Source organism: Ciona robusta, chromosome 11, assembly GCF_009617815.1.
Source record: "Ciona robusta chromosome 11, ASM961781v2".
Classification (NCBI taxonomy): domain Eukaryota; kingdom Metazoa; phylum Chordata; class Ascidiacea; order Phlebobranchia; family Cionidae; genus Ciona; species Ciona robusta.
The window spans coordinates 505258-1620682 of record NC_143245.1 but is presented as its reverse complement, the minus strand read 5'-3'; the positions used below and the strand labels follow the sequence as shown (position 1 = coordinate 1620682).

At 35.8% G+C, this 1115425-nt stretch overlaps 135 protein-coding genes, 9 long non-coding RNA genes, 1 other non-coding gene and 1 pseudogene across 202 annotated transcripts; 70 read left to right on the top strand and 76 right to left on the bottom strand.

Annotated features, from left to right (window-relative positions):
• Window positions 1-993: 993 nt before the first annotated feature.
• LOC149727683 (rhomboid-related protein 2-like) lies at window positions 994-6527 on the top strand. Its single transcript, XM_089888618.1, has 9 exons — window positions 994-1111; window positions 1172-1195; window positions 1337-1492; window positions 2061-2249; window positions 2824-2966; window positions 3535-3647; window positions 5292-5392; window positions 5621-5681; window positions 6193-6527. Exons 1-9 carry the CDS (start codon window positions 1067-1069, stop codon window positions 6438-6440), a joined length of 1080 nt encoding a protein of 359 aa, XP_089744744.1. The 5' UTR covers window positions 994-1066; the 3' UTR covers window positions 6441-6527.
• Window positions 6528-6626: 99 nt separating this feature from the next.
• LOC149727682 (uncharacterized) lies at window positions 6627-12724 on the bottom strand. 2 transcript variants are annotated; one of them, XR_016386041.1, is made up of 13 exons: window positions 12313-12724; window positions 11795-11888; window positions 11275-11419; window positions 10774-10936; window positions 10361-10447; window positions 9855-10021; window positions 9569-9642; window positions 8953-9171; window positions 8401-8517; window positions 7771-7994; window positions 7556-7628; window positions 7239-7298; window positions 6627-6878 (listed from the first exon to the last, which is right to left on the bottom strand). XR_016386041.1 is itself a non-coding variant. In XM_089888616.1 (12 exons), exons 1-11 carry the CDS (start codon window positions 12340-12342, stop codon window positions 7566-7568), a joined length of 1383 nt encoding a protein of 460 aa, XP_089744742.1. In that variant the 5' UTR covers window positions 12343-12724; the 3' UTR covers window positions 6627-6878; window positions 7556-7565. The 2 variants fall into 2 exon arrangements, 1 of the variants encoding a protein (XP_089744742.1); XM_089888616.1 differs by lacking the exon at window positions 7239-7298.
• Window positions 12725-12873: 149 nt separating this feature from the next.
• On the bottom strand, window positions 12874-30960 carry LOC149727681 (uncharacterized). 2 transcript variants are annotated; one of them, XM_089888571.1, is made up of 36 exons: window positions 30826-30960; window positions 30210-30350; window positions 29655-29746; window positions 29257-29398; window positions 28725-28893; window positions 28233-28358; window positions 27643-27792; window positions 27312-27445; window positions 26804-26938; window positions 25965-26107; window positions 25568-25670; window positions 24848-25055; window positions 24206-24470; window positions 23689-23866; window positions 23224-23361; window positions 22649-22897; window positions 22131-22293; window positions 21447-21634; window positions 20889-21089; window positions 20603-20731; window positions 19994-20118; window positions 19543-19663; window positions 18963-19238; window positions 18492-18743; window positions 17887-18087; window positions 17237-17460; window positions 16609-16825; window positions 15868-16017; window positions 15417-15601; window positions 15052-15190; window positions 14509-14834; window positions 14136-14259; window positions 13664-13915; window positions 13332-13403; window positions 13096-13156; window positions 12874-13039 (listed from the first exon to the last, which is right to left on the bottom strand). In XM_089888571.1, exons 1-36 carry the CDS (start codon window positions 30887-30889, stop codon window positions 12943-12945), a joined length of 5940 nt encoding a protein of 1979 aa, XP_089744697.1. In that variant the 5' UTR covers window positions 30890-30960; the 3' UTR covers window positions 12874-12942. The 2 variants fall into 2 exon arrangements, with proteins under 2 accessions (XP_089744697.1, XP_089744698.1); XM_089888572.1 differs by having other exon boundaries at window positions 14145-14259.
• A 1012-nt stretch (window positions 30961-31972) lies between these two features.
• On the bottom strand, window positions 31973-51661 carry LOC149727679 (cilia- and flagella-associated protein 74-like). The gene is made up of 40 exons (XM_089888575.1): window positions 51374-51661; window positions 51060-51140; window positions 50473-50596; window positions 50023-50107; window positions 49428-49546; window positions 48989-49162; window positions 48780-48876; window positions 48388-48525; window positions 48045-48181; window positions 46483-46576; window positions 45797-45946; window positions 45076-45249; window positions 44628-44801; window positions 43954-44072; window positions 43566-43632; window positions 43204-43293; window positions 42829-42999; window positions 42285-42408; window positions 41293-41376; window positions 40744-40829; window positions 40438-40560; window positions 39910-39966; window positions 39578-39642; window positions 39369-39497; window positions 38862-39123; window positions 38218-38412; window positions 37760-37868; window positions 37301-37407; window positions 37058-37228; window positions 36756-36895; window positions 36277-36405; window positions 35723-35888; window positions 35230-35349; window positions 34493-34648; window positions 34092-34224; window positions 33761-33915; window positions 33269-33398; window positions 32760-32887; window positions 32226-32360; window positions 31973-32155 (listed from the first exon to the last, which is right to left on the bottom strand). The coding sequence occupies exons 1-40, from the start codon at window positions 51453-51455 to the stop codon at window positions 32057-32059; spliced, it is 5079 nt and encodes a 1692-aa protein (XP_089744701.1). The 5' UTR covers window positions 51456-51661; the 3' UTR covers window positions 31973-32056.
• LOC149727680 (uncharacterized) lies at window positions 32269-33916 on the top strand. Its single transcript, XR_016386044.1, has 2 exons — window positions 32269-32408; window positions 32771-33916. It is a non-coding gene; the product is annotated as an uncharacterized LOC149727680 (long non-coding RNA).
• A 130-nt stretch (window positions 51662-51791) lies between the features above and the next one.
• Window positions 51792-57874, bottom strand: LOC149727678 (TELO2-interacting protein 1 homolog). Its single transcript, XM_089888591.1, has 4 exons — window positions 54155-57874; window positions 53451-53660; window positions 52846-53215; window positions 51792-52491 (listed from the first exon to the last, which is right to left on the bottom strand). Exons 1-4 carry the CDS (start codon window positions 56203-56205, stop codon window positions 51973-51975), a joined length of 3150 nt encoding a protein of 1049 aa, XP_089744717.1. The 5' UTR covers window positions 56206-57874; the 3' UTR covers window positions 51792-51972.
• Window positions 57875-58017: 143 nt separating this feature from the next.
• LOC149727677 (interleukin enhancer-binding factor 2 homolog) lies at window positions 58018-64841 on the bottom strand. Its single transcript, XM_089888617.1, has 8 exons — window positions 64802-64841; window positions 64318-64498; window positions 63901-64050; window positions 63257-63367; window positions 62517-62749; window positions 60575-60724; window positions 60041-60161; window positions 58018-58403 (listed from the first exon to the last, which is right to left on the bottom strand). The coding sequence occupies exons 2-8, from the start codon at window positions 64456-64458 to the stop codon at window positions 58206-58208; spliced, it is 1104 nt and encodes a 367-aa protein (XP_089744743.1). The 5' UTR covers window positions 64459-64498; window positions 64802-64841; the 3' UTR covers window positions 58018-58205.
• A 383-nt stretch (window positions 64842-65224) lies between these two features.
• On the top strand, window positions 65225-68709 carry LOC149727676 (splicing factor U2AF 50 kDa subunit-like). Its single transcript, XM_089888614.1, has 5 exons — window positions 65225-65888; window positions 66240-66456; window positions 66904-67557; window positions 67705-67854; window positions 68131-68709. The coding sequence occupies exons 1-5, from the start codon at window positions 65659-65661 to the stop codon at window positions 68326-68328; spliced, it is 1449 nt and encodes a 482-aa protein (XP_089744740.1). The 5' UTR covers window positions 65225-65658; the 3' UTR covers window positions 68329-68709.
• A 680-nt stretch (window positions 68710-69389) lies between these two features.
• Window positions 69390-82244, bottom strand: LOC149727675 (uncharacterized). Of its 4 annotated transcripts, none has more exons than XM_089888599.1 (10): window positions 81379-82244; window positions 80746-80911; window positions 79830-79997; window positions 79313-79560; window positions 77297-77408; window positions 76768-76880; window positions 75094-75204; window positions 71778-71898; window positions 71200-71247; window positions 69390-70716 (listed from the first exon to the last, which is right to left on the bottom strand). In XM_089888599.1, exons 1-10 carry the CDS (start codon window positions 81499-81501, stop codon window positions 69941-69943), a joined length of 1986 nt encoding a protein of 661 aa, XP_089744725.1. In that variant the 5' UTR covers window positions 81502-82244; the 3' UTR covers window positions 69390-69940. The 4 variants fall into 4 exon arrangements, with proteins under 4 accessions (XP_089744725.1, XP_089744726.1, XP_089744727.1 ...); XM_089888601.1 differs by having other exon boundaries at window positions 70576-70716; window positions 71173-71247; window positions 81379-82235; XM_089888602.1 differs by having other exon boundaries at window positions 70579-70716; window positions 71164-71247; window positions 81379-82237.
• A 609-nt stretch (window positions 82245-82853) lies between these two features.
• LOC149727674 (uncharacterized) lies at window positions 82854-105105 on the bottom strand. Its single transcript, XM_089888592.1, has 9 exons — window positions 105050-105105; window positions 92016-92176; window positions 91715-91881; window positions 90546-90749; window positions 89805-89893; window positions 86063-86260; window positions 85727-85861; window positions 85285-85428; window positions 82854-84962 (listed from the first exon to the last, which is right to left on the bottom strand). The coding sequence occupies exons 2-9, from the start codon at window positions 92071-92073 to the stop codon at window positions 83483-83485; spliced, it is 2475 nt and encodes an 824-aa protein (XP_089744718.1). The 5' UTR covers window positions 92074-92176; window positions 105050-105105; the 3' UTR covers window positions 82854-83482.
• Window positions 102122-108279, top strand: LOC149727673 (uncharacterized). Its single transcript, XM_089888604.1, has 9 exons — window positions 102122-102554; window positions 103325-103418; window positions 104612-104790; window positions 105297-105470; window positions 105847-106065; window positions 106461-106613; window positions 106828-106978; window positions 107235-107399; window positions 107719-108279. The coding sequence occupies exons 1-9, from the start codon at window positions 102369-102371 to the stop codon at window positions 108045-108047; spliced, it is 1650 nt and encodes a 549-aa protein (XP_089744730.1). The 5' UTR covers window positions 102122-102368; the 3' UTR covers window positions 108048-108279.
• On the bottom strand, window positions 108043-116788 carry LOC149727671 (uncharacterized). Its single transcript, XM_089888623.1, has 8 exons — window positions 116672-116788; window positions 115548-115702; window positions 114013-114077; window positions 113256-113422; window positions 111898-112020; window positions 109522-109613; window positions 109024-109140; window positions 108043-108971 (listed from the first exon to the last, which is right to left on the bottom strand). Exons 1-8 carry the CDS (start codon window positions 116771-116773, stop codon window positions 108818-108820), a joined length of 975 nt encoding a protein of 324 aa, XP_089744749.1. The 5' UTR covers window positions 116774-116788; the 3' UTR covers window positions 108043-108817.
• Window positions 109650-110985, top strand: LOC149727672 (uncharacterized). Of its 2 annotated transcripts, none has more exons than XR_016386042.1 (2): window positions 109650-110453; window positions 110755-110985. It is a non-coding gene; the product is annotated as an uncharacterized LOC149727672 (long non-coding RNA). The 2 variants fall into 2 exon arrangements; XR_016386043.1 differs by having other exon boundaries at window positions 110715-110985.
• Window positions 116789-117540: 752 nt separating the features above from the next.
• LOC149727668 (uncharacterized) lies at window positions 117541-127966 on the top strand. The gene is made up of 4 exons (XM_089888624.1): window positions 117541-117749; window positions 118022-118076; window positions 119127-119218; window positions 127539-127966. Exons 1-4 carry the CDS (start codon window positions 117603-117605, stop codon window positions 127653-127655), a joined length of 411 nt encoding a protein of 136 aa, XP_089744750.1. The 5' UTR covers window positions 117541-117602; the 3' UTR covers window positions 127656-127966.
• On the bottom strand, window positions 118580-124278 carry LOC149727670 (uncharacterized). Its single transcript, XM_089888576.1, has 2 exons — window positions 120001-124278; window positions 118580-119925 (listed from the first exon to the last, which is right to left on the bottom strand). The coding sequence occupies exon 1, from the start codon at window positions 124261-124263 to the stop codon at window positions 120298-120300; it is 3966 nt and encodes a 1321-aa protein (XP_089744702.1). The 5' UTR covers window positions 124264-124278; the 3' UTR covers window positions 118580-119925; window positions 120001-120297.
• LOC149727669 (uncharacterized) lies at window positions 124314-126874 on the bottom strand. The gene is made up of 3 exons (XM_089889293.1): window positions 126643-126874; window positions 124405-126567; window positions 124314-124322 (listed from the first exon to the last, which is right to left on the bottom strand). Exons 2-3 carry the CDS (start codon window positions 126283-126285, stop codon window positions 124314-124316), a joined length of 1890 nt encoding a protein of 629 aa, XP_089745419.1. The 5' UTR covers window positions 126286-126567; window positions 126643-126874.
• A 4537-nt stretch (window positions 127967-132503) lies between the features above and the next one.
• Window positions 132504-137668, top strand: LOC149727667 (acetylgalactosaminyl-O-glycosyl-glycoprotein beta-1,3-N-acetylglucosaminyltransferase-like). Its single transcript, XM_089888615.1, has 4 exons — window positions 132504-135055; window positions 135360-135553; window positions 135958-136112; window positions 137299-137668. The coding sequence occupies exons 1-4, from the start codon at window positions 134318-134320 to the stop codon at window positions 137595-137597; spliced, it is 1386 nt and encodes a 461-aa protein (XP_089744741.1). The 5' UTR covers window positions 132504-134317; the 3' UTR covers window positions 137598-137668.
• A 150-nt stretch (window positions 137669-137818) lies between these two features.
• Window positions 137819-141272, top strand: LOC149727666 (uncharacterized). The gene has a single exon (XM_089888613.1). The coding sequence runs from the start codon at window positions 139039-139041 to the stop codon at window positions 140518-140520; it is 1482 nt and encodes a 493-aa protein (XP_089744739.1). The 5' UTR covers window positions 137819-139038; the 3' UTR covers window positions 140521-141272.
• Window positions 141273-141418: 146 nt separating this feature from the next.
• On the top strand, window positions 141419-158532 carry LOC149727664 (magnesium transporter NIPA2-like). Its single transcript, XM_089888626.1, has 6 exons — window positions 141419-141640; window positions 142483-142545; window positions 143151-143241; window positions 155813-155973; window positions 156573-156835; window positions 157209-158532. The coding sequence occupies exons 1-6, from the start codon at window positions 141454-141456 to the stop codon at window positions 157470-157472; spliced, it is 1029 nt and encodes a 342-aa protein (XP_089744752.1). The 5' UTR covers window positions 141419-141453; the 3' UTR covers window positions 157473-158532.
• LOC149727665 (WD repeat-containing protein on Y chromosome-like) lies at window positions 143691-154297 on the bottom strand. Of its 2 annotated transcripts, XM_089888585.1 has the most exons (21): window positions 154130-154297; window positions 153624-153738; window positions 153203-153284; window positions 152786-152892; window positions 152363-152539; window positions 151810-151984; window positions 151427-151561; window positions 150871-151145; window positions 150537-150646; window positions 150001-150201; window positions 149573-149837; window positions 149042-149180; window positions 148625-148730; window positions 148043-148368; window positions 147354-147482; window positions 146557-147035; window positions 146038-146259; window positions 145368-145643; window positions 144871-144981; window positions 144419-144534; window positions 143691-144095 (listed from the first exon to the last, which is right to left on the bottom strand). In XM_089888585.1, the coding sequence occupies exons 1-21, from the start codon at window positions 154294-154296 to the stop codon at window positions 143711-143713; spliced, it is 4098 nt and encodes a 1365-aa protein (XP_089744711.1). In that variant the 5' UTR covers window position 154297; the 3' UTR covers window positions 143691-143710. The 2 variants fall into 2 exon arrangements, with proteins under 2 accessions (XP_089744711.1, XP_089744710.1); XM_089888584.1 differs by lacking the exon at window positions 145368-145643.
• A 1730-nt stretch (window positions 158533-160262) lies between the features above and the next one.
• Window positions 160263-178859, top strand: LOC149727663 (uncharacterized). Its single transcript, XM_089888583.1, has 28 exons — window positions 160263-160450; window positions 160823-160965; window positions 161308-161429; window positions 161694-161824; window positions 162331-162492; window positions 162786-162897; window positions 163375-163537; window positions 163894-164154; window positions 164360-164440; window positions 164643-164691; window positions 164931-165086; window positions 165521-165618; window positions 165975-166121; window positions 166475-166556; window positions 167231-167386; window positions 168863-169036; window positions 169305-169487; window positions 169874-169993; window positions 170741-170890; window positions 171424-171569; window positions 171943-172024; window positions 172398-172535; window positions 172880-173077; window positions 173443-173586; window positions 174128-174322; window positions 174615-174714; window positions 175052-175139; window positions 178093-178859. Exons 1-28 carry the CDS (start codon window positions 160336-160338, stop codon window positions 178273-178275), a joined length of 3879 nt encoding a protein of 1292 aa, XP_089744709.1. The 5' UTR covers window positions 160263-160335; the 3' UTR covers window positions 178276-178859.
• Window positions 178860-180355: 1496 nt separating this feature from the next.
• Window positions 180356-195135, top strand: LOC149727662 (cytochrome P450 3A5-like). The gene is made up of 21 exons (XM_089888608.1): window positions 180356-180816; window positions 181300-181439; window positions 181495-181534; window positions 181806-181866; window positions 182305-183496; window positions 183901-184685; window positions 185849-185979; window positions 187370-187481; window positions 188371-188420; window positions 188691-188787; window positions 189275-189354; window positions 189707-189841; window positions 190534-190600; window positions 190930-191023; window positions 191652-191776; window positions 192026-192098; window positions 192469-192629; window positions 192940-193028; window positions 193582-193719; window positions 193950-194106; window positions 194511-195135. The coding sequence occupies exons 7-21, from the start codon at window positions 185909-185911 to the stop codon at window positions 194589-194591; spliced, it is 1530 nt and encodes a 509-aa protein (XP_089744734.1). The 5' UTR covers window positions 180356-180816; window positions 181300-181439; window positions 181495-181534; window positions 181806-181866; window positions 182305-183496; window positions 183901-184685; window positions 185849-185908; the 3' UTR covers window positions 194592-195135.
• Window positions 195124-204663, top strand: LOC149727661 (cytochrome P450 3A14-like). The gene is given in 16 exon segments (XM_089888605.1): window positions 195124-195262; window positions 195484-195595; window positions 196422-196471; window positions 196985-197081; window positions 197514-197593; window positions 198149-198283; window positions 198612-198678; window positions 199922-200015; window positions 200503-200627; window positions 200992-201064; window positions 201308-201468; window positions 202422-202510; window positions 202773-202910; window positions 203219-203375; window positions 203747-203824; window positions 203826-204663. Coding segments are annotated over 16 exon segments (1581 nt in total). The 5' UTR covers window positions 195124-195191; the 3' UTR covers window positions 203880-204663.
• On the top strand, window positions 204662-213345 carry LOC149727660 (cytochrome P450 3A25-like). 2 transcript variants are annotated; one of them, XM_089888607.1, is made up of 15 exons: window positions 204662-204791; window positions 205264-205375; window positions 206144-206193; window positions 206257-206353; window positions 206731-206810; window positions 207132-207266; window positions 207766-207832; window positions 208121-208214; window positions 208700-208824; window positions 209227-209299; window positions 209960-210120; window positions 211405-211493; window positions 211795-211932; window positions 212460-212616; window positions 212962-213345. In XM_089888607.1, exons 1-15 carry the CDS (start codon window positions 204721-204723, stop codon window positions 213040-213042), a joined length of 1530 nt encoding a protein of 509 aa, XP_089744733.1. In that variant the 5' UTR covers window positions 204662-204720; the 3' UTR covers window positions 213043-213345. The 2 variants fall into 2 exon arrangements, with proteins under 2 accessions (XP_089744733.1, XP_089744732.1); XM_089888606.1 differs by having other exon boundaries at window positions 209221-209299.
• Window positions 213346-214162: 817 nt separating this feature from the next.
• LOC149727659 (uncharacterized) lies at window positions 214163-222798 on the top strand. 2 transcript variants are annotated; one of them, XM_089888590.1, is made up of 10 exons: window positions 214163-216139; window positions 216446-216698; window positions 217136-217216; window positions 217783-218099; window positions 218710-218827; window positions 219241-219455; window positions 220447-220597; window positions 220763-220912; window positions 221161-221325; window positions 221783-222798. In XM_089888590.1, exons 1-10 carry the CDS (start codon window positions 214250-214252, stop codon window positions 221851-221853), a joined length of 3411 nt encoding a protein of 1136 aa, XP_089744716.1. In that variant the 5' UTR covers window positions 214163-214249; the 3' UTR covers window positions 221854-222798. The 2 variants fall into 2 exon arrangements, with proteins under 2 accessions (XP_089744716.1, XP_089744715.1); XM_089888589.1 differs by having other exon boundaries at window positions 214172-216139; window positions 221158-221325.
• Window positions 222799-223851: 1053 nt separating this feature from the next.
• Window positions 223852-228235, top strand: LOC149727658 (glycoprotein-N-acetylgalactosamine 3-beta-galactosyltransferase 1-like). 2 transcript variants are annotated; one of them, XM_089888622.1, is made up of 7 exons: window positions 223852-224099; window positions 224548-224615; window positions 225221-225369; window positions 226242-226399; window positions 226747-226872; window positions 227425-227647; window positions 227832-228235. In XM_089888622.1, exons 1-7 carry the CDS (start codon window positions 224005-224007, stop codon window positions 228006-228008), a joined length of 996 nt encoding a protein of 331 aa, XP_089744748.1. In that variant the 5' UTR covers window positions 223852-224004; the 3' UTR covers window positions 228009-228235. The 2 variants fall into 2 exon arrangements, with proteins under 2 accessions (XP_089744748.1, XP_089744747.1); XM_089888621.1 differs by having other exon boundaries at window positions 225215-225369.
• Window positions 228236-234263: 6028 nt separating this feature from the next.
• On the bottom strand, window positions 234264-267912 carry LOC149727657 (uncharacterized). The gene is made up of 26 exons (XM_089887741.1): window positions 266532-267912; window positions 265814-266249; window positions 264916-265185; window positions 260289-260451; window positions 257825-257912; window positions 256911-257145; window positions 256296-256465; window positions 255588-255768; window positions 254138-254276; window positions 252417-252590; window positions 251664-251862; window positions 249016-249174; window positions 246861-246976; window positions 244003-244188; window positions 243470-243702; window positions 242947-243127; window positions 242423-242519; window positions 240408-240651; window positions 240021-240108; window positions 239445-239694; window positions 238884-238994; window positions 238099-238350; window positions 237569-237842; window positions 236618-236838; window positions 235912-236111; window positions 234264-235654 (listed from the first exon to the last, which is right to left on the bottom strand). Exons 1-26 carry the CDS (start codon window positions 266644-266646, stop codon window positions 234407-234409), a joined length of 6030 nt encoding a protein of 2009 aa, XP_089743867.1. The 5' UTR covers window positions 266647-267912; the 3' UTR covers window positions 234264-234406.
• A 1438-nt stretch (window positions 267913-269350) lies between these two features.
• LOC149727655 (DNA repair protein RAD51 homolog 4-like) lies at window positions 269351-273366 on the top strand. Its single transcript, XM_089887717.1, has 7 exons — window positions 269351-269492; window positions 269700-269761; window positions 270205-270405; window positions 270677-270789; window positions 271088-271296; window positions 272162-272272; window positions 273002-273366. Exons 1-7 carry the CDS (start codon window positions 269411-269413, stop codon window positions 273208-273210), a joined length of 987 nt encoding a protein of 328 aa, XP_089743843.1. The 5' UTR covers window positions 269351-269410; the 3' UTR covers window positions 273211-273366.
• LOC149727656 (uncharacterized) lies at window positions 269486-272286 on the bottom strand. The gene is made up of 5 exons (XR_016385969.1): window positions 272148-272286; window positions 271068-271223; window positions 270662-270758; window positions 270198-270391; window positions 269486-269723 (listed from the first exon to the last, which is right to left on the bottom strand). It is a non-coding gene; the product is annotated as an uncharacterized LOC149727656 (long non-coding RNA).
• Window positions 273367-274191: 825 nt separating the features above from the next.
• LOC149727653 (coiled-coil domain-containing protein 60-like) lies at window positions 274192-285795 on the top strand. The gene is made up of 16 exons (XM_089887694.1): window positions 274192-274307; window positions 274575-274756; window positions 275204-275372; window positions 275984-276075; window positions 276507-276664; window positions 277015-277138; window positions 277522-277704; window positions 278591-278671; window positions 279107-279253; window positions 279685-279780; window positions 280172-280329; window positions 281110-281316; window positions 282015-282180; window positions 282396-282635; window positions 283117-283272; window positions 283698-285795. Exons 2-16 carry the CDS (start codon window positions 274593-274595, stop codon window positions 284011-284013), a joined length of 2457 nt encoding a protein of 818 aa, XP_089743820.1. The 5' UTR covers window positions 274192-274307; window positions 274575-274592; the 3' UTR covers window positions 284014-285795.
• Window positions 276210-277243, bottom strand: LOC149727654 (uncharacterized). The gene is made up of 3 exons (XR_016385970.1): window positions 277033-277243; window positions 276515-276627; window positions 276210-276379 (listed from the first exon to the last, which is right to left on the bottom strand). It is a non-coding gene; the product is annotated as an uncharacterized LOC149727654 (long non-coding RNA).
• LOC149727652 (uncharacterized) lies at window positions 284862-288924 on the bottom strand. The gene is made up of 4 exons (XM_089887724.1): window positions 288686-288924; window positions 288215-288331; window positions 287214-287449; window positions 284862-287009 (listed from the first exon to the last, which is right to left on the bottom strand). The coding sequence occupies exons 1-4, from the start codon at window positions 288721-288723 to the stop codon at window positions 286627-286629; spliced, it is 774 nt and encodes a 257-aa protein (XP_089743850.1). The 5' UTR covers window positions 288724-288924; the 3' UTR covers window positions 284862-286626.
• Window positions 288925-289207: 283 nt separating this feature from the next.
• Window positions 289208-291972, bottom strand: LOC149727651 (uncharacterized). The gene is made up of 7 exons (XM_089887714.1): window positions 291578-291972; window positions 291454-291503; window positions 291339-291375; window positions 291059-291268; window positions 290568-290683; window positions 289918-290068; window positions 289208-289621 (listed from the first exon to the last, which is right to left on the bottom strand). The coding sequence occupies exons 1-7, from the start codon at window positions 291858-291860 to the stop codon at window positions 289437-289439; spliced, it is 1032 nt and encodes a 343-aa protein (XP_089743840.1). The 5' UTR covers window positions 291861-291972; the 3' UTR covers window positions 289208-289436.
• A 228-nt stretch (window positions 291973-292200) lies between these two features.
• On the bottom strand, window positions 292201-313869 carry LOC149727650 (RNA polymerase II elongation factor ELL-like). The gene is made up of 14 exons (XM_089887699.1): window positions 313549-313869; window positions 312486-312533; window positions 305709-305818; window positions 304396-304524; window positions 299956-299993; window positions 299317-299422; window positions 297972-298133; window positions 297547-297664; window positions 297102-297223; window positions 296257-296837; window positions 296050-296095; window positions 295778-295871; window positions 294922-295044; window positions 292201-293844 (listed from the first exon to the last, which is right to left on the bottom strand). The coding sequence occupies exons 1-14, from the start codon at window positions 313669-313671 to the stop codon at window positions 293605-293607; spliced, it is 2040 nt and encodes a 679-aa protein (XP_089743825.1). The 5' UTR covers window positions 313672-313869; the 3' UTR covers window positions 292201-293604.
• Window positions 313870-315910: 2041 nt separating this feature from the next.
• LOC149727649 (mucosa-associated lymphoid tissue lymphoma translocation protein 1-like) lies at window positions 315911-326797 on the bottom strand. The gene is made up of 14 exons (XM_089887700.1): window positions 326246-326797; window positions 325594-325739; window positions 325100-325131; window positions 324535-324684; window positions 323734-323998; window positions 323117-323250; window positions 322733-322835; window positions 321873-322053; window positions 321321-321395; window positions 320712-320856; window positions 318799-318919; window positions 318203-318363; window positions 317762-317836; window positions 315911-317027 (listed from the first exon to the last, which is right to left on the bottom strand). The coding sequence occupies exons 1-14, from the start codon at window positions 326395-326397 to the stop codon at window positions 316893-316895; spliced, it is 1875 nt and encodes a 624-aa protein (XP_089743826.1). The 5' UTR covers window positions 326398-326797; the 3' UTR covers window positions 315911-316892.
• A 121-nt stretch (window positions 326798-326918) lies between these two features.
• On the bottom strand, window positions 326919-336761 carry LOC149727648 (lysosomal protective protein-like). 2 transcript variants are annotated; one of them, XM_089887708.1, is made up of 12 exons: window positions 336622-336761; window positions 334012-334159; window positions 332967-333075; window positions 332456-332593; window positions 331783-331947; window positions 331239-331421; window positions 329485-329643; window positions 328834-328967; window positions 328390-328465; window positions 328017-328109; window positions 327618-327722; window positions 326919-327427 (listed from the first exon to the last, which is right to left on the bottom strand). In XM_089887708.1, the coding sequence occupies exons 2-12, from the start codon at window positions 334059-334061 to the stop codon at window positions 327344-327346; spliced, it is 1296 nt and encodes a 431-aa protein (XP_089743834.1). In that variant the 5' UTR covers window positions 334062-334159; window positions 336622-336761; the 3' UTR covers window positions 326919-327343. The 2 variants fall into 2 exon arrangements, with proteins under 2 accessions (XP_089743834.1, XP_089743833.1); XM_089887707.1 differs by lacking the exon at window positions 336622-336761 and having other exon boundaries at window positions 334012-334458.
• LOC149727647 (uncharacterized) lies at window positions 334761-341106 on the top strand. 2 transcript variants are annotated; one of them, XR_016385967.1, is made up of 7 exons: window positions 334761-335660; window positions 336655-336786; window positions 337967-338133; window positions 338605-338716; window positions 339628-339831; window positions 340264-340749; window positions 340801-341106. XR_016385967.1 is itself a non-coding variant. In XM_089887713.1 (6 exons), exons 1-6 carry the CDS (start codon window positions 335242-335244, stop codon window positions 340409-340411), a joined length of 1182 nt encoding a protein of 393 aa, XP_089743839.1. In that variant the 5' UTR covers window positions 334761-335241; the 3' UTR covers window positions 340412-341106. The 2 variants fall into 2 exon arrangements, 1 of the variants encoding a protein (XP_089743839.1); XM_089887713.1 differs by having other exon boundaries at window positions 340264-341106.
• LOC149727646 (uncharacterized) lies at window positions 340776-349403 on the bottom strand. The gene is made up of 2 exons (XR_016385972.1): window positions 348875-349403; window positions 340776-341665 (listed from the first exon to the last, which is right to left on the bottom strand). It is a non-coding gene; the product is annotated as an uncharacterized LOC149727646 (long non-coding RNA).
• LOC149727645 (potassium voltage-gated channel subfamily A member 2-like) lies at window positions 342818-353978 on the top strand. 3 transcript variants are annotated; one of them, XM_089887703.1, is made up of 7 exons: window positions 342818-342949; window positions 343036-343126; window positions 347171-347307; window positions 350000-350202; window positions 350562-350743; window positions 352095-352764; window positions 353098-353978. In XM_089887703.1, the coding sequence occupies exons 2-7, from the start codon at window positions 343056-343058 to the stop codon at window positions 353503-353505; spliced, it is 1671 nt and encodes a 556-aa protein (XP_089743829.1). In that variant the 5' UTR covers window positions 342818-342949; window positions 343036-343055; the 3' UTR covers window positions 353506-353978. The 3 variants fall into 3 exon arrangements, with proteins under 3 accessions (XP_089743829.1, XP_089743828.1, XP_089743830.1); XM_089887702.1 differs by having other exon boundaries at window positions 343036-343132; XM_089887704.1 differs by lacking the exons at window positions 342818-342949; window positions 343036-343126 and adding an exon at window positions 345788-346288.
• LOC149727644 (CMP-sialic acid transporter-like) lies at window positions 353911-361336 on the bottom strand. Its single transcript, XM_089887715.1, has 7 exons — window positions 358994-361336; window positions 358365-358565; window positions 357393-357498; window positions 356948-357091; window positions 356453-356629; window positions 355769-355903; window positions 353911-354167 (listed from the first exon to the last, which is right to left on the bottom strand). The coding sequence occupies exons 1-7, from the start codon at window positions 359132-359134 to the stop codon at window positions 354058-354060; spliced, it is 1014 nt and encodes a 337-aa protein (XP_089743841.1). The 5' UTR covers window positions 359135-361336; the 3' UTR covers window positions 353911-354057.
• LOC149727643 (uncharacterized) lies at window positions 359730-377772 on the bottom strand. Its single transcript, XM_089887693.1, has 17 exons — window positions 377647-377772; window positions 372788-373038; window positions 372221-372400; window positions 371602-371763; window positions 371142-371312; window positions 367942-368049; window positions 367247-367368; window positions 366697-366851; window positions 366262-366373; window positions 365240-365329; window positions 364795-364917; window positions 364365-364413; window positions 364208-364292; window positions 363722-363776; window positions 363225-363348; window positions 362612-362754; window positions 359730-362084 (listed from the first exon to the last, which is right to left on the bottom strand). The coding sequence occupies exons 2-17, from the start codon at window positions 372935-372937 to the stop codon at window positions 361379-361381; spliced, it is 2535 nt and encodes an 844-aa protein (XP_089743819.1). The 5' UTR covers window positions 372938-373038; window positions 377647-377772; the 3' UTR covers window positions 359730-361378.
• LOC149727642 (gamma-butyrobetaine dioxygenase-like) lies at window positions 374934-382677 on the top strand. Of its 2 annotated transcripts, none has more exons than XM_089887711.1 (10): window positions 374934-375130; window positions 376926-377059; window positions 377654-377870; window positions 378585-378660; window positions 379039-379086; window positions 379404-379525; window positions 380201-380345; window positions 380989-381117; window positions 381343-381447; window positions 381788-382677. In XM_089887711.1, exons 1-10 carry the CDS (start codon window positions 375039-375041, stop codon window positions 381893-381895), a joined length of 1176 nt encoding a protein of 391 aa, XP_089743837.1. In that variant the 5' UTR covers window positions 374934-375038; the 3' UTR covers window positions 381896-382677. The 2 variants fall into 2 exon arrangements, with proteins under 2 accessions (XP_089743837.1, XP_089743836.1); XM_089887710.1 differs by having other exon boundaries at window positions 374935-375130; window positions 380201-380402.
• A 300-nt stretch (window positions 382678-382977) lies between these two features.
• LOC149727641 (unconventional myosin-XIX-like) lies at window positions 382978-402830 on the bottom strand. Of its 2 annotated transcripts, none has more exons than XM_089887684.1 (21): window positions 401829-402830; window positions 401287-401376; window positions 400565-400693; window positions 400068-400158; window positions 399687-399802; window positions 399298-399444; window positions 398769-398977; window positions 398137-398309; window positions 397473-397687; window positions 397144-397260; window positions 396684-396891; window positions 396283-396404; window positions 395825-395938; window positions 395234-395413; window positions 394439-394582; window positions 393247-393354; window positions 386067-386211; window positions 385302-385441; window positions 384866-385047; window positions 384333-384460; window positions 382978-383860 (listed from the first exon to the last, which is right to left on the bottom strand). In XM_089887684.1, the coding sequence occupies exons 2-21, from the start codon at window positions 401299-401301 to the stop codon at window positions 383346-383348; spliced, it is 3198 nt and encodes a 1065-aa protein (XP_089743810.1). In that variant the 5' UTR covers window positions 401302-401376; window positions 401829-402830; the 3' UTR covers window positions 382978-383345. The 2 variants fall into 2 exon arrangements, with proteins under 2 accessions (XP_089743810.1, XP_089743809.1); XM_089887683.1 differs by having other exon boundaries at window positions 401287-401409; window positions 401829-402828.
• A 411-nt stretch (window positions 402831-403241) lies between these two features.
• LOC149727640 (trypsin-1-like) lies at window positions 403242-406148 on the top strand. Of its 2 annotated transcripts, none has more exons than XM_089887721.1 (7): window positions 403242-403369; window positions 403719-403869; window positions 404374-404471; window positions 404691-404849; window positions 405059-405176; window positions 405473-405666; window positions 405724-406148. In XM_089887721.1, the coding sequence occupies exons 1-7, from the start codon at window positions 403354-403356 to the stop codon at window positions 405825-405827; spliced, it is 840 nt and encodes a 279-aa protein (XP_089743847.1). In that variant the 5' UTR covers window positions 403242-403353; the 3' UTR covers window positions 405828-406148. The 2 variants fall into 2 exon arrangements, with proteins under 2 accessions (XP_089743847.1, XP_089743846.1); XM_089887720.1 differs by having other exon boundaries at window positions 403263-403453.
• A 3042-nt stretch (window positions 406149-409190) lies between these two features.
• LOC149727639 (tubulin alpha-1A chain) lies at window positions 409191-413404 on the top strand. Its single transcript, XM_089887709.1, has 7 exons — window positions 409191-409379; window positions 410470-410692; window positions 411140-411441; window positions 411703-411934; window positions 412122-412387; window positions 412659-412852; window positions 413135-413404. Exons 1-7 carry the CDS (start codon window positions 409377-409379, stop codon window positions 413268-413270), a joined length of 1356 nt encoding a protein of 451 aa, XP_089743835.1. The 5' UTR covers window positions 409191-409376; the 3' UTR covers window positions 413271-413404.
• Window positions 411139-414963, bottom strand: LOC149727638 (uncharacterized). The gene is made up of 2 exons (XR_016385971.1): window positions 414461-414963; window positions 411139-413785 (listed from the first exon to the last, which is right to left on the bottom strand). It is a non-coding gene; the product is annotated as an uncharacterized LOC149727638 (long non-coding RNA).
• Window positions 414964-416784: 1821 nt separating this feature from the next.
• Window positions 416785-419706, top strand: LOC149727637 (L-rhamnose-binding lectin SML-like). The gene is made up of 5 exons (XM_089887731.1): window positions 416785-416944; window positions 417446-417548; window positions 418494-418666; window positions 418912-419035; window positions 419438-419706. The coding sequence occupies exons 1-5, from the start codon at window positions 416887-416889 to the stop codon at window positions 419616-419618; spliced, it is 639 nt and encodes a 212-aa protein (XP_089743857.1). The 5' UTR covers window positions 416785-416886; the 3' UTR covers window positions 419619-419706.
• A 145-nt stretch (window positions 419707-419851) lies between these two features.
• On the top strand, window positions 419852-424404 carry LOC149727636 (D-galactoside-specific lectin-like). Of its 2 annotated transcripts, XM_089887737.1 has the most exons (6): window positions 419852-420079; window positions 420637-420684; window positions 421817-421919; window positions 422478-422656; window positions 423421-423550; window positions 423667-424404. In XM_089887737.1, the coding sequence occupies exons 4-6, from the start codon at window positions 422638-422640 to the stop codon at window positions 423845-423847; spliced, it is 330 nt and encodes a 109-aa protein (XP_089743863.1). In that variant the 5' UTR covers window positions 419852-420079; window positions 420637-420684; window positions 421817-421919; window positions 422478-422637; the 3' UTR covers window positions 423848-424404. The 2 variants fall into 2 exon arrangements, with proteins under 2 accessions (XP_089743863.1, XP_089743865.1); XM_089887739.1 differs by lacking the exons at window positions 419852-420079; window positions 420637-420684 and adding an exon at window positions 420882-421260.
• A 1079-nt stretch (window positions 424405-425483) lies between these two features.
• On the top strand, window positions 425484-430028 carry LOC149727635 (cleavage and polyadenylation specificity factor subunit 4-like). Its single transcript, XM_089887722.1, has 8 exons — window positions 425484-425693; window positions 426499-426702; window positions 426959-427054; window positions 427419-427512; window positions 428024-428132; window positions 428483-428566; window positions 428801-428905; window positions 429503-430028. Exons 1-8 carry the CDS (start codon window positions 425591-425593, stop codon window positions 429566-429568), a joined length of 861 nt encoding a protein of 286 aa, XP_089743848.1. The 5' UTR covers window positions 425484-425590; the 3' UTR covers window positions 429569-430028.
• Window positions 430029-430444: 416 nt separating this feature from the next.
• LOC149727634 (P-selectin-like) lies at window positions 430445-441045 on the bottom strand. Its single transcript, XM_089887740.1, has 18 exons — window positions 440782-441045; window positions 440331-440416; window positions 439774-439875; window positions 439246-439363; window positions 438769-438906; window positions 438174-438353; window positions 437509-437635; window positions 436865-436983; window positions 436325-436519; window positions 435868-436065; window positions 435258-435455; window positions 434139-434330; window positions 433457-433642; window positions 432904-433015; window positions 432580-432655; window positions 432256-432331; window positions 431658-431821; window positions 430445-430950 (listed from the first exon to the last, which is right to left on the bottom strand). The coding sequence occupies exons 1-18, from the start codon at window positions 440831-440833 to the stop codon at window positions 430747-430749; spliced, it is 2523 nt and encodes an 840-aa protein (XP_089743866.1). The 5' UTR covers window positions 440834-441045; the 3' UTR covers window positions 430445-430746.
• Window positions 441046-442510: 1465 nt separating this feature from the next.
• On the top strand, window positions 442511-461377 carry LOC149727633 (calcium-transporting ATPase type 2C member 1-like). 5 transcript variants are annotated; one of them, XM_089887687.1, is made up of 25 exons: window positions 442511-443592; window positions 444340-444462; window positions 448228-448296; window positions 449875-449973; window positions 450359-450493; window positions 450761-450948; window positions 451465-451573; window positions 452034-452192; window positions 452501-452645; window positions 453039-453105; window positions 453537-453661; window positions 454324-454421; window positions 455056-455151; window positions 455483-455572; window positions 455809-455913; window positions 456301-456472; window positions 456850-457020; window positions 457638-457786; window positions 458112-458278; window positions 458551-458619; window positions 458922-459038; window positions 459290-459437; window positions 459994-460089; window positions 460422-460563; window positions 460791-461377. In XM_089887687.1, the coding sequence occupies exons 2-25, from the start codon at window positions 444340-444342 to the stop codon at window positions 460922-460924; spliced, it is 2973 nt and encodes a 990-aa protein (XP_089743813.1). In that variant the 5' UTR covers window positions 442511-443592; the 3' UTR covers window positions 460925-461377. The 5 variants fall into 5 exon arrangements, with proteins under 5 accessions (XP_089743813.1, XP_089743811.1, XP_089743815.1 ...); XM_089887685.1 differs by having other exon boundaries at window positions 449872-449973; XM_089887689.1 differs by lacking the exons at window positions 442511-443592; window positions 444340-444462 and adding an exon at window positions 445837-445977.
• A 330-nt stretch (window positions 461378-461707) lies between these two features.
• On the top strand, window positions 461708-464463 carry LOC149727632 (uncharacterized). Its single transcript, XM_089887697.1, has 2 exons — window positions 461708-462017; window positions 462234-464463. The coding sequence occupies exons 1-2, from the start codon at window positions 461808-461810 to the stop codon at window positions 464259-464261; spliced, it is 2238 nt and encodes a 745-aa protein (XP_089743823.1). The 5' UTR covers window positions 461708-461807; the 3' UTR covers window positions 464262-464463.
• A 2544-nt stretch (window positions 464464-467007) lies between these two features.
• LOC149727631 (uncharacterized) lies at window positions 467008-470765 on the top strand. The gene has a single exon (XM_089887696.1). It carries the CDS (start codon window positions 467334-467336, stop codon window positions 469686-469688), a length of 2355 nt encoding a protein of 784 aa, XP_089743822.1. The 5' UTR covers window positions 467008-467333; the 3' UTR covers window positions 469689-470765.
• LOC149727630 (uncharacterized) lies at window positions 470670-473042 on the top strand. Its single transcript, XM_089887716.1, has 3 exons — window positions 470670-471124; window positions 471434-471678; window positions 471887-473042. The coding sequence occupies exons 1-3, from the start codon at window positions 470670-470672 to the stop codon at window positions 472195-472197; spliced, it is 1011 nt and encodes a 336-aa protein (XP_089743842.1). The 3' UTR covers window positions 472198-473042.
• Window positions 473043-473317: 275 nt separating this feature from the next.
• Window positions 473318-486852, top strand: LOC149727629 (ATP-binding cassette sub-family B member 6-like). Its single transcript, XM_089887692.1, has 18 exons — window positions 473318-473457; window positions 476618-476883; window positions 477388-477555; window positions 478054-478246; window positions 478682-478819; window positions 479533-479616; window positions 480037-480169; window positions 480520-480686; window positions 481017-481254; window positions 481536-481645; window positions 482153-482218; window positions 482761-482886; window positions 483249-483380; window positions 483732-483884; window positions 484513-484691; window positions 485155-485368; window positions 485784-485947; window positions 486199-486852. Exons 2-18 carry the CDS (start codon window positions 476669-476671, stop codon window positions 486296-486298), a joined length of 2580 nt encoding a protein of 859 aa, XP_089743818.1. The 5' UTR covers window positions 473318-473457; window positions 476618-476668; the 3' UTR covers window positions 486299-486852.
• Window positions 486844-488985, bottom strand: LOC149727628 (large ribosomal subunit protein mL62-like). The gene is made up of 5 exons (XM_089887732.1): window positions 488638-488985; window positions 488361-488412; window positions 487767-487909; window positions 487335-487510; window positions 486844-486986 (listed from the first exon to the last, which is right to left on the bottom strand). Exons 1-5 carry the CDS (start codon window positions 488779-488781, stop codon window positions 486896-486898), a joined length of 606 nt encoding a protein of 201 aa, XP_089743858.1. The 5' UTR covers window positions 488782-488985; the 3' UTR covers window positions 486844-486895.
• A 1157-nt stretch (window positions 488986-490142) lies between these two features.
• LOC149727627 (D-3-phosphoglycerate dehydrogenase-like) lies at window positions 490143-495884 on the top strand. Its single transcript, XM_089887705.1, has 11 exons — window positions 490143-490335; window positions 491225-491376; window positions 491628-491748; window positions 492087-492185; window positions 492552-492684; window positions 492896-493197; window positions 493599-493728; window positions 494364-494488; window positions 494643-494728; window positions 495020-495153; window positions 495490-495884. Exons 1-11 carry the CDS (start codon window positions 490198-490200, stop codon window positions 495639-495641), a joined length of 1572 nt encoding a protein of 523 aa, XP_089743831.1. The 5' UTR covers window positions 490143-490197; the 3' UTR covers window positions 495642-495884.
• A 316-nt stretch (window positions 495885-496200) lies between these two features.
• LOC149727626 (E3 ubiquitin-protein ligase UHRF1-like) lies at window positions 496201-498997 on the top strand. Its single transcript, XM_089887698.1, has one exon. The coding sequence runs from the start codon at window positions 496340-496342 to the stop codon at window positions 498569-498571; it is 2232 nt and encodes a 743-aa protein (XP_089743824.1). The 5' UTR covers window positions 496201-496339; the 3' UTR covers window positions 498572-498997.
• A 67-nt stretch (window positions 498998-499064) lies between these two features.
• On the top strand, window positions 499065-504800 carry LOC149727625 (sister chromatid cohesion protein DCC1-like). Its single transcript, XM_089887712.1, has 9 exons — window positions 499065-499252; window positions 499398-499572; window positions 499955-500080; window positions 500376-500469; window positions 500824-500971; window positions 501684-501771; window positions 502225-502347; window positions 503036-503184; window positions 504292-504800. The coding sequence occupies exons 1-9, from the start codon at window positions 499065-499067 to the stop codon at window positions 504404-504406; spliced, it is 1206 nt and encodes a 401-aa protein (XP_089743838.1). The 3' UTR covers window positions 504407-504800.
• Window positions 504801-505587: 787 nt separating this feature from the next.
• Window positions 505588-514047, top strand: LOC149727624 (E3 ubiquitin-protein ligase ZNRF1-like). 2 transcript variants are annotated; one of them, XR_016385968.1, is made up of 6 exons: window positions 505588-506123; window positions 508761-508856; window positions 512928-513033; window positions 513381-513440; window positions 513512-513651; window positions 513783-514047. XR_016385968.1 is itself a non-coding variant. In XM_089887730.1 (5 exons), exons 1-4 carry the CDS (start codon window positions 505730-505732, stop codon window positions 513436-513438), a joined length of 654 nt encoding a protein of 217 aa, XP_089743856.1. In that variant the 5' UTR covers window positions 505588-505729; the 3' UTR covers window positions 513439-513440; window positions 513783-514047. The 2 variants fall into 2 exon arrangements, 1 of the variants encoding a protein (XP_089743856.1); XM_089887730.1 differs by lacking the exon at window positions 513512-513651.
• Window positions 514048-516238: 2191 nt separating this feature from the next.
• LOC149727623 (serine/threonine-protein kinase SMG1-like) lies at window positions 516239-557917 on the top strand. The gene is made up of 69 exons (XM_089887682.1): window positions 516239-516394; window positions 517308-517456; window positions 517843-517989; window positions 519514-519631; window positions 520043-520149; window positions 520416-520509; window positions 520998-521095; window positions 521420-521593; window positions 521928-522143; window positions 522536-522714; window positions 523078-523196; window positions 523547-523674; window positions 524052-524182; window positions 524726-524905; window positions 525214-525329; window positions 525778-525970; window positions 526312-526497; window positions 526798-527036; window positions 527319-527545; window positions 528102-528266; window positions 528835-528995; window positions 529384-529516; window positions 529911-530029; window positions 530310-530504; window positions 530617-530770; window positions 531210-531323; window positions 531681-531802; window positions 532159-532337; window positions 532899-533004; window positions 533479-533606; window positions 534480-534609; window positions 534964-535105; window positions 535465-535707; window positions 536123-536255; window positions 536857-537177; window positions 537483-537654; window positions 537892-537951; window positions 538440-538662; window positions 538901-539012; window positions 539309-539442; window positions 539987-540214; window positions 540903-541037; window positions 541337-541462; window positions 541929-542030; window positions 543342-543488; window positions 543777-543861; window positions 544272-544423; window positions 544766-544879; window positions 545242-545376; window positions 545591-545782; window positions 546158-546403; window positions 546815-546988; window positions 547379-547553; window positions 547956-548089; window positions 548577-548717; window positions 549297-549419; window positions 549775-549979; window positions 550271-550408; window positions 550792-550904; window positions 551416-551553; window positions 552007-552135; window positions 552656-552805; window positions 553144-553289; window positions 554012-554201; window positions 554495-554716; window positions 555181-555356; window positions 555741-556027; window positions 556483-556589; window positions 557027-557917. The coding sequence occupies exons 1-69, from the start codon at window positions 516349-516351 to the stop codon at window positions 557102-557104; spliced, it is 10581 nt and encodes a 3526-aa protein (XP_089743808.1). The 5' UTR covers window positions 516239-516348; the 3' UTR covers window positions 557105-557917.
• Window positions 557918-558417: 500 nt separating this feature from the next.
• Window positions 558418-561327, bottom strand: LOC149727622 (uncharacterized). Its single transcript, XM_089887729.1, has 4 exons — window positions 560457-561327; window positions 560007-560156; window positions 559430-559628; window positions 558418-558971 (listed from the first exon to the last, which is right to left on the bottom strand). Exons 1-4 carry the CDS (start codon window positions 560682-560684, stop codon window positions 558856-558858), a joined length of 693 nt encoding a protein of 230 aa, XP_089743855.1. The 5' UTR covers window positions 560685-561327; the 3' UTR covers window positions 558418-558855.
• Window positions 561328-561604: 277 nt separating this feature from the next.
• LOC149727621 (protein chibby homolog 1-like) lies at window positions 561605-563261 on the top strand. The gene is made up of 3 exons (XM_089887735.1): window positions 561605-561986; window positions 562314-562429; window positions 562751-563261. The coding sequence occupies exons 1-3, from the start codon at window positions 561797-561799 to the stop codon at window positions 562823-562825; spliced, it is 381 nt and encodes a 126-aa protein (XP_089743861.1). The 5' UTR covers window positions 561605-561796; the 3' UTR covers window positions 562826-563261.
• LOC149727620 (mitochondrial import receptor subunit TOM22 homolog) lies at window positions 562823-565070 on the bottom strand. Its single transcript, XM_089887736.1, has 4 exons — window positions 564901-565070; window positions 563827-563948; window positions 563259-563376; window positions 562823-563014 (listed from the first exon to the last, which is right to left on the bottom strand). The coding sequence occupies exons 1-4, from the start codon at window positions 564928-564930 to the stop codon at window positions 562937-562939; spliced, it is 348 nt and encodes a 115-aa protein (XP_089743862.1). The 5' UTR covers window positions 564931-565070; the 3' UTR covers window positions 562823-562936.
• Window positions 565071-565440: 370 nt separating this feature from the next.
• LOC149727619 (uncharacterized) lies at window positions 565441-566798 on the top strand. Its single transcript, XM_089887734.1, has 4 exons — window positions 565441-565575; window positions 565766-565888; window positions 566199-566286; window positions 566574-566798. Exons 1-4 carry the CDS (start codon window positions 565459-565461, stop codon window positions 566663-566665), a joined length of 420 nt encoding a protein of 139 aa, XP_089743860.1. The 5' UTR covers window positions 565441-565458; the 3' UTR covers window positions 566666-566798.
• Window positions 566479-568375, bottom strand: LOC149727618 (uncharacterized). Its single transcript, XM_089887733.1, has 4 exons — window positions 568204-568375; window positions 567974-568150; window positions 567615-567783; window positions 566479-567002 (listed from the first exon to the last, which is right to left on the bottom strand). The coding sequence occupies exons 1-4, from the start codon at window positions 568301-568303 to the stop codon at window positions 566948-566950; spliced, it is 501 nt and encodes a 166-aa protein (XP_089743859.1). The 5' UTR covers window positions 568304-568375; the 3' UTR covers window positions 566479-566947.
• Window positions 568376-569097: 722 nt separating this feature from the next.
• Window positions 569098-576111, top strand: LOC149727617 (uncharacterized). The gene is made up of 5 exons (XM_089887691.1): window positions 569098-569646; window positions 569779-574477; window positions 574640-574720; window positions 574975-575022; window positions 575421-576111. The coding sequence occupies exons 2-5, from the start codon at window positions 572290-572292 to the stop codon at window positions 575918-575920; spliced, it is 2817 nt and encodes a 938-aa protein (XP_089743817.1). The 5' UTR covers window positions 569098-569646; window positions 569779-572289; the 3' UTR covers window positions 575921-576111.
• A 447-nt stretch (window positions 576112-576558) lies between these two features.
• Window positions 576559-580189, top strand: LOC149727616 (uncharacterized). The gene is made up of 5 exons (XM_089887719.1): window positions 576559-576876; window positions 577270-577506; window positions 579016-579248; window positions 579533-579694; window positions 579966-580189. Exons 1-5 carry the CDS (start codon window positions 576756-576758, stop codon window positions 580158-580160), a joined length of 948 nt encoding a protein of 315 aa, XP_089743845.1. The 5' UTR covers window positions 576559-576755; the 3' UTR covers window positions 580161-580189.
• A 232-nt stretch (window positions 580190-580421) lies between these two features.
• On the bottom strand, window positions 580422-587053 carry LOC149727615 (ER degradation-enhancing alpha-mannosidase-like protein 2). Its single transcript, XM_089887701.1, has 11 exons — window positions 586841-587053; window positions 586290-586440; window positions 585798-585903; window positions 585298-585423; window positions 584776-584987; window positions 583909-584050; window positions 583320-583444; window positions 582752-582896; window positions 582202-582323; window positions 581678-581849; window positions 580422-581171 (listed from the first exon to the last, which is right to left on the bottom strand). Exons 1-11 carry the CDS (start codon window positions 586933-586935, stop codon window positions 580876-580878), a joined length of 1692 nt encoding a protein of 563 aa, XP_089743827.1. The 5' UTR covers window positions 586936-587053; the 3' UTR covers window positions 580422-580875.
• LOC149727614 (AN1-type zinc finger protein 1-like) lies at window positions 586840-587963 on the bottom strand. The gene has a single exon (XM_089887723.1). The coding sequence runs from the start codon at window positions 587831-587833 to the stop codon at window positions 587051-587053; it is 783 nt and encodes a 260-aa protein (XP_089743849.1). The 5' UTR covers window positions 587834-587963; the 3' UTR covers window positions 586840-587050.
• Window positions 587964-588207: 244 nt separating this feature from the next.
• Window positions 588208-590208, bottom strand: LOC149727613 (ferric reductase 1-like). Of its 2 annotated transcripts, XM_089887725.1 has the most exons (5): window positions 589988-590208; window positions 589702-589857; window positions 589395-589505; window positions 588974-589202; window positions 588208-588552 (listed from the first exon to the last, which is right to left on the bottom strand). In XM_089887725.1, exons 1-5 carry the CDS (start codon window positions 590087-590089, stop codon window positions 588443-588445), a joined length of 708 nt encoding a protein of 235 aa, XP_089743851.1. In that variant the 5' UTR covers window positions 590090-590208; the 3' UTR covers window positions 588208-588442. The 2 variants fall into 2 exon arrangements, with proteins under 2 accessions (XP_089743851.1, XP_089743854.1); XM_089887728.1 differs by lacking the exon at window positions 589988-590208 and having other exon boundaries at window positions 589702-589893.
• A 383-nt stretch (window positions 590209-590591) lies between these two features.
• Window positions 590592-590662, top strand: Trnag-acc (transfer RNA glycine (anticodon ACC)). Its single transcript has one exon. It is a non-coding gene; the product is annotated as a tRNA-Gly (tRNA).
• A 480-nt stretch (window positions 590663-591142) lies between these two features.
• Window positions 591143-600250, top strand: LOC149727611 (uncharacterized). Its single transcript, XM_089888515.1, has 7 exons — window positions 591143-591565; window positions 592548-592694; window positions 593506-593637; window positions 594704-596003; window positions 596929-597031; window positions 597579-597774; window positions 598208-600250. Exons 1-7 carry the CDS (start codon window positions 591511-591513, stop codon window positions 599677-599679), a joined length of 3405 nt encoding a protein of 1134 aa, XP_089744641.1. The 5' UTR covers window positions 591143-591510; the 3' UTR covers window positions 599680-600250.
• A 6-nt stretch (window positions 600251-600256) lies between these two features.
• LOC149727609 (ferric reductase 1-like) lies at window positions 600257-607644 on the bottom strand. Of its 3 annotated transcripts, XM_089888542.1 has the most exons (6): window positions 607596-607644; window positions 607028-607106; window positions 602465-602620; window positions 602167-602277; window positions 601487-601733; window positions 600672-601140 (listed from the first exon to the last, which is right to left on the bottom strand). In XM_089888542.1, the coding sequence occupies exons 3-6, from the start codon at window positions 602573-602575 to the stop codon at window positions 601034-601036; spliced, it is 576 nt and encodes a 191-aa protein (XP_089744668.1). In that variant the 5' UTR covers window positions 602576-602620; window positions 607028-607106; window positions 607596-607644; the 3' UTR covers window positions 600672-601033. The 3 variants fall into 3 exon arrangements, with proteins under 3 accessions (XP_089744667.1, XP_089744668.1, XP_089744666.1); XM_089888541.1 differs by lacking the exons at window positions 600672-601140; window positions 607028-607106; window positions 607596-607644 and adding exons at window positions 600257-600640; window positions 603213-603345; XM_089888540.1 differs by lacking the exons at window positions 607028-607106; window positions 607596-607644 and adding an exon at window positions 603213-603345 and having other exon boundaries at window positions 600675-601140.
• On the top strand, window positions 605130-606414 carry LOC149727610 (heat shock protein beta-7-like). 2 transcript variants are annotated; one of them, XM_089888545.1, is made up of 3 exons: window positions 605130-605286; window positions 605755-605947; window positions 606222-606414. In XM_089888545.1, exons 2-3 carry the CDS (start codon window positions 605760-605762, stop codon window positions 606313-606315), a joined length of 282 nt encoding a protein of 93 aa, XP_089744671.1. In that variant the 5' UTR covers window positions 605130-605286; window positions 605755-605759; the 3' UTR covers window positions 606316-606414. The 2 variants fall into 2 exon arrangements, with proteins under 2 accessions (XP_089744671.1, XP_089744672.1); XM_089888546.1 differs by having other exon boundaries at window positions 605136-605286; window positions 605760-605947.
• LOC149727608 (serine/threonine-protein phosphatase CPPED1-like) lies at window positions 607107-610745 on the bottom strand. The gene is made up of 6 exons (XM_089888529.1): window positions 610592-610745; window positions 610073-610165; window positions 609379-609489; window positions 608724-609006; window positions 608168-608360; window positions 607107-607699 (listed from the first exon to the last, which is right to left on the bottom strand). The coding sequence occupies exons 1-6, from the start codon at window positions 610743-610745 to the stop codon at window positions 607571-607573; spliced, it is 963 nt and encodes a 320-aa protein (XP_089744655.1). The 3' UTR covers window positions 607107-607570.
• Window positions 610746-610900: 155 nt separating this feature from the next.
• Window positions 610901-615702, bottom strand: LOC149727607 (zinc finger CCCH-type with G patch domain-containing protein-like). Its single transcript, XM_089888525.1, has 9 exons — window positions 615559-615702; window positions 615082-615231; window positions 614232-614635; window positions 613693-613878; window positions 613295-613428; window positions 612907-612988; window positions 612392-612521; window positions 611871-612133; window positions 610901-611384 (listed from the first exon to the last, which is right to left on the bottom strand). The coding sequence occupies exons 1-9, from the start codon at window positions 615607-615609 to the stop codon at window positions 611246-611248; spliced, it is 1539 nt and encodes a 512-aa protein (XP_089744651.1). The 5' UTR covers window positions 615610-615702; the 3' UTR covers window positions 610901-611245.
• On the bottom strand, window positions 615643-622596 carry LOC149727606 (serine/threonine-protein phosphatase CPPED1-like). The gene is made up of 7 exons (XM_089888530.1): window positions 622456-622596; window positions 622312-622363; window positions 620034-620123; window positions 619477-619593; window positions 618779-619061; window positions 617647-617863; window positions 615643-616899 (listed from the first exon to the last, which is right to left on the bottom strand). Exons 2-7 carry the CDS (start codon window positions 622358-622360, stop codon window positions 616762-616764), a joined length of 894 nt encoding a protein of 297 aa, XP_089744656.1. The 5' UTR covers window positions 622361-622363; window positions 622456-622596; the 3' UTR covers window positions 615643-616761.
• Window positions 622597-622789: 193 nt separating this feature from the next.
• LOC149727605 (metallophosphoesterase 1-like) lies at window positions 622790-626861 on the top strand. 2 transcript variants are annotated; one of them, XM_089888528.1, is made up of 8 exons: window positions 622790-622959; window positions 623178-623246; window positions 623771-624007; window positions 624232-624391; window positions 624705-624767; window positions 625382-625498; window positions 625808-625948; window positions 626278-626861. In XM_089888528.1, exons 1-8 carry the CDS (start codon window positions 622823-622825, stop codon window positions 626284-626286), a joined length of 933 nt encoding a protein of 310 aa, XP_089744654.1. In that variant the 5' UTR covers window positions 622790-622822; the 3' UTR covers window positions 626287-626861. The 2 variants fall into 2 exon arrangements, with proteins under 2 accessions (XP_089744654.1, XP_089744653.1); XM_089888527.1 differs by having other exon boundaries at window positions 622791-622959; window positions 626382-626861.
• LOC149727604 (galactose-3-O-sulfotransferase 3-like) lies at window positions 626786-629790 on the bottom strand. Its single transcript, XM_089888526.1, has 3 exons — window positions 629556-629790; window positions 628982-629431; window positions 626786-628580 (listed from the first exon to the last, which is right to left on the bottom strand). Exons 1-3 carry the CDS (start codon window positions 629684-629686, stop codon window positions 627962-627964), a joined length of 1200 nt encoding a protein of 399 aa, XP_089744652.1. The 5' UTR covers window positions 629687-629790; the 3' UTR covers window positions 626786-627961.
• Window positions 629791-629924: 134 nt separating this feature from the next.
• On the top strand, window positions 629925-647548 carry LOC149727602 (WD repeat-containing protein 97-like). Of its 2 annotated transcripts, XM_089888514.1 has the most exons (32): window positions 629925-630129; window positions 630898-631036; window positions 631332-631484; window positions 631804-631862; window positions 632199-632256; window positions 632540-632692; window positions 632972-633039; window positions 633326-633467; window positions 633780-633856; window positions 634234-634362; window positions 634724-634763; window positions 635072-635366; window positions 635682-635802; window positions 636367-636533; window positions 636895-637077; window positions 637365-637503; window positions 637865-638122; window positions 638485-638719; window positions 639033-639084; window positions 639325-639428; window positions 639812-640012; window positions 640510-640554; window positions 641098-641215; window positions 641516-641668; window positions 642407-642606; window positions 643077-643277; window positions 643562-643723; window positions 644514-644645; window positions 645138-645284; window positions 645735-645857; window positions 646184-646368; window positions 647396-647548. In XM_089888514.1, the coding sequence occupies exons 1-32, from the start codon at window positions 630014-630016 to the stop codon at window positions 647490-647492; spliced, it is 4452 nt and encodes a 1483-aa protein (XP_089744640.1). In that variant the 5' UTR covers window positions 629925-630013; the 3' UTR covers window positions 647493-647548. The 2 variants fall into 2 exon arrangements, with proteins under 2 accessions (XP_089744640.1, XP_089744639.1); XM_089888513.1 differs by lacking the exon at window positions 640510-640554.
• LOC149727603 (uncharacterized) lies at window positions 636838-641634 on the bottom strand. The gene is made up of 2 exons (XR_016386037.1): window positions 641500-641634; window positions 636838-641209 (listed from the first exon to the last, which is right to left on the bottom strand). It is a non-coding gene; the product is annotated as an uncharacterized LOC149727603 (long non-coding RNA).
• A 696-nt stretch (window positions 647549-648244) lies between the features above and the next one.
• LOC149727601 (phosphoenolpyruvate carboxykinase, cytosolic [GTP]-like) lies at window positions 648245-657254 on the bottom strand. 2 transcript variants are annotated; one of them, XM_089888519.1, is made up of 13 exons: window positions 656425-657254; window positions 653849-653957; window positions 653464-653603; window positions 653006-653190; window positions 652407-652610; window positions 651911-652098; window positions 651303-651416; window positions 650735-650888; window positions 650244-650354; window positions 649841-649978; window positions 649610-649705; window positions 649247-649386; window positions 648245-648986 (listed from the first exon to the last, which is right to left on the bottom strand). In XM_089888519.1, the coding sequence occupies exons 1-13, from the start codon at window positions 656457-656459 to the stop codon at window positions 648669-648671; spliced, it is 1932 nt and encodes a 643-aa protein (XP_089744645.1). In that variant the 5' UTR covers window positions 656460-657254; the 3' UTR covers window positions 648245-648668. The 2 variants fall into 2 exon arrangements, with proteins under 2 accessions (XP_089744645.1, XP_089744646.1); XM_089888520.1 differs by lacking the exon at window positions 656425-657254 and adding an exon at window positions 654810-654966.
• Window positions 657255-657611: 357 nt separating this feature from the next.
• Window positions 657612-659639, top strand: LOC149727600 (serine palmitoyltransferase 2 pseudogene; annotated as a pseudogene). The gene has a single exon (XR_016386035.1). The product of XR_016386035.1 is annotated as a serine palmitoyltransferase 2 pseudogene (transcript).
• LOC149727599 (small ribosomal subunit protein mS34-like) lies at window positions 659552-662316 on the top strand. The gene is made up of 6 exons (XM_089888544.1): window positions 659552-659690; window positions 659954-660076; window positions 660535-660642; window positions 660958-661035; window positions 661707-661853; window positions 662159-662316. The coding sequence occupies exons 1-6, from the start codon at window positions 659622-659624 to the stop codon at window positions 662252-662254; spliced, it is 621 nt and encodes a 206-aa protein (XP_089744670.1). The 5' UTR covers window positions 659552-659621; the 3' UTR covers window positions 662255-662316.
• On the bottom strand, window positions 662175-672140 carry LOC149727598 (tumor protein D52-like). Of its 9 annotated transcripts, none has more exons than XM_089888536.1 (8): window positions 671906-672140; window positions 669851-669981; window positions 669358-669494; window positions 666446-666505; window positions 663639-663740; window positions 663205-663243; window positions 662989-663049; window positions 662175-662704 (listed from the first exon to the last, which is right to left on the bottom strand). In XM_089888536.1, exons 1-8 carry the CDS (start codon window positions 671907-671909, stop codon window positions 662597-662599), a joined length of 642 nt encoding a protein of 213 aa, XP_089744662.1. In that variant the 5' UTR covers window positions 671910-672140; the 3' UTR covers window positions 662175-662596. The 9 variants fall into 9 exon arrangements, 8 of the variants coding, with proteins under 8 accessions (XP_089744662.1, XP_089744657.1, XP_089744663.1 ...); XM_089888531.1 differs by lacking the exon at window positions 671906-672140 and adding an exon at window positions 670048-671072; XM_089888537.1 differs by lacking the exon at window positions 663205-663243 and having other exon boundaries at window positions 671906-672065.
• Window positions 672141-673668: 1528 nt separating this feature from the next.
• Window positions 673669-682300, top strand: LOC149727597 (protein white-like). Of its 2 annotated transcripts, XM_089888517.1 has the most exons (17): window positions 673669-674742; window positions 675034-675079; window positions 676143-676271; window positions 677162-677283; window positions 677339-677452; window positions 678133-678300; window positions 678726-678831; window positions 678879-679011; window positions 679067-679156; window positions 679251-679335; window positions 679392-679526; window positions 680064-680204; window positions 680567-680717; window positions 681070-681253; window positions 681310-681410; window positions 681620-681726; window positions 682050-682300. In XM_089888517.1, exons 1-17 carry the CDS (start codon window positions 674692-674694, stop codon window positions 682152-682154), a joined length of 1968 nt encoding a protein of 655 aa, XP_089744643.1. In that variant the 5' UTR covers window positions 673669-674691; the 3' UTR covers window positions 682155-682300. The 2 variants fall into 2 exon arrangements, with proteins under 2 accessions (XP_089744643.1, XP_089744644.1); XM_089888518.1 differs by lacking the exons at window positions 673669-674742; window positions 675034-675079 and adding an exon at window positions 675904-676044.
• LOC149727596 (protein white-like) lies at window positions 681618-689250 on the bottom strand. The gene is made up of 16 exons (XM_089888516.1): window positions 688839-689250; window positions 688466-688523; window positions 688256-688387; window positions 687692-687813; window positions 687523-687636; window positions 687091-687261; window positions 686611-686716; window positions 686431-686563; window positions 686286-686375; window positions 685901-686003; window positions 685330-685464; window positions 684875-685015; window positions 683705-684039; window positions 683014-683114; window positions 682674-682762; window positions 681618-682617 (listed from the first exon to the last, which is right to left on the bottom strand). The coding sequence occupies exons 1-16, from the start codon at window positions 688878-688880 to the stop codon at window positions 682513-682515; spliced, it is 1977 nt and encodes a 658-aa protein (XP_089744642.1). The 5' UTR covers window positions 688881-689250; the 3' UTR covers window positions 681618-682512.
• A 1038-nt stretch (window positions 689251-690288) lies between these two features.
• Window positions 690289-696917, bottom strand: LOC149727595 (uncharacterized). The gene is given in 12 exon segments (XM_089888547.1): window positions 690289-691567; window positions 691689-691834; window positions 692238-692290; window positions 692293-692346; window positions 692973-693018; window positions 693324-693355; window positions 693415-693535; window positions 693667-693832; window positions 694062-694134; window positions 694442-694540; window positions 694770-695976; window positions 696790-696917. Coding segments are annotated over 11 exon segments (2112 nt in total). The 5' UTR covers window positions 695215-695976; window positions 696790-696917; the 3' UTR covers window positions 690289-690690.
• Window positions 696918-697043: 126 nt separating this feature from the next.
• Window positions 697044-703807, bottom strand: LOC149727594 (kelch-like protein 12). The gene is made up of 12 exons (XM_089888524.1): window positions 702320-703807; window positions 701990-702110; window positions 701548-701695; window positions 700860-701080; window positions 700422-700568; window positions 700031-700112; window positions 699880-699974; window positions 699297-699501; window positions 698781-698921; window positions 698229-698387; window positions 697792-697939; window positions 697044-697369 (listed from the first exon to the last, which is right to left on the bottom strand). The coding sequence occupies exons 1-12, from the start codon at window positions 702445-702447 to the stop codon at window positions 697249-697251; spliced, it is 1716 nt and encodes a 571-aa protein (XP_089744650.1). The 5' UTR covers window positions 702448-703807; the 3' UTR covers window positions 697044-697248.
• Window positions 703808-703949: 142 nt separating this feature from the next.
• Window positions 703950-710522, top strand: LOC149727593 (uncharacterized). The gene is made up of 16 exons (XM_089888523.1): window positions 703950-704148; window positions 704535-704606; window positions 704663-704714; window positions 704967-705082; window positions 705483-705612; window positions 705934-706025; window positions 706276-706444; window positions 706845-707008; window positions 707297-707355; window positions 707540-707645; window positions 708075-708233; window positions 708533-708663; window positions 708924-709012; window positions 709422-709602; window positions 709802-709887; window positions 710320-710522. The coding sequence occupies exons 1-16, from the start codon at window positions 703996-703998 to the stop codon at window positions 710433-710435; spliced, it is 1875 nt and encodes a 624-aa protein (XP_089744649.1). The 5' UTR covers window positions 703950-703995; the 3' UTR covers window positions 710436-710522.
• Window positions 710523-711328: 806 nt separating this feature from the next.
• Window positions 711329-719739, bottom strand: LOC149727592 (uncharacterized). Of its 2 annotated transcripts, none has more exons than XM_089888521.1 (16): window positions 719540-719739; window positions 718939-719010; window positions 718645-718696; window positions 717988-718106; window positions 716819-716948; window positions 716429-716520; window positions 715585-715753; window positions 715300-715460; window positions 714604-714662; window positions 714039-714144; window positions 713496-713654; window positions 713290-713420; window positions 712896-712990; window positions 712380-712560; window positions 711944-712041; window positions 711329-711558 (listed from the first exon to the last, which is right to left on the bottom strand). In XM_089888521.1, the coding sequence occupies exons 1-16, from the start codon at window positions 719705-719707 to the stop codon at window positions 711455-711457; spliced, it is 1896 nt and encodes a 631-aa protein (XP_089744647.1). In that variant the 5' UTR covers window positions 719708-719739; the 3' UTR covers window positions 711329-711454. The 2 variants fall into 2 exon arrangements, with proteins under 2 accessions (XP_089744647.1, XP_089744648.1); XM_089888522.1 differs by having other exon boundaries at window positions 719552-719739.
• Window positions 719740-723690: 3951 nt separating this feature from the next.
• Window positions 723691-729582, top strand: LOC149727591 (very long chain fatty acid elongase 3-like). 2 transcript variants are annotated; one of them, XM_089888466.1, is made up of 7 exons: window positions 723691-723929; window positions 724041-724191; window positions 725801-726006; window positions 726724-726834; window positions 728041-728162; window positions 728555-728728; window positions 729413-729582. In XM_089888466.1, the coding sequence occupies exons 1-7, from the start codon at window positions 723911-723913 to the stop codon at window positions 729470-729472; spliced, it is 843 nt and encodes a 280-aa protein (XP_089744592.1). In that variant the 5' UTR covers window positions 723691-723910; the 3' UTR covers window positions 729473-729582. The 2 variants fall into 2 exon arrangements, with proteins under 2 accessions (XP_089744592.1, XP_089744591.1); XM_089888465.1 differs by having other exon boundaries at window positions 724038-724191.
• LOC149727590 (uS5 assembly chaperone PDCD2L-like) lies at window positions 729389-735473 on the bottom strand. 2 transcript variants are annotated; one of them, XM_089888464.1, is made up of 8 exons: window positions 734966-735299; window positions 734711-734871; window positions 733124-733184; window positions 732600-732731; window positions 731912-732073; window positions 731343-731470; window positions 730762-730907; window positions 729389-729804 (listed from the first exon to the last, which is right to left on the bottom strand). In XM_089888464.1, the coding sequence occupies exons 2-8, from the start codon at window positions 734863-734865 to the stop codon at window positions 729638-729640; spliced, it is 951 nt and encodes a 316-aa protein (XP_089744590.1). In that variant the 5' UTR covers window positions 734866-734871; window positions 734966-735299; the 3' UTR covers window positions 729389-729637. The 2 variants fall into 2 exon arrangements, with proteins under 2 accessions (XP_089744590.1, XP_089744589.1); XM_089888463.1 differs by lacking the exon at window positions 734966-735299 and adding an exon at window positions 735339-735473 and having other exon boundaries at window positions 729471-729804.
• LOC149727589 (stathmin-1-A-like) lies at window positions 735428-736847 on the bottom strand. The gene has a single exon (XM_089888469.1). The coding sequence runs from the start codon at window positions 736372-736374 to the stop codon at window positions 735763-735765; it is 612 nt and encodes a 203-aa protein (XP_089744595.1). The 5' UTR covers window positions 736375-736847; the 3' UTR covers window positions 735428-735762.
• Window positions 736848-736910: 63 nt separating this feature from the next.
• Window positions 736911-742865, top strand: LOC149727588 (uncharacterized). The gene is made up of 10 exons (XM_089888448.1): window positions 736911-737352; window positions 737625-737711; window positions 737767-737814; window positions 738067-738138; window positions 738389-738466; window positions 738856-739859; window positions 740145-740376; window positions 740997-741503; window positions 741805-741869; window positions 742076-742865. The coding sequence occupies exons 1-10, from the start codon at window positions 737232-737234 to the stop codon at window positions 742220-742222; spliced, it is 2361 nt and encodes a 786-aa protein (XP_089744574.1). The 5' UTR covers window positions 736911-737231; the 3' UTR covers window positions 742223-742865.
• Window positions 742866-743004: 139 nt separating this feature from the next.
• On the top strand, window positions 743005-758790 carry LOC149727587 (voltage-gated inwardly rectifying potassium channel KCNH6-like). Its single transcript, XM_089888447.1, is given in 27 exon segments — window positions 743005-743843; window positions 745572-745624; window positions 745627-745683; window positions 746202-746328; window positions 746901-747008; window positions 747426-747507; window positions 747600-747721; window positions 747776-748054; window positions 748317-748378; window positions 748450-748554; window positions 751403-751495; window positions 751938-752018; window positions 752071-752201; window positions 752502-752640; window positions 753500-753698; window positions 754243-754461; window positions 754940-755139; window positions 755476-755601; window positions 755759-755885; window positions 756093-756286; window positions 756351-756378; window positions 756563-756703; window positions 756758-756799; window positions 756983-757112; window positions 757836-757913; window positions 757966-758059; window positions 758278-758790. Coding segments are annotated over 27 exon segments (3303 nt in total). The 5' UTR covers window positions 743005-743767; the 3' UTR covers window positions 758488-758790.
• On the bottom strand, window positions 758607-765394 carry LOC149727586 (zinc transporter ZIP1-like). Its single transcript, XM_089888462.1, has 3 exons — window positions 765254-765394; window positions 759730-759951; window positions 758607-759670 (listed from the first exon to the last, which is right to left on the bottom strand). Exons 2-3 carry the CDS (start codon window positions 759949-759951, stop codon window positions 758726-758728), a joined length of 1167 nt encoding a protein of 388 aa, XP_089744588.1. The 5' UTR covers window positions 765254-765394; the 3' UTR covers window positions 758607-758725.
• Window positions 759947-771833, top strand: LOC149727585 (uncharacterized). The gene is made up of 15 exons (XM_089888453.1): window positions 759947-762849; window positions 763381-763607; window positions 764104-764334; window positions 764652-764769; window positions 765265-765403; window positions 766000-766105; window positions 766506-766585; window positions 767375-767438; window positions 768245-768339; window positions 768652-768801; window positions 769141-769263; window positions 769533-769643; window positions 769942-770082; window positions 770815-770938; window positions 771518-771833. The coding sequence occupies exons 1-15, from the start codon at window positions 762753-762755 to the stop codon at window positions 771701-771703; spliced, it is 1992 nt and encodes a 663-aa protein (XP_089744579.1). The 5' UTR covers window positions 759947-762752; the 3' UTR covers window positions 771704-771833.
• A 2608-nt stretch (window positions 771834-774441) lies between these two features.
• On the bottom strand, window positions 774442-784420 carry LOC149727583 (serine/threonine-protein kinase/endoribonuclease ire-1-like). 4 transcript variants are annotated; one of them, XM_089888449.1, is made up of 14 exons: window positions 784224-784420; window positions 783502-783611; window positions 783252-783315; window positions 782688-782838; window positions 781444-781494; window positions 780982-781108; window positions 780337-780518; window positions 780029-780143; window positions 779772-779926; window positions 778630-778851; window positions 778143-778321; window positions 777933-777997; window positions 777791-777868; window positions 774442-777493 (listed from the first exon to the last, which is right to left on the bottom strand). In XM_089888449.1, the coding sequence occupies exons 2-14, from the start codon at window positions 783512-783514 to the stop codon at window positions 776835-776837; spliced, it is 2061 nt and encodes a 686-aa protein (XP_089744575.1). In that variant the 5' UTR covers window positions 783515-783611; window positions 784224-784420; the 3' UTR covers window positions 774442-776834. The 4 variants fall into 4 exon arrangements, with proteins under 4 accessions (XP_089744575.1, XP_089744577.1, XP_089744576.1 ...); XM_089888451.1 differs by lacking the exon at window positions 783502-783611; XM_089888450.1 differs by lacking the exon at window positions 784224-784420 and having other exon boundaries at window positions 783502-784217.
• On the top strand, window positions 774744-776013 carry LOC149727584 (small integral membrane protein 18-like). Its single transcript, XM_089888473.1, has 2 exons — window positions 774744-774897; window positions 775296-776013. The coding sequence occupies exons 1-2, from the start codon at window positions 774805-774807 to the stop codon at window positions 775494-775496; spliced, it is 294 nt and encodes a 97-aa protein (XP_089744599.1). The 5' UTR covers window positions 774744-774804; the 3' UTR covers window positions 775497-776013.
• Window positions 784421-785872: 1452 nt separating the features above from the next.
• LOC149727582 (uncharacterized) lies at window positions 785873-787314 on the bottom strand. The gene is made up of 5 exons (XR_016386030.1): window positions 786434-787314; window positions 786324-786374; window positions 786206-786268; window positions 786114-786147; window positions 785873-785951 (listed from the first exon to the last, which is right to left on the bottom strand). It is a non-coding gene; the product is annotated as an uncharacterized LOC149727582 (long non-coding RNA).
• A 135-nt stretch (window positions 787315-787449) lies between these two features.
• LOC149727581 (E-selectin-like) lies at window positions 787450-793660 on the bottom strand. Its single transcript, XM_089888461.1, has 12 exons — window positions 793491-793660; window positions 792921-793006; window positions 792525-792626; window positions 792009-792129; window positions 791529-791666; window positions 791102-791225; window positions 790416-790528; window positions 790063-790251; window positions 789737-789922; window positions 788772-788917; window positions 788136-788296; window positions 787450-787736 (listed from the first exon to the last, which is right to left on the bottom strand). The coding sequence occupies exons 1-10, from the start codon at window positions 793558-793560 to the stop codon at window positions 788829-788831; spliced, it is 1218 nt and encodes a 405-aa protein (XP_089744587.1). The 5' UTR covers window positions 793561-793660; the 3' UTR covers window positions 787450-787736; window positions 788136-788296; window positions 788772-788828.
• Window positions 793661-794687: 1027 nt separating this feature from the next.
• On the top strand, window positions 794688-798618 carry LOC149727580 (lumican-like). Of its 2 annotated transcripts, XM_089888456.1 has the most exons (8): window positions 794721-795033; window positions 795322-795487; window positions 796073-796186; window positions 796534-796714; window positions 796856-797001; window positions 797409-797633; window positions 798010-798161; window positions 798492-798618. In XM_089888456.1, exons 1-8 carry the CDS (start codon window positions 794792-794794, stop codon window positions 798589-798591), a joined length of 1326 nt encoding a protein of 441 aa, XP_089744582.1. In that variant the 5' UTR covers window positions 794721-794791; the 3' UTR covers window positions 798592-798618. The 2 variants fall into 2 exon arrangements, with proteins under 2 accessions (XP_089744585.1, XP_089744582.1); XM_089888459.1 differs by lacking the exon at window positions 797409-797633 and having other exon boundaries at window positions 794688-795033.
• An 815-nt stretch (window positions 798619-799433) lies between these two features.
• LOC149727578 (transmembrane protein 134-like) lies at window positions 799434-816359 on the bottom strand. Of its 2 annotated transcripts, XM_089888471.1 has the most exons (8): window positions 816202-816359; window positions 815490-815623; window positions 813120-813181; window positions 810891-810971; window positions 810552-810628; window positions 809490-809534; window positions 808014-808067; window positions 799434-801487 (listed from the first exon to the last, which is right to left on the bottom strand). In XM_089888471.1, the coding sequence occupies exons 1-8, from the start codon at window positions 816230-816232 to the stop codon at window positions 801408-801410; spliced, it is 564 nt and encodes a 187-aa protein (XP_089744597.1). In that variant the 5' UTR covers window positions 816233-816359; the 3' UTR covers window positions 799434-801407. The 2 variants fall into 2 exon arrangements, with proteins under 2 accessions (XP_089744597.1, XP_089744598.1); XM_089888472.1 differs by lacking the exons at window positions 813120-813181; window positions 815490-815623; window positions 816202-816359 and adding an exon at window positions 811504-811919.
• On the top strand, window positions 802393-807255 carry LOC149727579 (uncharacterized). The gene is made up of 5 exons (XM_089888455.1): window positions 802393-802625; window positions 803398-803536; window positions 804620-804832; window positions 805447-805598; window positions 806017-807255. The coding sequence occupies exons 1-5, from the start codon at window positions 802478-802480 to the stop codon at window positions 806814-806816; spliced, it is 1452 nt and encodes a 483-aa protein (XP_089744581.1). The 5' UTR covers window positions 802393-802477; the 3' UTR covers window positions 806817-807255.
• A 1189-nt stretch (window positions 816360-817548) lies between the features above and the next one.
• Window positions 817549-824776, bottom strand: LOC149727577 (ATP-dependent DNA helicase Q1-like). The gene is made up of 14 exons (XM_089888454.1): window positions 824211-824776; window positions 823656-823838; window positions 823174-823353; window positions 822635-822741; window positions 822353-822460; window positions 821972-822062; window positions 821229-821308; window positions 820766-820934; window positions 820426-820574; window positions 819950-820051; window positions 819434-819588; window positions 819198-819289; window positions 818642-818855; window positions 817549-818138 (listed from the first exon to the last, which is right to left on the bottom strand). The coding sequence occupies exons 1-14, from the start codon at window positions 824224-824226 to the stop codon at window positions 817826-817828; spliced, it is 1959 nt and encodes a 652-aa protein (XP_089744580.1). The 5' UTR covers window positions 824227-824776; the 3' UTR covers window positions 817549-817825.
• Window positions 824777-829026: 4250 nt separating this feature from the next.
• On the top strand, window positions 829027-832227 carry LOC149727575 (claudin-1-like). Its single transcript, XM_089888467.1, has 5 exons — window positions 829027-829223; window positions 829988-830090; window positions 830661-830767; window positions 831324-831472; window positions 831714-832227. The coding sequence occupies exons 1-5, from the start codon at window positions 829089-829091 to the stop codon at window positions 831883-831885; spliced, it is 666 nt and encodes a 221-aa protein (XP_089744593.1). The 5' UTR covers window positions 829027-829088; the 3' UTR covers window positions 831886-832227.
• Window positions 830675-831300, bottom strand: LOC149727576 (uncharacterized). The gene is made up of 2 exons (XR_016386031.1): window positions 831099-831300; window positions 830675-830904 (listed from the first exon to the last, which is right to left on the bottom strand). It is a non-coding gene; the product is annotated as an uncharacterized LOC149727576 (long non-coding RNA).
• Window positions 832228-836280: 4053 nt separating the features above from the next.
• LOC149727574 (claudin-18-like) lies at window positions 836281-840427 on the top strand. Its single transcript, XM_089888468.1, has 5 exons — window positions 836281-836477; window positions 837813-837915; window positions 838799-838890; window positions 839107-839249; window positions 839723-840427. The coding sequence occupies exons 1-5, from the start codon at window positions 836346-836348 to the stop codon at window positions 839895-839897; spliced, it is 645 nt and encodes a 214-aa protein (XP_089744594.1). The 5' UTR covers window positions 836281-836345; the 3' UTR covers window positions 839898-840427.
• Window positions 838818-843052, bottom strand: LOC149727573 (ryncolin-4-like). Its single transcript, XM_089888379.1, has 4 exons — window positions 842913-843052; window positions 842539-842635; window positions 842246-842310; window positions 838818-841614 (listed from the first exon to the last, which is right to left on the bottom strand). Exons 1-4 carry the CDS (start codon window positions 843013-843015, stop codon window positions 841304-841306), a joined length of 576 nt encoding a protein of 191 aa, XP_089744505.1. The 5' UTR covers window positions 843016-843052; the 3' UTR covers window positions 838818-841303.
• A 468-nt stretch (window positions 843053-843520) lies between these two features.
• Window positions 843521-845544, bottom strand: LOC149727572 (uncharacterized). The gene is made up of 3 exons (XM_089888474.1): window positions 844913-845544; window positions 844018-844290; window positions 843521-843675 (listed from the first exon to the last, which is right to left on the bottom strand). Exons 1-3 carry the CDS (start codon window positions 844971-844973, stop codon window positions 843521-843523), a joined length of 489 nt encoding a protein of 162 aa, XP_089744600.1. The 5' UTR covers window positions 844974-845544.
• Window positions 845545-846103: 559 nt separating this feature from the next.
• LOC149727571 (sentrin-specific protease 5-like) lies at window positions 846104-849547 on the top strand. The gene is made up of 5 exons (XM_089888460.1): window positions 846104-846832; window positions 847321-847435; window positions 847643-848033; window positions 848282-848362; window positions 849261-849547. Exons 1-5 carry the CDS (start codon window positions 846268-846270, stop codon window positions 849420-849422), a joined length of 1314 nt encoding a protein of 437 aa, XP_089744586.1. The 5' UTR covers window positions 846104-846267; the 3' UTR covers window positions 849423-849547.
• Window positions 849548-852864: 3317 nt separating this feature from the next.
• On the bottom strand, window positions 852865-854209 carry LOC149727570 (tRNA 2'-phosphotransferase 1-like). The gene has a single exon (XM_089888921.1). The coding sequence runs from the start codon at window positions 854207-854209 to the stop codon at window positions 853562-853564; it is 648 nt and encodes a 215-aa protein (XP_089745047.1). The 3' UTR covers window positions 852865-853561.
• Window positions 854210-854301: 92 nt separating this feature from the next.
• LOC149727569 (uncharacterized) lies at window positions 854302-856971 on the bottom strand. The gene has a single exon (XM_089888906.1). It carries the CDS (start codon window positions 856875-856877, stop codon window positions 855234-855236), a length of 1644 nt encoding a protein of 547 aa, XP_089745032.1. The 5' UTR covers window positions 856878-856971; the 3' UTR covers window positions 854302-855233.
• A 6010-nt stretch (window positions 856972-862981) lies between these two features.
• Window positions 862982-867933, bottom strand: LOC149727568 (epsin-2-like). The gene is made up of 3 exons (XM_089888907.1): window positions 867777-867933; window positions 866490-866744; window positions 862982-865626 (listed from the first exon to the last, which is right to left on the bottom strand). Exons 2-3 carry the CDS (start codon window positions 866709-866711, stop codon window positions 864382-864384), a joined length of 1467 nt encoding a protein of 488 aa, XP_089745033.1. The 5' UTR covers window positions 866712-866744; window positions 867777-867933; the 3' UTR covers window positions 862982-864381.
• Window positions 867934-868468: 535 nt separating this feature from the next.
• On the bottom strand, window positions 868469-889103 carry LOC149727567 (uncharacterized). 2 transcript variants are annotated; one of them, XM_089888902.1, is made up of 28 exons: window positions 888572-889102; window positions 888201-888293; window positions 887731-887835; window positions 887169-887306; window positions 886715-886835; window positions 886288-886359; window positions 885750-885886; window positions 885274-885455; window positions 884624-884810; window positions 884084-884291; window positions 883664-883764; window positions 882954-883186; window positions 877528-882657; window positions 877079-877226; window positions 876044-876753; window positions 875752-875899; window positions 875119-875502; window positions 874387-874671; window positions 873834-874049; window positions 873161-873394; window positions 872633-872835; window positions 872169-872274; window positions 871520-871644; window positions 870935-871062; window positions 869892-870014; window positions 869502-869542; window positions 869092-869133; window positions 868469-869022 (listed from the first exon to the last, which is right to left on the bottom strand). In XM_089888902.1, the coding sequence occupies exons 1-28, from the start codon at window positions 888722-888724 to the stop codon at window positions 868831-868833; spliced, it is 9945 nt and encodes a 3314-aa protein (XP_089745028.1). In that variant the 5' UTR covers window positions 888725-889102; the 3' UTR covers window positions 868469-868830. The 2 variants fall into 2 exon arrangements, with proteins under 2 accessions (XP_089745028.1, XP_089745029.1); XM_089888903.1 differs by lacking the exon at window positions 888201-888293 and having other exon boundaries at window positions 888572-889103.
• A 343-nt stretch (window positions 889104-889446) lies between these two features.
• On the bottom strand, window positions 889447-893865 carry LOC149727566 (alpha-soluble NSF attachment protein-like). The gene is made up of 5 exons (XM_089888920.1): window positions 893691-893865; window positions 892329-892487; window positions 891879-892001; window positions 891281-891510; window positions 889447-890630 (listed from the first exon to the last, which is right to left on the bottom strand). The coding sequence occupies exons 1-5, from the start codon at window positions 893838-893840 to the stop codon at window positions 890402-890404; spliced, it is 891 nt and encodes a 296-aa protein (XP_089745046.1). The 5' UTR covers window positions 893841-893865; the 3' UTR covers window positions 889447-890401.
• Window positions 893864-897444, bottom strand: LOC149727565 (uncharacterized). The gene has a single exon (XM_089888904.1). The coding sequence runs from the start codon at window positions 897294-897296 to the stop codon at window positions 894345-894347; it is 2952 nt and encodes a 983-aa protein (XP_089745030.1). The 5' UTR covers window positions 897297-897444; the 3' UTR covers window positions 893864-894344.
• Window positions 897445-897724: 280 nt separating this feature from the next.
• Window positions 897725-901867, bottom strand: LOC149727564 (uncharacterized). The gene is made up of 5 exons (XM_089888912.1): window positions 901698-901867; window positions 901070-901226; window positions 899779-900178; window positions 899245-899396; window positions 897725-898457 (listed from the first exon to the last, which is right to left on the bottom strand). Exons 1-5 carry the CDS (start codon window positions 901796-901798, stop codon window positions 898131-898133), a joined length of 1137 nt encoding a protein of 378 aa, XP_089745038.1. The 5' UTR covers window positions 901799-901867; the 3' UTR covers window positions 897725-898130.
• A 1470-nt stretch (window positions 901868-903337) lies between these two features.
• On the top strand, window positions 903338-910873 carry LOC149727563 (glucoside xylosyltransferase 1-like). Of its 2 annotated transcripts, none has more exons than XM_089888911.1 (8): window positions 903338-903495; window positions 903904-903994; window positions 904355-904477; window positions 904911-905054; window positions 905356-905568; window positions 905747-905939; window positions 908284-908459; window positions 910330-910873. In XM_089888911.1, exons 1-8 carry the CDS (start codon window positions 903365-903367, stop codon window positions 910432-910434), a joined length of 1176 nt encoding a protein of 391 aa, XP_089745037.1. In that variant the 5' UTR covers window positions 903338-903364; the 3' UTR covers window positions 910435-910873. The 2 variants fall into 2 exon arrangements, with proteins under 2 accessions (XP_089745037.1, XP_089745036.1); XM_089888910.1 differs by having other exon boundaries at window positions 910279-910873.
• A 2032-nt stretch (window positions 910874-912905) lies between these two features.
• Window positions 912906-917500, top strand: LOC149727562 (uncharacterized). Its single transcript, XM_089888909.1, has 5 exons — window positions 912906-914184; window positions 915308-915374; window positions 915643-915773; window positions 915891-916113; window positions 916212-917500. The coding sequence occupies exons 1-5, from the start codon at window positions 914118-914120 to the stop codon at window positions 917179-917181; spliced, it is 1458 nt and encodes a 485-aa protein (XP_089745035.1). The 5' UTR covers window positions 912906-914117; the 3' UTR covers window positions 917182-917500.
• Window positions 917501-919363: 1863 nt separating this feature from the next.
• On the top strand, window positions 919364-921874 carry LOC149727561 (uncharacterized). Of its 2 annotated transcripts, none has more exons than XM_089888913.1 (4): window positions 919364-919984; window positions 920250-920544; window positions 921013-921108; window positions 921494-921874. In XM_089888913.1, the coding sequence occupies exons 1-4, from the start codon at window positions 919627-919629 to the stop codon at window positions 921699-921701; spliced, it is 957 nt and encodes a 318-aa protein (XP_089745039.1). In that variant the 5' UTR covers window positions 919364-919626; the 3' UTR covers window positions 921702-921874. The 2 variants fall into 2 exon arrangements, with proteins under 2 accessions (XP_089745039.1, XP_089745040.1); XM_089888914.1 differs by having other exon boundaries at window positions 919369-919984; window positions 921497-921874.
• Window positions 920425-925227, bottom strand: LOC149727560 (uncharacterized). Its single transcript, XM_089888905.1, has 3 exons — window positions 924715-925227; window positions 924196-924415; window positions 920425-924024 (listed from the first exon to the last, which is right to left on the bottom strand). The coding sequence occupies exons 1-3, from the start codon at window positions 924753-924755 to the stop codon at window positions 922048-922050; spliced, it is 2238 nt and encodes a 745-aa protein (XP_089745031.1). The 5' UTR covers window positions 924756-925227; the 3' UTR covers window positions 920425-922047.
• Window positions 925228-926835: 1608 nt separating this feature from the next.
• On the bottom strand, window positions 926836-933596 carry LOC149727559 (uncharacterized). Of its 4 annotated transcripts, XM_089888915.1 has the most exons (9): window positions 931889-933272; window positions 930292-930413; window positions 929750-929887; window positions 929474-929530; window positions 928858-928968; window positions 928210-928407; window positions 927495-927570; window positions 927171-927329; window positions 926836-927111 (listed from the first exon to the last, which is right to left on the bottom strand). In XM_089888915.1, exons 2-9 carry the CDS (start codon window positions 930397-930399, stop codon window positions 927065-927067), a joined length of 894 nt encoding a protein of 297 aa, XP_089745041.1. In that variant the 5' UTR covers window positions 930400-930413; window positions 931889-933272; the 3' UTR covers window positions 926836-927064. The 4 variants fall into 4 exon arrangements, with proteins under 4 accessions (XP_089745041.1, XP_089745044.1, XP_089745045.1 ...); XM_089888918.1 differs by lacking the exon at window positions 927495-927570 and having other exon boundaries at window positions 931889-933281; XM_089888919.1 differs by lacking the exon at window positions 928858-928968 and having other exon boundaries at window positions 931889-933277.
• A 1257-nt stretch (window positions 933597-934853) lies between these two features.
• Window positions 934854-977314, bottom strand: LOC149727558 (E3 ubiquitin-protein ligase rnf213-alpha-like). Its single transcript, XM_089888721.1, has 65 exons — window positions 977149-977314; window positions 970279-970348; window positions 969377-969502; window positions 968623-968727; window positions 968381-968510; window positions 967845-967968; window positions 967238-967358; window positions 966704-966826; window positions 966130-966286; window positions 965486-965936; window positions 965080-965151; window positions 964834-964899; window positions 964564-964608; window positions 964145-964177; window positions 964025-964084; window positions 963847-963916; window positions 963264-963446; window positions 963044-963205; window positions 962610-962690; window positions 962040-962156; window positions 961688-961810; window positions 961509-961635; window positions 961222-961379; window positions 960875-961137; window positions 960506-960759; window positions 959945-960133; window positions 959481-959673; window positions 959039-959118; window positions 958760-958937; window positions 958235-958348; window positions 957934-958032; window positions 957667-957783; window positions 957317-957491; window positions 957028-957206; window positions 956752-956884; window positions 956351-956526; window positions 955901-956102; window positions 954907-955667; window positions 954484-954646; window positions 954156-954373; window positions 953803-953992; window positions 953349-953550; window positions 953075-953209; window positions 952535-952791; window positions 951927-952139; window positions 951479-951651; window positions 950985-951279; window positions 950437-950606; window positions 950014-950161; window positions 949570-949742; window positions 949130-949267; window positions 941508-948676; window positions 941074-941227; window positions 940641-940807; window positions 940063-940217; window positions 939570-939669; window positions 939093-939213; window positions 938527-938723; window positions 937622-937790; window positions 937325-937369; window positions 937037-937114; window positions 936537-936653; window positions 935902-936094; window positions 935681-935807; window positions 934854-935186 (listed from the first exon to the last, which is right to left on the bottom strand). Exons 3-65 carry the CDS (start codon window positions 969495-969497, stop codon window positions 935048-935050), a joined length of 17148 nt encoding a protein of 5715 aa, XP_089744847.1. The 5' UTR covers window positions 969498-969502; window positions 970279-970348; window positions 977149-977314; the 3' UTR covers window positions 934854-935047.
• An 850-nt stretch (window positions 977315-978164) lies between these two features.
• LOC149727552 (uncharacterized) lies at window positions 978165-1005295 on the bottom strand. The gene is made up of 16 exons (XM_089888727.1): window positions 1005021-1005295; window positions 1003492-1003725; window positions 1003194-1003253; window positions 1002715-1002777; window positions 1002095-1002230; window positions 1001723-1001796; window positions 1000731-1000857; window positions 986803-986909; window positions 985405-985543; window positions 984651-984693; window positions 983990-984113; window positions 983064-983270; window positions 982236-982364; window positions 981627-981867; window positions 981131-981270; window positions 978165-978739 (listed from the first exon to the last, which is right to left on the bottom strand). Exons 1-16 carry the CDS (start codon window positions 1005147-1005149, stop codon window positions 978611-978613), a joined length of 2082 nt encoding a protein of 693 aa, XP_089744853.1. The 5' UTR covers window positions 1005150-1005295; the 3' UTR covers window positions 978165-978610.
• LOC149727557 (uncharacterized) lies at window positions 987839-989171 on the top strand. Its single transcript, XM_089888730.1, has 2 exons — window positions 987839-988124; window positions 988328-989171. The coding sequence occupies exons 1-2, from the start codon at window positions 987851-987853 to the stop codon at window positions 988810-988812; spliced, it is 759 nt and encodes a 252-aa protein (XP_089744856.1). The 5' UTR covers window positions 987839-987850; the 3' UTR covers window positions 988813-989171.
• On the top strand, window positions 990556-991894 carry LOC149727556 (uncharacterized). Its single transcript, XM_089888734.1, has 2 exons — window positions 990556-990838; window positions 991070-991894. Exons 1-2 carry the CDS (start codon window positions 990595-990597, stop codon window positions 991549-991551), a joined length of 726 nt encoding a protein of 241 aa, XP_089744860.1. The 5' UTR covers window positions 990556-990594; the 3' UTR covers window positions 991552-991894.
• On the top strand, window positions 993077-994138 carry LOC149727555 (52 kDa repressor of the inhibitor of the protein kinase-like). The gene is made up of 2 exons (XM_089888742.1): window positions 993077-993789; window positions 993855-994138. The coding sequence occupies exons 1-2, from the start codon at window positions 993658-993660 to the stop codon at window positions 994065-994067; spliced, it is 345 nt and encodes a 114-aa protein (XP_089744868.1). The 5' UTR covers window positions 993077-993657; the 3' UTR covers window positions 994068-994138.
• Window positions 995654-996717, top strand: LOC149727554 (52 kDa repressor of the inhibitor of the protein kinase-like). Its single transcript, XM_089888741.1, has 2 exons — window positions 995654-996368; window positions 996434-996717. Exons 1-2 carry the CDS (start codon window positions 996237-996239, stop codon window positions 996644-996646), a joined length of 345 nt encoding a protein of 114 aa, XP_089744867.1. The 5' UTR covers window positions 995654-996236; the 3' UTR covers window positions 996647-996717.
• Window positions 998260-999320, top strand: LOC149727553 (52 kDa repressor of the inhibitor of the protein kinase-like). Its single transcript, XM_089888740.1, has 2 exons — window positions 998260-998971; window positions 999037-999320. The coding sequence occupies exons 1-2, from the start codon at window positions 998840-998842 to the stop codon at window positions 999247-999249; spliced, it is 345 nt and encodes a 114-aa protein (XP_089744866.1). The 5' UTR covers window positions 998260-998839; the 3' UTR covers window positions 999250-999320.
• A 182-nt stretch (window positions 1005296-1005477) lies between the features above and the next one.
• LOC149727551 (tyrosine-protein phosphatase non-receptor type 21-like) lies at window positions 1005478-1011958 on the bottom strand. Its single transcript, XM_089888378.1, has 9 exons — window positions 1011830-1011958; window positions 1010967-1011191; window positions 1009776-1009858; window positions 1007941-1008013; window positions 1007139-1007196; window positions 1006684-1006798; window positions 1006272-1006370; window positions 1005653-1005840; window positions 1005478-1005488 (listed from the first exon to the last, which is right to left on the bottom strand). Exons 1-9 carry the CDS (start codon window positions 1011956-1011958, stop codon window positions 1005478-1005480), a joined length of 981 nt encoding a protein of 326 aa, XP_089744504.1.
• A 1083-nt stretch (window positions 1011959-1013041) lies between these two features.
• On the bottom strand, window positions 1013042-1021499 carry LOC149727550 (tyrosine-protein phosphatase non-receptor type 14-like). Its single transcript, XM_089888735.1, has 7 exons — window positions 1021315-1021499; window positions 1020435-1020542; window positions 1019646-1019815; window positions 1018793-1018890; window positions 1016418-1016488; window positions 1015751-1015821; window positions 1013042-1014536 (listed from the first exon to the last, which is right to left on the bottom strand). The coding sequence occupies exons 1-7, from the start codon at window positions 1021408-1021410 to the stop codon at window positions 1014443-1014445; spliced, it is 708 nt and encodes a 235-aa protein (XP_089744861.1). The 5' UTR covers window positions 1021411-1021499; the 3' UTR covers window positions 1013042-1014442.
• A 519-nt stretch (window positions 1021500-1022018) lies between these two features.
• LOC149727549 (L-serine dehydratase/L-threonine deaminase-like) lies at window positions 1022019-1023840 on the top strand. The gene is made up of 3 exons (XM_089888729.1): window positions 1022019-1022828; window positions 1023038-1023162; window positions 1023447-1023840. The coding sequence occupies exons 1-3, from the start codon at window positions 1022200-1022202 to the stop codon at window positions 1023638-1023640; spliced, it is 948 nt and encodes a 315-aa protein (XP_089744855.1). The 5' UTR covers window positions 1022019-1022199; the 3' UTR covers window positions 1023641-1023840.
• A 111-nt stretch (window positions 1023841-1023951) lies between these two features.
• LOC149727547 (superoxide dismutase [Cu-Zn]-like) lies at window positions 1023952-1027953 on the bottom strand. The gene is made up of 2 exons (XM_089888738.1): window positions 1027176-1027953; window positions 1023952-1027009 (listed from the first exon to the last, which is right to left on the bottom strand). Exon 1 carries the CDS (start codon window positions 1027649-1027651, stop codon window positions 1027187-1027189), a length of 465 nt encoding a protein of 154 aa, XP_089744864.1. The 5' UTR covers window positions 1027652-1027953; the 3' UTR covers window positions 1023952-1027009; window positions 1027176-1027186.
• LOC149727548 (uncharacterized) lies at window positions 1024412-1025829 on the top strand. Its single transcript, XM_089888737.1, has 2 exons — window positions 1024412-1024568; window positions 1024916-1025829. Exons 1-2 carry the CDS (start codon window positions 1024412-1024414, stop codon window positions 1025437-1025439), a joined length of 681 nt encoding a protein of 226 aa, XP_089744863.1. The 3' UTR covers window positions 1025440-1025829.
• A 2305-nt stretch (window positions 1027954-1030258) lies between the features above and the next one.
• Window positions 1030259-1033234, bottom strand: LOC149727546 (pre-rRNA 2'-O-ribose RNA methyltransferase FTSJ3-like). The gene has a single exon (XM_089888726.1). The coding sequence runs from the start codon at window positions 1033162-1033164 to the stop codon at window positions 1030930-1030932; it is 2235 nt and encodes a 744-aa protein (XP_089744852.1). The 5' UTR covers window positions 1033165-1033234; the 3' UTR covers window positions 1030259-1030929.
• Window positions 1033235-1036834: 3600 nt separating this feature from the next.
• LOC149727545 (sodium/potassium/calcium exchanger 1-like) lies at window positions 1036835-1054321 on the top strand. The gene is made up of 15 exons (XM_089888728.1): window positions 1036835-1037203; window positions 1038055-1038143; window positions 1038743-1038872; window positions 1039300-1039469; window positions 1044726-1044866; window positions 1045289-1045412; window positions 1047645-1047762; window positions 1048581-1048657; window positions 1049002-1049096; window positions 1050559-1050601; window positions 1051463-1051497; window positions 1051572-1051736; window positions 1052630-1052719; window positions 1052826-1052992; window positions 1053442-1054321. Exons 1-15 carry the CDS (start codon window positions 1036972-1036974, stop codon window positions 1053695-1053697), a joined length of 1932 nt encoding a protein of 643 aa, XP_089744854.1. The 5' UTR covers window positions 1036835-1036971; the 3' UTR covers window positions 1053698-1054321.
• Window positions 1054322-1054386: 65 nt separating this feature from the next.
• Window positions 1054387-1071987, bottom strand: LOC149727544 (uncharacterized). Of its 3 annotated transcripts, XM_089888723.1 has the most exons (26): window positions 1069766-1070733; window positions 1067735-1067850; window positions 1067139-1067218; window positions 1066777-1066887; window positions 1066064-1066243; window positions 1065381-1065500; window positions 1065030-1065206; window positions 1064054-1064161; window positions 1063613-1063801; window positions 1063301-1063330; window positions 1062949-1063057; window positions 1062570-1062681; window positions 1061757-1061965; window positions 1061238-1061407; window positions 1060680-1060790; window positions 1059907-1060083; window positions 1059332-1059439; window positions 1058861-1059043; window positions 1058185-1058214; window positions 1057825-1057933; window positions 1057290-1057401; window positions 1056651-1056862; window positions 1056130-1056299; window positions 1055523-1055661; window positions 1055174-1055316; window positions 1054387-1054636 (listed from the first exon to the last, which is right to left on the bottom strand). In XM_089888723.1, exons 3-26 carry the CDS (start codon window positions 1067200-1067202, stop codon window positions 1054527-1054529), a joined length of 3183 nt encoding a protein of 1060 aa, XP_089744849.1. In that variant the 5' UTR covers window positions 1067203-1067218; window positions 1067735-1067850; window positions 1069766-1070733; the 3' UTR covers window positions 1054387-1054526. The 3 variants fall into 3 exon arrangements, with proteins under 3 accessions (XP_089744849.1, XP_089744848.1, XP_089744851.1); XM_089888722.1 differs by lacking the exons at window positions 1067735-1067850; window positions 1069766-1070733 and adding an exon at window positions 1071866-1071987; XM_089888725.1 differs by lacking the exon at window positions 1067735-1067850.
• On the bottom strand, window positions 1070742-1080597 carry LOC149727543 (uncharacterized). Its single transcript, XM_089888377.1, has 18 exons — window positions 1080550-1080597; window positions 1079878-1079971; window positions 1078691-1078787; window positions 1078320-1078431; window positions 1077913-1077973; window positions 1077341-1077468; window positions 1076942-1077056; window positions 1076465-1076567; window positions 1076204-1076231; window positions 1075649-1075776; window positions 1075167-1075274; window positions 1074602-1074791; window positions 1074005-1074097; window positions 1072944-1073057; window positions 1072619-1072780; window positions 1072383-1072421; window positions 1071866-1072047; window positions 1070742-1070951 (listed from the first exon to the last, which is right to left on the bottom strand). The coding sequence occupies exons 3-18, from the start codon at window positions 1078763-1078765 to the stop codon at window positions 1070742-1070744; spliced, it is 1848 nt and encodes a 615-aa protein (XP_089744503.1). The 5' UTR covers window positions 1078766-1078787; window positions 1079878-1079971; window positions 1080550-1080597.
• Window positions 1079267-1083371, bottom strand: LOC149727542 (meiosis inhibitor protein 1-like). Its single transcript, XM_089888376.1, has 9 exons — window positions 1083357-1083371; window positions 1083022-1083124; window positions 1082601-1082802; window positions 1082193-1082263; window positions 1081549-1081618; window positions 1081172-1081201; window positions 1080550-1080684; window positions 1079878-1079971; window positions 1079267-1079377 (listed from the first exon to the last, which is right to left on the bottom strand). The coding sequence occupies exons 1-9, from the start codon at window positions 1083369-1083371 to the stop codon at window positions 1079267-1079269; spliced, it is 831 nt and encodes a 276-aa protein (XP_089744502.1).
• On the top strand, window positions 1083235-1087978 carry LOC149727541 (uncharacterized). Its single transcript, XM_089887676.1, has one exon. It carries the CDS (start codon window positions 1083541-1083543, stop codon window positions 1086448-1086450), a length of 2910 nt encoding a protein of 969 aa, XP_089743802.1. The 5' UTR covers window positions 1083235-1083540; the 3' UTR covers window positions 1086451-1087978.
• A 2151-nt stretch (window positions 1087979-1090129) lies between these two features.
• LOC149727540 (exosome complex component RRP40-like) lies at window positions 1090130-1092272 on the bottom strand. The gene is made up of 2 exons (XM_089888736.1): window positions 1091427-1092272; window positions 1090130-1091067 (listed from the first exon to the last, which is right to left on the bottom strand). Exons 1-2 carry the CDS (start codon window positions 1091641-1091643, stop codon window positions 1090580-1090582), a joined length of 705 nt encoding a protein of 234 aa, XP_089744862.1. The 5' UTR covers window positions 1091644-1092272; the 3' UTR covers window positions 1090130-1090579.
• A 365-nt stretch (window positions 1092273-1092637) lies between these two features.
• On the bottom strand, window positions 1092638-1099579 carry LOC149727539 (uncharacterized). The gene is made up of 7 exons (XM_089888733.1): window positions 1099421-1099579; window positions 1097634-1097732; window positions 1096894-1096983; window positions 1095682-1095801; window positions 1095184-1095297; window positions 1094370-1094623; window positions 1092638-1093892 (listed from the first exon to the last, which is right to left on the bottom strand). Exons 1-7 carry the CDS (start codon window positions 1099452-1099454, stop codon window positions 1093878-1093880), a joined length of 726 nt encoding a protein of 241 aa, XP_089744859.1. The 5' UTR covers window positions 1099455-1099579; the 3' UTR covers window positions 1092638-1093877.
• A 1260-nt stretch (window positions 1099580-1100839) lies between these two features.
• Window positions 1100840-1113933, bottom strand: LOC149727538 (uncharacterized). Of its 2 annotated transcripts, XM_089889091.1 has the most exons (15): window positions 1112911-1113933; window positions 1111858-1112829; window positions 1109172-1109329; window positions 1108398-1108544; window positions 1107710-1107895; window positions 1107378-1107451; window positions 1106290-1106378; window positions 1105693-1105758; window positions 1105320-1105392; window positions 1104573-1105046; window positions 1104335-1104448; window positions 1102679-1102831; window positions 1102169-1102264; window positions 1101987-1102015; window positions 1100840-1101785 (listed from the first exon to the last, which is right to left on the bottom strand). In XM_089889091.1, exons 2-15 carry the CDS (start codon window positions 1111921-1111923, stop codon window positions 1101705-1101707), a joined length of 1806 nt encoding a protein of 601 aa, XP_089745217.1. In that variant the 5' UTR covers window positions 1111924-1112829; window positions 1112911-1113933; the 3' UTR covers window positions 1100840-1101704. The 2 variants fall into 2 exon arrangements, with proteins under 2 accessions (XP_089745217.1, XP_089745218.1); XM_089889092.1 differs by having other exon boundaries at window positions 1104579-1105046; window positions 1111858-1113932.
• Window positions 1113934-1115425: the final 1492 nt, after the last annotated feature.

Sequence of the window (1115425 nt, the reverse complement as noted above, 5' to 3'; positions counted from 1 at the left end):
AAAACAGACGCGCGTTCAGACAGGTAGTGACAAATGTTTGTCCAGTTTCTATCTACTTTAAATATGTAAAACAAGGTTTAGGGAAACTAAAGTAAGCATTTAATTCTTGTAGAACTGTTAGGTTGCTTGTAATAACACATTGCAAACGAAAATTAACTACAGGATTATTTTTGGTTTGCTATACTACCAATAGCGGTGCAAAAAGTGAGGGAAATTTTAAATGACTCATACGTCTATCTCCTTACTGAAGTGGCGTATATTGCTTGATCTTAAACGATACTTTGTTGCCAATCTTTTGTTTCAAATCAATTGATTCGTAATTATTACGTCATAAAGGAGAAACATGGTTACATAGAAACCTGCACCGCCTCACAACGCGAAAGATTCGTCAATAATTGATACAGGAACTAGCACAGAGCGAAAGTTGCTTGGTCGATATGTGCGGTTATACCTTTCAACTGTACACCAGTTGTTACAAAACATACTTTACGTTTACACGTTTACAGTTGTCTCGTGAATTTGTAGAGTAATTGTCGATAAGACATTTGATTTTGCAAGATTTTTATAGAGCCCTTTTAAAGTGTAAAGATAAGATTTGATCCTTTTAAAACAGGAATGCAGCAGTATAACGGGTAACAGCAGAAGGCTAGTCATTATGCCTTGTCCTGTGAGATAAACGCAACGTTCGAAAATTGGCGCTTGCCATAAAGGTAGCAGTTAGTGAAACGATGCGACGGTTACAATGTACAATGTTTACATATGAGGTATAAATACAATTGGTCGGTCGGAGCAAGATACTACATTTTTTATTCTTCTTTCATTTGGTGATAAACGCAGAACATTTAAAGAATTATATAACCGTAGCTTCAGATTCTAAAGAAGCGTTGTTGAATATTAAAACACGATTAGGAATTATGGGATATTATGTGCTAAAAGTATCCCATATTACCCCGCAGTACTATATAGTTCAAACAACGGGTTTGTAATATAGAGAAAACGAATAAACGTTGAACTTTATATTTCAGAATAAATTGTTTTGTAATACTTAATAAACTGTTACGTAGCCATGGCGACTGATGACGTCGAAATGAATCTGCACGGCGAACAGAAGGTATGTGACGTCATTGTGACGTATAAAAACAACCCATTAATAAAAGTTATTTTTTCGCAGGATATATCATGGATCTTCGACCAGGTAAGTGACGTCATAACTACTGTTACGCCACAAACAACTTTTTTATTGTAGAATATGTTAAAACGATTGTGACAATCGCTATTATGTTTTTTGTTCAATAAAGTAAATATTCCATTGTTACAAAATAATTAACTATTCTAGTACGTGGGTCCAACGGGGGAAATCCCTGTTTCGAAATTCGAAGACATTGTTGAAGAATATCGTAAATCGTTATCGGAGGCGACAATAAGAAAACTTCTTAATTATGCGGATAAGAATAAAGATGGTTACATCACAAAGCAGGAGTTGTTAAGACTGGTAAGCTTAATTATGTCGTCATCAATCTATTTACCAATTTCGTTGTCGTTTACATTATGGATAAAACTGTATAAGTTATGCGGTAAAATAAATCCAACCATCGAAGCTATTTTTATCTGGGAGCTCCTACTCCCACCCACGCGTTGTATTTCTGGGCTTTTTGTGCAAGAACCGTAAATAAGATCGTAACGCTTCGCTGGACACGGATTACGACATAATTACCGAAAAGTAACCGAAGATTGTATGCAAATCCCGTCAACCAAACAATTCTTTATTGTGATGTAACAATTGGAATGTTGCAACTATACACAAACAATGGATTCTAATGTTATTCTAGAATTGGTTCATTGACTGGCTTATCGTGCTTAAAAAATAGGAGAAAACTTATTATAATTGTGGATTCAATTACGTGATGCTAACAATCTTGTATCAATTTACTTATGACGTCCCATCATTATACAACTTGCGCGATTTCGAAAACTTAACTATACAATAATTCATTATTTTATCCCAACTGCTGTATAAACTTGTGTCTATGACGTAATCATTTGACGTCATACATACGTAGGAAAATGAAGACGTCGAGGTGGTTGCCAAGGCCACAGGGGTGGCAGCATCCGACCTCACTACATTTAAACGTGGAGTGAAGTTTGCTGGTGACATGGTGCTGACTAACCAACACGACAAGGAATTATATTACAAGAAATACACTTGCTTGCCGCCGCCTTTATTTATGATATTGATCAGCGTTATAGAGGTAAGGGGAAAGTAACCTATTTTTTATATGATGGGCTCTTGAGAACCGATTTAAACCAGAATTGACCCATTACGATAAGCTCAACACTTTTTAGGACTGAAATGAATGAATGTTACATATTTATCCTCCCGAGGCAGGGCAATGACAGTGCCCGCTTACAGGTTACCACTTGTGCAACGTTGTGAGTGATTGTTTTCTGTATGTCTGACAATTCAGACAACCATTGGTAACCATTGGGTCGAAGAATGTCTGTTATATGTCTTGCCCAAAGAATATACGCTTTTCAGTATCGGTATCAAGCATCGAACTTCGTATCCTTCGTTTACAAGCACCTTACCACTAAGCCACAACCCATGCCACGACCAATGGTGAAATTATTCTGTTTTGAACAACTTGCGTTATTGTTACATAACAAAGCGCTGAAGAGGCATCTTAGTTGCTGACATAACAATGGTTTAAATAATGCTGATGTGTTGTCATAATATAACGCTGTTTATGACATTTTGTTATACGAGAATATACGCGAACAAGATCGTCGTATTATGACGTAAGAACGTATTCTTGTTTGTTTCAGTTAGCAGTGTATATCTACTATGGCGTCACACTGGGCGAATGGATGACGTATCACCCCGAATTATTGAACAGTCCCCTGATATTCGATCCGAGGAAACGACAAGAAGTTTGGAGATTTTTAACTTACATGTTACTACATGCGGGGTAGGTGGAATACATAGCGTTAGTATGTTTATAGATAGATACGGTAATATGTGCCTAACTATACCCGTGTTTTCGTACGTTACTGCAAGCTACGTTGCCGTAAACTTAGACACTGAATAGTAAACGATGCTGTTATGTTCTTTTACAAGCCAAACTTACCTTGGTTTTAACCTGAACTGAAGTATCTTTATATAAATCAACAAACAGGTATATATCCCCTGCTGTGTTAAACAACGTTGAATGTGTATTTGTTCGTTCGTGTTACTGGGGTGTTAACGTGATTTAAAAGAACAAACAAATTAACTTCAACTTCAAACAACATCGCGAGTAGACGCATTTTATTATTTGTTCTTTTAAAGTTAAACTAATAAGAACATGGCCTACTCAGTACGTAGGCAATGGTACGGAGGCGCAATGAAGGTTAAAAAACAAACGTCAAGATTCACGCGCTATGAAACGTCAAAGCGAATTAATGATTAATTAACTCACAATACCTTTCTCGAATAAACGCTCTTAGGGCGTTGGTTATTATTACGTCACAATGGCCTAACAAACAAACCGTTTTCAGACTCGAACACATTCTCTTCAATTTATTGATCCAGCTATTACTTGGTATCCCCCTTGAAATGGTACATGGGGGCCTGAGAGTGGGGGCAATCTACCTTACTGGGGTGATTGGGGGTGAGTAATGAATATAATAAGTTGGGGTAAAATGAGATATGGGGCAAGTTGGGATAACTTTCGTAGACGGACAACTTTATATTGACAAATTGTGTTATGTAAAGGTCATGCTAATATACTGTGTTGGGGTAAGATGGACTATGCTCTCCCTCATTTGGCTGTAAAAAATATTTACTAAATTATACAACTGCCGCCTGACGATTCTAAAAGAGCGATATTAATTTTAGTTGTTTAAACACGTTCTGGGACTATGGGAGATCATGTGCCAACGACATCCCATTTTACCCTACAGTATTATATCAACTTATTGTTAAATGTTTGGCAGTCTCGTATAGTATGACAATGTACACTGTCGAAATATGAAATCATTATAGGACGATTTTACTAGCGATACGCAGTAACGTGACCGAATGGCGTAAAGTTGTTCAACGAAATTAGATCCCAAGCCGTGGCTTACCAGGTAGCTTTAAAGATATCTTTAGTAGATCCTGCCCATGCCAACACTGCACATCTATCACGGACCGCATAGCCTTGTATTTCATATAATTATCTGTCTCATTGCTAACTGCTTACAATAGTAGTTACAAGTTATTTTTCAAAAGAAATTAATTGTTAAAACTTCGCTAAAACTGCATTAAGTGCTTGCCACAACGGTATTAGTTGGATTTCTAAAGATTGTGCTGTTAAACGTGGAAAAAATGGGTCGAAAAAAGATAAATATTTTCTTATGAAACGTCTTATTTATAGCCGATTCACAGGTCAGAAAACACGTATTTACTAAGGTTTTAATCGTTCCGTTTTCCAATTACAGTGCGTGTTTAAGCGAGCTACGGTGCTCTTTAAACCGAGAATAATTGGCTAGAGCTTGTGGGCAACATGTTAAATTAAACATGGTTTAAATAGAGAACACACCCTGGCACTTATACGTGCATATAATGATAGTAACAACGAAGCAATGATATGTACGTCCCATGGGAATGTTATCACGGCATATGTTCTAATGAGATAATAATGTTGCAATGCATACGGCGAAAGACGTTACTCTAGGAAGGGTTTAAACAACATTTAAAATAATCGTTATTCTAGTATTTTTTTATCAATTGCCAACAATGAGTTTAATAAAAACGAAAAATGATGTCACAAACACGGAAATGACATAAAGCTTTCCGAACGTTTCGGTTGAGCGACAATTCTTACGCCTCCGGTGCGGTAAACAATCTATTTAAACGTCACAAAGGTGAACAATCTGTGTACATCCTGACCTTGCAAGTCCCACATTAACGGTATATTTGTCTCTTTATCTTGGCATAGAAATGATGGTTGTCATATAATATGTAAATAAAGTTGACAGAAAATATATTCTGCTGCACGAATGTTTAACTACCAATGTTTAACTAGGGTGTATAATACTCTGCTGTACAGTATGGTTCTTTTTTTAGGGGGAAACAATTAAAATAACCAAACAGAAATATATTAGATTGAAACCATAAAAAGTCCGAACTGTTCAATTCAATTACAACAAAAAACTAAATGTAACAACTTTTTTTTACATGGTATTCAAATAAAATTCAATTACAGGACATGGGCAAACTTGTACACACATCTCCAAATAGTCCACTGACTTTTCTTTCACTTTATTTCCAGGTTCGCTGGCAAGTTCTATATTTGACCCTTACACACCATTAGTTGGCGCTAGCGGGGGTGTTTATTCATTATTTACTGCACAACTAGCAAATGTTGTATTGGTAAATATTTCTTTTTTTAAACTAGTTTTAAAATGTCCTGCATCTTAAAGCCACCTGTAAATTGTGAAAAGTAGTCTAAATTTCCAACAGTAAATAAGTAAACACTTTATGATTCTTCCCTTTTTGTAGTAATTTACTTTGTTAAACTGACAGCTTGACTGATCCGCATATATTGTTTAAACATTAAATCGTTATTGCATTGTAACACAAACTACATCTTGTTTATAGAATGGAGATGTAATGCATAAACTCTCAAGTCTTCTACGAACAATATTTGTCGTCTTTATTCGTAAGTTCACTCTTTTTTTATGTGGCCTATGTCTATACATGTTAGGTGAATGAATGTAACTTACTTTATCCTCGCGTGGCCGGAAAACAACAGTCGTTATCACACGGGTTTAACACCTTAGAGTTACCATGTATGTTACTTTGTGGGTGATTATTTTTTTTTATGTATGGCTGATAATTTAGACAACCCATTAGTGACCACTGGGTTGGAGCAATTGCCGTTAAGTGTCTTGCTCAAGGACACATACGCCCACAACGGTAGCAGCGTCAAGCCTTGAACCCATTACCTCTGGGTTACAGGCAGGCGCGCTAACCACTATACCAGGGCGCCGACCGAGGTGACCTGGTGTGTGCACCACAGTTGGCCTATTACCCCAGAACTTCAATATATCCACAACGTTACTATAGTACCTTACAGTAATAACTGCCCTCATGAATCAAAAAACTAAAATAATACAAACATTAAACTTACGTTGAGCAGAATGTTACCCTTAATTCACTTGTTCTTTCAGTTTGTGCCGACTTTGGATATTCAATCTACAGAAGATTCGAGACGACAGCAAGCGGGACAAAAGTATCTTTTGTAGCTCATGTTGCTGGAGCAATAGCTGGACTGACTATGGGACTAATGGTTCTTCATAATTTTAAGAAAAGCCTTCGAGACAAAATAGTTTTCTGGATTGCAGTTGGAGTGTTTTCTGCATTCATGCTCTTTGCAATATTTTGGAACATTTTCTGGCCCTACTACCCCACCATGTGACCATAGAAATCTAATTAATTTTAATCTATTGTAATACTGTTAGTAATCTCAGAGATTTTCTACAGTTGATGAATTCTACAACATTTTAACTGCCCTGGCTTAGTATGCTTGCTGTAGAATTAGATACAAAACTGATTAAGTTTCACCAGAGATGTGTCGGATAAACTATTTGCACGCAGTACTACCTACAGGAACAATCTTTTAATTATGGTTTCCGCTTTTCCGCATGTTTTTTTTGTAGCAATGTTATTTTGTGATCAATAAACACAGAGTTCAAAAAATGTACAACATTTTACAGTAGGCTAAGCGGGGGTTTAAAACCCAAATGGGGCCACAGCAGTGTTAGCTTTTAGCTGTGGGTATTAAAACAGTTTAAAGTCTTGCATTTCTTGTTCAAATCTACCAAGCTTGTTGTTTACAACACTCTGGAAGGCAGATCTAAATGGAAGACATAAATTTAGAGATACTGATTAAACAGTTTAAATAAAAGCAGTAACCATATATGTTTATGCAAAGTAGATAAACCTCGGTAAGTTGATTCGACGAACATTAAAGATTTAACTATCAAGATTTTGTAAAGGTGTTACAGGAATGTTAATTTAAAGCCAATAAATTTACAAACAACTCTGCTAAATACTGTTTTTACGGAAAAAATGTTAAATAGAATATATTTAACTATTGCTATGCACCATAGATTACCACGACCAAAATGTTTATTTTTAGTAAATTTTCATTAAAAATGCCCTGAGAACCACTGGGTTAAACACTGAGTTAAGATGCTTGTTAGAGGGTCAATACCTTGGAGTTGGTTAGAAGTATCATAAGACACTCCTGCTTCATGCTGGTGCGGTAGAAAAACTGAGACGAAATAGTTTTTAAGAGATTTAGTAAAAGAGAAATTGAAGAATTGTTATTGTTTTTTTAAAAAGGTTTCATGCTACTAGATTTGAATTGATTGTTTAAGCACAGAATATAGCATAAACAATTAGAAGTCAAGAAATAATGTTATATCAACTATGATATTGAAACTTATTATTACCCACAAGTGGAAGTTTCTAAGCTTGTTTGTTAATTTTAATGCAAAGGTTTATAACTTCCATTACATATTAACTTACCATTATGACATCACAAAGCTGTTCTTGGGTCATTATTATGTGACAATCCATCAACAGATGGATGAAACGCATGCTGAAAAAGTTGAATAATTAAATGAACAATTTCATTTAGTTAACTAGGGGACTAGGTATTAAGTTTCCATACCTGAATTATTGTTTGCAGTCTTAGTATTATTGTCAAAACAGTATTAAAATATTTTGTATTAAAAACATACCTGGTCACTAAGCAACCCATAGCTTTCCCTTCTTGCTTTTCGAATACGTTTCCAAAAACAAAATCCGGCACCAAATACTACAAGGAGGACAAAAAATACAACAATAACATAAACCACGGGTGATGTGTGATGTTCCTTATGCTGTTGCATGACAAGTTTGTGACAACTTAAGTTATGACTATCACGTTTGCAACAATACAAACCACTGCTGGATGAAGTCAAGCCTGAAATTGGAAAACAGACATGTTACCTTTATTATTAAATATCAATGTATCAATATGTTTGAGTCGGAAGGGTATATTAATAGAAATACACCAATGTAACTATGACATTTTTCAGAAACTATTCTGTTTTTTGAAACTTTGATGGCCTTTTTTGTGCACAATATGTGTCATATGGTTGAACACTGATATTGGGCCGGCTGTATTCACATGATAGCAAATTGTTGACTTATTCTAAAGCTGCCGTTTATAATGTTCATCGTGTTTTTATGTAGTAAAGTTACATGATATGTAGACACCACCTACTTACTAGGAACACAGAAGATTCCTTCATAAGTATACAATAACACCTAAACTATATCACATATATACACACCAGCGGTCCAGCACCTAGACATATTTATTTTACCTTTAAGTGTGAGAGAGTTGTTTGTGCCAATCACACCCTTAGTATATTGTTTCTTTTTATGAAACCAGTTGGAATCAGGAAACATTGTGCTACTACATTGTAGAGTGATGGAGGAACCTGACAGTTAAATATAAAGGTAAAATAGAAATTATTTAACAGTAATCCTAAACTCATCACTGGGTTTGGGCAATTGCTGTTAAGTGTCTTGCCAAAGGACATATAAAGGCCCACAGTGGCAGCAGTGTCAAGCCTTGGACTCTCTGGGTGAGAGGCAGGTGCGATAACCACTGTACTACTACTTTGACGCCGGACAAATATTATACAACAGCAGCATATATACCGAGGATCTACACAATTACTGGGAGAACATGAATATATCCATATAATTGTTTAATTAATTTACTCTTGAAGAGTGACAGACTGCATTTTGCAAGTTAAGAATCCTATGTGTCATTATTAATAAATATTAAATATCACAGCTAACCATATTCATTATCAAGAAAGTTTCTAGTTTTAGTTTTATTATTAATTTAAAACAATTTATTTACGCACCTTTTGAGTATGTGTGTTTTTCTACATGATGAGGTTTTACAGTTGTTGATTTGGTTGTTGTTGCAACTGTTGTTGCTGTTGTTGTTGTTGTTGCAGCCACATGTGGATGCGCATGTGTTTTTGTTGAAGTGTGTGTTCGATGAGTTGTTGTCGTTGTTGAAGCCACATGTGGATGTGCATGTGTAGTTGTTGTTGTTTGTGCATGGTGAGGTACTGACACTGTGTTAATAATAAAAGTTTTAAATGATGCTTGCAGGAAATTAGGCCCTAATACAGAATAAAAGTAATTATGCCTTCAAATACAGTGGGCCCATTGAAAATTATATTAACTAAAACTGCACCAGAACTAATATCAATATTTACCAGAAATAAATGAGTCTTCAAAAGAAGCTATATCCTAGTTAATAAATCATACAGAAAGGCAACAATTTACATAAAAACATCTATAGCTATATCTAATCATATCAATGTTGAATCACATTATAATGTGATTTAAAACATGAAAAGAAATCTTTTTTTGTCATTTTTTACAATACTTATATTAGTTACTCTTTTCACTGAATTTCTATCCACTAAAAAGATCAACTTAGTGAAACATAACTTCTGATAATCTTACCAGTAGCAGGCGGACAAGATAAACCGCTTGAATGGATTGTAGATAGTTTGTGCCCAGACACTCTTTGTGGTTCTCTGAAAAGAATTAATTGTGTTGTAATATTTTATCACAGCGGTCCTACTTATAACACAGGTGTTCTGTGGTTTAGAAAATCTATTAGTAGCTGGAAACACCTCTATCCATATTTATAGAAGTTTTAAGCTTTTGTACTTAATACTTTCTCCTGGCATCTCTTCTTATTTATTTAATACACAAGTTTAATTGAAACAAATGATTTAATACTTACTGGCATTGAATATCGTATAGATTATTATGTGTCCTTGATTGTTTCATTAACCATCTCTGGTATTTAAGTACATGGCAGTCGCAAATCCAATTATTTGCTTTAAAATTTAGTGTTGTCAACTTACTGAATGTGAACCAATACTGAGATGGAACGGTCAGTTCATTGCTCTGGTAAACAAACACAAGTTTTTGGAAACAAAGTTCTGGTAGTTGTAAGACACTTAAAGTTTAAACCACAAAATAATAAATTGCTTTGTCATTTAACCTATAGTTTTAGAATCTTGAATTCTAGCTCTGTTAAAAGTATTACACTGATGTCCTAAGTCTAGTCAATCGTTAGCTGGTGATCAGTATAAAAAAAAATTTGGTAAAAAAAAGTTTGACTGTAAATTTTTGTGGGTAAGTTAGGTATTCATGTCAAAATTTAACTTTGGTGAAAACGTCACCAGCGAATGAATTACCGATATGCTGTTGTACATTGGTATGCTAAATATTTAACATACGTACCTGAAGATCAAGTATCTGTAACTTTGTTAGTTTGGTGAAGGCGTGTTTGTGAATAGAACTGATGCTGTTTTTACCAAGAATTAATACCTGTTAGACAACAGTTTACTGTTATAACCCGTTAAATAAAAATATAAAAAAAATGCAAAAAAATTGTGAAAACCAAATGTTGGATAGCGAATTTAACAATTGTTGTGCAAGTAAAGAATCGTGCTGCGACCACATACGCTAACGCCCTAATTTTTCGGTCTTTCATAACGACCAAGCGGGAGGATTATACACTTATAAGGTATACCCACTGCTCAATACGTTGGGCACAGTATGTAAATGTTTTGCTAATCCAATGTTCACCATATTTAGACCACATTTAGTCTTTTATAACTAAATACTGCCCTACATCACGTGCGCTTACTTGCCTTCAATTTTACCAAATGATCTAACGCGTGTTGTGAAATAATACGAATATCGTTTCCCGCCAAATCTAAATACGTCAGGTTGCCCAAATCGGGCACAAAGTAGTTTTCAACCGTTGTGATTTTATTGTAGTCCAGATTTAACCGTGACAGGTGCGTCAAGCCTCTGCAAATAACAGATTTGAAATATAAACACATTATATATATTTATGTTAGGAAGCTCCCGAAGGAATAAAATTAATGTCACGTATTTATTTATTCTCGTGTGGCGGTGCTACAATAATGGACAAACACAGGAGTGGCCTATGCAATAATGTGGATTTTTCCTAATATTGCTTGCATAGGAGATATTATGCAACACTCACAATGCTTATTGCTTATCTATGCGTTGGTGTATGCGATTTGGATTATATTCACCAGGATGTGATCAATAGATGATTATTAGTGAAACAAGATAAAGTAAATATATATAACAAGACAGTACCTAAATTTTCGTTAACTTACCGGAAAGCATTGGCTTCAATAAGTGATAGATTGTTAAATGCAATTGTCAAACTTGTCAACTGCTTTGATCCAACAAAAGTGTTGTTTGTGATGTTCCTAATATGATTGTGGTCAAACGCCAACGATGTCCTTGTGACAGAAAGATCTGGGAAGTGAAAACATATAAAAACAAACCGTACGGTTTCTACATGAAAGTGCTTTGGGGAATATTTTAGGTTAGGCGTTTACGATTGTAAGATTCGCCTGTATAGGCTGTGTTTTGGTTCCAAGCGCATTCATAACCTCCGGCAATTTTCATAGTTGTATGTATGAGGCTTTTCATTGCATTTCTTATCCCATTTGGTAGTAAACAAAGAATCATAAAACCGTATCCCCACGACTCCCATAGACTGTTGTTCTCTGTTTAAAACACGATGAGAATATTTGAAAATTATGTGCTAAAGGTGTCCCGTCTTCACCCACACTACTATATAATAATCTTCAAAGTAAAACATGCTTCTAACATACGTGTGCAACTCACTGGAAGGTATTCTCGATAAACTTCTGTTTGAGTAGGTTGTGTGCGTTTTGTGGTTGTGGTTCTTGCCTGCCATACAACACGCAGCACAGAAAATCTAAATTGAAATGATAAAGTGATTTTAATCCGACATTTCAAATTTAATCGCATTTTTAAAAATATTATTAATATAAATAAAGTTATATATATGACATTTTAGCTATACAGTAGGTTGGGGCAAAATGGGTCACTTTTTCATTTTATCGTCCCATTTGGTATTAAACAAAGAGCATTTAAAGACTTATAAAGCAGCATCTACACGGCTCCCATAGACCGTTGTTAATTGTTTAAAACACGATCATGATAATTAGATATAATGTGCTAAAAGTGTCCCGTCTTACCCCACAGTACTGTACGAGACAGTAAGAAAGACTGCTAAAGTTTTGATGACGCAACACAAGCAAAACTATATCTTTACACGTTGGCGCTAACAACGACAACGTTAATTGCATAAAATATTATCATAAAAAAACAAGGCTCACCGTAACCAAGAAACACGCTTGTCTGAACATGTTGAACCCGAAATCCAAACGTTTAACAAATCAACTAAAAGTGATTTTCGCTTTAACCTGAAAATTCCATCTCTAACGGTTAGCCAGTAAGACGTGATGACATCCTTTGTTACATCGTCGCGAGTAACAATGTAGCCTCGGGGTTAATCTATTATGAACGCGACGTTTTCTGCCCGCTGCCGTTCCATTAATTGATTAAGAGTCAAAATCTATTTTATACATAAAACATCATCCTCGGCTACTCCTTTATGTCACAACCATGTTTTTATCGAGGTGAGATTCGAACCCAGTACCTGAGTACGACAATGCAGTAACTATTCACGTTACTAACATATATGCAAACCGGAGGTTAATGATCCATCTTCGGCACAAATCTCCCCTGAAACTCAACCGCGTAAAATAGAAAACGCAAATGAGCAACGGTAAGTCATGGCGACATATTTCTTTATGAGGTGACGTCACTGTGACGTGATTCAAACTACTATCAGTGACGTCATAACATTACATAGTAAATACCGGTGATGCAACACACACACTGATTCGGATGTTTATTTATCTGTTCAATACTATTTCTATTCATAAATATATGATATCTATATTCTAACGCTGCAGGGTGTAGTAGGGGGGTGGGGCAGCTGGGTATACACGGGGAACCCCCATATTGGGCATTTGGCTCCTCATGCCATCCATGCGGAACCTAAATAGAAATATTATTAATATTTATAACATAGATTTGGTATATGATGTCATTACCTTGGTCGCATACCACTTGGTGGCATCATTCGTGGCTGTTGCATTCGGTCGCTTTCACTCCCTGTTCAACACAGCATTGTTCAAATACCAATAGCTGTTATGACATCACAAACAAAAATAAAAAATGAAATGACTAACTCCCCTTCAAAAAACAAAAATTATAAAAAAAATCAAAAACTTTCAACCGTAGGATGGCATCTTGTATCAATATAAAATATAGAGATCTTATAACTCACTCATAGATACAGAATCCCAGTCGGAATCGGAAGCAAATCCATCGTTCCAATATCCAGGGTACCTTGGTTTGCCTGCATGGGGTGAATAGTTAATTAAGTGGTTAAATACAGGATAATAGTTGCTCAGGTTCTATTGAAAAAAATAGTCTAAATAAAGCTACAACATTGAAGATATTATTCTATGTAGTTTTTCTGGTATTTAGAATTATGAAAAATTAAAAAGAAATATTGTAAAAATAAAATAAAATTTGTTAAAATATGTATTTAAAACATTGAATTTAATAAGTGTTGTATTTGAATATTGAATTTAAAACATTTGATGTTGTGTTTACCTGGTCTTAGTGTTGAAAATCGATGGGGTACATGGGGTGGGTACCTTACTCCAGGTGGGGGCATTCGACGGGGTCCGAAACCCCCGTACATTGGGCCTGGGGGTCGGTGGGGTATTCCCCCTTGCTGGGGATACTGAACCATGGGTCCCATACTTCTAGGCATCATCATTCGTTGATTGGGGTTAAGTCGGGGCATGCGGGGGTTGGGGGTTCGATCCAAACTGTTCGATCTACGTACGTTGGGTACGCGAGCTGTACAATACATAGGGGTTGGTTAATAATACTTGAGTAATTATATTCTGGTCACATTGTAAATATATGTAACTTTTTTAACCTTGTAGAGTGGGGCAATAACAGTTGGTATAAGACGAATGTTCTGTTTCATTCACCTAGTCCCAAAAGTTATCAAGTACGTGACTTGGGTGAATATTTTTCGAGGATTTTCATCTTTTATTGATTCGTAACAAGGTACCTGGCATACCGATCGATCTCGGTGTTATCGTCGGTCGTTTCATGCTCATTGATCGTCTGTTGGGGTTTCCCCTAACGTGAGAACCTTCCAATACATCATCGAGAGACAATCGTCTTTGTTTCAACTGAATTAAACATTATGATGTAACAATAAACAAACTGTGAATCATATTGCTGTTAACTTTTAAAAAAGGCAGGTGTAGCAGTAACACTTTGACTTAAACAGTTTTACCCATAGAATGATTTTAACGACTGTCAATCTTTTCTCAGGTTTTACTTTCGACTGTTGTTTTTCCGCAACTTTCCTCTCTTTGTTGTTTTAATTAATTTGGATTTTTGAAAAGATATGTATAATATATGTTTGTCAGTGTCACCTGTTTAATCTCAGATGGTTGTAACGTTGATGATGTCATAACGGTCGAAGTATCATCTTCGAGGTAACTTTCAGCCACCGGAGGCGCACGTGAGGTCTTCTTAAGGGCGCTCTTGAGCGGCATCTCCGTGGAAACTGTCGTCTCTGCATCAGTGAACACAGAACTTTCCGCAACAGTGGACGCATCAACTTTACTCGACACACTTTCAATTTCAGACCTCGATAGGGATTCCCCATCACCAGGGGATTTCCCACGAGGTACTGCAGGAACGGTAGCTGTGGGGACCCCCCTACTGCTTCCCCTTTCAGATGATTTTCTGGATTGTTCTGTAACAATGGTACAATAATAGACGCATGCTGAGAGCTCCAACCCAGTGATTACTTGGGTTGTAAAAAAAGAGGAAAAACTCTAAAATAAAAATTTTCCACAAAGTTACATGTTTGGCAAGTTATAAGTATGCACGAGGTGTGTGAAACTGTCATTGCCTGCCACACAATATTAAATAAGTTATGTTCATCAAGGAAGCTTCAAACAAATTCTTACGGTTTCCACTCCTATCAGAATCGAGCGATCTGATTCGCTCCTTCATTTCTCCTCCTGATCCTCTCCTCCTAGACCTCCTGCTCCGATTGGTCGATCCATTTCTCTTTCTCCTTTCAATTTGTTTCTTTGCTTTAGCTTCCTACACGATGCAAACAAACAAACTTAACTAATATTTACATCAAACCATGGCACATATTTATATATTAAGAAACCTGTTAATGGCGCCGTGGCACAGTATGAGTTTTCTAAACCGTCAGCCGTATATCTAATATAAAAATTCTACCCCAAAATACATTAAATAAAAAGTTTTTATCCATTAAAAACAAAATTATGATTACTCAACCTAGCATTATGACATCACAAACCTCTGCTTGTCTCTTCCTGACCTCCTGCTCCCTCTTTAACTTATTATTTGCTTTCCTTCTCCTCCAGAAACAAACAACGATCATGATGGCAAGAAGAAGGAGGAATCCTCCCACAGCCCCTCCTATGATGGTTGTTATCGGGAGAGGGGAAGTCCCAGGACTACTATTTCTATCCATAACCACACCTTAATAGAAATAATATAAAAAGTTTAAAATGAAACCACAGTTAATATAAATGCATGACACATAAACATTAATAAATATTATAAGAATTTTATAAACTTCTAATAGCATATCATTGAAAACAGATTACTGAATTCAAAAACTCTTTTAAGTTAATGAAAAAAATATAAATTTTAGCTGTATATAGTGCAGTCTAATTATATACTCCTAGCAATGATATTAAAATAATGGATAAAAGTTCTAAGTTTTCAAAGTCAATATAACTTACAATATTGTACACTTGTGGTTCCATAAAAATAAGTTCCTTTGATTGGTGAACATTCGATACATGAGGATTTACCAGCGAGATTTTGATAAAAATGAATCGGACAAAATTCACATTTGTTCAACTTCCAATACGTCCCTGCTGGACATTGCACTGGAAATATAAAATTTCTCTTTAAAATATGTTATTGTTAAAATTGTTATTATCACAAAAATGCAGTTTTTAAATAACAAACCAGTCAGAATTAATTAAGACTTTATTACAAAAGAGATTTCTCTTCCCTTATTTATCTTGACTTTTCAGGCAAACTTATGAGGTACAAGACAACTGTTTTCACACCACTATATTCTGTACAGGTAAAGTTTTTACACAAGTTATACTGAGGGATTGGAATTTGTATCGTATGCAACTACTTTTTACTCAGTGCCTGCTTTTAAGTAATCAAACCAATTCAAGGGGTTTATATTATATGGTTGTCAGGTTTAACTTCACTTTAACATTTTATTCTACGGGGGTTGAGGTCTTACAACATGCCATTGGACCTGATATTTAGGTCAGAGTTGGCCCTTTACCCCAAACCCGTGGTGCTGCAACACAATTGAGTGTCTTGCCTAAGCACATAAGCATATCAGTATCAGTATCAAAATTGATTATCGAGCCTGGTATTCTTGAGTTATCTGATATTTAGGTTGGAATCTCATTACCCCAAAATGACCCACTAAACCCCCATATACAGCAACCCACCACAACCATCCTCCACTTCTATATATCCTTCATCACAGATTATCTTTTCATTCGTCAAAGTAACCGATTCCATCCTAGCTGCGTAAACCCTCTCATCATACCCGGTAGTTGTGACATCACCTCGGCTTATCATGTCAATTATATCGGTTGATGCCGACCTTATCACACGACGTGCCTCACTTGTTGAACCTGCTAATCTAGCATTGGCAAGGTCAACCTAGAATAAAAGGAAGTAGGTTGACCTTAAAGGTAAGTTACTTAAACAATCACTCTCTATTCTATACGGGTGAGGCCATACAACAAGGCACACAATGGAATCGAGATTAAGACAAATATGGCCCATTGTCCCAACACTCACGGTGCTACAACCAATTTAGTATCTTGAACCCGTCGACACAAGGAACACAGTTTAAAGCAGTAATTGTTAAACTTATTTTGCTGGTCTCCTTGGCACTTCCTTTTACTCTCTTATAAATATAACTATTTTTATGTCTTTGGTCAATGCATTCATCATAACATTTTAAATTGTCCAAGCGCACCTTTATCTAAAAAGTTCCACGACATTACTGGTTAGTGGTTATTTAGTAAAGTTACCATATTCAAATCATGTAACATCAGAGGAACTTACAGTAACCGTGACATTCAACTTTTCCTCCTGGATGCACTGGATGTAAAGTTTATCTCGCGCTGCTTCACATAATCCCAACTTCAATGAAGAATTCCTACACCCTCTGTAACGCATGAGTGAAGATGCGAGTTCGTTCGACCGTGAGTCGTAAAACTCAGCTGAAGCTCGGCACGGGGATGGATATTGGACCCCAACATCTTGCCTGATGTTCCCAACATCCGGACCTAAGAAAAGAAGATAAAAGATCATCAAAAAGGGTAAACATGATGTTAAAAAAACATAATATTTATTTATCTTTTTCGAATTTTAAAGAATGAAAAGAAGGAAATCAACAGCAAAACAACAGTTGTTTAAACACGCTATAGATATAAAAATTGTGGGAAAGAGTGTCAATTAAATGAAAGTTGCACCAAAACAGCAACACACCAGTAGAGTTGGAACAACTTTATTATATATTTAACATAAATTTAATTTAACTTTTCGTACTGAATACACAGTAGCATTGAACAAGGTATTTAAATCAACAAAGAAAAGAAAATTTACAACTAAACGACAATCGTTAAAAGTATCCTATGAATAAAAACTGCTTGAGAAAAGTATCAGATAAATGAACACTCACTACGACTATGGATATCTTCACAATTACTTACGTTTACAAACGTTATGATCGAGGTAAGGCAGCCATTCCTGTAGCCTTGTGTGTTGGTTGTAATGACATATTATCTTGGGGTCACTTAAGGTCAATCTATAGCCATTCATGCATGAAATCTGACAAGTTTGAATACCAGCAATATTGGTGGCGCAAGTGAGCTGACTATGACGAGGTATAAATGGGGAGCCGCATGTGGGGTCTGGAAGGTTGGGAGGGGTTAAGTGGTAGTGGAGGATATATTAGGTAACTGGTTCCAATGTGATTTTGTAACCAGATAATAATGTTTTACAACAAATCATGTTTTAATCCACTCTTTTTAAACAACGTTTTATGGCTTGCACACCACATGTGAGACCAGTTATTGGGTCTTCTAAAGTTAAAAAAACAAACAAAAAATAAAACATAAAATGTACACATTTATCAACTTTATTAAGTATCAATATACCAAAAAGACAACAAAACAGGAGGAACCTATAACTTTTTATATAGGTGAGGTCAGAACATTTCACACAATGAAACCTAGAACTAATGCCATTATCCCCCTAAAAACCTTACTCATGCAGAATATAAACGAGCTGGAAACAGGAAGAAGAAATAACTTACTTATTTCGTTGACAACAACAGAAAACGAACAAGATTCAGAATTATCGGATCCATCGATAGCAGTGTACGTTACGTTGTGAATGCCTTTTCCAAAATATCCTGGCTCCCTATTGGATGATATAAAAGGGGCATTTCCGGAGTTGTCAACAAATTGGGGGCGTGTCCAAGGAACGAAGGTCCGTGATTGGCCAGGATATATTTCAACCATGATGTCATCGGGACATGGGGTGGTTATGGTGGGTTTGGTCGTGTCTGGTGGAGATTATGTTTGTTTACTGATGAAACATTTAAAATATAACAGAAAAAAAAAGTAAAATAGAATAGACACAAAAATAATAGACAAACAGAACAGACAAAAACAAATAAAATATAATACACAAAAGTTTTCAAAAATTTTTGATAAAACATTTATTCCCATAGAAGAAGTAAGAAATATTACAGACTTTATATTAAAATTCACTTAAAACAAACCTGTTACTCTAATGTTGACCTCACATTCAACTGTTCGGTTATATTTGTCTTCTGCTCGCAACACAACCATATATTGTGATGTCATAAACCGAATTGAACTTACGACCCGATTGGTCAAATCCACCATCGTTATGTTGAGTCTTCGACCAATCCCGTCCCTCGCCTCCAGTGATATCATAGAAGGTAAGATTGTGATGTAAGAAGCACCCTCTGGCAGGGGGAACGGGTAAGTTGCGCTTTCGTTGCAGTTTAGAAACCTCGGGGGTGGCGGCATTGCTGTATTTACAACATCATGAATGAATGATTGCAACTTGTTTTACTCCTACATGGCAGGGCAATGAAAGTTGGTATCACAAATGTTCTGTTCCATACACCATGTGCCCAATTACGAGTTACCGCATGTGAACCTAGGTGATTTTTTAGTTGGATTTTTTTTAAAGTATGGCTGACGATTTAAAAAACCCATTAGTGAAAACTGGGTTGGAGCAATTGCCACTAAATACTTTGCCCAAGGACACATAGGCCAACAATGGTAGCATTTGGCCTTGAAACGTATATTAAAATTATTTTAGACACGAACTTGTTTGTGCTTGTGTTGTAACAATGGTTGTCATGGCAACGGTGGTCGTCTCATTCACCATGGCAACCGTGGTATCCTGGTGGAAGTTGATGATTGGAATGAGGGGTTCCGTGGTGGTGGGCTGGGGGAGGGAGTGAGTTTATTATCTGGTAATAATAAACCTATTCTATTGTATACATGGGTGAGGTCCCTGAGAACCTAAGATTTAGGCCAGGTTTGGTCAATTATCCCAACACAAAAAATACACGACATAGAACATTTAGTTTTTTCACATGTAATAAATATTAAATGTATATTGGGAAAAGTTAGAGAATAGAAGGGAATTCTAAATAAAGCATTGATGAACATAGCAAAGGAAGGTATTTTAGATTAGTGCCATTTGTCAATTATTAATTTCTATTACTCATTTCTAATTAATACATATTAAATATAGTTCCCCAAATATTCTTACAACAGTAGCAGCTGGTGCTGTTATTAAATCTGCCCATGGTGGTGTTGTTGTTGTTGTTTCGTTGATTATTGTTGTTGTTGTTGTTGCTGGTGCAGTTGTGCTGGTCATGAGGAATAATTCCTCCTCTGTTGATTGATATTTAATTTAATTAAAAGTGTTTGAAACAAACTTATAATAATGAAATAATAATATATTTTATCCCGTCGAAAAAGAGGACAAAGCGACAAAACAAAAGGTGATAAAACACTTTTCAGTTTAACACATATTACTTTTAATTGAAAGAAAAAAGCGTAGTCGCTACATATAGCAGACAAACATTGGATAATATTTCAAAAGTTTGTACCGGATACTTGGCGTTGAAATGTGTTGTTGAAAATGAGTTGGTAAAAGGTAGCACATTGACTGGTTATAAATGATAGGAAAACAGAATAAAACTGAAAACATTAGTTGTTATGATGCCCTATATATAAATGTGGCAATTCATTAGTAAACAGTTATGCTGGCTAAACTAAATACAAATACTTCCATAATTAAATTTAAATTTATAACAACTATCATTATAACATGAACTATAGTAGGCCATTATGACATCATAAGCATGCATATTACCAGTCACGCATGAGTGCATATCTGGAGCGAGGACTTTTCCAACGGGACACAAACAAACTGACGAGGATTGATCCGGGATGCAGATGTGACTGCAACGTGGGAGACGGGAGGAACATCTTCCAGTGGAACCTGGGAAGAATTATATAGAGTGATTATAATGTCCTGTTAGAATTTCAAATTTTTTTTATTTAGTCAGTTATCAATGTACTCTAACCAGGTTTGTTTTATTTTAATTGGTGGATATTGAAGTTTTTATTCAAAAGTAACAAAATAACAAATTCAATACCTCTGATAGAATAAGTTGGTTGCACATGGATATGGGTCGGTCGTATTAAGTCAGTGATAACAACATTAGTTCTACGATCATCAAGTGACATTAATGTGTGGTTTTTCCAATCCGTGAAATACAATGAGTCTTCAAGTTTTCCAAGTCCAAATACATGACCAGCGGTTCCATTTAAATTAAACCTTTTCATCACTATTTGTCCTGTGTTGATGAAAAGTATACGAAATCATAAAATTTGCTGTAAGTTTTGGAAGGAACCTTAAGTTTTCAAATGCGAAAAAACACCAACAAGATTTAAAAGCTGTTCAATTTGTCATACAAAGTATAAAAAAAGAGAACCGGTGTTGTAACATTATAAGTTTAACCGTTGAGAATGAAAAAAGCACCGTTTATACATTTTCCTTTATTTTATTATTTTTTCACTTCCGCAATTTTATTCATTCATTCATTTTGTTTCATTCCTTTACGTCTAACATTCTATTTCTTTAATCACTCGTATTGTTTTTATTTATTTATTTCCTTGTTGAAAACCTCAGTTACAAGTCACTACAAACCCACCTTCATCAGGAACCGACCTCACTATCAGCCTTCCACCATCCGCAACATAAACCACCCCAGATGTTGGATCGAAGGAAAGACCGTTGGGCCACGTTAACCCCTCGCTCAACATCACTCTACTATCCTGTCCATTCATGCGTGACGATAAAACTTGTGGTTGATTCCCACCCTCTGTCCAGTACATTATGCTGAACATAAAAATAATATAATGTCCTGTTACCTCTGATACCAGGCATAATGTAATTAGCTGCTGCTTATCTGGTCTAAAAGCTTAGTGTATTTCTTATCTCGAACGTTTTGTCTGCCAGGGAATATAACAGAAAGTGTTAAAATAATATATGAATGAAGGTAACTTAATTTAATCCTCGTGTGGCCGAAACACAACAGTCGTTATTACACGGGTTTACCACCTCATGCCAGCTTACGAGTTACCATGTATGTTACTCTGTGGGTGATCATATTTTTAGACATTTTTCATTCTTTTTATGTATGGCTGATAGTTTGGACAGCTCATTAGTGACCACTGGGTTGGAGCAATTGTCGTTAAGTGTTTTGCGCAAGGACACATACGCCCACAATATAACCTCCTCTAGGCAAAACACTTAACAGCAATTGCTCCAACCAAGTGGTCATAGACATTTGAAAAGATAAAAAATACTGAAAAAGAAACATTGGAATACTCACCCCATGCCTGGGTTCAATACAATGGACCTCGGATTCTCGAGCCCCAACAACACCACAGTGTGGATCATACCATCCAAGTATAACATTTCTATGCTGCCCAACATTCTGTCGGTCCAATACAACAAGCGATTGTCGGGATCTATTGCCATTCCTTCCACTTGCCCTAAGATTGTATACAAGAACAGCTTTACAGTAAAACAATGAATACTGGAATCATATCTATTAAGTGGGAAACGAGAGATATTCAGTTCAAATCCAGGCTAGGATTGAAAAACCAAGGAAACCTAGGAAATCCGGGCTGCGGTTGGTAGAAAAGAATACATGATATGGTTATTGAACTAGAAATGTCCAAACCCAACCCAGAGTTTTAGATCAGGGATCCTTGGTTCAAATCCAGGATTAGGTTGAAGAACCAGGGATTCTAGGTTTAAACTCACTCCAGGGTTATAAACTAGGGATGCTGGATTTGACCACATCACAGACTTGTATTACAAGCATTATACATAAACTCTTCCTACCTATATTTGAATGTACCACTTCTATAATACTTGAGGCAGCATTCACACCGGAAATACTTTTCCTTGAAATTCGTTGTCGACCGTTATCTGCCCAATACACAAACTTTGACACGGGGTCAAAGGTCACGGCCACGATGTTAGAAAGTTCATCAAAAGTTCGTATGACGGGGTAATGATAATGATCAGGAGGTTGGATGCTCTTCAGGATGATCCGACTTCCATCAGCGATGAGGAGGAATTGATCCGGTTCTGGAGAAAGAGGAATAAAGAAAGATATGTTTAGAAGATAAGAGAATATTATTTTTAGGATAGAATGATGTTTTTTAAGTTCTGCTGCTGAAACTTTCATATATACATAGACGGTTGAAGCGATAATGGATTAAAAACATTCATGATTTTATTTATATTTTCAACCAGAAAGTGCATAAATTAAAAAATGAAGAGAAAAAACTAACCAACAAAACGAACGGAAAGGATTCCAAAGCAGCACAGCCAGGTCATAGTTCTTATTACACTTTACATAGTTGTTGTTACCCCAGTTTACAGAGGTTACCCCAGGTCAACTACTTACTCACCCACACAGTTCCATAAGTTTTCTGAAAGCACTGAAGCATTAACATCGGGGCATAAACATGAACTATAACCACCATCCACAGGAACACATACATCACTACATTGTGTGCGTTGGGGAGAACAAACATTCTGTGTCATTCCTGGTAATGTAAGAGATTAATGAGATGAGTAACTCTTACTTTATTGTATGCAAGTAAAGGTTTGTGGTAATCCTGGTATGTAGGACAGAGTGGGCACACAAGACATGGTCAATAGAAAATAATGAAAATTTTTTTAAGGAAATTATATATATGCTGTTGCTGCCAGGGCTTTAATTAATCTAAAATCTCTTTCACACTTTTTTCACTAAAGATTTAAATACCTTTGAAAAAATTTAGAGAACTCTAAACATTCTCGCATATACTTGAATACGATAAGTGAAACAAAGAAGACAACTCACAACGAACGAACCAAACATCACAACTTACTGCTTCGCTGAACAATGTTTGTTGCAAACTTCACCCCTGTGGGTTTTTTCACCCCAACAACAAAGGGAGCTCCCCTTTCCCCCGACCCACTTAACCCCATGTTCACTTCATAAATTCCCCCAAGCCCCCAATCTGCGAAGAAGAGAGACCCCTGGTGGTAGGTGAGACCAAAAGGAACCTAAAATAGAAATAATATAAAATATCTGAGTTATATGATCATTTACAATGTTACATACGCGCTATTACGGGTACTATGAGTATGAACCACTAAAAATAGAACAAATGGGTTATAATGATTATCGTTGCTCGCCGCATGAAGAGAAATAAGTTGAATTTATTTAGCTGATACATACATTTAACTAATCACAATGTTACACATGTGATAATTTTAAGCGGGCACAAGTGTGTGAAACAGACACCCTTTTTTATAACGACTGTCCTGGCCTGCCATGTAAAGATAAACAAGATACACTTATTCAATCATTTAATGTAAAAAAAAGGGTATGACATCACAAACCTCCATTGTTATGTCAGTAAGTTCGGTTGAGGTTTTCCTTATTGTGTCATAACGCATGATTGTTGGTTGTCTATGATAAACAATGGTTCCGTTTGCACGAACATGTCCACTCGTGTAGTGAGAGTCAGTTATGTAAAGAGTTCCGTTATGAAGCGCAAGCCCGTTAGGATTCTCGACATTTACTGTCAACTCCTGAGGGTTCTGCCCATCCAAGTCAAACTGAACTACTTTGGGGGAGTTTCCCCAATCTGATACTATCAGCATCCTGTAGTGAATTAATTTTGAAGTGAACATTCACATGAAGTATCGGTATATAGTAGTTGGTTATAATAAATGTAACATATTACTTTTGTTTTGTACTATAAAACAATTTCAAAATTTCTGTTTTGCAAGATTTGAAACATCGGAAGAATATTCTAAGAAATTAGTTTTAGGACAATATTTAGACTTGGGCAGGACTGGCTTATTGTTTGACGCCCACAATGTACCTGAAGGATACTGGGTTTGATGTTTTGTATTATTGGCATATATGGCAAGACATTTTGCACCAACAAAGTAACGAATGTTGTACTAGTGTGTATGAGAAAGACACCCCGCTATGCGAGGGTAAATCACGTTTGTTCATACAACATAACCACCCACCCAGCGCTGGTGTCAATCACGATATCCCTTGGCCGATCTAAACCACTTGATGTCAGTATTTTTCTTTTATTTCCTCCCCTCAAACCAACCATCTCGATCCTATGATAAGGAGTTCCCCGTGTTGTGCTTCCTTGGTATGGAAACCCCATGTTACTCCAACCAACGTTGGTGAAATAAAGATGGCGGTTCTCCCAATCCACTGCTATACCTGAAAGTTCAACATTAATATTATGCTACTTCTGCTACCAGGCATGATGTGAATCATCTTACAGCATCCCATCTGCTATAAAACATGGTGTATTTTCAATGTTTCTATGACAGTCTTGCAGAATGACAAACGAAACGTCAGATAAACACGTTTTTATTTTAATCTAGAAGAACTGCTATAAGATTGTTCAATATTAAGATTAGATAGCTTAGTTCCTCCCAATGCTAGTTTATACCCGAAGTTAGTCGGTCACTGAATTACTTGGTTTGTTTGTGTATATGACTATGATTTTTAAACCACATAAACAGTTACATAAAACCTAAAGTTTTTCAGCCAGCATTAAATTCATTTTTCTACAAGAGCTTTCTTCTTAAATGATGCCAAATAGTCTTTGGTTATTTTTAACAATAATTTCACCGATGTGTAGTTTTAACCAAAACCAAATGTTATTAATTCTTGGACCAAAAATTCGTGCCACAAACAAATAAAATATAGAAATAATATAAACGCACCATCCACCGTTCCAATACCATCCTGTAAAAAAAGTTCCGGGGCTGAAACATTAAGAGGTTTTCTATAAATCCCGTTCATTCCAACATCACTCCAGTATACCATCTGAAATAACAACAAAAGGTAATTTCTAAAGCATTCCTTGCTTCGTGGCAAAGTAGGGAATTTAGTAATAAAACGACAGTATTTAAAAGGCCATACCAACATAAAATTTGTAAATGGATGGAGATGCACAAATGTGGTCTAAAAGTGCCGCTAAAATTTTTATGAACAAAACAGGTTCTAAAAAATCACCGCTGGAGTAAAAAAAAACAGTCGTGTGACAAAGCATGAGAATTCTGCTAAGATTAAAAACTTATTTTGTGTTGTTTAAAATTATAAAAACACCTGCCAACCTACCTGATCTATTGGGTCATAATCAACCGCTGATGGTTGATGCGCTTGAGCGAGTACGACGGGGGTCCTGGGTGACCCGGGGTCAAGTGAGGTCAACATAATGGTCCCCTCATCAAGGGAGGTAGAGAGGATGAAGTTGTTGGGAACTGAGGGTGTGGAATAAGTGTAACTTATTTATACTTGGAGGCAGGGTATGCAACGAGTGTTGTGTTTCATACACCTCGTGCTGACATACAACTTACCATGTGTGTAACATTGTAGCTAGTTGATTTTTTGGGGGTATATTTTTCAGCTTAATGTATGTGTGAAGATATTTGTTTAATATGGGAAGGGGTTTTATTTTTAATCGAAAGTCCATGGCAAAGGTCTAAGGGGCCAGTATTTAGACAAAAGTTGAAAGGGATGATTTAATATACAAGTTGGATTGAACAATATATATATATATGATATTAGTTGTTGGTGATTACATGTTACAATAACTTTAGGAAAGAACACAATTTGATATTATTTGTATGATCATTAAATGAAGTTTAAAATTAAAATAAAAAAGGGTTTTTAGTGAAGAACCAATTCTTTCATGTTATTATTAAACTCATGATATGAAGATAATTAAAACGAGACTCTCTAAACTGAGACAACCACAATGTAGGTGGTTGGAAGTGAATATTACTGATATAAGCCCAAGGCGTTTGGTAATGCCAAACAGAAGGTAGCATTGTATGGTGTTCTGCACTGTTGCTCAGTGGTTAAGGCATGATGTAAAAACATATATAAGGGGGAAATCTAGTCTAAATCATAAAACCTCACCCACATAGAATAGTGTTAAATAACACATAACTTACCAACACAATTAGTTGCATCTCTAGCAAGCACCAACCCTGTGTTTGATGGGCATGCACATGTGTATGTGCTGTACGAGGTCGGTAAACAAAGATGGCTGCAACCTCCTTTAAGGTTTGTCCAACATGGGTTTGTATCTGTTGGGTTAAAATATATTAATTTATAATAAAAATAATAACTTTATTTGTCTGTTGGATTATGGTATCATAAATTTAGAAATTTTTTAAATGAAAATACTTTTTATAGTGATTGAAAGGTCATTTCTAGTTTTGCTTTACATATTTTTAGCTGCTACTTCTTTTTCCCAAATTAAAGTAAGCCAATCTATATAACATTGTACTATCATTTGTATACTTATATGAACATTATTAACTTATTTCGATTTTTATTCTTACAGTTTCAACCAATGTAGATACAAATAGAATAGATTTTTCAACAGAAAAAGGGCAGCGCTTCCAACAGACCCATTACTTCACACATTACATTCCTTCAACTAAAAGTTTTTCTTACATCTGGTGTTACGTTGTAACTGTTCATTCACAACACCAACTCCCATTGCACGAGTGCTTAGTGATGTCACAACCCTTCGTTTGTCTCCACCACCATTTGAATTGATGGAAAACAATGATGTTTGTCCCCAAATACTAAGAATAAAGGACATGAGAAAATTATAGTAAATTTAACTTTATTTATTATACTACAAAAGAATAACAAAAATAATAAATATGTGCTAGTGAATATACTCGTTTAGGTAAGGAAGGTTAAACACCCAGATGACTATATACAGTGGCTTTATATTAATCCATATGCCTCTCAGTCTTCAATATATTGTAATAATTACCTAAAGTAAAGTCTGTTATTGAAGTAAGTTAATCCATATCCAGGTGAATTTCCATAATCAATCCCAAAGCTGTAGATCACATTAAAGTTATTTCCATCCAAATCCGAACTTTCAATCTTCTGAGTTTTCCCATCAATCCAGAAAACTCTCCTGTGAACAAAATGTCCCATTAATAATGCTGTAAATGAAGGAATGTAACTTGCTTTATTCTCGCGTAGCAGGCCAACGGTAGTCGTTACAACATGAGTGTTCTGCTTCATACACTTCGTGCCGGCTTACAAATCACCACAAACGTAACTTTGTAAGTGACTGTTTTTTAGAAAGATTTGTTTCACTTCTTGTGGGAGTGAGGAGCCTTAAATCCACATCTGGGTTAGAGGAATGCGTAACATGTATGTTTGAGTCAGTATATTATTTATTAGAAACTAAAGGAGGCATGGGGAATGTGTAAGTAAGTAAATATAAGGCTCTGTGACTTGTGAGATCAGAACAGAAGCACTGTGGGACTAGCTGCTATAAGTCATACCAAGTCCTATGTTATTCCTGGTCCACTCTCTAATACACAAAACTGATTACAGTAAAGCTCTCACCTGCTATTATAATCTACTGTAAGTTCATTGGGCCATTGTAGATTGGTTACTAAGACTTGATGATCCGATCCATCCATTCGTGATCGCTCAATTGTTCCAGATGACTGGTCCGTCCAAAACATGAGGCTGCGACACAAGATCAAATATTTAGATGAATAAACGAATGTAACTTGCTTTATCCTCACGTTTGTGAAAGGACAAGTTTCATACACTTCGTGCCAGCTTATGAATTACGAAGTATGTAATTTTGTGGGTAGATAATTTTTTGGTAAATGGCCAAAAACTTTCTTTCTATTCTATATTGTATATAGAATATATTGGTCTTTTTAATTATAGGTTTTATAAATAAGTTCAGTTTTAACTTGTCATGTTTTAAGATAAATTTTTCATGTTTTAAGATAAGTTTTGCCTTGGTGCACGTTTTTATAACCTAATACCAGCAACCTATTTAAAAAGTCAAATTCAAAATAAAGTTCAGCAATTGGACCTTACCCATTGCGCGGCAAAACGACGAGCCCACGTGGTTCAGCTAATCCACCAATCAGACGAACTCTGTCTCTCCCATTGTCCTTGGCAACAAAAATGGCGCCAAGTTGAGCATCGGTCCAATAAATATTGTTGGCCAACCAATCAACGGCAATTCCATTGGGCTCATAAATGTCTTGAAAGTAAATTGGGATTAAATTAAACAAAATAATTAAATTTAGACGTATCCTAAATTATCTCTGACCACTATATTTTATTATTACTCCCTGCAGGTTTTCGCAAATACACGAACCCGTACTGCACCTCACGCCCGCTTATAGGATACCAGATGTAGCTTTGGGGGTGATGTTGTTTGGGATTCTTTCGTGTAGTGCCTTGCCGAAGAACATATACACACACACAATGATAGCATTAACGAGCCTCGAATCCAAACCCCTGAACATAGGAACTTCGCGACGGCGCTCGTTCGAACCCAATAAAAATGGTTTCAATCGTATGCATTACAGCGCAACGCAAACCACACAGAACATTTAATTACCTTCAGATATTATTCTAGTTATACGACTGCCATCGGAAAGCCCGGCCCGGTAAATCCCCCGTCCAGTATGACTGACGTCAGACCAGTAAATTAAATTTTTGTTGATGTTCATATCCAGCGCCACCGCCTGGCCCGGGAGGTCCTAAAAAATAATTGGCAAACTAGATTAAAAAACAGACATTTAATTTTCGGTTTTATCACAAAAAAAACTTTCTACTCTCAACCAAGTTGTTAAAAAGTCGTCACAGTGCACAACAAACATACACGATAAACGCGCTAAAAGGATCAAGTAGCAAACGCAAGAAATAAACAAAGATGCAAATAACAAACACATTAGTTCAAACACAGCAACAACAAACAGAACCAACAAACATAGTAGCCACTAAAAGTACCCTCACCCTTATAAAATTCTTTTTGAACCCGTAGACATCTCCGATCGCTATTTTCACCAACTTATTGTTATCAGCAACGTAAACGTGGGCATCCTCAGCTGTCAATCAAATTAAGGGTTAATTTTTTTAAAAAGACAAATTTATAGATAATTCGAAAAGGGAATTAGTACTAACCGCGAACTTAAGGTGTTTAAAGCAAGAGTTTAGTGACTCTTCAAAAACCTATTCTACGTGGTGTCACAGGACACATTTTGGTATTTAGGTAAGAAACAATTCCAAAGCTTGTTCCAGTATTTAAGAAACGAAAAAAGTTACCAAAGACAACACGGTTTTGAACAAAGGGACACTGAAGAACTCGCGGTGGCCTGTTTCTATTCTGTTTAGATTAAGTCATCTGTGGTATAACGACCGTGCTTGTCCCGTCTTGCAAAGATACTTATTCATGTTTAACCTATATATTCTAAACATTGTTCACTTAAAGTTTATAGACGTAAATATGATCATGTGTATGATAGTTTAAAGTTATAACTAGTCAGGAAACAAAATCAATTAAAACTTTACCTGAAGCGTTGCAATTGATGCCAGTGAATAGCGGGGGGTTTACAGTACATAGACATTTATACAGCAAGTCGTCGTTTCGCAGCTCAACTATGACCTCGCCGTGTCTGAAAGTTCTTCCGTCGTTCTCCATCGTACATATTCCTGGTCAAATGAAGTCAAGTTTGAAATAATGACAATTAAACCAATCGCGTTAGTTGTCAAAGTGAAGAGGTGACGAAAAAGTATAAACAGCCAAGTTGTTTATTCAGCTATATATACGTTGACTTTATCCCACTCAATATATAATACTATATGGGGACGATGGGACGTCTTTAGCACATAATACCTAAATATCCTGATGGTGTTCTAAACAATTAAAAGTAAGACGAGAAAACAGAATGAAAGGGTGTCCCATCTCCCCCCACCTTACTAGACATATTCTTCATAGTATACATTTATTCAAACGACTAAAAACAATTGTGCAAGAAGTGTTTTACTTACACAACTGTATTTAGTTGTATGATGGTGAGACAAGACATGTATATAATAGACATGGGACTTCTATTGTTTCTACTAATCAAGTAACGTGTAATCAAATTGTTTTACACAGAAACAAATTATCCGAAACATCACTTACGTTGTACAGCGTATGATGACGTCACCAGCCACAAAATTATGAAACTTATCTTAACATACGTCATCGTCGATCATGGGCAATACCCTGATTCGACTGTAAAATAAAATATAGTAGGGTAATATAAACAGAAACCCACCAGACCCTATTTCTAACTGATGTATGCGTAAGGGTATGTATGCTGTCTATTTAGACCCCTTTCGTCTGGCCTGTAACGTTAAATTACAAAATCTGACAACTATCTGCTGGACATGGTGTGGCGTACTCAATGTATTGAGTCAGATATGGTCACATAAAAAGAATCAGAGTTTCGTACGAAACTATTCAATACCACTTTTCATTGTAGGTGGAAGCTTATTGCTATATTACCTCTCAGTTATAAAACTTTTGCTCAATATCAAAATAAGACACTGTGTATTATCTCACTACGGATATAAAGGAATGTCTAACTTAAACTTTCTCAGAGTAAATTTCATCTTTCGATCAAATCCAGAATCAGCAAATTAGCTAACCATATATAAACAATTCATATATGTCGTAACAATTACAATTCTCACTGTACTTCTTTATCGCGTTACAAGTAAACAGAACTGATGAGACGACGTGTTCCGATGAAGCCCTGGGGCGAACAACTAGTCAAGCAACTTCGTATCGGCCGAATAACGTTGCTGCCGGGGATGTATATGGCTCTGCTTGGATTGCCGGGAATAAAGAGATTTTGCAAAAAGAAGAAGAAGAAAAAAACTTCTGTATTTCGAAACTTATCGTGCAGGAAAAATTTAAAAAATTGTGACGTCATTATTATCATAGGTCCCTACGTCATCAAATCTACCCCCGACCGTATATTGTTATTATTATCACGTCATAATCATAATTGCCACGTATAATGTTAAGTAATTGATTTTAAAGGGTCAGTTATATACCAACGTATTTGCTATTAAGAATGTTCATTTTTCCCCCTTAACCCCCGATTGTAGAGATTTGCAAATTTCGATGATTGACATCTACTATCCTTGTTAAATTTAACTTCGAAATAGCTTGCGAAATAACTTGCAAAGTAACTTTCTCTTACACGCATTATCATATGTAACAAAAACGGTTTTCTCAAAGCTTAAATATTCATATAAGACATTCCACCGTTTTTAGAAAGTAACTTATCTTTGTTTTGTTTATTTAGAAAAATATAGTTGCTACATAAATCAATAAGCATGCGGCGACGTCATAGCTGATGACGTCATTTGAACGAAACGAGGCCGGATAGTATGACGTTGTAGTTGAGTGTGACGTCACCTTTCAACGTCAGCAACACTGACGTAGTGACCGGGACATTCGGCTGTGTGACGTAACAATAAATTATTATAAACTTAATAGGACATATAACGTCATCATGACGTCACACTTACGTCATGGTTCTCTGGAGGAGTCCAAGTAAATTGTATTGGTTTTGTTGAATCAACATCAACAGTTGATTTGAGAGGTTCGATGCTGAAACCGGCGTTCTGAGCCGATTGAATATTATCCACTGACCATTCACCGTTCTATTAATAATGACGAAATTATTAAATAAACGACGGGAAATAACAATGGTAAGAAAAAAAACTTGTGTATAAATAATAAGGAGGTATATGATGGTTTCCACAATGACAAGTGTGATTCACTAAGTTGTAGCCGCCACAATGTCATAAAATTTGCAACTTGAATGTTGAGTTATTATGTCCTGGGGGTTGTGGGTCAACTAAGGTTAAATACAAGGCCCTCTAGCTAGTTGTGGTAAAGAACCCCACTCGTACAAAGTATTATGATATATTAAAAATGAGAGATTAGTCCAGTGCTGTGGATCAGTGGTTAGTACCCATGTGTTAATGAAACACCCGTGTTATAACGACTGTCTTTTTTCGATCCTGTGAGGATAAAGCAAGTTACATTCAACCGATTACCTTCCTTGCAGCAAACGCGATGCTTTTAACACAACCAATGTCAAGCTTTCTCTGTGCAGGGGAAAACCCTTTCTCGGACACATGGCTCATGAAGGAAATCAGAATATTTTTCATCGGGACGATTGCATCTGTGATGTAACAATGAAATATATCAGAAACAGCTCAAACCTGTGTGGTCCTTAATAGTTTATCTAAATTATCAACCATCAATTCCCCCCAAAAAATACTTGCAAAATTATTTAATTGGTAACTCATAAGCGGAGATGAGTATGAAACAGAACACCCGTGGTATAACGACTCTCAGTTAAAGCTAATATATCCGTAGTAAATTTTGTGAACCTCTGATGTGGTGCTGATATAGTTGGATGATTTTTATGTAAATAAATACAGTCCGGAACAAGTGCTAAAAAATACGTAACAGACAAAAAGACTAACCTTAAAGTTAATGCGGTTGACTTTATGACATGGAGTCCCATACATGGGAGTTGAACCCAGAACCTTTTGCTTACCTCCGTTTGTATCTTTGTTTCCCCCGTCCGATGTCAGCGACTCAACAGGGACGTCTAGTGGATCATTCCCCTCAATAAACATCATATGATCGTGAGCTTTACCTCGTAGTTCAATCACATGAGCTTCTTCCTGTATGACATCATAAAGACAATTGTTTGTCATCAAAAATTACAAAAATATAACAAAAAAACTTGCAGATTTTAACCAAGCGGCCTTAAACTCTATTTTAGAAAAACTGTACCCTATGAGGAATACATCATTGCTTATATTTATTCCTTGCCAATTTGTAAACTTATGACCGTTCTATTTTATGTGTGCAAGGCCAAGCAGCATGGCATGTCAGAGTACTTCATTACCCCATAAAAGTATTATCATATAAAAACTGGTGAAATAACCAGTATTGAATGTCGAAACATTGGTACACAAATAAATGATAGAAACGCTATTTTTTACTGTAAAATAATCTTGAAAAATACCATACAATATATTACTGTATTAAATAATATTATCCTTGCGCCGTCTGAAAACTTAGTGCTTGGTTGATCTGGTTGGAACGTGACGTTTATCTCGTGAGATTCACCAGTACTGATGTTGCCTTCACACGGTACGCAATCAAATACGGTTGAACCGTTGTGATTTTGAGGACCTGAATTTAAATGAAGGGGTGTGATGGAAGTATTTAATGACATTCAAATTATAGAGTTACTGATATTTAAATTGAATTTCTAGTTTTATAACAACCTTATGCAAAACTAATCATTTTTTATTGTTTAAATATTCTTACATAAAAACGAGGTTTATTTAAAAACAACAACAACGAACCAACTAAAGCTTTTCTTTCATCACCACTTCTTGATATAAAATCAGGTAATTGTTGCAGATTATGATGTCGTAATAATGAACCACTGTCCAATCGAATGCTGTATTTAATCGCTAATGACGACTGATTTTCCAGCTGATAAAAACAAAACAACTTAATCAAACAGATAAAAAACAAACAGTATAAAATAATAACGTTTCTTGTACAAAAAAAAGACAAAATAGGATTATTTTTACTCAGTTTTGACTACTAATTTACAATTTATTAATTTCAATTTGCATCTCATATAAAATATGTGCTTTAGTAGTATTCTCTAGACGTTTTTTAATTAATGTGCTTTAAAATAAAATGTTTATTATTTTCCTTAAAATTGCAAAGAATCTCATTTGAATGAGCAACGAACCGTGAAAGCAGTTGATGAGGTTTCCCCCGTGATCACATGACCTAGGTCGAGGACTCGTTGATTCGGAACAAGTTTAATGACCGGGGTGACCCCGTGACCTGTGAGACAAACGTCGAGCTCAGACGACGGGCCGATTATCTTCAACACTTCGTAAAACTGGGGAGGAAAGGAAGGGGTATGCTTATTGGTGGGGTCTTGTCGAGGAGGTGAGGTTTAAGGCAGGATTGGCCTATTACCCAAACGAGAATAAAAGAGTCATAAGGGGGCATGGGTGGGTAAGAAGTGGTTTGTTAGATAGTTTGTTAATATGGGGGGTAAAAGCGTTAATAGGAGTGAATATGGGGGGTAATAAGAGTTATGTGGGTAACAAGGTGTTTGTTCGTTAAGGGGTTAATGGGCCAAACCTGGCCAAAGTCCTAGGACCCATGACAGAGGACCAATATGTTATGTACAATGTAACTCCATATATATTATACTTATGATGCTAGTATATCAATACAAGAGAGGATAGCTCTGATGAAAGGGCATGGAGCTATGATTTGGCAGTCAGGCTAAAGTTTTATATGGTCACTGCTTGCCCATGTATGAATAAATAAAATTTATTTTGTCTCTTTGGTAACAATAAAAAAAGAACAGGAAAATTTACACGAGCGGAAAAACAGGTAGTACGATAAAACAACAGTTTTTAAAAAACAAAAAAAATGGTAAAAACAAAAAAAGAGATTTTAAATACTTACCACTTTGCCCATATTTGGTGTGAAAGAGACGAGTATGGTGTGTGTTTCATCGGGTTTTAACGTTCGGAGTGCGTTCAACATTTGGAACGGCCCACTTGTATCAAGGACGGAAACTTTAAGCTGGAAAGTAGGGAGTGAATGAAGGTGGATGGAATGGCAGATGAATGTAACTTACTTTATCCTTGTATGGTCGGAAAACGACAGTCGTTATAACATGGGTTTCATGCACCTCATGCCCGCTTATGAATTACCATGTATATGTCACCTTATTATGTGTGTTTATTTAACTTACTTTTTCCTTGCATGACTGGAAAACGACAGTCGTTATAACATGGGTTTCATGTACGTCACTTTGTGTTCTTTTTTTATTTATTTTTATGTTTTTTTTTCTTCTAACAATTTTGGACCATTGGGTTGAAGCAATTTAATAATGCCATAGAAAGTAATTGCATAATGACCTTTAGTAACCCAACAATGACCCATAGTAACTCACCTCTACTGAGTTTTCAGATATATTCTGAATACTGATTGGTTTAATCGCGTTTTGTCCGATAGAAACTTGTCCAAAGTCAGTGAGGCTGTGCCCTTGGTTGGATATTATGACAACGGGAGGTTTTATGACAGGGCAATGGACTTCAAGGTATAATGTGTTTGCAGTGCTAAACGATGGGTGATAAAAATCATTAGAAAATGAAATAAAATGCTATGTTATAGATTACATAGTGGAAAATAACTCCTGAAATAGTTTATAATTTACAACACATTAATTAACATTGTTCATGTAAATAATAAACGAAGTGAAGAATAAGATCTTTATGTGAAAATTAAAGATGGTCCAAATAATATAAATATGGTTGACTTAGCACATGTAATGCATATAACCCATACACAGACAGTAAATCTGGGGTGGCAGGGTGGACAAGCTTACCCCAAAATTTTCTACACTAAATTATTCATTAAACATCGGCATCAAACTGGTTTTAAAGAATTCACAACTAACAATTCTTGCTTCCCTACATTTTAAAAGCTTGACTGTATTTCACTTACTTGTATTTCAGCGACAAATCATCATCCGAGCACGACCCGGAAGCCACGAGGCATGGAATGATAAAAGTTTGAAATGAACCGGGATAATTGCGTGTTAGGAACGCATGAGCTGCTTTGTATGCTTTTGACCTGGAAAGTAATTATTGTGTTTAAGGTTACATTGGAATAAGGTTATGACTCTTCCAGCACCAATTTTGCTGATGAAATATAGGTATAATATGCCTGGTAGCAACAGTGGAAATGTAATATTATATATTTTGTCTCTTGGTCACTGTACTAGGCATCATGTACATGATCAAAAGGGTGCAAAATCAATTGAAACAAACATTTGCTAAATACACTATAAATCAAAGATATTTTAAAATCGCAAAAGCTAAAACTTTTGCTATAATATATTACCATATTCACTGTTACATCACAAGCAAACTGTGACACCACAAATATGACATCACAAACATAATGTGACATCACAAACATACTTATCATCAATTTCCTCTGGTGTAGGAAGAGGTGCGTCACTCGCTTGTTCCGAAGATTTTGCCGAACTTTTACCAGATTTCGGAGCAGATTCTCCAGTTTTGGGTTTTGCCGGAGTTTTGGGCGTTTTCTTTCCTTTTGGCTGGTTGGTTTGGAAAGATTGTTTAAAAACAGCTTTAGTGAAATAATAAAAATTAGGAAGTTTTATAACAAAATAAAGTAAAAATTGAAATATTTATTTCACATTTACGTAATACCCACTTTGCATCAAATTAATAAAAAAACATAGAAATATGATACAAACCTGTTTTTCTTCTTCTAATTGCTTTTTAGCGAGTTCCTCCGCTTCTCTTATTCTCTTCTCCTCTTGCTCTTTCGCTTTCTCCTCCCTCATGCTCTCTATGACATGCACAGCTTCCTTTCTGACATCATAATCATGAAGTTTGGGGGAAAACTCCACAGTTATGTGACATTTCTAAAAAACACAAGTTTTAGCAACATCTTTAATTTGTACTCAACACCAAAGTATGATTTAAAACAAAGTTACCTCCCCTGGTTGAACCGTTCCTACTGAAGGTGTAATAGATATTGGGATATTATCTGGGACCATAAATTCAAATGAAGTGGGACCAACTTTTGCTATTTCCCCTTTACCTAAAGAACAAAAAACACCCAATGTTACATCACAATTTTCCTGATAATTCAACTTTTTGTCGCTATCAAGTTAAAGGACACATTGGTATACAGTGGTAGCAGCAACGAGTCTTGAACCCATTACCTATGGGTTAGGGGCAAGTTGACACAAGTGTGCTAACCAACTGTACCACGGGCCAGACAACCCAAAAACTGGCAGGAGGTGGTTATACAACGAAACAATCTATAGAGTAAAATAATGTATTAGTGGCTTATCTGGTGTTTTTATACCAGATGAGCCAGTAATACATTGTTTATACTATGCCTGGTAGCAGAAGTAACAGAAATCTATAGAGTATCAGAATAAACTAACCAATCCTAGGCACAGGGTGTGTGAACTCATTTGAACTGATATGAGAGTTAATAACATGGAAGGTTGAGGTGGAAACATCGTCCAAAGCTGTTGCGGCAAAGTTGATGACCTGCGTGTTTGTTGAATATTCGATACAGTTTATTTCTTTATTTATTTAGTAACTTCTCAACGCGGGGCAAAAAGGTCAAAAAGATTAATATAAAAAATAATAAACCGAATAACTGTTTAATAAATCGTGCATTTGTAATTGGGTAAGCACTGGGGGAATTAAAAATACTTCGACGCGTAGTGATTAAAGTGGAATCTAAGATGTTATGCACATATAGTAAGTCTTGAACAAGAAGTTTGAGAAATTCTAGTTTTCTTTGTTATTTCTCTTGTTTTATAGAAATACATGGAAATTAAAAGTGTTAACTATAGAAACAAATTAAGTTGTAAAATAGAATCATTATAAACACCTGATGACTTAGCTCTAGTGGGGGGTGAACCCCCACTGCTCGACAATGGAGCGGGAATTCCCTATTTATCCCAGATTTACACAGGAGTGTGAAGTCATAATCACGAGCACGCTTAGCGTTGATTATGATGTCTATGTCAATTGTTTCAAGCGGTAAGATTGTCCCGAATCCATCATTGGGTTGAATATCAACGTACTGTTTAATATTAATTGAATATTATTGTGATGAATGGGATTTATCCTCGCGTAGCCGGAAAACGACCGTCGCCATAACACGGGTGTTCTGTTTCATACACCTCGTGCCACTTTATAAGTTACCACGGATGTAACATTTGTTTTTTTTATGTATGGCTAACAATTTAGACAACTCATTAGTGACCACTGGGTTGGAGCAATTGTCGTTAATTCACTATTTTCATAAATTTTGATACAATAAACAAATCTATCAATATCTTTAATCTACCCTTATTTACTTTTACCCTTCTGCAATATATAACAAATGTTTTGCATTACCAGTTATCAACCAACTCATTAAACAACAACTTTAATCTATTCCAAGTGGGTTGGAACCCGCAGCACGGAATGCCATGGGTGCTAGGATTTAGGCCAGTGTAGGCACATTACCCCCTCAAAACAACAATTTACCTCAGGAATTCCAACAAAACCGAACAACTGGGGGAGAATTGAATGATTTGTCAACTTTACAGTTGAAACAACCGACTCGTGGATTCCACAGCAACCAAAGTCTACACTCGGTCGATCAAATTCAAGATCTGATGATGTCACAACGGCGTTTATGACGAAAGGAACGGGACGAGTTTGATCAGCAACTCGTATCACCATTGGTGCTTCAACGATCCCTGTCTCGATGTCAAACAAACCTCCGCTGTCCTCTGCCAGGGTTTGTCTGGATATAAATATCATATATATCATTAAATAATAGATGTAATATTAAACGCTTTATAAATGTCATATATAGTAGGGTGGGGGAAGACAGGACACCTTAGCACATAATATCCGAATATCCTGATCGCGTTTTAAACAATTAACAACAGTCTATAATTATTTGAATGTTATTTTCTTACTACCAAATGGAAGGATAAAGTAAGTTACATTCATCTAATAAACTTTAAAGCCAAATAATATTCAAACCTTGGTAGAAACTTGAGTTGAGCGGTAAATGTTTGCTTGGCTTGTATGTATCCTGTCTTCGGCAACAACTCCATGTGATTACGCAATTCCTTGGGAACTTCAAAGTTTAAACGAAGCGCAGTGCTCGCTCTAGTGGTAACATAGAGATCATAAAATAAACACAACATTCTTGTAATGATTTTTTTTTATATATTTGTTTGAACTTTCACCTGTTATGAACTACTATCTGCTCTTGGTACAACCTGTCATACATGCAAACTTTCAAATCCACATTCTGGGGAAAAATTAAAATTCATTAATTAACATTACATTGTTTTTATCTCTTCGAAAACGATAGTGATGATCATGTTTTTTTAAAGAACAAAGAAACGGGAATTAACAGCAAAATGACATTTGTTTAAACACGCTATGGATAAAAAGTACGGGAAAGAGTGTCAATTAAAAAACGTGGTTGTTGTACACAAGTACTTTTTAAACAACTGAGCTAAAAATATTAAACAACAAATATAAAATGTGTCAAAGTTTGAAAACACATACACACCTGGCGTTCCAACCACACAGGGACATCAATGGCAACCGCTTTTGTTTTGATCAGAAGCTGAAACATAAGATTGATTATTTATGTAAAATATGTAAAGAATATTGGATTGTATTAGAATGTATTGGATTATAACTGTTTTAGTTTTCAGTGTTGAAGATCAGAATAATGTGTCAAGAATGTTTCAAGTTAAGGTTAAACAACTTTCTTTATATCTAATCAAAAGGTGAATAGGTGTGAAAAGTTTATTAGATGAAAGGGACGACTGTTTAGCATAAAATGTGTTGAAAACACCAACACTTTGTAATATAGCGGCTATGGATTCTATTTTACATCGGTAAGGTTTTTAAAGTCTTACAATTCAGGCCAGATTTGGCTCGCTACCTAGCAGATGTGGATAGTCATAACTAAGACTTGGGTAATTTTGTTGTTAGTGTGCAGTTTAAAATGTCTGGACTTCAATGAGCACCACAGACCATGGAAGGTTGATATACACTTGTATAGATATGGAATTGTGTAGAAATAACTCACCGGCTGTGACTCTGCGTCGGTGAATGAAATACGGAAGTTAGCTTGTATATCTCCAGGAATGCATGGGGCAAATATTATGTCAAGTTTGATTGATGAGAACGGTTCAATTTCACCACTCATTATCTACATGGACACAAAATAAATAAATACCATAGAAACACCATTATAGAAGTAAAATAAATCAATATTATTAAAACAATGGTATGTGCCTGGAAAAATATTATACGAATATTTATTAAAACGGACTAATCTTCAACAATTTTACTCTCAAAACATTACACAAGCTCTTCCAAACACTTAACCAACCTCCCCAACTTTGAGTTCATCAGGAACTGCCTGATATTCGGTTGCCGGGGTAACGAACGTTATCTCATCTCCTTCGTCTCGGTAATCTGAAACAGAAAAACCTCATGCTCACTGTCGAGAAATAACACGAGTGTCTTCTTATACACCAGACACACTTGGTGTGTTCATACACCTCATGCTTACTGTCGAGTTATAACATGGATGTCTTCTTATACACCAGACACACATGGTGTATTCATACACCTCATGTTCACTGTCGAGTTATAACATGAGTGTCTTCTTATACACCAAACACACATGGTGTATTCATACACCTCATGCTCACTGTCGAGTTATAACATGAGTGTCTTCTTATACACCAAACACACATGGTGTATTCATACACCTCATGCTCACTGTCGAGTTATAACATGGGTGTCTTCTTATACACCAGACGTACATGGTGTATTCATACACCTCATGCTTACTGTCGAGTTATAACATGGGTATACTTATACACCAGACACACCCAAGTGTAGTCATACACCTCATGCGCGCTGCTAAACCAACCTCCATGTTGTTCTTCATATTCTTCATCACCTTGAATCGGAAATTCCGTCATTTTCCCCAAAGTTTCAGCAGTTTGTGGATTGTCTGGTGATGGAAATGATTATTTATTACATGAAAGAATGAATAAAGTTAACTTAATTTATCCTCACGTGGCCGGAAAAAGACAGTCGTTATCACACGGGTTTAACACCTCGTGCCAGCTTACTAGTTACCATGTATGTTACTTTGTGGGTGATTATTTTTTTGGGATTTTTTCATTTTTTTTATGTATGGCTGATAATTTGGACAACCCATTAGTGACCACTGGGTTGGAGCAATTGTCGTTAAGTGTCTTGCCCAAGGACACATACACCCACAATGGTAGCAGCGACGAGCCTTGAACCCATTACCTAATGGTTACAGGTAGGCGCGCTTACCACTACGCCATGGCACCGGATAGATAATGAAACTTTTTATGCTAACCCCAATAAAACTGTGAAATGAGTAAAATACATTAAGGTATGTGTAATAGAAGAAAAGGGCACAACATTTTAGTCATGGTGAATTAATGGGACCATCTTGGAGACATTTTCGTAAAAATGGGAAAACATCAATGTTGTAACCAAAGCTTTAAGTGTAAAACCAGAATGATAAAATATAGTAAGCAAAAAGTTGGAGTTATAGTTTTGTTGCATGTAAGATTGCTTTGGTGGTGGTGCTTTGCTACTGAACAGTGGGTTGAAGTAATTAGCATAGGGAACTCACTAACAACAGTAGCAGCATCGAGATTTGAACTCGGTATCCCCTAGTTATGTCATTTAACTAAAGTTACCAAACCTGTTGAAGGTAACAGACAAATAAAAAAACAACAACTAAACAAAGTTGGACTTGATTTTAGTCTGTTGAATTTTCGTAGCACCAGAACCTTACTGTAATTCTTTACACAAGAATCATTCCACTGTATAAGCACCACATCAGGGTCAGATTTCCTGAATTTGTTACAACAATCAAACCTGTTAAACGTTCACTTTGTTGAGTCCTCCTTGACTTGAGTGCGGTGTTCAATGGAATAGTGGTGCTCGTCTTCAACCGTTCTGAAACATCATTTGGTGTCATCCCTGGGGTCTCTGCTGTTGTCTGTGATGTCATAAAGATATGTAATGTAAAACAATAATAGGCCAATCCTGACCTAGATGCTATGACCCAAGGCATGTCACACTGCAGGACCTCATCATCATAGAATACAATGCAGAACAATTATTGTTGTATATCATAAATACTTGCTAAAAACAGCAATACATTCCTCTTTTGCTTGTTAAGAAAAGTTGCTACCTATGTTTACAGAAGTTTTATTCACTTGTTTCATCACAAAATAATACTGATCAATCATTATGACATTATAAATCAGTTTGAAAAAAATTAAGAACAATCATCCAGAAAGTTATGTACGTGGACACGTGGTAACTGGTAAGCTGGCATATTGTGTGTAAAACAAAACACCCATGTTTTAATGACTGTTGTTGCCCCAACATGCAAATATAAACACATCCACCCCACCAATCTTCCAAGTGAGGTCTCCAGGGTGTACGTCGTTGCTGGATTTTCCGGAATTTTTTGAAAATCGAATCTTGACCCGAGCGCTCCTTTGTTCTGTAGCACCACCGAGCGGCGAATCGTTTCGCCGACAACTTGAGTTCCAAAGTTTATCGACTCAACATCAACAGAAAGCTGTGGTTGGAGGGTGGTGAATATTAGAAGGTTAAGAGCACAGCGGCATACACAGTTTCAACGATATACTTGGTAAGGAGTATTGAAGTGGTGACCAAAATGGCTGCCAATATTAGATCAAGAGAAACAAGAGCACAGCTGGTTACTAATGGGTTGTCTAAATTGTCAGCCATACATAAAACAAAGCATAACAGGAATCCTTACATCACATTTCTTGGTTGTGCATTTGAGAGGAATGGAGAAAGGTCCAGTTTGTGCGAGAAAGAAAACTTCACCGATCAAATCTTCGTTTATCTGACATCATAAAGAGCTTCGTGAGTCAACTTATAAAACTACAAAGTGTGTGACATAATAATATAATTTTGTGTTTATCTTCTCGAAATCGATAGCAAAGATTATGTTATTAAAATAACAAAGAGGAAGGGAATTAACAGCAAAATAAGTCAGTTAAACAGGCAATGAATAAAAAGTGCGGGAAAGAGTGTAAATTAAAAAACCCTGGCTGTTGTATCAAAATAATAGTTAACATTATGACATCATACTGAATTTTATGACATCATACTCACCATTGGTTTAAAAGTAACAAACATGTCACATGACATTCCAGCTGACATTTGTCCAGGGGGTTCGAAACTATAAATGTAACACCTGATGTTATTTAATGTATTGTATATGATTTCTATTGTTTAGTAAAGTTTGTGATTTCTATTAAGTAGATGTTTTATAAGAGGTTATTACATATGAAGTCATCATATAAGGGGGCAATGACTCACATAGTTACATGCTTGGTAATTCGTATGCGAGAAGAAGGTGTATGAAACAGAACACCCATGTTATAACTTTTATCATTTCCCTGCACATAAGGTTAAATAAGTTAAATTGTTTCGATGCGACCACAGCATTATAACCCAACCACTATGTAATGATAACAAATATTAATACTGAATAACTTACTCAATTTTGATAAAATCTTTTAAATGTTCAGATAATCCACATAACTTGCAAAAGTTAATGCTGTATGAAACATTGGTGATCGTGATCTTTTTCTTGTAAACTCGCCCGACATCAAGATCCTATATAACAATAAATAATTGAAGTGATAAGTATATGAAATTATGCCTATATATAATTGAAGTTATACATACAATAAGACTTTATAATTAATTGAAGTTATACTCGCACGATCATATGCAACAATTTTTTTAGAATGCAAGAGAAGTAGGGATAATCAGACAGGCATTCTTTTAAACGAATTTGATGCCAATGTTTACACTTTACAGATTAATGCAGTGCAGAAAGTTTAATGGCATGCCTGCCTACCCTACCGCACCAGGTTTGCACCTAGGGTATGATACCCACACCTAACTCTTTGCTCAGAAGAGCTTGGTTGTTCACAACATAAAGATAGTTTGCAAACACCATGCGTAAACCTTCGTAGTGCTTAAAACCATATATTTTAGGATATGATTTAGTTTATTAAAGATCTTCATAATTTTCAATATTAATAAATTCAATAATTTGAAAAATATTTAATATAAGTCTTCTGCCTTATTTTGTTTATTAGTATCTAGTTTGATTTTTGGTAAATATAACAAATTGTGTTATGTATTATAATATTTCTATCTTACCTTAAAGTGGATGACCTCTGGTTTACTGTTGAATGGTCGACCTTTGAACTCTCTCCCTGCTGCCACCTGCTGGACTATTATACCATCTTTATGTTTTGCCAGCGTACGTTTCATTATATCATGCTCCATCTTTGTCCCCCCTGTTGGTTTTAAAGTGACGTCTTCTTTTGGAACCTAAGCAAAACATATTAGTCAACCAATGCACAACCAGTAACTATTTAAATTTTTAAACGTTTTAACTAAATAAAAAATATGATAAATGAATAAAATTTATGCTGTCTCTTGGTAATAATAACGAAGAACAAGAGAGTTTACAAAAGCAAAAAGACGGAAAGTAAAGGTAAAACTACAGTTAAAATAGTTTATTGATAAAAAGAAAAAGAAATAATGTCTGGATAAAAGGCATGACCGTTACATAGTTGTTATCTATTGAAACTTTGAGTACGACCTTGTAAACTTTGTGTTTTTGATCCCACATTCCCTGGAACTCAGGTTGAGCAAGATCTTCTTCCTCGTTGTCGTTGGCAACCATTGTTGTCTTCCGAAGAGCCAACGTTGACGGAGATTGAGAAATATCTTGACCACTAGATGACGATACAGAGTCCACTTCTCTCTGAACATCCTGGGACAAAATATTGACTGTTAGTTTAAAAATCTTTTCCAAGAGTTGCGAAAAATAAATAAGCAATAGTTAGAAAAAAAAATGATTACGCTAAGTAAAACATTAAAAAAAGACAAAACACATATTGTAGGAAAATTATGAAAACAAATGTGGAAATGGGCTAACTTTGATCTACACTCCTGGCGTTTGATGTTGTACAGCCTCTCTCAAACAAAACAAAACATTAAAAAAAGATAAAAACATTTTTGAACTTGGTGGAGTATTTATAAAATTTAAGATACAGCATGTGGAGGTGGGCAAACTGTGGTCTACATCTTCGGTGTATCATGCTGTACAACCTCACTCAAATAAACAGAGCACAGAAGGTAATGTTTGAATAAGACACTGGCCATGCATTTTTAACAAATATATACCTTTTGTTATACAATTAGCTGAACCTGATTTTTATCTGTTACGTTTTTTTTTATCTGTTACACCAGATCCTTGGAATAGAGAATATCATAGTTTTACCCAAAATAATATATTTACATCAGGATAATATTTTTACCTCGCGCGGCGTTTGTTGCAAATACTTAGTTTGTTGAAGAAATATCGGTTCATTATCCTCAGTTAGCTCAATCTTAGTATGTATGGATGGTTTCTTCAGTGGTTGGACTTCCTTCAACTTCTCTGTGTGTTTGGTTGACCAGAGTTGGGGCTGAAAAATATAATTTAAAGAATGAAATTTATTTCGCCTCTTCGGTCACAATTACGAAGAACGAGAAAGTTTACAAAAGCAAAAAGGTGGTCAGTAATCTTAAAACAACAGTTGTTAAAACATGCTTATTGATAAAATAGAAATAAATACTGTTTTGATTAAAAGATGTGACCGTTACATCCACAGAAAATACCATGAAATTTAAGTAAACAACATTTAATTAAACAATATTAAAGTTCTAATTGGAAGAAAAATCTATGTTTTTTTATTCATTCACAATCAGTCACACTTTTATCTATGATATATACCATCATGACTCAGTGAACACATGTGCGTATCCCAACTTTTTATATCAGGGTTTTTAATTGGACTATTTTAGTCAAACAAACAATTATGTTTATAATAATTAGGCTATACTGTTATGAAAAAATGTGATTAAAATTGAGATATTACGAGAACTAGTAAATAAAATTAATGCATTTCCATTACGATTATTGAATAAATTTAAAGTAAATCAACTTTCATTTTATCCCAACCTGTTGCTTCTTCCTACGTTCAATATTTTCCTCTTCTTTCAAAATTGTTGAAACAATTTTCATTCGATTCGTTGTTTGCTGAGTTTTGAAAGATCTGGAATAGAATAAAAATAAACCGTTATGTCCGCTTATCCACACATTGCAATAGCTCTAGTCATAGGTTAAAGGGTTTATAAATTCAGGGGAGGTAATGATAGTTTGACACAAAACTGTGAGCTTTTTATCTTATTGATTGTAATGTTAATTAATGCAGTTTAAGAAACCCTAGCATTGGCCTGCAACCCCAGGTACTAGCAGTAATAACTTTGAATAATCCACCTGTAGCATTTATTGAGTGAGTATATTTTGTAATAAATTCGAACATTAAAAAACACAAGAAGAGAAAGAAACGGAAAGGCTGGCAGTCGTTACATTGCAGGACGCTTAATCTGTATAATTCAATGAGTGGCAAGCGAGTTTACATTCAAATGCAATACTTAGCTTTTACCTTCTTTTTTGTTAGAATAAACCAAAGTTAGTATAGACCAAGTTAGGAAACGGCGCTCGTGTCCGCCATTACGGAGCCCACAGAGCGTGAATCGCCTATACAAATGCATGGTCGGCATGTGTTCATTTAGTTCTTGTAAGCGATACAAAGCTAGAAAACACGTATAGCGGTTGTTTTAACCTTTAAAATATAATTTCTAATATAAATCCTGTTATATAATATTAAATCTAGGAATTAATGTGGAGTAAATTAATATTTTGACTGGTTTTCGGCGTAAAGTGTGGTTTAACAGGGTACTTTACGTTGGCGATTAAGACTAGCAGCAATCAGCTTTGTTTACATAATAATATATGATCATACCTACGAACCTACAGAGCCATTCTTTACTACATTTATAATCCAACATGAGTGGACATGCAGCTCCCAACTGCTTAAGTCTACTAGCAGATAAGGTGTTCGCGTTTTCCGATTTCATAAAGACCCGGAACGCAGAAAAGGTAGCTTACTAATTCAAGCAGAGGACCAAAAATAGTAACTCAGTATTGTTTTCCTCAATGTCACTTCGATATTAGGCAAATTTTACAAAGATACCTTAAGTTTCGTTGCCGGGTATACGTGTTGAGTTTGTGAGCCAAAAAGTAAAATCACGGCAATTTACATGCAAAACTGCAGCTAGATACACCAGTTTATGGTAATGTTATGCGTTTTTGTTTGTATTTTTATATTTTAAACACGTTCTTTTATGTTTTTGGTTAGTAAACTTGATATTTTCTGTTTTTTTACTTTTGAATCGATTGAGTGTTCAATAAAAGTTGATTATTTTTGTGAGGTTTATTATTGTGATAAGATATAACATTAGTAGAAAGCCATTTTTACGCGCAGAAGTGCTTGGTTTTTAAAAAATCGCAATATTTAAACGAAAAACAGCACCCAGCAATGATAAAATGCTATGCCGTGGGCTCCGTAATGGTGGCGACTATGACGTCATAGACGCGAGACAATGGATAACAAGACTCGTTGTTTTACAATCCGTTTCCTAACTTGGTCTATACTAACTTTGGAATAAACCACCTACATTTTATTTTTTTCAAATTCTTCCTTTTTCTTCCTTCGAAGCAAGACTTGTTGTGGGTTTCCTCCTTCTCTTAAAACTTGGTTCCGCTCCAGTAGTTCTGATGTTTCACGCTGCTTTTTGAACGCAGCATCTCGGGCCTATAGAAAAACTAGGTGAAATAAAAAAACTAATCCTACAGTTTAAAATGTTTAAATTTACATCAAGTAGTCATACATTTTACCTATTTTCAGTAAAAAATTACAATATGTTTTTATTATTTATTATCATTACTTTTTAATTGAACAGTTTTTAGACCAAAATTTGAAGGGGTAAATACAGATAAGAAACACTACAGTTACATCACCTGCAGTGCTTTAAGATTCTCCCTGTTTGAGTTGATGCTTTCCTTTAATGAAATAATACTCTTCACTCTCCCCCCAATATTCGCAACTTCATTTTCCACTTGTGTTTGTTCTTTATCACGAACACGGCTTAAACTTTGCTGGAAACAAAAAAAAATATTATGCCATACATACAAAGTTACATACATGTAACTCGTAAGCGGGCACGAAGTGTATGAAACAAAACATCGAACGACTGTCCTTGCATTCCCTGCGAGGTTAAATAACTTACAATTATTCCTCATTCAGTACGTTAAATGGGTTCTAGAATTTAGATCAGGATTGGCCCATTACTTCAATCTTGCAAGCATATACAGGAGGTGAATATGAGAAAGTTTAAATATTTTTTGCTTACCTTGAGAAATTTTCGAGCTTTTTTCTGATTCTCTATAGCGGCCTCTAGTGCTTTCTCATGTGCAAACTCTCTTGCTTTTATGAGGTCAGTAAGTTCTCTGTGACATAACAAATGTGTAATAACAATGGTCAAGTTATTAATCAACCAATAAAAATTATCAAACAATTTACTGAATTTTATATCAAACAAAAATAATAGAAATCTTATACCTTTCAGCATTTTTCCACTTCCGTTTTTCCAAGATGGCGGCCTTCCTTTCTTTGCCGAGTCGATATTTTGCCATCTTCATTTTATGCTGATTCACCCTTTCCTCCTTAGCAACGACTTGCTCAGCGAGTTCAACATAATGACGCTGCTCAATTTCAACCCGGGATAAATTAAGTCTGGAATGAAATAATAGATAAACTCTACAATTATAAAGTAATTTTAAATCTGAAACGCCAGTTTTTAAAGAAACAGATTTTGTTGAGTAACCCTCATAATGTATCACCCTGCTACAGACTAAACTTTGTTTTTAAACAAAGTTATGTGAAATTTATGGCTTTAGAAAATAAATTTGTTGGAACTATATGCCTTGTAGCAATGGCAGGCTGTTAGACCATGTATATATAAAAGACACACACACATTTATTGACATTTATACTCAACTCAGACTCTTGAAGATTATTATTTATTTCAATTTCTAATTTCTTGTCAGATTCAATTTCCGTTTCAAGTTTGGCTTTCTGTGACACGAGACGATGATATGAAGCGACATTCTCACTTTCCTGTAAATTAAAATACACAGAAATAGAAACAATCACCATTATGATATTTGGCTTAATTGTAAAACGACTTGTAAATAACATTGCAGCAAGAGAAGGATAATGCAATTCTAATACAGCTTCTTCTTACATAAAGCTGGTGTTTACATGACCATTTAAAAACTGCCCATGATTTTCTATCTAGAATGCCAAATTCCACAGATTGGTAAATAAGGACAAATAGAGAAATGGTTACCATTATGTTAACATTGTTTTAAGTAAAATATCGACGAATAAACTTAAACGCTACCCATGTTCGGTGTTCACATAAAGTATGTGATAATAAAGTAAAGAGGCAAACCCTGAATAGGAGATGCCACATACTTTAAATTTCCTATGGCAATTTTATTGCATTTATTAATGTAACAGTGTGAAAATAAGTCCCTTTCTCTGGTGTTTGGTAGTTTTTAAAATAAGAAACACCTAAATGATTATTTTACCAGCGATTGTTTAATCTCGTTCAGAACTTCATTTAACTCAATTTCCAACGCCTTGGTGCGCGTCCTACATGCTGCTAGCTCCTCCCTGTGAATGAATAATAACTTATAAAAACACACACATATATAAACAGTACTGGTTCTACTTGAATAAGAGACTGACCATGCCATTTACGTGAAATATATATCTCCTATATAACAATTGGTTACACTTGATTTTTATCTGTTAAATTTTCGTAGTACCAGATGCTAAATAGTACCGGCTGTATTTTGCCCATCTGATGCAGTAACTGGTGAGTACAATTCTTTATCCTATACTGCTACTTGTGTTTTGTTGATTTTTAACTACATATATGTTTTTTAAAAAAAAAAAAAAAGTTTTGTCTTAAAACATTGTCGTAAACAAAACAAAATAAACACAATATGTGAAGAAGAAATAATAAAACACAATACCTTGACTTCATCACCAAAAACTCTTTTTCTGAAAGTTGTTCTTGCAGTGAATCAAGATGACGACGTAAGACGATCAACTGAGCAACTTCCTTCTGCGTGCCTGGCTCCGTCTCCAAGTACATTACTGTGAACGTGATGGCATATTCATTACTGGGGGCTAGTAAGAAATCCTCCCCCTACATTATCTTCTAACTGCTATATGTAACAACCAACTAGTAACCCCTGTAACCACCAGCCTCTACCCCCAACTACCAACCTCTAATACTTTCCACCAGCTCGTAACCTATCGGAGGATTCTTCACCAGTGCAAACTACTATATCAATACAACAAAAGAGATGCTAATTAAATGGAATCGTAACTATTTAGTTTTCATATGCAAGTATTAAGCTACATTTAAACAAATTAACTAATCCCTTTGCGATATTTTTACTCAATATGTTTTAAAAGAAAAACACCTATTATTTAAAAGGAAAACTATAACAGCATTGTCAAAAGTTTCTGCCCATTAAGCATCATTATCAACAGCACAGATATCTTATATATCAACACAGAAATCTTATATATTAACAACACAGAAGTCGTATACCTATCTCTGACTCGTCAGATTCATTTTGGACAGACTCAGTTTCGTTGCTAAAAAGATCTTCAAAATCATCATATTGGCCACCTGTCAATCAAAATATATAAGATAGTTATGGTTCATATCAAGCTAATTACATAATATAGTAGGGTGGGGGAAGACGGAACACCTTTGGCACATAATATACAAGTATCCTGATCTTGTTTTAAATAATTAACAACAGTCTACGAGCGCAGTGATGATATGGTTGTTATTTAAAATTTTCATTGTTTACTACCAAACGGTATGGAAAAATAGAATAAAAGGCGTCTTATATCTACCTCCGTAAGGTTCATCGTCTGACGAACTTTCATTCCATTTATCTTCACTTGGTGGAAAACGCTGTACGCTCTCGAACTCCATTCTTTTAACACAACGTTAGATATTAATTGTGTATTATATTTACAACAACCACTTGCTGTAACTGTTAAACATAGAAAGTATTAGTTTTATTCTTTATGGCTATTTAATAGTAGAAATTCTTGTTTCTAATAATTTTAAATGAAATCTAACGATTCTCAGCTTCGGTAAAGCACCTTACATCTCTATGGTTACGACAACCACATAGAAATTGTAAACCTCCGCGTTAAATATTGGGGAGCATATTTTGCTCTTTTATTCTTGTTATTTATACATGAGAGCATAGCTCCAATAAATATACACATCCTATTTAAACTGATTGATAAAGAGTATGTGTAATTACCGATTCGTATGTTGTATTCATTTTTTTCCCTGTTAAAGTATTGGGTATTTTAAATGTATAGTAACCAGAGTCCGTATATAAACATGTATAAACATGTTTATATACGGACTCTGATAGTAACGAAAATAAACGAATTTTAGTTTGTGTCATTTAACAAACCAAACAAGGTAAAGCTGATTAAGTACAATCTGGCAGTAGGACACCGATATTCTTTGCAAACTTATTATCTGGCGTTCCTGAAACAGTAATTTTTTGAAATTTGAATTTTGAATCAGGTGGATCATACACCTGCTTCACAGAAAAAATATCACTTAAAAATAACCAAACTGCATCACCATTTACAGTTATAAGGTTACGAAACAATATGACGGCAGATTCCTGCAGTTTAGGGGGCTGGGTGATGCTTAAAAACCCGTAACAAGATGCACAAATGGTCGTAATGTCCATTCCACCCAAAGAGGAGTGTACCAACAAAGGTCCGAGATTTTGAAGTACATTTAACTGCAGTTTATAAAGAGCTGTATGTTTGAATGCAACCGAGCTGTGACTGTAGTTGGTCAGTTTACGATTATTAGATTGTTGCTGTTTAAGGAAGCTCATCAGTTTTGGAAGTATTTCCTTTCCTAATCTTTTGCGAATAAAATCACCGCACGTTGAGGAAATAACACAGATTACTTCAAATGCTTTTTGAACAACCTGAAAATAAGAACTCATGTACCAATTGCATTCTTATAAAATTATTAAACAGCTATTTCCATTAGTTGTATATTACATGAGTGGGCAAAATCTTTAGGTTTACCAAATACTTTGTAAAATGGCAGTAACGTACACCTAGGGTGACTTACACAGTTTTACAAAGTTCAAACAGAACTCGTTTTTATAAAATGCAATATACTTTAAGTGCTTAACGTTTTGATTTCAACCTCAAACAAAGTGGTATAAACCTTATCTGCTAATTCTTACTACAATATTAGTTCTTATATTGTAACTGGCAGAAAACGTAGACTAAAAGTAAACTTGATTTTTTAAGTTATTTTAAAGACAACCAACCTGCATTTCTTGATCTTCAAACCTAGACACAATAGAAGGCCACAATTGATGAACCATTGGTAGCAGCCATGTATCTTGACCACTTAAAGCTACAATACCGTCAGCAACTGCAACCAATACCATAATACGAACCATTCTACTTTTATGCGCCGTTAAATTTCTGCAGCGGCGTAAAATTTCTAACACAACCGTGACATCTTCTGGAGGTTTTTCCGAAGACGGATCAGTTTCTTCCTCTGTATCTTGGACTTCCTCTGGATCTGCATTCGTTTCTTCTTCTGGTTGAGATTGATTTTCTTCAGTTTCAAGTTTCTTTGTTCTGTGCTCCCGTAGAAATTCAAGTATGTCTTCTGTGTCATCTTTTACAGACCTAGAATTTTTTGATGTTATAAAAGTCTTGAGTAGGAATATCACATTTACAGTTTGATGCTTTTTGCCATTGTGGCCATGTTTGCCCTGGTACACGACACTTAGTAATTGCTCCAATCTATTCGAGTACAATGCAAACTCATTACCCGCTAAGTTGAATTATACTTAATTAGGCCAGTTGTGATTGACACAAATTAGTGATGACAAAACATAAAAAACCATTTATATGCACTTACTTAACAGGTGGATCTGGTGTATGAGTTCGATCAAACCACTTCTGTATTGACATCAAAACACAAACAAATAAAGACACGAACGATTGAAGTGTGTTTAAATCTGTGTTACTACTGTCAAACTTGGAGAGAATTTCTTGTATAGTGTCACGAATGAGGGGAAAGAGGTTTTTGTCATCATACTTGAGTATTGCTTGAAGGACATCTGGGCATCTAAGGAAAAAATGGACAGTTAACATAACTTTTATTAATTTTCTTAAGAACGATAGCGAAGATTATGTCATTTAAAAAACGTAGGGGGGAATCAATGGCAAAACAATAGTTGCTAATTCGCTATGAATTAAAAGCGTGATAAAGAGTGCCAGTTAAAAACCGTGGCTGTTGCACCCAGTTAAGTTTAATGTGAAGTTGAGACTTAGGGAGTATTTAATTGATAAAGGTAGGCCATATAGCCTATTGCGAAATTATTTAAGATAACATTTTGTGATAAATTTATAAGGCTAAACAAAGTCAAAAATGTTATAACTATATTTCTATTTTAGTAATAAACATGTTCTTCATCTTTCGTAAATCCTAAAGAGTTCTTACCCAATTGTGATATCGACAGCTAAGCTAACCTAAAAAGTTCAAAATTACTAAATTCAACACTATAATAACTAAAATATTTACTGCGGAGATTGTACTAAAAATTTAGACCATAAAGTTACCTCGGAAATAAGGTCAAGTGTTGAAGATGTAATGACAATGTACTTGCAAGATAATCTGCATTGAATTTAATTAAATCTGCAGTTGAAGCATAACCACAACTGCGACTTATTACTGCAAGAGAGAGAACAGCACACTCTGCCACTTTATCTGTTGTGTGACTCACTTTTTCTAAAAGTGGATACAAAACTTTGACAAGACGACTGCAAAATTTAGTTTCCAGCAACATAGAAAAGACAGCGAAAGACTCTAATTGCAGACACATCATCATACTGCTGCTTGCAAGTGGTTTGATACGTTTTGGATGCGATTTGGCTTGTAATGGGAATGTAATCGAATAGTTGGATGTTTCAGGTACACAGAGATCGACATCTACAGTTTGGGCGGGATTTGTAGTGTTGAAACTATATTCTTCGGTGTATAAGTCTAAGAGTTCATCTACAACTGATTCTATAGCTTGATTATCAACAGGAGTGCCAAGTAGGATTTCTTTTATCATAGCAACCGTGGCTAAGCGCTTTGATTCTATGCTATATGCCTCGGATAAGATTCCAACAAGCAGTTCAATGTCACCATGTTTGCCCAAAAGTCGGCAAATACGAACAAGAACTGTAACAGTTAAGCTGTGTTGGAAATTATTCACTGATGCCAGTAATTCAAGTCTAGACATGGGCGAGGTAAATTCAGTGCTTGATATTTTTCTTAAAGCTACTTCAGGAAACATACAAAGTTCTAATGTATCCTGATCGTAACACAACAATATTGATTCAATTAAACAATCAAGATGAACTGAAGAGTTTAACAGGCAGCTTAAATTGTCCTTTAGAACAGTTAGATAACCTTGGAGTAGTGTTAGTGCTGAGACTTTTTCATTTTCAGAATATTTTCTCATTTTATGTGGCAGTTCTGTGCATAAAGTAAACAAATTATTTTTTACACCATCCATAAATTCAGCCTTAGAAGAAGAGTTATTGAAACTTGCAACCAAGTCTTCCAGTAACATTGTGCTTGATTTTGACAGTTTATCCGATGAATCATTTAGCAATTTCAAAACTGGGTTCATAATAGTTCCATACAATGGCTTGAGTGACAAGCTGCACTTGAATAACAAAGTACGACACACACCCAACATGCAGAGTCTTGCTGCTTCATTATCAGCATCTTTGACAAGGAGTATCTTGGCTAAAGCTAAATTTAGGTTTTCTAACATGCTATCAATCCAAGTTTGATCCCGAGTTTTTAAGAGAGACAAAATACGTTGATCAACGTCTAGTGGTTTGGTTTTCGAATTTGCCTGAGCGGCCATTTTCATTTCTTCATTGCCAAGAGTAGTTGTCAACAAAACTGCAACCAAGTTGAGGCAAGAGCAGCGCAATTTTCGTCCAAGGTTTGTATGGATGATTTTTGCGACAGTAGATGTAACTCCAGGCATAAAACAGGCCATACAATTACCTACTGCTACAGAAAAATCAGAGTTTTCATTCAAGTCAAGTTGCTTGTAATAAGATGGGACAGATAAAGCCATTATCAAATCAATTGCTTTATGTTTATTTGGTTTACATGTTGAGGTGTTTAAAACTGACAAGCATAAAGATACAAGATGTCCAAGAATAGGAAGCTGCGTACATGAATAAAATGATTTCCAGAAATCCTGACATGAATTTAACAAGCAAATTAAAGTCGTAAAGACCGAATCCACAATTTCTTCATCATCTTTTACCGCAATCTGTGATGTTTTTATATCAGTGACATTTATCAACAAGTGTTTTAAGATATCTGCTTTTGCTTCCCAACTAACTGAATGTGTGTTTTGAAATACAAATTGCAAGCATTCAGCTGTAGTAACAACCTCTTCTCTGTCAGGTTTTGTTTTTACCAAGATTTGTCGAAGTGGTAACAAAATAACTTCATGTAAAGGCTGTAAGATGTCAGCTGGTAGATTGACCAAAAGTTTGTTAAGTTTTTGCAGCAAAGACTTTTGTTTTGTTCTACACAGTTCAAAGCAGATAGAATATACTTGCTCAGCATTGGAAATTTTATTTATTGAACACATTTTGAGACTAACTTACTTGGTGTATCATGATCTGGATGTGCATTCAGTGTTAAACACATCTAAATACTTTGACCCTATAGCATGGAATCCTGTGGTGGACTGGTACATTGCAGATGGGGCTGGTGGAAAGCGTTACAGGTTGGTAGTTGGTTAATTTGGGGGGTTAGTTGGGGTTTAGTGGGTATATGGGTTAAGGGTTGAATGAATGTAACTTACTTTATCTTCGCGCGCCTGGAAAACGACAGTCGTTATCACACGGGTTTAACACCTCGTGCCAGCTTACAAGTTACCATGTATGTTACTTTGTGGGTGATTATTTTTTTGGGATTTTTTTTCATTTTTTTTATGTATGGCTGATAATTTGGACAACCCATTAGTGACCACTGGGTTGGAGCAATTGCCGTTAAGTGTCTTGCCCAAGAACACATACGCCCACAATGGTAGCAGCGTAGAGCCTTAAACCCATTACTTCTGAGTTACAGGCAAGCACGCTAACCACGGTAATCCTTTAGCTGGTGGCCACCTGAAATTTTGGTTTCAAAATGTTCCATAGTAATCACTGATACCCACTGTATAATTTAAAAAAAAAAAAACTTGGGCGTTCGTGTCAAAAATTAACTTTAAAAATGCTCGAAAACATGCTTCGTCACCGTAATTCGTCTGATTTGCGTAAGGTAACGATTTATTCAGTCACAATATCGGTCTGATACGTCACAATAGTGGTTTATTACATATGTTACAAAATGGTATAGCGTTGTTTTTTCCCCACTGTTTTGTAACAATACGCATTCTAAGACGTAATAATCCAACTTTAGTTTAATTCATAACGGCTGGTGTGGAAAATACGGTGAAGCAGTACGATTTCGCGCATTTTCAAAGGTAATTTTTGACACGAACGCCCGAGTTTTCTCAAAAAAAAAATTATACAGTGGGTATGAGTAAGACCTAAGGAACACTTTGAAACCAAAATTTCGGGTGGCCACCAGCTAAAGGATTACCGCTAACCACTATGCCACGGCTCCAGACTATGCCCTGGCGCCAGCTATGCAACGGTTATATGGGTTAGTAGCTATAGTAGTTATAGAGGGTAGTAGTTACTACCACTACTTAAAAGTTCGTGGTTAGCAGATAACGTATGGGATGAAGGGATTTTTTACCAGCACTAAATATACTTTACCCTTCTTTTTTATTATAATAAACGGGAATAGCTCGTGTATTAGTAAGTATAACAGTTTTACTATACAACACAATCCAAGCCAAGTGCTAAAAATACTTCAAATAAAAAATCTGTGCTAAACTAGTATAAAATAAAGTCTTTTAAAGATATTATCTTTATTGGTGATCAACACGTTTATCTTCAAAAACAAAATGAACTTTTACAACGGGAATCCCCATGAAAAAGACCCCCCACCATAGAAAACTAAATTTGGTTATGAATATATGAACATGTGCAAACGGCTTGGAATATAATTATAAAAGTAACTTTCGTAATAATTTTATTAATAATAAAGAATAGAGATATTATTTTATTCTTGTTTATCTGTACTCGTGCTGAATTTAGAGAAACTTTAATTAAGTGAAATTGTGCATTGTTATAGATTTAAGTCCAATTACAAGTTGCTTTACTGAAAGCGCTTTTCTACTTCGATGCAAATAATATAATATATAGTTAAACATAACATGATTAATTCTTATTTTGACACTTACAACTTCCGCTCAACTAACGTTAATCCAGGTTCACGAAAACGAATGTTCTCCAGCGACGACAAGCTTAGCTAAAGCAAGTTTACAATTTAGCACACAATGCTGAAGTTGTACAATGCGTCTTTACAAATCACTTTATTATGATACGCGTGGCCATTTATTTGATTTCTGCTTTTTTGTATACAAGCAGTATTTGTCAAATTTCGCAACTATACATTTCACAATTGAAAGTGTCCATCAACAACATGGACAAGCACATAGCAGCAATGTTTGTACTTATTTCTGAAAAACATTCCTCAGTTTTCAGAAACATCCATTTTTTCTTCATTTTCTTTCTCATCTGGTTTATCATAAGCCTTTTCACTTGGTGCGACGACCACCCCATTATATACGGTAACTTCTGTCGCAACAGAGGCATTTCCTTCAATCCCAAGGATTTGTTTATAACCACCGTGTGCAAGGATTCGAAGCAATGTTTGTGCTGTACAGCATACCTGAGTACAAACCTTATGTTAGATTTTATGTTCTACTTTCACTTGGATCAACAATTTTATATAAAACATTATTGGCTTAATAGTAGTCGCAATAGCTAGTTCTTTGTTTCAAAACAGTTAATTTTTTCACTGAACTGGTTCACCAATTAAAGAGCAAAATATTTTTTACCATTAGAAATATTTTTTGTGCCCTCCAGGTACATTTTAACAGCCATTACTTTTTCTGACAACACTACTTTTTATATGGGTGTTGAGGTCCTACAGAGAAGACCACATAAGTGACAGAACCTAGTACTTAGGCAGAGTAGGGGAGACCGGGGATGGTTCGGACGTTTTTTTGAAAATTGCTAATATTTTTTTTTATATGCGTCACATGAATTTAAATGTTAGTTTGTTGTAAAGGGTGATCCTTTGCCGAAAAAGGGTAGGAGAGTCGCTTGCCAAAGCAAACTAGAAATGCATGTAAAAGTTCAAATTCCTAAGGCTCTCCCCGGTACCGGGATAACATCGGACATGACCGGGGTCACCTCGGACAGTATACGTTTTTTTGGTTTTCTTCGACACCGTTTGTAAAAACGACAACGAAAATAATAACGAATCATCTAATATATAAATCGAATAGGCTGGCTGGTACTTTAGCGCATATTAAAACAGGAAAGGTTGATGAGAAATCTTAATCCTTAATAGTCCCCTGTCTGTACGAGTATCATCTTCAATAACTGCAAAAATAGTTTTTTTTCATTCAGTCGCTTGATACTCTCCTGCTGTCGTCTTTCTTTTAAACGTTCTTACTATTTTTTTATGATCTAAAACTATTGTGACCATACAATATAATACACCTTACCAACCCGGGCATGTTGTCCGACGTATCCCCAGACACGTGGTGACATAAAAATAGCAAAAACATAGCCGCCTGTTTACCTCCTGCTCAAAATCTATGTTTGCTTATTGAAGTGTTGCTTCTAAACTACCACTCCCACCGCAAAAGAATTACTTTCGGCTATCAGCAACCGAACTATACCCTTACAACCAAAAACTTAAAAAGTAGATATTTCTGTTAAACTAACTTTTTTTATTTTAACTAATCGGTTGAACTGCGCATGCCCCCAAACATTATGCTGCTTTGTAATGTAAACAATAAGATTTGTTAATAATGATATCACAATGCTCTATTGTGACGTCATGTACATGGTCCGAACTATCCCCGCATCCGAAGTATCCCCGGTCTCCCCTACGCATACTACCAGAACATTCTATAACAAGAATGGCTTTTATCATGGCCACGTATTTTTATTTAACATAGAACTGTGTAAATCAAGCATTGATGTATAAACTGGCGGTGAAAAAAAGGTTTATGCAAGAATAACAACTTGCAAAACAGTATTAAAGGCTTGTTCACGTCTACTATACTAAATTATGTCCTGTTGAAAGAACTTGCAAAACAGTATTAATGGCTTGTTCACGTCTACTATACTAAATTATGTCCTGTTGAAAGAACTTGCAAAACAGTATTAAAGGCTTGTTCAGGTCTACTATACTAAATTATGTCCTGTTGAAAGAACTTGCAAAACAGTATTAAAGGCTTGTTCACGTCTACTATACTAAATTATGTCCTGTTGAAAGATGAAAATACTTGCCTTATCCTGCTGTTCCAGTGTCATAACTGTATGGACCCTGACATTTCCACTTTCGCATGGGTCAACAATCCCTGCAGATCCAGGAAGGAAAAATCCCGAAGAAAGTAAACGGAGAACCCGCCTATTAAACAAAGTGGTATTTGTTAATTTCTTTCTATATATTTTAATATGGTTAATATGAACATGAATCAGTTTATATATAATATTATATCTGTGTACAGTCTTTTCTGTAGATAGTCCTTACCAAGTTAAATATATATATTATCAAGTCTTTTTCATACCATTTTCAAGTTATTATATAAATTAACAAGGAATTAACATGGCAAAAGGATTATCTGTACAAATAAAAAAATGGTTAAAATTTTTAAAATTATTTGAAATTGAAAAGCTTTTACACAAAATTGTATCCGTTTTACCACTCGGGTGCTCAGTTAAAAAACTATTGTTGACATGTATTGTTGAAAAACTATTGTTGAATGGTGACAAAATGTACAGCTGTAAGGAGAGTAGATGATACCATCTAAATAGACCAACCTGAAAGCTTCATTTATCGGCAGTGGTTGTCTGTTAAGATTATTCATTACAGCATGATGGGCAAGTAAGTCTATGATCCATGGCGTCAATGGCTGGAATCCTTCAAAACGACGCGTCATGTCTTTCAGCAGTCGTACCAGCATTTTGACGCTGTGTAAGTAAAAATGAAGTGTTTGTTTTAATTGTTTTAGATGAAAATTACACAGTGTCTATGTTCTGTTGTAATACACATCTTTTGATAAGTACAAGAACAAATTAAATATAATATTAACAAAAAAGAGACAGATTGCAATAAAATGCATCTGCTTTTGAAAAAATACAGATAAATATGTAACTAAGGATATATTAAAAATGATACCAGAAGAGCTTTTTCAATGAAAATGAGAAAAGTATTGTGTAAGAATGTAGATAGCTTTATGCGCTAAGCATCACTATAATAGCAAGCATAAACAATAAAGTTTGTGAATACTAAATTATAGGGATGTGCTGAAGTTAAAAAAGCTCGGGTTCGCCGAGCGCCGAGCTTCAACGAAAAGCTCGGCACGAGCCCGAGTCCGAGCACCTATGACGTCATCAAGGAGAAAGGCGTACGAGAATGCGTTCCTATTCAGCCGAAAAGCGGCGCTAATCAAAATAATACAGAACACGTGGTTTGCGGTTAAAGACGAGTCTCGTTTCGTAATTTCTACTGTTGCAAAATGTAAAATTCATACAAAAAGTATTTAAATAAAAAAAATATATATAATTGTTACAGCCAGTGGCGCAACTGGCAAGTTTCTACGCATGTTCATCTTGGATATGGTAACGGTTATTTACGTCAGAATAAACCTTTACGATCGTTACATCACAAACGAGATTGTTGAAAACAATCGTGTTTTATTCGCTTCTATACGATCTGCAGTTTGTGTATAATTTTTGTTTCTGATGATTAGTTTAAATGCAGGTAAATCGCGATTATGTGAGTTTTAATTGGTGGAAATATAAGAGCGAGGAGCGACGCTATCAGTAAATGGGAACCAACATAAATTGTAATATGATATTACAAAGTATCGTCCCGGCCGAGCTTGGACTGAAGCCAAAAAAACATCGTTTGATGGCACCGCACGAGAAACAGAGTTTCATTACATCATTTTTCACGAGAATAAATTCACAACGATTGCTTCGTTTGTTACGTGTGGAATGTATGCTACCGCATGCGTCTTCCTTTATTTCATACGCCGGCGCAGAGTGTAAAAATGTGACGCTGATACACGATGGTTTGATCTCGTGGTTGGTTTGGCTGCCCAATTTGGGCAGTGGGCACATTCCTCCCGATTGTTATATTATGAAACGTCATAATTAATAGTTACCTTGCGATAGGACACCTGACGTAATAATTGAATGAAAAATTGTTCCAATTCCAAGCGAAGGAATGTTATATTGAATGCAACGCGCGTGTGTGTGCGTCTTAGCACTTTCTGGCTGCGTGCGTGTCTGCGGTTAAGGGGGCTGTCATGTGGTTGCAGCAATTTATAATATTTCATTTAAAAAAAGTTAAAGAGTTTTTGCCTTTTATTTAAAATCTGATACGAAAACATTGGGCGCTCGTGTAATTCGACACCGGCTGTAATTCGATACCGGCAAATAGCTTACGTTGCGATTCGTTACTTGCGAGAGAGCAAATTCACAACGAACGAAAAACAATTAAAGAGAAAGCTATGCTGACCAGTCTCGTTATCTCTTAGTAGCTTCACTTTTTTCGTTTTTAATATTTTTCGCTCTCGCGTGCAACATTATAGCAAAAGGCTCGGCGCTCGGCCCAGTTTTCAGCCGAGCGCCGAGCGTCAAAAAAGGAGACGCTCGGGCACGAGCTTTTGAGTTCGGGCTCGGCTCGGCACATCCCTACTAAATTACTTTACCAATAATTATGCTCCTTCAGTATTAGTTTTACAACTACATTCACCTGGAATGAAATGCATTTTCTTCAAACCACCTCACATGGCGTATCGCTGCAAGGGAAGCTTGTAATGTTTTCTGATCAAGATGAAGCGCTGAGTCCAATTTCCTCATGTTTTGTGGAATAGTTGCGATCAATACATTGACTGTTGTGTTGTCGGACTTTACTTCGAAACCAGCTTCAGTCATTTCAATAATAAGAGGTTCTGTGCATTCATTGGCTCTCATATTTTCCACAATCTTTAAAGAAAATTTATTTAAGCGTTATGTTGCACCGTTTTCACAGGTCTGACATACAATATATCTCACGTCTTATTTGAAATGATCGATACAGATTTGTAACGAATGGGTTGTTTTTTTGCTTCCTACAGAAGTTAGTTTTGGTTATTAATTATTGCTACAACATTAATACAACCAAGTTATTGAATTTGATGACCACAGTGATTCCATTGGCACGTAGGTCAACACAAACATATGTACATAGAAGTAGGTTTTTAATATGAGTTATAACAGACCTAAGTATATTTTGAACTTGTGTAACTGAACCTAGTTTAGTAGACCTGATACACACTATACAATAAAAAGTTAGGTCAAATTTAAAGCCCTTAAAAACTGTAAATATTATTTATTATTGTATCAACAAAAAGGTAGTTTTCTTTTAAACATGACTAATATACATGTAACACCTCCCATGGCTTTTTACAATACTATTACTGCCTAAATAACTATGGTTTTTTTTTAACAAACCTTATCAGCCAATAGTTTAACGGATTCCTTGGTGGGAAGTGTTTTAAATATAACAGCTACATCAGCAATCAGGTTTCCAATCATCATGGTACCTTTCTTGAAAGAACCAACCTAAAATTTAAACAACAGAGTAATTTATTATACCATACATATTGTTAGCAGTTTGCATATGATGTATCTGTGGGACTTTATATTTGTTGATGCACATACAGCACATACAGCAGAGTATTAAAATAAAACCCACTATTCAGCCATTTGGTAAGTCTAGTTAAAAAGTTAAAAAACTCCTAATTGTTTAGGTTAATTTGGAAAACACTTAAGAGTCATAGGCGCCAAACCTGGGGCTGCAAGGTGGGCAGGCCAACCCTGGGATTTTTTACACAGCATTCCACATAGGCATTCAAATAAATCAGACTTGTATGAAAATTGTAGGTTTAACTGTCAATGCCTCCCCTGCATTTATGTAAATTTGTGGCCTATCTTATGCCTAGAGTAAATTCCATATATATTGCTTTGTAGTGTGTTCTACACTGCAGCCCACTTAAGCATCAAATGTTCAGTTTTACCAATCAGCAAATTCGATGTTGCACAACATAAAAAAAAACAACATCACATTTTTGGGTACTTAATTATTAAATACGAACCTGACGATATTCTTCAATCTGTACTTCAAACTCAGTAGAAGGAAGAATGACCAAAGAATCCAACGCTGTAGTGCATTTAGTAATGAGGCCTAAGACTGTAGTTTGGTCTTGTGGGGATGCGGTCAGTTCTTGGTTTCGTTTAATTAATGCCTGCATGGAACAGTTAGGTTTTAACACAATTACATCATGTAAATTGACATAGGAAGGGTAATATTAGGGACGACTGGAGTTTTGTCAACAAAACTTACGAACAGGGTAAAATAATGTTTCAAAAACCCTAATTTATCTGTTAAAACAGCTTTTACCCTGTTGTTATATGTCTATAAAAAATAAAGCCAAAGTATATGGCACTTAACGCATAAACCAATGATGTTGTTTGCTCGCTATGAGTATTATATAATATATATGTATATATACCTGAGTAAATTCATCATCTTTTGGAGCTGGCTTCACTCTTGGAAACGCTTGTTCGCACATCACAAAATCAAATGGAATATGGGGAACAAAAAGTCTTGGTGATCCTCTTCCCATCCCCCCTCCACGTGGTCTTCCTCTCATTGTGTTTATGGTAGGTTTTTCACACAAAATCTAAATGTGACTACAAACACAAAATCTGCAGCTTTATGAAATGAATATTATTGCAAAACCAAAATACGACAGCTGTTACGAAAGACACCTCCTAATAAAACACATTTGAACAGAAAAAAACCACTGTGTCTCGTCTTACCGCCGTAAAACCGGAGTCCGTGATAGAAAACACGGGTGTCTGACCACAGCATAAGTTTATTCTGTGAATCACTGGGCACTACTACCTTATGCCAGTGTGTATTTTAGTTGTTACATTTTGGAGTAAGTAAAAATACAAACTTAAAGTACTGTGTAAACTATACTTTGATATTACCTAACAGATAAGCTACCAGTAGTTTACAGCACATATTCGTCCACATCCGATTTTAAACTCCCCGTTCATTGGATTAATAAATCGAGCATTGTTATTTGCGTTTTGTAAGCGCGCGTGTAGGTGGATACTTTTTGTCTGCCCATTCCACACACTTTTTTCACACATAACTTGTTTATTTGCCCTTACTCTAACTTTTTAAAAAGAAAGAGCTCTTAGAAGGCTACCTATCAGTTTAATCGTGTTTATACATTCAACCAAAATGTAGAAAACGATTTGGAAGTTTATTTACTAGACGAACTTAGTTTTTCTGTTTTAATGAAGCAAATCGAAAAGTATGCAAAAAAAGTGTCTGTTAAGGTCGGACGAAAAGTTACTATTGCAAGTGTCAGTTGGCTTGTTTGCGAAATCGTGGTTGGTTGTTTTATGTTAGTTAATTAGTGAAATTGTGCAGTAAAGATGATTTTACTGGTATTTTTTACCAAAAGAGTCTTAGTTTTATCTAATTTAGTCTTAATTAAGTTAATCAAGTTAAGGCACAAAGGAGCTGTTTAATGTGTTAGCATTAATTTGTTAAAATAAACTGTAAACCGTATTTGCGGATCTTTTTTAACGATTATAATATTACAGAAGTCACCTACGATCATTCTTCTTGCTCATTATTACGTTTTTTTTGTGTGTCAGTAATAATACGACCTGCATCTAAACTTCCACCTATGTTAATATTTCACAGGCTAACCACTTATACGACCATTAAACAATAATTTTTATCATTAAAAGTCAAAACACATTTTACTGACTGAAAAAGTTTGCAACAAATCTTTCAAAGTAATTGGCTTTAACTCAATATCTGGTTAAACATGGCTGAATTGGGCGTGAATAATTACCAAGACCCGAGTTTTACTAAGCAGGACCCCGGGTACAACAATGGTGACGGTCAATATGGTCCCACTGAACCAGAGCCGCGGTCCCGAGATGATAAACGTGATCGTGACCGAGATCGCGGAAGTTCGGGTAGACACCGAGATCGTAAACGGAGCCGTGACCGCGATCGTAAGAAGAGGAGCAGAAGTCGGAGCAGAGGAAGAAGGTAATTATCATTTGATTTAAACTTAACGACTTTATTTATTTGAATTAAATCATTATTCTTTATTTTTTAATTTAAATTACATCAAGGTAAGCATTTAAACTAAAGGTAAGTAAGGTTCAATCTTTGCTGAAATTATTAAATCTCATTTTCTTTTAATTGTTTTTTTTTAATGACAAGTCTTTTTATTCTACATTAAAATAATATAGATCTCATTAATATTGTATCTGCGTGTCAAAAACCTTGCTTTACTTCTGCTTTTATAGCTGGCTAGTCGCTTTTAATGTAATACCTTACTCATATCACTCAATCCATTGTTTTAATTTTGCAGCTGACCCTTTTTCCCCAAAACAGGCACCGGTCAAAAAGCAGAGAGCGTAAACGAAGATCAAGAAGTCGAGAACGCCCCGAGAAGAAACCAAAAAAAGCTTACAAATATTGGGACGTGCCACCAGTTGGTTACGAACATGTCACACCACTACAATACAAAGCAATGCAGGCAGCGGGTCAAATTCCATTGATGGCAACTTCTCAAACTATGGGGAGCATTACAGCAGAAGCAACGCTCCAGGTTTGAATCAATTTCTTATGCTTATATAGTTAGCAGTTGTTGGTAATTAACAAATCCAAAATTGGGCAAACTCCATTTGTAGCAGTTTCTTATGGTTGTAGCTAGTGCTCAGTAGTGGAGAAACCCTAAATTACTGTGGCAGAAAAACAATTTATATCATTACTTTTGTGCTTTGATTACATTCAGTATTTACCATTATTCTGCACCTCGAGGGTGGCCTTACATTAGTTATGTACAATGGCAGAGCCACAGAGTGCTAATAAATTATTCCGAAAACAGCTTTGATTACACCATTTAAATAGGTGGACCAGGTCCAGTTAGTGTGGCCAATAAATAATAAGGGAAATGCAGAAAAATCTTTAATATCAAATTTAAAAATGAAACCATAGATATGACTAAATTTAAATCCCATTTAAGAATATGACAAGGTGAGTGAATTATTCTCAGGTTCCTGTGGCTGGAAGTCAAATGACACGACAAGCACGTCGTCTTTACGTTGGCAACATCCCCTTCGGTGTCACTGAAGACGCTATGATGGATTTCTTCAACAACCAGATGCAGATCGCCGGTCTTGCACAAGCACCCGGTCAACCAATTCTCGCAGTGCAGATTAATCTGGATAAAAATTTCGCTTTTCTCGAGTTCAGGTCAGTTGACGAGACTACACAGGCCTTGGCGTTCGATGGAATCAACTTCATGAACCAATCGCTGAAGATCCGTCGCCCAAGTGATTACAAACCACTGCCAGGATCCTTGGAGCAACCTGCTATTCATCTACCTGGTGTGATATCTACTGTAGTTCAAGATTCTCAGCACAAGATGTTTATTGGAGGTTTGCCGAATTATCTTAACGACGATCAAGTGAAGGAGCTGTTGACATCCTTTGGGCCGCTACGTGCATTTAACTTGGTCAAGGACAGTGCTACTGCTCTATCTAAAGGGTATGCTTTCGCCGAGTTTGCAGATTATTCCTTGACTGACCAAGCTATTGCCGGCCTTAATGGAATGCAACTTGGGGACAAGAAATTGATTGTGCAACGTGCAAGCATCGGTGCAAAGAATAATCCACATGGAGCAATTATGGCGCCAGTTACACTACAGGTTAGGTTTATTTCCCCAATTGTCTGGTTGTCTAGTATAAATTCATGCAAATTCATATAACTTGGACTAGCTTACTAGGTTAGAAAAATCTTTCAGAAGACTTAACTTTTAAGGAAATAAAATTAATGCTTGCCATTTTCGCGATAGATTCCCGGCATGGCTCACGCGACAGGTGCAGGCCCCGCAACAACCGTGTTGTGTTTGATGAACATGGTTCTTCCGGAGGAGTTGACAGATGATGAGGAATATGAGGAGATCATGGAAGATGTAAAAGATGAGTGCGGAAAACTTGGATCTGTAAGTGAAAAACATATAGGTTCAATTTAGAATTTAATTTTAATGGGAAAGCTATACTATACATTCAAATTAGTGGTGTAATGTCCAAAAATAGACTGGTTTTAACAAGTTCTTGTTTTGCCAATATATTTATTGTATTCTATATGGATTAGGTCCTATACTGAGGCACCCCAGAGAGCCCTTTGCTTTGGCCAAGAATTAACCCATAAATAACGCTCTTCTTGCCTGTAGGCGTTTTTACCTTTTTTAATTGTTTAATAAAACAACATTTTTTAGGTTGTCAGTCTTGAGATTCCGCGCCCCGGGCCTGGATTAACAGAAGCTGACGGCGTTGGTAAAATTTATGTTGAGTTTGCAAACCATCTCGACACGCAGAAGGCAGCACAAGCTCTTTCTGGTAGAAAGTTCTCCAACAGAGTTGTGGTGACTTCGTTCTTCGATCCAGAGCGTTATCACCACCGTCAGTTTAGTTAGAGACGAAAGTAAACAATACTGGAGCAATTTTCTGTTGAATGGACCTAATTTCGGTTGTACAGCCAACTTATCCATTGACGATTTTTATTTCAGTTGTCGGAAACTGCCATTTTGAAAAACTTATTAGAATGTCAAAAAAAAAATCGTGAAACGCAACTGTTGGTTAAATAGGCCTAAATTTTTTAATGGTTTTGTAAGTAATTCAAATTGGGCTGTGAAGTTGCAACGCGATATAACATTAATGTCTGTGTTTCTTGAAATTAGTTTTTAAGCACGAGATGATTTTATGCTGTAGTGGAGAATATCAGTAATTCAACTTTCACTCTTGTAATAAATTTGGTCACTTTGTTATTTCAAGGTAAATAAAAACAAACGAAACAATCTTTGCCAGGTAACTAAAGCTTGACCGACCACTAAACTATGACCAAAAAAATATTTCAATGAATAAAACCATGATACTGGGAGACATAAAACCTTGCCTACAAGTCTTCCCAAAAAACGCAAAAAAATATACCCCATGCTTGCAGAGCAAAATAGATGCACCATTTACATCTGTGGTTGCGATACGAATAAGAAGATTTTGCCCCTGACCAATAAACTTAGGTTTGTCCCTCCTGCTCTCTACTTTTTTTTCTAATAATATTTGGTCGTAAGCGTGTTCATGTCGCTTTGGGTGGCAGAAAAAACATACAACATCCACAAGAGGTTTTTGCCAAACTGCCATAAAATGTTGCCACAATATATTGAAAAGATGAACTAAAATATTCATATAATAATTGTTGACATGTCGAATGTTTCACCTTAACGGACATTGCACCAACCCAGTAGTCACTAATTAGTTATAGCACACTGGGTGGCGAGGTAATGGACCAATCGTGGCATACATCTTATGTCTCATGGTGTGGCACGTTGCAGAGCCTCACTCATGTAAATGGAATAAAACATATTTTCAAAATAAACTTTTTAAATAAAGAATCTTATAGTTTGTAACCATGTAAAGGTTTTGCTGCTCTGGTAATTGAAATATTTAAAGAAATTCTTGTTTAGTTAAAATGACAATATTTCGTTGCAAGCGCGGTGTAGTTGTATTAGGTGGGATTAAAAGGGGCAGATTACCATGTACATTTCGCTCTTTGTGGAATTCAATAATTGTATATTAAGACACAAACAGCTAGTATTCTGTGAAAAAGGAAGCAAGAAGCCAATTAAAAGAAAGAACAAAAATCTTAAAGCAGAGGTAGAGGTGTGCAATCAAAGACCATGAAAAGTCAAATAAAATTAATCAAAATTCACATATTTTTATCTCATGCAGTTTATATATGACTACAGGTTGCACACCCCTAAGAAAAAACGCCTTTAAAATCTCACTGTGGTAAAACAATAAGGGAAAAGTGTCATAAATTATATATACTTTATAGAATTTTCTGCTGATTAAAACAGTTAAATAACATCATTGTAAACTGTTAACTAGAATTATTTGAAATAGAGCATGTACTTTGCTTATTGAAGGTATGGGCACACACGGTATAAACAAGCAAAGGAATGAATCCAGAATTATTTCAACACGATTGTCGAAGAGATGAAAAATTAAATTGATTTAAAACAAAAGACATTAATATGCATCTGTGACATCATAATCACCACTTGCACCTCCAGTTTTCCTCAGTAACTTGATGTCAGAAATCCAATTATCTTTCCCAAGTGCTTTACACATGTCATATACTGTAAGTGCTGCAATGGACACTCCAGTTAAAGCCTCCATTTCAACTCCAGTTCGATCATTTGTTGCAACAGAAGCCTTGATTTCAACAGTGTTGTCATTTTCATTTAAAATCAAATCAAGAGCAATCTTGGACAATGCAATATCATGACACAAGGGAATAAGGCGTGAACACTGCTTAGCACCCATAATTCCTGCAATTTTTGCTACAGATAAAACATCGCCTTTTTTAACCAAGTTCTTCTTTACAGCATGGAATGCAACATCGTTGAGATGAACTTTACCAACGGCAACAGCTTGTCTGGTCGTTACTTCTTTAGATGAGACATCCACCATAGAAGCTTTGCCCGTTCCATCCACGTGTGTAAGTTGGTTGTCTCTTGCATCACAGCTCGTTGAATAATTGCGAGTTTGAGCGGTAAAAGTTTGGGAGGTTTGATCATGTAAAGGTGCAGTGAATAAATGTTGTTGTTGAGCATAGAAAGAATGGCTTGCAGTTGGGCACAGCGAGTAATTATCATTTACATCTTCTGACATTGTAGCAACATGTACGTAGCTCATAACATCAATGTTACTTTGCGGGGAATTAGAACTTTCCATAAAAGATTGTCTCGTCAAATAAATTACAAATGGAAACTTTACAAAGTTGGAACCGGCAGGAAAAGAATCTAAAAAAGAAATTAAAAGATAGGTAAATTAAAATCATTTAAAGTAATGGTTCAATTCTGCACTAAATCAGACAGCCAGCCTTGCCATTGGTTCTTCAACAAAGTTATCTAAAAAGATATTTTAAAAAAGGCTGCAACTTGCCCACTTTTTTGTCTGTTACTAAAAAATATTTACCCAAAACTATTCTGCTACCGTTGTGACCAGGCTTAATGTTGCTGTTTTTGTGAAAAAGTATTGTTTACAAAAAGAGCAATTTTCAATGGATAAATAGTTGTATAACTGTTTTTCGTATTCGGAAAAATGGTATTATTTAATATTAAAAAATATAAATTAGTTAAAAACTGCTTAAGCAAATTTATTTCTAAAAAACTTTACATTAGAAGTAAAATAATTTAGAAAAAAACAACATTTTGTCAAAGATTTCTTGCATATTAAAAACTATTGACCTAACCAACCAGAATGCTGCAGAGGAAGTCACCCACCAATCAGAATCATCGGTCGGTTCTTCATTTTGGCAAGGTTGAACATTCCTGCATTGAAAAGTAATTGAATTTTCAGGATACTCATTTTATTTCACCCCAAAATAAACACACCGACAAAAGTGACAAATATAGCTAGATGTGTTCCTACGAATCAAATCTAATTTATGGTTCTAATGTTTGCATAAATGCAATATATAAATTGCCCGGGTAGGCCTGCCCCTATGTTACTCCATGTTTGATGCCAAGGTGTTATACTTGGGTAAGACACTTAGCAACAGTTCCTTTAACCTAGTGGTCACTAATTAGTTGTCCAAATTATCAGCCATACATAAAAAAAAAAAAATCCCCCCAAAAATTAATCACCCACAAAATAACATACATGGTAACTCGTACGCTGGCACGAGGTGTTAAACCCGTGTTATAACGACTGTCATTTTCCGGCCTTGCGGGGATAAAGTAAGTTACATTTATTCATTCATTTACCACCAAAGCTACATATGAGTTAATTCCTAAGCGTGTATTAAACAAAACACTATCAAAATATAAAGTTACATTCCAAATCCACCAGCTTCACCAACCTGCATGTTGCTTCTTCTTCCTCTTAACGGCCGCCCCAATAACCTCAAGCAACTCCTCGTCACTTTTCTGGGATCGTATTTCATCTCGCAACGAAACTTCACTGTTGCCGAACAAACAAACCTGCATTATGATGTCATAATTAGTTGTATGACCACACACTGTGGTAACCGATATCTCCCCAAGCATAAAACCTCGCCCATATAGATTAGAATAGATAGTAAACAGTGCTAAGGCGGGCACCAACTTAGTAATAGGGAACGTTGCCTCAAACTCTATTAACCTAACAATAGGCAGTAAAAACAGACATTAAGTACACAAATTACACCACTGTAAATGATTTTAATTTGCATCACTGCTTATTATAAGAAACTTGTTTTGCAACACATTACCAACTGTAAAAAAAACTTAGGAAACACTGCTAACTGAAAAAAGTATGATGTGCAACACTGCAACCATCAATTCTAACAACTTTGTTGCAATATCCAACAAAAGTGACAGCAACTCTGTGACACAATCTAATTATAACAACATGGCTTTTAAAACCGAATTTGCATATAATAAATACTGTTTAGTCTTTGGCTTATATGTAAAATGTATTAGGTGCAACCTGCCATAATTTAAAACTAAGTGATATGGATTTTAAACTTTTCTAATATTGACTTTTGTTTGCTGTTAATAAAAGTCTCTACGTTAGATTATTTAGAGTCTTACCGACAATTTTTGTTTTTTATCTAATATTTTACAACCCTTTATTGGTTGCCAGTCTTTTATTGTGTTTTTTTATCAGTCAAGCCAACCAAAACACATTATCGAAAAATTTTACAAAACAACAAAAAAACACAAAATCTTTTCTTGTATTGTAAAGTTTGTGAAACAGGAAATAAAATTAAAAGTTGTAAAAGTTATTTGTCGAGAAACTGCGGTATCGCAAAACCCACATTTCTTATCTCATGAACAACCTGGCAATAATCTTAAACCAATTCTCCTTTTCAACCATCACCACCTCAGGATACACACAATCACAAGTTTCGCAATTTTGATTTAAAGCATTATATCTGTGGAACCACACTAACCCACAAAATCTTACAGACATCGGTATATTTAATGCAAAAGGGGTAGCATGAAGAAGTTACAAAATTAAGCATGAAGAAGTTACAAGTAAAATTGTGTCAAAAACTAAGACAAGAACTTTTTTTAGCTGTTTAAAAATTGAGTTTAAAACATTCCAAACATTAACAATACTGTGTGGGACTCTATTAAAAATGTGACAAAAAATATTAAAATTAAAAAAAACAGCCAAATTGTCAAGAAAGGAAACAGACATTAAAAATGCTTAAAAATATTCACATGAAATAAAAAGTCGAATACTTCGGTAAGAATTTTTTCATGGTGTCACACTAATAAATAAAACTTCTAAAAATACTAGAATGACGTGTGGAGATAAAACACCGAAAATAAAAAAGGTTAACTGAGTTTAAACTCAGAAGCAACGCAAGGAAATTAAATATCGAGTAAACACCAGACATGTAACTTGTGGTATATACAATCTCTTATCTGCATTACCAAAACTACTGTCAAATTTTAAGCTGCCTAAAACAGAATATACTGGTCTGCCTGAGGTTAAATAAATAAACGCAAAGTGATCGAAATCTAACAGTAAGTGGCAGGTTGCAAAAAGATCCTGACTTGTAGAAAAGATTTAATTTGCTATTTGTTAATAAAATTAATTGTTTTATGTGTGTAATTCACTTTTTCTGAATTTTTTTTTTGCATTTTTGTGTTTCCCGAGTATAAGCATAATTAAACTAAAAAAGGATTGTAAACTCAATTAGGACTCTAGCAAGGGTAACAGAGCCTACAGTCAAAGTAAGACACAAATACAGTGGCATCGGTTTATATGGTGCAGGGTATGCAGGCCTACCTTGAGAATTTTGCAGGGGTTGCAGCAACCCCTGGATTTTCCAATTATAAAAGCAAGTTAATTCTAAAACCTTCTTAAATATATATATTTAACTTTATCAAACAATTACTTTATGGTAGTTACACAACACCTTCATTCTCCCAACGCCTAAACTAGCTATTTTTGTACCCTGCGCCGTTACCTATAATGGCTGCGTGTTACGTCAGACAAGTGTTTACGTCACATTGAAAATCGCAAAATCGCCGATTGTTACAATAAAAATTCTATTATTGTGTGAGAATGTAATGTTTACTAGTCAATTTCTACGTTTTAAATTGCGTCTAACGTCTACTTCTACCTCCTACCTAAATCGGGTCGGTCACTGCTTTATATTAATATATGATATTTTCCTCAGCCTTTACGAAATAGTAAGGATTCACGCGTGGAATCATTACGACACAATGGCAATTCACACGTCGATTATTGCAACACAATAACAATTCACACGTTTAATATTTAGCCTACATGTGAAACATTATTTTCGCTCGCAAACGGCAATGCTGCTTTGATTGGTGATAGGCGAACACAGCTTTGATCATGTGTTGTGAAACATGATTGACGCATGTTTGATTACTTTAGTTTGTTTCCTTGAGTTTTGATAAAATGATATTTTTAAACTTCATTGTGCCCGTCAACCAACATAAAATTGTTACGTGTTTAATTGTGATGCGAACAACTTTTATGTTGCGCAATTACGAGTTTTAAAGTCAAATGTTGCATTATAACCAATATTGTGACGTAGAGAATTAACGTTAGATATTGCGCAATGCTGCACCTGTCAGTTGAATAATGTTACGTCATACGCGGTATTGTGATGTGCTCCATTATCGTAATGGGTGACGGTGCGTCTGTATAATCAACGTATTGGCAATTATATGTTGATATTTCATGTCATATTGTCAAGTGTTTTAAACACTTAACCACAAGTGACTGCCAGGCTTACATCTTATCCTTTCTATTAAATGCCGCACACGTTATATGCGTGATTTTACGTGTTTTACTTATATACCTACTTTCAGCTAACATGGTATAATGTCGCAACCCTTACGTTTTTATAAAATCGACGCCACTGCACAAATATACATAAAAAAATTGGGAAGTAATTTGTAGCCTGTACTGTCAAAGTGTTAAATAACCTTTTATATTTTTGCCGGTTAAAATAAAAACATCCCTGCCTCCCTTGCATTTTAAAAAGTTTGGTGCCTGCGTGAAATATTATCCAGAGGTGGTGCATTTTCCTAATTGGAACATTTGTTGGTGTGAGTATGTGGAGAAAAAAAACCAAAAGACATTGTAGCAATTCAAACATTCCAACATATGTTTACATACACAGATCCACAGATACACAGACCCACCTTTAAATTGCCATCTGCAGTAATTCGAACACGATTGCAAGTCCCACAGAAATGATCCGACATCGAGGTAATGAAGCCAAACTTCCCCGCATGGCCCTCTACTCTGTACCCCTGCAATGTGAGAAACATGTATGTTTTATTCTATATGGGTCAGGTACCGCAGAGTGGCACACTATGGGCCGTAGGACTTGGGGAAGGATTGGCCCAACCACACAAATATGTGTACTAATTAAGTTACAATTACTTTTTATTATGCTCTGTTTGTTATAATATATTAACGCAAAAAATACACGATTTTATAAATGGTTGTTTAGTTTCTATTTTTATCTTACTTCCCACTTAAGTGGGTGGTAAGCTTCCGTTTCGCATGTTTCCCACACTTAGTAAGTGTCTATTTAATCAGATCTATCATTTCATGAAATAATGACCACTTTTATAAAGCGACAATTTCATTTAAAAAGTTCACACGCAATATTGTCAGTTGTAAATATAAGTTACTTGTCGGCATAAGTGGTTAAAGCTTGGCTAAACCAATCACACCAGGTGTATAATAACCAACTATACAAGAGGCCACTTCAGTACATTAAAGTGGGCTAATTATATTGAGCTGAACTTTGTTAAACAGTGGTTCCCAACATTTTAACGTTTCCTAAATTTTTAGGAACATTTTTGGCAACAAAACAAAAATGTTATTAAAATGATAATTATTATCATAAGTCATATTTCCAGTAAAATTGTTTTCTACTGAACAGATAAGGAGTCAATTAAATTTAATAAAGTTTAACAGCCTTTATTTGAAGTTTAAGAGCACAACACCAGCAGTGCGCGACCCACTGTTTGTGAAACTATAAAAATGTTAACAAAGGCAACACTGTATGCATAAGAGTTGTAAGGAACCTATGTTTGCAGACGGGCAAATTTAAAAGAGCTATGCGGCAGGCGCATCATATTCATTGGTAATGCAAGGTTTGCAATAAATGAAAATTATTAATAAAAGTATGCATTAAGAAAATAACACGGTTCAGTTTACAATTTACTTTGTTAAATGCTTTTTTCATGTGTTGAATAATAAAAAAATAAACAAGTTTTGCGTGTGAGGTAAATGCAAACATAGTTGTTTGTAATGCGAATGGTGTTTAGAACTGCCAAGCAGAGGTTGCATTTGGAAAACAACAAATATAATATGTGGCTTTTTGGAAACCGTTTCCCAAGTTCATGGTGAAATTAGCCTTATGTGACATTTGCCTGGCCTTCGTTTTTAAGAAATTTGTGGTTTTTGTTTTCGATATATCATGACATGGCATAAGGTGTGTGGTAGATTACTAGTAGTAGTAACGCTACACCATGTGGGACCATTTCACAAAATGGCAGATACATCACCAAACACTACTTCTATTCTAAAGTGTATAGTCCTAAAAAAAAGGTTTTAAAATTATGAAAACAAGTATGATGGCATAATATATAAACAGGTTTAATTGCACAGAAAGCATTTAACTCTGTACCTTACTGATTAGGAGTTAATTTTATACTTTACCACGAAATAGCTGCACGCATCGTGCTCAGATTAAAGTTGTTACATTTGTTTTGTAAACAAACTATTGTGGTGGATGAGATTGGTATTAACTTTTTCAAGCACAACTGAATATTTCAACTACAGTGATAAAACCAAAGTACCTTAGATGTATGGTTGGGGTCATCTTCCAAGCGATGTAAAACTGGAAACTGACTTTGTATTGTTTTTAGCATACTTTGGTATGACACCATTTTATTTTCGTTCCATTTGTTTCCTGGATAAAAGTTTTTGATAATGGTATTTTTCCAAAAAAGTAGAAAAAACAAACACTTTTTATACACTGGTGTTATCACATACTCGTACAATTACAATGCAAGTTCCTAAACAATAACATATGGTGATATAGACAGTAGTCATATGGCAAAGGTCAAAGCATACGACTCCACACTAAACACTAATTAGCATGTGTCCTTGTGTAAGAAACTTATGGCAATTGCTTGAAACCAGTAGTCACTATAAGTTGCCTAAACTGTCATCTCTACAAAAACAATGATCAACAAGTTATACACATTATAATCGTACGCAGTAATATGCCAAATCTGGCTAAATTCCAGGTCCTCTGACAAAAACCTAACCCATATAAAATAGAAAGCATGCAATACCAAAGGGTACGAACACAATCCCACTTACCATCAAATGGCATGTACTCGATGAATCTCACATCTACTGGGATGTCTCTAGTGAGTTCCACAAAGTCACAAATCTCATCTTCATTCATCCCGTTCATCACAACACAGTTAATCTGCAATAAAAGTTGGTTTAAATTATCCTGTTTAACTTTTTTTCACAGACATAGGTCAGATAGGTGACACAATTTTAATTTTAGCAATAGCTTTGGTGACATTCGATTGGTAAAATGCAGTTACACTTATATTTGTCAAACATATGAAACTTTGTTGTTTAATTCAGCAAACACACTATACTTTGGCTCTGTTAGTTTGTATAGACGCATAATCGACGGATAAAAAACTGTTTTAGTTGTTAAACTGGGTAAAACAAACATAATAATGTCATGTCTGGTTTAAAAGTTGGAGAGACATGTCACCCTGGGACCACCTGATGTTACGACTATGCTCAAAACTTTTCTAACAATTTTAAACCCGCAAAACACATTTTATGTTGAATAAATATCATTGAAAACAAAAATCAATATAATCTTTAGGGCTAATCTTTATTGATGGTTTTGTTTAAGCTAAAACAAAACAAAGCATTTCAATTCTTGCACAATAATAAGTAAGAAGAAATATATTATTATTTACTGCGTTGGGATTTTAATTAAAGACGGCTTAGTTTTTAACAATCTTGTTTTAAATACTTTGTTGCATTTTTAAAAATATTTATTGGTTATTTTTTGGTCCAATTTCAGAGTCTAATTTATTTAGTTTGGGAAAAAATTGTGCATTTTTCGTAGAAAATGGACATAATATTATGACAGCTAGTTTTAATCTGCTTTGACACCAAACATGGCATTTATTATTTGAGGATTTATAAAACACAACTTAGAGAATTTAAGAGAAATTTTGGAACTGGTTTTAAAAAGTAGGTTACAGCGATGAGTCCGTGACACATCTTTAAAATTTCTCAATACTTTAAAATGTCACGAGATCAAATTTCTTGAGATATAAGAAGTCTGTGAGACCTTAACTTGTAAACAGGTCGCACATTGCGGGAAAATTGGTTTTTGAGAAGTTGGGCCAAAGTAATATGCCAAGCTCGTAAAGTAACATCGAAAGTTTAGGACGAACAATCGGTTTGAGCGCCTCAGGCTATTCAATTTGCGATGGTTAAACTCAAATGCAAAAAAACTTTAAGTTAACTGATAGGACTGCATGCAACTTGCAAGGCGTTTTCACTATTAGTAATACACAGTTCTGCGAAAAATTGCAGCAAAGTAAACGCTACTGCAGCGCAAACAACATTGAGGGACATGGGAGCTAGTAATATGATCACACCACACACCAGATACCACAAGTGTTTCTGAGAAGACAGATTAGATGCGGTTTAATGGAAAGACGTCACAGAAATCAGATAATCTTACGGCTTCTTAAACAAACAAGGGTGTTGGTAAAATATAATGCAACCCAGATTAAAATTAGGTGAAATTTTTAAATATTTGATGAAGTACGATCATAGTTTTCTCCATAAAATATTGTAAAGATATGACTTGTGTAAGAATGCTTATTACAAAATTAGGTATTCAAGAATGATCTAGAATACTTTACGAAACTATAATTTTAAACATTTTTTTATTTTTAATATAAAACTAATGTTACCAACATAAACCAATTGCTGCTTTTACATGCTTGGCAATTCTGAAGTACACATGATTTAAACAGATTAAAACACAAAATTCCAGGATAGGCCTGCCACCCCAGGTTCGGCGCCTTAAATTTTTATCATATTTTTATTCAAAATTAAAAAAGATACCAGAAATGTACATACCCTTGAAATAGGGATGATAATTGTAATATCATCTGTTATAGCAACCTGCTTTAAAACAAGCATCGCCAAGTTTATGACAATGCATTCAATAAAGTTCCCTATGTTTGACAACTATGAGTCTAACTACATTTTTAACGTTGGTTTAAATTTTGTTAGAAAATAAAAAAGTTAAGCATGTGCCTACCAACTGAACAACAAACATACCTTCACTGTTGGTATGCCAATATCAATTGCATCCATTATCCCATCCATAACTCTTTGCCATCCCCTTCTGCGTGTGATTAGTTCAAATCGAACAGGGTTTAAAGTATCCAGGCTCACATTTAAAGAGTCCAACCCCCCCTTCTTCAAAAGTGGCAACTTTCGTTTCAATGTCGTTCCATTGGTTGTGATTCCAATGCTTTCCAACCCAGGGATGTTCGGGTCATTGCTTTTTAATTTGTTCAGTTCACCTTCGTGTATAAATAAAGAAATATATTAAAACTGGTTATAGTCAAAGGCATGGCATAATTGAAATTTACACCCATAATTGTCAAACCTAATTGATTAATATAGAATGTGCCAATTAACCAAGTTTTTGAACGTCAAAGCATTAAATTAAAATATGCATTTCAAAAAACTTATAAAGACTTGTAAATATTAAATAGCATAAGTGCTCCACAAAAGACTTTAGTAGCCTACAGTCCTAGACTATGTAAACAAAAATAACCAAGCAACAAACCTATGATCTCTGCTATGTCACGCCGTACCAGAGGTTCTCCTCCTGTTAGTCGTATCTTGGTAACACCTTCCTTCACAAAAAGTTGGGCAAGCTTCAAGATTTCTTCTGTGGTTAGCAAATTATCTGTAGGGGTCAGTTCAATCCCTTCCTCTGGCATGCAGTATGTGCCTGTTATATGTGTTGAAATATTAAAAGTAGGCGTCATAAAAACACGATAAGGAACGCTACATTGATGAAGACAGTAGCCTAGTTTGGTGCACAAAAAGCAACTACAATGGCGTTTACATTAATAGGCGCCTGTTTGTTATATGTGCACATATATCAACATGGCAATAATTAGGTAAACTTAGTTAACATGAATTTATGGCACACTTATTATTAAGTAGTTTCTGACTCTTTTTTAAACTGCTGCCGATTTCTTTCTCTTTTTTGGTTTCATTGATTTGATCTACACTTAAACCATGAATGTGAGATAAAAATAAAAAATTGCAGCCACTTAATAACCATTAATCAATATCAAAAACAACACTCCTTAGTATATTATATAATATATATATATAAAATACTTGTCCGGCGCCGTGGCGTAGTGGTTAGCGCGCCTGCCTGTAACCCAGAGGTAATGGGTTCAAGGCTCGTCGCTGCTACCATTGTGGGCGTATGTGTCCTTGGGCAAGACACTTAACGACAATTGCTCCAACCCAGTGGTCACTAATGGGTTGTCCAAATTATCAGCCATACATAAAAAAATGAAAAAATCCAAAAAAAAAATAATCACTCACAAAGTAACATACATGGCAACTCGTAAGCTGACACGAGGTGTTAAACCCCTGTGATAACGCCTGTCGTTTTCCGGCCACGCGAGGATAAAGTAAGTTACATTCATTCATTCATTCACTTTCAAAGCAAAAGAACTTACATCTTAAATTACACTTTTCTGTAAGAGAAATGCGAAGATAAGTATGTTTCCTGTTGAAAGTATCCATTAGAACTGGACCATTCTCTTCATGTTTAAGCGTATAACGTAATCGTTCAAGTCGACTTTGCTGAGCTTGGTGGAGAGGTACTTGCTCTATGTGTTCAATCTACAAAAGTGGGATGTCATTTCCGTGGGTCTTTATGGGTTAAAACAGTCCTGGACCAAATGGGAGACAGACTGGACCGTCCGGTTCTAATGGATTTGATTGCGATCATAAAAAATGACAACATTGCTTCATTGGGCCCGTACAGCAGTTTAAGAGAGTTTGCAACAAACAACATTAAACAGCAATAATTGTAATTAAATACAAAAAAAACTTTTAATTGGTGTGGTTTTTTCCTTTTTCTTATAGCATTCCTTGATTTTACAGGGTCGCAAAATATCAAAATATTTGCAAAGAGTTCACCTGGCAGAATTTTCCACATAATAGCCTACAGTGCATTGAGAAGCATAGGCGCCCAACATTTTAAAATGTAAGGGAGGCAAGGATAAGCCTTTTAAACAAATGTTACTTATTGCCTATACTGTTTACTGATTTTTGCATAGAATCGTTTAACTTTAAATTTAACTTACAGAATCATTTGATTCTTGCAGCTTCACGGTTGATGCGAGCCGTACCCCGCCTAATCTGTGCAACCCCCTAAGAGTATGGGGCAGCAGTTGGACCACAGAATAAAAGCTCTTTGCAGCTGCCATATCCACAAACCAACACAATTCTACATTAACTGCAGAATAATTCTAACTGAACTAAAACAAGTTTAAATTTAAATGCAATAGCAATTTAGATATTGCATCGCATTGCTAAATGCAGCAAAAAAATGATTATTTTTTACCATATAACGTTTAAAAAGCTAAAATATCAAGGCTATGCAACCAAATTGCATTGTTTTGGGGTTACTTAGAATGCCCAAAAACCTCACTATTTTAAGATATTACGTACAAAGTAACAAACTAATATACTTGGTAACTCGTAAGCTGGGACGAGGTGTATGAAACAGAACACCTATGTCATAATGACTGTCGTTTTCTGGCCATGCGAGGATAAATCAAGTTACATTTATTCTTTCATATAACAATATTAGCATAAACGTGATAACACTGACGATAACTTAATGCAAAATCGCTAAGTAATTCTCAAATCTGAACTGTCTATACACAAACGTTTCCTGTAATATGTTTACAAAATACGTAACATTAGCACAACAATAGCTCAAGCCATATACACCACTAATAACAACACACTAACTCCCGCATACAAATCTGCAACCCCGGCAAAAAACAGCTGTTATTTACATTGACGTCATAGCCTGCGACGTCATAGCCCTATGTCATCGGTTTAAATTAAAAGAAATACTATTTGTAGCTTTTTATACTGTAAGTGTAAATAAAATCTGTACTATTTGCACACTAACTGTACTACATTCACACTTCTGTAGATGTACATACGTCATACGTACAGCAACCAATTTCTTAGTGACCCACCAGTGCATTGCAATACTGCCTGTCATGACACGTGACCTGCAACCGCGATATGAAAAAAGAACTTTTTTCGTGCACCATCGTCCAATTTATTTAAAACTATAGCCTTGCTTGTTTGCAGCCGCAGGCAAATAGTTGCACTGTAACTTTTGCGGCAAACAGACTGAATTAGATTTAACCACGTTAATCTAACCAGATTTTAAAGTTCTAACCAGATTTTTTAAAATCTAACCAGATTTAAAAAAATAGTTGCACTGTAACTTTTGCGGCAAACAGACTGAATTAGATTTAACCACGTTAATCTAACCAGATTTTAAAGTTAAACTGACGGAGTAATAAAATCCTTTAATATTTTCGGTAATTTGTCGTTATGTATTATTATTGGAAAAAATTTTTTTTTCTTGCATGGCGGGACAACGACAGTCGATAACATTGGTGTTCCAATCTACACGTATTGTGCTCGCGAGTTACCGCGTATTAATAAACGACATTTAACAATATTGCTTACTTACGTGTAGTTTTATAAATAGGATTTGTTCCTAATGCTTAAAAATCATAAGAAGCCACTGTTGTTTGGACAAGAGTTTTTATTTGGAGGGAAATGCAATACAATAAGAAGAAAGACACGAAAACAGCTGATAAGTATAGTACGGGTATTCGAGCATTAACTTATGAAGTTCACAGTGAATCATTGCGTGAAAAACTATTTCACGATTTTACTACAGCGTTGTTTGAATGCAGTGGATGTAAAAAGAGAAAACAGAAGTACGTGCATTAAATACTTGATCTTTATACGTTGAAACTGCACCGCATTTTCAACGTACTGGTTCAGCCTTGCAGGACGAGTTGGCAAGACTACTTTGTTGGTTTATATAAAGTTTATAACTTTACCATCGGTTGAATAAAAGTTGTGAGTCAGGTTTTGTTTGCGGTTTAGAAAAACGTCTATTATGTTGCATTAGCGTTTAAAAATTATTCCAAAGATAATGTTGGGGTAATGAGCCTGTACATTCCAGAGTCCCTGGCCCACAGTTGGGCCTCTGGCGTGATGAATATATAGCCTGAAACATTGGGATAATGCGCCAACTGTGGCCTACATCCCAAGTGACGTGCACCGGACCAATCACATCTTTGAAATATAAATCAGTTTTAACGCAAACGACTCAAACAAACCAAATATTAAACAAACCAAATCGTCTCATCTCGAGTGATGATGTGGAACACCTGTGTTGGGAGAACGATGCTTGGAAGTTAGGTAAGAAATAGCTGTCGCGATCGGCTCAGAAATCGTCTTTTTCGGTCTCGGTTGAGATGCAGTTGCGGATTTTTCTGCCCGTTTGCTCAAGTAATAGCCATACCTGGATTTGTTTACGAAAACCTGTTTATTTTCGGCCGTGTTTGGAGCAGGTTTGTGTGTGTCTTTGTGGGCATTACGCTCATGCTGTATTGGACTACTTGGCGAGCTGTTGCTGTTGGAAATGGAGAATCTGTTTGATGTCAGTTTCTTCGCAAGTCCGCCTACTGGGAGGGATCGCCGAGTTTTATGTTTTACTTCAGGAGTTTTGGAGGATTCTTGTGTCTTCTGTACAATCGGTGGAAGAGAGGAAGGGACGGTAAGGTACCTGTTGGGCGTGGCAGGTGGCGTGTCAATCACGGTCCCTACACCGTTCGTATGGCCCTTAACCCATTCAGGAGTTAACCTTGGACTTTCAGTTGTTGGGGTGTAGGAAGTTTTCCTCTGGTGTGGCAGAAAGTTATTTACTCTCCGCGAGCTGGCGCTGTTGTGCGATACTGGCCGATTTGACGGGCTGTGAGGGGGGGTTGGCAGTTTGTTCCGAACTCTGTGAGAATCCTGGGATACCGATGTTCTGTGCTGATGCTGCTCTCGTAGAGGGAGCTTTCTTACCAGTTTGGGACTTTTACGAGGTGGCTGAACCTTCGTTACTCCTACAGTAACCGCTGGAGCTTTGGATTCCTTACGAACAACATCCAGTATGGTTTCTTGGCTTCGTTTTTGCAAGTTTTCCCTCATTTTCTTCATGTTTTCAAGCAGAGAAATAAACTCAGCTCTGCCGTTGCTTTCCCCGGTATTTCCAGGCAACACTACTGGGTTATTTTTACGCCAGGGTCCAGATTCCGATCGTTTTGGTCGTATGTCAACCGCAAGAGGTCGCTGGACTTTCACTTTTTTCTCTTCCTTTTCGCTTTGTTTTGCGGAAGCGTCTCGTATGATTTCATACGTCGGCGAAGATACGCTTTTCTGTGACCTTTCGTTCTCTGCGTCACAATGCAGATTGTTATCTTGAGGAGTGGGGGTGCTTTGCAGCGATGGTGTCGTAGATCCGGAGCTGGGATGGCCGTTTATTTCGTCATCATCACCATTATTCGTCATACGATTATTCTCCTCATTGAGTTTCACTTCAATGTGAGTGCGGATGGCTTGGGAGAAACGGTTTGTTTCTTTCTTTTTCTCGTTTTTCTCCTCTCTCCTCCTAGCGAGCAGGTGATACGTAGCAAGGGCGGGGCCAGGTCGGTTCTTCTGCACACACTGTATGACATCTGAGCATGCAAAACCAAAAGAAACGCTCATCTCTTTAACGACAGCCGCCTCGATTGGTGACGTCACGAGCGGTGACATCAGACTATGACGTCGTCTTACGTCACCAGCCAACTTATCACTGAAAATAAACCATCAGTTAACTAAATGAATAAATATGTAACTTTTTTATCCTCACGAGGCGGGGCTTCGACAGACGTTATAACACGGGTGTGTTGTTCCATACACCACGTACATGATTATACGATAATGTATTTAAACCCACAACTTCTGGTTTAGTCAGACGTTCTAACCGCTATAAGCGTATCCCCGTATGTGTGTTACCAGTTCAAAAATTATTTAACATAGAGGACATGAGAAGAGATTTGTCTTTTGCGATCTTTAACCTATTTGCGCAAAGCGTTCTAATGATAATAATGTAGCAACGTATTTAATATTCCTACATTAAAAGTGACGAAACAACTGTCTTGGTCATTGACTTCCTTGTACTTTCTGGCTGGAAAGTCAAAATCCATTTCAACTTTGAAACTTCAGAAATATTCGGTCGCTGGGTGACGTCAGGACACAGAAGTTTTCGGATAAAATATCTGAAAGACATATTTAAGTAAAAGGCCAATTCAAGCTGATAAAGTGAAAATTTAATGATAATAAAATATATGCCAAGTCAGGTGTACTATAACTCTGAAAGCGATCTTCTGGTAATTGTTTTTTTCTGTGATTTTACAAAATACAGCAGACTGGTACGCAGCCACCCTCTTTTAACTAATCAAATTGGTATGTTGCGGTTTGGTTCGAGTTTCGGAATTTAAGGGCTTAGGTTTAGGGTTAGATGGGTCCTACAGAAATACGTTAAATAATTTTTATCACATTAACTGACATAGTTACCTGCAATGCGTTGATATATTGGTTGGTATTGGGTTCATTTCACCTCGCATCATCTTTCGACATAACTTTGGGATGTGGAAAGGTTCAACAGTGAAGGGAAGTTTGCCAACGAGTAAAGCGAATGTGATGACACCTCTGTGAAGAAAACATGGGTAAAAATACACGAATGTTTAACTGGTATGTTAATTTAAGTCAACAAAAAGGTATAGCACGGTGGGGTGAGATGGATGCCGTTAGCACAAAATATTCCGTATTATCTAATTTGTACCAATCAGGAAAAAAATATGCAATAGTGCATGAGGGCTGTATGAAATAGAAGCGTAAATCAAGTCTTACATTGACCAAACGTCCACTTTCGGTCCGTACGACTTCTTCGACAATAGCTCTGGGGCGGCGTATGCTGGTGAACCACACTGGGTGCTCAATGCACACGAGATGTCGCTGCAGACAGGCGAGATAGTGTTGCTCAAACCGAAGTCGATAATTTTAATGTTTCCACCAGAATCCAACAAAAGGTTTTCAACTTTAAGGTCTCTGAAATAGAGTTGTTGAAATAAATTGGAATGAAATAAGTGCATACAACGTAGAAAAAATGTTTTATTCTGTATGGGCGAGATCCTATATATAGATAAGGCATGTCAAGAAACGGAGTTTACCCGAGTAAACCCTACATAAATTTGCGAAACATAACGGCAAAAGTCGTTAGCCTACACTACAGGGATTCTTCCTAATAAAATGTTGTTTCTCTTTGAATTTATCAAAGAATTAAAGATTGGTATTACATTACATAAAAAAGGGCTTCTTTCGTTAAACATACAACTTTCCAAAAACCGAAGTGATTTTTTCAATAAATAGTTTAACAGTTTTGGTTTGTTTAAGATTTAAAACATTCCGTGAAAGAGATAGAGCATTCGAATATTTTCTGTCGCCAAACGGATTACATTCTGTCAAGAGCCTGGAATTTTGCCAGATTTGGCCCATCACCCCCACATCCAGGAAAACAGATTACATTCCTATAGATCCTTTTAGATTAGCTACACCAAAATATATCCCGTCTGGACATCTAATGTTATCAAATCACATGCGATGGCTATTACCGACTTAATGGTTTAATGTGTTTAACCCTGTCCTTATCGAAAGAGGAGGCAACGACATGTAATTGATCATAACATAAATCCAGGTGTATTATCACAACGGTTGAGACATCAAGCGCTTTTAATGTGGTATGTGAAGCATGAGTATTTGTGAAGGTCGCTAGCTTTATGCTATTTACACTAACCGACGTGAATAAAGGCCTAACTTGTTTGCGAGTAACAAATATTAGCAGAGCCAACGTTTAAAACGATGATCTCAATACTCTACCAGTAACTGAATATCACGGCACATTATCTTTTGAAAATCGCAGTCAAGTTTACAAAATCTGGTCTTGAATTATTGTCCGTTTTAACCCAGTTACAAAACAACGTAAATTCTATGAATGTATTTATATTATATTGTTATAAATATACATACCAGTATCCTATACTTTAACCGTGTATACACGTTCTAATCCGTTTCTTTAAAGGTATGTATAATAAGAAAATCAAAAATGGTAAATGTATTAAAGTTTTAAATTTATATATAGGAGAAATTTGGTATTTTCGTTGATTCTATTTTTACATTTAGGTAAACAGAACTTCTTTAGAAATAAAAATTTAAGGATAAATCTACAATAAATCCGTTGTTTCGCAAGGCGCAGTAATAAAATTTATTACCAAATCTGGTCTCACACGATGAATTTACAGCCTACAGAGCACTAGGAAGATGCTAAGTAATAAAATCTTTCAATATGAGTGTGGTAAAGCAAGCAAAACAGACCAAAGTAATAAACATGTTATTCTGAAAGTAATTATGGAGTTCTGGGATAATAGAATAATGGGCCTATACATTTTAGTCTTAACTCCAAGTCTCAAGGCACAAGCCTCGCCCAAGGACCCCACCCATGCAAGTAGACATTAGAGACTTTACCGCATTAATAGGGAACTTGTTATACCACAACACACATGATAATTTTAAAAGACATAGAAGGATGAGGAAGATGGGACACCTTTAGCACATAATATCCAAATATCCTAATCGTGTTTTAAACAATTAACAACGGCCTATGGGAGTCGTGAGGATGCAGTTTAATATTTATTTTTCTTTTCTTTGTTTCCTATCAAACGAAACAAGAAAATAGAATGAAAATGTGTCCCAGCATCTCCTCCCATACTACTTTATTATTTAAAACAGCGAGAATTTTCGTTCTTCTAATATCCTTATAAGACAATACTCGCAAATAAAAAAAGTTTTGTCAATTAAACTAACTTTTTTTAAAGGGCTATGGGTATTGCATATACAGCTGAGTTTACAAGATATACTTGTGGAGTGTGAGATATAAAACAAGCCCAGTTATCAAAGGTTTCCTAATATTGGTTGAGATGGCAAAGATTGGCTATGGGATGGTATGAGATTGATGTTGCCATGTAAGATGTTCAAATAACAACGTTGTATAAAAGGTCCATCCTATTGTTCTGCTATTTGCACTAACACCAACCCGATAGCTCAAACATTAAACAAGTTCTAACATGTAGCGCGATATGAATTACATTAAAATTTACTGCACTTTCAGTAACGTCATAACATAGACATCACCAATGTTGTTTTGTTGCGAACTCCCTTCATTGTGGTTTAATTAATCCGACATTTGTTGTAGTGTTTAACGAGATGAACAGTTTTTTGCAAAAAATCATTTTATCAGGGGTCGAGGTATAGTTACCATTATCCCATATTTCCAATATCGTGTTTTTACAATTAACAGCGCTCTTATATGTTTGTCGGGATATTTTGTAATTATTATTTGTTCACTGCCAAACGGAGCCGCAAAAGGAAATGAAAACATGCACCATCCTATAATACTAAGACGTCACCAATATATTTTCAAGCCTTTTGCGATTTTAATTAGCGAATGAGGCATTGTGGGACAGGTGCGGCAATCTCGAACGGCATGTGTTATCGCGTAAACGATGCGTGTGTGACGTCATAATACCTCAGATCGAAATAAGACGACGTAGATGTGTGGGAAAACACGTGACCGTCTCAGAGGAGACGGATTTTCGCAGCAGGACCTCCCTGATTGTGACGTCACAAAGCATGTTTCTATGGTCACAATTGTGACGCACAAGACTGCATGCTGATAGGACAACCATGGCAACAATCTTTAGACTCGATACTGGAGCGCGTTAATTGCGACCTATTCTGGATAGCATTATGACGTAACAAGAGCGGGATCGGTTGCAACTTTCGTTTAAAAAAAAAACGAAAATATTTCGGCACATGTATTGAATTTGCGTGGGATGGTTTATATTTTCGTTTACTTTTATCATACCATTCAATAGTAAACAGAGAATACTGACAAAATTATATAACCGCATTCTCAAGACTGTAACATAGCGTTGTTAATTGCTAAAACACGATCGGGAAAGAGTTTTTCCGCGGACCAACCGTATCAATCCTACCCCACAGTTCTATATACTTCTCGACAAAACTGACGATAATCGGATCACAATAATTAGGTCACTGTGACGCAACAAGAAGGAAACAATGGAACTGTTCGATCTAATTGTTCATTGCTACGTCATAAATACAGTTCTTAAAACACAAACAACACCCTAATCACGTGGTTTAAACATCTGTTTGAAACCTTGTTTTTCTTACGTAGTAAATAATATAGTAGGGTGGGGTAAGATGGATATCTTTGGCATAAAATATCTAATATTTTAAAATCTTGTTTTAAACATTTAACTTTTTAAAGCGAGTACTCGATTAATACCTAGGTTTTAGGTAAGAAATATTTTTAACTTGGGGATATTTTGGACGCCGTGTGCAGCAGTTACATGTTTAACTAACTCTGTTTAACTAACTCCAGCTGCCGTTTATAAGAAATATTTTTAAAGCCCAGACTTTTTTGACGCCGTTTGCAGCGGTTACAGGTTTATCTAGTTACAGTTTCTTGAACTGAATGATCAAACAAAACGAAACGACTATGTTTTCAACAAACCTATGAATAATCTTTCGTTCGTGAAGATATTCAACCGCGTTCACGAGTTGATAGGTGTAACGCCGAACGGTTTCTTCCGGCAAATGACCCTAAATATGGTGAAATATATTTGGGTTAGCATTTACTATTTAACTCCTTCTTTTCATTTAGAGTTTGCATAAGCCTTTGTCAAAATGCATATTGTATTGGGAGGTCGATATAGTAGGGTGGGAGAAGATGGGACACATTTTCGTTTAGTTTTCCCTTTTCATTTGGTAGTAAACAAAGGGCATTCAGAATTATAAAACCCTATCTTAAAGGTGTCCCGTCTTCCCCCATTCTACTATACATTGTGGTAAATCGGGACTTCAAGAACAAACATCAGATGAGTTTGACTTCTTAAAAGGCTATATGGTTTTGTACGTGTATACAGGGAAGGAGTATAAACCAGAAACTCATATTTCGTTCATGGAATATGTCAACAATAAATGAATTTAAATAAACTGCAAAAACATTTGCAGTTTATAATTAACGATAAAATATTGAATGATTTTGTGCTTAACCGAATAAATGCGGGTAAATAGGAACTTTATATGCAGAATTTTTTGGAACTGAGTTAAACGGTTTCAAAATTGCCACAATGGATTTAACGCGTTTATCCGACCGTTGCTATTTGAAAATAATAGCAGGGTATATTCTAGATTTAAATTCAAACATGCAATTTCGAGAATATCAGGTATTGTGACGTCATAATACGAATACCTGTTCCGTAACAACGTCGATAAGTTCCCCGCCGGAGCAAAGTTCGGTCACCAGATAATAGTTGTTGCCTGTTTCCAAAATATCAAGGACCTGTACGACGTTTGGATGGCGAACCATTTGTAAGATTCTTCCTTCACGGTGAAGGTTTTTGAACACATAACTATCGCGTCTTGCTTTCGCTTTGTTGATAATTTTGACCGCCACCTGTTTTACGAAAAAAAAAGTTCAAGGTACGAGTCGTGACGTCATAATTACGCCAAATGGACGATTTTCAACTATATTAAACATTTTAAAATTAAAACCATTTTGTTCTGGTGTGAATAATGAATTATTAAGTTGAAAAGTTTAAAACTCTTCAGTCTAAATTTGACAAATGATAATGAGTGTAGAAGTTTAGTATAATAGGGTTGGGGAAGACGGGACAACTTTAGAATGTCAATGCGAAACAATTCTAAGTGTTACTAAATCTTATTTTCAAGGTTAACAAATGAAGTATCGTTATATTATTGTGTGTTCCACGATGAGTTATTCTGATGTTAATGGTTAATTCTGGCACTTCACAAACATTACCAGCAGTTAAACAAACAATATGCTTACACAGTTTGCAACCCCACGTACAAATACAGAAGCTAATTAAGCCAACCGACAAACATGGTGTAACAACATACGACACACTGCTTGCTTAACCGACGTTAATGAGTTAAGACCACTATACCCCACTGCCTAATTAGCATGTTAAGTTACTAATGGCCTCCCTAATGGTAGACGAATGCATGAGTTTTTTGCGTTGCTAGTTTTTCGAGTAATTGCACTCAAAGATGTTACTGCGCGAATTACGTTTACTTTGCTATTTATTGTAGGATTAAATTGCCGGCCAACAACACTGTGAGTGTAGAACTACGGTATGAATAAATGTAACTTATTTATCCTCTCGTATAGTTGTATCATAACACGGGTGTTCTTATGGCAGCAATGGATGCAATAGAAAAGTCTATTCTATGTAGCGAGGGTCGCTTTGTGGTTTAATTCGAACCATTTCTAACCTTTAATATTGAGTTGAACATACATTATATATTTTCGCTTTTATGAAGTAAAATTCGAAATAGCTTTTTTAGACCTTATAAATATGTATCAGTAAGCACAATAACGATATTGAAATAAATTCTAACCTTTTCTTTGGTTGGGCAATGCAAGGCGAGTCTCACTTTAGCGAATGAACCTTCCCCAACACAAGTTCCCAGCAAATAATCAGAAACCCTTTTATAATGGGGGAAGTTCTCTTCGGTAATTCCCCCGGGTGACTGGGTACTTTCCCGATCAACCTTGTTTTGTGATCCTGTGATATTATAAACGCGGTTACTGGCTTGTCTACCGCAACGGTGTATTTATTACATATTATTATAGAAACATGAACCATCTTACCCCAACCTACTATATAATAAACAAACAGTCAAAGTTGAAACAACTTACCAGCGTTTTTGTGGTTTCGGTTCAAAGTTACGTCATCGCTTGGAACTGGAATCCTCATTTTTCTTTTTGATCAAAGTTGAGTCATAAATATGACTATGAGGTCACAATATAATCTCCTGACTTACGTAATTTCGCTGTAATTCGTAATTACAAAGTTGGATCTGAAATGACATAATTGTTTATTAAGTTTCATCCTAATTCAAAATGTTGCTCATACGTGTTTCGACATTGGGTTATCTTATAATATACCCTGCGTTCTTAAATTTACAAACATTTTCGCTCATGTCACATGATTTGTCATGATGCAAAACCTCACCCACATAGAACAGAACACTAATTTCTTCACTAACAGTTTTTTTTTTAAAGGTAAAACCTTAACACTTCTCAGTTCTCATGCTCTCTGTCGAGCTGCACTGTGCTTGTCCATGACTTTTAAGACTGGCAATTGAAACGTTCGATCGGTTTATATAAGAAGCTATACGATAACACTTGTGATACTGAAAGGAAATGAAAGGTCGGAGGTGCTAAATCTACCAAAGCAAAACCTTCACTCTCACTTGTTCTTGAAAGTGAGAACCATTTACATTTCCTACAGTCTTATCTATTACATAGCTTGCCTACTGATAATAGAATATCACACGCTCCCTTCGAAGCTCGCTACCGTTTTAATAAACCCTTATCATTGCGCGGCTCATTATAAACAAACGGCCATCATGATGAAAAGAAACTTCTTGATAACTTATCTAGCCAAAAGTCTGTCGATTTGGGATTAAGATAACTCGAGGATTGGAACAATAGGCGTGTACGGAAACTGCACGTCGCGAGAGATGCATTGTTTTAAAACAATCATTGTTTTCATTCAATGACGTAGGTTAATACAGTAGCGAGCATAACTACGGGTTCCATTCAGATAGACCGTCACTTAATGAGCTTCTGAAACTGAACTTATGTGACTGCTTTAAATGACTACGTTCCCACAACCCATAGAACCAAACACCTGTTCTTCTGGAATCGCACGGATTTTAATAACTGCGTAAACTTATATACGGCGCAGCCCAACACCGATGTAGTCTATTCTACAGCAAGAACACAGAGTAAATAAAAAACTGATATAACAATAGTGTAGATAAAACTGTAAACTTTCATGGACGGTTACTGTATAGAAAACTGTTTATATTTTTCATCGAGCTTAAAAGTCTAAAGTTAAAATGCAAATAAAATACACAGTTTCTTAATAAGGCGACAACCGTTAGAACTGCCCCACAATTATATGCAAACTAAACACGCTCGTAACTTTTGTTTCGTTTTAATCGTATACCTTCTGCATATTTTATGGAGTGCGAAGTAATAAGATGACCTGCGCATGTTAAGCCACTACTTATGTAGTCTGTATGTAGCGCATTATACAATGGAACACCTGGAAGACTTGTATAAAAAGATAGAAACCGCTAGATAGAACATAATAACACCCAAACATTCTCAAACCGTATTTTTAACAATGCTTTTAAAGTACACGGATATACAGCATTCGCGAATAGACCAAAATATTTCGCTCGCGAATAGACGTAAAATGAACCATCTTACCCCAACATACTATATTACGTCCACTATATTAAGATACGTGGAATATTCTTAACTGCATACAATGCTCTAACACCCACTGAGCAAGTTTCCCTCAAGACAAAGTTGACTTATCGATGCGACAAACGTGATTGTGACGTGTCAATACAATTATGACGCCACATCCTTTCCTAATGTCCAACGGGACGTAAAAAAACTAAGAAGGAAGTCTAAAAGTTTGTCTCGAAAGTTTAATAACATTAGTCTGTAAGACGTAAGCTATCATGGAGATCGCCGTGTAATCGCATTAAATTCTTACTATCTTATTAGAAGTGACTTTGTTTAATAATTTAGGAGTCTGCAACCCTGGTTCAACTGTCTAGAGATCGTTATAGCTTTTTCTGAATTCTTGACATTGTTTCAACACTCGTACTTGTTAGATTGCGGTAAATTGTTGCTTTACGCCAACAGCTGACTATAGATAATTAAACGAACTCCAGTCATATTTTACATCGCTTTCTTTTAATATTCAGTTTAATTCTCATTCCTACTATAAGTCTAGACTTACGACGGAGCAATTGAAAATGCGCTACCGGTACATTGTATTAAAATACGAGCGCCACTGTACTGCTGCATACGAGGACTAATCACACATAACTTCTAATCCGTTCAACTCGCAATTCTGCCTTCTAACAACATGCCACCTGTGCTACAATCCATCACACACACTGTAATAGTAGATACTGCCCCCTTTGGACCAATATTCATTAGGACTTATGGGAATTGATATGAGAAAAGGCACTCTAGCAAGGAACAGGTTCGACGGATGTGTGTCTAAGCCAATCCCCAGGACCTGTGTTATATTTTTAACCCTTTAACCACAACAACGACTACTAACTGCTCGTTTCCACGGAGTTAGGAACGAAATTGCGGCTGCCTGATACGCTTGAGTTGCGACTGCGACCTACTAGCCTGGAATGCAGGATCCGAAACAACAACCGCGATCTCATTAAATCCAATGCAAACACAAATCAATTTAAACTAGCTTTTACAAACAGACGTTTATTTGTGAACTTAGCAAGTTTTGTTTTCTATCTATAATAGACAAACCAACAGTATCTAACCATATACAGCATTGCGAGCTATTGCGTCCGAACGCCCTTTGCATAAAACATGACCATGTCCCTACGTACACCACGGTTGAGGTCTATTAGCCGTATCTCTAAAGCATTATTATTTAATGCGCTATTTTAGAAAACCAAACGTTACATCATACAACAAACAAAGGCGAACTCCACATACATTCTCACGACTGCTTCGAATAATAATGCAAAACATCCAAAATACTTAACAGTTACAACGGGAACATACGACTTTCTACGTGTTAAAACACGACCACGGAGGTATATATCCTCGCATGGAGTAATAACTTGTAATGGTAGAAGCTCATAGCAGCAAGGCCTATGTTGACACAGGCCTTCTTCCTTACGTTGTAGGCAAGGGAGAACAACTTTCCAATGCTCTGTTTACTCATAGTCGCCACTAGTTTTTAATCAGCCGCCTAAAAGCCTAATGGCCCGACCCTCAAGTTCTAAGACATTAAATCCAGCATGCTTATCAAACGAAAGTGTTTTAAATGGCGTTTGTTTAATGACGTCTTGCGCTTATCGCAGCTTTACGTAAAACAAATACATTAGAGAACTCTTTAGCGTATCTCAATTAACGAAAACATGGCCGAGACTTGAATTTGCGAAGTAAAGTTGTTTTTTTTAATCAAGAGACTTATGTTTCCGCTTAGAATCCGAGCTTTGCAGATGTTTCAAATCAATACTACGCTTTGTGTAGAGAATTTTCTTCGTCATTGCAGTATTATATATATATATATATATATATATAAATATAACAAGCTCATTGTTGGAACCATTATTATTTAGTTGGGCTGTTTAATGTGCAGCCGGATATATTGAGTCGCAATTTGAGCCAAAGTGTGAAATATAATTGGCACCTACGCGACATTTTAACCTATTTAGCAAAATCTCAAGTCTATAATTACATTTCGGATATAAATTTGCTCCCATTTAAGAAAAGGCCGTGGCCATAAAATGCTTACGGTGTTGCACTCTGCATTAAAGCATATATCATGACATTCATATTTTATTCATCATATAATGGTAGGGGTAAGATGGCCCAATTTACAAAACTATATGTCTACTAAGTTACGAAAAAACAACATTTATACATAAATGGGTGATTATCTATATTTAAAAACAAAAAGAAAAGCAAAAAAACAAACAGATTTCATTGATATTATAACATCATGTATAAGGAATTCAAAACGTTGGTTCTTAACCTGTGGTGCGCATAACGACCCTTATATATGGTACATACATGTCCTTCAGGTGGTACGCAAGCAACTTATATTCAAGCTTACTAACCAAGTCAATTACATAAATCAGGAAATTTGTTCCGTACGCTGTAATTTTCCTTTTAATTTGTACAAGAGTAAAAAAGTTTGAAAGCCACGGCATTAAATCGCTTGCATAAGGGCTCTCATTAGATTGAAGAGGAATTTTTGCGACTTTTTAATTTTAATTTGTCTGGGGGGCAATCTGGCCTCTGATTGGACGCCTGTCAGTTGGTTACGTCATTGATTTTATCACATGATTTATTCATGTTCTGTCGTGATTGGATCACGTGACAAATGAGACGCACAATTCGATCCGACCTCGATTTAAAATAAACGGAATTTTCCGAAACGTAAGTGTTCGAATGGCTGTGCATACCGACCATGCTGCAATCGTGACTGCATGTGGTGTATCGGTACATATGTTATAAATCAACCCTGCGCATGAGGTAGAACACCACGGGTATAAGAAGTATCCATGTCATTAGCATGAGGTGTATGAATACGGCCGTGTGTGTGTGGTGTAAAAGATGACACTCATGTTATAGCTCGACAGTGAGCATGAGGTGTATGAATACACCATGTGTGTCTGGTGTATAAGAAGACACCCATATTATAACTCGACAGTGAGCATGAGGTGTATGAATACGGCCGTGTGTGTGTGGTGTATAAGATGACACCCATGTTATAACTCGACAGTGAGCATGTTGTGCATAAATACACCATGCGTGCCTGATGTATATAAAAAAACACCCATGTTATAACTCGACAGTGAACATGAGCAATTTCCAAACATGTTTTTAGTATTTTCCAACAGCATTTAATTAAAACCATGTTATTATTATTTAAATAATTAATATTTACCAGAGAGATAAAACATGAACGCTAACACGGCTCCTACTAAAGAAATTAGGTGTTGAAATATATAAAATACAGTCCCGGTGTCGCTATATATTTGGACTGGGCGCTACTGCGCATGCGCCGCGACGACAATAATCATGCGCAACTACGACACTACGTATGCGTAGAAGTTCGGGCTAAATATGATGCGAAACCTGTTAAATATATCACGACACCAGCCTACTGAACGTAATAGCTAAGCAGTATTCTAACCAACTGTTTTTACTTCGCATTTATTTTACCCACAAGTCGGCTGTATATTTTACCCACAATTACCTTGTATCAATATGGGCAATTGTTTTACCGTTAATATCTTTTTTAGATAAAATTTCGCTCAATTTTTAATTTGGTAAACTAAATTCTATAGAAATTATACTTTATTCTGTATGTATGAGTTTCTACAGCGGGGTAAACCAGGAGACATAAGATGGACATCAGGATTGGGCCATTACCCCAACACATTTCGATTTAGTTGAGAATTTGCTCATTACTGATTATCATACACAAATTGTCTTATTTGACAGGAGTTCATGTTATGCCTACATGCGATTCTTCGGTACAAATTCGGAAATACTTTTCAACACTAACGAATATCGTGGTTGTGGTTCATGAACATGGAATTTCCTACCAACGTATCAGAATCAACGCCTATACATGGCCACAAAAAGTAGTTCGTCCCATAACTGAGAGGTTGTAAAAACACACATTATATATCAGTGTTTAAAACATGATCAGGATATTTGGTTATTTTGTGCTAATTAAGAAGTCCCGACTTCATCCATCCTATACTATTAATATTAGTATAGTAAACATAATAGTAATAATAACTGGTAGTGGAAATTCCCCACAGTACTATGACGTAATAAACAGCATAGTCACCGAGGGAACTCCCCGTTGGTAAGTCGATATTGGCAGCTTGGGGAGTAATTAACGATACAATATTACGTCATGTTTACCAATAGAAAGTTGGTTGAGAAATGTTTGGAAAAGTTGTGCCATTCGTAAAATACACATTTGTAAGAATCACTGATAAGTGGAAACGACTTTAAAGACAGTTTTATGGAAATCTTCGGGTGACGTAGCAAAGTAGTAGGCGCGCATGTCTCAGCCAAATGTTCTGGGTTCGAAGCTCGGCATGACTACCATTCTGCGCTTATGTGTTCTTGGAAAGACACTTAAATAAATTACTCCAACCCAGTGGTCACCTTTGGGTTGTCTAAATTGTCAAAATTGTCAGCCATGCATTACAAAATATCAGAAATAAGTGAGCGGCACGAAAAGTACGAAACAGAACACCCCTACATCCGTGTCATAACGTTTTTCCCACTCGACGATAAACCAGGTTCCATTCATTCATACTGCGACTCACCGAGGACACCGCGCGGACAAATATTTAATACACGTCATTTACATAAGGGTGGTGCGATAATAACATATTTTTTCCCTCTTTTATAATTGTCCCATTTGGCAGTAAACAAAGAACATTTAAAGAATTATAAAAACTGTATCCTCATGACTCCCAGCATAGACCATTGTTAATTATTCAAAACACGATCGGGATAATTGTATATTATGTGCTAAAGGTGTCCCATCTTGCCCCACGGTACTGCGATGACTGACAATTTGCATTCTAAAACAAGGTTGATATTAAGGTCACATACGACCACAATACTAGCAGTCTTGACTCTTTAAGCAGTTATATAAAATAATATGCCTAGTAGCAATAACATGTAGGGCAAAGTTCGCCCTCATATTCTAGATAAATGAAGAAAACGAAACAAAAGTGGGCGTTAACATGTTGCCGTGGGCGTAAAATCGTGAGATCTGATTGGTTTAAAAGTAGGTCGTGTCAATGTTATGAAGCATGGCCCACATTGAGGTTTCATTGAAGCGAAGTTTGTGGAGGTTTTGATCAAGAGATAAGATTGTTTGTTTGTTGTTGTCGTGTTGACATTTGAGGTTCAGACTTTAGTACTTTAGGAGTTATGCAACCGTCTAAAAGGGTAAGGTTTTTATGATATGCTAAATATAAATGTTTAGGTCCACACATGTTATCTTTAAAAATAAGTTCCGAGCGCTACTAATTCAAATCTCTATGTTGATGTTTTTTAACTAATTGAAATTTTACGAAACATTGAAATGGTATAATTTAAATATTATTTAACACATTGTGCTTAAAGATTAATTTAATTAAATAAAAAATTAATTGCTAAAATGTAAATTACTGGTCATACCTGACCTATGCCGCGGGCTCTGTGACGTCACAACGTAGCATTATTGACTCATAAGAGCCGATTTTAAATCTCAAGTTTTAATTTCAAGCTTGTCAGGTCAAGAAGAAATTCAGTTTCTGTTTTTTTCGTAAAATAAAAGATTAAAAAATAAAAAATAGAAAATTAAAAACGAGAGAGTTTTTGAATAAAAGATGCAAAAAAAGAAAAAAACGGCTCAGCATTCTCTTCGTGCAGCTTCTATTTGCTGGCCGAGTTATGAACAAATAACAACTCTATTTTAGATTCGTGAGAATACGGTCATATTTTTCTGAAAATATTCTTTGTTTACTACCAAATGGGACGATAAAAAGAAACAAAATATTAACCATCTTACCCCAACCCTATTACACGATGCGAAGTTTCAATATTTTATGTGTTTTTTTTACTTTAATATCTCGCAATGTAGCATGTGGTCCGGACATTAATAAACCTCGATGAGCAACATCAGAATATCGAGAACGACAATTTCTGTAACACGTGATGGTCAAGAAAATTTTGGGACTAAATTCAATCTTACACAGAAAACTTAACTTGAAAATTAATTTTGATTGGTTGAGTCGAAAATTATAAAGAGTCCATTTATGCGTCGGATGATATTGTGACGTAACAGAATAAGCCGAAAATACGGAAGGGTCAAGTGGTAATTAGAAGCGCATGTGACGTCATAATGCTAAGTTTTTGCGAGAAACAAGAACGTTCACGAGAAATTAAGATTTATGTTAAAGTTATGCAACACAGGGCCGAATCAACGCTGGTTTATTTCAGATAGAATTCACCAGAATGACGTTCTTAAAGCTCGATAAACATTAAAAAAATAGAATGAAAAGGTGTTCCATCTTCCCCATCCTACTATAGGACTTCTGGAAGTTATGGATCAATTTTTTGGCATAACTCCCAAGTCGATTAAATGAGTTATGCTGTCGGAAGTTTTAATTTTAAGTTCCAACCATGGGTATTTACTCAAGTAATTTTTACCCCAATCACGATATAGCGTGTATTAAAAAACTATGGTTTTGCTGATATAATTTCCTTCTCGTTCCAGCCCGGCCTACTAGAGATATATGTATGGTGCATGGTCTCTAGTATCCTTGGTACCTGTTATTTATTTTGACCTTGCTACTTTGATTAAAAAGATAAACAAAACATATGGAAGTAGCAAACGGTCAAAAAACAAAGCGTGCTTGTAGTATATAACAAGGTCCACTCACGAGACATTGCGTTATAGCATATAAGGATCTCAAAACTTTTACTCATCCGCAATAACTTAATAACAAGAATCGGTAGTAGGTTGTAAAATCAGAGATTTAAAATCGTTTTGAACAGATCCAGGCTACAGGATGAAGGATTTAACTTAAAATGTCCGAGAACTTTATCATAAACACGACAGAATAATGAAAGAAAAACGCATTGAACCCAATGAACTAAAAGAACGATTATACCTGAAAAAAACGGCTGTCGTATTTTCGTTAAATTTTGATTGAACTCAGTTGACTTGAGGTTGCACAACCTTAACTGAACCATAGACCATAAATGAGGAGGTTGATTTTATGGAGGGATCAGTTAAAGCGGTCAGCAAGTATGTAGTGTTGTAAATGTATGTATATGTGACGACTCTTTAATAGGGATGGAGACAGTGTTTAGTTGAATAGATGGACAATATAAATTATATACGTATAGAAGCAGGACAATGTTTATCATTTCGGGCATATAGAGCACACAGCACAAACATGTGAGCGGTAAAATAAATAAAATTTAATTAACGCTATTTTAAAAATGAAGATCAGTTTCATCGAACTATTGGTTTATTCTTTTGTTGTTTTAAATATAGTAAGGGTAAGATAGATACCGTTGGTGCGTAATTTCGTATTTTTGGTCGTGTTTTTTACAACTCATAACGCTATTTTAGAGTAGGAAGGATACGGTTGAATGATTTTGTAAATAACCTTGTTTACTACTGAATAGGACGGTAAACGAGAATGAAAACCTCAATTATATTACCCAAACCTATACTATAACGTAATCTTTTATATATGAATAAGAGTTAAACCGTTTTTATTTGCCGTTTTTTAAAAAAAACACGCCTTAAACTGCTATATTATTTAGATGGTTATAGTAAAGGGTTTGATAGGTGTTAATTTTCAATTACTTTTTCCAAATAGAGGCATGTTCATTTGTTTTTATGCGTATTGAGTGAAAAGCGAAGTTTATTTGACTAAATGAGCAATTTTATTTTCTGTTTTAAAAATATAGGCATTATTACGTATTTATATAAGATGGTTTACCGTATTGACGGATTTTTTCCCCAAGAATCCGCTATAAAGAACACCTAGTTATTATAACTCATTAGATCTGCGTATCTACAAAGGATTCTTTCCAATCTCGAGTGATTAAGGGAAAATAGAAAGTCGTTTCGACGTTCGCATGTTTGTCGCTGTTCATTGAATAGAAGACTAAGGTTCGAGATTAGAAAGCACAATGTAAACAATAGAAAAAGAAAAATATCTCTATGGCGTAACTGCCCACTATTTCATGAGAGAAAACGATTAAACGCGAATTGCTGCTGTTTAGAGAAGTGTTCACGAAACGAGGTATAAAACTCGGGCGTTTTGTTCGATTGCGTTCATATGTGTATAACGGCTAGAGCTCAAGATATATGTATGAAGTGTATATAGGTATATATTGAATATAGTTTGAGGTGTATAGGTTTATGTTGAACATAGGCTTGAGGTGTATAGGTTTATGTTGGACATAGGCTTGAGGTGTATAGGTTTATGTTGAACATAGGCTTGAGGTGTATAGGTTTATGTTGAACATAGGCTTGAGGTGTATAGGTTTATGTTGAACATATGCTTGAGGTGTATAGGTTTTTGTTAAACATAGGCTTGAGGTGAATAGTTATGGTTCTTATATGCACTATATATGTATTTGTAATATGCACCAAGTATATAAATGAAAGGATATGTTTAAGTGTTTATTAAATTAAACTAAATTTGTTTAAAAATAGATAACACGTTCGCTTATAATCGAAAAAAGTCATTAATAATATGGACCACCTATATTTGGAACAGCTATACCTTATATTCTGCTACTTCTGCTACCATACAGGCATAATGTAAATAATCTTTCAGCGGCCACATACCAGATATAGGCCATTCAAAGATTATGGCAAAAACGTTATTTAATTTCTTACGAAAAAAGGCCTAATACGTGACCGTAATGTTTAAATACTTGGAAATATTTCTCAGATACCTCAGCATATATACAGGTCATCACTGTTTAAGTTTATTTATCACTGTCGGTATGACAAATGACACACCCCCCTCCAGTACTCAATACATGAAGTCGATACCGGAACACATACCCCACAAACCTGCAGCTGGTTTCTACAGAGAAACAATTAAGGTAAATAAACTAATGAATGATTGAATGCAACCTATTTATATATACGCGTGGTGGGAAAACGACAGTCGATATAACATGGGTGTTGTATGCACCTCGTGTCAGCTGACGAGTCACCAATGATGTAACTCGTGGGTGATTTCGTTTTTGGATACTTTTATGTATGGCAAATAATTTTTTATCGGGAACTAGGCTACGGCTCCGATGATGTTTATATATTGTTATGCGGGGGCGAAGATATAAACCTTATTTGTGTGGGTGGTAGCGACTACCGAGTTGCAGTATGAACGTAACTAATAGGTTTGACATTTTTCAGTATTATCACGTTAGTATTGTACCGTTAGAACATAATATCCCATATTTTCTAATCGTGTTTTAACAATTAACGCACTTTTACAAGCGAGGGGATACGGCTATATATTTCTGTAAACATTATTTTTTTGCTACACCAACGGTATGATATTATACAATAAGAAGATGAAATAATTTGACCCCAAACTACAACGTTGCGTTTCTATATTAACTACAGTAGGTTGTGGAAAAATGGGACGTCTTTAGCACAGCATATACCTAAATCGTGTTTTAAACATTTAACGGTCTATAGAAGTCGTGAGGATACGTTTTTTAATTTTTTTTATGTTTACTACCAAATGCGACAAAAAATAAAACTCAAAAGTGTTCCATCCTCCCCCACCCTACTATATATATGTTACACACAACAGCCCAAATATGTTTTCCGTATTAAATTTATTCAAAGGCTTTTATTATTTCAGTGTTATTCCCCACAAATGGTGTCATACCCACCCCACCCAGCTCCATATACAGCAGTTGTTCCACCACAAGTTTACGTTCACACTTATCCTTCAGGTAAGCAATCAAGTTAATGCAATGTAAAAAAATACAGTATAGTTCTAAACTGTATTACTGGTGGTGTATGAAGTCAGGTAGGCAAGGAAACAATGCATTTAGGGGTTAAGGGCCAACTTTTGCCCAAATTCAAGGAACTATATGGCATGTCACGCTTTTGGACCTCGCACACGTAGAAAGATAAAACGCACTACGAATTTACGGCAAACATTTTGACAACAAATAACGTATTTTTACTTTGCACTGTATATTCCAAATGTACGTGGTGAGAGAACAGTTTACAAAACCTCAACTATATAGAATTGGCGGTTAAAGATGAATACCGTTATAGGATACGGTTTTATACCTTTGTAAATATGTTTTGTTTATTACAATTTAGACGATAAAAGAGATCAAAAACGTAAACCATATTACCTCAACTTTCTATGAAAATAACCGACAATTTAGTAATCGTTTCATATTACATATTTCATAAACATCATATACAGTAGGGTGGGGGGAGATGGGACACCTTTTTCATTCTGTTTTTTTCTTCCGATTTGGTAGCAAACAAAGAGCATTCAAATAATTATAAAACCGTATTCTCGCGACTTCAATAGACCGTATTTAATTGTTTAAAACACGATCAGCATATTAGGATATTGTGTGGTAAAGGTGTCCCGTCTTCTCCCGCCCTACTATATATACCGAACTTTCTAAACACATTTCACGAGCTATCTATATATACTTATAATAAGCCACATCTAATAAAATAATTACGCGTTCAAAGGTTGTCTTTCTTGACACTGATCATGCTACCTGTTAGAACGCGGCAAGCATGAAGCAATTATTATAACTATACCCAGTTACGTCTGATATACCAGCCATAATGCTGAAACAGCATATAGTAGTGGGGAATGACAGGACACTTTTTTCAATCTGTTTTATCGTCCCATTCGGTATTAAACAAAGAACATTGAAAGAATTATAAAACCGTATCCTTAGGACTTCCATAGACCATTGTTAATTGTTTAAAACAATTAACATTTGGACATTATGTGCTAAAGGTGCGCTATATCTCACCCCACGGTAATTTTTACCCAAACTGCAGACGAAACGTTGAAATAAATAGTTTATAAACCGAAGAAAATAATTTAGGAAGCCAAAAAAATATTTGAAATTATAATAACACTGATACAATATTTGTCATTCAGCTCATATTCGAAACTCCATGCATTACTATTCCCCACAACATGTGTATATTAACACAACACCATATAATGGTAGCATGGTAACTGTACGTGGCATGGGACAACCAAGTAACACTTCATCTCATTACCAACCAAGAAGTGAAAACTTATCTAACGGTTGCGAAGAAACTCGTTTGAAATGCGTAAGTTATTTTTAAAATTATTTTTTTAGTTTATTATTTTTCTATAGCGAGTATACGTTTGGTACTTTGCATGTAATGCCTAAACTATTTTTCAATTATGTTAAAGTGGGCTTTTGTACCAAATGCTTCAGATCAACTAGTGTACTTTTACACCTGCTTCAAACAAACTTGAGAACCATGCATGAATATTTGTTCTTTGTGTTCATTTATATCAATGATAAAAATGAAAATTTTAACAGAAATAATAATTTCAACATACCAGTAACTTGTATGCTATCTTCAAAATTCAAAATAGATTTCTGCTTTATGTTTTCGTATGCCTATCGTAGGGAATAAACATTAAACACCAATTATGGAAATTATTTGTAGTCATTTTATTTCATTCAAAACCGTTTTTGTGAAGGATTCTCCAGAATGTGTTCCCTATTTTTGTATCGGTTTTGTTTATATCTTTTTTTAGATTTTTGATTTAAAAAAATATTTTTATCGGTTATCATTTTTTATAGAATTCAAAAAGCGAAAGATTCCTAAACACTACCAGCCGCGAATCGAGGTACGACAGCGCCGACAGTGGAATCGGCGAACCCACATCTTCTGTGACGTCATCATGGGATTGTGACGACACAAGTTCTAATTCCTCCAATGAAAATGGAAGAAACTTAACTCAAGAGTGCGAAAATGTAAGAACATTCTGACTTTTATAACTTACATGATTGTAACCTATATTGAATAAATGGATGTAACCTATTCATTCTCGCGTGGTCGGAAAACGACAGTCGTTTTAACATTGGCGTTTTGTTTCACACACTTCGTGTTCGCCTATATATATGGGTCACCATGTATATAACTTTATGGTTATTTTTTTGCATGGTTGACAATTTGGAAAACGCATTAAGCCACTTGGCTGAAGCAATTACAAGTATGTTCTGTGCAAAGACACATACACCTCCAAAGCTAGCAGTGTCCAGCTTCGAACCTGTATCATCTGGACTAAAAAAAGCTAACTAGCCATTAACCACTGTAGCACGAACTTAATTTGAAATGTTTTACTTGCAGGAGGATAGTGAACATTATTGGACAATTAGTGACGACGACCAATATTGGGGCATTGTTGGTCAACAAGTGCCCGGTTATTACGTCACAAACGCCATTGCGAAACAAATCGAATATTATTTGTCGGATGCTTATCTCATGAAAGACAAATATTTGTTACGTCAGATCCGGTGCAAAAAAGATGGTTACGTCAGTATCAAGCTTATTACGTCATTTAAAAAGGTAAGAATGATTGGTGATTACGTCATAAATTCATAACAATACAATTTTCTTTTTAATATATAGTGGGGTGGGGGAAGATGGGACACCTTTAGCACATAATACCTAATAATCCTGATCGTGTTTTTTGAACAATTAACACCGGTCTAAGGGAGTTGTGAAGGCATAGTTTTATAATTCTTTGATTTGTTTTTGTTTACCATCAAATTGGACGGAAAGCTAAAACAAGCAGGTGTCCCATCTTCCACCACCCTACTATAAGTCCAATTAAAAAATAATAATTACAAAAAAGGCTCATTTTTGTTTGCTGGGTGTAGCGACCACGCTCAGGAACAGTTAAATTTAATTGGGGTTTAACGACTATCGCTTTTCAAAATAATTTTTTTTTTAAATTAAAGGTTAAAAAATTGACACGTGATTGGGCCGTCGTACGTAGCGCCATCGTGCGACTTTCTACAACCGTCGTTGTGAGTTCGGAAGGACTTCGGATCCGAAGGCGCGCGAATCTTTCCGAAAATCTCCGGAAACCTCGACAACTAACAAGCGTTCTGGTATAAATTCTTATCTATTAATTAGTTGTTTTTACGACTGATAAAACAGACTTATATTTGGTAAGGCTCTTGCGGTAGCACCATGGGTGTTGGTGGTGTAATAGGCCAACTATATGTGGCTTACCTCTCAGGTCCCTTGGTGTGCCACGCTGTAGGTCTGTAGGACCTCACCCACGTAGAATAGAACAAATTAAAATATTGAATTTTCTTCCAGGCGATTCGATTACCTTCTGAATACAATTCCGTGGAGAAAGTGACGTCATTATTCGCATTGTTTGGTGAGATTGGGTTTGTGAGATTGTTAAGAAGCGATAAAGAGGTTCCTTGTGATCTAAAAAATTATGCGACACAGGTTTATGATATTGGTAAGAAATTATAATGTTTAAATAATTTGGAAAAACGTTTAATTTTGAATTAAAAACACAGTATTATAAAAATTAATAAAATGTATTTTAATTATCTGTTCTTTTTTATAAATTGACATTAAACTTATAATTTAAATTAACTAACTAACTAAAAATATTAAATTAAATCTTAGAAAAATTATTTTAATATTTTTTTGATTTTATATTTTAGATTTTTATAAAAAATATTTTATATAACTCATTAAAACTTACGCAGGCAAATCCTTGTGCGCTGTGGTAGATTTCGACCAATCAGAAGACGCGTTGGCATCGGTTCGAATTCTGAAACACCTTCTGCAAAACAAGGACGATTATGACGTCATAAAGGATCAAGAGAATATAAACGAAGATCAACTTGAAAAATATAAACAAGGAATAAAAGGTAAATAAATTACTCGCGTTGAAAAAGTGGAATAATAATTGTCACTTGTCTAGATGTGTTAAGTTATATTGTTTTAGTTTTAAACCAAGGATTAGTGGGGTAATCTAATCTATAAAAGTGTGATGCCATGCCAACTGGGGTGTAGGCCAGGGTGGCCCATTACCTCAACATCCAGGGTGCTTTTGCTTGGCTTTTTATGAGGTAGGAAATGATGCTTTAAAAAAATGACAACATTTTAGTTCCTGATACAACTTTTTAAAACTTTAATATAAACATTTTGATTTTAAGAAAACAAATTATATAAATAACTTATATTCAGATCTGTCTTCACTAGCTGGTACGAGGGTGGCACTTCTTGGTCCCCGAGTAAAAAGGACTCTCTACCGCCAAGACCGGACACAAGACGTCACGAACTTTCCCGACGATAGTGAAGTCCCTTGTCCAGTGAAAGATAATACAGAACTGAAGGTTGATTATGACGTAACAAACAAAGTCGACGTCACATCGAAAAATTCGCGAGGACCGCGACTTTGTGGGAGGAGAATAACAGGGACATTGTTACGTCATAATAGTTGTAGTGTAACGCGACAACCGAGAGGGCCCGACCACGCATCGCCAGGATTTACTACGATTGTGACGAGAATTTAAAACTTGTTTTTTTATTAGAATTAACTTTTGGCCAATTGCCAAAATTGCAATAAGTAATCGATGCAAATAACTCACCGTGTAATGACGTCTTGATCGTGTATTGTAAATATAACTCGTATGGACTTTTTATAATTGTGCCTCAATTTACCCATTATATACCACACATACACACACATATATATATATGTATGTGTGCATTGTTAAAACGTTGGAATAAAAAAAGTTCAAATTACGTGTGTCGTGACGTCATTTTATAAAGCAGGTGCATCGTGATATCACCAGCGTGTGCCGTGACGTCACTAGAAAGAATGTGTCAGAAAATGGTATCAATCTTTGAGATTTAAAGAAATGTGTTCAGGTCACACATTGCTGTGTTAAAAGTTATGTATGTTATGTTAATGTGTAAGTTATAAAAAATACGGAAAACATATTCTACATGTTGGTTGTAAAACGGGATTAAGAAACTTCCGTTTAGTGTACAGTGTTAAAATAATAACGTTGTGGTATACGATGTATAGTTTAAAGTTGAGACTTATGGGTTTAATCGCACGTGAAAAGAAAACGGGACCATTTGATCGAAATGGTTAAGCTATTAGCTAGAGTTAACGAGGTGATTTAAAAATAATTTACTAAAATCGCCATCATATTATGCGAATACTTTACTGGAAGCATATTCTTCTTAATGATTCACTTTGTAGCGAACTCACTAAGTTTAAACCATGTTTATCGATAATGTTTATTTTTAAGTTTATAGAAATTTGAAGTTTTAGTTAATTGTAAACTGGGTTAATTGACGTGTGCATGGTACTGGGGGTGATTTTGAATGGGTTGCTAGGATACACAAGTGTAATCATGCGTGACAAGGGAGCTTTACGGTGATTGGTCATTGTTCTTGGGTCGTTCATGACGTCATGGGGAAATGCCCTGAACCGGGAATATCAATGTAATTTTAATAAGTTAAATTTCGAGTTGGTACCTGTATACACGGCTAGCTGAACTTCGGAATATTTCGGAACAACTCGGATCGAATCGGCTTTCAACCGGCTCACGTGGTACAAAACCTGCAAATCCTGGAAGTTTGCGAAGGCGACATCTGTTGACAGTTAATTTCAATATTATTTCACAGACAGTCACGATAGATGTTTGTACAAGATGTGTTTAAAACATTTCTCGACTATTTTTAAGGGTTATAGCACATCCTGATAAAATAATTTCAAACTGGTATACACAAGTCAACACATATAGTAGGGTGGGGGAAGATGGGACACCTTTAGCACATAATATCCAAGTATTCTGATAGTGTTTTAAACAATTAACAACGGTCTATGGAAGTCGTGAGGATGTAGTTTTAGAATTCTTTGAATGTTTTCTGTTTACTACTAAATGAGACGAGAAAACAGAGCTAAATGGTGTCCCATCTTCCCCCACCCTACTGTATATTAAAAATATGCTGGTTCACAATAACCCAACTTACTGGTCAGCAATCGTTGCAGGTTTTGACTTTCGTCGCAAATCGTCCATAATCTTCTGCCTTCTGTCCCAAACGGTGCCTTTGCCCATAGGGACCTAGTAAGCAACCCAAGTCTAATTAATCTGTGATTAGGAATAGCATGTCGTATAGGGTTGTTTACTTTAATAAGACTGCTGTATTATTACTTCGCAATAATCATACAAGAAAGGTAAACACGATCCACGCTCCATATTGTACAAGGCGGCCAGCAATAGGAATATATATTGGTGGTAAACAAAGAATATTTACTCAATTATATAACCGTATTCTCACGACTACAGGAGAGTTTAGACTTTGTTAAAGAGTCTGGACCACGCTCATACAAGTTGGTTTTAAATGAAAATTTACACTTAATAAATACTATCTGTGGTAATTTTTTGTGAAAAAAATATTTAGTTTGGCCAAAAAAACGTTTTAAAAAGTGCCAAAAAATTCGCCTATTGTTGCGTCACTCGCGGGCACTATGACGTAAATTACGTCACGATCTTTTCTAATCGATCAGCTGATTTAGGCTTTGCTGTTTACAGCAAAACAGTGTACCGTCGACATAGCATTTTCTGTTACTTTTAAATTAAGAAATAACCGTGGGTAATGCCGTGGCCTGATTTTAGTTTAAAATTAATATTTTTAAAAATTGTTTGTAAGTGTATTACAGTATTACACTATTTAAATTTGTCAGTTAACAATAATGTAAAAGTGTCAGTGTGTGATGTATAGTCAGCAGTCAGGTAGAAGTATTTCATCTAATGAAGTGACATAAGTGAAGATCCTAGTCCACTAGCAATGGGTATTGAGCCTTTCCAGTTTGAACCTGTACTTCCAGCAAGTGTTGGGGAAGTAGACAGGCCAAGACCATGGAAAATAAGTGAAGCTGAGCAAATCAACAACACAATTTGGTGGGTTGACCAAGAATAGCATTTATTAAAAAAAATGTGACATTTAATAAGTCTGTTGTTTAAAGTGTTGCACTGTCTTTTTTCCTGAATTTGTTGAAATTTGTGTAAACAGATTTGTGTTGCAAATATGATGTTCTTGACTGAGACCCGAGCATGGAATACAAATTTAGTGAAATCAATTTACTCTAGTCTAGTATTTATTGCTGGCCTTCATACCAAAAAGTTGGTCAATCACATGTTTATGGCATTTATTTTGTTTAGACAGTATCGCTACACAGCTGATCAGAACTTTGTTCGATAGGTACGGCAATGACTGGAAAAGGAAAACAGAAAGGTTCAACATTATAGTGACAGTTCAACAACATTTGCAAGAATTTTTCATCATTCAGTTTTGAATGGTCTTGTTTCATACAAAATGTGATTCATGCAAGAGTTATGTTGTTTTAAATTAAGTACATTCAACATTACAAGAAATACATATTTAAGTATTGGATTATTTTCATTGTTTTGAATAAAGAATACTTGTACCGGATGGTGGATTTGTTCTTCTGCGCTCTCCTTCTAATTAGAACATATCATAGTAAAGCGATCTGAAGTAAAATGTGCACTACAAATATGAGATGACCAGCATACCAATGTAATGTTGCTTGCTTTTTTTTAAGCCCCGTTCTTTCTTTTGAAAATGAAAACACACACACACTTATCACTTTACAGCCATTCTTGTCTTGCTATTTTAAACACAGCACCTATCAGGCATGATTACTCGGCTTATGGTAAACTCCTATATGGTAACTTTAAATACAGATATAAATATACTCTATGCCATATAGGGAAAAAACAAAAAGAATTTAAAATCTGAACCCTAGAAAGTCACGAAAACTAATTCTCCACTAAGCTTGGTAGGCTATTTTGTGTGGTTATACACTGATCCCTAGGAAATAGCTTCCAATAAGTTGCTGAAGCCATAGGTATTGTTAATACCTTAAAAAACGTTTTGATTTGCTCTCTATCAAAACTGCACCAATAAACCGCTGATAGACCGGGTTTTCCCCATAAACGAAATATTGCATTGTGACGTCACAGTGCCCGCGAGTGACGTTTTTTACAACTTTGAAATTTGATTTTTTTATGGTTCATAACTTTTAAATTAAAGCGAATTTTCACAAACTGGCTGTGAATTTAGCATCAGTAGACATAAAACTTTATTCTTATGCAAAAAACTGCGCAACCATGAGAACCGTGGGCCGGACTCTTTAAGTGTAAAAATATTCTTAGGGGATATATGGGATATTATGTACTAATGGTATCCATCTTACCCCACATTAGTATCCCATATAGATGATATCCTACGACTAAGAAGGCCCAAATGTTTAGGATTAAAGCCAGAGTTTGCCGATTATTTTACAAAACTTTATCATCATTTAGTTTACACAGAAATACTAACCGTTTTCTGCGATACTGAACCACTTGAATCAATGTTTGAGCAAGGCTGTATTTTGTTCCAAGCACGTGACAAATTCTGCCAATCACAGGCCGTCTGTTCATACCTCTGGGGTCGTTGGCGAACCTGGGGTAAGATGGAATTTCTGATGAGATTATTTCCGGAAAAATAAGCGAATCTATGTGTCTGTAACGAAATGTAGAAATTACACTGAATTTTGCGCATTGTCAAAACCGTATGCTGTTATTTTTGTGCATTACATTAATATTATACTTTGTCTTTTTGATTATAGCAAGTAATGTCGAAATATTGCGCAAAAACGAAAATACAGTGAAGATTGGTCCTTATGTATAAGCTCAAGATTGATGAAGATGTTTTTTTTTTTTAAAAAATTTACTGATGGATAAAATGCTTGTCTGCTGTACCACTTATAAGTTAAGTGACCAGACAACGAAACAGCATTTCTAATACATTGGGGTAAGATGGTACATGTTTCTAATCGTCCCGTTTGGTATTGTATAAATAACGAGTATTTACAGAACTATATATACGTATCTTCGCAACTTTATAGAGTATTGTTGATTGTTTAAACGCGATTAGAAATATAAAACAGCATGTGTTAACTGTATCTATCAAACCTCAACGTACGGGTTCTTATTTTCTGTGACCGCATTTGGGTTTACCCAATCCTGTATTGTACGATAATCAATTAAGAGTAGCAAGGTGAATCATTGCTTTGTTCTTTTTAATAAGATTAACTCCTAATACGTTGTTCCGGTGTTACTTCAATACCACGAACATATTATTCTGCTGGGTCTTACGTCCAAATCGTAAATTTTGCATAGTTCAACGAACGCATGTTATCCACAACTGGTTATAACGCGAATGTTTTGCATTATGACGCAATAATTACTATTTCGCGCTCCGTCCCTACCAGACAATCGAATAGCGCGAGACTTGGGCGTAAACTCGATTTCTGACTTAATAAAAAATCGATAAGATACAAAGTAAAATATTAACCTATGTATGGAGAAGTGAAATTAAGAAAACAAAGTTGTAGCGAGGGGTAAAATGGATACCTTTAGCACATACCGTATTTAATAATCATATTATTAATAACCAACAACGCCATTTTGGAATTACGAGGCTACGGTTATATAGTTTTGTAAAAATCCTTTGCTGATCTGCCAAATTGGACGATAAACCATCTTACCCTAACCTACGAAGAATTAAGATTTGTTTGAAATGAAATTAACACCAGTTTTAAAATTAAATAAAACAGTAAAATTCAAAAATGTTTTTAATTAAATTAAACTTTTGACCGTTTTCCTCATATTTAACAACCGCCATAACAACTTTACCATATCAGCGTTATCCTCCAGTGTAGTACAAGGTACATCCCACTTCGGCACAGGAAGACAATTTCCTTCTTCTTCTCTTTTAGTAGTTGACACCCAACGTAGTCGAACTATCTTGTCTTCAAATGTTTCATCGGCCTCCTTTTTGCGGGGTTTTCTCGAACTTTTAACTGTGGGAAAGAAAATAGAATACAATTGTGTTTTTTTTTAAATTGTATGAAAACAAAACTTATTTTCTCTCGTTTTATGTCATACAGTATAGGTTTGGGGTAAAATGATTTGGGATTTCATTTTCTTTTCTCATCCCGTTTGGTAGTAAGCAAAAAATATTTACAGAATTATGTAACCGTAGTCCCACGACTCTAAAAGAGCGTTGTTAGTTTTCAATAACACGATCAGGAAATATGGGATATTATGTGTTAACGGGGTCCATCTTCCCCCACATTATTTTTATTGTTTATAGTCATATAGTCATTGTTACGGCACAAATATAAGGGACAGTACTGTGCTTGTGACGTAAGAATATCAAATTAAGTACAAGAAAAGGAACAATCTATTTCGTGCGAGCCAAATTGGTTTATTTTTGGATCAAATTAAAAAAGCGGTCGCTGGTTCGACAAGCTTATAATTATTTCAAAGCTCATGGTGTTGAATTACCACGTCAAGGTGGTACGAGATGTAGTACAACACCCTTTACAGTTGCGAGGCATAAAAAATGGATTAGGGGCGGTATATGGTTTTAGCTTGTCAAGCAACTAACCTGGACTGCTTGCTGCTAGATTACATTTCTGTGGCGGGTCCGTTCGCACGATTGGCTTATCTGTGCTGTAGATGGGAGAAAACTCGTTAGTTTCGTGTTTGATGGAGAGATAATTTAAACAGCGATTTTACAAGGCTATAAATAATTAAAAATAAAGAGACTTTTCCACAATTTTCAAGTTTTTTACTTCTACATTAAAAGTAGGAATTCGGTATATTTGTTTATTTACAATTTTTGATTGACTTTTTTACGTCAAACTTGTTCCATTAGGGATAAAGACTTTTACAAAATCAATGACATCCAACAGGTGCACAAAGTTCAAAATTAAATATTCCTTGTTTATTTTATATGACTGTTGTTCTTTGAATAACCACCAACAACCACAAACGTCACAACTCAGCCATCAAGTCAATTAAAGCTTCGTTTTAATTGACTGAAAAACTGCAAGCGTCGAAGAGAGATCGAAGAGAGATCGAAGTATTCAAATTATAATAATAATAATAACAACATAGTTCTGTGGGGTAAGATGGATACCGTTAGCTCACAAAGAAACAATTTCCCGATCGTTGTTTTTAGCAATTAAAAACACCTTTTAGAGTTTTAGAGTCATTATTAGGATACAGTTATATAATTCAGTTATATAATTGGAATGAAAATATGGAGCAGCCCCCCCCCCAACCTAATACATGGTATGCAGTGTTATAATATGTTTATCCGAAAATGTCACGCCTTAGCCCGACCACCTAAACACGTCAACAGCCGTCCAAGGATCCGTGTCTTCAGCAGTCACTTAGAAAGTAAACACGATGTGAACCCGTCACGCATGTTAAGTGAACACGCAACTTTACAGTTTAACAGACAAGATGTTGTATTAAAGACGACAGCCTTGATTGACATAATGATGTTTAAACACTTCCCTGCATTCAATAAAATGCTTATCTGATCATTAAATCTTATCTTAAATACACAATTCTTTGTGGGTACGGCAACGTTTTATTATTTAAGATTTAAGCCTATTTTTTTACTGAAATAACATTTATTAGTCTCTTTATTTACATAGTCAGATAGTCTCTTTACATAGTATCCTATCATTTGATCTTTTGGACTTCAAAAGGGCGTTGTTAAAAATATCTTACTAACTGTTATAAACTTTTTACCGCTTTGTAAACGCTTGAAACGTTTTTGAACACATTAACGAATTTCGCAATAAATTTATGTTAATTAGCTTTTTATAGTTCCCGAGTGTTTTACACCTTTAGCACATAATATCCACATATTCTGATCGTGATTTAAACAATTAACAACGCTCTATGCTCTATGGGAATCCTAAGAAATCGGTTTAAAAATTCTTTGAATGTTTTTTGTTTATTAGAAAATGGGACGAGAATATTAAATAAATAAGTGTCCCATCTTCCCCTATCCTACTATATCATCAAACATATACGTTTAACCCAACAACATTAACCAATGCTCAGTAAACATATTTTAAACGTATAAGGTGAATTACATCTCTAGTATATTGCGCATTCACTTACTTTTGTAATGGGACATCCACGTAACTACCAAGCCCCAAACAAATGGGGTAATCATGGTCAAGACCAGGGGGTCGCACAAACTTTCGAGTACCGATATAATCAGGGTGGTTGCGGGATCTCACTTGGTTAGCAGCGTCGACACTCAGACTTACAAGCTGAAATAATGATAGAAACGCTTTAAAAAAGGTGGAAATATATTATTTCAATTTAATTCCAACGTTTGGTGGGAAATTATAAAAAAGACTTTTAAAAATGTTTTTTTTTTTTTTAATTAAAGGTTAAAAATAACTTATAGCAGGGTGGGGGAAAATGGGACACCTTTAGTACATAACATCTAAAAATCCTGATCGTGTTTTAAACAACAGTACGGTCTACAGAAGTCGTAAGGATACGGTTTTATAATTCTTAATTTAAATGTTCTTAGTTTACTACTAAATGGGATGACAAAAAGATTGAAAGCTGTTCCATCTTCCCCCACCCTACTATAACTAATATTTTTTTCTAATAAACCAAACACTCATTAAATTGAAACGCTGTAATGATACTGTATCGAACAAGATATAATGCTTTAATATTTAGGTTTATTTATATCAACATTCAATACATGCCAACTATTAAATATTAATGCATTTTGTTGGCTTGCATTTTGATTATCAATACATTTCAACATGCGTGTAAAAGATAGAAAAAAGCGATACATATTTTAGCTGATATTTTACATTAGATATATTAACAGCTTTTTAGATCACGTAAATTTTAATTAAACGTTAAAGGGAAACTTCGTCATATTAAAGCAATATTTCCCTCAATTTGTTTTTTTTTTATTCGATTAGTATGTTGCTTCGTATTCTATTCCATATATGGTGGGGATCCTACGCTGCAGCGAGGCACGCTATGGGTCTGGGATTTAGCACATTTGGTCAATTTTCTAATAAAATTAATGCTACCACACATTAGATAAATTTTGATCCCAAGGTATAACTATCTACTGCTCTTTATAAAATATTTCGTTATAGCCCCAATTTCCATCCAACAGCAAAAGTAAATTCAAGCGTTAAGTTTTTGCCTGTTATTAAAACTTCGGCCTGTGAAAAAATTAGGAAAAATTAAAATAAAATATATACCTGATGATATTTTGGTCGACATTTTGTATCTTCCGGGTTTTTCCTGTACAGCGATGCGTATGTTGATTTATATAATTCTTCTCCTGTATATTTTAAAACCATAGTTTTTTTATTACAACAAAAAAAATTAGAAAATTAACTAAACAGTTAGAATCCTAAATTTTCCCATGCACGTAATTTATCAGATTAAGCACTTATTACGTTATAAGGAGTAAGTATTACGTGTAAATCTAACAAATCTGACGTCATAGTATCACAAACCAGTTTTCAAGTCTGATTTTAAATTAAAACCTAAATTTTTAACATTTTGCATCAAATAGAATAAAACTTTTTAATTATTCACAAAACGTCGGGCAGAAAATAAATTGCGGTTACGAACTAATTCGTCTTACACAAAGGTTTGCAAATGGGAATTAGGACTATACTAACCACAAATAACATTGTAAAAGCAATAAGTCTCAACCAACAAATTTAAATTTATCGCAAGACGAAATAAATTGGAAAATCTTGTCCTGTTTACTTTTCCTCTGCCTTTGATTGTGGAAAGAAAAAGGTTCGCTCTATAAAACTAGACAGGCACCGTTGGAAAAGCTGTATTCGAAACAGACGTTACAGCTATAAAGACTGTAGAAGCTGTATTTGTTAATCTGGTACAGCAGTTAGTCGAGTGTTCATGTGTTATAGACAAAATAAAATTTGTATTCAGACGGAAAGTAAAATGTGGAAGCACTAAAATTTTGACGTAGTTATAGACTGTACACTTATATTATTTAGTTTACTATATTTATAAATTTACAGTTTTAGGCATCTGTATGCGAAAAATTGGTAAAACGGGACTAGATTTAGGCAATTGTAAAACTATTTTATTTTTTTCGTAGATTTTTTACTTTATACTGTTTCATAAATATCCTATATAAAAAAAAAAAGAAAAATGAAACTCACATTTTTATTCGTGGTACTGATGGTGTTATATGACGTCACAACGGCTCAAGATGACGTCAGGGACGTCATAAACGACGAAGACATCGACAGAGCGATTGAAGTTCTTTCGCGACTTCAAGAAGAAGAAACTAATCCGGTAAGATCAAGAAATAAACGAAATTCATTTTTAATTGATAATATAGTAGGTTGGGGTAAGATGGATGCAGTTAGCGCACGATATCCCATATTTTCTTGTACCGTTTTTTTGACAATTAACAACTCTTTTTTATATAACCGTAAAGATATACGGTTATTTAATACAGTAAGTATTTTTTTGTTTACAACCAACTGAAACGATAAAGAGAATAAAAAGATAGATCTTTTCCCAAACTACCATAAATGTATTTAAGTTACCTCTATTTCTTACAGGATTTAACCGACGGTGACCAGAAAATGGAGGACACCAGAGAAAAATATGACTTGGGTAAAAATTGAAAATCTGAACATTTTAACATAAGACGCCACACACTTATAACAAACGTGTACATGAGCAACTTTTGCTAACAGACTTATTAAAGTAACGATTCGTCATAAATGCTAACATATTGATATTATATGTGCCCCATTTAAGGGGCAAACGTTTTAACCCGGTAGTTAATTATAAGTTGCAAGGTCAAATAAGTTGCATTCTCTTGCTCCTTATTATACTAATGGTAATTGGGAGCCTTACATGCTCACATTTATCACCGGGGCGCAGAATGTGGCATCTATTGATATAAAATAATTAACAAGCAGAATATACCGGCATCGAACCCCGTTTCGTTAACTAAAATGATACGATCGCTTTAACACCGTGGGACAAAATATGTTTACCTGCATATTGTTCAATACAGCATTTCCATACAGCATATGGAACCCGTATATATACGTCACTTGTATATGTAGAAATCAATAGAAATAACATTATCGTTAGAAATATTTGGCATTTACGAGTGTTGTAAACAAGAAACAGTCAATAATATTCAATATATCAGAAGTGTATGGAAAATATTAAGTGCTGCGTTATTAATAATATGCAAATATTAAAAAGTAATACATTTTTATAATTGGACGTATGAGGCAAAATAAATACACCATGACTACGTAGGTCGTATAGGTAGTAGTCTAGATTCTAAAATTTGATTTCGCGTGGCAAATTTAACGCATAAAATTGAAGAACCTCCGCCCGCGCGTATGAATATAGTCTGTGTACTGTATAAAACATAATCACATAAATTCTTAAACATCCTGTTAATTTTGCTCTAGGCATGATGCAAACAATTTTTCACAACGACGAAGTGTAGGAAATACAATACATTTTTATACCAGATAAACCGTTGGAAAATTTTAAATGAATGTAAAATGCTTCAACCTCGCGTGACCGAAAAACAACAGTCTTTAAAACGGTTGTTCTGTTTCATACACCTCGTGCCAGCTTACAAGTTACCACGTATGTTACTTTGTGGGTGATAAACTTTTGCATTTATTTAAACAGAAGGGGAAGTGGACGGGAACGACAATAAAGAAGAGAGAGATCCACTTACTAATATAATGAAGAGATTCTACATCAAAGTAGTTCGGCAATATGTGAGTCTTATGTTAACTCTATTAACACGAATATTTCGGCAATCTATTCTATGGGGTTAATGTCCTACTGCGAGGCACGGTAGTAGATCAGTGATTTTTGTCTGTGTTCGACCAAGTTAAACGACAACCTGCCATACCTACACAACTACGCACGTTTACAGTCATTTTGCAAAACACACAACTAAATATTGCAAAACAAAACAGCTAACGACATTTACCCCAACGTTCTAAGGAAAACATAAAAAACTATCAGTAAAGTGACGTACGGTTTCACTGCAAAAGTAAACACATAAAACCAAAGAACATGAAGATACAACTATTGAAACCTATAAAAGCTTTCAAACAAACAAAACACAAACTTTTTACGTCTATAAAACAACTACAGAACTTCACAAAATCAATGGTATACTGCAAACACATACCGCATAAACAAATAACTGTTTTAAGCTCTAACTGTCACCACAACGCTACCAAACCTGCACAACACCAACACAAGTAACGACGACACGCCATAATCGTCCTACAGGCACGTCAACGCTGATTACAAATCGCACCAACTTTGTAAAGCGGGTGTTATGGGCAGGTCTTCTGGACTCTGTCTCTTTTTATTTTTCTCTTCGTTGGTGTTATAGCCAATCAGTCAAACGCGCAAATCTTTTAATTGTATTATTTGTGGATTGCGGATTGCGGATTGCGGATTGCGGTAACTAAAAGGAAAAAATAACAATAGTAAATAAACACGTAAATATGCGAATAAACAACTAATGCGAAAAGATATATACCTGAAAATTTGTGGCTATAAACTACTTCCGTTCACTACAGAAGTTTAGCACCAACGTTCATTCAAATCACTTAAGTATCAACTAAACTGAAATTGCCACGTAATGAACAAAGAGAATGCAAGAGAAAAAAGGCGATGACGTAACAAAAAGAGAGAACCGGAACATAACTTAATTTGATAGACTTTTGGGTAAAATAACTGCACGCCAATAACATGGCTCTCCAAAATTTCGAAACGAAATTTTCCTTAAACACGATTAATACACAAACATAAAAGGTACTCGATGCAGAATATAGTCTCACAAAGGCTCCTCGTCGGGCGATCGGGCTCCTTCATTCTCGTCTTCTCGCTCAGTCGTTTGAATGTCAGCATCTGAGTTGCGAGCATCATTGAATTGTCTATAAATTGATACCAGTTTATGGATCGGTCGCTCCAGCACAGAAGGCGAGCTAGTACGGCGACCCTTTTCGTCTCTGTTTTGTTCCGCGATAGCCAATCGAACTTTTCGCACCAGGCCGTCATTACTTGGCAGTACGTCTAGTATTCTCGCCATACTCCACTTATTTCGTGGAACGTCAGAATCCGCCAACAACACAATGTCCCCTTCAGCAACATTGGGGTGGCAGGAATGCCACTTCGACCGCAGTTGTATGGCCTGCAAATATTCTTTTCGCCACCGGGACCAGAATTCGTTTGCGAGATATTGTACTCGTCTCCATCTTCGGCGCACATACATATCAGGACGTTGAAAGTCGCCAGGTGGTGCCAACAACGGTTTCATTTTCATAGTAAGCAAGTGGTTGGGAGTCAAAGGTTCAACGGCACCTGCTTCGTTTAAAGTGTTGTACGTTAATGGGCGTGAATTAACAATGTTCTCTACCTCGGCCATTAAAGTGCGGAACGTCTCGTCGTCTAGTTGGTCCCCAAATTGTTTTAATAATAATTCTAGGGAGCTTCGCACACTTCGTATTTGCCTCTCCCAAACACCCCCCATGTGACTCGCGTGAGGAGGATTAAACTTAAATCGGACCCATTCGCACTCTTGTCGAAGCAAGAATCTTCGTACGTCTTCGTCATTGATATTGATTGATTTACCTAGAAGCTCGTTCTTCGCCCCAACCATGTTAGTTCCGCGATCAGATCTTAATTGTACGACGGGACCTCTGCGTGCCAGAAATCGTCTCAACGCATTAATAAACGAGTCGGTGTCCAAGCTGTTTGCCGTCTCTAGATGAATTGCACGCGAAGACAGACATGTAAAGACAACACCGTACCGTTTGAGCTGTGATCGCCTTTCTTTGATGAAGAACGGTCCAAAATAATCGACCGCGCAGTAGGTGAAGGCCGGCGCTTCGAAAAATCTATCCTTCGGTAGTTCAGCCATCCTTTGTGTCAGAAGCGCTCCTCGAAGACGTTTGCATGTGACGCATTGAGAAATGTACTGACGCACTCTGGACGACCCGTTGATCAACCAGTATCCTTGTTGTCGGATGCAATTCTGCGTACTGGTCCTTCCATTATGACATACTTGCTCATGACAATGTCGTATAATGAGTTCAGTGATATGTGATGATTTAGGTATTATCACGGGATGCTTTAGTTCGTAGCTCCAACTGGCGTATCGAAGTCTTCCCCCAACTCGCATAATGTCGTTAAAATCCATAAACGGGTCAAGTCGGTAGAGGGCACTGCTTCGAGCCGTGGTGTCGATACTTTTGTTGGTATTCTCGTTGTCATGGGCTTTGTTTCTCCAAAGAAGGCCGTATTCGTGGGTATAATAGCGCAATTGCAGGCTTCTCAAAATAATCATTTCAGCCTCCTTCAATAGTGCACATGTCAATTCAGCGTCGTTGCCAGTTTTCTTTCGTAGGATTAGTAAAGTGTTAGCTACTGCTCTTTTTGCTTTAAACCACGTTGACACATGATTAAGTCTGTCGACATCAAGGTTAGAGCATTGAACTATGTTTGAACTAAAAACAGAAAGCCGTTTCATCTCCTTATTGATCTCTTGTTGTACTGTTTCGTCTTGAATGAAGTGGTTACTGTCGGGAGGTTTAAAATCCGCTGCCCAAAGGAAATCTGGCCCGCGTAGCCATGTTGATGAACATTTCAATTCTCTAGGCTTCATACCTCGGCTGGCATAGTCACTGGGATTGGATTCCGATGACACGTGAAACCAACTTCGATGGTCGGTAAGATCTTTCAGTTGTTGAACTCGATTTGCCACGAATACGTGAAACCGTTTGACATCATTAGATAAATACCCAAGAACCACTTTGCTGTCAACCCAATAGTATTCTTTACAAGTATCGAGCTTCAATTGTTTCCGCAAGTACAGGCTCATTCGTGCAGAAACCACCGCCGCTGTCAGTTCCAACCTCGGAATCGTCGTTTGTTTTAGTGGTGCCACACGAGATTTTCCAATAACAAAGGCGCAGTGTACTTTTCCTTCGCTGTTGATTTGTCTTAGATAAGAGCATTGGCCGTATCCCACCGTGCTTGCATCTGAAAAGTGATGCAACTCTTGCTTACAAACAACACCAAACTGCGGGGGTTTGAAACATCTCTTTATTTCCACGTCCTGTATGCATTGTAGACTATGTCGCCACTTCTCCCATCGCGACTTTACTTCCTCGGGCACAGCATCGTCCCAATCGGCCTTGTCTCGGCACAGCTGCTGTAATAGTCGTTTTGCTTCGAGCGTCACCGGCGCCGCAAAACCCAACGGATCATAAATCGAGCTCACCGTTGCAAGAATTCCTCTACGTGTCAGAGGAGTGTCTTTAAAATCAATTCGAAATGAAAATGAGTCGTTTTCTAAGCACCATACGACTCCCAGTACTCGACTTTTTGGCAAGCGTTCCGTGCTCTGCAACTTAATACCCTGCAGGCATTTCGCTCTGTTTTGTTCGTCTATTTCCATTAGAACTTGGCGGTCATTCGATGAGAATTGGTGAAGTCTTAAACCCGCTCGTGCGCACAAGCGCGTGCTTTTGTCGACCAAATCCATTGCCGAATCAGTATTTGGTACGGAGGTAACACCATCATCTACGTAAAAATCGTTACGTATAAAATTGACCGCTGCTTTTCCGAATTCTAGTTCACCATCGTCGGCCGCCTTTCTCAATCCAAAATTAGCACAGCCTGGAGAACTTACAGCTCCGAAGATATGAACTTTCATACGATATTCCACTATCGGCTTGTCCGTATCGTTGTCTTCCCACCACAAGAAACGAAGTAGGTCTCTATACGGTTCCGCGACCCTGAATTGGTGAAACATTCCTTCGATGTCGGTTGTGATTGCTACGTCATGTTTACGAAATCTGCACATAATGCCTATCAGTCCGTTGAGTAAGTCGGGACCTTGTAACAAGTGGTTGTTTAAACATGTGCCTGCGTACTCAGCCGAACAGTCGAAAACTACTCTGATCTTTCCGGGTTTGTGTGGGTTATAGATCCCCGTATGAGGTATATAATTGACCATACCTTGCTTTCCTGTGGTTGGAGCTGGTTCAGCGAAATGGGTAATGACGTTGTTCATAAATTGGTTGTAGTCTTTCTTATATTGGCAACTCCGTTGCAAGCGTCGTTTCAACTGTAGAAGTCTGTTTTCGGCGAGCCTTCGGTTATTTGGAAGATTCACATAATCCGCTTTGAGAGGGAGTGGCATTTGATAATGGCCGTCTTCAAGCTGCACTATGTTGTTCTGCAAAATATGGATAAATCTTTTGTCTTGCGCTGAAATAGTAAGTCCATCTTGGCGCTCATGGAAGTCCAATTCCATCCAGTTACGTATACTTTCCGGGTTTATAATTTCTTTGGACTGTCTTTGTTGAGCAAACGAACAGTTTCGCGATGCTAAGCGCTCGATGGCGTCACAGCGATGAGTAAATATTCGAGACGGTTGACGTTTATAGTTGGCACCGACAAGACCAACCATTCCCCAACCCAACACGGACTTCTGCGCGTACGGCTCATCGTCGCTACCTGCGACTATGTCTCGTGGCCGTATAGCTTTAGGAACATTCGTTCCAAGTAACATACTTATTGGCACGTCGGTTAGGAAAGGGCTAATGTGACTGGCGATCGTTTCAAGGTGTTTCCATCTTAAAGCGTATTCTGGACGAGGAATCTGGTGCTTGCTTGCTGGAATCTCAGGTCGTGTATAGGTAGAAGGTAAATCCACAATGGCACTACGGTCAAAACTGAGCACCTCTAGGTGGCGCACCCTTTGACTAGAAGTTACATGATTTCGGCCCACCATAGTACACAAATTGATTGTAGTGCTCACGCCTTCAATTCCAAGCTGTTTCTTCAAATGGTCTGAGATGAAACAATTATTTGATTGAGGGTTTAGAATACAGTAGCACAAAACTTCTTGTGATGGATTAAGTTTGCTTCTTACCCACACCGGCAATATCATCGAGCTATCGTTGCATTCAGCAATATTTGGAGCGCCGTTCGTACACTTACAACCAGCGTCTTCTAGTCCGGGGAAAATGTGTAAACAGGTCATGTGCGCCTTTTTACATATCTTGCAGACAGGTCTATACCGGCAGTTTCTTGCAATATGACTTTGACTTGAGCCACATGAGTAGCATAATTCTTTTATCCTGAGGAAATCTCTTCGTGCCCGACGGGAAATTTTAACAAAACGTTGGCAATCTTGTATGCTGTGTGGTAATCTGCAAAAGAAACAGTACGGCTGCATTGCAGAATCGCGTGCGACAGAGTCCCTCCCATCCCGCTTTGCGGTGGTGTTGAAGGCGCTAAACCTTGGCGATGTGCTATTACCGGACCTCCTTTGGCTAATCTTGGACTCGCCAATTTGTTGTAGTTCAGGAATGTTTTCTTTTTCTGCTTGCTCATGCACAAATGATGCTAATGCTTCAAATGGCGGGTACATACCATTATTGTTGCGCTTCCAATCCAACACGACATCTTTCCAACGCGATGTAGCGAAAAGAGGCAATCGTGAGACAATTTTTGCACTTTCATTAGCAAAGTCTAATATTTGAAGACTGTGTATTTTCTTCTTTGCCACCAGCACCTGATTTAGAAAATCTGAAAATCTTCGCAAACCCATTGAATCATTCTGTTGAAGTCGGGGCCAAGCATATAAACGATCGGTGAACGCCTTACTAATCAGACTGTCGTTGCCATAACGTTCTTTTAACTTGCGTCTTGCTTCGTAGTAAGCTTCTTCGGATTGTAAAAGAAACAAACCATCTACCAGTTCTCTCGGCTCTCCCCGCAGATGCTGTTGTAACAAATTTAATCTTTGTGCAACGCACGACGACCTTGATTCCACCAATGCGTCGAAGGCCGTTTTCCACGACGGAAATTTAATCGGTGTTCCATCAAACACGTCCACTTTGATATCTGGCAGTCGGTACGTCAGTGACTGAGCGACATACGTATCTTTCTTCTTCTTGTCCACTCGGGAAGGAATAACATGAGTTATTGGAGACGAACCTGCGGGTTTAGCTTCATCAGCCAGTTTCTTTGGTGCTTTAAGCTGGGGAATCGAATGCAGATCCAGACGCATGGTCTCGTCAATAATAATGGGTTCTCGGAAATCATCTTCGTGTATTCCAAACGGGTTTTCGGTCTTTTCAGCATCTAAACACGATACAGATCGGGCTCTACTTTCTGCGATTTCTTGTTGAATTTTGTTTAGGTGTAAACCCTTTTCTAAGGTACATTGTTTCAACTTGAGATCGTACTCCCTTTCTACGTACGATAGCTTAGCCTTTAAGGCAGCGGCCTCACCATCGTGCTTGTACCGTTCCGTTTTTAAACTTGCGTGTACAGATTCAGGGCCTTTTCTGGTGCCTTTACTCAAGAGTTTACTTGACCTCGAGCTTAGAGTACATTCCAATTGGCGCAGCTGCTGGATGGTTTCCTTTGCATCCTTCTTGGCTTCCATAGTGACGTCTTGGCAGAATCGTATTCTGCTTACGAATCTATCCCGGTCCTCAGCGCTCAAGTTGGACACAATATCGTCAAGCTTTCGCTTTAATGCAAACACTTCGCTGGCCGCTTTTTGAACATCTTCCTTTTTATTTGAGATGACAATACATTCTTGCAAACCCTCTATCTTTGCCTTCAATTGTTCTTCCACTTTTTGAAAATTGCATGTCTCGGGAACTTGGTAAGTTTGGATATTCTTCTTTCTGACGGTCACGTTTGAGTCGTCAAAGTGAAGTTCGGGGATCTCAGGAAATATTTTCTCACTTATACCAGAGGCCATACCATCGGTAACTTCGGAACCAACCTGTTCCATTCCTTGAATCTCTCAGACGTGCAGGCTATCCAAAAGGAATTACCACGCTTCCCTAAGCCGCCCGGAGCAGACGCGTTCTCCACACTTGCTTCAGCAGACGTTCTCCACGCTTTTTCGGCGGCGTCGCTTGAGAAATTTTCAGTTACTGTTATGGGCAGGTCTTCTGGACTCTGTCTCTTTTTATTTTTCTCTTCGTTGGTGTTATAGCCAATCAGTCAAACGCGCAAATCTTTTAATTGTATTATTTGTGGATTGCGGATTGCGGATTGCGGATTGCGGTAACTAAAAGGAAAAAATAACAATAGTAAATAAACACGTAAATATGCGAATAAACAACTAATGCGAAAAGATATATACCTGAAAATTTGTGGCTATAAACTACTTCCGTTCACTACAGAAGTTTAGCACCAACGTTCATTCAAATCACTTAAGTATCAACTAAACTGAAATTGCCACGTAATGAACAAAGAGAATGCAAGAGAAAAAAGGCGATGACGTAACAAAAAGAGAGAACCGGAACATAACTTAATTTGATAGACTTTTGGGTAAAATAACTGCACGCCAATAACAGCGGGCAAAATGAACGCTTGAACGAATTTGGGTTTGCTAGTGGTAACTGGCAACACATAATTAAAACTTGCAATTATAATTTGTTTAATGTGTAGTATTGGTTACCCTTCGTCAGATTTTATTAATATAGTTTACCTAATGTATAGTTGACAATAATGAGCAAACGACGTAGTGTAATTCCCAAGTCCTTGTTGTGCCTCGTTGTAGAACCTCATCCATATACATAGTCAAATTTAACAACCGCAATATGATGTGGAATTAAATAGGATACCGTTGGCGCATAAATACCAGGTTTCCGTCTCTTTAGCTCGCGGGACTACTGTTTTTTTACTACCGAATGGGACGGTAAAAGAATATGTGTCCCATCTTACCCCGGGCAACTATATAACTCGTGTTTTTACGTTAGTGCAATGCTTTTATTAAGTGGACTTCACTACTACTTAAAATGTGCATTAATATTCAAATTTTGAACCAATGCCAATAGCTTTCTATATGGATTAGATACCACAGCGTGGCACGCTGTGGGATTTGGGGTTATATGCCAGAGTTGTCTCATTACTTTAAAACAATACCACATTTTTGTTTTTTTGTAAAATACACAATGCCAAATCATGTCTCGCAAGGGAATCTACGTATAGTTGCATATATGATGCATTGATTAAAAAACAACCATTATATTCCAGTGCCCACCCGGACAACAATGTTTGGGATTCAGAGGCCGCCACCGTTGGCAACGATGTACTTGTCCTGGTAGAACTCACTGCCAGAAGTCTCCAGGCTATGGATATGAATGCTTGTAATCTTTATTTAAACGTAACAATATACACCCAAACGCAACAATGTTCATTTATACGTAACAGTACATTCACATCCTGCAAACTGTAGTGTAGAATGTAGATACTTAATTTACATAATCCAAAATTTATAACCGATTTTTCTTTCAAATACGTAAATTTTTAACACTTTAGCTTTCACGCTTAACCTGACTGTTATTTCGTATGCTCTGCCCATTCCCATTGCTGCAGTAAAACAATTAATTATATCACATAGTGTATATACTTATTGTTATTATCGATGTTGTAATGTGTCAATAAATGCATTTGGAAAATAATTCTTGTTTCTTTTATGATGTAACTATAACGTTATAGGGTGGCACAGCAGAAGAAGCACCAGTCAAAATTACTAAAACGTCTTTACTTTCTGTATACTAAGGTAGGGGAAGATATCTTATTTACATAATATCCAAATACCCTTTCGTGTTTTAAACAATTAACAACAGTCGATGTGAGTCTTAAGGATACGGTTTTATAATTCTTTGATTGTTTTTTTTTTGTTTACAATCAAATGGGAAAATGAACTAGAATAAATAGCTGTCCCATCTTTCCCTACCCTACTACATACATATAGTAGGTTGGGTAAGATGGGTAAACGTGATTGGGAAATATGGGATATATGTGCTAACTGAATCCATATTATATCACAAGGTACTATATATTGCCTTGGTGATTGTAGCACCTAATACGAAGATGACAAAAACACATTAACACTCAATATAAATATTAGCACAATTCTTGCAATGCGTCAATTACAACACCTAGTGTTTGTGTAAAGTTGGAACGTTGTGCCGCTAACAGGCGCACTTTTATTAATTTACAACGGGTTAAATGCGTTTGCATTGTTAAGCATGCTTCGAATGCTACCACAGTATTAACGCAGCAGTCGATATATGAGTATAGATTATTGTTTATGCATCGGTGCTTTGATTCAACAAACGATAATGTATTTATCTCTTCCACCTCGATATTTAAAAGATCGAAAATTATGGGTCAAAAACCATGGCAGTTGGAGCAAATCCTAACCGAGACATGTACACTATACTTAACAGAAAATATACAGATGCACTTGCTTCGCCCGCCCAAAAAATGGTTTGGTAGTTTTACTAATAAAGCAAAAAAAAACAACAATTCCCGAAAGCTGTTTCAATTTTTGTTCCAATTATTATTTCAATTTAAAAAAAAGAAGATATACAAATCAATTTATGCATGAGATGGGAACGTTTATTGATTTATTCCGTGCCCTTTTCGAGATCTGTGTAATGACTAGGGCTTCTCGTACCCCGCTGCATGAGGATATGGGGAGAAGTAAAAACGCCAGCTTATATTTATGTCTACACTATAACTCTTATATGAGACCGGAGAGGCCTGGCGAGAGTCAAGGTCCTTAAAAGAATATTTTAAAAAGAAAGAATGCATTTTCTTAGCTTATATATATAGAAGTTGGGATAAGGTTATATTATTATATTTATTATTATTCTGTTTTATCGTTTAATTGGTAGTAAACAGGCATATTTATAGAATTATACAACCGGATCCTCACGACTCTAAAATAGCGATCTTGATTATTAAAAACTTCAGTGAGGTGAGCCAATAGGGGATTATGTGCTAACGGTTTCCATCTCGTTTGACATTCTAGTATTGTAAACAAGATAAACAGGCAGGGCATTAGGACTTGGGTGAGAGGTTTATTAAAGACAAGAAGCCAAAGAAGTAATTTATTTATTAGATGAAAGAACTGACTCACAGCCGCTGACAAGATACCGTGTTTGATGGAAACGATCAAGAGGGAAAAAGAGGTTTCTTTGCAAAACTTTGAAGGCTGAGTGGTTTCGAATTTAAAAAGGAGGGCAGAAAGGAAAGTAAAACTTTACAGTAAATGTAATTAGTTTTAGAGCTTACGTTAAGAATGAACAGCAAATTTTATAACGAAGCTAAGCGGTGTAAACTAAGGTGGTTTAAAAAAATAAAAGTGCTTGTATTTGGAAAATAGATAAAAATTAAAAGAAAGTTTTGTAATGTGAAGAGAGATGGGTGTCGTTAGCACACATGCGGTTATATTATTATCTTAATGTCCTTTTTACTACTAAATGGGATTATAAAAGAGAATGAAAATAGGACTACTATACTCCAACCAGCTATATATGTTTTTTAAAACTTTGAAATTAAAACACAATTAAAGCTATTCTGCCTTCACCATTGCAAACAGGAGTTCAGTTTCAAACCGGAACCAAATTTGGCATCCTCGGTTTTCATTTTAGGGTAAAGGAGTTCGAATTTAAATAGTGACACTACCGTGACACGTCATTGTTTCTTCGCTAAACGTCATTAATAAGTTATAACCCCGCTGCAAGAGACTTGGGGTTTTAACCCAATAGAAATGTAAACATACATATAATACATACTTAAAAACCGAGAATCAGTGTTCGCATATTGTAATCTGCAAATCAAAACCGATGCCAGGCTTAAATAATTAATGTAAACCCTCGGTACATTAGGTAATAATCCTTGATAGCATGGTAGGCGTGTTGCATTATTAAACAACCTCTGATATAGATAGATCTAGAAATTAACGCTGGATCCAAATGGGATGTCAACAAAAAAACGAAGCCAACAAGAATGACATCGACAGGACAGAGTCAATAGTTGCCTATTCTGTTCTACGTACGTGAGGTCCTACAATACAGCATGGCGCACCGTGAGACATGCGATTTGAGGCCAAGTTGGCCCATATTTTCCTACTCTAGCCTAAACCATATAGTTACCCAAACTATATGCTGTGGTATTGTAGTGTGTCTTTTATTACGTACTTGTATAGGTGTGGCAGAAACTTTCATAATTTATCAATAATAAAGTACGAGAAGTTTCGTTGTGTAAAATTGCAAAGTATTAAATTGTTAAAGTATAGAGAGTAATATCAACATATTGCAAGTACAAAGTGTGCCGTGACCTTGAAACGGTGAGAATATCTTAGCTAGTTTGTGAGATCAGCTGTCTCACAGTTTTTACCGAATCGTATCTATAGCTATAGAGTAGAGTATAGACAGACTTTGATTTTTGCTGCGTTTGTAGAAGTTAACCATTGCATGCGTTGAACATAGTGTTAATTACTGATTAGAACTTAGGCGCTAAGTGAAGCTGTGTTTGTGCTTTGCTTGGACGGACATCGCCTATTTATCCCAGCGTAGCGGTGTAACATCAGAAGTTATAATAGGAGTGTCTTATATGGTTCATATTATTTATTAACTTTTATTACAGTAACAACATTTGTTTATAAGTTGTACGTATTTGTCTATTGCTATTCGACTGTGATAATATTGTTGTTTCGTATTTCTCTGCACTTTTATACGAACATAAACGCAAGTGGGTTTTCCCAGCGAAAAAAGACAAGTAGAGTAGTTCGTATGATGTGTTGTTACATTTACTCAGATGAAAGGGAACTTGTAACAACAAACCACTTTTAGCCGTTGCCATTTCTAAGTTGGCGAACAAAGGGATTTATTACAACATAGTTGTGTTAGATACATTAACGTCAGGGCATATAAACGACTTGATAAAAACCTTAGAAATAGTTCCAAGACCAAATAGATAAGAGAACAGACCAAATAGATACCTATAGACCACCTGCAGTGTGTTGTGTAAGCAGACAAAACATTATATTTGAGCGTTTATGAAACAGGATTTATTTTTGTAATTTCAGACAGACCAGACATTTCAAGTAATTTTTACCGTTTTTATTTATGTGTACATGACGTCATCTTTATGTATTATTCAAACTATTAATGATTTCTTAAATTACTTTTGTCTGAAAGGTTTCTACGCGTATAGACATGAGCTCGCTTGGGAATTTAGAAGTACTGTAATATTAAAGTATGGGCTTTTTTTGGACCCCAACTATTTTACATTTATTTAAATGATCCCAGTGTATTTAATCCAAAAAAGCACCAATATAAAAGCGTATATTAAACATACCGCCATATTTAAAGATTTTGTTCCTAAAGCGTTAAAAAAATCCAATGATTCATATGATATGTCCCCCGTGTTTTATATGACGAAGCGCCCATCATTTATACAAGCCTTAGGAGCCAGTCTTAACATCTATAATTTATCAGTCTGTCAATCATCGTAGGTGTCGCATCACTAACATTTTCGTTAAAGAAACCGCGAGGAAATAGCTCAATCTACTTTAAAAGCTATTTTTAGCACCATGGACGCCAATGATATTTATCGGCCATTAAGCCGGGAATGAACGTTATGTCCCAGTAATGCCAACTGATGCAATCTATAATTAAACGTGGCGGGGTTAGCAGCTGCCCTTTATTTTACACATTTACTCAGTACTTTACCCATTATAGCGAGTTGAACAAAATGTCGTTTGGTTTCTAACCCCCTTCCCATCGTTGTTTATTTAATTTGATACACGGTGCTGTGTTCGAAGAGATAAATAACGTTTGTTTGATCTTGCCACAATAGTTTTCCGTGGTTTCTGATCTATTTTTATTTACTGAAAATTTCTAATTGTTTTTTTTTTGTTCGCATAGTTTTGACCGGACATTCATTCCAAGGCCGCTTTTACTCATTTAGCGTCAGTTCAATAGTTCAATCAATGGGGGGAAAGCCCTTGTAAACGTCACGAGTTATTCAATGTTTATTGCCAGCATGTAAGCATTTTTTTAGTCTGCCCTAGCTTCTTCGTTAAAAGTAATTTCGAGCCCCACGTTATGATATATATTAGGGTGGGGGAAGACAGGACACCATCAGCACATAATATTCAAATATCATGATTGTGTTTTTAAACAAATAACAACGGTCTATGGGAGTTGTGCAGGTACGGTTTTATAATTCTTCGAAAGGTTTTTGTTTACTACCAAATAGGAGAAGAAAATAGCATGAAAAGGTGTCCCATCTTCCCCAACGGTACTATATTTTCCCAACTAAGGCTTAAGCCAGCCAAATACACCGGATACTTGAGAAATATTAAGCGCCTTGAAGGACCTAGCACCAGACGAATGTCTCAAGGACGAGGTTGGAAGAGATTAAAAGTTCTTGGAGCAAATGTTTGTTAAAGCGGAGTGTTCTTCATGGGTTCTTCATGATGACTTGTTGAACTTTTAATGTGAGGTTACGTCACGTATGAAGAACAACGCTAAAACATATAGAAATATGATGTCTACGCAACTATAGTAGGGTGAGGAAAGATGGAACACCTTTTCATTCTATTTTCTTGTCCCATTATCGGTGGTGAGATCCTATACACGCCGACTGGGCCTAAGTTGGGCCATTACCTTGACATACATTATTATTATTATGTATTGTCTATAGCCAATTCTCAATATTACTGTTAACGTGCTCACATAAAGATCATGTAACTGATTTTAAACTAAAACGAATGATAAGTTTCAAACTGAAAACTGATATAAGATTCTTCCATAGTGGGTAAAATAATGGGTCGTTGTAACAAAATAATCGCCTTATATCGATTCGGTTACGAGATGATAGTGACGTCATAATGCTAATTTTAGTCACGTAACGTAATTTATCTGTCATGGTTCTTGTGTGCATAGAAGAGTTTTAGACGAAAATGTAGAACTAATCGATATAGTTGATATAGCTGTGTATAGTATGTTGGTATTATCAGCTATATCCATAATATTACATATATTAGGGGTTGGAGAAGATGGGACGCCTTTTCATTCTATTTTCACGTCCCACTTGGTAGTAAACAAAGAAAATTTAAACCGTGTTCCCACGACTCCCATGCACCGTTGTTAATTGTTTAAAACACGGGATATTTGAATATTATGTGTTAAAGGTGTCCCGTCTTCCACCACCCTACTATATAACATGCACAACTTGGGATCCGAGAGGCACGGTAGGGTGCGGCATTAACCCACAATATAAAAAAGCAATTAATTGATCGCCATCTGAGTTTAAGTGTCTCGCAACTAAAGAACACCTTTCCAGTAAACTTAAATTTTGTATCGAATTTCGTTGGATTTAAAACCCAGCCTTACAGCACCGAACCCTTAGAGTGTCGTATAAGAATACATTATTTCTTTCCTTCACCAAACGGTCCGCAAGTAACTTGTACTGGCATAAAATATTAATGACCTTTCGATCCGACTATTTGGTTCGGTTAATATTTCCCATGATCGACCCACGAAAGATATTTATCCCCTAGAACTGGATTTAGTTTTACCGTCAATGAGATCTTGGCAGACGAAGCAGAAATCGTCATTGGGCTGTAGTAAGAGTCGGAGGTTATGTTAGTCAGTGTAAAGTACTGTAAGGTATAGCATGGACAACGTTAATAGCAATTAGTAACGTATGTTTCCTAATCGTGTTTTATAACAGCCAAAAACGCTCCCTTAGAATCGTAAGTCTACTATACGGTTATATAATTCAGTAAGTATTTTTTGTTTAATATTTAATGGGACGATAAAAGAGAATGAAAACATGGGCTATTTACCGCAACTTACTATAGGTGTGATGTGCGTAATTGGTTTTGTTTCAAGTTTTAGTTTAAACACGGGACATGTTGACGGCGTTGGGAGGCAGAATTATAAACCAACTCAAAATAGAACAAGTATTCAAATTTGCAATTGTTTGCAGATATAATTAAACGGATCATGGTTAGGTCTTGGTTTATGGTAGTTAGTTTAGCGAAGCTTCGAATGTTTTTCATGGCGACACTTGTGCTGTGGCTGTTAATTGGACTCGTGTTTCAAATAACCCAAGAAAGTCACATATTAAAGAACTCAAGCCTCAAGGAAATAATCAAGTCTACTAAAACTGATACTAATGATTTAAGAATCACATCTATGCCGATGACTGAACGGACGTTGCCGAAACGACTAGCGCCTGTTCGGTGTAATAACAGCAGTGGATGTCACCTCAGAACGCCATATAGCGAATGGTCTCGAAATATAGATGGTACTGCCTATGTAGGAAACGAGGGATTAAACCAAATTCACTGTCGGGTCAAACCGGCAAACTATAGCTTGAATCAAGCCCGCATGTTCGAATCTCTGCCAAAAAACTTTTTAGAATATTCCAGACTCCCAACGGCGCCGCCTTTCTGCGGGAGACGAGGCCTCCTATCCCCGTGGAAGTTTACGGAAAGTAGGAAAGAAATTTGGATGATATTTATAGTTAAATCCGCCACACATCACATGCAAGCGAGAGATGTAATCAGGGAGACATGGGGTTCGATCGAATTTTTACGAGGAACGAGGTTCGCCACATTATTTCTACTCGGGAGGACATCAACGTCAGAAGAACAATTTCTTCTCAACAGAGAGAACGAAATGTTTGGGGATCTTTTACAATGTGATTTACTGGATGAATACAAAGCCCTTCCACTAAAGGTGAACTTAACTTACGGTGAATATATATGTGGTGTTATGTCCGGACTTTGTCTGTTTGGGGCGTATCCATTACCGCTCCTGTCGTAACGTCACCGACGATGTAATGTGTGTATTGGGACAATATACTTTCTTAAATTCTAGGAGCTATGGTGTACCATGCTACGTTACTTTACCCACAATATATAGAAAAGAAAGGTTAACATACTGACACCAAAACTTGCGGTTGAGATCCACGGACAAACCCACGAAGTCGATTTTAAGCCACAAACAGTGGTACATTGTAACAAAATAATATAACTTGAAGGTTTTATCATCGTTTCGTTGGTTATTGGAAGGACATATGACGTCATCATACTACACCGTCACCGACGATGATTGCGTCATGAACCTTATGAATATTAACACTTTCTTTCATGTGGAACGCTATGATGACGTCATTTATTGCGGGTTTATTTTTGACCAAGATTCAAAAGTTAACAGGCAGCGTAAAAGTAAATGGTAAGAAAATGCTACTTTTTAATTAAAATACTTTAAGTAACTAAAAATCGGCACCGGTTGTTGGTCAGGGGTTGGAGCAACGTCGGTTGGAGCATGTGCTGCGAAACCGCACGATACAAGATCAAAGCAGTGTTCTTATTATTAGGCGTAACTGAATCTCAAATGACATAACATATTTTTTGTTTATCTTTTTGAAAACGATAGCGAAGATCGCGTCATTTAAAAACGAAGAGAGGGAATTAACAGCAAAACAACAGTTGCTAAAACATGCTATGGATAAAAATGTTTGGGAAAGAGTGTCAGTTAAAAAACGTGCCTGCTGCAAACACGCGTAAACTTTATTAACTTGACATAATTTTACCCGCTTTGATTATATTATTATATCTAATGCGTTATATTTCAAGGTACATCAGTAAAGACGTTTACTCTGGTCTTTACTATCCCACCTTCTGCCACGGTGGAATGTGGAGTCTACAGAAACCAATGATGCGTGACGTATACTGTATGGCGGAAGTGACGCAACGAAACGAGTTTTATCTTGAAGATGTTTATATTACAGGCAAGCACCAGTGTTATTCTATCTCTTATTTAAAAAGTAGTAAATGTCCCAAACGTGCTGCATGTTTTGGGCAAAATACAGAAGAATGCAATAGTATTCTGTAGGACTTAGATGGATGTCGTTACTTCATAATATCCCATATTTCACAATCGAGTTTTTAACAATTAACAAAGCTCTTTTAAAGTTGTAAGTATGCGGTTATATAATCATGTATAAATATTCTTTGTTTACTAAAAATTAGAACGATAAAACAGAATAAAAACATGAACCATTTACCGTAACCTAACTGTACTATCAATATATATGAAAGCTCTGAAAAGCCCATAGCTGTTGAACTCAACATACTTTCATTTCTAATTTTAATTTTAATATATCTCCCCTAAGAACCAAGGTGTAAATTTAATCTTAAAGTTTTCGATTCCTTAAAGCAAACCCAAATCTCAAATGGATAAATCGATAGTCGGCTTGTTAGACGTCCATAGGGAATCCAATCTTAACAGGAATAATAAATTTAATACCAAATGAATAATTAAAAACCGATCACGGAGACTTTCATTTTATTAAAGGGACGCTGCTGCAATCGAAAAAAACTAATATAGATTTTCCCTTGGCACCTAGGAGTCAAATGTAATGTATCTAGTTGTAATGTATAGGGAATGTCATAATCTTTATAAATTATGAGTATTGTTCTTGTTTGAATCTTAAGAATTGGGGACGTAGAAACACCTGTGTTATAACTCAAAATAAGCAAATGTGTGAAAGAAACTCATACAGGCAGAATTAAAGACGCCTATTCAGGTTAAAATAAGGGCTGGAAAAACTTTTTACACGATTCATATAAGTTAAATATATTCTAGATACTCTACAAGGGCAAGCTCCTACCAAAGCCGGATTAAATTAAACACATCCATAACATTCCATATAGTAAGGCGGGGGAAAATGAGACACTTTTTCATTTTGTTTTCCGTCCTATTTGTTAGTTAACAAACAACGTCAAAGAATTATAAAACCACAGCACCATCACGACTCTCATATTGACCGTTGTTGTTGTTAGTTGTTTAAAACTCAATCGGGATATTTACGTATATTGTGCTAAGGATGTCCCATCTTCACGTTTCGGATCAAATAAAATCAAATAATTAAATTTGAATCCGTGTATTGTACAATTCTTTTTTCCATGTTACAGGAATACTGCGAGAAAAACTCGGACGAAGAGATTCGAATATTTTACCTGCAACAACTAACAGCGGATCAAAATATCTCCTAATGTATTATCCCTGGGATGAGACGAATCGAGCTTATATTAAAATGACTGCCAAGTGGCGAAAATTAAACCGAACCCTACCATGGGGTATCAACTCAAGTTCGGGGGAGCCTTTGGTGGGATCGTACAAACCGCAAACTTTGCACACTAAGCAAAATGTAAAGCTTTTGTTGCTACAGTGGTCGCATTTAAAGGACGCGGAAACGAATAGAACTAAATAATTTACTGCCATGTCTTTATTGTTTCGCCATTTCTTATCAGTGTTAAACTAGAAATATATCAACATAAAATATTGCAGAGCTTTTCGGTACAGCAGCAAGGGTAATTAATTAAAACAACGAAGAGAATTAGCAACAATAATCATTAGCCGTTAAACATACAAGAAAAGACTAATGAAGGCAAGTACCAGATTTAAAAGCGTAATAATATCTGTTTTTAATAATATAGTGAGGGTGGGGGAAGGCGGGAAACCTTTTCATTCAATTTTTCGGCCCATTTGGTAGTAAACAAAGAACATTTAAAGAATTACAGGATATTTGGATACACCGAGTGCTAAAAGTGTCCCATCTTACTTCGCTTTACTATACATCTTATTTTGTGATGATATTGGGAATACCCACTTGGTTAACCACCATGACAGAGTATTAAAGAATGTTCTAACGAATCTAAATCAAAGCCGGCTCGTCGCTGCTACCATTCTAGGCGTATGTGTACGTGGGCAAGACACTTAACGGCAATTGTTCACTAATGGGCTGTCCAAATTATCAGCAATACTTAAAAAAATAAAAATATAACATTGGCTATTGTACTTTAATATCATTGCACATATTATGATATAAAGAACAGACTTACCGACTTAAGACATCCCTTATATTTTGTTCCACGATGCCTGCATTAAACTAGTGACACAACCCCTGAAAACTAGAGTTACACCATTCTGACGTAACTATTATAATTAGAGCGCCCGACGTCGCATGCAATAAGTGCGCAAACAATGTTAGGCATTATTACCTCATTATTACAGGACAACACCAAAACAACGCCTTCTAGATTTAAATAGTCTTCATAATGTCCGGTCTTAAGCTTTATTATTTGCATAGTGAATATTTGGTCCTATGTCGATATTCCATATTGTGATTATGTAATCTTAATTATTGCACTGGCAGCTTCGTGAATCGTGAGCCCCATACAGAAATACTGTGTGACTCTTTTTGCCGGCGATGTACGCGCAATCTCGGACAAGAAATTTAAACGGCATTTGCTAAAAAAACAGTGCTCACCCATGATTTGTTGTCTAAATTTGTCAGCCAAGCACACGAAGCTCGTAAGCATGAACGAGGTGTATGAAACCGAACCTCCGTGTTTAGCTACTTAGGATCAGAGTCTCCTTAGGTTGGCCCGCCACGCGAGAACGTAAACTTTATATATTTTACGATAGAAAAATATTGTAATCTGATTTTTATAAATCTAACCTTATTGACCAAAGTTCACAGATGGACAAGTAGCGAAAATGGTCCCTGAGCTAAGCGGTGTTTACTATTTAGTAACCAACGTTGGTTCCACGGCAACGAGTTGTATTTTGTTTATTACTACATGCTCTTGGTCAACATGTTTTAACACTATTCTTGTTTTAACAGCCGTGTAATAACACCTTGTGGGGATATGGTTACCAAATTATATAGTTTATTGTTGGTATTCAATGTTTTATGTATTTACGAAAATACAGCAGAAGCTTTTCTAAATATCGAAGATCTTAAAGACTCGAATTATAATATTGAGATTTTAAAGTCACCAATTTATAAGGAAAATTTAAACTCTAAAGATGGTGTTCGTTTGTCATCTAAATACGGGCAGGCATATTACTGCAATACATCCAAGGCACTAGCTGAAGATAAAAGTGTAGACCTTGTACCTGCTGATCATCCAATACCTTTAATGTTGGTGTCACTTTCATCACCATGTCTTACTACAATTAAAGGCTGGTGGACTTATGAGTTTTGCTTTAATGGCAGAATTAAGCAATACCATAGTGAAGATGGAGTAGTCATGGGAGAACCCATTAGTCTTGGGGATTTTGAGGCAGATTATGATTGGAAAAATAAAACAAATGATGATGGAGTAAAACATTCTGTGTTTAAAAAGAAGGATAAGAAATTAGTGTCATACCATTCGCAAACTTATGTTAATGGTACTATGTGTGGATTGCTTAACGCACAGAGGAGTACTGAGGTTCGTTTTTATTGCGATAACTCTGTAATTGAGAGTTACATTGAGAGAGTGGATGAACCATCAACTTGCTCATACTTGATTATAATCAAAACCCCTTTGATCTGTGCACACCCTTACACTAAACCTGCATCTAAAATTTTAAAAGCAGGTATCAGTTGCCAACCTATTATCCCTAAACCAGTGGCTGGGCTTGAGAAACCTGCATTGAATTGGCATTGGTCAAATGGTCAAGCAACAAATTCAAAGGTTTCTCTAAAACATGCAAGTGAAAAGATTTCTTCATTAGAAATGAAGTTAAAGTTTGTAAAAAATCTTGCTATGACTGTTATACAAAGCTTCATGAAGCCAGAGAACCTGGTTGAGCTATCGGGAAAACTCTTGCGAAAATTGCTTGTTATTATTATGGAGAAGTTCCTGAGCACTGAGAATCTGCCCACTGCAACAGTGGCCCGCAGTGTGCAGAAGGATATTGAGTTGTTTTATCAGCAGAAGAAGAATTATGCAAGGAACTATTTTTATGACCCAGTATTGCTGGGAAACCAAGGTGTCAAGATAACCTTGAAACATGTTGACTCCATGAGCGGAGAGGTGGTGGATAATGGGGATCAGGATCGGATGTTGCGGAGCATGGAAGATGATATAAGTCGGGAGCTAGAGGATGCAGGGATCGGATCAGGAACGAGGTTGGAGGTTCATCTTATCTCGAACCATGATCTTACCGGAAACGGGATGAATAAAGAGGAGAGTCGCCAGTTTCGAGAAGTTCTTCTTGAGGTTTTAGGAGGATCTCAGTTTGAACATAAAGAAAAACAAAGATATAATGACCTCATTGATAACTACAGTATGTTGTATGCTGATAAAACAAAAGAGTTTTCAAACATGAACAAGGATAGAAATGATGATGACACAACATGAACAAACTAAAGATATTTCACTGGGTTGGGGCTTTGAGTCTTTTCTGTAAGCCATAATTGCCGTACAATAATGAGATAATAATGAACTTTTATTTTATTGCTAAAGTGTGTGTAATAGTAATTCCATCATAAAATGAATTTGGATTCTATATTTTCATAAGAATTAAATGCAGACTTATAATGCCATATGATACAGCATAATGTTTATGGGATATGCTTTAATGTTTTTCGAAAGATCGGTTTATTACAACAGGGTCCACACCATGGGCTGTATTTGGCCATGGTGACACACTGTCACTGGTGTATTCGAATAATTGCATAAACATAGTGTGTTAAACATAATGTGTCATCTGTCATGCATGACGTGTCAGGTGTTAAACAAAGCTAGGTAAATACATGGTGTGTTAAACATAGTGTTTCATGGGCTACAGTATACAAACAGTTATCGCATGTGTTTATATTTGATACATACATTATTTACCATGCTGTATCAATATGACTTTAAATAATTGTTAGTAGGTAGAAGTGGTGAATTCAGTTGTTTAGTTTAACTGTTGGAACTGTGGGTTTTATTGTGTTGGTGTGATTATTTTTGTTCTTGTATATTTTTATTTTATGTGCAATCATTCTCCGTGCCTTTTGTGTTTAAGAGATTTCTTACCCTTGATGTTCTCGATGCATATTTCTCGTATATACAACTTTTATTGCCTTTTGTTTAAAATATTGGTATTTAATAAATGTTTGTAGTCTGAACTTCTTGCTTGTTTAAACGCCATACTTCCCACCATAGTGCAGGACAAATGATGTTCGCCTTTTTATCTTCTTTTACAAAGAAGGTACATTTCCTGAATTTAAAGGTTCCTTTTTTGTAGCATAGAAGCCAATTTATACAAATAAACTTTGTCTGACAATATTGTGTATTTCTACCTCCAAAATGACGATGCCCTACTGGTCAAGTCGCTCGCTGCTATCTGACTTGCCTGACACAGAAGAAACCCCCAAAGCTTCTCACCCCTACTTTGGATTGCTTTTGTCAGTTATTTCAGCAGTGTTGGTGGGTGGGAGTTTCATTTTACAGAAGAAAGGACTAATAAGAAATCGAGAATTGAACAAAAAAAGTGGTAAGAAACAATTTTTAAGCTAGTTTCTAGATAAATTGTCCTAAATTAAATTATTAGAGTCAGAGATACCTGTCAGTTATTGCAAGTTTTGATTAGTTTCCGTCATTTATATTATGCTCAAAGAACTTATATTTCAGTTTTGCCTACATGGGCTATATACATAATTTTTATTCATATATTGCATGGTTTCTATTTTGACACATTTTTTTGGACACAGGCATTTATATCAAAACCTTTTTTAATTAACAGTGTAACTTGTTATTCAGTAAATTAAACAATTTGCTATACAATGAGTTTTAGGTAATGAACCCCACACATTGCAACAATGCAAAATGCTCAAATATTAGCATCCTAAATCATTAAAGTATACACAATTTGTGTTCTTGCACTACATTATATTAGGATAATAACCCCACACGCCAATTGACGTCATGTACTTTTAGTTGTATTACAATTTATGTCAGTGATAACCTAGATAAGCCTATTAACATTAATGATTAACTTGTTGGTTTTGTAATTCCAATTCAATTATAAATGACGTGTCACCACTGGAGTAGTGGAGCTAACTACACGTGTAAATCAAGCAACAAATATTCTGTATTGTAATCATAAATTTTTTTTTGAGAATGACAGATTTTTCAAACATATTATATATATACATTAATACATCTGTTTGATATTAACTGTAGCCAACCTTTTTATGGCTCTATTTAAATTGCAATATGACACTACATACTAAATGCCACACATATTACATATATATATATATATATATATATATATATATATACCATGTATCGTACTTTTAGTATGTAAATTAATGTGTTGTAATTTCCTTTTAGATCCAGGAGCGAATGGCTTTGGATATTTACTTCAATGGTGGTGGTGGCTTGGTATGCTGTCAAGTAAGTTAATGTTTGAGAATAGTTAAACTCATGCAGCTCCAATGTCTTGCCAACAAAAAAGATGTCCCAAACTCTTAACCATGGTAGTTCTTTAAAATGCATGCAAGCTTAAGGGCTCCGCATCTTCCACTTCAACCGAAGAAATCACGTGGTCACGGCATAGCGCCGACTAGTGTAATCGCCACCTGCTGCTTTCCGCGTGACAAGAACCACAACCCTACCGTCAAGCGCGTCTGGTGTGAAACCAGCTTTAGAGCTGAGGCCGTCATAATAATAACCAAAAGTAAACGGTGGTTACTTTTTAATACCACATAGATTATGTATTTTAAAGCTGTTATCTTTCAGCTTTGGGTATGTATTTCTTAGATTTATAATTTGCCTGTCACAAGTGGGTAGGGAGGTTTACTCTGGAATTTAGTACACTGCATTTGCTTTTTATATTCGCAATGTAATCAGTGACTTGAACTTTGCTTCACAGGATTGTTGATCTAGCTATCACTGTCCTTCTGCAACTAATAAAACTTTGTTACCTAATACCTATTATATTATTACAACGTGGCAGGCTATTTGGTTTCCAATAAGTTATCACCTGCATATTGTTACAGTGGCAGTTGGAGAAATCCTTAACTTTGTTGCTTACACGATCGCACCAGCTATTCTGATTACACCCCTGGGTGCTTTGCGTGTTATTGTAAGGTAAGAACTATGTAAGCTTTATAACAAAGTTTGATTTGGTCTGAGGATTCTAGGCTTTACTAATGTATTTTGAAAGATTTATACTATGTAGGCTGAAGGGTTTTGTTTTTTGTTTATATTTACTTTTGTGATGATTTTTGTTGAATTTACTTTTGTGAGTATTTTTGTTGAATTTACTTGTTGAATTGGTTATTTTTTTGCAATGGTATATAAACGGTGTAAGGTTTAGAACACTGTTAAAAGCACAATGATACTTTTAATATAAATTACTTAAATACTTTATAAAGGAAAAATAGTTGCTTTTTGAAGCAAAGGCAACATGTTAGAAACTGAGGAGTTTCTTTCATCAAAATGTGTGTTATTCTTATGATTTCTACTTTCATGTCATTTCAGTTTTTGCCTAAGCATACATGTTTAAAGTAACGTTAGAATGAAAATAATAGTACAACTTATAAAATAGAGATTTTATTCAAGCAATGACGGGTAGTGAGGCAAGAGGTGAGGGTGCTCTGTGTTTCGAAATATTTGACTTTTTGACCACGATTTTATGGCCGGCTTCGTTTCGTAACTCCCCAGATCTGTGTGGCTCTTTTCCGCCACCAATTGGTGGAAGGGTGATAACATTATCATGGGTTTTAGTAAAATCAGGAGTTTTAGATTTCGGTCGACTTTCCTGTCTTGAAGCTCGTCTAAAAGCTGCAGATAATTGTAACTTCTTCTGCGCCATGTTGAAATGATATCGCGCATTCTCTTTATTCTCCTTCCGCATATGTTCAGGGGTTGGGGGTATGGCAGGTTGGTTGAGTTGCGCAAATGGAAGCGAATTAAATATCACAGCATGTTTGTCGCACCATCTGAAAATAATTTGAATTCATAAATATTAACTTGCTGTAGCTAGCAGTAATTAATAATCAGGAATATTTTATTCTACCTTCAATCAAATTCTGTATTTATTCATTTTGAAACAAAAAAGAGATTAGTATAAAAATAACCAAAAGAAAGCAGATAACAGTAAATATGCCTATTAGCCTATATATATTTATAATTACATGGATTAAGTAATAGATACACAATCTTTTCCTTTAAAACCAGTATATATAATTGATTATCATTTGACTGTAAATTTGATTCAAATAAAAAAATAAAAGAATATGTTAAGTAGACAATATTTACATACTTAATATCAGTATCAATTCTATGCCTTCTGTGTCTCAATTTAGGTTTGTAATTGATATTTCCCAGTATCTTGCTTTTCAATCCTTCTTTCTTTATTCTTTGAAAGGTTTGTTCAACCTGGAATGACAGAACTGGTAGCCTAATGTCTTGTTTATGTAAGACTATGTTATCAAAGGCAGTATATTATGTTAACTGGTGTCTTCATAAACTTGAATTTAGAGAGCTTTATTTATAGACATGAGCACATCCCACCCTAAGACAATTTTTTGACTTGAATTTAGCCTAAATCCTAGTTACCCGACTAGGACTTGTCCACATAGAAGAACAGATGTTCAATCTGTTCAATTTAATACTGGCTATTTTATAGTTGATAAATTATGAAAGGGTAGAAACGCCCTTTTACGATTCTAATTTTTGGAATCACAGTTTACATTTATCACTAAGATGTCTTACTTGATCAACTGATTTATGCTTGCATGTTATAGAATGAGGAATATCTTGCATCCATACAGTTACACTTCCTCTTCTTTGTCGAGATTCCATGGCTGTCTCAGGTGCAGATTCCTTCACATTTAATAGTGTTAGATATTTAAGTGGCTGTTATGCTATCATTAGCATGTCAAAGAAGTGACATGTCCTGAAATTCTGATCAAAAAAATCAATTCGTAAAAGATACTTTTTTATTCTATGGAAGCTTTAAGGAAATTCACTGAATTTTAATGTCTTTTTTTTGCTAAAAGACCTGTTTCTATCTTTTTTTGTATCAGAATTGCCATAATTGAGTGCTGTATCACACTATTTTAACTTAAATTTAGCCTGGACCATTTTCTTGAGTGTACTAAGATATAAATACCAGCATAAAACCTCCATACCTGTATGCTGTATTCATATACTTCACATACCTCCAGTAACCAATATATCAAGCTTCCATACCTGTTACCAAGTTATACCTCAAGTAATCTGTCTGAAACTGCATTAAGCCTTTGTTCAATTGAATTTCTCCTGACCATTTCCTCCTGTACCACTCGTACTGCTTTTGGTATGGGTTTCTTAGAAGCTTTCGTATTCATATTCATATCATGTAGCCTTCCTGCTAGGTTGACAAAATTCACTGCATTTTTCACTTGCTTCCACTGCGTATGAACGCTGCCTTTAGCCGTACGTAGCGTTGTGGGTGAAGCTACCCGCCTTACATCTGAGGGTATGGCTACTGGCAGCTCACTCATCTGTAAAGCATGGTATCATCAAGGATTCAAGGTATCACATAGTAATGTGCTGGTAGAAATAACATCTTATTCGATTTAATACTTGGTTAAGAGCTGTATGTTTTAAAGTTATTGCCTGAAAAATGCATTTTTTAAAAGGGGGGGGTGGTTAATTCAAAACAGAAAAACAATAATTGTGCCTGTCTTTAAAACTTTGATACAAGTGTTCAGGCATAGGCTAAAATTTTATCTCAGAACCATCAGTCAAAAGATTTCCCATTTGACTTAATGCCCATCGTAGTTTTGATCTATAGTCTATTCTACATTGGTAAGGTCCTGGATGGGACTGTACCCCAACACCCAGAGATTTGGGCAACAGTTTACCACCCAACAGCCAATGCAGTTGTTTTGTTACCTCAATTGGTAAGTCAATGCTCCATGAATCTGGTTGGCCAAAAGTTCCAATATATCTCCCATTGATTGCCCACAACCTTACACTCCCATCCACCCCTCCAGATGCAATCATCCCATAGTTTGTGACATAAGCTATGGAAGTGACTGCAGAGGTGTGTGCTCGAACCGACATCTTTAACACTGGGGGTTGGTCGGTTGGTAGATATCGACAGTTGGATTGATACTGCAATGAGAAATATGTTAGTATGGTGATTTATGATACAGTGATAAATACATGTGTGTGGAACTGAACAGTGTTGTAAAATGTGTTAAAATAAGTAGATGGTTTGGTAAGAAAACTGTTTTCACAGAAACAAAATTGTTGTAAGGCAAGCAGCCTATTTTGATTTTATTACCTGTACCACATTCTTTTTTCAATTGAGTGGTACGAGGTTCATGAAATGAAAGATGGTACACAAGTAAAAAGCAGTACGAGAATCACTGACTTGAAAGGATTATAAGACATTTTAGTTTAACTTACTGAATAAACAGATGAGGCATATGAAGATGTCATTTCCATTGATGAGTCTACAATTGATCTTCTCCTAACAACATCTTCTTCATTGCAATACTTCTCAATATCCCACACTCTAAGATAACCTCTGCTGTCCCCAGTTACCAGAACCTTATTCTTCTCATCGCTTACCATAAAGGTAACAAAGTCACCTCTGTCCCGCTTCTTACAAGCGTGGTAGTAACCCAGCATACCACCACGTTGATGAACAGACCAAGCACTTAACCAGCCATCAGTTCCCGCTGTTATAAGTGTAGAGCATGTCTCTGATGCTTGTCTCATTTGGAGGAAAAGGACTTTATAAACTGCACGGTCGGTCTGCATGGCTTTCTTATGGATTTCTTCGTTGGCACTTGACCTTGAGCTGCTCCTAGAGTTGGAGGAGTGAGTGCGCTCACTTTCGGTCTCACTGAAAGTACTGTCAGAGGAAACGCTTTCTTCTTTGTCTAAAATGTTAACAAAAAGCAGTAGTACTGATAGAAACCTGACAAACTAAAAATAGAACAGACATTCATCATAAAGGTGGCTGATAAATGATGGCTAAGAGGTTTTGGATATGAGAATGATATCCTTGCCTTGGTTGTTCAGTCGTACGAGATGTTAAGACAATCTCTTTAGCATTGCATCAATCGAAGATTTAACTACCATTATTTTTTACATTATTCTAAAACAAAATCAACATTTTAACCATATGCGCCACTATTTTGATGCTAATGCAAATTCAAAATATGCAAATTACAATATTATCTTATTCATCCACCTACCATTCCATTGCTTTTTACTCTTCTTCAGCCATGGTAAATTAGATGGCAACCACACATCATCTTTCTTCACAACAAACCCAATAGTTGTGGCCGACCTTCTTCCATGACGGGATTTCTTGCTTTCTGACTCTGTTTTATTTGTTGAGGTTATATATTAACATTCATTATTCAGTGCAGCTTATATGGATGCCTGATTGGTACGTACAATGTAGCTAATATGCACAAAATGCCTACTTTAACATAGGAGTGATATGGGCCATAAAGGGGATAGTAGAAACTAAAGGAATGTGTAATTTGGGGCTTGGGGAGCATCCACAGAACATGACCAGAGATAGAGGCATGATGTTTTTTATACACAATTTAAGTAGGAATAGTATTTTTACGAACACAAGGAATAAATTTACAAAAGCTACACTTGATATAGGAGTAATATAAACCATTATGAACAGCATCGACAAAACATGACCCTGGATGAATAATGTTTGTATCTTGACTACAAATTCAAGTAGGACTATTTATTATTCGTTATCTAAACTTGTATAGCAAAATATGTAATTCTAATTTTTAATTTTCCCTGATTAAATAAACCGTATTAGTTAAATTGAAACAAAATACTTGTTACATTTATTGCAGCTTGCATTAAGTTTTATAAATGATACTTAGAAAAGAGTTAGTAGCAATCATTATACCAGATGCACTGCTTGCAGTACTGTATGGCTTCTTCAACTTTCGAATCCTGTGTTTTTTCTCCTTCTTATCAACCTGATCTTCTCTGTGTATTGGCAACAAGCTTATATGCATGTTGAATGTCATGAGTACTTCCCCAGCATCAACTGACCATATATAGACATCCCCATCATAAGATGCTGATGCGAGTAATGAATCTGACTTGTGATAGTCCAGGCTTAGTACATCATCATCATGTGTTTGGTTCAACAACTCATATTGGTCGTTCCCGTAGGAATCCAAGTAAATTCTGACATGTCGGTTCCACCCTGCTGTTACAATGCGCTGCCTGTAGAATAAAATTGAGATTTTTGTGACAAATATGTGAGCATAAAGTGCAAGTTGGATACCCAATAATGGTAGGGCTGTATAAACCAACCATTAACATTTCTAATCATGATTATTTGTATCTTGTATCTAAGTTGTAAATGTCTTTTATGAGGTATGAACAAATACTGTCCTTAATGTTCTGTTATTTTGATTGTGGATGCTTTTCAAATTAAGTTTAAAAAATTGGCAAGTTTTAATGTTTCTGTACAATATACCTTGTAAACACAACGTCAGTAATCTCCTGGTTATCCATCTTTTCCAAGCTTCGAAGTTTTGCTCCGTTGTTAAAGTTCCATAAAATAGCTGCACCATTTCTCCCTCCTATAGTCAAATGTAATGTATTGCAGTAAAAATGATTGCAGTAATGAGTTATGTATGGTTATATGTGAGGTTCTACATATGATTATAGTCCTATGGCACTCAAGGTCCAAGGAGGAGGAGGAGGGAGGCTTGGGATTTGTGCTAGAATTGGACCATCACCCATATTGTCCAATACGCCAACACAGAGTGTTATTCTGCTGCTCCTAAACTTTTTTGGTAGCTTCAAGTTAATGAAAACTAAACCAACTTAATAGTGACTTAATGGGCAAACTTGGGGCATCACATACTATACTGTATATAGCTTGACCAACCTATTAACAATCTTCTGTTTGTTGGATCAAAGGCCATGCAAGTTATCTCCACATCATTACCAGTGTTAAACTGCATTTGTTTCACCCCAGTCTTTATGTCCCAGAGACAAACCATCGAGTCTTCACTCCCTGTCACTATCTGTGTTTGTAACATTTATTGTTGAAATTTTCCGGATGAAATTATAAAAATTCAAGGATGAATGTTTTAGACTAGAAACCCCATATTCTGGAACTATAGGGTATTTAAGATAACAAAGCAATTATGTTTAGTGCAATCTGGGTTTAAAGTGTGTAGTAACTGAAATAAAAATATTTTTGAGCTTATGGAATGGTTGTTCTGGTGTATTCTTACTGAAACACACCTGTGAAGTGATATTTTGAAAATACCTTATCCAATGTAGAATCACAAGCCCCTAAAACTAATCTAACATTTTCAGCTTTTTTAAGATGGAATAGCTGAAAGAAATTTTAAAAGACTACAAAAATCATAAAAACTACTCTTTTCCTAAACAAAACTCGCAATAGTTTTACCTGGTTAAACAGTGGATTAAACAACACCCTAGCTACAGGTTTCTGGTGGCTTTTAGTTTGTTTTAAAGAATAACTTGTAACTGCTGATGCTCGTGGGTGAAGGACTCCAATCCTGTTTGTAGCTATCACAAGTTCTTTGTATCTCTCATTAAAACAAACTGCTGTGATGTCAAGTCTACCAAGTGGAATGTTACGACCATGGATGTTTTGTTTGCACGAGTAATCTCGGAGATCCCAAACTCTTACATTCTTGTCCTTGCTGACACTGGTGGAGTATTTATTACAGAAACAGTTATGTACCTGTTACATCCTTGCATTATGTTCAATATTTATTTAATAGGGTCATTACACATGCGGCACAAAGAGTCAAATCTGTTTGGTCCCAGGGCATTGTAGGTCTTTCCGTAAACATAGTTAAAATTACCCACCTGATAATTTGGTGATCAAATGACCGTACCACCACATTAAGAACAGCTGAATTATGACCTTTCAATACTGCTGATGACTTAGCAATTACATATGGGTTCCATACTCTTACATCACAATCACGACTACCAGTCACAATAAGGTTCCATTCAGGATCATATGTTAGACAAAGAACACCCTTTCTTATGCAGAAGTATGAGCGCCTGAAAACCATTTATTTTTTCGTGTATCTTCACGCAACTTATTTCAAATAAGCTGAAAACGGACATAATAAAAGCGGACACTCAGTATGACGCATTATGAAATAGATATGGTCAAGTTCTTTGTTTAACAGCATTCTGAACTAGTCCAACAAAAGTTCTTCACCAAGTTGCATTTTCTATTTAAAAGACAAGTGTGTTAAGGTAGTTTAACATTTTGGTAAAATGGCTTTAGGGACTAGCGGCAATGGGACCCACTTAAAATCTAGGTTCACATGCATACCGTGCCATTGGATCTTACTTTGTAGAATAAAAAGTAATCAAAGCCCTTTACTTACCTGTTGACATTCATTCTTTGCTTGCCAGTGCCTGTTACTTTTTCTGTGATATCAGCAAAAAATAGTGCAGTGTCATCTTTTACACATCCAGAAATAAAGCATTCTAGGCCCTGTTAAATATATCTTATCAATTCATAACGGTGCATTTTAGGCCAATAATGAACCTTTATCTTCAATCACCACTTTACAATACCAATAAACAAGTGATTTATTTTACTACTGTTGATCCCTTATTAATGATAACCATTGTTAAATAGCTATGGAGAATTGTTTCTGTTTTTACCATTAATTACAAGTTAAATCACATTGTGTCACACTGCAATTTATAAATTACCTTTTTATTAATGAAGTATCTGACTTGCTGGACCCAATCTGTATGCACGTTCTTAAATCTCGCTGCTATCAAGCCATTAATACTTCCTTGCAACACTCGCTTTAAACTGATTTGGTTATTTGGGCATAACGGGGCAGAAAACAGACTTAGATTGGGATTTTCATGGAATCTTATAATGACTATGCTTCCACTGGTGTCCCCCCACAGTAGGATTGCATTCTGAGGTTTTTTAAAGTTGTAGCTGTAGTCCATGGTTAAGGCACAGTCTTTGAGATCTGAATTAAAAATCAATGTTGTTGTGTAATACATGTTTCACTGACACCAATGATATATACTTAGGCTCAATTAATGTTTTATGGTTAATTTCAAGCTATAGCGCTTGCATACTTTTCACATTACAGTATCATTTTTACATACTGTATCACTGTTCCTTATTATTGAGCTGCTATTGGGCATAGACTTGGTCAAAGCAGTTCATGATTAAGTGTTTTGTTAAAGCTGAGAGTCTTCTTTTGACAGCAAAGCAATCAGTTAAATGGAGAAAGCTAAAATTTACTTTTAATTTGAAATCTCCTCTGCACCATGTTTGATGTCATTGAGTAAAAAGACACTTCATAATCAGTAGAAGCAACTGCCACTGTGTTGCAGTTCGGCATACACACCATATCTGTCACAGCCAAACCCTTGCTTCCTAGTTAAACAAATAAGAATTAAATTTGTTAAAAGTTTAAAACATCATCTAAAACAAAACCTAATACATAAATTAGATTATAGGGGTAAAAGACATGACCTATAAAAAGATAATGAAAAATATTAAATGATCACGTAAAAACCTGTAAAGTAAATCATGTAAAAGTAAATCACCTATTTAAAATAACAATTCTTACAGTAGCCTTGATGGTAGTTTGATAATTTGTAAACCTTCATGTTAAGTCTAACCTGCTGGGTTTGTTGGTTGGCCCGACATGCCCTTCGCTGCATCTAATGTTAGAGACTTCTGTAGCGTCCAATCCATGTTCCAAATATTTAAAACACCTTCTCTTGACAAGGTGAGGTACCTGCTAGCTGAATCATCTGGTTCAGCCTCACCATGAGCATTTGCCCGACCAAATGCCTGTGTGTATGGATTAGTGTATGGTTTATATTGGTTCAGTAGAAATTGTGCAATTAAATTTTGTCCGCCAGTAGTATATACCTTGTTGAATGCCTTGTGTTCAACATTTTGTTATGCAATATTTACTAGGCACAATTGCACAACAGGAGTAAACACAATTATGTTTTGTCAAGCGAATGAACGTGGCAAATGGTAGTGCCTAGCAGAGTGGAGATGTATTTATAATTTATACCATATATTGTTAGAAGAGGTAATGAGCCAACTTTCACCTACACCCCAGCAGATCCCCATGCCATCTCGTCATGCCATCTCATATGATCTCGGCCGGATAGAATGCTTTATAGTTATATGGTTGTACTTGTTATTCTTTTATTTCACCTGTAGCAACCTTACACTACATATCGACTCCAGATGATTGCTTGTCTTAATTGACAAACGGTTTGGAAATGGACAATCTTGGTCCAGTGTAAACATATTCTTCTTCTCTTGATATTCCAACAACATGTATGAAAGGTATTCATCCCAATCTACCGTTCCGTCACAATTGTTGTCAACCTAAGGAACACAATGTATTTGTACTTTCAGTTACAAAGCAAAGATAGTAATGATACTCAAGAAAGATAACAGGCAAGATAGTTGCCGAGGCAACTTCAGATAAATGAACAACTCGTACACTGCAATTTTATGCACATTCTGCCTATTTGTACCTTGAGCCAACCTACAAGTCACCAAGTTTGTAACTTTGTGGGTCCTTCACTCTTGTACTCCACCCACTAGGTCACGCTAATGGCTGTCGCTCACCTTCATAAATATCATATCCAACTCTGTATCATCAATATCGTTTCCCATCGTTTTCTTCATAGCTACTCGGAATTCTTTCATGTCCAATCCTTCTTCGCCCTTGGAGCCTTGCGTTACATAAAACAGGTTACCATACTTAGAGATATTTTGTCATTCTAGGCTAGGTTTAGCAGTTTAACTTTGGAAGAAATATTCTGCCCCGGCGTTGTACAATCCGTATTTACACATATCGTTATCAGAAACGCATAAAAATATGTTTTTTTGATTTGTGTATCTCCGAATTTATTAATCATTTTTTAATAGTACGTGCCCATTAATTACAGCTATGCTCCCTTGTTATAAATTAAACTGCAGTTACCCTTACGATGGCCCATCTCCGGTTTAAATCGTTTTTTAGCCTTGTCGTTTATTCCATACCTTCATTAAATATCTGCTCAAGTTGTTGCAAGTGTTCGTAGTTCATTTGATCGTCAACTTTCTTTCCTGACTTTCCGCTTTCCTGTCATTTAAAAGTTGATGATATACCACCCTTGTTAATGTGTGTCTAAGCTGCTTCACCGTTGTATAATACCTCATAGAAGCAGTTTTATAATAAATGCTATCTATTCTTATTTAATTCTTTGAATCTGGTGCTGCGAAAATGTAACAGACAAAATTCAAGTCTAACCAATTATATAAATAACATATTTCGCCTAAATGGCATCTTCAGTCTCTTATTTAAATATAAATAATGGATAAAACAGAAGTACAAAACTGATTCGGGTGTGACCGTTACATTCTATCTATGTCAATCCTAACAAGCTTTGTCAACAACAAGCTTTGTCACCACGTGTCTCACCTTTCCCGCCATTTTTAAATTGGTCTTGATCGAATTTGATTGGTCAATGGTTGATTTCTTTCTCCGATTCAATTGGTTGCTTTCTTCAACTGTCAACGAATCCGTTGATGAAAGACTGAAAAGAAATAGTCTTAAGTTACTACAATATAACATGCATATGAAAAATGTGTCGCTACTGGTAACGGAAACACATTTGCACCTCTGTGTAATGTGTAGCCTATACAAATGGGGTATTGCGGTTCCAAACATGTCCAAACACTAAAGCGAAAAGACGCTGAACATCTTACTTTAATTTCGAAAAATTCACCGACTCTATCAACCACTTAGTATTATTTCAAAATAAGTAACATACAGGCTGAAACATCCGTGCTACATCGATTGCCATTGCCTTTGCATGCAATAATAAAAAAGTAAAATTAATAAAATAATTTCATAAGAACAGCCAATTTTATAAAAAACAATATACAGATATACCAAAACAAAACCAACTTCATTTACATTCTCACCTTTTATCCAAGTCCCCATCTGACGTAGCACACGTTGAACCACGCGACTCGACGCTTCTTCTCCCACCTAGTGACCGTGTTGAACAACATGAACCCACCACTGGCGGCAGTAAAGTGCTCGATGATTTCTTTTTCCCGATCACCGGAAGTTTTAGTTGTTCCGTCATAATCGCACTTTGTCGGTTCTAATGGAATTTAAAATTTCCAGCTTTATACGTTCTAAAATCTCATTAAGATTAAACTGTCGGATAAAACATTTGCCCACTTTATTCATGTTTTAACTGTTTGCGGTTTTGAAAATTAATAACTGTAAAATAAAAAATTATACAAATTATACAAACGTTTTCGAAAAAAATCCTAAAAACTAACACGCTGAATTATATAGCAAGCTATGAGATATTTGGTATGGGGTTTTTAAATAAATAACACGAAACCAATAAGCGCTAAATTGTCTACCGCATATAATTTCGTTTACTTAAATAAAACATCAAGCTTACCTGTTATTATAGTTCCCCAAATCTCGTATCTAGTTTTATAAAAAGTCAATTCTACCGAATAATCTGCAAGACAACCATGTAAAACATATTTTAAAGATCGTTTTGCGCAAAAATAGCTAAAGAAACACATATTTTATTCCCTAAAATATACAACACCCAATATTTTTTTTGCATCCCGCGAAATTTTCCCGTTAACATGTATTCCCATATTGTATTCGTGATGTCACAATCGTTTTATTATTTCGTCAACCGGTAGTTACCATTGTGATATCACAATACATATTTTGACGTTATACTATCCCCAGAAATCCAATTCCACATTCATGTATATTGGATAATTCATTTCATGGCAAAATCAATAATTTAACACGAGTCAATGGTTAGCCAAACAACCGAATATAAAGAATAAATATGTGTGTTGTTATACGCATTATATACACGGTCGCTTCATATACCAAAATAACAAGCCTTGTCTTTGGCGTTCATATTTTAGTCAAACCATTAGTGACCACTGGGTTGAAGCAAATACTATATTAAATATCATGCCCACGGACACGCACGCCAGTAATTATAACAGCACTAAGCCCTGTATCCTCTGGTCACGCCCGGTAACCGCAGAAATAATTTCACAGTACAGGTTCAAACAGACATACCGCATTTACTCTGTTACCTTTATGAATGCACGGATTGTTCCATACACGCTAGCTAGTAGGTTGTCTTGTCACCCGTGTTGGAGATTTTTAATAGCCGACCTTTTGGAACTATGAGTTCATTCAGACACGGCACAAGGTCTACAAGAAATACCTCTGGTCTAGTATTTCGTCATTCGGATAAAATGAAGTATAATCACGTTTATTGCAATATGGGTTTAAAAAGCGTCTCACAACTATCGAAACGGCGTACCAGTGACCTTAAACATTTATAAAGCTTCTGGAACAGCAGTGTTTTAGTGCTTTGTGGCTGAAATCCAGCATTTCTATATTTGCTACTTACACTTAATATCTCTTGTTCCTCACTCACTATAGTTACTGGTAGCAGCCTATTTTCTTTACCGTTTCGTCTGGTTACGAGGCGAGCGCTTTAACCAGTAAAAATGTTTAAATTTTTTCAATATTTCTGATTTTTTAAACTTTAATTTAATTGGCACTTAACTATACCGGCACAAATAACACGTTGAACTCTGCAGCGCTGTCCTGTCGTCCATCTTTCTCGGGGAGAAATTGAACAGACTTGGCAAGATTGGAGTTTTATTAAGTTTAGTTGGTTCCACTATCATAGTAATACATGCACCAACTCATGAAAAGGTTTCAAACTACAGTGAATTGGTTGAAAGGTTCATTGACCCTGGTATGTTGTTTGATATTTATCAAAACCTAGATTCTAAATAGAAGCTTAAACTGTCATAAAGCTAAAAAACGCCCCCATTTCAAGCTGTCCTGGCTAAAAAATATTTAGAATCATAATTGTAATATGGTAGGTTGGGGTAAGATGGTTCATTTTTATTTTGATCTATATCGCTCCATTTTCAGAATTGTATAACCGTTTTCTCGCGACCCTAAAATAGCGTTTTTAATTGTTCGAAACACCATTACGAAATGTATCACGGTATTATATGCTATGGGTATTCATCTTACCCCACAGTCACGAGCGTCAATTTTTTCACTATAGTTTTAAACCACAAGCAATCCAACGCCAACCTTACATTCCAGCTTTCCTCATATACTGTTGTATTCTACTCGTTGTTGCCGCTGTTCTCATTGTCTTCATCGCTCCTAAACGCGGCCACATCGATCTTATGGTGTACGTCACAATATGTAACGTTGTGGGGGCGCTTACAGTTTTGTGTGGTAAAGGGTTGGGGATTTCTATCAAGGATATATTTACCCACCCGAAGTTAACCCATAGTTTTAAACCACAAGCAATCCAACGCCAACCTTACATTCCAGCTTTCCTCATATACTGTTGTATTCTACTCGTTGTTGCCGCTGTTCTCATTGTCTTCATCGCTCCTAAACGCGGCCACATCGATCTTATGGTGTACGTCACAATATGTAACGTTGTGGGGGCGCTTACAGTTTTGTGTGGTAAAGGGTTGGGGATTTCTATCAAGGATATATTTACCCCACCCGAAGTTAACCCAGTTACCCCCTACCTACACCCATTGTTCTGGGTGCTGGTCGCAGCGAACTTGATAGGAATACCAGTGCAGGTAATGGATACATTATATATATATATTGGGGTATTGTACAATAAACGTAGTTGGTCAGCGCCACGAAATTGTGGTTCGAGTACTCACGGTGTAACCAAGGATAGCGAGTTGTAGCTAGACTGTACCACCAATGTGGATTTTAGTCGTAATAAAAGCGGTAACAGTTATGTAACACAACACCCGTGTTACACGTCTGTCGCCCTTCCCTGCGATGGTTTAAATCCGTGTTCATACGTGGTAACTCGTACGCGACACGAAGTGTGCGAAATACAACACTGGTATTATAACGACTGTCGTTGCCCGCCACGCGAGGACAGCTAAGTTACATTATTTAATTCATTTATTTATACATTCATTCATATTACGTTTCCAGGTCGTATATTTTAACAAAGCCCTTGCCCTGTTTAACACGAGCGCTATCTCGCCCATTAAATACGTCTTCACCAACCTCTTCCTGATCTTCGGATCAATCCTCCTCTTCCGGGAGTTTGCTTTCCTCTCATGGAGGGATTGCACTGGACTCGGATGTGGGTTCGTCACCATAGTAACAGGGGTCGTCCTCCTAAATTCATATAAAGACACGAAACCAACGTCAGGGTATAACCGAGTGCCAGACCTGGAAATGGACTCACTGTAATGTTGACTTAGATCCTAAAGTGCTGCTCAGTCTACTGGTTATATGTTTGGTCAGAATAGTTTCAAAGTTAACGGTATCCATCTTACCCTACAATACTATATTCTATATTTTCTTTTTAAGGTATAATTTCGATTTTACGTTTTTCGATTTTTTTTTAACCCATAGATAGACATTCTAAAATAAACTGTGGCATTTTTTAAACTAAAAAGAAGCACTATGAAATTTTATTGGTGAAAATATTTTCGTTGTTCGTTTTTTACTTCGAATAATTAAGTGCTATTGTTATTTATCGTTAAAAATATCGTCGTTAAAAAAACATTTAAACTCAGGGTTGAGAAAAAGGTTCCACTGGTTTATATGTAGCGTTTGGTTTTAAATAACTTTGTTAAAAAGGTTGTTTTACCTTTGTAAATGCTTCAACGGCCATAATTCACCCTAATTCGAGTCCAAGTGCTGTGTTTTCGTGTACAATTTTAAACCCCTAAAAATCACACGCAAAGTTATATTTAGTATGTGGGAACTCGGGCTCGATTTGCATGAAACAGAGCACCCGTGTTATAACGGGGGTCGTTGCTCCCCCACGCGAGAAAAATAAGTTCTATTTTTACATTTAAACGCTTTTATCGTTGCACACGTTAAAGATAAAGTTTGTCTTACAACAGTACAGCGTGTATATTTGGTACTATATAAGTTGTGACTTCAACTACGCTGGGGTGATGTTTAAAATTAATATTTTCTGCTAATCATTATTTAATGAAGCCATGGTTTGAAAGAAATCGTTCAACTCTGCGTCGCAACCCGACGTTATTTATTTGATATTATTTCAATAACCAATGTTTTAATTTCCTATTTTAATCACAAATTTTTACCTGATTTTGATTTTTTGTGTTAAAAAAGCAATTATAATGACGTTCAGTGGTAATTACGTTATCGCATATTTAACGTATACTCGTAAATATTATTGAGTTTAAATTTTCTTGATTTTATAACCAGCATTTTTGTTTTTTATTGCACCACAATCAAGTGTTAAAATAAATATACAGTTCACCAAACTTTATAACTAGAGGATGCTGGATCAATACCGGACGCTACTATGCTCTATGAGATTAAAACCACCGGGCAAATTTGCTGTTTTGAAACTCATTTTTTTCAAAAGCTGTTTTGTATTTTAAAACTCGGGTGGTAGCTTTAGGTCACATTTGAGCATATCTCTCAATACACAAATTTTGATTTTTTGTTGGTATGCCCCTTTAACGGCAATTGCTCCAACCCAGGGCGAATTGCTCTAATCCTAAAAAAACACATTCTTCCAGAAGAAACACACATATGGTCCTTCGTAAGCGGACATGGAGCTCATACAACTCGCGGTATAACGACTGTCGTTGCCACGCGAAGAAAAGTTATAAGCTTGGTTTTAACATCAAGAAAAATTACCACAATACCACAAAGTTTAAATGTTTAATCAAATCTTTAAAAATACTTTTGTGTGACAAGCGTGGGAAATTGTGACGCCATGTTGGATTGTTTACGTCATAATAAACTGATACGTCATTTATAAGCAACGTCGGGCATGACGAACCGGTTTCGAGGTGTAGAGACACCTTCGGGCAGCTATGTAATTACAAAGCGAGGATTTACCGCAGTGGTCATTTATACTGTGTGTGTTCAAAGCAGCATATAAAGAACATAGCGGAGTAAAACATCAGTACGCATGTACAGTACAAGACTCATTGGACAGAGTGGTCAGTATTAGTCACAGCATGAGTAATATAGGACGTGAAGTAGGGTGGGGGAAGACGGGACACCTTTTTATTCTATTTTTTCGTCCCATTTTGTAGTAAACAGAGAGCACTCAAAGAATTATAAAACCGTATTCTTACGGCTCGCATAGACCTTTGTTAGTTGTTTAAAACACGATCAGGATATTTGGATATTATGTGCGAAAGGTGTCTAATCTTACCCCACAGTACTATATCTACATATCAGACAAGTCTTTTTGGTCTTCGTTGAAAACAAAGGGCATATGTTATAAGTTTTGGACAGTGGTCAACTCAACTTACAATATAGTAATACATAGGGTAAAATGGCTCACCGTTCGAACCAAGTCATATTTACTGATTTGGTTTTGAAAAATTAACAACGCTTTTTAGAGTCGTGGAGCTACGGTTATAGTTCTTTAAATTGTCTTTGTTCATTACCAAATGGGACCAGACAAGAAGGTAAAAGCATGTCCCATTTTACCCCACCTAATATATAAGTATTGTATAATGTATATAGTGAGTGACCGGTTATATTTGATATGCATCATATATAACAAGTTTTTGGTATTTCAGTGTATAGGTTTGATGGTCTAATAAGGTTCAAAAGTTCATTGGCAGATGAGAAACGTAAAATGCTGCTCCTTATCCTATAACAGGCATAAACACTGACTAAGTCTCGCCGCGTGGCAGACGAAACTTTGGTACTAAGTTAAATTTATTGTGAGGTTCTGTTACCCAAATCAGATAAGACATGGGTAGGGTATGTTTTGGTTCAAAGGTTAAATAAAGTTCAAAACTCCATATAGACAGATATGGTACGTTTACAATACTTGGTACTTGGAATATTGTTCAGAAATAGGCTCAATACTTGTTATTGCGGAAGTCATAGTAGGATTTTAAGCCAGATAAGCGATTAGGTCACCAAACTTTCGTTTTGGTGAACTTCTTGGCAAGGAATGAGACCATAACCAGATTATCAGTCACCGCAAATTGCCCTAGGCTCTGCCGCTGTTATACTATTAACATACACCGTGAAAATTCTTCGATATTTTGATTCCACACCACTTTTGATAGCTGCAGTAGGTCTTGTATATAAGAATAACATGGGAAAAGAATTGCTGTTTGCAGTAACTCTTTTATTAGTAGTGGCAGGTATTATAAACGTTTCCTACAAAAGCAATTTTTCAAACCGAACGAAAAGAGCAATTGGAACGAAACGTAAGTAAACGTATGGTAATTAATGTTTTGGGTACATGGCCTGTAGCTACGGACAACTTGTGTAAAATCCTTTACATTTTTCACGTTTTAGCAAAACAGCAACCAAGTATGTTGTAACTTGATTAACTCATATAACACACATTGTAACGGTTGCTGCATAACTTAAACTAAACACAACGGAAACCATTTTAATGTTTGTTGTAGGGATATTTTTGTTTGGCATTATGCAATTTTTATAGCCTAAATATGTGTGTAAATTTGTCAATTAGGAATTGCTATACACTGTTTCAAACAAGTAAATGAAATTAGCTATTGGCACTAACCATACCAAATAAGACTATACAACTAACATGTTTATTAATCTATCTGTAGCACCAGGAGTACAAGGAACATGTGGTGGCGCACGTAGAGGACGATCAGGTTATATTGCAAGTCAAAATTTTCCCCACGGGAATTACCCCGCAGGGCTGAACTGCAATTGGACTATAGTTGTTAGGACGGGATACGTTATAAAGGTAAGAATATGACGAACCTAACATATAATTTTGTTTGTTTATTCGAATGCGGCAATAAAGATCCGATTAATTAAAACAACGAAGGTAATTAGCAGGAAAACGTCTGTTTTTAAACACACAAAGGTAAAAATCGTTAACACCAACATTGCATTTGATTTTTTAAGTACAATAACAAAGATCACGAACAAATTACAAAAAAATGAGGACAAAACGGAAATTGTCGTTCAGCGTAATTGTCCATTTAAAGTTCGTATTAGTTTTTGAAGAGGGTTAAACATTTTGTTGTGAAAAAACAATAAAAAAATTTTAAGTTTGGTTGTAGCAATCATTTTATATTTCTAGTTTGAGTTTCGCTATATGGACGTTGAAGACGCGCCTGTGCAGAAGGGTAGCGATTGTGGTGCAGATGCGATCTCTATATATGATGGAACACGAATAACTGATCCGCTAGTGGGCGGGCAGAAGTAAGTAACCAACCAATCAAATGCCAGGTTAAAAATGGCGGGAATTTTAAAAGCGTAGAACAAGTTAATATTCATATTAACGAAAGCTAGTATACCTACAGTGTAATAATTTACTTTTCGACTAATTTTTATACCTATAATCACTTGCCTTTATACTTGCTGTTGCTCATACTTTCTATCCATGCGTGTTTTAACGATTGTCAAAATAAGCCCTTTGTCTAAACTTAAATATTGTTAATAAATAAATGCATTGGTTTTTCTCAGATTCTGCGGACCCGACACGGTGTTCAATCCCGTGTATTCCACAAAAAAGAGGGTACGGTTGAATTTTAAGACCGATTTTTCTGACCAATTTGAAGGATTCGCAATATTTTGGTCAGCGGTTCGGCCACCAAGTAAGTGTCTGAACACATACAGCCTTGCTTTACCAGTTAACAAATATCGTAACGAGAGCAAAGATACTTAGTAGTGATAGCTTGACAAGCTTTCATACATTAAATAGCTTAGAATGTAGAATGTTTTCAAAATATCTATACAGGTGAGGTATGACAGGGTAGCGCGCCATGGGACCTGAGATTTAGGGCACAGTTGACTCATTAACCCAACATGCAGGGTGCTAATTCATAGGCTTCAACATATGTTGAAGTTATTAGTAAAAGCTCTTAGAGAAAAAAAACTGTCTTTTACTACAATTACTGGTTTGCAATTTCTGTTTGTGTTAATTATGTTTTAATCTATTAAAACTAGAACTTCATCACAGCTTTGTATGTAATATTCCATTGGCACTGTACTAGTGCAGAACTTTGTGATGTTATACAAATTAGGCTAATAGTTAAGATTAAGTAGTTACAAAAGACGCCAAAGGTGGATGACTGTTAAAGGTATTTATTTGTAAATGCAGGTGTTTCATTTAACTGTGATTTTGAATCTCTCAATGGTTTATGTGTTGGGTGGACACAACATTCTTCTGCAAATTTTCTATGGAAACACCACAGCGGTCTTACCCCTTCTGGTATTATGTCGGCAACTGGTCCGACAAATGACCACACCCACCAATCTGCTGGTATAAAACTAATCAGAGTTTTTGTGTTCGTATTACGGCCTGCAATATAGCAGATTCCAACATACTTTTATATAAGCCTAACCAATATTACTCATATATAGCCGCATAAAAGCCCATTTTTGGGATTCTTAAAATTGCGTACGGGCCAGCATATTTAATAGCCTTGCATGAATACATTTTTTTGATTTTTAATGCTGTAAATTGATGCACAGCGAAACTAAATGTTGTCAGTTTATGTTAATGGCTGCATCTTAAAATTTACAAGGTTGTTTTAAATGTATTATGTAATCCAGATGGGAAATACTTGTACATTGAAGCATCCGGCATACAACCTGGTAAAAGAGCAATTATTCTCTCTCCAAGCAAACAAATATCAAACCTACAATTTTACTGCCTAGAATTTTGGTAAGTTCAATATGGTAGATATTAGTAATATGCAGAATACTGCTCACTGTAGGACTGTTGTTTATTATTCAGAAACAAGCGGGATTAATATGCCTAATGCTTGTAAAAATGGTTGAGCTTGAAGTGAAAGTTGCCAATTTGGTGAACTGTATCTATTACGACAGTTGCTGTAACTAGGCTGTGTAAACCAAAACCGTATGATCTATCACTTCAAGCTGCTTGCAAAATGAAAGTGGAAATTGCTTTCAGCTACAGACCTACAGTCCCTTTTTTGTAAAGTGACTTACAGTTGAAAATAGTTACCAAACAAAGACTTAGTAAAGAATTTTAACCATTTATTTATTATAGTCGAAATTCTTTAAGTTGTCAGTTGTGGTTAACAAGCATCTTAAGGGTTTTTACAAGGCACACCTAGGACTTTTTACAAGGCACAACTTAATTTATCTTTCAAATGATTTTCTAAAATAATCTTCCCAGGTATCACATGCGTGGTGATGGTATTGGAATACTTCGTGTCCAACAATTAACCTCCGGATTAGATCCAGATGAAGGAAGAATTATCTTCAACAAGTTTGGTCATCAGGGATCACCGTGGATGCAAGCTCAAATCAACATCACAAGGAGTGACCATCCAGCACAGGTACATTGAAATTAATTTATTATTTATAAAAAATTAAATATCATTCAGTACAGGTGTTTATTTTTTCTATCATTAATAGGTTACAAAACTTTCATTACAAATGAATGAATGTAAATTATTAAATTAAGATTGAATGGCAGGACAACTACAGTCGTTATAGCACAGGTGTTCTGCTTCATACACCTTGTGTCCTCTTACTTATAAGTAACCACATATACGTAACTTTGTGGGGGAGTTTCTACACTTTTTTTCTTAGTGTATGTCTGACAACTTATGCTGTACTACTAATGAACAATAGCATTAAGATTCTATGAAGAATGTGTGGTGCGAGTTAGAAAATAATGTTAATATTTCAGTTTGCCTTCATTGGGACAAGAGGAAGCACTTATCGGGGAGATATTGCTATTGATGACATCACAATTACAGACAATATATGCATTCCTCCTGTTACAACAACTACAACGACGACGACAACAACAACAACTACTACTACGACCACTACTCCTGCCCCAACAACAACAACAACAACCACCACCACTAGGCCTACAACAACAATAGCAACAGCATCAACAAATCCAATACCAACAACACGATTTATCTACACCATCGCCCCATTGGTATGTTGTTAGGCTTTTATCACCTATTTATTCTTCCATGGCTGGGTAGCTTAGAATTAGAAGTTGCAAAAGAGAGCACACATCTGTATTAGACTTCCCAAGTTGCCTCACCACGTGAAGATAAATAAGTCTGATGTACACTTGCTGTATATATATATAATATATTCATTGAATTACCCCACAATATTTAATGCTTTACTTTTAGACTGGATGTGGTGAAGGTGAACTACAATGTAGAGATGTTGGAAACTGTGTTAGTACTGACTGGATTTGTGATGGAACACCTGTAAGTAATTTAAAAATATCAGCTTTTATTTTTTACATTCTAAAATAAATTGTGTTTTTATCTTATTTAGAAGTTTTTTTTTTTAATGTTAAAAGAATAGCTTATTTATCATTATTTTTTATATTTTTAAATAAATGTGTTGTCTGTTTAGTTGCAAAGGATTTTCTTTTCGTGTATTTTATTATTTCTATGTTACATGAAGGATTGTGAATATAACGACGATGAAGAAAATTGTGGAGGACCTACTGCTGGTAACTTTTATGATTTAATAGATATCTTAAATAATATATAAAAGCAGTATAAAAACTTAGAGTCACCCTAGGCTTCACTAGTGTTACGTCTATTAAGATGTTTTTATACTTTTCCATGGGTTGTCTATACTATCTGCCATACATTGAAACAAACAAAAAGTCCCCAAATATAAATACCTACAATGGTTTAAATACATGGTAACATACCCATATCTTAAATATTATCTTCCTCCCTCCAGCATGGGAAAAATGGCGGGCTTGGAGCGAATGCACACAAACGTGTGGTGGGGGGAGTAGGGAGAGGTCTCGACGTTGCATAGGAGGTGACCCTGGTGACGCGGGGTGTGAAGGGACGGTGTATACGCAGGAGGAATGTGGGACAGATGTTTGTCGGAGTGAGTCAGCAATTTTGTTTGTATGACGTAACAGTTTTAGTTTTCTAGACCAGTGTTTTTTTATAAAAGTCTTTTTACCATTCTATGTGACTGAGACCCTGTAGCCTGGTACACTAACACTATGGTCCTGAGATTTAGTCCAGTTGGCCATTACCCATACTTCCAGGGTATTACTACTCATTAGTGACCAGTGTGCACAGTATTTGTTAATATTTTTCAGTAATTGTGTCTTGCTAAAAGACACTTTGAAAACACTTTTCTGTGTACACAGCTGAAAAATTATGTTTTATATTTTCCCCATGTCACCTTCCATGTTTCCTGGCTTTTGTAGCACTGTGAAGTTAATGGGCCACAGACTTAACCTTGGCAAATTAACAAAGTTCACAGTTGCTGCGCCTTCATGCTAATTTTTTTAACATAACCACTTTGTTCAGGTTGGACCAATTGGCAACAATGGGCAGATTGTAGTGTTAGTTGTGAAGGAGGTTTTAAAACAAGGACAAGAAATTGCACAGGAGGTGAACCAGGAGATGTAAGTTGTTGTGTTATAACTATGTAGGTGATAAAGTAATGTAGGGTGAAAGTAAAATTGTGTTGCCTTTTATATATTTTTAGGTTATTACACTTACAAAGTAGGTTATTACACTTACAAACCACCTTTTATGAATATTTTTGTGAAACCCTGGCACTATTTCTATGAATGTACAAGTTTTAAACTGCCAACTTAAAATCCTGTTTAAGGAATATATAATTGTATATTTGTATCTTACTGGTATCACAGTGAAGTCATTGCTGGGGAACCTGGGGTGAAAGCTAAAATTAGCCTGTTAAGCAAACCCCCAAACTACATATGATATAAATATGTGAATTATTATACTTTTCCAACAGCCTGGATGCATCGGCCGATATGCTGAACTTATTAATTGTAACCAACATAATTGTCCACGATGGAGCACGTGGTCGTCATGGTCACCGTGTTCGGTGACATGTAACGATGGATTTATCACAAGGGGGCGCTCTTGTGAAGGAGGAAACGTAAGTTATATTCCTATCATTTTTTTACATTTCTCGTTAACTTTTTTTTTGTTTGTGTTTTTCAAGCCTAGAGGCACAATGGCTAGCTTGCCTGCCTTTAACCCAAAGAACATTGCTACCATTGTTAGTGTATGTTCTTGGGCAAGACTCTTTTAAAGGTTGTACAGTAAGGTGCCAAAAATCTGTCAAATTACGTATGTGGTAACTCGTAGGTGACCCCAGGTCTATGGAACAGACACCGGTGTTATACAACCATTGTTCTTCTGTCACACAAGGATAAATAAGTTTATGTTTGTTGAATTTTTATTATTATAATGTTTATGTTTTATTTTTGTTTGTATTTTTACTCCCAGGTTGGAGTAGAAGGTTGTGTTGGGGTCGTAAGGGAAGCCATGGCATGCAGTGATGCTAATATTACTTTGCCTACTTGTTATGGTAAGTTTTTGCATTAACAAGTTTATATAAATACACTGGGTTTATAACGGGCTCATCTTTCCATTATAAACCTCTAAATGGCTTTAAACTCAGAGCATAACCCATACATAGAAATAGAATATAATACATATTCATACATATTCTTACAGCGTTATAGGTTACGAATTAGCAGCATGAATACTTACTGCAAAAACGTTACAGTATAAATTTGCTATTATCAAAACTACTTTATAACTAATGACTTGTAATAAATTCCGCGAATCTGACCCTGATCTGATGTACATATAATTGAACAATTCTTCAAGTAAAATACAGTAATGATCTGGTGCTACGAAAAGGTAACAAACAGAAATAAAGTCCAACCACTAGTGGTAATGGAGAAATATATTTCGCCTAAATGGCATCGTCAGTCTCTTGTTCAAATAGGATCTGATTCTACACTTTCGTAGCACCAGATCATTATTTTATTCTGTAACGTATTCTGTCTAACGTATTCTGTCATACATAGGTGAGGATAAAAAAAACACCCTTTTAAAATGTGAAATAATTTATTTTATTTTATTATAAATTTATAATGAAACAATAAATTAAAATATAAATTAATTTATTATTGAAATAATTTATATTTAAAATTAAACTTATAATATAAATAATTTCCTCCATTTACACCACAGTATGGGATGATTGGACATCGTGGTCAAGTTGCAATAGAACCTGTGGCGGTGGGTTCAAGAACCGCACGAGGGAGTGTTTGATGATGAATGTTAATTCCTCCCCATGTGAAGGACCAACACACGAGGTCGCTGCTTGCGCTACAATGAAATGCTCAAGTAAGTCAACACATTGTTTTCATTACGGTAGTGAGTAATTGTTCACATTCAAAGGCACAAACCTAAAGCCAAAACATAGTCCTCATCATTTAGTTGGGAAAAGTTTTATATTGTTGTAAATGTTGTCATTTCGGAAATAAATCTTAAATTATCATTGTTGTGTTAACAATGATCCGTAATAAATTTATAGTTTAATAAAATGCACTTACAAACTTCTAAGCGAGAACCAGGTGTATGAAACAGAACACTCATGTTATAACAACTTACATTGCCGTGCCACACAAGGATAAACCAGTTACATTCATTGTTTTTGACCAATTTTACCCTGTGTAAAAGCGAGTGCGTTAATAAAGTATAAGATAAATATCTTTAACACACATTCTCTAAACACATGTTACAATATTGTACATCCAACATTACACACACCTTTTTAAGCTTTGAAAAAATCTTGTATCCACTTGTTAAACCACATGTTACGTATCCTGTATTATACAATTAACTTTAATTGATAATAATTTTAACAATTATTTGGAAATTTCTCCAACAATACTTACAACTAAATCATCAAACATGACGTAATTCCCCATGTTTATAAATCCACCTCATCTAATTACACCTTACTGCAAAACTTTGCCCCAAGGTTCCAATTATATAGTAGCCACCACAAGATCTTGGTTTCAAATCAGTACAATCTTAATCTTAAACAATCAACATAAACCTTGGCAAGCATGCAATTATGTTTCCCATCTTGTGCCTCAGGCATAACATAACACACGCTACCGAACTATAAGATTTTCATTATATACTGTTAATAACATAGGTAGGATGTATAGGGTTGAAGTCATGGAAATTCAAGCGTTTATTTTAGTTTTATTTGTATCCTGTACAACTGCAAGTATGAATGTTTAAAATATTTTTTAGAAATTAAAATGTTTGTTTTGTTTAAAAATAAAATGACCTAATTTGCATGTTATGCTTTTAACTATTTAATGCGTGAAATATATTACATTTTACAATGTGTTTTTTATGGTTCTAGACTATATATGTTTATATATATTTTATAAATATACATATATTACAATATTTCTTTCACTTGGTTTAATATTTTATTGTTTGTAATCTACATAAAGTTAGAAAATTCCATTATGAAAAATACCTGGTTTTTCAATGCAATCTGCCATTAGATTATTTATTGCTGATTTATTGCATTAAACAACCAATATATTCTATTGAACAAAATTATCTAAGGCTGTATGTTCATTGATGTAATGTATTATATATAAGGCTATATTATGAAATTATATTTTCACTATTTTATCGCATTAAAAAGTATCCAAATTATCTTTTTAACAGTCAGCACTATCTATATGTTCATGGGGTAATAAGCCAAATCCAGTCTAAGTCACCAGGTCTATAGCAGGGACCTCACCCACGTACATTATAATCTGTGTATTTATTGCATTACATCCGTTACAGACGTGACATGTTACTCCGGCACGCTCACCAACACAAGCTCACTTACTGTGGCCAATACATTGGTCAACAGAAGTTGTGCTGAATATCCCCATGGTAACGACTCACTCATAAATGGGGAATATATTTTCAAATGTGGTTACGCAACATACATAGCAAATGTTATGGGAATTCAAAGTAAGTTACTCTGCCAATTAAACAGGATTTTAGTATTTGTGTTATGTAGTTTATAAACAGATGTTTAAGTAAATTGTTTTCTTTGTTTTTGATGATTTTGTTTTTCTTTAAACTATCTTAAAGTTCCTATATTATAAATGGGTAAAGTCCCATGGTGCGGCCTGTCACAGATCGTGGATTCAGGCCAGAGCTCATTACCCACAGAGCCAAGTTTTATTAGTTTCCAAATAATATGAAGTCCTATATTTAATAAACCAACTTTCCACAGTGGAGATGTTCCATGGTAGTTGTATACCCGCAACGCAGTGCGGTAACTTTACATGTGAGAACTTACAACTCCAAATACAAGGTGTTGGTACCACCATATCTTCATGTCGAACTTCTTGTTGTGATGGTGATTTATGTAATTCACCTCCACCATCTATAGCACCTGTGTCAGTACATCAAACAAGTAAGTTGGTATTATTAGTGAATGAATGTAACTTAATAAATAAGTAAATGAACGAAAGAATGAATGTAACTAAATAAGTAAGTGAATGAATAAATAGATTAATGAATGTAACTCTTCTATTCTTGTGTGAGGGAACAACAACAGTAGTTATGACATATGTGTTCTGTTTTATACACATGAGTCTGTGTCTGTACACCAAAAAAGTTTGTTAGCATTCGTAATAAGTTGTTTCAAATCAGTGTGTGTTTCCTATGTGGAACAGGACACTTTTTAATGCTTAATATTTAATTCGTATTTTATTTTGTACAAAACCTAACCATATTTCTTAAAATTAAAGGAACCGTTTTTCCCATTAATTTAAAGTGTTTCAACTAAAATATTTCCAGCAATGTGTCTAATGAGCCCGTGTCAGAATGGTGGCTCTTGTGTGCCCACTAGAGGATTGAATGGTCAAGATTACAGCTGTCTTTGCAGAGCGGGATATTCTGGAAGGAATTGTCAAAATGGTAAACTATCATATTTTTATTGGAGTAAAACCCTGTTAAATTTCTTACCCGAGGGCATATAGAAACTTTCTTCATATCTACACATTGTCGCCTTTTACCCATCGTAGCTGCATGTTTATGTATTATGATCAGTATATTTCATTTTTCAAAGTTTATCTTGAAAAGCATGAGTTTGATTTTGCCTAGGGGTGTTAACTATAAAGATGCAATTTCCTGATATATTATTCATGGGAGTTTTTAGTTTTATCATCCAATCATAGATTAAACATTGATAGTAATGTAGAAAGGTATTCCTTGTCTTATTAGATCATCATAGTTTATTTATCCTTGTGTGGTGGGGTTACTTAGCTCACTGTTGCGCATGTGGTGGCTTCATACATCTTTTGCAACATTTATTGCAGCAAGAATTACAGTAACTCAGTCGTTACTCCTTAGGTTTTTCATCATACCTCAGTGGTTTCATTTTAACTTAAGGATACCGGGTTGAATGTTTTTTTTAATACTGATAGGCGTATATGTGTCCTAAAGACAGTTAACATAGCATACATTGCCCCAACCCAGTGGTCACACACTCACAAATGCATTGTAGCACTCTAGGTGTCGAAAAAGAAAATAAATCCCAAGTTCCATGGCTAGCCATGCTGTAGTGACTCACCCTTATAGAATTTAACAGGACTGTAGTACTGCATAGATATACATATATAAATGCATAGATAACAGTTCTAACTTTCCCTTTATTACTTCCAGCTGCCCAGTTGACTTGTTTCATGGGTACAACCACCACTATGGGTTACAGTGGCAATGTAAGTATGTTACCTGCTGCTTGTGGGGTGGGTGAGAATGTTTGTATGATGACTACAGTGGTTGGAACAATAGACTTTGGATCTCCACAAGAAGGTTGGTAGCTATATGTTAATGTTTGCAACTGCTTAAATATTTAAGACAGAATTATGTCACTTCCGCTACCTGGCACAATGTAAATATTTTTAGAACAGCTCAACTGGCTTGACGAAACAACAAATCGTCATCTCTTGTGACAAACCTGAATGCTAAACATTAATTTACATTAAAACTAATAAAGATGGTTCATCTAAAACAATACTCAAAAAGCTTTTTCAAAATTGGTATTAGCATCCCATCCCAATGAAATCAATTTGGGACCCATTTTTAGTTTGTGAGGCGTGGCTTGCTCATATGAGTCCTTCTTTTGTAGCTGTATTATCTCTTTGTTACTTAAATCTTAATTTTATCCTAAATATCCAACTTAAGCAAAAATATACAAAACTGAAAAGAGGGGTAATAACAGTATAACAACAGCTGTTAAAACACGCTTACTGATTAAAATGAAAAAGAAATAATGTTTTGACAAAAGGCGTGACCGTTACACGCTACAAACAACACAATGTAATTATCAACATCATTCCCCACAGTTATGTTCCACATTGGAAGGTGTGCCAATTCAATGACATGCGGAAGTGCAAGTTGTGCGTTGTCAACATCCATGATAACACAAATGAATATAACCTCATGCAATGTTACTTGCTGTGATACCAATTATTGCAATGTTGCTCCTGCTGTAAGTACATGTGAAATAATTCATTATACTGTTTGTGTGGCTTAGTGGTTAGGTTATCAAAACCAATGAATATGAGTTTGATGCCTGGTATTAACACCATTGACTGTACATTTTACTGAACAAAATTTACATTTTGGTAACGTAATCAGATATTGATATAACAGTGTTGTTTTGTTAATTTTTTTGCCTTTTTATCTTTAATAATAATTGTAAAATAACAAATAAAAGGTGCCAAATGCTTTAATTTGGTTTTACGAAGAATCAAAACACAGACTGTGTTTTATTACCGTAAATTAATGTTTTAACTTAAACAACTTTCATTTGACTTTATTTATTTTATGTTTATCACTTTTATTTAACAATATCCCACCAGAAACCCACCACCCCATCCACCCCTGCAACAACAACAACAACAACAGCATTATCAACTACTACCCTTGCTCGTGTTTTACAAGGTTTGTTTAATCATACCCAAGTTATTACACATGCCAAACAATGTAATTCGTATTTGTTTATATTACTATTTTCCAAGTTTTCTAAAAGTTTTGCCTGGTGGATCCTTTGCAATTATTTTATATTTCGTGGCTCACTGAAAATTTAAGAATGCTGTAGAAAAATGCAAATAACATGCTGCTGGTTTATATAGTGATGTGTTACTAAAATCTAGGTGCTTGAAACACAGATTTTCTGGTCAGCTTACAAACATGACAGCTCATATGTAAGATACGAATTTTATTAAAAAGGTCATTGATTTAAAGGAAAAATAACTCTTTAGTTCATGAAACTATTATTGGACTTTAAAATTAAAAAAACAAGTTTTTGTTTCAGCATGTCCACCCCGAAACCTCCGTGTCGCTGGGTTACGAGGCCGACGGTGCCCATCAGCTTGTGACAATGATGGTGATTGTGCTGTCAACAAGCGTTGTCTTTGTGACGGACCGTGTGGGAAAACATGTTCAGATCCAAGTAAGCTTACTGTTATTATTTGAAATTTTTTATTAAGTTGGTTGTTATTATAATAAAAACAATATTTTCTTGTTACCATACATAATATTATTTTTTGCATTAAAACATTTAAGAAAATTAGGAAATCATGATGACAGAGGTGCTACGTATTACCTTGTGTGTGTGTGCATGTGTTAACATTAGTTAATATCAAAAGCTTTATAATATTAACAACATTTTTAAGTAAAAACCGTATAAAAGTGATAATGCTGCTAAAGTGTGTCCAAATTTCAATTCAAAAGATACTAAGCAAAATTAATTTAAATAAACAAACCCAATTAGTAAAACTTTTTCTACACTTCCAGGTATTTCTTGTTCACCGAATTATTCTCGTTTCCGATCCATCGCACGCAGCTTGACATGCACACGAGGTACAGGGGTCGGGTCTAAGTGCACGTTCTCGTGCTCCAGGGGTTATAGTTTAGTTGGCTTACCAAACCTTAACTGCCAAAGCACAGGAAGATGGGACAAACCAAGAATACCAACGTGTAGACCAAGATCTGGTATGTTGTGTTTATATCCTGTTAATATCAAAGTAAAAAAAGTGTTATAAGGACTGTCATTGGCCATTTCCATAGCCAAATGATCTTATTGAAGGTATGAACAACTCAGAATGGGGAAGAAGTTGCTTCTATTAATAACAGTCAATCTCCATGCACTATATTATAAATATTTTGTGAATCTAATGACAGTCGTTATAACACGGATTTTCTCCTTGATACGCGTTTTTATGCTTTTTTTCTTAAACCTTATATTTAACCCATTTTATCTAATATAGAGGTAAAAACACGAAGTTAAAATACTAATAAAATACTAACTATAAATGGATTTAAAATACTCAGGTTTAAAATACTAACATTGCACGCAGCTGACAACTGTCCCCGTAGAAACCTAGGCCTCGCGACACAGCGGGGACGTACGTGCCCACCTTCGTGCATCACTGATGCTCAGTGTGGGGAGGGAAATAAATGTCAATGTGACGGACCATGCGGAACCACTTGTTCCTCGCCTGGTGGGTGGCAAACATATATATTGTTTGTTTTTTTATATTTATAGAAAAAAAGACTTTTTATCTTTATTGTGTTTTTTATAATTACTATTTTATTACCTTTTTGTTTCAACTTTTAACTTGACTTTCTATTCGTTTATTTTGAATCTTTTTTTAATTTGTATAATTAAAAATTCTTAGAAATATTTTACTTTTCTTGAATCGATATTGTCTTCGATTTATAATACTAGTGAGGTCAGTTATTGACAAAATATACTCTATCATATACATTGCTAGCATATAGATGGACTTAATTATTCTTCTGTGCTAATTTAGTAACATTTGATATAGTTAGTTTTGATTCATTTTAACCCCTTGCCCTCAATGTGAGTTTACCATGTGTTGGCCAGCCAAGCTTTTTAACTCGCACTCTTTGTTCATGGCGTGTTTTATTAATATTGGATTCAATGATGATTGAGGGTTCAATTCTTTTTGTTTTTGTATATATTTTGATCTTTGCTGTCTTTTTGAAGCGATAAAACTATCCTATATTTGTTTGTTCCAGATACTACGTGTTCCCCTGATATTTCCACGGAGGTTTCACCCCACCGTGTGGTGAGGTGTACAAGCGGGAACAGGGTTGGTTCAAAATGTAAATTTACGTGTTCGTTCGGTTACAAACTGGTTGGGTTTCCCAACTTTAACTGCCAGAGTACGGGAACATGGGACAAGACAAGAGCCCCAACGTGCAGAGCTACCTGTGAGTTATCTATTTATAAATGTCTTTTTTAAAAGAAATATTTTTTGAAGCACAGCATAACATAAGTTTAAAACAAATCTTTATTAATCTATGTTTAAAATATTGCTTAAATTAAAAAAGTTACCAATTCTTTAAATGCCATTGTCCCGCCAAGCGAGTTACATACGCGGTAACCTGTAAGCGGGCACAAGGATTATGAAACATAACACCTCTTTTTATAATGAATGTCATTGCCCTTGCCACTCAAGGTATATGTTACATCCACCACTAACCAATAACCTTCCACCCTCAGCATCCACACAATGCAGAAGAAGTCGTGCCAACCATGATAGATGTTGTGGGAGGACATCCTATTCATCAAAGTCACTTATATGTTGTGAAGGAAGGTTAAGGTAAGATTTGCTTGGGTGAAGTTGAAACCAATTATTATTTAAAACTTCGTTCAATTTAGATTTTGTTTTGGTTAGAATTAAACTCAATTAGAAACTTTTTTAATTTATTTTTGGTTTGTTCATGTTGTACTCTAGTAACCCGAATTGTTGGTATTTATTTATATGTCCTTTCTGTTGTACAATACTGTGCTTTTATTTTCTTATTAATTTTTATTTAGTTTTAACTTTATTTTGTTTATTTTTTTTATTTTTTAAACTTTATATTTGCTGATTTTCTATTTGTTAAAATTTTGTTTTATTTTTAATTTAATTATTCTTTCTCATCCTTTCCCACCAGGAGACGAACCCGTCAAACCACGGCTTGCTGTGGAAGTTCAAGTTACCGACCCATCACCCATTCATGTTGTAACAATAGGACTTATGCGGTAACTATTGTTATAAATTTAGTCTGTTTAAATTTTTTTTCTTAAGAGCAGAATGTGATCTGGAAAATATATTCATTTTTTAAACATAATGTTTGCTTTTTGTGAAATTTTACATAAAACATTACAATAAGTCAAATCACAATAAGTCAAATCAGACACAACTTACAATTTTTGTTTTTTTCTCCAAAACATTTGTTCTGTTTTTAAATGATTTCTTGTTCTAGTTGTAACTTAATATAAGTTACTTATGTTGGGAAAATAATAATGTTTGCTTTTTGGTCCAGCAGCCCCCTTTTTTAATTGACACTCTTTGCCACACTTTTAATCCATAGCATGTTTCACCAACTGTTGATTTGCTGTTGATTCCCTCTTCGTTTTTCCAATAACATAATCTTCGCCATTGTTTTTGTTGTGTTCTTGGGTTTGTATTAAGACGCCAAATTGTAGAGTGAAACGCTGGAATAGCGAATGAAACGCTGGAATAGCGAATGAAAACTAAGGCGAGCACACACGTATATATAGGGCACTTAATTGCGACATGCGACACAAATAACTACACAGCAACACAATTAATAATGAATCACGCTGACTGCGGCACATTGCGCAGGGCAAATCACGTGACTAAGGCATGCAAGTGCGAACCACGCTGATTGCGCAGATCACGTGGCTACGGCATGCAAGTGCGAACCACGCTGATTGCGCAGATCACGTGGCTACGGCATGCAAGTGCGAACCACGCTGATTGCGGCACATTGCGCAGATCACGTGGCTACGGCATGCAATTGCGCCTGTCGGGGGTGTGCCCGGAGGCGTGTCCACAACACCTCTTAACCGAAGATAAAATCTCTCGTGGGTAGTTCGTCGTTGTATTGTTCGGACTGTCTGGAACATGCAGTTCGGACTGTCTGGAACATGCACTTCTCGAGACGGAGCCTGCAGAAAATGCTCTTCTTCCACCGGTTGTAAATCATCGTCGGAGCCGTATCGAACGCGTAGTTGGTCGATGTGACGGCGCCAGATTGGACCTCGGGGAAAAACTTGTTTCAGGAACCCAGCGACCCTCGGTTTTCGCTCGGGACCAGGTATAACGCATAACCTGGATCTCCAACTTTAAATTGAGGTGGTATCCTTTGAATCGGCTTCGTTTGGCTACCTTGCATCACGTGTGCTGGTGAAGGCAACAGAGTATCAATTTTTGTTCGGAGTTGTCTGCCGTTTAGAAGTTCACTCGGTGAAAATCCAGTAGCGTTGGGAATACGCCTGTATTGAAGGAGAAACTCTTGATAATGCGTCTGCAAGGGGGTTTGGGAGACTTCATTGACCAATCTCTCCGCAGCGCCATTTGTTGCAGGGAAATGTGGTGCTCCCGTCAAGTGAACAATGCCCCTCTGTGCTCGGGAGACTTCATTGACCAATCTCTCCGCAGCGCCATTTGTTGCAGGAAATGTGGTGCTCCCGTCAAGTGAACGATGCCCCTCTGTGCTCGGGAGACTTCATTGACCAATCTCTCCGCAGCGCCATTTGTTGCAGGGAAATGTGGTGCTCCCGTCAAGTGAACGATGCCTGCTCGGGAGTCTTCATTGACCAATCTCTCCGCAGCGCCATTTGTTGCAGGGAAATGTGGTGCTCCCGTCAAGTGAACGATGCCTGCTCGGGAGTCTTCATTGACCAATCTCTCCGCAGCGCCATTTGTTGCAGGGAAATGTGGTGCTCCCGTCAAGTGAACGATGCTCCTCTGTGCTGAAACTCAGCAGGCATAAAAGCCTGAGCATTGTCCAAAACAATAGTGTGTGGGTAGCCGAAATGCTCGAATCAGTATGTCGAATCGGTGGGTTGAACTTGCGTAACGCTTCGACTGGTAATTGCACAAACTGTAAGTGACTTGTGCACTTTCCTCCTCGTCAAAGTCTGCATCATCCCCAACCGGTAATGTTCAATCTTGTATTGATAAAATTTCTTCAGCGCGAAGATTATAGAAATAGCCTCTTTCTGGACTTGGCTGTAGTTGCGCTGGCTGGTTGTCAGTCATTTTGACACTTTGATAATTGGCCTCCCGGCCTCCGCGTCAGTCATTTTGACACGTTGATAATTTGAGAAGTTTGCCTCTCGCTCGCGTCGTCATTTTGACACGTTGATATTTAGCCGGCCTCTCGGCCTCTTCGTTCTTGCCCAAATTCCAGGTGATGGATGAACTCAAAGGCAGCAGTACATCATGACACCTTTGTTGTTGTTTCAACCGTTCTGGAATCGGCTTCGTAACTTGTTCCATCTTTAGGCAAACTGAAATGTCTTCAATACCAAACTGCGTATACCTCGTTCAGTTGGTTGAAATCCCATCTTTAGGCAAACTTGAATATCTTCAATACCAAACTGCGTGTTCCTCGGTCAGTTGGTTGAAGATCCCATCCTTAGGCAAACTTGAATATCTTCAATACCAAACTGCGTGTTCCTCGGTCAGTTGGTTGAAGATCCCATCCTCGTCGCCAATAACTCTGTTGTGTTCTTGGGTTTGTATTAAGACGCCAAATTGTAGAGTGAAACGCTGGAATAGCGAATGAAACGCTGGAATAGCGAATGAAAACTAAGGCGAGCACACACGTATATATAGGGCACTTAATTGCGACATGCGACACAAATAACTACACAGCAACACAATTAATAATGAATCACGCTGACTGCGGCACATTGCGCAGGGCAAATCACGTGACTAAGGCATGCAAGTGCGAACCACGCTGATTGCGCAGATCACGTGGCTACGGCATGCAAGTGCGAACCACGCTGATTGCGCAGATCACGTGGCTACGGCATGCAAGTGCGAACCACGCTGATTGCGGCACATTGCGCAGATCACGTGGCTACGGCATGCAATTGCGCCTGTCGGGGGTGTGCCCGGAGGCGTGTCCACAACAGTTTTTGAAGAGATAAATATAATTTACGTTGTGTTTTTACTCAGAAAACTCAGCAAGGTTGTTGTGATGGAACAATCTATAATTTGTTCAATCAAGAATGCTCCAATAATCAAGTTTCAACTGTTGCTAATGTGGAGGAGGAAGAGGAGGAAGGAGAAGGAGGAATGGGAGCATCAAGTACAGTACAAACTAATGAGGAGGAAGAGGAGGAGGAGGAGGTAGAGTGAGAAAGAGGAGTGATGATTGGGAGAAAGGACGATATGAGAAAAACATTGAAATCAGTTTTTGTATTTTTATTTTTTGTTTATAATTTTATAAAACGAATGTTGCAATTTTGTAAAATATTTGATGCTTCACGTTTGATTCATGTTTGGTTATTATGTTTTGAATGTAAAAATGTGTTTTCAGTTGGGCCAAGGTGAAATCTTGACTTTTTGTATTAAAATTCATTGAAGCAACTGCTAAAATAAATCAGTTGCAAAACTAAGGTCCAAATTATGAGATTTTGTTACTTTATATAGTGGAGTAGGGGAAGATGGGACACCTTTTCATTCTATTTTCTAATTCCAAGTGGTAGTAAACAAACAACATTCAAAGAATCATAAAACCGTATCTTAACAACTCCAATGGACTGTTGTTAATTGTTTAAAACACGATCAGGATATTTGGATATTATGTGCTAAAGGTGTCCCATCTTACCCCATTCTTCTATAAGTGATATTGACTGATATTACAATACTGCATGAATGTCAGTAAAATATGCTACATTCAAGTAATACATTTTTAAAAATAAAGTTTATTGCAATCTAGATTTATAGTGTCTTCGAAACGCGAAAACGCCTTTTTCATAAACTCCAAATGTTGTTGAGATCAAGAATAGTTTTTCGGCTTGTACCGAATCTGTATATTGGTTGTTTTATACTTGTCAACAAGTCTGCAGTGTCAGCACCGCAACCATACATGGTAATGTTGGTACATGATAACAGACGGGAGAGGCACGAGTTGGCAAAGCTGAAATCACGAGACACGGATCTTAAATACAACGTCAAAAACGCTACGTCGATATCGAAACGTCACCAGGCACCAGCACAAGTCATCTACCGCATAGCGCACGAGAAAGGCCATGAAGTGTATAAATATAAGATGCAGTCATATTTGCTAAGTAATTTCATTAGCAATTTGACCAAATAGCGTTGATATGCAAAGTTTTAGTATTTACGGTAAGTACTAATATAGCGGGCAGCACTGTTTGTTTACATTTTGCCGGGGAATCCCGGTATTTCGCTTTGATTGCAAGTTGCTATTGCAGTATGGTTACTTCATTACTTGAATGAATGAATGTAACTTGTTTTATTCTCGCGCGGCCAAAATCGATATTTGTTATAACAAGGTCGGATGTTCTGTTTTGTACACTTCGTGCCAGCTTTCGAGTTGCCACAATTGTAACTTTTTTTGTTTGTTTTTGTTTAACTGGCCTATTAAACAACCCTTTAGTGACCATTGGGTTGGAGCAACTGTCGTTAAGTGTCTTGCCCAAGGACACCATAATGATAGCAGCGATGAGCCTTGAATCTATAACCTTTGGGTTAAAGGCAGGCGCGCTAACCAACTGTGCCGTCACTGCCATGGTGCTGGAACTTCATGTTGTTTTTGCTTTTTAAACCAGTTGTCTTCACTTTAGACATTATATTATACTTATCTATTTTAAAGTACTGCATTTTCAAAGATCTATTTAGGTTTTTTTTTTAAATGGTTGAGCAGGAGTTGAATGAAATCGAACTCAAAGAGTTTGCTAATTCATGCTCGTCTGCTTCTATAGCAATGAGTCTGTTATACGAAACACCTGTGTCTTTTTATATCGGCGACCTACGAAGTTTGAAACCTAAGGACGATAGCAAGCAAGTGTTTTTTCATAAATCACACCCGATTTCTGCCGCTGAAATATTTGGTGTTGTAACTTCTGTAAAACAGAAAGAAGATCATGTTATATTAGAAGTAGCCGACGGGACGGGAAATATTCAATGCTTTTGCCCACATCGTGAAGATACTTTTCAACCTGTAGACAGAATAGTTCTCAGTAATATCTCCAAAGCATTAAAGGAAAGAATATCCAAAGTATCCATCACGCACACTGTAAAAGTCGGCGATTTTCTGCGAGTTCGAGGCTCTGTAAAACATGGCTTATGGGAGAATGTAATATATTTATCCAAATGTACTCTAGGGTTCGTTAAAAACTATGATATTCAAAGAACTTGGAAAACTTTAACAGACGAGAAAAGTGTTTTGTATAAAATATATAACCAATAGCAAACCGTGATAAGGTTTAAGATGAATTACTGTTTACTTATTTACCATGATTTACAGCTAACTCGTCTAATGAAGTAACAAATTTAGTTTATAATATTTGTTTTCTGATTATTTTTTCCGTCTTCTAATATTTACAACATATATATTAACAAACAGTTACTCAAGATAAGCTTAATGTTTCAAATTTTTTTACATTTCTTCTGCTGTTGCATTTTTAAGTCCTTGTTGTTATTTTAAAACTCACTGTAAGTGTAAACTATCTGCCATATTTGTGCAAGGTATGACTAAAGTTTCCTAGTTTGTGATATTCACATTTATATTCTATACCAGCGAGGTTCTAGGTGTTAAGGGTTTACAGCTGTTAAAATATTCCTGATATTTCCACCAGCCATGATTACTCCTCTTGATATTTTATCGTTGGAAACTTGGATTTTAATCCTGACTTCATTCATTCTTATCAGGTTTGGAAAGTTTGTTAATAGACTGGTTCGTATTGAATATTTTAAGACATTGGTATTAAAAATAGTTTAGACTCCCAATATATTGTACGAATGTTACGTTTATTTTAATATTCATATCCTTGGTTGGCTTTTGACATTTTTGGCAGAAACAATAAGAATAAGCATAATATATCAGGTTATCACCTGACATTTTTACAGTAACATCTATATTCTATATAATACAAATTTTATTCCTTTTTTGTAATTTCCTGTATAAAAGTATTACATTGTTTTGATCGCAATAAACTAAATGCATTGAAGCCCTTTTCGCCCACCTTCGGGAAAGTGACTGGCTTCTACATCTGGTGAGGCCCATGCAGTAGCACCCTGGGTTTTGGGTATAATGGCCCAACTCTGACCTAACTCCCAGTTCCCATAATGTGTCACACTGCAGGACCTCACCCACTTATATAGAAACTGATTGTTTTTTATTTCTATCCTCAGATCATACATCCATAAAAAATGGCAAGTGTTAAAGGACCTTAATATTATTCCTCATAACCAACCTACTATACTTGGGTTGGGCAACTTGGGCAAATTCTTGAAGGACTCAGATGCAGTGAGTTCTTATTATTTCATTAAAGGTAGAATTAAGACACATATTGTTGTTGTTTAAATTTAACTTTAATTTAACACAAGGTATTTTTGAAGACAAACAGAAGTTTGGCAAAATTTCTGGGTAAGAAAATTATTCTATTCTATATTTTTATTTTACATTCTGGTGCAATGGTTCTTAAATAGTTGCTGTGTCTGAACAATATTTACATCAAACAATAAAAAACATTTTAGTACTTTGGTTTGATTTATCCATTTTTTACATTTTATTTTTTTGATATTTTTTATTTTTGTGACAATGGTAAAATCAAGCTGCTTCCTAATATAGAAATGCCTCTATATTTGGATGCCAATATTAAACTTTTGTTTGCCAATGTTAAATATTTGTTTGCCAGGTTTAAACAAGCCTTTGTAGAATTGGCTGATGCAACGTGCAATTCTCATCTGCCATGACAGGTGACATTCATAATAGTTTGTGGTTTAATTGCTGTGACATTATAAGCAAGCAAAGAGTTAAGAGAATCTTTTGTTCTCATATGTTGTTGGGAAGAAAGTTACACGTTAACCTTTAGGTAAACATGCAGTAAACTAGAGATTGGCCAAATTTGGGAAGAAAGGATAATTTAGAGTTTAGACTTTGCTTGTCGTGTTCCGGTGCCATCCTGTTAATGTAATGAGCAAACAACACAAGCTTAGCAAACTAAGACAATATTTATTCTCCTTACAATGCTGGGTTCTAAACCAAGCATTGGGAACTATAAGTTAATTCAGATAACAAAGCAATTCAATTTATTGCAATCTTGGTTAAAATCAGAATCTTTAAACTGTTTTGGTCAAGCTAAATGACGTTGCAGATGAAAATTAACATGTTAAATGACCCCTTACACATTCCAGGGTGAGCTTACATATGAAACTGTACAAAGATTGAAACATTTGACGCAATGTTTGAATGAATCTTTACGTCAATATGTTCCAGTACCATGGTGGGTGCAAAGTTTAATAACATAGTAAACCGTTATTTAATTCCGGACATTTTTAATATTTATATAAATTTTGTGTTTATTTTAAAAAAGTACATAAAATTAGGTTTTTGTTTTCTATTGTAGTATTTTTTTGCCAAGCCCAAAAACATTTTACCTTATATGGTAATAATAAAATTATAACAACTAGGTTTATATAAGATCTCTTTGGAATATTAAGGCGTAATTTCGCATTTTTATTTCATTATTATATGTACAACTGTGGCATAAGCAGGAATGAGGTGTATGAAACAGAACATCTATGTTATAATGACTGTCGTTACCCCGCCATTTTAGGATAAACAAATTACATTCAATCATTCAATCAAATACTAACAATTAACACTACTGATAAGTGATTTAATAATAAATGTGATTGGCCAATAAATAAGTTTCATTTACCTAAATATCACCTTTCAACAGAAACTAGATATTGTGAGCGTGACATTACAATAAATGGGGTGACCATTCCTAAAGGAACAAGCATAGACATCCCGGTGTATGGGATGGGAAGAGATGAAGAGTTTTGGAAAGATCCTCTTGTGTTTAAACTAGAAAGCTTTTTTGACTGGACCTTAAATTCAGTTGTCTGGCCCCATAGTAGGTGATATGGCTCTATCCCAGAGGATATGGGTACAAGGCTCGATGCTGCTACCAGTGTGGGCATGTTTTTCCTTGTTAAAAATTCCTAACGGGAATTGCATGCAAGGAGTATGAAACAGAACTCCGGTGTTATAACAACTGTTGTTGCCTTGCCCAGTGAGGATAAAAGAATACGTTTTTTTATTAATTCATTGCCTTAAATGGCTTAAAAAGCTTACGGATCCCAAAGTTAAAACCTTTTTGGGAAATGGCTGCTAGCCTGCTACATCCCTTTAACTGTAAGATGAAAAATGTTTTGTTTGTACAGAATGTTGGACATGAATGAGATTGATCCAATGATATTCCAACCATTTGGTGCTGGTCCACGTAACTGTATTGGAATGAGATTTGCACTTCTTGAAATTAAAATCACTTTCGCAAAACTTCTGCAGAAATTTTATCTCGATGTTTGTGAAGATACCCCTGTGAGCGAAAAATCTATTTTAAAGTTAACTTTTGTATATGTAAATCATCTTTTAGCAAGTCATCTGGTATAAAACAAAGTGTATTTCCGACGTTTCGTCCGCCTTTTGGCAGGACTTTATCAAGGAATTAGGTTATTTACTTATGCCTGGTAGCAGAAGTAACAGAAGACTTTCGAATATCATGGTTTTGTGTCAAAGCAGACAGAACAGAATAATAATAGACAGCAAATGATATTGCTGCTTTAAGAGTTAGGTTTAAGTAATTGTGCTTTCAGTTTATATAATTAGAAATCCATTAAAACTAAATTTATGAAAAACAAGTTGTTTAAATAAACATTTTTTTGTGAAGTTTTTAGCATTATCCTAAATTGTTTCATTAAATAATTGGAATTTATCTTCAACAGGCCTCTCCATTGGACGTGACGTTCAAAATGAGCATGAAACCAAAAGATCAAATATTCCTTAAAGTTACTAAAATAAACGAGTAAAAAGTGGTGTCTTTTAAACCTTGGTCTTGACCATATTGTCATATAGCATGATAATTGAAACCATTTGGTTTGTATACTTTAACCAGTTAAATAATGTCCTTTAAACTATTAAGGAATATTTAAATAAATTGTCCGGTGGTTTTGTTAAAGTTTTGATTTTTCTTTAATTCTGTTGATATAATTTTGATAAAGATCATTTTACATTTTTGGTTACTTTCTACCATGTTGATAACCCATAAATTCATAATTTCCTTTATAATGTAAAATACTGTTTGCTTTATAAATATACATTACTTCTATTTTATGCCATGCGTACTAGATTAAATGCAATTTCTACCAAATATATCTAAAAGATCAGTATTTTCTAACAGTTTTCCTTAAAGCTTTCTTCTTTACAATGTATTGTTTGGTGTTGAGACAGAATGGCTCTTAAAAATTAAAATTAAAATGATAAAAATAGAATTACTAATGTAGCAGTAAATTTTATTGTGATACTATAGACTATTTCTTATATTTAAAATATTTAACGAATGAGAATCTGTGTTATATATGATAATGTGTATGCTATAATGCATTTTAAACTAATGTTAGTTGTTGCAGGTTAACATTATTAGGTTAGATAAAAACTGTTTTGAAAAAGAAACTTTACATTCTGCACAAGAAAACTGAGTTTTAAAGCCAACAACATTAATCTGTAAAAGGTAATGTTATAACTCTGCTCTAATTTCGATAATTTGCTGAAATTGGTTAATTAGAACTCATTGTGAGCTCAAGGGAAAAAGGTTGGGCAGCCATGTGCTTATAGTGGGGGTAAAAATTTACATAAAGAATATGTTTTGTAAAACTTTTGCAGGTTATTAAAGTAAAAGAGATGTTATTCTTAATATTTGTATTTAAAAAATATAAATATAAGTTTATTTTCAAAGAATTTTTTACAAGCTGTGTCACTATATCCTGTTACTTCTGCTACCAGGCATAATGTAAATAACCTTTTAATGGCTCATCTGGTATGAAAAACAGTGTATTTCTACATTTGGTCTACAATGTGTAAATGATGTGTGTAAGGTGACATTCATAATGTTTTGTGGTGTAATTGTTTTATCCTTATAAGGCAAGCAAACAGTAAAGAGAATCCAGCGTTCACATGTGTTGTTAAGAAGTAGGTTACACGTTAACTTTTAGGTAAACACGCAGCAAACTACAGATTGGCCAAATTTGGGAAGAAAAGGATGAATTAGACTTTGCTTGTTGGGTTAGAATAAGTTTTTCTTGTGCCAGTATTCTTATATAAGTTGAGCTTTTATTGCAGCATTATAGTATTCTAGTCTCGTGCATAGTCGTGCAGCATCAAGATTCATTAAAGCCCAACAAGCAATGTCAGGATATGACAGACCTCAGTCATAAGTAGACTGATATTACTATGAATGTAGAGCTGTAGTCATATCACAGTGTATAGACTCTTATATGGTGTAAACAAAATATATCAACATTATTACTAATACTACTTACTGGAAAATACTCAAGTTTTGCATATTTTTTGCTGTAACAAACTTATTTGTTTTAAACATATTTATATATATTAAACTGTAACTTGATAGATTTTCTGTGTGTTACTGTTAGCATAGGTCTTATAAAAACTTATATATAACTGTTGGGTTTAAAAGCAACATATTTAAATGCCTTTTCATTGTTAGTTCTATACTGGTAAATACACTTTTAATTTAGTTTTCCTATTAATTTTTACTCTTATTACAACTAAAACAGTTTTTAAGATAAATTTATGCTGTATCTCAATCTGTATGTTCTTCAAAATAAATAAGTTGTAGCATACACAGATCACTAAAGTAATGAATTTAAATTTCAGATCTGCACCAAATATATGAAGCAAGTTTGCAAGATTGTTTAAGAGATATTTCCACCAGCCATGATTACTCCTCTTGATATTTTATCGTTGGAAACTTGGATTTTAATCCTGACTTCATTCATTCTTATCAGGTTTGGAAAGTTTGGTATTTTATAATAAATATATGGGTTTTGCGAGGCTGCCTGTAACCCAGAGGTTTGGGGTTAGAGCCTCGATGGAGCCACCATTGTGACCACTGGGTTAAAGCAACTGTGTTAACTGTCTTGCTCAAAGGAACTCATCTATGTATTCACGAGATCTATGTTTTACACTAGTATTTAAAATAAATATATTTAATCAAAACGTTTTTATTTTGTTTGGTGTGTATATATATATATTATATATTTTTTTTTCTTTTTTTTAAGTACCATTCTTTTTTCTATTGAGCTTGTAGTAAAATTCCATGTTTTCTAAAATAACTTCACTACTTTATATTGTTTGATGGCCATTAATGGCAACAAGTAAATGCAAATAGAATAAGTATGTTAAGGGTTAGTGGTTAATAGGCTGTAGGATATAGGTTAGACTTAGAACATCTGGTTTATTGATTGGCAATTTCAGCTTTAAATCAACATGAATGAAACCCAGTTATATTTTTATAAAAACTCACTTGAATTTTTATATTAGATAGATTATACACCTGCAAAAAGTGTCTGTACCAAATGTGCTTATCATCGGCCCATATTCACTGCTGATTGACAAGTTATCATTTTCTTGGATTATACATCCACAAAAAGTGTCTATATCTGATCTCCTTGTTTTCACATACCTCCCATTTATTGTCTGGTAGATTGACAAAATATCATTTTCTTAGATTATACATCCACAAAAAGTGTCTATATCTGATCTCCTTATTTTCACATACCTTCCATATATTGTCTGCTGATTGACAAAATATCATTTTCTTAGAATATATATCCACAAAAAGTGTCTATATCTGATCTCCTTATTTTCACATACCTTCCATATATTGTCTGCTGATTGACAAAATATCTTTTTCTTAGATTATACATCCACAAAAAGTGTCTATATCCGATCTCCTTATTTTCACATACCTTCCATATATTGTCTGGTAGATTGACAAAATATCATTTTCTTAGATTATACATCCACAAAAAGTGTCTATATCCGATCTCCTTATTTTCACATACCTTCCATATATTGTCTGGTAGATTGACAAAATATCATTTTCTTAGATTATACATCCACAAAAAGTGTCTATATCCGATCTCCTTATTTTCACATACCTTCCATATATTGTCTGGTAGATTGACAAAATATCATTTTCTTAGAATATATATCCACAAAAAGTGTCTATATCTGATCTCCTTATTTTCACATACCTTCCATATATTGTCTGCTGATTGACAAAATATCATTTTCTTAGAATATACATCCACAAAAAGTGTCTATATCTGATCTCCTTATTTTCACATACCTCCCATATATTGTCTGCTGATTGACAAAATATCATTTTCTTAGATTATACATCCAAAAGAAATGGCAACTCTTAAAAAACATAAATATTCCCCATGACCCCCCTACTATACTCGGGGTAGGAAATATGATGGGTATTATAAAGGACCCCAACCAGGTAAGTGGTAATATTACTCTTAATATTATATCAAATATTATATATCATATCTATTATCTACAGTATGTTATTGTGTATCATATCTAATATTATATAACATATAGTAGGGTGGGGGAAGATGGGACACCTTTAATACATAATATCCAAATAGCCTGATCAGGTTTTAAACAATTAACAACGATCTGTGGAAGTCGTGAGGATACGGTTTTATAATTAATTAAATGTTCTTTATTTACTACCAAATGGAAAGAGAAAACTAAACGAAAAGGTGCCCCATCTTCCCCCACCCTACTATATTTATAGTAAGTTATGAAACAACATATCTGCAGTATCTTTGTTCCCCCATAAAACTTAACCAATTCCCCTTTTTCTATATTATTATTATGTAAGAGTAAGGTCCTACAGCGAGGCACACCATCGGACCTGAGATTTAGTGCCAGAATTGGCCCATTACCAAAACTCTATCACATTTAACTTACCGATTAAGTTTAAAATTCAATTCTTGGGAAGGTCACACCGGATAACAAGATCTCTTGCTCCAATGCATGTAATATTGGAAATGACACTCTGGCACACAAACTCAGCTTATATAGGAACACAAAATCACTCAAGCATAACATTGAACATAGAGATTGTGAAAACATTAATATTAAAATAATTGTTTGTACAATGGTGATACTTTAAGGAGTTAACATAGAGGTCATGATAAAAATAAGAATCCTGTTAAGGTACATAATAAATATCTTATAAAACAAAACATTAACACCCTGTATAAAGTTAACTCACTATGAGTTAAGTTTTACACAACACAAAATGAATAATTAGTTTTCCTTGCTGCTGTATCGTCTTAATCATCCTGGTACATTCGTTTCATTAAACTTTATTCCAGATGTTCCTGTCTTATTTCAAAATGAAGAAAAAATACGGTTTAGTTTATGGGTGAGAAATGTTTATATTACTAAAACATTAAGAGCATAATTTCTTTCTAATAAATATGCGAATAATTGAATGTTACTTATTATTTATTCTCTTGTGTCAGGGCACTGACAGACCTTATAACACGGGTGTTGTGTTTCATACACTTGGTGCCCACTTATTAGTTGTATGTAACTTTGTGGGTATTTGTTTTTATTCTAATAAAGGTAAAGATTTGGACAGCTCATTATTGAGTCTTACTGTTAGTTATAATTTCCTATATATTTTCCACAGCGCATACAGTTGGCTTACACCCTCCATAACGATAGCTGATCCAGAAATTTTGAAACAAATCTTTATTAAAGAGTTTTCTACATTCCCCGACAGGCAGGTGAGATATAATGAGTGAATGTTACTTTTACTTATGTAACTAAATTAAATATTTTTGCTGTTAGTCATATTATACTAGTATTTGGGCTCTTTCGGCAATAAGCTAACCAACGTTTAGATGTCTTATTCAGGTTGTCTTTATCAGGGTGATTGATGGTCATTACTATGATTTCACCCTGATGAAGACAACCTGCGTATGACGTCAAAGCGTCATTCTTAATTTTTGCCGAAAGAACCAAAAAACACTATATTATATGAATATAATTGACAAGTGCACTTTAGTTAAGATAATGAAATCAACCGCTCAGTTGCGTTACTTATAGCAACTGATTCAAAAAGATATAAATACTTTTTCTGGCTAGTTGTGTTTTTGTATGGGACATTTTTAAACTTTATTTCCACATACATAATCTTCTTTTATGTTTCATTTAAATGTTATTTCAATGTTGGTGATTTTTCTTTTTTATTTCAAACTTTGCTTATAACAGAAAGCTCTGCTTGATGTTAATGGTAAAGAAATGAACACTGCGTTGACAAGTGTAACTGGAAGTCAATGGAAAAGAATAAGGCAAGTGACTTTATAAATAAATAGCAATTTTTTTTTAATTTTTCACATATAATAGGGAAAAATTTTGTCATTTCTAATAAAAGTTGTTATTTTTTATTTGAAGAAAAAAATTGTTTTAAACAGAGTCTCTATATGTAAAATAGAATTTTCATCTCAAGCTTCTCAGTTTATTAACTTTGGTTTATTACCTTAAACCATCTTTAATGATGTAAGTTAAAAAGGAGGTGTTTTGTTTGTATTAAAACTAAGCAGAAAATCCTTGTTTTATGCCTCTAAAAAATTAAATTTCCGAGAATATTTTAGTTTATTAAATTAACTCTATTTTGGAGAAATCTAAGTTGTGTATCTCCAGGAACACCCTCTCTCCCACATTCTCATCATCAAAGTTGAAAGAAATGTTTGGTATAGTTGAAGATTGTGCCGATAGTTTTGTTCAAAACATTGGAACCGTAAACTCAGATGGTGACGGAAGATTTGACGTTTCATTGTGAGTTAAACAGTTTATTGGTCATTGAATTCTTATGCATAGTTGATAGCTTAGTTTATTTTCAGAGTGAAAAAAATTAAAAAACTACAAAGTTGCATATAAGGTAGCTTGTAAGTGGGCACTTATAGTTTGGAAAGCCCTGGTTTAAAAAAAATCTGTTGATTAAATAAATTATATTATATTACTGATCAGTTAATCATTTTGTATTAAATATAGGAATACAACTAATGGTTGATTCCAATATTTAGACTTACAACAAAAAATACAAGGTAACTAGTAAGGAGGCAGGAGAATAAAAGCAATATGACTAAATTAAAGCTGCCCTGGTCTGCCACGATACATACCCTAACTTATCTTCTCAGCCACGCCTGCCTCTTGCCTACGGGTTATGGGTTCAAGGCTCATAACTGCTAGTGGGTGTGGTGTGTCACTGGGCAAGACACTTAATGACAATTGCTTCAGCTAATTGGTCCTTATGGATTCTCTGAATTGTCAGTTGTACATTACAACAAAAATCCCCAAAAATATTAATCAAATCACACACAAATTAAATAAATACATGATAACTTATTTTAGGTACAGAGTATATTGAAAAGAACACCAGTGTTATAATAACTGTTTTTCCCCACCATGTAAGAATGGCTAAGTTACATTTATTTATAAACATAAATAATTAATACAACACTTTTCAGAGCATTTGGACGACTAACGTTGGATGGGATTTGTTCTTCAGCATTCGGTGTCAAAGTTGACTCCCAGGTATTCTTGCCACAATATATTCCATGTGTTAAACTCATAATAGAAAATGTGGGAATATCATTTTGCAAATGTTCTTGCTGAAATGGCTACATTTAAAAAATATGTTTATTAACTTGTCTTCTATTTCTGTGACATAATTATGCTCATGAAGACAATAACTAAAATATGGTTGTATGGGTGTCTATTACATGTTACTATGTATATATTTTTACATGGAATTTAGTTCTCATACATTTTACATGCCATATATTGCTCTCTATCTAATTATTTAAATTTGCCAGGCCAGCGTATATGGGTTTATACACAGATTATTCCCCATTTATTTACAGGCAGCAAATAATGGTAAAGAGTCCCAAGTGGCAAAAATGGCTCGCGAGTTTCTTGCAATTGAAATATTTAAGAACCCGATGGTGTTTGTGTTTTGTAAGTATCAGCTGTATTGTAAGGGGTCGGCATTCTATATGGGCGAGGTCCTGATTGAAAACCTAGAATTTAGGCCAAATTTGACCCATTACCCTAACACCCAAACTGCTTTCATGTGGCTGAATGGTATGTGCTTCACATGCAACTTGGTAGGCCCAGTGTTCCTTCCAAGCATACAACGGAAGGACAAATATAGCCTGGCCATCTATTTGCTTAACAAGGGTTATTGGTATTTATTGCAATATCCCCACTTGTCTACCTTCTCCTTAAACTGGTGAGGTCCATGCAGTAGTACGGCGGGTGTTGGGGTAATGGGCCAATCGTGGCCTAAATCCTAGGACCCATGGCGTGCCACGCTGCAGGACCTCACCCACATAGAATAGAATAGAATCCCACTTGTATATACTTTGATTATTCACAAAACATGGAGGTTAACATCACAACCAAACGTTGGTATGTATGTGAAGAAACTTACCCACTACTCTAGGGTATCTTATGACAAAAATCAAATATGAAACTTTGTGCAAAAATTTTAGTTGAGTAGCTTGTTTTTTTACAAATCTGCCTTAATAATTATCATAGAATAAAAAACGCACGCTGTAATGGAAATACACCTTTTTTTCTACAGTGGTGTTTCCTTGGTTGGGAAAGGTTGCTAAATTGTTTGATTACTCCGTATTTCCCAAAAAATACATTATCTATTTTTCAAAACTTATTGATTCTGTTGTTGAAACTAAGAAGAAGAAAAAACAGGTAAGTTACTAATTTAAACAATCTCATTTTCTCCGCAATAAGTTAGTAATGTATTATATAATTATATTTAATATTATATTAGTTGAAAAAAATAAAAAGATGGAAATTCGAGTCAAAAAGATCTTATCATATTAATATTTATCTTTGTTATTGAATTTAAATAAATTTAAAAAAAATTATTAAAATTTTTACACTTGTTCATAATTAAAAAAAACAAACAAATAAAACGCATTACTTTATTTACCACAGAGAACAGACATCTTGCAAACAATGATTGATTCTCAAATAACAGAAGAAGATGTAAAGAATGGAGCAGTGAAAGGTTTGTATGTGAGAGTGTTACTAAGATATATTGCATACAGGAATATCTACATGCGCGGCAGACCAGCATTTACAGTATTCTGTTATATATAGTGGACAACAGTAAAAAAGTAAAGCATCAGTTGCAAAAAATGTTTCTCCCACCCCACTTTTTTTAATGTTAATTAAATTTTTGGAAATGCCGACACTAGTGTGCAGGTATTGACAGGGAAGGTAGTTTAGACGCTCAATTTTTTTATTGAAGTGTTTTGATTTAAAAAACGACTTATGGGTCCCTAAAACTCACACACTATGCCATTGAATAAATCAATCATTTTATGCCAATTTATTTAAGGGGTAGCGCAGACTTTTAATAACATTTTATCATGCAGGAGTTACAAGGACTGAAATGAAGGGAAATGCTCTTATCACTTTGATAGCAGCTTATGAAACAACATCTAACGCCATGGTGTTCCTTGCATATAACCTGGCTGTGTATAAAGATGCACAACACAAATGCAGGGAAGAGATTAAACAAGTCATTGCTGAACATGTGAGTTGGTTGCATATTCCTTTCTCATATCTATATACAGAAACTCCAGCATAATTGCTCCAACTCAGTGGTGCAAATTATCAATCATACTTAAAACATGTCCACAAAGTTACACACGTGAAAGCGGACATGGGCTAAAGGAACACTCGTGTTATAACAACTGTGGTTTTCCGGCCATGCGAACAAGTTACATTCATTCATAAAGCAACTTACATTCTTAAATTATTTAACTTTGTCATAACGACTGTTGTTTTCAGCTACTTGTATAAATGTTCCTAACATTGTAATGTTTATCATGATATCCATACAGGGTGGATTGACTTATGAAGCTGTGCAGGATTTGAAATATATGACTCAGTGTCTCAATGAATCTATGAGGCTTTATTCGCTTGTACCTGCGTGAGTGTAACTACAGATATTTATAAGTTTTACCCAACTACATGAAACATAGTTAAAATTTCTGTATACAGAGGATTTATAAAAAATGCCCTTTAAATTTAATTCGGGGTAAAATAATAGTGATTTTAATTGTGTTAGGGATATTGGGCCAACATGGGCATAAAACCCAAGTCCTATGGCTTGTCACAGCCAAGTACCTTACGCATATAGAGTAGAGTTTGATTATTTTAGACTTAAAAAGTTGGGATCTTTTATATAATTTATGTTTTATTTGGTACTCAGCTTTGGTATGTAGAATTAATTTGCTGTAAGAGCTTGTTTCAATTACAGCGTGATGTACTGTGGGGTAAAATGGGATATTTTACGTACACAATATTCAAATATCCTGATCGTGTTTTAACATCACCCAACCTTATTGTAAAGTCATGATGATAGGGTTTTATTATTCTTTAAATGGGACGAGAAAATAGAATAGAACATGTCCCATCTTACCCCAGTTCACTATACATGTAATAAACCGGTAAAATTTGTGCAAACCCATCTTTTTATTTAGAAATGGAAGATACTGTGTACGGGACATTACCATAAATGGGGTGACCATTCCTAAAGGGACACTCGTAAATATCCCAGTGTTTGGAATGGGAAGAGATGAAGAGTTTTGGAATGACCCTTTGACTTTTAACCCAGATAGGTAAGCGCTTCTATATGATGGTTAGGTGTTTCATATAAGCGCATGTAAAAAAAAGTTTTTTTAAAAATAAAAAATGTGGATTTTTGGTGCAAATCATGATTAGACAGTTTTAAGAAAATTTTTCACATTTATGGAAAATTAATCATTTATATAAAAGTGTTTTTTCCTCATTATTCAACGTTACTACTTTCCTGCAGTTGTGCTCTGTTCACCTTGTTTTGTTTGTACAGAATGTTGGACATGAATGAGATTGATCCAATGATATTTCAGCCATTCGGTGCTGGTCCACGTAACTGTATTGGAATGAGATTTGCACTTCTTGAAATTAAAATCACTTTCGCAAAACTTCTGCAGAAATTTTATCTCGATGTATGTGAAGATACCCCTGTGAGTGAAACTTATTATTTTAGCATTGTGAGCCTTTTTTCAGAAACAACATATTGCCATATCTTTGACACCCCCCACCTTTCGTTCAGGAGAGCATACTTAGTCAGATAGGAAATGATGTAATGGTCAAACTCTGGCATAAATCTCAGGTCCCATGGTGTCTTGTTGTTGGGCCTCACCCTATTGGAACAACAAAACATAATGTTTAGTTCTAGCTCATTGAAAAGTTCCTTATTGCTATCTGTTATATGGGTAAGGGGCCGACATCGAGGCATGCCATGGGACCTAGGATTTAGACCAGAGTTGGCTTATTACCCAAATATGTTATGTCTTTTACCTCCTTTTTTATGTAATTTATAAAAAAGATATTTTTTTAGCAAAAATAACAAAACACATTGTTTCAGGCACCCCCTTTAGAAGTTACTTTCAAATCTGGAATGAGACCAAAAGAAATGATTCATTTGAAAGTTACAGCAGTAGAATAACTTGCACTTAATGGTGTCATTACTGTTGTATTATCTTGTAATCGCATATGTAGCTTTATAGCTTTGTAGATTATTTGTGGTGATTATATTTTATAATCCCAGCATATTTTACCCATCATTTGGCCGATAATTCTCTCTTTGTTGTTTTAATTCATATGATCTTTGCAATTGAGCAATAAATAAAATCATGTAATGACATGCATAAGATAAATAAGAAGTCATTAGTTTGATAAATCCTTGTCACTCCTAAATTTTATATTTTAGCTGTGAATTCATGACCAGTTTAGCTTCCCTGCATTTGACCTATGGGTTATTCTGTATATCTATAAAAATTAACTTTGTTTGGTGACATTTTATTTGTTTTTTTAAACTGCTATATATTCTTTAGTATTGCATTTGAAAAAGTACATTTTGTTATTTTAACATTTTACTAAAATGCTTTTGGAAAAAATTCTTCCATTCTTATGTGTTTGGGAAAAATTTTGTGTTTATTAGTTTAAAATCTGCAATAAATGTCAATTTTAACCCGAATATTACTTTCAAGGTGCCAGGTGTTAAGGGTTTATAGCTGTTAAAATATTCCTGATATTTCCACCAGCCATGATTACTCCTCTTGATATTTTATCGTTGGAAACTTGGATTTTAATCCTGACTTCATTCATTCTTATCAGGTTTGGAAAGTTTGGTATTTTATAATAAATATATGGGTTTTGCGAGGCTGCCTGTAACCCAGGGGTTTGGGGTTAAAGCCCCGATACAGCCACCATTGTGACCACTGGGTTAAAGCAACTGTGTTAACTGTCTTGCTCAAAGGAACTCATCTATTTATTCACGATATCTATGTTTTACACTAGACGCAATCTTGTAGATTGACAAAATATTATTTTGATAGATTATACATCCATAAGAAATGGCAAGTGTTAAAGAACTTAAACATTCCACATGACCAACCTACTATACTTGGCATTGGAAATTTGATGGATTTCATTAAAAACCCTGAGTTTGTAAGTTAACCATATTTCTCTGTACCTGCATAGGCATAATGTTAGGGGTTGGTGAATAACATCTTATATTTTAGCACTTTAGTTTTAAGCCTAAAAAAACTTTCCCCAGCTGTTAGGTGTCTGTACAAAGAAGCAGAGCCAAAGTATATTGCATTCACCACATTAATCAATGACGTTCCCCATGTTTGACGACCTAGGGTGTAATTCTGTCTAGTAATGCCTTGACATAGTGGTAAGCGCGCCTGCATGTAACCAATAGGTAATGGGTTTAAGGCTTGTTACTGCTGCCAATGTGGGTGTATGTGTTCTTGGGCAAGACACTACCGCAATTGCTCCAACCCAGTGATTATTATTGGGTTGTATAATTATCAGTCATACATAGTCATAAATCAATCACCTACAAAGTAATACACATTGTAACTTGTAAGCTGGCACGAGGTGCATGAACACCCGTGTTATAACGACTGTTGCTTTTCGGCCACGTGAGGATAAAGTATGACACATTCATTCATTCAATTGGTTTTTAACAATCTCACTCCAGATTTTACTAAAATGAAATAAAACCTACACCCTGGTATGCATTATATATGTCTAAATAAGGTCTTGCTACAAGTCCTGGGTTTGAAAGAGGTTTGGTCATCACCCCAACACCAAGAAAGTGTCATTATAAAACACTTTGTGACCTTCAGTTTGTAACATTTGCGTGCCATAAAGTGCGACGTCTGTAGCAATTAGGTACGAATCAAAAATTGGTTTAGGAAATCATTTTCAACTTTGCAAATTGATATTTTTATTGAAGTGTTTTAAATGTTTTTTTCTATCTCAGTTGTTTATGGGATATTTTGATTTGAAGAAAAAATACGGACCAATATATGGGTAAGAATTATTCACTGTATGTATTTATTAATAAAAATAATGTTGAAAGCCTGGTTATCAACTTGTTAGGCTTATACTTGGTTTTCCTGAACATGACAGCTTACTCTTGTTAGCGTTTATTTTTACAAAAAGCTAATTTAAAAAAAAAATCCATTTATTCAACAAGTTTAAACAACAAATGCTGAAACTTTTCTTTTGTTGTTGGTGTAAATTCCATGCACCATAATATAAACTGAATATTGGAATATTCTGCTCTTGCTTGGCATAATGTAATACATGAACTGACTTTCAAGATATTTAAAAATGTCAAAATTATTACATCAATATTTTATCTGCTTTAAACTTTACCATCTCGAAGACACAACATTAGAATAATAAAATTTAGGTTTTTAAAGCGAATACACTTACACACATTAATGTAGTACTGTTTACTAACTTTTTCAAATTAACATTTTAAGAAGTGAATTCAAATATTAATGTAGTATTGTTCATTAACTTCTGCTCTTTCCACAGCGCATACAATTGGCTTACACCCACCATAACGATAACTGATCCAGAAATTTTGAAAAAAATCTTTATTAAAGAGTTTTCTACATTTCCTGACAGGCAGGTGTGTTATGTTATTAATTAAGTATTGCGCGAATATTTATTTGTGTTTAACTGAGCAATAACTGTGTGTCTAATAGGTATTGCTCAACATACATGTTGGCTTTATACACCTCAATCTCGTTAGGAGTTTCACAGTGATTTTGTGTATGTTTGATAATTTGCACAATCACCAATCTCATTAGTTATAACTATGTTTCAGGATCTGGTGCCTCGAAATTATAACAGACAAAATCAATTTCCACCAATTGTATATTAAATTATAAATAGATATATATTTCACGTAAATGGCATCATCAGTCTCTTAATTAAATAGAATCTACTGTTATGACATTAACTATTTAAGTTTCTTTGGAATCTGTTATTTGGTTATGATATTTCTATTGTGGGGCATCAGGTATAAGATGTTGTATTTAAACATTTTACGTTACCACAGATTGCTCTACTTGATGTAAATGGTAAAGAAATGAACTCAGCTTTGACTGTTGTGAGTGGGAGGAAATGGAAAAGAATTAGGTAAATGGATTTAATACTAAATTTAGTATTCTATTCTATAAGGGTGAGGTCCCACAGCATGCAACCTGAGATATAGGCCAGAGTTGACTATTTTTTTTTTATTTAAATAGGCCAATTTCCTCGAAACTCAGGACAGACTGAACTTTCTGTCCTGAGTTTTAAAGTAGGATGATTGAATCAGTTGTATTCTAGCTGTCTTGACCTGAAATGTTAAAGCTTTTTAAATAAAACAGTCAAATATCTTTAATTTTGTAAAGATTTTATTGCATGAATAAACACAGCACATTTAATCCTTTGGATGCCTAATTTATAAAACTTTTACAGTTATACACAACAAACAAAACATTCCAAAATTTTTGACAAATTGTATCTAGTTAAGGAAAGTTTCACAACACTCCTCTACTGGCCTGTTCATTCCAACCATATTAACTTAACTATAAAAGAAAAAAGTAATCATACTCCATCTTAAAATTAATTTAATAGTTTTTAAAAAACTGTAATACTTTAAAAGGGCAAATTATTTTCATCAGCTGTATTTAAGTTGTGTATCTCCAGGAACACCCTCTCTCCCACATTCTCATCATCAAAGTTGAAAGAAATGTTTGGTATAGTTGAAGATTGTGCCGATAGTTTTGTTCAAAACATTGGAACGATAAACTCAGATGGTGACGGAAGATTTGACGCTTCATTGTGAGTTGGACAGTTTATTTTATTCTATTCTTTGTGGGTGAGGTCCTATAGAGTGATAAACATGGGACGTGAGGTTTGGGCCAGAGTTACCCCACTACCCCGCCATCCAGGGTGATATAACACACCACTGAGTTGGAGAATTGAGGTCTGGCTAGAACACCAAAATTCTATTCCAATAGCTTAACAAATATTAGCAAAACAATTTAAACTATCATTACAAAAAGTTTAATTTTTTTTTATTATTTTACTTAGTATTCCTAAAATCTGTGGTCTTAAAAATCCGTCGCTTAATAATTTGAATCAATTAAATGATCGAAATATTTTGCAGAGCATTTGGACGACTAACATTGGATGGGATTTGTTCTTCTGCATTCGGTGTCAAAGTTGACTCCCAGGTATTCTTGCCACAATATGTTTCATGTGTTAAGCTTATAGTGTAAACAGTGGAAATACTATACTGCTTGAATCTTTTTGAACACGTTAGTGGTCATATAGATCCTTTTTCGTCGAACAGTTGTTCTTGGCTTTGTTGTTGTTGTTGTTGCTGATAGTTTTTATTATTTTCCGCACTTAACCTAATTCTCAATTCTAGCATTTTTCTTTAATCTCTTGATTGAAATCAAATCATAATATATATTTATAATTTTTAGACTAAATTTTCAGATTTAAAACCGCACAATGAGCGATTAATTAACGATTACTTTCCTCATGCACTTTACATAGCGGAAACACTGTCTGGAGTTCGGCGGGGAACGACGGCACGTGTTATATAAGATAAGAAATCCACACAACGATTCACGACTGAATCAAACTATTAGCATTTAAGTGGGAACTCATTAAATGCACTACTCTTATACCGTATTATCATTAATCGTAATTGAAACATTATTTTTAATCCAACATCATATGATTAATATTAACTTCTAACATTACCTAATTACTGCGTGATTACGGTTTGTCAAAATTCATGAAAACAAACGTTTTTAAGCGACGACAACGTTAACTAGTGTAAGTTTACAATAAACACATGGTACAGGAGTTGTACAAAGCGTATTTACACATATTCTTTACCAATCACTCAATCCTCATACGTCATAAGTTTCATTAGTTATAATACATGTATAAATACATTCTGCCTACTGCTCCACAGTCACCAATGGCGATTAGAACCCGTTTTGTTGGTTACTTCAGATTTGTTTTTAATCGAGCCCAGTCGACCGTAGTAAAGGGATTAATTAATATAGCAGGGTGGGGGTAGATGGGACACCTTTTCATTTTGTTTTCTCTTTTCATTTGGAAGTAAATAAAGAACATTTAATGAACTATAAAACCGTATCTTCACGACTTTCACAGACCGTTGTTAATTGTTTAAAACACGATTAGGCTATTTGGATATTATGTGTTAAAGGTGTCCCATCTTCTCCGACTCTACTATCTTATGCTAATTAGTTTAAAACGTGTTCATTCATTAGATCTGTGATCTTTTGTCATTTGGAAATATACTTTCTATTCTGTTTCCTTCTAAGTGGGTCAGGTCCTAAAGCATAATAGTTCACTGGACTTAAACTTTTGCCCAGAGTTGGTCCATTAACTTGGCACCAATATGTGTTTATGCACTAATATAAAACCCATTTACAGGCAGGAAATAATGGTGAAGAATCTCAGGTGGCAAAAATGGCTCGCGAGTTGCTTGCATTTGAATTCTTCAGGAACCCAATGTTATATATGTTTTGTAAGTAATTGTAATATTCAACACAGTGTAGGTTTAGTTTCTCTATAATTCAGTAAAGCTAACATATCATGGAATTAGAAATTCTATTTCATGTGGGTGAGGACCTATAGTGTGACATGACATGGGCCCTGCAAATTTAGGCTGAAGTTGGCCCATTGCGTGACTACCACCCATTAGGGGCTAATGAACTAAAGCAATGTTTGTTAAATGTCTTGCCCAAAGACACCATGTCTATCAACATAAACCAGACGAATAATGGATGATTACTTACTTATTCCTGTGTGTCATGGAAACTTACACTTATTCCATGTACTTTGTGTCGCTTACAAGTTTTTGATTGAAAATCAAGAATAAATAAAAGCAACATTTTGTTGTTTTATTAAAATCTGTCATCTAATAATAATTAAATATTCCTTTATGCTGGAAAAGGCACAATTTTGCTTGATACTTCTTCCTTTTAACTCTAAGACAACATTTGCATCCATAGTAATCTTCCCATGGACGGAAAAGATTGCAGAAAAGTTTGATTATACTATTTTCCCGAGAAAGTACGTCAGATATTTTGCAAGACTTATCGATTCTGTTGTTGAAAGTAAAAAGGAAAAGAAACAAGTAAGTTTATAATTTCAATGAATGCGTTGCATGTCAGTTGTTACAATTAAATAATTAATAATAAATGTTGTATTGTTGCTTAAGTGCTACTGAACACGCAGCAAAAAAAATGAACTCAACTAATAGTATAGAGAAGAGATATATGTTTCGACAACTAGCATCATCTGTCTCTCATTTAAGTAGAATGTTTGTTTCCAGTTCTCTATATTAATTAAATTAATTTAATCTTTAATATTAAATTTAAAGAAATGAATGGTTTATGTTTGGTTCTAATTCTAATTAAGTTTGGAAAACTCACTGTAAGATTTTTACACTTGTTTGAAATTAAAAAAACGAATAAAACGCATTATTTTATTTACCACAGAGAACAGACATCTTGCAAACAATGATTGATTCTCAAATAACAGAAGAAGATGTGAAGAATGGAGTAGTGAAAGGTTTGTATGTGAGCCAGTGATGAAACTATATTTACCAATATAAGCACAAACGAAAGGATACTGAGTTCAAGGCTCAATGCTGCTATAATTGTGTGTGTGTGTATTCTTATACAAGCCACATAACACATCGCTCCAGCACATTGTTCACTAATGGGTTTCTCAATTGATGGTATCACAAAAAAAAGAAAAAAAACATTTATCTAGAAAGATACATACATGGTTTTAATAACCGTTTAAATGCAGGGGTTACAAAAACTGAAATGAAAGGCAACAGTATAATCATGTTGCTGGCTGGATATGAAACAACATCTAACGCCATGGTGTTCCTTGCATATAACCTGGCTGTGTATAAAGATGCACAACACAAATGCAGGGAAGAGATTGAACAAGTCATTGCTGAACATGTGAGTTGGTTGTATGCATATTTACCAAACCCTTGGTAGTGGTTAGAGCAGTGGTTCTTAAACTGGGGGGGGCGTGTCACACTCGGAAGGGGGTCGCGAAAAAATATATAAAATAAAGTGTTATATGTCTCATTACAGTAGTGTTCAAAAGGTTTAAATACGACGCACGCAAAAGTTAAATTAAAATAGCAAACCTTTAAGTCTGTTTTTAAACCTCTTACACATGCTAAATGATAAGGTGTTAATCCCTATTATGATGTAAATATTCGCCGTGTGAATTGCTATTATGTCGTAATTAATTGCCAGGCAAAACAATCGCTATTATGATGCAATTAATCCCTACTATTTCGTAACAAACAGTCTACCTGGCTAGGAAAAAACATGGCAAATATAAGGCTAAACTATGCAAATGTAAACAGAACGGTTATTTGACTTCACTTTTGCGTTGATCGCGATAATGTGTTTTACGCAATAATACAGATACAGTCAACCAAGGGGGTGAGGTTTAAAGCATGTCCAATATGTCAGGTTTGGCTGTGGTGGATTATGGCAGAAATTAGTTGAACACCACTGATAATTTAACAAAAAGGGGGGCGCAAGTTTGTTGAGATCTTTATTGGGGGGGGTGCTTCAAAAAGTTTAAGAGCCCCTCGGTTAGAGCAAATATCTCTTAGCTAAAGGAATAAGTGTTCAAGCTTGATATTATAGCCATGCGTGTATTTATTAAAGCATTTAACCTGCGTTGCTCCAACCCAGTGGTCATCAATGGATAGTTTAAGTTGTTAGTCATGCAGGGAAAAATTTACTTACAAAAGTGAGTAGTTGGTTATTTGAAAGCCGGCATGAGATGTATGAAACAGAACACCCCTGTTATAACGATTGTCGTTCTTACTCTACTTGTATAAATGTCCAACATTCCTAACATTGTAATGTTTATCATGATATCCATACAGGGTGGATTGACTTATGAAGCTGTGCAGGATTTGAAATATATGACTCAGTGTCTCAATGAATCTATGAGGCTTTATTCGCTTGTACCTGCGTGAGTGTTTTATATGGATAACGAATAATTATGAATAATTTGCCAATTTAAAATACAACATTCTTGGCAGCAACAGCTTTGCCCTACTTTTGTTCCCAGACATGATCGTAATGCAGTAATAGTCTTCTGCATAAAGTGTATAGCTGCCCTGATGTCTTGCTAGATGGAAGATGAAACTTTGGTTCAATAAAGTGAAATTTCTTCCTAGAAAAGAAATGTTTAGGCAGCTTATTCATGTTTGCTGACACACCTTTATATTTAGTAATTCAAGATACTGTGAACGCGACATTACAATAAATGGGGTGACCATTCCTAAAGGGACACTCGTAAATATCCCAGTGTTTGGAATGGGAAGAGATGAAGAGTTTTGGAATGAACCTTTGACTTTTAACCCAGATAGGTAAGTATGTGATTATGTTTGCACAATATAGTGAAAACACCGGTGTATAGGAACGGTAACTTTACATGGAATACCTTGTTATATTATGCTGTGTACGTATTGGTTAATAGTGATTTAAATCCTTAATATTAATATGAAAATGTTTGTTTTACGAATTGTAAACGAACCTCTACTGTGCTAAAATTTGTTATGTATTTTATCACTAGTCTTTTTTAGTGTGAGAAAAAAAGAAAAAAATTTATCTATTTACACTTACTGCAAATATTGGAATTAACCCAATTAATGCAAGAAATGTTTTGTTTGTACAGAATGTTGGACATGAATGAGATTGATCCAATGATATTTCAACCATTTGGTGCTGGTCCACGTAACTGTATTGGAATGAGATTTGCACTTCTTGAAATTAAAATCACTTTCGCAAAACTTCTGCAGAAATTTCATCTCGATGTTTGTGAAGATACCCCTGTGAGTGAAACTTATTTATTCTAAAGACTATTGGTTCTTAAACTTTTTAAGAAAAACCCTTTTAACTACAAAAGCCACACTTTTGTTTTTTTACTAAAGATTTACCAATATTTCAAAGACATTTTTTGTGCCTTTATTAAGACACTTAAAAGCAAATGCTTCGTTCTATGTTGTCCCAAATGTCAGATACATATTTAAAAATTTCTCCTAACAAACAATCACCAACAAAGTTGCATACATGGTAACTTGTAACTGGCCATGAGGTATTTGAAACATAAGACCTGTGATATAAACAACTGTTGTTGCCCCACCACATGAGGATAAAGAGTTCAATTCGTTCAATTATTTGTAAACAATGAAAATTTGTTCAGGCACCTCCGTTAAAAGTTGGATTCAAAACCAGCATGAAACCAAAGGAAACTCTCTACTTGAAAGTTAAAGCATTAGAGACTTAGAGTAGTTCCATCTTTACTGGTGTATTATCTTCTAACTGTAATTCTGTAATTATTCTGTCTTTAATTGGCCAAGTTTTATCAAATGATTGTTTTAACTCTGTACTTTTAATACGATAATTTTCATTGCAATTTAAACCACTATTCTGCTTCTATTGCTACCATGGGTAATTTTGAAAAACTGTTTCTTAGGTCTCACCCTTACAAAACAGTATATAAAAAATCTGTATGTTTTCATTATGATATTGGGTTCCATTTTTCAAATTTAATTTTGATATCTTGTTTTGAACTAAAATGACATGAATTTTATTTCATGTGAATTTTATATCATGTAAAAGTGAATGATTAAGACTTATTTCGTTTCAGCAATGTAACTACTCTGAAGGCATGTGGTGTTACATGATCTTAAGTAATGGGTCAACTCTGGCTTATAAACCACAGCCCCTAACTTGCTTCGCAATAGGATTTGTCTCATGTTTGTAGCAGTTGACTATGCTTTAAGATTTATTAATAAAGTTTACCCACATTAACTCAACGCATAAAGATTGAATAAATTGTTGTGTTGCGTAAATATAAACCCGGCCCAACTGTATTGTATAATTAAGTGACGTATCATGCAGTTTACTGTGAATATGAGGAAATGAAATTCCAGTCTGCCATTCTTCAATTTCAATCTATCTTCCTGTTTTTGTTTTTCCCATTACTGTTGAAATACAAGCCTGCACCCCAAACATAAAGAATATGCAATTATTACATTAACCATTGCTGTGGTAATTTGTGTTTATTAGTTTAATACCTGCAATAAATGTCAATTTTAACCCAAATATTACTTTCAGGGTGCTAGGTGTTAAGGGTTTATAGCTGTTAAAATATTCCTGATATTTCCACCAGCCATGATTACTCCTCTTGATATTTTATCGCTGGAAACTTGGATTTTAATCCTGACTTCATTCATTCTTATCAGGTTTGGAAAGTTTGGTATTTGTAATAAATATCATACAGTCATAATATTTTTGTAATACTATATTTACCAAGTAGTAAAATACCTTGTGTTCTAAAATAACATGTCTGTTTTACATTGTTTATGGCTATTAAAAGTCAAAATGTAAATGAAATAAATACGTTAAAAGGTTGGTGTTAAGATGCTTTAGGAATATGCAACTTATTTATTTCTATTTGTACAATAACAGTAAGTAACATGGCTGTTCTGTTTATGAGTTTCCGTGTATGTAACTTTAAGGGTTGTTATTTTTCTAGATTATTGACAATCAATTATGGACCAATGTTTGAGCAATTAACAATAAGTGTTTGCACAACAAACCATCAGTGGCAGCTTTGAGCTTCAAACCCGTACATCGACGAACATGTACCCACCCAACTTTTTATCATTAAGCTCCTCCATTAAATCTCTGTTCAACTGCATTTCTTTCATACAGACTGTACATCCACAAAAGATGGCAAGTGCTAAAGGACCTTAACATACCACATGATCCACCTACAATACTGGGGGTTGGAAACATGAGCAAATTCTTTAAAGATTCTGATGCAGTGAGTTTCTACTGAAGTTCTGTATTGAGCCAAATCTGGCATGAATCCTAGGTCTATGACAGGCACCTTACACAAATATAGCTATACATGTACAGATTTATATTATTTCTAAGATCAAATTGGCCGTAATTGCTGTGTGCTATGTGATCTCTATGAGCAACATTGTGGTAGTATTTTACCGCTAACTCGTCTCGCCTTGATAACATTCTGACGCTTTTATTCCTGCTGCCTGCGCCGAGTCATTAACGCTTTTGTCGTGTCGTGTTGTATGCACAGTCACCAGTTAGTTTAATTGATACTGCAGTATAGTTAGGTTGTACAGCGTTTACTTTAGGTTTATTATGATGTATTATATTGTTATTATATGTTTGTAGATATCCATCGTTTTAGTTTGTTAAACCCAAATATAATAAGTTACTTTATCACGAAATAACTCTTGTTTTTATACAATACATACTGTGTAGAATACCATTGAAGTTTCAACTATTTAAAGAAAACCAAGATGAAAGGTTTCTTAACATTTCCCTAACTCCTAAAACCTCTATCAATTTTCCATGTTTATCAAAAACACCAATTTATTGCACAATGTTAGCTTATTTGTCAGAGTACACCATTGACCGCTATGATAGAACTGAGTAATTCAATCCAACTCAAGAATGACCAGAGCCAAATTTAAAACTGCCTGGGATTAAAACCATAAAAAATGCAGTAAACTATTATTTTCATTTAATGTTGCACAAAACAATTTTGTAAATTTTACCTTGGCAGGGCTATAAGAGACATTTAGAATTGAAACAAAAGTTTGGGCCAATTTATGGGTAAGGTGTACGGTTATATGGTTTACTTATAGTTGTTAACAAACTACTTTATTTGTTTTTCAGTCATTACATTGGTTTAAGTCCACATGTTTATGTTGGTGACCCAGAAATTTTAAAGCAAATCATGATAAAAGAATTTCATATATTTCCAGATAGACAGGTGCGTTTAGTTGTATTTGTTTAATGTTTATAACAACTGAATTTTGTTTTGTATATTCACTCTATGTGATATCTTTGAATAATTTGATTTTTAATTACCAGTTTTCAGCGATAACTTTATTTTGAGTTTATACGTACAAAAAACAATCACTAACAAAGTTAAATACATGGCAACTCGTAAGTACGTGGTTAAACTATTGTGCCCTCGAACTTTTGTGTTATACCAACTGTAGTTGCTCTGCCATCTGAGAATAAACAGGTTAGATACATACTTATGGTATATATGATCACTTCGGATTTAAACCAATTACTTATCTGAGGATATGATTTTATTTTAATTTCGCTTGGATTTTCATGTATAGATGTTTTAAATTTTAGAAAAACTTTCAAAACGCAAATGGTAAAGAGTTCAATGACAATCTAACTGCTATCAGTGGTAAGCAATGGAAAAGAGTGAGGTATTTACTAATTTAGTTATTATTTTTTAAAGCAGTCCTGTTGTTCTATGTTTTAATAGAAATATATGGTTCATTTTTTTTACAGTAGAGCCACATTGCTGTTTAATCATTTAGTTCTGTATACATAGGTATTTGTGTATACTTATATATATATATATATATATATATACATATATGTGTGTGTGTATAAATACCCAGTTTTTACGAACTTGGCACTCAAAGTGACTATACTAAAATACACAGAGAACTTTGTAGTTTTAAATACAATGGTATTCATCAGAAATAAATAAATTGTTATGAAATTTACACCTTTTTCCACAGGGACACCCTTTCTCCAACGTTTACTTCTTCAAAGTTGAAAGAAATGTTTGGTATAGTTGAAGATTGTGCCGATAGTTTTGTTCAAAACATTGGAACGATAAACTCAGATAGTAATGGAAGATTCCAGCCTGCAGTGTAAGTTATATTCAACTACTTTAGTATTTAGTGTTGGGTTATTCTGCACTCCAAGTAGGCTATTTTTATTCATATTTTAGTCTTGCGTTAATCTGCACGCCAAAGGTTCCAAAGCGAAACAAGATGAAACCTAGAGTTTCGTCCAGCGCTGTGGAAAGTGGTTAGCGTACCTGCTTTTAACTTATAAAAAAAAAAATAATAATCACCCAAAAAGTAACATACTTGGTAACTTGTAAGCTGGCGTGAGACGTATGAACATCCGTGTTTAACGACTGTCGTTTTTTAGCCATGCGAGAATAAAGTAAGTTTACCTGGTCACACTGATGTGACGTAAAACTAGCTTAGGTGTGCCATATATATATAAATAAATATAAGTTTTGTTAGACCTTGTGTAAAACTGTGTCATTTGTTAGAAGATATTTTATAAAAATTAGAACTTTTATGTAATATTGGTGTACAGCTTTTTTGTTCTCTGTTTTAATATTCTGTTTTAATGCAGTGTATTTTCCAAAGTTGCGATAGATTCAATTTGTTCTGCAGCCTTTGGTGTGAATGTCGACTCACAGGCAAGTAGTTACGTGGATGAATTTAGTATGTACACACTCATACCGGCAGCTTTACATAATAATATAATTTGATATATCTCTCTGAAAAAGATAGCAAAGATAATGTTATTTAAGAAGGGAATCAAGAGCAAAACGATAGTTGTTAAAAATTCGTATGGATAAAAAAGAGTGGAAAAGAGTGCCAGTTAAAAATCATAGCTTTTGTATTGAGTAAAATAAAAGCTTTGAATATTACTATTATACTCTATCTTGTTAATTATGACATAATAATCAGTTGTTTTGTCACAGTCAAAACCACAAGGACAGGAACCTGAAGTAGTTAAGATGGCTTTGGAACTTTTTAACTACCCAGTCTTTAAGAATCCATTCTTTCTTATATTCCGTAAGTATGTTGAATTTGAGGGTCGGTGCTGCAAAAACGTAGCAAATAAAAAACAAGTACAACCAATTATACAAAAAAACATATATTTCGCCTAAATGGCATTGTCAGTCTCTTAACTTGTTTAATTTAGGTTCTTTCAATCCTGGTTTATCTTCATATGCTTGGTCAATTAGTAAGGCAAAACACAGACACAGTGGTTTATTATACACATGTGTGGTGTCCTTTAACACCCCGTGCAACACCTAGGACCCAAACATTAAACTGTGTGTTTTTGTTATAAACTTCACCAGTGTAAGCAAAAATGGACATAACCCAAATGAACATGCACCTATCATGAATAATATAAAAAACAATCAATTTACAAAGTCTGGTAAAAAACGTTTTCCCAAAACGGCATTTTATATAAATTGGCCTTACCCCATCAATAACACCTCTGCTTACTTGACGTAAAAAATTGCCCAAAAAACATTTTTTTTATCATTCAGTGATGTTTCCATGGACGGAAAATATTGCTAAAGTATTTGATTACAGTCTTTTACCAAAAGATTGTTTGCGTTATTTTGCCCGGCTAGATAAGACTGTGAAAAAGAACAAAGCAAATGTCGAACAGGTTTGTTGCTTTACTATATGTTCAAAAGGTGACAAATACTTTCAATCTTTGCCTACTATGCTGTTAGTAAATTAAATATGGTTGTTTGTGTAATAGACAAAGTCTGGCATAAATCCTAGATTTTCTTTGTCAGGCCGATGACATTAATCTTTAAACTATAAATTATTGTTCTCTTTTTATGCTTCTGCTATGTCCAACAATCAGTTTATTTATTTCATTTCTTTACTGAATAGCTGCAATTTAAGACACGGGAATTAAATAAACATTTTTATTAAAATTTATTGACAATGAACTACCCCAGGTTAGATTTTGTTATCAAAAACTCAGTAGTTGTACCAGTGCATGGTCCGTGTAAATTAGTAATTCATATTTATGAATATTGGTTTGACTTGTTACATGCAGAGGGTGGATATTCTGCAGACAATGATTAATTCTGAGATAACAGATAATGAGGTAAAGAATGGAGCAACTAAAGGTAAAGAATAATTTATATAATTGTGTAGTAAGATTGCTGATTTTATGTATATATATGAATGAAGTTAACTTACTTTATCCTGCGTTGCCGTAAAACGACAGTCGTTATCACACGGGTTTAACACCTCGTGCCAGCTTACGAGTTACCATGTATGTTACTTTGTAGGTGATTATTCTTTTGTGGGATTTTTTTATTCTTTTTAGTATGGCTGATAATTCGTACAACCCATTAGTAGCCACTGGGCTGGAGCAATTGTCGTTAAGTGTTTTGCCCAGGGACACATACGCCCACAGTGGTAGCAGGAAGGAGCCTTGAACCCTTTACCTCTGGGTTACAAGCAGGCACGCTCACCAATATGCCACGGCGCCGGTTCCTATTGTATGTGTATATATATTGTAAGCGCTTTCTTGTGCTAACGATTATGAGTTACCATGAGTTTAGTTTTCTGAGAAATTGTTTTTTTTATGGCTGTCAATTTGAACAACCCATCAGTTACCACTGGGTTGAAATCAGTAAATGTATTGGCAGGGAAGTTCACACTCAAATTGGTGACAACATTGTGGATCGAGTCACAGTATGTTAAGAAGCTAGTTTAAAATTTGTTGTGTTTTACATATAAATTTACATGTTGTGTTTACCTTATCATTTATTTCCTTGTAGGTTTAACCGAAATAGAAGTGACTGCCAACAGTCTTCTGATGATGTTTGGTGGTTTTGAAACTACAGCAAGTGCCATGGTGTTCCTTGCATATAACCTGGCTGTGTATAAAGATGCACAACACAAATGCAGGGAAGAGATTAAACAAGTCATTGCTAAACATGTGAGTTGGTTGCATGCTTATGTCTATTCTATATGGATGAGAACTGTGTCGGAGAAATTCCTTAAATCTGACTGTGAACTAATGGACGATTGCATCATAACATAATCTATTGAAACTGATGAAACTAGTCGTTGGCAAAATATGCTATTTAAGTCATTTGGTAATCCCAAAGTTAGTATAGACCAAGTTAGGAAACGGATTGTAAAACAACGAGTCTTGTTTTCCATTGTCGCGCGTCTATGACGTCATTGACGCCACCATTACGGAGCCCACGGCATAGCATTTTATCATTGCTGGGTGCTGTTTTTCGTTTAAATATTGCGATTTTTTAAAAACCAAGCACTTCTGCGCATGAAAATGGCTTTCTACTAATGTTATATTTTATCATAATAATAAACCTCACAAAAATAATCAACTTTTATTGAACACTCAATCGATTAAAGAGTAAAAAAACCAGAAAATATCAAGTTTACCAACCAAAAACATAAAAGAACATGTTTAAAATATAAAAATATAAACAAAAACGCATAACATTACCATAAACTGATGTATCTGGCTGTAGTTTTGCATGTAAATTGCCGTGATTTTACTTTTTGGCTCACAAACTTAACACGTATACCCGGCAACGAAACTTAAGGTATCTTTGTAAAATTGGCCCAATATCAAAGTGACATTGAGGAAAACAATACTGAGTTACTATTTTTGGTCCTCTGCTTGAGTTAGTACTTTACGGGTCTTTATGAAATAGGAAAACGCGAACACCTTATCTGCTAGTACCTAAGCAGTTTGGAGCTGCATGTCCACTCATGTTGGATTATAAATGTAGTAAAGAATGGCTCTGTAGATTCGTAGGTATGATCATATACTATTATGTAAAGTAAGCTGATTGCTGCTAGTCTTAATCGCCAACGTAAAGTATCCTGTTAAACCACACTGTACGCCGAAAACCAGTCAAAATATTAATTTACTTCACATTAATTCTAAGATTTAATATTATATAACAAGATTTATATTAGAAATTATATTTTAAATGTTAAAACAACCGCTATACGTGTTTTCTAACTTTGTATCGCTTACAAGAGCTAAATGAACACATGCCGACCATGCATTTGTATAGGCGATTCACGCTCTGTGGGCTCCGTAATGGCGGACACGAGCGCCGTTTCCTAACTTGGTCTATACTAACTTTGGGTAATCCTACCTTGCCTGTGTACAGAAATATTAAGTATACCAAGGAAATGGGATAAATTTTTTAGTTAGAATTATACACAGTTTGCGTTACAGGGTGGGTTGACATACGAGGCAATGAATGATTTGAAATACATAATGCAATGTCTGAATGAATCATTGAGACTTTATCCACCTGCTCCTATGTAAGTATGTCAACTAAATTTGAATAATTCTAACATGACATCGCATTTATTACAATGGTTTTGGCAACGTTGGATTTCTAACTTTAAGTTAATTGTAACAAATTAATAAAATTATTCAATATGGGTTTAGAATGTTTGGTTACAAAAACCTCACATTTTTATCCAACTGTTGAAACAGTGTTCCAGGAGATAAATAAAGTTCTTGTTAAGCTGTTATTTACTGGGGAAGTGGGGAATAGGCCAAATCTGACCTAAATTCCTGGTTCGACAAGTTAGGCTATGACTGGTTTATATTGTTAAGGAACTCCCGATACTGTGAGCGTGATATTACTATCCATGGCTTGACAATCAAGAAAGGAATCACCGTCCAGATCCCGGTGTATGGGATGGGAAGAGATGAAGAGTTTTGGGAAGATCCCCTTGTGTTTAAACCAGAAAGGTGATTTGACTGTATCATAAATTTAATAATTGTCTGGCGCCGTGGCATAGTGGTTAGCGCGCCTGCCTGTAACCCAGAGGTAATGGGTTCAAGGCTCGTCGCTGTTACCATTGTGGGCGTATGTGTCCTTGGGCAAGACACTTAACGGCAATTGCTCCAACCCAGTGGTCACTAATGGGTTGTCTAAATTATTAGCCATACATAAAAAAAAATCCAAAAAAAAATAAAAAATAATAATCACTCACAAAGTAACATACATGGTAACTCGTAAGCTGGCACGAGGTGTTAAACCCGTGTGATAACGACTGTCGTTTTCCGGCTACGCGAGGATAAAGTAAGTTACATTCATTCATTCATTCATTCATTAATAACAATTTTTCTTTATTTTATTTATAAAAAGTAAAAAATCTCCGTATTTCCTTTAAGCTCAAAATTAAAAAGTATTATTTATTTATTAAAAATGTGCTGAATTTTTCTGTTTAAAGTTTTGTCACATATCAATCAAATTATTCTTTTTGTTTGTACAGAATGTTGGACATGAATGAGATTGATCCAATGATATTCCAGCCATTCGGTGCTGGTCCACGTAACTGTATTGGAATGAGATTTGCACTTCTTGAAATTAAAATCACTTTCGCAAAACTTCTGCAGAAATTTCATCTCGATGTTTGTGAAGATACCCCTGTGAGTGAAACTTAGTGACTATTCTGGGAAGAATGCTTTAGGGACTATATCTTTAGCTTAATGTTTTTATGTATATTTCTTAATGTCATTAAGATTTGCTTTTTTTATGCACCGGTTCTAAAACATTATAAAAAAGATAAGAAGTGTAAATCGCAATACGACAGTTCGATATGCTCTGACCTAAAATCACAGGGCAAAGGGATTCTTCTTTACACAATAGACTACCAATTATTTTCTAGTCTAGTTCTGTGTTTTTATTTTATGATTTCAATTATGTTTGAAAAATGTAGTTATTTTAATCTTATTTTTCCAACGTATAAGGCTAATATAGACTTTGTATTTAAGGCTGCTCCAATTGACGTTTCATTCAAGAGTGGAATGAGAACAAAGCAAGATCTCTTCCTCAAAGTTACAGCAAGGGAATGATAACTTTAAACTTGTTTGCAAATGAAATAATGCTTAATTTGGTTGTTCGTCGATCAGGCATATTTGTCAATTCATAGAAGTTACAAATGATGTATGTTCCTAATAATTTTAGACGCAGGATGTTACATGCTTTAGTTTTTTTCCGTAAGTAATTATTTAGCATTAGATGCCACCATGGAATGCTGTTCAGTTTTAGTATTGTTTGTGTGAAGTACCACAGGGTAATGTTTGATTATTTGATTTTCTGTCAATATAGCCTATAGTGCACTGCACTCTAATTCTATGATTAAAATTAGAAGCTTATTATGGTTGTGGTTTGTTTGAAAATCTGCACATGCGTTTAAGCAGAACAAAGTTCTTTGCTTTGAGCAATAAAATAATAAGGTGTGTTGTTTAGCATATAAATATTTAAATGTAGCATCTTCTGGTTGTATAGTTTGGTTTATGTTTACCAGACGGTGGCGCAACAGATTATTGCAGTGTTTCCAGCATTATTTAAAAATACGTTAGCTCGTAAAAAGGATGGTATTGTAGCAGCAACTTTGCGTCATAATATTTGATAAGTAACTTTAAATTTACATGTATTTAAAATAATAAATGTCTGATATAGAAATCTAGTTGCTTTAACCATTGGGAAATAGTTGGGCAACACTGTAAATCAACTGTCAATATTTTTGTAAAAGCGCGAACGTTAAACCGCTATAAACAACAAAAGTACGACGAGGTAAACAAAGTATATTGGCAGTTTTAAGTTAAAAATGATATAGTGGCTAGGTTTTAAGTACCCTCTCCGAACTAGCAGTGTATGTATTTTTACGGGAATTTTCTCATTTTAACCGACTGCTAGTTTTGTGTTGCATTTTTGAACTGCGAAAATTACAAACTGAATATCGGAATTAGTTTCTGGACCAAAACTTCTTAATATAATCCCAGTCGCATTAAGTAATATGGTGTGGCCTTTGTGTTTTGTCCAGTCTGCAGAGTATGGCAGGTACATCGTACATGCACGATTTGTTTACAAAATTTTAATTATGCTGCACACAAAAAGTTTTACCACGAACGCTAATTAATTAAACGGTGAACAAAATCTGTAATAAAATAATAAATAAAAGGAACGGCCATATTCTGCAGACTGGTTAAACTTATAAATTAATTATTATTGAACAGATGAAGTAATATTTGTTGCTTTATAATTACCTTCATAAAAATGGCAAATGCTGGTGCATTGAACGATCATTCTTATCATCAAGGATTGTCTTTTGGTGACAAGATGTATCCTATCGGTGGAGAAGAAGAATTGGAAATGTTTCAAGTGTTACAGGAAAATCGTAAGAAGCAGGAACTTATACAGAAGATGATGGAACAACAGCATGAGCTTCGTGCTTTGCAGGAGAGGCAGAGACAACTATTAAAAGCTCAACAACAATATTCTGAGTTAGATTATGCCGCTGAGAATGAGTTGAAAGAGAAGTTAAGCAGACTTCAAGCTGCGAAGAGTAAAATAACTAAGCTGCAAGATTTGATTAAAGTTGTGCAAGAAGCTGGTGATGCAGATGTGGTGAGCTCCCATGATAAAAGTGGACAGAAGATAGTGGAATTGGGCGAAAGTTTCAATGATTGTTCTCGACCAGTAAATGAGAAGTTGGATGAATTGAATTCTGTTGTTCGTAATTTACTGAGGGATATTGACCAAATGGAACATTTAAATGCTTCGTTGGAAGAAGAAATGCAAAAGTCTGACCACAGTGATGCGAAGAAACAGTCTCAGCGAGATCTAATTCAAAACACTGAATATTCAGAAGAAAGATTTTATCAAAACCCTGCTTTGGCCTCACCATTGCCTATTGTTAAAGTTATTGGAAAGAAACAAGATTTAGAAAGAAGTATTGGTTATGGTGAAGGGGTTACACAGACGTCACGCAGCAGCACGCCATCAAAGTCTCAATATTACATTGAACGCCATGATGTAGGTAATGCAAATGTTTCGCAAATTACTCCGGTCAAAGTGAGTCCACGTGAAGAGGTTGAACAAGAAGTTAATGAATCAGCTTCTGCTTTGAACTGGGAGATGAAGAGACAGCAGTTGCTTCTACAGGAGCTGTCCCAGCGTCGGGCAGAGCTCGAAGCTTTAATTAAAGAAAGCCAAGGGTCAGAGTATAACGTGGCTGAATCAATAAAGGAAGAAGAAGAACCAAAAGAAGATGTTACAAGCGATATCCGACCACCGATGAGTCTTAATGAAACAAACATAAGGAACTTAATTGATAATTTGAGATCCTCAAGTTTGGACGGCACGACACAGAAAACTACGGCAACCTGGGGTTCTAGTTCTGCAAGTTCTGTGTCGGAGATGGAAAATCAAAGTTTTTCTGTTCAAGATGATAGACAGGTGTGTGACTTCGCGCAGCAGTGGATGGAAAGAAGCAACCAAGGGACACAAACCCAGTTTGAAACATCCAACGAGTACGAAGCGTACGAATCATTTCTTGATGAGAGTTATAAACAATTTGGTGTAGATGAACATGCAGATGAACCATGGGAGAATGTGGCATTTGAATTATGGGATGCATTGGAAAGAAATACAAAGATGCTGAAGATTTTGATGGATGATCAACGATCACTATCTGGCCTTCTGCAAAACACAATAAGTGTTCGAAATGGTTTTGATGGGAATTCTGTCTCTTATGGAATATCGCCAGACTTTATTATCTACCAGTTGGATAACTGCTCAGCCCAGATATTTGCTTGCCAGAAAAACATCACTGTCCTTCAGCAGAAGCTTAATAAGATGCAAAGTGATCATCCCAATGTAGATCTTATATATGGGTTGTCGAGATCATTTGGTTGGAATACTGGCCATTATGAAGAGACAAACCCAATGAGGTATAGTGCTCGAAGCATGACAAGGTCACCCATGTATTACCAAAAGCCAACCAATCTTCAGCAGTTTTCCCCAAGAGCAAATAAACAGCAAGCTAGCCCACAAGCTACTGTGGAGAGGAAGGTTAATTTAAATCGATCGTCAAAACTTCCGAATGCGATTGTGAAAGAAAAACAACCAGAGATGAACAACAACAATAAAAAAGTTAAAACTGAGGTTAGTAAAACTGTGTACACGATTTGACATGTTTATTGCTGTAGTGTGTAATACATATTGTATATTACTTCAAGTTTAGATTTGCATTTATCTCTCAGGTGGTTACTCTATTTTTATGTATAGTTCATATATTCACACCGCACATTGTTATTGTTTATATGTTAAACCAACTGTAGTGATGGATTAATTGGCCTAAATCCCACGTTACATGGCATGCCTTCCTTGCAGATGGCACCAAAATTAAATAAAAAATCAATCTAATACTGAAGTCGTATCTTATTTTTAAGCAAATTATTTTTCTTTCAGACGGTTGAAAATCTTGGCAATGAATCTGCAAGCAACCCTTTATTTGAAGGACTGCGCGATACAATATATTCCGAAGCTGCTGCACTTATTTCACAAAATGAGTGTCGGCCGCATTTCCTGATCGAATTATTCCGTGAGTTGCAGCAACTTAACAGTGATTACTTGCGACAACACTGCTTGTATGTTGTACGTGACATTGTAAGTGGATATCTTACTGAGTCTCCAAGAGCAAGGAAAAGCATCAGAAAGACAGGTATATAAACTTCAACTCCCTAATTCATATTGTCTCAACATCTCATGGCCCCCATAGTAAAACTTTGTGCAAACATCAAATATATGTTATACTGTTGTATGAGAACTTCAAATGTGAATTTTATCTGTATTAAGCTAGCCATATTGGCATATTATTAACTAGATCTAAAAACATCTGCCATAATAATCCATTTTCACTGCTATTGCTACCATGTATACTATTACTGAAGGTTTTGTAACCAAAACAGTGTCTAGTTATTATATTAGAGCCTATTAGCCTTGCCTAAATTTATTTATTTTGATAAGATTAAAGTTGATACTATTGTATTTCTAATAATAATCAAAAGGGGTTCCTATTGTACTTCTAATCAAGTTTTATATTATTTTTTTCTTAAAAATTACTTGGTAAAGTTATTTCCCTCCACCCTTTATAAACAGGTGGTTTATGCGAAGAAGTTGGAAATTATTCTGAGAACACACCAAGCGAAAGTATGGTTCAGAGTGATGATAATAACGGGCGTAAGTTTTAATTTATTTGGAATATTAAAACAGTAAAAAAAAAAAATTATATATATATATTTTTTTTAATTTATTTAATGCAGATGCAGTATTATATATATATATAAATATATATATATATATATATATATATATATATTTAATACAATTTAAGTGTAATTTTTTATCATAGTTGTCAGCAATTACTAGATTTTTTAGGGAAAAGTATAAACCTATTTGACTATTTGTAATCAAATCAGACTTTTACTGCATAATTATATACCTATATACAATTTTTTTTAAAACTGAAAGCAAGATTGAAGTGAGATTGTACTCTAACACTTGCCTTATAGTTATATTGCCTTATAGTTTATTAGCATGCACAGCGGGCAAACCTTGGGTGGCAAAGTAGGCAGGCCAAACTTGAAATTCACTACACTGCATCAATCAGTAACAATTAATAGTTACCACCAATAAGTTAGATTTTTTTAAAGAAAATGTGTGTAAAACTATCCTTACCTCCCCTACAAGTATGGTGCTTATGAATTATGAATGCATGTGTATAATAATAACATTTTCTTTTGCAGCCAGCATGCCCACAACAGGGGCGACGTTAGGTTACGATTACGCACTCGATGTTTCAAGTGGTAGCGAACTTTCGACCCCCATTCCCTCAATTGATGATGACGCTACAAACCCTTTTGCAACCGACTACCTTGGAAGCACGGTGGTTTATCTGGATGAAGCCATGCAGAAGGTTAGAGAGATGGAGAGAATGAAACAAGAAGAGAAGGAACCAACAAATACAAACGCTGGAAATCGTGATTATGTGTCTCGGGTGGAAAGACTGAACAAAATTGATGCGAAACGAATCGACACCTGTATTAAGGGAATAATGGCAAAGGTATCAACAAGTTATTAACATGTGTGATAAACAAGTTACTAAATAAATCTAGTTTACCTTTTAAACAACTTAGGTGTTTGTAACATTGTAGTAGCATAAATTACGCATGAGTTGTAATATGTGTGTACTGTGTAGCCTATTACAATATGGGGCTGTGTTCCTGTGTAAACTACACTGTAGAATTGTGACATGTGGTCCAATTTAAGCCACTGCAAAATAAAAGTTTTGCTTATTTACGTTACTAATAAAAAAAAATATGCAGTTGTTAACTGGTTAAGAATTTGCCCACATTTAATTTTGTGATTTTTTTTTAAAGTTTGGTGACAAACAAAATTATATGTTCAACAACATTACTTGATATTTGTCTTTAAATCATATACTGGTGTTCAGAAAGCCACCGTGCACTGTTCTTATTTTTTGTGTTTACTAATTATGGTATTTAGAACAAAATAAAGGTCCAAACTTGTATTAATGCTAACGGGGGTCGCTTTCAACATTATTTATAATTGTCATTCATATTTACCTCCTGGATTCTATAAGTGTACTAAAACATGTCTGTTATCAAGCAAGTGTACAGTGACTTTCCGAACAGCTGGTATTTTTCTTATAGATAATCCCAATGATGAAAAACAATGAAGAGATTTGTACAATGGATAAAATGAAGGAGTTGTGTTCTTATATTGTTGGTTTGTTTGAAGTCGAATACTTTGGACGTGTTACCTCTCAAGGTTTGTGGCTGTTTTGTTAGACATACTTAAACAATATATATATAGAACATTTATTTTATATTTTTAAGGGTTGAGGAATGCAAATAGGCGTTGTGAAGTGTTCACCTTTACTCGGTAAAACCTTTTAAAGGTTGTTTTGTTGAAAAAAAAAAGAATTATTTTCGAATATTACGTTTGAAAATGGTTTTTACAGTTATATTGTGATCTATTATTAAAATAAAAAGTTATCTTAGTATCGCTATCAAGTTTTGACAAGAGCAAAGTAAAAATCAACTTTAAACTGTTCACATCATTCTTATCCAGTTTTAAGTTACAGGGTTTATTTTATTGCATCAATTAAGATTAAGTAGTGGGTGCCCGTGAAGAATCCTCTTTCTATGTTGTAATGACTAACCATCAACCATCTTTATCAGGATTAACATGGGAGAATCTTCCGGATCAATTCCGCATCCAACTGACGACCATCCTCTTGGATTGCACAGGAAAGTATCTGGGGTTATCTTTGGATCAAATAGGGGAGGACCTTGTGATTGATGTGTCCGAGGTCCTCTTTAATGAGCTTGCATTCGCTCTCATGATGAAGGAGATGAGCAGGAGGAAAGATGAGGATGAGGGAGCAAGGAAGGAGGTGATTGTGGGGGTTGAGTGGATTTGTGTTGTGCAGTTGGCTATTAAATGTAAAGCTACTGTTTTACACTCAGTGGCGCAGCCAGAAAAAATAAGGGGGTGGGAGAAGGTTTAACACTTTCGGCGCCAATCTACGTATATATACGTTTAAGTAACAATGGTTCCCGGTGCCATCCCACGTTTATATACGTTTTAGCATTTTTTCATTGTTACGAGTGCCGCGTTGCATTTAAACTAATAGTAAACCACGTATATATACGTACGGTCGATCTAGGCTGCATTGAGACTAAATGCGAACGTCTGCTTTGAGATTACGTTATTTTTGACCAATTAGCTTGTGACTCTGCGATCAGCTGTTTCTGGCGATTTTCAAGTATATTTTACGCAATACTACTAGTTTACAATGTTTTCACTGCTGGAATATCTATGGATAATGGTTCAAACTTTAATGATTTAGTGTCTGATCATTACAATTATGATGTTGTGAAGTTTTGTTTTGTTTAATACTTATTCTTCCGGCTCTAAAGAAAAGTGAAGTTATGGATACATTGGTAGTGATGTTATACGTCCACACAAACGGAAAAAAACATGGATATGTCACTGTTTCTTGGATTCCTGTTACTTACTGTTGTATAATTCGCAACTTTCAATTGCAATTCATGGCTTATTAAAAATTTAATAAAATCCTAAATTCTTGCGGCACCCAGTGTCCGATTGTTCAAATTAGTGCGGCGCCGAAAGTGTTAATAAAAAAATGTTCAAAAATTTTTTTTTTTAAATTTTTTTTTTGGTTTAAAAGGGGGGGGGTCGTGACCCCCTGACTGCGCTACTGATTAAAAAGATCGAATGGGTTAACTTATGCAACTGTGCCCACATGGTTAATTGAGGTCTGCAGCTGCTATTTCATTTTTCCATTTACTCAAAACCTCTTTTTTCTAAAATTTTTAAAAATAAGCGTTCATCTAATGATAATGATAATTCTACCCCTGCAGAAAGATGATAGCAGCAGTGATTCATCCAACTCTGGTGATGATTCCGATAAAGATTCAGTTAAAAGTGATGCCACAAAATCAAGTGAAAATAATTTGTCATCGCTGAGTGAAGAGGAATCTGTAGCTGAGGAAAATGTAGCTGGAAACACTGGTAAGTTGGGGTTTATGTATATGTTGTTGGTTACCAGTGTGTTATTGCTAAAGTGTGGGAAAAAAATATTATTCTGTACGTCCTTGTTGGTCATTCATTGTAACCATGTGGTTGTGCTGATGTGGAAATAAACCCAACCATAAACTTTACACTATCCACTTACAGATTCTGTGGTAGTTGACTTATCAGTGAGTGAAACGAAACCCCTCACAAGTTATGGTAGTGGTGAGGATGAGGAGATGGGTTCGGGGGAGGAATATGAATATAATGAAGCTGAGGTATCAACATCTATACAACAAGCTGCAATGCAGAAAGGTGGGTGATGATAAATATGATTGTTGCAAACTTAAGTTAGAAATCTCTTCATATCCTGTTAGGTTTAGAAATATTTATGTTTAGAAATGTCTGGTTTTGTTCAGTAAAATGTTCCATGGCCCATTTTTACAGCGTTGCTTTTATTTGCTCATTGTGTGTTATGATATTAGGAGATTATAATGCACGTACAGTCATCGGCATTTGTAGCTTTGTGGATTAACTAATTCCTTGTTTATTTAATTTAGAAGCTGGCTTTCTAGCAAGTTCCAATCAAGGTAATGTCTCAAACTTGGCCCAAGGTGATGTCCCAACACTCCAACATAAAGATAGCATACCACTCCCCACTCAGTTTGTTGAAGTTTCAAATGAAGAAGAGAAAGAAAAAGATGAACTTGAGGAAAAAGAAGAAGAAGGTAATATTTGTAACCAAACCATTTGCTTTAATGATTGATAGCAGTTGTTCAAGTATTACAAATTACAACAATTTAAAATCACCAGCTTTGATTCCCCTTAAAAAACAGCTCTTTAAAAATAATTTCACAGTTTTTATTTCTAGCAGTCATGACAGATGTTATTTCTGATTTTTTTAACTATAGTAGGGTGGGGGAAGATGGGACACCTTTAGCACATAAAATCCCAATATCCTGATCAAGTTTTAAACAATTAACAACGGTCTATGAGAGTTGTGAGGATATGGTTTCATAATTCTTTGAATGTTCTTTGTTTACTACCAAATCGGACGAGAGAATAGAATGATAAGGTGTCCCATCTTTCCCCACCCTACTATATAACTTAATGCTTGTGACAACCATGTCCAAATATTTATTAAATTTAACCGTATGCAAGTTATAACATAAAATATATTTTCAGAATATGATTCCGACAACGAAAAGGAAAATGTTGAAACACCTGAGATAAACGATAAACAAGTTGAAGAATAAGATTTCTATGAGTTGCCATACTAACCAATTGTACGTACAAACATGTTGAGTTCTGTTTTTAAAGTTGCCAAGTATGTTTTAAGCCAAAACTTGTCACTATTTGCATTCCAATACGCCACAGTGCCATTTTAAGTCCAGACCTATTAAAATTGATAACATTGCATTATATAATGCATAAATATGTTGTAATACTTAATTGCGTAAGTTGTTAATGTGGTCTTCAATTTTTGTATTCATGTTTTCTTTAAACCAGTGCTTTTTAATTTTTTTTTTGCAACTTAAATATCAAGCATGAAACAATAGCCCTGGCACCCTAATTGAAAATGTTTTTTTGGAAAAACAGTCAATATGTTATGTGAACCACTGTAGTAGGCAAACAACCAAATTACAATTTGCCATTTCGAAACAGTATAAATGACATTGTTAAACAAATTTTACCTGTTATTTTACAAAAACAATAAAAAGTTTTGTAAACAAATGGCAACATAGGTTTAACCATAACAACCCATTAAGAAGCACTGCTTTAACCCGGACATAGATTTAGTAATTTCCAGCATTCATATAAAGTGTGCAAGAGTGACTGCCTAGTTTTATTTGTAGTTGTAGCCAACAGTTCATGTTGTTGCCATAAAAGTACTTTAACTTCAACAAGTTTTGCTAAAATGTTATTTTTTGCTTAAATGGTCTGTATTTGTACCTTTTGAAGTAGAATGTATTTTACAGTAACATTGTAATTGTAGTTTAGTTAAAGTTTTTTAGCGTTCGTATTCCTACTAAAATATTCATAAACAGGTGAATTTGGTGGTAAAAAAAAGTTCAATATTTTTTCAGAGGTGCTTACCCCAAAACTGTGTTAATTATATTTTTGTATCCAAATTTGCTGACGATTTTAATGAATAAATACAACATTGTGATTTCATAAATACAAGACCATTTTGTTTCACACAGTTGAGTATTAAGTCATAATGGCTCTCATTTCAAATTCAGGTGTATTATAAAATGTTTAAGTTTATATAAATCTCAATTTCCTGGTGTATCTCATTATAAAATCTCAGCTATGGTTGCTATAAGTTACCTTGCAACGATACAAAAAATCTTCTACTCGCATAAAACACATAAATATACCAAAGATACTTTGTATATTCAACTAAAAACTTTTTAAAGTTAATTTCAGCCTTGATATAGGACACCTATATACAAAGGCGCCAAACCTGGGGTGGTAAGGTGGGCATGCCAACCCTGGAATTGCCCGCACCGTACTTATCAGTAAATCTTGGACCAAATTTATTTAACAAAACCCGCATCTGCCTGTTGCTGCATTATAAAAGGTTTGTAGATTGCATTGAAAGCAAAAACTAAGAATCTGTTTTCTTTAAAACATATCATTTAAAGATGTTATTGCAGTATTTTGATTGAGTGGCATAAGAATGAATTTGAAAAGATATAAAACTATCATATTACATCCTCTTATGTGTGGTGAGATTTTCAATAAGTTAAGCATATGCTTCATTTCCTTCCAATTTGCCCTGAGATAAACCTATTCGATCAAATTTGTTTTAAATGGTATATTGTATCAGTAGTTATGTAATGCTGTAACATAGACAAGGTTTTATTATTACGCAGATATTGAATTGAAGGTTGTGTATCCTATAATGCACACAATGTAAGTTAAATCTGAATATAAAGTTTTAGTTTTAAGACAGGTCTTCTTGATGTTCTAAGAAGTTGATTGAAAACTGCAGCATTTGGAAGCGATCATTTCTGGGAAATTAACTTTGATTACTTGTGTGTTTGATATGATTACTCTGATCATCATTGTTTGTTCGTATGCAGTTTACTTGCAATGCAAACAACTAGTTTGTTTGTTAAGTTAATGATTTATAAATTGCAAAACTGATCTGAGTAAATTGATACATTAAAAATAAATAAATTGATACATGAGTTTTATGAGTAAATTGATACAATTGTAGCCGCAAAATAATGAGTAAATTGATACATGAGTTTTATGCCACAGTTTGTTCGTATGCAGTTTACTTGCAATGCAAACAACTAGTTTGTTTGTTAAGTTAATGATTTATAAATTGCAAAACTGATCTGAGTAAATTGATACATTCGGGTTAAAGGCATTGTTGTGATTAGCGAACAAATGAAATGCGAAGAAACGAGTTTCTGTTATTTATCTGCGGTCTCGTAATAGGAGGGTTGATTGCGGTAACTTTACATAAATACAGTGATACAAGTTTAAGGTAAGAGAAGTTTTTGTATTATTTGTAGTGGCGGGCATCCAAGGAAGCCAGCTTGGGGGTCATTCTAACTAATAGTTTGTTCTATATGGGTGAGGCCCGGCAGCGTGACATGCCATGGGTCCTAGGATTTAGGCCAAGATTAGCCCATTACATCGAGATGCTAGTCCTAACTAATCACTACTCCAGACAAATTGCAAAGGCTTGGAACTTGTTGTAATAGCGATATAAATTGGTTTGCCCTCCCCCTAACTAATAAAATTTGTCTATGACACTTATTAATTAATCGAGAAACATCGAATTATGATCCTGTGGTTTGTGGGACATTATCATAGAACCGGGTATATGGTACATTATAGCTAAACTCCAATAAAAGATTGGCATAGCTAATTCTAGAGGGTGAAAATTGAAACTTTTCATTGCTTAAGATTTTTGATACTTGAGTTTTTAGGCCAGTTCGATCACCAGAAGTATCACAATATAATTTCGTGTCAACAAGAACAGAAACTACAACATGCGGTATTTATATGTTTGTTTTATTTCTAACACGGGTGGGGCAGGTGGGGATATGGTTTTCATTTTCATGCCACTGGAAGCCAGATCACTTTGCCATAATACAACAATCCTTTTATGACCAATGTCAGTACAATATGTGGCTTGTCAGGTTCAAAGTAAATAAAAATATATTTTTGCTTCACCAAGTTAAATTAAACAAACTGTTCCACAATTTACAGCCTATGTGTTAGTTTGTTTCATTAGATTCAATCTTCAAACGCATCGTTACTTTATTAAGGATGATTAAAACAGACTGCGCCATAAGAGACACATAAAATTAAAGATTGGTTTCTTCTTTTTATGTTACAGTCCCCATATATAAATATACACTAAATATATGATGCAGTTCGGGCAGGGTACTAAAGGTCCGTGCCACAGTTTGAAATTTATGTATAAGTTTAATAAACCTCACTACTGTATTAGAAGAGATAAATATAATTATACCCTGTTTTAGTCTCTTACACGATACGTATGGGATAGAACACCCTTGTTATAACGACTGTAGTTGTCCTACTACACAAGAATTATAATTGTTACATTCATTGATTCGTCTCTATTTTTAGCTGCAGAATCGACAGCAAAAAACATCAGCAATGTTCGTGTCTTGTGCTGGGTGATGACATCACCGATGACGTTGTTTACGAAAGCTGTGCATGTGAGGGATACTTGGGGGAGAAGATGTGATAAAATATTGTTCATGAGCTCGGAAGATAACGAGGTATTTGGGGAAGAGTTTGGGTTTAGTGAAGAATCCCCACCTATGTTATCTGACTGCTAAACCAATAACTAACCCTTACCACTAACCCTTAACTACCAATTAGCAACCTCTAACATTTTCCACCAGCCTATTCTGTATCATACTGGAGGATTCTTCACTTGTGTCAAAGTTTGTAAAAAGTTAAATATTTCTTAGGCTCATACGCTCATGATTTCATTTTTGCCAATAATGTATTTACAAATAACACACGTCTTAAACTTTTTCTGACTATAAATGACGCATGAGAACTCTTTAGAGTGCAGTAACTGCCATCAAAGGCAAGGGCCACCCCTGTTTGAAAACCAATCAATGTTCAGAAACCCCAATTAAATTTAAAAAATAGCAATATAAAATATAATTTGGTTTTGTCCCTCTGATATTTTTGATTTACCTACTGGCTTGCACACCATTGTTTCAACAAATAACTTAAGGTTAAACTAAAAACTAGTAATAAACATGCATGCTTCATGTCATGTATAGTTCTGTGGAGTAAGAGGGGACACCTTTGGTACATAATATCTAAATATCCTGACATGCTTCAAACAATTAACAATGGTCTATGGGAGTTGTGAGGATACAGTTTTTATAATTCTTTGAAAGTTCCTTGTTTACTAGCAAATGAGATGAGAAAATAGAATGAAAAAGTGTCCCATCTTCCCACACTCTACTATACTTTATTTTAGTAATATTTCCAGAGTACTTTTAAACAAATATTTGTATTTCTGAAATTGTGCAGTACAAGTAATAGTTATGCATGTTTCGTGTAATATACTTTATTTGTTATCTATTTGCAATGTATTTTATAAAAAAGTTAATAAATATTTGTGTTTCAGAAATTGCCAGCTATCGGGTTAGGCGTAAAGGAAGGTAGGGAACATCTTTATGATAAAACAGCAGCTGCGTTTCAGTATATTTGGACGCATCATAAAGATGAAGCGGATTGGTTCCTCAAAGCTGATGATGATACTTATGTTATAATTGAAAATTTAAAGTAAGAAAATTTAAATATTTTATAAAAATCTTGTTCTGGTGGAATGTATATGTTCAGCCATGTCGCATAGCGGTTGGTACTTGCTTATAGACTAGAGGATACAGGTTCAAAGCTTGGCCCTGCCACTATTGTTGGGCTAGACACTCAATAACACTCGCTCCAACATAGTGGTTTCTTATGGGTTGTCTGAATTGCCAACCATATGTAAAATGAAGTCTTGCCGAATGGCTGTCGAAACGTCCGAAATAGACTACTTTTTTATTCCAGATATGCCACTGAATGATTATTTACATTCTTTTTGGTAGCAGAATTAACAGCTGTTGATTCTGAACCAATGTAATCTACAGGTTGTTGTTAAAGGACCACGACCCATACTTGCCCATGTATTTTGGTCGTAAGTTTACACCAATGGTTAAACAAGGTTACATGAGCGGGGGGGCTGGTTATGTATTGAGTAAAGCTGCACTAAGTAGGTAAGTGTCCACACAAAAATATCTTATTTAAATCAAAACAGAACCATCTGGAACATTTGAACACTAGATATTGTACAGCAAGACTTTGAAACTTTTTTTGCTCACAACTCCTTTAATTCTTCTGAAATTTTATGCAACAATTTACAACTTGGTGTTTAATTAATGGTTTATTAGATTAAACTACTTGTTATAATATGTTTTGTTCTTTTGTTTTTTCCATAAGCCTGCTATCACTTTCCTTTTGTTTTTGTATACCAATCTTCTGTACCGTGGCGGAAGAGATAAAATTTGTATAAAAATTTAAAAAAAATAAAAAAACGAAAATATGAATATATAGTAGCATGGGGGAGATGGGACCCCTTTTCATTTTATTTTTTTATCCCATTTGGTAGTAAACACAGAACATTTAAAGAATTTTAAAACTGTATCCTCAGGACTTCCATAGACTGTTGTTAATTGTTTAAAACATAATCAGGATGTTTGGATAATATGTGCTAAAGGGGTCCCATCTTCCACCACAGTAATTTATAAAAAATAAAGAGATTAATTCAGATTTGATCGCGCAACTCGTACACAAAGATGTATCCCCCTTGATTCTAATGAAGATTTAGAAATTGGTCGATGTATGCAACACATTGGGGTAAAAACCATGGATTCGAGAGATCCAGAGAAGAAGGAAACCTTTTTTCCTTTCTCTCCTGCATTGCATATCTTACCAGGAAACATACCAAAAGATAGCTGGTATTGGAAGTACATAGCTCACCCCAACCCTTCTGTAAGTATAGAGACTGCTCTGTGTTTTATTCAGTAATGAATTTCTAACAATATTTTGATTTTTTGTACTGGGATAAAATAAATAGAAAAAAACTAGAATCGCAGGCCTGAAAGAGGAATAATTAAAATCTATTTTTATAATCACATTAAAAATCTCTTATATTAAATTTGTCTTTTTGCTTCAGGGTCCCGGATGTTGCTCTAAACATATGATTTCGTTTCATTACGTACAACCAGATATGATGCACATAATACATCACTTTATATACCGTATGGAGGCGTATGGTGTCAAAGCTCAAAGTTACGTTCAAGTACAAATGAATGATACAAATACCACAGAAGTCCTTGGTGTCAAAGTGTGAAAGCGTGGTGTGTCAAGTGAAGCCACAAAGGTTGCTCAAGAGCCACGGAGTCAAGAAGTGTTCAAACACCAAGTGGAATTTAGAAGCACAAACTTTGTAGTTGCTATTTAACTACATAAGATAACCACTTATTTACAAGAGTGTCACAGAATAACTGTGTGGATTGTAATGTGTGTTTTGTTGCCACATATGTTGGTATAGTAAATAAAAGACTACATTGAAGAAAATATATTCGTGTTGATCTGTTAACAGACACAAATATGGCCCCAACAAACATAAATATGTCACAACAGACATAATTAGGTTCACAACAGACATTAATATCCCAACAGACATAATTATTATCCCAACATACTGTCGAGGCCATAATTAGATCTGTTGTGATCATAGTTACCATAATTTTACATGTTGGGACCATTTAAGGACAATATTTATGTCCGTTGGGATGATATTTATGTCTGTTGGGGCCCTATTTATGTCCGTTGGGATAATAATTACGTCCGTTGGGACCATATTTATGTCTGTTGTGAAATAATTATGTCTGTTGGGACCATATTTATGTCTGTTGGGATAATATTTATGTCTGTTGGGAGAATAATTACGTCCGTTGGGACCATATTTATGTCTGTTGTGAAATAATTATGTCTGTTGGGGCCATATTTATGTCTGTTGTGATAATATTTATGTCTGTTGGGGCCATATTTATGTCCGTTGGGATAATATTTATGTCTGTTGGGACCGTATTTATGTCTGTTGTGAAATAATTATGTCTGTTGGGGCCGTATTTATGTCTGTTGTGATAATAATTACGTCCGTTGGGATAATAATTACGTCTGTTGTGATAATAATTACGTCCGTTGGGACCATATTTATGTCTGTTGTGAAATAATTATGTCTGTTGGGGCCATATTTATGTCTGTTGTGATAATATTTATGTCTGTTGGGGCCATATTTATGTCCGTTGGGATAATATTTATGTCCGTTGGGGCCTTTATGTTGCCATTTATGTCTGTTGGAGATGTCTGTTGGGGCCATATTTATGTCTGTTGTGAAATAATTATGTCTGTTGGGGCCATATTTATGTCCGTTGGGATAACATTTATGTCTGTTGGGGCCTTTATGTTGCCATTTATGTCTGTTGGAGATGTCTGTTGGGGCCATATTTATGTCTGTTGTGAAATAATTATGTCTGTTGGGACCATATTTATGTCTGTTGGGACCATATTTATGTCTGTTGGGACCATATTTATGTCTGTTGGGATAATATTTTTGTCTGTTGGGACCATATTTATGTCGGTTGTGAAATAATTATGTCTGTTGGGGCCATATTTATGTCTGTTGTGATAATAATTATGTCCGTTGGGATAATAATTACGTCCGTTGGGACCATATTTACGTCTGTTGTGATAATAATTATGTCCGTTGGGACCGTATTTATGTCTGTTGTGATAATAATTACGTCCGTTGGGACCATACTTATGTCTGTTGTGAAATAATTATGTCTGTTGGGGCCATATTTATGTCTGTTGTGATAATATTTATGTCTGTTGGGGCTATTTATGTCTGTTGGGGCCTTTATGTTGCCAACGGACATAAATATTATCACAACGGACACAAATTTGGCTCCAACAGACATAATTAGTATCACAATGGACATAAATTTGACCCACAACAGACATAAATATGATTATTATCTCAACGGACATAAATATGGCCCACGGCAGACATAAATATGGTCCCAACAGACATAAATATGGTCCCAACAGACATAAATATTATCACAACAGACATAAATATGATTATTATCTCAACGGACATAAATTTGGCCCCAACGGACATAAATATGGTCCCAACAGACATGATTAGTATCACAACAGACATAAATTTGGCCCCAACGGACATAAATATTATCACAACAGACATAAATTTGGCCCCAACGGACATAAATATTATAACAACAGACATAAATTTGGCCACAACAGACATAATTAGTATCACAACAGACATAATTATTATCTCAACGGACATAAATATGGTCCCAACGGACATAAATATTATCACAACCGACATAAATTTGGCCCCAACGGACATAAAAATGGTTCCAACGGACACAATTATTATCCCAACGGACATAAATATGACCCCAACAGACATAAATATGATCCCAACGGACATAAATATTATCACAACGGACATAATTTTGGCTACTATCACAACGGACATAAATATGGTTCCAACAGACATAATTATTTCACAACAGACATAATTATTTCACAACGGACAGAAATATGTTCCCAACAGACATAAATATTATCACAACAGACATAAATATTATCACAACAGACATAAATTTGGCCCCAACAAACATAATTAGTATCACAACAGACATAATTATGGTCTCAACGGACATAAAAATGGTTCTAACAGACATAAATATGGTTCCAACAGACATAATTACCATCACAACGGACATAAATATGGTTCCAACGGACATAAATACGGTTCCAACGAACATAATTACCATCACAACAGACATAAATATGGTCTCAACGGTCATAAATATTATCACAACAGACATAATTATGGTCTCAACGGACATAAAAATGGTCCTAACAGAAATAATATGGTTCCAACGAACATAATTACTATCACAAGAGACATAAATTTGGCCCCAACAGACATAATTAGTATCACAACACACATAATTATGGTCTCAACGGACATAAAAATGGTCCTCTCAGACATAAATACGGTTCCAACGGACATAAATATGGTTCCAACGGACATAAATATGGTTCCAACGAACATAATTACCATCACAACAGACATAAATATGGTCTCAACGGTCATAAATATTATCACAACAGACATAATTATGGTCTCAACGGACATAAAAATGGTCCTAACAGACATAATTACTATCACAACAGACATAAATATGGCCCACAACAGACATAATTATTATCACAACAGACATAAATTTGGCCCCAACAGACATAACTAGTATCACAACACACATAATTATGGTCTCAACGGACATAAAAATGGTCCTCTCAGACATAAATACGGTTCCAACGGACATAAATATGGTCCCAACGGACATAAATATTATCACAACAGACATAAATATGGTTCCAACGGACATAAATATTATCACAACAGACATAAATATGGTTCCAACGGACATAAATATTATCACAACAGACATAATTATGGTCTCAACGGACATAAAAATGGTCCTAACGGACATAATTACTATCACAACAGACATAAATATGGCCCACAACAGACATAATTATTATCACAACAGACATAAATTTGGCCCCAACAGACATAACTAGTATCACAACACACATAATTATGGTCTCAACGGACATAAAAATGGTCCTCTCAGACATAAATACGGTTCCAACGGACATAAATATGGTCCCAACGGACATAAATATTATCACAACAGACATAAATTTGGCCCCAACAGACATAATTAGTATCACAACACACATATTATGGTCTCAACGGATATAAAAATGGTCCTAACAGACATAATATGGTTCCAACGGACATAAATATGGTCCCAACGGACATAAATATTATCACAACAGACATAAATTTGGCCCCAACAGACATAATTACTATCACAACAGACATAAATTTGATCCCAACGGACATAATTAGTATCACAACAGACATAAAAATGGTCCTAACAGACATAAATATGATTCCAACGGACATAATTATTATCACAACAGACATAAATATTAATATCAACAACGGACATAGTTATGACTATTAAATTACGTCACATAATTAAATTACGTCACAACAGACATAAATATGGTCCCAACGGACATAAATATGGTCCCAACGGACATAAATATGGTCCCAACAGACATGAATATGGTCCCAACAGACATATTTTTGTCCCAACAAACATAAATATTATGGTCCCAACGGACATAAATATGGTCCCAACGGACATAAATATGGTCCCAACAGACATATTTTTGTCCCAACAAACATAAATATTATGGTCCCAACAGACATAAATATGGTCACAACAGACATAATTATGGTCACAACAGACATAATTATCATCTCAACGGACATAAATATGGCCCACAGCAAACATAAATATGGCCAGCTAATTATTATTACAACAGACATAATTAAGGTCTCAACGGACATAAAAATGGTCCTAATAGACAACGGACATAACAGACATAATTATTATCACAACAGACCTAATTAAGGTCTCAACGGACATAAAAATGGTCCTAATAGACAACGGACATAAATATGGTTCCAACGGGCATAATTACTATCACAACAGACATAAATATGGTCCCAACGGACATAAATATTATCACAACAGATATAAATTTGGCCCCAACAGACATAATTAGTATCACAACACACATAATTATGGTCTCAACGGACATAAAAATGGTCCTAACAGACATAAATATGGTTCCAACAGACATAAATACGGTTCCAACGGACATAAATACTATCACAACAGACATAAATTTGACCCCAACGGACATAATTAGTATCACAACAGACATAAAAATGATCCTAACAGACATAAATATGGTTCCAACGGACATAATTATTATCACAACAGACATAAATATTAATATCAACAACGGACATAATTATGACTATTAAATTACGTCACATAATTAAATTACGTCACAACAAACATAAATGTGGTCCCAACAGACATAAATATGGTCCCAACGGACATAAATATGGTCCCAACAGACACAATTATGGTCCCAACAGACATAAATATGGTCCCAACAGACATAAATATGGTCCCAACGGACATAAATATTATCACAACAGACACAATTATGGTCTCAACGGACATAAAAATGGTCCTAACAGACATAATTATGGTCCCAACAGACATAAATATGGTCCCAACAGACATAAATATGGTCCCAACGGACATAATTATGGTCCCAACAGACATAAATATGGTCCCAACGGACATAAATATGGTCCCAACAGACATAAATATTATCACAACAGACACAATTATGGTCTCAACGGACATAAAAATGGTCCTAACAGACATAATTATGGTCCCAACAGACATAATTATGGTCCCAACAGACATAAATAGGGTTCCAACAAACATAATTACTATCACAACAGACATAAATTGGACCCCAACGGACATAATTAGTATCACAACAGACATAAAAATGATCCTAACAGACATAAATATGGTTCCAACGGACATAATTATTATCACAACAGACATAAATATTAATATCAACAACGGACATAATTATGACTATTAAATTACATCACATAATTAAATTACGTCACAACAAACATAAATGTGGTCCCAACAGACATAAATATGGTCCCAACGGAAATAAATATGGTCCCAACAGACATAAATATGGTCCCAACAGACATAATTATGGTCCCAACGGACATAAATATGGTCCCAACGGACATAAATATGGTCCCAACAGACATATTTTTGTCCCAACAAACATAAATATGGTCCCAACAGACATAAATATGGTCCCAACGGACATAAATATTATCCCAACAGACATATTTTTGTCCCAACAGACATAAATATGGTCCCAACAGACATATTTTTTTCCCAACAGACATAAATATGGTCACAACAGACATAATTATGGCCAAAAACAGACTTAAAAATGGCCCCAACAGACAAAATTATGGTCCTAATGGCTCAATTGTGGCCCCAACAGACCTAACTATGGTCCCAACAGGCAGATTTATGGTCCCAACAGACAAAATTATCGTCCTCAAACGATCCCAACAGATAAAATTATAGTAAATATGGTCTTAATAGACCTAATTTTGATAACAACAGACCTAAATATGGTTTCGACAGATGGAATTATGGTCCCAACAGACCTGATTATTGTTCAAAGTTACCTATATATGGTTCCAACAGACCTAAGTAAAGTCTCAAAGCACAAAATTATGGTGCCAACAAACCAAAATATGGAACTAATGGCTCAACGGAACTAATGGCTACTAGACTTCGGAAAGTTAATTCTCAATAATGTCCGGAAAGGAATAATATTTATCGACTCTGCGGGTTCTGGTCACCGGATATAAAAATGTCTTAAATACAGTTTTGTTCGTGTTCTTGCATAACATGGAATTCGTGCGTGGCTCCATTATTAACTACAGCAATTCTGGATTACTTGGCCCAGTGTCGTTGTTTGGAAAAGTATGGTAATATAACTACACATATCTTCGGCAAGGGGTTATATTCACAAAGCTCTTAAAGCGTAAAGTATATGCACAACCAGGACCAGCCCGGTATATAAATAAGAAATAAACTATAGGTAACGTTGAACTTTAAATATATCTTGCAACACTGTTAGCTGGCAGCACTACCGGCAGTCGAAAAAGGCGGCAACATATTTTTTCGAACTCATGCACTTTCGATGCGATTCCGCGATCGTTCGACCTTCGAATTCGATACCGAACTCGCGTCTATGACGCCGGAATGACGCAACTCGCGATCGCGAACTAGCGCGGGTTCTTACGTTAACGTAACCTCCCGCGTTGGGAGGGCTTTGAGTTCTAAAACTTCCACGCACCGTCGAGCCGCGCGGCGAGAAGTTGCATCTTGGTTGCGTCATCAAACTCAACACGTCATTTCCCACTTCATTGTTCAGTGCGTGACGTATGGTTAAATGCACAACAGTGACATCAGAGGGTGACACTCGTCCGTTGTCACATAAATATTCGACACAAACACTCTGTTCTTCTGTACGGTGGGGGTTAAACGGTCGCAGCATAGCGTGACGCCACCCCAGTATTGTGGTTTGGTTATGAGCTACGTTGGTTCGATTCCTCAACGTAACAGCCTCAATAACACTTTGACTGCTTGGTGCTGATATTCGTCTCCCAATATTTGGTCTGCTTGTCACATTTACTTTAATATGGCAGAACCTTTTCATAGGAGTCGAGCTCCGGCTCCCCCTTACACCGTCTCGCTCGCTGGAAACTACAAACGTTTGAATAACTTTGTTCCTGTAGTTGAAGCGAGACCGTGATAATACACTACCGTCCCGCGGCTCAGATCTGTCTCTGAAAACATACGTTTGTAACTCTGGCCTTGTTTCCCTACATTCTTCCTTTCGTCGAAAATACGCAGTGTGGATGACGCCGCTTGAGTTACGAGTTGGCGTGGCTGTTTTTAACACTTTAGAAAGTCGTCTACCCGATGAACGAGTGCGTCCATTATGCCTGTGTACTTGTTTTACTTGGCCCATCTCCATAGGCGGCACTTCGGGTTCCAATAACACGAGATCGTTTCCGAGTCTTGATGCAAACAAGACACCAGTGTTTGTACAACCAACTGGCAAGCAGACACCGTTGGGATAATCTCTTGAGCTTGTCATATCTTCTACGTACCAGGGAAATCTCGTGCGCCCTCTGCCGGAATCTCGTTTATGCGTCATCATCATGGCAGCTTTACCATCTTCATTACTCGACCTAAACGCGATTCGGACGGCAGGAACACTTTCATTTTGAGAGTCGAGTACTCGGGCTCGGATGTAACAAGGGTTGCGACCAAATCCCAACGACCAGGCAGTTTTGAACCGATGGATTTTTGCAGTGACGACAAATACCTTGGAGAAAAAGTAAACTATTGTCACTAATTCGCCAAAGTTATAATAAAGTTCACAACCAACACAAAACATGTTTGTCTCAATATCCACAGCGAACATAACATAAGTAAAATCTATAGCAACTAAATTATAAAACCGTATTCCCACGCCTCCCATAGACTGTTGTTATTTGTTTCAAAAATGATCAGGATATTATGTGCTAAAGGTGTCCCATATTACCCCACAATACTATATTAGTAACAAAATCCATCTCATACCTTTCTCGATCGTTTCGTGTATTTCGGAACAACTTCAATTCTGTCGCTGTGTTCTCTCCAGTATCCTGTCAAGTCGTCCAAACCCCAAGGTAATTGCTTCACTCTGATACCGTGTGATGTGAGACTTAGACTTGCTGTACGACCAGGTAATAAATCAAGGGGGTGACCGGATCGGTTGTATAACGACACGCACAGTATCACTGCAAAAAAAGTATGTTTAGTTTAAATACAAATCGAATCGCTAGAATTGCAATAAGGTGCATTTTGAGCGATACAATTAACATGGATCACTGAGTTGGGGTAATTGCAGTTCAGTGTTTTGAAAAAGTTGTAAACGCCATCAATGGTAGCAGTGTCAAGCCTCGGAAGCGTATATACTCTGGGCTACAGGCGGCGCATTAACCACTGTGCTGAAGGTAATACACACATTACTGAAGGTAATACACACATGGTAACTTATAATTAGGCACACGGTGTATGAAACACCCGTGTTATAACAACTATTGTTCCTCCGCAACGCAAGGATGAACGAATAATGTAACTTGCTTTATCCTGGCGTGGCCAGAAAACGACAGACGTTATAACACTAGTGTTCATACACCTCGTGCAAGCTTACGCGAGTTACCAGGATATATAAATTACATTTATTCATACAATACATCCCACTAACCTATATGTCTGCGTCATCAAACAAGTCATTACTTACCCGTTGGTTCTAAAAGTTGTTCCTCCCCTTCTACACTGATGGCGATTGAGCTACCAGGCATCGAAGGATCCTCGTTTCTGTTATGACCAGCCGTGTTCGGTTTGTCCAATAAAGTGATGCCAGCGATCACCATACCTTTGTATGGGTTGGTCTGACTGTCAAATATCAGAGAGTTGGGAGGAATGTGCAGCCGCATGCGGTTCGTGTAGCCGGCGGTTGGTCTGGGGTTGAATTAAGTTTAATATAAATACTTGAACTGAACAAATCAATATTTTGCAAATGGCCTGAGATTTTACATTTGACATGCAACAACATAATAAAAACATTTATAATACAACATAAACATGTTTTTTTTTTGTATTTAAATTAGCGACCAATGGGTTGAAGAAACTTCAGGCTAGTGTCATGCTCAAGATATAAATATGCCGACAATGTTAGCAGGATGATTGGATTCATCTGTACTGGCATTTTTGCATGTTAAACTAAGTTTTTAATAATTCAGTTTGCAAGTTTGAAAACAAATGTTGTGTAAACTATAATATAAACCATTTTTTAAATATTTTAGTTATGTAATAATGCTCAAAACAAGTACTGTTTAATCTCAGTTCCAGAAGCGACATTTCCAAGTAGCACCTCCGTATAAAACGTTTGGGAATTGCAAGTAAATCTGGCTATTATTTTATTAGGAGCCAGAAGAGCAATTTCGAACTTATATAAGGGTAGGGAGGGGAGGGGAAGACGGGACACCTTTAGCACATAATATTCAAATATCCTGATCGTGTTTTAAACAATTAACAACGGTCTATGGCATTCGTGAGGTTACATTTTATAATTCTTTGACTTTTTTGTCTACTACCATATGGGACGAGAAAATAGAATAAAAAGTGTCCCATCTTTTCCCACCCTACTACAATAGTCCTCGCAGAAACGAAATAAATATTGAAACATTACCTGAATACATACTGTAAACCAAGAGATGCATTGAAGCGAAGTCGTACACGACACGGTCGGATGACTATACTATGTAAGGTAGATTGCCCGGGAAGCACCAGCAGGTTCTTCACCGTTGTCGTGAATCTCTTGAACATGACGTCAGAGATAGTAATGGTGACGTGGCGGGTTTCTATTGGGAGATTCGGAAACCGAAGCCGGAATGAACCGGTACTGGATGTATAACCAACTGTACGGCCTTGATGGGAAAGTTTCACGTGCTTGACTGGACGGCCTGGTAAGCATAACATAAGTTAAACAACCCAATTTACCTAACACAAATATTTATATATAGTTAACCGAATCCGACCAGTTTGAATTGGTCAAAATTTGGTCCGATGCTCCGATTAAGCGGAGTTGACTATATTTTGTATTCGCGAAGTCAAATTTTTAGAAGAACGAAAAGAAAAAAGCAACTACGTTCAAGTTTTATTCTATTTTCCAAATATATCGTCCTACTAATTACACCAAAATTGCCCATAACCAATCACCTGTTGATTTTGACTTGACCACGCCTTCCACCACCGTCATTCCATTCACGCATACTGCGCATGCGCAACGTCGAACCACTGTGATAAGGAATGACGTGGCATAACGTTCGTGACGACATCGGACTTGAATCGGGGCCGTCTCGGATGGCTGACAACAGTGACGTGTCTCGGTGCAAGTTGTGGATTCTTTAGCGCCAGCTACCGGCATGTAACACGGCTCTCCGATGCACCGACCCAAATCAAGGACGTTAACTGCAAAAATACAATGTTAAAAAAATGACTGATAAGAAAAGAACGTGTGTGACGCCAGTGACAAAATTTTCTTAATGCTTTTTTTTAACCTAATTAAAACAGAACCGCGGGTACCAAAGCATTTGAGCTACAAATGGCGGCAAATAATCGTGCGGCATAAAGTGTACGAAACAGAACACCCGAGTTATAACGACTGACTATACCCCGCCCCGCGAATAGTCAGATTCATTCGCTACGCCAGCTTAGTGACGGTTGATAGATTCGGACGCATATCTTAGAAAAATATAATATATTAGTGTGAGGGAAGATGGGACACCTTTTTATTTCGTTTTCTCGTCCAATTAGGTAGTAAAAAAACATTCAAAGAATTATAAAACCGTATCCTCACGATTCCTACAGTCCATTGTTAATTGGTTAAAACACGATCAGTATCAGATAATACGAGCTAAAAGTGTCCCGTCTTTCCCCACCCTACTACTTAACTACATAAGTCTCCACTCTTCCACAAGGTAGCAGCAAAACATTCTACTAACCTCCTATACCATGTGGTCGTGTGCCGCCATCTTGGCCATCCACTGAACAACCATCAGGAAGATGAACAAAGTTAGAAGCGGGGCGGGGGTTGCAGGATGACATTGTTAAATCTAAGGCATAAATAAAGTCTAAGAATGTGGAGATTAGATTTATAATAACGGGATAAACCTTACGTCTCATTTGAAGTAAATTATTAACTTAAAATCAAACAATCGATGTGGTTTGTTTGGCAAATTCTAGGAAATAACTTCAAATACGCTTGTATCGCTTTCCATGTAAATTCAAACTCGAAAATTCTTAAATAACAACTTAATAAGAGAGGAACCCTAATCCATAGGTTTTAACATCGAGTCGAGTACCATATTATGAATGAATGTAACTTACTTTATCCTCGCTTGGCCAGAAAACGGCAGTCGTTAAACACGAGTGTTCTGTTTCATACACCCCGTGCCAGTTTACAAGTTACAAAGTATGTTATTTTGTGGGTGATTATTTTTTAAGAGGACTTTGTACTTATTGTCTTGTTTAACTTTGACGACTTTAAAATGTGACACGCTCACCTATTATGGACAACAACGCTGGGTTTGATTTGTGAGATCCAAGTCTGTTTGTAGCTTTGCATGTGTAAGGTCCTCCGTCAGCCACTGATACATTGCTGAGGAAAAGTGTTGAGTTCAGATCATCGATGTCTCCGCTTCCTCTTTCTTTACCTACAGTAACCTCGACCCCGTTCCTATACCATGTGACCACAGGAGTCGGTATCCCAACGACCTCACAGCAAAAAGTAACGGAATATCCATACGGGACAATCTGCAAAAATAACGGTTTTTAACCATGTTTTTTTCATAGAAATGAGATCCTACGGCGATGTATGTCAGATGACATAGAATTTAGGCCAGAGTTGACCTGTTGTCCAATTATTCATATAGTGTTAATTTATATCAATGCCAAATCTATTTTAATGTAAAGTGAAAACCCATTGTTCAACTTGGGACTTATCCTGTAACACCGAACCTACTCCTGGCGGTTTTACATTGTGATTGAATCCACAGTTGGCCTATTATTACCCCAACACTTGGAACTAGCTAGGAAGTTACCCAGTTCGTTCATTTTACATCATCACCAAAATGACCAACCTGTGAAGTAGGCCCTCTCACTACAGAAGCTGGGTAATCACACAACATGCTGTTAAAAGTACAACTCCAATCCCCGTTCCAACATACACTAGAAAACATCAAGTCTGTTGATTTCTTTTTAACATATTGTTACTGGTGTGCTATATTGCTGCCAGGAATAATATTTTATCACGAACTGCTGATATTCTAGTATAAAATTTAATATAAGTTTTATTCCAACCAATGCTGTCTTTGCATATGCGACAAAATACAACTTTACCATGTCAAGAACACAACTACTTGGTTAAAACAAGGATTTGACCCGGTGAATTACAGGTTCGTATGGGTACGAAACCAATACGTGTCTTTGACATCGTTTGAATTAGGTAAGTAAATTAAAGATCTTACCAACTCTGGCAGTTCCTGTTGTGACGAGAGCCGTTACCAAAACGTCTGCCTTGTAAGAAACAAGGGCATTGGGAAACTTCAATGCATCTGTTTTGATACAAAACTGTCCCGTTTGGGCAGTAGCAACCCGGAACACACTTCTGACTTGTAGGACAAACGGAACCACCAGTAACTTCACTAGGGCAATAACGAACACACGAGCTTCCACATTCAGTATAAACTTTGCCGCTCATGCAAGTGATTGCTGGAATTAATGACGACAGTTACGCTTTTGGGAAAATTAAACCTTCGTTCAAATAATTAGGCATTTATAAGTTGCTTTTTTATCTATATTTTGTTATCCTTACCGTGTTATAACGAGAGTAAAGTACCGTTCTTTTGTTTTAATCAGCCTGAACTTTGTTAATTTGATTAAAAGTATAAAAACAACAAGTTGTATTACGTTAAGCAACGTCAAAATATTAGTAGAGTTTTTGTTTTCCGGATGACACACGAAGAAAATTTCCACTGATAAGTTACCAGCAGTGACTCAGTTATCCACGAGTGCCAGCAAAAACAAATCGTTCAAAATTATTCGTCCAGATTTATTTTTCACTTTACCCAGCGGTCGTGGATATTTTATTTCATGTGGTTGGGTCCTTGTTAAGGTTATGGACGCCATTTTGTTACAATATCCTAATTCGTGTTCTATTTGGTAATGTGTTAATTCGTGTTCTATTTGGTAATGTTTTGACACATAGTAGGGTGGGGAGGACAGGACACCATCAGCACATAATATATAAATAACCTGATCGTGTTTTAAACAATTAACAACGGTGTACGGGAGTTCTTTAAACGTTCTGTGTTTACTACCTTGGACGCAAAAACACAATAAAGGTGTCCCATTTTCCCCCACCCTACTATATATTATACAGGGAGCAATACTGATATGGTTACCACGAATTTTTAAACAACTAACGTTCTTTTAGAGTGGTGATGATATGGGTATATAACTCTTTTATTGTTCTTGGTTTACCCAATCGGAGGAAAATGTAAACATAAACTATCTTACCGCAATCTACTTATAGTAGAGTGGGGAAAGATGGGACACCTTTGGCACATAATATCCAAATATCTCGATCGTGTTTTATGTAATTAACAACGGTGTATGGGAGTAGTGAGAAAATAGTTTTATAATTCTTTGAATGTTCTTTGCTTACTACTAAATAGAACGAGAAAATAGAGGTAAAAGGTATCCCACCTTCCCCATTCTACAATATCGTTGTTATTGACCAGAAAAACAATGTTTTTACACGACTACATAACGTATTTCACGATGAAACGAATTCTTAACGTTCAGGAATGTCATAACCACCCCCTAAAGTTGTACCCTCGCCTTTGCTAGCGGATTTTGCGCGGTGTAAAATCCGCAGAAATAAAAACAAACATAACATAAGTCGCTTCTCCTTCGTCACAAAGAAGCATTGTTGTGACGTCATTTGAAATACGTCAGTCGCTCACACTACCCTGCAAGCAACTTACAATATTTTACCTGTTGTGCGCCATCTGTCTGGTACGTTTATCAGCCACGCCTTTTATATCCGTTTAGTTGTGTATATGTTTAATGTTAGCGTACCACAAATACTGTAGTTTCCCGTTCATTTACGAACTTTTTCTTTTTTTTAATAATGTTTTTCGTTTAATACTTTTACGTGGTGATTTACGTAGTAAAAATATAAAATTACGTAGTGATAATTTAAAGCTGTTTTAAATATATAAATGATGCTGCCAGAGAAGCTCATCGATCAAAGCAACAAGATACCGATTCGTTTACAATTCGCCGCGGGTTATCTGTTCGCCTTGGACCGCCGAGTGCGATGCGAGGCCCGATGTGTTTGGAAATGGTCAATTCAACAACTCGGAAAGGTTAAACAAACAGCAAGAGCAAAATGTTTGCCACCGAAACTTAGTGTGACTGCTAAGATCAAAACCACCACAAAAGTGACGTAATACACTATGACGTAATATATACTCACGGCAAATTTCAGGCGTTCTCCAATTTAATATAATTCCGTGACGTAGGCACTCTTCTGAGTAGGCCGAGAGAGCAATGCAGAAGTACATGTTGGTTTGCTGTTGAAAAATATTAAAGAAAACGGGTATTTATTTTATTGAATAAATGAATGTGACTTGTTTTTTTCTTTTGGGTCGGGGAAACGAAAACCGCTATAACGCGGATATTCTGTTCCATACACCTCGTGCCAGCATACGACCTACAACGTGTGTAACTTATTTATCCTCACATGTCTACGCAAGGACAGTTGTAATAACGCGGGTGTTCTGTTTCATACACCTCGTGCCAGCTTACTAGTCATCAAGTCTGTTACTTTGTGGTTGATTTAGGCAATGGGTAATCATTGGGTTGGAGGAGCAATTGCCGACAAGTGTTTTGTTTAAAGACACATGCACCCACAACGAAAGCAGTGTCTAGCCTCGAACCTGTCTCTTCCAATTCAGAAGCAGGAGCCCTTAACATGGTATGTTGTATCGTTTAACTTACTTCAATAGAAGTGCTGCATATGTCGATTATACACGAGTTGATGAAACTACTGGGTGAGACAATGTTGTGGCAATCACCGAATCTTCTTCGGTTTAGAAGAAAAGAACAAATTTCTCTCGCCCTCCGCGCCAAGGAAGGATTATGGGAGCATGGGTTCACAAGTGTGCTGATGGCCGAGCAACTGTAGCGAAAACATACTTTGTTGAATTTGGTGGTCATGAATCAATTAGTGAATATAATTTGTTTATCCTCGCGTGGCGGGAAACGACAGTCGTTATAACTCGGGTGTTCTGTTTCATACACCTCGTGCCCGTTTACGAGTTACCACTTATGTAACTTTGTGAGTAATTCTTTTTTTATCATTTTTTTTGTGCGTAAATAATGTTTTTGGGATATGTATGGCTGACAGTTTGGGCAATCTATAGGGGGCAATATTGGTTTGGAGCAATTAACGGAATGTTGTTTTTAAACACTTTATATTTACTAGAAATCTGCAAACTTTTAGAGATTACTGACGACCCACCTAAAGTTTGCGCTTCCGGCTAAAACGTCCCAACTTTGTCCAAACTCCAGATCCGACATCAATATTCTTCCGCCAGGTGTCATCCTATCATCATGTGGGTCCCCGTTGAAGTTACCACAAAGTCCTTTGGTTCGACCCGCGTACTTGCCGGACACCATGACGTACAAACGGTGAGGAATCGCCCAACGAACCTCAATGAAGTTGCCGACCCTCAATGCCAAGTATAAGCCGACCTGCGTGGATTAAGTGGGAATAAATGGATGAATGGATACATAAATGTAACTTGCTTTATTCTCGTGTGGCCGGAAACGACAGTCGTTATAACATGGGTGTTCTGTTTTATACACCTCGTGCTTATTTACGAAGCACATAACATGTCGTTTTATAAATGAGTGTGTCTTTTGTTTTTGTTCCTGTATGATTACTGAGTTGAAGCAATTACGACTATGTGTTTCGCTCAGAAATATACACGTCCATACTCTGTTCTATCGCAACTAAAATTTTCTGTTATAAATAAAGTTATATTCACTTACATTATCCACGGATAACATTCCGTTCGTGGAATAATATGGCAAACGAACTTGCACCCCATTAACTGTGACCACCTCGTTGTCTCTACCAAGGTCTACTACAGCAGATAGCCGAGGAAAAGCAAGAACTGCAGTGATCTTCCTGACGCAACTGAGTCTCGAACCACACCCAACGTTATATTGGACGATCTGAAATGTAAAATCCGATTATTGAGCTTTACAATTCATTAGATTTCGCCATTGTAAAGAGTTTGGGAATATCGCCCACCCGTTACGAACAAAACCTTTGCCGCCATTCCTTGGCTTCAACTAATGAGACTTTACCGGTGGCACCCTGGATGTCGGGGTAATGTGCCATCTTTGACCTACATACCAGGCCCCATAGCGTGCCTTAAAATATGGACCATACTAAAATGTTATATTTATAGTCTTATTATAACTAGCAACAAAAATGGGGAGTGCAAATGTTTAAAAGCAACATTAGGACTTACGTTTAAAATGGATTAAGCGCAAGCGTTAGAATAGTTTTCTAGATGTAGAGCGAGATGCGTTCTATTTCAGAAGCTGACATCATTTTGCGTTCGTTTTGATCTTGACTAATTTACTCATATATGTCATGTTTATAAAATGATGCTAATCGTTGTATGATAAAGCAAATCGAAGTCTAATTTACCAAACTGTTTAAGTCAGTCAATGGCACCAATTGTTGGATTTATACGGGTAGGAAGAATTAAGTGAGATAAACAAATAAATAGAATACACGTTTAACTGGGTAAGATTGGTGACGTAGCTGTCATTTAAAGCAGTGTTTCACAACTACTTGGTTTAAAAGTATACATGGCAGTAAGTGAATATTTGAGTCAAAAAGAGAAACTATATGGTAGGGTGGGGAAAATGAGACACCTTCGGCACATTATATTAAAATACCTTAGTGCATTTTAAACAACTAACAACGGTATATTGGATCCGTGCAGATACGGTTTTACAATTCTTTCAATGTTCTTTGTTTAATACCAAATAAGACGATAAAATCGAATAAAAATGCCCCATCTTCCCCCACCCTACTATATGTTGCGCAACGTCTTCGTAATGACAAAACTCGGTGGAAAATCTGTTTAAGCTTTGGGTTTTAATGCTCGCTTGCCGGTAGACGGTATTGACATTGAGTGGTTTTCAAAACGAAATATTTATCGCTATTGATAACGGGCATGGCAATTCTGCCCACAGAAAAAAAAGCCTGGAGACACTGTTCTCGTATAACGGGGTCGGGAAACACTCTTTCTACCAAAAAGAATGTGAAACGCGGTCTTGTACACAAATATTTTATAGTAGGATGGGGGGAGATGGAACACCTTTAGCACATAATATCCAAATATCCTGATTGTGTTTTAAACAATTAGCAACGGCCTATGGGAGTTGTGAGGATACGGTTTTATAATTCTTTTAATGTTCTTCGTTTACTACCAATTGAAACGAGAAAATAAAATAAAAATGTGTCTTATCTTTGTTCACCCTACCACCATATTAAAAATATTGTCCCGTAAAAACAGATTTCGAACCACCGGTCTACTAAAAATATTGTGAAACACTGCTCATGAACTTGAAAGGGGATGCAAATTGCGAATACTCGTTCGTGGTGAAATCTAACTCGGCATCTTTATCTGCGGTAAGTCAGAGGGGACAGCGCTTCTTAAACGCCGGGATCAACTGAAACACCAACTTGAACGTCAAGCACTTAAACATGCTCTGCCCTAATCCGTTTATTATCATTCTTCATCAGCGTCTGCTTAATTTTAGCGGTCAGGTTCGAACGCCTTAGCCTACCAACTTATTGCCCGCAAGTTTCTCAGCCACTGTCTGTCTACGTACGTGGGCGCTTAAGGTTTCGAAGTATTCAGAAAATTTTGGGCGCCATTACTTGTAGGGGATAAGTCGAAATCATTATTTGTGATTAGCTTGCTGCCATGACGTATAACACGGGTTTGCTATAGCCCAATGCTCTTCAACCGGTGTGCACGCCAATGCAAATGGGTATACAAGGGTGCATCACAAACTTCAACAACTTTTAGCAATAATATTAAATTTTGAACATTTTCCTACATTTTTTTATACGAATTCTATATCTTGGTTCATTGGTAATTGCAAAACGTCATTAGTTTTACGTTAAAGCAATCAGGGGTGCATAAATTCGTCGCATCAACTCTAGGGGTTCACCAACCCTAAAAAGGTTGAAGAACACATAGCTATAGCCATGTAAGGTGGCTTAGTATGCATTGTGTGAGTTACCATGTATTGGAAACTTTATTTTTTACAGTTTTTAGTTCGTAATAGCACCATAAAGTATCAGAACTTATTTTATAAACTACATTTAACAAAATTACGCTAAAATAGGCTAACTCAATGTTGATACGCGCATAAACCAATGACCATGCAAAATAACGCGGTTAGCGAGTTATCATATAGTAGGGTGGGGGAAGATGGGACACAGTTTCGTTTAGTTTTCTCTTTTCATTTGGTAGAAAACAAAGAGCATTCAAAGAATTATAAAACCGTATCTTCACGACTTCCACAGATCGTTGTTAATTGTTTAAAACACGATCAGGCTATTTGGAAATTAGATGTTAAAGGTGTCTTATCTTCCCCCACTCTACTGTATGACGAGTTAATGCGGATCGTTATTCGCATTAACTTTTTACCATGCAAAAAGGGTATTTGTTAAGAAGATCAAACTGTACCTATTTCTACTTTAAAATCTTTCCGAAAGAAACATTTTTGCCTTTGGAAAAAAAAAAGAAATTTGATGGAAAAAACACAGTATTTTTACCCGACTGTTAACAATATAAAACCAATAGTTCCTCTACCTTAAAATCGTTTCCTCCGATGTCTTGTGCAAGTATGTATCCACAGTCGCCTTGAAAGTTGAATGATCTCCCATCAAATGTTGTGTAATGTGGATCTCCATAACTGGAGCATATTCCTGGAATGAAATATAATAATTAAACATAATGTTCATTTATAGGTTGTTTAAATTGTCGGTCATACGTTATAATGAATGGAAATACAATCACCCACAAAGTTACATACACAGTAACTTGTAAGCGAGCATAACGTGAATGAAACATATAGTAGGGTGGGGGAAGATGGGACACCTTTACCTCTATTTTCTCGCCCCGTTTAGTAGTAAACAAAGAACATTCAAGAAATTATTAAACTAAATGCCCATGACTCCCATTAACCGTTGTTAATTGTTTAAAACACGATCAGGATATTTAGATATTATGTGCTAAAGGTGTCCTATCTTCCCCCACCCTACTATAATGCTCCTTTATTCTTTCATTCATTCGTTCATTCATGGGATAATGGAATAGAATGAAAATGAACTGTCTCAAAGGAACATGCATGCAGTTTAAGATTATGAATGTAATAGATATAGTTGTATTTCGCATAAAACACGTTTTGCTTGAATACAGCTAAAGTGTCGACTAGAATAGCAATGTCCATATATACACTGACGGACGATGTTGTATTTGAACTGATAAAATGTAGCCCTAACTTGTATATTTTACACGACTGGCTGATAAACTGACATAAGATTGAAGTGTTTAACTGAGAGTAATTAAGAAGAATGGAAAATAAATGAAGCATGGGCATGTTTGTGTCTACAGATAAGCTTCCTGATAGTCAGATGTCAGTTTGTGGATTGCTTACATTAAATCAAGTTTATGTTATTTCAGTGGTGACAATGTGACTGGTATGACAGACGTATTACTTGCCACGAAATGATAACAACTCGCAACAATGGTTTCTGCCAGAATACCAACGATAAGGCAGGCAATAAATTTTAGGTATTTTGACTCAAAAAACCCGAGCGGTTTCGTGATATAGTAGGGTGTGGGAAGATGGAACACGTATTTATACTATTTTCTTGACCCATTTGGTATTAAAGAAAGCCCCTTAAAAGAACTATAAAAACATATCCTGACGACTCCATAGACCTTTGTTAATTGTTTAAAACACGATTAGAATACTTCTCTTAGATATTATATGCTAAAGGTGTCTTATCTTTTCCCCCTCATAAATATATGATAGTACGCGTAAGTACGTGGCCGATACGAAGTTTTAGCCGTATGTTGATGTATAATAACAGCAGTGGCGCAGAGCTTTAGCCCCGAGAATGCGGTTTCGAGGCTCGCTGCTGCTAATATTGGGAGCATATGTGTCCCTGGACATGACACTTGAATACAACTAAATGAATAGATGTAACTTACTTTATCGTCGCCTTGCCGGAAAACAACAGTCGTTATAACACGAGTGTTAATGCATCCTTGCCAGCTTACGAGTTATACCAAGTTAATTACATTGTGGGTAATAATTGTTTTTAACGGCATTTGCTTCTACCTAGTCGTCTTTTATGGGTTGTCCAAATGCTTGGACATGCAATAACAATAATTCAAAAAACAATCACCCACAAAGTTACATATAACACGCAAGCGGGCAGAAGGTGTATGAATCAGAACACCCGTGTTATAGCGACTGTCGTTGCCCCGGCACATGAGGATAAGTAAGTTACAACTATTCCTTCAATGCCAAACAGAGAAACTTCGCAAAAGTTGTATTAACCACAAGTTGGGACAAACACTGCTTTAAAAACCTGCGTTCATGTTTTATATATCAGACCACTAGTTCTTGGTGAATGTTTGTGTGCGTCACAAACAACAGCAACAAAAAATAATTTGAATAGCTTATATAGTAGGTTGGTGGAAGATGGGACACCTTTTTATTCTATTTTCTCGTCCAATTTAGAGTAAACAAAAAACATTGAAAGAATTATATAACCGTATTCTCACACTTTCACAGACTGTTGTTAATTGTTTAAACCACGATTAGGATATTTGGATATCATGAGCTGAAGGTGTCCCATCTTCCCCATTTTTTATGTTATAGATATTGTCTATATAAGTATTAAATCTTTACAATGAAACTGTTGTATCTTGTTTATAACCGAGCAATATATACCTGGACAAACCTTCGTGTTGCATCGTTTCGAAATCACGAACTTTCCGTGACAGGTTTTTCGGTTTGGGGGAACACCCGTACAGGTTCTACTTTTCGTCATACGTCCGCTGCCACATGATGCGCTGCAGGATGACCATGTAGACCAGGGGAGCATTCGACCTGAGGAATATGATGCTTTTAAAGGTTTGTATTTTCATACAGAGTACCTTTGGTGTAAGATGGATACCGATAGCACATAATATAGTAGGGTGGGGGAAGATGGGACACCTTTGACACATAATAACTAAATATCCTGATCGTGTTTTAAACAATTAACAACGGTCTATAGGAGCCGTGAGGATAAAGTTTTATAAAAAAAATCGTTAAATGTTTGTTTACTACCAAATTAGAGGAGAAAATAGATTGAAAAGGTGTCCCATCTTCCCCCATCATACTATATTATTCTATATTTTTTTGAACGGGTTTTTACCCGATTTTTTTTATTAAAATTATTCCCTTATATTTCTTCTCGCCTCGCGAGATAACGATAGTTGTTATAACACGGGTGTTCTGTTTTATTCACTTCGTGCCTGCTTACGTGTTGCCACGTATGTAACTTTGTAGGTGATTGTTTTTGGTAATTTCTAATTGTTTAACTTTTGATGTATGGCTGATAAATTAAACAGCTAGCCCAGTAGTGACCACTTGGTTTAAGCAATTATCGATCTGCGTCTTATTACCCTAAGATACATATACATCTACAATGGTAGCAGGGTCATGGATACTGTTAGGTTAGCGAAGTTACGTTGTAAAATGACGTCATAGCAACCAAACTATTTTCGGAATTTAATTAGAAAATTCCTGAATTTCGTTTCGTTGGTAATTTTTGATCAAGTTAATGCTTAGATAGATCTGGTTTTATTGCTACCAGAAATTATAATTTGGACTTAGTATAAAAGGTATGGTGTAATTTACATGTAATGGTAAGACCCAACTCGTTCATAAAAATCGTTCACATTTGTTATGAAAACAAAGTCAAAACAGACATCAGAAGCATGGCGTCTGCTTACACGCTGTCTGTTATTTTACCCAAGATATATTAGGTAAAAGTTTTTAAACCTTTTGTTCGGCGAAATCCATACGGTGTTTAAGCAGTAATAATCGATTTAAATTTTGTTTAAAACTTTGAAAATTATGAAATATAACTTTATTCATGTACATTACTGTGGGGTAAGATGGTTGGAGAATGTCGAATATTTTATAAACGTGTTTTTGATAGTCAACAACGCCACTTTAGAGCCGTACAAGTAAAAATCCAACAAGTTCCGTTTAAAACTGCGTAAATGTCAAACCGTAATTGCTTGTTTATACACGTATCGTAAAGTCAAATTATGCAAATCTTAGGCGCCAGTATAAAAATCGAAAATAATCCGCAATAATATTTAAAAGTTGTAATTTATCATCATCAGGTTGCAAATCCGGACGTTTTACGAACGCTATGAAATTGAAACCATTCAGGTCGTCGGTTCGAAGCTCTCTGTATAAAGGGGGCGTGTGTATAATAGCGAAGGGTGAACGCACGAGCAGAAGAGAAAGGTGTTCGAACGCCCAATGTCGGCTTATCTCACTAAATGCGATGATGCATGACGTACCAGGTGACGTAAGCATAGTTTATCGAGCGGGAAAATGACGTCAAGATATCGTAACCTGACCTCGCGGCTTTGAAAGAACGTTTGTGCAAACACTCTGTGACATCACAGGAATAAAAGTCGACAGATGAACTTTATCCCCCACCACCCTCCCCCTGGGTTAAGCTAGACTTTTTACCCCCTCCCCGCAGCGTTGATTTTCTAATCCGACAACTCTAGGGTCCGATACAGGAAACGTATTTAAAGATCGGATATAGAATGCGTCACGTTATTTATAGATATATCCCCCACGCGCCCACGACACGCTGTTTGATGCTAACATGGCAGATTTGACTTGTTGCAACAAGGATTACCACGAACCCCGAACCTGTAATAACAATGTCACGGTTTCGGGGTGAGACCCGTTTAGCGTGACGTAATACACCCAAGACACGCGCGGCATCAATAACTACGTCACCATCTGGCCAGGTGCACCGGACGATACTATAGTGAGTCAGTTCACTTCTGCATATGCCACTTTCAACGTCATAATACATCCATTGTTCCGTCAGCCACGTAGGTGGCGGGGCTTTTGTTTACGGCTGGCTGTCAAGATTCTCGTCGTTATTTTTAATTGAGCCGCTTACTACCGCAAGCCAGTTTAAACCGCTTGGAACCGGTTCCGATATCCTATAAAAACCTATATACTACGTGACAGTTCATACGGGGGAGGAATAGAATGAACTCTTCCGTCGTAATGCCGATTTTCCACCCGTCATACCACACAAGTAGACAGCGTAGAATACACAATGGGCGAGCACGAAGTGATGAATCGCAATTTTGGGTTCACGCTGATAAGCCAGGAAACATGTGCGCCATGTATTTGACCAAACCACCCAAGTTCCTATACTACCAGTCATAGCAAACCGACACAACTTGCCCACAAAACAGTAAACAGTAGTCGATAAACTCTGTTTTTTACCAATCAATCAAAAGTGCGGACGAACGCAGACTGATAAATACAAATCCAGCATTCCCCACCTTTGAGCATAAGCCTCGCTTTTGCTTGGATTGTCTCATCCTCTACCGTAATTCTACAAGTGTATACCCCGGTGTCTGACTTGGACGATCTTCTTACAACCAACCTCTGCCTACGTTGTATGATACGATTCCTTTCAAGACGAAGAGGTTTTCCATCTTTTAACCACGTGATGTTCGTCACACTTGAATGGTTAATAGCCTGCATGCATGTCAACCATTAAAACACTTAAATACGTTAAGAATAGTAAAGATTTTTGTACTCAGTCTTTACCCGGATATTTAACCTTAAATCATTGTAACTAGATTATGTGATGTTTATGTGATATATTTTGATATTTTTTACACAATCTTTGTTTAAAGACTTAACAGATCTAAATGTAAATACATAGGGGTGGAATCTTTCGTTAATAAACAGATGGAATTTTGTTGCTTCAATTTTAATAGATTTTAATAAAAAGCAAATACATCTTAGTACGGAGTGCAAGGTTGGGGTTATTTAAACATTTTGCTCTATAGAACTGTGGGGTAAGATGGAATACAGTTAGCAAATAAAATCCCACATTTCCTAATCATGTTTTAACAACTAATAACGTTCTTTTGGAGTCGCGGGTCTTTGTTTATATAATTCTGTAAGTCTCCGTTGGTTGGTACCAAATAAGACAATAAAATAAAATGAAAAACAAACCATTTCATCCCAATTTGGTAATTTAGTTTTTTTTAGTAAAACATTTTGCATTCGGCAACACTTCTTACCTTGCACGGAAACACTGCGGTTTGCCCAGCTTTGACGTATTTATCCCGAGGTGGTTTAAGAAAAGCCATTCTGTTTGGTTCAGGCAATGTAACAAGTATTATCACTGTCTTAGAGGTGTAACCAACTTTGTTAAGCCCAAGACATCTGTACTTGCCGGCATCACTACGTTTTACCTGGTGGTACATGTGTATATGTTAGAGCAGGGGAAGACGGGACACCTTTAGCACATAATATCCAGATATCCCGATCGTGTTTTAAACAACTAACAACGGTCTATGAAAGTCGTGAGGACATAGTTTCATATTTATTTAAATGTTCTTTGTTTACTACTAAATGGGACGAGAAAAGAGTTAAAAAGTGTCCCATCTCCCCCCATCCTACTGTATGTTAGAGCAAGGGATCTTAGTTCTTCAAGTCGATATGATTGTTAATTACTTTATCAATACTGAACGTAAAAGGTAGAATTTTATTAATGTAAATTCGTAATTATTCTTTGAAATTTGTTATAAAATCCTATTAGGGGCGTGGACTTTTAGGTTTTGTACGGGGCCGGATACCGATTAGGCTTTTAAACTGTGTGCCGCGAACATACCAGCGAAAGTGCAAAAGTGTTTTTTTTACGTTAATTTGTTTTTAAACCAACAAAATAATAAAGTATTTTCCCAAAACTATTTGGCAAAGTTATAGCGGTTCACAAACTGCAGATTCAAGGTCAGACCCTTGACTTATTTAACGATGCGACAGATAACTTCATGAACGGCTCGTTGAAGCAAACGTCGTTTAAATACGACACGGGTTAAGGTTTACAAATCAGAACGGAGGTTTCGGTAGATATGCACCCGGTTAAAAGTACGAGGCAAACATCTAACATGACCCGTGAAAACGAAACAAAAACCAAAATTATTCGCATTTGGCGAAAGCACAAAGTCAGATTGGAGTTGAAAGGAAATTGCCAAAACAAATAACCAGACAAAGACACTCTGTAGTGGTTTACTAACTCTATACAAAAGTCCTATTGTAATAGACTGGTTAGGTCATCTAAAAATGTAAATTTCGCGTCTAATAAACTTATTTCACCGTTAAGCGGAAAACGCCTCGTCTGTTTCTCGGAACAGCGGTTTTATCTCAGAGTTCAACGGAAATCAGGATTTTTCGTAAACCCAAGTTTTCCGAAGAACGCAATATGATGTTTATAAGTCAATAGAGTCCATTATTTCGAAATGACGTCATATGGCTAGTTACGTCACTTGAAACAAAATTCAAAAATGCAGATTTTTCCAAAATATTTTCCTCTTGTTTGTTAATATAATATGTAACTAATGCTTTTATATTATTCGATAAACATGGTTTACTATTATAGCCCATAAAATAAATATCGTAGTGTTTAAGCAAAAGCAGATTTATAATATAGATTATTTCCACGAATTACACCAGAAAACGCCAAATGCGCATAAATTCACTACATATTCACGTTTAATATAATACAAAAACAAACAACATAAAAGTTGTTTGACGCAAAAAATCTTATAATACCCCGCCCTGTATTAAAAAGAATTAATATGGCTTCGTCCAGAACTGTTTATATTAGATTAAAAAATACAAAAAATTCATATATATAATTGCAAACATTTTAAAAACAAAAATACGAACATTATAGATACAAGAAAAATTATATATTAGTAACTTAATATATTATGTAGTAGGGCAGACGATAACTTACATTAACAAGTGTAAGGCGAAATACACCAGGTGCCACTGTGTCGAATCTTGAGTTTGAAGGATTCCCGGTTCCCTTCATCCAAGCTGCTTTGGCTGGTGGCATAGCGGATATGACGCAATCTACTGATGCTATTGGGCTCCTGTGGGGTAAGATGGTTAAACTGTGGGGTAAAAGGGTTAAAATTGTGGTAAGATGGTTAAAGCTGAAAGACAAAAACTGAAACTAGAGTGACAAGGGGTAATGAGGAATAAATGCAACTCGCTTATCCCAAAGTGGTGGGGCAACGATAATAACGGGCGTTTTGTTTTACACACATCGTGCCAGCTAATGATTTAGGTATAATTGCCGATTATATACTCGTAATTTTTCAGTGTATTGCTGACAGTTTGGACTACCCATTGTCGACCACTTGGTTGGAGCAATTACCGGTATTAGTGTCTTTACCATTGACATTTTATTCTATATAGGTTTTGTGACCAAACAAATATTTAGTGTTGTTCAATTTTAGATTATTTGCAATATTTAGCATTCTATTTTAGCACAAAACAATGCAAACCCCAACGTATACGGGATATTAGACGTGCGCAACAATAAATCTCTTGGCGGTTTGTTTTAATTGGAACAACGTTATTCTAGCTAACTATGTAGAAATTGTGGTAAAACGGCTTACGGATAAAATCTGTGGCGCACTGGCTCCCAGGCTTTTCAAACAAAACAGAATTAAAATTTCACCCAAGCTTTTTACGTTTGGTTTTAAAGGGGAAACATTTGGACAATGTTTCGAAAACATTACCAAGAAAATAAGTTTAAAACTTTATGTTGTCTAATAAATTTACAACGAAATAGTCGCTACATCGGTACTCCGTTGCCTACACGACGAAGAACACTGGGTCGGTTTATTACTTCATCCGGTGTTGGTAAAATATCGACGGAATAACGATCTATAGATTGTTAAATAACGTCAGAGCGGTGAAGTTGTGTATAGATTATGATTGAACATCATAATGACGATTGCTGGGAAAAGTGATTGATTTTATCAAGTGGAATAAACACAAGAGGAGAATTGGGGATTTAAGCTGTGAATAACAAGACTGTTTATCAGCAGCTATAACCCGCACGTCTGTCGTGTGAAACCGCATTTGCTGACTGACGCTGTTGGCGCATGACGTAGCCTGTGACGTAATCAAGACCGATGCAAACATTCGTATATAGGAAACGTCTGTCTTTAACTCAAGTCCATGTGTTGTAGGTTAATCAAGTTTAGACTTCCGTGGTTCCGTCTCCGATAGTTTATCCTTATTTACGGTGACTTAAACGGGTGAAGTGGAGTGGTAGGCAATACGACCAATATTTAGCGAGCAGTTTTAAATTACAATTCATGTTATCACGCAAAACACGGTCACTGCACAAAATCCCGAAACGGCAACAAATTAAGATCATCACAACTCACCCAAGCATGACTTTCACAGTGCTGGGCAATGACGTAATCACAGGCCGTGACGTCACTTCGACGACCGCTGAGACGTTGGCCGACCAATCAGAACGCGAGGCTTGGCACGTGTAAGTTCCAGCTTCGTGAGCCGTCACGTTATCAAGGAACATTCTCGAAACTCGGTTTCCGTTTCGGTTAACTGTTAATTATTACGTAAATTGAATATTATAGACATTTGAAATAAAGTGCTACGAAGAGTTAGCACCGGATAAATAATAATGGTGATAAATTCCGTTAGTTTGGCTCGAATCATATGCTCATGAAAATACTACGAAATGCGTTACCGACAAAATTTTACCCAACAAACTGTATCTTGTAAGATACAATAGGGTTGGGGAAGACGGGACACCTTTAATATAGCAATATTCTGATTGTGTTATATACAATTAACAATGGTCTATGGGAGTCGAGAGGAAACAGTTTTATAATTCTTTGAGTGTTCTTTGCTTACTATCAAATGAGATGAAAATGTAGAATCAAAAGAAGTCTCATTTTCCCTCACTGTACTATATACATTTTGTCTAAATGGCATTATCATTCTCTTATTCAAATAGGAATTTATGACAGTTAAATATTATTACTCGCTCAGTATTTACAAACAGTATCCCAATCAAGTATAGACCACTGACTATGCTTAGTCACGGTGTATTATAAGTTGAAACTTACCTACTCTGTAGCGAGCCCCCACCGGTGCTACCCACAATATCTTAGGCAATGGATTACCAGATACCGAACATGTGAGGTTCGTGCTATGACCAAGTCTCACTTCCCTGTCCTCTGGTAAGCGGTTAAGGCTGGCCAGGGCGAAGCAATCCCATTTCCCCGACACGCATGTGCTACAAGGTGAACATGAGGATTAACATGTTAGGTATGAATGAGGTGAACCAAATCTGACAGGCGTTATGAAGTGGTGTTATAAGTGAGTTATGAAGTAGTAGGAAAGCCAAACCTATTTTAAATAGTTGAAAACAGATAGGTACATAGCTGTGGGAATATACAGTTGATGTTGTTTGGCCGTTACTTTAATATGTAAAGCATAACAGAATAAGTTAGCAGTGCTTTGGGATCATATTGACTGTGAATTAAATAGCGGTAGACACATAGCATATAAAATATATTCCTAGCTTCAAAAGTCAAAGCAACTAATTGCGTAAAGAAGGAAAAGCGTCTCTGCTCACATTACACAATTTAAAACAGGAATCATATTATTTAACAGTAAAATAAAATTCTACGAAAAGTTTATAGAACGAACAGATATAAAAGTCCCACACTAAAACTTACCACAGTTGATTGTTTATCGTCATTTTTGCTCCCGCTCTGTAAAATACCGATCCAATTGAGCACGGGCATTCTTCAATGGGCACGCACTGATCATCATTTAATACTTTGCCTACTGAGCAATGACATCCGCTAACACAGGACTTCACACATGCATGGTAAGGACTGAAACGATTCTCACAAGTCTGTTCGCAACTTGGTCCACAGCTCATAAACACTCGGCCTCCAGGACAAGCTCCTACATTGAATTAGTGCATATTACTGTGGGGTAAGACCGATACCGTTAGCACATATTATTTCGTATTTTCTTATCCTGTTTTTAACAATTAACAACGCTTTTTCAGAGTCGTGAGTGTTAATCTCTCATTACTTCTAAAACCATTTTGTTGTCCCCTATAAAAAGCTGTATATATGTTGTCCCCTTTAAGTTGTATGTTTGTGTCCCCTTTAAACTACTTAACTTTGTCCCCATTGTTTTTTGTATATATGTTTTCCATGTTTTATTTTATGAGTATATAACCTAAGCTTTGTGGGGTTTTTGATTCATTACAATTATGTGCTACTGGTGTCAACATCCTTTTGAACTGAGTGACCTTGAGACTTTCAGTGAGGATACGGATATATAATTTTGTGTGTTTTTGACCATCAAATAGGACGATAAAGGGGAATGAATTAATGAAAACAAAATCATCTTAGCCTATCTACTGCCCCCATTACCGGTTTCAAAGAGATAAATAAAGTTAGTGTTATGTAAGCAGGCTGGTGTGTTTGCATTTGTAATTATTTGAGCGGTAATAGTAAACAGCTGACCAGCATATCATTGACGAATTACTGCCCGACATGCACAACATAGTCAACACGTTTCGATAAATTGTTTTAGCTGTGTTTGTTCTAGCGTTTCAATACTCCACACAAACCTGCAGCTGTGGAAGGTGAATGAGAAAGACATTGTTTCGGGAGAGATTCTTTCTGGCCGTCAGTTACCACAACGGTTCGAAAGGCCACCTGAAAATAGCAAATGAAAGTTAAGCTAAATTGAGATCAACGGAGGCGCGCAGAGTTAATTAGATTAGTGCTATGCATACACGCGCAGGTGGGCGCACAGATCTAAGAACCAAAGCGCCAAAAAGATTAAAGTTACCCCGCGTGGAAAAACGATCCGCCCCAGCAGAGCGGGCAAAACTTCGCTACTTTTCGCCGCTATACCCATAACAGTACTTAACATTCCAGGGGGTAATAACGAACCGCATAATTAATAGCCTAGCACCTCGATGCTCCAATTGGTTAAAGGGTTCACGCACGCCTTTGGTCTAATACTTGTGTGGCATGCTGTAGTACTGCAATATTTTATCATCTTTCGTAATGTGCTTCATAAATTTGCGGTTCATTTTCAAATTTGTGGTTTCTGCTGCTAGTTTTTTTAAACTGAAAGTACACCATAATCTAATCGCTTTACAAAGATAAAATTCATCGGTTAAAGATTTACCTACCGCGCCCCATTACTTCCCCATCACCACATAATTTTGATGGCTTATAAGTTCAACTTGGAAAAGATAAAAACGCCACGAATTGCCAAAGTGATGAATTAATTTTAACACCTTATGTATTTATATCTCTTAGTTGGTGAACAATACATTTCATTGGGCGGGTTGCTGGATTCAACCATCTAACCCAGCCGTTTTCTATCATTTTTAGCGGCTATACATTATATTCAAATATCCGAATTGTGTTTTAAACAATTACCAACAGTCTATGAGAGTTGTGAGGATAAGGTTTTATAATTTTTTGAACTTTCTTTGTAAACATCAAATGGAGCGAGAAAATATAGAGTGAAATGATGTCCCATCTTCCCCTCCCTCACTATACCTTTTTTAATTATATTATTTGAGCATAATTACGTATGCTAAAATGATGGAATAGTTTATTGGCTAATTTGATTCAGAACCATTGTTGTTAACCATAGGCCAGTTTACGTAATGATATAAATGTACAGTGTGAGAAAGTGGGTTTAATATTGGCGCAAACCACAAACGTATACACAAATCACACATGTGTAATCCTTAATCTAAGCGCTCTTTATTATCGCGAGTATTTTCTCATTAACAACGATGTTGGGCGCGAAGGTCTTTTAACAAAGCATGTATTATTTGAGGAGTGGACAAAATTACTTGGTTTTGCTAATTGACATTTTTGAACCGGCTGATTACATATACTTGCCTCTGGTTGGCTGTAACAGATAGGGGACTGTTGTTTAAAACCTATGCGCTCTAGGGCGTGCTAGTCAGCGTGGATTAATCAGAATCCAGCCATGACATAACTTGGTAATTCTGGCATAAACAAGTCGAATAAATATAAACGTCATCGTTTCATTGTTACACACAGTTATTCATTGTTACACACTATTATGCGTTCATAACCGCTGGGTAGTTTATAGAATACAACCATTTGCTTGCAATACCAACAAATGCATTGGCACGACATTTTCACATTAATATGAATGATATTGACAGGTTTAGGGTTTAAGTCGGTAATATAACTTTGCAAGGGCATGACCTGCCTGTATTTACAAAGGCAAACCACATGAAGGCACAGAAAGACTACTGTTTTACGTGTATCACTTTTAAAATGTGTTTTAAACATTTTATATAGTAGGGCGGGGGAAGAAGGGACACATTTAGCACATAATATCCAAATATCCTGATCGTGTTTTAAACAATTTATAATTTTTTGAGTGTCTTTTGTTTACTACCAAATGGGACGGGAAAATTAAATAAAAAGGTGTCCCATCTTACCCCACCCTACCATATGTTTTAGAGAAAAGGTATTATTTTATTTGTAAGAACTAATGTAAATTTTGTTTTAAAGTAATTATTCGGTGAAATACAAGTATGTAGTTGGTTGGGGTAAGATGGTCCATGTTTTTTCTATTTTTTCGTATTATTTGGTAGTGAACAAAGAATATTCACAGAATAATATAACCGTTATTCTCGCGACTCTAAAAAAACGTTCTTAATTGTTAAAACACGATTAGGGAATATGGGAAAATAATTGTGCGCTACGGTATCCATCTTACCCCACAGTACTCGTCTGTGCCAACGATTGTCGCAGTGTGTATCATGATATCGAATATTGGGCTTTAAAAATAAATTTATAGACCAAGAAAGAAGCATTTTGTGTTTATGTGATAATTAGTAAGCGGGCACAAGGTGTATGAAATAGCACAACCATGGTATAACGGTTATCGTTGCCCCGCCACGCGAGGATAAATAAGTTGCATTCATTTATTTACATTGTTCCTTTTAGAGTTACCACGTATCCCTAACCTAACATTGCAGAAAACCTAAACCCCGCACAAGTTTAACTCTACTAATATAAACTTACTTTAACCGGCACTTTCACGATATCCCCGTGGTCTAAAAGCCGAAAACGTTTGAACTGGATACCAGATGACGTACGGTTGCGACGAACCGGAACGACCGTCACGTGACTACAGTTTGCCCAGTATTCTATAACGTTGTTGTCGAACCCGATGTGCACTGCCAATCTGAAAGAGAACATGAAATATAGATTTAAATATTGTAGGTTGGGGTCAGATGGTTCTTGTTACTTTTCTCTCATATTTTCATTAAAACAAAACCTGAAAAAATATCAAAGGTGTGGAATCTATACAGGTAAAACTAAACACTGCTTATGCTATAGTAGGTTAGATAAGATGGCTTGTGTTTTCATTCTCTTTTATCGCATCGTTTGGTAGTAAACAAATAATATTTACAGAATTAAATAACCGTATCCTTAGGACGCTAACATATCGTTGTTAATTGGTACACATTATCGTTAGTACGTTATATCCCATATATAGGATTGTTAAATATATGGACTAGTGAGTGGCAGCGGTATCCATCTTACACCACATTACTATATATCACTGTAAGCCGCTGGAATACAACGAGTAATCTGATCAGGCGGCTCACATGTTGGAATTTACTGTTCAAAGTAATCGTCCTAGCTCGGTCAACTCACAAGCTGAATAAATCGCCTTGCACGCCACTTGCTGCCCGAACGAACCTTCTGCAGTCAATAGATCTTTATCACTTCGAAACGGGTCGAACGGCTAGATTCTTTAGACCGTTTGAAATACTACGTTCCCAATGACAAAACGTCAATTATAGAAACAAATTTAACGAATCGCAAATTCATGTTCGTACCTCAGGAGCGAATACTAATAATATCGTAATCGGGTTCAAAAGGTTGCGATAAATCATACTTGAAATAATTTTTCACGCTTTTTACATAACGATATAAGGGTGCGCCGTCGAAACTATACCTTAAATAGGGCACAGTGATCCTTAAAAGCTGTCCAAACCGGAATAAACAGCTTCGCATGGAATGTAAGACTGATAACGTGATTATAAATCACTTAAACGCGATGTAATGACAAAATAACACCTTCAATTACACACACAGCATCAATTATATGTTAGAACGTTAATCTCAGTAAACATAGTTAATTTCAAATTGACCATAATTTTTCTTTTCAGCAAACCAACGGTAATTGCACATAAATTCCGCTTTAAATCTGAATGTAGCGGGAATGGTAAAAGGTTCGATTTAAATGGTTTTAAATTTCTGCTCCAGAAACTCAGGTTAAGTTTGCTCTCACTACAAATGCTCCATCGATCACGTACACGTCACGAGTGTTGCTTGGCCTCGGCCCGGAAGAGGTTGTGGGAAAGTTTGTTTGTTTCTCACTGAATTGCAATCCTGCATGAAGTTCATGCATAACACGAGTACACAGAGGCGACCAAACTCACATGCTTGTGTAGCAGTTTACGTGTCTTACAGAGTCTTCGTATCACATACATGTTATTGTAAGCCGCATTAAAAAGTTAAATCGTGTATGTTTAACCTAATTGTGATTCTAGGTATTAACAATTTGTTGTCGTACCACACGGGAGAACTTTGCGAGTAAAAGGCGGGACTGCTGCAGTTTAAAAAGTAAAATTTACAAAATATGTTTTTTTTACGACCAAAAATTGATATTGTTTTGTTGTTCAAATTAATATGTCTTCACTGCGTCATCAAGACCGATCAATATTTACGTAATTGAACCAATGTTTAAAAGGTTCTAACCAGGAGTCGGCGACGGAGTTTACCGATTCGTTACAAACAGGTAAAAATCTAGGCTTATTTAGAATGTTTGGTACTGTATGATAAGTACAGAGACCACGGATAATCTAAGCAGTCTGTTCATTGTACCTCATTGATGCGATTACTTAATAAGGATTTGTTCCATAAGTTTTCGTCTGTTCGCTTCAAAAATAAGCGATAAACCCGTATTGTGTCCGCAACGCTTCGGTGCCTACATTATAATTACGGGGCCAAACTAGCCCAAAGCTGCTGGCGGCGAATACCAGTTTATTTTTATCAATAACATTTATAAATATCTAGAGGATTAAGCCCGGACCCATACAGAAGGCGCGGTCTGTCCGATTCCCTAAAAAGAAAAATTCGCAACATTCTTCTGCGGTAAAAAAGGGGCTCGAGTAAGATCTCCGCTTCACCCTACACATCTGGTGTGTTATTCGGATTTCGAATTACAACGTGCTTTGGCGAGCTTACCAAGGAGTCAAAGGCATTTCCCCGCACCATCAATCAGCAGGCACGGTGGTCCTTAATACAGAGAGCCGGGGGGATAGATAAGAGCAACAGAAGTGTGCGGACAGCTTGGCCGACGATGCCGCTGATGCGTGCGCGGTGGTGCGGAACAAAAGGTTAAAGGTCACCGGTCATATAAGCATCCGGTCATGGGGATTATTGAATTAAAAGAAAATCGAAAGCATTGGTTTAAATTATACTACGCGTATTGCTATACATAGGCGGTAAAGGGTCCTAGGCGTATAAAATGTAAACGGTACGAATCATTCTTCAAAAAAAACGGTCAGCGAGTAGAACCAATGTAAAACTTTATTTTTTAACGAAATATAATTATAAAATCGAATTTATAGGTATCGTATACATTAAACCTGTAGCTGTTAAACTGTGGTACACGTAGGTAAAGTAAAATGCGGTTTAAAGTTATTTGTCGTCACCTACAACAAATTGTGCTGTAGTTTTAAAAACGGGACAAAAATAGTTGGGAAACACTGCCTAAAACTAATCGGAAAAATTGGCGATGAATGTTTTAGAAACACGAAACAAAAAATGAAAAAGTGTTTTTTATAATTTTGTTTTTACGATGTAAAATAAAAACAGAGTTGAATCAAAGCTTTTTTGGAGTATAATTTTGCGAGCCGTTATTTCGGCGACGTATTTATGCCTAATGATGATTTGGCATTATATTATATTTGACAGAAAGGGCGTTTTTACAATAACTATTGTACAAAAACAGGTTCAAAATAATTCAAATATATTTTTTTTGAATAGTTAATTAATTCGTAAAAAAATGGCTGGTGCTGACAAAATGAGAACTTACTACCATACAGTGGTGTAAGTTTAATTACAGCATACCCTTTCATATTGCAATAATTAAGTGCGACGGATTTAAACTATAATATTGTAGGCAAAGCTCAATTTTACCCACGGGCGATTACTTTACTCGCCATACGTCATAAACTAAGTTACGGAAGAGACGAAATTATCGCTTTTTAAGGTTTGCTCTTTAAAGCACAGGAAGTGATTCGAACGCCAGTCGGCTCTCGGTGTTACGCTGCCAATAAACAAGCAGACGCAACGGCCTATATATGACCTCAGTGATGGATTGTGGAGTGATACGGAATTTGAGAAATTAAGCACGATTTGAATATAATTAACTGTTTATTTTTCTGTTTAGAATTTTATACCGAATGTTGTTTTGCTGTTAATTCTTCGATGTCTTAATTCAATATAAATCCTTGTTATTGTAATCAAAGGGATAAACAAAAAATGTGCAGTTATTTTAGCTCAATATTTTGATTCATATATAAATAATAAAAATAAAATAGAAATGTGTAAACAGTCTTTGTTTACTTGTTAATTGTTTTAAACGATCAGGCTATTTGGATATTATATGTGTTAAAGGTGTCCCATCTCCCCCCCCCCCTGTACTATATTATATGTAAAACATCGAAAATTAAAAAAAAACACAAAGCGACATTAACGACTGCGTGTCACTCGTCACCATATGCGTGTTCAATTGCTCCACTTGGACAAAATACATCTTATATATACGTATCCACACTTTACTAATACAGACTATAAATCACATATTACCATGCTACAAATATCGAACGACTACACTTAGATTGACTCATGGCCCACTAAAATATATTGTCATTCACGGCTGACTAAATGCAACAAATGTACGTTTAGCTACATTTGATTCTATATGTCATTATGTTACAATAAAACAAATAATTTTTAGAGTCAATTGCCGGTCTTGTAACACTAAGCAGACAAGTCGCGAGATTAAAAACTTTAAAGTCGACAAAACGCGGCAAAAATCAAAATATATTTTTATATAGTATTGGGTGCCGGGGACACCTTTAGCACATAATATCTAAGTATCTTAACCGTGTTTTAAACAATTAACAACGGTCTAAGGGAGTCGTGAGGATACGGTTTAATAATTCTTTGAATTTTCTTTGTTTACTATCAAACGGGACGAGGGAATAGAATGAAAATGTATCCCATATTCCCCCACGCTACTATACAATGAATACCGTTAGAACATATCATCTCATGTTTCCTAATAGTAATTTTAATAACTAACAACGCTCTTTTATAGTCGTGAGAAAAACTCTGTAGATATGCTTTCTACCAAATAAGACGATAAAAGAGAATGAAAACATGTTTCATTTTACCCCAACCTACTATATATATTGAGTTATGTTGCATTTTTAGGTGAAACTTTCTATATTCTTTCTATGTTCTTTTGTAAATGTTCTTTGTTTAATAATGAAAGCATGTACCACCTTACCCCAACCTAATATAAAAATTAGCAAAACGATCAGCAAAGGCGTATATGTCCTACCTGTGCCAGTCGCCGATCTTAAACTCTGCTCCTTCGATCGGAACCACAAACTTTCTTCGTCCTCGCCATTCAACGTTTCTGTATTCCAACTTAAGTGTCATGTTGGTCCCGTTGACCTCGGAGAACAAACCAAACCAAGAAGACGAAACTCCTCTCGAGTTTGATGTTGAATTCGATCTCCAATCAGATGTAGAATTGACCTCGTCTTCCCGGGGCAAAGGGTCTTCCTTTTTCCGGACATTGTCAAGAGATCGCCCGGTAATTAAATACCTGAGAAACGCGAGAAGAGCATAATTAGTTCGCAAGGTATTCTCAGACACTCGTATACAAACCACACCGTGCTACTCATGAGTAGATAACCTATTAACAATTGCAATTAAGTCATAGTTTACGGTTTAGCGGGTGTGACTCACATAATGCTTTCATGTTTCTAATTCTTAAAAATAGGCCACTTAATATTCATATCTACACAACAGCGCATAAGATGTTATTGTATTCAAATCGTAGGTGTAACGGCTACTATTTATAACCGTTACGTTTTTGTAACTTTATGTTTCCATTTTACTTTACGTTTTTGTATCTAAAGGTATTACGAACTTGGGTATTTAACATTATGTTACACAGCATCATATTCAAAGGGACGAAGAGCGTAATGTTCAAGTTATTTCATACGAGTCAGGGTCAGAATTAATAAATTTAACACTGGGGGATGAGACGTTTCAAGCCAAAATCTGCCCCGGCCTACCTTGTAACAGTATCTCACCTTGTTGAATATTATGAATAACGAATTATAACTACATTAAGGGAAATAATCAAACACTGGCCTAAACCCCATTCCCTGTGGCATGGTTTTGGACCTCGTCCATATAGAATACAATATAGAACAGAATTAACGTACCCACTCCCGGAGTGTTCATCGACTTTAAATTCAAGTTCAAATCCAATGTGGCTGCCAGTGATCACTTTGTTGACCCTCACAGTAGCGTTACGTGTGTCTGGTGCTGGTGGTGTACTGGGTGTTGGGCGACTGAATAAGATCCGATGATACTGGAGACTTTTCCGCGGGAGGTTTGAATGAAGGCTCACTTCGCCTTCCGTTGCGTTGCTTCTTCGTAAAACTTCGGATTTTTTCGGATTTCTTCCCATTTTCATCCGAGACGAAATGATCCAAAGCAGATTGAATCCGGCGCTTGTGTGGTTCAGTTTATGGGTGTGGTCGCTATCGAAGATGCTTTCATCGATTTGGTTTTGTTTCTTCATTAGATCGACGTAATCAACGTTGTCATACATGGTGGACACCACAGCTACGAAGTTGCCGCCGTGATTACTTGAGCCTGCGGTAAAAACAACTTAAAAACGGTAAAAACAACGGTAAAAACAACTTAGTCAGTTCCCTTTAAAATGTAGAATGAATCATCTATAAAAATGTTGTGTGATACAAAATTGCATTTAAAAACTAACTAACATGATTACCATCAGCACAACAATGCACAACTTTCAAAAAAGCACTGAGGCTGTTTTAAAAAGGTAGACTGAACATAACATAGGGGCTGCTACAACACGAAGCCATAAACAAACTTTTGTGTTAAATCTTAACGAAACAAATAAATGTTAACCTGACAACGAAGGTTCGGTCGTCCCCATGAAAATGCAGCAGATCACGTAAATTGTAAACGGCAATGTTTTAAGTTGTAAGCGTCCGATATGCCCAAGTTGTTTCAGTCGTAACATTATGGGCTTGGTATCCTGTTACTGTGGTATAGTATATACTAAGTTCCGTTCAATGCGTTTTTGCCATTTCAGGCGAACATAGCCTGTGAACTAAAAAATAATAGAATTTATTTTTTCTTGGCCTTAACAAAATAGGTCTTTAGTACTAACTATGCCTGATATATCCTAACTTGGTAACATTTAGACGTTACTTTATGTCGGTGCTGATACAAGCATAGCCCACTACAAGCTACTCTAGGGACTGTACGGTTCTTCACGAATAAGCTAATACACTAAAACCTTGCTTTATAAGCTCACGTTTAGCCGCAGGAAAACCACCGAATAGAACACGAGAAGGAATGTAAGGAACTGTGAGCCTGAGCATAAAGCGCGACTGTTGGATCACTAAACAGACCTCATATTCGACGTCCATCTATCAATCGTCAGCGGGAAAAAGCAAAATCTGCTCTCGGGAGATCAAACTCAGCCTGGCGGCATTAGGCACGTCGACATCCCGCAAAAAGAAGACCACCAGCCACGATGTTCACGAGAGACAACGGCGAAGAACTGCCTAGTTGCGCTACTACCGAGACTACGCATTTTTTCGCTCCGCACAAATTTCCGCACGTGCCAATTTGCTAAATCGTAATCCTTATATCCAGATTTGTCTGAGCGGCTAGCACACACATACATTACATTTAACATATAATTCAACATCTTTAACGACACCTTACAACCTAAAACACAAGTTTACACACTATAATATCACGGTTTGGAACCCAAGACACATACACAAGATACACACGTAGCATATTATTAACCAACTTTTTAAGTAAAGGAAACTGAAACACATATTTAAATAACAGTATATTGATCAACCGACTGTCCCAAATACTTAACTCTCTGGAAACAAAATTACATTATTTGAAAAACGCGGCCGCCTATAAACCTTTACTATAAACTCGCCGTCTGCTTTTCGCTGAATGATCAAAGTTTGAACTCCCATATTACCAAAGGCCTGTACTGACAAACATTGACTGCTTCGCTACAACCTCCCAAAGCCTTGTCCCTTCTTGTGAGACGGAGCAGGGAACCATAAACAAGTCCGCTTCGCGCGCTCTGCGCTTCGGGCAAACTGTGCTTATTGTTTATTATTCTATCAAAGCCGCATTAACTAAAAGGCGACGATTTTTGGTGACGTCATGAGTTATAAGAACAGTAGAGTTAGTTTTAATCATTTAATATTTTGCATGGATAACATATTAACTGTATTACTATCTTAAATTTAATTACCACGTAAGTAATGTTAAATAAGAGATGACGTTTGGCTTAATATTTTGACTTAAACTTCTTTTGTAATCATATCAATTTTAAATCTAATTCCGTAACAAACAAAACACAAAAGTCAAACGGCTGGCTACCGTAAAATCGCGTTTCGAATGTAAAATGTTTTTAGTTTTCAGTACTGCTGCTCTTGCAAATTTGCCTTTGCAAGTTGAAGAAATATATACAGTTCTGTTGAAGTTGGATTTTGATCTAAGTTTCTATCATTTCATATTTTCCCTTCCGCTTATCTTAATTATTGAACTACACTCAGGCACAGTGACCTACTATACAATCGTCACGTTCGTACCCATTACTTCGCAAAGTATTTTAATCTAATCCACCGTGTCCGTTTAAAAGCCTTGATCCGAAATCTCTTATCTTCACCTTACATCGCATCTTGATTTATTAGAAAATTGCTGGAGTATGAACGAAGCATTTAAAATAACCGATTTATGTAACACTTCTCAATAAACGTCTGAAATCTGACTCACAGTTCAATATCCTCACGGAGGTTTGCCAAGGTCTCCTGCTGAAAATTCCAATGCACTCCTCTGTATAGTATGCTCTAACTCTGGCCCTAACTCGTTCCCAGCCAAACCCAAGGAGAAAGTTCAACTGGAACTTGAAATGCTGATTGATGGGCACGATGTTCGGTTCGAAACATACGGCGGGACATCAGTGACTCACTCTGCGTATGCACAGCATGAGGTGCCGCCTCGTAGGGAGGAATGAATTGCCACCAGACAAAAGTGATGGCAACCTATTTGTGATGATCGAGCTGGCAGCTTCATTTCACTTTACTCCCTTTCTCTTTGCGCGAAATTACGTCATTACTTCGCTAAAAATAACGAAACTTCACCAAAACGGTGGAACCGATTATCTTTCTGTTTTAATTCGCCTTAATCGCATTTGAGCTTATATAAAACGGTAATTAAATCAGCTGTTTCAGCAACTTTGTAGCTTCTTCAGTATTTTTAGAAGCATCTGTCATATTGTTGGTAATGTTTTAAAGAGAGCCAATTGTTATGAAGTTGTGTAAAAATAGCTTATTTTGTCATTAAGCTGTGACGTAACACACCAAATTAATTAGCTAATCCCTCAGTGTCTAATAAAGATAAACGTAACCATTCACAACAAGCTGCCAAAATTACCTAATTTATTAAAAGACATTTATACTGATTTTGTTGTGGATTATTATTGCCTATGTTGCACTGTATTTGTAAAATTCGTAATGCACTTCCAAACGCTAACCAAATTAAGCGATTTTTCGCTGTTACAAATAACGAACTGCATTTTTGGAACTACTTTATAAAACCGCGATGTCTATTTTGGTTGTTTTCCTGGGAATTCCCCGACAGCAAAATAAAATTTGGCGCCAAAATTTTAGAGATAACGATTTCGTTTATTTATTATACAATGTAAGATTAACTTATTCAATATGAACCTGTATATCTAAATTATGCCTTCTCTACTCGCTGGTTTGTGCCCGGCATTAACCCAGGATGTTATCGTTAAACTGGAAAGCAAAGGAATAAAAGAAGGTATGTAATTTATATAAAAAATCGTTCTAGTGGAGAATCGTAGGGTACGTTACAGATTAGGCCGGTGGAAAGTGTTAGAGGACAGAAGTTAGTGGTTGGTTGTTATGTTTAGCGGTAGCGGTAAATGTAGGGAGAGAATTATTTCCTAGCACTAAGAATTTTTAGTTTTCACACAGCATTTGCTAATCACACCATCTGTTCTTCCAGTTCTTGATTTTGTGGCAATTGATCCTGAAAGAATAACTGCTATGTGTGGAATCCCATATAAGGTAATATATATTCATTGGCCCATAGGACTTCATCTGATATTTCTGCCTAAAATATTTTATTCTTTATATATGTTATGCATTATAGAGGAATATTCTTGAGTCAAGATTAATTGTTCAGCTATTGGCTAATGCTAATTCTCTCTTTCTATTCAAACAGTAACTGTTCAGAGGTTACACAAATATATTTAATAAAACAAAAGATCATATTTTAAATAGTTACCCTGGATGTGTTTAATGAAGCAATGCCCCTTTAGCAGCCACACTTTTATTTGACACATTTTCTTTCAGAAGTTTTTATATAGTGTGTTTTAACAACTTATTTTGCTGTTAATTTTTATCTTTTTGCTGTTTTAACTATTTTGATTTCACTAATTTTACAAAAACAATCAATACACCTGGCTTCAACAACCTATTTATAAGAGCTAAGTTTAGTTACTTGTTAGAAAGTTATGTCAATCCGTCGCGTTCTCCTCGCTCAATATTCCTCCTTCCCTGTCAACGGACTCGACCTCTTCCACGAGACGATGAGCACGCTCGCTGTCCTTCCAACTGGATGCGAGAGTCTTGATGATCTTCTGGATGCGGGGATCTACACAGGGGAAGTAACAGAGATCGTTGGGCCGTCTTCATCTGGAAAGACACAGGTGTTTAGTTTGTGGCAGTAATAATTCTCAAACTGTTGTAAATGAATCTACTTGTATTATTACCAAGTTTATTAAGTAATTAGATTGAAAGTGGTTTTAAAACTATGGTTATTAATTATTATACTAACACTAATGTGGGTCGGCAGCATGAGTTTTAACTTTGATCACATAACTTTGAGTTTTTTACTAACAAATTGTGTTTTCGCTTATTTTAGTACTAAAATGACAAAATTAAGTTCCTTTGTAAACTACCCACCACTTATATTTACAGCTGTGCGAAACATTTGCGGTCAACGTGGCGGCTTCATTCGATCAGAACGTGATTTACATCGATACGGCTGGTGGTTTCTCTGCTGTAAGGGTGGGAGAAATATTTAAGAAAAGGTGAATAGAGTAAACACATGAGGGTTCGTCACTTTGTTAAAGTAGTTTACTTTGTATACTTTGGTTTGAACATTGGATTGTGAGCATGCAGAAAAAGTCTTGCAATCCTTAATGTTACATCAGATGCAAAAGTTAAACCCAAAAAAGGGTAAAACCAGAATACATACAAAATTACAGAACAATTTTAATAAAAGTTTTTTAGATAAAAATGCAGAAATATGCACTTTTTTCTATAAAATAGTTCATGCATTTTATTCTCTAAAAATAACTTTTCTTACATTGACAAATCTCGTCATAGATTTCCTTCCCACAATGCATCAGCAACATTATCTCGAATCCGAGTCTCGCGATGTTTTGAAGTTTCAGAACTTCGTGAAACACTTGATCTTGTACGGCGTAAAATGTCGGCACAAGACGAAACATTTTTCTCATCCCTAAAGGTTGTGATCATTGATTCAGTGACTTCATTACTTTCAACTGTCCTTTATAACGGGACCTTCGTGGAAGGTAGGAACTTTGTACAAAATAAGGAACTTTGTACAAAATAATATCCGGCGCCGTGGCGTAGTGGTTAGCGCGCCTGCCTCTAACCCAGAGGTAATGGGTTCAAGGCTCGTCGCTGCTACCATTGTGGGCGTATGTGTCCTTGAGCAAGACACTTAACGGCAATTGCTCCAACCCAGTGGTCACTAATGGGTTGTCCAAATTATCAGCCATACATAAAAATGAAAAAAAAAATCCAAAAAAAAAATAAAAAAAATAAAAAATAATCACCCACAAAGTAACATACTTGGTAACTCGTAAGCTGGTGCGAGGTGCACACCCGTGTTATAACGACTGTCGTTTTCCGGCCACGCGAGGATAAAGTAAGTTACATTCATTCATTCATTCATTCATTCAATTGAATAAATAATTGTAACTTGCTTTATCCTCGGGGGGAAATGCAGCCGTTGTAACACAGGTGATTTGTTTTATACACCTCATGCCCGCTTAGGAAACCTTTTTATTCAAATAATACGACACTATTTATAAACTATTATGTTATGGATCATTGGTTGTTTAGTTTGGCTGCTCCTTTCACTTTTGGCATTATATATTAAAACTAGCAGTCCACACCAAACGATTTTGTTTGGCGTTTCATCACATGTTGCTTCTCATCAATTAGTTTTAGTACAAGCCAGATAAAATAAACTAATATGTATATAGGTTTTCACTTCATATTAAAGTTACTTTCCCATATAAGTTAAAATTGAACACAAGAAAGTATGTATGTCTGTTTAATTGAATATTAAATTTTGTTTAAATTTATACATGTTATTTCACACTAATATATATCTAGGTGTGCACCTCATACTTACCTTATGTAACGCAGGCATGGCATCTCTACAAAGCATTGGTCGACAACTGAATGCTGTTGCTAAAGACTTTGCTCTAGCTGTTGTCATCACAAATGACATGGTAACTGGGCCTCAGGATAAAACAGGTCTGTAAAATACTGACTACAAATTCTAAATATCATGGAAGGCTGCATAGCCAAAATCTGGAATATGTATGTAGAATCAAATGAAAAAAAAGATATTTTCTAAAAATGTTCTACGCGCACTATGACATTTTAGAATTCAATATGAATCTACCGACAGTGCTTGTGGTGTGCAAAAAGCATGCATAGTGTGCATAGAACATTTTTAGAAAATATATTTTTTTATGTGGTGTGCTAAAAGCATGCAAAATTGCCATACATTGTTAAGGCATGTTTGGAACAAATTGTGGCTTACTTATTACAATTACAATAAATCTTGCATGCAGCAATCACTTAGTAACTTGGTTACATGTATATTGTCATAATGTCTTTGTATTGTCTTATATAATTGTGTGTATGTATAAATGTAACTTACTTTATCCTTACCTGGCCGGAAAATGACAGTCGTTATAACATGGGTTTAACACCTCATGCCAGCTTACGAGTTACCATGTATAGTAGGGTGGGGCAAGATGGGACACCTTTAATACATAATATCCAAATAGCCTGATCGTGTTTTAAACAATTAACAGCAGTCTGTGGAAGTCGGAAGGATACGGTTTTATAATTCATTAAATGTTCTTTGTTTACTACCAAATGGAAAGAGAAAACCAAAAGAAAAGTTGTCCCATCTTTCCCCACCCTACTATATGTTACCTTTATTGGTGATTATTTGCAGTTGTTATATCACAGGTCAGTTCAGTCGCAAACCAGCACTTGGTAGGGTCTGGACGTTTATTCCAAGTGTTCGAGTACAACTACAACCACATATTGCTCCTTGTCTCCACCATGTGGGTGTGAATAAAATACTTGCTAGACTTACAAAGTCCACACGATGTGGCTATAGAGCTACATCATGTGTTATTACATCATCTGGTATTGAGTCAGAAAAGCCAAGTTGAAAATAAACATTTTTCTGTATTATCATTACCTTTATAAACTAATATATTGTTCACATTATGTTCTTGCTTTAGTTGACAGTCAACAAGTCTTGTCTTTACATTAAACTGTTATTTATCTCATATATAACATGATATACAAATAAAGGATGTAAAATATTTGCTTGAATGAATGAATGTAACTTACTTTATCCTGCGTGGCCGGAAAACGACAGTCGTTATCATACGGGTTTAACACCTCATGCCAGCTTACGAGTTACGATGTATGTTACTTAGTGGGTAATTATTTTTTGGGATTTTTTGTTTATTTTTTTATATATTGCTGTTAATTTGGACCACCCATAAGTGACCACTGGGTTGAAGCAATTGCCGTTAAGTGTCTTGCCCAAGGACACATACGCCCACAATGGTAGCAGCGACGAGCCTTGAACCCATTACCTCTGCGCTACAGGCAGGCGCGCTAACCACTACGCCACGGCGCCGACAAAAATACTGGGAAAACTTAATACTGGGAAACTTAATACTAGCGTTGATGCGAGGTGTAGGCTAAAGACCATGCCTTGTATATATAGTACTGTGGGGTAAAATGGGTGCTAAACAATTTGCCACGGCATCGGATTAAATGTGGTGCAAGTATTTATGCTTTCCTACTTAGAACACACATGCATTATCGTGCGTTGTAGACGGTGGCTTCATATACTTTGGTTCTGGATATTTTAACATTATATAACCCGATAGTTTCTGTTCTGTTAGGCCGTTAGGGTTATTACATTTACATGTACAAGACGTACGTAGCAGCAGCGAGAACTGAATCATACAACCAAAGAGATTAAAACCAATCTTTGATACAACCATATACTCATCAAAGCTATTGGAGATAATAGCAAGTTTAACAAGGATAAACTAAACAACTGAATTAAAAACAAGACGTAAGCGATTTTTAAGAGAGATTAAGCAAGTACTCCGCTTTAACAGTATTGCCACGACAATATACTTTTGTTTTGTTGTGCCAAAAATATTTTCGTTGGGAAACACTGTTCCTATACCATAGTTACCGCGCGTAGCGCACTGAAGCTAAAATCGAGCGTGTACGTGAAAAGGTAAAATTAATGTTTTTATTCATAAAATTAGCCTTTAATTTTGTTTTTTTTGTTACCTATGCAAAGTTTAATATACATTTATTTCCCTTTCTCAACAAACAAATATATATTGCATTAAATGGCTTAATGTAAAACGCATTTTACGTCAATTTTGACCTAAATCAGGTATATTTTGCTGTAGTACCTCACCCATACAGACCGTAATGCCTTGAAATATCGTTACCAGCTTTATTATTGGATAATCCTTTTATATTCTCGTGTTTACAGGCAGGTACTTTTGTGGGTATGTCTCCATCATTAGTAGAAGATGCACGCAACTACATTACAATTAAACCAGTACCAGTTTGGTCAGAAGTGAAAGAATCAAAACTACAAGCAAGAAGTTTGAATCATTACTGTCTGTCATTGCCAACACGTGAAAAAGTTTTCAAAACAAATTATGAACGAAGGTAGATGATGTTATAGGCTACGTTTTCCAGGTTAATAGTATAATGAATATGCCGTACTATGTGTTCATAATATACTATGAAAATGCTTGGAATGCAATGGAAAATAGAAAGCCAAACACGGCTTTTTACTGTTTAAATTTAAATAAGCCCAACATACTAAGAATTGACTTTATATATTACAAACATAAATTATAGATGCCTCTGATAAAAGGCAAAACACCTTTTTGCCTTCAATTATCACTGACCAAATCTTGCTATACATTGTCTACGTTCTTTAAAAATTGTAACTATTTTCTATCTCACTAATTCTACTCTATGTAGGTGAGGTCCCACAGCGTAGCACGCCATGGGTCCTAGGATTTATTCCATGATTGGGCTGTTACCCCAACACCCGGGGTGCTACTACTTTAATGAAACCTAACTTCTGACTACTTTTACACAATGCAGGTTCCACCAATACACAAGCCAAGGGTATAAGTCCTACCCATGGAAACCATACCAAGAAGTCGGCCAACCCTTGTATCTAGATTCAAAACTTCTCGTACAAACGTCACTAGGACAGCTATCGGATAATGCAGGAAAACAAGAAGAAAAAAGTGACAATAATGAGAAAGAGGTTTGTGATGATTATTAGTTTTTTTTCGCTTTTTTAGAAAAACAAAAATAATGTGAATATCTTAATTTGAATATTTAGCTCCACTGATGAGTGGGTAGAGCGTTATCAGTGTAAACCAGGGATACAGGGTTAAATGCTAGAATCTACCATTGTGTAAGCATCCTCCAGCAAACAGTTAAAAGTCATTGCTTCAATCTAGTAGTCACTAATGGGTTGCCCGTATTTTTAACAACACAAACAAAATAACACCCACAATTACTTACGTGATAACTTTTAAGCAGATTTGAGGTGTAAAATAGAATACATGTGTTATAACTTTGGACATTACATTGTAATGCGAGAATAAATAAATACCTTTGATTGATTAGAGCACTCGGCTCATGTTATGTCATCTTGGTCAATTTTTTGGTTGTATCACAAAATATTGTTGCATAATAATAATAAGCTGCGTACTCACATGAAACAGATTGCGGCACGCTTTGTAGATTGTTGTTTCAGGAAACACTGGTTTTTGTTTGGCCCCCATGCCATATTAACTTTCATCATATTCTGCATACAAACACAAATTAGATGTTAATTTTATGAAATTTAAAATGAAATCTCGTTTACAGCATGGAAGGCGGGGAATACTTACACAGAAATCAAAGAAACAATCTCGACAGATGTCGACTGCCTCCTTTGTCATGAAGCATAGGGAACAAAAGTAAGAAAATATCTATGTTTATATATTGATATTGTTTATATATGGGTGGTTTATCAAACCAGTAGTTCTATTATGGACAATTCAACATAGATTTTTTATGCTTTGTTTTTGATATAACATCACAAATATTGTATGATTAAATTAAAACAGTTTATCTTCTGGGAAGCGATAGGCTTCAGCATCTGGTGAGGTTTAAACAGTAGCACCTTGGGTGTTCGGGTATTGGGAAAACTCTTGTGTAAATCTCAGGTTCCAAGGCGAGCCACACTGTAGGACCTCACCCACTAAACCAGTAGTTTAGAAACTGATATTTAAAACAAAATGAAAATTACATAATACTTTAGTATTTTGGTTTTGTGATACAAAATCACAAACGTGCACAATACAGTTAAAACTATCTAGATTATTACAAGACATCTTATTAATTCCAGGGACTTACAAAACTTAGTGAAAGATCTGTTGTCAGTTAAGCAAACAATGACAAAGGTAAAAATGGGACACGCACTCTTCCCAATGCTCGAGGAAGAACAGAACCGACGGGAAACGGCATTTCTGGTGCAAAAACAAAACCAGATGAAAACAACTAAAGGTATAAACTTTTTTTTTGTAGTAAAGCTGTTTACTTCATTTGTTCATCGATTGGAAAAATATTTAATCATGAGTCTATTAAATATGAAGCCACCGTTGTTCTGCTGCTTTCTTTATAATTTATTCATGATACTTTGATATAGATCATTGGTTCTTTAATTTTAACTTTTATGAACGCTTTTATAATATTTGATCATTGGGGTATTCTGTTAAGCGTCTTGTCCAAAGACATATTTGCCTACAATGTCTGGAAGCTTCTGTTCCTGGTCTACATGCAGGCGTGCTAACCGCTGTCCCATGATGCTGGTTTTTTTTTATCATATTCGATAAGATAAACAAGTTATGTTCCAGGTATGCAACCTCCCAAACCTGCGTATGACACAACAGCAGTTGAAGAATTATTGAAACAAGAGTTCAGCAGAGATCCTCCAGTTAGTCCTGTGCCAAAGAAGATGTCTTTAAAAAGAGTTGGAAGGTGATTTAAATAAATGCAGTGTGTAACTCAGTAACTGTAGGCATGATGGGTTTTTAATGTAAAATCTAAGGCTGCAGACGAAATGGTTCTTTAAATAATAACACTACTGATGCTACTCAACGCATGTTTTTTTAATAAGAAAATTTTAAAATTAAGACTTATTAGAACAATTCTATTTTAGCCAAAAAAACTTGAAAATATAAAAAGCAATTTGATTAAAATGTTACAATACTTTAAGTTTATCGGATAAATGTTAATTGTGAACTAAAATTCCAATAATGGCCAAACAAACCCATTTTCCCGCCTATCATAACAATATATTCAAACAAATGAACGAACCATGTAATATAACACCACACAAACATACCTGTTGTTTTGTTCAGCTTAATGGCGATGCCCATTGACCAGCAGCATGCCACTCCCATGCCTACAACCCCTTCTACCTCTATGGTGGCAAAGAAAGCAGAAGTTCACATTCCGATATCAGAGCGAGTGCGACCTTTCACCCCATTTTCAAGTAATATTGGTTTCCCCATCCACGATAAAGGAGACCATGTTACGGAAAGGTGTGTGTAATCAATGGTGCTTGTTGTTTTCCTGGAGTGGCAAATTAAGAGGTTATAACACGGGTATACTGTTGCATAGACCTTTGGCCCGCTAACGAGTTGTCACATTTTTGTGAGTAATTGTTTTATTGTGTTTGGTCAACAATTTTGACAACCCATGAAGTGACCAGAAAAACTGGTGAAAATAACATGAGTGTTTTGTTTCATACACTTCATGTCCGCTTTAAAGTTACCAAGTACATAACTTTGGGGGTAATTGTTTCTTTTTTTCTTTTTTGAGTATCTATAAATTTAACAACGGATCAGTGACCACTAGGCTAGGGAAAATTGCCATTAAGTATCTTGTCAAAGAACATGGGTGTTTTGTAGGTTTTTCTGTCATTCTGATTAAAACACAGACTGTTATTATTCTAACAGCACCTAACAAATTATCCAAAGTATTTTGTTCCCCCTTGAATAAATAAACACAGTGAACACATAAATAATTACTAAAAACTTAGTTTTGTGTTTTTTCATTAAGTGGGTTTTTCCAACCTTGAAGTCACAAAGTTTGAGAAACACTGGTTTAAATAAACTTTAAACTAAATAACTTTTGTTCCAAATTATATTTAACCAAGAGGATGAAGTGTTGAAATGTTTGCTTAAGGTTTAAAGTGAAACTTATTTTAATTAAATCTGTCGTCAAACTTCTAAAATTCAAACAGTTTAAACAAAAACATGAGAAAATACAGTTGGACTTTTTAATATTAAAAATTTCATTTTGGTTCCTAAAAGAACAAAAAAAAATGTTTGCAAAATTCCAACACATAAACTGTTCAACTCAGTGTTTGGAAGCAAAACAACTATGTAACATATTTTTCACACACTTACATATTGTTTAATCTAGTGTTTGGAAACAACTATGTGTTGTGCATTGGATATTGCTTGCATGTGAGGTAGAGGATAATGTGGATGACCAGTTTCAATAGTAAGTATATAAATAAACTAATGTATCTATATATGTATCTATGGGAGTATATGTATATATATGTAAGTTGTCTGGTGCCATGGCATAGTGGTTAGCGCTCCTCCCTGTAACCCAGAGGTGGGTTCAAAGCTCGATTGTGGGCGTATGTGTCCTTAGACAAGACACTTAACAGCAACTGCTCCAACCCAGTGGTCACTAATGGGTTGTCCAAATTATCAGCCATACATAAAAAAATGAAAAAATCCCCAAAAAATAATCACCCACAAAGTAACATACATGGTTTCTCGTAACAACACGAAGATAAATAAGTTATATTGATTAAACATTTTCACAACATACTGAAAAAAACGATTGATTTGCACAAGTTGTAAAACCTCAGTGTTGTATAAATAATTCTTGTTCTCATGATAATTTACATTATTCCACCTCCAACAGCAAAGTGATGATTCCAATCATTGAGTGTTGGAACAAAGTTAACAGCGGGGGTAAAACTCGAGACTCTCGTATCATCACCCAGGAGAAAAGAAACAACAATAAATGGACTAAATTTACCAGAGCTCCAAGCCATAGAATACTTGCAAGGTGATATTTCATTTTGTAGCGTTTTGTTTCAATTCTAACATCATCAAGTGATTGTAAATTATTACTGTGAATACTATATATTAAAGCAAGATGTTCATTTTCCTTTTGTGCCAAATATTTCAAGAAAATAAGTATGGAACCTTTTTATAAAAATCAGTATTTTTTTTATTCAAATAAGTGTTACGTTTGCTTGTGTTAGCTTCATATTTGACAAACAATTGTTCTTGTTGTTGTTTTGTTAGCTTCTTCATAAAAGTGTTATACACCTCTATTTAAACAAAGCTTTCCATTAATCTCATAATCTAAAACCTATATAATTTACCAATATTTAACAAAAACACCTAATTTTATAAATTTTATCAATTTTACTTGCAAAAAATGAAAATGATAAAGGAACATTATTTTCTTATCGACATTGTTTAATATTTCAGAATGAAAACTCGTAAAAAGCAACTCAACCTAAGTATGAAACGTAACGCGAGTCATGCGAGTGATTTGAGTGGTTACCACGGTGACAGGTTACCAAGGTGATTATGTCATAATAATCCTCATTGTGATGTCATGATATATTCTTGTCTAAGTTAGTCATGATAACACATTGTACAATAAGTTAAGGGAAAACATTTACCAAAGTAATAAACCGACTAAGTTGAAAGTGACCCTCAACATCTGGCATGGTACATTAGCACCTTGGGCCACGAGAGTGAACTGAATCTTGGGTCCTTTGATGATGTGTCTTTGGTCACAGCCATACAATATATGTTAAAAACAACCACCCACAAAGTTACATATTTATTAGTAACTTGTAAGCGGACACGAGGTGTATGAAACAGAACACGTGCGTTATAACGTTATTGACCTTTTCCAGTCATGTGAGGATAAAGCAAGTTACATTCATTCATAATCATATTCCACCAGACCCCCATCTGCGCGATCAATACTCGGTACATTGGTCAACAACGACTCTGTTGAAGACTTTGAAGGAGAATATGGATCGCCCACTCGTCCATCAAGTGCTGGTCAATCATCTGTAGCAACCACGGTGGCCGGTTGGACTATGGGTGGAAGTGAATTCGGTGAGAATCTATATGTAGTGTTTTGGTTTAATGCTAACGCCATCAAGTGATTGTAAATTGTTAATGTGCAACACTGATCGCCTCGTGTGTGGAATTATGACAATAGATAATTCTAAAAATACTGTAACCGAATAAGTGTGTAAATAATAAACCATTTGAATTTGTATTCATCGACTGTGATCGATACCAAGCGTATTAGAATACTACACTATACATGTTGATTTTCTTCTATTCATTGTTTTTATAATATGATCTCGGAATGAATGTAACTTATTTGTTGATTTTCTACACTTCGTAATATGATTTTTGCAAAGTTTTTGAAAAAATAAACAAAAATTATGTATTTATGTTATATTTCTTTATAACAAGGGTGTTGTGTTTCATACACCTTATTCTTGCTTACATATTATACATAATCAATTAAAAGTAAATTGGAAACCACTTAAGAGTTGCCAGGTATGTAACCGATGAAACATATGTAACTTATTTATGGCTGGGTAGCGACAGCCATTATAATAAAGTTTTTCTGTTTCATAAACTCGGTCATGACTTACAAATTATGTAACTTTTCAAGATCGCAGACAATATTTAATATTTATTATATCTTAATCCAGTTAGTATGGATGACCAGTTCCAATTGTAAGTATGTGTATATCAGTACATATTATATATAATCAATTGAAAGTAAATTTGAAACCACTCTTTTAAGGTTTGGCCGACAAAAACACAGCAGATTATTTAGAATTGTTAAAACTTTATTTAATATTCATCTCACCCCAGGTGATGATGAGACAGCAACTGATGCTGGAGGATCTATTATGGATGGGAGGAAGGAGTCGGATCTTCATGAGCGAGATTATCACGAACATCTTCAGAAACTTCTCTCCACGGTTGGTGAAAGCGTGAGGAGAGAGATGGATCGGAGAGAGAGGACGGCCAAGATTATCGCGGATCAGAACGGAACCCTTCCTTTGTCTGTGTATGAATGTAAGTTGTATATGGTTGGAATCGGATCAAAAGGAAATATGTGGGAAAGATACTTTGTTTATTTTGGCCAAATTTGTTTATTATTTTATATCTTTTTATTTTAAACTTCGTTTATTTCAGCCAACCTATTTCAAAACAAACTTTGTTTATTTTGATAATGCTTGTCAACAAAGGTTTGTTTAAAAAGCTTAGTGTATTAATAGCTTTGATAGTTGTTACAAAGCTTTGATGGCGAAAATTCTTTGTAAGTTTAGAACACAGTCCAGTAGTATATATTTGTTTGTATACAGTTGCTACTATGGTAAGAGGAATTCAAATAACTTCTGAGTGGAATTTTTAATATTGAATGAATGTTTTTAAGTGCCACTTGTCATCTGACAGTTTGTGTTTACATAATATCACAAAGTAAATATTAATACTTTGATTTGAATACACCATGTATGTCTGGTGTATAAGAGGATACCCATGTTACAACTCAACAGTGAGCATGAGGTGTATAAATACACAATGTATGTCTTGTGTATAAGAAGACACCCATGTTATAACTCGTCACTGAGCATGAGGTGTATGAATACACCATGTATATCTGCATAGTAAAAAACATAACATAAAAACATGCTATAACCAATAAAACAATAACTTACATCATATAACCCGGAGTTCCATATAGTACACTCACCTTCAATTCTACCACACAGGGTCAAGGAACAGTTACTTTAAGATAGGAAACAAGGAGGTTAATATATCCAAGATAGTTGTACCACAAGCTACTGAAGTTACAGACTACAGCTCCCCACCTACAATCCATAAATCTCCAACCAATGTGAAAATAAGACCACATACTGCAGTTGCTACTAGAAGAAGGTATGTTATGTTGGGCTTATGAGCCAACTCTTGCCTAATTCCCCGGTTCCAAAGTTAGCCTTGTTGTAGGACTTCATCCATATAGAATAGAACACATGTTATGAGATAATGGGGAAACTATGCCCTAAATTCCAAGTCCCCTGGCATGCCTCGCCCTGGCCCTCACCGATATAGAATAAAATGAATAAGTGTAAATAATCCAACTTAATTTGCAGAACATCTGTCATGCAAGGAGGACAAGACAACCCCCCCAGCAGACCAAGGACGGCAACCGGTGCTGCTCGAGTAAAAATTAAACGACCCATGAGTTCCCCAGCTAAACTGTCATCACAATTTCTATTCAAGTTTTCAAGCGACGAAAAAGAGAAAAATTTGGGCCAAATACGCGACCGTTTTGACGAAGTTAATGACAGCAAAGCATTGCAACTACACAACCAATTATCAGAGCTGGAAAAGTAATTAAGATAAATATTTTGGTTATGATACGTTTTTTTATTTATTTATAATACATGTGCCTATTATTGTGCCATGGAAGGGGATTATATGGATATCATTAAAATATATTATCCCATATTTTGCTTTCATCTTTTAAACAACAAACAATGCTCTTAAGAATCACAAGAAAACAGTTGTACAAGAAAAAAATTTGTTTTTTCATACACCTCGTGCCTGCTTACGAGTTACCATGTATGTTACTTTGTGGGTAATTATTTTTGGGATATTTTTATTTTTTTATTTATGGCTGATAATTTGGACAACCCATTAGTGACCACTTGGTTGGAGCAATTGCCGCTAAGTGTTTTACCCAAAGACACATATGCCCATAATAGAAGCCTTGGCGAGCCTTGAACCCAATACTTCTAGGTTAGTGGCATTTGCTCTAACCAACTGTGCTATGGTGCCGGACAAATATACTAAGATAATATTTCCCACCAGACGTAGAAAGCAAAGGATGGAAACTAAGTTTGACATGCTTACACGAACCAAGAGCATACATCGTGATCTAAAAGGAATGAGATCAGCAGCTCAACAGAAGTTCCTACAGGAGCAACTTATTAAGAAGAAAAGATCATGTTTGGTGTCATGTGACTGGTGGGTGAAATTATGAATATGTAGTTACATAAGTATACACACAGTATGCTAGGAACTTTATGAGAATACTGAATACCCCCTCATAACAAATGATAGGGTGTACAATAAGTTAATCCGAGTTTTTTCAGCATTAAATTGTTTTGATTTGTGTGCAAGATAACCAGGGTGGGTTTCCAAGGTCAGCGCTCCTACAACTTTAGGTTAACTCAGATAAAAAATCCATCAAGTGCTATTAAAGATACAGCAAACAAAAAACAATGCTTGTTCATAACATACTTACATTTTATTCTGCCGTATAAAATAACATCCATTCAATGCTTATATTAAATACAATGCTTGTTAATAATATTAAAGCATTTATATAGAAAAAAAAATACGTTAAATTCATTCATTGCTTACACTAAAAGTGCAAACCTCACACCCAGGTATACAATGCTTAGTGAGAACATACCTGATGAAGTCCACAGAGACCAGGGATGCGAGGAGGTTCTTGAAAAGCTCTTCATGCTAGGTATGCAGATGGAGGAAGGAATGCGGCAAGTTACCGAGCATTCATTCCTCTCCTCTCTTCGAGTCCTCCGATCTTGGGAGCTTTGTTCTCCAGAGATAAGTTCCGGGATCGAATTTGTAAGGGAGCATATCGTCGGGATGAAGTCGGAAAACTTCGACGAATGGAGGAGCTCAAAACTTGGCCACAAGGAGGCGATTATGGGATGCGAGAGCAAGAAAAAGCTTGGTTGAAATGAAAATTCTTATTTTCTACTTATTATTATATATTTTATAATTTTACTTAACATTTTCTTTTACCTTACTTTGAGACTTAGGTAAAATTAGATTAATGTTTTCTCTACACTGGGGATCAAGTTTTTAATTGTCACATTCTTTCTGGCTTCTCTAGTGTAGTAAGGGTATCTTATTCTCTTCTTGTGATCTTGTATTTTTGGCAACTTCAGTGCATTTCTTTATATAAAAACAAAGTTTTGATCTTTGTTTCTGAAATTAAAATATTTTTTTTAGTTTTATACTTACTAATTTCCAGCAGTTTTTTCCACCTAGCATGGCAAATTTCTGATTAAATGTTCGGTCCTACATTGATATACAGTTGCTACTAAGGGTATTTTTTTATTAAAATTACAATCCTACCTGAAACAATTAAAAATTATTTACCTTTTTTTAGTTCCATCCAGAATGTAAATTAATTTACCTCTTTTTATTGAAACTGTGTTTATTAAGCAGTAATTTTGTATTTTAATTTTTGATGCAATCGTGGAACGCAAAGTGTAAATAGAGATCTACTTAACTGTAATATAATTTACTGTTATAATTATGCTTTAACATTAACACAACTATGCTTTACCTTAAAAGAACAAATTTGTCTCAAAGTTCTGTGTTAAACGTTTTTGAAAACCATGTTTTACCTTTTTCTAAACAAAGTAATAATTATGCATATTTGTTTACTTTTGTGCAGTTAAACTGACAATCCAACAAACTCACTGTGTCTTCTTTGAATATAACTTAACTTTCTAATTAGTTAAATGTGTGGAATCATACTGTGTGAATAAATTCAAATCAAATGAATTCAAACGTAATTTAACTCAAAGGAGATAATTTATTTACAGATGCCAACACAGTAATTATTTTAAATATTTATAACAAGATTTCCAAACCTGTTTGCTCAACAACAGACTATATACGTAAATCAACTATTTTAGGCTATAATTTCACATTGCTTAACCTGTAAGGGTATAGTAACACAAATGACAAAATAAATGATAAAAAAAATCAAATTATGAATCACTGCGATAATTGGTGACAATGTAAGTAAATGTAAATTCATGACAAAGTTTTAAAAGATCGTCCAAACTAGTCAAGTACACAACTTTTTAATAGGTTTTGTAAAATTGTCTTGACAAAAGAAGTCTACAATTTATTTTTTGGGAAACACATACAATGACAAATCTTACAAATTCAGAACATACAAACAGAAACAAAACAACAGGAATTCTGAAAACCCAAAGCCAAGATAAACATCAATATATCCTAAACATATATACTTTAACAATTTATAAACAAAGTTGAAACCTTTATTTAGAAGCATTGCATAGTTTTTATCAGTCCAGTATATTTTTATTCTAAAATAAAATAATTACAATTTTTAAATAGTTGTAGTTGGTATACCCATATCTAGCTTTATATCATTAACACAGTATAACATATTAATTGAATAAACATTAACCTTCTTTTAAATGCAATTTTATTAAAATAAGATTAAAAAGGTGAAACACCTGGCTAAACTGTGGAAATTTTAGAATATCAAAAGTTGGACATAAGAATATAAACTCTGTTTAAAATAACATAAACAACACACAATGTAACTAATCACTCAATGGCTAATCTGGTATGAAAAATGTAATGTGTTTTTGACGAAACATCGGAAATACACTATGCTTCTCTTAACAGATGAGCTTTTGAAAGATTATAAACATTATACCTTGTAGCAGAAGTAACAGAATAAATGTAACTGCTACATTACAAATAAAATGGAAGCATTATCGACATTTTCTTATAAATACACCATCCGTAGCACAGAAAAATTCAACAAAAGGAGAACATGGTAAATGCAACTGATATTAACTGTTGAATGTTTATATACCCTACTCATCAAAGGACCTAGAAACATGTTAGAGACTTTAGTAATACCAAATTTAAGGCATATGCAAAATTTCAAGTGAATTTAAAATTCTGCTGATCCATATTATATTATTCATTCACTATTAGGAAGAAAAAGTTAGAAAACATGATTAGAAGTTGAATATTTATAAATATATTACGTGCATGGCTTTCTATGTTAGGCGTTCAATTAAAAAAATGAACTACCAGGCCAACATATATAATTTAAATTTGATTAAACAAAGCGAGATATTAGTAATATATCACTATACAACCACGCTGCAACATATTTTTTCTGAAGATAAAATGTTGGACAAAACGGTTGCCTGTAAATAGGAAACAGTATAGATAAAATTAAAACAGTAATTTGTAGTTCTTATATAAAGGCTTTACAGCACAGAATGTCAGGAGATACGTTTGTTAGACAACGGAAGTCTTTAAAATTGATATCAAAGGCTGAGACAAATACCAGTCAGAAAACTTTATATGCTGCCCCATTGCTCATGTTAGTATAAAGTATATATATGTGTGTGGGGTTGTAACAATAATCATCGCATAACATTCCATGTAGATCTGCAACATTTCCTGAAATATTACAGTAAAAGGTTTAATAGAAAGTGAACTGATGAGAAAAGTCTGTAACAAGATAAAATAACAACGACAACAATAATAGCAAAATGTAGGTTAAGACATCCCATTCTGTTGGTGGTATGACCTTTTACGAGAAGATGCTCGTTGTAGTTTAACGATGTGTTCGTATATTTTGACAGCTGGGCCGAGCTTGAATGTCATTCCACTCACAACGTCTGTTCTTTGTAGAAGTAGAAGCGACTTTCCATCGATTTCTTCTTCAGCAAAGACACTTGCTTGCTTGGTAAAGCCAGCATTGGTGAAATATTCGGCAACTTGAGCAGCAGTCCAGTTAGTGGAGTCCGGAATATTATTTATTTGTGAGTGGTTTGAATTAACAGGGGGGCTGACTGTGCTTAGTCGGGTTGAATTGGCTCCACTGGTTTGTAATTCACTGCTAAAACTTGCTACATCAGATTCCAAACCATTTTCTTCTTCTAAAAATATAACAATAATTACATATATATATATAAAATATATACATATTTTATTTTGGGGTGAATTTAATTTATTTATTAAAAAAAAATATTTAAAAGTTTTTGTTATTTTAGAAAAATATCTATATACATTTAAAATAATAAAAATATAAATATATAAACTTTAGAAAATTGCTTGTTTTGGCGAAATATTTATAGATCTACCTGAAAAATCTTCCAGAGAAATGCCGGGGTCATTCAGGCATGAAGAACACAACCATTTGCCCTCAGGTTTCGTTATCACCTCCGGTTCATGGCATAGCATATGATAAGCTTTGTCACAACCATCACAGAATAGAATACTCGCCCCATCACGGGCTGTAAAACAACTTGAACACGTTTTACATTCAACGCACTGCCAAGGATAAGATAATGCCTGGGCTGCAAGAGTACTTGAATACCTGGAGATGTTATAACAAACTGTAACAGCTTGATTTTATAAAAAAATTTCTTGGGTTACGACAACTAATGGGTTAACTGTTAGAACAGGTTGTATATTTTTAAGAATAAAGTCCTTTACATTTAAAAAATGAAGGAAATGTTGTTGTAAAATGTAAAACTTTTGTAAAATTTTCAGGGTAGGCTTTAATACCCTGCACGCACCATACTAATCAAGCGATCGTTCAAGAGGCTTGATATGAAATTCTGAACATCTAATTTATAAACTTAGTCTGACAGTGCGGTCAACGAAATTTCTTATGATATGGTTACATTCACATACCCTATTATGATATAAAACTGTCTATTTGTCAACAGACCATTAAATTTAATAGGATTTCTAAAGAAATGATCTGAACATCTTATTCATAAACTGGTCAACGGAATTTCCAAGTAAATTTATGAACACCCCTGTATTAAATATTCTTTAAATTAATGCTGCATATTTTTTGCAATAAGCAACGCCGGGGCATAGTGGTACAGTGGTTAGAACGCATGCTCTTTAAACTTTTAATCGAAGATTACAGGTCTGGCCTGCATGTTTTTGTGAAAAAGAATAACTTTCTGTAAAGAACATATTGTATGTTTTTGCACTGCATAAAGAAATGTTCTAGTAAATTCCCAAATATGGCGCTGATTTTAGTTTTCTTAACACAAAACAGTTCTGACGCTACATTTACAGAGGTCTTGTGATATTTAACTGAATGAAACAAAACACGTCACATTACTTCATGCATGATGGGTGGGCCTTCGCATCACAATCTTTGCAAAACAACATTTCCTCAAATTCCCCTTGTCGGTTGTGTGTGACATCTTGCAAACAGTAATCGCAAATTGCTCTCGACCTAATATAGTAGAAGACAAGTTTAAGGTACTAAAAAGAGGAAGTAAATAAAAATAATAGATAGTATAACTAGGGATAGATTTTAGGCAGAATCCACCAAAACACAGTTTCAAAAGATTGATTAATATTTTAAGTTTTCATTTAATACTCGTTTAAACTTAAATGCTTCTTTAATGTAATTAACTTCTAGTTCCAGAAGCTTTGGCTTTATAAACCTTGACTAAAACAGTGTAAATAATAGAACAAATAGGCCGCACACACACTATTAAATAAACGTTATGCCAGTTTCACTGGTAAACCAAGAAACATAACATCAACTTAACTACGTAAGTAAAAATATTATGTGGTAACACACCTGTCAACTGTGTTTAATTCTCGTAAGGACTTCATCATAAAAATGTTTAAATTTCGCCGAATGTTTCACATTTTATTACGAAAATTGATACCAAAGTGCATCTAATTTCCCTGTATCTAAGTCTGCTGTCAGTTCCTAGCTAAATATACAGAACTACGGGACGAATGGTTCTTCCTTGCTACGCACTACTTCACGTTTTACATAGAAAACATACCACGTATGGCACATTGACTACAAATGTGCGAAGCCCCATCATACTACTTGGCGTTTCAAATGAAGATAATATACTAGGACTTCTACCCGAGCTTCTACTGTTCTAAAACACTTTTCTTTAAAAGCGAACAAGTCCCTATGATACAATCGAGACGGTTGATCTGTCATATCTAAGAAAACATAGGCTACACGTTGGACTCGAACTCAGTATCCAATGGTTAAACAACCGCTCCTACTACTGTACCATGAAACTGTTAATATAGATTGAGTCTGTATCTTCATTTAAAAACATGCAGTAAAGCCACCAAGCAATTAAACAAGTAGTTTATTTTACAGCGCAAACGACACATTACGGGCAATCAACTTTTTTCAAACATTTTCGAGACAGCGGATCAACCATTGGTATAGGTGTCATTCCGTATTTCAACGATTCCGTGACGTCATTATAATCCCGAAGGTCTTCGGTCGCAGTTCGACACAAATGACTTAGGCTGTTGGTACATACATTAGACGGGACATACAAGTGAAGGCAATCTCTCTACGGAGACACTTCGCTGTTGGGACGGATAAGGAAACTTAAAACGCCAGCTACAGCAACACAGCATCCGCCAACGAGAGCATAAGTCCATGCATGCCCGGTGTGGGTTCCTTCCAAATCTTGCTCATGGTAAGACCCGATGATTTTTATCTTGTAGAACACAACGAAGCCGATAGCAAGAACACCTATAAGCACAATGTTAAGTTAAACAACAAGATTTACGATTTGAGAAGGGATTAGGGGTTCTTAAGGTAAGTTAAGGTAAGTTTCTGCATAAGGTAAGTTTCTACAATTATACCACCAAATTCAGTTTTAGCAAGATAAGCAAATGTAATTTACAGTTATCAAGAAATATAAACAAATTAAGTAAGAAATATTATAATTCGAATCAAATATTTTACTCTTTTTAGAAAGAAAAACTTTATACCTTTGTAAAATTATTTGTGTATTTTATTTTGTGAATAGATTGCAGTTAACTTACCAAGCACAAGGTACATTATGCCGAGAGTTAGTCCGTTAAACAATCCACTTCTTGCTTGAGGTTTCACCACGTTTATTAACATGAGGGCGGTTGGAATGAGGGTTAGAGCAGTGGCTGCCATGAGCACTCCTCCAAAGAAACCAACGGTCCCCTGGAATTTTAAGTAAATGAATAAACGAATGTAACTTAATTTCAACACGGCCGTTCTGTTTCACATATCTCGTGCCGCTTACGAGGTACCACGTATGTAACTTATTTATCCTCACATGGCGGGGTAACGATAGACGTTATAACACGACCGTTCTGTTCCCTACATTTCGTGCCCGCTTACGAGTTACAACGTGTACCTTATGTATTTCCGTGTTTGATTATTTTTGAGAATATTTTTTTTTGAAAAAAGAACCCACAAGAAACCACTGACCACTGCGTTGAGCAATATTTTACGTTTGGTTTGGTGGTTTTAGAGGTTTAGGGGAGCCTTTATAACCAAAGAATACACAATGCTTAAACCTAATTAATATGCTGAGAAAGAGCAATCGAACCGATGCTATAGACGTATAGAGTAACAGGGACATAATCTAAATGTTGGAGAATGTTTATAAAGTGTTAAAACCTTATTTTGCATTTATTTTCAAGCAGATAAATCTTACCGAAACAACTTTAGCCAATCCATTTGCGTTACATTTCTTTGTTTTTTCGATGACCGATTCAGTAGTTGGTATGGTTGCGTTCGGGTCGATGTAGTCTGGCTTGCAAGGTTCATCAACTGAAAAAACGATTAACTTTAATCAATTATTACAAGAAGTTTTACAGCAACAGGATACTATGTTTCCGAATTTATGAAACACTTCTAGTGTAAAAGCAGCACACATATTAAGTTTATGTTGCTCTTGTTAGGAAACAACAGTAAATTAGCCGTCCACATTTTACAAGGTAATTTAATTACCATGGGCCAGGGTGGGGCCGTTGGTAAATTGGGCTGTTTTAAATTAAAAAAGGGCATTCAACAGCGTGTTAGCGGTGCGAGTTTTTCAATGTTTAAGTTTTGAAAAAAGTGGAAAAAATATTGATTTAAAGTGCAAGAAGTGGATACAACGTAATAAGTCATATAGTTATTTTACATATCGGTTATTTAACTTACGTGCTTCGTCCCTGAATTTACTTGCTGGTCCACCTTCCATTTCGCTGCCAACATGATAACACATTGAAAAGAAGCCACCATGTAATAACATCTTTTCCATCGTTGAAACAGCGTTTTTCGTCGCATTCAAACCTTGTAGTCCACCCATTCCAATGGCTACCTGCGTTATGCCGGCGATAGCTTGCTGGAGTCCTTGCTGTATTAGTTGAACTAAATAAAATCACGGTTAAAATTTAAAAAATGTCAAAATAGGGGAAGTTTATTGTAACAAAACTCGTACCTGGCGATGCTGGGTTGGCTGTTGTAGCATCGTCTGACTGAAATTTGAAAATAGTTAAAGGAGTAGGATTTGATTAAAGGGAGTTGGATTTAATAAAGATTGGAAATTAACTTACCGGGTCAGGAGTTGTCACAACGTTGCGTTTTTTTCTTCCCGCCATTGCAGCTGTAACATATCGTTTGAATTTGATGTAAAAGTATACTGGTTTATATGAAATACGGATATTGTGCAAGCCTTACCTGCCAAGTTGGTCTTCAGGGTATTTATGGTTATCCCGAGTTGGATTCTTTGCTGTGCCAACGCGTTAAACTGTGCCTGATATGTTGGCCAGTTAGTAGTGTACTCTTCGATGCTCTTGTTTGTCTTCAACAAAAACTTGGCATTGGCTTTGTGAACGAAATCCTTACCGGGTATAACGATCCAATAGCTAGAACCAATTCCTCCCGCTAACAGGCCAATGCCCACAAGGGCGACAACCACCACTACGCATCCTAGTATTCCCGGCTTCTCTTGACTAACCATTTTACTTACGTGCGGGCCCCTGCAGGCCAAAACCACACAAAAAATAAATCAAATCACTTGTATACAGCTTTAACCAAAGGGTTACAAAACTGAAAACAAAATTTGTGATTATTTCAATATTTTCCAGAAAATTGCCAAACAATGGGCAAATTATTCTCACACAATAATGTTTTATAAACGTAACAATTACCTTTGTCGCATCAAAAACTAAATTAAAAAAGGTAATACATAGAGGTAACAAAATCAGCAACAACGAACCGTTTTTTAATTAATTACATAACTGGTCAATCTTTATATTTTACCACGGCCTTCAGTTTCTCTACACGGAATACCAACCCAGTCATGTTTAATTGTTTATTTTTTTTATTTTCGAGAAACGGAGAAATATGCATGAAACATTGGGGAGGGAAGAGCATTTTGTGTACGTGTGTGTAGGTGCAAGCACCTGTACAGCAGGTCAAGCCATGCAATGCAATTATCTTTGGCACTGGACAACTTAAAACAGTTGGCAGCAGAAGCTTGGCTGGCTGTTAAGCTACCAAGAAACCAACAGTGCCCCGAGAGCGACTTTGCGCCTCGGTGTGCCCTCTTATCTCCTAGAACGATTTCGTTCTTTACTTTTGCGCACATTGGCGCTTTTTCGACGTGTACAGGGGTACAGTCGGGAGCATATATATTATGGTACTATATTAAGTGACCATTTGCTCTATTGATACTTGCATGGCAAAGTGAACGTTTGAGTTCAAAAGATAGAATAAATATGAACTGATATGTCGAAGGTGCTGGAAAAGCGACCAAAGACAATAAAGATGTAACTACCCGCACGCTAAGGACGTTAGGTCGTGGGTATCGGAATATTTTCTCCAGTGGGGTAGAGATAAATATTGCTTCTAAAAGGAGCATACGGACTAATAGGTCCAGTAGCTCGAAGCATAACTGTGGTAACGCAAAATACTTCTAGTCAGGTGACATAACACGCAGGCACATTTGCAATAGAAAAGCAGTAAAAATTGTCAATTAAAAAACGTCATTATTATGTATGTGCTTATACGTTGCCATTATTAGGTTGTGTGAAGTTAAAAAATGGATTGAATTTCAAAAGACTCGTATTTTGGCTGCAGGTATTTTGAAATAAGCGGCTTAAGCAATGGAAACGTAGCTCTGATGTTGCGGGAGGCAAATTTAAATATTCAATTATCGGGTGGTGGGGTTGCGGGTTGTGTTATAGCTATAGGCAAAGCAATGGGTATGAAGAATGGGCAAACGAAAATGGTGGGAGCTTTTTCGGGCGTCGGAAAGGCATTCGCTGGCAAAGTTATTGCGCATACGCCCGTACACCTATAGTATTGTGTAGGCGAAGGTTTTCTTAGACGTATTTGTCGCTTGCCTTGGTGGGCAATAAATAAAGCGACAGTAACTTAGAAAGGACACAGTGAGATAAGAAGAGACGTCCGGGACTCGAAGTGGTGGAAGTACCTTGAAAATCAAGACCGGTAGTGGGCGCAAGAGAATTGAAGGTGAGGTAAGATGATTTTGTTTTGTTTGTTTACAATGTTTGAAAAAAAACGCCTTTAGGGATTTTAAGAACATTCTTTTCTCTTAAGATTTCGGAAAGTAAACGAGAAAAAAATGTCTCGCACCAGTACATATTTTTTGTTTCGATTTTATAGAAGTCTGTATCGTAGAAATCTGCGCACTAGCTGTGGTGAAAAGTGCTACAACCGTTCGGCTGGAACAGCATTAACTAAGCGGTGAGCACCGGGCGCTTTCGCACAACGTTCGCTGAGCGGTTGTGGGCGTGGGCGCGGGGATCGTCGTCGTCATCGTCGGACGCGGGAACTCGGGACCGTTTTTCCCGCCGAGAGTCTCGCGGTCTATCGATCTCCGCTTGCCGACTGTCGTATTGCAGAACGAGTTCTTTGATGTGTTTCAACTTGCGGTGTAAATACTGCATACGGGTGCGGTCTTTCCAGTACTCTGCGTTCTACAAACACAGAACGTTTAAGTGGATTATTGGCGACAGCATGAAGCCACATATTAATAATAAACCGAGCTAAAACAACAGAATAGCAATGTTAGTGTCGCCTATACTACTGTCGGTGATAAAATAAAACTTACACAATCAAGCCTTACGTTAAACGTTTTACACGCAATGACATTTGTAACGTTCATTACTATTTTGTGGTTAATTGTTAAAAATTATAAATAAAAACTAAAACAAATCAATTTAATTAATTAACTTGAATAAATTGAAAAAAAAGATTAACTCGGCTTAGGCCTATCTCCCTGCCTCTAGGGTTGAGTAATTTATTATAAACTAATGTCGTTAAACCGCATTATGCATGAATAGAAACTTCATTATTAACATGACAATGGCAATCTATGACATAACAAACAACGGATTTCTGGAACTAATTTCCTTGTTAATTAATTTAAGTTTAAAATGTCACAGATTTTCCAAGTGTGCACAATTAGTTTACAATATTTTTATTTTTTTAAATGTTATAATAAAGTTGCAATTTTGAAACATTGAACTAAATGGTATGTCTAATATTATACATATAGCTTGTGTTCCAGACGTTTAAACAACACATACACACCGACACAAGGACAGTACAAACAATGTAAAGACCTATTTAATCGATATTTATATTTGCAAACCGAACTGAGCTATGTCGTGATGTATGTAAACCTATGTGTTTGCAGTCGTGTGTGTGGAAATGGCGGCTCTTATTTTGCATTTAACAGTTAGTGACGATTATGTTCGCCTTTTAAAGTATTCACAAACTCATGAGTGCAACTTAATAAGAGAAGTCTTATAACAATTAGGATCAAGTGTAGAATTCTTTTTAAATATGAGAACCATGATGTTATTTTAGGCAAAATATATCACTATCATCTTATATATAACATTATCATTGTCTGTTGCATATTTCCCAGCACTTGATCCTGACTTTTATTTGGTTCGAGAATCGTTCAACTTTACAAGCACAATATCACGACCAGATTCATGGAATTCATCATAATCTTATTACACAAGTATATTCAATATACACTTCACCTCTTTAAGTTTGGAGTATTCATGTAACACCCTTCTTTGGATGACCTTGTACTGGTCAGTTCCTTCTTTTTGTTCCTTCAACTGCATCTGCCACTCTGCAAACCTCTTGGCTTCGGCTGCAACCTGGAGTTAAAACAAAAGTTTAATGTAAAAATTTACCATATATTTATAATGGGTACGATTTTTATGGGATGCTAAATTGGTAAAATATTGGACAAGATTTCTTAGAAATAATAAAATTGGTAAATGCATGGGTTAATAAATTTGACTGACCCTGCTGTAGGAGCTTACCTAAATCTATAGTGTTGAGGTTAATTTCTGTATTACGTATTGGGTAGCAGTAAAAATATTGAGAAGGAATGCTTAAAGATAAGTGTCAATATTTAAATTAGGGCATGCCACATGTGAAGCTCTTGTAATTTAATTTTTTATTTTACTTGCACTACAAAGTCTACAATGCAGCATATGTTTAATAAGTTAATAAGTTCATTTTTACTTTAAGATAGGTTACATACATTGACTTATATCTTATTCAAGAGTGGCATTAAAAGTTTAAGAAGCACTCAATTAAATACTTCTATACAAGATTAGAAGAGAGATCTTGCCTGAGGACAGAATTTATAAATAGCGCAACACAAATGTTACGCCTTAATTTAACTTATACAAACATTTGAAATTACACTCGTAAAACAGTTGCCTGATCTGCTGAAAAGGTTAACAACATTTTAACAACTTTCGACTGTTACCTAATAATATTTCAATTCTGAACAGATTTCACAAAACTTTTGCTTGAGCAATTTTAGTCAGGTTTCAAATAAATTTTACAAAATAATCCAGAAACCTCACTCCTACCCACCTTTGCGTAAAGTAGAAGATATTCTTTGTATTCGGCTGAAAAATCTTGTCGGTATTTGTTCCTTTGGTCACTGCCTTCTATTACTTTGTATTTTCTGTATATTTGGGAACATTGTTTGAGCTCTATAACATTCAAAAGTTACGAAGCTATGCATCAATACAACCGATATGACAAAAAACAACAATAAATTTTTTTCGAACTTTAGTAAATTTTTCAAAAACAAAAGATCCAGTTAAATAAACTAGTATTAACGTGAAAGTATTTAAACTTACTTTAAGAATTCATCTTGTGTTTTATTAGGATTGTTTCTGCTTGTATCTGAAATAGGAAAACAATATTTTTAGAGGTAAAATTTAGACCTATCTAAAATATTTTACAAGGTTAAACATAATAAACTAAAACACAATTTTAAACAAAAAGGAAAATGAAACAAGAAAAATTAGAAACCTGAAAACAAATTATAAAACAAGACTTCTTACCAAGAATAGCTTCTTGATTTTCGAAAGCAGCGAATGAATCATTCGCTCTGTTTTGTTCATTCGCTTGTTTGGGTGGATTTGCTCTTCTTGTTTGATCTGATCTTCTTTGAGTGCTTGTGTTGAGAGAGGAGTTTTTAGAAGGAGAAACATCTGGATCGGGTTTCTTGGGCGATAACCGAGCCATGGGTTTGGGGCTCGGCTTACTGCTACGGCTGTTTGCGCTCCCAGGCCTTTGGTTTTCGTCTGCGTTCTTTTTTTTCGGGCTTGAGTTTCGATCAAAGGATGCGGATGGTGTTTCCTCTTCTTTGAGTTGAGCGATCTTACCCGAAATAATAGCAGGAGCGACCGTGGAGCTCAAACTCAACATCCCGCTTGTTTCCAGGGGAGACACGGACCTTGGACCACTTGGGCTCGTCTTCTGGTAAAGCGAAACTCGCTGCTTCTTACGTAGCGGGTTTGTGTAATCCTCGTTCTTGGATTGGGGTGAAGTATTAGGGGTGTCACGAGTAGCGGTTTCGGGGGTTCCCCCAGCAGGTCGCTTCCGATTCTCCGATGACTTGATTGTAAATTCTGCTAACTTCCTGTTATGACATCACAAGCACTTATTATTACATAACACTTCATCGTACAACATGGGTACATAGGCACCTAAAACTTATGGGTAGGTCCTTCATCATAGTGAATCTAGGAGTGTACAAAGTGTGCCAAACAGCATTCTGTCACCAGCCATAAAAAATTAACATTATCATTAAATAAATCGGATCATCACTTTAATATTACATATAATCAATAATCACAGCAGCATCACATTGGTAATTTATTAATAAATAAAACTCCCCACCCACCTTCTAACTTGCACCCTCTCCTCCTCAGTATAACCCGGCCAATCAGCATGAACCTCGTTTAATAGTTGTTTGTTCAACACAAACTCTTGCACACCCATGCCCACTGTACGTGAGGCTGCAACCTGGGTGAAGAAGATGAATATTAAGATTTAGGAAGATACATCATCCCTGTATAAGTGGGGATTCCTGACTCAGGAATATTAGGATTCTGTAGTTAGTGTTGACTGTTGGGAAACATTGACTTGAAATGTGAACAAGATATATTGGCAGAACACTGAAGTATAATTAAAGACTATCGTTGCCCTACTAGGTTTTAGTAAACCTAGGGTGACGGTGTTAAAATGGAGGTAAACTTATATCATGGTCATCAAACATTCGGAACGTCGTCAAACATTTTTCATAAAACAAAGAATAAGTTTGATTGTTAGCATATCACTCGTCCTACCTGTTGTAGGACCCCGCGCAACTTTGCAGCATCGGGTTGTCCTTGATCTCGACTCAACCTAATCATCAACTCCTGGAACTTGAGGGGACGCAGTGCAAGGTAGTGCGTCACTCGTTCGCTGTGGAGGAAAATGAGAGGTTGAGTGATAATGGGGATTGTATGTTTTGTAGGTTACATTGAAGTATACAGTTATCATCTCACACTGTAATAAAGGATTGTTGGGGTATTAAAGGAGGGTTGGGACTTAGGGTATTAATTGAAACTGTTTGTTTTGTAGTTTTAAGTTGTAGTTTTGTCTTGAATCTAACACTTCTTTTTATTTATTAGAAACAAGATTTAAAAAGTGTGGTTTAGACTATTTTAGTTTTTTGAACCATTAATGTTAACTAACAAATGCAACTCCCTGTTTGTTGCTATGTTCCCACCTGAGTGGTTTTCCTCCACTTTGTGCGGTAGTAGGTTGGGAAGATGATGAAGCAAAAGATGAGAGGATGGGTTTGGTTTTGTTCCTGATCCCCGCCTCCGAGACACTCCCGGTGACGGGGGAGACGGATCGGTTGGGAGCTGTGGTGAGGGGAGATGCAGATCTGTGGAGGAAGATAGAGGTTTTATATTTGTGTATTTGTGATGCTGTTATAGCCTGTTAACCATAAAATACCATAATGAACAAAATTTATTTCATTCTGATAATTAAGTGATTTATATATATTTACTGAGTATTATGTACACACAATCTGTTTATTATAACAAGGAAATCTTTTATTTTTGATGTTTCTATTTGTGATGTATAATATAAATACTGTCTTGACTAAATGAAAACATGCTGATATTAGTTACACAATCTAAATTTATCAGAGTTATCAAATGTTTTATTGTTTCATATTTGGTGACTGTTATTATAAAATTTAATTTTATTCTGCACACATTTTTTAAACTGTTAAAATTTTTTCCAAATTGTTTCTGGTAACCTTGATTGGACTGCACAGGCAAACATCTTTGAAGTTAAAATTATGTTTTCCTATATTTATCGTAAGCTAGTGAGCGCATGTACAGGGTTGCTGTGGGGTGACTTCTGCAAAATTTTCATGATAGGCTAGCACACCCTGTACCATACATAGGGATGCACATTACAGAATTTCGAATCCATGAGATTCGAATCCTTTTGTATTCGATTCTAATAACGGGATTCGGTAATCTGTTTAATGACGTCATCACACGTCATCTCATATACTATATTACCAATTTTTGAAAGTTATTAATTTTGATAAAAAAGATTTTTGTGTTTGTGGGACTTTCGAGAGTAAACGTTTCGTAACGTCTTTTCATAGCCTGCTATACGTTTCATGACGCAAAAACTACCCAATAGTACAATTTTTGATCATTTTACAACTCAAGATCCAACAAGGCTGTTATGAAAGGGTCAATAAACTGACTTTTGTGCGTAAAATTTTTTTTCCTATAAATATAAAAAGATTCGAAATTCTAGATTCGAAATTCTAGATTCGAAATTCTAGATTCGGAATTCTAGATTCGAATTAAAGTATTCTAGGATATCCTAGAATACCTAATTATTCTGTAATGTGCATCCCTAACCATACACATCAATCCATTGGGTGGTAGAGTTAGAAAACACAGTATCCGGAATTCGTCCGCTTTGTCTGTTTTGTCCGGATTTCGCTGCCGCATGCAGAATTGGAAACGGGTTTGCATACGACTTTGCAAGCAAATTCGCATGCCGGATACTGTGTACAGCCACCTTTAGGCACCCACCTTGCAAATGATGTATTATTGGTTGGTCTACCAGGTGGGGGTGTGGACGTACGGACATTATTTAAATGTTGGTCTCGGATTCGACGATTAACAAGTTTCTTTTTCCCTGAAGTAAAAAAAACATAAAAATGTACATTATACATAAGATATATATTAATACCATAATTTTATATTTTCTTTCGATTACAATAAGAATTAATGTTGTTTAAACAACGCAGAAATACGAATTAACAGCAAAACAACAGGCGTTAAATAAAACACACTATGGATAAAAAGTAGGAAAAGATCATCAAATAAAAAAGGGGTTGCTCGAATAAAAAGTGTTGCTATTAAATCTAAAAGAGCTCACAGTGAGTTGTAGGTAAATATTATTTAATTAAAACAAATTACTGAGCAATTAGAAGAAAGAAAGTAAATTATTGTTATTATTATATATTTACAGACCATTAAATACGTGCAATATAATGATTATAACAGAGGAAATTTGATTATGTTTGGATACAAATTAAGCAAAGTTTAATACATAACTTCAATATTAGTTTTAAAATGAACTATTCATATTATTATATTATTATTATTATTATTTATGTATTAGAATGTAAGTTTAATACATAGTTCCAATATTAGTTTGAAACTTACCAAGTTTAGATGAAGATGGTTGTTTAATCTCTTTTGTGCTAAAACAAAAAATGTTGTTAATTAAATTATTTATATTTTATGAATGTATTAAATCTAACTTTTAATTTAAATACTTTATAACCCTAACTTAATCAGTTCATTTCTCAACTAAGTAATAATTATTTAATGATTTATTTAACTTCAAAAACCTTATTAAAGTAGAAATAAATGTTTTAATAAAGGTTTTATTCCACCTAGGTGAGGTCCTACAACTTGGCAAGCCATGGGGCTTCAGATTTAGAGTTGGCCAATTACCCCAACAAGCAACAAGTGTTGCTTTATCATTTAATGCAAAAATACCAAAATGTCACCAAGTTTAACACACTGATACTGTGCATATTGTATTGTATATTTAATGTTTGGACCTATAGGGTAACCTATGTTCTTTTGTTCTTCTATAATGTAAAAACAAAATTAAGAAAAATAATATGTAAAAAAAGTATTGAGCGGTCATATTATCAATTAACTTTGCATTCAATGATCATAGCATACTTAGTAGCTACGACCAACATAAAAGGTTTATGCAATAGACTACTGACAAGCACCATATGGAGATATGCAACACACAATTTAGAAGTCTATCGTTTATGAGTCAAGTAATGAATCTATTACAACTATCATGCATTTAAAAAAGGTTGAACGTTTAACCACTCTGTGTTTGCATTTAAAAAGTTGCATAAAATGTAAATATTAACACTCATTATTATGTACTTCTGCAATCTGCAGGCATTTATCTAGGTTACAGTTCGGTATAATTAGCACAAGGGTGTAAAACAATATATTATATGGCCCACACACTTTGTTTTTTTTTGAATGCCAATAAAATCATACGAATGCAAAAAGTAATAAAACAATAAATAATGACAGAACAACATGCATTAAAATACACTTATTGATCCTGTTATAACAAACAAAAAAGTTAACATAAAATATCCATCTTTAGAAATTTAGGTCAGTAATGGTCAAAATCTGGTTTAAATCCGAGGTTTCATGGTATGCCACTCTGTAGGACCTTACCCATATATAATAGCAGAATACCATTATGAATTACATAACCTCACCATACAGGATGTAGCAAGTGGAAAGTTAGATCAAGTGGCTTTTAAATGGTTTTAAATGGATTTTCGATTGCAAGAGGTACTTGTTAAGTCATAAGCGGTTATGTTACATAACTTTCCCCTATTGTGATGTCATTAAACAAATGGCCCCATTTGACATCATTAACGTTGGAACTTTAATTTCGTTTAGGACAAATTTGAAGTTAATTTATCAAAATGATTATTGTAAACTGTACAACATGCTGTATTGAGTTAATGAATACAAATATAGCGGAGTTAGTTTAAAATACATTGAATTAAAAAACACACTGGGTTAAAAAATCTAAATACTCTTATCTTTTTGTGTCACAGTTCTGATACAATGTATGATAATATTAAAGGGCCTTCCGCATTCATCTTTATGGTCCGTGAGAAATGTAGAATACCAAAAATAATCGCCTATGACGTCACAGACGCTGTGTCAACGAGGAAACGCACGCGCGCGTCATATATTTAGCCTTGATCTGTGACGTCACAAGTGTCAATGTCAATAAACAGCGATAAGCATCGAGATGTTAGAAGGAACATAAGCGAACTGGATTCCCCTGTAGCGAATGAATTGTAAACAAAATACCGGCATATTAATGTCAGCCAAGTTGTAAAGCGTAGACCGTTTATAGGCGACAATTAAATTCTCGTGACATGCTGCTGTTTCGCGTAACCTCGGGCGTTTAAAAACACGCCATCAGTTTCGTAACAAACGCCATCGTGACGTCACATAATGGTAAACAAAAACGTAAATTTTGCGACGAAACCTCGTGGGTAAAAATAGTGACCAAAGTTTCCAAAATGGTAATTTATACGCCTGTTTATATTTATTATACAAATTGATCACCACACAGATTGCATTATTGCACTGTGACAGTTTTAATGAGATACGCATATAACACGCCATTAACGTATATGATAACCGAAACATGTTTGGATGCATATGTACAATGTCAACGTATGCCGAAGGTGTAAGACTTCGTATACAGGGGGGGTCAAAAAGTTTTAAAATAATTTATAATTAAAACCCTGTCATGAGTTGACGGCGTGATCATATCATGCACCTGCCACGCTTGGTGTACAGGCTTTGCACTCATGCAATACAGGGTGGTTATAGTCGTGGGTCTAATCATAGTTTGACAACTTTTGCGCATTCGAGGAACGCGTGTTGGCTACGATGGTTAGGCTTGGCGTATAACGCTGTAGGTATCGATTGGATAAATAATATATAACATGAGAAAACGTGGTTACTGCATACGACGACATAAATGCCTGTTATGTTACTCGTGTTGATGAACACATAAAAGCTGCTAGCATATGCTTACAGTAGTATAGGACATGGTGTAAGATGGATAGCGTTAGCACGTAAAACAAAATATTTCATATATCTCAATCGTGTTTAAAACATTAACAACGCACTTTTAGAGCAGCGAGGATACGGCTATATATCTCTGTAAATATTCTATGTTTACTACTAAATGGGACGATAAAAGAAAATGAAAACATGAGCCACTTACCCCAACCTACTATATATTTAAAATATACAACACGGGTATTTTGCATAGAAGAGTTGCAGCGACTCTCAAGTACCAACGTCATTCCCATCGTAAACAACAACAGCGGAAACGAACCATATTTCAAAATGTCAGTAACATAGAATGCTGAATATAAACGCTTGCAAGAATTTGCATGGTTTAAAATTAAGATATACGTCGAACCACGCGGGCTGTTTAAAATGGTGAAACGGGTAGCAGGTTGAATGGACTTTACACAAAGTAAACAAATAACTGTTAAAAAATGCGTGTAAATGCAGGTAACAACGTTTTTCCAAAACTCCAGTAACAAAAGTTTAGGTAAAAAAGTTAAAATAAACGTTAATCAATCAAGATTTATTTAAAAAGCTATACCAGGCGAAGGTGTATCTTGCGTAACTACAAGTTCACCAATCGGCTTAAATAACGTCTATGTTTATTTAGTTTTTACCTCTCTGAGTTTCGATTCGCCTCAGGGCATAAGGTGTATAATCTCAAGGTCAAACACGATACACAAACCGGTTAATTCAAGTTCATTTTATCACGTATTAGTTCTATAATCTAAACAATTAACATGAGGCTAGGTGACTCACGTGGCCAATGTCTAATTAACAGAAAAAATATAAATTTCCCTATAGTTTGAACGTATATATATATATACAGTAGGGTGGGGGAAGATGGGACACCTTTAGCACATAATATCTAAATGTCTTGATCGTGTTTTAAACAATTAACAACGGTCTAAGGGAGTCGTGAGGATAGGCTTTTATAATTCTTTGCATTTTAATTGGGCGAGAAAATAGAATGAAAATGTGTCCCATTTCCCCCCAACCTACTATATATATACATACAGTATATACATATATAAAGTTAGTTATTAAGTTGGGGTAAGATGGTGCATGTTTTATCATCTTATTCGGTGGTAAACAAAACAAAAATTGCAAAATAATAATACCGTATTCTCAAGACTAAAAGAGCATTGTTAATTGGTAAAAAATGATTAGGAAATATGGGATATTATGTGCTAACGATATCCATCTTACCGCACAGTAGTATACATACGCCGAGGCTGCACGCTTGGCAGTTCAGAAAAGTGTTAACCTTAATTTCCACACGAGTTAAAACATCCAGCGAATACAACAAGGCGGTTTACGTGTGTCCAATATTTTACCGATAGAGATGGTAGTGTGTATATTTGCCTATTAAATGAGGAATTACCCTTCAAATAATAATTGCAACATTAATAAATACGACACAAACCCACCACTATACGGTCACAGTGGACATGAGCTGGGTTCATTCAGATGTACGGATATAACAATCAATAACATTTCAATACCGTAACCGTTTGTAGGTTAGAATAATACGTTAATATGTGGGAGAGGCATTCGTGACCATTTATGCAGCATGCGGGGTTTGGAATTAAGATTTTAATAAGATATCAAGGTGTTAACATATATACGAAAATATCTCTCTTTAACCTTTGTTTACATTTTACCAAAACATCAGCAGTATATTATATTAAAACCAAGTGTAACGACGAAATACAGTCCATCACGGAGTCACAGTGGGCGCATAAACTACGCACATGATAGGCAGCCTAGATGTTACTTGGGGTAATGTAATGGGACATCCAATCAACCATATTATAGAATAAAACAAAATAGTTTCAAAAAACTCAATTTGTACAATTAATAAATGTTCCCACAGCAGTGTATAGTGAGCTGGTATTTAAACCGTACAGCAATATACGCTAAAATATAGGTTATAGGCAAAGTGTGTACCTTGTTTTTTGCTCTTGTTCTTTTACCAATGTCATGCGTTTACGCGTTGCGTTGTACGATTCGTCGTTTGCGTTAACCGTGATCTTGTGCTGAATTGCCCCCATAATAGAGATACGGCCTCTTGTATCTCTGTAAATACCATACAGTTAATACATTATTTAGTTAATGGTTTTAACTCTGGGATTCTAATTATGTATTGTACTAAGTCAATGTAAATTCGACATATACACACATTAATATAGAAAATTCATAATTCATTTAAATTCATTATGCTTAAAATTATCACAAATATGGAAGATATATAATAAAAATAACATGCATTTAACTGTGTATATATATATATATATATATATATATGTGGTATTTAAACATAGGCACCTAAAGTCTAAATTACAAACGCAGTTTTAAAATGCGGTAAATATATAAATACGGAAAAACAAAGCAACCAGTTTTCTAATTTTCTTTTGTGAAATCTTTTTACACGTATTTAAGAGGTGGAAGGTATTAGTGCATGTCATCAAGGGTGCGACTAAATCAGTGTTGTTTAAATGCGTTTTCGAGTGCAATAAACACATAATCACGATTAATCAATGTGTGGCCCAGTATTCCAAACTGCATTTCACAAAAAGTACCGGCATTCAATAAAATTACTTTGCTTTTACAACAGCATTTAAAGTGGATTGTCAGTCAGTATTTTCCGATCTAACCAAATAAATATAAACGCTTATTGAAAACGTTTAACAGGTTTTTAACCACTTGCTATTACGATGTTACACTTTTCCGTGATGTTTCCAACACTATAAATAACACGTGCGTTTTGGAATTTTTTGTTTAGTTTAAATCAGCCATGGACGACTATCATGGAACACGTTATAGCGGTCACTACGATGACGAAGATGGGCTATAAATAGATTCTCGTGGCTTCATCGGTGAAACTTGATATACGATAATTGCAACGGCTTGTTAGGAGAAATACTACGCATTCTAAACTACAGGACAACGATCGTATGTAAGTTACATGGCACTTATACAATGACAATTGTAACGGTCGTTGGGAACATAATGTATAACAGGGGTGGAAAAACTTTCTAGGCAATACATTAAAACGTGCAGAAAAGCAATAAAATATTGCGCAAACCCCATTTTATTTTTTGAAAGTCGTCGCATATAAAGGTATTTAAGTGCCTGCGTCAAACTTACCATTTCGTGACAAAGACAAAATGCATACATATAATATACATAACTTTAATAAAACATGTTTGATTGAAATATATATTTTAAACTATGAATACGCAAGTATAAAATAATTATACCCGGTATAATACTGCTGTACGCCATCTATAGCTGCGGATTGGTTCAATGCTGATAATTGGAATGTAAAAGTTTGCGTGTCATTTCCACCGTCGGTAGGTATCCTTATGCTCTGTATTGGAAGTTAGATTAGTGTACTATAAAGGTTAATTTAAAAGTTAAAAAGGTCACGGAATAAAAAAGAAAACTATGTTTCTTATAAATCAATGTTAATATAAATTTAGTGGGCCAGATCGTAATTTGCGTAATGGCCAACTTCTTCATGTACATTTTTTACGCATAGTGTGTAGGAATGGGGGCACGAATATACAGTTTAATATTAATTTAAAAGTAAACAAAGGCTGCAAGGCCCTGATATACTAAACAAATCATGTGAAAATCAAAGTGGTTTTATATACCCCATGGTGGTTTCGCCACGATCAGAACGACTTGATTTAATAACAAACGGGCACGCATAATTATCATAAGGAAGTTTTCCTCGGTATGATGTAAACACCGCCCACAAGGATTAACCAATCAGATGGCAGTTAATAAAACTGTCAACCAATCAGGTAACAAGAGGTTTTCATTGGATTGAAACCGGTAAATTCCGGAAACAGTTTCCCCGCACAACCCCCATACACATTGTGTATAATGAACAGTCATATTTAGATTCATAAGAACCAACATTTGTTACTGAATAGGGACAGTCTAACGACAAAATTTAAAGTAACAACAAAACAATATTAACATTGATAATGCGAACGTGTAACAGTGAATACCATTTGCTTGTTATATGTTTTAACAGCCGACGGTGTTTGCTTGCGTAACGAAGGAACAGCTGTTGACAGAAGACGTCAAAATGACAAAACTCTTAGGAGACACCAGGAATATTATTGAGCAGTGGTCTAAGTAGGAACATTACCAAATATGTTGCAAATACTAGTAAGAAACAGGGACCATATGACGTCACAAAACACAACGGTGTCTTTAACTATTAAACATCAAACGCAAAATTATACTTGGTGTTCTTTTATAATATAACGTAGCAATACAATATTAAGCATTAAGTAAGACAACAGCGGCGGTCAGCCGATAGCTATCACGTATGTAGCGATACATAATGACACCCAACCTTTGCGTAGGTTAAATATATTGCAGGGGGAGACGCAGGGCGCGCGGTGATATGGTTCTGTAATGTCAACAACATACGTGTTATCCAAATAGTTGAGAAGGATATGCATGTTGTTGTTGCAAATTATAAGCTGAAAATATGTTTTGAATTTTTTTATTTGTGGTCTTATTCACGTCGGTCTTAAAAGATAAAACTAAAACTGACAGAAATTCTCTTTTAGCAAGTCAATGAAACGTTTCCACGATGATAATTTAAACCGGTATGATAAACAACAGTCCACTGACATATTTACATCTATTTTACCAGGATTATATGAACGCAAACAACCTGGAAGCAACTGCGTTATATTTTCAATTATCAATACAGATATGGCAAGCGTACGTCGGTACGTGTCTGCCTCTTCGAGGTTTTCTGGGTTCAGTTCGGCTTATTGGCGAAACTAAAGTAAGGCGATCATACATGTAATGTTCGAAGGAAACACGAAGTCTCGTGTCGTGCGAGAGGCCCGTGTTTGACACATGTACACAACATGAAATCAATACTACACACACATATATATATTAGGTGGTTTGATATTAGGGCTTCGTGGTAAATGAATTCCTTGCATGGTATCCTATGTTATAGTAACTTGATACCACAATATCCATTAGGCGACTGTTCGGTAAAATTTGATACACGAACGGTTCTAACAAAACAAGGACGAAACTTAAACAATGATTGATAAAATGTGTTTAAGCAAGTGACCGACTCTGTTTAAAAAAGATCGTTGTGGTATATAGTTATTATATACAGGCATGCAGCAAAATACAGGGTTTTAACTTTTAATATGAGCAGCTAAGTGAGTTTCTTTAACATTAACAGCACCATATGCTTCACTGCATAGAGTCTCTTCCGCCGTATTCACGCGAAAATGAGGCGCCGACAATGCGGCAAATATGGTACAATCGACCACTAATGCAATGCGTATTAGCAACATACGCGGTACGCCGGTAATACTATACATATATTTGGGGTAAGATGGTCCAGGTTTTCATACTAATTTATCGTCCATTTGGTGGCAAATAAAACTACAGGGATATATAACCGTATCCTCGCGACTAGGAAATATGGAATATTATGTAACACGAAATCTACTTTACCTCATATACGTTACATTGCAAGTTTTTTACAAGTAAATTTGGAAAATGCGTGGTTATAATCATAATATTAATATGTCATATGTCATACCAGATACCAATATCAATTTCAAATAAACCAACTATACAGAGCAACAGTTAAACTACCAAACAATATTGCTCTAATCGAAACAGTTAAAGTAGTTATTTATTGTTGCGTTTTTTGCAGCTTGTGATATTAAATTAAAACCTCACACAAGCAGATTGGGAAATACCGAAACTATTCGCAAGTAACCCGATACGGAACAAGGCTTATATTTATAAATATCGCAACCTATAGGTATTGGTATCTACTATCGGGGTAACGGCCCAACCCTGGCCTAAATATAAGTTTCAAGACGTTTTATTTTGGTATAGATAGAAGAACTTAGCATCTAACATTTACTACAGCAACGGGTTTTTATTTGGTAAACCAAGTAAACAATAAAAACTCCCACGCGTAAGTTTTAGTATCAGCAGAAACCGAAAGCGCTATAGCAAGCTACAAGAACGGAGTTTCTGCAGCGGGAAAATTTCTCTCGACAGCTTCCTATGAGTAACGCTTGGCCCTGACGTAGACAAGAGCAATAAACGTTTTGTTGGCGGAACATGCTTGAACCTATACGACCATAAACTACCTACGCTAAGCATATGTCGTCCCACATTTTGACAGGTTTGAAAATAAGATTAGTCTTTCTTTATAAGCCTATTAATAAAATTGTGTTCTTATTATTTATGTTAATGCATTTTAGCATTTTAGAACTTGTAATCGTAACTTATAATACTACATTTGGATAAAGTTTAAATACAACATTCCGAACATTGTTCGAGTCCTAATGTTTTATATGGGAGATCTTATGAATGGCAAGGCATGCCAGAGAGTCAAGAACACATCATGCTCATTACCCAAGGGTTAAGCCCTACACTACTAACCCAATATGACTAATAGAAGTAATCAAACTGATCAGGTGGCATTCACTGTGTATTATAGAGATACTAGCCTACAGTTATGTGAATAAGGGTGACTAAGAATATTACGAATAATAAAGTAAAAAGACCCTAAAAAATTAGGATATGGTGCTACAAAAAGTCGAACCAACTGTATAATAAAAGATACATAGTTCGCCGAAATGGCATTGTTAGTCTCTTATTCAAATAGAACCATAAACTGTTTGTGCATTGTGGTATTGTATTACCAATAATTGAATATTTTAGCTTGTGTTTCCATAATAAGTTTAAATACAAAAAATCTCCAGTAAACACAGGTGTTTAATGAATGGCCAACAGTCAACATAACAGTATGTCCAGACTCCCAGACATCGAACCTGGATTAGGAATTGGACATGGGGGATTTGTGGGAGATGATTCATTGAGACAGAGCGCAAATTAAAGTCACGCTGAGGTAGCGGTATGTATTATTAATTGCTGTACAATCGTCTGAAAGTTGCCACCAGGCATAATGAACACTCAAGTCAATGTGGAATAAAACTGTATGTGGTCATAGCATGGCCAACTTGAAAGTATTTATCTTTTTTATTAATTATAACAAAGATCTTTTCAATTGGTGTAAAAAGATAAAAATGACAGTTTAAAGATACAACAATATCTTTAAAATATCAGTGGAAAACATGAGACCATTAAATGTAACAGGCACAAACTCACAAATTAATTCATTAATGTGACCTTGAAAGAAAGTGAGCATAAAGATACAGACTAGTTTAATGTTGTCTTAATATTCTTACAATTAATAATTTAATATAACCTTCAAACTATTCTACAGTTATAAATGAATTAGATGTTATCAGTTCTCACACATTAGCAGACAAACATGACTGAATAAGCAAATGTGACCTAGATACCATTTGTTGGTTGTAACAACTTGAGTGTGAAGAGCTACCTTATGTTATGAATTATGATAATAAATAAAACCAAACACATGTGAACTCTGTCAGTTCAAGCAAACAACATCGGCTATGGGGTGCATTTTATGGTGCCGGGGCAGTGTATGCATGCCTATCCTAAGAATTTGGCAGGGAATTGCAAAAACCCCTGGATTTTCCAGTTGTAAAAGTAATTTATTCCTAAAACATTCTTAGAAAACTACAAACACATTTTTTTGTCGCAAACCCTGGAAATTTTACAATATCAACGTCACTGAGTGCATTTCCCATGGCTATTAATTAAGCGTGAATTCATTTATCAAGCATCAGAAAGTATTAAGAAACAAGGCTTAACTTTGTGTGGTCAGGCTCAAAACTTTTGGTTACCTCTAACCAGTGAATGCCATCTTTTTTTTCAAATTTATTGTCTCCCTGATTATGGTAGGGAAAACCAATAAATGAGAAATTATATGATTAGACCATATTAAAAGCCTTCTTTACATTTATTGGGTAAAAAGAAGCGGGACATGTAGGAGCAACGATATTGGTATTAGTTCCTTAAGACCACATGCCGCATCATCTATCTGATTTTAACAATTCTAAACTTAAAATTCATAACAAAAACAAAAAACTATTGAGTTCTATAACTAAACTTTAAACACAGGAAGCCTAGGAAGGCATTTGATCAAAGTTTCCTAAAAGTTTCAGCTGAAGTTACCTAGTAAAGATAAGGCTGCACGCATTTAAAAATACTTTTCCAGGTAGCAAGTTAAAACACAGGCAGCCATTAAAATATTACTTTTCAAATTGTAAACTATTCATCACTTAAGTCTACTCACAAAATATGCTGCTAGTATTATAAAATAAATTGTAAAATGTGTATAATAATGTCCTCATTTGTGGTAAACCAATTTTATATTACTTCCCTGGCATATAAATAGTTTCTTTTTTTTCAAATGTTTTAATTTTTAAAGGAATACATTATTAAGGGGGTTGACAGCCCCTTAGACTCCAGCAATTGTAAAGACTATGTAGTCCCTTATTTCGTTTTCTATGTAATTATATCTGTACTTAAAATATTGATTGTAATTAAACAGGAAAACATAAAAATGTACTATATATATATATATTAGATATGAATATTTCTGTGCTAAAAATATTGTTAATAAATATTTGTGAAAACAATGTTTGCATAGCCTACCGATCGACTACAGTTACTGTAAACCTTCAATAACATAATAGTTCAAACAACAACAAGAATTTGTAATCGGAACACTGGTTGGTTTGAAACTGTTACCCGGTGTTGAGTTACATTTCAAAATCTCGATGAAATCAAAACGTTTATAACCACACGACCGATGCTTTCATTTTGGATTGTATAAGCTGTTTGTAAATTCAATAAAGGAAAGAGCAGATCACAACATTAACACTGATAAATGGAGTTTTAATTATTGTAATGGTGTACTAAAGACAACGTAAATATCAATATATTTCTTGCTAAGTGTACAACTGTCATCTTAACAGAGTCTTAAAGATTATAAATAAATTAGAAAATGTAACAGTTGGCATAGGTGTAATGTTAAAGGTGTTTTTCAGCACCCAAGCTTTACAGCTATATAACTTTCACCGTGAGTTAGATGACAAACCAAACAAGCAGACTCAAAGTATATTGCATTCACCACATTAATCAATGAGGTCCTTATGTTTGACAACTATGTATGTAACTGTATTTTAACAATGTCGCCCCAGATTTTACCCTGCTGTTAGGTGTCTATACAAACATACAGAGCCAAAGTATATTGCATTCACCACAATAATCAATGAGGTCCTTATGTTTGACAACTATGTATGTAACTGTATTTTAACAATGTCGCCCCAGATTTTACCCTGCTGTTAGGTGTCTTTGACAACTATGTATGTAACTGTATTTTAACAATGTCGCCCCAGATTTTACCCTGCTGTTAGGTGTCTATACAAACATACAGAGCCAAAGTATATTTCATTCACCATATTAATCAATGAGGTCCTTATGTTTGACAACTATGTATGTAACTGTATTTTAACAATGTCGCCCCAGATTTTACCCTGTTGTTTGATGTCTATACAAACATACAGAGCCAAAATATATATATTGCATTCACCACATTAATCAATGAGGTTCCCTATGTTTGACAACTATGAGTGTAACTGTATTTTAAAATATCAACCCGGATTTCACCCTGCTGTTAGGTGTCCATACAAACAAGCAGAGCCAAAGTATATTGCATTCACCACATTAATCAATGAGGTTCCCTATGTTTGACAACTATGAGTGTAACTGTATTTTAAAATATCAACCCGGATTTTACCCTGCTGTTAGGTGTCCATACAAACAAGCAGAGCCAAAGTATATTGCATTCACCACATTAATTAATGAGGTCCTTATGTTTGACAACTATGTATGTTGCTGTATTTTAACAAGGCAGGTTAGAACATACAAAAAAAATATGTAAAGGATCAAAAAATGTCCCCGTGCCACCTATGGCAGTTGCCTTATGTCTCTGTCTCCCCTGTATATTTTTAGGTTACATGGCTGATAATTATGTTAAGCTGGATATTGAATGAATACTAAGCATTTGAATATTATCTTACCCCCTGGTTTCCATTGAAGCGAATGGTTGGTTTGCTTACTCTGTCTCCCTGTAAACAAATAGAAGAAAATGACATTTCAGCAAATCAACACAAGCAGTGAGACCAATACATTGCCTGGGGGAACTCACAGTCTCACACTATAATATAAGCAGCTACTAAAATGTGATGCATTGGTGGCCTAATAAGTTATAATATAAGCTTATCCAATGATACAATATTTTACCCGTTGTATTATCATGTTGTACTATCTATGATAGTAATTAAATGAAATAAATAATTCATACATGAGGTTTAAATCATCGTAACTCAAAAGGCTACATCATATATTCATCTATTGAAAGTTACTTTGCTTGCTTAGCAAACACACAGCTTCCTGGCAACTGAAGACTCTTAACAAAAAAAAAGTTATCTAGTGTGAAAACTTTGTACCACCATTAAGTATCTCATATTCCCATTGATCATATTCATATAAATTATATATATATAGCCATGGCCTATTATATATAACCATTGACAAACTTTTTTAACCAGTCGAAAAAAAGAAAAAACAAAGTTAAACAAATACTAATAGTGTGATAATTATAATAATGAACCCAAATAAATGGCCAAAACTATTCACAAAAATCTTAATATTATAACAAGATATAGTTATTTGCACTCTACTACTGTACTAGTGAGCGAGTTTGTAAAATCTTATACCATACACTGCATTCATTATTTTGAAAATAACTACTAATTATTCTTAACAGAGAAGTACACTGTAGTAAGCTAGACGATGTGGAACTCTATTGGCTACGTTTAATCAGTTCGATTAAACAAAAGTTAAGCATAAATTATAAGGTAATTATCTCTTGAGATTTCAAGTAACAAAACCTGGCAAAAGCATTCAAAACTATGCAATTATAATACCAAAATCTAGGTATTGTTATTGGTGCTGTGCTATATAGACTATAGTATATTATAAACGACAAGCTTCATTAACCAGTTGTATCATACTGAAATAGAAGATAAATTTTTATAGTTATTATTTATGTAGGGGAGAAAGTATAGCTGGCAAATTTACCTGTAGATTCTGGTACGATTCAACAGCTCTTAGCGCAGAATCCGTTAATTTGAGTTGAATAATTTGAATATTGGATGTGTTTTGTTGAAGAGCATATTCACCCTCAGATAAATCTATTGCCATTGAAGATTAAGGTGATGTTGCCCAGAAATGATTGGAAATTGGATTAGATTTGTGTTGCCTCTTGTTTGAACTAAACTACCAATGTTTTGGCCAACGGCCGAAACTGGCATGCATCCGTAAACTACTGTTTAAGCTGCTATTTACTCGCCTTTTTCTCGTATGTGCCTGTCAAAGTAATAAAAAAAAAAATTTATAACAATGTATTGATGAAAAGAATGTATAAATTAATGCTGATGACACTACAATACTTCACAAAAATGCAACTGTAATACCTTAATCAAAGCTATGTAAGAATGGATGGCTAATATGTGTGACTTGCTTGCATATTAATACACTAACTAACAGACTAACTACTAGTTACTTATTACTAAAATCATGAACTATGGATTAAGGGGAAAATAGAAATGTATACAAAGTCTATGAACTGTAGCCAAGTACAAAAGTAAAAGGAACATAATAGCTGACTTTATAACTGTCCCAATACTTTAACGGCTACAGTTTGTTACAAGAATTATTTAGAGTTGTACGTTTAAAAAGAACATCTGTTAACAACCTTAACACAGCTAAATTGGCCTAATATTGGGATTCATTTAAATTACTATAGTATTATGCATAATGTGATTGCTCTTAATCAATTTACATTAAACCTAAAGTACATTTATTGTTTTTGTTTTTAAATCATCATTTTAAATCATCCGAGAAACACCAAACAGATGATATGATGCAGACAATGACATCACATCAAGTCAATTTACTTTCACACATATAAGATTATTGCGCAATACTAAGTGGTTTACTCCTAATAGAGCTGTTAAAGAGTTCATAAATCTTAAACAGTAAAATACAGTTAAAAAAGCAGGCTAAGCATACATTACAGTGCAGTTACTGCAGTGAGAATTTAGAGGTTATTAAAAAAAAACAACATTAAGTTGGAGTGCTATGATAGAGCAGCTGTATTTTAATTTTTTTGTAAATAATAAAAAATCGGTTTGTTTTATGGCCAACTCTTTGCATAAATATAAAAATACATGTTATTTACCATTGAACCTCACCCATATATATCAGAAAGTATTATTTTAAATAGGCCGCAAAGTAACAAATACATAATCATTAAATAAAAGTGTAAAGGAAATAAAATAATAACAGCGGTGCAAATTAAGGTTAGGTAACTAGACGTTGAGACAACAACAGTGTCTTAAGGTTTTTATATTGTATTATTACTCTTTGCACATTACATTATCTTCCAATAGAACTGTCAACCAAATACACAAATTTTGAAACACATAGTTTTCCAAGTTATATTATTTAAAGTAGGTGATTTACAAAACTTTTTGATTAAAAGTGGTCAAATATTGTAATTTTTTAACTATCGACAAACTTTCTGTAATTTTTTAAATAGCAACAATAAAAGTTGCCAGATTTTAGGCCCCCAAAGTGTGATTTTTAATGAAAGAGCGTAGATATTGTTCTGCTCTATAATATATCCATAAAGTTAACTCAACATAACATGGTAACCAGTTAACACACGGTAACATACCAATAAGCATTCATAATTTAGGTCTGGTTTGTAACGTACCGGCGTATTATTCAAGTTAACCTAAAACACCAACTAATAATTGTAAATGTTTACAACAAAACAGCTTTTCCAAACATATAAAACGATACGCACGTCTTTAAACTGATAATTTGGGCGGCACTTAAAGACTTTATTGTGTAACGCATTACACATTCAGACACAAATGCTTAAAGTTCTGTCTCAAACGAACCCCAGCACATCACTTCTTGCAACCTTATGCAGAAAATTGTAAAATTGCTTGAATTACGCCTGCCGCATGTGTTTGGTTATATGGTCTCGTTTCGCCTTTGCAAATTTTTGTCCCCTGAGCTTTACGAAATGCAAACAAAACTCACACAAGACACTGTAATGTGAATTTAGGTTTCAGAAACATAAACTAGTATTAAAATTTTACATGTAAACGAGGTACTTTCTGTCAGTGCTGTAGCACAGTAGTTAGCGCGCTCGCTTTATAACCGGCGGGTGTTGAGTTCGAAGCTCGATGCTGCCACGATTGTGCGCGTGTGTTTTCCTGTCTTAGCCAAGTTCAAACCAAATATATTAGTTTTAATCTCTTTGTTCAAAACAATGTTAATATATGTTAAATGAAACAATATATTAACATTGGTTTAAACCCAGTCCATTAGTAATAGTCTTTATTTTAATGAGGCACGAACAATGAAATATGCTTCATAATATTTTACTGTTTATTTTAAAAGAACAGTATTAGAAAAAACATATTTTGTACATTGGGCAGAAATAAATAAAAGAAAAAATAGATAACACCCAACTGTGTACAAATAAGGAATTGATCAATAATTGCAATAATCATGTGTGTTTCGGCTACAGGACACTTGGATTCCCTTGATTTGTGTGAGGCACACCAAATTTTAAACCATTTTGCAAATATAAACAATTGTGGGACTTTTCACAAATTATAGTTAATTAGATAAGTTTTGAGACATACAGTTTAAGTGCCTTGTTCTAAAGCACCAACATAAAGATACAATAAACATGATTATGGAGAATATAAAACAATAATTTTCTGCAAGAAATTTAAAATCATTAGAGAATACAAATTGTCATTCATTACACTTTTGGACTTTTACATCACTGTGTCTTTTGTTTGCATCACAAAAAAATAACATTATTTAGTTTTACAAAATCTATTACTATTCATAAAAGAAATCAGGAAAGATTAAATCTGTTGCAAAAAAGTTGACACGCTACTGAGATATTAATGACTTATGTGCAAGAATGGATTTAGATTATACAATAATTATAAGTTTAAATAAAAGTGAGCAAATCTGGAATTAATTGTTTTAAACAGGTATAATAACTACTAGAGGCTCAGCCAACACTTTTGTTGTTAATATAGAATATGTTATAGCCAGTACTGAATTTTTAGGACCAAAACATCCAGAACTATAAGTAAGTTACTATAACAAAGCAATCATATTAAGGTAATCTAGTTTTGTCTTGCGACTATGCCATTTTGATAACCAAAAATGTTTATTGAGCATTTGGAATGGTGTTCCGTTACGTTCTGGCTAATACCACTCCTGGTTTTTAAGTTAGCACCAAAATTAGTAACATATCTTATAAACCACTAAACCAGTACATTAATAACTAGGTAAATTTAAAAACATTAATGCCTCTGATAGATTCAGGATCTCTTTGGTTTTGCATCATTCCAAAGCTTTATAAAAGGTAATCGCATTGAATAAGTATAACGTAATAGATGCCATTGCTCTTCTGATGGAAACTTGTATCGAAAACCAACAGTAACCGGTAAATGTTCCTCAAAAATAATACAAAGTTAACAAATTAGTTGACTATTTGTATCTTTTAAACAATATAAATGAATGAAAAGTAACTTATTTACCCTTGCATGGTAGTGGTATTCTATTCATACACCTCGTGTCTGATTACAAGTTACCACGTATGTAAGTTTGATGGTAATTATTTTTGGAAGGCTTTATTCTTTTTTTGTAAGGCTGATAACTTGGACAACCCATTAGTGACCACTGGGTTAGAGCAATCTTTATTAAATGTCTTGCCCAAGGACACATACTCCCACAATGGTGCCATTATATATGTTTTATTCATAGTGTGTTTTTAATTTACATTGTTTTACTACTAAGCTATGTCATTGTTCTTCTGCATTATTAAGTTGTTTTCTTATGTTAGTTACTCCCAACACATAAAAATCATTCCATATTGTGCACAATATCATAAACAAACAGTAACAAATAATCATTTAGCTTTATCAGTTATGTGTGCACAATCCTATAGAGAAAATATGCATATAAATATTTGTAATAATATACATGTATTAAGATATACGCAACCTAAGGATGCATATAACATGCTTATAATAATATTCAGATATTTAGATGACCACTTTTAATATAAAAATATATATTTCAATATGTATAAAATTGCATGTGCTCAATTAGATATTCACTGTTTAAAATGACAATAGCATTTATATGGCCACTATTTATAATGCAAATATCACAATCTTCCAATTACCTGCAAATGCTCCAAGTTTGAAACTTGGCAAGATTGTGGTTCAAATTCGGATGAGCAATGCGATACTACTAAATTCTGGAAGACACAAAATGTCATCATCAGTTATCCCGTCATTACATAAGTTTTTGTTTATGTTTTTAAATACAGAAACGATGATCAGATAAACCAAAACAACGAAGAGAAGGAAATTAGAGCAAAAATCGCCTACTTTTGTAAAAGCGACAGGCTTCAACATGTAGTAAAAAGCATGTGGCAGGCACATGGCGTGCCTCACTGTGGGACCTCGCCCATATAAAATAGAATGTACATATTGCATATGTTGGGGTGATAGGCCAACCCTGATAAAAATTTTGGGCTAATGGCTTGCCATTTTTGGACCTCACCCGCATAAAATAAAAGTGCATTTTGTAATAAAAGCAAATAAACATAGTACTAACTTACTCCAAAATAATTTGTACAGATGAAAGGTTTACATTCCACACCTTTCCCACACTTTATAACATTAACACTGATATTCACAGCATTAGTAAGAATGTTGGTGAAACTGATCGTGACTTCAGCATCGCAAGCTTCGAACTTAAGCAGGACAGGGAGTGGGGTGACTGGATAATATTACATAAGAATGAATGAATGTAACTTACTTTATCTCGCGTGATCGGAAAACGACAGTCGTTATCACACGGGTTAAACACCTTGTGGCAGCTTACGAGTTACCATGTATGTAAGAATAATCTTGATGGTGAAAAAATTACCACTTAGTTATAATTTGTTGGCTATAAGAGGGCACGAGGTGTGTGAAACAGAACACCAGTGTTATAACGACAGAACACCCCATTATAAAAGGTGCCTCAGCTTGCGGGGATAAATAGGTTACATTTATTTATAGTTGTTAGTGTTACAAAAGTTATCCAAATAAAAAAGACCAGGTCAAACAAACTATTTAAAAAAAATGGGTGGGTAAACAAAGCTTTTAAATATATAGCTAAAACAAAGGTTTTAAATAAAAAGTAGAATAAAAAATACTATACAGCACATACAGTGCAATGAGTTCCATATTCTATCAACCTCCTTGTAAGCTTTAATAGCTTTGACATCATTAAGTTGTATTTTATCAGTGAGGCAGCGATTTTCAGACAGCGTGGATTTAACCTCAGAAATCTAGTTGGAAATAAAATGGTTTGAAATGTGCACGGCCTACTAGAGATACGGCCTGATAATTCACATTTTACGTTTGAAATTAGAAGGCCTATTATACGTCACAACCAACATTATTTTCCCATTGTTATTCATTGTTTAGGTGTAAACATAGCAGCATAGTATACAGTTTAATTTAAATATTCATTTAAAATAGAAGGTGTATGCTAGTTGCAAAGAGATTATCAGGGTTATTTTGCATTAATAAAGTGTTTAAAATTAACTGTAAGGTAACCTACAGGTAGTCTTTTAGGTTAGAACAGATTACGTAGTCCCGTTCGCACTCAGTCGAAGAAAATTACGAGACAGTAGGCTATATTCAGTATAGCTCTCTACATCCATTTCGCTACTGAAACAACATTTGTTTCTAAACCAGTGATTGTGTCTAAACTAAACTAGCGCACATTGAGTTAGTAAACAAGATAGTTTTAGTAATCGTCGTTTGGTTTGCAGGTTCAATGATTATTTGTGTCTATGTATAGATGTTTTATTTTTAACGTGAACCACTTGCGGGTCTGAACTTACTTGGTACTGATACAGTTCATTCAAATTATATTATATACATTCAACTACAGTTTACCATGGTCTACAAGTGCGCTGCATATTTAAATTGGTCTTGTTATCAGTCCTGTCCGAAGAAACCTTCGTTTTTTGGCTCCTGGACAAACGGACTTGACGGCAAAGTTGCTTATATACGGCAGACTGGCAGCTTAATTGGTCTACACGGTGGAATTTACGAGAATAATTATGAAGCTCACTTGGTAAAGCATGAAAAGCGAAAAACCCTTAGTTCCAACTATTCCGTTAAAGCCAATTTGCTTACAACCATGTATTCTGGAAACCCCAACTTTTGTAGTTTAACTTTTCAATACATGCTTTGGTGGACAGTGGTCAATCCAAAAACAAGATTCTATTCAAATCCACTTGATTCAGCCATTTTTATATAAATGATGATTAGGTGAATGATTTAACGTTATTTGCTGGTTGGTTGGACACTTATATGGTTTGCCAAATCAAACATCCAATGCCTTTTGAGGATAACCCTGCCCTCACAAGCAGCATTGGTTTAAGAGTTTCTCAATGAAAGCTTTATTACTTTTTTGTTTAATTCCGTTTTGGTGCTGTAAACTTTGTTTACGCCTTTATTATGTTTACAAGTCTTTACTTATATAATTATTATGCTGTTTGGTCGCTTCTAACGCTGCATGTAGCTATACTTGTGTAAATAATTGACCTCATTGCTAAATTCGTATGTTTTTCAATGCGTTTTTCCCATTACTGCTACCTTTTTTAAGCAAAATACATGACGTAACAATTGAAAATAATGGTGTTTGTGACGTACAATAGGCCTTCTAATTTCAAACGTAAAATGTAAATTATCAGGCCGTATCTCTAGTAGGCCGTGAAATGTGCTAAAGACTACAACCGTGAATCTAGATAGAAGCAAAGTCAACAGTTTATTAAATTGTGCAATAAAACAAGTGACATGGGAAAAACTCTAGTACAAAAGTCTTGAAGTGTTGGGTCTTTTAAAACCACAAATGCTTGATTTTTTAAGTAACGTATAGTTTGAGAAGTTAGTCCTGAAATTTACTGTATGACTGAACGACTCGGCCCTAAAAAAAAAGTTCAAGCCCTAATTGTTTTATAAACAACAATTTGCCATAATTTATGACCTTTTATAGAACAGGGGAAAATGTACCCGACTTCTGAAAATACAAAATTTAAACCCATAGTTGGTAATGGTGGTTCTGACCTGTACGTCGCTTTTCTTTATCTCATCCTGCACATCAGATAACATGTGGTTCACTCTTATAGGGGTAGTTAGATGTTTACGAAGTGAGTCAACAAATATCCCATGCTTCTCCCCATACTTTTCATATGCTTCAGCACTTTCTGTGCTTTATATAAAAACTTAGTGTTATGATACTGTACATTTGGGGTAAATGGAACTTGTTTTATCGTGGTGTAGCGAGAAAACAGTCGGTGTTCTGTTTCAAACACTTCATGCCTGCTTACCAGTTTTTGAGGCTGTGTATACTTGTGTGGCTTTTTTTGTTAATTATTAATACAAGAATGGCTACTGTTGAATATACAACACAGTTGTGTTGATACTATACTCACTACAAGGCCATATACTGATAAACCATGTTAGCAGATACTGGGTTTAATAAAATGTGCAAATTTTATGCCAAAAGGCAGGAGTTGAATTAACATCACTTATTTATTCTCGCATGTAAATGTGAATGAATGAATAAACCAATGATTAAATGATACATATTTAAAAGTTACCACATATTTAATAGTTACCACATATGTAATGGTTAGCACATATGTAATGGTTAGCACCCATGTAAATACTCACGTTGCATAAGCAAAAACAACTTTATCTGCAAACGAACTTCCGTTACTTTGGTGTGAGGTTGGATTCATTGGATTTCTGTCAAAAAAAGAGCTAAATATATTTCTACAACACCATATTATAAAATGAGGAACTATTAAACAACACATAACCATGGTAGCAGCATCGGGCATTGAACATCCTTTCCTTTGGTTAATAGGAAATACAGCTATTGTGCTAAGGCTCTGACTTTAGTATGGTTACCAGAGTATTTATTCCATCCAACAAACAAATTGCAGCAATAAAGCACCTACATATATAGTAGGTTGGGGTAAGATGGTCCATGTTTCATTCTGTTTTATCACTCCATTTGGTAGAAAAAATGTTTCCAAAATTTTATAATCGCATCCTCATGACTTTGAGACCCATGAGGATATTGTTTATAACAAAAATAGGAAATATGAAATATTATGCTAACGGTATCCATCTTACCCCACAGTACTAGTACAGATAATATTAATTTTCCACTTATGTTATACACATTATCGATATACCACCTATGCTTTAAACGTTTACCTTTTTCTACAAATATCTAACAGAATTAGCATAAGGTTAGGATCCCCACGTCGCTTCACATTTTCCAACTCAGACTGGGCTTGCACACAATCATGATTTTGATAATCTGGAGGGGCTTCAATGGGGACCAGAAAGCATTTGCCGTCATTTTCATATCCATGTCCACCAAAGTAAAACACACCTAAGGTAGACCAAAGTAAAATATACCTAAGGTAGACCAAAGTAAAATACACCTAAGGTAGACCACAAAGTAAAATATACTTAAGGTAGACCAAAGTAAAATATACCTCAGGTAGACCAAAGTAAAATATACCTAAGGTAGACCAAAATAAAATATACCTAAGGTAGACCAAAGTAAAATATACCTAAGGTAGACCAAAGTAAAATATACCTAAGGTAGACCAAAGTAAAACACACCTAAAATAGACCAAAGTAAAATATACTTAAAATAGACCAAAGTAAAATATACTTAAAATGGACCAAAGTAAAATATACCTATGAAGTTCAAGTGATACAACTACTAAATACACCTATATACAATGTCAATAGGCAGTTTGGCGTTGTGGTTCAGTGCTTGCATTGTAACCGAAGGATACTAGGTCCAACACTAATACATGTACTGATAAGCATATGTGTTCTTAGGAAAGACACTTAATAGACATTGCCACAACCCAGTGGTCAGTTGTAGCTGTGGGATGTAGTAATGGGCCGGGTTGTAGCTCTGGGATGTAGTAATGGGCCAAACTCTGTCACTGCAGGACCCGTATACTGTACATTAGCATACTTTGGATACAGATAAGTTTAGCCCCCATACTGTACATTGGCATACTTTGGATACAGATAAGTTTCGCTTTACTTACAGTAGCAACCTGATGAAACAAGATCTTTGAACAAAATGAATGCAGACATCATGTTTGTGTAAGTTAAGTTGGTGAACGAAAGAGTTTTAAAACCAAGGTCCTCCTGAATAAATGGATAGTTTTATGAAAGTTGTGAACAAGGTTTAAAAGTTTATTTTCACTCAATGTCAAGGTTTAGCAATTACTGATTAAGTAGCCTGGTGGTAACTTGCTTTATCCTTGCATGCACAGGAAACAACAGTCGTTATAACACAGATATTTTTTATATCCTTCGAGGCAGCTTTTGAGTTACCATATATTTAACTGGGTATTTTCCGACCAAACTCAATTTAATTGCTAAAATTGCCCATTAAGATTTAATAGTTATAATGACAATATTCTTGCCTGTAATATCTTTGTTAAAGCTCTGATATCATGACTAGTGGCAGGTAACCTTGGATTATGGGCATAATGCTCGTTAGCAATCAATAACGCAACTTTGTTTGTGGCACAGAATGGAGTTGCAGAAGGTGCTAAAACTGTAACAAAAGTAAAAGTAACTTATTATGTTCTGTTACCATTTGTAACAGACATATTGTAATTTTAGAAACTGCTCTTCTGTTCAAAAAAAGAAAGATTTATTTTAAACCAGGTTTCATTTGATATACAAAGAAACTTCAAGAATTCAGATACAATCAAATAAGATGCCTTGATTAAGGTTCACAGTATGGAAAACAGATAGTATGCATATATACAAAGAGTCCAGCACTTGTGTGTCTGCATTGTAACTGATAGTTACCAGGTTTAATGCTTGATACTGATCCCAATACACAATACCGATAGGTGTATGTGTCCTTGGGCAAGACACTTAGCAGACATTGCTCTAACCCAGTGGTCACTAACTAGTTGTAGCACCGTGGGTGTCTGCCAACAACCAACTCTGGCCTAAATCCCCTGTCCCAAGCCACGGTAGAGGACTTCACCCACATAGAATATATTATATAAAGTAAACTACCACTTACCAACACTGACAAACACTTCATCTGTGCGTTTTTCAACAGCAGGGGGATTGGGCGACCTTAAATGACAATAATAAAACCCCTGATGTTCAAGCAAAGTTTCTCCAATCATTAGTACATGTTTGTTTTGATTTGGGAGCATGTGGCCATCTTTGTACCATTGATAATGCACGGGTACTGGATCCCCCTCTGCCTTGCAAACCAACATTAAATCATCACCAATTTTCACTGATTGGGGCGTTGGTTGCTTCATAATTGAGATGTAAGGCTGAAATGAAGTAACTTATGTATTCATGATTAATGATTATACTATTATATTACTTTACATAACACTGTTATAGAGTACAATATTGGGGTAATGTGCTAACTTTGCTCTACATCCCAGGTTGATTGGCATATAGTGCTGTACCTGTAGGGCATCACCCATAGGGATTAAAACCATAAACAATCAAAATGAAGACATTGCATGGCTGTTTGTTTGCGGTTAATTTCAATATGTGAGTTGGTATGACCTTTGTTAATTTGTTGCAAGTAACAAACACTGCTGTGCAGTCACTACTAATGTTAAACAGTATAACAAAATTCTTAATTATCTCTTTGAAACAATATCAAAGATTAAGTTACTAAGTTAAGAACAAAGAGAAGAGAATCAACAGCAAAACAAAAGTCAGTAAAACGCGTTATGAATAAAAGGTGTGGGACATGGTATCAGTTAAAAGTTTGGCTTTTGCACCCAAACTTTTTTTAATTGGTTCAAAAACTTCAAATTTCATTTTTATTTAATTGTTCAAATTGTAACCCTACCTTTGAAGGTTTATTTAGGTTGTTAAGACTTGAAAACATGGCTTGATCAAAAAGATGGTTTGGTTGAGCATGAGTAGAGTGACCATTGGGTACGTAAGATGGCCCAACCGATGAGTATTTGCTGCATTCTGGCATTGGTGTGCTCATGAACTGTTAAATATATATGTTATAGGCCTATATAAATATTCTGCAAATTTAAATACAATATAATTTTTTCTCCTGTTGCTAAAATAAAAGGCTGGTATATTTTCTAAGAACTAATCTTTTCGCCTAAAATTATCTTATATAAAAAGTATTAACAGATTTAATTAAAACTAAACTTCATCTGCTATGTAGCTTAATGTCAGAAAAAAAAGAATTTCAAAAATATAATATTTGTGATAATTGTAAATAAATTTAGTTTTTTTAATTTGGCCACAGACCACAAACCTGGTATAGCATGATAAGCTAGCTCACCCTTAAATATTTGCATTGCAATAATTGGTAAACATTACAACCAAAACCAATGAATATAAATTGGCGTATAAAAAGGTGTACATACATTATATAAATACAAAGCTCTTACTTTTTGTTGAGATTTTTCGAGCATCCACAAATCTATAAAATATTCTAATTAAAAGACTACAAGGGTTTTACAATTACTACCAAACTACCATACAACAATATGCACAACAAAATCAATACAAAATTACCAGAGTTACAATGGATGCCTCAAGTATATTTTATTGTATGGGAAAAAACATATACATTTTAAATATATAAACTACGGACAAGTCTATTAAAACAGTTCAGCGTAAAACAGTAACAAATATACAGTAGAGTGGCAGAGGCCTGAACACTTTCAGCACATAATATCCAAATAACCTGATCGCCTTTTAAACAATTAATGGGAGTCGTGAGGAAACGGTTTTATAATACTTTAAATGCTCTTTGTTTTCTATTAAATGGAACGAGAAAATAGAATAAAAGTGAGTCCCATCTCCCCCACCCTAATATATGTAACATATTTATAACAATATATTATACTATTAGTTTTGTTACATACACCTTACCACATACCATTAGCAAGCTTCTCAGCCGCGCATCTGCATGGTAGTAGGTGAAGGAAGCTCAACAAATAATCAACGGTTTTGTTTCGTTTCTTCAAACCCTCAATTACAAGTGTTGGGGCATGGATGGTTTTGAAACTATTTATCTCATCCTCACTGAGTATAATCAAGAAAATTACCAATGTTTTAAACAACCTAATAACTAGTAATAAGCAATAATAAAAGTGTTGGGGTAATGAACCAACTCTGGCCTAAATCTGAGATTCAATGGCTTGCCCTGCTGTTGGACATCACTCATATAGAATAAAAGTAATAATTTAGTTTGGTTGTTCTCTCTATTGTAATCATAATTGTCTAATTGATCAAATTACTTTATGTACAGCCCAGTGGCCAGTGATAGTTACGCATACCATAGAGATATCTCCTATAAATCGCAATAAAAATGTAAATACAATAACAAGTTTCCTTATGTGGAGAATTAGTGCCGCCTATCCCCTTGACAACATTTTATGTGAATGAGGGTGTAATTGGCCAATTCCAGCCTAGATCCCGGGTTCAATATAAAATAGAAGTAAATGTGAGTTAAATGAGACAATTAAACATAAGCAGAATTGCAAACAGCATCCCAAACTTGTAAACATCATACAGTGGTTGTATCCCACCTGAATAAATGATCCCTTTGTTGCAGATGATAAACCAAAGTCCGCCAACCACTTTCACCATCATTGCGGAGATAAGAAATAAGTCGATTAAGAATTTCTTGTGGAACTTCTGATATTAATATTAGGTTCCTTATGGATGAAGTTGTATGCATGTTTTATATGCACAACAAGACTTGTAGGAGGCTAGAATTACTTATACAAAAAAACTATTGGTCTATTGTCAGTGCAAGAGATGTCACTTAATTAACAGACTTCAAAAACTAATACAAAAACAGACAAAAAAAACGAGAAAAATAGAGATATACTTTAAACAGCCATCACAGCGATTTTTTACTTTTGAATACTTTTATATACGAATCATAAGGAGTTTTATGAAGTAAAGGCTTATAAAAAACATCTAAAAGTTTAAGAACACGACTAAACACGATTACTAAAATCGTTAAAAAGTCACATTTGCATATTATTTCGCGGTTGGGGTTTTCCCCATGTTAAACTTGTAAATGATAGAAAACGTATATAATACGAGTTTGACAACTTATGCTTTTATCATATGGTATGTTTATATTTAGGTATGTTTAGGTATCTATGCTTTTATCATGCTTTTATATTCTGGCTAATACATGTAATCTGCTGATTAAACCGTAGCGTTAAAAAGTAGTTTTATTTAAAGATATTGTTGTGCAATAAATGTGTTTATTAAAGAGTTATTAATAAATGGTTCAGGTTTTAATAAAAGTGAAGAAGAACTGGTTTGTTTTAAAAAAAAACAGGGTCTTAAACACACAATTCAAATAAAAGATAAAAAGCTTGTTTAATGTATAAATAAACTTAATCATAAAACAGACAGTACACACTTATTGCAAAGTTAAAATGATACACTATCATTTCCCAACTTGGTGACCATCTGTTTTAAAATTTAGTTAAACCAGGATTAAATTCCTATTCGTTTAAGAATGGCTTAAAAAATGGACCATGGAATGTTTTACTTTACAAATATCTACAAAACAAATGAACATGACAGATCTGGGAGTCTTAGATTTGAAATACACACAGATATACAACAATGTATTTGCAGATGATCAGTAGATGGTATAATACTTATAGAGGCTCATCATTGAGATATCGTTCAAACATTGCATACGCTTCACGTGGTTTATCATGAGGCACCATATGTCCAGCACCCTGGTATGAAACATAATGGTAGTTTAGAATGTCACATATCTATTTCAATGTGGCCAGTTACAAACAAATGTATCCTTGTAGTTGATGGCATTTTTGTCAACTTTTTCTGTTTGACAATTTAGACACATTATTGACCACTGGGTTGGGGTAATAAATAACAGTATCACAGCTTACACACATGTTAACTTACCAGGACTGTAGCATAAGTCAACCTGTCATATACTTTGTAGAAGCCAGCCACTTGTACTTGTCCATATTCATCTCTGGTTGTCCATTTACGCCTTGGAGTTTGTAACTGTAAATTAAACATGCAAAGTTAACATACGACTGATTAAGCACAAGGTGTATAAAATATAGTACCCTGTTATAACTACTATCGTTGTCTGTCGCGCAAAGATAAAAATTTTAGGTTGGGCAAGACACTTAACAGACATTGCTATAACACAGTGGTCACTAATTGGTTAAGTGGTCACCAAATGGGCCAACTCTGAACTAAATCTTATTGTCCCAATATGTCCCATGCCATACTGTAGGACCTCAACCAATTACTATAAAATTACGGAATCCCACACTATATAAACAAACTAACCTCTAAGCCAAGTCTATCCACAAACCACTCCCCACCTAAGTAGTTACAAGCCAAATCCACATCTCCAAAGAACAGAAGTATTTCAATATCTTCCTGAAAAAACATTTGGTAATAGTTTACTTCTAATAGAGCAGTAAACATGGTGTATTTGGGCAAACTGGTGCGCCATGAGACTGGACCATTTGGTTATAGATCAGAGGATACAGGTTCGAAGCTTGACACTGTAACCGCTGGGCAAGAAAGTAATATAAACTGTGCCAAGTTGTTCGTCATGTAGAAAAAAAGCACCAACAAAGTGCAATATGTGGTTTATCTGGTGTTGCATTCATCTATATTCTACACATTATATACAAACTATCCACACAGTATTCACCAAGGCATCAAGTATCATCTTTATTTGTGGTCCTGTGTCTTCAACTTGTTTGTAGTAGTTGTTGTGTACAACATCACTGAAACAGAGGGATTAAAAAACAAAAAGGATTGGTTCATATAATATAATGAATGTAAATTATTTATCCTTATGTGGTGGTGCAACGACAGTCGTTATAACACGGGTGTTCTGTTTAATACATCTAGGGCCAGTCTGGAAGTTACTGCAAATGTAACTTTGTGGTTGATTGTTTTTTCTGTATGAATGACACACTCATAATGGTAGCAGCGACAAGCATTGAACCTAAAACCTCTGGGTTAGAGGCAGGCGTGCTGTGTGCCATGGCGCCTTTAGCCATGCTATAGTTAATACGTTAGGCCTTATTAAAAAACTAACTGTCATTGCCCCACCACATGAGGATAATTAAGTTAAACATTCACTCCACACCTGCATAATTGCCATGAGGTTGGTCGAACATGAATAGCTTCTTGTACATCAGCTCGGTTAAAATACTTTGTTATCATGGATGCATTTGAACATGGAGGAACTAATGATAATGGGCCCATGGATCGTGGTTTTGTCTGCGAGGTAAATAATAGCTAATATATATATGGCAAAAATATCTTCTGCTTATTTCCATGTTTAGTTGCCAGGGTCACAACTCCCATAAACATCAGCAATCATTAATTGCAACTTATTTGTAGTTCATTCACCATAAGCAGTCACGATGTGTGAGAAAAACACCTGTGTTATAACATAGTCAAATAAAGTTCTTCAGGTATATTTATTACTAACTACCTTCTGCTGACAACATTTATTTTCTGGTTGCCAGCTGGTTCATAGTTCATTTATAAAACCTCCGCAATATTAAATTGTGACAGAAAAGCAGTCGTGATATATATAAGTTAAAACATGTCTAAAGTTGTCCCCCATGAGCGGATAAGTGACATTCAATTAATTTTGCAAACTCTTAAACAGTAGTGCGCCTATTAGCACTTCAGTTAGCACACCTGCAGCCTAGTGAAAAAATGACAGAAGATTTCTTTCACACTTATAATACACCTGGCGGCAACACCATATACATAACTATATATTTACCATTTCAAGTACTGAGTCAAATCTCGACCTGGCTACATCTTCAAGCAAAGGTCTTGACTTGACTTTGAACATCTCTGCCTGTGGTTCACTCATACAAGGAGCGTATAGGTTGTAAATATTCAGCCCATCATTCCACACAGCATGCAGGGCCCATGTTAACTGTGTCAAAACAATGTATTAGTGGATATTAAGTTAACAAAACAGGCTTCTATATCTGGTGAGGTCCATACAGTAGAACCCTGGGTTTGGGCAACTCTTGTCCAAAGCCTTGGATTTCGGGAGTAATAAGCCAACTATGGTTTACCTTTAAACTATAAACAGTAGAGCCTTTGACTACTTTACTGTAAAACCTCCTTATATTGGACCCATTAATATCTGGGTTAGAGCAAAGTTAGTATAGACCAAGTTAGGAAACGGATTGTAAAACAACGAGTCTTGTTATCCATTGTCGCGCGTCTATGACGTCATAGACGCCACCATTACGGAGCCCACAGCATAGCATTTTACCATTGCTGGTTGCTGTTTTTCGCCTAAATATTGCGATTTTTTAAGAACCAAGCACTTCTCTCTAAAATGGCTTTCTACTAATGTTATATCTTATCACAATAATAAACCTCACATAAAGAATCAAATTTTATTGAACACTCAATCGATTAAAGAGTAAAAAAAACAGAAAATATCAAGTATACCAACCAGAAATATAAAAGAACATGTTTAAAATATAAAAATACAAACAAAAACGCATAACATTAACATATACTAGTGCATCTAGCTGCAGTTTTACATGTAAATTGCCGTGATTTTACTTTTTGGCTTACAAACTTAACACGTATACCCGGCAACGAAACTTAAGGTATCTTCGTAAAATGTGCCTAATATCGAAGTGACATTGAGGAAAACAATACTGAGTTACTATTTTTGGTCCTCTGCTTGAATTAATAAGCTACCTTTTCTGCGTTCTTGGTCTTTATGAAATCGGAATACGCGAACACCTTATCTGCTAGTACTTAAGCAGTTTGGAGCTGCATGGCCACTCATGTTGGATTATAAATGTAGTATATACTGGTTCTGTAGATTCGTAGGTATGATCATATACTATTATGTAAACTAAGCTGATTGCTGCTAGTATTAATCGCCAATGTAAAGTACCCTGTTAAACCACACTGTACGCTGAAAACCAGTCAAAATACTGATTTACTCCACATTAATTCTTAGATTTAATATTATATAACAAGATTTATATTAAAGATTATATTTTTCAAGTTAAAACAGCCGCTATATGTGTTTGCTAGCTTTTGTATCGCTTACAAGAACCAAATAAACACACGCCGACAATGCATTTGTATAGGGGATTCACGCTCTGTGGGCTCCGTAATGGCGGACACAAGCGCCGTTTCCTAACTTGGTCTATACTAACTTTGGGTTAGAGTATCTAATGGCCACACCATTTCTACAAAAATCTAAAGCTCTCAAAATCCTAACTTTTCCTGTAAGGGAACAAGAGGTGTTTGAAACAGAGCACCTGTGTTATAACGATTGTCCTCTGAATAAACAAAGAAATTTACTTATTTTACCTATCAGGCAAATTCACAGGCATCATATAACTAAAGCAAACCGAAACCCATTAAATCGACATATAAATGTGTAACCACTGACGTGCTCTGGCACTTAAGAGTAAATACGTTACATTCATTCAGGGGTAATGTATAAAGATAAGTTAACTGAAACCCATTATATCTACTCTACATACGAACCTGCATCAAGCAATCAGTTTCAGTAAACCTTGTAAACATGCATTCGACTGTAGCAGTTTCACAGCAAACCCTCTTTAATTCATCCCATTCTGTTTTATCAAACAAACCATGGTAGTAACTGAAGTACATGATAGATGCATGGTTGTATAAGAAATGCATGAGGCCATTGCCGATCAAGATACCCTGGGTGAAAGTTAAAGTAGGTGCTTCAGTCAAGAACTAATGTTTTATAAAAATGGGTCTCAATATATGGACACCATTGCAGTTTAACTTTTCATTTTTATTATTATCAAAACAGGACTAAAGTCATGAACTAAAGCTCATTTACACAATGAGCTTTAGTCAAAAAATGGGTCCCAGTCAAGTGTATTTAGAGACCAATTCAGTATATCTTTAAACTTTGTTTAATTATTAATAAAAATCCATTACCAATACAAATGAGAAAATAAAATTTCAACCAATAGTTAATGAATCACCTTCCAATTTGTATCTGTCATCAAAAACAAGTAAAAACAAGTATGAACATAACAGTTAATGCATTTACCTTCAGATTTGCCGCCATCCAGCTTTGTTGTTGTACAATAGCAGCAGCTAGTGTTGGCACATACACGCCAGCGTAACTCTGTCCACTTAGATAAATATTCATCGTAGCAAATGTTGGGAACTTGATAAAGAAACTTTCCAAAGCGCGGATGTTCGTCTCAGCAGTCTGTTATGGTTGGAATGAATATCGTGTGCGTCAATGAATGTTAATTTTGGATAAGCTATTGGTGACCATAGGTTAAACTAGAGTTCATTAGAGCAATTACTGTTAGAGTTTTTACCAAGACCATAGACGCATAGACAATGAATGAAACAGCCATTACAACACAGGTGTTTTGTTTTACACACCTTATAAAGTGCATAAATAACTTTGTATGTGATTATTTTTACAGGGGTTATTTTATTATATGGCTAACTATTTATATAACTTATGAGGGACCACTGGGTTAGAGCAAGTGTCATTGTGTTATTGCCAAAGGTCACATACACCCACAATGACGACAACATGAGCCTCAAAACCATTCTTTATTTAATGCGACCTTTGAAAATTATTTATAGGCAATACTTTTACTTTATTCACAAATTTTATTATTTCAGTTATGTGTTTTGATTTGCAAAAGTAGTAAAAAGCACCTAAAAACACAGACAAAAACAAGGACGAAACTCCCACTTACAATGTTGTCATTATATCTGCTTAGAGGATCAATATCGTATGAAAAGCCAACACCAGCAGGGGATTCAATGTACAATGTATGGGCAAGTTGGTTCCACGAATATGGATTCCTCTCCAAGTTCCCAGTCTTCTCGTTGAACTAGAAAATAAAATATGTGCTAAAAATACTGTTAAACCGCCCACAATGGTACCAGCATCGAGCATCGAATCCAGTTACGGTGCGCGCGCTCCAACCACTGAGCCACGGGCACTAACAAATAGGAATATTGACACAGATAAAAGGAATATATATAGTAAGCCAGGGTGAGGAAAGCTATAGAACACTCTTTTCTATTCTAATTTTTTCGTCCCATTTTGTAGTAAACAAAGAACATTAAAATAATTATGAATCCGTATTCTCACAACTCATTGTTAATTTTTTTAAACACGTTTAGGATATTTGGGTATTATGTGATAAATATGTCCCATCTTACCCCACAGTACTATATATAAAAAAATGAGTATTGACAAACCTTGTACGGTCCATTCTCTATAAAAGCTCCGTCCAACGAGCTACACCCTGGTCCGCCGTTGAACCAAATCATTAACTTGTTTGACGATGAATCGACGCATTCGTTCAACCTTTCAAGCAAAAAAACAAATAAAGTGGATTTCAATAAGAGTAAGCGTACTAGTTAAAGCATATGCTTCAACTACATGGAAAATGTGTTTTAAACGTAACTTTTTGGGTGAATATATATAGTAGGGTGGTGGAAGATGGGACATCTTTTCATTACATTTTCTCGTCCCATTTTGTAGTAAACAAAGAACATTCAAAGGATTATTTAACCATATCATTACGACTCCCATAGATCATTGTTAATTGTTTAAAAAATGATCAGGATATTTGGATATTATGGACTAAAGATGTCCCGTCTTTCCCCACCCTACTGTATGTTTTTTGTCACGGAAATAAATTGTAGGTATTGATTTGGTAAATTTAAATAAAATGGTAGAATTTTACATTCAATCATGCTGGATTTTTTGTAGTAAACCGTTCGGCGTCGTGACACAGTAAAAGTGCTTGCCTCTGGATCAAATAGTGTATGCCTTTAGGCAAAACACTAAACGGCAAAAACTCCCAACCCGGTAGTCCCTTATGCGGCTCATCGGAAATTCCAAAAATCAGCCATAATTTAAAATAGAAAAACTCTCAGAACTCCTAACGCGTCGCGACATAATATTTAACTCATACAGAATACAATCATTAACGCCTTATAAATATTTACAAGGTGTTAGGCCTACTATGGCCGACACTCCAGATGCTCTTGTGTACACGCCATCGGGCCTCACACAATAATACAATATATAGTAGGGTGAGAAAGATGGGACTCCTTTTCGTTTCATTTTCTCGTCTCTTTTGGTAGTAAACAAAGACCATTCAAAAAAATATAAAACCGTATCCTCACGACTTCCTTAGACTGCTTTTAAATGTTTAATACACGATCAGGATATTTGGATATTACGTGCTAAAGATGTCCCATCTTACCCCATAGTACTATAGCTATATCTACTGACCAGTAATGAAGCTTCTTCGTATCCGAGGCGTCCAGATACCCCGAGTACATATTAAACTCTGGTAGATTGGTTAACCCTGGAAGCTCGGTGATCAAGTCCGGGGTCGACCTCCAATTTTCCTGCTTGACCCGATCATGACCTTTGAACCCTGACGTTATCACGACACCCGGTGACGTGGACAAGAATACAAAACAGCAAAAAAAGCTCGTTAGAGAAATATGCATTTTCTATGCTTCCTATACACAAGTGTTTGGCAAAATACAAAACGTTATATCCACAAAATCATTTTAATAATATGCAGCGCTGAATTTCATTCGAAATCAACCAGAACGGCTTCTGCAGCGGCGCCCTTTGTTTCTCTTAAAAGTCGAGCTGTGGATCTGCAGCGCGGTGGGGAGCGCGATTGCAGTTGGCCCCCGCGGAGTTCGCTGTTTTCGCAGGACCGCGCAGCAAGCGTTCTTATATATATCATATAGTTAGAAAGTAACAGCTATCACAAAAATAATAAGCATTGGCGCCACAAACTTAATGCCAAAGTTAGGTATATTTTCACTCAAACTAAACGTTTTGAATAATGTTATCGACCTGGCCTCACTACGTTTGTATTTGTGGGGTAAGATGGTTCATGTTTTCACTTCCATTTATCGTCCACTTTGGTAGTACACAAGAACATTAAGAAATATGGGGTAACATGGTAGTAAAGATAGAGTATCGTGGAGAAAGATAGGACACTTTTTTTTCTGTTTTCTCGTCCCGTTTGGTAGTAAACAAAAAACACTCAAGGAAATATAAAACTGTAACTTCACAACTCGCATAGACCGTTGTTAATTGTTTAAAACACGATCAGGATATTTGGAACTTATGTGCTGAAGGTGTCCCATCTTCCCCACTCTACTATATCCAATCTTACCCGACAGCACTATTCAAACTGTGTGAAATTTAAAATAAACCATGTTTCGAGTACCTGTAGCCGGCGCAAGGAGTGGTCACTATGTTAAATTCTTTGTGAAATCCGATTTTAAAATCGGTCATCGCGTACGTGGTGTGGAACTCAACACCCGGTAATTACCAGGTTGCTTTTAAAGATTTAGTTTCTTTGTTGGTATCACGAGAACTTCGCCAAAATTCTACGCTTGCGATGATAAATTTTGCCCAAGGCAATATTCGTAATCAGATGCGATAGCAGGCGATGATATATACACTTGGTATCGTAATACAAGACGTATAGATATGCCCATGCCAGGTCAAAAGCAAAGGAAACTGTTCTTTACTATCTGTGTAGTATGTCTGCTGTATAGTTTGCACCTAACCTTCAGGACAGTAACTAGGACTGAGAGGTCGTGCAATGGACCTTATGCACTCGAAGCGAAATGGGCACGGGATATTTCAGCAATGGAAGAGTCAGTTAAAACATTACAAAATTCAATGGGCCGAAATTTGAAAGGAGGACGAAGGTCTTTTAAATTGCACGACGAACATGTAAAGCCGGAAACGGTTAAGACAGATTACTTTAGCTGCAACGACTTTTACAAGTTGCCTAACACAACTAAAGCAATCAAAGAAAACAGTAAAGGTAACAGGGGTATTTCATTCATGAAAGTACGGATTGATGACGTCACAATTCCGGTTGTATTCAAAGAGGCAAACAGGTAAATCGTTTCAGCAATAAATGCGGCAATGTAAAAATATGCGGGTCCATCTACCGAGAACTGTATGAAATATCCCAGTGAAAACTCTTTTTTATTGGAAATTGTCTTTAAATATTACAAAGGTAAATGACGTATTCGGCTGTTTATGACGGCATAGTACTACATGCGGGGTAAGATGGACACCGTTAGCACATAATATCCCATATTTCCGAATCACGTTTTAAATAATTACCAACGCTCTTTCAAAAACGTGAGGATATGTTTATATATTTCTGTGAATATCCTTTGTTTACGATATCAAACTAAACGATAAAAAAGAGTAAACGCAAGAACCATCTTACCCCAAGCTTTGAAAATACTTTGCCTGGTGGAAGCATGCTGAGTGCAGTAAATATGGCCGATATTGAATATACATATTCGTCCCATTAAAGGTAATGAACCTACTTTGGAAACCACTAATGCAATAATGCAGTGATATAAATCTGATCTTATCAATTAGAAGGTACATTGGGCGCATTTATTTACCAAAAGCAAGATTTTGTCAAAATGTTCAGACTAAATATATTCCACCACTTTTTATTAATGCATTATATTGTTAAGTAAGTTTGGTTCGTTTAATATTAGTGCTGTTAAGGCTAATTAATTCTAAAAACCCATAAACATTTTTAATAAAACTTAAAACTGTAAATTACATTAACAGGTTTCTATAATTTACATACAAATTATAAAAGGGATAAAAAATGTGTGAAATATCATACATAGTTGGTTGGGGTAAGATATTCCATGTTTTAGACTTTTTTTTCGTCTCGTTTGGTATTAAACAAAGCATTACAGAATTATATATTCGTGTTCACACGACTCTAAATGAGCGTTGTTAATTTTTTGGAAACCCAATTAGGAAGTATGGGATATTATGTGCTAACGGTATCCATCTTACCCCACATTACTAAATGTTTCAAACCTCAAATAAAATTTTCCATCTATTTTTCTTTAGAAACTTGCGCACTCTAGCGGACGAGTACAAATACCACACAGCGAAACGGGAAGTCCAATACCTGACTGGGTTGCGTGGATTGCCGGGAATTCCACGTTTGTTTGGTTCTTGCGTGCATGAGGAGTCTGTCAAGTAAGATGATGTTAAAATGTTTCGGTGTTTAAAATATTTGTGTTGAAAAATATACTAAAATAATTATATGTTAAAAAACGTTAAAATAAGTCTGTTAAAAAATGTAAAATATTTATGTGTTTAAAAATGTGTTTAAATATACGGTAGGGTGGGGGAGGTGAGACACCTTTTAACTTCATTTTCTCGTCTCATTTAGTAGTAAACAAAGAACATCAAAGAATCATAAAACTATATCCTCACTACTCCCATAGACTGTTGTTAATTTTTAAAAACACGATCAGGATATTTGTATATTATGTGCTAAAAGTGTCCCAACTTCCCCCACCCTACTATATCTGTTAAAATGTGTTTAGATATGCCTCTAAAGATATGTGAAAATGTATTAGTGAAGTAAACGTAATCCTATAATATAGAAGTAGCTATATTTCATTGATTCAATTGCCTTTTGTCAATCCGCTGAACCTTGAATGAGTGAATGAATGAATGAATGAATGAATGAATGTAACTTACTTTATCCTCGCGTGGCCGGAAAACGACAGTCGTTATCACACGGGTTTAACACCTCGTGCCAGCTTTAAGTTACCATGTATGTTACTTTGTGGGTAATTATTTTTTTTATGTATGGCTGATATTTTAGACAACCCATTAGTGACCACTGGGTTGGAGCAATTGCTGTTAAGTGTCTTGCCCAAGGACACATACGCCCACAATGGAGCCTTGAACCCATTACCTCTGGGTTACAGGCAGGTGCGCTAACCACTATACCACGGCGCCGCTAAACCTTTAAATGAATGTGACATATTTATCCTCGCAGGGAGGGAACAACATGCGGTGTCTTTTTAACAAACCTCGTACCGCTAACGAGTTACTATGTGTACCTTTGTCGGTGATTGTATTTGGACTTTTATTTTTAGTTTATCTCTGACAATTTAGACTGGCGTGCACGGTGCAACCTGAGCACCCAAATGTGCCACGGGTGCACCAGTACGGAAAGGTAGCCTATACAAGGGTGCATCAAAAACTTGCTAAACTAACTAAGCAGATATTTTTTACAGAAACTTTTCATGAACTAGCGGCGTATATTTTAGGGTTTAGACAACCCGTAGAAATACTACTGTAATAACAAAGCTAAGGATTATTAGCATAATAGTATTAAGCCATTAATTGACAAGTTATGTAGGTACCTTGTGGAACGCATAGACGGCTACACAATATGCAACGATAATGGGACAACCCTCAACTGCTCGGAAGCCAAGTTTATATTGGAGAAGGTCGGGAGTTCCCCGGATCCGATACTGGCGTCGCTTACACTTGCTTACAGCACGGTTCGACTGTTTAAGTTATTAGGTGAGTTTAGAGAGGTTTATGTTTCTATATATAGGATATCAAATACAGTAAATTATGTATATTCTATAAATTAGGTTAAGGTGCCATACGTGCCAAACATATGGATTACAGTATAGCCTACCGCGCAAAGTTGAGTATTCTATAAGATTAAGGTTCTACGGCTAGCCACATCAAGAGTTTCGAGATATCGGATAGACTAAAGGTGGCTGTACACAGTATCCGGCATGCGAATTAGCTTGCGAAGTCGTATGCAAACCCATTACCAAGTTCCGCATGCGGCAGCGAAAACAGACAAAACGGACGAATTCCGGATACTGTGTACAGCATCCACCTTTAGTTAATTGTCCAAACAAGGCATAATACGTCATTGCGGGACGTCGTTGTGGCCGAAAAAGACAAAAGTGTAATGTCAAAATAATGCCAGCGTGACGTATAAACATGACGTCACGTGATCAAATAAAAAAATTGCAGAAGAGCGCCACCTGCTGTTCGAAGATGTGTCAGGAGTGAATTTAATGGTCACGTGGGATTGGGAACTTATCCTGGTTGATGCTGATTCCTTGGTTTTCTATAACGAATCGAGGTGAAGCTAAACTCTATTTATTGCCCCATTTGGTAGTAAACAAAGAACATTCAAAACATCATAAAACCGCACCCTCACGACTTCCGTAGACTATTGTTAATTGTTTAAAACACGATCAGGTTATATGAATATCATGTCCAAAAGTGTCCCGTCTTACCCCACCCTTCTAAATAGGAAATTATATTATATTGTGGTAGATAAATAATGAGTTGCCTTTATTCTTTATTAGGTTGGGGTAAGATGGTTTATATGTACATTTTTATGGTCTCATATGGTAGTATGCAAAGAATATACCGTCTCCATCAATATATTCGAATATTTATCACCGCGTCGCATCCGCATGAGGGCGATATTTTACCATTTTTTAAATTTATAACTTGCTACGCTAGACGAATGTTTTCTTGAGCAAGACATTTAACAGCAGTTGCTCCAAACCAGTGGTCACTGATGTCCAAATTGTTGGCCCTATACAGAAAAAATCCCTTAAAAGTAATCCCCCACAAAGTTATATGCGAGGTAACGCAAGGATAAATAAGTGACATTGATTGATTCATTTATTTTTCGTCCAATTTATTTGACGTTGTATTTTGTTTTTACCGCAACTATATAGTGGGAAGGAGAAAGATGGGTCACCTTTAGTACATAGTACCCAAATATCCTGATCGTGTTTTAGACAATCAACAACGGTTTATGGAAGTCGTGAGGATACGGTTGTGTAGTTCTATTTAATGTTCTTTGTTTACTACCAAAAGGCAAGGGGAAACAGAATAAAAACTTTTCCCAACTTTCCCCACCCTACTATATCTGTAGCGTGTTTAAACGACTGTTGTTGATTCTTCTCTCAGTTTTTAAACATGATCTTGGCGATCGTTTTTGAAGAGGTAAATTAAACATACGTTTTTATGTTTCAGAATGTTCTCGAAAATCTACTGCGAGTATAACGACCAGTGCCCAGGACCATCAGGCAATTTGTGGATATTTAACTCCCTAAACTCAAGAATATACGAGACATGTAGGGACTTGAGGGGAATATGTTTAGATAACCGGTGTCGTGGGTTCGACGTTGGACTGCATGCGTGTGGAATAGCCGAGTGGTATCTATGCAAACTATCCAGGTATAATGTAGAGTTTGGGGTAAAATTGTACAAGTAGTCTGGGGTAAGATGGTACGTGTAGTCTGGGGTAAGATGATACGTGTAGTTTGGGGTAAAATGGCACGTGTAGTTTGGGGTAAGATAGCATGTGTAGTTTGGGGTGACATGGTGCACCCGGACAGGGGTAAGGTTAATTATGTTTTCATTCTCATGCATTGTCCCATTTGGTTTCACATAAAAAATATTTACGGAAATTTAACACCGTATTCTCACGATTATAAAATACACTTTTTGATAAATTGATAAAACACGTTAAGGGAATGTAGGATCTTAGGATCTCAGGTGCTAACAGTGTCCATCGTGCGCAGTATAAATCGTTAAATTTCTTCAATAGAGCCTCCCCTTTACATAAATTATAAATCTCTTCGCAACTTCATTTTTTTAATTTTATAGATTCTTGGTAAAAGACAACCACATGCAAAACTCTTACAACGAGATATGTTCGTGTTTAAGACAACCCGATCCTGACAATAGATGTTCTTTTTCACATGCAAGCAATCGATTAAAGAAGTTATTACAAGCTTATATATCTATGCAATAAAATCGACACTTTATATTATGTTACTTCTGCTACCAGGCATATTGTAAATATTCTATCAGCAGCTTATCTGGTATGAAAAAAAACGTAGTTTATCTCTGAAGTCTTTCCGGTTGGCGGACGAAACGTTGGACATATACTACGTTTTTACACCAGATGAGCCGTTGAAAGATTGTTTATTGGTTCTTATTTACTCCATCACTGCGTATTCTGCTACTATTGATAGAATAAGAAATGACCATGTAATCGAGGAAATGTCGACGTTTTGCTAAGACTGAAAAGTGTTGCTATTTTCCGTGGAAAAATTGTGTGTTTTTTTTAAAAAAGTCATTTTCTTATACGTTCTTAAGCAATTAAATTAAAATAATTTTTAAAAAAGTCATTTTTTATAGGTTCTTAAACAATTAAATTAAAATAATTATTGTCGGTAAAATTTTTGTAACGAAAATCCTTATATAGTAGGATGGGGGAAGATGGGACACCTTTTCATTCTATTTTCTCGTACATTTTGGTAGTAAACAAAAAACATTCAAAGAATTATAAAACCTTGTCCTCGCGACTTTCATAGGCCGTTTTTAATTGTTTAAAACACGATCAGGATATTTATATATTTTGTGCTAAAAGTGTCCCGTCTTCCCCCATCCCACTATATTCTATTTGCACAGCATGTGATTATATCGAATAAATGTCGTGTTTGATCGGTGGCTGTTTATGTGGAATTCAAAATAGAATTGCCGTGTGCAGAGGAACGCTTGTTTAGAAAGAGAACAAAAACTAAAATAATTTTAGGTGAACGATACATTTGAATGAACCGGCCATTTACTTTGAAATAATTTAGCAAATGGAATATAGTTTATTACAGCGAAAAGCCGAATTAAAAATATCATTTGTACACGGACACGTTTGAAATACAAATTAGACCTAAAAAGTTAAATAAATCGACCATAAAAAAACGAATAAAAATATCTTCCATGTTTTCATGAGGTTCGACATTTCGTCACGAACCCAGCCCTTCCCGTTTCGTCTTACCAGTGAGCTCGATACAAGCTTACATAGTGACGTATTTAATCCCTTTTACCACGTGACAGCTACACACCTTATCCCGGTTGCTTCTTACATCCTGCTTGCTCTATATGTGATGTAATGTTAAGAACGAGCACCGAACTAAGTAGATCGTTCAATTATTAAAGCGGTCCCCGTCTCTACTTCGTTGTAGTATCTATCCTCCAACGACAGAAATAATCGCCTCCCCTTTAACTAACTCAACACGAAACGTTGTGAAAACAAAATCATATCTTAAGATCTGCTGCCACAAGTAAAGAAAAAGTTTTTTAAAAAATTATATTTTTATTAAATAAATAGTTTACAAAATAAACTGCAAGACACCGTTTTAGCCTTTTTACTAACTAATGAAATGTAATATAGTTGAAATGTGACCGTTACACCCATTATACAAATATCTCATGTTAGGATATTTAATTATTACAAAAATATTGTTCTAATTGGAAAAAAGACGGCATGTTAAACAAAAGAATTTTGCAGATTTTAGTTATGTTAAAAAAATTGATCCGTTTTTTCCTCGTGTGCCATATTGCCCCATACGACCTCATTCCCAGTGTGCCATCTTACCCCAACCTACTATATTTTCACATCACATTTTGTATGTTTTCAGTTGACCCAGTTGTTAGGGGTGAAGTGTAATTTGGCTACAGTGGGTTAATCGAGCATCGCGTACAAAAGAAAGGGAAAATTCGTGGCATCTTTTTCGCGTTTCGTGAAGTCGCCGTTAGCGTCGCATCGATTCGGAACAACCGCATGCGGAGTTAACGTCGAAATTTGCGCTCGCCTCCCGCTTATGAATAATGCAAACGCTTCTATGAAGTGCCTGCAGCACAAGATGGAGAGATAACATGGAACGCGAAAAACGGGGGGTAGGTTTAGAGACATTGCAAGTCTGTCCCACACTAATCCGTTTTTCTGCATTAGGGGCACCGGACACGGGTAATAAAAAGGTTCCGACTGTACAAAGTCGATATATTGACGGAGGGCTATTACGTACAAGTGCGATCGAAATCAAATGGAATCTATGGCTGCAATTTTGATTAGAATTAATGGCACGGAAAAGTTGACTTTATAACTTTTCTGTGAAAAAAAGATAATTAAATATGACGCCATTGTATATTAGATAAGCGTACTACTTTACGGAAGATTGTCAGCAGGTATTTTCAGTATAGCAGCCGTTGTTTCTATTTGAGAAAAATCGTATATTTTTAGCAGCCAGGCAGGCGTGTGTGTTATTGATTGTACATTCATGATAAGACGGCAGCATTCTTATAAAGCGACTGTTTTTTTATAAAAATACGACTATTTATGTTTATAAATATCCGACAACGAATAGTCATAACCGTATAAAAACGACTGTTTTTGTATTTTATTTACAATAGAACTGGAACGTATTGTAGCGTATATAACTTCTAATAAACTGCAGCGAAAGTGGATTTCTGACAAAGACAGTCGACCGACTCAGCCATGTTGTAAAAGGTGAGATTTGTTGTTGCTTTTCAAGATTTAGCGCAGTCTCATTTTTTTTACAAAAAAAAATTGTTTTTACAAACTTTTCAACACAGTTTCGACCCAACTAACGGGTATGGAAGTAGCTATGGCGGGTATAGATGGAAGCTTCTCTTTCCACGCATTGAGACGAGCCAAAAGCGACAGGTTTGGGTATACATCAAACATACTTTATATTTTTAACAACTTAGTGTTTTTAAACTTGTTTAACGATTGTTATTGTGTTTCAAATTAACCTTCTCTTCGTTGCCGGATAAATCATATAATATTCGCTATCTCGTTTGGGCAGACGCATAACATGTACATTATGTTAGGCATGTTTAGAACCAAACAAGCCCTTTTAATGGGCATACTCCGGTTTACAACCCAGTTACCCTGCGTGTAGGGCTGCTGTGAGATATCGCTTATACCAGCGTTTCTTACACTGGGGTAGATTTACCCCTGCGGGTAAGTCCCTTTTCTTTAAAGGGTAAATAAGCTACCAATCGAAATCCACATCGGTTGGCGGGACAGAAAAAAAATGTATCATTTGTAGTATTTTACCAGACGTTGAACTCGTTGCCAAAAAGCATGCGCATTAGTCGTAGCCTATTAAATATAACTGATGTAATTAATTGTTTTCGCTTTTTTATAAATGAGCACCATATTAAATATTGGAGGTAAATCTGATAAGCAACTTTGTTAAAAGGATAAAGCATACAAAAAAGTTTAAGAACCACTGGCTTATACAGTACTGTGGGGTAAGATGGGATAGTCTTAGCACATAATTTTCAAATATTCTGATCGTATTTTGAACAATTAACAACGGTATTTTACAGTGGAGAGGATACGGTTATATAATTCTGTAATAATTATCATTTGCTTGCTACTAAATGGGACGAGAAATAAGATGAAAACATGTCCCATCTTCCTCCATCCTAGTATAAATATTATTGAAACTTTACAAAGCCCAATTATTTTAAAGAAATAGAAATCATTAAAAATATAACTAAAATGTCGCCTATTCAGATGTCGTTTAATTTCACGTATAACTGTCGCAAACGAAAACACAAGCAATAAAGCTAAGCGTTTTAAATAAAGTAGAATGGGGAAGATAGGACCTACTTTGATTTTCTCGTCCCATTTGGTAGTAAAACAAAAAAATCAAAGATTTATAAAACCGTATCCTCACAACTCCCATAGACCGTTGTTTGTTTGTTTAAAACACGATCAGGATATGTGGACATTATATGTGCTAAATGTGTCCCGTCTTCTCCCGCCCTACTAAATTACTGTTTAATCAATTTTCATATAACCGGCGCCAGCGGTAAAACTCAATATTTTTTTTAAGTTTACCTAAACAGCGTTTTGGTAGTTGCGGGACACTTTAAATCCAGATTGCAATAAATTGAATTGCTTGTTATCTAAATTAACTTATAGTTCCCGAAGCTCTAGTCTTACAAATCCAGGGCTGCTACATGTCCATTAATTACCTTCTATTCATGTATTTATTGCAATTGTTTTAATGCTCATGAACAAAAGAAACGGTAAATGAATGAAATGCTCGCCGTGGGAATCGTTTAACTTTGTCGTTTTATGAAGATTCTCCTTTGGGTATGTTACTCAAATCAACGTCAATGCTAGACAACAGTAAACATGATAACATGCACTGCCAGGGTATTGAAAGTTCAATCTATTTACATTAAGGTCTGTATAAGACGACATACAGGGTTGGAGAAGCTATCAGAATGATTTACTGCAGTGTTGTGCGACTTGACCGACAGCTAGCGTATCAACATGTATATATATATGGCTATATGACAGATATATTTATACCGCATAGCGTTTATATCATTGCATGGTCCAAGCATTATAGTCCTACAAACAACATATTAGCCTATGTGTAACAATATGGAAGAAAATTCACGGTTTTAAGTTTTTGACAGAAAAGCAACTTATTCCAGACAGAATAAATATTGTCCGAAATATAAATTTACATATGAGTATAGTGATTTTATACATTTGTGTAGAACAGGTATATTGAATGCAGCAGCTTTGTACATCAGTAAGAAAAAAAAATACGTTTTAGCGTTGCTTTAAAAGACCAGAAAACCGAGTTATTTTAATGCAGGTCGGTAGGTAGTAAGGTAGGGAAAGACGGGACACTTTAGCACATATTGTCCAAATATTCTGATCGTGTTTTAAACAATTAACAACGGTTTATGTGAGTCGTGAGGATACGGTTTTATAATTCTGTTTTGTTTACTAACAAATGGGACGAGAAAATAGATTGAAAATATGTCCCATCTTACCCCACCCTACTATATATGAACAATCGTCTATCTCCACTATACAACCTTTGTGAGTAGTGTGGGTGTCAACATTCATTACGAGGTTTTAGTTTTAGACCTAAACTAGTGGAAAAGCCCCTTTATGGCATTCCACCATAGAATACAACAGAATAATTGCTCCTTGTTCGAGAAAACGTCATTAAGGTGTTTAAGTTAAGCTTTTTATGGGATTGTGTGCGTAAAAATAGCTTTGTACTAAAAACACAGCAATTCGAGCTAATTTTACGCAAGTGCGTCAAAAAAAACATACAGAATCGAAACCCCGAAAGAATATAGTTGGCAATATAATGCAGAAACCCCAACTAAAAGTTGTTATGTCTTTGTATGCATTACATGTTTAAAGGTTTTTGTATTAAGTTTAAAATGGTTGGTTGCTGCATGTCCTATATTAAATTAAATTAGATAACATGCAGTTATTCAAACCATTTTAGTCAAAACCTGTTAACTTATACGTATTAACAAATATTTAACTAAAATTTGTAGAATTTTCTTGACCCGACATTGTATTAAAATACAAAGTAAACAAAGCTATTTGTAGGCTTTACTTGAAAAACTTTTAAAAGATTTATTTTAAGCTTCAATTTATGATATTACTTGCTCAATAGCTAACGTTACAGCTCAGTAAATCAGGTCATTTATAAAATAATATTAACAGCTTAGGTATTGCATTATAATACACTAAACCAAGTTATAAGACTGTGGAGTAAGATGGGATACCGAAGCAGCCATTCCCATATTTCCAGAGGATACGGTTACGTTTCTAATCGCGAGGATACAGATACAAAATTCTTTGATTATTCTTTGTTTATTACCAATTGAGACTAAAATAGAATGAAAACATGTCCCACATTACACCAACCTACAATTATATCTTTGTATGCAAATAACTTTCAAGGGTCTTAGTTTTGTTTAAATTTGTGAGCCTGCCTAGCATTGCATTGGAATACAAAAGGATGGAACCACGGCTCATAGAGCTAAGGTACTTGTTTTCGCTGCATCATAAATATTAATGCGGACAACGCATGTGCCATGAAGTGAAACAACCCATCTTTCATATTCTTATATGGCAGTTTGACGATATTCGTTAAGTTAAAAATATTTTCTGAAATTTTAGTTTAAATTTTAGACTGTATGCGTTAAAGTTATTGGGTTATTAAAATTTAAAGTATATACTGTGGGAGAAGATGGGGCACTTTTAGCACATAATATCCAAATATCCTGATCGAGTTTTAAACAATTAACAACGGTCAACGTAAGTCGTGACTTTACGGTTTAATAATGTTTTTTGTTTACTACCAAATGGGACGAGAAAATAGAATGAAAAGGTGTCCCATCTTCCCCCACCATATTATATTCCTTTTTTACGATTGTCCTATATTTTAAATTTAGGTTAATTTTTAGTTTAATTTGTAAAATACTTAACGTTCGATCGATATTTTTTACACAGTTTTCGTTTATGTGTTCGTTATGGGCGTGTTTGTTTCTTGCGTTGTTTGAGCGGAGCCACGCGCGCGTCTAAAATATTAAAAGGTCTTCACAAAATTCTACTTTAACGAGCCCAGCTAAGTGATGTTCGGTTTAAAACGTTTCATTATCATCGAGTATTCGGTGCGGAACACTCACAAGATCACATTTGTGGAGCAGTGGCCATCAATTATTAAGCAAATAATAGTGACAGCGCGCCACCCAACGGTAGATTAATATTTCACATCACTAAACTCGCTTAAATTTCGCATGTTACAACAACGCTTGCTTTTCGTGGGCCACGTTAAGTCTCGATCACTCTTTGAATAATGCATCACCTCGTACTCAGTACAGAACACATCGTCTCCCACCTAACAGCGTTTTATTTCTTTTACAGAAATGTGGGCGTGTCCCGCCCCCCATCCAACCACCACGCAGAAGGGACCGCTACCCTGCTTATTCCTTCACCCAAATCTTGTAAACTAAGCGAATCTTGTAGGAACAGCGGACGAAGTACTCCTGTGTCGTCACAAAGTAAGTTCTCAAAATCCTTAACAATATTTACAACTATATCACATTTCATTATCAAGTTACAATACCACTGACTGTACAATGAAATTTCGTTATGTTTTGTAGTTTCTTTTGTAAAATATTTTTTTACTTATTTCTAAATAAGCATTTGACTCAGAAACAAAGTTTCTTAAGGTGTTTGCCATAAATAGTGTTCAATGGCGTTCTAATATTTTACTAATTAACTACTTTACAGAATGTATTACGTAAAATATGTAAAATATAAGTAAGAAGGGGGAAGATGGGACACCTTAAGCACATAATATCCAAATATCCTGATCGTGTTTTTAACAATTAGGTCTATGGGAGTCGTGAGGATACGGTTTTATAATTCTTTGAATGTTCTTTGTTTACTTCCAAATGGGACGAGAAATAGAATGGAAAGGTGTCCCATCTTCCCCTATCGTACTCTATATATAATTAGAAGTTTCCAAATACACCCGAAATTGCACTTTTATTGCATATCATGCTAAAATGTATTTCTGGCAGTTCATACTTAAAACACATGCTGTAATAACCGCTGTGTTTTGCAATATCAAATATGCTTAACCTAACTTACAAATGTAGGCGGCGAATTGTTAAAATTGCGGAACAGTTTCAAAGGCATAGCAGCGACTCAAAAAGGGGTTATGTCAGCGCGTAGAAAGTGTGTGCATTCTATTTATAGCTCGCATCTCTTTGTTTGAAGCCGTTTAAACGCGTGCATTATTCATAACTGACAGCGCATGCGCAGTTGCGTTGCAAGGGCAACAATGCAGCGAACATGCAACGTTCGCTACGTCGATGCTTTGCGGTCACAAACCCCACAAAAGACAGATTTCGTTTCTCTCGAAACCGACGCCCCCACACCAAATAGGCGCTCATATAAACAACAGTGCAGTTAGTCCAGCAAGAAATCTGTACTAACTTTGTATGTATTGACCGCCGTAACAGGGAACGAGTGTCGCGCCTTAATACCATAACAACTTGAATAAGACGTCATTTACGTTAGGCTTGTACCGCTAGGTACCAGTAGAGCGCATGTCAATTTCACGCCGTTTTTCACGTACAAGTAAACACAACGCATCTATGTAGGTAATACTGTTTTTAATATTTACAACATTTACAAGAAAATACAGTAGATTAGGTCAAGATTCCCACTTTTCATGCTCTTATATTGTCCCATTAGTTAGCATATTATACAATCATACATATACGGCTTGCGTTGCTAATTGTTAAAAACACAATCAAAACATGGGATATTATGTGCCAACGGAACTCATCTTACCCAACAACACTATTTTACGAACTATTGAACGGCTACCGAGGCAATTAACACCTGCAACACCATATAACATATATACACAACTATGTATTATTCAATGCATAAACTTTACTTCGTAATTTAAAGATGAAAACAAAATTGCCCCGTTTACCTAAAAGCATTTGTCGCATATGTTGTTAAGCCTCGTGGAGACGCATGAATTATTTAACTTTATTACAACTGACATAGCATTTGGGAAAAGCATTGGAAAGCAACAATATGTCTTACCTGATGTATCTGTATAGTTGGGTTAATGCATCCATATTCAGGCGATTCTAAAAAGCCTCGTTCTTTTGGTAAATCATAATAACAACATCATGAACAACCTATATAGTAGGGTGGGGGAAGATGGGACAACTTTTGATTCTATTTTCTCGTCGCATTTGATAGTAAACAAAGAACATTTAAAGAATTATAAAACCCTATCTTTACGACTCCTATAGACCGTTGTTGAATGTTTAAAACAAGGTCAGGATACTTGGATATTATGTGCTAACGGTGTCCCATCTTTCCCCATCCTACTGTACTAACTTTAGCCAATATAAGATAGCACAGGTTTTCATTCTCTTTCACCGTTAAATTTGGTAGTAAACAAAAAATATTACAGAATTACACGACCGTATTAATTATTCAAAACGCAATTCAGAATTAGATTCAGGTGCTAACGGTATTCTATCTTCCCCATAAGAGTATATACCTTGACATGCACACTAACTGTGCACAGACCAACTGTTAACAATACAGCAGCACATCCAGCGCAGAACTAAAGCGCTGATTGCGAACGAAATTCCATTTTTACGTTGATTACTTAATAAGAGGCAGCCGCCGCTTTAATTAATCAATGATTAATTGATCAATGATTAATTCGAATAATTTAAGTCGAATCATTCACCTTGCGGGGATGAAGCAACTGCTGGCAAATTAGCCAGTATATCCACGGATGTAACTTTGTAGTTGATCCAATTTGTGTTTATTTCTATTTATGTAAGGTTGACAATTTGGACGTTTTGTTATTGACCAATTGGGCGACAGTTTACGTTAAGTGTCTTGCCCAAGGACACACACACCTACAGCAATGGTAGCAACATTAAACTTGGTATTTTAAGGTTAAGATACAAGCGCTAGAACTACTGTACCAATTCATTTACTTTTGTAGGTTGGGGAAAATGGGACGCCTTTCATTCTATTTTATCATCTCATTTAGTAGTAAACAAAGAACATTCAAAGATTTATATAACCGTATCCTCACTCCCATTAACTGTTGTTAATTCTTCAAAACACCATCAGGATATTTGGATATAAAGTGCCAGCACCAACAGCGAATACATAAATAACCACCCCTTTTTTTTACAGACGGCTGCGCCATCAGTTCTGAAAGAATCACAATCAACGTATCAGGTTTGAAGTACGAAACTCAAGACAAAACGTTGAAAACTTTTCCTGAAACTTTACTCGGCGACCAAAACCAACGAATACAACATTTCGATCCGATCAGAAACGAATATTTTTTCGATAGAAACCGTCCTTCCTTTGACGCAATACTTTACTACTACCAGGTTAGTAGGAAGATTTATAACCAGTGTGTAAACCTTTTTGCGCCAATTAAATATTAGGCAAAAATTCTTAGGAAAGGTTACCTACTGTTTAAAATAATAGTTCCTTGGGGTAAGATGGGATACATTTAGAATATAATATCTCATATTTACCTATCGTGTTTTAACAACGCTATTTTAGAGTCGTAAGGATACGGTTGTATGATTCTGTAAGTATTCTTTATTTACTACCAAATAGTACGCGAAAAAATAAAGAAAACGTTGACCACTTTTACCCCGACCGGCCATACATTTCGAAACACGTTGTGTGTCTCATATGTGTCAAAAAGAATTGCAACATTCACCATATGTATTCTTTACAGAGCGGAGGGCGTTTAAGACGACCTGTTAACGTCCCCATCGATATTTTTACGGAAGAAATAAAGTTTTACCAACTCGGCGCAAAAGCGTTGGGTAAATTTAAAGAAGACGAAGGATACATCAAGGAAAAGATTAAACCTCTGCCGAAAAGTGATTTCCAAAAAGATGTTTGGCTGTTATTCGAGTAAGTTTAAATCTAGGAAGACTATAAGGGTTGTCGGTTTGTTTCTAATAAATAAAGGGGTTTGTTTTGTATTTTTGGTCACGGGAAAAGTCTAGAAAAGACCACGCTTGTTGATAAAACAGAAATACAAAACTTATTCTATAAAGGCGATATCATAACACCATGATCCCCTCGATTTTTTCAATTAATTTGATCTCGATATCGGATTTTCCGAGATTAAAAATGATATTGTGTCCATCGGTAACGGAGTATTTACGACTAAATACAATTTCAAAATAGAGTGCCGCAAACTTTAAACTTGTTATGCCTAAATAATGTGAACAGGTAAAATCATTTTTAAACCAAACCTGTTTCCTAAAGTTTTTTTGATGGATGACGCACAAAAAACTATTTAGATCATGTATGGGGTAAAACGGGAAAAACCCTAAACACGTTTCCTTGCATTCAAAAAAACAAACTTATTTTAAATAGCAAACAATACACATAGATACAACATATTGATTAACCTTAATAAGCGGAGATCGTTAACGGATACGTGTTAATCTTGTTGGATAAATTTTAATCCTACAACTTATCGACAAACGCAAGCGACGAAAGACACTTCCAGAATAAATACTTTGAACTTAAAGTGAACTACTGGAAATAGACTGACTTGGTATAACAGTGTGTAGGTGTAGCGGCCGCGCCTTTTTCGACCAAATAAACGTAAATATGTTAGGGTGGGGCAAGGTGGGACACCTTTAGGACAAACTATCTAAAAATCATGATCGTGTTTTAAACAAATAACAACGGTCTATGGAAGTCGTGAGGATATGGTTTTATAATTCTTTAAATGTTCTTTGTTTACCAACAAATGGGATGAGAATGAATGAATGTGAATGAATGTAACTTACTTTATCCTCGCGTGGCCGGAAAACGACAGTCGTTATAACACGGGTGTGCACCTCGCGCCAGCTTACGAGTTACCAAGTATGTTATTTTGTGGGTAATTATATTTTGGGGATTTTTTTTCTATTTTATGTATGGCTGATAATTTGGACAACCCATTAGTGACCACTGGGTTGGAGCAATTGCCGTTAAGTGTCTTGCTCAAGGACACATACGCCCACAATGGTAGCAGCGACGAGCCTTGAACCCATTACTTCTGGGTTAGAGGCAGGCGCGCTAACCACTACGCCACGGCGCCGAAGAATGAAAAACATGGACCTTCCTACCCCAACCTCTATATTTTAAGCGTATAAGCGCGTTGTAGACGACTGTCGTTTTGTTGCTTATACCCAACTCTTCGTTTTTTAAAATAATAAAATCTTCGTTGTAGAATTTAAGTGACAAACTAGCTTATGCTTTACAGATATCCAGAAAGTTCTTCAGCGGCCAGAGTTGTTGCTATTATATCTGTGTCAGTCATTCTGCTTTCAATAATTTCTTTCTGTCTCGAAACATTGCCTTCGTACCAACAACCCATCAGAGTTGGGCCAACCTTTGCACCGAACTTTACAACGACCTTGGGCGCCACCACGCGGTCACAAAATCCTGCACATATGATATCCGATGAGCGCAGGTTCTCGAACCCCTTCTGGATTATAGAGACGATTTGTATATGTTGGTTTAGCATGGAAGTAACTGTACGTTTTCTCTGTAGTCCTGACAAGCTTAGGTTTTGGAAGAACATAATGAACATAATCGACATCGTTGCTATTGCTCCTTACTTTATAAGCTTGGGGACCGATCAACAAACGACGAACGAGGACGGCAAAGGAATGTCCCTCGCTATACTTCGCGTTATAAGACTTGTCCGCGTTTTCCGCATCTTTAAACTCTCGCGTCACTCCAAAGGATTGCAGATACTGGGCCAAACCCTCAAAGCGTCCATGAGAGAACTCGGTCTTCTGATATTTTTCCTTTTTATCGGAGTAGTTCTCTTCTCATCTGCCGTCTACTTCGCCGAGATCGACAACCAGAAGTCCGACTTTAAGTCTATACCTGAAGCTTTTTGGTGGGCGGTGGTTACCATGACTACGGTGAGTATAATGACGTCACACTTTCATATACCTGTCCATGTTTTCATTATCATTACTCATCTATCTTGGCATTGTGGACATCTCGACAAGTTATTACACCGATGTCGAATAGTTATGCATTTTGTTTGGAAACTGTTTTTAATAGCTTTCTTTTTCCAAAATTATTCAGATTTTCCCAGTTTATTCAAAGCGTATCCCAGCTTGTAATTTTGGTAACATATGAATGAATGCCACATATGAATGAACATATTTAACCTCGCGTGGCAGTCATTATATCATGGATGTTCTATATAAATTTTAAAACAATGTAAACGTAAGTTTTCTGTTCTAAAGGTTGGTTATGGCGACATGAAGCCCATCACAGTTGCTGGTAAGATTGTGGGCTCGTTGTGCGCGATTGTGGGCGTCTTGTTCATCGCCCTGCCAGTTCCTGTCATCGTATCAAACTTCAACTATTTCTACCACCGTGAAACAGATACCGATGAAGCGAACAAACATACTTACGTTTCTACTTGCCCTTACCTGTCTTCGTGGAAGAAAAAGAAGACAAGAAGATCCTCGATCACGTCGAGTATTTGCAGCAGCAGACGTTCAATCAACGTGGACGACACAGAAGGCATGGCACCGTCATCTACGCGCAATGGAACTGACCGCACGAGGCCGGTAGAGAGCAACTCGGAATGGAAGGTTCGAGACAAGTTAAACAACAACGTCACAGTTCAAGTCGAAACCGATGTTTAGATTTATTTGAGGAAGAGTAAACATTGGGTTCTATCGCTGTTTTGCATTGTGACCATATTTGCCAATTCATTAAATACCCGCGACCCCTGGTCACATATTGTCCCCTAACCCCGCTTGTTTTTGGGGGGTGATATCTAAAATACAGATTGGTACGCAGTAATCCCCCTTTAACCATCAATACGCTCTGTTACGCTTCAGTGACAACGTATTTCTTTAAAACGCACGTTCAAGCACTTTATACCAATCGTACAGAAAGTTTAACACCACAAAAAATTAACTTCTTACCGGAGCCTAACAGGGTAGATTGATTAGTTATAGTCGGGAATGTCTGCGTACCATCTCTTAGACACCCCCTCGCCCTCTGCGTATTATTCGTTCGTTCAAGTTTCATTGCATCGCATGACCTCATAGTGACGTCATATTTATTTTGAAATTAATAAAACAAAGATGTTTCGCGTTTGTCGATCAACGAAGTGACGTCACGTCTTCAAATAAACACTGCGCGCAAGAATATTAAAAAAAAGGAAATTATTGACGTCACGACGTCTGACGTCACGCTGGTGAATGTTCTGTTTCCATTTTCTTTGGAGAAGGCTGGCACTTTATGACGTAAAGGAAAATAGAACAACACACCAGTGTAGAACCAACGATGAAATACCAACCTATGATAAAGTTGACAATTAATCGTCAACTTTACATATATATAGTCGGGTGGGGTAAGATGGGATTTATTGAGTGGGGTAAGAGGGGACAAGCTTTTATTCTTTTTTCCTCGTTCCTTTTGGTAGTAAACAAAGAAAACTTAGAGAATCATAACCGGAGGCTCGGGAAAACAAAACACGACCAGAAAAATATGGAATTTAGATGTTAACGGTGTCCACCTTTCCCCACAGTAATATAGGCTCGGGTAACAGGATGGTTATGCCACATGGGAAAAATATGTAACTTATCCACCCTCGCATGGCAGGGGAACGACAGCCGTTATAACACGGGTGTTTCATACACCTGGTGTCGCTTATTTTTAAAACATATTAAAGTATAATTTACCGGTGTCGTGGCAAAGTGGTTAGCGCGGCCGCCTGTAACCCAGAGGTAATGGGTTCAAGGCTCGTCGCTGCTACCATTGCGGGCGTATGTGTCCTTGGGCAAGACACTTAACGGCAATTGCTCCAACCCAGTGGTCACTAATGGGTTGTCCAAATTATCAGCCATACATAAAGAAATGAAAAAATCCCAAAAAAATAATCACCCACAATTTGCCACAAAGTAACATAATTGGTAACTCGTAAGCTGGCACGAGGTGTATGAACACCCGTGTTATAACGACTGTCGTTTTCCGGCAACGCGAGGATAAAGTTACATTCAGAATTTTTAGGTGATTTTTATACTTTTTAATCTATATGGCTGGCAATATAGTATTTAACAATCCATAAAGGACCACTGGGTTGGAGCCTTTGTCATTAAGCAACTTGCCTACAATAGTAGCGGGCTAGAGCCGGAAAATATATTGATACACACAAACAATGGTGGTTGGGATGCCACGTCGCTGGGCAACTAACTTTCGTTAGCATTTTCATGCCACTCACAATTGCTATAACAAGGATATTCCACTCAGCACTATATATGCGTGTGGTCCCATATATCCGCTTGTGAGTTACCAAGTATAGTAAGATGGGAGGAGATGGGACACCTTTTCATTCTATTTTCTCGTCCCATTTGAAAATAAACAAAGAACATTCAAAGAATTATAAAACCGTATCCTCACGACTCCCATATACCGTTGTTAATTGTTTAAAAAAAACAATCAGGATATTTGGATATTATGGGCTTAAGGTGTCCCATCTTCCCCTATCCTACTATATGTATCTTCATAGTTTATTAATATAAATAGTGTTAAATTGGACAACCCATTAGCGACCACTGGGTTGGAGCAATTACAATAAAAGTGTCAAGCTTAAAAACACAACACGCCTATAATTGGAGCATCGAATGTGTATACTGTATAGGCTATTCCACAGCAGAGTCATTTTATCTAACCGAAGCGGAATGGGTTACACAAAAGTATACCGTAATGTGGTTATATTCCCTAATCGTGTTTTAACAATTAGTTACGCTCCGTTAGGATATACGGTTATATATTTCTGTAATTATTCTTTGTTTACTACCAAGTTGGCCGATATAAAAGCGATTGAAAACACAGACCGGCCTACCCCACCTTACTATATTGTATAAATATTGTAATTATACGAGTTCATGCACTTACCAATATGATAGTTGAAGAGATAGTAAGATACTACAGTAGATATAACAATTGAAAGCGAAGCAGCGAAACATTTGGTGATGTTGTTGGAATAAAGAAGAACAATTGATATCAAAAGACCTGAGAATGCGGATAGAACTGGAAGAAAAAGTTTAAAAGTTAGAAAAATCATTGAAATTCTAAACAATAGATTGGCTAAACGTAAAACTGACTATTTTTCTATCATTTTGGGTTTAACATGCAGCACGCCTTTTTATATGATACATTTTAGTAGTTTTAATCGATGTCGTGTTTAGTAGTTACTTACATAGAACAGTTCGTATCTGTATTTTCAATTACAATACGAAGATCATACCAGTTACTTAAAACATAGAATATACACGAGTTAACAGTAAATTAATACAGCTCGCTTTGCCATACAACCGTATTTTGCGACCACGGAACACTTACACCACAATAACTCACTAACTCAACTATCAGTATGGGTGAGGTCTTGATATTCTATATGGGTGAGGTCCCAGACTCCCAACACACACTACGCCGACCAGGGACCTAAAATTTGGACCAGACCCTAGGGTCTTCTATTCCATAAGGGTGAGGTCCTACATATATAATGCTGATGCAGTACATTAGCCAACTAAAGTTTTACCAGAGTTGGTCAATTACGCCTATATACCCAATACTTACAAATAAGAATCCACACAAGTCTGTTGTATCCAGAAAAGAACCCGTTTTCCTGGATTTTGTGGCTGTCGTTCATAAAGGCACCGATGAACGACATTGGCACTGACCAAATGTACATCTGGAAGTTCCTCACCCATAATGATGTTTCGTTTGATTTTATTATTTTTTCAAAGTAAACACCTGCGGGTAATATGTGCGTTAATTTTGGGCTTTATTTTATAAATTCTAGTTTGTTTATTTAAATTTAGTAAATTTGTTTGGCCGCGCAGCTCCGTGATAAGGCGCTTGCATAGTAACTGATGGATACCGGGTTCAATGCTCGATACTGATAAGCTGCGCGCCTTTTAATTGATTATGAGACTGGCGATGCCATTTAGACGAAATATAAAACACAATTCGTTGGACTTAATTTTGTCTGTCACGTATTTCGGAGCACCAGATGCCTACTACTATATTCATATTGTTTGTAAATTATTTAACGTAACAATAAACTCCCACCGGCAATAGCAGAACATAGGGAACCAAGCACAACTGCAAATAGACCGAGGAAGAAGTTCTCGTTTGAACCGGTTTGAACTGCCCGTTTGTCTTTATGCCCAAACATGGTGTTGGTAGTGGAGTAATACTCTATGAGACCAGTACCTAAATAAATAGGAAAATAAATCGCTGGAAGGCTATATGTAAAATACTCTAATAGAGCAAGAGAATTTTAGTGTAGGAGTTTCGCCAATGTTATAGATATATTTGATAATATTTCCGTTATCAATCATGTATTCACACATCACACGGTATTACCCCCAAAATATCACCCACAACGTTACATATGTGGTTTATCGTTTGTGAACAAGACGTGTGTGAAACAGAACACCTGTGGTATAACGACTGTTGCTGTCTCGCCACGTGGGGATAAATAACAGCCGTAACACGTAGTTTAGTCACTCACCAAAAAACATAAGCAGAACTGACAACCACTGTTGCATAGAAAGCGATCGACCAAGCAAAATAACGCATAACATAGCAGTGAACGGGATTTTCAATTGCAGTAAAACCTGTGGAATACGTGGTGAAAATCGTGTCGGTTTGCGTAACTGCAAGATATATGCGCACATATATACTATAGTGGGGTGGGGGAAGATGGGACACCTTTAGCACATAATATCCAAATATCCTGATTCCTGATCATGTTTTAAACAATGAACAACGGTCTATGTGAGTTGTAGGGATATAGTTCTATAATTCTTTGAATGTTCTTTGTTTACTAACAAATGGGACGAGAAATTACAGTTAAAATGTGTCCCATCTTCCCCCACCCTACTGTAGTACTGTGGGGTATGATGGATGCGTTAGCACCTAGCACATAATATCTCATATTTCCCAATCGTGTTTTTAAAATTTAAAAACGCTCTTTTAAAGTTGTGAGGAAAGGGTTTTATATTTCTGTGAATATTCATTATTTACTACCGAATGGGTTAAGAAAAGAGAATGAAAACACAAACTATCTTGATCTTACCCCCACCTACTAAATATGCACATCGGTTTAGCTTTAGGAAGAATGGGCCAACTATGGCCTAACCCGCCGCTGCGTGTGACCACATGCTTTCGGAATATTTCAATTTAAGCAGACCGTTGCAATATGTTGGGATAGCTAGACTTCACTAACGGTACGCTCAATGACGGTAGACACGTCTTCGGCGCTCAAGACTTTAGTCATAATACAACGATGTGACGCCGTAAAAAAATGTGCGCACTGTATATTGAAGGGTGTATATATATATATCTAACATCTAAGTTGTGTGTTTTTCACACATAGCGCAAAAAATCGCGTATGAATATGTGTGTAACTAGACGTATGCGCAGTTACATCTATATGCAGTTAAGGTTAACAACACTAAAATATTTATAAAACACCATTTACCTGTTGTGTAGGAGCATCCATGTTGCTCAAAGATAGAAAGAACATGTTGTTTTGTACAGCGTATAAACAAGATGGTATAGCGAGTTTGGAAGTGTCTAGTGGTGCACGGATTACGTGGTGATTCAGCACATTTATAGTGGAAGTCGGTCCCCCGCTTTCGACTAATAACACGAAGATCGTCACCACCATTTTAAGCAACTCCTAAAACGAACGGTTGAAATGTCACCATCATGTGCTGTAGGCCAGAGTCCGTATATAAATATATACGGACTCTGCTGTAGGCGAATACTAATACACAGAGTTCGAGTTTATATACTGACTATGCTAGTACAGCAGTTTTAAAACAATAATCAACATAGTCCAAAATTTAACAGTTGCGGGAAAACCGCAGTATTGTGTTACAATTGCATTGGACTTTGATACAGATAATAAGCGTATTGTTTCTCAAGCAAAAGGTACTATGACGTAACAGCAAACAGAATCTATATTCTACATCTACACTGTTGTACAAATGTGGCCAGAACATTTTAACACGTTGCACCATTTACCTAACGTTGTAAAAAGCAGTGATTACGATTAGTACATAAAACGAGCTGTTAACCAGACTAAAAACACGTTACGATACGTACCTGCATTGCTACCACCGTTGATGATACATACGTAAGTTTTGCTGTCACTTTTGAGTATCTAACCAACACGGCATAAACCGAGCCAGTTAGCGATAGGACTGCTAAAAGTACAAGCTTTTTGGGCAATGTTGTTGTTGCCATCGTCCGACTTGACGAGTGTAATACAGTTTAAATACCTTTTCCTTTAACACAGCATACTTGCAAATCAATCTAAACCTATAAACAAAGTTGTACAACTGACGAAAACTAGCCATCACAAAGCAAAATAGGCCTGTAGCTTGTTTGCAAATAGAAAGATAGCCTTCAGCAGAATGGTTGTAATCTTGCAATACAGCAACTTCTTACTACTGAGCGACTTTCTGCTGCAGCTCCGCTTTACAACTGCAGCGGAATACTCTAGTTAATTATTATCATACATACATACGCTTGTGCCTATGTGGCAGGTCTGCTTTACTTAACAAAAGGGCACCTGAAACTGGCGAGCCTTGAGTCATACAAAATATTCGTCTTCTCGCTCCGTTTGCTATTCTGTATGACGGAACGAATTCTTTGTTTCTTTTATTATCTTGCTTCTCTCTTTTAAGCAGAAATTTATTTTGAAGAAGTTCGCGTATGCTTTGCTTTCGTCCAAACGAAATAAAACACTTTTTGGGCAGGGTTCAATAGTTTAGTATATTCGAACAGTTCTGTATTTTTTTAAAGCTAGATTACCGTTTGGTAACTATATCCACAAAAATAACATGTGCTTTAGAATTTTAATGCTATGAAACCAAAATATTGTCACAGTGCTGTAGACAAATTCGCACCAAGCTGTTTTCCATTACTTCTGTATAGCTATATAAGCATGTATTAAAATACATACATAAACATAATATATGAAAAATAATTTAAGAAATTATGCTTTTGCAATTAAAGTACCAGTACTGGTAAAAATGTGTCGTAAAAGGATGACAAAAAATACAAAAACAAAAATTATAACTTCGGGAAATAAGTTATACAATTAACAGTGATCTATAAACTAAATGTGCTACGCAGCAATTGAGTAAAGCAAAATTTGTTAGAAACATGAAACAAAAACACTGCTTATTAGCAAGAGTTACAACTTCTTCAAATTACAATGGGCTTGATATATATCATAGAACACATCCGCTTTGAGAAACCAAGTCTGCTATATATGGCCACGTGTAAAAAAAGATACTTTTTTAAACTTAATTTTAATGCAGATGTTAAATCAAATTCAGTCGAAAAATTTGCAAATCCTTGTAGTTGGTTGTTATTAAACAGGGGGTTTAAAATTTAATAGAATTTCTCAATAGCATATGTGTTCTATGGTATATAAACTTACAATTAGAACCATAAAACAGTGTTGATAGATTTTGCTACAGGCTAAAAGCAAGCATAAGCTAAAAGGTAACTAAAGTTCAAGCTGCCGTGATAAATTACGTTACACAATTATAAGTTTGCGAAAATACTGACAAAGTTGAGCGCTGTTTGATCAAGTACCGTTGATATTGTGTGCATGAGGTTGGGTGTAAACAACAGTGGTAAGTGCAGAATAGATTAATATGAAACACAATATTATGTTGCTGGAGGGGAAAGAATAAAATTAATAAATAAATATTAGAATTTTGTAAATGGTGAAGATAGAATGTGGTGGATAACATAGGTGTCGGACTTTTTGGGGGAGGCAGGGGTAGTTAGACACAAAATATTGTGAAGAAAAAAAATGAAATTTTGTTTCATTGGTTGTAATGTTTACTGATTAAAACGGTGTATAAAACTCTAGGGTTGACCTACCCACCCCGCCACCCCAGGTTTGGCACCTATGGTAAGGGTGTTGTTATATAAATGTGTTGAATATAGGATGTGTGAAAATATTATTAACATTTGACTTATATCAAATCTATGTTTAATCTAAGATATCTATGTTCGGCTGCTATCAGAGAATAAAAAGTTGCTCGGAGAAAAAGAAATAGGAGTTAACTAAACTAAATTTCAGTTTACATGAACTTTTAAGTTATAGATGCTTTTATACCCTTATGGGTGTTATGGTGACAGGCCAACTCTTGTCTAAGCACCCAACATCCCTCGTCGCAAGACCTTACTCATATAGAATTAAAGGGTGGTTGTTTAAAAAGCAAACTCTAAAAAATGTATGAAAAGGGCATACCGCTATTAAATTTCTCCTAACAAGTAATAATATGATGTTTAGAGCCTTGTACAAAAAAGCGTTAAATGTTTAGTTTTAAACTTTTTTCTGCCCTGATAGTAAATGAAGTTAAAAGCTGTACTGGGCATGTTATGTGTGCGTGTGTTAGTGCTTATTGTAAAATATGAAGTGGGTAGTGTGGGCAAGGGGTGCAGACAACTGAAGCTACTTTAGATTTACACCCATTGTGGTTCACGGGATTTCGACTGCCTTACTGGTGCTACCCGGTGGCCATTTTGCGTTGTGTTTTTAAAGTTAAAGTTCTGGTTAGTGAGGCCACACGTTTGTAGTATGTGTTCAGGTATTTGGGAGGCCCTCTGTAAAGATCGGTTTGTCAGAATGTTTTTGTTTTGATCGTAAGGTTTGTAGTTGTCCGATTGTTGCTGGTATGCGTCGGGGTAAGTGGGTGAGATGGGGGATAATTCAGGGGTTGACAGGATGGCTGAACCTACATTATCATGGTCGATATGCACGAATGACTTAGGGTGGCCATTTACCATTGGTGATTTAGGAGGGCTCCCGTTGTAAGAGGTTTTAGTGAACGCACTGACAGGAATGTTCCCAGTGTCGGAATCAATGCTTTCAATGCTCATTTGTCGACGCCGGACCTGGAGTTCGTGAGCAAAGGAAGATATTGACGGTACGCTGTTACTCGTGAGGGGGTTTGTCGTCAAGGGGGCTCTCGTCGGCCGGTTTTGTCCACTAGGGGCTATTTGTTGAGTAAGATCCAAGGAGTGAGACTTGTGGGTTGTTGGTGGTTTCTTATCCATAGTTTTATCTGCTTGCTTAGGATGTAGGTCGATATCAACACTTTTATTGAGGGAAGATCTGCTGAAGGACACGGGGGTCGGAATGCGACTTCGACGCTCTGTTGAGTCTCGTCTGCAATAAGACATCATGTGCTTCAAATATATTATATGTCCGGCACCAAGGACTTAAATGTACTTTCCCAGTGTTGGGGTAATTGGCCAAATCTGGCCTAAATCCCAGGTCCTGACAGGGACCTCACCCATAAAGATTAAAAAAAAATATATATTATATAAATATTTTTATTCTGCCTAACGTTGCTTAAAGGCTTTGTTAAATCAAAATACCTAATTAAAATACCCTCTTAAAAACCTTAAAGTAATCAAAATACCTAAATACTTATACCCAAGCTTTATAAACACCATGAAACTGGTATTGGTAACAAAATGTACGTGGAACCTGAAAACCAAGTCCAGCTTTTACGTTTACTCTAAAAATGATAAATTACATGAATCTGGCCCCAATCTAGAATCCTTTATGTTTCTATAGAAGACTGATGAAGCCATTTTGGACGAAATGTATATCTCTCATAAACTGTCCGTTGAACTAGATTTTTATCCGTTCAGATTTCATACGCAATTGATTCTAAAATTAGTTTATACTTTTCTTTTCTTGGTCTCGGTAGTGAGCCATAGTTGCTGTTACGTGTGGCTGAGTTGTTTAAATCATCCGAGTTCTTTCTTTCAAGGTGAACGGCAACCTCAAGGTCATCCGAGGTGAAGGAAGAACCAAATGCTTGCGAAACCTGGGACGGAAGTATTAAATGAGGATAAATAAATATAAATTAAACTATGTATATTTGGAAATACAAAATTAATATTGTTTAAAGTATATGTTTGGAAATACTAAAAAAATAAAATTTAAACTATAAATAATTTGGAAATATGAAATGAATATATGTTTAAACCGAGGAAAATTACATGGTTATACTGTATGATTATAACTTAGAAATGAAACCTGGCAGGTCAATTTTGAATACAGGGGACCATGCATTGCAAAAGTGAATGGATATTGATATATGTTATGTCAGTAATGTCACGCCTTTTCTTTAAAGAAGTTCGTACTTCTGCTCTATCCATAAGAGTGTAATACCTTTACCTCCTGTTTTTTTGCGTTTGGAAACTTTTTCAAACTTCAATACTGTGGCCGAAGAACCAAAGAAAAGTCATTCATCCATAACATAAGTTTCACCACACACATAAACCCCCCACATACCTCACTATCAGTATCCACAGTAAGCAATGACACTTGGTTGGAAAGACATTCTTTCTCGAACGCCTGTAACATTTGTAGCTCTCTGTCGCCAGCTGATGGGGATAACGGTGTTGACGACGATTTTCTAAAATTGAAATTTTAAACTTAAATTTTAGTCAAAGTGTGTGAGTTTTTTTAACTCTTTAGCAGCTAATTTCTTTATCTAAGCTGTTTTAAACTTTGTTACTGTATTTGAAGATTAATACAAATTTATGTCATGCAAGTTAAGTTCTTGCAATAAATTAAATTGACTAAGACATCTGAAAATATTGCCATTAACTTTTTTATTTTAATTTGTTTTTTTTTAGTTCATTAACTTTTTTAGCTGCATTATTTTATTTTAAGAGACCAACATAACTTAAATGAAGAAAAAAACTATCATTAAGATATCCCACAGTTGCCCATTACCACAATCACTACTGATATTTAATGTTTATACAAATTAATATTTCACCAACCTCATGCTCGCAGTCGAGTCACTGTTCTTCCTTGTGTTTGAGTTACGGGCTGAACCTGGGACCGGATTAAAGAGGATTTATGTCAAAAGATACTTTGTTTATTCGGCCTTACTTAGTTGAAAATAAACTTTGTTTATTCAGGTTAACCTTTGTTAACAAAAGCTATATAAAACCTTAGATGTTTGTATCAAAGCTTTATAACAAGATGGTATTGTTATCACAACTTTTCAGTAAAGAAACCATGAAACAAACAAGATTTATTTTTATATAGGCATATCTTTAAACCAGGCACCACTTATTGAGTCCTTAAAAAAAAGGTATATAACAAGTAGAGTTTTTTAACCATGTTGGAAAATATAAGTTCAATAAAGGCTTATAAAGCCACGGTATATTAGTGTGTGGTGCAGTTTGGTGTAGTATAACTCTATAAGTTGCCACCAGACCACTGTCATAGCAAAGTAAGTTATGCTAGTAATATTAATGAACCTGAGTTCCTCTGATTAGGTGAATTATCCTTCATTATTGAACTTCTGTTTACTCTCGATGTACGAGGTGTGGATACTGTGGACCTCTGTAAACAAACATGGAAATAATATAATCAACATAACATATGCGGCAACTCTAAGCCAAACCAAAGACTCACCGGACGTTCGGTTCTTGAGCCATTGAATGCAGAAGGTGGAGATTTTGGGCTGTTGGAAAAATGTAAAATAGTTAGTTATAGTTATATATAACTATAACTAATAAGTTAATAGTTATATAGGAGCCTTGTGTTACACTTTTTTCCAGAGGATCTATTTTTGGATGAGCTGTCAAGGAGTATCTCCAATCCATTTCGGGAAAGCAACAGCTCTGACAGGGTCCGAAAAACTGGTAAGGTCCATGCGGTAGCACCCTGGGTGTTGGGGCAATGGGCCAATCCTGGCCTAAATGCTAAGTCTCATGGTGTGCCACGCTGTGGGATCTTACCCACAAAGAATAGAATAGGCTTAATGTTTTGCTTTGTTCAATATTTCAATATGTGCAACATTAATCTCTAAAAATATTCAAATCTCCATAATTAAGATACCAACCTGCTGTCTGAGGTTCTCTTCACTTTATGAGTCCCTGTTTTATTCCTTTGTACCATCAGTTGATCATTTGTGTGCGTGCGCGACTCACGTTGTATGGGGGGGGTACTTTTGGGGCGACTTAGTCTAAAAGGTATGTTTTATTAAAAAATAAAAAACTAGGTGGATTTTGAACTGTTGATATTTCACTGCTACAATTATCACACAATTTACAACAGTTAGGTTTACAATTAGGTTTAAAACATAAATGGTCAAAAATACCTTTTCCTTGTTATATGAATAAATGCCTACAGTGTCCATCACTTTTACATTAGTTTATGAAAAGTTTTGTTAATTTAGGAAAAGTTATAAAATTTAAAATGTGTTGTATCAAGTAAAACGAGAAATCAAGTGTGCTGAAAACGGCTGAGAACTTGAGAATAATAAAAAGTTTGTAAAAGTTAGTTACCTTGCAAACACATCGTGGTTTTGTGTGCTTGTCCTTCCACTACGTGTTGGTGATACTTCGGATGATCTTGGCGTGAATGAGCTCATACTACTGTGTATGTTTAATGTTAAATTATTCATGTGAATTGCCACATTCAAATAACTGCTTATAACATGGGTTGTTTGTCAAGCTACCAGCAAAATAAAAGTTACATCTAAGAAATCTCTTATAAAGAACATTAAGAACTAGGGTTTTTAATGTTTGGCTAAACTTGGCATTTAAAAGAAATAAAATGGTTTTTAAATTGAACAAAAGCTAATATGACATTTATTAAATCATTATTATTAAATTATTAAAAGTATGATATTTATGTTTCATTAAATCAAGCATTTAAACGAATCAAATCGTCTATTCTTGTAAGAGCTTTTAAATAAACCACACATCAAGCTTTTCACATAATCTGATTGAAATAAGTTTATAGTTATATAAAACTTCTGAGTGACATGTCATTTGAGGAACCTCAATTCTACCAAGGTTAAATAATCCAACGTTGAATTAACCCAAACCCACAGTGATAGCAGTGAAACACTAATCTAAGGAATTTGTATATGGTGAAAATAAACAACCAGATTTAACAGGATTTGGGTGGATGTAACTAGATTTAAGCGGAAATTTGGTACAAGCCACAATCTGTACTGAAATATGGTAAAATATTTGATGTGATATTTTTTACTGTCTTGAAGCAAATTTGATAAAAATAGTGGAAAAACTGTAGTTTATTTTAAACAAAGAAAATTCAAAGGATTATAAACCTGTATCCATATCCTCACGAATCTCATAAACTGTTGTTAATGGTTAAAAACCTGAACAGGATAAATAAATGAAGGTAACTTACTTTATCCTAGCGTGGCCGAAAAACGACAGTCGTTATAGCACAAGTGTTTATGGGGATATTTGGATATTAGGTGCTAAAGGTGTCTCCCCCACCCTACTATATGTTGTAATTCTAGATATAAACACATTAATCAAAATCTAAATCTTACTTTCTGTTGTTTTGCCTTGGAGTGGTGGATGATGGCCTTGGTTGGTTCACAGACCTTCGTTGAACTGTGCTTTGGCTTCTATTGCTTGATAAATCCATCAGGTTTGAGTGACCTAAGATTTGTGGGGAGTTAAAACAGGGGTTTTAACAAGTATTTCTCTTCTCATTAATGCTACCCATATTGTCTTACAAAGCAAATAACAGTTATACATTTTTATGTTATTTTTGAAGTTATAAAAACCTTTTTATGCCTTTTTGAAGCCTATTCTATATTGTATAGTTAACATTTATAAAATAATAGTGGAACACCCAAATAAATTTAGTTCGAAAATTCCCTTGACTAAATGCGACATAACCTACAACTCATATTGATAATCACTGAACTCACAAAATTTGTGATATCCATAAAAACATTCCCATAGCTTCCATCACTTACTTTGCGCGAGTCTTTTAGATGCAAGCAATTGTCGGTTCCTGGGTGTTTGTGGTTGTTTTGTTACATTGGGTTGTGGTTTCGCAACACTAAGCTGTTGTTGTTGTTGTTGTTGTTGTTGAACTGCTGTTGCTGGCATACTTTGGGTGCGACTGTGTCTATGATGGTTGAATATATTTAATTTTTATCATAGATATTGAGATGGTGGAAGACAGGTCCCTTTACCACATAATATCCAAATATCTGATCGTGTTTTAAACAATGATTTATGGGAGTCGTGAGGAAACTATTTTATTATTCTTTCAATGTTCTTTGTTTAGTACTAAATGGGATGAAAAAATAAAATAAAAAGGTGTCCCATTTTCCCCACCCTGCATGACTTCTTCCTTTATATTAATTTTGAAAAATGATTTATTACTATTTATGGGCCATATTTATTGAAACAGTGTATTACATTTATTTTCTCATGGTAGACACTTAACCGCATAAGTTAATGATGTCTAGCCTTAAAAAACACTGACAGATAAAATACAGCTCATATACAGATGGTCACCTGGGTGAAAGTTTCTTATCTGTCCTATGCCGCATGCATCTACAAGGGTCATGCTTATTGAGGTAATGTTCCAATGTATCCCAACCCCCACCAACCCGCACCATCACGTGTTGACGCAGAATCTGGGTTTATATTCAATGAATAAATGTAACTCGTTTATAATCTATTTAATGCACAGCTGACTTTTTAGACAATCAATGTATTTGTTGTTTACCATTATTGTAAATGTTATACTCATGAAAAACTTGCAGATATTTTTTCCAATGAGTATTTTAAAAACAGTCATAAATGGCACAAGAAAATTAAAAATTATTACACATATATAAGGCAAAACCGTGTCTTATCAGTATTCTGTTTCAGTACTAAATATGACAAACTTTAAGCTATATTATATTACTGGCTAAGGCACCTTGAGTATTAATAATTAATATTAAAGGATGACTATACACAAACAATAACTACATTTTAAGACTTGTAAAGCAATTCATATAAGAAACAGAAATATCACTGTATTTCTGTATATAGTCCATATATATATCTATATATAGATATAAAGTAATTAATTCATTTAAATAAAGAAAAAAATTATAAAAAGACTGACAGAGTTTTATTGAAGTACTTTATATATACCACATTAACAAGTGATTTATTTAAACCATGTTAACAAGTAACTTATATAAACCACTGTAACATACCCTCATAAAGATGAGACTTTCAGAGTCCCCCACTTTATATTTCCCATCTGCAACCTTCACCATTGGAAACTGACTTGGACAAGTACACATGCCAAGAATGTATTGAACCTGGGGGAGGATGGGGTTAGTAAGAAAAGATGGAATGAAATAACAAACATTAGGTGCATAACACACAATTTTTCTGGTCGGTTTCAAAATGTTTTATAAACATCATATCTTTGATCACTTTGTTATGTATGAAACATAACAAGCATTAAGTAGATAAAACACAGATTTTCCGGACAGTTTTAATAAAAACATAACAGAACATTTGTAGAACACGGTTGCTAACATTTTTTAATAATAAACAAAAAACACATTTAAGTCGGCATTTTTATAATGCGAATATATGTTGTACAAGGACAAAATATGAAGATCCAAATGCATGGTTTATCAGAGGGTCACAGTGTGCTTGTTTTTGTTTTAGAGACTGATTGCTGCAAAGTAGTAAATAAAATAACATATCTAAGTATAAATATTTTAAAAATGTAGGTTATTTTATTGATAGTGTCGGTGGCACAGGTGTTTAGTGTCTTTGAAAAGAGCCACGAACCATGCAAGGTTAAGAAACACTGGTATATATATAACCTTTTATATTGTTAGTAAGAATATATCCTGAAAGTTTTATTAATTTTTAACAAACCATAAGAAACATTGACAAGAAAACTTGTGTAAATTTAAAGAGCATTCACCATTCTACCACTTGAGGTATATGTATGCAACAATTTGTATAAATCACAAAACAAACAATGTTTAAAATGATAAAATATGAGTGTTAGTGTGTTACGCTGCGTTACTGTGTATAAAAACTCCTATAATTCAGAAGCTAGATTTCTAGCCAGGATGATATATCCTATATACCGTTGCCCTGTGTTGTGGTTATTACCAAGGCATCCCTTGTTGTTAGAAACGAACAAATTCTTTCAAAGCAATTTACGCACATTCATGTTTGGATAGGAATTTTCGTTTGACTTGCGTTTTAAGTTACGAGTGAACAAATATTGGACAACAAGTTTGAACAACGGATTGTGAATATTCTTGTTCAACATTACTAAGTAATTCTTACTTGTACTTGAAGGTTGGTTTATGCAACAAAAATGTATTAGGCATTATTTTTTTTTTTAAATACATATTTTTGGTAAATTTATTTTTTCTACTGTTATAAAAGTGAGATAAAAAATTAATTAAATCTATATAATAATAAACACTCAATACTGATATTAATTTAGCTAAAAATGCTAAAGAGACTAAACAATAACCAATTTTGTCTGTACTTTGGGACAAGAAAGAAGTGACACACTTCACAAATATGCCGATACAAGTTTTGCAGCATAGCGTGTATGTCATAGATTCTTGATACTTTTCTACCATATATACATAATAGATAAAGGCAAGGGGTTCATGTTGTTGTTACAATAGATTGATCTAAGACAACGTGGTTTATGTTACAGAGTTAAAGACAGGATAATATATTATAAGAATAAGAGAGGTCACATTCTGTTGAAGGCCACTTGTCTACACAACAATTACACTACTATTGTGACACAATGCTGGTTGTTTTGTTATAATCGAAATCGAATTGGTGTCATATTACATATCTTGCGGAACAGAGCCGTTTAAATAATTACCACTAAATACTAAACAGTGTATTTGGTAATTAAAATGTTTGCATTAATTATAAGCCATGGTGCAACCTGTGTAAATAATTAAAAACCAACTAATTTAACTCAGGCTTGTTTAATACAAAGAGATGCTTTGTAATTTATTTATAACAATAATTTTCCAGGATTGCCGTATAAGTTAACATTGTACTGTTTAAATTAATGTCCCATATTTTTTGCCAGAAGAAAACTTTTTGGAAAATAATATTACAAAAGTGTCTGAATATTTTAATATTTCTTAAAGACAGGAGTACAGGACTAAGCAGGCAATAAGTTCCATAACCACTAAACCTAAGTATCGTGTTATTTTAGTAACAAAGCCTATAACGATGTCACTATACAATAGAATCTCAGGAGCAAATAACTCATTTGAAAAGAATGTTTTTTTGAGACTTGGAACCTTGCTTTCAACAAAGGGAAAATAAAGTTGAAGACAAACACTCCACGTTGTCCCTACGTACGAACTGTTAACAAGTGAAACTGGCCAGGGTTGATCGGACGGTGGGCAAACAGTGTAGTAACGTGAATGTTGATTTAACGGGCAACATTAAATACTGGTGCAACAGTAGCTAACTGCTTTGAAAACACTGACTTTATAGGAGGAGTATAAATATTGGATTTTTTTTAAATTAAAAGAAATACGCAATTGTTTATACACTGTATGTGTAATAAAAGAAAATATGTTTTCTAAAAAGTTAAATATAAAACAATGGTTCAAAAACACTGATTTTATAGCAGCATAAAACTTAAAAAACTTTTTGGAATTAAAAGAAATTGAATATTTGAACAAATATATATAATTGTTTATATACTGATACACTGTATGTGACATGTGTAATAAAGCAAAATTGCCCAAATATGTATTATAAAAGTCCATGTATAAAACATTGAAAGCCCAATAACACTAGCTGGCTAGGTCTATACTTGTGAATGAATTTAGCTTAAATAATTTAATTTTTTTAAATTTCTAATGCTTGTAACTTTATCTATACTTTTGGGGATTTTTTAATTGTTTCAATATTTATTTTGGAAATTATATTTGTCTAAATATAAATAGGAAAACTGTTAAGTTGTTATGTTGTCTGGTGTGAAAGTGACAGATTGTTTTGTGTCTGTCCCACAGCAATTGAACATCTGCTACCAAATTAATGATAAAATCAATACCTAATAAATATGCATTACACAAGCAAGTGAAGTAACACAATCATATGGTGGGGGACAATATTAATGTCTTGTCAAAACAAAAAAAATGTTTTTTGACAAAATTAATTTTATGTCAAAATGAAAGACTTTAATAGTCCAAAAAATTAGGCATAAAAACAGAACAATTTCAGAACTATTTGAAAGTTCAGAATTTTTTCCTATCTATAGAAAAAAACTAACTTTTTACAAATGAAGTTACATTTAATCACAGTATGAAAAAATGCAACTCTATGAAAAGTTACATGTTATGTACAAAACTTATAAAACAAAGTAAAAAATAAACTTTAAATAACATACCATTTCGTCCAATGATTTAAAGTCGCACGTAACTTTCTGCTGAGGAGGGTTGGGTGGTTTTCGATTGTTCTTCTTTGCTTCTTTCTCAAGTTCAATCTCTTTATCAATATCTTCTTCCATCTGGACGAGGACTGGAGCTGGAACCCCAAATTTACTTCCTCTTCTCGCAACCTGCGTGGTAGGATTAGTTTGTAAGATATTAAAGTGAATAAAGCAAAAAATATAAAATAACTGGAAATTGAAATTTAATACTGAGTAGTGTCAGAAAAATATAAATATATTTATTAATAATAATACTTTGTAATAACATCCGAAAAATTGGAAAGCAAAAAATTAGGTTTTGTACGTTAACAATACAACCATCAAGACCATATTTCAATACAGCCCAAGCACCCAACATTTCTTTATGACCAATCCATATATATAGCTAAACGGTATACATAAAATACCCCAAACTTGCCTCCAAGAGACACAGAATAACGTTCTTTTCATTATGACGTAACACAAGATCATTCGTCTCAAACATAACGCTTTCGGAAATTTCAATTTCATGTCGACACCAGTTGATAAAGTTCGCAATATTGTCGCGTGCAAAGAAACTGCTTGCACGCACATATTTACCCTGGGTAAAAATAAAGGGAAATTATATATATATACATATATATATATAGATTTATATATATAGCCTATATTATATTTAATATGATAAGAGAAGTTTTCCTAATACACAAAACATGCACAGTGACATAAATAGAGGTCCATTATTTTAATTCTAAATTTTAGGTGTATTTAAATCGGTGGGGTCAAGGAGTGCTTATTTCATGTTCATTGCAGGTCATGTTTCAGTTTGCCATCAATTGTCAACCCTCCAAATGAAAGATCTGCCCATGGTCCTCGGTTTGTATTAGAGTGATTTTTATACCTTATCTACATGCTACACTCCCAAGTTTACAGACTAATAATATTGTAATAGAGTTAGGTCCCACATCGTGGCATGCAATAAAACCTGGAATTTAGGCAAGTGTTTGCCTATTACCCAATACAGACAGACAAACATACAAACCAGTCCAACGACAAACCTGATTAAAAACAATGAATTTCTTCGGCACTTTGTTGATATTTTGTAGATTAAGTTTCACATTATGTTTGATCATATAGTCAGCGCATGTAGTAATGTTATTAGCATGCTGACAAAGTAACGTCCCTGTCTCAAGGATTTCAAAGAAGTTGTTCACGTTAATTTCAACAGCATAAAGGCCCTGGAAATATAAAAGCCATTTGTAATAAAGAAATAGATAAGGCGAGGCAGTTACTTATGGCAAATTTTGCAAGCACATTGGCAAGCTACAATAAAATGTGTCTTTTATTCAGATTTTAAATGTTGTAAAACTCATTGGCATACATAAACTTATGAATAAGTATAGTAAGACAAGCAACTGCCATATTATGCAGTCTGGTATATAAGCATACTGGTGCAGGTAAAAAATCTACCCACTACCATGTAACACCTTCTTGTTTCTTTTTATTTGGCTATGTCACACATTGTACACTAATGCCAACAGTTCAAAAACATTTTCCGGCCACACGAGGATAAAGAAAGGTACATTTATCCATTCATTCAAAGTTTCAAACTGAATAGAAAATACCTTAAACCAGTCTGCAAGGTCCTCTCTCATAGCATAAAGATACTCCTGGTTGGTGTTGTACGGACGAATACTTTGGTTTGCCGCGTGCCCGATTACTTTCCGACCAGGACTGTTATCGTTAGGGAACAAATAGTTTGGTCCGTCCATCATTATGGGATGCTTTTGGTGGAGCAGTAATTAGATAGATAAGTTTACATGGTGTAATATAAACCTCTACACTTGCACACACATGGAATCAGACTTCCCTTGCCCTTTGATAAAAGGAAACTGATTACCACAAAATAGGTTTTAATAATAAAATGCATGCGAAAAACAAGCATACAGTTAATTTAACTATTCTGAAATGTGACAAAGTCTCAAATGTACAGTAGCCAATACTGAGTTATATGAATCACTTTTACAATATTTCACTTAACAAATGCAAATTGCAAATAATATGCCTTACTTTTAAACTGCTTGCTAGTGTTTCTTACGCAAAAAAAAACATTTCAATATTTTTTATAATAATTAACAGTTACGTTTCAATTTAAATATAAACGTTATACAAAATCCATGCTTTATTAAACGCATTATGACTATTTAGGACTTTCATCTTACATTAAAGCACAAACAATATCTTACGATGCAATGACACTCGAATAAACAAACCACAAAAAGCGCGTCGTACGCTGTCGTAAAAAGCGTCGTTCATCGATTGGTTACTATGCAATTAATAAATAGCTCTGCTGCTCCAATGTGTTTGATGGCGCGAAATAACATTTAAAACCACGATTTATATTTTAACGTTTATCTTAAGTAATTCAATCACAAATCCTTATAAAAAATATTTATTATTATATATATGTAATTTTTCAATCCTCTGTTCGTTTTTTTTTTACAAAATAAGCGAGTTTCGTATTTAAGTACGTGCCCGTTTTGGGATGCCCATTCGTTGGCTGCATAAATTTAAAATTAAACAAAAACTTATTCGGATTTGCATCACAACTAGTTTACTTTATATAATGTGTATCATATCATTAAAGTATACTAGTGTTACATGTGTTGTTGATCTCTCGCCTCGTAAGCAGGCTACACTGGTTCGAGGCTCAATGCTACTGTAGCAGTCGACGTGTGAAAGCGGTAGATTTAACTTTAATTCGTTCCAAAATTACTGAAGTCTTTAGAATTGTTCAGTTTCCATATACCATGTTGTGAACTATTGTTATAACACGGGTGTTCATACACCTCGTGCCAGCTTACGAGTTACCATGTAGGCCTAGCCTATGTTACTTTGAGGGTGATTTTGTTTTTGTTTTTTTATTTTTTTTATGTTTGGCTGATAATTTGAAAACCTATTAATGACCACTGGTTTGAAGCAATTGCCGATAAGTGTCTTGCCCAACGACACACACGCCCACAATAGTAGCAGCGACGAGCCTTGAACCCATTACCTCTGGGTCAGAGGTAGGGCCGCTAACCACTTTGCGACGCCACCGGACGAAATATATACATCTTATACTTAATTGGTAAGCTGTCACAATTTCCTGTTCGTTTGTGTATGTTAGGAAGCGCCTGTCCACGCCGTAGTGAGCAATCAACTATACCCTTTTTGAGCACCTCCCACACTACCACCATTGTTGCCGAAGATCTATTGACTCAGTGGCCCATACGGATTGTCCGAAATATAACTCATACGCAAAACTCGACCTCAACGCCGCGATTTATACCTGAATACAAAGAAAACCTTGAATACTAATTTTTACCAAGTCTGGTACCCTAACACAGTAGAGTACTAAGGTACGAGGCTTGACTCTACCACTATTTTGTGGGTCTATGTGTCTTTAAAAACACGAAATTTGGTTTCACCAAGTGCTTCTATAGCAGGCAAGAGGTATATTTGTGTGCAACAGAATACCCGTGTTAAGGCTGCCGATGCCCAATGGCGGTAACGCGTAGGTTTAAAGCTACGTTCAAACCATACTTGAAATAAAAAATAAAAAATAACCAATTGTGACAAATCCAACACCTTAACACGAGATACCATTTCATATATACACCCCTTTTTTGCTTTTACCAGGTCTTGTGGACTAGCACAAATATGTCACAATAAGAAATAGTAAACGGAAATTACATTCGAATGAAACCATAAACCAAAAAAATGTAAACAATAACAAACATAGCTTATTACTTCACTGCGCATCTTGCTATCGTGAGTAAAATAAAACCGTTTACCGGTAGCTTCAACGAAAGCGGTGGTGATTCAAGTGACATAATGTCGGTTCCTAATTTTAAAGTTTCTAAAGTGCAGATAAGCTTGGACGGTAAAGTTTGTGAAGTAGAATGGAAAGACGGTCACCTAAGCAGGTAACTATGTCATAGTTAACAACAGAGTGTTGAATGAATTAATGTAACTCGCCGTGGTAGAAGAGTAATCGCATTCGCGCCTGTCTGTAAGCCAGAGGTTCGGGTTCAAGGCTCTTCGCGATTCCTTGGTAGTGGGCGTATGTGTAACTCCGGGCACGAAGTGTACCAAATAAAAAACGTGTTATAACTTCGTGGGGTCGCACAAATGTAATAATATAATAAGTTACGTTCGTTTATTGAACTATATATATATTCTTTTAACTATTAATTATTTATCCTCGCATGGCGAGTCGCTGATAACATAAATGTTCTGTACTAAACATCTTGTGATAAATTACGACAGTTTGTGCCCTATGTGCTTTTCCTGCGGTTGACATACATATATATATGTAATCAATGGAATGGAGCAACTGATATCAGTTGTCTTGCCCAGCCACCCACGTCAACAATTATTGATAGCATCAGTATAGCGGTTGGCTGTGTTTTGGGCTTTAACCATATAGTTTATCGTAACTAATCCTAATGCATATAAAGATTGAATATTAGAGTGTTTGCGTAGGTATTCAAAATTGCGCGGCTGTTATGCATGTTTACATTTTGTGTCTTCCTGTGAAGACGGAAACCACATATTTCCGGCTGTTTGGCGAATTGGGACACTCTTCAGCGTAAAGCATCTTTTTCTGTCTTAGTGTTATATTTTTTTTTTAAACGGCCTCTTCTGTTATCTGTATCGCAAGGGCAATGGTGTTGCTACTCAACTGTTCTTCCTGTTTTCTTTGCCTTTCACATAATAAACAAATTAATTTGACAATCTATATCCTCCTGGTGTCTCATACAGCGTTTGTCGCGGTATAGTGGTATAGCCTATGGTCCTATACCCACGGTCTATAATTGAGCAACGGAATTCTCGTTTTCGTTACCCTCACAGCAGCATGGAACTTTGGTCTCTAAATCTTTCAGGTTATATAAAGTAGAGTGGGGAAAGATGGGACACCTTTTCATTCAATTTTCTCGTCCCATTTGGTAGTAAACAAAAACATTCTAAGAATTCTAAAACCGTTTCCTCACGACTCCCATAGACCTTTATTAATTGTTTACAGGGCGGTCAGGATATTTGGTGATTATGTGCTAAATATACGTTATAACCACTGTGCCACGACACCATACATGTAATTGATGAGCAATTTTTTCTCCCATGCTCAGTCGAATTGGTATTGCTAGGTTGCATGCAGCGCAAGTAAAGGTTACAAAACTAACTGGTTCATCGCGGCCGCGTGTTGTATTTGGAAAAACCGTATAAAGGTGACTGTACACAGTATCCGACATGCGAATTAGCTTGCAAAGTCGTATGCAAACCCATTACCAAGTTCCGCATGCGGCAGCGAAATCCGGACAAAACAGACAAAACGGACGAACTCCGGTACTGTGTACAGCCAGTCAGCCACCTTAAGCATGATGGGTATTGCCCCTAAGAAATGTCCAGTAACAGTTTGCTAAAACTGGCTGCGATACACTCAAAAGCGGTGGCTAGCAACACCAAGCGTTCGTAAATTTTGACGCTGTCGCTTTTCTGCTCTTTCAATTATATTTGTTGTTTTATTTAATTTGATATTCAGAACTACTGTATTCGAAGAGATAAACATAATTTATATTATGTAAACAACCGTGTGTGGTGCGCTTTACTCGCGTGCTTCAATAAACAAAGATAAAACAGCGTTGATAAAGACACCTGTTGTCGTATTGCTTCTAAACCTAAATTCTACCGCATTGGATTCAAATATAACATTAATTTCAGATACAACGTTAAATGGTTGCGATTCAACTGCCAGTGTAAACGATGCAAACCAGACTTATGTGCAACGTGTACCGTGGATGTTCCTCGCTACACTGACGATTTCAGAATGGTAGAAGCAAAAATATCTGAAGACGGTTAGTGTAGCGATTGGTGATTCAACTTAGGCCTGCTTTATTTTGCTTTCCATGCCAGCTCTATAAAAGTCTGGATTTGTAAACTGCTTCAACATTGCATTTGCTGATGGGTTTCTAAACTGCCAGTTACCGATACACAAAGTATACACTTAACAATTTACCCATAAAGTTCCATACGTGGTAACATGTAAGCGGGCACAAGTGGTATAGATCAGGACACCCGTTTTATAAGGAATGATGTTGCCTGACCACGGATAGATAATAAATCACCTTTACTCCAGTACAGGATTTCCCAAACTACAATTACTCAGATAACAAAGCCATTAAACTTGGGTTAACTGAAATATTGAATTCCTGCAACAGCCGTTCTGTGGCATTTAGCTAAGATCCAGAGTGATTGACAGGTGTTGTATTTGACCACACATGGTGTTACCAATTTGTAGCTGTTTGTTTGGGACCCCTTCGTACCATACATTTTGAGACTCATTTCACAAAAAAAGAAGAAAACCAATAGAGTGCATTTATATTTTACACAATTCCAGAATAAAACTACATCAAACAAATTACCTTATTTTATTATTATTTACCTATTAGGTGATTCACTTGCCATTAAGTATAATGGTGATGCAGTATTGGACCATGTTGGTGTATTGTCCCTTGAGTGGCTTCGTTCGTCTTGTTACTGTGACCTCTGTCTTTCGGAGCTTGTGGAAAGCCGTGATGTCATCACAAAGTCAATGTCAAGATCAAAAACAGAGATTCCCTCAGTTGAATATTCTGAATTGAAAGACAACGACAGTGGTTTGTTCAAGTGAGTGGTTTTGTAATCTGTGTAAAAAAACTATGTGTTTATTTATCTAACATAAGCATTTTGATAACCATGCCCTAATGCATTATGAAAAGATTTAACATGTTTTATGTAGAATTGTAATGCGTTATGTAAAAACATATGTAATGTTATATGTTATGTAACATGTTTTATGTTAAATTGCAATATATACACCTTAACAAAATGCACCTTATCATATTTCCTTGTTCTAAAATTGTAATGTGAATGAATGAATGAATGTAACTTACTTTATCCTCGCGTGGCCGGAAAACGACAGTCGTTATCACACGGGTTTAACACCTTGTGCCAGCTTACAAGTTACCATGTATGTTACTTTGTGGGTGATTGTTTTTTTGTTGATTTTTTTTTTCACTTTTTTAAGTATGGCTGATAATTTGGACAACCCATAAGTGACCACTGGGTTGAAGCAATTGTCGTTAAGTGTCTTGCCCAAGGACACACGTCCACAATGGTAGCAGCGTCGAGCCTTGAAACCATTACCTCTGGGTTACAGGCAGGCGCGCTAACCACTGTGCCGCGGAATGTGTTCTGTAGCAACATGTTTTACGTAAAATTGTAAACAGTTTTTGGAAACCCTTGTTCCGGGGCACATTTGTATTAGGACCAAATTTCTCGGAAAGGTCTAATCACAAACTTTATCCATTTCCTCTGTTAACCTTCTACCTAATGTTGCAGGATGCTTGAATTGTTTTTCGAGTTTGGATTCTGTAGAGTGAGGAATGTTCCAAGGAATGATAGGATGATTATAGAGGTAAAATAAATGAAAAAGGTGTGTGTCATTTATTGGTTGAACAAAATTGCCAGTCATACCGAAAAGGAGAAAAAACTACCCATGCAGACTCAGTTATATACAAGGTTGTATATAAGTGGGCATGAGGTGTAAGAATCTCAAAATTATACACAAAGTGATTATCCATAAAGATTTCATTCATAAAAAGCAAAAACTGTTAATAAGTTTCATACTTACCAACTCTGACCGCCCTCTTGACACGGAAAATGCTGCAACCTGTTCAGTGTCCCACTGAAAGAGGATAAATGGGCAATTATGATACAAAATAACATTTTTTAACTACACAGATTATAGTGCAATAAAACTATGCTATTTAACGATAAATTCTGTTTTATTTAGTTTGGATCAAAGATTGGATTTATTCGAACGGCAACCACATCTGGCGATGTGAGTATCTGGAAACGGCAACCAAATATTGTTTTCTTGATATTTTTATCATAGCCTGCGTTATTCTTTCATTATGTTTAAATGTAGAAAATATGTATCAACCCTGGCCTAAAACCTAGGTCCCAAGGCATATTAAGTCATGGGACGTTTTCCATATAGATTAAACTGGTTAGTAAACCATGGGCAATGTAGCCTATTACTTTTCCTTTAGAAATAAAACAGATTAATAAACCTACACTCACATTGACTATAGTAGCAGCAACGAGCTTTGAACCAGGTTTCTTATGGCCATAATTTACTGAAGTACTGTTTTTCAGCTATTCAATGTTTTTCCTCACTTTACTGACAACGTGGCATTCACTGACAAAGAGTTGTTACCACATATGGACCAACAGATATACGAATATACACCTGGTATTCAAATAATTCACGCTTTACGGTGAGAATTTAATAGCTTCAACATGCAAACTGTACTTTGTAAAACTTAAAATAAAACTATTTGAAATTCTGTTTTACATACTAAGTTGTATGTGTATAGTGAGAAATATAAATAATTATGGATTGCATTTAACAAAATACCATTCGGTATTAAAACTTAAACAGAACTTAGAAAATATTCATCATACAAACAGAATAGAAATATTCATCCGGCGCCGTGGCAAAGTGGTTAGCGCGCTTGCCTGTAACCAATAGGTAATGGATTCAAGGCTCATCGCTGCTACCATTGTGGGCAGATGTGTCCTTGGGCAAGGCACTTAACGGCAATTCCTCCAACCCAGTGGTTACTAATGGGTTGTCCAAATTATTAGCCATACATAAAAAAAATTCCTCAAAAAAATAGTCACCTACAAAGTAACATAAATGGTAACTCATAAGCTGGCACGAGGTGTATGAACACCCGTGTTATAACGACTGTCGTTTCCCAGCCAGGCAGAATAAAGTAAGTTACATTTATTCTTTTATTCAGTTAAGTTATCAAATTGGATACATTTTAGTGATTTTACATACTGCCATTTTATTGTTAAATTACTAAATTAATATGACCTATATTACTACAATGAAAAAAGTTTATTTACCAATTATGATGTCATATGCTTTTTTTAACATCACAAAGGTTTGATAGTGAAGTCACAGGAGGTGATTCTCAAATAGTTGATATGTTTGAGGTGGCTGAAACATTAAGGAAAGAAAATCCGGAAGATTTTGAAGTTCTTACCCGAATTCCGGCCACTTTTACCAAGATAAATTACAACTGGAAGGTTCCAGTTTATTTTCAAATACAAAAACATCACATTAATGTGGATTACTTTGGAAAGGTCAGTTATTTTAAATAAAAAACATCATATTAAAAAACTTGGTCGGTAATTTTCAATTTTTAAAATTTTGAATTTTTTTTTTCTGACTAACTTTTGTAAAAAGTAACGCACAGAAATTAAGTTGGCTGACTAAATGTGAAAATACATCGACAATTTTTTTAAAATGGGATAACCAAAAGTGATCCAGATTGGCCAACTTTAGCCCCATCCAAGAATGTCACCTCTGTTTTGTTAATATTATATATGGGTGAGATCCTGCAGTCAGTTATTATTAAAACACATGATATGTAGTGGTAATTTTTTATACAAGTTTTGTTATCATTCTATGTTGGCCACGAGCCTGACACGCCATGGGATTAAAGCAAAACTTTGCCAATTTTGGAAAAATTTATATCAGGATTTTACCAGTATGTCAAATATACCAATTGAAATAAAAAGAGATGTAACAGGAAAAACTACATTCATAAACACGCAGAGGAAGAATGCAAGGGTTTTTATAAAATACCAAGCTTCAACTTGGGTTGGAGCAATTATATAGAATAATTAAACTAATTAAATAGATTTTTAACTTGTATTTGCTATGCAGGTGGTGGGGGTGAATTGGCATCCTGGGTTCTTATCAACACCAATTGTTCGTGAAAATGACGTGGAGAAATATTACAAAGCACATCGGAAGTTTGCGCTTATCGTAGAACGAGATGATCTTGCTGGAAAAGTAAGAAATATTACTTTATTTCGATAATTGTAAACTGTATAAATGAACCTCGGTTACTAGTGATATATTTCCAGTAGGCCATGGAATGAATCAAACTTATTTATTTTCGCATGACGGGCAACGATAGCTGTTATAACATAGATGTTTTGTAGCATACACCCCCTGCTCATTTAGAGCATGGCACTTTGGAATTAACATGTAACATAACGGCCTCTATGTTTGTAGTATAAGTTCCGCATGCAGCCTGGTGACTTGCTGGTGGTCAACAATCGTCGAATGTGCCACGCTAGAACATCGTTTCAACTAAACGGAGGGTGGAGGCATTTACAGGTATTAATAATAAATTGTTTTAGATTAGAGGCTAATATATAATGTTGCAACCGTTGTGGGCATGCGTTACCTAGGGTATGTAATGTATGTAATTTTATCCTTGCGTGGCCGGAAAACGACAGTCGTTATCACACGGGTTTAACACACAATGGTAGCAACGTTGAGCCTTGTACCCATTACCTCTGGGTTACAGGCAGGCGCGCTAACCACTATGCCACAGCGCCGGGTAATATGCTTAACAAAGATTGCTCCAACTCAATGTCTTATGGGTACTCAATCTTGGATCAACTGTATGTCCCCCTATCAACAGAAATAAAGTTAAAATTATTTGATATTCCAGGCTTGTTTTGTAAACCTTGATGATGTAAAGAGCACGTACATGATCCTGGCAAAGAAACTTGGAATAAAAGTGATTCCTCCTAAAGTTGGGAATACAAGTTCCATTTGAATGAAGCAGCAAAGCTATTTTACCAATATAAATGTATATACTTTATTATTAATATATTTTACTTATTATTTTGGAATGCTTTTTTTAAAGACTAGTTTATATGTTTATAACTAACTTCATGTTTGTATGAAAAAATGTGCTACAACCCAGGTGTTGCATCTCAAAGGTCCCGAACCATTGAATACTTACCTCATTTTTAAATATAAATAAAGAAACACGATGACCCCATTCATTTTATGAAACCCTACTGGGGTGAAGCCACGGCATCAGATACCGAGCCACGGCATCCGGTATCGAGCCACAGGGCCATGGCAGGGGACACAAGGCCGTGGCATCAAATAATAAGCCATGGCACCAGACACTTGAAGCCATGACCCACAGTTTAGGTTCAATAGTATTGTAGACATTTCTCTTATAACTCCAAATACCAATCAGAGTTTATGGAGCTCAATATATTCTATATTTGTTTGCGTTGCCGACCCATTTGAATAACATCAGTCACATGTTATGTATACTCACTGTATAAATCGAAAGCAAAATCGCGACTGTATCGGATATCGTGTATATTGTATACGTTGTTATATCAGAAGTTTAGCAGAGTAACGCCCTTTTAAGATTTCGCAGTTTAAGCTATATATTCGCTTGTACAAATTAACCGGGTTATTTTATATATGTATTCTAATCCAATAAGGCATGCAGAGTACGTTGAATAAGTAGGCATGCCCACTGTTGCAATCTATGTACCGTCAAATACAAATCAGCAATAAAGATATACTCAGATACTTCTCGAGTGATTTTCAACAGACTTAACACTGGCCAAGTCGTCATTATAATCAAGGCTAGATATTCTAAAAGAACAATTGGGATTTGACCCTACGAGACTTAGGATAGCGTTCCACCAACTGCGTCAGGAAGACTCGCTAGGCGTGATTAATCGAAGCAAGACAATCCGGAGCGACACCTACTGAGAAACAACCTCAAACGCTCAAACTAACTTAATCAATCAACAACTAATTGCTGGAGTATACCTTATAGAGTTGCCTGTCACAATAAGTTGTTGGGCTGGTAACAACATATAGTAATTTGGTTTAGATGAGAAATAAGTTATATTGTTCAAATGCAAGATGGTTCGTTCTCACAGCATAATATTTTTAAGCAAGCAAACAACGCATAAGTGTAGTCTGGAAAAACAGTTGACAAAAACTCAGGCACAAATATAAACGGATGCAAATATATAAGCCAACTGTGGTCTAACCCCTTGGCATGCCTCACTCCAGCACCTCCTTTATAAAGAATAAAAAACTCTGCAATGATAAACCAAGTCTGGTATACATAGAACAAACAGGGCGCGCGTTGCTATTTGACCTCACCCTTATATATAGAATGGGAAGCACAAAACAAGCAAGAACCATAGCAGTCCAAAAGAGCACATAAAAAAGCACCAATAGATTCAAGTATACAATCTTTTAACAGGCACCACTGTAGCAAAGGGTAAGATAGGCAGTTTAGATTGTTCCTGCTCCACAATAAACTTTTTCTCATAGGTCTTATTATTATTACATAGGGGCGGAATTTTGATGTCATTTTCCCGACAGACTAAATAATAAAGTTTAAACAAAGTTACGGGCCTTAAATTGTATGTTGAGCCATGTAATGTAGAATGTTGATATAAATTGGATCTGAACCAATTTAAATGTTTGCTTTCGTATGATAATCTGCCCAACAATTCACATAAGAAGTTAAGACTATTTTCTGACTTGACATTTGTAAGATTCCCAACCACTGAGCTTTCACTCAACACAGAATCCAATTCAAGATCCTCAATAAATGAAGAATCATTCTGTCGAACACTGGCGTAGTGGAGTGGTAACATTTTAGTGACAACCGGCACATAAGAAACATAATCATCGTTTTCATTATCCTTCTCTTTTTCTGTATATTTTCTTTTTTTCCAATTTTGAAAAGCTGTAACACAAAAATACTGTGTTACTAGTGTACAGTTTGTTCTGTATGGCTGACAACTTGGAAAACCTATTAGTAACCACTAGGTTGCAGTAATAATCCTTAAGCGTCTGGTCTAAAAACACACGGGTCCATAACAGTAGCAGCATTTTGCCTCGAACCCGATATTTTAGTACATAAAGCTGGCACTTTCCCCAATATACCATGGCACCTTACATGTATTAAAGTCCATAAGTCTATATATACCATGCGCCATATAGTACTATATATATAGTAGTGTGGGGGAAGATGGGACACCTTTAGCACAAAATATACAAATATCCTGATTGTGTTTTAAACAATTAACAACGGTCTATGAGAGTCGCGAGGACAAGGTTTTATAATTCTTTGAATGTTCTTTGTTTACTACCAAAATGTACGAGAAAACAGAATGAAAAGGTGTCCCATCTTCCCCCATCCTACTATATAACCTAACCTCTTTGAATAACAAGGGCAGCTTTTTCTCGTTGTCTTCTTAGTTTAAATCTCCCCCACCCCCGTTGTATAACGCACACAGCTTTGTTACGAGCAATTATTTTAAGTCTTCTAATCTTTCTGCATCTCCTGTGTAAATATAACTAGCATTAAATAGGCATCAATGTAGCATTCAGTAAAATACAACTCAATGCATTTTAAATATTTGCTTGGATCACAAAAAAGGTGATATATTTATTAATATATTAAGGAGAAGAGAATTAAAAGCAAAAGAGATTTGTTTTAACATAAAAATAATAATAATAAGCACATATTGTAAGTTGCTCGTGTAAAATCTAACCACTAATTAAACAGAAAAAGCATAACGACACTTAATATAACAAGATTAGCGTGTCTGCCTATAACCCAAAAGTTACAGGTTTAAGGCTTGTTGCTTTTAGTCCTGCTACCAATATGGGTGTAGGAGTTCTTGGGCAAGACACTTATGATAAAGCTTGTTGCATTCGGTAAAAGTAAAAAAAGAACCAATCTAACCTGACTTTAGTTCTAATCCTCCAATGTCTTTGTAAAGTAACCACAGCTTTAAGTCTTCGTTGCACGATATGTTTAATAAGCAATCGACAGAATTTACGTTGTGTGTGAAACCTCCATGCCCGCTGTATCTTCAACACACTTTGGGTCGTCTGTTCGTCGCGCTTGGTTTGCAACAATTCATACTGTGGGTGAATGAAACTTACTTTATTACTTTAACAACAGTTGTTAGGTGTCCATACAAACAAGCAGAGCCAAAGTATATTGCATTCACCACATTAATCAATGAGGTTCCCTGTTTGACAACTATGAGTGTAACTGTATTTTAATAATGTCACTTTTTTCTTAAAAATTTTACAAAATATGGGACACCTATCTTACACCACCCCAAAACTCGGGGTAAAATGAGTTTAACAATAAATATAAATCCATATCTCACCAGATCTGCCGACAAAAACACACATGTCTTCCCAAACTGCCAACATTTATCTGCATCGAGCTGGGTTTGATCCACCAACACTTGGTTCATTATTTTACGACAAATTTTCTGTGACTTTTTTAAATTCAACTGAGAATAACCTGTGTGTGGAAAAAGTAAAAGAATTAAAAAAATTGTGTAAAAAACAACTAAAAAACATGCTATAAATTTGTTAATGTAAAATAGGTCGTTGTTTTGATCTCTGTATTCAGATAATAAGTGGGTAAATTTAAACGTATTAGGAAAAGAAGTTATAACGTTCTGCCAAGTACATTAACAGGTAAAATATCCGGAAAAACTCTGGGCCAACTCTGACCTAAATCCTAGACGCTCTGGTACCTTAACCATACAGATTACAGAGAACGAGTGAAGTGTTTATAACATGCAAATCAACTACATGTACTATAAAGTCTGGTGGTCTGATTTATTTGACTTGAAAAAATGTGTGTTTTATTGTAGTACTACGACAAACCATTACTCCAGCGAATAAACAGATAAATATTAAAATAGGTAAGGATAATCAAAAAAATAGTATTATATGAACATTCGTCAGCTATAACTTGTATAAGCGAAGAATCCACATAACATACTGTATTTAAGTGGCTATAACTTGCCCTAATTGCTAAGCATAAGTCACTATATTATAATGTATTACAAATTAAACAGATATTTACTATTAGAGTAAATAAATTATTACATTATTACAAATTAAATAAAAAAACTTACATTTAACATATGTAGCAGTGTTATTAGTTGGTAACATGAATATATAATGAGAAATGAAATGCTGATATGACAACTGGTGTGGATGGAGGGAACCACATATTTGTATTGTCTTTACAACCCCGCTTGATCGTAATTGTTCTACCACCTGGTGGGGAAAGAGAGAAAGAAATTTAAATAATATATATTTAAGTGGTGATGGGGCATGGGTTTAAGTGAAATGGCTTTATAAAGGATTGCAATTTGCAACCATATGTTTATGCTGCTTGGGGAAATTGTTTAAAGAGTCTGGACCACGCTCATACAAGTTGGTTTTAAATGAAAATTTACACTTAATAAATACTATCTGTGGTAATTTTTTGTGAAAAAAATATTTAGTTTGGCCAAAAAAACGTTTTAAAAAGTGCCAAAAAATTCGCCTATTGTTGCGTCACTCGCGGGCACTATGACGTAAATTACGTCACGATCTTTTCTAATCGATCAGCTGATTTAGGCTTTGCTGTTTGCAGCAAAACAGTGTACCGTCGACATAGCATTTTCTGTTACTTTTAAATTAAGAAATAAGCGCGGGTAATGCCGTGGCCTGATTTTAGTTTAAAATTAATATTTTTAAAAATTGTTTGTAAGTGTATTACAGTATTACACTATTTAAATTTGTCAGTTAACAATAATGTAAAAGTGTCAGTGTGTGATGTATAGTCAGATAGAAGTATTTCATTTGATGAAGTGACATAAGCGAAGATCCTAGTCCACTAGCAATAGGTATTGAGCCTTTCCAGTTTGAACCTGTACTTCCAGCAAGTGTTGGGGAAGTAGACAGGCCAAGACCATGGAAAATAAGTGAAGCTGAGCAAATCAACAACACAATTTGGTGGGTTGACGAAGAATAGCATTTATTAAAAAAATGTGACATTTAATAAGTCTGTTGTTTAAAGTGTTGCACTGTCTTTTTTCCTGAATTTGTTGAAATTTGTGTAAACAGATTTGTGTTGCAAATATGATGTTCTTGACTGAGACCCGAGCATGGAATACAAATTTAGTGAAATCAATTTACTCTAGTCTAGTATTTATTGTTGGCCTTCATACCAAAAAGTTGGTCAATCACATGTTTATGGCATTTATTTTGTTTAGACAGTATCGCTACACAGCTGATCAGAACTTTGTTCGATAGGTACGGCAATGACTGGAAAAGGAAAACAGAAAGGTTCAACATTATAGTGACAGTTCAACAACATTTGCAAGAATTTTTCATCATTCAGTTTTGAATGGTCTTGTTTCATACAAAATGTGATTCATGCAAGAGTTATTGTAACAGAATACCCATAATTCTAATGTCACGTGTATCCGGCCGGCGGCCATTTTTATCATCATCGTTGTGTAGACCGCATGTTAATCATAACTGAGTTCGTACTAATCGTACATATACAATACAAGCTTCTTCAAGGTCACGCCTGCTTATATAATCGAACCTCAACATTACATGGTGTCAGAGTGAGAAGATGTCTGAGACAGTACAGCTCACACAGCCTAAGTCTATGTGCTTTAGTTCAGCAAATTCTGCAGAAACTTGGCGTAGGTGGGAAGTTTCATTCCGAACCTACCATGCGGCAGCACAACTTGACAGCAAGCCAGGCAAGACCCAGGTTGCAATTTTGTTACACTGTGCAGGTCCAGAAGCGCAAGACATATTTGCTAACTTTCAGTTTAGTAACACAGATGATGACAAATCTGATAACATTGAGAATGTGATAACAAAGTTTCGCCAGTATTGTGAGCCAAAGAAGAACGTCATATTTGAGACGTACAAGTTCTGGCAGCGTGACCAACATGAAGGAGAACCTTTTGACAAGTGGGTCAATGATTTAAGAATTATATTACATGGCTGTGAATATGGTAATCACAAAGACAGGCATCTACGTGATAAAATTGTGCTAGGCATACATGACAGTGGTGTTAGAGAAAGATTGCTACGAGACGCTGATCTAACACTAGCTAAAGCTCTAGATATATGCCACGCAGCAGAGACAAGTAAAGCACAAATGAAGCATATGATGGAAAAGCCCATTCAAGAACAGCATGTATATACCATACAGAGAAGGCCCCAGAAGACACAGAACTATGCAAAACCTAGGCATTGGGAGAACCAAAATCTGCATAAGAAGATGCAACATAGCAGTTGTCAATACTGTGGAACAGAGCATGCAGCTAGAAAATGTCCAGCATATGGCAAGACATGCAGTGTATGTGGTCTACGAAATCATTTCGCGAGAGTATGCAGAAAGCGACAGCAATCGAGGAAAGTTCATGAACTTACAGCAGACACTACACGCGATGAAGCAGATGTACCAGCTCTAAAAATAACATGTATAGGCAAATCGTTAAGCAAAGCAACAAAGATGATTGCTGAAGTAACACTACAGAATGCCTGCGACGAGAAAATGACTGTCAAATGTAAGTTAGACACAGGCGCAGAAGCGAATGTCTTACCGCAAACGCTATACAACCAGTTTCGGAATTGTACACTAAAGAAAACCAGGACAGTGCTCACGGCTTTTGGAGATCATAAGATACAACCGCTAGGCACAACATTATTGCGATGTACAACAGAAAGTGGAGGTGCGTATGATTTGATGTTCTACGTCACAGATGCCACGCAGTCTCTTATACTTGGTGAAGATGCCTGCGACCAGCTGAAATTAGTAAGAAGAGTAGATACGTTCACAACAGCTCAACAAGCGCTTACTTTGCAGCAGGTGAAGAGTGAGTACGCGGATATATTTACCGGAGCAGGTGAGTACGAGAAGCCGTACCACATTCAACTTAAACCGAACGCACAAGGTGTGATTCAGCATCCGAGAAACATTCCCTATGCAATGCGACCACGACTGAAGGCGTACATGGACAAACTTGAAGCAGAAGGAATGATTGCAGACGTTGATAGACCGACAGATTGGGTAAGCAATCTAGTTCTTGTCGAAAAGAAAAACAAGAGTTTAAGGATATGTTTGGATCCGAAGCCACTTAATGCCGTCATAATGCGTGAACGGTACAGGATACCAACACCAGCTGATGTACAGGCCCATTTGTCTGGAAAGAAACTATTTACGGTCATGGACATGAAAGACGGATATTGGCATGTCAAGCTTACAGACGAGTCGTCATACCTTACGACATTTCACACCCCATGGGGAAGAAAGCGATTTTTAAGAATGCCATTTGGCATCTCATCAGCAAGCGAAGTCATGCAGAAACGAAACGAAGAAACTTTCGGTGACATTCAAGGAACACACGTCATAGCAGATGACATCATAATAGCCAGCGAAAATGAAGAGGAACATGACAAAATACTACGGAAAGTATTAACACGTGCCAGAGAAAAGCGAGTCAAGTGCAATCAAGACAAGATTCAGTTCAAAGTGAACACGGTGGAGTACATGGGAAACCTTGTTACTGAGAAAGGATTGAGACCTGACGACAAAAAGATTGAAGCGATTGTTAATATGCCGACCCCAAATGATGTCGCATCGCTTCAACGTTTGCTCGGTATGACAAAGTACCTTGCACAATATATTCCCAATGAGTCGTCAATTACAGCACCTTTGAGGTTACTATTAAAGAAAGATGCTGAGTGGAAATGGACTGAAACACACAGTAAAGCGTTATCTGACTTAAAAACTGTTTTGACTAGCAAGCCGCTTTTGACTTTTTATGACGTAACAAAGCCAATAACAATGCAGTCAGACGCGTCACAATACGGGTTGGGAGCATGTTTACTGCAAGAAGGAAAACCTATTGCTTATGCTTCCAGAGCCATGACAAAGGCCGAAGTTAATTACGCCCAGATAGAAAAAGAAATGCTATCAATCGTATTTGCAGCGAAGAAATTTCATCAGTACATTTACGGTAAAGAAGAGGTTGCAGTGGAGACTGACCATAAGCCACTGGAGTCAATTTTAAAGAAGCCCCTAAGCAAGGCACCGCCACGACTTCAACGACTAATGCTATCCCTTCAACCATATGACATTAAAGTACGTTATGTCCCTGGAAAGTATTTGTACCTTGCCGACACGCTTTCTCGAGCGTATTTACAAGGAACATCGGACGAAGAACTTCACGACGACCTAGTACGTGTTATACACTCTTTAATTTCAAATTTACCTGTGACAGCGAACAGATACGAAGATATACAGCGCGCAACAGAGCAAGACACAACGTTACAGAAGGTAACACGCTACTGCCAACACGGATGGCCTCGAACACAAAGGCAAGTTGTACCAGAAGTCCGAAGATACTGGAACATAAGAGATATGCTTCATACAGCCGACGGGATCGTTTTCTACAACGAAAGAATTGTAATACCGACAAAGATGCGAGAGTTCGCATTAAAGCTCATACATGAAAGCCACCTTGGAATGGAGAAATGCAAATCCAGAGCACGAGAACTTCTTTATTGGCCTGGAATGGCGCATGACATAGAAGACATAGTCATGAAATGCACTATTTGTTGCAAGTACCAAAGAAATCACAGACGTGAGGTAATGATTCCACACGAAATACCCGATGGTCGATTTTTAAAAGTCGGCATGGATATCATGACGTTTAGAGGCAACGATTATCTGGTTGTTGTTGATTACTACTCAAAATACCCAGAAATTATATCTTTGACAGATAAGACCGCGAAAACAATCGTGGAACACCTAAAAAGCATGTTTGCTCGTCATGGAATACCGTGAGAAGTTATAAGCGACAATATGCCCTTTGCAAGCAAGGATTTCTTGGATTTCGCAAAATCATGGGATTTTAAAACCACAACGTCGTGCCCGAGATATCCACAATCAAACGGTCAAGCGGAAAGAACAATTCAAACACTAAAAAACCTACTGAAAAAGGCTTATGATGATGGCAAAGACCCCTATCTAGCAATCTTGGAGTACAAAAACACACCTATCTCTGATTTACAATATTCACCAGTTCAAATGTTAATGAGTAGAAGACTGCGCACGAAGATACCAATACATAAAGATCTACTAAAACCAGAAGTGGTGGATGCTTATGTAGGACTAAAGAAACGACAACTAAGGCAGAAACATTATTATGATAGAGGCACTAAAGCCTTGCCACCATTAAAGAAGGGAGATGTTGTAGGGTATCGAAAAGATGGTCACTGGAAGAAAGCCATTGTCACTAATCGAGCGTGTGAACCTCGATCCTATATCATACGAAACGAGTTTGGTAATTTATTACGACGCAATCGAAGGCAACTGAACAATATGCCAGGAGTCATGGTAAACACCTACGTTGATCACAATGACTATGTACCAGACACCCGATCTATGACGTCACAAAGTCAGACCAATGTAAACAACATGCCCATAGTAAATAATAATGCTTCGTCAACAGAGCGTATATCACGCTACGGTCGCCCAATTGTAACGCCAGCTAAATACCGTGATTATTATGTGTAAATATCGCACTGGTATTCATATGCTTGTGTTTTTTCCAGTCAGTTGTCAACATTGCATTTTTCGTTCATTGTTTATGTGTAACGATGTACTCAATTTCATTGATTGACATTTCGTTTTCACAATGACTCTTTTTAAGAAGGGAGGTGTAACAGAATACCCATAATTCTAATGTCACGTGTATCCGGCCGGCGGCCATTATTATCATCATCGTTGTGTAGACCGCATGTTAATCATAACTGAGTTCGTACTAATCGTACATATACAATACAAGCTTCTTCAAGGTCACGCCTGCTTATATAATCGAACCTCAACATTACAGTTATGTTGTTTTAAATTAAGTACATTCAACATTACAAGAAATACATATTTAAGTATTGGATTATTTTCATTGTTTTGAATAAAGAATACTTGTACCGGATGGTGGATCTGTTCTTCTGCGCTCTCCAAATACAATGCTGCTTACTTGATCCGAACAAGTTTCCTTGCATATTCTAATTAGAACATATCATAGTAAAGCGATCTGAAGTAAAATGTGCACTACAAATATGAGATGACCAGCATACCAATGTAATGTTGCTTGCTTTTTTTAAGCCCCGCTCTTTCTTTTGAAAATGAAAACACACACACACTTCTCGCTTTACAGCCATTCTTGTCTTGCTATTTTAAACACAGCACCTATCAGGCATGATTACTCGGCTTATGGTAAACTCCTATATGGTAACTTTAAATACAGATATAAATATAGTCTATGCCATATAGGGAAAAAAACAAAAAGAATTTAAAATCTGAACCCTAGAAAGTCACGAAAACTAATTCTCCACTAAGCTTGGTAGGCTATTTTATGTGGTTATTCACTGATCCCTAGGAAATAGCTTCCAATAAGTTGCTGAAGCCATAGGTATTGTTAATACCTTAAAAAACGTTTTGATTTGCTTATCTATCAAAACTGCACCAATAAACCGCTGATAGACCGGGTTTTCCCCATAAACGAAATATTGCAATGTGATGTCACAGTGCCCGCGAGTGACGTTTTTTACAACTTTGAAATTTGATTTTTTAAACGTTCATAACTTTTAAATTAAAGCGAATTTTCACAAACTGGCTGTGAATTTAGCATCAGTAGACATAAAACTTTATTCTTATGCAAAAAACTGCGCAACCATGAGAACCGTGGGCCGGACTCTTTAAACATTTAATTTTGGAAGAAAAAAATGAAATTATTATTTTAAAGTTGAATTCAATTATGCTAAAACAAATATCCTTTTTGCTTTAAAACATATAAATTTGTTATATGTATCAATGTATGACTACTTTGTGAAAGTTTTTATAAAATTACTCTGAGATTTTAAACTTTGTTAATTAATTATCCTTTGAAATAATATATTCTATTGGTATGTTGGGTCTTCTGGGTTGGTTTTTGCCAGACATAGAAATATCAATTAAAGATATAACTTGGTGAATTATGAACAAATAACACTTGCATGGCATTGAATCAAACCTTGAAGGTAAAAACTGTTGCAAAAGTTAGTTTTCGAAAAAAAAATGTTGGTAAAAGTTCTGAAGACCATTTATAATAAAACAAAACACTCATATGGCATGACTCAAACTTAGCAGGTAAAATTGTTGAAAACATTTTTTTTAGAAAAACATGTATTTTTGCTAAAACAAAGGCCATTTATAATAATAAAGGCCATTCATATTAAAACAATCAAACTCACATGTCTTGAGTCAAACTTCGAAGGCAAAGACTCGATATTAGGTTTGATGCATCGGATGTAGTTGCAGTTGGTGGAAGACATCGTGGTCAATAATTCATCCAAGGATCTCTGGTGGAATGGAAGGTAGACAAGTTAAGATGAGGTATAAAAGTGTCAATATAAATGTGGGGAAGTCTATCTTAAGAATCATACAATGGCTGCAGCAACCCCCAAGTTTCTCTGGTAAAAGTTAAGGCTATTTATACAAGTTACTACTGGGCACAATGCCATCGCTTTATATTGTAAAGGTTATAAACGTAGTCTAAACTAAACTGAGTGTCCTTTAGCAATAGACTTAACAACAATGGCCCCAACCCAGTGGTCACTCATGGCTTGTCTGAATTGTCAGTCATACATAAAACCCTTTTGTCTTACAGAACATAACAGTAATAATGGCCGACGCATTTGTACAGTTGTTACAAAACCAGTTCCTTTTTTGACAATTTCTCCGACCAAGTGGTCATTAATTGGTCGTCTATATTAGAAAACATAATATTGGTGCATAAGTTTAATTTGTTTTAAAGAAATTACTAACAAAATGTTCGGAACAAACATATCGAAGTTACAGAGTGAATATAACACTTATATAGTATGAACATCATCTTTTATTCCAAAGTGACATTTCATTTAAACTGTCTCAAGGGACATTTACATCTAACTTTATGACATCATAATGATGCATTGAAATGTCATATTAGCTACTGTAGTAATGAATGGTGACCTTCATGCAGCATAACATTAACTCGCTATCTATGCTGGCAAATTTATAAATTACATACAAGATACTTGGTAGTTCTATTCTATTTGCACAACAATATGTTTAAAACAAACTACAAAATAATCTTACTTTTTCCCAAACTACAAAATAATCTTACTAAGAAATACTCAAACGTTTAAATTGTACAGCTATATAAAACACAAGAGATCTGTAATGAAATATATCTTGTGTTTTATATATCTTACTTTCGTTTCGTATCATTAGTACATTATATTACGTTATTTTTTTTAACAATTGACAACGCTGTTTTATAGTCATAAGAATACTGTTATATAGTTATGCAAATATGCTTTGTTTTCTACCACAAGTTACGATAAAAGAGAATAAAACATGTACCATCTTACCCCACAACCTACTTTATTCTGCATAACTTACTTTAAACTGGGATAAGACGGTCTCTAGGGACTTCCCCTTGGCAGTGGGGGCGTCAGGGTTCGGGGGTTTATCGAGCATGAGGTCTTGAACAAATTGGTTGCTACTTGCAAGTAAAAGCTCACGTATTTCTTGAGGTAGTTCATCCTGGAACCAATGATTGTACAGATTTAATACAGAAAAGGAAGAATCATATTGTTTAATACAGTTTGTCTTGCACTTTACTTTTTATTAAACTATTTTTATTAATTAACGACTTCATGATTGTACAGATTCAACATAGATAAAGTAAAATCATATTTTCTTCATATATATACGCAATTGTTACATGGTTTGTTATATGTATGACAATAAAGGTGTTGCAAGTTTTGCGTTTCAATAGAATCTAATATTTCCATGCACTTTATGTATCATGATTGAAAAAAATGTAGAAGAAGGTAAATTCATATTTTCTTTATATATACCCGTTATTACTACATAGCATGTTATATGGGTGATAAAGTTTGTCAGGCAATTTAATTTTATTTAAACTAACGTTTCAACTATTCAAACAAAAAGTTGTGTTTATGTTTTTTAATCAAGGTATTATTACATCATAAACATTATGTTTCATTCATCCCTTTAACTACAGTAACGAAGATCAGATTAAATAAAAGAGCTGGGAGAAAGGGAATTAGCAGCAAAACAACAGTATTTAAAACACGGTACAGGTAAAAACTACTTGAGTAAAAGTGTCAATATATATTAGAAAATCAATAATTATATTCTTTTCAATAATTGTATTCTTTTATATCCCACCTTATTTTTCATGATGAGCAGTTCTACTGAATACACCACCTTCCCCGCATAATGGTTAACAGTGAAGGAAGGGGTGTCGGTTGATATCCGTGGTTGGGTGATGTACGGGTTCTTGTGGAAGGAATCGGTTAAACGAGCCTGTAGTTGCTGGGGATTGGTGGTTCGGTTCAATCGGCATTCCTGGAAGGTAATAAGAGGGAAGATCTATTTTATGTTATAAGCAGACTCTGCAAACCAGACAACCTACTCCAACAATCGTAACAATTTAATTTAATCCACATTCTGTTAAGAACGAATGAATGCAACTTATTTTTCGCATGGCTTATTTTTCAAAACACATTTGTAACTTCAAGTTGAAAATATTTTTTATTTTTTTTATTCTATTTATGACTGGCAATTTAGCCTAAAAGGGACCACTGGCATTGCTCCAAGTGTTGGTTGTTCTGTTTCCTGTCAATTAAATAATAAGGAACCTAAACAAGTCTAACCACTTAGGGTCTTATTTAAGCAGTACAGAGCTCGTGGTGTAATGTAGATTATATAAGTTTAAGAACCACTGGCTTACAAAGCACCAAACAAACCCCTACTTACCTCATTCAACAAAGCAAATAAACTATTCCTGTTTGCTTCCAAAGAAATCAAACAATTTATTTTATCGTTGACATCCAGCCCCTCCCACGACACGCCCTCCAATGCTAATTCCTCCTATAAGAAAAAAGAGAACAAAACTTGACCTACTGTTTTCATAAAATTAAAACATTCTGTATGTTTTTTATGGTAAGTTTTTGCTTAAATTTAATAAAAAGAACTTATAAAATATATATATGCTATTCGTGAAAACAAAAAATGTATTATGTTATAACTTAATTTTTATGAATATAGTAAAAATCTGTGGGCCTAGTCTTTACAATACCTCCTGGTTAATGGAAACTTAAAATGGCCTAAAAAGTAGTTTAAGAAAATAAAAGGGTTAACAAATTTTGCCAAAGTGAGATGCTCACAAAACCAACTGCATAGTAGCGTCACTGACTAATAAGGATATTATTCACCTGTTTAAGCTTAAGAAAGTTGTGTATGTAGTATTGCTGTAACTTCTCATTTGCATAGTTTATACAAAGTTGTTCAAGACAGTTGTGTTCAAAACTTTCAAAACCATAAACATCCAACAGACCTGTGGAAAGAAAAAAAAGGGGATTTTAAGAAAACATTTGCTAAAACAAAAATATTCTAAGGAAAATTTAATAAAGGCAGTATTTGAGTATAAATAATGAAAAACATCTAAAAATTGCAAAAAAATGGAAAAACATATAAAACCGCAAAAAAATATAAAACTGTTAAAGCTGCAAAAAAAACACTTTAAAAATAATAAACTCTGTGCTTTGACCCTGACAAGTTTAATAACTTTTGTTCTAAGTTACAAACAATACACTTCACAGTTTCAAAAACTCACCAATAAAATGATAGGCTGCATTAGACTGTGCAGATAAATCGTTTCCAATCTGCTTAACCAACCACAAGAACAATCGTTCGTACATACACTTAACCATAGCATCACGACGCGCACGACACTCCACCCTCGTACACGGACGTTTGAACACGCTGCGTCTACGATCGGCGGAGCGTGTTGAACCAGCTTCAATTTTACGAACAGTTAACGTCTAAAAAAACAAAAATCATATTTTATTTTAGATTATAAGAAACTGTGGAGAAATTCATTATTTCTGCCATGCTTCTCTTAATATTGCTCCTAAGTACAAATGTTTGATAATATTAGTTAGTACAGTAGGTAGCTAAATTTAAAACATTTTATACGTTTGATTATTAGATAAAGTAAAATTCTATTCTCTTCAATGGAAGCAAGTTTACCAATATAGGATACGTCTAAATAAATATAACAAAATCTAATTTACCTGCACAAGGTGGTTAATAGGGACAGCCAAGAGTTGAGATGATGTTTTAACACTGCTTTGTAAACATGGAGGAATTGTGCACGGAGTGCTTAAGTCATCATCTCCTTCAAAGTCTAACTGAAATAATATATTAAAAGTTGGAAAACTCTAAGAAATAAACTTGTATAGTTTACCTTAGATTACCATGGGTCCATTTGGGTTGGAAATAATAGTAACTAATAAATAACCTTAAGAATTAAAGTTTTTTTCTCAATTTCAAGAAAATTTTGTTTAAAAAAATTTTGCCCATCCTTTAAAAAATAACACCACAGTAAGCTGAGACAAACAACCTGATTCAAATGCAGAATTGCCGACAAAGTTGCGAAAATCCTATTTTGTGACTCGGTAAATATTCCAACGCTCATCATGGATTTACGAGTTTTATCAAACGCTGACTCATCATCCATTCTCTCCATTGATTGGTTGAAACTATTTGCTGAGTCACCACTGCCATTGTGCTGAGGTTTTACGGAGTTGTTGGAGTTGACGTTTTGCTCCCTGAAGTCTGGGTAATAATGAAATGCAAAATATCTTTTTTTATCACTTTTTTGAGTTCGCTGAAATCTAATTGAAAATATATTGCAAAATATTAGTTTACTTAGGGTGGTTAGACATGATTTAAAACTTCCTGGCCTAAATTCTAGGACTGATGGAGTGCTAGGCTGCGGAACCTTACCCACATACAACAGAACCAGAGAATACCAGGTTCAAAGCAAGATTCCACCACCATTGTGGGAGTATGTCACTTTGGGCAAAACACTGAACAATAAATAGATCATATCAGTGCAGAGGTTACGCATAGGTTAGAGAGCATGTCTTATAACCGGAGCCGTCTGGAGGATACCTGGTTCGAAGCTATAATCTGCTACCTTTTATCATATTTACATAGAAGGTCTAACCCCTGAATCCTTTTATAAAATACAGACATAAAACACATAATTACATCATAATCACCTTTGTTCATGAACCCTACATCCGGAAGTTTCCATTCCCTTCTCTCCTCCTCACTACTCCCGTTGATCATCTGATAGAAGATGTGGTAGGACCGCTCCAAATCGTCTCTGCTCGATACTCGGGTTTTCTCAAGTAGATAAACTTGCAGGTTTGCCCCGATCATGGTACCACACCTGGTAGATATGTTATATAATGGACAAACTGAAATTGGAATATATAATGTAACATACTGACTGAATGACTTTGCTTGATCTTTTAGGTTACACTTACAGTAACAAAGACTGGTAAAGTTTACAAAAAGCAAAAAGACGGAAAGTAACGTACAAATGTGATAACGTGCTTATGAATAAAACAAAACCTAATTAATAAAAGCTGTGATCGTTTAGCTTTAAGTTGTAAAACAGGGAGATATTATACACATCACAATTGTAATAACTAACAAAACTTTCATTTTATTATTTATTTTAATTTATACTAGCTAAGATGCAACAAAAAAAGTTCTTCAAATATATAAAATGTCTGGTAGCAAAAGCAAAATATTTTTCTTGTACATTTAACTATTACTGGGATAAACAAAAACAACAAAAAATCACATCATTTGTTATTAAAACAAAGATACAAACAATGCCCACCTATCATATTGTAACTGTATGTATTTCCCGAATCGACTGCTGTTGTGGTTGCGAGGGGTGGCTGCGTTACCAAAAGCCTCCAAGATGGGATTTGAACTCAACACCCGGTGTTCTATCTCATCTCCAACAAATGAGTCGGACAGGTTAAGTTGGGCATGATGTAAGTTCACTGTAGCAAGGTAGCGCATCAAACAACGCACTGTCCATGTCTGTGTGTATACAAGCTTGTTAACATGGAGAAACACAAGTGAGTAAGGCAGCTAACAGCTCATGGAAAGATTTCATTATCAACAAGCAAGTTACTTTTGGCCAAAATCCGTCCATTCTCTTCACTCCTAATGTTAGTTACATTTGACAGATTCGAATTATGGATTAGTAAGCTGTATTGCCTGTATAATTATTATCAATAATAGATAACCACTTGACTAGTATGATGGTAATACTAACTATTAATTGCAAGATAAAAAAATGTGAAAACACTGCCATACATTAACACACCCCTTTGAAGCAGTTTAACTTTAACACCCACCTTCCCAGCTCCACTTTCACCGCTGATAATAATAGATTGATCATTTCCATCTTTCATGTTTCGTAAAGCGCGTTCCGCTACACCGAACACATGTGCGGGCATGCATGACAACTCCGATAATGGCGACAAATGGTAGTTGTTTATTTTCTAAAAAAAGGAATAAATATCTTTTATTAAAATTTTTATCGCAAACTCATTTTTTAACACTTTCCAATTTCACCTGATTTGTAATTTTTATTAAGATTTTTATTAGAAAATCAACTAAACAAAAAATAGAAAAAACATTTAAGTTTTTTTTCATTTTATATAGAAACAGCATATAATTAATAAATTTTGAACCTTAAACGACTTGAATTGTTTCTATTAAAATATCAATATAATTGTTTTACCTTTTCATCAAATAAATTTGAAACTTCTTGAAATGGGTTAACAGCCAATATTGTTCCAGCACCCAAGTTGCTGTAGTAGACACCACTGTGGTAAGCTTTCCTTATTGCATGGAGGACTAAAATAATAAGGATAATGGAAATGGTGAGAATGAGAATTATAAACCCAAGTTTTTTTTAGAATCAAAACTTGCATTTTATACACAGGCACCAAACATGGGGTGTCAGGGTAGTCAGGGCAACCCCTGAATTTTCTACACTGCAATGGGGAGTAAACATTACAAACAATAAGGTGAGATTTGTTTCACATAATTGTAGTGTTACTCCTGCCTCCCCTTTGTTTATAAAAACTTGTTACATCAGTAAGTGTCTTGCATTGTATACCTGATGGAGTAGACAGCGAACCAAGTTTAGAAAGATCGTTTTCAATTTCATTTTCTTCAATGTTTTCCATCGATAATATTCGGTAAAAGTTCTGAAAAACATTCTACTGTATTTTCACTATTTTGTAACAAATGTATTCTAGACCAGGTCGGCCAACGCTTTATAAATGAACAACATTTGACTCACAAAACTCAGTGGCACACTTTTACATTCAAAATATTCATATACCTGGTGCACAAAGAAATTTTTGGTCACTCTGATACGTAGGTTAATGTATGCTAAATGCTATTGCCTACTGTGTAATCTTTTTTTACACTTAAATTACTTTTATATTAAAAAAATACCTAAAACAGGGTATATTATATATATTATTTTGCACTTTTAATTTGTATATTTAATTCCAACAATCTTAAGGCCTATATTTATTTACATTCTCTAAAAAAAGCAATGCTGTTCTGCAACTATATAATATATTCAAAAGTGTTCAGTAGTGTTACCTTGCTTGCTTTTAAAAGTTTTGTCTCCCCAGAAAAATATTCAACTTTAATTTGTTTGTTTTGTAAAACTTCCACCACCCTTGCGGGTTGCCATACTTCATCAGGGTGGTCCGCCCATATTAACATTCCCTTAAAATGAAATCATTAAATAATATACGGATAAATAGAACTTGCTTTATCATAGCGTGGCCAGAAAACGACAACCGTTATAAAACAGGTGATCATAGCTGAATATTATTTGTTATTTTCCTAAAAAATTACATCAATGACAATGATACTTTGTTTATTTTCTGTTTAAAAAACTTGGCATGTTGCTATAAATGCCTTTTATTAAATATTTGGTGCTAGTGCAGTCTCCCCCCTCCCACCTTATTTGCTAACCACTAACCCCTATAACCACTAACTACGTAGGGGTTAGTGGTTAGCAAATAAGGTGGGGGGAGATTCTTCACTAACACGAAATATTTAATAAAATGACTTTATACATATAACGCTTTTATAAGTTGCTACATACTAAAGCTTTGTAATATAACTTAAAGTCATGTTGGGTGAATTTCAAAATTAATATTTATTCGTAAAGTGCCGTGTCGCCCGTGTGCACATTGACATTTATACTTTCTATAAACATACTTCAGCCATAGGTACAAACTGTATACAGAGTCTACACGTTTAAAGCAACAATATTTACCCATTTTGTATTCAATACATTTTGCTAAACGTACCTTTTGAAACTTCATGCTAAGTTCTAATAATTTTACACCGTAGGTTTGAACTGTACATTTGAACGGAGTGTCGCAGTTATAAGGTAGGCCCTGTATCACAGCAACGTGAATATTATGGTATCCCTGAAATATAAACGAGCAACACAAACTAGAATAAAAATATGTTTGCGCCAATTTCAAAATTGCGGCGGTGAACTAGAGGGAAACCACCAAAACAAAGACAAAGAAAATGCGGTCTTTTAAAACCCCGAAAGGTATTGACGGGGTAATAAGCCAATTCTGGCCTAAGTTCTAGTAGTCTAGGACCCATGGCATGACACGCTAGAAGACCTTACCCACAAAAATGTAAAAGTATTGACTGACTGAATTAATAAAACGGATTTAAAACGAATTACTGTACCCTAAAAACAAAAAATTGTGAAGTTATGAGATTGCTAAGTAATTGAGCGTGTTTTTCTTTTTTCACCAGACACTAATGGGCTGTAAAGATTCACAAATATTAAATACAGAAAATAGAAACAAATATGCGCAAAATGTTATACCTGGTAACTCGTAAGCTCAAGTACGATGTATGCAAAGCAGCCTATGTGGTATACACAGTAAGACAACAATGTTATAACGTTTCTTCACGACGCGGGGATGAATAAATGATGATGAGCATTGCATTTGGACCGCATTTTCGAGCGAGTAATACATATACAGTATAGGATGGGAGAAGACGGGATGTCTTCAGCACATTCTATCCAAATATCCTGATCGTTTTTAAACAATTGACAACGGTCTATAAAGGTCGGGATAATACGTTTTTATAGTTCTTCAAATTTTGTTTGTTTACTACCAAATAGGACATCAAAATAGTGCAACATTTTGCAGCAATCGCCTAAATATAGCATGGAAGAAGAAACTTCGTATTTATGCAAGCACGTTAACACCGATAGATGCCGATGAAAACTTGCACAAAAACAAATGGACAATCATGCTAAGTTGAAGAACCGACTTTCCCTAGAGGGGTTACAAATGCTGACCGAGTATATCTGGTTTTATGCGCTATTTTCTTCAGTTACATCTTATTTTTGATCAAATACCAGAACGCTCCGGTTTGGAGACATGCGTCCGCTGGGATGACAGAAGAAAAACCACCTTGCAGCGTTATATTCAAGTTGCACAAGACTGATACTAAGTGGCGGTATTGTCACAACTTTTTGTATTGGCTTAATATATCTTACACCTACTGCATTTCTGGTTGCGTAAGATGCACGTGATACCCACAGAAATAAAAAAGAGTAGAACGCGCAACTTCCCAAAACCGTGATATACTCTTTTTTTCTATTCACGTAACCGCCAACTGCGTCCCCATTTCGCTTGGTCTCCATTGTAAAAGATAGGCGCAGAGTAGCAACAAAACAACAGCCATTAAACACACATATTGAATAAAAACTACTTGAGGTAAAGCATTAACTAAAAAGCGTGTCTGCTAAACCCAACATTGTATAGTTTACCCCGCAATGTAATATCATACCATGAGCGTCATTGGGTCATGTATGAATTATTTAATGAAACGACCATTGTGTTTGTTTCCAATCTCCCACCGCGATTCCTTAAATTCAAATTGGGACGCTGGATTGGAATGTAAAATCTCAATTCCAGAACGCGAACAATAGGCCATTGTTATCAAACAATGAAACATCAACAAAATCTCAGCGTGAGACTTCGTTGCTTAACAACCGCGTCTCGTGGAATTAAATTCATTTGTTTTCATTATTTCGTAACAATGGCCAGCGTCCTTGACTAAATCCTATGATCATTGATAAGAGTTAAAACAATAAAAAACAATGCCGAATGTTCTAAACGATTACTTGTCCGGAACTCGAACCGAAGCTCGGTTTTGCATATTACCCAGGCCCGATAAACGAAAATGAAAACATAATACCGACTCACTATGTTTAGGAATAGGGTGAACAAATATCCTGAAACAAATGCTTATTGTTAAAAGTAAAATGTAGATAGACTTTATTCAAGAATTGCGCTATAAATACTGGGTCATGTGAGACACTTACTAGTATTGAAATGGTACGACATCTTGGTAAGATGAAAGTTTGGACATATCTTTCGCTTATTTTATTTATGTGTATAAATCTTAGTCAGAGCAGTGCTGTTCCTCAATCAGGTAAGTATTTGTCTAAAATAAATACCCACTGCTAGGCAAAATAGGTAAACTGGTCCTAAATCCTGGGTTCTATATTGTGCCAAATCGTAAAACCCTAGTCTCACCGATCCATGGTCTCACCCATATGAAATAGTATATTGATGTGTAGTAATTCTTAATGGGTCAAATCCTACAGTGAGGCACACAAGGGGACCTAGAATTGAGGCATGCGTTTTAACCATTATTGTGTACAATAATAATAACTAAACTGTTGGTGATTTGGCAGGCAATGCAAAAATAGTCGGAGGAGCAATTTCAACGCCGGGGAAGTGGCCATGGCAGGGGTTATTAGTGCATTCAGTGACCAATATAACTTTCTGTGGCTGTTCTCTCATTTCTGAACGATACGTGTTAACTAGCGCCAGCTGCACTGCCGGGTAATTAAGAATTTTAATTGTGTTCTATGTAGTAGCATGGACACTAAACGTGATTTAATAAATGGCAAACCTTTACGGTTTCTGACTATGAGACGGATATACAAATGAAGTTAAGCAAAGTCAAGACAAGGGCCTTATATGCATTTCGCATTAGTCCCAACCAAACCATAATTCTATTATATATACAGTAGGGTGGGGGAATATGGGACACCTTTTACCTCTATTTCCTCGCCCCGTTTAGTAGTAAACAAAGAACTTTCAAGAAATTATAAAACTATATCCATGACTTCTATTGACCGTTAGTAATTGTTTAAAACACAATCAGGATATTTAGATATTGTGTGCTAAAAGTGTCCCATCTTCCCCCACCCTACTATATATATATATATATATATATATATAATACAATAATATAGAATAGCTTTAATGATAAATTTAATGGTGTATTATATATATAATATGTTTATATATCAAAATGTAAACACTTATGTGTATATTCACCAGGAATACCGAATTCTATGTAATATTTGGTGTATTCGACTACAAAAACATAGGTGCCGGTTCGAAATCTTATTCGATTCTGCAGGAAATCGAACACCCAGGTGTTTTGTATATTTAATCAGTAGACTAAACATAAATGGTACAAACTTTATAAATACACAGCATTTGATTCTCGTTAATGATTTGTTTTTGTAATCTGCGCTCTGTTTTTACACCAAGTCACATTGAAAACACGAAGCTTGTTTTAGCCTCAGTCGATATAACCAAGCAAAAAGCATTTTTTTAGCTCTTAATCAATTTCTATTTACAAATATGCGAAGGTTATGAACCGAGAACCTTTAAAAATGACATTGCGTTGTTAAAGACTCGAGAGCCGGTCCTCTACACAGACACCATTAAAGCAATTGCACTTCCAAGCCAAGGCATCAACGTTCCCGCTGGTACTTTATGCTGGATTACTGGATGGGGCAAAACTTCAGGTAAATAATATACTATAGCCTGTCCAATAAAATTTATATTTATTTAAAGATTATTAGCATACAAATGGCTATAGTGCGATATAGCTGTGTGCTTCTAATGTACAACAGCAATGTCAAGCAGCAGGGTCTAGGACGTTTCGACACTTATAATGACAGACAACTCTACTGTTAAATTAAAACATCTCCTATATTGTGTTCGTATTGTTTAGAAAATGCAGTTTCATCGCCGTCAGTATTACGCGAAGCACAAGTTCCCGTTGTCAGTCAGTCGCTATGCAGACTTTGGCTTTTACCAAATGTTATATACGACGTCCAACTCTGCGCAGGGTAAGCATTTTTACGACATTATATTTTAGAAAACTATAGCTTGTAAAAACCGTTTATTTTTCTTACTCTTAAATTTATTTTAAATCCACATATATTGTGATCAGATACGGAAACATATATTGCTCGAATTGCACAAACTGCCAGAAGTGGGGCTAAAAGCAGCGCGCCAAAAAAGCCCCCTTTGTACATACGTGCGCGTGCCGACTAACTAAAGAAACGATTAGGCATCAAAACCCAATTACACACATTACTAAACGATCAGCATTCTAACGGTTACAATATTTAATTTGTTACAGGTACCCGAACGGCGGAGTCGATATCTGTCAAGGGGATGGTGGTGGACCACTAGCATGTGGTACTTCTACGTCCACCTATGTCTTACAAGGAATAGCTAGCTTCACTGTCGGCTGCGCGCGACCACGGAAACCAGGAGGGTATACAAGAGTTTCGGAATTTGCAGATTGGATTTATGCAAATACTGATATTGTTCGTAAGTAACTTTTTGCGAGATTTATTTTTACATGAAGTTTTGACATGTTGTGTTTAGGGCCACCTACAACGAGCACGGCAAGTTCAAGCAACACGAAGTTACCAAAGAACATTGGTGCATTTTGTCTTTGGTTATCTATGTTTTATATTCTGTGTCCGTAGATTTCCATTTATTAATTTACTTTATGGGAAATATTGTACAGAAGTAGTTTTAATTAATGTAATCCCATAATTTGTTTAACTGTTTTTTTGGTGGAATTTCTTTTTGGGGGTTTTGTTTTTCCATCATATTCCAATCTTTTTATAAATGTTCTTCAAGGCCGACTCCCCCCATTGCACGGGTTGTGTCCTTACGCATACTTTTCTTCCAATTGGAACTTTTCCTTTTTAACCTAGCTATTTATGTGAGTAACTTTTATGTTGATTTATGTGTATACTTTGTGCATTCGTGCAAATAAAATATCAAGGGATTCAAGTAAATAATACTCTTCACAATATTAATCACCTATCTCCGCACTTTTTTTGAAAAAAATAATGCTCTCTTTTTAAGTATTACGTAGCGCTACAACAAATAATCACCCAAGTAACATAACTCGTAAGCTGGCACGAGGTGTATGAACACCCGTGTTATAACGACTGTCGTTTTCCGGCCACGCGAGGATAAAGAAAAGTTACTTTTATTCATTCACTACAGCTTGATTGGTAGACAATTCTATAGATACTATTACGAATATTAATATAATTAAAAATATTAATATTAACATGCTTTTCAATTTCCCACCGCGATTCCTTAAATTCAAATTAGGACGCCAGAGAAGATACACGTACAACGGGCTATTGGATTGTCACTCTCGATTAACATTAGCCACTACGTGTCACAAAAAAAGGTATAAAAATCTGCCACTAGGTGACAACAAAGAGCATACTTTTTGTATTATTGAAACTGAGCAGTTTCGATAAACCCGAAACATAATAATGAGGTAACGGGTTCAAGGCTCGTCGCTGCTACTATTGTGGGCGTATATGTCCTTGGCAACGACACTTAACGACAAATGCTATATATGCAACGTATAGTTACGGATGGCTATATATAACCAAAATATAGTTACATATACCATTGTACGTAACTATATAATGCATATATACCACCACCCGTAAGTAATATAGTAGATTGGGAAAATATGGGACACCTTTCATTCTATCCCATTTGGTAAACAAAGAACATCCAAAGAATTATAAACCGTATCCTCACGACTCCCACAGACCGTTGTTATATGTTTAAAACACGATCAGGATATTTGGATAATACATGCTGATAGTGTCCCGTCTTCCCCCACTCTACTTTTCGAACGTTTATTGCATTTTGGTTGTTGTCCGTAAGCATCCGTACACCCGCGCGTCAGTAAATTAGTATGGGCATCCGTATAGCATCTGCCACTGGTAAATTATAGCGTTACCATTCTCTTGCAATGTGCAGAAGAATAAGTTAAATAAAACAATAAAGATAAGTGAATTAGCAAAGAAACAACCCCCCTGCACCTCAATTGCCTATAAATAGCTTGTAGAATTGGGTTAATGCTATACAAATTGGTGACAGAATAAATTGCTTTGCCGGGACTCGATTTCTTTTAAAAATGTACGCAGTCTTCCAATACAGTGGTAAATAACAAACTAAAGCCACAAAGAGAGGAAAATTAGCAACAAAACAACAACAGTCATTAAAAACACGTTATGAGTAAAAACGCTTAATGCAAAGCATAAACTGAAAAGCGTGCCCCACTGCTTGCTAATCCCAACATCGTACTTTACCCAGCATTTTAATATCATGGCGTGAACGTCATTAAATCATATGAATTATTTAATGAAACGTTGCATCATCCATCACGTTATGAATAATTCAAACACCTGAATATTTTTCACGAAAATATAAAGTATCTGAGATGACGCGTTTTGTGTGCGTAATATTGGCCATTGTTTGCTTTCAATCTCCCACCGCGATTCCTTCAATTCACATTATGACGTCACAGTAGGTACACCGAGCAATTGGATTGTAAAATCTCAATTCCAGAACGCGAACAATTGGCCATTGTTATCAAACAAACGTCAAACAATGAAAAATCGACAAAATCTCAGCGGGACGCTTCGTCGCTTATAGCAACCGCGTCTCGTGGAATCAAATTCGGTCAATTGTTTTCATTATTTCGTAACAATGGCCAGCGTCCTTGACTAAATCACATGTGTGGATTCCAATAAATTCTACAATTCTATTATATTTGATAATGGGTTGTTTATGACGCAATAAAGCGTGCTGAGACATGTTTATTAGAATAATAATAAAACAATACAGATTGTTCTGGAAAGAACAATTACCTCTACAGAAATCGAAACGCTTAACTGTTTAACTTTGCAGGTTTCCCAGTTTTTTGAAGACTTAATATTTACGTTAGCATCCTAGGAACCAAGGTCATAGCTTTCAATTTATGTTGTCTTTTGGAACCTGTAGCAACAAACAAGTGATTTTATTAAAATGAAAAATAACATCCCTCGCACGATTTTGTTTTGTTATTATTGCCCGCTACTCTACTTGGTCACAAAAAGATCGGGAAGCACTCTGCTATAACACAAACCGAAGCCAAGTTATATCCTGGCACATTTAAAATGAATCATTGATGCGATGGATGTATCTATGTATCGTGACGTCATGTTTTATTACGTAATTAGTTTCCAAACTATACGTGAAGGTTACGAAGAAGCATATAGTAGGGCGGGGAAAGGTTGGACGTATTTAGCTCCAATGTTAAACTATCCTGATCGTTTTAATAAATAACAACACTTTAGGGGGTACGATTTTATAATTCTTTCTTTGTTTACTACCAAACGCGACAAGAAAATAGAATGAAAAGATGTCCCAGCTTTCCCCACCCTACTATATGTGTATTAAAACCATGTTTATATATTACTCAAGTAGGCAAAACAGCTATGTATATATAGTATATATTTATATGTGTGTGTAAATAGTTGAAAAATAAACTGGGACAAAAACTTTCTAAGTACGTCACCAAAGCTGCTAGAAAGCGTCGAACGCGAAGGGTCGATATCGTGTTTGAACAGGCACGATGTCGCGGTTACTTGGCTTGTGACGTCATAGTATTGCCGTTCTAGAAGATCGAGTTGGATTCGGGAAAATTAAAAAAAATAGAAGGCTTTGTTTTATTAGTTAAATAACGTATTTGATGTAATTTATTTTTAAACGTTTATGCTTACACTTGTGAGTTGTGTTTGGATGTGTTAGATTATTTTGGCAATAAAGAGGTTAGAAGATTCTAGCTACAGGAATAATGAAAAAAAAATACGTTTTATAAGGTGTCACATGTGGTTGATGCTTTTAAGATTCGAAAAAATGTCTGGCATCACTAACCAGACAAACAGAGGGCGAGACCAGACCAGCAGAGGCGAAAGAGAAGGCGCCCAGTGACAACGGACAAACAGAAAAAGCTTTGTTAAAGAAAAATGGCGCGCTGTGGCAACCGTTCTACCGTTGCCACGCGACCGAATTTGGATGGACCAATCAGAAGCCGGGCCAGGAGGAAATATAAACCCAGCAGCGTGGCTTGGAGACGTATTCTGAACCAGCAAGACACGTAAACGTCATATAGCTGTTCGAGTTTTGATCGATTTTTATCGCAAGCAAACCCACTACTAACCTTCAAGATGGTAAGTTAGTTTTATTTTTTTTCATTTAAGTTTAATTTATGTAGAATATAATTTTAAACGATTTAATGCGGAAAGGACTTCGAAAATACGGAATCCATGAATGATGACTGGAAACTGATTTATCCTCGCGTGGTTGTACAACGACAGTCGTAAAACACAAATGTTTTGTTTCATACACCATGTGCCCGCTTACGAGATAAAGTCGTCTTGCCGCAATTAAAATTGAATTATTTTCTTCACCATAAACCTAAATGCCTCGTGCTACCTAGTTAGGTATGTTGTGTATAGTGTGTTGATTCCTTAAATTCGTTTTACTTATGGGCCATACAAAGCTATAAACCAGAGCTTAAGTGTAACCATACTGTGTTGTTTGTTCAAGCGTTACGTTATTCAATAGCAGCGCACCTCGAACCTGTTTAAACTCCCATGTCAAGATAAACCGAATCGATAAGGGTACGGTCGATATTGCGCAATAGTATGGATTGGTTTCAACGACCGAAATCAATAAACTAATCAGTTCCTGTTGAACAAAACAGTTTCAATCGATATGTTGTATAAGCTTTATAGGTAGAGTTGAATAATTCTTTTTGTCAGGCTTGATATTGGGAAAGCTTTACAATTATATTGTACGTTTCTCGGAATATTGCTGTTATGTGGGCTTTCATGGCGGGAAACGTTTTAACTTTATTAGTTTGTTTATCGCCATGTATTCAATTGGGTTATGGTGTTACATACGTGAACATAACCATGGCCTCGTCACAAACCGCTCGTATAATATACGACAGAGTGTCGCTATATTGTATTCATTGTTGGTAATAACTATTAAAAAGCGAATAACCTCATTAATGTCATGGCGCGACCCTTACTTCGTTGTGTAAAGTGACCTCCAATGTTTAAGTAAGTCTATGTTGGCATTTCAGAAAAAGCGCGCCTCATTTTCTTATGCGGCGGTTAACTTAATATTAAGTTTGTTTCGTATTCAGTGTTCATTTTAACTTCTTTTTCTTAAAAAAGTTAAACTTATGACGTTAGGTTTACTTCCAGCACGATTTTTATTGATATGTTGGCTAAACGTTTCTTTTACTTTTAGCGCGAATGTATCTCAATCCACGTCGGACAAGCCGGAGTCCAAATCGGTAACGCTTGTTGGGAGTTGTACTGCCTTGAGCATGGCATCCAACCAGATGGTCAAATGCCAAGTGACAAGACCATTGGTGGAGGCGACGACTCCTTCAACACTTTCTTCAGCGAAACCGGAGCAGGGAAACATGTCCCAAGAGCCGTCTTCGTTGATCTTGAGCCAACTGTTGTTGGTAAGTATCTTGAACAAGTCTCAACTTTGCTACTTGTGTGTTTAAATTGCTCTTAGAGGTCGGCCAAGTGCACAAGGAGTTGTTAGCTTTACGTAAATCGTAGCTTAAACAGCCGCGAATAATCCACACAAGTATTCTATCCATGTCGAGTGTGGAATTGAACAATACGAACATATAAGGGCGCTCCAAACTATTGCGAAACACTTAAACGCCAACTATTTCTTCCTGCCTTAAAACCTACTTGAACTTTAAATGTCAATGAGTGGAACGCTTTATACAGTGACTAGCCAACCGAGGCCTAAACGTCGCACAAAACAACTTCAGATACCGCGATTTGTGGAACCACTGCTATACTATGACTTAAGCGTTTTCTCTAAGTCTTAAACATTCGCGTTTTCTCTAAATCTTAAACAACCTGAAATAACAAGTTTAATTTTCTACCCACAGATGAGGTCCGAACCGGTACCTACCGTCAACTCTTCCACCCTGAGCAGTTGATCACCGGCAAAGAAGATGCAGCCAACAACTACGCCCGTGGTCACTACACCATCGGTAAGGAGATCGTCGACCTCGTCCTCGACAGGATCCGAAAGCTCGCCGATCAGTGCACCGGCCTCCAAGGTTTCCTCATCTTCCACTCATTCGGAGGAGGCACCGGATCCGGATTCACCTCTCTTCTTATGGAGAGACTTTCCGTCGATTACGGCAAGAAGTCGAAACTTGAGTTCGCTATCTACCCAGCACCCCAGGTAAGAAACGCAATCACAAATTCTTGACTATAGCTTTCAAAATAATCATAAATAAAGAAGAAGTTATATATATCATTAAAACGACTCATAATCAATCTCAACTTGATGGTTTTAAGATGAAATGTCCCACTCATTACTTTAACGTATCTAATCGTCTTCAAAAGTTCATAACTTCATAACGAACATAAACAAACATCTAACCTTCCACCAAATTATACATTATCAATTATACACCAAACCTTAACCCATAATTCACCTCAGGTTTCCACCGCTGTTGTTGAGCCGTACAACTCCATCCTCACCACCCATACCACCCTTGAGCATTCCGACTGCGCCTTCATGGTTGACAACGAAGCTATCTACGATATCTGCAGACGTAACTTGGACATCGAGAGACCAACCTACACCAACTTGAACCGACTTATGGGACAAATCGTTTCTTCCATCACCGCTTCCCTGAGATTCGATGGTGCTTTGAACGTCGATCTTACCGGTAAGTTAACACTAAAAAGGTTTTTAATTAAGAAGTTCGTGGGTAAAAAACTCTGGCTTAACCCAGCAATATATGCTTACCCATTTTGTTTCTGTTTAGCCCTTTCATATCCATTTACCCACGTGTTTTCAGTCTCTCTGGTCGTTCAACTTCAATCTTTGTTTAAAGTTTTCATTTAAAATTTCAGAGTTCCAGACCAACTTGGTGCCATACCCACGTATTCACTTCCCATTGGCCACATACGCTCCAGTCATCTCGGCAGAGAAGGCATACCATGAACAACTCTCTGTTGCCGAAATCACCAACGCTTGCTTCGAGCCAGCCAACCAGATGGTGAAATGCGACCCACGTCACGGCAAATACATGGCGTGCTGCATGTTGTACAGAGGTGACGTCGTCCCCAAGGACGTCAACGCCGCTATTGCAACCATTAAGACCAAGAGAACCATCCAGGTACAGTTTACACACGTATTATATAAGTATGGAGACGAATTAATTTTTTATAATTCTGTCTTTCCATTGCAATAAAATTGAATATAAAATATGTAAGAGCCAGAGATAATGCGATATAGCGCGTTCACAACATTGAGTACCCCTTCTTTAATATGATGATTTTGATTTAAATAAATAATGAATTGGTCTGTAACGGGAAGCCATTATACCGATATAACACAACACGCGCCAAATTAACGCCTAAATTTTTAACGATTTCCCTTTATTACAGTTCGTCGATTGGTGCCCAACTGGTTTCAAGGTTGGAATCAACTACCAACCACCAACCGTCGTTCCAGGTGGTGACTTGGCCAAGGTACAACGTGCCGTCTGCATGTTGAGCAACACCACTGCTATTGCAGAGGCATGGGCTCGTCTTGACCATAAGTTCGACTTGATGTACGCCAAACGTGCTTTCGTTCACTGGTAAGTTATTTAACGCTTATACTTTGATTCTTGTAATGTAGTTTAGTTTGTAAACTGAATTAGTTTGGCTACCGCAACTCAGTGGTTCCTTATAAATTGTCTAAACTCAAAATTCTCAGCGATACTAAATTACCAAAGGGCTTTTATAGAACTACAATCCTACATTAATATAACGACTGTCGTTGCTCCACCGCGCGGAAATTTAATAAGTTACATTCAATCGTCCGTTCCTTTGGTATATAAACCTCACGATCTCAACTTATAATCTTTCTTTACCTACAGGTATGTCGGTGAAGGTATGGAGGAAGGCGAGTTCTCTGAGGCTCGTGAGGATTTGGCCGCCCTTGAGAAAGATTACGAAGAGGTTGGTGTCGATTCCGTTGAGGGCGAAGGCGAGGAAGAAGGAGAGGAATATTAAACTCCCCAATAAAACCCCACTCATCGACATCTTATATATTTTAACACTTGGTGACTTCTACTTTCAAATTACTTCTTCATATACCTTCAGGTTATGCGATAAAACTTTCGAAATAAAAGTGGGGAAACGATAAATATATTGTGTTAGAATGTTATCAGGAGTAGTACAGTAGTTGGAATCGTTTAATAATATAAAAAGAGGTTTCTGTTATCACTAATGTATCCGCCAATGGCGGGACAACTCAGTTGGTTAACCCTTAAGTGGGCACAAGGTGTGTGAAACAGAACCTCCGTGTTATAACGAGTGGTGCAATCCCTCTACACGAGGAAAAACAAGTTACGTTCATATAATATGCACTTGATGTTAGGAAAGTTTCGATTTCGGACGGAGTTTTAATTTAAATAACATGCTAATGACCACTGAGTTGAAGCAATAAAGTGTCTTGAACGCACATACGACCACAATGATAGCAGCGTCGAGCTTTGAACCCAGTTTCGATTGGTTACGAATATTCGCTGTAAATAAATAGAACAACGTTTTTCAGCAATTATTGACAATGTGGATAAAACCCTACTAGTTGGTTTAGGGGAATGGGCTGGCAGTATTGGCCATCGAAAAGGTAAGCATTACATGGCGTTAAAAATAGATTGTTTATAGCTCGTGCGCGCCGCTTACCGGATTTTACGCATCAAAATACCTAACTTGCATTTATTTCGAAAGTATGTATACACTCTTTAACTGTGGTGTATTATCAAATATATAGTAGGGTGGGGGAAGACGGGACACATTTAGCACACAATATCCAAATATCCTCATCGTATTTTAAACAATTAACAACGGTCTATGGGGGTCGTGAGGATACGGTTTTATAACTCTTTAATGGTTCTTTATTTACTTCCAAATGGGACGGGAAAATAGAATAAAAATGCGTCCCATCTTCCCCCACCCTACTATATACAGTATACTGAAGCATGACGTAATTTCGTTTATAAAATGTGCATACGCTGAAAAAGTTCACTGTATTACATTACTAATATAAATAGTCATGCTTCAAATGAATTAATTAATGCAACTTATTTGTCCTGGCGGGGCAACGTCATTTGTTATAAATCTGGTGTTATGTTTTATACACCTTATGCCTGCTACCACATAAGTAACTTTGTGGGTCGTAACGCTATTTCAGAACTAACCAAAACTCCTCACTTCCGAAGCAATTCTTCTTCCTACAAACAACGTGCTTTCCCCGTAATATAAACCTCACGACAATAAAATTCCCGGATATTATCGGGCACGAAGTTTGATAAAAACATCCATTACTTTCAGGGTAACTCCGAAAAACTGCCTTTGTCTGCACACGGTGGAAATTTTGTTTGAGCAAAATTTAACATTATTATACTAACCTGTCCTCAATTGACCTCACGTTTCAAACTAACTTGTTGTGTTAATTGGAACTCTGCACCAGTTACGCTGTAGCGTTCATGCTGCGGGGATTTCCGAACTAATATGAATAAATCAGTCAATGACATTGGCGGTTGGTGACGCAGCATGAGTCATATTGTTTCCCTGCGTTGGGTTCTTGTGGGATGATTCAACTTGTTATTGTTCCAAATTTACAGAGAAACTTAAGCTTATAAAACCTCTGCTATGTTTCCTATGTTAATAGAAATAATGAAATATGGCATAAATTGAATTATTCGCTTCGAATACAGTTTGAAATTATTAAATGACGAATAGCGTTGGGGTTACAGCAGCACGAAAGACCAAAAACCCTCGTATATATAGTAGGGTAGGAAAAAGATGGGACACCTTATTATTCTATTTTTTCAGGAATTTTCAAAGAATTAAAACCATAAACAATTAACAACGGTCTATAAAAGTCGTGAGGACATAGTTTCATATTTATTTGAATGTTCTTTGTTTACTACTAAATGGGACGAGAAAATAGAGTTAAAAAGTGTCCCATCTTCCCTCATCCTACTGTATTATGTGGTAAAGGTGTCCCATCTCCCCCCCCACTATATCTTTTCGCGCGGTGTGTTTTGTCCTTCTTGCTATATAACCTCAACGCTCTTCGTTAATATTTTTAATTTTAATTAAGTTGGCAATTTTTAAACGAAACTATTCCGATCTTGCTTCTTATCACAAGTTTTCCGATTTATAACTGGATGGGCGGTAATTGAACTGTCTGTACGCAGAGTTAATTAGTCTGTAGTGTTTGGTATTGTTGAAACTATAACGCATTACTTTAGTCTGAAGTCTATTTGTATCAACAAAAACGCGATGCACGTTGTTAATTAATATATCATCACAGACTTCCGTTGTGTTGAATTAACTTACTATTTTTCTTGCACAATTGTGACCGAAAACGTGACCGAAAGCGTTTACCGATTCGCATTTACAACGAATCGTCTGGTGTAGACTATTAATATACTAATGATATATTAACGAGACTTTGCAGGTATAAATACCGTCTGCGATGCATACGGATGGGGTGTATTGATATACAGAGGTGCTGTGTGCCGGTTGTGCAACTTGTGCACAATATGTGCAGTTAAGTGCAACGTGGGAACATTTATTTCTGCATATGTGGAGCAGCGTTCAACGTAACATATAGTGGTGTAGTTTTGGGGGCTGTAAGTAAAGTATTCCCTCATACGATGTTATTCTATCTAAGTTGTAGTTTATTGATAAGTTGCAGCTAGAAAAGGGACTTGAACTGAGCTGCAACGCCCATCTGAAAACTCGATAAAAATTCCAGTTTACCGAAACGTCGTTCCAGTATATACGAGAAACTTTAAACCGAGATTGCAATAAATTGAATTGCTTGTTATCTGAATTAATTTATAGTTCCCGAAGCTCTAGTCTTACAAACTGCTGTGTAGATAGAAACCGCCTCGAGCATGAAATTTAGCAGAAGACACCATATAAGGATACTTGGCGAGGGCATGTTATTAACACATATAGACTAAAGTATAACTGCGGGTAAAGATACGACGAACTTAACCGTAAAACAAATGACGTCAATAATACTAATTATTGCCTTCGGCGGGAAGTTCCAAATTGGCGATTTTCCAGAAATTTTCGGCAATCCTGGTGTTTATAAAAGCAACAGGCGTTCGGTTAAGCCTCAGTGCGCTGTAGGATTCGTTCGAGTCGGGGTCAAAAGCCAACCCTTTTTGTAAGGTTGTTTTTTGTTCTAAAATATAGTTCATATGTATTAGAACGCGTTTTGTAACTTTTTGGATGATTATATACATACACCTTTTCTTGTTGTATAGTAGAGTGGGGGAAGATGGGACACCTTTAACACATAATATCCAAATAGCCTGGTCGTGTTTTAAACAATTAACAACGGTCTGTGGAAGTCGGGAGAATACGGTTTTATAATTCATTGAATTTTCTTTGGTCACTACCAAATGAAAAGAGAAAACTAAACGAAAAAGTGTCCCGTCTTCCCCCACCCGACTATACGAAAACAAGGTATATAGCTGTGTTTGTCTGTCGTTAAGTTGGTTTATCTAAAAATAGAAGTCGCAAATGAAACTGTGTAAAAAACTAACTACCAATTTAATAATCCTAGTTACAAATTAGTAACGTATTTAAATTCCTATTCATCATGAAGTTAACATTCACCGTTCTATTGTTGGTTGCTGCAGTGTACCATGCAAACGCAGGTCAGTTATGTGTTTGGTTTACAGTAGGGTGGGGAAAGATGGGACACCTTTTCAATCTATTTTTTCATTCTATTTGGTAGTAAACAAAGAAAAGTCATTATAAAACTGTATACTCCCATAGACTGATGTTAATTGCTTAAAATGCGATCAGAATATTTGGATGTTATGTACTAAAGGTGTCCCGTCCTTCCCTCACCCGAACACATATATACATATATATATATATATATATATATTATAGCGCGTTTTACTGCGTGTTTTTAAGCTAACTAACGTTTACTTCCTATTGTGTTTAAATACAACTTAGCATAAAGTAGGTTGGGGTAAAGGTGGTTCGTGTTTTCATTTTCTTTTATCGTCCTATTTAATAGTAAACAAAAAAATTACAAAGTTTTAAAATAGAGCTATTGACCTAAATGGCCCAGGGGTTGAGAAACCTGCTGTAGAATATGACTTCAGACAATATTGTTTTTGACTTTATGTTTTCATTTATTTTTGCAGCCAATATAGTTATATGCGAAGGCGGCAGCAACCGCATTAGTTGCCCAACTGGTTACATTATCAACGTACTGCATGCATTTTATGGACGAACAGATGGGACAACGTGAGTTAATTAAGATATGGGGTTAAAAGTTGAATTCAAAAAATTCGAAGTCTCTTCATTAGGAACTGCTCAGAAAATAAGAGGCCTATTGACGCGAATAATGCCCATTATAATACGTTGTTACGTCACGGTTTTATGAATGGATTTCCTTCATTTTGAATGCAGTTTGCAGTTGTTGGTAGGTTTAATACACATAGGACTATACAGAGAAGACGAAAATTTTCAGTAATTATTTAAATTAAAAAATACGGAAAAACGAACCGGGGTTAGGGGTTAGTGTTAGGGGTTAGGAGTTTATATCTTATGTGTATAAACCGTGAAACTAACTGCTCCCCATAGAATAGAGAAACGAATTTGTCATCGCCTCCTAGCGGAAAAAAGTTTCCGTCTTCTCTGTATAGCTCCATGTGTTTAATACCAGTTCTAGGTTGTTTTAACTTACAGTTTATCACAGAACGTGTCGCAGAGATATTTTCTTGTTTAGTTAAAAAAAATCCATTCATAAAACCGTGACGTAACAATGTATTATAATGGGCATTGTTCGCGTCAATAGGCCTCTTATTTTCTGAGCAGTTTCGGTGTATTCCAAGGCCGTGTATTGAGTAGGCCATAGTAGGGTGCGGAAAGTTGGGACACCTTTGACGCATAATTAAACATCCTGATCCTGTTTTAAACAATTAACAACGGTCTATTGGAATCATAAGGATACGGTTTATAATTCTTGGAATGTTCTTTATTTACCACCAAATGCGACAAGAAATCGATTGAAAACGTGTCCCACTTTACCCCATCCTACTATATAACCGTGTTTTCACCACTCCGAAATGTGGTTGCTAATTGTACAACACGCAATGAAAAACATAGGAAATTAGAAGCTAACGGAACTCATTATAATACGGAGTACTAAATGCCTTTTTCCGTTTACAATGCTTTCTTTACATATAGATGTCCCAGCTCATCTATACTAACAACTAGTTGTACTGCTACTGGTTCAAGCAACATTATCAACGATGTGTGTGACGGTCAACAGTATTGTAGCCTCAGTGCTAACAACCAGGTGTTCGGGGATCCGTGTCCTGGGACATACAAATATATTAAAGTCGAATACAAATGTACAAGTAAGTTATAAAATAGTAGAGTGGGTCAAAGACCGTATATCTCTTAGGCCGCGAGTAGGGAAGACGAGACCCTTTATTTCCAAATGAAAATATATGACGGTTTTGGGTTGATACCACGAATCAGTACTACCATATCTTTATTATTTGACAACAATTCAAAAAATACGTTAGAAAGTTTTACTCCACAGTAAATTTCGGTCAATGCGTGCACGAAACTATACTCTAATGATTAACCATTTCTCCAGGACCATGCTACCCAGTCCCATATGTCAAAGTAATCTGCGAACATTCGACTGGAACCATCAACTGCGGAACTGGGAAACGCATCGGAGTGCTGGACGCTTTTTATGGAAGAAGCAATCGCCTTACGTAAGCTTTACCGGGGCAGTTACTTTGTCAATACTATTTATTCTCGCTCTGTGTGTTACATACCACCTAATAACGTTACGTTTGTCTTATTATTGCACACCATACATAGTGACTTTAAGTACCCGTATACGCACTTGCAAGCAGTTATTGGTCTGCACTATTTTCACACCTATAAACAATAGTAGCTTCACCAAGCTTCTTACTCTCACGGTTATAATGCGTGCCCATTACCAAATATTTATATAACTGCTGTAGCTGTGTGACTTTTATACTGCGTGGATAGTTGTTTAAAAAACGATCAAAAATATAAGGCTGAAGCTATGAGGAGTAAAAAATATTTACCTTACAGTTATATATACCCCTTTAGGTTCTACATTTACTGATTATAAATTTTCTTTCTAGTTGTCCCTCCCGAAGTATTCTAACCACCAGCTGTTCAGCCTCCAATTCGTTCAACCAAATCCGTAGTAGTTGTCATGGCAACCAAGTTTGCACACTTTCCGCCAATAACGGGGTGTATGGCGACCCGTGTGTTTATACATACAAGTACATAAAGGTCAAATACGTTTGCTACTACCCGTAGTTTGCGGATGCTTCTAAATCAGTATGACTTCTGTTAGACGGATAATGTATTACGTATATATATGAATAAATTATTAATCTGCATACAATGGTTTTGATTTATTGGTATGCGATATGCTGTTATAAAGATACAGTTGCGTATATGTGCTGAAATCAGGTTGCATATTTATAGTTCTGTAAGACAGACACCTTTAGCAAATACTATCCAAGTTTCCTGATTGTTTTTTAAAGAATTAACAACGGTCTATTGGAGTAGTGAGGATACGGTTTTCTAATTCAACAAATGTTCTTTGTTTACTGTCAAATGGGACGAGAAAATATAGTGAAAAGGGGTCCCATCTTCTCCCACCCTATGCTATGTACTATATACTAAAAAAAGGATTACATGAGTGGGAAGTGAGCAAGACAACGTCAAAATTCGTCTCTAGACACATGATGGCAATGTTAATCTGGGGCGCTGTGGTACGTTGTAACATTTGTGTTCATCATGCGGTGAATTTTGTAATGGTTGAATGCTACAAAGAAAGTCGGAGTATCGTTTGTGGTGATATTTAAGATACTGTGTTTGATGCTCGGTACTGATACCATACATCTCCTGTCCCATTGTGTGTCACAATGTAGGATCCTAACCTAAGATTTAAAATGATGCAACACGATATTAACCTTTTTAATCAGATATTAAATTGCGTTTTCGACCCTTTTTTCCAAAAAACACATCGCGCTTTATTAAACGCACCGTCGTATATAGGAATCCCAGACATTAACCGTTGAAACAGTAAAACCGTCGTTATTTCTTAGACTGCCTTAGGCTTCTAAGAGCAAATTTAATGCATTAAAAGCTCGGTTGGGGCTGGTACAATAAACAGAAAATGCCTTGAGTTAGATTCATGTATATAGCATTCTTGAAAAGTGGCGTTAATTCTAACGTTATTAATGCAATAACACAAATTGAAGTGGACTGCACCATCGGCTTTGAAATTGATCTCATACGAGTTTTATTCCAGGCTTTTATTTTACAGTAAAGATATTGGTTTTACTGGCTGTATTTGCGATTGGATCTGAAGCAGGTAAGTTATGCAAAATCCTATAAAAACTGATAAAATTTAAAATGTGGTATATATTCTAATTTTTACTTTTCATTCCATTTAATTTTTTCAGTTATGACTTTTAATTATTTTTTTAGCTTTCCCAATATTTTAAAGCGCACACATCGATGTACTTCATCGCCACAATTAGTTACGTGCAATGCGGAATCGGGCTCCCCTTTTTAATTATTACAGACGGGTAGATGAGGAACGATAATAATTATTAGAGTATTTTCTTGCGCTTTTCGTTTTTTTGCTGGCGCTTGTGTTAACAACTACTCATTCCCTCTTGACTGTTTGTTCACTGTATGCGTATGTGGGATTTAAAGGGCAGCGGTTTGTAAGTTGCGACAACAGCATAGTGAGGCATGAAAGATACGTTCGTTTGGATGCTTAGCTATTTGAAGAGACTATATACATATACATATGTATATTTATACTGTATACAGCTCGCTATTTTATGTATCTGCACCACAAACCAAAACAATATGGGAACCATTAGTTCAGACTAGTCTTATGTTTGTGCTGCAAACAATAAAGTTCTTAAAGGATACCAAGGTTTGAATGATAATGCTTGTATGTAGTAGATAAGTAGAAGTATATGTACGCCGCAATTGGTAAAGCCAACACTATAAAGCAGCAACTTGATTGTATATTTAATTATTGACGCTTTAAACAAATACCCTTGTGTTTCGCCAATATTAATAAAACATGTAAGTTTATGTTTGTGTCCAGGTGTATGGCAACCACCCTTCATTCTTCCAAATAAATATAAATGTTTTTTTAAATGCTAGCGTGTTTTAACGACTGTGGTTTTGTCGACACATCTCCTTTCGTTTGTTTTAAAAACTATTTCTCCGCCACCTTAAAAACTGTTTTTTTTTTTGTTATAGTAGGGTGGGGGGAGATGGGACATCTTTAGCAAAGAATATCCAAACTTCCTGACTGTGTTTTAAACAAATACGGTCTATTAGAGTCGTGAGGATACGGTTTTATAATTCTATAAAAAAAATTGTTTATTACCAAATGGGACAAGAAAATAGAATGAGAAAGTGTCCCGTCTTCCCCTACCCCACTATATAATATAAATACATTTGACGTTATCTCTCTTTAGTAAGCGTCGTGGTGTGTGAAGGCAAGAGACGAAGCATTCGATGTCCTACTAATCATGTCATCTCTATTCACACTGCTTACTACGGGACGACAGATTCTTCCACGTTGATTTAAACTAATTAATATAATCATCTATAACATAAGCTGTATTTTTTCTAATAAACACGAATTAAATAAATATACTGTTTTGTTTTTTTGCTTTATATTTTTATAGATTCTATTCTATGTGGGTGAGGTCCTGCAGCGTATCACGCCATGGGTCCTAGGATTTAGGCCACGATTGGCCCATTGCCCTAACACCCGGGGTACTACTGCATGGACCTCACCAGTTTAAGGAGCCTGTCGCTTCCCCTATTTCTTTGAAGATATTCCATGTTTTAATCTGTTTTATCGTCCCATTTGGTAGTAAACAAAACATATTTACAGAATTATATAACCGTATAGTTTCCCAACCCTAAAAGAGAGTTGTTAATTGTTAAAAACACGATCCGGAAATATGGGATATTATGGGCTAACGGTATCCATCTTACCCCACAGTACCATATAACAGATATTGTGGGCTAACGGTATCCATCTTACCCCACAGTACCATATAACAAATATTATGGGTCAACGGTATCCATCTTACCCCACAGCACTACATACTCTCACTGATATTCCAGATGTCGTCGGCCGAACACTAACATACAAAGCACAAGTTGCGCCTCTACGTCATCAAATGAGATAATTAAAGACGCTTGCCAAGGACAAAACGGTTGCAGATTAGATGCTCGGAATTCTATATTCGGAGATCCTTGTCGTGGAACGCCCAAGTATATCTACATGTCGTATACTTGTATCTGTAAGTTGCTATAATGATTTATTCCGTGTGGGTGAGGGCCTTATATCAGAGGACCTATGCTATAGGATTTACCACAGAGTTTCCCCATTTCTTTAACACCCGAGGATTGGCTATAGTTTTCCCAATAACCCAATACTCGGGCCGCTTATGTGTGTCGTCCATATGAGCAATGAAACTCCTGACTCCATCCACAACACTATATATACTTAACTCCGTATTGCACTGTTGTGAAAGGGACCGTGGTATAGTGGTTAGCGCGCCTGCCTGTAACCCAGAGGTTTACTAATGGGTTGTCCAAATTAACAGCCATACATAAAAAAATGAAAAAATCCCCCCCCCCAAAAAAAAATAATTACCCACGAAGTAACAAACATGGTAACTCGTAAGCTGGCACGAGGTGTCAAACCCGTTTAATAACGACTGTCGTTTTCCGGCCACGCAAGGATAAAGTAAGTTACATTCATTCAAAGCTACACGAATTCATGTTTAATTGCAAACAATAATATGTTGAATAACCATACTTACTACTTCTACTTTAAAATAGTTTTTAAAAACAAGCCGTCTACGGTTTCCGCATTATTGGCTATAGTACTGTAGGGGTAAGATGGGACACCTTTAGCACATTATATTCCAATACCCTGATCGTGTTTTAAACAATTAACAACGTTATATGGGAGCAGATAATGTGGGCTACACGCCCTCAAAATTTATATTAGTAATACATGATGCTTTCTTTCTAACATTTTTAACTTTTTTCCCCGCAGATCCAACTTGTTCCAATCCTATTCCAACCGTTCGAGTCATTTGTGAACGGCAACGTCGCATCATTAACTGTGGAACTGGGAAACGTATTGGAGTTTTGACTGGCTTTTATGGAAGAACAAACAAACTCACGTAAGTGCAGCGTCGTAGAGATATACGATTTATAATTCTTCCTTGTTATTTACAACCAAATTGGACGAGAAAATGTCCCGTCTTCCCCCATCCTACTATAAGTTTATCGCAATCAGGTGTCCGTCTCGTGCCATCCGTTCATCGAGATGCAAATCTAGAAGTTCGTTTCGACGAATTCACAATACATGCCATGGCAAACAACGATGTGCAATTACAGCAACCAATACTGTATTTGGTAACCCATGTAACGGAACATACAAATACATTAAGATGTCCTATGTTTGCTATTTTCCATAGAAACATATCGTGGTAGTTATTACTATATGGGGTAAGGTGGATACCGTTAGTACATAATACATAATATCGCATGTTTCCTAATCGTGTTTTTTAACAATTAACAACTCTCTTTTTAGAGTCGTGAGAATACGATTATATAATTCTGTAAATATTCTTTGTTTACCTGCCACCAACAAATGGGACGAGAAAATAAAATGAAAACATCTTTCACCATCCATCCTAAACCCAAACCTACTATATTCGTTTTTCAACTACAGGTTGAATAACAATAAACTATTAAGGCTGTAAATAAAAGCATCCTTTTATCGTACGTACAAGTATATGTTTTATCAATAGATGTGTATTTTAAAACCCCATGTTATGCTTTACTTTGCTTTACTACTAATACCCCAATGCGCATTTTAACTTGCTGTATAATTTCCACATCATTTGATTTTCGTTCCTTTTAATTCGGTTTAATAACAAAGTATTAAATATACTTTTAACAACCAGTTTTTTGTGGAATTTGATTCAATTATATTACAGGTTTTTTAGGAAAATACCGAATACACAATCTCGTAAACATAAAGTAACTAATTGTTATTGTGGGTTGTTTTTTAGAAGACTACTTTTACTTTACTTTAGATTAGAATAATCAACACGACAGTATATATATAGGATCATGAATGGATGTAGAAAGTTGGTCAAAAACTATGAGTTTGGGAAAGTAGGTTGCAGATAAAGAAAAAAGTGATCACAATGCAGTCAAACAGGGCAATAAGTTCCTATATACAGTTAACCATGTATAGCGTGCTGCGGGTAGCTTTGTGGTTTCGAATGCATCAATGCATTGTAAGCACGAAATTTTGAAGGCCTAAGGGTAAATAGATGTATATTTCTATCAATACAGCTCGTGCTCATTAAATGTCACATCCAGTTTCGTACGAAATCTGCGGAGTCGATATTTATTTCCAACAACATTGTTTCTGTGTTGACTATTATTGCCGTGGCACAGTGGTTAGCGCGCTTTCTTCTAACCTATATAGGTAATAGATTCAAGTCTCAGCGTTACTACCATTGTGGGCGTATGTGTCCTTGGGCAAGACACTTAACGGCAATTGCTTCAACCCAGTGGTCACTAATGGGTTGTCCAAATTTTAAGCCATATATCGAAAAAATTAAAAAAAGTTTATCACCCGCAAAGTTACGTACGTGGAAACTTGTAAGCGGGTTTGAGGTGTATGAAACAGAACGTGTTATAATGACTGTGTTATAATGACTGTCACTGCCCCACCACATAGCGGGTACGAGCGGAATGAAGCAGAACATCCGTGTTATAACGGCTGTTGTTGTCCTGCCACACGAGGATAATAAGTTACATTCGTTCAGGATCACCAGAATCCGTATATATACTAACGCTGATCCCCACAAATACGTTTTAAATAATAATACACAGCGGATTGTGAAGACCGAATATTAGAAAATTTGTAACCAAGTTTCTAAATTGGTTGGCCAATTTTTTGTTATTTTATGTTCTAATATTAATTATTTATCTATTAAACCGCTCTAATTCTCGTTATCGTATTCGAAAAGCATCAAATTTATGCCACGTTATAAGATTTCTATTAAAATATATTATTCTCTGCGAAACTCGTTATGCGTCAGTGATTTCAGGCATGTGAATTGTGGTTGCAACATTGTTACATTATTTTGAAGTTTTACTTTCTTTTCAAATGCGTTTGTTTGTAGATTATTTATCAAAACATGCAAGAAGTTGTTGCGAACTTGGATCATGTAAAATTTGATTTGGAATATGCGATCGACCAACAACTTGGAGTCCAACCTTTGCCGTTTACTGGAATGGACAGTAAGTCGCCATGTTTGTCGTTGTATTTCGTTTGTTTTTGTTGTTTATATTTTATAAGGAGGTAATGAAGAATCTTCCCCCTCCCCCACCTTAATTGTTAACCACTAACCCCTAACTACTAACCCCTTATAAACGCTAACCCCCTAACCATCAACACCTAATCATCGGCCTCTAACACTTCCCACAAGCCTATTCTGCTATGTACCGGAAGATTCTTCACTAGTGCCTTTTATAATTTATCAGGTTAATTCATATATGCAAAAAACTGCCGTCTGTTTTTTGGTTAATGTACAGCACCTCTTACAAATCACATTCATGCAATCAATGGTGATTTTTCTGTTTATTTTAAACATTATTGGTCGATAGTTTGACTTTTCTTAGATCAAATTATGATGCAACACAAAATTAATAAAAACTAATACTCTACTGACCTTTTTATCCTCACCAAAAGTTAAGCTATTTAAAATTGTGTTATTGCCGAATCTGTAATATCACGGAATTTTACTAATACCTAAATTAGGACAACTCTAAACACCATATGCAACATGTTCTTTAATGTGCTTTCTGTGCTCTGCATGGGTTCCATATGCCATGTCCATTGCATGCATGTGCTCTGTATAGCATGTTACTTGCGTGTAAAAACATAAGGTTTATAAAACAAATCTATTTGTTTGCAATATGCCTTCTCTCTCTCTGCAGTTCAGTTTACTCTGTACAGAAATGAAACCTATATATAGTCATCATATTTTTTTCTGGCTGCGCCGCTGGTCATCATACACTGCTTTACTTACATTTACATTCATAGAATCCGGGGCACCAGTTTGTCATTTCTTCAAGTTAAGTATTTGCCAACGTGGAGCAAATTGTCCGTTCCGACATGTGCTTGGGGATAAAGCCATCGTTTGTAAGCATTGGTTGCGAGGTCTGTGTAAGAAGGGCGACCAATGTGAGTTTCTCCATGAATACGACATGAGCAAAATGCCCGAATGTTATTTCTATGCTCGATTCGGTGAGAACAAACTTTTTTGTTATATCAATGAAATATTGAGCTTTTAGTTGGTGAGACTTGGTCAAGTTTCTGTTTGAATAAGATACTGATTTGATATTGATACTATAAACTAGGTTTTATTACACTTATGTTTACAAAAAAGAAATATAAATGTTAGTTTTTATAAAAATCTAAATATTCTCATAAATCATTCTTTGGATTTGCACTAAATATACTTTGTATAATTTAAACTAATACTTTACGATCACCCCCACAGGACGTTGTGACAATAAAGATTGTCAATACCAGCATATTGATCCTGCAAGCAAGATCAAAGACTGTCCATGGTATGACAGGGGATTCTGCAAACATGGTGAGAAACTTGGGCAAAAATTTTGGTTATTTGGTTTGGATTAGTTTTTTCATTAATTTTTACATAACGTTCAATTTATTTTAATTAAATGCGTATTACCTACTACTGGACATCCTAAATAACATGTTTTAGCATAATTTATTTTTTTAATTACAATAACAAAGGTCGAATTTATAGCAGAGGAAGTAACAGCAAAACAGTGCTTATAATATGCTGAGGATAAAACAAGTGAAAAGGTGTTGGTTAAAAAGTTTGAGGTTAAATCGGAAACCTCTATCAGATGTAACCAAAAAATGCTGTCAAATTTTTCCAGATATTATAATTAGCATTTCTTAAACACATCTTTGTATTTCATTATTTTCAGGAGCTACATGTAAACACCGTCATCGTAGAAAGATAATGTGCATGAATTACCTTGTGGGGTTTTGTCCTGAAGGAGGAAAATGTAAATTTGTTCAGTAAGTTGCAATTTTTCGCAGTATTTTAACTTAAGTAATATTATGTTTTTCACCCAAAAAAATAAAGGTAAAAATCACTAGATTAAAGCAATTACCTTTAAGTGTCTTATACAAGACTACATACTTTAACAGTTGTACCAGCCTCTAGATTTGAACCTGGTATCCTTTGGTTACCAGCCATTCAATCTGAGCACTGATTTAATTGTATCGAATGTCAATATAGTCTATTAACTATTACATTTTAAATTAGATGTATATAATATATATATATACACATCTAAAACTTTGTATCTAGCTTGGATTTACAAGTTTTACAAAATTTATTATAGGATTAGGTAATATATTTTGTCCAATTATTTTCTGTGTTTAAATCTCAAATGCGAACTTTAAAATGTTTTTCACTCGGACACAAAGTTAATAACTTCACCTTGGTTATCAACAACAGTTGATTTTAAGTTTGTTCCAGTTGATATTTTATTTTAACTTAATGTTTCTACGTTTCTACATGCAGCCCTCTATGGGAACTCCCAGTGTCCGAACAGAAAGGAACGCGATGTCATATTTGTAACGAATACGGGCACAAGGCTAATCATTGCCACAGAAACCTTGCAACAAAATCTGTAAGTACAAAAATAAGAATCTGTTATGTTTGCTTTACATTTATAATGTACACTGTGACCTTCTACAACTATTTGTGGCAATCTGAAATTCAAAGCTAATATTTTAGCCACCACATTAGCATCTAGTTATTGCTGATTAATATTTATATTAAAGAAGTTAATCAGTAAATGGTTCATGAAAAATCTGATCTAGTTTTAAGACTTTAGTTTAAGGTGTTATTGTTGTGGTAAAACAAATTTTAAGGATTTAGAACAAAAATTTAATTATTTTAAATATAATTTAATTTTGAACAATGATTTTGACCAAAAAAATCCACTTTTAATTTTGTGTTAATTTAATTTCTTCATAGGAAAACAGTGGGGAGATGAATGGAGGGTTAGTTCTATCATTCAATAAACAATCTCCATCAGCCATGCAACCCAATGTTAAGAAGGTAAGTTAACATTACTGTGGTTCATATGCCATAGCTTTACTCTGTTGTATTTTACATAAAAATGTAAACCTGGCTACTATATGTTTGTAGTTATTGTGGTTTGTTTACTGGTGCCTACATAAAGCCTAGTAATTGTTTTTTATTCTTTTTGTGCCTTAAACACGTTAGTATCATAGTCATCACCACCATGTATAAAAAAGATAACTTCAAATCTGATTCATTATAAATAAACAGTTGGTTGATGAAATATTTGAACAACGGAGTCGAAGCCAACAACAACAGATCAAGATAATGCCGCGTGGAGCACCAAGGGACCTTAGTAGGATAACTTGCTTCAGGGTAAGTTTGATCAACTGTTTAAATAAAATTCACTTATTTACCCACATTGTTGTAATGGATATATTGTTATTCCTTGCTTATATTATTTATACTTGTGTGGCGGCGCAGCAACAGCAGTTAAACACAGTTGTTCTGTTTCATCTTTCCTCTGCTTACAAGTTACCAGTTACCACATATGTAACTTTGTGGGTAATTGTTTTCAGTATGACTGATAATTTTGTACAACCCATCAGTGACCACTTGGTTGAAACTGATATTGAGATACTCCTACAATCACTGCAGTGCCCAGCTTTGAACCCATATATTTGGTTAATAGCTTTTTAACCACTCTGCTATATTACTGCCACCACTATACATGGTTAAGGTAGACAAAGTACAGCTGGTTTGCAACTTCATAACAACAGCTCACTCAACCCCTATAGGTCTGTAGACTTCACCATTAATAAAACAACAAGTTCTAAAACTTTTTGAAAGGGATGGGTGCATACTAGGGACTCTGTGAATAGGGTTTTGTAAAGAGAGGAATGCGTCAAAAATGTTTTAGATTCTTGTTCTACTAAGTTTTATTATATTTAATGTGTGTTTGTGATGTCATAGTGCGGACAGAAAGGTCATTATGCGAGTCGATGTGCTGAGTTATTCCCCAACCTTCCAAGACCATGATGACATCATAATAAAGTGAATGACATCACAATTGTGTTGAATATGACATCACAGTGGGCAACCAGGTCCCATATCATGCAGCACTTCCTAACTCTACAGTGAATGAATGCTTTGTCATTTCTATCAACACGTGCACCCACCCCTCTAATTCTAGTTCAACCTTCTGGGTCCAACTTTGTTTTATATTGTCATGTTAACCTTTGCATTGTCCGTATATTGACCAGTTCACTGTTAATGTAAAATATCAACCGTAGGCCATAATAAAAGTCTTTATTTTGCCCACCCCAAATATCTGGACCATAGCGGTCAAAAGTAAAATTGGATGTCAATGTTAATGTAGGATCCTGCTTGAATAAAATCCCACGTTTCCTGATATCTGTTTGAGAAATATGTTGCAAAAAAGTTTCTATGATTTTTATTTGTATTTTGCTACCCATCTAAATACAATTCTTTAAATAAATGTCATTGTCGTAAATTAACAATGTTGAAATCTTTACCCCTAAACATGTTTTAAAGTTAAAGCAAGAACTTGTATTCTATGAGAATAAGGTCTACATACAGCTTAACATTCCATGAGGATTAGCTCAGTATCCCACGCCATATAGTGTTAAATTACGGGAGTTTTCTTCTGCTTATAGTTCAGCCCTGTGAACACTATATTCTAATGTGATAATATGTCACTTTAAATGTGGATCACGGCTTGAGCTTTATCTTTCACAACTGGTAACAATTATTTAGTGCTATAACTTCAAACTAGTTGTCGGCGCATGCGTAATGTTTGGGTACAAAGGTACACATTAAGTTACACTCGCCTAACTAGCTGTGTTACTTTATTAAGTTTTAGGTTAAAAACAGAAAAAAAACAGTATTTCAAAATTTTTGTTTTTTTATTTTAAACAACAAAGCAAACTAAATTGACACACAACAAAAATAATGGAAATTCCAAATCAAAATTAAGAATCAGAATAATATAAATATTTAAAAATCAGAAAAACATATCATTTACAATGATTTGATTAGTTTCAAAATCAGTATCATTAAAAGTTTTTAATCATTAAAAGCAGATTAATAGGAAAAAGCTATTTTAATTGATAAAACAAAGAGATTATTATTCCACAATTAAGATGTTGTGACAACAACAAAATGCATTGTTACATCACAATCATGAGGAAATTACATTACAAAGCCAGATGGTCATGTAAAACATGTTTACATGGGTTTCCACATATGATGTTGCTCACTTTCTTTGAGAAATGTTCAGTGAGTGCTTCGAACCCTCCTTCGATTGCATCCTTTATGATGTTGTCTTCCGATCCTGCGATCTGTCGGACTTGTCTCATGTCTAATCTTCCCTTAGGTGGCATAATGGGGAGGACAAATACCTGGGGATGAAAGTATTAATAACTTATATTTGTCTGTTAGATTACGGTACAGTAGATGGAAAAATATTTAAGACGAAAAGACAGATTATTTGGACAAAACAGTGATGAAGATTCATGATGGGAAAGCCACTACCTGGGGGGTGAATGGGGGTTTAAAGATTAGCAACGGGGTAAGTATAAGTCTAAAATTAAACTGGAATGTTAGTTTTAGAACATTACTTTATAATTTCTTTTGTTTAAGAAATGTGTGGACCTTCAGACTTATTTGTTTGTGATCTTAAAAAAGGAGAACCAACGTTTCATCTTGCTATGATTAAAACACCTACTGTCTGGCACTATGGCACAGTTGGTTAGCGCGCCTGCCTCTAACCCAGAAGTAATGGGTTCAAGGCTCGTCACTGCTACCATTATAGGCATATGTGCCCTTGAAAAACAACAGCAATTGCTCCAACCCAGTGCAAGTTACATTTGTTCATACTCTATTCTATTCTGTATGGGTGAGGTCCGTGAGGACCTGGGATTAAGGCCAGACTTGGCCCATTACCCCAACACCCTTGTACATCCGAAAGTGAGGTGCTCGTGGTAGTAAAGTTCTTTATTCATGTTTCGACTCTAGTGTTCCGACCAAGTCCCGTTTTCTGTCCCGATTCTCGATCCATAGGACTCCACCTACGGACTATTTCCGCTAACTCATTCTCTTTACTTACAGTTGCTCCTGTTTGCCGAAGTCTTAACGCGGGTCCTCCAACGTCGTCTTGCGATTTACCATCAGTGATAACCAACACAATATCACGAGCGTTGACGCGATTTCCATTCCCAGGGGCAAGTACAATGTCAACTGCGTGGTTAATAGCTTTCCCTGTGTGTGTTCCTGTAATAATTGGGTAAGGTAATTAGCAATTGTAAAGTATTATTAATTAGTATTGTTGTTTAAAAATTGTAAAGTATTGTTAAAAATTCAATGTTTTAATATTAAGTGTCGTTAATTACAATGTCTTAACTGTTGTTTTCATTGCTTTAGATTTTGTTTATGTATCATTTAATGGAACTCCAAAAACTCTATTAATTTTTTAATTAAAAATATGTTTAAACATATTTACTGTTTTTTTAAAACCAAATGATATATAGATTGTCAGGTAAATTTAACATATTTAGAAGCAAAATTGCTTATAAGATTACAATTATGATCATAACTGTTATAAAATATCTTAGAAATAGGATATCATAGTTCATATAAATTCAAAATAACAAAAGACCCAAAAAATTGCTTTGGCATGCTTTGAAAATTAAGTAATATTTTGTTACCTGAACCATCATATGGAATTTGTTCGAATGCGTAAATGAAGTCCTCTATATTTGTAGGATGGTCTTTTAGCAAAATCTAAAAACATGAATGAAATTATTTGCCATTTAAATATACAAAAATTAAAAATACCACCTACAAAATTAAATACATTTTAACAAGTAAGCGGGCATGAGGTGTATGAACACACGCGTTATAACGACTGTCGTTGCTCCGCCACGTGAGAATAAACGAGTTACATTTATTTATTTTTTTACAGATAACCAGAAGTGAATCTTACAGCCTAACTTTTTAAATGCATATTTCTATTTAAACTTTTTACGAACCTGTGAGTTGATATCAACATTTCTGTTGTACCGGAACACAGAGTACTGGCTTCCTTCAGGTGAAAGAATGAAAGTTCTGTGGAATTAATGAAAAGGTTGGTTAAAACTGATTTTGTGATTTTTATATTAAGTGCGAAAATATCTTAATGGGTTATAAAGGTTTGGTAACTAAATGGGGCAGCTTGGGCAAAACAAATTCAGAAGAAAAACATGAATTCTCTCTTTTTGAATACATTAGAATCAAACTAATTAAAATACTAAAATGGAAAGAAATTAGTAACAAAAACAGCCAAAGTATAGAAGCAGCCTACCCCTGATACTTACGATAAAAATTGGTGGGTGAAAGTTTTTATTTTCATCCAGTTTTCGGATCCAACAGAAGAAGAAGAATCGAGGATCACAACAAAGTCCATCACAGCGAAGGGAGGACATGATCCTGGAGGATAATTGAAGATTTAACATCATCATTATTTATCCTTGTGTAGTTGGGTTAAATTGGGCTTAATCCAGTTGGCCTATTGCTCACCAATCGCTATAGCCACATACAGGTATTGCTCACTGTTACCCTGTTGTTGTTTACCAGTCAAAACTAGTTATATTCAACTAAATTTGTTTAAACTAGATAAAACACCTATTTTCAACATACAATAACAGCTTAAGCTAGTTGTTACCACCCAAAATCAATTATAACCACCTTAATTTTGTTTAAACCAGTTTTAACTGCCTTAATCCTGTTTAAGCCAGTTATAACCACCTTAATCCTATTTAAACCAGCCATACCTTTATCCTGTTTAAACCATTTATAACCACCTCAATCCTGTTTAAACCAGTTATAACCACTTCAATCCTGTTTAAACCAGATAAACCCACAACTTACTTGCACAGCATGGCTTCTCAATGTTCCACTTCGAGTTATTCATGCAATGATTCTCGGTTACACCAGGTGGGTATAACTGATATTTCTCAGCAGTGCATTTGAAGTTACAACGGGAGGTGGCGAAGTTACTCTTCGTACAACTCATCTCTCCATGAGGAAGAGGGAATTGATCCGGACACGTGATTGCTGCGGAAGAATGTGATGTTATAAGTTGCCCAACCATGCGAAGGTAAATAAGTGGTCACATTTTGTTTTATATATAATAAGTTAAAAGTATAGGTTGACCAACCATGTGAGGGTAAATAACTGGTGACGATTCTATTATATCAGTAAATATTATTTTAACGGCTTATATAAAAACGTGGTGCAATTCCAGGTTTCGTGTGCCACCTAACAAGACTAATTGCTGTGGAAGAAGATGTTATTTTTCGATTGCGCCCACTATGTTAGCTAAATAAGTGGTCGCAATTCTATTTAACATGGGTAAGCTCCTAAAGTGTGGCACGCCAGGGACCACGATAGGGCAATGACAATGTTATGACAATTCTTGAAAAAATCACTGATGCAGAACATAAATGCATATGATTGGGGAGGTGCCCACTTCGATATAACAGAAACTAAAACAACGTTTACTTAACAATATACACACTTTGTAATAACCACCTATTAACAAACAACTCACGTCTGCAACGAGGTGTAGGTTGGTCCCATTCAACAGATCCATCATCGAGCTCAACACAAGTACTGTACAGTGCTCCAACTCTCATGTGATATTCATCGCATACAAATTCACATTGAGAACCAAGGAAAATACCATCTGAACAAACTGTTCCGCCATTCAAAGGATCCATTAAACCTCCTGGACAAGTCTTGCCTGAAGTAAGTATACAGAAACATAAATATATTTTTTTCTTTACATAATTGTAGTAATAATACAATATTAAATTTCGGTAAACAAAAATATTTTCATCTTTTTACATAATATTTGTCCGGCGCCGTGGCGTAGTGGTTAGCGCTCCTGCCTGTAACCATTAGGTAATGGGTTCAAGGCTCGTCGCTGCTACCATTGTGGGCGTATGTGTCCTTGGGCAAGAAACTTAACGGCAATTGCTCCAACCCAGTGGCCACTAATGGGTTGTCCAAATTATCAGCCATACATAAAAAAATAAAAAAAATCCCAAAAAAAAAATAATCACCCACAAAGTAACATACATGGTAACTCGTAAGCTGGCACGAGGTGTTAAACCCGTGGGATAACGACTGTCGTTTCCGGCCCCGGGAGGATAAATTAAGTTACATTCATTTATATTAATATAATATTTTTTTTCTTTGATTCCAGTTACAAAGATTAAAAATGGAAAATAAAAAAAAACAAATATGATTCTAGTATAAATTAAACTTTAACATATATGTCCTTGAAATAAATGTAAATATACTTGTTTTATTACGTAATTATAGTAATATTAAATTAATTACCTTTATTTGTCTCCTTAATAACGGTAGCAAAGATTAAAAAAAATAATAAACAAAGTATGATTCAGTTATAATAAATTATTATATTATATTTATACTTTATAAGGAATGAGGTCATATACAAAGGCATGCCATGGGCTGGAGTATAGGCCAGAGTTGGTCTATTATCCCAACTCCTAGGCTGCTAGATTTTTGTGTTTGATAAATGTTTTTACTATTCTTTAATCTTTTCTACTATAATCGAAAAAAAACAAACTTAATACTATAATATGGATCGAATGAAAGATTTTTTCTTATTTTAAACAGAAGAATAAAATTTCCAACTTACGCCTACACACTGGTGCAAAGTCGCTCCATCTGCCTACCACGCCCCCATCACGCCCCTCATTACAAGTGCAAGTTGGATTGCCCATTAGTTTATAATCATCAGCGCAGGTAAAGTGGCATACACTCCCGAGGTAGGCATCATTGGTGCACGACACAAACCCATTAGTGGGAGCCTCGTGGAGTGGCAAGCATACAATTGCTGGAATATAAAGAATGAATGTTACTTATTCTTTATAATTTTTCTTGTGTGGCGTGGCAACAACAGTTGTATTAACAATGGTAGCAACATCAAGCTTGAAACTATAGGCAAAAGGCAGGCGTGCTAACCACTTTGTCACAGCTCCAGTTGGAATGAATGTGACTTATTCATCCTTGCTTGTTAAGTTTGTCATTCTTATAAGTGTTGCTATTATTTAGAGCAACTAATGTATATAGGTCAAAGAATACAGTGACAATGGTGGCAGCATAAGTATTTGAACCCGGTGTCTTTGGTTATCTACACTATACTCTATGTGCGAGGACTACAGTAAGGCATGCCTGAGACCTGGGATTATCTGAGAGTTGGCCCATTACCCCAACAACAAACAACACCAACAGAAGTTATAACTTACGTTTGCATCGTGACGGTGGTGCGCTCCAGGTGCCAATGGTGTCTCCGTTCCCGTCGTTCAAACAAGTTGTCATGCCCGTTCCTAACATTGCGTAACCATGACTACACATGAAACGACAAACTGAACCAAGTTGTATTCCATTGGAACAGAAAACGCGGCCGTTATCTGGATCTTCTTGGCTTGGGGTGCACTGGATTGCTGAAATAAGGTTCGGAATTCGTTATGAGGGTGAAATTACGTTTTAATGTTGTATGACTGACAATTCAGGCAGCCTATAAGGAACAACTGGCTTGGAGCAATTGCTGTTAAGTGTTTATTTATGTGGGTGAGATCCTACAAGCTAGATTGTCAGGAACTTTGGGTTTTGGCCTGTTGGTTATTTAAAAAGCTTTAAATAGTGCTTGAGGTAAAAATTAATTATTGATAAAATAAAACTTCTGTTAACTGTACAACTTACGTCTACACACAGGTGCTGGGTTCTGCCATACCCCTCTTAAGGTTCCAATCTCATCCACACATGCTGTGTACATGCTACCAATCATGCTGTAGCCATCTTCACAATGGAATGTACATCTGCTCCCCGCATTTGATCCATCAGTGCACTCCATACTGCCATGTAGTGGTGACTTCATGTCAGGTATGCAAGTGATTCCTGTGTTTTAACATAATTTGTATTTAATGTGTTAAGTACTTTGTTTACACCAGTGGTTTTCTCAACCCTTATAAATTCCTAAATCTTTTGTTATTTATTTATGCAACTTTTTTTGTTTTATTTAGTTAGAATGGGTGATTGATGAATTACAGATTTTCAACAAAGTTTAGCCAAATTTTTACTTCATAATTATCAATAAATTAAAAAATACAAATAACATATTTATCTTTGGGTAGCAGGGCAACAACAGTCGTTACAACACGGGTGCTTTGTTGTATACACTTCGTGCCCGCTAACAGTTATACACTGGTTATAACACCCAACTCAAATATTAAACTGAATTACTTTGACATTTTGGTGCAGGAGTGTTCCATACACCGTCACTATCATAAGGTCTGTTGTTGCTTTCAACACAAGTTGATAGTCGATCACCAACCAAAGCATAATCTTTGTTGCACTTGAATCTTTAAGGTGGGATAGGTTAGTATTGATAAAATACATCAAGAATTAACTCTGAAAAACGAACTAAATATATTTACACAACTTCGCGCCAACTTTGTTTTTATTTAAAAAGTTCAATTTTTGTTCTAAAAAACAAGCTCTTGGTAAAATCACGAATTTCCATATAGTAGCTATAACTTTAACCTCAAGTGTTCTATTTATGTATCAGTTTTTACGTGTTTAAAATCTCTATCATGAATATAATATAAGTCAAATTTCAGTTTTTAAAAGAGACTGGCACAACTTATGACAAACTTTGTGACGATTTATAATTTTTGCTGACTCACAATTTTTTCACTGATTTATATTTTTTGCTGACTCACCTGCACCTACTGCCGAGAAGATTATTATTCGTACACTTGACATTTCCATTTGGTGGCGCAACATGTGGTGGAGGGCATAAGATGGGTTGACACTCGGGGGCAGCAGATTTATAATTTTTGCTGACTCACAATTTTTTCACTGATTTATATTTTTTGCTGACTCACCTGCACCTACTGCCGAGAAGATTATTATTCGTACACTTGACATTTCCATTTGGTGGCGCAACATGTGGTGGAGGGCATAAGATGGGTTGACACTCGGGGGCAGCATTGCTCCATGTTTCATCATTTTCTGCAGGTAAGACATAAAGATCATATATCAGGTTATGCTATTTCTATAACCAAATATACACAAAAATCACACTGGTATGATGTATTAAAAAAAAAGTCACAAAAATAATATTCTTGCAAGTGGGACACTTAATATATTTGTAGAAGATTGTAAAATGATGTGAAATACCTTTTTTATCTAGGCTGCGATGTTATTAGTTATAATGGGATTCACTTAAATTTTACTATCTTTTTGTGTGTCTAATGTCACCAATTGGTTTAAATAGCCGAATGTTAAATAAATACCAAGTATAAGTTTGCTCAGTAATTTTGGAACTGTATTTTTATATTGTTTTCCCCAAATGACTACATACACATTTTAAATTATATTTAAATTTCTATCACCCATTCTAACTAAATAAAACAATCCATATTCATTAAAACAGCTCTCTACAAACAATTTGAGACCACATTTCTAAATCCGATCAGTAACACTGAAGTAATAACAAACTTTGGATTTATTTTCATTAAAAGCATTCTTGCAAACAACATTAACTTACGACAAACTGAAGTCTCACTGCCTTCCAATCTATACCCAACGTTGCATCTAAACGAACATTCACTTTCGATGTAATTCCCTTTGTCGCATGTCATAAAACCATTAGATGGCGCCATAAGTCGTGGTCTACAAACCAACGGTCTACATTCGGGCGCGCTTCTGTCCCAAGTCTGATCATCCTCTAACAAGTTTATATAATGCTTCGTTTAGTGTTTTTGTATTGCAATGCTTTTACATATGTGTGTTTATTTTTATATGCATTTTTATCATTTGTCTTCAAAAATATGCAAGTGTCCCACAAATGCAAGAAATATATTTATAAACTAATATATTAAGCCTAGGTAAAAAATAAAACAGTTACTTTTTTATAATGATGTGATATGTTTCTATTAACTACAGGTAAAGTTGTTTTTTTTAAAAGCAGTGAACTGTTGGATAAAGCATAAACTTTCAACCTAAAAATTCAGGCATGATGATTCAATTATAAATAAGTTAGTTCCTACAGTGAGACACACCAGATAAGTTGGTATGTAGGCCAGAGTTGGCTCATAAGGTCATCAAGTACTTTAACAACTAATACACTAGTTTCAACTCACGACAAACTGATGTAGGTGAACCAATCAATCTGTATCCTGTGTTGCAATCAAAGGAACAACTACTTCCAACTTCATTAGTGTTGGTGCAACTCACTCGGCCATTGCGTGGGTTAGTGTGGGAAGGCACACATGTTGCATCTGTGGAAAACATGGTTAATAGATTGTAAGTTATTTATCCTCACATGGGGGGCAACAACAGTTGTAATAACGCAGATTCTTGTTTCATATACTTCGTGCCCGCTTACGAGTTACCAAATATGTTACTTTGGGAGTTTTGTTTGCGATCCTAATGACCCTTTACGGACCCTTTCCTAAATTGGTAAATCCATACAGAAACTACATATATTTTTTACATTCTAGGCTCTACATCATTTATTACATATTGTATTGGAAGATATAAAAAATTCTATTTTAATAATCCAACAAATTCTACCCCTTATTATTGTATTGATAAAAACATTAATTTTATAAACTTACTGTCAGTCCAGCAAGTGAGACTTCCCTTGTTGCATTCATTCCCCTTACAACAACATCTACACACTGATGATGGGACGCGTAGATTGCATTGCGTGAACTCCCAAGCACTTTGAGGGTTCTGCATAAAGTTTATCATTTTCATTCATGATGAAATAAAAGTATAAGTTAATTAAAAGTAAAAATAACCGGGATGTTTTGCTACATACACCTCATACCCACTTACAAGTTGCCGAGCATGTAACTTAGTTGATATATTTTCTGTATAGCCGTTTAGACACTCGGAGGATTCAACCAAGTCTACTAGGTTGGAGGAATTGCTGCTGAAAGTATTTCCGAAAGACACACAAGCCCACAATGGTAGCAGCATCGAGCCTTAAACCCAGTATCCTCCAGTTAAGAGGTGAGCATGTTAACCAAAAGGCCAAAACACTAATCTAATATAAAATTCAATCGGGTCCCAAACTAAAAATTGGGTCCCATAACTGTATATTAAGATTATCAATACTTGATATTTGAACTTTGGCAAACCTGATTAAAGTTGTTCTCGCATGCTTGTGACTGTTTGCATCTTTTAGAGATCATTACTTTATAACCCCAGCCCCCGTGACGTAACTCAATTTGGCAAGCATCCTATGTAAAACAATTTATAACATAAGAAAAATGCTGTAAAAGGTAATCTATTTGTAGGTGGTTAGCCTTTATGCCAAGCTTGGTATCAATCTGTATTATTAGCTTGTAGGTCTATAATGCTGTACTCGGTGAGTTTTAACACGGATGTCCTATTATGTTGTGAAATAATGTACCAAATATGTAATTTAAAGTTTGGGGTGATTTATGTTTAACGTTTATATGAATCCTAGTTTCGACCACCGGGTTAGAGCAATAGCTATTAATTGCCTAGCTTGGGAAGACACACGCCCACAATGGTAGCATTGAGCCTCGAACCTAGTACCCTCTGGTTATATTCCCAATTATTAATGTCGTGAGGCTACGGTTATGTAATTTTGTAAATATTCTTTATGTACAACCAAATGGGACGATAAAGTACATGTCCCATTTTTTCCCGCCCTACTACATGAAGTTACCTGGTTAGTTCCGCATTGCACGAGTTTCCCTTGCTGTATACATTCCTCGTTTGATCCGACGTTGTTACATTCCCAACACCTTAGGGCTACAAGTATAAACGAAAGTTCTAATTTAGCTCATCTCATAGTTGAATGAATATATATAACATATTTATCTTTGCGTGGCCGAACAACAACAGTCGTTGTAAACAGAGGTGCTCTGTCATCAACACCTCGGCCAGCTTACCACATAATACGAATGCGCCCGCAATGGCGTTAAATTTTAACATACATAGTGTTGCAAGTCCCGCCTTTCTATTGGTTTAATTGATGATACGTTATCTTGTCGAAAATAGATACAGCCATACCTGTTTAACGGGGCCACATCGGGACCAAGCTAAACTGGTCCAATTAAGAACGGTACGGTTAAGCGGGTTAACTGTATTTATGCTAAAGATAGAACACAACCCACCTGCAACAGATGCTAGTCCTGCAACTAAGTATAAGATAGATACAGAATTCATTCTTCACTGTTTGTTGTTCTCGGTATATTGCCGAATGGTGAACACATGGTGAAAGTTGGCCGCTTATATAGGAGGGTGGGCAATAAAACAGCCAGACAGTTTCGTCTTAGATTGAGTGCTAGTTACGACAGTGAGTCAAAGTACATTTTCTAAATATGAACTATTTAACGATGTAATCACTCTGAGCGTGATAAGGGTAAATTATCTCTGAAAGTTTTGAAAAGCGCGTCACTTCGAGACAGGGAGATTTATTGAAACTATTGAAAGGAACCAATTTCTTGGTACACACATGTACTTTAAATCGGTGCACAGAACTAAAGCCGGTATGCGTGATATCTTGGGTATAATTTAAATATGTCATTGGTATTATAATCTCTATAGTCTGAAGGTCTGTATGCGGTATATTTATAACTCAGTTTACAAGTCTAGACAGTTTAAATGTGTGACAGCAATTATGTTTTATTTACACTACCCTGTTGCGGGTAGACATATGTCGGTAGCTTTAACCCTTTGTCTCATTTTACTTTAACCGATAAAACCATACCCATACATAGTTTAAATGCAGCTATAAGAGTGACCGATTTTGTCGTGCAGGGGAGTTACCTATGTCAGCACAGTGGTCCCATGCTCCCAGGACGCTGCGGCAAAGACTAACCGCGGTGTCTTTGTGAAACAAATGCCGATTTTTAAAACTCTTTGTTTTTGTATGAATGCACGAAAACGACGCTGTATATCCTTGGTTTAAACAGGAAGAAGGCCCTGTAGTGTCTCGTATAACCTTACTCGAATACAACCACTGGGCCCGATTTATCTTCGCATGACGGGGCAATGACAGTCGTTATAACACAGGTTTTCTATACCTCTTGTCCGTTTGTGAGTTTGCAACTTTGGGGGCATAATTAGTTTTGCGAAACAAACTTTTTAAACTGTTTCGAAGCTTTGTTCAAATATATAATAGGATGGGAAAGATGGGACACCTTTTCACTCTATTTACTCGTCGCATTTGGTAGTAAGAAGAGAAAAATTAAAACTATAAAATCGTTCGCTCACAACTTCCATAGACCGTTGTTAATTGTTTAAAACACGATCAGGATATTTGGATATTATGTGCTAAAGGTGTCCCGTTTTTCCCCACCCTACCATACGTCAATTTATGTTACGGGGCAAACAAATTGTTACAGCATTGGTGTTCTATTTTATGCACCTCGTGCTGCCTGCTGACGTGTTACCACTATTGTAACCACAAGAATGGGTACGTATACCTATAGCTCAGGTTTAAAGGCGAAAGGCCAATAACCACTGTCACATAGAATATAATGCTGTACTAGTTGATTTTCTTGGCACGGATTTAGAGACAGAGTTATCTAGATTTATAACTTAATGTATAAAAAGTTTTACCTAACCATGTTGCAAATGGAGAATCTGTTGTACGTGCTCCAGTGACACACCGTTTGCGTGTTTTCCAGCGAACAAAGGAAATTATATATACCTAGTCGCCCGTTCGGCGAGCTGACATCACTGTACAGTGTAAAATTTATGTTCCTGTCTTCGTTTTATGCTAACATGGCCACATGTGTTCTGTGCCAATAGAAAAGGACCAGCTTGCTAATACTTGACTGTCATCTTGTTTTTCATCTCGTTTCTTCATCTTTGTATTTTCGATAAAAAGTCATTTTTTTACCATGAATTCATTTATTTGTTAAGCTTGGAGCAAGTGATTCATTATTTAGACGAGGTTGAAAAAGTCGAGTGCGTAGAAGCAAAGCTGTTTTAGCACTCCCACAGTGTATATTACATACCTATGTTTTTATATGATTGAGTCGGGGAAGATGGGACACCTTTAGCACATAATATCTAAATATCCTGATCGTGTTTCAAACAATTAACAACGGTTTATAAAAGTTGTAGGAATACGGTTTTATATTTCTTTAAAAGTTCTTTGTTTACTTACAAATCGGAAGAGAAAATAGAACGAACAAGGGTCTCATCTTTTTCCACTTTACTATATATACAATCTAGATGACTTGCCATAGGAATGTTATCTTAAAGTTGAATTATTGCCCAATCAATAAAATTTAATTCGTCTTTTTGGTCACGAGAACAGGAGAGTTTACAAACGCAAAAAAAAGACGGGTAGTAACGGTAAAACAACAGTTGTTAAAACCCGCTTATTATAAAAACAGAAAAAATAACGTTGTGGATGAAAGTGCTAAGTCATGTATGCTTTATATTTATGATGTTTTACATGCACTGTGGCTAAGTGATTAGGACTCGGGATTGTAACCAAAGGATACCGGGTTCGAGGCTTGATGCGGTTATATCATTGTGGGTGATGAGTGTCCAAAGACGTTCTAGGTGAAAAAATGACCCAAATAAGGCAAATATAGGCATCTGAGTTGTCCAAACTGTCACACACAAACATGAAAAGGAAAACAATCACTTTTTGTATGTAGTAACTCTTAACGGGCACAAGTTGTATGTAATAGAACATAAATGGTTGTTGTTGTTTTTAAACTGCAATAATACACTACCCAGTAAACTTTGCCCTAAGGCGCCCACTAATGGTTTTAAAATAATTTAAAATTTACCCGCTTACTGGCGCTAGAGTATTAAAAATAAATTAAAAACGCTGTATTTACAAAATACTAAATACACGTTTGAGTTGTATGTTTATGTTTACGCAAAGTTTGTAATTTGTATTGCTTGTTGGACTATCACTGTTTCAAGGACAAAGATTTAAATGGAAACTCCTGCCAGAGGTAAGCGTAACTAATATAACACTGTACATATACGTTAAATATGCCTTTGATCCACTTGCATTTGTTTGTATATTTGTACAATAGCCAGATAAATTAGACGGCCACTGACCACAAGTTACACACAAACTAATCTGACAGTATATATGATACAAAAATTCCGGCGCTAGTGAAGAATCCCCCCCTATGTTATTTGCTAACCTATAACTTCTAACCCATACAACCCCTACTAACTACCAACCTCTAACACTTTCCACCAGCCTAGCCACCGAGCCCTAATCTGTAACCGTGGGATTCTTCACTAGTGCCAAAATTCCAACACGTTTATCATATCATCACTATTTTTAAAATGTGCCCTGCTGCACACCTGTGACACCAATACTTGAACATGGCATCCTTATTAGATTTGGCTGCTATGTTCTGCAGACCCCGTACCACAGTGGTTGGTGCATTGCATCCAACCCATAGGTTATAGGTTCAAGGCTCGTCGCTGCTACCATTGTGGGCGTATGTCTCCTTAGGCAAGACACACGCCAATGGCTTCAACCTAATGGTCACTAATGAGTCGTCCAAATTGTCAGCCATATCATACAAAAAAACAAACCTACAAAGTTACACATTTGGTAACTAAAAACTAGCACAAGGTATGTGCAACAGAATCCCTGTATTATAACAAATATCATTTCCCAGCCACGCGGGGATAAATCAAGTTACATTCAGACAAAATAAAACTAATGGTATTTACTGCAGATGTTTACTGACCCCACCCCTCCAATTTTTGCATCGGGCGATGAGCTTGTGCAACTTACCAGGGGAACGATTACTAAAGAACAAATTACTTGGAGGAAAAAACTTCATCAATTAATATTTAACGTAAGTTTTGTATATTGGCCAATTCAGGCTTAAATTTCAGCTTCCCTGGTAGGACTTGCTGTGGCCCGTGGGTATCGCCAATATGAAATAGACTGTACATATTATGCAATGTTAGGGTAATGGGTCAACTGTGGCCCTAAATCTCAGTTCCCATGCATTGCCAAATGGTCTTGGTCAGACAGAATAAAAGTACTAGGTAGGGATAGCAGACTATTTAGAGTTCATGCATGGTAACCAGATCTTACTGGGTTCAAGGCTCAATGCTGCCACTTTTGGCCAATTCGAATTTTAAACAAAATCGTTGCTTCAACCCATTATTTACTAATATAAGTCTCGCATGATGGGAAATTAAAGATTTAGGATCAACTTGACCTATATTTTATATCTATTAAGCAGATAAGTCTGTTATCCTCTTCTTTTCCTATACAGCTCGAGCTTAAAAACTTGTTTTCAGAATTTGTAAAGGTTAAAAATATGGATTGCAATCATATGCTTTGTATATTAATTAAAAAAAAACACAGAAAAAATATTCCCAAAATTTCTCATTCAGCATAATGCGCATACATAACTAACTTATTTGTAAAAAATCAGGATTTATTTATAAATCTGTTGTTGAAAAACATTGATTATCTATATAAGTCAGCTGGTAGCATCAAGTACTTGAATAGTAAAGATAAGAATTGATTGTGTACAGTAGGTCATTGATTGTTGGTGGGTGGACTTTGACTTGTTTGTCTTTGCACCACAAAAACTGCTTACTTCATCTCATATAATTGAAGCTGTAAATGAAATTTGTCATATTACTAAAGCCTGTTCAGATTACTTGGGTTATATAGCTGGTTTTGAAACAATTGTAGCAATATTAATGTTAATACTAAACTTATAGGATTAGTAAATAAGAAGCTTGTTTGTTATTTAGTTGTACATGCTGTTATGTTTAGTGGAAAATATACATTTTATTGTAAAAAAGAGCTTTTTGTTAGATTTTTATTGTTAAGTTTTACACAGTTATTTTGGTTAGTACAGATGTGTAGGGGTAGGGCAGATTGTAGTGAATGTTAAGTGTTAGTATTTCAATGCCATATAATAATCTGAAGCAATTTTTATATTTGATTTAAAATGCATTAATATAAGCCAGACAGCCAGTGGTTCTTTATCTCAAAAATATATAATAACTTTTGTTTTTTACTTTATATTTGCCCAAATTCTTTGTTACTTGTACTGTTTTATATGGGTGAGGTCCTGTAGCAAAGCATATCAGTGAAACACATGTCAAACAGATATAGAATACAGGTCTTGGCCTTGGTTGGCCTATTATTACCCCATATATAATAAGAGTTGAGAACCACTGGTGTAAATAAAACAGCTGTTTTAAATTCAATATTTATTGAACAGTTCGTAGCAACCTTTAAATCACATATTGTTGTAAATATGAGTATGTTACACCAGCGCCTGAATGGAATGGTTTCATTTAATGCTAAGGAACACACAATGGTAGACATGGACACATACACTGTAAGTATAAGAATAGCGTTTATATGTAAGTTTTATTTGTCTCTTCAATTATGGTAGTGAAGATTAAAAAATAGTTGGAACGAAAAGACAGGTGTAGCGACAAAATGACGGTCGTTAAAACACATTTACATTTAATTGGAAGTAAGAAGCTTGGTTGCTACACCGACCTAAAAGACAAACAATGAACCATTTATGTTTATTTATGTTTCCAGGTACATTATGTTGTTTATATCTGTACAGCATACTTTGTGATGTCACAATGCTAATGGTGTCGCGATTATGACATAATAGCATTTCCTTTGCTGAAGTGTCGGTTTCGATCTGTGTATTATGATGTCATATTGTCATGTATAGGGTATTATGGCCTGCATAATTGCACATCTTGCAAAATTCACTCTTTATTATTCATAATAAACAGAAATTTCGAGTTTATTTACTAATACGGAATTTTAGGATTTTGTCAAGAATATGTAACAGATTTTAAGATCTGTATTTTCATTTTGACTTCTGTTATTTCGGATTAACCGTAACCAGTACAATGTAATTAGGCAATAAAACTGCATCCGGCTATCTGTTCTATCTTAAAGCATTTAACTATGCCTAGTAACTAAAGCAACATAATATATATGCTTTGTTACAAAATTCTGCCCTTTACAAATTCCGAGTAATACACTTATTTGAGCCCCTACTGAAACACGTCTGGCTCATTAATAATTGATTGTGAGTTTTATTTTAGACTAAAATTTGTTTAAACTTCACTGTTGTTTTGAATAATGTATGTTGTGATTCTACTCACCATTTAAAGGTTGGAAAATCTGTAGACTATGCTTTAGTCTAGAACCAGGGACCAGGGTATTTTATTAAATTGTATAGTGTTTCCAAGGTGATAGCATTTTTCTATGTTTATATATTTAATACATATATGTATGTATAATTAGAAAATACATACATTTTAGTTTCTAGTCTAAAGAGGTATTAATGTACAGATAATGCTTAGCAGTCTCAAAGTAAAGTAAAGTCCAAATTCTACATATAATGTTTATTCAAGCTATGTAGCAAAGTAGTATGGCATTAAACTTTAACCTTTGTGGCAAACTTGTTGTGAAAAGTACATTTACTGATTTGTATGAATAAAAATCTTTTTGAGATCTGTTGTTTTTAGTAATTTATGGTTTAAATTCCCCCAACTATTCTGTTGCTTTCCACCAGGCTTTATTTAAAATAATGTTTTTACAGCTCAATGTCTGGTATATAGAAAACATTCATTTTATTTCAACATTTATTTCTGCTATTCGATAAAGCCTTGCCGAATGTTAAGCTGACGAACAGTTGAAATAAAATGTGTTTTCTATACCAGATGAGATGTAAAAAAATATTTACACAAGACACAACAATATCCACTTTTTAAAACAGGAATAGTTTGGTTGTTATTCAAAAAAAGTCTTGACGAAAATCAGGCGAACGGTTTGAATAAAATGCCGCTTGCGTTTTCTATACACCACACAAAAAGAAAAAAGATTAATCAATACAAGACACAACAGTATCCAGCTTTTAAACAAGAATGTTCTGGTTGTTATTTAATCTGTTAAAGTTCCTAGCAGTATTTCAATGATCCTATCATAAAGTGACTAAGACTTAAGGAAGCCATATTTCAATTCAAATGTGTTTATGCATCATTGTATTGTTATCAGTTTAGTTATCTGTGCATGAATGCATGGTGCGTAAGGTTTAATATTATTGTTAGAAATTAGAATCAAAGATGGGAAAATTAAAGGTAGAATTGATTAGATTTTAATGTGATTGTTAACTCTCTGCTTCGTTTAAGTTTGATTATATAGATGAATATTTTACAACTAGTAACTCATGAGCATTTTTATGTTGTGCGTGACTTTATGTATTCTATATAGTTAGGATCCTATACCAAGGCACGCTAGAAAATTGAGGCCAGATTATACTAAAAATGTTGGGTACTATGTAAAAATAATGCTAATGTACCAAAACTTTAGTATAACTAGCACTATGGAAACATAATGTGCTTATATATCTTTATATTGTTAAGTGTACTTAAAAGAGACACTGTATTGCATTGATTTGCATTATCGCACATGTGCATTTGACAAGTTGTCAACGTCAATATGCATAATACTATAACACATGTACATGTATATATGTATATGACACACCATCCTTCATGCACAAAGCATGCACCATGAACCAGTTTAGTGAATAATTTACTTGTTTCTCACACAGGGTTCGAAACCTCTGCTTTCTTCAGCAAGGAGCAACGAACTTAATTCAAGTCTTTCCAATTCTTACAAGGTAACATGATAACATCTTTGCTGAAAAACATGCAATATACTATAATATACCTATATGGGTATATGTATATATGTGCAACTTTTTATTTAGTCTAAGAATATAAAGTTGCATTTGTTTTGCTGACAATTTGTCAACCCATAAGGGATCACTGAGTTGGAGCAATTGTCATTAGGCATCTTACCCTAAGGCACATACGCCAACAATGTTAGCAGCATTGAGCTTTCAACCTGTATTCTCTTAGTTAGAGGGGCACTGACAGTTTGTGACGTGTAACATATGGACATTTTGCAGGGGGTTTATTTTCTTAATAAAATGTAAAATTTTAATCATAGGTTCCTAACTTAGAAGAGGGACAGGATTAGTTAAACATGCATTCTTATAAAACAAAACTAACTTAATGGTTGTAATGTTTACTGAATAATGCAAACGTGCATTCTTATAAATGCAGAGTGCAAAGTATTGAACGTTAGTGTACTTAGGCCCCCTGTCACCCAAGGTCCAGAACCTGTGATTTTAACATAAATTGAAGTTTAAACGCAGTGCAAAGCTGAAGTTTAATTGTTTAATGCAATGAATAGAATTTAAACTTCAATACATTTGTACTCTACACCCTTGATAATGGCAGCAAATGTTCTGTGAACTTTGATCAAGGTTGGTTAATGAGTTACAAAAAATGTAAATTGTTGCAGATAGTTTAATATTATTGAATTAGGGGTCTAATGTTTACATCAGCAATACAGTTAAAAACCATAACAAACTGAATATAGGAATGATATTGGTCAGAAAATAGTTAAATTTTAGCAAAGTGTATGACAATACTGTATGATATAAACCTCATGGGACTTCTAGTTTAGATAATAACAAGTATTCCTATGTGTATAGTTGAGGGTTGGATAAACAGAGACAGTGCAGCAATTTATTTATTTAATCAAAGGCAGCTAAACTGTATTTTGAATTCGCAGTAGTAGTGTATCTTGTTTAGCAGTTATAATTTATGTATATTGGTTGAGAATATATTAATGCAGTAGCCAGTAAGGATTGGTGCATATGTTAGTTAATGGACCAACTCTGCCACTCTGGTCTACCTTTGTAGTCCCATGGCATGCTTTCTGTAGAAGCTCACCTTTTTCGAAATAGAAATGTTATATTTAATACCAATATAAACTTTACCATATAAAACACTGACTGCTATGTTCGTATGGCTAATAGAGGGTAGGAAAAATGAATTACTTTGCTAGATATGAAAACACAGATGTGGACACTTATGTAAGTTTGCCTGTCAATCAAAGTATATTTAGCAAGACATTTTACTTCCAAATGTACTAACCAGCGTACATACACCTTTCATTTTACATTTTATATAGATTTTCACGTAAAACACAAATTTTAGAATTAGATTTGCATTGCGGCGCAACCATTTTAAAACATTTGCATTCTTAAATAAACTGTCCTGTATGAAAAGAGATCTAGTTTCCAGCAAAGATTCCAAATTGATTTTATTTACATTTGCCTTCCTTTTACCTAAAACGTCACATTGACTCTAATTTTTTTTCTAACGATTTGTCGTCCACACAGAAGAAACCGATTCCACGTAAAGATTCACGTTCCAACATCGGTGAAATGAAGGATTTGTGGGGAATCAAAGCGGCTGAAGCTGCTGAGTTGTCTGTGGATGAGGTGGGTGTGTAGAGTGTAGTGGTGTACTGGGTGTAATGGGACAACCTTGGTTTATATGCAGCATTAGGAGTGTGATGGGGCAATTATGGTTCAGCTCAGGTCCACTAACAAACATTGCTGTAGGACCTTACCCACATATAATGGAATAAAGTATTTAATGGGCAAAAGGCCAACTCTGATCTGAACTCACAGGTCTACTGACATGCTTTGCTGCAGGACCCCGTCTCTTAAATCCTAAAAGAATAATCACCCACAAAGTAGCACACATGGTAACTCGTAAGCTGGCACGGGGGGTTAAACCCGTGTGATAACGACTGTCGTTTTTCGGCCCCGGGAGGATAAAGTAAGTTACATTCTTCATCTTCAATCATCCTCTTAACCTCAGGTGAGCCAGCAACTACAAGCGGATACGAAATGGGGATTAAGCGATGGTGAAGTTAGTAGAAGGAGAAAAACTCATGGGTTTAATGAATTTGAAATCAAACCAGATGACCCGCTGTGGAAGAAATACATTATGCAGGTTGGCTGTTGTTAAAGTATCGTTTGTTTGGTGGAACACTCAACAAAGTTGTTTAAGGATTTCGATTTTCATTTATTAATATAGTTTTTTTATTTTTTTATTAAAGTGCAAAGTTATGCCTTTATTTAAGAAAAACTTGCTTTGTAAATGAGGACAACTTTTGCAAACAACTTTATAACTGTCTAACACATATTTTTCACTGTACAAACAACACGTTTTAGTAATAATGCATTCATTACCCAATCAAATAAAATCATTTCCATGCAGTTTAAAGACCCCCTCATTCTACTACTTCTTGCATCAGCTGTTGTTAGCATTGTGATGAAACAATATGATGATGCGCTAAGTATCGCCATAGCGATCATTATCGTGGTATCGGTTGCTTTCGTACAAGAATATAGATCAGAGAGGTCATTAGAAGAACTGACGAAACTTGTGCCACCATCTTGTACTTGGTATGTTTACTTGGTTGTATAAGTTTTATGCTCTATGTTTTGGTGGGGGGGTGATCAGTAAACTTCGGCATAAAGCCGACATACTTTGTCGTGTCTCACTGTAGGAACTCATGCGTATAGAGTAGAATGTGCATATACACTGTTGAGGACCCTTGGGGTAATGGGCCAACTCTGGCCTTAATCCAGATTCTTTGGCATGTTCCACTGTAGGGCCGCACCCTTGTGGACTAGAATGTACATATACAATGTTAAAGTGATGATCCAACTGTGGTCTAAATCTTGGGTCCCATGGCGTGATTTGCTGTAGGACCTCACCCATATAGAATAGAATATGCATATACAATGTTGGGGTCAATCTTAAACTGTGTCAGGGTCCTATAGAACGCTGTAAAAAATGGCACATTAAATTCGTGATCTAAATTGTAAAGAATCAACTGCTGGAACCAGTATGTAGTTTACTATGATTGTTCATATACAACCAAACACATTACTTTATATTTGTATATAACTCTACAGTATGAGAGGAGGCAAACTTGAGAAGTTTCTTGCTAGGAACCTCGTGCCTGGTGATAACGTTCATTTCTCTGTTGGTGATCGAATACCTGCAGATATTCGCCTCTATGAGGTAACAATGATATTATGATGTCATTTATTTAAACAAGCTTCAGCTACGAATAGATTAATCAAAATCTAGAACAACTGTTCACTCTTCAGTGTTTGGCAGGTGTTTCATGTTGTTTTAAGGCCTCATTGCAGATATAAACTATATATCATTTTACACAACACATGCGTCAACTTTTGTCAATCAGTGAAAATATACAAGTTGTATTTGCTGTGGTATATCACCCTAAATGCAGTTACATCTTATGCATTTTTTTACAAACTTAAGTTTTAAACTGAATATCAAAAGACTTGTGATCAAATATCCAACATGCCGTTATTACTTTTAGTATTTTTATTACTGTGTGTACCCAGTTTATTCACGATATCGGAACCTAGTCCAGGGTATTCATGCATGCAATACTTATGTCATGTTATGTATCTCCTATATATGCATTAGATTTATATTCTGTTCCACATCACAGGCTGTTGATCTTCTCATTGATGAAAGCAGTTTCACTGGCGAGACCGAACCCGTGAACAAAGTTACTGAGGTTATGGCGACATCTGCTGGTGGAAAGTCGCAAACCAATCGGTTTAATGTTGCTTTTATGGGGACACTGGTTAGGAATGGGAGTGGCAAGGTTAGTTGCGGGTGTAGGGGTAAAAGTTAGATTTTAAAGTTTAATTTATTAGTTGATTATATTTTACTTGCATAACACCATTTAATGTCAAAAAAAACCTGAAAAGTGGTGTGGATTTTATTAGATAAATTGCAGATATCGATCTTACATACTATGTTCATATATATATTATAGAAGGCCCTAGTTGCAGCACAGGGTCCATGTACTTTCTGTATAATTCTGTCACCTAATATTCAAATACACCAATGTATCAGAATGTATATGCTTTAGTTTTTACTCTTAATTATAACCAATCCTAATGTATTCAGGGCATAGTAATAAGCACGGGTGAGAACTCCGAGTTTGGTGAAGTATTCCGTATGATGCAAGCAGAAGATCCACCTAAAACACCACTTCAAAACTCTATGGGGGACTTGGGGAAATTATTGTCATTTATATCATTCTGTATTATTGGTAAGTTAACAATATTCTTGTTGTTTCTTCTTTTATATAATAGAGATATATAGGTAATGGGCAAACTCTGGCATAAGTGTTAGGTCTTATGACATGCCATACAGTAGTAAAAACAATATATTTCTAAGCTGTTCCAGTGTTTTTGTTTCAAACCACACATTCTGTTTGAAATGGTTACAGATATTAAACCAATATCTAAAACATTTTTGGGTCGCTGTTTTTATCTCCATAATATAATATTCATCATGTTAATGTTAACTACCAGGCATAATTTAAATCTAACACAGTTGTTCAACAAATTTATTTACCTAACAAATGTTTCAATATCCTATCCATGTTACCTTCTACATTTACATCATTATTGGATTAATAATCCCCATTATGACATCACAGGAGCCATTATGTTGCTTGGATGGATACAACAACGCCCTCTGCTGGACATGTTTACCATCGGCGTCAGGTATTGTGATGTCATAGTTACCAATTGTATTCTTACTAAATATATGGTAAACTTGTTTTCAATATATTGATAGCCATGTTGTTTTGTTGTATATATATCTATTTACTAAGATGTGCTGTTATTGTTGTGATAAAATTTATTTACTGTTACACAATACACACATGCTGTAAACTAAAGCTTAAGCTTTTCGGCTGCAAGTATGGTTAGAGTAATTGTTTTAAAATTATAAAGTGTTGTTTCAAAACTTACGGATTAGTTCTTGCTTTATAATTAAAGTAGCTCACTCAGTTGTGTTTATATATGTATCTAAACTGAAGCATGCAAGACAAATATGTTTATTTACTGTATTTGAAAATGTATTAGATTATATATGGCTGTTGTACTTTGTACTGAAACAAAGCATTAATTGTAAGCATTCCATAATTCCACAGCCTTGCAGTAGCTGCTATACCTGAAGGTCTACCCATTGTTGTCACGGTAACACTGGCCCTGGGAGTCATGAGAATGGCAAGGAAAAAAGCGATCGTGAAGAAATTGCCAATTGTAGAAGCTTTAGGTATGTACTAACTTTTAATCGGACATAATGTTTTTTATGGAGTGCTGTAGTTAATCTTTAAGTAAGCATTAACCTTTTATTGCGTTTCCTATGTTTATATATATTTAAGCTATATGTATGTGCTTGTTAACTTTTAATAACGCTATCATGTTCTATTGTTTATTTTATGGTGTAGTTAATTTCCTAACAAAGCATTTACTTTCTTTTTACTGCAATTTTACATGGTATATATATTTGTATACCAGATAATAAAACATAGATTGAACAAAATCATTTATAGCTTCTTAACTTTATGGGTATTATTCTATTTTATATGGGTAAGTTCCTTGAGGACCTAGGATGGAGTCCAGATTTGGCCCAATAGGCTAAAATTTCTGTGCATGCTCGGAAAAGTAAAGTCCAGTATTCTGTCCTAAGACTCCTAACTCTTGTCCAATTTACAAAAAGGATATAGGCCACATTTGGCCCGATACCCAACACTCTTGTTTGTCCAAAAAAGTCCTGACTGTTGTCAAATTTTAAAAAATCCTATTTACATAATGATTACAACAGTATAAACCAAATGAATCTATAGACTTAAATATTATATTATATTTTTTATTGACTATTTGAGTTATTACATATGAATATGACATCACAGTAATGATTATTACATCATATAGGTTGTGTGAATGTAATATGTTCTGACAAGACAGGAACGTTAACTAAGAATGAAATGACCGTCACACAAATCTACACAGCTGACCAAGTTGTAGCAGAGGTGAAATAATCATTTACTGAAAACTGCTTTGCATTTTTATATACTGTGTTTGAATATACATGATCTGTATGTGTGCCTGGACACGACATTTAAGGACATTGCTACCAAATTGTCAGCCATACAGACAAACAATCACACAAAGTTACACTTGATAACTTATAAGCCACAGGAGGAAATAAATTGATTCATTAATAGTTGGATATATAAGTGGTTGGGTTGGGGTAATGGCCTAAATAAAGTTTACTATATACCTATACTAGGATGAGTAGGATCACCATGTTTAGAATATTATACTGTTTTAGTTGGGTATTTTTAAACTGAATCTACATATTATGTAAGGCATAAATAATAACACAAGTTATCATAAATAATTTATAGAATGTTATAGTTCATAGTTTAACTTTTATTACCTATTGATATTTATTGGCCCCGTTATCCGGGGTTGGCTACTTTGGTAATATATTAGGCAACACATACAAACTAGCTCAAGTTAATAGAACTAAGCATCAGAATGTACAATTCATACCAATTTTATCATTAAAATAATTTATTTTACACCAAGTGTCTGACTAAGTATAAGAGTCATTAAAATGTGTAATTTATGTCATTTTCATCACATATTACTTTACACCAGGTATCTGGGGTTGGTTACAATGATGATGGCGATGTCACTGTGTACGACCAGGTTGTCACCGCAAACTCACACCCTCTGATAGCTACTGCAGTACAGGTAAGGTGGTGGTACCTATTAAAAAGCTCTAGTTGTATATTACAATATAATTTAAGCTTTAAAGAAACTAAATCAAGAAAAATGTTCATATGCGAAAATTATGGTTATATGGAACTTTTCATATAGTTATTTAAACAAATAATTATTGAAATTTAGATTAGGCAAACTTTAAGAAATTGCATTTATATATTTCATTATAAATTTAAGCTTAAACACACAAAGAAAAAGCTGTATGTTATGGGCTAGAGAAATATTGCTATATGGAACTTTAAATTTATTTATTTAAACAAATAATTTTTGATATTAATACTTGGTTTTTATTCCCACACAGATTGGTGCGATTTGCAACAACTCTCGTATCCATGACAACACGTTGTTGGGACAACCAACAGAGGGCGCTCTACTCGCTCTCGCTATGAAGGTGCTCGATATTTCACCTAGTGGTCGTTAATTTTGACTTAATTCGCTAATCTTAAGAATAAATGTAAAAAATATTCCTTTAATCATTTTACCTAAAAAATAAAGATATATATGGCTTGTTATGTTTGAGTTGAAACTGACCAAAAATCCATGTTATGCAACAAAAAGCATTAATTTGCAATACACATAATTTTTTTTTTACCATAAAGTATAAAAACACTATTTTTCCACCACCAGATGGGGTTGGGTGAATACCGCAACAGATTCACTCGCGTATCGGAGTTACCGTTCACTCATGATAGAAAGTGGATGTCAGTGACTTGCTATGATAATATTGATGTGGTAAGTAACATAGGTGCTAACTTTGGCTGCATGGAGTGCTAGTTTATAGGAGCAACATGATCACGAATCTGAGCAACTATTATTTATTTAAAACGTTTGGAACCAGTTATGAAGTTGGATGTTCCAAATAAAAACTTAGTTTTAAAGTAAATTTCTTGTGCCCTTGGAATAACAATGCTCAAAGGTGTCACGTTTTTAAATATTAATGAAGTCTGAAGTGACATCGTTTTACGTGGTGAATGCATATCATTTCACCCTGCTTGTTTGTATATACACCTAACAGCAGTAATAAAGGCAAAAAAACTAGAATGCCAAATTTTGGAATCTAAAACACATAATATCATCTCTAACATTGTGCTTTTAATAATACTCATTGTTTCGTCACAGAATCAAAGAGAGATAGTATATGTGAAAGGAGCTGTTGAAAGAGTTCTCAGTCAGTGTGATACCTTCCTGTGTGGTAAGGAGGGGGATTCCCCTGCATCGCTACCACTCACCAAAGCCACCATGGAAAACTATTTGGAGCAAGCAAAATTTATGGGGAGCACAGGGTTAAGAGGTGGGAGCAAAAATGGCCGCAGTTTTGTCATAAATGTGGTTCATGGAAAATATTATCATATTATTGGTTTTTAGTTTTCTTAATACAATACAATACAAATAAACAAATTGCATAAAGTAGTTACTTACAAAAACTATAAAGGCCATTTGAAGAAATTTCACTGTTTGGCAGTTAGTTTATTTTTAGCTAAAAATAAAGTTTTCATTATACATTATGTGTAGAAGCAGAACAATTATATATTTTATTGTATTTCTTAATTAGTACTAGTGGTTGGACTTAATTTTTGTTGGTTACGTTTTCGTAGCACCGGTTCATTACTGTACTTTACTAAACAAGTTATTTCATTACATTCACTAAGTTGCAACCTTTTTTTTTAGTCCTTGCACTGGCCAGTGGGAGCAGCATGGGAAACCTCACCTTTGCTGGGTTGGTTGGAATATTAGATCCACCACGTCCGGGGATCAAGGAAGCCGTGCGAGTTTTATCCGCTGCCGATGTTTCAGTGAAGATGATAACGGGGGATGCAAAGGAGACGGCTGTTTCTATTGGTTGGTTTTGAATGCTTAATATTTGCTGTTGATTATTATTTAGTTACCGAGTTGTTTCGTATAATAATGATAATGAGAGTCGCACCAAAATATACTCGGATGATATTTAGTTACTGAGATTTTGGGTTTGAATGCTAATATATAAATATCATGTTGATAATAGTGAATGATTCCAGTTTTAACTTTTCAAATGCTGCTACACAAAAACTGAAACTTAGCTCCGACTTAATGGCTGATGTTTTATGATATATCTGGCTCCACAGGTCCAACCCTATATCCCTAAATACCTTCAACTTAGCATCTTATGCTCCAACACAATAGTTCCGACACCTCAACTGGTTTCATATCTCATGCTCCAACATCATAATTTTAACCTTTATAATTGTATATTATAAAATATATTAATATAACATAGCTTTTAACTCTTTTCCAAGCCACACGACTTGCTATATACTCTTAGGTTTTTTCTCCCTATACATATACTATTTTATTCTTTATGGGTCTGTTCCAGCAGTGTGATAAGCCTTGAGTCCTAGGATTTATACAAGGATTGGCCCATTCCCCACATATACTATAGAAGTATTATATCATAACATAGCTTTTACCTCTTTCACCAGCTACACGACTTGGTATATACTCCCGAGGTGGAATGGTGATGTCAGGATCCGATATCGAAGGTTACGACCTTAGTCAACTGGCTGATCGTATCGAGCACGTAGAGGTTTTCTACAGAGCAAGCCCTAAGCATAAACTGAAGATTGTTAAAGTAAGATTACCGTTTCGTTTGTTGGAATGGGCCAACCTATTTTTGTCAGTGTCAGTCATGTATTTATACCAATTGACCCTGTTTCTTATTTTGTTAAAAATGTACTATCTTAATGAACACCACAGTAGGACCGGATTCATAGAATTTATTACTGCTACCATTCATGTAGTATTCAAGTTGTAAATTTCACTCCACTTGCTTGCTTTACTTTAACCATTCATGGGGATAATTTTATTCTGAGGTAATGACCCGATCCTAATCTACATCTTAGGACCCATGGTGTGCCACACCTCACCCACATATAATTTCGTTCTTCCCAATCTAGGCATTGCAAGAGCGCGACCTAGTGGTAGGAATGACAGGCGACGGGGTAAACGACGCTGTTGCGCTTCGTAAAGCTGATGTTGGTGTTGCCATGGGAACAGCGGGAACGGATGTTTGTAAAGAAGCCGCGGATATGATTCTTGTGGATGATGATTTATCTACTATTATGTGAGTGTGATGTTGTTATTGTTTGTGTATAACTGCGCATGTTAGCATTTCTATAATGTATAGCAATGGGTTAGGGACTTGTAGTTAAATATGGGGTGTCTAACATTTAACTTGTAAACCCTGGTTTGCATGGCGCACACTTTGGTTATTTCTTACTTAGTAAGTTTACTTTGGGCGTCTTAGACAATTTAAATCACACAAGGGATTTATACTGTGCTCTGTGCATAATTTTCATATTCTCCATAATTAAACTAACCCACCCAACCACACAGGGCAGCCATAGAGGAAGGGAAAGGAATCTTCTACAATATTCGGAACTTTGTCAGTTTTCAACTCAGCACGTATGTTTGTGTGTCTCGACACAATTATGTTTTGTTTTAAAAAGGATACAAGTATTGTAGAGAAATTATTGATATACCAAATACAAAGTTTAAAACCTTTAACTGGGCAATGTCAATTGTTGGACAAACCGTTAGTGACCATTAGGTTGAAGTAATTGTTGTTAAGTGTATTGCCCAAGGGTAGATGCCCAGCATCTTAGCATGGCTGAGTCTTGAAGTAACTATCCACTGGTTTTAAATACGAGCCGAAGTGACATTTAATTTCATTCAACCATCTTATTAATAAGATTTCTATATTCCAGGAGTATTGCAGCATTGTCACTAGTGGCGCTATCCACATTATTTAAACTCCCCAACCCCCTTAATGCAATGCAAATATTATGGATTAATATCATCATGGATGGCCCTCCTGCGCAAAGGTACTTACTATAGTGGAACAACTATCTATGTTTGAACTTCATATTTCTGATTTTTTTAATGTAAATATATTTAATGGTAAACGTGTTTTAACAATTTTCTTTTTTGTCGCTAAATAATGACTGTTGTTTTGTCGCCATATTTTTGTCATTCCCTTTAATCTTAACTACCATAATTAAACAGACAAACAATAGTTATTATATTATAACATTGCATATTGAATATGTCATAATGTATGATTGTGACATCACAGTTTAGGGGTGGAGCCTGTAGACAAGGATGTGATTCGTCGACCCCCACGTAAGGTGAAAGACCCCATTGTGACAAAAGAATTAATCGCCAAGGTTCTTGTTTCAGCTACAGTGATAGTTGTGGGAACGTTGTATATATTCTGGAGGGAGGTAGGTGGTGACTATGATGGACTGTCACGCCACATGTGATAAATATAGAAATACATGAATTTGTAATTTTCCATCTATCATTTGAACTATGAGATGATATATTTGACCAACCCCATTTTATGCCTTTTAATGCTGCTATTATTAAGGGTCCGTAAAACAAGCAGATCCAAAGTATATGTATGCTGGGACATTTAGGTTCCATTTTAGACTTCAGGTGTCTTTGCCCTTTTTTAAATTTGATATATGGATCAACAAAGTCCAAAAGTTATAAAATATATAAATGGGTAGCAGGAATGGGGTTTAGGTTATTGCAATAATTTCTAATAAGATTTGTAAGCCAATAGAATAAGCTCCATGGTTCAAATTCTAACCATGTTTTCACCATAACTAGTTATGTGGTACATAAGCTTGTAAAAATAAGGCTGTATTTCATAACAATTGATTTGGTTTAACTCTGCCGAAATGTTTTGTTTTTTGTTAGTTACTTCACCAAAGCACAACAAATAATTATTTTATGGTTTATTTCTACTTAATAATAATGATTATGACATCACAGATGCGTGATAACATCATCACGCCACGTGATACAACAATGACTTTCACATGTTTCGTGTTCTTTGATATGTTTAATGCATTGGGGTGCAGGTCCCAGGTGAGAAAACTATACTGTTTGTGAGTAATGTAGTAATTTGTATAATATTGCATAGATCCATAGATTCATTTTATTTTTTCATATAATTTTTTTATATAAAATGTGTTCATACAGAATTATACATACAGATTGGCGTGTTCATATGTTTTTTTGGGCAAAGCCCTTAACAGGCATCGTTTAAACCCAGTGATTACTTATGGGTTCTAGCACATTGGGTAATGGGCCAACTCTGCCCTAAATCCCAAGTTCCATAGTGTGTCAATTAGGATAAGTAGGTTCAGGATCTATTTTAGTTCTTATCGGTTTTAATGCTTTATGTTTTTATTGCATAGACAAAATCAATCTTCAAAATTGGTTTCTTCCAAAACAAAATGTTCCTCATAGCAGTTGGGGGTTCAGTACTCGGCCAGTTCCTTGTTATTTACTTTCCTCCATTACAAGCTGTCTTCCAAACTGAGGCTCTTGGCTTCTTAGGTGAGTTTTATACATTTCTCATTGGTTTATACCATTATGGTTAAAGGTATAATATATCGTAAGTGTCTTGTTTTTAATTAAATCTTTTTGTATCGTTAAAATACAGGTACACCCATAGATAGTTGTCAAACATAGGGAAAATCATTAAATAATGTAGTGAATGCAATATACTTTAGCTCTGCTTGCTTGTTTAAATTATTTTCTAAATATTTATTAAATTGTTCCAGATATTGTTTTACTGCTTGGAATATCTTCAAGCGTGTTCATTGTGTCCGAGATCTGGAAGCAATTGTTTGACTTCACTATGAAGCAAAGAAGGAAAAAATCGTTTAAAAAATTTGCAGATTTTGAACTCGTTTGATGGCAGTTGAACACTCTATTAGCGATACGTTACGTTAAAAACGTTTATTTAAATTAGCTGCTTGCCATTATGACATGCAGTGTTTCTGACATCATAATTCAATGTCACTTATGGCTTTGTGATGTCACAATTTTAAACTGCACTGTGACAAATGGTTAATGATGTGAAATTCATGTGACAGCAGTATTCATGATTGCATAATATCGTGATTCTTTACCTTATTAATTCAAATTTTCACAGCTAGTCAATATTGCTTTTGAAATTTCATCTCATTCGTCCAAGCCAGTTAGAAAAGAACGTTATTTAGAGCGCAACTTGTTTAAAAAATGAATCTTTTTTATTAGAATCAAGACGAATTCAAAATATTTGTTTTTGTCTGATATATTGTATGCGTTTCTGTTTCATTTTTATCATCCTGTTAGAAATTTGAAATAAATCACATCGTAACTGTGATTATTTGTTCCTTGGGGGTCAGGCTTAAAACACTGGTTTTAGTTTTACCTGTAAAAGTAGGTAGAGTGAGTAGCATTATGGCTGTACAGTAGTGTGTCAGTCAATTTTATGAGGTAACTTTATACGGTTAAACTAGCATGCCTTACTAGAGGATATATCGTTGCCTTGGGTTTCATTTAAGTGCTATAGGTGTTGGTCGTAACAAGATATTTGGACAAAATATATTACTAAAACGTATGTTTTGATTTATAACCTAAAAATAAACGTAGTATTAGATATTTTGGGCACCTCCTTTTTTTAATGAACACATTTTATTTGAAAGTATTAGATTTTTATGTAACGAAAATGTAAACATTGATTTCGCGCGAAACGCAAGTGTCAATCAAATTATGTTGTATACGAAACGTAAGCTATATGTTGGATCGTTTTAATGGGAATTCAAGGCCTTTTAAAGTTTATAAAAGATGCCACGGAAGATATACACATTCGGGAATATGCAAACCAAACGGTTGCGGTCGATACTTACTGTTGGTTGCATAGAGGATCGTTTGCGTGCGCAGAAAAACTCGCGAAAAAAGAAAAGACGGATCAGTACGTAAAGTACTGCATGAAGTACCTGGATATGCTCCAAGTACATAAGGTTTGCTTACTTTATATGTTCATATATATTAAGTGACGATAAATATCATTTCGGAGCTCAATATATTATATTGGTATTGCATTGATTTGGTTCTAATTACCAAAATAACAGGAGTTCATTTTTCTTTTTAGAATCCTTAATACGTTAATGGCAGATACAAATAAATGCAAGATACAAACAGTTTAAGTTATTACATCCTATATAACTTTATTTCAGGTAAAACCAATCTTAGTTTTCGATGGTTGTCGACTGCCTTCTAAAGAACTTGTTGAGCAGCAAAGACATAAACGCAGAAAAGAGAATCTCGAAAAAGGCAAACAATATTTGAGAGAAGGTAAACTTTCCCAGGCTAGAGATTGTTTTACTAAATGTATCAGTGTGACACCTGCCATGGCACTTGATGTTATGCAGGCGGCACGGAGCCGTGGCATCGATTGTATCGTGGCACCATATGAAGCTGACGCACAACTTGCATTTTTATCCAAGAAAGGAATTGCTCAAGCAATTATCACCGAGGACTCGGATTTGTTGTGCTTTGGTTGTAACAACGTTGTTTTTAAAATGGATGTGTTGGGAAGAGGTCAACAAGTGAAGATGGAACATTTGGGAAGAGTGAAGAATCTGGTCGGATTTACACCCGAGTTGTTTCGACATATGTGTATATTGTCAGGCTGTGATTATTTACCAAGCATTAAGGGTGTTGGGCTTGTTAAAGCTTGCAAAGCACTCAAGTTATCAAAAAGCAAAGATGCATACCAAGTAGCAAGGAAATTGAACCAGTACATTAAAAGTGTTGGACCAATTGATCCATCGTATGGGGCTGATTTTGAGCGTGCGGATAAGACATTTTTATACCAACTTGTGTTTGACCCTAGTAAGCGTGAACTTATACCTTTGAATGAATACCCACCTGGTGTGACTGTGGATGATCTAAACTTTGCAGGTGCCATGTTTAATAAAGCAGAAGCATTTCAACTTGCTATCGGTAATGTGGATGTGAATACAAAACTTCGAATTGGTTTCTTTGATGTTGATGAATGGATATCTAGTCGGAAATCTACTTCCCCAAGTATTTGGAGCAGTAAAAATAACTCCCACAAGGTAGTGAGCAATGCAGACACGGTATTTATTGAACAAGTTTCAGAGAAACCAACAAAACAGATGAACAAGCCACAAAAAGAAGAGGAACTTGTTCTTACTGCAGAAGATATTTTGGAAGGGGTTTTAAAAAATGAGCCGGACACAGAAGATTTTAAAGAGAAGAAGGTAAAGTTAAAACCCAAGATGGAACCAAGTATTAGTCTGAGAAGTCAAATTGAAAATGACCTGATTAATAGTTACAAGCCAACAAAACGAAATAAAAAAAATATTGGTTTGAGAAGAAGTCCAAGAAAAATTGGACAAATTGTAAAAAGTCGTTTTTTTGTCCCAACTTCCTCCTCACCCAAGATGAAATTTGCGGAAGTAAAATCTGAAAGTGAAAACGTGTTGAACGGTGATGAGATGTTCACTGACCAAGAAACTGAAGGTTTCTCTATGGCTGATGTAACCCCAGATAAAGTATTGGATGATATTTTATCTGAAATGTCAAGTGAGGTTGGGAAACCAGTGGATCTTCCCATTTCTCCTGAGAGTAGTGGGTTAAATCCTTTTAGTAAAAATTTGAATTCCAGTTTAAAACGGAATAGATCTTCACTAAATAGCAGCGATGAAGGATTAAGAGTGTTTACGGGGAAAAAACGTAAAAAAATTATAATTCCCAATATTGAGGCCAGTCCTGGTTTAAATGAAGAAGTTGCAGGTTTAGAGATAAGTTCTGATGATGTAGAGAGAACTACTGATTCTATTAATGAAGGAATTCCTATATTAGATGATAAAATCAAACTCACAGATAAAGTAAATATAAAAGAAGAAACCACTGATCATCAAAGTGAAGATTTAGAATCCATACCTATCCTAGACATACCTCGTGCACCGTTATCATTGTTAGAAGATGGTAACGGTAGTTCTGCTGCAAACAAAGATAAACAAGTTGTGTGTTTATTGTGTAGTTCTGATGAGGAAGCTTTTGTTCAAAAAGTTCCTGTCAGAAAAACTTTGGGAATTCGCAGAAGTGTTGTTGAACCAAAAAATAAAACTGTTTCTAAATATTTTGGTTCTCAAAAACAAGTGGGTTTAAAAAAAAACAATCCTAAAAAATCGAAATCTCAGAAAAGTATTACAAACTTTTTTAATAAATCGTAATAGTTTTACTCTTTATGACTTTTTACAACGTTTTAATAGAAACAATATTTTATAATTTTTCTTTTTCATGGTAAAACGGTTTAAACCTTAACATTGTTACTGCTCTACTGTTTGGTGCTTTGAGATGTGCATAATACCTGCCAAGTTTTAATGGTTTCATGACATACTTTCCTACTTTGAATAAAAAAAACTCGCTTTGTAATACCAGCAGTGTATAGGAGTCTTATGTTGCATAAATAGAGGCATGGCACAGTGGTTACAATGACTTTAGGCATACCAGATCTGCCACCAATATAGGAATGTGAGACTAAAAGATTGGTGGGACATTCAACTGTATTTTACCGCAGTTTATGTTGCTCCGGATTCCTCCTGGTATATTTTATCCATACAACCCAACAAAATATGCTTTAGATATTTTTGATTACGTGCTATGTTGTGTCAAAGAGATTAAAACCTATGTTTGTTTCAAGGCGATGGAGATTATGTTGTGTCAAAGAGATTGGTTTTAATCTCTTTGGTTGTGTATTAGGAGTTTGTTGTTTAAATTCAAAGAAATTTGGTAAACTCGAAAAAGTGCTAAAGCTTAAAATTGATAGGTATATGAATGTGTTGCCTGTTTATCAAATATTATCATGTGTAAATAAGCCGGGTTTTTAATTACATTGATGTTGGTTTAATACGGACCCATGCACTTCTCCAATTAAAGAACGGACTTTATTCAGCTTCAAGGTTTACAACTGGCAACACTTTCTTTTTGGATCTATGTTTTTGACAGAATTACGGTTTGTAAGTTTTTCAGCAAAATGTCGCCGTTATATTTGTTTTTATATTAGAATAATTCATGTGATGTTAGAAATTTAAACGTTACCCATGTTCAGGGTTCGTACCGCATATAATTCTACACCTGACCTTTGTTCGATCATTTGGTGCTAGTGAGGAATCCTCCCCCCCTTGCCTATAGAAAAAACGAGAGACTAAAAAAGGAAAAAAGAAAATCATTGGACCGTAACGGTATTTCCCCATAAAAATCATATTTTAGTAAATATATCATATATTATTAAATATCCCGGGTTATGGTACACCTGGAGCAGCAATCTTGGTGTCGTTGGAAAGAAGAAGCGACACTTCAATTACGTATCAAAAAATATATTAAATAATCAAAGTACTTTTAGTTGGGTGGGCCGTCAAAGTTTATCAAAGTTTGACACGCAATAAAATAAAAAAATCGCCAATAAAAATTAACAAAACTTTAACACACGTTGATGTATAGCAACATGCAGAACATATTAAAAAATTGGGGTAATACCGCCACTAGTTTTTGATTTATTATTACTTTCGCAACCCCTACTTTTAGCGTATTATTCATAGACCGATTCCATCGTCGCTGCACCTAGTGAAGTCGACTCCCCCCCCGCCGAATGAAATAAACTATTTCTCTTTGAAATTTAATATCTCAAGTTATAGTAAGGCTAAAATAGCAATCTCGGTGTCGTTAGAAAGAAGAAGCGACACTACATTTACGTATCAAAAAATATATCTAATAATTAAAGTACTTTTAGTTGGGTGGGCCGTTGATGGGGGAATCGGTCTAGGAATAATACACTAAAAGTGGGGATTGCGAAAGTATTAATAAATCAAAAACTAGAGGCGGTATTACCCCAATTTTTTAATATGTTCTGCATGTTGCTATACATCAACGTGTGTCAAAATTTTGTTAATTTTTATAAACGATTTTTGTATTTTATTGCGGGTCAACTTTGACGGCCTACCCAACTAAAAGTACTTTGATTATTTAATATATTTTTTAATACGTAAATGCAGTGTCGCTTCTTCTTTCTAACGACACCAAGATTGCTATTTTAGCCTTACTATAACTCGAGATATTTAATTTCAAAGAGAAGTAGTTTCATTTATTCGGCGGGGGGGAGTCGACTTCACTAGGTGCAGCGTCTATGAATAATACGTTAAAAGTAGGTGTTGCGAAAGTATTAATAAATCAAAAACTAGAGGCGGTATTACCCCAATTTTTTAATATGTTCTGCATGTTGCTATACATCAACGTGTGTCAAAATTTTGTTAATTTTTATAAACGATTTTTGTATTTTATTGCGGGTCAACTTTGACGGCCCACCCAACTAAAAGTACTTGGATTATTTAATATATTTTTTGATACGTAAATGAAGTATCGCTTCTTCGTTCTAACGACACCAAGATTGCTATTTTAGCCTTACTATAACTTGAGATAATAAATTTCAAAGAGAAGTAGTTTCTTTTATTCGAGGGGGGGAGTCGACTTCACTAGGTGCAGCGACGATGGAACCGGTCTATGAATAATACGCTTAAAGTAGGGGTTACGAAAGTATTAATAAATCAAAAACTAGTGGCGGTATTACCCCAATTTTTTAATATGTTTTGCATGTTGCTATACATCAACGTGTGTCAAAATTTTGTTAATTTTTATAAACGATTTTTGTATTTTATTGCGGGTCAACTTTGACGGCCTACCCAACTAAAAGTACTTTGATTATTTAATATATTTTTTGATACGTAATTGAAGCGTCGCTTCTCCTTTCCAACGACACCAAGATTGCTGCTCCAGGTGTACTATAACCCGGGATATTTAATAATATATGATATATTTACTAATATATGATTTTTATGGGGAAATACCGTTACGGTCCAATGATTTTCTTTTTTCCTTTTTTAGTCTCTCGTTTTTTCTATAGGCAAGGGGGGGAGGATTCCTCACTAGCACCGATCATTTTTACGCCAACGTTTCGCATGCATATTCTTTACATATAGGCAAGTTCTGGCCATTTTTGTCGAACAGTTGGTCGACTTCTTGTTTTTTTTCATCATTTTTGGCAAATTTAACTTTCCAGGTAATTTTTGTTTCGTTTTATAGAATGTTATCAACCTCTAGCATCGTTTACCATGCTTTATTTTTCTCTGTGGTTATAGTTTCTATTTAACCTATTTTGTAACGTGTATTTATATTGATATACATATATTTTAGAAGTAAACTTTGTTTTGTTTAAATCAAAGCGAAAACTAGTTAAATATGAACTGACCATGGATGTAGAAACTGATGATACAAACAACAATGTTTGTGATGCACAAAGTTCATCAGAAGATGCATTGTCACCTTCCCAGCCTGCCATTGATCACGACTATGTTTCAAACACTGTGGAATTAACCACAGTTGAAGAAATAAACCATGAAGAAAGAGTAAGCGAGATAGAAAATGATGATATTTCAAACATGATTGTAGAAATTCATTCGGAAAATTTTGAGGCTAAGAAACAAGTTTTAAAAAAAGATCAAATTAAAACGGAAAAACAACAATCTTGTAGATGGAAATTTTCAGTTGGCAAAAACGACATAACATTGGGTGAAATCCCAGGAGTTGTGGTGAAACTTGGACCACCTGATGTTGAAGGCATCTCACATGGGATAATGTTCCTAAAATCAGCAGATAATCGCAACACAATGTTGAAATCTCATGTTCAAACTTTCTTGGGTCAATTAGGGTTTGATTTCTTGGATTATTTTTCTCTGCATCCTATCCTGTATAAGAAGACTTTCAATGAGATACAGCTTTGTTTATTTCCTTATTTAAAAGAATACGAAATATTTGTGTGTGAAGTGAACAGATGGTGTTATGAGCTTGGCATCAAATATAAAAACGAGTTGTTGGATCCATCGGTTTATAATGAAAAGCAACAACTAAATGATGAAGATTGTGAGATTGCATTGGAAACTTTGAATACAGAAGTCGATGAGACAACATCTACCAATATTTCAACGCAAGTGACTGGTTCATTTGATGACTTTATCTCTAGTTTCCGATCTGATTTACGAAGTGAAAGATCAAAAAGATGGGTCTTTTATCTGCATAATACATCTGGTTTAACCATTACAGAACAGGAGTGTGTTTCAATAGGAATCGCTTCATACAAAGAAGAAGGATGTGCGTTGGGTATGATGAATGTAACTGGGCCTAAGTATAGATACTCCTTAAGAGAAAATGCTGCTGTAAAACTTCTGCATAAATCGGGTATCAAAGGTCCCGCGTTTGTTCTGCCGGTAGCAAATAATTCAGCGTATCAATGCATTAAGTTCTGTTTGAAACCATTCATCACAGAACCCCAGGTGTTTGTGGAGACTGTCACAGAGTGGTGTCGTCTTTTTGAAGTTAATCAAAGAAGGAACGTTTTACTGCAAGAAAAAACAAAACGGAAAAGCAAACGACGGAAAAAAGACACCGATAGAGATGTTAACTATTTAGATTTCTGTGAATCAGATACTTTTCCATGTTATAGTGAAATTCACACAAGACTTAAACAACTACTTGGTAAAACTTCTTCGGAAAGAATGAACTCTCCAAGGTCAAGACGCTGGATATTTTCCTTTAAAAACACAAGCAAGTTTGAAATAATTAAACAAGAAGGAACTTGCATTATGGTTGGACCAACTGGTACAGATGAGGTTGCGTACGGGATAGTTTATGTGGAAGAGCCAACTTACCCCATAGCTATCAGCACCAAAGTTGCAAAACAAGTTTTGGCCGAGTTTAAAATTGAAGTCTTGATGATACACCATGTCTTGTTAAACTATGCATACCAGTTTATCTTGTTTTGCTTGAAATCATTGCGGGATCTTCATAATTTGGAAACTACTGCAAGTGCGTGGTGTAAGGAGCTTGGGGTGGTGGATAAGATTAAAAAAGATGTAAAAGAACATGGAGAGATAAATAGCGATGATATTGAGATCTCAACTATTGATGAATCTGGGCAAGAAATTTCTCAAAACCATGAAATAGTTGAAGAGCAACAAGTTGGAGCATGTGTCGATGAGCCAGAAACATTATCCAGATATTCTGTTGTGTCTCCAACCATACAATTACAAAACACAAGCCTAGTCAAATCTGTGCCATACAAATTTACATGTGTTAACGTAGCTCGCTCTGCTAATTCAGTTCGATCTCAATGTTGGGCGTTCTCAGTCCTGTTACTGAAAGATACACAGATAAAAGAACCCCAGGGAGTTTTTATAAAAGTTGGGCCAATTAAACCGAATAATCTTCCAAATGGACTGGTTTTGGTGCAAACTCAGAAAAAGGAAAATATCATCACACAGGAAGTTGTCTCACAGATTTTGATCATGTCTAATGTTTCTGGGGCATCTAGCCTGCAGGTTGTTGACAAAAACTCTATTAGCAAGTGGATCCTTTACTGTTTAGAACCCTTAGTGAATAACAAGGAGGTATATAACACTACTATGCTGGAATGGTGTCACAAGTTTGGTGTGGATTACCAGCAATGTAGTAAATTAACACTAACTAAGAAACGAAGCCGCAAAATAAAAGTTGATATTAAACAAACTTTGATGGGGGGAAATAAAAGACTCCGGACAATTCCTTTATGATGTGGAGAATTAACTTAAACACATGTGTCCCAAGTTGTAAAAGCTTTTACCCACCCCCTGGGTTTTGCTACTGACAGGCACCGGACCTGGGGTGGCAGGGTAGGCAGGACAACCCTTAATTTTTTTAATGCATATTTATCAATAGACAAACAACAATCACATCAATTCCACCCCTTAACAAAGAATTCAAACTCATTAAACTTTTAAAAGTTGCATGTCAAGTTGTTTTAATGTAATAATATACAATCGTTGGTATTTCTATATTGCATTCAAAACTCCACATCATTTACAGTGAATAGAAGGTGTCAGTTTAAAAATTGTGACTTGTTATTGTAACAACTGTTATTATTCTTTTCAAGTCTATTTTCAACTGTTAAACTTAGGAATTATTATTAGTTATGACAGAGGTTGAGCATCCATGCAAAGTTTATTGTACAACTTGTGTTGTATGAATTGGTATGAATTGAAAATGTTAAAGTAGAATAGCAAAGCTTCTGTATGTTGTATGTATTTCAGACTCTTAATATTTTTTTTATTTCACTTCAGATTGCAATATATTGCCTTAAGTTGAAGCTTAAGTTATATTAACTGTGAACAAGTGGAGCTCCATCAAAGGTGTGGAGGTGGATTCTCCATTACTTGTTGATCTGGGAATATTTACACTCTGGAAATTCTTGCATAGTTGAACATGATGAAATTTCTGTTTCAATTTGGAGCTGGATTATTGACAGGTGTTTACATAACACAGAATTATGATGTTCCTAAAGTTGAAACTCTTGCGCGATATTGTAAAGATTGGTTTGAAAAGACTTTTCCACCAAAACCGAAAGATTCATGATGAGAAGAGGGAAACTTTACAATGAATTACAATTTTTTTTCTATAGATGAATTTACTGATGTTGCAATTATGGAGTTATTATTTAAGTAATATAAAATATATTGACTTGTGTGAAATGATGTTTTTTGTTCAATTTAGTAAAAATGGAAACCAGGCGAATAGTTGTCGGTCTTTTAAACTCTGTTAAAACATTTAACGCTGAATTATTGGAAAATAAACTTGACAATGTGCAATACAAAGTAATAGCAACTACTGGCCAGACACATGAACAGATGATTGCTTCTGTTGATGGCTGTGAAGTTTTGTTTGGTTCTCCACGTTTTATTCAGCCAATAATACCCCAGCTCCCCACCTCAGTTAAGTGGGTCCAGTTCACATATGCTGGCTTGGATGGTTTTTTTGAAAGTTATAAAGAAACACCAAATGCACCGGCATGGGATATACAATACACAAGGATGGGCGATGTATTTGCATTGCCAATATCCGAGTATGTACTTGGAGCTGTGATTGTTATTGAGCGAGATTTTAAAGAAATGTTTAAATTGCAATCAGCGAAAAAATGGGCTGATTTCGATGATTACGTAATGTATATGACCAAGTAAGTTTTTTAAAACTTATTTATAAATGCACTTTTCAAGTTATGCCTAAACTTTCGAGTTAAAAGGTATATATAAAGCTTTTTTATTTAAAAGTCATTTTGAGTCTTTTTAAGTGCTTTAGTTTGATACTTTTGTTCTAATAGTGTTTATTTGTATGGTATTTTAAACAACTGATAATTTAATCTTCACTATAGCCCTTAAGAAATAGATTAAACTGATTTTTTCTTATTCACTGGAAGATGTACTGGGAAATACCTGAGTTTAAGCTGCCATTTAAACGCCAAATAACATTAAATATGTTTATTCAGACCAAGACCACTAAACAGCTTAACAGCAGGGATTCTTGGAGCTGGAAACATTGGAACAAAGATTGCTGAACTTCTTAAAGCAGTTGGAATGCGAGTTATTGGGTTTAAAAACCACCAAGTTGATCGGGAGAATGGTCTATTTGATGAGTTTTTTTATCCCGACAATCTTGATAAGTTTCTCTCCTCTTGTGACTTTATTTGTAATATTCTTCCTTCTACACCAAACACTATAGGACTTCTGTCAGGTATATGAATGGATTTATATCAATAATTATTTTTTTACACCCGTAAAGTTAACAGACACTTACGTATATGGTAACTGGTAATTAATTACGAGTTATAACAGTTTTAACAGACTTCCCCACATATTAAAGAATGATTTATTATGTTTACAATTTTACTCTGCAACTTGCTTTTTCTGTGCTCAATAAATATGATTCAATTATTTTACAGGGAAACGTCTTGAAATTTGCGAACCCCGTAAACCTGCTTTTATTAATGTTGGGAGGGGAAATATAATTGATGAGAAAAGTTTAATACAAGCGCTTACTAATGGTTGGATCTCCAAAGCATTTCTGGATGTTTTACATGAAGAACCACTGCTCCCCTCAAGCAAGCTTTGGGAGATGGATAATGTTGTGATTACACCCCATGTGTCAGGGCCTTTTGTTAAAGGACAATTAACTTTAATGTTTAAAGAAAACCTTAAGTTATATATTCAGGAACTTAAATTTCAAGTTTATCCATCTTCAAATAGTTACTAAATGTTACTGGCTTATTTGAAAACCGCTATAGCACACTGGTCTAATTAATCATCCACAAAGTTATATGCAATAACCCCTAAATGGGCACAAAGTGTATGGTATAGAACACCCATGTGATAATTAATTGCTACTTTTAAACACACTTTGATTTATTCAAACAGTGTAATTAATTTAGTTATTTTTTTTATTTTAAACATATATAAATGAATAGATTTAATTTGTTCTTCACTTTCATATATGCAAATGTATTATGGTAGTGGTACTACAGAAAACACAGCATTAATGTTAGATAAAATCAAAATCGTATAAACACCTGCCGTCTTTGTGTGTCCAAAATAGAGCAAAAGTAGTCACCTTGGCAATGGGTTTAAACGAACTTGTTAGGTTTTGTTTGTGTTTTCCTTTTGTGGGGAGGTGTGAAACAGATTTTTACATTTTTCAACCCTTAAATTTGTTTTTAGGCCCAAGTTTTTCTGTAATTTATCAAAAAACAGACATTTTCCCTATACCTACCGTGTTATTTTGGACCCAAATTGCCGTTCGCTTTGTCTTTTACATAACAATGGGTTGGTCTACTCGGTATTTCTATGGCTCTGGATAAAATGATTGTAATTTCCTAAAGGTTTCAAGGTGTATGTATGAAGTTAATGTTTGTCTATTTTTTTGAACTTTCAGTTTAACATATAATACACAGTGAATGTATGTGGTGTAATTGCTTTGTGTATATGGTGTAATCATAGTTTAATAACACAACATTCTTAATTAGCTATGATGTAATGTAGTTGTGTCTCACGTACTGACTTTTCTATGCAGCTGCAATGTAAATAAAAGGTTGTAGAAATTTACTTTGTCATGTTAGCGTCTGTTGGTTTAGACATGACTAAGAGAAAAAATAAATAAAGTGAGCATCACAAAATTATATAAAAAATGCTTATTAATTACAATTTTTTTATAAAATAAAGCAAAACTGATTTAGATTAAAGTTGTAATGTGAATTAATATATTTAAAAACTATCACAAAGAGTTATTACGTAGAAGAAACGATTGCGTAATAGGATGCCCTTTAACCCGCAGCCGGTTTTAGGGCGTGATTCAGCAGTATTAGAGCCGTGTCAGCGTTTCTTTATAAGGTATTATGAAGTCAACGGTTCGGCTTGGCAGGTTTGTTTTACTTTAGTTTGTGTTGAAAGATATTAAGTTTGGAGCATTCGTTTGAATAATGACTAAAGTTTCTTGCAACCAGCAGAATACAACAACCAAGTAAATATGTTTTAGCGTATTTTAAGTTATGTTTGAATTGAAAGTAAAATTGGTAATGCAGCTTTTGTGAATATATCTTGTGTGTTTTCTGTATGCTACTGTTCATTTTATGCCACGTTAACTTTATTATAAGGGTTAACAACTCCATATTAAATCATTAACAGCAACTACTGTAAACAAAGTTTTACTTTATATGCTATTGCTGTATGTCGAATGTCGTTATGTCCTATAGGTAATTTTAACCTTAAAAAAATAGATTTAGTTATTAACAACTTGTGTTTTGTATTTACTAATTGATATCTACCTCATACCATTGGCCTATATATCTACCTCATACAGTCTACATGTAAGGTTATTATCTGTCTTACTCTTAGTATTAGTTCACATCATATTTAGTTTTATTAGGATGTGAAGGTACAATATGTTTCATTACGCATATTTCCCACATGTAATACTGCAAACTCTAATTTAGTTAAAGTTGATACCATTTACCAACATTGTGCAGCAACACCCAAAACTGCTTTTCACCTAAACGTAAAGATAATTTATAAAAATGAAAATCATTGATTAGTTTGTCAAATATTAACCTTTTAACCAGATGCATTAGTTATAGTTGTAGTTGGCTTTATAACATGCTTTAACTGCAGTAAAACTACCATGTTACCAAGCTTATTGAAAAGTGGGATCTGCCAACTAGCTGGCATCACACGCAGAGGAATCCCTGTTGTTTATTTCACATCAACATCCAGCATGAAATATTCGCTTCCAAATGATGGGAATAAGTTTACTGAGGATCTTGTAACGGTCCTTAATTATTTCCATGAATCGTCAATTAAAATACACGGCACTGAACAGCTATGTGTGGTGGTCAATAAGCGTAATTTGGACCTTAAAGTATTTGAGTGGATAGTTCAAGTTTTAAACCACTTTGGTTCTTTGAACAATAATGTTATTCAGCAAGTTTATATTTACGATACCTCCAAACCACCCACCCCACATAAATTACGAATACCTGGGCTTGGTATCAGAAAAAAGAAGCCTAACACACTTTTGCTACATTCTGCTAAATTTCCGCACCAGATATTCCATGATTATTCTGAGTTGTGCAAATTCATTGACCCGGAACAAATGGTAACCGACATGCATGGTCGCTTAACTGTGAAGTTAAGGTCATGGCTTTATATCTGGAACATTGTGGAAAAACTTTGTTCATTCTGCAAATCGGTTGAGTTGTGCACTCCAATGTTTTTGCAACGAATTAACGAAAGAACTGCTGCGTTGTTCTCGAAAAGTGAAAAAGAAAGAGATGCATATCATGCAGCCACAAAAAAATGGTTCCTTAAAAAGAAAGAGGAAATGCTTCTCAACAAAGCAATATCACAGTGCCAGTTATTGGTGGAAATATTCATGAATCCCTATATGGATCCTTTTTTCTCTGAAATGGAGGGGAGGCCCGTGTTTAAATATGCTCGACGCGTTACTTTAGATAAACAGCAACAACTATCAACTGTACAGAGACAGATTGATGCAGCGTGGAACAAGTTAGAAGAGGGAGTCAAAGGTTCTGACAAAACTGATTTATTATGGTGGAAAACACCTCCTTGTGATGATGATAATCAACATTGTGATGTCATAAGTTCACCTCGATCATTAAAGGAGTTATCATGTGAAGTTGCCTTGAAGGAAAAGTTTGGTTTGAACACAAAATATTTGTTATCTTTAGATTTTTTCCAGTTATTTTCTCACATTTTTCAATGGTATCATCATATACTATGCAGTCATGTTTACTATAATGATAATTCAAAGTTATTGGTAAGAAACAGGGAAACTGTGCAGTTAACCAGAGATGAGATTCAGTCTTTGCAGTCAATGTTAAGATATGTTGACGACTTCACTGTTCGAACACAAGCTCGATTGTTAAGTCATAGATGCTTTATTTTGTTGAAGTTTTGTAAAGAAGAAGTTTCTTTGGATGAAATGAGAAATATTGAAAGCTGGAAATTAAAATTATTGGAACATTAAAAATAATATAAGAAACAACTTAAGGTTTTTCATTGATGTTATAGGGCCTATAAAATGTTAATAAAAAAGTGTAAATCAAGGCGTCAAATTTTTTTTTATTGATTGAAAACCCTAAAATAAATATATATCTGCATGGTATAATGTATAAATAACCCAATAGTATGTTCATGTAAAATATAACATAGTTTTGCTTCTAGGGTGATACAGTGATGTGCTATTTTTATACAACAGTAAATATAGTTCATAGAGAGGTGCCTTTTGTCTGCTGCATTAATTGGCGGATGCCACTTCTTATTATAAGTTCATTCTTATTGTGTGCACAATAATGTTATACTGTCTGTGTCTGCTGTTGATATTATACCATAACAGTGTAAGTAATACTATCTTGCTATCACCTTATGCTATTTCCCATTTAATATGGTACTTTTAATTTATTACCATCTTTTTACTTGTTAAACCATTTGCAGTCTATATATACTTATGCATTCAATTTGTGCTAGTTCTTTCAAGCAATGTTATGTGTCTTGTAAGTTGGAATCTTTGCAAAACCAACATTTGCAGTTCATCTATTTCACAACTTTTTGTTTCCTAATTTAAGTTAGCAATATTATTAAAGTATTATTCAGAATATGAAAGTAACAAGATACGTACGGATATTTATTTATGTTCAATCTGTTCTTATGTATACAAAAGCTGTACAATATGTGACACTCATTTCCTATTCAAATTCTTTCTGCTGGTAGTCTTTAACTGCAATATTAGTGTTTAAATGTTGACGGTACTATTATATGTTTTCCCATTTTATTTTAAATAATATCATGTAAAATAAGTTTAACTTAAAGTTATATATATATGTTTTCCATGTGGTGCAACAAACCCTAAGTTAAATGGAGATAATATAGTTTTAAGCTGATTAGCTTTGACAGTTGGATCTAAAATTATCATGAAATTTACATAAATGTCACCAGTTGTTTTTCTTTTAGGTAACACTGTAAAATTATTAAAATATCAACACTGCACCGATGTCGTTTTGCTGTTAATTCCCATCTCTTCACTATGTTAATTACATATGGCCTTTGATATTGTAATCAAAGGTATATATAATACATATAAAATGATGTTATGTTTTAATTTACAGATATTAAGATATAGGTTGGCTGTTGGCAACTCCCGTTTGCTGTGTGCAACCATGAACAACAGCAACGAGATCCAGTTTCCAACCAACTTACCCCGCTCTGTTTCTACGGCAACCCATTCTTCATTCTCTTACTGTGGGGTCCATGGTGGCTTCACCCCAATATGGAGGAACGATGGTTTGTCACAATGTTTCTATGACACAGTAGTCAGTGGGATTTTCTTCGTTCTTCTTCTACCATTGTTTTACCAAATCAATAAAATGAGAAAGTAAGTATTGGATGTTGGGTAATGGGTCAAATCTGGCATTAATCCAAGATCCCTGCCCCACATTGTTGAAGTACTGCACCCATTTAAAATACTAAGTATATATATATAAGAAATGGGCCGAATCTGACTTATAACATCTTGGTCTCGCCTGCTTTCCAGTTCTTTCGGTTAAATTATAAAATAAATGCGACGATAAAATAAGTTGAAAAATAGGTCTTTTAAGAATATTTTGAGGATAAATTGCTTTTACAATTGGAAAATCTATGGGTGGCTGCAAATCATGCAACCTATGAAGGATAGGCTTGTATACATACTCTGTATTGTATAAAACAAAGCCCACGGATATATATTAAACATACATGGTTGTTCTACCAGGCATAGTATAATTAATTGGTGGCTCATCTGGTATAAAAAACGTAGCGTATTTCCACTGTTTTATACCAGATGAGCCGTTAGGCCCACTAGTATATTATTCATACATGTTTAATTTGTTTAATCAAACAGACATGGAGTTGCGGTCGAGTCAAAATACAAACCACGTTCTGTAATGTATCAACTACAAGTACTGTGTATGTTACTTCTATCTATTGAAGTACCTGTGTCATTTTGTGTAACATGGGGTGAGGTGGACCATGTAACTAGTGGGATGGCTATTCTTACTCTTGTTGCTAGGTATGATATGTATTAGCATGTACTGTGGACAGTTTGGTAAAAAAACAAACACGGCTATATACAAAAATGCACAAAAATTACAAAGTACTCAGCAGTACACAAATTGTTACATACTTTGCAGCCTGTATGTTCTGTAAATGCATGAAGTGTATAAAGCTATCATATATAGTGTTCACACTGTTTACTAAGTCACCTGTGTTAAAATATGAGCCCAGAGATTTTCAGATAGAAAAGGATAAATAGGTAATATAGTAGGATGGGGGAAGATGGGACATCTTCGGCGCATATTATCCAAATAACCTGATCGTGTTTCAAACAGTTAACAACGGCCTATGGGAGTCTTGAGCATATAGATTTATAATTCTTCGAAAGTTCCTTGTTTACTACCACATTGGCCCAGAGTTAAAATGTGTCCCAACTTCCCCCACCCTACTATAATAATTAATAATCTACTTTAACCAAGTCCAAAACAACAAATATATCATTTGAATATTGCAGATCTGGTGCTGTGTTAGCAGGTTGTTGGTTGTTGCATCTGGAGCGAAATATGATGTTGCTTGCTCTTGGTCGGAAGGGCCACAGTGCAATAATGTTATTTTTATGGGGGTATCTATTGTCTACGGAGGTATTAAAGACAGCGTCGTGGAACAGCGAGGATTGGTGGTTCAAACAACAAACACCTCAACAACAGGTGTGTTTAATTACACTGTACTATCCAAAACTGGAACCTAGAGCAGGGCTCTTCAACCTTTTTCTGGTTTGGTGAACCCTTAAAGTAGTTGTGCCGTGCACACTGGTTGAAGAGTGCTGCCCTAGAGTATAACTGATCTTCTACTTTATGTGGCCTTGTGGAGACCTGGGATTTAAGCGAGATTTGGCCCATTACCCCCAAATGATATTTACCGATTACATAAACTGTATAGCAGTCCAATTTACCAATGTTTTAATATATTTATGATATTTTAGTGTTTAAGTGATAGGATTACTAATGGTTGAAGACCACCAATAGAAAGGATAGAGAAGCTAAACAAATTTTCAATTCTAATTTTCCTTTTTTCTGTTAATTACTGTAATCACTATCATGTTATTTCTGTGTTTTATAATTTTTATTATATTATTTCTATAGATTTTGTTTGGATTTTGGGTTGGTCGATTAGTTTGTTCGTCGCTGCTCTTTACGATTGGCTTTTGGTCACCGGGTGTGCCAAAGCTCAACTCCTGTTTGTATTTAAGCGAAGACGACAGAGACGTTGAAAACGGAACGGTAAGAATTGCCCAACAAAACCTACATTAAAATAAATTCTGTATATATAAAAATTTCCAGTGTAAAAATGCCAGTCCTGCAAGGCTAGATACCATTATGTTTATGGGCCTATGAGTCCTTGGACAAGACACTTAACAGCAGTTGTTCCGACCCAGGGGCTACTTCTGGTTTGTCTAAATTGTCACCTATACTTTAAAATACCAAAAAATGTCCCATACAAAACCATAAGCCGCCGTTGCCGTGCCATAAGAAGATAATATAATTTCCATTCGGTAATGCAGTGTATGGAATCAAATGATTGTCCTGTTCAATGTAAATAGATATACAATAAGTAGGGACAGCCATTGTTGAAAAACAATGGTCAATGTACCCCATCCTGTTTCCCACATGAGGCTTGGAATGCATGCATTAGCGACAGACGGACATTTTGCATATTTTAACTGTTTTTTAGTCCTTTATTCTTTATTTGTTGTTGCAATTGTTGTATTATAGGATATGGGAAACACTTCTGATAAATATTTTGTGAAAAACAAGATGGCGGCCTCCTTACTTGCTGATATCTATGTTTTTGGTCATGTCTACCTTGCCACTTGGGGTTTGGCAACTATCATGTATAGTATATGTCTATATAGTAATTCCATGTATCTAGCATTGGTATCTTGTTGTCTGTTTTAATTCTTATCCCCTTCATAATTGACTGTTGTATCTTACAGGATCCCCTGAACAGACCACGGGGTGAATTCACAGGGTTGGGAAGCCATGGAGATGGTTCTACATGGTCAGGAATAAAAGAAAAGGTGACAATTTATTTTATCATTTTTGTTAAATTTGATAGGACTTGTATTTACTGAGCCTAAGGCGATGTGCGTAATGTTATTGGCATCTGAGGTGACACCATATATTTTAGCACCTCAGTTCTTATCTTGCAAGACCGGCGATTCCAAATCATTGTAACAAACGTTTAAAGCAAATTGGCAAACAAACAAAATTCTATAACAACTTTTGCTGCTGTTAGATGTCTATACAAACAAGCAGATTATAAATAAATTTGCATTCACACGAATTATATACATTTAATGTGAATTAAACGCAATTGGAAAAACAGCACAACCCCAAATTTCTGAAAAAACAGTACAACCACAGAAAAAAAAAATGTAACATTTATATTTATAACTAGCACTAAAGATACCAATGTAACATCAATAATATTTAAACAGGCTGTGCTACTATGGCCTTACATGTGGCCAACCGGAAACCTTTTCCTTCAATGCCGTGTTATGATGTGTGTGGCAATACTTATTGCAGGACGTGTGGTTAACCCATATGTTCCAATCTATTATAAAAACATAGGTGGGTTGTTTGGCTTTATACGCCGTGTTTGTCAAATTTGAGAGTCATAACTCTCTGGATTTATTTGCGGTTACATCAAATGTACAACCTAGCACAAGCTTTCTGTGGCCACAGTTACATCAAATGTTTAAAATCTCTTTTTTTATAATTTAAATAACACATGACTGACATTTTGAAACTCTTTTTGCCGCGTACATTTTAGCCTATTTAACAACTGGCAAGGTCCATGTGGCAGCAAATATCATGGTACAGCTTACTCTATTTTAATTAGTAGTCAGAACGTTTTATAGTGGTATCATTACTGTGAGTACAAAGGAATGCAACAATATTAGCCACCTATATATCCACAGTGAATGGTCTTACCACTGGCCAACCATGGAGCTATGTATGGGTTCAGGTTTGTGCTTACGTTGGATTGAAGTTCTTACAAGGCAGTGGCATGTCGGGTGGTTTGTTGAATGGATTACGTTCGTATTTATGGATTCGCGTCCAACAGTATACCAACAGACTTGTGCAGGTATTTGCTTTGTACTTTGTGAATGGGTAATATGCAGGAAAATGTGATTTGTCTATTTGTTTTAAAAGGAAACGTGTGTATAGGTGTCCACTTAGTTTATAAAAATTAAAAAAAGTAAAAAGAATAAAAAAATTGCTTTATTGTCCTAGTTCTTTGTTACTATACAAAGTATATATATATGCATTTATATATAAGTATAAGAACAAATCAAATTTTATAAACAGTTGACCACGACTAACCATTTTAAATATCCCAAAACAAGTGACAATACTGTAAAATATTAAATGTACTTTTGTTTTTATGAAAATGTGTTTTAATTTTTCATTGAAGGTTCGTTTGTTCAGCCACTTGCACTCTCTCTCCCTCCGGTGGCATCTTTCTCGTAAAACTGGGGAGGTGTTACGCTCCATCGATCGCGGAACTATCAGCATCAACAACCTGCTTTCGTACATCGTGTTTAATATTGTGCCAACCATATGTGACATCATGATTGCTATTGTTTACTTCATAACTGCATTCAATGCTTGGTTTGGATTGATCGTTTTCATTTGTCTGGCATTGTACCTTGGTAAGTGGATTATGATGTCATAAAGTGATATTATTGATGTAACAATTATTGTTGGAAGGACACTTACATTTTGGTCAGTTGCAACTTGCAAGGACACATATATTTTTTTTTTCTTTGTTGTGAATATATATATATATATATAAATTTCATATTGAACACTTTAAGCGTCGTCTCATGTCGCAGAAGAATTTTAGTTTTAAAATCGAAAGGTTTGAAACTAATTTTATTTGTATCCTATGTTGCATATAAAACTAGTAAATTTACATTTCATACATCTTCAGCTGCCACAATAATAATCACTGAATGGCGAACCAAGTTCCGTCGAGATATGAACACAAAGGATAACAAAGCAAAACAACGAGCGATTGACTCCCTTCTTAACTTTGAAACCGTGAGTTTTATCTTCTTTCATTTTTTTATAATTGGTGTGCAGATAGCCCTTACTCAGCCAAACCTACAATTCCAGTTTTTACTAATATCCCTGCTTAAGTTTGAACCCAAGTTTATAAGGAATGCATTACAAAAATAAAGTTAAACTTGGTGATTGATATACTGATTGTGTTCTACGTCTTTATTTTCCTGTTGTTTGTTGAATAGATAGCCCCGAGCGTACAATCCCAATTTTACTACTCAAAGCGTTACCAAGTTTTACCTTTTTTGGGTTATTTCACTTGTATTTGCACCGAGATATCACGGGCGCTAATTGATTGTTTTCACTTCCTATTACTTATATTGGAAAAACATATAACTAATGATTTTGTTTTGGGGATATTTCCAAAGTAGTCCCAAGATTTTCAAAAAATTTTCAACTGTTGCATTAATAGTCATTTTACGGTCAGTAATAATTCTTTTATGTTGAAATTTACTTTTATAAAAAACATCATTTTTTCTGCTTTAGGTTAAATATTACAATGCAGAGGAACATGAAGTTAGGACATTCGATGAAGCCATCAAAGATTACCAGGTGTTGTGTGACTCAACAATTGTGATTTTATTTTTTGGGTTGTAGTACAGTCTTTGTACAGAGTACCCTGGCTTCTGGGGTAATGGGCAACTCTAGGGTAAATCCCAGGTCCCATGGCATACTTCACTGTAGGACCTCACCCATATAGAACACTGTGCATATACAATGTTGAGGTAATGGTCCAACTTCGGCCTAAATCTTAGGTCCTATACCTCACTGTAGGACCTTACCTATATAGAATAGAATGTGCATATACAATGTTGGAATAATAGGCAATTCTGGGCCAAGATCTTGTGTCCCATGGTTTACTACACTGTAGGTCCATGTAAAATAGAATAGGATTCTACTTTAGTTAAATATTACAGCAATAGATCATTAGATCTGTCATTTTTAAACTATCAAGAACGCTTAGTCATCATTTTAGGTGCTCCATTTATAAAAAAAAAAAAATTCTATTATTTCTGATTAAAAGTCAGGTTTATAAAGGTTATGTCTCAAATATTTGCGGCAGTTGTTTATAAACTTGAATATTTCCAACACAGGAATCTGAATACTTAACGAACACATCGCTTGTGTTTCTTAATCTTTCACAAAACACAATAATCAACGCCGGTTTGTTCGTCGGGAGCATGTTGTGTGCGAGATATGTGCTCGACGATAAGTTCCAGGTAAGTTTGGAACGATAAGTTCCAGGTATGTTTAATACATGAGTTGCCATGATATAACAAGAATATTTCCAAATATTTTGTTTGCTTGCTTTAATATTACTTATATATTGGGGGGCGCCTATTTTTTTAAAAAACTAGGGTGCTTTTTTAGGCCATTTGCCCATTTTATTGCCTTTAATTGGTGCATTAATGGCAATTAAGTTAACATTATGTAAACGCAGATTATTTAAAAATGGTATCATAAGTCATAACTTCACATTTTCTGTAAAAACTTAAATATAATTCAAAAGTAATATTTTTCGAAAATCGAAGTTTTTAATTAAAATAAAATGATAATATATAATTCCTAATTATTTTCCCAGATAGGTGACTTTGTATTATTTGGCACATACATCATACAACTGTACACTCCACTTGGATTCTTTGGTACCTACTACAGGATGATTCAAACCAGTTTCATTGATATGGAAAATATGTTTGACTTGTTTAAAGAGGTAATGGTTTTACATTGTGTAGATAAGTACTTGTCAACCTTATTATATTTGTGGACAATTTATAAAACGTTCTGTATTTCACTACTTAAAGTTAGACTTAAAATAGGAAATTATATTTATTGTATATGCACACTCTACTTCTTTTATACTCCATGGTTGTCTTTGCTACCCTGCCACCCCAGGTTTGGTGCCTATAATGACATCATAATACCATATATGTCACAAGACTGAAACTAGCAACACCATAATACCATGTATTACATCACAAGACCAAACCTAGTGACATCATAATACCATATATGTAATAAGACTGAACCTAGTGACATCATAATACCATGTATGACATCACAGGGACAGGAGGTCTTAGATGAGGAAGACTCGATTGTTCTTCAATTGAAAACCGGCAAAGTTGAGTTTGACAATGTGTGTTTCTCTTACACACCTGAGAAACAAATCCTTAAAAACATTTCATTCACGGTTAACCCTGGGGAAACTTATGCATTGGTGGGTGGGCGTTTTACTTTGGATTTTATGTTTTGTAGGCTAACAATTTTATTAGGCAGAAAGTGGTAAAATACTGCTTAAAATCAAACACTTTTTATGTTGGTTTCTTTGATATATTTTTCACTCTTAAACTTAGTGCTTCACATTTCCCCAATAATCATTTTAGGGTCTATTAGTCCACTAATGTTTACCATTTTTAATTACCTAATTAGTTAACTTAGTTTTAAATAAAACTATACTTACTGACTTACATTAAAATTCTGTGTTTTTTTTTAAATAAAACAGCTAAAGCAAATTTAACATTGACAACAGGTTGCCAGGAGAACACTTGTTATGTTTAACTATCTATTATACCCCACAGCAATGTGTTATAAGGTTTCTGTGGCTAACGAAAGACTTTTGTATTAATCTTATATTTAGAAATAGTACAAGCTATTTTCCTAATAAACACTAAATTAATAAATAAATAATAATTAATAAATAAATAATATAAAACTTATATTTTAATACAAAAGTAAACAAGTTCTAAAACAATATCTGTTTTTTAGTAAATAAACAATATTAAAATTTATAAAACATGTATTTTAATATAAATAATTAATTTTGTAACAATTTATAAACTAAACAGGTTGGGTCATCCGGTTCCGGCAAAAGCACGATAATTCGTCTTTTGTTCCGATTTTACGACATTCAATCTGGTGTGATCCGATTGGACGACGTAGATATTAGCACTGTGACGCAACAATCACTAAGAGCTTGCATTGGGGTCGTACCACAAGATACTGTCTTGTTCAACGATAATATTATGTGAGTTTTATTTTTAATTTATGTACGAATTGTTCAAGGTTCTGTGACCTTAGTTATACAATGTCATGGTGGTTTTTGAATATTATTTATCACATGTGGAAAATTTAAACGTAATGTGATACAGATGTATAGTATGCTACTAGAACTAGAGTAACGTTTCTTTACTATTGTTTTACCTGAAAATTATTTAAAGTTATAAGATGCACCATTTGGGGTAATGAGCCAACTGTGGACCAATTTTTTATAGTATGCCTGGCCTATATAGATTGGAAAAGATACTCGAATATGCTGCATGCTACATTGCATTATTTGGATAAACAGAATGTGGCAAAAGTATAAAAAAAACATTTATAGTAGTAAAAACATAAAAAGTTCTTAATATTTTTTAAAACATTTTTTTTTATTTTGTAAGTAAAAAGTTTATTGAATCTGTGACTAAATGATGTCCTTTCTGACATCACAGGAACAACATACGTTACGGTCGAATAAGCGCACGTGATGAAGAAGTTGAAGAAGCGGCTGAAGCGTCAGATATCCACCACAGAATATTAGCCATGCCTGATAAATACGACACCATGGTGGGAGAACGTGGGTTGAAACTTAGTGGGGGGGAGAAGCAGAGGGTGGCTATTGCAAGGACATTGTTGAAGGCACCGGATATTGTGCTGCTGGATGAGGTGGGTTGGTGGTTTAAGTGTTTCTTTGTTTGTTCATTGGTTGATATTGATGGTGAACAGTTCTGTAGTCCATTGTGGGAGAGGCAATAAAGTTTTATGATACTGCAGGCAGTCGTTAAAACACAGGTGTTCTGTTTCATACATTATTATACGGTTGTTCTGTTTGATATATGTTGTGCCCGCTTACAAGTTACCAAGTAACTTCGGGGATAATTACTTTGGAGGAAATGCTTTGTTAGGATGAAAATTTCATAAGTGATCATAGAGCTATTGTCGTTAAGTGTCTTGCTTGAAACATACGTCAACAATCGTAGCAGCGTCGAGCCTCAAACCTCTTCTGATCTACTAACCCCTATCCCCTTGCACTGTTTAAAAATTTCTCACACATTTGTTTTCTTCGTGTATTCTTATCCAGGCGACATCAGCATTAGACACAACCACAGAGCGTAACATACAAGCTTCATTATCACGAGTATGTGCGGGACGTACATCTATCGTTGTTGCTCATAGATTATCCACCATCGTTAACGCTGATTGTATTCTTGTGGTGAATAATGGAGAAATTATTGAAAGAGGAAGGTAAGAAGTTGTTGTAACACTTACTATATAACATGGGTGTGTAATGTGTATGGTTATAAATAACATGGGTGTGTATGGTTTGTTATCTACACAAAAGTGGGAGATAGGAAAATAAATAAATGTGTCTATAATTACATAGTTTATTGTTTAGCTGCTGTCACTGTTTTGGGTGGTAAGGTTTATAAATTGATGTGGAAATAAAACATATAAGAATCCATAGAATAATATCTAACAAGCTACAAATTTTACAGCCACGATGAACTGTTAGATCTTGGTGGCGTTTATAATGAGATGTGGCAACAACAATTAACTGAAACAAGTGATACGAAAGAAAATGGAAAAGCAAAATAAGTTTTATGCTATATCTATGTTGGTTGTGCTTTTATATAATGTCTATGTGTTGTATTATTGTGAGCCTTAATGTCTATGTGTTGTATTCATCTTATTAGTTTTATGTAAATTGCCATTTTTGAGATATTGGGGCCGACTCTGGCCTACATCACCATGTCTCACCTCGCTGTAGGTTGACCTTTTTCTACAATATTGGAACTCCATTGCACAACCTAACACTTTATTAGCTTAGAAGTTCCAGTAAACCACACCATGGTTGCTTTAAATATCATTGGTTCCACTATATATTATACCAGGGTACAACACCCTTAGTTCTTGGTTAATTTTGCCAAATGCAGTGTTAATGTAGACTTCACCATGGTGTGTGCAACCATTGAAAATTAACCTTAACGAGTTTAGTATGTCAAACTCCACCTCTTTCTGTGCAGTTTTACATTCACTAAGTAAAGTGCTATGGACTTTTGAACTAGGAAATTGGGTCAAAACGATCAGTTGAAACTATTGAAAATCGTGACATCATACCTCTAATCATGTCATTAAAAATATTTAGATAATTTTTTTTGTATTTTATGTCAGAAATAATTACGTTCAATAAAACTAAGCGTCAAAATTTCCAGTATTGCGCATCGATTTTGTAAATGAATATTTTCTTTTCTTCTGCAATCTTTTCTTATGTGCGGCATGAATACTGTGGAAACAAAAAAACTTCTTTTAAACTAATATTATTTTTAATATTATTTCTACAGGTGTCAAACCTGTAAGTTTTGTACTTGGGCACCTATATTGATGCAGCAATGTCATTTCATTTGCATTGCGATGAAATTTGTAGTAATAAGTTGTGATAGAAACCTTATTTTTGCTAACTTAGGCAGACCAATCTTGGAATTTTCCGCACTACAATAATCTTTAAATATTACTTACAACCAATTATCTTACATTTATGAGTTTGGTGCCTATAAATAATACAGTTATATTATTTACGTTGTGGTAAAATTTATAAAACATATCCTGAAGTAATATAAACACATGTGCCCACCTATCCATGTTATAAAGCTCAGCAATTCTATCTTCTTTACTGGTGTCCGGTGGTTTTTGTGCCTCCATTATCATTTCTTCCACCTTTGCAAGACAAGATTGTAGATTTCTCATCTGATATCGACTTTCCTCGTCCCAAACTATTAAGTCTCCGGTTCGGGTTATTTTGTTTTGATACTGAAATATTAAACGATATCTATTCATTTTTCGAGGTAATTTACAACCGGAATCTCAGATCTCCTAAGAAAAACCATCCTATTTAATAGGATCAGTAGGCCTATTGATAGGGTACATTTTCGACTTTTATATTAGACAGGTCACAGGTGCTGATTAAAAATTAAAAAATCCAACTGTCACTTCTATGCAGCTGTTTTATAAACCACTATTTTGTCAGTTTTATTGAACAAAATAGCCTATATACATAATTACATACTTTCTCTGCCATAATCTTCCTCACTTCAAAAGGAATCCACTCAGCTTTCATTAAGTTGAAACGAACAAGCGCTTTACTCAACGTTGTGTTGACGTGTTGACCTCCTGGTTTCGAACTCTTACTGAATTCAACTTTAACATTTCCTAAAAATTTTTAAAAACGTTTATAATATCATGTGTAACTTTTACCCTCTCATAGTGAAGTTATAACATAGGGAGTTATACCACTAGTGTTCTATTTGAGTTTTAATTTATACGCAGGTTTATTTAGCAGTTACAACGCAGGTGAATGAATGAATGTAATGTAACTTACTTTATCCTCGCGTGGCCGGAAAACGACAGTCGTTATAACACGGGTGTGCACCTCGCGCCAGCTTACGAGTTACCAAGTATGTTACTTTGTGGGTGATTATTATTTTGGATTTTTTTTTCATTTTTATGTATGGCTGATAATTTGGACAACCCATTAGTGACCACTGGGTTGGAGCAGGTATTCTGTTTCATTCACCTTCTGCCACAAATTACGCCATTTGAAGTACAAATAAACAACATCAAGATGCAATAAACAATAATTTGAATTACTCATTCAACTTACTCCTTAAAACTGGGCCAACAAATTTGTCTGTGGTGTTATGACTTTTATCTTCCTGTAAAAGATAAAACACTATGTTATACAACACTAGTATGCAGTTACCACATAAAACCAATTAAAATTCTGATATTAAAAACAATTTAAAAAAGCTTGAAACTTCGGAGGCTAGAAGGACTAGGTACGTATAAAAGTTTTGGTAAGGTGGTAATTTCTGTGCAGGGTTGCTTAATTATATAACACCTACAAAAATACAGAAGTAAAACTTTATTAATAAACTTACACTGTGTTGATAAGACGAGAATGAGCCCACACTTTCAGGATACAAGTTCACTGTGTGATAAATACTTTTGTAAGCAATATTTCGTGCAATGCATTGACTGCACATGTTCGATGTAAACAAAATATTTCGAAGTAATGACGTCATAGCTTTGGTAGTTCTTTAAATAATAGCGGGAAAGCAATACAATTAATTTTGGTTATTTTTGGGTTTCTAAAACAATATTAATTATTTTTGTTATTTTATAATGCGTTCTTTTTTGCTATACGGTTCGCAACTTCGTATAAATTTGATAACTCCTTCGTTAGGTGATAAAATGGTGTTACAATTCTGCATGTTCCGCAAGACCTCGCATAGTCGCATGTAGTTCGATAACATATTCTATAGGCTATAGCCAAGGTGAAACTTTAAAACCAGAGTATACTAAACAAGTATACTCTGTTAAAACACTAAGAAATTACGCAACACATAACTTTATATTTATTATCTGCAAATTTCTAAAACATGACTTTGAAATTCAAACCATGAATCAGCGTTTATTTCAACATTCCATAGAGATCTAAAAAGTATTAAAATTGTGGTCTACTGTATTTTTTACATCCACACATAACTGGGTGAATATAGCAGAAACTATTTTACACTTCTTGCATAGTGACTTAAGTAGGAATAGTATGCATATTACACCTTTAAAGAAAATGCACCAGTCAGCAATATTGGGATTTTACGAAAACTTGAAAATATTTTTTAACGGCTAAAGCAGAAATACAATGCTTTGTAGATTTTTCAATGTTGCACGTAAATAGCAATTACAAACACAGTTTTACTGACATTCTGGTTGCTATCATAAATCTTCAAAATGTGCAAACAGTGCGTTTTTACTTTCTGTTTAAGTTGCAATATATAATTGGGTTAGCCCAAAAAAGATGACAACTTAGGCATACCGAGAACCAGCATTACAGGAAGAAGGTTAAACTCCCAGTTTCGTTCCATGAGAATTACTGAAACTTTTCCGTGGCATAACCAATCACGCGTGTAGCACGTGTACGACGCATGATCACTAGAAGCGTGGTGTCAGAGTGGGGGGTTTTATAGAATTCTCCCTCAGTCAGTTTATCTTCATAACGTTTCACTCCGTTTAAGCTTTACTAAACTGTGATCGTAAGCGATACGCGTGAACGTAACAGGTACAACCGGCGAAATTCCAACTAACGTTCATACTGGGGTCGGATAATATGTGCTGACTTCGCTTTTATTGGTAGCACGTATCGTATGTCTGTAAGTTTCCGACAGATTGTTAGCACAGTGTATGGAAACGGTGGTCCATTTAAAGCAGTTACAATCGTTGTTGAACCATTGTTGGTTTATATATATACAACTTTTTTAAATGCAAAACGGACAGAAGATTGTTTATAAACGATAGTATGAAATATTTATGCACAAGTTATTATACAATATGCAAATTACTCAAGAAAAAATACATGTTCTTAAAAAATCTTAAATATTATAAATGTATTTTTACATTAACCAGCAGATTTCCCTTTAAATAAACACAATTGAATAAATATGTCCATCAAAATAACGAACGTACTTCTGCTGGATAATGTAGATCCTTCAGCAAAGAAAGTTCTGGAAGAAAATAGAATTAAAGCAACTTTAAGTAAGGAGAAGTTCACACCAGATGCTTTGATTAAGGAACTACAGGTTGGCGATGTCATATATTTTAAAAACAAAATTTAGAATAATTATGGTAAAATGCAGTTACACTTATAGTCATCAAACATGGGGAACCTCATTGATTAATGTGGTGAATGCATTAACCTTTGGCTCTGCTTGTTTGTATAAACACCTAACAGCAGGGTAAAATCTAGGGTGACATTGTTTAAATACAGTTACACTCATATTTGTCAAACATAGGGAACCTCATTGATTAATGTGGTGAATGCAATAACATTTGGCTCTGCTTTTTTTGTATAGACACCTAAGAATAGAGAAATGAGTTGTTCATGTTATCTCTTTTCAAAATTGGGGTAACAAGATACACCAGGCGGCCTTAATGTTAACTTGCATTAATGCATTAACCTTTGGCTCTGCTTGTTTGTATAAACACCTAACAGCAGGGTAAAATCTAGGGTGACATTGTTTAAATACAGTTACACTCATATTTGTCAAACATAGGGAACCTCAATCTCATTGATTAATGTGGTGAATGCATTAACCTTTGGCTCTGCTTGTTTGTATAAACACCTAACAGCAGGGTAAAATCTAGGGTGACATTGTTTAAATACAGTTACACTCATATTTGTCAAACATAGGGAACCTCATTGATTAATGTGGTGAATGCAATAACATTTGGCTCTGCTTTTTTTGTATAGACACCTAAGAATAGAGAAATGAGTTGTTCATGTTATCTCTTTTCAAAATTGGGGTAACAAGATACACCAGGCGGCCTTAATGTTAACTTGTTAGATATATCTTGCCACCAATGCCTAAATTAACCATATTTGTGTCTAATAGTAAAAAGCCCTCCGCAGTAATAAATACTTTTACCCATGTCCAACTCTTTCTAATCAATAAAAACTCTTTCTTACAGCAATATGATGGCGTTGTGGTTCGTTCTGCCACAAAGATCACGTCAGAAATCATCGAAAATTGTCCCAAACTTTCGATAATCGGACGAGCAGGCACGGGGGTCGATAACGTTGATGTTAAATTTGCTACTAAGAAAGGAGTGATTGTTATGAAGTAAGATTTCTATGATTTATAAAAGCAATCAAAGTATATAGTCAAGCCAACATTATTTTAGGGAATAATCATTATAATATTGCTTTAATAAAATTAGTTGCCTACTACCATTATTGTTTCACAAAAGGCTTAATAGATCAGCAATTTATTTGTGCATACCAAAAAAAACAAAAACATAAGTGTGTGAAACAAGAAAACTAAATAAGGTTAAATGTTGGTAACTTTTATCTAACTCTTTTTGTTCTCACTAGCACTCCCGGTGGCAACACACTCAGCGCAGCGGAACACACGTGCACGTTGGTTTGTTGTCTCGCACGAAACGTACCAGCTGCTGATGCTTCGGTCAAAGCTGGGAAATGGGATCGAAAAGCTGTAAGGAGATTTCGTTGGTTTATTGCTGTTTCTATACCTTGCTTGTTATTATTAATGTTTGTATGGAAAGATCATTAAAAGTTTTGTCTGTTGTGTTATGTTGGTTCTAATTTAGAATTACATTTATTTGTCAGTTTTTTTTTTCTATTCCACTTGGTACCTATTCAATGCCAGACACATAAATTACTGGCTAGAGTTGACCCCTTGTATATAGAATTCATTTTGTTCATGAAGCTCAAATTACTACATGAATAAATAAATTATAAAACATAAACTGGCCTTACAACCAATCTTATATTGTACATGTCAACATATGTGATTAACAATCTCATATTTAGTTCATGGGTCACGAGTTGTTCGGGAAAACTCTCGGCATTGTTGGACTTGGTAGAATAGGAAGGGAAGCGGCTACGAGGATGCAAAGCTTTGGCATGACGGTAAATATGGTTTGGTATTATTGATCTGTTTGTATGTGTGAGGTCCTTATGGGTGGTATCCATTGGGATCTAGCCTGAATGGTAATAACAGTTATAGAAAGGAACATAAAATATGTTTGCTGATAATCTCGTTTACCTTAAACTTAGTTTGCTATTTACTGCTACAGCTAAAAAGCAAAAAAGCAAACATTATGTTTCAAACTTTTATTTGTTGTGCAATTATTCCATAATAAACATAACGCAAAAACAACACGATTTGTAACAATTGTAATTTTTAAACAACCTTCGAAACTTGATTTTGAGACATAACAATCAAACACTTATTATTACTGTAATAATTGAAATATAAAATGTTTCTCCCAACAGACGATAGGTTTTGATCCAATTGTTTCAAAAGAAGAAGCTGCCAAGTCTAATATTGAATGGCTGACGTTGGATGAGATGTGGCCGTTATGTGATTACATCACCGTGCATACACCTCTTATACCACAAACTAAAGGTGGGGCTTGTTTAGTTATGTTATGTATATACGAGGTTTCTAAACCACACTGATGTGTTCTTTCGTTGGTTTACTGATTTGTTATTAAACCAAAATTCTCCAAATATTGAATGTAATGTGTTGTTGTGTTGTTGTTTTTTCCTCACTGTTTTGTTTAACCTTATCAACATTTTTTAGTTTGATTTTTTTTTAAACAAAAATACCTTCTTAGGTTTGTTGAACGACACATCGTTTGCAAAATGCAAGAAAGGTGTCCGTGTTATAAACTGTGCGCGGGGAGGAATTATTGATGAAGAAGCTCTCTTGAGGGCGCTAGAGAGTGGTCAGTGTGGGGGAGCAGGGTTGGATGTCTATGTTGAAGAACCTCCAACCAACATTGCTCTTGTGCGCCACCCCAAGGTTATTTCATGTCCCCACTTGGGAGCGAGCACAACTGAAGCTCAAACACGTTGTGGAAGAGAAATTGCCGAACAATTTGTCAACGTGTCAAAAGGAACCGATTTCTTTGGCGTTGTAAGTTACTGGTTTAAACCTTTCTTTATGTTTAATTAACTAAAGGATTATATTTAACATGGTATTACTAACTCATTGTTTTGTATACCAACACATTTATAATAGTATTTGCAACAACAAAACAATAGATAAAAAATAAATTTAAGTCATAAAAACTTCAAGAAAGTAGAAAACATAAATTTATATATATATATATATATATATTTCTTTTTTTCTTTTTGAACCATAACCAGTAAACTAACTAAATAAAATGGAATACCAAATACCATGTTATGACAAAAAAGTTAAAAGGCTTCTTTTTAGCTTGTTCATCCCTTTAGTTCCTTTAAATTAAATCTATTCGATAGCAATTAGTCCCGAGCTATGTTTTATTTTATATGATGTTTATGTTATGGTCACAGTTGAACGCACCTGCTCTCTTACAAGCTGCGTCCACGGATATGAAACCTTGGATCTCCGTGGCAACCAACCTCGGCAAAGTTGTTCAAGCTTTCATGAAGAATACAGCAGTGACAACTCTTTATACACAAGGTATATAGGTGGCAACATAGTATGTATAGTAGGGTGGGGTAAGATGGGTCACCTTTCATTCTATATTCTTGTCTCATTCGTAGTAAACAAAGATTATTCAAAGAATTATAAAACCGTATTATCCCGACTCTTATAGACCATTGTTAATTGTTAGAAACACCATCAGGTTATTTGGATATTATGAACTAAAGGTGTTCCATCTTCCCCCTCGCTACTATATAAAACCAGTAGCACAAGCATGAAACAGGTTCCATGTTAAGTCCCTTTCTCTAAATTAATATTCTCTCCTACAGTCCTAATAACTGATGTTAGTATTTTCTTCATTTTTTCACCCAAGCAATGCCGTTGTATTACAGTTTAATAAAAAGTACGGATACCTAATTTAATGTTGTAAAACTTGAGTTAGGGGTAGATTTCACTTACTGTACTTCATTAAATTTTTGGTCAACATTCACGTGCAGCAAATGATTTGATCACCTTATATTTAAGAACAATTGTCTATTCATCAAATTCAAATTATATTTTTATGCTGTCGATTCATATACGTTTAGTTTTTTTTTAACTTTTTTATTTGATTTCATATAAATTTAGTTGTTTATGTATTTTAAACTTGTTGTGTTCCACCCACCATGCAGGTGCTAACCTTTCCAAAAGTGGGAAATGTTTGGAAGCTGCTTTATGCGCTGGTTTGTTGTGCTCTAACTCCTCTAGTGTCAATCTAATCAACGCAGCTTCAATATCGTCCGATCTTGGAGTGAATGTGAGTTTGATTGGTGTTTAGAATAAATATTTAACTTTTTCATGGGTAAACAGCAACCACATATTTTGTCGGTTTGATTTGATCTGAAACTAACTTTGAGACAATGGCTTTTTTTATGTAACAAAATTATAAAACTTTTGATTTTTTGTTGTAGGTAACTATGAAGCAAGATGAAGTTAAACCTGGTTCCAAACATTCTTATTGTAGATTGGAAGCAAAATGTGAAACAATGACATTAAGGTTGTTTAAACACAATAATACTTTACTTTAACTTATGTCTTATGACCAGGGCCATATCCATGAATTTACAAAAGGGAGTCCAATTCTATTATGAAACATTTTATTACATACTGCATGAAAACCAAATGTGCAGCGCAATAAAGCAAGGTTATTTCATGCTTTTTTACAAAAAGGAGGGCGGGCCCCTGTGTATTATCCATTTAAAAAATACCATGCACACATTTAAAAACATCCAATTTTAGCTGGAAAGGCACTTTAATCTTTAAAACTAAGAAATTATGTTTTCCCTAGCCTCCTAGGCATGGTATTCGAACACACACCACTGCTGGTATCAATAAACAACCAGCAGTTATCACCAGCTTTACAATTCAATGATAATTTGTTGATATATAAAGGCGAACCATCATCACTACCAAACACAATTGGTAAGCGTTATCAAAATGCACATTTTACAAATACATTAATTTCAATTGAATTAAAGTGGCCGCTTACTTTTTCTTAATCAGTTTTTATCATAATGGACTTTTAATCGTACATATTTATGTTTTTCATTTTGCTTTTTTTTCTTATTTTATGTCTTTGTTATATGGTATTAATAAATTGCAACTTTAGTTTACAAATACACAGAGTGACTTCTACTGTTAACAACAGGAATATTGGTATATGATTAAACAAGTTTATACAAATAAAATTGTCTGTTTTTCGGCCTATTCTTAACATATTTAGATTGTTTGTAATTTGAAAACTTTTTTCATCCATAGGCGTGCTCAGTCAATCTGGTGAAGTGAAGTCACTTTCAAGCACATCTGTACAGGGTGGATCTCGTTGGTTTGCCATTACAACAGCACAAGCTGTATCGAAAGACGCAATCAGCAAAATCTACTCTGAAAACGTTGCATCAATAAGCTTTTAAAAACTGTAGCAAATTTACAAAACATGTCTTCAATCTGTATTGTCAACAATTGCCTTATTAGTTAATTAATGAATTTTGAAGTTTCGTGTTAAATCCTGTAAGTTTCCACTGTTCAGCTTTTGAAACCATTTTGGTGCTCGAAAATTTAAGTCGCTCCATAAGAATGTCATATACGCTGTAATTTTGCTTGGAATTGTATCATTGTACTCAAAAATTAGATGAATAAAACTTGAAATTAATGTATGTGAAAGGTTATTTTAATACAGGCACAGATTAGGTTCCAGCACTTTCATAGTAGACCTGGTTAAAAATGCTAGAAGTTCACCACTATGCTCAGAAACTGCTTACATTGTGTTTTTGCCCCAGGGAATGTGTATAATACCGATGCTTACATTATATATACGCACCCACAGTGTGTTCAAATTCAAGTATTATATAGATATAATGATACAGTGTCTTTACATAATGAATTTGTTGTGGATTTGCAATGATAAGTGCAAACAAAGGTGTTAATGATATTGTGAACAAAATTAGTTGGGAAACACTGTTTAATTATTGATACGCATGGCTGATCTTGTGGCGGGAAACCATCGTCACAATCTCTTGGCATATATTGCAAGAGAGGTGTTTTGTTTTAGCTTGCTGTACGAATAGCTCTGCATCTCTTTTATTGCGAGGTTTGTAAGAAAAGCTACAATATGTGGATCAGGGTTCGAACAATGGACGGTAAAAGGTCCGAGCAAGTTGATGGCCTTTCTAAACTAACGAAAATCGAAGATTTGCGAGAACTTATAATGGAAAAGTTTAGCGTCGAACCTTCGCTTCAACGGTTGTTCTTCCGAGGGAAGCAACTAGAAGATGGCTACAGCTTATTTGATTACGATGTTGGGTTGAATGCACTTGTACAATTGTTGGAACGGAAAGTTATAAAAGAAGTGGAAACGCAGCAAGAAAACGAGACTCCAGCGTCGCCGTCAGACACTGATAGCGGGATCGAAACCGCTGAGAATGTACAAGAAGTGGTGGAGGATATACCTTCTACTTCATGCGAAGGTTTGTACAAAGTTAATGCTTTAATTGACGCCCAAGACACAGATGTTGGGGCATGGTTTGAAGCCAAAGTTGTTAATGTTACTAAAGGCAAAACTGATGGGTTGGATTATCATATTAAGTTTGATGATTATGGGGATGATGGGGTTAAAGTTGTGGGCGAAAAGTTAATTAGACCAAGAGCAAGGAAGCTGTTGGAATGGAATGAAATAGAGGTTACTTCTAAGGTGATGGCTAATTACAATATGGATCATCCCAAGGAAAGAGGTTTTTGGTATGACTGTGTTGTGCTAGATAAGAAGAATAAAAGAAAAAAGAACGAACTAACTGTGCAGTTATTGTTGGGTGAAAATCGCACTTTAGAGCCATGTAAAATAACCTTTGTAGAAGAGGTGTTTGTAATTGAGACTGTGGGGTCAGAAAGTGGACCTCTGTCTGCTGATACAGCTGTGGCAAGGAAAACTGAAAAAGAGGCAGATTGTGGCCACTGTAGAGACAACCCTGATAAGGATTGTAAAGAATGTGGTTGTCATGTATGTGGAGAGAAACGGGCATTTGATAAGACACTGCTGTGTGATGAATGTAATCTTCCATTCCATACATTCTGTCTGAATCCTCCTCTTGATAATTTGCCGGAGGAAGATGACTGGTACTGCCCTCTATGTTGCCAGGATCGATCTAAAGTAGTAAAAGCTGGGGAGAAACTGAAAGAGAACAAGAAGAAAAACAAAATGAAGTCCATGACCTCTGACACACAGAGGGATTGGGGAAAAGGGATGGCTTGCGTTGGAAGGTCAAAGATTTGCACCATCGTGCCTTCCAACCACTTTGGTGCCATCCCTGGTGTCCCTGTTGGTAGCTTGTGGAAGTTTCGTGTTCAAGTCAGTGAGTCTGGGATTCATCGACCACATGTGTCAGGTATTCATGGAAAGGAGAATGAAGGAGCTTACTCGATCGTGCTCGCCGGGGGATATGAGGATGATGAAGATGATGGAGATGAGTTCACCTATACTGGAAGCGGGGGTCGCGACCTTTCAGGGAACAAGAGAACAGCAGAGCAGTCATGTGACCAAGTGCTGACGAAAAACAACATGGCGATCGCGCGAACATGTGACGTGAAAGCTGATGCGAAGAATGGAGCAGAAGCTAAAGATTGGAAGAAGTCAAGACCTATCAGGGTTGTGAGGAATTATAAGGGAGCAAAACATAGTGATTATGCTCCTGAAGAAGGGAATAGATATGATGGGCTTTATAAGGTTGTTAAATATTGGCCTGAGAAGGGAAAGTCTGGTTTCATTGTGTGGAGGTATTTGTTCAGGAGAGATGACAAGGAACCTGCACCATGGACTAAAGCGGGGAAGAAGAGAAGCAAGGAGCTTGGAATTACGATAAAATATCCAGAGGGCTATCTTGAAGCACAGGCTCAGAAACTCGCGAATGAAGAAGCAGCCGGACCAAAGAAAAAAGGCAAAAGGAGCCTCAGCAATGATGATGCTGGTACCCCTAAAAGTACTCCAAAGAAAATCAAGATTAACGAGTTTGAGGTTTCACAAGAGTTGATGAAAATGATAAAAACTGACAAACTTAACTCCAAGTTGTGGAGCGAGGGGTTAAAGTCAAGAAAAGAAGGACAAACCAAGTTTTATCAAATCATACAAGATCTGTTTATGTGTGTGTGTTGTCAGGATGTGGTTCACCAACCAATTACAACTCCTTGCAAACATAATTTATGTAAGACGTGTCTACAACGTTCGTTCAAAGCAGATATTTATTCGTGCCCGGTTTGTAGAGAAGATTTAGAAAAAGAAAATATAGAGATTAACATTCCGCTGCAGAAAGTTCTTCTTAAACTTTTCCCTGGATATACAAGCGGACGTTAGTTGGATTATTGCTACATAGCTTGTGCTGTTTTATTGATACATTTAGTGATTTTAAACGCATTTAGTCTTTTTGAGCAACTTATATATAAATGTAAATACCTCTGTTTTTCTAACACGTAAATAAGAATGTTAAATTTGTAAATTTTTTGCTGCTTTATTTTCTCATATGTTTGGAAACACATCTCAGTTTTGCAACTAAGTTTTTACTGTGAACTTCACCTTAAACAACTGAAACCAAATTCCAATTTTACAACATGTTGCTGATGCAGGGATAAAAGCCAACTGACATTTTGTTGCTGTATGTTTGTTTAATTTTACCGTTTATGACATCACAATAACATCTCTTAACACATAAATTAGCATGACATTCTAACACCTGACACTGCCATATTTCATTTTGATTGTATTTACTGTTTGTTTTGTTAGGTGATAAGGACCATTGTTATGTCATAGAGTCTTCTGTTGGCATTGGAAGTAAACTTACTTGGTCAAAATGTGCGACACAGACTCTTTGCCGGACATTAAAGATGTGAGAGCAAGACTAGAGTTGGCAAAACTAGATATCAGGGACTTAAAGCAACCCGCCCAGATCCTTACTTTCGATGAAGATGCAAACGACCAGGATGTGACGTTACTTGAACTTGACAAAAGTGTTTTGCAAGTAATACAAAATGGTGGCAGGTGAAATCTAAATTTTTGTTATTTTTAATTTAATAAACTGTATTTCAGAAGGGCTTACCTAGGCCACAAAGAGTTTTATACATATTTTAATTTATAATTTTTGTGGATATTTTTTACATTTATTTAACTAAAATAACTTTTGTAGTTTAGTGATTCGGGGTAATGAGGACGATACAGCAGTTTTATGCACCGATGACTCGACGTTTAGTTTGAAGCGAGCCGTCACATCTAACACGCTTATTCTCGTTCCGGATTGCACGACGAACAAAGAAGATTTGCAGGACACCATAGATGATGAGATCTCATTGTTGTATAGAAGTGTGGGTTGACTGGAATCAAATATAGAAACTTTTGCATTTACAGTAGATATTGATACAGTTGTTAGTTTCTAATGTTAATGTTAGTTACATAAGTATAATTTTTTTATTTAGTGAATCTGGGATTTTAGGGTGAGATTGTTAAAATGCAGTTTTACCTATAAACCTGTGTGTGTCAAATATTAGGAAACCTCATTGATTAAAATGCAGTAAAAAGTTTTAGTAAGCCATTTGTATAAATAGTTACTACTTTATCAAACATATATCGTGTTGTTAAGTTTTGCGACCATTTTAAATTTTAATTCACTTTATTTTTACTAGCCCCCTTTTCCAGAACTTTTCTTTTAATTTTATGCTAAGTAAAAATATATTCTTTTCCCTCCAGGCAGTTGGTTGGAAATCCGATTATTTAGAAATGCAAAGAATTCACCCCCAGACCTCACGTTTGTTGTCGCTGTTGCAACAAAGTTATTACAAGGGACCTCAGTTTGAGGAAGAACAAGCAGGAAAGGTTGGGAACTTGTGTATAAGTGTCTTTTTTGTTCATGTTTTTACTAAAATCTGGAGTGACTTAATTTCCCTTATTCTGCAAATGCAATTTTAGTGAGTTATAAATATGTAAAAGCCATTTTTTTACAATCATTACCATTGTCACTGTAACTTCAATGTCTTTGCTACTATTTTTGAAAAGTACATTTATAACATTTAAACCCATTGGTGATTTCTCTGGATAGCTTCCGTGTGTTTTCTGCTATCTTTAGAAAGCACATTTATACCATTAAAAATAATTATTAATTCCCTTATAGTGTTTCACATTATCTGAATTAATGAATGAAATCCAAGCAAGTGAGGTTGAAGTTATGACTTTTCTTTGTAAAATCAACTCATGTTGTATTGAAGGTGGGTTGGTTGCTGTATCATGTTTATTTATTAGTATTTATATGTAGAGATTTGAGGATGAAAGTCGTAACAATAAAAATAAGTTAAACAAATTGTATTCTGTAAGATAGGCTATATATTTGGCATGAAATGGTATCATCAGTCTCTTTTTTAAATCTGAATCAAAAAACTTGAAAATACAATATGTGGTAAATATCAATGTTATCTCAATTTATGTGACAATGCCTTTATTCTGTGTCATTATCTTATGATGGCTTTGACAATTTCTTTGTAAATACAAAAAGTGTTGTGTTTTCTGTGTGCCATTTTAAAAATACCTTCTCTTCACTAATGTAATGTTATGACCATTTCAAGGTAAATGGAGGTTATTGGACTTTGGTTACATAGTTGAATGCATGGGTGAATTACTTCAACTCATTGAATGCGAATCTTGGAGTTGTGGTCGCGTACCATTTGTTGAAGCTGTGGAAAAGATCAACGATTCTGGCGAACTTGTACCATCGTGAGTTAATCTTTATTCTTTATATATTCAAGGCCTTATTGGATTATTGTGTTAACTTATTGTTAGGGAATAATCACTGCTTAAATCCATCACAGATAACAACTATTCATATACATAAAACCGGGAAACAACATGTTTGCTCACCATTTGTCATGCAAAATATAAACTTTCAAGCCTCTGCCTGGTTAGAGGGTTACCCAATAATTAGGGAACCAAAAATTTTCTGTATTGTAAAATAAAAGTATGGATGACAGACTGTACAACCTATTAGTGACCACTGGGTTGGAACAATGCCATTTAAGGTCTTGCATGTTATAAGAGGCAATTGTTCAAACTGTTGCCACAGTGCTGGCTTGTTATTGTATGCTGTACAATATAACACAGGTTGAAATGACATGCTTTAATAATGTTATTTTAAATTAAAATATAAATAAACAGTTATGTGATTTACCAAACAAAACAGGGATTTTCTGGTCGGTTTCAACATGTATTTTTAATGCTTACATCAGTAACATCACTGAAGAATTTTTTTAAACCGAAACTAATGAAATAAAAATCGTGTCTTTTACATTGGCTGTAATGTTTGCATTTTACAGGTTCATATTAATACAAAGAAATTGTAACTTCACTAAAGATAGTTTCAGTTATTTAACCCAAACATTTGAGATAAAATTATATCATACATATGGGCTGTGATGTTTGAAATTGACAGGTTCATATTAAAGCATTTGCTTGGATCTTATGGTTTCCAAGTTGATTCAGATGAAGATGTGGCTTGTTATCAACTAGATGAGGCAAAGGTATCGTTGGATGATGCTTAACTTGTTTATATTTGATTAATCAAACATATAGTATGTTGGGTTAAATTATTTAAGTATTTTGTTAATTTCTGGTTTTTATTTTTAAGTGAGTTTAGTGTATTTATCTAATGCACTAAATTGACCAAGATAACAAAAGCTATCTTAATGAAAAAGTAGAGACAAGGGTTAAAGCCAAAACTACAGCAATTAGACCATGTTATAAAACATATAAGTTTTTAATTGAAGTCCTAATGATGCAAACTTATTGCAAAACAAAATGCTTTATAATTTTATAAAACTTTATAATTTTATATTTACAATTTTAATTTTATAAAATATAAGCTTTATAAAACAAAGGGCATTATAAAAGCTGTACAGAAAAGTTTGTGTGAAATAATTTATTAAAAACATGATTGGTTGCGCAGTAAATAATTATTTGAATTATTTTTATAGATTTGTCGATTTTTTGCTGAGATGTTGTTACGCGATGTCAGCAAGTTTAATTTGAAAGAATTTCTTGAGGTTTGGAAGTCGAGTGTTCCTAGTGGTATGGTGGCTGATGAGAAGTATTTATTGGTAAGTATCATACACCCTTTAGATGCAATGTATTTGTTGAGCCATGGGATATATCATGTGTTTTGGAACCCCTGATTTACACCCTAAGAAAAATAAAAATATAATACAAATGCTCAGGGCCACAGTATATTATGCATTATATAAATTTGAGGACAATGGGTGCAACTGTAGTTTAACAATGCCCCCCTGGATTTTATTGAAAATTTAGATATATATACATATGATGGGTAAAGTGTGAATGAATGAAGGAATAAATGTAACTTACTTTCCCCTCGCGTGGCGAGAAAATGTTAGTTGTTATAAGTTTAACACAGGTGTTCATACACTTCATGCCTGCTTACGAGTTACCTTGTATGTTACTTAGTGAGGAATTATTTTTGGGGGGATTTTTTTATGTATGGCCGATAGTTTGGACAACTCATTAGTGACCACTGGGTTGGAGCAATTGCCATTAAGTGTCTTGCCCAAGGATACTTCTGTCCACAATGGTAGGGATGACCCTTTAATCCATTACCTCTGGGTCAGTGGCTGGTGCGTTAACTACTTTGCCACAGCGCTGGATTTGTGTATTGTTTATATTACTATAAAGTTAATTTATTTGTACTTTTTTGTACACACGTATAAACCTGTACTTACCATACACCTTCCGAACCCTAACAAGCAATTTAATTTAAACTTCTCCGTCCAGGGTTTAGCTTTGATAGACAAGACTTCTCACCCCCACACAGTAAAGCTGTTTAAAGTTGACCAACTGCCCATTGATATGCAACAAAGATTTAACTCACTGTTCACTGTTAAAGAGAAATGGACTTATGAGCAAATAGAGCCTTATATTGAGTGAGTGGAATTGTTACTTTACTTTAACAATAGTAAACTTGCTGGTGGTTTTCCGCTCTGTAAGACCTTACCCATATATAATAGAAGTTAGAAGCTTATATTCAGTAAGTTACCTTTTTAATGACAATAATAAATCTCAGATCTGTGGGCCTGCTTCTCTGTAAGACTTTACCCATATACAGTAGAAGCTTATAATGATATACACCTTGTTTGGGCAGAGGTTTTTAACTTAAAGAGGCCCCTTGCAGTATTAATAAAATTTTCATCTTAATTTATTAAGAAATCAAATATAACCTTACCTTTATAAGAACATAAGTTTATAATCATATATATAGCTTATTTAGGCAGGGTTTGAAACTTTTAAAGAAGGGTTTCCCTTTAATACTGATGAAATTGGGGTTCCAATTTAAAAGAGGAAAGACCCATACAAATGACTAACCATGTATTTTACAGATACAGGGTTTTAATACAAGTGGTGTATCCTGCCTATTACAATACTTTACCAAATAATTATTTGTATACATATTCACAACTAAGAACTAATCATATTGCTTGCGCTACTTTGTCTCTTTAATGCTGCGACCATTTAGTGATTATTAATTATACCTATGCAACAGTAATCTCTTTGTGTAAAATATGATATGAGTATTCTTAAAATACGACAATAGATTAATCTTTGTTAATCTGAATAATTGTGATATCAGCTGTAATCAATATGAAGTAAATTACTACACTTTTAAACCCGTAATATAGTAACCACTTTTACAGCTCACGGCATACTGCATACTAGAGATCTTTCTAGAGATATGTAGTCGACAGTGCATCACTTTATTAAAACAACTATAACTGTCTTAATATAATATATAACTGTTTTAATATAAAACAACTATAACTGTTTTAATATAAAACAACTATAACTGTTTTAATGTGTGCTAATTATTTTGAACCAGTTTGAGTTGCATTGAATTAGCAGATATTGTAATAAAGAAGGGGGCCCACATACAAGCCTTGTGGGGGGGCCTTCATTATCTTAAAATGCCACTAAGGCCATGTATCACTTTATTAAAACAAATATAACTGGTTTAATATGTGCTAATTATTTTACAGGGATATCTGTGTCAAGGGTCAAACAGTGTCCGCCATGTTGACAAAACATGCTCGCTCCTCTACTATGGATGGGGTGAAATACTTCAGCACGCGGAAACCTATCACCACAACATGAGAAGTCTTGTATATGAGCGGTATAATGGTTGGAATGGCTGCAACTGAGTGAAGAGGGAAAATCAGCTTAAAGGGGGATGCGGAAAAAGGATTGTAGTTTATAGAGCAATGGCTTCAGGAATGTATGTGCCTCTTCGGCTTGGAAAAGTTGTTGTACTTTTGTTTGACGGTTATTTAGATGCATTGTAAAACATGTCCTTTAATTATTTGAAGCTTTTTTGCATTTCGAATGCAGAACAGTTTGGTGTAATCTTTTTTCTTCTATTTAAAGGAAATAAAATCTCTCTTCATTTACATATGTGCTAACACACCAAATTGCATTGCTGAGTTAATTGTACTACATTTGTGTTAAAACTAAATGTAAATTGTATTACAACAGTACATGTGGTCGCTAACTAACTAGGTGATAAACCAGATGCTATTTAAAGTTTAGAAACGCAGAAAGTAGTTAGCCGAAATATTGTCACGAAAAGCTATTAACTAGACCGTTCGTTGTTAGAATTTAAATTAGTTTCTAAATATAGAAGTTGTGATTATTCGTTGACGCTTGTGATTTGCTTTGATTGATTGGAATCTATTCTTACATCACAAAGACGTCGCGTGCATTTCCTTGTTACGCATCACTACCTTGATCATGACGTAACAAATGGTCGCGCGAGCGTGTGGGGTGCTCTTTGTTTGTGGTTTCGATTAGACTTCCAAAATTCGATTTGTCCAGGGCTTAGACGATAACCAGATGCTGCTACAACGGCGATCAAACGTGTAAACGTTGTTTTTGTGTGTCAAACATATTTTACCGAGAAGTGCAGCGTCATACTTGTTCTATTTTTACAGTTCTAGGTTTACCGTTCTGAATAGCGAAACTGGTCTGACCGTTATAACTGCTTTTGTCTCTTTGAAAAACGACTGAAAGTTTTATATAGTGTCGAATTTAGTAACAGCAATAGTGTAAGGTGTATAGAAACTAACCCTTTAATAGCATGTAAAATGAATTATAAAATTAATAAAATAGCTAGGTTTGTTTTTTCATAAGTATACAAATTCACTATTTGTACATGAGACATGAGTTATTATCAATAAATAATATAATAAATGAATGTTATAACTACAGTTATTTAAGTTTTTTTTGATTTTATAAACCCTCTTATGTTTTCTATAAACCCTCTTGGTGAACCACCCTCTTAATAATGGTTGAATGCAAAACAGATTCATGTTTTATAAATATTGGTTTTAACAAATATTGATCAAAACGTTGCGAAACTGCTGGAAAATTGAACATAAATTAATAATGTTGATCTACTGCGTGTGACCCCAGAAGTGGATAATGGGCGGAAAACTTTCAAGTGATGGAAACTCAACTCGAAATCGGACTTTTGCCGAACACAGCGGGCCTTCGGATCCCTCGAACGGGATCAATGGTTCGTCACAAGGTGGTGCTATGATGACATCAGGGTCGCTTCCCGTACATCGACGACCGATGATCAGATTTGATCCGAGTATGATGCAAGAGACAAGCCAAGCGAGGTTAGATCCTCGACTTTCGAGGGCAAACTCTGAGTCGGACGCTCGACTACGAATACCTAGGTCAGGTTTTGGATTATTTTATCGCTTGCAAGAGGAAAGGCAAGATGATGGAGCGGGTAGCTCAAGAAACTTTGGAAGGGCAAGACACTCGTTACCCCACTCTCTTCCACCTTACTTCCTCAGCCCTATGAGAGGTGCGTGATATATACTGTAGGCAGTGGCGGATCTAGAGGGGGGTGTTTGGTGTTTGAACACCCCCCTCAGATATTTTATACATATTTTCGTTACGTAGCTCTAAACGAAAAACGGCGCGCGTCAAAGTAACGATCGTTTGTACTTAATTAAAATCAAAATTCCGTAACTCAAAATCAACTACAATACAGCTTAAATCTCTGTTACTGATTGCGCAACTTGTTGCAATCGTTATCTATATTATCGTATGCATATCTACATGCTAACGAAAAGATCACTCGTCTGGCGAGCCAAACTACAGGAGGTAATCCTTTAGCTGGTGGCCACCTGAAATTTTGGTTTCAAAATGTTCTATATACCTCACTCATACCTGCTCTCTAATTTTTTTTGCGAAAAAGTCGGGCGTTCGTGTCGAAAATTAACTTTGAAAATGCGCGAAAACATGCCTCGTCACCGTCTGACATGCGTAAGGTTAACGATTTATTACGTCACAATCGCGGTATGTTACGTCACAACAGTGTTATATTACGCACGTTACGGGACGTTATAGCCTTGTTTTTTTGCACTGTTTTATGCTAGTGAAAATCTTAACCCCATGCCCTAACTCCCAACCACTAACCCCTAACAAATTACGTTATCTGTAACGTAGAAATTAAACGTAACAATACGCATTCTACGATGTAATAATCTAACCTTTGTTTAATTCATGACGGCTCCTGTGGAAAATACGGTAACGCAGCTCGATTTCGCGCATTTTCAATGTTAATTTTCGACACGAAAGCACGAGTTTTTTCAAAAAAAAAAATTAGACAGCAGGTATCAGTGAGACCAAAGGAACATTTTGAAACCAAAATTTTAGGTGGCCAGTGACCACCAGCTAAAGGATTACCACTACAGGAACGGTAAATCTGCGATTACCTGCTGTTATAACCAAAATAAAAGCTTGAATCTATAGTGGCGAAATCGGTCTGGCCAGTGGCCACTAAGCTTTATCTGAACACACATTTAATTCACATGCTTGTTGCGTTTACGTTCGTAGAAAGTATTCATCGTAAACGAGACAATCCTTTACTTAATGGCAAACGTGAAAAAACATACATTCAACATGTTTTAAGCACCTGCAAGCTAAATAATGAACGTGTGAGTCCCTATTATGACGCAAACAATCGACGTGTGAATTGCTATTATGTCGTAATCAATTGCCAGGTCAAACAATCGTTATTATGATGCAATGAATACACGTGTGAATCCTTACTATTTCGTAACAAATACACTGCTTGGCTGAGGAAAACATCGTAAATATAAAGAAGCAATGCTTCTGGAACAGATTTAAGTTGATTTTTACGGCCTAAATCGTTTAGAATGCAATGCAGGGATAAAACATTGTCTGTTTAGCAGTATCGCAGTAATATTGTTTGTTTAACTGAATTCTTATGCAGTAATAGAGAGAGTAAACCAAACTCGCGTAAGCAAAAAATACTAACAGGCTTTCTAGAAATATGCGTATCGTATTATGTTTTAAGTCTGCCTAACCGGTGTTGTAACTATAAGTGATGTAACAAAATATTGTGGCAATTAATATGAACGTGAAACAACGAACGTTTGGTTATAGTTAGTTAAAAGTTCCTGTGCGGCAAAATTTGAATACGAAAGTCGGTATTATGACGTAAATAATCAACGTGTGAATCCCTACTATGACGTAACAAACATTCTGCTTGTCTGAGTAAATCCTGCGTTAATAATGACTTTATTACGCGTAGCATAGATTAATGTTTCTACCGCGGGCAAATGCAAGTGGTGAATTAAAACTTACGGGTTGATTTACGCACATATTAATACGGCGCTTTGCAACTATTAGTTAAACATTTTCTTGCGAACACCCCCGTCAGAATAATCCTAGATCCGCCTATGACTGTAGGTATAAAGTTAAGAGGCCAAAGGTGGCAAAAAATAGTACCTAAGGTGTCACCCTAATTTCTTAAACTAGGGTGACATAAAGGTTTTTAGCACTTCAGTTATACACCTTAATACAGCTTTTACCCTGCTATTAAATGTCTATACAAACAAACATGGTCATAGTATAGAGTTCTAGACACCCTAAACAAGAAACCTCAATATGTTTGCACTATATGTATTTTTATAATATCAACCTATATTTTTATTAAAATCTCAAAAAAGGAAGCGCCCATGGTTGGTGGTTCATTACTTTGGTTAGACAGTGTTCTTCTTAACGACATCCTTGGGCTGATAGTTAAATACCAACACTGTTTATAACTGTGTAGCGATTGGTTTTAAGGAGTTCTCAAAAGCCAATGTAGTTTTCTATGCTGAATGATTTTAACACCTAATTTTTTTCGGCTGCTAAGGTTTTGTATCTACCTAATGCATCTTACTCCTCTGCCTGTTATAATACTAGGTTGGAGTAAGATGGGACATGTTTTCATTTTATTTTATCATCCTATTTGATAGTAAACAAAAAATATTAACTGAATTAAATAACCGCATCTTCTTGACTTAAAAAGGGCGTTATTAATTGTTAAAAACACTTAGGAAATGTAGGATTTAGGTTCTAACAGTACACCCCGCAGTACCATACTACTCTATTTAACTAATATAATATATGTTTAAAATTCATCCAGATGCAAAATGTCCGATGTGTGGAAAAGTCATTCCTGCCGAAGATGTGGAAGTTCATTTTGTGATGTGTTTAACCAAGCCTAGAGTCACATATAATGGTTCGTATTAACAACATGCATATAATGGTTCGTATTAATAACATGCATATAATGGTTCGTATTGAACAACATACATATAATAGTTTGTATTAAACAACATACATATGACACATAAAATGGTTCATTGGTTCGTATAACAACCTTTATACAACTTTATTGCAACATTAGTTATACTGCAGTCAATACCTTTATGACGGTGTTGTAATAAAATGCCAAGGTAAAAGTTTTAGCTCGCATTCTATTTCTACATAAAATATGAACATGATACTATAGTATGTATAAGTACGTATATAAATATATTATATATATATATATATATATACAACATAATATAACAGAGTGTAAAGTTAACTGATCATATGGATTAGCATATGAAATTTTGGTGGTTTTTCCTAACATATAAGTCTTGGGACTCGTTGTGTTATTTTCAAGAATTAGTGGCGTATACAATATAAGCATGACTGGGCGTTGAATAATAAGTGGTTTTCAAAGTATAGGTTTATGTAACTGGTTACTTGTGCGTTGTGCTGTTTACCAATTGTTACAATCTTTGATGTTACGAATCTAGGCAGTCAACCTCTATGTTTTAAATATATAACCTGGTTTCATGGTTATGATAATACCTTTGTGCCAAGATTTATCAACCTCTTTTTAACCAATCTCAGTTGTATCGTTGTTTTTAGAATTTTGACATCGCCGCATATTATTAGTTGCTAAAATTAACATGTGGTAGAATCTGGTCAAATTTATAATTAATGCCACTGTCAATGCCTATCATCTTTTTGTTAGTGATGTTATTTGAATGTCAATGTGAGCATTAGATGCAGGTTTGGACTAATCCAATAATATAAGCCGGCAGCATGTCAGGTTATATAAAGAGATGAATTATTGTCATGTTACATTAATTATTAAACAATGTCAAACACAATCTAAATTGGACCCAAGGAAATAGTTTAACGCAAAATCTCAAAGTTCCAATACCTATAATGTATGTGCAATTGTGCATTCATATAAGTTCTACCCTGTTTCTGACATTAGGGGAAAAATTGTTGCTTCATTTTCTTAATAGAAAATCTATCGGTTTAAATTGGTTGACCTACACCTTAAATAATTTTAAATTTACAATTGATGACTCTAATAAAAGTTTATTTTATTCTTCGCAAATCATTACAATCGCACAAAAATGCAGATGTAGTAATATAAAATCTTTTTACTCCCAATAGGCAATAATATTATAGAAATATTAAATATGTTGTTCACCCTAATATAATTATAGAAAATTATATTTTATTTTTCTCAAAACAATCATAAAAATGGCACAAATTAAAAAAGCAAACCTAGTGATATAAATTGTTTTTTTAAAGTTGGTTTAATTTGATGTATAATTGTTAACCATAATAGAAATGATTCCTGGTTTCATCCCTAAATAATTTTCGTTATAATTGTCCACTGCATTGTTGGCAATGCCTACACCACAGTCAAGTAGAATTAATCGATGTTCCACTATAGCAATAAATCTCAACCTTTTTATGACCTCATAATGCCAGATGAAAAAAGCTCATTGTTATCTTATGAATTGATCGTTTGGAAAATTCAATAACAGAGTAGAAATAATCTATTTCATTTATATGAAAATATATTACGTTGTATGCAATGTTGGCGAATTCGTTGTTGAGGGTCTCGGTTTTAGACTAGATTTGAGTCATTACTCCATAGAAATACTATTATATAAATATAATATTCTTTCTTAAGCCAACAATTTACACTTTATAATAAATGATTTAAATTTATATATTTTAAGTTAAAGTTTGTGATATTCATGTAACCATGTGGCCAACATTGTGTCGCCTTTACAAACGTATTTTGTTTTGTTTAAATTTTATCTATCTATTAAAATATTTTCCCAGAGCCTTTTTTATGCATGTCTCTTTCTGTTGTACTTGACCATAATACATTGTCTATACAGAATAAATAAAATAAGTCCAAATGAAATAAGCCAAATGTATGCTTTTACTTTGCCTTGGATGCTAAATTGTTGTTTTCCAGCGGGTGCCATGGCGCATCATTTATCCATTTGGTTTAAAAACAATGAATAATTTAACGCATGTTTGTTTGTGGGCTATCATGTGATTTGCTGATGTAAAACATTGGCCGGGACTTAACGAAAATTGGCTGTATTACAATGTCTAAAGTTGTACACTGACAGATTATTGCTTCAGTCTTTGGCCATGACAAAAGACGTAATTTATGGATATTAAAAGCAGTTAATTTCAGTTCCTTATTATCTGAATATCAGTTTTAAAAATACTATGCTTGATAAAAATTGCAGCTAAGTATAAAACTTTAAAATTTATTATTTATTTCCTATGTGAACATTTAATGTAATATATATTAGGCTATTACATTCTAAGTCCACATATGTCTGTATGCGTTTCTCTATGCAGTATGTACCAGACAGGTCCGACATAAAAATCAATCGGAATTTCATTTCTAGTCGCAGGTTAAAGCTGTTATTGCATTGGTCAATATATCGCACCTGTTGTGACGCAACCCTTTCATATTATCCACAATGGATTTTGAATTTTGTAGAACCTATTGTTTTGTAGTAATGTAACGGTATTTCTATAAACAGGTAGCTTGTTCTTGTGGTTCATACTATACATGTATCTTATTAAACAATAAACATATTTTAATTATGCTATTTTTAATGATCCTTGTGCTTCCTTGTGACACTTAACCACACATTGACAATTTTTTGCCCAGCCCAATGGTCACAAATGTGTTGTAGCACCCTGGGTGTTGGGTTGATGGGCCAACTTTTGCCTAAATCATCTGCCCAATTGACTGCCACACTATGGGGTAGAACCTTCTCTATGTGAAGTAGAATGTATTATATAATATTAATATATAGAATTAAATATACTTTGCTGTCAATTTAATTTAATATCAAGCTTTTGAATAATTTTTTGTATAGATTTTCTGTTATGTATACATGTCGTGTATGGTATGTCATAATAACTGACATCTTGATGTTTGTTCCTGTAATCCTGTCTCTTTATTTCTATGTAATCCACCTATAAGTTTCATTCAAAAGGCCAGCATAAATCTGAGCTCGCTTAATGCAATAAATAACATATGGACCCTAAATAAAAGCCTTTGTAGGGTTTGGTTCAAAGGCAGTAGTTTGAAACTAAGCACGGAAGAAAATAATAAAGAATTAACCATTATCTGTGTGCATTATGTTATGAATATTTTATCGTAAAACAATATTTTGAAAATAATTGCATGTTCCTGCATTAAATTACCTACGCACATATAAACAGTTAAGTGTAATCCACACCTGGGTACTGGAGTATGGATCAACCACATAATGAATAAGTGATTGACATAACATATTGCTACCGAAGCACCGGCACCATATACCCTTTGTCATTGGGTCATGCAGTATGACTATAATGTTTATGCTTTTTCAATACCCAATAACTGAAAAAGCAGTTGTTTCATTTTTAAATATTTATTGACTAAAAAACAGTTGTTAAAAACCTAAAGTAATAAAATATTAGGATCACGTTTTTTTTTTTATAAAAAAATTAAACTGAAAATTGGGGAGGAGATTTAATTTTAATAAAAGTCCTTTCACAGGGCAATACAATCAACCCTAGCTTTACTGGCTTAACCTGAAAGTTTACTTTTTAAAACCAAGTGTTGTTTAAACAGAGGATACATTATCAGGATTGTTTAAATGTTAAATGAGCTGGAGTATTTTGATATTGGTGCTATAATCACCATATTTGCACTTTGCTGGTAACTTAAATTCTATTCCTTCTTAAATACTGTGTGTTGTTTTTACAGTGCACTCATTAAAATATTAAGCAGTCTTTTTTATGTAAAGAGCCATGGCATTGCCATGAAATATGCCCTTTAACGTGCAATTAAACTTCAGAAACTTAAAAATTATCTCTAAAAGACTCTTTTAACTTTCTCGTAACTGGGAGAGTCTATTAACTGGTTTAATCCTTATATGGAGGACACATTAATTATGTTCTTAAATCGGGCATTTTGTTTTTACAGAGGACACATTATCAGTAACTTTGGGCGAATGTGCGATTTGCTTTGAAGATTTAGAAGAAGGAGAATCCATTGCTCGACTACCGTGCTTATGTATTTATCACAAAGGGTAAGAAACTTGTTTAAGTTATATTGCATGCTGTTAAACCCAAGTTTAAACCTTTAGGGTTTCACTACTCAAAATGACATGAAATCTTTACTTCTTTAAAACATTTTGTTTAAGAATGCTAGTGAAGAATTCTCAACCGAACCCTAAGAGATTGTTTTGTTGTGTGCTTTCAGACAGTCCTTGCTAGCTCTGTTTACCGTAATAAATTAGATAACACTACTTCTTTCCCTCATGATAGATAATACTACTTTTACCTCTCATGATTTAAAACTTGAAGTTTTATGTCACTATCCTTCATCTCAATTCCAATATTGCGTGCCTTCTTTTCATAAAATTAATTGTTCCAGCTGCATTGATGAATGGTTCAAGAAAAGCCAGACTTGTCCAGAACATCCACCAGATTAACTGTAAGTGGAATGTTCCTCATTGTAAAGTATAATGTGCTCTGTGTTGCACTGACTGTGTATATCATTCACAGGTGTCCTATTTTACAACATAAATATGAGAGATATAATACAAAGATAAAAATTATATCCTACAAAAATGTATGTGCCTGTTGCAACAGTTTCCTTGGACAAGACAAGTCTTAAAGCGAAGGCAACTTTATATAAAGTGAAGGTATATTATTTTGTATAAAATGCCAAAGAATGCCAACAGCACATTTCTATAAATCACTCCTCCCATACTGAACCATGTTAGATTTTCTGTGTTTCCCAATTATGAAAACTTTGCATCTTCTTGTGTTTCAGATTGGTTTGGACATATATGGATCACTGTGTTGCACGAAAGACATGGATTTTCTCTCTTTCTATTGTTTTCATTGGCTGGCAACCATTTTGCTGAGAAATGTCAAATAATTCAAAAGCAATAATTTTATTTAGGTTTACACTGGTTGGAGTAAACATAGAAATGTTAGAGTGTTTGCTTACACTGTAATATGAAACTTCTAATTGCTTTTGTTGTGAAATAAATGCTGTTTAAATAAAAGATAAGGTAACATAATCCCTCCCCCAATAATAAACCATACATATGGATTTGTTATATTAAAAAGCAGCTACTCGTTAAAAATGGGGTTGTATCTGTTGGGATAATTATCATGAATATTCAAACTTTGTTTTTTTTTATTATATAATAATAATAAATTATGACATCACTTGTCACCATTTTCAGTAATACTGTATTTTTCTAGACTTTTTACAATTCTTGTGCTCCTGTCACAATTCTGATTATTATGTCACAACACATTAAAGTTTTTTTTTCTGATAATCAAAAGTTTAGGTCATAGGGCAGTGTATATTGTCTCATTTTTCATCTAAGTATTGCATTTGTATATATTGTTCTATGTTGCTTCTCTATTTCAAATGGACAATCGAACTAACAAACAAAGTACTTTACGTGGTGATGCAATCACTGTTTTGCACCTCCTAATCTAACACCACACAATATATTCTGATTGTTTGTCATCCACACTGTTAAGTTCAGATTAGACTTAGAAGTTTTGAGATATAAACATTGTTTGAAGCTTATTGTATATTTGGTTACACTTATTTATGGTATAAATATTATGTTCAAATTATCATTGGCTTAAATGTTATTTTCCTTATTGGTATTCGTTGTATTTGGTGAACTGAAAATATGATTTTTATACCCTCTATTGCTTCAAAGCAAATGTGCCAAAACATACAACTAAAAAAAATAATATTTCAAAAAAGCTCTCCAATATATAAACTTGTTATATCCTTAAAATATATCAGAAACAGTAATGCTCTGTATTTAGAATCACAGTAGTTACAACAGTATTATACCCAAGTAATACTCAAGTCCTTTTTGTTGCACGTTATATTTCTTGCTAATGGTGGCCAACTATAATTCAGAATCCCCTTTTTCTTTGAATGTTCTTTTGTAAATATACTTCTGCATTCTGATACTTGCAATGAGCATAAAATTTGTGATATGCTGAATTTGTGTTGGTTCTATATATTTGACAAACTTTTAGGAAAGCAGTTCCAAAACTGGACCTATTCAGCAGTTTCAGAGGGACCGCAATGAAGCAATGATTGTGATCCAAAACCAAACCAAACATTGATGAGTTAATTGCGGCAAAACAAGTGCACCCATCCCATTAAACAGCTTGCCGTATTTGATAGTTTTTGTTTTATCATTTGGTGTGGTTTTGGGTTTTTCCTTCTGTAATTTTTATAGGGCTGCGAAATTTAAAATAATTGCAAAGGGTTCACCAGGCAAAATTTTTAGGAAAGTTTGGGAACCGCTGTTTTAGCATCGTATACTTAAGATTTAGGCCATATGTAAAACAACAGTACAAGTGTTCCACTTCTAATACATGATAATGTTCAATGCTGTTACCAATATGTGTGTTTGTTTTTGGGCAAGACACTTTATATTGATTGCTTCAACTCGGTTAATGCTGATTGGTTTGTCTTCTAAACATATGGAATATAGGTAATCACCCAGAAAGGTATGAAGCAATGGATTCTTAGTTGAACATACTTGCTATAAAATAATCACACAAACATTAATGCTAAACATTAAAAAGGTATTAAAGCTTATTGTTGGTTGACTGTATGGGGAGATAATTTTGCAGCAGTCGTGAAACAGAATTGTATTTCATTTTAAAAAAAGGTTTATAAAGTGTAAATACAGTAGATGTTGTTAAAATGGCAAAGATTTCTTTGAAGTTTAAGAAATTTTTGATTAAAAGGAATGTTCTTTTAAAATCGTATATTACAACAAAACATATTTTGATAAATAAAAGTAATTTACCTGTGTTATTTAAGTTAAATTAAAAAGCGGTCCCCAATGTGCTGCACGGTTTTTATGTTTGAAAAGGGAACTAGCGCCACAGCGAAGAAAATATCATTTTACAAAACTAACAACGCAGAATTTTTGGTTCTTTTTTATTTGTGTAAATTAGGTAATAAACAATTATTTTGCTGTAATTTCAGGCAATTAGTGAGCACAAATGTGTTTTGTTTGGTTATTCAGATAATTTAACGACTTCGTTTTTATTTCGTGGTATTTTTAGGTTTAATTTAGCTATGAGATGGCCGTTATAGTTCTTACAAAAGCAAACGTAGCAAAAGCAAAAGTGGACATAATAACAGTCTACTTTACATGCGTAAATGTCTGTATAATTAGCTTTTTTTATTTTGTGCATGAATCTTAACTACACATAGAAACGTAATTCATTAAAGATCTTACTGTCTTTACTTTTTAGATTAAAAAGTTATATAAAGAAAGTGCTTCGTATTGAATAGTGTTGAAAATTACTCATGAAGTTGGAAAAGAGCAACTTTAATGTTGCTGTTAAGAAGCTCTGATGCAGAAATGCGACATTTCAGAGGTATTGCAATATTTATATTCATAGGCGCCTAACGCGGTTAGACAGGTTAGGCAAATGCCTAACCTGGAATTTGGCACATTGCCTATTAATTGCTTCATGATAAGATATTCAAACGCAAACGATTTACGTATTTCATAAAGTTAAACCATTATGCGTCGACGATTAAAGCTCTAGTGTTTACAGATTAGCTTCTGGTCAAATTTACGTAACTTTTAATGCCAGTTAAACATACACTCACCAACGTAACTGTTACATCACAAGCTGTATTGTGATGTCATCCATTATCGCAAGGTAAGAAATACCAACTTGCGGCGATACACTACGTCACAAACGGCATTGTGATGCAATCCATTATCGTAACCTACGTATTGCCTAATCCCAACCTAGGATGTTACATTACCTCACAATCGCCATTGTGATAGAAACAAAGATCGTAGGGTATTGCGTGTGCCTGCACCTGCAAGTTTGCGATCTTTCAATACTTTACAACCGCTACTACTGTGTGTATACGTTCAACGTGCTGCGTAACGAGTAATACGAAAGTTAAACCCTAACCAGTGCGTAATGTGCGAGTGTGCTAATTACCTTATTAGCTTATGTATGATGTAATAAGTAGTTGACATTTGTAACTATAAGTTTGCCTAACCTAGACAATCAAAACTTAGGCGCCTATGTTTATATTGGTATTTTATCCCGTTGTGCCTCACCCCTCAGTTATTTTCAACGTTATGCTCTTATCAGTCATGCATGATAGCCTGGTTTTTAAATAATCGCCCACAAAGCTACATACATACTAACTCATATGGGGGCACACGGTTTATGAAACAGAACACCTGTGTTATAACGACTGTCGTTTCCCGCCATGCAAGGATAAAGTAAGATACATTCATCTTTTTAAATCTTTTTCTTCCAGATCGTAACTTCCACACTTCGAGTCACAGTGATGACGCCTCCTTGTGGAACCTTATACAGCGCGTGTGTCGCAGGGAAGATGACAAGGAACGAAGAATCCTCGCTGCTTCTCATCTATTAGAATTCATTTCCAAGACAGAAAACAAAAATGTAGGATTGAAAACAGACATATATAAATATATGTTCCGTAGCATACAAATCATAAATTCTTGACAAAAGCTAAACAAATTTTTGCTTAACTTTAAGTTTTAATTTTGCGAGTTTATGGTGTTTTCAAAGAAACATTTTTCTGGTTTGATTACCCATGTTCACCCCCTACATGTCAGCCATCTATTTTATTTCAAATTTGTAAGGTTTTATTTAACCATCAATGAAGGTGAATTAAACTTTAAATCTTTTTAGGAATATAATATGGAATTTGTATAGTTTTCTATTTAATGCAGTTATACCTTATATAATTTTCAGTTTGGTTTTCTGACTTTCGTCTTACCCTAATGTATTAAAAATTTACTAACAATCTTAACCCCCTCCCCCAGTTAATATCAAGAAGTTTGGATCAAATTCTCAACGCACTAATCGATGTATTCTTCGAAAGAAGTGGAGTTGATCTTCAAAAAGATGTTGCGAATATCATTGGGAGGATTGGGCAGTTTGTTTCTGCTGATCCGTATCCATTCTTCCAAGTAAGACAAAATATAATGGAAGTTTACAATTTTAACAATTAAATAGGTTTACATGTTTTAAAATCATTTGTCCAGGAAAGGCACAAATTTAATTGCTATGTAAAAAACACTTTGTCTCTTTTTGATGTTTTTATAGTTTAAATTTCAGCAGTGTTTTAATCCGGTACACACCCAAGGTTATGTCTTAGTTATATTTGGGTCCATTTGACTCATTCCTAAAACCATTTGACTCATTCCCAATTTAACAAAGATATTCATGATCGTATTTCATACTTTAAAGTTTTAGGACTAATATCAGTTCTTTCTTTAGTTTGTCAAAAAATTGATAAAGATTCTTGCTTTTAATGAAGACAGTAAAATTTTATGTTCAGTATTTTATTTCGTTGCCAGATTAAAGTAAATGGACAGTCCGTCGACTGTCGTAATAACTTTTCGCCTGAAAATAGCTATAAATGTTATTTAAAAAGGGTATATTATATGGTCTTTCATTTGTTCCTTTGCCAATTTGTTGTTTTTTTTCGTAAAGTTTTAAATAAAGTTTAACCCAAAAGACCGAAGTTTCTACTTCTACATTCAAAAGCATTCTACTGACACACCTCTTGTGAAAGTAAACAATACTAAACGTCATTGCTCAAATATTGATATCAAATATTTATTTATGTTGTAAGTTCAACTCTTACATATTATCAATACACCAAGTGCAGTGGATCCAATAAATATTTAATGCCTAAATACAAGTATATATATATATTTATGCTTTATTCCTTTACATTTTATTCTATTTTTTCTTTTGGTAGTAAATAAAGAACATTTAAAGAATTAATAAAACGTATTCCCACGACTTCCATAGACAGTTGTTAATTGTTTAAAACACAATCAAGATGTTTGGATATTAATATTATGTACCAAAGGTGTCCCACCTCCCCCCACCCTACTATATATAGTATATTAGTATATATAGGCTCAATACCATTTAGACTTCAGTTTGTCATAAAACATTGTGTATACGTTTTACAATACTTATGGTGCATCCAGTTTGCTATTGTTTGGAAATATTTTATCATTGTCCTATCTTGGATGTAAATGAATTCTATCCAATTTATCCATTACGTTGTTTCACCCCATATATTGGTTATAACGGTTTGTCAATAACTACAGTTTCAGTTTCTGTTTTGCTTTGAAATTGTTTTATTAGATTTATACAACCAATATAGATTAGGGTGCCAGCTTAAACACAATTGACTGAAAATGTAATCCTTAAAAATATAGAAAAGGATAAAACCCAATACTTTAAAAGTGAATAGGAATATAGGTTCCTAACTTTAAAAAGCTAGGATAGCTTGTGCAGAAACTTATACCAAATCCAATATAAGAATTTATTTAAATATGTTTAAAAACTAAACACGCTTAAAATATTCCTAGTGAACTGTTTTAACTTCAAGCCAAATTTTGTTTTTATCAAAGTCAGCACAAAGCTGTAATTTTACCTGAAACAGATTTTTAATATTTCTATTTTCCCCCTAGTGGATGTTACGACAATTTCAGTCGATCGCCAATGATAATGTGAGGAACTATTTGCTTGAAAGTCTCAATAAGTTGCTGGAACTTGACATGGAGGAAAGGAAATATGGAAAAGTTATTGGTATGTATGTGACTATGTGTGTTATTGTTCATATGAATGCCCTGTATGTTTACATAGTGAAGTCTGGTGGTGCAACCATAATATATTCATCCTAATAAATCTCCTTCAGATTTAAATGGGGTCACTTTGGTGAAAAACCTTTCCCATTTTCCAGAATGATTTATTTCATTGCTATATTTAATTATTTCATGGTGAGAAACCCTGAATTACAGTTGAATTATTTCATGAATTGACTTTATTAAGTTTTAACTATTGACGAATTTTTATTTTGTTTTTACCACCATATTTATAATGCGTTCCCCAAACAAGTTTATTTCTATATTTCATGGTTATATTTATCTAATCACACAATAACCATTAACAAAACCAATTTTCATCCTTAACATATTTATAATGCATTCCCCCACACAGGTTTATTAATGGATCAACTGCAGCAAGTTTTGGAAAACTTAGATTCACCAACTCATCTTCCACTGTGTATTAACCCACTTGTTATTATTGCTGTCAACTATCCACAGGTATAAACATAAGGATAGAGTCATAGCTGTCACGTCTTTTAGTGTCAGTAAAATCTGGATTACCAATGTTAAAGTACAGTTACACTCATAGTCGTTAAACATAGAAAACTTTATTTAATAAAACGTAAATGTAATATTTATACTTAGTTCTGTCTGTATGTGACCTACAAGCTGGGTAAAAGGATAAACGGTCACCACATCAGAATAAATATCTTGTTACAAGGCTTTTTAAAAATATCCAATAAAATAGGTTTAATTTTTTGTAGGCGTTTGCCAAACATTTCCGTGACACTGTTGATATCTTGGTTGGTTGGCATATTGATCACACACAGAGTATGTCGCTAACACTGTTTGCATCAGGTATGTTGAGCGTAAGCAATAAACCATCAATGTTTTAACTTGCCATATAAAGACAACAGCGATATTGTAGATTAAATATAAGACCAGCTTTGTAACTGGGTTACTCACAACAAAGAGGTGTATGAAGCCATAAATCCCACAATGTATTGTATGTAGTACGACATGTGTGTTATAAGTTGTCGTACTATGTAAGCTATCAAGAATAATTTGTAAGGTGTATAATGTTATCAAACTATGGAGATGTATGAAGCCACCATGTATTGTGTGCAGTGCAGACATGTATTGTTAGAATACATACACTGCCAATTTTTCCCATTAATAATATCAATATCAAATAAAGAAGCAACTTCATATTCTCACATGTAGAGTAGGCGACCCAAAAGCAGAAGAACAAGAAATATAATGTGTAGGATTTCAACTCTCGAAAATTCCCTGCACATAATAGTTACTAAGCGATGAGAACTTAAACATGTTCATTTACCTTTTAGAATCACTGATCAAACTTCATGTACACTGGTTGACTGATTTGCAATTCTCACTAACATTGTTGAGTCAGTTCCTTGAAGATATGGAAGCATATGCTGAGGTGAGATGATTATCTTATATTATGAACTTTGTATTATCTATTACTAACATAACAGCCGGACTACTAACCACGCATAACTATGAGTGAATTAAGGAATGTTGTTTATCCCTGCTTGGCAAGCAAGGATAAGGTCTGATTATGAGGTAACATTTATTTGTGTAATTTAAAAGTGATTATTTTACGTTATGGTTGACAAATTAGACAAATCATAAAGGACCACTGCGTTGGAGTCAAACATCGAACGCGGTATCTTTCAGTTGTAATAGCAAGCACTTACCACTAACTCACAATGCTAGTTTAATAAACGGAATTTTCATAATACAGGATTTCCACAAACTACAGAATGGTGATGTCACAGATGATGGGACAATAAACGATGAGTCATGTTTGCCCAAGATGGCGGCGCTGATGCGGGTGTTTTCGACCGTACTACGTAGCATTGGACCTGTGTTCCATGCTAGTAATGGACCTCCTATAACTGAAGCATTTATATTGGAGGTATACAGCTTGTGTGGAGATAGTGCTACTGATTTATCAGTGGTACTAATGTATCCTAACCAGCATTGTTTGTGACCATTGCATTTGTGCAATCCTGAATATTTTTCATTCTAGACCAATTATCTGGCACAAAATACGGCAAAGCTGTTTAGCCCAAATTTTGTGTTCAAAGGGTAAAATATTTCTACCAGAAGATTTTTCATTCTTGCTTGTTCAAATAGAGTCTACTTCTAGTGTAATCAGAGACCCACCAAAATTAAATTTTACCAGTTTTTTGTATAATTTTACCTTAAATTTCAAGGAATCAATTTAAATTTTACCCTTTGCATTTCAGACACTCCAGCGAGTTATTGTTTGCACACAACTTACCGGGGATGCCTCGCTTGCAGTCACACGAGCTGCCGACGAATGTGCCAGGTTGCTCCTTGGCGCCGTGCAGTGGCGGGGTGAGGACATGTTGTCGGAGTCGTTGCTCACGTACGCCGTGCACGCTGTCGAGCGCTCAAGGTCCGAACCGAGGTTGCTACTGGTACTTGACTTCATCACAGTGGTGGGTATATGGTTTGCAGTTTTGACATAAACTCATGAAAAGTCTATTTTATATGGGTGAGGTTCTTGCCAAGGAGACGGCGACCGAGGATTTACCCCAGTTTTGTCTCATTACCCCAATATTCAGACCACTTCGATACATTTAAATAGCTTATTTCCACATGCGGCTGGTGTGCCCAGAGTCACTAGTGTGCCTCACCAAAGATTAGCCCCACAGAATGTTATTTCTTATATATTTATTAAAGAAATATTATTAGAGTAGTATTTTATCCCAAATAACTGAATACTTCTTCAAACACTTTTTAACTTAAAAAATTTCGACCTAAATAAATATTGTACCAAACACTTAATCATAAATCAAATAGATGATTTAAACACCTTGAACCTTTATAGATGGTGCAGGAAGTAGGATCAGCATTACCTGCATGGTTTATACAAGGGTTGCTTGGTCCAAGTTCAAGGTTGCTTCCATTGAAACATTCACGTAACCCACTACTCACCAGTGAGCTGCTTGCGTTGTACCAAGCGTGTTTGGCTGTTAAGAGCGTGCCTCTACTACAAACTGCTTATAAGTAAGTAAATTGGGATATTGTATATAGGTGAGGTCCTTGTTGCCCAGATTTGGCCAGATTTGTGTCATTTTCCAACACTCAAGCCACCTATGTATTTGTTCATGTGACCAGTGTGATTATGTCCTGGAATAAAAGCAGAATTTAGTATTTTACATTAGTGGTTTCTAGTGTTCTATTGTAGAGTAAAGTTGTTTTGTCTAAAAATTGTTTAAGGTTTCTCAATATTGTAGAAAAAGTATTATGTTGTTTTAGTTAGCTACTAATAGTTGATAAAAAACATTTTTGTGCTTTAATTTGTATTTTAATAAATTTAACCAAAACCATTTCTTTATAATTGTTAATTGATTGTGTCCCACCCCCCAGACATGTAACTGGTGAGTTGCAACACGCCATCAATGGGTTGCTTGAAATACATGGGGAGGATGTTAAGCTGGATGTAGTTGCCGATAATCCATTCAATAAATCTGAGCATTCTGGTACAGGTATGTACGGTATATTCTACATTGTGCATTGTACATAGGCACCAATCTTTTTTAAATGCAGGGGAGGCAGCGGTAGTTAAACACACATTGGTGGAAACAAATCTAGCTTATTTGTTGTAATGTTTACTGATTAATGCTTTTAAAGACTAGTACGTAGTCATTCTTTTTTAATACGATCCTGTAAAACAAATCTAACTTATTGGTTTTACTGTTTACTGATTAGCGTATTGTAGAAAATTTTAGAGTAGGCTTGTCACCCCAGGTTTGGTGCATATGGTCTTGTGTATAGTACATTTCTAATACATGAATTTGCTCCAACCAAAATAATAATATTATTTTAAACCCCACAGATCCTCACGACAACCACGATGACATCATAATGGTGGATGGCAACCATGAAGAAAGGTTGTTGAAGACAGCGATGTTCGATGTGGTGGCGTTGCTTGAAGTTGCTGATGCGAGAAACTCACTTATTGGGGTGGGTTGAAGTAAACTGTTTTTATAAGTTGTGCCTTGTTATCGCTATTTCATTTTGTACAGTTTTTGTAACTTTGACGTGTATTAGACGATATGTCATCTTTTTATTTTTTATTTTAGAATGTGCACTTTCATGTATTAAGTCTGATACTGTTTTTTACTGTTGTTTTCTGTTTTAATTAAACTAAAAGTTAATTTTTAAATTTCCTCTTTTCATTTTAGGGATTCTAAAAGGATTTTTATTACTTTTGTTTCAATTTTTTGTGACCTGTTTATGTTAACAGTTAGACCATATATTTGTGTTTAAGGATAATTCTTTTATATACAAGAAGTCTAAGGTTATATTATATATACATTACTTACATTCTTTCCCCACAGATGTACGCACTATCACCAAGTATATTTGAATTCTTACACTCCGGTCTTGATCTCGTCCATAAACATCTGTCCATGCTTCATCCCGCGTTACAATATTCAATACTACATGTCATGTACTCACATTGCCAAAGGTAAAACATGCACGTAGTATTCAGACAACAAGGTACATCAGGAGACTCGGTGGTGCAGACCCAATTTACTCATCACCTTTGGGCCCTGGACCTGAATCTTTTATTAATCCCAGTTTTTTTTATTTTCCAAATTGCTTTTTATAGCTTTTGTAATATACATTTAAATTGCAGGAATCCTTGAATATTTTTACCATGCCCGCATAAATATCGGCTCATTATTTTGTATCTTGTAATTATCACGCATAAAAGTAAATATTAGCTTTGTGTCTCTGTACCCCCATTTTAGTTCTCTGATTTCTAAAAAGCCACTACTAGTAGGTAAAGGTACAACTGTCACATACCACTGTTATAAAAGTTAAATAAATATTATTAGATCGTGTATACCAGTTTAAATTAAACCATTGTACATGCCACTGTAATCTAAGTTATACAAATATTTTTGTTTGTGCGTGTTAAATTTCTGAATTTTTTAAGCCAATTGTCAATTTTTTTCCAATATTATTGTTAGTACGTGTTACTGAATAAGTCCATTCTATTTTACAGACACAAGAATTTTGTGAGTAGCTTCTTAGGGGGATCCCCAGCCCCCACCAATGACCCTGGGGCTGGGGGAAGCACCAGTTTTATCGATAATGTTAACACGGCCACCCACCTCCACTTTCCAAGTATATTGGATACAGTGAGGAAGTTGATGTTGGAGAAGTCGACTTCACCTGATGCAAGGTTGGTTGGGGGGGATATTTAGGTTCAAGTAAAAGAAACAGCGAAAGAAAGTTTTTTATACAGTAGGGATTTGTTTATTCAGTCTTGATCTAATTTTGTCAAAGAAATTGGTTGGTGGTAAATTTCATTAGGATTTCAGAGCTGGGGTTGTGTAGGCTGTTTTAAAGTTCAGTTACATCGGTGTAAAACTTGTTTTGTTTTACCAAACTAACAAAAGAAGTCACTATGAAAGGAATAGAGGTTAAAATAACTAACAATATATACAACATTTTACATGGAAATATATTGACATAATCGTACAACTGCAGGACACTGTTGTTACATTGGACCGAAGATATCTTGGAAAGATTGAAAACAAACAAGGATCCCGTGATATTCAACTTAAAGCAGTTCATTGACCTTATGCAGGCTGTGGCTGTTGTTGGTAAGATTTTGAACATGTTGTGTTACTTTATCTTGCTGGTAGGTGTGTGGCTATCATGTGCATATTACCCATAGGCGCCAAACCTGGGGTGGCAGGGTGGACAGACTTACCCTTGATTTTTCTACCCTTCATAAATCAGAAGAAAACCAAGGAATGCATGTCTAACTATTTCTACCTTCTCTGCATTTTAATAATTAGTCCCATATTAACAGTTTTAATGTTTAATGATGAAAACAGTGCAGAAAGTTACTGTGTTAACCTCTTGTTACCCACCCCTGTTACCCAGGTTTGGCACCTGGATCTATTTGCGACTAAACTGTTAATTAGATTTTAAAAAAACATTTTTTTTAAACCTTTTCCTCCCCTAAAAAAAGAACAAACTAAATTGTTAATAAGTTTAAAAATAAAAGTTTTTTAATTTCTTCATGCAACTTGTCTTTTCTCCTAGCGATGCAAAACAACATCCCTCAATCAATCCTTGCATCCAAGTGTCTTCGATCAGCAATCCAATCTTCCACATCACCCATCATATATGACATCACAATACAATGTTGTTTCATACTTATTTGGTCATCAAACACATTATTACGCAACAATTACTCGGATTTATTGCTCTGCGTACCGGTGGATCGGGTTTTACAGTAAGTTTAATATTTAGTTATTTATTTATAAACTGTCACGGTGTACGGATATATAGAATAGTATCACACTGTTTTGTCTTTGGTCAATATTATTCTATTAAAAAAAATAAAAATATGGATGATTTATTTTAAAAATCATGCTTCATGTTTTGAACATCATGTTACTTGCTATTCCATGTATTTGTGAAATATATCGAGAAACTTTCTAGGAGGAAGGTACGACAGACATTCAGTATCAATTTGAGCGAGATTTGAATTCAAAAAATAGTTATTTAAATTGACATCCAATGGCAACAAATCATTTATATTAAAACATTTGTTTGTAATTTTCCATTGCACAGATACTGTGACGCATCATCTTTGACAAACCAATCAAAATCAAGCGTTCGTCAGTTGTCACAATATGGCCACCGGGAGGCGTGGTTGGTGAAACGATCAACTTCAAATAAATCTGGCAACACTGGTACATTTCATGCGCATCACTTTAAGGATATCATGGAAAGGATGCTGAAACCATTAACTGCAAGGTAATTTATTTTATATTTAGTCAGGTAGTGTAGCTCAGGTATAAGAGTGCTTGCCTTATAGCCCGGTGGGTACGGGTTCAAGGCTCGATGCTGCTTCCATTCTACAAGGGGATCTCCTCATATATGTATTATATATGTTCCTGATGTGCAATGCAGCATGGTTGTTTCAGGCAATATGTTTAAAAAGGGGGCCAAGCCACCTTAAACCCCCTTAAACAAGCCCCTACATTGATTTACTTTTAATTCATGGCAACAAAGTACTTTATTTCATCATAATAACCTATTGTGATGTCTACACAGAAACACAATATCTGATGACTGGCTTGAACAATTATACTGGAGCAGTCAGCGTAGAGAAACCAGTCAACCGGAACCACCAGTGCTTCGTAGTAGATCTCTATGTATATTAACGTCATTATCATCACATGACATGTCATATATACACTGGGTTGGATTATGGAGAGCAGCCGAATACATGGTAGTGAACAAACTACGTACTCCACTTGGAAGGCCTCCTGAAACTTTCCAGAGGGTTGAAGGTGAATTGTGATGTCATAGTGGCTTGTATTACATTAACAGTATTAATAAAAAACGGATCTTGTTTAAAATTACTTTACTAAGAAAGTATTGCTAATAGAAAGAAAGGAATATAAAATGCTCTGCAAGTTTGTTTTCATGCCTAAAATAACAAGAATGTCATTATTTTTTTTTTGCCTATTATTTTAATATAGTCCCGATATTATAAATCTGTTTTAATTTATAATAATTCACATAAGTTTAGTAGGTGTTTGGCATAAACTAACCACTTGTAACACACACAGGTGCCATTCGTGACTTTGAACACAAATTGTTCAACTCTGGTCCACCAAATATTCCAAAATCTACGAAGTCGAAACTCCCCCCTGGCTCCCCACGTAACAACACCCACCTATCTACATGGCCAGCATTACAACGACCGTATCTTCTGCTGCAGTTCCTTGACCACCTTGAAAGGTTGTTGTACAATGCTTATGAAGGATGTGCTATTGCTATACAACCACCAAATAAGGTATGTTTACTTTCGTGGTTTTGACACTGATCATTTATTTGCTTCATATGTGGTAACTTGTAAGCCGGCACGAGATGTATGAAACAGAACACCCGTGTTATATCGACTGTCGCCCCCCTCATGCAAGGATAAAAAAGTTACCTACATTATAACTTACAAGCAGTTTTGACAGTGATTATTTATTTGCTCTACGTTTTTTAGCATATGTTGTACAACCTTGTTCTAACCCCAGACACCCCTCCTTTATGGTTTATTTGGTTTTGCTGAATTGTTAATGGCTTGATATAGTTAGCAGGGGGTGTAATCGGCCAACATATGTAATAGAAACCTAGCAACAGGGTAGAAGTTGCATTAGGCGAAAAGCTGTGAAAGTAGATCATATAATGTCGTCTTGTTATTCACTTTTCTAGGAACATTGATTTGCTGTATTTTTTGTATATTTTTATTTATTTTTTAGTCTGTTTTTTACTGTAATTTATCCACCCCAATTACATTCCCCAGGAAGCCAAACATTACCGCAATAGTTCACCCTTAGTGTAACCATTTAACCCAACAGGCAGTCCGTACATTCTTCTACACGAACCGACAAACATGTGAACAATGGATGAACAGGTTACGACTTGCAGTGATGCGCATCTCATTAGCAAGTGGTTTGGAAACACTGGCCTTCCAGCATGGCCAAGCTATACTGCATGATATGAAGACAAAGAATAACACAACTGTGAGTTGGTCATTAAGTTCTTAACCTTATTATATTAACCACTATGTACCCATATATCTGTTCTATATTGCTTAGGAGAAAGGTTAGGCAAATGCCTAACTTGGAATTTGGCACATTGCATATTAATCACAAAGAAGTAAACAAACGCAAAAGATTTATGTATTTTATAAATATGAGTAGTTGGTATTTGGAACTATGAGTTTGCCTAACCTGGATATTCAAAACTTAGGCACCTACGGGAGGCATAAAATATATTACAGAGTAAGCTCATTGCCCTTATGTGGTTCCAATCATAATTGTTTATTTCCTCATTTGTTAAACCGTCATGTCTTTGGTTCATTTGCAAACTGACACATGGATATTTCGCTACCTTTACCAAATCCCAGTATTTAAAATTCTCCTCATAGTAAAAAATAACTTTAAAAAAACTGCTCAAAGTAGCTCATTTTATGCACAATGATGACTTAAAGAAGTATATAGAATTACATGGATGATGCATTGCTCTTTGAAGGTGTATGAGCGAGATTTTGCCTATCACCCCACAACTTCATTACTCTATATTTTTCAGGGTGTTGAGTTTGAATCAGCTGTAGCCATGACAACCGAAGCGTTAGTTAGACTTGGTTCGCCACAAAACTTGGAAGGATTACATCGTTGGTGCCGAGGTTTGAACGGTCCTAAACAACAATGGGGGTGGATTAAAGTAGCCAAGTATGATGCTGCTAAAAGGTAAGTTGAATATAATATGTTGGTGTGGTCCCACACATGGGATGTTAGAGTTGGCCATTACCTAGACTTATATATAACCCATTACTGACCACTGGGTTGGAGCAATGTCCATTTAAATATCTTGCTCAAAGTTAATAATATATTAATATCAATATTGAGCTTCGAACCCAACAGCCAATACTTAAGATACTTTAGCTTTTTATACTTTTGTACCAATGGTTATTCCACAGTTCTTGTAGTACTATTTTTATTTATCAGATTTAAAAGAACTTATTTTATTTTGTTCACTGTTTAATCTGTTATTAGATCACTATCTGTAAAACAACAAGGTTTATTGGCTAAATTAATTGCTACACATTTTTTCATATTACATAATATTTTCATTTAGTTACGAAGACGCAGTGAAGGAATACAAATCCATCTTCAATGTTCGGAGGAATTCTGAATGTTCGGGTGATGCAGCTCCACCCGGTGATGGAAGAAAAACAATATCTCCGTCGCGTGCCTTTGTTACGAAACAGGTACCATTGTTGTTTTTTCAACTATTAAGCAACTCGATAAGTTGTGCTTGTATACGGTTATTATATTGGATCATAATATCATTTATATGTTAATGTTATATAGGGTTTCTTAAACTAGAGCGGCTGGAACAAAGTTAATATAGATACCAAAGCAATTCAATTATTGCAATTTGGGTTTAAAGTGTTTCGCAACTAACTTTGTTAAGTTAAAACATAGGCAGGATTGTTGGTTTGTATTATCAACATTCCAATCAAATATAAAGGCACCAAGTTACTTCATGTTGTAATGCCAGTTTTTGTTATTCTGAAGACACTTTTCGAAACACTTTAATAAATTTCACAATAAATTTATTACAATATAAGTTAAAGTATTCATAACTTTAACCATCTGCAGATAATCCGATGTTACAGCCAACTCAGTTGTTGGGAGGAATTAGAAAACTTCAAGAAACAAATTTCAACAGAAAATTCAACAAACAAGAAAATCTTTTCCACAAACATTGAACAGATCAGGTTTTTATCAAGTTATTGTTCTTGTGTTTATTTAAAAACTGTTTTATTGTTGTTGTGTGTACTTCGGTTGTTTTGCTTCATTCAGAGACTATTTTCTTATTATTGTTATATTGTTGTTGTGTATAGAATGGTCGTTGAACTTTCGCATATTCTCAGATAGGCGCGATTCTGTGGTGGTCTTTTAGTGTGTCATGCTGTAGGACCTTTAACATTTATAATAAAGCAATTAACATTCAATTCAAAGCAACAACGTAAATTACCACATAAACCATTCCCCCAGAACCCTTGGAAACTTTGAGAAGTTGGGAACAAACATGGACGCCAAACCTCTCAGTGGTGGGAAACCCCCTGGTGGGGTAATTAACGGTTTAACGGCAACCCCCGCAACAGCCTGGGTGTGGGAGGAGTTACTTATGCATAACGATGTCGAAACAATTCAAAATCTCGCCTCTGGTAACTTGGAGGGAAAGGAAAAGTAAATATTCTTATGTTTTGTCTTCTATTTTTTCATAAGAAGGTATTTAACAACTTTTTTATACTGTCATATTTTTTAACATATTTTATATATTTTTATTTTTTTTCCTTAGGTCAAACGCTGAGTCACAGCTCCAACAAATTGCTGACTCATCATTAAACTGCGTCAAATTATCGTCAGCATCATGGCCACCTAGTGTTGATAATGACTTCTACTCGATGTTCGCGATTTCGTCCGCAGTGAAGTCGGCTGTTGAACAGAAACAGGTGAGGGTTCGGTTGATAAAGACGACTGTTGTTTATGTTTAAACTGAGTGCCTGCCCTATGTTGTGGCATAATGTTATTGATATTACTCGCAACTGCAGCTTGAAAATATTTTATTTTAGAAAAAAAGTATTATTTGATTTGAAGTTTCAGAAAGTTTTAGTTTAAGAAATATATTGTTCACAACTTATGATATACAGTTTGAATTCCAAATCTGGTATCACTGTGAGCAGAACACCTGTGTAATAATGACTCAGCCAGCCACGATGATAAATAAATAGCATTCGATTAATCACCCACAAAGTTACTTACATGGTAACCCCTAAGCGAGCACGAGGTGTATGAAACAGAACACGCGTGTTATATGACTGTCTTTGACCCGTCACTCACAGGTAAATAAGATACTTTCATCCATGGTTTGTAATTTGTTTGCATTTCCAGACCAAACTCTCTGTCCCGTTATCGAACAATTTGTCGCGCTCTGATTGGATGGTTGGGTCATGTGGTACGAGGTTGTTGACATACCTGCAACAGACTGCAGATAAGAATGAGAAGGTGGGGGGGGTTAACATAGGGTTAACTGTATATGCACATTTTATTGTATATAGGTAAGGTCCTATAGTATGACATACCATGAGTCACCCCTATAGAATGGGACTGTATTAGATAGTTCCTGAGACTTTCCAATTCAAATATATTTCTGCATTGTTAAACTAACAGTTGATCGACTCTAATCTATTTATGTTTGTCGAATAGTAGTTAAATCAAATAATAGGTGCTGTATGAACATTGGTTGCTTATATTTATGACCATTTATTTTATAACATATAAAATTAGAACCAAATTTAAACGATTGTTTGAACTGTTATGTTAAAGTTATAAAACCTGCATCAACATTTACATATCTTACAGAGCAACAAGAGTTTGTTCGACTTACGACTTGGATTAATCAAAGAAAATCGAAAACACAACAATTTCAAGCGTTCGCGTGCTTTACTGCTGCAACAAATCAACTTTATATCAGAGGAAAAATGGTTGGTGTTTTTGAATGTATTACAAAAATGTGCAGGGCCATTGTTAAAGATGTAAATATTAGAAAATGAAAACAACTGTGTTAAAAAAATAATCTGTTTGTATTAAAACTAGCCAGAAAATCTGTGATATATATAAACTTAAACTAGCCAGAAAATCTGTGATATATGCAACCGCAATAAAAGTCAACATATAATATATATATCCCAGATTTTCTGGTTAGTTTTAATACAAACGGAGCATCTCATATTTTTATACAATTGTCTTTATTTTCTAATGTTTATATCTTTTAAACTGGCCAAGCACATGTGCATTATTAGGTCATAATACTTCATTTCATTATTACAATTCGTTTCAGCTCACTGAATGACTCAACAGAACTGATGACAATTTGTCGTTCATTGCCTGAAAATGCCGAGTCGCTGGCCAACACTTTTAGAATTCGGCATGAGTCAGCAAAATTACTACAAGCCACTGGTCACGGGTCAGCGAGCATGACATTACTCGCTGATTCCATCTGTGGTTATCTTGGGAACGGTGAGTTTGGATTGTCTTTTAAAGTACTGTGGTGTGACTACAAACAGTGAACATTCTAAGTATTTAATGTTGTGTTCCGTATAACAAAATGATTTTTTCCTGTGTATTTTGTAGATGTCTTCATTCGTTGCTGAGATTCTGTATGTAATTCAACTATAGTTCAGTAGTTAATACTGTTTCTATTATTGGTTATAAAGCCTTCAATATGATTTATGTTTATTTATCTTAATTAATAATGTTTGTTTGCCAATTTTTGTTTGTTTATTTAAATTTAAAAGAAATATACTTTGTTTAAAATCATAGAAACCAGTTATGGTATTACGTTAGGTCCCCAATACTCTTTGTTATAGCGCCACCATGCGGTATTTGGTGAGTCACGTGTTACGTTACGACATTGACTAAGGTTTTTGTTTTTAACTTTATTACATATTACGCCGTGACGTTTGAACTACTTTTTAAGATCTGTTTTGTCTCATAAACTTGTTTCTCATTTAATAAACGACCTAAGGTCATAACAGAAACCAATTATGGTTTAACATAAATATAATTATTCGTTATTAGGTCACAAGAACTGTGGTGACATATGTGCACAAAGTATCCTCACATTGGTGAAATACATGCAAGGTGATTGGAAGAATGTGGGACCAATGTTGAAAGATCTGCTAAGGTGAGTGGGAACTGTATTATTTGCAATATTGTTAAGGATATTTTTAGCTTTAAGATATTTGAGTTATATAAAAGATTTGTCCAGCATGTTTAAATACTTGATGGGAGTATATCTCTCCTTGGCTGAGCTGTCAAGAAAAGATCTCCCATCCATTATCATTAAAGCCCTTGTTGCCAACCTTCGGGGAACCGACAGGCTTCAACATCTAGTGAGGAGCAACCTGGTTGTAGGGGTAATGAGCCAACAGGGCTAAATCCTAAATTCCCTTGGCTTATGGCCACACATTTTTACCCATGGCATTCAACCCCTACCTTAATATATTTGTATTGATCCTTTTCTGCTCCTTTTAATAATCAAAATTAATATTTTCCTGGCCTATGGCTCACAGTTCTACCACTACCTCAACATTTACCTTAATATATTTATGAATCCTTCTCTGCTTCTTTTAACGATTAAAAATTATTTTCACCCCAGCCCCGGCAACAGCGCTGACCAACCCCCCCTCACTACTAAGTTGAAGTTGTTGATGGACATCGAACAACGTGCTTTCACATATACAACGTCCATTGCTTTCTCTAATAACCAAACATTAATACCTGAAGGTGGGGTTATGCTAGTTTTAATATGTCTTGCTGTCTTAGTGTATTGGTTCTTGGTTTCAATATTGAAGATCTTTTTTAGCATTTGATCTTTTTTGGCATTTTTAGCGTTAGATTACCATTAGCATTAGATTTTAATATTCTTAGTGTTTTGGTTCTTGATTTGATAACAGTGGTCCTTTAAGATTTAAAAAAAAACATAATTGAGATTTTTTTAGACTTTTAAAACCCTGGTACTTTGTTACCAACAGTATGTATATTATTTAATTCAAACTCTGGGAAATGATGAAAAGGGAATGACACCATGTATGTGTTTGTTAGTTTAGTATTTATTATTAGTTTTTGTAAGTTTTGTAAGTATTTTTACCTTTTTAACTCAGCTAACTTAACTTGTATGTTGTGAATGAATGTGTTGATATCTCGTTGCACGACCAGACACCCCATGATGAGCACGAAGTGCATATGAGTCGTATATGACGATGATTAGAATTGGCAGTCGTGATATGAGATATCTATGTTGGTGTTCCCACAATGCGTTGCATTAATTCTGATCCCAATAATTATGTTAAACAATTAGTATATTTTAAAGAAATAAGGTGCAAGGAGTTTTCTATATTTGACTGTGCCCAATAAATTACCTAATAATGTGAAACTGTATTTATTAGTTTGGTACAACTTAAAGAAAGTATGGTACAAAGATATGTTTGGACCAACCGTACCTAAAATAAAGAAATTATCTTACGTGTTTTCTTTACCAGTCTATATGTACCTCTTAAATTTGTGTCTTCCAAACTTTGTTACTGTTAAAAATGTTTTTTTTACCCTAAAAAACTGCCCGTAGTAAGTTAAAATAAGCCAACCATGTAATATCCACAGTCAACCACGAGATTGTGATCGGTTGTTTATTAAACTTGGCAACAAACGTGGCCCCTGAGATGGCAAAGGCTTGGTTTTCTATGGCAGGCTGGTGTTATAAATGGGGAAGGAAGATAATGGACTCGGCAAGGTGGGTGGAGTGGTTCATATTTGTAATTTAGGAACATGTTCAAGAGTGGTTCAACATGGACATGATAGATATGATTGGGTCAGTCGTCAAGGCCCCCCTATTTTAAAATAATGACAAAACTTGATGCGAATTTCACTGTTTTCTATGTTTTGTTCCAATAATAGTAACTTTAAATAAAATCTGCGAAATGCAAATGCTGCGGGCTCATGGTAACACCGGTAAATTCCACCAACCTCTAGTATTTCTGTTGCTTATGTGGGAAAGTATTATGAAGCTAAACATCCCATTGTATGTCAGTGTAATCAGGTCAAACATTTTTTGTTTTTAAATATATTTTTTTCTACAAACCTTTAGTTCTGCTGGCAGCGTTGAATTAACTGAAACTGAGAAACACATTGTACGTAGCACACTTACACCACTAGGTGTTGATGAGGAGCAGATGGAACAAGTATACAGTGTGTTGAGGAAAGCACATTGTAACTCTGCTAGTGTGTTGGTGGGTATGAGTGACTTGTGTGTCTAATTGCATAACTCTTCTATGAAGTTGAAAAACCGTTGTTATACCTAATATTTACCAGAAACATCTTATAAACAGTGTTCTAAAACATTTTTTCTGGCATTTATTCACATGCAGACATTTTAAGAGCTATTTTATAAAACAAGTGCAGCATGTTTAACAGTAGCAGTTAATATATATTTGTGTATATACTAATAAATTAGGCACATTTTATCAACATAAACATCTTATAAACAGGTTGAGAATCGTTAATGAATAAATTAGTCTTCTGTAAAGTTCAAGAACGATTGTTGTAACTCATAGAAACCTTTTATTGACCATAAACATCTTATAAACAGGTTGACGGGGAGGCTGTTGATGATATTTCTATGAATGATCGCGAACAAAGTTACACAGACGTTAGTGAGGTCGTGCTTGACCAACTTCGGTCACGATGTGGTGCTTGGTTGTCTCGTGCACCAACGCACACACAATCCACGTTGTTGAGCGTATGGCATCTTGTGTGCAGGAGGTTGTTCACACAATATAGACTTGCAGCTGAAGGTTATTTCAAGTTCCTTCATCTTAATGCTGGGGATCAGGTAAGAGTTGTAAACATGGAGGTCACTAACGACCAAACTCATTAAATTTGGTTAAATTTGGATAAGTTACCCACGTACAATGGGCATCATATTTTAGAAGAAAGTATCATATTTTAGAAAAAAAATTTTTTTTTGCATAAACTCTGGGGTGACATTGTTAAAATACAGTTACATTCATAGTTGTCAAACATAGGGAACCTCATTGATTAATGTGGTGAATGCAATATACTTTGGCTCTGCTTGTTTGTATGGACACCTAACAGCAGGGTAAAAGATTATACGCTGAACAGAGAGGGACAAATTGTTTTGCTGCAGGGCATTTATAAGTTAAGATTATTTTTTTAAACTTGATAGTAATCTCTTTTATCAAATCTGAGCTATGTAAACAAACTTAATGTTCTTCAAAACATTGCAGGCCCCACTTAAATATGAAGACAGTAACGTGACAGCCACATTACGTTTGTTACGTTTGCTTGTTAAACATGCGCTGGAGTTGCAAACAACACTTAAAACAGGACTAGCTACGGCACCAACGTTACCATGGAAAGGTGGGTGGTGTGTTGTTGGTTCAGTTGGCTTTACGTATATATGTGTGGGGGGAAGATGGGACACCTTTAATACATAATATCCAAATATCCTGATTGTGTTTTAAACAATTAACGACGGTCTATGGGAGTTGTAAGGATACAATTTAATAATTTGTTGAATGTTCTTTGTTTACTACCAAGTAGGACGATAAAATAGAATGAAAAGGTGTCTCAACTTCCCCACCCTACTATACACATGTATGGTTTGTTACTATGGGTTTCACTTGATCATATAAAGTGCACAGTTTTACAAGGTGCTGCTATTAATAGTAGTGTGCATTGGTTGGGGTAATGTGCCAACACTGACATTAGTATTTTCTTTTCTGTGTGTCTCTCTGTATGACCTCACCCATATAGAAATTAATGCGTGCAATTCTTTTTCTACAACATTACACTGGACTACTGGAGTAATGGTTCTTAGGTTTCAATACCTATCAGTGTATTAAAAGCACAACGTTTTTTCAAAATTATTTTTTTGAACCCCCTGTTTTAGAATATGTTCCGTATTTCTTGTCCCAAAAGAGCAAAATATCACATGAAACTATATGATTCATTTGTACAGGTATTATTCCACAACTGTTTTCACGCTTGAATCACCCGGAAAGCTACGTTCGGCGTAGCATAGCAGACCTTCTGTGCCGCGTTGCTGTTCATTCACCTCATCTCATCATATACCCTGTTGTCGTGGCTACAATGAGGTCAGACCCGAGAGCTCACTCTGCTCTTCGTGCTACTCTTGAGGAGCAAGAGGAGGACGAGGAGAATGAAGAGAATGAGAAAAAGGTTAAGGAGGAGGGAGAAGGAGTGAGAGTGGATGGGAGTGAGAGTGAGAAGGAGAAGGATGAGAATGAAAGAAACAAAGAACAGGATGGAACAACTGAAGGTATATGGATTTTTACATTTTAGAAACAGAATTAAACTTTTTTACGCGAACCCATTGTCAATTCTTCAAGTATTCCTTGTATGTTTTAGTTTAGTTAGCAGTGGTAACTAATGTAAAAAGGCCATTTTGTTAAAACTGAGATATTTTAGAGTCCTAAAACTCTTTTAAACATAGGATAAGCAACTATTATATATGAAGCAATGTGTAAATTGTGGTCTTCACCAAAGGTGGTGTGCAATACTATATGACCTTGCCTGTTTACAATAGAATATTCTTCAATATATCTAACATTGAAATCTTTACAGAAAACGGTGTAACCAACTCATGCTACCAACAAGTACTTCGTGCACTTACTGAACAAGATGCAACCAAAGTGCACGATGTGCAGATCGCGGTGCACGAGTTGCGCAGAGTCACGCTGCTATGGGATGAATTGTGGTTGGGAACGTTAAGTCAACATCAACATGATATTATGAGGTAATAATCAAGTATAATAAGGTAATAATCGTGTATTATGATGTAACAAAATAGAATGTTCTTGTTCCATGGTCACTACAATGAGCCAATGACCATTGATGTTAAATTAATATTTTTAAACAAAATGTAAAAACTGTTGTGCGGAAAATATTTAATGACAGAAATAAGTTAAACATATTTTATTTTTCATTACGTAAACATAACAGGAAACATGTTTTGAAACTTTCATCCACACAGACGATTACATCAACTACAAGATGAGGCAAAGAGAGTCAACACCAACAGTTCGTTGTCTAAGTAAGTGCCGAGTGCCTAATGCAACTGTACGGTGTGTAGTGAAACACCCTTGTTACAATGTTAAGTCACTTAAAAAACACTAGAATTAAGCCACAAAGTTGCATACATGGTAACTTACAAGCGTAGTTCTGTAAAGCCGCATGAATGAATGAATGATGCACAAAATCACACTTGTGTTATAACCCCCTAAAATATATTGTGTTATAAAGTTCAGGGTTACAGACCAACTCTGTTCTAACCCAAGATCTCTTTCCTGCCTCACCATAGGACTTTACTAATATATAGAATGAAATTAACTTCATACAGTACTAATCCAGCTCATCTTTCTGTTATGCCGCAATTACTTAGACTTGGTGTTTTGTAAACCAACTCAAGCCTAAATCCGATGTTCCTTGTGCGCATTGCCATAGTGTGTCCCCTATGAATAGAAACTCTTAAGTTGACTTGCCATACCAGGATAACCAATAACAACAAACGCATTACCACAGATCAGAGAAACAAGTTATATTACGTGAACAACAGCAAGCGATAATGCGGCCTGTATTATACGCCATGAAACGCGTGCAGCGTATAACATGTGCGTCACCTGAAACACCCCATGAACGATGGTTCGCTGATAATTTACAACCAATGATAGATCAAGCATTGGAGAAGTTAAAGAACCCACCAAACCCACATAATCCACAATCGTGTTGGTCAGGATTCAAACAAGTGAGTTGTAGTTATCACTTCATACCTTCATTGCTTTTTCTCACAATACCAATTAGAAACAGTTTTTAGAAAGTCTGTACTACTGTAGCTGTAAAGATTTTCTTATTAACTTCATAAAAACAGTTCCAGAAAAAAGCATTAGTTATAACAGTCTTAACAAATTTGTTGACCAACCAACTTTTCAACACATACTAAGCCTTTATTTTCAGTTATGTATGAGGTTTTTATTTTCACACAGGTTCACAGTTTACTACAGAACCGTGCATCTAAACGTGCAGCACACATCCTCAATCTTGGTGAAATTAGCCCGCGTTTGATGACACTGAAGTCAACTACCATGCCAATACCAGGTTTTTAAAACTGATTTTTTTGTATTTTGTTGCTTTTTTAGTGGTATTTGGATGGTTGCTTTAATAATATTATGTCTTGTTCTTTTGTTCCTATACTTAATGACTTTGTATGTGGCTCTCAATAACAGCAAAGTGCTTTTCTGGTATTCTGTTCGTTTAGTTTTTTTTGATAATAACTTTGAGTTGTAACAGTAATTTGATTCTACATTTAGTAAATGGTAAATTCGTTAGAGAAATGGTATTTAGGCTTCATTTATTTCGCCTTACGTTTTACCCAACCCACCCCATACGAACAGGAGTTACAGACACCAACCACCCAGTAGTTGTAGATGGCTGTAGTAGTGCTGTCACTATACTTCCAACTAAAACTAAACCTAAAAAACTTCAATTCATTGGATCAGATGGGAGGAGATATAACTACTTGTTTAAGGTAGGTGATGTAATTTGATTCTGATTATTATATTAAAAGTTGCTGTGATTTTTCCTTCTACAAATGTTAAACATCTCCAATGTGCCATCTAATCTTATAAACCATGAATATGTTTAATAAAATACCTAATACTATATGCGGATATATGTATAGATATGCGTGTCAGTGTGTGCATATCTTCGTTTGCAGATTTAGGGCTAATTCATGTAATAAAAGACGCTACATTGTTTCATTGTGTGAATAATAAACTGTTATTTCTTGTTACATATTGGCTGAATGGGGAAAAATATTAGCAATAAAAGTTGCCGAGTTGTTTCTTTTTGTAAACAATAAACTGTTCCTGCTTGTACAATTTTTTTTTTGTTACATTTAATAATCTGCTATTTATTATATTAAAAGTTGCTGTGATTTTTCTATATGCAAATTATAAACATGATCTTATAAACCAAAAATATGTTTAATAAAATACCTAATACATGCAAGTAACATTTTCCTACGGAGTACAATAAACTTATTGTGAAAATATTAACGACTGCATGAACAGGGGTTGGAGGATCTTCATTTAGACGAGCGCGTTATGCAGTTTCTCTCCATTGCCAACCGGCTGTTACGACGACAGCACGAGAAATGTAGTTATGTTGCCCGACATTACTCTGTCACCCCCCTCGGCCCCAGGTCGGGTCTTATACAGTGGGTTAGCGGGGCAACCCCGTTGTTCCTGCTTTATAAAAGGTGGCAGCAACGACAAGTTATTGCTCAAGCAAATAAAACGGTAAGACGTGCTATGTGAATTCTAACTAATAAAACTAACAGATTAGATTATGGGTCATGCCTTCATTTAACATTCATCTGTTTTAAGTGACACAAATGTCCTCTAAATTCCTGTAGCGTGAAATAGTTTTACCCCGATAGCGTTTGGCCATGAAAATGTTTTGGGAAACCCACTAACAATTTGATGAAGCATGAATATATATTGGACATGGTGGTTGCTTCTAGTGTTTCAAGTTAGTTAAATGAGTTTCCATTTGGTGTGACACTTAGTTTACTTTATTTGCTTCAATAAAATCCTTTTATATCAGTAAAATGAGCATAAACGCATACTATAACTAGTAGATTAAGAAACCTTGGACCCCAGATTCTTACACCCCAACCCCAACCCCACTAGCATATGTTTAATACCTTGTAACCTCACATTTGTTACCAATATTAACCCAACAACTGATTTAGGATTGTTAGCAAAGGATGAATCTAAAATTATTGGTTATAAAACCAGCATAGGCCACTACTTTAAAGTTTCAATAATTTGTTCCTTTACGAATAGTTATTTTTGGACAAAATGTTTTACTGCGAGTGGTCACACCCTTGATATCATAGTTATTTACTAACCTATTTGTATTAAATACCTTAGTTATTACCCCATATTTTTTACTAATATTAACCCAACCACTTATATACCACAGGCAGTAGCACAAGGTACCACCAACCCCACCCAACCTCCCAATCTACAAATATTACGACCCAGTGATCTTTACTACAGCAAACTTAACCCAGCTATGAAGAAAGCTGAAGTGGACGTGGACAGGATAAGTAGAAAGGTGGGGTTTCCTACATTAATATGGTTTCTATGTGTGGATATAGTATTTATATTTGTGTTATGTAAAACAAGGGTAATGTACTTAAATATAAGGCCCGCACAGTTTTTGGAGTTGCTGAAATGATGTTTCCTGCTTTTATTCAAAGAGAAAAGTTTCTTTCTGTTAATTTTAAGCCATTTTAGGTTGAATTCAATAATTCTTGAAATAAACTTTGTAAAAGCTTATACGTCAGTGCTTTAAAGCTATTTTTTAATTAAATTTTAATTCAAGTTTTAAATAAAATAAATTATCTGACCCAGGATTGGCCAGTTGAAGTATTACGAGGTGTGTTAAAGGAACTTCTCGATGAAACACCAGATGATTTACTGCAGAAAGAATTATGGTGTTCGTGTACTGGATCTGCTGAGTATTGGAATATGCAACAGGTGATAATTGAACTACTGTGTGTTGTTAGTTTAGATGATGGGATAATGGGGCAACTGTGGCTACAGGGACATATTCAAATAGGGCAATATATATATATCAGTACACCATTAGTCTGGCTCGTTTTTTGTTTGCCATGTACTTAGTAGCACTTGGTGTACTCGCTGTCCAATAAATACGACATTATAATTTAATTAAATAATAAGTAATTCATGCAACATAACTATAACTTCCCCCCTTCCCCCCAAACCAGGAACTTAACCCCCTCCCCCCTTACAAACATAACTTAACCCCCCCCCCCCTTACAAACATAACTTACCCCCTCCCCCCGAACCAGCAACTTAACCCACCCCCTTACAATCATAACTTAACCCACCCCCCTTACAAACATAACTTAACCCACCCCCCTTACAATCATAACTTAACCCACCCCCCTTACAAACATAACTTAACCCACCCACCCTACAGAAATATTCGCAATCAACTGCAGTGATGTCAATGATTGGTCATGTGATCGGACTTGGTGATCGACATCTCGATAATGTGTTGGTGGATCTGGAAACCGGCGAGGTAGAAAATGTTTGAAACTTAGTTTTGAATAATTAAAAAAGAAATGAAACTTATTATCATGTGTCTTTAATATATTTGTTCCTAACACTTACTGGTTTTTTTGTTGTTTTTTTTTAAAAAAACAAGAAATTTCTTCGGTATTGTACTTGGAGGTAGGGGGAATATCTATGAATTATTTGTGCAATATGGAAGAGCAGTGAAAAGTTTATAATTTTATGTTTTTTTGGGTTTGTAAAAATTTTGTATCAATTTATAAAAAGAAAAGATCAACTATTAAGTTATTATTCTATTCTATGTTGGGTAGTTAATAACTAATTTTATAAGTTAGTTGATAAGTTGATAAGTTAGTTGATAAGTTGATAAGTTAGTTGATTAGTTGATAAGTTAGTTGATAAGTTGATAAGTTAGTTGATAAGTTGATAAGTTAGTTGATAAGTTGATAAGTTAGTTGATAAGTTGATAAGTTAGTTGATAAGTTGATAAGTTAGTTGATAATTTAGTTGATAATTTAGTTGATAAGTTAATAAGTTAGTTGATAAGTTGATAAGTTAGTTGATAAGTTAGTTGATAATTTAGTTGATAAGTTGATAAGTTAGTTGATTAGTTGATAAGTTAGTTGATAAGTTGATAAGTTAGTTGATTAGTTGATAAGTTAGTTGATAATTTAGTTGATAAGTTGATAAGTTAGTTGATAAGTTGATAAGTTAGTTGATAAGTTGATAAGTTAGTTGATAAGTTGATAAGTTAGTTGATAATTTAGTTGATAAGTTGATAAGTTAATTGATAAGTTGATAAGTTAGTTGATAAGTTGATAAGTTAGTTGATTAGTTGATAAGTTAGTTGATAAGTTAGTTGATAAGTTGATAAGTTAGTTGATAAGTTGATAAGTTAGTTGATAAGTTAGTTGATAAGTTAGTTGATAAGTTGATAAGTTAGTTGATTAGTTGATAAGTTAGTTGATAAGTTAGTTGATAAGTTGATAAGTTAGTTGATAAGTTGATAAGTTAGTTGATAAGTTAGTTGATAAGTTAGTTGATAAGTTGATAAGTTAGTTGATAAGTTGATAAGTTAGTTGATAAGTTAGTTGATAGGTGCGCTATTGGACCTAAGATTTGAGACAAATTTGGCCCATTACCCTGATGCACAGGGTACTACCCATTGGTGACCACTTGGTTGAAATAATATCGCTTAAATGTCTTTCCTACACATAATCTTATCATTACAGATCAATATCTAGTTACAGTGCAAGTTCCTAACCACCGAGTCACAGTGGTAGACTATTTAAGATATCTATATTGTTTATCTTCACAGGTTGTCCACATTGACTACAACGTATGTTTTGAGAAAGGTTTACAACTCCGTGTGCCCGAGCGTGTTCCGTTCCGATTGACACAAAACCTTTTGAGGGCGCTAGGGATCACTGGGGTGGAGGGAGCGTTCAGGAATTCTTGTGAACAGGTAGTTAGATACCATTATGTCATCTTTATGTATGTATAGCCTTCATCACTAGCTGTAATATTTTTTTTCAATTGTTTAATACTTTTTACAGTATTTTTTAAAACACAGCATTTTTCTATGTTTTTTTAGTATTTGAAAAAAAATTTATTTTTCAATTTTAATTTATTTAATATTTATTTTAAATATTTTTAATGGGACAATTACTCATAGCTTTGCAGAGCGCATCTTGGTAACTGTGTGTTATACTTATGTAGTTCATTGCACATTTTTACCAACAATCCCCCCCAGGTTATGTCCACTCTACGTAAGGGTCGAGAAACTTTGTTGACTTTACTCGAAGCTTTTGTGTACGATCCACTGGTTGATTGGACAGGTAAGAATAAACATAGTAATACTATATAATAGTAGCATATGTATTATGTAAGGACTAAGCCACTGGGGCTCTAGTTAATATGACTGAAACTGTGATTACTATGCACTTCATGTTCAGATTAACTGTTTCTAACACAGTTGTCTTCATGGTTTGCTTGTTGTTTATGTTATCGCGAGGCACAATAACGACAGTCTTTTTAACCCCAGAGTTCTGTTTTATACACTCATGCCTAAGTTGCCATGTATGTAACTTTGTAGATGATTATTTTTTTTCTTTAGGGCTGACAATTTTGACAACCGATTTTTAGTATTAAAACTTAGGTATTTATCAAACATGTATTATCACCATAAAACATGATAATGATATATTTTAACTGTGTTATCACCATGAAACATGATATATTTCACCAGGCACAGTGGAAGGAGGGTATGCAGGAGCTGTATATGGGGGTGGGGGGCAACAAGCACCCACTAAACTAGATGAGGATAAACTAACAAAGAAAGACATGGAACGCGAGATCACGAGGAGTTTGTTTTCATCAAGAGTGGCGGAGATGAAACAGGTGGGATAGATATAGTATAAATATTTAGTATAAAAATATTATAAATATCACATCTAATATAAAAATATTATAAATTCATATTTTTTTAAACAGTATATCTGTCGCATTTTTATATATATGTAGTATCAATTTCACATTTATTATAAAAATAGTATAAATTCATATTTTTTAATGGAAATAGTATATCTATAGGTATTCCATACTTTTATATCTGTATACGAATAATGTATAATACAAAACTTACAGTGTGTCAATTTTTACCAATATATAAACAGAGTGTATGTTTATATATATACTTGTTGTTATGGTGTATTTAACTAATATGATGCTTGTTATCAACAGGGCTGGTTCACAAATCGCGACGAAATGTTAAAAGTACTTCCAGATCTTGTTGAAAAACTCACCGATTACAAAACTCATTTTAAAAGCAATGTTGATATGAATGAGAATATACAGGTATGTCATATTGGGGGTGGTGATGTCATAATGGGGGTGGTGATGTCATAACGGGAGATGGTGATGTCATAACGGGGGATGGTGATGTCATAATAGGAGGTGGTGATGTCTTTTCATACCAGATGAGCCAATGGATCATATACATTAGGCCTGGTAGCAGAAGTAACACAATATGTTTGTTCATAATATGCATGACCAACCAGTTTTAGGTTATTTATCGTGAAACATTGGCCTTATTAATTACAAAATAAAAAGTTCATAACAAAATAATTACTTTGACTATCATGAAGAATTGTTGATTACAAACAGTTTAAGTATTTTGTATTTTCCACCAAAGTATTCTAATTTCTTTCATAAAACAGAATCTGCTTGAAGTGAAATCCTTGGTTAAATGCGCGTTGTCGGACACTCGACATCCATTCAACACTCTTCCCACTAGATGGCACCAACAAGTTCAACAACAAGCCAAGCGTGAAGCTACGCTAACCACACTGCAGGTAATATATGATGTCTATTGTATGTTATATGATATCTATTGTATGATGCATGTTTATAGGTGCCAAACTTGGCTCTTTTTCATTTAAAAAAGTTTTTAAATATGAATATGTTTATGATAACTTTTGTATATGGGCGTGACATAAGCATTTTGGACAACTCATTATCCCATTAGTGACTGTTTACCCTATTATATAATACATCTATGATTATTAGGACAAGATCCTTGTATGTGAGGAAAACATGAAGAGGTTCATGAAGTTAAACGCTCTTCTACAAAGTCCTGAGTTAGCAGCGTTAATCACTGAGGCTGCAACTAAGTTAGATCTTGGTCCTTGTGCGTTTGAACATGCAACCAAGTTCCTACATAGCGCAGGCCAAGCTACCATGGTTTCACAAGCACAGATGGTGAGTGGTGTGGATTATTACTAAGTTGTTTTATTTAAAACCGTTTTGCTTTATTAACTAAAAGTCCAAATATTTCTGTGTATGTTATATGAAATTTTTCTGCTACCTAGAAATCCTATACATGAAGTACGTTCGCTCTTTATTTATGTTATAATGATAATTCAGTTTAAAATACACCTTTTTAAAGTACACGTATATAATGACTACTGGATATTGTGCATAGGGTGTAATCAGTTTGGTTATTCCCTCTTATATTTGCAAGTCAATCAATGTTTGTTTAATTATGCATTGCTTAATGCGTGTAAAAACTTAAAAAATATTTTCAACAAAGTTTCTAATAAAGTTTAAGGACCTTTGTTTTGAAAACCCCCACAGACAGAGAAAGAGTTGGTGACGGTCGGTGACCAACATCGACACGCCATGCGATCGTGTCTCGATGCGCTCAGCCAATACGCCGCTGTTGCTGCTCATTTCCCTCCAGTGGCAGCTATTCGCAACCACCGTGTGGCGGTATGGAGCGATAGATTGGAGAAGATGGTTAACGGGTTGTTGGACTTGAATTGTTCGTCGATAAGAAGTGAAATCGAACGTTGTAGCTCAAAGGAAGCTATTCTTGCTCAGGTATTTAAACGATTGCGATCCTATTATATTATATGGGTAGAGCCTCTATTAAAAGTGTGCCTTCTGCAGGTTTATAACTCGTGTTTAATCTTGGATAAAGTCAACAGGAAAATAGTTCTTTGGGATTTTTTTTATTATTTTTCATGATCCATAAATATTTAACTTTTTATAATTAAAACATTTTTAATTAATTAAGTAACTTTTCACCCAGATCAATACATTGGCACATTGCAACTCATAATAATGATATTGTATCTTTGTTTAATTAACCATAAACGTTCAAGAGGGAGTAAGATTGCCTAAATTTTAAAAGATAAAATATAAACGACATTATTGTTTTAGATTGAAATCTTACTTTTTATTGATTTTGGTCTTATTTATTTTATAATTTAATACTTTTACACCCCCCAGACTCGAGCAGCCGCTGTTAAAGACGTTTCCCTCCAACGTGAAGCAACCGATCTTAACGGGGGGTTAGTTAAGTTGATGGATAGGAGAAGTAGAGAGACGGTTATATCAGGGAGGATGCAGGAAGCGGAGAGGATGGTGCAAACGTCGCAGGAACATATCCTTAAGTTTGTTCAAGTAAGTTATAATATAGTGCAGGGTTTTCTAATATTTTCAACTTCTACTTGTAACGAAAAATTTTGTAGTTTAACCCAGTTTTTTACAACATTTTTCTAACTTCAGTGTTTTACAACATTTTTCTAACTTTAGTGTTTCACAACATTTTTCTAACTTTAGTGTTTCACAACATTTTTCTAACTTTAGTGTTTCACAACATTTTTCTAACTTTAGTGTTTCACAACATTTTTCTAACTTTAGTGTTTCAATACATTTTTCTAACTTTAGTGTTTTACAACATTTTTCTAACTTTAGTGTTTCACAACATTTTTCACAACGTTTTTTTTTATAAATAATGCAGTTAATTTAAAACTGCTTTTCCACCCCATATATTAACCCCACCACACACAGGACCATGGATTGGAAGGACTTGGTTCGTTCACGGGCGTCCTCACCATGCTGTTGTGTGCGTTGGATCAACGTGCTATCACCATGGAAACCACTGCTGCTAATTCTGGTCACCGATTGGTTGATATGACGTCCCAGGAAGGTGATTGGTTCCTGGAGGAGTTGTGCGGACTTTTCTGTAAGTTTATTGGTTGATTTAGACATAATTAAGGCTTCAATCCAGTTTTTTTTAGTTCTTCTTTTTAGTCAAACATAGGAAAGGTTGGTCTGAATTACCAAAAAATGAGCCCACTATAATTTACTTTGAATGGTCTTTTAGAAAGTAAAAGTAACACAAGCCTTGATTAAGCTCCAACAAAAATTCTTATTATTAATTTATAAATCGAACCAACCAATCTTCAATACAGTATATTCATATCATCACATGTTTTTTTGGAACATTCCGTTTGTTATTCATAATTTGGAAAACCTACTTTGAAAAAGTACCTTTAGTTAAATACCTACAGCATCTACTTTGAAAAAGTACCTTTAGTCAAATGCCTACACATATAAATATTCAAACCGACCAATCCGCATGCAGCAAACATGGTTCAGCTTCTGCGATTGGCCGATGGATTGCTCAACCCTTCGTCCACCTCTGATACGCCACCTAGTGTTACAAGGGAGGCAACGAGAGCCGTGATATGTGCAGATAATATTTACCGAACGTTACTTGTAAGTTTGATGGTTGGTTCATTATTTTAGCTTATCATTACTCAGTATATGGTCAACTCTGTAAATTTAGTGGCATAAGTAATAGGTCTAAGTGATTCTGGCTAAATTAAGTGGTCTCTGTAATGGACCAACTCTGTCCTAAATCCCAGTTCCCATGCGCGTCATGCTTCAGGACTTCACCCATGCTGAATAAAATCTCATTGGCTTTGATCTATTATAATCATCTTATTTATGCCTGTAAAATATCTAAAGCCGAACCCGAACCAGTGCATGTTGTAGGGAGGTTTTACTCAGCAACTGCATTACTAACTCTGCCCTACAATGCTCCCAATCTAAACAAAAACTCGTACCCACTTGCACACCTACCTAACTCACCATATAGAATGGAATATACAGCTAAAAAGTCATGCAAAAATGGCTAGCTGTGAAAATTATCCTTTTCGCAAATGTTTCTTTCAAGCCTTTAATGAGCTTTTTGTTCCAACAGGAATTGTTTAAAAACTTCCGCAACATAATTGTACCTGAAGCCGTGAAGTTGTTGCAATGTGAGGAACCATCTGTAGTGGAACTCGTTGCTGCTGTTAGTGGGATCGTGCACGGTGTAAGGATAGACGATCTGACTAAGCAGGTGAAATCAAATAAACTTTATAACAAACGTATTTACAATAAGTGGAGTTTATTCACAAACTTGTATGAAAGATTTGGAGTAAACCTTTTATATTCTACTGATGTTGCTACCAGTAATAAAGTAATGCTTGAAATTGCTCTTCTCGTAAAAATGTGATTTCTATTTTACCATTTGAATATACCAGAGAGCATCTGAAATATTGGTGTATTAAAATTAACCTTTACCATTAAAGTAGTTTTACTTATTACATTTATTGCACATCAAAGTTTACATATGAAGCAATATCTTATAATGTTCCAAGTTTTGAAAATTTTGTGTTGTAGCGGTTGTATAAAGTTGTATTGCGAGCGGTAAACTAAGAGGGCGGCTGAACACAAGACGCGGTATTTATACGGCAGATAATTGTAATAAAAAAGCACACAGGCTTTGCGCAAACACATGACGGGCCGCCGCAGTGGCACAGTGTGATATTAACTTACTCAACTGTTATAGGAATCTTTAAAAATAACCCCTAAAAGAAGATGTTTATTTTTAGGATATTTATGAGTATTTTTTCTTAATATGATGTCTATATTCCAGTTAATGGCAAGCTTACGCAACCAAGGAACACAGAATGGAACGAGTTCAGCATACGAGGATGCGTTGGCTGAAGTACAACGACTACAACAACAATATACGCAGCTGCTACAGGATTCTAGACAGGTGAGTGTTCCATATTAGTGGTATATTCTATAAGGGTGAGATCCTATGACAAGGAACCTGATGGATATGGGTTTTGGCCAGAGTTGGCCCATTAACTTTTTTAGTCGGGATGTCTGCTGCTATTCGTTGAGACTTTATTAGAGTATATCAAACATGCCTACAAAACATTGGTACAAAAATGTTCATACTTTTTACCTCAAGATCAATTTCAAGTATCAGGTTACGTCACAGCAACATATGCAGCATATTTAAGATAGCTTGAATAGCGTCCAGTTTTATCACCAAAACAGCAGTTTGAGTTATTACATTGTGCAACTATAACAGCAGAAACATAAATACCATATTTATTCTGTAGAAACGATCAGACGAACAGCGCCTCACAGCAGGCCAGATGTTGCTACAAGCATTTGACGGATTATTCAGATCGGCACGGAACGATTTCAACGCGTTGCTCATCGCACGAGATGGTTTGTTGGCATCGGGGTTCGTCACCAAGGAATGGACATTTGTGGATTGTTTGAATGAACCAATGCAACTGCAGAAGCTGAAGAAGCTGTCAGGTAATAATGGCCTTTATTATGTAACAATATCAGGTTGAAATGGATCATTACTTGCAGTTTTTGGTATTATGACATGTGTTTTTTTTTGAAAAATTTACGACATTTTATAAAATATCCTGCCACCCTGCACTGTAATATGCAGATAAGTTAAATTAATTCATCTTTTAGACTTTATGGCACTTTATTATACAACTCATAATGAGTTTAATAAAGTTCTGAATTTCTCTTAATTGTTTGTTTGCTATAAGTTTTCATATCAAACGAAACGATCTAAATATGTTTAACCCCCAGCCACCAACGAAGCACTCCAAGCTTTATTATTCGCGAAACAACTACAAGCGATGAACGATTTCTTCGTTCTTTGTCATTCAAACGCTCGTGCGTTCGTGGTGGATAGATCAGCACCTAGTGGCAAGAATACAACTGGAGGTACGTATTGTAATAGATATCTAATATATTTATGTTTTCAGATAATCCTAAATTTGACAAAAAAAATCCTAAATTTTAAAAAGATAATCCTAAAAATAAAGTTCTATTCTATATGGGTCGTATTTCTGTATTCATGATTTTTAAATAATGTGAATTTTGTAAATTATTACAAAAAGTTATTTCAAATGAATTTGTAACCACATTCTGTATGGGTAAGGTCCTACAAGGCTGGCCAGGTAACTGTCATGTGGGATGAGGCCTGCTAAATATTGAACTTTCAAACGTGGAACTTATGATGACTTTATAATTAAGAATTAATTTTGAATTTAAAAAAATGCTATTGTATTATTATGTGTGATAATTTCATGGAAATCTTATAATAGGCCACCATTACATGGGGAGTAAGAACTTGTACACTGAAGAAAGGTTGGCGAAACCTGTGAAACATTTTGTGTCGTATTTTGTGCAAGAGTTGTTGATTGGAATTCCTGGGGAGGTGGGTTGTGGAGGGTTTGTTAAACATGGTAGTTAAATGGAATTATGGGAAACTTTAAAGTTGTGATTATACTATAAGTTAAGTGGCATATCTCTGGTTGGAGGGTTGGGGAGGTTGTTGAAAACGTCAGTTACATAGAAATATGGGAGCCCTAAATCTGTGTTCCTTTCTAATGTTTATATGAGTTATATGGCAAATCCCAGGGGGTGTGCTTTCTTTTGGTTAAAAATGTCAATTACTTCATAAATTTACTTGCGATTGCATTGGAAACATAAGTTCCTGGCAATGCCAAAACCAATCTTTGGTATCGCTAAACATTCTTTAAAAAATTAAGATTTTATAAAAAGGTGTCTTGATGGACACAGGTATAAGAAGTTTTAAATCCCTGGTTTTAATACAAAATATTCTGTTTATTTCCCCTAATAACATATACTATAACACATATATTGTTAATATATATGTGTGCGTAAACTTCCATATTTTCCCATTATATTTCATACACCACATACAGATGTTAGGATGTGCGTTATGTGGATACGTTGAACTACTCGGTGTTGAGCTCGGTACCTTCATGATGTCAGTGTCCAACAACCAAGTTGTTAAAGTCGAGGAAATTTGCAAAGCTGCGGTCGAAACTAAATATTCGCAGGTATTTTCATAGAAATATTATAATTATTTGACCTGCTGTGGTGAGGTGCTTGCATCGTAAACGGAATCTCTGGTTCGATGCTGGATGCTACTACCACTGTAGGACTGTGTGTAATTGGCACGGAATCTTTTACACCGCTTTCTGTCTTGTGCAAGGACTTAAGATTTATATTTTAAGATTTTACATTCAAGAGTTTGTGTGAAATCAACATAACATTAAAACAAGTTTGAATAAATTTAACAACCACTTTTTTATAATATTCACATAATTCTCATTAATTCAGGCATAAATATTAAAACCAATATACCAATAACAAAGTTTTATTAAATTGACCTTTTTTATAATATTTCCCCAACACCTACAATAATTTACACATGAACATTTTTCCAAGCCACTATAACAACAGAATATATTTAAATAATTTGTGCAATGCTTTAATAACATTCCCCCCAGAGTTTACTCGCGAAACCCCTGATGTTGGTTTACCAATTCAATCGAACGTGGAAAGATTTAGATCGTGCGCGAAGACTCGATTCAAACATCGTGTCCGTTCGTGCAAGTTTACATCGGGCTAAACTACAGGTGTGATGTCATAATTGATGGTTTATGGCTTATTCTATATATGAGTGAGGCCCCATGGAAGACCTCACATACAGAGTCAAATATGTTGTAATTTTATAACAGAAATGTTTGTGTGGTTTTTCCTATAGTTTCTATATTACTATACATAAATCTTTGCAATCCTTTTTTCTGTAATATTTTTACTATTTTTGACTTTCCCAACTCATAATTCAATTTTGCTGACTCATAATTCAATTTTGCTGACTCATAATTCAATTTTGCTGACTCATAATTCAATTTTGCTGACTCATAATTAATTTTGCTGACTTATAATTTAAATTTGCTGACTCATAATTCAACTTTGCTGACTCATAATTCAATTTTGCTGACTAATAATTCAATTTTGCTGACTCATAATTTAATATCACTGACTCATAATTTAATATCGCTGACTCATAATTCAATTTTGCTGACTCATAGTTTAATTTTGCTGACTCATAATTCAATTTTGCTGACTCATAATTGGATATCACTGACGCAGGTGACCAGGTTCCAGTGGTTATACGAAGATCTTCTTGAAGCAGGAGGGGGAAGTACCTTGGCGTTACCACGACGACGTGATGTCATCAACGACCTCAGTAAACGGATGTCCGCGCTTCGTCACTTGGTGGCAGTGTTGGAGCAAGTTCAGGTGGAAATGTTGTTTCTATGTTGAGTCTTCGAATGAACTATTCCAATATTTTGTTTAAACATTTTATTAACTGAATATATGAATACTGTTTACCTTTCTATTTACAGTAACATAACATGAACTTTAATCAATTTAAACGAAATTCATAAAGCCACTGCTGTGTTGGTGTTAGTGGTCATAAAAGATCACATATAAGGCCATTTTAGATTATTTTAACTAAAAACATGTTGCTTCAATTTGTTGTTATTTTTCACAGTAGAAAACTATGTTTCAGTATTTCTTAGTTTTTTTGTAAAAATACAAACTCTTAAAACTCAACCCCAACTTTCCGTTTCCAGGATAAGGCTTCGTCGCAAAACACTTCGATACAACAGCGCCTCAAGTGGGCAGCGGGTGCGAACCCGAGTTTACAGACCGTGTTGAGCTCGGTGGAGGCCGACGGTGACAACCGGATGAAACTTGTCAAGAATGAAAAGATTTTGAGGTTTGTATTGTTTACATGGCATGTTGTTATATGGCTATCTATTTAACTCTTCTGATAAAGAAGTTTATATAATAAAAAAAATTCAAAGAAATTAATGAAAAATACAAGAAAAAGTGTGAAATTGGATACATTTAGGGATTTTCTGACAGTATTAAATAAGTTTATTATGTGGTGTTTTCACATTCTGTTTGTTTAACTGCGACCCATGATAAAGGCAACCTGTATAAAGCAAATAATAAGATTTTGATATTTGTGTTGTTGGTATGTCACAGTTATATGTTTTATGATAATGAAAATTTGTTATATTAAAGGAACAATTTTTTGGGGGTGTTGGGGTAATGGGCCAAGTCTGGCCTAAATCCCAGGTCCTCACAGACTTCACCCATACAGAATAGAATAGAGAGAACTGACAGTGGGAAACATAGAAATTTAAAGTTTGTGATGTTATTAAGTGATTATCTGTTAAACTATGATGGTGAAGATACTTTTATCTAAAAATAACAAAAAGACTGAAATTTACAATCTAACAAAACACAATGTTAAAAACTTGAAATATTTAAGTTGTGGGGATTATATAACGTAAATTTTCTTCTCTATCACTGTCATATCAATTTAGGCAACAAAATGTCACTGTATAATGGTAAAATGTGTTCATTTTTTCCTAAAAATTCATATTTTTATTTCTGCTTTCGAAATATGTTAATAAGATTTCTATGCCACAGTATGAAGATATTGGATGTTTGTGAAAATGCCGTCAGTTTCGAACAAAGTCGATTGTTACTCAGCGAAAACAACAAGGATCATGACGTGGAGTTTTTGAAACTGTTGGAGGCGTGTGAGGGGGTGTGTCGTGCTGTGGGGAAGTCCCCTGTACAACTAGATGCCATGGAACAAACAGCAACTGATGTTTTGGTGGGTTGCCATGGATTGTTATGTAACACATGGCATTGTTATGTTATCTGGTTATACTGCTTGGCTTTAAACACTGATTAAGTTAAAATAGGAGTGATATTTAATGAGCTGTGGTAAAATGTATTTGACATAGCCATTATGTTAGGTTGGGTATTTATTATTAAAAAGAAATAAACTGTAAAAAGTTATTAAATATAAATTAACCACTAATATCATGGAAATGAATATTCAAACTTAAACTGGTTTGTTCATATCTATTATTATTTTAACTGATCACCAAAATCAACCCCCAGCCCCCGAAACACAACTCGTCACCCAAGGATTGGCTGCAAAAAGTTTCCGATAAGATCCAACAGAGCGTGACCAAATGTCGACAACAGCGCAGCCAAGTGGAGGGAAAGATGCTTCTCGTTAAATCGAGTCTTCGTGACCTTGTGACCTCCGTTAAACAATTGTTATCGAGTCACGGTCGATTGCTTTCCGATGTTAAGACACTGCTCAAGACAATGGCGAAGGTGAGTGTGGGGTTTGTTGTGTTTGGGTAAAACTTTGGTGTTCGAGGCTGCCATCATAATAGCATAATAGGTGTAAGTGTTCTTAGGCAAAGGAGGGTTATTGAAAATAGCTATCACTTGATAGCTTTAATATGCTTTCTGGTCTGGCTCGGTGGTAAAGTGCTTGCATCATAACTTAACTAACCCAACTGTCAATAATGGCGTGTCCAAATTGAAATACAAAATAAATTAGATACGTAGTAACTTTTAAGCGCGCTCGAAATTCAAATGGTATCCATCGCAGCATTAATATGATATCTATCGCAGCATTAATATGATATCTATCCCAGCATTAATATGATATCCATCGCAGCATTAATATGATATCTATCGCAGCATTAATATGATATCTATCGCAGCATTAATATGATATCTATCGCAGCATTAATATGATATTTATCCCAGCATTAATATGATATCTATAGGAGGAAGACAATGAAGAAGACAGCGGAGGAGTCCGTCGATACATGACGCGATACAAGGAGTTAACATCCTCGTTAAGCGACGCGCTGATGGACGTACTTCATGGATGCGATGCGTCAACCATCGACCCTGATCCTTTAATTCTACGCATCACTGAGATAGCTGGCATGGTGGCAAGGTGAGAATAAATATCTGTCTTGTATTTTTTATAAGTGAGGTCATTGTCAAAGTCCCAGGATTTACGCCACATTTGTCTCATCACCCCAACACCCAGGTTGCTTATGTACGTCGTTCATGTGACCAATGTGTTTCCGTTCTTTACTCCATATATTGAGATGCTAATATTGTGTTGTGTATGGTACATGTATGATGTCACGGCAGGCTAAAGGGAAGATGTTGCCTCATTATATAAGGGTGTCTTAATTGTGACAGTGATTTTAGCTGTCATTTTTATAGTTTGAAAAGATCTGACTTAACAGAAACATCATTCGACAGTTTACCTGTAATCATGATCATAGAAACATCATTAAACATCATTAAACATAAAACATTATTATTCCAGTGTTTACGAAGATCTTGTATCGTTCGCGAACCCATACATGGAAAATCCACCCGAGCGTATCCAACCCACTTTTGCTACTGCTTTACGAACCGGAACGGGGTTACCCACCCTGGGTGTGAGGGGAAGTCCTGGGGCCAAGAAAGCTGTCGTTTTATCGACAGGTGGGGCAACGGGGTCTCAGTCAGTTGGAACCCCCAGCACCCCACCCATGGTTGGCACGGATACGGGGGCTTCCACTAAAACTACGAGTCCGAAGAAAAAAACTCGAGACCCGAGGACCGGGAAAGGTTTGTTATTTCTATGGATGTTTGTTATTTCTATGTAAATCAGACAAATTGTTTGCCTGCCTCTTCTAACCTAAAAGTTACAGCTTTGGGGTTTTCTTTTGAATGTTTGTATGAATTTTTTGTCACATTTTCGAAGAAAGGATCATTTTCTTTTGGGAAATTTTTTAACCCTTTTTGGTAAATCAGCAAAATAGAGTTGTTTATGTATGATTAGGTCCAGCTAGATTTCAGCCAAAATCCACTAGGACGATGTTTCAGAAGCTTTGTAACTATTTAAAATTTATTGAAATGCCATTCCAGCAGTTGCCAGAGATTTTGAACTGAGAAATAAATTGCATTATGTATAATAACTGTGTTATTTAAATTAGCTTATAGTTCCCAAAACTTAATACAAATCTCGCCCTATATAATATAATAATAAAGAATCCACCCCCAACTAACATTGCACTCCATAGCGATCCAGGAACGAAACTTTTTTGCAATGAGCGTTTGGCGTCGAGTGAAGGCTAAGTTGGATGGGAGAGATATTGACGGGAATAAACGAATGCAAGTTGCTGAGCAGGTGATGTGTAGGCTTGTGTGTGTGTGTGTGTTTAAATTTGTGTGTGTGTATAGTATTTATATGAATGACTGACTTTATTTTGTCTCTGCGAATTGATTGTAGCACGAGTATATATATATAAATGTACTAAACTATTTAATTGAATAACATTAGAATTTTAATTAAATAACATTAGAAATTGAATGAAAAGTGTGCACAGATATATATATAGAGAGAGAGAGAGGTTCGGGCTGGAGCCGTTTTCTATTTTGTACAAAAGTTTGTATAAATGTGAACTTTGTTGTCTATGTGTGTGTAGTGTGTGTGTGCTCCTATATGGGTGAGGTCCTACAGCAATACCAGAAAACCTATGATAAAATAATGTTTTTTTGTTTATGTTATACTATTGACATGGCCAATGTTTTGAAATTAATGTTTTAACCAATCATAATCCTTAGGTTGATCATGTGATAAATGAGGCGACGTCATTGGATAACTTGGCGCTTCTGTACGAGGGGTGGACGGCATGGGTGTAAGGCCCCACTTTGTATAAGCCCCTTGAGGCTTTGTTAATTCATTCACCAGCAATTCTATGAGTTGCCACTTTTTGAGGCCGTCTATAAAGAAAGAGAATAAGAAGAGGAATGAGTAGGAGCGCTTTGAGAAAAGTGAGAGATCTTTTTCAGCTCTTGTCCAGAAATCGCAGAAAATTTTCAAGAAAGTTATGCGTTGTTGTTAAATTGGCCGGCATTGAAACAAAATTAGATCCCACCATTTGAAGTTTCTCTAAATTATTTAAATTGTTTCAAAGTCATGTTTTTAAATTGCCCAGTTAGAATTTTTGCCGCGTTTTTTTTCGAATTGGTGTTAAGGTTATGTGGTGAAACATAGATATCTTAAATGCAGCTTTAAATAGAAATAACATAATTATAATTCTGACGTTTTTCCGCTATGTTAAAAATGTTTGAACTACGGTGTTCCCTATAACGTTGAGAGGGGAAATGTAAATAGAGTTTCGTTGCTGTTGTGTTGCGGTTTTATTTCATTTAACAATCAATATGTTACTCTTAGTTGTTAAGTCTTATATAAACATATTGATTTTATTAAAGGAAAACTGCATGCTTGCATGTTCAAGGTTTATGTTAAGCATATAGTAATAATGTGTTGGGTTTTTATTTGTTTAAAACAATCAATTAATGACGATCCGTGTTATTATTTCGTATATAACCAAGCTTATGTATATATGGGTATACACCACAAAACTTAAGTTACAGTAGCCAAGACAATTGTTAAATGTGAAATGTAAATATCATTGTGTGAAACATGTAATAAACTGTAGTGGAATTGGATATTCTGTTTAATCTGTTTGTGTTTCAAGTTAAGACAAAGACGGTAACGACACTTGATATTACTTAGGGCGTTTAACAAAGCTTTTAAATGGATGACATTTAAAATTTAAAGCTGGTGTCACTTTACATTTGGAGTCAAAGATTTATTAGGTTTTCTGTGGGATTAAAACTTTAATTTATGGAATGAATAACAGTTTTCATGTAAAATATATATGGATCATTATAACTTAACTACCATTGTCAATAATTGGGCATTTAAACATTTTTCTTCTTGTACAAATGTAGTTCAATGGATATCAATTCACTTGCAAGACATTTGTGCACCACAAATTGTACATCTAATATAATTAACCACATAGGCAAATACTATTTTTACTGTTAGATAGAGCGGAACTGTCACATTTGTTCCCCGCTTGCCATTAATATAAAATAATATTAGATGTTTATGTAGTGAGTTTTAATAAGTTGCTCTAAAATCTAAATAAAAAATACAAAAAATGTGTGTTTTTGGATCATTTATTACATACATGATTGTCAGGCAGCGACAAAAAATGAAATGAAAATATAAAACACAATGATGACACCACAGTCTTAATGCTCACAGTCAAGATAAAACTAATCAGTCAGGTTAACAAATATTAACAATGATAATACCAGAAAGGTAAGAATGAAGGTAAACTGATCGAAAATAACAAGTATTACCAGCACTTGACATCGGCAAAATATAATGAAGATTTATTAAAAAAAAGATGAACACTTGTAAAACAAAAGTACATTGAAAAAGTGAGTTTTGATATGAAATTACACTCATGATCTGTGATTATAAATTCTCTTTTAAACTCCTATTATTCCTTGATACTATAAAGACTATAAATAAAAATTTGAAAAATTACAAGATTGTCGAAAAAGCAATTTTCAAATTACTGTTAAATTTTTTTTCACCCTAGTTGAAAAGTCTGATAAATGTTTGGTCTTCTTCTTTGCTCTGAGAGAACTCTGTTACCAGATCGTAATCGATGATCGATTCTTCCCGATGTTGGAGCTGATATTTCACCTTAATGTGAGGAGCAAATAAATTTTATTTTAAAATTAGAAAAAAAATCTATTTAAAAAAAATAGATATTTAAACGGGCAACGATTTTTAATGTTGTTCTCCCTCAGAGAAATTATGGTATATTATTGATTGACGTAAAAGAGCATTTACCATCTTTATGTATTTTCACTTTGTAATACAAGTCAAACTAGTGGCCCTGATCTGCACTATATACATGGTGGCTTCATTATATTTCATAGGATGATATCATATGACACACATCTATGTTACTAAGAATGTAAATTTCTTCATTAGTTTTTGTTGTTAATCTTAACTTTATTACTTCATCTGAAATATGTTAAAACTGGGAGGTCCATAAGAGAGAAGCTGTGGTGGCAAAAACAGAAGTCATATTTGTTTATTTATGCTTCATGCACTTCATATGACATAATAAGGGATTTAAAAAATTAATATTTCACCTGAAATTATGTTGAAAACTGGAGGTTTCTTCCTAACATGGGGAACTCCCCTACCCCGAAATTGCCCCAATGCATCGTGGGAGTTGCGATACGAGGTAAAATATGAGGCCCCCTCGTCATGGTGGGTGACGTCCACCATTCTCAATCCATGGGTGTTGCTCACGCGATTACGAACTTGTACGTCGCGCATCAATGATATCTATTGAGTGGTTGTGATGTCATAATACTGTGGTTGTGATGTCGTAATACTTAATTGTTACGTATTCTATGTGAGTGAGACCCTGCAGCGTGACACGCAACTTAGGCCAGGGTGGCCCATTACCCTCAAAGTGCTATGTAAGAATGACATGCATGATTTTATAACAAAAAAAAAGTTTTTTTGTTGGGAATTATAAAAAAACATATCATTTTAAATACGAATAACAATATGATTCTTTAAAAAATTAAAGTGACAGAAACTTACAGAAAAACGACAGTTATTATAAGACGCCAAGATTAAATGTTGTCATACACATTTTGAATTGTACACTGGTGGAAAATCGCAGTTTTAAAAATAAAGAAAATTTAAATAATTTACGGATTCTCCTGTTTTTGGTGGAAACATAACATTGTGGTTTGTGTTGAAACAACGCTCATTGTTTTCCCCAATCTCCCATTGTGATGTAAACAATGAGGGGCAAGTTGGGGGGCGTCTCACTCCACTGAGTTTTGAATTGCCACGGTGATACTGGAATAGAAATCATATATTATTCTTGGATGATATATATGATGATAATGATGTTGATGCTGCCCAAAATACAAAACAGCTTTAATTAAAATCTATTAATGTTTACCTAAAATATTTTCCCCCGAATGTACTCGTACATATAGTAAAAGTTTAATATATTATATATATTATCTTCAACATCTTAAAGAATATCGAAATTTGCTATTAAATCTGCCATTGACTATTTAAAACACCATTCGTGCAAGCGGAAATTGTAGTGCACAACAAAGCACAACATAATTTACAAGTTTTGATACTTACATGTTTATACAACGTCACATAATCGAGTTTATGACGTGTTCTATCTAATTGTAGAGTAGTTCGGTGGATTGGCCGCGCTCCCTTGTAAGCTAGCCACGCTTTTGCTTGAGTTCTAGTTACATACGGAATGTCGCTTATTACTGGGATATAATTCGACTCTTGTGTGCGAAGAGTTATTGAATCTCGCCCTAGTCGTACAGGTTTGGGTTTTTCGGAGACGAAATCCATTTTAAAAATTAGAAAAACTTTGACAAAAATCCTAAACTTACAAGTAGGGGAAGTCCCTACGTGAGATTTGCGTCTCTAGCAACCATAGACATTTTATTTTGATCAGTTCGAACCGGGGTCCGTATATAAACATATATAGAGGATCTGTATATACGAACTCTGGTTCTGACTGTTTTATCCAATAGCAGATGTTTGATACTTTTAACTTTTATTGTTACCCCAAAGTTGATTTCAAGTATAGAATTTGGTCACTAACTCACACAGTATAGGTTGGCAATAACTCTCAAACTATTACTATAGACAGCATTGACAAGGGCTTACGGGAATATATGTCGTACAATTAAGGAATTCGCAGGTAGCTCTATTTAAATGTTAAAATATTTTTAGTAACACGAGAATAAGAGATAACAGTTTTTCGTAAAATATAATTCAAACGATCTCTATGTTAAACACCATTTTTAACTGCAGTCGATGGTTTTTTTAGTTCGAAAAATCCAATTGTTTTTCACATGGGACTATACAAAGAAGACGGAAAAATTTTTCCGCTAGAGGCGGTAATTATTTAAATTAAAAAATACGAAAAAACGAACAAAACAGCACTACAAAGTGTTAATAAGTGTAAAACAAATTATTTAAATAATAAAAATACCTTTCCAAATACATAAAACACTAGTAAGAACTTATTTCCCACATTAGGTCGGTTATATACGCTCTTTCGTTATGTTTACTGTTGTCAAGTCTGTGGTGTAGCGGTTTGCGTGCGGTCGTAAACTCTCTTTGTTTCATTTTTACCGGGTTCGAGTCCCGCACAGTGGAATACTTTTTTTATCTTTTTTTTTTCAAGTTTTTTTGTTTGACGAGTTTGGGGTTAGGAGTTGGGGGTTAGGGGTTAGGGGTTAGGGGTTAGGGGTTAGGGGTTAGGGGTTAGGGGTTAGGGGTTTATATCTTATGTGTATAAACCGTGAAACTAACTGCTCCCCATAAAATAGAGAAACGAATTTGTCATCGCCTCCTAGCGGAAAATTTTTTCCGTCTTCTCTGTATAGCTCCATGTTTGTTTTTCGGTTAATTCAGAATTCGTTTATAAAAGTATTATAAGTAATAAAGCCAATATGTTAAGTTTGTTTAGCCCAAAAGGCTTCAGCCCAAAGAAAGCGACTCCACGTAAATCTGCATCGTTGTCCAATCTTGCTTCTCTCGATGTTTCACAACGGACACAGGAATTCGGTCTCGACTACGGCTCAGCTTCGCTTAAATTAAACGGGAATGAACTTAAGTTTGAAGATGGGGTATGGCAATCTGGTAAGACATGCATGCAAGTAATTACAGTCTGGCTTCAACTTTCAACTGATATATATATTATATACTTTAAATACGCTATTCTAGATCTATCATCTATATACTTTAAATCCTTCGTTATTTTAATTATTCTGATAGGCCCTATTTATACTAAAAAAAGTTAGGCTATCTTTCAAATGAAATAGAGCTAGTAAAGAATCGACACACTATATCATCATTACTAAGTGTTACATTTTTATTGGTCTCTCGTTTCTTTGTGACATTACGGAACAACCCTTCACTTGCACCGATAAAACAACTATGATAATATTCTTGTTTATGACATCACAGAGGGTGGAGCAGGGGGAGTTCCCCATCGAGAGATGATTAAATTGAAGAAAGAAAATACCCGAATCACCGAAGAGAACAACATGCTTCGACTAAAGATTGATATTCTGCTTGACATGGTGTGTTATGTGTATGGTTGAATTCAAAGCATCATTATTGTTTTTATATAAATTAGCTCCTTATGTCAATGTTTCATCTGCCACGCTCCAAGATTAAAACTTTACATAGGGTTATATAAAAATGTTTTGCATGTTTATATGAGAATAATCTTATATGTATAATTTGTAATACACCCTAACCTCATCCCTAACTAATACGACAGACCACTGACGTCAGAAATTAAAAAAATGCGCATATGTTGTACACATACGCAGGCATGTAAAAATTGCCATGTACGTCATTGCCAGTATCCATGCCTAACATAATGTTGCCATGTTTAGTTGTCCGAAGCAACAGCTGAGTCGCATATTCTTGAAAAGGAGAGAGATGACGCCGTAAAAAGAAGGAAGAAATAATTGTTCGATTTTATTGCAAAACACTGTGCTACATATTTTATACAACGCCAATGTAGAACATGGCGTGCGCTATTAGTTCATTATTCCCAATTATATGAATGTTTGTTGGATTTATTTAGCTGGGGGTGGTGGGGCAAGTCCTATACCTCCGTGCATGTTCGAAACTGCTGCGTTTGGCCCAAGTAATATCTAGAAGAAACAAAAATATGAATTTTCTTCTTCACTCAATGTCATTATTAGTTTGTGTTTACTCAATGTAACATTGTTTTTACTCAATGTAACATTGTTTTTACTCAATGTAACATTATTAAAATATAAGTTAAAAACAATTTAAAATCTTTTTAAAATAGTAATATTTTTTATATATGCTTCATATATTATATGTTATTGTTTTTATTTTATAAAGATTTGTAGTAAAGATAAAACTTCCAACCTGTCTCTGATGTTGTTGTTGTTGCTGCTCAAGATTAAATCGTTCTTGTTCGAACAGCACGGGAACAATAAGAACCATGAATCCCGTCGTTCCAACCCATAACGCTGATCTTATAAAACTGTGGAGTAAAAATTATCTCATCACCGATAGAAGTACGTAACTTATTTATCCTCTCGTTGCAGGGCAATGACAGTTTTATAACCTGTAGGAAATGTTTTGTTGTCTGGCAGACAAAATTGCTGTAAAGTGTCTTGTCCAAGGACGCATATACCGTAGTAGCACTAGCACACACTAACTTTTGGTTATGGTCTCTACAATTTGTCCCATGCATAGCAATTATTACAATAAAGGATTAAATCTGGATTAAATTAGGTTTTCAACTTTGTTCAAAAAGACAAATCTTTTCCATTCATTCGCTCCCGGTATCATAATAACTGGTGACTCGTAAAATTTTTGGTATTAAAATATTCCTTTGGTCTAACCATTTGTTTTTGAAAAAACTGGGCATTTAATACGAAAATTAGCTTGAAAACGTTCAAAAAGCTATAGTGATACCCTTCCGCCTTACCTGTATGTTTTGGAAGCGGCAACTTTTGATAAACTTGATGTTGAAGATGCGACAGATCGAACAGAATCTGGGAACATTTCAGTGAGGCCCCATATTCTTTCACTTATTGTCTCGTCATCAATCTATGAAGAGAAGTGATTCATATTACAAAGCAAACATTTAAATTTACTGACCTTCTAGTAGTTTGTAAAACTGACAATTTTTTCTGCTTAAGTGATTTGTATTTACCTTGAAGGCTTAAAAGTTGTTCCACTAACTTGGCTTAATAAATTAGTAAAGTCATTTGTTTCTTAATTTTTTTAATAAATGATTTCATTTTCATTAAAAATTATTACAGAAAGTTGGGCTGCTTTAATTGTCACCAAACCCTGCACCGCGACATAGTGGTTAGCACGCCTGCCAGTAACCCAGAGGTAATGGGTTCAAGTCTTGTCGCTGCTACCATTGTGGGCGTATGTGTCCTTGGGCACGACACTTAACGGCAATTGCTCCAGTTCAATAGTCACTAACGGGTTGTCCAAATTATCAGCAGTCCCTTTAATTAGTGCATGTCCGCTATGTCCACTATGTGTATGCTATGTCCACAATATTCACTATGTCCACTATGTAGTGAATATTGTGGACATAGGGGACATACCGGACATGCACTAATTAAAGGGACCCAATTATCAGCAATACATAAAAAAATGAAAAAAAATTTCATAAAAATTATAACCCACAAAGTAACATACATGATAGCTCATAAGCTGGCACACTGTTGTTATAACGACTGTCGTTTTTCGGCCACGCGGCCATAAAGTAAGTTACTCTTACCACATTCTCTTTTCATTTACATTTAAATCCGAAAACGCTACAAAACAAAATATCGCCTCTAGATGCAAACTGGTAAGTTAGCCTTCAAGGCCCACACGTAAAACATAAGACTTTGAGGTAATTATACGCTTATCAACTATATACTTATAACCAAGTTGCCACCAAGGTTAATTTATAGGTTGTTAACTTATTTCTAATCTTTAGCAACATTTAGAGCAGACAATTAGAATGACAACCATACAAAGTTATATTCCAACTCACCTCGTCATAATTTTCTTGTATTTGAGCCATGGCTTCTTTTACTTTATAATAACTGCAGGTCTAAAATAAAAACAAACCCGATTCAGTTTAACGTAGGAGTTCTTCAGTAAAAATAAACACAGCAACAAGCATGCTATTTTTGGTGTTCTCGACAATTTTTTATTGTTTTGTTTAAAACCTAATACTAGGTATTAAAATTGTTTACATTGTTAAATATATTTATAACTGTTAAAAAATATTAAATTTTGCATTCAGGCATTTTTTAGATAAAGAATAAAGTTGTTGTCGAAAACACTAACAGGTATTCCAAAGTCTATTCAAATTATAGTTATGCAGCTTATATACGTATTTAGTATTAATATTAGAATTTATTTAAATAAAAATTTTAATAAAAACGTGATTTAAGCAAAATTAATTTTGAATACTTTTTATTCAGTATAAATGAAATCATTTGGGACCACACATTTAGGCAACAAACACCGGTGACTTAAATACACTTTGATGTGAAGGTTGCGTGGGGAGATTTCAGATTGATTTCAAAATAAAAAAATTCTCAAAATGTCAAGTTTATTGAAATCTCTCGCAGTTCTTAGGAGAGCAAAACCATTGGCAACATTACAAAAAGTTCAACTTCATAACAGATTGATAGTTCCAACAAATACTGTAATATGCCAGGTATATTTTGTATGCAATGTTTGCAAAAATATAAACTATACTATGTTATGTTAAAGAATTCTATTCTTTGACCGCTACCCTCAAAACTTTAAACTAATCTCTAACGTTACGGAATATTCCTCATCAAAACCCACCACCGTATGAGTATTATTAACGTTTAAAATTTTGAGCAATAACTATATTTCACCAGAAACAAAACTCCTCACCGTTTCAACAACAACGTTGGATGAGCTCCGACCCAACCGGAATCAACGAGATTAACGAAAGGGTCATGGGCTTGTTGAAACTTTACGACAAAATTGACCCAGCAAAGGTGAAAGTTTTAAAATTCGTTTTTTTTTTTGATGAAACAAGTAACAAATCGGGCCACTAATGTAAGATGCTAGGAAATTAATTCCACAAATAAGTGGCCAATCAAAATAGCAATATCGGGAGATAAACGTGGAGATATGACGTTTTCATTAGTATTAAAATGGCCCACAGTTCCAGTTCTATGACAAATCACAAATTGCCACCGACATAAATGTGACAATTCCATTATGGAAACTAATTCACAAACCTTATTTCATCCATAAATGTTAATTACTTAATTAGGTAATAAAACTTTTTTTACCACCCAACAGGTAACTGAAGGATGCCATTTCATGAAAGATCTTGGTTTGGACAGTTTAGACCACGTTGAAATTATTATGGCAGTTGAGAACGAGTTTGGTATGTTGGATTAATATTTGCTACATCTTATTCAAATGTTGTTTGGCTATTCCTTATTCAGATCCCATAAGTAACACCGTTGTACAAAATAAATCCTTAAACACTAATATAGATATTACAAAAACACTCATGCAATGTTTTTTTAGTGTATATATTTTTTAAATAAATTTTTGTTTTTCTAATATATCTATATAAGCTTTTTGTAATTTTATTTTTATATGAAAGAAAGAGTAAATGTAAAAGAACTAAATATATCAGTAAACTTAAATTAATCTTGTGTAATACAGGTTACCACATTGGAGATGCAGATGCAGAAAAGTTATTAACTCCGCAAGAAATAATTGACTATCTTGCTGATAAATACGACATCTGTGAATAATTATTTTAACTTAACAATAAACTGTAAACTTCGAGATGTGAAAACGCAACTGCTACGATGTAGGAGATAAAACTTCATATTGGGACGTTTTGTTCAAACTTTCATGCTAATAAACAAATATTTAAAAACCTTGTGTGTGTGGAATATGTTTTATAAACTGAAGGATGTACAAAGTATAAAATATTACAGAATAAATTAAGTTAAATTAACAATAACAAATATTATACTTTATAAAAAGTTTTAATCTCTGAATATAGAATACTTGTGCAGTTGAATATATCTTCATGTCAAGAGGTAACATATCAATGATATCGACAGCAATATGGGAAACAACAACCTAAAATATTTCATCAAATTATTGTTTTAGAATTGGTATTTAACATTTCTAAAATGCATCATTACGTATTACTGTATCATCCCATTTGCAAACAATGGAGACCAAGCTTATTAACACTGTAACTAAGTCTAAGCCAAACCGCTTGTGACCGAGCGTCACATTTTCTAAAGCTCTATGTTTGTCTGTAAATTGGGCAGAGTGTCGGGTCTACATGTGATTTCTCTAATGTTGCACATCAAGAAAGTAAAGCAAAAAAGATACTAAAGCAAAAAAGATAAGACTAGCTAGCTTGACTTTCTTCCTAATTATTTTCAGGTTGCAGGCCAAGCTTGATGTTAAAAGATGGGCAACCTCAGATTTCATGACCTCAACATAACCATATCTATCTTTTATAAAAGACACCATGCGTGATTGTGTTATGCAAATTATGCTAGATTGCAAGTTATAACTTATTAACCATTTGTTGAATTTGGACAACCCATTAGTTCCCAATGGGTTTTGGCTTTTAGGTATCTTGCCCAAGAACAAAATATACCTATAATGGTGGCATCTGTATTAAAGGCAACCACCCTAACCTTTTACAGCAGACCAAAGCTGTCATCATGCAGTTACCTTGAGGTTGCCCTTACTCCTGCACAAGGTACATTACTACATGTATGTGTTGTCCCATTCCTACAACATATGTTGTTTGTAGGACAGCAGGTAGAACTTGACAAATCTCCGCAACAAACATTGTTAACATCGCATACACTTGTGAGATAGCATTTGTAGGATGTTTCACCTAACATGGTTTGTATTTGTTAACCTCATGCTCACTGTCTTGTTATACCATGGGTGTCTTCTTATACACCAGACACACATGATATATTCATACACCTCATGCGCACTGTCGAGTTATATCTCAGGATCATGCTTAGAGTCAATTTTTAACGTGACTGCATATCATGCATTAGATTGAACACAAATCTTACCCAATAATATAGCACATTGTTGGTCAGTTATACATTGGTCACCGTTCATGTACAAAGACGGGAATTGACAAGTACATTTCTGACGACATTCTGACGTACAAATAACATTATGACGTTGTGCATTGCAGGCTACGTCACATCCTGCGCAGTCGGAATATATCTGGTTACCAGGACAACCTGAAAATAAAGATTCTAGTCATCCGGTCAAAAACAAACGAAGCACAATTAACTTATGTGTGACGCGGTTGGTCTAATTATGACGTAAACAATGAGAGCGACGTACCAACCAATCAGCATCGCTCCTGCAGGCGCGCGACAATACTGAACCATGAACTATCTATATTTCCGTATTGTGACGCCACACTGCTGCGCGGGAATTCTGAGCAATAACAAACATAGATATATGAAACAAGAGATCACAGATCTAATGAATGAACACGTTTTAAACTAATTAGCATAAGATAGTAGAGTCGGGGAAGATGGGACACCTTTAACACATATTATCCAAATAGTCTGATCGTGTTTTAAACAATTAACAATGGTCTGTGGAAGTCGTGAAGATACGGTTTTATAATTCATTAAATGTTCTTTGTTTACTACCAAATGAAAAGAGAAAACAAAATGAAAAGGTGTCTCATCTACCCTCACCCTGCTATATTAGTTAATCCTTTTACTACAACGGTCGACTGGGTTCGATCAAAAACAAATCTGAAGTAACCAACAAAACGGGTTCTAGTCGCCATTGGTGACTGTGGAGCAGTAGGCAGAATGTATTTATACATGTATTATAACTAATGAAACTTATGACGTATGAGGATTGAGTGATTGGTAAAGAATATGTTTATCGGTGTTTATTGTAAATTTACACTAGTTAACGTTGTTGCGCTTAAAAACGTTTGTTTTCATGAATTTTGACAAACCGTAATCTCGCAGTAATTAGGTAATGTTAGAAGTTAATATTAATCATATGATGTTGAATTAAAAATAATGCTTTAATTACGATTAATGATAATACGGTATAAGAGTAGTGCATTTAATCCGTCCCCACTTAAATGCTAATAGTTTGATTCAGTCGTGAATCGTTGTGTGGATTTCTTATCTTATATAATACGTGTACGTGCCGTCGTTCCCCGCCAAACTCCAGACAGTGTTTCCGCTATGTAAAGTGCATGAGGAAAGTAATCGTGAATTAATCGCTCATCGTGCGGTTTTAAATCTGAAAATTCAGTCTAAAAATTATAAATATATATTACGATTTGATTTCAATCAAGAGATTAAAGAAAAATGCTAGAATTAAGAATTAGGATAAGTGCGGAAAATAATCACCCTATCAGCAACAACAACAAAGCCAAGAACAACTGTTCGACGAAAAAGGATCTATATGACCACTAACGTGTTCAAATATGATTGTTTATACCAGAATACTAGTGAGCAGATAAGTGAAAGAATGATAAATTTTGAATCTACAGTTCTGGAATTATTTAATTATGACGACAGACTTCATGTTAATGTCCTTTATTTACGGTTTATGAGCAAACAATCACGTCACAAAGAAACCGAATTCAAGAATGAAAAACAATTCCTGATTGCATTGTCAAATATTGGAGATAGTGACGTCATTATTAATGATTGTTGGGCAACAATTAAAACAAACAATAATGCAGATCGAACAGGTAAATGTTGTGACGTAAAAAACGGTATTTATTTATTCTTTATATTTATAACGTCATAGGTACATATTGACACACTTGTTGTAACCTTTGTTACGTAATTGTTTTTTTAATAAAATAGTTTGACGTTTGCAGATGCTTCTGCAAAGGAGGTGAATGCACACTACACTGGTGTAGGTGTTACATTGCACGCTGATGCGCATCAACAACCAAACTACCCCAAAGTCTCTCTAATACGGCCGGTTGCAGCATCACAAACTAACAGTGAACCATCTTTTCATTTAGTTTCCCCGCTATTGCTTCGTGGATTACAATGGCAAGATGCTTTTGTGAATCAACCACCTTACTACCTTGTACCCCTATCAAACCACATTGTATCTCTACCAACGTATAATGTAGCTCAGTCTTACCATACTGTACCCCAACCCAACCAGATTGTACCCCAACCCAACCAAATTGTACCCCAACCCAACCAGATTGTACCCCAACCCAACCAAATTGTACCCCAACCCAACCAGATTGTACCCCAACCCAACCAGATTGTACCCCAACCCAACCAAATTGTACCCCAACCCAACCAAATTGTACCCCAACCCAACCAGATTGTACCCCAACCCAACCAAATTGTACCCCAACCCAAACAGATTGTACCCCAATCCAAACAGATTGTACCCCAACCCAAACAGATTGTACCCCAACCCAACCGGATTGTACCCCAACCCAACCAGATTGTACCCCAACCCAACCAGATTGTACCCCAACCCAACCGGATTGTACCCCAACCCAACCGGATTGTACCCCAACCCAACCAGATTGTACCCCAACCCAGCCAGATTGTGCCCCAACCCAACCAGATTTTACCCCAACCCAACCAAATTGTACCCCAACCCAACCAGATTTTACCCCAACCCAACCAAATTGTACCCCAACCCAACCGGATTGCAGCCCCACCTTACTATACTTTACACCCACACAAATACAGTATACTCCCGCCTAACCACGTTATAAACCCACCAATTTATAATGTTCCCCCAACAAACTACAATGTTTTCCCACCAAACTACATTGTACCGCAGCAGATGCCACTATCACCCTCATATTTGATCCCACCACCCAACCATCAAACAAACAGGGACCAACCAAAGTGCTTCCCCATGGAACCAAGTGTTCACTTATTACTACAAAATGCTAGTTCCTCAAACACAGCCAAGAAAGAAAGTGAATCACATAAAAGGGAACCTTCAGTTACTCTTACCAAAACATCAAGTTCAGAAACCAATCTAAATGAAGACATTTCTTAGATTTATTTCATCACTATCTTAAAGATCTGCTTTGCACTGCCGGTGTGAAAAGTATAAACATTTCGTACCTCAGATATTTTGGCCTCCAAAAGAAACTAAGCTTGCCTATTATGTTCAACAATATTCATGAATTTTCAGATTTTATATTAAAGTTGGATTTTATTTGAGTGAATGGACATATTGCTGAGTTTAAAAGTAAAAAATGGTGTCCTGAAGTAAATTAAGAATACACATGGTTGCACATTGTAAAGATATTTGTTCCATTTTGTTCTATCTTCCAAACTCTTTGAGTCAATAGATATGCAAATTAATCAATTGTTTAATGGTATTAAAATAACTATTGCTCTGTGTTCACACCGTACAAATAACAACGTAATGAGAAATGAATCGACACACAATGAACCAATACCCGAGTTTTCAGCATGGGGAACCACCTGGTTACATCACAAGACACAGTTTACTTACACACACAGCGGGCATTTAAACGCGGGCCGAGGGGTTAGTTGTCATAAGGTAGCAGTGCAGACAGTACACAATGTCAGGCCAATATAGGCCAGCTTTATTTTGAAGGGTCGGTCATGGATGAAAGAATATGAATGGTTGTGTGTACCAATGTTGGATACTAACTTAATGCTATGTTTCAAAGCCATTGAAATAAAGCGAAATATTTAGGCTTGAGCTTTGTATCTATACAATATAACGGGTTATTGGGATCCACGCGGAACCATTGATAGCCAGTCAAGTCATTCGGAGTAACTGGTAAACGAACAGGACTCGAGAGGTATAGTAGGGTGGGGAAAGTTGGGACACATTTTAACTCTATTTTCTCGTCCAATGTGGTAGTAAACAAGGAACTGTCAAATAATTATAAAACTATATGCTCAAGACTACCATAGACCGTTGTTAACTGTTTAAACCACCATCAGGATATTCGGATATTATGCGCCGAAGGTGTCCCACCTTTCCCCATCTTACTATACATAAAGCAGAACAACAGTAGTGAAACGCTGTCCCGCTATACAAGGATAGCCTTTTACGTATGCTAGTATAGAATGTGGTTAGGGTTGGTAGGTTAGGTAATGGTCCATAACCAAATTTCCCCCAAATAAAGCGTTCACATTGAATATTGTGTTGGTTATGCGTTCAAGGAACTTGTTTCGTGACGCATCAGTAAACATTCAAACGAGCGTTTATCACGTCATAAACGATTAAAAAAGCTATTGTTTTCCCTTCAGTGGGATATTGTGATGTAATACGTGGCTGATTGTTACGTGATATACGTTGTCTGTGGTGATTCAAAGTTTACTTTTACCAGAATCTCGAAAATTGCACACTAAACGTCGTAATGGCTGCTTGTAGCAAAATATCGAACTATTTACAAAGAAACGGACCGCAAATTGGTCTAGCACGTGATCTGGAACAAATAAATGACGTCAGTGGAGTGGTTGTCGAATCCGATTACTTTACAATTAGAAAACATGAAAATGACGTGATGAAGCATATAACGAAGAGATCAAAATGCGGGGAAGTTCTTAAAATAGATTCTGTGGTTGAAAGAATAAAGTCAAAACTACCACGAGCCGCGGATTATATTTTCGCGAGGGGGGATCTCCCCGGTATTATTAGCTTCGTATTGCGTCACAAAGATTCAATGATTATGTGGGATGACGTTATTATTATGACGCGCGATTGGCAGGCGCCCACACACACAGAGTTACAGAAAATTAAAGCTCTGCATAAAACATTAGATATGGCGGCTATGGAAGCATCACTCGATGCTCTGGCGGAAGATCTTCACATAACCGAAGAGATATGTTTAGCGCCACTCAGCGACAAAGATAAACTGCTCAAGTTCCTTCAAAAGCATGGAATGTTTTTTGAACTTCAACATCTGATTCACAGAGAAAAAATTGTGATGGGAAATGATTGGATCAAAACTGAACTAGATTCTTTGATCATTAAACCGAGCAAGGTTCGTACCACTTTCACGGGAGATATAAACCACATCAATAAAGAGTTGGCGAGGCAATATATATTTCACTTGTTACGAGGCGGTTCTCTCACGTTCACACAAATTAAACGCGAGTTGGACAATTCGTCCGCGCAATTATGGAGCGCAATGGCTTCGAAAAATAAGCAGAGCGTCAAAACTTTTATTCAAGAACATTGTGCCGGCATAATACAGTGTGAGGAGAACAGCGCGAAAATTCTAGAGAAGAAAGAATGGTCATTGTTGTGTCAACAATTGAAGACTTCCGATAGTGGGGAATCCCCGGTGGATAACAACACTGAATCGCGATATATCGGGAGATATGCTGGCTTGGATGACGGTTATCGTGGCCCGGGGAAAGTTAACGTCAAACCTACATTACCAACATATAATGCAGAACAACCAGACAATGATGATGAAGGATTTGAAATTGTAAAAAAACGTAAAAGGGCTCCACCAGTAAAAGAATTAAGGGTAAACGCCTCTAGTTCACAAAAGAAGCAACAAAACCATGTGATACAGAATGGTAAACGTGCTGGCCAACCCGGCAGTAAATCTAAAGCAACCAACAAGGTCAATGGCAAAGTTACTTTATCAAACAACCAACAACAAAATGTATCAAGTTTAAAACCCAGCCAACGCAACACAAACCCACAAGTTCCCATGCAAAATAGTCAGCCTACATCTCAAACCAGTTCTCTCCCACAGAGTATGAACAAAGTAAATAGGCAAACTTCCCCAAATGGTATTCACCAAAAGGGTGTTCCCCTAAAGACAACCCAGAAAGAACCATCCAAACCTGCAAGCATTGAGATCCCAGGGAAAGTCCCTTCTTCAAAAACAAAACAGCGAAACAGATCTAAGAGCGGGGGTTCAACAACAAGTATACAAAGTGTTAAAGTATCAACCCCACCTACTAAGCCTATGCAAGCAACAGGGGAGAGGGCCAGTGTAGTTGAACAAAAGCATGTAGGAACCACTAATGCAAGTGTTGACATGGTTATTGGCAATGGAGCCACTAAGAAGAAGCTTGTTAATAAGATGTTGACATCTAATGATAAACCACCACTCTCAAACCAACAGTCCAATATTTTGCAGTTGGTTGCAAATACACAGAATCCACTATGTAAAGAAAACACACAACGTGTTCGAACAAAGCAAAACATTCTAACAAAACAAGATAATTCTAAACCTAGTCCAAGGAACAAAAAAAAGAAAAGTTCTCCACCAAACACAGAAAGTTCTTCCAGCACTTCAAGCCGAAGCTCTACCCCACGTAAAAAATCTCCAAGCAATCAAAGATTGGATTTGATTTCAGATCTTCTTGATGATAAAGAAAACGTCAACATAAACATCTTATATCTACGATTTCTCAAAGAAAAGGGCTGTGGCGCCAGAAATGTAAACGAATTTAAACGTTTAGTTTTATCTCGCCCTGATGTTTTGTACGAAGAGTTTAGTAGTAAAGTTTCAAAGAAACCTAAAGCAGAAGAAAAGGTGGAAAAACCCAAAAAACAAGAAGAAGGGAAAAAAACTAGCAAAGGTGAGAATGTGTTGATGAGTAATAACATGGGTGTCTTCCTATAAACCAGACACATGTGGTGTATTCATACACTTCATGCTCACTGCTGAGTATAACAGGTTTTTTTTATAAACCAGACACATACATATCGTAATAAACTAACCACAAATAATTATCCAACAGCAAAACGAAGCCGAACAAGGAAAAGGAAGTCTTCCACCCCAACCCCAACCAAGACACCCACCCCCTCACCCACTGCCCATGGTTAGTATTTATAATCCAACAACCAAACTTGATACTGTGGTGTGCTACAGTGGTTAGCAATCCTATCTCTAGCCCAGAGTTTCTGGGTGAGGCTCGATGTTGCTTCCGGTGTTTTGGCCGTGCATTGGTTTTTAGGCAAGACATTTAACGACAATTGCTCCAACCAAGTGGTCACTAATGGTTTATTCCGATTGTCAGCCATAGATTACAAAAATCCTTTATTTAATATTAAATCATGTATGCTTATTCCACAGAAGAGGAAAAGGCTATAGAAGCTGTTTGCCCAAAGCAGAAGAACGATGGTAACTTATACAGATATTTATAACTGATAGTTTTTTACTGGACACTTTTTTTACATGTAGCATGTTTTTAACATTGATTGTTTTGTTGATAATTCTCTTCTCTTTGTTTGTTATTTAATTTGATCTTCGATATTGTATTCATGTTAATTTAGGTGGGCAAACGTTAATAATTTTGTTTAAAATGTTTAGGGTATACTATATTGGGGCTTCCCAAACTGGGGGTCGTATAATAAACTTCAGGGGTTGCAGAGAATATACCAATTTTACACAAAGTACTGCATACATTATACTATTACCAGTAAACAAAAAGGCAGAAATTTTTAGGAGATTAAAGGAGTGACAAGCAAGAATCTAATGTACATAATATATTAGTTTAACATTTCTATTGTTTTATTCAGAACCAATGAAGGATGACTCTGCCACACAACATACACCACCATGTGATGATGCACATAGAAACAACATGATACCAAACCAACAACGTGCATTACTACCACATGGGGGAGCTGGAGATGCACCAACAGAACAAAGCCTTTCCGCCTTCATGCAAGTCTATCAACCACTTAATCCATTGCTATTACTGAAAGACAGATTTCCGTCTGCCCCCCCACCCCAGCAACCTTTACATCCCCTACCCCAACAACCTTTTCGCCCCCCACCCCAGCAACCTTTACACCCCCCACCCCAGCAACCTTTACACCCCCCACCCCAGCAATCTTTACACCCCCCACCCCAGCAACCTTTACACCCCCTACCCCAACAACATTTATTACACCCCCCACGCCAAATGTATTTTCCATCTGGGGAACCACCACCACAGATACCAAACCCATACCTTTATAGAAATAACATAAACCCTCAGACCCCTGGCCCAATACGTAAACCTCCACCCCGTTAAAACTATTTCCTATCATTTTCTAAAACATAAGTAATGTTTGTACTAGTTTTGCTTTTTAATTGTGTTTATATGTATTTAATTAATAGGCCTATGGTGTATTTTAGTATGCAAGCTGTTTAGACATTTTGTTGTAGATTTATTTTAGCATAAAAATGTTTTGTTTTAAAAATTAAAAGGTTGGGAAAAATATGTCGTAACTGTTGTTTATTTCATCACAAACACCTTAATTTTACCATTGTGAGCACAAAACATGGTCATTGTTTTAAAACAAGTCTGGAATTTTGAACAATGTAATATTATGACGTCACAATACGACATTGAATTGGACAATAAGCTAAATTTAGGCGTGTAATAATATTACTAAGTTTCTAAGATAAACAAATGAATAAATCGTGGGTATTTATGGTGGCGTGGCGGGATAATTCAGTAGGTTATAAACCACTATGGTTAAACACGGGTGACACAATATATATAAATATATTGCCTTGTACCGACAATTACGTGTCCTAAAGCATATATATATAATGTGTGTGATGATGCGCGCAGTTCTTTGGCGGATTACAACCATGCGAGCGTTGTAGGGCTTAAAAATGCGCTTTTTTAACCCTAAACTAGCTGTAATAATCATGGTTAATTTCGAACCCCGGATCAGATATTTGCATATTACGTAAAACATCACCTTTATTCTATAACCATAGCTATTGTGACGTCACACGACGTTTACAATTACAATACGGTAACGTATTTTATCAGATTTGTTTTGCTTTGGGTGGAATTAAAACGAATAAAATGTAAATTGATTGCAAATAATTAATTATGTTTCTAATATAGTGTAATGGCCGATAGTAGCGCCAAAAGTTATGTCACCTATTGCGCTGTTTTAGCGTTTTTATCGTCGGTTTTAACTTTTGAGGCGTTTAGACAGAACAGCTGGGGAAAATGGAAAAAGAACTCTGGTAAGTTGGTTGCATCATTTATTTTATATATAAAAGAGTTATTTATCCTTGAATGTATAAATTAACAGTGGTTAGGGCGGTCGCCTCTAGCCCTAAGTGTTGGGTTCGAGGCTCGACGTCTCTTCCATTGTGGGCGTATAAAATAATCACATACAAAGTTACATTTTACCTATGTGGTAACTAAAGCGGACATGAAGTGTATGAAACAGAATACCCGTTTTATAACGACTGTCGTTTATCCTCAACGCGAGGATATAAAATTATAAAAGGTTACACTATTTTATTGTAATGGTTTCATTATAACACATCCTTAAACCGCATTATGCGTTTATTACGTTACGTTGGTTAATTTTTTATGTTTTTTACGTCACAATTACCGTGACATCATTACAGCGGTTTCGAATTGTCTCCCCTTACCGCCACCTATCGGATGTTCAGAGTTATACGGGACCCGAAACGTCCTGGATGCCCAAGACACTGATTTTGCGTGGTTGGCTCTGATAGCGTGTATACTATCTTTATGTACAATGGTGACGTCAGTATTAATGCTTGGAAACCCCCGACTAGCAATCGTGACGTCACAATACACATTGCAACCAAGGACGCTGTTATGGGCGTACCTTACCGCAGGTAAGAACCTATACACACTTTCCCTTCAAATTATAACATAGGTGTTTTAATTACACACTTAAGTAATTCAAAACGACCACCCACAAAGTTGCATACGTGATAACTCATAACCGAGCACGAGGTGTTTAAACCAGAACACTCGTGTTATAACGACTTTCGATTTATCGTCAACTTTCGCTTTAGTATACTCCAGTACCTTGACCTTTGTTACCGAAACGACAAATAAACTCATTTATTTATAGCATGCCGTTAGTAACACAGTAATCCACGGCCTACTAGAGATACGGCCTGATAATTCACATTTTACGTTTGAAATTAGAAGGCCTATTATACGTCACAACCAACATTATTTTCCCATTGTTATTCATTGTTTGGGTGTAAACATAGCAGCATAGTATACAGTTTAATTTAAATATTCATTTAAAATAGAAGGTGTATGCTAGTTGCAAAGAGATTATCAGGGTTATTTTGCATTAATAAAGTGTTTAAAATTAACTGTAAGATAACCTACAGGTAGTCTTTTAGGTTAGAACAGATTACGTAGTCCCGTTCGCACTCAGTCGAAGAAAATTACGAGACAGTATATTCAGTATAGCTCTCTATATCCATTTCGCTACTGTTTCTAAACCAGGGATTGTGTCTAAACCATGGCGAAGAGGGCGCCATGGTCTAAACTAAACTAGCGCACATTAAGTTAGTAAACAAGACAGTTTTAGTAATCGTCGTTTGGTTTACAGGTTCAATGATTATTTGTGTCTATGTATAGATGTTTTATTTTTAACGTGAACCACTTGCGGGTCTGAACTTACTTGGTACTGATACAGTTCATTCAAATTATATTATATACATTCATTTAACGTTATTTGCTGGTTGGTTGGACACTTATATGGTTTGCCAAATCAAACATCCAATGCCTTTTGAGGATAACCCTGCCCTCACAAGCAGCATTGGTTTAAGAGTTTCTCAATGAAAGCTTTATTTCTTTCTTGTTTGATCCCGTTTTGGTGCTGTAAACTTTGTTTACGCCTTTATTATGTTTACAAGTCTTTACTTATATAATTATTATGCTGTTTGGTCGCTTCTAACGCTGCATGTAGCTATACTTGTGTAAATAATTGACCTCATTGCTAAATTCGTATGTTTTTCAATGCGTTTTCCCATTACTGCTACCTTTTTTTAAGCAAAATACATGACGTAACAATTGAAAATAATGGTGTTTGTGACGTACAATAGGCCTTCTAATTTTAAACGTAAAATGTGAATTATCAGGCCGTATCTCTAGTAGGCCGTGAGTAATCGACACTCTCGTGCGTTATTTTAACAATTATTCAATATAGTAGGCCGGGGGAAGACGGGACATCTTTAGCACACATTATCCAAAAAGTCTGAACTTGTTTAAAATTCTTTGAAAGTTCTTTGTTTACTGTATCAAGTGGGACGGGAAAAAGTGTCCCATATTTCCCCACCTACTATATTAAGCACACAGTAACACTATATATATTCCCGCAGCAAGCATTAGCTTCCTAACCTGTGTGATCGCTACCTTTCGCATCGGGGTTGTGGCTTCGCAACGTAGGAAGCAAGGAGTGTTCGCTGTGGCTGGCGTGTCTGCCGTCAACTCTACGTCATATTATTTCAGCGCCATCGCCACTTTATCCTCCGCACTAGCTGCTTACGTCATCACGCTTACGTCACAGGGGGAATCCCCGAGTTGCGGGAAACTTTCGAAAACTGTAAAACAGGTGACGTTATTAATATACGAAGAACCCAACTTACTACTAGCTATATAAGATAGCTATTCAGATAGAGTAATTAAGATTAAATTAATTAAAACAACAAAGAAAGTTGGCTACAAAACGACGGTCGTCCAAAAAGTCGGTCGAGTAAAAACGACGCAATAAAAACATGGCTGCAAAATCTACTTTCAATTAAAACACAACGCATGTAAACTGTTGGTTCATAAACCAGTTAATAAGCAAGTTAATAAAGTGTTGATTAATAACATCAAGTCAACTCACATGTTCAGCATATTGCTCGTAACCTGATGTACCCTGACGATCAACGCAGCACAAAGATGGTGACTTTCTCCAGTATGGAACAAAGCATGGAAGAAGTGGCCGCGGAGATTTGTGTGAAGGCTGTGGTTAAGTATGGGCTGGAGGAAGATATTGCTGAGCATATTAAAACGGTAGGTTGATCATGTGTGTTTGGTGTATAAGAAGAGTAGAAGACCCTATGTTATAACTTGACAGTGAGCATGAAGTGTAAGAATACACCATGTGTGTCTGGTGTATAAGAAGACACTCATGTTATAACTTGACAGTGAACATGAAGTGTATGAATACACCGTGTGTGTCTGGTGTATAAGAAGACACCCATGTTATAACTCGACAATGTGCATGGAGTGTATATAAATACAACATGTATGACGTATGTAATAAACCACATTATCTCCACAGACATTTGAGGCACGATTTGGCCAAACCTGGCACTGTGCGGTTGGTTCAAACTTTGGCAGTGCCATTCATCACATAACGAACGAATACATCGAAGTCTCCATGCCACAAGTGTCTGTGCTGTTGTTTAGATGCAGCATACCCAACAGTGGCGATCATGACATCACAACACACGCTACCTCCACTGATTTAACGTAACAATAAACTTTATGTCGCGTATAATTAAAGTTTTAAAACGTGGATTTTAGGCTAAATATATGAAATGTGTTGAAATGGGAAACTTTAAGCTTTGTAACCAGTAACATGCTGCAATGTTGTTAATTAAATATTTTCCAGTGATTGAAATTGAGGGAACCTTGCTCCTGCAAAGATTGCCCGAAGTAAAAACAACAGCTCGTATGCAGTATTCGACCTATCCTTATTTACATACACTCACTATATTACCAAACACAAAGCACATAATACTATCAATGTATTAAGTTACAAAACTGTAATACCAAATAAAGTAGTGAACTGAGAACAAATTGATCAGGTTATAAGGAGCAAACGATATACCATAATCTCGTTATAAAGCACAGACATTGCACCAATGATCACAGTATGTTAAGGAAAATTTGTTTCTTATGTTTTTTGCAGTAACCAATGTGAATATAAGCAACTTGTTCAAAATGTTATTTCTGTGCCCAAATATTTAAATAGGATAATGATAGAAGAGAAATACTTTTGAAGTACATACTGACATACATAGCACATTAACTCTGGTACAAACTCATAGACACTAAACCTGGGGTGGCATGGTTTGCAGGCAAAACATTACAACCAACAAGTTAGATTTGTTTCACAGTATTATGTGTCTAACTATCCTGCCTTCCCTGTGTTTTAAAATATTTAAAATATTTACCGCCGATAAAACTTAAGCCTCGGTAAATATCTGCCCATGTTTCATGAACTTCATATGATAACTTTCCGCATCACAATTCGTCACTAACCGTGATACATTACGATCATCACTTCCTGCCCAAGTTGTTTGACCTGAAGGTTCCGGGTTCGGCTCCCACCCACTACGGTTAACCGTGAACAAAGTTTTTGCATCGAAACTTTTAAAGGTGTTCCAAATATTGGAATTTTCCGTATCTTTTCTCATTATGTCGCAACAATGCAGCGCACTAACGTCGATTGGGTGGGCTTCTGTGTTGAATATGTAGCCACCTAAAATATAAACATTATATTCATAATTTTTAAACATGATGCTGAAATTAAAATTATTTAAAAACTGTAGGACTGACAATTTAACAACAACTTTCCCAAGTACACATACACCCCCAACGGCAACAGAGTCAAGCTTTCAACCTGTAACCTCTGGTCTAGAGGTTGTGACGGGACTAACCAAAACAATGAAGAGAGGGAAACAGCAACAAAATACAGTTGTTAAAAACAAAATACTTGACAAAAAACAGATTTTGAAAAATGTATATCTAGCTTGTCAATGAGCATGAGGTACAACAACATAATGGTATCATAGTTAAATAAAAAGTACTGAATATTAAAAATACAAAAATGTAACAAAACAAAACAAGTATCTAGCTTGACAGTGAGCATGAGGACTAACAAGACCCATCTAGCTTGACAGTGAGCATGAGGACCAACAAGACCCATTAACATAACATAGGTTAGGTAAAACTTGCTGACAATACAACATCAACCCTCTAACTCACCAGCTCCCAGTATACATTCCCTCCCATCCCCAAACTCCCTCAGTGATGCCCCCTTCATGGTGGTTAGCAGTGGGTTCACTGGGTCAAACAGAAGGTACAGGTATTTGATCGTTTCAGCGAGAAAGAAAGATTCCATCCGGTTGTCAAGTCGATGATCGCGTACGTCTTTAACCTTGGAAGTGAATTTACGATAAATATCAATTTATCAAACGTGCTCGCTACTATCACCTTGGGCAAAACAGACCAAACGTTACAATAGATTTAACCTAGGTCCTAGAAGGACTAAAACAGCTTTTTTGCTTATTTATCTTTACATGATCCTTGGTGTATTAATTGCTTATCAAGGACTGTGTCCAGGTGGAGTTGCACATAAACAACCTGGGTGGTTGGGTTAATGGGCAAAATCCGGCTTGAATGGCAGGTCTGCTACTAAGCATATCGTAAAATATGTTTGTAATGAAGCACTGATAAAAAATGCCATATTTGTTTTTTGACAAACCTACTTATGACATCACAATACTCACGGTCGCATAACCGCAATTAGTTTTAGCAACTTTTTCAATGGAACGTAACAATTGTTTCCCAAACTCCAGTAGCCTTGGATCTTTGTTTGATTTATAAAGATACATCGTGCTTTCTATCAACTCTGTGGTAAAATAATTGTTTTTGTGATGTCATGATCATAACTCACAAATATTATTAGATATAAACACCAAACAGTATACCAGGTAATGAGGTAATATATATGTATTCCTTACTAAAAAGGAAGACATACGAGCCACTCATTTTTTGTTCCAAATTGGGAAGCCACTTTACTCAGTGATATTAAACCAAATGTGATTCTTCTATAAGAATACACGCGTTCTGTAAGAATACACGCTAGCTAGTGTATTATTTTATAAGGGTGAGGCAGGAGACTTGGGATGCAGGCATGAGTTGTTCGGACATTCACATTACTTATATGTTAAATACGTGGTAACTCATAAGCTGGCACAAAGTGTATGAAACATAACACCCTTGTTATACTGACTGTAGTTTCCCCTCCAATAAAGGATAAAAGTTACATTCATTCACCTGGTCTAAGCGGGTAGCCCTCCCTTCCATTAAAAGGTTCTGATTGCGTAATGCTGTAAAACTCGGGCGTTCCACCATATTTATCCCACACGTCGTAGTAACTTAGTATCGTCTTGTAAGCATTCTCGGTGTCTCCGTATAAAGTCTGCACGAAGTGTTGTTAGGATATGTGTCAAGTTGTGGGTCTAGTGCTATGGCTTAGTGGTTAGAAGCTTGTATTATAATCCAAGGTTACTGAGTTATAAAAAGTCGTTGCTGGTTTAGCTGCCAATCAGTGGTCACTGACCGTTTGTTCTAATTTTTCAATATTTGTTGTTGGTGTTTTACAATTTTAATTGGAAAAGCAACAGCTTAGAAAGTTACGTAAATAAACAGAATATAAAGTACAAAAGTAGTGTATCTAGTAATTGAACATAAGTTATATCTGATAAATCAGAGCTTAAACTATATAAATGTAGCTTTCATTGGAGGTTACCAGCTCTTCATTAGCTTGATTTTTGCTCTCAAACTCGAAGAAATAAATAAAATTTAGGTTATCATATTAAACATAACTATTACATTAACCCACTTGTAAACCCGGCCAGAAGGCTTCGAGTGACTGATGGATTGGAAGGGTGATCGAACCTGTGTTCATATTAGCCCACATATACCAATCACCCTGCTTCAGGTATTTCTCTATTGGACCCAAGAACTCTGCAGAAGATTACGCAAAGTTGTCAGTGATAAATGACACATGTAAAAAGTTTTTGGTGGAATCCTACGCAGTGGTTAGGCAATTGCATTCTAATTGAAGGATACCGGGTTCAATGCTTGACGCTGTCACCATTGTGGGCGTACCACCTTGGGCAAGACACTTAATGGTCATTGCTTCAACTCTAATAGGTTGTAGCACCCTGGGTAATGGGCTAACTTTGGCTTCAGGGCTTTAATCTCTCGTAATAAATCTCAGGTCCCATGTGTTGAACTTATTGGGTGATTAGTTGATTCAGTAAATCAGGATTAAGCTTCAGACGCACAAAGAAATAAACCAAAGTAAACACATCATATTAAAAAAAAAACTATGTATTTACCTACTCCTGCTTTCCTTGTGATTATAATGTTTAGCCTTATATTCACTTACCTCAATTACTTAGTTAAGTTCCAATATCAACCCCTACCTTTAAACATCTCCATTAACTCAGGCATATCCAGTAATATTGATCCTTTCACTAAATATTCGAAGAACGAATCAACCCCTGCCCCGATGCCAGAGTCAAGCGCCGTCCATTTGCCCGTTATAACATTAATGTGGTTGCCCAACTATGAATAGGGGGTGTTTGTCAATTAAGTGTTTTAAAAAGTAGAAGTAATATGTGTGCCCTACAGAAGACCTCACCGATATAGAATAGAATCTCTATTATTGAGTATTTATAAACTGCTTCAGTACGGTCTAGATTGGGATTCTTGGGAACATAGCGATAGGTAATAGTGTAGTAAATATGATTAAATCCATATTTATGTTCTAAACAATCTAATAAAAAATTGTTACCAAACGTAGGGTAATGGCCAAACTCTGGCTTAAGTCCCAGGTCTCATGGCATGTCTCACTGTAAGACCTAACCCATATAGAATAGAATATGTACATACAATGTTTGGGTAATGGCCCAACTCTGGCTTAAATCCCAGATTCCAAGGCATGCCTCACTGTAGGAACTCGCCCATATAGAATAGAATGTGCATATACAATGTTGGGGTAATGGGCAACTCTGGCCTAAATCCCAGGTCTCATGGCATGCCTCACTGTAAGACCTAACCCATATAGAATAGAATATGTATATACAATGTTTGGGTAATGGCCCAACTCTGGCTTAAATCCCAGATTCCAAGGCATGCCTCACTGTAGGACCTCACCCATATAGAATAGAATGTCCATATACAATGTCGGGGTAATGGACCAACTCTGGCCTAAATCTCAGGTCCCATGGCTGACTGTAGAAACTCACCCATATACAATACAACCCCCAACAAAGACAATCCCAACTTACCAAACCAATATTAGATCTTGATTGATTCAAAGCATGAATTGCCTTCATAGCGATTTCTTCATATTTGGCGTCACCGGTCAATCTACTTAGTGTAGCAAACTCCACTATAAACGTTCCCACCCCCGCAGTGCATGTGATGGGTGTTTCATTCGCATCCACCCCATAACGTAGGTTCACCGTCCCATAAGGCATGTACGTGGGTGTGTTAAACGCTGTGGGATGGTAGAGGTAAAATAAAGTAACAAAAATATAAACCACACAAAATACACATATATATATATATTAATATTTTATTTCCTTTTTGTTAAACTATTCTTTTTCTAAAAGACGTAACTTTTTATTTATTTACAAATTTGGTGTCACTGTTTATTGTTTAATGCAGAGTAGAAATTTTAGGGTAAGCTTGCCCACCCTTCTACGTGCTACCCAGGGCCAGAAGATCCCTCATAAGTATATAATACACCTGGCTACAATAGCATATATATATATATATGGCATATCAACACTTATATTTCTACACACCTGGTAACAATCTATCTGCCACATCCACAGCCAAGTCAAGCAGTGGTCCACTACACGGCCACCCTGGTGTTAATTCCATCCCTGCTTTATCTGCCATTAGATGAGCTGACAGTAGACCACCAACCACTGGGTTAAAGAGGTTGGTTAAGCAAGTTCGATTTAATGAGAGATAATAAAAGAATCAATGGAAAACCAACCACTGGGTTAAAGTGGTGCATTAAGTAGGGTGTTTATTATAGACTATTAGAAGACCGAAGGGTAAAACTTAATACACAAGTATATGCTGATACGCATAGCATGCCTTATGCTGTTTTATCGCTACATAATACATTCTAAATGCCAAATCTGTTAAAAAATAGTAAATTAATGCAGTGTCTTAAAAAATGAAATACTGTTAAAAAATTATCCTTTTTTACGACATTCGACAAGACATCATGACATAACAAACCAAATAAAACATTGCACAGACATCATCAGAAACCAAACAATAAGAAAGTCACCTCTAATATTTGTTTCAAACACTGACACATTAACGTTTATATTGAAGTCGATGTTGTTCGTTAATTCATTCGCGACTCTCCTGAATTCGCTGTAGTTCCCCAACACCTGGGATAGAAATCAAAAATTTTTCAACCTAAACTTTAAAATATGAAAACACAGATTTGTTGAATTTTCCCTTCTTGTTTTTAATTTATAAGTGTTTAAAGTTTTTATATGAAATAAAAAATGACACGAGCAAAAAAAGTTAGAGAACCTTCTTCTCTTATAGAACTGTCACATTTAGGCATTTCGGTTTAATATGATCAAAAAAAAAATGTGAAATTGAATTCATCAATAAATTTTTTTGATTTATATGTCTGTCATTTAAAACTGTTTCAAAAAGGAGTTTAAAATTCCACAATTCATGAATATCAATACAATCAAGACTTTTCCAATTATAACAAACTCAATGAAATTACGATAAAAATGAATTTATGAATAAGAAAACGAACCGCCAAAGTATCAAGCGCATCAACCAGTGTAAGGGAAAAGCTCCCCCAAGTGTTGACCCCATCGCAGGTCAAAGGTCGAAGTTCATCGTAGGGGTAACCTCGTTCTAAGTATCCGTTGTAAGCGTGGTAAAACATATCCTTTACTTTGTTCCTGTGGATGGGGGGTTTACAACATGGGTGTCTTCATATACATGGTGTTATTAAAAACAACAACAGATACAGTAGGTGAACATACAAACACCGATTATAAACATTGGTTTAACATTTCATCTGGTTTAACACAGAGTTTTTTAACTTTTCAGGTTTGTAGTTCTAACTGAGACACCTAACACGTATGTCCCACTACTCCATCAATAAAATAACCTACATTTGTTTATATTTACACCTGTTATATTATTCACCACTTTGCAGCAATTAGGCATCTAAAACACAACAATCCCATGAGGTTTAATTATGCCCCAATAATAAATATATGTCTCCTAAAATGCCACTAATTAAGTACTGATACCCAGCTACCAAAGTGTAATACTTTATCCCTTAATACAAAATACCTTAAATCACTAAGTTCATCTTCATTTGAATTTCCACCAAAACAATTTGAAACTAACACAAGCATTATTACAAGTACGAGATAAAACTTTCCCATTTTAAACCCAGCAATATTTTATCTGTGAAAAAATACATGAAAATTATAAGCAAGAATAACACAAAACCATCATAATACATTACTGTGAGCAAACAACTGGCCACAATAACTATTATTACTCAGCAGAAAATTCAACCTGTGTAACATGAGTCGGCACGTTAGTTATCACAATATTTGAACCGTTAAATAATTTTTCATTTTCCAATAAAATTTTAATTTCTTCATTTGCAGAATAAACAACTCCAGACTTAGCTGAACAAAGTTTCAATTTTTCGTCACAATTTACATTATTTTTATTCACAATGTTCATGTTATCACAGCAGTAATCCAACATTTTCCCGACTTTCCAGTGATAACTCACAAACACCTCGCTAGTTTTGATGACCCGCCCATCTAGAATATACTGGATTGAGAAATAAATTCTATGTTCTTTTGGAATGTCATTTCTACCCACAGCTTTCTGCTTTAACTTCATAACTTGAACTTTTGCAGCCAATTTCTCAGATTTCGCTCCCTTAAAATAAGCCTTGAAGCTACTTTTGGGAAAAGATTGCAACACGATTAACTTTTTCACGTCTTTTTTCGCAAACTTTGCTTCACATTTGTGATCTTCTTGCGACCTGTGGTTTAAGCAAAACTGTTCGAAACACGCGGAACATTTCACTGGAACCAATTCCGATTTGTGACAGTTTAAAAACGTACATTCGTACTTAGGTGGCGGTTGTAATGTAGAAACATCTAATGTCACAGCCTTCGGCAGTTTCGTGCACTTATGTTCGGCTGGTTTCTCGTGATCTTTACAGAAAATATTGGCACACACATCGCACGTAAATGGTAAGAAATCCAACCTACTGCATTCATCATAGCTACAATGCTTACCAATGTCAAACTCAGACATTTCAAAAAATTCTGAAAGTTTACGTGTTGGGACTTCCCCACTGTTACAAAGTAATAGAAATCATAAACTTTCGGGGTCAAAAGGAAAATGAGTTATATTATAGCACAGATGTTTATGGGTGGTCTCTGATCTGAGGTACAAATTTCCCAAAATTGTCTATACGGAACACTAATCACCCACAAAGCTAAATACTTGGTAACTAGTAAGCTGCACAAGGTATATCAAACAGAACGACTGTGTTTTAACGACTGTTGTTGCCCCGCTACGCGATCATAAATAATTAAGTTACTATTATTTATATCAGAGTACGGACTCTGTCACATTTTCGCAGGTACGATCCGAAACAGGAGATTACAATACATTAACAACATAGCTACACAAAAAGTACCGTTGTTCATAAACAATCCAGCATTAAAAAGAAAGAATTAACCAACAATTCATAAAATAAACAAAAACTCTTTCGAATCCAACACTTTTTCCGATTATTGGTTGCTTTTACTTCGTATCTCTTTCTTGATTCGCTGTGTTTTTTTACAAAAAATTCAAACAAACAATTGCATGTCTCATGTTCTCAAACCCCCGAAACACTTTGTCGATCGTTCTATATTGTTAGATTAACATTGCTAACAGCAAAGCCAAACTCATTAACCACAGTTCCAATGAATTAAAGCTCCCACTAGATGTTGTTGACGACATAGACGCTGTAGTGACGTAATAATCTGAAAAGAATGTTTAACAAAGATAGTTTCGTTTGGTAATTAGGTGTAAATATAATTTCAAGAATTATAAAACAAAATCCTTACGATCCCCATAGACCGTTGTTAACTGTTAAAAATACGAACAGCATATTTGAATAAAATGTGCAAAGGATGTCCCATCTTACCCCACCCTATTATATGCTTTTAACCGTAAGTAAGTATTAACACCGTCGTTTCGTCACTATAATCTGTCTTTTCTTTTTATTCTATAATGAATGAATGAAACCGTTCCCATGGCGGGCAACGATGGTCGTTATAACACGGATGTTTTGTTTCATACACCATGTGCCAGCTAATTACGAGTTACGTAATCTTCGCTACCACAACCGAGCACCAAAAATTGATTATTATTAATACATTATGACGTCATCATAAGCCTTACCGCTCGACTTAACAAATTTTATCGATTTCATTGTTCGTTCACGATCACCACTGTGATAAACCATCGAACCATCTGTGACGTAACCCCTCGCAAATAGAAGGTTGAACTTCCCATTGTTTAAATCCCAAGTGGTCATTGTTCCATTGATACGCTTTGTGACGTCATAAGGCCGAATAAACGAGCACGTTATGACCCCATTCACAAAACGAATTTTGTAGCGATACTTTTCCTGTGGGGTGGGGATCATATTAGGTTGTGTGTCTGAAATAACATATACCTTATACGAAATAGACAACATGAACCCGTTTATTTTTTTCGACTCTTCTAGAATCGTTAGGATACGGAAATATAATTAAACTATATGTGAATGTTGTTGCTTCTATGTATTCACACTTATAATATCACTAGATAGTAGATATACCTTTGTTTTAACATCTACTGGTGTTTGGTGTGGGGGAAGGTACGCTGTTTTCCACACAAGTCCCCGCGAGGTGGCGCCACCCACCATACAGATGTAGCAATCGTCGTCACCCTGGAAAACATAGGTTTTGTAATTATTTAATATATGGGTTCCTAATATCAGTCAAGGGTTTACGAAAAGTCGCGCAAAAATTACCCACAAAGTTACATACGTGGTAACTCGTAAGGTGGCACGAAGTGTATGAAACAGAACAACCATGTTATAACGTCTGTTGTTGCCCGCCATGTACCCATGGAATTCCTCTTACCATTAAACTGTCACGTGATATTGCCATGGCAACGTAACCGGATGTGACGCTTTGTATGACGAATCTCATCGAACCACTTCCGGTTTCTTCCCAAGCTACACTGCCACCTAGTGTCAAGTTCCAATATCCGCCACCAGCTGTTATTGTGACGTCATCCTGAAAACAAAAATCATTCATCCATGACGAAACCAACATTTTAAAAACGAATTTTAAGAAAATCACTAATTTTAGGAAAAAATAAAACGAAATTTTAAAAATTAGAGTAAAACCACAGCATATAGTTTACCTGATTTGCGTTTGCAGAATAGCTTTCCGAAACTACTGCGGCGATTAGTAAATAATAAAAACACATTCCGTTTATTCTAAATAGAAACATCTTATTGGCCATTTTTATCCTATAGTGCCTGGGATCCAGTTATTTTGCCCCAACACTCAGAGACACTGCATATTAGTAGCTATGTACTTGGGCCAGCATATTCGCTCAATACAATTCTAATTGAAGCAAATCAGCTCGGAAACCATCAGCTTCCCATGAGATTTATAACGTTGTGATGATTGAATGTCATTTATTAATATCACCGATAACATAGGTCGAGGCTGAATGCTGCTACCATTGTGGGCATATGTGTGCTTGTGAAACACTTAAAGATAATCCAATCCAGTGGTCACTTATGGGTTGAAACAAAATGTAAAAATAACTCACGCTAAAACTTCCATTAAAAGTTTATTTTAAGTTCTTGGACACTCTGATAAAAAAATGTTTATTTAAATTTAGTTTGATGCAATCGTTTGCTTGGTAAAATCTTTGTCAGAAGTGGGATTCGAACACATTTACCCTTTGGCCCAAAATACTTCCCACCTCGAAATTATGGGGTAATACGTTAGCACCAGCATTGGTGGTTCAGTGGTAGAATCCTCGCCTACCACGCGGGGGGCCCGGGTTCGATTCCCGGCCAATGCAACCTCTTTTCACATTCGATAAAAAGAGGTTCATATAGCCTTCGTAGAGAAATTATAAAACTGACCCATCTTTCAGTTTTGGCGATTACCTTCTGCGTCATTCCCTTTTTCCTTCTTGTACAGCCACATGTGTATTTTGTTGCTTTGGGTATTCAATAAAGTTACTGCATTGAGAAAAAAAATACGTTAGCACCCGAATCCCATATTTACTCACCGTTTTTTTAACAGTTAATAACGCTCTTGTATTGTCGCGCTGTTACGACTTTACAATTCTGTAAATATTCTTTGTTAATTACCGAGTGGAACGATAAGAGAGAATGAAAACATGTGCCATCTTGCCCCACCCCACTATAAATAACACGTATTACGTCAATCATGGTGCTTGTTGCATCACGCGTATAATTAAGTTTCCGCTAAATTGTTTACGCTACATCGTGCGTTGAAACCCAATAACACCATCGGTTTCGTTTTAGCGAGCCAACCAAGAAGGAAAATTCAAACCACTTTCATGTATAAATAGCTTAAAGCCAATATTAAGATCATCATGTCATGTACAAGCAAACGAAATCTATTGTAGCTTCAGACATTATTTGGCTAGAGATTTTAATAAAGCACATATGAAAGGGGGGAGGGGGGGGTATAAAGACGTTTTTTTTTTCTTGTTTCATTTGGTAGTAAACAAAGAACATTTAAACAATTATATAACCGTATATCCGCGACTCTAGAAGAACGTTGTTAATTGTTCAAAACACGATCAGGAAATATGAGGTTTAGATTCTAACGGTGTCCCGAGGATACTACATATTCTATAATCTATTTTCAAGAAATTTTAAACTTTTAAAGTTAGGTATGCTACTGTTTCATTCTCTTCTATTTGGAGTTTCATTCTGTTGTTGCTACACAGGTAAATGTGAACTTAGTTCATCATTTTGTGATTAAGATGGTCCCTATAAATATTTATATAGTAGGGTGGGGGAAGATGGGACACTTTTGTCGGACGAGACTTTTTTTTAATTTTTTTTTTACAAACCCCCATTTAATGATATTCATAAAAAAGTGTTACATAACCATTTATTAATAGTTATACCAATTTTCTGTTACTACAAGTTCATATGCATTTGTAAGATACAATATTTATCTATTGAAATTCGAACATTACCCATTATCGTTTAAACAATACCAATTTTCATACAATAATATACTGTAATATTTCGTGGTGTTTACGTGTGTTTCTAATAAAAAATATCATTTATTAATCAAAACTAACACTAATTTTAAACTGTCCCGTCTTACCCTGTATGTTTACGAATTTGTAAAATTTTGCCTGTTGTGCGATAACTCCTCATGTGTTTTAATATAATTTTTGGAATTGTTGTTATAAATAATAAAGGAATAATAATACTAATTTGTGATATTACCCAAAAACCGTCATCCGTTTTGATTTTTTAAATATTGGGCAGAATGTGCTTAAGTTTCCGTTTCCCCCACCCCCCTATACTATATATCTATTTTTTTAATAGGACCAAATTGATTGTATTACACAAAAACAAACTGTACGTAATGTTTCAGCATATTTTATTAACTCGCGGTTTAGTGATTCGAACTCACAAACCACAAAATTTTGGCAGTTTATTTACGATTCAGCAAGCATTCATAATGACCATCTTACTGAATTTCAGGAATTTTAAAAATGTGGCATTGATTCATCATCGAATTTTACTTATCAACAGTAAAGAAAATACTACTGTTGAGAAGTAAAAAACTGTTTTTTTTTTCTTGCCCGCATCCTATCTTTTCCCCATACTATAGAAAAAATTCATAAAGCAGAGTGGACCCCTAAATTACAAGACGTAAGTTTGTTCTTATACAGAAATATTTTCGTTAAGTTACAGACGCTTTAAACGTGGACCATCTGCAGCAGGCGTGTCGGGGTGAGGATGGTTTGTTTGACTGCGGCAATGGCCAGTGCATCCCTCGACGTCTTCTAAGGAATCTCGGTCGAGACTGCGATAATAACGCCGACGAGGAAGCAGGTGAACTATTGTAAAATATTGCGATCTTGAAGCAAAATAATGGGATTTGAAATTCGCACAATGAAATGACGTATGTGCTTAGTGGTATCAGCCACGCCTTTTAACTAACACTCTTTCCCAAACCTTTTACCCATAGCGTGTTTTAACAATTGTTGTTTTGCTGCTGATTCCCTTCTTTGCGTTTTATAAATAACCTGATTATCGCTTTCGATTTCTGACTCAATTGAGTAAGAGTATGTATTGTTATACCAGTATTGAGTATTTGCACGTTCCATCAAACAATGGACTTTATTTTCGTTCCTCTCCCAGCATCACTTATACAGAAACCAATGCTTTTTATAATACGGTATTGCGTTAGGCTAAACTGTTGCTAAATATATTACCACTGCCACATTACTGTGTAGGCTTTCATATACCCGTACAGTGTACGAATTAACAACATATAGTAGGTTTGGGGAAGATGAGACACCTTTTTACTCTATTTCCCGTACCTTGGTAGGAAACAAAAATACCCAAAGAATTTTAAAACCGTATTCCCCCGACTCCCATAGACCTTTGTTAATTGTTAAAAAAACGATCAGAATGTTGAGATATTGTTTGGTAAAGGTGTCCCATCTTCCCCTATCCTAAACGTATCGCAAAATCGTTACAACATTAACACCGTTATTTTAACCTTTACATGCGATGGTTTATACTGCCAGCAACGTTAATGCAATAATTTATCATTACGTATATTAGCGCGCAAATCAGTTACCTCACTGGCCACCCCAAGTTGCATTCTATAAAATAAACAACTTAAATACTTACTCAGGTTATTTTCAATGCAACGACAACGAGGTGAAGTGTCGTTTCAGCAACCGCTGTGCGCAAAGACATAATATCAACACAGCGGATAGCTGCACTGAAAACGAACAGTTTATTCTGCCATGTCGTAAAGACGAAGGTATACCAATGTTTAACATGTATACAGTATGTTTGAAAAGTCACTGTGCACTTGCGTATTTATTAACAGACATGTTTCAGTATAGAATCCAGGAGGTAAATATAAACGACAATTATAAATGATGTTGAAAGTGACCTCCGTTAGCATTAATACAAGTTTGGACCCTTCTTATTTTGTTTCTAAACACCTTAATTAATAAAATAATAAAAATATATGTTGAAACATTACACAACGTGACTTTCCCAACTCTGTAGTAGGTTGGGGTAAGAAGGGGCTCGTATATTCACCTTTATCGTACCATTTGGTAGTAAACAAAGTGTATTTATAGAGAATTATATAACCGTATCCTCACAAAAATATTGGCTATACTATGTGTTAACGGTATCCATCTTACCCCACATCACTATAGTAGATATACCGATGTGTAGACGAACCCATTCATGTTTGCTTGCTATATATATAATAGGATGGGGGAAGATGGGATACCTTTTCGTTTAGTTTTCTCTTTTCATTTGGTAGTAAACAAAGAACATTCAATGAACTATAAAACCGCATCTTCACGACTTCCACAGACCGTTGTTAGGTGCCTAAAACACGATCAGGCTATTTGGATATTATTTGTTAAAGGTGTTCCATCTTCCCCCACTCTACTATAATAACAATATACACTCTGTTATAATCAATTGATTAAACTTTTTAGTTAATACTTGAAATATACAGACTGGTTCGCTTCGGTTAGGGGTTAATGCGACTTGATTGGTATGGTGTGTGCGTGCGTCTTATACATTGTCACCGAAGCGTAACAGAGCGATTATATATAGTAGGGTTAGGAAAGACGGGACAATTTTAGCACATATTATCCAAATATTCTAACCGTGTTTTTAACAATTAACAACAGTCGATGAGAGTTATAAGAATACGGTTTTATATTTTTTGAATGCTCTTTGTCTACTACTAAATAAGACGAGAAAATAGAGCGAAACTGTGCCATATCTTCCCCCATTGTACTATATACATATTTTTAAGCTGTAACATAGTAGTCATAATAACACTGATTGAATCTCAGAGTTCACATGCGCTAAGAGTCGGAAGTGTATACAACGTTGGAAAGTAATGGATGGTAAATACGACTGCGCTACCATGCTTATTCCCGATGACACTAGCGATGAAGATGCCTCATTACCTGCATGCGCCAACACCGAAATACGTTGCGGATTTGATGGAAATTCCACTAAATGTATTCCTCGTGAATGGGTAATGGATGGGGTGGATGATTGTTACCAAGGAACCGACGAGCAGTCGGCGCTGGTTTGCGACCAAAGGAAGGAGTTTCGGTGCCCTGGGAACGGTCGGTGTGTCGCGAGGTATAGAGTAAATGATGGTTATGAAGACTGTGATGATGGTTCGGATGAAGAGACAAACATGATTTGTTTGGATACCGAATTTGATTGCTTAGGAATAAACCAACCACCTTTAAGTCCTGAGAGACGGTGTATACCAAAAACGTGGCAGCTAAACGATAGAACGGATTGCACTGACGGTAGCGATGAATCGACTGTCCCGTTAAACGGTTCTTGTCCAGATGGAAGTTTTCAATGTAAGGTTTCGTTAAGGTGTATTCCAGTGTCTTATTTATGTGACGGCCTTAACCACTGTGGCGACTGTACTGATGAGATTGAAGAATGCGAAGAACCGGTGATGTTTCGTTGCCCGAACGATACCTTACATAGGACTTGCCTGCATTGGTCTTATGCGTGTGATCCATACGCCGACTGCCCCAATGTGGAAGACGACATATTCACAGTTGGGCCCGGATTCAAATGCCAGAAGGGATATTTTGGCTTATCTGATATGCAGAAGTATTGCATCATTCCGCAATGGAGTCTGAAAGATTCTTATTTCTCGTGTGATGACCGTTCGGATCTTTGCTACCAAAACGACACTTTCCAATGCAGTCTATGCATGGATGGGACTACAGTAATCGCACCGAGACAGATTTGTGACGGAATATTTGATTGCTCCGATTTATCAGATGAATGCCTATGCGTGACGTCATCTTTTGGGGCTGCTGATTTGTGCAGCAGTGTTTGTTATGGGGATCAAAGCACTTCTTGCTCGCAATGCAGGACAGGAGAGTTCTTATGCGATGACGTGTGCTTACCATCTAGTAAAGTATGCGACGGGGTTGTTGATTGTCATCTATCTTTAATGGATGAGCGCTGGTGTACTAAAGAGTCAGGTGCCTTTATACCAGCACGTACAAAAGACTTTGTGTGCCAACCTGTGCCAGATGTATTTCAAAGAGTTTTAGAAAATGGGAATTTTGATTACCTGGCGAACAAGAGCTTCCCTATAATGGCAAAGAGGTCGGTTTTGATTTTACTCATTTGTGAATAAGGTGTATTCGGCAGTGCCCGGTGTAAGATAGAGTACTGTGGGGGAAGATGGGACACCTTTAACACGTAATATTCGAATATCTTGATCGTGTTCTAAACAATTAAGAACGCAGTCTATGGTAGGCGTAAGGATACAGTTTTACAATTCTTTAAATGTTCTTCGTTTACTACCAAATGGCACGAGAAAATGGAATAAAAAAGGTGTCCCATCTTCCCCTACTCTACTATATAATGTGTAAACTAATGTCTTCTTTTTAACCTAAGGCGTTTTCAATGTAGAAACCTAAGAATTTAACGTGAAATGTACAACCACTTAGTTGATCCAATATATAAAATGTTGTCGGACCACATAGATCGCAATTAAGGAATTGTAAATAGCGTTCGTTATATTATTTAACAAATTTAGTTATACATGCCTGTTATATTATGCCCATATATTAACACTATGTAGGATAAAATGAGACATACCGTTAGCAGTTAGGAACTAAATCTCATATTTCCAATCGTGATTTTAACAATTAACAACGTTTTTTTATAAAGTCGTCAGGATACGGTTAAATAATTCTATAAATATTCTTCTTTGGAACCAGGATACCCCAACCTTCTATATATCGCTTTATTCCATGAATCTCATAGCGTGAAGTTTGTAAGTTGTTATTTATAGTGGGATGGGGTAATCTGAGATGTTTTCGTTCTCTGTTATCGTTCCATTTGATAGGAAACAAAGAATATTTACGGAATTATATAACCGTTGCCCGTGAGTTTAAAAAAACGTTTGTGACTTAAAAAAAACGTCAGAAATGATATATTTGTAGCACATAACTTTAAACTTAAAAAAAAACAATCAGGGAATATGGTTCTTAAGTGTAACGGTTTCTTATATTTATAATTCTAGTTGTGACGGAATTACGGAATGTAGAAATATGGAGGACGAATGCAGTGAAAGAGCGAACTGCACCAACAAACCGACAGTCTGCACTGAAATACCATTAGTTCGGGTAACTTATTATCATATAGTATTATGGTGGGGGAAGATGAGACACCTTTTCATTCTAATTTCTTGTCCCATTTGAAAGTAAACAAAAAACATTTCAAGAATTATAAAACCGTATCCTTCCGACTCCCATAGACCGTTGTTAATTGTTTAAAACACGATTAGGATATTTGGATATTAGATGCTAAAAGTGTCCCATCTTTCCCCACTCTACTGTACAAATTATTTCTTAAACAAGAAAGTTATATAGGTGAAGTACAATTTTTTGCCGAGTTTAACAACAGGTTGTTATGAATTTTCGTTGTGAAGATGACGGTATAAAAACTTCGCTGTAATTCTAGTACTGTATGATAAGATGGGATACAGTTATCGCTTAAATCACATACTTCATGATGTGTGTTTAATAATATTAACAACGCTTCTTTGGAGTCGTAAAGATGCGGTTTCATAATTCCGTTAAATAGTCTTTGTTTACTACCAAATGAGACGATAAAAGCGAAACAAGCTCCAACCTATACCCTACTATAATATCAATCCTATTTATTTTACAGCAAAAAATCCCGACCGGTGTTGTGCCCAATGTGACAAAGACTGTGTATTTAGAAATTCGACGTTGCAGTGGTTCTTTCAATTTTGTTTTTGGTTTCTCGGTTTGCAACGGAATAAGTGAATGTCAAAACGGGGAAGACGAGCGAAATTGCTCAGGACGTTTCGAATGCGATGCTGGTCACCGCGTTTGGTTAACAGGTTTGATACAGTAGGATGGAGGAAGATGGGACACATTTTAACTCAAAGAACATTCAAAGAAAGATGAAACTATGTCCCCATGAGTCTCATAGACCGTTGTTAATTTGTGTAAAACACGATCAAGATATCTGGTTATTATGTGCTAAAGGTGTCCCATCTTCCCCCACCCTACTACTATATCCAGAACCACAATGCCCCCAAAACATTTAAAGTTACAAAAACATCGTTTCGGTAGTTGCGGGCACGTTTACACACATTAGGGGCGTTTTATTTTTTGTTATCTGAACCACCTTAATAAAGGTCACAAGCTTATTTTCAGATGTCGTCTCACTCCATCCTATCCAGTCTATAAAAACCAGCGTATATTTGTTACTATATTTAAAAAGCTTTACTATCATGCAGCGTATATAGTTAAACTCAAAATGTTCAACAGGTTCGAAAAAGGTGGTAAGTATCGACAACAAGCAAAAATGCGACGCGGTCTTCCCTCCGGAGTGCCTTGACTATTCAGACGAATTAAACTGCAGTGAATCCACACACTTTTACTGCGAAAGCGGAACTCCTTTCTTTGTTCGTCGAGACCAAGTGACAGACGGCAATAGAGATTGTGCAGACGCATCTGACGAGTGCCCACCTAATGTGTTTCAAGCCAGCGATCTATCGTCACGAAAGGAGCTTATTAAATCCCCCTTCCTTAGAGCAATGATCTGGTTCATGGCGTGCGTAGCCATCAACGGTAACGCTCTGGTCTTCTTTTTTTCACTGAAATCTCTCTGGGAAAACTCGAAAAAGGCGAAAGTTTTACAAGCGCCAAGGGTAGCTGTGATTAACAAGCTTTTAATTCTAAATCTTTCTATCGCCGATTTTCTCATGGGCGTTGCTTTGTTAATTATCGCAATCAAGTCAGCTCAATTTTCGGGTCAATATTGCTGGAGAGATCTGTTATGGCGAAGCAGTACAACCTGCGACGTCATTGGAGTTCTGTCCGTGCTCTCGTGTGAAGCGTCGGTTCTCTCGCTTGTATGTTTAACTTCATATCGTTTATACACAATCTATTTCCCTTTAAAATCGCGCACAGTTAGCACAAAGGTTGCAACTATCTGGATTATTGGCATTTGGGTTCTATGTTTTGTTTTAGCTCTTCTTCCACTTTCTGACCACCTATCCCGATACATGGTGACTACTATGAGGATCAAAACTACGCCCTACCTAAAGACTGAGATGATTCGGTTTGACCAACTGCTGGCGTTTACAAAAAGGATCTCCGTCACGCAACGAAACGTTAGTGTCGAAGGCGTATTCACTACGGGTTCGTGGTCAGTTCTGCAGCGTTTTCTTAACACCAACTTTCCTGGGCATGCGCCTGAACCAGTTGGGTACTTCGGTTACTACAGCGCCAGTGCTGTGTGTCTGCCGAGGTATTTCAAACTGACCACTGACCAATTGGGATTGAATGAGATTTCTGCCGTTATCATGAGCTTCAACTTCATTACCCTGCTCTATATAAGTGCAGCATACGCTGCGATTTATAAAAGAACATCCTCCGGTGCCATTTCAGCTAATACAGCAAATAGGCAACAAACAGAACAACGACAGAAGAACGCAAAGAACCTTCAACGAAAGATATCAATTCTAATTCTCACAGACTTTTCCTGTTGGCTTCCAGTTTGCCTTATGACGTTTATAAGCTACAGAGAATCAGGTTTACCGAGTTTCGTGTACTCTGTTTCTGCAATTATTCTTTTGCCGATAAACAGCTCTTTGAACCCAATCATATACACTGACGCAGTACCAAAACTATACCGAATGCTAAAACAAAATCCGTGTGCAGGTCAGGGCATGGTTGAATTAAAACCAATCCACAGCAAAAGCTCCCAACGAAACAACAACATCAGTATAACTTAAACTATATACGATCGCCATTCAAAAAATAAGTTTTCCGGATTCGGTGGTTTATCATTGCTCCAACTCAGTGGACACTAATGAGTTGTCTAAATTTGTCAGACACAGAAAAAATTTACATACGTGGTAACTTATAAGCAGGCACTAGGTGTACGAAACAGAACACTCGTGTTATAACGACTGTCGTCGCCCGACATGCCAGGATAAATAACTGCTTCTATTCCATTTTGTTCCCAAATGTTCGTATTGTACCTAGCAAAACCTTAGAAACCAAAATACTCTGTATAAATATCAAAACGTTTATTGGACCAGTATTTGTGTCTCGCTTAAACGTTCGATGTTCGTTGACAAACTGTGTTGAATATGTGTTTTATTTGTTTATAAAAACATTACACTTTTTTTGAGCACACTTTTGTTTCTAATACGTTTAAATTGGATATAAATAAACACAAATGGCTGGTTCGTTTGCTAGGTGTAGCAACTATGCTTCGTGTTGTCGCTATATCCTGTCATTAACTATTCTTTAATCTTCGCTACCGTAATCAGAGAGACAAGCGTTATAGTAGGGTAGGGGGAGATGGGACACCTCTTATTCTATTCTCTCGACCCATTTGGTATAGTAAACAAAGAACATTCAAAGAATTATAAAACTGTAACCACGCGACTCCCATAGACCGTTGTTAATTGTTTAAAACAAGAATAGGATATTTGGATATTATGCGCTAAAGATGTCCCATCTTACCCCACATAACTATATATTATATAATAATGTTTATCATTTTTCGGGTAAATTAGATTCATAATACTTTGTCTAACAAAGCTCAATCTACCAACTTGACTCTAAACAAAGGATCCACTTACTTAAAACCCAGTTTCTTACGATAAGCTCGACTTTGCTGCAAAATCCTCCCTGGTTTTACCCATCACAGCGAACATCGTGCGGTTGGTTTCTAATATTTTGCGCCTATGTTTTAACAAGAGGGAATTTAAGGTAAAGACCACGGGGTTCAGAAATTAGTCAATAAGTGAGTACATAGTTATAAAGGTTTTGTGTTTAATTAAATGTTTTTTATTATCCTTTCTTAGTAGTACACCAGTTACAAGCTGTTTAGTAGTTGTGGGGTAAGATGGTTCAGGTTTTCATTCTATTTTATCGTCCAATTTGGTAGAAACCAAAAAAATATTTAGAGAAATATATAACGTAAACAGAGTTGAGAAATATGGGATATTATGCGCTAACCGGCTAACGGTATCCATCTTACCCCACAGTTTCTTTTCAAACAATATTGATTAAGTCTTCGTAATGAACAGACATATTTAACAATAAGCAATTATTATGATGTAAATTGTAGCCCTGTTACATCATATTCATTAGTATGAATGGCATGACGTAACAAACAATGCTGATGGCGACAGCTGATGACGTAGATGATGTCGTCATCATATTGTTGGGGGCGGTAACAGCTGTTGGGGTAAAACATTTGGTTACAAAGCTAAACAACTACCCTATGGGTAATTATGGGAAGGTACAGCCATTAAAACAACGGGTGCATAAAGTATGTGCACCAAGTATAACGACTGTTAAAGAGCTTTTGACACGGCGGTCATGTCGTTGCGCATCATACATGGTAGTTCATACACCTCGTGCCCGCTAACGAGTTACCACGTATCAAATTTGTGGGTGAATATTTTGTAATGTATAGATGACAATTTAGAAAAGTCAATAATGACCACTGGGTTGAAGCAATTGAAGTGTCTTGCCCAATGTCACATGCGCCCACAATGGTGGCAGCATATATACGCATAATACCTGCTGTTGTTGTGGCATCAACAGTCCCATTTACGAAGTCAATAAGATAACCCGAGGCAAGCCTATGCTCATCGTGATAGCTTGGTTCACCCGCTGTATTAACCTCACCAGCAGCATACAACAGGTAAAACTTGTTTTTATTCAAATCCCATGTTGTTGTGACGTTGTTAATGTCCTTTGTGACGTTGTTATGACGCACAAACTGACATGTCAGCCTGTTTGCTACTAAAGCCACGTTGCTTTGAATCTGGGAAAATATTACCGTTTTGTTAAGATGATTTGTATGCTGTTGAACTGGTAAAAACGTCGTATATGCGTAAAATTGAACTGTTATCGCGTGGCAGGGCAACGGCATTCGTTATAATCGAATTGTTCTGTTTCATACACCTCCGTGTTCATTTACATATTACAAGTTATCACGTAGGTAACCTTTAGGTGATATTTTCTTTACACTTAACACGGTACACTTGGTAAAACGAATGTGCTGCTAAAGGTGGCTGTACACAGCATCCGGCATGTGAATTCGCTTGCGAAGTCATAAGCAAACCCATTACCGAGTTCCGCATGCGGCAGCGAAATCCGGTCAAATCAGACAAAACGGACGAATTCCGGATACTGTGTACAGCCACCTTAAGTATGTTACGCCTTCATTATATTTACCAACCAACCAAACCACTTACGTCCGCAGTTAACACTGGTGGCCCCCTTGCATTTAAGTAACCTGTTCGTGTCCGCAAGGTGGCGCTAGTGGGAGCAGTTCGTCCACAGAGATAAACGTCATCATCTGGACCCTGTTAGTTACACAGGTGTTAAAATAGTTTAACAATAAACTTCGCATTTAAATCTATATGAGTGAGGTCTTACAGTGAGGCACGCCATGGTACCTAAGACTTAGGCCCAAGTTGGCCCAAACTTTGCTATTGACGGTATATTATTGTAAAACGCGAAAACGAATATGACGTCATAAACTGTATTTACCATCAGTTTATCACGGGATATCGCCATGGCAACATATCCAGTAGCGGGACCCGTCACATTAAACTCAAACGAAGTTTTGCCGAGTTTTATCCACGTGATGACGTCATTCATTGTTGCTGTCCATACCCCTCCGTTGGGTGTCGCTCGCAAGCCGACCTGTAAAAAAAACATTACGAATAATATTTTTTTAAATAAGAAAAAAGTAATATTCCTTATCAGCTTGTGGTTTGGGGTGCGAGTCTTGCATTTTAAAGCTAAGTGTTTTATATAATGCATTTATGTCAGTTTTGCATTTCCAAGCTCGATGTTATACGTCCAATTATTTAAACGAACATATACTTGCATAATCTCTAAAAAAAAGTCTATGGCGACGAGGGTATGTGGACCAGATTTTCCCAATATTCCCACATTGTATATGCACATTCTATTCCATATGGGTGAGGTCCTACAGTGGGGCATGCCATGGGACCTGGGATTTAGGCCAGAGTTGGCACATAACCCCAACATTGTATATGCACATTCTATTCCTTATGGGTGAGGTCCTACAGTGGGGCATGCCATGGGACCTGGGATTTAGGCCAGAGTTGGCACATAACCCCAACATTGTATATGCACATTCTATTCCTTATAGGTGAGGTCCTACAGTGGGTCCTGGGATTTAAGACAGAGTTGACCCATTACGCAAATGTACTTTCACAATCATACTTATAGTTGATTGTCCAAGTCATATTCTACCCAACGTTCTCACCTGCTGTTGCGCATCGACGCCCAATAAACAAATCAAAAATGTTAAAATACATTTTTTAAACATTTTAACTTTCGGATGCCTACCTAAAGCAGGTTATGACGTAACAAATGATCTACAAATGATGAAATAATAAAGAATAATAATCGAGAGTTGTATAACCGCGTATTATGGCGAAATAACATCCTATGATTATAAAGTAATATAGATACGATACCGTTAGTATAAAATATCCCCTATATTTTCTAATCGTGTTTTTAACATTTAACGCACTTTTAGAGTCGTAGGGATACGGTTATATAATTTCGTTAACATTCTTTATTTACCACCAAATAAGGCATAACAGAAAAAAAAGGGAATGTCCCATCTTACCCCATACTACTTATTCTAGTATCTGAAAAAATAACAAACCTATAAAACGAACAATCGAATAAATTCGCATTTTTAGCTTTCGCCTGTGACGTCATAAAGGTAAATAATTTGAATTCTAAACGAGACAAAAATTATTTCATAATAATTTCCACCGTAAACCAACGTAAACAAAGTTTGCAAACTCGTTTTAGAATAAACATCATATATTTATCTCCTCTAATACAATAGCGAGGTGCAAATTAATTAAACAGAAGATTGGCAACAAAACACCAGTGGTTAGTTGCAAACATAAAGACACGGCTCCTAAACCCTTAACAAACCAATAGCGACCCACCAATATGGGACTATACAAGTTGCGACTATGACATCATAAAACGTGAAAGCCGTGAAAGCGCGAGGCCTGAGTGAACATCCGATGTTATGAACAAACAAAACTTCAAAAACAATGCAATGACGTCACAATGCAGTCGTGACCGGGACTTTCTCATGCATATAGGGTTTATCTAATAAAATAAAGTTTAATATTATCACAGTTATCTCAAATATTTAGGATTTAATACTAATTAAGTCAAGAGTTTTAACACGAGTGTTCGGTTTCATAAATCTCGTGCCTGCTTGCGAGTTACCACATATGTAACTTTGTGGGTGATTGTTTTTCCGTAAGGTTGACAACTTAGATAACCCATTAGTGACAAGGAAGTTGGAGCAATGTTTGATAAGTGTCTTGCCCAAGGACACATACGCCTACAATGGCAGCAACAACAAGCTTTGAACCCTGTATTTAAAAATGATGGAGTAGTTTTCAAAGCTATTAGTACACAACTTCTTTAAACCACAACATACCACGCAATAAACGCGCATCTTTGTTTCCACCTAGCGGATAAAGCCAACGTCAAGTTGTGACAATGAACAGACATGCGAGAGGTTGATTGGTTTACTCTGGTTTCGTGGGTTACATAGCACCAGTCTGTGCAGCGGAGGCAGAAATTATGCAACAGCTTATACTTGTTATTATAGTAACATTAGCAAACTATACTTTAAATATGTTTTTAACCGCGTATAAGACTGCCATTTGCTATATTCTGTATTTTAGTTTTAATCATTCTTTAATCTTACGATGAGGGAATAAAAATGATTATTATAATACAAGACAAGATAGCGGTTTTAAGCAAATAGAAGCTTAAGCTTATGCTTACATAAGCAGAAATATTATGAATTTGAGCGTCCGTGTGTTAGCACAGTCGACATTACTTTCAACTAACTTACAAATATATGACAACTTTACGTTGCATGAACACAAATCCCGTATTAAAGGATCGGGTGCTCCAAACATCAGATCGGGATCTGTTTTGCGAAATTTATTATACAGTTATTCCGTATTTAAAGTTATAATTATATTTCATTGGCTGCCACCAGGCATCCTAGTTGTTTAAATTGTTTTTCTGTCACAATTAATTCAACGATTTTTATTTAAATTTTATTTAAATTAATGCTTTGTCTATATCTCGTGAGATTTTATGCTTTATTCATAAACTTGTACCAAAAATTCACTTCCTAAAATAAATACAGTATACCTGGTAGCAAGAAATACAATGTACATTAAAGCAGGGACAGATAAGTATTTAAATACGTAGGTTTATAATCTTATTCGGATCCCTATATAACAACGTGGATATAAAGACAAACCAAGGATTCAAAAATAAAGGTAAAGAGTATAATTGTTGTTTGTAATACAGTAGGGTGGGAAAGATGGGACACCTGTTCATTCTATTTACTCGGCCCATTTGGTAGTGGTAGTAAACAAAGAACATTCAAGGAATTATAAAACCATATCCTTACAACTCCCATAGACCGATATTAATTGTTTAGAACATGATCAGCATATTAGTATAATATGTAGTGAGGGTGTCCCATCTTCCCCATCCTACTATATCTAATATACTTTGTCGTAATCCTATAATAGAAATTGAATTTGAGTGACAATTCAACTAACAAGTTTGTGCATTAGTGCATTGTTTTTTTATTCATAGTATGTCATTACGAGTTGTCGTTTTACCACCAATTACAAAATAACTTATACAAATACGTTTGCTGCTACGTATAAGAGACACTTATGTTAATTCTATTCAATGCTCTTAATTTATATTCATTTTTTGTTTCTGCTAAAAATTAGTTAAGATGTTGCGTTCAACTACCACTGTGCAACGGACCGTGACGATCCCTAAACGAAAAGGTCAGTGGAGCATGACTGTCCACGTGGGTGATTTCAAACCGGAGGATATTGTGGTAAAGACGGTGAATAAACAAGTGGAGGTACACGCCGAGAAGTGGGGAGGGGGGGCGATGCAAGCCGATTTCACTCATAAGTAAGTGATTGTTAACCATTATTACGTCATAATCGTATTAATGCGGTTGCGAATGTAGAGCGATTGTTTTCGAGGCGTTTTAAAAGTGCTGAATATTCCAGAAAATATGATATGTTTGTTACGTCACAAGCAACAATTGTTACGGTACAAGCAATCGTTGCGTCACAACCAGCAATGGTTACCATATTTAGAATGTTGGGTTTGTTAGTTTGATTACGTGGATAATATTGGAACGACTTCGATTGTCAGGAGATTTAGTCGATTATTGTTCCAGATGCCAGCTGCCCGCTTACGTAGATGCTACTACTGTGTCGTCACAATTATATCGGGATGGAACACTTATTCTACGCGCGTGCCCTGCACTGTGACGTCATAATTATATTAGAGAACTCCTTGCACAAAAGATTTTGTCAAAATTTATAAAATATTTAAGGATGTTTGTAAATAAATATAACTAAGAACTGGAAGTCGATTATATTGAAACAATCGGTTGATTATGACGTGTATAACGATCGACGCGATGTTCGAAATAATACGATTATTATGTCGTCACAAACCAATGTGTCTTACAAGAATATACCGCCGCATGAGCTGCCGTATAACGAGTGTGTAAATATCCAAACTCCATATTGCTACGAATCCAATACATTTATATAGGAATTTAGTACATCTGTATATGAATCACAATACAGCTGTCGTTTCCTATATTACAAGTTAGTATATATTTTATACCATATAGACACTTATGTTTCGTTCCATTCATGACATGTATAAAATAGTTAGTCACTTTCAAATAAAACATATATAGTAGGGTGGGGAAGATGGGACACCTTCTCATTCTATTTTCTCGTCCCATTTTGTAGTAAATAAAGAAATATAAAACTATATCCTCACGGCTCCCATAGACAGTTCTTAATTGTTTAAAACACGATCAGTATGTTTGGATAATATGTACTAAAGGTGTCCCGTATTCCCCCTGCCTTCTATATTAATATATAGTCAGTGCATAAACATGCGAATACAAACTTAATGTTGTAGCACAGCCATAACATCTACACAAGTTTGAAAACTGCAACTCACCCGTTCGTTCCATTGCTTAAAATATTGAAATCTTGTCCATTAACTTCTTGCTTGTTTAACAAACTTAACCACCTAAACCCTGTGTGGGAATTAAAGTATAGTAGGGTGGGGGAGATGGGACATCTTAAGTACATCTTGTTAAACAAATTGATAGTGTTTTTAAACAACAACAGTCCATGGAAGTCATGAGAATACGTTTTTTTTATTCTTTGAATGTTCTTTGTTTACTACCAAATGGGACGAGAAAATATATTGAAAAGGTGTCCCATCTTCTCCCACCCTATATATATATCGGGGAAAAAGTAATGGTAATGTAAACATGGTTGCATAAGATCAGATAATTACAGACATAATTTATACACACATGATTATAAGTGCAATGAACATTTTTAATAACACAAACAATAAATAGAAATCAGATTAATTACAGCGCAATTAACATAGAAAGCTTATTCTGCTAACAAATTATTAAACTAAAAGATGACATCACAAAATAGTTATGACATCACAATAAAGTTATGACATCACAACGAAGCTATGACATCACACATCTCGCATTGTGACATACTCTTGTCGTATTTCATCTCTCCCCACATGAACCAATCGGAATCCAGGTTTTTGTTTCCCGAGCTGAGCCCCGATTGATGATGTCACAACCACTTCTACCTCAGCCTAACAACAAGGAAAATAGTTTGGCAACTTGTTATTTTGCTGCAAAGTTTTAAGCTATTGTGGTTAGGTTGGCAATGTGAAGCTATTGTGGTTAGGTTGGCAATGTGATCAAACGGTACCGGGTTAGATACACAAGCTGCCTCCATTGTGGGCGTATGTGTCCTTGTGTGTCAAGACACTTAATGAAAATGGTTTCAACCCAGCGGTCACTTATGGGTTGTCTACATTGTCAGCCATGCATAAAAACAATCACCCACAAAGTTACATATGTGGTAGCTTGTGAATGAACACGAGGTGTATGAAACAGGACACCTGTGTTATAACAACTGTTGTTGCCCCGCCATGCAAGGATAAACCATTCATTCATTCAACTTCCTATATACAAATGTCACTGCTTTAATACTAAGAAATATTTTATAATAAAAATCGTTACATTCATTCATTCATAATAAGTAACCCCAACGTTACCTGTTCCCCCCACACCCCGCCACCATTTCTATGATAATGACCACACAGAATCATCTTCACACCAGATGTAGCGAACTTATCCATGAGTGGAATCCTATGGTGGAGGGGAATGTTGAAGATCGTGTCTTCCTCCATGGGAACGGATATAAACGGAGGAATATGGGAGATGACGATCACTCGACTTCCTGATGCACTGCATGAATGAATGAATGAACTTAAATATCCTTGCATGGTGAGGCAACAACAGTCAATATAACCCGGGTGTTCTGTTTCATACACCTTGTGCCTGCTTACACATTACATTACCATGTTTTGTGGGTGATTGAATGAATGTAACTTATTTATCCTCGCATGGCGGGGCAATGACAGTTGATATGACATAGATGTTTTGTCTCATACATCTGAGGCCCGCTTACAAGTTACATCTATGAATTAACCTCGTACAGCAGGCCAATGATAGTCGTTTTAATACATGTGTTCTGTTATATACACTTAGCTTACAGATCTTGGACTTAAGCCAGAGTTGGCTCATTTACTCCTAAACTATTATATTTACCTTTTCAATTGTTCATCCAACCATTTGCATTGTTTGTTTGACAATTCCTTTGTCTCTGAATCGTTCTTATAATACTGACTGTTGATCACTATGTAGAAGACCCCACCCACCCAGAAACTGTAATAATCGTCCCCAAAAACAGACGTGTACATTCCAACTGATTCCGGTGTAGGGACATCCCCGATATCATGGTTACCGGGGGCAACAAGGATGGGAATGTCACGCTTCAATGATTTAAAAGATTTGCTTAAACTTTTGAGTTGTAGTTCACGAAGGTTGTCACCTGAGTAGAGGAATTGTTGGAGAAATTTCGAAAGAAGTTTAAAACATAAACAAAGTTACAGTCTTGGTATGCAACCGTGAAGCATGCAACTGGCAAGAATATATAACAATGGTGTTCTGTTTCGTCCACCTCGTGAGTTACCACATACGTAGCTTTGTGGGTGATTGCTTTTCTATATGGCTGATAATTTGAACAACCCCCAAGTGACCGCTTGATTAGAGCAATTGCAATTAAGTGTTTCGCCCGGACACACACAGCAACAATAGCAGCAGCAACGTGCCTCGAATCCCTATCCTCTGGGATAGAAACAAGTGCACTAACCACTGTGCTATACCATCGGGTAAAAGTTATGGATAAATATGTCCAAATAACCTGGATAAGCATTAGTGATGTCACCACCAAGAAAAACAAACTTTGGGTTGATTTGATTGACAGCTTCTACAAATTTATCTACAAGTAGAATCTCTTCGTCCCATTCGCTGCCTATAAGTTTAGTCATCATAATATAAAGTCAATGATTTTTATATTACAAATTGAATAAGATTTAAGAAGAAAAGAAAATTAGCAATGAAATAAGCGTTTTAAATCCTGCTTTGGATATGAATATAATAAAGTTTATATTTTTGTTATTCTATCATACAATTGTGTAAAGTGACACAACGAATACGACGGATTATGTTTAACAAGCTCCTTTTATGGCTTATGTTAATTAATGTTGTGTGTTTGTGTCTTGCTCAAAGACACAAATGTTAACAAGTCCACAACGGTATTATCTTAAACATAGAAACCTTATATTTAAACATAGAAACCTTATATTTGAACATAGAAACCTTATATTTAAATATAGAAACCTTATATTTAATCATAGAAACCTTGTATTTAAATATATATTTGAACATAGACCTTATATTTGAACATAGAAACCTTATATTTGAACATAGAAACCTTATATTTGAACATAGAAACCTTATATTTAATCATAGCAACCTTATAACTTAAACATAGAAACTTTATATTTAAACATTATAAAAACCTTATAAACCTTATATAAAAACCTTATACCCACCATCACCACTCCTCAACTTTGCGTGAATCATCCCTGGTTGGGGATCGGCTCCGAACACGAATGAATAATCGGCCGCCCACTCCCCTTGTTCAGCTGTGTTGGCAACATAGAGATTTAATAATGTTGAGTATTGTAATTTGCACTAGTGAAGAATCCTCCTGTACGTTACAGATGAGGTTGGTGGAAATTTTGGTGGATAATGTGGGGGGAAGGAAATTGTTTTCTAGCAGTAATAAAGATAAAAGTAATTAAAACAACGAAGAGAAGCGAATTAGGAGAAAAACGCCAGCTATTAAAACACGCTACAGGCAAAAACTACTTAAGGAAAAGTGTAAAATAGAAAGCGTAGCTGCTAAATCCACGATACTGTATAAACTAACTCACAGTGAGCTGTAATTAATAAAACAAACCAAGAAGAAATTGGAAGAAAATGATATGTGAAGACGCAATACACAATTAATACATGAAGGTTACCAATTGCATTATTAAATTATGATTCCACATGTTACACAGACTTACCTTTGCCGAACATTGGGACACAATTATTGGTTGGTTTGATAGAAAACGTCATCTTCACGTTTATAAAATCAATAATGACGTCATTAAAATACAGACGTTTTTCGTTAGGGGAATCACCTAAGCAAAAACTCAATAGAGAAAAAGTATAAAACATTTTTCAGTGAACCTGAGATGTATAAAGCCAGCACTTTGTTTAGATTTTTTACACTTGATAGTACCCTAACTTAAAAGTTGTGTGTTTAACGACTGTTGTTAATTCTCTTCTCTTTGTTGTTTTAACTAATCTGATATCGTAGTGGAAAAAAAAAATTATTATATTTTAAAGCAAGCATTTAATTACTCTATTCAATAAAGGGTCACTTTCAAATTCCCCCCTTTTGACGTGTATGTTTGCTAAGAAAAACATGTTTAGTCATATCTCGTATGACAGTTCTTAAACCCTCCTTGAAAAGTTGAAAACCTTATACAACCCTGAGTCCAGACCTATATTTGCCCAGCCCGTACCCCAGAGTTTACAGGTTCAAGTCTCGACACTGCCACCATAGTGGGTGTATCCACGAACATGACGCTTAACAACAAACTCTACAACCCACTGTGGTTTTTCTAAATGTTTTTTAAGTGTATTTACTAGAAATATTATAAAATATAATAAAATTAAAATTCCGCCATTTTTCTATGTGTAGCCGCGCGCTTTTGCTGTTGTTCTATTGCAGTGTTCTCAGTTTTAATTGACTTCAATTCCAACATTGCTTCATTTAGTTTCACTTGAAGTTTTTTGGCAACACTCGGGTTTCTAAAAAAGTATTTGGTGATTACTTTTTTAAAATGAAGACGATTGTGTTGTATATATATATATATACATGTATATAACCCCTCCTCTACACAAATAGCAAACGTTTTCAATCTGCACAATGTTGTGTGTTGTGTGGTGCATGGTGTGGGTTTATGGGCACCCACCTTACACAGTTATATATATGTATTTTTGAAATGAAGACGATTGTGTCATATATATATATATATATATATATATATATACATATAGGCCATTATGTTTTTAACTGAACGAAAAATATACATAAAGTAAAATATGAATAAAAGTCATTAAGTGCAAAGTAGTATTTTTTTAACAAAAATTGTTTTTTTAAGTAAAAATATTCTATTCTGTTAGGATCAGATCATATGGAACATTCCTTTACTTTATGTTAGGCTTTAGCTTTAACCTTTCCACCCATAGTTTCAGTGGATGATCTCACAAAACCCAAACAACAACCATTCCCACCTCTCCCTGTTTCTTGCCACTGATTCTTTTAACTTTTTCACCCTTGATTGAACTTGTTTGATTTTCGATTCATTTTTCACAAGTTCTTGATTTATTTTCCTTGAAATTGTTCGATTATTTAAATCTTTAACCTTCACTGCTTCTTGTAGTTGAAACTTTGGTTTTGTTGGCATTTTCTTTTTGTCGCCGAGTGCTTTGTTTAAAAAGTTGAACATCCCAGGTCGGTGTCGGTTAGGGGGATTCACCTTCTTAAGGTTTTTGTCCTGGAAAACAAATTTTAAGAAAAACACTCATTGTGGTATAACCACTGTTGTTACCCCACGACGCGAGAATGAACCAGGTAAATTCACAACTGTAAATAAAACAAGGCACCCCATGCTTGCTACTAAGTTGAATATCACTATCAACTTGGCACTGAGCACAAGGCCCACTATATCTTTTACACTTCAACTGCAGCAGTTTTTAAAGATAAACAAATTACTTTGTTTAAAACTTTTTACAAAACAGACAAAACTAATTACCAGTGCTGCCCGTCTTTTTTCTTTAATCCTCATGCAATGATCTAATGATTTTCCAACTGGCAACACTTCTACTTGGACAGGATCAACTCTCCCCTGCCCCCTGGTGCCCAAACCTTCACCCATCTTATACCTGAAGTTAAATATTTGATTAACAAAAAGTAAGTATATAAAATCTTTATAAATGTATATAAGTTATATTAAATTATATAACAGACATAAGAGATGTATTTCATCAACATAAATTTGTTTGTTTTAATTTAAAAAAAACATGTGATATTTTTTTATTTAACAAAGAACAAGAAACATAAAATACCATAACAAAGAAATGAGAAATAACAGAAAAACAATGGTTGTTACAACACACTGGAGATGGAAAAAATAATTAGTTAATAATAGGTAAATGTAGCTGTTAAACACAAGGAGAAAACCAACAATCAGAAAGTTTAAAACGTATTTAGAATAATTTGTTTCCCTATTATTCCTAAAAGTTTTATTATATATGATATTTATGTTACCCAAGTTTCATCAATATCTTTGATCCAAACCCCCTCGTGTGTTGCTCCCATGCTCCGAACGTAGATGAGTCAATTCCTTTCGCTGTTATGACATCGTAATAGGGTTTATAACAAGTTAAGGTCTGATGCTGCTGCATTTATGGGTGTGTGTCCTTGGGCAAGGCAGTAATTTCTCCAACCCGATGGTCACCAATTGTTTGTTTAAATTATTAATAATAAAGAAAAGCAATCAGCCACAAAGTTACATACGTGGTAACTCGTAACAGGTTGAAAGCGAGCATGAGGTGTAGGAAACAGAACGTGTTAAAATGAACGTTGTTGCCCCGCTACACAAGAATAAATAAATTACATTCAACTATACACCGACAATATCGATTATTAAAAAGACCTGTGATTGTGACATCACCAGGAACGATTATGACATCATCATCATCATCCGATGACTCGGAATCCTCGTTGTCATGATGAGTCGGCAATATTTCATCGATACCGAGGTTAAGAGTGAGATTTCTATGTTGGAACCTGAAGAACATAGAAAACAGAAATAATATAAAAAAACATATTATGACACAAAAAGAGGTTTTCTTTTTTTTTCCAAATAACAACACAATTTTGCTAATTTGTAAAAAATCCATTGCACAAGATTATAATCAAAACTTCTGTATTAAACCTTTGCATTTTTACACGAAAAAGTGTGCCAAAAAATCTTAATAAGTAATCTACTTGTAAAATCACTTTTCCAATCTGGAAAGCCATAATACGGCAATGAATGTTTAGGAGGCTTACTTGACTGTATAGTTGAGGTCCTCATGCACCACGTCGAGGGTGGCAGATCCCCACGTCCCATCTTGTTGTTTAGCGAGGCAAGATGAACCAGGAGTAAAATTATTAAAATCTGGTTCGTGGAACGGATGGAGTGTGTACAAGCTGACGTAACAGCCGTGGGAATATTTACAATCATCATTCGAATACCTGGGGTGTAATTAAGAATTAGATATTAGGTATGTTATGTATATGTATTGAGGATTTATATATGATGATTGGATTGTCGGTACAACGACAGTATAAATTGAGGATTTATATGATGTATGCACCTATCTATATGGGGTTGTATAAATGTATAAAATCATCGTTCCAATATCTGGGGTTTTATTGAGAATTAGACATGATGTACTTTTATGAGGTTGTATACAAAATGCCCGAGTTTTATCTTATACAGTGTTAAATAAGCTGTAGTGCTAATAAGTTTAAATTTCAGGTACCATGACTTGCAACGCTGCAGGACCTCACCCACATAGAATATAACCAATTATGATGTAACAAACCTGCACTTATCTTCAAGATAATAAGGACATGACATCATAGACGCCATTGTTGGATTCAGGAACAAAACTTTCACTATGATGTCATCATGTGTGATGTCATCGGGGAATTTTCCCTCCAGTTCTTGATGGTCGTTGACAACATTCATTATCATCGCGTTATGGTAGTGACAACCTGACCACTCGGTGGTATAAGGAGCACGACACTTGACACCACTTATGTCATCACAATCTTCTATTGTCGACAAAAACGCTTCGTTTAAAACAGATCTTCCGGCGGAAATTTTCAAACTTAGTTCAGGTTTATTGTCTGTGGAGACGGAAGTTTCATCGGCATAGAAACAAGCGACTTGTTCGTCAATCCTGTCACTAGTTGGAGGTGTTTGGTTACTGGAGGATGGTTGTTCCTGAAACACAATTATGATGTCGTAATAACGTTTATTATGCGTCCTGGGGCAACACACATAAAAGTAATGTTAAACCAGTGGTCACCAACGGGTTGTCCAAATTGTCAGGCATTCAAAAAAACCATCACCCACAAAGTCACATGGTAGGCTTGCAGGAGGTGAGTGAAATAAAACATCTAGTTATAACGACTGTCGTTGCCCCCGCTATGCGGGGATAAATAGTTTACATTGATTCCTCATAATGAACAGTCAAAATCATAATAACATGTTAAAAATAAGATATATAAAGGATACTGTCCTTGGGCAAGGCAGTAATTTCTCCAACCCGGTGGTCACCAATGGTTTGTTTAAATTATTAATAATAAAGCAGCAACTCACAAGAGGTTAAAAATATTAATTTAAACTTTATTTTGTAAGTTAACTACAAGCAATGATGTAACAATCACCTGATTGTCTTCATTGCCCAACAGCACCATCAACTGGCTCTTCTCGTACGCCAACAAACTTTCCTCTGTAAGCGAGATGAGGTTTGTGATGTCATCGCGTAGAACAATCAAGTCCGCGTCTTCTTGGCCGGATTCGATCGCTGCATTAATCTGCAAAACCTTATGCTCACTGTCGAGTTATAACATGAGTATCTTAGGTGTAGCTACCACGCTTATTTTCTTCCAAAAAAATGTAAATATGTTTTTAACCGTAAGAGTGTTTTAACAACTGTTGTTTTGTCGCTATATCCTGTCTTTTCGTTTAAAATATTTTTAAATCTTCGCTACCGTAATCAAAGAGACCAATAAAAGTTGTTATTATCTTATTATACACCAGACACACATGATGTGTTCATACACCTAAGCTCACTGTCGAGTCAATAAACAAACAAATGAACAACAAAACTACTATTTAAACAAACATATTTAATTTCTAACCTGGGATAGTTGATTTCTATAAGTATCCAGAGTTGTTTTCATGTCATCCATTTTAATTCAGAAAATTTAGACATACCAACAGACCTAATGAAACAAGTAAATATTCTATCATAATTCTAATTCATTAACATACAATGGGTGTTGGGGGTGTGGGTTATGACATCACAATAAGCTCAATGAGGTTACAGAGTGCAAGAAAACAGCGAATACAACAAAAGCTGTAAACGAACGAAACAGAGGCAGTTGTCAATTTATGAAGAATAAGGTTTAGAATGATGTGGGGGCAAAGTGCATAAAATACCAGGTTTAAATGTGATGTTACTTTTTAAATTCTACACCAGTGCTTTTCAACCTTTTTTGGGCAAACCTTTCATTTAACATAAATTCATAACAAAGCTTTGGTGACCCAATTTCTAAAATTACATTTCAACTTTTTTTAAACAAAAAAAAATCTTTTTTTAAATTACATTTAAAAGGTTGTGAACCACTGTAGTAGACGACCCAACCAAATCAAATGGTGACCCAGGGGTTGAGAAGCACTGCCTCACACTGAGGCACAACTAACGTATGTTGGTTCTAGGATAAACATTATTATTATAAAGCACCCACACCCCCAACAAATATAACATTGTCCCACCAACTTAAAATACAACTTGAAGAACAATTCATTATTTGAAGAAAAATAACGAGTTAGATTGAATGGTTCAGTTACTGGTAGGTAGGAACCACATAAAAGAAATTGCACAAACAATAAAAATGTTAAAAACTTTTGAAGATTTGGTCAAAGCGGGTGAGGTGGGGGAAAATGTTCACAGTTCTAATATCGATTGTTCTTAATGTGATCTTTATGGTGGAATTAATGCAGAAGCTTTGAATCACTCGGCAGTTAAAGGCAATAACTTGAGTTATAAACGGAGTTTGGTAAACGTGGATACTTAATATAAAAATTGAAAGTTCGTTTACAGAAAATATTACAAGGTAAACAACAGGTTATAACATCGGTTCGTTTGGTGTTCAAAACATCTGCAAAAAGCTCTTAGGTATTATGACATCATAAAAGTGAATTGTTCGGAAAACAATGAAGAAATTGGGCGAAATATTGAAGGGAGTGCAACGGAACAGCAATATTTAAAAAGTTTGGATTCCTAATGTGACAATTATGTCTTAATTAAAGATCTACTGTGTCACTGCGGTGGGTAGCATCTATTCCAATCGCTCTGGTACACCATCGAGTGGGTAATATGTGTGTGTGATGTCATCAGCGGTTACCTTGACAACCCGTAAACCTGCGACGTCGTTTCCCAACTGTGCTCCGATGGCCGAAGACACGACAACTTCAACCTTTTAAAGTTGAAATATATAAGCTGAGTTATGAAGTGTATAAAGCATTGTTGTCAGGCTTTAGAGGATAAGGCGTGAACGTATTTTAAGTTCAGTGTGAAGGCAGTGAAGATTATTTATTATAACAAACTAACGAATGATAAGTTAAGCATCAAGCATATAAGCTAAGTATTAAAGACATAAAATATTGCTTTTAGGTATAAGAGACGTTCCAGGGCTTCTAAATTGACAGATCACCTTTGGCTTAAAGTGGAAAAATATAAAATTCAAAGTATATTATAAGTTCTCACACTTGTTATAAGTAGGATTTGGCGCCTTTGGCAATTTTAATTTTGTGAGAACCAATTTAATACAAAAATTAACTAATAAGAAAAAAGTGCTAAATCAGCATATTATGTAGCTATGTTCAATCGAAAATGAAATGTAAGAAAGTCTATGTTTTACAAATTTTTTATATAGTTTTGAAGAAAAAGCATTCATTATACTAAATTAGAAATAAATTTTGATTTTTTTAGTATTTTAGAAACTAGAAACGATCAAAGTTTTTTTTTACTCCAGCGGTTGAATTTGCTGTTTTAAAACACATTTTTTTCAAAAGCTGTTTTGCATTTTGAACTCTGATGGTAGCTTTAGATCACATTTGAGCATATCTATCAACACACAAATTTTGATTTTTCGTTGGTATGCCTCTTTAAAGAGTTATTCATATCATGACATGAACAAAGGTTGCCACAATATGAAACAAACCTGTTTATCTCCTCGTTCATTCCTCCAGAATCCTCCCGCATTCCGATGATAATGTCCGGAGAACACGATTTTAATACCGGCATCTGAGTACCTGGTGAGGAGGTCCATCCTCTTTGCTCCCGGGATCGCAAAGTAAGAATCCTCTTCATCGGGATCTTGTAGGAACAATGGGATGTGCATGAAGACGACGACGTGTTGGCACGAACTCAATCGAGCTCTGAGGAAAATATTTGATTGTTAGTTAAAGGGTTGTATTTTTATAGATGTAAATTTCTTTCCATGACAGGGCGGAGTAGTTCTTATAATACCAGTGTTTTGTTCTATACACCTCGTGCCCGCCTACGAGTTACCAAGTATGTAACTTATTTAACCTCGCATGGCGGCGCAACAACAGTCTTTATAACACGGGTGTTCTGTTTTATACACCTTGTGCAAGCTTACAAGTTACCACATATGTAACTTTGCCCACAATGATAGCATCCTATATAGCCTATATCATCTTGACTAAAGGCATCACTATGCCATGGTGCTGGTACCAATACGAGCATTTTAGTATTTTTGAACTCACATACATAAATAATATGTAAACTATTCTGTATACAAAAACATTGCCATACAAACATGTTCATCATAAAATTCATTCAGTTTGCGACAAGAACATGAATAATAGATTGGTTTGGAAAATACAAAGTGAATATTTTATTCAAACTAAATTATTTGAATAAATATTGCATGGTGGGCACCAGGTGTTTAAGTTTTTGTCATGGCATAGACATTACTTCAAAATTTTTGTTAGCACAAAAACTATATTTTAAATCTTTTTTTATCAAGTCAATATACACATTATATCATGAATGGGTAAGGTACTACAGCGAGACACACTATAAGACCCAGGATTTATCTCACTTCACCCATTACCCAGACTGTTGACCCATTTCAAAACATTGTATATGCACGTTCCATTCTACATGGGCGAGGTCCTACAGCGAGGCACGCAAAGAACTTAGAGATTATGCCAAAGTTGGTATATTGATGTCACTATTAGATCTAAACTCATATATTTAATTTATCAAACATTTTTAACATATTCTGCACCATTGAATACCATAAAATCACCAAACACAAAACTTACATTTCAAGTTGTGCTCTAAGCCATGAATCTTGATTCGACGATTGCTCTCTTGTTTCTGAATCATTATACATATACTGACTATTAACAACGATATAGAACACCCCCTCCACCCAGAAGCTGTAGTAATCCTCCCCAAAATCATTGTTATACATGGACATAGTTTTCATGGTTGGTACGTTGCCCACATCATGGTTACCACTCACAACAACAATGGGTATTGTTTGGTCAAGATCGGCAAACGCTGACTTGAGGTCACTGACCTGAGGGTCTCTTAAGGACTCCCCTGTAAATATTATTGGTTAGATTTCTATGTTAAACATTCTATTTAAATATTGGACAATGATGCCATTTTAGTATAAACAAAAATATCTCAGTAAACCATTTTTTGGACTTTTTTTGTTTGTTTTGTAACACTTGATTTTGGATTTCTCCATTTTATATATGTGACTATGTTGGGGTAATGGGACAACTCTGGCTTAAATTCCAGGTCCCAAGGAATACCTCTGCATTGGCATCGGCCCTCACCCATACAAAACGGGGAAATTGTTTCACAGGATTGTGCGCCTAACTACTCCTCCCTTCATTTATAAAAGTTTGGCACATATGACATAGTAATTAAAACTGAAAAAATAGACTACATGAAATATTGATTATACATTTATTTAGTTGAACATCTATATCATGGTAATTCTACAAACCTGGAAAAGCATCAATTAGATCGCCACCAATACAAACGAACTTAGGTTTTGGTCTCATTTTATTTATAGCTTCAACAGCGTCGTGCGTTCGTTTAATCTCTACGTCCCAAGTGCTTCCTGTAGTAATTGTTAAATCAAAATGTTAATTGTAACCTAATAATAAAGGGGAAACCATAGTCTACAATAGAATTCAAAAATTTGGTTTGAATAAATCTTTAACTATAATACACAATTGCACAAACAATTATCCAATATGAGAGGTCTAATTGATAACTCTATAAAACCTTTATAAAACCTATGTTACATTTTACACTCGATTTTTGTTCGTTAAATAGGCTTATGGATGAAACATTTAAATAAATTAGGGTTAAATGAATGTTAAATAAATACGGATTTCTTTAAATTAAGAAACTAAAAAGTTAGTTTCACTTAAAGTAAAAAAAAAAACTGAAAAAAACTAAAACTTGCCAAAAGTTTTAGCATTGTTTGCTAAAGTTTATTATTATGAATTCAAACCATATATTTGATATTTACTAAACAACAGACAACATTCTAACCGTTTCCTCCGTTAACTTTATCAATCAACCCGGGCTGGGGGTCGGCGAGAAAAACAAAGAAATGATCGTCGTGCCATCTTCCCTCGTCATCTGGAAAAAGATGAAACATTTATTAAAATTGTTATTATTCTATATAGGTGCGGTCCTACAGTGAGGCATGTCATAGGGCCCAGAAATAATGATATAAATGAAAAAAAACTTGTTTTAACTTTTTATGTAAAAATCCTCAGGCAATTTTTGTTTTATTCTTTTCCTACATTTACAAACAAAACATTGCCAAAAGTTCTCTTTCATACCTATACTATCCATGGCAGCAACAGCATATATATTATAAATGGTAAATGCTTCAAACCAGAGGCCAAATTTACAATTGTACCAATAATAATAAAGTGATTGTTGAATGTATGTAACTTTTATAGTTTCACGAGGTGGAGCAAGGACAGTCATTACAGCCATGCGTTCTGTTTCATACACCTCGTGTCCGCTTACAAGTTACCACGTATGTAACGTTTTTATCTTCTCATAGCAGGGCAACAATAGTCGTATAACAGTGGTGTTCTGTTTCATAAACCTCGTGTCTGCTTACAAGTTAAGTGTGTGATTTTTATATTTTGTATGGCCGAAAGTTTAAACGACCTAATAGTAACTGGGTTGAAGAAGTTACTGTTTATTGTCTTGCCCAAGGACACATATGCCTAGCACTATCAGTATAGAACCCGGTAACCACTGAACCACAGCACCAGAATAAATGCAGTGCAATATGACACTTACGTTGTAACACACTGTCCCTTCCTTTTACACATGAACACATAAGGTGGTGGTTCGTAAACATTATGGTATATAAGGTGCGAGTTTATTTCAAACAAATTCAACAACAATTGTTGTTGCAGGAAGTTTTGACGGGCATTGTTGGTTAACAATGGAAAGTATCAAACAAACAATGAGCCTTTGTTGGTTCAATTATGAGGTGGATATTCTTGGTTTTAATGTTAATGCAATTATTACCAATCTTCTTTTAAATAAATGAACATAGCATATTTATCCTCGCCCTGCGGTGCAACGACAGTGGTTATAATACGGGTGTTCTGTTTTATACACTTTGGTCCGATATAGCTATGCCGTTTGCGCCATTTGTTGAGCTCGCGCGAGTGTGCGGTTGTCATTTGGAATTAGTAGGTTTCTAGAACAAAATATTGTGGAAATAAACGGCCTAAATCGTTTCTAACAGTGATTTATATTTGTATACGATGTTTTCCTAAAGCAAGCAGCATGTTTATTACGAAATAGTAGGGACTCACACGTGGATTCATTGCATCATAATAGCGATTGTTTGAACCTGGCAATTAATAACGACATAAAAGCAATTCACACGTTAATAATTTACTCATAATGGCAATTTACACATGGATTTTTTTGCTAAACAGATGTTCATATACCATTGCTAATGTATCTATTTTCATTAGTTCAAAATACCAAATAAAAGATGTCTTTACTAAGAGAGACTTTATTGTTGATTTTCTTGACCATACTGCAAAACTTTTACGAAGTACAAAAGACATTAATGTGGTCAGTTTATTTAGCGCGAAAATAAAGCTATGACTGTTACGTCATAGTACGAAATGTTTCGTCAGGCTTTGTTGTGCATGAACATGGATTAATGGAGCGATAAAATGTACAAAAAACCCTCCGTATAAACCATTTTTACGGGTTATTACCAGTCTGCAAAGTATGGCAGTTCCTGACGAGATCTCGCGCGTGCAAGACGGTTATTTTTCGCGTTCGCGCGTGCTATCATTAAAAATCTGCGTGCAAAGCATGTACATTTTCAAGCCACGTTAGGAAATCTTACTTAATTTAATACGTATTTTTTTCCTTGTTTAATTAATTGGCGTGCGTAGGACAAATTGTGGCGTGCATAACCCAGAGGTCTGTAAAAAAATCGCGCGTGCACCTGCCATACTCTGCAGTCTGGGGTTATTAAAGGACGAATATCTAAAATAATAGTAAAATTACCCGGACAGAGTAATTGCGATACCCGGCCGGGCCCGGATTTGGCCGAGTGCATCCCTAGTTAGGACAGGAACAGGTAAACGGTTATCTTTTACAAGCGCCACAATCAATAAAAATCCACATTTAAAAAATGTACATTTCCTAGGCCATACCAACAAAAAATCCTACTTATTTTGATAGAGCATTGATTTATATTTAATACACGAGTATTAAATTGTGACAATAAACATTATTATGTAACAGCTATTACTATTATTACGTCACAAACCTTGTGTCATTCCTTCTATTTGTCGATCGCGCGCTTTCTTGAATGCCATTGTCTGAGAGATAATTGCAAAACAAAGGAATAAAGTAACTTTACAGAACATTGTTAATTAACATTTGCACCAAATCGAAAATCAATATTATTTACCTGCTGTAGTATCGCTACCGCTAGTCCAACAATCCTTTTCTCAAAACAACAAAAGAAAAAATGAACCACATTCACTGTGACGTCATCATATCTATGAACACACCCCTCTAATATATTCAAGTTTGCAAATTTGCAGTAAAACTATTTAGTTTTATAAATATCTAACTGTATCTTTAAATAAATAATTTATTTACATTGATTTTATTTATGTTGAAATATTTCCCCCTAAACATGTTTTTATAACATTTTTATAGCAAACATCCAGACTCAGAGGGAATTCCCCTTCAACAGTATCAAAACAAAACGTTTTTTTTATTTTTAGATTATTTTGATTTGTGTCTAAATATATTTTATTTCCATTTGCAGAATGTTTTTTCGTTTTATATTTTTATACACATTTTTATCGATTTTAATTGCTTTCATTTTTAACGAGTATTTTATTTACTATGTCGCGATTTTTCAGTGTGGGTGGCCAGACAACAACGGTTCGGGCGAAAAACTGAGGTAAATATATTGAATTCATATTTATAAGTACAAACCATATACTATCCTTAACATGGTGTTTATTGGGAAAGCCTGATGGTGTATCCCATTAGCAGACAAGAGGCCTGTCCTTTAAAATCAAAAAGTAAACATTTACCAGAGACGCAGTCTGCAGAGGGTTTAACACTTCCTGCGATGCAAACTACAAACACCAAAATCTAATCACTTATTCTTTGCAGAGCTCTTGTTTTATCGGATCCACATTTGCTTGGGGAGATTGAGGGTCATTGGTTCGATAAGTTAAGAAGGTAAACACTGGTATTAAATTATTACGCAACGCTGTTATTAAATTATTGCGCAACACTGGTATTTATTTATTGCGCAACACTAGTATTTAATTATTGCGCAACACTGGTATTTAATTATTGCGCAACACTGGTATTTATTTATTGTGCAACACTGGTATTTACTATTTATTTATTGCGCAACACTGATGATTATTCTGTAAATATTAAATTAACATTGGTGATAAGAGATCAATGTCACCCTTGCTTGAATGAGTTAATACTCTATTCTATAAGAGTAAGGTCCTACAGACCTACACCATGACACCTAATATCGGGGCCAGAGTTTTCCCATTACTCCAACACGCAGGTTGCTATAACTCGTTATTGACCACTGGGTTAAAACAATATTTGCTGTCTTGCTCAACCTTGCAACTGGCCAACCAAGCTACACCGTTTGGACCTTAACATTGAATTACAAATTGATTTGTTAAAATTATAAAACATTCAACAATGTACAACTGTCGATAACTCTACATCACCCACAGAGAATGGCAAATGTATCGTTCATTTCAAACCTCAATAAGTTTGTTGCGACCCGAGGTTGTGTTTATCCTCGGAGATTTGACCGATGAAGGGAAATGGGCAACTGGGAAACAATGGGATCAATACGTCGTAAACGCGAAGCGATTGTTCGCCACCCCACCTGGTGTCCGACTATATGTTGTCGTCGGCAACCATGACATCGGGTTCCATCATGATGTCACAAACACCAAGTTAACAAGGTGGGGAACATTTAATTTACATTTATTTATATCTTCGAATTGAGTAACAAAGATCAGATTAATTTATTAAAGAGAAATAGGCATTAGGCAAAATAAAAGGAAAATTAAATTAATATATGGCCAGGTAACAGGAGCTGGACTGTGTGCCTCTCCACAATTGATGTTGTTGAACTCACCATTGAAACATAACAATCGTCTTAACAACGTCCTTTATTCATCTTTAGATTCTTGAAAGACTTTTCAACCAAAAACGTTGAAACAATTGAGTTAAAAGGTCACACCTTCGTTATAGTTAACAGTATGGGGTTGGAGGGAGACGGTTGTTTTATGTGCCAAGCTACGGAGCGTCAACTACAGGATGCCATGGATTATATCAACTGTGAAGTACGTTGGTGGCTTTGTTAAATCTTAAGTTATGTAAAGTTGATTATATTTTGTACAGAATAATTGAATGTAACTTTTTTATCCTTGCGTGATGGGGCAACAACAATGTTGTTATAACACTGGTGTTTTGTTCCATACACCTCATGCCCACTTACAAGTTACCATGTATTGAACTTTGTTGGCGATACTAACTACTTGTTATGTGGTAACTTATTTTATTATATCACACATTGGTGTTTAATCTTATTTACCCCACACAAATCCTAAATTGTATGTTATATCTATGTTCATGCACATTAATGTTCTTGTACAGAATTCGATGAAACCAAAATATTGCAACTCCAACAAGAAACATCCGGATCCAATATTGTTGACGGTATAAACATAGTCTTAGTCATATGAATAAATGAATGTAACTTACTTTATCCTCGCGTGGCCGGAAAGCGACAGTTGTTATAACACGGGTTTAGCACCTCATGCCAGCTTACGAGTTACCATGTATGTTACTTTGTGGGTAATTATTTTTTGGTTTTTTTTTTATGTATTGCTGATAATTTGGACAACCCATTAGTGACCACTGGGTTGGAGCAATTGTCGTTAAGCGTCTTGCCCAAGGACACATACACCCACAATGGTAGCAACGTCGAGCCTTGAACCCATTACCTCTGGGTTACAGGCAGGCGCGCTAACCACTATACCATGGCACCTTTATATATATATATATATATATATATCTTTATTAATACGGGGTTCAACCTTGTTTGCATAATAACCACTTCAAAGTTAAAACTGTGTGTAAATGAACAAGTCCATTAGTTAAATTTAAACTAATAAAATACATCTTTGTCTGTCTATACATTGATGGCCACATATTCTGACTCTTAAAACAAAGGGAGTAAAGCTGGGGTCTATACATACTACATAGATGTTAAAACTTATTAAATTAACCATATTATGTACAAAACTTGTTACTTGTGTATTTCACCTCAGCACATTCCATTGTTCCGAACCTCGGATATTGAATGCGTTGGATCGGATGCGGGGCAAGATGGGAAGCATAGGAGGTTCAACTACAAAGATACTTTAAAGGAATCAACATCGGAAAGGGTAAGATTAATAACTTTTGTTTATTAAAAGTTTAATATAGTATTTATTTAAACTCCTGAAATGGACATGTCAGTTGTCTTAGATTCTTTTTGTCATATACACTTGTTTATGACCAAATTTGCATACCTGCTTAAAATACCTTATTTGTTAATTTTATTTCACACAATTTGTCCCATAACTATTTCCTATACCAATAACAAGAGAGCATATAGTGCTAATGAATGGCAGTTCGGCCAATATAGATAATATTAGTACACAAAGTATCAAATTAACAAGTCATTATCACCCCATTTACTCCCCTTCCTCCAGCTCCTAAACCTTGTCAACCCTCGCCTAATACTGAGCGGGCACACCCACAACACCTGCCATCGTAGCCACAAAGATGGGACACCAGAAGTTACCGTAGCATCGTACAGTTGGAGGAATCGGAACGACCCAAGTTTTTATCTGGTGGGGTTGAATTATGTTTGTTGATAATTTGGGTTATATTATTATAATATTATTATTTGAACTACCAGAAATTAAAATCTTTATGTATAAATTATACATGGTATTATGGAACCAACAATAAAAAAATGATAATTAGTTTGATGTCACTGATAGGCCCCAAACTTATTTAATGCAGAAATAATTAGACACAATCCTACGGTACAAATCTAATTTATTTGGTGTAATGTTTTCTGATTAATACAGTGCAAGCTGGGAGCCTGGAATGGTATTCTTGGCTACCGACTGAAGTTAGTCGATTGTGGTTACTATTGGTTACCGCATTTTTTTAGGCCAGGTAAACATACAAGGTTCAAGATTCCAGCTGTTTAGCGAAAACAAAGCAATCACATACATGGTGGATATTATAAAACCTTTGTTTAATATTACCTTCTAGTTCACAATCACCAATGATGACATCACATCCTCCAAATGCCATCTACCAACTGAATCTACCGTATTTACCTTATATGGGTTGGCAGTTATAGCATCGTTGTTCATATTAAAGATGGCTTGCAACAGAAACATGAGATGTACTTCAAAAATATGGAAGAGACTTTAAATCTGTTTTAACTTTTAACATCCACAAATTTTGCACTTGATGCTTTTACCATATTTGCCATATTTACTAGTTTCTCCTACATTTGCAAAGAGTCGGAGGGTTACTAATATACCAGCAAGCAATTTTTATATAAAAATAGAAATGCTGCTGCTAATGATAAAATAACATTAAACTTTATCCAAACATATAAACAGTAATCGAAACGTTTTAAAATGAAGTTGTTTTTATGGAAAAAACGATCACAGTTTACATGCAAATATGCATGACAATGATTTTAATATTTTGTTGGGAAATAAACTTTTACTGTGACATCAATGAGTATTCAATACATAACAATGGCAATGTTTATGATGTCACAACCAACCATTGTAAGCAACAATAACAACATGATTGCACAATTTGTAAAAAAGTTTTTAAAAAGTTGAGTAAATATTAAAGAAATGATAAACTTATTGCAACCAATACACTTTAATGTAATAGTATTACATAATATGACATCACGCATAATATGACATCACGCATAATATGACATCACACATAACATGACATCACACATAATATGACATCACACATTATGACATCACACATAATATGACATCACACATAATGTGACATCACGCATAATATGACATCACACATTATGACATCACACATAATATGACATCACACATTATGACATCATGCATACTATGACATCACACATATTATGACATTGACATCACATATATTATGACATCAAACATATTGTGACATGACACAAAATATGACATCACACATTATGACATCACGCATATTATGACATCACACATAATATGACATCACACATAATATGACATCACACATAATATGACATCACGCATATTATGACATCACACATAATATGACATCACACAAAATATGACATCACACATTATGACATCATGCATACTATGACATCACACAAAATATGACATCACACATTATGACATCATGCATACTATGACATCACACATAATATGACATCACATATATTATGACATCAAATATATTGTGACATTACATATATTATGACATCACGCACAATATTGCAAATAACGGTAAATATGATGTCTATGATTAATACAAATATTACTTTTAAAATAAACTAAAACTTGGCAGATATAAAACACTTGAGTTTTGTGTAGTCACTATGTGGTTATTCTGTGTCGTGTAAAGTGCACGGAATATGATTAATTTACATAAAACAAAAATACAGCAATAGATCTTATAAAATGTGACAAATAAAACTCACTTTTGGTTATTGTGTTTTAAAGTTGAGGGTATTTGTTTAAGGTAGTACGAGTATTATGATTAATTCACATAAACAAAAAAATCAGCAATAAACCTTATAAATTTCACAAATAAAACACTTTTGTGTTTGTGTATACAGTTATAAATCAGACACCATACTGCTTGTGCAAAAAATATTCAAACCATTTATTCTCAGTTCTAATCGCATCTTTACAAATCTTCAACCCCTTTGCTCCATGTTTAAGGTTATACCCTTTCATTTCCACACCCCTGGGGTTATAGACTCGGTTGCGTGGGTCTCTTACGCGTGAAACACCCACAGCCCCCCCATCTACACACGCATCCTGAAGTTGCTGATTTAATTCATTCAACTTTTTAACGTTTTCATCCATTTTTTCGACCCCGTATTCTTTAACACCGCGCCAGAACGTTTTGTTAAAGTGTCTGTACATCAAAGTATCCGCGTGATTCCATTCCTCAACTTTTCTTCTCCTTACCTCAGGTACAAATTCTCCAGATACAGCTCTTGCATTGAGAGCGAGATATGCAGCATCTTCAAGATCCCAACATAATAAGTCCATCAACAAAACCATAGAAATATCAAAGTATTCCGTCAATAACACAAGATCGAACACCTCCTCCACCTCCAATATTGATTGTTGAATATATTCTTCATCGTTGTTTAAATTATTGAAGCCCATATCATAAAACATACTGTTCTTGCCGAACCACCACAGTGGGCCATCCTTTGCACCTCGGAAATACCTAAACATAACTATTTGTTTATTTTTTATTAAATATGTATGTAATGCCATCTATGTGACATAATAATGTATTATATACAGTATTAAGGACATGCCTGGTAGCCAAGCTCTGGCCAAATAATGGTTGCCAGCATACAGGTATAGCTTTAATTATAGGCAACAAACCTAGGGTGGCAGGATGGGCAGGCCAACCTTGGAATTTCTACACTGCATTAATCAGTAAACATTACAACCAACCAATAAGTTAGATTTGTTTCACAGGATTTTTTGTTTAACTATCCCTGCCTCTCCTGGGTTTATAAAAGATAGTCGCTCGTGGCTGAAACTAAACACAAGTTTTACGTGGGACTACAAGTCTTTGTAGAAATATAAAATTAACACAATACATGTTGCCCAACTCACCTTCTAGGATGGTTTATCCATTCCTCCATTCCCGATGGGGAAAGGGGGAGTCTCGAAAATGTTTTGCAATCGTAATGCAAGTAGTTGAATAGAGATTCAAATAATGAACCCGGTTCTCTTAGTATTGTGATGTAAACTGTGTCATTCGGAAGGATTGCGGATACTTCACTTCTGTCGAATCTCATATGATGACACAGCATATTTATTAGTGAGTCACTTTTTCGGATAAAATCTCGGTTGAAATACCGCCCATCCCGGTACCCGAACTTGGGATCCCTGGTTCTCGATAATCCGACAAATATATCGTGCAGGTCAGCATGACGCAGCAAAATGTTTTGTACAACTGTACCAGCAGTTTTGTGAGTTTTCATAAAAAATATATTTTTCTTCGGTTTGCAATTTGTACGGTTCGTAAAAGTATTTCGGATGAATGGAAAAGTTGGAGCTGACCTGGATGAAAGCAAGATTATGCAATTTAGTTCTAAAAAAAACTTTGTTTATGTTTAATTAAATTTGAAGATCTATAAGCCTTTATACTTTTAATACATAACAAACAAAACATAAAATTTCTTACTTTTGTTTTTTTGTTGATTTAAAAGACAATCCCCAGCAAGAATACACGACATAAATTGAACACAAGATCAAAGCAAATCTTAAAATGTTGTGCAAATATTTGCGGATGAAACCCATCGCTAAAGTAAGCATATAATAAGGTGTTTCCCCTAGCAAAACAAACAGAGACACACAGTGTCGCGTAATCAACCTTAGCAACAATTTAATATATGGAATTATATTATAATACAACAAATTTAAAAATGTTCAAACTTTTAAATATTGAAGTTTTAAGTTCACACACCCCTAATAACAAAATACTTTATATTTCTATGATTGTAACTAAGCAACATAGTTTTCGCATCGGGTAATCCCCCCTAAAATTAAAATTTTTTTTTTGTTATCTAATTTAAATTATACCCATAAAGAGATACGAAAAAACGTTAATTTAAACCAAATGTAGACATTAAGCTCCTGATCATGACTGAAGTCCTTCAAGTTCCACCGATTCCAACGGATTTTGAAACGCCAAGCCCTGTTCCACCCTGGCAGCAGAAAAACAACGAACGAGCGAAGCAGTTATGGGAAGTTTTGAGGTTGGTAGGAGAATATGACTTGGAAAGTTTCAATTTAAACATAAACAATTTATATACAATGTTTAGTAATCTTTATAAGTATAATGACAAATCAATATGCTTGGTGCAGTTTCTGATCAGTTCAGTTTCAATACAAATATGATAGCCCATATATATAAGTTACGACTCATTAAGCGATCATCACTTTCTTTTTTAACAAGTGGGCGCTCATTTTTTTATTATTATTTTTAAAAAATATACACAAAGAAACACTTTAAATTGGTAATAAGTGGAAAACAAATTACTTAAATACTGAAAATACCTTTATAAATATATAAAACACTAGTAAGAACATCTTTCCCAAATTAGGTAGGTTGTATACGCTCTTTCGTTCTGTTTACTATCGTCGGTTCTGTGGTGTAACGGTTAGCGTGCCGTCGTTTAATCTCTTTGTTTCGTTCTTACCGGGTTCGAGTCCCGCACAGTGCAATACATTTTTTTAAAGTTTTTTTTGTTAGTAAACGATTTTTTATAAAATATTGAAATACTATACCAATACACATTTTATATGTCACAAAAACAACGTTTTTTAAAAGTCCCCAGTAACTAATAATAAAAAAATGAGCGCCCACTTGTGAAAAAAGAGAGTGATGATCTGTTAATGAGTCGTATGTATATATATATATTTTTGTAACTATTTTTATCCTAAACATTTCAGTTTAAAACTAAAAACCATTTTCAAAATTTTGTTTTTTTAAACTTAACATAAAATATCTTTTGACTTCCCAGGAAATCTGTGAAATCCACCACAGACCTTGTGAAGAAATCTGACATTCGGCCGGCCGTGGTCAGTCATGGGGTTCATCATATAAGGAAGATTGGACACGATGATGCAATTGTGGATGTCACATATAACTCTGTTATGCAGGTACGGTGGGGAGTTATGTTAGTTATTTTGTGTGGTGAGGCAACGACAGTCGTTATAACACGGTGTTCTGTTTCATACACCTCATGTTCGCTTACAAGCTACCACAGAGAGAGGAGACCACATAGAGATAGCAAAAAACCTTCACCAACAGAGTTACATTTGTAGTAATTGGTAAGCTGGCGCGAAGTGTATAAAACAGAATACCCGTGTTATAACGGCTGTCATTGCCATTCCATGCGAGGATAAACAAGTATTACATTCAAGATTCAGATTAAATGAAGATATTTCCTCGCAGGAGTTTGTGACCGTTGATCATCAGTTTGTTCGTGTTTTCCACGAGGATGGACGAAGGAAAGACATCATCGATACAGGCGAGGAGATCAAGAGAATCGTCACGTGTCCGCACTCAAACCAATATGCTGCACTCAATAAAAAGGATGAGATCAAAGTTGGAAAATCTTTAACTAAATACAGATATTTTTTGTCAATATAAGTTTATTGGGTTAAGCTACTGTAATGAATTCTGTGAATCTGGCCTTTACCTAATGCTTATAAAGACTTATGAAGTGGAATAATTCTTGTAAGATAACAGTCAGGATTAAATGCAATAAAATACCTAACAAAAATAATCAAGTCTATCAAATTGTGTTCTATGTAAGGCTTTTTAGGCAAAATATATGTTATAGGCCACGATTTGTTGGGACTTGGTTTTGTCTGTTACGTATTTCATAGTACATCTTGGTTAAGTTTATAACTTGTTTTTTTAGCTTTTCACTTCTGACTTTGAATTCGTATCGACAACAAAAGCGATTCATAAAATTAATTGGTGAGTTCGGATTTTTTAATTAAGGGATTTTACCTAGCTTAGGATGACACTCATAAGATAATTGCTCCAAACCACTGCGCTAATGGGTTGTCAAAATTATCAGCCACACAAAAAATAATCACCAACAAAGTTATATACATGGTAACTCGTAAGCAGGCATGAGGTGTATGAAACAGAACTCCAATGATATAATATTTAAGATTCATTCATTTATGGTTGTGCAAATCACCCACAAACTGTTGTATCACCTGTCTCATACAGGAGATGCATATACCTACCTAATATACAACACTAACTACATAATGTATATCTCATATAATGTAAATTCCACCACAGTATGATGTATAATGAAAGCACAAACGAAGTTGTAACAGCAGGAACTTCAAACGTGATGGTGAGAATTATTAAAATTAAAATTTAAGCTCTGTATGTTCCATATAAGTGGGGTGCTATCTGGGACTTAGGCCAGAGTTGGCTTTTTGTATGTTACATATTCATTCTATATATCCTATATGGATTCTTTCTGTTTTGAAATTAGAATATTTCATGTTTAACTTGTTGAATCCATAAGAGACATTTTAAAAAAAGGCAAAACAACCAAAGTTGGCTAAAGTTAAAACAACAACATTTAGGAAAATAAAATGTGTAATTAGATTTTAAATTTGACTTCATTACAGACGTGGTGCTTCCGATACGGCAACCGATACATAATACCCCATCGTGTGGTGACGGAGGGCCTCACTTGTAAAGATGAGTTCGATAAAATAACGCTCGAAAATACGACGAGTCATTCTCAACGATGTTACGCTGTTTGTGGAACCAGTGTTGCCGTGAGTATTTGTGGGTAGTGTTGCCGTGTGTATTTGTGGCCAGTGTTGCCATGAGTATTTGTGGTCAGTGTTGCTGTGAGTATTTGTGCCCAGTGTTGCCAGGAGTATTTGTGCCCAGTGTTTCCATGAGTATTTGTGGCCAGTGTTGCCGTGAGTATTTGTGGCCAGTGTTGCTGAGGAACTAAACAAAATAACTTATGGGTATTATTTAAAAATTAACCTTAAACTTGCTGCTGTGTTAAACATCCATGCCACTCCATAAACCCAAATACGCTTCAGGTGTTCAATCTTCATAAAGCTGAATTAATTTGTTACAAACATGATCTACATGTGAGGAACATTACAAGGTATGTTGTGTAATAAGTATTGGAATGAACTTATGTGTTAATCTATACTATACTGTGGGTTTAGCAACCAAACTTTTATTCAAGTAGTTTTTACCCTTAGCGTGAGAGGTAAATGAAACAGAACACTCGTGTTATAACGACTGCCGTTTTCTGGCCATGTGAAGATAAAAATCATTCTCAATATCAACACCCACAAAGTTAAATACATAATAAATAAACACCTGGTGTATGAACCCATTACACCCCCCCCTGCTCTACTAAACAACTTACACCCCTCTACCCCCAGCATTCTATTCTTCAACCCCCTCAAATACATCGTGACTGGTTCACGGGACGGTTCAGTAAAATTATGGGACGATAACTTTGGAATACGACTTGTGTTTGTCGGCCACCATGGACCAATAAGCTCACTGAGTTTATATCCACAAGTAAGTGACTACTTTGTATGTGGTGTCTAACTACTCCAACACCCTATTGACTATTTTTCACAGTATGTAAGTATGGGTTTGTGGGCAATATGACATGCATATATATGTAGTGATTAAACTAATGTAATTTTCGGATTGCAGGGTTGGATCAATGGACTGTTATATCATCTTACCCCAACCTACTATATCTTTATCCATTTTTTTACGACTGCCATATAATAGCGCTAAATTCTGTTCTGTTTGTTATTTTAGCATAGACCAACGATATGTTAAAATTAACACACACAACATACCAACCATCTTAAATCACAGGGTCCATACATTATGTCATCATCATACGATTGCACCATTAGAGTATGGAGTTTGGAGACATGCGATGAAGTGGACCTGTAAGTTATGACATCATCATATTATGACATCATTATTATGACATCACCATAGTATGGCATTAGATCAATGCATTCCATATCTATTTTCTAAATTTAAATTTTAAAATTAGGATTTATCATGCGAATAATGTAAAGCAAATAAAAAAAGGATTTTTGTTTTTAACCACATTAAACTATAGACACATAAACATATAGATATCCATAATTAAATCCAGCTGTACATGCGCAGTATTCCACCCCACATTTTATGTTACATTCTCCGCGTTTAACAATAAGTTTCTATGTTTAACAACTATAAGTGTAACTATATTTTAATTTTGTTTAAATTCAAAACACGGCACCTGTGACCAAGTGTCTAACCACAACTTCTAACCCAGAATAAAGTTGGATGAACCAGTGATTGGATTATCCACAACACCCAACCATAGCCACCTTCATTCATTCTCATCATATGCTGTCGATCTATGGTCGATAACTCATGTTCACCAAATGTTTACTACTATTGGGTAAGTGTGATGTAATAATAGGGTTGTTATGTAATAATGGACAGTGTGATAAACAATTATTTAGTGCCAAATAAAAAGAGATCTTCTGGAGAGTGTTTCTAATCTTAAAGGATCTTTGAAAATTGTTTCTGAACCTTTTGCTAAAATTGCCAGAAGATCTCTTTTATCGGTATAATACACTCGATAGCCACAAAATTATATATATTTAAATCAGTTATGTTTGAAAAAAATATGGGGTTGTACTGAATAATTTATTACTTTTTTGAAACAAATTAATTCTGGTAAATTGTGTAGGAATTATGGCTTGAACAAGTTGGCTTAACTATGATATCCTGAACTTTAATTTGACTTTTCTCAACAGGAACTCTGTTCAAAACATTCACACAGCATCTTATAACAAGGTGAAAAAACAACTTTATTTATGTAAACGTTATCGTCATAGCACTATTACTTTCTTTCTAAAAACATCTAAAAAAATAAATGGCTTGTTGTTTGTCTGCTAGGTGTAGTGACCCCGCTTTTTTTTAATTAAATATAAATATGTTTTAAACTGTAAACATATTTAACGATTGTTGTTTTGTTTCTATGTTATGTCCTTTTTGTTTCATTTATTCTTTAATCTTTGCTTGTGCAGTTGAAGCCACAATCTCTTACTATTATTAGTAAGGATTGAGTTGGAAATAACCAACTAAACTATGTACGTCCACAGCTCGTAGATCGTGTAGTTTGTCAAAGTGAAGATGGAACCGTGCGGCTTTTATCGCCACTAAACGGCGCTGTTCTCACCACTCTAGTGCCTCCTGTGGAAGTTTTGCAATCCAACCCCAACAGCAGGGTGAACAGTGCCGCTAGTGGTCAAACCCCAGAGGACAAATTGTTACTCGACGCTGTGTATTGCTTACCAAGGGAAACAATATACGCAGCTTATCGTGGGGGAGCGATGGTGGTGGGAAGAACACATAAAAATCCTGTGACTGTTAAGCAAATATGGAAGTTCACAGAAGGTGGGTGTTGTAACAGCTTAAGTGCCAGTGGGAGGGATTAGATTCCTTTTATCAGAACTAGAGAGTTTGTGTCTGATGCTTGTAGCTGAAGGGTGTAGGGCAAGAGACTTAACAGCAACATGCTCTAACCCAGTGGTCACTAATGGGTTGTCTAAATTGTCCTCTACACAGAAAGCATTTACCCACAAAAGTACATAAATGGTAACTTTTAAGCAGGCACGGGATGTATGAAACAGAACACTCAAGTTTTATGCCTGTCATGCAATTTGCATTAATATCCCAAATAAGGCAAATAAAGATTTGTATTATTCCCAGGTTCTCAAGTAAACTGTATGAGTTTGTACGAATATATCCTCGATGTGACGGAACTTAAACAACTATGGGAGGAATCAAAGAAAGGAAATGTTGCTAGGAAGAAAAAAACTAGAATTCCAAGGTAAGATTATGATGTGCATTGTTGTAATGCAATGTTGAATGAATGTAACCTATTTATCCTCACATGGCAGTAAGTTGAAGCAATTGCTGTTAAGTTAAGTCCGGCCCTGTAGCACAGTTGGTTAACGCGCCTGCCTCTAACCCAGAGGTAATGGGTTCAAGGCTCTTAGTTGCTACCATTGTGGGTGTTGTGTCCTTGGGCAAGACACTTAACAGCAATTGCTTCAACTCAGTGGTCACTAATTGGTTGTCCAAATTGTCAGCCACACATAAAATAAAGAAAAAAACAACAACAAAAAAATAATCACCCACAAAGTTACATACATGGTAACTTGTAAGCTGGCACAAGTTGTATGAAACAGAACATCCGTGTGATAACGACCGTCTTTTTCCGGCCACCGAGGATAAAGTAAGTTACATTTATTTAATCAAGTGTCTTACTCAATGACACATGTACACCCTCAATGGTGGCGACATCGAGCCTCGAACCCATAACCTCCGATTATATTACAAGCAATATAACTACTGTGTTACATCACATACCTTATTGTTACATCATCACCAGATACGGGAACAAAACAATCTTACTTGTTGGAAGAAAAGATGGATTTATCGCGAGTCTTGATTTGGACGATGGAAACATTCTGTTTGAAACTGAAGCCCACGGTGTTAAAGGTGTCATATCTGTTCTGTCCGACGCTAGAAATGATCGGGTTATATCTGCTGGGAGAGGTAGGTGATGTCACTGTTGTGTTTATGATGTCACTTATGTATTTATAATTGCACAACTATGCCCGTGATGTTATCAGTTGTTTAATAAAAATAAAACAATAGCCATTCACCTCTTATTTTAAACTTAAGGTTTTTCAACAACTTTGTGTTTGGAAACTTTTATCTTCTCAATGTGAAAACTGTGTAAAATCAAATATTTTTCTGTTTTTATAATAATATTAAGAGCAAATAAAGAATAAGAAAGGAACAAGAAATCTTTTTAATGAACGTTGTGCTGCTGCTAATCCTCTTTTTGGCTACGTTGTTTATTTTCGCTAATGTAAAAAAAGAAGTAAATAAAACTCATACCATGTTACTTCAGACAACATCGTTAAAGTTTGGAAAATGTTCCCGAATGCAAACGAACCGTTAAGTTTGATGATGTCATTCTACTGCGCTCATACACCATGTCACATGACTATCGCAGCATCGAAACTAACGGTGGCGTTCCAACAACTTGCAACTGCTACTTATACCATTGTTATGTATGATCTCGATACCAAAGGTAAGCCTAACATGAAGTCGCCATAACTTTTGAACCAGAGGTGTCTTTGGGTAAGACACTTTAACAGCAAACCCTGATAATGTCCTGCTGTGTGCACAAAAACCTTGATCGCAAAACAAACAATTGCCATAAGATCTCTTTTAAGCTTATAATACACCTTGCGGCAACAACAATTATAAACGACTAGATCATTTTGCAGCAATATTAATAATTGGGGACTTATCTAAAGTATGCTGACTCATTGTATATATGATATGCTGACTCACCTAATAAATGCTGAATCACAGAGCGATCGGACCACAGTCCCCATGACGACCACACGGATGAGATCACGGGATTATCGGCGTGCCCGAGACTCAAGTTATTCGCATCAGCAAGCAGAGATGGAACGATCAAGGTTTGGTCGAACGGGAACGAGTTAATCAGGTGAATGGGGTATAATGGCTGATTGCCTCTATACTAGAGGATACAGAGTTCAAGGCTCAATGCCGCCACCATTGTTCGCAAGTGTGTCCAATGTTTGCTTAAGTAAGAATGAATTTGTCAGCGTTTCTGCCTTCCATCTAGAGGGGACGAGTTCGAAGCTTGTTGCTGTTTCATTGTTGTTGTATGTGTGTGAAACATGTTGTAAAAAATTACAATGTGGTAACTCGTAAGCGGGCACGAAGTGTATGAAACAACACACTCGTGCTACAACGACTGTCTTTGCCCCGCCAAGCGAGGATAAATAAGCTACGTTCTAGATTCCACGGTGTGCCACAGTTAAAGATAAATTTGTTTTCTACAGAATTCTAAAATTGAACGAGGAACCGAAAAGCATCGACTTTTGCAACCAACATGGAGATCTTATGATTGGGCTCGGTAAAAACGTACACCGGGTGGAGCACAGTAGCTACCTACCGCGGGCTTACCTGTTCAAGATGGTTTGCATGGAATTCCCCGAGCCAGTTCATGAGTCAGCGATTCCTGTCGATAAAGCACGACTTGGGGAAATGTCAAAGCATGACTCGTTAAAAGTGACAACTGCAAAGTCATCGTATATGAAGTAAGCGAATGTTAGGTTTATTTACAGGTTCATAACATTAGGGGCACCTGGGGACATATCACTCAACTTTTAATACAGGGGTGACATTTGACATTCTATCACTCCAGTTGTTAACACCCAGACTAAATTTGTTTTAACCTTAAACCAGTTTTTACCCTGCTGATAGGGGGCTATACAAAGAAGCACAGTTAAAGCTCAATAAATATAAATGTAATTGTGTTTGAGGTTTTACAAACATTTTACAAAACCTTCAAATAACTTAATACCTATTCTCTATATGTGTAACTGTATTTTACAAGTTCACCCAAGTTATTAATAAAATGACACGTTTAAAAAAACTTGTGAATCCCATAAAACTTTAGGATGGATTACGGATGGGACCCGATGACGAATGAGGAGCAAGATCAAATAACCCAGGATGAGCGGGAAAGAGCTGGAGCGTTCGCGCTTTATGCTGCAAGGGATGCAGAGCTCGAGAGGATCAGAGATGGAAGTTTAAAACCGAAGCGAGCGGATCGTCGTCCGAGTAAACGAACGGAGTCGGTTGCATTCAAGAAATATCTCGCTTTGTTTTGGGATCGACCCAAGAAAGTTAAGGTAAGTTGTAAGAGTTGTAGGTTATCATGGTATGTTAAACTTTATGTGGATCTTGGTTTTAACTGCCTACAAACATGAAACTGTGACTTAGATATGGGATAAACTGACTATTTTATGAACTATATAAATGTTGTTATTGTTACATGAATATTTCAATACTTCTTGTTTGCCACAAAGTTACATAGGTGGTAACTCGTAGACAGGTGTATAAAACAGAACAGCCGTATCATAGCGACTGTTATTGCGTCGTCATGTGGGAAATAAACAAAGTTTCATTCATTGTTACCTCACACTTTTGTACTTGTTTCACCAGATTCCTGATGTCGACGACTTCGATCCAGACCCGCCACTAGAGCGCGTTGCAAGTAATGCTTCCAATATTTAACCTTGCTTGTACTTCATAATTCTCTAAATAAATCTCTTTAGTTCTGAGATAAAAAGTTTTCAAAAATTACTCTCACAATACTTAACAATTTCAATACCTTAATATGTTGTTTCTGCACGGCATTTTGAAAGTCTAAAATGGTGCACAAAATAAATTTTGTTGAAGACCACTATCAGATAAAAACGCAACTAGTTATTTATAAACCTAATGTTACCCACAGCCCCCAAAGTTTGGGAACCTGAAACAAAGATTGGTTTCTTTCCTCCAATCAAAGCTGCCAAACCAGTGAAGCATATCCTGGATGGTGGGGTGGAGAAAGACAAGGTAAGATTGTGGTGTAAAAACAAATACCTTGATTAAACAAGTCAAAGGTCTTTGCTGCATCCTGGAGCGTAAATTTTATTAAGATGTTTATTCCCACCATTTGCAAATGTTGGGCTTCGTGGTTGTTTCATCTTTTTAAACTTCTTTCTGCCTTGAATGCCAATTAGGCTTATTTTTTGTCTTGTCCTCTTGTGCATTATGATGCCAATACCTTGGTTAAAAACACTAAGTATTCATTGATACTGCTGGCGTACATTACTTTGGAAAAATATTCTCTTAAGACATAGTATCTGCTTTGTGTGATAACTTATATTGGGGGGGAGTTTATGTTATTTCTGTTACTTCTATACAGCACCTTTAACATTTATATTATTTCTATCCAGCACCTCCACGAATCAGGTCCCGATTACGGCCACAACAAATTCATTATCAATCCATGCGGGTTCATCCCAAACTCTATCCTCATCAAACTGCTTTGGCCACAAGATGAAGTGATGAAACTACAGGAGGATGTTTGGAAACCTCCAACCTTCACTGAGGAACAAATGGAGCAGATGAGGAAAGTAGAGGAAGCTGTAAAAGAGGTGGGGGTGGAGGTTATACTTTAAGTTTTCCCTATACTTTTTATATTTTATCATTTTCATCACAGCCATTTATCACAGGAGGGTTAGGAATTAGTCCTGTATTTGTTTTTTTTTCTTAATTTTTTATCTTTTTTTATTTGAACTATTTGAAAATCAAGAGCCTTAAGTTATTCTTTAAACTTTAATGTTTTTTTCTGCCTATTTGTCACAATCTAATATACTTGACTTTAAAGGAACAGATTTAAACAGTTTTCCGATATTCTAGTTTTAGCAGCATCCAATTTTCATAAACACACGAGCCTCCCTCAAATATTTTTGAGATTACAACAGCACAGATAAGGCCATCTATTTCTATTTAGAAAAGTTCTCTACCCATTCATACCAAAAAGTTTTTGAGAGCAGAGTCAAGCTGAATAAATAAAGTTCGTTATCTACAGAATAGCAGAATACTGTAGTAATAAAGAATATTTTGAGTTTAGATGCCGAATATTTTACAGGAAGGAAAAAGAAGTGACATCATCTTAGCGCCATTGGTTTCCCAGGTTTGAGGTTGAACATTTATCTTGTGCAAAACTTTACTCCAGACAAGTAGAAAGGATTGTATTTTAACATTTACAAACCCTAAACAAAATTTAAGAATTCACAAACCACACACAAATATGTAATGTGTAATTTTTTAAAGTTCTTTCTATTTTAAACAAGAAAACCTATTAGTAACCTCTTGCTTGGAGCATCTGTCGTTTAGTGTCTTGCCCAGGAAGACATCAGCTTACAATGGTAGAAGCATTGGGCCTTGAAATCATTACCTTTGGGCTAGATAGCATAGCATCAATTTTAGTTTGGTTGTTATCCAACATTACATGCCCTAGCATGTGTTGTACATACATGAATTATGCCAACTATTTAGTCAATCACAACCATAGTGCATTTTGCTTGCTATAACAATGTGTAACTTAAGAAAACATTGATTTTTACCAATGAGCCAATTTTCACCAATTTAACAATTGATTTTTCACATTTTCTCTGCACATATGTACCTTTATTGTTGATCATCTTTCACCTTAACCTCCTTGTTCCGAATGCAGGGGATCAAAACACCTTCAGAGGATGTTGGAGAGGACGAGACGTACTTCATGGGATCGGATGAAGATTCGGAGAAGATCGGAGAAGATTTTGTGGAAGATGAGATTGTTGATCCTTCAGGTGGGTTGGAAGGGGAATAATTGATGGTTGGAGGGTGTAAAAAGTTAGTTTTTTTATTTATGGGTTGCGGGATCAGCCTCTTCCATGTGGGTAAGGTCCTACAGTGGGGCATGCCATGGGACCTAGGATATACCTAGATACCTGGAGTGCTACAACCCATTCGTGTCAAATGGCAGTTGAAACGTTAAAATATTGTTAAAGTTATTATACCAAAGAAACCAAACAGTCTATGTAACATAAAATTATGTCAAAGTTCACTGCATACATTTCTGCATGACACTAACCGTTATGACATCACAGCTGGAGTCAAAACGGTGAAAACCCATCGTCCTTTGGGAAAGATCGAGAAAAAACCTTCAGCGTTGATGCAGAAGATGCGACAAGCCATGGTGACCCCTCCCCCTCCTCCTAAGGAACCAACCCCACCTTCAACACCCCCTCCTGTTAAACAAGGTGAGGTTATTGTATTTATGGCAATATAAATGAAGGTAACTTACTTTATTCTCGCGTGGCCGGAAAACAACAGTCATTATAACACAGGTGTTCTGTTTCATACACCCCATGCCTGCTTACAAGTTATCACGTATGTAACTTATTTAACCTCGCATGGCGGGGCAACAACAGTCGTTATAACGCTGATGTTCTGTTTTATACATCTTATGTTGCTTACGAGTTACCACCTTTGTAACTTTGTGGGTGATTGTTGTTCTGTATGGAAAACCCGTTAGTCACCACTGGGTTGAAGCAGCTTAATCATAATAACAATATAAACCTCACAATAACTCTGAGGTTGAATCTGGAGCGTACAACGTACAGTGCAATAAATACCTAGGAAGCACGAGATGTTTTAAAACCCATGGTGTTACCAATGTTGTATATGAAACAATACACACAAAACGGTGTGCAACACACATGTATTAACTTGACATTGAGCATGAGGTGTATGAACACCTATGTTATAATGTTTGTCGTTTTCTGGCCATGCGAGGATAAAGTAAGTTACATTCATTCATTCGATACCTCGACACTGAGCATGGTGTGTATGAACACCCGTGTTATAACGACTGTTGTTTTCTGGCTATGCGAGGATAAAGTAAGTTACATTTATTCATTTAATAACTTGACATCGAGCATGAGGTGTACCTTAATAAACCTCATCACCACCTTTACCTTCCAACCTCCTATCCACAGAACCGAAGGTTAAAGTTCCCACCCGACCGTCCAAACCCATCGTAAAGTTCGTATCGCGACCCCCACCCCCTAAACAGCCAACCCCACCCCCTCCAACACCACCTCCACCCACCCCACCACCCCCAACACCCCCACCTTCCTATTTAACCCAATTTGAGGGACTTCCATGGTACACAAGGCACAAGGATTATATAACGCAGGTAGGTGTTGTGGGAAGTGGTAACTTCAGATGTAAATTTGTGCCTGATTGTTTTTCGGTATGACTTACACTTTGGACAACCGATTAGTAGGGGGGCGATTGCCGTTAAGGGACTTGTCTAAAGACACATACACCAACATTATGCGTGGTAAACTCCAGCATGTGTTTAATATTTTTTTTCCTCTTTTAATTATATTGAATAAATGAGGCTTTTTAAGATTTCTATTATTAAGCTTTTATAATTATTAGCCCCCTAAAGTTGTTAACATATACCAGGGCAAGAAACAGAACATCTGTGTTATAACGACTGTCGTTGCCCTGAGGATAAACTAGTTACATACGTGGGAACTTGTAAACAGGCACAAGTTGTATGAAACAAAACACCGATGTTATAACGACTATCGTTTACCCACCTAAATTTGACATAACACTATAAAAGGGGGTAAATAAGTTTTATTTATTTCTCCACAGAGAATAACTCAGCCTTACACTGCGATTCAATTCTTCAACGTCCTCTGTGACATCATAGGCATCTCTATCGACTGGGATCATCGTTGCGCAATCGCTGATGCGTTACTGTTGTTATGGCAACAAGAGGGGATAAAAGACCACCGTCACTTGGTGGCAGCACTCAGCTCAATCTTGAACGCAACTGTTCCCCCAAATCCTAAGGTTTAATGTTGTTTCTATTAACACAAGTTTCTATATCAACAAATAAGAATTAATATTAAAATACAAACAATAATTATTTCTATTTTGCTGTTTGTACAACGCATAATACATATTTTTCAAAAACTAGATTCTGATTTGTTTTGTCTAAACACCCGTGTTATAACAACTGCTGTTGCTCTGTAACTTGGATTTTTTAAAAATATTTATATTTTGTTTCTCACCAAATTTATTGGTATGTTGTTTCTTAACCAAAAAAATCAAATATTTCCCCCACCCCACCATAGGAAATATCGCAAGCATTGTTCCTGAGGTCGGCCATGAAACTTTACCAAACCGTAAACGGGGAATCCGAGGGTTTTCTCATAGAAATATTAACTCAGTATCTTGAATCGGAACAAGGACATAGAAATTTCATTAAAAATGTTCTCGTGGAACAAGGACTACAAGTAAGTTTGGGCTGAAATGTATTTCTAATATTTTGAATGCATGAATGAATGAATGTAACTTACTTTATCCTCGCGTGGCCGGAAAACGACAGTCGTTATAACACGGGTTTAACACCTCATGCCAGCTTACGAGTTACCATGTATGTTACTTTGTGGCCTGTGGGTAATTATTTTTTTAAATTTTTTTATATATTGCTGTTAATTTGGACAACCCATTAGTGACCACTGGGTTGGAGCAATTGCCGTTAAGTGTCTTGCCCAAGGACACATACGCCCACAATGGTAGCAGCGACGAGCCTTGAACCCATTACCTCTGTGCTACAGGCAGGCGCGCTAACCACTACACCACGGCGCCGGTAGCACTTCTGCTACTAGATACAATGTAATCTATACTTTTGGCTCCCCTGGTATAAACTTGATAAATCTATTTCAACTGGATGCTTTTATATTTGTCTGCCTTCTGAAAAAAATCCCAATTAAATAGCTCTATGTTTGTTTGCTAGGTGTAGCGTCCACGATTCTTTCGGCCATCTAAACATAAATATCTATTTAAGAGTAAGTTTATTTTAAGGACAACAATTTTTGCTACTGTAAGTGAAGCCATTAATATAGGTTATTACTATGATGTCATCAATGAAATATTTCCTCAGCCGATACCAAACTACATATGTTGGAGCAATTCTAATACACAGGTCTTAACCTTTCGGTCTTAACCTTAGCTCACTCAAAGGTTCTTGCCCTTATAGAATACAAACTCTACCTTATATAACCACCCACCATATTATCACAGGATCCACATTCCTTCTTGTACAAAGAGTTGGAAAGTTGGGAAGTTTGGAATCTTGATGAAACGTCATCGATGAAACCACAGTTGAGGGGGATGTGTCAAAGATGGTTTGATGACTGGAGGGCGAGGTTTAAGGTGGGTGGGGATGGTAGTGACACGAATGACACATATTTGCACATTGTGCAATCATTGTGGGCAGATGTGTCCTTGGGCAAGACACTTAACGGCAATTGCTCCAACCCAGTGGTCACTAATGGGTTGTCCAAATTATCAACCATAGATACGAACAATCACCCACACAAGCACAAGGTTAAAGATTGGTTTGGTAGTGACTCGGATGACACATGTGCACATTGTGCCACCATTGTGGGTGTAATTGCCTTTAAATGTGAACGAACATATGAATGATGAAATGAACTTGTTTTATCATTGCTTGGGCAAGAAACATCAATTGCAATGTTTTGATTGCCTTGTGGCGAGATATCATTGGGTTTGCTGGTAAGTGTCTTGCCCAAAAGACACTCAAATCACAAATGAAAAAAATTAACACAATTTAAAAATTAAAAAAAGTTTATTTTCAAACAAAGTTTCAAAAAGATCTCTTACATAAAGTTCCTTCATCACCAGAATCACTTGGACCAGACATTGGATCGACTGAGACGAGGAGATGTGAGAGCAAAGATGAGAGGAAAGAGCAAAACATCGGAGGGGAAGAGGGTCCAGTTTGAGGTGGATGCGGGAGATGCTGCCAATAGGGTCCTTACTTCAATGGAGGTTCGTGCTTATGGGAACGATGGTGTTGAAGTTGTTTTTAAGTGTATATGTTGGTGGTGTAGAAGAAGTATTCCGATGTATTTGTTGTTGTAATCCTTAAGGAGGTCAAACATTTTATCTTGCCATATGTCAAGATATCATCTGGGTTTGCGGTGTTTTGCTCAAGAACTTATACGCCCCAGTGTTTATTTATGATATATATGCATCTTCTATTATATATAAGTGATGTCCTACAGTGTGGCACGCTATAAGACCTAAGAATTAAGCCAGAGTTGTCCCATTACCCCAACATTGTATATGCACATTCTATTCTATATGGGTGAGGTCCTACAGCTAGGCACATCATGGAACCTGGGACTTAAACCAAAGTTGCTTCACCCCCCCTTTTCACACCATAATATAATTAAAAAAATAAAGAATTATTGTCTCACCGTATTGCTGCCCACTTAGGTTTTGAATTACTTCTGCGAGATGATGTTGGAGGATGAATTGGAACGAGTTCGACTCGCCAACATGAAACCAGAACCAACCAAGAACACGGTGCTTGTGTTGCCGAAGCTGCAGGGACAACAGGTTAGTATGGATACTGTTTGGGGCGGGGAACGTTTATCTTTGTGGTGGGGCAATTATAGTCATTATAACATGGATGTCATGTGTCATGCACCTTGTGCTCGCTTCCGAGTTACCACGTATGTAACTCATTTATCCTCACACGGAGGGGCAACGACAGCGTTATAAGGCTGATGTTCTGTTTTATACATCTTATGTTGCTTACGAGTTACCACCTTTGTAACTTTGTGGGTGATTGTTGTTCTGTATGAAAAACCCGTTAGTCACCACTGGCTTGAAGCAGCTTAATCATAATAACAATATAAACCTCACAATAACTCGTTACAAAGGCGATTGTCCGCCTTGGAGAGATGCACACAGCTCGTAGAGTTCGCCACCGGAGGGAGCTAGCAGCCGAGTTTAAAGTCAACCCGTTAAACCGACCTTACCCCGACCTGATGGCTGCATTCACCAACAAACTGACATTCCCGATTCATTCACATCATGTCAATCCATTCCCTTGTAATGTGGACAAGTAAGTTTGTGATGTCATAAGTAAGCATATGTGTACCTTATTTATGAGTAATATCTGGTGCTACGAAGTCCAACCGCTTGTAGTAATAGAGAAATATATTCCGCCTAAATGACATCATCAGTCTCTGCAAAAGCGTATGAAAATACAGAAAAGTGATACAGAAAAATAATAGGGTCAGATTTGCGGAATTTATTACAAGTTACTTTATTTATGCTTTGATTTGTAAACAGCTCTTATGTCATTTATTTGGGTTGAATGAATGAATGTAACTTACTTTATCCTCGCGTGGCCGGAAAACGACAGTCGTTATTACACGGGTTTAACACCTCGTGCCAGCTTACGAGTTACCTTGTATGTTACTTTGTGGGTGATTATTTTTTGGGGGGATTTTTTTTATTTTTTTTAAGCATGGCTGATAATTTAGACAGCCCATTAGTGACCACTGGGTTGGAGCAGTTGCCGTTAAGTGTTTTGCCCAAGGACACATACGCCTACAATGGTAGCAGCATCGAGCCTTGAACCCATTACCTCTGGGTTACAGGAAGGCGCGCTAACCACTATGCCACGACGCGGGTTCTGAGATTTTGACATAGATGTCACAAGATATGTTTATAAAATTGAAATAGAAAAATACATTTTAATGTCCTTAAATAAATAAATAACGTTGTGAATATATATTAATAACATAGTTTACAGAATTCCCTTTTTGGTTAAATGTTTCAACCAGAAGAGAATTAATATTTGTGAGAGATTTTTAATTCAGATTGAAATAATCTCCATGTTATTTGCATTAAATTCAATACTGCGTTTAATTGAGTTTTTGTAACCATATAAAAGACATAAACATTTTAACAATAAAACCAGATTATTAAAACATTCCAGCTGTTATTACAGATTCCAAGAACGACTGTTATTTTACTGATAAATCCTTTCTCATTGTTGTTTTAATTATTTTCATCCTTATTACTGGGTGCCAAGATATAAATTAAACTTATTTTATGATTAAAACAACTTATTTATCCTCCAGATATGACGCTACAGAATACCAGCCAATTCTACTCACCCTAAAGTCACCCGCTCAAAAATATTTCATTCCAGAACGTTCCTTTGTTCATCTTGAGTGATTGTTTTGTAATAAACCTGGTTGTTTTAGAATAAAAAGGATTGTGAGTTGGTTAAACAGCGACTATGACATCACAGCAGATTATAACATAACATTACATCACAGAATAATATAGATACCAAAATTATTTGGAGCAATTTTACAAATTCAAGTCTTCGTTATAAAATTAAAAATAAATATACAATGGAACTTCAAAAGAAAACTGAAACATCGATATATTTCAAACTTATGTTAAACCTAAATAAAGTTAAGTATATGCTGTTGCAACCAGGTAAACTAGAATCCCGAAAGAACTATCTGGTAATTGTTTCTCTTGTTTTTCACCTTTTCTTAATAAATGACTTAGTAGTAGCGAACATGAAATCAAACTATGTAAACATGTAAAAGATTTCAAATGTTGCAAATGTGAATTGAATGAATTTAATGGAATTTTATTAAAATATTTTTACAGATATTTAAATTCCAACTAAACAACTGAAATAAATGCTTGCGATGTTGAAGGATTCAAAGCTTCAGAATCATAGATTAACAAAAGCTACTCAAATGCCATGCAAATATGTTCATATATTCTAAACATAGTAACAAACATTAGCTAGAGACAAGTTCCTAATAGTACTGGAAGAACAAAGTGCCACGTAACCATGAAATAAAATTTAACAAATTATACCTTATTAATGTAACTTATCCTTTTAAGTCAGGGGAACAACTGTCCCCTTGCATACCCTGAATAGTCGCCCAACCCAATGACAAAGCTTTATTATGATCAAGGTTTAATTGCTTTAAATATTCATAAAATACAAATTTAAATAAATCTCAGAATGACTTCTTTAAAACTTCATCTAATTTTCCTATAGACAAACACAGTATCATAACGGGGGAATGCCCATCTTATACAACACACTCTTTCACTTCTATGAATACTGAATATGATGTCACACAAGGTGAGTGTGTGGTCACACAAGGTAAAATTATCAACAGCAGCTCCCCTCAATCAAAAATGTATCGCGAAAAAACTTTTTTGTATGAACAATTTCTTTTCTCTCTAAAACGAGAAACAATTGTGACATCACATGATATCGGATTGTGACATCACGGCAAAATAACAAAATTGTGACAATGACCATTTATGACAAAACAATAAGAAGCGAAAAATACAATGGTAGAAAAAATGTTGTTTTTAAATTTTTTGCACACGACTTTTTAAATCACTGAGCTCTTGGGCGACTTTCGGTGGTAGGTCGTCGTTTACTTGGTCATCAAAATATTTGCGGATGGCTTCAGTTTCATCCAACCAGAAGTCCTTGGGGATGGAGAACAAACCCTCCATATCAACCTCACCAAGTCCCGAGGTGTTGATGGCATCAGGGGTGGGGAGATACCCGATGGGAGATTCCCGGACCAGGTTATTTCCCTCCAAACTCGTACGCTTAAAGATCCATTCAAGAACTCGGGAGTTTTCGCCGAATCCTGGCCACATAAACTTGTTGTCCTCACCCTAAAGATGAATATATTAAGATAAATGAATGAAAATATTGTATAACAGGTAATAACAGTTTTATTTCCATCTGTTTCAAACACCTTGTTTCCACTTACGAGTTACCATGTTTGTAAGTTAGTGGATGAAATTACTTATTTGCACAGAATAAGATAAAAATGACCTTGGATGTAGACATATTACCCCAACACCCAGGGTGCTACCATAGAGAGACTCTACCAAGGTAGTCACTCAATAATGATAAACCACTAAATCCTCACCTTTCTGAACCAATTGACATGGAATATCTTGGGCATATTCCTTCCAGCTTGATCCATATTTAACCAATGTTGAAGATAATGCCCAAAATTGTAACCGAAGAAAGGTCGCATCGCAAATGGGTCGTGCATGATTGCTTTACCTGTGATGTAACAATGGTATTAAGATTATGATGTAACAATCTATGTGATATTGTTAACTTGAAGCTGACGTTATTTGTTAGTATAAACCTTAATACCAATGTCCTGTCACGTTGTTTACCCCGCTTGCATGCAGCCAAGGTACAGGTTCAATGCTCGCATAATTTAAAACTACAGTTGATTATTACATAACAAGTTGTATTTTATGATGGCTTTTGTTTTCACCTTTATGCTCAGCAGCAGCAGTGGACTCAGACCTCATCGCAGCTCCGATAAAAACGCCATGTTGCCAGTTGAATGATTCGTACACTAGAGGGACACCTAGAGCAACATACGTAGAGGTTTATTTAGCTGAATCAAACAACACCTGTCAATCAAACAAAACATGTCAATCAAACAACACATGTCAATCAAACACTACTTGTCAATCAAACACTACCTGTCAATCAAACCCACCTTTTGGTCGCCTCCCACCAAATATAATGGCATCAATAGGAACGCCATCATGGGACTCCCAGTTAGGGTCTATGGTTGGACATTGGCTTGCTGGGCAACAAAACCTGGAGTTTGGGTGAGCTGCGGGTTTCGTGCTTTCTGTTGAAACAATGGGGGTTATGAGTTGTTGTGATGTCATAGTGGAAGTTGTTTTATTCAACTTTTATAAGACAAGATTCATTGTTTTAATTTGTTAAGTAACAAACTTGTGTTTATATAACACTTTCATATTTCCAACTAAACACTGAAGAAGGTTAGGTTATAGTTTTAACCATCCTTGGTGTTAGATAAGACAAAAGTAAGTGTTATATAAAATCATTGTTTTATAATCGACCAATATAAAATACTGTGACATCATAATCACCTGTGGTCCACGGTTCGTTTAACCATGAGGTAACGGTTCCATTAGGTGGCGTCTCATCCATCCCCTCCCAGTAAACACCACCATCCGATGTCTCCGCGACGTTCGTGAAAACTGTAATGTCATAATGGTTTCGTTATTTGTGGTTACTAACGAAAAGTTCCATGAAAAGAAAAAGGCAAATTCTATGGTTAGTCATAATTTATCGATCACTTGAGAAATTGTTTTTAACAATAAACATCATATATACTGACCATCAATTTTATTCCAAAGGCTTTGTTTTAAAAACTAAAATAATTTTAGTGATGTTAGAAGTTAAAACGTTAGGTCCCAAATTCAGGGCGGCAGAGTATGCAGACTTAACCAGGAATTTTCTGCACTGCATTAATCAATAAACATTCCATAAGTTAAATTTGTTTTATAAGACTGGGTGTCTAACAGCCTCCTCTGCATTAAGTTTGGTGACACCACATATACCAGACATCCCATGTCACCTGTATTCGACATGCATGTCTTCAATGCATTAGGGTTGGTCTTCATAGAGGTTCCTGGTGCCACGCCAAAAAATCCATTCTCGGGGTTAATGGCTCTCAAGCGCCCTTCGGTGTCAAACTTCATCCAAGCGATGTCGTCGCCCACGCACTCCACCTAGAGGATATATTATAGTTATATTATAGAAATAGCTATTTTGGTAAAAAAATCAACTTTTATTACAATCATATTTTGTCTGCTACGTTTTTAACTACTTGGTTGCAAAACACAGTTCAAATACAAACATGGCATTCTATATGTACGACATGATTTAAACCAAAATGTTAAAATATGTGAGTAAAATTGCATCTTAACATTACCACCCAATAGTCTACTAAAAATTCAAAAAATCTGATATTTATGTCACACAAGTAAACGTTTCCACTAGAAGGACACGCTCATACCACTGTGTCACATGTGGGGTGATCTTTCGTATGTTCAATTTGTCATTTTAATCAATATGTCATCTTAAACTTCCATCAAGTTCCATGCCCACCACTCCAAACTCCCCACCCCATACTCAACCCGTACCTTCCACCCTGGTAAAGTAGGTTCCATCATGGCGAGGTTGGTTTTTCCACAAGCACTTGGGAAAGCAGCAGCAATGTATTTCTTTTCGCCACTAGGGCTCGTGATTCCGAGGATCTGTGATGTCATAAAAGGGTTGAAATTCATTATTGTGTCACAAAGTTAATATTGTTTGACTAACAGGACATACAAGCAGTGGCAAACTTTTCATTGTTACATCATAAAAGTTTCGCAATACATTACATCACAATTCACAATGGTATGATGCAATATTTGCATTATTACAAAACAAACAACTTCGAATTTGCATATGTTGCAACTCGTAAGCAGGAGCGAGGTGTATGAAACAAAACACTGTGTTTAGTGTGTTATATTGATTGTTGTTGCCCCGCCATCCGAGGATGAATAAGTTACATGCATTCATAATTGTGAATGGTACAAGGTACTGTATCCACCAAGCATAAGACCCAATACGATGCCATGATTACAGTTTACAGATAAACTGCATCAGTTTGTGAAAATAAAAAATCAACATTCATTCATTTAAGTTCAAGACAGAAACATATAATGTAGAACAAACATAACATAAGTTTTATTGATTCAATCCTCACCAGCATATGCTCGGCCAGCCATCCTTCCCTATGCGCGATCGTCGAGCCGATACGAAGCGCAAAACATTTCTTCCCCAACAATGAGTTTCCCCCATAACCGCTCCCGTATGATACGATCTCGGTCTTAGCCGGGTTGTGGGTCACAAGGACACGACTTGGGTCGCATGGCCAGTTGTTTACAAGGGGTGCTGGGGGGTGGGAGTTGTTTTGATATATGACAATATAATGTAATGTGAAATACTTACAAATAACTAGATAATTGAAGAAACTTTTTGCCCCATATATTTAGATTAGAAAGATAGTATTTAGATTAGTTTCATACCGAAGCATTTGAAAGAAAGAAATTGAGAAATTGTTTGTATATATGGACTATTATGTTTGTATTGAAACTCAACAGAAAATCCTTTTTTAACTTGAAATATTGTAATGAAATGTTTAGATTCATTACACATACGAGTTATCTATTTAAGGAATAATCTAACAAACAAGATCTTACTTTTAAGGGGTAATGGGCATCCAACTGAATGCAAACACTTAACGAAAGTATCTTCACCAATCAGATCGAATACTTTGGGTGTGATACGTGTCATCACCCTCATGCTTGCTACTACATAACGGGAGTCTGTGAGTTGAACTCCGTATTTTGAAATACTGCCACCTACTGGTCCCATACTGAATGGGATCACGTACATTGTGCGACCTGGAATATAGTTGTGGGTATATTTATCAGGTGGAAACGATAATTTTGTGTTTTAGTGGAAACAAAACAAACAATTATAGTTGTGCTTTTACTAAACATCGTTGATATAAGAGATATATTATATATTAAACAGTAATGCGCATAAATGAAATATCAGTAATATTACAATGCTAAGTTAGGGAAAAAAACTTCAATTAGCATAACATAACTATTATATACCTCTTCAAAAATGATAGCAAAGATTAAAATAATTAAAAAAATAAACTAAGATAATTTTATAGAAAACAATCAAACTGTACTCAAAGAAAAGACATATCTTGTGTCTGGAAATATATTTTGCCGGGAACAATGAACTAAACTGCAACCAACATAGAAATAATATAAAATGATCTAACCTTTCATGCACCCCGGGAATCGATCACCGATGGCGGTTTCGAGGTCATCTGGTGACATCCAGTGGCCAAGTGTTCCTTTCACCCCTGGGCGAGGTTTGGGAATTGTTTCGCGTTCCGTGGGTGTGGTTATGACGGTCTTGCTCTCAACACGAGCGACATCTTTTGGATCAGTACGAGCGTACCAACTGTACAGTGAATATACTTTGATAAAAAGAAGGTCAACTATTCAGAAACATATTTTGGTAATGTTTTGTTCTTAAAATTTAAAATTTATAGATGTCTCATATCTGGCATAAATCCCAATTCCTTAACATTAATGTAGAATAGAACAATTTAAACATCAACAAGTCCTTTACTTCAGTGTAAACTAAAGAAAAAGACATCCTAACATTAGTATGTAAATAGAACTTAAATACACTAGGCCTACATGCACAGACACCTTAGATAATCCAACCCACCAGTTATCATATTTAGGTAAAGGTTTAATTTCTCCATCTTTCTGCATCTGCGTCAAAAGACTTTTGTTTTCATTCTCGCTTCCATCGCAGATGTGGATTTCATCGGGTAGACATAACTTCTCTTTCTCAAGGATAAAGCTCTGGGTAAACATAAATATGTTATAAATATAAACAATACCCCAATAAACATCATATTATTTGATGATATTCTGGTACTTTTTAATAACAGTTGAGACATAGTCGATATACTACATGGTAGCTTTATACACCTCATTCTCCATGTGGAGCTATAACACCCAATAACCACACTCCTGTCAAAATCAACCAACCTAGCAGCAGTGAGCCTTGAACCTGGGACCATATACACCACCTAAACCACAGTTACCTTGATTTGTGAGGGTAGTTTATCTAGATCGCCATGCACAACTTTTAACGATCTTGCAACGCCAATGGAGGTCGCCTTTCTCCCAACGTTTAACAATAAAGAATTTGGTCTGAAATAAAAACAGTGATTGGTGATTGATGTAACTTGGTTATTCTCGCATGGCGGGGCAACGGGAGTCGTTATAACACGGGTGTTCTGTTTCATACACTTCGTGCCCGCTTGAAAGTTACCATGTATGTAATTTGTGGGTGAAGGTTTTTTTCTGTATGCCTGACAATTTGAACACGCTATTAGTGCCCACTGGTCCGAAGCAATTGCCGGTAAGTATATTCAAACTTCGTTAAACGTATATAACGGAATTTAACGTCAGTTTGTTACGCAATAATATAAATGCAGCAACGCATCCGGTTGTACGACGTCATATCCGTGTCAAACAACGGGCACTTAGTTTTAAGAAAGCGCGTGATGATTCGCATTAGTATTGTGACGCAACAGTGTGTCATAATCACCGTATCACGATTCGGTGACACTTCGTTTGTTAGGTAATAATAAAACAAGGAAAGTTGTAGTAATGATGACCGACCAAAACAACCAATCTCTGTCGAATAACAATCACACCTATGACATCACAATGAAAGGTTAATTTGTGACGTCAAAGTAAAAAAAAACGACATTCTTTTAAACACGCTACCAGTAAAACAAAAGCAATGTCAAAATAAACTTAAATACGGTGTAGCTTGTACTCGTAAACTCGAATAAAATAGAACACCGGTGTTAGTATACCTCGTTGCTCTACAACGCAAAAATAATACGACTTCATGAATTTAGAATTTAAACTAATTTTCTCACTGCCTGAAAAAGATCGCTAAAACATTAATAAGAAAACTTCATTATTACAAAACAAAGGAAACTCGCACCTAGGCGTTCCTTATTATTACGTCATAGAACAAATTGTACTTACAATATTTCCCCCATGATAGTTGTATTATATCGTCTGTGAATCAACAAGTGACCTGTCCCTCCATGCGCGCGTTCTTATATACAAGACATTCGTGACGGTAGAAAAAAACAACTGTGACGTCACACACGATTTTATGCTTACCGATGACACAGCGATAGTCGAGATTCTTTAAGACGTTTATGATGAAATAACATATGGTTGTTGCATAATGAGGAAGTTTGTTACGACATAAAAGAAATTCGAATAAACTAAAAACATCGTTTATTAAATTACCAATGTCATTGTGACGTGTCAACTTATAATTTTACGCAAAATTATGAACAAAAATATCTGTCTTCTGATTGGTGGATACAAGCACGCCTAAACACGCCCACCATGGTGGATTCTGATTGGACCAACGTTTCTTTGGTTGGCCGTAATTGGTTGAAATTGTGGGCCAGGCACAGTAAGTCGTGTAAAGACAAGAAAATCCGGTTTATCCAAATATTAGGGGCGTGGCTGCGGTGGTGACACGCCCACTTTAATATTTAATAGAAGTTATAAAATTTCGTAATAAAAGGGATGTTAAACCATATATGAACAATTGTTGCGTCATGAAACAATCCGCCTTATGCAATCCATAGTTGTGAAACAATACGGTTATGTGACGTAAGAATCGAACAAATCGATTCCCGATATCGCGTACTCGATTGAACCAACACTAAAGGCATTGTAACGTCACAGATTCACGAATATTCCAAAATCTCATTAGAAGGTTAATATTACAACGCGTGGGTCGTTATCACGTAATAAACAAGGTAAACAACCAAGCGAAGAAACATATTTTGTTTAAAATGGCATCCGCTAGACGTCGCGATGGGGCAATACGTGCATGGGCGCACGCCCAATAGTGTTGAACAACACTGTAGACGTGACATCGCGCGTGCACCTTACCCCAGGTAAGCAAACAATCGGTAAATAAGATGACCATGCCCGATATTGGGTAGCTACGTCACGGTAGGAAACCATTTTCAAACCCTGCTATTGTGACGTGGAAAATTTTGGGAGAATTTTGCTTCGGTCAGCAGATTGCGCAATCCGTCCATGCCGGTAACGACTTAAGCGTGAACATTTGCGACATATATTTTACATTGTTACCGCAGATTTTCACGGTTTGATATTTTACGACAGCCACGTATGAGAAGAAGGCGTCGAGAGAGAATAAGGTGATTTAAAGCCGGTTTGTGACGTACCAAGGACAAACAAAAGAAGCGCTCCTATTGGTCGGTTAGGTGAGGCGGGGATTATTTCGCAATAGTAACCTCTACACGGTATTGAATGGCGTTTATGACATCATAGAGGTTGATCTACGCTTTCTATTATTACAAACAACGCTGATTCCTAAACATGCAGAATCAAAACGTTTTGGTTGAAAGTAAAATAATTTAACCAATATTAAAACCGCTTCACAATATACAATATGAATAATATATACCAAAATCAAGGAATCAATTTCTTTAAATATGTTATTTTTAATCACAAACTTTGTCAAACAATGTTCACATACTTATCACTTGTGTGTTATCAAGTACATTGTTAATTAAACAATGGTATTGTTTGTTAATAAACAACTTACAATCGTACGAGAAGCATTGCAGTTAGCGGCGCCATCCTATTGGTCAACGTGTCTTGAGGTATTTATAATGAAAATATAAAAACTATACCCTGGAATTTGAATTCAAGTAATTCACATTAATGGAATGATTAAAACTTAATTTAATGTTTGTATTACAATATTAAAAGCAGGGGTGCACTAGTTTAACACATGTGTGGGACCTTGTATCACATGAAAGCCATTTTTTTAACTATGACATAACAGCAAGATATGTTTTACTACAATAATATTTATGAACAAAATTATCACTCGTAATATAAATAACATATGAAATAACATAATAACAAAATATAATATAGTAGTGTTGTCTAAAACTAAAATAGCTTTGTTCTATGAATAAGAAACATATTATGAACACAAAATGATAACAAATTAGACAAAATACAATAAAATTCAAAAGCAAAGTAAACAAACAAGCCACACAATGCTATACAATAGTGAATATAAAATGAAAATAAACAGTGAAACAAAAGATTTGACCTCAAATTATAACATAAACATTGAAATGTCTTACATTTTAACAATGTTATTATGCATAGTATAGTTTAGCATATTAACAATATTTATATGCAAAGGTTACTTTAAATTCGACTTTTAACATTAAAAATATTCATATTTTTTAAATGAAAATGAGTCAAATGACTAAAAAACTGTTGTTGACAAATTAAAAACACATGAATCATTCCTATTTCCGGTTGAATAATAGTCCAACAGTCCAGTACTAACTACAAAATCATCGGTTTCATGCAAACGCTGCTACTATAAAACACCGTCACATCTGCTGACTCTGCCGATAGTCATTCTTTCATTTATCACGTATTCTAAACGTCACCTCGCGACTATAAGACAAGGAAGAAAAAAGGTCGCAACAAAAAACGATAAAAACTCGTTTTAACCTGAAGTTAAATGCATATTGTAACCCGGTGTAAAAAGTGCGGTAATTTAATGTACCTATGTTGTTTTAAAGGTGAATTATTATTTGCTACTCCCCGAAAGTAATTTTACATAATGGTGTTTCTATGAAATCTTGGGACTTTCCCCATAGCACGAGTTTTAAATATTTTTGTTTGAAAAATAATTTCGATTTCATTTAGTTTTTAACAGTAAATTTTAAGTTTGTATTTCATTTGCAAGCCACATTAAGAGTTATGGAGAAAGGGGAACACATTAAAGTGAAGAAAGCCGCAGTTCACAAACTTTTACGAAGGAAAGATAAAAGTGAAAAAATTTATGCAAAGAACTCCTACGATGCTCCTTCTGTGTGGGTGTATGCCCGTAACCATGTTGCTATGGCAATTATATTGCTGTTTGGGTGGTTGAGGGACTTTATGAACCGGCATGTGTTTTATACCGAGCCCAGTGTATGTGAGAGGGAGGACATGAAAGATTTCGTTCCTTTGTACACAACGTTTGAAAGATTCTTTGTCAGGCACGTCATAGAGAGAGGATATGACGTATTACACAGGCCTGTATGTACAGTGCCAGGTGCTTTGATTGACATCAGGGAGAGGGATTTTTCAAGCAGTGGAAAGTTTTTGGGTTATACTGGTAAAGTGTTCCGGAACATTGTGAACTTGGGTTCATATAACTACCTGGGGTTTGCTGAGAATGAAGGAACATGTGCAGATGCCGCTGTGGATGCAGTGGCCAAGCTTGGGGTCGGGGTTTGTAGCAGTAGATTCGAAGTTGGAAATCACGAGATTCATAATAAGTTAGAGAAAAAAATGGCCGAGTTTTTGGGAGTTGAGGATTGCTTGACGTTTGGAATGGGATTCGCAACTAATTCGATGAATATTCCGTGTTTTGTTGGTAAGGGGTGTTTAGTGATCAGTGATGCATGCAACCACGCTTCACTTGCCATCGGGTGCAAGATATCAGGTGCGACGATCCGTGTGTTCAAACATAACGATACAGAAGACTTGGAGAGGATTCTGCGCGATTCAATCGTTGGGGGAAGACCAAGGACTCATCGACCATGGAGGAAAATATTGATCCTTGTGGAAGGAATCTACAGCATGGAAGGCACCATTGTTAATCTACCAGAGGTTGTGAGGCTGAAGAAGAAATATAAAGCATTCGTTTACCTCGATGAGGCTCACAGTATTGGGTCGCTAGGTCCTAACGCTAGAGGCGTTACTGATTATTTCAACATTAATCCTTCAGAGATTGACATTTTGATGGGAACATTCACCAAGAGCTTTGGTGCCTCCGGGGGTTATATTGCAGGCAGTCGTGCAGTGATTGAACATCTTCGAGCAAACTCCCATTCAGCCTGTTATGCTGTTTCTATGTCGCCCCCCGTCGCACAACAAGCACTCACAAGCCTCGAACTTATGATGTCACAAGAAGGCAAACAACGAATCACGAAACTTGCGGAAAATACAAAACATTTTCGTCAAAAACTCCGGACTTTTGGATTCATAGTTTACGGGCACGAAGATTCCCCTGTGATCCCCCTGCTTGCCTACCTTCCCACTCATATTGCTTGTTTCTCACGTGAGATGCTCTATCGTGGGTTCGGAGTTGTGGTTGCTGGATTTCCATCTACACCACTAGGGGAGTCAAGAGTCAGGTTCTGTGTCTCTTCGGCGTTAAGCGAGGATCAAATAAATAAAGCTCTGGAAGCGATTAGTGACATCGGAGATTTGCTGAGATTGAAAATTTCAAGCAAAGTTAAAAACATGGATTGATTTGAGACAATATGGATGCTGGACTTAGTTATAATTATACATATACGTATTATAGTATATCATATATACTGTATATGCATATTGTACATAAGTTATATTGCATGGTTGAACACACAGTCATACACCTATGGTTAGACATTTAGATGTGGTTAGGTAATTATATACACATTATAAATATAGTATTATTAGTATAAGCCTATGTCCTACAGTTAGTTAAATGCAGTGTTACTTACTATAGTTAGACACATGATGGTGTTAAATGGATTCCAGCGCTGCCCAGTGTCCACCCTGCCACCCCAATTTTTTTTCGCCTGTAGTTAGAACATTAAACTTTTCGTTTTGTTTGGATTATTAGTTAAAATATTTTGTGTTATTTTGTGTTAAACTTTAAGTTACATTTGAAAAAAAGAGTGTTGTTGTTGTATAATTTTGTGTAAAACTTAAAAGTTATGTGTTAAATTTGATAAAATGTTAAATTTGTTACAGGTGTTTATTAATTTTGTAAATATGGCGCACAAAATTGAACGAAAATTACTGGTAAGTTAGTGTAAAGTTACCCAATGAATATATAGTGACAAAAGTACATCCATTGTGGTGACATTGGTGTACCATAAACGCATTGAATAGTCAGCCCCTACAGCATGATTTAACGACTGTTGTTTTGCTTGTATGTCCATTCTCTTCAGTGTTTCATTTTATTGCAGTTAAAGAAAAATTATTTTTTTATGTTTTAATATCAACATTTAGGGTAATGGGACAATTCTGGTCCAAATCCATATTAACATAAACCTCACACCCAGGCTCACATCACCAAGAAATATCCCCAACCATTATGTGAAATGTTCAAAACCAAACCAAACATCACACTTAACATGCGGACGAGAAACAAAGAAGAAAAAAAATTATTTCAAATATTATCTCGGGTACCTTGTGATTGTTGCCGTGTGACAAAGATATCTTAATGAAAGTAATTTAAAAGCTAGGCTTTTTAACTGATGCCCTTTTTACAGCACCTTTAATTCAAAGTGTTTTAACGACTGTCATTTGCTGTTCATTCCTATTTCTCTGTTGTTTCAATAAGGTAACTTTAGTTATCAAAGAGATAAATAGAAAATTGTTAATTTAAACATTACAAAAAAAATTTATCATAGAGTATGGTGGGGATAAGATGGGACACCTTTTCGTTCTATTTTCTCGCCCCATTTCGTAGTAAACAAAGAGCATTCAAAGAATTACAAAACTGTTATTGATAAAACACCGTCGGGACATTTAAATATTTGGCCTAAGGTGTCCCGTCTTCCCCCACAGTAATCTATGGTTAAATAGTTAAAAAGGTTATTTTTATTATTTTAAAACGGCTATATTAATAATTACTTTATAGTTACCATCGTGGGGGGTGGGTAGACTGTTCACAACATGCGATGACATCATACATTCTGCACCAACATTCTGGAGAATCACGAGAGTTCATGCGGATTTAAAATCACCAGTATGTTTTCATGTGTTAGTTGTGTCCACCTGCATTGAGCTGTTTGGGTAAAAAGGGGGTTTGATCAAGAGAGTATTTTAATAGATAATTGTGCCAACAAAATAATAACCTTGATGTTTGCACCAGTTTTTATATAAATTAAGTTGTATATTAGTATTTAAATGTAACTAATGGCGCAACAACAGTGGTTATATAACATAGGTGTTTAGTTTCATACACTCTCGATTATTAATAGCTAGTTTTATAAAGTGTCAACAAAGCAACTGCCTTGAATAGTTTGCCACAATCTTAATATCTTTACCTTTATTATTTAAGAACATGGAATACGGGATCGCTTGGGGAATCAAAACATTAAATGGAAGAAATGAAGGTTATGAGAAGGAAATACAAGATGTGCGTTTACTTACCTTTAAACATGCACAAGATTTTCTACTGTTAAAACTTTCTCCAGGATTTTTAAATAAACTGTGATATCCTATGTTTTATACTGGTTGATACAGCTTCAGTTTTAAAACATTGTAGATTATTTGTTCAGTTAATTTATAACATCAGTTAATTTATAACATCAGTTAATTTTTTTTAGTCTGGCGCCGTGGTGTAGTGGTTAGCGCGCCTGCCTGTAACCCAGAGGTAATGGGTTTAAGGTTCGCCGCTGCTACCATTGTGGACGTATGTGTCCTTGGGCAAGACACTTAACGGCAATTGCTCCAACCCAGTGGTCATTAATGGGTTGTCTAAATTATCAGCCATACATGAAAAATAAAGAAAAAACCTCAAAAAAATAATTACCCACAAAGTAACATACATGGTAACTCGTAAGCTGGCACGAGGTGTTAAACCTGTGTGATAACGACTGTCGTTTTCCGGCCACGCGAGGATAAAGTAAGTTACATTCATTCATTCATTCACATTCATAACGAAAGTTCAGTTTTTTTTCCTCAGCTGCTGTAGTTACTAATTTAAACCTCATATAACTGCTTTCTCTGGAGATTTAAGACTATTTCATCCAACAACATTCTTTCAGTCATGACCTGTAATAACCTTGACCTGATATAACCTTACAGGGAAATGAAAACTTATGGAGGTTAATCCCAAGACATGAAGAGGAATCTTACCTGGAATACGAACCTCAATCCGCTGAAACTCATCAAGTTCCATTATATGTACCAATGCCACCACTAATGGCTATGTTGGAGTCACAGAATGATAAGGTAGAAAAGTTATTGTAATTTAGCTGGTATAATAACGTGGTATGAACTATATTTTGTCTGTCACTGTGGCAAAGTGGTTAGAGCACGGGTCTTTAGCCTAGTAGATATATGCTTGATGCTGCTACCATTTTGATTGTGTCCTTGGGCAAGACACTTACTGGAGAATTCATTCAATAATGCAGCTGTTATTTCATAAATTATATATATTTTTAATTGTTAATTTTTTTAACGAAGTTTGAAAATATTTCACAATTAAACACTTTTATCTCACTTTATGTTTAATATTAAACGCTTGTTTATTCCAGTGTGGGGAAGACCAAGAACCGATGATAAAACTTTTAATTAAACGAGGAATTCAAGCGAACCAACGTCAAAAACTTCTAGATGGATCCGTAATATGATATCTATGTTCATTTGTAACGAGTTATCCTTAATAATGTTCAATAAACACTTGTACAACAAACTACATGCATAATATACAATCTAGTTCTACTCAATATTGTCAACACACACCACCTAGCAGATGGAATAAGTTGATTAAACTCGATGAAGCGTTAATTCTATAAGCAAGCAGTTAAAAGGGTCAAAATAGGGGGGGGTCAAAGCCCAAAAAACGAGGGGTCAAAGAATGGGGGGTCAAATTTTATAGCGAGGGGTTTAATGTCAAGTCCCTGCAGCGGGCACACCCGATGGTTAAATATTGCAAGTTATACAAAACAGGGATCCAAAGATCAGGGTGACCCCTACATGGGTAAGTCGTCTCCTGCATGGGGTTGTTGGGTAATTGGGGCTTGGGGGGTTTCATCAGGGGTGGCTGCGGGGGTTTCCCGGGGTGTTCCTGACACTTTGGCCTAAAATATTTATTATTATGAGAAAGAGTAATCACTGACTTCAATTGGCCGTGATATAGAAAAATAATCACCTACAAAGTTACATACAGGGTATCGGTAACTTACAAGCTGGCACAAGGTGTATGAACAACCGTATTATAACGACTGTCGTTATTCCTTCGTTTATTTATTACACAAGTGCCTTATATAACAAACACCCCACTTAGTTACACAATAAAAAGACCCATCTTTATCAATCATAAACACCATTATGATGTAACAGTCAAACATATGATATCACAAACCATGATTGTCGACCCAACTCCTTCAACTTTTTCTTCAAAACTTTTGTAAGTTGGAGAATTTCTGTAAATTATAACATCACAATTAGTTTATTATGTCGAAACCTCTGCAAAAAAGAGCAAATATCAAAACAACAAAGAAAATTAGCAACAAAATGATATTCATTATCCACACTATGGATAAAAACTACTCAATTAAATAACAGCAGATATTCTTACAACGATTCATAAGTCGAGCTTCTTCTTCGAAACGTGCGGCTCCAAAAAGCAGCAAAAAATAAAAGCTATTTATTTTGAGGATAAAATAAATTGAGTTTATCATGGGCAAGATTTGAGAAACTCAAGTAAAGCCATGGACAAATTCAAATATTTGAGAGCAAACACTCTGGATTTTCATATTTTATCACGTTAAGTAAGTACGGAATGTAATATTTTTCTTATTTTATTACATAACACAATGCATCTCTTACTAGAGGACAAGGTAGACTTTAGCTTCCTTTATATTTAAATGCTTCTAAATAACCACCACTTAAACCTGGTTCAATATATCACAACCAAGCAGGAGTTAAACCCAAAGTTCCATGAGGACTATTTGGTCCCACCCCTCTACCATGTTTGGTCCCTCCCAACCACCATGTTTGGTCCCAACTTACTTCATCTCAGAGAACTTCATTGACATAGATGACCCAAGTGAACTAAACGCGGATGCCGTGGCTTGCTCAGCAGATTTCAACGTTTCAACCGTCTTCTTATAACTGTGGAGTAACAATATTTAACATATATGTACTTGTGGGGATAACTAATAATCTAGTAACATTACGTTTTATATATCTCTACAAATACAAATACAGTAACAAAGATCGGATTAAATATATAGCAACGAAGAGAATGGAATATTTAAAATGACGGTTGTACGCGAAGAAAAATTAGGGACAAGAATTAAGTGTAGAAGTAACTGGACTACTGGAGCGATAGTGCCCAACACACAACAATGGTAACAACATTAAACCTCGAACCCGGCACCCTTTGGCTACGATACAACCGCTGTAACCACCTTCCCCCTTCAGATAGACATGCTGTGAGGAAAACATGCAACATGCCTCTATATAAGTCTACTGCTACGTGTAAACATACAATAACCTTGAACTGGTTACATCCCTTTTCACAGGTGTTTATAACTTTCGCTGTATTTGACTCGCATTAAAGTATGTTTTAAATAAATGTTTTACAAGAAAAATAACCAACATATAAACGTTTATTCAATAAAGTTATAACACAAAGCAAATAATCAACGATTATTAACACAAAGTTTTCATTATTACATCATAAAATAATCAAATAGTACAATTAATCATCTGTGACATCATACAACGCATTATGAACCAAGTTCATTATGTCAATTTTTAGTTTTCCTTTTTTCTTCGGAGGCAATCCACTAATCTCACACAAAACGCTTGCAAAGAAAAGTTCATCGGCGTCGTTCATATCTGTGATAAAACATTGGTGGATGAATGGTCATTGGTATCTTTTCTCTCTTATATAACAGAGTATAAGATTAGACTAAGGTTTTATGGTGAGGCATTGGACCTGAAATTTGAGCCAACGTTGGCCCATTACCCCACAACCGGGTACTACTGCATGGACCTCACCAAATGTGAAAGCCTGTCGCTTGAAGAAACAGAAAATATTTTTACTTATCTATTTAAATACAGTAACAAAGATATTATTAAGAATAACAAAGAAAGGGAATTAGCAGCAAGAAGAAGGTCGTTAAAACATGCTACAGGTAAAAACTACCTGAGTAAAATTATCAAATAAACCGTGGCTAAAAACACGATTTACCTCTTGTATCTTTGAGTTTTTTGGCAAGAAATTTGGCCCCAACAGCTTGGCTGTCATCATGTCCTGTTACCTCTGTTATAGCAAGTGCAGCTTCAAGTTTTGGGTGCTTGTTAAAGTTATTCATATTCGCAAAACTAGGATGTAATGAAGGGGGTATGTCATTGTCTGTAAGAATGTCCATTGTTGTGTCATCATTGGCAGTTGTGCTGATACTGGAATAAAATAAGTAAAGATTAAAAAAAAGAACGAATATTTCATAAAAATGCAAAACATTTTATTTAATATATATTAGATGCAAGACCAAATCGTGTTTATATCTATAAATAAGTGGAGAATAATTAATTAACAATATAATTTATAATACAGGTGTTTGTAGATTGTTGTTACTCTGAAAATGGTATTCGGTTTTAATAACGAACGAGCACTTATAAATAAACTATATCTTATAATTATACTGTGTTTGAGCGACATGGTAAAAACAGGAATTCAAGGATTGTTTATTTCGTTGTTAGTAACAATCAACGTATTCTTACCCTCTTGTGACGCGAAATTCTTCCAAAAAAGATAACTTTTCAGCCAGATCCCACTCAGACGGAAAATATTCCCCGTTGTTAAAATCTATTTGTTCCTTCTTACGAATGCGACCATACTTGTCTCTGAGCGCTTTCCAACGGCGCTGGCAGTCGTTTACTGCGCGAATCCAACATATTAGAACCGTTTATTTACATACGTTTATTTATTTCGTCGAATACGAAAGCGAATATCCAACTTTTTAAGTCTTAACCAACGAAGAGAAGGCGAAGAGAAAATCAGCAGCAAAACGGCAGTCGTTAAAACCAGCTACTCTGGCGCGACTTTACTTGTCGTATTTAACAAACTCAACTTTACCTGTCGTATTTAACTTGGTTGCAACATCTTGCCAAGCTGAATCTCTTTGCCGTCTATCTCTATAACACTGCAGTTTACGATTGTAAATATTTGGGTGTGACTCTACTTCTGCTATTAGAGCTAAGTCGAACACAGACATCTTTATCTGATTAGCTAGCTGCTAGCTAGTAGCGACGGTGCGTTGCGTCGCGCTGCTACGTACATCGTCGCTTTGCTACGCTTCGTCGCACGCAAGGATAATAAAAGAGAAAGAAAATAAGAGCATGCTATTGTTTGAGCATCTCGCACGCATGCCCGCACATACATACGTATCTTGCGCTGCTTATCAACACATAACCAGTATTGTGACGTCACAGAATAAATTAATTTTAAATAAAAAACAAAATTCCAGCGTTTGATTGCAAGTACAATTAGAGCAATTACATTAATTGCAAATAGCACCGCTTTTAAGGGTGCTGTTGATTTGCTTGATGATATTTAAACAAATGATTAATCCCAGTGTTGCTGTTTAATCCGATTTTTTATTAGAATTTTTATTGGTTTTAGACCCACATTTTCTTGAAAACTCTAATCCAGACCTGGTAGAATATCACAACTTCTCATTTTACTGTGTGGTTGATACCTTATAACTGTAGCTCTATAGCTCTGTTGTGCTTTGTTATTTGAAATAATATGAAAATGAATTAACTAATCATCCCATGCATATTAGTTGTGTTACTTTCTAACTCACTATTCAGATGATGTAACATCAGTTGCCAAACCATGAACCTTAGCACTTGTGGATTGGTATCTGTGGTAACATATGGGGAGTCATTTGTGGCGAGAAATAAAATGAACCACAATTGTCTGGCACCGTGGTCATCACCACTGTCTTTAACTAAGAGTTTACAAGTTCAAGACCCGGCGCTACCACTATTATAAGCCTTTGTGTTCTCCGTTTAAGAAACAAAATCATTACCCACTAAGTTACATACATGGTAACTCAGAAACGGGCACTATGTGTATGAAACAGAACACTTGTATTACAACTATCGTTGCCCACCACGTGAGGATGCACCAGTCACATCCATTCATTCAATAGTTTCCAGTTATTCTCAATGGCATTTAACAGAAGAACCAAAACATTTTCTATAATACCATCATTGATGTAAAAAAATAAATAAGCAATAAGTATATTTATCCTAATTACACAATTACATTACCCTATGTGCGGTGTGCACCATACAACTCTAATTTAGTATGTTAATATTGCATCACACCATCAATACTGTACTACTGCTGTTGCTACTAGACATAACCTAATACTTAAAATAACTCTTCTGGTTTAATAATACCTTGTTGGTGTCTTGCAAAGTGAGATACAATCCTGAGGTTAAATATTCCTAGTTTTATAAGATTTTTTTTATATAAACAACTTTTACTAATATCGTTTCTCTTTTGCTGCTTTATACTTAAGTTAAATATTCTAATCCAACACAAGAAACCAATATACAGACTCCCATCCTATATGTAGTTGGTTGGGTGACTGACTTAGTGACTTATATCACCACCATAATTAGCAAGCCCTCGACCCTTATATACATGTGGCCACTACATTTTGATCTTACAATACAGGGTTATGTTTCTAATACATTTTAACAAAAATCTGGTATGGTGGTTTTTAAACCAAATTCCTTTTAAACACCTAATGCAATGTCTCTCAACCCCTGGGCCACCATTTGAATTGGTTGGTTTACCTACCACAGTGATTCACAAACTCTTTTAACTGTAATTGTAAAATAGCAACTATTTTGGCGGTTACTAAAAGTGCAATTTCTGGTTAGTATTAGGGTAGCATTCAGTGGCGCAACCAGCGCGTTCAAAAGGGGGCTGTCATATTTATGTCTAGTCCACGTTTATCTCTGACGCGATAAAACACTCCCTTTATTGGTTGTGCACACGAATATATATCCTATTTTACGCGGTAAATTAAAACTAACACTACATTATTAAAAAGACGTATCTAAATTAATATAAACAGAGGAAACATTGTTGCAGATTTACGCATGTTAATGTAACGATTATTTACGTCAGAATACCTTTGATAAACCATTACGATTGTTCCATCACAAACGAGATTGTTGGTAAACAATCGTGTTTTATTTGCTCCCATACGATCTGTAGTTTTTGTATGATTTCTGTTTCTGATGATTAGTTTAAATCAGTGCTTCCCAAACTATGGTATGCGAAGGCCTCCCAGGTGGTACGCGAGCACCTTATTAAGTTCACACCAAACGATCGCAAATGATCTTTTAGTGATTGTCGTGAGCATTATTTTAATCCACATAAATTACGTAGAGCGTGACATTCCATGCTATATTCCCTACACCGGTGTTCCTAACTTTTTAAACCTAGGCGTTGTTTTACGCGTGTACAGAATATTTTTGCAAGCCTATCTTTACTTATGCGCATGAAAAGGCAAATATTCAACCTGTTTTCAAGCACCTGCAGGCTAAATAATCAAGGGGACAATCGCTAATATGACGCAAATAATCAACGTGTGAACTGCTATTATGACGTAATCAATTCCCAGGTCAAACAATCGCTATTATGACGCGATGAATCCACGTGTGAATCCCTACTGTTTCGTAATAATTAAACTGCTTGGCTGAGGAAAACGTCGTAAATATACAGCAGTGCTACTTCTGGAACATATTTAGGCTGTTTATTACCGCGCCTGTTGCCCTGTTTAATAGGCAAATTACTTTTATTTTCAACTTTGAGAAAGGCAGTGCCAAGTTCATGCCCGCGGAAAAAATAGGTGTGCGTGCGGTTTTTAATTTCACTATTTAAAATGAGTTGTTCACGAGCCTTTAGTAGTTTAGTATGTAGGTGGTTTGAGAACGCTGCTTGAACCAAAAAGTGGTACGCGAGTAGATAAAGTTTGGTAACCACTGATTTAAATGCTGATAAACCGCGATTATTATGCATTTTAATTGGTGCAAATATAAGTGCGAGGAGCGACGCTATCAGTAAATTGGAACCAACACAAATTGTAATATATTATTATAAAGTATCGCCCCGGCAGAGCTTGGACAAAGGCCAAAAAACATCGTTTGATGACACCGCACGAGAACCAGAGTTTTATTACGTCACTTTTCACGAGAATAAATTCACAACGATTGCTTCGTTTGTTAAGTGTTAAATGTATGCTACCACATGCGTCTTCCTTTATTTCCTACGCCGGCGCAGAGCGTAAAAATGTGACGCTCATACACGATGTTTCGATCTCGTGGTTGGTTGTGCAGTTAGCACATTCCTCCAGATTGTTATATTATGAAACGTCATAATTAATAGTTACGTTACAATAGGACAAGTGACGTAACAATTGAACGAAAAGTTATTCCAATTTTAGGCGAACGAATGTAATATTAAATGCAACGCGCGTGTGTGTGCGTCTTAGCACTTTCTGGCTGCGTGCGTGTCTGCGGAAAAGGGGGCTGTCATGACAGCAAAACAGCCCCCCTGGTTGCGCCCCTGGTAGCATTGGTTAATATTTTTTACTTTAAATTACCAAAGAAAGTCACTTTTTACCCTCTCCTTTCAAAAGTTAGGCGCACAACTGGTTTATAATTTAAACCCATAATTAAGAAAGCAACTCACGCTTGTGAACTTTGAATCTTATTGATGTCAGCCTTTAATATCCCAAGTGGAGTCAAACCAAGCAGTTTACGCAACTCTGATGCTTCTCGTTCTTTAGCTGTGAGCACTTGTCGCAAAGTGTCGATCTCGTCCTCTATCTGGTGATTGTAATATATTGATTATTGTGAGGTTTACACTTGGTATTAACACAGAGTGCATGAAGCATCAGGTTGGTGTTTTATGTTTTATTGATAAAAAAGAAAACATGTTATTTTTCACAGTTTACCCTAGTTTTAAATAAAAAAATGAGCCAGTCATGAACTATTAATAGAATGCCATGAAGTAAATTAATAAAACATTACACATATTCATTTGTCTGCCTTGTTGTGAGATCACCTTGTTACATGCCAGGAAATTGGTTTCAAAAAAATTCTTATTAAATTAATTGCTATAAGATCAGTTTTTGAATACAGACCTGTATTCTAATGCATGGTGGCAACAGCAGCAAACTTACCTTGACAAGTTCGTCGTGTTTTTCTTTCTTCCACAGATCATCTTCTGTTTGTGTGGATGGAATTTCTGCGGGGGGCGTGCGGTCTTGTGTGGAGAGATCGGGGTAAGTGGGTGCGCTTGGTTCCGTTTCGGCTGGAATAAAAATATATGTAAGTTACAGGATTTAGATTATTCTTCTGCATATGGTTTAGCACGTACATTGTAATGGATTAAAATGTGGGTTACGAACTATAGGCGCCGAAAACTCAAACATTTCATTTATGTCCTCAGAAACTAAACTTAAATATTGTTTGTAAGAATCTTCGTGACAAATTTCTTCAATTCTTTTATTTTTTTCACTTTCAGTTTCATTCATTTAGTAACAAGGTAACTTTAATGGTTTAATTATATACACTCAACAAACAGAATATCATAATGGAAAATCTACCAACAAACAGATACAATGAATATATAGAAAGAATTTACAAACAGTTGCAAAACTATGCACATCCATTCCTGTAGGAAATTTGGGGAACTTTATTACAAGAAATGACATATCAGCCTATAATTTAAATCGAACAAAGGCTCTGGCCTAAATCCCAGATCCAAATACGTGCTTTACCATTGGACCTTACTCATACAGTTGTAGTATAAAGTGAAAGTATAACAAATACTTTTTTCTGCCAAATTTAAACCTCACAGTTATACCAAATTACTAATATAACTTTAGCCTTATAACTGCCAACCTAATGCACCAACAATATGTCATACGTTTATAATTTAGAGTCTGAACTAAAGCTGGTATACTGTACAAGTTAAAGAGACCCTACATAATCTTAAGCACCCTTCAACACTTCATGTATGTGAGGAGTTATGACAATGGGGAAATATGATATTTATGTTGATTTAGAATGACCATAAGGTATAGAGAGCTACAACATGAATACATTATAAGCTAAAATAAACAACCATGTGTAACAATCAAAAATAGTCCATTAAAATAACAGGTAATAACAAAAGTTACATATTTTCTTAAACTTCTATTTTATCCCAATACCCAGAGTACTACAGACGCAGCACGACTTCGCGCATTTTCAAAGTTAATTTCGATACGAATGCCCTAGTTTTTTAAAAAAAATATTCAGCGAGTATCAGGGAGACAGCTGCAGTAGTACCTACACGACACTTCATGCTTACTGTCGAGTTATACCATGGGTGTCTTCTTATACACCAGAAACACATGGTGTATTCATACACCTCATGCTCACTGTCGAGTTATACCATGGGTGTCTTCTTATACACCAGACACACATGGTGTATTCATACACCTCATGCCCACTGTCGAGTTATAACATGGGTGTCTTCTTATACACCAGACACACATGGCGTATTCATACACCTCATGCTCACTGTCAAGTTATAACAGGGGTGTTTCCTTATACACCAGACACACATGGCGTATTCATACACCTCATGCTCACTGTCGGGTTATAACAGGGGTGTTTCCTTATACACCAGACACACATGGTGTATTCATACACCTCATGCTCACTGTCAAGTTAAAACATGAGTGTCTTCTTATACACCAGACACACATGGTGTATTCATACACCTCATGCCCACTGTCGAGTTATAACATGGGTGTCTTCTTATACACCAGACACACATGGCGTATTCATACACCTTATGCTTCCTGTCGAGTTATAACATGGGTGTCTTCTTATACACCAGACACACATGGTGTATCCATACATCTCATGCCCACTGTCGAGTTATAACATGGGTGTCTTCTTATACACCAGACACACATGGTGTATTCATAAACCTTATGCTCTTTGTCGAGTTATAACATGGGTGTCTTCTTGTGCACCAGACACACATGGTGTATCCACTATCCATACACCTCATGCTCATTGTCAAGTTGAAACATGAGTGTCATCTTATACACCAGACACACATGGTGTATTCATATATACTGTTTGGTTTATTGGTTATAACATGGCATGGGTGTCCTCTTGCACAAAACACACATGATATATACACACCAAAAAACTAACAAATACAAATCAATACTCACCCATAGTATTTTTAAAAAGGTGTACAATAAGTCGTTGCACAAACGTAACTAAATATCTGTAATAAACACTGAGCAGTTAAACACAATACAATATAATACTGTATAGGCCTATTCTCCTAACTTTAATAGATAACATCCATCTGATATTAAAGTAATTCTTAAGGTACGATTATTTACACTAAACGAGTGTACATTATACTTAGTATAGCTTAAAATTTACTAAATCAAAACGAGTTAAAATTAACAATTTTAAACTTGTATTACAAACGTAACAATTCTTTGAAACGTAACTTGCGTAAACGTAAACACACGTACGCATGATTGTATAGAAATCGAAAACTAAATATGCTTATCTGTATTTGAACAAAATAAACTACATTGTACATACAGCCCCAAAACAATAGCATACCGACTATTTTTTTCTGTTGTACAATAGTTTTAAAATCTTACAAACGAGAAGTAAATTCTCTTCTATTTACCAGCACTGAATATGTCACCTGTCAATCAAGTTTAGGTACTGCATCTTATTTATGTCCATTTGAAATTTAACACAAATTAAAGTATTGCCATGAAAAAATAAAAATGCCAAATGAATTTACGACAATGTGCGTATAAGCTATACCGGTTTAATATACAGTAGGGCGGGGAAAGATGGGACACGTTTTCATTCTTCATTTTAGTCCCATTTAGTAGTAAACAAGGAACATTGAAAGAATTATAAATAAACCTTTAGCGCATAATATCTAAATATCCTGATCGTGTTTCAAACAATTAACAACGCTCTATGGGAGTCGTGAGGATATAGTTTTATAATTTTTTAAATGTTCTTTGTTTAATACTAAATGGGACGATAAAATGGAGTTAAGAGGTGTCCCATATTTCCCCACCCTACTGTACATTAACTTCATGATATATATATTTTTTATACACATCGTATCCGCTTACGAGTTACAACGAATCTATATTTGTGAGTAATACTTTGTTCTTTATGGCTGCTAATTTATTAGTGACCACCGTTCACTGGGTTGAAACAACTGCCCTTAAGTGTATACGCCTATAATTGCAGCGCGAGTACAGACTTTGTACCACCGAGTCGGACCGCAACTTTCACTAGTAAAAACTGACTGCTAGGCTAATGTAACAATTCGCAAGCACTTAAATAGAACAGTATTTTCACTTGTTGACCCAAAATAAACCGGTTTACACTATATATACACGAATCAATAACCACAAGGGTGTTTCAGGTGTGTGTTTGTATTTCTTACAATGAAGCAGGCATTCGTCGTGAAGGAATCTGTAAATCAAACATGGGAAGTTTATAATGGTTATAATCAGGAAGGTATAACACTGTACCCTCGCATGACGGGGCAACGACCGTTGTTATACCACGGGTGTTGTGTCTCATACACCTCATGCCAACTTATGATTTATCACGTAATACCCAACTTTATACAACCCCTATAAATGAACACTGTGTCTAAACGACAAATGTTTCTTGCCCAAGATAACTATACCATCAAAGTTTATCAGCAAACTAATATCAAACTTACATGTTGGTGCAACTACTTGCTTGACTTTCTGCATCCACATGGGTTGCATTTGCACTTCTTTGGGTCACAGATACATTTTCCGCCCTCTGTAAAGAAAATGAGGTTTAGTTGCTATATCTGGGCAAATGTTGGGCTATTTAAAATGTAATTGCCCACAGTCGAGTTGCTGTAGCTATTGCAGTGTGGAATTTTGGTTGGTTTGGTCATTTATATTGTACGTCACTTACCGGAGCATTTACATTTAGTGCACGGATCCATCGTATTGAGATAACAAGCGTTCAACAAACAACAATATAACCAACTCTGTAGCAAAAATAGAAACAGTTTAAACATTTTGTTTAAGAAAGTAAATTTCACAATACGCATATAGCCACAAAATATATAAGCATATCACGCATAATATAAAGTTTAATAATTTAAAGCAAAGATAGCTCGCCCCGGTAATAAAACGACCAAAAAAAAAACATCTACACCCCGCGTTGTTCAGCGTAGATACTTTTTTCGGTTGTTCTTTTGAGTGACATTTATACTTTAACGTAGCTCTCATCGTTTTAACAAAAATCAAGAAATATTTTTGCCCACAACTAATCAAAGGTGGCGATGCAATGATGCTTTCATAATTAATCCTGGCATATAAATCTAAAATAATTCGTGACTAAGGTTCGTGTTGTTTTCACAACGAAGATCCGGAAAATGTGATTCACAGCAACCACGCGTTGTGGCGTCCGGTAGCGATCGTGATGTGACGTAACAGTGATCTATATTGCAAAGCGATTTAAGATTGTGACTTTCAAATTAAAAGATTTATTTTATTTACCTCGAAAGGTAAACAAGTTTTGGGGATATTTATAAATTCTACCAACGACAGTCGTTACAACACGGGTGTTCTATTACCTCGTGCCTGCTTACGTGTTACCACGTATGTAACTTTGTGGGTGGTTGTTGGCAATTTTGACAACCCGTAAGTGACGACTGAGCAATAGTAGCTTAATGTCTTGCCAAGGACAGATCCGCCCATACTGAACCTCGTACAGGCAATCAGTTTGCCCGCCATGGTAGGATTCGAACTCAGGCACAACATGACCCTAACACTGTTACAATGAAGGTGACACGACGCTTCAATGACGACAAGCATTGCGTGACCATCCCTTGCGGTCTGTTTACGTCATAAACGTAGCGATTCGCTCGATTAGTCGCTCGTGTTCGCTTGCAACTGAGAGTATTTGTTGCAAAGTCATGGCGGATAACGTAGCTTATAACTGTACGGAGGGGGGACCTGTTCTTACTGTAAGTTGGTGAAGTATAGTTATAAATGACGTAATTGAGTGTTAACAATTTGGAATCTAGTTTTTAAAATTAAGTCGAAAAATGACGTTAGCATACCAGGAAATCTCGTGAAACAGCCAAGCTTTTAAATAAGAATTGTTTAAATATAATTTATCAATAAAGCGTGTCGTGATGAGTTAACGACTTTGGCTTTATATCTAACTTTCAACAATTCTTTATTTGAATTAAAGATACTAGATGTCGTAATTGTACTTTAATAACTGAAAATTATTTCAAAGTTTTTTATTCCAGAGAAATAGAAGGGGAGCCAATATCGAAACAACGATCACCAACGCAGGTGAGATTGGCTTGGCCGTCTTCTCATATTGTTTACAATCACCATATGCGGGTTTACTAAGCAAAACATCCGGTAGCGTAGCTATAACTAAAAACAACAAACAAGTTTCGATCACGTCCGGTTTTATACGATAGAACTAAGACTACGAATATACGTTGTTATTGCCAATATATATAGTGGGGTCGGGGAAGATGGGACACCTTTTCATTCTATTTTCTTGTCCCGTTTGGTATTAAACAAGGAACATTAAAAAATAATTATAAAACTGTATCCTCAGCATGACTCCTATATACCTTTGTTTACTGTTTAAAATACGATCAGGATATTTGGATATTATGTGCCAGCGCCTACTATCTGTTCTAACCCAAAAGATTACTTGCAGGTTATCTTACAGTTAATTTTAAACACTTTATAAATGCAAGATAACTCTGATACTCTCTTTGCAACTAGCATACACCTTCTATTTTAAATGAAAATTCAAATTAAACTGTATACTATGTTTACATCCGAACTTTGGATAACAATGGGACAATAATGCTGTTTGTGACGTATAATAAGCCTTCTAATTTTTAGCTGGACTGTCAGTCATAAATCATTTTAATAAATTAACGGATGCTAGCAAGCACGGTATAGTACATAAACCAATAAACTTTCTCTGGAAAACTTGGTATATACGTACAAACGTCCTATACAGGTCGTTTTTTTATCAGGGTATACACCTGCAATACACAGGCGCTGCAATAGATTTACCACGCAAGTAATTATGTTGCCAAGGGCCGAGTCGTAATCAATTAAAACGTGGATAACATCCGCCAATATTGCTACGGGCATAATGCCATTTAGAATTGTCCCCTCCGATATAAACACTGTAGTTTTATTAGTCTGGAAGAAATCGTAAAAAGTTCGACTGACACACGGCGAGACACCAGCAGAGTTGCCGCCTATGGACATATACGCCCACAATGGTAGTAGCCTCGAACCCGTAATTTCTGGGTTAATTTATTATACGTAGTTTCGCCTGCCACGATTGCATGAGTTTAATACATATCATTTCCTGTCTTAGATGGCATACATGCACCAACAAGCAGACCTTTACTAAGCTTATCATGGAACAACATCAACGTAAAAGTTCCCCAAGCTACTCAATGCTTTGGAAGGATAAAGAAACCAGAGAAAATAATTCTTAATAATGGTAATAGCCTATTGCTTGTTATCAACCATATTATAACTCGACAATGAGTATGTGGTGTATGAACACACCATTTTTGTTTGGTGTATAGAAAGACACCCATGTTATAACTTGACAGTGAGCATGAGGTGTATGAATACACCATGTGTGTCAGGTGTATACGAAGACACCCATGTTATAACTCGTACAGTGAGCATGAAGTGTATGAATACACCATGTGTGTCTGGTGTATAGGAAGACACCCATGTTATAACTCGACAGTGCGCATGAGGTGTATGAATACACCATGTGTGTCTGGTGTATAAGAAGATACCCATGTTATAACTCGACAGTGCGCATGAGGTGTATGAATACATCATTTGTGTCTGGTGTATAAGAAGACGCCCATGTTATTACTCGACAGTGAGCATAAGGTGTATGAATACACCATGTGTGTCTGGTGTATAAGAAGACACCCATGTTATAACTCCTACAGTGAGCATGAGGTGTATGAATACACCATGTGTGTCTGGTGTATAAGAAGACACCCATGTTATAACTCCTACAGTGAGCATGAGGTGTATGAATACACCATGTGTGTCTGGTGTATAAGAAGACACCCATGTTATAACTCCTACAGTGAGCATGAGGTGTATGAATACACCATGTGTGTCTGGTGTATAAGAAGATACCCATGTTATAACTCGACAGTGCGCATGAGGTGTATGAATACATCATTTGTGTCTGGTGTATAAGAAGACGCCCATGTTATAACTCGACAGTGAGCATGAGGTGTATGAATACACCATGTGTGTCTGGTGTATAAGAAGACACCCATGTTATAACTCGACAGTGAGCATAAGGTGTACTACACTTTATAAACTATGTTATAATGGATGACATCCTTGTTACAGTAAGTGGATATGCTGAACCAGGCAGGTTACTTGCCATCATAGGATCTAGTGGAGCTGGTAAATCAACTTTACTCAATATGTTGACTTGGAGAAATAAAAGTCAACTTTATATGACTGGGGATGTAGGTATCTGTTTGTGGGGTTGTTACAACTTGGTGGGTAATTTGTTTGGTTTAGATTCTTGTAAATGGTGTTTCTATGGGAGCGGATATATCAAGTATATCAGCGTATGTGGAGCAAGATGATTTGTTTATGGGGGAGCTGACAGTGAAGGAACATCTCATGTTCGCTGTGAGTAATATATCCATATATGATGTAATCAGCTTTGTAAAAAACTGTGTGAAAAAATTGTAGTGTTCATTTTAAAGTATGACACTAATTCACAAAAGCTTGAAACTGTATCATATTTAATAAATTTGCTATTCCAAATGGGTCTTTTAGTAAGGCATATTGGATTTAGGTCAGAGTTGGTAAATATACTGGTATATGAACAGTGAATAACAGTTGATATCTCATAAACAATACCTAAATATTAACTGCAAATAACAAATCAACATTAAACTGTATCAGTACCTATAGTAGCTTGGGTCCCAAATAGTTTTGGGACCCATTAATGTTTTTACTTTGTCCTTTGAAAACATTTATTATTATTATTGCTAATAATCAATATCGGCAAAAATTACTTTTGTAAACCAATGTTGTTGTGTGTACCCACTGGGAAGCGGCAACCTGAGATATCTGGTGGGGTTCATGTGGTAGCGCCCTGGGTGTTGGGGTAATGGACAAAGTGAAGCCTAAATCCTTAAGTGCAATGGAGTGACTTGCTGTAGGATCCCATCCATATACAATATAATGAGCATATACATTGAGGTAATGGTCCAACTTCAAATTGAGGGTCCACTGACCTGCCACACCTTCATAGAATAACTTACTAAATTTAGGATTTGAAAAATCATCATACATCCCAACAGGCTCGACTGCAAATGTCACCTGATGTCTCCGATGAAACCAAGTCCCGACGTGTGCATGAGATCATGAAGCAATTAAGTTTGAAGCGTTGTGAAAATACTACCATAGGAACTCCTGGTACAAAAACATTGTCTGGGGGGGAGAAGAAAAGATTAAGCCTTGCTACTAAGGTGTGTTAAAACTGGTACTTAGTGCTTTTTCCAGTGGTTACTCCCTCCTGAGTGTTTATTGGGTGCAACAAAAAGGTCTTTAATGGTCTTGTTTGCTTCTGAAGCTGATTGCTGCATAGTTGTGAATAAAATAACAGACATGATTCGAAATATGGTAAAACAAATTTATATTGTTGTATTAAGGATGCAGGGGGTGTTAAGTGTCTCCAAAATGGGCCACGTACCATAAAAGCTTGAGAAAAAGTGACATAGCTGTTATAACAGGAGTTACTATGTATGTAACTTCATAGGACATTACTATTTTGGGGGATATTTTCTATAATTATGGCTGACAATTAAGATAACCTGTAGCACTTTAATAAATATTACTAAGATTAAATCTCACTTTACGAGATGTTCAGTAAAACTTAAATTGTTGCCATTAGTTGTTGACCAATCCTTCGATTATGTTTTTTGATGAACCAACTTCGGGACTCGATTCTTACCTGGCGAGGATGATCGTTGATTCAATGAAGACGGTGGCCAAGTCAGGTGAGTTTCATCTACTTCTTAAACATCCTTTACATCCGGACACACAGGATGCACCGTTATATGCACCATCCATCAACCAAGTTCAGAAGTTTTCGAAATGTTCGATGATTTGATGATTCTTGCAATGGGACGAGTGGTTTACCATGGAGAGATACCCGGCGCGTTGCAACATTATGCTGAGTATGTTAGATAAGGTTTGATGATATCATCATTGTTATTATGACATCATTATCAGCAATGGGTTCCCATGTCCGAGGAATTATAATCCCTCTGATCATTTTATCATGGAGATCGCCATTGTTCCTGGGGAGGAAAAACAATCAAAGTGAGTACGGCATTGTGATGTCATAGCGAATGTTATTTGATCTTCGCTAACATATTCAAAGGTCTAAAATAATTCTACGTTCTGTTACTTACAGAGCAAGGACAATAAAATTAATTGAAAGTTTTGAACAAAAGAATTCTCCAAAGAAACATTCAACGGAAAATGGAGAATCTATTCTGGTATTTACACAAAGTACTATGACATCACAGTTGATTAATTGTTTTCATTGTTTCAGACAACAATTAAATCTTCTGGATCAAAGTCGCCATATAAAGTCGGTTTTGTGTCGCAATTCAACGCTTGCTTTATACGAGCTATCAAAACAACATATAGGAACGATGTGGTCAAAGCAAGATCTGTTATTAACATTGTATGTGCGGCTTATTAGGTGTAATTTAATAGAGGTCTCTGTTTATTAGTGCCACTCACATGCCCACAGTCGAATTGTTAAACCTATTGCAGTGTGTGGATAAGCAGACATGACTTTTGGTCGGTTTGGTCATTTATATCCTCAAGGATCTGAACTTACGTGACTTATCCATGGTTGCCACTCCCATGCCCGCAGTCGAATTGTTAAAGCTATTGCAGTGTACATGTGTACATAGGCGGACATGACTTTTGGTTGGTTTGGTAATTTATATTTTTGTGGGTGGGAACTTGAGTGACTTATCTATAGTTGCAACTCCCATGCTCACAGTTGGGTTGCTAAAGCTATTGCAGTGTGTGGATAAGCAGACATGACTTTTGGTTGGTTTGTAATTTATATTTTTGTGGGTGGGAACTTGAGTGACTTATCTATAGTTGCAACTCCCATGCCCACAGTTGGGTTTGTTAAAGTAATCGCTTGTGTGGATAAGAGCTAACACAAAAAAAATTAATCATTAACCCCTAAAACTTTTACTTTTAGCTTCAACCTATATTATTTGCGTTGGTGTTCTTGCGTCAATATGGAAAACATTATGTCAGCTCAGAAGTGAGTGACATCATCGGTCTGATCTTCATCACGACCTTAAGTTTGTCCCTTAACTTTGTGTTCGGGGTTCTTTATGTGAGTTGGGTGGATTTAATTATTATGAAAGTTTGACAATAAAGATTTTTAGACTGTGGCTGCTGATGTATCTATATAAGTAGACGGTGACACTACTAATTGGGTGACACTGCTATTTATCGCTTGTTTAACAATGCAAAACATGCACCTATCTAGTACTGTTCTACTTTAAACATATACAGCCTATATAGGTTAATTTTTGAAGCCTTTAACTTAACATTAAGTGACATGCAAAACATACTGTCACAAACAGGACAAGTCAACCCCATAAACATACTAACCAATGTTATTACATTTACTTATATTAAACATTTGGACCTAACTACCATTCTATCATTAATCATTATGACATCACCTACCAGTCGTTCCCACTTGAGATCCACGTATTCAAGCGTGAATACTTCAGTGGAATGTATGGAGCTGCACCTTACTTCTTATCAAAGAACTTGGCTGAGCTACCAACCTATATCATCATACCTTTTATATATGCGACACTGCTTTACTTTATATCAGGTTAGTGTTAAATCTATAATGTATTTCTATCCTTGATTAAACTTACCCTATAATTTAAGTTTGTTATTGTTTGATTGTTTCTGTTATTATCAAATCCCCATTCTTGCAATGCAATATATACAAACCATGACTAGTTGCAAAAGTCTATTGATTTGTTGAGTTAATTCCAGAGTCCGTACATAAACAATCTGGTTAATTCAACATAAACAACTATCTTGGTACACACGTATTTGTTTACGCATATTTTAATTTCAACATTTATGTAGGTAGCCTTTCCTTATAACTGAGTTCACTAGCGCCAGCAGGGCTGTTTTAAATTTATACCTCTAGTTCTAACCCCTTGTTCTTCCAGGTTTATTCCCAGGTTGGCAGCAATACATGAACTTCTGCCTTGTCATGATATTGCTAACCAACACTGGGATATCGTTCAGTTACATGATCGCATGCGCAACGCCGAGCTTGAACCTAGCGATCGCTGTTGCACCCCTTACTATTATACCTCTTGTCGTATTTGGAGGATTCCTAACCAACAATGGGTATTATTACGTCATAGAGTAAATTCTAAAACATCCTTTATAACGTGACATTGCAGAAACCTTCCAGTCTTCTTGGATTGGATAAAGTATTTGTCTTGGTTCTTTTATGCAAACGAACTGCTTAATATTAACCAATGGGAAAACGTTGGGTTTTTAGGTAAGATGTACGTCCACAGTTTTGTCTGATTTTAAATACCGACAATTGCTTCACTGCAAAAACCCACAAAGTTACATACATGGTTACTTGCAAGTGGGCACGAGCTGTATAAAACAAAGCATCCGTGTTATACCGACTGTCACCACGCGAGAAAAATAAGTTACATTCATTCAATAGTTGCCAACATTTTATTCTAACTATTGCGCCAGGTTGTCCACAATTCGCACCACCCAATGCAACCATAGTGGACACGAGACCTGGTCCTTGTTTATTCGCTAACGGACAAAGTGTAATAAGATCTTTAAACTTTAACGTGGTAAGTATAATAGGTTGGGGTAAGATGGGAAATTTCTTTCATTTCCTTTTCTCATCCTTTGGCAGCAAACAAAGAATATTTACATAATTATATAACGGTATCGTCACAATTCTAAAGAGGAGTTGTTTTTGATTGTTAAAAACATGATTGGGAAATATGGATGCCAACGGTATCCATCTTACCCCATAGTACAGGAACCATCCACCGCTGTCGTTACAATTGGTGTATGTCCTAGTATTCTAATGACTACCATGGATAAGTCCTTTAAGTTCCCACCCACGAAGATATAAACGACCAAATCAACAAGTTGTCTTCTTCCCCAGGATAATTATTACCGTGGCATAGGTTTGATGTTCACCCTACTGGTGGCGTTCCGAGTGTTCGCGTTCGGTTTTATGCTTCGTCGAGTTCGGGAAAGTGAAAGATGAGCTGTGTGACATCATCATGCCGTGTTTGATCATGACGTCATAATCATAACAACGTATATTTGAAATGTAAATAAAAAAAGACTAACTACGTCGGAAGTTTGGTTTTTAGGAACATTAACAAACTTTAGATAAAATTTGCAACTCCATTGGTTTATTTTGTAATGTCGCTAAAGAATTTGTGATGCACCAAAGTGTAAAGTTTTGTACAGAGGTAATCTTTCGCTTGAGGTAAACGCATGATCAGCGCATGTACGATGTGTGACACGTGTGCAACCTGGCGTCACAATGTGATTTGTAATTTAGATTGTTGGATAAATAGTGACGTCATGATGAGAAATGTTGATTACGTCACAATCCATCAACGGGTTGGTATTCTTGTTCGAAAATAAAGCGCGACGAACGCGATGACGCGAAACCCGATAAACAGAATGAACATACAGCCCACGTTTAACGATATGTCGTTCTGTTAAAATAAAAGTGATTATTACGTAACAATGGGTAGATTTGTAGAATACAAACTGGGTCAATGTCATATGACGTCATCACATCGTAACCATTGTTGAAACACGTGGCGTGGGTTTGTGACGTCATATTAGAAGAAGGACACACTGCAAGAATAGTTAAAGTTTACAATAAAACAAATGGGAAATTGTATAAACATATTGAAATGCATTAAACTGGCCTTTCGGTATAAAACGGTTAATATATTTAAAACATCAGCCATACGACAAGAAATCATTGGGGTATGATAAAGTTATTAAACTGTAAGAGTCAATTTCAATATTACATGTGTCTGGTAGCAAAAGATGTCTGGCAGCAAAAAATAAAATATTAACTTGTTTCAAATATTTATACAAACCAAAATGATCCACTGCGTTCCATTGGTTGTAAAGAGCAATCTCATAAGAAAAATAAAACCAGGAAATATATTTTATCCAACTCAGAAATGCGGGGGTGTTGCTGTAAATAAGTATTGGTATGTTATTTCAATGTTAACAAACTATATTACGAATGATTGAACTTGTTTATCCTTGAATGGCTGGAAAACGACAGTCGTTATAACACAGGTGTTCTTTTCATAAACCTCGTTCCCGCTAATTACGACTTAGCATGTGTGTAACTTATTCATCCTCGCATGGAGGGGCAATGACAATAGTTATAACACACGTGTTGTTACATACACTGTTCCCCCTTGCTTATAAGTTAATTTGCCATCCGGGTGAAAACGGTGGTGCAATAATAAAATAAACGTTTTCAGCAGACAAGCTACTTCCAATTTTACTCCAAACTTAAATGCATCAACAACAGAGTTAAAATTATGTTATTAACTTGTGTGCAGCGCCATAGCACTTTAACCCAGAGGTAATAGGTTCAATGCTCTTCGCTGCTACCACTGCGGGCGTTTGTGTCCTTGAGAAGACCATTAGCAGGAATTGTTTTAAGCCAGTGGACACTATAATGGGTTGTCCAAACAGAACGCCCGAGTTTAACGAAAGTTATTTTCCGGCCACGTAAGAATAAAGTAAATTACATTCATTTATTTAACTCACCCACTACGAAGGAAGAGTCCAGAGAACAAGAACAGCGGCATTATAACAGCAGGTGCTATAATTAAGGCCATAGCCTGGTTTGCCGCTAAACAAGATATCATGTACCCGAACGAAACACCCGTGCTGATCACCAACACCACGAATAAATAAAAGTAGAAGAAGTTTGCCGCGTGTGGGTAGAATCCAGCAAGGAAATAGACGGTCACGCACATGAATATTGGGTAGAACGCATAGACGGGCATCTCGGCCAAGTTCTTTGCAACAAAGTAAGGACCAGAGGAATACATTCGGTTGGCGTGTTCACGACGAAACACCAGAAGTTCACCGGGGAAAGACTGAAAGATAAAGCTTAGATCAATGTGGGGTATGTTTGGTGGACGGTATGCTACAAAACCTAAGTTTGATTTATATATATGAATACAGTAGGGTAGGGAAAGACGGGACATCTTTAGCACATTATATTTAAATATCCTGATCGTGTTTTAAACAATTAACAGCAGTCTATGGGAGTCTTGAAAATATAATTTTATAATTCTTTGAATGTTCTTTATTTACTACCGAATATGAAAAGAAAACAGAACAAAAAGGTGTCCCATCTTCTCTCACTCCACCCTAAAATAGCGAAGATCAAACTAATTAAAGCAACAAAAAGAAGGGAATTAGCAGTAAAACAGTATTTGCTAAAACTGAATATAGACCCATTTTCAGGTCGGCATGATCTATATTATGCAGAACCAACTTCATTTGATTTAATTATGAGAATAGCCAACATACACAAACCATTAAACGATAATAATGCATCAGGCCTAAATCCCGGGTTCCATTGCGTGCCTCACTGTAGGCCCTCACCCACATAGAATAGAATGTACATATACAATGTTGGGGTAATGGGACAACTCTGGTCTGAATCCCAGTTTCCATAGCGTGCCTCACTGTAGGACCTCACCCATATAGAATAGAATGTGCATATACAATGTTGGGGTAAGGGGCCAACTCTGGTCTAAACCCCACGTCCCAACGCAAACCACACCGTCCTCACCCATATAGAATGTACATATACAATGTTGGGATAATAGATCAACTTTGGACTAAATCCCAGGTCACATTGCATGCCCCACAATAGAGCCATATAGATTACCCCACCATAGATACAACACACACGCTACTTACATTTAAAATACCAAAGGTGGCTCCAAGACTTGTGTTAAGAACAACCAGGAACAAACACCCATTGATATCTCCCACCTCAGTGGAAAGATAAGGAGCGCGGAAAGTACGAAGGTAGATTAACCCAAACACTATTCCAATGAACTGTGGATAGATAAACAATAGAATATAATAAGTGAAGATCCATTATTTTAAAAACAAAAAAAAGTACATTGTAATGTACAGTATAGTGGGGTAGGATGGTACATTTAAAGTTAAACCATATATGGCACATACTATAGTAAGGTTGGGGTAAGATGGATACCTTTAGCACCTAATATCTAATATTTTTGTATCATGATTTTAACAATTTTTAACTCTTTCAGAGTCATAAATATGATATATGATAACATCTTTAACAATTAAAAAACTCACTGCAGAACAAATTAGTTAAACAGAAAGTTTTGATTCAAACTTACCAAGTTTTCAAACATCTTTATTTTCAACGCTGGGTTACGTCGTGTTAGCTTGGCAGCGCGCACCAGACACGCATGGAACTGCGTCAAATACCCCGTGTTGTAGTGATTCTGTTTCACTTTGGACTTTTGTATCATCTGGAACAACATAACATGGTGGTGGCATGCAAGTTAGGGTGGTGAAGCAATCAAAGTAGGTAAAAACTGTCTTATCATTTGATTTAATACTTTTTTCAATGTATGTAATTATTTTCTGTTGTTTTTGTGTTGTTTATTTAAAAAGAGATCTTAAAATTGAAAATGTTTTTAAAAGTGCAGTTTAGCATACAAAAGGCTTCTAGCAGAAATGCAGAATCACAGTTATAACAAAGCTAATAAAGTTTTATGGAACTTCTATTCATTAAAAAAATTTTTTACCATAATTCTGGTAACTGTTTCTTTACGATTTTCAAAGTACAAATGCCAGAATATTTCTTTCGGAATTACAATAGACTCCATGGCAACAACATATACATATTAAAGTTAAGGTTAGCACACAAAGCCTTATGATCAACCCTCCCACTTCCACTCTCACCATTTCTCCTCCTCCTCTTATCTTCTCCTCCTCAAACATCTCATCCACTCTCATCTTAAACGAGGAAACTTCGTAACTTTCCGTGAGCTTTCTAATACGAGCTCTGTGTTTACAATCAAATTAAAGTTAGTTAAGGTTCGCAAGATTGTCACAATTCAAATCTTCTTTGTTCATTCTATATGTATGAGATTGTACAATGATACATGCCATGAGATCTGTGGTTTAAGGCCTGTTGGCTTAAGCACTGTTTAATAATTATGCAGTTAACATTAGCTGACATCAAGATGGTGTTGGTGTCTTTTTACGCTTGATTTAAAACTTTGTAATAATAAAATTGGTTATGATATTATACATATTTGTTATGACATCACAATGCCGTACTCACTTTGATTGTTCTTCCTCCCCAGGAACAATGGCGATCTCCATGATAAAATGATCAGCGGGATTATAATTCCTCGGACATGGGAACCCATTGCTGATAATGATGTCATAATAACAATGATGATATCATCAAACCTTATCTAACATACTCAGCATAATGTTGCAACGCGCCGGGTATCTTTCCATGGTAAACCACTCGTCCCATTGCAAGAATCATCAAATCATCGAACATTTCGAAAACTTCTGAACTTGGTTGATGGATGGTGCATATAACGGTGCATCCTGTGTGTCCGGATGTAAAGGATGATAAAGAAGTAGATGAAACTCACCTGACTTGGCCACCGTCTTCATTGAATCAACGATCATCCTCGCCAGGTAAGAATCGAGTCCCGAAGTTGGTTCATCAAAAAACATGATCGAAGGATTGGTCAACAACTAATGGCAACAATTTAAGTTTTACTGAACATCTCGTAAAGTGAGATTTAATCCTAAATCAAGTTTACTAATGTGTTGTCCAAATTCTCAGTCAAACATTACAAAAAATTAAAAATAAATCTAAAAATATATTCACCAACAAAATAACATACATGATAACTTGTAAGCTGGCACGAGGTATATGAAACAGAACACTTGTGTTATAATGACTGTCGTTGCCCCACCATTCGAGGATAAATAAGCTTTATACGTTGTAACTTGTAAGCGGGCACGAGGTGTATGATACAGAACACCCATGTTATAATGACTGTCATTGCTCTGCCATGCGAGGATAAATAAGTTACATTCATTCAAACCATACACAGCCACCTAACCTCAGAAGCGAGGCTTAATCTTTTCATCTCCCCTCCTGATATTGTCTTAGTAATCCCTGGTTTTCCAATCATTGTATTTTCACATCGATTCAAACACATCTGGTGGATAACTTCTTGCACACGAGCGCTCTTATTTTTGTCAGAGATGGAAGCATCCATTCTTAACCTGGCCTGTAAACAATGGGTTTGAATTGGGATTGTTATGTCATAGTAAATTAAGGAGAATCAACATAGTGATTGAGAATAAACAGTGTTGTTTATGTTGTATTAATTGTGTGTTAATTGCAACAAATGTTATTTGTGCAAAGCATATATGACTGGGTGGTTCTACATTAAAATAAATGTTACAATTAAATTATTAAAAATTAGTGGTTGTTGTACTGTTATTTACAAAGCTTATTACATAACTCCATATATGGATATATTACTCACAGCGAACATGAGATGTTCCTTCACTGTCAGCTCCCCCATAAACAAATCATCTTGCTCCACATACGCTGATATACTTGATATATCCGCTCCCATAGAAACACCATTTACAAGAATCTAAACCAAACAAATTACCCACCAAGTTGTAACAACCCCACAAACAGATACCTACATCCCCAGTCATATAAAGTTGACTTTTATTCCTCCAAGTCAACCTATTGAGTAAAGTTGATTTACCAGCTCCACTAGATCCTATGATGGCAAGTAACCTGCCTGGTTCAGCATATCCACTTACTGTAACAAGGATGTCATCCATTATAACAAAGTTTATAAAGTGTAGTACACCTTATGCTCACTGTCGAGTTATAACATGGGTGTCTTCTTATACACCAGATACACATGGTGTATTCATACACCTCATGCTCACTGTCGAGTTATAACATGGGTGTCTTCTTATACACCAGACACACATGATGTATTCATACACCTCATGCTCACTGTCGAGTTATAACATGGGTGTCTTCTTATACACCAGACACACATGGTGTATTTATACACCTCATGCTCACTGTCCAGTTATAACATGAGTGTCTTCTTATACACCAGACACACATGATGTATCAAGTATCATACACCCCATGCTCACTGTAAAATTACAACAACAAAGATGCTGGAAAACAGCCATGTTGAACAACGTTGGGAGTCCAGCTACACCCAAACAACCACAAACACTCACCATCTTTCAAAATCTTGGTTTCACTCTTCACCACCTTTCCCCTGCAGTTTTTCACCTCTTGTGCACTGACGTTGATCTTGTTCCATCTTAACCGAACCTTAGGAGGCTGTTTCGCGATACACGCGCTTTCACCTGTGACGTAACAAGCAAAAATAACGCTACACATTTAATAGAAAGTACAGCTCGGGTATTCCCCTTCGTAATAATCACCATTGTTAAATTCAATTGAAATCTTGGCTTGTTCTGTTCCAGAATTAGTCTGTCGAATCTGAAAAGATAGTTTTTTAAGTAACATTTGCAATTGTGGCGGAATTGTCTCAATACATCCCGTTGCCGGATACTTATAAACTTATATAGTAGGTTAAAACGGTCCATATAATTGCGTTGTACTGATCTAATTACCCACACGTTCTACGTATATACCACTGGCCGCTTGTCTTTTAAACAATAAAAGGCTTTTAATTTCATTTAACAACACGAATTTCGCGGCTAAACGTAGTGACGTCCTAACCCAACCAACGCGATATGATTGTGACGTAACAAAAAAACGCGACCGGAAATAAATATTCTAGAAACAACTCACCTTTGTCTGCGTTTCCTGTTCAAATGATATGTTATCTGTCATTGTTATTCTCTCTAGAACTGTAACCTTAATTACGTAACAGTAACAATATCTACGTCATAATATAAGTACAATGTCATACAAGTAGTTGCATACGTGTTAGCTCATAACAAGTACGAGGTGTATAAAATAGAACACCCGTGTTATAACGTCCGTCGTTGCCCCGCTATGCGAAGATAAACAAGTTACATTCGTTCAACAAAGCCAACTATGCTTGTTGTTGCAAAATATTGGCAGCGACCCTCAGAATACACGCATGGACAAGCATGAACTATCTTGCCAGCGCCGTAATGTCTCATGTTACAACACAGCCACCGTTGGGGCCTCACGGTGGGTGAGGGGTGAGGTTACGCCTCATTGAACAACAGCTTTAGCAGTTGCAAAGTAAAGGCCATGAACATAGATACCAAAGTATAGACCTGTTGCAACTCGACGCCTAAAGTGACGTCACATAACCCAATCCCAATACTTAATTAATCAATGCCAACAGTGCGGATACGACTTATCTCATGAGAGACTTTCCCATGAAAACAAACCCCCCGTTGAACGAGGTTAATGATATCTCGTTCAGCCGATGACAGGCCCAAATCGCTTCCATTTTATCGCATGACGTCACACTGCTGTCACGTGATTCTGTCCGCTATATAATTCGCCTTTTCCCTAACACAAAAACGAATAACGAGAAACCACTATCGGCACTGAGACCTCGAGGTCAGTCTAGGTTCATGGCGGGCTCTTACGAGCCTTTGCCCAGCCGTCAAGTAAGCTTTTGCCCGATACCGTATCGTGTACTTGTATATCAGAAAAAGGAATAAAACATAGCAAGATATCATGAACTGTTTGGTTTCTGGTTATAAAAGCAATTAGTACTACAGTAGATATAGCACCCCGCTGAAGCCTGTATATGAAGTCGGATCAGCACGGAGTCATATAACCCAACCAGCGATCCTATATATTCAGTGGGGGCTATAGACCTACACCTGAACATAAGGATGACACGCAAAATCATGAAGCGTTCCATAATAAAAAAAAGTCATGTAAATGCCTATAGGCTATATTATAATGTAAGCCGTGAGCGTAAGGTATACATGCAAAAGTTGCACCAAGAGCGTTAAATTCAAGTTTATTACGGTAATTGTTGTTTATGATACGTTATATATATGTAATATATATAGGACCGCACACGGCGACTGTTTGTAATGCCATTCTTAGTCTAATCATAGTTAATACTTCATTCAGAAAAGCAAATAAGTACTAGTTGAATAATCATGTCTGTTTCATTAAATATATAATCTATTGTCTGTCATATAAGATCATTGTTCGGTTAATTCCAGATCCTAATGTTACGTAATAATCAACTAAGTGCAAACTTTTACAGCAAACCTTATAAACCTGTCTAGAATAAACATCAACAATATTTCGAATTTTTACTCTCAGTTACAACACACAATGTATACACACGTCATAAACGTTACATGTGACGTAGACTGTCGCGACAAAGGATTTATTTCAAACTAGAATTATACTCAGCAGTGAAGAGTTAGGTGCATATATAAAGCAAAATAGGAACATATAGGAATTATTAAAAGCAAAAACGTTTGAAGGTACATGACAACTCTACAGCAATTTAATTAAAGATGATTTAAAAGTTCACTGTTGATTAAAATAAGCAGATACTTACAAATGATACTGCAAGATTATAACTGATTATAAATCGAGTATTATAAATTACAGCATTGCCCCACTTATACACTTTTACACAACAAATTAACCATAAAAATAACTATTTTGTCATCACAAAATAAAAACTATTTTATTTCTTCTTCTTTTTTCCAGGATCTTTAAATGGAAAGCGGAAATCTGTTAGGGGGTAACACTGTTCCTGGGTAGACTGTGACTGAGAATTGAGCGCCATCATCTTGTAAACTTCATTAGCGTGCTCTTGGACGTCTTCATTAAGGTTAAGCTGTTTCATCAAGCGGTCATCCACGTCAACCATGTTCGGCCTCGCACTTGGTTCCTTATGCCAACACTCTTTCATAATATTCTCGAGACATTGAACATTTTTCCATTCAACTTTATCTTCCTCAAGATTTTGCTTCAAAGCGTCAATATCTCCAAGATGCGGTCGATCTCCTTGCTTCACTTTTTCTTGGAATTCCTTTGCCGTTAACTTTCCAAGTTCAGGCATGGTGCGTGTTAGTGTAGCATGAATGCAAATTGCAAAACTGTAAACATCAGAACTTGAGTTGGATTTTGTTTTAAGAAAGGTATCAAACAATTCTGGCGCCGTATATATAGGCGTGTGGTGCAGATTTTCTTTTCCTCTTGTTCTGCCAGCCATACCAATTGTCTTTGTCCCCAATACCGAACCACCAAAATCACCGATCACTAGTTTAAGATTTTGATCCAAAAGGAAGTTTTCTGGCTTCAGGTCATGATGAACAATCCTCTTTCTCTCTTGTGCATTATGTAAAAATCTTATTCCACTTGCAGCATGCGACATGAACCTCAGTTTAAGAGAAGGCTTGATGTTTTGAATGTTCTCCATTTCAAGAAGACTTTTAAGATCACCACCTTGCATGTAGTCAATGATAATCCCACAAGACCTCGTCCATACTGTATAACCCCTCAAGCATAACACGTTGTCGTGTCTTCCAACCTCAAGCAACTTAATCTCCCTTTCCATGCTAAAAAAAAACAATGAAAATTGTCACACTGGTTGTATCACTAACACTAAATGCCCCCAGTTTGATTTGTTGATTGTGAGACTGCAATTACCAAAATTTATAACACATAATATTTACTTACTTTTCCCATTCCTTCTTGGAAGACTTCATACACTTGATCGCATACATTCTGAACGACTTGTGAAACACAAGACGTACTGTTGCAAATCCACCACTTCCAAGGATGCCACGAACAGTTTTAAGTTCATCTGCTTTATATTCCCGTATCTAAAATGTAAATTCATATGACAAAAAAGGGCCAAACAAACTTAAAAGACATAAGTTTTAGTCACACACACATACTCAAAACTTAGAATCTTATTGGAAAACAAAACATTGCAAACTGGTTTCATGTAAACAGTGAAACACTCATTGAGCAATCACCTCTGTAGGAGGGAATTTTTCTTTCTCCAGCAGGTTTTCATTTTGAACTTCTGATTTGATCTGCAACTGGAAACAAGAATAGCCTTAGAAAAGAAGCTTGTTTACACTTTATATACAACTGGTAAGAGGGCCAACCACTACATTGATTCGAAATTTTAGACAACAGTGGAATATTGATATTTAAAATGGGGTCATGTTTTTCCACTACAATGCAAAAAGTTTTAGACAAGACAAATTATACAAGTACTTTTCTTATTTTAGAACTAATTGATGATGTTTTTGAAGCTGGTTCATTGCTTTTTTTGAATTGCTTCGTTTTCTGCTTCCTTTTTTGTCTCCATTGTTTGACGCTGATGCTACAGATTAAGATCAGGGTAAGCTATTATGTGAATTAAAAGTAGCAATTACCAAATGTAGATCATATTGGATACCAGTTTATGTTAATGGAAATAAGGTAGGTGGTGCATGACTGCATGAGTATTTACTTTTTAGTGACTTAGTTGTATCACATATGTCATATGTGCTAATATTTGCACACCAGCACACACTTATGATCAAACATGTGCTCGAATTCCTAATGACCTGAGGTGTATCGAACAGAACACTCGTATAATAACAACTATTATTGTCCCACCATGCGAGGATGAATAAGTAACATACATGGTAACTCGTAAGGCAGCACGAGGTGTTTGAAACAGAACATCCATTTTATAACGTTTATCAATGAGAGGATAAATAAATGAAATTTATTAACTTTACATCAAAAAGTAAACTTTAAAATTAGAGAATTTAAAACATTATGGTGAACAAAAGAGAAATTACAGCAATTACTTGTGAAAGAATTAAAATTATTGACCATATATATATATATATATATATTATACAGTATCATTGGCTGATTTTAAAACAAAACAAAATCTTAAACATTTTCAACAGTTTCTGATTGACAAACACATAGTAACTCAGTATTATATCAGCAAACCTTGACTTGAACTTTTCTTTTGCTCTCTCCATTGTTTCCATTTATGCTAAATCATTAACCAAGTTATAATTGTTTACTATTTGGAACACAATAGATCACATATTAATTTTACTACAGTGAGTTCTATTATATTGGAGCCATGGCTATAAAAGACTTGTGTGAAAATGCGATATAACATGCTAGTGTTGCTACCAGGTAAAATAAACTTTACACATACTGCTATGTGTTCTGTGAAGTTTACAGTAGATATAGATTTATTTACTTCACACTCAAACTCTTGTTTAAATGAAAGTTATACCACACAACACATTTATCCATATTTTAAACTTACAAATTTCACTCGTAACCTACCGATTCTTTTAGTTTTCCTTTTCCATCAACATCTGCATAAAATGAACAAACAAATATTGTTACACATACAAATGTCAACAATGATACAAACCCATAATAAGCTCGTTTATAAGCATACGGTCAGACTCATTTGACGAATTGCAAGTCCGTATATCCCTTATCGAATTTATGTATCTGTAATTATCGTTCCTTTCGGTTTCTCCGTGTAATTTCTAAAACAAATACCAATTTATTTATGTATAACTAGCACTAGTCTAAATAAACATGCTGTAGAAGTTAAACACATTAACTTCTATAAATAAAGTATGCAAATAAACAAAAATGACTAATAATGTTTTCTTACCAGAAATACACATGGTATATGATAATAATCCTTGTAAGGGTAAGTTTTGTTTGCATCACTGTTTGGAAACGTTATGGTAATTATCCCATCCCCTGTTTCTATCCTTGTTTGACAACCTCTACAAGTTGGAGCTTTTCCCCTTTTACCTCTAACCCCGTATTTAAACCTACAAAGAAATTTAATGTAACTTATTTAGCTTCGTATGGCAAAGATAGTGTGTTGTTTTGTGCTATATATCTCGCACATTATACACAAAACATAAGTTGTTCATTTTGAGATTCAATCATGTCTTGCAGCTTTTTTGTAAAAGATGTGTTTGATTTAAATTAAATTAAACCATTTATTTAATATTTTAATAATATTTAATAAGTAAGATGGTTAGTTATCTTTCTCACGAGCGTTGGTGGCGAAACTCTGCATCTCCTTTAGATGGACCCATGCTTGCTTTAATTGGCTGATCTGTGTAAACTGAGTGAAACAATTCAATTAATGAGTAAATTTTGAATTTTCGCCCAAAATCTTACGCAATTTATGTTTTATTTTGGTCTAATAAAATTAGTTTTTATTTTGTGAGAAAAATTGGGCTTTGTATATCAGAAAATTACGTAGGGTTTAATATGCCTTATTTTGGATTTACAAGATAAAATTGTTTTTAACTTTTTCTAACCATATCTTAGTTAAGCATGTATGCCATGTAATATTGAGTCTAGTTTTATAAGTAATAGTATGTCACATTCACATTAATTAGCAAAGTTTTTAGATCAGATTATCATACCTACTGCTTCGTGATCCATATTTACAGTTGGTAACATAGAACCAGAATTTTCCATTTTAACATCATCGGGCCAAACAATTTCCTGTTTGGGGCAAATTTCTGTAAAAAAATTACATTTTAGTTTTTTGTTACCATATATGGTCATTTTACATTTTGTGTTTGCTTGTGACCGACAAATCATATCGAGCCACACAGACATCTGTATATAGACATATGTCCTCAATGATAGCAGCATCAAACCTAACGTTCTGGTCTGATAAACTGCTTTTACCACTGTGGCACAAAAATCAAAAACTATAAAATGTTTGGTCAAACAAATATGATTTACCTTTACATGAGATTATAGTAAAGTCCTTAAGGTCGCCCAGTATGTCAGAATGATCTTCTATTATATCTTTGACTTCTTCCCTTAGCTCTTGTAAGAAAGTCCCATTTTCCAATCTGCGACAAACCGTATTTTCTCTTCCTGGTTCAGTAAAAACAACAAACACAATGCTACCAGGGGAAAACGGTCCAGCATTGTAACCCAGCTTGTGCAGGGCATAACATATCACTATTATTGAACCCCCAAAGTTCAACATACGCTGAACATTAAACTGCCCGAATATGGCAGTAGTAATCGTGTGTACGTTGCCTTCAAAGTGAACCACATAATCTCCGTTTTCATTAATTTGTAACCTGGAGTGACCGTGAGCAACTTCAAGATTTACTCTGATTTGCGATGGCGGTGTCACTGCCACTCTACTTGAAGAACCAGCGGCACTTTCCGCCATATTTCAGAACAATTTTACAGTTAAAAGCTGTGTAACAGTTAATACATGAAAGTAGGTACATAATAACCTATAAAATCCCAGTAAATAAAACAAACCTATTCGATGCTAGGAAAAAATACTCCCCTACCTTATTTGCTAACTACTAACCCCTATAACCACTAACTCCCTAACCACCAATCTCTAACACTTGCCACCAGCTTATTCTGCTATGTACCGGAAGATCCTTCTTAAGTGCCAGCTGTTCTAATAACACTAAGCAACAAATTTGAACCCGTAAAAAAATTGAATTTATTTGACTTTCCCGCCAAAATATTGCGCTAAGTAAATTAATAATTACCTTCGTGGGACTTTCCCTAACATCGACGTAACATAAACCTTGAGAATAGTTTTTTGGTAGTTTATGTCAAAACGTTTGTATTTTATGTACGGCTGTATATGCTTATCAGCCATTATCTGGTCAACTCAGATCTTGTTTACCACCAAGTCCTTTAATATTCTCATATTTACATTGTTTTGTTATTATTAATAAAAAAAGAAGTTTATGTTAAAACAGTCGCAACCAACAACAGGTATTCAAGAAAGGCAAGTCCATACACCTCGTAACATAAGTACACAAATAAGCTTTTGGGCGCCTTTTTTGTTTATTAAAGTTGTTGATATTTTTATTATAATCTGTTCTCGAATTCTTCAAGCTTTGAAGTGTTTCTTGTATTGCAAATAACTCTTCAATTTTCTAATGCGGGGTTTGAATTTTTTTCATGTCTGCAACAAAGAGTCAATTATATTTAGTCAATCCGCATTATCTACAACATAAAAGTTTTAGCAATGTATATATATAACTACACGAAGTTATATATACATTGGTTTTACCAATTCAAAATGCAACCCAAACTAACAACGTCTAAACTCTAAAGAAACCCTAACCCTTATATAGTCTCTCTAATTCTTAACACTAGACCCCGTCCTCAATTTCCCTGTTTAAAGATTTGAAACCGAGGAGTTTGTTAACAACATTAAACTTGCAGTATGAATGAGAATGAATGAATAAATGAATGACTGTATGAATGAATGTGCAGTATAGCCTACAACCAATGTTAATATACACTCATTTTAACATTGACTACAACGCACACGACAACAATAAACAGACACACAAGTCACGACTTTTACCTTTTAACTCCTGAACCCTTTCATTATGCGTGTCAACTTTTTCTGTGATTAAACAAAAGACATTAATTCTGATTATGACGCAATAACACTTCAAATTAAATTACCTTTGACGTCACGCAGCAGTTTCTCGAAGGGAGATTCTAAATATTAAATTCATTTCGTTATTCATAAAAATTATCTCCGAATTATATGATATATGACGTGTACATTACTATTATGACGCCACAGTAACAATAAGTACTGGAATATCGATAAAATACTGCACTGACGTAACAATGAACAACAAAATATTCCACAAAACATGGTTGTAGATGAAATTACTACACTGACGTCACAATAAATACTAGAACCGTCCTCAATCATGTTATGCATACGTCACAAAGAAGACAATAACGTCACAATTACCTGGATATATACTCATAGAGTAAATATCTTCAGTTAGACTTGGCTCAAAATCTTCATCAAATATATTTTGACTCGACAAAACGAGATGAAACGAAACAAACAAAACAAAACATAATAGTTTGCCTGCCATAGTTAATACTGGCAGAAGATACAACCGACGTTTCAATGAAACTTTAAAACGGAAGTAATCTACAGAAGAATAACCGGCTGTTCCATTCAGTGCTTATAAGCCTCATACCATGGTAACTCATATATGTATCCACACAATGTATTTGAATGCACGAACTGATATTACAATATTTAAAATTATTTAGAAGAAATGAAACCACACAGTATCTACAGTCTACATCATACATATTACGTCGTGTATGTATATTGTCATTAATGATAACTCGTGACGTCGTGCAGATGTTACAGTTTATATATTTCACGATATTTGTGACATTACTTCTAATGACGTCACCAACTTGTGACGCAATGGTTGTATAACTTGGCTGTGAATGTTTCTGTAACTTTCCACTCGTCGTTTGCGGGGTTGTAACTTTCCGTGCTTCTTTCAGTTGAACCATCGAAGCCAAGCCTGCCACAAATAGAAACAACTTAATTTATTTATTTTAGCACACGGGTAGTATAGCTTTTATCATGACGTACCCACTGCAAGTAACCTACTCCCCTTAAAGATGCTATCGTTGTGGGCATACATGCTGGGTTCTTGGGCAAGACAATTAACGGTGATTGCTCCAACAGCGTGGTCACTAATGCATTGTCTAAACGGTTAGCCATATAGAAAAACAAACACCTACAAAGTTTCATACGTGGTAACTCGAGCGAGCACGAGGTGTATGAAACATAACACCCGTGTTATAATCACTGTCATTAATTGCCCGCCATGCGAGAATGAATAAGTTACATCCAGTCATGCACCCCCTTTTACAAAACAACCCCACAAATCAAACCCAGCACTCACACCGCTTTCCCATATATAAGGTTGGCCCCGCTTACCCTCCTATAGCAAATATCTTCCCATTCACAACACACGCCCCAAACGCGCATCTGTATCGGTTCATATCGCTCACGTGACACCAAATATCTTTGCTGACGTCATACATCTCGACACTTCGCAACGTCATGTCGCGATCTGACCTTCCACCTGTGACGTAACACTAAAGTTTATTTAAACAACTAAGAAGAGAAAAATTATTTCAAGATCACTTATCATGTTCATTCAAAGCTGACAAATATAGGTTGGTGTTACGTTGTTTAAAAAACGTTAGCTTTAAGCAATCTTTATTGTAATTTATTCTCAAACCATTATAGATTAGAACCTTTATTATTGAGTGTCTATAAACTGCCTCAGTGGGGTATAGATGGTACTACCTTGGATGTTTGGGGTAATGGGGTAAGTCCCCTTTTACTTTAAGCAAATAAAGTATACATACCTATAACGTATATGACGTCATTAATGACGACAGCACACGGCCAGCATCGGGGTGAATGCATGGGTGCTACGTCACTCCATTCACCAACTACAGGATCATATCGTTCTACCGATGAAAGATAATGTTTACCACCGTGGCCACCGATGGCGTATAAACGACCTGGGAATAAAAGTGTGTGAGTTGGTAACATAACGCCAATACATTGACCCCATAAGTTACACACGTGCTACCTCGAAGGCGGGCACGAGGTGTATACACAGAAAATAGTATGAGGAAGTACTTATTTATCTTAAGTAGGCTTATATATATATTGTAATAACTTTTAAATGCCTATATATATCACACAAACTTTAGTGTAATGACTTTTATTTGTTTCTTTGATTACGGTTACGATAGTCGTTAAAACACACTACAGTTAACATGCGACTATTTTGTGGAATAGTGGGCAAACTGTATCTTATACAGCAATTTGATTGGTTATAACGGGGGTATATATAGCTGCGTATTCACTGTCTATATTTTAATGATATGTTTACAGTAATATACAAATACCTTTACAAGCAACCAATGCATGACCGTGTCTTGATTGCTTCATGTTAGCGATCATCTCCCAGGTATCGAATACAGGTGAATAAAATTCCCCTGATGATAGATACTGATTCTTCTTGTGGCCTCCTACGACGAATATCGTGTCTGGAAAAAATTAAAAAATTAAATTTAAATAAAAACAAATTAAAAAAAAACAACATGAACGATGGTCGTTATAACACGAATGTTCTACTTTGCACCTCTTGCTGCCCGCTTACCACTACCACGCATATGTAACTTATTTATCCTCGCATGGTGGGGAAACGACAGTCGTTATAACACGGGTGTTATGTTTCATGCACCTCGTGCCCTCTTACAAGTTACTACGTATGTTACTTTGTCGGTGATTGTATTTGAAACAACGGGTAAGGTGACAACATTACTATCGCCTGCACAAACAAATTTCTAGCACGTTCATATCATGGATAACCTGTAACAACCTGTAGCAAGTGAGCAACTGAACACCTCTCCAATACCCACCTTGTATGACAGCACAAGCAGCCAACACCCGCTTTACATTCATCGGAGCAGCTTTCACCCAGAATAAATTATCATCGTCCATTTTAAGACAATCCACGGCGTTTGATGGACTTTCCTTCCCGCCAACATTCAAATCTCCACCAATGAAAAACAACGTGCAGCCAACCATAGCCGCACATGCTACGTCACGTCCGTTTACGAGGTTCTGCGACGTCATTATTCCAATTACAATAACCACAACTTCTAAATAAACACAACAACCCATCGATATTTATGATATCTTTTTTATCTCGAAAATTACGTTATTCCTGATGAACACGACGTTGTAATGTCGGTGCAAATAAGTGCCAGATAAGATGTTTTACAAAAGTATAATATGGCTATCAGCAAGAGTATATATATATATGTAACAGCACAGATGTATAATTACCATGTCAAACACCACCGAAGATGGCTTTAGTTTTAAACCGAAACGTTTAAGGTAAACATTGTATTCTACATATGGGCTATTTCGTTTGTATTAGAACTGGCTAGAAAATCGTGTTTATGAACCTAAGTGACGATTATGACGTAACAAACTAACCGGTAGAATCGTTCGTTTCTTTCCAGACGGATCATACATTGTGACGTCACACAGCGTCTCTGTTCCACCAATGTAAATAAAGCGCGTCGCGTGATCTGGAAATGAATTGATTTTCACGTAAGTTTATCAACACAACCAAACGACCACAAACCTTGCTCCGAGAATCTGTTTAAATGAACGGATATTGCGTCACAAACCCTGTTCATGCAGTCTAGGTCGTTTCGAATCAATCGCTAAAAAAATATAAGCTTAGATAGATGAGTGAATGAAAATTATTTATCCTTGTGTGGCAGGGCACCGTTATAACACAGGTGTTCTGTTTCAAACACTTCGTGCTCGCTTACATGTTACCGTGTATGTAACTTTGTGGGTGACTGTTTTTATGTATGACTAGCACTTTAGAGTTTAGACTTGCCCAAGGACACATACGTCCGAAATGGCAGCGGCAACGAGCCTAGAACCCGTAACCTGTTGGCTACAATAAAAGGACTCCAACCATTGTGCCATTGTATCGGCAAAGATACGTCATCATGACGTCATACCTCAGACAAAACTTCCTTCTGTAGAAACTGTGGCGAGAGTTGTTTGAAGCTGATATGAAAGGTGAGACGGGAAAGATGGGATCGTCTCTCTTCTAGATCATGTTTCACCCAGGATACCAAGGCTGTGTATATGGATTCCGTGGATACCTGCTTAGATCCATGAGGGAATGGTTATATAGAACGGAGATTGATGTCGGTTGTGAGGTTACGATTGGTGGGAAAGAACCGTTTCAAACAAGTTAAATATTTCGAATTTAACAAAAAAGTGTTAGAATTTTATTACTTTTGCTCTGTTTGAATATTTTCATATTGTAAGTTGTACATTCATAAAAATCGTTAAATATTCCTTGTTTACTACAAAAATAGGGTAAGAAAACATGAAGCATCTTGTCCAAACCTACTATTTAAAAAGTTTCATAAAATAAACAATCTACTTACATCAAGGTTACTGACGTGTCCTAAACAATTGTCTACGTCATTGTTTGACAGTTTCTTGAAATCCTCTTGTTGCGTCACAACGTCAAAGTGTTCGGATATAAACACATTGACTTGGGTGGTGAGTTCGTCACTACTATATTGTCGCGATATACCTTGGATGGTGAAGCAGTTTTGAACAGAAATGGCGCGCCCAAGAAATTCAAGACAAAAATCTTTGGCAGCTGAAAATAGGTTATTGACATGGGTGTTGTTTTGGGCAATGAGTAAACATGCCAAGTTTCTTAGTATGTCTCACTGTAGGACGTCGCACATATAGAATAGAATGTACATATATAACTGAATAGGGAAAGATGGGAAGCCTTTTCATTCTGTTTTCTCGTCTCATTTGGTAGTTAACAAAGAACGTTCGAAGAATTATAAAACCGTATCCTCACGACTTTTATAGACCGTTGTTAATTGTTTAAAACACAGATCTTTGAATACTATGTGCTAAAGGTGTCTCTCCCCACCCTACCATACAATGTTTGGATAATAGACCAACTCTGGGCTAAATCCAAGGTTCCATGGCATGCCTTGTCGTGGAACCTTACCCTTTCAGAATATACAGTTACTACTATGAGAAGGGGCCAACTTCGGCCTATATACACATGCCTTGACGTGCCACTCATATAAAATAACTTAAACTTACATTGTACTTCCAGTAGATCAGCCGCAGCAAGAACCTCACACACATTGTTAATATTAATGTTGATATGCTTTGTGTACATGAATTCAATTAATAGCCCAACACTTTGTGCGTCTACGTCATCAAGGTAGACGATAGGGTCAAGGGTCAACTGAAACAAGTTTGTTACGTCATAGAGGGTGAATATAACTTCACAATCAAACACTATGCCAAGCAGTAACAGCATATAAATGCACTTGTGTTATAAACTGCCGAATTGAATAAATGAATGCGTGTCAAGAATGAATAACTTGGTTATTCTCGTATGGCAGGGTAACGGAAGTCATGGACCTCGTGGCCAATTACGAAGTACCACGTATGCAACTTTGTGAGTGATTGTTTTAGTTTATTAAAAGGTGGAGCAGAAGACCTTCAACGTTTTAAACATTAGTATAGCGCCACCTACCTGTGAGATAAAAAGACGTTCGAAATATTTTGAATAAGTCGCCAGGATCATTCTATTGGTTGGAAATCTTCGATTGTCAGCTACTATTGTGACGTCATTGAAGAGATTTGTGTGACGTATCCTGCAAAATGACGAAATAATGGGTATTATTACATTCACTAAATAAAATATAACGAAGATTAAACACCAACGAAAATAAAGGATTAGCAGAAAAAGGACAGTCGTATAAACTAACTTTGGTATAAACAAGCTGTGGGTAAAAATACTCGAGGAAAAGTTTTAAATAAAAGCGTGGCTGCTAAACCCGCAACACAATGTAAACGTCCTCACTTATTGGCGAATCCCAATACGTTGTCTCCATGGTCTGAAGTTCGAGTCACCTCAGTCACCTCAGTTGTCCCACTCAATGATATAGACCTTAGCTTTGACGTCATCGTTACATCAGAGGATGAAGTCATTCAAACTAGAAAACACCTATGAACCCCAAGTAATCTGCATTATACAGAATAATTAGTTTGCTGAATAATTGAAACAACTAAAAGAAAAGAAATTTACAATAAAATGGCGGTCGTAACTACTTTAGTAAAAGTGTCGAACATACTCATTAACTTTTCCTGCCAAATCATTTGCATAGTCGATTAATCTGAATTGATAGATTTTACACTAAGTTTCAAATGTTACCTCAACAAAATCATACCGACGTTACCCCGAAGACGACCTATATACAAATATATAGAGAACGTAGAAACGTCACTTCTCGAGAAACAAAACGTCAAAAGTTTGCGTAAATCTAAAATAGCACAATCAGACGTAACTATGATAACGTAAACTATTACGCACACTAGGCTTTCTACGTAAACTATAGGATTGTGGGGTAAGATGGGACACTGGCGCCTAAATCCTATATTTTCTTATTGTGTTTTAAACATTTAACGACGATGTTTTAGAGTCGTGAACACGTGGTTAAGTAATTCTGTAAACAATCTTAGTTAACTATCAAGTGCGACAAGAAAAGAGAATGAAAACATGTCCCATCTTACCCCACTCTACTATATATTTTGTAACTTGCTAAATTTGTGTTATATTAGTTTTACTATCAAGCTGCCACAACCGTTGTGCATTCGTACTCATCTTTATACATTCTACTATTGCAATTATATAGAAACAGTAATTTATATCAAAACAACCACGCGTTGCTGTTTTAGCGCGAAATAATTGTATTATAGTGTTACGTCACATCCAGGGCACAGCATTCGCATCCGGAATAACTCATCCGCTATACGGCGATATAGAGCCACAATTAAATACTTTAGCGCTTTTGAGGCACCAGGTTATTCGTACCGTTTAAAGACTCATTGTCGGATAAAAACGAATAATACTACGTAAATCGCGTACGAAAAATCGAAAATTAATGTTCATTATGACGTAATAAAAGTTGGTCTTTGAACAACAATGCATATTGTTTTGTTGTTTATTAAATAATAGGAGAAATTGCAATCATGATTGTTTCGTCACAGTGCGACTTGTGAACAACAATCAGTGATGATGTTTGAACAATCAAACTTATCAAATCCAAACATTTATTCTTGTTATCTCCAAACTACGTCAGCGGAATGACCCACATCGAAAATAGAAGCGGTGATAAGTTTGCGCATTCGAGCATTGGTGCAAAATTTAGTGGATTTTATCCGTGTTTTAAAACGATCGTCGACTTGCCACTAATTCCTTTTTTGTTGTTTAAAAAATGATCGTCGCCATTGTAATTAAATAAAATAAAAAAGATGACTTTTCTCGAATACGATAGGAAAGATCAAATAAATTAAAACAATGAAGAGAAGGAAACCAACAACAGTCGTTTAAAACAGGCTGTGGATAAAAAGTTTGGGAAAGCGCGTCATTTCAAAAGCGTGGTTGTTGCAATATTTTATGGAGCATTAACAGTATTCGAGGGTCAGTTTTTTATTTTGCAATTCATAATGCATTTACGTTTTAGCTGTTAGGCTACAATGGAAGTTGCGCGAAGTTTAGTTTATTACGTCACAGTGACGTCACTGTTATTGCATTATACGTCATCAGTGGGAGTCGATTTAGGTAGTTGCGGTTGCATGTGTGGTGCAGGCGGAAGTGGGGGGGTGATTGGTGGCAGCTCCTCCGCCACGGTGAGTGATGACGTCAGTGTGACGTCATAGTATGAAATAAAGCACAAAAATATGTTATAAGGGTCTTTAATTAGGTTTGTAACGTGAAAGTTCGTTGATTTTTGTTAAATACTGTTGTTGCTTCAGACAACACGCTTTTATTTGTCCTGATTTCTTCGTTGTTTTAATTAATGTTATTTTTGTTATTGTGTCCAAATAAATACATAATAATATGTTGTATATTGTAAAACAAGTGTTTCCATTTCAACAGTTCGGTTTAAAACTATCGTATTGAAGAAATAATTAAATTGTTTGTGTTCTAACTTTAAACTTTAGCATGGAATTATTGGAAATTGTATTATTTTAATATGTAGTTATGTAATCTAATTACCATTATTACGTCACAGGGAGCATCGTTCCTCAACAATGTAAGGGGTCCCAAAGGAAACGTTGGAAGGCCCGGGAAGTCGGGACCTCCGGTAATCATGGAAATCATGTAAAATTTATTTTAACTAACGTTTGTTACGTAATACAGGGTATGCCGGGACCGCCAGGATTGAGGGGGGAGATGGGACCGCCAGGCGTGGGTGAGTTATAAGTGTGTAATATATAGTAGGGTGGGGTAAGATGAATACGGTTAGCACATAATACCCTTTACTTCCAAATCGTGATTTTAACAGCTATTAACATTTCTTTAGCATAATCTAAAAATACGATTTTCTTTACATTTTTTCTTTGTTTCACTGCTACTGTTTTCGCTGACAAAATATTTATAATGCGCCAAACAAACCAGCAATTAACAATAAAACAAAGCAATTAACAATGTAACTTATCTACAGCTGGTGGTACCGGAGGTGGCGGTCTTTTCACCTCATGTTTCGAAATAAGAAGCGCCGGTGAAACTACTAACGGGATTTACACAATCAAACCAAGCCCTACTTCAGCTAATATTGAGGTGATATGACGTCATACTGCGTGACGTCATGTTGTGTAACGTCATATATTGTAACGTCACGGGCGTGTTTATAAATACTGTAATTTCAAAATAAATATTTCCAATCCGTAATGATGACGTAATAAATATTACGTAAATTATGACATCACCAGGTGTGTTGTGACATTAATATGACATCACCAGGTGTATTGTGACATTATTATGACATCACCAGGTGTATTGTGACATTATTATGACATCACCAGGTGTATTGTGACATTAATATGACATCACCAGGTGTATTGTGACATTATTATGACATCACCAGGTGTATTGTGACATTATTATGACATCACCAGGTGTATTGTGACATTAATATGACATCACTAGGTGTATTGTGACATTATTATGACATCACCAGGTGTATTGTGACATGAACACAGCAGGTGGAGGGTGGACATTGGTGGCAAGCATTCATGAAAACAATATTAACGGGAAATGTACGGTTGGTGACTTGTGGTCCAACGACCAGGGTGCCAGTAACACAACAGGTAAGCATCATGCGCGCTGTCGGGGAGCATTATGTCACACATACGCATATGATGTCACACAAGGCACACATTACGTCATACAAGAAAATAATGACGTCATAAACCGAATTGTTACTAATATGAAACAACACAGATGGAAAACTAAAAACAAGATTCGAATGCTAGTTATAATTAACAACGCTCTTTTAGTCATGAGGGAACGGTTGTATAATTCTGTGAATATTTTTTGTTTGCTAACAACTGTGCTGAAAAAAGAGTAAAAACATGAACCATCTTACCCCGGCCTACTATACGTAGCTACGCCATAATGCACATTAACAGGAACCGGAAGTTGGTCGAATTTTAATGTTTTCGGGAGCGTGGAGGGCGCCACCAGCGGTGACTACAAGAGCCCTGCCTATTACAACTTATTGGTACGTCACAATTAGCATTGTTATCAAATAACTCCAGTCATTCTGTAACTTGAAACTCGGAAGCGGGCACGAGGTGTATGAAACAGAACACCCGTGTTACAACGATTGTCGATACCCCGCTATGTGAGGGTACACAAGCTACGTTAATTCATTCATACTCTATTTGTCATCATGTATAACGTGAAATAGTTCTTCCGTCCCATCTGGTTTAAAATGTTAATTTTTTTAACCTAATATTCTTTACAAATAGGGAAGTGACGTCATGATATGGCACGTGCCCAACGACGCCGAATCTGGCCAATGGGCGGACAGCGCTACTTTCAAATATTACACTGATAATAGATTTCTAAACAATTATGGAGGAACTCTGCAGTCTTTGTATTCAAAATATTTTCCACTGAGGAAGTCACTGGTGTCTGGTAAAGATGACAATTATTTTGGGTTTGATATAGTCACGTTTTTAATTAGTGATATTTGTAAACGCTTTTAAAAAACATTTTGAAACTTTACGTTTCATTGATATAGCAAGGTGGTGGTAGATGGGACACCTTTTCAATCTATTTTCTCAAACCATTTAATAGTAAACAAAGAACATTCAAAGAATTATAAAACTGTATCCTTACGACTCCTATAGACCGTCGTTAATTGTTTAAAACACGATCGGGATACTTGGATATTATGTGCTAAGAGTGTCCCACCTCCACCTTACTATATTATACATTTATTCTTAACTTACATTCAATCATTCCAACAATCGTTCACTTATTCATCCGTTCATTCATTCTTACATGCATTTACTCATTCATTCCTCAAAACCAGAAACCGCATACGAAGGCATAGCTTCAATACTGGCAGCTCTTAACCGAGTCGAGCCAGACATTCGGCGAACAATTCCTGACTTCTACAATTACAACTACGATCACTCGGGCATACAGAACTCGATTGGCGATGGCGGCGGTGACATGTACGATACTGGTAACAAGGTAATGACCATTATGGGCGTATGTGTATTGGACGAGACATTTAACGGTAATTGCTCCAACCCAGTGGTCACTAATTGGTTGTCCGAATCGTCAAATGTGAAAAACATTCACCTACAAAGGTATATACATCGAGCGAGCACGAGGTGTAAGAATTAGAACACTCGTTTTGTAACGAATGCGTTTTATCAAAACTCGAGAATAAAAGTTACATTCATACAAAAAGTCGTTTGTTCACAGCGTAAATAGCTTTTTTACTCACAGCGTGTATAACGATTCATTTCCTTGCAGGTATTTTACAAAATCGGAGGCAACGCTTTCCAAAGAATCACCTACACACGTAAATACGAGTAAGTTACTATACGTTTAATAATTGTTACTGGTAGAGTTTTTAAAACAAAGGGGATTCTGCTATTTTATTTTTCGATTCATTCACTCAACCATTTCACTTCCATTTACTAAGCTGTACAGTAATCTCCTTGACTGGCAATCCACTTTTAGCATAAAACGTTTTGAACAACAACTGTATTTCAGAGATCTAGTAAACGGGGTTGAGATCGTAAGTTCGACGGGCCATCCCTTCTTCATGCTTATGTGGATTGGAAACCATGCAAGAGCCGTCGATACTTTCCAAATAAAGGTATTAACGACCAGAACAAAGTTAGCGCTCTTGTTGTTGTAAGACATTTATAACCAAGATTTCAACAAACCGTAATTGCTTTGGTATATGAATAACCTCTTAGTTCAGGAAGCTCTGACCTTATAACAACAGTGCTGAATTTGTAATAGTGGGATTAGGGAAGATGTGACACCTTTAGCACATCATATCCGAATATCCTAATCGTGTTTTAAACCATCAACAACGGTTTATGGGAATCGAGAAGCGTTTTTAAATTATTTGGTTTTGTTTGTGTATACAAATGACCTGAGAAAACAGAATGATAAGGTGCCCCATCTTCCCCACCGTACTATACGTTTAAAAAAATAACGCTCCTAATTTAACTAACGTACAAGAAAAAAGTGGTGACGTCACAAGCGTATTGTTAACATACTATGACGTCATAAACAGGTTGAATCTGGAACGGGAGCAGACGGAAGTGGTAGACACGCTACTTATAGCGGGAGTGTTGTTTACGAAGATCTAAGTAGTTCATACAAGGCTTACAGTGTGTGGGATGCTAATGATCCAACTATATGTGAAGTTTATTTCCATATTTCTAACCCAAGGGTAAGTAACGTTATGTAGATGCAATTTATCTTTTTGGATGCAACAGTGAAGATCAAATTATTTAAAACAACGAAGAGAAACAAATTAGAAAAAGTCATTCCGTTTGGTAGTAAACAAAGAATATGTGTAGAACCCCATAAATGTTTCCTAGATTTTCTAGAATATAACACTGCATACAACTCATACCCCAGTGGGCGATGGGTAGTAATGCAAATTGGTCCTAAATCCTATATTCTCGACAAGGATCTTAACCGTCCAGTATGAATATTTAGTATAATTAACCTAATCTGTGTCCACAGGGTTGGGGTTCGGTCGCCCCAACGTCATTCGAAACACCATCATGGAGCTCAGGAACAGATAACTTAAACAACGTCGCAAGTATCGGTGGGAGCCCCGAGTCCGTGATATTTGGCTACACGTTGTTATCGAGGTTGGTTTACCAAGAGTCGCGACATAGTTGCACAGATTGCGCTAATCCCGACACTTACTGTTAATAATTAAACGAGTTGTCTGATTTTAAAAGTCGGTTCGAACTTTTTGTGACATACTCATAATAATACACTCTAGTACAGGATAGAGGGCATAATTACAACTTTTATGTAAGCTTAAATTTGTATATGCATGCCTAATTTGATTTTTTTACACCCGTGCCCGTTTAAGCATTTTCACTCACGTGCCCGTTAATCCCAGAGATGACGATTTCCAAGTGACCAACAGTCACGTGAGGGCAGCATTGACACGAATTATGCAAGAAATCAGTTCATTTCGTCAGATTGAAAGTAAGTTTATGACGTCATTAAACAAACAAAGCATTTCATTGTCCATAGACACTTGATGATGTTTTGTAGCAGACAAAACGTCGGTCCTTTAGGAACACAAAAACAAATCATTACCAAAAGTTTTCTTTCTAACTTACAATACAGCTGGCAGCAACAACATATATAGTAGGGCGGGGTAAGATGGGACACAGAGTATAAAGATACCCTAATCTTGTTTTAAACAATTAACAACGGTCTATGAAAGTCGCGAGGTTATGGTTTATAATTCTTTAAATGCTCTTTGTTTACTACCAAATGGGACGGGAAAATAGAATGAAAAGGTGTCCCATCTTCCTCAACCTACTGTATAATTTTTTTTAAACAATTAAATAAACCAACCAATTCTCACCTGCAATGCTCGTTACAATAGACTTCAACTGCAGCCGACTGAACGAGAGTTTGGTTGTTCCCGTCCAATTTGACGTCGGATCCAACGAGGCCATGACGTCACACATACCACCAGCGGTGAGGGAACGAGCTCCTCCAGGTTTCATTCATTTCCGAGCCTTTGACCCGAAAGGTGTTCCAAACGCATTGTGTCCTGGTGTAAGGTAATAATTTTATATTATATTAGTGACGTAATAACAACGTCTTCAAATGAATATTAGTGAACTAATAATGACGTCATTAAATAAATAATGGTGAAGTATTAATGACGTCATTACGTTACAGATCACAGTATAGAAATATTAATGACGTCATTCTATAAACAATAGTGACGTCATAATAAATAAACACATTATGTTCTAGATCTGATTCATGCCGCCCCTCCTCCATTTGTGTTGGGGGAATCAACACCATACCAACGAACACCAGGGCTTGTGGAGATTTCGCTGGTACGTAATAATGACTATTGTGGTCTTTTAAATGACGTTACAATTAAACGCTCCTTAAGTCGTAACCAACTTATTATGACGTAAAGTGTGACGTTTGGTATAGTGGTTAGGGCGCCTCTAGCCGAGAGAATATTGCTCAAGGCAACCACACAAAGATACATAGGTGGTAACTTTTAAGCAGACACGAGGTAATAGAACACCCGTGTTGTAACGACTGTTGTTGCCCCGCCATGCAAGGATGAATAAGTTACATACGTGGTAACTCGTAAGCGGGCACGAGGTGTATGAAACAACACCCGTGTTTTACCCATGCCACAAAAGGATGAATGAGTTACATTCGTTGATATCCGGTTGGGTTGGAAATTTAGGGAACAAAACACCCGTGTTATAACGAGGCAATGTGAGAATAAACATGTTCCGTCTATTCAACAGGTTGGGACGGGATATCGTCTGACCACCCCACCGACACCGAGCCTGCAGGACATGCAAAGTCCAAGAATGATGTCGCTTCGTCTCTGTTGTTATTTACTCGAAGCAGAGTTTCTTAACATCGCGCGTGATTGTTTGGCAATTGTGACGTACAATGTGTGGTTTAATCAGTAATCGAATTAATTAAAATACAATTCAATCACGAATTCTGGAGTTAAGTGAATGTGGACAGTGAGCATGAGGTGTATGAATACACCATGTGTGTCTGGTGTATAAGAAGACACCCCTGTTATAACTCGACAGTGAGCATGAGGTGTATGAATACACCATGTGCGTCTGGTGTATAAGAAGATACCCATGTTATAACTCGACAGTGAGCATTAGGTGTATGAATACACCATGTGTGTCTGGTGTATAAAAGACACCCATGTTATAACTTGACAGTGAGCATGAGGTGTATGAATACACCATGTGTGACTGGTGTATAAGAAGACACCCCTGTTATAACTCGACAGTGAGCATGAGGTGTATGAATACACCATGTGCGTCTGGTGTACAAGAAGATACCCATGTTATAACTCGACAGTGAGCATTAGGTGTATGAATACACCATGTGCGTCTGGTGTATAAGAAGACACCAAATGTATAACTCGACAGTAAGCATAAGGTGTATAAATACACCTTGTGTGCCTGGTCATATGAAGACACCCATGTTATAACTCGACAGTGAGCATGAGGTGTATGAATACACCATGTGTGTCTGGTGTATAAGGAGACACCCATGTTATAACTTAACAGTGAGCATGAGGTGTATGAATACACCATGTGTGTCTGGTGTATAAAAGACACCCATGTTATAACTTGACAGTGAGCATGAGGTGTATGAATACACCATGTGTGTCTGGTGTATAAGAAGACACCCATGTTATAACTTGACAGTGAGAATGAACTATGAACAGAAGCTACATAAACCACAGTTGATTCAAGTTAAAGTTGAGACAATGGATCCAACTTATGTTCAAAACTACACACTACGTCTTTTATTTGATAAGTAAGAATATTCATTGATTGTTTCTTTATGAGTAATTTAAAGTTTGACTGGATTACTGGAATCAAATTACGTCAAAACATTGATTGATCATCGCGTGAAAATAAGGAAACTTGACTTTTGGTCATTGAGTGATCGAGCAGTCTTTGATGGGAGAGTTGCTGTCGGGTGTTCAGATAAACTGCCGGCCCAACCTGCCAAAACAACAACTATCAACTATGGGCCACAAATATAAAGGTAACTCAACAAATTCCTCAATCTGTTGACACTACGCACAAGTAGTTTTTACGAACACTATGTTTTTAACAAGTCGTTCTGTTTCGAATTTCTTTCACTTTGTTGTATTAATTAATTTTAACTTCAAAGAGACATATTTATGACATCATTGATATGACATCGTAATATGACATCACGAATCAGGGTATCACATGCAGAGTTCTTTGAGAATTGTCAGTTTAAAGCAGCTGTACCGATTACTTCAGTAAAATACTTATGCACTAATTTTATACAAAATATTAAGTGCACCACACAAAGTACATTCCCCACACAGTTGTCCAACCCACACTTGGTCCCACCCACCTGCAAAATCCCCGCAGTTTTCCATCTGTTTTCTTGTAGAGTTGTGGCCATGGGGAATCCCCACAAGGCATACTGATTGTGAATCACATGCAGATGTTCTGCAAATATCGCTCTCTTGTTTATAAAGGGAAATTGCTCAAAACAAAACAGCGCCAATTAAATTTCATACATAATTGATGATAAAAAGATATTTTTATCTTTAGAATTTGGTTTCCAGTTTGTATTTGTTACAGTGACCAATGGGTTGTAGCAATAAGTGACGCGTGTCATTACATACCAGCTTATGCCATGACACAGTGTTTCCTTATGGGTTGCCTATATAAATTGTCAGCCAATTTAATAAAAAAAAAACCCTAAAAAACAAGCGAGCATGAGGTGTATGAAACGGAACACCTGCGTTCTAAGGAAAGAATAAATAAGTTACACTAATTCCCACCTTACACCAGGGCACATAGCATAAGTATCCCCACTAACATCTACAGCACGCAAGTGAATATATCCCGGTTCAACTTGATTTCGTGTCGATACTGGAATTTTGCTCATTATGACATCATTACTCCCCTTTATGTATTCCACGGGAACAATTACACTTTCGTTGAAGCGAGCACAATTGATGTCTAAACAATAACGTTATCATAATAATATTAAAGTTATCATATTAATAAATAGTCAAATGTAAGTAACACAGAAAACTTTTTAATCTCTATTATAAATAGTTTAAATACAACAGTAATATATCCGTGAATCTGAATTGATTTAGCACTCAACTGGTTGGACGTTTCTTGCAATATAATATAGCATATCAAACCATAACGTTACACATAGGAATAGTCTATTGGTGTATTCTGCTATGATGCAACCAGAATGGCCCAACAATAGAAGTACTAGATCAGAACCAAATTAACGGAACATGTTATTTTATCAAACTAATGTTAAACAGAATTGTTCTCACCTGCCACTGGAGGCAGTGGTAACAATGCTTGCATAATTAGTCTCAACACAGCCTCAATCTTTATCGAATCGATCGAATTGTGTTGAAGATTGTTTCTAGAAAAACATTTTATGACATCATAATAAATAACAAACACTATTATAACATAAACACAAATATAGATCGGAATAAATTTACAACGATTTAATAAAAGATGTTTTTGCTGCAAGATTAGGAGACCGATATTTTGTAACTTTATTCCATCAGCCAGCACTGTGGATCAACCAAAGCAAAACAGGCTACTGACACTATAAAGGAAGTGTGCAGCTTTGGGCAAGACACTTGGCACAAATTGCTCCAACCCAGTTGTGACTTTTGGTTTGTCTAAATTGTCAGCCAAACAATAAACATTTACCTGGATAACAAAGTATAACCCATGAGGAAGTTCTGGGGGTTCCCCTCAACTGATACCGCGTTGTTCAAGTTATCTGTCGTCGAACTCCACGCTGACCTTCTTAACTGTGATGTCACAACTGACCTCCATGTCTGTGGAATAATGACATCATAATCCCATCATTATGACACAATAAATATAACAAATATGACATATCAACAACATACCACTGGGTTGGAGCAAAGGAAATAAACTTCACCGATTGAGGGGTCACTCAAGCCAGACACAACATATGCTTGGTAACTACAAGTGAGGTTACTGGAGGTCAATGACCCACTGAATGACCTCGCATTGCCGGCACCATCTGCACCGGTCCCTGAGACAACCTATAGGGGGAATATGAATACAGAACTTTGTTTTAATTAAAAAACCCAGATTTTGTTGTATATCCAGCGACCTGAATGGCAAGAAAATGTTACCTGCTCAGTTTCTGTGAATATTCAAGTTTTTTGACAACATTTTTGTTAATTATATACTTGCTTATTAAGCACTGCTGAAATTTGAGATTAATTCTAAAATATTTTGGTACAACATTGCACTGATTGGGTAAGATGTATTTTAATGCAAAACTTCCACCTTAAAGAACAACTATTTTAATAATGTTACATGTCTAATTAGTCATATTCTATACTTAACAGGAAGTATTTTGATGCACAACTTTTTACTAAAAATACAACAGGTTAATTTATTGCAAATTATAATCTACAAACCTTTATAGAAAATGAAGGGACTGTTCCACCAGGATTAGCTCCCCACATTAACATCATGAAAGGATGGTCCATGTAACTTGTGATCTGCACACCACTTGCCAGGTCCCTGTACGTTATTCAACAACTTATAAATGAGTAAGTTGAATGAATGTAACTTATTTATCCTCGCATGGTGGGGCAACGACAAACAGGTGTTCTGTTTCATACACCCTGTGCCCACTTACAAATTACCGCGTATGTAACTTTATTCTTGCGTGGCAGGGCAATGACAGTCTTTATAACATGGGGGTTCTGTTCCATACACCTCATGCCTGCTTACAAGTTACCACATATGTAGCTATTTATCCTCGCATGGCGGGGCAATGATAGTCGTTATAACATGGGTGTTCTGTTTCATACACCTCCTGCTTACAAATTACCACATATGTAAGTTTGTGGCTGGTTCCCTTTAATATATCTTAAAGAACTTATAGTCATGAGTTTTGAAACACACGCCCACAATGGTGAATTATGTTGCACAACATGTAATACACAAGATACAAGTGATCAATGACTTCATGTTTACCTGTAATTCCTTCCATATACTATCTTCTTGTATGGTTGTTCACCTATCTTGTAATACACCTGCAAGGGAAGGTTTAGTAACATGGGCGTATAGAGAGAAAAGGCATATGTTATAACTCGACAATAAGCATGAATGGTATAAACATATATCTGTCAAGTTATACCACGGGTGTCCTCTTATACACCAGACACAAATGGTGTATTCATACACCTCATGCTCACTGTCGAGTTATAACATGGGTATCTTCTTATACACCAGACACAAATTGTGTATTCATACACCTCATGCTCACTGTCGAGTTATAACATGGCATGGGTGTCTTTTTATACACCAGACACACATGGTGTATTCATACACCCAATGCTCACTGTCGAGTTATAACATGGGTATCTTTTTATACACCAGACACACAAATGCTCAGTCGAGTTATAACATGGGTATCTTCTTATACACCAGACACACATGGTGTATTCATACATCTCATGCTCACTGTCGAGTTATAACATGGGTGTCTTTTTATACACCAGACACACATGGTGTATTAAATTCATACATCTCATGCTCACTGTCAAGTTGTAACATAGGTGTCTTCTTATACACCAGACACACATGGTGTATTCATACACCTCATGCGCACTGTCCGGTTATAAGATTGTCTTCGACCCTTACAGCACAAAGTTACCCCACCATACTTACATGATTCCCATCATCGTACATGTCGCTTCCTCCATCAGTTATCTGGTCATATGTGCTTGCATCATAAGTGTACATATGGAAGTTGGTGACCGCTGCCCTGGCTGCTGCTGATATGTTACGTACTGCTGTCTGCATTGGGGTAAGGTTTCCTTCATCGAGGTCTGAATGTGGAAAGAAAGTGAATAGTGGCTTTAAATACCTATTATAGTTTTAACAAATCATCAAGAACTAAAACGAATTTTCATAATAAAATGATTTAAATTGAATTTAACAAAACTAATTTACTTGTTCTAGGCTGTTGTTTCAATGGATAATGTTTTCCAAATAAAGCTTGCAAGGTTCCGCCATAATTGCGTAAGAAATGGTTGTTGGAGTAAAACTGAAGTAACTTCTCAGAATCCCATGAAGACATCGGAGTGTCGTTGGGAACTTGCATAACCATGATGTCTGTCGCCTGGATATTACATTGACATACAGTAAAAATTAAATGAAACAAATCCACCCGAAAAAATAATTACTCACAAAGTTACATACATGGTAACTTGTAAACGGGCACGAGGTGTATGAAACAGAACACCAGTGTTATAACCACTGTTGTTGCCCCGCCATGCAAGGATAAATAATTTACATACGTGGTAACTTGTAAACAGGCACGAGGTGTATGAAACAGAACACCAGTGTTATAACAACTGTTGTTGCCCCGCCATGCACGGATAAATAAGTTACATACGTGGTAACCTGTAAACAGGCACGAGGTGTATGAAACAGAACACACGTGGTATAATGACTGTCCTTGCCCGCCATGCGGGATAAATAAGTTTGTTTTATTAGGTTTAGTTATAATCTAATTCACGATGCATTCAAGTGGTAACCCTCCCAAATAATGTTCTGCTTAAGTGATTTTGCTTTTTATTAACTCCTCCTTGATTTTTGTTGGTTACTTTTCGTAGGACCAGATCATTCCTGTATTTTACTATACAAGAAACGATCAACTATATAAGCATCAGGGTCAGATTCGCGGAATTTATTACAAGTCCTTGTTCATTTGGTTGCATAATAAAAATAAAAACTAATACATAATTACGAAAAGATAGACTATAGGAAAAACATGACATCAAAACAAAGTTACCAATGTTTTAAAGTAGGCTGGACTTTTATAATCTGCACTGGTTGCTCCTTCTGGGTGTCCAAATGTTTGCACGTTTACCCACGCTGATGATGCTGCAAGTGTGTACGTGTTAAGTTAAACACTCCCATGCCCATGGCCGAGTTGCTGAAGCTATTGCAATGTGTGGATAAGCAGACATGACTTTTGCTTTGGTCAATTATATCAGAATAATTTGTATTTGTAGAAAATAAAAGACAAATAAACCATTTAATGTGTTGTTGCCTGTTAAGCAAGTACGTTCCCAGGACTTGGTTAACTATTTCCAAAAAAAAGACATGGTTAACTATTTCCAGACAAAGGGGAGGTCCAGACTCCAGATCTCTCTAAACATGTTCATGCTTGTTAACTTACTTTGTGGCTCCAATGGACCTTCGATACCAGACCAGTTGTCGCCAACCGTACATTTCCCGTTAATATTGTTTTCATGAACACTCCCCACCAATGTCCACCCTCCACCTGCTGTGTTCATGTCACAATACACCTGGTGATGTCATAATAATGTCACAATACACCTGGTCATGTCATAATAACGTCACAATACACATGGTGATGTCATAATAATGTCACTATACACCTAGTGATGTCATAATAATGTCACAAAAATAAACATAAAATAGATAAAGTCTTAACATAATCAGATAATTAAGGTTAGCCAATGTGTATAACAAGTCCGGTCCCTTTAATTAGTGCATGTCCGCTAAGTCCGCTAAGTCCGCTAAGTCCGCTAAGTCCGCTAAGTCCACTAAGTCCACTAAGTCCACTAAGTCCACTAAGTCCGCTAAGTCCACTTTTTATTTCTGTGATATAAACCCCGGTCCGTATATAAACATGAGTTATTTCATGTCGCTCATAGAAATCGTATAACGCACATCAAATGGGGCTAAATTGATCATAGACATAATATAAACTGCAGACTGACATTATCCTTACCGTTTTTCTAAATGTTACTTAAATGTGCCCTTTTGTACTTCCGTTTTAACCGTGAGCCCGTTTTAACCGTGTTTTAACGACTGTCGTTTTACCGTTAATTCTCATTGTTTTGCCTTTGTAAACTTTTCTGAATTTTGTTAGTGTGACCAAGCAGACAAAATAAAATCATTTTGACTTGGATAACACATAAATCATATATCACGACCAAGCGAGCTTACTACTGGACATCTTAGACGTGAATATTACAGACGTGGAAATAGCGGACATAGTCAATATTGCAGACGTGGACTTAGTGGACTTAGCGGACTTAGCGGACTTAGCGGACTTAGTGGACTAAGTGAACTTAGTGGACTAAGTGAACTTAGTGGACTTAGCGGACTTAGCGGACTTAGTGGACTTAGTGGACTTAGCGGACTTAGCGGACTTAGCGGACTTAGCGGACTTAGCGGACATGCACTATTTAAAGGGACCCTAACAAGTCTGGTGTCTTTAATTATGGCCTTCCAAATTCAATATTGGAAATCATATTATACTATTCTCAATTTCTCACTACTTCATAATTGAAGTCACAATCATTGTATTTAAATCACCTGAAATGGTGCATGCTCCCCCGTCAGTAGCAACTCATAAACTCCAGATTGAGTGACTCCACTTTCACGAGTAGCAAGGCACGATACATGAGGTTTATCTGATTGTTCCTTGAATGGGTCTGTATTAATGTATAGAAGAATATTTTTTACCTTTTTTAAAGCGGGCCACAGCAGAGCTCACTCTAATTAGTAAATAATAAAAATGATCCACAACATACAGTTGGAGTTTGCAAGGTATTTAAAGTCATACCGCTAATGAAGAATCCCCCCACCAATCACAAACAGTTACCCAACGTATTGTTTAATATGAAAATCAAACACTATGAAGAATTCGTCAGTGCTTACTGCTAGTTAAGAATCCTCTATCTACGTTGTCTGCCCGCTAAACAAAACCACTAACCCACAACTATAACCTGTAAGTTCTTCTAACTACCAACCCACCTTTAACCCCTTACTATACTTTTCATCAGGCTATCATGTAACGTACCGGAGGATTCTTTATAAGCGGTAATTGTTCACTTTTACCACAACTTCGCTAGTTAAACTTCATTAATTATATTAAGATTCCATTTACATTTGTTACAGTGTTGCAGACTTGCAGTGTTTACTACATGATTTCAAAAGTAGCCCACCATTACGTTAAGGTATGTTATTTACCATCAGCGGTTCTTCCACGGGTTCCTGCCACTCCAGGTGGACCAGGCGGGCCCTGCGTTTAAACAAGATAATGTCCATTAATAAAATAATCGACTTGTTAAAATAACCGCTCGCAATATCTTGTATTCTGAGGGTGTGTGTTAAAGTTTCCACGTGGTTCTAGTTTCCCGCTCTCTAGACAATTTAATATAGAAATCATACATAATATATATTTAGGGGAGAAATTAAATGACGAACACACACTAAATATAATAAGTCTAAGCTATTCAACCTATTATATAACACATGACTCACAGGTGGTCCGAAACTCCCATACGGCCCAAGATCACCTTTTACGCCTCTAATGCTCTCGTAGAATCTTCCGTGCTGTGAACATACTATGTAGTTTATTTAACTATTTGTTTTTAAAGTACGGTGGGGAAAGTTGAGACACCTTTTCATTGTATTTTGTCTTCCAATTTGGTAGTAAACAAAGAACGTTTAAAGAATTATAAAACCGTGTCCTCACGACTACCGTATACGATTGTTATTTGTTTAAAACACGATTAGTAAATTTGGATATTAGGTTTGCGCACCATCTTACACCCCGCACCATCATCTTAATTAAAAGTGTCAAAAAAATGTAGTTGCTAATCCCACACTGAAAAATTAAAGTCATACTGAGTTGTATTTAAATAAAACAATTAAAACACAATTGAAAAAAGGTAGTAAAATAGGGTACAAAAAACAATGCTAACTGCACGAATTCCCAGTTTTAAACCAAGATTATAGAAACGTCGGAATAAAATTAACGGTTTTAAACCGGAGCAGCCAAAAGAGAAAAAGATTAAAAACACGTGTGGCAACACTCGGCTACCATAGAGGTAAAATGTTACTAGATTATAACGTAACAAACTTCATTACTAACTTCTGGTGTAGAAAACAATGTGGGTCTGTTGCCCATGACGTCATCGGAGCACATACACGCACATTCCCCCAAATCGGTGCCTATGGATGACGTCACTTTTATTTGTGACGTCACATACAGAAGACAAAGCAACAAAAGTCTGCATTGTAGTTTCATATTTATAATTCCTGGAACGAACCAATAATTTTAGTGACGTAAATGAAAAGTTAATTCTACTCAGTTACAATACAGAAATAATAGTTCATATAAATATGACACAACTGTCCCTTTTCCTTTAAAATGTGCTGATCTGCTCTTAATAACTTTAAAAAAATCCTAAGGGTGTTTAAGTTAAAACTCAACGAAAAAAAAACACATTTTTACCCTATGGCCAATACAATTAATTCTGTGATGAAATTGTCTTAACGCAAACTTTTCTTTCAACTATATAATAATCGTTTTAATTAAATATCTGCAACCCACTGTGAGTTGATGTTTTGTTGTTAATTTCCATCTCTTCATCATGTTAATTAAATAAAACCCTCGTCATTGTATTTAAATGGATAAACACAAATACGTCCGCCTAATTCTTCTTACACGGGAAATTATTTAAACAATTCGAATTTATAATTAGAGCTGAGATCAGCATGGGTGATCGAGGTAATATCCCAGTACTTGCTGACTTGGTTAGCAAACTTCGTTATCAGTGTGTTTAGTGGGTCGCCTTCTGCAAAACAAGTGCAGCAAATATTTAGTGAACTGATTTGACACCGGAAACCAATTAACACGGTCTTATAATTACCATCTTTTTTTACAAAATAAAGTATTTCACATAAATTGGTTTATACCATTATAACTTGAGTATAAATCTTATATTGGTGTTTTTTGCATGTTTAACATTGGTTGATGCTGCTTTGATTTTCTTTTTATTTTTAAACCAACGTTGAGACTCAAACAGGTTTAAAACTATTTCATCTCTGAAAGTTCCACATTAGGTAGATATGTAGAAATGAATACTTAATGTTTATGGGTTTCAAATTTTATTAAAATTTAGCTTGTTTTATGATTTTTCAAGGTTTTCTACTGATTTTCTCATCTGTGACTAGAATGTAAAATAATCGTCTCTTTATCGCTACATGCGGTTGGTAACTGCATCAATTATACTCGCCAGAGAGCGCTAGTTCTCAACACGGGCAAACGTGATTTTTTTGCCGACAGCTACTACGACATTTAGCGGCTACACACATTTTATTTTTGAACCGCATGCATGCGCTGTGGAGCAAATGGCAAATATATTGATGAATAAATGTAATTTATCCTCGCATGGCGGGGCAACAACAGTCATTATAACACGAGTGTTCTGTTTCACACATACTTTTTGACCGCTTACGAGTTACCACGTATGTGACTTATTTATTTTCGCATTGCAGGGCAGCGACAACCGTTATAACATGATGTTCTGTTTCATACACTTCGTATTACCACGTATGTAACTTTGCGCGTTACCACGTATATACCTGTATAGGTGATTGTTTTTTCTATATGGCTGACACTTTAGACAACCCGTATGAAATTAACTACTGATATGAAGCAATTATCGTTAAGTGTTTCTAGCACACATAGTGCCCACTGGGTAAAATAGAATTGCTTATAAGCTGAAAGCACATATCTTTGTGGGTGATTGTTTTTTATTCGACTTAACATTGATGGCAGAGTAAACTATATAAAGTTTTGGTGAAACACGAAGCTTAGGCGGAGCGAGGTCGAATATGTGGACAGTGGCCAACCACGATGTTTTCAAGGTTAACTAAACGGACCGTTGATTGGCAGGCCGGACGCTGAAGGACGAATATTGCTGCAAAGTGCAACGGTTGATTTTGGGCCGTTTGAAGAAATATACCACCATGTGTGACCGATGTTAAAGACACCCATGTTATAACTCGACAGTGAGCATGAGGTATATGAATACACCATGTGTGTCTGGTGTATAAGAAGACGCCCATGTTATAACTCGACAGTGAGCGTGAGGTATATGAATACACCGTGTGTGTCTGGTGTATAAGAAGACACCCATGTTATAACTCGACAGTGAGCATGAGGTGTATAAATACACCGTGTGTGTCTGGTGTATAAGAAGACACTCAAGTTATAACCAAACAGTGAGCATGAGGTGTATGAATACACCATGTGTGTCTGGTGTATAAGAAGACACCCATGTTATAACTCGACAGTGAGCATGAGGTGTATAAATACACCATGTGTGTCTGGTGTATAAGAAGACACCCATGTTATAACTCGACAGTGAGCATGAGGTATATGAATACACCGTGTGTGTCTGGTGTATAAGAAGACACTCAAGTTATAACCAAACAGTGAGCATGAGGTGTATGAATACACCATGTGTGTCTGGTGTATAAGAAGACACCCATGTTATAACTCGACAGTGAGCATGAGGTGTATAAATACACCATGTGTGTCTGGTGTATAAGAAGACACCCATGTTATAACTCGACAGTGAGCATGAGGTGTATGAATAGACCATGTGTGTCTGGTGCATAAGAAGACACCCATGTTATAACTCAACATGTAATATTGTCTTTCCGTTAAGCATGACATTAAAATCTGTTTACTGCGAAATCAGAACTCAAACCGTTATGTTGCGAATAGAAACATACGATCAATGCTACGCTTATAAACCATAGGTTTTGACGTCAAAATAAACAATTTACATTTACGCGCTTTACATATGGGCACTATATGTTAATTATATAGTGGGGTGGGGGAAGATGGAACACCTTATCCTTCTATTTTCTCGTTACATTTGGTATAGTAAACAAAGAAAATTTAAATAATTTCCGAACCGTATCCTCACGACTTCCATAGACCGTTGTTAATTGTTTAAAACATGATCTGGACTTTTGGATATTATGTGCTAAAGGTGTCCCATCTTCCCCCACCCTACTATACATATGTAAATTGATAGCGGATATAACGCTGTGTATAATACGCAATAGCAACATACGTTGATGTGAACTCAGGACAGCGTATTTTCAATATACGAACAGGTACGCGGCCATCCCATTTTTATAACCAATCAAATCACTCTGTTACGCTTCGGTGACAACGTAATTTTCTAAGACGCACGCCCGACTATATCATTCACGTGGAAGAAAATAAACCAACCGAAAAAGGGGATGGCCACGTACCAAATATATTTTAGTCATTGACACTCGGTTATAGTGTATATTTACTATACGATTTCTGAACCTTTTCTATACGTGTACATATATTACTGTGGGGGAAGATGGGACAGCTTTAGCACATTATATCCAAACATCCTGATCGTATTTTAAACAATTAACAACGGGCTATGGGAGTCGTGAGGATATGGTTTGATAATTCTTTGAATGTTCTTTGTTTACTACCAAGTGGGACGAGAAAGTTGAACAAAAAGGTGTCCCATCTTCCCCCACACTACTACAAATCCCATTGAATAGATTCTGTTGTCCAAGGGCGAGGCCCCGCGGTAAGTCAGGGACCTGGGATACAAGGCAAATTTGTCCAGTTACGTTATAGGAGTTATAATAATTGGATCATATATTGATATAACCTTGAAAAGTTTTAGGTAATGTTTAACAAACATGGCCCGCTGAGATGGCCAACCACAAACAAACTTCTGTTTAATTTCAACCTTCTATAATGTTTTAAATCATCAGAGCGATTTCTATAAATAATTACCAGGTCACAGAAACGCTGTATGATGGAATAGTTTCTCTATACCAACATTAACTTTGAACGGGTAACTTGGCACCTTTGTTTACATTGGTTACAGAGTCAATATACCAGGTATACATACCAACATTCGCTAGCGGTTTCGTTTAACTTGTACAAGGCCATTTCGTACCAAGCGCTGTAGTATGTGACGTCACAGTGGTATAGAAAAAGAAACAATGCTCGTTTTTTTGTTCATAAATTCTAGAATCAACGATGATTACGAACGTTGCGGTGTGGGAAGGACAGAGGCTCCGCTATGAGAAGAACGCTTACAATATAATATAAAAGAAGGCAATGCGTTCGTGCGTTCAATCGGGCGTTGTACGTTTTAGTTTAAACAGACCAGCCCAGTCTGGTCCACGCTGGCCAACTTAGCGTTTGTAAGCGTAGTATCAGTTACAGCATATTTGATTCGCATAGTGACCGTTACTAGAGACAATTGAGAGCTTTGTAATTTAACATATGGTTTGGAGAATAAGTGAAGCAAGCGCCAGGAAGCAATTAAAACAAGAGAAATACAGACAAGCTAAACACAGCTTAAACACCACTGTTGTCGTTCCAGGTTTATAGTAGTTTGTAGTTAAGTATTTACTCTGTTACTTCACTATGAGGACCAACGAAACAGGTAAATTAGTCCAGTATTCTTTTAAAGCGGGATACCGCGTTCTGATTAACGACTTCCGCGGTTTAACAAACTGCTTTATGACGTCACTATTAACCACGTGATTTACAGCAGGTTTGTTTCAACCGCTTGACTTCGAAAGATCGCTGGACGATTATGACATACATTGGATCACACACGGTAGCGTTGTACCTCCAGTCGCGCTGTCCATTTGTTACGTCATAATGATTGTTGTTGGCCCTAAAATGATGGAGAACAGAAAAGGGTAATTATCTTAAAGTGACGTAACAATGAATACTGTTACTGTATACAGCGATTTTGATATAGCATAGTTACGTCACAGTATCAAATAGCTTCGTTACAATATCACATAGTGACGTCACAGTATCAAATAGCTTCGTTACAATATCACATAGTTACGTCACAATATCAAACATAAACCAGAATGCATAAAATTTCCAGGTCACGCGTGAGTGATTTTAAACCGGTATAGTAACTCGTGATGTCACGTGCTACCGGTGGTCACGCATCACTGACTATGGGTGTGGTGATTTCGCGTACTTATCTATATGACTTAATATAGATTCAATTTCATATGGCTAATGCCCTTGTTGAGGATTTAGGCAAGAGTTGGCGCATTACCCTAACACCCTGTGATTTAGCCTATTATCTCAATATTGTGTATGCACATTCCATTCTATATAAGTGAGGTCTTACGCCCTACGTTGAGGCAAGTCATGGGACCTGAGGTTTAGGCCAGAGTTGGTCCATTACCTCAACACCCAGCGCACTAACGTACGGCGTTCATGTGACCAGTGTAACTTTGACGAAAACATAGACGAATTGTTGGTTTAATAATTAAATTTATTTATCTTGCCAACCGCGCGATTCTACAAAAACCGTGGCATCTTTGGCCTCGTCGTATTTGTTTAAGATTTTGTAAGCGATTTTGACGTAATATTCACGTGAACTTTTAACCCTTAGACGTCTAATCAGATGTCTTGCATAGCTCACGTGATATAGCCTACCTCACATAAAGTTAGCCAGCGGCAAAATATTCGAAAAGCCGAAAATGTTCAACTTTATACGGCGTGTATTTCGAATGATTTGTGTGTTCAACGACCGTTATTTCCCTTCTTGTTGATTTTAATTGAATGTATTTTTGTTGTCGTTTTTAAAAAGAAAAAGCGGGTTCGGCAGCGATGCTTTGTCGCGTAATTAAAATCGTGGAAATACGTAAAATAAATTGGAAATTTTTGTACAGCATAGGTTGGTGTAAGATGTTTTTATTTCCCTTTTCTTGTTCTTATCGGTAGAAATATTTACAAAATTATAAAACCGTATCCTCACAACGGGTAAAGCGTTGTTAATTGTTAAACACGCAATTAGGAAATATGGGATATAGGTGCTAACGGTATCCCATCTTACCCCACAGACTATCTGTTTAATGGTTCAAAATATACGTTTTAGTTTTGTACATACATGTTAACATACATTACATTTATCTCTTTGATAACGGAGGTCAATTAAAATAGCGAAGAAAAGGGAAATAGCAGCAAAACAACAGTCGTTAAAAACACGCGTAACGCTGAAAATATTGTACACTTTATACGACAATTGCTTTAAACCAGTGGTTACGAAAGGGTTGTCTAATTGTAATATAGAAAAACAACCACCCGCAAAGTTACATATGTGGTAACTTGTAAGCGAGCACGAGGTGTAGGAAACGAAACAAACGTGTTATAACGACTGTCGTTTTATTCTCCATGTAACGGTAAACACTTTACGTTCACTCTACTGTATGAAAATTGACGTGACTGCTAAACCCTTGATACAATAAACACACTTACTTCAACCCGGCGTATCTTTTCCAGTTACAATCTACGTGGCTTCATGACGCTGTGGTCGCTTGGGCTTGCCGTGTATAGTATCATGGGTTCGTACAGAATGTTGGAAGCTGCGTTATACACAACGTTGGACAGCGGTATCCGTGGTGTCGTATGCACAGGGGTGGTGCTGGACAAATTCCCTGTAAGGTTTTGGACGATCACTTTCCTATTGAGCAAGTTTTTGGAATATGGTAAGTTAATAGGGGTGTCCTGCAGAAGACACACATGGTGTATTCATACACCTCATGCTCACTGTCGAGTTATAACATGGGTGTCTTCTTATACACCAGACACACATGGTGTATTCATACACCCCATGTTCACTGTTGAGTTATAACATGGGTGTCCTCTTATACACCAGACACAAATGGTGTATTAATACACCTCATGCTCACTGTCGAGTTACAACATGGGTGTCTTTTACACTATACGTGTTCGTGAAAATTCTAATTATTCACATTCTTGGAAACAGTTTGTTTACATCTGGTTGGCGTGTTGAGTAAATGACAAAGTGGTCGTTTCAGTTTGAAGACTGAACACCCTTTTAACAAAACATCCCTAGAATGAACGAATGATTAATTGACTGTAACTTACTTTAGAATAATTATAATTCACTGCACAGCAAAAAGAAAATACAATGCTGATATTTAAGGCATCTACAAGTTTAAGTATGAAATACATAACAGACACAAATCATGTCCAACGAATAGTTTAATATAGGAGATATATATTACGCCTAAACTAACAGGTAATATAACGTGGTAATAAAGTCATATAAACCACAATCACACGCACATGAATGCATACAAGAAAGTGGTAACATGCAATGTGTGTTCATTAATTAACTTTAACAACATAATGTACTACACAACATACTATATTTTAATATAACCATATTGTGTTTGCAGGTGATACAGCTTTGATTATTCTCAGGAAACAGAAGCTTATTTTCTTGCATTGGTATCACCACCTTACTGTTGCGTTGTTCGTCTGGTACAGTGCTCATAATAACTATGGGGGTAAGTTGGGTGTTTCTATTCTTCCTTGTCGAGAACCTGGGATATACGCTATAGTTGCAAATTACTACAATATTGTATATGCACATTTTATTCTATATGGGTGAGGTCTTACAGTGAGGCACGCCATGGGACCTGAGATTTAGACCAGAGTTGGCCCATTACCCCAACATTGTATATGCACATTCTAATCTATATGGGTGAGGTCTTACAGTGAGGCATGTCATGGGTCCTGAGATTTAGTCTAGAGTTGCTCCATTACCTTAACACTGTATATGCACATTTTATATATATAATGCAGATGTTATAATTACCTTTTTTACTCTTTTCATAAGGTAAAGAAAAAATAATAAATTACATTTATTGAATCAAAAACGAGTTACATTAATGGATTTAATCAAACTGTCAACATTAATGGCTTTAATCAGACTGTCAACATTACAATGAATAATGGCCACCAAAGTTATGACTATGTAAACGGAAGTTATTTAACTAAATGCACATGTATGTATAGCGTGGCCTTGGACTTTGGTTTGTATAAACCACAAATATAAAAATAAATCAGCCTTATTTACCCACGCGTTGTAAGGCAACCACAGTCGTTATAACTGTTTCTGCTTTATACGTCTTGTGCACACTTACGAGTTACCATGTATGTAAATTTGTCGGTGAATATTTTTTAATTTTATTTAATATGCGGCTGACAATTTAGACAAACCGTAAGAAACCACTGGGTTGTATGTTGCATAGCACCAGCAACTTAACTACTATAACTTAAGTCCAAATTACTATTGCGTAGGATGTCAATTAATTAAACCACGCAACTTCCAAATTCGAAAGCCTCCCAATTTATAGATTTTGGATTAGCTGCTGGTCATAAGTTAACCTATTCTTTATGGGTGAGGCCTTACAGCAAGGCATACATGTCATGCAATTGAACCTAAAACCAGAGATCATTACCCCATACAAGTTAGCTACCAATATAAGCTATTTAAAAAACAACCTGTTTCATTGGTTATGAAACATTTTAAACCAAATTGCAAAAAATATATGTTGGTATCCTTACCAACTTATAGTTCTTAAGGCTCTATAATTATTTTAACTTGACTGAAACGGCGTTTTGGTAGTCAAAAATAATTTAAACCAGATTGCAACAAATTGACTTGCTTTGTTATCAGAATTAACTGATCATTCTTCTTCCTGTTCCAGGTAGCAACTTGTTTATCACTGTGAACCTCACTGTTCATGCTTTCATGTATTCCTACTACACCATCAAAGCTGCAGGATACCGGTTGCCACGCTTTGTTAATATTTTCATCACCACATTACAGGTATGTTTTGTGCACGATATATATTTGCTGTTTCAGGTAGCTGGATTTTTACTATTGTGTTTTTAAGAAATAAAACAAAGGTTTATATTTTGTACGTTATGTTTATTACACAACGGCAATATATCCATTCATATTCCCCGCTTTTTATTAATTAATTTAATCTTCACTTTCATAAGTTTTATGCTATGTTTTATGTGTCATTACGTAAGAGATCCAAGATTTGTGACGTCTTTATCCCAACACAGTAAATGTGTTTCCGAAAACCGATAAAACAGAAAAATTTGGATGTCATTATTTAGGGGATTTCGAAACTTAGATAATCCATCATATTGGATGTGATCAAAACCACCTTTGCAGCGACGCTCAGATATATAACTTGCTAATATTTACAGATCACACAAATGGTGATTGGCTGTTCAACCATCGGATACCTCATGTACTCTGGACCGAAGGAGGATTGCAAAACATCAATCGCCCACGTTGCAAGCGGTGGCCTCATGTACGCCACCTATCTCTACTTATTTGCACAATTCTTCTACAAAACTTACTTTGCAAAACGACCACAGGTAATTTGAACTTTTAGATAACCTATTTATCTCAGCATAGCACAACAGTCATTATAAGGCAGGTGTGTTCTGTTTCATAGACCTCTTTCCTGCTTACGAGTTACCATGTATTTTTGTAGGTGATTTATTTAATTCTCAATCATAAGTAATACTACCATTTTTAAGCCAGAACCCCCTTAGCCACATCCTATCTTGCTATATAAGCAAACTTTTATAAACTGAAACATATTGGCAAACAGTGACTTAGGTGAAATATTCCAAACCTATTACTTACTATCCCACCTGCACAAATGGAGTCTCCCAGTTTAACAAGTACGGCACAGTTTCTTTTTCTTAGTTTAAGGATTTTAGATTTTCAAACAAACAATGTTTAATCACTCTCATTGTAACCAAATATATCAGGCTTGATGTGCAACACTACCATTGTGGTGGCATTGTTATAAAGTTTTCCAGGGAGGTTATAGCTTGATGCTGTTACCTACTAATAGTGTGGTTGTGTCATTTTTGCCCAAGGACACTTAACCTCATTGCCTCAACCCAGTGGTCACGAATGGGTTGCCCAAACTGTCAACCATATATCAAAAAGCACATGTCTCTTATACTGAATAACTCTTCCATGCCTCTTGCATTGACCCTGATAATACAGCCTATGATAATACAGTAACAATAAACTTTGTATTCCAGAAGCTGACATCACAGAATGGTACCTCTATGACATCACAAACCACCAAAAAGCTCAATTAGAAGAATTAATTTTTTATAATTCTTGATATTTCGATTTTATAAATAGGCGAATGAAATTTAAATGATGCCTTATTAATGGAAAAGGGTATATTAATAAATTATAAGTTTGATGCTTAGTGTTGTTCATACACCTCATGCTCAGTCGAGTTAAAACATGGACATCTTCTATACACCAGAATTCTTTCTTTTTTCATTAAATTTTTGAGATTTAAAAAATTTTAAATCGGGGTCGGGACAATACACCACGTGACCCCCAATTTGGGGGGAATTCCGGTTACCCCAACAATTGTGAGAACAAGTGTAAACGAGGATGGTACCGAACTCTACGGGATCTGAAAGAAATTTAAGTTTGTTTATATTAAATGAATGTATGACAGTCATTGAAACACATATAGTTAAATAAAATGGGAAGAAGTGGCTTGTTACCCCAAACATAACATTTCAAATAATTGAATGAATCAATGGAATTTATTTATCCTTGCATAGCTGGGCAACAACAGTCTGTGTTCTGTTATACCTCGTGCCTGGTTACAAGGTATAGCTTATGTAACTTGTGGTTTAAGTAACTAAATAACTGAATTATTATAAGAAGCGAGGAGGATTTAAGATAATCTTTAACTTGATGCGTTTCAGCACAAAGTTAATGTTTGATGGAAACTTAATAAACCCCAAACATGTCTAGACTTCAACTACATGACCATTTAAGTTGAAACATTTGTTCAAGATTGTGGACATAAGTGAGTAAGGCGTTGATTAAATGGTCATGTCATATTTGATTCAATTATCTCTATTTATGATTTAAATTAGTTTATTTGAATAACATTTTGTTGATGTTGCAAAATAACAGACAGCAAAAAGTTTCAAAAAGTTCTTAATATATAAATTCCAAACTGCAAAATTAATAAAAATCAAAAGTTAAATATTAAATTGCTTTTGTCTCCAATAAATTTTACGAAATATTAGTTTAATAAAATCTACGTTAATTTTAATGCCGTAGAATCAGTTCTTGAAAACTATCTGTGCCATGTTTGCCCAGCTGGTTGCCATTGGTCATATGCTGTTTAATAAGCATAATAAACATAGGCTCCAAATTTCTAAAACATAGTAGAGGCATTGAGGCAACGATGGTTAAATACACAGATCTGTGAAACAAAACTAAATTACTGGTTGTAATGTTTACTGATTAATGTAGAGCAGAAAATCATGGGGTAAGCCTGTCCACCCTGCCACCCCAGGTTTGGCGCCTACAATGATAACCATCACATTCAACACAACAACAAGAGCTTTACCTTCTCCATCTATATGCAAGGTAGGCAACAACCCAGGTAGCAGCTGGAACTCAAAAGTGAGACTTTTTCCACAAGAGGAGCAAGGAGGAATGCTCATTGTTACATCACAATCACTCAGGAGCAATGGAGAACCTCCATAGTTGTAACTGCGAATTATTATGTCGATTATTACATCACTGACATGGATTGGTAGCACAGAAATTATCAGACTGGTTAAGAAAGGCTGTGGGCATCATAGATATCTAAACATGTTTAGATATCTATGGTGGGCATGGGAGTGGCAACCATGGATAAGTCACTCAAGTTCCCACCCACGAGGATATAAATGACCAAACCAACCAAAAGTCATATCTGCTTATCCACACACTGCAATAGCTTCAACAACTCGACTGTGGGCATGGGAGTGGCAACCATGGATAAGTCACTCAAGTTTCCACCCACGAGGATATAAATGACCAAACCAACCAAAGGTCATGCCTGCTTATCCAGACACTGCAATAGCTTCAGCAACTTGACAGTTGACAGTGGGCATGGGAGTGGCAAACTATATACACTGCAGAAACATTCAAAAACATACATACCGTATACACTGGTGAGGCAACAATGAAATTTTTTTATGAAATTTATAAAAAGCTCGATTTTTCACTTTCTGTTCATTTTTTTCATAAGTTTCCGTGGCAGCCGAACAACCAGCGAATAAATCTTTATCCTGGGGGAAATAAATAAGCATGTAAGAATTCATGATGGATTTCAGATCTAGTGCTCATAAAGTTGGACGATTCGCGTAACGAAATTACAGTCAGGATCAAGCGCTAGGAAATATGTAATAAACAAAAATAATGAATTGTGTTTTATTGGACATTTTTCAAAATCTATGGAGAAAATTATTGAACACATCAGCAAACCGTAAACATACGTTACACGCAAACCTCATGTACCTGCATTCAGGGGAAACTTAATTTGTTCTGATGTTTGAATGAGATTTTCGTACATTTTTAAATGACTATGTATTAGACACATAAGTTTTAATAAATTGCTTTTGCAAATTGATAGTGTTTGAAACTGTTTCTACTGATGTCCTAGCTAACCCTGAAATTGAGGCCTTGATATTTGCCACTCGTTTAAAACAAAAAAGTTTAAAATATTTCACCTTACTTTGGCTCGCGGATGTTTCATATTTCGAGATCAAATCCGCGATGTGTTTGTCGCCCTCTAGAGGAGAGATGAGGTCAGACTCGTTGAAAACGTCGATGTAGCGAGGATTGTATGTTTGTTGTGTTGATAGTGATGTAACAATGGATTCAAGTGGCTTCTGTGATGTCATAGGGGTAACATTGAGGAAGTTTAGAAACACGAGAGGTGTTTTATATTTTAGCCACCAGTTTTAAGCGTAAAAGAGTTTTTACCAAACTTTAAAAAGCCCAACCATTGACTACATACCATGAGCCATGAGGGCTGAATTGAATGAATGAATGAATGTAACTTACTTTACCCTCGTGTGGCCGGGAATGACAGTCGTTATAACACGGGTGTTGATACACCTCGTGACAGCTTACGAGATACCATGTATGTTACTTTGTCGGTGATTCTAGGCAATGACACCTAACCATGGTTGGTCACTATCTTTATAACTGCTAGGTCACTTCAACAACTTACAATTTATAAAGCATTTCATACAACATTAATATTTATGCAACTTTAAACCAAATGAATAAAGAATCATCGCAGAATGGCCATATTACCAGTCTATGTTGCTTTATAATTCAAAATTTAATCAAAATTCAAATTAACAGGAACGCATCAGATAACACTTGATCTAAAAGTCACAAAGATTGTACCTCATCTTTAATTTGTTGTTCAGGTTCACATGTTTGTTCCGCAACAGGGAAATCCCCATTAGTGGGTGAGGGGAAACCCTCATCACCCCAGTCATCATCACCCAACCCCCAACTTTCACCCTCAGTTGACCCCTACAATGTAATATAATGTTAATGACTTTCAATTTGTTTATTCGATTACAGTAATGAAGATTAGGAAATAAGATTGTAAAAAAATAGCAAAATGTGGCACAGTAAACCGCTGTATGCGTTTGTAGTGGCACAACGTGCACTTTGTAACTTAGTTTATTAGAATGTCTGCCGAGACAACAACAAGGAAAGAATCCTGGATTACTGGGAATCCCCAGCTCTATAACTCCAGCCATTCTTGGAGTCACTACAATGACTACATGTTCTTGGGTAAAAGACACCTAATGACAATTTCTTCAACCTAATGGTCACTGATGTCAAAAATAAAAAGCCTAGCCAAAAATCAGGAACGTTATAATAGTTTAATCACAATATTCCACTATGACATCACACACCTTAACAATAGGTGGATCAGCTTCAACTTTTTCCATCATTTGATCTCGATAAACTTTCCAACTGTAAGGCAAAAAGTTAATTGAATGTAACTTATTTATCCTCGGATGGCGGGGCAACGACCGTCATTTTAACATGGACACGTGTGTTCTGTTTCATACACCTTGTGTCCTTTTACGAGTTACCAAGTATGTAACTTATTTATCCTGGCATGGCGGGGCAATGACAGTCAATATAACACAGGTGTTTTGTTTTATACATCTCAAGCCTGCTTACGAGTTACCATGTATGTAACTTTGCGGGTAATTGTTTTTATGTGTGGCTGGCACTTTAACAACCTACTAGTGACCACTAAGTTTCTAATATGGTTGTACTAACTACCAAGTAAAGAGAATTTTTAGAATAATAGAAAAAAAGAAAATAAACTTAGATTTTATTAAAAGCTAATATTCATATGATATTCTTTTATTTAAAACTAATATTTATTATGATACTTATATTTAAAGCACAATTTCTTGATATTAATTATTAAAATAATTGGACAAGGCAAAACATCTGTTTTTATTCTACTTGGGTAAAGTCCAATTGGTGGCACGGGTATGATGAATATGAACCAGGTTTGGCCAATTACTTGTGAATAGTTGGTTTACTTTAAACCTATAGTTAGTCCATTAGTTAATCCGATGGTGCCCAAATAGTGAGTGACATTACTGCATAGTAAGGAATATAGTTATAATTCATATACAGGTGGCACTTTACAATTAAAACAATTTTTTCTTAATTTGACCCAAAGAAAAAGTTTATAGACTTTATGGAACTAATGTTTAAACTCAAAATTCTTATTAAGATTTATTGGTGTTACTTGTTTTATACTAACAGTTAAACCATAATTAATGGAGAGGGTGATTTAGTATCGTTAACTTTATACTATCAACAACGAGCTATGTCAAATTTTAAAACCACAGAGCTAAACTTATGGATTTTTTTGCGCAAATATTTTACGCAAAATTCTCTTTAGGATTTATTGCCACAGGCCACAGCATCAAGGGCTTATTGATCTGAACACATGCGGTTCCATGTGTGCTTTTCTACTCAATAATTAATGAGGACATGTGACTCCAAATCACGTGGCTTGATTATCTTACTACGCCTATCCACTTCCATATTTGGGCATGAACCAAATATTTCGGGGGAAAATTTAATATTATTACTTTCTACATACTTTAATATTATGCAGTTGATAATTCTTAAAGTAACTTTTTTATAGAAAGGCCATCTGTGTTCTTTTCCTGTGTTCAAGGGTTGGTATACGCTCCATGCCCGCTTACAAGTTATCACGTATGTAACTTATTTATCCTCACATGGCGGGGCAACAGCAGTCGCTATAACATGGCACACGGGTGTTCTGTTTCATACACTGCATGACCGCTTATAAGTTGCCACGTATGTAACTTAGTTATCCTTATGTGGCAGGGCCAAAATAGTTGTTATAACAGCATCGAGCCTCGAACCCCGTACTCTCGGGGCTAAAAGCAGTCACTCCAACATTATACCCAACTTGACTGATAACATGAAACTACACAACTTACCCGCTACTATCACTCCAACACTGCTTTTGCGTGCAACAGAAAACATAAAGTGTTCGATGATATTTCGAGTTTTCTAATGGACAATAAATTTGGAGCATGAATCTTTGTGCTTTACTGCATCGTGAACAACTCGGTTGTGATGTAACAATGCTCATCCAGTCCTATGAATAAAGATTGTTACATCATACAACTTGGATATTAACATGGTATTAAATTATATTAATAGTTTTAAAAGATTAGTTTTGCAGCTTTTACCCTGAGGGGAGCAGATTTTTTCCTATTTCGTAGCAAAGGAATTCGTTATAATACAGGTGTATTTTTATAGGAACGGAGATGCTTCTGCTACATTGGTCATGAAACTCATGAAGATCTGTTTAAACTTAAATTATGCTTCGTAGCCACAGCAACACAATATACACTAAATACCTTCATATTTTCACAACTACAGAACAGCATAGAAGCCTTAAACTAACCACTTAACATTAACTACCATTCACTATAGTTTAATATTTCCATCTTAATGACGAACATTAGAAATTTAATCAGGATTTGGTCCAACGTTAACTTTTCCGATTAGAATTTTTGTGTGGACAAATTAGCCTATGTTGTAAAATGGTAAACCTATTACCGGAAATCCACCAATCTTATTGGTTGACCAACTCGCATGGTTTTGTTTCATTTCAGAGTCCGGAACCCCAATTAACACAAACTCAGTCATTATTACGTAATAATGGTCTATTTTCTGCACAATGAACCATGAAATGAACACGTTTGCATTGTCTTTGTTTGGAAAAGAAATATTTGAACAAATTTAGCAAACGTCCAATTTTAACTTTCAAGATGGCACATGGGTCACAGTAAACAAAAATACAAACAGTGGGCGTGGCAATATTTGGAACAAGGGTGTGGCAGCTAACATGGCAAGAACAAAACACAACAGTAACAACTACAAGCATCATTGGCATGCTACATAAACTAACAGCTGAAATAAAACAGTGTCTTTATTCGGAACGTTGTACAGAATGAGTAAGTCTCGAATCATGATGTCCAAACTATTCACATACTCCAGTAGTTTGCCCTCCAACCACTTTCTTATGACGAACTTCTTGGGCGTGATTCTCCTTCTCTTGCTGGCGCTCGCGAACCTTTTGAAGTTGTTTTTGTCGAAGCTCTTCACTTTTGATCAACTTTTGTTGAATACCAGCTTCACGTTGAGCGCACATTTCATCCACTTCACGCTGTACCTTTTCTTTCATCTCTTCAGGCTTCATGTTCAAAGCTTTAAACTTCTTGATTTTCGCCTCCAACTGCGCAAGATGGTTCTCCTGATATTGACACATTTGTTTCTTTAGATGCTGCTCTGCCCACTGACTGAATGAATCATTAACTTCGGCTTTCTTCTGCTTTGCTTTCAAGATCTTTTCTTCTTCCGCTTTTTGTTGCGTCACTTTAGCCTCTTGCACAGCTTTTCGACGCTCCTCTGCAGCTTGCAGTTTCATCTTGATCTCATCCATCGAAACTTCTTTCTTTGGCGTTAATGATTTCAACGGGCTCGCCACTCCATCCCCATTTTGCCCCGGAAGCTTGAGAATAACTTCGAAAGCCTCCCCAGAGTTTCCTTTGCAGATTTCTTTAACTTTTATGTCTTCCCCTTGCGCTGCCATGTTCGAAATTAAGAAAATAAGAATCCTAACTTTAGAAGTTTGAAAAATGCGACCTAAAGGCTGTTTAAACGTAAGATGATAAATTTATTGCACCAGAGGTTAGCTGGAAAGTTTTTTAAGCGATTTTGAATTTGATGACTAATCTTTTAAACAGCAGTATAAACTATCAACAATTTGTGTGCGGATTATTTTAGGAAGCGAGAAGACGCGTTTAAGAGTTTTTCCAACAATATTGTGCTGATTTTTAAAGTTTTAAGCAGCAGTATTGGTTATCTGCATCAGAAGTCACTAATGTTGGCTTGTCTAACGTTAAAAAATAAAAATCTATTTTATAAAGTTTACAGTTTACAGACCAAAAGTCATTGCTTCGGCGCTTGACAAAATTGTAACACAAACAGAATGGAATAATATTTTACAACATATTCAACACGTGGCTGGACTATATTAAAATTACTATTACAGTCATCCTTTATGTTACAGTATACTAAGTTTAAACTGAAACAAGTGCAAAAAAATTAGAAATTAAAAAAAAAGAATTCAATTTAGCGCGTAACTTTTTCTAGGTGTCATAAGAGTCAGTTTTTGCTCCCCGAATTATTGGTTTACCAAAAATCAATTTATCTTCTTCTGCAACTAAGTAATGGAGCAAAAAAAAGTTAAATGCAAGTTTGTAAACACAGGTAGCAAATTTAATTCAAACAAATGTTATGGCACTAATGTTGCACTGCACTAATATAACGCCATTAAAACCCATTAGTATTACATAAACAACAAAATGTGCATTAAGCGATTGTATAATGTACAAGCAAGTAGGTAAGATTTCATTTAGATTGTGTATGTGAACGAACAGTATCAAAATGCGAAATAAAGTTGTAACAGTTTTGAGCATTTTATGTTTTGCAGCGATATGTGGGCAAAGGGCAACAGCAACACCAGCAACAACAACTGCAACAACAACATCAACAAATCTCCCAGCAGGTTTGGCAATATTTGTTAAGTTGTTTTTCATACAGATCTTGCCTGTTTACAAAATAAAACGAATACCCCAAATGCTACTTTGTGGGTGCTGTTTTCTGGATGACTGACAATTTGTACAGCCCATAAGAAACTAGCAGAGGTATGTTGTCTTGCACAAGAGAACATACGCCCATATGGATGGCAGCTTTAAGGCTCGCACCTATATCCTAATGTATAAGTTAGAGGCAGGTGCTCCATTCATGTCGTATCTTTTTAACAAAGTTTTTCCCCAGATCCATGGTGCGATACATGGTCTTGTCAGATCAAGCTTGTTGGATTAAGACGGGAATGCAAATTCCATCCTTTTCTGTGGACCATATGTAAGTTGCGTCATAATGATATTTATGCAGCAACTATTATAAACTTGTTTCACAGCTTGCAACGCCTACAAAGTTATAAAATGGGACCCAGCGACAGGAATCGGTAAGTGTTTGTTGAGACATTACGTTGACAAATTATAACAATGGTTTTCAAGTGCTTTAATATAATGGGTCAACTCGCGTCTAAATCATAAGTCCCATGGCGTTTCTCGTTGCAGGAAACACCCCTTTTGATATAATGTACATATACAATGCTGAAACGGTAGAAAAACTTTGGCATAAATGTCAGATTCCCTTGCTGGCCTCGATACATGACATCACGAAAATAAGTGTTATATAATTGTAAAATATTTAGAAAATTGCGACGGAGGTGCATGTTGTACATCTACTGACCCCATAACAGCTCCAACAAGATGCATTGTTGTGGGTAAGTGACGAAACAACTACAGTTGTGATGTAAACAGGTTGGGGTAAGATGGTCCATGTTTTCATTCTTTCTGTCGTCCCATGGCCCATGTAGTAGTAAACAAAGAACATTTACAAAATTATTTATTCGTATTCTCACGTCTCTTAAAGAGCGTTGCTAATTATTAAAAAACAAGAATTTGAAATATGGGATATTATGTGCCCAAGGTATCCATCTTACCCCACATTGTAAATACAACTTATTCTTGCAGACGAAGAATGCGAGAATGTAACTTCCATAAATTCGTCTGGTTTACTTACTACTTGCTTTAACCTAGACCCATTCATCGGTAAGTCTATAATATTTGATAGATATAGTAGGGTGGGGAAAGATAGGACACCTTTTCATTTCGTTTTCTCGTCCCATTTGGTAGTACACAAAAAAAACGTTCAAAGAATTAGAAAACCGTATTTTCACGACTCGCTTATAGACCGTTGTTAATCGATTATTAAAACACGATCCGAATGTTTGGATCTTATGTGCTAAAGTTGTCCCGTCTTCCCCCACTCGACTATATGTTCTTGTAAACAGAATACAACCAAAGTTATCTACGTGGTAACTCGTAAGCGGAAACGATCGCCACAATCTGTATAAAACAGAACACCCGTGTTATAACTTATAACGACTGTCGTTGCCCCTCCATAAAGGATAAACAAGTTGCATTTATTCAAATCACAGACACTCCTACAAGCACAAATCCGACAATCACTTCAGCAGGAACAATTGCAACAAGAACAAATGGAGCGACAAGAACAACCCGACAAACGACAACAAGAGGAGCTCAAACAACAAGACAAGGAACAACAGACAGAAGTACAAGAGAACGCACAGCAACGTCACGACAACAAACAACAGCAACAACAGAAACGACAACACAATTAACAACACCAATATCTTTACAAACTTCGATCCCAATTATAAAAGTTGAATTTTACACAACAATGCCGTTAGTAGAATCCTCCCAATTGCCACCTAGCATTCCACAAACTACAAGTTTAAAGGGTATTGTTGACGTCATAAATCAATTTCACGGGCCAAAAAACACGTCTCGTGATGTCATATCCGCTTTGGAAGTAATGGAGGAAAAAGTAAAGGAAAAATTGCTCAATAAGCAAAATGAGGAAACAGGTGACGTCGAACTAGCCGTCGCTAGAGGGCGGTGTGGAGAGACTCCGTGGTTAAATATGACACGATATAGAGCCGTCAGCAACTTGGATCAAAACTGTTCCGACGTCATCGTGACATCATCGCAATTTTACATAAAAGGTGACGTCATGAAAAGTTTAACCGAACACAAACCGAAGAATTCATGGAGTGGGCACCGAAGTCTGGAGATGCCTACGTCATCAATACCATATCTTAGTATCACCGCTTACGACGCAACGAACGGAACACAATTGAACACGTCAGTTACGTTCGTTGCGTCACTACCTGCGTTTGATCTCCTCGAAACTGAAATCGAACAATTGATTGAAGGAAATGTCACAAAGGACACCATCTACGTCACAAATACTGAATATAAATGCAGCTTTATTGACGTCACAAAGGCTTCATTCTCTGACATTGGTTGTGTGCGAACAATGCGTAATATCTCGGGTACTGTGACGTGTTCATGCAACCATACCACGGTGTTCGCGATTCTACTGTCAGTCAAGATCATTGCTGTTCCTTATGCTGTAAAGGTGGGGGCTTATAATGGTCATAAGCGGTTACATATATGGCATTGAAAGGTTTCTCACTAAATCGTTCATAAAGTCTGTTATCTTGTTCTATATGGGTGTGATCCTGTCGACGAGCGTGTTTTAAATTACAGAGTCGCATTAACCCCCAACCAAAACATGATAGATTCTGTTTTTAAGATATATTGGCCTACAGTGACGCATGCCATGTGGTTTAGGGTAAAGTTAGCTTATTAGCTTAATTTAATATTTCATTTACATAACATGACATCATCAACTTTATTTCAGATATGCTCTTACGTCACACAATCATTCTCCGTCATAATGCTGATTGTGACGTTTATCACATTAATGTACTATAGAAATCTTATAAACAGCGATCGAACCATAGTGCAAATAAACATCTCCATTTCTCTCCTGTTATTACATGTGACGTCACTGTTGCATGACGTCATGCTACCGAACGAAGTGACGTGCGTGGTACAAGCACTTGCGACGCATTTCTTCTTGCTAACGACAGGTAAATGAATGAGGATGAATAAATGTAACTTGTTTTGTCGTAACGTGTCGGCTAGCGACAGTAGTTATATATTAGGGTGTTCTGTTTCCCTCGTGCCCGCTTACGGGTTACCACGTATGTAACTTTCTAAGTGATTTCTTTTTGTATGGCTACCATTTAGACAACTCATTAGTGACCACTGGATTGGAGCAATTATCGTTCACGCCTACGATGTTAACAGTGACGAGCTTTTTAAGCAGCTTAGCAGCCTATTAAAGTTGCAACCGCAGAGTAAAATGTCACACAACACATACATGATGGCACCGCGACATTTAGTTTCAACGGTTCCCATCTTACTTCATGTTACAAATATATCCAACCGTAGTAAATTCACATATATACGCACCTACAATCATAACCCATAACCATACCAAAATACATACACGCCAACCAAATGTGTAAGCATGTATGTATGTTCCACCTAATCCATTGCTAACCGCCTACAAGCAACAACGCTTCTATAATCTGACAAATATTTATATCCATCATGTTAAGTTATCACCGATTACCCAGTTCACACTAAGCTTACAGTTAAGCTTGGTTGGTATTATTACGACATAAACATCATTATGACGTCACAGCCTCGTGGATGATGACCGAAGGTTTGCGACTTCACACCAAAACGTCATCAAACGTCATCGCGTATGGGAATCTCGATGCCGACAATAGAAACGCTATATATTTATTCATAGGGTGGGTAGCGCCCGCTATTATCGTTGGGACGTCGGCCGGAGTTGGCTTTTCGACAGGGGATTACATGCACCCGTGCTACCTTTATAAAGAAGCGACCAAAAATGGAACAAACACAACTGTCCGTAAATATGATATCTGTTGGTTAAACCCAACAACATCGTTGTACATTGGTACGGTTATATGCCCTGTGGCGTTCTGCTTGGGCGTCAATGTCATAGTAGCACTCAAAGTAATGCTAACACTCGGGAAGCTGAAAGCTCAATCGCAACAACTTCAACCACAGAAAAGTCGAGAAGCAGCTCAAACGTCAATCAAGTATATTTCTTCGGCAATAAAAGCGCTAGTGACGTTGCTTCCGGTGTTGGGAATATCATGGGTGCTGGGATTCTTCACAGGTGCAAACATTTTAACACCTTTATTGTTAATATAAGATGACGCCATTAATAAACTATATCCCACATTTTCTAAGCGTGTTTCCAACAGCGCTCGTTTAGAATGGCGAGGAAACGGTTATATAATACGTAAACATTCTTTGCTTACTACCAAATGAAAACATGTCCCATTTTACCCAACCTAATATATAGCGTTTGCATTATGCATAAGAATTAATATCCCGATGTTTGCCGCTTAATTACATCAGCACTTTAAGGTTAAAGGTTGTTCAACATATTGCTAACATCTTAATGCATTCGACAGGTGTTGAAAACTTAACCGCCTCCATTGTGATGATGTATATTAACTGCGTTGTCAACGGATTACAGGTAATAAACAACCATCTATATTCTATAAGTTACATATATAAACTCTTAAAAGCGGCCACGCGAGGTGTATGAAACAGAACACTCGTGTTTAACGATACAGGTTTTCATTCATCCAGAATTATAATCTAGACTAGATTACGACGCAAGTTTACTATAGCATAGATTTATATAATATGACGTAAGTTTATATATTATGACGTCAACAGGGGGTTCTGGTGTTTGTTTTGTATTGTTATCGTAACAATGCGTTGAGGACGGTTCTGGAAAACATTCGGTTGCGAAAAATCAAGAAGAACAATGATATCAACGAAATGATGACGGTCCCTACAAACGTCACTTCCACGTCACAGTGATGTCACCAATATGTCACAGTAGTGATGTCACTACAACTTCACACCAGTGCTTCAAGACAATTTCCATCAACGACGTTATTTCTGCTTAATCAACGTCCGCTCTGTTACGTCATAAATATTTAATCACCGGGAGGATCTTTTACTCCCTCAAGTGTTGCGCTGATCATGGAGATAATGACGTCATAATACGATTAGCCATACAGTTACTTGTCGCAAGTTTTTACCGGGCAACACTGTAATTTTTGTTCCTCTCATCGATCAAACGGGAGACTTCAGTGACGTTTCAGACTGAATAATTAACCACCTCCCCTGTTGCTATGGTGACTACGTTAACATCGCGACGCAATGCTCCCATGCTATTGTTACGTCATACAAGGTAGCTGTCGTGGAGCGGCTTCTCGAGACGCCAAGATCTCTAAATACGGAGCATCTTAAAATATTCGACAAATTAAGTTTCGATAGATCGCATGGCGGTATATTTTGGTGGAAGCGTTTACTGCTCACAAAGGAGTAACAATAGCTCTGTTACGTCATAGAATGCAGTAGATTATAGAATCTGGAAAGGCATTGTTATCGCTGAATCGAATGATTATGACGTAAGGTTCCGAAATGCCGGAAATAAAATTTCTAGTTGTACGGTTCAGGGTTTTAGCATTAATTTTTAATTTGATTGTGATAAAATAATGTGAGACAGTGGTTCATGTGAGTACGTAATAGAGGTTTTTACGACGTTACAAAGATAGCATTGTCAGCTAACAATTGGTTTAAACGTCATAAACCGTTTAACCAAAAGTTTTAGAAAATCCATTGTTGCAAAACCAACAGCCAGCAAAGTGGATTGTGACATCATAGTAAGACAGAATATCCTCCTTTGCGAATTTGATAAAAAAGTAAAACTTTGAGATCTTTTGCGTAAAATTAAATTAGTTTCAATTGGGTCAGTTCAGTAATTTATTCATTACATTGTGACGTCACATTAGATGGATTAAACAGATGTAAAGACAAAGACTTTTATTCCAGTGTTGACCATTAAAAACTAAGACATTTTTTTTTGTTTAAATTAACTTAATATTTTTCATATTTTCAACGTTCTTTGTAAACTGTAGTCAAAATAAAGAGCTGGTAACACTGTAAATATAGTTGTGCAACACTGGACAGATATACAACCCTAATTAGGTTTGTTCACTTCGTATGTCTTGATTAGTCGACGTCGATTGCTTTGTTCCAAGACGATACAATGGATTATTCGATTTATACAACCATTGTGATGTCATAGATACAGCTTACGTTTGCGAAAAAGACGAAGAACGCGATTCGTTTGTTGTAATCGCGTGTTTGATTTAAGTAAATTATGACGTAACAGGAGAACGTTTATTCGGATAATCAAGTTTGAGTTTAGATCTATTGGATGTTATGACATCATAAACAATATTATGACGTTAAATTGTTGGAAATCTTTAATTTTAGAAACTAGAATCTTTTAATAGTTTTAAAACATTCAACATAATATTTATTTTAAAAGGATAATTGGTTTATTACGTCATAATGCCGATTCGTCGTGGCCACGTGGCACCGCGTAATGTTTATTTGGACACAATTATCAGGAAGTTTGAAGGAAGAAGTGAGTTATAATATTTCTATGATTTTTCGATTATTTTATTTTTTTTATTTGTTCGATCATTTTCTTATTTTTCGATTACTTTTCTTTCTTTTTATTTATTTTTTCTTTTATTGGATGTTTATTTTTATAATAAATATAAGCATAACGTTATAACCGTGACTTCAAAACCATATAACTTTAATTAATAATAAAACAATCTATTTCGAACAGAATCTTTTGTCGCCTTTTTGTGACTTTGATTGTAATCATTTGCACTCTCATTTATTATTCAAATAAACAAAAAACTTTTCGGAACTAAAATAAAAGAAAAAAAGCTTGCCATTTCCTTCGACAAGGGACTACCACCGCAAAAATGTTAGTTCCCTTTTTAGAGCAGCATAAATAATTAATTATTGAGACTTCATTCTTATCTCCGACTTTTCAAAGTAATTGGAATCGTATTTTAACACCAACAGCCGGGGACAGGCAGACTGACAGCTCAGTGTAAATATTTAATCCACTTTTTGTAATATAAGGTGTTTGTTACGTTTAGATGTCAATCGTATGACGTCAGAATAAGACATTATAACATCTCTATGGCGAAGAGAATTCAAAAATCAATATTTAAAAATAAAGGACCGATTAACTCAATAAACTTAAACCGATTGCGCTTAATTAAGATTTCTGCAACCGGTACAATATTTGTGCTTTATCAACCGCTAACGTCATTTCTTTTAAAACTCATTCATGTTTTATATAAACGTCCAAATTGAAAATATACAACTTAAATATGTAGCTGAAACATTCAAATTAGTTGCAACAACCCTCTGTGTGATTTCGAATCTGTCCATCCGATGTATGGCAACAAACAAACCTCTGGTTAAAGTAAATCGGACGTTTACTTTTTCACCAAAAGATCAGATTTAACACTATAGTATACCGGTCACAAAAATCTATACATATAGTAGGATATGGGAGAAGATGGGACACTTTGTCAGACAAGACCTTTAAAGGAATGATAGTACTAATTCGTGGTATTGCCCCAAAACCGCCATCTATTTTGATTTTGGAAATATTTGGCAATATGTGCTTAAGTGTCCCATCTCCCCCCATTGTACTATATACTACATTTAGTACAGCGGGATAAAATAAAATACTATTAGCACATAATATCTCATACGTGTTTTAACAATTACTAACGCTTTTTCAAAGTCGTGAAGATACGGTTATGTAATTCTGTAAATATTTTTAGTTTACCACCAAATGGGACGATAAAAGAGAATGAAAACATGTGCCATCTTACCCCAGCATAGCATACCATACCCAAACAAACATATTCAACTTTATATATATACTGTTGCTGCTATACAAGGCACATTACACTTATTTTGTAAAACCGCTTCTTTGAAATTTATTGCATGTCATATTTTTTGTTGTACAATAGTGTGGGAAAGATGGGACAACTTTAGCACCTTATTTCCAATTATCCTGATCGTGTTTTTAACAATTATCAACGGTCTATGGTAATCGTGAAGATATGGTTTTATAATTCTTTGTTTGTTTTTTGTTTAATACAAAACGGGTCGAGAAAATTGAGTGAAAAAGTGTCCCATCTTCCCCCATCCTACTATATAAGACGTCAACACGTTGGAAAGCAAAACATGACAGAATATATTTATATATTGCTTCAATTAAATATGCATAATATTCCAATCTATATTTAAATATGCATCTCCATATATATTTCAGACCAACGGTTCTTAATCGCTAACACTCAAGCTGGAATGTCTTCAATCATTTATTCTATTGCAACGATGCCTTTTGTAGCATGTCTGGTTTCAGAAGAACAGAACTAATGCAGGTACGGTTACTGGTGCCATGTTTGCTACGTATCTAAATACTGGTACACCGTTTGCTACGTATCTAAATACTAGTACACCGTTTGCTACGTATCTAAATAACGGTACACTGTTTGCTACGTATCTAAATACTGGTATACTGTTTGCTACGTATCTAAATACTGGTACACTGTTTGCTACGTATCTAAATACTGGTACACTGTTTGCTACGTATCTAAATACTGGTACACTGTTTGCTACGTATCTAAATACTGGTACACTGTTTGCTACGTATCTAAATACTGGTACACTGTTTGCTACGTGTCTAAATACTGGTACACTGTTTTCTACGTATCTAAATACTGGTACACTGTTTGCTACGTGTCTAAATACTGGTACACTGTTTTCTACGTATCTAAATACTGGTACACTGTTTTCTACGTATCTAAATACTGGTACACTGTTTTCTATCTCTAACAAAGGCTAAAATATTTACGTCATACTGCGTGACGTCGCTTTTCTGACGTCATCGGTTCAACAGAAATCTTGCGCATGCGAATTCTTGTTCGGCTGCGAAACCGGAACTGACGAAATATTCGCGCTAAAAGAAGCGATCCAGAATGACGTAGAACGGGAGGTCAGTGACGTCACACTGTACAAGAAAAACGGTGAGTGGCGAAACAATCGATGCTTCTGTGACGTCACATTTGTAAATTAATCAGAGCATCGTCCGTCAATAATCAAACACTAGATTGATTAAGAAATAATATTTGTGACGTAACTATTGCTTGGGTTGTGACGTTACAACCATGGAACAATGCACATTATGTGTGCTATGTTTATGCAATGTCAGTCGTTGAAACTTATGTTATATTTAGGCAAGGCAGTTAAAATAGTAGACGTATACCTGGGTGCTAAATTCCTAATAGTTTATTTAGTTGGCGAGTGATTTTGAACGATCAATTAATGTTTTACAAGAAACTAAAATTCCGGGGCATGTTTCGTATAAATTGTTAAATAATGTTTAGTTTGCCATGCTTATTTACGTCATTAAAATTGTAACGCCATCAGGTGGCAACAGTTAAAACATATTTAATGTGTTTAGTTTGATATGAATCATATGTATATGAAAGTTATTTTATTAATGACCAATTTGTCTATAGCTTAAATTTAGGTCTCCTGACGCCACAGGATCATTTGCGTCAATTTAAAGTTATAAATATGCTTGTACATTATACAGGTGTACAATTTATATGCAGTATATTAGTAGCACCAGTGCGTAACGATCATGGCGAACCTGTTATGCTAATTCTTAACTTTGAACCAAAGGAAGACAAGAAGGAAGAACGTGAGTGGAAATAAATAAAATAAACTCAGGAACAGGGTTCGAAGCTCGGCGCAGCTACCTTTGTTTACGTGTGCAGTTATAAGCTTTGTATTTCATGGTATATTACTAATCTACTATACTTTAACTGATGCTGTAACATAAGCGCTCTCAACTAAAGAGTGTAACCCGACGGTGCTACCTCTGTGGGTGCGTTGTCTTAGGCAAGAAACCAATGCACATGAGCTTGGTTTAATTTTTTCACTACGTGTTCAATATATGTAGGTTTAGCAGTCATGTTTTTATTTTACACTTTTCCTTGAGTTGTATTCACCGTAGCGTGTTTTAACGACCACGTTTTAGTTACTTTCCTTTTCTTTGTTAGTTTAACTACTTTGTTTTCCGCAATCATATACGAAGAAATAAACTTAATATTCCCAGAATCAACCCCAAAGAAACCAAGCAAAATCGTTTCATCTATTTTATCAATTCCACCATTTCAAAGCATCGCTTCTATAAACCGGTGGGTGGTTTTGTGACGTGACGAAGTCATTTTTATCCGTGACGTCATTTTACCCGTGACATCATTATTTACCCGTGCTGTGATCATTTTAGAAGCAGTTCGCAACCAAGTGAGTTACAAGAAAATTTTGAAGGAAGTGATGACGTCACAAGACCTCAATCGCCTGTGACGTCACAAAGTAAATTACCAACCAATGGAACTGTTGGAGTGAATGGTAATTATGACGTAACAAATGAGTATCGATAAAAATAAAATTTCGAAATATTAGACAAGAAACCAAACATTCAACACCGACACCTTTCGGATCAACCGCAAGGAACCGGGAAACCCCCGGAATCGAGAAGATATCTTTCAGTCCCCGTTGTTGCACCACCAAATAAATCAAGAAACGGAAAACATTCGACGTCATCAGAGTATAGTGACGTCATAACACGTGATAAACATCTCATATTTCCCGCCATGTCATTGGCCCCAGACAACCAATCACAGATCAGACAAGCTTCATCAATGGTGAATTTGAAATGGCCAAGAAACGAACAACCAAGGCGTAAGTAGGTTTGGTGGCTTGTGTAACTTTCATATGTGGGTCCACGTTATGTATAGTTGCCACAAAACTTACATCAACAGTGTATAGTGTCTTGTCCAAGAACACATGATGTCCCGCTGCATGGCAGATGAAACTTCGATCTTATAAGATTGTCATAAACTCTCATAGAATGTTTACGTTAATTCCTGTGTGAATTACCGTGAACAACGCGGTTGGATAATCTGTATTCATTAGTTAATAATATCCCGTTATTACGTCACAGAGAAGAAGTCGTTCTCTGGAATAAGCTCAACTTCTGATTCCGACCTTCTAAAGTCGTGCAAGGTATATGACGTCATAATGTAAATTCTAGTAACCTAAACTGGTGATTGTAATACCAATATGACGTCACATAGGAAACAACTGGTCGCCGCCCTTCGTTTGTTACGTTTGCAGATACTTTGTTACGTGACAATCTAACAACTGTAAAGGAAAAACCTGTGACAGGGAAAGTTACCGAGGTTTGTACTTTATGTTTCGTCATAATGTGTATGATACGTCATATTGTGCCACAATGTGGTTGTGAGGTCACAGCAGTTCTTCAATGATTTAACAATAGATTGATTATTACGTCACTGAGCTGCGGACTAAACCCACTGTGATGTCACAAACGTATGTCAGATAATTACGAAATCGCGTTAAAGCGTTATGTTCACTCGACCGCTTGTATAGATGGTTAGCTATGTACAGTAGTGGATGTGACCAGGTGAGTTGTTCTTATTAAGTATTATTGGTCTAGTTTGGTTGAACTGAGTGTTTTGGTTGGGCGCGTATAATGTGTACCATGCTATTGTAAATTGGTTAAGTACTAAGTGGGAGAAAACTATACGCAGCCCTTTTCTTTATAGCAAGTTTAATACGACTACATTGGTCAGCGATTGTTACTGGTACGCAGCCTCCCCCCTCCCCCTTTAACTAATCAAATCCGTCGCTTTTTATTTCTTTAACACGCACGTCCAAGCAATATACCAATCAAGCTGCATTACCCACTAACTGAAGCGTAACAGAGCGATTTGATTGGTTAAAGGGGGCAGTCGGCATTAAAATCTCTGACCGTTTTTTTCTTAATAAAACAGACGTTTTAGCTACCTGAAAAAATAGAAAAAACGATCACCCTTTCAACCAATGTGAATAATACTGGGTCGGGTCGGTTGGATTTGGCTTTATTTAAATGTAAATTAAAGGGCCTAAACACACCCCAAATGTACTCCGCTTTAATCGATAGAGTGTGTTTTTCTAATTCCAACGACACCTTACTTGTTTTAATCGGTTCTGTATAACCAAAGATATTCCAGCTCAAACACCGTAAAATTCAAAAAACTGATTTGAAAGTTGCGTGGCGAAAAAAATTGAGAAGTGTACTACCCACGTGACAAACACGTAACAAAATTGTTGAAGCGTGGCCGCTCTCATTCAGAAAGGCGAGAGGCAGTGTTTTCAGCGAAAAACGAGAGAACAAAAAAAACGCAAAAAAGCACAAAAAAAACGCAGGTTTCGCTTTTACGAATGAATCAGTCACGTGACTAGTACGTTCCTACGTTACAATCACGGAGCTCGTAGTAAAAAAAAGATAGCGCTAGAGATCACTGTTTGAGGACGAATATCTCCGCCTATACTGGACCAATTTTAATAAGCAAAGTATTTTTGGAATCAATAAAACGGTCGCTTTATGAATTTACCATAAAAAATAAAAGTGACGTGGGGTGTGTTTAGGCCCTTTAAAGGGCCTAAACACACCCCAAATGTACTTCGCTTTAATCGATAGAGTGTGTTTTTCTAATTCCAACGACACCTTACTTGTTTTAATCGGTTCTGTATAACCAAAGATATTCCAGCTCAAACACCGTGAAATTAAAAAAACTGATTTGAAAGTTGCGTGGCGAAAAAAATTGAGAAGTGTACTACCCACGTGACAAACACGTAACAAAATTGTTGAAGCGTGGCCGCTCTCATTCAGAAAGGCGAGAGGCAGTGTTTTCAGCGAAAAACGAGAGAACAAAAAAAAACGCAAAAAAGCACAAAAAAAACGCAGGTTTCGGTTTTACGAATGAATCAGTCACGTGACTAGTACGTTCCTACGTCACAATCACGGAGCTCGTAGTAAAAAAAAGATAGCGCTAGAGATCACTGTTTGAGGACGAATATCTCCGCCTATACTGGACCAATTTTAATAAGCAAAGTATTATTGGAATCAATAAAACGGTCGCTTTATGAATTTACCATAAAAAATAAAAGTGACGTGGGGTGTGTTTAGGCCCTTTAAACGACGCTTCGCGTGTAAAACGATGTCTTATTGATTGTTATCTATCAAGTGGCACTGTGACGCATTTATTAATGACGTCACAATACGGTTCGTATTTTCAACTTATCTAGAATCGATGAATAGCGTCAACCTTTTTCGCGGGTTAAGCGCTCTTAATGTGACGTCATAGTAGAACAATCGATCAAAAGCAAAATAACTGAGTTCGCTGTTAGCGCGATGACGAGAATTACGTCACAATTTGAAATTCGCGAGTTGAGTTAATTTATTCTCGAGTTGTAGTCACCAAGGTATTGTGACGTAACAAAATCAATTGAATATAACAATAATCGAAGAATAGAAGCGCGAGAGGTCCCTGGAGTTCAGTTAATTGATGTCAGGTTCGAATAATTAGACAAGCTTTCCAATTACTGGTGTTAAATAAGGAAACGTTGGTTATTATGACGCAATAGGCCTGTATTGTCTCCATTGTTACGTGTCATATGACGTAGACAGTGATGTAAGACAGACATTTCAAGCCAGATAGAGTTCGTTGTTTAGGTTTTAAGTTAAACAGTACCAGAGTTGGTTTTAAAGAGAGTTATTTAATTGGACGGCCATTTTAACGACTGTCGTATTGTTATTAATTCACTTTGCTAATTTCTTCTTTATTTTAACTAATTTTATCGAAGAGATAAATCTAAGTTTGCTTTACGCCAACATTATTGTTCACGTGTTTAATCTAAGGTCATTAGAGTACGTTATAACGTTATTAAAAAGATAGTTATACAATAAGGTGACCGTTGTAGATTAAGCAGCGAAGTTCTTATGTGTTTAGTTCAGTTGTTACTTCACATATGCGATTGATGCGTTTGCTACCGTATAAAATGTACAGAAATCCCCCAAATAACGGGAATTCTCCAGCCCCAGTTAACCCGGGTCAGGTGACAAACGAATCGAATAATTCAAACGAGGTACGACATAATGGACATTGTGACATAACACGACGTCATAATAATCTATTTATAAAATATTAATGAAAATTGTTCTTATAATAGAATCCATTACAGGTGCTATCATTGGGTGCAGAAGTATTACCGGAATATAAATTACAAGTCCCTTATATACACAAGTGGACCATCCTGCATTACAGTTTATTTAAAGTAAGGGTGACTTGTGTGTTAGTTTTGACCTTGTATATTTTACTTGTAGGGTTTTTTAACGACTATTATTTTGTTTCCAGTTACTTTATTTTAGCCGTTTTTAAATAGTTTGATCTTCGCCGTCGTATTATGTGTTTTAATATCGCACTTAAATCAATAAGCCCTTACAAACCACCAAGCTTTTAAACGACTATTCCTCTTCCAGTATATTTTACAAACCAGTCACGAGATGTTCCAGAATCTGGAATATTTGTAAACAATACATGTATATGACGTATGGGCGCAATAGCTACGCTTTTACCCCACGCTGTTTCCAACACTTTTTATCCATGGCGTATTTTAACGACTGTCGTTTTGCTGTTGGTTCCTTTTTCTTTTTTTTAGATAATTCATTATCGAAGAGATAAATAACTATGTTATGTTAACAAACATGTCCCAACAGGCGGTATGGGATTGGTTGATCCTAATCCTCGTGATCTACACAGCTATTTTCACCCCTTTTACTGCGGCGTTCGTTCTCAAGGTGAGATCTTTATGACGTCACACACACCATTGTTACGCAGCATATGTTATAGTTACGTCATGAAGTAAAGACGGAAACGTCATCACCCCGACAAGGATACGACTTCTCCGAACCTCTCACTGTCATCGAACTGCTTGTTGATATTTTCTTCGTTATTGACATTCTTATCAACTTTCGCACCACGTGAGTGATGACGTAACAGCTCATGACGTAATAAGTAATGACGTAACGGAAAATGGCGTAGCAGCTGATGACGTAGTCGCTTATTAGAAAACCATAAATATGACGGCATAATACACAAATAAAGGCCAACAGCTGTAGCGAATAATTTCGTGAGTAATGACGTAACAGCTGATGACGTAAGTATTCATAGAAACATCAGATACAACCATGGATACCTTATTTCCCCGGAGAAAATATCTGTGAATTATTTATATCGGGACATTAAACATTATGATGTAATAATCAATGCTTGTGACGTAGGTACGTGAACAAAAACGATGAAGTGGTATCGAAACCGGGAAAGATTGCGATTCATTATTTCAAGGGCTGGTTTCTAATTGACCTTGTAGCGGCCGTGCCGTTTGATCTTTTAGTGGCTGGACAAGGACAGCAACAAGAGGTTGGGATTGTTGGATGTAAATTATTTATCCTTGTATGGCATGGCAATGACAGTTGTTATAACGCGGGTGTTCTGTTTCACACACCTCGTGCCCGCTTATAAGTTACCATGTATGCAATTTATTTATCCTCGCATGGCGGGGAAACAATAGTCGTAATAACACGGGTGTTTTGTTCATACACCTCGTACCCGCTTACGAGTTACCACGCATGTAACTTATTTATCCTCGCATGGGGGGGGGGGGCAACGACAGTCGTCATAACACGAGTGTTCTGCTTCATACGACTCGTTAACTCGCTTACAAGTTACCATGTATGTAATTCCGTGGGTCATTGTTATGTATATATAACAACAGTAGCATGACTAGCATCGTCGTTGTAACACATCTCATTTATCGATTATAATGTTTCTATCTGAGTCGCGTGCCCTATGTTAGATATACATGACGTCATAATAGAGAAACAATAGACAACAGCTGTAGCGATTTAATTCCAATTGTTCTAAGCATTGCGTCATTAATGCCGCGATTAGTACAATCCAGAACAAATTAATGAATTCTACAATATTTAACATGAGTTAAGCAGCGAAACGATAGTCGTCAAAACAATACGGTTATAAAGTATAAGTACGAACATCGGTTAAAGGGCGTGACTGCCAAACCCAGGCACCTTTAATTTGTTTTTAGCTTTAACCATGCGCGCTTTTAACAATTTAAAATTATTTGACAATTCAGAGTTGTAGGTAATTGAAACACGCTGCGGATATAAAGGAAGAAGAACATCATTAGTTGAAACCGCATCACAACGTGTTTTATAGAATTTAGAACTCTCCACAAACTTCACATACCTTTAAATTTTAGACAACGCTGATTGGTCTGTTGAAAACAGCCCGTCTGCTCCGATTGGTCAGAGTGGCGCGAAAACTTGATCGCTACAGCGAGTTCGGGGCGGCAGTGTTATTTCTATTAATGTGTACCTTCGTTCTCATTGCTCATTGGTTGGCTTGCATATGGTATGCTATTGGTAACATGGAGAGGCCGCATCTGAAAGATAACATTGGTGAGTTGCTGTAGTGATGATGTCATTCGTACGTCATTCTATTCTATATGGGTGAAGTCATAAAGTACCATGGTGGAAGATGCGGGACGTCTTTAGCACATATTATCCAAATACCCCGATCGTGTTTGAAACAATTAACAACGGTCCATGGGAGTCGTGAGGATACGGTTTTATAATTCTTCGAATTTTCTTTGTTTGCTACCAAATGGAACGATAAAATAAAACAACAAGGCGTCCCATCTTCCCCACTCTCCTATACAACGAGACACGCTATGGGAGCTGGAACTTGAGAGAATAAATGCAGCTTATTTATCCTCGCATGGTGGGGAAATGACAGTCGTTATATCACGGGTGTTCTGTTTCATGCACCTCGTGCTTCTTACAAGTTACCACGTATGCATGTTCGTGGGTAATTGTGTTTTTTGTTTTTTTTTATACCGGCCAATTTAAATTAATACTTTCGCCACAAATCCTATTATCATTTACGTCATCAGTTATGACATCACTAAATCCTTTATATTAACGATTATGACGTAACTTACAGGTTGGCTGGACAACTTAGGTTTCCAACTGCATAAACCTTACCACAACTCCTATGCAAACGGTACAATGGTAGCAAGTTCTAGGGGGCCTTCTACCAAGGACAAATACATTACTGCCCTCTATTTCACTTTTAGCAGTCTTACCAGCGTAGGGTTCGGCAATGTATCTCCAAACACAAATAATGAAAAGATATTTTCAATCTGCGTGATGTTAATCGGAGGTAGGTATTGGTCGTTGTCAATCAAGGTATTCGTTATTGAAAAAATCCAACGTTTTAACTCCTGAATAATCCCAACCTAGAACCTTTATCATAAACACAAACCCCAAAGACTTTTAAAATAAGTGGCCTTTAATATTGTATGAAGCATATACCGCAAAGGTTAAATGTGTTCTTGGATAACCTATTAGTGGCCACTGGGTTGAAGCAATTAACATTGAGTGTCTTGCCCATGGACACCATGACCACGATGGTGGCAGAATTTAACTAGGTGTATTCTGAAAGATCATAAGCATTGTGGGTGACTGGGTGTATATGTGTTCTTAGGCAAGATACTTAACAGTAACTGTGATGAACAAAAAAAAAATTGTTACAGTAATTGCTTAAGCCCAGTGACTTTCCTATAGGTTGCCCAAATTGTGAAGCAAAACAATGAGTATAACATTCATTCATTTATTCATTAATCACCTCACATTTCCAGCCTTGATGTACGCCTCCATATTCGGCAATGTCAGCGCAATAATCCAGCGGTTATACAGCGGAACTGCAAGGTATCATACACAGATGCTTCGGGTTAAGGAGTTTATTCGGTTTCATCAAATCCCGAACCCACTGAGGCAAAGACTCGAGGAATATTTCCAACACGCATGGTCGTATACCAACGGGATAGACATGAACATGGTGGGAATGTATGACTGCTAGAGTCTGTAAAATTGAACGATTTTTTGCTGTGTTACTTAATAAATTTTTCAGCTTCAAAGTTAGGTAGTAATCGTAAGCGGGTACGAGGTGTATAAAACAGAACACTCGTGTTACAACGATTGTCGTTGCACCTCCACGCGAGGATAGTGCACCCATTGATATGCACGGCATATAGTAGGGTGGGGAAGATGGGTTTTAACAACGGTATATGAGAGTCGCTAGGAAAACTTGGGACAGATCAATTTTGTGCAGTTCCGTGGATAGGTATTTATACAAATTGATGACGTATTAACCTGTGACGTATATATGACGTAGGTGCTGAAAGGTTTTCCCGAATGTCTACAAGCGGACATCTGCCTTCATTTGAACCGAACATTGCTCCAGAATTGCCCAGCGCTTAAAAACGCGACGCAAGGATGTCTTCGTATGCTGTCTATGAGGGTGAGCACAGGATGTGACGTCATAGGGTAGAGTATACGTCACAGATTAAAACCTGAAAAAAGAAAAAAAATGAAAAAGTTAAACTGTTTTTGAATGACTTTTGCATGACGCAAATATGACGTCACATCACATGATCACTTACATGACGTGTTTTCAGTTCAAGACGACACATGCGCCCCCTGGCGACACACTTGTACACACGGGTGACCTGCTGCCAGCGCTTTATTTTATAACACGTGGTTCAATAGAAATCTTACAAAACAACGTCGTGGTAGCAGTTCTGGGTAAGTACCCATTGCGAGAATAGTTACTTTTTGCCCTCTATTACTTACAGTTGTTGCTGTGGCAAATGATTAAATTTGCCAAATGGCAAACGGAATGTTGGAATAAAACTGACGTTTTCATACCAGATGAATCCAATAAAGCGCATTTAACATTAGGCCCATTACCTAAAAAAAGGGAAAGAAAATATATTTGATCCCATTTTCCAGGCAAAGGCGACATATTTGGCGAACCAATGAACTATGACGTCAGGATGGGGAAGGCTTGCGCCACCGTGCGAGCGTTAACATACTGCGATTTGCACAAAATTGGTCGCTCCGATTTATTAGAAGTACTCGACAGCTATCCTGAGTTTCGTGAAACGTTTTGGGCAAATCTTGACATTACATACAACCTCAACTCGGTGTGTTACGTCATACGTCCTGTTTGTTGCGTCATACTCTATATTAATTACGTTATATTCGCAGGGAGATCCAGGGGCCGGCCTCCTACCGAGTAAGTTGAATATTAATAGGTTTCAATTACTAACATTGTTAAATGTGAAAGCATGGATAAATGGAAAAACATAAAAACTTTTGGAATATTTAAATAAATCTATAAAATGAATCACTAAATAAATAAACGAATGAATGAATGAATGAGTGAATGAATGAATAGTTAAACAAACTTCACCCAGCAGACGGGAGAGGGAGTCGTCCGCTAAGCGAGGTGGAAGATGACGCGATATACAGGATCGTTTCCATGGCAACGGAGGCGGATGAATATGACGAACCTGTGTTTCAACCTTCACGCGCGATAGATCTATCTCCCGCGAAAGCAGGTTAGTTACGTCATAACGGGGATTGATGACGTAATAAATCATAATAATTGACAGGTCTTGACGTCACACCTCTGAATCTAGAATTCCAAAACAATCGTAAGTAATTGTTTGATGATTGTTTTAACTCTAGAATTATACACGTGGTTTCAAAAATAATAATTGCTCCAACCCAATGGTTACTAATGAGTTGTCCAAATTGTCAGCCATACATCAAACCAAACACCCACAAGGTTAGATCCCAAAAGCAACCATTCATTCATTTATTTATTTTTAATTTAGAACCAAGTTGCGGGTTCACCACATGCGGAAATTACGTAGCAGAACGCGAAGAACAACCGCGTCGAACGTCAAAGGATGACGTCACTGAAATTTGGAACCACGTGACGTCAACCGTGGAGAAACCACGAAGGTAAATGTGACTTCATTAAAGGGCCTAAACACACCCCACGTCACTTTTATTTTTTATGGTAAATTCATAAAGCGACCGTTTTATTGATTCCAAAAATACTTTGCTTATTAAAATTGGTCCAGTATAGGCGGAGATATTCGTCCTCAAACAGTGATCTCTAGCGCTATCTTTTTTTTACTACGAGCTCCGTGATTGTGACGTAGGAACGTACTAGTCACGTGACTGATTCATTCGTAAAAGCGAAACCTGCGTTTTTTTTGTGCTTTTTTGCGTTTTTTTGTTCTCTCGTTTTTCGCTGAAAACACTGCCTCTCGCCTTTCTGAATGAGAGCGGCCACGCTTCAACAATTTTGTTACGTGTTTGTCACGTGGGTAGTACACTTCTCAATTTTTTTCGCCACGCAACTTTCAAATCAGTTTTTTGAATTTCACGGTGTTTGAGCTGGAATATCTTTGGTTATACAGAACCGATTAAAACAAGTAAGGTGTCGTTGGAATTAGAAAAACACACTCTATCGATTAAAGCGAAGTACATTTGGGGTGTGTTTAGGCCCTTTAATACAGAACGCGTGATGACGTCATTCGGACAATCAATAGTACGTCGTCATTGGTAATAAATAAAATTTGAAATGGAATGACGTTAAAAATGTTAAATTACATCATTGGCAACAAATTACGTCATGGACAATGAATGACTACATTAACTACGTCATAATCTCCACAGAAGTCGACCTCTCAGCGCTCCATCGCCTCCAGTGGTGACATTGACGAAGTACCCATCGGATAATGAATTGAAACAAGGGTAATTATTATGTCGCTTTGTGACGTAGGTTGATAGCATTGTTACGTCACAGGTTGGAGCAGCGTATGGACGCGTTAGAAGTGGAAGTTCGTGAGTTGCGAACAATGATGGAACAAAATATGGAGCGGATATTGTTCGCCGTGCAGGTGGCTATGAGTGTTTGTAATTATGTAAAATAGTAAGTGGGACGTTATTTCTACTTTGGGAAAAATGGCGTGAATGCTAACACCCACAAAATTACATACGTGGTATCTTGCAAGCGGGTGTATGGTACAGAACACCCGTGTTATAACAACTGTTGTTGCCCCGCCACGTGGAGATAAATAAGTTACATTCATTCTTTCTAACATCGATAACGATGTAGGGGATTAACCAAGGAGGGAATACCCGACCACGAGATCCTCCACAACCTTCCAAAGTGACGTCATCAAGGCATTCTTTCGTCACGCGTTGCTATCCAGAACTCGATGACGAGTCTTTGACGTCACAAACAAACTCTGAAGAGGGAAAACCCCTGATTCAACAGAATGAAACGTGTTATGACGTCACAGTAGCGACTGTAAACGAACAATAGCCACCGTTCTTTCGCGTAATAAGTTCCATTGTTTTGTTGTTTTCTAATCACTGTGACGTCATAACCCGGTTTATTGTTACGTTCGCTGTTGTTGCGCTATGTTCTCAAAACCCGTGACGTCATAATACGAGATACAGTTTATTGTGTGTAATACAATACCACAGGAATATGACGTCATAATTAATTAAAAACAATCAACTAAAGAAATAAATATCATTGTTACGTCACAGTCACATATTTATATGAATTGCAAACCAACAATTGCACCGAAACCGAGCAATAAAATTAAAAGTTTGAAAAGTTTTCGAATCTGTTTCTTTCGCGGGTGACATGACGTCATATCCACGCCATCGTTGTGGGAAAATTCAGATGGTATTACCTCAATAAACGTGACGTATAAGAAAGTCCCCGTTGCGAGACATTCCAAAACCGCGCTCACCGGTACCGTTGCCGGAACTGACGCCAGAGCGACGTCAGCATATCCAGGAAAGTAGGAGGTCGGTGTGGTCACGTTGGGTTGCGGTGACGTGGGTGTTAAAAAGATTCCAACAACGCAGCCTAGCGGTGAAGCACTACAGAATATAATAGCGCACGCGAGTGCGGTAGAGAGCTTGTGAGCAAAAGCTTCAAAGAGCCGGAGACCCAAACCGAACGCTAGAACACCTTTGTGTACGGATACTGCGAGTAAGAGTTGGATCAATGCTGAAACATTAACTTCCAATCCAAGCGCCAATCCTTCAAATATTGAATGTATGGACAACATGCCAATCAACATCAATGTTCGTATAGATTCGGATGATGTGACGTCAACATGACGTAAACTTGCAGCAGAGCTACGTCTAGAGTGTGTGACGTCACCACCTGCATTCACTTCATCATCTCGCGTCCTTTGTTCGTTCATGACGTCATAATCATTCGATTGTGACGTATTCCTCCTGGCGCATACGTCACTAACAGCGTGGTCGATAAACATCACCAACAACAAACCAGCTCCAATCATGAACTCCGTCACAGGAAACGACGTAACGATGCCATATGACGTCAGTGCTTTCATCACGCCCGCCCTAGATTCAGGCAACAACTCCAGCAAGCATATCCCGAGGAATAATCCTCCACAGAAGCAGTTTATCACGCTAATGACGTCATACCTACGTAGCTTTGCGAACGACGCTTTCGCGCTTGTCTGTAAAGTAATTGATGACGTCATAGACTGTATTCTAGGTAGAAAGTGATGTCACTTACCTTGAATCTTCCCCAACGCCCTTCCACGTCATCAGGAATTTCGGTGTTTCCCCCATTGCCGATTAACACGTCATTCTCCGTCGACGCGTGTGCGTTTGAGCATGACTGATGACGTCGACAACCACGTGACTTCCATATAAGGTACGGAACCATCAACCCAAAGCAAAGGCTGAGAATCCACAAAACTAGCGCAGACAATATTTTAACAACCTCTAACTCCATCTGTGGAATAAATACGACATAATGATGCTCATGTGACGTCACAAACCTCTATTATTCCGTGACGTAATAGAACCTTGGTTCTATTGTGACATACATCATCTCAATTCTTTTATGACGTAACTTTTTCTAACAGTTGAACATGACGTAACAAACCACGTACGCCTGTTCATTCTAGAAGATAACTGTTAAACAATAGAGAGGTAAGTCGCGCATGCAAACCAATATCGATTGTGACGTCATAGAAAGCGCATCAATACACAAGCAAGGTAATTATGACGAAGCGTATTCTCAAAGGACGTTGCCTACGTAACGATACGGTTTGTGACGAAACAGGGAAAAGATTCGTTTGTTTCATTAAAAGTTAATTGTTAAACCCTTGATTCGAGAATTCATTTGCAGCGAAGTGCACCATGACGTCATAAAGAGGTTTATCGAACGCTGAGCGGGATTAGATTTAAACCGAAGTGCATTGTTACGAAACAAACGTCGTTAATATCGCGTACGTAGCGGGTTGGTACCCAATGCCTTTATGACGTCGTAATATCTATTATTCATGAATGAAGTGAATTAACAAAGGGTATTATCACGTAATAATGAAAGTTGGAACGAACAAATATGACAACTCGTAAGCGAGCATGAAGTGTATGAAACGGAACAACCGTGTTATAACAACTGCCAGCCCTGCCATGAGTGCATGACTAAGCAACATTCTCATATAAACATAACTACTCCCAGGAACGCTTGGTCTCCCACTTGCAATGACAAAGATTTCCACCTATATTGAACACAGCCATATGACGTACAGTGTTATATAGATGATACAAACTATGTTTCCATGAATTTCATGTAAACTTTACCAGAAACAAATCACGTGGCAGTTTTCTATGGAACGAATAATGATGTCACAGAATGCATTGTTACAAACACAATGCAGTCATGGGTTAGATTGTTACGTCATAAGCAAAAGTACAACCTACTAATTATCTAGTTCTAGACAGAACACTGGTGTTATAACGTGGATGCTCAAGAACCAACTTTGTTGACCGACTTTCTAATGTTTACATTAAGCTAACACAAGTGTCTTGCACTGACTACGTAACAAACCACTAACTGCTGCGTCATTATGCTAAATTGTCTTTCCTTATAACGTAATAATCAATTTAACAAGTCCATTGTAAGTTCATGGACAAATTGAATTATCCATTATTCATAAACACTAAGCCGGCGTTCCGGTCGAAGCGGCTTACATGATTAAACGCGTGTTTCTGCTGAATCAAGCCTTCTTTGTGCGTGGGAGAGAAAAGCGACACCCATGACGTCACACCGGCGTGCTGTTCGATCATAAAAGCGAAATACAATACGTTTTAAAAGTTTCGCGTCAAAAAAGAGCTCATCGCGGTTACATTTAAAAGTTTGGGATAAAAACGCAATCACAGTTATTGCAACTAACATCGTAAGTGACGTCACAATAACAAGTGTAATTATACATTTGTTGCAAATGCCACGCTTTCAACTGCCGACACTTGCTGTATTCATAACTTGTTTTAACGACTGACGTTTTGCTGCTAATTCCCTTCTCCTTCTTGTTTTAAATAATATGAGCATCGCTATCGTGTTCGAAGAGGTGAATACAAATTTTATGCAGTCATTCCTGCGACAACGAGCATTCCTTCGTCATTGTGCCCGCGGCGCCGATAATAAGGCATGGTGACGTCACAGAGGACAAGCTGTCATCACGTGACGATCAATTAACGTCTGCTTAGTGATTGGTCTGGATTAAAAACTTCGGAATATGGTGATTGTTTCCTTCTGTGACTTAACGAATTTTGCGGCAAGTATTATGACGTCACAAAATCTAAATTTCCGTAATTTTTTTGCTGTTTAAATTTTCTGACCTTCGTTACTAGATTCAAAAAGTAAAAATTAAACAGGCGAAGTAAAGGTTTTGGTTTAAAATGCCGAAATACAATCATATCTGCTGGCTAACCACAAGAATCTAATATACGACGGCTCATACCTTTTTATAAAAGTAATATGATTTTATATATGCTAACAGTCACGCATTGAATAAGTTTCGTTCTTCTATTTTAAGCATGTGATAACGATTGTCCTTTGCCTCATGTCTATTCGCTTTTGTTTATTATACCCGGGTCTCTATTACTCTGACCGAAGAAAACGAAATAAAGCCATAAAATAAACAGTAAAGCAAACTTCCAATAGGCAATGGTAGCTTATACAACAGCTCAATTATCAGCGGTTTGTCTCAGTGATATAATGGAACAACTACTTCAATGGACTACTTCCTAGAAATGTTGACATTTTATAGAATTGCTTAAATCGATTGCGTTTGATTGAAGGTAAACAATAACACAGAACATCAGATACAGCTCCTTGTTTGTATTCTAGGTGTAGCGACCACGCTTTTTTTACAAATTAAATTTTAATACGTTTTTATTCGTAAGCTTATTTTAATAATAACAACTGTCATTTTTCGCTATACACTGGCTTTTCGTTTCAACCGGGTCAGTGCCATGCAAGACACCTTTTTAAACGATGTTGATTTAGTGTTTGTACTTTGTACAGTAGACATACGTAAGCGCATAAAAAGTAAATACAAAGTCATGCATCCCATTTTGAACAAATTCTAGACAATGAAAACGCTAAGAAATTTTTAACGATCTTTAAATGTTTTACACAATACTCCCCATAAACAATTAAATTTGTAACCGCTTGATTTAATAAATACGCGTTGCTAGCCTTATTTTCTGCTTGAGCGATTCTGGTTGGCAACAATTCCAAATATGGCAACTAAGTTGCCGACCCTGCTTAACCCCAGTGACGTATACACTGATGACGTATTGAGATGCATCAAAGGAACGATACGATCTGGGGAAATACGTAAGTGTTTTTATGGCTGTGTTTACATAACCCAAGCAAACGTATATGTGTTCGTATCGTATAGGGGTATAGCCGTATAGGTATTCACGAATCACGTATATATGTGAAGGCAAATACCATCACACGCGGCAACGACAGTCGTTATAACACGGGCATTCAACACTTTGTATACATTGTTTGTATATTTGTTGGAGTGTAAGCATTTTTGTTTTTTTCTGTCTGGATTTTGTGGTTGTGAGCATACGTTAGGTGTCTTCGGGCAAGATACTTAACCGCAATTACCTCAACTCACTGGTCACTAATGAGTGTCTAAATTGTCAGCCTGAAAGACAAAATGATCACCCATAAACTTACATACATGGTAACCCGAAAGCGTGCACGAGGTGTATGAAACAGAACACCCATGTTATAACAAGGTTGTTGCCCCGCTATCAGAGGGTAAATAATTTCCAAAACAACAGTTTTATAACGCTTGTTGTTGCCCGACTATGCGAAGATAAATAAGTTCCATTCACACAACACATCCCTTAGATCACCGATACGATGCAAGCAAAGCGTCCGCGAGGAACAATCAAACCTTTGTAACAACGGTGGTGGACGAAGAAAAAGCATGGAGAGAAAAATTTGAGCGTCGCAAGAAAAACCTGACCTATGGATTTTTTGCCGATAAAACCAAACCTTACCAAACAATTGGTACCGTTTATCTTGAGGCTGGTGACCTTGTGTTAAACTCGATAACTGAAGATGTAAAATCTAAGGTAGGGGTGTGTTGTGCATAAGTGTTTACAGTCATTGTTGTGCATAAGTGTTTACAATCATTGTTGTGCATAAGTGTTTACAATCTTTGTTGTGCATAAGTGTTTACAATCATTGTTGTGCATAAGTGTTTACAATCATTGTTGTGCATAAGTGTTTACAATCATTGTTGTGCATAAGTGTTTACAATCATTGTTGTGCATAAGTGTTTACAATCATTGTTGTGCCCAAGTGTTTACAATCATTGTTGTGCATAAGTGTTTTACAATTAGTGATTGGAATTATGTTTCATGGTTTGCATTTTTGTATGTTGTCTAAATAGTTATACACCTCATGTTCTCTCTCATGTCTTCTTCAAGTAGCCGAATGTTTCTGTTTGATTTTTAAAAATTTCTTACTTCAGACTACCTTATCTTTCATAAACTCCTGTCAATCAAACCTAACCTGTCAATCAAATCACCTGTCAATCAAACACAGTCTATCAATCAAACTTCACAGATCTCCCGTCTACCACGGCATTACAATGAAGTTTGGAAAATGAACACAACTCGTAAAACGACGTCGCAACCAAAGAAATCGAACCTTATCGCTGGGAAGTTGAACCAGCATTTAGATGGGGGTGAAGCAAGTGCCGGGTTCACGAGCATCAAGATACGGTTGAATGAAATCACGCACATGAGGAAAAGTATTCAAGCAGAACAAAGTTTGAGTGGATATTTAATGAAGAAGGTTTGTGGTGTGATGCATGAGGTTGTGTTTCAAGCAATTATAAATCATATGCCATGGGTGTAAAACTATGTTTATGTACAAATTGTGTTAAAGTATGGTTTTAAACAACCAATTTAAAAAAATTAAACAATCCATTAGTGACAACTGGGTTGGAGCAATTACCGATAAGTGTCTTGCATAAGAACACATACGTCCACAACCACCCATAGAATAAAACAGAAAACACACACAATGTATAGCTCTAACATATTTCAATACTAAATAGATACAATAATTTCTTGGTATTATTTAAACCAACCACACCAACTTACATCCAGGAACACGATCTTTATCACATAGATAAGAAAGTGGGGTTGGAGATGAAATGTCCTCCCAAGAACAATTGGAAGATTGTAAGAACAATAGGAAAGATAATGGGAGCCGTGAAACATAGGGGTGAATACAATCAGTATTGTTATCAGAATAATATCTTAATATTATAAGTGTAAAAGAGGTTTCCTAATGTTTATTTTTGTGTTCTTAAAAAACAAATGTGATCTGTCATCTTTTAGATTTATAATACACTTGGCAGCAACAACAGACACAAATATTTTTCATGATGCTTTAAACTACAGTTGTTTATAAGTTGTATAGAGTGGTTCGGCATATTGTGCTGTAAATGTTTAAGTTGCAATGACTCATTTAACACAGCATTGGGCTTTCGTCAACTACTTTAACACTCAGGGTGCTACCCTCTAGACCCCATGTGGCAGTTTACAGACACTTAATAATATAGGTTTTATTCTGTAATGCAAGCACCCTGTGTTTTGGAGCAATTAACTTACATCCCAAGTCCCATGCATGTTTTACAAAAGGCTTTTATTTATTTCCTTTAAACAAACAACAATATCAGCAACTTATTATATACACCAACCCTCACCTTGTACTCAGACACAGCAGCAGACCAACTGAAGTCGATCACGGGCACGGGCAGTGTCGTGGCTCGAGCGTTCCGGAAGAAGAAACCTCAGAAGCCAGTGATGAACAACGATCTCGGAGAGATGGAGGACCGTGAGGAAATTCTGCAGAAGTATGTGATCTCTATTGTTTTATAACATTTCTATTGTTTTATAACATTTCCATTGTTTTATAACATTTCTATTGTTTTATAACATTTCTATTGTTTTATAACATTTCTATTTATCAATAATAACCTTGTAAATAAAGAAATTTAACTTATTTACCCTTACGAGGGATCGACAGTCGTTATAACACAAGTGTTCTGTTTCAAACAATTCTTGCTCGCTTTACGAGTTAACATGTTTCTAACTTATTTATCCTCGCATTGTGGCCAACGGCAGTCATTACAACACAGGTGTAATGTTATGCTTTGACATGGAAGTTGCTGTTGTTACTTACCATAAAGTAAAGTTAGTCAGTGACCATTTAGGTTGATAGTGTTTTATAGAAGTCTAACAACCAGAGTCATCGAATGAATAAAACTTATTTATCCTTGCTTGTTGAAGCAGCTTCAGTAGTAAACATAACATATCGTTAAACACCTATGTTTGACCTGTTAAAAAGTTCAGAATTAACTAAGCTGCATTTACAAAAGAACTTTAGTGCAGAGCCATAAAAATATAATTTATTTGCAGCAAGGCAATAGAAATGTTATATATTTCACAGGTTTCGCCACGAAAGAAAACAGAAATATTTGATTCTAAAACTGCAGGCATTAAATTCATTATTCTGCTCCTTGTTTAACATGAAAGTAAAGATGTTAAGAGTCAGTGTAAGTGTTGGTGATGTAACAGGTTGTATAGTGAGGTCATAAACAGCTTTGTTTGGTCATAAAACAATAAGAAGGTTTTAGGAAGATTTTAGAAAGTAGTCATTTAAGAAAATAGTATTCAAATAACTTTACAGAAAAACAGAAAAAAAATGCGAAGTAGATAAATTAATGTTGAATGAAATATTGTATATAGAATGGAATAGGATAAGAATTGCCTAAATCAATTATCACAAGATACAATTATGTGCTGAGGTAACATTGCTAAACGACAATTAAATATCAAAGTTTTTTTATTGATATGAAAGTTTTTAACAGTTTGCAAACAGTTCAATCATGTTTAATTGTGCTGGTAGCTTAATAATTGCGGAAATATTTATTAATTAACTTTTTAAACTTCCAGCAACCCTTGCCCTGCAAGGTGGTGAAGGATCTTCTTAAAAGTGATGTCACAATTGATGTATATGGAAGACCTGTATCTTGGTAGGCTGTATTATTTATGTTACTACTATTATGATATTATGCCTTATTTTATTTCTATTCATAAGGTTTCTAGGAGTTATGTTATTTTTATTACCACTGTTATATATTACGCTATACCACAATTGTTTTCAAAGTTAGGTATATTATTTCTGTACCTATTGTTTCTTTTCGTGGCATTACCAGCGCCGTGGCATAGTGATTAGCGCGCCTGCCTATAATCCAGAGGTAATCAATTCAAGGCTCAATGCTGCTACCATTGTGGGCGTATGTGTCCTTGGGCAAGACACTTAACGGCAATTGCTCAAACCCAGTGGTTAATAATAGGTTGTCCAAATTATTAGCCATACATAAAAAAAATCCCCCAAAAATAATCACCCACAAAGTAACATACGTGGTAACTCGTAAGCTGGCACGAGGTGATAAACCCGTGTGATAACGACTGTCGTTTTCCGGTCTTGCAAGGACAAAGTAAGTTACATTCATATATATAGTATAATATTTATATTACAATAATATGGTTTCTATGTTCGATTTTATGCAACAGCGACTTTTCAAAAACATGGCATGCAGTATTTTAAGAATCACATAGAACAATTTAAATGAATTGACTCTGGCCTTCTCAATTGTCATGTTAAGTCAACTACAGTCTTTTTAACATTAGTGTTCTACACCTCATGCCCACTTAGTTTTATACACCTCATGCCCACTTACAAGTTACCACATATGTAACTTTGTTGGTGAATAATACTTTGTAACTTATAAATACTAACACTTACTCCCCTAACATAGGAAACAACATCATCAGCATAACACAGATGATCACGGCGGCCAAACAGATGCTCCCTCCACCCCTGTAAGTTATAATCCATACTTATTGTTGAAGTACCAAGCTGGACTTTATATAATGCTTACTCTTGTCTCATCTAACACTGAGGATGGTGCAGTTTCAGTTAATCAACTTTAACCATCCTCAGTGTTGGATGAGACAAGAGTAAGTGTTACAAGTACCAAGCTGGTCTTTATATAACACTCACTCTTGTTTCATCCAACACTGAGGATGGTGCAGTTTCAGTTAATCAACTTTAACCATCCTCAGTGTTGGATGAGACAAGAGTGAGTGTTACAAGTACCAAGCTGGACTTTATATAACACTTACTCTTGTTTCATCTAACACTGAGGATGGTGCAGTTTCAGTTATTCAACTTTAAACAGTAAGGATGGTGCTGTAGACAAGAGTGAGTGTTACAAGTACCAAGCTGGTCTTTATATAACACTCACTCTTGTTTCATCCAACACTGAGGATGGTGCAGTTTCAGTTAATCAACTTTAACCATCCTCAGTGTTGGATGAGACAAGAGTGAGTGTTACAAGTACCAAGCTGGTCTTTATATAACATTCACTCTTGTCTCATCTAACACTGAGGATGGTGCAGTTTCAGTTAATCAACTTTAACCATCCTCAGTGTTAGATGAGACAAGAGTGAGTGTTACAAGTACCAATGTGACCTTTATATAACACTCACTCTTGTCTCATCTACTATCCTTAGTGTAATCTAGTATTTTAGTGTTAAACTTCACCATCCTCGGTGTTAGATGAGACAAGATACCATTACTTAACAATATGAATTGCTAAGTAACAATATGCTTTATGACATCATAGGAAGGAAGTAATGATATGAAACCCTTCACTCCACAAGGACAAGCTACCAGGAAAAGATTTTCAAGTATTTCGTTTGGAATGAATCATGCAAGAAGGTAGGCTGTATAGTTGTGTTGTAACCCGTCAGTGGCACGAAGATGCATTTAAATATTCGATGCCCTAGCAAAGTGGTTAGCGTGCCTGCCTCTAACCCATAGCTTATGGTTTAAGGCTTGTCGCTGCTACCATTTTGGGCGTATGTGTTATCAGATACGATACTTAACAGCAATTGCTTCAACTCAGTCACTAATGGGTTGTCCAAATTATCAGCCATACATAAAAACAAAAACGTCTTTTTTCATCCACTCAGTTTAAGTTGTCAGCCATACAAGTTACATTACATTCTTCAACACCATCTTCCCCCACAGGCCACGCTTGGCACAGTTCGCATCCAAATTAGCAGCCAAGACACTCGACCCTCCAGGTCCAAAGATCGAAACTTGGGAGGATTTGTTGAATACCGGCGAGAAGAAGGGAGCAAACCAACGTGGGGGGAACAAGTATTCCGTCAAATTAAGGTGCGTTTATTTAATAAGCGAGTGAAGCATAGTTATAACAAACTATAAAAAAGATCCAACATTTGAAATGAAGACAATTGTGCCACGTATACATATATAGAGAGGCTGTAATGTTTGTATTGCAACTGAAAAGAAAATCTGTGTTTATGCATCATGGAGCTCCACTGGCAATTTAATTTCTCTTTAATTAAAAAGTGTTATGAGTTATAGTTATTGTTTGGATAGAAACATATAGTGTTAATTATGACATGACATCAGAGTCCAAGTGTGACATCACAGTCTTAACTATGACATCACATTTATAAACATGATACCATAATCTTAATTATGACACCACAGTCGTCGTGGCACAGCCACAGCAACACACCACCCCACCACTAATGAACAAGTCCCACCATGGAACATGATTCAACAAACTGAGAAAACGATTCAAGAGCGAAGGAAGATGGCTTTGCTTGGAAGGTTAGTTAGTTGGTGTATATCTAACACTTGCTGTTTTGAGCAATGCTGATGGCAGTATTAACTAATATAAGAGCATCGGGGCACAGTCGTACCTCCGGGAAAAAAGGTGTCGATTCAAGGCTCGCTTCTGCTACCATGGTGGGCGTATGTGTCCTTGGAAAAGACGCTTAACCAATTGCTCCAACCCAGTGGTGTTGTCTAAGTTATTAGTTATTATGCCACAAATATTCAGGGTATATTACATCATTTAATTCCTTTCTTTCCACCAGCACAAACAAGCGAACGGCCGAGGACGTTTTAAACGACATTCGAATCGACTTCGCTCGATTGCAAAAAGAAATATCAAAAGAAATGCATGAAGAATTACAAAGACAACGATTGTAGGAAATGTCGTCTATATTAAACCACTGGCAACTATGAGTTTTATGTTTTACATTGTTATGTTCTGTTTGTGGATAATTTTTATTATTTTACTAAAAAACAAAATCACATTTGACCAATGTTATTTAGACCACAGGATATTTTCATGTCTCACTCTAAAACTTATTTGTAGCACAATTTTACCACTTTATTAATTATCTATTGTAAACTATTTATATTTTTATGGGAATGTATTTTTGTTACCGCATCTGGGCTGGCTCTTTCTATTTAAATAGTAGTTTTCTATTTAAATCTCAGGGAGCAATTCCAATTGGTCCAGAATAAGTTCCACACCATCACATTTGGACCAATCACAAACCTTGCCTTAGATAAGATGAGATCGGACGCTCAAGCTTTGTCGAAAGATCGGAAAGAAAATCTAATGAAGCCGATGGTTTGGTGGGTGGTGTGAATGTAACTTTATCCTCGCGATGCCGGAAAACAACAGTCGTTATAACACGGGTGTTCCGTTTCATACACCTCGTGCCCGTTTACGAGTTACTTCGTATATAATTTTTTGGAAAAAAACACAAATTATGAGTTACCACGTATGTAATTTTTTCGAAAACGACAGTCAGGACAACACTGGTGTTCTGTTTCATACACCTCGTGCCCGCTTACGAGTTACCACGTATGTAAACTTTTGGGGATTGTTTTAATTTTGGCGGATAGTTTGGATACCACAGATATGCAAAGCATTGGTATGAGGTGTTATATTGTTATATAAAGAGCTGAATGCCTACAACCAAAGAGCTATATATTGATTCAGTGATAGGGTAACCGTTTGTAACTAATATAGATGTTTGTCTTCAGTCACCTTTCATTGAGGGGAATTAGAGAAACGTTTTAATAACCAATGTTGTTATGATTGTAGTGTAGAGGTGCATATGTTTTGAGTTAAACAAAAACTTTTTTTGATAAGTTGTGAAAAGTAACTTTCTGTTTCACTTGTTTGGAAACTTATATTTTTTGGGTTAAACACAAGTTGTTCTTGATAGGTTGTAAAAATAAACTGCTACACATAAAATGATTTATTTGTTTGGAAACTTACCTAAAGGTAGTGGTTTTGTGAACGTTTCTAGAAATAACTGAGTAAACCACTAAAGTTGAGTTATGTTGTATCTATGGCAGGTTCATCAGTTTGAAAAGTGAAATGACGAAAGAGACCAAGAATCGTAACGAGACGATTAATTGTGTGCTGAAAAAAGTTGCGAGATTCCAGTTTGAAGATGACCACTCGATGGCGTTAGCTAAAGTGAGCGTTTTAGAGAAGGGTTTATAAAATGGTACCACCTTGTATGTGTAGTATGAATGGATGAATGTAACTTGGTGACTTTGTGTGGCAATGACAGTCGTTATAACACAGGTGTGCTGTTTCATACAACCTGTGCCCGCTTACGTTACGAGTTACCACGTATGTAACTCTATGGGCTATTGTTTATGTGTATAGCTATTATGCAATTGGAGCAACTGCCATTAAGTTATACTTAAAAAGTAAGAACACATATGTCCACAATGGCAGTAGTGACATACCTGTTACCATCGTATAAAACTTAAAATCTTCAAATTACCAGCCAAAAAATGATACATGGACATATGAAACAGAACATTTATGTTATAACATAGCATAATGTTTATTTATCTCTTCTCAAATGATAGCGAAGATCATGTAACAAAACTGCCATGCCCTAGTTTGCATGAAAAAATAAGTTACATGCATGGTCACTGGTAAGCGAGCACAAGGTATATAAAGCAGAATACCCATGTTATACTGACTGTCGTTGTAAAATAAATTTCATTCATTCAAAATTAAACCTCTAACTATCCCACCCAGGAGAAATTATGTTTGATTATAATGTCGATGCCCGCACACATTCTACTTACAACTGCGATGACAGACGCGATTCGATTCTTGCTCCATCGTGTGTTGGCTGCTCCACCCGAACTTCTCGACTGTTGGCTTCACGCAAGAAAGTTAAACGTCGTCAGCTCAGTCCTTCGGTCTGGAAGAATATCTTAAGATTTAGGACAATGTTTAAATCGGGAATCCTTTTTTTCAAATATATAGAAACTTTCTTATGGCATAATTTCGCACTCTTCCCAAATTTTTACTGAGTTGAATTTTAATAAAGTTTTTAATAAAAAAAAAACTGGATTGTGTGACGTAATATTAAGTTAAATCCATTTTTTTATTAAAATAACAATATATTTTAGGTTGCGTTGATTTGATCACAGACACATAAACACTTTTATGTATGTGTTTTTGTTTCTTCAATTATTAGCTGTTTCTTTCAATTGGAAATGGTTTGTTTTGGTCATAATATATGATATGACATCATAATGTTAGTCACGTGTGCAGGAAATCATGAAACAATTCGATCTATCGCGCTTAAGGTTCGCGTTTATTTTAATTATAATTTTAATTAGCAATGTCGCAGTTAGTTGAGACAACGTGTATATTCTATGTCTATGACGTAACAAGCATTTAGTGATATGTATTCGAGTATTGGAATATATTGCTTAAAATGAAACAGACAATACTGTTTATGACCACCAGTGGTCACGTGATATCTGTTCTGCTCGATTGGTTTTCTATGTCGCTATAAATAGAACGCAAAGCGTATGACAACAATTGGTATTGTGACGTAGGTAGGACTAAGGAATACTTCACAACGGTTTGTTGTTTTGTCATAATGGATTGTTAGAAACATCGCGCAGTCAGAGCTTTATTAATACAGGTTATAGTAAGGCGTCATAGTTTCAGAATACATGGATTTATGGTAATTATGATTCACAATTGACGTAAGCTTTATCAAACTTTCGATTGTGATATAATTAATGTTCGGTTGTTACCACCATTGTTACGTTTCGGGATAAGCATTGTTACGTTTAATGAAAATAAACGTTATTATGTCGTAACAATAAAAGTAAGAAGGTGGTTTTATTCTAGTTTTAGTATCAGAATAATAAGCGTTAGTGACGTAACAGTTGCGTAATTTTGTGACGTACAGATCTTATTGTTGTGTTTAGCGTCAAGCGCGAAAGTTTAATGACGTCATAATCAATTAACGTGATCGGATATTGATTATCACATCATAGTGGTGGGGGAATACCCACATGCAGTTAGGAATTTCCCTTCTTTTATGAAATAATTATCTTTAAAAGTTACATTAGCACAATTTGCATTTTGCGATAGAAACCATTCTTAGTGATGGACAAACAGTTACAAAAAGCATAAAAAACCAGAGTCCATATATAAACATGAGTTATTTTATGTCGCCCATAGAAATCACATAGCACATAACAAATGGGGCTAAATTGATCATAGACATAATATAAATATGAACGTATATAGCTAAGTTTAATATATTTTATGTTTTTAATACAAATACAGGATGCAGATTAAAGAAAATCAAATTTTCAAGTAGATGTGTAGATTTATTAAAGCCCAAAAGTGACTTGAAGTTTTTGAGTTCTATAAATAAACTGCGACTAAGCAGAAAAATCTGTTTAAAAATTCCCGTTGCTAGGGTAAACAATCGGCGAAATTGGCCCCATTTGGTTGCCCTGTAAGATTTCTATGGTGATGAAATAACTCATGTTTATATACGGACTCTGTAAAAAACTAATTCATAAGCATTTCTGGCATCATAGCAACAATCAGTCCTAATCTTTTTGCTTTTCGAAACTTTTATGATCTTCGTTACCGTAACTAAAACAAAAAATCTTATTTCGGAAAATACTAACTAAACCTTTGCTGATCTTACAGCACTGTTACATCATAGTAGCCATTATGACAGAAGCCATTAGTAGTGTTGTTGGATTTTCATTGGACGATATCGCCGAGATCGATCCGTTTAAAACGACCTATCATCTTGTGTTCTTCCTCATACTTTGTACGTTCGTTGGAGTTATTTTCTTCATGATTGGAGTTGCATTCTTGTACTCGTTCTGTGAATGTCTTTGCTGTGATGGGGGGGAAGAAGTGGTGGTCCAACAGAAACAAACGAAGAAAAATAAAGTCCATGCTCAACAGCGACAAGTTGAAATACCTAGCTGGTGAAAAGTGTGACAAACATTGTGAAGGTTATGTTGTACAAAACAAATATTTCATATATATATAATACACTGATTTAAACAAGTATTATTTGATCTATGTTTATGTTTTGGTTTTATTCCTAATAGGACGGTTAATGCACAACTACCATTATTAGGTTATTTTTGTTTTAGCAGCCTGTATTATGTAGATATTACCTAAAAAGTATGAAGCCAAATGTATATGATGTATGAACCAATTTTTAAATATAATGTTACTATTATACTGGAAAGTTGCAACTGTTTTAAACTTTTTAACTTCTATAAAATGTGTTTTAATATTGCAAAGTTTTTGAAGTATTGTTTGTAACATATTTTACTTTGTGAAGCCATAATGTACCTACTGTGATGTCATAGTGATTTAAATATTCAAACATGCCTGAGTTCATCTGTTCTGTATATTTGTTTGTTTAATGATTTGTATTTATTGTTGCCACCTTTAATAATATGCCAAACTACTTTTTAAAAAATTCCGTCATTATATATTTAAGTGTTAATTAATATCATTCCTGTTTTGCTAAGGTTTTTAAAGCTTACTGATACATAAGTACGTTTGCATGTTCATATTGTTTATATAAGTTTGCACTAGATTTTAAAACATTTTAGCTTTTTCATATGAAGCCATTTATTTCATTTTAATGCTTGCCTAGGCCCACCTATATGTTACAAACTTATTTAAACTTTAGCTTTCCATGCCTTCTATACAACATACAAGCATGTCTTGCCACTGTGGAACTTTGGTGCTAAGTGTTAAACACAACCATAATGCATACAGATAGTTAATATAATATTTAAACCGGTATAGTCAATCTAATATTTAAATTTAAACCAGTGTAGTCAAACCATTGTGTTATTTTTATCACTAAGTGTTGTTCTTGTCAAGGTTTTCAGTTAATACCAATATAGTGGAACTATGGTGTTGTTGTTTTTCTTGTATATATAGTTTATCTTTACACAAAGTTTTCATACACAAAGTTTTTCCTGTTTTACAGATTTTATATATACCCTGTACCTTGAAACATAGAGATGTCAAACTTAAACACAGACATCATAAACAACGCTCTTACGAATGTGGTCGGTTTCACACTTGATGACATCGCTAAGATTGAACCGTTTAAGGTGATTCCCCTGTTGTAAGATAACTTGTTTCAATGCTAAGTCTCTTTGTGATGAAACTAGTTTTTCTATGAAGTTCTTTTTCCTAGATTAAATAAATTATAAGTATTTTACTCTGAGCATAGGCACCAAACCTGAAGTGGCATGTCAAGTAAACATTACAGCCTATAAGTTAAGATTTGTTTTACGGATATATCTGTTAAAAATGCATGTTAAAATAAATGGTAACACCCTATTAAAACATTTGTGAAATTTGTTGTGCCCACTGCACCACTGCATACCCTAAATTGTCGCCTTCACTGAATATTGTTAAACCACTACTTTGCGCTGTTTAATTAGGGATAAAACTGCATCCTTGCATCCCCTGAATTGGCGCCTTTTTAACACCATACATATAACAGGATACTTACAGCACTGTATGGTTCGGTATCTTTATTGCTTTCATTGGAATGTTTGGCGTGTTGTTCGCGATTGCTTTCCTTTATTCGTTCTGCGACTGTGTGTGTTCATGCTGCAGGAGGTCGGAACCCAAACCTCATAAACGAAGAAACAATAAAGTCAAGAACGGGTCAGATAACATTGGGATGGGAGAAATACATTAGGACAACCTAAGGATCAAATCTAAAGTTTTAACAAATTATTAGGATAACAAAGTTTTTTATTGACGTTTTTTTTTGAATTAATGTTTTTATACCCAAAGAGCTAAAAAGACTGTTATACATTATGCCTGGTAGCGGAAACCACACAATATAAGAAAAATCATTTACTTGAGTTGTGAACAATTTATATTAATTAGTGCATTAAACATAACCGCTGTAATGTTTCATATATCTACACATTCCAATCTATGTATATTGCTTTGCTTTTAGATGTCTTCATTTTAACTTTTATCATTGCAATCTTATTGTTTTAGAATCACAAGTTTCTTTGTTTAAAACAATTGCACTGTTTGTTCCATTATTACAATGTATATTTGTATTATGACATCACACTGCTCTCACATACATCACAGAATATGTAATTAACATATTATGACGTGATAAAAAAATTTCTTTCTTCACTGCAGAAAAATTAAACTTAATTTTTAGAAATAAAAAGCATTTTTAGAAATAAGAAGAATATTGTTAACAAGTATTGACAAAAACAGTTAGTCTACATTGCAGACTACGTAAACAGTGCAATTTTTTAAATCTCTAATTACATTTTAAAATTGTATCTTCACATACTGCCGGAAAATATAACTGCAATGTTAGATTAAGAATCAAACATTAAAACTGAAATCGACGCCAAGTAGAAACAACTAGTCTAAAGTAAAAACACAGCATCACCATAAAGACTATAAAGACATCTTGAAATCTCATGTTACTACTTTTTTAGCTTGGACAACAGCACTAAACTTAGGTGATTAAATACATGGTGTCAGGCAGGTGGTAAGAAAACAAGTAAAATAATTAAATTAGAAGCTGATTTTCACAGAACAGACATAAATTATCTATAAATTAGTTAGAAAATACTTTTTTGTAACTTAAACTACATGTATACATTATAGTAAATTATTAAACCATAAATATATATCTTTTATAAAGTGGAACCCTTTCTTTTTTGTATGCTTTAGTTATACAATCATGCATTGAAATTAAGAAAAATAATAATGCACAAAGTTACATACGTGGTAACTTGTAAGCAGGCACGAGTTGTATAAAACAGAACACCAGTGTTATAACAACTGTCGTTGCTTTTTCATGCGAGGATAAATAAGTTATATTCCCTCACTTAAATGCTGCTAAAGTATGTTTGACTGCAATGTGGTTATGCACGTGGAGGCTTGGGAGTCAACCTGGTGAAAATTAATTCTGTCCTTGGTGTCGTGATAACAAGTCACACAAGGCTTAAACCCTAGGTCCCTGACAAGGACCCCACCCACATAGAATAGAAATCCCTTATGTTGCAAGCCGTTGTTGCCGCAGTTTACGAACAATATCCTCGGCAGCTTTTGGCACGACCTCCAACTTTATAATAGACGGACTCACTTGTGTCTTGGGTTCCGTCCCTATCACTATGGTAACTACCACTTGGGGCAGTGTGGAGCATCTCAAATCACCAACAAGGCAACAGAATTGATCGTACGAGAAAATAACAGTTTTAACCCCTTTTTTCATTTCTACCAGTGTCTGTTTTTTGACTCCAGTTTCGAAGAAATAAATCCGGGTTTGACAATTCCTTGTTCCGTATAAAGTATTTCCCATCATATACAGTTGCAAGCCACCGTGGAAGTTTTCCAGCAATGCAGTTCTCCATTTGCTGTATTTATCCTGGATTGTTGAGGGGAAAATAAATTCATTAAAACTTAGTGTGTCGGCCTCAACTTTTGAAGTTGAAGCCACGGCTTTTGAGGTTGAAGCCACAGCTTTTGAGGTTGAAGCCACCGCCTTCGAAGTTGAAGCCACCGCTTTTAAAGTTGAAGCCACGGCTTTAGATGGTAAATCCACGGCTTGTCTATTGTAAAACACCATTAACTCTTTTTCCATTGAAAATGTCCTTTCTTGCACCATTGTTTTGTCATAATACAACCTTAAAGTGAAGATTGTGACATCACGTTCTGCAATTGCAATTTTAAATTAAATAATTGCAACAAACATTTAGGATCTACAACAAACACATTGTTTATCTCCTTAAATATTGTAACGAAGACCAGGATAATGAAAATAACGAAAAGAAGGGAATTAGGATCAATTAACAGGCGATAAAACAAGCATTGATAAACATGTTTATCCTCACATGGTGGGGAAACAACAGTAGTTACAACGTAGGTGCTCTGTTTCATACGCCTCATGCCCGCTACCAAGTTACCAAGTGTAAATTTAAAAACTCGAAAAATAATTAATTTCACACTAACCTGGTGTTTCAAATTTGTTCAACAAAGGCAGCAATTTTTTAGATGGTGATGTCATAGTAGGATTGTTACATGAAGAATCTGGATTATTACATAACAGTAAAGTACAATTAACAAGAAGTGTATTAATTATGACGTCACAAACCTTTTGTCTTTTGTTTCTTTTCTTTTTTGTTTTTTTTCCTGGATTTTGAAGTTTCAGAATTCTCTCTAAAAATTTCATTTGTGATTTTAAAATATTGGGTATACTTTAAGTGGAAACAACATTAACTGGCACCATTGTGGGTGTATGTATTCTAATTAAAACACTATGATTGCCCTGCCACACAGAGATAAATATGTTACATTAATTCACCTGTCACAGGATTGCTTAAGCTTGTATAAATGTAGTAACAGTTGTGGGTAATCCCCTGTCAGTTTCTTCAGGAAAACATCAGGGTTGATATTTGGTTTGCCTTCGTTAAAACCGCCTTCGTTGAAACCGATGCATTTCTTGACTTTCAAAGGAATGTTTGAATCCAAAACATGAGCATCCTGTTGTGATGCATTGTGGGTAATCTTACTAAAGCTATGTTGATGATGATTTCTAATTTAAATTAAATTTACACAACATTAGTTTCAAGGGTAAAAAAGATCTGTTAATCGCTTGTTTTGTGATCCTAGAGGACATCATCAGGCAGGGTATGTTTTTAACATTAGTTTTAATGGACACTGAGGTGCATGAAGCCAACATTGGCAAAAAAAAGTTTCTCCACCATTAAACAAGTGATACCAATAAATAGTCAAGCCATTGTACGCATACTATTAAACCTGCGATACCATTAGTTAAGTGATTTACCCACCATGTTCCTAACCAGCCTAACAAGGCCTCCAACATCACTACAATCAAGTGGTCCATGTTTTTTATCTTTATCCATGTATTCTCTCAAAGCAACTGGGACATTCATTGGGTCGATTTTAAACGCGACAAACTCCTTCCCATCACCAACCAAGGACTCACTGTATTCATTCAATCTTTTGTTAAACGCACTATTCTGACGAGCCTGAATGAAAGGTTTCATTTCCTGAAAAAAAACATTCTTTTTTAGATTTAGAGTATCCCAAATAGTTTGAATGTTTGATTTATGGTTATATTTTACAAGGGTGAGGTCCTACTGAGACAACTTTGGCTTAAATCCCAGGTCCCATGGCGTACCTCACTGTAGGACCTCACCCATATAGAATAGAATGTACATATACAATGTTGGGGTAATGGGCCAACTCTGGCCTAAATCCCAGGTTCCATGATGTGCCACACTGTAGGACCTCATTAGGGCTGTGAATTTTCCGTTAACCATTCAGTTTTAACCGGTTATCCGATACAAGTGTAATCCTAATAAAAGCGTCTTGTTTATTGCTTTTCTTTCGCGAATTTAAAGGCAACTTTACGATGTACGTATTCAAACCTGTTTTAAAGCACCTGCCGGCAAAATAATCCAATCGCTATTATGAAGTAAATTATCAACGTGTGAATTGCTTTTATGTCGTAATCAATTGCCAGGTCAAACAATTGCTTTTATGATGCAATAAATCCACGTGTGAACGCCTGCTTTTTCGTAATAAACACGCTGCTTGGCTGAGGAAAACATTTAAGTTGTGTATTACGCCAAAATAATGTTGCAAAACTAGTTATCTTGCGGTATTAACAATCAAGATTGCTGACATAATCGCCGTTGTAAGGCACGATCAAAGCAACAGCGTCCCTGCGCACTCTATCTTATCACGAAGCACCAATCAACGAACGCGAACACGTGCCTTTCGTGTAAATAAGACAGATATTGATATACGTTTATGCCCTATGACATCATAGTTCGGTTAACGACTTGAACTTTCCGTTAGCGGTTAACCAAATAGGTTCAGTTAACAGGTTAACTTTTCCACAGCCCTAGACCTCACTCCTATATACAGTTGAGCTGTTTTAATTTAAATTTGTAAAAACTCCAACCTTGTAGAAACCAATTTTTCTTTTTCCTTTCCAGAACAACGGATGATCGGAAACTTGTGCGATTGTCATCCTGTGTTCTTGGTCACTCATTGTCATTCCCTTTATGATGTCACAAGCCATTATTCTTTTCTCGCAAGTCAGGCCATTGAGAAGAGCTGAAAAGTAAAATTAAGTTAAAATAACAAGTAAAATAATATGACATCATAGGTAATGACATAATACAGAATGACATCATAGATTATGACATCATCACATACCTGTATCCTTCAGTCTAAGATGATCGAAACTTGGGGAACCCTCATTCATGAGAACACCGTTTGTGACGACATAATGAAAGAGAATTCCGAGAGAATAAACGTCGCTCGACTTACGCTAAAAAGGAGTTGTAACAATGTGAGTCTAGTGATAATTTAAACAAGGCAGTCATGGACAGAAGAATAAAAATATATATTAAAATAATTTTGATTAAAATATGTAGACTATACAAAGATGAATGAAATAAAACCTTTTTTTTTAAAGTGGAAAAATTAAAAATTATAATATAAAAACTTTAATTTTTTATTACAATTTTTCGGCTTGTATCTTTACACTCTGGTGCGATATACTGGGGGTGGCCGAAAGTGTTTGAAAACACCCCGGAATTCCCCTGTTCGATGACCCTGCTTAATCCGAAGTCACAAACTTTGACCTTTGACCCCTGCATTTGTTTAACAAGAAGAAAGTTGGTTGGTTTGATGTCCCGGTGGACTGAAATAAATAAATATTTGAATAAAAATTTTAAATAATGTTTATTTTATTGCGTCAACGTTTTGTTAAAATGTGTCCAATTTACATTTAAAAAAAATGTTTTTACAAATAAATTGAGCTTCTCGTAAATTAATGCTAATTTTGCAGTAATGTTTCGTCTGCCATTCAGTGAAACATCATACTCTGATAATAGCACAATAAAGATAAAAATAAAGCTACACCTACAGACTTTAAACCAAGAGTTTATTTATTAGGAGAATTAATTAAAATTCAGGATCCTAATATTTTATATTAAAATAAACTTTATGGGTTGTTTTGTGAACATCACAAACTATTGGTTTATGATATTTAGACACAAGATGACAAGAACATTGGGTTTTAATGTAAGGTAGTGGGAAAAATGCATAAGTTGTAACTGCAAGCGTTTACCATAATCTACACTATGACATCATAATACACCCACTTATGTCACATGTGTCATGCAGGAAGAGGATTCCATTCATTGCTTGTTTAATAATAATGAGTGTTGTGATGTCATCAAAATAATCACGAGGTAGTTTGCCTTCAATCATTTTCGAGTTTTCAATATACTGAAGATTGAGGAATAAAAGATGGTATTTTTAGTTTGCTACCAGGAATAATATAATATTGACTTTTTTGGCTTCAAGAAAACATTAATTAATTTTATGCAAGACTTCACCAAGGATTTAAAACCATCCAATTGGATTTGGTATATATTTCAATACCCTCATGAAGTCTTGCATGATGCCAGGAAAAAACGATAAAATAAAATTAGATTATTTTAATAGAATATTCACCAAAAAAAAGTGTAAAAACATATCAATGTTAGAAGATAGGAATTTTCCAAATACCCAAGTTTTATTCTCCTGTAAGTATGACATACTCATCTGTGATGTCATAATACCTGTTCGATTGTTGCATCACAAAGTTCCATCACCAACATTTTGTAAACTTCCTGTGAAGTAACAAACAAGTAAAATCAACTATCATAGGCGCCCAGTTTTGAAATATAGTGGGAGGCGAGGCCTATTATGACAGAACAGAATCGTGACATCATAACACTTCGGCGCTTTATTTTTTAAACAGCGTTTGTCGTTATTATACGCTGGCTCAACGCTGGGCGTCAGTGTTACGCGTTGATCCCTTTCTCGTGTGTATTTGCAAGATTGGCCGATATATAAATCGCTTGTTCAAGGGAACGTGCTTTCTACTTGACCTTTACGTGCGTTGTAGTTTAACGTCCACGTGCTTTAGTTTTGCGTCGTCTTACAAAGGCAAAGCAACACATTCAATGTTAGCTACTTAGAAAATGAAGAACAACCAACGGGCTAAACAGACGATGTTATCCTATTCTAAAGTTTCAAACAATGTAGGCGGAAATAAACAACCTAAATATGTTCCAGAAGTAACACTGCTGTATATTTACAATGTTTTCCTCAGCCAAGCGGCATAATTATTACGAATTAGTAGGGATTCACACGTGGATTCATTGTGGTCAACGCATGCCTAAATTTCCGCTCTGCTATTGTTACGTTGTTAATTTTAATCTTTTTTAACCGCCATGGTATATTTTTATGGGAACAATACGAATAAATTTAGTAAAATTACATATTTTTTTGTTAATTCGTCTACGGAGGCCGCCTCAGCGCTATTATTTCCTACGTAGGCGAGGCCTCTGCGCCTTTGCGTACTCGGCGCCTATGTAAACTATGGTTGTTTAAACTAATTTTTAAAAAACTAGTTCTATCGTATGGTGGGTTTTATAAAGGACAACTAAGTATTAGTTCAACAGCCATGCTTTTTAAACTTTATTTTACTTATTGAATGTATTGAATGAAACCATTACAAGTTTCAATAATTATATTGCTACTTATTTTTTCTTTACTGTTTTAATTGTCGCATTTTATGAAATACAAAACATGTATCTTATTTACCTTGTCTTAAATAATCAATAGGGTAAAAATCGATTTTCTGTTAATGTTTGATTATGATAATGATAATGCCTATTGTCTATAAAATAAATGTTATATTTTCACCACACTCAAAACATCAAAGGGTCAAAATCTAAAACAACACGAACACCTGTTTTAGTGCAGGAATAATCTGCTGAAACTTTTTCATACAAACATAATAAATGATACTACCCACCTCCCCCTCAATGTGGTTCATCCAATCAATGTAATTGATAACATTCTCGTGATCCGATGCCATCTGCATGTTCTTGATCTCATATTCAAGTTTGTGCGATTGTTCCGAAACTTTCTTCACCGCGAAGCGTTTCCCTGAGCGAGACTTGCATCTGAGATAGAAATAACATTATATATGGTGTATGGTTGATTTAATGGTTCAGCGCTGTCATAGAAAAAATACGGGTTCTAACTTTAAGCTCAATGTTGCTATCATTGTGGGCTTATGTATACTCAGACCAGTTGATTAATGAATGAATGAATGAATGAATGAAACTTGCTTTATGCTCGCGGGTAGAAACAATAGTAATAACACGGGTGTTCTGTTTCACACACCTAGTGCCCGCTTAGGAGCTACTACGTACGTAACTTTGTGTGTCATTGTGTTCTGTATCGCTGACAATTTAAACAATCCATTAGTAACCACTGGATTATACAATGTAGGTTAGCATATTACAGACACAGCATCATAGTATTCATATAAACACAAAAAGAGAAAGATTATTCAAGATATTTTCCAACTTACTCATGAACACTGCCATATGAGCCCACGTCAATCAAACCAATGATGTCATAGGTAGAGGAAAAATCTGAAAGAGAAACAATTGTTACAAACAATTACGTTAGGGGGCTAGGGGCCAACTCTAGGCTTTTCTGTATGGGTTTTCCTACTTATCTAAATTGTTATCTATATCAATAAAATGATAAATATAAATAAAACAAATACCCCCAAAACAGCCACAAAACTAAAAATAGAATAGGAACCAGAAACCTACTGTTCTCCGCCATGACGATTTCCTAATGTTACGTCACAAACATTTTGATAAAACAATTGATGCGACTTCCACCTTAGGGAAAACCCCTCAACAAAAACTCGTGTTTTTACCTGTTGTAAATATTTCAACATGGGCTTGTAATATGTATAAAGTTACATAATGTGTGCTTGATAAACATTGTTACACAAGGTTTATTGCATTTATGGAAAATGACGCAAAGTTTTATTGGCACTTAATTACACAAACTGTTATAATAGATTGGGGTAAGATGGGACAAGTTTGGGTTTTTATCGTTCCACTTGTACACAAACTGTTATAATAGATTGGGGTAAAATGGGACAAGTTTGGGTTTTTATCGTTCCACTTGGTAGTAAACAAAGAATATTTACAGAATTAAATAACCGTATTCTTACGACTCCGAAAGAGCCTTGTTAGTTGTTAAAAACACGGTCAGGCTATAAGAGATATAAGCTATACCGGTATCCATCTTACCCGCACTTCCCACGGTACTATATAGTAGGGTGGGAGAAGATGGGACACGTTTTCATTCTATTTTCCCGTCACATTTGGTAGTAAACAAATAACATTTAAAGAAATATTAAACCGTATCATCACGACTCCCATAGACCGTTGTTAATTGTTTAAAACACGATCAGGATATTTGGACATTATGTGTTAAAAGTTGTCCAATCTTCCCCCACTCTACTATACTATGGAATTACCTTTATTTTATTTATACAACGTCTTAGTACTTTGTGGCAATTTATATTTGAAGAGCGCTTATGACAAAACGATTACAAATAATAATAACGCATTTTCTTTGTTAATATTCCTTCTGCAAAATAGAAACAGAATTAAAATATCTTCATAGTTTATGTGGCTGGCGTTGGTGGAAAGCCACTACGGCACGACAAGCCCCCAGCCAATGGTAGTGGGTTTCTACTTCTTTAGGTGAGAAACCCTTGTCGGATATATCCGCAAGGAAAAGAAACCAAGAAAAATAACAAAGTTAGTACGGTGCTTCAATGAATATAAGCCTACATAACACACGAAAACATACGACACGACACACATTCCATGGTCATTGAAACACCTACGATGGAAAGATACAAAAATCAAACGGGAGAAACTCTGCAGTGCGCACGACACCAAGCGGTCACTTTCAAGGAGTCAAAACCAACAACGGCCCTGCATCGCCCGGCCGCTTATTGAGAAAACATCTTGGTACCGCGATACTATCGTCGTATCTCCACACAATATAATATCGTCCGGATGTTACGCACCGCATCGACCGTTACGACATACTGTGGCTGTTACGAACCGCTAAAAGCGGCGACGTCCACGTAACAAACCCGCAGCTGTAACGTAACTAAGCCGACCGTGACGTAACCGCACCGAACGCAGGGTCATGACGTTGCTGACCCACCGCATCGACGTAAAGTGTAATTGTGACGTGGCCATCGTCTCAATTACGCCATACGCGATGTTGTGTAAAAATAAAAAAGATGTTAACTTTAACGGTGGAGATTTATATTAAAGTTAAAGTTTAAATTTGTTTAAAAATTAAGGGAATGAAGAGTCGAGTATATATTATACTGCGCGTTGATATTACTCGAGTATATGTGTACCAGCAATTAAAGACAAGAGTTCTCGCAAAGCAAACCAAGACAATACAAAACCGCTGGAAGATTCAAGTCCTGACAGATAAAACACTACAGTTGGTAACTCAGTAAGATTGTTGCAACAATTCCTTTGTATTTATTTCAAATACATGTAAACAAATGCACTTTAAGAGTGCATTAAAAGCCGGCAACACTATGTCCAGCAGTTAAAACTAGCTGGAAACACTGTAAGAGTGCATCAGCTAACACACACACACAAACACACTCCTACTCAAACACTATACCACATAATCACCTTAAACCGACATCCTTTATCGGCATATTCATCTTTGTTCTTCGTCTGTAAAGTAAAAATTATACTGATTCATATGATCTTCGTGTGGTTGGGCAACCGCCATGACACGGGTTATCTAGATTCGGTGGCAACATAATCACAAAATACCAAAACTACGACTACCTTTTAGGATTAACTTATAGTACGCACGTTACGTCACAATCACTTTCTTTTTAAGAAGTTTCGGAATCGTTTGTGACGTCACATACTCGTGTTCTATCAAATAAAATATTTTTTATTATGACGTAACGAACAACTTACAAAGCAGATTCTTCTGTTACGTCATCACTTCTGTAACATCACATCTCACGTCACCTAAAAACAATTGGTGTATACGTAACAATGCATATTGTGGCATATTTAACATTCTTACTCACGTATTCTTTGATCTTCTTTCTTCGCGTGTACACCTGTAAATAAACCTTTACACACTTAAACCTACAAACACCTCAAACCGGCATCCTTATATTGGCGTCTTCGTCTTTGTTCTTCGTCTGTAAAATGAACGTTATTTTAATTAATACGATTTTCGTGTGGTTGGGCAACAGCTATGACAGGGGGTATCTAGACCAACTTAATCACTTCAATCGCTCGTTACTTTACTCGAGACACGTAAACTACGATTATTGGTTAATTTTATTTTAAGCTTAAATTACCTTGCGCTTTTTTTCTCTCTTCGTCTTGTCTCGTCTGTAACAATCGGAATTAGGACGTATTAATTAATAACATCTGGTTACGTCATAATTACCTTCTATGCGATCGAGTTGTAGAAGCAATGGTGTGATTTTCTGTGACGTCACATACCCAGGTTCTGTAGAATAAATAAGCATGAAACAACTTGTATGATGACGTAATAATCGACTTACGAAGCAGGTTCTTCTATTATGCCATCAGTGCTTCGTGACGTCACACGTAATCTAAAGTAAATGGCGTGCGTAACAATGCATATTGTGAGTAATAATACATTCTTACTCACCTATTTTTTTGATCTTCTTTCTTCCGCAGATACCGCCGCAAATAAAATTCGAATCGCGTCGCCGCAAAGCGCGTATGGGGCCCCATGAAAAAAAATCGCGAATCGCAAGCGTCGAAGAACCGTATGGCGTCGCAAATTACGTTTTAGGATATTATAATAGTAGTAACAATAATCATAATAAGTTAAGGTAACAGCATGGAAGTTCAGTTAGTAACAGAATATTAATGCCACTAATAAACCTTCCCTCAAAGTCTTGATCCAGAAACACATGGCTGCTACTAAACTTGTAAGCTGCTGGTGAGAAACTAACTTCATCTAAACTGTAACGTGGTGTAAATACCACGGGTTGTAAGGACGGCGTTTTATGCGAGAAGCAATCAACGAAAAGCGGGAAGAGGTAATTATTGCTGATAAAGAAATTACGCAGAATTCTTTCCGCTAGGTGGTGTAAATGTGCAATAACATAGAAACCCGATATAATATCTGGAAATAGCTTCGGTGTTAAAATACGTTACTACACCTCATGGTGACTTTTTATAACATGTTTATATTTGCACTTTAACATTGAGGTTTACTTATCCGCAGACAGATTGTTATCTATCAGGAAAATTGGATAAAGTATTAACATTCATGATATTCGCAACCGTTTTCGAAGAGAAACATGCTTTATTATAAGTTAGTGTCTTGCCTAAGGCCGCACCCACCAACCACAATACCAGCCACATGTGTCGCACTCAGCATGCTCCATTTATCCAACTGCGCTAACTTCTCGGTAATTGTTCATCAGCACGTATACAACATAGAAGACTCCTTTCGTACCATTATGAGCGCAAGGAACCCACAGATATACGAATCTGGTCAATACGTATGACGTGTATAGTATGTTGGGGTGAGATGGTCAATGTTTGTTTTATTCTCATTTATCGTCCCATTAGAAAGAATCTGCTAACGATATTCATCTTACCCCACACATACTTATACGTGCATGCTTGTTTTCGAAAATCAACAGCAACAAGTTTAATTATAATAAATTTATTAAACGAAGATTCATCACATTTTAATATAGTACAACCTTAACGCAAAAATACACCGGGTCGTTCAAACCAACCAATCATTCGTGGCCATGCCTCACGTGATTGCACGGATCACCGCATATATGTTGGCTAAGCTCTTGGGCGAATATTGGGGTCAAACCATCGAACCCGTTATCAGCGAGTATCACGTGGTCTATATCACCAGCTATCTCCAACAAATGGGCGGTGTCGAGACGGCCGCTAGGTGGCATGATACCGACAGTGTAAAGCTGAAAAAAATAAGTTTCTCAATTAAAAAAAATATGTTTTTGGACTTATTAATTAATCCAAAAAAAAGAAAAAAAACTCACGTAGCGGGGCCTCATGAGTCGTTATAACAGTGGTGTTCTGTTTCATAACCCCCATGTTCGCTTACGAGTTACCACGTATATAAAACTTATTTATATTTGCATGGTGGGCAACGATAGTCGTTATAACACGGGTGTTCTGTTTCATACCCCTCAAAACGATAACGAAAATCATTTTATTTAAACAGAAAAGAGAAAAGGGTCAACAGGAAAACAGGTAACGAAATACGCTATGGATAAAAAGTGTAGAAAAGATTGTCAATTTAAAAGCGTGGCTGTTGCACACAAGAAACTTGATAAATTCTATGAAATCATATATACCGTAACTCCATCATCTCGAAGAGCATTAGCAGGGGTTATGACGTCGTCTTGGGAAACCCCATCAGTGAGAAGCAAAACTACGTCGGGAGCGTAATCACGATTTCCCTCAGCAGATAAAATCACGTCTCTGGCGTATTTTAAAGCTTGGCCGGTCCTGGTGCCTGGAACGTTATGAATGAATTAATTTTAAGTCCTATATAGAGTAGACCCGTTTATGACGTCTATAAACATACGAATACTAAACAGAAAGAGACCTTATTTGTGGAATAAGTACATTTTTGGTACACTAAATATCTGTATTTCTTGTAAAATATGTTGCTTTAAGGTGACTGTATACAGTATCCATGCGAATTCGCTTGCGAAGTCGTATGCAAACCCATTACCGAGTTCCGCATGCGGCAGCGAAATTCGGACAAAACAGACAAAACGGACGAATTCCGGATACTGTGTACAGCCACCTTTACACTTGCTTTTATGCTGTGGGGATAACTCTTCGCATGAACAACAAATGTCACTGTCATCAACAAACATTTAAACTTTGCATAGCAACAAATTTTTTTATCTCATTAAGTTAAAGAAGGAAGTTACCAGAGAAAAACGAGAGTCGTTAAAACCAAGTTTCATATTCAAACCAACCTTCTCCGTCATAAGGAATAGCATTGACCCTTGCTTCAACGTTAGATTTGAACGAGTTTATAAGCGGAATACTGGAAGTTTCGTCAACCAATTTATTGTAACGGAAAATCGAAAATGACATTGAATCCTCCCCGTCCTCAAACAACCTGGAAATAGTGTTTCTATGAATTAATACGTAACAAACATTTTGTTGCGCAATATTATAAATGCATTATTCATTATTCTACAATTTTCTGGGAAGAACAATTTAGAGTTTTTAAAAAGTTTTTGAAATTATTTAAAAATTATTTACAATATTCTTGTAAACTTAAAAATAACTTAGGAATAAAAAAGCATAAACCGAATTAGGTTTTTTTTTTTGTATGGCTGATAAACTAAACAACTCATTAGTGATCACTGGGTTAAAGCGATCGCCATAAAGTGTCTTCTGTCTTGCCCAAGGACACATATACGCCCATAACGGTAGCAGCATTAAACACAACTGTATGCAGGCGCGCTCAGCGTGACGCCGGGCAATATTTTACTATTTTGTAAATTATTTATTAATGGATTCTAAAGAGTCGAATAATTTATCGAATTTGTAGTTTAAAATGAATGTAACTTGTTTATTCTCGCATGGCGGGGAAACGACAGCAGTCGTTATAACACGGATGTTCTGTTTCATACACCTCGTGCCAGCTTACGAGTATATATAACATTAGTATAACCTCTTAGTTCAGATCATGATAATGATATTTAGATGCATCGTAGATAAGGAAAGTAATTGAAAATGACAAGCAGTGTAAGCCGCATCGTAGGAAAATGTTATAGGAAAATACCTTAGTAATCTGGGTCTGAGGTTAAGTTTTAACAATCCGAATCTTTTATTGCTGTTCATTCTTAGAGTGTAAGAATAAAGCAAACAGCAGATTCTTATAAGTGGTTACATCAGAATATAAATGGCCATTAAATAGCCATTAACTTACGCGCACAACACGGTTTCGGTTTGCTCCATGACGTATTATTTTGACACGTGTTCGATGTGACGTCAGCAGGGGATATGAAATAAGTGTCAGCGGTACACCTGAATGTACATTGAGAGTTGGCGAAGTTTGAATCTTCGCAGGTTATTTCTCCGTGCGGTAAAACCCCTTGGTCGGAACAAGCAACACCTGTATGAAATAAATTTCAAGAAAAACATGTTAGTATTTATAGCAGCATCGGGCATTGACAAACGATATACAATTTAGCTTGGCAAACTGGATTACATTGCATACAAATCTAGTTTATTTAAGCATATCCACAAGCTTACGTTCGCACACAGGTGCCATGTTATCCCACGCCGGTCTTGGACTCACGTTCATACATGTCGTACGCAGAGGTCCATTCCTTGAATAAAACTCGTCACACCCGAATTCACAAACCGAACCAATGTTGTTGACATCACTACACACTCGGAATCCGTTCTCTGGCACCGTTGGTGGTTCGGTGCAGGTTATAACTGGAAAAAGGAAATGGATAAAAATACGCATTTTGGGGTCCGTTGCATATAGATGAGCTAGCCCGCTTCTAATCCACAGTTTATGAGTTCGAAGCTTTACGCCGCTACCGACACGGGAGAACAAGTAAGTTTAATATATTTATAAATTTTGTCTTTAAATTTACGTCTGCATGTTGGCGGTAAAGAGCTCCAAACACCGTTGACGTCAGCATCAAGAATGTCACGGCACGTGATAGATTGGGAACCAATCATCTCGTATCCTGCTTCACATGTAAACCTGCATTGAAGTTAAACAATTTAGTCCACATGCTGTAGTAATGTAAACCACATCTTATCATGAATCCAGATGTTTTCCATACAACAATGAAGAATATATATAGTAGGGTGGGGGAAGATGGGACACCTTTAGCACATGATATTCAAATATCCTGATCGTGTTTTAAACAATTAACAACGGTTTATACGGGAGTCGTGAGGATATGGTTTTATAATTCCATGATTTTCTTTGTTTACTACTAAATGCGACGAAACCGAAACACAAGTTTTTCCACCATTTTCGCCCAATGAAGTTTCGTACTGTAAACAGAACCCGTTAGTTTTTGCCGAACCTTCTCTATAAGCGATGCAATTAAATGCACATTTCCCACACACAACGTAAATGAATGAATGTAAGTTACTTTATCCTCGCGTAATGGGAAAACGACAGTCGTTATAACATGGGTGTTAATACACCTCGCGCTAGCTTACGAGTTACCATGTATGTTACTTTGTGGGTGATGTATTTAAACGTATTTTAAGATATTGCAAAAATATGACCATACTTATAATGCAAACCAATTAGCTTACTTACCGACAAACACTCCCAACATGATTTCCATTGGAACAATCATCGATTCGTTTGTTTCCAGCAGATAATCGTGGGCAAGTTATGGGGCCACATGACGGCGTAGGAGAGCTCCATGTTCCGTCTTGTCCTGAAATAAGTTCCCACGTTTGTCATTTATGAAGAAGCAAATTACATATAACGACAAAAACGACAGTCGTTAAAACACGATTGAGGTTAAAAACATATTTACATTTAATTGATCGAACGAAGCGTGGTCACCAACGTACCTACACTGAACTCTTTCAGACTTGTAAGGCTACAGTCCTACAATCATGTAAATATTCTTGTTTCCTCCCAATTGGGGCAATAAAAGAGAACGAAAACATGTTCCATAGCTTACCCCACCCCATACTATAAATATATTTGAATAACCATTAAAGCTTATTCTCACCGCACTCTGAAGTTTTGGATCCTGACATCACGTGACCGGCGTCACAGGTGAATGAACACGAGCTGCCAATTTTGTTTCCGTCTGAACACGTGACCTTGCCGTTTCTGGGGTTGGTACGAGGGGGAAGGCATACGTTTGCTGTAAGGCATGAAATATTATTTAAATTCGACAAAATATCGTAATAACTTCTTGTTGAACGGAAATAGAAGCAAAAAAACTTTATTTAAATATTGTTATTTCATTGCTTATTTCGCAGCGACACTTGAATTTTAAACGAAATATATTCCCTAGTAAATTATTCGTCACATTTGATTTTTGTTAGTAACATACTTCGTAGCACTTATTTATCGAATAATTGCAATACAAAATTATATGAAGTATAAAAAAGAAAATTTATCCATTATTGTCAAGCACCCGAGATAAGCCCTGCATACACCAGCTTAAAATATAAAGATATTAAGACAAGTTTCATTGACTTACCTACTCTATTAAAGCATGTGTTAGCACCTTGGTTACATAAGTCACCACTGCAACAACATCTACACACAGAGTTGACAGCTCGACTGTTGCATTGAGTCGGCCACCATGCAGGGCGGGGGTTCTGGTGAAAGATTATAGGGGAATGTAACTTATTTAACCTCGCATGGTGGAGCAACGACAGTCGTTATAACACAGGTGTTTTGTTTCATACACCTCGTTCCGGCTTACGAGTTACCACGTATGTAACTTATTTAACCTCGCGTGACAGGGCAACGACAGTCGTTATAACAGGGGTGTTCTGTTTCATACACCTCGTACGTTTGTGGGTCAACTATGTGTTTCTGTATGTGGCTAACAATTTAGACAACCCGTTAGTGACCACTGGTTTTCAGCAATCATCGTTAAATATCTTGCTTAAGCAACCATATCCCTACAAAACACGCTCAGGAAACATGGGACATCGTGTGCTAACGGTATCCATCTTACCCCACCACAATACACTTAACACAAACCAACCTGTCTTTCGTTGTTAGAACAAGCCAATGGTTGCTTGCAGTGTTTGAAGATCAATTTCTCGGGTCCTTGGTTCACCTTTCTTTCCTCTATAGCGCACATTTCCTGGAAAACAAACGGTCAACACTGAAAACATGCGTACCAAAAATTCTTCGAATTTGATTTTGAAGAACGGGTTAATTAAATCAACAAAGAGAATTATGAATGAATTTTATTTCGCCTCTAGTTTAAATTATTAACAAAGCGACAGTCGTTAAAACAGCTACGGGTAAAAACTATATACTTGAGAAAAGCACAAACGTAAAAGCGTGCGGCTGCTAAACCCAACACACAATACAATTATCACCACGAAACAAGATTTTATTTTAGGTCACAAAACTAAGATAAAACTGAGTTTACCTCGTTCTTATTACAAGTAACCACTCGTCCACGTTTGTCGCATTCCTCGTGGGATTTGGCGTTGTCACATGTTATACATTGAAGGGCTGGAACAAAAAAATATGAATTACATTTGTATCGTTCAACCCACATTATAAAGATGTGACGTTCAGGACTTGCGTCTTGCTTATGCTATATTAGGGTGGGGGAAGATGGGAGACATTTAGCACATAATGACCAGATAGCTTGATCGTTTCTTAAACAATTAACAACGGTCTTCTACAATTAACAATTCGGTCTTGTTTGGGAGGATAAAAGGGAATCAAAAGGTGTCCCATCTTCCCCACTTTACTATGTATACAATAATAACAAATTGTGTTGGGGTAACAAGCTAACTCATCGACTAAATTTCAGATCCCTTGGCGTGCTTTGCTGTAGGGTCTCATTCATGTAAAATAAAATGAGCATAACTATATAATGTTAGGGAAACAATTCCACTGTGGGATAAATATCAGGTCCCGTGTCTCGCTGTAGGACCTCACTTATATAGAAAAGAAATACAGAAACACCAAAACCAATATCACTCCTCACCTTTCCCAACAGCAACAACTGCGTATAACACCAATAAGATGCGACCTATGCATTTAATATTCGGGTCCATTTCGTATAAGAACTATAACAGAACCTGTGGGCTAACTTTGCTACTGTATACCAAAGGAACATATACTTTGTAATCATAGATTCTATTTGTCCCGGTATAGAGTTGACCCTTATATACCGTTTGTTCTTTTTTCCTAAAATTTTAGAATTATTTTGTTGTTTTCTTTTATTTTACAACGTTGGCTGTTATTGCGATGAGCTATTACGTATTATGATGACGTATCGGGCTGTATATGGAGCGCTACAACACAACGTCGTGCCCAGGAGGTTGTTTCACGTAAATAACACGTATACCCACTAACATTGCACCTGGTTATAAACACCTTCTATATTTTCGTAAATAAAAAATAAACAAAAGAGTTCACGAGTTTGAACGATCAGTTTCGACTTTGAAACAACGAAAGTTTGGTCGCAATAATGGGACGGGTTATATAACGACAATATATGCATGACTGAATGATCGTAATTTATTTATCGTTGCATGGTGGGCAAGGAGAGTCGTTATAACACAGGTATTCTGTTTCTTACACCTCGCTTACAAGTTGCCATGTATTTAACTTCGTAGGTGTTTGTTTTTTGTTGTTATTTATTTAGGGCTTAAATGTCTAAGGGGACAAAACATTTATCTTATTATATAGTAGGGTGGGAAAAGGGGGGCACCGTTTCGTTGCGTTTTGTCGTCCCATTTGGTAGCAAACAAAGAATATTCAAAGAATTATAAAACCGTATGCTCACAACTCCTTTAGACCGTTGTTAATCGTTCAAACACAATCAGGATATTTGGATATCATGTGCTAAATGTGTCCTATCTTTGCCCAGCACAGTACTATACCACTGTTGCGTATAAAAACACATCGTAAGCGCGAGCATGTGAATTGCCAAATAAGCCACGTATTTCAATACCTTTTTTGATCGTTGTGATGGTTTGTTATTGCCAACGAATAATCAAAGACACAACGAAACACCTGTTGCATTCGTGGCGAAATATATCAACGCTTCGTACTTTGACAAGTGTTTGTGACGTCGGGCAATAAAAGGATTTGAAACTTTCAAATTTTAATCTCGCGTATCCTGTAGTTGTATACGGGCTATTATTACGTAATAATTGGACAATCAACCATGTCGCGCGTACAACAAACACTCTTTGTTATAAAATAAATATTTACAAAATCTCTTAAAATGCAGCAATCTATGGTTGTCGTTCATTCATGCAAGCCAGCTAACCTGTAGTAATGGTTTCTACCTATATCTCATATATTGGTATAAATCTTCTTTGTATTATAAGCGGTGTAATAGCAGAGAAAAAGGTACAGCTCATTAATGCGGAGTTATCAGCCGGCGAGAATTTTGATGCGATAGAATTAAGTCACGATGACGTAATGATGATGTCACGAGATAGCAACGAGGGATTTGGGTTTGACTTTTGCCCACCGAAATGTCAATGCTATAACGGTGGATTAATCAACTGTAGCAGGTATATGAGGACTCGTGTTGATAATTATATTGCATTATAGATTCTTAATCTTGTTGGAACCCCGAATAAACGTAAAAATGTATGTAACTTATTTATCCCCATGTGGCAGGACAAGGACAACTTATTTACCCTCGCATGGCGGGCAAAAACAGTCGTTACAAAACGGGTTTTATGTTTCATACACCTCGTGTCTGCTTACACGAGCTAGTTTGCCTAAAACTTTCATGCTACAGATGCTAACATAAAACAATCCACTCACAAGCCAAGTAAATACCCCATACACACCAGGTTAGCTTTAATTTCCGTCCCGAAGCTTCCACAGTCAGCCGTCTCCATCGATCTCTCGTTAAACGACATCCAGCACATCAGCGATGGAAGTTTCAAAGATCTACCATCACTGACCACTGTTGATCTGAGTGGGAACAAACTTAATGCAGCAAGTTTCACGAACATGGTGATGCGTTACAACAACTAATTATTTACTAGGGTGGAGATGATATGACACCTTTAGCACATAATATCCAAATATCCTGACCGTGTTTTTAACAATTAACAACGGTCTATTGGGGTTGTGATAATGTAGTTTTATAATTCTTTGAGTGTTCTTTGTTTACTACTAAATGCGACGAGAAAATAGATTTGAAACTTGTCCCACCTTTTCCCAAACTACTATACAATTACAGAGTATTATTTCATAGGAACTAAATGTACAGTCAAACCATAGTATGTACTCACTTCAGTATGGTCAAACACAACGTTACAGATTTTGTTACAAATATGGAAATATATTATCTGCCTATGTACTTATCGTATCGTCAAACGGTAACCCATCCATTAAAGCGGTCGCATCTACACCAACAGGTATGGGTTCGAGGCTCGCCGCTGCTACCATTGTGTGCGTATGTGCCTTTGGGCACATCACTTACTGGAAACCGTTCCAACCCAGTGGTTACTAATAGGTTGTCCAAATTGTCGGCAATAAGTGAAATAAACAGATATAGTATCTTTACATACAGCATGGTTTATTTTCATTCCTCAGTCTTTCGCTGGAAGTTTAAGCTTACAAACCTTGTACCTTGGTTACAACAACTTCCATTTCGTACCTCAATATTTACCAAAGCAGATTCTCGAGTTGGCGCTTTACAATAATAAGGTATGAGGGTTGTAGTGAAACCAGAGATTACCGAGTTCAAAGCTCGACGCTGCTACTATTTCTGGACTATGTGTCCAAATAGTCAAGTTACACATAACTCATAAGCGGACATGAGGTGTATGAAACAGAACACCCGCGTTATAACGACTGTTGTTGGCCCGCCACGCGAACATAAGTTACATACATACGTGGTAACTTGTAAGCGGGCACGAGGTGTATGAAACAGAACACCAGTGTTATAACGACTGCCGTTATCCCGCCATGCGAGGATAAACAAGTTTCATTCATTCAACAATACGCTACACACAACAAGGTTACAACAATCAAACCAAACTTTTTCCTTCCAGATTGCAAACATGTCTCTCACCTCACTAACAAACTACCCGTCAATCAAATACCTTCGACTCGACAACAACATGATAACAGACGTACCTGGTCTATTATCCCAATCAACTCCTAACTTGACGCAACTTGATCTTTCGTTCAATCAAATCACAGACGCGGGAATTAAAGTTAACAGTTTTAAAGGTTAATGTACCATAGTCTAAACTACAAATACTTATTGCTTAGTTATATAAAAGTCCAACCACCATATATTTTAACTATACAAGAAATATCAATCGGCTGCCATAAAGTCCATACCATGTTTAACTCTATATGACACCACAGGTCTAACGAAGCTTCGAACATTAAATTTTCGTTTCAACCAAATGACTAAAATACCTTCAAACCTTCCAACATCGTTGCTACATTTCGACATGGTTGGAAACCCCATTCAAGTTATTCAACCTTACGCTTTTCAACATCAAACTAAAGTAAGTGAGGACCGTCTTATTACCAGCGCTACTGAACTAGGCACGCCTTCAGCATATAAGTCTCACTATAAAGCGCTGAGGTTGGTCAATTTGTGCCTGGAAACAAAATCCGTGGCTGAAAGCAAGCTTGTACGGCGCTGTGCTTCTGTGGTTAGAGCGCTTGCGTTGTACCGAAGGGTATTTTGCTTAATGTTGCTGCTACCTATCTTTGCTAAATTAGGTTGTCTAAATTTTTATCGACACAAAAAAAATCACTCACAAAGTGACATACGTGATAACGCGTGAGCAGGCACGAGTTGTATAAAACAGAACACCTGTGTTATAACGCTTGTCCCGCCATGCAAGGTTAAAATATTACAAACTTATTTATAAATTTCGGCCCTTAGAAAAACATCTTAATTTTTCAGCTTGAAACGCTTGAGATTTGGCAAAGTGGTTTAAAAACAATATCCGACAACTCATTCTATGGATTGGGAGATCTTACAATATTGGACCTGATGGATTGCCATGTTGAAACTAAACTAACCAACAAAACCTTGGCCGGGTTGTCTTCTGTACAGACGGTTGATATTAGTTTAAGTAATATACCATCGATTGAAGTTGGTGCATTCAAAGGCCTTACCGCCTTAAAGGTAACATAACTGATGTAATATAACTGATGACGACAAGACGAAAATCTATACTATAAAAAGGAAATGTATACGTTACAAATTAAAAATATCCAAAATATACAGAGCGGAGCGCATCCACCCCGTTTATTACCAAACAAATCGCCTGTTACGTTTCGGTCGGGGGTGTTTTGTAGAAATACGTTGCCCCGAAGCGCAAAATTTAACTAGTTATATAAAAATGTGGCTGCGTATCAGTCTGCATTCCCAGAAACACGGATACAGGAGGGTTGCAGCGATGTTTTAACGAATGGCAGACAAAACGTTGAATGTAAATCTTTTCGTTAATTTTATCACCAGAACGTATATAAAAAATAAAATATCTGTGCCTTTATTTCAGCAACTCTGGCTCAATGACAACCCACTCAAGACTTTACCCGAAGGTGTATTTTCACACGCATTCATTCCTTCCATATCTATAATATACTTATGGGGGGACCAATGGGTGTGTGATTGCCATCTTAAATGGTTGAAGGTTATGCAAGAAAGCGGGTAAGTTTTGTTATGACGTATAGGATGTGTGACGTATAATGTGTGACGTATGAAACATGATGTATTTTGAAATCTTAACAGGAAACTGATTTTGCTTATAAAGTGTGTTTAGATTGTCTTTCCGAAATTGTGTTCAGATTGCCTAAAGTTCCAGTACTGTGTTTTTATTTAAAACGGCAAAATTTTCGAGTTATCGTTGTTCATATTTGCAGCGGTGACGTCACTGGTGCATCTCGCTTTTTAGTGACATTGAAAAACGGCGTAATACAATTTTTATTTCTGATAACTCAAAATGAAACTTATAATAAATAACGACTATTATATTTCTAGTGACGTCATTCAAGACCCTGGCCTCATGAAATGTAAAGAGCCGACGAAACTTAACGGGAAATCATGGAGTGGAATTTCTGCTGATGATTTTACGTGTTGAGAATTAAATGTACAATTTTAAAAATGACTGAGACTGTAATTTGTTTATTGTATAGTGTGGTTAGCGGCTTCCGGAGTTTTAACAGGGTTGTCTTGTTTTATACACCGTTTTTATATGGGTGCGTTCAATGTCAAATTTGGACCAGAGTTGGTCCATTACCCCAACTATTACCCTTTTTGCATGGTAAAAAGTTAATAACGATCTGCATTGACTCGTCATATGATAACTCGCTTACCGCGTTGTTTTGCATGGTCATTGGTTTATGCGCGTATCAACAGTGAGTTAGCCTATTTTAGCGTTATATTGTTAAATCTAGTTTTTAAAATAAGTTCTGATACTTTATGGTGCTATTACGAACTAAAAACTGTGAAAATAATATCCGAAAAAGATTAATCTCTTAAAAGTGAAACTGTACTTCCACCATACTTTTCTTTACTCGCATAATGCGAGTAACAACCAACCTTCTAAGCAGATAACACGCTTATGACGTTATGCGTGTTAACTTTGTTTTTTGCGAGTACTTACGCGCATAAAAGTGACTAGCAAAAAGGGTATATGTATATGGACATTCTATTCTATATGGCTGTCCTGTAGTGAAGTACGGCATGAGACATTGGTCATAGTTGGCCAAACACCCAGACTGCCTATATATCTATACGCATAGTTGAATGAATGCGCTGTACATGAGAGTTTTAATTGATGACGTAGAATCGCTGAGAACGCACAGCGGTCAATCGTTGTATGACGTCACAATCGCCACCCGTTGCTGAAAATCGTAAAGTTAAGTTTGGACAAAAGAATTTAACGACGATTTATCGATGTCGCGGTTTAAAACGCGAAGCTGACGATAAAATACTTTATTACGTCATACAAGCTAATACCAGAAGAATCAGTGAAACAGAATAACAATTGTTAATATTCTAGAATTGCAGCAAAACTAGGATTTCTAGATTTTAAGTTGTGACGTCATGCACCTATTGTTACGTAGAACAATGAGATATTTTACATCATAATAGTCGTGGAACGTAATGAGTTCATAGTATTGTAAGATTTGGTTGCGTTTCTGTTTATTTCAAGGGTCTAGTGAAGCGTCCTTTATTTTGTTGTTCGAAAAATTCAAGCTTCTATTCTATATGGGTGGGAAATGTAATGGAAATCAGGGCAGAGTTGGCTCATTACCCACAAATTTAAGGATAAAAATGAGTATTAAAATTGTATGTATTATGCGGATTGTTAAACCATTAAATATCAAACTTTCATTTTCTGCTAAATTGTCTCATTAAAAAAAATGAATAGGTTTTTGTACTTTTGAAATAAGAGACATACAACGTTGGTAGGGTAAACGTAAGTAATATGAGAACGCAGTGAGACGTATTTGTACCAATCAGTTGTAAAACATTGTGTTAACATTAAAATGGGTGACTGTATGATAAACGTTGTAACACAGAACTTCCCAACCCATTGTATGGTTATACCAAAAAGCATGAATTAATAACGACCCAATTTGTAAAAGTTTTTTGTAAACAACTTTTGTAAGCACAAAATAAAATGATTTAATCTTTATAATAACAGTCAAAAGGGTTGGTGAACCACTTTTGTAGGTGACCCAACCAAATCAAATGGGTATTTAATTTTCTAAAACTACATTTTACAAAACTTTTACAAAGCATAAAATAAAAAAGCTATTTTAGGACTGGGAGCCAGAGGTTGAGAAGTTCTGGGTTATATTTCCTAATGGGGTGATATTGTTAGAGGTATACACATTCACTGCTATTATAAACACATACTTGGTACTAGTAACATATTACTGTTAAGTGCATGCGATAATTTGCACGTAGGGGAGGCCGCAGAAATATGGGGGTTAACAAAGAATTGTTATGATGTCATAATAGGGTACAATGATGTCATAACAGGGTACTGTTACATAAAACATGACAGCCTAACTAAAAGTAATTGCCAAACTAACTGTTTTATCTTCAATGCCCCAGAATTGTGTTGTTTGTGTGTACGGAACTATACATGAAGTAAAAAAAGTAAAATTGGATATTCTATATGGGTGAGGTTCTACAGTAAACATGCCATGGGATCTTAGATTTGACCACAGTTGGTCCATTACCCCAACATTGTATATGCACATTCTACATGAGTGAGGTCCTATAGTGAGGCACGCCATGGGATCTTGGATTTGACCAGAGTAAACCAATTACCCTAACACTGAGGGTGTTAAAACCCATTATTGTCACAATATGTAAGCCAGAGTTAACACATTACCGCAGTAACGACTTTAACATTAGATTGGGATCGGGGAAATGATGTTTATACCTCGTGTCCCCTGGTATGCTGCTGTAGAACCTTAACCCAATATAAGATAGAAGAAGATGTTTAATTTGGACATGAGAATTATGATGATCAGGCATTTAAAGAGATGCAACAATAATAAGATACCTGCTTCAAGAAAAAAATAAATCTGAAAATGGTCGAGAAAAAAGAAATAAATAACTCGGTTAGAGCACAAACTAGCGTCACATTAAGCATTTATAAGGCACCATAGAAATAAAATAAACAAGAACATTTTAATGTAAGTTTGTGTTGCAATCGGGGTAAGACGGCCAACCCTTCTTATGTGCAAAGCAGAAGTAACCAGACTTGAAGAAGACAAAGTTTCAGCAAAAATTTGCATTTTTGATGTTTTTTAGAAACCAGGATCCCAATAAAGCTGTGATCGTATTATTAGCTGCATTATTATTAAAGTTGGTTCATCACCACCAATGTACTTGAAGGGTAGACTCTGATGTATGCAGGTATAAACCATGGGTTCAGTTGAACAGTGGTAAATTATAGAAGCTGAAACCTCTTTTTCCCTTCACAGCGTAATACACAGCTATCACATGGTATACTGTGGATAAAAACATGGTTTTATATGGAGTGTATAATGATTAGAATTTAGGTAATTAAAACTGTGGGATAAAACAAGGTTTGGTTTATATGAAGTGTATGATAATAATAATTTCTGTAGTTAGGATGCAATCAACTGGCTGAATGCAATGACATATTGCCACTTTAACAGTGAGGCAAACATAAATCTTTTCAAATGACTTATTACATATGGTGTGTTGTGCGGGCCTAACAACTTCATAAAACTTTATGAAAAGTTTGAATTGGATTTTCAATCATGAAAGATTTCAACCATAGGAAAATATACCATTTATATCGGAGTTAATGCCCCAAATAAAAAGTGTTTATTGCTTAAAATACTAAATGCAGTTACTTTAATATTAGATATTAAAGTTTTCATGTGACTATGATGTCACAAAGTGCAGTGATGATGTCAGAGAATGCATTGTTTAATAACAAAGCACATTGTGTTGCTTCGTGGAATAGTGGCCTCGGACGAGATAATTTATAACGAGCTGTTAAGAGGAAACTGAAGCAGCTTCGCAACAGGAAATCAGTGGCGCAGTGCGTTCTAACAACGATGTGGGTGTTTGGTGGTTGTAATGGTGTGTTTGCTTGTGTGAGTTGTGAGGTTACTTGGTGGTAATACATAAATAGAAAGATATCTTACAGAAATTTGAATTGTAATATGAATTTGAATCGTGAATAATTTGTCTGCCAGCAACACCATATGTTTATACAGTATATAGGTTGTTTTGTATATGATGTATTAGCTAGATTGTTGATTATACACAGTTTGTTGGTTGTCTAGTTATATTAGCACCAGGTGGATGGCTATTAATATTATAATGATAATAATTAGCATGTTTTACGCCTGATGTTTGTTTAAAGGTTATTTATCTGTTTGTTTATACAGTTCTAAATTACTACCATGGCTAGCATAGTAAACCTGGAACTCAGATATTAAAATAACATTAAAAGATTAACCAGTATGTCAGTCACTGACCCTCTATTGAAAAGTTTGAAATATTTGATCGAGGAATTTTATTCGGTTGATGAAAAAGTAACCGATGAAAGTCCGTATTTGGAACAGTTTTGTATAACTGTGGAGAAGTGTTTTACCAAGGGAATGAAACCAGGTGAGGGTTTTATACAAGGGTGTATTGAACTGTGTGTCTGCACACTGATGCGAATGAATGTAACTTTTTTATTTATCCTTGTGTGACTGGCAAAAACAGTCGTCATAATTCTCGCTTGCAAGTTACCATGTATGTCAATTTGAGGGTGATTGTTTTCTGTATGGCTGACAATTTAGATAACCTATGAGTGTCCACTGGGTTGAAACAATTATTGTCTTGTTAAAAAGGACACATGCTTTTACAACGAGAACAGCCACGACCTTGAACAAGTTACCCCTTTAAAAAGTGGCAGGCGAGCTAACCACTGTTCCATGATGTGCACTTTAATAAAATCTGTGTATTTTTTGTGCAAAAGGATCAGTTTTCTCAAATAACATGTTGTTACACCAAAGTAATATATCCAGGAAATGATTAATTGCATGGTAGTGTGTTGTGTTGCTAATTTGGGATGAATAACAATTTTAATGCGAAAAACGTGAATCTTGCTATATATGTGGTCATAACATGACTATTTTGCAGAGTACTTAGTTATATTTATTCCAAGTGATACAATATGATTTATTATTTCCTGAAATGTTAGTAATTATTTATGTTTTTTGAAGGACTAATTTTTTATTTTCAGTTATATTTTTCTAAGTTGTCAACTATATTTCTGTTTTTAAAGTGTTCCCAATTATTCATTAATTTCAAAAGTATTGCAAAGTGTCGACTTATATTTTCCAGTGTTTCCAGATACATTTCCTGTTTTTAAAGTGTTGCGAATTATGTTAAGGACAATGGTTGATTCCGAAAGACAATGGGGATTCTTACAGAAGAAAAAGGTTGTGGCAGATTCTAGAATCCTTCGAAACCAACGGACCCGTCCCATATTCGATATCGACTGCTGTTAATGCTGCGTTGAGCAATAAAAGGTGACAGAATAATAATCTATATGAGTGAGGACGGTGTGACAAGCGTTGGGACCTGGGATTGAGACCACAGTTGGCCCATTACCCCAACATTGTATATGCAGGTTCTATTCTATATGGGTGAGTTTCTACAGTGAGGCATGTCATGAGACCTGGGATTTGACCAGAGTTAGCCCATTACCCCAACATTGTATATGTACAGTCTGTTGCATGGGTGAGGTCCTCAGTAAGGCATGCCATAGGGCCGGAGATTTTAGCCAACACTTAAAGTGCCACAAGCCATTTAGTGACCACTGTGTATTGTACAAATGTTCAAAGTACCAAAAGATACTTACTAAGCCATGGTGGTGATATAAACAATGCAATGACAATTAAGAAGTTGAAAGATCATTGTTCAATCATAACAAACGTTGTTTTCACAGAAGTTACAATAATAAACATTAACAATATGTCAAGTTGAAACAATAATAAACATACTGTAGATAAACCTCATGCTTACTATCCAGTTATAACATGGCACACATGGTGTATTCATACACCTAACGCTCACTGTCAAGTTATAACATGGGTGTCTTCTTATACCATGGCACTGGCACACATGGTGTATTCATACACCTAACGCTCACTGTCAAATACAGGTATAACATTAAGGTGTCAGTTTTTAATTTTTTTTTGTGACCTAATGTGTTTTACTATCTTAGTATTCAATGAGGTTCCCTATGTTTAACCTATTTTGATGAGTGTAACTGTATTTTAACAATGTTACCCCAGATTTTACCCTCCTGTTAGGTGTCTATACAAACAATAAGAGCTAAAGTATATTTCATTCACCACATTAATCAATGAGGTTCCCTATGTTTGACAACTATGAAGGTAACTGTATTTTAACAACGTCACCCCAGATTTTACCCTGCCGTTAGGTGTCCATACAAACAAGCAGATCCAAAGTATATTGCATTCACCACATTAATCAATGAGGTTCTCTATGTTTGACAACTATGAGTGTAATTACATTCTAACAATTTCTCACCACATTTTGTTAAGTTTTAAAAATCTAACACCAATAAATCGACCCCAACCACGCAGGGTACGGGGCAAGGAGGGCCGACTACGATATCTCATCCGACATTGCCTCGCACACAGCAGCTTACATGTGTTGGTGGAATTCCTTATGACAAGAAGGAAGGAACTGAGAGATATTTACATGGTGGGGGACAAGGAAAATATATTGACCATGCTCAATGTGTTCGGGGGAGGTAGCTCCATCATGATACATGAACAACTAAGTGAGCAGCTCAGGTAAGATTAAGGGATCGTGTATTGGAATATTTTTAATATGTTGATACCCAGTGTACCCCATTGTATATGTTTGAGGTATTCTGGCGATATGTCGGCAAATAAGACTAGATTTCCCCTATTGTTTATCGTATATATTGGACAATGACCAAGCTGTCAAGGGATGATCTTCCATCCATTCTATAAACTCCTTGTCCCCATACCTTCCATAAAGGGACAAGCTTTTTGCACCAAGCTGTTTAACACATAGATATGTTAGACAAAGATGTAATACACAGCAATTAACAATGCTGCAATCAGTCTATTGCCCCAGTTGAAACCACTCGGCAAATTCAAGACTCAGTGCACCACTAATACTAATGCTATGAATGTAACTTGCTTCATCCACGCATGGCCAGGAAATGGCAGTTGTTATAATTCTAACACCCCGATTTACAGGTCCCTTCTATTAACATGTCCCAACAATATATCACACATTCTTATGTGAAAAGACTGGTGGCTATAACTGAACCCCATACACCATTAAAGCTTGGGATTCTTAACCCTACACAGAACTTGCTTTATCCTCGCGCGGCTGGAAAATGACAATTACTATAACACTAACCCCCCATCTACAGGTCCCTCCTACTAACATGTTCCACCTCTCTTTCCTTCCATCTTGACCTCACTAATAGTTTCTTCCTGGATGAAACTTGGAAACTTCCACAAACTAAATCAGCCGAGTTTGTTCCAACCAATGAACTCGGGATAGAGATGATATATGTACAAGGTATGGGACAATCACATGTTTGAAAAATTGTTCATAGTCTTTGATCCATCTCACTTACAACAACATTTATGGCAGTGGTTCCCAAACTGTGGCACGCGAGCACTCATTAGGTTTACACCAAACAATCGCGATACGTTGCTTTACGCGTACAAATTATTCTTTGCAAACATATTTATACTTTAATTGTGCGCATACGTGGAAATGTATTTTAAACACCTGCAGGCTAAATAATCAAGGGGACAATCGATATTATGATGCAAATAATCGCCGTCGACGCCTTGTGAATTGCTATTATGTCGTAATCAATTGCCAGGTCAAACAATCGCTATTATGATGCAATGAATCCACGTGTGAATTCCTACTATTACGTAACAAACATCACATTCATTCATTCATTTACTCAAGTTATATGTTACAGGTCATGGAATCATCAGTCGAATTAAAGCTGGCAGTGTAGCAGCGGAAACCCCAAGCCTTGGTGTCGGGGATCTCCTGGTTGAGATGAACGGACACCTCTTGTTCCCTGCTGCTGCTGGTGGTGAGAAAGACGCCAAGTGCGTGTGGAGGGAATGTAAAAGTCGCAGCAAGCCTTGTATGTTGACGGTGGTCAAACCGCGATCACCCGTCACTGGAGGCATATATCCCCCACTGAAAGCGATCCTCACAGAGTACCATGAATGGATGGACATCTATTATAAAACGCGGCAACAAAAACTTGAGGATAAAAACTTGAGGGATGAAATTAAAGCCGACGTGATGTCGCCACTGAATGAGAACGAGAAGATACCGGTCCTTGATCCGACAGCTGCAGAAAATGGGTCCGGGGGATCGTATAAAGTCACGTATATTGGTGAAGTATTGACAGGGGAGGATGGGGGGGTGGATCAGATTGAAAGCGTGATTCGGCAGGCTTTAAATAAAAGATCGGACAGAACTTCCTTTAATGTGACGATCACACTTACACAGATAGGGGTGGAGACGGGCATAGGAAACCACAGCCAAGTCGAACCACTGTTTAATCATAAATACGCTGATATATCAAGCTGTGGGAAGATTGTAACAGACGATTTCCACTTCTGCTACATAGCTGGCGACACCTTCTGTACATTGAGCAAGCAGTTTGTGGGATATGTGTTTAGAGCTGAAACATTGGCTCAATCAAGAGCTGTATTGAATGGTATCTACCAAGGGTTTAAACGCACTACATGGTTCATGTAACGCGATAATATTCACTTAACAGTTTAATTGTGCAATAACATGTATGGTGAAATTATAGGTGCGACTTTAAGGGGAGGGAGGGATAGTTAGACACACAATCCTATGAAATAAACTTGTTGGTTGTAATGTGTTTACTGATTAATGCAGCGTGGATTGTTCCAAGGTTGGCATCTCTACCCTGCCACCCCAGGTTTGGTGCCTTTGATTGCAATGTCTTGTTTCGTAGCAAGTGTATACGTAACTCAATGCTGTCACTACTTTACTGTGTGAATACTTTGTACTTTTTGCTTGAACTAATATTACAAAGTTAACAAGGAGTTTATTATTGTTGCCTGGTGTTAATTATTTCTAACTTTTATCATGAACTTTGTAATGCTGTTGTTTTTGTTTACACACATAAGGTACTGCAATAAAACAAACTTAACTATTCTACAAAGAAGTAATAAAAGTTACAGCTTATTTTAATGTCCTTGCACATTAAATAAAGGTAACCGTGTTCCAGTTAATGTTGGTTTTGTGTTTAAATAGTTTATACAAAATGTAAATCATATGTTAAGAGAAGGGTTATAAGGTTATGTAGTTATTGCCCTGTTTGCTAAGTTTTATTTGATATTTAGAAATTCAAAGGCAGAAACCGTTCAAGTGTATGTGACATTAAATTTAAAAAGTAAATAATCCTTGATGATATTGAATAATAAGCCTTGACAAAGCATATATTAAACAATCATTTCTGCACAAAAGCTAAAGTTTGCACAAAAAGGTAAACTTTGTGCACCTGGTGTAGATTTCAAAGTTTGAAACTTATTGTTTGGCCCTATGCTCCTATGACATCATAATTGCCAGTGTTTAACAAAAAAATATTGGCTGTTTGTGCTCAAAACAAAATCACTGATTATTGAAGCTAATATGCTTAATACTGATATTTACTAATTTGGTATATTGATTGTTAGGCTGGGTTCTTAATAAAACTACAAATGATTGCAAATACTTTGGGTGTTTTGACCAAAACGCAACAGAACCCGGTTCATTTAGCACCAAATAACCATACGAATCTAACAAACCAACTTTTGGTTGTCTATCTTAAATGGGTTTCGGTTCATAAACATTTGTGGGTGAAATAGCTAAAGTATATGCAATTCCTAGTTTGATTACGAACCCTGTTTTTTTCGAAATTTTAAAGTAAAATCACAAACTTACCCCCAGGTATGAAACATACAACGCCGATCACGAAAAGCATGAAAATACCGCTCACTGCAAATATAATAACCATTGTTATTTAACAATGCAAATATAAGATCAAAGGATTTTAATGTAAGTATGAGTTGTATAAAGTTGTGAGGTAACTTTAACTGGTGGTTTAAGAACACTAACTATATATTACGGAAGTTAGTGGTTTTTAAAAACACTTAAGCACATTATAAGTGCGTTAGATCAAAGACAGAGTCAAAACACATTTTGGATTCTTTTCTTTGGATCTGTATGTGTAAATTCAATATAAAAAAATATATATTTTAAAAATTATGCAACACATGCCGAAACTTTATTATTGTTAATTTGTAAAAGTTACACAACACATTTGAGCCCAGTTACAGCCTAATGGTGTGACGTAAACCCCAACATATAGTAGGGTGGGGAAAGATGGGACACATTTTCATTCTATTTTCCCGTTCTGTTCGGTCGTAAACAAAGAATATTCAAAAATTATATAAATATATCCTCACAACTCCCATAGACCGTTGTTAATTGTTTACACAATCAGGATATTTGGGTATTATGTGCCAAAGGTGTCCCATCTTCCCCCACTCCACTGTATATGCATTGTGTTTACACCAAGTAAGAATAACTATGCCATTACTTAGGTGATATTAATTATTTGCCAAATTTTTTAAGTTTTTAGAAGCCTTTTTTTATGCTATCAAATATTTGCCAATATTATATAAGTGTTTTTTTTCCTTTGTAGTGGCTTTTCTGTCAATAACATTGAGCCTCTCTACAAAGGTGGGACAGCCTCAATACACAGTATGTAATAATACACCAATGTGTTGTTGCCTTCACAACTAAATTACGTAACCCAATATTTTAATGATATTATACATTACCACTTAGTATAAGCACCTAACACAGAATGTAAAGGAATAGGATTCTTTTACTCTAAATCACTTTTAGTCACATTGCTGACTTTTAGTCACAGTCTAACATTGGATTAACATCGCTGACAATATGACACAAATTATAATATGGATGTACTCCAATATTCACAAGATGGGTTGATGTGGCAGTTGCCAACTATTTGTAACACGAGTACCTAACAGATAATGGGACAACCCTGATAGAACATCACCCATATATAATACATGTGAACACCCCAACGTGTTAGTAGGACGAAGGTTTTATATGCAATATACATACATGCGTAAACTGGCACATTAGATATAGTAAAGTGGGGGAAGATGGGACACCTTTAGCACATAATACCCGAATATCCTGATTGGGTTTTAAACAATGAATGGGAGTAGTGGCTCTTGAGGATACAGTTTTATAATTCTTTGTCTGTTCTTTGTTTACTACCAAGTGGGACGGGAAAATAGAATGAAAATATGTCTCATCTTCCCCCACTTTACTATATAACTGGCTACCTTATCTTAAACAGCAATACATATTAAGTAAACTTACATTGCACTTGTAATGCTTCCAATACAATACCAACCACACATAAACCTAAGGGGAAAAAATTTAGGTTAGAAATCTAGTAATGAATTAGTTATTGAAGATTTTAATGCATAGGTTGTAGGAAAAATAAGGGTATTTTATTTATAATAACACTAAATGGAAATAGAGTGGTTATGTTTGATTTCTAAAGGTGTTTTATAAGTCCAATGGTGAAATTTTATGGACCGTACACCATACTATGTTTTTAATATTCTTTATTATGCAAAAAACACTAAACTTTGTGGGAAAGATGGATAGGCAAACCTAACAATTATATATTTACTGCAATATCAACAAAACCATTACATCCACTATAAAGGCCAATCTTGAATTGAACAAAGTTTGGCATCTATATTAATATGTTAGTCACCTATATTAAGGGGAAACCCCTAATACATGAATCATACTTTAAGGAAGTGAACGACTATGACATCACAAACACAATTATTTCCTATCAAGGTTTCCTAAGCTCTAATAATTGTATTTACGATAAGTATTTCCTACACATTTATAAAAACAGGTGGTACCAACTACCAATATTTGCGTTTCCTTTATTATTCTTTCCAAAACTGATGTAAAAATTTGATATTCCTGGTTATAAACTAAAGTGACTCATATATTCCTAAACGTTTGACTTGACGTTCAAGTTTATATGGGTTTGGTATATACGTGGTTAGATAATGACATCACACAGGAATTCACAATCTAATTATATATTCACTATCCTGTAACACATAATCAATAATTTAAATGACCTTCTCCACTCATTCTCTGCAAAACAATTTCATCTAAAAATACATTTCAACTTCAAAAGCAATATCTCTGACTCACAAACCATGGGTAGCAAGGTGGGCAGGCCAATCCATAGACTTTTTGCACTGCATTAAACAGTGAACATTACAACCAATAAGTTAGATTTAACTGCCCCTGCCTCCACTGCATTTTAAAAGTTAGTCACCTATGCACTTAACTTTAGTGTTTTAGATACCTTATCTTTATACACTGCATATAGTTTAAGCTACTTACATATTCCAATAAAAAATAAAACAAAGGAAGCGGCAACCACTTTCCAGTGTTCCCGAACTTTAGGATGACGGTACCACCTGTAAAGGTAAATAATAACTTTTAATTTAAAAGGGAAACACTGGTAATGGTTTGGTGGAAAAGTTAATGTATATTTTTTAATGATTAAAAGGAAATCTATGTATATAACAGTCGTTAAAACACGGGTGTTTGGTTACAAACACCTCATGCCTGCTCACACTTTACCAATATGTAACTTTGTGGATGAAGATCTTAACATGGAAGACCACAAAAGTTTTATATTGCTACCAAGTATACTGCAACAAGGTGTCTCTAACCAACCTGTGTGTGGTGGTGGTGGTGGACGCGGTGCTACTGTTAAGTGACCATGTACTACTTTGGTGTTCACGTCTCGGGGCAAATCTGCAAACAATTCAATATTAAATTAAAAGTTAGAGACGTTGTGGGACCAGAGAGGCTTACAGAAAAACCTCACTCATATAGAATAAATTATGTTCTAATAGAATATATATCAAATCTGCAAAATGTTAAATTTCAATTGAGATATAAACTAATTATTAAGATTTAGGCCAATTTGTTGTTGGCAAGTTAATTGTCCTTGATTAACCTTTGACAACTATATTGTTGCCATGACAAGGAACCTGAATAAGGTGTTGAAACATCGGTACAAAATATAAATTACCTAAAACAGCAACATTAGATTTATTACCATCTTTCATATTGAAACTTTAAGAAGTAAAATAATGGAATTAAAGCAAATAATAGAACAAAATTGAGAAGGTCTTGTTTAAAAGACTGGATGTTGGGGTAAAGGGCCAACTCTGGCCTATTTCTGAGATTCCCAGGTCCCCTGGTATGCTTTTTCGTTGGACCTAGCCACTAATATGAAATAGGTAACACAACACACAAGAAGAAAATAAGCCATGCTAATTACTTTAAAGAGAAATCCTCATCAGCATTGCCTTTGTCAAGTTTATGAATTGAAATAACATTCACATTTTCAATTGTAGGACTGTCTTCAATACGTTTATCATTATTCTGCGTATTCTCCATGCTTTAAACAGCCATTTATCTAATTTACTTCACTGTTCAAACCAACTGCTCTGCAAAACTGAAGGGAATGAAATATTTGCTTCGCTCTCAAGTTTTCCACGAAAACTGCATCAATTATTCACAATGCGTTCAATATATCTGCCTGCAGAACTTAAGGTAATGCATTAGTTGAATCTACATTTAACCAAATGTAGCATCTACAACAACCTGTACATAAACCTGCAGTGGAATATCCACCTAAACCTAATGCTGCAGAAACTAAATGAAATATTAATAAAGTGACTTCGATCCAATGTCACCAAACTTACATTGAAATATATTCAACATAAAATATAAAGAATATTACTAACACACAGTATGCTGGGCAAATCAAACAGTGCAGTTTCGCTTTTTATATGACAGCCATCACGAGTGCAGGAGGAAGTATTTTAAGCCATCAGTGTAATTAGTGCAGAGTATATAACAGCATGTGCATTATTTATTGTGTTGTACCAGTGGAGCACTTATACTTATAGGATGGATTATAACGGCAACTGCATAAGTGGAATATAAGCTTAGTAAGCCTATAATGTTAGTAAGCCTACATGGTACTAGTGCAATGTTAAAGTTCATGAATATTTAAGAAACAGGAAAATTACCAACAAAACAAGAATTTAAAGTCAGTTTGATAAAACATGGATTTTCTGGTCAGTTTAATCCAAACATACCAGCCTTTGCGTATGATATAATTTTCATCTCAAACATCGCTAAACGTGGTTTTAAATCAAAAGGTTTGAGACATAGCTAAGGCAAATCTAGGATTATTCTGACGGGGGGTTTGCAAGAAAATGTTTAACTAATAGTTGCAAAGTGTTGTACTAATATGTGCGTAAATCAACCCGTAAGTTTCACCACTTCCATTCACCGGTGATAACAACATTAATCTATGCTGCTTCCTAAGATAAAAATTTGATCCTACACATTGAAACTAACTATGAAATCAAATTGAAATTATGCTGATTATTGACTCACAGTGTTTGGCATTGTAACCCTGGCTTACGCATGAATATTTGTAAACGTTGCGTCAGCGTAATGCATCAGGTGTGTATAATTATGTTGTGATTAATTAATAAAGGTGGCAGTTGATGTATAATGGGTTGACACTTATGTGTGTTATATATGTCATGCATGTTTGACTGAGTATAGAGCTGGTTCACATTAGCTGCATTACTTTGTGCAGTATATGTTTTAATAAACCTGACAACTTCAAGATAAGACTAACACTAGTCTTACTTAAGGGATTGACAAATTTTCTGGCAATGAGCTTAAAACTTTTTTAAATACAAGCTTTTAAATCTCCTTAAAGCCATGAATACAAGACTGACTTAGATTTTAAAAAGATTCCACCATTTTGGCAAACAGGTGTGTATAATTAAATATAATTAAAGTCAATTTATCCAATATATTTTTACATGGGTAAATTAATTTATTTTTGTGTTTCAATAAAAATCAACTTACTGTAATCTTACATCTCCCAGTTTAGGTTGTTCGTTTCTTTCAAACGTGTCCGATTCAAGGTTCTAAAAACAACATTAGCGTTAAAATGACTTCTTATAATTTATTTAACACTTAAAATTCTCTAATAGGGTTTGTGTAAATTCTATTCAGTTCCAATATGTACTGTTGACATATCTATTATTACTGAGGTCCTACAGCGAAACACACAAAGATTGGAATTAAACCCAAAGTTAGCTCTTTACCCCAAAAATGTTTACTTAAGGCAGGCATGCCCAAGTCATTGAAATTTGTGTAATAATTAAAGTAGTTTTGTTCTTAATAAGTTAAAACCATGAGCATGGTTCATTGAACCGCTGCAGTTGCTTATACAGGGGATAAACGCATACAAGATATATTTCGGCATACGTTGACGCTAGCTGGTAGACCGCGTGCAATTGGTTAGTTGAAAAGTAGATCTTGGGTCAAAAAAGGTTGGGCACGCCTGACTTAAGGTATATAATATGTGGTAAAACAGCAGTACCGCAAACTTTAAAATATTCCAGGGCAATTTGATAAAAACAAATTTGAGGCTTTCATATTACTACAACCTATACCTACAACTACAACTATGTAGGAATGCACATTACAGAATAATTAGGTATTCTAGGATATCCTGGAATACTTTATTTCGAATCTAGAATTCAGAATCTTTCTATATTTATAGAAAAAAAAAATTTTACCCACATAAGTCAGTTTATAGACTCTTTCATAGCAGCCTTGTTGGTTTACTCCCACAAACACAAAAATATTTTTTTTCAAAATTATTAAGTTTCAAAAACTGTTAATATAGTTTATGAGATGACGTGTATTGACGTCATTGAACAGAATACAGAATCACATAATTAGTTTCGAATACAAAAGGATTTGAATCTCATGGATTCGAAATTCTGTAATGTGCATCCCTACAACTATGGACATCATGTGAAAGATGCCTGGGGGGCTTTCACTCTAATTTTTGAAATTGTAGTTTAGCATAAAGTGTTTAACAAATTACAAAGTACTGCATTTTTAACAATCACTCCTGATTCAGTAAAAGTTTAAAAACTTGACGCTTATCACTACAACTAGTTAGGAAGTACTTCATAGTAATTGTGAGGAACGAAGAGTTCAAATAATGTCGTAGTAAATATAGATCTTTAAACGTTAAACACCGGTGTTTTAATATGAATTAGACAATGTGGTTCAACCAGGCCATTATATCTAAGTTACAGCACATAACTACACAACACATTGTCCCCTGAGGCATAATACTATGGTTGGTATAATAAACATTATGTTCTATAGTGTACACACTGATTGTATAAATAACAAACTTTAGGTGATACTTTATTTCAGTTGATACATTCATATTGGAAATAACTTTTTTGACTCAAACTTTGTAAACTTAGATCAATTGAAATTAACCCAACATAATACATATACAACACAGTTCTAGCTATAAGCTTGCATACAATGAGTACTTCATAGTTTGTTTGTGGTATAATGATTTATCTCTATTTAGTTTGCATAAAATTTGTGTTTGTCAGCAACTATTGACATGTATGCAGTTTGGTAAATATGCGTATGTGTTGTATATTGTCTTCAAATCTTGTATGATAATTTAAATAAGCCTGTTGTATTTGCAACCCACTGTGAGTTGCTTCTTATAAAGGGTAGCAGTCACACTTTTTAACCAAATGCAGTTTCATTCATTTTATCTATAGAGCCGCGGTTCCCAAAGTGGGCGCCGCGGCGCACTAGTGCGCCGACGCAACTCGTCAAGTGCGCCGTGAAAATTTGCAGAAACATTTCCAATTTAGCATGGTCGAGATAATTGATTTGTATTAATATTTTATTGCAATATAAATTGTTGTTTTATATAAAAATCCAACGTGTTTGTTCAATAATAAAATTTAAAAAGTTTGTTTTCGCATTTCTATCTGTACAGTAGATTTGTATATTACGTAACAATGCCAATTATTTCTTTCGGTTTGCAATAATCATGTCCAGACTGTGGTACAACACTTTTCATATGCTTAAGTTTCATATGCTTAAACGAGCCTAATCTTAAAATACACGATAAAACTGTAAAAATGCGTTTTTATTTCTAAGACCTTTGGCTAAGTGCGCCGCAAACATTTTGAATAGCTCAAGTGGCGCCGGGTGAAAAAAAAGTTTGGGAACCACTGCTATAGAGTGTTATAATTCTCATCTTTTTTTCTATGTTAATTGAATAAGACATTTGTTATTGTATTCGAAGTGATAAATACACATCAAGCTCATCAGGTTATGTCATGTGTTGCATAGTTTTACATTTGTAAGTGAACTTGATAACCCACAAACTTTCCTTACCTTATATTTTCCTACACTGTCTGTTTTCTGGTGGTTCCCCTCAGTCGATACCTTCTCCACTGCTTTACTTGGTCGTGTAAGCGAACCTTTTAGGGGAGTGGTTTCACCAGATGCAGTTGCGATAGGAATTGTGTCTGTTTGAATATTAATGATTGAAGTATAGGCACCAATACAGGGTTGCTGGGGGGGGCAAGTGTACCCCATTGTAAGGGTACAAATATATTTTTCCCAAACTCAGGTCTAGACTTTCTATTTCAAAGGGTAAGGCTATAGTATAAAATGTAGAATATGGCAAAACAACATTTATTGTGGCCTGTGCAATAATGCATATATATTGTACTCTGTGTTTTGACAATAGGCAAACTCTGTCCTAAATCTCAGATTCCATGGCCTCACTGTAGAACCTCACCCATATAGAATAGAATGTACATATACAATGTTGGGGTAATGGGCCAACTCTGGCCTAAATCTCAGGTCCCATGGCGATGGCATACCTCACTGTAGGACCTCACCCATATTCCATATATATTATAATGTGCATATATACTGTTTGGGTAATAGGCAAAACTAAACCTAAATCTTAGGTTCCATGGCGCACCTTACAGAACTACCTTACCCATATAGAATAGGTTATTTCATTATACAATACACCAACTCAACCAAAACAACAAACTAACAAACAATCCATGAATCCACACCAACACAATCTCACCTTTTGATGGGATTTCAAAATCATCTTCCATTCTTAATGTTGATGGAACCTCAACAAATACAACGGTCAACGTAAATTTACTTTATTTTCAACACAATATATAAACCTATAACGCTGAAGATAATTTTGATAATTTAGTTCAAGTTAGTACTTAAAATATTGTTTTTAATGTGTTTTTTAGTTATTTCAGTTGTTTTGTGTTCAGTGTATAATAAAGTATTTATAACCTTTAAAAATGAACACAAATAAAACCTGAATGTGAATGTAACTTATTTTATCCTCACGTAGCCGGAAAACGTCATTCATTTTTTTTTATTTATGGCTGATAATTTAGACAACCCATTAGTGACCCCTGGGTTGGAGCAATTGCCGTTAAATGTCGTGCCCAAAAACACATACGCCCACAATGGTAGCAACGTCGGGCCTTGAACCCTTAACCTCTGGGTTACAGGCAGGCGCGCTAACCACTATACCATGGAACCTTATAGTTACAGTTTTGGTATTGGCATATATATATATACTTATATACAGAGAACGTTCATACAATATCTACTAAACCGTCCCACTATTACAAGGTAAAACAAACCAGTAATATTAAATAATATTACTCTCAATACACATGTAAATACGATTAACTAATGAAACTTAAAAAACAACTTGTAAACCGTATTATAGAAAATTGCGGGTTTAGCTGACAGCCTTTTTCTCAAGTAGTTTTTTTAGCACTGGCGTATTTTATCAACTCTTGTTTTGCTGCTAATTTTTTTCTTTTCGTTGTTTTATTTTAATTTCTTTTACATCCGCTATCGTATTCAAAGAGATAAATAAAATAATGTTATGTTTTCTTTCTTTCAGTTTAAAACCTCAATGATTTTCAGTTAAAAAGACGACGATTCGTACAGTTATCTGTCTGTCTTATTAATCTAACGACATTTGTAACGTTAATTAGTCACAATAATTACATCAAATGTTTAAATACATTACTAATGGTGTCACAGGCGTAACTAGCTATGATATTATGACGTAACCAGTTACTTTGAGGAGAAATGTTCGAACACGGCGTGACGAAATTTGATATTATATGTTGTCGGCATAGAAACGCAGTACCATCATCGCGTGATCGGCGATCTGTAGACAATGAAACGACAACAATTGGCTAAAACCAGGTTTACGCGACTAATGATCGCTAGAAAACACTGTTATGTTGTTATTGAATTAAACCTAAGAAACAAACAAACAAAGATATCTATAAATAGACACTGAATGAAATGTAACTTACAGTGCTAATCACGGCCTACTAGAGATATCTCTAGTAGGCCGTGTGCTAATTTACAAAATAAATAAATGTAATATGTTCTCTAAACACTCATATTGTTGAACGATTGATCTAGCACTCATATTGTTGAACGATTCTCGTTGCATCATAACAGAATACATTAAGTGCTACTAAATTGGCAGTAAAAACAAAAACAGAGTCCTTCTATTTGTGTACCATTAAGATATTTTGCCAAAAACTAGCATTATCAGTTTCATATTCTAATGCACAAGCCATAAGACAAAGCAACAAGTATTTTATATTTGAACAATAAAAGACACAAAAATAATTGGACCTATTTTATGACCTCTAGTCACTGTCTATTAATATTGTTTCTGATGCTGCAGAAATTTTGGCGACTTTAAATTTAGTTTCTGATTTTACTGAAACATCAGTATTTAGTTTACGTTTGTTTAATTTGGAGCTTTCTCCATTACATATATTTGGCTTTAGTGACTCCCCAGTTCCTTTTAATGCTTTGGTATAAACTTGGTCGTTAGTTTTCCCACCACTGACTGGCATATCCAGCATTACAGTAACAAGGCCATTAGTTAACATGGTTGCCATTGGCCCAGGCACAAGGTAGCTGATAGTTGAGTAAGGTGTGAAGTGAAAATCCTCTCTAAGTAATAAAAAATATAAATTTATTTGTCTCTTCGAAAACGATAGCAAAGAATTGAAGATCATGTTATTTAAAAAAAGAAGAAAAGGAAATCAGCAGTAAAACGACAGTCGTTAAAAGTTAAACCACACTATAGAGAAAAGTTGTTTATGGTTAAAAAGCGTGGCTGTTGCACCTATTCTCAAAGTAATACAAAACATAAATTTATTTAAACTGTTGCCGTTCTACATAGGCAAGGTTCTTTTTTACGAAACCAAATTAAAAAAACCAAATTAAAAAAAGCCACTAATGGAAGCCATGAATTAAAAAAAATAAAAAAATAAATAAAAAAAGCCATGAATGAAAGCTAAAAAAGCCATGAATGGAAGCAATTTTAAAAAAGTCAGTTAAAATTGATGATATAATACAGATAACAAAACTATCTTTATAAAAATATAGCACTTCAAAACATAGGTTCGCAAATAAATGCCAAAAGATTTGTTTTTGAAAACAAGTATAATCACCTTATATATTCCATATGTAACATATGCAGCAGGATTCTTTGTATTTCAGACGCCGTAAAGCTTTTTAAATCCAAACTTTTATTCTTCCCCCTCCCCGCTGCTGCCTCCACAACCTTTGAACCCGTTAACCTGTTTCCATCACCCTTGCTCTCGGCCAAACGGATTGTAGATATGAGGGATTGGCAAGCACTTGTGACATCACAGTTCTTATACTCTGAACACAATGGAAATAAATTTTAAAAGTTACAGAAAATATTTTATTAAGCTGCTGATTCTACAAAGCTGGATTTATTATTGTATTAAAAATTATATTTTTTCTGTATGGCTGACTATTTGGGCGACCCATTAGTAACCACTTGGGGCAATTGCCATCAGTTGTCTTGCCCAAGGATAGGTTTACATACAATGGCAGCATCGGACCCAACCACTATGCTACCAAGCTGCTCTTGTAGAGCAATTTTCGGAAAACCTGTAATGAAGCCTCACAACAAATACAATCCCACAAATGTTACGCATATTACACTTTAGCCACCCCATGTAAGCTAGACGTACTTACTGTGCATTCCAGCGCATGTGTCGCACATCTCATGGCAGCTTATAGAGGACCAAGCTTCACCAAAGTATGTTGATATTAAGTTGCGACGACAACTGGAAGAATAAATTTGAACAAAATTACTGTAAAACTTTGCAAAAACACAAATTTTGTTGTTGGGTCAAACCCTGATGAATGCTAAATGTAAACAAACAAGCAATAAAACATGCCTAAGGATTAATAGCTTAATTAGTAATTACCTTTTTACATCCAAACAATACTTAATCATTTGATTCAGATTGTCTAGTCCTGTTCGTTCCGTCATTACCATTGTGCTTTGTTTGAAAACATCGGTGAACCCGAAGTATAAAAGACACAAAGCAGGTGAACCATCTCTGCCTGCCCTGCCAGATTCCTGAGGTTGACACTCATGTTATAACTTGGCAGAGCATGAGGTGCATGAATGAATGTTATCTAACTTCTTTTTACTCGTATGGCGGCCAATGACAGTCGTTAAAACATGCGTGTTCTGTTCCATACACCTTGTGTCCGCTTATGAGTTACTAGTATGTAATTATTTATTCTTGTATGACGGGGCAACGACAGTCTATAACACGGGTGTTCTGTTCCATACACCTCGTGCCTGCTTATGAGTTACCATCAACTTTGTGAGAGATTGTTTTATCAAAGGGGGATTTTTTCATTTTTACTAGTAATTTGTTTAAACTCGGCAGCAAGCATGAGGTGCATTTACAATTTAACCCACCCAAACACACCTGATAATAGTTTTCCACACTTTTACTCATTAAATGATGAATAACAAAGCGAACGTTTGGTTTATCGATGCCCATCCCAAACGCAATGGTGGCGCAAATCACCTGGAAGTATGAAGTTCACAAATGACAAGATAGATGACAAATAGATGTAAAGTTGGAGTAAGTTTTACTAATTACCTAATTAAAAATACTTAAAGTCTGCCAAAAAAAAGAAGTCTGATGCACCCTGTTATTTTTGGGGGGTATCAAGTTAATATGCCAACTTGGGCTATGAGATCCAACTAATTTATGGAACTGTTATGGGACCTTCGATTTTATGAGGTAATGGGCCTCACTGTAGGACCTCACCCATATATAATAGAATATGCATATACAATGTTGGGGTAATGGGCCAACTATGGCGTGTCTCACTGTAGAACCTTACCCATGTAAGGTAGAAGACAAGTAAACAACACCAAGTTAAGTAGAATCTCCACCTGTATATTGTTATCACTCCACATATGGTGAACCTTTGTCTTGTCATCTGGTGTTAGTTGTGCGTGGTATTCCGATGACTTGATTCCTCGTTTGTTTAAACTAGAAGCAACTTCGGCGCAATTCTTACGTGAGAAGCAGTAAATTATACCTGTGGTTAAGAATATAACAAGTATGTGAGGTGTGTAAGCCTAAATCTCAGGTCCTATGGCGTGCCTCACTGTAGGAAAGAATGTACATATACAAAGTTAGAGCAATGGGCCAACTGTGGTCCAAATCTCAGGTCCTCTGACAAGAGAGACCTTACCCATATTAAACAGAATGAGGAACATACATACACACCTGGTTGGTTCTTAAAGTTGCTGTTTATAAGTTGAACAATATCCTTTATGACATCATCATTGGTATTTGGCTTTTCACGAACTTGATAAAACAAGTTGCGACGATCCAACGCGGTTTTAAAGACGAGCGCAAACGGGATGTTCAACATTTTCTTGGTGTCTTCTGTCACCTAATGGTAGAAATTAAAGGTGAAATATAAAAAAACTGAGTTGACATTGAAAAAGCAATCTATATGAAAACCCTGTAAATTATTTTAAATAAAGAAAAATTTAAATGATAAATATATAACGAAAAACAACCAATAGGTTGGAGCAGTTGCCACAAATGTTTTGCCCAATGCAAACACACCCACAATGGTAGCAACATTAGGACTTGAACCCAGTCTCCCCTGGTTACAACCACAGGGTCAGATTAAAGAGAAACCAACCAAATAAATATTAAAACAGTTGAAATATTCACCAACCTTATCTGTAGATGTAGCAGTTAGTCCAATTATTGGGGATTTAGGAAACTGGCGTTTCAGAATTCCAAGGATTTTGTAATCTGTAATTTTTAGAAATATAGTAGGGTGGGGGAAGATGGGACACGTATTTATACTATTTTCTTGCCCAATTTGGTAGTAAACAAGTACATTCAAAGAAATACAAAGCCATATTCTCACGACTCCCATAGACTGTGGTTAATTGTTCAAAACACAATCAGGATATTTAGATATTATGTACTAAAGGTGTTCCATCTTCCCCCACCCTACTTTATGACATCATAATATACTATATAAGTTGTTTAAATTTAGAATAATGGGCAAAATATTCAAAACCCCAGGTCCCCTGATGCGCCATACTGTAAAACTTAACTACCTGAGTGAGGTCTAGATGGTAGCACCATGAGTGTTGGGGTAATGGACCTACATCCAGGGTCTCATGTGTACCTCATTAAAGACCTAACCCTTATAGAATTGACTCTCTATTATTGAGTGTCTATAAACTACCTGAGTGAGATATAGATGGTAGCACCCTGGGTGTTGTAGTAACCCACCTACATTGTAGGCCTTATGGCTGCCTCACCCATTTTGCCACAATTGTTTTCTTTAGTATTACATTGGGTAATAATATGCCTACACATGACATGCCTCGTGATTTCACCCATATATAAAATACAGAATAGAAATGCTATGTCCTAAACCTAACATGGAAACAATATATACACCTGGTCGGAAATCATTTCCCCACTGACTCGCACAGTGAACTTCATCAATCGCAATTCGATTCAAATTCCCGGCTTTATAACATTTCTCAAGCTGTAATAGAAATCCGATTTCAAAGGAAAAAAGCAAATGTTTATGATTTAAAGGCCATATTAATTTTTTAGGGATTATGTTATAATATTGTTATATATACTTTTATATACAGTCTAGTTGGTTATTTGAGTCAGAAATAGACATGCATGTTAAGTGAAATTAAAGCCCTTCTACCATTGTGAGCGTATATGTTATTAGGCAGGCACGTAAGCAAGTATGAGGTGTATGAAACAGAACACATGTGTTGTAACGACTGTCATTGCCCGAATAAATTACACCCATTCATTCACCTGTGCCATGAATCTTTTACTTTTTGATATTTTTTCAGGTGTAACGTAAAGGAGACGAAAAGATGGTGATTGTGATGTCATAGACTGGTGGACATGCTTTACTTCATCCTAAAATAAAAACAGACATTTAATGAAAATACTGAGAATATAAAACATTGACAAGTAAAAAAAATACAAAATAATAAAGTATGAACAACATTGCACAAGCCATTAAAGCAAGTTCCATTTTCTAAATCAATTTCTGTAATCAAATTACAATTTTCTATGTTATTGTGTGTTTACCTTGGTTGAAGCAGCGTTCAACAACTTTGCTTCAATCCCAAACTTATTTAAACTTATTATTTGGTCTTCCATTAAAGACACAAGTGGTGAGATAACTACAGTGATACCTGTGGATAGGATGCATGTAAATCAATAGGATGCAAAACACTTGTAATGCTTTGAGTATTGATTAAGGCGCTTAAATTCCAGGTCCTCGACAGGGAAAAGTTACCATGTATGTAACTTTATGGGTGACTGCCTTGCTTTTATTGAATGTTTTACAATTTCAAACACATGAGCGACCACTGGGTTGAAGAAACATTAAGTGTCTTCAGTCTTGCCTAAGGACACAAACGCCCACACAATAATAGCAGTGTCAAGCTTTAACCCTGTAACTTGTGGTGCTCTAACCCCAGTGTAATAATGAGTATATTATACTTTATATTATTAGATGTAATTCAGTAGCATTGAGCCTTCAAGTCTGTAACCCCCGGTTTCAAGATGAGTGTTCTACCCACACACATCCAGTGCATTACATAACCAGTTTCCAACCTTCCCACCTTTTCCCACAAGAGCAGGAAGTTGATAAGTGAGACTCTTCCCTCCTCCAGTGGACATAATGAGGATGACATCGCGACCACTCAACGTTGCATTAATCGCTTCTAGTTGCTTCGAACGAAAGTCATCCATGCGGAAAGTAGATTTGAGGATTGAACGAACGGATTTGCTCCATGGGAAATCTGGGTTAAGTAAAGGGAATGCTGTAGAATTTAGGTATGGTGGTTTCAACACATGTGTGTCTATATACTTGTATGTTGTATCGTTTGGAAAATTTTAACTGATGTATATGGCTCTGTGTTTACTAGGACCATTTACTTAGAGTATCAAAACCTATTTCACACAAATACACACCCATGTTAAGCATATATGCATATGTTAGTTGTACAAATAAATTATAAATTCATATCTTTGGTTAGTAATAGTAAGCGTAACTCTGCCAATATTTTCTTCATTTTTACCATATATGCAAATATTAAACAACCTTCCGAACTCCAGTTTGTTACTTCTTCATCTTTGCTTGATGAACAACTTCTTCTTCTGTTGATTTCTGATTCGAGCTGAGACTTTCGTTCCTGTAGATTTTCCTGCTTGTGCAGCAATGCTTGTAACTCGGTTTGTATTTTGTTGAGACAGGCTGTTACTTGGGACAACTCAGTGTCTAAGTCTGGAACATCAAAAATACGTTAAGTTACACACGTGGTAACCCATAAGTTGACAAGAGGTATATGAAACAGAACACTTATGTTATAACGACTGTCGTTACCCCACCATGCGAGGATAAATAAATAAGTTACGTACGTGGTAACTTGTAAGCGGGCACGAGGTTTATGAAACAAAACACCCACGTTAAGGTGGCTGTACACAGTATCCGGAATTCGTCGGTTTTGTCTGTTTTGTCCGGATTTCGCTGCCGCATGCGGAACTCGGTAATGGGTTTGCATACGACTTCGCAAGCGAATTCGCATGCCGGATACTGTGTACAGCCACCTTTAGAACGACTGTCTACATTTATGTTGTAAACGATGCAGTCACTTACCTTTCAGAGTGGCCATCCTATACACGTCGCATTCGTTCTATGTTTCGTGTACTTTCATTTAAACATTTTAACAATACAATAATTTCATACACATGTATTCGTAGCTTCCCCTGGTGATTCCCCGAAATCGTGCCACATTTAAATGGAAATCATATGAGTGAAGTTCTAGTGCAAGACATTAGATCTGCTAGTTTAAAAGCCAGAACTGGCCCATCACCCAACCTTCTTAAAAGATACATTAAGCATAACTTTACAGGGTAATCACGAATTGGCAAATTACGTATCTATATGACCACTTACGTGCTTAATAAGGAGTCCGGGCTTGCAGACTCTGTTTGCGCGTCAATAGTTGTTTAATTGTTGTCTTTGGATTAATTTGTTACGGTTAATTAGGTCAAGTGTACAGTCGTAGTTTATTCTTATTATAGTTTACTCGTTTAAGTTATATATATTGCTGACCGAAACAGCATCGGGACGATTCTGTACAGTGATGTCTACAGTAGCAACGTGCTGTATAAATGTGCCTACGACTGAAGGCAAGCGCGTTAACCATGGTATCGGAATTTGCGAATGACGCGTTCTTTATATTTAGGCAACTGTTCGGCAAAGGTTTATGAGACAACTTTTCATTCTATTTTCACATCTCATTTGGTAGTAAACAAAGAACGTTCGAAGAATTATAAAACTGTATCCTCCTGACCCCATAGACCGTTGTTAATTGTTTAAAACACGAACAAAATATTTGGATATTGTGTGCTAAAGGTGTCCTGTCTTACCCCACAGTCTACAGCAAACCATCCATGCACTATTACTATAGTAACCACTATAGTTTGTGTAACGACTTGGATATAATATGGAGACCGCTTCATTCATAGGCTTGCTCATAAAATCACTCGCAGCTGTAGGAATGTCTTCCCGCCGAAGCCGGCCCTCCATCGCTGACAAAGCACAGACGCAGCAGGACGTCGTAACACAATGCCTGACATAGTTAGATAACCGATATCGGCTGCAAAGCAAGATAATGGTAACGAAATCTAACCAGCAAACTGTACGAGTTAATCGCTTTGGCAAAGACGTTGCGTGTTGAATATATGCGAGTAGTGCGTTTGATGTTATTGTAGATTCGAGCCTTTATCTAAAGTTCAAGTCATTTTTCGGCAGGTGAACTATCTTAGTAATTTAGAATACAAAAAAAACACATATTTCATATAAAGTTAGGATGTAGAAATGTTGCTGTCATAAACTATTTTGACAATGCATGACGGACCCAACGTTTTGATGTCGTTTGCAGGTGATCTTCTTTATGCCGTAAGTCTTTTGTTTAAACGTTTCGCAATACGTGAGAGTACAGATTTGCGTCAGGCGTGTGGATACAGGTTTAGGGTATTGCATGTCATTCTTACGACAGAAAATACCTATTTATTGATTAAAGTAATATTTATTTTTTAGAATAGTTAAACAATTCCTAACTTACATCTTTGTGACGTCATAATACGCAAGTATTCTCGACCGTGAGACAATCGTTTTCACTTTATTTTGATGATAAATCCTTGGTTTGGTTGTAAGCCGCTTTCCCAGAAGTATGTTTGTCGGTTTGTAGCCTGGGGGTTTATAACTATGAGTCGGTGATGGTTCTTTGTATCGAATTAAACTGGTAAGAGGCAACATATCGCAACTTTAGCTGTAATTTGTGGTGTCGAATTACGTTTTATTTTATCTTTTATTCTATATGGGGGTCTTATGGCGAGGCATGTCATGGGACCTGGGATTTTTTAGGAAAATTTAAAGTTTTCAAAATTAGGGAATTTTTTAAGTCTTATGCAATTTCTGGTTAAAAAATTGTTTAAAAAAAGTGTCTCAAAATTCGTATAATTTCCAGGAAAATAGCTGAATAATTGATAAAAGCAATGTCAGCGTAAATGCGCGAACTTATATATCATATGATATACGTTGAATACATGGTGTAACTCCTAAACGGGAAATGAAATTGTTGAATATTTCCATTGCAATTATGTAGCTGTTTATAAACTCCGCTCTGATTGGTCGGGAGTATGATGACGTCATATATTCTTTTCTCCTCACTGCTTTATACCAAATATGGCTTGTTTCGATTTATCATTAAATATTAAAACTTGATTGGCTGTAAGCTTCTTCGTCACTGACGCATGATATGTTACGTCATCGTAGTCATTTTCAATCGCATTGTGTCGTAATGTGACGAAATTTTTAAACCGACAGATTTGGGGTGATATGTAAAACTGTAAATTTTTGTAAATCACGACATAATATCAAAGTTTTAAATTAACTAATTAGGTCAACAATTATTTCTGGGTCAGATTCCCGATTTAATGGGATTCAAATTTACTATAATAGTTCCATTAGTGGTTTGCGACTGTCAACATGTTTATGCAATGTCACCGCGAGGTCTGGAGGTCTTTGGTGAAATTTCCAAAATTTTATCTATGACGTCATTAAAACAGCGCGATCAGATGACGTCATAGTTGCGCTTTCTTATCATGAGAGGGCGGGAGGCGCGAGTGAAAAAAGAAGGCGCCAATTTAGCTTCAAACCTGGAGGACGGTTGCACCCCCCGGCGGTGGCGGCTCGCTGTGTTATAAGGTTGTTTGGCTTTGAAAATCGAAAAGTAACTCACGCTGCGTGGAAGCGCATAGGAGACGATTGAATTGGCGAGAAGCCGCCGCCGTGATCAGCGCTTTTTAGAATGAGTCGTCGCATGTGCAAGGTACACAAGCAAACACAACAGCTCGATATTGAAGTGGCTTTTGTTGCGACAAGCAGTTAGTCAGGATGTTGGTATTGCTGGATATGGGAGTGTAGTGCACAGGTGGTCTAGATGATTGTATTGGAACTACTAAGGTTTGAATATTCATTAAAACTGATTTGTTGAATTCTTAAACTCAATCTTTGTTTTGAGAATATTTATAATTAGGTTTGAATTTAAACAATATTTTTAAAAAGCGGATCTTTAGTTTAATCTGGAAGGCAATTCAATCTTTACGTTGTATAATGATTTAAGCCTGTTAAAAAATCGCTGTCTAGTTTACTACCAAATGAGGAAAGAAAATGGTATGAAAAGGTGTCCCATTTTTCCCCACCTTACTATCATAATTGTTCTATCGTTTTATTATAATGGTGTGACTCTGGCTACAGTTTAAATTAAGAGGCCTTGCTTTAATTCGAGGATATTTGTCTTAAAATGATTAAAGTTACGATTTCAGCACATAGTTTCGCTCGTATTAATACAATTAGTGCCGTTGTAGTATTTTAATTACTTCTTGAAGTTTAGTAATTTGGTGCCTGTCAGTGATAGGAACGTTAAGGAATACGTGACCGTTTATAATTACTAGCATTGTATATGTTCTTGTATGGTGTGGTGAAACCAGCTGAAATTGCTTTTCCAGCCCACTTATTAATCGGCATCGTAAGCGGGCAATTATTCGTCTCGTAAACTGTGGGCTTGTGAGAACGAAGTTTGAAACGTCGCCCGGGGCGTACGAGAATTGTAGAGTTAAGTTTCGTAGTTGAAAGTTAGCGTTTTATTGGCAATGTACGGGAATTTGGAGGTTGTAGTATATCATCTAGCATGAATGATATTCTGCGTGATTGTGTTTCTCGTGAAACTAGTTGTTTGTGTTAGTAATGTAAAAAGTGCATAACTATACATGTTGTATCTGGTATTACTTTGACTGTTGTATAATATGTGTTGTGACTTTGTTTTACAATTTGCAACTAAACCGCTAGAGAGTGTTAAAAATCGTACAAAAGTTTGATGTACTTTAACTGCTAATTATATATATACCGGTTTAATAAATTAAATCTTTATTTTGCAATCATTAAGGAGTTATTTTCGTCTCTGGCTAATTTCAATTTGGGAGTAACTTAAAAGATATTAAACATTTTATCTTTGCGGTTATTTCCATTACGTATGCAAATTACGTCAGCGATTTAAATTCCGGTGTTATTGTTACGTTGACTTTCGTTTCTTTGTTTCGTCATACGGGCTTTTCTCATGCGCATGACGTCATTGAATTAGTTTCGTGCCTCCCTCTTATAATGAGACGGTCTGCTTTTAACGTCGAAGGGCGCGGTCGGTTACATAAAGCAAGGTACTGATAGATTTATCGTGTGCGTTTGACAGCAAACCAGATCGCTGGCTATTTAAATCAATACTATAAGGAAATAAACACAAATTAGTTGTTTTCGGTTTCTGTTGCTACCAGGCATAATTTATTTCAAGAACAGAGCATTTCCTATAACTAACATGTTTTATTAAAACCGACGTTTCGGTATTCTACCTTCATCGTTTTTCGACTTCATGGTTAAATGATGGCTAAACAAAATATAGGTTTATTTATCCTAAAATATCAGTTTTGAAGAGTCAGTTACTAATCCGTTGGTCAATTAAGTTATTAGAAGTCAAGAAAAGATAACTCAGATAATTATGACGTCAGAACTAGTAATTACGTGCCCATTTCTAGCAGTATACTTAATTAAAAGTAACTTGTTTTATAATTAATAATATCGAAACTAAATGAATAATTAATCGCAATTAAAGTGTATTAATGTGTAGAACTAGTTCTAATTTCGGAAAAAATTGTTCAAAGAACGTTATTAATGTTTTATTTAATATCTGATATTTTGAATTTTAATATTTTTTCAACGTATTGCGGAATTGGCCAACTCAGGCCTAAGTCGAAGGTTCCAAGACGTAACTGTAGAAGCTTACTTATTATGGAATAGAATATCAAAAATACAATTTTAAAACGACGAATTAACCCAAATTATTCCAATTAACCGTGTCTGTGATCTTTTGCAGATAATCTGTGATTAAGTTAATTTAAACTAAGCTGATACAGAATGGGTAGCGCTGCTATTGAAGTCACTTCTCTTATATTGTTTACTATTGGGACGATCCTAGGGGTTGTTAGCGTTGCAATTCCTTATTGGAAGAAGAATGATCCGGAAGATACGATCCGGGACAGTATCGTCAGGGTAAGAACTAAGAAATTTTGATATTCAACAAGTTAGGAATCCCCTTTAAACACAACATAATTGTAAAGTGCTTTTAATAAAGCTTTAAATCTACAAGAGATATGTTTAGTAGGTTGGGGTTAGATGGTTAATGTTGAAACAACAAACATAAAATGGTCTATGGTTTCATTTTCTTTTATTGTTCTATTTAATGATAAACAAAGAATACTTGCATAGTTGTATAATATAGCTGTATCCAGATTACCCCAATGATGATATGTGCCTATTTATTACAACCAAGCTCTCTTGTTTTCTATTTACTTGATCGACGTCCTCCTGTGTAACTGATAAATAATTTAAAGTCAAAACCTGCAGAAACACGTGACTTCTCTCCCACAATACAAACAAATTCTCCTGTTGCATAATAATAATAAACAATAATTAAAAACCGATCCTGTGGGCGCCTTTATGTAACCTAAATCATAAATTGTTGATTGACCTCTTCATATGAATGTATAGTAGGGTGGGGTAGAATGGTAGATGGTCTTGTTTTCATTTTAAACAAACCGTATTTACAGAGCTATATAACCGCGACCTCGCAACTTTAAAAAACACGTTGGTAATTGTTAAAACACGATCAGGAAATGTGAATTCAGAGGGCTAACGTCCCATTTTCCCCCACATTACTATATGGGTTAATATGTGCAAGCGTTTCCCATCGTATCCCACAGTACTATACCTTCATGATTGCATGTATCTTATTATCCACACTTGTATATTTACAGCACGAAGGGTTATGGATCAAGTGCCAAACCTTTAACACTGGTAACTGGGATTGCGATGATTTCAACAGATTCTTCCTCGGCCTCCCAACCGAACTCCAAGCAGGTGAGGTTTAGCATCAAATATCCGCAACACGTAACAGCATTGGGTTATTTTGGATCTGTTTTTAGTAAAATAGCTCTAACACATGAATTATAAAATAGCTCATGGACTTAGAGTGGGGCTAAGTAGGATAATTTGTTGCTTGTTTTAGTGAACCGGTAATGTCACAATTATTGCGACATATGAGATAATAATGTAGTTAATAGCTTTGGGCAATAAATCTTAATACAAGCGCGATATATTTCATTAAAGATCGAATAATTCTATGTAACTTATTTATCCTCTCGTGGCAGGGTAATGACAGTCGTTATACCACGGGTGTCTGTTTCATGCACCTCGTGCCCGCTTACGAGTTACCACGTGTGTAACCTTGTGGGTGATTGTTCTTCTGCATTACTAACAATTTGAACAACCCAATAGTGACCGTTGGGCAGAAGCATTCAAAAAAGCGTACCCATATTGGTAGTCGCATCGAGTCTGGTATCGTTTGGTTACGGCGCCTCACCGCTGTACCATGATGTAGTTAAATTACCAAAGAACTTGTTCGTTTCTTTAACATTGCATCCCTTCCAGCCCGTGGATTCGGCATCACATCAATCGTGTTCGGTATTCTAGCCATCATCGCTATGGTGTTGGGAATGGACTCTCTTCCATGCGGTGGCGACGTTAAGGGCTTAAAGGTAAGATGGCTCTGTTTGTGTGTTAATTGGTGGAGTACCTGCTGTAGGACCTGGGGTTTAGGCACATTACCCCAACATTGTATATGCACAATCTATTCTATATGGTTGAAGTCCCATAGTGAGGCATGCCATGGGGCCTGAGATACAGGCCAGAGTAGGTCCATCACCCCAACATTGTATATGCACATTCTATTCTATATGGGTGAGGTCCTACAGTGAGGCATGACATGGGACCTGGGGTTTAGGCCAGAGTTGGCCCATTAGCCCAACATTGTATATGCACATTCTATTCTATATGGTTGAAGTCCCATAGTGAGGCATGCCATGGGACCTGGGATTTAGGCCAAAGTTTGCTCATTACCCCCAACATTGTATATGCACATTCTATTCTATATGGGTGAGGCCCTACAGTGAGGCATGCCATAAATTTTGTAAATTTCTGTTATTAAGTTAAACTTTCTAAACGGTTAGCTTATACATATGCTTCTAACATAGTATCGTCTTTTTACCCCTAAATTACAACTGAAACAAAATAAACAGTTATTACGTCACACAGAAACGTGTTCGATTAATCGGGGGGTCGATTGGGTTTCTATCCGGTCTTCTCTTGATTGCAGCCGTTTCCTGGTATGCTAATGACATCAGGATTGCCCACGAATTCGCCAGCCAACAGCTGCTACTCAACTCAAGCACAACAATTACAAGGTAAATTGGTTGGCTGAGCGGTTAAAGCATATGAGCGTTTTAGCTGTTCAAATTGTCTGTCATGGATAAAAAAGATATAAAAAAAACACAATATAAGTCACCCACAAAGTAATGTACTTCGCAACTCGTAAGCGAGCACGGGATGTGTGAAACAGAACATCATCCGTGTTATAACGACTGTCCTTTTCAGACCACGCAAGGATAAAATAAGTTACATTAATTCATTCAACTATTTTTACAGATACATTTTCGGAGAAGCTCTTTTCATCGGCTGGATCGCAGGTGCTTTGTTGGTGTTGGGTGGAATCCTTGCTATGTGTACAGGATGTGGCGGAGAATCGTACGACGATGCTCCAAGGAACTACGTGTACAGGCCACCAAAATCTGCCGGAAACAGTCAAGAATATGTCTAGTCGTTTTTAGCACAGTACAACAGAGAACTAAAAACCAAAAACCAACAAAGCGCTCGGCGGGGCGCATGACGCACATACCGGCTCTTTATGGTACATTTTAAAACTTTTTTATCGTTAAGCTGCTACTTCCCAATAATTGCCCGTCTCTTGCTCTTTTATGCACAAATTCTTAGCCCAAGGGGACGTCTCGAAAATTTCAGGGACCGTCTCCTTTTTTTAGCTTGGTTTTATAAAATTTCTATGCGCCATAAGTTTTGAAACAAAAGGCGATTGACATTTTTTGTGCCGGAGGAAACGTACTTTGTAAAATTCTGTAAATAAACGCAACGACATGAATAGAAAGCGCTGTTTTTTTCCGAGGTTTAATTTCGGTGTCTATCTTAAGCTGCGGTACCATATATTACGTCATTAAAATATATCTAGCAGGGTGAGGGAAGATGGGACGCCTTTTTATTCTGTATTCCTGTCGTATTTGGTTGTAAACAAAGAATTAAAAAACGTATTCCCACAACTTCCATAGACCGTTGGCAATTGCTTAAAATACAATCAGGAAATTGGATATTCTGAGCTAAATGTGTGCCATCTTCCCCCACAGTAATATATACGCGGGGAATATAGGGCAACAAAAGGTCAACTTATTTTTAAATCCTGTTTTGAAGGTTTTTTTCGATAAAGTAATAGTTTAGTCAACCACCGTCTTCCGATACTTTCTGAAATGTATTAGACATGTCATTCTCATACAACATACAGTGTTTTGTATTCAATAAACATCGAGTATATTACCATAGGGTAAGATAGATACCATTAACACATCATATCCCACATTTCCCAATCGTGTTTTCAACCATTTTACCCCGACCTGCTACACATCATTTTAATTTGACAAAAGTGGGACAACACCTGTGTACCAGGTGTCTTGGTTTCAATTAAATACAGTCAGTGTTGCGGATACTATGCGTGTTGACCATAAGCTGTTTTAAGCCTTATTTAGTGACCAGCGCGTTGCAGGCTTTTAGAAATATTAATCCTTGGGAATCAATAGAAATCAATAACGCCATCCAGATAGCTGTATACATGTTCAGTAGATGCATGAGATTTGAATGCATTATGTTTTCTATACAAAGAATATTTTATAGTCGAATGCTAAACAGTGGAAGACGGGTAAATATGATGCAAATATTAGTTTTCCCCAAAATTAACATGTTTTTGCGAGATAGTAAATTTTATAACTTGTGTAATTCATAATTTTATAAGCTAAAGTAACGGACCATAAATGTAGCAAAGTAGATTTACCAAATTATAAACTAAAGCAAGCGTAAAATATTCCAAAGTTTTCTATAAAGTAAAAATCAAACTGTTTTTAAAATATATTCAGTCGTTTTTGAAAAAGTTAAAACTAACGAAAGCAGGATCATATTCAAGCATACACGATAGACAGACATGCGGTTTCCATAACATGTTGTAACATTGAACATAAGTTGAAGTTCATAACAATTTCAAGTACAATGTATGGAGTCTGGTTGTATAAGCACCATTGATAGTTTGCTACTTTGATTATAACATGGTCATGTTACATATGAGTTGGTACGAACACAGCGGGTGTTCGTGGTGGTAGTGAAGTTAAACTATGTTAGTTTGAAGGCAGGTTGTGTTTACTGAGTTAGGAGCATCTTTATAACGTTTAAACTTAAAAGGTAAACCAAAGTCCTTAAATATTAGGGGTCATTTTGTTTAAATAAACACAGATAACATAATTGAGTCTTTACATTCTACCGTTTAATTTCCGTTGTCAAAAGATCGTAAATACGTTTGAAAGATAAAACCAGTTGTAGAGATAAAGCAGTGGTACCCGTATTGTTATTAATTTTTCTTTAAGGTTATTTAGCTAATAAAAGGTTAATGGTGTTTAAATATAACGATGTTATGCTTGTAGATTTGTTTATAATATATAGTTTTTCATGTAAAGTGTTTTAGTTGGAAAGTCTGGTGTTCATATAGTGGGGAAGATGGAACACCTTTAGCACATATTATCCAAATATCCTGATCAAGTTTTGAACAAATAACAACGGTCTATGGTAGTCGTGAGGATACGGTTTTAATTCTTTAAATGTTCTTTGTTTTCTACCAAATGGAACGAGAAAATAGAATGAAAGGTGTCCCACCTTCCCCCACCCTACTATATATTAATAAAGTAGGTTAGCAATATACTTTGTGTGGATGATAAAACAACAACATGTTTTGTTGTGTTGGTGTATGAGTTGCTAAAACAACCAAGTTACGTTGAGTTGGTTCAGCGATTAACATAACGCTATCGTGGTGGACAGTGTATGGCTTGCCTCTTAACTAAAGTATTCTGGGATCGAAGCTCGATGATGCTACTGATGGTGTGTGTCTTCGGAAAAGTCATTTTATGCTAATTGCATCAACCCAGTGGTCACTAATGAATTGTTTGGCCAATACACGCGTGTGTACTGCAATGTGTAGGGTAGTGTATTGGGAGATGGGACACCTTTTTATATTTTCTTGTCTCATTTGGTAGTAAGCAAAGAAAATTTAAAGAATTATAAAACCGTATCCTCACGACTTCAATAGACCATTGTTAATTGATTAAAACACGATCAGGATATTTGGATATTTGTGTAGGTGTCCCATCTTTCCCCACCCTACTATATATACCGTTCCCTATTGGAATACAATGAGGCGTTGTTAGCAGCGAAACTTCATCAAGTGCTTGTAGTTCTTATAAGGTTCCGTGTATTTGTGGCGAACTGAGACAGTTTTAACGAAAGACGAAGCGGAGAAGATCGCCTCGCTCGTAAATTCACCGAATTTCAAACGTTGGGAGTGCGAGATACAATTATTGACAGGGCTTTCACTTGGCTGTATGAGATTGCGAAATGAAATTAGTTTTAAAGGAATTCGCCCATGCAGCGCCACAGTGGCTTTAGTTAATACCTTGCGTGGTAGAATTTAAACTCCCTGTTTATATAGATTTTGCTATTTCGAAATATCACAACAACAAATTATGCCTTGAGCAACAAGTTTTTGTTTTTATTCCACTCTTTTCGTTTGTGGTGACAAAGAAATATTCTGCTTAGAAATGGTGCAAATGCACAACAATTTTAAACCTCGAAAAATACTTTATTAAAACTAATGAGATTTTGAAGACAGCATCATATTAGGCTTTCTCGAAATATGGTTTTATAGTAGGGTGGGGCAAGACGGAACATCCTTGGTTGTAAACAAAGAACATTCAAAAATTATAAAACCGTATTCTTACGACTCCCATAGACTGTTGTTAATTGTTAAAAATAAGATCAGGATATTTCGATATTATGTGCTAAAGATGTCCCATCTTCCCCAACGGTACTACATAAAAATATGCGCATGGCCGTATACTGAAACAGCTTGCCTCCGACACAGCAGTACACCTCTTATCTTCGCTTATCAAATTTTCATGCGCTGTACATGAAGCATGGTCACGTGGTTGCATATTGCCTTAAGTAGTATGTCCCTGTATGACATCACAGTCGGTTGTGTTTTGTTTGGACTTGGGCAGGTATACGCCTGGAGCGCCAAGTTAGCTTATTCAACTTGCGCGGTCACTTTATGTATTAAAGTAAGTTATATATTAGTCACCCCTGTTTAACTAGAAGCGCTGTTAACGTTGATAAACTTGAATTAAGTTGAGATTTCCCAGAACTCTGGGTAAAAGGCCAAGTTCAGAGTTAGCTGTTCACTATTCAAGTTTAAACTGTAACATGGTAGGTCTAAATATTTTACCGTTTATGTAAAACGTGACAAAAAAAAACTTGTTTGAAAATCGCTACTAGGTTTATTTTTAATTGTGGAAGTATGTCATGAAGGTTTATCGAACATTTAGGTTTTTCTCCGGTTTGTTCAAAACATCCAAAAACCGCTGAAAATGTTTTCGCATTAACCATATATATATCTGTTTGCGTTTATTTCAACTGTACGTCTGAAGTCTTTATAAAAAATAAACACTTTAAAAAAATTTAATTTTATTAAAACCTACGTAACTTTGTTTTTGTAAAGTAACTTAAATTAAATGACTTTCTCCTTGAATTTAAAAACGATGGTTTCTGTTTTTGCTCGAAAATAACATCCTTGTAAGAGACACGTGATATTGGTATTAATAGCGACTGCTTTGCGGGATATAAAAGAAAGATAGGAGTCAACGTCTGCAGAAGATAATAGAACTCAGTCTGGCTGTTTCGTTTGTATGATGTCAAGGGTTTAATTCACTGCCGATTAAGTTTGTAAATATTTAGTTTATGTATTTTGTTTTACTTGGTTGATAGGAATTCAAAGGGCAAAAAAACTTTAGATGTTATTGCTGTCTATATGGATACGTGTCAATTTTAATACGAAACTATACTAATAATTATTTTTCAGATTTCCGTCCTTTGAACTTTGTTAGGTTCCATAATTATAATATCATGGCAAGCGGTTTGCATATAGCTGTGTGTATACTGTATGTAATCGCATTCATACTTGAAGTTGTAACCGTATTTCTGCCATACTGGAAACGAAACGACCTGGAAGACACTTTGAACGACTCTATAGTTCGGGTATGGATGATTTATCTTTGTTATTACCATTATCATACATACTATAGTAGGGTTGGGGAAGATGAGACACCCTTAGCACATAATATCCAAATATCCTGATTCTGTTTTAAAGTTCTTTAAACAATTAACAACGGTCTGTATAGAAGTCGTGGGATACGGTTTTATAATTTCTTTAATGTTCTTTGTTGAAACGAGAAAATGGAAAATGCGTCCCATCTTTCCCCTCCCCAATAAAGATTTTCAGCGTACAAAACATAAACGCGTCAATGTTCTGTGGCACTGAGTTAGAGCGCTTCTTAACCAGAAGATTGATGGTTCGAAGCTTGATGTTGCTACCATTGTTGCTGTGTGTGTCCTAAATAGCAAAACACGTAACTGTATTTGCCCAACCCCTGTGGACCACGTCTATAGATTATACATTATAAATAACTTATACAGTTATAGAACAATCCGAAAATAACTAAAGCAAAAAAAATTAAGTGCGTTTCTCAAAGTTGTTCCACTAGATACGAGTTAATCCACATGATTGGCATTGTATTATACTTTGTGTGTTAATCAGCGCCTTGGGCGAAGTTTAAATGCCAACACAAAGTTCAGTGAATTCGTGGTTAAATCCTACGGGCCTCAAAATCGAGCATTTTGTTCTATGTTTTTATATGAGTGCTGAGAACCAATTTCGAGCCTTGTCCCGGGGCAAACTGGTGCAGTAAATTCCAACACCTTAAATAAACGCACCACGCACGTGTGGAATAATAAGCTACATTCTTACGTCTCCCACTTTTTGCCCAATTACCACGTTACTCAATTCCCTTGGACTGCCAGTTGTACTGTAGTTAAGTTTAGTGTATGCATTTAGTTTATCTATTGTTACTTAAATGTACTTGCCTTTTGTGGTTATATAGCCTACTGCATAGTTGCTTCATTGGAGTTACGTTGGCTGGTGTATGCGTTTAGTTTTTCTTTGATTACTTTAACTATTTGTTTATACTATAAATTTAAGTTCGTTTAAGTCTTATGAATTTTAAATCAGTAACTGTTCGTTTACTCGGATTTAGATCATGTGCCATTACCCCATACAGCCCGTTACTGCTACCGCTGCGGGCGTACGTGTCCTTAAACAAGGCGTTTAATCACTCACAAAGTTACATACGCGATGTATGAAACAAAATACTCGTGTTATAACGATTGTCGTTGCACCGCCATGCAAAGATAAAGAAAGTTACGTTCATTCATTCATTCATTCATTCATTTACTCATTCATTTACTCATTCATTCATTCATTTACTCATCCTTTCATCTGCTGTATATCCATTTATCCCCTGTTATCCCTTCCAGCACGAGGGACTTTGGATAAGATGCCAAACTTTTGCAACAGGAAACTGGGATTGCGATGATTTCAACAGATTCTTCCTCGGTCTCCCAACCGAACTCCAAGCAGGTGAGGTTTAGCATCAAATATTCGCAACACGTAACAGCATTGGGTTACAAACTTTTCCTCGGTCACAAGCCGCTACAAGTAGGTAAGGTTAATTGTATTTCGTTCCATTCCTATCATCCAATGGCAAACATCCGATTTGTTTATAAAGAACTAAATATTTCAGGTTATAAGTTGTTTAAATTAATTTAGTTGTATATTTTGTTAGAGATTTTCCACAATTGTTTGTAATCAAATGGATAAATAATATAAAGTGTAGAATGTTATGTTCAATTGGTACAAATTTAATTAAGAACAGGAATTAAAAAGGAAAAAAACAGATAAAACTCGATGGCTTTTACAGCTCTCCGCGCCCAATAAATGTCCTTGTCTGTCTTCTCCTTAATTGTTTATGAGCGACAGCAGCTCGAGGCGGTGTTTTCCAAAGCCATAATTATCCTGTCCCGATAAAGTAAGAAACCAACTTGTTTTAAGAGAATTGAAACCAGGCCATGGCTGCTATCTCGGTTTTATTGCTCGAAATTTAAACAAAACAAGCCAGAAGTTAAATTGTATAAACATTCTTCCTTGCCAATAAATACTAGGAGTATTAAAAGATACATTTTACTCATCATTGTGATACAACACCGAAGATCAAATTAGTTTAAATAACAAATAGATAAGATTAAAAGTAGGAGGACATTCGTTAAAACACAACCAATATAAAAATACACCCCAAACTGCTCAGTTTTTTTTGAGAAAAAATCTTGTTGATTTCAACATTTTCCGCCGATGGCCGATGAGTGAAAAACTACGGAGCCGCAGTTGTTATGGAGACTTAGCTTAGACCAGGCTTTTGCAATAACGTACCTCATAAATATCATTTTAATATTTCATTACGTTACAGCGCGTGGATTCAGCTTGTCTTCTCTTTTCATATCATTTATTGGAATCTGCCTTGCAGTTGCGGCGACTGTATTGAGCGTAAAGAGTTTGCAGGTAAGTGTGGAGGTGTAACAAACATATTAGTCGGTAAGGGGAGGATGGTCCATGTTTTCATTTCATTTTATCGTCTGATTTGGTTGTAAACAAATAGTTTTCAATGAAATAATATAACGGTATTCCCCTCCTCTTCTAAAAGCGCGTTGTTAAAAAACGACGGCGGGTTCCTTCTGAAATTCTGCTGTTAAAATGTAACCAATGTTTGTTTTGTAGAACAAGTTGACCATTGCATCCGGTGGAGCTTCTATGCTTGCTGGCTTGTTGATCATTGCTGCAGTTTCATGGTATGCCAACGACATCAGGATCCAACATGAATATCTAACAAGGTTGAGATTAACTGGAGGCAGCGGTACAAGGTGAGGGTTGTGGATGGAGAAATTTATCCTCGCATGGCGGGGCAAAGACGGTCGTTATAACATGGGTGTTCTGTTTTATACACATTGTGCCCGCTTACAAGTTACCACGTACGTAGCTGAAAATACCACGTACGTAACGTAAAATTTATTCTCGCGTGGTAGTGCAACAATAGTCGTTATAACACGGGTGTTTAAGCTGGTTCAACGGTTTTGAGGCTCTATACTGCCACCACTGAGCCTGTTCTTACTAAGGCAAGACACCTAATGACGGTTATTGATCAAACAAGTTTTAACTTATTTGATCAGTCTATATTTGACGTACATCTCGGACCCAAAAAGTTAACTTGGTTTTTATTTATTCTAACAATCTAACTAATAACTCGTACTACTTTTCTATGTTCTGAAATAACTGCTTAACTTCACCCAAAACAAAAACCACGTCCTTTCACAATCTTTCCGTCATTTTATGATAGATACACGTTTGGATATGCTTTATTCCTTGGTTGGGTCGGCGGTGCTTTACAAGTGGTCGGCTCAATCATGGCTTTGTGTATCAGCTGTGGAAACTCGGATGAAGAAGATATACCTCCCACATATCGATACCATCCAACCAAATCTACATTGGCACCGTCACAGGAGTATGTGTGATGTAACTATGCTGTAGTAGTGACGTAATGCCTACGTCATATACAGTAACTTGTTACGCAACGGACATGTTTTGACATAAGATACCACTAGGCTAGAGACTTTTTGCATTTATATTTTCAAAGTAAATATAAAACTAGGATATTCTGGCATACATACTGCTTACTTAACTCCGTTTTAATGACACTATTGAACTGAGTATACGAAACTTTTGTATATTTTGATTTAACCATCACAGCAACAAAAATAACACGTTGATAATTTAAACTTTATTCTTAGCCAATCAAATCACGCGCTTTATGCTGTCATATTGAGCTTTTACGGAGATCCAGAACTTAGGATTTTTTTCGTCCCCTGTTTTCGTTTTCAGCAGACATATTGTTTAGAACAGCGAGTTTATGTATTATGTTAACACAACTTTAAATATTAAATTTTAAATTACGCAAATTATAAAAAGCTGTAAATTGTTTATGTCGCTTTATACATACTGTGCTTATTAAAGTTCATTATTGAATTACAACATGGAGTCCTAGGCATTGCAGTTATATAGTAGGGTAGGGTAAGATGGGACACGTTTTTTCTTGACAAGTAACTTTAAAGATTTTCTCAAATCGAAAACTTTTTGTAATGTAGTAGGGGGAGGGGGTGAGAAGATGGAACATCTTTTCAGTCTATCTTAACCATTGTTTATACAACTCTATGCGAGATTGGGTATCAACGTAATAATTGCGGTGATCATTGCAAAGCTTGTGGGCGATTACTCGCATAATCAACTACAGCGCGTCTTGTCGCATTCTTGGCACGCAATCACTAGGTTTTTGCCAGGGGTAGGCCGGCCTGTTAACCATTCGACCGCATACATTCTCTTGAATTGGTTGTACATTTTAGAAATGCTATGCTGCGTATAGAACTGTTTAATATCAACGAATAAAGAAAAAGCGCAAGGTCACTGTTTCAACGAAATGCGCCGTTTACATTTCGTATGAGGTCGCAAGGCATTTGAAGGTATAAAAGGTAAAAAATTAGGTAGAATAGTATTACTAATTTTTATTATACAGTGGTGCGGTGGAAGATGGGACACCTTTTAGCTCTTTTTCTCGTCCCATTTAGTAGTAAACAAAGAACATTCGAAGAATTATAAAAACTGTATCCTCACTACTCCCATAGACCGTTGTTAATTGTTTAAAACTCTATCAGGATATTTAGGTATTCTGCTAAAGGTATCCCATCTTTCCCCACCCTACTTTTATATAAAGATTTAAAAATGAGATGGAACAATATTTATATTTTTGTAATAATACTTTGCGTGGCTATAATAGAGTTTTTGATTAAGGTTAAACCGACTTCAATATATCAAAAAGCTTTACAAATTTGTGCAAGTTAACACCGGTGATCGCATCTCTTCGGTCTCAGTCAATGGGCCTGAACTTCATTTCCGAAAAACGTAAGCCTCGCTTTTCCCCATTAAACGAATTCCAACTGACTACGCCATGAAAAGGTCTTTGCACAACGCAAGGATCGTAAAAGCTGTTAAGGTTAGCGGAGTGACATTTACTGTACCACCATGCACCTTTGTGCTTCACTGCGCAATTGTCGCACCCGGGGCGTGGACAATTTGTTCTTTCGAGGATATCGTTGTCTTGATCTTTGGTTGTGAAATTGCGGCCATTGTGAATCTGCAATGCGTTGCCTGTGGTGTAAAACTTTGCATGAGTATTTTCTCTTTAGTTAGTTTAGTTTATAGGTTAGCTACCATATGTAAACCGGTGGTCCGTAACCTACCGGTGTGTCACGAGTCCATCCTATAACGACGCTGCTGTTATGTATAATGGTGAGGCGAGGGGCCGATTTTCGAAATGTGTTTTAATATTTTGTATATATGAAAATGGTTGCGCAACACCGCTGCTATGATTTAATGAACGCAAAATACACGTTTGGTTATCTATCAAACGTATCTCGCTGTTAAGGAAATATTTACAGACTTGAACCCGTAACAACTGGGCCCCCACCCCCTATTCTTTAACTTCCAAATGGAAAAGGTTTGCAACTTTGGATAACTGGCGCCTAATATCCGCGCTCAATCTTGCTTTAAAAAAGCTTGCTAAGTAACTTTGTTCCAAACAAATATCTTTGTATAGTAAAATGATTTTCTCAAAGCGGATACTTTATGTAATATACGTTTAAAGAAATATAAAACCGTATCCTCACGGCTCCCATAGACCGTTGTTGATCGTTTAAAACACGAACAGGATATATTTGGATATTATGTGCTAAAGGTGTCCCACCTTCGTACTATATATTACACCCCATTATATATCGTTATATTGTTACGATTGCAGATGTTCACTTACCCGCATTGCCGCTATACTCAGTGCTTGTTAGTTGATAATACGGGGAACTACCAACGCGAAAATTTCTAGAAAATTAAAGACACGATACAGGTCACACAAATGACGTATATAGCTACTAAAAGGTCAAACTGAGCGTTATACATCTATAGTCAACAACATAACGATTTTAAAGCACCATGAACGCCTAGTTTAAAGTCTCAAGTTTTAAACAAATAAAATTTAAATAAATTTGTGAATAAAGCACCAATTAACATTAATTTGTGAAGAAGTTTTAGCAAGGGTTAAATACTCACGAGTACACAGCGTATTTCGCGAAGTTTGTGCAGTTCCTGAGGTCTACTCGTAACTCATACCTTCCTGTACGAGTGAGCAAATGCAGTTTCTCCAACCCTAAATTTAAATGAATTAATGCAACCACGGCCTACTAAAGATCTCTAGTAGGCCGTGATGCAACTTGTTAACCTCACATGGCGAGCAACTACAGTCGTTATTTTCGCCTATTTCACCCCAGCCCTAAAAAACTCGTGTTCCTGCCGTACATGCAAATAGTCTGTTGCTGCATCTTTTAGCAGTATTGTGAACAACGTTATTTTTATAATTTTCATTGGGTACGGTTGAAGCCGTATACGACGAGACACGAAATTATACAACGAGATATTTTTCTTACCGAACCAGAATTCGTTGTTCTTGTCCCCAAAGCCTTTTACATATTTGTTCCAACCCAAGTAAAAGCCCTGAGAGCCATCGGTTCGACGTTGAAATACCTTCATGCATACAAAACAATGTACATTATATGATTATGATATACAAGTTTAAGTGACTGTCGGTCTGCTGCTAATCCCTTTCTCAATTTAAAAAATAACCGATGATCTCCATGGCTGTTTAAATACAAAATAATGCATTATATTATTAAAATAAAAGTCAGATTATTCAATGCTATATTTTAAGTAAGTGAGATTATACACGATGCAGCAGGCCAGCAGGGGGTTTGTGGAAGAGTTGAAATTTACCTCGTCCTTTTGCATCGTGGTTAAGATAGGTTACGGTTTGCACCTACATCTCTATTTTTTTGATCGTGTTTTGAACAAATATGAACAAAAAGGCTACGATTACATAATTCCGTATTTTTTTTCGTTTTGAACTAAAGGGGACGATAAAGGAGAATGAAAACAGACGTTCACCTTTGTACGAAAAGTTATTTAAACTAATTTTATTTTATCACTCCTACAGTACAAATCTAAATGCTATTCAATGCCTTCCAGTTTAACATTTGTATTATATCCACCCCACACCCACCAGCCACCCCCCGCCATCAGTTTCCATATCACAATATACTTCCATAGCTTCCCCATTATAACCGACAACTTGAATGTCGTAGATCCCACTTTTGTGTTGACCAGTGTCGTAGATGTCTTTACAGTTTTGTAAACCTGCGAGCAATTAAGGTTGGAAATATAATATATTATAAACATTATAGGATGTTTTAAATGAATAAATGAATGTAGCTTATTTATGCCGGGTATTCTAGTTCATACACCTCATGTTCGCTTACAAGTTACCATGTATGTAATTTATTTATCCTCAGATGGCGGGCAATGACAGTCATTATAACACGGGTGTTATGTTTTACACACCTCGTGCACGCTTACGAGTTACCACGTATGTAAGTTCGTGGGTGTTTTTTTTGTATGACTGACAATTGATCAACCAATTTTAGTGGCCTCTGAGTTGAAGAAATTCAAGTCTTGTTTAATATAGAATAGAATAAATACCTGTCTGTTGCTTAAACCCAACCGACCAAACCAAGGTCACCGACAATTCCTCCCACCCGGCGACATTGTTATCCATTCTCCTTATCTCAAGATCCGCTTTATTAGCGTCCCAACTTTTCACATATACGTGGAAAACATGTTCCTGTGACGGATCGCTTGGGAAAAACGTAACATTGACTTGGCTGGGCTTCGTAGAGTAAGGTCCGTAGCTTAGAGTGAAGTTCATTCGTGGGTGCGCCGATATCGAACAAAATGAGTCGAAGCCTTCTGTGGCTGTGAACGATAGGTATGAATGTTGCTTATTTGTTTCATGCCGTTCAGCTTGCTTTACGCCATGTTATAGCTTTGTGAATGATTTTTCTTTGTGGACGTGATTGAATAAACGACATTCTGCGTGGTTTTGCAACGACAGCCGTTGTAACACGGGTGTTATGTTTCACATACACCTTATGCTTGCTTACGATATTACGTATGCAATACGTAAACGTTTATATATTATCTGCGCAAAGGCTTTTGTTCTTGACTTATTGAAAATGAAGAAATATAAAAACTGTTGCTGCCAGACGTATCGTACCGCGGGGTAAGATGGGACAGATTTAGCACAGAATACCCAAATATACTGTTCGTGTTTTAACAATTTACAGTTTTATAATTCTTTAAAGATTTTTTTTTGTTTTCTAACAAATGGAACAACAAAATAAAATAAAAATGTGTCCCATCTCTCCCCCACCTAGAATTCTAAAACCGCTTTTCATAAGGATAAATATCGAGTTGTTCTACCTTGATGTTGAAAACGACATCGAAACGTTTATTAAATTGAGCCGTTTTAAAATTAAATAAAATATCCTCGATTGCAAATATGAACAGAGTTAAAATATACTTTATATTTACTTACGCATAGAAGCAAAACACTCACGAAACCAGATTGCTGACAATATCAAATACCAGAACGACATATTCGATGGTTGCTGACGAGTTGAAAATGAGAATGACAGTTCGATCAAAGGTGTATACAAAAAAAACGTAGTTTAATTTCTTAGTAAACCGGAAGCGCATACATGTTACAGCTTGTAGTTTGTACGTGTTCAAGGTATGCCGTGTCGTGGTTGGTCACAGCTGACAATCTTTAAATGAGTGAATGAATAACACTATAATGAAGGCGGGGTAGCGACAGTCGTTATAACATGGTTGTTCTGTTTCATATTTCATACGTGCTCGTGTATGCGAAATTCATGGTGATCCCTTTTGTATGGCTGGCAATATAGACAACCCATAAGGGTCCACTGGGTTAGAGCAGTTGTCGTTATATCTGCTGCGCAAAAACACACACACGCCTATAATGTTATCAGCATCGAACCCAGTATGTTTTTTACAGTGCAAGCTTTTCACAGTGGCTTAGGATCGGGAATCGTCAACGTTTTACACATTTTTAAAATTGATGTCAAAACAAACGAATACTTGTAAAAAATGAGATTTAATCTTTAAAATTGAAAACGAATTAAAAGTGGGGACATAAAATATTGTAGCTTCAATCACAGAAATAAAAAAGAGTAGAACGCGCAACTGCTCAAAACTGTGATATATTCTTTTTTTCTATTCACGTGACCGCCAACTCCGTCCCCATTTCCCTTCGTCTCCATTGTAAAAGATAGGCGCATAGTATTTTTGGAAGGTTTTAGCTGTTTATTTTAAAAACTACACCAACTATTCAAGTTTGTTAGGCTAGTTTAGTTATTTGGTACGTTAACGCTTACAGTTTACCACTTGTTTAGGAAATTTAATTATTTAAAAAAATTAATTAAAAATTTCAAACAAACGGTTTTTTAGAAATATATATATATTAGAAAATAGTTTTTTTTACACAATAACTTTAAATTAAGTCAAAAAACGAAGAAAAACTACACAAAACGTCATCGACTCCATTGGCTACAATAGTAAACGGGAACGACCCGCAAACGAGAGACAGTGTATCGTGCTCTCTCCTATGCCGACATTGGAGATGCGCCTTCTATTCTTTTTTATTTCTGTGGCTTCAATGGACTTAAAATTACGTCAGCAAAATTAGCCTTACTCATCAAAATCGTATAAAGAGAATCTGAAGTTGACTGCAAGGCGTATGAAAAATTATCAAATTATTCCAAATAAAGTAGATTTTATTATAATAAAGGGGTAATTTTAACAGTTTATAGTGTTATAGGTAATATACAGCTTTAACTTTGTAATTTTCATATCTCGTTATGCTGTATAAGCATGGCAACGTCGTCGAACAAAATGAAACTTTTACCGATTGGAAAATCGTATGAAAAAGTTACTTCACGTCGACCGCTACACAGTCAATTTTCACCGAACAAGAAATGTACAAATTTATCGCAATCTCCTTTGAAATACAAGCAAAGAAAACACAGAACTGGTAACTTGGTATCAAAAACTATTAAAGACGATAATGGGCACGCAAGTAATGACGACTTTTGGGGAAATGCTGAAAGTTTGTGGAATGAACCTGAAGAAAGTAGTTGGGAAAGTTTAAAACAAACTGAAAAAGTTTCATCAGAAATATCTGAATCTTCGGAAGTTGTGATACAAGACAGTTCATCAGATTCTGATGTAAATATAATGGACACAGAGGTGTCTAGTAACAATGAGAAGTCGTCGAATTCTGAACGAACGTTTGGTTTGTCTGAGTCAAACTTAGAAGTCGAATCTGATTCGTCGAAAACGACGACGGAACCACCCGATGACGACGATGATGATGTCATAATCGTGTCACAAACAGAGGAAAAGTTTGAGTACTGGGATATTAAACGCACGATAAAAAGTAAGTCATCTATATTTGTAGGTATAAAATGTTATTGACATTTCATGTAGAAGGTGTGTTGTCATATTAAATAAACTGTCAAAAGTAAGTGATTTTGTTTCTAGTGCTGGTAAAGAATCCACCAGCTAAACCATACGTTACCGTGACTTTTAATCTTTAATAAATTCTTGTGGATATGTAGTCTTATAACACGGGTGTTCTGTTTCATACACCTCTTGCCCACTTACAAGTTACCACGTATGTAACTCTCTGGGTGATTGTTTCTGTTTGGCTGACAATTTAGAAAACCCACTAATGAGCACTGGATTAAAGCAGTTGGTGTTAACTGTCTTATCCAAAAACAGGTATGTCCACAACAGTCCACTAGCCACAATGGTAGCGGCATCGAGCATTGAACACTCTATCCTCTGTTTACAATGAGAGCACTAAGCCATCATACTATAGTACAATTGCTTACCAACAACTAAAAAATTGTATCCAACCCACAGCCATGGTAAACAACTTGATGACGAACCGTGAAGGAGAGGCTTCGCTTGAATGTTTATCGCCGGACCTTGTTGCTAGAAGGATGAAGGTTCTTTACAATAAAGATTTCTCAAACAGGTTCATTAATTAGTATTTGTTTGCTGTAAAAATCTCTATAACATTTGGTTTTTTAACGCTGTGAGGAATAACTTTTATTCACTCGAGCAGAATATTTATTACGAAAAAGGGTATAATTTAATTTTTAATTATAAATCAAAATTACAAATATTTGTAAAATATTTTGTTCACCAACAACAAACATCACAACTTTTTGTTTTTCTTAAGAATGGATGAAATAAGTCACTGCCTGGAGCAAGCAAAGTCGAAATGTTTGAAATCCAATCATCGATTCTCTGAAGTTCTTCCCGGGCTTCGTCAACACGACCTCGACACTTTAAAGCCCGGGGAATGGCTTAATGATGTCATAATCAACCGATACATCGAGTTACTCATCAACACGATGAGAAACGCGACCCATGTAAGCAGCTTCTTTATCGAAGAATTACAACGAGGGAAACAGCCAGCTCTACCTGATGGTTGGCTTACTAAACGATGGCTGATTATTCCCGTATGCATGGATAGCCACTGGAGTCTGCTTTGTGTTGACACCGATGAAAAAGATATCACTGTTTACAATTCACTGTCGATCACGGACGCTGAAATGGATTGCGCAAATGTAAGGTTTTTAAATTAGAACATATTATTATGTATGAAAAAATAAGTACGTAGGCTTTTATGTATTGCTGCTTATAAAAATAGTTATTTTTTTAGTACTTATACATTTCTTTCAGACATAACCACATTGGTCCATATCCATAAGTAACCCCATACACTTTACATTTACTTGCTTACATGTATCACATGCGAATACATCAGTACTTTTTATACCATTACTTACATTTCCATAACTTGTTGTATTTTCAGTCTGTTCTCAGCTACATACAAACGTGTTACATTCAACTTACTGAAGATACCGACAGTTCGTGGGGAATTAAACTTTTAAAAGTAAGTTCAAATATTTTATAGTAAGTTCAAATATTTAGGAAAAAATTTGGTTTTAGTCTCAGGACCTCAAGGACCTTACTCATACAGAATTAATGTTAAAAGTGTCGCTGCATGCTTATACAAGCCTATTGTTCTTCTTGTTAATCTTACGAGGGCCTAGCTATATTGATTGGCAACAAATGACAGTCGTTAAAACACGCAGGGGTGCAAACTATTTAAGTGTCAAAATATATTATGTTTTGATTGCAAACAACAACAAACAATTCTAATATGTTGTACATCACCTTTTGTATAAATCATCTAATAAATTAAACTGGTTTATCCTCGCATGGTGGGGCAACCACAGTCGTTGACATAGGTGTTCTGTTTCATACACTTCGTGCCCGCTTACGAGTTACCACAAACATTATGTGTGGGTGATATAAGAACATTACTTTGGCTTTCAAATTATCACAAATGTAATTTTGTGGGTGAATGTTTTTTTGTATAGCTAACAGTTTAGAAAAACCATTAGTGACCAATAGTGCTATTGTCAAATGTAGTCAATTTAATACCATACAGAAAAACATCACCCACAAAGTTACATTCGTGGAAATTTGTAAGCGGGCATGAGGTGTATGAAAGTGAACACCCGTGTTATAACGACTGTCGTTGCCCTGCCATGCGAGGATAAATAAGTTACATACCTGGTAACTTGTAAGCGGGCATGAGGTGTATGGAACAGAACACCCATGTTATAACGACTGTCGTTGCCCTGCCATGCGAGGATAAATAAGTTACATACCTGGTAACTTGTAAGCGGGCATGAGGTGTATGGAACAGAACACCCATGTTATAACGACTGTTGTTGCCATACAAACTATATCCTAACACTTTATTTATTATGTTGTTTTCACAGGAGATGCCCCACCAAGCGAATGTTTATGACTGTGGTGTTTATGTTTGTATGTTCGCACGAAAAGTTATCTTTAACCTTACTTTATTAATTGAACCCTGCCAAGTGTGCGAGTTTCGTGAATGGCTTCGGGACGAGCTGCTTAACAATAGGTTGTTTAAATGAAATATCTTATTGGTATGATTTCTTGCATTTTTCCATTTGTTATTTATTCAACTTTTGTTGTTGTTTTTTGTAACGTTATCACCACCTGAACTGCTTGCCTGCGTTATAAACATGTCACATTCGCATATTTGTCGTCATTTAAGAACAGGAATGTGAATTGCTGAAGTTATAAAGGGCAGTAAACCAGAGTAAAATGGTGACAGTTTGTCAATTTTCAGCGGGAATATATTTCGCATCCATGTTGCGAGCAATAACGATTGATCGGCGTTTCCTTGTTAAAATGTCAGAGACAGAAAAGACGCAAGAAATAAACGTCCTGAGACAGTGCCGAATATTTGAGCAAGATGTTGTTAAGTTTGTCCAAATTGATTTTTATGTTAAATTGCTTAAAACAAGTAATGGTACCGTTTTAAACTGTACTTTTTTTTCTAATTCAGTTTGCAAATTGGAAAAAAATAATTGTTTTGTAAACTAATGTAAACGGATTTTTTTTATAAAATTTTATGTATAATTTAAAACCATTGTACTGTTTTAAATTATTTTTTTTACTAATTCAGTTTGCAAATTTGAAAAAAAAATATTTTGAATGTAAACGATTGTTTTTAATATTTTTGATGTTAAACAAGTAATGGTACTGTTTTAAACTGAAAATTTTTACTAATTCCGTTTGCAAATTAGAAAAAAAATGTTTTGTAAACTAATATAAACGAATTTTTTAATAATTTTTTTATGTTTAACAAATAATGGTACTGTTTTAAACTAAAAAATTTTTACTAATTCAGTTTGCAAATAGAAACTCCAAAAAAAATTACCAATTAGGTTTGCAATTTAGAAAAAAGAGTATCATAAACTAATGTAAAGGATTTTTTTAATAAAATGTTTAAGCTAAAAATTTTTACTAATTCAGTTTGCAACTTTGAAAAAAATGTTGTGTCAACTAATGTAAACAATTTTTTTTAATAAAGTTTTTATGTTAAACAAGTAATGATTCTTTACGGTTTCCGTTTGCAAATTTAAAAAAAAATGTTTTGTAAACTAAAAAAAATGTTTTGTAAACTAAAAAATTGTTTTGTAAACTAATGTAAAAATTTTTTAATAAATACTTTATGTTGAACAAGTAATGGTACTGTTTTAAACTGAATTTTTTTTTTTGCTAAATTAGTTTGCAAATTTAAAAAAAAATTGTTTTGTAAACTAATGTAAACGAATTTTTAAATAAAATTTTTATGTAAGACAATTTAAGTTATGGTATTGTTTTAAAAAAAAATTTTTTTTACCACTTCGGTTTGCAAGTTAGAAAAAAAATGTTGTGTAAACTAATGTAAACGAATTTTTTAAATAAATTTTTTATGTTTAACAAATAATGGTACTTTTTTAAACAAAAAATTTTTACTAATTCCGTTTGCAAATTAAAAAAAAAAGGTTTTGTAAACCAATATAAACGAATTTTTTTAATAATTTTTTATGTTTAACAAGTAATGGTACTGTTTTAAACTAAAATTTTTTTACTAATTCAGTTTGCAAATAGAAACTCCAAAAAAAATTACCAATTAGGTTTGCAATTTAAAAAAAAGAGTATCACAAACTAATGCAAAGGATTTTTTTAATAAAATGTTTCTGTTAAATAAATTATGGTACTTTTAAGCTAAAAATTTTTACTAATTCAGTTTGCAAATTTAAAAAAAAAATATTTTGTAAACTAATGCAAACGAATTATTTTAATAAAATTTTTATCTTTTACAAGTAATCGTACTGTTTTAAATTAAACTTTTTTACTAATTCAGTTTGCAAATTTAAAAAAATGTTTTGTAAACTAATGTTAACAAAATTTTTTATTAAAATTTTTTATGTTGAACAAGTAATGGTACTGTTTTAAACTGATTTTTTTACAAATTTAGTTTGCAAATTAAAAAAAAATTGTTTTGTATACTAATGTAAAACCAATTTTTATTATTAAAATTGTTCATGTTATACTGCTTAAAACAAGTAATAGTACTGTTTTAAACTTTTTTTTACTGCTTCGTTTGCAAATTAAAAAAAAAATATTTGTAAACTAATGTAAACCATTTTTTTTATTAATTTTTATTATGTTAATAAAGTAATGGTACTGTTTTAGACTAAAAATTTTTACTAATTCGGGCAAATTAGAAAAAATTGTTTTGTAAATTAATGTAAACATTTTTTTTTAATAAATTTTTTGAGTTAAACAAGAAATGGTACTGTTTTAAACTAAAATTTGAAAAAAAATGTTGTTTAAACTAATGTAAACATTTTTTAATAAATACTTTATGTTAAACACGTAAACTTTTTACGACTTCCGTTTGCAAATTTGAAAAAAAAAGTTGTGTAAACTAATGTAAACGAGTTTTTTATAAATTTGTTATTTTAGATAAGTAATGGTACAGTTTTAAACTAAACATTTTTACTACTTCTGTTTGCGAATTTGAAAAAAAAATTGTTTTGTATACTAATGTAAACGAATTTTTTAAATAAAATTTTTATGTTAGACAATTTAAGTTATGGTATTGTTTTAAAATATTTTTTTTTACTAATTCCATTTGCAAATTAGAAAAAAAATGTTGTGTAAACTAATGTAAACAAAATTTTTTATTAAAATTTTTTATGTTAAATAAGTAATGGTGCTGTTTTAAACTGATTTTTTTACTAATTTAGTTTGCAAATTAAAAAAAATTGTTTTGTATACCAATGTAAACGAATTTTTATTATTAAAATTGTTCATGTTATACTGCTTAAAACAAGTAATAGTACTGTTTTAAACTTTTTTTACTAATTCGTTTAAAACAAATTTTTTAAATAAAATTTTTATGTTAAACAATTTAAGTTATGGTATTGTTTTAAAATAATTTTTTTTACTAATTCGGTTTGCAAATTTGAAAAAAAATGTTGTGTAAACCATTTATTTTAATACAATTGTGTTATATTATATTTTGCAAACCAAGTTAGTAAAAATTTTATTTTAAAACAGTACCATTACTTGGTTATTAATATAAAAGTTTTATTAAAAAAGTTTGTATACATTAGTTTACAACATTTTTTTTTTTTAATTTGCAAATTCAATTGGTAAAAAAATTAGTTTAAAACAGTACCATTACTTGTTTAAGTAATATAACATGAAAATTTTTATAGAAAAAACTCGTTGACATATGATACCATAATATTTTTTTAATACAATTGTGTTATGTTATATTGCTGAAAACAAGTAATGGTACGCTTTCAAACTAAAAATTTTGACTAACTCCGTTTCCAAATTTAAAAAAATATTTGATGTGTAAAATAATACAAACCAGTTTCTTAATAAAACTTTCATGTTATATCCCATCCATGTCTTGTCCCAAGTTTCATCCAAATTTGTTTCATATTTTGTTCTTGTTTTACCCATGTTATTCTCATATCTTCACTATCACAAACAAAAATACAAATATTTTATATTTTTGATTAATATTTTAATTTTGTACAAAACCAGGAACATCATCAGGAAAAATATATCAATACGACATAAATTAAATTAATGAAGAATGCATAAAACAATAACAACAAGCAATGCAATAAAAACTTTCAAAAAAATAAGGAAAAATCATTAAGATATTCTCACATAATCACCCACAAAGTAACCTGCATGGTAACTCGTAAGCTGGCATGAGGTGTTAAACCCGTGTGATAACGACTGTCGTTATTCAGCCACGCGAGGATAAAGTAAGTTACATTATATTACAATACACAACAAAGTGAATGAATGAATGTAACTTACTTTATCCTCGCGTGGCCGGAAAACGACAGTTGTTATCACACAGGTTTAACACCTCGTGCCAGCTTTTGAGTTACCATGTATGTTACTTTGTGAGTAATTATTTTTTGGGGGATTTTTTCTTTTTTTTATGTATTTCTGATAATTTGGACAACCCATTAGTAACCACTGGGTTGGAGCAGTTGCCGTTAAGTGTTTTGCCCAAGGACACATACGCCCACAATGGTAGCAGCATCGAGCCTTGAACCCATTACCTCTGGGTTACAGGCAGGCGCGCTAACCACTATGCCACGGCGCCGGACATAACAAAGTGCACAAGGAATAACTGACAAAACACTTTTGTTTTTACGAAATTAAATTATCCAATGTATGTTTAATCAATATAATCCGGTGGTACATCAAACTGTATCTGTTGGTTTGGGAACAGCTGCACTACCTTTTCAAAATACTTTGGATGGATTCGACCCAATCTATCCCCTTCAGATAAAACAACTTTATTGCTTGATTGGAAAAATTTGACCCCTTCGGCCAAAGCTTTGCGCAAGTTAATGTAAATTGCAACTTGGCATTTCCGACTCATCCCACTCAATACTTCCCCAGCCAAACCTTCAGCAAAGTGAATATGGCTTCGTCGCATTTTACGCAACCCTTCGTGTTTAATAGATTCCCAATTACTCCAGAACGTTCCATGAATAACAACTGGATGTTTTGCCCAGTTAGTAATCGGTTCCAATTCTAAGTTGCCAAGCCTGATAGAATGTCCTTGCGTTGCTTTAATCTTCCATCTTCCACCGATCAAATTCATCTCGTATCTTTTCTTATCGCTCGAACTTACAACTTTTTGAACGTCTTCCAAAGTCACGCCACGAAACGTCCCCTTCACCCCCGGGCAGTCTATTATATCATCCACGTAAACATAACCTTGTTCATCCATAGGAATGCTTCCACTACGAGATCCATGTCGTAGAATCCTCACAAGTTCCCGGGACAGTTGGTAGTCACTGAAATTCTTGCCGGACATCTTGAACAAAAATACTTAAATTGTTCATTTAAATTCCAACCAAAGTAATTTTCAAGATTAGTTGCACCAACCTAAGATCCCATTCATAAAGCCTAAATACAATAAAACTGATGTTAAATTGCAATTACTTATTTTTTCATTAAGTTATTAAAGCAAAACTCACTTAGTTTGAAAGCATTTTACATTTGCAATGATGACTACAAAAAATGCTAGGTTACCAAATCACAAACAGTTGTGCTGAAATCAGTGGATTAAAAAGACTCACTTACATTTTAGAGCTTTGGTAAAACAAAGAATTGAAAGAAAAAAATTGAAACACTTTAGAGTTTATACAAAGTGCAAAATTTTTAGGTGTTCTTGATTTTACATTGAAAGTTGCGCTAATGCTGTTACACAGAAAAGCAACAGAAAGTATATTAACCTTCACCACTTTATGTCTTCCAGTTTACAAAGTTGTAAATATGGGTAAACAACATTGAGGAAATCTAGGCATAATTAATTACAACCAACCCCCAATGCAAAACACAAATAAACACGACGTGATAACAGTTGATAGTTTGAAGAAACTTATTTAAAACGGAAATAACAAAATTAACACTAGCCCTACACAAGGGTTAATGAGCCAACTCTGGTATAAATCTCAGTTCCCATGGCGTGCTTTGCCAAAGGACTTCACCCATAAAGAACAGAAACAAATATTCTGTTACTACCAGGTATAACATAAGCAATAGCATTTTAGGTATAATAAGTATAACAAACAAGAATATCAGGTTCTGGTATTGTTTATAATAAATTGAATGTAATCCATCTGCGACGCACAGATCGTCCATTCACAATTTGTTCATACTGTTGCATACGATGTTAGATTTAAAAAAAAAAGAAAATGTAAAAAAGAAAGAGAATATATTTTTTACATCCATTTGGGTACAAATACATCAAAAAACTGACCGTTTTCATTATCAAAGTAGGCTGTTATAATGTATGCACAACAAACAATGCCATTCATTCCCAAAAAAACATTCAATCAGTTTCCTTTAACTTGTTTTGGTTTTTCACTCTTGTTTTCTTCATTACTTTTGCTTTTTTCGTCGGAATATTCGGGTGGAATTTCAAACTCTATCCCTTTGCGTGGATACAGCTGCACTACTTTTAGAAAATACTTTGGATGGATTCTCCCTTTTTCATCTCCCTCCGTTAAAATAACTTGGTTACTTGACTGGAAGAACTTGAAGCCATCTTTCAAAGCTTGAGTCATATTAATATATATGGCAACTTCGCATGACTTTCTCATCCCACTCACAACCTCATTTGGCAACCCAGGTGCGAAGTGGATATGATTTCTCCCCATCCTGTTCAAACCATTCACTTTAATAAACTCCCAGTTTTCCCAGTATGTCCCATGTATAACAACAAGGAACTCTGCAGGATTAGTTATCGGCCTCAATGATCGATTCTCAATTTTCACTGTATGTCCTTGCGCTGCCTTGATCTTCCAACCAACTCCCTCCTCAAACTTCAACTCAAACCGCTTCTTGTCGTTCGATTCAACAATCTTCTCGATATATAACTCATTCACTCCTGGAAATTGGTCATAAAACCTTTTACAAGTCAGAATATCATTGACAAACACATATCCTTCCGCATCCATCTGAATTTGCTGATTATATTTTCCATGGCGAACAATTCGAACCAATTCCTTTGAGACATCAAACTCTGTGTATTGAGGTTCATATTGAGATGGGGGTTGTGGTCCATATGGTTCAGGTGCAACATAATTAACCATCTGTCCTTGCCAATTACTCTGAGCATAACCACCTCCTCTATTCATATTATTCCCCCTCCCACTATACCCACGTCCCCTTTGTTGGTAACCACCATGTTGTCCTTGTTGTTTGTAGTCTCCACCTTGGACTCTCTGATGTTGTTGCGTCCCACCATACCCACCTCCCCTTTGGTAATTCTGCGGTTGTTGGTTGTGGTTTTGTTGGCCACCATAATGTCCTTGTTGTTGTCTGTAGTCTCTACCTTGGACTCTCTGATGATTTTGCCTCGCACTACCACCACCGCCACCACCACCACCACCACCCCTTTCACCAGATCTGTTCCTACTCGAACTTCCACCCTTATGCCAATGCCGGCCATCAGCTGAAGAATCTCTCCTTTTATCTTCACTGTGAGAAGAAGAACCCTTATTCTCATTATATCCCTTCTTCCCATCCTTCTCTCCTTCCCTTTCTCTTTCTTTACTCTTCCTCTCCTTTAAAGAATTACTTGAACTTCGATCTCTTGACCTGCTTCGCCCACTTTTTGCCACACTCCCTTCTTTCTCTTTATCCCCACCGCTACGATCATAAGATGTTCCACGACCATTTAGATTATCCTTAGAAGAAGATCTTGCATTTGTGGGGCTTGATTGTCCCGTTTTTTCTTTCACCTCTTTCTCACTTTTTCCACCATTATCGTCAACCACATCAGTTGACTCTGATTTCTTATTTGCTGCGTCGATATTTAATTTAGTTTCTTCTTTTTCTGCTTGTAATGCCTTTTCCTTTTTCCTTTGTCTTTTTTTTGCAGTTTTGCTTAGCTTTGCAGTAGGTTCGGTCCATCCTGGAATGTTTCTACCACCTGTGCTCATTTTTCTTTTAAGATTTTGATTCCTGTCACTCATTTACAGCAAGTAAGCTTCAACATAAATCTATCAACAGTAATTGATCCACACTACTGCTGTGAAAGAGCAGTGTATTAAAATAAAAGCATGGTTTTGAAACTGAGGGTTTATATTTTATTCCAGTCTGCAGAGTATGGCAGGTGCACGAGCGATTTTGTTTATCACCTTTTGTGATGCACGCCATAATTTTTCCCACTCACGCCAATTAAATAAACAAAAAAAAAAAAATTTTTGACGACAGCACGTGTGAAATTGGATTTTACTCATAAACTTTCCATTCACATTACACATTTGCCGCAAATATAGCACTGGTAGAATTAATCAATTATACAAATTATAATAACCTTTCCTTGCTATATACGACCATGCCAAGAAACAGTGGTTAGAGTACTCGCCTCTAAACCTAAGGGTATCATGTTCAAAGATTAAGGCTGCTACTATAGTGTGCCTATGCTTGATTAGGGCAGATTCTTAACCAGCCATACATATAAACAAATACCTACAAGGTAACTCGTAAGCGGGCACGAGGTGTATGAAACAGAACACCCGTGTTATAACGACTGTCGTTGCCCCGCCACGCGAAGATAAACCAATTATATTCATATTAATTCATTTAAATAAAACAGACTTAGACAATTTTTAATAATTCGTTGTAACTTTCAACGCAAATGAAACCACTTCTACCATCATTGGTAATCCTTTAGCTGGTGGCCACCTGAAATTTTGGTTTCAAAATGTTCTATAGCCCTCACTGATACCTGCTGTTTAATTTTTTTTTCAAAAAAGTCGGGCGTTCGTGTCGATAATTAACTTTAAAAATGCGCGAAAACATGCTTCGTCACCGTAATTCGTCTGATTTGCGTAAGGTTAACGATTTATTACGTCACAATCGCGGTCTGTTACGTCACAATAGTGGTATATTACATACGTTACAGCCTTGTTTTTTCCCAATGTTTTAACGTAGGAATCAAACGTAACAATATGCATTCTATGACGTAATAATCTAACCTTGGTTTAATTCATAACGGCTGGTGTGGAAAATACGGTGACGCAGCACGATTTCGCGCACTTTCAAAGTTAATTTTCGACACGAACGCCCGAGTTTTTTCAAAAAAAAATTATACAATGGGTATCAGTGAGACCTAAGGAACATTTTGAAACCAAAATTTCAGGTGGCCCCCAGCTAAAGGATTACCATTTTGTTTTGAAAAAACTCGGGCGTTCGTGTCGAAAATTAACTTTGAAAGTGCGCGAAATCGTGCTGCGTCACCGTATTTTCCACACCAGCCGTTATGAATTAAACCAAAGTTAGATTATTACGTCATAGAATGCGTATTGTTACGTTTGATTCCTACGTTAAAACATTGGGAAAAAACAAGGCTGTAACGTATGTAATATACCACTATTGTGACGTAACAGACCGCGATTGTGACGTAATAAATCGTTAACCTTACGCAAATCAGACGAATTACGGTGACGAAGCATGTTTTCGCGCATTTTTAAAGTTAATTATCGACACGAACGCCCGACTTTTTTGAAAAAAAAATTAAACAGCAGGTATCAGTGAGGGCTATAGAACATTTTGAAACCAAAATTTCAGGTGGCCACCAGCTAAAGGATTACCAACAAAATTATACAGTGGCTATCAGGGAGACCTAAGGAACATTTTGAAACAAAAATTTCAGGTGGCCACCAGCTAAAGGATTACCCAATCATTGTTATGATACTATGACTACTACACTAGTAATTAGTTATAAAATCTTATTCTATTTGTTCAATGTTATCCTATATTTCACTCATAAAACAACTTCCTTTTAAAAGCGGAACTCTTGGGTTGCGTGTGGGGATTCCCCATCAGCTAAACTTTAGTTTACCGAAGGTTCATAGAAATCGTAGAATGATGTTTAATTAGGGGTGCATCTATTTAACCAGTCATACTAAAACACGAACGGGTGTTTTTGCAAATGGATTTTTGATTACGAAACAACCAAAATATCTGGAGAGTCGTATAAGACATAATGGGTCGTAATGGGTTACATGCTGGGGGCTAACTTTACCACATTTTGGTAGATCTTTTAACGGGATAGCCCCCTTGTACAAAATTCTAGAATATTCGGACAAGCAGAGTTATATCATAATGTTAAAAAACGTTTCACACGTAGGTTTTAAGAGAATCAATCCGGGTCCCCACCGGGTCCCACACCGGACGTGTATTTTAGTATAGTAGCGGAGGGGGGGGGGAGATGGAACACCTGTTCAGTCTATTTTCTCGACCCATTTTGTAGTGAACAAAGAACAATCCAAGAATTATAAAACCGTATCCTTGCGACTTCCATAGGCCGTTGTTAATTGTTCATAAACAGGATATCTGGAATTATGTGCTGAAGGTGTCCCATCTCCCCCCCCCCACCCTACTATATATTTTTTACATCGGGCCCGCCGGACGTGTTTTAGTACGACCCGATTTAACTTTCGAACTGGGGTAACAACGATTTCTGTAATCATAACTTTCACACTGAAGCTGTGAAAGCAGCGACCAAAATAACGAGACGTATTTTAAAAAGCAAAGAATACTCTACCTTTTTTATTGGAAGTTTATTTAGAGTTTAACTTTTGCACACAAGTTATGCGAGCTTTGAACTTTGACTGGTGAACCAATTCATAGAACAATATCGCACGGTTTATTCAAATGGAACAGAATTAGACAATTTTCAACAATTCAATTTAACAATTCGTCAAGTTACAACGCAAAAGAAAACACATGGGACTATACAAAGAAGACGGAAAATTTTTTCCGCTAGAGGCGGTAATTATTTAAATTAAAAAATACGGAAAAACGAACAAAACAGCACTACAAAGTGTTAATAAGTGTAAAACAAATTAATTAAATAATAAAAATACCTTTCTAAATACATAAAACACTAGTAAGAACATATTTCCCACATTAGGTCGGTTATATACGCTCTTTCGTTATGCTTAATGTCGTCGAGTCTGTGGTGTAGCGGTTTGCGTGCGGTCGTGAACTCTCTTCGTTTCATTTTTACTGGGTTCGAGTCCCGCACAGTGGAATATTTTTTATATTTTTTTTCAAGTTTTTTTGTTTGACGAGTTAGGGGTTAGGGGTTTATATCTTATGTGTATAAACCGTGAAACTAACTGCTCCCCATAAAATAGAGAAACGAATTTGTCATCGCCTTCTAGCGGAAAAAAATTTCCGTCTTCTCTGTATAGCTCCATGTAAAGAAAACACATCTATGAACATGGTTACGGTACTATGAATATATACTACACTACGGTATTTAGTTATAAAGTATTGTGGGGGAAGATGGAACACCTTTAGCACATATTATCCAAATATCCTGACCGTGTTTTAATCAATTAACAACTGTCTACATAAAGATACGTTTTTTTTAATTCTTTTTCAAATATTCTCATATATTTACTCATAAAACAACTTCATTTTTAAAATCGGACCTATTCGATTGTGTGTGTGGATTTCCCATCAGCTCAGCTTTAATTTATTCCGCCACCCTCTCATCTTCCGCCACCCTCTTCTCTTCCGCCACTCTTTCCTCTTTGGCCACCCTCTCATCTTCCGCCACCCTCTTCTCTTCCGCCACCCTCTTCTCTTCCGCCACCCTCTCCTCTTCCGCCACCCTCTCCTCTTCCGCCACCCTCTCCTCTTCCGCCACCCTCTCATCTTCCGCCACCCTCTTCTCTTCCGCCACCCTCTCCTCTTCCGCCACTCTTTCCTCTTTGGCCACCCTCTCATCTTCCGCCACCCTCTCATCTTCCGCCACCCTCTCATCTTCCGCCCCTCTTTCCTCTTTCGCCACTTTTTTCTTTTTCGCCACTCTCTCCTCTTTCACCAAACTCATCATTCCCACCGACCTCCTCTTTTCCGACGACTTATTTTCTCCCGCCAAACCCATCTCTTCAGCTACCGCTTGTTTCGCCGCCGCCTCTTCCTGCTTCAATTCGGGTAACTCAGCTTGCCGCTCTTTTATTTCTTTTTTCTGTTTATTATTCTCTTTCTCATTATTTTTCTTACCCTTTGAACTTCGTTTGGACGCCAACTGGTCGTCATTGTCTTTATCTCCTTTTCGTTTATTTTGATCATAATTTCTCCCTCTTTTTGAACGTCGTTTGTCGTCGTCGTGATTGTTCATTTTTCGTTTCGGTCGTTCAAAACAAATCACTATTTGGTTATACAATCTTGTCCTATTTGTTAAAAATTCTCATATAGTTCACCCATAAAACAACTTCCCTTTTAAAAGCGGAACTATTCGATTGCGTGTGGGGAATTTAAAAACCTCAGATTTATAGAAATCACAAGACGGTATTTTTTTTGGGTGCGTAAATATATAAAAAACAGGACTTTGTCTTTACGACAAACCGCTTAACATAAATGCGGAGAACTTTTATTGAACTTTTGTCGACGTAACCTTTAATTGCATGCGAAAGATCTCTTGCATTAAAAGTTTCTTCACATTCACATATTTTTCCGACTTTACAAAACAAGATGTTGGAATATTATTGGAAGTTTATTTAAAGTTTAACTTTTGCACACAAGTCATTTGAACTTTAACTGGTAAACCAATTTATAGAAAACTATTCCACAGTTTTCAATGAAAGCAATTTCGACATCGTTGGCGTTAAGCGTCGTCTCCAAGGACGACACACACTAAGCATCGAACCCAGTGTCTTCTGGTTATGAAGCGGACGCTTTGACCAAAGTGCAATGTGTCCATGGGTTCGAGGCTCGGTGCTGCTACCACTGTGGGCGTATGTGTCTTTGGGCAACACTGCACGGTAATTGCTCCAACCCAGTGGTATCTTATGGTTTTTCTAAATTGTCAGCAATAAAATAAAAAAATAAAAATTATATATAATATACTAGGATGGGGGGAAATGGGACACCGTTTTATTCTATTTTCTCGTCTAATTTGGTGGTAAACAAAGAACATTGAAAGAATTATAAAGTATCCTCGCGACCTTTATAGACCGTTGTTAATTGTTTAAAACACGATCAGGTTATTAGGCAGTTTTGTGTGCTATAAATATCCCGTTTTCTCCCAGCCTACTGTATAAAAAAAATAGCTCCCCGCAATTGCCACAACGGTGTGGCGACTTGTGTGTAAGGATAGTACGATGTGTGTTTCATTGCAAGCGTACATGGGTTACGACACACTAAGTAGCTTCAGCCATTCTAAGTGCTTGTATAAGTAGACTCGTCGTGATTCTATACGACACAAATAGATGTAGAGTTCTAAAGCATTTTATAAATAAACAAATAGCCACGGACTCCGGGTGTTACATGGGCGTATAAGCTTCAAGCTTGTATTTGCTTTAAAAGATAAATATTGCTGGAAAATTGATTAAAATCAGCATTTCGCAACCTATGGTACGCGTACCACTACAATTGGGCCAACTCTGGCACAAATTCCAGTTCCTCTAACAAGAACTTCCCTCGTATAAGAATGATCTTACCAAGCTGAACCACCGTCGTTGTACATATAACCACAAACCTATATACGCCGTAAATACATTTCTAGCACCGCAACACAAGGCCAAGTTATTTGCTCCAAACTCGGTGAACTTCGGGCGATCTTAGCGTTTGTTTGTTACGTAACAGAGGGTTTGTCTACCCGTAACGCGATATTTATATTGACACGATCAACAATGGTATCTTGAGGTTGGGCGCTATCGGCTTCTTCAACGTTGTTTGATTCGTTTGTTTTATTCGAGCAAATAAGCTGCCGAAGCCTAGTTACCAACCACACAGGACTTCTGTGTACTTTGTTTTGTTACGTCATGAGGTGACGTCATACGACTTCCGGCGTCGTTTGAATCGGTGTAATTGCTTCCGGTGGCGCTGAAACAACGGCGATGGATTAAACGAAAGAACGCTTGTCGTTGTCAAGAAACATCGCTTTTATCAAACAAAGGATTTATTCGAGATCTTCGTGCTCTTGTTTATGACGTAATAATGAAATTCGCAAATTTATCATTTACTGGAAATCACGCCTTATGACGTCATAATGCATATTCTTCGAGTCGATTATTCATGTTGACGACCGTCTGCTACGTCACAATACATCATGTTTCTAGTTTTGTTTGATTGTATTCTTGCTCTAATTACATACACCCGACACACAAATGCGCAGTATGGTGGAATAAGAGTAATATTGGAAAAATTCCATGTTCGCTACACTAACGATAACTACATCATGAAAATCCTTTACAAAATGAGAGGTTTTGTACAAGAGAAGAGAAATATGAACAACAGTATGTCAATGTACTTCTAAATACGGGTACGAACCAATAGTAATATACATGGCAAAGATACATTGGGGAATATGCAGAATAAAACCTACAAGATATTGAAGTGATTTATACATGGTGCAAATATGTAGATTTGATTTTGGAAGTTTAAACATCTGGATTGCTACTTGAGTGTATGACCCTTAACTGAACCACAATGTTATGTGCCTGTCAACAACTGATGTATCTAACTGGTTATTAGATACAGAATATCCAAAGTTACCAAGGGACAACCACTTAATATAAATTGATTTGAATTTTAGTAATTTGCCGATTTTGTGATTGATTTGAGAGAAATTTAAAGGGGGAAGGGGAACCCCAGCCCCAAGCCCTCCCACTATGTCCGCATTTAAAGGACAGGTTGGAAAAAATGAACACATATTTGTGATTTAAACATAATTATAAACATGGTCGTTGCTATTTCAGTATTTTTGCCACTAATTTTTGTTGCTTAAGCAAGGCACTATTTAGAATAATGCAGGTAACTGATTCACAATGATATAATAAGCAGCATATGCGATGTAATCATTAAATATATACAAACTATAATACCATATAAAGGGAATTCAAAACACAAAGGCAGTCAATTCAAAAACCCACATTTTGCTTTAGGTTGATTTTACATGAAGTCTCATGCATTTAAAGGTACTTGATTAAGTTACATTCAAAATTTACAAAGTTTTCTAAGAGAATTGCAGTTACAGCTCTAAGTGCTGGAATGTTTGGCGGGACAAGCCAATAAGGTGAAACTATAACAAACATGAACCCAAACTGGAGGCAGGGATAGTTAGACACACTACACTGTAAAATTTATTAACTTATTGGTTCTAATGTTTACTGATTAATGCAGTGAAGAAAATTTCAGGGTAGGCCTGCCCACCCTGCCACCCCAGGTTTGGCGCCTAAGCTAACAAAACATCCGCACAGGAAAATAAATAACGATTATAAACAAAGTTTTAAGCAAATGAAATCACTTTGCAAGTTTCAAGAACAAAGATGAACAAACATTTTGGTACAGACTACATATTACCCAATTGAACATGCAAGCCAAATTAACAATGTTTTAAATGTGAAGCTGAAATAAGAATTGTTTATATTCTGGTTGATCAAAATATTGTAAATGTACCATAGCCTGCCGCCCTGCCCACCATTATCCTAGAAGCAACAAACCTTAGAAACCTCAGAAAAGAGATTGATTTGGTTGCTGTTGGTAGTTTGCCATGGCTGCTTGTTGCATATATGGGTTTGGTGTTGGCATCATTCCTGGAACACCATATGTTGACTGTTGTGTTGCGGGGGCCATGGGGTATCCTGTTGCTGGGAGGCTGAATGGGGTTGGGTTGATGGCTTTGGGGGCAGGGGCGGCTCCTACACCGAACTCTGAACCTTTTTCTACTTTCAATTGGTTCAAACTTAATGAAGGCCCTTTCTGGTTGAATGGGTTACGAGCCGCACCAAAAGATCCGGAGGTCGGTGTGGACATCATATATGGGTTGGTGGTTGGCGACTTGGTAACCAGGTTATCCATGTTGATTAGGGAAGCCTTGGTGCCGAGGAAGTTACCTGCCGTGTCACCATTAACTTGGTTGTCATTGACATCTGTGGTCTGTGGCTTCATGCCAGGGGCTTGTGGTGTCATTATGCCAATCGTCAGCAAGTCAGAAGCCGTGAGGGGTTTGGCTGACGGCTCTTGTACGTTGAGAGTCGAGAAATCTTTAAGGGGGTTGGACTGTGGGGGGTCGAACGATGAAGTTGGGGGTTGAAAAGCATTGCTGGTGGTTGTTGGTGGGTTAGGGGTGGAATCCCAGGGATTTGGTGCAGTTTGGGGGGCAGAGGAACCCCATGGGTCCAACACAGGCTTGGAGGCGGGGGCTGGTGCTGGGGTTGATATATTTGCCCACGGGTCCGGCTGTGTGGGTGGGGGTGGCTTGGAGTCCCATGGGTTGGCTTGGGGTGTTGTAAGTGGGGCTGATGAACCCCAGGGGTCAACTGGGGGTTGAGAGGGTTGGGTAACTTGAGGGGCGGGTGCAGTGACCCCCCATGGCATGCTCTGTCGAACGGGGCTTTTCTGTGGAGGAGGTAATATCCCAGTGCTTGTACCTCCCCATGTGTTTGCAGCTGGAGCAGTAGGTTGTGGTGGTGCGTCGAATAAACTGCTGTTTCCATTCACTGAGGGGGCTTCCCATGCGTTAGATTCAAACCCTTTCGAAGCTGGAGCTCCAAATAAACCAACATTACTCTGTGGTTGTGGTGGTTGTCCCCAAGGGTCAGCAGTTCCATTAACTGCAGGCTTGGACTGCATCTTTGCAACTGTTGCATCCGCCACTTGCGCACTTTCCTTTAAAGCGAGCTCGAGACGTATTTTGTCGCTCTGTTCCTCTCTGTTTTGTTCCGATGCTTCTTCTTTACTCATGGCTAACGCCACCTAACAAAGTTATGACAACAACAACTTATTTTACGCATTTATATTATATAGCCCATGGACCAAGGCACACTTGTGATTTGGGCAAGATTTGGCTTGTGCAATTTAGAAAAAAACGTTTTTAAATAAAACAAATAAAATTTTGCCAAATATTGAATTTGAATAAATTCTTTGGTGTGTTTACAATATGACGCTTAACAGCGTAAATTAGAAATAATTGATAGAAAAGCTATGACAACACCAACTTATTTTATGCATTTAAATTACTTGAACACTTGTGATTTTAGCAAGAGTTGGCCATGCCATCTACCATTTTGTGCAGTTTAGGAAAATACTTTTTACATAAAACAAATAAAATTTAACAAAATATTGAACTTAAACAAATCTCCTGTGTTTACTAATATCAGTCATTTAGAAACCATAATCATTTGCATTCAACTTTGCTATAAAAATGATAAACAGAACATGAACCCAATAAAATAACAAGTAGCAATTGATTAACTGTGATAATTTACGTGAAACCGGCCCCTGATCTAGTGCTCATGAAGTTGGACGATTCTTGTAACAAATAACAGTCATGATCAAGTAATACAAAATACACAACGGACAAAAATTCAGAGTCCAATGAATTATGTTCAATGCGAAATATGTTTGGCCTAAAAATGTTATTATCAGTCTTTTATTTAAATAGAAGCTCTTTTATGTTAAACTACTCGTTAGATATTATTCTGATTTTTACACATTTTGTAGCACTTTATTCTGACTGTTGTTTGGTTACATGAATCGTCCAACTTCATAAGCATTCGAATCAAGGGCAGATTCACACAAATAACAATAAAAATCACAAGTATATATTTTGAACACACCTGCAACTGTAGATCCTCTTCCCCTGTATTAGAAGGAACAGCCTGTACCATGTCTGGGGATAAGTTACTGCTACTGAATTGCTCCATTGATGGGTAGTTCTTGCCATACTGGTTTTGTTTTGTCTTCTTTTTATCTTTATGTTGGTCCGATCTCTTCTTGCGGAATTTGTATTCCATGTATCGAAGTTCTCGTCCGATTCCATCGCGAAGTTTTTCAGCCATTTTTTTGGTGAATTAGAAACTTACTCTACTGACCTGTCAGTAGACATATATTGCTAAATTTAAAATAAACAGTATATATATAAAATATCTAAATTAGGGCAGAGTTAGGATTCTGTGTGTAAAAACTAAAGCCGCTGAACCTGGGGTCGCAGCAGGTATGCAAACCCTAAACCTTGTTTGCACTGTAAACATTCCAACCAATGCAAAAAAACGTTTCAAATATGTTTAGCTATTTATGCATTCCCTCTAATTAACAATACATGCGACTTATTATCCGAATATCACTCTCTTTTTTCACAAGTGTGCTAATTTTTTTATTATTATTATCTAGGGACTTTTAAAAAACGTCGTTTTTGTGACATATAAAACGTGTATTGGTATAGTATTTCAATATTTTATAAAGTTGTTTACTAACAGTTAGTTTTACAGTTTACACACATAAAACTTAACCCCCTAGCCCCTAACTTCTAACCCCCCCCCCAATGCTAATTACACCAAAAAAATTAAAAAAAGTAAAACGTATTGCACTATGCGGGACTCCAATCCAGTAGGAACGAAACAAAGAGATTAATGACGGCACGCTAACCGTTACACCACAGAGCCATGGATAGTAAACAAAACGAAAGAGCGTATACAACCTACCTAATTTGGGAAAGATGTCTTTACTAGTGTTTTATATATTTATAAAGGTATTTTCAGTATTTAAGTAATTTGTTTTACACTTATTACCAATTTAAAGTGTTTTTTCAAAATTTAAAACTTAATAAGAGCGCCCACTTGTGAAAAGAAGAGAGTGATATTCGGTTAATAAGTCGCAACCATTAATAATGATTTTGACCAATGTCAGGAAATATTTTGTGTTGGGGCCTGGACACGTAGTATGGCCAACCAAATAGTTACGTTTTTTAATAAACATTGATGAATTAGAGGTAAAAAACAATTATTTCTTCAATATTTATCACCAAGGAGCTGTTTACGTTTTCTCAGAAGTTTTATAGGTCATTTTTTTTATCTAAATATTTTCGAATATTGACATTAGTGTTGAAAGACATAAATATTTTTTACCTCAAATGTGTTGTTATGTGTTTTTTTAACATAAATTAACACAATCTTGAATCTTTAAATGTTGTAGTTTATAAACGTTAAAAACATTAGTCTTAAATATGTCCCATTCATTCACAACCAATTTACTAATAAAGCTAAACTATTAACTCTGTTGCAATAGTAATTAAACACGTTGTCGCACATTAGATAAAATAACTTAAAAATAAACGTTATACATAAGATAACCTTGCTAATGTATTTTGCTTTATAATCTTCTGTGTGATATCTAATTACACGCAATGTTGATATAACTTGAATCGAACTCTGACCTTGACTTGTTGGTTCTTTAAATCAACTGCCTTTGTATTAACATAGTATACTCTATGGTATTATTGTATATTATAGTAATATGACTTTAGTTTCTAGAATCTTTGCTTATTATTTGTAACCCATAAACAGGAAATGACGATCTAACCGGGGACGCCGGACAAAAGCTATCTTGTGACGTAACAGAGTGGTCGACTCCGTCGTTTCGCGACAACACTCATGTTTAATGAAGCGGAACGACCTTAAATTGTCAACGTCACAATAATGTGATTTTAAAACCTTCAGGAATTTTTATCGATTTTCTATTTATAGAATTAAAGCTGTTTTAATAACCCGTATTTTTTGACTAAAACAGAATATTTAACCCTTATATAGAGAAGCCAATGTTCCTGAAAAGAAATATTTATTAAAATGAAGAACTATGGTGTATATCTCTTTGCAAATACAAAATTCCTGTAGTTTTTATATCAAAAACAAATTGTGTATGGCCATAAAACACATTGAACAATTCCTTTAAACATGGCAGTTGTCTGAACGTACACACCTATTTCCGAATACAAAATGAAAAACACTAAAATTACAATAGAAAAAAAATTATAAAAAAGTAAGCAAAAAATGAGATTTGTAATGAAACCAAAGTATACGTCAACTAAATTAATGATAAGTTGTGAAAAAGAACAAATATTCAACTAATGGGGTGTGTAGCTGCAGTGACATGGAAACTAAAGAAATGGCAGTAAAAAAGTTGTTATTGTGTTTTACAATTATCGACCGAATGTTGCGATGAATGAACTTCATCGGCGGAGTTTAACGACAACGCTCTCGCTGTTTGTCGACCACTAGGAGGGAGTAGAGAGCTGGGAGATTGTTTCGGACTGTTTGTTATGTTTTGTAACAATGTTGGAGCTTCGAGAAGTGAACTTGAAGGGGATTTCTCAAGCTAGAGACAATTTTGTTGGTTAGAAAATAGAAATATTGTAAATTTATTGGGGAAATTGTAAAATTGTACCTTTTTCTCCTTTTTTATCAACTTTGATCCAAGATGCAGTTTCTGATAAAATAAAATGGGTGAAAAAATGTAACTTTGTTGACATTTATCCTCGCATAGCATGGCAGCGACAGTCGTTATAACACGGGGGTTCTGTTTCATACACCTCGTGCCTGCTTACGAGTTACCACGTATGTAACTTTGTGATTGTTTTATTTTAACTTTGTTAAAAATTGTAAAGTATAGAATAAAAAAACAGACTTTGAAATGTTTAAGATTTAATACAGACTTGAGGATCTTACATCTTTACTTACATTTCTTTATATTCTAAATGTTCCTATTGTGGGGACTGTCTTAGGATCTGGGATGTAGACCACAGTTGGCTTAAATACCCTACATAATACACAACAGTAATATCACACATAACCTACCTGTGGTTTAGATGGCGACTTCTCCTTCTTTATTCTCGTTTCTAAAAACAAACAATTCAAGTCAGAATAAATCAATTTAATAAGAAAGTATTAAAACGAGTAAGGATTTGAAGTTTTGGATTTGTTTAAGTGATTTTAAATTTATATATAAGACACCTTTTCCCACATCCATGTCAAGTTAATATTAAAAATACAATGCCAGAAATCTAAAACCCTTTATGTCTAAACAACATTGTATATATACATTCTATTCTATATGGGTGAGGTTCTATAGCGGGGTAAGCCATGGGACCTGGGGTTTAGACCAGAGTCGGCTGAAAGTTTGCTACAAAACTCCTGATTTGTAAATACATAAGTTTCCTACTCCCTTATACAAATGAGAATACACACCTTGTGCATGAGATGGTTGCTTCTTACTTGCCAATGCTTCAGCAACGAGAACTTTGGTTTTGGTCAAGTTTTGTCGTCGCATAACATGGGGGCTGGAGAAGCCTTGTGGTATGTCGGCAAAACCTAAAGTTATTCATGTGTTATTCTGCTTTAACTAATGTTTATTTAGTTTATTTAATTCAACTTATTTATCCTCGCATGACGGGGAAACGACAATCGTTATAACATGGGTGTTCTGTTTCATACATCTTGTGCTAGCTTACAAGTTACCACGTATGTAACTTTGTGGGAGATTGTTTTCTGTATGACTGACAATATAGACAACCCAGTAATGTCATAGATTGGATCAAACCATGGATTAGTTGATAATTTGTGTCTAGACAACAGACATACTGGTGGCCCTGTTTCATTGGTTCATGAAATTATAATCCATTTAGTTTTGCTTGATTGCATATTCATAACATCAATGTTTTATGCCTAAGCGGGCATTTGAAATTATATGATCAACAACATTAGTAGGCAGTAGCTAGGTTGGATTACGTAACAAAACAAATCTAAACTAATCCACAATGATAAGAAAGTTGCAAAACACAAAGTATCTAAAGCAGTTTACTACAATACACACACACTGGTCCGTGAAACTTTTACAAATGCGAAACACATGTTGTGTAAAACTGTTATAGCTCAATTGCAGCATATACTATTACTATAACAGTTTTACACAACACACGCCGAAACATTTTTATAAACGTTGTTAATTAGTAAAAGATTCACAGACTACAGTGTGTATTGTAGATTGTAGTAAACTACTATAGTAGCGTGTCATTAGTACATTTACAGCCAGTGGCGCAGCCAGGGGGTTTCGGGGGTCGTGACGCCCTCTTTTTAAACCCCCCCCAAAAAAAAAAAAAAATTTTTTTTTGAAAAATATTATGATTAAACCCCCTCCTTATTTTTTTCTGGCTGCGCCACTGTTTAAAGCCATATACACATTTGTAATAAGCTATAACACATTACACGCATACATGTTACATATATGTCACCTTTCTTAACCAAATGAGGCAAGCCTTCAAGTTGATAAACAGGTGAAGCTGACCCTGATGTTCCTTCCGATACACAGGGTGCGAGGGTGGATTCGCTGTCGTTACGAACCAACATTCGAAGGGATTTTCTGTGGGGGGGATGAAATTAAACTTTGTTTTTTATCTTTAACTGAATCTAAACTCTAATTTATGGTCTCAAATAAATGTGGTCGGGCAGGGATAGGCTGCGGCTACTTATAGGGGGTGTCTAAGTTGAATAATCATTGATCGTATGTAACTTATTTATCCTTGCATGGAGGGGCAACAACAGTCGTTATAACTGTTTCATACACCCCGTGCCCGCTTACAAGTTACCACGAACGTAACTTTGACACGGGTTATGTATTTCAGACTAATTTTTTTTTGTGTATGGCTGATGATTAAAACCACCCATAATGATTCACTTGTTGGAACAATTGTCGTTAAGTGTCTTGTCCATACAAACAAACAATGGTGGTGTCAAGCCTTGAACCCGTAACCTCTTAACTATAGGTAGCCACACCAACCAACACCAAGTATATACAACAAACCCAAGCACCATCTTACCCCCCACTTTTACGAGGTGATTTCCTCCTCACAACTTTGCTGTGCCCTGATTGGCTGGATTCTGAGTCATGTGACTTATCGGTTGAGTGCACAGGAGGTTTGAAGGAATGTTGGAATCGAATCAACTGTGGGAGGAATGGTTGGTTACTTGTATGTTATATAGGTGAGGTCATGCTGTGTGGCATGCTATGGGACGGGTTATTTAGGCCATGGTTGGCCCATTAACCCGACACCCATGCTGCCACAACAAGTAATGGGCCAACTCTGGTATAAACACCAAGTCCCATGGTATGCCAGGTTTCTTTACATTGTTTAGAATTTTAAAATCACTCAGAACTCAATTTGTATCTGTGGTACTGTCATGCTTTAGCGAGAGTAAATTTCTGCACAACACAACAGTTTGGATGAAAAATCAGCACCTACATTGACTCTTAATGAACCAACATTATTCAGGTAAACATAACTGTGATGTCGAGAACATACTGCATTGGCTGGAAATGTTAAAAACAGACGTTTCCAAATACCATTTCTTTGTTGTCACTTTCAGTTCACCTCCAAATACATAGTCTTATTTTATGCCACAATTTTTGCTTTCAACTCTATTATAATAAATACACACCAAGTAAAATACTTAAATAGATATTGTCACCTCTTTCTCTTTACGACGAGCTGTTAACGTCATCAGTTTAAGTTTCCCGCTTATTTTTTCAACTTCTTTTTCCAACTTTAGCTTTTCCTCTGTTAGTTGCTTTACTCTGGTGACATAAAGACTTTATTGTTATAATTCAACAGGGTGATAGGCCTACTCTGGCCTAAACTTAAGATATATGTTTTTGTAACCCGAAAATGCATATGAACACATAGTGTGGTCAATAGAACACCCTTGTTATGGGTTGACAGTGGGCATAAGGCACAACTAACTCCCAGTGCCATGGCTCCCTGATTAGACACTATCATAAGCAAAGAATGCAGGATTTTATGCCAGCCACTTAAACCGATATATGTGTTTAAAACAGTTTAAAGACATTGCTCAACTAATGGCTTGTGCAAATTGTAAGTCATACAGATAAACCACCCACAAAGTGATCACTTTAGCTTGCCCCGATTACTCACACATTATCATTACAACGTGACTGCAAACCCTCAACTTGCTTCTTCAATTCCTCGTTCCACGTAACTTCACGGTTGAGTTCCTCCCTTGCGTGCATGAGCGATTCCAACGCAGACTCGAGCTTCGAGTCCGATAAAACTTCGTTGATTTTTAAATTCTCGATTTCCTCGGTTAGTTTGACGTTATTTGCTTCCAAAACCTCAACCTGATGGAAGGGATTTACATTATACAGCGATTGAGAAAACTTTTAGCGGGGAGTAAGAGTGAGAATTACTAAGAATAACTTCTATTAATCAACTGCTGATGCTTTGAACCCTAACCAACCCAAACAGATTGTCCACCACCCCAACCCCACCCATGTTATAAGTCTAACTTGGGTGGGAGCGGAGGGGTAGGCGGGTCTACCCACATTTTATTGTCACAGTAATTTTTTCTGTAATTTTAAAAAATCAACGCACATTGCTAATAACCCTTGCTTTCCCTGTGTTTTAAACCCTTTGTTTTTAAACACATATTATCCCACAGCCCACCTCCTTCCGCATAAGATTAAAATCCACGACGGCTTTCTTGGATGCTTCGTCCAACTCAATGTCGCGCTTCAATGACCTCGCTTCCAACTCACTGAACCGTGACTCGAAGTTTTGTTCGCGTTGTTCCGCTTGAATGAGTTTCTCTGTGACATCACAAACCTTCCTTGTAAGGCCAGCATTGGTGGTTTGAAGATCCAACATCGTAACAATGTTTGTTTGTTCATTGTCTTCAATCTAAAACAACACCATTAACACACGTATCTACATACGCGCCATGTTATTAAGTTCTCAGTGAACCTGGAGTGTTATTGCTCAAATACAGTTAAGTACCATAAGTGGGCAGTAGTCACAACATGGTAATAAGGTCTATTTGTTTATTGTCCACCATCTAATACACTGGACTTTATATACTTGTCGAACTGTTTTATTTTTCATTGGTGTAGGTGTTATAGATAACAAGTGAAATTTATTTTTCATTGGTGTAGGTGTTATAGATAACAAGTGAAATTAAATTAGTTGAGATAAAAAAAGCAAGCGTGTAGAAGCAAGAAGTTATTATTTGATTAAAACATATGCCGTCGCTGCCACCATGTTTGTAATTCGACTGTTCCCTTACTTCCACACCAGGCACCTATAACACTACACCTTTGTTAATAAACCAGTTTATACAAACCTTTAGTTTTTGATCATCCAACACCAACTGCAACTCGTGAAGATTATGTGAAGATTCCAACAGATTGTTTGTCAACCTCTCAACTTGAAGGATCAAACCATCTTTATCTTCCCCCATCCTCTGTAATGATGATCCCGCATCTTCAAGATCAACTCTCAACTGTGCAACATCCAGTTGGAGACGAGAGTGATCATCTTTTAATTTATCATTAGCATCCTGGAATAAATAAAAACTTTATTTTTGACATCTGGGTCACAATAAGATTGACTTCAAATTGTTGGAAACTTAATATTTGCTGCTAGATTATAAGTGAATTTAGAGGGTTAAACGTGCTTCTTCTTAAAGATAATTTAAAATATATTTTTTGTTGTTACACCACAGGTACCAAGCTGTTTGCAGGGGACACTTGTTTCTTTGTTTAAAAAGTTGGACAATAAATGATGTTTTCTGTTTTTGCAGTGGTAAAAATACAGAAAAAAAGTAAATGTTGATGTCAAGCCACATCATCTTGTTCTCAAATAGTCAAATAATCAACACAACAATTCCTACAAACCTCTAACTTTTGCTTCTCCCTCTCCAAGATCACAACTTCATCTTCCAATAACCGGATCCGATCCTCGCTCATCATCATCGCATCCTTTGCTCCCTGCTCCTCTTTCTTCATTCCATCAACCTCCAACTGGAGAACTCCCACCTCCCTCCTTAGATCTTCATTCTCATCTTCCATGGAGCTGATTCTCCTCTTAGAGATGGAGGATTCTCGCTGGATGGCTTCGTTTAACTTCCGAAGCTCCGTGGACATTTGTGAGTTGCTCGTTTCAGCTTCGCTCACAACATTCTGGTAAATAACCCACCATTATATAAGATTGTGTTACTTCTGTTAGCAGATAACATAAGCTTTTTGCCTCCTCTGGTATATATATAAAACTTGAGGCTTTAAATCCAATCATAATCAAAGAAGGTTGCATAACGAACATCAGGGGTAGCCAAATGTTTACCAATTTTACACAAAGTATTCCATACATTATACTATTATGCGAATATATTACTAACTATTAAGGAGTCTGGTGCCGTGGTTTAGATGCTTTCATCGAAAAAATATGCCGTGTCACGGCACCGGTCACACAAAGGACCTAAATGGGCATTCCGGGTGTTGGGGTAATGGACCAAATCTGGCCTAAATCCAAGGTCCTTGATAAGGACCTCACCCATAAAGAATAAAATAAAAAACTTGAGCACGTAAACATTTTCCCAACATAAATACCATAATATAAACCCCACATACCTCCAGCAGATGAAGTTTCTCCCTCATCCCCTTTACTTCACCTTCCCTCTCCTCTACAACCTCCTTTAACCTTCCAACATCCACCATCAGATCATCATTCTCCCCACCTACCCTCAACAACTCAACCTCCATACACTCGTACTCAGATACGAGGTTTTTATGGCGGTTTTCAATCTCCGAGAACTGTCCCTTAAATCCCTCTAACTCCTCAATGTTCGCCACAGCCACTGAAAGCCTCGCTCGTAATTCTTCCGCCTCGCGTTTCTCACACACAATATATTCGTCTTTAACCCTCATATCATCAGAGGAAGCTTCAAGCTTTTGTTCCAAGGATTTATTTCGTTCCTCAAGGGTTGCTACCTCTGTTTTGAAGTCGCTCCTAACCTGTGGTATAAAGATATAATAATTCAGCTTTGTTAATATGAATTACTTGAATCCAGAAGGTGTACTGGGTTGTAGCAATTGCTGTTAAGTGTCTTACACAAGGACAAATATGCCCACCAAACAATGGTAGCAGCATCGAGCTTTGAACCCCTATCCGAGACTAGAGGTAACACTAACCACTGCGCTGTAGGAATATTTATTCACACCTTCAACAGAATATACCATCTACAGAATAAAACATTGGTCCACCTTTGTTAATTGATCATCCAGTTGTTTATATTCCCCCACATGAACATCACGTGCTGCTTCCAACTCCGCTACCATCGCAGACAAAGTTGACGCTTGTAATTCAGTTGATTCAAGTTGTTTCATCAGGTTTGCGACTTCATTATGTTTACTGTGACAAATTTTCAATATTAGTAAAATAAACATTGTAATTTGTAATACAGCTGCAAAAGTAACTAGAGCAACAGACTTATTAGTGGTTTACGTTTAGCTTATACTGTGCAAGTGTAACATACGATAATTTACTTATACATACCCTTCCAGCTCTTCTTTCATCGTTGCACCCTCCCTCTTTAACCGATCCACTTCACTTTCCAGCTGTTCCACCACTATTGCATCCTCCCTCTTCAACCGATCCACTTCACTTTCCAGCTGTTCCACCACTATTGCATCCTCCCTCTTCAACCGATCCACATCACCTTCCAGCTGTTCCACCACTATTGCATCTTCCCTCTTCAACCGATCCACTTCACCTTCCAGCTGTTCCACCACTGTTGCACCCTCCCTCTTCAACCGATCCACTTCACTTTCCAACACTCCCACTTTACCCACCAACCCAAGGTTATCTTCTTTCAACCCACAAACCATCGAGTCATGATGACTTTGTGCTTCCGTGATATTTTCACGCAACATAGAAACCTCATTTTCAAGTTTAAAATTCTCCCCCGATATTTCATCGTTTTCTTTTACTTTTGAATCGAATTCTTTTCTCATTTCGAGCAACTTTTCCTCTAAAACAGATTTTTCTTCAATCGCATTTCCAGCATCTTGACTTTGTCCCTTCAAAGCTTCATAATCCACATTTATGACATCATAGTCATGATTCAAATGTTGTAACTTCAAATTAGAATCCTCCAGTTTCCTTCTAAGTTGTTCAACCTCCATTTCTTCGTTGCTGATCTTCAAACTTGATTTTTCGAGATCATCCTTCAGTTTATGGATCGTAGATTCAAGCTCGCTACGAACCTAAGAATATTTCAAGTTAAGAAACCTTTTATTGATTCTTTAAACAGCCATGGTGGTCACTTGCATCAGGTTTTTGAATTTTTATCAAAATCTGGGGTGACTTTGTTAAAATACAGTTACACTAATAGTTGTCAAACATAGGGAACCTCATTGATTAATGTGGTGAATGCAATATACTTTGGCTCTGCTTGGTTGTGGTAGATAACATTGTAAAGCAAACTTTATACCTTTACAATGTTAGCTACTATCAGTTTAAAGGCTAAAAATGGGAAAAAATGTTAAGATAGAAATCATAGATTCCAAATTATATAAGAAGAAGACTTACTTCTTTATTTTCTTTCTCGGCGAGTGTAACAGCATCCACATGTAGGCGCTGTTCAGCTTGCAGTTTATCGATGGTTGTTATGGCAACTGATAACTGCTGTTTCAGTTCAGTGATCTTCGTTTCCATGGAAATAGAATGTTGTTTCAAGCTGAAGAAGATAATAATGAAGCTTAAACTCACATTTGTTACAATGGTTGCATGAAAGACACATAAGCATCCTGGGTGTTGAAGTAATGTGCCAACTCTGGCCTAAATCACAGGATCTCATCCAGTAACCCATATAGGATAAAATACCCCCAAATACAATAATAGGCTCAACAGATATACCCAAGCCAAGTGGCAAGCATATTGTCATTGTTTTTATGTTAACTGTTCATTATATTTTAAAATGGTATTTAAAAGGTAACACTTATAAATGTAAATATAATATAAACACAATAAATACAAACCTTTCTTTATCTTTCTCCAAAGTTTTAATCTCACATTTCAATCTTCTTTCTTCGACCAACGAATCTTGCAATTTCTGTTCATTTAAAGATAAAACATCTTTCAATTTAACATTCTCTTTTTTCATATGTTCCCCATACATCTCCCTTTCAACCAAGGTTGCTTCTAACTCACTAACACGAGTTTTCAAACCAGATTCAGAATTTTCAATCCCATATTTTAACGTTGAGTTCTCAGACTCTACTGATCCAAGTTTCAATTTAGTTTCATTCAAAACTTCAACAGTTTCTCTCAACTTCAACTCCAAACATTCAATGTTTCGTTCCAACTCTGATATTTTCATTGTTTTATCTTCCAGTGCTGCGAAATAAGTTTCTAACTTTAACTTGGCAACACTGATGTCTTCTTCCAACACTTTATTTGTTTCTTCAGTAACTCGTAACTTTTCACAATATCCATTTAATGTTGATTTATGCTGAGACTGCAATTCCATAGCATGACTTTGCAAAGATTTCACTTCATTTTCAAGTTTTCTTGTTTCTTCCGAGTAATTTGTATTTTTCTCAAGTTCGAAACACAGCTCCAGCTTTATTTTTTCCAAGTCTTCACTTTTCACTGAAACTTCATTTTCTTTCAGTTCAATTTTTTCTTCCAAATGGCAAACTCTCTCCTTACCAGCCACACACTGTTCAAGCAATTCAACGTTTTGTCTTTTAACAGACTCCAGCTCCCATGTTACTTCTCTACATTTCTCTTTCACAGAATCAAATTCTTGAATTTTTAAACTAAGTTTTTCTTCATAATCATTTTCAGATGTTTCAACCGATTTTCTCAAACATTCTATTTCTTGTTCCAAACTTTCCAATTTCAAATCTTTTTCCTTCTCAGTTTCTTCAGCAGCTTTCCTGAGATCTGAACAAAAATTTTCTAACTTCATAGAACGTTGCAAACTTTGACAAAGTTCTTCTTTTAACCCTTCAACCTCAGACTTCCCTTGCATCAGTCTTTCATCAAACAAACTCTCTAAATTGCCTTTTTCTTCAATTTCCCTCAACAACTTCTCTTCTTTTTCCTTTAAATTACAGATATCTTCTTCCAGATGAGAAATATTCAATGATTTTGATTCCAGATCATCTTGTAACCTCTGGTTCACTATTTCCAACTCAGCAACAGTTGATTTAAATTCATCCAACCTTTGAACATATCCTTCAATGGTTTCATCATGTCTTGTGTTCATATCTTCAAGAGTTCCAACCTTAAGATACAACTCTTCAACTTTATGCTGATGATCAACATTATCTTGCAACATGTTTGCTTCTAATGTAGCCATGGAATCAGCAAATTGTGTTTCCTTATCTTTAAGGTTAACTTCAAGTTGTTGATATTTATATTCCATGTCATGTAACTCGATATCTTTCATTGCAACAACATCTTGTGAACGTTTCACTTCTTCCATCAACCCTTCATTATCAGCTTCCCTTCTATGAAGTTGATCACCCAAACCCTCCAACTGCTCCACCAACTCTTCCACTTTATCTTCCAGGGAGCTTTTCACTTCCTCCGAGCCCTTACCCCTCCGTTCAAGCTCACTAACATGAGCCTCATGTTTTTCAATCTCACAATCAACTTTTTCACGAAGAACAGAACACTCCTGAGAAGAAACTTCAAGTTTCATCTGCAACTCTTCATAATCTTTTTGCAAGTTGTTTCTCTCAGCATTTAAATTCTTATTTTCATCACTAAGCCTTAACAGAACTTCTTCTTTCTCGCCAATCTTCAACAACAAATCATCTTGCTTGGTTTTCAACACCAAGATCTCAGCTTCAAGGTCCAACCCACGTTGAACCTGACAGTCCAGCTGGTGGTTCCCGTTCTCGGCTTCTTCTTTCAACATCTTCATTTCATCTTCCGCATCTTCCAACCTTCCTTCCAAAACTTGAACTTGTTCTTTATATTGTTGATCCACCAAAGCTAAATCCTCTGTAGATTTTACAAGTTTTTCTTCAAGACTTTCATTTAAAATCTTTAATTCTTGAACTTCCGCCAAAGCTTCTTCAGTTTCCAAAATCTTTTGATCCAAATCTTTGAAAACTTTTTCATTTGAAATTTTTAAGTTATCAATTTGATCCATAAGCTCTTCAGTCTTGGTGTTATATCCTCTTTCCTCTTTAGTTTCCAGGACACACTGAAGAGCTTTCAGTTCCCCTTCCATGTTGTTTCTCTCCTCCTTGTACACCTCAACCTCTCTTGTCATCTTTTCCACCACATCTCTATTCTTGACTTCCACATCCTCCAACTTCCACTCCACATCATTAAACTGCATCTCAAGATCCACAAGAGCTTTGGAGGACTTCTCCAAATCTGAATTCATTCTTTTAACCTCCTCTCGAAGTGATGCATTATCCTCCATGTAACGATTACAAAGGATCTCAAGATTCTCATTCTGAGCACGAGAATCCTCCAAACCAACTTCTATCTTTTCTTTTCGTTTGACCAAGGCCTCAAACTTGACCTTCAAAACCTCCAAATCATCTCTAGATTTCTCACATTCTTTCTCGAGGCTTATCTTCTCTTCTTTCAGCGCCTCACCCATTTGTTGCGACTGAATTTGCGTTTCCTTCACCACAGACTTTAATCCATTAAGTTCCTCTTCATGCCCACTCATCTTCAAAACATTGGAATCCAATTCCAATACCAACTTCTTATTTTCAGATCTAGATTCTTCCAAACTTTCCTGTAAACTATCAACAACTTGGATCTGTTGCTCCATTTTAGATTTAACATCTTGTAGATCTGTCTCCATTTGTTGTTTCACCAAAACTACATCTTGATACAAAGCTTGCACCTTTTGCAACTCTTCCAATAAACCGCAGTTAGATTTTCCAGTTTTTTCTAATTTCAAATCAGCTTCATTTAATTGGATTTCTTTTATTTCAAGATCAGAGTAACACTGCTTTAACTTTAATCCAATAAATTCATTCTTGCTTTTCAATTCATCAACCAAACCCATCTTCCCTTTAAACTCCTCTTCCAGCTTCATCAACTCAGTTTCTTTATCTTTCAAAGAACTTTCTTTCTGGCAAAGAGAATCTTCGGCATGCGACAACTTCTCTTCAACTTTCAACAGAATCTCATCCTTGCTTTCCATATCCATCTCCAAGAGTTCAGCATTCCCAACAGACTTAGCAAGATCATGTTCCAGTGTTTCCAATCTTACTTCCAAACTTTGACAGGTACTGTTAAGACCGGAAATCACATTATTACTTTTGTCTAAGTCAGACTGCAGTGCAGTAATTTTCGAGTTTAGATTATCTTTCTCTTTATTTAAACTTTCCACCAAAAGTTCATTTCTTTCACGATATTCATCAAACTCTTGAGAAATCCTCCCACTTTCAGACTCTTTAAGAAGAACAGATTGTTCCAAGAATTCTGTTGAGTTTTTCACTTGTTCAAGTTGTTCTTCCTTCTCATTCAATTCGTTTATTTTATCATCAAACATTTGCTGCAACTTTACAACTTCCTCAGTCAGTTTCACAACCTCTTGTTCAACTGCCTTTAAGCTTTCTTCTGTATGTTGGGCAAGATCAACCGCTTTACATTTCTCCGACATAACATCCTCCAAAGACAACTTCAAACTCTCAACTTCACTTTGAGACACACCTAACCTATCTTCTGCATCTTCACATTTCAATCTCATCCCCACCAACACCTCTTCATATTCATCTTGCTTTTCTGCCATAACTTGTTTCATATTTTCAACCAAACGTTCAAGTTCCTTGGCATGCCTCTCATGCGATTCGACCTGGAGTTTTGACTCTTCAAATAGTTTCCCAACATTTTCCAACTCCGATCCCAAGACGCGATTCTTTTCTCTTGAAGCTTCAACTTCCTCCATCCTTGTCTTCAACAAAACCTCTTGTTCTCTTGCTTTACTTTGTGTGTTTTCAGCTTCTTCTTGTAACGATAATACCACACTATCACTAGTAAGCTTTAGATTCGCCATCTCTTCAACCAAAGTCAACTTATCCTTCTCAAGCTTACAAACACCCTGCTGTAATGATTCAACCACCGCACTGTGGTTTGCAACTTGGTTTTGTAGCTTTTGATTAGCAGACACAAGCCTCAACCCCTCAGATTGATGACTAATCAATTTCTCATTCAATTCCAAAACTTGTGTCTCAAGTTCTTCCAAGTTTTGACTTTTCTTCGCAACTTCTGTTTCTTTCTGTTGACAGTTAAGTTTCAACTGCTCCACTAATGCTGATGTCACATCATGTTTCTGAAGCTCATTCTGATGGTTTACCTTCAACGCCACCAACTCTTGATTCAAATAATTTCTTTCCATTTGAACTTCTTCTAAAGATGTTTCCAATCCTTGTATTTGTTTCTCTTTCACATCCAGTGAGTTCTCATACTTTGTAACCTTTATCTGGATCGAGTTAGTCAACTCTGAAAGCTCCGAAGCATTTTCATCTTTCTCCTTTGCTGTGATCTCAATGTTTGATCTTAGCATCAACACCTCTTCTTCCAATCCCTTCATCCTGCTTGCTTCCCCAACCATCCTCATCTTGAGATTATCAAGCTCCTCCCTCGCAATCTCTTCCTTTTTCTTCACATCCTCAAATGATCTTACATCATCTTCCGCAGCATCCAATGCTCTTTGCATCCCCACAACTTGCGCCTCCAGATCTTGTACCCTCCCCTCCAAACTCCTCCTCTCAATTGCTTCAGCTCGTGCTTCCTGAACAAGAACTTTATGCTCTTCCATTAACTTAGCTTTACTCCCAGAGATTTCTTGCACTTTAGAAAGATGACTTTTCAGTTGATTTTCCAACCTACAAACTTGATCCTTTACTCCCCCCTCTTGCTCACAGAGCTTCTTATATTCCTCTTTAAGAACAAAATGCTCTTCCTTCGCCGCCTCGGCACAAGCAACTTGCTCATCCAGCTTATTCTTATACCCATCCAAAATCCTCTGTTTCTCATCGCACATCGCATTAAGTTGATGAAGATGACCCTCCTGATCTTTCAACCTCCCACTCAAAGTCCTCATCTCCTCCTCTGCTCCCAACATCAACCTCCGGACTTCCTCCTGTGAGTTTTCCTTCAGGTTTTTAATCTTTGTCTTCAATCTGAAATACATGAACACTTTTATATAAACTGTTGTAGGTCGGGATGATACTAAAATAAGTCCTTCTGCATTTATTCAGACAAATAAAACTTTTTTTATTTTTACGTAATAAATATTTATTATTAGTTTAACCATCAATGGTTCTTAAAAACACATATGAACGTTATGTGACACCACATGTCATAGCAACCCCTCCTTTTAGGCCTATAACTTACATAGAAACATTATAAGAAACAGCCCTAAAACAGCTATGATATAACCCTCACTAGACAGACCACAGTTAACCATCAAACTCACCCCTCCACCTCATCCTGATGTTGCTCAACAACCTCCGTCACCTTAACTTCATATCTTTCCCTCAATTTCTCAAGATCACACTTTGTTTTCTTGAGTTCTCCAACCACGGCCTCACTTTGTTCAAGCAACATATTGTTTTCCTTGGTTAAAGCTTCAACTTCATTAGATCTCTCCTCTAGTTTGTTGATTGTTCCATTGGTGTTGTTCTCTATATAGGAGACCTGGGATCTTAACTGGGGAATAATACACCTAGTTCATTGAACCATAGAATCATCATACTCCACAGGCAGTTTGTAAATTTAAACAATATTAACTAGGTGTTTTTAAATAACATAAATTCCTTTTACAGTCAGTAAAGACCACCACCTTGTTACATCACAATGATATACATTTTAATAAACCATAGGCAGTTAGGAAATTTTGAATATTAAAAAGGCAAAAGGGTAAATTAAACACAATATTATTAAGATGAATAACAAGATAGCAATGTTCTATGTACCATGTACCCTGGTATGCCATAACGTAATACCTCAAAGTTTATAAATAACTAAAACAAGATTGTAATTTATAATACTATAATCTAAATGTTCATAGATAATCTAACAAAGGAATTACTGGTCAAATAAAAGTACCAACCTAAGCTAAACACCTAAGCCTTCTAGGCTTTTACACAAAGTAATCAACCACAAGAACAAACACAACAGCCCAACCTTAGTGACTTCCTCTTCCTTCTGTGTGAGTCGATCTTTTTGCTGATTCTTTTGTTTTTCAACTTCATTAAATTCTACTCTTAACTTATCCAGTTCTGCCTCTGCATTAAGTTAAGCATGAATTGGTTGGTTTGTATGCGTGGTTGTATTTAGTTAACAAGCAGTAAGTAGAACTGTTGTTTATATATAGTGTGGCAAAGATAGCCAGAATTTTTAAAATATTAAATTGACAAGAAGGATTGTGTGCGCCCAAGCTTACAGAAAGCCTTTTTTCCATTGTGTTGCCTGTTTAAAATGTGTCAGTATACAATGCAGGCCAAGAATGTATCTTGTGTTCATCTCTGTTCTAGTTTAGAAACTCACAATAAAACAATACCTGCTTCATTGCACATTGAAAACAATTAACCAACGCCCCATTACCCAATTTACTGGTTTCCTTTTCAAACTTGACACGCTCAGCTTTAATCTCTGCGTTACATTTCTCCAATTCCAACTTTTTATCCGACACACTTTGGTGCAAACGTTGGTTCTCAGATTTGAGTGAATCACGCTGAGTTTCCATGGATTCAAGTTTGGATGACATTTTCTCAAGTTGACAGGAAAGAGAATCATTCTCCTTCATAAGTACCTGGGGATCGTGGCGTATGCTTATATATACGATGGCTAATGGGACAACACTGGCATAAATCTTAACCCCAGCATGCTTCGCCATAAACAGTCAAAGATTATAGCTGCACTCACAGGCGCTACATTTTGAAATTTGATGTGAAGTTGTCAAACTACAATATTAATTACGGACATAAGGGAAAATTGATTAATATGGTGAATGCAATATACTTTGGCTTTGCTTGTGTATAGACACCCAACAGCAGAGTAAAAGCATTTTAGGCATTAAACTGGAGTGCTAAAACACAGGATTTCACAACTGCATAAAATATATAGTTGCAATTTTCATCATACCTGTTCTGATGTCTGCAGTTGTTTAAGTTTAGATTGATCACTTTGATGCAATTGTTCCATCTGTAAGAGCTTGTGGCTGCTTTTCTTTAACTCACTATCCAGTTTATTCCGGTTTAAACTGGTTTGATCCAGTTCTGTCTGGATTTCTTTCAAATCACGTTTTGCTTCAGACAGTGTTTCATTGAATCTGTGATGTCATAATGCACATTATGAAACAATGCATTGTATATGAGTTTGAAACAATGCCCATACATACAATAAACAAACCACTACTGTAACAACCATTGCAGTTGGTAATTTAGTATAGTCTATGCTATGGTATAATATACTAGTATACAGTATGTATGCACATTCTATTCTATATGGGTGAGGTCCTACAGTGAGGCACGCCATGATACCTGCGATATAGACCAGAGTTGGCCCATTACCCCAACATTGTATATGTACATTCTATTCTCTATGAGTGAGGTCCTATAGTGAGACACACCATGGGATCTGGGATTTAGGCCAGAGTTGGCCCATTTCCCCAACATTGTATATGCACATTCTATTCTATATGGGTAAGATCCTAGAGTGAGGCAAGCCATTTGAAATAAAATCTAATCCAAAGATGGCCCATTCCCCATTAAATAAACATTAACCCCCCTTACTTGTTCTTCTGTTCCACAAGTTGCTCCTCCCACTTCCTTCTCTCTTCCTCCCACTCCTTCTCCTTCCTCTTCCTCCTATCCTCCTGCTTACTCTTCAAATCTTCCATCGTAACCTGATGTTTCTCCCGATCCGATGTCACCTCACTGGCGAGTTGTTGCAACTTGTCCTCAGCAACTGACACCTGTGGTTTATTGCATGTATGGGTTACGATGACATATATTTAACTAATAGATTATTATACAACTACTTGTACTTCTACACAACTGACTTCACACTTAATTAAGGCGCATAGGCGACTTTAAAGCAAGGGTGACATCTTATGTTGTTCTACGTTTTAGCAACAAATGGAAGTTTAAACAGAAAACAACTTTTATCCCCATATAATTCGTCAATTTAAATTCTGTATTATTAATTTGCCTCTTAGTTTGAACAATATAGAGATTAGTTTATTTCTAATAAATAGTTAAATTAAAACCTTATCTGCAGATTCCTTTAGCTTTTGATGTAAAGCTGAGATTTCTTCAGATTTTATCGCAAGTTCTTTCTCAAGGATTGTGAGTTTCTGCTGCAGGTCAGAGTCGTCACTAGGTGGGGCAACGAGAGGTAGTGGTGCTGCAGGGGAGGAATAATGTTGGTTGTTAGGTGATAAAGAAGTTATTTTTAGCTTGTGGTAATACACATTATAATATGAAGTCCTAATAATATTACTCCAAAAGCCATTTGTATATGTTTATAGGCAGAAGAACTATTTCTATTCTATATGAGTGGGCCCTTTGAAGCAACATGCCAGGGGGTCAGAAGTTTAGACCAGAGTTGGCCAATTTGCCTAATCCTAACAAGGGAGAAAAAAAACATTAGTTATCAGAATTCTCTCTATCACAAGCAGTGGTGACCCCTTGGTAAATATAGGGGGTGTTGACATGGCTAAACAGATCATTTTTGTGCTGAAGTAAGAGTACTGAGCACAAAATATAAATATAAACTACTAATATTAACATGTATATGTAACTTACATATGGTTGGCGTGGGTTGGTTGTTTGAGGTGGGGAACAACAATGGTGGGTTGGAGTCACCACTCCCATTTACTGGAAATAATATTAAGTTAAATTTGTTGCAACTCTATATGGTTTGGGTACCTAGCATGGACATACTTAATCCTAGTTCCGTAAACTTTTTTGATAAATTTGACCGTGTTAGTCTCTATATACATGTCTTGTAAAGAGTAAATGTTACCAAACAAAAGTTGGAAAAATGGGGAAATTTTAGCACTTTGCACAAAATAAAAAACAAACCTAATTAAAATGCTTAGAATTTAATATTTTAAGATTCAACTAAAATTGATGTGACAACATTTCATTTATATTTAAGTGTCAAAACGTTTAGAAGTTTGTAAAAAAACATCTTACAGCTGCTGAGCTGCATTACAATATTTCATTGTACCTGAAACTGGCGACCCAGTTAAAAGGTCAAATAAAGGTCGTTGAGGTTTCACAGGGGTCACCAAAGGTTCATCTGTTGCCCATGGTAACATGGTCATGAACGATTGTCGCCTGGCCGATTGCTGTAATAAGATATTTCATATTCCATACATTTATAAATATGATAGCTATTATGAAAAGTACTACTTTATTACAGCAGTTGAGTAGTAGTAAACTAATGGTACAACCTTGTATGTTGTATCGTGATGATTTAAAATTAAAAACAAACAAGCAAATCTGGGAATTTTATTGTTAAGAATACCCTCGTAAAAATGATCAACATGAACTGATGAACATAATAATAAAGTGGCAGAATATCCGTTTGTGGTTCGTAATATACCAGACTTTCCAGACAATAACAGTTTATCCAAACCATCAAATATTGCTAACAATACACTTAATATATGAAGACAAACCGAATTCTTTGCATCGTTTATCTCTTTTTCGAGTGTTCGTGTTTTCGCCTTTTCTTGGTCAAGCAAAGATTGTAATTCGCCGATTTTTGAGCTGAAGTCACGTGCTTCTTCTTCTACTGACTTCCCTTGTTTTGGTGTCTAGATGTTATAGAAGTTATAGGTTATGGTAAATGAAGGGCCAAATCTGCCAAAATCCAAAGTCCTGAAACCTCACCCACAGAGAATAGAATAGAATGGTAAAAAGTTAATCTTTTCTATTCTTCTAATTTAGTGGCCACCAAGGGCACTCCTATTAGTTGTGAGCATTGAACCTGGTGTCCTAGCAGGGAAGTTTAATGCCTTTGACATGTATTACTATTTCCTGGGGATGTGCCAAGACGCGCCCAAGCTCAAACTCGTGTCCGAGCGTCTCCTTTTTGGACAATCGGCACTCGGCTGAAAATTGATAAGGGCACTGAGCCTTGTTCTGTTGCCATAAACCATTTCTTCCACCCCATGTGATCCACTTAAACATGAATTAGTACTTCCTAAACCATTACCATCCGCAACAAATGGATCCCACCTTGCATGAATATTGTTCCAGCTGATACTTGCAACGTTGGTACTGGCCTTCCAAACCACTGATGTGGACTTCCTTGTGCTTCAACTCATTACTCAGCTTATCAACCTAAACCATAAGTTGTTAATTAGCATGGTGAAGCTGGTAGCATGAATATCTTTAGCTGTAGCAGGCAGCCAGGCACATATTGATAAATTAACTGCCAATTCATCAACCATTCAATGCTAGTAGGTTAGGACATTTGTAAACAAAAAATTATTCTAAAAAAGGCTTACACGAATAACCCAACTAACTCATGCCAATGACCTTATAATTATATATATCACGTTCACGTATCGTGACATTTGTAACTTATTTACCCTTGCATGGCGGGGCAGCGACAGTTGCTATAAATACCGGGTGTTCTGTTTCATTCACCTTTGTGAAAAAAGCCCGTTTTGTGAAACATTTACAAACTAAATTTAATAAATAACCCTTTGTTGCAACTTTGTACAATCTTCAGCCAGCGAGTGGTTTTCACGCTTCAATGCCGATATTTCTATCTTGTCCTCTTCTACTTTACGCTTCTGGAAAAATCAATAAACATAGAAATAATACAATTTGCATTAAAGAACACAAGTAATTTTAAGTATTTGTCAAAGTAGCAAAAAACATCCAAATTATCAAAATTGCGGATTGTTTTTTTTAATCAGGCTGAAGAAGTAGGTTGCTGATCTCCAAATTAGCAAAATCGTGCAAACGTTTATTTTTCAAACAGGCCCATTAATATTTACAGAATAACAGGCAGACATGGCTGTTGTCCAAATTACACAAATTTGTTAGTGCCTTTTCTACTTAAACTTACTTGTTTATTGGATGAAGCCTCCAATGATTCCATCAGGAATTGTTTTTGTTTCGTTTCCTTTTTCAATATTTCATTTTGTTTTTCAATCTCCGCTATTTTCCCCAAAGCTTTATGATTCAAACCATCTTTCCATTCATCACCTGCCCAACTCATTTTGCTTCACAATATTAAAAGTACTCAGATATTAATCATTTAAATCTCTTTACGAGTTTTATTACGTAAACATCTTCTAAAATGAAAGTGAAAAAGTAAATTTTTAGATTTTATTTTCTGCATGCCGAGTTGAATGTAACTTACTGTATCCTTGCGTGGCCGGAAAACGACAGTCGTGAGTCGTTTGGCTTTGGTGGGTTACGGTTAAAGACTTAGTTTTTCTTGCTGCTATTGCCTAATTAAGAAACAAAATGCGCTTTCTTATTCGTATACTCTTTCATAAAGTCATATTGATTTTAAATATTGTCCAAAATATTAATACAAATAAGTTTAAAACAACAAACTTTTACTATTTGTTTATTTTCCACCAAAACATTCAATTCTCCCTCTCCGAAAATCCGGGATTCTGATTGGCTGTTAGAAACAGTGTTTCCAAAACTCGATATTTTTTGCAAAATTTTACCGCGCGGAAATATAGTTTTTTTTGTTAAATTTTAATGGACCGAAATTTATGCTGATATAATAACATCTAATAAGTATTAATTTGCAGCTTTACAATTAAATGGCAAATTTGGCATGCGTTTTTCTTAGCGTGTTATAACGATTGTCATTTTGTTGGGTAAATTTTACATTCATTCAATTTTACCCTTGGTATTTTTCGGTCTTCAACATTATTTGAGGTAACAATTTCCTTCAAAATTTCTAGCACATAATTTCAAGACCACCTTTTGCGTTTCCTTGTAATAAACAAATTATGTCATTGTATATTAATAAAACAATTCCCACCAAACACAATTTACACAAATATTGTGTCTGGTATACATTGCACGTGTAACGCAACACATAACATCAGGGTACTACATAAATATATATAACATGGTCAAAATTAGGTTGAAGCAAAATTAGCATTTTCGTCTAAACTCAAAGCTGCAAAATGTTGCTGCTTTATCAGTGTTCACAAATCTTGCCAAAAATTGATGCAATTTAAATCACAGATGGATACAAGTCTTGTTTCAGATATTTTTCGATTTCAGGAAACACTGAAAATCAAGTTAAATCTTGCTACAAAAATAAATCCTTGTAAATATTGTTCAAGCAATTTGAAATGCAGATGGAATAATGCAAAAATACACAGAATCAATCATTTCACCAAATCTTTATAGTTGCCATAACCAAATATGGTGTAATATTAATATAATTAATTAATATTTATATATGGTTAAACACATTCAATCAATATGACCACCCAAGCTACAAGAACTATTAGAATACATAATGAAATATGCTGGCTTTAAGAAAAAAAAAGCCAGAAAGTCTTAATTTACAAACAACGCTAATTACAAACAGATAAAGATACAACATTGACATCAGGAACATCAAAAGTTAATTAAATAACAGGTTTTTTATCCTACACTATTGCTCTTCAAAAATGGAAATTCAGTCGTTTAATATTTGCAAATATGTTTACACCCGAAATTCGAAAATAATGTCTCAATAATTTCTCTGTTATTTCACATTAATTGTCCGAATTAGTGTAATAAATGAAGTATTTGCTAACTTTATATTTTATAATATTAGATTTATAATTAACAACATTAGGCGTGGGGTGAAACAGACAATCCATAAACCCCACAGCCATTTCTGCGGATCATAAATTAGTGCAGTAAATAATAGAAATCACATATTATCAATATCTTCGTCCCCCCCTGCGATTGTCTTCTTGATTCGCAGCAGAATTGTCGTCAGCCATTCATCTATCCTTGTTACTTTATCATATTCAGCAATAGCTTCAGCGAATCCATCAGCTGAGTTGTTCTCGTAAGCTTCAATCAACTTCTTAACCAACTTGCATTCCCTGCTATCCTCGAAGGCTGGCATCCATTCCTCATACTTCTCTATTGCTTGTCTGGAAAACCAAGGGTTAAACAATTTTTAACTATATTGACATTTTTATTATAACAATGAACGCTTAGTAAACAAATAATATATAACTGTATCCTCAAGACTTAAAACAGGGTTGTTATATCTTTCCACATTTATAGATTGACAGCAATTATGTATTTCCATACACTTTGCGTTTAAAAGTGTTGCACTGCATAAAGGGCCTGACTTTGTATTCACTAAAGTAAAGGAAATAGTGTTAACCTCAATAAAGCGATCATAAACAGAAAATCAATTTTTATTATTGATTCTTTAGAATCAGCCTTATTAATGTGATGGGGTTTATGCTTGCAATGGAGTCTAATAGAGGATGCAATACTATGCAGCAGTGAAAGATAAGTTTAACATAGTATCTTAACCTGTATAATATAATTGTCTAAAATGACCTAAATAGTAAGTTATATTGTTTTTATATTAAAATAAATTGTTCAATAATCAGAAACATTGGCGCCAAACCTGGGGTGGCAGGGCAGGCAAGATAGCCCTGAAATACAACCAGTAAATTAGATTTGTTTTACAGGATTTTGCGAAATAAACTATTCCTGCTTGCTTTTTAAAAAGTTTGGCGCTTATTTAAAAAGTTTGGCTCCTATATATTAATAAAAGATACTGTACCTTGCGTCTACACCACTGCATCCCAAACAGAACTGACATAATGTAGCTTTAAACATATATTCCTTGGCTGCATATTTCAACAATGGGCTTTCTATAGAGGTGAGAGCGACCCTCTCATAAAGTTCGATGGCTTTGGTATATTGTTGCAACTGAGCAGCGTAAGCAGCAACTTTTAACCAACATTTGTTGGCACTGCTCTTCGAGTCTTCGCCATCATAGTAATCAGCGGCCTGGAAAACAACATTTAAAAATCATGACAGTAGTAAATTTTGACAGAAATATTATATAACACAGTCTACAGGTGTTCTATTTCATACATTCACGTATGTAACTTATTTATCCTCGCATGGCAAAGCAACGACAGTCGTTATAACACGAGTGTTCTGTTTCATACACCTCGTGCCGCTTGTAAGTTACCACGTATGTAACTTTGTGGGTGATTATTTTTCTGTATGGCTGACAATTCAGACCACCCATCGGTGATCACTGGGTTCATAAGTTTTGTTGGATGCAATAACTCAGGAAATTTAACATGAGTAAGTTGGTTGTAAACCCTTAAGCATTTTAACTTTATAACTCTATCCCCTTTCTTTCCCACCTTTTCATAATGGGCGATTGCTTTCTCAATGTTCAAAGCATCAGCCTCGTAAAGTTCGGCGATCGACATATGATGTTTGGCAGCGATGGTGAAACGACCCATGTCAGTGAAGATGTCTATTGCCTGAATATATTTATTGCTAAAATGTGTATTAATGCATTAATGAAGCTGTAATAACTGAAATAGCTGCCTCCTGATTAGTATGTTAAACATATAAACAAGGGTTTTCAAAATGGTATGTAATGTAACCTAGTAAACGTAATTTTTATTATAACTTTCAAACCCATTATGGTTTGCTATTTTAAGCAGCCATACCTAGTTTAAAGCTTAATAACTTTTAGGAAGCAATTTTCGTTTGTTGCAAATTCTTTTAGTGTGGTTGTTTTAATTATTACATCTTCACTATTATATTTGAAAAAAGAAATATAACTTCAATTTCATGTTACTCACTCTTGCTAAGCAAGTGATCGCTTGCTCCGGCTCGGACTTTTTGTAACAACCTGCCGCGTCAACGAGGTTCGACGCTGACTCATGTTTGTTCGCCAGTTTTTCACGGATGTCGGCCGACTTGCGGAACGCAGCTCCCGCTTCACTCCATTTCTTCCCCATCTTCATTGGAAGAAATGATGGTTAGCGGGTAAAATGTTGTCATACACGCGTAACTTTTCGAAAACCAGGGTGCTCTTTGGACCGTATACCATGTTATAATTTTTAATTGGTGCATTTTTATTATAATGGTAAACCTGGTTATTCTTGCAGAGTACAATAAAATATTCTAGGGCATGCATGTAAGCAGTACATACTGATGCTAAGCGCCTATTATTGTTGTATATAATTTATTGTAAAAATAAAACTCTTTTGGTAAAATTAAAACAAATATTGAAATCAATGTTTTCATTTTCCATCCCTTGCCTTGAGTTACTAAAAACATGATGTTAAACAAATTTAACTTTAAATCAAGGCTGTCCAAACCAGCATCTCATAAACATTCGACTTACAAAAGAATGTTAAATAATTATAACGTAAAAAAGATAAATCATTGTTGCATTCTCTACATTTATTCAATCATCCATTCAATACAAACATAAGTATGCCACTCACACTCACAGGATATTACAATTGTTTACACTTTTTATCATTGATGAATAAAGTAAAAGTTATGTAGGAGATAATTAGATATATATTTAAAATGAAAGTGTTAGCCATCGTATGATTCCAATGTATGGTGTAACAAGTGACACCATGTAATACAATACTAGGATAAAAGAGTTGGCCTTACACATACTAAAGTAAAACAATGAACAACAAATGTGAAGGTCCAGCAATAAAACACTTATAGCCTGTCTATATATATACTGATTGTCTTAATTGGTATTTTTAATTTTAACAATCTTTTCTGTTTTAAAACATTGAAAACCCCCATTGACTCATTGGTAGCAATTAGAAACATTGATTTAAAAACTTATAAAAAATGCATGATTAAAATCTGAGCGGATACCAATGGACACTGGGACCTTAATTCCTAGCGTGACAGATGTAAAAACTACCAGTATTTTTAATTTTATAAGGGTTGGGTAATATGCAGCTGTTTAAAGTGATTAAAGCATTTACACCAATAGTGCACAAAACTAGCCCACGTTTTGAATGTTACTATGTTAGCATTTACTTTTGTTTTGCTGTAGATCCATATTTCTTTTTTATTAATTGTATTTGAAAAATAAAACAACAAAACTTTTATCTAAATTTGAGGCCCCAGGTTTGTCACACAGTGAAAATGTTGTTATTATTATACATTTAACTTTACTCTCATACCTTAAATAAGTTTCCAGCCTTTACATATTTGTCGCAAGCATCTTCAAGCTTCATTGAACCTCCAAATAATTGCGAGAAAAATCCCGTCCCCGATTTTGAAAGTTTTTCAGCCTCGGCCAATATTTCACAAGCTTCCTTTTCCTTAGACATGGTTGGTTTGCTTATTTATTAACCTGAGGTTTTTATGGAATAAATAGAAATGGTAAGAAATGGGTCGATTTTAAACCAATATGACATGTGTAGACATTAAAAGCATTGATAATCCTTACAATATTGGCCTTTACCATTAACTTACCCGAATAAAAACACATTATTTAAAAAATGTAAAACCAGAGCTAGCATAATTGACACTGACAAGATTAAATTCAAAACATTTAAAAAGTTAAAGTATTGCGTTATTGCCTATGCTATAAAGACCCCTTAAATAAAACGCCCACATAATTTGAACCACGTACATAGGCACCAAACCTGGGGTGGCAGGCAGGCTAAAAGATTTCTGCATTGTATAAATCAATCAGTAAATCAATAAGTTAAGTTTGTTTCATGGAAATATTCGTTTAACTAACTCCTCCCCCCCCCCCGTATTTTAAAAAGTTTGGCACCTAATACATATGTTTACTATTTAGTGAATTCCAACAAAGGGAACAGAAAACCTTATTCATTGTCCAATACATTAACTTTTTTAAACAAAGAAACAAGAGTGTCTGGATTTTGGTCAAAATTTTTACTATTTCCCATCAGAGGGTATAATGCTTCTCTTAAACTAAAGAACATTCGAGGATGAAGAATCTCCTGGGAAGCCAACAACTGTTTCACTCGATGACGTTCTTTAGGAGCTTCGAAACAAGCAGGGCAGTTTTCTGGGATCACTGGTAATAAAGCTGTTTCGGCAAATTTTCGAGTTTCGGTTTCACGAACGTAAATAAACGGACGAATTACTCGTAAGTCGCCTTCCTTTATCGTGTAATGTGCTTTCATTGTGTGTAGTAAACCATTATGGAAGGCGGACATTAAGAAAGTTTCAGCTAAGTCATCCAGATGATGAGCAAACGCCAACACGTTCCATCCTTCCCTTCGAGCTGCTGCGTATATTCGACCACGTTTCATACGAGAACAGAAGGAACAAACAGAGCTGGCGTTGACACTCGTAGCTTGGTCCATAATCCCTTGTTTTTCATAGAAGTACTCAATATTAAGTGACCTCATGTAAGGAATAAGAGGGGAAGGGTCAAACGATGGATTCATTGGATCAATCGTAACAGCTCCGAGGTCAAAATGAATGTTGTTGCTTCTAGCTTGGTATTGGTACTGGTGCAGCACATGAAGCATTGATAATGAATCTTTCCCACCAGATAAACAAACAAGAACCTTATCCTTGTCTTTTATCATCTTGAAATCATTGATTGCTTTTATAGAAAGCTTGAACAGATTTTTAGGAACAGAGGGGAAAGCAACCTTCGCTACTGGGCGGGTTGCTTTAGGCTTAGGAACTGGACAAGCATTGATTAATGTAGAAGGCATAACCTTCACATTACAAGGAATAGTATTTTCATTTGTAGTTTTAGCATTGCCATTAATGGTCACCACAGGTTTGGGTTTTTCAGTTGAAATAGTTTTGATATTTACAACTTGTTTTGGAATCATTGTTTCTGATTCATTAATTTGATGAACAAAATTCTCGGGTACTTTAACAAGTTGACTAATCTCATCTTTTGTTAATTCCTTAATGGTTGTTCTTACTTTAATTGGGCAATGAAGTTTCCTTTCAATCTGCTTTGATTTCAGTTGCATCTGTAACGCATCAGAGGGCAATAGGAACCAACATAAATGGCGAACATTTTCAGAAAATATTAAACGCTGGTCCGGCAGGTTTTCATTTCTAACAGTTTTTTGAAACAACTCTTCAGCAAATTCCAAAATTTCATTTTCGTTTAAAATGGAGTCAGGTGTAAATCGTTTTTCAACGCGAGGATTAATCTTCATGCCAGACCCCGTAAACTTTACATCCCCAATCCACTGCCTCTGTGTGAAGACTTTATGTTTGTTATGTTTCCACTGGCCCGTCTCTGGGTTAAACATATAAAGTGGCAGAAGCTTCCATGCAAATTTAGACACCATTGCAACTGCATTTATTATAAAATCAGCTTCAACTTCACTGCAGAAATATGGGAGGCTGATCCTCACAAAGCCTGGTCGTAAAACCTCAGTCGAAGAACATTCCTCCTGCCTTCTTAGGTGAGTGCGGTTCAATCTACTGTCCTCTAACAAAGCTGCTTCAAATTCTAATACAGTTTTATCATCAATGCCCAATAAATCTTGTGCATAAGGTCCGGCACATGCACAACCACCTCTGGCTTGGATTCCAAACAAATCATTCAACACTGCAGTTACGAAGTTGTGGTGTAAATATAGAGAAGACTCTGGGTGATATACTAGAAAGGAAAACACAGCCAAACGATTATTTACAGACACTTGTGGACTACCAAGTATATGTAAGTTTGAACACTTTTCCCAAACAGCCATAGCTTTATTATACAATCTCTTCTCTTCGTTTAATATATTTTCCATCCCTACTGTGTGTTTCATCTGCATAGCCATCGCAGCGCGTACAATCCCAACCAACCTTGGTGTTCCCCCTTCTTCTCTCATCTCAATATCTTGCAAATATCGATGACTTTTATCGGAAACAAAAAACACGGAGCCTCCACCAGAACCAGAGGGAACAGGATTCTTGAACAAACTTTTACTAGCAACGAGAATCCCTGGGCAATCCACACCACCAACAAACTTATGTGCGGAAATAAACACGGCATCTTTTGACGAGCCTTGATATGTTGGGTGCATATCAATGTCCACATAAGGCCCAGCTGTTGCGTAATCCCAGAACGCAAAAGCCCCATGTTTATGCAGGGCTGAAGAAACCATATCAACGTTTGTGATAATCCCTGTTATATTAGAAGCAGCGGAAAAACAACCGATTAAATGATAATTTGTTTCCTTCCATGCCATTAAAGCTGCATCCAAATGTTCAATATTCACTTCCCCTTTTATGGTTTCTGATATACGAATTACTTTACAAGCAATTTCCCTCCAAGGCAGTAGATTAGAATGGTGTTCATAAGGACCAACAAACACAACCACAGGTTTAATGAAATGTAAACCGCTAATAAGTTTATGAACCGCACCAGTCACACCGTTACCAGTAAATATAACAGCATCATGTTCACTAGCACGCACAAAGTTACGAACCATTAATCTCGACTCATTTTGAAACAATGTCGACTGGTGTGACGTCACAGAGGTGGTTGTATGAACGTTTCCATACCAAGGTAAGACGTTTTCCTTTATATAAGTTTCAATCGATTCCAATGCCCTACCAGTCGCTATATAATCGCAATAGACTAATTTTCTTTTACCAAAAGGGCCATCATATGCAACACCATTACCGATAATGTCTTTATGGATAAATTCCAACAAACTTTTTGTCCCGTCGGATTTTAGTTTATGCGCGGAGTCTTTTACTTTGTTTTCATCTTCTTCGTGCTGGCTTAGAAATATCCGCTTGCCCGGCGCTTTCCTGTAATCTCCATTGTAAACTTGTTGCATTTTAGAGGCGTAGGGCAAAATATATTACCTAAAAATAGCAACTTAAAACAAAACTAACACCACTACACAACAACAACATATGCTTTACGCAATATGAAGCCAATAATCATAGTCACTTTTACCAACCGTTGGGGTCACTCTTCTTCTTGCATTCTCTCGTATAGATACTTAATAAACAATTAAACAAAAAAGAGAACGTTATAAACAAAGTGAGAAAAACAAACATTTCAAAGTTGGTGAAAAAAGAAAGAAGATAAAAACATTTTTTAAATAAAGTTGGGGGCAAATACCAAAATCAAGACAGAAGTTGCATTTTCTCTTAAAATTAGGGAAATCTATATGTTTAACATGGCGCACTATTTATTGTAAACGAAAATATCGAACGGCGGTATCGTATACAGACGTATCTACAGAACAAAGACACAAAATGGTGATGAGCAATTGTAGTTTCTACAATACCAATAAATCGAAACGGAACACTAAACATAAAACGGAACAAACATATAAGCAACTTGGTTGCGGAACGAGGTAACGCTTAATTGGTCATAAAGTACATACATAACTGGTAAATGGGCACGAGATGTGTGAAGCAAAACATCCGTGGTATAACGACTGTCGTTACCACGCCATGCGAGAATAAATAAGTTACATACATGGTAACTCGTAAACAGGCACGAGGTGTATGAAACAAAACATCAGTTTTATAACTTTTGTTGCCCGCCAAACAAGGTTAAATAAGTTTCACTTCAATCCACTTATTAATTGACATTCTATTGCGCATCATATGCGGTGGCATCGCGTGTGACCACACAATAATGACATCCACTCATTCAATTATTGTAAAAACCGGTTCACGCTGATGCTGTTCTTGTTGTTTCTTGCTGTTCTTACTCTGTCGGACCAAGTTGACGCGACGGAATAAATAAACAAGTCACTTTTCGTGCAGACTTCCATGTCCAACATGGACATTGCAGTTCCGAAATCAACTTTGTGAAAACAGTCGTGGAATTTCGACTTCAGAGCTCGAACAAGATCGGATGAATTAAAGAATTCAATCTTCGGACGCTTGCGCTTGAAATAAGCTTTAAATTGTGTGATAAAGTGGGCATTGGTTGGCGGGTGGGCAATGTAGACTTTGTTGATACCATGGTGTTTGACTTTCTGCAAAACATAAACATAGTGATATCGGGTATAGGTTGAATACCGTTACCACATGCAATCCATATATTTTCCAATCGTGTTTTAACAATTTGTTTAAATCAGAGTTCGTATACATGTTTGTTTATATACGGACTCTCGTTTGCATTCATTAAAACACAAGTGTTCTGTTTCATACACTCCGTGCCTGCTTACGAGTCACGTATATGTTACTCCGGCATAAATCCCAGGACTCGTGCACCTCACCTATATGCAACAGAACATATAGTAGAGTGGGGTAAGATAGAACACTTTTAGCACATAATATCAAGATAACCTGATGTTTGTAAACAATTAACAACGGTTTTGGAAGTCGTGAGGATACGGTTTTATAATTTTTTGAATGTTCTTTGATTACTACCAGATGGGACAAGAAAATAGAAGGAAAGGTGTCCCATCTCTCCCCACTCCACTATATCATGTATAAACGTATACCGTGTATGATACTAGCGTAGTGCATGTTTGAATTAGTAGGGTGGGGTAAGATGGGATGCTCAAGCCCATATTTCCCAATAACTCGACAATTAATGACAGTTTTTGGTGAAACTATATTAACATTAAACGTTAAACAACATTTCGTTGTCCCGTCCGATTTGGTAGTTAAAAAAAACATTTAAAGAATTTTAAAACCGCATCCCACGACTCCCATAGATCGTTGTTAATCGTTTAAAACACGAACACAATATTTGGATATTATGAGCTAAAGGTGTCCCGTCTTTCCCCACCCTACTATATTTAATTACTAACATACCAAAAAGTGGCTCATTTTCGTTGCCATTGTAAGAGACGCGTTCTTCTTTCGAACCATCTCGCAAGTTTTAGTCTTAGCAGGATACTTGCACCGATGATCTGTCATCCAATCACCTTCGTCGTATCGGAAATGGAGGGACACGAAGTTTCCTCCTGGAATGAATGAATGAATGAATGAATGAATGAATGAATGAATGAATGAATGAATGAATGATTGAATGAATGAATGAATGAATGAATGAACGTAAATATTATTCCTTGCACGGCGGGACAACTCGAAGTTATAACACGGGTGTTCTGGTGCATAATGCGTAATAACTGATAGCTTAGGTTAATAAACGCCTTGTCCAAGAACACACACCGACAGAGCGTAATATAGCTTTTTGATTGGTTATAAACGAAGATGGCTGCGTACAAATTGGTATAATGGATTTTGATCAACCGAGTCCGATGTACTTTGGTTTCAACGATAACATTTTTTTATGGAGATAACCAAAGTATAGTCGGAGCCCGAGGCAATTAGCTTAAAACTCACCAAGTGTTTTCGACACAAACTCTTTCGCCATCTTGTCGACCGTGGGCGGTCTTCTCGACAATTTATACGACAAGGAATACAATTGTTCGTCCGACATGTTATATCCTACCGCCCCATGATCTCGAGGGAAGTCGTCCATTCTTGGAAATCCAAATATATTGGTCAGCAACACGACGCATTTGTCGTCAGTTGCGAAGCGTTGCTTAATCTCTGACCTTGGTGTTATAAGAGCCCTGCTCTTCGGTTTAAAATTCTTTGGGTAAGCGTTGATTCCAAATGCAGCCAAGTCTGCGGGGAAAAGCCGATGATCTTCATCTAAACGAGCTGTGTAGTTGCGAATTAGTTTCATTTCTGTGTAATGTTCGGCTGTCTTCAAGTAGAACGGCCAGATATGAGACAACTGTTCAATAAATTAATGAATGAATGTAACCTATTTATCCTCGCATGGCGGGGCAACAGAAGTAATTATAACACGGGTGTTCTGTTTCATACACCTCGTGCCTGGTTACAAGTTACCAAGTATGTAACTTATGTATGCTCGCATGGTGAGGCAACGGAAGTCGTTATAACACGGGTGTTCTGTTTCATACTCCTCGTGCCCGCTTACAAGTTACCAAGTATGTAACTTATGTATGCTCGCATGGTGAGGCAACGACAACAGTCGTTATAACACGGGTGTTCTGTTTTATACACCTCGTGCACGCTTACAAGTTACCACGTATGTAACTGGTTTACCCTCGAATGGCGCGGCACGACAGCAGCCGTTAACACCAACGGGTTAACACGCGTGTTCTATTTCATACACCTCGTGCCCGTTTGTGGGTAACCGCTTATTCCATCTACGATTACTCGATGAAGAACGGTTTGGTTGAAACCGCGTTTTGTGAAAGCCGTTGGCAATTTATGGCAACGGTTTAACATGTAATACTGTACATGCTATATAACTTAATATAATCTGACTTTCTAAACACATTTACCCATGAACCGTATATACCGTTGTCGACTCTGTACAAATTAATTAAAATATATTTGTCAGTTATATATGACTTTCATTTTGTTGCTGTAATTTCCTTCTTCATTGTTTTAATTAAGATCTTCGCTATCCGATTTAAGAGGATTATATAACCGTATATCCTCATGACTCTAAAAGAGCATTTAATTGTTGTTGATTGTTAAAAACGGGATTAGGAAATATGGGATATTTATGTTCTAACGGTATCCATCTTACCCCACAGTAGTATATACATAGCAAGCTATATACACAGTATACCACGTTTACATTTAAACATACCAAAAAAACTGCATCGAATTTTCCACGGCAGCTTTGTTTTAACTCTGACACAGAAATAACAGAAATAGATTTCCTCAGCTTCGTGACGTCAATAACTTGTGACGTAGGTATCGACTTTGTGTTGTTGTGAACCATGAATGCCGGGAGCACCAAGGTGCTGGAATACGGATGGAAGTATATTAACGAATGAATTAATGAATGAATGAATGATAAAATGAATGAATGGAACTTCTTTATACCCGCATAGCCAGGCAACAACGGCCTGTAACACGGCCACGGGTGTTCTGTTTTATACACCTCGTGTCCGCTTACAAGTTACCACGTATGTAACTTATTTATCCTCGCATGGCGGGCTAACAACAGTCGTTATAACACGGGTGTTCTGTTTCATACACCTTGTGTCAGCTTAATTACGAGTTATCACGTATGTAACTTTGTGGGTGATTGTATTTCTGTATGGCTGACAAATAAAACAACCCATAAGTTACCAGTGAATTGGAGAAGTGTTTTGCCCAAGTAGATACAAACATACGATGGTAGTAACACAAGATATAGGACAGTAACGTAGAATATATGCTATCTATAACAAAATTGGATTTAATGGGGCTGTATAACCAACGCAACGTACCGGTTGAGACGAACAGCCATTTGTATTCCCAGTTGCAACCCAATCAATTGATTTCCAAGCCCTTCTAATATTTGTGGATACAAATACTTCGTCTCATCCATTTTAAGCAGGGGTTTAAACTTCTTACTCCAGTTGGGGGTTCCCCGAATTCCTCACATGCTGTATGACGAATAGTCAGACGAACAGCCATTTGTATTCCCAGTTGCAACCCAATCAATTGATTTCCAAGCCCTTCTAATATTTGTGGATACAAATACTTCGTCTCATCCATTTTAAGCAGGGGTTTAAACTTCTTACTCCAGTTGGGGGGTTCCCCGAATTCCTCACATGCTGTATGACGAATAGTCGCTCTTGTGACGTCATAGGAGCGGCTTAAAGCCGCGGAAACGTATGATTTCTTTGCTCCATATAATGGGGTGGGATAAGTGCTTTGAAAATTCCATTTTAAGAAATAAACGAGCGTAGAAAAACCGCAAATGAGGTAAAAAAGCTTCTTATTAAAATACGGAACCGGCTTCATATTTTAACATCTAGCGTGGCGTGACGACAGTTGGTTTCTTCATACTATTAGAACCCACGTTTCTGCAACCGAAACAACAAAACAAAGTTATGCTATGTATGGTACTGTTGGCAAGTTGAGTACCATTACCACGTGGTATCCCATATTTCCCTATCGTGTTTTATTGCGGTTATTTAATCTTATAAATATGCTCTGACCACCACTACCGAATTGAACGATAAAATTTGGACCATCTTACCCCAAGCTATTATACGAACAAAACGACAATACATAAGCATCTAGATACCGAAACTACATTCAACGCTCCGTATTCTAATCTGGAACCTTTATTCTAAAAGTAGCGGCAAGACGAGACAAACTTTTGAACGAAATTTAATTTACCGAAAAAGTTTTAAAGTAAATCGCCAGGGGGGTAATTTGGTCTAAATTCAAAGCGTGATTATACTGTCTGGTCTAGAAGGTGACATTACGATGCAACCAAGCGTAGAACAACTTTAGTAAGCTGAGGAATTGAATTTCAATTCATTTAGTTATTTCACTGCAGTAGTTCTAACACCGCGGTTGCTACTTGCAGGCGTTTGTTGATGTATTATGGCGTCATTATTACAAGTGGCCAAACGAGTTCTAGAAGCAACGTAGCGGTTTCTTATGTTGGATAGTAAAGTTATAATTAAGTCATAACAGCAAAGAGAAAACTTTATTGCATTTGTTTTTAAACTGTTCACCGCTTGTACATATTGGTCTATAGTTGCCTATTTATCATTACTGCCGCTCGTAATGTTACGCGCATATAATGTACCTTCATTTAAACTATGTGTATCCGTATTCTTACATATAATATACTGATTGGGCTTCACTTTTAACACCATATTAACCGATTGTGACTTTTATGGACACTGTAACAAGTATGTAACTATAACTGATAACACGCAGGCGCTGTGGCACAATGGCTACAGCAGCTCCTCGCTATACAGGTTCGAGGCTCGTCGCTGCTACCAATATGGACGTAGGTTTTCTTAGGCAAGACACTTAACAGCAATTGCTCCAACCCAGTGGTCACTAATGGGATGCCTATATTTTAAGCATACATAATCATTCTTTCTACACATTGTATATTAGCAACCTTCTAAACTAAAGTTAATCTAATATGTTTCCAAGGTGCTGTAGAATGGGCTGTTTAAGTTTTGAATGTAAACGGTGTCGTTTGTTTCGAATCAACATAATCTTATTATGGATTGGAGTTGTCTCTGTGGCGTGTGTGACGTTTAACTGGATCATGTATGTATGTGTGGTGTCTATTTCAGTAATGTGCGTTAATTATACTATATGTACCTCAACATATAGTAGGGTGGGGGGAGATGGTACCAAGATAACCCGATGTTTTAAACAATTACCAACTGTCTTTGGGAGTCGTGGGGATACGGTTTTATAATTTTTTGAATGTTCTTTGATTACTAATAAATGGAACGAGAAAATAGAACGAAAGTGTGTCCCATCTCCCCCCACTCCACTATATCATATATAAACGTATACCGTGTATGATACTAGCGTAGTGCATGTTTGAATTAGTAGGGTGGGGTAAGATGGGATGCTCAGGCCCATATTTCCCAAAAACTTAACCATTTCATGACAGTTTTTGGGTGAAACTATACTAACATTAAACGTTAAACTCCAATCCACGTACAGATTACAGACCGGAAGCCGATCTACGTCACCACCGGAAGTGATGCACCTTGCTGCAGTCTCATGCGGGCGGCCGAACTACCAGGGGATAAGGGTGAGTCACTCATGCGTGTTATTTACCCACGTGACTATACTATATATGGCTAAACTCCTTTGGCGAGCCATGTCATGGGATCGAGATTTGGGCACAAAGATGGCTAATTTCTATAACTGCATACCAAAACAAAGTCACGTGTTATAAAAACTGACATTGCCCCGCCACGAAAGAATAAGTTACATACGTCAGATACGTGATTATCATAAGGGGCGTAAGGTGTATGAAACAGAACCTTGAAATAATATAGAGGTGATTTGAGCTTAAACACAAAACACCCGTGATATAACAACTGTCGTTTCCCCACCACACAAGGATAAATAAGTTACATATGTGGTAATATGTTACCGAATAATTCAGGACATCAAGAAACCAATGGACCAGACACTCACTATGATCAAATCAGCTTCATTGTTCGCTCACAATCCACTTCATATTCATATCTTCACCGAGAATGATATGATTTCTATGTTCCAGACAGAGGTATTGTGACGTCATCTGTATATGACGTAATAAATAAGTTATAACGAAACCTATCCGTAGGAAAGTTATATTATTTAATTTTAAATATGTTAGATACTTAACATCAAAACTATTCTTTTCGACGAATTAAATTTGAAAAAGTCGTTTACTAAACACCAAAAATATCAAAGTTTGATTTATTTTTGTCATCGGTATTTTCTAACGCTTTTATTCCGTACTTTAGATCGCCCTTATTATAATAACTGTGGCGTTTGTTCGGTTTTTAATTTGTCCTGTTATGACGTAACCGACTGGAAAGTTGAAGTCGTCATCAGATTACGCTTATTAAACTGTTTGTAATGTTTGTTCACTTTTCATTTTGTTTCATTGGTCTATGACTCTATGAAGACTTTTAATTGACCAACTCTCTACTGACCACATGCTGTCATTTCAGATAGATGCTTGGCCCGCTAGAGTGCGGTCGCGAGTCACGTACAGCATTCGACCAATAGATTACGAAAGGTACCTTCCGCCCACGCTAATAACACAATGGAAGAAATGGTACAAACCATGTGGATCGTTCAGGCTTCTTTTACCGGTGGGTTGTATGGGGTGTGTTATGTTTCATTAGCTCGTATTTAAAACCGTCGCCGTGGCACAATGGTTAGCAATCACATCTACGCCACGTACTTGAGTTGAAATGTTGGTATATGTGAGCAAATAATCACCTACAAAGTTACACCCGTGGTAACTCGTAAGCGTGTTATATCGACTATCGTTGCCCCGCCCTGTGAGAATAAAGTAAGTTAAATTCATCAAACATTAGATTTTGACTTATTGGTCAAACAATTTAGCTGCTAAACCTCACTCTTATTTTATTTAGAAAATCTTATTTTTAGATGGTTCTTAAAGACGTCACAAACGCTGCTATATATAGTGATAGTGACGTCATATTCATAAAACCAATCGACGAACTGTGGGCGCAACTTAAAGAGATGGACGAGCGCCAGGTAGCGGCCATTTCGCCGACCGCTGGACACCCGCTAGGAGGCTCCAAGTTAAACGAGAACTTTATTTCACATTCGACCGGTTTATTTCAAATAAACACTGGGGTAACAGAGATATTTAATATTAGTCATCTATAGCATTTTAAGTTTCTCAAACCAGCTGTTTACGCTTTCATTTTTTATGAAAATGTTAAAAAATTGTTATTTTTGTTTTGTTTTTCTTTAAAATTTGTGACTATATGAATTTTTTATAAATTCTTTTTTATTTTTTGTCGTTTTTTAGGTTATGGTTTTAAACTTTACCCGAATGCTCTCCTCTGATTGGTTGCTTTTCCATGACGAGCATAAAACTGACCAATCAGAATTAAGAAGAGTAAAATACGGTATCGACCTCTTGTTACCGTATTATTACGAATACAAAGAAAAAGCGGAACACGACCAGAAACTACTGAATATAATGTTTCATTTTAACCCAAGTAAGTTGGTGATATTATTATTTATTTATCCTCACATGGCGGGGCAACTGCAGTCGTTATAACACGGGTGTTATGTTTCAATAACCTCGTGTCCGCTTACGAGTTACCACGTATGTAACTTTGTGGGTGATTGTTTTTCTGTATGGCTGATTTCCTTTACAACCCATTAGTGACCACTGGGTTAAAGCAATTTAAAGTAAGTGTTTTCCTACCATACCCATATAACGGTAGCAACGTTGAGCCTTTAAGGCTTTTACGAAGCTATCGTTCAAACCCACAACGTCATACGAGTTTGGATTTTATCTCAACCTAGAGCTCATCCAATTTAATTTAACGAGTTGGCAACGTTGGCGTATGCAATAACATAGCGATCCAATTTATGTTTTATGTTGAGCGACGAAGCCGCGCTGTTTTGGCCGCAACAAACTAAGTAATTGCCGTTGAAGCGCCAATATAGAAGCCATTAATATTTGATGTTGGCGCGCGACGGATACAATAAACGACTTTTAATAATTCAGCTTTACAACCAGATATTGCCGGTAATACCGATCCCTTTTTCCTGCTTTCGAGGCGCTACCGCGACAGCAGTGGCACGTGGCGGGCCATATGTTGCCCGCTACCCCCTACGGCGTCTTTTGTTTTTCGCGCGTGACACCCAATCGCGACGCGCATCGATTTTTGACGTCACGAATCAACTTAGGCACATTTTGTTCCCGATCCGTAAAATTCTTCCTGTGTTTGTTCGAAGATTGTGACGTTGCATCGCGTATTGTGACGTCACAAATTGAGTCTTTCGTGAACAAATTTCGATCTAACAGAGCGGAATAACGCGCCCTCATTGAAAACTAACTGTGTCGTCATCACAAGAATGAAATTACGTTAGAATAACTTCTGCAATACCGTGGGCAGTAAACTAACGAATTTGCCTGTTTTAATATAAAGACCAAGATATTGGTTGCTTATTTATGGTTTATATGTTTTCATCTTTCTTTATCAATTGGTTTTGATCGAAAACTATTTATAGAATGGTACAACCGAACCCTCGTAACTTTTAAAGAGCGTTGTTAATTTTAAAAACACGATTATGAGATATTATGTAACGTTGCTATTACACCTACCTCCCCCATAATGCTCTACATCGTGATATATAGCCAAGCTTTTATAAACATGGGTCGGTTGGGTCCCAATGATCAAGGCAAACGAAACAACTGAAATATAAACCATATATAGTAGGGTGGGGAAAGTTGGGACACCTTTTACCTCTATTTTCTCGCCCCGTTTAGTAGTAAACAAAGAACATTCAAGAAATTATAAAACTACACGCCCACGACTCCCATTGGCCGTTAGTAATTGTTTAAAACACGATCAGGATATTTAGATATTATGTGCTAAAGGTGTCCCATCTTCCCCCACCCTACTATATCCATATTTGACTGTAATAAATTATGCGAATCTGACCCTGATCTGATGCATATAGAGTTGAACGATTCTTGTGTAAAGAAATACAGTAAGGATCTATGGTGCTACGAAATATGTAACAGACAAAATCGGACTTGATTTTAGGCAGTGACGAGCACTATAGGTCCTTACTGTATCTATTTTGAAATAAACAAAGAGAGCTACTATTAAATTTATCCTCGCATGGTGGGGTAACTTCGTAAAAGTTATAACACAGGTGTTATATACAAGCTAATAATGCCAACCTGGGTCTGGTTGATCTTTCTGGCCATTTATTTCTAAACCGACGTTTCGACGTCCGAACAAGTCGCCTTCATCACGGCGAAAAGGAGAACTTTACCCCCAAACTACCAAACACTAAAGTTTAAACAATAATAATAACACCAGTTTAGATAGAAAGCTTTCTAAATATTTAAACTACTTTACTAAAGCATATATAAGTCTGCCCACTTCACGTAAAGCCACCACTAACTTATATCTAAACAACTACAAACACTAAATCTTAACTTTTTACCTTTAGAGCTACAACAGCAGGTGTTCTGTTTGCGCGTACCTTTAACAGGGGTGTGTCCCCTATAAATTTGCGAATTGAAACATTTTAAAACCTACATTTCGGCGCTTTATTTCGCAAACAAAAACATTGGGGCAAAGTATATCCCTATATGATGGTGTCGTTTTGCTGGATGGCGTACGAAACATTGGCGAAATAAATTATTATTTTACCCAAAAGAGCATTTATTAAGCATTACATTTCAACTGGTAACAAAATAAACATCAAAAACATTGTTATGCTACTTTGGTTACCATGCATAATGCAATCGAATCTTTATTTAACTCATTAATTTTATCCAAGCAACAGCGGAAAAGATTGTTTTAACCGTTCCAGGTCTACTGCGACAATTGCCTTGCAGTTGGAACTTTAAGAACAATTTCTGTCAAGACGAAGACAACACGTGTTCTGTGGCTGAGAGGGGCGGGGCTGGGGCGGTACATGGGATAACATCAGCGTTTTTCAACGACGTCAACCCGACGTTTCGCGCTCTATACGAGTCCTTTTTACAGGTGAGATTATGACGTCATTATGGTACAGGATATGACGTATATACTTCCGAAAAAGCGAAAGCTTCGAAAACCATATGTCGGTTGTGAATTAAGCAGAAGTATTAATCCCATGTTTCCGGGTGTGTAACACCTGGTTTGTTTACAGAATGGAAAAGCGTTTGTTTTAAAATAAATTTGCGGCTGCTACTGGGTGTACAAAACCAGAACTTCTAGAACAAAAAGTTAATTCAGAAAACAAATAAACAAAAATTCCAATCTGGGTTTAAGTTGTCTCACAACTACCGGTACGCGGTTCCAGTAAACTTAAAATATTTATAGAGATTCTGAAACAGCGTTCTTTTCAAAGTAAATGAATTTATATTGTTTGGTCCTGGTGGGTTCCGGGTAAAACTTAATCCTGTATGCATACAAGTTGATGAGGGAATTGTCGCAAAAGCAGAAATGTAACCAGCTTTGTTCCTAACACACTGCTTTAGTTATAATATACGAGGCGTACGCGTGACAACAGTGCTGTATCTATACGTATACATTTGAATGCGGTCCAATTTTAAATTAACTTTGTATAATTTAGATGGCAATATAGTACTGTGGGGTAAGATGGATACCTTTAGCACATAATACCCCATATTCAGCTATCGTGTTTTTAACGTTTAACAACGGTATTTTAGAGTTAGAAGATACGATTGTACAATTCTGTAAAATTACTTTGTTTACTAATGTGAGGGGAACTTACTATATACTACATAAGTTGCAAGAAATACATAATTTCATTTAAAAAGTTAAAATAAGCGAAAAATTGTCATTTGCGACTTAGTTTGTCTATGGTTCAATGTCTAATCATTTAATGCTTTCGTGTTTCGACTTTAAACCGATTCGTTATAGAGTTCGTTATAGAGTTTACGAATTTTTTCGTCAACAGTTCGTTATAGAGTTTACGAACTTCCTTTACAATTTACATGGATTGAATCTACCATCTTATAAATTTATTGTTTGGTGTTGATTCTCGGGCTAATAGTTTGTCACTTTCAAATAAAACATAATAGTAGGTTGGGGGAATATGGGACACCCTTTTTATTCTATTTTCTCGTCCTATTTGGTAGTAAACAAAGAACATTTAAAGAATCAAAAAACGTATTCTCACGACTCTCATAGACCGTTGTTTTTTGTTTAAAACACGATCGGGATATTAAGATATTATGTGCTAATGGTTTCCCATCTTCCCCCGCCCTAACTATGAGAGATGTGAGAACACGGATTTATAATTCTTTGAAATTCTTTGTTTACTACCAAATGGGGTGAGGAAGTAGATTGAAAGGATGTCTCATCTTCCCCCACTCTACTATACAGCTCAATACTTTTATATTTTAAGTAAAAATTCCAGCCTAGTTTTTCGTATATACTAAATTTAGATTGAAGTTTTTGGATTTTGTATCACATATGTATTTATAAACTGAATGCACACATTTATTGTATTCAGCGAGTAAATACATATAGGGTGGGGAAGGTGGGACACCTTTGGCACATAATATCCAAATATTCTGATCGTGTTTCAAACAATTAACAACGATCTATGGAAGTCGCGAGGATACAGTTGTACAATTCTGTAAAATTTCTTTATTTACAACCAAATGGGACGAGAAAAGAGAATGAACATTTTTTGTCCCATCTTCCCCAACCCTACTATGTTGTATTTAGTAGGATTTCGAAACTAGGTTTTCTGGTGTTAGCCTATTTAGGTTGTATTTTGATATGTTTTGTGACTTTAAATTTAAAATCCAAATATATTTTTAGTATAGGCGAATACTTATATACATTACAGTACGACTTTGAACCGAATCTGGACAAGTATCTCTTACAACCATATCTACAGCAACTTGCCGAAACTGCCGAAGGGACGTTTTGTTTAACCAAGTCACACGTTATAACTACGTCACTGAAAAGCAGCGTCAGGCGTTTGATGGCTCAGGAAAACTAATTACGTAACGATGACGTCTATTCAAGAAAACTGATGACGTCATATTTGACGATTTTTCAAATTCTTGAAAAAAAGTGAAAAGGAAAAGCGTAAATATTTCCTTAACGGTCTTACTTGTGCTTCTCAACCCCTGGGTCACCATTTGATTGGTTGGGTCGCCTACTACAGTGGTTCACTAACCCTTTTGACTGTGACTGTAAAATTTACAACATTATTTTTATGCCTACAAAAGTTGTTTGAAATATAGTTTTGAAATTGAGTTGCTAAAGCTTTGGTATTAATTAATGTTTAGTATTTCTATTGGCGTGAAAATGTTGAAAAGCACTTCTTTACACCGATACATACTTATATTAACACAATGTAATATATAATCACTGTGTTTAAAGTCGTCGTGCCGCTGTTTTGTAATAAAATAGCAAAAAGTTTGCAATTTTATAAATTCTTGTGCGTGTCGCTTATTCAAACAGGCATAGACTATGTAAGTCTTTTGTAAGACGTTCTATAATATACTTACAGAAATTTTGAAATACTTTAAGCACGCGCGCAGTTATAAATAATTGAAAGCTGCTGGTTTGCTGGTACTTTGTCATCACAATGGCCATTATGAATAAATAATCGTAAGGCTCGTACGTTATGAAATATGAAACATCTACTGAATTATTAATACCAGTATAAGCGTGACTTCATTAAAACTACTTATTTCTGTTTACAGTTAGAACCTAGGTCGAAAACGAATTGACACCGCGCTTTGCCGCTGTATATTGTTGGTCGTTTCCTGTATAATAGGAACAGGCTATAGTTAAACTTTGTACTTTGATTTAGTAATTTAACTGTTGCGGCATTGAGTCAATTTTGCAGTATGATTAATTAGTTAAACAGTTTATAAATTAGAACTTGGTGTAGATAATATAGTTTGTACTTTAGATAGGCAGTTATGTTTGGCATATGCACATTTTTAGTTTGTTTAAAAAGGTGGTTTTTGTCAAATTGGTTCCAGTTGCTAGGTGTTTATCGTTTATTTAACGTGTTTTAAAAGCGTAAACAAAGATAGAACGTTTACATGTTCGTTATTAGTTACTATACACGCGAAAACGTATGTTTAAAGCTATTTTGTGGCTTTTACATGAAATAATTTGTTATAATATTAACAAATTATCGCTGGTTATCGAGCATGCGGTTCGATTTAAAAACATTTGATAACTCACAATATGCTCTGTGACGTACAAGATACCACGCTTCTTATTGGCCAGTAGAAATAGATTGAACGTTATTAGGGCTCGAGGGACCACGCTTTGATGTGACAGTTCTAACCCGATTTGAGAGTATCAGCAGATCAGCATTGGTCCGAATGAAATCGTTATTATTGGGAAATCCTAATCCATTATTGTTTTAATATCTGCGGTCCAGTTGAATGTTATATTGCGTTTAGTTTGTGCTGGTTAGGCTGTTGGAATGTACTGGTTAGTACAGGGATAGAATTTAGGTTTACTAGTATTTAACCTATCAAGTTTTCGCCCCCTAGATTTGGGTCGCGATTTGCAGTGCAGTTCAGTGCTCATAAACGACCTTTTATGACGTAATAAAAACTATGAAACGTAGCGTAATTACAACTTTTTGTTTTTTAATTGTTGCTAATTGCCGAGCAGCAGATTTGACGACCGTTGCCGGACAGCCTGTCTGTGACGTAACAATGCTATATTGTAGAGGTAGCTGCCACGCGACCGCGAAAACCGATACGACAATCTAAGAATTACAAGAAGTTTTAATCCATGGAGCGTTCGGCTTGTTTCCGCTATTTCAATCTTAAGCGTGTTGCTTTCGACAGCCATTCACATGGTATATGTGGCTGGGCATGCGTGTGGCGACAAACTAGTTCCACATCTGCTTAAGTTGGAATACTCAGACTTCATTGTTTCGCAGCGGAATAGCGGTTTGGGAATTCTAGACAGGAAGCACGAAGTTCAAATGCATCGATGCTATTATTACGTCACAATACAAATCGTGGCTTAGATAATAAAGATGTCTCGATTTGTCATAACAGCAGGTTGTTCTTGATATTATTACATCACAATGCCACGCGTCTAGTACGAACTTGTGTTCGCTATTGTACAACGTCTGTCGTATGCACTACGGTAGACTTGGTAAGGCGTATAATTTTTATTACTCTGTACAAAGATGGCACGCTGTGAGGCGCGTGGGCCGTTTGTTCGGCAAATTTTACTTCGGTTTTGTTCTAGAAAAACTTCTGCTCCGGCTAGCAGCAGACCCGCGTTCGCCGCCCGATTTAAATAAACAGATTTCGAAACGCTTGCCCGCTCGTACAGACCTGCTACCCGGCATTGTTGGTACTCGCCGCTACCCAACTGTCGCGCTTTATTTTAGTTTGTTTTTAGTCGCGCGCCTTTCTTACTACAGCTCGTGTTTCGGCCCCGCTACTAATCGCTGCTGAGTAGTCTGCCACTCTGCGCGGGGCAGGTGTTATCGTGGGCAGTGGAATATTCCCTTAAAGAGCTGAGTCCCAGTCGCTAGTGGATCATAACACAGTCGGTCCAGTGGCGTGCTCTCTCTATTTTACTTGGCTGCCATGCAAGTGGTAGACGGAAGGATTAAAGGTTTGTTTGTGTCGATCGCTTTTAGCTCAGAGATGCATTGAGTCGTAGACTATAGGAGGATTATTACGAAACAATAGCGGCGCACGACCATGATTATTACGTCAGGATTAACAATTTAAAACGTCGCAAAAAAATCAGCAAATATATTCAAGCGAGTAGCGTACAATGAGTCAGTGTTGAGATCGCTAACCTAATGTGGGGTGAGAGAGTGTATTATGTATAAGCAAGTAAATGTTACCGGTATATGACTTTTAGGAGATTATGTGAAGTTATATAATATAAAGTAATTGGAATTTTAGTTTCCAATAATTTGATTTCGTTATCGTATAATACAGCCTGGTGAGGTTCTCACGCCAAAAGCCAAGCCATCCAGCGTATGCGGCTTGTTTGCCTGGTGTAAACAAATTAATGAAAGGTGCTAGACTATAAGAGACTCAAATAAAATGCGGAATGAACTGGTCATTAGAGACAGTTGAGTAGGGCGAATGGGAACGTCTATAGTTACGTTACGGGCGTATGAGACATGGTATGCAGTGTCGGTGACGTTCACCGGGTTTGTTAAACTTTCCCACGGTCCAAGTTACCGGTGAGCGCCCACGGCAATCGCTGAGATATTTGTGTCGATCACTTGCGTAGAAATTGGAAATGATTTACAAACAATTGCATGAGTGATGTGACGGTTTGTTTTACACAGTAAGGTGCAGTTGGTAGGGCTGTATACATGGGTGGCTTGTAAAGCACATTGATATAAGCACCGTGGTAGCGTGTACAATGGTAGCATCGTGTAGTTCTAAAAATGTAGACAGATTGTTTTTATTGTTACGTCACAATGCAGGCAAGGCGCCGCGAAATCGGATTTTCATGCGTTTTACGAATTTTTCTCTTTTGTTGCAGGTTTTAACTGCGTTAAAAAAAAAACTGAAACCGATAGATTGTGTTGCAAGGTGATAAAACGTGGTTGGGGTCAAAAAGTATCTTTTCACTCCGACAGTGGAATTCGTGCACAAAAGCAAAGATTCAAAGCGACATTTGAAGTGTGTGGGTCCATTTGCAACCATTTGAAACACAACGATGAGCATCAAGCTTATATTACTTCTCTGCAGCGTTGCGATCGGCTTGGCCGTGGGAAAACCTACCGGTAAGTTGCCTAAAACGTAAACAGTGTAATCCTGCGCGGGCCAGATAATAGCGAGCGGTGAATAATGGTTCAGTTAAGTGGAGTCGACACATTGTACTCGTTAGAATAGGAGTGGTAAACGAGACTGACCAAATATTGTAAAGAATCAACATCGATCGTAAATAAGTAAACACTGAATGAAGTAATCAACACGGAGCTCAAACAAACTGCCACCAAAATAAACGAAAGTTTCGTATTGTGCGCATGACTACTAATGGCTCCCACGGTCGAGAAAGAGACGAGTGTTACCTGATACTCGATCTGGATTGAAATTAACTCTACACCGGCGTAGGTAAGGGAGTTAATTCTGTTGAATGGAAGATTCCCATGACCCTATGCGTGGTTTGGAGTCTGCTTAATTATGTGTATCTACATTGCGGCGAGTCTGACCCTTTCCTGGCGCCGTCCTAGTCGCTTGGAAACATAATTTCACGCGGTAAGGCGGCAAGGCTACACTCGACGTGTGAAAGTGGTGTTTGAATGGCCGTAATAAAAGATCACGGCCACTTGAAACGATATTCTCTTATCTTAACTTGTCAGTTAGGATTTTAGTGGCGCCCCTACCGATGTTTAAGTGTCCTTATCCATACGCGTTGCCCTGGTATACGAAGTATGTTACATCGAATATTAATCGCCTGGCGTTCCATCGACATTTAGAAGTTACCGCCGTTAAAACACTCAAGTTTGCGCGCGCCCGAAATCCACCTGTCTTCGCGTTCGAGCGACAGGTGTTGCCGCATAGCAAGCGCCTCATTTTTACGAGGACTCTGCTCACTAGGGAGTTGATATCTCTGCCCAACAGCCGGCATGGTGAGGCCACATACACCAACATATGCTCTCTCTCTCTCGTTCAGTCAACACTACTGTTTGCCCAATAGCCTTCATTTAATTGGATTTCCACCGGCCACGCTTTCGATGTTTGATATACTCCGTATATACCCTGATAATCGAACCTGCTTCCCCCCACGAGACTAATGAGACATTAACACGCCAATATCTCGCCTAATTTCATTCCGCCACGCCAAACAACGTAAACATCGTGAATTCCCAGCAGCAATTTGTAACCTCAATATTTCACCCACAGACACAACGACCTGCCCATCCAGATGTAACTTATCACACGGATTCTGCAACCCTAGACAACAATGCACGTAAGTCAACACAAATTCCCTCATTTATATTTCGCTTAAGTCAACACATATTATATATTATACTTCATATAGTATTGTAGGGTAATATTTTGAGTTCTGACAGTAACTTTACTACGTTTGATTTATTTAAACTCTGTGTTATTCTATAAAAGTAATATTTTTTATTTTGACCAAGTACTTTACTACTTTTTCATGCTGTATCTATTTCTACAGTATACTTAATAATTATTTACATATTTGATTTTAAACATTTTATTTTTAACTTCAGGTGTTTCCCCGGTTGGGAAGGTCCCGAGTGCAACCAATGCTCGACGTTGATTGGTTGTTTACATGGGTCATGTGACCGTCCTGGACAATGCAATTGTGACGTAGGATGGGGAGGACGAAAGTGCGATCGCGGTAAGTGTCGTCATCTTTGTGACGTAACAACCAGCGTTATTATGACGTCATAAATAGAAACAATTACGAGCAGCTGCAGCGTCGGGATTAAGTTTAATAAGTTGTAATTATTTCCAGATTTACAATACTGCGAGCGACATCGGCCGTGCAGGAACGGAGCAACATGTATCAACAATTTGCTCGGTGGATTTAAATGTATTTGCCCGACCGGTTTAACAGGCACAACTTGCCAGGAGACCGCCACCACAACCCCCCCTATAACCCCAAGATCCGGGGGTAAACCACGGTGCTCCAATGGAGGAACTTGCATTCGTGGAAACGCCGAACTTGGATGCGAATCGTAAGTATTTTAAATGTCAGAAAAAATACAAAAGAAATTACCATTTATTTTTAAAATCTTTAAAAAAATCCGAATCTAAATTTTGTTTCCTCTCCCAGGTGTCGATGTCCGACCGGATTCACTGGACAGCTATGCGAACAAATCGTGCGTATGTGCGTTATGCGTCCATGCGCTAACGGCGGGAAATGTCAAGACGTTATTGGCAACTTCAGATGCGATTGTGCGCATGGGTACAGAGGACGTTACTGCACTGAAGACATCAATGAATGTACTGTACTTGGTCGGCATGCTTGTGAGAATGGTGGAACCTGCGTCAATAGGTTCGGTGGTTACACTTGCGCTTGCTCGGATGGTTACTACGGGTCGCGCTGTCAATCAAAAATTATCCAAATCCAAGCCAGAGTAACTACAACAGTAAAACCAACAACAACAACAACGACAACAACAACAACTGAAGCTACAACAACAAAATCAACAACGGAAACACTGAAGGAAATTGTTGTTGTTCCAAATTTGAAGAAACCATTCAGGAAAAACATCAAGGTCACTCACATCGTTCGCCAGGTGGAGGTAGAGACATCAAACGGGGATATGACGTTTATCCGTGACGTAGTCGACCACCAAGGACCAAACAGCGCTGAGAACGAAGCTCAATCGTCAGTGACCACAGTACAGGCACTCACTTTTGCTTTCCTGGGGGTAGCGATCGCTTTATTTATCGGCATCGTTATATTCATGTGGATTCATTGCTCAAAGAAAGGCCGCAACTTACGTCAGCGGTGTACCGGGGAGTCACCGACCGAAGAAACCCCCATGAACGAGAACAGCCGAGAGCCTTCAATAGTGAAAACCCGTCATGCAAGCTACAGCCCACCACAATATGTGTTAGAAGAATGCCAACCAAAACCAGGATACCCGATGCGCTCTGTAGCGCTACCTAGCGACGATAGGGAGCCAATCGACTGTTTATACGTCGCCCTCCCAAACAATTCGACGCCCGATGTTGCATCGATGGCGAATCGTGTTTTAAACTCTCCCTCTCTCCCCGCTTACGATGAACGTTACTAGTTCACCGCGAACTTTTCGTTTTTATTTCTTTCTTTTATTTTTTTTCTTGCACTGCGACTGTGATATTCGTTTTCTACCCACGTAACAAGCACGTGATTCGTTGTTAAGCGTCCATGGCAACCGTATATCGCCATGACAACCGACGGAAGCGAAGAAACTTTTCAAACTGCGTTGCTTCACATTTCTTTTTATTTCGTTCATTATTTTATCACTGTGTCTTCTGCTATGTGACGTCACGACCCACGTGACTTCAGCCCACCAATCATTACCGTTGTAAGTTCTTTTACCGTCGATCAAATAAACGTACTCTCTGCCGACACCTTGTGCTTGAGTGATGTTTTTTTAATATAAATAGCCAACAATTTAGACAACCCATTAGTCAACTCTAGTTAAGACAATTTAACGTAAGTGTCCTGCACAGAGAAACACAAGCCCAAACTGGTAGCAGCATCGAGTCTCGAACCCGTCAACTCTAGGTTATAGGCAAGCGCGCTAACCATTTTGCCAAGGGGCGGGGTCAGCGGGTTGTCATTATGACGTCATAACACACCACATGGCTTGGTACGCGACAGATGGAAAGCGTTTGTTGTAAAATTTGTTTTCGTTTTCAAAATAGCGTTTAAATTTGAACATTATGCTGCATGGCATCGTTTGTAAACAACTCGATCTAAATTCGTTTAATAAGCGACCGACAAAGCCATTTTCGGTTCGAACATATGTGAAAATAAATATTTTAATAAATACTCGTATTGACTTATAGTATGTGTTGAAAACAAGCTAGCGTGGAAAATAACATAATATTAAATTTATTTATATCTTCGAATACGGTAACAAAGATTAAAATAACTAAAACAACAAAGAAAAAGAAATTATCGCAACGCGTCACATAGATACAATTTATAAGTTAACATTTATATTTAACTGCTAATACATTTATTAAAAAAGTCAAAAAGAATAATCCACAAAGTTACATTCGTAAGCGGGCACGAGGTGTATGAAACAGAACACCGGTGTTATAACGACTGTCGTTGACCTGCCAAACGAGCATAAATAAATTACATTCATTTATTTATACAGGTGCGCCTATTTATATACAGTATGGAGAGGTGCTATCACGCATTTAATTTTTTCATACAATATCTAACCTAATAATTAGGTTTAACAGCAAGGAGCAATCATCAAATGGGAACCTGTACAGGAAGATTTAAGTTAAGTGTCCCGACCCTACTATACAATGCTTCTATATTACGTTGGGAACTTAACAATTTGCGCATGAATTTGGCCTTTAGGATTTCAATTAAGAGTGGGGGGAGATGGGACACCTTTTCATTCTATTTTCACATCTCATTTAGTAGTACACAAAGAACATTTAAAGAATTATAAAATCGTATCCTCACAACTCACATATGGACCGTTGTTAATTGTTTAAAACACGATCAGGATATTTGGATATTATGTTCTAAAGGTGTCCCGTCTTCCCCCATCTTACTATATAAAAACGAATGCATGTTGAAACAACATTAATGCGAGTAGGGTTAATATTAGTTACTGTCTTCATCGTTTTGGTTTCCTATACAAACTATATGCAGTAGATTAAAGTAGAAATCCACACAACTCCTGTGTTCGTCTTGTTTACAATTACAATCATGCGTCACTATTTTAGGAACAGAAAAAGCGAGAAAGCCCAGGAGTTACCGCCTAAACCCCAAAGGAATTTGTATTAATGCAATGCTAGCTACTCAATGAGGCAGGAATAGGTATGATACACCGTCGCAGTATATAAGACACATTTACAAAGACATTTCAACGATCAGGTTGTAAAAGTTATGTTGGTTATGTTATGTGTTGTAGTCGAAAAGTTGGATGGATTTAAGCCCCTTATAGGAAAGGAGTGAATTAGATTTAGTTTTTCAACGCGCGCAGCTGTTAGGTTAGGGATGTCTACGTATGTCTTGTGTTGCGCAATGTAAGGAAATATAGACTAGCCGTTATAGAGTTAGTAGGGCCTACAACATGGTTTGCTAAGTACATTATATAGTAGGGTGGGGGAAGATGGGACACTTTTAGCAGATAGGATATTTGGATACTATATCTGCTAAAAGTGTTCCATCTTCACCCACCCTACTATATAATCGATCGTTAGGACGTTCATAACTTAACCGAGTAGTTTTTAACTGTAAACTAACCTAGCCATTTCCACAGGGATATTTGAAGAGTTTATTCCCAACTAATAGCAGACGGTGAGCCTGAACCGATATAAATTAATATTTAGGGAAGATCGTAAAGTTTAAAAATAGAAACAAAAAGTCCCAGTTTTCTAGTTCTAGTAGCATAACCTTTAAACCATAGAATAAAGCAAGCTACTTTACTTTATCACTTTACGTAACAGAAGATAAACACGAAACTCGTTAGTGTGTGCAATAAGTTAAGATTATCTAAACTTGAATGTCTACACACGAGACTGAAGAAGCGTCTACGTCATCGCGTGTGACGTCATCGGCGTCTACGTCTCGGTTTGATAAAGGGTGGGGGGATAGTTGGGAGGAAGATGAAGAGGGGAGAGGTCATCCGGACGGTGGAAGATCAAGTGTTTGTAGCGAGAAGATAAGAACCACCTCTACCTCCACCAAGCGGACGAGCAACGAGGACTTTGGGACTTTCCCGAGACGGGGACAACCCGTGTCACGTGACATACGGGATGATTTTTTCCGCGACGATTTCGACGAGAGAATGGAACAAATGGTTCGCGAGTTCGACGCTCGATGCGCGCGGTCGATTCTAGATGATGACGTCAGACCGTTCGGTGAGTTGTATATTGGTTTTATGACGTAATAATAAAAGTGTCTTAAATAGCGGTGATCGTATAGCACGGTGGTGCAAAATGTGCTGCCGCATATTACGCTTGTTTTAATTAAACTCTTCTGCCCTTTGTTTGCTGACCGAAGTTTCGACGTCTCGGTCATTTACCTACCATTAATAATTTGCGTCGTTCAGTATTATTAGAAGAGATGTTTTGGAAATAATCGTGGTTATTACGTCACAAGTAAGTTTAAAAACGTTTTTATCAGGGACTTTCCCGAGAATGGGAACAGAAGATTCTTTTTTCTCTCGCCCTCGGTTGCTAGGCAACAACAGCTTGTTCAAGAAATCTCGTTTTCGGTCGATTTTCGACGGCGATGACGACGACGATTGGTCAGTTGGAAGGCGCGGTCGCGGTTTGGACGAAGATAGCGGCGTGTTTAGTGACGCAACAGTAAAGCCACGTGACTACGATGACGTGATGCACCTAGATAAAGCGTTGCACCAAGATAGGAAATATACACCGGAGAAATTCCAAGTGGATGTTGATGTAAAAGGGTTTAGGTGGGTGTGTGGGGGTGTGTGAGTTTGTGTTTGTAGTTTGTATAGCGCATACATGAATGATAATAATAACATTTATCCGTCTGGATCCGGTGCTGCGAACTTAACAGACAAAAAGTCAATCAATTTGTTTAGTATAAAAGATATATATTTGGCCTAAATGACATCGTTAGTGTCATTTTTTAAACAAAATCTTTATTTATTTGCCTTCGAAAGTTAAGACATGAAAAATTGTAAAAACATAATTTTCGCCCATTTGGAAATAACTAAATAATATTTACAGAATTATATAACCGAATCCTCACGACTTTAAAAGAACGTTAATAATTGTTAAAAACACGATTAGGGGTTATAGGTTTTAGGTACGAACGGTGTCCATTTTACACCACATTACATAATAAGATCTGCCAGAACAACCTAATTAAGTCTAACTATTTATAAGCACACGACCTAACCACCAGTGTTGCACAGTGCAAATGAACTTCTCGTTAAAACTGAAGGAAATCGTTTGGTCATCACTGCCAAGTCAAAAGAAATTGATGACGTCACACCAAGCAAAATCTCAAGGTAGTCATTGATAGTTATGACGTCATAATGTGTCCGGCGTCGTGGTACAATAGTTAGCACGTCTGCCTTTAGCGTAGAGGGTACTGGTTCAAGGTTTTACGTTGCTACCATTGTCGGCATATGTGCCCGCATGAACAAACGTTTCAAAACGTTATTGCTTAGTATGAAACAGAACATCTGTGTTATAACGACTTTCGTCTCCTTGACAAACGAGGATAAATAAGTAGACTCACATTACTGACATTAACCCAACGATATGTGCTATACATACATTACCCAATAGAAAATAAATGAAAACTTGAAAATCGTAGACACATAAAAGACACAATATTAGATGTTGCAGTTTTGACGTAATAATCGAATATTTGTGACGCGTTTCCATCAGCAGGGAACTGAAGCGAGAGTTTGACCTTCCTGAGGGCGTTGACCCCTATGACGTAGTATCGAACCTGATGCCGGATGGTTTCTTGAGGGTGGAAGCCCCGGTGAAGGAAGGTGGAGGTTCGGTCGGTAGGAGGCGCTCCAGCGCAACGGAGACGACGGTCAGAAGATTTTCTTCGGGGTCCGAAACGCAAGGACATAAAGACACTTAAATGTTTTTAATTTTCTTTTTAAATTAAAAAAAATGGCAATCGTGTAGATGGAGAATGGTTTAAGGGTGGGATTATGACGTAATAATATAGATCGATTGTGATTCATCTGTTGTGTAACAATCAACTTCATTTTTCTGTGTGCTTTTTTCCATAAATGACGCCACTTGTTTTAATTTGGATTTTTTTACAATTTTGACAACCTATTAATGACCACTGGGTTGGAACAATTGTCGTTAAGTGTCTTGCACAAGAACACATACACCCATAATGGTAGCAGAAGAAAGCCTCGGACCGTACCTTCTGGTTTAGAGGCAGTTTTGCTAACCACTACGTCACGGCGATGACGTCACTTGTTTAAATCGGATGTTTGTTCATCTGGAATGTTATTCGCGTTGCGCCACCTCGCGGTTGGTAAATTTACACCGATTATCTTCTCCATCCCGAGTGTCGGTGAAGTAAACTGTGTTACAACATCTGGGGTGTGCTCAGCATATTCAACCCTGGTCACTTTTTGTTGAACACGAAGAGAAAACGATTCCGTTTCCGGAATAGTAGCTTCACTATCTAGAAGCGAGCAGTTATAGAATTGTGTCCGGATACGAAAGTCGAGTGATTTTCGAAATGAATCCACGAAATTAGTGCAAGGTGTAATAATGCTTTGTTGTGACGTCACTTCGCACCGTCGTGTGTACGTCACAGTGACGTATGGCCTACCATCAATAGTAGTACCACGCTTACACAAAGTAGAAAATGCGTTCCCGAGATTTTTCCCTCCAGAAGTTTCGACTCCAACGGTCGTGACGTCATCAACTTTCTCACGTGACACGTACCACTGACCCGGAACGGTTTCGCTGAACTGACGTCGACAATAATGGGATGACGTCACTGAATCCACTTCTGATGACGTCAGATGGGACACGTCACCTCTAATCCTAATAGGAGCAGGTTGGGGTAAGATGGGATTCCCATATCGACCCACACGAAGCTGATTATTAATCTCACTTTTCCTCCGTCTTTCCGAACCCCATGTTGTGGGGGGGAGGTAAGGTGGAACGTTCCGTCTTGCTTCAACCTGGGTTTTGTTCACGGGTCCCAGCAACGTCACTTCTGTTACGTCATGAACGTAGAAGAAACCTCTCGGTGAATCGACCTCTGTGATGTCATTAGTGATAACTTCTACATCATAATCAAGTCGCGACTCGCCGTGTGCACTGTTTAAGATCGTCGAACGCAATCCTACGTCACAAACGTCAATTGTCCCTTCCACTGTGACGTCAACATAGGTTTTCTCGTGTTGGGGGATGTCCCATGAACCGTATCTTCTACCATAGGAAACCCCCGTGAATTCGAGGAAAATTCCCGGGTTAGCACCCAAATCTAATGGGGCGCATGGGGGAATTACCCACGTCATTATAATGGGGTTGGGTGGGGTTGTGAACCTTAACCCTGGCTCCCTGTAACTTGATAAGGGGTAAAGTGGGGTAATTGGGTGCGCCGATGGGTTTCCCCTTTTACCCCTAAACCACCGGGGTAATTTATTCATCTTGACGTCAAGGTTGACGTCATCAACATATATCAACATCTCATGGCTCCTAACCTGGGAATCCCCCAACATGCAACCACTAAGTTCCATTCCCCCCAATGCTACTTTAGCGGTGGCGAACTTTAGCGAGTCAATTCTGCCAAACGACCCCATGACCTTTTCAACTTGACGATTTAAACATTTGATGACGTCATCAGCGGTTGGGTCACGTTTGATGACGTCATCAAGGTTGAGAGGAATCGTCAGCCACCAATCTTCCTTGTCTTCGTCAGGTTGTTGTGGAGGGAGGTCTTCTTTAAATAAATCATCTTCTGGGGTTTGGGGTGGTGGCGGAGGAATATTTATCTCGAGGAACTCTTTACTCACGGCGGACGAGTTGTGAAATTGTTGCGGAAATTTTAACTCGGTTGGTTCCATTTCTATTGCATTAGTGATGCACATCGGGATTCGGATGAAAATTTCGCGGGAATTTGGTGTCGGCAAATGCGGCAGAACTTCGAGAAAATTCCCGTCCTCAGCGGGAGACAAATAACAAGACAAAAGCCGCGTATTGTCCAACTCTTGTCTGCGGGAAAGTGTAGTCATCTCGGCAGGGTGAAGATGTAGTCTCTGCTGCGGGATTTCGATGCGAAATTTGTCGCGGATTTTTCTTTTTATCCCGATGATCAGTTCATCGTTTCTTGGTCTTACTTCAATCTCAGTAAGCATGGGACCAGGGCACGACTGTGCGGATATTAACAATGGAATGAAACAGCGGAGTTCGAGCCGACAATTCCCAACCTGTGTGTTTAATAAAAGTTTCAATATTTCCTAATCATGTTTTTTTACAACTAACAAAGCCATTTTAAAGCCGTGAGTTTACGGTTATATAATTCTGTGAATATGCTTACTACCAAATGGGACGATCGCAGTATATACTGTACAAGTAAAATGTTAAGATAATAAACTCACTTGACTAAGCGTAGGAAAATATTTGCCCAACACCGCAACAGTGTTCATTCGTTCACCACCTGCAAACAAACGCTGTCTGGATGGGTGAATCCCAGTCTTCTTATAAATCATTGCAATCAAATTGGATATTTTGTCATGGGAACAGATGCCATCTAACACCACAGATTCCCGCGTGTCGCCCATAGCAACCGAGATGCTCACCCCATTTTTTTTAAGTTGCCTAAAAAATAACGGAATTTTATTTTTTGTTAAAGTTACGAAGAGAAGGAAACGGCAAACGAAAGTCGTTATTAAACGTTTGGATAAAAACACCGGTCAAATATTTTATGTTTAATTTACCAAAAATAAAATCTGGTACTGTGGGGTAAAATGGGACACCGTTAGCACATACCATATGAATATAAAAAAATGTTTAATGTTCGGAATGTGTGGTTAGGATCATGCAATAGATTTACAAAAGCTCAAGTTTGTAGTTTACCACTAACCAACACATATTAACCAAACAAGAAAAAATCTTACCCGTATCGGGTGTTTAGTTGTTCGTTGTCGTAAGTTAACATGGCAGCTTCGTTTCGTCTTTTCTGTTCATTCGTCCACCTTACTTTACTAACTTTCACATTTAATCGAATCTTTTGACTAATTGTTCTTTGTGGTGACAGGATAACGTTTCAAACCCTGCGCTCTGATTGTAATATAATCCCAACCCACAACAGAGCGCCCACTGTAGCCTATTCGAAACCTCATCTTAGACATAAAACTTTACAATAGAAGTCTCTCTGCTTACAAGTTTCGTACAAGCGTGTAAAGGCGCGCAAATAAAGCCAGTAATCGGTCACCACAGCGCGTTCTGTTAGGTAACGTTATGCAAACACACCGGTAGCTGGTAAATAACCGATAACAAATTCACAAACACGTTTTCCCACCTCGTAAACACGAAGCTGTACTTTGCAAAACCTCCTCGAATCGTAGCTTTTGATCGGCAATCTGCAAGTCGAAGCAGTATGAATGTAAAATCCTATAGCATATAAAAAAAGCTTTAACAATTTTGATATCGCTTTGTAATTTATAAATATATTCCTTCGAACATTATAGCGAAGATCAAATTAATTAAAACAACAAAGCGAATTAGAAACGAAACGTCAGTTGTTAAAATACCCGTGAATATATAGTAGGGGGGGAGAAGACGGGACTTAATTAGCATATAATATACAAACATCCTGATCAAGTTTTAAACTATTAACAGCGGGCTAAACGAAAGTCGTGAGGATAGGTTTTATATAACTCTTTAAATGTTCTTTGTTTACTACCTAATGTGACGAAAAAATAGAATGAAAAGTTGTTCCATTTTTCCCCACTCTACTATATATCTGTACTTTGTTTGACCAGCAAGTTAAAAAGCAATATTTAAATAATGAAACATTATGAATTTAGTTCATGAAATAAATGCATGGGTGACGCAATCTCCGCTATGTTTTCCACCTAATATGGCTTACAGACTTAACTCTTGTGTTTGTAATCCGATTACAATTATCGTGTTGTAGTGCGGTTATAATAATACATGCAATGCAGTGGTATAGAATAAAACTGTATGTGGCGTCTTGGGATGTGGGTCAGGAACCCTTCACGTGCCTTAGCGTCTCGGCGCATGCGCAATAGCGCCCCGAACAAATATATCAATCGGAACGAATATATCACGATGACTTACGGTTAAAACGTTGTGGGTGATCATTTTGTTTTTGTTTTAAACTTATTCAAAGCTGTTTTAAATTTGTTATAAACTTGCCGTTTATATAGTAGGGTGGGGGAAGATGGGACACCTTTTCGTCTAGTTTTCTCTTTCCATTTGGTAGTAAACAAAGAACACTCAATGAATTATAAAATCGTATCCTCACGACTTCCACAGACCGTTGTTAATTCTTTAAAACACGATCAAGATATTTGGATAATGTGTATTAAAGGTGTCCCATCTTCCCCCACCCTACTATATGAAAGCTTATTAAGGTAAACGAACACCTCCACCACGTGACCATAACAATACTTGACAAGAATTGAGCAATGCCAAGAAACTTGGACAAGCGCGGTAAAAACAAAGTTTAAAATCGGATAATTTAAAATTACTTAAATAACTGATAATTTAGACAGCAGGAGATATATAGCGCCACCCTGCGGTAACATATTATGTATCCTGTCGATAAAATTAACCGCACGTGGGCAGCGCAGATAACGAATCGGTGCAAAGTGTGTGGTTTTATTTAAATACATGCAAAAAACAATTTTCATTATATATTACAGATACTACAATCCCTTAACCTTGCGCAACGATGTTTTTAATCTTTCATGGTTTATTAACAATTTAGAAACGTTTAACACCCGTGGCCCCCTGCTCCATCAATAAAATACCCTACATTTGTTTTAATATATTTACGTTTGTTATTTTATTCACCACTTTGCAGCAATTGGCCTCTAAAATAAACAAGGCCATGAGCAGAAGTCTGCTTTGTGGTCACTTTTGTAAAGCCCTGGGCAGCAAACCATACTGAATACCTTAAATTCTGTTAACAGCCAATACATAATATAAACAAACTTCATCAATATACAGTTCTACCAACCACTAAGCATAGGAACTTTTGAAGCCAAAAACTGTGTAAAAAGTGCAGTTTAATAAAACAGTGGTTTCATAAAATTGAGTAAAAAAGTGATGCAAAAATAAAATACAGTGGAAGTGAAAAAGTGGTTATAATATTATTAGGTTTTACCTAAAAGTACAAAGCAGAGTTTACATAAAGATGATTTTGCTTCTGTATGGATAATCCAGAACATTCCAGTAGGGTTTGTGCAGCAGTTCAATATACAGGAGTTGTGCCTGACATCAATACTGTGAGTCTCTCACATCTAAGAGCATGGAATCAATGCTTTCTGTGGAAAATATGAAACTGATTATAAAAGATTAAGATATTGAATATTGAGCACGAAACCATTATCTTGTTCAGCTGGTTGCTTAGAAATTTCACGTGGCGTGGCTTCATTTGGTGGCATGGCATCATTTGGTGGCATGGCATTGTTTGGTGGCATGGCATTATGTTGAACAGGTAGAACGGTCCCATTAGCTTGTAGGATATATAACACGTGGCCACCTGCAGGTAAAGACAATGCTGTGTCGCTATGTTTGTAATACAAGAGCATAATACTTTGGTATATTCTACAATAGCAAATGTTAACATTTTAACAACTGCACAAAAACAGGTATAAAAATTTTTAAGAAAAAAACAGTACATCGTTTTACGTTTTCATATCCGCACCTGAATGTTGCGTTAACTGGAGTTGGTTTTCTTCTCCACTTTCATCCGGACATTCTTCATATCCATTGTATGTCATCTGTGATGTTAAAGTTGTTGTTACTTTCAACAGGCAGTTGTATGATGGTGCCCAGTTCGAGGTGTATGAAACAGAAACAGAACGGTGTTATAAATAAGTTGGATAAATAAGTTGCATTCATTTGTTCATTCAATTATAATAATAATAAACAATTGTCAGTAATACGATAAGTTGTAAAGTAAATATTTATTTTCTGCACCATCAAGAATATGATGCAAAAGAAACAATAACATTTCCCTAATATTATTTCTCTTACTGTATTGTGTAGAGCAGAGAGATAACATTCCCAAACCACAAGTTTTACTTTATTTGCTACTTTCTTGTTTTTAAACTTTATAAAAATACAAACTCCTCAATGTTGGGATAAGTATATGAGGTTCAAAACTCCTAACAAAGTTGAAATAAAAATTTTCAGTTTAAAACTCAGTATAAAATGACAGCTGTTATGAGAATGTCTCCTTGGGCAAAACACCTAACGGCAATTGCTCCAATGTGGTCACCAATGGGTTGTCTTTTGCTAGCAATACATAAAAACAATCACCCACGAAGTTACATACACGGTAACTCATAAGCGTGCACAAGGTGTATGAAACAAAACACCCGTGTTATAACATCTGGATATTTAAAATAAACACTCACATTTTTTCTGCAGCAAATTGGCTTGCTTGCGACCACTATTGAAATAATGATTAGAATTCCTTCCACCAACCCTGTGAGTGTAATAACAGAATAAAGTATTGTGAGGGAAGGAACAGGGTTTAATGCTCCAGGTGGTATAGCAGGGGAGGAGGCGTTTTCAAGCTTGTCAAATGCTTGAGGATTGTACCTTTGCATGTGCTGTAAAAAAGTAATGATAAACTAGCAATACTTCACAACTATACAAGTATAGTAGGGTGGGGGAAGACGGGACACCTTCAGCACATAGTATCTAAATATCCTGATTTTGTTTTGAATTATTAACAACGATCTATGGGAGTTGTGAGGATAGTTTTATAATTCTTTGAATGTTTTATGTTTACTACCAAATGGGACAATGAAATAAATGGAAAGGTGTCTCATCTCCCCCACCCTACTGTATATATCACGTTTCATATACTGTCGCTGTCAGGCATACTATGTTGTGTAAAACAGTTCTTGTGACATTTACTTGCATACTGACAATTCAACGTCCTATACAGGTTGTCTTCATCGGGGTGAATGACAATCAATATACAACATTTCATTTACATAAACATAATAATTATCTAAACAATGTAAACATACACAGTATACACCTTACATATATACCTCATAGTTTGTCACATACTGTGTACTCTCTAAAGGCCCAGACATAACAAGCATAAGATCTATGGCAGCAACAGGTACACCAATGATGGACAAGACCAAAGCAGCAACGAACTTTAAGAAAACATAAACACAAATTTTTGGTTAAAATTATATTAGTGTGACTTAGTGTGACTTATTCATCTTTGCATGGCGTGCAATGACAGTCGTTATAACTTGGGTGTTCTGTTTCATACATCTCGTGCCTGCTTACGAGTTACCACATATGTAACTTTGTGGGTGATTGTTATTTTCTGTATGGCTGACAATTAGAAACCCATTAGTGACCACTGGGTTAGAGGAATTTTCAGTCTTGCCCAAGGACTCCCACACTCACTATGGTAGCGACATCAAGCCTCGATGTCCGAACCTCTAGTCTAGAGGCGAATGCTCTAACCACTGTGTTGGAAATGCACAAGGACAAGAAAATAACACAATAAAACTTCTTGAGTGTTTGGTAATGTGCCAAATACGGCCTAAATCCCAAGTCCTTATCAAGGACCTTGCCCCAAAAAAATAAAACACAACACAACAATGCTTACATCATAGCAATCATAACGAATAAACAAAGTTTTCTTACCGGACATATTGTCTTGAACTTCGAGGCATGGATAAGAACAATCCCAAGAGCAGTGAACTGGAATTTGAACATGAATTAGAACATTGCTGCGTCACTTATAAAATTAACTAAAATTTAAATATGGTTTAGTGCAAAAATGAAATCACAAAATCCCTTTTCCCATGCCATGTGGCCATTTCATAGGACCTCGCTGTCCAATACAGAATAAAACGTTGGATAATTTCTGATACAAAAGCTAGCAAGAATAAACAGTAGGGATAAGGTAAAGCCACTTACCACAGTTCCTGCCCAGATTCCACTTCCAAAATAGGCCCTTGGATTCCACCAATAATAATACTCGGATACAACATTTGCGAAGATAATCGCTAAAATGCCCGAAACAATTGAAATAATGCCAAGAACAGTATGAGTGATCTGAAAGATAAATGGTTTTTATTTGATAAGTTTTAAATTATAAAGAATCAATATAAAGATGTTTTAACACGAGTGTTCTGTTCCATACACCTCATGCCCGCTTATGAGTTACCACATATGTAACTTTGTCGCTGATTGTATACATTTATGGCTGATAATTTAGACAATCCATTAGTGACCACTGGATTGGAGCAATTGCCATTAGGTCTTGCCCAAGGCAACATACGCCCACAATGGTAGCAGTAGCACCGTCAAGCCACGTATCCAGTAACCTTTGGTCTATAGGCGACCTCTGGGGCTAGGCATTATAAGTACATTCGTAAATCTAATAATACACTAAAGAAAGTTATGCATATTAAAAAAACAAACATTTAATTGAAGTTAAACAATGCAAACATAATCACCCCAATATTTTTCACAACTTTGGGTTTGGAGATGCATCCACAGCATTCTTTCTGTGGTTCCCCGTGTTTAGTTTCAACCAGGGTGATTGCTCTACCATTATCAGCCATTGCAAACTAGTCAACTAAAACAAATTAACATTATTCTGATGAAATATATTTTAGAGCTACATAAATAACTTTAGTTTATACTAAAATTTATTGCCCCGTAGATATAAAATACAAACTAGGAACATGGCGGATATGTTATAGTTTGATGGGGTAAGATGGAACATGTTTTCATTCTCATCTCCTTTACATATCCATCTAAAAGTAAACTAAAATTGTTAATTGTTAAAAACACGACTTTGTAATAATGAATATAATAGGCTAACAGTATACATCATACTCCGCTGTGATATATAATATTTATTACTTTGATTCAGTAACCGCATTTAAAACAAAAATCCTATAGCTAAATGAAACCCAGTATGCTACATATGCCAACCCATATTACAGAAATAAAGATTTACAATCCATTTTTATCAACGTTTGGCATCTATACTTCACTATAGCTAGGGATGCACATTACAGAATTTCGAATCCGTGAGATTCGAATCCTTTTGTATTCGAATCTAATTACGGGATTCGGTATTCTGTTTAAAGACGTCATCACACTTCATCTCATATTCTATATTAACAATTTTTGAAACTTATTAATTTTGAAAAAAAAAATTTTGTGTTTGTGGGACTTTCGAGGTAAACGTTTCGTAACGTCTTTTCATAGCCTGCTATACGTTTCATGACGCAAAAACTACCCATTAGTACAATTTTTGATCATTTTACAGCTCATGATCCTACAAAGCTGCTATGAAAGAGTCAATAAACTGACTTTTGTATGTTAAATTATTTTTTCCTATAAATATAAAAAGATTCGAAATTCTAGATTCGGAATTCTAGATTCGAAATAAGTATTCTAGGATATCCTAGAATACCTAATTATTCTGTAATGTGCATCCCTAACTATAGCCCAGACTAACATGCCTGTCACTTCAAAATAAATCTACACCTAAATGCCTATAGCCTATATATTTACTCAGCAGAGTTTAAATATAAATCTTTACGTAACTTTAAATGCATCACAACAACAAGACGCCTACACTGTATATTACGTGTTCGCTCAATACGTACCTGACTAAGAACAAGGGTCAGTTGTTTGCTCAATAATTTAAACATGTAAATTTGAATTTCGTGGATTATCACTGTAAATTTGAATTTCGTGGATAACATGTAAATTTGAATTTCGTGGATTATCACTGGCAATAAAATGTTGTTCTTGCAGGTGTTAGTTGAAGGTAATAATAAAGTGGGCCCGAAAACAGCGAAGACGAAAAAAGAGGGACGAAAACAGCGAAGGCGAGTTAATTGAAAACGTCCCACCCCTGGCGGGTATGAAGTGAAATCATTTGATGTAACTTATTAATCCTTGACGGGAAACGACAACCGTTAAAAACAGCGTTGTGATTTAGGAATACAGCCAGCAACTATAGCTTGTCGGATGTCCTTGTTAGAACATCGCGATTCGTCATTATGACATCACAGTTTCGGGAATAGAGCTCACCTTAATATCTAATTGGCTCACCATTCTGACATCACAAGAACCTCGTTGTGGATGAAATATAAACATTGGCAACGTTTGCAACGAAGATCTTAGTAAACATTGTAAATATAAAAACAAACATTTTTGCGGCGACCACGGAGGGCAGCGAAAAAAGTTTATTTTTGGGTCAAACAAAAAAGTTTGGTGCAATCCTTTACCCGTTACCGCTTAGAAATTCACTGCAGAGAAACAATTCAACTGTCATTGCTTCATCCTCCACGCTTTATTCATCTGTCTTACGTGCAAAGATACCATTGGATATCTAAAAACCTAAATTTGATGGTTTCTTAGTAAAATTAACCAAGGTGATCCTAGAATACAGATATTCTAGCGGCCATTTTTGATACCTTCTACTGGTACCACTAACCTAAAATTTGGACACTGTACTAACTAGACCCCAGCGGTACCGATTCTAAAATGAAAAATTTAAAATTCGAAAAAATATTAATTATGAATATTAATATTCGTCATAAAAACATATTTATAGAATTTTCTCCCGATCCAGCTTCGAATATGTTATAGCGCTAAGTGATACCTAAAATATGAAACATTATTTTCTTTAAAAAAGTGCGGGGATAGATGTTAAATATAAAAAAGTATGATCATAACTTGAATCATATAAATATTATATTTTCGATTTTTTTTGCGAAAATATAACTTACGCATACATCTATGTAGGTCACTCACATGTTATTCCCATCGAAAAAAAAATTAATTTCAACTTTTTTTTATAACTGAATATTAATATTCGTCATAAAAACATATTTATAGAATTTTCTCCCGATCCAGCTTCGAATATGTTATAGCGCTACGTAATACCTAAAAAATGAAACTTCATTTTCTTTAAAAAAGTGCGGGGAAGGGTTCAGAATACAAACAAGTATGAGGGTCATAACTCGAATCATACAAGTATTAAATTTTAAAATATTTCGGCGAAAATACAACTTACGCATACATCTATGTAGGTCACTCACATGTTATCCCCATCGAAAAAAAAATTAATTTCAACTTTTTTTTATAACTGAATATTAATATTCGTCATAAAAATATATTTATAGAATTTTCTCCCGATCCAGCTTCGAATGTGTTATAGCGCTACGTAATACCTAAAAAATGAAACATCATTTTCTTCAAAAAAGTGCGGGGAAGGGTTCAGAATACAAACAAGTATGAGGGTCATAACTTGAATCATATAAATATTATATTTTCGATTTTTTTTGCGAAAATATAACTTACGCATACATCTATGTAGGTCACTAGCATGTTATCCACATCGAAAAAAAAATTAATTTCAACTTTTTTTTATAACTGAATATTAATATTCGTCATAAAAATATATTTATAGAATTTTCTCCCGATCTAGCTTCGAATGTGGTATAGCGCTACGTAATACCTAAAAAATGAAACATCATTTTCTTGAAAAAAGTGCGGGGAAGGGTTCAGAATACAAACAAGTATGAGGGTCATAACTTGAATCATATAAATATTAAATTTTCAATTTTTTTCGCGAAAATATAACTTACGCATACATCTATGTAGGTCACTAGCATGTTATCCACATCGAAAAAAAAATTAATTTCAACTTTTTTTTATAACTGAATATTAATATTCGTCATAAAAATATATTTATGGAATTTTCTTCCGATCCAGCTTTGAATATGTTTTAGCGCCACGAAATACCTAAAAAATGAAATATCGTTTTCTTCAAAAAAGTGCGGGGAAGGATGTTAAATATTGTGGAGAGTAAAATATAATATTTATATGATTCAAGTTATGACCCTCATACTTGTTTGTATTCTGAACCCTTCCCCGCATTTTTTTGAAGAAAATGATGTTTCATTTTTTAGGTATTACGTAGCGCTATAACATGTTCGAAGCTGGATCGGGAGAAAATTCTATAAATATATTTTTATGACGAATATTAATATTCAGTTATAAAAAAAAGTTGAAATTAATTTTTTTTTCGATGGGGATAACATGTGAGTGACCTACATAGATGTATGCGTAAGTTATATTTTCGCCGAAATATTTTAAAATTTAATACTTGTATGATTCGAGTTATGACCCTCATACTTGTTTGTATTCTGAACCCTTCCCCGCACTTTTTTGAAGAAAATGATGTTTCATTTTTTAGGTATTACGTAGCGCTATAACATATTCGAAGCTGGATCGGGAGAAAATTCTATAAATATGTTTTTATGACGAATATTAATATTCAGTTATAAAAAAAAGTTGAAATTAATTTTTTTTTCGATGGGAATAACATGTGAGTGACCTACATAGATGTATGCGTAAGTTATATTTTCGCAAAAAAAATCGAAAATATAATATTTATATGATTCAAGTTATGATCATACTTTTTTATATTTAACATCTATCCCCGCACTTTTTTAAAGAAAATAATGTTTCATATTTTAGGTATCACTTAGCGCTATAACATATTCGAAGCTGGATCGGGAGAAAATTCTATAAATATGTTTTTATGACGAATATTAATATTCATAATTAATATTTTTTCGAATTTTAAATTTTTCATTTTAGAATCGGTACCGCTGGGGTCTAGTTAGTACAGTGTCCAAATTTTAGGTTAGTGGTACCAGTAGAAGGTATCGAAAATGGCCGCTAGAATATCTGTATTCTAGGATCACCTTGGTGTAAAATTACTACATTTTTTGGAAACCCTTGTGAAAAACCCTATATTTTCAGTCTCACTTTTAAAGGGTATAAGCTTTATTGAAACCTGATTTCATGATTTATTCCGAATCAGATAAACATTGAAAGAAGAAGAATACTAAAATGAAGATGTTTGATACTGAAGAAATTATCAAAAGCAATGAGTCGCATTTAAATATGCAACATTACAGAAACTTATATTTGTAATAGCTGAAGAAACTTATATAATAAAAATGAAGTCACTTAGATTGGAAATGAAAATGAAGAAAAATTACATATTATTTTCAACCACCCTACACACAGTGGCCTATTAACATAATGGTGAAGAAATATCATTGAGATTCAGGTTAAACAATTACTGAGTAAAGTAAAACAGGTTTTTCTATGTATTTAATCTAATTATCAACAACTACTATCGTTGCATATGCATCACATTCTTCTTGCATTTTATATCTTCATAGATTTAACTACAACTTGAAACAAATGGATTGAATGTTTCAACCGCAGAGTTTGAGGCAACAATTTCAACCATGCAGCTTTTCCATTATCTTTCTCATTCATATACTCTTGCAGGGTATCTCTTAAGCTGGAAATATTGACATTTAAATTAACTAACGTTACAGCATGTTGTTGCAATGGTTGTTTAGTAACCAGAGGGTAGCTAGGTCAAGGCTCAATGCTGCTACCATTGTAAGAGTATAAGTGGCCGTGAACAAGACAGTTGCTCAAACCCATCGGTCTTTATCGCGTTAATCCAAATCACAACACACATAAAATACCTAGCAACCCCTAAATCAAAGTGAAATAAGAAAATTGTAATAACTTCTTAAGTTTTCTAATCCTTTATTCTACTTAACATATAAACAAGCATTTCATTTACAAAAATACACAACGTTTAAGTTGATCATGTCTGGTGCGCAAGAGAACAGCATTGATATAACAGCTATACCAAAGATGAATTACTCGGGAAAAATTACTTCATTAAAATATTCCTTTTGGCCCCTTCTGTTTATAAAACGTTTCTTCTACAGTTCGACAAGCTGTCTGGTAGCAAAAGTAAAAGAATTATTTCAGTATTACCTCATGTTATGATCAAGACCTCTGGCTTTTATGAAGATAAACGAATTAAGTTCCATCCCAATCTGCTCGAGGTGAGGAACAAGACTGTCTTTGAAGGTTTCAATATTTTCAATTTCTTCACGATTTTCTGAAAAAATGTTGTTAAATGGAATGCTGTTAGATTAGGTCGATTGGGAACACTGAAACTATCAATCGTAGATGCGATCTAAACAAGAACTCACCTTCCTCCAAAACATTCTCAAATGGATCGCCGTCAACCTTCACAAACTTCATTGATCTGTGCCACGATAAATGTTCATACAGCGACAGTAAGTGCTGCAGTTTTGTTTCCTTGGGAACTAACGCTCGCTCTTCTAAATTAACTTGCAAAGTTTCAAACAAACCAAGCAAAGGTTGGTCAGGGTTGCCAGGGAACTGGAATAATATGGTGAATTGTAAATCGAATGTTATAATAATTCCATATTTATTCTGTTAAATAGTTAAACGTTTAAGTCAACTTATCCTAGTTAAAAAGTCTGCAGGCTAGTTTTATACGAGGTGTGTGTGACGCAGCCAGGGGGGGTTCGGAGGTCGTGAACCCCCCCCCTTTTAAACCCCCCCCAAATTTTTTTTTTTAAATTAAAAAAATTATTTATTTTTAAAAAATTTTTTGATTAAAACCCCCGCCCCTTATTTTTTTCTGGCTGCGCCACTGAGCGTGTGTATTAGTTTTACACGAGGTATGAGAAATAAAGCACCAGTGTTATAGAAAATGTAAATATTATACATGAATTATGATCTGCAGTTATACCAACTGTCAAAATTTATATAAAAATTCCACAAAACAGTTGATAAAATGTTGTTGATTTGAAATCACCTTTGCCAAGTATGTGATAGCAAGTGTGATGGCTCTCACAGCATCGCAGATATCAGGCAAACCTTTGTTTCCAGCAACAGCGTTCACTTTCTGGGACATTTTGTTCGGCAGAGGTTGCTGTTTGGGGAATAAAGTTAAAATGTTAAATTAAAACTCTAAAAAGTGAATTTATCAATATTTAAACATTGCATAATTGGCTGATTAGGCAGAAGTAATGTTACTTTAGACCTGGCACACAAGAGGACTTTGGAATTAACAAGGAACAGAAAATTATCAATATTATTTTTTAATTTTTATTTAACAGAAGCAATTTTTTATAGTTGTGTACAGATAGTTCCCGCTGAGCTAAATCTAACGATACCAATTTCCCCATTCAACACAATTCGAGTTATCATCCTTCAATTTAGCTTATTAGGGTTTTACCTCCACAACACACAAAAGACTTCAGTTTTGTTTAAGACATCCTGAGTAAACAATATGAACACCTTATCTCAACATACCTGTTGAACGTGTTTCATCATTGCCTCACATTCCCTTCCTATCCCCATGTCTTGATAGTATACCATGGTGGGGAGAGACTGGGGATGGAAAATAATAAATAAATTGAAAACAAAATATTTTTTTGGAAATATAATATTTATTTCCTAATTAGAAAACAATTACATATTAATACAAATAAATTCATACAAAATAATTCACTTTAAATAAAAAGGTTGTCAATTAAATTTAACAACTTATTTTTACAATACATGCAAGGTATGTGAAATTGAAACAAAATTTAAACAAACCTGTTCATTTATGATGTTTTTATGCAGAATGTACTTTTCCAAAATCTGAAATTAATTATAGTGTGCCGTCACTATTCCATAAACATTATTAAAACTTCTGTAAAACAAACTAAATAGAAAAAACTTTGTTAACAGCCAAATTTAGCGGACACTTTTTGTCAAGCAGTTTTTCTTCAAACCTTGTTTTTATTGACTATCGTTTTACTGCTAAATTTCCCTTTGTTGTTTAAATGAATTTAATCTTCGCTACTGCATTCAAAAAGATAAACTTTATGTTATACCAGATTTTCCCCATACCTGTTTTTCAAGTGCTGGAATCCTGTAGCAGATGATTTGTTTTGATCCCCCATCCCTTGTAGTGGCTTGGTATTGTGAGTTAGCGAGGACAACTGGCAACAAATCTTTATCGCAGTCGAGGTTTATCAAAGAATTTGGCGTCAAATTGGCAGACTCGATTACATCAAATCTGTAGCAATACAATACAAGTCATTATTTATAAATAGTTTAAGTGACCACTGGGTTAAAGGGGTTAAAAAAAATAGTCATATGTTCACTTTTAGGTAGAAACTTGTATATTGGTTTTGTTAAAAAGAATAATGTAGTATTAAAGCAGTCAAATGTAGTTTTATAGCATTCATAAATTGTTATTACTATTCACTTAGATAAAGCTGCGGGGCAAGAGAAATTTTCTCATGAGATAATGGCACACCATATAAAGTGGCTATATATTATGTTCGCATTTGTTACCAAGTATGCAACTTTGTTATTTTTACAATTTATTATTGGTAATTGGGTTGGATCAATCACAATTTAGCGTCTTGGCAAAAAAAACAACATAAGCACAAAATGGTAGCACTTGCAGCTTAAATAATTATGTTGAACACTGTAGATGCTGAAGTTGGTTAGAGCATCTTTAACCTAGAGGTAATGGGTTCAAGGCTTGTTACTGTTACTATTGTGGGTGTATGTGTCCTTGGTCAAGACACTTAACGGCAATTGCTTCAACCCAGTGGTCATTAATGGGTTGTTCAAGTTGTCAGCCATACAATATTTATACAAACAATTATGCACAGAATTACATACATGGTAACTCGTAAGATGGCACGAGGTGTATGAAGCAAAACACCTGTGTTATAATGACTATCGTTTTCCGGGCCATGCAAAAATAAGTTACATTTATTCATCCATTCAATAGGACTTACTCAGGCTGTGGCTTTATAAGTTCTCTACATTTATGTAGCAATGTATTCTGTTGTTCCACCACGTATAGTGTAAGTGTGAGTGCGCAAATCCCCCTTCCAGCTGAGCTGGGGATGAACATCGACAAAGGAGAAGTTTCATCAATATCAGACTCAAATATTCCATCGGGAACATTGTTGCGTGGAAAGCTTTCTCTTAACTAGAAATTAAACTTTTTGCAATTTTCGGGAAATTTTAAGGGAAATTTTAAAATTCTTAATATAAATTTTGCATGAAATAAATTTGTATGTGATTAGTATATTTCACCGCAGTAGAACTTTGCCACGTGTTAAAATAAGAAGTCATTAATAAGGGAAATTTTAAAAATAATATAAATTTTGCATGAAATAAATTTGTATTTCTTAAAATACTAATATGACCAAGCCTTTCCTTAAAGTAGTAAATAACTAACACATGTAGATTAATGTAATGTGATTTGTTGCCAAGTTTTTACCCATTTAAAAACAGGCAATTCTAAAGCAACGAAAATCATGAATTAATAAAAACAATAAAAATTTAAAATACTGACCATGTTCCAAACAGAGATATAAGTTTGAAACGCGTTTCTCACAGAAGGAATGTCGTTCTCCCTCAAATAATCGGCCATATTTATTTCATCCATGTCTTTTATGTCAACTTTTTGTCGATATCTGGTAGAAATAGGTCACAGTTTAAAAAGAATAAACCAACATTACAATAAAAACCAAATAAGTAGGAATTGTATTTTTAAGTATTCATTGTTTTTGCAAAATGATATTAAATTAGTTTTAGTGGTCGCACGCCTTTATCTCAGAGGATACAGGTTCGAGGTTCTGCGCTGCTACCATCAGGAAGACACATAACATGAATAGCTCAGTGATCCCTTATTGGTTGTCTAACTTGTTAGCCATACAATAAAACAAACAGATCCAATAAGATAACACATACGTGGTAAGCCCTAAGCAGGAAAGTTTGTAAATTTTTTGAAATTTAAGTATTTCAACAATTATTTGAATAGTATTCTTACTTTTGTATCAACGTATTCTGAAGAAACAAAATTTCTGGAAGCTTTTTCACTGTTTGTAGATGGGGGACGTTTAGGATTGTCTTCAATACAACGCCTTCAGCTACAAATAATATGGTTTGTTTAGATATAATGGTTCATCATTGTGCACCATGAGTTGTGGCTTCATGCACCTGTCAGTGGGCCAACAATTTTGTTTTATCTCTAAACAATATAGTATACTGCCACTTTTTTAGTAATCCATGAGTTGTGACAATTTCTACTAGTTATGTAACATAAGGGCATTCATACTGACCAAATTATTATACGACCTAATTCTCACAGTACCATATTTCTTTTATAAAAACTCTAGTTACATAATACTTAAAGTATGACCATTCTTAATACTGTGTTTTTGCCACTTACTATTTCCACCACTTAATGCCATACAGTTTGACTAAACAACATATTTTTACCAGCACAACCCGTACTACAACATGTTTAAGATTAAGCTTACCATTTTCTGTTGATACAGAACCTTCCAGATGTTGCTTCAGATGATCAGTTGTGATATGGATCCTGTATCGCCATAGAAACCTTTCATCCCATGATGTGATTTCTTCTTCATTCACTTCTGTCTCCTCTTCATCTTCTTGCATTTCATAAACCAACCTAAAAAAAAATTTTGCAGATATTATTGTTAAGTGTCTTTCACACAATTACGTATGCATTTCATAGTGGCAGCCTTAAGCGTCAAAGCTGTAACTTATAGTTCAGAACCATGCACTTTAACCGCTATGACAGGGCACCAGGATTAAACAGGTAGTTAATCAAGCAACGGAAGACCACATTTTATTTTATTCTATATGGGTAAGGTGCTGCAGGGACCTGAGATTTATACCAGGATTAGCCCATTACTCCACTCGACAGCACATAAGGTTAGAGTGCGCAATGCGTATACTGCGATAATCAACTGCTGCCCCCAATAGTTACAATTAAAATCATGCCAAACATGTTTCTCGAGTTAAATCTGTACAAAAGATTAATCTACATACCTCATAAATTCATTATTTTTAACAAGTTAAACCTACATACCTCATGAACTCATTCTGTTGTTCAAACTCCAAATACATCTTCCTTGCATCATCAATGTGTTGATCAGCGTTTGTAAAATATTCAGCGAGATACAAACGATGGAACTCGCTCTCCCACAACTTTCTTCCATTAAGAGTTGACAAAGTTGCGCCGCCAACTTGGTTGGTCTGTTAAATGTTTACAAAACGTTTTATGCACATCTAAGTGCAAAACAAGAAACACATAAGATAACATTGGAAAACCTAAACTGCAACAGTTTACAACTTAATTTGTATATTATTTAAATTTAAACTATTTCTTAAATACTTAATAAAATGTGTTTACATAATTCACCAATTTTTAAATTGCAAAGTTCGTCACATCGAAGTAAATTAATGATATGTTAAAACTATTTCTGAATGTATTTAATTTAAACACAAACAGTCGTTATTACCTCATCAGTACGGATTTTCTTCATAATTTGGTGAAGAAGCAAGAAAACATCGTCAAAACTTTTGCCGAACAAATCTGAGAAGTTTTTCAAATCTCTGAGCAGATGATTTTGTAAATGTTGATGACATTCTTCTGCCGCTGTTTTTTTAAGACACCTGGTAAAGTTGAGCTAGTGATTACAATAAAAACATTACTTTTTTTTTATTACTTTTAGAATAGCAGAGAAATGGCTTAAATAACTTGGGGTAGTTCATTGTGATTTCCACATCTGTTGGGTTGGCGAAAGGAATCAAATTTAGTGACCATCAGTTAAGACATTGTTTACACATTTGCAATATTTTTAACTATCATGTGATCTTGGTATTCATAACAAAGCAGATATTCATATTACGTATAAGCATGCAAACAGAGGGAAGTTTAAGTTACATTACATACCTTGCCACATCTCCACAATTGTTCACTCTCATGTAGAATATTAAATGGAGGAAGAATCTTTGAACACAAACTGAAAGTCGACTCAATTCGCGCTCAGGTACTGAAGGTCCCGGAAGTCCAAGTTTGTATCCGGCTTGACTGCTTTCTGTGATTTCTTCTGCTCTGTTGCCTGGTTGTAAAGTACCTTCTTTCACACCTCCAATAGGTTGACGACAGTCTGGGCATCGTATGTTTGTGGCTACTGGGTTAGTGCAATCACCAATAAAATATGGGTGACCATTTGGACATACATAGGATTTAGGAGCCCGCTGTTGATAACCCGGCATTTGAAGTTTTATAATATTCATAACATCAAAGTATGATGATTGTGGCATTGTTGGCAGGAACATTGTTTCTATTGACCCTGGATTTGTCATCAAGGTTTTCAGATCATTCAACAAAGAGCTTTTGCTTGCAATAAGTGAGAGGCCTAAGTCCACCATCACATCATGAATCTTCTTTAAAACTGGGTTGCTATCCTCACCATTCATTGCAGGATCTTTGGGTAAATCTTGGACAAATTTTATCATTAAATCTCCTTTGTCATCATCAAGTTTCACGTTTTCTTGCAGATATTCAAAGACTGAAGTTTTTAACACTTCAGGTTCAGTTTCTTCACAATCTGGAACCCATTTAACCAAAGCCAGTGAAACCTGTAAAAACTCCTCAGTGGATTCTTCAGCCAGGTTACAAAGCTGTGTCAGATCATCTTCATTATCCATACTGTTGATATGTATTAAGGTTTGAACAGCTGCACCATATGTTTCACCAGCTGTGGTGAAAAAGCTCAAGTTCTTCTTGATATTTTCTTCAGACATCCCAATAACAGATTCAAAGAGCCTTGAATAAAAAGGTAACTTTGATAACTCTTCAAACAAATCTTCACCAAACCTTCTGCAAAAGATCTTCACCAAATATCCAGCTGTTACTTTAAGCAGTGGTTGGTTTAAGAAGCCACAAGCATCTTCAAGCAAAGTTGCTTCATTTCCAGTCAGCGTTTCTTCTGTGATCTCTTTGTACATGCACCCGACCAATACAGAAGCCAGGAAACGTAGCTTGGCGGTTAATCCAAGGTTTTGAAGTTGTGTAAGTTCAGGCAAATCCTGAAAACTTCTTTGAATTTCATCAAGTTGTTGAGAAGCAAAATCAACCAGAGCTAAAGGATTCTTCTCGTACATGGCAGCGACTTGATTATTCAGTGAATCTTCACAACATTGAACGTAAACCATCATCAGTTCTCTTTTATCTTTGACCACTTCGTTAACTGTTTGGAAATGTTGTTCAAGCTCTGTTTCAATGATCTGTGTGTTGTATCTAAGGAGCAGCTGCAAAATAAATGATCTAATGGTTGGAGATTCATCAAAAGCTGCATTATGTGGGCTCATTTCTCGGGTGTTTTGGCTACAAATAACCAACTCATGTAAAGCTTTCGAGACATCCTTGTCTAAGCAGGTTTTGCTTTCAGTATTTCCCGATTCTGGAAAACACAGTGTTGACAAATATTCCAAGAAGAAACTTGTGCTGTTAGCTTTGAATGTTGCAAGTTTACTTTCATTTTTATTAGAGAGTTGTGTTGGTTCTATATTGAAATCATCAGGAATACCAACTCTGCATGTTGGACAATTAGTTCCATTCTGAATGCACTTAAAGCACATATGATGTTTGCATGGAAGAACAACCGGATCCACCACTTTTGCTTTGTTGCAGCTTTTACAATTGATATTCTCCCAGTTTACCAAAAACTTTAATCTGACATCATTGGTGCAACCTCTTAGGCTTTTTATCACAATGTTTAGGAACTTTCCGCTTTGTAAACCTGCCATATAGGCTCCCCTGCACAATCTCTTAGCTAATGGAGCGAGAATTTCAAGATATTGCTGAAAAATATTTGGCTCTAACCCTGGTGGAACCAACTGTTGCAGGAATAGATCAGTAAATGAAATTGCTTTGAACAACTTTCTGGTCTCCTGATCACAAGTTTCAATCAGTTCAGATGAAATAGTTTTAAGTAGTCTCATTGAATTTGTCCATTTCTGGTATTTTTTAAACTTGCCCAAGTTGTCTGCATCACTGTTCATTTGAGTTACAACAATGCGGAAAGCAGTGACTGGTAGCATCAGTTGGCATTTGTTTGCTTGGTCTTCTTGACATCTTTTAACATTCCCTTTGTCAAGGACGCCTGGGAAGAGTGAAACCAACAAGGAAAACTGATTCAATGCAGATGTGGATTGCTTCATAAGTGTAAACGCTCTGAATACAGGGTTGGAAACAATATTTGGATCATGACTTGCTGTGCACATTTCCAGGAATGCTTGTTGAATGACATCATATTCAAGAGGGTTATCACTTTTGTGGTATAGATGAATCATATCATGCAGGTAATGCTTCAACACAGTTCCCATTTTGTGATTAAGCGCATCTAGAATTGGTCTGTTTAATGCTGACTTGGTTTGCAATTCCATAAACTTCTCTGCCACGTTCCCCACCCCAGTTTGAACCAATGCTTCCCAGGATTGATTAAATATACCACATAGCCTTCTACTAAAAGGGAATTTGCCAGCAAAATGAATTGATCCTTCAATCTTATAAGTTGCTGCCTTTCCAACAGTGCCATGGCTTTTAAAGTCAGAGATTTCGGGAAGAATGAACAAACTCATCCATAGGTCACGCATTTGGTTTTGTTCATTCTTTGATTCCATTTCCTGCAGCAACAAATTTAAGTTCTGGTCACTATCTATCTTACTGATGATATAAGCAAGAATATTTTCAGTAGTGTTCTTCAAAGACAACCACAGTGTTTTCTGGAGTGTCCCACCCTCACTTAAAGATGTATGTGACATAGCTTCACGTACATACCACGGACGCCTGAAATCAGATATTTCTCTTTCTTGTAATATCTTTACCATGTATTTGAGCATATAAGGCAGAAAGTGTTGACCAACTTCATGTTTGGATGAGCACAATGAAGCAAGTTCATGGATAAGGTTTTGCTGGTGTGCAGTGGAGTCACTTTGTAGTTTCAGCATTGCTTGTGGTATGGATTTTTTCACCAGTACTTCCATATCTACAAGAGCATCATCTTTGTCTCCACGCTTAAACGCTTCATAAGAAACATCCATCACTTTGTGGATGTTTTTGTCCCAGAATTGACTTGGTGGGCCGATGTAGTCAGTGGACATTCGTAACTCATCCACGTGGACTAAGGTATAATCTGAACTATGGATTCCCATCAGTTTGTTTCCAACAAGTTCGTTGCTTTGTCGTTCCATGGTGTACAAGAACGCAACACAAACTTTTAAACAATCTTTCTCCCTCATTAAACGTAGGTTGTTTTGAATGCAATTCTTGATGCTGTACTTTGCACAAGCAATTAAGTTGCCGTGAGCATCAGCCTGAGGACATTGAATGAGTAAAACCCAATGCTCAATTTCATCCTGCGGTTGTTGCATAAGAGTATGTTTGAAAAACGACTCCACATGTTTTGCATAGTCATCTTCTGTTTTAAACTGTTGTAAATTGATCAAAGTAACTGAACGCTTCTTCAGTTTCAGTTTTTCTTCAAGTTTTTCTTTATCTTTGTCTGAAAGAATCTTTGAAAAGGAAGTTACTTCAAAGAGTTTTAGTTGATCTTCAGTCCCAATAAACTGTTGGCCAAGTAATTGCGATAAGCTGTCATGAGTTTGATTCAAATATACATCTTGCCACCCAGCAGCTTCTTCTTTCAATCGCGAACTTCCCAATCTAAAAACAGAATCCATGGTTGCAGTGTTGAGAAGCTTCAACTGTGCTTGGTTATAAGTTTCATTATCATCAGTTGCTCCTTTATTTCTCTGGTCTTGCACAACAAGAACAGCAGATGCTGAGCTATCATCAATGTATCCAACAAAGGCATCTTGTTTTGTAAACTGTTTGAATTGCCTTTTTTCATGTGCTGGAACATCAATTGCACTGAAGTGTTGCACCCACTCATTTAGTCGATATGCAGCTGCCTTTTGATCTCCATCAAGTATACTTTCGGTGGTAAAGATATATTTTTCCAACCTGTTTATCAAAGGGATTGGAAACTCGTTGTACACAATGTTCTTATCCTCAATCACAATAAGTTTGAAGTCTTTGGAGACTCTGCATTTGACTCTGTGCCCGCCCAGACCAAGGTCAACATATCTCTGACCCGCAAATGTCACATAGTGCTGGTTCAGAGCATCATAAAGTGACTCGTACAGATCTCGTAGGTTCAGCAATACTACAGTAGCACCGGACTCCATGCATGCTTTGATGCGATTGATGTTGCGGCAAACTTCTGTGTAGTTGTTGTCTTGGGGAAAACTGGACCCAAATATGACTTGAAAGTCTTGCAGGTTGGCAATCTTGCTAAGAAGGTTTATTGCTGAGAAACTGTTTGTAAGAAGAAGTAAAAATCTACTTTCTGAGCCTTTCTGCAAGTTTTCTTGAACAAGTTTTTGAATAGACATCCTCGGGATAGCTTTAAGTTTAGGCAAGTGATTTAAAAACATCTGAATACAATCTTCTTTTCCACCACTGAAATTACGTACTATAGCGTTTAAAATGTGATAGTTTTCTAATCTTTTTTCATTGGTTGAAACAACTGCAAAGATCATCTTGAGGAGTCCATAATAATCACGAAGTCCAAAGAACTCTTGCTTTTCCTTCTCTTTAATATCCAAATAGGATTGAGTGAGGGCTTCAACAAGTTCACCAACAACTTGAAAGGACTTGTTATCAGATGTAAATATTCCTTTTGCAGTAAGTTTCAAGTCAACCTCTGTAGGTTTACCTCTGTGAACGAAAATGCCCCTGTTCATCTTTGCAGGGTCCAAAGCCCAATTTGAAATCCCGACAAATCCAACTTTTTGAAACCTTTCTCCTGATTTTGCATCGGCATCATCTGCCTTAAGCTCACAACCTTTCTCAAGCAAAGGATGCAAAACTTTAAGCGGCATCTTTGGTGAGTCTTCTGCAAGGCCAACCTCATCTAAAACAACAACTGCCACAAACTTCTCTTTATCTTGTTTTCTTTGTAATTGAGCGCATTGGTTGAATACAGCTTCAATTCCTACAGCATCCGACACAGCACTGCATTGAAAAGAAAGAACTTGAACCTGTTTTAACTTTCGAAACATCTCATTTCTTGCATTGGGACCTTGCATGGCATCTGTTACAATTGTTTTTGCCAGTGATTTTGAACTGCCAGGCTTTCCAACCAGAAAGAGTGGGATCCTCATTTCAGCGCACATTATTATCATAAACACATTTTCTCTCAGAGCTTCATTTCTTGCAATGTCTTCGTCAACTGTGATGTTTCCTAGGAAAACTTCTTGACATGCAATGATCTCACGTTCCAAGTTTTGTACAGTTAACGCGTTGTTGTGTCGTAGCAATACACTGCTGATTATTTCAAGGTAGTCCTCTCGATGTTCTAATGTAACATAGTAACACATACTGATGGCATGTATCAAAGACCTGATCATTGGGGTAAGGTTAAGCTCCGTTTTTTCTTGAATGTAAGGAAAGAGCCAGTTGTTGTTCTTGTGAAACCAAGAGATACATTGCAGACATCTTTCCACATCTCGTAAACTGACAAAGCTGCATTGCTCTCTCTGCTCTCGCATGTATCTCTGAGACTCGGCAAACACTTTAACGATTAAGTTTACAGTCAACTGATCCAAGTGTATGTTAAGAGCTTCTCTTAAATGTGAAACCATTTGTAAAATGTAAATCTTTTCAGCTTCATTGGTGAGCTGACCAAAATCCCAAACCAGAGGTTGCATACTTGGCGGTAGAGCTATTACTTTGTAGACTAACTGCCGCATTGGAATATTACCAAGTTTATCTGTTGTATCTTCTGTCTTCACTCGAAACCCAAGTCCTGATTGTTCCATGTTCTTCAATGCTTGTTCAGTGTGTTTTCTGTAAGGATTACAAGCTGCTACTATCTTCAAGTTTCCTTGATCCATATCTTCCCCACACACTGTACCATCGCATACAAACTCTTTGATTGCGTAGATAGCTTCTGTTGTGTTTGCCTCATCAAGGAAGAGCATCGTTTCCACATTTTTCTTTGCATTTGTAGTTGCTAGTTTGATAGCATTCCTTGCATGCTCTTGTATTGCAGGAACTGTTATCCCACCATGTACTCTGACAATAATCATGTTGTTCACATTCTCAACACCTTTCCGCTTGATTGTCTTCAGTTTGCTCATAAATTCAACCATCCTTGTCTTCCCACATCCAGTCTCTCCCATAATCACCACAGGGATTCCACATCTAAACCTCATATGGATTGCCAGCATTTTAAGAACATTGTCAGTCGTCAACTCATATGTAGGATCTGGGTCCACACAGTTTTCAACACCAAACACTTTACAAAGCCTTTCAAGCTTAGCTTGCCTCGATAGGCAGTCAAAGTTTTCTTGTATGTTCACTCTCTGCAACTCTAACCCTCTGACAAGTTTGTGGTGAATCAGGCCACGTTCTAACACTGTGTTGTTCTGGGGGTTCAACAAGTTCCCAGCCCTATCAATGCGAAAGTTTATGAAGCTCATTGAAACTCTATCTTCGTTGAAGAACAAGTAGGGATGCGGGTTCTCCTCCCATCTCCTCCTGAGCTGATGAAGTTCAAACACAGCTTGCTCCTGATGATCTAAGTTTCCTGTGTCTTCAAGTTGAAGAGAGGGAGTCGCAAAGTCTTGTGACATCCTGATCATAAAACGAACGACAAAGTTCTTGAAACCTGTTAAACTAGAATCGTGGCCAACCAATGACATGTCACAGAACAATGAGCGTTCACAATCTAAAAGCTGGATGTTCAAAAAACTTGCAAAATGTCTCAATTCTGACCAACTTGGTTTCTTTATATTACAATACTGGAGCAATACTTTCAAACAATCTTCTGGATTCCCTTTAGGTTTCTGGTACTTGAATTCATCAAGGACTTGCCTCTTTGTGTACATGTCCAAGTACTGGTAAGGTCTTTGGTAAGTCTCACTGTAAAATTCTTCTTCGTCCATGAGCAGATGTTTCCCATCTTCATAATTACCATCAAGAATTTCACGAGGAGACAAGCAAGTAACAGATGGAAGCAAAGTAAGAACACTCTCCTCAAGCTGTGCCTGGATAAAATAATTGTTGAATTACTCACAAATGCACATATGCAAATTGTTATGCACAAGCCCAAGATAAGTGTTGATGTCAATCTATTGCCCCCATGCAAACCCTATTCATAAAGAATTATTCGGCCTCACAAGGTGTTATTGTAAATTAATATATTAGCTTAACCAAGGTTTCTGCAACCCATTGTGCAATATTATCTTACTTATGAATCTTACTGTATCTTATTCAGTACATCAGTTAGACAATTGAAATGATGCAACGTTATTTGTCAAAGGTTTATTCCTTCAACCCAAGCCTAATAATGGTTATTCTCATTGGTTATATCCATATATGGCTTACAATTTCAGACAACCCATTAGTGACTAATTGCCATTAGGTGTCTTGCCAAAGGATACATTCACCAACAATGGTAGGCTATCTTTACATCATACATGAAATATTAAAATAGAAACCTGTTTATTTCCCTGTAGATTTGTATATTCAATGCAGTATAAATGGGAGGTGTGCCTTCTCCATATTGTTCCACAATTATCGTGGAATGATCCAAGAATCAGAAGATTGAACAAAAACTGATTCACTCCAACAGAAACCTAAAATATATGAAAAACAAAGAGTATTACTTTAAAGAACTGTTGTAACCCAATACAGCAAGTGTTGTACTTGCTCTTTATAATACACTGGGTCTAAGTTATTTTGCTTGGATAAATGGACACTATTGATTGAGCATATACTTTTATTGTACAATATGTTTAAGAATTTATAAAAATTAGGCAATATAAACAAGTTGCTGCTTTGTATTAGATCAAAGTCTACTTAAAACTTCTTGTTGTATAAACACAGCCAAGAGAAGACGTTTACACAAACCAATTTCAACAAATAAAAATGTACTCACAGATGGTGTAATATCCATATGAACAAAGTGAACTTCGTTGTTCTTTATCTCTTCTCTTTGAAGTGATCTCATGACATCATCAGGATTCAATGTTTTCTCCAAAAACCTGATGGTTGATTTGTGGCATCGATCGTCCATTTGTGCTTTCAGTCGAGATATGTGAAGAGATTTCCCTGGGAGACAAAAGTGTTGTTATGGAGTCAATTTCTTCCTTACAATACACAATCATGAATCATGTGTTAACAGCTATTTTTTCTCAAATATAGTCTAACTTGAATAACAAAATATTTAAACTTTATTGCTTTCTATATCTTTCCGTATATCATTGGAAAAAGCATGTTCTTATGTAGACATATCGAAATGCTCAACGGACCCAAAACAGAGTTTGTGGGCCCCACTTCAGATGTCTCAAATCCAGTATATAACATTACAATATAAACAAACCCATTCCAGCAGCATCTGACAAGACAGCTTGTACTGTGCGGTTGTTTGTCACATTGGCAGCACTTTCCCCACCAACACTAACAAGAAGTTGCTCCAGATATTTCGTAACTTCTTCCATCCCGAATTGTATGTTGTAATCCACACGATACTAAATACATTATTTAGTTTATAAAATTCAACATACATACTGTGTAATGCACTGCTTCATTAGCTACATGATTGGAGCTCTCTCGTAGACACATGATAGCGTGTTCACGGCTCCATGTAACTAACATAAAGTGTGTGTTCTTGGGCAGGACAACAATATAATTTAATATAGTACGTAACATAAAGAGTGTAGTATGTTTGTTGTAAAACAACTATATTTTGTGCAGACAGTATGCAAGCAAGGCCAATAATTCACAAACAATTAAATATTTGTACCTCGTCAAACAAGGCAGACAAATGATGTTTTGATGAACTGCTGATGAAGACGAGTCTGTATTTCATGTTCTTTGTTTTCAATCGATCCATTTGTTTAAGTATTGCTTCAGTGGAATTGGCAACATCATATGAGAGAGCCTCACAACATGCCATGCAGTAAATACGAGAATCTGAGGATAAAATGAAATATAAGCAACCAATACTAATGAGAAGAGCACAAAAAATGTTTGTGTATATGTGTATAATATATGACTGTGTAAAGTAGTAAGGAGCAGTTATTTTCACGTGTGCGCGTGCTATCATCAAAAATCGACATGCAAACCACGTACATTTCCAAGCCACAATAGGAAATCCTACTTAATTTAATACGTATTTTTGTCTTTGTTTAATCAATTGGCATGCGTGGGACAAACTATGGCGTGCATGACCAAAAGTTTGTAAAAAAATTGCTTGTGCACCTGCCATACTCTGCAGACTAGACTATTACTACATGGCAAGGACACATAAAAATATAACACAACACAACACAAAGGAAATATTAAACTGACCAGATGATGCATCATATTGAACAGATCTCCTCAATAAAAGTTCCACGTCTTCTTTAGTTGTTGTCTCAGTACACACCAACACCTCAGATGTTGTTGGGAGTGGCTGGTCAGGCGTTTTCATGTAAAGGGATAAGATGGTCGACCAAATATTATGGGGAGGACACACAATAAGGTTGGGTTTCCCAAGGGTGAAATTGTCATGAAAAACTCGGGTGATTTTATATGTGTTGTCACATAAGCTTTCAAGCAGATTGCCAAGATGTTCCAAACTGATGCAGTCGCTCAGTGAAGTTACCTGTTAATTAAAAATCCTTACTTATGTACAGTAATAACTTTTTGAAATAGGTTACCCTTTTTATTTGTTATCAGGATTTATTTTGATTATCAGGATTTACTTGTTTTTAAAGTATAAAGTAGCTATAACAAGAACCTAATAACAAATGTGATGCCTTTTACAATAGTGTGTGTATTGACATTACATTAAGTTAATATACCGAGGTTTTTTCAATGTATCGGTGAGCAATAGTCTTGACAGCAACACTCGCACCATGATGCGCAGCACCATCCATATTGGAAAGCTTTTGAATAATTTCTCCGAGTGACATCTCAGATCTGTCGTCTACCACAGATTGAACAACATTGATGTCACTGCTTGTTGACACCATGCCTGCAAGATACAAGGTAACTAATACTAAATATGTGTAAGAACATTAACTTCTTTGATCATATACCAGTTATGAACACTTTCACATAACTATTCAAGTTTGATGAAGCCACCAAGATATTAAATAAACCAGTGGATTGGAGCAATTACTAATAGTAACCTGAGGAACAAACGCTAACAACGGAAGCAGCATCGAGCTTTGAACCTGGTAACTTCTGGTTGGGAAGCAAGAGCTTTACCATGCTGGCAACATGAAACATAATTATTCTACCACATACCAACATCATGATTGAACTGGTTAACAAGTTCATTTATCTTCTCTTCATCATCATCATATTCATTATCCATTGTCCATAAGAAACATTCATCATAATCAATATCATCGCCAGAACATTGCACGGCAGCTTTAGCAAGTTGTTCAGATGTTCCTTCTCCAACTAATCTGATGACAGCTTGCTTTTTCCGTTCGTTAAGAGTTAGTTCCACTTTATCTGTAAATGTGAAATGTACAAATTCTTGAAGTTATGCCCAACCAAAATATTCATTATAATAACTGAATAGGCTTGAAGTAATAATAATAAGTAATAATTTATCTTGAAGTAATAATTTATCACTGAATAGGCTTACTTTCATTACAGAATACTAGTTAATTAATTAAAGCTATAGCCTATACCAAAAGTAATCTGTAAATGTACTAATTGTTAAAGATAGAATACAGAAAAAATACCATATCACAACTGAATACTTATATTGTGTTAACACGTTATTGTTTTCTAATTCATAAGCCTGAAGTCCTACAGTGTAACACACTAAGTGACTTGGGATATAGACTCCATTTGACCCATTATAAACGCAATCTTCTTAATTTTGAAAACTAAATACAAACCAACAAAGTGATCTTGATCAACATTATCCTCTTCAAGTGGAAGATCTTTTGCTTTGGTTGCCGCTCCAAGAAGATTCACGATCTCCTCGTTGGTGATGTTGGTTCTTACAGATGCAAGCAAAGTATGAACTTGGTCGGGCAGTTCAACTCCTTCATGCGCGTTGGCGAGCTCTCGGCACAAGTAGGTCGTCTGCTTCACATTGAAATGATTCAGGTGATAAAAGTTCTCTCTCTTTTCATCCATTCCAATCTTCCATCTGTTGAAATAAAATGAATGTCATTTTCAAAACTAATTTTACCATGGCAAAGCAACTGCAAACATTAAATAAAAAAAAATTTCTTTCGTATTCTGCTTATTTCCACCAACGAGTTGCCATGTAACTTTGTTTCAATTATTTTGTATGGACGGCGATTTAGAAATTCCATTAGTGAGCAATGAATTAGGGCAATTACTTTTAGTTGTTTGGCCTATATTTGAGGCCTAAATCTAATTTAAACTGTCTTGCTCGTGCAAAGTATCGCTAAATAAACCCCACTTGCCTGTCGTGTGTTTCCTCCAATACAGTGGTGAGGTTCTGCACATCAACAAGTACTTCACCAGGTGAAAAAATTACAGAAGATTTGTCGTCAAACTGAACGCTAAGCAAGTTATCTTCAGCTTTCTCTTGGAAGCATCTGGAAATCGAAAGATTTTGATAAATTTATACATTTACAAAAAAAAAAACAGTTTAAAGACAACCTACACAATTAAATGTTACTCTTTTCCACACACAATATACAAATTTATAACATAACATTACTAAAGTGATTTTACCTGAGTTTTGCCGCCCACTTGTCAAACAATAAGCACCCAGCGTTTTTCAGTTTCACATACGCTCTTGTTAGTTTTTCAACATGGGACAGCACGGATATGAAATGTTTGACATCGGCTAAACTTTTATCTGCTTCACCAGCAATCAACATTAGTCTAGATTGAAGATCATGTAAGTTTGACAAACTCATTTCCTCATCTTGGTCTGCAAAACATTATTTTAATGAGATAAGATCATGCGGTGAATGAATAAAAAGTAATTGTTTATTCTCATGAGGCAGGAAAATTCTAAAGTTATAACATAGGTGGCAAATTTGATATCTCTGCCTGCTTGTTGCAATAAAGGGCTGTGAATGGTGGTTTTTCTATCTAACCCATCATGTCCACCGATTTTGCTAAACATTAGCTGTTCTGTTGGGGCTTAATACTCATATATGAAATGTTGAAATGCATTTACCGTCTTTTTCCAGTCCTTTAAGTACAAGTTTAATTGAATTGTCAACAGTTGAAATAGGTTTTGTTGCATTTCCTATTTCATATATTCCATAACTATTAATGCTTTGCGCTTTTGATAAAGAAGATTTCTCAACTGATCCATGAAAGTCCTTTATTCCATTCAACCATGCCAGATGTATGCCTGTTTCTTTCTGTTTAAAAAACACAAGACACTTGTTACAACAAGTAACATAAGTGTGCTATAATACCTTTAACCATTACCACCATATTGAATCCAGAAAGCACACACCTATTTATTCTGTTTATGACAAGATTGTTTGTTATACAGATTGATATAAGTTTAACAACATTCACCCATTTTTCAATGATGCTTTTGTCATTCTGTTTTGACTCCCAAACTCTTGTAATAGAACCCATCAACTCAGTAAGTCCTGATTGTTCATTCAAATCGAAGAGCAAAGATGAGAATGTCATCACTGCACTGAGGAAGCAGGAGACACGATCAACCTCCATGGGAGTTCCTCCGGCTGATATCATCGCAAGATCGCTCATCACTTTCACTTCCCCGATGTCTGGGATGAAAAATAAAATAATGTAGAATAATGGATAAAATCTCTATCCCAAAGGTTGTTCTTTTTGTTCGTAGTTTTCCATTACTGATAATTAGAAAAAGGGATTTTACCTTTCATGTTTTCTTTGAGCCACTTAATAAGTTCTTCTTGTTTCAGAAAATCTTCCAAGAATTTGACCATTTCATCAGTCACTTTATCAATTGCTTTGTTTGCTTTAATCATGTCTTGTGAAATTGAATTCAATGTTTCTGTTTCAGCCATTCCTTGGTTGTTCTGATAAATAATTAGAATTAATATTCTTCTTCTATCTTATGGTGAGCATGCCAGGGAACTTTCCAATTACATCTACTGATTTTAATGTCAGACCTACTATACTTCAAGAACTGTTTTTAACCAATACTCAAATAAACCTCAATGCCCGGCAGAGAAATGGTCGGTCTCAAAAATCGTACATTAACTTTATATTACAGATTATTACAGAAGACCAATAGTATTAAAATTACAATTAAATTGTTAAAGATATCTATAATTACCTGAACTATCTCCAACAAACCAAAGTCTCCTCCCAATGCAAGAACATTTTTCAAATCATAAAAAATATCAACAGTTTTTTGTTGATGTTTGATGGAGAAATAGTTGCAGATTTGGTCAGCGCGGTAACGAATCTGGTCCAGTGGTGGCTTTTGTAAAAACTCTTCATGCAATCTTTCTTCTTCCTTTGCTTTCATGTTTAAGTTTTCAGAAGAAGCTGATTCAATCGAAAATTGTTCAATTTCTTTTTGACCTGTATGGTTTTGATTCTCTGTTTCAACTGCTTCCTCAATATCTTCAATAGGTTCGAATGCTATTGGATCCTGGGTTGCTGTAGCCAACTCTTCAACAACATCCTCTTCATGACCAACATCAGGAGGATCATCAGCTAAACCTTCAGTATCCACATCAGGTGTGTTTGGATATTCTTCACCAAGAGCAACATCTTCGTCTTGATCATCTCCATCCTCTTGATGGATTTCATCCATCAGGACAACTTCTTGATCTTTTACAGGAAGAACCTCTTCTTCACCAACATCCATATCTCCCTGAGCAACATGATCACCAGCAACAAGATCTTCTACCAAATCTTGAACAACCAACACTTCAAGATCTTTATCTGCATCTAAATGAGCCACACCTCCATCAAGTGGGAAGTTGAAAACGGCTTCAACAAAATCATGAACAGTTGTTTTAAAGCGATCTGAATCTTTTTCGTAATACTTGGCCAAATGTTGTTCAATCTCACACAGTGGCAGGTTTCCTGTGTAAAGTATGAAAAATTAAAATGGAAAATAAAAGAAATAACTTTATCTAATATATCACAATGGTTCTTTGCCCTAATTCCGTTATTGAATAAATGATCTTCGTTATTGTGTTCAAAGGGATAAATAAAAGTTATTGTTATGTTACTCGGAAAATTATAAACAAACAATTAAACAAAAAGATCAAATAAAAAGATCAACCAAAATGGTCTCTTTTATAATATATATTAACCTTGCCGCAGTTGGTGGTGTAATCTTGTAAGTTCTTCTCTAACTGGATGCCAAATCAACTCTCGCATTCCTTGAAGAGATAAAGTTGGAACTTCATCCTTGTTTCCATTCTCATCCTTATCTTGGTCAGGTTCTTCAATCTGTTCTGCAGCATTTTTAGCATGTTTTGTCCAAACTTTAAAGATAATCTCGTTTTCATGCAGCTGTGAGAAAATATAAGAAATTATGAATTTGAGGTGTAGTAAAACTAATTTAGCAATAAACAGATGTTATGACTTAAGCAATTTGAGAGTGTTGCCACTGGGAAAAGAATTCTAGGTTTATTGACTTTATGATGATGGGAATTTAATAACTTAGTTGAAAGATAATACTAAAGATACAGAGAAAAACATTTGCTTTAAAAAGTGTAGTTCAATGCAAATCTGTCACAAATATAGTCAATTAATCTTACTTTAACAGCTTGAATTGCTGACAGTTCATTTAATTCACTTTCATTCAGATTAAACAGCTTTACTTTCATAGCCATTGGTTCATTGTTTTGAACCTCAACTATATCTGACCAATTCTTGTCATCAATATTTGTATCTAAGGCCTCATTCATTGCAGATGTATCAATTCTTACAGATGCTGAAAGGAAATGAATTAACCTATTTGCATTAAGTTCGATGAATCTCCTCTGTCAATTTTATTTTATAGAACAAATGTTTGATTCATTTAGATTGCCTTCACTATTGGGTTGTCCAAACTGACACCATAGACACACAAAAATCACCCACAAAGTTACATACTTAGTTAGCAGGCATGAGCTGGTTAAAACAGAGAGTTTTGACGTTTATTAAAATATATAATTACTTGTTTCTGCAGCAATCCTTGAGAAATCTTGACAACAACTCCTGACACGTTCGTATTCTTCATACTCGACTCTTCTTTGATCTATGACCTCACTCAGTTGTGTTTCAGTGAAGTCTACTGAAGACCCATGGTACTGGAATGCGATATAATAAGTTTTGGAAAAATAAACACGACCTAATTTAAGTTTTCCCTACAGTATAACCTTAAGTTTCTCTGAATATTTTAGAAGGAAAAATGAAAATACAGGTTTTAATTTTTTCTAAAGTCAAACATTACCTTTTTGATTACACCCCAAGCGTCAATAACTTTAGGTTTTGCAAAAATAATCTGTTTCAATTCTTTGCAAGCAATATCACCAGATATTAATGCTCCCATTGTACTTTCCATTAGCGCAGCAACTAAATTCATTGCTTCTTTTGTATTTACTTGCAAAAGCTTTCTTTTTTCTTCAGTATCTGAAAAGAATAAAATCATAAACTAAATTGTCTGTAGCAAACTGTAACTTTACAATTTCACTAATTTTTTTAAAAATAAATCAAATTTTAATAATTTGAAAACTTCTCACCAAATAAACTAAAGAACTTCACGCCAAACGGCCACTGAAGAAGAAAAGTTAAAAATCGCTCTTCTCCGAACTGTTCCCACTTGTTTAAGAACAACGTGCTTATAATGTGAGCAACCTTCTTGATCTCAGAATCCCGGAAAAAATATTTAATTCTTTGTAACGCAGATATACCTTGCTAAAAATAGAAAAAAATATTAATATTTAGGTTAGCACAATTTATGAGTGTGTCTCTTGTTATGCATGATGTTTAGTATACAAGTTAATGAAAACAAACAGACTGATTTAGCGGTTGCAAAGATTATTTGTAACACAACTGAATTAAACGTCAATTAAAATTTTGGACAACCTACTTGTGATACTTGCGAAACGTATTCATAAACAGCCTCGGAAAAGCAACTTTGAAGTTCTTTTGATGGATTTAATTTGTCCAATTCATTAACAAAGAATCTTAATGCTGTTTCACCAACCTGGATAATTGTGGAGGAAGTTTAAAACACTAGATGTAAAGATTAATTTTAGTAAATTTAAGAAATGGTTTATCTCAATTGCAATGAACCGTTCAGGGTTTTTTGTATTCTAAAACTAGAAATAAAACTAAAAACAGTTAAGACTAAAACCTCCAGTATTTTGCTTCTAACAGCTATATGCATTGCTTCTTTCCATCTTTCTTGATATTTTGCTTCAGAAAATTTAACCTTCATCAGCCTTTCCCATCTCTGGATAAAATGAAGTGTAAAAATATATAATACCATAAAACAGGATCAAGATGACTGCTTAACATGAACATTTATTTAGGCTAACTTGACCGAAACAATTACTGTTAATAGAGTCACATATGTGTTGACAATGTTGGCAGCAGCAATCCCAGTTATGAGACAAGTGCACCAACCACTGCACAACAGTTTCAATTACACTTACCTCAACATAACTTTTACTAATTACTTCAATATAGTCTCCATGAATCCAAGCAACTATGGTACTGCACACCCAATCAAAATTCTTTTCTGATGAAAGTTTTGAATCTGCTGATGCCTTAATAAATAAGAAGCTTTGTAAATAACATATAAAATAGTTGTCAGGTCTATAATATAATGTTTTTGCAAACAGTTTCAACTGGTGATTTAATCACAAAGTAAGAATTCATTTAGATACCTAATCAGCCAAAATCCCAGATAGATGTTACAAATTAGGCCACAACATGGGTGGGCGTATTTCAATCAGTGGCCAACCAAGTATTTCATTCTGGCCAAACAAATATTATGATGAGTGTCTATGTTAAGCCTAACACTTTTTTTGCAAGTTCGCTTCTTTCTTGCATATAAAAAAATCTAATCAAATATCCCAAAATTTACCCAACACCTAAACTAGCAATATACACGAGTTGATTCAGTTAAAGTTTTAAAAAAGCAAAATATGTTATTTAGTTTAGAAGAAACAAAATACTTTTGCAAGTGCTACTTCAAGGTCAATCATCTTTGCTGCAATCGATAAACACTGAAACAATCGATCATCATACATTAGAATATTTGTCTGACAAGCCTGTTGCAACAACTGTTTAGAATGATGAAACATTTTTCCCAGTTTCTTTTGAGCTTTTTCTAATTTCTCGGAAGAAGAATCTCTGCAAGAAAATAAAAGTATTTTTAAACTTTAAGCACCACATACTAGACATAATGCAACTAAATCAACAATACCTAGCGCTACATTTACAAGTTAACTCACTTTCGTTTTCCACATTCTTTAATATACCGATCCCCAGCCATTTCAATCCATTCGCTAAGATTGTGATTTTTTAAGCAATCCTGTGGATAAGTTAAATTAACCAACAATTCAATACAAACAGTAAAACAAACATATGTAACTTATTTATCCTCGCATGGTGGGGCAACGACAGTCATTATAACATGGGTGTTCTGTTTCATACACCTCGTGTCCGCTTACAAGTTACCACATATGTAACTTATTTAGCCTTGCATGGTGGGGCAACGACAGTCATTATAACATGGGTGTTCTGTTTCATACACCATGTGCCCGCTTACGAGTTACCACATATGTAACTTATTTATCCTCGCATGGTGGGGCAACGACAGTCGTTATAACATGGGTGTTTTGTTTCATACACCTCATGTGTTTTTTATGTTTTATTTCTTATTTTTGCATGTACCCATTTGCTTTGTTTTGCATCAGAACTAAGTTTTTCCAAAACCAAATCAAGTTTGAAATGATCTTCAAAACTCTTATCTTTCTTCATAATTTTGAGAATACTCTCGCAAGTCAACAGTTGCTGATAAACTCTAACCAGTGCTGGAAAACACGGCAACAGTTCCTTGATTTTAATGCACATCTCTATCAGTGAGCTAAAATAAAACAAAGATTTGTAACTTATATACGGCATGACAGTAATATGACCAGCGTTATAACTTGGGTGTTCTGGCATACACACCTCAGGCCCGCTTATAAATTTCTACTTTATGGATGATCGTTTTTTCTTATATGGTTGGAATTTTAGACAACCCATCAGTTGCCGCTGCATACGAGCAATTACTGGTAAGTGTCTTGCCTATAAGACATACACCACAAAAGATAGTAGCACTGGCAAAAATTATTCTTTAAAACTTATTCACATACCTTTGCTCTCTAGAACTCAATGAACTCAATCCAAGATCATTTCCCATCTTTCCCCATTTTTCTGCAGTAACTTTAGCATTGCCTTCATTTTCAACCAAATAATATAATGGTACAAGAAAAAGGCATTCTGGAATTGTCTTTGAATTTTCCCAAATATATTGGGTGAGTTCTTTAAGTGGTGTGCCAGTTCTAAAACAAAAAAAATAAAAAGTTATTTCAGTGTGGACGCATGGTTGTTGAAGTGCCATCTTTACTCAAAGGGTTTTGGGATTGCTACCATTGTGGGTGTATGTGTCCTTGGACAAAAAACTTTGCGACAGTTGCTCCAACCCAGTGGTCACTTATGGGTTGTCCAAATCGTAAGCAGCACAGATAAACAAATAAATCCCACAAAAACCAAAGTTACATGCGGTGTAACTTGTAAGCCGACACAAGGTGTATGAAACAGAACACCCGTGTTATAACAACTGTCGTTGCCATAAAACCATAATTTGATTCTTACATGAAAAAGTCTGAGTAGCAGTGCCGCACACATCACAATAATATATGCCAAAAACTCACCCTTCCAATACTTGCAATTCTTGATACAAAGTTGTCATCTCTTCACGTTGCATGTTGTACAAACCCAATCCACTACAGATGGTTCTCCAAATTGAATCATCCTTATAGAGGTTAGATTGATACCTTTCCTTATGCCAATGGAAAAGTTTGTGAAACACCATTGCAGCAGAAAGAGAAACAAGGACAGAAATTTTTGTCATTTCTGTTGAACCTTTGGCTGATATTGCATCGATGTATTTACGGAGCAGTGACTTCTGCAATTAAAAATCAATGCCTGAGCCATGAGGTTAACTATAATGTGTTCTATTATTATAGTTATATTTAGATGCACAGGAAACTGAAGAAAACGAACAAGCCTTTGTTACTTACAGCACTAGGGAAGAAATTACAATCTCCATTGAAGTATTTTCCTTTAAATTCTGCAAGATGTGATGCACAACCAATCCACTTTTGAATAAGTAAAGAAGAAAGAACTACATCTTTTGTTGGAACTTGAGATAACTGTTGCACAACTGGAAGGTGGTCCATTAGGTTTCGTGAATACATGGTTTCAAACTCAGGTTTGTGCCTCCCATCAACAGTGAATGTTGCCACATCAAAGAAAGTAAGATGGGAGTTTGGGATAAGATGTTCTGCAGAGATAATATTGATATAGTTTGTCATTTGCTGAACAATAAAATAAAATTGGTTAATCTTTGTGATTTTTATCAATTTACCTTGAAAATGCTCTCTAACTCTGTTTACTTCATCATGGCCCCATTGAGGAACATTTTCCCAGCCTTTCTTTTTAGTTGAAGGATCAACCAACACATACTTGTACACAAATTGTCGTGTTTTTGTAGGAAACACACAAGCAAAGTGGTAAACCACTGCCCTGTGTGTATAGGTACATAGTTATATAAGTGGTGTACCAGTATAATAATATTACATATACCAGTATAAGAATATTACAGAACATACACATTGATATTTAAGCACTACGCAACAAACATCATTACAATACCCTGTTTTAATGTAAGTGTCTGGGTGCATTCGGTGAAAACTCTTCCCTTGAATAAAAACATTAAGTTCCAATCCTTCTGGTATTTTGTCTTTCTTGTCAACCAAGACACGAAACTCAACAACTTGCTCTGTAATGAATTAGATTTAATCTTCTGTTTTAAGTTCGATGTAAGCATTTACCATTTTCTTCATTGTCCAAAGGTGTTTCCATAGCTTGGCAATAGTCGAAACATGCCACAAGATCTGGTTTGCTCTCTTGTTCAACAATGTTGCCACCATTATTTCTTGGCCTTAAATTATGACCTGCAGAAAAATATGAATAAAGTATAAGAATAGCTCTTTTAAACACCTTCTACAAATACAAAGGTTCATTGCAACTGCCTTGTGTTTTTATCAAACTACCATACAAGCTTTTAGGTTTAATGCAGCTAAAAACACTTTTTGCCAAAATTTGAAAACTTTTTAAAAATATAGATTACAGTATAAATACTTTACTAAAAACTTTTTATGCAATGAATATATAATATATCACCATGGCTGGCTTGTCCATGTACTTTAGCAGAATCGTTTTTATTTCCAGATTGTACGACTTCCAAGGTTTCTTTTTTAATGCTTTCGTTTCCTTCTTGGCCACTTACTACTCTACCATCTATTTAAGTTAAATATTAAGTTCTTTTATAACAAAATAACAAGTCTGGCACCGTAGCACAGTTGGTTAGCGCGCCTGCTTCGAACCCAGAGGTAATGGGTTCAAGGCTCGTCGTTGCTACTATTATGGGCGTATTTGTCCTTGGGCAAGACACCTAACAGCAATTGTTCCAACCCAGTGGTCACTAATGGATTGTCCAAATTATCAGCCACACATGAAAAAATGTAAAAATCCACCAAAAAAATAATCACCCAGGAAGTAACATACGTGGTAACTCGTCAGTTGGCGCAAGGTGTATGAACACCCATGTTATAACGACTGTCGTTTTCGGGCAACTCGAGGATAAGTAAGTTACATTCATTTATTCATTCAAAATACATGTTGTATGCTTTCACCAATGCAAGATACAAAATATGTATTTTCCTATTAGACAATACTAAACAGTTCAATTACCATCTTGCACTTGTATATTGGCCTTCCCTTCCATTCCCCATGCCCCAACACTAGTAACTTCAACCTTTGTCTCATTGCTTGCTGTATAATAAAGGTAATTTTATGCTGTGAACTAAACTTAAAATTATTTTTCAATAGACTTCAGCAAAAAACTTTTGAGATTGTAACATTATTAATGAGATTGTTAACTAAATGATTGAATGAGTAAGTGCAACTATTCATGGTTGCTTGCAGGGAACAATAGTCAAGTTTACTTTGCATGCAATTTCGCGTGTAAATATTTTTTGGGGGATATTTCGAAGCAATTGCCGTTAAGTGTCTTATTATTCTCCCAATGCCAATAGTAATAGCAGTGACAAGCCTTAAAAAATACATTTTGATTGTACAAAGACATGGCATAGCTGTTCCTACATACAACAACACACATTGGTTACCATTGTCAGCAGATGTCAGTTGTTCAGTTGATTTCTTTGATGTTTTGTTGGTTTGTTTTGAAACATCTTTATTGTCACCACCTGAACTGTGGGTGGGTCTTTCATTGTTCGTGCTCTTTTGATCATTGTTTTGACTTTCTTTGTCAGCAGTGTTTCGGTTGTCTATTGAAAACATACACGTTTTACATCTGATAAACAATTCTTTATAAAGTATTCTTACTTTTACCCCCTTTTTGCCCTTTCCCTTGTTTGTTGTCACTTTTCTTCTTTTTTGGGTCCACCGAAGCTTCAGCACCACTTTGCTGATTTCTTCGTTTACCTTCCACAGTTTCTTGATTCTGTTCCTGCTTGGTTTCAGGTTTTGTGCTTGAAGTGTTGCCAACATTGCTGTTTTTACGCGTCACTGTTAGAAGTAAATGAAACAGATTCAAATAAAAATAACAGGTTTAGTGGCACAGTGGTTATAGCAGCCTATATAAATGCGATGATGCTACCATGAAGGGCGTATGTGTCTTTGGGAAGACACTTAACATCAATTGCTCCAAGCCCCAAAAATCACTAGGGTTTTACGAATGGCCGGTCAGAAACAAAAATGTGAAAAAAACGAGACTAATCACCCACAATGTTATATGCAACGTGGTAACTCATAAGTGGGCCTCGGGTGTATGAAACAGAACATGTTATAACATTACGCCGTTGCCCGCCATGCGAGGAGAAATAAGTTACATACGTGGTAACATAACATAAATAGCCATTCATTTAAAATACTGTAATTAGGGCTTTAAAATATGAAGTCCTCTTACCTTGAGAAACACATTCATTCTCTATTGTAACACTTTGGTTACTTGTTGTTTGCACTGCTTCTGCATATGACTGCAATATATTGTAAAAGAGTAGTTTCAAACTTGTACCAAACAAAAATGGTTAAAAGTGTTTAAATCTGATCACATGTATCAAATATATCGCTACTAAAAAACATACCTGCCGACTTTGTTGTTGTTCTGTGGGTTGTATTGGTTGGTATTGATTGTTTATCGCTGCCTGTGTAAATTGAAAAAATAACTACAACACAATAAATATTAATGACTTAATACTACTTACTGTGTTACCGAATTGAGTCACTTGGGGCTGACTCTGCAAACAAACAAATAAAATTTTAAAAAATAACAAAAATTGTTATTGCAATAAAACAAATATATTTTACGCTATGTTAAAAAAAATGCAATAATTAATGAATGTAACTTATATATCCTCGCATGGCGGGGCAACAACAGTCGTTATAACACGGGTGTTCGGTTTCAAACACCTCGTGCCTGCTTACGAGTTACCACGTATGTAACTTTGTAGGTGATAATTTTATTTTTAATTTATGAATGACACTTTAGACAATCTCTTTAAAAGCAATCCAGGATCACTGGGTGGAGCAATTCTAATGCAGTGTTAAAAAATACATTATAGAAAATATACAAAATAAGCAATAAAATGTGCTACTAAAAAGCCATGTATCACAATGAATGTACCTTTAGTTGTGTTGTTGGCATTGTATGGTGTGGTTTATCAGTTGCCTGAATTGTTAAAATTAGGTTAATTGCAACAAAGTGAATGTTTAGGAGTTTGAATAAAAATTCAAGCTTAGGTATAAAGTAACAAAACTGTTGAACTGCTTAGAAAAACTATATGGCAAACTTTGTAAAACTGATAAATATATGATCACGCACAAATGTTAGAATAGAGTCAAGTTTTTTTAAATAAATAAAAAGTGTGAATGTTGAACCAAAGTAAATTGTGACCTTTGAACTTTCTCCAGTTTGTAGATTTCGACCCGGCATTTGTTGTAACCATGTAATAAATTCCCTCTGCAACATAGAGGGCCTATGGTAACCCTCAACTGATAAGAGTAACATTTTTGTCCCACCAACATTATACCATCACACCATATACAATTTGCCATTTGTTCAACAAACTAGATTATGTAGCACAATTTATACAGAAACTAATAAGAGAATTTGTTTTCAAATAAAACACAATGATATTACCTTATCAAAGTCAGTATCGTTAACTGACCTATTGATGCGATTTTTCAGCAAGTTAAACACCTCGTTGATATTCTTTTAAAAAGAAGCAAAGTTAGTACTAACGACAGCCAAAAATTATTATTTATCCTCATGTGGCGGGCATCGACAGTCGTTATAACACGGGTGTTCTGTTTCATACACCGCGTGCCCATTTACGAATAACACGAATGTACCTTTGTGGGTGATTATTTTTCTGTATGGCTGATAATTTGGAAAAGTTTTATTGGAACTTAGTACTTTAAGGTCAAAAATATTAGTTCAAGTATTCTTGAAAACTAAATACCTTCTACTGTGAAGCTAAAAATAAAAGGAAAAATTAATAATTAACAGTAAGGTAAATATTATACATCATAGTTGCTACACTTACATCAACATTTGATGCTGCAGGTGTTTCATTGGTTGGTATTGCTGAAGATGTGACCAGTTGTTGACTTGATGTCGCCCCTATTGTTGTGGATGCTTCTAGCGCAGATGACGTACCCGGTGTTTCATTGGTTGGTGGATTTGAAGGCAACTTCAGTGTTGCATTTAATTCATATGTTGCTTCCGCTGTTATCGATTCTTTTGTTGCAACATATTTTTCCTTGCTTGTTGTTGTAGAAGGTGTGTTCAACGGCGTGCTTGATCTTGTTGAAGAAGGTGTTGATGTTGTTGTTGAAGAAGGTGTTGATGTTGTTGTTGAAACATCAACTCCAAATTCCACCACAAACTGCTTCATATTCACCAATAGATCTTGTACAAACCCAACTGCCAACTTTGCATCCATATTTCGTAGCCGCAGCAAAATGTGGAGTAGCCAGAAGTTTCCTGATTTCTCACTACAAAGTAAAAAATAGCAGTTTTACAAAATATGCCTAAAATACAACTTGTTAATGTGTATTTCTTTTGTAAGCCCCAGGTTTTGTTGACGTTGTTATTAAGTCTTACAAGTTATAAAAACTTAGCTACAGGTGTTATAAAACTAGCCCCATTTAACATTACTTTAAGTGCTAATGAGAAACTAATACATACAGATTGGCAATATGTTCAACAGCACGGTTGGTTGTGACATCATAAACAACTTCTTTATTTTCAAACAACACTTCCCACTGGGTGGCGATCCAGAGCAAACAAATTTTGTTTTTACTTGAAAAACAACCTTCCACAACTTGGCTGAGGTAATCCACACCTGGAAACCCCAAAAAAGTTTTATAGACTCCTCAAAATTATTTGCCAAACAATTTTAATGTGATTAATCCCATTGTTATCTTATTTACCTATATGAATTGATAGCAAACAACATATAAATTCAAAAAATGGAAGAAGTAATGAAGGCCAGTTGAAAGTTTTCAGTTGGGCAGCCGGAAAAAAAAATAAGGGAGATTTCAATCTAAAAAAAATAAGGGGGGTTTCTATATACAAAAGTTTTTTTAAAGGGGAGGTTACGACCACGAAACCTCACCCTGGCTGCGCCACTAATAGTTATATAAACATACTTTTAGGTAAAACTTTCAAAACTTTCAGTAAAAAAGACATAGTCCCACATGACATTATATTTTAAACAATTCACCAATACCATAATATATCCATATACAGTAATGTAAACCTTGGCTTTGTATAGCTGTAGTTAGAGCTGTTTGAATATGAGGTTTATCCTTCTTTAAATATTTAGATAAAGCTGCCATCATCTCTTTGTTTGTTTTGCTCTTTTGGATTTTCTTGTTTTTCTCTGTTAAATCAAGGAAAGTGTAAAAAAACATACTCTTTCATCGTTAATACACCTCATGTCCGCTTACGAGTTACCACATATGATTTTTTTCCGGCATGAGTTACAATTTGAACAACCCATTAGTGACCACTGGGTGGGAACAATTCCCATTAAGTGTCTTGCCCAAGGACACATACGCTCACAATGGTAACATCGGCAAGCCCTGGACTTGTAACCTCCGGGTTACAGGCAGTCGCGCTAACTACTTTGACAAAAGGCCAGATGTTTTACTTTGATAAAGTAACTGTGAATCAAATTAAATTCAATATGCACACTTGCAAACTATATTTAACAGGTGAAATTCTTCCTTTGTCTATTTCATAAAATATCTTTAGGCTGAATCTGTAATTAACAGAATAACACTTATATTACCTTTGGAAATATATTCCTTTTCATACAGTTGTTTCACCAAATCTCTGCAACCACCAGAGGTTAATGTGTTTGCGATCATAACTTGCACGAACTTCAACTCTTCAGTGGCAGGGTTGTAATTCTTGAGGGGTATAAAATGATTTAGTTTAATTTATTCTTTGAAACGCAGGATACCGGGTTCAAGGTTTATTCTACCACATTTGTAGGTGTGTGTCCTTGCGAAAGATCCTTTAGGATAAATGGTACAACATAGTTGTCACCAACAGGTTGTCCAAATCACTCACAAAGATACATACGTGGTAACTTGTAAGCGAACACGAGGTGTATGAAACAGAACACCCGTGTTATAATGACTGTCGTTGCCCCGCCATGTGAGGATAAATAAGTTACATACGTGGTAACTTGTAAGCGGGCACGATGTGTATGAAACAGAACACCCGTGTTATAATGACTGTCGTTGCCCCGCCATGCGAGGATAAATAAGTTACATACGTGGTAACTTATAAGTGGGCACGATGTGTATGAAACAGAACACCCGTGTTATAACGACTGTCGTTTTTTTGCCATGCGAGGATAAATATGTTACATATATTCATAATCCACTCACCCCTGCTACATGATTACTAGTGTTGTGATACAAATACAACACACAAAGATCGTACAACATAGAATGTTCTTGAACACAAAGCTTCCATGCAACTTCAAGCCATGGATTGTCATCAGTTGGGGGTCTGGATGGTTTAGAAGTAATAATAATATCTAAAGGTACGTTTCAAGATAAAAAAAATAGTTGTTTTATTTTGTAAAAATACATCATTTTATTTTTGAATGCAAAAAAGAGGATAAATAATATATGTTTATTCTATCCCTAAATATGGTAAAAAAGACCCTTTGCATACAAAGATATAATAGAAAAAACCACAGTCTTGAATCAAACCCGCACATAAGTAATGAACAAATACTACGTAGGGAAAAGCCAGGCAAACATAAAGCTATTTCATTTTATACAGGAGAGGTCCTACAGCAAGGTACAAAGGGATTTTGGCTTTTGTTTCAAGTCACCGCAACACCCAGAAAACCGTATGGATGACTTTCTGCAGCAGAAGGCATTTAAAATTGTGTTTTTGAAAGTACGATACCTACATGTTAGGTAGAATCCACAAAATTCCATAAATAGAGTTTGCTGACGGCCAGTTTTGTACCAGCCATACCAGAGCATCATTGTCATCAGATTTCAGGTAAGTCCAGATAACTTTAGAAAGCTTTTCCTTGCCTGAAATGTAAATAAACTGTGATTAAAAAAAAATAACATAAAAAAAATTTATACTTATTAACATGCAAAAAAAATTAAATAATATATTGTAAAAGTAGTTTACACACAGCACCTAAGTTTTTGATCACTCCAACCAAAGCTTTGTCCCATTTCTTCTCACTTTTACTAAGAAGCGTTGCTAACTTTTTCTCATCATTTTTAGATTGTTTCCTATGATCTGTGACATCATAATGAAAATATACACAGGATAGAAAACTATGTCAATTGAAAAATAAAATAATTATATTTTCTTCAACATTACGTGTCTGCATGAAGTACACAATAATAATCAAAGCTCTTCGCTGTTACCCCCCCAAAATAGAGCAAATCTCAAACAAATATTTACCCACAAAGTAACACACATGGTAACTCTTAAGCTGGCATTAAGTGTATGTAACAGAACACCCGTGTTATAACGAGGATAAAGTAAGTTACATTCATTCATGTGGCAGAGCAAGCAACCTGCTATAACACAGGCAAATGAGTTACCAAATTTGTTAACTGCGTTGGTGTTTGCTTTTTTTTCAGGGAGTGTCTGGTAATTTAGACGACCCATTAGTGATCACTGGGTTTGGAGTTACTATTAGGTTCATTGCCCAAGGTTATGTAAGCTTAGGGTGGTAGCAGCAACAGCCGTTGAACCACAATATTGTTTGATTGTAACTACAGTGTTCTAACCAGTGACCTGGTTTAGTAACAGAGGTATTAAAAGCACAAATAGTTTTAGTCTAAACTAACATAAATATTGCAACTTTACTACAATTTATGGCTGTCAAGAAAAAACACACAAGATATTAATTGCTGTTAAAACACACAAAACAACCCACCTTCACAAACCAGTTTCTGTTTCACCAAATCTTTAATGATTGTGTCACATTCTTTAGGAGTTAAATATTTAAAAAATATTTTTCCGAGACCCGCAGCTCTCTCCTTCTCTCTGAGTCCCATAATACCTGGGGTAAAAGAACAACAGGTAACTGGAGGGTTTGATGCTGTGGCGAATCTTTTAACTGCATGAGTGCAACTTATTTATCTTTGCATGGCATGGAAATGACAGTTGTTATAACACGGGTGTTCTGTTTCATACACCTTGTGCCAGCTACGAATTACCACATATGTAACTTATTTATCCCCACAGCGGGGCAACGACAGTCGTTATAACACGGTGTTCTGTTTCATACACCTTGTGCCAGCTTACGAGTTACCACGTATGTAACTTATTTATCCTCAGGTGGCGGGGCAACGAGAGTTGTTAACATGGTTGTTCTGTTTTACACACCTCGTGCTAGCTTGCGAATTACCACATATGTAACTTTGTTATCCTTGCATGGCGGGGCAACGACAGTAATTATAACACGGTTGTTCTGTTTCATACACCTTGTGCCAGCTTACGAGTTACCACGTATGTAACTTATTTGTCCTCGCATGGCGGGGCAACAACAGTTGTTATAACATGGGTGTTCTGTTTCATACACCTCGTACTACGTATGTAACTTATTTATCCTTGCATGACGAGGCAACGTCAGTCATTATAACACGGGTATTTCATGCACCTTAAGAATTGCTATGTATGCCTAAACAACTTAGTGGTTGTTTTTAAGACTTTCCTTTTTATGTATGGCTTTAAAGAACTGCTAAACCCCTCACATGTTTTTTTACTTCTTGGTTTATTTTCCCTATTCTTCTCCAACATTGCTTTTATTTACCCAGCAACAATATCACCACTTACCTCCCAAAAATTCTTTTTACCCACGGTTTTTCAGAATCTTGCTTTACGTTTTCCAAAACTTAAAACAATTCTAAAAAACAAAATAAAAATTATATAATTCCTATCTTTTATAATTTAAAACATTCAAGTAAAATCCACTTGCAATGAATATTCCCCATACCACATACCAACACTACATACACCTAAATAACTCTGCAGCAAACGCCCAATTCCCTCTTACTCATATCCTCTTACGCGTAGGAGGAAAAACTTTGGTTTTGCTTATAGGGATTCCCCTTCAGCAAGAACCTTATTTCGGTAAACAATCGAACAGGAACTAAAGCTATGACGTGTGTGCGTGTGTGTATGTGTGTGTACGTACACGCGGCACCAAGGCCGCACGCGATCAAGAATGCTTGCTGTTTGACCTTCACGCGTAACTTATTTTGCACACTTCAAAATGTTTCGGTTTAAACAGCTTTGCTTCTTAACTGTCGTTTTCTTTCATACTTTTTATAGATTGCCTGTTTTGACGACTTTTCGTTTGAAAAATTTTTGCTATCGTTTTGCGAAGAAATAAATTAAGAACATGAGAAAAATATATATGTTATGTTAACTGTTTTCATTTGGTAACACTCCCAAACAGTATTTAAACTTTTGATTGATTTGGTGTCTACGCGCATGAAGCGTTTGTGTTCCGTTTCCAATTACGTTCTATTGTTGCGATGTGAACAACGGCCTTAAAGGACCAAGGGCCGCGACCTTTATATGAAGAATTCTCATATTCCCTACATAGCATAGCAATAAAAGGAGTTACGAATCACCCGTTGTTAAAACTGACATTGATGTATTGAGTTTAACTTTATTTCAATCGTTATAAAACGTGACGATTAATGCTTGGCAAATACTGGGATATAATACTGTGGGGTAAGATGGGATACCGTGAGCAAATATTATCCCATATTTCCCAAACGTTTTTTAACAATTAAAAATGTTATTTCAGATCCGTGAGGATACGGTTGTAAATATTTTTTGTTTACTACCAAATAGGACGATAAAAGAGAATAAAAAATGTCCCATCTTACCCCAACCTAATATATAAAAGAAGCAACTCAATCGGAACTATCGAGATATTTTATGCGCATTCTTATCGCTATTTAACTGCGGCGGCGATTCAATGTGCTTTCCAACGCAGCGCAATGTAATGTATCCTATCCATATCATACCTCACGAATATAGATCCTTATACAGTAGGGTGGGGGAAGATGGGACACATATTCATTCTATTTTCTCGTCCCATTTTGTAGTAAACAAAGAACATTCTAAGAATTATTAAACCGTATCCTCACAACTCCGATAGACTGCTGTTAATTGTTTAAAAGACGGTCAGGGTATTTGGATATTATGTGATAAAGGTGTCCCATCTTCCCCCACCCTACTATTAACTGTGTTTGCAATCATGAAGTCTTTTTACATGATTGCAAAACGGTAACATGAACGCTCACCACGTAAAAATTGGAATCTATATCAGCAGCTGTAGAGCTGTTACATATCAAACTTACTTATAATGAGAATCAAAACCCGGTTTCTTATCATTTAACAACTTGTTAAGTAACGTAACCTCCCTTTTAAACTATTTGTTGGCCATAACTATTCAGCGGTGCCTGTGCCCTTTGAACGTTTCCGCTTTCTATGCCATGGGACCTGGGATTTAGGCCAGAGTTGGCCCATTACCCCAACATTGTATATGTACATTCTATTCTATATGGGTGAGGTCTTAAAGTAAGGCACGCCATGGGACCTGGGATTTAGGCCAGAGTTGGCTCATTACCCCAACATTGTATATGCACATTCTATTCTATATGGGTGAGGTCCCACAGTGAGGCATGCCATGGGACCTGGGATTTAGACCAGAGTTGGCTTATTACCCCAACATTGTATATGCACATTCTATTCTATATGGGTGAGGTCCTACAGTGAGGCATGCTATGGGACCTGGGATTTAGACCAGAGTTGGCCAATTACATTACCCGTGATTGTCGCTTATTAAAAACACACGTATCCACTGTGTTATTTAAATCTCCATAAACAAAATGCACCTTTATGATGTAATATTAACAACTTGTACGCGTGTTTTGTTTGACATTCTTAGTTACGTCATGTTCAAACAATGTTTATTGGCTTTTGTTGTTTTTACGCTTGAGGAGTTTTTAACATGAACTCAGGCAACCTACTGTGGCATTATAATGTGATGGGTTTCCTATATAACATTAATATTAATGATAATATAGTTGGGTGGGGAAAGATGGGACACCTTTTATTCCATTTCTCGTCCCATTTGGGTAGTAAACAAGTAACATTTAAAGAAATATAAAACCGTATCATCACGACTTCCATAAAACGTTGTTAATTGTTTAAAACACTGGCATGATATTTGGATATTATATAATGAAGGTGTCCCATCTTCCCCCACAGTAATAATCCTTACAATGCAATAAATTGTACCCTAGTCAGCGCCACTGTCGATATTTTATCGCTTGCCTGAAGGCGGGTTCACCATAGTATACTGAAGTATACTATGGGTTCACACTACGGACGGTAAAAGCGCTGCCGATGGGTGAGAGCAAAGTTAGTATAGACCAAGTTAGGAAACGGCGCTCGTGTCCGCCATTACGGAGCCCACAGAGCGTTAATCGCCTATACAAATGCATGGTCGGCATGTGTTCATTTAGTTCTTGTAAGCGATACAAAGCTAGAAAACACGTATAGCGGTTGTTTTAACATTTAAAATATAATTTCTAATATAAATCTTGTAATATAATATAAAATCTAGGAATTAATGTGGAGTAAATTAATATTTTTACTGGTTTTCGGCGTACAGTGTGGTTTAACAGGGTACTTTACGTTGGCGATTAAGACTAGCAGGAATCAGCTTAGTTTACATAATAGTATATGATCATACCTACGAATCTACAGAGCCATTATATACTACATTTATAATCCAACATGAGCGGACATGCAGCTCCAAACTGCTTAAGTACTAGCAGATAAGGTGTTCGCGTTTTCCGATTTCATAAAGACCAGGAACGCCGAAAAGGTAGCTTATTAATTCAAGCAGAGGACCAAAAATAGTAACTCAGTATTGTTTTCGTCAATGTCACTTCGATATTAGGCAAATTTTACAAAGATACCTTAAGTTTCGTTGCCGGGTATACTTGTTAAGTTTGTGAGCCAAAAAGTAAAATCACGGCAATTTACATGCAAAACTGCAGCTAGATACACCAGTTTATGGTAATGTTATGCGTTTGTATTTATGGTAATGTTATTTTTGTTTGTATTTTTATATTTTAAACATGTTCTTTTATGTTTTTGGTTAGTAAACTTGATATTTTCTGTTTTTTTTTCTTCTTAATCGATTGAGTGTTCAATAAAAGTTGATTATTTTTGTGAGGTTTATTATTGTGATAAGATATAACATTAGTAGAAAGCCATTTTTACGCGCAGAAGTGCTTGGTTTTTAAAAAATCGCAATATTTAAACGAAAAACAGCACCCAGCAATGATAAAATGCTATGCCGTGGGCTCCGTAATGGTGGCGACTATGACGTCATAGACGCGAGACATTGGATAACAAGACTCATTGTTTTACAATCCGTTTCCTAACTTGGTCTATACTAACTTTGGGTGAGAGCGGTTGTCTGCCGACAAAGCATTTACACACAAATGTAAAATCGCCTGGTATCCTGTTCTGTTTGGCGAAAAGTCGGAAATTACATTTTAGTTTTAGCGTAAATACGCGGTTAAAGTAGAGGAAAATACCCAGGAAAGAATATAATTTCGTTTAGCAGGCATTGGATTTAAAACATTTTAACGTAGATGCCGAATTTGTCAAAGAATCGACTAATGTTATATCTGCCTCTAAATTTCATATATTTTGGTTTTATTTCATCATTTTTTCTTCAATGTAATTGTGTATTAAACACGACTGTGTAATATTTAACTGTTTTAATCAGTTTTTGTTGAAGTTGGTCTTAACAGTAGTCGCACAACACCTTAACAAACGTTGTTTTTATTATTATTACGCTAAATTTACAATATAGTATTCCTGCAACAAAATATATTCATTTTTAAATTCATATTTACTAGAAAATTATCTCCATCGTTTAATTTGCAGCGAAATAGTTAACGCAAAAACTGTTACTTTTCGCGCAAAAGCCGTTCATCGCTAGCGATCATCGGCAGAGTAGAAACTATTTCTAATCGATTTTCTGTCGCTCGTATCGCTAGCGATGGAGGAAGTGACGTCAGAAAATCGCCTAACTTTACCAAGAGTAGTCAAGCCACAAACGTAAGAAGTATTGACGTCACGCTTGCTGTTTCTGAAGTTCCGTTCAACACTTATCCAACCGTGACGTTATAAATGTGGAGCCAAATCTCAGCCAATGCGTTTAAAGAACTTGGCTAAATAAAAATCTAAGCTCTTATGTAAATTAAATGAACTTACTAACGCCTAATAACAATAATAATTTGTATTTGCCCCTTTGAATACGGTAGCAAATATAGCGACAAAACGACAGTCGTTAAAACACGCTTACGGTTAAAAACATTTTACATTTAATTAGTCGAAAGCAGCGAGGTTGCTACAGCTAACAAACAACGTTTTAGTAACCTATGCAAGTCGCCTTTACCAAACAATAAAACTTATTTAGCTGTAACTTGAACTACAACCGCACTGCCTATCCAGTAAAGCAGGTTGTCCTGGCATTGCAAAGTGCAAACCACAAAAAACGGCAAGACGAGAATATAAAAATCCTCGGGGATTTCCCCCGGTAATCCCAACAGTGGTGCGCGAATTATAAAATATAAGAAGCTTTTTAGACCAATACAAATGCGATATACTTGTGTTATAATTTAGTAACCTTAACAAAATATATAGTTCCGTGGGCAAGATGGGACACCTTAAGCACATAATGTCCAAATATCCTGGTCGCGTTTTTAGCAATTAACAACGGTCTATGAGAGTCGTTAGGATACGGTTTTATATTATTTTAAATATTCTTTGTTTGCTAATAAATGGGACGATAAAGAGAATGAAAAAGATGTCCCATCTTCTCCCACCCTCTTTCGGTCTCACAAAGCGTGTTCATAAGTATGCGATTGCGCGATCGTTCAAAGTATTTGTTTACCCACAATATTTGACAAACAATATAACTGTTCAAAAACAAATAAAGTATATTTCATTTATGTTTTAATCTAGTTGCCTTATAAAAGGGAAATTACACTTTTACCAACCTACACATTTTCGCATATGAATGTATTAGTGTTTTCAAAACCAATTACTTTATATTATTCGTCAAGAATACAATGGCCTTTAATGTCAAATCCTCAAACTTATATGAAGAAAAGAAGTTACGAATCACCCGTTGTTAATACTAACATTGATGTATTGACTTTAACTTTAGTTCAACTGTTATATAGCGTGACGATTAATGCTGGGGAATAATGGAATATAATACTGCGGGGTAAAATGGGATACCGTTAGCAAATAATGTCCAGTGTTTTCTAATCTTGATTCAATGCAATTAACAACGCTCTTTTGGAGCCTTAATTAAACAGCGTGACGATTAGGGGCAGGAGAATACTGGAATAAAACGCGACCAAAGCGGAACTAACTAAACTAAACTAAACTGAACTATGCGAAGAAGGACAATAGTTATAAAAAACTATCAACAAAGAAGAGAATTTCAAATGGTATCAAGATATATTTCCAAAAACAGAACGAAAAAGTGTCCCATCGTCCCCACTATAATAGGGTGGGGAGAGATGGGATACCTTTTCATTTTATTTTCTCGTCCCATTTTGTAGTAAACAAAGAACATTCAAAGAATTATAAAACCGGATCCTCAGGACTCCGATATTACGTGTTAAAGGTGCCTCATCTTCCTCCACCCTACTATAATTTCTAAATCATGCATTTAACAAAGTCGTGAGAATACGGTTATACAATTATGCGAATGTTCTTTGTTTACTACCATGTGGGAAGGTACAAGAGAAAACATGTCCTATCTTGCCCCGACTTATGCATCTTACTGCTTTGTATACACCATAGAGAAGGTGCCAGGGTCGGATGTATACCATTTGAGGTTTAACAAATAACACGAACACGTATGCGCGGCTTGTTACCTTATATGCTGAAGTAACCATTTAAAAGTCACGAGTGAATAAGCAAATATTCATACGCGAGCGTGGCCGGGTAATGTCTCTCGCAAGCAATAACTAGAAGTTTCATCTCCTATGTTTTGTTTTGTGGATCATTTTGTAAACGAAGCTATTGCGTGACACTCTTCACCATGAATCACTCGAACTTAGTTCCCGCTTTAAGAGCTTCTTAATGTGGTTATAAATCGCGTCCATCGTAGCCAGACAACAGGTTCGAAGCTCGATGCTGCCACCGTGCCGGTCGTATATATTCTTAGGCAAGACGCTAAACGGCAAATGCTTCAACCCAGCGTACGAAGATAAATAGATTGAATCCATTAATTTGCATTTTAAACTGATTCAACGTGCGCTATATGATACCATAGCATCAAACTATTATCGACTGTCGTTTTGTTGCTAATTACCTTCTTTTCATTAATTTCCGTTAAAGTATATATATGAATTTATAATATAGTGGGATGGGGAAAGATGGAACACCTTTTATTCCCTTTTCTTTACATTTGGTAGTAAACAAAAAACATTCAAAAAATTATAAATCCTCACGACTCCCATAGCCCGTTGTTGATTGTTTAAAACACGATCAGTATATTTGGATATTATGTGCTAAAGGTGTCCCAACTTTCCCCATTCTACCATATATTAATATTAAGCGGTAATTCTTAATAAAACTCACCCCGGCGTTAATTCTCCAAGGACACCTACGCTTCGTGTATCAACTTATGACTTCCCTTCCATAATAAGAGCAACAAACCAATAGTTTCGATACTTTGCATCTTCATAGTATTAACTTCCTATTGAAATCAATCTTTTACTAGGAGTATAATGCAACGTTACTCACATTTTGCTGTTTTAGAACCGCCGCGTTTTTAATCAGCTGGCAACGCATGTAAGCTTGCGCCTTGCGGCAAACGAGGTGACCGCTTCAACCTCGGCCGGGGATTCGCTTTTTAACTTCTGTCTTTTCAGGATCTTGTAAATCATGCTTGCTTATAACTGTAGTGTCGGGTAGGTTTATGACTGTCTTGAATGATCAGAAACTTCTTGCATGATTCTGCTCATCATGCAATAGTTTTGTAATATTTTAATACAATCATAATTCTAATCGGTTATGTTTAAATAAAAGTGCTTATACCTGCAACAACCCGACCCAACTGATCTACACAACAACACGCTTCAGCAATACCACAAGACCAATGCTAACGTATACGACCTACCACTACGCCTGCTAAAATAGAATGAACGGTTTCGGCAATTTTGAAAAAAAAATCTGACGACACTATATCGCCAGCTACCGGTAAATAAAATAAGCGCTATTTCAACGTCAAAGATTTGAGAAGACATCACATACACGAGATACAGTAGTGATATAAATATTCCAGCTACTTCTGGACACATTCTGCCACTGGCTATTGATATCTGTCTTATATACTTATTTCTTCTCTGCTTATGACACAAAGCGCGCGTCTTTAAACAAGAGGTTATAGGTTCAAGGCTTGTCACTGCTACAATTGTGTGCGGACCTATCTTTGGGCAAGACACTTAACAGCAATTACTTCAACTCAGTGGTCACTAATGGCTTGTCCAAATTGTCAGCCATACAAAAAATCTTTCATTGATTCAATTAAGTACTAAATCAAAACAAGCGACACTTCTGATGTTTGTACCTCCCCTTGCATGAACACGACCACGTTTGGCAATATATTGTTGTTATGAGGACGGAAACTGCATTTCGCAACTTTTTGAAAGTGGCAAGAAAAAAATTTCAGGTTTTGGATTTCAGTTGAAAGTAAAGTGATTAGTAGCGTTTGTTAGGTTGTTATAATGGAGGAAGCTAAACCAGTAACTTTAAAACGATTAAAACAATAAATTCAACCAAAACTTTTCTTTGAGGGGGTTAAATTTCAGAGGGGTTAAAAGCGATAAAAAAAAAAAAAGTTAAAAGTGTGTAAAAACAAGCCCAATCCCAAATCCTGCTTTAAAAATGACATCATAGCTTTAAAAGTGATGTCATAGCTGTAATAGTGATGTCATAGCATCAGGTGTGTCGTAGTAACAAGTAAGAATCGATAAAAACAAGTAAAAGCCTAATGAACTCAATACTTAGGCACAATGGTTAATACAAGGCATTAGAATATTCATATGAGGCGCGATTTTCTTAGAAATGAGATCAAGATTTTATAAACGAAGTTATATTGTGAGAATGTTTGCACCATATGTATGCGTTGGTGGCGTAGCAAGGATAACATGGATGTGATGTTAACGTCCTGTGGGGAAAGTTTCAATGGTAAATAGGTGTATTGTATATTATTCTAGATGGGTATATAGCAGTGGTTCCCAACCTGGTGGTCAACTTTGTTGGAAGGTCTACTATACAAATACTAGCAAATTATGGGCATTGTGAATTTTACTGTTTAGAATAAATAGTTGGAAGGAAGAAGTTTGGGAACCGCTGGTATGCATAGTATGTTGAAACACTGAATGATAAAAAAGTTAATTTACGAAACAAGTGTAATTATGACTCGCAGCAACAGTATATATAAAGTTGTTTCATGGATAAGTTCCATTCTATATGGGTAAGGTGCTTGCAAGAGATTTAGAGCCAGATATATCTTATACTGTGATAAAACACAAAAAAACACAGATTGTCTGGTCAGTTTCAATATAAATATTACAGCCAATATACATGACAACAAAATAAAGACAATTATATCAAACATATGAACTGTAAAATTTGCAGGATTGTAAAAGTTGTAAATCCGGACGGTGATCGTTTAATTTTATTGAAAATCCGGACGTAATATGTTTAACGTGCGTCTGTCACTCAAGCTACCAAATCTTGTTATAAAGCGTATTACTGACTATCACCACGACACCACAGTCTAGTGCGTGCGCCTGTGCGATAGAAACCGTTGTTAAAGCTGCGATCTAATGTTTTATGTTCGTCGCGTGTTCGTAATAATCAGCTAATGAAGTCGTTCGAGTAACAAACATTGCCGTGCTGCAATTTGCATTTTGCGCTTAATTGTTACGTCACATGTCTTATTGCAACATAACTATTAACTATGACGTTTCATTACGTAACAATCGGAAGGAATGCCCACTGCCTAACGAACCACGAGATCGAAACATCGTGTTCGAGCTAGGGATGCACATTACAGAATTTCGAATCCGTGAGATTCGAATCCTTTTGTATTCGAATCTAATTACGGGATTCGGTATTCTGTTTAATGACGTAATTACACGTCATCTCATATACTATATTAACAATTTTTGAAACTTATTAATTTTGAAAAAAAATATTTTTGTGTTTGTGGGACTTTCAAGAGTAAACGTTTCGTAACGTCTTTTCATAACCTGCTATACGTTTCATGACGCAAAAACTACCCAATAGTACAATTTTTGATCATTTTACAGCTCATGTTCCAACAAGGCGGGTATGAAAGAGTCAATAAACTGACTTATGTGGGTAAAATTATTTTTTTCCTATAAATATAAAAAGATTCGAAATTCTAGATTCGGAATTCTAGATTCGAAATAAAGTATTCTAGGATATCCTAGAATACCTAATTATTCTGTAATGTGCATCCCTAGTTCGAGCGTCACATTTTTACGCTCTGCGCGGGCGTAGGAAATAAAGAAAGACGCATGCGGTAGCATACATTCTACACCTAACAAACGAAGCAATCGTTGTGAATTTATTCTCGTGACGAGTGACGTAATGAAACTCTGGTTCTCGTGCGGTGCCAACGAACGATGTTTTTTGGCTTCTGTCCAAGCTCGCCCGGGAAGATACTTTGTAATATCATATTACAATTTGCGTTGGTTCCAATTTACTGATAGCGTCGCTCCTCGCTCTTATATTTGCACCAATTAAAATTCACATAAATGCAATTTACCCGCATTTATTAAAGTTTAAACTATTCTTGGTTGCTTGCTTAAAATTATATCGGGAATAAAACAATTATATGAAATATAGAAGCACATAAACCACAATTGTTTTCTAAAATTTTAAGAGTTTATCAAAGGTATTATGACGTAATCATCGTTACATTTTTAATCCACGATGAACGTGCGTAAAACTTTTCATTTGTTTCTACCGATTTGATACGTCGTTTAATAAATGTAATATCATTTTAAATTCACCGCATAATGGTTCCATGTGACATAATTTGTGACAAAATTAGTACAGTAGGTGTTAGGAAAATGCATTTTTTTAATGTTTGCACGAACCGTTTCGTTATTTTAGCTATTCGCCGTGTTCTCGCAATGTAACCGATGCGGTTAAAATAGAGCGCACGTTTATGTCGTCAATAATTACAGAACAAAGAAACCAAAGAGTATATTGTCGGCCGAACGTAAGAAAGTTGATTTTAATATAAATAGGATTTATTTCTACTAAAAAAATCCGGACGTTTTTCGACGATCCGGACGGTGACATTATCACTGAAAAAGGGGTATTTTTACAATCCTGAAAATTTGTATTGAATGTGACCAGAAAATTCTTGCTTTTGCACCTTTTATAAATAAAAATGATTTACATAATATGACAATAAAAATTTCAAACTTTATATTAAAAAGCATTAAAACTTATAAAATGACTTCATGAAAATGTAAAAGCATCAAATCAACATAAACGCACAAAAACTTTGCCCCACCTCATTATGCTCCAGACATTGTATCATGAGTTCAGCGAGTATCAGCACACCCGATCGACCCGACCCTGATGCGCATTGCACAACCACCGATGCTTCGTCCGCGTTTAATCGACGAATTGATTCTAACTCTTCCATGAAACCTGAAAGGGAGGGTTGGGGTTTCTTAATACTATAAAGTGAAACTATTCTACTGAATGAGTTCTACAGTGACGAACACACTATAGGATCATGGGTGTTATTAATATATGGAATTTAGGCCTGAGTTGGCCATAGCCCAACACCAAGGCTGAGACATGTTGTGTTTGTTTAGCACAACTTTCACTGTGTTTTTAAACCTTGTGGAAATCTATTCTATATGGAAACGCCCACAGTGAGGCATGTCATGAGACCTGAGATATATCAGATTTAATACGTTTAAAATATTGAGTGTTTTTCACTGACTTTGGTTTATATTTTACTGCCCCCAACCAATCATTTCTAATATAAACAAACAAACCTAGAAATTCCTTTGTGTCCTTAGGCACCCCTGTCTCCGGCCACCCTAGGTATTGCAACAACCACACACTTCGCTTCTCCCCACGGTGTTCCACAACCAAACTACGAGTGACTCGCTTCCTTGAAACATCGGTGACATCATCGTTTGGTGATGTCACGAACCGACACGATATTTTGAAATCTCCGAACGTTTCATCTTGTTCAGTTGGCCAGTATCGCACACACCGACATTTGCCGTGTTCCTGTGGTGTAGCATGGTTTATTATGGTGTATGAATGTAAGTAATAACACAATACAATCTTTATCATTGGGTGGTAAAGTACAATCAACTTTGCACCCATGCTATGCTATGTATTTACATGATATATACCTATCATAATATTATGATGCAGTAATTGAAATAAACATAGTAGTAACTTAACACAACTCACAAAATCTTTAGCTACAATTAAATAATCCGGCATGTTAGTTAGACTAAGTATAATCTTGAATAGTAACTTAGGTTTTAGTATCAGTTATAAACCAATATACCCGCATGGCGTATACCCATATACACACAATGCGTGTGGCACATACACACGCATAAATACATATACACCTAACAACTCACAATTTCCTTAGCAATAAGCACAACAATAGAAACTCCTTCTTGCCAAACCATCTGCCAGAAGTCACTTTCATAATCATCGAGAGGCGTTTGACATGCAATGTATTTGTGTATTGTGCCGGCTACTTCAACCTGGGGGATATTAAGTTATTAATATTGTTATCAGCATGTTGGCAATGGTTGGGATTGTGTTGCAGTGTTCGGGGTGAAATGTCATCCTATCTTTTAAAACAGGAGTGACATCTAATGTTTAAACAAGGGGACAACATACCCGGAAATTAAATAATAAACACTAACATATTTTCTTTTTATTTTACAATTGTTCCAACCCATTAGTAACCACTGGGTTGAAGCAATAACAGTTAGGTCTTGCCGGAGGATACATGCGGCTATCAGCATCGAGCATTGAACCCGGTATCCCTTGGTTACAATGTAAGCACCTAACCACTAAGCCATGCCAACTTAAGAATATAGACTAATTATCCACACTACATTAATATGTGAATTTGCGATACTTAGATATATGTATAAGGTAACAACCAGACTACTTAGATATATACAAGTGTGAATTTATCTTGTGGCAGGGCAAGGACAGTCATTATGTTCTGTTCCATACACCTCGTGCCCGTTTACCAGTTACCATGTATGTAACTTATTTATCCTCGCATGGCAGGACAATGACAGTCGTTATAATATAAGTGTTTTGTTTCATACACCTCGTGCCAGCTTACAAGTTACCACGTATGTAACTTATTCGGTAATTGTTATTTTGTATTGCTGACAATATAGACAACCCATTAGTGAGAATATAGATACTATTTATCCCCATACCTTAATATGCGATGCGTTAATATACCCCGTGGGGTTGTCATCTGTTGGTGGCAGTGTCACCCTGCAGTCACGATAAGGTATAACCTCCTTAACGCGATCCCTGGTTGCCATGGAGTCAAGATCAAACTGACCACGACGTGTCCTGCATATCCCGTCGTATTCTGTCAATACGTGGCCTTCTGATACTTTCACTTCTAAGTTTAAAACCTGGAAGAATAAATATGGTTATTTGTTGTAACTTGTAATAAATTTCGCGAATCTGACCCTGATCTGGTGCTCATAGAGTCGAACGATTCTTGTGTGAAGAAATACAGTAAGAATCTAGCGCTACAAAAACGTAACAGACAAAAATCCAGTCTAACCAGTTGGATCATATGCGAGATATGTTTCGTTTGAATGGCATCGTCAGTTTTTTATTCATATATAAACTGGGGTTAATCGTAGTTGTAATATTATTGAAGTCAAGCATAAATTAACAGAGATTCCGTTACCTGTGCTACCATGCATAATGTAAATAATGTTTCAATTTTTTCTTATGATCTAAGTATCTTGAGGAGTGACACTATTCCAGTTTTATGCTACACCAACATGTAGTTTATTTCTGATGTTTCGTCTGCCATATGGCAAGACTTCATCACGAAATTGTTTTTTTATACCGTTGAAATGAGCCATTGAAATATTATTTATAACTTAATAATAAACTGGAATAGTTGGTGTAGTTTTTGAAATAAACAGCTAAAACCTCCTAAAACCACTGTGCGCCTATCTTTAACAATAGAGACGAAGCGAAATGGGGACGGAGTTGACGGTCACATGAATAGAAAAAGGAATATATCACGGTTTTAGACAGTTGCGCGTTCTACTCTTTTCTATTTCTGTGTTTAGAACACGCCTTTCTTTGCATTATATACTCGTGGTTTCCTCACCCTTTCATCAGGTTCACCAGACATAGGAACAGATGATTGTCGTTGTAGAACACCATTCAGATTGGTTAACTTGAGTGGAGGTATCTCAGGTGCCGTGCTTCTACGTGAGTTAACTGTAGTTGGGCTGTGAGAGAATCGCGATGTTTGGTTAATGTTTAACCTTTCATGGTTCATGCCTACTGCTCCATTGATAAAATAACCTAGATTTGTTTTAACGTATTTACGCTTGTTATTTTATTCACCACTTTGCAGCAATAGGCCTATATAAGAAACAAAGCCATTCAATTGATTATTGGTAGTGTATGTGGCTGTTTTCCTCAGATTATTTCAGTGTTTCCCGACCTTTCGTGGTTCGTGACCCCTTTCGACACTCAACGCCCCTAACCCCTACTCCGTCAATAAAGCTACTAATATTTGTTTGAATATATAAAAGTGTGTAATACTCTGTAGCATTCTATAAAAGGAAAGGGCATGGACAGAGCTTAATATGCTTGTGACAAATACCACCAACTTAAGTTTACATAACTTGTGGCAAAGTGCCACGGCTTTGACAAGCCACTGTATTTGCTTAGGGCCTTATGTAATTCGTGGCATTTGCCAAACGCCACAGTGAATTTCTAGGTCTGAATAATTATGTGTTAAAAAATAATTTATTTCCCACCTTGGTGTGATTGTTTCATCATCAATGCTTGTTTCAGGATATTCTACAATAAATGAAACAAGTTATTGTGATGTCATAATTTTTTTCAAATACAAATGATATGTTATATGATATCTAATATAGAAAGCATAAAACAAACAACTTTCCAAGATACTGATCCTTGATGACACCATATTAAATATGATATGTTTGTTACATTCACACATGTCATAACCAGTGCATAGTGAGAAAAAGTCAGGGTCACAAATTCAACAATATTTACTCATTTTACCATAATACACTCCCCTTTACTTGTGTCCTATCATTAGTTTGCCCTGTGTTTATAACTTTATATAACAGTTATATAAAGTGAAACTGCTGCTTGTAAATGTCTTACAAAAATATCTGGCCTCTATAAATAATGTCAACCAAATGTAAATTCGTACAGTGAGCCATTAAAAGCAATAAAAGGCTTGAAATATTTTAACCTCTTTTAGGTTGCAGTATGTAATATTATTAACTACAATGGTACTATTGTAAAACTGTAAAACATAACTTTTGTAACTAAATGTACCTTTTAATAGATCTATCGAATGTCAAATTAATTAAAATAATCAAGAAATATAACATAGCATAACTTTTAATGTGTAAAAAATAAAAATATAACATTAAACAACTAAAATAATAAAGGGAATTCGCAACAAAAAAGGGGTTTAACGGCGACAGGTAAAAACTACCTAGGTATTAAATAAGCATGGTAGGTACATCTACTAACCATCATCAAATACTGTAGGAGATGGTGTATGGTAGGGTGGGGGAGGCCCTCGAGTTCGTTTGTCATCAAAACCTGGGTTCACATCTTCCTTCCCATCCATTTGTTGCGTAATGTAGGAAGGAAGGTTCGGTATTGGAGGCTGGGGGCGGGGGATGTTAATGATAATGCTTGGACATTAATGTAAGACAATTTGCAACAAATAAATAATATAAAAAGGTGCCATCACCCAATAATGTTGAATTTGATATTATCTGGTTGTACTATTTGTACTTAGTTACCATTGTTGTTAGTTGATGTTGTATCTAAGTAATGCCCCCCCAATCATGTTATGACTTTATTTTCTACCTCAGTATTTTTGCTTTTCTGTCTGGCCTCCTTTGTTTGACCTTGTTGGTCATTCATTCTTAACATGTAGTTGTACCGTGGTGTCAATACAACATACTACAAACTTTACACTACTGTTGATATGTGTGGACACATCGCCAGCAGAACACTCGCGAATGCCAGACCACACCATAAAGATGGATTGTTTCATTGTTTGGCACACAGGATGAGAAAAGGACTTATTTTATTTTTTGTACATTTTGAAATTAAACTATTTTTAAAGTTTTTTAAATATTTAGTTATTTACCGGAGGAAACACATGACTTACACCTCATGTAACCCCATTTGCAATGTTAACCATTGCTCAATAAATAGTAAATACTTTATATTGTTATATTGTTCCATCATTTTATATAAAAAGGTACGAACAAATGAAATAATACATGGGGGCCTAATGCCCACTGTTTCTATTTAGCAATATAGAGTAGGTAATCTGTATAACTTGTTTGTTACTGTTGGTGTTGGTATAATATTACAAAACTACATTCTTAGAGATTACGCAATCATACCAGTATGAGATTACAACATAAAAGTTACTTTCTCTCTTTTTTCTTTCTCATTCTCTCTCTCTCACTTTCTTTTTTTATTTATCTTTCTCTTCATTCTTTTGGCCATTTCTTCTGAATTTATGAACGGATGAATCTTTATGAATGTAACCTTTTTACCCTCAAGTAGCTGGGCAACAACAGTCGTTATAACACAGATGTTCTGTTTCATACACCTCGTGTCCGCTTACGAGTTACCATGTATGTAACTTGCTTTATCCTCACATGGCGGGGCAACAACAATCGTTATAACACGGGTGTTCTGTTCCATACACCTCGTACCTGCTTACGAGTTACCGCGTATGTAACTTGCTTTATCCTCATGTATATAAGAAAACGACTGTCGTTATAACACAGGTGTTTACAAAAAACTAAACATCAAATGCAGCCTTAATTCAAAATGTACATAACAACATACGCAAGCACATAATACCTAACAACATATGCTGGATATGCAAGCACATAATACCTGTTTGCTTGGTTGAATATCATCACCTTCTTTACTGCGATCACCACCATGAGGAAATACTTTCGTGGATCCGTTGTTCTTATTAGCTTGGTGGACTTCTTGTAATGCTGTGGAATAATATGATGAAACAACATCAATAAAAGAAGATAGTAATTAAAGGGAAATAAACGAATTGTAAATTTATGAATATTCACTTTTCTCTATAAATAGAATAGCTTTTGGAAAATTAAAGAATTAAAAAAATGAATAAATTTAACATCAACAGTATTTATCTTATATTCTTGTATCACGATATAATTTGAAGCAATACAAACACTAATTCATGAATAAAGCTATTTAAAGATTAAAAAGTCCTGTTTGCTTAAATGTTGTTTTAGTTCCCTTTTATTTGCCTACATTATGCCTTGTTGACCGTACGTGTGAAACAATACGCACAACCTTAGCATAATCGGTTGGGGCTATTGAATTGTTTCTATGTGTTTAAAATCAAATAAATAGAGCTATTTGTATAATACTATAAAAAAGCTAAAAAGCTGAAGCACAAATAAAATATCAAGACGCCACCATACTTATTGGGACAATGTTTCAAGCCAATTCAATATGGAGTAAAATCAAACCCAAAAGTACAAAACAAGTCATGTGACAATGATGTAATGTTTAAACTTTGAACAACAAGTTTAGAACAAACACGACAAAATAACAACGGCCATGATTTACCAGGGAGTTCCCATCTTACTACCCAGACCTTTCTTCATTCCAAGCACAAGCCAAGCGTAGACACAGGGTATAAATAGTGCAGTGTGTGGCTGTAGTTGTCAGAATCGGACACAGATGAATACAGTAAGGATCTGGTGCTACACAGATCCTTACTGTATTCCTACACACAAGAATCGTCCAACTATATAAGCACCAGATCAGGGTCAGATTTGCGGATTTATCACAGAAAGGAATGGGTTGTAAAATCCTTATATTTAAAATGTTACATTGCTTTTATTTGTTACTAAACCTATGTTGTTATGTTTTACAGAATTTGTTGTTTTCCTAATGAATGAAATATATTATGAGCAATCGAACAACAATGAAAAGTTCTACATCTGTTTGTGTTGTACTTGTGTCCATTGTGGCTTGCGCTGCAGCAGCTCGAACAAATCAAGACATCAAAGAGATTGCGCAATCTGAGATCAGTAAGAACCAAAACTCGGCAAAGCAAGCACGAATGAGCTGTGCAGTTAATCAATACTATCTAGCTTCCATGTGTCATACATGTATAGATATTTGTGAACAAATTTCAACACAAAAGGAATGCAAGGAACATTGCTTGGGTAAGTGGAGAGTTTACTCAATTTCTAATATCCTTGTTTCTAAGACAAATATTTATCAAGTGTCTGGTATTCTGGTGGGTTTTGGGTGAATTTGGTTTTTACTTTGCATGTAGTGGATTTTATATAAGTAAATACAAGTGCTAGCTAACATTAACATTAGAAACTTAACAAATATGTATAATGGTATAAACTTATATTCACAGCGATGTACATGGTAAAGTGGGAGCTGGGCAAACCTCTGGGTCAAATTAAGCAGAATTCGATGCAAATTGTAAAGTTAAACGAAAGTGTGGTGACCGATGATCAAGTGGAGGAAATAACATCAAACCAACAAACTGAAATTCAACTTTTAAAGCAACAGCTGAAAAAGAATGAAGAAAAATTGGAGGAACTCTATTCCTCAAAAGACATTTGTTTGGGCCTGGTTATTGCTTCGCTGGCCCTAATATCCATTCTACTGCTCTGCTTGTTTTCTATAATGTGCTGCTGTAAGGACAAAATACTCTCCCTAATTGGAGCAGCATCCCGTAGGAACACATACAATGATGTTGAGGGTGTTCCACTGAACAGAAGACGAGACACGGTGGCTTCCTACAGGATAACACCAACCGAGGGTTTATTGAAGCCAAACAATATTCAACCTGTCCAAGATGAATCTAATGAGACCAGAATATCAGGCCCGCGTTAAACTAAATCTACAAACCACCCAGCAATTGGTAAAATAGGCACAATGCTAATATGTCGGTAACTGCTAAAAGAAGGGGAGAAATGCAATGTTAATGCACAGGAACGGACGGCTGCTGCTTGTACTATGATCTACTTGGACAGTTTTTGTGTAAACAATTGGAAAACAATTTTTTTATTACTAATTTAGGTAGATATTTGTAAACATTGTTTGTTTTTTCGTATATTTGTAAAAAATGTTGCCTTTTTTTATTATTTTGAGTACACAATTGTAATTTTTTTATTATTTTGTGTACATAATTGTAATTTTTTTATTATTTTAGGTAAGATGAATAAATAAAAATTGAATGTGTCATATTATAATTCATCTATTCTATAAGGAAGAGGCCCAACAGTGGGACAAGGTTAGGGTAGGCCATACTACACTTAGAAGGAATGTGGATTATAAACGAAGTGTGAATGGAATAAACATACCTCTGGCTCTGTACTGTGCAGTGTGGACGTAAATTATTTCATGGGGTAATGAGGCGAGTGATTAGGCACATATTCTTGGTAGGTTGCTTACATGTTTAAGAAGACTAAGAAGTTAGGAGAATGTCGATTAGTTATTAAAATGTAAGTCAAACAGTACGGTGGGGGAAGATGAGACAACTTTCCTTTCTATTTTCTCGTCCCATTTGATAGTAAACAAAGAACATTCAAAGAATTATAAAACTGTATCCTCACAACTACCATAGACTGTTGTTAATTGTCAGGATATTTGGATATTATGTGCTAAAGGTGTCCTATCTTCCCCCACCCTACTATATGATAAAAAAGAATTTAAATGATGTTGAAGTCCAAATATAAATATAAAACACTAAATATGTTGTTGTATTGCACCAGGAATAGCAAATTATGTACAATTACACCATCTTTACAAGTTACATAAGATTGCATCATGCATGTTTCTCTGGTTCACTAAGATTTCTCTGCAAACTTAAAACCTCTTTTCTCTCTTTTACTCTCAATACCTTTCATTTTTTCTTCTCATTCTCTCAGTTGTACTCTTTTATCTTCCCCTTTCTTTCCTTTTTTCTTTCTTTCTCTTTCTCTTTCTGTGTCTACTTGTGTCTTCCAATAAGTTAAATAATATACCTTGGAGCTCATTTCCTTAACACGAATGTATAATTGCAACAACACAACAACAGTCTGTGTTTTCATACACAACCTACAAAGCAGAAATGTAACAGCAAACAACGCTTTAATGGTATGCACACAAAGGGATATTTTTAGACTTTAAGGTTGTTTACTGGAGATAACATAATGATATTCTGTGTTAAAACCTAAGATTGTAGATAAATATTAAAGTATCATTTACATGAGAAACATCAAGCTTAATACATAATAACATTTTATGTTAAGTATATATAAACCTAAAAGTTTAAGAGTCCTAAACAACATTTTGACAAAATAAACATGGAATTTGTATTAACAGTATGAAGACATATTTCGTGTTGCAATATTTAGACAATGAACCATTCCAAAGCATAAAATGGGAAACATATTTAGGGGAATCACTAGAGGTAGCCCTGGGAGAAACCCCCTTTATCTTTCCCGCATAACCTTTTCACAGGGTCGGCGAAGCATATATATATGTGTGTGGAATGCTAATGACAAGTCAGGCCAGTGGAAGCACTTGCTAAAAAGGTGTAACTGTTACTGAACCTATGCCTTGTAATGTAACTTGTACAAGGATTAACTGAAGGCTTTATTCTTGATCAAATAGGTTTATGAGCAAAGAACAATGTTTAAGTTTACATCTGTTTGTGTTGTACTTGTGTCCATTGTGGCTTGCGCTGCAACACCTTACACAAATCAAGACATCAAAGAAATCGCGCAATCTGAGATCAGTAAGAACCAAAACTCGGCAAAGCAAGCACGAATGAGCTGTGCAGTTGATCAATACTATCTAGCTTCCATGTGTCATCCATGTATAGATATTTGTGAACAAATTTCAACACAAAAGGAATGCAAGGAACATTGCTTGGGTAAGTGGAGAGTTTACTCAATTTCTAATATCCTTGTTTCTAAGACAAATATTTGTCAAGTGTCTGGTATTCTGGTGGGTTTTGGGTGAAATTTAGACCTTTTTTTGTTGTTTTAGATAGTAGGAAGTATATCCAGAGACAAGTATAAGTTAACATTAATTAGCCCCATGTATAAGTATATATACATACATATGTTTATAATAACAATTATTCATACCAATATATTCACAGCAATGTATGTGGAAAAGTGGGGAATGGTTGAACAACTGGAGCCAATGGACACAAACTCCCAACAGATAGAAAAGTTAAACGAAACTTTACAGCTTCAACAACTCCAGATAGAAAAGATGGAAACCAAAGTGAAACGCTTGGAACAGGAAAACAGGGGCAATAGAAATAGAATTTCCTCCCTTGAGTTAATGATAAAAGTATCACCCATTATAGCCTGTGTGATTGTAGCAGTATATTTTCTGCTCAAACGCTCATGTGGAGGGAAAAAAATATCTGATTTTTGTAAGCGGAAAAGTTCGAAAGCACCTAAAAAGCTGAATGATGAAGAAAGCCAGCCGTTTCAAGACAACAGAGAGGAACCAAATGTTTGTAAAATGGGAACAGCTAGAACTGTTACTGGGCCAAAAACAGGAATCAACTTTAAAGGAATCCAACCAAGCGAAGATAATTCGAATGAAACAAGACAACCAGGACCGGCCTAATTAACTTTATTAAGAAAAATTAGTTAAATTTTTAACTTCTGAGATCACTGAAGTATCACTGAAGAGCAGAACAAACCTAGACAAGAATTTAAGCGAAGAAAAACCAACGAACATAGAACAACTTGAACCCTAACGTGAATTTGTTATAAATTATTTAAAATTTTTACTTCTTTATTAATTTATAAACTGAAACATAGGAAAATTAAAAATATTTTTTTTGCTCAGTTACTTGTTATGATTATTTGTGAATTTGTGATTGTTAAAATTTAAAACAAATTTAAATTTTGTCATGCGTATTTAAACTGGTAATAAGTAGCAAATAAAGAAAATTCAATTTGTGGAACACTGACCTTATAACGTATGATAACTGCGTAACTTGTAATGAATAATGTTGAAATGTTTTATACATTATGTCATATAGGGTATTGTTACTTAAATTATAATGACAGCAGTTAGCAAAATGAAACACGCAAGCGGTGCTAAAATTAGAACAACTTTAATCAAATGACCAAGCTAACAACTAAACAAGCAAATAAAGAAAAACAAAAACTTTTTCTTAAGAGGATGATGTCACAGCGAAGCTTTAATCCACTTTGCATTTGGATTTTTTTTAAATATGACCCTTCTTGTGCAGAGTGTCTCAATTCTTAATTCCAGCATTGATTCTTAAATCTTTTGATTGAAATCAAGCTGACATATATTTATACATTTTGACTAAGCTTTCAGATTAAAAATCGCATGTTACCGATTAATACGATTACTTTACTTTATGATCAAAAGCAATTTGATTCAAGTTCTTGTCCAAATCACAAAAGTTGAATCAAATTGATCCTTAGTAAAATGGGAAAAGTGGAATATGAAAAGTTTTATCGAAACTTGAAAACAAATAAAGATAGTTTATAGACTCGCACAGCATCACTTGTTTTGGTGAACTGAAAACACCATGTTAAATGAGGTGTGGAACAAATTTTGTGACTGAGAACACCATGTTAAATAAGGTGTGGAACAAATTTTGTGACTGAGAACACCATGTTAAATGAGGTGTGGAACAAATTTTGTGACTGAGAACACCATGTTAAATAAGGTGTGGAACAAATTTTACCGGGCGTAAAAACTTAGTATTAGGAGTCACGCTGAGTGGAGAACAATGGGGATAAAAGAAACAATTTATTCGCGTCACAGTACATTATATTAATGTCACTATATTGGTACCAGGGGAATACCCAGATAATGGCCATGTGGAAAATATAAGTTGAATACCAATGTGATGAAATCTGTTATTTAACTAATGATTTAAAGCAATGTTTGCTTAAATCCTTTTCATACCGGGCCAATATATAGCATAAGCATGAACCAGTGCTCAACATATATATGTGTACAGTGGCGCAGCCAGGAAAAAAAAAAGGGGGGGGTTTCAATCGCGCCGTAAAGCGCGAAAAATTTTTTTCAAAACCCCCCCCCTTTTCGCTTGAAAACCCCCCCTTTTCGCTTGAAAACCCCCCCTTTTCGCTTGAAAACCCCCCCCTTTCTTTATTCTGAACGGGAGAAATCTCGGACACTAATTTAAAGCGATATAATGTTTCTTTATTCTGAACGGGAGAAATCTCGGACACTAATTTAGAGCGATATAATGTTTCTTTATTCTGAACGGGAGAAATCTCGGACACTAATTTAGAGCGATATAATGTTTCTTTATTCTGAACGGGAGAAATCTCGGACCACGTTGTGGGAAAGTTAGCACGCGACGTCAAACATTGAGGTCAATATTGGGGACAAAAGAGATAAAATATTGTTAGATCACATTAAAACTTCCCCGCGTAATGCAACCTACATTAGTTGGCAAGTCCAGAACGAAATTATTAATTTGTACGAGAGCAGCATTCGGCAATGCATCGTGAACAAGGTGAAAGATGCGGTCTTTTACTCAGTTCTAGCAGACGAAACTAGCGATGTTTCGCTAATCGAACAACTGTCTATTTGTGTCCGTTATGTGGAGGTGGCCAACGACAATAAACCAGAAATTAGAGAAGACTTCTTGGGTTTTGTGGCTGTGGAAAATATGTCAGGACATGCGCTTGCTAATTCAATTATTGAAACGTTAAAGATATGGGGGCTGAAATAACTTTCTGGCAAAATAAGTGGAAGAATTCAGACGTTGACAGCCTGCCAGTAGATATTTTAACTTCATTGGCTTCCGCTAATCCTCAGTTCTTTCCAAATATACATACACTTCTGAAAGTAAGTAGCGCGTTATTTCTTTTTCGTTAAGTGACCTTTATCCACGAACGATTTGTATTTTTTAGATAATAGCGACCCTTCCTGTAACAACATCATCGTCGGAAAGATCGTTTTCAAAGTTAAAACTGTTGAAAACATACCTTCGCAGCACAATGGGACAGGAACGCCTAAACGGTCTGGCATTGCTCGCAGTTCATCGGGACGTTAATATCGATTCTGACGAAATTGTTATGCAGTTTAGTCAGCAAAAAGCAAGAAGACTAAAGTTACTTGTGTAAACGTATTCTTTGTATACAAAAAACATTTGATACTTACGTTATCGCGTAATAAAAATCTCGTTTTCGTTAAATGTTTGTTGGTTTCGTTGGTTGAAAAACGATATTATCAGATTTCAGAAGCATAGTCCACAGCCTCGACGTAGTGCATGTTTTAATTAAAACGAACCTATACGTTTTCAAAGTCATAGAACAACTTCATAGAACAACTTGAACCCTAACGTGAATTTGTTATAAATTATTTAAAATTTTTACTTCTTTATTAATTTATAAACTGAAACATAGGAAAATTAAAAATATTTTTTTTGCTCAGTTACTTGTTATGATTATTTGTGAATTTGTGATTGTTAAAATTTAAAACAAATTTAAATTTTGTCATGCGTATTTAAACTGGTAATAAGTAGCAAATAAAGAAAATTCAATTTGTGGAACACTGACCTTATAACGTATGATAACTGCGTAACTTGTAATGAATAATGTTGAAATGTTTTATACATTATGTCATATAGGGTATTGTTACTTAAATTATAATGACAGCAGTTAGCAAAATGAAACACGCAAGCGGTGCTAAAATTAGAACAACTTTAATCAAATGACCAAGCTAACAACTAAACAAGCAAATAAAGAAAAACAAAAACTTTTTCTTAAGAGGATGATGTCACAGCGAAGCTTTAATCCACTTTGCATTTGGATTTTTTTTAAATATGACCCTTCTTGTGCAGAGTGTCTCAATTCTTAATTCCAGCATTGATTCTTAAATCTTTTGATTGAAATCAAGCTGACATATATTTATACATTTTGACTAAGCTTTCAGATTAAAAATCGCATGTTACCGATTAATACGATTACTTTACTTTATGATCAAAAGCAATTTGATTCAAGTTCTTGTCCAAATCACAAAAGTTGAATCAAATTGATCCTTAGTAAAATGGGAAAAGTGGAATATGAAAAGTTTTATCGAAACTTGAAAACAAATAAAGATAGTTTATAGACTCGCACAGCATCACTTGTTTTGGTGAACTGAAAACACCATGTTAAATGAGGTGTGGAACAAATTTTGTGACTGAGAACACCATGTTAAATAAGGTGTGGAACAAATTTTGTGACTGAGAACACCATGTTAAATGAGGTGTGGAACAAATTTTGTGACTGAGAACACCATGTTAAATAAGGTGTGGAACAAATTTTACCGGGCGTAAAAACTTAGTATTAGGAGTCACGCTGAGTGGAGAACAATGGGGATAAAAGAAACAATTTATTCGCGTCACAGTACATTATATTAATGTCACTATATTGGTACCAGGGGAATACCCAGATAATGGCCATGTGGAAAATATAAGTTGAATACCAATGTGATGAAATCTGTTATTTAACTAATGATTTAAAGCAATGTTTGCTTAAATCCTTTTCATACCGGGCCAATATATAGCATAAGCATGAACCAGTGCTCAACATATATATGTGTACAGTGGCGCAGCCAGGAAAAAAAAAGGGGGGGTTTCAATCGCGCCGTAAAGCGCGAAAAATTTTTTTCAAAACCCCCCCCCTTTTCGCTTGAAAACCCCCCCCTTTTCGCTTGAAAACCCCCCCCTTTCTTTATTCTGAACGGGAGAAATCTCGGACACTAATTTAAAGCGATATAATGTTTCTTTATTCTGAACGGGAGAAATCTCGGACACTAATTTAGAGCGATATAATGTTTCTTTATTCTGAACGGGAGAAATCTCGGACACTAATTTAGAGCGATATAATGTTTCTTTATTCTGAACGGGAGAAATCTCGGACCACGTTGTGGGAAAGTTAGCACGCGACGTCAAACATTGAGGTCAATATTGGGGACAAAAGAGATAAAATATTGTTAGATCACATTAAAACTTCCCCGCGTAATGCAACCTACATTAGTTGGCAAGTCCAGAACGAAATTATTAATTTGTACGAGAGCAGCATTCGGCAATGCATCGTGAACAAGGTGAAAGATGCGGTCTTTTACTCAGTTCTAGCAGACGAAACTAGCGATGTTTCGCTAATCGAACAACTGTCTATTTGTGTCCGTTATGTGGAGGTGGCCAACGACAATAAACCAGAAATTAGAGAAGACTTCTTGGGTTTTGTGGCTGTGGAAAATATGTCAGGACATGCGCTTGCTAATTCAATTATTGAAACGTTAAAGATATGGGGGCTGAAATAACTTTCTGGCAAAATAAGTGGAAGAATTCAGACGTTGACAGCCTGCCAGTAGATATTTTAACTTCATTGGCTTCCGCTAATCCTCAGTTCTTTCCAAATATACATACACTTCTGAAAGTAAGTAGCGCGTTATTTCTTTTTCGTTAAGTGACCTTTATCCACGAACGATTTGTATTTTTTAGATAATAGCGACCCTTCCTGTAACAACATCATCGTCGGAAAGATCGTTTTCAAAGTTAAAACTGTTGAAAACATACCTTCGCAGCACAATGGGACAGGAACGCCTAAACGGTCTGGCATTGCTCGCAGTTCATCGGGACGTTAATATCGATTCTGACGAAATTGTTATGCAGTTTAGTCAGCAAAAAGCAAGAAGACTAAAGTTACTTGTGTAAACGTATTCTTTGTATACAAAAAACATTTGATACTTACGTTATCGCGTAATAAAAATCTCGTTTTCGTTAAATGTTTGTTGGTTTCGTTGGTTGAAAAACGATATTATCAGATTTCAGAAGCATAGTCCACAGCCTCGACGTAGTGCATGTTTTAATTAAAACGAACCTATACGTTTTCAAAGTCATAGAACAACTTCATAGAACAACTTGAACCCTAACGTGAATTTGTTATAAATTATTTAAAATTTTTACTTCTTTATTAATTTATAAACTGAAACATAGGAAAATTAAAAATATTTTTTTTGCTCAGTTACTTGTTATGATTATTTGTGAATTTGTGATTGTTAAAATTTAAAACAAATTTAAATTTTGTCATGCGTATTTAAACTGGTAATAAGTAGCAAATAAAGAAAATTCAATTTGTGGAACACTGACCTTATAACGTATGATAACTGCGTAACTTGTAATGAATAATGTTGAAATGTTTTATACATTATGTCATATAGGGTATTGTTACTTAAATTATAATGACAGCAGTTAGCAAAATGAAACACGCAAGCGGTGCTAAAATTAGAACAACTTTAATCAAATGACCAAGCTAACAACTAAACAAGCAAATAAAGAAAAACAAAAACTTTTTCTTAAGAGGATGATGTCACAGCGAAGCTTTAATCCACTTTGCATTTGGATTTTTTTTAAATATGACCCTTCTTGTGCAGAGTGTCTCAATTCTTAATTCCAGCATTGATTCTTAAATCTTTTGATTGAAATCAAGCTGACATATATTTATACATTTTGACTAAGCTTTCAGATTAAAAATCGCATGTTACCGATTAATACGATTACTTTACTTTATGATCAAAAGCAATTTGATTCAAGTTCTTGTCCAAATCACAAAAGTTGAATCAAATTGATCCTTAGTAAAATGGGAAAAGTGGAATATGAAAAGTTTTATCGAAACTTGAAAACAAATAAAGATAGTTTATAGACTCGCACAGCATCACTTGTTTTGGTGAACTGAAAACACCATGTTAAATGAGGTGTGGAACAAATTTTGTGACTGAGAACACCATGTTAAATAAGGTGTGGAACAAATTTTGTGACTGAGAACACCATGTTAAATGAGGTGTGGAACAAATTTTGTGACTGAGAACACCATGTTAAATAAGGTGTGGAACAAATTTTACCGGGCGTAAAAACTTAGTATTAGGAGTCACGCTGAGTGGAGAACAATGGGGATAAAAGAAACAATTTATTCGCGTCACAGTACATTATATTAATGTCACTATATTGGTACCAGGGGAATACCCAGATAATGGCCATGTGGAAAATATAAGTTGAATACCAATGTGATGAAATCTGTTATTTAACTAATGATTTAAAGCAATGTTTGCTTAAATCCTTTTCATACCGGGCCAATATATAGCATAAGCATGAACCAGTGCTCAACATATATATGTGTACAGTGGCGCAGCCAGGAAAAAAAAAAGGGGGGGTTTCAATCGCGCCGTAAAGCGCGAAAAATTTTTTTCAAAACCCCCCCCCTTTTCGCTTGAAAACCCCCCCCTTTTCGCTTGAAAACCCCCCCCTTTTCGCTTGAAAACCCCCCCCCTTTCTTTATTCTGAACGGGAGAAATCTCGGACACTAATTTAAAGCGATATAATGTTTCTTTATTCTGAACGGGAGAAATCTCGGACACTAATTTAGAGCGATATAATGTTTCTTTATTCTGAACGGGAGAAATCTCGGACACTAATTTAGAGCGATATAATGTTTCTTTATTCTGAACGGGAGAAATCTCGGACCACGTTGTGGGAAAGTTAGCACGCGACGTCAAACATTGAGGTCAATATTGGGGACAAAAGAGATAAAATATTGTTAGATCACATTAAAACTTCCCCGCGTAATGCAACCTACATTAGTTGGCAAGTCCAGAACGAAATTATTAATTTGTACGAGAGCAGCATTCGGCAATGCATCGTGAACAAGGTGAAAGATGCGGTCTTTTACTCAGTTCTAGCAGACGAAACTAGCGATGTTTCGCTAATCGAACAACTGTCTATTTGTGTCCGTTATGTGGAGGTGGCCAACGACAATAAACCAGAAATTAGAGAAGACTTCTTGGGTTTTGTGGCTGTGGAAAATATGTCAGGACATGCGCTTGCTAATTCAATTATTGAAACGTTAAAGATATGGGGGCTGAAATAACTTTCTGGCAAAATAAGTGGAAGAATTCAGACGTTGACAGCCTGCCAGTAGATATTTTAACTTCATTGGCTTCCGCTAATCCTCAGTTCTTTCCAAATATACATACACTTCTGAAAGTAAGTAGCGCGTTATTTCTTTTTCGTTAAGTGACCTTTATCCACGAACGATTTGTATTTTTTAGATAATAGCGACCCTTCCTGTAACAACATCATCGTCGGAAAGATCGTTTTCAAAGTTAAAACTGTTGAAAACATACCTTCGCAGCACAATGGGACAGGAACGCCTAAACGGTCTGGCATTGCTCGCAGTTCATCGGGACGTTAATATCGATTCTGACGAAATTGTTATGCAGTTTAGTCAGCAAAAAGCAAGAAGACTAAAGTTACTTGTGTAAACGTATTCTTTGTATACAAAAAACATTTGATACTTACGTTATCGCGTAATAAAAATCTCGTTTTCGTTAAATGTTTGTTGGTTTCGTTGGTTGAAAAACGATATTATCAGATTTCAGAAGCATAGTCCACAGCCTCGACGTAGTGCATGTTTTAATTAAAACGAACCTATACGTTTTCAAAGTCATAGCCGCATAAAAAAATTTTGTAATTCTCAAAAAAAAAAATTTTAATTTTCAATTCTCAAAAAAAAAAAAATTTTTTTTTTTAATTTTTTTTTTTTTTTTTTATAAAAGGGGGGGGTCGCGACCCCCGAAACCCCCCCCCTGGCTGCGCCACTGTATGTGTATGACGTCATTGTCGATCAATATTTGGTTTGTTCGTATCATGACATGCACAAAGCATTGATGATTGACCGTTGCATAAAATGTAGTTTAAAACATTGGCCGAAACTTTACTCTTTACTTAGGTATAATATTTAAACCCCACAAGTCAAGAGTTAGAAAACATTGGTTTCATATTATATGATTTTAACGAAACTGTGCCTAAATAAGGGATTGCGCAATGTGGCGCAACATGTTGTTCAACACACACAGTTAGAGATAGTCGGAACTATCTCTAACTGCCGCGCAAAAGTTACTTTGAGTTATAAAGTTTCACAATATAATGCTTGTTATTAAATATTGCAATATTGCACCACCTTGAATAAGCAACACAAGTAACTAACTTAACAACTAAATATAGGCATTATGTCATTCATATCTAAAGGACCTCTCCCATATATAACAAAAAGATTAAAACAACATACGAGATATTTGAATTGCATAAACACCAATTATATCCTCTTTAATAATCTAGAATGGTAGTGAACACAATAGAAGTTCAAGTTAAACTTGGCCACAAGGATCTGGTGAAACATAACAGACAAAATTCCAGTCCAACCAATTGTATAGTATATAAGATATATATTTCGCCTAAATGGCATCGTCAGTCTCTATTTAAATAATAACCTACACCGGTGATAAACATAATGAATGTGTCAAAGTCGAGTTAACCACAAAGCACAACCTTAAAGCTAAAAATTCCAACAAGGAGAAAAGCACACAGGATTATATTACGGATGGTTTCAGTTGAAAAGCGCTGCTAATCAAAATCATACAGAACACATGTGTTTTAATAGTTTTCATTGCAAATTTGCAACATGCAATATTATAGCAATTGAACGCAGGTTTAATGCATGCTGCTTTTTTTACCAAAACACCAAACTTTAAAAAGTGACCCTTGTCCCTTAGTAACAAGATTTTGAGCCCAGCCCAGAACACTTGGTTTTTAACCTTTTGACTTCCATTATAATATAGCAATAGCACGTCAATTCAAGGTACAGCGCTTTTTTACCAGAACACTGAGCTTGAAAAATTATTACCCCCATTTACAAGGTTTAAAGCTTAAACAATCCTATTAAACATAACATGGGTAGCCTCACCTTGTTCTTGTAGTTTTTGTGATAAAATATAATCCTGAGTGGAAACCTCTTCATCACTGCTATACACCAGCATGGTGGCGGTGGAAGCTTCCTTTGTGTGGTGGTATTCATGTGGGGAGAAGCCGTCCTGTTATGAAAATAACGTTACAACAAGAATCAATCTGATCTCTTGCCAAAAATCAAAATAAGAAAAATGAGACATGAAAAGTTTTAACATAACTTAAAAAGAAATAAAGATGGCATATAGACACGTACTGTATCGGGTATTTTGGTGAACTGAGTACAAACAATGTTAATAAAGCAATAAACAACTTAAATGGGCGTAAGACATGGGAAATCATTACAACATAAGCACTTTATTTGTTGTTAGCAATTTCGGCAAAATACAGTGCGCCAATTATTAATTATTAAAAGACTTTATTTTCACCCTAAAAAAAAACCCTTCTTGTTCTTTTTTCTAAAGTTTTTGTGTTTTGGGCATTTGGGTGAGAAAGTTTAATACAAAGCATATGTGCATGGATTAAATACAAATGCTATGGTTTATGTAACAGGTTAGATACATATGTGCAATTGTGCATCCTGAGCAACTTGTTAAAACAGTTGGTATAGCACACAGAAATAAAAAGAATAGAACACGCATCTCCAATTTTGAGCAGTTGCGCGTTTTTTTATGATATATCACCTCTTAAGTCCAAACCACTTTAAAAGGTTGCATGTTATGCTAACAGATATTCAAAGCAATAATCAGGGATATCTTATCTAGTACAAGTGATTACATTGGATGCATGCTGGTCTTAACACACAACATTAGTTACTGGAATAGTCATTAGGCAAGGATAGTCAGACACACAATCCTGTGAAACAAATTTAACTTATTGGTTGTAATGTTTAGTGTTTACTGATTAATGCAGTGTAGAAAATTCAAGGGTTGGCCTGCCTATAGCATTTTATTTTACACATTTATATAACTATCACAAACACAAATAACTTACAAAGTTTTTTGCTGCTTGCTGTGGGGGTGGGGTAAAGAAGCTTTGTTTAGGGGAATCCCCACTGTGGTTGGAACCTGAACAAAATGTTTGGTGATAAAACAAAATATATACATAGTGTATGGTAAACTTGCAATTTTTAATTGGGGTGCAATCAAATGTAAGTTAACCATATAATATGTTCAAAAATTATACATTATGTCCCTTTTGATTAGAGTGCAAGCTGTGAGATTGGGGTTTCACTGTAGTAGCCAAGCCAGTACAATGATATGGCAGCTTAGCTCCAGGTCAGGACACATGGCGCCAAGGGTTGATGAGCACTGCCTACATGGATAGGCAAATATGTAGGTATATGTTGGTATTAAACACAAGTACCTGTTAAATGAGATGGGACTTGGTGGTGGGGGCTGTTCTTGACCTCTCTACGTTGTTGTTGTTGTTGTTTCTGTTGTTGTTGTTGTTGTTGCTGTTGTTGTTCTTCGTACGTAACTCGTTGCAAGTAAGCCAACACCTGTATGTGTTGTAGTGTAAGTTGGTAGATTGGAACATGTGGTTTATTTATGAGGGTTAGGTCCTACATCGCTTGCTATGGGATAAGAACCACTGGGTTGGATTAATTGCCTATATAATGTCTGGGTGTCTTACCCAAGGATACATACACCTATCAGTACCAAGCATCAACACCAGTATCTTTCCGTTGCGTTTCAAGCACCTAACCACTGACCCACAGTATTGGGGTCATGTATTATATTGTGGTGAGAAGCAAACCATTTATCATGCAATGTGTTGCTTGCAATGGTGCAGTAAATACAAAAGGTTTAACCTAAGCTCTGGTCAATAACAAGCAATAACTTATATTGAACAACAGCATATACAGAATAGACTATTAACAGTTTTAAACAGTTGACTATAAACACACGCACACATGTCAACTAAAATATGAACAACAGCAAATGCATTGTACAATATAGTAAAAGAGAAAGTATCCGACTCACAGCATTTTCTTGACGGGCCAATTGTTCCTTCCTATTCGTGGAATCATCGTTGGAACCTTGTGTCTGTGATATGATGTGTATTAACCATTATTATGTAAACAATGATAAAGTATCCAGAATGTTCTATTCTATATGGGTGAGGTCTTATGACTATTGTAAGCTTGGGAGTTTGAGGTTTATACAAGAGTTGACTCATTACCCCGACACATAGCAGATGCAACAGATTTGAAGACACAAATATACCTTGGGTGAAAGAATAAAATGACTAATTCAGTGTAATTGTCTAATAGCTGCAGTTTTATCATATTTTAAACAAATATAATTATGGCGAATACCGGAGCTATCACCACAATTCAGGGCTTAGGTTATAAATTGTCAAGCTATCCTGTACAGTTTGTTAGGATCAAAAGCTAAAAGAATTTTTACGAAATTATGTTTATATTTATATTAAAGAGCATAATGTTGAAGTTGATGTTTACCTGGTGTAATGCCTGTCCACTCCTACTGTGTGGATGGGGGTGGCTCAAATGTGCTCGGATCTGGAGAAAAACGGATTCTTTTAAATAAATTTAAGTGAAAATTAGTTTTTGAGAAACTTTTTGTACTGTATTCTGGTGTAAAAACGAAATGTTAGGATTGTTAAGAAATCTCACCACAAAAAAAGGATGTTTTATTATTTACTAAAAGTAAAGTTTTAAAAATTGGATAATGCCTTGTAGTAATAGCAGCAAAACAATTGCAGAGAATATCCAGCGTAAAGCACGGTAAAATGAATACCTGCTGTTCATTGTAGAAGTCTTCACTCCCTGATTCAACGGTTGGCAGTGGAGGTTGGTGGCGTCGCTGTGGGAAGCCTTGTTGTAGATCAGGGCTGCTGGCAGATATCGAACCATTAGGTCGATAATCTGTTAGATCTGGGGTACTGGCGCTTCCCGCACCCTGGTAGGGGGGTGGGGGCTTCGTGAAGTGACGGTATAATTGCATCTCCGAAACATAGAAATGTTTTGCAGCCTGTTGGGAGGATTACTGCATGGTAAAATTTTCTCTATCTAAAATAAGAGAATCCCAAATAAAATATATATTACAGAATACAATTGATTGGACGTTTGCAGCCTTTTAAAGGAAAAGGGAATGATTATTATTGTGTAGTAAAAAAATTTCTCTTTTTGAATAAGGCAGTAAAGATGGCATTTTTGGCAAATAAGCCTTGTGTGATCTTGTTGAAAAGGTGTAACTTATTTGGCCTTGCATGGCGGGGCAACGACAGTCGTTATAACACGGGTGTTCTGTTTCATACACTTCATGCCAGCTAAGGAGTTACCACATATGTAACTTATTTGGCCTTGCATGGCGGGGCAACGATAGTCGTTATAACACGGGTGTTCTGTTTCATACACCTCATGCCCGCTAAGGAGTTACCACGTATGTAACTTATTTGGCCTTGCATGGCGGGGCAACGACAGTCGTTATAACACGGGTGTTCTGTTTCATACACTTCATGCCCGCTTACAAGTTACCACGTATGAAACTTATTTGGCCTTGCATGGCGGGGCAACGACAGTCGTTATAACACAAGTGTTCTGTTTCATACACTTCATGCCCGCTTACAAGTTACCACGTATGAAACTTATTTGGCCTTGCATGGCGGGGTAACGACAGTCGTTATAACACGGGTGTTCTGTTTCATACACCTCGTGCCTGCTAAGGAGTTACCACGTATGTAACTTATTTGGCCTTGCATGGCGGGGCAACGACAGTCGTTATAACACGGGTGTTCTGTTTCATACACTTCATGCCCGCTAAGGAGTTACCACATATGTAACTTATTTGGCCTTGCATGGCGGGGCAACGACAGTCGTTATAACACGGGTGTTCTGTTTCATACACTTCATGCCCGCTAAGGAGTTACCACGTATGTAAATGTAACTTATTTGGCCTTGCATGGCAGGGCAACGACAGTCGTTATAACACAAGTGTTCTGTTTCATACACTTCATGCCCGCTAAGGAGTTACCACGTATGTAACTTATTTGGCCTTGCATGGCGGGGCAACGACAGTCGTTATAACACAAGTGTTCTGTTTCATACACTTCATGTCCGCTAAGGAGTTACCACGTATGTAACTTATTTATCCTCGCATGGCGAGGCAACGACAGTCATTATAACACCGGTGTTCTGTTTCATACACCTCATGCTCGCTTACAAGTTACCATGTATGTAACTTATTTATTCTTCCATAAGTTCTCACACTAAGAATTTATAAGTAAAAATATTTATGGCAAATTTAAATATAAACTGTTGAATTACTTGTTGCTGCTGGATTGTGTTTGCGAGTTCTGGTGTGCTTCCCAAGTTATGAGGCATTCGGGTTGGTTCGATATGTCGCAACTGAGAGTGGGAGGGTGTGGTTGTTTGGGGGGTGGGGGAGGGACTCATGGGATGCGTCGTAATGTATATGGGGTTGGGAGCCCGTGGTGGGGTCCATGGGGGGCTGGCTGCGACGGTAGTTTAGGGGTGGGTGTTGTTGGGGGTAATGTGCATAGTTGGGGCCGTGGATTACTTGGTGGACAAGTTCTTGTTGCGAGTAGATCATAGAATGGGGCCGTGGTTTCATCACCGCTTGTGATATTCCTGGGGTTAGGGGTGTTAAGTACATGAATACAAAGCTATTTAATGAATAGGTAGTATATGAATACACACATATATTTGATTGGAAGCTTACAGAAGTCAACACATTTATGTTTATAGAAAAAGGGCTTTCTTATTAGATGTCATCTGTAATTATTATGTGGAAACATTAAAAAAAGGGCCAGTAAACTGCAATATAAAAATCGGGTTAGCTCGCCAAAATATAATGGGTCAACTCTGGTCCCAAATCCCAGACCCCATACCTACTGTAGGAGCATAAGTTAACACTGCCTGGTATAAACATAGCTTACCAGTGGGTTGTTGCTGGCCTTGGTTCATTGCAGTTGCATTCTTGTTCTCCAAGTAACTACTATACCTCCTACGCTGTCGTACTGCTACCTCATAATCAGGGGAGGGTCGGTAGCGGGGAATACCCACATGGGAAACCATCACAGGGTTTACACCGAGGCGACGATCAGAACTACTGATGCTAAGATTGCTGTGGGAGGGGGTGTTATTGTATTTGAAGAAACATAAGATAAGACAATACTTTTTAACTTAAGTACAACTTTATTCTTCTGCTACCAGGCATAATGTAAATAACCTTTCTCCTTATCTGGTATGAACACATAGTTTATTTCCATTTCATTTCCTTATAAGTCTTGCAGAATGACAGACAAAACATCGGAAATACACCACGTTTATACCAGATGAGCAAATAAAAAGGTTATTTACATTATGCCTGTTAGCAGAAGTAACAAAACATAAGGTAAGACTTTTATGTGGTATCAATTAAATGTAAATACATTAAAATAGGGTTTTTAATAACATTTGTATCAAGTTTCCTAAAGCAAACCTGTGGCTTTTGCAAAATGCCACCGTGAATTTCGAGGTCTTATTTATTTGAGCAGTGTAATAAACTTTGCTCACCTGGTGGCAGGAGAGAGGTGGCTGAGTTGAGTTTGTGTGAGTGAGTTAATACTTGGTGACGAGTACATACTGCCACTCGCTAATATACCATTGGAATATCTGGAAGGTAATGTTGATGGTTGGATTGAGACACATAGTAGCCAAAGTAAAAAAACACAATTAAATTTAATGACTAAAAATGCCTTTTTCTAAAAAATAAGTAGTCCACTAAAAATCTTTTAAATAATATTAGTTCTTGGATTGTGAGAGAATAATAGTGGTGGATGTTCATGTGGGGATTCCTCAAAAATAAAAGAATTTTTCTCAATTTTCAAAACGCACAAATTATGATAACGCAAAAGTAAATATGACTTCTAATGCATAATTCTAAATTAGTCCATTTTTTTTATGTATTATGCATGTTATAACTTACCCCACTTCTTGTGGGTGATGGTTCAAACTGTTCTGTGAAACATAAGCGTGGTCGAGACTAGTTTGTGACGAGTAATATCGTCCTACATCTGTACCGTTGTATGTTTGGAGGTTTTCTGTCAAAAGTAGCAGAGTTAGGGTATATGCTATAGTAGAGTGGGGAAAGATAAGATACCTTTAGCATATAATATCTAAACATCCTGATCGCATTTTAAACAATTAACAACGGTCTATGGAAGTCGTGAGGATACGAATTTATAATTCTTTGAATGTTCTTTGTTTACTACCAAACGAGACGAGAAAATAGAATGAAATGTTGTCCCATCTTCCCTACCAACTATGAGGAACTGAAGTTTAGCAATGTTACTTCAGAATTTGGGCAAAATATAAAGAATATAAAGCGTTACATCTATGGTTCTGATATTAATATTTAGATATAACATTTCTATGGCTTACCTTGCGATGAAATAAAATCCCCGGAAACAACTTGGTGATCACTCAATTCATCGGATGACTGCATAATAAATGGAAGGTTTACAAATATTTAATAACAGCTGGCTAATGATTACAACATGCAGTAGTTTCGGTAGGCTGAGTATTTAAAGGTTTAGGTATATTATAGATATTACAGTTATGTTTTGAGCCTTTTTTGTAAAATAGTTTGAGGATTTATAGGAACCGGGAATAAAGAGCTGAGGACTTTACATATTTGGTAAATATAATTTGTTTTAAGAATTAGGGGTATTAAAAATTGGTTTATACTATGTTGAATGTTAATATTACTCGAGTATATGAGTAGCAAGACAGAGTCAAATTTCCCACCTATAAAAAAAGTGGTTAAAAAGTAAAAACATTGAATAGATAAAGAAAAACCAAGTTAAAAATTTTAATATTTCAAATTAACACGGTTAAATTAGAGTTTTAACAATTAGAAAAGTATTTCAGAGTATTTTTTAAAATACTGCGTTTTTAAAGAGTTATCAACAAGGGATAAAGTTAAAGTCAAAAACACTTAGTATAGACTATTTTTATTTCCCTGTAACTATTATTAAAAGGATTTTAAATGTTTGTATAACATGGGTGGTCCATGGTCCCATAAGCTGCCACCTGTCATACCATTCAGTGAATACTTAAGCTAACAAAACAACTTTGGTATTTTCGCTTTTTTGTCAGGATTCCATTATCAAAGCAATGCACAATACAAGATTTATTTAGATAGAAATAGAAATAACAAATATAGGTATTGTGTGCAACGAACCATGTCTGGATGACGCCTCAACGTTGGTCGACGCTGGATAAGATTCGTGCCAGCAGACTCCGGTGAAATTCTTCTGTGGATAAATAGGTTACACAGGTGCTGTGTTAAATTGGGTAAATAAGAAGTTTATAAAGTAATTTAATTTAACTATAGCATCAAAGCTGCTACATTGAAATGAAAAAATGAAACTGTATTAAAAAAACAGAGAAATAAAGATACTATATTTATATATTAATAAAGGAAACGTTAAAATGTTCTACAGTGTCCGCATCTTATTGTAAAAATTCCAAACAACTTCTATCATAGGCGCCGATTTTTTTAAATTGCAGAAGAGGCCACGTTTATGATGACGTCATTCGTTTGGGAGAAATTAGGAAAATACGGTATACGCGAGTTTTTTTCACTCGCGCCAAAACACGATTAAGCTATACTTTCCATGGCAGCAGTAACAATAACGGCGACTATTAAAGTTTGCCAAAACTGCTGCCTATCGCTCATGCGGGTATGAAACTGGCAAAATCACACAGTCAAACTAGTCGTCGTTCTTTGAAGGACGTTGTTCGTACGATACGCACACGAACATTAATGATACCTCAACAAACCTCAATGCTGTTGATTATTACATAGGTCTTAATTTTGTACAGATCTAGTGTTTGAGGGGTTTTTAATAAAACTGTTTGTAGATCGTTTTTAAGCGATTCGCAACTTAGGCTTTGCCTGTCAATCGTTACTTTCGATAGCGTATTAATTTTACGAGCAACTAAAGTTTGTTTCAAAATAAGTAGCAAGCACCTATGTCTGCAGATGGCTGTTAAAGTACTTAATTGAATCCAAGGACATCCGCCACGCCAAAAGATTAAACCGTTAAGTTAAAGCTTTAATGTGTTGAATACAGACCAATGTATGTGTTATTTGTTTTATTTTAATACAGTCGTTGTATAACCGTATTTGCAAAGGCGCTAGCCATATACTCATAGCAAGCTGTTTTAAGTATAAAACTAACGTATGTTCACTTTTCGTTAAAGTTTTAATAAACAGTCTCCACCATAAACGTAGACTATTCAGTTTGCTTTCTCTTGGATTGCTGATAATGAACGCGTCAAACCGTATTATGTCGTCAATAATCGACGCATCAAATAATAATATGACGCAAATAATCAGCGTGTGAATCGCTACTATGTCGTAACAAAGCATTATGCGTGGACGCGTGGTTGAGAAAAACATTACGGAAAATGATCGTTGTTACGCCAATCGATGGCGTAATAACTGAGTACGTTTGAATATATAGTTCTTTAGCTATTTGCGGGCTTAAAACGACTAGCTCTTTTTAATTTTAAACGGGTTTTATTAATAAAATGCAGTTATACGGAGCAAGTGCTGCACCGTCTGCATAATATCGAGAGTAGGCCGGCCTCGTCTGCACCATATAAAACGGCGCCCATGACTTCTATGAAAATTTTTGATTTTTCAATGCAGTAAACGTTAAAAAACTTTATGATCACTGTAATAGCTACTGCTAAGCCGCTAAATGAGCTACATTTGCTAATTTCAAGGTGTGTGTGATTGTGTGGTGAGGATAATTGTAAAGGTTAAGTGGTTGATAAGTACTGTTATATTACATGAACAATAACCTTCTATTGTTTTTGCACCACTGTGTTTTAACTTATATTTATGTAGGAATGAAAAAAGTACAAGTACTTGACTTTAGGGTTGACCGTTAATTTTGGAGGTTGACCGATATAATGTCAAGTATCAATAAAAATATTGGTATTGGTAGAATTTAAAAAAATATCGGTATCGAAAAATTGATATTAGTTGGTTTGTCGTTAATTTACCTTGACGAGTCTTTATTCTGGATGTAAAACTTGCGCCTTGCCTCGCATATTCTCCACACGTATTTAGCTGTATCGGCGTCCTCCTGTTTAATATAATAGGGTAAGTTAGGTTTGTTTCATAGGAATGTGTGTCTAACTATTCCTGCCTCCCCTGTGTTTAAAAAGTCTTGGGCAGGAAGATGGGCAGGCCTACCGTGAAATTTTGTGCATTGCATTAATCAACTAATGTTAGATTTGCTTTATAGGAATGTGTGTCCAACTATCCCTACCTCCCCTGCATTTAAATAGGTTTGGCGCCAATAGTGTAAAATACTAATGGAGCCACACAAACACAAGAGTAAAATAACAATATAAATTAAAATTGTCATGGAATCTGTGCTAGACCCATTGCAATCCTATCCCACACAAAGGACTTGAAATGTTGGCCAAAGATTGCTCATCAACCAACTAATACACAAAGATCAAAAACATCTTTCCATAAAATAAGTTGTTTTTTTAAAAACCTAATCTAAAAACAACTAAGCGTGACGCATTCAGTGGTAATATTTTATGGAGTGTTGAAACATTGCTGGATTAAGGAATGTTAACGCAACCACATGATGATAAAGTTAGTTTATGTTGAAAAATGCCAAAGGAAATTTTTGTGCAAGATTCTTTACAATCCTCACTTGTAAGTTAGCTGATAATTGTTCTTAAAAACTGTTCAAAATGCATAGGCGCCAAACCTGGGGTGGCAAGGTATGCAAGCCTACCCTGGAATTTTTGCTACAAGCAAAAGTTTTAAATTGACACAGATTCCAAGTCCAGTGTTGGGGAAGTATTCACACAACATAGAATAGCATAGTATAGTAATAATCCAGGTAATTTGTGCGTTTTCCTATTGACTTAATACTAAAGGTGCTACTACAAGGTGTTTGGAAAGTCACTGTATATTCATTCAGTCTATTTCAAGGAAGCAGCTAATTGAGGTGTTTAGAACCGAAATAAGAAGGGTCCAAGTCTATTGATGCTAACATGGGGGTCACTTTCAACATCATTTATAATTTTCTTTCATATTTATCCCCTGAATTCTATACTGAAACATGTCTGTTAATGCACAGTGACTTTCAGAACACACTGTACTTGGACCAAATTAGTTTTCACAAATGCTAAAGTTACTACAACTATCACATAAAAGTTATCCGAGCTTACCAGTTGGAAATGCACCGGAGACACTGCGCTCTCTGTCCGTATCTCAATACTGATAACATTCTTAGATGGGTGGGATATGCTATCCACTTTGTTCCATTCATGACATGAACTTCTCCACACTGTCATTGTATTTAAACTTCGATGGCTTCCCATGTCTTGTTGTATTGACTTGATGATAACGCCGGCAAACGAACAGCCAACTTCAACATCATTGCCGAAGCCATTCTGTAATACAGGGTTGCAAATAACTACAAAGCACTGTCGGTTTCCACATACACAAAGTTTAATCCCACTTAAAAAAAATTAACAATATTTTTAAACTGCCAACATGTTGTATAAAGCAGTGTTTTTCAACCTTTTTAGCTTGCGGAGCGGTAAATTTTGAAACAAATTTTGTAGCATACAGTTAAACAGTTGGGCACAACACTTGCAGCTTATGTTACAGTGTTCCAAATCATGCAATTGGCGGAGTTCTAAATCAGTTTGAAATTTGATGTTTTATTTCTTTAATCAATGGACAAGACTTCAACATCTTGCATTTTGCAATTGAGAAAATTGTAATGTATTTGGCAAACCGGCAGAAAAGTTAGTGGACCAGTAGGAAATACATATTGTTACTGCATATTTATAGTTGAATTTTGGTGGTTGAGAAGCTGGTATAAAGGATTTGCGTAAACATGAGATGGGACTTACACCACAGTTCACACACATTGTATCAGCATTGATCAACTAGTCATACAACTAAGCACAGCATATGAATATTTGTATATTGTTATTGTGGTCCCTTCATCACCTTCCACAATATGCATAACAGAGATCAATATAATCCTTGCTTAATCCAGGCTGGTATCTACATGGCTTACCTTGGCTGGATATAAATCCTCACTGAACCCATCTAGATGTATAGCTTTAAGTATGTAGTTGTATTCTGCATCTGATGGGTTCAATCCTCTGTGAAAAGTGAAGAAAACATTTAATGCTTCAGTTGTCATACTTCATACAACTAGACCTAAGAAACATGCCAGTTTATGCTACCAGGGCACTAGACTTACATAAAGGGTGGGTTGGTGGAACGTTGGTGGTGCCTGAGGTGTCATAATGACATGTCAACCCAGATTGAGGTGTCATAATGACATGTCAACCCAGATTGAGGTGTCATAATGACATGTCAAACAGAGCCAAAGTATATTGCATTCACCACATTAATCAATACGGTTCCCTATGTTTAACAACTATGAGTGTAACTGTATTTTAACAATGTCACCCCAGATTTTACCCTGCTGTTAGGTGTCTATACAAACAAGCTGAGCCAAAGTATATTGCATTCACCACATTAACCAATGAGGTTTCCTATGTTTAACAACTATGAGTGTAACTGTATTTTAACAATGTCACCCAGGTTTTACCCTGCTGTTAGGTGTCTATACAAACAAACAGAGCCAAAGTATATTGCATTCACCACATTAATCAATACGGTTCCCTATGTTTGACAACTATAAGTGTAACTGCATTTTAACAATGTCACCCCAGACTTTACCCTGCTGTTAGGTGTCTATACAAACAAGCAGAGCCAAAGTATATTGCATTCACCACATTAATCAATGAGGTTTCCTATGTTTGACAACTATAAGTGTAACTGTATTTTAACAATGTCACCCCAGATTTTACCTGCTGTTAGGTGTCTATACAAACAAGCAGAACCAAAGTATATTGCATTCACCACATTAATCAATGAGGTTCCCTATGTTTGACAACTATAAGTGTAACTGTATTTTAACAATGTTACCCCAGATTTTACCCTGCTGTTAGGTGTCTATACAAACAAGTAGAGCCAAAGTATATTGCATTCACCACATTAATCAATGAGGTTCCCTATGTTTGACAACTATGAGTGTAACTGTATTTTAACAATGTCACCCCAGATTTTACCCTGCTGTTAGGTGTCTATACAAACAAGCAGAGCCAAAGTTTATTGCATTCACCACATTAATCAATGAGGTTTCCTATGTTTGACAACTATAAGTGTAACTGTATTTTAACAATGTTACCCCAGGTTTTTTACCTGCTGTTAGGTGTCTATACAAACAAGCAGAGCCAAAGTATATTGCATTCACCACATTAATCAATGAGGTTCCCTATGTTTGACAACTATAAGTGTAACTGTATTTTAACAATGTGACCCTAGATTTTGTTAGAATTGCAAAATATCCAAAGCCTATCAAATGTAGGTCAATGAACATTGAACTTAAATGTTTCTTTAAATTACCACGTTAGAAAACGTGACGATTTATAATCTCCAAAATCTGAGGTTTTTACCTCTGAGGTTAAAAAACCATTTGGTAAACAAACTCAAGTTGAATGAACAGAGTCAAAGAACGAATCCATTTTTGCCTTTCTTTGGTTAATTATTTGATAAACCCCCACAAGATCTTTTACAATTTAGAACAAAAGATTTAATAAAGAAACAACACACAAACCGAATGTAATCTGTAGCAACTGCCTAGTTATTTTATATCTATCTTTACAGGAATGTTGGGCATATATCTTTTAATCTTTGTATCAATATATATACAGCTGTTTTTACAAAAGTTACTAATGTGATATATTTAGCAATTAAACAGTCAAATCCATTCATGAAGATTTCTAAATAACAAGCAACACTTAAAGGAATTTAATTTGTTTACAAGCACTTAGAAACATCCAATTATATTAATTAAATCGCAGCTGTAAGTATGATACCTTCAGGAATGTTGGTATGTGAAACTCAATTAAAATATATATTACGTATTCCTTAAAAACGTAAAAAAAAGCTAAGCTAATACTGTTATGCACAATGTAACCTTGATGGTGAGGTCTGTTGTGTAATAACACACATTGCGAGTCACATTCGTGTTTCATTGGCAAACTACTTCAATTCAGCTCAACTATGACTTCATAGAATAAATATTTCTGCCAGAGGTCAAATAAATCAAACAATATTTAAAATAAATTTGTAGCTGTCACAACCCTTACAAATGTTATGCTGCCCGCACAGTTAACTTGAAATTAGGGTTTCAAAACAAGAAGGTTTTTAAATACAAAATAAAACCCTAAATAGCTTAAATTTAAATTTTGTTAATTTTGTGAAGTCACAGTTAATTTGAAACCAAGGTTTTGTAGCAAATATAAGTGGTTGTAACAGTTACAAAACGTTTGTTTTGAAATGTGAAACAAAACCATAAATGACCTAAATTTTCGACTTTTTTTATTACAAAACAGTTATTACAAACTTCTACCCCTACTAGCATTAATGTTTAGATTTTTACGTATATTTCTTCACAGTAGATTAACTTTGAGCCTGTTATCAGCAGATCGGGATACTGGCATACCATGAAGATTAGAGCTGTCTGGATTAAGCCACCATTTAATAATAATCCACACAAGACCCACAAACTCCTTTTTCTTGTAACTTTATCAGGCTTGTCTAACTCTGTGTTTCATGGAATATAAGGTGTGAGAACAAGGGGTGTAGGGGGATACCACATTCCTACTTCACCCGTGTTATGTTGCGCAAGCAGTCCACTCCCAGTACTGAAACCAATAGCACAACAATTAGCAGTTTTTGCTGCCTGTTTTTCATTTTAAAACATTATTTTACTGGTACATAAAAAATGAGGAAGTTATAGCAGTGATGCAATGTTTGTTCTCTGGTTTGCAATCTTAACAGCCTGATATTTGAAATACCATTAACATAGTCTATGTAAAAGTGTCAATATAACTGAAAACACTCATATAGGTAAAACAAACAACAGTTAATTTATGTTTTATATGTTTACTACAAATCCCAAACAATAGTTCTCTATTTTATCGGTGTTGTAATCTACTTTTTGTGGTTTGCAAATTTAACTTGCTGTACGGTTTGTAATAATGTTAATATGACATCTATTAAATTACACAATTAGCAGTTTTTGCTGACTGTTTTTCATTTTAAAAGTTACTTTACTGGTATATAAAAAATAAGGGAAGTTATAGCACTATTGTAATGTAGGTTCTTCTATTTCCAATTTAAAAACAAAGTCTGTTATGCAAAATTGTTACAACAGTGTATTTTTCATATATGTTACATTGTACAATACAAGTTATTTTATCATTTTTAACTTATAATGTTTTTACTGGTTTGCAATTTATCAGGAACTTCCCAACTTCCCTACAGTTAACCTGATGATGTGCCTTTCCCCATGTATACCAACCCACACAATGTTTGTATGACTTCATAGTGTAAATATTGCCACCACTTTTACAAAGGAAGGTTATTTACTCGATGAATTTGCATTCATGACGTAATAGCATTCCTTAGCCATTATTATTACACACCACATGACCAGTGAGTTTACCCATAGGCGTAACACCAGGGGTGTCTGGAATGACATGTAACCCCAACTTTTGCGGCCTTAGTAACGTTATATGGTTTTGCACCCTGGTTTTAAACTGAAACAGCTCTAACCTGATTGTTGGGTTTATCTATGGGTATTTCACAGATTATTAGCTACCACAGCTAAGTTTACTAAATATAATTTAGGCCATTGTTGGCCCAATTACCCCAACACCCATAGTGCTACGGTTTATTAGTGCGTTCTAGCAATATACAACATATATACACGTCTTACACACATTTATCTATCAGCATTGAGCATTGAACCCAGGATCCTTTGGTTACTACTTACTATGCATGTGCCATGGCCCACACTAAGCTAAGGGTCAAACTTCGGGTGATGGTTTAAGAAACAAACACTTAAACAGCTCACCTGTGGCGCTCATGTTGTTCGATGGCTTGTTGTGTGAGGGAGTCTAATGTTGGATCATTTGGAGTAAGGAACTAGGAATACAATACCATTTAATTGTTAATGGAGAAAAGCAGAAGTTACAAGTAGTATGATATATAGTATGTGGGCAGTGGTGTGTGGGATTAAACATGACGTAAGATGACAAATTACCCTCTAACAAGAGGTTTTTAAGTTAATGAAGTATAAATTAAATGCTTGAAATTTACACATTTTGTCATCGGCTTTATAACCCTTGTCACACTTTATGTTAATTATCTGGTATTTTGGTACAAACAGCAAACATATTCTTGTAATATACGATGTTACATTATTTTACATGCTAAAGTAGTGTAGCCTATGTTACATATAGTAAGCCTGCATGCTGCTTATGTGTATATAGGTTTACTAATGAACACATAGTTAAGCATGCAGTTGCACAGTACACAGCTACAACACTAATAAATGCATGTTAGGATGGTTATTTATAGTAGGTTCATAAGTTCACTAGCAAGATATACTAAATTAATATACAATATGTGTTTTAAAGGGGAAATAACTAATTATACATACACTTAACCAGCAGTATGCACGTATACAGTTTGTGGGTATAAAGGTTATTCAATTAAATCACCACATAGTAAATCCTCACCTCGGGAAACAAAATATAATCCCGAAAATAATCGATCGTATGGATGTCTGGATCGTGGTTGCCAAACTCAGCTGGAAGAAATGATTTGTTTAAATATGATGTAACTGTTAAAAAAGTTTCTAAATTGTAAAAAATACGAGTTTATTATGTCTTTCTTTAAAGTAAATATTGTTATGCTACAAACTATGCAAAATATGAGCATTTGATTTGACAGAACTATGTTAAAATACAGAATAATATAAAATGCATAAGCCTATATATAATATAATTTTTATTTATATCTTCGACCATGATATTGGAGATCATATTATTTAATAAACGAAGAGAAGAAATCAACAGCAAAACAATAGTTATGGATAAAAAGTGTCGGATAAAAATATTTACCATACAGAAAATAATATTGTCTGCATGGTAACTCTTCATGGTACATTGGTAACCACTGATGCATGAGATGACCACAGACTGTATTGTACCATATCATTATTGGGTTTAAAAACATTCAACCTTCTCCTTGTTTTAAAGAATACATTAAAAATGTTGCAAATAAATAGAATTTATGCCTGGCTAAATTAGCTTTGCAACATAATGTAATTTTTCAGCAAACATAATATTTTGAAAAGTTTACTTGTTTAAAAGCAAAGTGATTAGTTTCAACGAAAAGGTTGTTTTACGGTTGGTTAAAGAAGCAACGGTGATATATTGTCAGTATTTCCTAACCTTACCAATCCAGGAAGTTGTTTAAGCAATCATAAACAAGCTTTGTTTCCTGTTATTATCGCAAAACAATGCCTCTTTATTACATCACAAACTAAACTTTAAAATAAATTGTTTGGGGAATAACTAAAAATAAATGACTCAAACTCAATGTTTTGGGTTGGGTTTATATATTGCTGGCTGTGTAAGCCAATGACCTTCAGAAATAAATACTTATCGGCAACGTTAAGTGAAAATTACTGGTATTGGAATATACTTATATGTAATTTAATGTGGCGCCATTGCCTGGTTCATAGTTTGAATTGCTTTCGATACAGGATAGTTTGAATGAAATATTCTAAATTTTCCTCTCTATATAATTAGGATATATTTCATCGAAAATTTATTTTTTAGAAGAGATACATTTAAATTATAAAATATATATATTGAATATAAAACAGTTTGAATAAAATAATCTGATTTTTTATTGGTCTATATCCTGTCCTAAAACAGGTACATTCAAATTCCAAACAATATTGTTTTAATACCGATACTAACAAATATTAATATCTTCTAGGTGAACATACGCCAGAAATATTACCGATTTTAATGGTAAACTGATCAAGTCTCGGCATATGGCAAAAAAACATTGGTTATTTCAATTATTTCTAAGACAACATTGGTTTTTCTGCTTAAAATATATATTATAATTATAATTATATATAAACTATCTAATGCCAATGCTATAAAAAATTATTTTTTTCTTCATAACAAGGTTTTACATTTTGCAATAAATAATAATATATGTTATATTACATATCCAGAATTGAGTCCAGTAAACAATATTAAGCCAATATATAAGGAATACCTAATCATGTAATGAACAATATTATATCAGTGTCCAGCATTAAGTAATTCACTATGACAGGTGATAAATGAACCGTGGTTCATAAAACCAACAAATTATCATCGCCAAGTAGGGAAGTTAAGTGTTGGAGTGGTTGTGGTGGGTAAACATGGGGCTTTTGGCACAACTTAATATAACAGTACATTATATGCCACATAATATGACATGGGGTCAACTTATGATAAGTCTACATTTGAAGACAAACATTACACGACATTAGTCCTTAGGTTCCATAATTTTCTCATTTATCCATTATTCTATTCTATATGGGTCCCATGGCAGAATACGCCAGGGACCTGATATTTAGGCCTGAGTTTGGCCATCGCCTCAACATTGTATATGAACATTGTAATTATGGCTGAGGTCCTACTGTGAGGCATGCCATGGGACCTGGGACTTAGGTCAAAGTTGGTTATCACAACACACTCACTAACCTCAACAAGATAAAATCTACCCAATGTCAAATATGACTAGCTCCCATAATTGTCTAGTAGGCCATGGGTTAATTTCAGGTACTCCATGAGATTGGTTATATTTAAGTAAAAATGAATGTTGAAAAAGAGCCTTTTGCTGGTGGGCGTTATTTAGGACAGAAAGAGTATAAATAAACAGTAATATGTAGAATAGATTAACAAAACACCGAATTAAAGTATTTGAATAAAACTATTCACAAAAACACTCGATGATCAAACTTAGGTAAGGATGAGAAGTCTTTTAATGAGAAGTCTTTTAATTTTAAAGGTCAAACTTTAAATATTCCAAACCCCAACCCTACCTTGCAGCATATAACTTGCAAGTTCCACAGCCTCAATTTTGCTGCATGGCAGGGCTCCATCAATTACATTGTTTTTCAGCTGGAGGTAAAACAGATACCTGAAATAAAAGGATAAAAATAACATTTGTCAAGCTTTTATAGATAACAAGGGGGCAACAAGGGGGCATAATAAGTTTACACCTGGTTCAACATTATTAATTTCAAATGCAATGCTTGGAACTTGTGATAAAATTTGGCAAATATGATTAAAAAGGTTCATAATCATGTCTTGGACATAGTTGTAAAAAAAAACTTGTTTTAAACAGTTTAAATATATAGCATTATCATATTATAATTTTTAAATTTTAATTGGTGAGGTTCTTGAGGAGCCTACCTACAATTTAGACCAGCACAAGTTTTTAAATGAAATTTAATTTGTACTAACCCTGGCTACCTAGTATAAGTAAACCTTATCAAAGTATAATTTGTACTTTCCCTGAAATTTTTGCAATTAAATTTAAATACAACATTTAATAAATTTTTAAAGGATTTTTTGCCAAAAAACAATGCTTTGTCAACCAACCTTAGCATTAAAAAAGTTAAATTTTCGGCCAGAAAATCAGTTACATAAAACCTAAATTAAACCAACAAAATATATTAGGTTTATTTATCTAAGTAGCCTCTATTACCATTATCAAACACTTTATATATATATTTATATTTATATACTCTTTTCCGGGAAATTTCTGGCATAAAAAAACAAGTTTAGGGTCGGGTCTGCTGAAAATTTAACGCCGGAAGACGAGTTCTTGGAAAATACATTACGCCCATAGCAATAGCAGAAGTAGCAGAACAAATATCTCTTAGTGGATACCTTGTAATCTCGTGTTGCAGGCGGTCGATGTTAGCCACATAAAACATGACACCAAAGAAAAGTATTGGTTCGTGGGAGTTCTTATCAACTTGCTTTTTCAATGGCTTGTCTAACTCTACCCATCTTGCTTTCATCTGTTTGTTTAAGTATTTCAACCCAAAGTATCGCAACTGTGGAAGAAAAACAGACATGAAAACATACAGACCACACAGAAAGTAGATATTGATGTATGATGTTCACTCAAGCTAGAAAACTTGGGATTAGTTTAATTTTCAAGAAATTTAAGGAACTTTAAAGATCAGTTGGCAGTTGCATTATGTTTATAAATAATGGGACAACCCTAGACCCTGTGTTCATAACCGGTACTACCTTGTCTTAAAACAAGATATATAAATAAAAAACAATGAAATGTCCTGCGATTCCGAATCAATTACTGAATAAAGAACAATTATGATAATATAAATTATTGAACTAAATCTAAATGTAACTAAAACCACATAAATAAATATATACACCAGTTATATAAGGGTGCAACCACTGCCTAAGGTGCAAATAATATCTAAAAGTCATCTTTAGCAAACTGAAGATAGGATCTGATCCTATGAAAACATAACAGATAAAAATCAGGTCCAGCAAATGATATATTAATGGAGAGATGAGTTTCGCATAAATAGCATCATCTTTCAAATACAATGACAAGATAAGACTGAGATAAATCATATGCCACCTTGGCTAAGCTACTATAGGTTCCCAATATTATAATACATTTGTATTCAAATCATATCCTACCTCACGTAACTCCAAACGTTGCGCAACAGCGTTCAAGCAATCAATGCCAGTGTTTTCCACAGTCAACGTACATTCCATTGCTGTGTTGTCCAGTAACTGAACACGTATCTAATGCAGATCATATATTGGGGTCAAGGTTAACATAGAGAAAATGACTTCATACCTTACATAGTTTTAGGTACAATAAATCACAATGAATACCAGAAACAAAAGTCCCTAATAAAATCATATTATTTAGTAGAAACAAATTATTGCACTGCATTATATTTACAGCTGAAAATTGAGTCCCCTGTGCTACCATTCTACGCTACCCTATGTTATAAAATGAAAGAGAATTCAGTTTGTAAAGTGAAAATTATAGAGGGCTAAAATGAAAGTTGCAGTTTGATGTAAAGACTGCTTTTTAAATGACAGAACTTTTCATTTGTATTGCACCACTGCCTTGGGTTAGGGTCAAACAAATAGAAGATAACCCTTCTTATTTGAGTATCAGAAGATCAAATGAAAGTGATGAAACTTATTGTTATCTTCGAGTGACAGGGCAACGAGTCAACGACAGTTGTTATAACACGCAAACACGGGTGTTCTGTTTCATACACCTAGTGCTCGCTGACTAGTTACCAGGTATGTAACTTTGTCGGTAATTGTTTTTATGTATGACTGGTAATTTGACAACCCATTAGTGACCGCTGGTTTGGAGCAATTGTCATTGTTTTGCCCAAGCACCCATGTGTCTATAATGGTAGCAGTGACAAGCCTTGAACCCTTTACCTACAGGTTAAAGCCAGGCACGTTAATATCCATTTATAAATAACTTATCAGTTGCAATACCAGTTTATTTCTGAATAGACACATTAACAAATCTAGGTGTATAACTCACCAGGAAGGAATTTTTGTGGGACAGAATATATCGGCCAGTTCTTCTTAGTTTAATTCCAAACGGCATGATTACCGTATTTAAAGCTTTATCAAGCATTGGCGTGCAAAAACAAAGTTATCTAATCATCTTTACATCTGAGAACAGCATATTTAAAGCTTTGGTTGCTAAATGTCAAACGGAAATTTAATTTGACGATCTTAAAAAATAGGTGCGCAAAAATAGTTACCACACATTTCTGTGGCAACTGCAGTTATCGTACTAAACATGTAAAAAGTATATTGGATCTAAAAACTACCAATTTACCGAATAAAAATACCTTATCTCAATCCTCCCAATACATAACTACAGTATAACCATAAAGTTTAACTTCTTATCTATTTCCGATATTTTCTGATCTTTGACAATGAACTAAACCACACCACCTAGGGACTAACTTAACTACGGAACTTTGGTGTTAGTTTAGTTATGAACTCACAACCAGGAATTGCTCATAACCACGAAATCGCGATCTGTGTTTCTCATCATATCAGGGTGCATTGTCTTGTGGTCGCGGATGAATATATAGCAATCCGTATCGGAATTTAAGGAATTTTGCGCCACTTTCTCCTCTCACCAGCGCCACCACCCGACTAAAGTTTATTGTATAGCGATGTTGCTAGATGGTGATAAAAAAATAATTTCTTATTTTACAAAAATTGAGGTAGAATAAGGATACGTTTTCTTTGTATATTTTGTCCTCCTTCTTAAAAAACATCGTGTCCTTTTCAAACAGTGTCGAACCTGTTTAATCTTAAAAGAATTTAAGGTACTGGAAAATCGCCTGTAGCGCTTGACAGCTACAGGATGTGTAGTGCTATAAAACAAACAGAACGTCTAATTTAAAACATGGCTTTGGAAACGTTGTACATTGCGGCGCCTTATAAACACAGTCGAGCACTTAGCAAGGCTTCTGGTGTTGAAGTATGGATGAAACTTGAAAATTGTCAGCCGTCTGGTTCTTTTAAAACACGTGGCATTTCTCACATGTGTGTAAAACATAAGAACAGTCCACGATTCGTATGTTCATCTGGCGGTAATGCGGGGCTAGCTGCTGCATATTCTGGGAAACAGCTCGGTGTACCTGTCACCATATTCGTACCACTAACCACCACGCAGTTGGTGATTGATAAACTGAAAGACGAAGGCGCGGACGTTGTAAGAGGGGGCGCAGCATGGGACGAATGCAACCAGAATGCGTTGAAATTCGTTGAAGAAACGGGCTCCGTATACATCCCACCGTTTGAGCACCCATATATTTGGGAAGGGAATTCGTCCATAATAGCTGAACTTGACAGCAAGCCAGACTTGGTGATATGCTCAGTAGGTGGGGGTGGTTTAATGTGTGGGATCGTGGAAGGGTTGGTGAAAAGAAAATGGGATGATGTACCAGTGCTTGCTGTAGAAACACATGGATCTAATAGTTTGTACCAGGCTGTACAAGCTGGAAAGCAAGTAACATTGCCTGCAATTACAAGGTATAAACATTTGTGCACTCTGTTAACAGTGTTTTATTCATACCTATACAATATTTGTTCTACCAATTCTGGCCTAAATACCAAGGTCCAAGTCCTTGACAAGCTTACCCACATAGACTGTGTCTATGAACTTAACAATATAAAAAGTGTTTTATATTTTTAATTTGCTGGTACATGTCAAAATAATCAATGTAAATCAATATACACAGCATTGCAATTACATTGGGAGCAAAGACAATTGGTAAACAAGCATTTGAACTTACCAAATCCCACCCAATTATACCATGCCTTGTTTCAGACGAAGATGTTGTGAAAACTATATCTCAATTCTTAGGTTTGTTGTTAACTTTATTAGATATTCATTGCTTTTGTTGTAATCTGATGAATTTATATTAAAAATGTCAATTTTGCTGTTGGTGAAATTTTTATTAACTGTGATAGCCTATTTGTTCATAAATCTCAATAGAATCGATCAAACTAAATTGAAGGCTTGTATAACTATTATATGCAGTGTAAAAAGTGGTGCCTGGAATGTAGGCCAGTGTGTACCAACAATTTAGGCTTCATTTCCAATGTTATTTTATGGATTCTTTATTTTAAGTTTTGAACCTATTTCAGATGATGAAAAGATATTGGTTGAGCCAGCTTGTGCTGCTTCTATTGCTGTGTTATACAATGGAAAGTTAAAAGAGCTTGCAAGCTCAAACCCTAAACTTGGAAATGTTAAAAAAGTTGTTCTTGTTGTTTGTGGTGGTAGTGGTGTAACTATTGAAATGCTTAAGAACTGGAAACAAATGTTTAACATAAAATAATACAGAATGTGTTATAACTTGTATGTGTATGTGTAATTTAAAAATGATACATTCTTATTTGCTCTTCAAAATAATGAAAATATATAACATTCCTGTATATGTATTAACATATTTTCACTTTTAAATTGGTCGCATTCATTATACCTCGTCTACATGAGTGGTGTTTAAAACATCAAAATAAATTCCAATTTATTACAGAATGTTGTGACTATTTTTATGCCCAAATCCATCGTCAGGTGGCGTAACTGCGCTTGTTTCTAGGGAGTTGTTGCTAAGGGCTCACCGCTTTCGTTTTCGCTACTCACATACACTTGTAAGGATTCCAGTAGTCTGTTTATTTAGCTGCTCGCCGAATACAATAAATTTAAAACAGCGCGCTTCGAGACAGAAAGGGTTTCTGAGTAAACACTCTTGTAAGGTTACTTGCTATAAGAAGGAAACGTAAAGGGTATAAATATTTTAAGCAAAGGTATACTAAGCGGCGATAAAGCCTGTTATTTATGTATATAAGCGTATTTCTAAGTAAAGTTCTGGTTTTAATGGGCATACTAGCTAAAATATTGTACTACAACTATTTTAAGACCTAAAATATAAGCATATACAGAGTATATCGCAATATTTAACCAAGCATCCATTGTTGTGGCCCAATCGCAAATAAAAAAGCTCAGAAACGTTAATTTAATGTAAAAATAAAACACTGCAACAAACTAATTTGCTTACCAATGCAATCTAGGACATATTTCTCAAATTATTAGGTTTGTAGAGTCAAATATGGACGGAATAAACAATGCAATTGTTGGAAGGAAAGCGATCAGTTCAAGTGGTGTAGATAAATTAAAGAAGAAGAAAAGAAAGAAGCGAAAAATTAAAGAAGGAAAAAGATCTTCAGCATCCAGCACTTCAGCTACAGGGAGTCCGGATTCAGAAGGTAACTACACAAATATTGCTTGTGTTATTTAAACATTCTCTGTATGCGGTTAATCATTAAATCACAATTGGCTATTACACGCTTCACTACACAAGTAGTTCTTATAATGAAGGTTGTTTAATGCTGACACAGTCAATCATCAAATGGTATGGTGGCCCAAATAAATGCTTGTGTAATATTTAATGAAAGTCATTTAGAACAAATACTCATTAAAGTGTCTTTGTACTGAACAGGATACTTTCGCACCATGTCGACTTTGGTTCCATGAAATATAATGTGAACACAAATATAAAATAACAGTTCAGAAATCAACCTAAATAATGTATTAATGCCCGTTGTTCCATTAGGTCGAGTCCGTCCACACAAAGCAAGATCTGCTTTATCCTGTCCACCCAATATTAACCAGCAGTCAAAACGAAATGAAGCAGATTTAACGGACGTTTGCGAACAGTTTAATGAAAGCTTACGATGGTTTCCTTACATTCTGTCAAATTCGAGGCCTTTCAGGGACCAAACCAAAGCTTCTACCGCAGAAAGTGAAACTGAGGAAGAAGAGAGAATCGCAGTGTATAAAATGAACCGTAGGAAGCGGTACCTAGCCGCCCAACAAGCATTACTTGCTTTATACCCTGACACAAACAACGTTTATGCTGGTAACACCGATGACATCCATGACAGCAAAGATGCTGCAAAGCCGATTTCTCCGCGTCGATCGCATTCAATACCTGACAACACATCATCCTACACTCCAACCACAGAAATACCAAAACTACGGCTCCAAAGTCCGAGACAAACTTGTGAAACTTTCGACTTAGCAGTAAAGCCACTCACGACCACCCTTGATAATGCATTAGTACAGCAGGTTCTGTAGCGTTAATACAACTTATTATTATTCTCATATGTTACTGACATACCCATTAAGCTGTTATTGTTACATTTGCACAAAGAAGCGCTTCATAATTTTTAATGTTCCCCCGATTTTAAAACAAAATATTTTTCAACCATATATATGCAATGTCAATCCAAATGTGCGTTTTAAATGGGCTTCACTTAACATGAACTGCCGTGTTTTTCATGTTTATAACCCCCCCCCCTTTTTTTTTTTGTTTATAAAAGTTATGAGACAAAAGAATTATACAAGTGATGTACTGCGTTACGGCGTGGCAGGCAAGCATCAGTGATTCATATTTGGTCCTTTACTTTAACTTGAGTTGACTCATTATTAACAGTTTACTTTTTCAATAAACCCGTTCTCCCGAAATGAGTAATTTCCAGAGGAATGAAACCACTTACAAGTGGCTTCAAGCACGCCAAGCGTTGCGTTACAAATAGTGGAGTGGTTTTGAGGTGTCCTGTTGCTTTCACTGCTGGACAACACGCGTTTACCATCTATTGTATACAAGGTACTCAACACGGCAGTAATCTTGTTTCACCTTCAAATTATGGGTCATCGTGTTGACAAGATATCTTGCCTTTATAACAAAGTGGGGCAAGTGTAGAGTTACAATACTCGAGGTGATGCCAGCATATCAAGATATTGTATCGCACATAGATATACAAGCTACCGAAACATGAGACGCGATATTTGCTTTTTGATAACTGACGCCAGTGAGTCACTATCTGTGAATACATTCTACAAACACGGCACTGAATAGTGAATACACCAAAGAGACAATACTACCCTTTAATGATTAATTAATAACAACTTCCGAAACAGGAAGCCAGAACAACAGACAAGCAATGAAGCCACTGCCTACAAATTAATATTACCATCACTTTTTACATTACATATGTTCTGTATGCTGTTTATACAAAACCCACTACCATATTTAAGTTGCATTTAAATTGCAACGTAAATGTTATATATGGGTTTTAGTTTTGCTGGTACCTTGTAAAACTGCAACATGGCAGATAAATACAACATACCAGCCCAACCTATTACACATATTAATGAACTACATCTCAAAAGCCACGATTGTTGACAATTAACGTAATTTTCAATAGCTGCTAACTGTTCAGATTAGATAATCTAAGTATACGTCAGACGCGGTAGAACAGTTGATTAACACGTCTGCCTCTAACCCAGAGGTAATGGGTTCAAGGCTCGTCGCTGATACCCAAAAAGTAACATACTTAAAAACTTGTAGGGGCGCGAGGTGTATAAAACAGAACACCCGTGTTATAATGGCTGTTGTTTCCGGCCATGTGAGGATAAAGTAAGTTACGTTCATTCATATCTGTGCAACCATGCCGACCAAAATATTCTAGTTGCTCCAAATGCAACAGGAATTGTTTCTATGGCTATGGGTAACAGCATTTAAATTGGTTGCTTTAATTTTTATACTCAACATTTATCCAGAGCTCTTCTAAAGGTTTGCATTCCAAATGTGTCCCATATTTCCCAGATGGGATAACATTGCTTTTAAACCACTGCTTTACCTCTAAAAACACAACATATTAGTTTTGTATAATAGATGATAAATTTATTTCACCATGAGTGTAATTTGCATTTGTGATTCCTATGTAACTTATTAGATGTATCTCGATTAAAGCAATTTACAGCAAAGCAAAATTATTTACAACATAATGAGTCAATTAAAGTTGTACTTGCATATCTTTTACTTTGTGATCCCGATAACCCCACACGCCAATCTTCCTCCAGCGTTCCCTGTTGTCTTGCTTTGTGGATGAGATGTGAGACCAAGGTCATCTACATCAGCGTGCACAACAACAGCTCTTCCAATCACTGAGTTAATCCCTGTAAGCGTGACGTACTTATCGCTGATGTTAACCTCTGCTACACCACTTGAATCTGCCGTCACATTGCCAAGGTCTCCAAAATGTCGAACCTCTGCCTCTGGTGCTCCGTGATCGCATTTCTGTGGGTTGAAATGACCCCCAGTGCTTGTGCAACCATTGGTGTGGTCTCCAAACTCATGAATATGAAACCCATGCTTGCCAGCAGCCAACCCTGTAAGCGATCCACTAATCTTACATGGCTCCCCGTCCCCAGCTTGCGAGAACTTAATGGTCCCACTCACACTCTCGCTTCCCTTCATTACACAAACAGCTTCAAGAACCATATTTATCGTGATTTATCGTTTTCCTATAATCAGAGAGATTAGCTAAACCCAAAACTTCTTAACCCTTTTTTGCAACAACCAAAATACTAAACATAAATTAATAGCAAAACAGCCACAGTTGACAATAGGTTTTGTAGGCACATGATTACTAATTCGAGTAATTTAACTTTTACAAAGCCAACCAAAACAGCTAGTTGTAATGTTACCAGGGTTAAGAAGCATTGCCTTATTAAACCAACAATTGCACACAGCAGAAATAAACAGAACGTCAGAACCACATCTAATATGAATGTGTTGCTATAAATCATATAAGCATTTTTGAACCATAAAACTACAAATATTGTAGTGCTGTAATTTAACAAACAAATGTATCTAAATAGTAAAAAAAGTAAGTGTAAAACTATATCTATAATATGCATAAGGTATTTGGGAAATTAGCAGAAGTATGTTTTTAGAGTTAGGCCTATTCCACTGTATATAAAAACTTTTAAAAAGTGATATAGTAGTACACTAAAAGCATCTAAAAGACAAACACCCTTTTAAAAAAATTCTCTACTTAAATTAATTGCATAGAATTACAATTTACAAACTAAAAAGCAGCATTTTGCATAAAGGGCTAATTCTGTTTAGAAAAGTGGACAATGCTGTGGGCAAAGTCACCTAGTACGATAAGTCTAGAAAAGTGGGCAATGCAAGTCACCTAGTAATATAAGTCTACTCTACAAGAATATATTATGGACAAGTGAGATAAAGTTATTGCTCATAAAATACACAATTAGTACTAACTTTTGGCAGTTATTTTAGAGACAATAAGTCTACCACCTGACCTAACTATAAAAGTAAAGTCGTGCAGTACAACACAAAGTAAAACATAATGTAATTTATAAATTGGGGTGACGGTGACAGATAACCCCTTTGTTACGTCTATAAGACTATAAGCACAAGCTTAAGATTAATTAGGCTTCATACATGCACTTCCCTGCCACCCACACCTCAGATATTTTAACATCTTTCAAAACCTGAGGATTTTCTGGCAAATTGAAAGGTACGCCATCATTCTCTAAAGGTACATCTAACACAACAAAGTCTGCTTGGAATCCTTCAGCTATTTTGCCCTTGAATGTTTCTGCCTTATCCACATATGCTGAACCTGTTGTGTATAAGTTAAGAGCTTCCTCAAATGTGAGACACTCTGATGGAATGAAGGAAGAATTGGATTTCTGATCAGTACGAAAAATCGCATCAAACATTCCATACAAGGGGTTGATGGATTCAACTGGACCATCGCTACTTCCACCACACACAATCCCATTATTCATTAATGTTTTCCAGGGGTATATACATTCAAACAAAGCTGGGGGTAACTTGTCTCGTATCCACACTGAATCAGTTACGACAAACGAAGGTTGTAGTGTAGGTGTCACTCCACATGCTCGCATCCTGTTTAAAAGATCGTGCCGCAATATTTGGCAGTGAACGAACACAGGTCTTTTATCAGGGCTAATTTTCACTTTTTCCAAGCAGTCCAAAGCAATGTCCACTGCTCTATCACCTATCACATGCAACTCAGGTCTGTATCCTTTATCATCAATGATTTGTAATATCTTCGCCAACTGCTCCCTGTTCTGTAACACCACGCCATAGTTTTCTTTCCCATCCAGCAAAGATAGATACGGCTTCGATATGGCAGCAGTGTTGGTGCCTAACGCTCCATCTAGAAACACCTTGATGCAGTCACATGATAAGTTCTTGTAAGATTCATCCAAAGATTGAGGAAAGTTTGGACTCCCCATATCAGTATACCAGGGTGCTATGTAACAAGCTATTGGCAGCAAACCATCTTTAGCAAGCTCGGCATATTCATTCCAATGCCTCCTTTCAATAGAATGAACACTGGTGATCCCATTTTTCAAGCAATCATCCAACCCTGCCAAGATATTCTTCTTCTTCTCTTCACTTGACTCGGGGGGAACAACATCCGTGACCAATTGAACACCCCCATCTTCCCTGAGGACCCCAGTGAGCTGCCCAGCGAGATGATGACCCAGAGGATAACGATCGAGATGACCATTATCTGGATCTTTTATATCATTCGTTATATTCGCTACTTCCAATGCTTTACTATTAGCTACGATAATATGAAAACAAACTCTGTTTAAAAACACAGGTCTGTCAGGAATCACTTCATCGATGTCTTCTTTGGTTGGTATTCTATCCATAAACTCATGGTCCCAGTTAAACCCTTCAATCCAACCCTTGCTATCATCACCATCAATTGCAGCTTTCAGTCTCAGCTGCAGCTCTTTCACAGTTTTAGGAAACTTGAGATTCCATTTGCTCCGGAGTAACTTTCCGTGCCATGAAGCGTGGATATGGGAGTCATGAAAACCAGGAAAGATCCATCTTCCTTTTACATCTCTCACGTCACCTGTGGCCTCCGGAGCTTCCCTATCCCCGCATCCAACGATCTTCCCCGCATCTTGATCCACCAACATCCACGAGCCTATCCTCCCCTCTCCCAACCAGATCCGAGCATTTTTGAACAAAATCATCGCCCAGCAAACATTATCTTACTACATGCAACACTAATGCAGATCGCTGATCAACCTATGATAAAAAAAAACATTGTTATCCTTTTTTAACTAAGATTTAAGCAGAATCAAGCACCCACAAACAGATATTTTTTAAAAAGTTTCCAAAACAATTATTGATTAAAATAATATAAAGCAGTAGTGAGTTTGTTGCTGAAGTTATAAAGAATTTCACCTCTGTAAAAAATGCAAGAACAAATAAATTTGGCCAATGCTACAATTTAATCGAAGGGAACAAAAACAGTTGTTGGCACAGCAGTTCAAAAACATGTGATTATAAACTTAAAATAATGGTAGCTAGCTTGCAAAAATGCTGTAAAAATTTCAAACAAATTTAACCAAAGCCCCATTTATTTTGATCCAGCCCATAAGGCTTGAGGCACATTTTAACAATATAAATATAGTAAATCCCAAATATAGTTAATTCCAAATAGAAAAGCAAGGTAAACTAATTGGGAAATGCAGACTAACCAATTCCTTTTGACCAGCAGGCGAATATCAAAAATTAAATAACGTCATGAATCATGATTCAGATACAAAAACGCAGCATTAAATAATGAAAGAGCCCACACAACTGCAGTTCGACCATGTTTCTCTTATCCAGTTAAATTTAACTTGTTCTTTGAAAATTTAACATAGAAATTATTTTAAAATTTCAACATATTAGGAGATACAAGACACCAAAACTTATTTCCTTTTCTTCCCACCACCCGCACCACTTTTGCCTTTAGATTGTTTCGAATTCTTCCCTTGAGGTCGGAGGTCTTTTTTCATTCGTTTATCGACAACTTTGAACTTACCACTGACACCCGGTGGTCGTCTAACTCGTTTTCCAGTGCCCCGCTTCGCGAAAACATACGTGGTGTTCTCTTTTTTCTTTTTTAGCAAACCTGCTTTTTTATAAATGTTCTTTATATGCGCAGCCTTTTCTTTAGTTGACATATCAGCTGTATCTGAAATCCCCTCCGCTTGTTTCCTTGCTTTCTCCATTTTCTTGGTTGCCTTTCTCTTCTTTCTCGCCTTCGCTTCAACAACTTTCTTAATCGTCCTAACATTGATTCCTTTGTCCTTGGAACCATAGAAATCCATCATATCTTTGGACACATGGTGTCGCAAATGATTTTTAACAACCCTCTTTTTCTCATCCTCTAAGAACCAATCGGGCAGAGCGCATTCCTCGTCGTTAAAGGTATACCGGTTAAACGAATCATCAATCACATCTCGCTTGCGTTTATTAGAAGTTGCGATCACTGTTCCCAATGCCAGAGCTTCTGCATCCAACTTTTGAGTTTTTTGCTTCTTACCTTTAGTTGTTGTAACAGGTTTAGCTTCATTAAGCGTTTCTTCTACATCATAGTCGCTATCGCTATCGGATGAATCGCTGTTATACGCCTCAATCTTCTTCTGCACTTCAGTTTTCTCTTCTACCTCTTTCTTCTTCTTTTCAACACGATTTTCGTAAATCTTCCTCGCGGATTCAATTTCTTCCAACTCATCCAAATCATCGGCGATGTTCTCGAACTCCTCCTTTCCAAACCAAAGCTTTGTTTGATAATCATCTTCAACTTTATCTTCCAATGAATGGATGAGTGGATTCCCCTCATTATCACCCTCATCCTCCTCCTCCTCTTCCTCTTCCTCACTGCTCCCACTCCCCTCTTCATCCGATCCCTCTTCCAACTCGAACTCCTCCACATTCTCCATTACCGTTCCCATCTTCCGCGCAGAATTAATCTTCGAAAGAGCGAACAGCTCCATATCCTCCTGGCTGTTGGTGGAAGTAACCATGTTGCTCATTCGTTCGCGTAACTTTTGTCGCTCTTTTGTCACAACCTTTTTCTTTTTCTTGAGTTCTCTTGTTTCATTCTCTTGTATCTCTTGGATCTTTCTCTCCATCTCTTCCTCACTATCAACTTCTTCTTCGTCATTCTCTTCCACTTCTTCAACCTGTGGAGCATTTAACTTTTGCCACTTTTTATGCCACTTTAAAAGCGCTTTGATCTCTTTTTTACCAAGACGTTTGATATCTTTGACATGCTCCTTTATTTCATCGGTCACGAGAGGATGAACTTTTTGATCGTCATCCTCAAAAACAATCTCGCTGATCTCGCTTAACATTTGCATTGGTTGGGCACAACCAAGAAACTCCGAAACAGTTTTCTTCATGTACAGCAGATCCTTGGCTTCATCGCCATATCCCTTTGCCTTCTTCTTTTTCTTAGGTTCAAAATCAAGGATATTGACGGGTCTTGTCTTAGCTTCAACTTCTTGAAACACAGATTTTGGGTCAAAAAACTTTTTATCGATTTTATCCGGACTTTTAAACCCTTGGCAAACAACAAATATTTCGGCCGACACATTTCTTGAAGCTTGGGGCTTTGTGGCGTGAACTTTGTTAAAAAGTTGCCCGAAAATCCACATTAGAGCTTGGTAATCCTTGGACCTGAATACCTTTGTAATAAACCATCCTCCTTTGCACAGAAACTCAGATGCCAGCTTGAGAGCAGCAAGAGTCAGCACTGATTGTGAGTAAGCATCATGAAGCCAATTCTTACCAACATTAGGCGCTCCATCATGAAGGAAGCAATCTACCTTCCACTTATGGAGTTCCCGTCTAAGCTGTGTCCTGCAACTTTCTTTAGTGATGTCATCTTGGAAAGTAACACACTTGGGAACGGGGCGAATCGGGACGAGATCCACCCCCACAATAATACTCGACATAGGCATATGTTCCGATGCTACCTGTAACCAACCACCAGGGGCAGCACAGAGGTCCACGCATGCTTGCGACGATTGTAAGAAATTAAACTTTTTATTAAGCTGCAAAAGTTTGAACGCAGAGCGAGCACGATACCCAGTTTCTTTTGCTAAATGATAATATTTATCTTTACGGGCCTTCGCAACTTGCTTCTTCTTACCCATTGTACAAAGTTAAGTTGGCAACCTACACAATTGTACCTGAGTATAATATTAAGTTAATACATTAAATGGAGACTGGAGTAATTATAAGTCTAAAACTTAGTTATGACAAATGGGCAGTGGGCCAACTCTGCCCTAAAATATCATTACCCATGGCGCGTCATCCTACAGGACCTCACCCACTAAGAATATAATGGTTTATATTAAATAGTTAAAGTTACGACTCATTAACAGATCATCACTTTCTTTTTTCACAAGTGGGCGCTCATTTTTTTATTATTATTTTTAAAAATTACACAAAGAAACACTTTAAATTGGTAATAAGTGTAAAACAAATTACTTAAATACTGAAAATACCTTTATAAATATATAAAACACTAGTAAGGACATCTTTCCCAAATTAGGTAGTTATATACGCTCTTTCGTTCTGTTTACTATTGTCGGCTCTGTGGTGTAACGGTTAGTGTGCCATCGTTTAATCTCTCTTTTTCGTTCTTACCGGGTTCGAGTCCCGCATAGTGCAATACGTTTTTTTTTTGTCAAGTTTTTTTGTGTGTGATTAGCACTTTTAGGTTAGGGGTTAGGGGTTAGGGGGTTAAGTTTTATGTGTGTAAACTGTAAAACTAACTGTTAGTAAACGATTTTTTATAAAATATTTAAATACTATACCAATACACGTTTTATATGTCACAAAAACGACGTTTTGTGAAAAAAGAAGAGTGATGACTGTTAATGAGTCGTATGTAATAGTTAAATCATAATGCTACCACGTCAAACTACTTTCTTAGTGGAAAAAATATTAACATTTGATTTGTTTAAAGTTTTTGTTGGCACTTATACCAATAAACTTAATATTAAAATTCAAGTTTACTTATCTGTTCCAACATCTTACTTATTATATCTTATAAACGAAGAAAAGGAAATTTACTCCCGATTATAAAGTTGATATAGCCTCGCTAAATCGAAAATTCAAAATACGCAGTGAAACTGTAAACATGACAATCCTATATTATTCGATAGACTAACGGTAGGTAGCTACTTATTTTCGTGGAATCTTAACAATATTGCAATGTTTTGACCGAAAAACAAAAACACGCTGCTATAAATTTCACGCATGAGTAGTTTACAACTGCCCCACGTGACTTTGCAATTCTATAATCACAACGATTCGAGTCAGTAAACAAACTTTTTGATTTCTACAACCAAAAAAACGTTACGCGGTCTTTTAAAAACAAAGATGATATTTAAAACGTACAACTATTAAAAAACTCAATATAATGGTATAAAACTATAAATAATACATATGTATGTTTTATCATTAATAAAACAATGTATTCTGCAAGGTACTAAACAATCTCTAGTTTGGTGCAAACACAACCGCAAGGTGGTGGTAGAGATACCGGGTGATTTATTCAACAGAAATACATAAGAAGCATCAAGATATGTATGTTATTATGTATGTGTCTTATTTATCCTCCTGTGGCGGGGCAACGACCGTTATTATAATATGAGTGTTCTGTTTCATGCACCTTGAGCCCGCTTATGAGTTACCCTGTATGTAACTTTGTGAGTAATTGTTTTTCTGTTTGGCTGACAATTTAGAAAACCTCTATAACTATTGGATTGAATTAATGTATAGCTCAGTGGTAGGAAAAGTGTCGACCAAATACGATCTGATAAAATAAGTATTACAGATTGATGATCCAATTTACCGATGGAGATTGATTTACAGTTTTGCAGGAATGCCCATGTTACGTTAAAGGAAAACGATTTCGACATCTGCAAAAACTTTTATGCATCGCCATTTGCGAATTAATTACAACAGAAAACGATCGCAATCACGTTGATTTACTGATCGATGCTTCTAATGTATAGTAGTCGGTGCCACTGATTACTCCATGTTGTATAATTGGGTCGTGGTCGTTCCCATGGGGCCATGCTGCTGTTATAAGTCTGGGAATGACGTGTGCCTGCCGTGAGTTAGTTTGTTGATTAAATGATCATTACTTGCGACGGTAGCTTCGATTAACATGAAGCAAGCCAGAGTTAGTTGGATTTGTACCTCAAGAGGTGCCAGACATATATAGGCGGAGTCAATGGGTGCCAGATATAGGCAATGCTTGGTATGCTAGGATAGATAAGCGAGCATTACAGTTCAGTTTGCGCATCTGCTACGGTGTGCATTTAGACAAATGTTTTGCCCAAGCATCTATTCTTTGCAATATAAATGACAACAACTTTATCCTCACGTGGCCGGAAAACGACAGTCGTTTAACACAGGTCTTCTATACTATAGATGCTTGGGCTTCTATATTACGTATTTAAGTTGTTTTGTCCAATACCTATATATAATGTAAAATGGAGTTTCTTTAACATTTTCCCATAAAATGACCTTGAAAGATAAAAAACACTTTTTCAATTCTTTGTAGATAAGCTCAAAAACAAGTAGGAAATATAGTTAATTGCATTGCATGACAAGAAGTAATGGTAACTAATATCATACAATGCGAATATTTGTTTTCCTTTCCTCCTTCAAATGCGTTGCAGGCATATTGTACAAAAGAAATGCTGGTAACTAAAACATAACGAAACAACTAAAAATATAACTAAAAACAACGTAAAATAACAGTTAACTATACGATTACCTTGTTTGTGATTTCTCCTATAAATCAACCCGTTCATGCTCATGATATATGATGCTTTATCCACGTGATTCGTTGTCATAGATGAAAGGGTGTTCGTCATATCATGGTTTAATGACGTCACGAAACTATCATGTTTCGTATAGAGGGGACGCAAAGCCTGTATTGATGTAATTCATACTTCCTGTTGAAGCTCGGTTTAGCGTGGCTTGATTGAGAATAATAATCGTGGATTCTGAGTCAAGCTTATGCGTTTTGGAGTTCGTTTCGTTAGCATTTGAATTAGACAGATGTTGTATTCGTATAATGATGTTGGGTAAGATAGATAAGGTTAGCATGTGATGTTCGATGTTTCCGGATCGTGTTTTGAACAACAACGCTTTGTTAGGGCCGTGAGAATACGGTTATAATTCTATAACTTTTTGAGTTTACTACTATAATTGAGACGAGAAAAGAAAATGAAAACATGGACTATTATTATCTTATCCCATCTAATGTATATGGTTGCTTGGTCCTAGAGTTAAAGTTGGCAGCACAAGGTTTGTTTAGTGCTGGCCCAATCACCAGTAAATTAGAAATCATCAGGCTAAAAAAATCGATCCAATTACGCGAGGTAAAATACAAAAGACACCAGGGGCGCCATGGCCGCTGTAATAAGAAGAGACGATGGAAGGAACAGTATATAGAAAGCGAACCTCTGCGGCATATTGCTTATGAATATTTCAGTGCACGGAGAGGTCCGTTAAATTAGTTGTCGTTATACAATAACGCAATCCACTGCGACAGTCATCGCTAGTTCACTTGTGATAATAATAGGAAAGTTTGTGTAGTGGTGGGGTGCGAAGGTAGCAAGGTTATTGCAGTATAGACCTTGTTTCCATACGCCTATGTTAGTGTATACTGGCTGGTTGCATGTATTAGAACAGCATAAGTAAATATGGGAATTAATTAGACGGACGAAACTAGCCCGGGGCTTCGGTCCATTAGGATATGTTTATATAATGTTGCTGATGATATCTCTCATCTAATATTTATATCTTCAATGTTCAGATTCGTGTGGTCGTACTTTAAAGTTATTGCCAGGGATCGTTAGTGATGGATTGATGTTTTTTTTCTATCAAGCTATATTTCAACATAAAGTTTGTGGTTGGAAATCTACTTGGTCGCAATGGTTCGCCGAAGGTGCGAGAACTTGTTATGGGGTGTTGGGTTTATAGCTGGAGTTTGTATCGGGGCATTGATTGTGACGCAATTCACGGACAACAATAACAATAATGACGTCACAATCAGAATAAGAAGGGAAGCGGCTTCTTCGTTCGTGAACGCGACAACAAATACTTCGTCGAAAAACCAAGGGATTTACCCACACGATTACATTGACTTAGCAACGAGGAAAAAAGGTTAAAACACCTGTTTTATGTTCTATTGTTAAATACAGTAGTGTGGGGTAAGATCGATGCTGTTGTCACATAATATGCCATTTTTTTCTAATTGAGCTTTGAACAATTACCAACGTTTTTTAGAGATGCGAAGATACGGTTTTATAATTCGATAAATATTCTAAACTCAATGGCAAATTGGGACGATAAGAGAAAATAAAAAATACGGCCCATCTTACCCCACCCTACTATTATATTCAAAACAGATCATTAAAATAAACTTATTGGAAAAACATTATTATATTGTCATAAAAAAATGAAATAATATGTGGTATAGATGTTATAACTGTAATCAATTCCGTGAGTCTGACATTGATCTGGTGCTTATATGACTAGCGATGCCAAATATATATCTCCTATATCATACTATTTGTTAGACTTGGTTTTTGTCTGTTATGTTTTCGTATTACCAGATTCTTACTGTTGAATGTTATGTGTTATATTTTGCGAGTAATTGTGACAGGGATCTAAAATAAAGCATATTATAAATGTATGCTGTGTTAAAGCGAATTTAAGTATAAGGTTTTTTTTTGTTATTTGCCACGTTAGGGACCTTGACCATTATTAGCTTAAAAAATACAAAGTAATTGGAATATACGATACGAATAAATGTATCGGTACAGTGGGGTAAGATGGACACCCTATAACATGAAAAAAAATCCATTTCCATTTAGTTATATAATATGTTTCTATTGTACCCCACTGTTGCAATATATTTATCCAGATCTCATTTCAACCACTGACATTTTACCGTGTTTCTCGTTATCTCGTACCAGCAGCCTATATATAATTTATCTCATCTGTCATTCCAGGGGCGGTCTTACTCCACGTATTTGGTATGCTGTACATGTTTGTGGCGCTCGCTATAGTTTGTGATGAGTTTTTCGTTCCGGCTCTTGAGGTTTGTATGTTTTTTTATGACATTAAAACTATGCTGTATTGGTTTATGGTACTGTGGGGTAAGGTGGGACAGGTTGGCATATAATATCCCATATTTCCCGATCTTGTTTTAAAATTAACATCGCTCTTTTAGAGTTGTAAGAATGCGGGTTTACAATTCCGTGAATACTCTATATTTACTAGCACAAGGGGCGATAAAGGAGAATGAAAACATGAACCATCTTACCCCAACCACGGCCTGCTAAAGATACTATACTCGATTATGGTGACGTGGTACTTCGAAGTTTTGAGTTTGTGTCAAATGTTGACAAAATAATGAGTTAGTGGTTATCGGGTTTATTCTAAGCCTAAGGGATATTTGGCAGTATGGGTTAAAGGTTAGGAATTGTCAGCCATAAATTTGCGTGATTGTTTGGCTCGTTACGGCGTGTTATTTGTATTGCAAACCGCAAAATAAGAAAAGAAAGTGGTAATTTTACTGCTTTGGAAAACAAAATTCAATTTTTCATTTTTTGTATAAGAATATACAATTTTGGCATTACGAAAAAAAATCAATGAAATTTACATTAATATTTTATTTTACTTTCGTCACGTGACCAGGTCATCACGCGACGATTGAAGATATCTGATGACGTAGCCGGTGCCACGTTCATGGCCGCTGGAGGGAGCGCCCCTGAGTTATTTACGTCAATAATCGGGGTGTTTTTAGCTAAAAGTAACGTTGGAATAGGTAAGTGGGATTTCTTATATACCTCGTGCATTTTAAGCTGTATTATGGCGTTTATAGTTGTCTTTAGGGGCAATGCGCCAACTCTAACCTAATCCCCTGCCGGAAAAAATGTGTATGTTTGGGTTACATTTTTACGTTGTGTGTTAAAGCCCCTCCTTTACAGTAAGTTATACAACTTGTCTTAACATGTACCTTATACTATAACATATATAGTAGGGGGGAAGCCGGGACACCTTTTAATTCTATGTTCTCGTCCAATTTAAAAGTAAACAAAGAACATTCAAAGAATTTTAAAACCGTATCCTCAGCACGTCTTTCATAGACCGTTGTTAATTGTTCAAAACACGATCAGGATATTTGGATATTATATAATGAAGGTGTCCCGTCTCCCCCCTCCCTACCATACCTTACATTAATTGTTCCACAGGTACCATCGTTGGGTCAGCTGTCTTCAACATCTTATTCGTGATCGGGATGTGCAGTTTATTTAGTCATCAGATCTTACAATTAACGTGGTGGCCTCTGTTCAGGGACTGTTCATTCTACATTCTGAGTCTCGTGGTTCTCATTGTCTCGTTCACCAACTCCTATATTGAGGTAAAGATGGCTTAATATAGTAGGGTGGGGGGAGATAAAACACATTTTAATTTTATTTTCTCTTTCTATTCGGTAGTTAAAAAAAAACATTCAAAGAATTATAAAATCGTATCCTCACGACTCCCATAGACTGTTGTTGATTGTTTAAAACACGATTAGGATATTTGGATATTAAGTGCTAAATTTGTCCCGTCTTACCCCACAGTATACTGCATATACATGCAAGTATAACAGCCGGGTAACCTTAGCTTTATGAATACATAACTCAATTATTTTATCACTATTGAGTTGCATTAGCATCGATCCAATACATATTTGATGCAACCTCGCATAACCCGTAACGGATGTGCTTTGAATAAACTCGCTCGGGTGTCTCGAGAAAATTTACGAACAAATAATTGAAAAGTTGGGGCAGAAACTGTGCATATAGTTTTGGTACATATTTTTATGTAGGATTTCACAACCGCGGTGTGACGTAAACTTTTTACTAGAATAAACCATGCCTTTTGTAGTTTTGGCATGTTTTGTGTGAAATGTGACTCTTTAAAAACCAATGGCCCAGGTCCTGGGGATATGTCGCGCCACAGTTTGTGAACCATATTCCGTATAAGCACTTTCACGTTAATTTAAACTTAGTAGTTTAAAAGCAATATTTCTTGACCAAAAGACAACAGCGTTCATTAACTTATATCCACAACTTCAAACCTCAGCAACTCTCCGACTCCAACCTTCAGACATAAACCCCAAGGTTTTGTTTTGCCGCTTTAATAAAAACTAAATTGATGATTTTCAATTTTTGAATTTGAAACCGAGATACGAACAAAATTTGTCATATTTTTTGCCGAAGTTATATATTTAGGTTTTCTTGGCAGAGACTGACGATGCCATTTAGGCGAAATGTAGATTTATACTTCAATATACAATATTTTGAACTTCACTTTTGTCTGTTACATTTTCATAGCACCAATTCCTTACTGGTTACATTAGACCTTCATTAAAGTTTACAAAAAAACGGGCACGTCAAAACTTCCCGATCTCGTATAATTTAATCTGATGACGATTCAACGGTTCGTCATCCATTATTTAACGGGAAGCTTCATAAAATGGAAATCGAGCGCCAGGAGGGATCGATAAGATAGCCATGCAACTCTGCTTCGCTTTAAACCGTTTCAATGCAATTAAGTGTCACGGTCTCGATTCACCTGCCCCATTTGACCGATGGCGCTCGCTTGCTTTAAATTGACAAGTGATTTAAACGATTAAAGACCGCTTGACAGACGGCTATATAAATAAAGCATGAATATTGATGGCGTTTATTTATATGTGGGTCGCTATGAAATATTAAAGCACGCCCTCCTTTAACGAAAGGTGGGCGCCCGGTGTTTGAAATTTTAAGATATTAATAAAACATAAACTGTCACCGTTGGGAGCAAACGACCGAAATCACTTAAGTTGTAATTGAAGTTCACGCATCAATCAACGCTGTGTACGTAGGGTTTCACATACAGACTGTAATATAGTGGGGGTAGGCGACCAACCGATAAAAACTAGGACGTCAACGTTGTTCAAATTCAACTTCAAACGAGTTCAATTTATATAGTGCTTAGTTTTCATTCACTTTTAACGTCCAATTTCAGGTATTAGCACAAATATTAAAAATGAATAATGAAATGAATGAATGAATAGAACCACGGCCTATGTAGGGCCTTTGTAGGGAAACATTGCGTATACTTGGTTACAACTCGGCCCTTTGTACAGAAAAACAATCCAAATGCATTAAAATATTCGGTGTATACGTACGATGGAAAACATATCATATTACACAAATATATGACCCAACGTTGTAAGCCTATATCAGTGACGTGATATTTCGTGACGTCACAAAGTATAGTTTTTGAAATATACGTCAAGGATCAAGTGTGCGTCATACAGCGGGTGGGTCGTTAGCGGCTTAATTTTGGATCAATTTCAATCAAGGGAGGATCGATTTTATACCAAAGATAATCCTCCGGGGGAGGGTGGGGTTATATAACAATATTATGTGACACCTTAATGCGCGAAAGTGGAAATCTACAACGGAAATTAATACGCCTCGTTGTGCATGCGTTAATGGTTGGGAAAGTCTAAATTAGCAGCCATATACGGAATACTAATAAAGGAATTAATCTCGTAAGCGAATGTGCAAAGGTGCAGAACATCCCACGTAGAATAGAAAGCCACCAACAAAGAAAACTATCACCCTCAAAGTAACACACGTGGTAACTTGTAAGCGAGCACGAGGTGTATGGAACAGAACACTCGTGTTATAACGACTGTCGTTGCCCCGCCATGCGAGGATAAATAAGTTACATACGTGGTAACTCGTAAGCGGGCATGAGGTGTATGGAACAGAACACCCGTGTTATAACGACTGCCGTTGCCCCGCCATGCACGGATAAATATTAACAAATAGAGTCTACGGTATAACGGAATTGGTGTTCTTTTTCACAACTTTTTATTTCTAGCGGTTTTGATAGGACTGTTGTTTTGTTGTTACTTCCTTTTTTTCGTTGTTTTAATATTTTTATTTTCGCTATCGTATTCGTGGAGCTATTTATATGCGTTATGACTAATTAATACGCTGTGGGCAACTGAGCGGTTTAAAAAAGACTAAAGCGAATTTCACGCATCTTATTTTGGCGCAATCGATTTGATCTTCACTATCGTATTTAAAGTGATAAATACAAATTCCGTTCTGACAGAGTTCCTTAAGAACAAAGGCGTGTTATTTTAACAGGAGTAATTTCTACTTTGTTTTAGGAAAAAATGTATAAAGCAAAAAAGCTGCTTTACGACTTCCCATAGCAGGGCAAAACGCTAAAAAACCAACAAGTTCGTTTAAATTTGAATTTACGTTAAAACCTGGCGAACATGATAGCACACATCGCATATACGATGTTAGTCAAATAACTTAGTATATTGCGCAATACATAAACCACAATTAAGCGCACGTGATGGTTTTATTTTAAGCATGGCGTCCTGATGATTGCTAATGCTTTTCTAGTTCCCGCCCACACGGTCAACATGGGACGTATGTAAGGATACGGTTGGAGATGAAATATAACCGGCGGTGAACTTGAACTATAAATCGTGACGTTTGTGAATTAAACGTATTTGCACAACGATCGTATTTACGTATAGAGATAGTCACGTAAGCATATAGAATATAATACGGCTGTCGTTTGTCGCTATAGTCTGTCTTTTCTTTTTACCCATTTTTAAAATTCGCTACCAAAATTGATGTAACAAATTAAAATTGTGATAGTAGGTGGGGTAAGATGGTTTATGTTTTTAGTTTATTTTTTTGTTTTATTTAAAAGTGAACGCAAAATATTTCCAAAATTATTTAACCGTATCCTTACCAACCAAAAAGAGCTTTGTTAATTGTGAAAAACGCAATAAGAAAATATTAGATTATGTGCTGACGATATCCCACATTACCCCACAGTACTTTACCACAGATATCATGTGCTAACGGTGTCCTATATTACCCCCACAGTACTACACGTGCGCGTGGATGAATGCTAGCGATTCGTTTAGGTTGAATAGCATAACTAACTTACCACCCGCAGTAAAAAGGATAATTTTCAACTACATTCGTACATAATACTTTAATATAAAAGGTCGATTGAATATTTAAGATTTGGAGTAATGCCTAAAAGCGTTCAAGGTTTGCAGATGGAACCGCAGCTTCGCAAAGGGAATTGCGCAATTTGCATTAACGTTGATGCGAACGTTTGAAGCGGGCATGAACGACGTTAAGTGATGACGCCACTTCGTCTGACCTTAACTTTGTAACCTTTGCTATGTAACATATGAACTAAATGTAATAGGTCGCAAGGCTAAGGACCGCTAATACCCTTTTTGCATGGTCACTTTTATGCGCGTAAGTACTCGCATATTTACTCACAAAAACAAAGTTAACACGCATAACGTCATAAGCGTGTCATCTGCTGTAGGAGGTTGGTTGTTACTCGCATTATGCGAGTAAAGAATGCGGATCGTTATTCGCATTAACTTTTTACCATGCAAAAAGGGTATAATAGTTTTAATCTTATGGATCAGGCTTTAGCACAATTTATAGTTTATACAACGTTGGTAAAGCGTTATATATTTTTGTTATTTTCTAAAAGTTTCAGTTAGAATTCATCTGGTCATATGTAAAATGGAAATTAATTCCCTCAAGTGGCTTTAAAATATATATTTAATGCATTGTGTCTCAAATGCTTAGGGGTCGGACAATGATCTTTCTGGTTTGATGCAGACATAATTCAGTTTAATTTAAGTCACAAAGATTTATGGGTCACTGGAAGGTTAATTCTATGAAAAATTAATGCGTTACAATTGAATACAAAATGCTAAAACACAAATTATTAGTAAATGTTCACTATATTGTTAAAACTGTTCTTCTGGTACAAAATAAAACATAAGAAATATGTAAACAATGTTTTATCTGACATACATTTGGCTACCACTAGGAATTATTTTTAAGATACAACAACATCAGTTTCAAAATTATGTTCCGCAATGTGGCAAAGTGGTTAGCGCGCCTGTCTGTGACTCAGAGGTAATGGGTTCAAGGTTTGTCACTGTTACCAATGTGGGAGCTCTCAGGCAAAACACTTAACGACAATTGCTCTAACCCAGTGGTCACTAATGGGTTGTCTAAATTTTCAGCAATATATAGCAAAAATCAAATCAAAAAATAATTACCCACAAAGTAACATACATGGTAACTCGTAAGCTGGTACGAGGTGTTAAACTCGTAAGATAACGACTGTCGTTTTCCGGCCACGCGAGGATAAAATAAGTTACGTTCATACATTCCGCCTGATAGCATTACTAGTGGTTGGATATTTAATATTCAAACTAATTATGAGCAATTTTAACAATTCTAGAATTAATTTCCCAAACAATCAATTATTTTACATTAGGATTAATATGAAATGAACTTAGTTTGCGACGTCATTATTTTCAATCAAAAGTTATTACAAAGAAATTAAAATGTCGGCTTCAGTTTAAATATAATTATTATAGAAAACCAACGGACTAATCTAACCTTTAAATTAAAATAAAAAGAAGATAAATAACAAAACCCAAAGCTATAGAAACTATATGAACTAAACATACGAAAAGCCAGACAAACTAACTTTTGAAAGTTGAAATTAACCACATAAAAAAAACAAGTTTCATTAATTCACTTATGTTTCCCCACAGATCCAAGAAAGCATCGGCCTAATGATCATTTATGGTTTGTACGTTACATTTATGAAGTTTAACAAACCAATAGAAACCTGGGTGAAGAAAAAGATAGGAGCTTCAACACATAAGAATGAAGCAAGCAAAGTGGGACCTGAGGTTTGTGGGGTTTGTGTCCTAGTTATATTATTTATCCACACTGTCGCACAAATGTTTAAACGTTAGCTTCTAGGTTTTGAAGCTGGTTGCTACTACTATTGTGAGCGCATTTATTTTTGGGCAAGACACTGAACAGTAATTGCTCCAACCCAGCGGTCACTAATGGGTTGTTTAAGTTGCTAGCCATATAGAAAAACAATCACTGACAAAGTTACATATGTGATAACTTGTAAGCTGGCACGAGGTGTTTGAAACAAAACATCCATGTTATAACAACTGTCATTGTCATGTTATACGAAGGCCATCCAAGCTTAAATGGCTGGGGTTTCAAATATAATTACATACATACATACATAATTACTGTTAATTCTCCATTAATTCTCCATGTTATTCTCAATTAATTCTCCATTATTTTTACACAGAACTCCAAGAGTGTCCTGGCTGTTATGAACTCTATCTCCCAACCAGAGGAGCAAAAAGATAAAGTTACTTTTAGCTACGGCATCGTCCAACTTATGATGCATACGTTAGACCCAGTTACAGATGGTAAGCAATTACAATTCAATATTAAAACTTGGAAATTCCGATGATTTTGCTACCAGATATTTTATAATTCTTAAAAATTATTTTTTTTAAATGTGACACCTTTTTATTCTATTTTCCGTCCCATTTGGTAGTAAACAAAAAACATTTAAAGAATTATAAAACTGTATGCCCATGGCTCCATTAGACCGTTGTTAATTGTTTAAAACACGGTCAGGATATTTGGATATTATGTGCTAAAGATGTCCCATCTTACCTCAGTCTACTATATATCTTATTGATCCAACATTTTTCTGCCATCACTATAAAAATATTAGCGCAATAAATTTTCTTTTTTTACCAGAAAAGCAATTTCAAATATTACTACACCCCAAGCCAAACATAGCAGACAATAAGCATTGTTTGGAGACGAGAGGTTTTAATTACAAACAGTTAAATAATTCTAAAAGTCTGTTTGACATTTTGCCCACAGTTCAATTTAAGCAAGCATGCAACGTTATGTGTTCCAAGTTTCCCATCAACGTAGGGCCCATGTAGAAACATATGAACTTGTATCTAGCATTACTGATGTACTTACACAAAAGGACAAAATATAATCTATGTATATATATAAATATATAGTAGGGTGGGGGAAAATGGGACACCTTAAGCACTTAATATCCAGATATCCTCATCGTGTTTTAAACAATTAACAACGGCCTATGAGACTCATGGGAACATAGTTTCATATTTCTTTAAATGTTCTTTGTTTACTACTAAATAGGACGAGAAAATAGAGTTAAAAAGTGTCCCATCTTCCCCCATCCTACTGTATAGTTAAAAAATTTCAGGAAAAAACTGTGAAATAAAAAATGGAATATATTTATAAGAGAAAAATAAATAAATATGATAAAATAAAGATTTTTAATACATTGGTTTTTAAATGAATGAATGAAACTTCATTATATTTATCCTCGCATGGCGGGGGCAACGACAGTCGTTATACCACGGGTGTTCTGTTTCATACACCTCGTGCCCGCTCAGGAGTTACCACGTATGTAACTTATTTATCCTCGCATGGCAGGGGCAACGACAGTCGTTATACCACGGGTGTTCTGTTTCATACACCTCGTGCCCGCTTATGAGTTACCACGTATGTAACTTATTTATCCTCGCATGGCGGGCCACCGACAGTCGTTATAACATGGGCCATACATGCCTTCAAACCATTTATACCATGGTCTTAAACTTCAACCTCTCATATAGTGAAGTGGCGCCCACTTAAAAAGTCTTAAGGTGTAAAAAATTAATGAAGAATTGAATTAGCCCCTTTATGTTGGCAACCCTATACGGCTGTAAAGTGTGTGGCACATATAACATCACATGCTCACTTGCGCTTGTCTGATGGCATTATTGTCAAATACTTTCCAGTTTACGGATATGTCGTTGTTAGAATACAACTAACGGAAAATCAATAATCCCAATTTAATCGATAAAATCAGGAATTCCCAACACAGACGTAAGATTAAATATGTTTGCTATAGGCAGTGTTTGCTTGGAAGTTAACATATTTTTAAAACATCAAATACTGTTTCTAAAAACATCAAATAACTGGTAAAATTATAAAACTTGGTGGGCGTTCATTAGTGGAAAACATTAAATACTGTTTGTTGTCTTCAGCCAACATAAATCATAACTTTGGCGAGCATTTATTACTGGAACTACAGCAAAAGTGGGAACATTTTAATGCCATTTCTTTTCATTTCTTCCTATTTATTTTATTTTTTGACTTTCTTTTGCTGTTAATTTTCATCACGCTACAGTAAATAAATTTGTCATTAGTTATTGTAATCACACAGATAAAAAAAATCGGTTCCGTTACTTTTGCTCCCAGGCATAATGTAGATATTATTTATTTTCGTGGTATAAAAATAAAACCAATAATTTTATTTCAACTTGATTAAAGCCATTAGTAACTCAGGGCAATGCAACTGTACGCATGTTTTAACGCAACAAAGTACTTTAGTATTGATAGCACCAACATTTCAGATCACATATGCTGCAGTGAACATTTCATTTGATTTTAAACCAAGCAAACCCTTATGCTATGTGTAGGGTCAAAAAAGCATTAGTCTAACATATCATCTGCCATTCAGCAAGAACCTTGCCCAGCCAAACCCTTACGTAATGTTTAAGACTGAACCACTATTTTATATTAGGGGTCAAATCTAATTGAATAAATCTATGAATGTTCAGAACCAAGCAAAGAACGATCATCTCGACTTTACGCGATGGCGCGAATGAAACTTATCAGTCCAAGGATGGCTCGCACATTGAATAAAAGAGGAAGCACTGATCGTGATGTCATAAACAGGTAACAATAGGGATTCATATCAAATAATTATAAGAATAATGGGTATGGTTGATTAATGTTGAATAAAAACTTTTATTGTGATTTATGAAGTCTATGAAACATACATATACATATAGATGTAAAGTATTTTTTAACAAAAACAATACAGCATTGTATATAACACTATACTTAGTTTATACATTGTCCATTTTACTTTATCACATAATTGAAATTAAATTCTTAATTTAAATTTATAAAACGTCATAAACAAGTAGCAATATTTTCACAGCAAACAATTATAATAATACAAAAAATTGTAGGGAAATGGGCCAACTCTAACCTTAAGGATCTCATATATAACAAAACTTTTTTTCTTGTTTCTTATGATAAAGTAAAGTTAAAATCATATGCAACAAAACCGTTGTTATGGACTAAAAATAGAACAACATATATTGTTTTAGGTGTCACAACAAATATAAACTAAAACTAAGTGTATTTAATATTATTATAATACTTTGTTCCATTAATAACAACTTAACCAAATAGACTTATTTAACTTAGTATTGGTAAAAATACTCTAGTTTTATTGGTATAGTAGGGTGGGGAAAGATGGGACATCTTTTCAATCTATTTTCTCCTCCAATTTGGTAGTAAACAAACGTTTAACGATTTTTTATAAAACTTTATCCTCACGACTCTCATAGACCGTTGTTAATTGTTTAAAACACGATCAGGATAATTGGGTATTATGTGCTAAAGTGGTCACATCTCCCCCACCCTACTATAAAAACAGAACCACTGTCAAAATTAGGAGAGGTAACTTGAATAAACCAACCCAGGTACAACCAGAAAGCAAACGCCAACAGCAGCGACAAAGTTGAAGCGAAATCCACAGCGGTTATTTACGAAAACCAGGGTAAACATGGAGTATTTGTATTTAAACTATTTCACTTCGAATGATAATGATTGAGCTATATAGAAAATAAGAGAGACTGTAAATGAACGGTGTCACTTAATTGTTTTTGTGTGGCAGGCAACAATTCAAGTTATAAAAACAGTTATTTCATACATTTCATTCCTGTTTATTATTCACCAATATACGACTATTTTCCTAAAAATCTCTCAGTTATAATTCCATTATAACATGTTAAATTCGGACACAATGAATTAAACACATAGTTAAGATTTGCTGTTGCTAGACTTCATAAAAGCTTATTATTCAAAACACACTGGTTTTACAACTTATTATTCCAAACACAGTGGTTCGTGTGGTCCCGAAACCGAACGAAACATCCCCGGAAGGCGTAGCAACGAACAATGAAGTCCCACTTACAACAATAGGGGAGGAAGATGAGGTGAGAATGAATGGGGGAAGTTACATAACCTTGTTACTTGTGAACTTGTTAACCTTTGTCTGACGGGGCGACAACAGTCCTTATACCACAGGTGTTCTGTTTCATACACCTCGTGCTTGCTTACAAGTTACCACGTATGAAACTTATTTATCCTTGCATGGCGGAGCAACAACAGTCGTTATAACAGGGGTGCTCTGTTTCATACACCTTGTGCCCACTTACAAGTTACCATGTATGTAACTTATTTATCCTCGCATGGCGGAGCAACGACAGTCATTATAACACGGGTGTTCTGTTTCATACACCTCGTGCCCGCTTACGAGTTACCAGTATGTAACTTATTGATCCTCGCGTGGTGGGGCAATAACAGTCGTTAAAACAGTCGTTTGTTTTATACACCTTGTGTCCTGTTATGAGCTACCATAACTTATGATCGGGGATGTAAGTTGCTCACTCATGCACCGTGTTATAATGGCAATACGCCATTCACCTTATGTGACACCAAGTGTATTAATTATTAAATGAATGAATGTAACTTTTTTATTCTCGAGCGGCGGGGTAATGACAGTCGTTATAACACACGTCATGTGATTCATACGCCTTGTGTCCGCTTACGAGTTACCACGTATGTAACTTCGTGGGTGACTGTTTTCTGCATGGATGATAACTTAGACAACCTATTAGTGACAACTGGGTTGAAGCAATTAGCAGTAAGAGAATTAGCAGAGGATGCACACATACAATGACACACACACACACACACGCACGCACATACACACACAATAATAATTAAAAGGACTTCCCTGTATACATATATCCTTACATGTGTAGTTACTACTGCCAGTTTGAATTTATAAATAAATAATAAACAGCAGGCCCAATCTTATTCCCTGAATGGTTGTTACGAAACAGTGACATAAAACAAAACATGCCAGATTAAATATTAATAAACCAATCCAGTAATTAGGTAAATTGATTATTTACAAACATATTACTTTGTTAAAGTTTTGAATAGAATATTTTCGAAGTTGGTTAGTTAACTTTTAAGTTTATTATTCAAGTTTTCTGTTGTTTCTAGATACAGAAATGTCACAGAAAACATATAGGCTTGCATAACAATTTACAAGCAAAGTTACAGCTAAAATAAAATTACCAGAAGATATTTATAGATTAAAATACGCATGGCATTAACATTATATGTTTCAGTTTTACAACATATAACTATTTAAAATATTTAAAATGATCTTTCAATGGCTGATCTGGTATAAAAAAACATTGCATTTGTGACGTTTTGTCTGCCATCCTACGCAAAACTCTGTGATGGAAGTCTTGCCGGATGTAAAAACATCAAAATTAATGTAAAAAACACGTTTTACACCAGATGAGCCGTTAAAAGAATGTTTACATTATGCCTGGTAGCAGAAGTAACATAACTTTGAACTACTTTCTATTTCTATTCCAGACACAAAACAACCATCCAAGCAATGGAGCGGCAGACAATAGTCGTAAGTGATGTCATAATACTTATAATGTAACAAACAATTCATTATATGATTCAGAATTCCCTGAAATTCATTTAACTTGATTCTCTATATATGGGTAAATGTACAGAGCATGCGGTGATTGTTTAAATGCCAAAGTTTTAAAAACCCCGATAAATATTTTATGGATGTCCATTCTGTTCTGTTTTAAATAAAAAAGATCTTAAAGCAACAAACTAAAAAGTTAAAAGTTTGGCACAACTTGCTTGTCAGGTTAGGGGAATTTAAAGTTAAAATCATCAAAGCTGTGCAAAGAGTCTATATATTTTATATGAGTAAAAGTGTGGCATAATTTATAACATTTAGTTTATGTTGTTTAAATTTAGATTAAGTTTTAATATGAAGGATTAGTTAAAGTAAATTTAAAACTAATAATTGAAGTTTAAAAATAAATCAAATATTTTTACTATTGAATTTACATAATATGAAGATGTATTACAACACAAGCTAAGAAGCTGAAACACAAGCTGTTACATTTTGTTGTTGTTTTAATCCTTCTTAAACTTTGCTGTAATTAAAATAATGGAGGTTACCTTAAATATTTTATGAATGTCCATTTCCTTTGACTTTAAATGGGTAAAACTGTGGCGTAATTCAGGATATTTATCTACATCAAATCTACATAAATCTGACGTAAGACATCAATATACAATTAATATGTTTTGTTTTTTTACCGACTAACGTCTGGTCCGATTTCATTTTTTGTTGTATTAATTAATATGATCAGTTCTTTTGATCGAAGAAATGAACAAAATTTGTAATTATGTTTTATTTTGTTTAAAACCTGGATACCAAATTTAACTATGAGAATAACTATTGTTACAGGTTCTGATGTCATAGATGAAAACGGCTTTAAAGTTGTAAGTCACTTCCGTTACTCTCGTTGTTTTTGGGGACGCTTTAAATTATTTATTTATTAAAATCGTTTAATTAGATTGCGGAGAGGAAGCACTCTGGGATTCCCCCAAACGAGGAAGTGGAAATGAGCGATATGCTTGACTTGAGTTGGCCGGAGACGAACGCTAAGCGGTGTATCTACCTCGCAATAGCTCCCATCATGTATGCGCTGTGGATAACTCTGCCTGATGTTCGAAACCCAGTAAGTGGAAGATTAATTATTAATATGTTGTAAACCATGGTGAACTATCTATGGAGTTATCGCACCAGGCTATTGTTGATAAAATTATTTCAAACCAACTTTTTAGTGCTTGTCAAACTTGTAAAAACTTTTCAAGTTCTAATTTAACTGGTTCTGTTTGTTACACATCAAATTTAAAAAAAAAGTTTTTACGACATAACGCAATAAACACATGCAAAAGTTATTGTTAACTAATACACCCCCTGTGTTTATGAAAGTTTGGCGCCTATTTCATTTTTACCCCAATATCACATTATACATGGTTGAGTTCCTACAGCAAAGTGTGTCATGAGTGTGAACCTTGGTTTAACCATTACCAGTAATTTAACTGAATGAATGTAACTTGCTTTATCCTCGCATGGCCGTAAAACGAAGTTATGTGTGGCTGATAAATTGACAACCCATTAGTGACCACTGGGTTGGAGCATTTGTCGTTAAGTGTCTTGCCCAAGGACACATACACCCACAATGGTGGCAGCGACCAGCCTTGAACTCATTACCTCTGGGTTTGAGGCAGACGCGTTAACCAACCGTGCCCAGGCGTAACTGAAAGTGTTCAGCTAACTTTACCATAGATAACAATATGGAAAGGAAAAGAAACAAAACTTGTTTTACAGAATGGCATTTAGCTATCAATACTTCCCATGCTTTTACATAGTACAATGCTTTTTTTAACACAGCCTCCCCATCCCCTGCATTACTACAATATGGACATTCTCACTTACTTAACTTCATCTGTTCCCCAAAAAAGTTTCACAGGATTACCTCCCTTGCATTTATAAATGCTTGGCTCACGACCCCCCTTCCCCATGCAATACAACAATATAAACATTAAAACTTACCTTGTTCCGCAGAAACGCGAGAAATGGTTTATGTTCAGTTTCTTCGGGAGCATTTTATGGATCGCTGGTTTCTCGTATCTTATGGTGTGGTGGGCTCACCAGGTGGGGCTAGAGAGTTAATATGTGACATATTTATACAGCATAATTTGTCAAATCAAAATATGTTTATTATTGACATCACAAAAGAATCAATGACATCACAACACAGGTTGGGGAAACCATTGGTTTCTCGGAAGCAGTGATGGGATTAACTTTCCTAGCAGCTGGTACCTCAGTACCTGATCTTATTACAAGTGTTATCGTTGCAAGGAAAGGATTGGGGGACATGGCGGTGTCAAGCTCGGTGGGAAGCAACATATTTGATGTCACTATTGGGTGAGTATTATAAGTGTAGTATATCATAATGGATGCAACTTATTTAACCTTGCACGACAGTCGTTTTATGACACTGGTGTTCTGTTCCATACACCTCGTGTCCGCTTACAAGTTACCACGTATGTAACTTATTTATCCTCACACTACTGGGCAAAATAAAGTTCTTATAACATAGTGTTTTATTTCTTACACCTGAGTGATATTTAATATAAATAAGGTATAATTATATTTATAATGTGAATGAATGTCACTTATATATCCTTGCATGGTAGAAATCTATGTACACTAGTTTTTCCAACAGCTAAATTGTTAATACAATGAAATATACATTAGATGTGCAAAACATAACATGGTGTAAATTGAAAGTTGCCCCACCATGCAAAGATAAAGGGACACCCATATCTAAATACACAACAACCAATAAGATCTGATTAACCTTAACATTCCAGCCTTCCCTTCCCATGGTTTGTATCCTCACTTGCTCTTCATGGTGGGAGTCCCATCGCTGTCGAATCCAAAGGTTTATTTTGTTCGATTCTCCTCCTATTTGCGATGTTGCTGTTCGTTGTGATCAGCATCGCGGTGTGCAAATGGAAGATGAGCAAACGACTTGGGATCACAATGCTCCTTCTTTACGTTGTCTTCCTTGTTCTCAGTCTGCTACTTGAATTTACTGTTATCCAGTGCCCGGTGACCACTGGATGATGTCATCGGTGATGTCATTTGGTGATGTCATTGATAATGTTATTGATGATGTCCTTTGGTAATACCATTGGTGATTTCATTGATGATGTTATTGATGATGTCATTTGGTGATGTCATTGATGATGTCATTTGATGATGTCATTGAAGTGCGAGAAGTGTTGAAACATTAGTGCTCGTTATTTAAACTCGCGCCACAAGATCTTTAAGGTCGTGGAAAATTGTTTCACTTTAAAATCGAAATATTATTTACGACTAAATTGCGCAACAAAGTAACTTAATTCGTTAAAGCTTTTCAAAATGTCATAAAATATTTTGCGCTAATTTTTACACTTTGAAAAAACAACAACTTTTAGGAAAAGTTTATGCCGGACAGCAACAACAGTGTATTTTAGAACATTAATCACAGACATTTGCAATAAAGAGGTTGTTACACCTCATGTGGTATTATCATGGAAGTTACCCTTGTATGGTACAGTAATTTCCCAGCTTTGTTAACCTGTCTTCACCTACACACTACTTTGACTGTGAACTCCCAACACAAACTATTTCATTCTATTATACTGTGCTTAACATTTATTGTGGTTAACGTTAACTAAAAGAAACAAATGGTAAGTTTCAACCAAAGTCTCTTTTATAAAAGTTAGGCAACCTTAGAAAGTGGTCCTATAATTTAAAAGCACTCGGTCCCGTAATCTGAAAGTGATTTTATTGAAGAACATGCAAAATAAGTTTGCAGGCACGAATTATAAATCTATAATTACAATCATGCTACAGTAGGTCTGTTATAAAGGTTAGTATTGTGTGTTGAGAGTTGGTATTATGACATCACTTAGCACATATCATCACCACCATAAGACTGGGCAGCTTGCCACACGGAGAAAGCTTTACGCCACAACATGTGATCATGTTTCCAGATGCTTAAGTTGGTTCCACCAGAATCTGTAGCAAAATATTGTATGAATTTGAGGTTGTTTTGCGATGTTAATACATGGAGAGGGAAAATGGGTCAATCCAAGCCTAAATCCTTGAACCCATAAGATGCCTCGCTACGACCCTCACCAACTAAGAATAGAAATGGAACGGAGAGAAATCAGAATCACAAAAAGTGCCCGCAACGTATGGTGGTTTAAATGCAATGAACCCACTTGCAAGTTGGCCAGTGGAATTGTTTTTTTTGTGGTAATACAATTAAATTTTGTGGTAATACAATTAAATTTTGTGCTAATACAATTAATGTAGGACTGCAAACGTGGGCAACCCATTAGTGACCACTGGGTTAAAGCAATTGCCTTTAAGTATTTTGGCCAAGGACACATACGCCTACAATGGTAGCAGCACGAAGCATCAAACCCTCAAGTTACAAGGCTACACGACACCACATATATTATGAATACAAGCATTATCCAACATATCTCACACAATAGTAAATAAACAATCATCCAAACTTTACCATCCGCCATGTTTGTTCCCACTTACATTTGCCATCTTTACAGAAAGGAATTTCACAACCGAACATATCTTTAACTTTGGAGTATTGGTCCTTGTTCTTACATTCCACGGTGAGTTCGCGACATTCCGGCATTTCCGACATATCAATCTCCATCATTGTGTTGCTGGCACTACAACAAAAAAATAAATATATGCAAAAAAACATTAAACACAAGTTAGGGGCTTTTATGTTTTTAATTTGTAAATAGAATATATATAGGAATCTACCTTATTTATCCTCGCATGGCGAGCCAACGACAGTCGTTATAAAAAATGTAGTTACCTTTTAATTTCAAGTACTTGCTAAAAAATAATAAAATAGGATTTCTATGTTTACCTCCATCTGAGGAACTCTGGTGCCCACTTGTGGACCAATGTAATCCTCCATGAAATGTAGTCGCACAACCAAGCTTCTTTCATTTCTTTGCCGCAAGCATTTGGTGAGAGAGCTGGACACGATGCCATTGAAACTTCGCCTGTGGGTTATAAAGATGATAAGGAATACAAGTTGTTTTTAAATCTGTGTAAAGAAATGAGCATAAGTATGTATCTAACTTATTCCTGCATGGCGTGGCAACGACAGTCTTTATAATATGAGCGGGCGATGGAATGTATCTTACTTTATCCTCGCGTGGACGGAAAACGACAGTCGTTACAACACGGGTGTTCATACACCTCGTGCCAGCTTATGAAATGGCTGATAATTTAGACAACCCATTAGTGACCACTGGGTTAAAGCAATTTCTGTTAAGTGTTTTTCCCAAGTGACAAGCCTTGAACGCATTACCTCTGGGTTAGAGATAGGCGTGCTAACCATTTTGTCACGGCGCCGGACGGGGTGTTCTGTTTAATACACTGAACGCTCCCTTCTAAGTTACAACGTATGTAACTTTGTAGATGAACATTACCACTTCACTACACATATAAACATCACGCCCACAAACCTTGGCACCCGGGAACTTTGTCGTTTGAAATCAAATCCACGATAATGTTACTCATCTTGATCAAATACTCGGCAAACTCTGGTTCTCGTGGCAACAGTTGTCGAATTGCGTTAAAGTTACAGCGCGTCTTTACTGCTGTGATAACTTTGCTAAAGAATTCCTCGGTGGATCTGGAATTACGGTAAATAAGGATTCTGCTGTTTTTGCTATCAGGCATAATGTAAGTCTGTTTACACTATATTGGTGTGGTTTTTGTTAGGACTCGGGACTTAGGCCAGATCCGGCCCATCTTCCCAACACTCAAACTAGTGCAAGTGAGGCTAATGTAAAGCTATTACTTAAAATTGCTTTACTGATAAAAATGTTTATTCTATCCCATAAGCATTTTGTTCAACATTTTGAAAGACAGACACATGCAAACACAAAGTAGAATAATAAATACTTTTTTAACTAAGAATTTTTTTTTATATTTTTTTAGCTAAATTAATTTTTAGTAAATGGGATCACTCAGTCCTACATACTTGCAGATGTCAGCGTGTGTATCAGCTGTCATATGTTCCTTCATGAGCAACACAACCCAGTGATGCATATCGTCCAGCACCATGTTATCACATACAGGTTCACCAATACCAAATGGTGGTTGTACACCTCCCATGATGTCATTGAGAAAATTTCCACTGCAGACTTTCTCGGCTTCAGCGTGGGCGGTCATGCGCATCATCTCTACTGCCATCTGGAGGATAAATATTTGATAAAAATTAAAAACCAGAAATTTTAAAGTAGAGTGAAATTTTCTTAGTTTGGGGAAAACTTGATGACAATTAAAAAGAAGAAATCCTTAAGCAGAGCGGGACTTCTTTAGTGTGATGAAATTAATTAAAACAAGAGTCCATAAACAGGAGTAGAACTTTTTTGTGTGTGAAATTCATTAATAGTGCTTTAAAAGTGAGTTGCCAACACAGACATCTCTGATGGCTCATCGGGAGCAATAACCGAAGGTTGCCTTATTCAGTCACGAATGGGTGCAATAACGTTTAAAACAGAATTCTTAAATGAGGGTAAGGTTTTTCTGGGTTACAGCTCAATAAATATACACCATGCCAATTACTAAGTTATACATTATAATATATATAACTGAATATCCCATACGACCAACTTACTTTGATTCCTTCCCTGGCACCGGGTATGTAAGCGAACAAACTCTCACAGAAACCTCCTTGACACTTCGACATCACCTCGGCCAAGCAGTTGACGGTTGAAGCGTATCTTGATCTATAAAAATACTTACAATTGCATGGACTATTTCAACAAAGGTTAATGACTCTCATATATAAGTACAACATGACTGTCCTTATTTTTAAACCTTTTGATTTAAAACTAAAACCGTTTTCACGATATGAGAAGTAACTTTCTAATCACTAAAGATGGTTTTAAATTTTTTCAAGATTTGAACACATCAGCAAGCCATGTAACCTCTGGGTTGGAAACCGGCGTGCTAAATCCTGTCCCAACGTTAAACTATAAGCTTATACTTTTTGTATAATGCTTTAAGTGAAAATTACAAGCAATTATTCTCACTCAAAATAATTATATAGATTATATAAACAAACCAAAAATCAAAGATGAGAAAAAAAAACTTAAAAATGGAATATTTGAGCAGTTAATTAGGAATCTGGTTTCTCAGCTTATACATACTTGCACACAGTTGTAGATTTGTAAGGAGCTTCAATCATAAAGAGAGCAATGCAACGTGTAGCTTTCTCATAAGTTGTACGAAGTGTGCAGTTGGAGAATAATGCAAGATCTTTATTGAAGGTAATATTAAATGTGAGGTAAATATAAAGACCTATAATAACTAAAGGGTGTAACTTTTCACTGTTTTAATGATTGACTGTATTATGCAATAAATAACATTAAGATATCATATTAACGCATTTAAATGCAAACAGCATGTATAAAATGGTATCACAATGTTTGGATACAAAGCACTATTTTAAAAACATTGTGTATAAACCTAGATATACTGGCACTTATATATATATATGGTGTACTTACCAGTATCAACAATTGCAGGGCAGGTTTCCGCTGGAAAATAAAGATAAAGTTACAAGGTCGTTTTGTAATGCGTGTTACAGTTTCATATAAAAATATATAAAGTATAAGAGACATGAGGTGCATGAATACATCATAAGGTCTGGCATATAAGAAGACACCCATGTTATAACTCGACAGTGAGCATGAGGTGTATGAATACACCATGTGTGTCTGGTGTATAAGAAGACACCCATGTTGTAACTCGACAGTGAGCATGAGGTGTATGAATACACCATGTGTGTCTGGTGTATAAGAAAACACCCATGTTATAACTCGACAGTGAGCATGAGGTGTATGAATACATCATGTGTGTTTGGTGTGTAAGAAAACACCCGTGTTGTAACTCGACAGTGAGCATGAGGTGTATGAATACATCATGTACAGTGTATAGCATTGTAGTATAAACTACTCAACCTGCTCCATAAGAACACACATATTACATCATATATAATTTCTTTTTTCAACTAAATACAATATGTTTATAATTCTTAGGAATATTTAATGACTGTCATTTAGTTGTTACATACTCTCCTTTCGGATAAACTGTTCTTTAATTTTCTCGACGGTGATTAAAGAGATAAATAAAGTTAATATTTCTAAAGCAATAATATTATTAGTAATAATATATCGTACTTACCATGGAAGATGGGAACGTTGCAAAGATCGTCTATCTCACAACATTTTGATTTATCACACGATCGAACATCGAGATTGGATGCGTTCCTTATACCGGCCACGAACTCAGGCATGGAACAATCAAGTTTGCAAACTTCCTTCTTCTGGCAACCAAGCAACGCTCCGTTCTTAACCTCTCCCATCTCTGTGATAGGTACAGTAAAGACAAGTTTAAAATCAAATTTCAAAAGATATTCACCCACAAAGTGAGGGACACAGTATATCATTTAAAAAACAGATATTTAGTTACAGAGATTATATAAAATTTATTCGATTTTTTTTACCCTTTTTTAGAATTCACATTTGCATTGCTTGACCCTATGGAAGCTAATCCGAAATCTCAATATATTTTGCCCAAACAACTTGGAATGCAAACATACATTCACATCAATCTATAAAGAGTTTAGTTATAAACAGCTACACTAATATTTACCATTAGCAATAGTCCCATAGTAGATGCTGCATACTTCACCAAATTCGCATCGCTTTGGGTTAAGGTAACCATCAGTTGAGTTTGCAATCCCCTCGTAACACATTGGGCCTGAAACAATATAAAGGTTATCGGTACAATATTATATTCAGCTGTATACATGTAGCTTTAGTAAAGTCTCAGTGACCATTACGGTAACATGTTTTTGGCAATTTGTTCTCCTTTAATTATAACGCTAAGGTTCCCTCATTCAGGGATGAGGAAGAGCATGGAGAACCGTTTTGGGCAGTGGTTCCTAACCTTTCCCTTACTCAACCCCTTCCGAAACACCAACCAATTCTCGTACCCCCTTCTAGAATTGCTTATATAAAGTAGACCCAACTAACATTAATGATTCAGCATCCTCGCTCCCCTGGTTAAGAACACCCAATCATTTAAGGATCTATTCAAACATTTCTGACAATTTGAACGGTCCATTTAGTGAGCACCTCGTAGGCTACACTGAAAATGTGACTGAACTGACAGAAAATAGGAGGGGGGCAGACAACATGACATATAATATGTTATAAACCTCTAACCTTGGAATGGGACGTTACAACCATCCTTGGTGCAACATTTGAATCCATCACATGATGTAACATTCAACTTTGATTCGTTCCTGATTGCAATAAGAGCTTCAGGTGTTGAGCAATCCCATTCTCCACATGCTCGTCTGTCAGTACAACCAGACAATGCACCGGCTTCGTTCACTCCATCTGTGTGGTTGATGCATTGACATTAAGATTTATGTAGCACAGATTTTTAAACAGATTGAGATTATATACTTTGGCAGCAAAGTTTAAATATCTTTTACCCTGCTGTTAGGTGTCTATACAAACAAGCAGAGCCAAAGTATATTGTATTCACCACATTAATCAATGAGGTTGCCTATGTTTGACAACTATGAGTGTAACTGTATTTTAACAATGTCACCCCAGATTTTACCCTGCTGTTAGGTGTCTATACAAACAAGCAGAGCCAAAGTATATTGCATTCACCACATTAATCAATGAGGTTTCCTATGTTTGACAACTATGAGTGTAACTGTATTTTAACAATGTCACCCCAGATTTTACCCTGCTGTTAGGTGTCTATACAAACAAGCAGAGCCAAAGTATATTGCATTCACCACATTAATCAATGAGGTTCCCTATGTTTGACAACTATGAGTGTAACTGTATTTTAACAATGTCACCCCAGACTTTACCCTGCTGTTAGGTATCTATACAAACAAGCAGAACCAAAGTATATTGCATTCACCACATTAATCAATGAGGTTCCCTATGTTTGACAACTATAAGTGTAAACTTACTTATATCAAGCGTTCCATACATTGTGCTGCAAACTTCATTGTAACGACATTCCACTACCTTAGATGGGGCTGGTTCCCCTTTCTTTGTGATGCCAACAATACATTTGGGACCTGAGGTAAAAGTGTGCAAACAATTTATAAAGGGGGTTTATTCACTACTTTCACGCTCTGATATAGTCTCGCTGTAGTACGTTCCTTAAGATCATAAAACAAACAATTTCCAGAAGATACAGTTTACATGTATAATATACGTGGCAACAACAACATACATAATACATGAATAAATAAATTTAACTTATTCACCCTCATGTGACAGGGCAACAACAGTCATTATAAAATAGAAGTTCTATTTAGACGCCGCTAGCATTAGTGACTTCAGGGTTATTGCTGTTAGGTGTCTTTCCGAGGGACACGATCGCCCCGTAACAACAAGCCTTGAACTCATAATAGCAACAAGCCTTGAACAGCAACAAGCCTTGGTGACAGCAACAAGCCTTGAACCCATAACCTATTAGTTAAAGCAGGACAATTGCACCACAACGACAACACCACACATACCTTCGCAACCAGGAACTTGGTCGTTAGAGATCAACTCAACAATGATATTTGATAACTTGATGAGGTAATCAGCCAACATGGGTTGCTGGGGCAGGAAGTCACGGACCTTCTCTACGTTGCAACGAGTCTTCAATCCATTGATCAACAAGGAGAAGTATTGTTCAGTTGAGCTGCGGGGGGTGGCGTTTAATTAGTTGTAAGAAAAGATAAATCAGCTGCAGTTTGATGTTTAGGCCCTTGCTTATTTAGTGCACGTTTCTTCAACCCAGTGGTCACTAATGTCTTGTAGCACATTAGGTGTTGTGGTAATGGGCCAACTATAGCCTTTATTTTAGAAATCACCCATGCAGAATAAAATAAAAAGCATTTCGAATTTTGCAAATTTTTATTAATTTCAGTTCATTAGATACAGTAATTGTACCAAGAAATTAAACTGTTATAAAGAAATAGGTTTGTTATTTGGCGGCAACACCCTACAGTGATCATTCTTGAAAGTGAAACCACTAGTTCGATATTCACCTGCAAATATCTTCATGTGTCTTTGCTTCCTTATGTTTTTGTTCCAAAACCTTCATCCATTGTTTGACATCAGTCATCAATGAAGCTTCACACACACCATTCATGCCAGTCATATCCATCATACCGGACATCATGTCGGACATGGATTCACCACTGCATACTTTGGTAGCGATGTCACCACTACTGGCAAGCAGACCACTCGCCATCATCTGTGGGATTGTGATTTCAAATAATGAGTCTAACTTATTTATCGTTGCATGGCGGGGCAACGACGGTCGTTATAACACGGGTGTTTTGTTTCATACACCTCGTGCTCGCTTACAAGTTACCACGTATGTAACTTATTTATCCTCGCATGGCGGGGCAACGACGGTCGTTATAACACGGGTGTTTTGTTTCATACACCTCGTGCTCGCTTACAAGTTACCACATATGTAACTTATTCATCTTTGCATGGCGGGGCAACAAGAGTTGTTATAACACGGGTGTTGTCTTTCATACACCATGTATGTAACTATGCAGGTTATTATTTTTAACTTTAGAAGCAGGCGCGGTAACCACTCTGCCGGTCCCAGTGAAGAAGCAATAAACTGGTTTTGTCCTCCCAATTATTTTGGGTTTTTCAGCCACTGGTGAAAAGCATATTAGGTGTTTGGTAGTTCAGTAAGGTGTTGGTTTCAAGGTAATGACCAGCCCAAAATGGTAACAGTATCAAGCCTGTACCATTTGGTTAGTGGTTACAGATATATACTGTAGCAAAGCAGGGTAATGAATTTACAGCAACATTCAGCAAACTATATTTGAACCACAAACCTCAATCATGCTGTTTGCTCCTGGGATGAAAGCAAAGAAACTATTACAGAATCCTTGTTGGCAGGTTGTCATTACTTCAGCCATACAGTGAGCTGCGGCTACGAACTTTGTTCTGTGGTGAAGAAGTAATGTTTGTAAGACTACATATTATAGGTATATATGTTATAATTGGGAAACTCTGGCCAAAATACAAATACCAAGTTGTAGGACCTTACCGGAACAGAATATTTAATGGGGTAAAGGGGTATTGAACTAACTCTGTCCCAATTTTTAAAAACTCCTAGCGTGGTAAGACATAGGACGTTACTTATATAGAATAGAAAACACATAGAATGTGCACTGTTAACCCAAATTTGTTTAAAGTATTAGTTGTACTTACTGGCACATGCCTTGGCTCGTAAATGGAGCATGCTTGAGGAACATTGACATGCATTTGGAAGCCTTCTCATATGCAGTACGTACTGTGCATTGAGGGTACAGTGGGAGATCTAAAAATTTGAAAGTGAAAACGGTAAATTTATCGTTATACTGTTATAACTAGTGGGAATAACATCGTTGTTCTGCTCATACACCTTGTTCCAATTTACAAGTTATTAGCTAAGTAACTTATTGATGAAAAACACGAGTGTGTGTGGTCACTTTAACACCTAATGTTGACTGTTATATAATTAGTTATAATAACTCGGTTTATTTCATGCAGTAAATACAAATCTAAAACTACATTCACTTACCGTTGTCAGCGATAACTGGGCATGAAGGTCCTGTGGAAAGATAGGAATATTTGGTAAGGTTTTAACAAATGGTTGGTAACAAGTATTGTAACTAAGTTGGGGAGAGCATTAGCCTAAATTGTAGGTCGCTTGGCATATAATGATGTAGGACCTCAACCATATCAGATAAAATGCATTTAGTTTAAGAATGTAATTCTGAAAAGGTTTTGACTAAAAGTTAAAACCACATTTTTCTTTTTAACAAAGAACCATTACTTATTGGCCTGGAATGCTGTAGGACCTCACCCCTATAGAATACAATGCATTGCTTACCATTAAGCACTGGAACATTGCAGAGTTCCCCATTATTACAACATCTCAGTTCACTGCATGATGAAACAACGATACCGGTTCCATTAAGTTCATTCCGAAGACCATCAGTGAATGCTGGGTCTGAGCAGTTCAAACCACATACATTGGTATCAGTGCATCCCATCAAAGCACCTTTTTTCTCAGCTCCCTCTGTGTGTGTTTGGTGAATTATGTTTCTTTATTGAATATTACAATATGTATATATAAAAAATAGTGGCCAAAAGTTTCAGGGAGGCACAAAACTAAAGGTTTGTTTAAAGTTTAACAACTATGGGTAATGGTCCAACTCTGGCATAAATCCCGGGTCCCATGGCATGCCTCGCTGTAGGATCTCACCCACAAAGATAGCATGATGTTAAGAAATTGTTTCTAAAATGGCTCAATTGTTTAACAACAACTTACGGAAGGTTCCAGAAACATAATAAGTCGAACAGGATTCCCCAAATTTGCAACGTTTTGATTGAACTTGGCCGGCAGTTTCATCGGCAAGTCCCTCGTAACATAATGGACCTGGGAATAAACACAAAGTTACCTTTACATTCAATTATAAGAAAAGCTCAAGTAGATTTAGGTTATATGTATATACGTGCATATACACTTACTAAAATAATATTTAATTGTTATTTATCATCATACTATGGAGGAAAAAGACTTCTACAAAACTTTGTGCATTTTAGTTTATATCACAAAGTGAACATTGTAGGGTTTGGTAAAAAACAAAAACAACTTGTAGTGCTTGGAACAAAGTCTAAGCAAAAGGTGGCATCACGATCTTTGTGTGTTGATAATTACAGAATGTTGACATGACTCTCCAGGGCTGAGGGTTGCACGACTATGTTAGCTTTACAATTCTATTTATGGAGATGAATCAGATGATGTATATTTATGAAGATGATGTATGTGTGGGCTTGAATAATTGGTATTGTTCAAAAAGAAGCAACAAGCAGGTATACCAAACATGAGAACCTATAAGCTTGGTGGCAGCATGGGACAGTATGAAAGAATGAATGAATGTAACTTGCTTTATCTTCACAGGGCCGGAAAACGACAGTTATTATAACACATGTGTTCTGTTTTATATACCACGTGCCCGCTAACAAGTTACCACGTGTCCACGTATGTAACTTAATTATCCCGGCATAGCGGAGCAACGACATTCGTTTTATTATAACACGGGTGTTCTGTTTCATACACCTCGTGCCCACTTACAAGTTACAACGTATGTAACTTATTTATCCTCGCATGGCGGGGCAACAACAGTCGTTATAACACAAAGTGTTCTGTTTCATACACCTCGTGCCGGGTTACGAGTTACCACATTTGTAACTTTGTGAGTGAATATAATAGTTAAACAGTGTTGCGCAACTACATTACCAACCTTGGTATGGTACATTGCAGCCTTCACTATGGCAGCACTGGTAGCTGTCACATGATGTAACATTAAGACCAGATTCGTTACGCATGGAAGCGATGGCCTCAGGTGTTGAACAATCAAAAGCCCCGCAAGCCATCATGTTGATGCAACCGGACATAGCTCCTGCAGAGTTGGTGCCGTCTGTGGAAAGTCATATTGTGAGTTGGTGTTTTTTGTTAAACATACAAAATTATTTCTTGGATCTTATAGAAAAATAAAAAAGCTTGGAAAATGGAAAGCGCTGTTAAATGCGTTTACGCTGGGGTAAGGTCGCACAGGTATTTGTTTAAACAATACAGACTGTAATTGGCTTACTTATGTCCATTCTTCCGTAGAAGTTGACGCAAACTTCGGTTGGTTTGCATGAGACCTTGATAAGTGCCGGTGACATGTCGCCTTCTCCAGTGATACCAGCGAAACATGTTGGGCCAGTTTCTATAAAGATTTGATGGTAAATATATTAAATTACCGTCAGCGCGCTGGATTTTTTCGGTTCAAATTTTGGAAAATAGCAAAAAGTGAAAACGTGTTCGCAACTTTGCGCGGGAGATTATAAGGGAAATACCCGTTAAAGTTACAATGGTTCAAGCAACTAGATTTTTATTCGTATTTAATGGGGACAAAATGTGCCGATATTCGTTTGAATCGCTTACCAGTGAATCCAAACATTTGCAAATGTTTCAACCGCTATTAAAACTAGGTTATAAACCACGCACTCACACTCTAACAGTCCCTATTAACGAAACATTAAAATAAATAAAATTTAGGCATATTTGAATGCGATTGCGAAGATTATTAAATTAATTAGAAACAGCAAACAAGGATTTAAAAATCTAAAGCACCGTTTTTATAACACGCTATGGGTTTTAAATTTTTAATATAGGCTGACAAAGTCTTACCGAATGGCAGACAAAACGTTTGAATAAAAATTACATTTTTATATTAGAATGGCCGAAAGTTAACATTACATTATGCCTGGCAGGAATAGAAACATTTACTTTGGTAAGGAACATTGCAGTTGTCCCCGACACAGCACTTGAACCCGCTGCATGAAGTTACCAACAGATCAGGGGAGTTGTCATTAATTGCTTGTAGCCCTTCTGGTGTTGAACAATCCCAGTTACCGCAAGCGATCGCTTTCACGCACCCGCTCATGGCTCCGCTCATTTCGGATCCGTCTGGAAGTAGAATATTGTGTTATAAGGATACAGAAGTTAATTAGAAACAACAGCACCAAAATTTTATTTACGAAATAAAATCGGTCTTTTAGTTTACTAAAAGTCTTAAATTTTAAAGTGCACTTTAGCTGGATTGTTTTAAACTCGCATGTGCTATCGTTCAATGTATTATGGTCAAACCGATATGTTGTTTGGCTGAGTTGTTTTTAATAATTGCTAAAGGTATACGCCCGAAAGCGTTCTACCCCCAACAATCCGAGTGTATGAATTGTAATGTAACTTGCTTTATCCCCGCGCAGCTTGAAAACGACAGTCGTTATCACACGGGTTTAACACCCCGTGCCAGCTTACAAGTTACCATGTATGTCACTTAGCGAGTGATTATTTTCATCTTTTAAGTCTGCTTGCTGAAAATTTGAACAACCCATCATTAGTGACCACTGGGTTGAAGCAATTGCCGCTAAGTGTTTTGCAAGATTCTACCCCCGACTCTCAACCCACTTACATTAGCAATCAACAATACAGGAACTTACTGATCATAACTGTCCCATAGAATGTTGAACAAAGTTCGTCTGGTTGACAAACCACTGTCGTTGTTGGAACGGCATCGCCGACGCCGGTCAACCCAGAAATACATGTCGGTCCTGTGTCCAATTAATTTTTTTTAAAAGAGTAGGGTGGGGCATGATGGAACACATTTTATACTATTGTCTCGTCCCATTTGGTAGTAAACAAAAAACATTTAATTAATAATAAAACCGTATACTTACGACTCCCAATAAACCGATGTTAATCGTTTAAAACACGATCAGGATATTTAGATATTATGTGCTGCCAAAGGTCCCATCTTACAGAATACGATACTATATCATAGATGTTTGAAACTAATACCAACCTGTAGCCACGTTCTGGGCTCTGGCAACAGCCAGCAACAGTGAAAACGCTACGAAATATTTCATCTTTTAGAAAATTTACCTAAAAATAAGACCAATAAATAGTCGAACACCCGTAATTTATTACAGCACCAAAACTCTGGTATAGATTTACTAATATTAAGATAAAGGCATTAAAGCTGTAGAAATTTAATTACAAAGCGCTGATTATCTTTCGAAACATCACTTTTTGCTGTTGTGACTGCCATATTACCCTAAAACTAAGCAAAAATAATCAGAAAAATGATAATATTTTTAACAATATTAAGTCATTTTTTAAACCCGGTTTTTAAAAGTTTTTAAAATTATATTGCTGCAAGCACGCATTGTGTATAAACACTTAGAGTGAAAAAATAGAAATGTATTTATATACAGTCAATACACTTTATAATAAACCCATAAAATGAATATAAAATTACGATCCTTTATCTTAACCCACGCTATAAAAATCCGCAAACTCGTAAAGGATTTGTAAACCTGTTTAAACTACGGGACTGCAGCACGTTATATATATAGCCACATAAGGAGAAAAGAGCCATGGAAAAAAACGTATACTCACAAGACCTAGCCTTCCGCACATTACATTACATTGTGTGGTTATGGATCTCGTGAGGAGAGGGTTGGGGACAATATGCCTTTTGTTGGCATCAGGTGACCGTAGTCATGTCCGTTTCACTGAATAAACATCAAGTATTTGTGGAAAGTTTACCGCGTAAAAATATGAATGTGGTTTTTAGGTCACTGTTCAAATTTGAAGGCCTTTGATGGAAACAGCTCAATAATAGAGTTATTTCTCTGTGTTTGTGGATATGTGTGTTTAGGTATATAACGCACCTAACGGTTATTGCTCCAACCTGGTGGTCACTTATACGTTATCAAATTAGGCGTCAAAGTAATTTGAGTGACTTAATAATACCAGTAAATTAACCAAATAGAAAAGGTTCAAAGCTCGACGCTGCTACCATTGTGAACATGTGTCTTTGCATCAACCCGGTGATTTCTTACGGGTTGTACACATTTGGCATAAATTCACTTATACGTGTGTTTAGTTATACAAATACCCGCGAATCTAACCCTGATCTGAAATAACATTCCTAATTGTTTAAACATTTTGGGTTCGACGCACGGCCGGGAAACATGGGAATTTTGTTCTAACGGTATCCTTCTTACCCCAAGGTATTGTAAGTTTAACCTAGGTGCTCATAAGCGCTGTCATAAAGTGTATGCAGTCAACATACATAGTGCAATGTGGCACGGGTGTTATAAACAGCCTTTTAGAAAAAAGCCAATAATTTGTAACACGTATTCAATATGACAGGGGTGTTATTGCCAGCCTTTCAATAAAAATTCTATTTGTGTAACGTTGCATTAAATCCGAAGAGAAACACGACCTTATACAATATTTTCAAACTATCAAAGCTATCGAAGTTACCATGCATTGTGTGCAATGGGAATTAGGTGTTATTAACAACATTTTAGAGAAAAAAATATGGAAGGCAGCAACAAGGCCGAACCTAAACACGTCCTTGCGCAATATTTGCAAAATCACGCTCTGGACCTTTGTCGTTATCCATCATCCATCGTATGAATACAAACGTGATGGATTGACCAAACGACCGAACGTAGTTGCCAGGGCAACGTAAAGAAAATATTTAAAGCTAAAGCTAGCTTCAAAAGCGCTGTTGACATTACGCGGTATAGGCTTTGAGACGGAAGGAAGCTAAAATAGCGTGAACGCAGCGCTTGGCAATCTTGGTTTTGTGAGACACATGTGTGCTGTAGGTGGGTGTGGGTATATATATACCAAACAATGATTAAATATAACTTATTCATCCTCACGCGGTGGTGCAACGACAGTCGTTACAATAATGATGTTCTGTTTCATACACCTCGTGCCCACTTACAAGTTACCACGTATGTAACTTATTTATCCTCACATGGCGAGGAAACGACAGTCATTATAACACGGGTGTTCTGTTTCATACACCTCGTGCCCGCTTACAAGTTACCACGTAAGTAACTTATTTATCCTTGCATGGCGAGGCAACGACAGTCATTATACCATGGGTGTTCTGTTTCATACACCTCGTGCCCGCTTACAAGTTACCACGTAAGTAACTTGTGGGTGGTAGTTTTTTTTTGTATGAGCGACAAATTGGACGACACATTAGTGACCACTGGGTTGAAGTAATTGCTGTTAAGCGTTTTGACCAATAAGACCACATACGCCCACAATGGTAGCGGCTATAAAGGTGCGGTCCATGTTATACATGGTGTAAACAGGTTAACTGTAATAAAGCTTCAGTGAAACAGTTTCATTATATAATACAGCAAAAGTTTCGTAAAAATATTTTTTCTTGTTAACAATTTTTTTAACATAAGAAAATAAGCGATTTTTTAAAAACGGAAAAACACGGTTAATAATTCGGATACTTTGTGGTTAAAAACCAAACCACAGTTGACTTTTTGCAAGTCATGACTGTTCTTTGTGAAAAATAAGTAAACATAACTTCCATTTAACCAACCGCGGTATTGCGGGGGCGAGCACACCTTGGCCAAATAATACAAAATCATACCATAGCCCTCTCACCTCTAACCCACTGTCTTATAATCTTTTCTTGCTTCACTGTGTGAGCTTCTCCTAAATCACAATGTCTCGCTTGAATTGGTCCGTACGCTTCACGTGGGAGGGCACGGCGAACGGAAGACGCGGCAAACTTAAACACGGTGACAAAACACATTTATTGGACGCGTTACCAACACAAAACAAGATACAAAGCCATCTTATGATCATTGAACACAGGTGTGGTCCAATCTTCACCGGGTAAAACCAACCAACATTTCCTACTAATCAGTCATTACCGAATTATTTCATATTAGGGTAATAAAGACAGTAGGTGTAATGATTTGGACGTGTTTAGGCAATTACTGAGTTATCTTGTAGTAGGTGCAATTATAGATGAGAGACAAAATCAAAATTCTAAGTGTCAATATTTAAAAGAGTTTGGGTAATCCATTTAATTCGTAAGTTTTTTATGACCATAGGTTAATTAGACAACAATTTGGTTTATAGGAATCTGGGTTTAAACTATAAACTTGGGTAAAAACTAGCCTTGTATGCTTTCCATGGTATGTTTTAAACAGCAATAATAGTTCAAATAACAAAGTCAGGGAATCTGTTTAAAATCCGCGACATTTTTAACGTTTCTATAAAGTAGGGTGGGGGAAGATGGGACACCTTTGACACATAATAACCAAATATCCTGATCGTGTTTTAAACAATTATCAACGGTCTGTGGGAGTCGTGAGGATAAAGTTTCATAAAAAATCGTTGAATGTTTGTTTACTACCAAATTGGAAAAGAAAATAGATTGAAAAGGTGTGCCATCTTCCCCATCCTACTATACCATATGGGTGAAGTGCTGAGTTGGATCATTACCGCATTCAAACAACGTTAGGTTTATCACAAGCAAACCGAAAAAAAATTCAAAAGAAACAAAACAACAGAAAATAAAAACAAACGACCTTTCATACGTCATAATCGAATCTGAAATTCGCGATTGTTGTCACGTGGTTTGTTGATGACGTAACGTTTCAACAGCGCGACACACTTCTGTGACGTCACTATCCTCATTCTGATTCATATCAAGCGACAATGAGAGCCACGGTGACGTCACTAATTGCTCGAACCAACTGACGTCACACATGACGTCACGAACAAACGTCATCATGGCAAGTATACAGCGCATGGAGTTGAGTTTTAGTTGTTGTTGTGGCTGAGGGGGAATACTATTGTATATAAGTATAACATATATAGTAGGGTGGGGGAAGATGGGACACCTTTAGCACAAAATATCTAAATATCCTGATCGTGTTTTAAACAATTAACAACGGTTTATACGGGAGTCGTGAGTATATGGTTTTATATTTCCATGATTTTCTTTGTTTACTACTAAATGAGACGAGAAAATGAAATGAAAAGGTGTCCCATCTTGCCCCACCCTACTATATATTGTGTTACAGTAGCTTGGCGTTATCTGTGTGGAAAAACTTGAAACGGGTGGTTTATTGTACATGGTGGTTTCATACACCTTGTGTCACTCCTTGACATTTATAATGTCATTTATAATGTCAATTACTAAAATAGCTTGGCAATGTAGAAGTTATTTGTTTAATCATCATCTCATTGTTTATCCTCGCGCAGCAAATAAATAAAGTTATTACACAGATAATTACTACATAACATATATGGTGGCTTCTTTGGATATCACTTGGCACTGTTTAAAAACCTTGCTTTGAACCTGAGTTGCCCTTGACTGCCTACTAACTTGTTCTATCAACTTTAAAATCACCTTAAACCAAACACAGGGTAATTACTCGCATATTCTGGCAAAGTGGTTAGCACGCCTGCCTCTAACCCAGAGGTAATGAGTTCAAGGCTCAACGCTGATACCATCTTAGGTGTATGTGGCCTTGGGCAAAATACTTAACAATAATTGCTTCAACCCAGTGGTCAGCGGGCATGAGGTGTATGAAATAGAACAGCCGTGTTATTAGACTGTTGTTGCCCCGCTATGCAAGGATAAATAAGTTGCATTCGTTCAATAAACCCACACACCAACGCCAGTACAGTTTCAGCATATATATGTATTTGTATCAAACATGTTTCATTCAAAACACAACAACCAACCTTAGCTGTCGAGTTCAAACCAAGAATCCAAACCTCACGGAATATTCTATGGTTGAGCGGATACAGCTTCGCGCTTGAGTGGTCGAGAAGATTCTTCCTCGGCTCACTAGGTGGAGATAGAGAGATGAGATCGGATTGAAGGTTGAAGCGAAATATTTCGGTCCAGAGAAGAAAAGCAGAAGCTGTGTTTAAATAATGCTGTTTCGTATTCTGTTGTTATTTAGGCATAATGTAATACATAAGATGGTATCTAGTTTTAAATCTATTAAAAAAATAAAATGTAATAGTACAAGATACAAATTTGTAGTGTATAAGAACCTTGTTATAAAGTAACAAAGTGTTGTCGAATGGCACGTAATGTTGGTATAATAAAATGACGTCAGGATATAATAACTTTCTATACCAGATCAGCAATTTATATATTTTTGAAGAATTGTTTGATATTTGTTTCGCATTAAATTATTTAACTTTATTACACACCTTGTAATGCATTATGGGTATTCCCCCGAATCATTACCAGTAGTTGAGGGACCTCTATTGGTATTGGTTTGTTTACCTGTGAAAGATAAACATAGTTATATCTTAGTAATACCAAAATGCTACCGACATTTGTTTTTTAAGTATGGATGACAATTTAGACAACCCATTAGTGACCACTGGGTTGGAGCAATTGCCGTTAAGTGTCTTGCCCAAGGACACATACGCCCACAATGGTAGCACCGTCGAACCTATACCCACCGCACTACAACCAACTATATAAAATATATGGTACCTTCCCATGAATTGTCATCATGGTAGAAAGCAATGCAATCACACCACTGGTCACATGACTCGATCCCTGGCTTGTGATTGGTCGATGAATCAGCGAATGAAAAACCTCCATTAATTCCGGATTTGAAACAATGATATTCCACTCTGTGATGTCATAATGTGGTTTTAAGTTTGAATAAATTATTTCATCGCTATAACAATTTATTAAAAATGTTAATTATTTTTTATTTGTCTTGTCAAAATCAAAAAAAAAAAAAAATTATAGTTACTCAAAAACTTTTCACCCAAATTACAACATGATATCTACTTGTAACTGATTTGTCTTGGATCAAAACGTTTAACAAATCCAGAACATTGTGTATTATGATGTCATCAATGACATCATCAGTTGATTGGACAGCATTAACAACGATGGATACAGCTGCAATAGTAAAACAATTGAAAGTTATTTATATTTCTATTATATTTGGGTGAGGCCCAGAGTTGGCTCATTACCCCAACATTGTATATGCACATTCTATTCTATATGGGTGAGGTCCTACAGTGAGGCGCGCCATGGGATCTGGGATTTAGACCAGAGTTGGCTCATTACCCAACATTGTATATGCACATTCTATTCTATATGGGTGAGGTCCTACAGTGAGGCATGCCATGGGACCTGGGATTTAGGCCAGGGTTGTCCCATTACCCCAACATTGTATATGCACATTCTATTTTATATGGGTGAGGTCCTACAGTGAGGCATGCCATGGGACCCGGGATTTAGGCCAGGGTTGTCCTATTACCCCAACATTGTATATGAACATTCTATTCTATTTTATATAGGTGAGGTCCTACAGTGAGGCATGCCATGGGACCTGGGATTTAGGCCAGAATTGGTCCATTACCCCAACATTGTATATGCACATTCTATTCTATATGGGTGAGGTCCTACAGTGAGGCATGCCATGGGACCCGGGATTTAGGCCAGGGTTGTCCTATTACCCCAACATTGTATATGAACATTCTATTCTATTTTATATAGGTGAGGTCCTACAGTGAGGCACGCCATGGGACCTTGGATTTATGCCAGAGTTGGTTCATTACCCCAACATTGTATATGCACATTCTATTATATATGGGTGAGGTCCTACAGTGAGGCATGCCATTGGACCTGGAATTTAGGCCAGAGTTGGCTCATTACCCAACATTGTATATGCACATTCTATTCTATATAGGGGAGGTCCTACAGTAAGGCACGCTAGGGGACCTGGGATTCAGGCCATTAAACTGTTAAATTGTTCCTCGGTTTAAAGTGTCTCAAATTTAAACAATTTAAAAATAATGTTATAAATCAATAAATGTTTATATTAGATTGCTGGTTCCCACCTTTCCTCACAATCTTATGGTCAGTTAAAGGAGGTTGATGAGGAAGAAGCAGATGGAGAAGTTTCATCAATAAGTGGCTGGTGGAAGGTGATGCTGTATGGAGAGGGGTTGGTTAGGCACCGAGCTTTGGTAAATGTAGGGGTGTTAAGGTGGGCAGTGCTACCCCAGAAAATTCCTTCACACCATTCTATATGGGTGAGGTGCTTGTTAAGAAATTAGGGTCAGATTTGGTTTATTACCCCAACACTCAGTATGCTTAAATGTCACCCATGCAACCAATGTCGTCCTGCCACCCCAGGTTTGTTGATTGTTCTTCTAAGCCAGAGGTGTGCAACCTGTGACCTACGGAGCCGGCTGCTCATTTTGACTGAATTTATTTGGTGTGGCAATAAACTTATATCCCAGTTTTCCTCAGAAATTAAATCCCATATTTCATATTTGTGCAAGGAGATAACCCCATGTAATTTATACCTGGCCCTCCTGTAATAAAAGTTACGCACCCTTGTTATCAGCAAAGTTTTATGAAGGGAATGCAGGGATAGTTAGACACACAATCCTGTGAAACAAATCTTACTTATTGGTTGTAAGGTTAAGCACCTTGCTTAATGAACTCCCAGTTTAAATAAGCATCCACTATGTTTGGTACAATATCCATTATCCATGTAACAATGCTTGATTGTGAGTCATCACTATTCTCTGTTTGTGATGATGATGTCATAATGGCTTGGTTTAAAATAAAAAAAAGTTTGGTGGATTGTGATTGGTTGGTTGAGTGGAGCAAGGTGTTCTGGAATCATATAAAACATTGACATCATAATAGGCATTATTATAAGTTATGACATCACAATAAACATTCTGATGAGTTACGAGATTATATTAAACAAAGCGCTAATTTGAGTGAGTAGCTTTAAAAATGTTCAACAAAAATTAAGTTGCTTTTGTTATTTTAACATTTTGTAAGAAAACCATGTAGTTAGTCAATTCTCTATATAGTGTAAGATTTATTTTTCAGGAAAAATGTCTCTTTTTTAATAGAAAGATTCAATGGGATGAAATGCCAAAGGCATGCGGCCAAAAGTGTTGTAACATCCCATTATTAAAACACTGAAAATAATTTCATCTGTGCCAACTTAAAATTTAATTTATTCAAGTTAGGACTTACAGCAATAAGTTGTGCAACTTGTGAGTTAGCTTGAATAAGATCGGACAATATAAGCAAGGCAGGGGATTCAGTGTATGGTTCGTCTATACTTGATATCCATGGCGTTACCTGTTTTTTTGTACAGAATTAATATGGTTAATAACTTAATGTGAAATTAATTTCATATCCATGGGTTGTGATCACAAAGATCCGGAAAGGTTACAAAGTTAGTAATGGTAAACATGGTGGGGTCAGTTGCACATTTTTAAGGCACGAATTGCACATTTAAAAGCTAAGCTTCATTATGCCTTTAAACCTCTATTCAAATAAGAAACTGTATATGCCATTTGGGCAAAATACATTTCTTTTATTAACTTGGTTGGACTTGATTTTCGTCTGTTACGAATTCTTAGCATCAGACACTTATTTCACTTTGTTAGCGATTTTTTTACATGATATTTATTTGTATGCGGAACAAAAACTCCAACGAAACTTGTACATACCACTTGTGATTTGACCTCATTAGGGATAAGCGACTCTGGTTCCTGTAACAACACCCTCACATAAGTAGGGTGGGGGAAATATATGGAGTTTGTCTCCACAAGGTGGTGTATGAGAGAATGGGGAAGGTCTGGGAGGGAGGGAGTTATTAGGTTGTGTCACTATATTTATCCTTGCGTTGAGGGGCAACAAACGTTATATTTCAAAGGTTCTGTTTCATACACCTTGTGCCCGCTTACAAGTTACCACGTATACAACTTATTTATCCTCGCATGGCGGAGCAACGACAGTCATTATAACACGGGTGTTCTGTTTCATACACCCCGTGTCCGCTTACAAGTTACCGTGTATGTAACCTATTTATCCTTGCATGGCGGGGCAACAACAGTCGTTATAACACGGGTGTTTTGTTTCATACACCTCGTGCTTATAAGTTACCACGTTTGTAACTTATTTATGGACAACATTTAAAGTTTTTAAGAAGTCACCATATTTATTCTTGCATAAATAGTGAATGTAAACTTAATTTTCAAGTGTTTTATATAATAGCACACTACCCGTCATCTTGTCTTCATCTTTGCAAACCTGAGTGAAATAAAAACATAATTAATATCTTATTGTGGTGCAAAATATCAAGTGTATGAAAAAACAAAAAGACACAACAGTTGTTATATCATGCTTGTGAATGAAACATACATGTTTTGGAAATGTGTTAAAAAAAAATTATAATTTTTTAAATTTTCTTTAATAGTTATGAGAAAAAATTTTGAGTTTAAATATTAAAATATAATGCAGTAAATGAAATAATAGCAACTTACCATTGCAAGGAAACAAATAAGTTTGATGATAAATGTTGGGAACGAAGATCCTTGTGCAGCCAACTGTGTCGTACAACTATGTAGGGTGGGGTGGGGGGTGGGGCTGGGATGAATAATTAACCTAAGATATCTATTTGTTGTAGCAGTCACAAATTTATGTAATAACTTTAAATTTAGTTTAGACCACAATAAAATAATCAAAATTTAAAAATACCTATAGCTGTTTAATAACTAAAACAAAATATTTTTGCTTTTTGGACAACCAATTAGTGGCCACTGGGTTGGAGCAATTGTCGTTAAATGTCTTGCTCAAAGTCACATACGTGATACGCCCACAATAGTAGCAGCATCCAGCCTTGAACCCGCACCCTCTGAGGTAGAGGCAAGCAAGTTGTCCCACAGCAAGGGCATAGATATATATGAGCAATTGTACCATGTACCAGGTTGATACATAATGTAACACCTATACTAACTTACCAGTTTCCACTCCAAGCAAATATTGAAAGCAGAACGATCGTTGCAACTTGTTTGCTGATGTCTATGTTACCACTGGATGGCGATAGTAGGTGATGGTGTAGCTCCGATGGTAGACCTGGTAAAAAGATATAAAGTTGTTGTTTAAAAGTTTAGTAAAATAAACTTAAGTCCACAATAAAATATTAATGGAAACTATCCTTTAGCAGCTCATCTGGTATAAAAAAATGTAGTGTGTTTTCTTTTAAAATACACAATATGTTTCATAGTACATTTATAAAGTTTTTCAAGCTAAATTTTCGAAGTCAGGTCAATGAAAATTATTTACATTATTTTTGTAAATTACAAAGTTCATTGCCATAAAAAAATGAAGCTATAAAACAATTCCAACCCCAAAACTACCTGATAAGTTGGATATTCCCTGTGGCAAAACAGATTCCGAAATTTCTTCGTAATTTTCCGTTAGATGAAGAAACGTGACGGATATTGTTGAAATGAATCGACAAATTGAGTCGTGTAACATGGGGTGGCTGTGGGGGAATAATATTTGAGGTTGTTAGCTTGAATGAATGCAACTTATTTGGTCTTGTATGGCGGGGCAAAGACAGTCGTTATAACACGGGTGTTCTGTTTTATACACCTCGTGCCTGCTAACAAGTTACCACGTATGTAACTTGTTTATCCACGCATGGTGGGGCAACTACAGTCGTTATAACACAAGTGTTCTGTTTCACACACCTCATGCCCGCTTACAAGTTACCACGTATGTAACTTTGTTGGTGTTTAATTCTCTGCATGGCTTACAATTTAGACAACCCATTGAGAACCACTGGGTTAAAACAATCATTGTTGGGTGTCTTGCCCAGGGATACATAAGACAACTGTAGCAGCACCAAGCCTCAAACCCGTACCCTCTGTACTAAAGGCAATCGAACCAATCAACCACCCACATATTTATATACAATACACCTTACCTTTCATTTGCGTCAACTTGTGTCTTCAACCTCAATGCTAACAAGAGTAAATTGGATGAAACTGAAAATACAATACAACAGGATCACAATGCTTTCAAATCACAACAATTATCTAAGACATACATATTGATATTAGTTTGTTTTTCAAAATATAGTAACAAAAAACATAAATTAAAATATTAACAACCAAGACAATTTGTAAAACACAGCTATTGTATTTAGGGTGACAGGTTAATTCTGCGCTAAATCCCAGGTCCCATGGCATGCTTCACTGTAGGACCTCACCCATATAGAATAGAATGTACATATACAATGTTGGGGTAATGAACCAACTCTGGTTTAAATCCCACGTCCATAGCATACCTTGCTATTGGACCTCACCCTTGGAACAAAACATATCAACTCACCAACAAGAGCCCATAAGTTTTTAACTTTTTGTGAATGAAGTTGGAATATTGAATGAAGGGAATTGAAAAGGTTCCATAAAACTATGGGGTTGCGTTGGCAGTTCATTTCTACCTGTGTATAGATATCGTGAATTTTACAAGCAATGTAAATTAGGTGTGGATTTTGTGGTTGCATGACATTTATCAATTATAGTAATATATATGTTGTTGCTACGTATGGCTTGAAACAAGGCATGTGTTGAATTACACTAAGCAAGAGTCCTAATAACAAACACATAGTCACATACCCACCATAACTAAACAACATATATATCACTATAATAGTAGCGTGCACACCTTTATTAATAAATACAAACCCTGGCGAAACCTACCATAACCAGAGGGAACCACATTTCTTGGATTGAAACCACAAGTTTGTTTTCAAATTCATTCTTCTGAGGATCCATAGAAACATCATTTACCAACAATCTGTTTAAGAAAGGGATTAGCATTTTGATTGAATGTTTTAAATTTAATATAAAGATGCATTTTTATAAGTACATTAAAACGTTTTCTTTATTTGTAAACGTTTTATTTTTAAAATTAAACCATCGTTACTGTAAAAAGACTGTAAAAAGTTTACATTGTAACTTTTTACAGTTTGTAAAAAGTTAACTAACCCAACTTAGTTAACTAAGTATAACAAACAACTTAGCTAATAGTATGAGTGGTTTGTTATACCATTATTAAAGCTATGTAATAATGCCACAAAATCACTACTGATCTGCAATGTAAAACTGTTGATATACAATAAAATATGTGGTATACTGCCAATGTTAACTGCAGTCTCCATGACGTACTATTTCACTTTTGTTGTGAAACAAACTCAACAAAATCCTTTTAGAAAAAAAAGAAAAAAAGCAACAAATAAAATACTCTTGTAAAAGAAAATATAAAATCCTAATAAACTAAACTGGTCCATACTTAATAAGTTGATCTATACACGCAAACATGGATGCTTCAAAACTTTCCCTTCTAGACATGATAACTTCCTCTGTGTTTGGTTGACTTTCTATTGGCTGTAATGAAAGCTTACAACTAATAATAATGAAGTATATACAACGTGTGTCTTGATTGTGCTTTTACTCGGAAAATACTTCATGCTAGGTGTCTTGCTTTTTAACCAAAAAGTTATACAATAATGTTGTTTTACTGTCTTTTACTTTTTGTAAACTTTTTTTGTTACTCCATTTCAAACGCTAAAATAAACTTATTCCAATTCCTCATGTACTTTCTGACACTCTTAAGTTATAATTTTTTTACAAATATTTAGTTTAAAATTAGGTTTTACATGTCTATAAATAAGCAGGGAGTGCTAGTGAAGAATCTTGTTTCAACATTATCTGTGAACCGCTGAACATAACAACCAACCACCAGCCTTCTAACTAATAACCCCTAAACTACCAATCTCTAATGCTTTATACCAGCCTAACCTGCGATGTACCGGAGGATTCTATAATAGTGGCAAGAAGAGTAGTCAAAACCATACCAGTTCAATGCTTCAACTTCCCCAACTTACCAATGCATTATAATAAGTTGGAAGGTTGGTTACCATGACAACCAACATCGACATCATGTCCTTATATGGGGGTGGGTACGGTACATGTTGTTGCCTGTGTTGATAGGTGAAATAATAATATAATCGTTTCACACATAGAGTATGCGGGGCAAGATGGGACACCTTTAGCACATAATATAAAAATATCCTGACTGTGTTTTAAACAATTAACAATGGTCTATAGAAGTCGTGAGGATACAGTTTTATAATTCTGTGAATGTTCTTTGTTTACTACCAAATGGGACGAGAAAATGGAGTTAAAAGGTGTCCCATCTCCTAACCCCCCTACTAGATCTTAGTACGGTGTGATATGAGAAAACAGGAGGCTTGTAGATTTATACATAGACAAAAAGTTTTTAATAGTTTGTCACCACAATTCCCTTTAGCACCTTGCCTAAGGACACATACGCCCACAATGGCAGCGTCAAGACTCAAAACTCAATTCCATATATAGACTCAAAACCTAATTCCATAGGTCTAGTGCACTGACCACTGTGTTACAGTGCTAAATACTAAGCTGAGGTATACTATTTAATAGTAATTTGTTTAACTCCATATTTACTTAATATCAGGCAGACAGGCAATTAGTTCAATTGGTTTAACAGAACCACTGATCTAGCAATCACATCTTACCTGAACAATCCACACAAAGCTTCCAACGAAACTTGTGGCACGTTGTTTAGTTTGCTACCAACACCTGCAGTCACAACCTCTAATATTTGGTCGAATAAACTTAAACTTTCAAGTAGTGGGATGTCTTCAGGTTGACTGGAACGTGGATGGTTAATATTAAACATATGGTGTCAAAACTCAAGATATGTTTAACCTTGCTTTGGGTTGTGGATAATATTATGCATGTTTTATCTATGACTAAAGTTACGCACCTAGCAGGACCAGTCTGGCCAGTTTGTTACATACACAGGGACAGGATGGTAGTTAGCATGGGGCATGTGGTGCATCATTGGACTCATATTTAATTTATTGTAAATATTTTTAATCTGCCTTGTTTTAATCAGTATACCAGAACTATCGTAGTTAGCACGCTGCCTCTAACCAAGAGGTTATGGGTTCAAGACTCATCTCCATTTTCCAGCCACGCGAAAATAAGGCAAGTTACATTAGTTCATTCATTACACTCATACCAGGTCAAACCAACTTACCCATTTTTTTAACAAAGTCAATACAAACATGTGTATCTATGGATCTTACATAAGAAATTTAAGCAATAACAACAAATGAATAAGTCAACACTTACTTTTCTAATATAACTTTCAATGCAGTAAACCTGAAATTAAGATTTCATGAATAAATAATCAAATAACCCTTCTTGTTTTATTTTTTAATTTGTTTTTGTTATCTAATTGTTTTATTTCTAATCCTCCTACTTTACATTTGGTCTAAAAGCTGAACGGAAGTTCTAGTTACCTCAAGAAGATTCAGCCAATGAATGGTTAAACCCCTCAAATGCAATACCAACAACATAAGAACTAAACAACTTTAAATATTAAAAAAAATCTTTTGTTTCAAATCTTAGTTTAAAAATTATGAATTAAAAAATGAAATTGGAAATATCTCTAAATGGTTTCTAATATAATACCAACAACCTAAGAAATAAATAAATTAGAATCTCACCCAGCACACACAGCATTGGGTGAAGCATCTTGTAACAATTGGTTTAAACTCATGCAGATGGAACTCACACCTGGAGTGGTCGGTATTATATGTGGATTATGTTTAAACTTTAGTAAAAAAAAACTTTATTTAGAAACAAATAGAAGATCTAGAAGATGTAGCGACCACGCTTATTTTCTTCCAACTAAATGTAAATGTTTTGTAAGCGTTTTTTGGTTTTTAACAACTGTTATTTTGACGCTATATCCTGTCTTTTCGTTTAAAATATTTTAAATCTTCGCTACCGTAATCTTAAAGACAAATAAAGTTATTATTATTTGGTTTCAATTGTTAAAATGGCTTCAGCTGTAAATTTATATTAACTGATTCAGTAACTAACAAAGTATGGCAGAAGTACTATGTGTGAATTATTGGTGAAACACCTTTACCAGAATACACCACCCGTGATTATGAATATTTTAGTCTAATCTACTTTTGTTATTTTAAAACTTTTTTAATGAAAAAAAATTAAAGTAAAATTGGTCCAGAATATTTAATGTCTGCAGAAACATCACTAGTTACCCCCTGTAGTATTGCTGGCAGTACATCTTAAGTTATTTAAGTATTACTGTATGGTTGGTGGTTGGTGCTACACAACAACTTACCATGAAGTGCGTGGCAGTTGGTGAAGAATATTTTGTGTTGCGATAAATGGATGATCGATTCAAATATACAACTGTGAGAAGATGGAATGATGTCTTTATTATTATTTGTATTAGTGTTTATTTGTACCATTAATCTTATTGGTTCTGCCGTATTATATTTCTTGGCTAAGTTGCAAAGTTTGTATTAATTGCATTAGATTTGATTTCTGTAGCTTTTAATTATTTATTCCCAACTCACATTTGCGGTTTCTCAACAGAGGAGGACGCCACCAATAAATAAACTAAATATACTTTGGCTCTGCTTGTTTGTTTAGACACCCTAACAGCAGAGTTATAAACTAGAGAGCTAAAACATAACCTAACCCCTATAACAATACAATTAACTGACCAATGATCACCGATGCTTACATTTGCAGTTCCTCGCTACTGGAAGCCCTCAACACATCATAAATAAACTCCACAAGATCTGCATCCAACATCTTACAAGCAAGATGATCATTAAAGTCCTCGTGTTTAAGAAGACGGAGGAGACATCGGATGGTTGGGAGGTTTAGAGGGTCGGATCGGAGCAGGAGGACTCGCTTCATGGAGAGGAATAATTTTGGGGAGTCTGGAATATGGGGATTTTGTGATTGTATATTTAAAACAAATCGTTATATTTAAAAAGACCTAATTTACAGGAAATTTGACTGTTAGTTTAAACCTAATTGTAATACTTAATATTAAAAAAGAAAAAAATTGTTTTTAATGTGGACCCATTATAAATAGAATAGAATGGGATATATTTCTGGAAAAATACATTTTGAATGAGTTGAACCCTAAATAACACCTTGTGTAGCTTTTCCTTGCATTTCTTCTGTTCCTTGGAAGAAATATGAGATGTCTGTGAATGCCGTCCATGTTTCTATGAGTTTCAGTGACAATGTTAATATCTGCGGAAAAATAGAAAAGATTAATTTAATGTCCAACTTACCGCAATTTGTATACAAATAAAATTAATTTATTCGTAACTTTTATTACATACTTATGATATTATCTGTAGTGTTCATGCTCATTGTTTATATTCATGCCATCATATATCACGAAGTATTTGATATCTATGTATTGTATCACGTGATCGGATCATAATTGATAACCACGTTATTAACTCGACTAACAATATACCGAACTAACAAACATTCCAGTCTAGTCTTTAAATGATAGAACTAGACAGTGGAACACTATAACTGGCGACGAGGATAACGTTACTTCAACAAGGAAACGTGCATTAGTCGATCAGAGAAAGCTAACAAACAAAAGACGTCCATATTACGAAGTTCGCAAAGCAAGACGGTAAAGAAAAACCAAGATGGCTGCTATCGCGTCTGATGGTATTTTTCCGTTTAATCCGTACGAATCTTCGACAACAGGCCCTCGCTGGGAACATTGGGTAGAACGCCTCAATAACTTTTTTGTGGTAAAAGGCATCACAGAAAATAAAGTGAAAAGAGCTAATTTACTACATTATGCTGGTGATGAAGTCTTTTCAATATTCAAAAGTCTACCTGACACTGACGATGCTGAATCATATGATCAAGCCATAGCAACTCTAAACCAACATTTTACAGACAAAAAGAATGTTGATTATGAAAGAGTAACATTCCGTGAAACAAAACAAGAAGAAGATGAAACAATGAAACAGTTTCACTCTCGTCTTCGTAAACTATCAAAGAATTGTGATTTTCATAGCGCTGACGATGAAATCAAAACTCAGATAATCAGCAGATGCAGAAATCACAAAATAAGACAAAGAGCACTTGAGACACAACAGCTTACTCTTGTCAATTTACTTGATATGGCGAATGCGATGGAAAGATCAGAAGCCCAAGCATCATCCATCGAGAAAAACATAAAGTCAGAATCAAATGCTCGAGAGTCAGCATATAAAGTGAAAAAACAATACACGCAGAAAACAAGACATCAACAAAGAGAAACAAGAAGCAAGAAGTGCTACTTCTGTGCTGGAAACTATCCTCATGCACAAGGACGAAAGTCATGCCCCGCATTTGGAAATCAATGTCGTAACTGTGGAAGATACAATCATTTTTCGCAATGCTGTTTACACATGAAACAAAAGAAGCATGTGAGACAAACTGAAGATAACTCAGAATCAGAATACAGTGATGAAGAACCAGAGGTACGTAAAGCATATGTTACCATATGTAGGCATAACAAACCTCAACGCAAACCACCCAAAGTAAAATTGGAAGTGAATGACAACAATATTACTTTCTTACTTGATACTGGTGCTGCTGTCAACATTATTGATGAAACACATTTCAAAATGTTAGATTGCAAGCTTGAGAAAACTAACACTAAAATTTATGCATACCAAGCAAAGAAACCACTACCTGTACTTGGAAAGATCACTGCAGAAGTCAAAACACCTAAATACATAATGAAAACAAAAATGTATGTAATAAAAGGCAAAGAAGAATGTTTACTGAGTTACCATACAGCTGAAAAATTGGGATTAGTAGTGATTCCGACAGCTATCAAAGACAAAGAAGAAATCTTCGCAACTGATGCAGAACAGTGCGATGAAGCCGATGATCAGGAAATTCTCACAACGTACTCCGATCGATTCAAAGGAATTGGAAAACTCCAAGGGTACAAGGCAAAGCTGCATATAGACAAAACAATACAACCTGTAGCACAGCCACATAGAAGAATACCTTTTCACATAAGAGAAAAAGTCACTAAAGAACTTGAGTATCTAGAAACAAATGACATTATTGAGAAAATATCTGGACCAACACCGTGGGTATCTCCAATAGTTACTCCACCAAAGCCAAACAGTCCAGAAGAAGTTCGCATTTGTGTAGACATGCGACAAGCAAACAAGGCTATACACAGAGAAAGACACATATGTCCAACGCTTGATGATATAATACACCATCTTAATGGAGCAACAGTCTTCTCCAAGCTAGATTTAAACAAAGGATATCATCAAATTGAATTGGATGAAGCAAGCAGATACATAACAACTTTCTCTACACATGAAGGTCTTTATCGATACAAGCGACTCAATTTTGGAGTTTGCTCAGCAGCTGAACTATTTCAAAAGATCATACAACAATTGATCGAAGGCATACCTGGAGCATTAAATGTAAGCGATGACATTATCATATTCGGCAAAACCAAAGATGACCATGACAAGAGTCTCAGATCAATACTGGACATCTTAAGAAAGAAGAACCTCACTTTAAACAAAAAGAAGTGTGAGTTCAACAGGTCAAAACTAGAATTCTTTGGATTTGTAATCAGCAACGCCGGAATACATGCTCAAGAAAAGAAGATCAAAGCAATCAAAAATGCTGACAAACCAAAATCAGTGCAAGAAATTCGAAGCTTACTTGGATTGGCAAATTATTGCTCAAGATTAATCAAAGACTATGCCACAATCACTCAACCATTAAGAGAATTAACACACAAGAATTCTACATGGAAATGGAACGAGAAACATGAAAGAGCAATGCAACAGCTCAAATGTAGTCTAACAAGTGAATCAGTCATACACTATTTTGATCCGCAAAAAGACACAGAACTTATAGTGGATGCAAGCCCAGTTGGATTAGGTGCTATTCTAAGCCAACGAGACAAACACAACAATATTTCAATTATTGCTTATGCAAGTAAAGTGCTTACATCAGTCGAACAAAGATATTCACAGACAGAACGTGAAGCATTGGCAATTGTTTGGGGATGTGAACATTTTCACTTATATCTATATGGAATTCAAAAGCCATTTACACTTGTTACTGACCACAAACCGCTTGAATTAATTTTCAAAAACCCATTATCAAAACCTCCTGCTAGAATTGAAAGATGGAACTTACGGCTACAACCGTACAACTTTAAAGTAGTATATCGACCTGGAAAAGATAATCCAGCCGATTACATGTCAAGACATCCTATTTATCACTCAGCAAATGAAGAGTCGGACAATGCAGAAGAATATGTTAATCTTATTGCAGCAACAGCAATACCTACTGCATTAACAAAAGCTGACATACAAAATGCTACTCAACAAGATGACACATTGCAAAAAGTCATAGAGACAATAACAGCAAACAGATGGAAATCAAATGCTAAGGATTCAACTTTGCAACCATACCATTTAATCAGAAGTGATCTATCAGTTACAGAAGATGGCTTACTTTTAAAAGGAACAAAAATAGTCATTCCAAAACACTGCAGAGAAGAGTCATTGATTTAGCACATGAAGGACACCAAGGAATAGTTAAAACCAAATCATTACTACGAGAACACGCCTGGTTTCCTGGAATTGACAAAACAGTGGAAGAAAGAGTCAAGAATTGTATATACTGCCAAGCTGCGACAGTTACAAAGAACTATGAACCACTGCAAATGTCAAAATTACCTCAAGGTGCATGGAAAGAACTAAGTTTAGATTTTTCTGGACCATACCCATCTGGAGAATATCTACTTGTATTAATTGATGAGTATACAAGATATCCAATTGTTGAAATTATCAAATCAACCAAAGCAACAACAGTCATTCCTATTTTGGAAAAAACATTCTCATGTTTTGGAATACCAGACATTCTGAAAACTGATAATGGCCCACCATTCAACAGTAGTGAATTCAAAAGATTTGCAAGAGAACTTGGATTCACACACAGAAGAATTACTCCACACTGGCCGAAAGCAAACGCTGAAGCTGAAAGATTTATGAAAACACTGAACAAAGCTGTAAGAATTTTCAATGCTGAAACTAAGTCATGGAAAAGCAAACTACTTACATTCCTACGAAACTACAGAGCAACACCACACACTACAACACAAGTCAGCCCTGCTGAACTACTATTTGGAAGAAAGATAAGCATTACAATTCCTAATGCTGAACAGATGAAAGAAGATACAAATCTTCGCAACAGAGACAATAGTGCAAAACACAAGATGAAGAAATATGCAGACGAACTTACACATGCAAAAGTATCTCACTTCAAGACTGGAGATAAAGTTCTTGTAAAACAAAGAAAAGAAGGAAAATTAATGCTTCCTTACAATCCACAACCATTCACAATTACAAAGATCAAAGGAACAATGATCACAGCAGAAAATGCATACAAAGAAATTACAAGAAACTCTTCATTCTTCAAGAAAATAAATACATCACAACAACATAAGAAACACACAGATGACGATCAACCATATTATCCATACAACCATAACAACACAGTGAACAATGAAGATAACCTCACTAATGAGACAAATGAACATACTGATAATCATCGATATCCGGTACGAAATCGTAGGCCTCCTGAATACCTCAGAGATGGTACCTTTATATAAGTACTCGTGCATGCCATGTTCATTTATTGCTTGTATATTGCAGTATTTCATTTCGTTACCTAAGCCACGTACTGCCAATTTAATACAACGTACTTCAAACTTTCTTTTATAACTTTATATACAACCTGTGTTAAACAAGCTACCTGTGTTAATCTGAGCCATATTACTTCATTGTTTTATTTCATATACCTTCCAAAAATACTGTGTTATTGTGAACCAATTTAGATATTGTGCATTTAGCTAAACAACATTTTAAAATGTAATTTACCATCTAACTTGGAGAGGGATGTAGTGTTCATGCTCATTGTTTATATTCATGCCATCATATATCACGAAGTATTTGATATCTATGTATTGTATCACGTGATCGGATCATAATTGATAACCACGTTATTAACTCGACTAACAATATACCGAACTAACAAACATTCCAGTCTAGTCTTTAAATGATAGAACTAGACAGTGGAACACTATATTATCTTAAACAAAATATCTTATACCATAACTGCCGCTGTGTTTACATACTGTTTTTTTGTTGTTAAAAACAATATATATATATATATTTAAAATTTTACTTAAAAATACTTAAACAAACATATGTTAGCAAAAAACATACAGATTTTCCGGTCAGTTTCAACACAAACATAACAGCTTGTATATATGATCAGATTTCTCAAACATTTTGGTTTATTGAAATAATTTATTCAATGATGTCGAGAGTTCACTGAAGATGGTTTTAGTTTTCAAACTTTTAGTTTAAACAAACGCAAATACTCACGGTGTGTGACTGAGATGATGACAATAGATTCAACAACTTAGTCGGTAACATCATGAACACGTTATGTTCACATCCATTATGAAGATATGCTTGTAATAATTCCTCTATTATGACAAGGAGAATCTCCTTTATGATGTCATCAGGGAAATCCAATCCGTTTAGTAAAAAGTTGCAGAAGGTGTCTGTTAGGGTAAGTACATTAAACATGAGTGTAACATTTGGAGGTGAAGTTTATGAGCCATGGGTGCCTTGGGTGTCATCATATGTTTAGCACCCTGTGTTAAGCTATTGAGGATGCTTTTTGTACAAGACTTTCATAGATTTTTATTTTACACTAAAAGTAACTGCTAGCAATAAATACAGACAGCAGATAGCTGATTCTAAACAATAGCCATCATTATGTTTTAGCACCTCCAGTTTTAAGCCTAAAATACACGATAACTGATCCCAGGCAGCATTGCTCGTCTTACTAAATAGAAAATAACTCATATGGAAAAAAATATTATATATATATAATATAGATTGTTTTAAAACATAATAACAAAAATACCGTTAGTGATGAAACAATCAGATGATTCCGGTATTTGCTTCACCATGGCAACCACTAAGTTTAAAAGATTCAAACAACTTCTATACGACGCAGAGCAACATAACTGCATTATGATGTCACAATCGTGGTAACAATTTCGTCCCTTCAGTTTGAGCAACATTAGAACAATGTCTGTGAATTTAAACAAGAAAACCTGTAAACGTGGCCTTAATGCAAAAGTTTTGTTGATGTTTTCTTGCTTCTTTACTAAACTATGAAGAAAATTCCGTCTAAGGTAATATCAACTGTTTATGTTTGAATTACATAGAAACATTATTGCAATAAATTCCGGGATTCTGATCTTGATCTAGTTCTTAGAGTTAAAGGATATGGTGCAACGAAATATAACATATATAATATATATCTTTTCCTTATACAACATGTTTGATTTTTGTCTGTTAACTTAAAATATGGTTGTAATGAATAACGTTTACCATTGGAAATCGGCATTGGCTGAACTTGATTCTGCAGTTGATGAAACAAAGTAATTGTGGTTGAAATAAAATAATCGGCAAACTTGTCGTCGTGTCCAAATATTTCTAGCCATTGCGGGTTTGGGGAAACTTGGTGGAGGAAATATTGAAGCAGGTGAACTTGTGTGGTGTATGGCTGGTCTGTTGATTGATGGAGTTAAATATATAAAAAATTAGCATGAAGGCAATGGCACAACCAGGGGGAGCGTATGTGGTTGTGACACCCCTTTTGGTTCATTCACGATAAACAAAGAACAAATAATTTAAAACGGAAGTTCTTGTCAAACATTTGCAAACATACTGACACTGCATCTTATACTTAATGTGAAATTATCACTCATGAAATAACTTGATATTTATGGCAACATTTTGGCTTAAACTCAGATTTCTGAAATTTATTAGATGTTTCTTTAAGTTTGACTCAATCTTAAATCAGACTAGTTTCTCATCAGTGCTTCTATACCAAACAGACCATAATGAAATATTAGGAAGCTACATGCAGAACTTTGCTTTAAACCCTTTTTAAAGCCACATAGCTGCAAAGTGGTGAATAAAAAAACAGGCGTAAATACGTCAAAACAAATGTAGGTTATTTTCTTGATGTAGCAGAAAGGGCCACGGGTGTTGAATGTCGCTGAAAAGGGTCATGAACCATAAAAGGTTGACAAACACAGGTGTAAAACAGGGGTGATTTTGAAGTAACACATTGAGAACTACTAAAACTAGTCTAAGAAATGCCCTAAACAAAATATAAGCAGTTTTTAGTTTATTTAAAATCCAAACCAACCTTTGTCTTCAAAACAATTTGCCACACACAGCAGACAAACCCTTTCACATGATTGTGACATCATAAAGAAGCGATTGTGATGTTTACATGGGGGAAGTAAGGACTCCATGATGCTAAACAAACCTATTTCAAGTTAGTTATCTTAATAACCACTCTGTACATAAAATACACATTAACCTCTGATGCAACTGTGATAAACACAATATTATCCGGGGCAAAATTCATGTTGTAACCTTTGAACTATTATAATTCCTTTTTGCAAATTATTCGTTTAAAAAATTTCATAAAGATTGAATTTTTATGGATGTCTGCTGTCAATTCCGGGTTGTTAAAAAAAAGTTAAGAAATTCAAGTTTAATACAGTATTTTACGCACGTTTTCAAAAATAATCAACATGGCCTACTAAACAAACATTTCATTTAAAAGTTTTTCCATTTGTTCATTTGATAAATATTCAGCCGATAATATTACGTCCATGATCAGAATAACGAACTTTGGGGAGTTACATGAAAGGAAAATGCGTCCGTTCATTCCAACTGTTATTTCAAAAGTAATTCTCGCCCCGAGCTCATGAATCAACGTAAAACTTGGAGATAAAAGTTTCCTTGCGAGGTTTAGGGGTACATGGAACGAAAACCCACGATCGCTCAACACCCCCAACCCGTTAGCTTTCCCATTGTTCGGGTCCACGCACGAGACCTCAGGTTCCATGTCCTTGTTTGCGACAATTAGTTTCCCGAATATAAGATCTCCATTTGTTACGTTGGGTCTGTTCCGCTTGGACGCCCCTTCGAAGGACATGTAGTTTAACACCGCCAAGTGACTAGCTCCGATGTCAACCTTGTACATGTCACCTTGTCGTGAAGTTACAACCCCAACAACATTGTCACCTTTAAAATATCATTCATTATTTATCTTTTAGTGTTACTGTGTTAATTACAGAACATCAAATTGCCAGTTTACCCGTCAGGTGTTTATTCTTAGACAAAGTAAAATGTTACAAAGCATAATTTTATTTTATCTCTTTGAATATGAAAGCAGATATCAAATTATTATAGAACAAATTATAGGCAAAAGAACAGTCGGTAATCCCAAACAAAAGGTGCGGAAAGAGCAAACGCTATGAATAAAAAGTCAAAAACAGCATCAGTTAAAAAGCGGCTGTTGCATCCACGCTATGGTGAACATTCAGTTGTTACACTTAATTAAAACAAACTACTATTGAATTGGAAAAAGTTTAAAAAGTCACCTTTACTTGGCACATATCTCTTCTGGTGGCAATCAACCCAGAAAGTGTCGGGAGTTTTATGACGCAAGACACCGGGTTTGCAAACTTTTACTTCGTCAGCCTCGTGGTAAAGTCCGGGGCCTAATTTAACGTCGGAATCTCCAGTGATTGAATTGACGTGTTTGGTTATGACATCACCAGGAATTACAATCTGTTTATTGTCGATGGATTGTGACATCACTATTGAATCTTAAATTGTTGTTCTGATTAAAAATAAGTTTAATTGGCTTAACGGTGATCTATTCGATAACATGCGGGTAAATAAAAAAAAAATGATTTTATTTGTATAACATATGGGTAAAATGAATAATTTTTTTGTTTGTTTTTTAAAAAATAAAAGATATCATTTAAAAAACAAAGAGAAGGGAATCAACAACTAAATGACAGTCGTTAAACGCTATGGATAACACAGAAAGTGTCGAAAAAAGCGTCAGATAAAATTGCTGAATCCAAAATATAACACTGTTTTACTTAAAGGTAAATTCTAAAAGAGTATCACGCCGGTGAAACTGGTAGATACGACAGGGGTTTCCCATTAAGTATTAAGTAAAATATATTGCAACGTAATAAGTGTATTGTTGGATATGACTGTTGTTATAAAAACACATAATTTTGACAATGTTACGTTAATGACTAAATGAACGTGTACAACAACGCTTGAATACAAAGTATGTTTAAATACGTAACATACACAAGGCAGACTTTATAATATCTATCTTTCAGAGCTACTGTTATAAAAACATAAACACAACGAATAAATTTTCTTACAACACATGTGCTATTTCTTTAAAATGTTGGTTTATTTTGTAGGGGGTTCCCCTGTTTATTGCGCGCTAATCATAGATGTTCCTACATTTTTAATAAAAATTTAGGGGACGATAGTTGAGTAAATAGTGCTTACTTATTCTTTTAGGTCGGTAGCCTAAGCGTTATAACTCTGGTGTTCTGTTTTATACATTTCGTGCCCCTTTACCTATGTAAGTTTATACATCAAATAGAACAGCTAGTGTTACACAATTTTTGTGCTTTACGTATCAAACTTTAGGTGTAATAGTACTGTTGCTTTCAAGTGACACTAAATTTCACCAAACATTTTACGTTTTATGCTTTGCAGCAAAGCAATAAAACTTGCAAAATAGGCCATTGAGTGCAAAAAAATTAGGTTCAAGGAATTTGACCGCCAATAATTTGTATTTACATACTACACACGAAATAAAACTACATAATTGTTAATGGATAATAAAATAAACACAAGTGCAAATCAACAGAATTACATAGTTGCTTAGAAACTTTAGTTAGAATAGATATCGAAACTAGAATAATTAGGAGAGTGTTTTGGGTAAACTCTGGGTGACACCCCAGCTCTTCCATAGGCCTCACCCATACAACATAGAAAGTCCATAGTTTATCTAAATGCACGAAATACAATTCACATTTATAATGAAACACAATTTACGCAAATATAGATGAAAAATTAAACAAAGCATTTTATGCTAAAACATAGGCTCAATGTATGTTAAAAACTCTTTCGTAATAAAAAAATGTAATTTTGGATTTGAAAGTTATTGTAAAACGCAATAAAAGGGTAATGTTAGGTTAACTTAAAAAAATCACAATCATCAATATTACTGGAAGTTAACAATTAACATTAAGGCAATTAAGGGCATGAGAACTATAAATATCAGGCTAAGAGAAGCTACAGAGAAAAACTTTATCCAAGAAAACATTAAATCCCACATTCCATCGTCATTAAGGCACCATGAAGAAAAATGCCTAAATATTTTATCTAAAAAAACTTTTTTAAATACAGTAACAATTTTAAGTGGAAAGAAATAAATGGCTTAAATTTGTCATAAACAGTGCCAGAAGTTGAAAGATGCTGTTATTTAAGTTCACTTTTTAACTTGAATATTTTTTCAAAATGATTTAATCACAATAGAAAAGCATATATATATATTTAAACCAATAATTCAACCATAGTTGTTATTGTTAATATTATGACAACCGGGAAAGTCAAAAGGAAACAGAAGTCACATTTTAATAATTAGCAAAAAGATAGTCCTTACTTAGCGTAAAGTATTATTCCAATTTTCAAAATCGTTTTCAATATTTGCACCTGTGAGATCACTGATGCAAATAAAAGTGACAATAACTTTAAAACAATGCAGTTTCGTTTAAAACAATATTACAACAATTGTAGATTCAGCTAAGTAATGACCATCTGTACAATAATTATAAAACTTGCCTGGTTTCTTTTTACCAATACAATACATTTGATTAGACAGCATTATAAAACAGTTGGATTAGTAAGTTACATTCATTCATTCATTCAGTAATTGTTGTTATCAGATACAGTGGGAATAGCTACAGAACTTCTTTAGAAATATTGAAAATAAATTGCATTCATGTACTTCATGATGTGTCCATCTAACAACAAAACATAAGATAAACCTTTGAATTTACTTTTGCCAAACTATGCGTAAGGATGAGGATAATTGCTTCAAATTAATCAAGTGTTTGTAGATGAACAGTGAAAGTACAATGTTTGCTTTAGAAATAAAAATCACCAGAATTTATTTGCGAAACATATGTATATACACATATATATATATATGTATATAGGTTTTTTAATAATTATGAAATATAAATGTGGATTCACAGCAAAACAAAATTCTTTGCGAAATATACATACATATATTTATATATATATATATAGGTTTTTTTAATAATTCTGACATGACGGCAAAAATATTCTGTATCATATTTTTATGGAGGAAAGAGCCAACCCGCCTTAACTCCAGGTCTCAAATACACTGCTCGGGTTTTGGGTAATAGGCCAACTAGGGCTTATAGGTAACACGCCAAATTACAAAACCTCACCAATATAGAAACATCCATTCTCACCTCATTTTCCATCCCAGCCATTTGCACCAATGTATCAACCATTAATCGGCGTTTATTTGACGCACTTGGCAAGCAATGAGCGATATCCATAACATGGTATCCACAATCAAGCAACTTAATTAAATCAACTCCATCAACTCCGGTCTTCAATGCTTTCAAAACAACTTGCTCCGGTGTGAAGAAATATTCACCGTCTAATTCCTCTTTAACTTTGGTAGCAACTGCATCAGGTTGAATGTCGCCCGCTGCTTTACCTTTAAACAAACATGAAAGGTGAAGAAGTATAAAGAAAACAAAAAATTAGGCCTAGAACTACATGTTACCTCAATTTTTAAAAACAGAGGTGCATCGCATTTGTTAGCACCCCAAAGTATATTGCATTCACCACATTAATCAATGAGGTTCCCTATATTTGACAACTATGAGTGTAACTGTATTTTAACAATGTCACCCCAGATTTTACCCTGCTGTTAGGTGTCTATACAAACAAGCAGAGCCAAAGTATATTGCATTCACCACATTAATCAATGAGGTTCCCTATATTTGACAACTATGAGTGTAACTGTATTTTAACAATGTCACCCCAGATTTTACCCTGCTGTTAGGTGTCTATACAAACAAGCAGAGCTAAAGAATATTGCATTCACCATGGTATGCATGCATGAATACAAAACAGTGTAATTTAATTCTGCATTTTTATGATTCTGGATATATTTACTCACTAATTAAATAACCACCCCCAATTCAACCAATAAACCAGTTACAATGAACAACCTCACCCATTTACACAAAACTCACTACAACCAATATTTACCTGATTCAAAGGTAGCACCCTGGTTGTTATACTCAGCGCTCCCCCCAATGTTTGCTCCCTGAAACTTTCCTCCCTTGATGTCGATGTCAGTTTTCTGCGCCCCCTTCTTGAAAACTTAAAATAATTCCAGTTTTAGAATCAAAGGTTAAAACTCAATTAAAAAGTCCTGAAAAATGCAAAAAAATACCTATACGCCACATATTGCATCGTAGTTTATGGATTGGGTTTAAAATAGTTCTTTTAGCAATTATTATTCGCGGAAAGGAAGACGTTTAGTTTGCTATACGGCGAGATGATGAAAATTCTTTACAGTCTCCCTTTTATTCCATTAAAGTATATATATAAATGACAAAGGATGGATAAAACGTCATAATGAGAAGAAACTAATTATACATCAAGTACAACCAACCAAGCACCTAATACACAACCCAAGGATTCCCATGACAATGCATATATGTGTTATAGCTTCCTGGGAAAACCTCAACAAATTTAACCTACTTTCCTGTTTGCTATTTATATGAACTGGACCACTTGCACCAATCACAGTGTTGCCAATGTTTGAAGCATTTATGTTGAAAGTTGATCGGACAACCTTGGCTGTTCCATATGGTCCATACCCTGCATTAATAATATGATTATTATAACTTTTAATGCATGCATTTCTATTCTATGTGTGTAATTTGGCTTTACTCACCTGCTTTAAACGTGCAGTAATATGTTAGACAGTTTAATTCATTTCTAATATCAATGGGTGAGGTCCTACAGTGAGGCATGTCATGGGACCCGGAATTTCGACCAGAGTTGGCCCATTACCCCAACATTGTATATGCACATTCTATTCTATATAGGTGAGGTCCTACAGTGAGGCACGTCATGGGACCTGGGATTTAGGCCAGAGTTGGCCCATTACCTCAACATTGTATATGCACATTCTGTTCTATATGGGTGAGGTCCTACAGTGAGGCACGCCATGGGACCTGGGATTTAGACCAGAGTTGGCCCATTACCCCAACATTGTATATGCACATTCTATTCTATATGGGTGAGGTCCTACAGTGAGGCACGCCATGGGACCTGGGATTTAGGCCAGAGTTGACCCATTACCCCAACATTGTATATGCAAATTCTATTCTATATGGGTGAGGTCCTACAGTGAGGCACGCCATGGGACCTGGGATTAGACCAGAGTTGTCCCATTACCCCAACATTGTATATGCACATTCTATTCTATATGGATGAGGTCCTACAGTAAGGCATGCCATGGGACCTGGGATTTAGACCAGAGTTGGCCCATTACCCCAACATTGTATATGTACATTCTATTCTATATGGGTGAGGTCCTACAGTGAGGCATGCCATGGGACCCGAAATTTCGGCCAGAGTTGGCCCATTACCCCAACATTGTATATGCACATTCTATTCTATATAGGTGAGGTCCTGCAGTGAGGCATGCCATGGGACCTGGAATTTGGACCAAAGTTGGCTCATTACCCCAACATTGTATATTTACATTATATTCTATATTAGCGAGGCACGAAAATTTTAGTATGCCCGACAACAACAGTATATATGTTGTAGCAAATTACATTTTACCCTAATGAAGATGCATGGCATGGGACAGCTAAAACATCTTACATTCTTACGCAAACAAATACCAAAACAGATGTTTGGGAAAATTTTTGGAAAATGTTTATATGATATTGAACATACTTTCTGTGTTGACTGTGCCTTGCATGGATCCACTTTTGTAGTTGACGGTTTTGCTTCTATCGTGAGCAACTGGATCAACAGGGTTCGAACCTGAAATAAACAATTTAGTTGGCAGTGCATAAAGCGTAACAAAGTATATATGGGGTTAAAATAGTGGTTCTCGGGTGACAGATTTAATGCTATTTAAGGGACAACGACAGTCGTTATAACACAGATGTTCTGTTTCATACACCTCGTTCCCGCTTACAAGTTACCACGTATGTAACTTATTTATCCTCGCATGGTTGGGCAACAACAGTCATTATAACACATGTGTTCTGTTTCATACACCTCGTGCCCCGCTTACAAGTTACCACGTATGTAACTTATTTTTCTTCGCATGGAGGGGCAACAACAATCGTTATAACACAAGTATTTTGTTTCATACACCTTGTGTCCGCGTACAAGTTACCACGTATGTAACCTATTTATCTTCGCATGGAGGGGCAACAACAATCGTTATAACACGGGTGTTCTGTTTCATACACCTCATGCACGCTTACGAGTTACCATGTATTCAACTTTATAAATGATACTTTTTACAGGTTTTCTTTTCGTTTGTTTATTGTATAGCTGAAATTTAAGTGTCTTGCCTAAGGACACAAATACTCCCAAAATGGTGGCAAAGCAACATCAAGCCTTGAACCCGTACCGTCTGGTCTATAAGCAGGCATGCTAACCATTCTACCAAACTAACTTACCACCAGATGAACTGAAACCCTGAGCAAAGTTCTGTTGTTCACCGCCTCCAGTTGTCGTGGTCGTTGTTGTAGATTTCTCTCCCTTCATTTCAGTGTTTTCTATACAAGCAAATAACATAACATATTAATAAATGAATGAATGTAACTTACTCTATCCTAACGACAGTCGTTATAACACAGTTGTTAATACACCTCGTGCCCGCTTACGAGTTACCATGTATGTTACTTGGTGGGTGATTATTTTTTTTTTTTTTTTTTATGTATGGCTGATAATTTGGACAACCCATTAGTGACCACTGGGTTGGAGCAATTGCCGTTAAGTGACTTGCCCAAGAACACCTACGCCCATAATAATGATCATGAATGTAAAACAAAGTTCTGCAACCTACGGCCGGCGGGCCGGGTCCCGCCTGTGCACTGTTTTGGAAATTTCATTAAACCCGGCCCGTGATGAACAATGTATTGCTTATAAGCTTCAGCGGGAAACGCTTTTGTTTTTATTGTATCTCTCTCCAGTCTAGTCTATTCCCCATCGCATGTTATCAGTTTGATTTATAATCCTTAGTTTTGCATCCTGCCCATTGTTACGTCAACTCCTTCAGGAGAAAATATTATTTCTACGCAATTGCGTTTGTCTTTGTATGCCATCCGATAATATGGTATCATTATAACTAAAGTTGTTGAGAAGTGAGTAAGCTATATCTGTACCACAAAATATCAGTTACAATGGAAGCTAAACGAAGAAAAATAGATAATGAACGCAGAGTATTTAATGATTCATGAACAGACAAATATTTCTTTACGCTGCAATATGGTAAACCAGTGTGTTTAATCTGCAAGAAATATTGTGGCTTGCAACAAATAATTTAATGTAAAACGGCACTACGAAGCAAAGCACCAGAAACACAGTGCTTTAAAGGGGCATTTCAGAATTAACAAACTAGACAAACTTAAACGGAACCTGAAACAACAAAGCTCGATTTTAAGAAGTCAGGAGAAAAGGCAGAATAGAACACACTTGCAAGTTGTGCAGTCAACTTCTTAATCGCCAAGCACATGAAACCCTTTACCGATGGAAAACTTATTTTAGAATGTTTATTGACGGTTGTTGACATTGTGTGTCCAGAGAAACGGAGTGTAATCTCGAATACCAGTCTTTCTGCCAAGACAGTTAACACGACGCATCGAAAAAATGTCTGCTGACGTAAAACAATTGCTTCACAGCTGTGCTGAAAAGTTTCAATACTTTGCAATTGCACTTGATGAAAGCACCGATGCGAAAGAAACTTTACAGCTTGCCATATTTGTAAGAGGCATTAATTCCAACTTCGATATCTTGGAGGAATTTGCGCCACTACCAACCATTACTGTTTTACAATTCTCATTTTGTTAATGAATTGTTATTAAAATACTTGAGTTTTCTATGTGCGGCCCGCGCGGCGAATATAAATCTGTGATTTGGCCCGTGCAATGAAAAAGGTTGCCGACCCCTGATGTAAAACAAAGTATATATAAAAGTCTAATATAAAGCACTTCCGGCAACTTATTTTTCGTTTTTAAACCAAAACGTTTAAAATAAAGACAATTTTATCGTATATAACTGGTTTTATTGGAGCAACAAACAGCACAATAAAACTTGCATAAGGGTTATTACAACGCGAACGCCAGTACAACTTGGATTTACTCAAAGTTAATGTCAGCGGTCAATTGTAACTGTGTGTTACCAATTCTACTCATAATATAATATTACTTAAATATTTGATATTTCCGTATCTTTAACCACTCACCTTCGTAATACCTAGCGTCCGAACGTGTCGCCATTTTGTAACTTGCTTTACAGAAACTTCAAGATAATATTAGTCACAAAACGAATTATTTAATTAACTTTAACACTTAAAACATAAACGAAAACCCAACACCCAAAGTGATTTTGATTTATTGGTTATGCAAAATAGGGACTTCCCGGTTATAGCTATAGAGAAAGCATATTAATCTGCTAACACAGAAACATTTCTATAAAACAAGAGATCACACAGATCTAATGCATGAGCACGGTATAAACTAGTTAGCATATTATTAATTACCCCTATCACTACAATGGTCGACTGAGATCGATCAAAAACAACTCAAAAGTAACCAACAATAACCAACAAAGCGGGTTTCAGTCGCCATTGGTGACTGTGGGGCAGTAGATAGAATGCATTTATTCGTGTATTATAACTCATTAAACTTAAGACGTGTAAGGATTGAAAGTTTGGTAAAGAATATGTGTAAACACGCTTTGTACAACTCCTGTACCATGTGTTGACTTGTAAATTTACAATAGTTAAGCTTGTCGTTGTTTAAAAACTTTTGTTTTTGTGAATTTGGATAAATCGTAATCACGCCGTATTATAGGTAATGTTAGAAGTTAATATTATTCATATTGTGGCGGCTGCATAATGATTTATTGCGAGCGGTAAACTAAAAGAGCGAAGAAACGAGAGACGCGGTGTTTATACCGAATTACCGAAGATAACGATAAGAAAAAGGTACTCGTCTACTCTTCGGTGCACACACGCTAATTGTGCGATTTTAAATCTGAAAATTTAGTTTAAAAATTATAAACAATAATATGATTTGATTCCAATCAAGAGACTAAAGAATAAATGCTAGAATTGAGAATTAGGATAAGTGCGGAAAATAATCACCCTATCAGCAACAACAATAAAGCCAACAACAACTGTTCGACGAAAAAGGATCTATATGACCACTACCGTGCTCAATAATTCGGTGAAATTCTAGATTACTCTCAACAAAGAATACTCTACTTTTGCTCTCAACTAATCTTTTTGAATTTACCATGTAATAGACATACAACCGGCATATATGTTTTTTTAATATGAACAAAAATGATTTTTTGGAATGAATTTTTTTTTTAATCTATTAAAATATAAACTTACACACTAAACGCGTCACACAGGCACACATGATCAGAAAAATGTTTTACTGAAGATATGTAAAGCCATATATGCTATAAACCAGCCTCTCTCAAACTGGGGTAAATTCCTCATATTTAGAGGGTAAACGAGCTACCAATCAAAATCCACATCAGTTGACGAGACAGAAAAATTGTGCCAATTGTAGTACTTTACCAGACATTGAACAACTCGTTGCAAAAAGCAAGCACATCCGTTGCATTAAATATAACTGATGTAATTAGTTGCTTTCGCTTTTTAATAAATGAGCGCCATATTAAATATTGGGGGGAAATCTGATAAGCATCTTTGTAAAAGGGTAAAGCATACAAAAAAGTTTAAGAACCAATGCTATAAACGAACGTTGGAAAACGAGGGTTTTCTTTGGTATACACATATAGAGTCTGCAGAACTATATACATAAAAGTTTACCAGATATATACAGTGATGTGAAATCGAATAACAGTTTCATTGTATGAAGAATTACGGTGTAATGAATGGTACAGGTAATAATAATTTGTACGAATTGGCTTAATTGCATAATGTTGGTAACAGCCAAGGTAATGTTATGAAAATTATTTGCATATTTCAATTTAAAAAAACAGCTGGAACTTTTATATGAATTAAAATATGAATGTACAAATTAACACTCATTGCACAAAATTGCAACATGATTAAATAAACGCAATGAAGGAAGGCACTGCAAGGGTGTTCAGTCAGGCAACCACAGTGTAATAAAGGCAACCGGAGTGTAATAAAGTATATTGGGGAGGTGGATACCGTTAGCACCTAAACGTAATATTTCCTGATCGAGTTTTGAACAATTAAATACGCTGTTTTAGAGGAGACACAGTTTTATAATTCTGTAAATATTCTTTGTTTACTACTAAATGAGAGGGGAAAAGAGAATGTCCTGTCTTATGTTACCTTACCTTATCTACATATATAAGCATATTTCATTGTTTGCTAAACAACAACATCTTTTCAATAAAGTTAACAACTATGCTTAAAGGTCAAATAAAAATTGCCTACTCTGGTATAAATAGATAGTTTGTATACCAACACCTCTTCCTCGCTTGGCAAGATTACAGTGTTTGTTATCATACTACAAGTGTTAAGATTGGGAAGGTAGTGGTTCTTGTGCGTCTTCATCTACACCTGCATCGCTCTGTGGGACAACTAATTCAGGTAAATCCTGTAAAAAGATACAAAATATATAAATTCCAAATAACAAATGCGTAAACTTAATAGTAAAGCAATGCCAGAATACACCAAGTACTACTAAACCGCAGCAAACAAAATCGAGTGCAACAAATAAAAACTTTTGGTTTTCTTTAACAGCATGTTTTATTTATAGTATTTTAACAGTATAAGGTTCAGATACAATATAACTTACTTCATTCTCCATTTCTGGTTGTACGTTCCCTGAAATAAATAGATTATGTTCAGATATTTTAAAACTTCACTAAAACTTTTGCATAAATTATTACTAGGCACACCTGAGTCTTATAGCACACAGATTCACAAACTTTTACAGCATAATATAAACTACGAATGAGATAATAAAACAACACCCACGTTCAACAACAACAACTGGGTCTTGATCGTCTCGAAATGCTCTGAGTTGTACTTCTCGCGGTTGTGCTTCTCGCAGCACCTCCCCAGATGTTGTGGCTAAACAAAGATCAATTAGCAAATTTTTACAATTTAGACAACCCGTTGAGTGTCTCTTTTAAACCCCAAAATAATGTTGAATGAATGTAACGTAACTTACTTTATCTTCGGATTGCCGGAAAACAACAGTCGTTATAACACAGGTGTTCTGTTTCAAACACCTCATGCCAGCTTACGAGTTACTAAGTATGTCATTTTGTGGGCGATTATTTTTATGTATGGCTGACAATTTGGACAACCCAATATTGACCACTGGGTTGAAGCAATTGTCATTAAGTGTTTTATCCAAGGACATATACGTCCACAATGGTAGCAGCGACGAGCCTTGAACCCATTACCTCTGGGTTAGAGGCAATCTCACTAACCACTGAGCCATGGGGTTGAATAATTAGAGCTTATGTAAATATAACATACCTTCAACACTAGGCCCAGCAGGGGGAGTGTACGGTTCGGCCTTGTCATTTTCTTCAGCAGTTCCAGTTGTTGTAACGGTATCAGTTGACGCTACAGTTGTGTCAACATCACCACCTCCTGCAGCCTCTGGATCCTCCACCTCAGGTGTGGCACCTGAAGGTATTGAATAAAAATACAAAGCATGGTATGGTTCTAGTCTATATGGGTGAGGTCCCACAGTGAGGCACGCTATGTGACGCGGGATTTAGACCAGAGTTGGCCCATTACCCCAACATTGTATATGCAAATTCTATTCTATATGGGTGAGGTCCTACAGTGAGGCACGCCATGTGACGCGGGATTTAGGCCAGAGTTGGCCCATTACCCCAACATTGTATATGCACATTCTATTCTATATGGGTGAGGTCCTACAGTGAGGCATGCCATGGGACCTGGGATTTAGACCAGAGTTTGCCCATTACCCCAACATTGTATATGCACATTCTATTCTATATGGGTGAGGTCCTACAGTAAGGCATGCCATGGGACCTGGGATTTAGACCAGAGTTGTCCCATTACCCCAACATTGTATATGCACATTCTATTCTATATGGGTGAGGTCCTACAGTGAGGCATGCCATGGGACGCGGGATTTAGACCAGAGTTGGCCCATTACCCCAACATTGTATATGCACATTCTATTCTATATGGGTAAGGTCCCACAGTGAGGCATGCCATGGGACCTGGGATTTAGACCAGAGTTGTCCCATTACCCCAACATTGTATATGCACATTCTATTCTATATGGGTGAGGTCCTACAGTGAGGCATGCCATGGGACCTGGGATTTAGACCAGAGTTTGCCCATTACCCCAACATTGTATATGCACATTCTATTCTATATGGGTGAGGTCCCACAGTGAGGCATGCCATGGGACGCGGGATTTAGACCAGAGTTGGCCCATTACCCCAACATTGTATATGCACATTCTATTCTATATGGGTAAGGTCCCACAGTGAGGCATGCCATGGGACCCAGGATTTAGACCAGAGTTTGCCCATTACCCCAACATTGTATATGCAGATTCTATTCTATATGGGTGAGGTCCTACAATGAGGCACGCCATGGGACCTGGGGTTTAGGCCAGAGTTGACCCATTACCCCAACATTGTATATGCACATTCTATTCTATATGGGTGAGGTCCTACAGTGAGGCACGCCATGGGACCTGGGGTTTAGGCCAGAGTTGACCCATTACTCCAACATTGTATATGCACATTCTATTCTATATGGGTGAGGTCCTACAGTGAGGCAGGCCATGGGACCTGGGATTTAGCCCAGAGTTGGCTCATTACCCCAACATTGTATATGCAAATTCTATTCTATATGGGTGAGGTCGTACAACGAGGCACGTCATGGGACCTGGGATTTAGGCCAGTGTTGGCTCATCACCCCAACATTGTATATGCACATTCTATTCTATATGGGTGAGGTCCTATAGTGAGGCATGTCATGGGACCTGAGATCATTCACACAAACACACATAAGACCTTGTCACAAAAGTTATTGTAATCTGAAACTTGGTAAATTAAAAATCGATCCCAACTCCTATAAACAGACAAAGATTGTAAACGTAGTTCGTTCACAAAATTCATACAGTACATAAAAATAAAATACCCTCAGCTGTAGGGCCAGTAAACGGTTCTGCTTTATCTTTTTCTTCAGCAGCCCCTCCTGTTGTTGTGGCTGTAGCAGTCGACGCTTCAGCTGTCTCAACTTTCACAACAGTTTCTGGTTTAAATAAATCCATTTAGTGCAGGTCATACTTTTCTTTGGGTTTTTTAGTTTTCACAAATTGCAGTTAATATGATCTATTGTTATAATGTTAGCAGTATATTGAAACTTCTATTCATACCTTTACCTTCCTCACATTGTGGATTTGTTGCTAGATTTGGTGCTGGATTTGATACTGGATTTGGTGTTGGATTTGGTGCTGGATTTGATACTGGATTTGGTGTTGGATTTGGTGTTGGATTTGGTGTTGGATTTGGTGTTGGATTTGGTGTTGGATTTGGTGTTGGATTTGGTGCTGGATTTGGTGTTGGATTTGGTGTTGGATTTGGTGTTGGATTTGGTGCTGGATTTGATACTGGATTTGATACTGGATTTGATACTGGATTTGATACTGGATTTGGTGTTGGATTTGGTACTGGATTTGGTACTGGATTTGGTGCTGGATTTGGTGCTGGATTTGGTGCTGGATTTGGTGTTGGATTTGATACTGGATTTGGTGTTGGATTTGGTGCTGGATTTGGTGTTGGATTTGATACTGGATTTGGTGTTGGATTTGGTGCTGGATTTGATACTAGATTTGATACTGGATTTGGTGCTGTGAGAATACGGTTTTATAATTCTTTGAATGTCCTTTGTTTGCTACCAAATGTGACGAGAAAGTGGAATATAAATGTGTCCCATCTTCCCCCACCCTACTATGTCTCACTCATTTATTTAACATGACTAATATTACTCTTTTTTAAGTCTGCCAGAAGATTTTAAAAAATACTTTTTTTTGTCCCAGCATGAATTCCTTCTATGGGTTGTACACCATACATACATCTATTTAAATGCTTAATTTTATCAACAACATAGCTACTGGAAGCACCTGCGTCAGATACACTCTGCTGTGATGTCGTGTCAACGTTGTTTGGTGGCTCCAGATGAGCAAGAAGAGGTTCCTGAAATAATAAGGATTCATATTAATTAAATTATATAAAATTTAAATTATATAAAAATAAAGTTGAATATCGTTGAATATCGTTGAATATCGTTGAACATCGTTGAACATCGTTGAACATCGTTGAACATCGTTGAATATCGTTGAATATCGTTGAATATCGTTGAATATCGTTGAATATCGTTGAATATCGTTGAATAATATTGTTAAACATTTTAAAATTAATGTAAAACGACTGTTTTTTATTGCTTAATTATCCTTTTGTGACAGAACAGTTATAGTCAATGAAAGTTGAACTTACCCCGGCTTCAGTTCCTCCATCATTAGAAGTTGGTTTGTAGTACCTTACTTGCTGTTGGTTTGAGCGCTGGACAATTATATAACAAACATTATTAATATTTAATAAAAAAAATAATCTATTAATATTGGAGCACAACTTATGGAGAACAAAGAAAACACCACTTTTACAGTGAGCTAATTGATGACATAAATCAAACAGAAAATAAATAAAGCAGATAAACCTATTTAGACTTGCTGGTTGTGCTTCAGCTTTAGGATGTTTTGGCTATAAATGTTATTCAATTTTAATATTTAAAACAATCTAAAATTAAGTGAGTAATTACACTAGAAGGAATTCCATTGGAAATTCTTGCTCAACCTATGATGCAACCTATGTTGTTTATTTTTAAATACAAGAGTAGAAAATGGTAAACACTGATATAGTTGATTTACAATATCTGGGATACTTTAACCGTTACACCCTACAGACGATACAATGAAAATTTAAGTAAATAATATTTAGTTAAACTCAATAAACATAAGAAGGTGGATTGAGTTATTGTTATACATTCTATAACACACAATGCTATATCTCAAACGTTAATAATATGAAACTCACTTTTTCCTTTGCTTTAAAATTGAGGTAAAAGGCGAGGTTGCATATTAAAGAAATTCCACAGAATATCCAACCCAAAGCTGTTGCAATACCTAAGAAATACAAATTCATAAATTAGTTATTTATTAATTATTAAATTGCTTCTCAAACTTAGACATACTAATTGTCTTTACATACACTTTTCTTCCAATTATATTTTTATTTCTTTTTATTATATGCAACTCTACGTTCAATCGAAAATTAAAACATAATAAAGTCTATGTTTTACAATATTTTTATATAGTTTTGCAGAAGAAGCATTCATTATACCAAATTAGAAATAAAATTTAAATTTTCTCTGGTATTTTAGAAACTAGAAAGGATCAAAGTTGAGTGATTTTTTTTCTTATGGGAAATCCCATGCATTGCGCAACGACCAATTTTTTTTTACTCTAGCGGTCGAATTTGCGGTTTTAAAACTTTTTTTTTTTAAAAGCTGTTTTGTATTTTAAAACTTTGATGGTAGCTTTAGATCACATTTGAGCATATCTATCAATACACACATTTTGATTTTTTGTTGGTATGCCCCTTTAACTTGATTTAAAATAAAACGAATGCCAACAACTTAAAACAAATGCCAACAACTTAAAAACAAATGCCAACAACTTAAAACAAATGCCAACAACTTAAAACAAATGCCAACAACTTAAAACAAATGCCAACAACTTAAAACAAATGCCAACAACTTAAAACAAATGCCAACAACTTAAAACAAATGCCAACAACTTAAAAACGAATGCCAACAACTTAAAACGAATGCCAACAACTTAAAAACGAATGCCAACAACTTAAAACGAATGCCAACAATTTATATACCATGATCATTTATACGTTCATATATATATTATATCAACATAACTAAAAAAATATTTTACATAAAAAACTTTAAAATTTGATTAAATCTCAAAATGTACAGTCGGAGCGTTTTAACTAAATAATGAAATGTGATACAGTTACATTCTTCTATTTAAACTCTGATCAATCGTTCAAGAATTCTTCTACACTACACCATAGATAGATAGATATCTTTATTTTTATTTATTGTAACTTACGCCATCCTGTACACCCGTCACATTGTGGGCATGGGGCCGGGGGTTGAGGTGTTGCGCATGAATTGTGTTGATTGCTGTGGAAAACGAAACAAATACTAAACCTTATTAATGATGACATTTCACAAATCAAATAAAGGTATATAGCAGGGTTGGGAAAGATGGGACACCTTTTCAACACGATAAGGATATTTGGATACTTTGTACTAAAGCTGTCCCATCTTCCCCCACCGTACTATATTATAAATAAAACCGGACTTTATCACCAATTCAGTATGATGTATCACAAGAATTTGAAACTACTTAGTCGGCAAACTACATTAAAGGTTTCTTACTTTGTAGAATAACTTGTGCACTTTTCTGTTGCCGAAAAATTATCAGAAAATGTATCCTTCTGACACCATTGACAAACTGTGTCTTTCGAAAAAGTTCCAAGGCTTGCCACTCCATATCCACGCCCGCACTTGCTGTGGGGTTTGCAAACTTCATTCACTTCATACGTACCATCGCCGCAGACACAACTGAAAATATAAGTACAGTTTATATCATAAAAAGTCAAGTATGTTTACCCAATTAGTTATGTTTACGTTTTGAATAAATGAATGTAACTTGCTTTATCCTCGCGTGGCCGAAAAACGACAGTCGTTATCACACAGGTTTAACACCTCGTGCCAGCTTACGAGTTACCATGTATGTTACTTTGTGGGTGATTATTTTTTGGGGGATTTTTTCTTTTTTTTATTATGTATGGCTGATAATTTGGACAACCCATTAATGACACTGGGTTGGAGCAATTGCCGTTAAGTGTCTTGCCCAAATACACATATTCCAACAATGGTAGCAACGACGAGCCTTGAACCCATTACCTCTGGGTTAAAGGCAGGCACACTAACCACTTTGTTACGGCGCTGGTTTTACACCTAAGCGCTGCACAAAACTTTACTAAAACCCAATCCTTTGATCACCACATATGGTATGAGTTTAAAAACCAAATTAAATAAACAACAAATCAAATGTTCCAACCTCTCTTTGAATATGGAACGTTCCCACCCTTCCTTGCAAGTTATATTAGGTTGTTTTAAACATCTTGTATGTCCATGGGAAAGATCTGGAATATAATAACCAACTGGGCACGGCTTGCATACTGTGGTGGCTGGTTCATCAGCGGACCTAGACAAGGACAGTTATTTGGTGTTAGAACAACCACTTAAAAAATTTATAGATATTTTCGCTACAAAGCACTAAACAGAAAAGGCGTGCATCAAAGCAGCGATCGTTTGTAGTTGATTGAATCAATATTCTGTGAGTTAAAATCAACTGTTATATCTTTAATTTTGTTTTGTTATGAAACACCAGAGTTACAAGGAAAGATTAACCGATGTTTCAAGCAAAATAAAACCCATGATGTTGAAATAGGCCTGGCCAGTTGCAACCAAGTATTTTTCTAAACAGAACAAAAATAAATTCATTCACAATGCTCACAGGCTTGTTGCGGTGGTTAAAGTAAATTAAACAAACAATAAAACACTTTCACGCATAAAAAAAAAGTCTGTTGCAAAATTAAGACTGATACACACCAAACAAATGTAAAGGCGCCATTTTGTTACGTTTGTTTTATACATGACTTGTGAAGCTGCATGGTTGTGTAGTGAACTTTTAACTTTTCAGACGAGCGAATGTTTTTTGGAGTGTACCGCTGTGGTCAGAATACACGAGGTTGTCAGCAGACGTGATGATAAAGAAATATAAAATTACTCCATTAGAAAAATAACAAGCGTGCAAACTGAGGTTACTTACCGGCAGTTTTGAGCCACAAATTCCCCAGCACCACAAAAGCAGCAGTGAACAGTTTTCCCTGTAATATTTACCGTATATAAAGTCCGATTTAAATGATTCGGGATAACATGGGGACAATCAGGAGTTGATGATGGTCTTGGTCGCCCATCCACTCCATGCTGTAAAATAAAAGTTGTCAGGCTGCCATATGTGCCTGTATTATATTCACCTGAGAAAAAAAAATACCAACAAATATAAAACATGTGGTAACTCATAAGCGGGCACGAGGTGTATGAAACAGAACACTCGTGTTATAACGACTGTTACTGCCCCGCCATGCGAGGTTAAATAAGTTACATACGTGGTAACTTGTAAGCGGGCACGAGGTGTATGAAACAGAACACCCGTGTTATAAGGGTAATACTAATTTACGGGAATACGGAAATACGGGAACGACGGGAAAAACTGCAAACTAATTTACGGGAACACGGGAACTTACGGGAATGTGTTTTAAGCTTGTTTTAAGCCTACACCAATTACGGGAATGTGTTTTATGCTTGTTTTAGGTATTTACCAGTTACGGGAAGGTTACGGGAATGTGTTTTAAGCATATTACAGTTACGGGAAAATTACGGGAATATGTTTTAGGCTTGTTTCAAGCCTACACCAGTTACGGGAAAGTTACGGGAATGTGTTTTAAGCATATTACAGTTACGGGAATGTGTTTAGGCTTGTTTTAAGCCTACACCAGTTACGGGAATGTGTTTTATGCTTGTTTTAGGTATTTACCAGTTACGGGAAGGTTACGGGAATGTGTTTTAAGCATATTACATCAGTTACGGGAAACTTACGGGAATGTGTTTTATGCTTGTTTAAGGTATTTACCAGTTACGGGAAAATTACGGGAATGTGTTTTATGCTTGTTTAAGGTATTTACCAGTTACGGGAAAATTACGGGAATGTGTTTTATGCTTGTTTTAGGTTTTTGCCAGTTACGGGAAGGTTACGGGAATGTTTTTATGCCTTTTTCAAAAAAAAAAATATTTACCAGTACAGACGGCCCCAATGAGGATCGAATATGTAAAATGCAATCAAAAAGACATTGCTGGGCCCTGAATTGTTTTGTGGGAGTTGGAAGTATACAGAAATGAAACTAATTATTAGTACTACCCAAAATTTTCCCGTAACTGTAATATGCTTAAAACACATTCCCGTAACCTTCCCGTAACTGGTAAATACTTAAAACAAGCATAAAACATATTCCCGTAATTTTCCCGTAACTGTAATATTTTTAAAACACATTCCCGTAATTTTCCCGTAACTGGTGTAGGCTTGAAACAAGCCTAAAACACATTCCCGTAATTTTCCCGTAACTGGTAAATACTTAAAACAAGCCTAAAACACATTCCCGTAATTTTCCCATAACTGGTAAATACTTAAAACAAGCCTAAAACACATTCCCGTAATTTTCCCGTAACTGGTAAATACTTAAAACAAGCATAAAACACATTCCCGTAATTTTCCCGTAACTGGTGTAGGCTTAAAACAAGCATAAAACATATTCCCGTAATTTTCCCGTAACTGTAATATGTTTAAAACACATTCCCGTAATTTTGCCGTAACTGGTGTAGGCTTAAAACAAGCATAAAACATATTCCCGTAATTTTCCCGTAACTGTAATATGTTTAAAACACATTCCCGTAATTTTCCCGTAACTGGTGTAGGCTTGAAACAAGCCTAAAACACATTCCCATAATTTTCCCGTAACTGGTAAATACTTAAAACAAGCATAAAACACATTCCCGTAACTGGTGTAGGCTTGAAACAAGCTTAAAACACATTCCCGTAAGTTCCCGTAATTTTCCCGTAACTGGTGTAGGCTTGAAACAAGCCTAAAACACATTCCCGTAATTTTCCCGTAATTTTCCCGTAACTGGTAAATACTTAAAACAAGCATAAAACACATTCCCGTAACTGGTGTAGGCTTGAAACAAGCTTAAAACACATTCCCGTAAGTTCCCGTGTTCCCGTAAATTAGTTTGCAGTTTTTCCCGTCTTTTCCGTATTTCCGTATTCCCGTAAATTAGATTGCGATTCCCGTCGTTCCCGTATTTCCGTATTCCCGTAAATTAGTATTACCCTGTTATAACGACTGTTACTGCCCCACCATGCAAGGATAAATAAGTTACATACGTGGTAACTTGTAAGTAGGCTTGAGGTGTATAAAACAAAACACCTGTGTTATAACGACTGTCACTGCCCCGCCATGCGAGGATAAATAAGTTACATACGTGGTAACTTGTAAGTAGGCTTGAGGTGTATAAAACAAAACACCTGTGTTATAACGACTGTCACTGCCCTGCCATGCGAGGATAAATAAATTATATACGTGGTAACTCGTAAGCGGGCACAAGGTGTATGAAACAAAACACCCGTGTTATAACAACTGTCATTACCCTGTCATGCGAGCATAAATAAGTTACATACGTGGTAACTTATAGGTAGGCACAAGGTGTATAAAACAAAACACCTGTGTTATAACAATTGTTGTTTTTCAGGCATGCGAAAATGTGGTATTAATACGGTAACAATAAAAATCGGGCACAATGTGTATAAAAAAAACGGAACTGCAATGATTGGTATTTCCTGGTACTAATAAGTGTCACTTATCATTGTTTTAAATTATAAAAACAAACACCCCACATACCTGCATACTAACCAGCAGCAAAATCAAGGAGATAATAAAATAACGAAGCATGGTTTTTGTACCCATCTTTGGCTAACAATATTGTGTCTAGATCAGAGTAACTTAACTACACACTTAGTATTTTGGATACTATAACAAATAAAGAAGCATTGTGTGAAATACAGTTCTACGCATTATATCTGTCTCGTCCACATTTATAGAAGTTGGCATTGGTGTCAATTCAGCAATACTGAAGTGAGTGACAGGTGACAAGTAATTCTCTATTTTCAAAACTTCACAAAGTCACATTATATGTTTATCCAGGTGACCTGCTTCAGCTCACAGATGTAAACAATTATTTGCATTAAATAGTTCCCTATGAAACTCATTTGTTAAAACAAAAAGTAAAAATGTCCGTTGCCCTGGTATAGTGGTTAGCGCGCTTGCCTGTAACCCAGAGGTAATGGGTTCTAGGCTCGACGCTGCTACCATTGTGGGCGTATGTGTCCTTGGGAAAGACACTTAACAACAATTGCTCCAACCCAGTGGTCACTAATGGGTTGTCCAAATTATCAGCCGCACATAAAAAAATGAAAAAATCCCCCCAAAAATAATCACCCACAAAGTAACATACGTGGTCACTCGTCAGCTGGCACGAGGTGTTAAACCCGTGTGATAACGACTGTCGTTTTCCGGCCACGCGAGGATAAAGTAAGTTACATTCATTCATTCAAAACATGTTTTAGTGTATGATAACAATTTATTGAATAAATTAACAGGTACAACCCCATTATTGAATGGTAATACCCAACAAACTTAGTGTTGCACAAAACCGTGATTTAAGATTGAAACCAGATTTCAAAGAAAGAGAAGCAGGCGAGATATTTAGAGACCCTTGTGCACTTTCACAACCGACACTAACTAGTAACTACACGCACAACGAAGCAGCTAAGCGCTGAGAAAATTGTTTGGCAAGGATTGCGCAGAAAAGGACTGAAATAATAAAATATAATGTATTATAAACTTGAGCAGTATGTAAAAACCTTCCTTTTGATGTATAATTTGTAAAGTTACCTGCATCATAAAGGGGAAAAAATAACGAAAACCTTCGATATGTCGACTTTTAACCACGTACTAATTGCTGTGGGACCAAAATTTATTGAGTTTAGTAAGGTTTTTAACTTATGGACTGTTATTACTACAACAAAACCAGCAATAAAACATAAATCCAATAACCAAAGTCGTTGAAACCTGCGGGAATGTGTTTTAGGCTTGTTTTAAGTATTTACCAATTACAGGAATGTTTTTATGCTTATTTGTTTAAACATTTACCAGCACAGACCGCCCCAATGAGGATCTAATATATAAAATGCAATAAAAAAGACTTGGCTGGCCCCTAAATTGTTTGTCGGAGTTGGAAGTACAGAAATAAAACTAACAATTATTAGTACTACCCAAAAACCGTCATGTATTTTAGATTTGAAAATTTTGGGGAATATATGCTTAGGTGTCCCATCTTCCCCCACTTTATGAGACGAATATGTAAGAACACTAAAGGACATCATTTATTGTTTTGTACAAGAAAAATAAATACTTAAAACAAGCTTAAAACACATTCTCATAACTTTCCCATAACTAGTAAATACTTAAAACAAGCCTAAAACACATTCCCATAGGTTTCCCCTAACTGTAATGTGAATCAAACACATTCCCGTAACTGGTGTGTAGGCTTAAAACAACCAAGCTTAAAACACATTCCCGTAAGTTCCCGTTTCCCGTAAATTAGTTTGCAGTTTTTCCCGTCGTTTCCGTATTCCCGTAAATTAGTATTACCCGATAAAACACAAAATGATATTAAAGTTTGATTTCAACGGGCAGAGGCTGGAGTTGCGACAAAAGAAACAATATTGCGGAATATCGAAAAAAAATTGTGCCATCTGTGCTTGTCAATTAAAATACTATCTGAATTAAACAGTGTTTTTACCTTTACCATAAACTGTACCTTTATACTGCACAACAACCGAAGCTTCGCTACTTTTAAAGAAACCCCGGTAGCGTAACCAGGTGAATCCCCTGAAATCTTACCGAATTTGTGATATAGTACACTAACACTAGTGTACTGTGGTCCGGTCCTACTAAAACACGCCCGGCGGGGCCCGGTGGGGCCCGGTGGAAAAAAATATACTAAAACACGCCCGGTGCGGGGCCCGGTGAGTATTTCTTGAAAAGGGAGCTTTCCCTATTCAAGATCCACCAAAATGTGATGCGTGTATTCAGATTTTTAGCCTAATGAGACCCCCGAGTTGAGTTTTTTGAAAATTAACTTTGATTATGGATGTACGAAGTTTGTTTCGTTGTACACTTACATAATGAACTGTATTTTTAGCAAAAGTTTATTCGTTAAATTTGGTCAATAGGGGGTGGGGTAAGATGAGACACCTTTTTATTCTATTTCTCGTCCCATTTGGTAGTAAGCAAAGAACATTCAAAGAATTATAAAACTATGTCCTCACGACTCCCATAGACTGTTGTTAATTGTTTAAAACACGATCAGGATATTTAAATATTATAGTAGGACGGGGGAGACGGGACACCTTTAGCACATAAGATCCAAATTTTCTGTTCGTGTTTTAAACAATTAACAACGTTCTATGGGAGTCGTAAGAATATAGTTTTATAATTCTTTGAATGTTCTTTGCTTACTACCAAATGGGATGAGAAACAGAATGAAACGGTGTCCCATCTTACCCCACCCTACTATATGTGCTATAAGTGTCCTACCTTAGTCTACAGTACTATACACTTATACTTGATCGAAGTTTTATTATTAAAAACTTTAAAAGACGAACAATGTAACTTTTAAAACGAAAAATGTAAATATTAGACATGATGTGTCTTTTAGTTAGCGTGTTAGGCTTTTACGTATTCGGACAAGCCCTCAGTAGCGCGATCCCACGTTTGTTTCCGTTTTAGCAGAGCGATAATTAAAGGACTTGCGAATTACGTGTCCATTTTCATCATCATGTTTTATTTCCTATGCACATTTTGTTTCAGCGATGACGTGCGAAGCAAGAATGTAACTTCTATCACCGAAAATTGCCATCTTTATGCCTTGAAGACAGACAATATCTTCCAATTTTTTCACAAGTTCTGTTTCACACACGCATTTTGGTGGCTCTTGCATAGGGAAAGCTCCCCTTTCAAGAAATACTCACCGGGCCCCCCACCGGGCGTGTTTTAGTATGACTCGTAACACCGGGTCCTCACCGGGTCCCACCGGGCCCCACCGGGCCCCGCACCGGGCGTGTTTTAGTATATTTTTTTCCACCGGGCCCCACCGGGCCCCGCCGGGCGTGTTTTAGTAGGACCCCTCTTAAAGAAACCCCGGTAGCGTAACCAGGTGAATCCCCTGAAATCATACCGAATTTGTGACATAGTACACTAACACTAGTGTACTATGGTCGGATATTGTACCATAAAACGAAATAGTAGTTACATTCATAGTTTAAACCCATTGCCAAAGTCATCACTTTTGCTCTATTTTGGCCACACAAAGACGGCAGTTGGACCATAGATACCTAAACATGCT

Coding starts and splice junctions, on each gene's coding strand:
- LOC149727683 (XM_089888618.1), top strand. CDS start 1,067: ATGGCGACTGATGACGTCGAAATGAATCTGCACGGCGAACAGAAG. Junction 5,393..5,620: donor AACTAGCAAATGTTGTATTG/GTAAATATTTCT, acceptor TCTTGTTTATAG/AATGGAGATGTAATGCATAA. Junction 5,682..6,192: donor AATATTTGTCGTCTTTATTC/GTAAGTTCACTC, acceptor TTGTTCTTTCAG/TTTGTGCCGACTTTGGATAT.
- LOC149727682 (XM_089888616.1), bottom strand. CDS start 12,342: ATGTTCAGACAAGCGTGTTTCTTGGTTACG. Junction 9,172..9,568: donor ATCTTGTCCGCCTGCTACTG/GTAAGATTATCA, acceptor TTATTAACACAG/TGTCAGTACCTCACCATGCA. Junction 8,518..8,952: donor AAAACACACATACTCAAAAG/GTGCGTAAATAA, acceptor TTTAACTGTCAG/GTTCCTCCATCACTCTACAA.
- LOC149727681 (XM_089888571.1), bottom strand. CDS start 30,889: ATGACGTATGTTAAGATAAGTTTCATAATTTTGTGGCTGGTGACGTCA. Junction 27,793..28,232: donor ACAGTAGATTATAATAGCAG/GTGAGAGCTTTA, acceptor TTTTGTTCACAG/GAGAGTTTTCTGGATTGATG. Junction 26,108..26,803: donor AGATGCAACTAATTGTGTTG/GTAAGTTATGTG, acceptor CCACACCCTCAG/TTCCCAACAACTTCATCCTC.
- LOC149727679 (XM_089888575.1), bottom strand. CDS start 51,455: ATGGAGTTCGAGAGCGTACAGCGTTTTCCACCAAGTGAAGATAAATGG. Junction 49,547..50,022: donor ACGAGATTAAACAATCGCTG/GTAAAATAATCA, acceptor TTTAATTTACAG/GAAAGTGAGAATGTCGCTTC. Junction 48,877..48,988: donor AAGTGGAAAAATGCTGAAAG/GTATAAGATTTC, acceptor GTTATGTCACAG/AGAACTTACTGACCTCATAA.
- LOC149727678 (XM_089888591.1), bottom strand. CDS start 56,205: ATGTGTTCAATAAATAAAATTTCCAATGCTGAGCAAGTATATTCTATC. Junction 53,216..53,450: donor ACACCAGATCCACCTGTTAA/GTAAGTGCATAT, acceptor AAAAAATTCTAG/GTCTGTAAAAGATGACACAG. Junction 52,492..52,845: donor TTGAAGATCAAGAAATGCAG/GTTGGTTGTCTT, acceptor TCTTATTTTCAG/GTTGTTCAAAAAGCATTTGA.
- LOC149727677 (XM_089888617.1), bottom strand. CDS start 64,458: ATGAGAGGAAGACCACGTGGAGGGGGGATGGGAAGAGGATCACCAAGA. Junction 64,051..64,317: donor AAGATGATGAATTTACTCAG/GTATATATACAT, acceptor TGTTCCATGCAG/GCATTAATTAAACGAAACCA. Junction 58,404..60,040: donor CACTGGAACAGCAGGATAAG/GCAAGTATTTTC, acceptor GTTTGTACTCAG/GTATGCTGTACAGCACAAAC.
- LOC149727676 (XM_089888614.1), top strand. CDS start 65,659: ATGGCTGAATTGGGCGTGAATAATTACCAAGACCCGAGTTTTACTAAG. Junction 66,457..66,903: donor CAGCAGAAGCAACGCTCCAG/GTTTGAATCAAT, acceptor AATTATTCTCAG/GTTCCTGTGGCTGGAAGTCA. Junction 67,558..67,704: donor TGGCGCCAGTTACACTACAG/GTTAGGTTTATT, acceptor TTTTCGCGATAG/ATTCCCGGCATGGCTCACGC.
- LOC149727675 (XM_089888599.1), bottom strand. CDS start 81,501: ATGGCAGCTGCAAAGAGCTTTTATTCTGTGGTCCAACTGCTGCCCCAT. Junction 71,899..75,093: donor CTGCAGATGGCAATTTAAAG/GTGGGTCTGTGT, acceptor ATCATAATGCAG/GTTTGTTTGTTCGGCAACAG. Junction 71,248..71,777: donor GAAGAAGAAGCAACATGCAG/GTTGGTGAAGCT, acceptor TTTTCAATGCAG/GAATGTTCAACCTTGCCAAA.
- LOC149727674 (XM_089888592.1), bottom strand. CDS start 92,073: ATGAGGATTCCAGTTCCAAGCGATGACGTAACTTTGAACCGAAACCAC. Junction 91,882..92,015: donor CCGAAACCACAAAAACGCTG/GTAAGTTGTTTC, acceptor ATAATATCACAG/GATCACAAAACAAGGTTGAT. Junction 85,429..85,726: donor AATATATCAACGCATTGCAG/GTAACTATGTCA, acceptor TATGTCTTTCAG/ATATTTTATCCGAAAACTTC.
- LOC149727673 (XM_089888604.1), top strand. CDS start 102,369: ATGTTTAAATACTTGGAAATATTTCTCAGATACCTCAGCATATATACA. Junction 104,791..105,296: donor AAGAAACTCGTTTGAAATGC/GTAAGTTATTTT, acceptor CATTTTTTATAG/AATTCAAAAAGCGAAAGATT. Junction 106,066..106,460: donor TTATTACGTCATTTAAAAAG/GTAAGAATGATT, acceptor TTTAAATTAAAG/GTTAAAAAATTGACACGTGA.
- LOC149727671 (XM_089888623.1), bottom strand. CDS start 116,773: ATGGTTTTAAAATATACAGGAGAAGAATTATATAAATCAACATACGCA. Junction 115,703..116,671: donor GTCGACCAAAATATCATCAG/GTATATATTTTA, acceptor TCATTATTTCAG/CTTGTAAGTCTGAGTGTCGA. Junction 109,141..109,521: donor CCTGCAACGATTGCTGACCA/GTAAGTTGGGTT, acceptor AACTGTCAACAG/ATGTCGCCTTCGCAAACTTC.
- LOC149727668 (XM_089888624.1), top strand. CDS start 117,603: ATGAAACTCACATTTTTATTCGTGGTACTGATGGTGTTATATGACGTC. Junction 117,750..118,021: donor AAGAAGAAGAAACTAATCCG/GTAAGATCAAGA, acceptor TATTTCTTACAG/GATTTAACCGACGGTGACCA. Junction 118,077..119,126: donor CAGAGAAAAATATGACTTGG/GTAAAAATTGAA, acceptor TTATTTAAACAG/AAGGGGAAGTGGACGGGAAC.
- LOC149727670 (XM_089888576.1), bottom strand. CDS start 124,263: ATGGTGGGCCGAAATCATGTAACTTCTAGTCAAAGGGTGCGCCACCTA.
- LOC149727669 (XM_089889293.1), bottom strand. CDS start 126,285: ATGGAACAGGTTGGTTCCGAAGTTACCGATGGTATGGCCTCTGGTATA.
- LOC149727667 (XM_089888615.1), top strand. CDS start 134,318: ATGGTTAGGTCTTGGTTTATGGTAGTTAGTTTAGCGAAGCTTCGAATG. Junction 135,056..135,359: donor ACAAAGCCCTTCCACTAAAG/GTGAACTTAACT, acceptor TATAACTTGAAG/GTTTTATCATCGTTTCGTTG. Junction 135,554..135,957: donor AGGCAGCGTAAAAGTAAATG/GTAAGAAAATGC, acceptor TTATATTTCAAG/GTACATCAGTAAAGACGTTT.
- LOC149727666 (XM_089888613.1), top strand. CDS start 139,039: ATGGTTACCAAATTATATAGTTTATTGTTGGTATTCAATGTTTTATGT.
- LOC149727664 (XM_089888626.1), top strand. CDS start 141,454: ATGACGATGCCCTACTGGTCAAGTCGCTCGCTGCTATCTGACTTGCCT. Junction 155,974..156,572: donor TGAAAGGTTCATTGACCCTG/GTATGTTGTTTG, acceptor CTTACATTCCAG/CTTTCCTCATATACTGTTGT. Junction 156,836..157,208: donor TGATAGGAATACCAGTGCAG/GTAATGGATACA, acceptor TTACGTTTCCAG/GTCGTATATTTTAACAAAGC.
- LOC149727665 (XM_089888585.1), bottom strand. CDS start 154,296: ATGACGGAACAACTAAAACTTCCGGTGATCGGGAAAAAGAAATCATCG. Junction 151,562..151,809: donor CCAACCAACAAACCCAGCAG/GTTAGACTTAAC, acceptor TTGTTTAACTAG/GAAGCAAGGGTTTGGCTGTG. Junction 150,647..150,870: donor GATACTTCATTAATAAAAAG/GTAATTTATAAA, acceptor TATATTTAACAG/GGCCTAGAATGCTTTATTTC.
- LOC149727663 (XM_089888583.1), top strand. CDS start 160,336: ATGGGAAAAGAATTGCTGTTTGCAGTAACTCTTTTATTAGTAGTGGCA. Junction 169,488..169,873: donor TGTGTCAGTACATCAAACAA/GTAAGTTGGTAT, acceptor AAATATTTCCAG/CAATGTGTCTAATGAGCCCG. Junction 172,536..172,879: donor GAAAACATGTTCAGATCCAA/GTAAGCTTACTG, acceptor CTACACTTCCAG/GTATTTCTTGTTCACCGAAT.
- LOC149727662 (XM_089888608.1), top strand. CDS start 185,909: ATGATTACTCCTCTTGATATTTTATCGTTGGAAACTTGGATTTTAATC. Junction 188,788..189,274: donor CTACATTCCCCGACAGGCAG/GTGAGATATAAT, acceptor TGCTTATAACAG/AAAGCTCTGCTTGATGTTAA. Junction 189,842..190,533: donor GGAAGATTTGACGTTTCATT/GTGAGTTAAACA, acceptor AACACTTTTCAG/AGCATTTGGACGACTAACGT.
- LOC149727660 (XM_089888606.1), top strand. CDS start 204,721: ATGATTACTCCTCTTGATATTTTATCGCTGGAAACTTGGATTTTAATC. Junction 204,792..205,263: donor ACTTCATTCATTCTTATCAG/GTTTGGAAAGTT, acceptor TCTTTCATACAG/ACTGTACATCCACAAAAGAT. Junction 208,825..209,220: donor ACAAAGCAAATGTCGAACAG/GTTTGTTGCTTT, acceptor TTGACTTGTTAC/ATGCAGAGGGTGGATATTCT.
- LOC149727659 (XM_089888589.1), top strand. CDS start 214,250: ATGGCAAATGCTGGTGCATTGAACGATCATTCTTATCATCAAGGATTG. Junction 218,100..218,709: donor TTAAGGGAATAATGGCAAAG/GTATCAACAAGT, acceptor TTTTTCTTATAG/ATAATCCCAATGATGAAAAA. Junction 219,456..220,446: donor ATGAGGGAGCAAGGAAGGAG/GTGATTGTGGGG, acceptor CTACCCCTGCAG/AAAGATGATAGCAGCAGTGA.
- LOC149727658 (XM_089888621.1), top strand. CDS start 224,005: ATGCGAAGAAACGAGTTTCTGTTATTTATCTGCGGTCTCGTAATAGGA. Junction 224,100..224,547: donor TACAGTGATACAAGTTTAAG/GTAAGAGAAGTT, acceptor TTGAGTTTTTAG/GCCAGTTCGATCACCAGAAG. Junction 226,400..226,746: donor GTTATAATTGAAAATTTAAA/GTAAGAAAATTT, acceptor TGTAATCTACAG/GTTGTTGTTAAAGGACCACG.
- LOC149727657 (XM_089887741.1), bottom strand. CDS start 266,646: ATGTTACGACTGAAACAACTTGGGCATATCGGACGCTTACAACTTAAA. Junction 239,695..240,020: donor TGAGAGGGCCTACTTCACAG/GTTGGTCATTTT, acceptor TTATTTTTGCAG/ATTGTCCCGTATGGATATTC. Junction 237,843..238,098: donor GGTCAAGTCAAAATCAACAG/GTGATTGGTTAT, acceptor TATGCTTACCAG/GCCGTCCAGTCAAGCACGTG.
- LOC149727655 (XM_089887717.1), top strand. CDS start 269,411: ATGCCTTCTCTACTCGCTGGTTTGTGCCCGGCATTAACCCAGGATGTT. Junction 269,493..269,699: donor AAGCAAAGGAATAAAAGAAG/GTATGTAATTTA, acceptor CTGTTCTTCCAG/TTCTTGATTTTGTGGCAATT. Junction 269,762..270,204: donor TGTGTGGAATCCCATATAAG/GTAATATATATT, acceptor GTTACTTGTTAG/AAAGTTATGTCAATCCGTCG.
- LOC149727653 (XM_089887694.1), top strand. CDS start 274,593: ATGTCTCCATCATTAGTAGAAGATGCACGCAACTACATTACAATTAAA. Junction 278,672..279,106: donor GTGGATGACCAGTTTCAATA/GTAAGTATATAA, acceptor CACCTCCAACAG/CAAAGTGATGATTCCAATCA. Junction 281,317..282,014: donor TCCTTTGTCTGTGTATGAAT/GTAAGTTGTATA, acceptor TCTACCACACAG/GGTCAAGGAACAGTTACTTT.
- LOC149727652 (XM_089887724.1), bottom strand. CDS start 288,723: ATGATGAAGTCCTTACGAGAATTAAACACAGTTGACAG. Junction 287,450..288,214: donor GCCCACCCATCATGCATGAA/GTAATGTGACGT, acceptor TAACATCTCCAG/GTATTCAAGTACTCTTGCAG. Junction 287,010..287,213: donor TTCTCTGGAAGATTTTTCAG/GTAGATCTATAA, acceptor TTATATTTTTAG/AAGAAGAAAATGGTTTGGAA.
- LOC149727651 (XM_089887714.1), bottom strand. CDS start 291,860: ATGGTTAGTCAAGAGAAGCCGGGAATACTAGGATGCGTAGTGGTGGTT. Junction 291,269..291,338: donor AGCCAACCCAGCATCGCCAG/GTACGAGTTTTG, acceptor GATTTTATTTAG/TTCAACTAATACAGCAAGGA. Junction 289,622..289,917: donor CATAATGTACCTTGTGCTTG/GTAAGTTAACTG, acceptor TTGTGCTTATAG/GTGTTCTTGCTATCGGCTTC.
- LOC149727650 (XM_089887699.1), bottom strand. CDS start 313,671: ATGGCAATAGATTTATCTGAGGGTGAATATGCTCTTCAACAAAACACA. Junction 299,423..299,955: donor ACCATCTTCATCTAAACTTG/GTAAGTTTCAAA, acceptor TTTTTACTTCAG/GGAAAAAGAAACTTGTTAAT. Junction 297,224..297,546: donor TGCGCGGGGTCCTACAACAG/GTAGGACGAGTG, acceptor TTCTTCACCCAG/GTTGCAGCCTCACGTACAGT.
- LOC149727649 (XM_089887700.1), bottom strand. CDS start 326,397: ATGCATACAACTTCATCCATAAGGAACCTAATATTAATATCAGAAGTT. Junction 325,132..325,593: donor GGCTGAGAAGCTTGCTAATG/GTATGTGGTAAG, acceptor AATATTTTATAG/ATTTGTGGATGCTCGAAAAA. Junction 322,054..322,732: donor TGTTTCATCAGGTTGCTACT/GTAAGTAAAGCG, acceptor GGTCTACCTTAG/GTGTGTTTTACTTTGGTGGA.
- LOC149727648 (XM_089887707.1), bottom strand. CDS start 334,235: ATGCATATTTCTCTAACGAGCTTTTTTTGCTGTTTTGTATTCTTGTCC. Junction 327,723..328,016: donor TGGATAGACTTGGCTTAGAG/GTTAGTTTGTTT, acceptor TTTAATTTACAG/TTACAAACTCCAAGGCGTAA. Junction 327,428..327,617: donor TGACTTATGCTACAGTCCTG/GTAAGTTAACAT, acceptor GTTTCATACCAG/GGTGCTGGACATATGGTGCC.
- LOC149727647 (XM_089887713.1), top strand. CDS start 335,242: ATGCCCATGCCAGGTCAAAAGCAAAGGAAACTGTTCTTTACTATCTGT. Junction 335,661..336,654: donor GTATTCAAAGAGGCAAACAG/GTAAATCGTTTC, acceptor ATTTTTCTTTAG/AAACTTGCGCACTCTAGCGG. Junction 336,787..337,966: donor GTGCATGAGGAGTCTGTCAA/GTAAGATGATGT, acceptor CAAGTTATGTAG/GTACCTTGTGGAACGCATAG.
- LOC149727645 (XM_089887702.1), top strand. CDS start 343,056: ATGGAAGTAGCTATGGCGGGTATAGATGGAAGCTTCTCTTTCCACGCA. Junction 343,133..347,170: donor GCCAAAAGCGACAGGTTTGG/GTATACATCAAA, acceptor TTTCTTTTACAG/AAATGTGGGCGTGTCCCGCC. Junction 350,203..350,561: donor CAATACTTTACTACTACCAG/GTTAGTAGGAAG, acceptor TATTCTTTACAG/AGCGGAGGGCGTTTAAGACG.
- LOC149727644 (XM_089887715.1), bottom strand. CDS start 359,134: ATGGCAACAACAACATTGCCCAAAAAGCTTGTACTTTTAGCAGTCCTA. Junction 357,092..357,392: donor AGTTCTGCTTATGTTTTTTG/GTGAGTGACTAA, acceptor CTATTTATTTAG/GTACTGGTCTCATAGAGTAT. Junction 355,904..356,452: donor ACTTGTGTGGATTCTTATTT/GTAAGTATTGGG, acceptor TTTTTCTTCCAG/TTCTATCCGCATTCTCAGGT.
- LOC149727643 (XM_089887693.1), bottom strand. CDS start 372,937: ATGATGGACGGACCAAACTATTTGTTCCCTAACGATAACAGTCCTGGT. Junction 367,369..367,941: donor AAAGTCTCATCTTTATGAGG/GTATGTTACAGT, acceptor ATATAAACCCAG/ATTCTGCGTCAACACGTGAT. Junction 362,085..362,611: donor CCGAGACCAAGAAAAGAAAA/GTATAAACTAAT, acceptor GTCTTATTGCAG/ACGAGACTCAACAGAGCGTC.
- LOC149727642 (XM_089887710.1), top strand. CDS start 375,039: ATGTCGGTTCCTAATTTTAAAGTTTCTAAAGTGCAGATAAGCTTGGAC. Junction 377,060..377,653: donor AGCAAAAATATCTGAAGACG/GTTAGTGTAGCG, acceptor TTTACCTATTAG/GTGATTCACTTGCCATTAAG. Junction 378,661..379,038: donor ATGATAGGATGATTATAGAG/GTAAAATAAATG, acceptor TGTTTTATTTAG/TTTGGATCAAAGATTGGATT.
- LOC149727641 (XM_089887684.1), bottom strand. Junction 399,445..399,686: donor CAAATTTATTTGATGAAAAG/GTAAAACAATTA, acceptor TCCTTTTTTTAG/AAAATAAACAACTACCATTT. Junction 396,405..396,683: donor TGCAGCCTATCATTTTATTG/GTGAGTTTTTGA, acceptor TTCTTTCCACAG/GTCTGTTGGATGTTTATGGT.
- LOC149727640 (XM_089887720.1), top strand. CDS start 403,354: ATGGTACGACATCTTGGTAAGATGAAAGTTTGGACATATCTTTCGCTT. Junction 403,454..403,718: donor CAGTGCTGTTCCTCAATCAG/GTAAGTATTTGT, acceptor GTGATTTGGCAG/GCAATGCAAAAATAGTCGGA. Junction 403,870..404,373: donor AGCGCCAGCTGCACTGCCGG/GTAATTAAGAAT, acceptor TATATTCACCAG/GAATACCGAATTCTATGTAA.
- LOC149727639 (XM_089887709.1), top strand. Junction 411,442..411,702: donor CTATCTACCCAGCACCCCAG/GTAAGAAACGCA, acceptor AATTCACCTCAG/GTTTCCACCGCTGTTGTTGA. Junction 412,388..412,658: donor AGACCAAGAGAACCATCCAG/GTACAGTTTACA, acceptor CCTTTATTACAG/TTCGTCGATTGGTGCCCAAC.
- LOC149727637 (XM_089887731.1), top strand. CDS start 416,887: ATGAAGTTAACATTCACCGTTCTATTGTTGGTTGCTGCAGTGTACCAT. Junction 416,945..417,445: donor AGTGTACCATGCAAACGCAG/GTCAGTTATGTG, acceptor TTATTTTTGCAG/CCAATATAGTTATATGCGAA. Junction 419,036..419,437: donor GGAAGAAGCAATCGCCTTAC/GTAAGCTTTACC, acceptor TTTTCTTTCTAG/TTGTCCCTCCCGAAGTATTC.
- LOC149727636 (XM_089887737.1), top strand. Junction 423,551..423,666: donor GGAAGAACAAACAAACTCAC/GTAAGTGCAGCG, acceptor TATCGCAATCAG/GTGTCCGTCTCGTGCCATCC.
- LOC149727635 (XM_089887722.1), top strand. CDS start 425,591: ATGCAAGAAGTTGTTGCGAACTTGGATCATGTAAAATTTGATTTGGAA. Junction 426,703..426,958: donor TTATTTCTATGCTCGATTCG/GTGAGAACAAAC, acceptor TCACCCCCACAG/GACGTTGTGACAATAAAGAT. Junction 427,513..428,023: donor GGAAAATGTAAATTTGTTCA/GTAAGTTGCAAT, acceptor TTCTACATGCAG/CCCTCTATGGGAACTCCCAG.
- LOC149727634 (XM_089887740.1), bottom strand. CDS start 440,833: ATGAATTCTGTATCTATCTTATACTTAGTTGCAGGACTAGCATCTGTT. Junction 433,643..434,138: donor ACCTACACCTCGTTGCAGAC/GTGAGTTGTTTG, acceptor ATTCTTCCGCAG/CAATCACGTGTCCGGATCAA. Junction 433,016..433,456: donor TGAGAAGCCATGCTGTGCAA/GTAAGTTGTGGG, acceptor ATTATCCTCCAG/GATCATGTCCTCCCTTCGCT.
- LOC149727633 (XM_089887685.1), top strand. CDS start 444,340: ATGTTTACTGACCCCACCCCTCCAATTTTTGCATCGGGCGATGAGCTT. Junction 450,494..450,760: donor GGAAGAAATACATTATGCAG/GTTGGCTGTTGT, acceptor ATTTCCATGCAG/TTTAAAGACCCCCTCATTCT. Junction 459,438..459,993: donor TGTATATATTCTGGAGGGAG/GTAGGTGGTGAC, acceptor ATGACATCACAG/ATGCGTGATAACATCATCAC.
- LOC149727632 (XM_089887697.1), top strand. CDS start 461,808: ATGGGAATTCAAGGCCTTTTAAAGTTTATAAAAGATGCCACGGAAGAT. Junction 462,018..462,233: donor ATATGCTCCAAGTACATAAG/GTTTGCTTACTT, acceptor ACTTTATTTCAG/GTAAAACCAATCTTAGTTTT.
- LOC149727631 (XM_089887696.1), top strand. CDS start 467,334: ATGGATGTAGAAACTGATGATACAAACAACAATGTTTGTGATGCACAA.
- LOC149727630 (XM_089887716.1), top strand. CDS start 470,670: ATGGAAACCAGGCGAATAGTTGTCGGTCTTTTAAACTCTGTTAAAACA. Junction 471,125..471,433: donor TACGTAATGTATATGACCAA/GTAAGTTTTTTA, acceptor ATGTTTATTCAG/ACCAAGACCACTAAACAGCT. Junction 471,679..471,886: donor CACTATAGGACTTCTGTCAG/GTATATGAATGG, acceptor ATTATTTTACAG/GGAAACGTCTTGAAATTTGC.
- LOC149727629 (XM_089887692.1), top strand. CDS start 476,669: ATGAACAACAGCAACGAGATCCAGTTTCCAACCAACTTACCCCGCTCT. Junction 480,170..480,519: donor AATCTATTATAAAAACATAG/GTGGGTTGTTTG, acceptor ATATATCCACAG/TGAATGGTCTTACCACTGGC. Junction 483,885..484,512: donor CTGGGGAAACTTATGCATTG/GTGGGTGGGCGT, acceptor TAAACTAAACAG/GTTGGGTCATCCGGTTCCGG.
- LOC149727628 (XM_089887732.1), bottom strand. CDS start 488,781: ATGACGTCATTACTTCGAAATATTTTGTTTACATCGAACATGTGCAGT. Junction 488,413..488,637: donor TCTCGTCTTATCAACACAGT/GTAAGTTTATTA, acceptor TATCTTTTACAG/GAAGATAAAAGTCATAACAC. Junction 487,511..487,766: donor GGAAGATTATGGCAGAGAAA/GTATGTAATTAT, acceptor TTAATATTTCAG/TATCAAAACAAAATAACCCG.
- LOC149727627 (XM_089887705.1), top strand. CDS start 490,198: ATGTCCATCAAAATAACGAACGTACTTCTGCTGGATAATGTAGATCCT. Junction 492,186..492,551: donor TGCAAAGCTTTGGCATGACG/GTAAATATGGTT, acceptor TTCTCCCAACAG/ACGATAGGTTTTGATCCAAT. Junction 494,729..495,019: donor TGTGAAACAATGACATTAAG/GTTGTTTAAACA, acceptor TGTTTTCCCTAG/CCTCCTAGGCATGGTATTCG.
- LOC149727626 (XM_089887698.1), top strand. CDS start 496,340: ATGTGGATCAGGGTTCGAACAATGGACGGTAAAAGGTCCGAGCAAGTT.
- LOC149727625 (XM_089887712.1), top strand. CDS start 499,065: ATGTGCGACACAGACTCTTTGCCGGACATTAAAGATGTGAGAGCAAGA. Junction 500,470..500,823: donor CAACTCATGTTGTATTGAAG/GTGGGTTGGTTG, acceptor GACCATTTCAAG/GTAAATGGAGGTTATTGGAC. Junction 501,772..502,224: donor ATCAACTAGATGAGGCAAAG/GTATCGTTGGAT, acceptor TTATTTTTATAG/ATTTGTCGATTTTTTGCTGA.
- LOC149727624 (XM_089887730.1), top strand. CDS start 505,730: ATGGGCGGAAAACTTTCAAGTGATGGAAACTCAACTCGAAATCGGACT. Junction 506,124..508,760: donor CTTCCTCAGCCCTATGAGAG/GTGCGTGATATA, acceptor AAATTCATCCAG/ATGCAAAATGTCCGATGTGT. Junction 513,034..513,380: donor TTATGTATTTATCACAAAGG/GTAAGAAACTTG, acceptor TAATTGTTCCAG/CTGCATTGATGAATGGTTCA.
- LOC149727623 (XM_089887682.1), top strand. CDS start 516,349: ATGTTGCTGTTAAGAAGCTCTGATGCAGAAATGCGACATTTCAGAG. Junction 538,663..538,900: donor GTTGGTCAGGATTCAAACAA/GTGAGTTGTAGT, acceptor ATTTTCACACAG/GTTCACAGTTTACTACAGAA. Junction 554,202..554,494: donor AAACAGCAACTGATGTTTTG/GTGGGTTGCCAT, acceptor ATCAACCCCCAG/CCCCCGAAACACAACTCGTC.
- LOC149727622 (XM_089887729.1), bottom strand. CDS start 560,684: ATGGATTTCGTCTCCGAAAAACCCAAACCTGTACGACTAGGGCGAGAT. Junction 560,157..560,456: donor ATGTGACGTTGTATAAACAT/GTAAGTATCAAA, acceptor TTTCTATTCCAG/TATCACCGTGGCAATTCAAA. Junction 558,972..559,429: donor AGTTTTCAACATAATTTCAG/GTGAAATATTAA, acceptor CCTCACATTAAG/GTGAAATATCAGCTCCAACA.
- LOC149727621 (XM_089887735.1), top strand. CDS start 561,797: ATGTTAAGTTTGTTTAGCCCAAAAGGCTTCAGCCCAAAGAAAGCGACT. Junction 561,987..562,313: donor AGATGGGGTATGGCAATCTG/GTAAGACATGCA, acceptor ATGACATCACAG/AGGGTGGAGCAGGGGGAGTT. Junction 562,430..562,750: donor TTGATATTCTGCTTGACATG/GTGTGTTATGTG, acceptor TGCCATGTTTAG/TTGTCCGAAGCAACAGCTGA.
- LOC149727620 (XM_089887736.1), bottom strand. CDS start 564,930: ATGGCTCAAATACAAGAAAATTATGACGAG. Junction 563,377..563,826: donor GCCGCTTCCAAAACATACAG/GTAAGGCGGAAG, acceptor TTTACTCCACAG/TTTTATAAGATCAGCGTTAT. Junction 563,015..563,258: donor AACAACAACATCAGAGACAG/GTTGGAAGTTTT, acceptor TGTTTCTTCTAG/ATATTACTTGGGCCAAACGC.
- LOC149727619 (XM_089887734.1), top strand. CDS start 565,459: ATGTCAAGTTTATTGAAATCTCTCGCAGTTCTTAGGAGAGCAAAACCA. Junction 565,576..565,765: donor CAAATACTGTAATATGCCAG/GTATATTTTGTA, acceptor ATATTTCACCAG/AAACAAAACTCCTCACCGTT. Junction 566,287..566,573: donor GGCAGTTGAGAACGAGTTTG/GTATGTTGGATT, acceptor TGTGTAATACAG/GTTACCACATTGGAGATGCA.
- LOC149727618 (XM_089887733.1), bottom strand. CDS start 568,303: ATGGTTCAGTATTGTCGCGCGCCTGCAGGAGCGATGCTGATTGGTTGG. Junction 567,784..567,973: donor ACAATGTGCTATATTATTGG/GTAAGATTTGTG, acceptor AAACCATGTTAG/GTGAAACATCCTACAAATGC. Junction 567,003..567,614: donor GGAGTAAGGGCAACCTCAAG/GTAACTGCATGA, acceptor GAAATATTTTAG/GTTGTTGTTTCCCATATTGC.
- LOC149727617 (XM_089887691.1), top strand. CDS start 572,290: ATGGCTGCTTGTAGCAAAATATCGAACTATTTACAAAGAAACGGACCG. Junction 574,721..574,974: donor CCCCTCACCCACTGCCCATG/GTTAGTATTTAT, acceptor CTTATTCCACAG/AAGAGGAAAAGGCTATAGAA. Junction 575,023..575,420: donor CCCAAAGCAGAAGAACGATG/GTAACTTATACA, acceptor TGTTTTATTCAG/AACCAATGAAGGATGACTCT.
- LOC149727616 (XM_089887719.1), top strand. CDS start 576,756: ATGGCCGATAGTAGCGCCAAAAGTTATGTCACCTATTGCGCTGTTTTA. Junction 577,507..579,015: donor ATGGGCGTACCTTACCGCAG/GTAAGAACCTAT, acceptor ATATTCCCGCAG/CAAGCATTAGCTTCCTAACC. Junction 579,249..579,532: donor TTTCGAAAACTGTAAAACAG/GTGACGTTATTA, acceptor TCACATGTTCAG/CATATTGCTCGTAACCTGAT.
- LOC149727615 (XM_089887701.1), bottom strand. CDS start 586,935: ATGGGAAAGTTTTATCTCGTACTTGTAATAATGCTTGTGTTAGTTTCA. Junction 585,904..586,289: donor ATGCGCTTGATACTTTGGCG/GTTCGTTTTCTT, acceptor TTTCTATCCCAG/GTGTTGGGGAACTACAGCGA. Junction 581,172..581,677: donor GGAATGTATACTGGGAGCTG/GTGAGTTAGAGG, acceptor TTTATATTTTAG/GTGGCTACATATTCAACACA.
- LOC149727614 (XM_089887723.1), bottom strand. CDS start 587,833: ATGTCTGAGTTTGACATTGGTAAGCATTGTAGCTATGATGAATGCAGT.
- LOC149727613 (XM_089887725.1), bottom strand. CDS start 590,089: ATGGCCAATAAGATGTTTCTATTTAGAATAAACGGAATGTGTTTTTAT. Junction 589,506..589,701: donor TATCACGTGACAGTTTAATG/GTAAGAGGAATT, acceptor TATGTTTTCCAG/GGTGACGACGATTGCTACAT. Junction 589,203..589,394: donor CAGTAGATGTTAAAACAAAG/GTATATCTACTA, acceptor CCCACCCCACAG/GAAAAGTATCGCTACAAAAT.
- LOC149727611 (XM_089888515.1), top strand. CDS start 591,511: ATGCTACTGTTTCATTCTCTTCTATTTGGAGTTTCATTCTGTTGTTGC. Junction 593,638..594,703: donor GCCATGTCGTAAAGACGAAG/GTATACCAATGT, acceptor ATTGAATCTCAG/AGTTCACATGCGCTAAGAGT. Junction 597,775..598,207: donor TCACCGCGTTTGGTTAACAG/GTTTGATACAGT, acceptor AATGTTCAACAG/GTTCGAAAAAGGTGGTAAGT.
- LOC149727609 (XM_089888540.1), bottom strand. CDS start 603,275: ATGTTTAAAAAATGTATTTTAACATTTTTGATTTGTTTATTGGGCGTC. Junction 602,621..603,212: donor GCGTCGATGCGCAACAGCAG/GTGAGAACGTTG, acceptor TTTTTTTTACAG/GTCGGCTTGCGAGCGACACC. Junction 601,734..602,166: donor CACCAGTGTTAACTGCGGAC/GTAAGTGGTTTG, acceptor ATATTTTCCCAG/ATTCAAAGCAACGTGGCTTT.
- LOC149727610 (XM_089888545.1), top strand. CDS start 605,760: ATGTTGCGTTCAACTACCACTGTGCAACGGACCGTGACGATCCCTAAA. Junction 605,948..606,221: donor CAAGCCGATTTCACTCATAA/GTAAGTGATTGT, acceptor TTATTGTTCCAG/ATGCCAGCTGCCCGCTTACG.
- LOC149727608 (XM_089888529.1), bottom strand. CDS start 610,745: ATGTTTTATACTTTTTCTCTATTGAGTTTTTGCTTAGGTGATTCCCCT. Junction 610,166..610,591: donor TGTCCCAATGTTCGGCAAAG/GTAAGTCTGTGT, acceptor TTGCCAACACAG/CTGAACAAGGGGAGTGGGCG. Junction 607,700..608,167: donor GCGGGGTGTGGGGGGAACAG/GTAACGTTGGGG, acceptor CCTTGTTGTTAG/GCTGAGGTAGAAGTGGTTGT.
- LOC149727607 (XM_089888525.1), bottom strand. CDS start 615,609: ATGGATGACATGAAAACAACTCTGGATACTTATAGAAATCAACTATCC. Junction 615,232..615,558: donor ATAGAAATCAACTATCCCAG/GTTAGAAATTAA, acceptor AAGGTTTTGCAG/ATTAATGCAGCGATCGAATC. Junction 612,989..613,294: donor TGGTGATGTCACAATCACAG/GTCTTTTTAATA, acceptor ATGTCATAACAG/CGAAAGGAATTGACTCATCT.
- LOC149727606 (XM_089888530.1), bottom strand. CDS start 622,360: ATGGCATTCAAGAAAGCGCGCGATCGACAAATAGAAGGAATGACACAA. Junction 619,594..620,033: donor TAAAGTTAACGGAGGAAACG/GTTAGAATGTTG, acceptor CAATTACTACAG/GAAGCACTTGGGACGTAGAG. Junction 616,900..617,646: donor ATGAACGAGGAGATAAACAG/GTTTGTTTCATA, acceptor CAACTTTAAAAG/GTTGAAGTTGTCGTGTCTTC.
- LOC149727605 (XM_089888527.1), top strand. CDS start 622,823: ATGTTTTTTCGTTTTATATTTTTATACACATTTTTATCGATTTTAATT. Junction 624,768..625,381: donor CGGATCCAATATTGTTGACG/GTATAAACATAG, acceptor ATTTCACCTCAG/CACATTCCATTGTTCCGAAC. Junction 625,949..626,381: donor ACGACCCAAGTTTTTATCTG/GTGGGGTTGAAT, acceptor ATTACCTTCTAG/TTCACAATCACCAATGATGA.
- LOC149727604 (XM_089888526.1), bottom strand. CDS start 629,686: ATGCTTACTTTAGCGATGGGTTTCATCCGCAAATATTTGCACAACATT. Junction 629,432..629,555: donor AAATCAACAAAAAAACAAAA/GTAAGAAATTTT, acceptor GCTTTCATCCAG/GTCAGCTCCAACTTTTCCAT. Junction 628,581..628,981: donor TGGATAAACCATCCTAGAAG/GTGAGTTGGGCA, acceptor AGTTATGTTTAG/GTATTTCCGAGGTGCAAAGG.
- LOC149727602 (XM_089888514.1), top strand. CDS start 630,014: ATGACTGAAGTCCTTCAAGTTCCACCGATTCCAACGGATTTTGAAACG. Junction 633,857..634,233: donor ACATGCGATGAAGTGGACCT/GTAAGTTATGAC, acceptor CTTCTAACCCAG/AATAAAGTTGGATGAACCAG. Junction 634,363..634,723: donor CAAATGTTTACTACTATTGG/GTAAGTGTGATG, acceptor TTTTCTCAACAG/GAACTCTGTTCAAAACATTC.
- LOC149727601 (XM_089888519.1), bottom strand. CDS start 656,459: ATGGCGCCGCTAACTGCAATGCTTCTCGTACGATT. Junction 652,611..653,005: donor ATTCCCGGGGTGCATGAAAG/GTTAGATCATTT, acceptor ACTATATTCCAG/GTCGCACAATGTACGTGATC. Junction 652,099..652,406: donor ATGCCCATTACCCCTTAAAA/GTAAGATCTTGT, acceptor CCCACCCCCCAG/CACCCCTTGTAAACAACTGG.
- LOC149727599 (XM_089888544.1), top strand. CDS start 659,622: ATGTTAAATTTGTTACAGGTGTTTATTAATTTTGTAAATATGGCGCAC. Junction 660,643..660,957: donor ATGCGGATTTAAAATCACCA/GTATGTTTTCAT, acceptor TTATTATTTAAG/AACATGGAATACGGGATCGC. Junction 661,854..662,158: donor TGGAGTCACAGAATGATAAG/GTAGAAAAGTTA, acceptor TGTTTATTCCAG/TGTGGGGAAGACCAAGAACC.
- LOC149727598 (XM_089888531.1), bottom strand. CDS start 670,204: ATGAATGAAACTGAAAGTGAAAAAAATAAAAGAATTGAAGAAATTTGT. Junction 666,506..669,357: donor AAGATTCAAAGTTCACAAGC/GTGAGTTGCTTT, acceptor ATGTTACCACAG/ATACCAATCCACAAGTGCTA. Junction 663,050..663,204: donor AGCTCGACTTATGAATCGTT/GTAAGAATATCT, acceptor TATAATTTACAG/AAATTCTCCAACTTACAAAA.
- LOC149727597 (XM_089888517.1), top strand. CDS start 674,692: ATGGCGGATAACGTAGCTTATAACTGTACGGAGGGGGGACCTGTTCTT. Junction 677,284..677,338: donor AACTTTATATGACTGGGGAT/GTAGGTATCTGT, acceptor TGTTTGGTTTAG/ATTCTTGTAAATGGTGTTTC. Junction 679,527..680,063: donor CAAGATCTGTTATTAACATT/GTATGTGCGGCT, acceptor TTTTACTTTTAG/CTTCAACCTATATTATTTGC.
- LOC149727596 (XM_089888516.1), bottom strand. CDS start 688,880: ATGACAGATAACATATCATTTGAACAGGAAACGCAGACAAAG. Junction 687,262..687,522: donor AGGAACATCTCATGTTCGCT/GTGAGTAATATA, acceptor CATTGTTTACAG/GCCAGGTTAAGAATGGATGC. Junction 682,618..682,673: donor CGTCATATGACATTGACCCA/GTTTGTATTCTA, acceptor TTATTTTAACAG/AACGACATATCGTTAAACGT.
- LOC149727594 (XM_089888524.1), bottom strand. CDS start 702,447: ATGACTTCATCCTCTGATGTAACGATGACGTCAAAGCTAAGGTCTATA. Junction 700,113..700,421: donor AGAAGGAAGTTTTGTCTGAG/GTATGACGTCAT, acceptor ATATTTTTTTAG/CGATTGATTCGAAACGACCT. Junction 698,388..698,780: donor TGCATTGGTTGCTTGTAAAG/GTATTTGTATAT, acceptor TTTTATTCCCAG/GTCGTTTATACGCCATCGGT.
- LOC149727593 (XM_089888523.1), top strand. CDS start 703,996: ATGGAAGTTGCGCGAAGTTTAGTTTATTACGTCACAGTGACGTCACTG. Junction 706,026..706,275: donor CTGCCTATTACAACTTATTG/GTACGTCACAAT, acceptor CTTTACAAATAG/GGAAGTGACGTCATGATATG. Junction 706,445..706,844: donor GAGGAAGTCACTGGTGTCTG/GTAAAGATGACA, acceptor CCTCAAAACCAG/AAACCGCATACGAAGGCATA.
- LOC149727592 (XM_089888521.1), bottom strand. CDS start 719,707: ATGAAACTACAATGCAGACTTTTGTTGCTTTGTCTTCTGTATGTGACG. Junction 714,663..715,299: donor TGTACGATGATGGGAATCAT/GTAAGTATGGTG, acceptor CTTCCCTTGCAG/GTGTATTACAAGATAGGTGA. Junction 712,561..712,895: donor ACCACTGCCTCCAGTGGCAG/GTGAGAACAATT, acceptor GTTATTGTTTAG/ACATCAATTGTGCTCGCTTC.
- LOC149727591 (XM_089888465.1), top strand. Junction 726,007..726,723: donor GAGCAAGTTTTTGGAATATG/GTAAGTTAATAG, acceptor TTGTGTTTGCAG/GTGATACAGCTTTGATTATT. Junction 728,163..728,554: donor TTTTCATCACCACATTACAG/GTATGTTTTGTG, acceptor TAATATTTACAG/ATCACACAAATGGTGATTGG.
- LOC149727590 (XM_089888463.1), bottom strand. CDS start 735,428: ATGACTGAGTTTGTGTTAATTGGGGTTCCGGACTCTGAAATGAAACAA. Junction 734,872..735,338: donor ATAAGATTGGTGGATTTCCG/GTAATAGGTTTA, acceptor CTTTATTCATAG/GACTGGATGAGCATTGTTAC. Junction 730,908..731,342: donor TTGCCTCACCAGTGTATACG/GTATGTATGTTT, acceptor AATAATTCGCAG/TTACAACTATGGAGGTTCTC.
- LOC149727589 (XM_089888469.1), bottom strand. CDS start 736,374: ATGGCAGCGCAAGGGGAAGACATAAAAGTTAAAGAAATCTGCAAAGGA.
- LOC149727588 (XM_089888448.1), top strand. CDS start 737,232: ATGCGAAATAAAGTTGTAACAGTTTTGAGCATTTTATGTTTTGCAGCG. Junction 737,353..737,624: donor ATCAACAAATCTCCCAGCAG/GTTTGGCAATAT, acceptor GTTTTTCCCCAG/ATCCATGGTGCGATACATGG. Junction 737,815..738,066: donor GGACCCAGCGACAGGAATCG/GTAAGTGTTTGT, acceptor TAAAATATTTAG/AAAATTGCGACGGAGGTGCA.
- LOC149727586 (XM_089888462.1), bottom strand. CDS start 759,951: ATGGAGTTAGAGGTTGTTAAAATATTGTCTGCGCTAGTTTTGTGGATT. Junction 759,671..759,729: donor GGCGTTGGGGAAGATTCAAG/GTAAGTGACATC, acceptor ATTACTTTACAG/ACAAGCGCGAAAGCGTCGTT.
- LOC149727585 (XM_089888453.1), top strand. CDS start 762,753: ATGGCAACTAAGTTGCCGACCCTGCTTAACCCCAGTGACGTATACACT. Junction 764,770..765,264: donor GGGAGCCGTGAAACATAGGG/GTGAATACAATC, acceptor CCTTGTACTCAG/ACACAGCAGCAGACCAACTG. Junction 767,439..768,244: donor CAGATGCTCCCTCCACCCCT/GTAAGTTATAAT, acceptor ATGACATCATAG/GAAGGAAGTAATGATATGAA.
- LOC149727584 (XM_089888473.1), top strand. CDS start 774,805: ATGTCAAACTTAAACACAGACATCATAAACAACGCTCTTACGAATGTG. Junction 774,898..775,295: donor CTAAGATTGAACCGTTTAAG/GTGATTCCCCTG, acceptor TACATATAACAG/GATACTTACAGCACTGTATG.
- LOC149727583 (XM_089888449.1), bottom strand. Junction 780,519..780,981: donor GCATGACACATGTGACATAA/GTGGGTGTATTA, acceptor TATTTATTTCAG/TCCACCGGGACATCAAACCA. Junction 777,998..778,142: donor CTTAAGCAATCCTGTGACAG/GTGAATTAATGT, acceptor TGAAATTTTTAG/AGAGAATTCTGAAACTTCAA.
- LOC149727581 (XM_089888461.1), bottom strand. CDS start 793,560: ATGGACCCGAATATTAAATGCATAGGTCGCATCTTATTGGTGTTATAC. Junction 791,226..791,528: donor ATCCAAAACTTCAGAGTGCG/GTGAGAATAAGC, acceptor AACTTATTTCAG/GACAAGACGGAACATGGAGC. Junction 790,529..791,101: donor CATGTTGGGAGTGTTTGTCG/GTAAGTAAGCTA, acceptor ACTTCAATGCAG/GTTTACATGTGAAGCAGGAT.
- LOC149727580 (XM_089888456.1), top strand. CDS start 794,792: ATGGTTTCTACCTATATCTCATATATTGGTATAAATCTTCTTTGTATT. Junction 795,488..796,072: donor CAGCAAGTTTCACGAACATG/GTGATGCGTTAC, acceptor TTCATTCCTCAG/TCTTTCGCTGGAAGTTTAAG. Junction 796,715..796,855: donor TAAAGTTAACAGTTTTAAAG/GTTAATGTACCA, acceptor ATGACACCACAG/GTCTAACGAAGCTTCGAACA.
- LOC149727579 (XM_089888455.1), top strand. CDS start 802,478: ATGTCAGTCACTGACCCTCTATTGAAAAGTTTGAAATATTTGATCGAG. Junction 802,626..803,397: donor TACCAAGGGAATGAAACCAG/GTGAGGGTTTTA, acceptor AATTATGTTAAG/GACAATGGTTGATTCCGAAA. Junction 804,833..805,446: donor CAACTAAGTGAGCAGCTCAG/GTAAGATTAAGG, acceptor CCCCATCTACAG/GTCCCTCCTACTAACATGTT.
- LOC149727578 (XM_089888471.1), bottom strand. CDS start 816,232: ATGGAAGATGATTTTGAAATCCCATCAAAAG. Junction 808,068..809,489: donor GGAAGCATTACAAGTGCAAT/GTAAGTTTACTT, acceptor TTATATTTGCAG/TGAGCGGTATTTTCATGCTT. Junction 801,488..808,013: donor TGTATGTTTCATACCTGGGG/GTAAGTTTGTGA, acceptor TTTTATCCACAG/TATACCATGTGATAGCTGTG.
- LOC149727577 (XM_089888454.1), bottom strand. Junction 822,742..823,173: donor TCCTGCTCTTGTGGGAAAAG/GTGGGAAGGTTG, acceptor TCCTATCCACAG/GTATCACTGTAGTTATCTCA. Junction 820,935..821,228: donor CTGCTACATCTACAGATAAG/GTTGGTGAATAT, acceptor TTCTACCATTAG/GTGACAGAAGACACCAAGAA.
- LOC149727575 (XM_089888467.1), top strand. CDS start 829,089: ATGGGTAGCGCTGCTATTGAAGTCACTTCTCTTATATTGTTTACTATT. Junction 829,224..829,987: donor TCCGGGACAGTATCGTCAGG/GTAAGAACTAAG, acceptor GTATATTTACAG/CACGAAGGGTTATGGATCAA. Junction 830,768..831,323: donor GCGACGTTAAGGGCTTAAAG/GTAAGATGGCTC, acceptor TACGTCACACAG/AAACGTGTTCGATTAATCGG.
- LOC149727574 (XM_089888468.1), top strand. CDS start 836,346: ATGGCAAGCGGTTTGCATATAGCTGTGTGTATACTGTATGTAATCGCA. Junction 836,478..837,812: donor TGAACGACTCTATAGTTCGG/GTATGGATGATT, acceptor TATCCCTTCCAG/CACGAGGGACTTTGGATAAG. Junction 838,891..839,106: donor TGAGCGTAAAGAGTTTGCAG/GTAAGTGTGGAG, acceptor TTTGTTTTGTAG/AACAAGTTGACCATTGCATC.
- LOC149727573 (XM_089888379.1), bottom strand. CDS start 843,015: ATGAAGGTATTTCAACGTCGAACCGATGGCTCTCAGGGCTTTTACTTG. Junction 842,636..842,912: donor GAACAACGAATTCTGGTTCG/GTAAGAAAAATA, acceptor ATTTAAATTTAG/GGTTGGAGAAACTGCATTTG. Junction 841,615..842,245: donor TGAGTATAGCGGCAATGCGG/GTAAGTGAACAT, acceptor CTAACTAAAGAG/AAAATACTCATGCAAAGTTT.
- LOC149727572 (XM_089888474.1), bottom strand. CDS start 844,973: ATGTCGTTCTGGTATTTGATATTGTCAGCAATCTGGTTTCGTGAGTGT. Junction 844,291..844,912: donor TGAGTGTTTTGCTTCTATGC/GTAAGTAAATAT, acceptor TATCGTTCACAG/CCACAGAAGGCTTCGACTCA. Junction 843,676..844,017: donor TGGGTTTAAGCAACAGACAG/GTATTTATTCTA, acceptor AATTGCTCGCAG/GTTTACAAAACTGTAAAGAC.
- LOC149727571 (XM_089888460.1), top strand. CDS start 846,268: ATGGCAACGTCGTCGAACAAAATGAAACTTTTACCGATTGGAAAATCG. Junction 847,436..847,642: donor AATAAAGATTTCTCAAACAG/GTTCATTAATTA, acceptor GTTTTTCTTAAG/AATGGATGAAATAAGTCACT. Junction 848,363..849,260: donor GGGGAATTAAACTTTTAAAA/GTAAGTTCAAAT, acceptor TTGTTTTCACAG/GAGATGCCCCACCAAGCGAA.
- LOC149727570 (XM_089888921.1), bottom strand. CDS start 854,209: ATGTCCGGCAAGAATTTCAGTGACTACCAACTGTCCCGGGAACTTGTG.
- LOC149727569 (XM_089888906.1), bottom strand. CDS start 856,877: ATGAGTGACAGGAATCAAAATCTTAAAAGAAAAATGAGCACAGGTGGT.
- LOC149727568 (XM_089888907.1), bottom strand. CDS start 866,711: ATGGCTGAAAAACTTCGCGATGGAATCGGACGAGAACTTCGATACATG. Junction 865,627..866,489: donor AAGAGGATCTACAGTTGCAG/GTGTGTTCAAAA, acceptor TAACTTTGTTAG/GTGGCGTTAGCCATGAGTAA.
- LOC149727567 (XM_089888902.1), bottom strand. CDS start 888,724: ATGAGTTGGGCAGGTGATGAATGGAAAGATGGTTTGAATCATAAAGCT. Junction 886,360..886,714: donor AACTGGGTCGCCAGTTTCAG/GTACAATGAAAT, acceptor TATTATTTCCAG/TAAATGGGAGTGGTGACTCC. Junction 884,292..884,623: donor AACTGCAGACATCAGAACAG/GTATGATGAAAA, acceptor CACGATCCCCAG/GTACTTATGAAGGAGAATGA.
- LOC149727566 (XM_089888920.1), bottom strand. CDS start 893,840: ATGTCTAAGGAAAAGGAAGCTTGTGAAATATTGGCCGAGGCTGAAAAA. Junction 892,488..893,690: donor AGGCTGGAAACTTATTTAAG/GTATGAGAGTAA, acceptor CTTCCAATGAAG/ATGGGGAAGAAATGGAGTGA. Junction 891,511..891,878: donor CAATCGCCCATTATGAAAAG/GTGGGAAAGAAA, acceptor GTTGTTTTCCAG/GCCGCTGATTACTATGATGG.
- LOC149727565 (XM_089888904.1), bottom strand. CDS start 897,296: ATGCAACAAGTTTACAATGGAGATTACAGGAAAGCGCCGGGCAAGCGG.
- LOC149727564 (XM_089888912.1), bottom strand. CDS start 901,798: ATGGATGAGACGAAGTATTTGTATCCACAAATATTAGAAGGGCTTGGA. Junction 899,397..899,778: donor GTTTGTGTCGAAAACACTTG/GTGAGTTTTAAG, acceptor CATTCATTCCAG/GAGGAAACTTCGTGTCCCTC. Junction 898,458..899,244: donor CGAAAATGAGCCACTTTTTG/GTATGTTAGTAA, acceptor TATGTTTTGCAG/AAAGTCAAACACCATGGTAT.
- LOC149727563 (XM_089888910.1), top strand. CDS start 903,365: ATGTTTCCAAGGTGCTGTAGAATGGGCTGTTTAAGTTTTGAATGTAAA. Junction 905,055..905,355: donor CGTTCAGGCTTCTTTTACCG/GTGGGTTGTATG, acceptor TCTTATTTTTAG/ATGGTTCTTAAAGACGTCAC. Junction 905,569..905,746: donor TATTTCAAATAAACACTGGG/GTAACAGAGATA, acceptor GTCGTTTTTTAG/GTTATGGTTTTAAACTTTAC.
- LOC149727562 (XM_089888909.1), top strand. CDS start 914,118: ATGAGCATCAAGCTTATATTACTTCTCTGCAGCGTTGCGATCGGCTTG. Junction 914,185..915,307: donor GGCCGTGGGAAAACCTACCG/GTAAGTTGCCTA, acceptor TTTCACCCACAG/ACACAACGACCTGCCCATCC. Junction 915,774..915,890: donor AGGACGAAAGTGCGATCGCG/GTAAGTGTCGTC, acceptor AATTATTTCCAG/ATTTACAATACTGCGAGCGA.
- LOC149727561 (XM_089888913.1), top strand. CDS start 919,627: ATGTCTACACACGAGACTGAAGAAGCGTCTACGTCATCGCGTGTGACG. Junction 919,985..920,249: donor TGATGACGTCAGACCGTTCG/GTGAGTTGTATA, acceptor CGTTTTTATCAG/GGACTTTCCCGAGAATGGGA. Junction 920,545..921,012: donor GTTGATGTAAAAGGGTTTAG/GTGGGTGTGTGG, acceptor AGTGTTGCACAG/TGCAAATGAACTTCTCGTTA.
- LOC149727560 (XM_089888905.1), bottom strand. CDS start 924,755: ATGTTAACTTACGACAACGAACAACTAAACACCCGATACGG. Junction 924,416..924,714: donor CAACTAAACACCCGATACGG/GTAAGATTTTTT, acceptor GTTATTTTTTAG/GCAACTTAAAAAAAATGGGG. Junction 924,025..924,195: donor ATTTTCCTACGCTTAGTCAA/GTGAGTTTATTA, acceptor TTAAACACACAG/GTTGGGAATTGTCGGCTCGA.
- LOC149727559 (XM_089888915.1), bottom strand. CDS start 930,399: ATGGCTGATAATGGTAGAGCAATCACCCTGGTTGAAACTAAACACGGG. Junction 927,571..928,209: donor CAATTTGCTGCAGAAAAAAT/GTGAGTGTTTAT, acceptor TTAACATCACAG/ATGACATACAATGGATATGA. Junction 927,112..927,170: donor ACCAGCTGAACAAGATAATG/GTTTCGTGCTCA, acceptor TATTTTCCACAG/AAAGCATTGATTCCATGCTC.
- LOC149727558 (XM_089888721.1), bottom strand. CDS start 969,497: ATGGGACTCAGAGAGAAGGAGAGAGCTGCGGGTCTCGGAAAAATATTT. Junction 965,152..965,485: donor CTGCAGCATCAAATGTTGAT/GTAAGTGTAGCA, acceptor TCTTTTTAAAAG/AATATCAACGAGGTGTTTAA. Junction 953,551..953,802: donor TAAAGGACTGGAAAAAGACG/GTAAATGCATTT, acceptor AATGTTTTGCAG/ACCAAGATGAGGAAATGAGT.
- LOC149727557 (XM_089888730.1), top strand. CDS start 987,851: ATGAAATATATTATGAGCAATCGAACAACAATGAAAAGTTCTACATCT. Junction 988,125..988,327: donor ATGCAAGGAACATTGCTTGG/GTAAGTGGAGAG, acceptor TTATATTCACAG/CGATGTACATGGTAAAGTGG.
- LOC149727556 (XM_089888734.1), top strand. CDS start 990,595: ATGTTTAAGTTTACATCTGTTTGTGTTGTACTTGTGTCCATTGTGGCT. Junction 990,839..991,069: donor ATGCAAGGAACATTGCTTGG/GTAAGTGGAGAG, acceptor ATATATTCACAG/CAATGTATGTGGAAAAGTGG.
- LOC149727555 (XM_089888742.1), top strand. CDS start 993,658: ATGGGGGCTGAAATAACTTTCTGGCAAAATAAGTGGAAGAATTCAGAC. Junction 993,790..993,854: donor ATATACATACACTTCTGAAA/GTAAGTAGCGCG, acceptor TGTATTTTTTAG/ATAATAGCGACCCTTCCTGT.
- LOC149727554 (XM_089888741.1), top strand. CDS start 996,237: ATGGGGGCTGAAATAACTTTCTGGCAAAATAAGTGGAAGAATTCAGAC. Junction 996,369..996,433: donor ATATACATACACTTCTGAAA/GTAAGTAGCGCG, acceptor TGTATTTTTTAG/ATAATAGCGACCCTTCCTGT.
- LOC149727553 (XM_089888740.1), top strand. CDS start 998,840: ATGGGGGCTGAAATAACTTTCTGGCAAAATAAGTGGAAGAATTCAGAC. Junction 998,972..999,036: donor ATATACATACACTTCTGAAA/GTAAGTAGCGCG, acceptor TGTATTTTTTAG/ATAATAGCGACCCTTCCTGT.
- LOC149727552 (XM_089888727.1), bottom strand. CDS start 1,005,149: ATGAGTCCCTCCCCCACCCCCCAAACAACCACACCCTCCCACTCTCAG. Junction 1,003,254..1,003,491: donor ACTTCTACAATGAACAGCAG/GTATTCATTTTA, acceptor GTTTTTCTCCAG/ATCCGAGCACATTTGAGCCA. Junction 978,740..981,130: donor AATGTCTGGAGCATAATGAG/GTGGGGCAAAGT, acceptor CTTTCCCCACAG/GACGTTAACATCACATCCAT.
- LOC149727551 (XM_089888378.1), bottom strand. CDS start 1,011,958: ATGACAACTGAAGCATTAAATGTTTTCTTCACTTTTCACAGAGGATTG. Junction 1,009,859..1,010,966: donor CTCCGGTGCATTTCCAACTG/GTAAGCTCGGAT, acceptor TATATTAAACAG/GAGGACGCCGATACAGCTAA. Junction 1,006,799..1,007,138: donor GGATTTTATTTCATCGCAAG/GTAAGCCATAGA, acceptor TACTTTTGACAG/AAAACCTCCAAACATACAAC.
- LOC149727550 (XM_089888735.1), bottom strand. CDS start 1,021,410: ATGCTTGATAAAGCTTTAAATACGGTAATCATGCCGTTTGGAATTAAA. Junction 1,018,891..1,019,645: donor CTGCAACACGAGATTACAAG/GTATCCACTAAG, acceptor CTTTTATTTCAG/GTATCTGTTTTACCTCCAGC. Junction 1,014,537..1,015,750: donor GAACAACATGAGCGCCACAG/GTGAGCTGTTTA, acceptor TATTGGTTTCAG/TACTGGGAGTGGACTGCTTG.
- LOC149727549 (XM_089888729.1), top strand. CDS start 1,022,200: ATGGCTTTGGAAACGTTGTACATTGCGGCGCCTTATAAACACAGTCGA. Junction 1,022,829..1,023,037: donor ACATTGCCTGCAATTACAAG/GTATAAACATTT, acceptor CAATATACACAG/CATTGCAATTACATTGGGAG. Junction 1,023,163..1,023,446: donor AACTATATCTCAATTCTTAG/GTTTGTTGTTAA, acceptor AACCTATTTCAG/ATGATGAAAAGATATTGGTT.
- LOC149727548 (XM_089888737.1), top strand. CDS start 1,024,412: ATGGACGGAATAAACAATGCAATTGTTGGAAGGAAAGCGATCAGTTCA. Junction 1,024,569..1,024,915: donor AGGGAGTCCGGATTCAGAAG/GTAACTACACAA, acceptor TTGTTCCATTAG/GTCGAGTCCGTCCACACAAA.
- LOC149727547 (XM_089888738.1), bottom strand. CDS start 1,027,651: ATGGTTCTTGAAGCTGTTTGTGTAATGAAGGGAAGCGAGAGTGTGAGT.
- LOC149727546 (XM_089888726.1), bottom strand. CDS start 1,033,164: ATGGGTAAGAAGAAGCAAGTTGCGAAGGCCCGTAAAGATAAATATTAT.
- LOC149727545 (XM_089888728.1), top strand. CDS start 1,036,972: ATGGTTCGCCGAAGGTGCGAGAACTTGTTATGGGGTGTTGGGTTTATA. Junction 1,052,720..1,052,825: donor TGGTGTGGTGGGCTCACCAG/GTGGGGCTAGAG, acceptor ATCACAACACAG/GTTGGGGAAACCATTGGTTT. Junction 1,052,993..1,053,441: donor ATATTTGATGTCACTATTGG/GTGAGTATTATA, acceptor TTAACATTCCAG/CCTTCCCTTCCCATGGTTTG.
- LOC149727544 (XM_089888722.1), bottom strand. CDS start 1,067,202: ATGAAATATTTCGTAGCGTTTTCACTGTTGCTGGCTGTTGCCAGAGCC. Junction 1,060,084..1,060,679: donor GTATGGAACGCTTGATATAA/GTAAGTTTACAC, acceptor TCAACCACACAG/ATGGAGTGAACGAAGCCGGT. Junction 1,059,044..1,059,331: donor CTATGGGACTATTGCTAATG/GTAAATATTAGT, acceptor TACCTATCACAG/AGATGGGAGAGGTTAAGAAC.
- LOC149727543 (XM_089888377.1), bottom strand. CDS start 1,078,765: ATGGATCCTCAGAAGAATGAATTTGAAAACAAACTTGTGGTTTCAATC. Junction 1,078,432..1,078,690: donor TGTGGTTCCCTCTGGTTATG/GTAGGTTTCGCC, acceptor ATCTATACACAG/GTAGAAATGAACTGCCAACG. Junction 1,077,469..1,077,912: donor CAAGTTGACGCAAATGAAAG/GTAAGGTGTATT, acceptor ATTCCCCCACAG/CCACCCCATGTTACACGACT.
- LOC149727542 (XM_089888376.1), bottom strand. Junction 1,082,264..1,082,600: donor AGTAGCGAGGAACTGCAAAT/GTAAGCATCGGT, acceptor ATCTTCTCACAG/TTGTATATTTGAATCGATCA. Junction 1,080,685..1,081,171: donor TTGAAAGTTATATTAGAAAA/GTAAGTGTTGAC, acceptor TCCACGTTCCAG/TCAACCTGAAGACATCCCAC.
- LOC149727541 (XM_089887676.1), top strand. CDS start 1,083,541: ATGGCTGCTATCGCGTCTGATGGTATTTTTCCGTTTAATCCGTACGAA.
- LOC149727540 (XM_089888736.1), bottom strand. CDS start 1,091,643: ATGTCACAATCCATCGACAATAAACAGATTGTAATTCCTGGTGATGTC. Junction 1,091,068..1,091,426: donor GAGATATGTGCCAAGTAAAG/GTGACTTTTTAA, acceptor GATATTTTAAAG/GTGACAATGTTGTTGGGGTT.
- LOC149727539 (XM_089888733.1), bottom strand. CDS start 1,099,454: ATGGCGACACGTTCGGACGCTAGGTATTACGAAG. Junction 1,097,733..1,099,420: donor GGACGCTAGGTATTACGAAG/GTGAGTGGTTAA, acceptor TTGCTTGTATAG/AAAACACTGAAATGAAGGGA. Junction 1,094,624..1,095,183: donor GGGTGCTACCTTTGAATCAG/GTAAATATTGGT, acceptor GTTTGTTTAAAG/GTAAAGCAGCGGGCGACATT.
- LOC149727538 (XM_089889091.1), bottom strand. CDS start 1,111,923: ATGGGTACAAAAACCATGCTTCGTTATTTTATTATCTCCTTGATTTTG. Junction 1,107,452..1,107,709: donor TGCACAAGTTATTCTACAAA/GTAAGAAACCTT, acceptor CGTTTTCCACAG/CAATCAACACAATTCATGCG. Junction 1,106,379..1,107,377: donor TGACGGGTGTACAGGATGGC/GTAAGTTACAAT, acceptor TGTATTTCTTAG/GTATTGCAACAGCTTTGGGT.